This window comes from Felis catus, chromosome D1 (genome assembly GCF_018350175.1).
Source record: "Felis catus isolate Fca126 chromosome D1, F.catus_Fca126_mat1.0, whole genome shotgun sequence".
NCBI classification, from domain to species: Eukaryota; Metazoa; Chordata; class Mammalia; order Carnivora; family Felidae; genus Felis; species Felis catus.
In genome coordinates, this window is record NC_058377.1 from 23,049,673 (window position 1) to 24,200,408 (window position 1,150,736).

The 1,150,736-nt window shown below is 47.4% G+C and overlaps 8 protein-coding genes, 12 long non-coding RNA genes and 1 pseudogene across 49 annotated transcripts; 13 read left to right on the forward strand and 8 right to left on the reverse strand.

The window, feature by feature from the left end:
- Nucleotides 1–5,979: 5,979 nt before the first annotated feature.
- LOC123380394 lies at nt 5,980–8,212 on the forward strand. The gene is made up of 2 exons (XR_006586087.1): nt 5,980–6,740; nt 7,886–8,212. It is a non-coding gene; the product is annotated as an uncharacterized LOC123380394 (long non-coding RNA).
- A 43,818-nt stretch (nt 8,213–52,030) lies between these two features.
- Nucleotides 52,031–57,926, forward strand: LOC109491875. Its single transcript, XR_002145440.2, has 3 exons — nt 52,031–54,520; nt 54,661–54,732; nt 56,225–57,926. It is a non-coding gene; the product is annotated as an uncharacterized LOC109491875 (long non-coding RNA).
- Nucleotides 57,927–83,079: 25,153 nt separating this feature from the next.
- RPUSD4 (RNA pseudouridine synthase D4) lies at nt 83,080–92,769 on the reverse strand. Of its 2 annotated transcripts, none has more exons than XM_003992554.5 (7): nt 92,554–92,769; nt 92,027–92,192; nt 89,803–90,004; nt 85,637–85,730; nt 85,417–85,561; nt 84,157–84,254; nt 83,080–83,638 (listed from the first exon to the last, which is right to left on the reverse strand). In XM_003992554.5, exons 1-7 carry the CDS (start codon nt 92,740–92,742, stop codon nt 83,399–83,401), a joined length of 1,134 nt encoding a protein of 377 aa, XP_003992603.1. In that variant the 5' UTR covers nt 92,743–92,769; the 3' UTR covers nt 83,080–83,398. The 2 variants fall into 2 exon arrangements, with proteins under 2 accessions (XP_003992603.1, XP_044894447.1); XM_045038512.1 differs by lacking the exon at nt 92,554–92,769 and adding an exon at nt 92,340–92,474.
- Nucleotides 92,770–92,815: 46 nt separating this feature from the next.
- On the forward strand, nt 92,816–141,661 carry FAM118B (family with sequence similarity 118 member B). Of its 6 annotated transcripts, none has more exons than XR_006586089.1 (9): nt 92,816–92,935; nt 116,873–116,965; nt 121,286–121,538; nt 130,591–130,818; nt 132,934–133,062; nt 134,380–134,665; nt 138,611–138,723; nt 140,810–140,869; nt 141,132–141,661. XR_006586089.1 is itself a non-coding variant. In XM_011286499.4 (8 exons), exons 2-8 carry the CDS (start codon nt 116,880–116,882, stop codon nt 141,143–141,145), a joined length of 1,053 nt encoding a protein of 350 aa, XP_011284801.3. In that variant the 5' UTR covers nt 92,817–92,935; nt 116,873–116,879; the 3' UTR covers nt 141,146–141,661. The 6 variants fall into 6 exon arrangements, 2 of the variants coding, with proteins under 2 accessions (XP_011284801.3, XP_044894448.1); XR_006586090.1 differs by having other exon boundaries at nt 140,813–140,869; XR_006586092.1 differs by lacking the exon at nt 138,611–138,723 and having other exon boundaries at nt 92,818–92,935; nt 141,132–141,269; nt 141,355–141,661.
- A 257-nt stretch (nt 141,662–141,918) lies between these two features.
- On the reverse strand, nt 141,919–147,895 carry SRPRA (SRP receptor subunit alpha). Its single transcript, XM_003992555.6, has 14 exons — nt 147,654–147,895; nt 146,941–147,024; nt 146,507–146,670; nt 146,163–146,326; nt 145,761–145,920; nt 145,473–145,626; nt 145,157–145,248; nt 144,933–145,051; nt 144,713–144,799; nt 144,257–144,429; nt 143,957–144,170; nt 143,376–143,539; nt 143,190–143,288; nt 141,919–143,023 (listed from the first exon to the last, which is right to left on the reverse strand). The coding sequence occupies exons 1-14, from the start codon at nt 147,768–147,770 to the stop codon at nt 142,895–142,897; spliced, it is 1,920 nt and encodes a 639-aa protein (XP_003992604.1). The 5' UTR covers nt 147,771–147,895; the 3' UTR covers nt 141,919–142,894.
- Nucleotides 147,896–148,101: 206 nt separating this feature from the next.
- Nucleotides 148,102–155,429, forward strand: FOXRED1 (FAD dependent oxidoreductase domain containing 1). 2 transcript variants are annotated; one of them, XM_003992558.5, is made up of 11 exons: nt 148,102–148,258; nt 150,188–150,408; nt 151,108–151,218; nt 151,490–151,608; nt 152,755–152,849; nt 153,129–153,230; nt 153,585–153,661; nt 153,847–154,007; nt 154,118–154,247; nt 154,469–154,573; nt 154,797–155,429. In XM_003992558.5, exons 1-11 carry the CDS (start codon nt 148,174–148,176, stop codon nt 155,049–155,051), a joined length of 1,461 nt encoding a protein of 486 aa, XP_003992607.1. In that variant the 5' UTR covers nt 148,102–148,173; the 3' UTR covers nt 155,052–155,429. The 2 variants fall into 2 exon arrangements, with proteins under 2 accessions (XP_003992607.1, XP_044894446.1); XM_045038511.1 differs by lacking the exon at nt 148,102–148,258 and adding an exon at nt 148,406–149,895.
- Nucleotides 155,430–168,826: 13,397 nt separating this feature from the next.
- On the reverse strand, nt 168,827–171,668 carry LOC123380396. 2 transcript variants are annotated; one of them, XR_006586097.1, is made up of 3 exons: nt 171,532–171,668; nt 171,005–171,090; nt 168,827–170,234 (listed from the first exon to the last, which is right to left on the reverse strand). It is a non-coding gene; the product is annotated as an uncharacterized LOC123380396 (long non-coding RNA). The 2 variants fall into 2 exon arrangements; XR_006586096.1 differs by having other exon boundaries at nt 168,827–171,090.
- Nucleotides 171,502–176,609, forward strand: TIRAP (TIR domain containing adaptor protein). Of its 5 annotated transcripts, none has more exons than XM_023239286.2 (4): nt 171,502–171,635; nt 173,302–173,906; nt 174,460–174,583; nt 174,997–176,609. In XM_023239286.2, exons 1-3 carry the CDS (start codon nt 171,572–171,574, stop codon nt 174,532–174,534), a joined length of 744 nt encoding a protein of 247 aa, XP_023095054.2. In that variant the 5' UTR covers nt 171,502–171,571; the 3' UTR covers nt 174,535–174,583; nt 174,997–176,609. The 5 variants fall into 5 exon arrangements, 4 of the variants coding, with proteins under 4 accessions (XP_023095054.2, XP_011284798.2, XP_023095055.2 ...); XR_006586095.1 differs by having other exon boundaries at nt 173,302–173,892; XM_011286496.3 differs by having other exon boundaries at nt 174,460–176,609.
- A 5,808-nt stretch (nt 176,610–182,417) lies between these two features.
- On the forward strand, nt 182,418–228,902 carry DCPS (decapping enzyme, scavenger). Of its 3 annotated transcripts, XM_023239282.2 has the most exons (7): nt 182,418–182,674; nt 184,057–184,231; nt 215,703–215,848; nt 221,032–221,067; nt 221,807–221,920; nt 226,369–226,479; nt 228,476–228,902. In XM_023239282.2, the coding sequence occupies exons 1-7, from the start codon at nt 182,474–182,476 to the stop codon at nt 228,740–228,742; spliced, it is 1,050 nt and encodes a 349-aa protein (XP_023095050.1). In that variant the 5' UTR covers nt 182,418–182,473; the 3' UTR covers nt 228,743–228,902. The 3 variants fall into 3 exon arrangements, with proteins under 3 accessions (XP_023095050.1, XP_003992609.1, XP_019667095.1); XM_003992560.4 differs by lacking the exon at nt 221,032–221,067; XM_019811536.3 differs by lacking the exons at nt 221,032–221,067; nt 221,807–221,920.
- Nucleotides 186,952–187,901, forward strand: LOC101089209 (annotated as a pseudogene).
- Nucleotides 228,903–232,714: 3,812 nt separating the features above from the next.
- Nucleotides 232,715–236,341, reverse strand: LOC123380397. The gene is made up of 2 exons (XR_006586098.1): nt 235,111–236,341; nt 232,715–234,362 (listed from the first exon to the last, which is right to left on the reverse strand). It is a non-coding gene; the product is annotated as an uncharacterized LOC123380397 (long non-coding RNA).
- Nucleotides 236,342–236,605: 264 nt separating this feature from the next.
- Nucleotides 236,606–269,340, forward strand: ST3GAL4 (ST3 beta-galactoside alpha-2,3-sialyltransferase 4). 6 transcript variants are annotated; one of them, XM_023239291.2, is made up of 12 exons: nt 236,683–236,732; nt 244,042–244,128; nt 261,441–261,516; nt 261,821–261,905; nt 262,320–262,400; nt 262,713–262,810; nt 263,034–263,094; nt 263,646–263,741; nt 263,838–264,027; nt 264,753–264,896; nt 268,204–268,347; nt 268,655–269,340. In XM_023239291.2, the coding sequence occupies exons 3-12, from the start codon at nt 261,501–261,503 to the stop codon at nt 268,739–268,741; spliced, it is 1,002 nt and encodes a 333-aa protein (XP_023095059.1). In that variant the 5' UTR covers nt 236,683–236,732; nt 244,042–244,128; nt 261,441–261,500; the 3' UTR covers nt 268,742–269,340. The 6 variants fall into 6 exon arrangements, with proteins under 6 accessions (XP_023095058.1, XP_023095059.1, XP_023095057.1 ...); XM_023239289.2 differs by lacking the exon at nt 236,683–236,732 and adding an exon at nt 245,327–245,395 and having other exon boundaries at nt 244,036–244,128; XM_023239290.2 differs by lacking the exon at nt 244,042–244,128 and having other exon boundaries at nt 236,606–236,732.
- Nucleotides 269,341–281,210: 11,870 nt separating this feature from the next.
- Nucleotides 281,211–834,421, reverse strand: KIRREL3 (kirre like nephrin family adhesion molecule 3). Of its 5 annotated transcripts, none has more exons than XM_023239293.2 (18): nt 834,289–834,421; nt 831,350–831,803; nt 406,849–406,926; nt 375,273–375,422; nt 370,490–370,639; nt 323,204–323,361; nt 313,679–313,829; nt 307,547–307,652; nt 301,783–301,931; nt 300,335–300,462; nt 298,722–298,848; nt 294,822–294,922; nt 292,529–292,727; nt 290,945–290,980; nt 287,268–287,450; nt 285,704–285,813; nt 282,234–282,320; nt 281,211–281,660 (listed from the first exon to the last, which is right to left on the reverse strand). In XM_023239293.2, the coding sequence occupies exons 2-18, from the start codon at nt 831,402–831,404 to the stop codon at nt 281,217–281,219; spliced, it is 2,412 nt and encodes an 803-aa protein (XP_023095061.1). In that variant the 5' UTR covers nt 831,405–831,803; nt 834,289–834,421; the 3' UTR covers nt 281,211–281,216. The 5 variants fall into 5 exon arrangements, with proteins under 5 accessions (XP_023095061.1, XP_023095060.1, XP_023095063.1 ...); XM_023239292.2 differs by having other exon boundaries at nt 834,205–834,368; XM_023239295.2 differs by having other exon boundaries at nt 287,343–287,450; nt 834,205–834,356.
- Nucleotides 370,683–377,747, forward strand: LOC109491879. Of its 5 annotated transcripts, none has more exons than XR_006586104.1 (4): nt 370,683–372,301; nt 372,506–375,821; nt 375,935–376,130; nt 376,831–377,747. It is a non-coding gene; the product is annotated as an uncharacterized LOC109491879 (long non-coding RNA). The 5 variants fall into 5 exon arrangements; XR_006586103.1 differs by having other exon boundaries at nt 370,684–372,301; nt 372,506–372,801; nt 373,438–376,130; XR_006586105.1 differs by having other exon boundaries at nt 370,685–372,301; nt 372,506–372,801; nt 374,609–376,130.
- On the reverse strand, nt 749,338–760,751 carry LOC123380399. The gene is made up of 2 exons (XR_006586106.1): nt 758,437–760,751; nt 749,338–758,287 (listed from the first exon to the last, which is right to left on the reverse strand). It is a non-coding gene; the product is annotated as an uncharacterized LOC123380399 (long non-coding RNA).
- On the reverse strand, nt 770,751–772,010 carry LOC109491877. Its single transcript, XR_002736144.2, has 2 exons — nt 771,804–772,010; nt 770,751–771,401 (listed from the first exon to the last, which is right to left on the reverse strand). It is a non-coding gene; the product is annotated as an uncharacterized LOC109491877 (long non-coding RNA).
- LOC109491878 lies at nt 772,016–785,660 on the reverse strand. Of its 3 annotated transcripts, XR_006586100.1 has the most exons (6): nt 778,119–785,660; nt 777,129–777,304; nt 776,416–776,514; nt 775,131–775,424; nt 773,487–774,854; nt 772,016–772,756 (listed from the first exon to the last, which is right to left on the reverse strand). It is a non-coding gene; the product is annotated as an uncharacterized LOC109491878 (long non-coding RNA). The 3 variants fall into 3 exon arrangements; XR_002736145.2 differs by lacking the exon at nt 776,416–776,514; XR_006586099.1 differs by having other exon boundaries at nt 775,131–776,514.
- On the forward strand, nt 798,765–802,647 carry LOC123380400. Its single transcript, XR_006586107.1, has 2 exons — nt 798,765–799,872; nt 799,980–802,647. It is a non-coding gene; the product is annotated as an uncharacterized LOC123380400 (long non-coding RNA).
- LOC109491882 lies at nt 825,463–826,745 on the forward strand. Its single transcript, XR_002145454.2, has 2 exons — nt 825,463–825,725; nt 825,999–826,745. It is a non-coding gene; the product is annotated as an uncharacterized LOC109491882 (long non-coding RNA).
- Nucleotides 834,422–863,517: 29,096 nt separating the features above from the next.
- On the forward strand, nt 863,518–891,364 carry LOC123380401. Its single transcript, XR_006586108.1, has 3 exons — nt 863,518–863,787; nt 876,776–876,871; nt 890,911–891,364. It is a non-coding gene; the product is annotated as an uncharacterized LOC123380401 (long non-coding RNA).
- Nucleotides 891,365–1,060,513: 169,149 nt separating this feature from the next.
- On the forward strand, nt 1,060,514–1,064,060 carry LOC102901683. Its single transcript, XR_002145455.3, has 3 exons — nt 1,060,514–1,060,772; nt 1,062,055–1,062,307; nt 1,063,806–1,064,060. It is a non-coding gene; the product is annotated as an uncharacterized LOC102901683 (long non-coding RNA).
- The last annotated feature ends 86,676 nt before the right edge of the window (nt 1,064,061–1,150,736 follow it).

Sequence of the window (1,150,736 nt, forward strand, 5' to 3'; positions counted from 1 at the left end):
TTAATGTTTTGACAACTATGTTTTGATATAATCGGTTGCCTTTGTAAATCTAATGTATTTTTTTTAAATTTTTTTTTCAACGTTTATTTATTTTTTTGGGACAGAGAGAGACAGAGCATGAACGGGGGAGGGGCAGAGAGAGAGGGAGACACAGAATCGGAAACAGGTTCCAGGCTCTGAGCCATCAGCCCAGAGCCTGACGCGGGGCTCGAACTCCCAGACCTCGAGATCGTGACCTGGCTGAAGTCGGACCCTTAACCAATTGCGCCACCCAGGCGCCCCAATCTAATGTATTTTTTTAAAGAAAAACATAATTCTGGGAAGGCACCCATAGGCTTTCCCAGACTGTGTCCTTAGACGAAAAGTCTAGAGCCTGGTAGAAGCAAGCAATGGGGCACAATGGACAAGGTATCAGGATATCAGTTAACTTGGGTTCAAATGCCAGCTTTCATGCATCGTTGTTGTGAAAACCTTACGTAACCTTTCCGAGCCTCCATTTCCTCCTCTTTAGAACAGAGGTTCTGAGAAAGTGAGAGAAGTAATAGACGTGAACCACCTAGCACAGGCTGGTCCTCAGTAAATGAATGCTAGTTGCTGCTATTAATGACGATTATGACCAATAACTATAATCGCATCTGTGATTATAATATAGCATAATACATTACAATGACTACAATCACGTATCATTGGTTCCTCCCTTCCCCCTGCGCCCCCTCCCTCCCCGTATCTTTGCTTAGTTGTTCTTGGACTCCTGCATGAACAGTGGTTTCCTGTGGCCTCCAAATAGCTTTGCCCCTTATAGCCTCAGCCCCCGCCCTGGGTCCCACAGACCCCGTGCCTGGCTCAGCCCACACATCCCTACTGCTATCTACCCATTGCTCTAGCAAATAGGACAAAAATGCACATCCCCTCGGTGGTGGTGGTGGTGGTGACGTCCTACACTTTGTTAATGAGAAACAAGTGGCCTGCTGTGCTCAGTGCAAAGCCAGGAGGACAGATCCCCACCACAGTCCAAACTCACATTCCCGAGGCGGCACAGGGTGACATGGCCGGAAAGGTGCAAAGGCATTCTTTGCCTAGGCCTTTCTTTGCACACCAGGGCCCTTGACCGGGGGGCTGCTGGAGCAGTCCCCCCACCCCCGCCAAGCACCCTCACCACAGCCCTTCCTGTTATGGGGCACTGGACCCAGCCTTGGGTGTGGGCAGGAGGGCAGCCAAAGCCTGAGTCACTGGGAGGGGACAGTTGAGTCTTGAGATGTGGTCTCCGTGGGGACGACTGAGGACAGAGAGGGGTGGAAAGCCCCTCCCTCAGGCCAGCATCCCTTCCAGCAGCACTGTGGGGTGAGCGGGAGCCCTGCGGGGCCTCAGCCCTCACTGCCCTTCTTCTGTCCTCTGCGCTCTGTCTCCCAGGCCCACCACCTGCTCTGGAAGCACCAGACTGCCCTTCTTCACAACTCACTTCTCGCTTACCCCGAGTCATTGGTCCAACGGGAAAACAGGCCCACAGAGGGCTGCTGACTCCAGGTAGCAGGGCAGCATGAGGAGTTAAGTCTATTGCCTTGGGCTTTAGGCGGAGCTGGGGCTCCTGATTCTTTGGGACTCTCTAACTCAGTGGCCCCAGATTGTCTCTTGGTGGGGTAGTATCTTCTAAAGCTCTGGGAACTCCCTTTCTCATGTCATCCACAGAGCCCTCCATATGGAGGCTTGCACAAACTCCATACAGAAAGGGGTGGATTTGACCCTATGACTTGGTTTCCAGCACGCTGGCAGGGATCCCACTGAACTACTCTCACAGCCGCCCTCTTGTGTTCCCAGGAGGGACCAGCCATCCCACCCCTTTCCCCTGCTTTCAACTCACAATCCTAATATCTTCTCTTAGCCAATAGTACTAACCTTTCCTGCTGTAGAGCCAGGCAGGGTTAAGACCAGTCCTGACAAAAACAAGAAGCTTATTAGTCTTAGGAGGAGGGTATGGAATTATCCTCTTTCCAGGGGAAGGAGAACGCTATCAAGTCCCTTCCATGAGATCTTAGACACTGTTCAGGGAACTTTCCAGAGAACATCTTAGTTACTCCTTCCAAGAACCCGCAAAATCAGTATTTTCTCCATTTTATAGGTGAGAACACTGAGGTTCAGAGAGTTCTCTGTTCTCTAACATTCCCAAGGCCCAGGAGTGGAGCTGGACATTAAGCCATGTCTGTGTGGTTCCATAATTAATGGTCTCCCCCAACAGTAGCTGTTCTTACGTCTGCCAAACCCACTGTCTCCCCTGAGTCTCTGCCCACTTGGTCCTCCCTCAGTTTCCCATTTGGCTTTCCAATTTCCCACTGGGACTGGAGGTCATCTTGAATCCCTTCCCGCATGATTGGAGCCCCAACACGCCACCTAATTCTCGGCAGTCCCTTCTACTGGGACTTCTTTGGGGCCCCAAAGCTCACAGGACCCATGCACCCAATTGGCTGACCTCTCAAGCCATGCTGCTGCCATTCTTTTGGACTGTTTTCCTGCTGCTCTGACCTATGCATAGGATTGAACCTCCTTGGAATGACACTGGCCCAAAAGAAGGTTGACATGCCGCACCCTTATGGATCCTGCCCTGGGGCAATAGAGTACTGCTCTCAGGGCCCAGCCCCACAGCTGCCTAGCCCAGCCTCTCCCTACTCTATTCCTCCCCTCTCCTCCCTCCAAGCAGTCCCACAGGGGTGCTAGCTCTGCCCCGAGATCTGGGTCCATTACAACCTCCGGGCCCACCTTGCTCAGTGAGTAGGGTTCCAGCACGATGAGGAACAGAAGGACAAATGCGCAGGTTGGGAAGGTGGTCTGGAAAAGTTGCTCCAAAAGGGTGTAGATGCAGGAAACCTGGTAGAGAGAAACTGACAAGAGGTGTCCAGGTCTGGCTTCCTGGGCATGACGGGAATGAGACCTGGGGTGGAGAGGGGGCCAGGAGACGCCTTCAACTCCCGTGGAGCTCCCTGTTTACATTCTGTCTGCTCACATGGCCTTTTCCAGACTGCTGGCCCAGCTGCCTCACACACTGTTGTTGTCAACACCCTCCCCGTTGCCTGATGCCCCCACGGAGGGACACGGCTGTCTGCCATGGCTCCGCCACACCCCGCAGGCCTGGGAGAAATGACCGGGAATGGCAAGGGCCCCAAGGAGCCCAGAATTCCTAGACACTTCCCAGCCCTTTAGCTGCTAAGCCTCTCCCTTCTTGGGGGCCCCTTACCTTTTTCTTGTTTCTCTCAGGTGACTTTTAGCTCCCTTTCCCGTCTCCTGCCATTCTATACCTATCTCTTCCCCAAAACTCTAGGGCACTAAGACTTTGAAAGGTGAGGACACCACAGGCTCCCACACAGGGAAAGTCCGATCAGAAGCCCCCAGATCCTTGTAACAAAGGTTTCCTAGACCGAAGCCCTCCCTTCCTGCAGGGCCTTCTGCAGGTAGCCTGTGTAAGCCTACTTCAAACCAATAGCCCAGGCTGGCTGAGCCCTTTCTCCACCCAAGGCCGACCTCCTGCCTTTCCCGTGTGATGTGGTTCACCATTTCCCGATGGATGGTGAATGGTGTCCCATCCATTCTGGAACACCAAGGATTGCCAGGAGGGGCTGAGGGAGGGTCTAGGGTGGGCAGAGCAAGGATGCAGGAGCAGTATTTCTGGGAAGGAGAAAACGGAGAGGCCCAGAGACAGGCTGAGGACAGACAGAGATGAAAAGACAGACAGGAGCTGGGGGAGACGGACAGAGAGACAGAACAGCACCAAGAGGTCCAAATTGACACCACATGGCCGTTATGCTGGACCCCAGGGCCCAGCAAACAAGGTTTCGTGCTGAGTCAGTTACCATGGTGACAAACATGCAGGAAATATCCAAGATAACTAGAATAGTGGCAATAACATGTGTTTTGTATAAAACTTCCTCCCTCCCCGCCCCCCACCCCCGGCCCCCAATGTATTCGTTGCATTACTTGGGATAAACTTGGCTTTTGCACAATCACCTTCCCTGAGAGGCCTGGCGTAGGGGTTTCTAAGGTCATGGGGTGAGAGGAACAACGGCCCTAGGGGACGGATGGGCCTGGGGGAGGTTTCTGCTCGGGAGAGTAGGGTACGTTTCATACCTTTCACCTCACTTCCGCCTCTCTGAGTCCAGATTTAGGTTCCCATAGCCTTGTGCTCCAGAACGCAAAGGCCCAGAAGAGTCTGAATTTCTGTTCGAGGTCTCATAGTAAATCTGAGGGTTGGGGAGGGGGTGTGTGGAGGGGAGGGGACCTTCTTGGCAAGCTCCAAAAAGCATCCCAGCAGAGATGGGCATCCCAGCCAAAGCTTAAGGGAGGGCACGTGAGACTGCATAGGAACCAAGTGCCCTGAGCATGTTTGGCACTTCCATGGGGTGAGCCCTGCCCTCACTTCCAAAGCAAGGGCAAGGGTATCTGGGGGAAGAAGTAGAGAAGCAACAGAGGCACAGGGGCTCTTGGGGGCAGGGGATTCTGGGGAAGAAGAGAAGGATCAGCTTTGGTTTGGCCGACACACAGGAGGACAATCTGGGGATGGAAGAAGGTGGGAGGCATCCCGGAAGACAGAGGTGCCTCTCGGAAAGCCCCCCACTAGCTCCCTCTGCTCCCGAGGCCACCGTGAAAGGCCCAGCTAGAAGCCAACCACGGTGATCCCTTGTCGCCAGCTCCCCGCGGTGAGAACCCGGGATTTCCAGGCAGGTCCTGCCACGCCATTGCACAATCTCAGACCGCCCGCGCGACTTCCCTGCGCCCGAGTTCTCGTTTCTGTTGGGTGGAGCTAACAAGAACTTATCTCGAAGGGCCTTAGGAGGCACAAATGTCACGGTGCACATGGGAGCACTTGGCACCTCGTAAAGCTCTGTGCTCATGTGGCTGGTGGCTGCCGTGACTCAGGCAGAGGGGAGTGGACAGGCCAAGGCAGCAAGGAGAGGTTGCAGGCAAGGTTCATGTGAGGAGACTTTCTGGTTTCTCTAATGACATTACACCCAGATTTTCCGATCTAAACAACCCACTTTGGGTGTGATTTCCCATCTCGGAAACTTTCTGGGAAATGATCTGCGATAGAAATGGTTTGGGAAGGGTCCACCTGGACACAGTGGACGTTGCGTGGTTTGCAGCATCCCCCTTGGAAATGCCAGCACCAAACTGTGGCCTGGAGGGACCCAGCGGGCTGTTATCTGCCGACCCTTCCTCCGATCCTCTGCGATGACCATAGCACCAGCCCCTCCTTCATTGGCAGCGCTGAGCCAGGCCTGGAAGCCGCCCTTAAATGACCTCCTCGGGTCAAACGAGGCGGACGGTTACCAGCTCCCTTCGGAACGTAGCGATCTCTCAAACCGAGACCAGAATTGCTTCCTCTTTGCTGTTGGGAAGAGTGCAATCCGCCCCACTCACATCCCAAATTCAAAGCCTTACTTTGGTACCACGCTGTGAGGGATGTGGATGGAGAGACGGGAAGGGGAAAGCAGGAAGAACCAGGCCCCTGATGTCTAGCTCACCCAGTGACAGCCAAGCATGGCTTAAGGAGCAGGAATCCTATTTCCTGGATCCAGGACCAGGGCGGGACTATTGAAGGAGACGGAGCCTGGTGGCTCCTCACAGGGGCCATGCCAGCTGAGGGAGCAGAGAGAAAAGCAGACCAAGGCTGGGCCTCGGCGTGGGCCCCCCACCCAGCCCCTGGTTCCCCAGGAGGACAGCGGGAGGTCTGCTGGGCAGAATACCACCTCCCCAGCTGGCCGCCTTTTCTGTATCTGGTTTCACTCTCTCCCAGCTTTTTCCATATTGATTCTCTTTGGCCCTGGGGCGATTTTTCCAGCTCTTCATCTGTTTCTATGTGGCACCAGTGAAACAGGCAGCCCCAGGGACAGAAGGCTGATTCTGTGTGTGTGTGCGTGCTGGGGGCAGAGGTGGGCGGTGGAGTGATGGCATAAGAAATTGGTGGCCCTGAGCCTGGCAGTTCTGGTTGAGTCTCGGAACGTTGCTGGACAAGTCCAAGGGCTAACGGGAGCCAGAGAAGGCTGGGGCTTGGAGGGGAACAAAGTGCCCACTTACCCTCTTTCTTCCTCAGGGTTTTCAAGAGGAACAGGGATAAGGTGTAGGTTACAAAAGAGCCTTACCCTGGGAAGGATGAGCCCAGGCTTCCTTTCCTCCCTCACAGGCCCAGCTGGGATCCCAGCCCAAGCATGCTGGGGGTGTGGGCAGAGCACTGAGGCACCAGGCCTGCCTGAAAGACTCTGGGGTATGGTGTTCCGTGGCCCTGGGGCAGGAGGCAGCCACTCCTCTCTGTCAGCCAAGGAGCCTTCTCCAGGGGATTAACAAGGCCTTCCTGCCACCCCTCCTGGCTGGTGCAGGAGCCATAACACCACACCTGGCTGCCAGCCAGCCTGTGTCTGGGGAGCCAGTGCTCTCTCAGAGACTTGCAGACACACTGCTGGGGCCCAAGGGCGGGAGGAGGGAGGTGGAGGCTTCTGGGGAGTCCCTGGGGCCACCCAGCTGGGAAGTACTGACCCCGAAGGGCAGCCAGCTCTAGCTTCTGGAAAAACAGGCCTTCCTGGCCCACGGCTGAGGGGTGGACGGGGAGTCCGGAGGGTCTCTTGTTGGTCTGCCCCTGGCCTCTCCCCTGACGACAGGGAACACGGAATCAATACATAACCTGGGAGACCAAGAGCAGGGGTCTAGAAGGCTGTGAACTTCTCTCTTGCCCTGATGTATCGCCTGTTGGGAAGCTAAGCGTAAGCCAAGGGGTGGCCATGCTCTTGGGCAGGGATGAGAGTGGGCTGACGTTAGGGGGCAGGGCACGTGCCTCTGGGCCCAGTGGGATGAGAAGAAACCAATCTGTATCTGCAAGGCTTCTTGAAAGAAATCATTGGGTAGGGGCAAGGAGACTCTGAAGTCACTCTGTAGATGAGGAACGGGAGGCCCAGGGAGGTTAAGTGACCCGCCACAGGCCATCAGTGACTGGTCAGCGGGGCCCAGGTTCGAATCCAGTGATTCTGTCATTACATCACACCCCTTCTTTTTATCCTCCACCTTCTCTCGGGGCCTGCAACCAGGAGACACCCACCCCCCTCCCCCCCCCCCCCCCGCCACGCCGCCCCCCAGCATGAAGGGAAGACGGGCCAGCTGCCCTGATGGGGAAGCAGGCCTCTTTGGCCAACAGTTGCCCTACCCCGTGTGGGAGCAGGGTCAGGAGCAGAACAGCTGCTGAGGAAGGCAAGCCAGAGCCCGTGTCCCTGGGCCGGGCGGCTCTGGTTCTAGAACCAGCCGTGCCCGTAGAGTGGGACCATTCAAAGTGGTCCCCAGACCAGCTCTAATTCTACGGAGCCTGCACTTGTCTCTGCCCTTGTCCTTCCCTGCACTCTGCTAAGTAAACAAACACAGCTCTCAGGCAGCTCTCTGCTGGCAAACACCCCGACTTAGCAACCGCCCCTAGAATAAATAAACACTCCCTCACTGCACGCTTACACACACTCATTCACATACGCTCGCCCGTGCTCCCCGCCGGCCATGGAGCCCCCACCGGGCCCCAACCTCACACACACAGGCGTGCGACTGAGACTGCCACCCGCCACCGGGGTGCTGGGGACGATCGGGGACCTCAGCTGCAACGAGACCCTGACTCCAGGCTCGAGGCTTGTCCTGGCAGTCCACAAGCCTGCGGGGGAGGGTCGGGGCTAAAAGCCACCCAGGGTAGGGAAATGAGAAGACCTTTAGAATGACAAAGTAACTAGTTCAACAAACGGAAGCCCTGGGAGGGAAGGAGTCTTGCCGGAGATCTTAGCAATGGGCCTTACAGAGGCAGCGGCAGCACTGTTGACCAGGACCCTTTCTGGTTCCCCACCAAACGCCCCTTCCCCTGCCAATCCTTTGTGGTCAGTTTAAAGGGGACAAGCACCGTCCAGATGGCAGAATGAAGAGATGACGCGTGGATGGTGAAGTCCCTGCCTCGTTCTGGACCGACGTTCTCAACAAGGCCTGGGCCACGTGGGGGAGGAGCCCTCTCACCGCGTTGTCACCACGGCCTTTGCCTTGACCTTGGAGCTTCCCGGGAGCTGCCCGTCTTCTCCTGGGGAAGAGTGACTTCCTCTGGCATCCGGCTCACAACTACGCCCCGGGTACCTCTTCCTCAGTCAGGGGGGAACGTCAGTGTCTGTCCCAACCAGGGGAATAATAAAGGCAAAATCATCCTAGGCCAAAGGCACTGGAGGCTAGCAGCAGGAAGCCGTGTTTGATATCTAAGAAAAGCAGGACAGCCGAGGCGTGAGTAGGTGGTGGTGTTTAACGCTGCGTTGAAGCCCTGATCACAGCGGGAGACAAGTGGTGACAGCCACAGACACCAGGCCTCGCGCGGGGTAGGGCGGCCCAGCAGAAACATGTAAGCGTCAGCATTAGGCATGTCTTGTTTCAGGACCCAGCTTTTCCATTATTAGCTGTGGGACCGTAGGCAATTTACCTAACTTCTGTCTCTTCAATGCCCGAAGGCTACATACAATGTCTCTAGCACGGGCAGTGTTGCCTTCAACAATGGTGGATGCATGTGGCATGATTTTGTTTTGTTTTATTTTATTTTATTGTATTGTATTTTATTGTAGTTTATTTTATTTTATTTTTTATAAAAGTTTTTAAGTTTATTTATTCTGAGAGAGAGAGAGAGACAGTGCTAGTGGGGGAGGGGCAGAGAGAAAGGGAGAGAGAGAATCCCAAGCAAGGTCTGCACTGTCAGTGCAGAGCCCAACGTGGGGCTCGATCCCATGAACCATGAGATCGCGACCTGAGCGGACACCAAGAGTCGGAGGCTTAACCGACTGGGCCACCCGGGCACCCCATGTGGCACAATTTTAAATCCCAGCTCTGTTCTCTTCATTGTATGAAAAATACGTACATATTAACCAGGTTGGGAAACAAGATAATATGTGTAAAAGTGCATTCTATTAAAAATGACGTACAGGTGGGGCGCCTGGGTGGCTCAGTCGGTTAAGCGTCCGACTTCGGCTCAGGTCATGATCTTGCGGTCTGTGGGTTCGAGCCCCGCGTCGGGCTCTGGGCTGACCGCTCAGAGCCTGGAGCCCGCTTCAGATTCTGTGTCTCTCTGTCTGTCCCTCCCCTGCTCACTCTCTCTCTCTCAAAAAATAAATAAAGATTAAAAAAAATAAAAATAAAATAAGATAAAAGTGACATACAGGTGCACCTGGGTGGTTCGGTCGTTTAAGCATCTGGCTCTTGATTTTGGCTCAGGTCATGATCTCATGGTTTGTGAGTTTGAGCCCTGCATCAGGCTCTGTGCTGACAGTGGGAGGCCTGCTTGCGATTTTCTCTCTCCTTCTCTCTCTGCCCCTACCCTACTTGTTCTCTCTCTTAAAATAAGTAAATAAACTTTAAAAAAAAGTTTTTTTAGGGGCTCCTGGGTAGCTCAGTCAGTTAAGTGTCCGACTTTGGCTCAGGTCATGATCTCATGGCTTGTGAGTTCGAGCCCCGCGTCAGACTCTGTGCTGACGGCTCAGAGCCTGGAGCCTCTTTAGATTCTGCGTCTTTTTCTCTCTCTTGCCCCTCCCCCACTCACACTCTGTCTCTGTCTCTCAAAAATAAGTAAACATTAAAAAAAAAAAGTTAAAAGAAATTTTTTTAAATGACGTACAAAATTGAGCCATTATCATTTAAAATAGTTTCAGATCAATCTGACCCCAGTATATTTCTAAAGTCCAAGCCTTATTCCTCAAGGACTGCCTACATTAATTAGAATTAGAATTAGTTACAGTCAGGCACAAATGATCATTAATATAGCAATAAAAACCGAGTACAAAACATTAGTCCTGTTAGTCGGGGCATGTTACTTGTGCATTCACTGCAGCTTTGCCATAATGAGAAACAAACAGGGATTGAGAGCAAAGCTCGGAAGTGGGCCTGTGGCTCCGGATTTCAAGTGTGAGCTCTCCAACCCTGGATGTGGGGGGTGAGGACCCCCAGGGTAGCTCCACCTGTCCGTCAGCCTCAGTATAACCTTCATCGGCACTCCTGGGCCTTCCTTTCTTTCTGCCCGTCTTTCTTCTAATTTTTTTATTTTAGAGAGAGAGAAAGAACACAAGAGCAAGGGAGAGGGGAAGAGGGAGAGGGAGAGGGAGAGGGAGAGAGAGAGAGAGAGAGAGAGAGAGAGAGAGAGAGAGAATCCGAAGCAGGCTCCATGCTTAGTGCAGAGCCCGACTCAGGGCTCCATCCCACGACCCTGGGATCATGACCTGAGCTGAAATCAGGAGTTGGATGCTCAACCCATTAAGCCACCCAGGTGCCCCACTCCTGGGCCTTTCTAAACATTCCCTCACTTCTCAGCCTCCTCTGACTCTGGTTCCTGAGCTGCTGGCAGCGTGAGCAGATAACGAGGTCTCAACTCAGGGCAAGAAGACTCAGTGCAAGGCAAGGAGGGTGCCCCAGTTAGGGCCTGATGTGCAAGAGGGCTGGGAGTATGCGGGAAGCATTCATATCAGAGATAGGGGTATAGACTGGGGTGCTCATCGGGGCTGCCCAAGACAGACCTAGCAAGCCAGCCAAGTCTGAGAAACCAAGCACTGTTGAGCGTTGCTGGCTCAAAGTCTGCAGTGGTCAGGACGCAGAACTCTTAGCCAAGAGACCAGGAAACCGGGCATCAGATCTGGAAGAGTCTGGGCAGGGCTGTGGGACTCTTAGCAGTAGGAGGGGATTTGGACACAGGAGAAGAGACTACTGACCCAGGAACACCAGAACCTTACTGGCCAAGTGAAGGCCTCAGGGCCCGAGTTAATATGCAGAGGCCCACACGAGCACTGGCTGGATGGGGGTCTGCTGGACACTGTGTGGGGCAGAGTCCCTCCACTGAATGTTTATCAGTGCCAATGACTGCAAACAGTCGCCTGCATTAAGGGCATGGCTTGCCCCTGTTCTGTGCCACTTCCTAGCTTGGGACAGTTACCTAACCCTGTAAGTCTCAGTATTGGCCTCCTTAAAATAGGGATAACAACTCCTACCTCGTAAGGTGATTGTAATCGTATAAACTAAACAGCATAATGGACGCTGAAGTGTGGAACACTTTGCCTGGCCTTATTGAAATTGCTGCATAAAAGCTAGGCATTATTGGGACGCCCGGGTGGCTCAGTCTGTTAAGTATCTGACTGTTGATGTCAGCTCAGCTTGTGATCTCACAGTTTCTGAGATCGAGCCCCACATGGGTCTCTATATGCTGAGTGTGGAGTCTGATTGGGATTCTCTCTCCCTCTCTCTGTGTCCTTCCCCTGCTTGTGCATGCTTTCTCTCAAATACTTTTTTTTTTTAAAGCTAGGTATTATTGGGGCACCTGGCTGGCCCAGTTGGATAAGCATCCAAAGTAAGCCCAGGTCATGATCTCACAGTTTGTGAGTTCGAGCCTCTCATCAGGCTCTGCGCTGACAGCTCAGAGCCTGGAGCCTGCTTCAGATTCTGTGTCTCCCTCTCTCTCTCTCTCTCTCTCTGTCTCTGTCTCTCTCTGCCCCTCTCCCGCTTGTACTCTGTCTCTCTCTCTCTCAAAAAATAAATAAACATTAAAAAAAAATTTTTTTTAAGCTAAGCATTCATCTCATTAAACATTTATCAAGCACCCATTACGTGCCAAGCCCTATACTTTGTATCGGAGGCACAAAGATGGAAAGATATGGGCACTGCTCTCAAGAGATGTAGACGTAAAGAGGTGAGCAGGGGCTCCTACTTCAAATTAGCAACTGTGGTATAGTAAGATGGCTATCCCACTGGGGGCAGATGCCAAGGGCCGTGGGGGGGGGGGCGGGGGAGAGGGAAAAGGCATTCAAGTTCGCCTTGAGAAATCTGGGAGAGCTCCCAGGAGGAGACGGCATGAGCTGCACCTGGAAGGAAGAACAGGTGTCTTCCTGGCAGACGAGACAAGAAACGGGAATGGGGGCAGAGGAGGGAGTGAGTGCAGAGACACAGAGCCATGAGAAAGCCTGCTGTGCTCTGGGAGAGAACAATGGATTTCAGTGCTGCTGTAGCATGAAGACAAGTGGGAATGAGAAATGAGTTCTGGCTGGACCAGCAGACCCAAACCAGATCATACAGGCTCTTTTTTTACACCATGCTTTAGAATTCAGATTTTATCCTGAGGGTGATGAGAAGCCACCGAAGAACTTTAAGTAAAGGACTGATGGACAAGATTTGTTTCATCAAAATATTGCTCTTGCTGCTATGTGTGGTGTGACTGAGCACGGTGAAGAGTGGCTGAAGGGGCGCCTGGCTGGCTCAGTCAGTTGGGCGTCTTCAGCTCAGGTCATGATCTCGTGGTTCGTGGGTTCGAGTCCTGCATCAGGCTCTGCACTGACAAGTCGGAGATTGGAGCCTGCTTCAGATTATGTGTGTCTCTCTCTGTGCCTCCCCTGCTTGTCTGCTTTCTCTCTCTCTCTCTCCCAAAAATAAAAAAGAGTGGCTGAAGGGAAACCGTCAGGAGATTATAACCACAGCCATCAAGAAGTGAGGCAGTAGAAATGGGGCTAGAACAGAGGGCACGGGTACTTCAGGGGTTAAACTGGCAGGACTCGGTGACTGACTGGACGTTGGGAATAAGGCAGAGCCCCTGGGGAAATGTTGACACCCATCTCCTAGATGGGGGCCCTCAGAAAAGTGAGCAGTTGCTAGGGCAGAGACAGTCCTGCTAATGAGCCCTGCTTTATCCCTGAGAATTTAAGGTGGAGTCCAGAAGAGAGACAGTGGCTGACAGTGCAGATGGGGGGTCACGGGGACAAGGGTGCAGCTTAGCCGGAAGAGGGAGAAGGCGTAGATAGTCATGGAGCCATGGGCAATCCCAACCAACATTTACGGATCCGGTGGGGGCGCGGGTCACAAAAGAGATTAAACAGAATCTTCCAAAGTAGCAGAAAGAGATTCAGAAAAGAGCAGCATCACACAAACCAGAGGAGCAAAGTCTATCAACATTGAGAGAAGGGTCGATGGTGTCCAACGCCACTAAGGAGCCAAGTCAGAAAAAGGCTGCAAAGTGCCTGTGGTGGTGATTTGGAAGAGTGGCCTTCCAGTGTAGACTGGATGCCTGGCCGCAGCGGGTCGAGGAATGAATCTAAGATGGAGGGAGTCATTATGGGTCACTCTTTTGAGACATTTGACCGAAAGGGAAGACCTATGGGATGGTAGCTAGACATGGACTTCAGGTGGAAGGAAGGTTTAATTTTGTGTTGTTGTTGTTGTTGTTCTGTTTTTTACTATGGGAAAGAATTAAATAAGTACCTATGCTAAGGCGAGATGGCATTTGAAGATTCAGGAAAAAAAGAGGGGATAAGGGAACAAGGTCCCAGAGGCCATGGTGCCTCTACCTGAAACACTCTTGTCTCAGGTCAGGTTCTCCAGGAGACAGACTCTGAGATTTTCATGCAGGAGAATTACTGGGGAACAACACCTGGTTAGTGAGGGGGCACAGGAGGCAGAACTGGCGGAGAGAAAAGTTGGAGATGCAGCTGGAACAGCAGAGAGCCCTGAAGCTGGGCTGGCCCTTCAGAAATGGCCGTGATTGAGGAGGAGCAGTGCGGAGGCAGATAGGCTTGTCAAGAGTGACAGACAAGGGAGGAAATTCCTTCCTGATGGACTCTCTTTTCTCTGGAAAACAGAAAACCATTGAGAAAGAGGGTTTGGGGCCTCTAGAAGAGTAGTGAAAGTCTGGAATGGCCTTGGGGACTCACCTGTTTGGACCTCGGTGTATTCTTGGGGTGCAACAGAGATCAGAGGCCATAAATCTGTGGTGATGCCATCTTTCAGGCCCAGTGACTGTCCTTAGTAGGGCTCAGCATATCAGAAGTATAAGCAGAAGGGGAGCTGGGGGTTAGATGAATTAAAGTATGTTTCTGAGTTTTTGGTATGTTGCCTTCCCTGCCATGCCTCCCTTCCCAAGGTGGGCCTAGGGGAGGAGTCTAGGGTCATGGCCTCTATTTGAAGCTTCCTTCCTTCTCTTGGGGTGGCTGTTTACTTTGTCTCGGCCAACTTGCCAATCCAAACGTTGAAAAAAGGCAGAGTACATATCAAGCCATTCCCAGAATCAAACTCGAGTATAATTTAGAGACCAATGAGTCAGATACATGTGGATTACATTTTCCTCTAACTACATACTTGGTTAGAAAATCCTAGACTGGGGTTTGGGAGTGAAGGATCCTGTTTGGGACACCCAAGTCATTATCAACGGGAAAATGTGTGTTCCTACCCAAGTTCCTGATCATCAGACATGGTCTGAACACCTCTGCTCAAGGTGGCATAAATTCCCATGACCGCAGACCACTGGAACAGACTTCTGGGAGGCAAGACTTGGCACCTTGGAACAGCCCGATGCAAACTTGATGCGGCCAGCCTGGGGTAAAACTGGCCCTGGATGGCTGGCTTCTGTTACCTTCACCCACCCTTTCTGTTTAAGTGGGGGCAGGCTTGAGACCACAAGGCGAATGCCAACATGCCTCAAGGACCTTAAACTCAAGATAAGTTCAGATCACGTTAGTGTTGAGAGGCCCCAAAAAAGAGGATCCCCAGGTTAAGTAAGGGGCTTTTCTGGAATGAATGGGTTGAAGGTGATGTGGGGAAGAGGAGGCCAACATTTTTTCAGGGACAAAATAGTCAAGAGACCCTAGTCCTCGCTCTCATTCTGTGATCTTGTGGAGGTCACTAAAGTCACTATCCCCTGGGGGTTTTGGTATCCCCGGAAAAGACAAAGCTTTGGATTAGATGATGACTAGGGCCTTTCGGATCTCACGTATCTAGTTCTGTGTCCTCTATGCCTCAATTCAAACTCATTCTTGTCTGCCTCGCCCATCTTCACTTTTCTTCTTCCCAAGGGGCGTCAGGGTGTCTGGTGAACTAAACAGTCTTGGCCTTTGTCTTTCTGTTTCTTGCTTAAAATTCTGTCAGTCTTCTGTCATCCATCTATCCATCCATCCGTACGTACATACCTACATTCCACAAAAATGCACTGACATCAATTTCCCTCACCACTCCAGCTAGAGCTGGGCCACATTAGACCCATGGCCACCTCCTGGAGAAGAAACCAGGAAATCCCCTGGGAGCCTCAGGTTAGAGTTAGGTTAGGTTAGGGGCTGGCCCACTTGGACCCCAAACTTCCTCCTACCCTGCCATGTAAGGGAGAAGCCTCTTTTTCCAGCCCTCATTTCTCTGCTCTTACCTTAGGTAAAAGGAAGGAGTGACCCACTTCTTGACCCCAGAGTGAGGATGGAGAAGGGAAAGAGACGGGCCAGGGTGATGAGGCTTTGTGTCAGGTGGCTGTAGCTGGCAGCTCTCCATTCCTTGATCTCAAGGCCACATCCTCTCCAAGGAATGATGGTGGGAGGGAAGCCAGTAAGAGAGCCTTGAAATGGAATGCTAGAGCTTTCGGGATGGACGGGCTGCCACAACAGCTGTCTTGCAGATGGGGAAGAGCATTTGAACCTTGAGTTTATATTTCTAGAAAAACTTCCCCCTCCCCCTCTTCTTCTCCACTCAACTCCCTTGCTGTATTATGGGGCTTTTGTGAGGTTTAGAAAAATAAACAGAATCTAACCATAACTGTCTGAAAGTGCTAAATTACCAAGAAAGACATAACAGATTAGCAGTGCAAATTAATCCTGGGTGGGAGATGGCCAGCACACCGGGGAGCTGAGAATTACCCACAAGAGTGGTGGCTTCCCTGCTCTTGATCCGCCCCCCGCCCCCTGGGATGAGCCACTTTGCAAACTGCATCTTCTCGGGTGACTCTGAAGGCTGAGTCAAATTGTCTATGGAGATGAGGTTTAGAAATGGGAGGCTGTATCCATTTTGAAACCAGCCAGCCTGAGACTTGAAAAGCCCCTGCTAATGGCCATCTAGTCCCTTCTTGCCTTCAGGTAAGACAGCCCCTAACCCATCCTGGCTGGGGGCCAAACTCTCTTGCTAATGATTCAAAATTCATAGTATGTTAAGAGTTGAAAGAGATATAAGAATACTCATCCAGTCCTTCACTTTACAAATGAATACAGTGAGCCTCATGGACAGGAAGTGACCTGCTCAAGAACAATCAGCTGGTAAGGGACAGCTGGGACTAGAAGCCATGTCTCCTTGATCCCAGTGAAGATTCTTTCTTTCTTTCTTTCTTTCTTTCTTTCTTTCTTTCTTTCTTAATGTTTATTTATTTTTGAGAAACAGAGAGAGACAGAGTACAAGCGAGGGAGGGGTAGAGAGAGAGGGAGACACAGAATCGGAAGTAGACTCCAGGCTCTGAGCCGTCAGCACAGAGCCCGACACGGGGCTCAAACTCACGGACTGCGAGATCGTGGCCTGAGCTGAAGTCGGACGCTTAGCCGACCGAGCCCCCCAGGTGCCCCGAAGATGCACTTTCTATAAGAGCATCTCCAAGTCCCCAGCTGACTGCCCATTTCCTCCCTCCTCAACGTGCCTGTCCCTTCATTAGCTTCCCTGAGTTCTGCTTAATGAATCTGTATACTTTCAGCCAGTCTGCAAATACAGCTTCTATGGTTTTGAACCCCAAAACTTACAGTTTCCTCAGTTCAAGTCAGTAGCCTACATTTGTTGAGCTCCTACTATTTGACAGGTGCAGCATGATTAGCACCAGCAACACACAGATGAACAAGGCCCAGTCCCGGCCCTTAAAAATCTGCATACCGTCAGCAAGGAGCATAGAGAGTTCTTTCTGCAAATAAGCTGAATTGCCTCCTGCTAACTCCCGCTATCTTCCCCCTGAAATCTTCAGGATGGATGCAGACTGGGTTAGGAAGTGGAGGTTACTGAATTAGGCTGCCATCTGTAGGGTGCAATTCTGGGTCTGCAGGAGAGACCTCCCAGGATATAGGTAAAAGAGAGGTTTCTAGTTTACTGACAGAGGTAGGGTCAGATAACCTGGATTTGAATCATAGTTCTACAACTTCTCCGCTGTAAGACCATAAGCAAATTATCTCATCTTTCTGAGCCTGTGGAACCCACTTCAAAAGACTGTTATGCAAATCAAGTCAAGTACGTAAATGCCTTAGCTCTAGGCCTGGCACACAGGCCTCAATAAATGCTACTGGCCTTCCTTTCTCTCTCATTAAAAAAAATTTTTTTTTTAATGTGTATTAATTTTTTGAGACAGCAGAGCAGGGGAGGGGCAGAGAGAGCGGGAGACACCGAATCCGAAGGAGTCTCCAGGCTCCGAGCTGTCAGCACAGAGCCGGATGCGGGGCTCACACCTACAGACCTACAGATCATGGCCTGAGCCAAAAGGGGACACTTAACCGACTGAGTCACCCAGCCACCGCTGGCCTTCTTTTCTCTTGAGTCTTGGTCTTATATGACTGTGTGTCACCCTACTGATGCCACCTGAAGGGTCCCGGTGCTTGTTTGTTGAGAACCTACTTCACCCTTGATTCCCTTCCAGGCACAAGAAGGGGCTGACTTCCCACCTTCTCTTCTAAAGGTGGCTTCTCACCTCAAATGTACCTAACTCAGGTCCTCAGGCCTTGACTCAACACCGCGCCCCTTCCTGCTGGCCATGCTCCTTCCCTCGGCTTCCCTTGGGCAGCCAAAGTGTGGGCTGCCTTGATCTAAACCTGTAAGTCTGTTTTGCAGAAGTACAACTGAAGGGAGGGTGTGGGGAGACACATTCCCCCAAAAGATAAAACTCTCTCTTCCTTGATGTTTCAGGAAAGACGCAAAGGGTTTCACCAGAAGATACGTGTCGGACAGTCAACCCTTCATTTATGGTCTGTGTGACCTCAGCCTTGTTGAACCTCAGTTTCCTTACCGGTAAAGAGAAAATACAAAAGCTGTTTCGTTTAGTCATTGTGAAGATTAAATTTGAAAAGATAGGGGAACGATCGTCACAAAGAAGAAAGTACGACGTGGCTGTTGCCACTATTGGTTCTCCTCCCACTCACCTAATACCTCTCAAGCGAGGACAGGCCTGGGCCAAATCTGGGGCGCGGCAGTTTTATCCTTGTTCAGCTGCAGGGTCCCCCCCTCAAAGCGTCCTCCTCTCTCCACCTGAGCTTGGGGGAGGCCGGAGGTGAAGGGCGGATCTAAGAGCGAGCCCAGAGCCGTCTTGTCAATCTGTCTTGGGTGGGGAGGGGACGGGGAGGGGGGGGGCGGGGCACGGTGCTCTTGGCAAGGAGCAGTGCTCCAAATGCCGAAGGTGAAATCCATCACCGGGGGCCCAGTGCTAAGATAAGATAGACGACCGTAAATCAAGTCTCCCTGAGATAAGAAGGCAGCCTGGGGCCTAAAAAATGCAACTCTCCTGCCAGCTGCCCACTCTGCAAAGTTACAAATCCGAGGGATGTGCTAGGTGGGGAAGGAGTCCAGACCCCAGGCCTTTTCCTAGAAAAGGAGGAGGAACATCAGCCTCAAGCTTCTGTCTTTCTCTTACCAAAAGTCCCAGCCTGAGAGGAGAAATGGGAGTTTTTAACAGAGTCCCTCTCCACCAACAAAACAAAACAAAACAAAACAAACAAACAAAAACACAAACGCAGGACAAACAAACAAACAAAAAACCTGTGAGGTCAACCACTGGCATCAGAGATTAAAGGTCAGAGTCCTGGGATCATGCAGCCTGGGTTCAAATCCTGACTCTTACACCTTCTGTGTAATCTTTTGTGTAATTTTAATGTTTATTTTTGAGAGAGAGAGAGAGAGAGAGAGAGTGCAAGCAGGCAAGGGGCCGAGAGAGGGAGACACGGAATCCGAAGCAGGCTCCAGGCTCTGAGCTATCAGCACAGGGCCCGATTTGGGGCTCGAACTCACAAACGGTGAGATCATGCCCGAGCCAAAGTAGGCCACTCGACCGACTGAGCCACCCAGGTGCCCCTCTCCTGTGTAACCTTGAACAAGCTACTTCATCTCTGTGAGCTTCATTTTCCAGTAGAGATCATCTTAATTTATCCCTGTTTCGAAGACTAAACGCGATCATTTTCGCAGAGCGTTTGGTAAAGAGTCTGGCACATAGAAAATGTTCAATCGGTAGTAGCTATAGTTACATATGAGACTGGTAGAGATTAGGGGAAAATCAACCCCTCTCTGACTTCCTGTTTTTCTCATTTGCATAGTCATCGCCTTAGAATTCACCGAATGATGGCCCCAAAATAGAATGCGGTCGCGTCAGTCCCATTAATGAGCATTGTTGAGGACTGGACCCTGTCCTCGTCATCCCTTGCCTGGTCTTTGACATGAGTATCGCCACATGTGAAGAATTCCTCCACGTCCCCCCAAATGCGTGTGTTTAAGCATGCACATCTAGCTGAGGAATTTTGACCATGCTTAGGTCACGAAGAAAAAACAAAAATCATTAACAGACCCCTAGAAGCTAAAGATAGGGAAGGAAGTGGCCCAGAGACACGCAAGGAGGTGAGTGAATAATGACAGAGGCAGGAGGCCCCTCAGCCAGAGGGATGGTTTCTGCATCTGAGAGGGGTACTCCTGCCCGTAGACCTCTCCCCAGCCTCTCCGTCTTCCCCTCTTTCATTATTAGTCAGGGCATAACTGTTTACTTTGTACCCGGGTCCAGGTGTGGGGTTTGGGGGCAGAAGGTCGTATCTCGGTGGCGGATCTAAAAGTGCCTACAATCCGTTGGGGCTGGGGGCGGGGGCGGGGAACCAGGCCTTACTGCTGCAGAAGCCCACAGCAGAGTTGACATGGGTTCATGGAGGGGAAGAAGGGCAGGTCCTGAAGGACCCTGAGAAGTAGGGAAAGGCATGTGGACAATTGACACAGTGGGCGAAAGGGAGCCTCTGTGGCCTCTTGAGCAAGGATGTGATGTGATGAACATGGTGTGGGGGTGTGGCAGACGGACAGGGACAACACAGCGGGAGTTCTATCTTGGCTCAGCCGCTTCCTAGCTGTGCAGGTGACGCAGGGTGAGTCACCTAACCTCTCTCCTGGGTTTCTTACCTGGAATGGTAAAGCCTAACTTTCAGGTTTGTCATGAAGCAGGAGGTGACATCTGTGAGGCCACTTCATCCCCATGCTCGGATTCGGTGGCTGGAAGGGGTGGGGGGAGGTGGGCACTGCTGGAAGGGGGATTGGCCCGGGACACCTGCGGCTCTTCGAGCAAGGCAGGCGGGCTGTGATGAGGACGGAGATTGCGGACCCTTGTTGAGATCATCTTCCTCTTTTTTGCTTTCCTCCCCCTGCCCGCCTGCGCCGGGGGGTCGCGGACAAAGAGTCCCTTAGATGTAAACCCTCTCTTGGCCTAAAACCGACAGTAAGAGGCAGACAGCTAAGGAGATCAGGGAGTGACAGAACATGAGTGGATATACAAATAGACAAGATTAACTATTCCCCTTGTATACACAAGAGGCTTTGCTAACACTCAGCCAATTAGAAAACTAATCTAAACAGCCACGGGCTTCCATATCTCTTCAGAGCTCTTTGAAACAGCTGTTCGGTTTGCACTTGCTGGTGTTCCTAGCAAGTGCCTGGAGACTTCGCCTTGGGTCTGGTTCCCCACTTGAGCCTCAGGCCTCCTTAAGCGCATGAACCCAGGTCAAGTCTATTATGGGCTTCTGCAGTAGTGAGGTCAGGTTCCCTGACTCCCTGAATCACACTGCAGGCACCTTTAGATCAGGGACCAAGATAGGAACTTCTGCCCCCATTCTCTGAACCTGGGTACAAAGTAAATATTTATGCCCTGCTTGATAATGAAAGAGAGAAGGATGGCGACAAGGTTGGGAGGAGGTCTAAGGCTAGGAAGGACCTCTTTCAGATGCAGGGCCCCTTCTAGGGTCCAGGTGCTGTGATGTTCACAGCGCCTTCTACGTCACCACTTGTGAAAGCCTGCCCCAGGCCCCCAAACAGGGACCGTTAAAGCGGTTTCCATGTTATACTGCCACTCACCTGGGAAGTCTAGAATGAAGGGGTAAGAACAAAGCCTTTGAAGTCTGACAAGTTGAAGTTCCAAAACGTCTGTATCTCTTGCTACTATGACACTCGGTTCTCTCGCCTCAAAAGAAGATAAGCATTGTATCTACTTAACGGAGATCAGGCACAGTTCCTGGCACACCGTGAGCCCTCAGTACATCGCATTTGCCATGGTCGTTAGAACGACTGTTATTGTTTAGTCTGAGTTACCTGCGCTCGTGAGACAATCTGACTTTTGCAGACTCTCGGGCGGTTCCTGATGGGCCCTGTATCCTGGTTTTCATTACCTTGTGGTATCTCTTCCCCTTGAGTGTGGGTGGGACCTGCCTTGCTTCTAACAAACAGAATATGGCCAAGTGATGATAAGATGTCACTTCTGTTATTAGGTTCCATAAAATCATGACCTCCGACCTGCCAGCAGGCTCTGTTTCCTCTCAGCCTGCACACTTTGAGGAAGCAGGCTGCCATGTAGGGGAGGCCCAGGCAAGGAACTGAGAACAGTCTCTGGCTAGCAGCAAGGTAGGGACCGAGGCCCTCCGTGTGACAACCTTCGAGGGACTGAATTCTGCCAACTACTATGTGAGCTTGAAAGTAGAGCCTTCCCCAAGTCAGTCTTCAGACAAGCCCCCAGCCTAGGTCCAAACCTCGGTTTCAGCTTTGTGAGCCGCCCCGAAGCAGAGGACTCAGCTAGGCTGTGCCCAGCCCCCTGGCCCACGGACACTGTGAGAGATGATAAACGTGTGTTGTTTTAAACCACGAACTTTATGGGAATTTGTTCCACAGAAAGAGATAACTGATACAACTTCTTTGCATTCCTAGCACAGCACTTGGCATAGAGCAGGAGTCAAGTGTGGTTTGAGTGGATGGATGCATGATTGATGGTAACAGGTAAACTCATCAGGATCTGAGAAAGACCTGGCAGGGCTGGACCCCAAACAGGACTCTTTCCAAAGCCCCGCTGCCTAAACCTTTTGTCTCTTTCTCTCCCTCACTTAAGATCCCAGGTCCCTTCTCCCTTCTCCGGCCCCCAGGACCTTGCTCTGCTCTGGTTCCTGCTTTTGGTCATTTTCTCCAAATTTTTATTTTCTTTCTTAAAAAAAAATAAAATAAAATAAAATAAAACAACTCAGCTCTCTCTGAAATATCTGACCCTGGTGAATTGGACTAAGTTTTGATGGAAAGCAGTCTTGTCCAGAAAGCGTGTTACCCACCCTGCTTAGGAATGTGGTTGCTGCAGATATTAAAACAGACCTGCAGGCGTCTGCAGTGAGTGGGGAGCTCGTGCCAGGAATGACCTCAGCCTGCACAGCAGGGCTTTTACCTATGAAAAGCTGCTGCACTGGGCTGGATCCCTCCCTTCCAACAGGACCCTCCCTTCTCCAAACCCTTCCCCTTCTAGGACCCCATGCTGCACCCTTAGTTTAATGCCTGAGCCATAACTTCCCACCCGAGGTGGGTACCAAAAGGCAGGAGGGCGACACCATCAGGCCTGCTCTAAGGATGCTGGGGGTGACTTTGTCCAAGTGGCTCCAAGTAGCTTTGGCTGAAGCGTGTGGGCCTCGTGGCTGGCAGTCCCCTTCTCCACTCCTCTCCTTCCAACTTCACCCCTCCCTCCAGACAGCTGAGAGGGATCCCGTTCAAGTCGAGAGGCCTCAGGCGTCATTCCTTCTGCAAAAGACTCGTCTCCGGGAAGGCTTGGGCACTTGGGGCAGAAACCAGAGCTGCCACCATCACCTGGAAGGTTCCTCACTGTGTAGCTGAACCTCCACCCAGGCCTGGGATTTTGCCCTACCTAATTCACCTCCTCTCGCTGAACCTGAGCATGTCTGAGAGGAAGGAGAAACTCTGGTCAGTTATTGGATTTCCCTCTTCTACTGAGAAGCTCAGAGAACTAGGAGAACCCCAACTCCAAACTCAACAGCTAAACCCCTGATAATCCCAACCACCAGAATAACGGTGAATCTTTGCCTGACCATTCCTGTATGCAAAGTACTTTTACGTATGTTATTTTTCACAAGAATCCTACAGTTTTAGTTCCCACTTAACAGATGAACAAACTGTGGCTCAGAGAGACTAGGTAATGTTTTCCCAGTTACATGGTGGCTGAGTTGTAGCGTAAGGACCTAAACCAAGGCCAGTCCAGATTAGTGACGGACTGACCGCTGGCCTTCGAGTCAGGAGATCCCAGTTTTAAGTTCTGGCTCTGACACTAATGAGGGTGTCACTTTGAGTGGGTTCCCTCACTTTTCTAGGCACTGGGATGTGAAACTGATACATTAAATGATCTTTGAGGTCACTTCTAGCTCAAAACTCTGTGGCTCTTGGATTCAGTTCCTGCTTAGGCTCCCTCTGGGGGAGGGACAATTTCCCAAGCGGTTTTGAAAATTGGCCTGTCGCACTGTTAATGCCACCTGGAGCTTGGGCTGGGAGTGGGGGGCACTTGGCTAGTTGGCTGCTGCAAAGATGATAGGGGGACCCTGTCACCCGACAGGTCCCTTCATTCCTGGCTCCTTTTCCCAGTCTTCTACAACATGTCACTGCGACTCTTTTAGGTGAAACTATGAACTCCTACAGGCCTCTGTCCTTGATTCTCATTGGCCAATGGTTACTGTCCAACCCCAGTAACCATACCAGACAGACTGGCACTTCATTGATCCCACAGGATGTCTGCAAGCCTGGGCTGAGGGTTACTCACAATCCCCGTGCTCAGGGAGACCCAGGGGCCCCACAGCTGCTGCCAGCTGTCCGGCCGAACAATGCAGATTCTGTCAGGTCTCCGGGCTGAGCTTTCTTTGAGGGGGTGTTCCAGTTGCAGTATTAATTGGAGGCATCTCAGCTGCTTCCTGTTCCTTGGCTCCCAGCATGGATTCCTGAGCAAAGACAATCAGTCCTGCTTTCTGCATCCGACCGCAACCCCCAGCAGTTGGGGGTGGGGCCTGAGACATTTCATCTATACATCTCAGAGCAAGCAGTCAAGCTTCCTGGGCTGCAAGGAACCCCACGGCCCAAGTATACCTGGGTCTCTGCTTCCGGGCACCGAGGAGGGAGTACACGCAGTTTTCAGAAAACTTTGGGTGACGTGGTGGCCTCCTAGGTGGCATCTTTCAGTGTTAACCACTTTAACAGGGATCTTCTAACAACCGTCCTTCCTGCAGCCAAACCATTTGCACAAACTACTTGTACTACTTGTACCAGATTGAACTCTCCAGGAAGACACCCCCTGCTGTCTGTCTCCCAAACTTAGCTGTCCCCCTCTATTACCTTGCATGGTGAATGCTGTCACCTCAGCTCAAATACCATCCCCTCCCCCATTTCCACAGCGACCCCAAGCCTTCTCTTGGCTTTAGATCTCTGCCGCAAGATTTATCATCTCCCCAAAACTGCTGTGAGTGATCCCATGAGCTAGTCTATTCATTCCCGTCTCTTTTCTTCCATCTTCCTAAATACTGAGTACCAGTTCGATCATTTCTGCCCCCACACTTACCTGTGCAGATATTTTCTCCCAGTTTTGTTTTCACGGTCATGCAGTGTCTCTCCCGCCTGCTCCATAAACTAGGGGCTCCTCCAGTATTTAGACCAGGTCTCCTCCTCCTCTCCTGAACTATTGTTGGTGCTCGCATTGCTGATTGACGTCAGGAAGTTCCACCTGAGAGCTAACCTTCTGACTACAGTTGGAGCCCCCCTCCTGTTTGCTGGGGGCATGGAAATGTGATAAGGCTTTGGCTAGCTGCCAACGGACTGGCTGGTCCCCAAGGCCAATTTGGGGAGATGAAGGGGCAAGCGACTCCTGTTATATAAAAAGTGATTCAGAATGCACCCGATTCACTCTAACCCTCTTCCTTACACCAAGCATCCTAGGTCTGCCAAGGCTGCGGTACTAATAAGACATCCCCAGGAGGAACTTTATTACTTGAGGGCAGTCAGACCCAGAGACGTGTAGAAGGGAACTGGCTGGCCAGGAGACACACAGGAGATCAGCAAAGGCGAGACATGAGCCAGGCGTCCAGCTCCACCTCTGCCACCCCACAAAGAGACTGGTTTCTTTAAGGCTTTTCTTGAGTTCTAATGAGAAACAAGTTGGATCCATGATGGGTGGGGGTGGGGGGCGTTTGCAGAGCAGAGTTTATAGGCCCTTGCATTTTCTTAACGGCTCCCTCCTCACACATTCCTCTGCATTTTTCCCTTTTATTAACGTGGCATCTTTCCCAGGCCACTTTATGGAACCGTGTGTGTTTTTACTTATGCCCTGATTGGGTCTGATCGTGCTCCTCCCTATGAAGAACCTTCAGATCTTGTTCAAGCCTCCCCTTACCGCCCCCACCCCCACCCCCTGCAAGGATGCTGGCATTTCAGTCTCTGTGGGACTCCTGGGCTCATCTCTCAACAGAACCCCACTCACTGTTTTCAGTACTTTTCTGTTTTGGAGTCACAGCTCATTTGGACCCCAAATAATACGAGTAACGATACAGCCCAGTTTGGTTACTCTCACCCAAATCTGAAATGTCTGACTTCTGGCTCTTGCCCCAGAATCAAACCTGCCCCAGAAGATGTAGAGAAAGATTTCCCACAACTGGGGATTTTCAAAGGAATGTGCGGCAAGCCCTGAAGGCCGTTGTTAAAAAGGAGCTGGAAAACTGTTTTGAGCGACAGCAGCTCTGCTAGAACACAGCTTTCCAAGAGGCCTGTTGGTAAAGGCATGTCATGCGTGTTTGGATAGTCAAGCTTTGGCGTGTTTATTAAAAAAAAAAAAAAAAAACACACAACCCAACACCCACTCATGCTACTTTCAGGAACTGTGCTCTTAGCCTTTCTTGTCTCTTTAGACTATCAGTTCCAAGAAAGCCAAGACCAAGGTTTGGAGTTGACTTCTCTTTGTGCTCAGGTTTGATCGCATCCCTGCATTGGTCTTCCGGTATCTGGAAGATGGCTCTGTCGCACTCACACATGAAGCAGCAGGCATGGTGGCAATCTTGCGATCTTTGAAAGCCTACTCACCCTCAAAGCGGGAGTTTCTTCCTCCCTGAAATGAGGCAAGTAACACATGTTCTGCAGGGTTTGAGAATTCAGTGGAGCAATGTCTGTAAGAGGCCCGGCACGCTGGAGTTACTCTGTAAATGGTAGGGACTGATGTTCCAAAAGAGGTAAGGACCTCTTTTTTGGGAGAACCTGCTTTTGTTTCCCCGTCTCTCACCGCATTGGTCCTGGCCCTCTCCCACTGTGGCAATGTCTGTGGACAACATCAAGCTCCCTGTTCTCAAGGGCAAGAATCTCCCCCGAGTCTCTTGGGAGACGTAGTTCTGGGGTCACTTTCCTGTTGTCAGCAGGCTCTGGAAGAGGCATTAGCCCCACAAGGCTTCATGTGGGAAGTTTTTACAGGTACCGCTCATCTGGCTGACAGATGTAGCTTTGCGGCAAGACACAGCTCTGTCTTCCAGATGGGAGGGTGCTTGGGAATCCTGAGGTGGGACTGGTTTCTCTCTGCTTGGAGCCAGTGTGGGACATGCTTCTGGGTCTGTCACCTCCTTCCCAAACCCTGGAGTCCTCGAGCCAACTTTCGTGGAGCTGTGTCTTTATCCCCTCAAACCCACATTCTGGCAATTGGTTGGCCATCTTTCCATTGTCTTCATCACCCCCAGTCTCCTCTAACACACACACATACACACACACACACACACACACACACACACACACACAGTGGTATTTCTAGAGGAGAGGAGGAAAACACTGGCTGCTAGCAGCGGTGGATACACTGGATGTACAAGTTACAACAGTCTCAAGGAGGTGAAATAGCAGACGGAGGGATTGTCAGCCTAAGGCACCCAACTGCATATGAGCACTTTCCCTAAAGGAAGATGAAGGGAGGGAAGGACAGTGACTGGATTCTCCTTCCCTCATAGCATCACCATGGGTAGGAGCAGCCTCTAATTCGCCACCCTGGAATCCCCATCACTCTGCCTTGACAGAGAGGGAATGTGCCTTGCCCATTAGCAGCTGTTTTCGGACCTCTTTTGAGGTGGGCTTGTTTGGGGACTTTTACGCTAAAGTGCTCCTCTGGTCAAAGTGCTTTTGCTCACGAGGGGCAGACACCCATTCACATAGAGAAAGTAAATACAGAGAGACAGAGCTGTATAGGAACAAAGAGATTTCAAATAAATCAAGGAGCAGACCCCGTGGTTCTCTCTCTTCTTGGGCCACTGTCTCAGCTTTTCTCTGTGCATAATTCTGCTTTGCCTATGGTTTTATTTGATGGCCCTATCCCAAGTCCTCATCAAACATGAAGGTGTAGTTTAGCTCCCTCTGACTACGTGGCCGTTTTATGTCAAACTCTTAAGAAAGAAAAACAGAATGGCTCTTGTCCAGCCAATGCCTCGGGCAGCTCTTCTTGGTTGAATTAACTGTGGCCGAGCGGTGGGATTCATGGCACAAGAAGTGTGTAAGGTAGCAGAGGCTGAAAGAGGGGAAACAATTCTCTGAGCAGCAGACATATCCCTCCCGGGCTAGGTCTAATCCTCCCCTGTGGTTCTGGGGTTCATCCGAGAGGCAGGTAACAGGCTCCCTCCGTGAAACCATCCATCTCAGCACAGGCTGGGGGTGTGCTCAAAGCCGGGGGCGGAGGGTGGGGGCGGCAGGAGCTCTACTGAAGCAACTACCACCCTCGTGGCATTCTGGGGACGTGGGGAAATGTCTCAAAAGAGTGCCTAAAGGGGTGCCGGGGTGGTTCAGTCGATTGAGCTTCTGACTTCGGCTCGGGTCATGGTCTCACAGTTTGTGAGTTCAAGCCCCGCATTGGGCTCTGTGCTAACAAACAGCTCAGAGCCTGGAGCTTGCTTCGGATTCTGTATCTCTCTCTCTCTCCCCCTCCCCTGCTCATGCTCTGCCTCTCTCTGTCTCTCAAAAATAAATAAATGTTAAAAAAAAAAAAAAAAAAAAGAGTGCCGAAAGAGATAACGTCCTGCGAAAATGGCACCAGACTGGGAATCAAGAATCCTGGCTTCTGATTCCGGCCTCGCTGCTAACCCACAGAATGGCCTAGGAAAATCGCTTTCACCCTCTGGGTCTTAGATTCTCCTATAAGTTTATAAATAAATAAACAAACAAATAAATGGTGTTGAATTAAATAATCTAAAGATCCTTTCCAACCCCTAAGAATTTCCTGAGTCTATCTCCTTGCCCCTTGCCACCAAATTTCCAGAAGTGCACAGAATGGAATTCTTTGACCCATGACTCTGGTGGGGTCTCTACCAGCTGCCTCTCTCCCATGACAAGTCAACCATCCCCGGTGATTAGTTCCTGCCAGAGGTTTTCCAGCCTGGCCCTGAAGCCATCCAAGAAAGTCAAGACAGGGACTTCCTAGGAATTCTGATCTCGAGCAGCATATTTATTTCTGAGCTTCCTAGAAGCCAAGGACAGGGCCTGCGTACTCATTCTCTGGCTATACCAGAGAGGGAAGGCTGGGCATCGAGGACTTATTTCCAGCTGTTCGGTCAGGGACTCTGAGGACAGGGGAAGCTATAGGAGGGGGATCAGCGACAGCCCTAGGAAGGGCAAGGACAATAAGTCACATGTTGTTGCAGAGGAAGAACAGACAATGTGGGCTCCAGGGGGAAGATGGCAGGGGAAATCGCTTGTGTCTTTTGACAGGAAATGAACAACATTCAAAGAATATGCAAAATGCCACACTAATCAGCACCTGTTCACTTTGGAGCCGGTGGCTTGGGCCTGTGGCATCCGAGACTGAGCCCGGCTTTGGGTCTCCCCAGGGGAGGAAATACAGTACATTGGGATCCACTCGAGGGTTGAAAGAGGCACTGGTTCGAAGTGGGGTAGAGAGAAAGACGGTGCCCTCGGCTTCCATTGCTCCCTCCTGGCCCCAAATGGTCTGTTACACACCCCAGCTCAGCCCCAGGCAGATGGCTGCAAATTCTGTGGGGGCCTCGGCGCATTCCCTTGGCTAATAGCCACATTCCAGAGCAGCATATGTTTCATCTCAAGCCCAGAAGGTTTGCACTTCCAAGTGGAGCCAAAGAGAAAACCTTGGCTCAGGCTGCAAATTTCTTAGGAGAGGTGGGGGCGGGGCTGGGATGGGGGGAGGCCGTCACGGAGGCTGGGGCTGTCATGTTGAGGAACATCTGAGTTCATGCAAAGCTGGGTCCCAAATCTGTGACACCCTCATTACTAACTCAGAACGCCTCAGGGCACCTCCCGGGGAAACCGGGGACCAGGGCCCCCGCCTGTAGCTCTCATCTGAAAGCCTCTCCTGCCGCCTGCCTATTCCTCCAGTCCCCCGATGCCAGCTCCACACCTTTGCCGATCTGCCACCCCTCCTGAATCTGTGGTTCATAACCCAGAGGGAGGAGGGAAGAAAAGAGAGTGACTCCTGATCTCTCTCTGCTCTTTCAAACAAAGGTGCCCAGACCTCATCTCCCCTTGCCCCCGTCTCTGCCCGAGAGGAGGGAGCTCCTCTGACCTCGGGCCGCTGGAGGACACCGAGTCCAGGGGACGATTCAGGAAGGACCAGAGTTGGATGGAAAGGGGAGGAGGAGAGGGGGGCAGACAATAAGAAGGAGCGAGAGATAGAGGTTAGGGTGGGGGCCGCAGGAGGGTCTGGGGCTGGAAGGGGAGGGAGGCGGGTCTCCTCTGGTGGGCAGGGAATGAGGAGGGCCATGGTGGGGGTCCTGGCCCTCTGGGGGTTCTGCTCTATGGTAAGCTAAGGGATTTCTGACAGCAAAGTAAACTGTGGGGTGCTGAGTTTACCCGGTTCCAGTAAGCACTGTTTGCAGTGTTTAATGTTTCCCTCGCACTGAACTGCAGCCAGCCCCTGCTGTCTTTGAGGAGGTAAGGGATGCGGAGGTGAGGAGAAGGCTGTCAGCACAGCCTGGTCCCTGACCCCGGCCCAGGACGTGGAGACTCAGATGGGGACTGGCAAGTCCCGCTGTCATAGGCCCGAAGTTCCCCATCAAGAGAAACTACCAGCCATCCCTCTCTGTCCCACCTCCTCCCACGTGGGTCCCAGCCCAGCCCACGAGCACACAGCCGTCCTGTTTACTTTTCTCATTGTAGTCTATTAAATGCCCGCCTGCGGGGCCGCACTCTCCGGCCGACCTGCCTATGTGGACAGACGCAGAGGACACACAGACCACAAAATAAATCAGGAAGATACCGGCACTCAGCACCCAAGAACAAAATAAACTAACCCTGGCATGATGCCCAGCACAGCGTGCCGGTGGGCTTCGGGCTAAGTAAGGATGAATGAATTGAAATATCAGGGAGAAATAGCTTTACTTCCCTTCAATCCAGGGAGGCTCCTGGGAAGAGAACAGCTTCTGAAAGTCTCTTAATATGAAATGGATGAGAAAAGTTTGGAAAGAATTGCATTTCAGGGAGAGCACAGAGCAGGGGGCAGGAGAACCAGGCAGGTGTGCATCCTGAAGTGAGCAAGCATCCAGGCAGGGAACGGCTTAGGAGACAGGGGAGGCGAGGAAGGACAGAGTGGGCTTTGGTCACAGAGCTTGTCCCAGAATATTAGCAGAGGGGCTCCAGTCCTGGGCTGCTATTGCCCCCTTCCCTACCCCCCAGGCAGAGAATCAGAGGTAACTCTGGACCTTCAGAACGATGGGAGGTGGACATGTGATAGAAAAGAGGAAGGGGCCAAGGATACCAAAAAGGACACACAGACCACAAGAAGCAGTCCAGACTGAGGACCAAGACTTGGGACCCCCAGCAAGCTGTGTGTGTGGAGAGGAAGGGGGAGTGTGGCCATATTATCAGGGTGTGCACTGCAAGGTGTCAGAACAGCCAGGGTGAGAGAGGTGGAAAAGAAAAAAAAAAAAAAGGAGGCCCTTCACTGCTTGGGGGCCAGGCGACTGTAGGGTTTGAGGATGCAGGTCAGAGTAATGGTGGTTATGCAGATGTGTAAACATGTCATCGAGCAATTAACCCAGACTCCTGGATTTCGATTCCTTTACCTCTCCACATGTATTTTAAAATATCCTTCTAAAAGCAGAGAGGAGTGTGGGGCGCCTCGGTGGCTCAGTCAGTTGAGCATCCAACTCTTGCTTTTGGCTCAGGTCACGATCTCACAGTGGTTCATGGGTTCGAGCCCTGAGTCGGGCTCTGCGCTGACAACAGGGAGCCTGCTTGGGATTCTCTGTCTCTCTCCCTCTCTCTGTCTCCCTCTTTCTGTGTCCCTCCCCTGTTCACTGACTCTCTCTCTCTCTCTCTCTCAAAAATAAATAAGCATTTTTTAAAAAAGGCAGAGAGGAATATATTAGGAGCTTCACATGGGTTCCAGGGAGCCTAAGTTGTTCCTGGGAAGCAAGTACAGGGCAGGGAGGTGGGCGTGACCTGGTCAGCAGGTGGGCGGAAGGAAGCTCCCAGCAGGCAGGGCTCTTAGCCCACTCCCTGTTTCAACCAGAGCAACCCAGTATCATCTGCCGTATTTGTCTTCACTTCCGTGGAAGAGCTTCTTGAAGGCAAGACTTAACCGTTACAAACCTATAAAAGGGGAGTTCGCAAACCACGAAGGTATAATTTCTCGTGGAAGCCCTTCCCCCCCCCCCCCCCCCCCCCCCCGCCACCGGCTTTCAGAACTACAGTTCTATGAAGGGACGTGCAGTGAACACATGGAACAACATCTGGGCACAGATCCCAAATTCAAGTATTCTGGCCTCTTGTCAGATCGTTTGTTCTCATTTTTTGGTTCGGAAAATATATGATCAGCAGGAATATTTGCAACTCGCTGCTCTTCTCATTTGCTTCAGGGAGAAATAGCACAGACCCCACCGTTTCCCCAGCTGTGCCTGGGGCCAGCATCACAAGTCAATAACAACACTCTTGGAATAACAATTAATAATAATAATACAAGAACATAGTCTCGGGATCTGTCTAATAGAGTGCCCCAGGCAGCTACCCCCACGTTGGGATGAGGTCGTACAAGAGCTAAACCTCGGTGCCAGTTGTCTGATTCCAGAAACGCCAAGCTAAAAGGACCACCGGCATTACAACCCACCCCAACCTCCTGTCTGGCTTCCTGGATCTGGAGGACAAGGTGCCGGCCCATATTTCCAACAGGAGACCGGGGCCGGCCTTGACTTTCGAGGAAAGTCCTTCAAGCTCGACTGTTAGCTGCCTGGGCCCTGGAGAGGGAGGCACACAAATGTGGGGAATATGGCCACTCCTGTTACTGAAGAGAAGACCCTCAGGAAAAAATTTTAAAGGACTTTGAACCTTGTTTCAAGGGAAAGTATAGGGGCCCCGGGTGGCTCAGCCCGTCGAGCACCTGACTTTGGCTCAGGTAATGATCTTGCAGTACATGGGTTCGAGCCCCACCTCAGGCTCTCTGCTGTCAGTCTGTCAGCACAGAGCCCACTTTGGATCCCCTGTCCCTTACTCTCTGCCCCTCCCCTGCTTGCACTCTCAAAAATAAATAAAAACATTAAAAAAAATTTTTTTTAAAGGGAAAGTATAAAGTGGGGCAGAGACGGAACCAGAGTCCAAATCCAGAGCTGACTTGGGAACAGTCTCCCTCCACGGGAGGCATCCAGCACAGGGGCAGGAAGCAAGTGTCCTTGGAATGACCTGGGAAGGGGGCATAGTAAATGCAGCAAGGCAAAAAAGATTAAAATGGGAGAAAGGGGTTTCGATGGGTGGTTTTCAACTTTTTAAATATGCAGAGCTGTCTTTTCAAAAGAAATCAAACTCAGATTCCCCAGGATGGATATAAACCAGTAAAGGGAGCTGCTCTGCTTGAATGTGGAGGACAGATTTCCCCACCCCCACCGCATCATGGTTCACTCCGTCCCTCCCCGGACCGAGAGGGGTGCTGTTACTGCCTGGGGTCAGCAGGTTGGTGAGCGGCTCCGCCAGGTCTAGAAATCACACATGTTTCTTGGAGACCTGATGCTCCTATAGTTCCCTGCCCCGTCACCAGCAAAACAGACCACCGCTTTGCTCCCCATTTAGGTCCAGCGTCTAGAATCATGTCTGGCACGTGCCAGGCCCTTGGTAAGTATTTGTGGAATGAGTGAATCTACCATGGCTATTCTTTACACGGACTCAGAGCCGCACGGTTTACAAAGCACTTTCATGGGGGGGTTTCGGTGCTGATGTCTACCTTTAGCAGAAGGCTTTTGTGAGCTGCATCAGCCCAGACCAGTCCTTGGGGAGGTGGGGGCGGTGGGGGAAAAACTGAGTCTCGGCAGGTGTGATCTCTTACCTCTCCGTGTCTGAGGGGCTCCAGATCCCGGAAACTTGAGCCTGCCTCTGAGAAGCTTCATTCCTTCCCTTACTTGGTCACTGAGCTGCGATCCAGCCTAGAGACCCTCCAATTCCTTGCCTCCACCCGCTTTCCTCTGTGTGGACCTTTAGTACAAACACTGGAGAGATCGGGGAGAGAAGAGTCCCAGCCGGAGGCAGAGGGTGGCCTGGGGGGCTCAGGGAGAGAAGGCCTGTGTCGTTTGTGGGGGTGAAGGGCCTCCGGTCCCCCCACCCCCATATTCTCCCATGTTTTCTGGGAAAAGAGGAGTGTATTCACTGCAGTTCCTCCAGGACCCTCTGTCCCTTGCACCCCACCTCCTGTCCCCTTGTCCCCCCCACAGGCCTGCCAAGTTTGGGACATGAGAACCGGCCAGGTTCCCCTTGGGGAGCCCGGGGGGCGGAGCCAGGCCTGGCTGGGCCTCCAGGTCGACTTGCCCTGGCCCCAGGGTTTAATAAACTCCGAGAGAGGTTTTCAAAGGCCACTTGATCTTCCCCATCAGGCAGCCCCTGTCTCCCTTTCAGAGCCGCGGGACTGGAAAGAAAAAAACCCTCAATGAACAAGGCGGCCAGAGAAAGCCGAGCCGCGGGGCACCTTCTATGAATTTCTGATGAGCACACGGCACTGACTCCTGGGTCCCAGCCCAGTGCCGTCAAGGATGTTAGTTTAAGTCATTTCGCACGGTTCACTGGCTCTCTGAGAGCGGCTTGTCTCCAGCCTGGCCTTCTCTAACAAGCTCTTTTTACTCGGGGCTTCTCTGAGCAGAGACCTCAAACAATAGCAGCTTTCAAGGGGCTTGGCCCTCCTCTGGCGGCTTCCCCGTCCCACCCCCAGCCCTGCTCTCCAGCCTTCTCTCTGGCCTCCCTCCGCCTGCCCACCTGAACGTCCCAGCCCAGAGCCTGATGCGGAAGTTGGTGTTCAGGGAAAACTTGCCCCTTCTTTCCTCCTTTCCTTCCTTCTTTCCTTCCTTCCTTCTCCACTGTCCTTGCCGGGTCTCCCTGTGAGCAGGCAGAGTGAGTAAGGAGCCATGCCCTCAAGGGCAGGGCACCATGAACGCTTTGTGACTGGCAGTCCCCGGAATTGTGCACTAGAAGGGCGCTGGTCAAGAGCATTTTGCCCTGGTTCTCTTAGGCCTATTAGGCTCCCCTTGACACTTTGAGAAATGTCTTCCTCCCTTGAACCTGAGGAGGGTGCCGGCTTCCTCCACATTCAGGCGCTGTCAGCCTGCCACACAGGCTCAGGCCTGGCAGGGTTGGTGGACAATCTCAGGGAGGACACCACGTGTGGTGCACCTCACCGACAAGCCAGAGAGGGGGGCGAATAAGGAGCAGGGTCCCTCTGCTGGGGTGGCTCCTGTCCAGACACAAGGCGGGGGGCATGTTTCCGGTGAGTCAAGGGCACTCTCTGTCGTCCCCATTCCTGTTGTCCCCTCTGTCATTCAGGGCCATGAGGAGCCCACTTCCAACCCACCCCTACCTCTGGTCTCCTCCCTAGGGTGACAGGTCTCCACGAAGAGACTCCTGATTCATTAATCAGAGATGAGAGCCACTTACACATTTAGAACAAATCTCCAGCCAGAACAAATCAACAAACAAAGTTCATATCAAGAGAAGTCGGTGTTTTGGCTTAATGAGAAAGGTCACGCTGACTCACAGTTGGCACTTGGATCTTTTGATGGTGACCTTTGACCTGGGGAGCTCCAGAAGGCTTTGAGCCACCATTCCATTGACATTCCATTCTGGGAGAGGCTCTGCCTCACTCCTAATGCACCTGCCAGCAATTAAATGTCCCCGCCCCAGTGACCTGGGCACTGCCTTTGGACCCAGGGTCTTTCACCTTTCAAGAGCCCCAAGCAGCCTGACTGTACGTGTCCCCCACAAAGCCACCTCCCTTACCTTCCTTGCATCTCACACCTGTCACTCCCCTACCCCCACGTTTCATAACCCACCTTCTTCAGGAAGTGAGTCTGGCCAGAAATAGCGTGGCCGGCTGAAAGAACAGTGAACTGGCAACCCAGGACTCGGATTCCAGCTCGACCTCAGTCACTGATGTACTGTATGGCTGTGGCAAGGATGTCCCTTCTCCACCATCACTTCCTTGTGAGAGTATTGGACTGCACCAGTATTTCTTACGGGACGAGATGCTCTTGACCAGGGCCTTTTTTCCACTGTGCAACTCCAGGGGGTGCTAGCCACAAAGCGTTCGTGGCACCCTGCTCTTGAGGGCATGACTCCTTTCACTCTGCCTGCTCACCGGCAGACCCGGCAATCCCCAGATGTCCATGATCAAAATCCCCTGAAGGATTTGCTAAAATGCAGGCCCAAAGCCTCCAGCAGAATTTCTGGGCATTAGGCACAGCCTGCATTCTAACACATGCCCCAGGTGTGCCTTAGGCCTACTAAGGGTTGAGACCCACTGTCCTGGTCTGTTCCAAACCATGACTTTCACCGAGACTCCACCTCTGCACTCAGTGTGAACTTGCTCAGTCTCTGTTTGGGGATTGATTTTCCAGGAAGTGAGAGATCTTTACACAGGCTCCTGGTAAGGCCTTGGGAGGAGTCCTGGTAACTTTGTGATCATACTTGTGAATTCTTTTACTTAACAAGAACCCCACCACTACCGCATAATAAAAGATCAGGCCCCCCAAAATGTGGCCTGGCCCTTGTTGAGCTAGTTGACGGGTGACTTGTTATAGGGTGAAGCCTTGATCACCCCTCTCCCTCTGGTGACAGGCCCGTCCTGTCCTTGGCTTCTCTTGCCTTCCCCAATATGCTTAGCACAGTGAGAGCTAGGACTTCACCTTTGACAATCACTACGGTAATCCCAGAGGCCAAAACCCAATGACACTTTGTGGCCAGAGGTAGAAATGATTCCAGAAACAGAGGTGTGTCCCAGGCTGACTGATGCCTCCTAAGTCAAACGAGTTTCATGGTCATGTGTTGGAACAAGGTCAGAGGGAGCCAGGTGGAGAAGGCAGGCCCAGTTTTTAAGCTAATCAGCTATTTTGCACATCAGACCAGAGTTGGGCTCAAATCTTTAGTTGGCCTTTATCAGCTAAGTGCTGCTGGAGACTCTTCTGTCCCAGGACTGTGGAGAGGGTGGCTAAGACTGTGGATATAAAGGCCTTTCATAGCCCATAAGTACTAACTATTTGCAAGATATTGCTAATCAGGGAGGACTTGATACAACCCACAATCAAAGAGTTTGGGACATTTAATGTTGTGGATTGTGCCCCAAACCCTCCGGTGCAGCTGTACTGCAGAGGAGACCAGGGCCCCGTGTTGGCTAAGCTCCCAGGGGTAAGATTCCTGTCCAGCCTCGCCCACGACCCCTCACTGTTGGCACTAAACAGATGTCCTGTCATGCACTGCTCTCCCACTCTTCCTTGGCATGGGCCAAAGAGCTGGGCAGGGAAGTGGCAGGGGGAGAGCAGGATGTGGGTGAGGAGCCTCTCTTCCCCTCCCCCCCTACCCCCTGCAGACCTTGGAAAATCAGGGGAAGGAGGAGGAAGAGAAGGAGGAAACCACATCTGGTTTGAGTGAGGTTCCCAGCAGGGAGAGCAGGACCCTGGGATGCCAGAGGAGATGGCCCGCTGGAGCTGGGGAGGAAGGGAAGCAGGGAGGGCTGGCATGGGCCCCAGCCAATCTGGGAGAAAGGAGGGGAAAGTCATTGGGGCCAGGGGAAAGCAAATAAACAGAGTGGTTGGGACAATAATAATAAAGAAAGGAGTCATTAAAGAATGGAGATTGTGTCACACCCAAGACAAACAGAAAATAAACGGCCAGTAGATCCACTCTGCAGATGTTTGGCACTGAAGGGTGACAGATTCAAGATGCATGGAAGACACAGCAGCAGACCAGAGCTCCACTAGCAGCTGGAGAGCAGGTGGACAGGAGCCCCAGCCAGAGGGGTCTTCAAGGCTGGAGGGGAGCCAACCCCAGAGACCATTTCACCCTCCTCCAGCCTCAGGCAAGCCTGCCCCTCCCCTGCTCCTGGCACTGCACCGACAGGCACAGGGTGCGAGATAGAGGGGAAAGATGACCTCCCCGGGGCCAGGCTGGGTCTCTCTGCCAGGGCGGCCTCTTTCTTCCCAGCCACAGATCCCCCCTTCCCAAGAGAGGCATCTGGAGTCTCTGCGTTTTTAGTTGGAATAAGATCTTCAAGTGGCCCCAAGGAGATAGGCCTTTTTACTGGTTGGTCAACAGCTTGCCGCCATGTTCATTTTAATGACTCTTTGGGGACTCGGACTTTTCCTTCCTGACATCTCTGGCTTCTGAGCCGACCTTTGACCTGTACTCGTGTGAGGGGTGGGGGAGTTCCGTGGGTAGGGTATTCACTCCCTCATTTACTCAGTAGTCTATTTTGTGCCTGACACTGCAGTGGACACCTCAGGGGTTAAAAAGATGAGTAAGACACCATTCTTCCCCTAAAGGCATTTACAGGCCAAAGATAAAGGAATGAACATTTTTTGAGGGTCCATTCCATAATAAGCACTCTGCTAGGTGCCTTCCAATGGCCTGTCTTATTTATTTTTCACAGTAACCCTGTTTGGTAGATATCATTACAGAGAAGGAGGCGGAGGACCATCGTGATTCAGTGCTTTTTCGACGGTCGCAAAGCCCAGAAAGGGATCATCTGGTATTCAGACCCAGGTTCATCGGGTCCCAGAGCCCCCTGCTCTTTCGCTGACACCATAAACAACCATTGGCGGAGCAGAATTTGACAACCGCCAAATAAAACCACGTGCTCTCAAAGATAGAGGAAAGGGGTCTCCTGCCTCCTCTCCACCCTGCTCCCTGCCCCCTTAATTGGAACCAAATTTCATCTTTCTGTTCTGTGCTCCAGCAGGGAGGAGTCAGCACATCCCATCCCCAGCCAGGGCCAAGTGCCTGCAGGTGTCTGAGGAATGCTAATGGCCATGAATTGGGGGAGGATCCGCACCAGGCTCTTCTATGGCATTTGCTTCCCATTAAGCCCTCTCCCCTTCCTCTGCAGACCCTCCCTCCCCCTCCAGCAACGTGCAGCTTTCATGAGCCAATTACCATGGCCAGGTTTTTCTGTTCCTCTGAAGCCACTGGCACTGCTAACAAGTCACAGATGCAGGGGCAGGCCCCTGCTGTCCACTTCAGAGCAGGGGCCTTTTTTTGCCCTGAAGGACCCCAAGTAGACAGAAGGAAGGTTGCAGACTCCAATTGCAGTCCAGCCCCCAAAGGAGGGGGAGGCCTCAGTGGGCAATCTGGTTACGAGTGGCCTCAGGAAGATGAGAGGGGGTGGCATGCACCATGTGGAGTCATGGGGACCTCAGAGACAGAGCAGGGGACCCAGACAGGATGAACAAAGACTAGGTTTGAGTGAAGGCACAGAGCAGGGAGGGACCCCCACACCCTTTAGTTAACAAGTATCCAGAGTCTAGGTAATTTTGTTCAAAACAAAAGGGGTTAAAACCTGCTCAGAAACTAGGCAGGCGGGGCAGAACCCCATATTTTCCTACTGCTTTCCAGCTCTCCTTGCCATATTCTCTGCCTCTTCCTCAGCCACGGGTCCTCAGTGATCCATAAACTTGCCCTGACATTCCTGCACAAAATTGAGCCCTCCTTTCCCTTAGTCCCTCGACACATTGGTTGTGCTTCTTTGAGTCCAGTTTCACCGAGATAGCATAGCTGAGTGTGAATTTATTCTTATGTGTCTTCCCCAGAACTCCTAAAATTTCTACAGTCTAAGGATGAATGTCTTCCATCAATTCTGGAAAATTGAATATTGCCATTCCCCCATTCTCTCAAATCTCCTGCAAACCCCTGTAGGGGTCGTTTGGAGCCTCTTAGCTTCCTTTTAGCTTCCTTCATATTTTCTATCTTTCTGTGCAGCTTTTAGGGTAATTTCCTCCGATCTCCCTTTCAGTTCACTGATTCTCTGTTTGGCTTTGTCTAATCTGCTATTTGACACACCCCATGAGCTTTTGTTTCAATGATTATCTTTTTCCCTTCTAGAAAGCATTATTTATTTGCTTGTTTTACAAATTTGCCTGTTCTCTTTCAAAATATCCTATCCTGTATGGTTTGTATTTCTTTCTCATCTTTTTAATCATCTTAAACATAGATGTTTTAAAGTTTCTTCCAGATTGCTCTATTATTTTACGTTGTGAGAATGCTAAACTATTTTAATACGGTGTCTGACTTTCCCTAATGACATATCATTTCCTCATGTGGTTTGCAATTTGTTTTCTTGTCAGTACAACTTCAAAGGTGACTATATGTTGCTGTGAGAATGCTGTTGTTCTGGAACACATTCTTCTGGAGTGGTCTTGCACTTCCTTCTCTTGATGCTCCGTGAGTTTTATTGGTCTGCAACCTATTTTCACTTTAGTTTCTCAGCTTAGGAATTCCAATAGTGAAAATTATGACACTCTAGTTACATATGGCTTGGGCCTGGAGCTTCCATTTCTCACTGGAGATGTGTTTCTAATCAGAGCCCTTCAGTGTCCTACCTTAAACCTGTGAGTGATATTTTTCCAATCCCGATTTCTTTGAGGATTTATTTCTTCCAGGATCCCAGCTCTGGCAGAGGTCTTTTAGCTGCCTGCTAAAATGAACTAGAAGATGACAAACTAAAGACCATGTCACCTGCCCCCATTTCAGCATCAGAACCCTAAGTCCCTAGCACCCAGGACCGTATCCAACCTGATATCCCCCATGGCACCATCATCATGGCTTTATTTCATGGAACGTACCAATCAGACTTAAGTTCTGTGTTTCCCTACTGGCAACTTTTTCATTGTGTTTTGTGTTCTAGTTCATGAGTTTTTGCAAACAGATCGAGCCTGTCTAATTCATCTTTGTTTCTCCTGTAGCACTTAGCACAGTGCTCTGTCAGAGGCTTCTGGCTTATGCACTGAAACATACAAAACCCTTTCCTCTATGCAGGATCCCATGAGCCAGGTTGGGGCAGGAGATCAGAGGAGGAGGAAGGCAGCAGTGAGTGCTGGCCCTGGAGCAGGACACTTCCCTGCTCTCGTTCAAATTCCTGTTTCTTTCCTCATAGGTAGTGTAGGTCATAAATGGAGATTTCAACCAAGAGTAGAGCTGGTTCTAGTCTCATCTCAGGCACTTATGCGCCAGGTGAACTTGGGAAAGTCCCTTCAGCTTTCTGGAGCATCAGATTCTGCATCTGTAAACTGGAGGCAGGGGGTGGCCTGGGTGACCTCCAAGACCCCATCCAGGTCCAACAGCCCATGAAGTTGCAGGGTAAGAACACACACTGGGTGAAATGGTCAGGTTCTCACTCAGGTGTCTCACAGTTTTTCCCCACCCCCCAATCACCCCCAAAGGACCCTTGCTCCTTTCTACCCAGCCTCCTGTCACCCAGCCCCCTGCTGCCACGCCAGGGTACTCCCAGTGGAGGCCTGTGTCTGTGTCTTAGGAAAGGGGGGGTGGGGGCTGTCGTGGTGATGAGTATTGCCCCCCTGTCCCGCGGTGGGGTAATGAGCCTTGGGGGGATCCGAGGGGAAAACAGAAGACAGAGTGACCTAGTGCCTGGGTGTGCACAAGCCCCATCTACCCCCTGCTTTAGGGGTTTCCTGGGCCTTGGACTGGGGACCCTGCATCTTAATGAGCCTCTTGAGTTGGTTCAGAAACAATGAATCAAATCCAGCTGGAAGCTGCCCTCCGACCCAGCTAATGACTTGTTTATTGTCAGAGCAGCAGTGCGTCATATAAGGGAATTTCAAAGTGTCACTAATTGGCAGAGGGCCAGTAAATAGCACCATATAAATCTCAAGGCACGTCCACTACGGCTGAGGGTTGCAGACCAGATACAGAAGAGGCAAAAGGAAGAAGGGTACCCCCCGGGCAGGTTGTGGGTACCATATGCTGCTGCTGTGCAACCCTGGGGAGACTGGGGGGCTCGTTCAGTGATTGAGGAAAGGAAAGAAAAAGCCCCGTGATGCATCGAGTCCTATCTTTGGTGACACAGTACTGCACACCCCCAACCTCAAGACGCTGCGCTAAGAGAAGATGCCCTCTTTCTGAGGAAAGGACCGAGGATCTCACTTCATGGAGGATCAATGGGTTCTGTAGACATAAAATTCAGCCACGGCACAGGAATGTCCTACTGACAGAAGAATCTCAGCCAGACCCTCACTCCAGTGGGCCTCTTGGTGACAGAGCTAGGAGGACCAGGGCGGAATGACGGAGAGTATCAAAAGGAGCCTCTCCTCACTCAGCACAACCCTTGAGCTCCTACCCGGAGCAAGGCCAGAAGTCAGGTCAGAGATGGGTGGTCAGTGAGAGAAATGGATGTTCCTTCCATGCTCACCACCTCCCCTCACGTACACATTCCTGCTGCCTGTCCCTCATCCACCGACAGATTCAAGCCCGTGGACGATTTGGAGAAGAGGAAAATAAGAGTGAAGGAGAAAGGAGCGAGAGCATCGAGCGGGCTGTGAAAGGCAGGTTGGAAGGGAGGCATGAGGTCAGCCTTTCAGAGCGACCTTACCCTGTTCACGGGGGTGCGGGGGGAAGGGGCCCAGACGGGCACGCCTGTAAACACTTTGCCCCGACGCCCCTCAGCAGACAGGGCTCGAGGCCCTGCTGGAGAGCGGTGGGGGAGAGGGACCGAGGGCTGATGTCTTGGGGTAACTTCTGTCTGGGGTAATGGGCACTGAAGTTAGGCCCAGCCTAATGCCGGCTACATTTATGACCTATGGCATCAAGAAGCCACGTGGGGGGCGCCTGGGTGGCGCAGTTGGTTAAGCGTCCGACTTCAGCCAGGTCACGATCTTGCGGTCTGTGAGTTCGAGCCCCGCGTCGGGCTCTGGGCTGATGGCTCGGAGCCTGGAGCCTGTTTCCGATTCTGTGTCTCCCTCTCTCTCTGCCCCTCGCCCGTTCATGCTCTGTCTCTCTCTGTCCCAAAAATAAATAAACGTTGAAAAAAAATTTTTTAATAAAAAAAAAAAGAAAAAAAAAAGAAGCCACGTGGGGAATGGTAGAAAGGCAAAACCTGTACGCCGTTGAGCTGACAGGAAGTCCGAGGACACCTGAGGTGTCAAAATGAGAGGTAGCACAGCCCAAATTTATCGGGCATCCATCAGGGCCAGTGGGGCCCCTGAGAATTCCTGGTACAACCTAGCTGACCTCTCACAGGTGGGTTCCATGATTATAATCCCCATTTTACAGATGGAAAACTGAGGCTCAAAGAATCAGGACATACCAGGGCCCATCTGGGAGGTCCTGAGGCCTAAAAGCTACTCCCCACCTCCCTCCCTCATACAAGTATCTTGTGTTCTGGGCACTGGACTAGGAAATCTAGAACTCATGTGAGCCTTGCTCCCCGTCCTCAAGCGGCTGCAAAGCTAGTAGTGAGGACTGGCACCCAAAAGCCCAAGGATAACATAAAACAGGATGGGGGAAAGAAATAGAAAAGAGGAGCTAGCAATAGCTGTGTGAGAGGAGTTGGAGTGGATTCTGACTTGGCAGGAACAAGGAGGGCTTCACCGAGGTGGGATCTTGGCTAAGCCTGGAGAAAACACAGACTGTTAGCCAGTGAGGACAGCCAGCAGGGAGGGCTCACTGAGGCGGCCTCCAGAGGCACTGGCTGCATCTTCCTGCACACCCTGGCCCAGTGCAGCACGCACAGCCCGCCGACGCTGAGGGCCGGTGTCCAGCTCCCCGAAGAGCCCCTGGGACAAGGCACTTGGGCAAAAGATAACCCTCTGAGGAAGTTACTCCACACGGGTCCATGGGACCTCCCCACGGCCCTGACCTTGTATCCCAGGTCCCCCAACTTTCCTCTTCTGGAAGAACCCTTCACGATTAGGCCTTTGTCTAACTTAACCAAGCTCCTTGAGTTGGGGAATTTAAGAAAGCTTGGGAGGGGCGCCTGGGTGGCTGAGTTCAGTTAAGTGTCTGACTCTTGATCTCAGCTCAGGTCCTGATCTCACAGTCGTGAGGTCGAGCTCCGTGTCGGGCTCCACACTGGGTGTGGAACCTGCTTCAGATTCTCTCTCCCTCTGCGTGCATGCACACTCCCTCTCTCTCTCAAATAAACATTTCAAAAAAAAAAAAAAAAGATGGGGCGCCTGGGTGGCGCAGTCGGTTAAGCGTCCGACTTCAGCCAGGTCACGATCTCGCGGTCCGTGAGTTCAAGCCCCGCGTCAGACTCTGGGCTGATGGCTCAGAGCCTGGAGCCTGCTTCCGATTCTGTGTCTCCCTCTCTCTCTGCCCCTCCCCCGTTCATGCTCTGTCTCTCTCTGTCCCAAAAAATAAATAAACGTTGAAAAAAAATAAATAAATAAATAAAAAAAAGAAAGAAAGAAAGAAAGCAAGCTTGGGGAATTTCTCTCCCACTGTGTCTCCTTTTAAATATTTTTAACATTTAAATTTTGAATTTTATTAATTCTTTACCATAGGTTTTATACGAGGTAGACATAGAACAAAAGAGTAAAAAGGACATACGATGAAAAGTATCCCTCCTACCCTGCATCTCACCCTGAGTTCCCCTTCCTGTTCCTGGTGTTACCAATATTCCTAGAGCCTTGTGGATCTTTTCAGAGCCTGTCTACCTGCACATCTTCTTAAAAAAATTTTTTTTAACATTTATGTATTTTTGAGAGACAGAGAGAGACAGAGCATGAGCGGGGGAGGGGCAGAGAGAAGGGGAGACAGAATCCGAAGCAGGCTCCAGGCTCTGAGCTGTCAGCACAGAGTCCAACACGGGTCTCGAACTCACAAACCAGGAGATCACGACCTGAGCCAAAGCCGGATGCTTAACCAACTGAGCCACCCAGGTGCAACCCCTCCCTTTTTTTTTTAAATTATTATTATTTTTTTTAACATCCTGCACATCCTCTTTAGAAGACAAATAACCTTTTTCTGCTGAAACAAACTTTCTGGGCTCTTTTGCGACTCCCCTACAGGGGGGTAAGAGGGAAGAGTATGTAATTCCCAGCCCATGTAGAACAGCAGCAAAATCCTCCCTGGGACTCTATACACACAAATGCACACGGCTTGTCCTTGGGATAATAAAAGCTAACTTGTGTGTGTTCCCTGCGTTCTCTCTTGTAATGTTCACAGGAACCTTATGGTATTACCTTCATCACCTCCATTTTTCCGACGTAGAAACTGAGGCTCTGAGGGGTTCAGAAATGTCCCCCTGTTACCCAGGTAGTGAGTGGCAGCATTAGGATTTGAACCCAGCCCTCTCTGACAGCACATCTTTGATGCTTAACCACTATACATCTACTTCTGGAAAAAAGGAAGTAGAAAAGGAAGTGGATTTTGGAGACTGAAGTCTTTGGACGGTGCAGGGTGTGAGGAAGCTACACAGAGAGATGTTCTGGGAGAAATTCACTGTTAAAGAACAAAAGTTTAGGGGCGCCTGGGTGGCTCAGTCGGTTAACCTTCTGACTTCAGCTCAGGTCATGATCTCACGGTTCGTGGGTTCAAGTGTTGGGCTCTGTGCTGACAGCTCAGAGCCTGGAGCCTGCTTCAGATTCTGTGTCTCCCTCTCTCTCTAACCCCTCCCACGCTCTCTCTCTCGCTCTCTCGCTCTCTCTCAAAAATAAATATTTTTAAAATTTTTTTAAAAAGAACAAAAGTTTAACTGAGTAAATTTGAAGATCTGACAGGCTTTATTAAGTGATACACAAGTGGGACAGCATCCCATCTAGCAAGTAGAAGGGAGCTTTTGGAGGAGTTGTACAAAATAGAAGGTTTTGGGGGCACCTGGGTGGCTCAGTCAATTAAGCATCCAACTCTGGATTTCAGCTCAGGTCATGATCTCACAGTTCATGAATTCAAACTCTGCACTGACAGTGCGGAGCCTGCTTGGGATTCTCTCTCTCCTCCTCTCTCTGCCCCTCCTTGGCTTGTGCTCTCTCTCTCTCTCTCTCTCTCTCTCTCTCTCTCTCTCTCTCTCCCTCTCACAAAATAAAACATTTAAAAAAATTAAAAACAAAAACCAAAACATAAGGCTTTTATAGAAAGGAGGCTGGGGCAAGAAAATTATTAGCGAAAGAAAAGTAAGGATTGTTCCAGGCAAGGGTCACCTTCCCTTCAGGGGAAGGGCAGGGAGGTCTTAGTAGGTAAATTACCTCATCTTCCTCTGAGGGATGGAGAGGGCCCTTGTGACAGATTACCTCACTGGTGCCGATCAGAAAATTCCTAACTGGCCAGTTAAGACATACATTTCTAGGGAATGTTGTCCTTGGGAAAAGTATTAAGCCCCAATTTGGCCTAAGCGACGCCATTTTGGGCCTGCAGTTTTCTTTTTAAGGCCACCTGCAAAGAACATTCCAAGTCTCTTCCTGAAATTCTTTTCCACCCAGCTCAGGTTTTGCACTGAATTTTTGGGAGGGAAAGAGCTACGACAAGGAACGGAACCCACGCACACAGAGAAATATACCTTCTGGACAAACCGAGTTTACAGGTCTCCCATGGGCAAACGCCAGGAGGAAAGGGATCCCTTTGCAAAGGCCAGCAACAGCTTTTTGGGAGGAGGTACCGAGAGACCCACCGACCTCGGATCTGACCCAACAGTAGCTGCATCCTGCATCCGTGGACCCTGAGAAGACCTAGCTAATCCTCGCCACCCCCACAGCAGGGGAGAAATGCCCTGCTCACTATGAGGACACAAGGCAATGTTTTCCAGTGGCCTCACAGGGGCCTCTGTGTAGACAGGCCTCCAGGAGAAGCTCAGGCCATCACGCAGGACAGAAATGATTGCACTAATAAGGAGGAAGGTGGTCTGCAAGGACCCTGCCTTGGCCCCAAGCCTCCAGTTAATGAGACTTCACAGGGAGAAAGAGACTCTAGGGTGAGCGGGGGTGGGGTCCAAGGGGCTGCAGAACAGCTGGAAGCCAGCAGTGGCTGAGGCTGTTTATTAGGGGACAAAGAGAGGCCTTTGCTCCTCACACCGAGGTCAAACTCAAGGTATCCTGGGGAAGTGGCAAGGGAATTTATGAAGTGAGGAGGCGGCTGGTTTGACAGCTGTCTGCTGGCCCCTGCCCCAACACTGTTGCCTCAACCCCCGAACTATCCAGGAGAGCCTTCACCTTGAGGAAGCAAGATTCTCACCAGCAAGTGGGGCAGATCCCCAGGATTCCAGTGCACGCGAGGGGCCTCTGGGAGACTGGGAGATGGTGCTCACACGACGGCACAGGTTGTAGAACGGGCTGGAAAGGGAGAAGACAGTGACCACTGCTCCCTTTTGTGTTCCCAAAAAAGTCCGGAACCACCACGCGCTCCCTAACCCCGTCCAGCTCAGACTCGAAGATCGCCCCCAGCTCTGGACACCCTGAGAGATGGGACCGCCTCTGGTAGGGCTGGTGGCAGTCTCTTACTCCTGAGGACAGGCAACTGGGTCCCAGGTTTGTGGCCACGAGGTAGGAATGGGCAGACTGCTCCCCATCCCCACCCCGCAACCATCAGACATAAAAGGGGGGTGGTGAGCTTGCATCAAAGGAGAGGGTGGACTTTCTGGGACCGAGCAGGAGAGAACTCGAGCACTGCATTCTGGAACACTGGAAATACAGGTGGGAGGAGAGACATTATTTGACATTCAAGAATGTAAATTCAGACACTTCAGTTATGTGGCCAGGTTTCCATGGAAAGCAGATTCCTTTTCTAATGAAAGGAAGGTGTGTGTGTGTGTGTGTGTGTGTGTGTGTGTGTGTGTGTGTGTGTTTGGGGTAGAACAGAAGATCCCGACAAGAGAAGTAGTTATCTGCTTTGTCTACAAACTACATCTAGACCCCATCCTCCTCCAGCAGACACCCTGATATCTACACAAAACACATGCACATGGGTCCTTCAGGAAGACTGAAAACACAACTCAACCTGGTCCTCTCTGACCAAGCTCCCCCACCCCCAGAGTGTACCTTAATCACCTCCCTGCAAGGGACCTATTCTTCCTTGCCCCCCCCCACCCACCCGACTCGCTTCTCAGCTGGGAAATATCCTGACACCCACCTCCCATCACCAGTCCTTCCTAGCCGCCCCCACTTTGGGCATTTTGGCTACCAGGCGCTCCCTCCGCCCTCAGCCTGACCTTGCTGTGCAGAGGCTGGGGCCCCGACCCGCCGCAGGGTGGCTGGAGCTGCTGCCGCCAGGGCCCATTCATCAGGCTTGCACGACCCGCCCTCCCCGCCAGCCCCCTGCACACCCAGCCTGTAAATGTCAGCCCAGCCGTCAGAGGGCCCACCGGGGGGGACTCCCAGGGTCTATCTGCCGCCAGTCCCCACTGGCAGCTCCTTCGGTGTGACAGCTCCTGGGCAGAGGAAAGGGATGATTCCTCCCCTCCCCTCCTCCTTTCTCAGAGGCTCACAGCCCCCTCCCACCTGGTGACCCGCTGGGACCTACAGAGACCAAAGCTTCCAGTCAAAGATAAAAAATGCCTGGCTATTGACTAAAACACAATAAAGGGCCAATTTGCATGTTATTTACGTAACCAGTTAGTGCCCAAAGGGCCCGAAGGCCCCCATCCCCACTGCAGCCTTCACTGTGGCCCTCATCCCCAGCCTCTTCTCCCCTTCTCTTCCCCCCAGCTTCTTCAGCTACTCTGAACAGTGGGCTCCACCCGTATCTAAATTCCCCGCTGCCCTGTTTCCTCCTGCCCCACCCCGTCCTCAGGGTAGGGGTCTGCTCCGAGTATCCCCGTGGATGGCCGGGCTCTGGAAGGTGCCTCTCCTCTGGCGTGTTTTCACAGCACCGTGAGAACAGTCGGATCGCCCCTCTGGGCCCCTACAGACCTGCTATGTTTGTGCAGGAGTTGGAGGATGCTGGGACAGGCTGATGCTCCTGCAGCTGGGCTGTGTTTGGGCTCTGACAGGGGTGAGGGGAGGGCAGCAGGGCACGTCCAAAGGGTGGAGGAGGGCGAGGGGGCAGTAGAACGTTGGGGCCCCACAGTCACCGCTCACACATGGTTTTTTCTCCCCACAACCTTCTCTGCTCCAAGCCTGTGGGCCCCGCGTCGGAAGCTTACAGGACTACCAGAAGCTTTAGTTTATACACAAACAGCTGCATTTTCCCACTACTGTTGACTGCAAAGGGAGCCAGCCCCACTACCCTCCCGGCTCACTTGGCCTCATGAGTGGGGTTAAGCTCGCTCCGCTGCATAGCCCATGCACGGGTCCATTACTCAGTCTCCTCCTTGTTTTCCCATCCCCCCTGCCCCCCAGTTTTCTCCAACAACCCTCATCCCACTCAGAAACACACACAGAGAGGTAAAGAATGGAGACCGGTCGCTTCAAATTCAGTTCGACCATTTGTGAGGCGAAGGAACCACGGATGATGTACTGGGGGCTCCGTGCATTGTCACCTCCGTTCTAGGGCTGGTAACCCACAAGCGCTGCACACCCTCCACGCGCCCCTATCACCAAGGCCACTGCCAGTGCCCTACGCCTGGGGACTGCTACAAGATGCTACAGACTGAGCTCCACTGGGATGTGTCAAGGAAGCTCACTGCCCTGGGATCCTGGCCAGCAAGTCAACCCTGAGGCTCGCAGGCCCGGAGGGCCACCTGAGGACGATGTGCGGCTCTCTCTCCCAGGCAGGTGTAACCTTGTCTCTTCTGATCTCCAGCCTGCCAGGAGCTAAAGGGAGTGATACTACCCCCTGGGGACCAGAGAATGGTGACCCTACCCTTCTCGCTCCCTCTGACCACCACATAGACCCCTTGGAGAGGCAGTGAGGTAGCAATGGAGCTAGCTGGAAGCATTCCCCTCAGGCTTCTCAGTGGTTGCTGCCAGGTCCCTGGACCTCTGGCTCCCTAAGTAAACATGTTTCTTCTTCCCTCTTAAAATCGGGTGAAGTTGGGGCGCCTGGGTGGCTCAGTCGGTTAAGCGGCCGACTTCGGCTCAGGTCATGATCTCGCAGTCAGTGAGTTCAAGCCCCGCGTCAGGCTCTGTGCTGACAGCTCAGAGCCTGGAGCCTGTTTCAGATTCTGTGTCTCCCTCTCTCTGACCCTCCCCCGTTCATGCTCTGTCTCTCTCTGTCTCAAAAATAAATAAACATTAAAAAAAATTGTTTAAAAAAAATCGGGTGAAGAACCCCCTTCCCATGGCTGTGACAGGACTAAACACGTTACCCACATAAAGTACGTACCGTGGGCCTGGCACATAGTAGGTGCTCAGTGATGATGGCTGTGGATATCTCAAAGCAGGCCAGGCCTCAGAGGGCGGACAGGGAGGAGGGGGGTGGGAGGTTTGAAGTGGACATTGCTGCTTCCATCACTGCTGGTGACTGAGAGTCACCTCTAGGAATTCCACACCTCCCTTCACAATCTTTCTTCAGAAAAAGAAGAACCAAACTTTCTGGTCTCTGGCCCAGCCCCGAAGCCTCCACCCCTCACCCCTTGATTCGACTTCTCGGTACAGCATAAGGGGAACGTAGACTTTGGAACATAGGTTGAAATCCCAGTTCTGCCTGGAGCAGGCTGTATGGCCTTAAGAAAGTGACTTATGTGACCTAATTGTTCTCAGCTATAAAATCACGGCCGGTAGTATCTGTCTCACCGGTCAAGACCCTGTACGTGAGTGCACCTGAGGGCCAGCAGACCCTTGCTCTCTGTGACCCAGGGGCAAGTCGCCCCGCCTCTCAGAGACATAGGTCTCTCTGGAATCTGCTCCGAGAACAAGCAGTAATGTTCATAAAGGCCTCAGGGTGAAGGGCGGGACCAGAGGACTCCAGGATCTGGATTCATTGTAGCTCTTGCTCTGAAAAAAATTTGGAGCCCCATCAATTCCCTGCTCCAACTCCTCCAAGGGTAAGCCAGATCAAGAAATGGCAGGTCCAGCCGTGAGGACCATGGAGATGAAGAACGGCTCAGGGACAGCATTTCTCAGACCTCAGTAAAATCACACAGTCACATGGCCAGGTTAGCCACCTGGCAGGCAGGCTCTGCAGTCACTAATGAGGCATCTCTCTCCTGTGTGTGAGGCACACGCACTTGACCAAGGGCCTTGAACCATGCCTTGCCTGACGTGACCTGCACACACACACACACACACACACACACACACACACACACCTGTGCACTCTGCCCTACCTCTAGGCGGAGCTACGGGTCACCCCCAGCTCCCAAGACCCAGGCTGGGCCCCAGAGCCTAGAATGCCCAGTGGATGGCCCTAACGCTAAGCCCTGCTCTGTAGGGAGAGTGGAAGAGGGAGGGGTGGCTCGGGGAGAAAACAAACTTCAGACCCATTATCCCCCAGCCCCACTCTCTGCTCTCAGCACAATTAAAGCTCTCTAATCCGGAATGAAAAGCCAACACAACTCTCCTCTTGTCTCCAGCTTCCTCTAATCAGGGCCGTGGGCCCTGGCTCCTGTTTTCAATACAAATATTCAATTAAACTTTCCTGGAGGTTCCAGTAATTGGTGTCAAAGGGGGAGGTTCTCTCACAGAGTGAGACCTGGAGACAGTGAGGCCCAGGAGGTATAGACAGAGAGCCACAGCAGAGGAAGAAAGGGCGCCCCCCCCAGAGGGGGTTCAGGTTTGCCCTAATGGTCAAGAAACAGTTTCCTAGAACTCTGTGCCCACAAATTCTAGTTTCCTTTAAACCAGCCTGAGAGAGGAGATGAATCTTTGGGAAGGAACAGAGCTGGGATCTGACTGGACCTGCTGTGGACGCCATGACTTTCCACACGTCCGTGTCATAGCAACATTCTGTCAGCCACTCTTGTCCCCCAGGGCCCACGTCCTCTCCTTGTTAAAATCACCGAACCACAGACCAGCTCCACCTCCAAATGCTTGTAAGTCTCCTCCGTCTCTGACACAAATTGCTGCTAGTAATAATCTCTTCCTTTCCCGAAGTTGCTTTTCTGGAGTACCTTCCAAAGCAGAGGTAATTCTCTCACACCTGTGACAAAGAGGGTCCAAGGTCACCCTGCAAGTTAGAGCCTGAGCCTGACCAGTCTCCTGGGCTCCTGGTGCCTTCCAGGTTATTTCCACCCCGTTGGCTCCAATCAAGACTGCACCATGGATGCTTGGGTTCCAGCCCCAGCCCCACCGCTGACCTGCCATAACACAAAGGAAAGAAACCTCCCTCCTCTGACAGCTTCCAGGAATCCATTTCCTCCAGCAGAAACTTTTCCCTGCAAGTCCTGAGGACACTTAAGGACCCAAGACCCCAGGATTCAAGAAGAAAGACCCAGGACAAGGTGATTTTTAGAACATAGGGGAGAGGTGAGGGTTAGTAGTTTTTATTTCTTTTTTTCTTTTTTCTTTTTGGTTCCATCTCCAGCCAGGCTGGGGGTGGGGGAAAGGGGGAGACTAGAGAAGGAGCCCAGCTGGACCTCCTAATTACAAAACTTAAAGTCCTCTTGACAGATCTGCCTGGCAGTGTGGGATTGATTCCTCTTATCCCAGCACTGGCTGCACCTGGAGGCCTCTGCTCATGACCTCTAGACGAAGGACAAGGTTGACTGGAAAAGGAAGAGGGGAGGGGAGGGGCTAGGAGCCCCCTCATCAGAGTGGAAAAGACAGACTCCTGGGCAGCTGACTGGAGCTGGTGCGGGATCAGCACCCTGGGATGGCACCACACGAGGAATGGAGGGCCCTGGGGGCTGAGGCCTCCATGTAAGGTAACCGTGGGTAGATTTCACCTAAACTTTTCTTGGTTTGTTGACTGTCTGGGACTTCTTCAAAGCCTAAGCTCTAAGACTGTCCCCAGGATGCTGGGTCAGCATCTCTGGATCCAGCAACCCCAAACTTTGGAAGGATTTGAGGGTTATGGTTCATCCCAAAGACACTCATCCATCGTGACCAGAGCAGGGCCAAGGCCTCCAGCCAGACGGGTAGAGGCTGCCCCACCAGAGCCAGAAGTCAATGTGTGAAGTCTGTTGGGGGAGAGGGAGAGTGGATTGGGAGATGCTCCCCATGGCAGGGAGCCCGGGAGGCCGGGGCTGAGCCAGGAGCTTCTAAGGGAGTCTGGCTTGGGGATTTACGAGTCTCTTGTTTCCATTAAAAAAGACTGTAGGCCTCAAGTGCTCTGGAGAGGATCGTGATCCAGAGCCAAGGCACAAGGCGAGAAGAAAGCCGGCTTTCTTGAGAGGCACCATCCTGTCCCTTCTGAGGCCAGATTCAGGCCTCAGATGCCTGACACTTTGTCCCAGGCTGGGGCTTGGAGTTTCTCTATGACTCGGGACAAAGGACGTAAAGAAGAGGAAGAAAGTACCTTGAGCCCAAGAAGGAGACTCAGGTTCTTGAAAAGTGGCAGTGAGGGTCAGATGTGCTGAGATGCTCAGGCCATCTGACTCAGGATGGGAAAAGTCACCATTTGTAACCTTGCTGTCTCTCCAGGATCACTTTTCTCAGTTTGTTCCAGAAGTTTCTCCTCTGTGACCCAAACTGTGCTCCCGTTTCCCCTCTCTCTACAACTTCCTTTTTCACTTTCCATGCTAGGATTTGGGTCTCACGTCAATCCCTTGGTTCAGATTCCACACACATCCCCATTTCGGCATCGGTTGTCAGGCAGGAAGACACTGAACTCTATGGTAGCCAGCGTGACCTGTGTGCAGGTGACACTGACTGTGGCTGCTCCTGCTGATGTATCTTGTATTTGTGGAAGTCTTTTTGTTCTTGATTCTGCTTAGGGACAGTCCCAGAATCACTGGGACTCTAAAAAACGAGATGAGAAGGGCCCCAGTGACCAGTTACATCAGGAAATGAACTACAATGTTAGTGGAAAGAAAAGAGCCCTCCTGAAAGTCTCTAGGCTAAAAGTGAGAAGAACATTTCTGGGATCTTATGGGGGCAGGGAGAGGAGCCAGAAAGAAGCAAGCAATGACACTGGTGTGTGTAGATTAAGAGGCTCACAGCCATGGTCCCATTAGATAAGGTGCAAATCCAGCAGGAGACCAGAACTATTGATTGAGGTTATCTTCAGTGGAATAAAAACGCACTGGAGATGGCTGAAATCCAGCCCGTAATCAACAGGCATACCGACTGTAAGATATTTACAGCAATCATCTTCTCTGTGACAGAGAAAAAGAATTGCAAGGAGAAGTATAGAGACCCCCCAGACTCCATTTGTGCATGGTGCCTCCACACCTTTGCACAGGTATTCCACCCACCTGCAAGCCCTCCCTTCCTTTACGTGCCTGCTCTTTGCTTCCCACTCTCCACTAAGTTAGCTGGTCCTTCTCTCTGCTCACAGGGTTAGCGTGAGAATTAAGTGAATTGATTTATGTAAAATCTTTGGACAGAACCCGGAACCCAACACTCAAAGATTATTGTTTTTATTGTTATTCTAGCACAGTACCCTTCACCTACCTCTACACGGATTGGTGCATTGGTAGTCATATGCTTGTCTATTGCACCCACTTGACGGTGAGTTCTTGGGCAGCAGGAACCATTCATTAAGTGTTCTCATATCCTAAGAACCTGGGATAGGGGAGAGTTCAGAGCCTGGTATATAGTAAGTGACCAATAAATGTTGAATGAATATATAAATGAAAAAATGAACACCTATGCACTTTTGAGATGTGTGATGAGCAAAACAGGTGCCTGCTACCAGAGGTGGTCACATTCCCTTGGGCGTGTGTTCCTTCACCCCTCACCCACTGGTTCAGGCTCTCCGCCAACAGCCCGTGGTCCACGCTCTTAGGGGAGAGTTCATTTTGCTTTTCGCCAAGGCAGCCAACATCAACAGCAATGTGGAGATGAAAAACAGACCAGGACCAACGAAAGCTGCTCCTTCTCCAGCTGAGGTTCTAACTGTTTTAATTCTGCTAATGAGACCCAGCTAGGAGTAATCAGGAAACATCTAAAATTAGCTGTTTTAATTTGAGCAAGAGGGAAAGGGACAACTCCGAAGGGGGCACAGTCTCTAGTGGAGAGAGTGGGATCCCAAGAAACTCCAGAAAAGCCAGAGCAACATCTGGTGCTTCCACGCCCAAGAGAGTGCCCCGGATGGACTCGGGATCTCCATGACTCAGCACTTACCCACAGATTAGAACAATTCACTCGTCAATTTTCCCAGAATCCATTGTGTTTCCAGTTAGCGGCCATGGCTACAACCTGGAAAAAATTAGCCGGAGTTTGGTTATGGGAGACCTTCCTCCAACTCAACTTACCACTTTCTACTGCATCATTTTGATTCTCATTTGTCACCAGTAAAAGTTAGGCACATGGTAGGTGCTTCACTGCCTTTGTCAATCTTGTTTTTTTATATCTTCTGAATCCCTATGAGAAACTTACTGTCTACCATTTATTTACTAATCCATCAAGCATTTATTGAGCACATGTTATAAGCTAGATACTGAGGGAGGGACAAGGGCTTCACACAAAGAGGAAGGAGACACAGTTCTGCCTTAAGAAGCTCAGTCCGCTGGGGAGACAAAATGGAAACAAACAACCGCGCCATCATGGGATAATCGCTACGTGGAAATAAGGTAAAGACCGGGGATAATGGGAGCACAGGCAGAGACCAACCCCGGTCTGCCTAAGAAGGAGTTGGAGGAAGATTTTGCTTGGCACTTAGCACACATTGCCTTATGTTACTAGTTTCCTTTTTTCTTTCCTAACTCCCCAGATACGAGCAACTTGCAGCCAAAGAATGTCTTCTAATTATTGATCTTCCCATCTTCACAGAACCTTTCACACAGTGAGTGTCCAATAAATGTTTTTCCTTGGAGATTGCTTAAGAATGTGGGCAAGTTGCATTATAGCAAATGGTGACTGTTTCCATTCCTTTGAGAATCTAGAAAAGTAGTTGCAACTGCAGGGGAAAAGAATTAGGGCTCCTGGACCAACTAATGGATGACCCAGTGGGTTACAGGAGCTCCCTTCTTTGAGATGCTGCGGACACAGGAAAATTGTTTGTGGGTCCACGGCCGTTGAGATCCGGTACCCCCTAAGAACATGACAATGGATTAGATGAACTTCCAAGGGCTTATTGGCCCCAAGGATTCTCTTGTGTTCCGAGGCCCCCAACAAAAGGCAAAAGACAAGTCCTATGAGGAGGAGAATTTACATGTTAGGGGAATACAATCCAAGTCCTTTGCTTCCACAGCGCTTCTCAGCCGGTCCCAACCCATCCCTCCAGTCTCTTCCTGATTATTCTCCCTGACGTGTCCAAGTTAGGGGCCATGGTGTCGCTGTCACTCTGAACTGCCCACTGTTTTCCAGGCATAACGGCTTCTTCACAACCCCGTGCCCTCTTACGTGCCTGGGTCATCGTCTTTCTTCTTCACCTGACAACACTTACTGATCAACTTACACGTCACCTCCTGAGGAAAGAGTTCCCTGACTTGCCCCTGCAGAGCCAGCCGGTCGGCTCTCTTAGCTCCTCCAGCATCTTATATCTCTGTTGTGACACTTACTGGGTTATCCTGGGAGCATATTAATTAGACTGGATTACAAGGACAAGAGTGATCTTGGCTTCAAAGCCTGGACAACCTCAGGGAGCTCACATACTCAGAAAGGAGCTCTGGTGTTAATAACAGTGTCAGCACTGAGTTATTTCCGAAAAATCCAAGTCCCTGGACCCTCTGCTGGGAACTCCCCAACAATATCACTTGCTGTTCCTTCTTCATTCTCAATAAAGTCTCCCCCTTCCCTCGCTACCATGCAACACTCCAAATCCTCTAAATTGAAGCCCAAAGTAGTTGTCAACTCTGTCCACTTTGCCTTGCCTCAGCTGCCACAGCCTTAGTTCCAGGAGTTCGTGCCCTGAATGCACGGGTGCATCACCTAGAGAGCTTTCACCACCTTCCAGCGGTTTCCCTCTGCTCTTAGCTTAGAGACCACATCCTCGCCTGGACCCCAAGACCCTTGCCAGCCACTCCAGCCTCGCGTGGGCCCCTCCCCTACGCTCACCACGCTACCCTTTCTGCCCCTTACATGGGCGTGCCCTTTCCTCCTTGGGGTCTTCTCAGAGGTTGTATCCTCCAGCTGGAGAACTCTTTCCCTTTCTCCCCACCTGAGGAACGCCTTCCCCTCTTCTCCAAGAGGCACTAGAGGTTAAGAGGTCTGGATTCAAATCCTGGCCCCAGGACTACATCCACAGCGTCGGTGGCCTCGAGCATGTCACTTGCTGTCAAAGCCACGCTTTCTTCATCATCGTGTTCAATGCACACTTTTTTGGTTTATTTTAGGTGAATCCGAAAGCCTCTGTCTGGGTTCCTAAACAGAACCCCGCCTGGAGCCTCCTCCCCTCTTCCAGTGTTTGGGGCACTGGATCACCTCCAGCCTTCCCCAAACTGGGCGATTTACAGCTAGAGAATCGTGACTTCCTCTCTCTCTGCAACCCCCGCCCCCCCATAAAGAAAGCAGAAAGCAAGTTGGACATCAAAAGCCTCTTTAAAACCAACATTTTGATGACTTAAGAGTAAATGAATGAGAACCATACGGCTTAAATTTCCTTTATGATACACAAGGGCTCTTTCTGGACTCACTTTCCATCGCTGCCAAGCTAATGATGAGAGTGCAAGCGGCCCAAGCCCCACATCATCGACAGATGGCTCCCCATATTTGGAAAATCTTCACGTGGCCGAGGGAGGAAACTGCCAGCCCCACCAAATCAGCTATGCGCCCAGTGGTGCTCTTGCCTCTGCTTCTGCGCTCCATCCCCGTCAGAAAGAAATTCCACGCCCGGTGGCCCCAAGGCCCCGGGGCAGACGGGGATGCCTTCCTGGAGCCGGCAGCCGGGGCGTAGCAGAAAGAGCACAGGACCTCAAAAAGGTCGAGAGGCCTGGATGCCAGGCCGGATTTACCACTGGCAAGCCCGTATTCCCTCCCGGAGCTTTTGTTTTGTCACTTGAAGACGGAGATCATGATCCTGCGCTCTGATAACGTAAGGATAAAAAAGATGACCTACGACACATTGTCACCCAGCAAATAGCCAACACTAATGGATTCTAAACACAATAAGGGCACCACAAGTCTTGATGTTCTATGGGTATGTAAGTCAGTAGCTGGCTTCTTCTGTTCCCTGCCAGTGGGTGTGGGGGGGTGGGGGGAGTTGAGAGGAGATCCCAGCTTCCGAGGATGGCGGAGGAGCCCAGGAGACTTGGCCCTTGTTTTGACGCTGTGATCACAGAAGAACCATCGTGGAGACGCAGAGTTGCAGCGGTCAGTGCCCTTATCCTCAGAGCAGTGACGTCCTTCCTTCCCAAGGTCCAAGCTCACTTTCAGAGTCACAGGTGCATGGCTGTGACCTGACTGTCATCTTTAAAGCCCTTCCGACCCTGACTGGCTCTGGCAGATAAAAACATAGCTGAGTCACAGCTGGACAAAGCTGGCCGAGCTGGAGGCACGAAGCTCCAGACATCCCACAGCAGAAGAAAGCCCCAGCTGCATTTCCGTGAGCAGAGCCAGGCCCAGGTGGGTGCTGGCCTGAGCTCTGTGGGTCCTCCCTTCCCACTAACATCGGTCGGTGGTGAAAACCAGTTCAACATCAAGCGAAGCCAAGCAAGGGCGTAGGGGTGAAGGCTGGAGAGAGGTGGCATAAAATGGTGAGTAGCTGCAGGCAGGGTGGCTTAGAAAAGGCTTGAGAGCCGCCTCCTTCCTTCTGCCTCCGCCCACTGTTTGCAAAATCCACTCACTGATTTTCTAACCGTCTGTTCTGGGCCCCGCTAGGAGCCTGGAGACTAGGAGCAGGGTCAGAGTGGAGAACACGACAGTTGAGGCCCCTGTGGTCCTGGAACTTCAAGTCTAGCAGAAGTCTGACAAGAAAGTGAGTCACTTGGGGTGCTTGGGTGGCTCAGTCGGTTAAGCCTCCATCTCTTGATTTCGGCTCAGGTCATGACCTCACACTTCATGAGATCGAGCCCCACGTTGGGATTCTCTCTCCCTCTCTCTGCCCCTCCCCGACATGCACGCATGCCTTCTCTCTCTCTCTCTCTCAAAAGAAATAAACTTTAAAAAAAAAAGAAGAAGAAAAATGAGTCGTTTCGAGGGTACTAAGATCAAGGAGATGGGCAGGGTGCTTCAGGAACACACGCCTACTGGGCCTAATGGGAATGGGTCTGGGTAATCAGGGGAGGCTTCCTAGAGGCGGTGATAGTGAAGCTGAGACTGAAGGATCAAGAGCAGTTTGCTAGGCAAAGGGGTATGGGAGGGTGAGGATGAGAGGAGGAGCTGAGAGTGTTAAGAGCTGTCTAGGTACAGGGAACCACATGTGCAAAGGCCCTAGTCAACACACTGACTTCGAGAGATTTCTTTTTTTGGCTCCCTTTTCCCTCCCCGCATTCTCAGGTTTGCAGATGGATACAGACTTGAGTGTCAATGTCTGAGTTATTCTCCACGGGGTTCCTGGTCACCTTGCAAACTGGTCCATGTGGCAAGATACAGTTGGGATAGACGAGGTCACCTCACCTCACATGTTAGAATTTTCACTCTGACACAGGGAGATCCCTACTTCCATATGCTTCTTCGTGTTTATTGCTTCAATCATATCATCCCCATGTCTTTCCTTCCATAATTTTAAGGATTGATTGGGATGAAGACATAGGGATTATATACCGTCATGGTTAAAAGCATGTGCTGGAGTCAGATAGACAAGTTCAAATCCGTTTTGCACAATGTATTCATTCTTGTAACCTTGGCAAAAGGAATTAATCTCTCTAATGCTCAGTTGCTCTGTCTGTAAAATGGAATTAATAAGAGTGCCTACCTCCTAAATTGTGAGGATTAAAGAGGGAAATTTCCATGTCAAGTGATCAGATTTGTGCTGGCACATGCTGAGTACACAGCATGTGTTGCCTCTTTCGGAGAAGGTCAGAGACTCTTCGATGGGGCTGAGAACAACTGAAACTCCTTGGTGAAAAAAATCTGTGGGTACCTGAGGGGCTCAGTCGGTTAAGTGTCTGACTTTGGCTTAGGGCATGATCTCAGGGTTCACGAGGTCGAGCCCCACGTCGGGATCAGTGCTGACAGCTCAGAGCCTGGAGCCTGTGTCTCCCTCTCTCTCTGTCCTTCCCCTGCTCGTACACACTCTCTCTCTCTCTCTCTCCCTCAAAAATAGATAAAACATTAAAAAATTTTGTAAAAAAAAAAAGAAAAAGAAAATCCAGATCTTAGTAGGTTGGACCTAGAGGGCAAGTAAGGCAAGATAAAATTTAATAAGAGGAAATGCAAGGTCCTGCCCTCAGATCTCTCTCGATCTTATGCACATACACATACACATCCCCCCCACACTATACCACACACACACACACACCCCACAGACACACCCCACAGCCCCCCGCCACACCTACCCCATATACACACCCCACCCCCCATACATACCACTGCCATGGACGCACTACCCCTCCCCCCACACACACACATCACAGAACTTTATAAGGTTGAGAGAGGGAAGCCAGCAGAACACATGTGGGAAGAAGAACTTCCGGATTTTAGTAGGTTGTGGGAACAATGGAAGGCTGCTGCTAAAAATCTCAGGTTGCATTCTGTGGAGAAAAGCAGTGTCTAGCCCGAGGAGTGTGCTAATGCAGCTCTGCTCCGTGGGTCAAGCCGCCCTGAAGTCTTGCTGTAAGCTCCAGGGGTCACATTAAAAGAGATCTACTCCAAGTAGACACCGGGATGGTCAAGCTGCCCTGAAGTCTTGCTGTAAGCTCTGATGGTCACATTAAAAGAGATCTACTCCAAGTAGACACTGGGATAGTCAAGCTGCCCTGAAGTCTTGCTGTAAGCTCTGGGGGTCACATTAAAAGAGATCTACTCCAAGTAGACACTGGGATAGTCAAGCTGCCCTGAAGTCTTGCTGTAAGCTCTGGAGGTCACATTAGAAGAGATCTACTCCAAGTAGACACCGGGATAGTCAAGCTGCCCTGAAGTCTTGCTGTAAGCTCTGATGGTCACATTAAAAGAGATCTACTCCAAGTAGACACCGGGATGGTCAAGCTGCCCTGAAGTCTTGCTGTAAGCTCTGGGGGTTACATTAAAAGAGATCTACTCCAAGTAGACATCGGGATAGTCAAGCTGCCCTGAAGTCTTGCTGTAAGCTCTGGGGGTTACATTAAAAGAGATCTACTCCAAGTAGACATCGGGATAGTCAAGCTGCCCTGAAGTCTTGCTGTAAGCTCTGATGGTCACATTAAAAGAGATCTACTCCAAGTAGACACCGGGATGGTCAAGCTGCCCTGAAGTCTTGCTGTAAGCTCTGATGGTCACATTAAAAGAGATCTACTCCAAGTAGACACCGGGATGGTGCAAGCAGTGCAAATCATGGTTCGGGAAGAATGTTTCAAGGCTCTGGCATTGGTAGCCCAGAGAAGAAAAGGTCAAAATGCTGTCTTTCATTTACACATTCAAGTATTTATGGAATGGCCCTTAAGTGCCAGGTAATATCTATGTTACCATAAACATTACTATGGCAGTCAAAAAGCTTCCGTCTTCAAGGTAATACTCTGGTGCTCAGCCCAGGTCCCCTGTTCAAGGCTGACAAACCCACCACGCCCAGCTGCTGGGAATGTGGGGCACTGGTGGCCTCTCTGGGAAATGCCCCAGTCAAGGTCGTGCTTCCTCCCTGGGGCTGGCCTAATGTGGAGAACGAAGGGCCCGGCCATCTTGCCGCAGCAGAGACGGCTTCGAGGAGCCATCCCGGCTCCAGAGAGGCGACGATGGGATGGCCTTCTCCCTGCTCAATCCCACCGTACTCATTTTCTTGCAGGGGTGTCTCGCCATTAGAATCTGGCCGGTGGGTGAATGCTGACAAGGAAGCAGGCCGCGGCAATAGTTAACGGAGCTGGGAATAGGGTGCGGCACAGAGTGCTACGGAAGTACCTAGGCAGTGCACCTAATCCAGACTTGGGGGGTCAAGAAGGCTTCCCAGAAGAGATATTCTGTGAAACGAGATCCAACATGGAGCACGGCCAGGGTGGAGAGAAAATGATTTTGAACCTCCAGCAAGTCCCGAGGCAAGAGCAAAGACCTAGGCTCCTCATCGTGAGCCCGAGGCTGGGAGGAAGGTCTCAGAGGAGTGGCCCCGCTCAGCCTGTGCTCCTCCGGGGTCTCTGCCCAGAGCCGGGGCCCCTTGCTTGCAACTGCCAGCCTCACCAGCTCATCCGAGAGCCCTGGGACAGGGAGGGGGCTCGCTTTTTGAGGATCCAGTTTTCCCATCCCCAACCCCCACCCCATCCTAAGTGAGGCTGAGCTCAGAGATTAAAAACTCATTCCCTTACAGGAAATGAAGAGCTGTTGCCAGGACCGCCCAGCCGAGAAAATATGAACAAGATGCTTCATGCCGCCGATGAACTCCCAACTCTTACAGCTCCGGGGAAGGCAGGGAGATGGGCCACTGTCCCAGGCACTCCCATATTTGTTCTCAGCTGGGCTTCACCCTGAGTGTGGAAAGTCCCTGGCTGTGGTTGCTATAACGTCCTGGCTCCCATGGCTCTAAATTGCCCCGTTCAAGAGGCAGAGCGGCATGGGAGTGATTTGGAGAGGGCGCTGGGTTCTAGACCAGCCTTGCAACCAACGGGTTGGATGACCTTGGATGAGTCAGTTCACCTCTCCAGGCCCAGGTGATAAGATTGTTGGATTCCTGGATTTCTAAGATTTCTTCCATCCAATTCTGATTTTTGAGGAAGGAAATGGAAAAGTTTACCGATATGACCGGAATCTCACAGCCCACCAGCTGAGATGTCCAACCCCCCAGTCCAATTTCTACTTCTCTTCTTCCAAGGAGAGGGGAGGACCCTGGGGAGATGAGTGAAATGTCTCTTCAAAACCACTCTGGTGTTTCCCCCGGCCCACAGGTCAAGGTGAAGACTCATGAAAGCTTTAGACAGACAAGGCAGATTTTTCCTTACAGGTTGGTACGCTTACTTGGGTAGCTTCCTGCCCGGATTCTCTTGCCCAGACTCCTGTCTACATTCTCAGTACCACGAGCCCTCTTCAAAGGTCCCACATTGCTCCCGCCCTATGTGCCAGATGAACCGTCCTAAGATTTAGGTAATAGATGTCCTTGATGGTGTCTGGCATTTCTTCATCAGGAATTGGATCAAATAAGTTGGCAAACACTTATTAACTACTAACTGTAAATCTACATGCTAGAGACTATGGGGCTAGCCAAGAATAGTCTAGTCCCTACTGTGAGTGGGGCATAGACAATTGGGAAACGTGTGTTCTCTTGTCCTTTATTGTCTCCCCACTTCCAGTTGTCAATTACTAGGTGTTATCCCTTAAATTAGGGATGTCCAGATGGCCACATTTTCCAGGATGGGTAAGAAGCTCAGCTAGCCCAAGGATCCCTCAAACAGGTGCTCCCAGGCTAAGATGTAGACTTCTGTAGATGATAACAGACAGCTATTATAGCCCTCTCATGAGTGACTCCAACAGCATGATGCTGTGGTTGAAGCTCACAGGTTCGGGAGCTCACAAATACCTTAGGAAGAGTTAAAGTTGGCTTCCCTCTGTCCTCTAAGTATAAGTAGGACAACTACTAATGTGCAGGTTGCGCACTGCACAAGGGCACCAGTTAAGGGGTGAATGTGGCTTAGGCTGCACTGGACTAGAAGAGTGTTGAAATTCACCCTCTGGAAATTCACAGGCAGACACCGTATGGGCTATATGCAGCCCTGCCCCCAAGTTCCATTATGACCTAGAGGCCACCATAGAGGCCAAGTTCAGCTAAGACTACAACCAATCACTTGCCCTTCATCTTTAGAAGGGTCTTAAAGTGACGTCATACCTGCTTCTGAAGGATTGCAGAGACAATGCCAACTAGGAGATGAGTCAGCTCTTTACTTCGAGAAAAGATCCCTTCCCAAGAGTGAGCTCTTCCCTTCCTTCCCCACTTCCTGCAAGTTCTCAGTCCAGCCCTCACCCTGTCGTCCATACTCCTAGCCTCAGTGTGGAGCTGCCTACTAGATCAGTCAGACAAGTGATATCATTGTGTTAGAGATAGATAGACGGTCACAAGAAAGCCCCCAAAGAATAATCCAGATGGAAAAAGGACAGAAAACCAGAAAAGAATAATATTACCCACCGTTGACGGAAACATTTACTTTATTCAAGTTATGATCCAAGTGTTTTATAGAACTGTTTCATTAATCCTCACCACTACTGTGAGGAAGTTAATCACATTATCCTCATTTCACAGATCAGGAAGCTGAGGCTCAGGGAGATGAAGTGGGCTGGCCAAGGCCCATAGCTAATAGAAAGGTGGTAAGACCAGTACTTGGCCCAATGTCCATTTTCAACCTTGCATCTTTGTAGAGACCTCCTCAAACAGAAACAGGGAAGTTTCAGCTCACCCTCTTAGAAACAAGCAAGGAACCTGGGAGTCACCCTTGTATCTCCCCTTCCCAATCCACCACAAGTCCAGAGGTCCAGAGAATTTCAGCTGCCCCACTAGACCGTAAGCTGTACTTGAACAATTCATAGCAAGTGATCTGACTAATTAATTGGCCGATGGAGTGGGTGAAGGGCAAGAAGAGTAAGAGAAGGTAGAGAAGGAGGAATCTTGGCCCAACAAATCCCCAAGACTCACCTCCAGACTTCATAAAGCGGATGTCTCTGCCTGAACTGTTTACTTCTCTGTGCCTTTCTGAATAAAGTGCAACCCTCTTATTTATAAAAGCGATGCTTCAGCCCACCGAAGTCCCCCTGAGCCTAGAACAATCCCAACCCATTGGAGATTATTAAAAAAAAAAAAAATCAAAAGACGGCCTCACCTCATGCCTGACTGACTCAAGACAGAGCATAAAAGGATGTTCTATTGCTGAGGGAGGGTACAAAAGAGTAAAAAGTGGAAGGGGCCAAGGATGTGCATATAAAACAAATAAAATAAAAGGAGCGGATATGACAGGGAAAGCAGAGATCTTTCCATTTGTCAAACACGACGGTTCTACACCTGACAATAAGTGCTCATGAAATTTGTTCCACAGCTTTCTCCATCATCTGGGTTACTCCTCACAGCATGTTCTTTGAGACAGTAGTTGTGGAGATACTCATCTCACACATTGTTAGAAAGGAGAAAACTAAGATCCTGAGACATGAGGGGCCTGGCCAGGGTCACGTGACAAATCAATGACCCCCACATTCCTTGCTGAGGAGTGGGGACATGGGCAGAAAGAGAGGAAAAGGAAGACAGAGAGAGGAAGGGAGCTTTTCAACAAACAGCACTGGGAGAGCTGGATGTCTGCATGCAAAACGAAGCTGGACCTCTACCTCACATCATATACAAAAATCAACTCAAAATGGATCAAAGACCTAAATATAAGACTTAAAAGGAGAAAACTCTTAGAAGAAAACATGAGCATAAATCTTTGTGATCTCGGGTTAGACAATGGTTTCTTAGGTATGACACCAAAAGCACATGTAACAAAAAAGGCAAAGAGATAAATTAGACGTCATCAAAATCAAAAACTTTTGTGCCTCAAGGGATGCCATCAAGAAAGGGAAAAGACAACCCACAGAAGGAGGTAAAATTTTTGCAAATCATATATCTGATAAAAAAGAACTTCCAACTCAGTAATAAAAAGATAATCCACTTTAAAAATGAGCAAGCGATTTGAATAGACATTTTTCCAAAGAGGATATACAGTGGTTGATAAGCACATGATAAGGTTCTCAGCATCATCAGCAATCATAAAAATTCAAGTCAAAACCACAATGGGATACTACTGCACATCCACTAGGCTATCTTGAATCAAAAAAGACCAACAATTACAAGTGTTGCCAAAGATGTGGAAAAACTGAAACCCCCCTACACTTCTGGCAGTATTATAAAATGGTGCAACCTCTTTGGGAAACAACCTAGCATTCTGCATAAAAGTCAAAAAGTGGAAACAATCCAAGTGTCCATCAACTGATGAATGAATAAACAAAATTCGGTGTATCCATACAATAGGATATTATTCAGCAAGAAAGGGAAATCAAGTACTGTTACATGCTACAGCAGGTTGAGCCTTGAAAACATTACACTGAGGGGCACCTGGGTTGCTCTGTCTGTTGAGTGTTGGACTCTCGATTTCAGCTCAGGTCATGATCTGGAGGTTGTAGGATCAAGCTCCATGTCAGGCTCTGCTCTGATGGCACGGAGCCTGCCTGTGATTCTGTCTCCCTCTCTCTCCCTGCTCATTCTCTCTTCCTCTCTCTCTCTCTCTTTCAAAGATAAATCAACGAACAGTTTTTAAAAATTACACTAAGTGAAAGAAGCCAGTTAAAAAGGACCACATACTACATGATTCCATTTATATGAATGGAATTCATTGGCCCACAATGGACCAATCTTTAGAGACAGACCATAGATTAGATTAGCGGTGGGCTGGGCAGAAAGGGGGCTTTGGAGGTGATGAGTTAGGGTTGAGCGAGTTCTTGTCGGAGTGTTGAAAATGTTCTAAAATTAATTGTTATGGTTGCCCAATTCTGTGACTGTACAAAAAAAAAAAAAACCCATTGAATTGTACGCTTTAATTAGGTGAATTTTACGGCATTGTGAATTCTCAATAAAGTTCTGTGAGTGTGTGTATAAGAAGGGGAGAGGAAAATGAATCCCCTGGCATTGCAAAATATGATGTGGGAGAGCATTTGTGCATTTTCTAAGAATGCCTTTGGCTTTCAGCGGATTCTGCAAAGGGTTCAAGCGCCAAAAGACGGCCTGTTCTCAGGCTGACCTGGAGTGGGGACTCACATCTCCCCAGCTGCCCCGCACCTCCCCTGTGGGGCCCATCCGTTTTGTTCAGTCTACTTAAGCCCCGCTCAGCAGTGTAGAGTCGGGTTCGCCGCAGCTCCCAGAGCAGCCACGCGGCCACGGCCTGGAGCCCAGCTTTGAGCCCTTCCAGCCCCTTCACCTCGAGGACCCCTGTCCCCCCCACACCCTACCCTGTCACCCTTCCCTCCAGGGCCAAAGCTCCACATCCTGCCGCTGCTGCTCACTCCAGCCATCAACTGGGCTTCCAGTTGGGAACTGGGCTTCCAGCGCCCCCAACTCTGAAGGCGGAGTGACCCAAAAGTAGGGTGACTACAGTCCCAGTTGCCTACGGACAGTCCTGGTTTAAGCCTGTTGTCCTGGTGCAATTATTGAGCGCCCTCTCGCACTCTCAACAGCATCCCGGTTTGGAAGAGATGTTTAATTGTCCTTCTGAGGGGTGGATGGGCATGGCTTCCTGGGGATGAGGGCCACTTCAGGGGCCCCCAGGCCATCCCCTGCCTGCAGGGTTCCCTAAGGGCCTGGGCAGGAGAGGACAGGTCAGGGCCTCACCTCCCATGCCAGCTGTCTTCAGGGGAGGGGGCATCTCCCCACAAATCTCTTCAAGGGCAGAGATGCCGTTCCTCTGTTACCCAGGGCGGGGGGGGGGGGGGGGGCGCAGCCTTCTCCCTCAGCCCAGACTGAAAAATCCCAACTCCTTGACGTTTATGTCTCCTACCTGTCATCAGCGCCCAGTCTTCTCTGTTCCTTACGATCCCAAACCCTGTCCCTTCCACTGTATATTGCTAGTGCCTGGCTAATGTAAGTGCTCCATAAATGGTTACTTTCGGTAAGTCATTGTCAAGAGAATGAAATACTGGCAAAAGTACGGGCCTAGACCCGGGAGCGGGCAGCTCTTGATAACACCCTTTCTGGAAGGGCGCAGGGGGTGGGGGTGGGGGGCAGATCCCACTTAACCCCTCCGGATGCAGGCAGGAGGTTGGAGGGGCAGAGGGAAAGGAGCCCTTCTCTTTCATAGCTGTCCCTCTCTCGAATTGCACGCCTCTCTTACCCTTTTTAGCTACCCCCACTTACCTGCTCCAAAGAGAAAGGAAGAAACTCTTTTGTTGTCTGAACGGGCACCCAGTGAGGAAGGGGACGCTGTGTACTCTCTACTGAGAATCCTTTTCTTTTTTTAAATAATATTTACCAACCATTTGATAAAAATTAATCAAGCATTTTTTTTACAAGCCAGACCTGTGCTAGGCCCCGGGGGATACAGTCATGAATAAGACAGACAGACCGGTGTCTCTGCCCGGAGGGGTCTTTAACCATGAAGTCCAAAGCTGGCCCCAGGACTATATTTAGAATGCAATGAGACAATGATTTCTGGGTTCCTGGATACCAGACCCCTCAATGTTAATGGCGACCTTTACGTAGGTCCGTAAAGGCAATGGGCTGGCATCTGCTTAAAAACAGAACTTTTCGAGTCAGAACCGTTTTCAGATCTCAGCTCTGTGTCCTTCTGGGCAACCTTTTCCATCTTCGAGCCGTTATTCACACTTTGTCGTGTGGAATGTAGGTAATGCCATCTACCTTGGAGGGCCCAGGGGCCAACGGCTGTAAAACACTTAACACCGGAGAACCTGAGAACTGGAGTTTCCTACCACCGGTGAGCTGAAGATTCCGTAGCTCAGTGACATTCCCGTGTGTTCCGAAGCGGCATTTGCTGAACTTGGCTGAGCAAAAGAATCACTGTGGGAGATTTTTTTTTTTTTTTTAAATACAGTTTTCCAAACCCCAACCCACACCTACCGAAGAACCTACCACAGAACCTCCGGGGATGGGGCCTGGGAATTTGCAGTTCTAGAAGTTTCCAGGTTTGCCATGGACACCTCTCAGATCTAGCCTCCTGTTTCTGTTTTCCGAAGCTCCTGTGCAGGGAGAGCAGAGGTGCAGGGCTGCGATGAACCTAGCCTTCACCCCTGACTCCAGCTCTCCTTCTCTCCACCCTGGGGCTGAGCATCCCCAGTCCGGCCTTCCCCAGGCTGCATGCGGTGGGTCCCTTCTGAGTCAGGCGCCTGCTCGTAAAGCTCCCGTTGAAAGGCAGGACAGACAAGAGAGGTCAAAGTTCACACAAGCTGCTCCGCCTTCTGTTTCATTTACAAGTGGCAGTCACCTCATTAAACCCAATCCCCCTCCACCCCTGTTCCCCCCCCCCTCACCCCATGGCCCACCCCACACATGCCCACGTCTGCCCCTCCTCCATTCAGCCCTGCCCGGGCGTCAACACAGACCTTGGTTGGAGAACAAGTGGTCAGACGCAGACAGGTGACTTCCTGGAGATGCCCGCTCACACCCATCTTGGCAAGTTCAGGCCCCCAAACTAGCCCAGTGGCCGGTGTAGAGATCGTACTTGACGAGGGTTTGTGAAACTCAAGAATTTGTAAGCGCATGCAACGGGCATCTTAGCAGCCACGGCTCAACCCGCACTTGGCAGTCAGTGCCGATGCCTCAGACAGAGTCCTGAGGAGGAGGTGGGTGTGGAGAAAGAGGGTCGCACATCTGGTGCCAAATCCCAGCTTTGCTGCTGTGTGCCCTGGGCTGACTTTCCGCCTCTCTGATCCTCAGTTCCTTCCTCTATAAAGGCAGGGTTCCTGAGATGATTCAATGAGGTAGGCCATCTGAAAATCCTGGCCTAGCAGCTGGCATGCTGTAGATTTCCAGCAAACATGGTGTCCCCGAGCCCGTGAAGGCCACAGAGTTAGCTTCAGTCATGTCAACCGCATGATGGCGTGGCGGAAGCAGCCAGACCATGGAGAAGGGCCAGCAGTCGTGTAGAGGGTTGGCCGGTATTCCCTGAGACAGGGATGGTCAAGATGAGGTCTGAAGGAGAGACTGCAGCCAGGCCAAGGGGCCTTGGGGGAGCAGAGGAGCCAGACCGAGGAGAGGTAGACACGTGCGAGGCCAGATCCGAGTCAGGGAGGAGCCTGGCCCATCTGAGGACCAGGGGGAAAGAGATGAGGTAGCTGTGAGTGAAAGCAACAAGGTGAAGACCCAGAGAGGTGAGCAGGATGCAGGCAGGTCTCCTCCAGGACACAGGGAAAATTACAGATTATCCGAGGAAGACTGGAAGCTTCTGAGGAAGTGGGTGATGACGTGGCGTGGTGTGCCCCATCCTTCTTTCTAGTCTTCAAGCTGCTGTGTGAGCCATGGAGCGAACCCAGCTTGGAAGTCAGACCCCGGGATTGTCCTCAAGATCCCAGTGGACGGAAGCCCCTGCTGCCCGCCCCTCCCCCATTTCTCCACGGCAGAGGGCTGTCTCCCCACTGCCAGCAGGACGCCCTGGGTGTGGGGCCTCAGGTTGAAGACAGCCTTTGGGTGATGGAGGTGTCAGTCCATCCTGTGCTGGAGGGGCTCAGGGGAGGCAGCCCTCCTGGAAGGGGAGGGGAGGGGCTGGTCTGGAACCATTTATAGAGCAGCACCTTTTGTCCTTAGGTTGTTTATCTGGGTGGAGAGGGGGTGGGGACTATCAGGGGCTAAAGCCTCCCCCGCCCCCCAGCTCCCCAGCTTTGGGGGGCCAGGGAGAAGAGCACCATGCATGCTGTGGTCTCTGCGAAGGGAAGGGTGTCCCAGGGCTAGGATGGACGGGGTGAGGCTCCAGGGGAGAGGGGAGGCTGGAGAGAGCAGGCAGCCGCCACCCAGAGGAGGGAAGGGCACTCACACAAAGGAAAGACAGACCTCAAGAGGCAGAGAGCCGGCAACAGAGGGGAAAGATCCAAGTCGAAACAGAAAGGAGAAGGTACTAAACAGAGGAAACAGCAGAGGGATGGACACATACGGAGGCTGAGAGAGAGAGACCGAAAGAGGAAGAGAGAGGGATAAAGAGAGACCCCGGCAGAAGGTACAACAGACCAAAGAAACAGGTAATGGGCAGCCTGTCGTATCTCAGAGCCTGAACCTGTTAGGACAGTTCTTGACCTGGATCCTGGGGATCAGGACAGAGGCGTGTGCCCTCCAATAGACACCTTCCTCTCCCTTTCTCCCACTGGAACCCTAGGGGCAGTTCCAAGTCTCCCCATAGTCTCTGTGAGATCCGTTGTGCGGACAAAGACTCCTCCGGGGCAGTCCGGCTGGCGCGTTGGGTCTGTGAACAGTCCACCCGAAGCCAGCCCTGGGCAGCAGGGGAGGCTGTTTGTGGGGTGTCAGGAACCCCCAGAAGGATCCTAAGTGCTGCCGATCAAAGAGACTCCTCAAGGCCCCTTCCAGGCCCACCTGGGACACAGGGGGGCTGAATGGGGACGTCGGACCCAAGAAGAGCCATGTTTTTCAGTCACCAGCTGACAGCATCCAGGGGCCTCAGCCTTCCAGTCCCCCACAGCACTGGCCCACAGCAGCCCCTGCCCTACCCACCACACTAGGCTTCCCTGGCCTCTGACCCCTTGACTCCCCCATCTGCAGGTTAGAGTCCGGACTCCTGAACCCAGCCCACCAGGCTGGAGCTTCCTCCCCAGCCCTGCCCCTTCCTGCCCCAGGCCCTGCCCTCCAGTTAGACCACACTACCTGCAGACCCAGCCATAAACCTGCCCTCTTTCCTTTGGATGCCCTTCCCCACCCTCCACTGGGCGACCCCACTGCCCGGACTGCACCTGTATTTGCTGGTGATCTCCTAACACCCCAGAAGCATCGCCCACAGTGTCTGGAATGGAGACTCAGGACAAGGCTGAGCATCGTGTGTGTGTCCACCCCTGCCCAGCAGAGCCCAGGCCCTGTAGGTGTCGGGTGGATGGATGTGGAGGAATGATTATAAGCCACAGCTCACCAGTCACCCCGGGAACTGGTTCCCACTTCATGTTTGGCTTTCCAGCTAGACTGCAACTCCCTTGGGTGCAGGGGCTGCGTCTCACTCTGCTTCTGCCCCTGTCCGGCTTTAGACACTCATGGACCAGAAGAGGAGTGGAAGCCACACTGTGGCCCCGGGGGCCAGGCTGAATTCAGGGCATCACTCAGAGCTCACAGGCACCAGGAAGATTCTAAGTTCCACTGGGGTTTCACCCCTTTCCAGGAACTGCAAGGTCAGAGATGCTCCCTCTCCTTCCCAATACTCTGAACCCTGGCCCGGAGCCCCCCTCCAGGTTGACCTGGGGACAGTCCAGAGGAGAGGATGGAATTGGAGGCTAGTGATGAGGGCACTTGTCTGTGGAAAATACTGAGGCAGTTAGAGGAGGCAGAGAGCCACTCAGATGCACATTTCCTGCTGAGGTAGTGCCCACATTCCCCCAACATGCCAGCACGTCGAGAGAGAGAGACCGTCCGCAGCTGCTGCCCAGGGAGGTGGCCCGTCTTGCCCTGCCCATGGGCATAGTCACTTGGCCTGATGCCTTTGGAATGAGCTGGGCTGAGGCCCAGGGCTTAGAACCTCGGTCCCCAAAACTTCCCCCACAGAAACCCAAGCCTGTTAAGGGCTCTGCTTGACGAGGGTGTCAGGCCGTAAGGCCCAGGAGGACTTGGGGACCGGCGAGGCCTGGCCTGAGGTACTTCTGCTCCTCTCTGCTTAGGGCTCAGCTCCCACAGAGGCTCAGACTCCTCCCAGGACAGGCCCGTGCGGGGCGGCTTTGGGGGTCACCCAGGTGCCCACCCACGAGGACACCTCCCACCAGCTCACACACTTCCCAACTGGCCTCCAGCGTTTGACAGGCTGCTTGGCATCTGCGCAGCAGAAAACAGAGAGGAGAGGACAGGGAGGGCAGACACCGGACCGATGCCAAGATGGTCACTGTCACCAGCTTCACCTTGAAGCTCGTCCCTGTCCTCATCAGGACGAGCTCTCCGGTGGCGTTCAGTACCTGGCCCTGAGCAGGTGCGAGGCGGGGGTGGGGGAGAGACACAGTGTGCTGAGTCCAGGTGTGGGGACGCAGGACAGGGACAGAGCCCCCTGACAGGAAGCAGCCCGTGACCAGAGCTGGTCAGGTGCATACAAAGGTTGCTGTGTCCCCACCTGCCCTCCTCCCCCTGGCGGGCCCCGGGCCCTGCTCTTCCAGTCCTGTCTTTCCCAGGTGTCCTGAGCTGCCTGGCCTTGTCAGCAATTGCTGAGACAGGATACCAGCACTGACAGCTCTTGTCACAGGCCCCCCAGGCCTTATCCATGCCACAGAGGTGAGGACAGCTTAATTCCCTGACCCAGACACAGGGCACTTGCCAATAAGTATGGGGCCACTGCTGACCACCACCCCTCCCTCCCTAAAAGTGGGCGCAGGGACAATGCTTCTGGTGTCCCTCATGCCCCAGCCCCCCCCCCCCCGCCCCTGCTCTCCCTCCTCCCCTGCCTCCTTTTACCCTCCCTCTGCACCAAATAGGCACTGGTGTCAGCTAAATGGCCCAGGGATGATTGATGCTGGGCGCTGGGCTCTGTTCGACGGGGAGGAAAGAAAGCTTTGACATAGCAACCTCAACCCTCCCCTCACCCTGATTTTGGGACAGGGAAAGGATGTGGGGGTTCCCGTAGCCCTGGTGTGCGGGGCTTCTGACCCTCGAGTCGGGAAGCAAAGAACCCTGGCTTCACGTGAGCACTTCAAACCACCCTACACTCCTCAAGGAGCCCAGACCCTACAGAGGCTGCGGGTGCTGTGTTTTCCTGCACGCCTGCACCCTTCCAGCCTGGGGACTGCCGGGCTACCTGCCGCATCCTTCCCTCCCTGTGTTCTGGTCTCCAGCTCCGTCTTTGGTGGACAACCCCATCTGGGGGACACCATCAGTGCACCCTGTTTCAGGGTGATCTCCTGAGCTGCTCCAGAGGCTCCTCACATTGGCTCCTGGGGTTCTGACCGCTCAGTTCCCAAATCAAGGCCTCCACACGTCCAGCTTGGACCTCCAACCTCTGTCTGCAGCAGGGAGGACATGCCTCCCTTTCTCTTCCTACTTCTCCCCAAAACGTAGTAAGAACAGCATAGTTGGGGCTGTTTTCACCTCCTGGAGACTCTAGGAAAACATACTAGTGGTCCAAAGAGTCTAACATGACACCTGCCTCCTTTCTAGAAACATCGTTGAGAATCTAAGGCTGCATCTGAAGTCGGGCAGCAATGATGGGTAAGAAGGTGGGTTCAAATCCCAGCCCCTCGCTTCCGGGCCTCAGGCAAGCTGCTTCACTTGATTTCCTGGTCTCTCAATTACCTACTTTGGGGAACTATTCTGAGGCTTTAATAAGATCTCACAGATAAAGTAGACGGCAGGGTGGCCGCTGCACTCTAAGTGCTCAGCGAAAGGGAGTGGCCGTTGCTCTAACTGTAATGGCTGGTAGGATCACTCACCACCCAGGACGGTGGCAGTTGCCACTGGGGCTCCGGGAGGCTCTTTTTCCAATGACAGACAAGACTCCTCAACGGCGTCCAAATATTGAGTTACTACTCTGCCCTCTCTGAGACACAGAACATTCTCAGGCAGGGACTGTGTGGGGCAAGGGGACGAGGGTGATACTTCTCCCAAATCCATAATCTCGGCATAATCAGACTCAGGGTCCTGCAACCAGAGGGGTGTCAGAGATTGTCTTAGTTAGAGACGGAGATTGTAGGCTTTGTCTCATCCTGCCCATTTTACAGGTGAGGACACTGAGGCCCAGAGGGAATGGGACACACCCAGCTCACGTTGCAAGCCTTGCTCTCTCCTCAGGGCTGTGTCCATCCCATTGGGGACCTGGGAAGGGACTGCTCTGGTGATGTCTAGGACACCTGGTCATGGGGGGAGATGCAGACTGAACGCAAGGGCTCCGAAGTTAGGCTTGGGTCAAAACCCAGCTCTGCTGTGTAAGCAGATGTGACCTCAGGGAGTCCACTGACCGCTCTGGGCTTCGTGGTCCTCGTCTATAAAAGAGAAATGAAAATTCAGGAGAATAGTATATTCCTCACAAGGTTATCATTGGGGGCTTTAAATAACCTCAGGTAAGTAAGAGGTTCTGGGTGGGCAATGAACATCGAATATTGCAATTACTGTTACAGTCAGGTTTCTGGAACTCCCTGTAGGAGAAAGGAAAGAAGGATAAACCTTGGGTTTGATCGTGGGCCCTCTGTCTTGCTTTCTGTCCCTCTTTGGCTTTTCTTTCCTAGGCTGGAGAAGTAAGGGGATAGGGGAAATCTGGTTTATAACTCCAGGAAAAAAAAGAAAAACAAAAACAAAACAAAACACGGGGAAACTTCTGGAAAATTCTGTAACTTTAGACAGGAAAAAGGCCAGACTCCAGGGCTGGGCCAGGATGAGCTGGCAGCTTTTCAGGCCTGCCTGGAGGAGGCCCTGGTGTGTGTGTGTGTGTGTGTGTGTGTGTGTGTGTGTGTGTTACTCAGAGAACTTTGGGGAGTTCAGAGGGAGCAGTGGGGCTCTCCTCCCTGTCCATCCTTCTGTCTTCCTCCTCCTCCCTCCCTCCTGCTCTTGACCTCACTCTCCCCCACCAGGGAGGTGGGAACCCTCAGGAGTTGGTGAGTTATCTGCAGTGCCAGCGTGGGGGACCAGGATAGGCAGCACCTGTTGGGAATATACTTACGGTGGAGCCAGTGACCTCTGAGGCCCCTCCCAGCACTGGACTCATGGCACTCAAGGGAAATACTCTTCCCTGACTTTCCTGCCTGAGGTAATTACCACAGGCTCCGTAGAGTCAACTACAGACCGAGTAGGTGGGTTTAGCCCCCATCCTAGGCACCCCACACTCCCTCCTCGCACCCCCCCCCCCAAAGTGGGCATGTGAGCAGGTCCAGGACACCATGAAAGGCGGGACAAGGAGCTACATGCAGAACACGGGTTTGGGACAAGGAGCCCAGAGCAGCCTAGAGGCTTGGGCAGAGACCTGGCCCCAGACAAGGGAGAGATGAAAGGGGCGACAAGACAAGCTGGCGTCTTCCCGGGGGAAGGCTGAGATGGGAGAGGAGATTGTCTCCAGCAGGCCCTCCCCGGGGCCCTCACCTCCTGCTCCCTGCCTGACCTCGTGGCTCACATCAAAGAGGGGACCTCTTCCCCTTGCTCTGCTCCCTGAATGGGTCCAGACCACGCTGCCTGGGTCCTTGGAGCTGCTGACAGACAGGCGGTAATCGCTCCCAGAGTGCTGAAGGAAGGCTTGGTGCGCACGGGCCTCTGCAGTCAGAACTGGCCTTCATTGGCTCTCTGTAAGGGGAGGCTGCCATGTCCGCTGTCCCGCTGCCCCCCCCCCCCCGCCACCCTCGAAGCTCTCCCAGGACAGTCTGTGCTGGGAAAAGGGGTGCACAGTCAGCCTTGACACCCAAAGATGCAGGCGGAAGGCACAGGAGGGGCAAGGGGTCTGGGGCTCCTACATCAAGTCAGGAAGGCAGTGGAGGAAGAAGGGGTGAGGCCTGGCTCTGAAGGAGCTTATCACTCAGGAGGAATGGGGGAGGGGAGACCAGCAGTAGAAGTCACTCACACTTCTGATGTGCCCAAAGTCCATTATTGTCCCAGAGGCTGCCAGACTTGTTACCCTGATTTTTCCTCCATTATTTGTTTATTGTCTTTAAGTTTATTTATTTTGAGAGAACAAGTGCAAGCAGGGGAGGGACAGACAGAGAGTCCCAAGCAGGCTCCACGCCATCAGCATGGAGCCCCGTATGGGGCTCGAACCCACGAACCGTGAGATCGTGACCTGAGCCGAAATCCAGAGTCGGACACTTAACTGAGTCACCCCGGCACCCCTTCCCTCCATTATTTATTAAATAGTATGACATCAGCCTGTTTTTATTAGTCAGAATCATACATAACCATCAATCAATGCTTCTGATCAACAAAGAGATTGCAGTGTTTTCCTACAATTGAGCCAAAATAAAATCAACGAAGACCTAAGAACTCTTGACGTTTTAGCTAAGCGGTGCGACCACGTGGTGGGTAACTGTATTTCCAGTAGACGTTTTGGTAGTTGAGAACAACTTGACTATGCATTCTACATTTCTGTAATGAACCTGTCGTGCTTTTCTGAGTGTTTATGAATCAAATTCTATTTCAAATTTACCAAGGGAGCCCAAACCACATCCTCCCCCCACTGTCTCTCTCCACAAGAGAGCAGAAAACTCCAGATTTTCTACTTAAAAAAAAAAAAAAAAAAAAAATTAGGGGACTGAGATTTACAAGCCTGGGGTAACCAAAGTCAGGGTTATCATAAGGTTAAAGAAAGACAGCAAAAGACTTCTGGAGGATACTTGATCCTTGATGAAAACCTGTTCCTCCTTTTTAGAGTAGCTCAGCCGGAGAGGAATAAAATCTTGGTGACTGCTGCCATCTGGTGGCCTAACCAGAAACTGCAATTATTTTTCTCTTTGCATTTAGTACTGTACTAAAACTAAATTGTAATCTGTGAGATTATCTAGATTCCACCAACTACGACTTTCAGAAATGGAAATTTACCACAACAGTTCTATGGGGGAAAGAATAATTTTTCTTTTTTTTTTTTGAGAGAGAGAGAGCGTGCGCATGTGGGAGAGGGGCAGACGGAGAGAGAATCTCAAGCAGGCTCCACACTCAGCATGGAGTCCGATGCGGGGCTCCATCCCATGACCCTGGGATCATGACCTGAGCTGAAATCAAGAGTCAGATGCTCAACCAACTGAGCCACCCAGGTGCCCCAAGAATAATCTTTTCAACAAATGGTGCTGGGGGCAATTGGCTGCCCCCACGCAAAGCTGGACACCTTCCTTAGATCATTTACAAAAATTAACTTAAAATGGATCAGACCTAAATGCAAGAGTTAAACTAGAGAACTACTAGAAGAAAATATAGGAGGAAATTTCCCTGATTTTGGGCTAGACAATGTTTTCTTATATATAAAACGCCTGCAGCACACCCAACGAAAGGAAAAATGAATTGTACTATATCAGAAAGACTTCTGTGATCTAGGTGATGTAATCAAGAAAGTGAAAGGACAACAGGAGGCAAGAAGACACTTGCAAATCATATGTCTGATCAGGGACTGGTACCAGAATAAAGAACTCTTGCAACTTCATAAGAAAGGACAAATAACTAATTTATTTTTATAAGGAGGCTCCATGCACAGCACAGAGTCCAATGTGGGACTTGAACTCACAACCCTGAGATCAAGACCTGAGCTGAGATCAAGAGTTGGATGCTTAACCAACTGAGCCACTCAGGTGCCCCAAATAACCCAATTTTAAAATGGGCAAGATGTTTGAAAATATTTCTCCCAACAAAATGTATAAATGGCTAGTAAACACACAAAAAGATGCTCAATATCATTAATCATCAGTGAAATGCAAATCAAAACCACAATGATAACGCCAACATATGGAAACGACCTAAGTGTCTATCGATGGATGAACGGATACAGAAAATGTAGCATATATACACAGTGAAATAATGCCCTGACATTAAAAAAGGGGGAAATCTTGCCATCTGCAACAATATGGAAGGACCTTCAGGGTATTATACTAAGTAAATGAGTCACACAGAGAAAGACAAACACTGTATGACCCCACTTACATGTGGAATCTAAAACAAAACAAAGAGCTCATAGATAGAATAGATTGGTAGTTGCCAGGGGCCAGGGCTGGGGGGGGGGGGGGGCGGTGAGTGAAATAGGTGAACAGGGTCAGAAGGTACAAACCTGCAGTAATGAAATAAATCCTGGGGATGTCATGGACAGCATGGTGACCATTGTTAATAATAACTGTATTGCATAGTTGAAAGTTATGAAGAGGGGCGTCTGGGTGGCTCAGTCAGTTAAGTGTCCAACTTCAGCTCAGGTCGTGATCTCACGGTCTGTGAGTTCGAGCCCCACGTCGGGCTCTGCACTGACAGCTCAGATCCTGGAGCCTGCTTTAGATTCTGTGTCTCCCTGTCTCTCTCTCTCCCCCAAATAAATAAACAAACATTTTTAAAAAAGAAGAAAGTTTCAAAGAGCGTAGATCTTAAAAGTTCTCACCACGAGAAAAACACGTATTATTATGTATGGTGATACATTTTGCCATACACAGAAAAATCGGATTGTTATGTCATACACTTGAAACTCGTATGTTATACGTCAGTTGTACTTCAATTAAAACACAACACAGGAAATCACATCTACTGGGATGGTGATAATCAGAAAGACAGGTAATCACAAACGTTGGTGAGAAGCTGGAACCCTCATACATTTGTTGCTGGGAGTGTAAAATAGTGTCAACCCCTTTGGAGTACTGTCTTGGGAATTTTGCAAGTATTAAGCAGTGTTACCACGTGACCCAACAATTCCACTCCTAGATCCCTAGGAGTGCCCAAGAGAAATGAGAACATACATCCACGTAAAAACTTATAAATGAATGTTCCATAGGAGCCCAAAAGTGGAAAAATCATTAACTGATAAACGGATAAGCAAGAATTGGCAAACTTCTATCACGGAACGCTATTCAGCGATAAAAAGAAATGAAATGCTGATATATGTTACAACATGGATGAGCCTTGGGAACATTACGTTGAGTGGAAGAAGCTAGGCACAAAACGCCATACATGACATGATTTTATTTATAGGAAGTATGCAAACTAGGCAAATCTCTAGAGACAGAAAATAGATGAATCGGTGGTGTTGCTGGGTGTGCGTGGGAATGAAGAGTGCCAAATGGGTGTAAGGTTTCTTTTTTAAGAGTGAAAATATTCTAAAATTAGGTTAGATGGTGATCCAATTCTGGGAACATAAAACTATTGAGTTAAATGGGTGAATTTTATTGTATTGTGAAGTTTATCTCAAAAAAGAGGTTTTCCACATGGCAAATTTAATCCGTTTCAACCTAACCTATTACATTAATTGGGCTCTTATAATATGTCAGGAACTATTCTGGAAACGTATTATAAATTCATTTAATCCTTAAGACATCTAATAAAGGTACTATTATTTGACCCATTTTGCAGGTGAGTGAACTGAGGCTCAGAGAAGTTAAATAAATTACCTACTGTCACAGCAAATAAATAGCAGAAGCCAGCATTTTAACCCAAAGCCCATCTGGCTTCAGAGCCTGAGGACTAACTTCCCCTCGCCCTCCAGTGCTACAGCTGCCTCTGTTCACTAGTCGCTTTTGGAGGGTTTACAAGTATAGGGCTTGGAGGCCAGAGACACAAATTTGAAGGACTTGGTGACTGCCCACAAGACGGTCGCATCTGGGAGGAGGCAGACAGAATTACAGGCAATGATTAAGATGCTCTGTGGTAAGTGCTCAATGACATGCTCATGGTTCTTTGGGAACACAGGGTAATGACCATCTTCCGGATCTCCTTCTGCACATGTGTGAAAGACATGGACTTGGGAGGGCTACCCCCAAACCTGTTCCCTTCCTATTTATTGCTAACTCACCTCATCTCCTTGGTTGCTCAAACAGACTCCCTGGGAGTCTAGACTCAACCTCTACCCCATATTCGATCATTTCTACTCATTGGTCTTCTGGGCTGCATTTTAAATTTTTTTTTTTCAACGTTTATTTATTTTTGGGACAGAGAGAGACAGAGCATGAACGGGGGAGGGGCAGAGAGAGAGGGAGACACAGAACCGGAAACAGGCTCCAGGCTCTGAGCCATCAGCCCAGAGCCCGACGCGGGGCTCGAACTCAAGGACCGCGAGATCGTGACCTGGCTGAAGTCGGCCGCTTAACCGACTGCGCCACCCAGGCGCCCCCTTCTGGGCTGCATTTTAAACCTGTCTAGTCCGCCCCAGGGCCTCGCCCTGGTGCAGGCAACTGTCACATCTCACCTGGACTGTTGCATGGGCCCTTTACCAGTCTCCCTACTCCTCTGCTTATCTCCCCCCAAAATATTCTGCACACACCAACTGACGAGCCCCATAGGGTGATCAACAGGCAAATAGCCCTGCAGGTGTGAGAGTGGGAATCAGTCTGGGGTCGGGGGTGGGGTGGATCTTAAAGAGAGCTGATATGAATAGTGTGGGGCTTCTGATGTGTCGACACGTCTAGGGTGGAGTGTTTGTGTGTACGGACGTACCGATGGGAGCTAGAAGGCATGTGTTACTTGTGCATTTAGGACATGTTTGGGTACAAGTCGCTGTGACTGCATCTACACAGCAAGTGAAAAAGCCCATGAAAGAAGGGCTTTGCCCTGTGTGATCAGCCCCCATTAAAATCCATTTTCACCTCTGGACTGTAGCAGATGGCAGTGTGCTAAGTGGGATGCAAGGAAGTGAACAGAAATATCTCAAGGTCACTTGCCTAAAGGACCCTAAGGGTGCAGCAGATGGAGGCATCGACATAGACAGGCCACCAAGACTGTCACTCACTAGGGGACAGAAAGGTGAAGGGATCTGGAGGGAGCTGGGGTGGAGGGGGAAACTGAATGTTGGAAGGAGTCTGCCTGGCCTTTGTCCTTGGCTCCTTCCTGGGAGGGAGCCTCTAAATCCACACAGAGTTCCCCAAGTGATAGGAGTGGCTTTGTTATTTGGGATGGGCCCTGATAGTATGTGCGAATAAGTGACCCCGTGGAGCTTCCAGAATGGGGCTGGCCTTGTGAAAAGGTTAACCTTGGGACTGGAGGGTTGGGGCTTTGAGACGGAGAAAAGAGCTAGATTGAGTTCAGTCATCTGGTCCTGCTGAAGAGCTGAGCCCCAATGAACACTCAACATGGTACCTTAAGTGACCTTCCTGGCTGAGAACACACATCCACGTGCCAAGAGGGTGCCGTGTCCTGATTCCTCAGGGAGGGGACATGGTAGCTTTAAGTTCAGAACCTTCCCAGACCTCGCCCTTTCCTCCTTTTGGCTGTCCCGACTTGTATCCTTTCATTGCTACCAATAAAGCAGTAAGTATAGCACTTTCCTGAGTTCTGGGAGTTGTTCAGTGAATTATTGAGCCTGAGAAGGGAACCGGAACCTCTGAATTTGTGGCTGCTAGGCAACGGGGTTCAGGACATGCTACCCCAAAACAGGTCCCCTGGCACACTGAATATTTTAAGCTGAAGAAGCTTGAGAAAATGGCAGAACCAGGAGGGTCGCTTTGACCTCTCACCCCTCATTCACATGAGGTCATGCCCTCATTTGGGAGGTGCCCTCTCTATACCCAAGGAAAGGAGAATCTCCTTTGTCCAAAGACAGACGCCAAGAATTCTAACATGCTTTGCTAGGTTTTCCCTCGGTTTACGATGACCTCACATTTCTTCACCTACCATATTCCATGACCATCCATCCACTCCTCATCACACCCAGCATAAAAATACACAAGTCTGGGGACACCTGGGTGACTCAGCTGGTTAAGCATCTGACTCTTGATTTCAGCTCAGGTCATGATCTCACAGTTGGTGAGTTCGAGCCCTGCATCTGGCTCTGTGCTGGTGGTGCGCAGCCTGCTTGGATTCTTTCTCCTCTCTCTCTCTCTGCCCCCTCCCTGATCACTCACTCTCTCTCTCTCTCCCTCTAAATAAACAAACATACATTAAAAAAACACCACCACAAGTCTCATTTTTTGGATCTTCATTTCCTTATGAAGACCCCCATGCTGTGTAAAACTCATGATCACATAAACTTGTTTTTCTCCAGTTGTATCTGTCGGTTTAATTTTTTAGATCCAGCCAAGGACCTAAGAGGGTTTGAAAGAGGACTTCAGCTGCCTCCATTTTGATCTCAGTCTGTACTTCCTAACTGCTTAAGTTCCTTCCAGCTTCTCTCTTAACTCAGGCCAAAGATCCCAAGGGCAACGCATCCCGTGATGGGAACTGAAACTACCCCCTGAAGCAGTAACAGCTGTCCTGACACCAGCAAGACCCCACGTGATCGACTCCAAGACAATGATGGACCTGACCTCTACTGCCCACCTGCATGTACCCACCAACCTTTGCCCCACATTTTCCTTCTACCAACCTGGAGGTATTTTTGGCACCTTGGAGATGGTCTTTGAGACGCTGGTCTGCGGTCTTCCTGGTGTTGGCCTCGCTGAAATAAATTCGTCCTGTTTCACTTCCACCCTGCCTTTGGGCCGGACCTGGTCTGTTTGGGACCCTTCCAGCCGTGAGCTCGTTTCCCTTGAGCCCGTTAGAGGCTGACCAAAACTTATCCCTCCCTTACGTTGGTCAGAAAGGTGGGGGATTGTCTTGGATTCCAAGCCTGCAGCTGGTGTCTGGAGAGGAGTCTGGGGTGGGGGGGGGTCACTGCACTTTATTAACTTGTGGAGACTGGCCTTCTCACCCTGGGTAGTCAGTATCAGAGTTACACTGCACCAAGCCAGCACTTTCCACCCCACTGAGGAAAAGGAGTCTGCATCCCTAAGGCATGCTTTGCGGCAGCAGATAAAAGGTTGTGTCTTTGTATATCCTAGCAGGCACTCTGGCTAAAAGGAGCCCCGAGAGCCCAGGGCAACAGATGGGGCAAACATAAGAACGTGTTTCGTGATGTCCCTGTCCTAGTTGGAACCACCCTACCCTCTCTGACTTTAGGGAAACTTAGGGACCTGGGGATGGTCTCGACACTCCCATCTGCATTTGGTTTCTGGTGGGAACTATCCTATCACAGTCGGAGGGAGTGGAGCCAGTGCTCAGGAAGACGTGGTAGGATTAAAGAGGAAAGCACATCTCCAGAGAAGGGGTTCTAGAGCCAAACAGGGCACCACGTTTGTGACCACCTGGGTTTGGGGACAGGTGTTTGTTTACAAATCTTATTTAGTGAGCGATATACTTGGAGATTTCACATAAACACAGCTGATCTGCAAAGAACACGGGTTTGCACTGCATAGGCCACTTACACACGGATTTTCTTTGATAAATACAGTACAGTTCTGTAAATGTATTTCTTTTCCTTATGATGCTCTTAATAACATTTTTTCCCTCTTTATTGTAAAGAATACAGTATAGAATATATACAACATACAAAATATGTGTTAATCCACTGTTACCAGTGAGGCTTCTGGTCCACTGTAGGCTATCAATAAAGTTTTTGGGGAATCAAAAGTTATGCGTGAATTTTTTACTGTGCAGCGGAGCAGGGGGGAGGCCGGTGCCCCAAACCCCTCAATGCTGTTCAAGGGTCAAGTGTATCGGGTTTCTTGGAAAAAATTAGAAAATCTGTTTCCACATTGCAACACCCAGCTGGAGCTAACACTTGCCCTCTCTGGACGGTGCATGTGCTCCCTACCGGGGCCTCACACCTCGCCTGCCATTTACATCTGCTTTTCTTGCTTATCAAACACCCCTTCGCAGGCTCCAGTCACTCCTGCAGCAAGGCTCCTGGGCTCCAGCAGCAGAGCGCCCTGCATTCTAGGGGTCTACAAAATGCAAGACTAAGCAAATGGAGCAGAAAAAAAATGCAAGACTAAGCAAATTCTGCTCCATTTGTCCATGAGGACAGTAACTCACTGCTTCTGAATCTATCAGTTAGAGAACCATTATATGCTCTTTCCAAGCACAGGAACCTTCCCGATAGATCAAGAACTTTATTGTTGGACGTAACCAGTTTCTGAGCACAGATTCCGTGCCGTAGTTCTCCTTTTCCGATCATTGACCCAATCGGCCCGGTCCCGGGCTCTCTTCTATCTTGGCAGGGAGACTTCCCGCAAGCTCTTCCAGAGAATGGCCAGAGCATTGGTAAATATTCAGTGTCCAGTAAAAGCCCAGAAGCAGCTGGGTTTCTTCCACTTATAGCACCTGACCCTTCTGGAGTCTGTCCCCGGCGAGAAGCTAGCAGAGTCCACTAAACAGTGAAGAATTCAGGGGCCAAACTGCCCAAGGGTCTTCACTGTGCTCTCAGATGTCCAGCTTCATCGTCCCCACTTTGATCCTGACTTGGCATCCGTAAGTCCAGACGTCTCAGGGAGCACAGAAAGTAGCGAGGAGGCTTGCAGACCAAGTTGAGTTCCTCCTTCCTGGACCCCAGGGCTGGCAGGACCAGCTGGCGGGCATGCAGGTGAAGGGGGATGTGGCGGGCCTTCGCCTGTTTCAGCCCCAGCTTCTTCAGGGTACCGACAGACAGCTTCTGTACAAAGACAAAAAAGCTTCTTGAGAGCCAGGCCAATGGCTCATCCTTGAACAGCACACAGGGCCAGAGGCCTTCCACCTAAAAGAACCAACACTAACTCCCCTGGAAGACACAGTGGTGGACAGCCCGTCAGGGACATTGCCAGGAAGGTTCAGAACCCAGGTAAGAGAAAAACCACACCAGAGAAGCTCGTATCAGCCAACGCTCTGGCCTTCCTAGAGAACAGGCTGTAACATCAAGAGATAAAAAAGCTCTTCAGCAATAGCGTGAAAGGCTGCTCAGAGCCTTCAGAAAGTCTGCTCCCCCTGCCCCCGACCTCCTAACAAAATCTGAGACTAAGGAATGAAGCACAAAGGTTTTGCTAACAGATGGTGCAGCTCCATAAGAACAGTGGCTGTTTCTCTATAAGCTCGGGAACATACACAGCCTTGTGGTGACTCACTTCAGGGCTTAGCAAGGGGAAAGCATTAAGTTCTCCCCCTTATCTGTTGCACCTTGGGTCAAACCAGTATCACCTGGGGGGCCAGCTTATTCCAGTCTGAGTACTTGTGATCACCAAGGATTGGGCAATCCAATCCAAAAGACAGGTGAACTCGAAGCTGATGTTTTATGCCTTTAAAAAAAAAGAGAGAAAACTTGAGGAGCGACAGAAACCATACCACCACTTCCAACCATGTTAAATCAAAGCACAGTAAAACTGGCAAAGCCCCACCTACAATAAAGTATAAAGAACAACAACAAACTGTAAGCTACCAGGGAGCAAACATTATACATACCGTTGAGCCTCTAAATTCCCCTCTCCACCCTCCACGGTTCCCCTTCCACCACATATAACCTGGGCTTTTTTTTTTTTTTTTTTTTAGCTTTATTACATAATGCTAAATAGTATTGCTTTCCACATTTTCTCACTGTAGCAAAATATACAGAACAAAAAATGTATCAGTTTAGCCATTTTTAAGTGTGCGGTTCTGTGGCACGGAGTACAGTCACTGTGTTGTGCAGCCATCACCGCCATCCCTCTCCAGAACTTCTTCCTCCTCCCACACGGAAACTCTGAACCAATTAAACAACAGCTCCCCATTCCTGCCCCCGTTCCCCCCAACCCCTGGTAACCACTATTCTACTTGGTCTTTGAATTTGAGTATTCTAGGGATCTCATACATGGCACCATACAATATTTGTCCTCCCGCGTTTGGCATCTTTCACTTAGCACGAAGTTCATCTATGCTGTAACACGTGTCAGAATTTCCTTCCTTGTCAAGGCCGGATAATATTGCATCATATGTATAGACCAGATTTTGTTTATCCATTCACCTTGTCCGTGGACATCTGGGTTGACTTCACCTTGTGGCTACTGCAAATAATGCTGCTATGAACACTGGTGTGCATGTATCTTCTCGAATACCCGCTTGCAATTCTTTTGGGTTTATACCCATGAGAATTGCCGAATGGTAATTCTATGCTTAATTTTTTGAGAAACCATTTTTGCAAATTTTTAAATAAATGTAACCGAACTAATTATATTCCTCTGCTACCTAGTGTTTTTTCTTTCTTTCTTTCCTTTTTTTTTAAACAACAATCATCCCCATTGGAGCTCCCAGCCTCAGATTAGCACCAGAAGCACACTCTTAAACATGCCAGCTGCAATCCCAGCCCTCCCACAATACCAGCTGCTCAGAAGAAGGGCAGAGTCCAGCACACGGCCCCGGACAGAGCTGAGCGGCCCTGGGGTTTCGCTGTCCCACCGATCCCACTGCACAACAGTGGCCCCTCACCGGTAATTGGCTGGAGCTCTAAGAGGGCGGAGGACAGAGTGCTGCTTAGCACCTGGTATTGAGTCACAGCTACATGCGCGTTCCGGCTCGTTCGTGCTCTCACCATCTTCCCATTGTCCATGCGGTAGCCTGGGGACAGCGTCATCTGAAACCAAAAAAATCAAGATATGTCGCAAAGGAAGAGCAGAAAACCCATCCCTCTGGGCCACAGCTCACCCACCTTGTAGTGCTGCTGCGGGCCTTGCACCTCCTTCTCAACGATGGGGATATCCACAACTCCCGCTGAGGGTACCGGGACACGCACAGCGATGGCCCTGGGAGTGACACACAGACCCTCACTTAAGCCACAAGGTGAAGGGGAAACTCCTCGGATTTGGCTAGAGGCGTTAGCACTGGACCTTCCGTGGTCAGTTCTTTAGAGGCGAGCATCCCAAATGACCTCTCATGATAGCACTTAGCCTGAGAGCTTGATACAAACACATCCGTTTTTCTACCAAGGTAATATTACATATATACTAATTACTAATATCTACTAATTACAGAATATTTGGGATAAAGCAATAGAAAATTTATCATAGTAGCATGCTCTTTCATTCTAGCCTTTAAAAATGAATATTTATAGTTTAAAACAAAATCGGGGTAATATGGTTTTGTATCCTGGTTTTTCTTATTATCTTTTTTAAGTTTATTTATTTATTTATTTTGAGAGACAGAAGGAAGGAAGGAAGGAAGGAAGGAAGGAAGGAAGGAAGGAAGGAAGGAAAGAAAGAAAGAAAGAAAGAAAGAAAGAAAGAAAGAAAGAAAGAAAGAAAGAAAGAGTGAGTAGGGGAGGGGCAGAGAGAGAGAATCCCAAGCAGAGTCTGCACTGTCAGCACAGTGCAAACTCACAAACTGTAAGATCATGTACGACCTGAGCTGAAATCAAGAGTTGGATGCTTAACCTACTGAGCCGCCCAGGCTCCCATGTATCCCAGTTGTTTGGGGTTTTTTTTGTTGTTGTTTGTTTACCACTTACAGCTTATTTACTTGTTTTTAAAGAGAGAGAGAACGGGGGAGGGTAGAGAGAGAGGGAAAGAGAGAATCCCGAGCAGGCTCCACACTGTCAGTGCAGAGCCCAATGCGGGCTCGAACTCACAAACCATGAGATCATGACCTGAGCCGAAATCAAGAGTCAGCCACTCAACCGAGTGAGCCACCCAGAGCCCCCATGTATCTTGGTTTTTAAAAGATGGCTAAGTTCTGGCTGCATGTGAAGTGGATGAACAAGTAAACGAATTCACAGAACCGCTCCTGCCAGGTTTGCCAGATACACAAAACTGGGGGAACTGTGCTCCGTGCTCAAGGTCACAGAAGCAACTACCACCACGAGATAACCATTCCAGATCACGTTTGTTGGAGGTCTCCTTTCATTACGGGTAGAAGACTCTTTAATCTGTCCTTTTGCTTACGCATCTTCCAGGTAAATCACAAAGGAATCCTCCTGGGCACTTGGTGGCCTATCACTGACTGCCCCTCATACATTTCACCCCTGGACTCCTCACGTTGGGTTGGTAGCAGTTTGGGCTGTTCTCTGACATAGTTTATCACACTTAGACTGAGTTTTAACTGCTAGCTCACTCTTCCTAAGGACCTAACATTACTAATGTTCGCTCACTCCACATTCAGTGAATGTGAAGAGGCACTGATTTAGGTAGGTACTAGTTCTGTATAGAAGAGCAAGACAAAAATCCCTGCTTTCAAGGAATTCGAAATTTAGTTAGAAGATTCAAACAAGTAACTGTAACAAGTCACTATCATAGTTAAGTCAGCAAATACTAATTGGTTGCCTACTATGTTCTAACTCCTACTTCCTGCACTTGGTATTTAATATTTAAGGTCAGCATTAACTGTGTTCCAGTCAACTTTCCAGCGTTATCTGTCACCATTCCCCACTCCAGACTAGACTGCATGTTCTATCCTTTTGTGCCTACCATTCGTACAATCTATAACACGTTTCTCCATCTTGTCTTTCAAATCCTATTCATTCATCAAGACACAATTAACTGATTTCAATTCCTCCATGAAGCCCGATCCTCAGAATGGTTAGTGATTCTAAACTCTCATAAACAATTTTCACAAATAGCATAACACTTTTTGATAGACTTAACATCTGGATTACTTATATGCATTAGAATAGCCTCAATTTTCTGCCTTTCAGCTTTTACTATGAGTTACATACTGGGTCAAAATGCTTTACATGCATTGTCTCACTTAATTCTCTCCTCAACTCCATTATTCTCATTTTTCATATACAGACAAAGCGTAGAGAAGTTTCATAACCTGCCTAAGGACTCCCGCTGTTAAATGGCACAGCTGACAGGCGAACACAGATCTTGCTGAGCTCTGAGCTACTCTGCTAAACTTCCTCCATTATCTATAATCTCTTCGTACAGCAGTTCTTACATTTGATTCCTCATCAGAGTCACTTGTGGAGCTTCTGTGGGTGGGCCTCAGCAGAGATTTTTTGAAGGCTCCCAACACCACAAAGTAGCTGCGAAATCTGTAACACCAAAAGAACTAATATCCAAAAGATAAAAAGAATACCCATGAATCAAATAGAAAATAATAAACAATCCAACAGAAACTGGGCAAAAGAAATAAACAGTTTGCTCATAGAAAAGGAAACTCAATAAACATGAGAAGCCAATAAACATGCAGGCATAACATTGCTGGCACACAAGAAACAGAAAACTTTTTTTTTTTTTTTTTAACTCATCAGAGTGGCAAACCTTTGAAAAATGAGTTGGTCAGCTATAAGGGGAGGTGGGTACTCACTACTCTATTGGGAGGAAAACCTGGCCCACCTAAGGGTAGTAACATTCAAATATTAAATGTTTCAACCTAGCAATTCCATCTTTAGGAATCTGTCTTAAAAATATACTCACATATTCTTTGCAATAGGCTCAGAAAAATGGGAAGTTAACCAAACATCCATTAATGAGGAAATTATGATATAGCCATACAACAGAATACTATAGAGCTCAGAATGTACACACAGGGGTATCTGGGTGGCTCAGTCGGTTAAGCTTCAGGCTCTTGATCTTGGCTCAGGTCACGATCTCATGGATCGTGGGTGTGAGCCCCCATCATGCTCCCTGCTGATAGCTCAGAGCCTGCTTCGGATCCTCCCTCCCTCTCTCTCTCTGCCCTTCCCCTGCTTGTGCACTCTCTCTCAAAGTAAATTTAAAATAACTTTAAAAAAAATAAAAATTAACTAAAAGCACACACAAAATGCTCTCCAAGATATATTTCCCAAGTGAAAAAAAGCAGGATCCAAAGCAGTGCAAAATATATTGCCATATAATAATTCATTTATACATGCCCGGTATGACTCTGGAAGTTTACACAAGATAGTAGAATACTGGTTGCCTCTGGAAGAAAATTCAGCAGACGGGGGACAGGAGTAGGTTACAGTTTTGTTCATGTATCTTTCCTCTATTAAAAAAAATGGAGGTGTGGCTCCTGGGTGGCTCAGTCAGCTAAGTGTCTGAGTTCAGCTCAGGCCATGATCTTGTGGTTTGTGAGTTCAACCCCCACGTCGGGCTCTGTGCTGACAGCTCAAAGCCTGGAGCCGGTTTCAGATTCTGTGTCCCCCTCTCTCTCTCTGCCCTTCCCCCACTTGTGCACACGTGCTCTCTCTCTCTAGCTCTCTCTCTCTCCCTTTTTCTCTCCAAAATAATAAGTGAATAAACTTAAAAAAAAAAATGGAGGTAAACTTAAATGTACTAACATGGAAAGATCTCCAAGACAGTTAAGTGAGAAAAGTAAAGTGTAGAGACGCCTGGGTGGCTCAGTTGGTTAAGCGTCCAACTTCAGCTCAGGTCATGATCTCATGATTCGTGAGAACACTGCCCGTGCTCTGTTCTTTCTCTTTCTCAAAGATAAATAAACATTAAAAAAAAATAATAAAAGTACAGTGGACACTGTACAATGTAATACACACACACAATCACACTGTATATACTAGACATGTACATAAACGCATCGGGTGAGGACCAGGGGAATAAAAACCAAACTATCCCAAGGGAAGGGACTAGAATGACAGAGTGGGTGGATTCTCCAGGAGTTTTTTTGCCTGATCTTTGATTATGTCACCACAGGAATGAAATCATGTGTTACTTGTGTAATTAATTATCAGTAATTTTTATGTACAACCGTAATTAGGAACCACTATTCTATCAGACTCCAATAGGCTAAGCACTTAGTCTGTTTCCTACACTCCTCATATGCCCACAGGTCCTAGCACAGTGCCTTCTCCTAAGAGGAGGTCCTTCCGTATGAATGGACAAAGAGATAAAAGGATGCCCTCATTGATACCAACTCTACCACCAGCGATGGCCTTCATACCAGTACTTCTTTACCACCTGACGGGTTCTAAACAACTCTTGAACTCGATGTGCCATTTCCTTCTCCCATGCCAACACCATTACACCTGTGGTTTCCTTGTCCAGCCGGTGGCACAGATGCAATGGCTCTGCCTTGTGGCCACGAAGCATTTTTGCCAGGATAGGCAATACATCGCTGATGCAGAGCTGGACCCCAGGGCCACCTAAGAAGGGGAGAATCAGAGGTTTTAGTGGCCAGTAAAAGATCCCACCAAAGAACTCTGCTTGGGAAAAGAGTCAGTGCTTTCTAGAGCCTTATTACTGAAATGTGGGCCAGGAACTAGCAACATCAGTATGCCCAGGGAGCTTGCTGGGAAGGAATCTCAGGCCTCCAACTCAGACTATTAAATCAAAATCTGCATTTTAACAAGATGTCCACGTGACTCACACTTGTATTAAACTTTGAGAAGCAATGTCCCAGAGCATGTGGCTTTCTCCTCAGACATATGTATACTTATTAACCTACTTGAATACTCGCAAAAAAATCAGCAATCAAAATGAGGAAGTCGGATATTTCACTATATAAACAAAGGCTTGGGACTCTGCCAAGTAAACTCAAGTGATACATACAAGACTGTGAAGCTCTTCTGGGGTATTACAGGCATCACATCTTCCCGTAAAGAAGACGGGACTTTACGTGAGACATTTCTCAGAACTATTCTATGCCTAAGTAGCCGTTGAGCTTGAACAGATTATTTAGTCTTTCTAAGGTACAGTTTTCTCATCTATAAAATGCAAATATCTGTATAATAATTATCTAATGGGGAATGAGAAGGATCAAGAGTGAAAAAGAAAACACACAAAACACATGGCAATGTCTGACTTAATTCGTTCTGTATGCTTTTATCTACACCTCCCCAAAAAGCATTCTTCTAGTTCAACTATGCTTTTTCCTCCAGCACATCCTTTTCCCAAGTGCATTTTTTTCCTATCACTCTCCACTGGTCACACTCCAACAGTTTCAGAAAACTACATTCAACATTTATTCAAAAACATTTCATTGTCCATCGAGTTCTAGGCATCTTGGGGTTTTGTTAGGCATACTCTGACACACACACACCTCATATGTTTTTTAATTCCTTTTTAATATATTATGAATGCATAATTTATTATGTATTTTTTGGCACCTGAATTTTATAACAACATGAGTATCTTCTATATTTTGTAATTTCTACGACATCTTTAAAGAAAGTTATCTCCTACACAGGTTTATATATGTCTTTGTGGGTGCGTGGGTCCTGAGTATGTTTTTAGTAGTGGAGGCCCGTCTACAGAGCAGTTTAATTTCTGCTTTGGCTGGAGCTCCATTTTCTTATCGGTTTTCATACTGGTTTCTGTGACTGGAGTTTCTGCATGTTTAGGTGATCCCTATTTGATCCTTGCCATGCATAGTAAAAGATCTGATTTGTCTAAGGCTATTCTGTCTCCACTCAGGGCTTGAGGTGGGTGACTGATTTATGCTGCAGTTTGGGGTTCCTGGATTGAGGTTTTCTGATCTTTGTTCAATGAAGACAGAATGCTTTTCTTGATCTGGACTTAAATGATGAAATTATTGTCTGGATCATGTGAACAAAATTGTGCATTAAATCAACCTGGTTAAAAAAAGACAACTGAAGCAAATTCAGAGCCACTATATTGAAATACTCCTACTTACAGAGGTAATAAACTATCAGAATACATTACCCATAAGAGATTTACAGGATGAAAATACAAACAGTATTTATGAAAATTAGTGAAAGTGGGAAAGTTGTTAACAAAGACTAAAATATAGTGGTGTCACTATCGAAAGGGGAAGTGAAGGGAACCTTAATATATTGTCCTGTTTTTTTCTTATGTCATTTCTTTTTTCTCAGTTTTGATGGAAAACAACATGAAGACAAGAACCACACAGCCTTAGTATCTCTCTATAAAAATCCCTGTGGTGGTCTACACACGGCACATTCCATATATCACTGCTGACTGCCAAATGTTTGGAATGCAGAGACTGACCTATATATCCCAGTATCCTCAGTAGTGCCTCATACAGGACTATATATATATGTAGTGTCTTACAGAGTACTCCCCCAAAGCTTAATTATTTTGAATGCAAGGCTTCAAGAAGCCCCACAAGTAATGTGTCCGAATTGTCCATAGGTGTAGCGAAAACAGAACCAGCAGCACCCCTCTCCTTCCCACGTGGTCCTTACCATGCACGGGGAGACCGTAGGGTTTATTGATGACCACGAGATCCTTGTCTTGGTGCACAATCCCTCGGCTCAGTGCCTTAGCAAGCACGTTGGGGTGGACTCGTTGCAGCTGCTGTGTGAACCGCACGAGTTCCTGCACTCTCCGCTGAACAGGGTTTGTGGGCACCTACGGGGAGAGAAGGAGCGACAGGAAAAGCCTGGTGAAGATCTTCAATAAGCCTGGGTGAGAATCTAGGTTGGGAATGACTATCTCTGCATTGGACTCGCGCCTTCCCCGAATAATTTGAGAGCAGCGGTGCGCGTCTGTCTTAACTTGTCCCATCGCAGTGTTCAGGAGCGAGGCCGGCAGAAGCCAAAGACACAGCCCGCAGGAAGACACGGACCTCTTCCCTTTCCCTTTCTCCCCATTCTCCCACATGTCCTCCACATTTGCTTAACAGCTGTCAGAGGACCCTCCTACCTCACTCCCAGCCCAGGAATCCAATTAACGCGCTGCCTCTTGGGAGTTGTGGTCCTTTCGAACTCACCGGTTGCTTCTTCGTCTTTTGTTCCTGTTTCTGGGATCGGAGTTTCTCCGCTAACTTCTGGGCATTCAGAGTCCCAGACGCAGCAGCGGAGGAACAAAATGGCTGGCAGGCGAGAATGAAACGACTCCCTAAACACTGCCCGGAACCCCTCACCCAAAGGCCCAGAGCATTACAGCTGGGCGCCGCCATCTTGTCAAAAAGGGAGGGGCGAGCCAAGACCACGTGCGAAAGAGGGGCTTGGGGGAGGAGGGGATGGGCGGGCTCTCGGGATCACGTGGGCGTGAGGCGGGCTCTCGCCCGAGTCACGTGGGACGGTGCGCGCAGAGTGCGGCTGCGCCGGCCGGTAGCTGCAGCTGGAGCGGTGGCGTTTGGAGGAGACTCGGTGAGTGTGTTGGGAAGGCAGGCTCGGGCTGGGAAATGCCGGTTCATCAACGCTTTAACGTTTTCACGACTCTGGGGTTTCTGTTCTCGGAGAGCATTGCACTGGGAACCGTTTCTCCCTTTGCGAGAAGATCCCACTCACGAACACCTCCCCGCCCCCGCGCCCCGTGGAAGCGATGCCCCATAAACGCTCGCCCCAGAGCCTTCTTTGGCGCTTACCTCGTCCCTCTTGGCAACCACATCCCTGGTGTCCGGCGAGTCCCCTGAGGGACGCGTCGTGTCACCTCTCATTTCCTTGCCGTTCGACCTTCGGAGATGCCCGGATCTCTGTAGCCTCTCCACCCCTCACCTCCTCTTTGTTTCAGGTTGTAACCTGTCCTTCTCTCCCGGGAATGATGGGGAGCCCCTCCGTTACCCAGGGGCCCCAGCCCGTATTTCCTCCTTAGGGAATACCTTGAGTTTCTTATGTTACTCTTTAAGAATTCATTTTTTGTTTGTTTGTTTTGGAGTCTCCTCTCCCCCTACGCTCTCCCTGCTCCTTCCAAAGACTGAAAATACAGTACAGAGCACGCACCTTCCTTTCCCTTTGCTGCTTCCTTCATTTTTTTTTCCCCCTCCCTACTTTGCAACCGCCCTAGACCCTCTCTCCCTCTCTTAACAAGGTGCGGTGTTGGGACTCTCGTGCCCAAACTGTAAGCGACTCCCTGTGACTTCACCCCGGGGGTGGCCGAAAAGATGAACATCTGGTTGGGGGTGATAATGGGAAAAGTATCTCGGGACATACCTGCCATTTGTTAAGAAACCTAGTGGCGAGTTCCGAAGAGCTGTTTGTAAAACCAATGGATCTGTACCGACACTAGAGGACACAATTTTTAAGACTGCTTAGAATGAAGGTTCCCTGAGGAGTTAGTGTAGGTAGTGGAATTAGGTTTGCGATTACGCCCCTTCGAAAGGGACGGGCAGAAGGGAGCCATATTGGGCATGCAATAAAGTTGAACAAGTAAGTGGAGCTAACCTATGGAAAACTTTAAGTTGAAGAAGAGTTTGAACTAGATGTGATAAGTATTGAGTGTTTGAAGCTTCTTGAGCAGGAGAGAGACTCCTGGAAGTTGGAATTCTAGAAATGAATCTGGCAGTTGAATGCAGGACAGATTAAAGAGAGGAAGGCTTTGATAGCAGGGAAATCAGCTGGGATACTTCAATCTAGACGATCAGTAAAGAGGTTATGCTTCATCCGGTGGTCTTTTCCCCTACACGGTACTGTTCTTTGAGTTTGAATTGCTTTTGAATACAGGTCAGGATGTATCATTGGCAGCTGCTGTTGAAGCCTGAGTCCCTTGAGGATTGCTCATGTTTTCGTTGTGAAACCCACATCTGGCACAGAGTAAACTCACAAATATTCATTCTTTAGATGGCTGCATGCATCACAGACTGTGTTAGATGTGTCTGAACATTCGAATTGTGTTCTGTCAGTTTTTGACCTGAAGAATGGAAGTGTGGGAGTAAATGTATGAAGAATGGGAAGGAAGGCTTGTGTATGTTTCTGTAATAAGACAGGTGATCACGATATAAATTTGAAGAATCCTGAGGGAGGTTGGAAAACAACTTTTTTTCTTTTTTTTTTTTTTTCTTCTTAACATTTACAGGTAAGACATAGATCTGTAAAAGGTGAGAATTACTATCTTTTACTGATATGCTCCAGATGCAGGTTCAAATTTTATTAATTTCAGTTAGGGACATGAAGCCTCCTTTTCCAAGGACTCTGAAATATGGATGTCAGGATTTAAATTCAGATCCTTGTGTTAATTATGAACTTGTTTTAGGTATAGTATTTTTATAATTTTGTGTAAGGGCTGTTTCTGCCTTAACCTCTGCTTGGCATTCAAGAAATGACACCTGTTCTTGCAGAATTGGCATTCTGTAGCACGAAACAAATGAACCAACTCAGATGTCAATGCTGGTGACAACAGAGCTTGTGTTCTTGGGTTTCAGGGTAACCCAAGGTACAAACTGTAATACCGAAGAATAAAAAAACTGGTCACTTTTTTTCTGAAGAAGGAACTTTCAGGTTTTTCTTTTTGTAACTGTAAGATATTTGAAGAGTTGAAAGGTTTTGTTTGCTTGTTTTCACAGTACAACTTTAGCCAATATGGGTACAGAAGTTAGATCTTAATGCTTCTCCTAGGAGTCTAGGCATTTGGTCATTTAAAGTAGAGCCGCTCTCTGCATATACAAGAACTTATGCAAATATATTTTCTGTCTTTTGTTTTTGTAATGCTATATTGTATCTTAATGCTATATTGCCTCCTTTCTGTACAGCCAGGAAGCAAGTCTGTACTGTTTTCTCAGTACAAGGAACCAAATTCTACTAGAGGGGTGTGGTGGTATCTTCATTCTTAGAGAGTACAAACATGACTTATTTGCATAGATTTTGGTGTGTCATAATGTGTTCCCCCAAAATAACCATTTAAAGAAGCACTTGAGGGGCACCTGGGTGGTTCAGTCGGTTAAGTGTCTGACTTCCGCTCAGGTCATATTTCACTGTTTGTAAGTTCAAGCCCCGTATCAAGCTCTGTGCTAACAGCTCAGAGCCTGGAGCCTGCTTCCGATTCTGTGTCTCCCTCTCTCTCTGCCCCTCCCCCTGCTTGCATGCTCTCGCGCTCTTTCTCTCAAAGATAAATAAACATTTGAAATTTTTAAAAAAATATAAAGAAGCACTTGATAATTCATTTTTGAGGGCATTTCCTGCTGTGCAAGAACATGGTCACCTTTTTATTTCACAAATATAAACAAAGAGTGACTAACTAATAAAGGAACTTGTGTTTAAATATCACAAAGTGAAGATTGATTAGTGGCATGAAGGTAGATTCTGGCTCCTTAAACAGTGATTTGCTAGTTGCAGATTAACCAGCAATTCAGTTCCCTCAAGAGCAGGAAGTATGTGGATATCATTTTATGGTTTTAGATTCAAGGAAGCAATTAGCAGGAGCTCCCTGGAGGTGTCCAGGAAAGTGAAGTTGTTGGCAGCTGGGAGATCTGGGTACTAGTCCCAGTCAGCTCCTGTGAACCAAGTCATTTGGGCTCTAAGCTTCGATTCGTTGAAGATTTTCCGTTGACACTTAAGTACTTTCTTAACAAACGGGATTTATTTCAGACTTGTGTTGCATACATTTAGCATAAGCACAGAGAATCAGGATTCTGCTCTTGTCGCCAGAGCCACTGAGCTAACATATTTGGGGGTCACCCACCTCTTTGGTGCTGGAATATACCTTAAGATTTCCTAAGTGGGGCATAAGAGAGAGTACAGATAGAGAAAAAATATATATATATCATATATTAGAAAACAGTGGTTTTCTAAAACATTGTGTTATAACCTATACTCTGGATGTTAGTTCTTTTTTCCGTATCAGCATTTTAGAGATTCCGTTATCCTCCTACCCCTCGTTGTACTTTTATTTGGCTCTTGAATGATGCTCAAGACAGGTCTGGCTTAAACTAGTCTTCCCAAACTTTTCCATATCATGGTATGTGTGGAAATAATTGTTTCATGGAGGAAAACTGAAGGTGACCCACAGAGGACAACTGGCCTGGATGCTGAGGCTGACCCCACCTGACTCCACCATAGGATGAGGGGATCCCTAGCCTGTAGCCTGTTTGACCATTAGGAAGGCCAGCGTTACAAAATCAAGGACTTGGACCCAAACCCTATTGGGAGGAATTGTATTATCAGTTATGTTTGTTAAGTCCACTTCTAATTTATTTCTCTCTTATGTGCCTTTATCCTCTTAGCTAGTTTATATCTAAGGATCATACTTATCCTTACAAAGTGGCCCTTCTAAAAGTTTGTAAAAAGTAGTTAATTGATGAAGAGATGGGGAATGCTTTTGTCACAATGTTTTGACCTAATTAGATTATGGGCAGTTTTGCTCTGCCTCTTTAGAAGATAGAGAATTTCTTTAAAAAGTGTATTTTAGGGGCGCCTGGGTGACGCAGTCGGTTAAGCGTCCGACTTCAGCCAGGTCACGATCTCGCAGTCCGTGAGTTCGAGCCCCGCGTCGGGCTCTGGGCTGATGGCTCGGAGCCTGGAGCCTGTTTCCGATTCTGTGTCTCCCTCTCTCTCTGCCCCTCCCCCGTTCATGCTGTCTCTCTCTGTCCCAAAAAATAAATAAACGTTGAAAAAAAAAAAAAATTAAAAAGTGTATTTTAGGGGCGCCTGGGTGGCGCAGTCGGTTAAGCGTCCGACTTCAGCCAGGTCACGATCTCGCGGTCTGTGAGTTCGAGCCCCGCATCGGGCTCTGGGCTGATGGCTCAGAGCCTGGAGCCTGTTTCCGATTCTGTGTCTCCCTCTCTGTCTGCCCCTCCCCCGTTCATGCTCTGTCTCTCTCTGTCCCAAAAATAAATAAACGTTGAAAAAAAAATTTTTTTTAAAGTGTATTTTATGTTTTCCATTATAAAAGTAATACAAAAAATGTGTAAAATAGTAACAAAAAAAGATGGGAAAAAATCATTCATAGGTCTGTTTCCCAAATATGGTTAAAATGTTTTTTCTCAGGTTTTTTTAATCTTGCATTTTTTTTTCTTAATTGTAAATTCACACATTTATAGAAGTAGAGAATATAATGAACCCCATGTTTCCATCTGCCAGTTTCTACAACCAGCCAATACAGGGCCACTCTTGTTTTCCACCCTACCCTGATCTCTGAGATGGTTTTAAACCATTGGTAAACACGTCAGTATGTATCTATAAAAGGTAAGCACTGGTTTTTACCAAAACCACAACACCATTATCACCCTTTCAATATATTTCTTAGTATCATCAAGCAAGCAGTTGACACATTTTCAGTTGGGTTTCTCTTTTTAATAGTTAATTTGTTTGAATTGGGATTCAAGAAAAGTCCGCATATCAGGCATATTCTTTTAATTAGAAGAACAAAACTGTGGGCATTCAGAGGAGACGCGTGGCCTGTACCTTAAAGGTGCTTGGTACACTGGCTTAGAGCTTACACTTGGGAGTCAGAAAGATGGTTTTGGAATCCTGGCTCTGCTACTTGCTGGCTGTGTAACCTCGTGCAGGTTACTTCTCTTACTTTAGATTTTTTACCCTGTGAAACGTGGATGATGTCTGCCTTAGGACTGCTGTAAGGAGTAAGTGAGTTAACGTGGGCTAAAGCACTCGTGTAGAGTTTAGCACATAGTTAAGGCTCAAAAAATATTAGGTATGTCCTGCATACAGTATAGCACCAGGTGTATAGATTTGTTTAAAAGGTCTTAAACAGGGTAAGAATCAAGGGGTATGGAATTGAGTCTAATTCTGCCCCTTAGGTGATACACTTCAGTGTTTCGGACCTTACTTAAATTGCACACCTCAAAAAGCAGGTGGGGTGAACAATGATGATTTCTAAAATCCCAGTGCTTGCTAGAAGTAAGGCAGCTTGGTATTTTTAGAAAGAGACTGAGGTTTGCATTACGCTTTGCCATTTATAAGTGTTAATTCTCCTCAGCTTCAGTTTTTTCATATGTGTAACGGAATTAATACTACCTAACCTAGTATTGTTGCAGTAAGTGCTGAGATCAATATATATATGGTGCCTAGCATGTAGAAGATATTCAAATTATTAGTCAGCATTTCATGATTATAAGTTAAAATAAGATCATTACGTTAGAGTATTTTCAGTTGTGAAGAAATATGTATTTTGTGGTGTTTATATAAATGAAGATGAACAGAGTATCTTAAGGGAAAAGGAATATACATTGGAAGGGTGAACATGGAAACCATGTTTCCAGAACATGAACAATGGAAAATTGAGGGACTGTTCAACCTTTGTGGTTGGATAAAAGCCGGAGGATGTCAGGGTCCCTAGAGAAATTTAAGAAGGTATTTGCAACAACTAGTTGCTTAAGTTGAATAAACCTATTTTCTGCATTATTTGAAAATTTGAACAATAAGTTAAAGAAGTAGATTGTTGTTTGTGTGTTTTTCAGTTGTTAATAATTGGAACATGCTGTAAGTGTTTAATAATACTGTTAGGGTAATGAAAATAACCTCCACTAGCAGTTAGTAGGAGAGCTGTAGTGTAACTGAGTTAGAAAACCAAATACAGGGGTGCCTGGGTGACTCAGTCGGTTGAGCGCCTCTGACTTCGGCTAAGGTTATGATCTCGTGGTTTGTGAGTTTGAGCCCCGCATGGGGCTCTGTGCTGACAGCTCAGAGCCTGGAGCTTGCTTTGGATTCTGTGTCTCCCTCTCTCTGCCCCTCCCCCGCTCGCTGTCTGTCTCTCTCTCTCTCTCTCTCAAAAATAAATAAACACTAAAAAAAAAATTTAAAAATTAAAAAAAAGAAAGAAAGCCAAATCCACGCTGGAGTCTACTGATCCCAGTATACTAGGCAACATTTCCCCATTTTAATTTTGTTTTTTATCAAAGTAATTCACGTGTATGGTTTAAAGAGTCAGGTAGTGCTAAAAGACTTAATGGGAAAAAAAGCCATTCCCTCCATTCTCCCCACCTCATAATCTCATTCTTTAGAGGTAGCCCCTCAGTTATTTTTTTTCTTTCCTTAGGTATTATCTTCATATTTCTTTCTTTCTTTTTTTTTTTTTAATGTTTGTTTATTTTGGGTGAGAGAGTGCGTGGCTGTGCACGGGAGGGAGAGAGAGAATCCCAAGCAGGCTCCGTGCTCAGCATGTAGCCCCAGCTGGGGCTCAGTCTCACAACCCTGAGATCACAACCTGGGCCAAAATCAAGAGTCGGACGCTTAATGGACTGAACCACGCAGGCACCCCTCTAAATCATTTGATATGTTATTTCTTGCTTTTTTCTCCCTCCAGTGTTTGGCCTGTTGAGCTAGATGATTTGTCTCAGCTCCACTCTTGTGTTTAGGTTGACCTTTGCCTGTTTTTTCCCTACATACCGTTAATTTTTTTCCAGATGCTCAAACATAATTGTCACATTCTTACCAGTAACCTTTTCTGTGAGCTCAGATGTGTCACTTGATGTTTCCTATGGAGAACTACTATCCAGGTATATCATTCAGGAACATGGGCTGTCACCCATGTCCCATTTCTTGGCTTACATCTTTATTTCCTAAGAAGTATTTGCCCACACACTTGTTTGATAGTTTGGAAATGTTGCAGAATTCTAGGTTGGAAGTAATTTTCCCTCAGAATTTTGAAGGCGTGGCTGTACAATCTGGTATCTGTAATTGCTCTACAGACATAGCAACTCAAATCCTTTTTTTATGAGACCTCATTTTATTGGGGTTTTTTTTCCCCCTCTCTTACTGGAAGCTTTGAGAATATTCTGTCCCTGATGTTCTGGAATCTCTTCATGACATACCATGGTGTGAGTCTTTCCTCAGCTGTTGTTCTGGGTATTCAGTGGGCTTTTTCATTCTGGAAATTCATATCCTTCAGTTCTGGGACATTTTCTTCTATTATTCCTCTGATTTCTGTCCCTCTCCATCTCTTCTTTTTCTTTGATTCTTTTTCATAATATCTATTCTTGCTATGTGGATAGGATAACTTCAAAGAGGACCCATTAAAGTTTTTCACTTTTGCTCTCTGCATTGGAGTAGGTTTAAGATCTATTGCCAGAATGAATTATCAACCCCCAAATAATGGCAAGCCCTGCATGTGAGAAGAGCTTAGTGCTTCACCCCTCAGTTTTGTAGATTGCATGAAGCCATGTGCTCCGGGACTGGGCAGGATCCAGCCTTCCTCACACTCCCTCCCAGTTCCCATTCATCCTGATTTCCTCACTGCCCTCAGGCACTAGGAATGTACTGCTGCTTTATTCTGTAGAAACCTCTACTGCTGCTCTTTTGATGAATCCGTGAGCTATTTGAGTACTGTTCAAAGTTCATTTTACTAAGATAAATGAGGAAAAGTTGAAAGAAAAATAAGATAAATGAAGAAAAGTTGAAAGAAAAATAAACGAAAAGAGGGGCTGGTGTGTAATATAGAAAATTTACAGTGTAAAAGCAACTGCAAACTCTAGCGAAGTTTTTTTTAATTGATGAGCATGAAACCAGGATGCTTGTACTTTCTCCGAGAGTTTCTCTTGAAAACTGCCAAAATATCAACACATAAACCAAAATGTCAGCAGTTGTTATCTCCAGGTAGGATTACAGGGTGGTTTTCATTTGCTCTTTGTACTTTACTGTACTTAACATGTTTCCTGCGGGGCCTAGGGGGGACCTTTTCCTCTCTAGTCAAGGAGGAGGGGTGCTTTCTTATGCCAGATAAAGTGTCCATGTCCCTTGGGCTCAAGCTGCTCAGCCCACTCTTGCTTCAACCTCCAGGTCCTCCCTCCATCCAGCACTGACCTCCTTTGCACTTTTAACAAAGTATGTTTTTAGGTCTTCCTAACCTTTTTTTCTCTCACCTATTTTGTTTCCTCAGTTTTTTTCACTGCTGCTTTTTAACACTGATGCTACCTGCTCAGCAAAGCAGTGCTTTTAAAGCTGTTTCTTCTCCCTTAGCCTGATCTTTCTAGTTGTTCTGGTGGCCTCTGTGGCAGATGATACCTTTTCTTTTTTCTTTTTTCTTTTTTCTTTTTTCTTTTTTTTTTTTTAGCTTTCAGATTCTTGGTTCGGTCTAAATAATGCTTTCATCTTGGAGTTCATTTCCAGATCAAAGAGAATATTTTTGAGTTAATTTTTGTTAGAAAAAAGCAAATATCCTGAAAAGAATAAGATATCAAGCCAGATTAAGGTTAGAAGCTAAAACCACTTTCCTGAGTTGCCTGTCATTTATCATTCTCTTGTTCTTAAGGATGGTTGAAATTGCTTTCTAAGTACATTCCTAAAGTATATAATAGTTCTTTCAAAATCAAAAAATAATTGTGTTGGTGCTTGCAACAGAAAGAGGGAAATAATCACCTGTAACCCTGTGACCCAGAGATTACTTCTACGGGTCATAGACCTAACACCACATGATAAGGAACAGATTGTTGAACTGTTTTTTGACCTTTAAGTTTGAAGTATGTCTTAAAGTACCTTAAAGTATGTGAAGGACTGTGTAACCCAGGTATCTCCTGGGTCTGAAACACAGGAGAGATCTGAGCTGAAGATTGAGATGTGGGAGTTGCTAGCATTTAGTTGGTATTTTAAATCATTGGAGTAACTGGAAGGGGAGGCGAGGGAATACGTGAAGTGATTATATGGAGAACTGAAAGCAGTTTGCTGAGGACCCTCAACATTTAGGGATTAGATGGAGGAGGAAGAAGAGCTTCCTCTAGAGGGACAGGAGGAAAATCAGGAAAATCCTATGTCCAGAAGAGAATGGAATTAAGTGTCAGTTGTTTCCAAGACCTAAAGGAAGATAAATACTGATTATTTCACTGAATTTTGCCTTGGAGGGATCTGTGTCCCCTTTTTTTGATCTTCGTTGAACACAACTGTTAATCTTTACTGTACCACATACAAACATATTGAACTTAGCACCAATGTGTCATAAATAGTTTACAGTTCTGTTTCCCCTAAAAGGTGGAGACTTTTGAAGGGTATGGCCCTTCAGGGTGTGGTCTTAGTCACCTTTGTGGAATAGTGTTGCATTGTGTGTTCACAACATGGACTCTGGAATCAGCCTCCCAGTGTATTAATAGCTGTGTGACCTATAGCAAGTTACTTAACATCTCTGATTCAATGCCATCGTCTGTGATGTCTGTGGTGTGATGATAGTAGTGTCTGCTTCACAGAAGAGTGAACATTTTAAGGTGTAGATACCAGTGCCTGGCTCATTGTAAATATTATGTAGTGTTTGGTGGAGGGGAGCTGGATGTGGTGGTAATAACATTGTTAGCATAGTGCCTGGCATTTAATGGACTTTTGAATGTGAAAATTCAACAACTTGGGACTAATACAATCCCTGTCATTTTCAACTCTATAAGCATATACAGAATGTAGCCATAACCAGCCATAGGAAAACTGTAGAATAGATAGAATAGAATAGGAGAATAGAAGTGGACAGAGTTCAGTGCATGTAGCTTTGTTTTATAAAACAAATCTATAGACTTTTTACAAAAGTACTCAGTTTCTTTTCATGTGGTGGGGAAGGAGAAAACTGAAAGATGAAGATTTCCAAAGCAGGTGAGAATTTTTATGTGTAGTGCTGAACATTTGTTGTAAACAGGTAGCCGGTGGATATCAGTCACAGAAGGTATTTGTGTGGCATAAAATAACACTTCACCCATTCATCTTGTTTTTACAGCTTATAGAATTAAAAGTATCTTTTAGACTTTAATTTGATCTCTTAAACCTTACATTAATTCATGGTAGGTGCATACTCATTCAGCCAGAAAATATTTTAGCATTTACTGCTCTGTATAGACACTTAACTGTATAACAGAGATTGTGCTAGGGGCTGGGGATAGGACTATAAATAAGACCAACTGTACTTGTCTTTAAAGAGCTTTAATTCTTAAGGGAGAGGCCAATAATTGCAGGTGTTAGAGATGCCGATAAGGAGCCAAATGGGGTGAGGGGGGGCAGATGACCAGCCCCTGTAAAGTAACAGGTAAGCTGAGGCTTCAAGGATGGGATGGAGCCAGAAATACTTGTAGAATATACCACCCTGAGCCGTGTTCAGTGTGTGGGCCAGGACAGTGTGTGTCCCATGTGGCTCTAGAGCCTGGTGAATGAGGGAGAGGGCTGGATGGGATATTGTGAAGAGGGCTGCAGATGTCAGATCAAGCCTGTCTTGTAGCCTTGATGTAAGGAGTTTAATGTTATTAACCACAGTGAGAAGCCATTGAATGGTTTTAAACTATGACTTAATCCAATTTGTGTTTTGAAATCCCTTTTACTGCTACATAAGCTTTTCTTCTTCTCTAGTCGTGTGTAAAGAAAGTACTTTAGATAGATTTAATCTATAAAGTACAGAAACTGATATCTTAGCCCGAAATACTGATATACTGATGTCCTTGAGTCATTTGCCAGAAAGAGTTCTTGCCTTAAGAATCCACCCTTAAGAATCAGTTTACATCTTAGATATCAGAAACTTGAGTTATAAACATAAAATGATTCATGTATAAAATTGTTCAATTAGTGACAGAGGATAGTCTTGAAACCTTAAGTCTGAAATCCTATTGCCTGCTAGAATCAGATTACCGTCCCTCATTGCCATGTCTGGAAAATGATAGTCTGAATGTTGATTTACTGTGCACACAAGTGTTCACAGGAATGTGACTTTTCCCATGTTTCACTTAAAAAAGAAACGGTCTTTCATGGTTTTTGCTGTATTAAAAGCATTAATGGGAGGGACGTGCACCTGGTTATCTCAGTTGGTTAAGCATCTGACTCTTGATTTTGGCTCAGGTCATTATCTCATGGTTCACGAGTTCGAGCCCCACATCAGCCTCCACACTGACAGTGTGGAGCCTGTTTGGGTTTCTCTTGGTTTCCCTCTCCCTGCCCCTACCACGTGCTACCTCACTCTCTTTCTTTCAAAATAAATAAACTTAAATAAAGAAAGGCATTAATGGGGTGGGTATTTCTCTTAGTAGGAAATGCTTTTTCTGTCATGGGAAATTCTTGTAGTTCTAATCATGAGCAGCATTTTGCATTTGAGTTAATTCATTCAATAAATATCTGAATGCCTACTCTGTTCCAGGTACCGTTCTAGGATCTTGGGGTATATTGTGAACTAAACAAAGATTCCTACCTTTGAAAAGCTTACTTCCCACTGGGAGGAGACAGATGACCAAAAATAAACATAATTAGTGTATTTACTATACTAATCATAAAAATAATTCGTACGTTAGAGGGTGGTATGTGTTTTGAAATAAAAAATAGAGCAGTTAATGCGTTGAGTGGAGAAGTTGCACATTTATTTATTTATTTATTTATTTATTTATTTATTTATTTATTTATTTATTTTTAACGTTTATTTATTTTTGAGACAGAGACAGAGCATGAACGGGGGAGGGTCAGAGAGAGAGGGAGACACAGAATCTGAAATAGGCTCCAGGCTCTGAGCTGTCAGCACAGAGCCCGATGTGGGGCTCAAACTCACCGACTGCGAGATCATGACCTGAGCCGAAGTCGGACGCCCAACCGACTGAGCCACCCAGGCGCCCCAGAAGTTGCACTTTTAAATAGGGTTGTCAGGGTAGCATGATTGAGAAGGTGTGATTGGAGCAACGACTTGGAACTTGGGAAGAGCATACCAGGCAGAGGGAACAACGAATACAAAAAAAAGCCCCAAGGCCAGAGTGTACCAGGCTTGTTTGAGGACCAGGAAAGAGGCCAGTGTGTTCAGAGGAAGGGAGGGAGTTCCTTGGCTTTCTAGGAACAAGTTTCTCCTCAATTTCAAAAAAGTTCATAAGCCAAAATAAATGAATAAGAGGGCATAGAATTTCCATCCTTCAAATGTTATGTAGATGGTAATTGATGAATACCTAGATTCATGTCTTGAATCTGGTAATTCCAAAGTAACACAAAATTTAAGTTAATTTCATAGGGCAGCTAAACAAAAAAAATCTTTTTCTATCAATAAGAAATGATGTTGGATCACATGCTTTTAAGACCTAGCATTTAGTAGAAACTGAAACTTAACATTCCAGTTTATACATTTCCAGATTAAAAGCCAGAAGGCTTTGTTTTATAGCAAAGATGGCAAGGGTGCCAAATGTTCTTGTCTTTAAGAAGGGCAGTGATAGCCTTGAGGTTTGGGCTTAGGGAGAAAGTGCCCTTTAAGAGCAGATTTGGTTTACTTCCCTGATTTCTTTCAAACTCAGTAGCTCTAAATCCTTTTAACATTTTTTTTAATGTTTATTTTGGGAGAGCGCACAAGAGACCGAGGGACAGAGAGAGGGGAAGAGGGAGAGGTGGGGGATGGGGGATGGGGAGGGACAGAGATAATCCCAAGCAGGCTCCTTGCTGTCAGCACAGAGTTCAGTAGGCTCAAACTCCAGAACCTTGAGATCATGTGACCTGAGCCTAAATCAAGAGTTGGATGCTTAATCGACTGAGCCACCCAGGCACCCTTCCTTTTAACCTTTTTAATTAGGTGGTCTAATTTTCTGTTTTGACTCTGCGCCGTTTTCCTTGTTTTTTCTTAAGTTTCCAGTCTAAATAAATCATTACATTCCTAAGGTCCTCAGCAATAACAATCTAATAGAGTATAGCCTATGTCCCATGCATACCAAGTGTATTACATTGGTATATGTATTCAGTGTCCTTTTTAAAAAAAAATTAATGTTTACTTTTGACAGAGAGTGCACACATGCTCACGAGTTGGGGAGGGGCAGAGAGAGGTGGGGACAGGGGATCTGAAGTGAGCTCAGTGCTGACAGCAGAGAGCCCAGTGTGGGGCTTGAACCCATGAATGAGATCATGACCTGAGCTGAAGTCAGATGCTTCACTGAAGGGGCCACCCAGGTGCCCCCAGGGTCTTTTGTTTCCGAAGCACAGTGCTTTAAAAAGAACCAGTTCATCCAGGACAATCACTATAGTTATTCCACCTGTACTTGCCATAATCTTTTCTCACGTTTCTGAATTTTGTTTTTCATAGAGTATCTTTGTGTACTTTCTTAAACTTCTTTATCATCTACTCCTTTCCCAATGTGTCATGGTTGTTTTTTATATTTGAGTCCTGTCTGTGAATTGGTGTTCGTTGTTTCTAGCCTAGTTTCCCCTGAGGTTGAAGTGGAAGTAAGATCACTGAAGAAAATGCTCAGAAGCATGGGTCTTTGACTTTCTGAAGCAAAACATTCTGCAGTTGACCCTTGAACAACACAGGTTTGAACTGCATGGGTCTCCTTATATGCAGATTTTTTTTCATCATGATAAGTGTACTCTTTAATTCCCTCCCTGCCCACCACTCCTCTGGAAACCATCAGTTAGTTTTCTATAGGTAAGAGTCTGTTTCTTGGCTTGTCATTTTTTTCCCCCTTTGCTCCTTTGTTTTGTTTCTTAAATTCCACATATGAATGAGATCATATGGTATTTATCTTTCTCTGACTTATTTCACTTAGCATTATACTCTCTGGCTCTATCCATGTTGTTGCTAACGGCAAAATTTCATTCTTTTTTTTTATGACTGAATAATATTCCAGTGTGTGTCTATCACTTTTTCTTTATCCATTCATCTATCAATGAACAAACACTTGGGCTAGTTTCATAGTTTTGACTATTGTAAATAATGCTGCAATAAACATAGGGGTGCATGTATCCCTTTGAGTTAGTGTTTTTGTATTCTTTGAGTAAATACCCAGTAGTGCAATTCTTGGGTTGTAGGGTAGTTCTATTTTTAATTTTTTGAGGAACTTCCCAACTGTTTTCCACAAAGGTTGTACCAATTTGCATCCCCATCAACAGTACAAGAGGGTTCCTTTTTCTCCATATCCTTAACAACACTTGCTGTTTCTTGTTTTGTTTATTTTAGCCATTCTTCCAGGTATAAGGTGATACCTCATTGTAGTTTTGATTTGCATTTCCCTGATGATGAGTAATGTTAAGTATTTTTAATGTGTCTGTTGGATGTCTTGGGAGAAATGTCTGTTCATGTCTTCTGCCCCCTTTTAATTGGATTTTTTGGTTTTGGGGTATTGAGTTGTACCAGTTCTTTATATATTTTGGATACTAATTCTTTATCAGATATGTCATTTGTAAATATCTTCTCTCATTCAGTAGGTTGCCTTTTCGTTTTGTGGATTATTTCTTTCATTGTGCAGAAACTTTTTATTCTCATGTAGTCCTAATAGTTTATTTTTGCTTTTGTTTCTGTTGCCTCAAGAGACATATCCAGAAAAATGTTGCTATGGCCAGTGTCAGAGAAATTACTGGCTATGTTCTTTTCTAGGATTTTTATGGTTTCATGTCTCATATTTAGGTCTTTTTTTTTTTTTTTTAAGTTTATTTATTGTGAGAGAAAGAAAGAGAGCGAGGGAGGGGCAGAGAGAAAGGGAGAGAGAATCCCAAGCAGGCTCCTTGCTGTTAGCAAAAAGCGCAGCTCCGGACTTGAACTCGTGAACCATGAGATGATGACCTGAGCCCAAACCAAGAGCTGGACATTTAACCAACTGAGCCACTCAGGCACCCCTCATATTTAGGTCTTTAATCCATTTTGAGTTTTATTTTTGTGTATGGTGAAAGAAAATGGTCTAGTTTCATTCTTTTACATGTGTATGTCCAGCTATTCCAACACCATTTGTTAAAGAGACTGTCTTTCTCCCATTGTGTTCAGTCCTCCTTTGTAGAAGATTAAGTGGCCGTATAATTGTGAGTTTCTTTCTGGGTTTTCTGTTCTATTTCATTGATCTATGTGTCTATTTCTGTGGCAATTCCATACGGTTTTAATTACTTCTGCTTTGTAACATAACTTGAAATATGGAACTGCGATACTTCCAGTTTTGTTTTTCTTATACAAGATTGCTTTGGCTATTCATGGTCCTTTGTGGTTGCGTACAAATTTTAGGATTGATCTAGTTCTGCGAAAAATGTCATTGGTATATTGAAAGGGATTGCATTAGATCTGTAGATTGTTTTGGGTAATATGGACATTTTTTTTTAATGTTCACTTATTTTTGAGAGAGCACAAGAAGGGAAGGAGCAGAGAGAGAGAGAGACCTAGGACCCAAAGCAGGCTCAGCACTGTCAGCATGGCCCCCAGTGCAGGGCTCAAACTCATGAACCATGAGGTCATAACCTGAGCTGAAGTGAGATGCTCAGCAGACTGAGCCACCCACGTGTCCCAAGTAGTATAGACATTTTAACAATATTTGTTCTTCCAACCCATGGGCACGGAGTGTCTTCCCATTTCTTTGCATTGTCTTGAATTCCTTTCATCAGTGTTTCAGAGTTTTTAGAATACAGGTCTTTCACCTCTTTGGTTAGGTTTATTCCTAGATATTTTATTGTTTTTGGTGCAATTGTACATGAGATTGTTTTATTATATGCAGATTTGTTTTTGATAAATATAGGACACTACTGTAAATGCATTTTCTCTGCCTTGTGATTTTCTTACCATTTTATTTTCTTTAGCTTACTTCATTATAAGAGTACAGTACATAATACATATAACATACAAAATATATGTTAACCAACTGTTCATTTACTGGTAAGGCTTATGGTCAACAGTAGCCTATTATTGGTTTGGGGGAGTCAAAAGTTATGTGTGAATTTTCGACTGAGCAGAGGGGTTTGGGGTACCCCCCATTGTTCAAGGTTCATCTGTACTTTATGCTCACTGAAAAAAAGGAAAATGGTGTGCATTCATAGAACTGCAAATTAGAAGTGCTTTTGAAAACATTGCAGGGCTTTTTTTCCTTCTTCCTCCAGATAGGACTGTATATGAATCACCCAAGAATTTAGCATTCTTACCATCTTTTTTGTTAAAAGGAAATATCACAATCTCTTTAAGCCACCAATCCATTGCCATTCTAAGTGGGAAGTTCAAGAGCCTAGCATTTTGGTAGACATTATAGCTTTATTGTATGACAAGATTAAAAGAAATTGAATACACTCAAAGTGAGCTTATTCTTTTTTTTTTTTTTTTTCCAACGTTTATTTATTTTTGGGACAGAGAGAGACAGAGCATAAACGGGGGAGGGGCAGAGAGAGAGGGAGACACAGAATCGGAAACAGGCTCCAGGCTCCCAGCCATCAGCCCAGAGCCCGACGCGGGGCTCGAACTCACGGACCGCGAGATCGTGACCTGGCTGAAGTTGGACGCTTAACCGACTGCGCCACCCAGGCGCCCCAAAGTGAGCTTATTCTTAAAATCACTCTTTCTTGGGCATTCTGATAACTGAGTTTTTAACATAATTAACCTAAGATAGGTGTCTATTCAAATTTTTCCTATGTTTATTTATTTTTGAGAGAGAGAGCGAGCACAGAGGAGGGGCAGAGAGAAGGAGATAGAGAATCACAACCAGGCTCCAAATTGTCAGCACAGATCCAAACACCAGGCTCAAACTTACAGATCCTCACAAACCGCGAGATCATGACCTGAGCCCAAATCAAGAGTCTGACACTTAACTGAATGAGCCACTTAGGTGCCCCTATTCAATTATTTTTTTATCTGCTATATCTGTTAAAGTTAACTGTGCACTTGAACATGAACTTGAAAGTAATGAATAAGTTGAACCTCAGTAATTTTTTTTGTTTATCTTAATGTTGAAGAACATTTTCTTTTCCTTTTAGTTAACTCTAAGAGTAATTGTAAAACAAATCTACTTTGTATCTTATATTCTGACCTTGTTTTTGCTGTTTAATGGAATTTGGATTACAAACCCACAATGTGGGGACCTCTGAGGTGTTTCACCTTGTGTTAACGTGAATTCACTTAATCATTATTTAAAAAAAAATTTTTTTTTAATGTTTATTTTATTTATTTTTGACAGAGACAGAGACAGAATGTGAGTAGATCAGGGGCAGAGAGAGAGGGAGACACGGAATCCAAAGCAGGCTCCTGGCTCCGAGCTGTCAGCACAGAGCCTGATGCAGGGCTCGAACTCACAAGCTGTGAGATCATGACCTGAGCCAAAGTCGGATGCTCAACCGACTGAGCCACCCAGGCACCCCTATCATTATTAACATTCAATACACTTAGGGCTTTTTTAAAATGTTTATTTATTTATTTATTTATTTGGACAGAGAGCGAACCTGAGCAGGGGAGGGGCAAAGAGGGGGAATGAGAATCCCAAGCCGGCTCCCTATTGTTTATATCAGTTATTTTCAATTATAAAACCAAAGTAGCATATCACGTGTAAGGAGCAAAATTGTTTTTTATTTTTGTTTTTTTATTTTAGAGTGAGCATGGGCAGAGACAGAGAATCTTAAGCAGGCTCCGCGCTCAGCACAGAACCCAGTGTGGGACTCCATCTCACAAACCGTGAGATCATGACCTGAGCCAAAATCAAGAGTCGGATGCTTAACCGACTGCATTTGCCAAACTTCATGTTGTCAAAATAGAACTTTTTTTTTAATCGTCAAACTCAGTACTGTTTGAGTCAGAAATCCTCAAGAAAGTAAAAAGCAGCAGGGAGTGGAAATTAGGTGGCATAATCTTAGTAAACGTTTTTATTTTTATTATGACAGAAAAGTCTTCCCTTTAAGACTTGTCAAATTAACTCAAAGAGCAACACTCTGTAATGAGAATATCTTCTGGGGTCGCCCAAACTGGGATGAATCTACATTTGTATGCAGCAGTATCGTGTGTGCTCTTTTGGCAAGAACAGTAAGCCCTTGAGGGTTTCTCCACACTGTCTTCAGAGGAGAAACTTAGTTTTCAAGGACTCCATAGAACATAAAACCTTGCCCTTAAAGATTTACTTAATCTCATTTTCTTTGAATAGCCTGTGTCATTTGTGATGAAATTGTCTGATTGTACTATTTGATACGTGGAAAATATTTTATTAAAAAGTCTCCTTCCAGGGCGCCTGGGTGGCTCAGTCGGTTAAGCATCTGACTTCAGCTCAGGTCATGATCTCACAGTTCAAGAGTTTGAGCCCAGCGTGGAGCTCTGTGCTGACAGCTCAGAGCCTGGAGCCTGCTTCGGATTCTGTGTCTTCCTCTCTCTCTGCCCCTCCCCTGCTTGCCCTCTGTGTGTGTCTCTCTCTCTCAAAAGTAAAATTTTTTAAAAAGTCTCCTTTCTTAGCAACACGTGTTCTTGTTTTCAGGATATACCTTCTCAGAAGCTTCACAGGAGAGAAAGCAGTGACAAAGAAGGAAGTTATTTTTTGCATGATAAAATCATCAACTTTAGTCACCAACTTCTAATTCAAATGAAATTTTAATTTGGGTGTCTTACTATTCCTTCTTAAAACAATTTTGGGGGCACCTGGGTGGCTCAGTCAGTTGAGCATTCAACTCTTGATTTTGGCTTAGGTCATTCATGATCCCAGGGTTGTGGGATTGATCCCCCACATCAGGCTCCATGCTGAGTGTGGAGGCTGCTTAAGATCCCCTCTCTTTCTCATTGCCACTCTCGCCACTCATGCTGGCTCTCTCTAAAATAAATTTTTTTAAAAAATTGAAAAAGAACAATTTTATTCCTTATATATATGTGATGTGTTACTTTGGTTTTATAATTGAAAATAACTGAAACAAATAACATCTGAGCTCTTGAGCCTGGAATACCAATGTGTTTGGTTTTAGGACTTGAATAAAAAGACCATAGAATTTGGGGTAAACCTCTCAATTCCTTAAAGTTTTTCAGAAACCTTACCTCTGATGAGGTTGTTCTCATATTGCTCATATATGGGTCATTGCTTGGTAAAATACCAACAGTAAGTAGTGTCAGTCTGGCATTTTATCAGTGACTACATTAAAGCATATTTTCAGGAAATAAGTGTGACAGATCTTATGTGACAGAAGATAGAGGATATCAGGCACATACAATTTAGATACAGAAGTAAGAGCAAACTAAGTTAACCAGAGGTAGAGGAAACACTTCAAGACTGGGGGGTACACAGAGGAATCCAGTCCTCACATATAGTTCTTATGTATCAGTTTCACCTCTCTGTGTTATTAGGAAGAAATGGAAAGTTTGTTTTACACATTGATAGGAAGGGGTGCAATCTATGTTATAGAACTGAATTCATCAACTACTTTAGTAAAATTAATTTGTTAATTGGCAATGAGCTTGTTGCTTTTGTATTACTTTTGTAGTACTTTATACTGGATATCTTTTCCTTCATTCCTCCCCCATAGTTACTGAAAACCAGATGTGTTGGAATTAGTCCAAAAGCCACAACTAGAAGGATTTGGTTTCTTCCAAGTCAGAGGGTGACTATCTTTTTCTCTTAAAAACTGAAGTTAACCCTTTTCTGTGTTTATGCTAGAGAAATAAGCCAGTCTTTATTCTAGTCAAGGTTTTATATATTTAATAGAATGGGGGAGAGCTTACTGTAAATACAGCTGGTCTTTTATTTTTTTTAAGTTTTTAAAACTTTGTTTATTTTTGAGAGCGAGTGAGTGGGTGAGGGGCAGAGAGAGAGGGAGACACAGAACCTGAAGAAGGCCCCAGGCTCTGAGCTGTCAGTACCGAGCCTGACGCAGGACTCAAACTCACGAACTGTGAGATCATGACCTAAATTGGATGCTTAACCACTGAGCCATCCCGGCACCCCAGAGCTGGTCTTTTAAGGCAAGAGATGTACCACTTCTTCAAGCTAGTCATTTGTAGATTTTTTTATTTCCAGGCAAAAATGCCATCATTAGAATTTTTCTCTCCTTTTGATTTGTTCTGTCTGCCCATATACCAAAATGTATTATCCTGAGTTCCTTTTGGCCTGTCAGTTGTTTGAGCTGAAGATTACACACTGGAAGCCTGGGGAGAGACCACGAGGTCAGCGTGAAGAAAGCAGGCTGGGAGACCTCGCTCTCATTCTTCAGGGAACCAGATTTTGCTGTCATTGTAGCACCAAGAGCAAGTGCTACTGCGATTTTTCACTGTTTTCAAATCCACAAGTCCTCTAGTTTATATGAAGTTAATTTCAGCCCCCTTTCCACTTGTCCTTTTTCTGTGTTCCTTAATGGATTTTTCCAAGGATGCCCGCCTTGATTTTTCCCTTTCATTCACGAGATAGAAGCATTCTATTTCTTGCCAAGCTGATGGGTTTCAAAGTGTATGTGTTCTATATGAAGACTTAGGCCTTAAAAAATTGTTAATGAGGTTGCTGTTACTTTCCTCAGCATTTACCAAATATCTGACTTTTATTTTGCTGAACTCTCTCGGCCTTGAAGGATTTTTCAGTGGCTTTAGCAGTAATTATAGTAACAAAGACACTGCCACAGGTGATTGCCTTTGTCTTCTTGTGGCAGAAAAGCTTTTCCCCCCTCTGTTGTACATAGCAAGTCCCCCTAAAATGAAAACTCAGTGATCACATACATAAGTGTGTGAACTAGTTGATGCCTGTTAAGAATTCCTTATCCGGGCGCCTGGGTGGCTCAGTCCATTAAGCTTCTGACTTCAGCTCAGGTCATGATCTCACAGTTTTGAGTTCGAGCCCCAGGTCGAGCTCTGTGCTGACAGCTCAGAGCCTGGAGCCTCCTTGGGATTCTGTGTCTCCTTCTGTCTCTGACCCTCCCCCACTTGCTCTCTCTGTTTCTCTCTCGCTCTCAAAAATAAACAAACATTAAAAAAAAAAAAAAGAATTCCTTGTAAGATTTTCGTAATCATTGTGAAAGCTCTTTATGGGTAACTGCATGTTGTTTAGGGTAAACACTAAAATGGGTTTGTTGTTTTTTTTTTTACAAAATGAAACAGTACTCTAGAAGAAATAGGATACGGTTTATGCTCCAATGCCACTAGAGTGTATATGTGAGATTGTATGAGGCATCCTTTTGCCTGAAGGAAAGATGTTATCCTGTTAGAAAACAGGATGTGTATATGATTACATCTAATGTGGCCATATTGAATTTCTTCTCATTTAGTTCCTAAATAAGAGGACCCAAAATGTTGCAGTAACAATTCTTAGGACCTGTTGGCCATATTCAGTTCTCTTAAATTACGTAGATAGAATGGACCTTAAGAATAGTTGACTCTGGGGCACCTGAGTGGCTCAGTTGGTTAACCGTTCGACTTCAGCTCAGATCATGATCTAATGGCTCATGGGTCTGAGCCCCACATTGGGCTCTGTGCTGACAGCTCAGAGCCTGGAGCCTGCTTTGGATTCTGTGTCTCCCTCTATCTGCCCCTTCCCTGCTCACGTTCTTGTCTCTCAAAAATAATAAATAAACGTTAAAAAAAATGTTTTTAAACAAACAAAAGAATAATTTTGTAAAGAAAAAAAGAAAGCTTAGTATTCAGGTGTAGACACCAAGAATTTACCATCTGTTAGAATCCAGGGAAAGTGGCCTAGCATATTTTCCAGGAGAAAATGACACGACCAATCTATGTAGATTAGTGGTGGTAGGGGGTACGTAACAAATGGCATCTGTCACCAGAAAAAGCTGTTTCATTCAGCTTCTGAATTTAGGTGAGTGCCATGATTATATCAGCAGAGTGCCTGGTCATATAGCAGCTATCAAGCATTACCCAGAATTATTTTGTGTAAATCTGTCTGGAATGTGGGATCTCCTTTTTTGATAGTTTTGGTGTGCAAATTAAAAACAAACAGGGGCACCTGGGTGGCTCAGTCCATTAAGCATCAGACTCTTGATCTCGGCTCAGGTCTTGATCTCAGGGTCATGAGTTCAAGTTCCACATTGGGCTCTCCCCTGGGCATGAAGCCTACTTAAAAAAAAAAAAAAAAAGTGAGTTGCTAAAACTTGGAGGACACTTTTAGGTTGTAATAGAGTGGAACTTGGAAGGCAGACTGCCTTGGTTTGAATTATGGCACCCAGCCTTTCTGTCCTTCAGTGTTTCTCATCCCTAAAATAGGATAATGTACTTAATAACTCTAAGCACTTCTCCAGTCTAGAGCCCAGGCTACACTTTAGAGTAGAAAATGACTTCACATAAATTAAAACTTAATGGAAATATTTCAGTATTTTAAATGGTGATTAACTTAGTAAACTGGGAAGGTGTTGACTAACAAATGATTTGTACATTTATTTATTTATTTTTACAAATGATTTGTACATTTAAATGAAGGGAGGATGACATCTGGTATGCTTACATTTAACAAAATAGCTGGATTGTAGAAAAATTGCTTGCATTTCATTTGGTTGTTTTCTATTTGCCTCACCATAAGAATTTCCTGAAGATTCTGGAAATTCTGGTTCAGTAATTCGGGTTTGGATCTTGAGAACATACACTTTTTTAAGTCAATTGATAGATTTTTTTCTTTTAAAAACGTACACATTTAACAAATCTCTCAGATGATTATTAAGAGACAGTTTACAGAGTTAAGTATTGTGTGTCTTCTCTGAACCCCAGCTTTCTGACCAACAGAATCAAAGATTTGACTAGAAAGATGGTCTGCTTCCTAACTCACTTTATGATTTTGAGATTCCTATCTAATGATTATGATATCAGATAATTCCATTACATGTGATGCAATATGGGGTGAGGAACTGAGCCTTCTATTTGCCAGAAAAATTAATTCAGCAAACTTTAAAAAAATGTTTCCATAAAGAAAAAAGCTTTCTCATAAAATAATAACCTTGAGATAATTTGTATTGATTCAGTTAATTCTAAATGTCGATAATGAAGCATTAATAAAGCACCCAAAACTCTGGTAATGTGTATTGTCTTTTGTTGGGTGTGTGTACACACTATTTAAAATACTGCTGTTTTAGAATTACTGGTCCTTTGATTTAGCAAATTTACTAAAATTGTGAGCAGTTAAAACTTCTCATTACAATCTTCATTCTAATCCATGGCAATTCTCTTTTGCTAGTTATCCCATCACCTGAGCACAGTCTGTCATTTCTCATGCATCTTTGCTTGACAATCCATACCTTTCCCATTTATCACCGTTTCTCAGAGTCCACACTGTTGAGCTCGGGAGACATGCCTCACTGCCTGCCAGGACACACTTGTTCAGCAACAAGGAATGTCTAACAATCAGCAAATTAGTGTTGATTGTTCTATTCTTGACCCAGTGATTTCTTTAGCTGATAGTAGTAAGTAGATAATTGGGGGCTATTAGCACACTTATCCATGTGTTGTTTTTAATCCCCTAAGTCTTCCAAAACCTATCTCATGGGAGAATAACAGGTATTTCTTAGGCTCCACAAAGTGATGGCCAGCAATTGACATGAATTGACACAGGTTTTTGTTTTGTTTTTGCATGGTGGTGGGAGGGGTTGCAGGGGAGCCTTCAGGAACACAAACAAGATGACAGTATGGAGCCCCAGTCATAATTTCAAGATGAATTGAGTTCCTGAAGTTTGGGATGCTCATTAATTAGTGGATTTCTCTTAAGCAGGGGATATCTCGAGCACCTTTAGGGTATACAGCTCATTAAAACTGTTTAATGTATATGCTATTTTGAATGGTATATATTACAGATCTAATTGTGGTCTGTGGTGTTTAATCTATTTTAGAAACTGGATGGCTTCTACAGGGAGCCAGGCCTCTGATATAGACAAGATTCTTGGATTCTTCAGTGATGGCGCACCCCCCACCAAAAAGCCCAGGTAAACAAGGGAAGGGAATCTGAGGAACACAGTAAATTACCAAACAGACTTACCCCACATCCCAGTTGTTTTCAAAAGTTAATATTGGTCTTCATATAAAAATTAAATTATTTTTATTTTGGATTCAATTTTTATTTTTATCCAGGTCATAAATGTACATAATTTTAAAGTCAGTACCTGAAAGCTTATAATGCCTTGTCCCTCTATAGAGATAATCACCTGCAGCCTTTTAATTGATTTCTTTAATATTTCCATTCATATTTTTAAATACTTTGTATGTACTGCTGTTTTTTAGTGTTTTGGTTTTATCTATTTCCAGTTAAGAAAGATGAGGATTAGGCTTGCTCTTCTGGAGCCTCCCCTCACATGTTGCCCCCCTCCCCAGTGTGTTTTATATCATAATTTTTGGTTAAGTCAGTTTTTAATAGTTACATTACATGACTGTATAAATAGTTCATAGGTGAGCCTAATCGTGTTTTGAAATTACACTTTTTTGTCCATTTTTTCCTCCAAGTTATTAAAGATTGTCTCTCTCTCTCTCTCTCTCTTTTTTTTTTTTTTTTTTTTGGTTTGCTTTGTTTTCTATGTACCTATCATACAGGTGACAGAAGAGTAAATCTCTTAGATATGCTGACACTCATCAGTAATTTACTAGTTTAAATTGTTTCGTGGGGTTTTCCTTTTGGACCATATTCTGCTGAGGATAGTTCTCCAGGCCTGCTGAAAATGGCTGATATTTGCCATTTTCCTTCCCCATGACCTCAAGGATTCCTCTTACATCTCTCCTGTATTGGAGCCTCTGTTTCCTAGATACCATGTCACCTTTTTGGTGTGGTCCTTCATTTTGCTGAAAACTATTTTCATTAGCTTCCTTAGTAAGGATTCACATGAGAAGGGTTTTTGGAGACATTTGCAAATGTCTTTATCATATTTGTACATTGATTTGATGATTTGGCTGAGTGTAGAATTTTAGGGAGGAAGTCATTTTCCTTAGAGTTCTGAAGTTACTGCTCATTCTCTGCTAGCAGCTAAGTCTTCTGCCAAAATAGGGACTCTGTGCTGATTCCCAGTCATTTGTGTCATGTGGCCTCTTCTTTTCTCATTAGAAGCTTGTAAGGATAGTTATTTTATTCTCAGCAACCTGAAATTTCATGGAGATGTACCTTCATATGAGTCTAGACATCAGGTGGCTCTTCAGAGCTGTCTACTGATAATTCATTTTTGAAAAATTTTTTTATTTGATAATTTCCTTTACAGTTTTTTCTGTATTGTGTCTTTGTAGAACTCTTGGTATTCAGATATTGGACCTTCTGGAGTAGGACTCTAGTTTTTTTATATTTTTCTATTGCTTTTGTTTTTATCATTCTGCTGTCTCAAGTAATTTTGTTTTCTTCCAACCTTACGAATTTTTTGTTATATTTTTAATTTCCAAGAAATCTTTTTGTTTGCTCACCCCCCTCCTTTTTTTCTTAAGTTTATTTATTTATTTTGAGAGAGAAAGAGCAGAGGAAGGGCAGGGAGAGAGAAAGAATCCCAAGCAGGCTCTGCACTGTCAGCCCAGAGCCAGATGCAGGGCTTGAACTTAAGAACTGCAAGATCATGACCTGAGCCAAAATCAGTAGTCCGATGCTTAACTGAGCAAGCTGCCCAGGTGCCCCATGCCCACCCCTTTTATAGCATTCTTTGTTTGTTTGTTTGTTTGTTTCATGTTTATTTATTTTTGAGAGACAGAGTGAGACAGAACGCGAGCTAGCTCTGGGGGGGGGAGGGGAAGAGAGAGAGGGAGACACAGAATCTGAAGCAGGCTCCAGGCTCTGAGCTGTCAGCATAGCCCAATGCGGGCCTCGAACCCACAACCGTGAGATCGTGACCTGAGCAGAAGTCCGACACTTAACCGACCGAGCCACCCAGGTGCCCCATACAGCATTCTAATGTTCATGTTTCATAGATGCCTTTTTTTTTTTTTTTAAATTTATGGAGATAACTGTTTTCAGTTTTTCTTCTTTCTCTGGTATTGTCCCTTTTTTCCTGCAGGTTTTCTTTCTAGGTACTAGTTTGTTTAGATGTAACTCTCACATTGGGGGCTTTGTTCAAATGTAAGGTGACCTTTCTTTGTCTGCTCATATTTAAGAGAAGACGCTAAAGAGCCAGTTGGAGAATCTGTGTGTGTGTAAAGGACTTGGTCTCTCGTGCTTCATTGGGGGTGTCAAGCATGGTTCTGGAGCTGAGGAATCGCCACCTGTCAGAACCTGTGGGTCTTTTCTCTCATGCTGGCTATTATCCCCAAAAGAAGATGAGTGGATGGGGAATAGCGTGCAGGTATAAGGTTCACTGCCAGTGTCTGAGAGTCTTCCTCTGGGAGAAGGGGGCAAAGGAGAGTCTTGCATTTCATATACTGACTTTTACTTAATCTCCTTCCCCAAGCTGTGCAGTGTTCTCAAATACTCAACCTCTCTGGAGAGCAAGGCTCCAGTCTTAGAATTCTAACTGCTTCTAAGACAGCCTTGCAGTGACTTCTCTTATCTTGGCCCCACCTGCCCCTCTACCTTCAGACTTATTTGAACATTCCCAAGGTTCTGTCGAGGGAATCAGCTCTTACCTTACAACTTCTAAAATTTTGTGGGCCTGTGTTGTCTGCTGTCATCTTTTCCTATTCTGTTTTTTATCAACTTATGCCTTCTAAAAAAATTACTTTATAATTACTTAGTGGTTTTAGGAAGAATCAGAAACGAAAAGTGAGGCAAAATTACACCTCAGACCTATAATGGATGAGGTAAAAAATTCAAGTAATACAGCACAATCAAGGGAGAAGTAAAAATCATTGTCCTCCCCAATCCCCAGAGCTAACCACTATTAACAGTTCTTGTGAACCCTTCTAGAAATTTTCTGTATGTATTTTTTTTATGTTTCAATATCTTAATTCCCTTGAACTGAAACTTATTTTTCATCATCAGTTTCTGATATCTATTGTCAAGTCTTTTCCCATAGACTAAACTTTTGAGATTGGGGACTTGATTTTATTCATAGGAACATCATTAGTGCCTACCCTTATGTCTAGTACTTTGTAAGTTTTTCATATTTGTTGAATGACTGAATACAGGAGTTGGGGATAGGGAAGGCAGTTCTAAAGTTTGGTTTCCCAAGACAGGTTTCCCAAGGCTGTTTCTTACGTTATGCCAAAATGCGAATCCTTTTTCTATTTTATTATTTTGACAAAAGATTGAGAAAGGCAATTTCTTGGAAAACACCTACCATTAGCAAAAATTAAAGTAAACAAACATATTTCAAACACATTTTAATGTAGTTTCCAGATTGAAGGGGGGGGGGCAAAACACAAAAATTGTGCCCCTGCTATCTCTTCAAAACAGAACTCTGTGGTGCTTCTCATGATAAGAAAGGAATGTTTTCTCTTCTTGTCGTATCTGTTGAATAGTTTTTTTCTTTGTTTATTTAGGTAATGTGAAGGTCCTGTGTTTCACAGTTCTCTTAACTATTTTTTCTTCCTTCCTTCCTTTTTTTTTTTTTTTTTTTTTTTGCCTCAAGATAATCTAGAACAAAACCGAAGTGGAATTTGTTCCCATATTTGACTGTCTCATTCTCAATTTTATCTTAATAGTGTGTATGAAATCTGAGCTTAAATTTAGCTTTCTTTCATCTCTTCTTTTATATTTGCCAACAGTGGGAATTTAATTTGTATGGATTTCTTTTCTGTCTGGAGTCCATGTTTTTTGAAATTCAGTGTTGGTTTAAAATATAAGTTAGTAAAAATCAGCTGGGCTGTAATGTGATCAGATCTTTTTCTACTGTTAGTGGGTTTTTTTAGGTTGAGAGAACTATGAGGGAGAAAATTGATTTTGAGAGTGCCTTTTAAGATTCCTGAAATAGGTTTTTCAGCAAGTCTTGGCACAAAATTCTGGTCTTTTTGCTTAAGATACTCAGGAGAGGATGGGGCACCTACCTGGCTCAGCTGGTTAGGTGTCTTGACTTTGACTCGGGTCAAGATCTCACGGTTCTTGAGATCAAGCCTCACGTCGAGCTCTGTGCTGACAGCATGGAGCCTGCTTGGGATTCTCTCACTCCCTCTTTCTCTGCCCCTCCCCCCCCCCCCATGCATGCACACATGCCCTCGCTGTCTCTCAAAAATAAATAAACAAACATTAAAAAAAAAAGATACTTAGGAGAGGTATCAGAAACTGGTACTTTATCCTCTTTGCAATTATGAAAGTGATAGCTGAAAACCGTGATTTTCAACAGTCCTTCCGTGTGCCTCCTCTTATCTGTTGGATGTTCCAATCCTCTTCATTTGGTTGACTTTTTCAGGAAGCTGCTTCCAAGCTTAAAAACTAAGAAGCCCCGGGAGCTCGTGCTGGTGATCGGAACAGGCATTAGTGCTGCAGTTGCCCCTCAGGTTCCAGCCCTAAAGTCCTGGAAGGGGTTAATTCAGGCCTTACTGGATGCTGCCATTGATTTTGATCTTCTAGAAGATGAGGAAAGCAGAAAATTTCAGAAATGTCTCCATGAAGACAAAAACCTTGTCCATGTTGCCCATGACCTTATCCAGAAACTCTCTCCTGTGAGTACCCTCCTGTGTACCCTGGGATTTGATATTTTTTGAAACCATGGCACATATGCCAAATGTAATAAGAATATTCATTTCTAGTTTATAGATTTGCATAACATTTTGCTCTTTTACAACATGTCTGTTTATGGACCCTATTCAGGGTAGTTATCTTGACCCATTTGTGTGTGCGTGCGTGCGTGCGTGCGTGTGTGTGTGTGTGTGTGTGTGTGGTGGTGGTGGTGGTGATGGTGGTGATGATGGTGATGATGATGTTGTTTCTGAGTGATGTGGAAATGTTAGAGTTCGGAGCCAATGGCCAAGAAAGAATTCTTGAGACATCTTTGGTGCAAAAAGGTGGTTTTATTAAAGCACGGGGACAGGACCTGTGGGCTGAAGAGCTGCACTGGGATCGTGAGGGGTGACTGATTATATATATACTACTTGGGAGTTGGGGGAAGTAAAGATTAGGGGAAGTTATCAAGGGGACTTCCATATGCTAAAGAAGACTCACAGGATCCTGAATGATAAGGGCCTCCTTGTATTGTCTTCAACATGCCTTCAAAATCAGGATTCATTTAATATATTTATATATTTACAAATAATAGAGTAGCCAAAGCATGTTGTAAATCTTTTCTTTTAATTTTATTTATTTTTTAATATACGTCCAAGTTAGTTAGCATATAGTGCATTTTAACATTTTTGTTTATTTTTTAACTTGCATGTTGTAAATCTTACTAAGTCATATTTTTGAAGAGAAAGAAGAAACATTTTGAAGAAAAATGGTTCATGACTCATTTCAGAAACTTAGTATGTTTTACGTCCTCTTTTCATTTCCTTATCCTTAGTTGTGATAAACTGTTACTAACCTAGAATAATGTAAATAAATAATAGGCTTTTAAAGGGCTCATGTGACCTCTGTCCGGTACCATATACAGAAATGAACTCAAAATGGATTAAAGACCTAAATATGGAGCTAAAACTAGAAAACTCTAGAAGAAAACAGATTTAAAACTTAATGACTTTGAATCTGGCAGCAGTGTTTTAAACATGACATCAAAAAAGCACAAGTAACAAAAGATAGATAACACTGCACTTTACCAAACGTAAAATCTGTTAGGCTCAACGACCACTATCTATAAGAAAGTGAAAAGAGAGCCCCCCAGAATGGGAGAAAATATTAGCAACTCCTGTATCTTCTAAAGGTGTAGTATCCAGAATATATAAAGAAGTATTATAACGTAACAATAAAAAGGCAAATAATTCAATTTTTAAATGGCAAAGGACTTGAATAGACATTGTTCCAAGGGAAACGGCCAATAAGCACACGAAAAGAGGCTCCACATCAGACGTCATTAGCAGAGTGCAAATCAGAACCACCTGAGGTGCTACTTCACTTGGGCCAGGACGGCCAGAGTCAGACGGTCAGATAATTAAGTGTTGGCGAGGATGTGGAGAAATTGAAATCCTCATGCACTGCTGGGCTTGTGAAATGGTGCGGACAATGTGGAACACGGTCTGGCAGTTCCTCAAACAGTTAAATATAGAGCTACCATCTGAGCCAACAGTTCCACTTCTGGATACACCCAAGAGAAATGAAAACATGTTCAGACAAAAACTTACAAGCAAACATTGATAGCATTATTCATAATAGCCAAAAAGTGGAAGTAATCCAGAGGTCTGTCAGCTGTCAAATGAATAATCAAAATGTGGCATATTCATACAATGGAATACTACTTGCCAATAAAAGGAAATTCAGTACTGATACATGCTGCAGCATGAATGACCTTAGCATAATGTATGCTAAGTAGGAGCCATTTACAAAAGACCCCATACTAGATGATTCCATTCATACAGAATGTCCAGAATAGGGAAACCTGTTAGAAAAAGTATAGTAGTACTTGTTGAGGGCTGGAGCATGGATGGAGGGCAGCTGGGTGATATTTAAAGAGTACCTGGTTTCTTTTTGATATGATGAAATGTCCTAACGTTGACTGTGGCGACAGTTGCAGTATCTGTGAATCTAAAAATTATCATTGAATTTACACTTCAAATAAGTGAATTGTACGTCATGAAAATTGTATCTCAGCACAGCTGTAGAAATAAAGGTAAAAGGATAGAAAACAGGTATGATTCAAACACTGATCAATAGAAAGTGAGAGTGGCTATATTAATATCTGATAAAGTACACTTGAGAACAGGGAGGAAAGACTTAAAACATAATTTCTTAATGTCTAAAAAATAATCCAAAATACTGTCATATAAAGAGTCAATTAAAGAGTATATAGCCAGAAAATACAAGGGAAAATGTTATTGGAAATGTGTCAGCTAATTAATTTAAAAAATGTTATCTTTCTGGGGGAGAAAAAAAAAAGAAGGAAAGAGAACTCATGAGGAAAAAGAGTACTGTGTCCGACTAGGAGGATTGGTCTGTGGATGAAGAAGTTCTGTTTCAACTAGGATGTAGTGTTGTCATGCCCTCTATTGTCTTGGCCATAGCCTTCTCTAATCCATCACCATGGTCTCCTGAGAACAGAAAACATGATTTTGCTAGCTGGATGAGTTATGATTGAAAGTAATGAGATTTAAAGTCAGTGTCATTAAGTGTATACCTACCAAATGTACCAGACTGGGGTCACTAATTATCTTTGGATGAAGATTTATTATTAGCCTGAAAGTGTAGTTGTGGGTTAGTGTCAGTTGCATCAGAGGAGCAATTATCAAACCTTTTGGTCTCAAGACTTCCTTTATACACCTAAAAATTTTTGAGAATCTCAAACAACTTTTGTTCTTGTGAAGTATATCTGTCAATATTCACTGTATTAAAAATTGAGAAATGTTTAGGGGCACCTGGGTGGCTCAGTCGATTAAGCATCTGACTTCAGCTCAGGTCATGATCTCACCATTCGTGGGTTCGGGTCCCGCATCAGGCTCTGTGCTGACAGCTCAGGGCCTAGAGCCTGTTTGGGATTCTGTGTCTCCCTCTCTGTCTGCCCCACACTCACTCATGCTCTCTCTCTGTCTCTCAAAAATAAATAAACGGTAAAAAAAAAAAATTGAGAAATGTTTAAAATACTAATTAACTTAAAAATAGCAATAAACCAGGGCGCCTGGGTGGCTCAGTTGGTTAAGCATCTAACTCTTGATTTTGGCTCAAGTTATAATGTCACAGTCCTGGGATTGAGCCCCACGTCGGGCTCTGTGCTGACAGTAAGGAGCCTAATTGGGATTCTCTCTCTCCCACTCTGTGTACCTCTCCTTTGCTCAAGCTCTCTTTCAAAATAACAAAGTTTAAAAAAAAGTGACAATAAACCTATTACATGTTAACATAACTAACATGTTTGTGAAAAATAATTATATTTTCCAAAACAAAAATAAATTAGTGAAAAGAATAGTATTGTTTCACACTTCTACAAATCTCTTTAAGGTCTGGCTTAATCAAAAACAGTTGGAGTCTCATCTGTGTTCTATAGTGTGTGTTGTTTTGGTGTAAGTATGTGGAAAAAATCAGGTCTCACAGATACGTAGTTGAAAAAGAAAGTATTTTAATAGTCTTTTTAGATAATTATAGATATTTATTGTTGATAGTACACTAAAAACTAGGTAAGTAGTGGCTTCCTTCCTTAAGATTAATAGCAATAGGGAATCTGAAGTCAAATCCATATTAATAGGAATATGCAATCTGAACTTCTCCTATTTTGTTGCATTAAAATCCGTGATCCATCTTGCATTTATTTATTTTTTTAAATTGTTTATTTTTGGGAGAGAGAACGAATGTGAGCGGGGGAAGGGCAGAGAAGGAGGTCGACAGAAGATCCAAAGTGGGCTCTGCGCTGACAAAAAAAGAGTCCAGATGCAGGGCTCAAACCCGTGACCGCGAGATCATGACCTGAGCCGAAGTCAGACACTCAACCGACTAAGCCACCCAGGTGCCCCGCCATCTTGCATTTAGGATGAATCTTTCCCCCATCTTTCACCCTTTTGCAATATCGTGCATTTGTCATTTGGAAAATATTGGTTCGCTGCGTTATATATATCTTCTAGATACTGACACATTTCACTACAGCGTCACCAAAATTGCATCCATTAATGACACCACCCATCCCTCACAGAGGTATCTGGAAGCAGTGGAGCTCATGGTGGCAGAATAAGATTTTCTAAAATTCTGGTTTTTGCTTGAAAGCTCAACTTTTGTCATTGGCAGCCATGGCAGCAATGCTCCATTGTTTTCCTCGAAACGGCAGGCTCACTTTATTTTTGCAGCATTGCCTGAGAAAACCCAAATCTGAATAACTGTAGTGTGTCTGTCATTCATTCAAGTAAAAATAACGTTTGATGAGAACAGGTGGCCAGTTGAGTTTACAGCTCGGCCACACAAGTGTTTTGCCTGGAGACAGCCATCATACTTCAGTCTGCAGCACCTGTGCTCTGTGCAGAGCTCCTGTTTCTTCACACAGACTCTTAAGCAGACATGTGCTCAAGGAGCAAGGTTTAATACAGTTAGTAATTTTTACTGTTTCGTTAAGGGCATTCTTAAGGGAAACAGGTTTTTTTCTTACTGTAAATCTTTGGTAGTGAAGAATACAGTGATCACTGGCACAGCTTGGTTCCACTGTCTGGATTCACACTAAGGCACCAACAGTTTTACCCACCCATTGCTTTTGTACCATCAGTGCAAATATCAGCACAGTTTAAAAGACAAAAATCACCTTAATATTATTATGAAAATAATTTTACTTTTCAGACTCATTAAAGGATCTTAGAGATCCATGGGGTCCATGGGCCACATTTTGAAAACCACTTTAATAGAGGATATGTAAGAAAAAAATAACAGGCAACCCAGAGGCTTTAAGAAAAAGATACACTGGGGCGCCTGGGAAGCTCAGTCGGTTAAGTGTCCGACTTCGGCTCAGATCATGATCTCATGGTTCCTGAGTTCGATCCCCCGCATTGGGCTCTCTGCTGTCAGCACAGAGTCTGCTTTAGAATCCTCTGTTCCCCTCTCTCTGCCCCTCCCTCACTCATGCGTGCTTTCTCTCTCAAAATAAATAAATAAACTTAAAGCCAAATTTTTTTTTTTTTAATTTTTTTTTTTCAACGTTTATTTATTTTTGAGACAGAGAGAGACAGAGCATGAACGGGGGAGGGGCAGAGAGAGAGGGAGACACAGAATCGGAAACAGGCTCCAGGCTCTGAGCCATCAGCCCAGAGCCCGACACGGGGCTCGAACTCCCGGACCGCGAGATCGTGACCTGGCTGAAGTCAGACGCTTAACCGACTGCGCCACCCAGGCGCCCCTAAAGCCAAATTTTAAAAAGACACACACACAAACTTGGAAATTTGAACACTAGGTATTTGATATTAAGGAATTCGTATTACTGCTTTTTTTTTTTTAGGTGTGATAGGCGGTATTGCAGTTTTGTTTTATATGTAAAGGGGAGTCCTTATCTTTTAGGGAACTGTTGAAGTATCTGCATGAAATGATGTTTGGGAATCGCTTCAGAAGAAATTCCACGAAGGGGAGAAGGTGGCAGGGGTGTGGTAGAGGGGAGCTTAGATGAAATAAGATGGGCCATGTGTGGTAATTGTTGAAACTGGATGATGGGTCTATAGGGGGCATTATGTTCTTTTTACTTTTACATGTTTTGAAAATGTCCTTTTTTTTTTTTTTTTTTTTTTTAAAGAATCTAACAGCAGTAACATGGCAGGGTTAATAGACCTGTCTACTGGGCCAGTTTTTTGTAAGGCGGTGACATTGTGCATTCAATGCAGAGAACTTGGGTTTCAGAATCAGACTTGGCATTTAAATGAACTAGGACCCTGGGAAAATCACTGAACTTCTCAGAATCTATTTTTGCACCTGTAAAAACTGGGCTAATACTGCTTAACTCATGTGAAGAACAAGTGAGATAATGTACATGAAGTGTTTGCCACATAGTAAATGTACTATAAATGGTCATAACCTTCGTTGGAAAGAGTCAGGATTTTGTTTCTTACTGTATCTGGTATCAGAAAGATGCGAGTTACAGGGTAAAAGGAAATGAAGTAGCACTGGATTCAATTCACTGTTTTAAATGAATGAGAACATGTCCTTAAAATTGTGTGGGAGTTTGGCATTTCCTTTGGACCATGGAACCTCCTTGTTTGTTTTCATTCCTTTGTCTTTGCTTAGACTGCTGGTGGGAAACTTAGTTCTAGGGTCACATGCTTTCAGGGAGAGAAGTGTTCGTTTTAAAGTCTGAGGAAATCAGTACAGCTGCAGAAGTCTCTCTCGTTCCTCTTGGTGTTGATATGCAAGATGTGATAACTTAAAGGAATAGAACTAAGAGATAGCTGAAATAAATGACCTATAACATTTATTCCCAGGCTTTAACCTTTTGTATTTCTTTCCTTAGAAGCAAGGAACTATTCCATACCCGTGATTACCTACCTGATTGTATACTCAGGTGTTTTTATCTGTGTGTGTAATGATTAACTGGCTCTAGAATATACTATTATATGACTTTGTATGAATCAGAGTACAAAATGAAGATATAAAGCACAATAAGGAAGTTTTTTAAGTCACTATAGTTTTTATTTCATTTGAAACTTCGCTTTTTTGAGTAGGTATTATGCACATTGCAGAAATCAAAATGATGTAAAAAGGTCTACATTATGTTGTGACATTTCACTCCCACCATGTCTTTGTCTATCTCCTCTTCCCACATTCACCCCTCCCCCATAGGTCACCACTCTTACTAGCTTTTTGAGCATCCTTCCAGTGTTCTCTTTGTAAAACAAGCAAATATTCTTACCTCACTACCTCCTCCATCCCCCATGTCAATAGGTACATTCTTTTTTTATTTTTTTAATAGATTTGTTTTAAGATTATTTATTTTGAGAGAGAGAGAGCACGCACACAGGGGGGCCAGAGAGACAGAAAGAGAATCCTAAGCAAGCTCTGCGTTGTCAGCACAGAGCCTCATGTGGGGGCTCATACTCACGAACCATGAGATCATGACCTGAGCCGAAGTTGGGTGCTTAACCAACTAAGCCACTCAGGCACCCCAGGTACGTTCTAAAGGTACTGTTCTGCACCTTGTTTGTTTTACTTAACAGTATATCCTGGAGATCTTTCCATACCGGCTTCCTTTATATGGGTTCTTGGCCATATCCGTCTCCTACATGTGGATACTTCGCTTGTTTCCAGTTTTTTACCACTACAGATAACAGAGCAGTGATAATCTTGTATATGTCATTTCATTTGTTTGAAGTATATCTGTGGGATATATTCCCCGAAATGGAACTGCAAGACTGTAGGGTAATTGGGTTGTAATTTTGGTAGGTATTACAGGGGCATCATATTTTTGGTAAGTGTGATTATAGGTTCTTCACAGTTTCTGATCAGATCGTTCATTCTGATAAAGTGTTAGAGTCCCCAGTTGGTTGTCTGTGGGTTACTAGTATGTGATGTAATTATTAATGCCATTATGTAATGAAAATGGACAAGTTGAAAAACATGACCCACATTCTTAGCCACATAAATATGGTCTATAGCATCTAGTTAGCCCTAGAAGAGGATCTTTGAGCACGCTGATGAATGAGAAGCCTGTCTAGTGGTAGATACAGCATGGAATAGTGATTGATAGACAAGATAAACTTCAAGGTGTCTCACCATCAAATACAGAGGTACTGTTTCACCCCTGTGCTCCAGTATTTCTACAGTTTAAATATTTACCATTTTTTGGTAGGTATAATTTTTAAAGAATGGATAGTTTTTAAAAATACCTGGAAAAATTAGGAAAAGAATTTGGCACATGGAAGTGTATTTTATGAATCTGCTTATGTTATGTGGTTCCATGGAAACGGATTTTTCTCTGAGCATTATGCTATTAGAAAGATACACAAAGGAAACCAGGAAGGTAGGGGGACTACTTTGAGGAAAAGCAGAAGGAGCTCATTATCTACCTGTCTAGCTGCTAATGGCAATTGCTTGGAGTTTGAATGGGAAATATTGGCGCCTGTATGAACTAATTCTTGCTCTGATATTATCTACTGAAATAGTATTGCAGGAACAAGATAGAGATCAGGCATTTGTTGTAGCACATTACATAGTTACCTTCCCATTTGAAATTCCTGTGCCCCAGGGCCACTTTGTCTTTCAAGTTATAAAGCCACCTTCCTGGGGCGCCTAAGTGGCTCAGTCGGTTAAGCGTCTGGTTAAGCATCTGACTTCGGCTCAGGTCATGATCTCACAGTTTATGGGTTCTAGCCCAGCGTTGGGCTCTGTGCTGATAGCTCAGAGCCTGGAGCCTGCTTTGGATTCCATCTCCCTTTTTCTCTGTCCCTCCCCCACTCGTGTTTTTTGTCTCTCTCTCTCTCTCTCTCAAAAATAATAAACATTAAAAAAAAGTTTTTTTAATGAAAAAAATAATAAAAATTACAAAAAATAAAGCCACCTTCCTACCTGAGGTTTGTATTATAGTTCCTCATTAGTTCTTGACATTTACATACATTCAGAATGAACCTGGGAAAGCACTTATTCAGATAAACCATATGTAAAGAAGTAGGATGTCTGTTTTTTTTTTTTTTAACTCATTAGTGTTTGGTATTTTTAATAGTTGAAAAATGCATAATTTTGATATCCTTTGTTATACCCTAAGTATTTTTCCTAGCATATCTGTAAATGAATTCCTAAATTATGCTAGGGGAAAAAAACAGGCAGAGAGAAAAGTAAGCAGTTTTTCTTAAATCTATAAGCATCTGTAAAAAGCACCCAGGATTAGAAAAAGAGACACTAAACCACATTTTAGAGCTGTCTTTTAATCTATGAAAATGCTTATTTAGAGAACTTCTTTTTTTTGCATATGATGTAATAGTACCGATCACTTATTATGTGCTAGGCATTGTGCTAAGCATTTGGCATGTATCATCCTATTTTTCTTATAACTCTTTGAGGTAGACAGTATTTTATCCTTATTTTAAGTACAGAGTGTTCTCTTCAAAAATTTGCTGTATAATTGTAATTAAAACAAATGACCTACCAAAACACCTAGAATTAATTTTTCTCTTTCAAATCCCTCCCCAGAGAACTAGTAATGTTCGATCCACATTTTTCAAAGACTGTTTATATGAAGTATTTGATGACTTGGAGTCAAAGATGGAAGATTCTGGAAAACAACTCCTTCAGTCAGTTCTCCACCTGATGGAAAATGGAGCCCTCGTATTAACTACAAATTTTGATAATCTCCTGGAACTGTATGCAGCTGATCAGGGAAAACAACTCGAATCCCTTGACCTTACTGATGAGAAAAAGGTAAAAAGTAAAGGATTAGTCTCTTCTTTGGGCTAATGGGTTGTGTCTTCAGAAAAACTATTTTCTAGTTGGTATATTATACATTTACTGTTATTTATGTCAAGGTAGAAAGGAAGATTCTTGTCTTTGGTTGGATTTTTTTTTTTTTGGTTTTTGAGCTAAAATCAACATGAAGTAAAATGCACAGACCTTAAAAGTGTTCAGTTCTGTGAGTTTTGACGGTTTCACCAAATTTCAAAGCAAGGTTATAAAAAGTCATTAGAACTGTAAGATCTCTTTAACGTTTGTGAACATCAGGTGAGTGTAATACCGATTTAGATATCTTAGGATATATTCTTCATGACATTATTGGAAATGTATGAAAACTACTTTATGATGTCTGGAGAGCAACTTTCAAGCAAAGTGATAGCTGGGTTAAAGTTAATGTTCAGTGAAAACCTTGAGAGCCTTTTTTTTATTATTATTAATATAGTTCATACTGTACCCAAGCCATTTACCATGATATTATGTTGATCTAGGTCAACTAATAAGATGAGGCTTTTTTCTTAGACTGGTCACTTGAATTTGTAATTTGAACTCTAGCACCAATAGGAGATTCTGTAGATACACCAACATTTACCTAATTGATGAAATACGGTGAAGCCATGAAAGGGAAAATATTTTTATCGCCATAAAAAGATGTCAGAGACATGATCAAAGAAGAAGAAGGAAAAAAAAAGAAAAAACCAGGTTGTAAAATGCCACCAGGTTTCATGTGCCCTGCTTTGTATTTTTGTAATTTTCCTTCTACACTTTGTTTTCCAAGGAACCTGTCTTTGTGTCCAACCTAGAGCCCAAATAACTAGAGTTTGGGTAGAAAAGTGTTTCACCCACTGGCATTCATTGTCCCAGTACACTGTCTCTGCCAGAGAAGTAGCTACAATATCATTCTTGAGATTTCTTGTGATTTTGCTGACCTTGAAGTCAGGTTTTGAAAGGAAATCAAATGTTAAGGCTAGTATCAGACTTGCTATTTTCTTTCTCTTTTAAATCTTGGAACCTCAAGATTTGCTTTGTATTTTTAGTTCACACGAGGGCCATATTGAAGTCTAGTGGTTAAAGCCATTGACTGGTAGTCAGAATGGGGCCTAGTGATATTCAGATTCAGTATCTCTCCGCCTGTTTACTATTTTTCCTAACCCATACCTAATTTCTCTAGAATGTTAAGAGAATAAAATTATGCTTTCTCAGGGTCTTGAGTAAATGGAACCATGGCATCCAGGTGGCTATTGTTATCATTGTCCCTAAGTGACTGTTCTTCATTGGTAACCTTTTAGGTAACTCAGGCGAGACCGAAGTGATTCTTGTGTTGCTTATCGGCTGCACAAGAAACCACCCTAAACGCCGGAGCTTCAAACATTTTATTTGCACATGATAATGTGAATGAGTGATCTGAGCTGGGCTTAGAGGCTCAGTTTGGCAGTCCTGCTGGTTTTACCGGTTCCCCACATGGTTGCAGTCATCCGGGGGCTAGACTAAGTCTGGGTGGTGTCAGGTGGCCCTTGTTTCCATGTCTGGTGGTACAGGCAGTGGCTGGGCCACACATCTCTAGCGGGCTAGCCAAGGCTGCTTCACACAGTAGCTGGGTTCCAAAAGCACCAAAAGAGAAAGGAGACTCACGCCAACATTTTTCAAGTTGCTGCATGCATTGTGTTTGCTAACGCCACGTTGGCTGAAGCAGGCCAGTGGCCAAGCCTGGAGTAAGTGCGAAAAGGGACTACACAGGGCCTGGATACAAGGAGGCTTGATATCTTAGGGATCATTACTGAAACAGTCATCCATAGCTGTCATGTATATCACCAGTGGTAAGAGCCCTGTCATTTCTGCAACTGATGATAAGTAATACCTAATTTTTGATGGCTACTTTCAAAGAGAAATCACTAGACGTGCTTCTATCAGTCCTAACAGCCACACCTCAAATGGAAACTGAGGCCACATTGGGTTTTGCGTTCTTGCTCTGTGATATAAAGAGTTATGTCAGCAGCCTGATCCATAAAAACAGTCTCTTACCCATGGGGACCTTTAAGCAGGTGCTCAGCCCTGCCGACCTGGTTGAGCTATATTTGTGTTATATAGGTTCTAGAGTGGGCTCAGGAGAAGCGGAAGCTGAGCGTCTTACACATCCATGGAGTCTACACCAATCCTAGTGGCATTGTTCTGCACCCAGCAGGGTATCAGAATGTGCTCAGGAACACTGAAGTTATGGTGAGTAGTGCTGATCTTGCTGGTCTCAAGATGGCCTTCCTGGGAAACCTCTAAATATACTGTTGGTCTTCGTGGGATGACATTTTCCCTATGAGTTAAAACTGGAAGTTCAGGAATTCTTTCTGTGCTTCTTAGCTTGTGGTTGTGCAGGCCATCTTAGGAATTTTGGAACGTCTCTTCAGGTACCAAGCCATAGGGTTTTACTTTATTCCTGATTGACAGCCAGCAGATGGCACTCTGTCATTGGCATCATCCTTGCATACAAAGAATACATTATTACCCTTCTTCATCCTTTGGTTTGTTATAGTATTAATAACCCTCTCTCTGCCAAAAACAATTTATGTACCTTTTTGCTGACCAATCACTCCTAGAACATACATTCTAAGAGACTGTGTGTGACCAGGGATGGGCTTATATTGAAGTAACACACTTATTCACACTGCTCAGTGCAAAAATTGAAAAAAATTAGGTAGCGTGATAAAAAAGCTTTGTGGAAAAGCTTGTTGCTTTTTGGGGACACAAATTTTAGACTTGTTTATATGTATGTGTGAACACCAGAAACACTCTCTGGCCAGGGATATGTGGGGAAAATTCACTGGCCCCCAACTCTCCAACTCTGAGACTGGTATATACTGGCTGTTTTCAGGGCTGGATGATAGTATCTTTGCATGATGCAGCAAAAGAAAGACCAGGAAAAGCATAAGGGACTCTTTTCCACCTTTCCTCTTCTCCACTGTTTCCCTGACGTTGGTTTTAATTGCATCCATCATTGACATTGAGTGATCCATAAGCAGAATCATTTCTGATGTTTTTATATGTACATATATATACATATATGTACATATACACACATATTGATGTTCTAAGTGTCTTAGCTTTTTTTGAGCAAATCTGGTGATGGAGTGATCTTCTCTGGTGATCCATGGTTCAGTTTGTAAAGCAAAAAAAGAAAATATGATCCAGAAAATGGAAATAGTAAGATATATTGAAAACTTCTCATTGCTATTTATGGCCTCTGGGCACGTAGGTCTGACAAATAAACTATATAGCCATTTGACCAGTGCCAACCCAGTGAAAGCCTGAATAGAGAGTAGTAGAATGCTAGGTAAAGATAAAATTTTGGACTAGTCATCAACTTACAGGAATATACAGGATCAGACTCCTTTGTGGAATGAATATACCTTCTTAAATTTTCATTGAGTGATCATCACAGGCTGCTAAATGTAGTAGTTGTGAGCCTGTTGACTTTTTTGTTTTTGACATGCCTTGCGTGTGTCTTCACAGTGTCATTTAATATGTCGTTTCTTTTCCTGCAAGAGAGAGATTCAGAAACTGTATGAGAACAAGTCATTTCTTTTCCTGGGCTGTGGCTGGACTGTGGATGATACCACTTTCCAAGCCCTTTTTCTGGAGGCTGTGAAGCATAAATCTGACTTAGAACATTTCATGCTGGTTCGGAGAGGAGATGTGGATGAGTTCAAGAAGCTTCGAGAAAACATGCTGGACAAAGGAATTAAGGTCATCTCCTATGGAAATGAATATGCTGATCTCCCAGAATATTTCAGGCGACTGACATGTGAGATCTCCACGAGGGGTAGATCAGGTAAGATGTATTTTGACACTGAGAATAACAGCTCCTTTTATGTATTTGTGATGAGTAAAACCATTACCAACACAAGGACTATAATCCCAACCATATTATGAAGGGAGATCATGGTTAGTCTTTGCGTTAGACTAAGCTGCCATTTGGATATTAGGAAAGTGGACCAAGACATAGTCAAGCAGTTTAATATAGAAGTGGGAAGAATAAAAAAAGCCTAATTGTCAGTGAAATGCAATTAAAATTTAGATTGCAGGGCACCTAGATGGCTCAGTCAGTTAAGCATCCGACTCTTGGTTTTGGCTCTCAGGTCGTGACCTCATGGTCTCATGAGTTCAGGCCCCACATTCTGGCTCTGTGCTGTGCTGGCAGTGCAAAGCCTACTTAGGATTCTTACCTTCTCTCTGTCCCTCCCCCAACTCATGCTGTCTCTGTCTCTCTCAAATAAACTTTAAAAAAAAAATAGGGGTACCTGGGTGGCTCAGTCCATTAAGCGTCTGCTTTCCTCAGGTGACATGATCTCATGGTTTATGGGTTCGAGCCTCGCATCGTAAGCCCAGAGCCTGGAGCCTGTTTGGGATTCTGTCTGTCCTTCTCTCTCTGCCCCTCCCCCATTCGTGCTCTGCCTCTGTCTCTCTCACAAGTAAACATTAAAAAAAAGTTTTTTAATAAAGTAAAATAATAAAATTTAGATTTCGAAATCAAAAAGAATGATAGATAACTCAGTTTTGGCTACAGCTATGAGGAAAGAAATGTATTCACATCATGTTGGTGGGAAGGTAAAATTAGTACAGCTTTTCTGAAGGGGAAGTTTTGGAATATTGCTCAAAATTTAAAAACTTTTGACCTAGAAATCCCACTTGATGCAATTTATCTTATATACTTCTCCTAAGGAGATAATTAGACAATTGCACAGTTATACTACGTAATTGCATAGAGATAACAGGTGCGGGAATGTAATCAGTTTTGAATATAATGGCCAAAAAAAAAAAAAGGAAGCAACCTAAAATATTCCAGTTAATATGGAATTTGCAAATACATCAGCATTTTTTAATTGATGAAACACAAGCCATAAGAGGGAAAATTTTGTTGCCCAAAAAGACATCAGACACCTAATACTGTGCATAAAGAACAGCAGGTTGTAGAATGCCATGGTCCGTCCTATTCATACAGAATTGTAGATGTATTCTATTTTTGTTTGTGTCTGTATTGAGAAATATCCAGAATGATGTTTATTAAATTAACTGTGGTTTCTTTTTGGGGTAGGATTTAAGGTGTTTCTTTTTTAGTGTTTTTCTGTTAGCATTTCCAACAGTGATTATGTATTATCTTTACAAATAGAAAAAACACCTAAAATATTTGGAAACTGTTATGGTGGTATTAAATATAGAGGTTAGTGGTACCACTCGTTATTTTACCTCCAGCTTTTTTTTTTTTTTTTAAGTTTATTTATTTTTAGAGGGAGAGAGAGCGAGTGAGCACGCATGCCCATAGGTGCGGGAGCGGGGCAGAGAGAGAGGGACAGAGAATCCAGGAACCCCTGCCTCCAGGTTCTGACAAAGCTAAATGGGGATAAAAGGTTTGGTTTATTAATGGCTCCAGACAAGCTCCCAGTACCCTACAAAATGCAGAATTTTTTGGTATCAGCTAAATTGGAGAATGCTTTTTAAAACTTTGCTGTTGTGGGGCGCCTGGGTGGCTCAGTCTCAGTCAAGTGTCTGACTCTTCATTTCAGCTCAGGTCATGATCTCGGGGTTATGGGATCAAGCTCTGCTTTGGGCTCCTTGCTGAGCCTGGAGCCTGCTGAAGATTCTCTCCTTCTGCCCCTCTCCCCCACTCATGTACACTCTCTCTCTCTAAAATAAAAATCCCACAAACAACCCACTTTGCTGTTGTATGTAGTATATATTCTGAAAAGTGTATGTTAATATATATTTTCATTGTCAATCTGAATGCATCTTAGGGGACCTAAGAAAGTACAGGTAATTTAATATAGAGAGAAATTTTCCTAAATCTGATATTCCCTGATTTCTTTTCTGAATCACATTGTTTCAAGTGGAGTTCTCCTATAATGAGAAATTCCACAAGCTCTTAGATATCAATGGCTATGCTTTGATGGAACCAGATTTGTAAAAGGCATCACCATAACTGAACACCAAAAACGATATCAACCCTTTTTCCCAAAGACTTTAGAACTGTCCCCCCTCTTTTTTTTTTTTTTTTTTTAAGTTTACTTATTTTGAAAGAGAGCGGGGAAAGGTCAGAGAGATGGTGGGGGGGGGAGAATCCCAAGCAGGCTCCACACTGTCAGCACAGAGCCCAATGTGGGGCTTGAACCCACAAACTGTGTGATCATGACCTGAGCTGAAACCAAGAGTCGGATGCTTAACAGACTGAGTCACCCAGGTGCCCCCAGAAAACCTTTTTTTTAATGTTTTTATTTTAATTCCAGTTATATTAGTTTCACATGTACAATATAGCAATTCATCACTTTCATACATCACCTGGTGCTCACCGCCACACATGCATTCCTTAATCCCCATCATCTGTTTACCCATTCCCTCACCCACCTTTCCTCTGGTAACTCTAAGTTGGCTCTCTGTAGTTAAGAATCTGTTTTGTGATTTGTCTCTCTCTTTTTTTCCTCCTTTGTTCATTTTTTGTTTCTTAAATTACACAGGTGAGATCCTATGGTATTTGTCCTTTCTCTGACTTATTTTGCTTAGCATTATACTCTCCAGCTTCATGCATGTCATTGCTAATGGCAAGATTTCATTCTTTTTTATGGCTGAGTACTATTCCAGTACACACACACACACACACACACACACACACACACACACACACACACCCTCACACACCCTCACATCTTTATCCATTCATCAAGTGATAGACACTTAGGCTGTTTCCATTTCCTGGCTATTGTAAATACTCCTGCTATAAACAGGGGTGCATGTATCCCTTGGAATTAGTGTTTTTATATTCTTTGGGTAAATATCCAATAGTGTGATTGCTGGGTCATAGGGTAGTTCTATTTTTAACTTTTTGAGGACCCTCTATACTGTTTTCCACAGTGTGTGTACCAGTTTGCATTCCTACCACAGTGCACAAGGGTTCTTTTTCTCTACATTCTCCCCAACACCAGTTGTTTCTTATGTTGTTGATTTTAGCCAATATGACAGGTGTGAGGTGATATCTCACTGTAGTTTTGATTTGTTTTTCCCTGATGGTAAGTGATGGCGAACATCTTTTCATATATCTGTTGGCCATCTATAGGTCTTCTTTGGAGAAATGTCTGTTCATGTCTTCTGCCTGTTTTTTGTTTTAATTTGTTTGTTTGTTTATTTAGTTTTTGAGAGAGAAAGACAGAGCGCGAGTGGCGGAGGGGCAGAGAGAGAGGGAGACACAGAATTGGAAGCAAGTTCCAGGCTCTGAGCTGTCAGCACAGAGCCCGATGCAGGGCTCGAACTCGCGGACTGTGAGATCATGACCTGAGCTGAAGTCGGATGCTCACCTGACTGAGCCACCCAGGCACCCCTACTGCCGGTTTTTTAATTGGATTATTGGCGGGGGGGGGGGGGGGGGGGGGAGGGGTTGGGGTGTGTTGAGTTTTATAAGTTCTTTATATATTTTGGATACTAACCCTTTATCAGATAGGTTATTTGCAGATATCTTCTCCTGCATTTAGTAGGTTGCCTTTTAGTTTTGCGGATTGTTTCTTTTGCTGTGCAGAAGCTTTTTATTTTGATGTAGTCCCAATATTTTATTTTTGCTTTTGTTTCCCTTGCGTCAGGAGACATATGTAGAAAAAAAATTGCTACAACCAATGTCAAAGAGGTTACTGCCTGTGTTCTTTTGTAGGATTTTTTATGGTTTTTAGAAAATCCTTTCAAAAGACAAACCTTTGGGTTTGTCTCTTGTGAAAACAATTTGCTATTCTTTCTTTAGGGATGCATTTTCTGCTGTCCTGCCATGCTTCAGATTCTTCTGTTGTTGGCCCACACTTAGGACTTTTCAGTAGGCTTTTCCACTGAGCATATTGTATTGTCATCAAACAAGAGGTACCTACCCAAGCTCTGCATATTTCTCTTGATCTGCATTTTGAGACCTTCTACCCAGGGATGATGCTAAAATTAAAAGCAATAACAAAATCCCCCTGTTCAGCTGTTCCTGTTAAACAAAATCTTTTCTTGACAAACATCATTAGAAGTGTTGTAGAGTGGCACAAATCCTGTTAGCTACATGGGCTTCCTCCCAAAGGGGCTTTCCCCAAAGTTATCACTCGGTTGGGCATTCTGAACTTTCAAAAATGAAGGATTCTCAGTATGACCCAGGGGGCTTTATTTGAGTGGTCAGCTTGAGTTTGTGATTGGAAATCGAGCAGAGTAGTTTTAGGTTAAAAACATTATTTCATTTTGAGACCAGTCAAGCTTATCTTCCATGCTTGGTTATGATTTGCGTTTTTGTAGATACATCCTAATAAGAGGTCTTTTGCTGTTAACACTGAAATTTGCTATGTTCCTGGCATTGTGCTGTGTACTTGATTTTGCATAGTGAAAGTTACTTGAATTCAAATGATTCTGTAGGACCTAGTACATTTATTTCAGAAAAATCAAGTAATGGGGAAGGAAAAAATAATTCTTTTATAATTCATTATTGTAATACAAGCAGTTATTTTGGTATATTTCAATTAACAATTTTCCCTGTGGATTTTTTCATAGCTGTAAACGAAGTATACATAGTCTTGGTACATTTTTTATTCAGTTGTACATCTCATACATTTTCCCACATGGCTAGTTTTCATAACCACTATTTTTAATGACTCTGATATACTCCAGTGTGGATGTTAGTTTACCTAATTTTTCCCCTGTGTTAGCCATCTTCTACTTTTTTCTAGTTTTTTTTCTATTGTAAGTACTGTTGTGGTGAATTATATGTTCATCTTTGCAAGTTTTCCTTTTGCCAGTAATTTCCTTAGGATGGGTTCTCAGTACAATTACTAGTCAAAGGGAATGAGAATTTTAGTGGTCAATAACTGTTGCTAAATTTTTTTTTTTTAACATAAGTAGGGGAGAGGGGTTTGGGGGGGGCGTGGAGAGACTCTTAAGCAGGCTCCACGCTCAGCATGGAGCCCGACATGGGGCTCGAACCCATGACCCTGGGATCATGACCTGAGCTGATATCAAGAGTTGGACGCTCAACTGAGCACCCAGGCATCCTCTAAAGTTCTTTTTAAGATGGGGGAATATCAATACTAATTTGTATGTATGAGTGCTTTTATTTATTTATACTCTAAATGGTCATAATTCTGACTAGGGTTTTCTTCCATGTGTTCAAACTTTTTTCCTGCGCTATTATCTATCTCAGGGCTGTCCAATAGAATTTTCTGCAGTGATAGAAATATTGTTATCTTCCCTGTCCAGTATTGTAACCACATGCCACATGTGACTGTTGAGCATTTGAAATGTGGTTAGTGTGACTAAGGAACAGAATTTCTAACATAAAAGTGTATAGCCACGTGTGGCCAACAGCACCTTACTGGACAGCTCAGATTTAACTCATTTTGTGTTGTCAGAGCGTCTGCTCCTTTTCACTCTTCTACTTGGTTGAGTTTGCTCACTTGCATGCTGCTCCCCATTTCCATCCCTGGATTTTTACCTAAACTTGGCCTTTTTGAGGAGTTAGGGACAACATACACACTTTGCCCATTTAATGTTTTCTTTACAGACAGCGTTAGTGCAGACTTACTGCTTCTGTTATTTGATATAGTCTGAAGACTAATCCAGTTCATTCTCTCCACCTCCTTTATCTTCCTCTGTGATATGGTCATTACTAAATAATGCCATTCTTGTTAGACCATATGGTTTTATTCCCCATTAGTTGCTTGGTTTTCTTTCTACTATTAAGAGTTGGGGTTCTGGGTGGCTCAGTTGCTTGAGCATCTCTTGATTTAGGCTCAGGTCATGATCCCAGGGTCATGGAATTGAGCCCCGCATTGGGCTCCACACAGCATGGAGCCTGCTTGGGATTCTCTCCCTCCCTTTGCCCCGTCTCCCATTCACATGCTCTCTAAAATAAAAAAAAAAAATTTTTTTTAAAGTTTTGGCTTCGCAGTCTAATGCTGATTCTCATGTGCATTCTGTTTAGCAGGGATGGTGAGAGAAGGTCAGCTCAATGGCTCGTCCACAGCACACAGTGAAATAAGAGGTATACTATTTCCTGGTCTGTTTGTCAGTTTTCTTGGCGAAAATGTTTTCCTGGGGTTTGGTTAAGACCTTGGAGAATGACTTATCTCTCCTACCTGTTAAGGAGTCTGTATTTTCCTATTGAGTCTATCACAAGATTCCTAGTATCTGTGATGTCTTGTCTTCTGACGGGTTAAGCTGGACTTAAATATTTATCTGCAGCTTTAGATGTACACATCAGTTTTGTGAGACTTCATTTTATTCTCTTTTCTTTCTTTCCACAGACTGTAGAACATGAGAGGGCTAGAGAGATCATCACCATTAGACCAAACCGTCAGGCCTGACTGTGGAGAGTATTTAACAAGTAAACTTACAAGAACCCAACACAGCTCCGTGGAAGTACCAAAACCCAGCGGTTGAAGGTTGGGGGGGAGAGTTGGGGGTAGGGGGTGTTCCAGCTCAATCCTTCATGCCCACTGGTTCTTGATCTTCTGCGTCCTATTCCAGTTCAAGAATCCCCAAGTGACAGTGGGACCCAATGCAGCTCCCCCACCCCTGGGTGCACATGCCTGTGTCCACACAGCAGATCAGTGCAACACCTCCACTGACCGTGGCTACAGCCCTGCATGAAGGACTTGGGATCTGGATGCCGTGGGACCGCCATGGCCCTTGTTGCAGTTTTGTACTCTATACTTGGTTTTTCAATTAAGCTCAATGGCTTTTTTAAAACATGACTCGAAGCTCTAGTTTTCTAGACCTTTTACAGTGTACAGTATTTTACATAACTGAGCTGTATTAAAAGCTTGTTCATTTACTTCCCAGGGCCCTGGCTCTACTTTTAGAGTCCCTTTAGAAAACAAACCTGCAGAGGCATTAGAGGAGCCTAGTTTTTGTCCCTTAATTTACAAGTGCTCTCCTTTCACATTGAGGTGGGTGATCTTGTTCTCTGGACAACCATTCGTTACCAATTCTTGTTTTGTTTCCCTTCGTACCACAAGGCCCAGAACCATAGTTAGCGTGATGTGAGATCTTAGCTTTAAATCCTATGTAAAAGAATTCCGAGACATAAAAGGCAATTTATTTATGAAATTTATTTTCTTATATAAATTATGTATTTCTCTGGGCAGACAGCCTTCACCTTATTGCACTAATAGCACATCTGTAATACCAAGCTACAGGACAAGTCTTAACAAGAGGTTTGTATTCTTCAATGTAGCACTTGTCTACCAGGCACTGTAGAGAGAAAGAAGAGGAAAAGGCAGGATCCGCTCAAGTGGAGAGTGGGGTGGGGGAGAGGGGCAACTCGTCTACCCTTCTGACAGTTGGTTTTCTCCCAGGAAAGGGAACATGCAAAGCTTACATTTGGAGTTTGGGAGCGGGTAAGAGTTGGAAGGCTGAGAAGCCCAGTGCAGCACTACAGCTCAGCTCCCTTTAATTTTGAGAAGCAGGAACTCCTTTCGTTCATTTATAACAACTCACTCTGGCCTCTGCTGATGCTTTAAGGAAACAATGGGGATGGGGTCATCATCAGAATTAGCAGCAATTAAGAACAGGCCATACTCTGCCACAGTGTGGTGGGTATCATCTTGGTCCCCAGGGACCTGAAAGCTATGTATCCAAGGGAGAACCCACAGTTGGCTCTGGAAGTCTCTTAACCTATTCGAGCTGGGACTTCAGACTGCTTGTGCTCAGACATCCCTGTGACCATACAAATTAGCAAAGCTCTGATGTTGTCTCTGCCGACCGCTGGCCAGAGCTACAGTGAGGGTGAGTGTGTAGGCAGAGTGAAGGGAATGCCTGGGGGGTGGGGGTGGGGGGCTGTCAGGGAAGGGGGTGATGGGCAGTGACTGTAACATGATTAGGCCCTCCTTGCAGGTGGAGGCTGGGCTGCCAGGGAGTGGGGCAGGGGAGCTGCAGCCCCTGGAGCTCCCCTCACCCTGCCTCTGTACTACACTGAAGAGAAGTCGCTCACATACTCTAAAGCACATTCTTGATGCAGGGGGCGCTTTGGGGGGAAGCAGTGATTTGGTTTTAGGCAAGAGCCACATTAAGCCTTCATGAGGGCAGCCACCACAGCCTTAGCGTTGAGACTGCGTAGGTCACAGTAGGTCTGGCCAGTGCCCACAAAGACGATGGGTTTGCTTGTGATGTAGGTCATAGAAATAGCAGCTCCCACCTGAAGTGGAGAAAGGAGATACCCAATCAACTCAAGGCCGCTGCTTTTTACCCCCTCAGTAACAGGAATCTTTGGAGCCAACAACATACCCTTATAGCATCAGCTCCCTTGTAAAGGCTGCCCTTCCTGCCCCCATCTCACTCTATTCTGTATCATCCGTATTTACCTTGTCATCAATGGTATCAAATTTGGTAAGGACGATGCCATCAATGAGCCGAGGTGTTTGAGCCATAGAATGGTCAGCCAAGGCTCTGTTAAATTTGACCTGTAAGGGAGAAACATGATATAACTGTAAGAAGCACTCAACTGTCCAAAGATAAGGCTGGGAAAAGAACTAGGCCCTAGCCCTCACCAGCTGGTCCACGGCCTCATTGCCTACTAAGGCCTCCCCCACAAACAGCACCAAGTCGGGTGTGTTGACAGTAATGAGCTTAGCCAGGGCAGTCATCAGAGGGGCATTGTCTTGCATGCGGCCAGCTGTGTCCACCAGCACCACATCAAAGCCTTGGTTACGTGCTAAAGAGAAAAAAGTGGTCAACTCAAAACATCTGGAATATCCTGTTCATTCCCAGCTTTCTCTCAAGAAGTCATAACCTGGCTGTATTAAAAGCCTATGTGTTTACTTTCTTGGGCTCTGGATCTGGCTGTAAGGTTATATGAGCAAAAAAACTATTCTGTGCTTGGCAATCAAGAACATTCAGGAAAAGATGGCAACAGGATAGAGGAGAGCAAACAGGTTTCTTTGGTGGGAATGTATTTTGCCTGCAGCTAGTACTCCTGTTACCCAAGGCAGAGCACTGCAAGTTCCCAATCCTGACTTGTTACAGAGCAGTAAGTTGGTAGGAGGGTAACCCTGACCTTCTGCCAATCCCAAGGAAACCCAAGGAGGAACAGGGCCCACACAAGCTCCCCCACGCTTTCTCTGCGCCATACCAAAGGCAATCGCTTCCATGGCGATTCCAGCAGCGTCCTTGCCGTAGCCCTTTTCAAACAACTGCACCATAGTGCGGCCACCGTGATTCTCTGGGGGGTGTAGGGCACTCAAACGCCGGGTGTGTGTACGCAGCTGCTCCACGGCCCCGGCACGAAATGTGTCACAGGCCGCAATGAGGACACTGAAGCCATTCTCTAACAGCCAGAAAGAAATCTGTGGAAAAAAAGCAAAGAAACCAGTCATCTAGAATGAGAATTGCTAAGACATGGAGAGTGAAGAAAATGGGGAGCTCTACTGACCTTGGCAAGATTAGTAGACTTCCCCACTCCATTAACACCGCAGAAGGTGACAACGTAAGGGCGCTGATGACGCTGGGCATCCATGATATCCCGCAGCATGTCAACACGACGCTGTGGCTGCAGAATCTGTACCAGGGACTCCTGTAGGGCTTGCTTTACTGTGGAAGTCACCGCTAAAAAGGGAGGTGGATCCATGAAACCCAAGGAACGTGCTCGAACACCCAACACCTAAGGGAGCTGGGACCTTGTCCCAGGAATCCACACCATAAGTGATCGTGTTCCAAGCACTTAAACTCATTTAGTTGTGATAACTCTTAAAGTCTAAGTTCTGTAATAGACGTTTAGAGGTGAAAGAGTTTGCCAGAAGCCATACATCTAGCAAGAATGGAGAACAATGCTCTTCACCTCCTAGTAAGTGTAATCCCTTGAGCACTTCTGGTTTAGGGAGATACTTACTGCTGAATGTCCCCATCACCTTCCCTTCCAACTTGTTGGCCACAGATTCACAGAGCTGGACTGCAATGTCTGCTGCCACATTCTTAGCTGGAGAGACAGGAACAGGTGTGAGTGCCACCTCCACAGTAAACAACCCATAGTACAGCTGAGAGTTCTAGGTGGTTCTACTCTCCACCATCTCTGTCCCATACACACGAGTCCACCTGTTCTCAGAACTTACCAATGAGATGATCACGCATTTTGTCCAGCACAGATTCCATGTCTGCACGACTCAAGCTCTTGGACCCCACAAGGCCCTTCAGCATCCCAAACATGCCACCCAGAGTTCCCTTGGTAGCACTGCAGGCACAGGAAATGATGGATATGTATAAAGCCAGCAGGCAGGAATGAAGTTTCATCTGTTCTGGAGCCACACCTCCCACTCACCACCTGAAGTTCCCCTACCTAGGTTTGGTGGAGTTTTGAGTGGCCCCCTCATCCTCTGAGCTGCTGCAGTCCAGATCCTGAAGCTGCCCCCCAGGCCCAGTACCTCGAATCTGGAGGGTACAGGGAAAGGAGTAAGAGGGGATCAGGAACTCTCGAGAGCTGAAGGGGAAGAAGCCCAGGATTTACCCTGTCCTCATTCCATCTCTGATTTGGAAAACTCCAAATGTAACCCACCCCTTCATTCAAAGCAACCAAAGGTACTACCCTCCTAGTCTCTACCTCCTCCCCAATTGCTTACTAATGGTAACTCTCATTGGCCCCTATTGCCTCTTACCAAGTTGATATCCTCAGGTGGGGCAACCTCAGGAGCTCCATTGGTGGTGGGGGTGCTATAATCCAAGACTTCCTTGTTTGCACAGCCACCCAGAGCCCACACCCGGGGTGCTTTTTTGCCCTTCTCCTTTGGAGCATCTGATTTCATGGACTTGCTGTAAAGGGTTATAGCACAAAAGGTTACGGTGCAGTAGGAAAGGAAACATCCACTCAAGAACCAGGGATAAGCGCTCCCTTGCCCCCACTGTGGCTAGATAACAACATTTGTGGTGAAAGTTAGAATGCTCACCTGGACTTCTCCATACCTCTCCCATGCTTCTGAATGAATTCCTCTCGCTTCCTACGTATCAGCTCTTCTTTGGAAAGTTCTACCCCATTCTCAGGCCCCACCAGGAGACCGGACTTTTCAGCAGGGACAGCTTTGCTGGTAACCAAAGGGCCATCAGAACCTGTTAGGAGAAAACTCACTGGAGAAAAACAACCAAATTCCTACAATGGGAAATAAAGTCTTCCAAATCCTTAAGAGGAAACTAGGGGCAAACACCTTGGGGATCACAAGGACGGGATGATTAGGTGACGGGCATCTGAGCAAGGGAGGTAAGCAACGACCAAGGGAAAGATGAAACAATTTCAGTCCATACTATCACATTAACTTTTCATGCCCTGCTATGCCCAGGGAGCTCAAACTCACTCTCCTTCTTGGCCCCCTTGTTTTTTTTGCTGTTCTTTGCTTTTTCTTTGGGTTTTTCACCCCGTGTCTCAATCATGGACCTCACAGGTTTCTTGGCCTTTTCAGAATCTTCAAATTTCTTCATGGTTGTGGGAGCACGGATCTTACTGCTCTCCTCTGCTTCACTAGAAAGAAGAGAATGATCAAAGTCCAGAGAAAGGACCCTCACACCAAGAGGCCAGTTACAACTGGACAGCAAATTCCGTGTGTTCTGACAAACAATTTACTCCCCTGGAACCGCCCTCAGGAAGGAAGGGAGATTATCAGGTCATGGAAATCAATTGTGCAGAGGGGAGGCCTCTCACCGAAGAAGCCGCAGGAAGTCATTTTGGAAATCAAAAGTGCCATTCAATAGACTTAGAGCACTTTGCTGTTGGATCTCTGTACGGTACTTGTCCCGAAACAGCCGGTGCACATCATCTATCAGTTTGTCTACATACGTCAGCGTGAGGATCTTCTGAAAACCAACCTGTTCAGGGAGAGAAACAGAGCCAACAGATCTGCTTACAAGCCAACTCACTCCAGGCCTCCAGAGACTGGCTCAGCGGCCTGGCACGTTTCCCCGACCTGAGGGGCAGCCAAGGTCTCTGCCTGGGCTCAGGAGCGTCTTCCCTTTCCCCCTCCACTGTCTGTCTTCTCAGTTACTTCACCGTATACACTGGGCTCAATTAATGAGGGTTCTCTTAATCAGGATTAAAGAAAAGTGTAATCATTATCCTTCTAAAATAGCCCCACTTACCACAAACACCAGCTCAAACTGGTTGTCCAATTTGTACTTGAGTGTGAGTGCCTCATGGGTGAAGGAGTTGTTACCTCCCCTTTCCTGGAAGAAAAAAAAAAAGAGTTCAGACTACCCAGAAAACCCATACTTGAGCCCCTCAAGGATTACCTATGGGAAAGAACCAGACACTTCCCTCAAAGTCAAACCTGTCGTCCCCAGGACAAGAGGATGCTGGGGGCACTGCTCTCTAGCAGCATCCCATCAGGGAGAAAAGGAGGTGCCAAGTTGGGGGGAGGGGGACGGTTAAGGGGAAAAGAGGTTAGAGGGAAAGAAAGACACGTGGGAGCCAGAAGAGAGAATCACACAATCAGATTTACTAGGAGCTGTACGCTATTTACAGCTTTTTAAAAGCGTTTTTCCATTATCTCGCCCAGCACCCAGCCTTCGACACAACAGAAAATTAAGCTGCTAGGGGGTCAATGGAGGGAACTATGGGAAATCTCAAGAGACGCCGGGATTCGGCTAGAGTCCCAGAGACGGAGGGGGAAGGGGTGTCGCAAAGTTGCTAGAGGTCCCAGGGGAGCGGGAAAGAGAAGCGGAATACTGGCAATGAGTGAGTGGCCAGTTTGGGATAGGCGGAGAAGGTGGGAGGGGGGCGTGGGATCAGTTGAAGGGGCTATGGACCAGTTCAGGGGGCCGAGCCCGTAGTTCTGATCCCGAGGGGGCTATACCTGCAGCAGCACAGAACGAATCAACGCATTAACGGGCCCGGTGCACGAGTCGCTCACGCCCTGGAAGCACCAGAGCACAAGCCCGCCTTTGGAGAAAATGGTGAAGAAGTCGAGCATGGCGGCAGCGGGAAAGGAGCCGGGGCCGGCGCCGGGAACTCAGGCCGCGATCGCCGCCGCTTCCTGCTGCGCCAAGCTCGGGACACGTCACACCAGCGGTCCCGGAAACCGGCTCAGCCGCACTTCCGCTCCGAGCTGCTGTGTTCTTTCTCCGCCTCCGCCCGAGGGCGCGCAACACTGACGCAGGCGCCAGGCTCGCCAATGGCGGGTGGGGGCGGACCTGGGCGGGGCTCTCAGAGAGGACGGCCTACAGCGCGGAGGGGCGTGGCCCTCAGGACCCGCTGGCCAATGGGCGCGCTCGTCTGAACGGCCTGCGGCGCGGAGAAGTGACGGCAGAGTGGGGCTGGCGTCGGGAGGTGGGGTGGGGGGGGGGTCTCCCAGAGGGCCTGGGCTCTGAGTGGTCATGCTTCGCAGGACGTTGCTTTTGGGCTTGTGCCGGGGCCCCTTGGGCCGGGGTCTAGGCACACACAGAGGAGGCTCTATTCTGGGTAAAGTTGAGGGCCGCGGAGGGTATCGTGGTTCTTGGATGGCCCCAAGCTCCAGCTCTGTGACCTTCCGGACTCAGGACCCGGCCCACGATGTAAAGACAGTGGGTCGGCTGGGAGGAGGGGGTAAGCTTTCCTGCCGGAGCTTGTAAAGGCTGGGCTTCCCAGGAAGCCCCTCTCAGGTGACAAATTGCAGATCGTTCTATGCCTCAGCTTACTACCAGCATAACAGAGAGCCAGGTTGATTGGTTGCAGAGCTAGCTGTGCCTTAAAGTCCTGCTCGCGTGCAGGATGCTGCACTTAGCGTGTGGCTGTTAAGGAGGGAAGAGAAAGAAGGTTCAGTGTGCGGCCTGGAGTGCAGCCGGAGAGTGAAGACTTAAATAGACCAGTTCAAGACTGGATAGAATCCAATTTGGACAAATGCCCTGCACTGCTAGTCCCCGAAGCTAGTGTAACTGGAGAAGTACAGTGAGCAGATGGGAACTGAGATCAGCCTTGATGGATATCGTTTACTGGCTCAGGGAAGGTGTGTGTTCCAGGTTGCGGAGAACCCAGTGAAAATTAGAAGTATTGGTTTTGTGCAAGAATCTAACAAAAGCCACGTAGGTAGAGAGCAGAGATAGGAAACGTAGTGTGGATGGGTGAGGTAAGCCTAGATCAAAGAAAGATTCCAACATTGCCGAGAAGAGTTTGAATTTTGTATTGGAGTCGGTGAGACGACTTGGAGATTTGTGTGTTAGGTGTGAAAGATGAAAGGATTCATTGATTCAAGGCACTGATGGCGTACCAGGTTCTGTGCTAGGCTGAAGACTCATTGGTGAAGAAGGTAGGCATAGTACCATATGAAGCAATGACACTTAAACTCAAAATTGCAGATGTGTTGCATGAGGTAATGAGACCGTTTGACAGGAGATTCTGACAGTCCACGGAGTCAGGAAAGACTTCCCTGAGAAAAATGAGAACTGAGCTGAAAGCGAAAAGAAGCAAAGAGTTAACCAGGCAAAGAAGCGGACATGGTTTCAAAGTCGAGAGAACACCTGTGTAGATTTCCTGCCACCATCGAGGTGTCGAAGGGGGCGGAGTGGGGGAGTGGGGAGAGAAAAAGGTAAACCAGAGCCAGAGTGTGCTGTGCCTCATCCATGTTGAAGATTTTGGACTTTTATTCTTAGAGTAATGGAAAACCACTGGAAGGTTTTAAGCAGGAGAGTATGTGATTGAATTAGTGCTTAGAAAATATTCTAGCTGTGATGCAAAAGAGTCAGGTGGTAAGAGGAGGATTAGTGGAAACAGTAAGGCTTTTGCGTTAGTCCAGGTGAGAGGTCATGGTAGTTCAGGCTAAGGTGGTGGTGGCGGAGATGGGGAGGAAACGGGGACAGATTGGAGAGATCTTTAGGAGGCAAAGACATCAGGACTTGACAATAGATAGGACATGAATGTAGCTTTGTCGGTGGTGACGGATATCCAGGATAAGGTGCCACTCAGAGGTATCATGCTTCAGAGGACACTGCCGCTTGGAGTGTGCCAGGACCTATTGGTCCAGGAGCCTGGAACCCTCCTCTCCTAGAGGAGAGGGAAATGCAGTTGAATATATGAGCCTGTGATTCAAGGGAAAGAGCAGTCTGCACAGGAGATGAGCACGCGTAAGTCACCTGGCCCAGGGAGAGAGTATAGAGTGTTCTTTTTGAGAAGTTGAATCTTGCAGTGCTGGGCATGATGCGTGAGGCGGGAAGAGAGCCTGATGGCACACAGACCACATGGCGAAGCTGTGGAATACTGCTGGGTGCAGGCTGACCTTATGAGAGGGGATGACTGTGGGAACAGCCAGCTCAGTGTCCGTTTCCGTTTAGCCAACCTTCTCCTGTGCCCATCCTCTAACCCCCTACCACCTGTAAAGAAAATGTATGGCCTTCTGACCATAACTGCGTCCCACAGACCGAGATGGAAAGATGTCCGAGATCAAGAAGAAGATCCAGTCAATCCTTCCCGGCGGGGACTGGAATCCACTGTACGACACCAGCTACCTGCCCCCTGAGAGCTCGGATGTGGTGATTGTGGGGGGTGGGGTGCTTGGCCTGTCCGTGGCCTATTGGCTGAAGAAGTTGGAGAAGCCAAGAGGTGCCATTCGAGTGCTGGTGGTGGAACGGGACCACACGGTGAGGTGTGGGGTAGAGCAGTGTCATGACTGGGGCACGGACTCCTATTTTATTAAGGGGCAAGGGGAGGGGAAGGGAGGAAAGACTTCGATCTTTGGAGGTCTAAAGGGCAGGGACTGTACTTTGACTCTTGTTGAGAAACAGTCCCGGGTTCTTCCTTCAAATTAGAGACTTTGGCCATAGAGTTGCTTGTAAAAGCACATTTCACAATGTCAGATCTTTTGGGCGCCCACAGGTCCGTCTGAGAGCCTGCATTCCAGCTGGAATCAATACAAACAGCTATCCCCTCCCCCTTCCAGGTTCCTTTACTTCTGAGTTTTTGCACTTTAGTTCCGATTAGCCATTGAGAGTTAGCCACGAATCTTACTAGTTTGGTCATATTCCTCTATTTTCCAATTAGTAGATGAAGTGTTAATCTCCTGCCCTTGGACTTCAAGGCCATTACCGTTTTGTGCCACAGTGCCCAGCCCTTTTAGATGACTGGCTCTCTCTGCTCTGCACATCTGCTAAGAAGGATTTTAATAATTGTTGTCCTCTTTGGGTGCTGGTTGACTTGCATACAGGTTTATCTACCTCAACTCCTCTTAGATTATAAACGTGCAAGTAGGACCCCCCATTACCCCAGGGGCTTCCGTTCCAGTATTCTGCTCCCAGGTGACAGGGTACTGGTCTCCCTCAGTTACTTTTGTCTTTCCACAGTATTCCCGGGCCTCCACTGTGCTTTCCGTGGGCGGGATTCGTCAGCAGTTCTCGGTGCCTGAGAACGTCCAGCTCTCCCTCTTTTCAATTGACTTTCTACGGAACATCAATGTATGTGCAAAGAGATTTGGGGACTGGGGTGGTGAGCACTCCTTTAGCCCAGAGAGAGGAGCAGCCCAGTTGGCCGGGGGGATCAGGGAGCGGAAGCAGTTTGGGCCACTAGGAGTTGGAACCACCAGTTTTCTCCCCAGTGGTGGTACCCAGAGGGGGGCTTCTCTGAGCCCTGGGAGCTGTTGGTGAGGAGGCCAGGAAAGCTCTCCCTCCCTCCCTCCTTTAAGTCAGCTTCTCTAAAGAACTTTTTTTCTTCTTTGCGCACACACAGGAGTACCTGGCTGTAGCTGATGACCCTCCCCTGGACATTCAGTTCAACCCATCAGGTTATCTCTTGCTGGCTTCAGAAAAGGGTGCTGCCATCATGGAGAACAACGTGAAGGTGCAGAGGTGGGTGGGGTGCCTGGCACGACCACCCATCTGCTGCTCAGCTGTGTGCATGTAGCAAGCTCCGACACCAAGTTAGGAACTGAGAAACCCTGTGGGGCAGGGATGGGGAGGGGGGTTGATGAGATAGGTCCCTGCTGTGTAGGAGCTCTGACAGGAGTCTGTCAGGAAGCACAGACACATGCAGACCTCCAGTACCCTGTGCTAAGTGCTCGAACATGGATACAGACAACACACTGCTGCGGTGGTTCCTAAATCGGCCAGATCACAAAAACCACCCGGGAAATCCCAGACCTAATAAGCCAGAGCCTCTAGGGAAGGGCCCAGGAATCTGCAGACTTTTCCTGCAAGGGCCAGATAGTACACATTTTAGGCTTCGGGGGCCATATGGACTCTGCTGCCATCATTCAGCTTTGTAGTTGAAACAGAAGCAGCCAGGGACAAGATATAGGCAAAAATAGAAATGAATCAGTGTGACTCAGGTACAAAAATGCAGCAGGCTGGTTGGGGCAAGCCCTCTCCTAAGTGCGTCTCGTGATCGGTCAGGAGCATGTGTCTATAACAGTCTTGCGGGTCTTACTAGGGACATCGGGTAATGTCCCAGATGCAGTAGTTATTCATTTAGTCACCAAGACATCCCCTGTGGGTAAACCGAGGCACAAGGTAGCTAGCAAGTGGTGGCACTGGGATCTGAACCAGGCAGTCGGGCTTGCGAGTGTGTTGTTTTAGGGTCTGCGTTGCTGCCTTTCGAGGACAGTGTCCCATAGGAGATAATTGTGGTAGTGAGCAGGACTGTACTAGAAGGTAGACAGGAAGGTCATTCCAGGCAGAAGGGAAGGAGACAAGCGGAAGGGACACAGTGGTCTGCCCTGTTGTGAAAGGATACAGGATAGTTAGGGGATGTCAGGGAGTTTAGTGTGGTCAAAGGGATACCAGGGGGTAGGAAAGGAAAGAGGGGTCAGCTGAAGAGCCATGACTAGGACGCTTGGCCTTTACACGTTCAACAGGGAGGAAAACTTGGGGGTTTGGGGCAGAGAAGTTACGTGAATGAATCGGAATCCCCACTTGTGGAGTCGGGGTCCATACTTTGCCTCCTCTGCACAGTCCTCGCCTCTGACACACAGGCACACAGTCGCGCATTTCTCTCAGGCAGGAAGGAGCCAAAGTTTGCCTGATGTCTCCTGAGCAGCTTCGGAACAAATTTCCCTGGATAAACACAGAGGGCGTGGCTTTGGCATCTTATGGTAAAACGTGCTTGCAGAGGGGATCAGGGGTTGAGGGGCGCCTCAACGTTGGAAGTCTCAGCACCCTGTAACCCGCCTCTAGAAGCAGTGCTTCCCCCCGGGCCAGCAGAGCCTCCCTCGGCCCCTGCTAGCTCTCTGTCCTTCCACAGGATTTGACTCTGGTACACTTGGTCAACGTGAACCTTCCCTGGCTTCCCTAAAGAGGAGTTGGGGGCACAGGAAATCCAACAGGAGAGGAGGGTCCTAATCCCACCTCCTGAGTCCTCTTTCTTATCACAGGGATGGAACACGAAGGTTGGTTTGACCCCTGGTGTCTGCTCCAGGGGCTTCGGCGAAAGGTCCAGTCCATGGGGGTCCTCTTCTGCCGCGGAGAGGTGACACGTGAGTCTGAGGCCCCGTGCCCACTGCTCCTTCCCTCTGCCAGCTGGGGCACAGGCCTAGATGGGGTCTTATCTTCACTCACGGGCTAAGCAAGGGTTGGTGGGGAATGGGGTTCTCCCGGCGGCCTTGTCCTGAGCATCCTGACTCCAGCTCCTAAGTAGGCTTTCTCAGGACACGTGTTGCACGTGAAGGTTTCAGCTTGCTCCCATTTTGCATGCAGTCAAGGTCATCTTGGTTACCCCATATCTGTTTGCGGGAAAGCTCCGGTCTTCCAGGTTGCTTTCCTAATGAAGTCCACGGAATCCCAGCCTCGTCTTCTTCAGGCCTCAGGCGCTTCTTTTCTTTTTCCTGCAGGTTTCGTGTCTTCGTCTAACCTCATGAAGACTGCAAGTGGGGAAGAAGTGAATGTGAAAAGGATCCACGAAGTTCATGTAAGTTGCCAGCCTGTGCATCTTCCTTACCAAAGTGCAAGGGTGGAAAAGGTAACGGCTGTCATTTTGGTCTTTCTCTACCCACTTCCAGTCTGGGTAAACTAAGGCTCGGGAAGAAATGTACCTCTCACAGGGCCCGGTATGTGGGCCAGGCCCTCCTTCCCCTCCCCTTCTGGTGCCTTCAGGTGAAGATAGACCAAAGCCTGGAGTACCAGCCCGTGGAATGTGCCATAGTGATCAACGCAGCAGGGGCCTGGTCTGGCCAGGTTGCAGAGCTGGCTGGCATTGGGAAGGGGCCACCTGGCACCCTCCAGGGCACCAAGCTACCTGTGGAGCTGAGAAAAAGGTAACTTCCCTCAGGGCAGCTGAGGAGGTCGGTGAGAGAGGGAAAGAAGCAATGTAAGAGTTCGGTAAATGTGCTGGGAAGGCGATTTCCTAACCTGCTGGTTGTGGCAGGTACGTGTACTTGTGGCACTGCCCCCAGGGACCAGGCCTGGAGACCCCGTTCGTTATAGACCCCAGTGGAACCTATTTCCGCCGAGAAGGATTAGGCCATAACTACCTGGGTGGCTGTAGCCCCACTGAGGTAAGCTAAGCGGGGCTGGGGTGCTGGGCAGGGGACATAGGCCACTGTCATCGAAGAGTCAGGCTCTTTGGATGGCCCAGCGCTCTCACTGACCTTGAGCCTCCTCTGGGTTTGAACTGGGATCTTTTCTCCCCGTCCCCTCCTACTGAGGGGCTCAGTGAGGTCTGGGTCAGCCCTTGTGTCCCAGGCAACATAAGCCATGTCCCCACCTCTCACCGTAGGAGGAGGAACCGGATCCAGGGAACCTGGAGGTGGACCATGATTTCTTCCAGGACAGGGTGTGGCCCCCTTTGGCCCAGAGGGTACCGGCTTTTGAAACTCTGAAGGTAACAGGAGACCCATGAGCCTGGAGCACCCGGGTCGGCTTGGAAAGCTTGTCCACTGCCACTCGCCCTCTGCCTCACAACTGCTAAGGACTCTTGGTCTAGGGACCCATCCCACTGACCCCTCGGGGGCTGGGAGAGGGTGCCGCGTCTGTCCCCAGAGCAGGAGTGAGGGTGGCACGTGTCGGCACCTTCCCAGGCACGCCTGTGTCTCGTACACCCGCAGGTTCGGAGCGCTTGGGCCGGCTATTACGACTACAACACCTTTGACCAGAATGGCGTGGTGGGTCCTCACCCACTGGTCATCAACATGTATTTTGCCACGGGCTTCAGCGGCCACGGGCTCCAGCAGGCCCCTGCCGTGGGGCGAGCTGTGGCGGAGATGGTGCTGGAGGGCCACTTCCAGACCATCAACCTGAGCTCCTTCCTCTTCAGCCGCTTTTACTCGGGAGAGAAGGTCCAGGAGCACAACATCATCTGAGCCTGTAAGCTCTTCGCTGGGCCCCGCCGCCCTGTCCGTCCCCCGTGGCCTCCCTACACTCTCCTGTCCCCACAGGGCTGGGCGGGCAGGCCGACTACAGGCTGTGAGGCCCAGGCCAACAGAGAGTGTTGGAGGGGGAGACCCCAGGACTGACGGCCCGGGCTGAGGCCACCTGCCAAGGCAGTGCAGCCGGACAGAATACCTGAGCACGTGGCCCAAGACTGCCTTCTTCCTGGTACTGAGCCAGCAAGATCACCTATGCCCCTCTTGGCAGGCTACCCCGGAGCCCGGGCAGGGAGCCTTCCGGGGCAGCTGGTGCGGATTTAGTGACCGTTTACCTACTCATCAATCAATAAATGTTATTACTCTTTCCACTCAGTCTTCTGCCCCTTCTCCTTTGACCTCATGGCAGTTGCTTCTGAAGCACCGGTAGCCTTTGGTCCCAGGCCGCACGGCCTTCCCCTCCCGGCAGCATTCTCCCGTCCTAGGTGTAGGCAGCTTATTGGCAAACTAGTGCCTTCCCTTCCTGAGTTGCTGCAGAGGGAAGGGATGGTTCATTCCTTTATTCAGCATTTTTTCAGCTCCAACTCTCGGCCAGGCCCAGGGCTACATATCAGAGATCTACCACCAGGCGGGGCATCCTCTGCATGCTCACTGGAGCGTTCTTATCTGTGCCCGCCCCGCAGCCCAGAGCAGACCTAGTGCCGTCCCTGCAGTGCCAGGAAGAAGCGCAGGTCACGGACACCTCATCTCAGCTGTGTCTCCGCAGAGCTCCCCCGGGGAAGCCGACCTCTGAGCTGAACCTATAGGATGAGTGGTTGAACACAGTGAAGGCACAGCAGGGACCGGGGGTGGGGTGGGGACCGCAGGCTGTGGGGAAGATTGTATACAAATGCCCAGGACCAGGACTTCGCAGGATTCGAGGGAGGATAAGTGATGTCCTGGCTAGATCATGGAGTGAAGAGGGGTAGTAAGGAGTAGGGCAGGGCCAGGGGCTGAAGAGCCAGGTGTGGAGCTCAGGCTGTATTGCACGGGCTTTCCGTAGGGAAGTGACATGCTCAGATTTTCCTTTTTTTTTGAGTTTATTTTTTTATTTTGAGAGGGAGAAAGTATGCACATGAGTAGGGAAGGGGCAGAGGGGCGGAGAGGGAGAGACAGAGAGAGAGAATCCCAAGCAGGCTCTGCACTGACAGCTCAGGAACCGTGAGATCATGTCCAGAGCTGAAATCGTGAGTCAGCAGTTTCACCAACTGAGCCACTCGGGCGCCGCAGATTTTCCTTTCAGAAAAATCACTCTGACTGCCTTGTGGAGAACAGATTGTGGCGTCAAAGCAGGAGGCCAGATGGGAGGCTTCGCTGCAGTCCATGTGGCAGAAACAATAGTGCCCACGCTGTCACGGCAAGAAGCTTGTGTATCCAAAGAGGTGACGGTAGTAACAAGAAACGGGGTCAAGCATGACACTCAGGCATCTGGCTTGGACAACTAGATGTATATCTTGCTTCCGTAGAGGTGAGGGACGCCAGGGAGGAGCCGTGTGGGGGACAAAATGAAGCAGTTTGAGACCTGTCGAGTCAAAGGTGCCTGGTAGAGACGTCTAATGAGGAGTTGAGTTTATTGTCATGGCACTCAGGATGATCCAGGCTGCGAACACCATGGAAGAGAAGGGCATCACCCCCACGAGGGGAGAAGAGTAGGGAACCAAGGGGGACACTGGACACTGACGTTTAAGGGATGAGCCAAAGGAGAGGAAGCTGAAGAGGTGGCCAGAGAGGCAGGAAAAAAGCCAGGAGCATGAGGTATCATGGGAACCTAGAAGGAATGGGCGATGCTACCCATGCACGTGCACTGGCTGGATCGGTACCAAGTAGGTCAGTGGGGACCTGAGGGAGAGCGGTTCTGGGAAGAAGGTGGGGTTTGAGGTGACAGCTGTCCAGAAGGGAGAAGCGGGTGGGAGCAGAAATATCTAGGAAAGTGTTCATTCCCCCTGAAAAGCGGCCTTTGGGGAGAAGAAGGAAACACAAGAGATGAACGTGACTGATTATCGGTTGTGTAAGGGAGGGAGGCCAGGGGAGATGCCAGTGAGGTAACAGGAGGAGCCCCTGGGGGGGGGGGGGGGGACAGCCAGGACTGATCAGGTGAGCAAAAGAGGAAGAGCCACCAGTGCTGAAAGACAGGAAGGAACTTGGCCAGGGGCACAAGGCAGTGACAACTCAGGCCAAACCCAACATCTGTGTTAACCCTGTAAGCAGGCCTTGTCAGGTGCCTGATATTCACTCCCCCTAACTTCGGTACAAATACCCCCATCTATGGGTCAGAAGGAAAATGGGCTTCATCTGGCTCCTCACCCCGAAGCGACATCAAGATGACAAATACTGTACTTATTTATTAAGAACACATTGATGAATCCTCCATACTTCCACAGGTCGGTTTTTTTTTTTAATTTTTTTAAACGTTTATTTATTATTGAGAGACACAGAGCATGAGCAGGGGAGGGGCAGAGAGAGGAGGAGACAGATTCTGAGGCAGGCTCCAGGCTCTGAGCTGTCAGCACAGAGCCCAACGTGGGGCTCGAACTCACAAACTGTGAGATCATGACCTGAGTCGAAGTCGGAGGCTTAGCCACCTGAGCCACCCAGGCGCCCCCACAAGTCTTTTTAAAGTTTATTTTGAGAGGGAGAGAGAGTGTGTGAGCAGAGGAGGGGCAGAGAGTGGGAGAGAGATCCACAGGGCTTTATTCAAACTTGTAGGAGAGCATTCATTGCATCTATCAAACTGTACGAGAGTTGGGGCCCTAGCCTTCTTCACCTGTGTCCCAACACCGAGCTGTCCATGTCTCCTGGAGTAACTGCTCTGCACCCAAGCCCGAAGGGGATCCCGGGCCTCCGAGACTTTTCAGTCAAATGGCAGGGCTAACCCTCATCAGCCCAACTCCAGACAACACAAGGTTTGTAGGGAACAACACAGGGATTGTAGGGAAAGAGGCCAGAGGGGCAGGGTTAAGAAAGGATATCCTTTGTAAGTTGCAGAATTGAGGCTTGCCACAAGAGGGGCGTTTGAGGATCGTAGCACGGAAAGGGGGGACCCCGCGGGTGGAGGGAACAGCAGAAATCAAGCACCCAGCAAGGAAAGCTGAGGTGAGTTTCATAAAGAGTAAAAGAAACCCAGAAGCCCTTCCTGTACCTCCTACCTACTTTATCTCATGGACTCCTCCCCACAGCACCAGGAACCAGATCCTAAAATTCGATGATGAGTAAAGTGAGCCTCCGCAGGCTGCACACTTCCAAGGTCGGAGGGCTAGTAAGTGATGAGCTCTGGATGCGAACTCCAGCAATCTTACTCCAGAGCCCTCCTGCCCAGCCTTATACTACACTGCCTGCCGGGATTAGCCACTAATTCTCTCTGCTGGCTGGTGAGAAAAGGAGGAAATCAGACTGAAAGGGAGATGGTGAATCTTCCACCGGCCCTGTTAAACTACCGGCATCCTCCAAGCATTTCGTGCGCACGGTTGTAGGAGTGTTTCCCAAACTGGCGTGCCATGGACCCCTGCTCAGGAAGACCCCGATATTTCTCCTACGGTGAAACAAGTTTGGGAAATGCTACATGTTGTGTTCCCTCCCCCACCCAAACCGGGTTCATCACGGTGCAAACGGGCAGGTAAAGAAATCCTGCACCCTGTTTAACCCCGGACTCGGCCAACGTCTTGCTCACCACATTTGTGCGGCAGCTCTGTCACCCTGCAGAGCAGCGCTCCTCGCGCCCTTTCGGGAATCGCAGTGGGGCGCAGCGCAGGGGCCGGCATCGGCTTCCCGCCCCGGCTTCGGTGTCCCGGGCGGCCCCCTTCGGCATCCGAGAGCCACGTTCCCAACCTACCGTGCGGCCTCTGGACAAGTTCAAGCTCCGCTTTTCTTAACTGTAGAAAAGGAAAAAAAGGTATGGGATCTTGCCTTGCAGGGTGTCAAGAGGACGAAATGCGTGGAACACGGGTTTCTTTTCCTTCTCCCCGACGCGGGACAGTGTCGCGGCGGGTTTCCGAGGGACGCGGGAGGACAGCCTCTTCTCCGGGTTTCCGCCAGGTTGCGGACTCCGGAGCTCCCAGGGCCCCGCCGGCGGGCAGCAGGGAGACGCGGCTCCCGGGCCGGGTGACGCGGCGGCGGGAGCTCCTCGCAGAGTCAGGGCGCGGGCCGGGGAGGAGGAGGGGCCGCGGGCCGGGCCGCCTCGCCGCTTCCGGCGGAGCCGGGGGAACCGGGCGGGCGGCCGGCGGCCAGGGGCCTGCGCGCCGCACTTCCCCTCGCCGGGGGCGGCCGGCACCGCGCGGGAGACGGAGCCAGCCTCTCCGCCAGCACCGCGGCGGGGTCGCCGCCACCCACGCGCTGGTGAGCGCTCGCGGGGGGACGGGGCGGCACCGGGTGGGGGTCACCGCGGGTGGTGGGCGGGGCGGAGGAGGGTCCCCGGGGACTGCGGGGGCCCCTGCGCCGGGACCGGCCCTGTCCCTTGGCCGGGACGCCGCTTTCCTCTCTCCTGCCCCCTTTTCCTGGCTGCTTCCAGCACCCCGAATACGGAAACTGGGTGAGCAGGCTCTCCGAGAAAGTTGTCACCTTCTCCGTCGCAAAGGAGCTCGTTCAGGGAACCTCCCCCCACCCCCACCCCCACCCCCACCCCCACCCCCGCGCCCTTTAGTTTGTGTTGAACAGCCCGGCTCGGTCAGGTTGTTTCCATCTTTAACTGTAGAGAGAGGGTCTCTACCACGGTCTCCTCGCATCCTTCTTTGCTCTTCTGATGGGTCTGTGTGTGCGTGTTGCAGCGAGGAGATGGCTTTAGTTAGGGTTCATGACCTACGGAGGCCTTTCATGAACATCTGTCAAGGACTGGGATACCTGTGCAGTGCTGGAGTGACAGCATTGGACAGGAAAGGTTCAGCCCTGTCGTCTCCCTGGAGACGGGTAAATTAGAAATTACCACTCGCCCTGCTAAGTGCCACCGAGAGAGAGGGGCAGCCGGGAGTACTCTGGTAGCTAGGACACCTAAGCTGGGGGGCACCTAGGGTCAGGATTCACTGGCTGTCCGAGAGAGTCGCATCTAGTTTGGTTGTTTGTGTTTTAAACATTATTATTTTTTAATGTTTGTTTATTTCTGAGAGGGGGAGGGACAGAGACTGAGAGAGGGACAGGGGATCAGAAGCGGGCTCTGTGCTGACAGCAGAAGTCAGACACTTAACGGCTTAACCGACTGAGCCACCAGGTGCCCGGTTTGTTGTTGGTTGGTTTGTTTGTTTTTTAACTTAAAAAAATACATATTGCATTGCGACCTTACAGCTTACCCAGTTTTCACACAGTGGATTTCCTGTGCAACCTGCATCCAGAATAAATAAAATACCACTAGCATTCCAGAGGCCCTCAATGTCCACTTCCCACGGCTACTTTCATCTAAGGGCAACTGTTATCCTGGCTTCTCACATCATAAAATCGTTTTACTTGGTTTTGAACTTTTGACACGTGGACAGTATGTGAGATGCAGCCGTGTTGCATTTAGCAGTAATTCATTTACTCTCAACCGATGCATAATTTTGCACTGTACAGAGAGAGCACAATTTATTTCTACTTTCTGCTGGACACTTGGATGGACGGACACGGGTTGTTTCCCGTTCGGGTTGTTTTTTTTATTTTTTGAAATAGTGCCACGAGGCATTCTCGTACTTGTCTTCAGGTGAACATAAGCAGTTCTGATAGGAATGTTCCTAAGTGTGGAATTGCTGGGTGTGTTCAGCTTTAGCATAGTTTCGTGCCAAATGGTTTTCCAAAGCGGTTGTACGAATTTACACTCCCATCTGCAGTGTGAGTTCCTATTCCTCCACACCTTCACCAATACGCGATATGGTCCCTCTTTTTCATTGTAGCCACTCTGCTCAGTGCATGGGCCGTGGTGTTGCACTGAGGTGTTAATTTGCATTCCTCTTATGACTAATGAATCTGCATCTTTTCATGTGTCTGCTGGGCATTTGGATAGCCTTTTTGCAAAGTGTTCAATTCTTCTACCCATTTTGTCAGGAGATTGTCTCTGTTTCTTCCTAGTTTGTAAGACTTCTTAAATATTCTGGATATGAAATATTTATGGCATATGTATTTTTTTAATGTTTATTTATTTTTGAGACAATGCGAGAGACAGAGTGCAAGCAGCGGAGGGGCAGACAGAGGGAGACACAGAATCGGAAGCGGGCTCCAGGCTCCGAGCTGTCAGCCCAGAGCCCGATGCGGGGCTCCAACTCACAAACCGCGAGATCATGACCTGAGCCGAAGTCCGACGCTTCACCGACTGAGCCACTCAGGCGCCCCTATGGCATATGTATTTTTAAAATATCTTCTCTCTCTCTCAGGAGGTTGCCTTTTCACTCTCTTAATGATATCTTTTGATGAACAGAAGTTCAGTTTAATGTTGCCCAGTGTATCTTTTTTTTTTTTTTTCTGGATGGTTGTATTATTTATGGCCAGTTGAAAAACTCTTTACTTACCCAAGGGGTGGTGGGTGGGAAGAATGAGTGAACGTAGTCAGAAGGCACAAACTCAGTTATAAAATAAATAAATCCTGGGGATGTAAATTTACACCATAGTTACTAGAGTCAAAAAAACTATTGCATATTTGAAGGTTGCTAAGAGAGTGGATTTATTCTCGTTACAAGAAAAAAATGTGTAATTATGTAGTGATGGATGTTAGCTAGATTTATTGCGGTGACCATTTCATAATATATACATACGTTGGATCATCATGTTGTGCATCTGAAACTATTATGTTATATGTCAATTATATCTCAATTTTTTTTTTATTTATTTTTGAGAGAGAGACAGAGAGAGCTTGTGGAGGAGGGGCAGAGAGCGGGAGAGACAGAGGATCCAAAGCGAGCTTTTCATGCCAGCAGAGAGCCTGATGCAGGGCTTGAACTCACGAACCGTGAGATCATGACTTGAGCCAAAGTCGGACGCTCAACTGACTGAGCCACCCAGCTGCCCCCGTGACAATTTTAAATAAATCAGAAGATAAAGTCAGGAAGATAATTTCCTATATTCTCCTCTGAAAGTTTTATGGTTATTCTCACTTCTATCTACTTGAAATTAAGTTTTTTGTGTGGTGTGAAATAGGGTCAAATTTATTTTTTTCTACAAGGCTATCAAAATTGATGCAGCACCATCTGTTAAAAGACAATTTTCCCCACTGCATGGCGGTGTCAGCCTTGTCATAAATCAGGAGACGGTAGAGATGTGGGTCTGTTTCTGGACACCCTGTTCTTCCATCGTCTGTTTGTCCTTGTGCACATTAGCACGCTGCCTTAATGGTTGCTTTATAATCTCTATTATTCTGGTGGTGGAAGCTCTCAGCATTGCTCTTCTTTAAGATCTTAGGTATTTTTTATTTAACTACTCCTCCCAAAGCCTTTTTAAGAAATATATAAAAAGCAGTCATTTTGTAAGCTCAATAGAGTACTAATGTAAAAGGGTATGTAATTGGCATAATTTGTAAACTGTATCCATCCACCGATTTACTGCTGACAAAATCTATGTTACATTCAATGCCTGCATATTTACATCAGATCTACAGCAAAGTAAATACAAAATAAATTCACCTTATTTTAGTTAAAATGGGCTTTAGTACCTATAGGATATAGTTTCAAAACAAAGAGAATTTTTTAAAACTAAGAAACTGGTGTTTTCCCAAGACCGAGTTGCTACTTTTTGCAAAAGACATTATTATGTTTCCCACTCATGTTTGATCAGTAAGATATGTTCCCACGTGGCTGAACTTCAGCTAAAGTTTTAGATTTGAATAACCAGTTAGAATACTTTTTTTTTAATTTATTTTTTTATATGAAATTTATTGACAAATTGGTTTCCATACAACACCCAGTGCTCATCCCAAAAGGTGCCCTCCTCAATACCCATCACCCACCCTCTCCTCCCTCCCACCCCCCATCAACCCTCAGTTTGTTCTCAGTTTTTAACAGTCTCTTATGCTTTGGCTCTCTCCCACTCTAACCTCTTTTTTTTTTTTTTCCTTCCCCTCCCCCATGGGTTCCTGTTAAGTTTCTCAGGATCCACATAAGAGTGAAACCATATGGTATCTGTCTTTCTCTGTATGGCTTATTTCACTTAGCATCACACTCTCCAGTTCCATCCACGTTGCTACAAAAGGCCATATTTCATTTTTTCTCATTGCCACGTAATATTCCATTGTGTATATAAACCACAATTTCTTTATCCATTCATCAGTTGATGGACATTTAGGCTCTTTCCATAATTTGGCTATTGTTGAGAGTGCTGCTATGAACATTGGGGTACAAGTGCCCCTATGCATCAGTACTCCTGTATCCCTTGGATAAATTCCTAGCAGTGCTATTGCTGGGTCATAGGGTAGGTCTATTTTTAATTTTCTGAGGAACCTCCACACTGCTTTCCAGAGCGGCTGCACCAATTTGCATTCCCACCAACAGTGCAAGAGGGTTCCCGTTTCTCCACATCCTCTCCAGCATCTATAGTCTCCTGATTTGTTCATTTTGGCCACTCTGACTGGCGTGAGGTGATATCTGAGTGTGGTTTTGATATGTATTTCCCTGATAAGGAGCGACGCTGAACATCTTTTCATGTGCCTGTTGGCCATCCGGATGTCTTCTTTAGAGAAGTGTCTATTCATGTTTTCTGCCCATTTCTTCACTGGGTTATTTGTTTCTCGGGTGTGGAGTTTGGTGAGCTCTTTATAGACTTTGGATACTAGCCCTTTGTCCAATATGTCATTTGCGAATATCTTTTCCCATTCCGTTGGTTGCCTTTTAGTTTTGTTGGTTGTTTCCTTTGCTATGCAGAAGCTTTTTATCTTCATAAGGTCCCAGTAATTCATTTTTGCTTTTAATTCCCTTGCCTTTAGGGATGTGTTGAGTAAGAGATTGCTACGGCTGAGGTCAGAGAGGTCTTTTCCTGCTTTCTCCTCTAAGGTTTTGATGGTTTCCTGTCTCACATTCAGGTCCTTTATCCATTTTGAGTTTATTTTTGTGAATGGTGTGAGAAAGTGGTCTAGTTTCAACCTTCTGCATGTTGCTGTCCAGTTCTCCCAGCACCATTTGTTAAAGAGGCTGTCTTTTTTCCATTGGATGTTCTTTCCTGCTTTGTCAAAGATGAGTTGGCCATACGTTTGTGGGTCTAGTTCTGGAGTTTCTATTCTATTCCATTGGTCTATGTGTCTGTTTTTGTGCCAACCAGTTAGAATACTTTTGACTTATAATTAAATCTTTAAAAACAGGTGCTTTTGGGGCGCCTGGGTGGCGCAGTTGGTTAGGCGTCCGACTTCAGCCAGGTCACGATCTCGCGGTCCGTGAGTTCAAGCCCCGCGTCGGGCTCTGGGCTGACGGCTCAGAGCCTGGAGCCTATTTCCGATTCTGTGTCTCCCTCTCTCTCTGCCCCTCCCCCATTCATGCTCTGTCTCTCTCTGTCCCAAAAATAAATAAACGTTGAAAAAAAAATTAAAAATAAAAAATAAAAACAGGTGCTTTTAAATGCACACACACGTGCGCATATATGTACTTTTTTGGCATTTTTCAAGTCTTCCGAAGTTACTGTTTAAAAATCAGTTTCCCAAGTTTTACACCCAGAGATTTAATTCAGTAGATTTGGGGTGGGGCACAGGAACTGGCATTTTAAACCATCAGTGTATTTGTTTTCTGGGCTGGGTAACAAATTATTACAAGTTCAGCATTTTAAACCAACACTTATTTATTATCTGGTAGTTTCTGTGGGTCAAGGGCCCAGGCAAGGCTTGGCTGATTCTTCTGCTGGGGTCTCACCTGGCTTACCTCCAGGTTTTAGCTGGGGCCACAGTGCCACTGGGGATTCAAATGGGGAAGGATCCACTACCAAGCTCCCTCAGGTTGTTCTTTGTTGGCAGACTTCATCTCCTTGCGGTTCTAAGACTGCGGGTCTAAGGTTTTCTTGCTGGCTCTCACCTGGAGATCACTTCTCTTCTAGAGGTTAATTGTAGAGATCACTCAGCTTCTAGAGGCTGCCTGCAATTTCCTGGTAAATTCTTCAAAGTCAGAATGGGAGTCTCTCTCTAGTCTGCTAAGTTACGATTAAACACGCACACGTATGCACATACATAAGTATGACACAATATTCATATACATGCTACATTCACGTGTACATATTTTTAAATATCTTTTTTTAAAGTAATCTCTACACCCAATGTAGGGCTCGAACTCATGACCCCAAGATTAAGAGCTGTACGCTCTACCGACTGAGCCAGCCAGGCACCTCACATGTACACATCTTATATGGTAAATATACGTAGTGTGTATATATACTTATAAATGCATATACAGACAGTACACATCATATATAAAGTAACTGCTCTATAAATCACTCTGAGAAACACAATATTGTGTCTATCAAGCTATTAACAATTTAGTTGAGCACTTTATTGTTGTTTTTGTTTCTTTTTAGAGAGAGTGCAAGCAGGGAAAGAGGAGAGGGACAGAATCTTAAGCAGGCTCCACGCTTAGCACAGAGACTGATGTGGGCTCGATGTGGGGCTTGACATGGGGCTCGACACACATACATGTGTGTGTGTGTTTAAGTGGGATCATGACCTGAGGCGAAATCAAGAGTTAGTTGCTCAACCGACTGAGCCACCCAGGTGCCCCGTTAAATTGAGCACTTTTAAGTGACAGTGTCCTTTAAGTCCTAACAAATCCTGCCCGACAAGTGTTTTAGCAAATGTTTGAGAAGCAAACTTAGCCTTTGAAACCGATATTCTTTATTTAAAGTCCAAATCAAGTGAAATGTGATGATAATTTATTCATCAAAGAAGTGAAGAACTCAAACAATTTAAACCTTTAAACAGACCAGTCTTAAGATTCGACGCTTGCTCCATTCACGGCCTGACATACAATCAAGGATAGTGCAGTAGTTTCCAACTGCTCTGTAACAAATCACCAAAAATTTAGTGGCTTAATACAACATACATTTATTAGCTTACAGTGGCGGCATCAGAAGTCTAAAATGGATCGGCAGGGCTATGTTCTTCTGGAGGCTCTAGAGAAAAATCCATGTACTTGCCTTTTCCACTTCTAAAGGCTGCCTGCATTCTCCGCCCATGGCCCCATGTCACACAGACCTCTGCTTCTGTTGTCACTTCTCCTCTAACCCTCCCCCCACTCCTGCCTTCCTCTTATAAGGACCCTTGTGATAACATTCAGCCTTCCCCTCTAGCGTCATCCAGGATACTCTTCACATCTCAAGATCCTTTTTTTTTTTAATGTTTATTTATTTATTTTGAAAGAGAGAGAGGGGGAGAGAGAGAGAGGGGGAGAGAGAGAGAGAGAAAGAGAGAGAGAGAGGGAGCAAGCAAGGGAGGGGCAGAGAGAGAGAATCCCAAGTAGGCTCTGCACCATTAGCACAGAGCCCAATGCAGGGCTCTGATCTCACCAACGGAGATCATGACTTGAGCTAAAATCAAGAGTCAGATGCATAACCAACTGAGCCACCCAGGCACCCCTCAAGATCCTTAATCTAATCTGCAAAATCTATTTTTGCCATGTAAGGTAGCATATTCCCTGGTTCTAAGGACTCGGATGTGGACATCTTTCGGGGACCATTATCCTGTCCACCATAGAAAGTGAGTCCAGCCTAACAGAAATGTAAGATACATATCGTAATCATATGTCTTCCTATGTTTCAGTACATTCCCTATACCAATAGATATTGGAGACCCAATAGGGTATTGGATAATACTTAATACACTTTGTATTTTGTACAGTGAAACTTCATATTTTTCCTCACATAACACATTCTACATATAACGTTGCAAAAGGATTCTAAGAAACACTAAAGGGAAGGGGGGCTGGGTGGCTCAGTCGGTTAAGCATCCAACTCTTGACCTCAGCTCCCGTCATGCGCTCATGGTTTGTTGAGTTCAGGCCCTGCATCAGGCTCTGCATGGCCAGCGTGGAGCCTGCTTGGGATTCCCTCTCTCCCTCCCTCCCTCTCTCTCTGCTTCCCCCTTGCTCATACGCTCTCTCAAAATAAATAAATAAACTTAAAAAAATAAAAATAAAAACCACTAAAGATATAATACCGTTGCTTTTTTAAAAGAAGTTTTCACTAATTTTTTTTATCAAGACTTTGTAATTATCTACAAGGTAGGTACTTAGGTGTCTATCCTTTTGTGAATTTTGTAAAAAGCACAAGGGAAAGTGACTACATGTAAGACAATACAACCAGTCCCTAAATAGACAGAGCTAGTGATTAGACCCTCCTTTTGGAGATTTGGGTTCGTTATCTGCTCATCTGTTTGACGACGATGTCTCCTCTATCTCAATATATATTACTAGTACTAAATCTTGTAAAGATTAAAGCATATTTAAGTGTGATAGCCTCACCACTTCAGCTGCACAAGAACTGAAAGATAACAAGAAAGGTGTAGTGGGGAGTTAGATTCCAGGAAGTAGACAGTGTATAGGGTTAAGGGAACTTGTCTGCCATCTTGCTGAATTATCCTGTGTCAAAGATGCTGTTATTTCCTGTGTTTAAACTTGTCCATAACATTAGTCAAAGGGCTTGTACCAACCCACTTACAGTGGCATATGCGGTTGGGCAATTGGATTTCTTAACCAAGCAATGAAAAAAAGGCAATTACCAAAAATCAGCATGTATGGCCAAGTCATGTCATAACATGAGAAACTGAAACTTTTAAATCTACATGTGTTAAGATTAAAGCATTATGTTAATTTCTAACCTTTAAGCTATCACTAAAAATATCAAATGGTTCTCTAGTTTACAAGTCTATCGAGGCCACATAATGAATTTTAAAATTAAAACAAAATTGACAAACTGTTGAAACGATATAAAAGCCCAGAGACATTTTGTCTACTACTGGGGGAGAGAAAGGACATCTGGATTGGTTGAAATGAAGATGTTGTGGGACAGCAACCCCAGACCTGGAAAAGGACTTCAAAATCAGTGGCCGTCAGGCACTGCCTTAACCTCAGTGCACCACTGAGGCTCTCTGAAATCCAAATATGAGGTAGCAAAAGAACCACATATACATGCCAGACTTCACCTTTTTTGTGTCCCCTTGGCTAGCTTAGCAGCCTACTGCTCTTCTCTTTCGGTATGTCTCTGGTTCCTGTGCCCATTCCACTTCTTCTTTCTGCCCCTCTTGCCGCAGGCGTTTAAGTTCTCCCTCTCTTTTTTGAACTTTGATACAGTTTCATGAATCATCAGTATCTTGTCTGATAGTCATTGGCTTGGCATAAAGGTGTTCAGCATTTAGCAAGGAACAGAGCATCATCCTCAATATTGAATAACATCCGTTCAATTGGGAAACTTATCTTCTACTTTGTGTTTCATAGGACAAGTTCTCTTTGATTTCCCAGGAGTCTGTTTTGACCTCTGCAGATAGGTTGGAGTGAGAAAGCAAGCCTCTGCTTTTTTGACAATCCCAGGAAACATTGAAGAGGTTATAAGTCCTTTGCATATCCCTTTAAATTTAGAAGCAGACTGACAATCCCACACACACCCCCCCCACTCCCCGCTGCAAATTCCAGAATTTGGATAACACTGATCTTAAGATTAGTTTGGGGAAAATTGATTACATTACTAAGTCTTCTAAACTGTGAACATCATGTATCCCTCCAATATCTAGATTGTTTTAAATACATGCTAACCCACACTATTTTCTGAACATTCTATGCCATGAACCATTAGCACTTTACATAAATTGTCTCGTGTGGTCTTCACAATAAAGCTGAGCAGTTCTAGTTTTATTTTCATTTCACAGATGGAGAAGCCGAAGCTTAGCAAGATTAAGTAGCTTGCCAAAGGCCACAGTTAATAAGAGGTAAGCATCCAGGCACTCTACCTGCAGAGTCTGTAGACTTCACCACTATGCGACACTAGCTCAGGGAGTGGGGAAGGAAGGGAGGAAGCAGGGGGGAGAGAGGGAGGCATGGGTGTTTGGATGGATAGGTGGAAGGAGGGAGTCATTCAAGGGAAGGCAGACTGGCAGAAAAATCTCCCAAGGGTTTCTTGCATGTGCTCTTTCTCTGCTCTTCAGCATCTGCCTACCTGGATGCATAATTACTTGTCCAAATAGCACCTGTCCTTCTCCCATTTCAGCACTGGCACAGGAAGTTCTTGTTTGTAAAACTTCTCCTTCTATTTTGAATGTTAGCCTTGCTGGATAGAGTATTCTTGGCTGCAGATGTTTCCCACTCAGCTCTTTGAGTATATCATACCTTCTGGCTTGCAGAGTTTGTGCTGAAAAATCTGCTGCTAGCCTTATGGGTTTTCCCTTATAAGTAACCATCTTCTTTTGTCTTGCTGCTTTTAAGATTTTTTCCTTATTGCTATATTTTGCCAGTTTAATTACAACATGCCTTGGTTGATTTTGTTGGGGATTTTGTTGGGGATTCTCTCCGCCTCCTGGATATGGATATCTGTTTCCTGCTCCAGATGAGGGAAGTTTTCAGCTACTATTTCTTCAAATATATTTTCTGCTTCCTTTTCTCTCTCTTCTCCCTCTGGGATCCCTATTATATGAATGTTATTATGTTTGATGAAGTCACTGAGATCCCTAAGTCTGTTCTTGTTTTGCATAATCCTTTTCTCTCTTGTGTTCAGCTGATTACTTTCTACTACTTTATCTTCTAGGTCACTAGTTTGTTCTTTTGCTTCTTCCATTCTGCCGTTCGTTGCATCAAGCGTGTTTTCAATCTCATTTATTGCACTTTTTAAAATATCTGATTCTTTTTTAACTCTCTTCTCTCTGTGGTAAGGGTCTCCTTGAAGTTTTCCATTTTCTCCTCAAGTCTACCAAGCACTCTTATGAGCATTACTTTAAATTCCCCATTAAACAGGTTACTTATACCTGTTTTTCTTAGATTTCTGGCTCTGGCCTTATTTTGTTCTTTCATTGGGGATAAATTCCTCCATTTTCACATTTTGTCTAAGTCTCTGCCTTCTTCTCTGTGTTAGAAGAGCAGGTTATGTCTGCTGCTCCTGAAAGCAATGGCCTTGTGTAGAAGAGGTCATGGAGTGCCCAGGGCCTGGGGCTTCAGGGAGGGTCTCTGGTGCGTGCTACATGCACTCTGCTGCTGTGTTTTGGCTGCTCTGTCCTTCAGGCCAGTTGTCTGCAGAAGCTCTCCTTGCCTGCAGTGGGCAGTGTTTGGTCCTGATCTGAGCATGGTAAGTTTTAACTAGGTCTGCTTGTTAAATGAGACCTGATACTACTTCTAATAGAGCCGAAGCCCGGCAGAACTCTCTGGTCAGGAGATGTGGTGTGGGCAAGGGTTTGTGTTGGTCTTCTGGGACAGGGGCCCTCTGCCCCCTGTGCTGGGACTGAGTCATGCTTGCTGGAGTGGGGCAGTCCCACCAGACAGCAAGGGAGGAGCAGGAGAGCGGGGCTAGGCATAAGCAGGTTAGGCAGCCAGTGTCCCTCTGAGCTGCCTCCCCCAGTGGTTCCCTGTTTACGCTGAGGTAAGGGGGAGGGGGGAGGAGGAGGGAAATGGTGCTGGCTGGCCCCTTTGTTCCAGGAAAGTTCTCTGTGAACTGCCTCTCAGGAGAAGAGCAATGATCTCTCTTGTGTGCCCCAGGCCCTCTTCAGATCACTGTTCCCTATTGCTCTCCTGCTTACTTGCCCACTGGGAGCAGGGCAGCGCCCTCCGGCTCTATCCCAGCCAAGCCCTCCAACCTTTACAACTCCAGCCTTTAAGCCCTGCTGGTTGCAAAATCTCATGAAATTCAGCTCCTCTTGCTTCAGTAGCCAATGGCTTTGGGGAAACGTTCAACTTGTCTCCTGACACTCATCTCCTAGAACTTCTCTCTCTCTCACACGGTTCTCCGTGACTGCAGCTCCCTCCCTTCTGCAGCAGCCAGGATCCCTTCCCCCCCACCCCAAACCACATCTCCATGCTTCTTACCTTCTTCTTGTGGCCTTTTCTCCCCCTTTAGTTGTGGAGTTTGCTCTGCCAGTCTTCAGGTTGATTTCTGGGGTATTTAGGATGACCTGAGAGTTATGTGTTCCTATGAGCCCAGGGTCCTCCTCCTCCCATGCCATCTTTCCCCGCTCTTCCAACACAGGAAGTCCTTACCATGGCGGCTTCGTGCCAGCCACCCTTCCCCACATCCCCAGGGTGCTCCTGGCCAGAGGCAGCACAGGACAATCCCTCAACTGGTCATGCTGAACTCCTTACTCTGTAAGTCTCACCACATCACACAGATCTGGGTTTTTTTTGGAAGCCAGCTCCAGTCACAGTGGTGGATAAGGGATAGGGATGAGGGCTAGAGAGATTGAGCCTCTGTCGGGCATGAGGAGAGAACATCTACAGCCCACACGCTGGGACTAGGAGTAAGGTAAGACCAGTTTTTGTGATCCTCTCTCTCTGTCTCTTATAGGATGGCTGTTCCATAAGATCAAGACTGAGTCCCCTCCCTTCTCCCACTTTACCAATGCCTGGTCTCATGGGGTTAGTTTTGAGCCCAACACTATGGCATCATCAACCTCCTCAGCTCCTCGCTCCCGGTCCAGGAAGCCTCTGGGCAAGATGGCTGGTGAGTGGAAATAGACTCCTAATTGTGTTCTTGTTCACAGCTATGAGTGTTAGCGAGGTGGAAGGCTGCCTGGGCCAAATGCAGCAGGAAAAGCTAGGGAGGCTGAAGATAGAGGCCTCCTGCCTTGACCTCAGAGCCCAGAAGCTTTGTGGTGAGTGAGGAGAGAGGCGCGCATCATAGAGCATTCAGTCCTATGGGCTCACAGCTTTTGCACGCGTGCTCGGCTCATTTCCTAGCCTGGAAACCATTGTGCTGAGCACCTAGCATCATGTTTCTTGTCATCTAAGTCTTTCAGAACCTATCAGAAGAAGGAGCCAGGCAGAGTGAGAAAACAAATCTCCAGAACATTAAACTTTCTGTCCCTATGAAAAGCTGGAGGGGCGCCTGGGTGGCTCAGTCGGTTGAGCGTCTCCCTTCGGCTCAGGTCATGATCTCGCAGTTTGCAAGTTTGAGCCCCACGTTGGGCCACAGCTCGGAGCCTGGAGCTTGCTTCAGATTCTGTGTCTCCTGATCTCTCTGTCCCTTCCCTGCTCATGCTCTGTCTCTCAAAAATAAACAAACATTAAAAAAAATTTTTTTTAAAGAGCCTGGAGAAGCTGAGCTGATATCATTATGGAATACTTACAATATCCCAGACACGGCATTATCTCCATTAATCTTCAACAGCAATTAAAATGAACCCATTTTCCAGGTGAGGAAATGGAGACAGAGACTGACTTGCGTAGGGTCACGTAGAAAGCAAGCAGTAGGTCCACAATCAAATCTACGCCTGGCTCCGAAGTGTAGGTTGTGAATCACTAAGCTCTCTGCTCTTCAGGAGCTCCGAGCAGTAATCCTCTCCCATGCTTTTGTTTCACCACTTAGCAACAACACTCTGGGATTCCTCCGGGCCAGACAGATGCCAATCCCTCCCCTCTTTCCCTCCCATAACGGGTGGCCCACCTTAATCTAAATCCACCTCCCCTCAGTGCAGAGAGTGGGTTTGGAGACTGATTGATTCTTCCCAGCTTAACACAGCTCTACTTACAGACTAGCAGCAGATGGTTGGCTAGTCAGCGCTAGCGGGAAGTTCTGGGTGGCGTAAGCGGAGGGTACCAGAAATCGAAGGGCCTGGAATAGGGCAAAGCCATCTTTCCTAATCAGGTGGGTGAAACAGTCAGAGTTATTTCCTTTCCCTTTTTAATTTTCATATTGTTGTTATACAAAGGATTTTTTTTAATTTAGTTATTGAAGTATAATTAACATACATTATATTAGTTTCAAGTATACAACATAATGATGCAGTATTTGTATATATTGCGAAACGATCACCAGAAGTCTCGTTAACATCCATTACCAGTGATAATTACAGAACTTTTCTTCTTGTGATGAGAACTTTTAAGGTTTCCTCTCATGGCAACTTTCAAATATGGAAGACAGTATTATTCACTAGTCGGCATGCCGTTCATTACATTCTCATGACTTATAAAAGAGCCAGAGTTTTCGTGACTTCCAAAACGTTTGAAGATAATGGGACCTTAAAGCCAGTCCTGCAGGATGTACGAAATAGAGCAGTAGGTCTCTGAGAGCAATGTGGCATGGTGGCCAGAGCAGGGCGCTGGGCTGGGCTCTGTCCAGGGCAGCCTGGTGAGAATACCAAGCCTGAGTGGTGTTTCTCTCCCCACAGACTGGTTCAGGCAGGCCCTGTCGAAGAAGCCCAAGAAGATACTGGAATCCTCAGACGGCCCCTCCAGTGACGTCTCACAGCCGAGCTCCCAGGACCACCCCCCACGCCTGGGCCTCAGCTCAACCTCGTCTCCAACACACGTGGTCGCCAGCAGCAGCGGCAGCAGCAGCAGCGGCAGCAGCGGCCGCTGGAGCAAGGACTACGATGTCTGTGTGTGCCACAGCGAGGAGGACCTGGCAGCCGCCCAGGAGCTGGTCTCCTACCTGGAAGGCAGCACCGCCAGCCTGCGCTGCTTCCTGCAGCTGCGGGATGCAACCCCAGGCGGCGCCATCGTGTCCGAGCTGTGCCAGGCACTGAGCAACAGTCACTGCCGCGTGCTGCTCATCACCCCAGGCTTCCTGCAGGACCCGTGGTGCAAGTACCAGATGCTGCAGGCCCTGAGTGAGGCTCCCGGGGCGGAGGGCCGCACCATCCCCCTGATGTCAGGCCTCGCCAGAGCCGCCTACCCCGCTGAGCTCCGGTTCATGTACTTCGTGGACGGCCGGGGCCCCGACGGTGGCTTTCGCCAAGTCAAGGAAGCTGTCATGCGTTGTAAGCTATCAGGGGTAAGGGAGAATGGGAAGGTGGCTTCGGCCACAGCATCTGATCGACTTCGGCTTTTAGGAGACAGTCACTGTAGCCCAGTAGCTCAAGATGCAGGCTCTGGAAAAGGCTGGAAGTTATTCCAAGTCCTCTGTACTTGGGTTTCCCCACTGGTAAAGTGAGGACAGTATATACCCAAAGGAGTATATACACTAAACAAGTGTCCAGGCTATGGCCTGGCGCATGTAAAGTACTCATAACGGGCAGGGCCTAGCACCTGTCAAGTCTTCAGAAAATAGCCATTATCATTATAGGTATTAATAGTAGTAGGTATTAATGGTTTCTCTCTCTGAAGTCACGTTGGAGATGTTCCCCCAGACCCAGGAAAATGCCAGGAGGGCCAGTGGTACAAAATAATAGGAAAGAATTGTGTATCTGGGGGTGGGGACTTGCTATTACGGTGGGTTTGGAAAGTGAAATAGATAAAAGGTAGAAGTGGCAGGACCCACTGCGGGAAACAGATACTGGGGTCTGGGAAGGGTGACAAGCCCTGCCATTCTGTTTGGTCTCTTTCAGATCTGCAGACCATCAGCTGACACTTCTATCACCATGGGACCCAGAAAGTTGGAGCAAAGCCGGAAATCGAGTTAGAGAGCCCAGGGTCTCACAGGGTCTTGGATTCCGGCAGCTGTGACGAGGTGTAAGGAACCAGTCTGTAGCACTTTGTATGTGATCCTGGGCTCAGACTGCCCATCAGGCACCCATTACCGGGGACTCCCCCACGAAGGCCATGGGGAAGCTGGGGACTCCCCCTGAGGAAGGCATGAGGAAACTGGGGACTCCCCAGGAAGGCCATGGGGAAGCCAGAAATTGTAGGTGGTGGGAGGTGCTGATACCACGATGATCACCAGTGTTTTGCCTCCGGCCCAACTGGACACATGAAGCCCGGGCACATGCCTACATCTTCCCCTGGAAAGGTCACTTACCTGATTCATGGGCTAGAAGCCTACACCGCATGCTTCAGAGGGGATGGTGTCCCCAGTTGCCTGGCATCAGGAGAAAGCAACAGGTACCGATCCTTCACACTCACACTACTGCCCTTCTCTTTCCCAGGGACGTTGTTCACTTCAGAAATCTACACGAAAGATGCATTCAGCGCTGTCCTGAATTTTTATTGCACGTGTCATTAAGACACATCTAGAAACCATTCTGAATAGACAGGAGGTGGCAGGGAGCAGCAGGGGTGGAGGCAAGGAGAAGCTCAGACCCTGCCCCTGGGTCAGAAGCCCACCCACCGATGCTCTGACTCATGGGGGCCTCATCAGAGGTCTGACTAGAAGCCAAGCTTTTACAAGCTTCTTTACGTCTGCACTGAGAGAGATGAGCTGTCTTCTTCTGGCAGATGACTGTGGGCCTTGTAGGACAAGGTTTCATTCACCTGTTCTCAATAAGTCTGTTGTTGAACCGAAATGAATTTCGAATACATTCCCCTGATGTATACTTTTGTGCCACTTCTCCCTACCACGTCCCCTCCTTTTACTGGAAAAATTCATATATATATATATATATATATATATATATATATATATATGTACACACACATATATATACGTATATATATATATGTGAGATATAATTAATATATTAACATTAGTTTCAGGTATAAAACATGATTTGACATTTGTATATACTGTGAAAACATTTTCTATTTTCATAATGCATTATTTTATTGCATACAAAAAGACTCAAGAATATAATGTACACTCCTGTATATTCCCCTCAGCTTAAGAAGCCCAACCTTACAATCCCTATGGTACTCCCTTTGTGCCTTTAATTACATTCTCCTCCCTTTTCCCATCAGAAGCAATCACCCTTCTGAATTTTGAATTCATCATTGTTAGCTTTTCACGTATACATCCCTGAGAACATATTTACTTTTACATGGTTTTGTACTGTATCTAGTGGTATTATAATGTTCGTATCCTACAAATTCTTTTTTTTTTTTTTAACCATGTTAAGATTTATCCATGTGGATGCATGTAACGAACACCAGGAACTTCACTATGGTTCTATTATGTAAACATACCACGATTTAGTCACACATTCCTTTACAAACAGACATTTGGTTGTTTGCCATTTGTTGCTAGTAAAAACAATGAGTTTATGAACATTTTTGTGCATGTTTCCATGAGCAAGATTTTCTAGGACTTAGCCTAGATGGGGAACAGCTGGGTAGTAAATACACATCTTCAATTCCGGTAGAAAATGCCAAATTTTCTTCCAAATTGGTTGTGTCAGTGTATGTTCCCACCATTAGTGTGTGAGATTTCCCACTTTTTCATGTTCTTACTAACACTTAGAATTATCGGATTGGAAAATGTTTGTTGACCTGGTGGGTGAAAACTGGTATCCTATTCTTTTCTTCTTTTTAAACTGTTTTGGTGTGTGTGTGTGAGAAATTCTTTGTATGTCATAAACCAAAGAGAAAAATTTGACCAATACCCATATACCCATCGCCTGGCTTCAACAATTACCAACTCAGAGCTAAGCTGATATCAACAATCACCCCACTCATTCCCTCCCCACCAGGTCCCTCTGAAGCAAATCCCAGGCATTATTTTATTCCTACATATCAAACTATGTATCTTTTTAGAAGTTTTCCCAAAAAATGTATCTTTTAAAGAACAGAATGCTTTATTTTTTAATATAAAACCTTTTACCTATTACTTTGTAGTCTGTGTTTTTGTATCTTATTTAGGAAATCCTTCCCTATTCCTGTATTTTCTTCTGGAGCTATTTCACATTTAGGTCTTTAATCCACCAGGATGCTTTGTTTGGGTTTTTGTTGTTGTTCTGGGCTTATAAGTCAAAGGTCCAATTTCTTTTTCCCATTTGAATGGCCATTCTTTACTGACTACGAGTCTGTCCTTTCCTCCCACTGATTGTGATGTCACTGCTGTCATTATATTATCATGTGTGGGGGGTCTCTTCTGTATGTTTGTGAATCCCTGCATCAGTGGCACACTGGCTCACTTACTATGGTTTTTAAGGAAGTCACAGGTCACCTGGGTGGCTCAGTCGGTTAAGCGTCTGACTTCAGCTCAGGTCATGATCTCACGGTTTGTGAGTTTGAGCCCCACATCGGGCTCTGTACTGACAGTGTGGAGCCTGCTTAGGATTCTCTGTCTCCCTCTCTCTCTCTCTCTCTGACCTTCCCCCAACTCATGCTCTTTCTCTCTCTCTCTCAAAAATAAAATAAGTAAACATTTTAAAAAATTCTTGATGTCTATTAGTTTTTTTACTAGGCTTATACTGAGCTGAGAGATTCATTTGGGAAGAACTGATTTTTCTTACATTGAATTTTTCTCTCCATAAAAATTTTTCTCTCCATTATCAATCTCTTTAAATGTATTTCAATAAAAGTTTATAATCTTTTCCATTTTGGTCAGTCACTTTTACTAGATTTATTCCTTAGTACTTCATATTTCCTGTTGCCATTGTAAATGGTATTTTTATATTTTTTATCTATTACCAATAGGAAGGATCACAATTATTTTGCATATTGATTAATAAGCAACCTGCTGAACTACTTATAAGACCATAGACTTTGCTGGGTTTCTATAAAGACAACCATATAGTTTGCAAGAGAGAAAAGCTTTAGTTCCTTGTCTTTCTGTGCCGCCTAGGATAACCAGCAAAGTGTTGAAAGTGACAATAGCGGCCATCTTTGTCTCACTTATGCTTTTGTTTTCATTTATTTTTAAATGTTTATTTATTTTTGAGAGAGCATGAGCGGGGAAGGTGCAGAGAGAGAGGGGGACAGAGAATCCGAGGCGGGCTCTGCCCTGACAGCAGAGAGCCTTATGCAGGGCTTGCACTCATGAACCGTGAGATCATGACCTGAGTGGAAGTTGGACGCTTAACCAACTAAGCCACCTAGGTGCCCTTGTTTGTTCTCTTTGAAGGAGGCTCCATGCCCAACATGGGGCTTGAACTCATGAGCCTGAGGTGAAGAGTTGCATGCTCTACTAACCGAGCCAGCCAGGTGCCCCTAACATTAGACTTTCATATGTTAAGCCAGCCTTGTATTCCTGGGGTAAACTCAATTTGGCCATGATGAATACAATATCTTTGTTGTAAGTCACAGGTTTCAGATTGCTAACATTTTCTTTAGAGTTTTATATCTGTTCACATGTACAATAGGCCCATAATTGTCTTTTCTTATATTAACCCTCTCTGGTTGTGTTACCAAGGTTACACCAGCTTTATAAAATAGTTGGGGAATAGATGAAATGGGTGAAGGGGATTAAGAGGTGCAATTGCCAGTTATAAAATAAAAGAGACCCAGGGATATAATGTAAGGCATAGGCAATACAGTCCATAACATTGTTAACAACTTTGCATGGTGACAGGTGGTAACTAGACTTACAGTGGTGACCATTTTATAACGTATATAAATATCAAATCACTTTGTTGTACACCTGACGCTAATACGATATTGTATGTTAATCATTCATTTAAAAGATAGCTGGGGAGTGGTCCCTTTTTTCTATTCATTAAGACTTTAAGCTTGGAATTTATTAGTCCTTGAATGTTCAGTAACCTCATCTGTCAATCGATTCGGGCCTAGCATTTTCTTTTTTAAAAAAATTTTAATGTTCATTTTTGAGAGAAAAAGTGTGAGTGGGGGAGGGGCGGAGTGAAAGGGAGACAGAGAATATGAAGAAGGCTCTGAGCTGTCAGCACAAAGCCTGATGCGCGGCTCAAACCCACAAACCATGAGATCATGACCTGAGCTGAAGTCCGACACTCAACCAACCGACTGAGCCATCCAGGTGCCCCCAGGCCTAGCATTTTCTTTATGGGAAGATTTAAAACCCCAATTTCAATGTCTTAAAGAGTTATAGATCTATTTAGATTTTCTGTTTCTTCTGGAGTCAATTTGGCATAGAGTAAAACAGTAAATGAAAAATACAAGACCAGCTTGAATAAGTTTTCAATTTCAATTTCCTGGACCAAGTAGACAGAACAAATCTGAATTCTAAACCTGCATGAAGACTGGCCTGTGGTTATGAATATTCAGGGGATTTTTTTTCTTCCCACCACATCCAGATGTCGAGGCAGATAAATTTAAGTATCTCGTCTCCTTTAGGGGGCAATTTTTATTTAGTTTTTAATAGTTGGCCCTTTCACTGAGGTGGTGGACCTTAGAGATTTTGGCTCTAAGGGAAATGCTCTCTTCCAAGCCCCCAGATCTTGTGTTCTGTGCCTTAAACATCACATTGAAAGCCCAAGGCTCTAGATTTCCAGAAATAACCAATCACTCTTAGAACTTAAGCTTCAGTGTCCACTTATCATCTTATAGATTCATGTTCCCACATTTTTCGTTGCTGAAAATTTTATTAAGACAGCAGCAATGTAACCAAATGGATGTTTTAAATTTTGCACCCAGGTGTTTTTAGCTGACCTGTTTTTAGGATATTTTGTCTATCATAATGCATGAAATGGAAATGTCTAGTCTTTTTTTTAGTTTTTTTTAATGTTTTATTTATTTTTGAGACAGAGAGAGACAAAGCATGAGCAGGGGAGGGGCAGAGAGAGAGGGAGACACGGAATCCGAAGCAGGCTCCGGGCTCTGAGCTGTCAGCACAGAGCCCGACGTGGGGCTCGAACTCACGGACCCTGAGATCATGACCTGAGCTGAAGTCGGACGCTCAACTGACTGCGCCACCCAGGCACCCCTGTCTAGTCCTTAAAATAAAAAAAGACTTGGGAGAGGTTTTGAACTTTCTCAACAAGACTGAAGGACTGATGCTTATAGACAGATGAGGGCTTTCCAGTAATAACCTTCTAATACAGCAGTTAAACCTTCTGTTACGGTAGAAACAATCCATATCCGTGCTAGCCAATGTTGTAGCCAGTAGTCATAAGAGGCTATCAGGCACTTGAAACACGGCTGTATGACAGGGGAATTGAAATTTTAATTTATCTCAATCCAGTTAATTTAAATGTAACTATCTACATATGGCTAGTGGCTATTAGGTGGGACAGTGCAACGCCTTCTAATGTTTACAAACAAGAGGCTAAAAAATCATCAACAGACAAATGCCTCTGCGCCAAGCGAAGACATGTGCTGCCACCATAAAGGTCTGCTGCACTCTGCTGTCTGGTATTCTAAACGGTCCTTTGACGGTTGAGGCTTCCTAGAAGTTCATTCTTTCCTTCAGCCAGGACTTGTAGGAGTGGAATTCTAACCTTAATGGATATTTAAATCAAAATCACATTGGTGTTGATGAATTTGCTTCTAATGAATAAACCTCTCTAAAACTTCATTTTATATTTCTCCTTTGCTTGGGGCACCTGGATGGCTCAGTCGGTTAAGGGGCTGACTTCGACTCAGGTCATGATCTTGCTGTCCATGAGATCGAGCCCCATGTTGGGCTCTGTGCTGACAGCTCAGAGCCTGGAGTTTGCTTCGAATTCTGTGTCTCCGTCTCTCTCTGCCCCTCCCCTGCTCACACTCTGTCTCTCTCAAATATAAATAAACATTAAAAAATATATATATGTGTGTGTGTGTGTGTGTGTGTGTGTGTGTATATATATATATATATATATATATATATATATATCTTCTTTGCTCACTACATTCCAGCCACAAGAGCCATATTTGTTTCCAAAAAAATGTCAAGTTCATTACCGCTTTAGGGTCTTCAGCATCTGACATCTCTTCCTGAAATACACTTTCCCTGGTCACTTCACATGGCTGGTTCCTTCTCACCATTCCAGTCTCAGCTCAATGTCACCTCCTAAGAAGCCACCCCTGAACAACTTATCTCCTCCCTATCCCCAGGCTCTATCACATTGTCCTGTTTTATTCTATAAATAACACTCAATCACCTACAATTATCATATTTGTTTACCTCATCTCCATTTGAATATGAATTCTATGAAAGTAGAGATCTCCCCTGTCTTGTTCAAGATACACAGTGTCTGGCACACAGAAAATGGAAGCCTAGAGAGGGTAAGTGACTTTCCCAAAGTCGCACAGCTGGTCAGTGCTGGAGCCAGACTTCATGGCTCCCAATTCAGGGCTCTTTTTGTTAAAACATAGCTGACCTTCTTTTGCTCTGGTTTTGCACACAGTTTATGACTTCTGATTTTATATTCCGAGAAGGTGGGGATGTCATCCAGGAAACTTGTGAGCAAGCAGCATATGTTTTTGGTTGAAGATAATTATTCCAGATCCTAAGACTCCCTTACTAATGGTCTCTACTTCACAGAACAATTAGACTTTTCTCCAACTCATAATAGTATTTCTGGTAGAAATAACCCCAAACCAAACTGTCATTGACATACAGAATACTGTTATTGACTGATTGGAAATTGCAAAAATTGCCTCCCCCATTAGATTTGTCTGAAAAAAAAAAAAACCCTCAAAATAAAACTGACATTAGCGAAAATAGCACAATTTTTGATGGACTGTTTGATAAAATTTCTGTCAAATTATCTAATCCATCAAATGGACCAGCCAGAAATAACAGCCACAAAGGAAACTTACAAAGGGAGAAATGGATGGTTCAGTTGGTTAAGCAACCGACTTCCGCTCAGGTCATGCTCTCTTGGTCTGTGAGTTCGAGCCCCGCGTGGGGCTCTGTGCTGACAGCTCAGAGCCTGGAGCCTGCTTGGGATTCTGTGTCTCCCTCTCTCTCTGCCCCTCCCCAGCTTGTGCACGCGCTCTGTCTCAAAAACAAATAAACATTAAAAAAAATTTAAAAAGGGAGAAATTATAAGTGAAAATTTTATATGGCAAAAAAAAAAAAGTAAAGAAAAGAAATTCTGATAGATGATTCATATCCTAGCTGCAAATCACATCTCTAGAATAGCATAGCAGACTTACGGGCAAACTAGGTAACACAGGAGGCAGAAGCCCCTAGCCTGGTAGAAAAGAAGATGGTGGACATGCATTTCTGCCCTGTTCACTTACCTTTCTTTTCAGCACTGAGTAAGATGAAAATTTCTGTGAAATGAAAATGGGTGGAAAATGGGTGAAAAATGGAAATGGTTTAATGGCTCTCCTATCGAAAATCGACCAAGAAGTACGATTGGCTCAACAGCTGTTTCAGAAACATTCCTTCCACGCTACGCAATGTTGGCATAATTCTTAATAAAAACGTCAGTATCCAACCCACGGTGTGTCAGGTGTCAAAGCACCCACAGAGTCCAAAGGGTGTTTTCTAGCTCTGGCACCCGGGGCGGCGAGTGCCCCCTCCTCTGCAGCATCATTAGCCGGCCTGGTTAGGGACTCGCTGCCTTCTTTCTCTTCCCTCAGCACCAGCCTCAACTCGGGCCGGTCAGTGCGAGGGGACAAAAGCCAGCAGCCTTAATTAAAAACGCTCCTTGCAGACAGATCACACGAACCAGCACTCCGAGGTTCCCTAGGGCCGGGACTACGGCCGGCTTCCTCGCGGAGCACTTCGGGAGTTGTAGTCGTCACGCCCTCGCGGAAGAGACAAGCTACGGCGGCCTCTGCGCCGAGAAAGGCGGGGCCGCGGCTGGGGTTTGCGCAGGCGCACAGCTCCAACCGGGAAGCATGGCGGACCTAGCGACTCAACCCAGCAAGAGAAAGCGCGAACTGGACGCCGAAGAGGCGGAAGCTGCCAGCACAGAGGCAAAGGAAGCGGGCGTTGAGAATGGTACCTCCGCTCCTGTGCGCTTACCGTTCTCCGGCTTTAGAGTGAAAAAAGTGCTGCGGGAGTCCGCGCGGGACAAAATCATTTTTCTCCATGGGAAGGTACCATTAGGCAACCCTGGGTTGGAGTGAGCCAATCAATCATCGCCTTGGAGGCGGATTTTTTTTTTTTTTTTTTTTTTTTTTAAACCCGAGCTCAGCCGGGAAATACCAATCGCACTCCTGGAGGCGGGGGGGGGGGGGGGGGAGTGTACCACTAGATTGTGTGTGTGTGTGTGGGGCGGTGCTACGGGAGACAAGTTTACTCGTAGAATCAAGGAAATCAACAGGCGTAGGGTTTTCTTAATAACTCCTTTACCAAAAGTAACTAACACTTGTATAAAAATCACGTGTCGAGTTCTCCAAGCCAGTCATCCTGTATTCTCTGAACGAATTAGAGGTGCTAGGAACGCAGTGTTGCTGGATCATCTGTGGAACGACGTAGAGACTGTAGGAGATAGGATCCCAGGTGTGCAGGATTTCAGACCTAACAGAGGAGACAGTTTATTAAATTGCGAATTCAGTTGCACATATCATGCACTGACAGCACTGAGCTAGGTGCTGGGGATGTAGAGATGTAAGTTACTATCCCTGATTTTCAGAATGCAGAATATCTGGTAGATAGCTGTCCCTAATACCATGTGCTCAGCTCTACAGAAGGGACTGAGAAGAGACTGGGGACCATCCTGGGAACTAGTGAGGAGGCCCAGCCAAGGGTAGGTTACTAGGATTCCTCAGAACCCCTAGCAGGAGCTCTCATTTGGGGAGGATCAGGGGGACCTTGGCCTGGGCTACCATGCCTCTCTGTGTCTTATTTTGTTTTGTTTTTTTACAAAGGTTCTGTCTAGTTCTCTCAACCCCACCTGTCTTCAGTCTGCAGCACTTGCAGAAGATTTTAGCCATAAGAACCTTTGAGCTAGGAGTTAACTGGGATACCCAGATTCTAGTTTCTCTCTCTCTCTCTTTTTTAATGCTTGTTTATTATTTCTGAGAGAAAGTGTTTGCAAGAACGCTCAAGAGAGCTGGGGAGGGGCAGAGAGAGAGAATCCTAAGCAGGCTCTGCGCTGTCAGCTCAGAGCCCACCGCGGAGCTCGAACTCATCAACAGTGAGATCATGGCCTGAGCCAAAATCAAGAGTCGGTCGCTTAACTGACTGAGCCACCCAGGCACCCCTCTAGTTTCTTTTTTCAACACTGACTGTTCATGTGACCTTGGGCAAGTCACTTAATCTCTCTAGACATATTTCTTCATCTGTGAAATGGAGAGAATTTGACAAAGGCCCTCCAAGTCTGAAGCAGAAGTAGAGAAGTTTTGCATCTTTGAGAAGAAAGATGTGAATGCACAAGCATTTGGGTTAATGAGATGCCTGCTCTGGGAGAAGGAACGGGAGGCCCCAGAGCTACTGTTTCTGTTTCTGGGCTCACCGATGGTGTCTCTGCCTCCAGGTAAATGAGGCCTCTGGGGACGGGGATGGAGAGGATGCCATTGTGATCCTGGAGAAGACACCATTTCAGGTGGAGCAGGTGGCCCAGCTCCTGATGGGCAGCCCTGAGCTCCAGCTGCAGTTCTCCAATGATATTTACAGCACCTATCACCTGTTTCCTCCACGGCAGCTGAGTGGTAAGCAAGTGGCGTCTAAAGTGGCTTCATGTGGGGAGAGGGGTTTGGTGGGAAATTAGGGGGTGTGGTGGCTACTCTGCAAAACTGATTTGCATATGCTCGTTCAATAGTTCTCTGTGGAAGGCGGAGGAGATTTTGTGCAAACCGCCCCCGCCTCGAGACACTTGGCAATCTCTGAAGACAGTTTTGGTTGTCAGAACTGGGAAAATGGGGGAGCCGCTGGTACCTAGAGGGTAGAGGCCAGGGCTGCTCGTGAATATACTGCGAAGCCCAGAATGGGACCTCATAACAAAGAAATGTCAGTGCTGAGGTTGGTGTAGTGTATTTTGGGGAGGTAGTGTGATTCGTGGTGTAGAATGTCTACTAATTGAATGATAGTGGTCGTCAACACTTAGTAAACTCTTACTACTGTGCCAGTCACCATTCTAAGTGTCCTATATGTATCATTGTATTTAGTACTCAGAATAGTCCTGCTGTGATAGGACTGAGGGAACTGAGATTTTGAAAGGTTAAGTAACTTATCCAAGATCACAGCCCATGGGGGGCAGAAAAACTAAGATCTTTCAGTAGACAGCAGACTCACGCACCATGAGCAGTGTGTGGGGTGCTGCAAAGATCAGTTATTTCCCTGAAAGAACTCACTTTCTAGTCCCTGAGAAAAGGAGTGTGATCGAGGGGGATGGACTTGGGAAGGGAAGGAATTCATTGGTTAAAAGGCAGAGATTTGTTTTGGATTGCCAGGATTTTTTATTTACTAAGAAGAGGAAGAATTTATTTCAGCTTCCATGTCAAAAGCCAGGCACGATGTGGGCTTTTTGCCTTTAGCTGGTCAGGTTTAACAAGCAGCTTTGTCGGAAGCATGAAGGACACAGGTCGACCTTGAAGGTTCCTTCCAACCAGGAAATTCTGGGATCTGCTTTGTAGCATGTGGTTCTATCCTTCTATCTTTTTATTTGTCCTCCAGCATTGAGGAACAATTTGCCTTTACAGATACCCTGCCGCAGGCTTTTTGGTAGGTTTGATCTTTTCTGCACCCCCAAAAAAGGGTGCCGTTATTTGTTGTCCTTTGGAGATGCATGTGAACACTCGATGAGAAACCGGCAGACCGTTCACAACTGAAGGCAAAACAGCCCGGTCCTCCGCACAAAGCGAGCCAGATTGATGGGTGTGAGTTGATGGGAACGGACAGCTGTATTTACTTTCTCAGGAGCTGACATTTAAGCAAATGTAGTCTTCCACATGGGGTGGCAGAAGCATGACAGAAGGTTCTGTAGCCAAACACCCCTCGGGGCAGCCCCCAAACTATAGGCTCCGAGGTCATTATCCTGCTACCACCCCTTTCTCTCATCTTCCCCAATGCCTCTCTCTCTCAGCCAAAATACAGAAGGTTCTGCTGCACAGAGAAACCCTGTGGAATGCCCAGCCTTTCCTTTTCATGTAATTTTTCCAGTACTTCTGTGATCTTGCACACAAGTGGTGGTGGCCACTGCCCTGTCTTTCTGTTTTTTGTCTTTTTTTTTTTCTTTCTGAGCTAAAGACTGAAAGAGGCAGTCAGTCATCTGCTCGCTACAGGTCTTCCTCCCCACTGACAACCCCAAATGTCTCTCTGCCTCTTCTCCAGTGCTGCCCACTCCCACCTGGCGGCCTCCTGTGTTAGCTCATCCTTCGCAGGGCTCGGGGTCTTGGCAGAAACATTAGCATACATGGAGTGCATTAGACTTTTATTTTCTCCCCCCAAGCTAGGCATGGTGATCAGAAGTTATAAAAATTTTTTCAGTGTTCAGAACTCCTCTCTCTCTTGTAGAGCCATACACCCTGTCCCTGGATGGTATTCTAGATCAGGGTTGACAAACTTTTACTGTAAAGGACCAGGGAGGAAATATTTTAAGCTTTATGAGCCCCATAAATGGTCTCTGTCACATATTCGTCCTTTTAAAAGTTTTTTTATTGTTACCTATTTAAAAAACATTTTTTTAATGCTTATTTTTTTTTAATATGAAGTTTATTGTCAAATTGGTTTCCATACAACACCCAGTGCTCATCCCAACAGGTGCCCTCCTCAATGCCCATCACCCACCCCCCATCTACCCTCAGTTTGTTCTCAGCTTTTAAGAGTCTCTTATGCTTTGGCTCTCTCCCTCTCTAACCTCTTTTTTTTTTTTTTTTTCTTCTTCCCCTCCTCCATAGACTTCTGTTAAGTTTCTCAGGATCCATATAAGAGTGAAAACATATGGTGTCTGTCTTTCTCTGTATGACTTATTTCACTTAGCATCACACTCTCCAGTTCCATCCACGTTGCTACAAAAGGCCATATTTCATTCTTTCTCATTGCCATGTAGTATTCCATTGTGTATATAAACCACAATTTCTTTATCCATTCATCAGTTGATGGACATTTAGGCTCTTTCCATAATTTGGCTATTGTTGAGAGTGCTGCTATAAACATTGGGGTACATGTGCCCCTATGCATCAGCACTCCTGTATCCCTTGGGTAAATTCCTAGCAGTGCTATTGCTGGGTCATAGGGTAGGTCTATTTTTAATTTTTTGAGGAACCTCCACGCTGTTTTCCAGAGCGGCTAATGCTTATTTATTTTTGAGAGAGAGACAGCACGCGAGCGGGGAAGGGGCAGAGAGAGAGGGAGAGAGAGAATCCCAAGCAGGCTCCATGCTGTCAGAGCCCGATGCAGGACTTGATCTCACAAACCACGGGATCATGACCTGAGCCGAAATCAAGAGTCAGATGCTTAACCGAGTAAGCCACCCAGGCACCCCTTTTCTTTTTTTTTTTAAACCACTGCTTTAAAAATGAAAATGCAATTTTCATTCAGGGTGCAGCGGCTGACGAGCCGGGTCACCTTCATAGCTACCTGACCGTGCACCTCCCACTCGCTTGCTGTACCCGGCCCATCCTCGCCGCCCCCTTGGCCCCCTGAGCTCACCCTCTCCCCACCCGCAGGCATGTCCAAGGCCAAGAATGGCCCCAAGTACACCTCCTTTTTCACGGTCACGGGCACCTTGGCCGCCATGGTCTTCAGCGCCCTGGGTGCCGCCCACGGCATGGCCAAGAGTGGCACCAGCATCGTGGCCATGTCTGTCATGCAGCCAGAACTGACCGTGAAGTCCATCATCCCCACATTGTCGCTGGTATCATCGCCATCTGGTGGTGGCGGCCCTTGTCGCTGATTCCCTGAATGACGGCAACAGTCTCCAGAGGAGTTTCCTCCAGCTGGGTGCTGGCCTGAGCGGGCTGGTGGCTGTGGGGACGCCGGTGTGCATGGCATGGCCCAGCAGCCCCCGCTTTTCATGGGCATGATCATGACCCTCATCTTCTCTGAGATGCGCGGCCCCTGCGGTCTCCTTGTTGCCCTCATCCTCCCCACAAAGTAGCCTCTCTCTGAGTGCACCAGCCACAGAAGGCGATGTCAGGACCACCCCCTCATTCCGAAACGAACAGCCTGACACGCACGCACGGGACAGCCACCCCCCAGTAATCAGTCTTGTAAAAGTTCAGTGTCCTGGTGCCTGTTGTCTGCTACCCTTGGCCTCGCCCCTGCTTGCCCGGTGCAACATCCCGGCCCACTCATTACCCACCCAGGCCAGACACCCCCACTCATCTGCCCTAGAGCGCTGTGTGTAGACGGGTGAATTAAATTGTCGTTTTCTCTTCACTGGATGTTTCTTAACAAAGATTTGATCTGTTCATGCGTCGTGGCACAGCCCTGTCTCCCAACTAGGTAATCTTAGGTAGAGTGTTGGGTTGTGGGGTTACCGTTCGCTCTGAGACTCGTCGGATGGAATCCCGTCCTCCAGCTCTGGCTGCCCAGAGCCGCGGGCCAGCGTGCTGGGCCTGCAAGGCTCTCGAGCTGAGTAAAGTTCTCCACTGTGACTGGGGGGAAGGGAAAAAAGAAAGCAAACGCCACTTTTAGCTTGCTGTATGTGGAAAAACAGGCCATGCGGTGGAGTTGACCTTTTGGCCACAGTTCCTTAAACCCGGTACGGATTTTTCCCACTCCCAAGTGTGGTCTGTGGACCAGCAGTATTACTGTCACCCAGGAGCTCGTTAGACATGCGGAATCTCAGACCCAGCTTCAGAAGTCAGCATTAGTATCTGCATTTTAGCCAAGCCCCCAGGCGAGTCGTAGGCACATCGGGCTTTGAGAGGTGCTGGTCTTTAAACACCATCTGTGTGCGGTGCTGCCCGTGTTTGTTTCTCCACCCCTGCCCTCTCCACGAACCTCAGGCTCATTCCAGTAAGTGCCTACCTGACCTCTCTCTCCGGAGCTCCCACATAGGTAAGCTGTTTGAGACTCAGACACACAAATGTCTTTATTCATTTATTATTTATTTTAATACTCATTTATTTAAAAAAAATTTTTTTTAATGTTTTTTATTTATTTTTGAGACAGAGAGAGACAGAGCATGAGCGGGGGAGGGGCAGAGAGAGCGGGAGACACAGAATCCGAAACAGGCTCCAGGCTCCGAGCTGTTAGCACAGAGCCCGACGCGGGGCTCGAACTCACGTACCGTGAGATCATGACCTGAGCTGAAGTTGGACGCTCAACCGACTGAGCCACCCAGGCGCCCCTCATTTATTTTTGAGAGAGACGGAGAAGCAGAGCATAAGTTGGAAAGGGCAGAGAGGGAGACACAAAATGCGAAGCAGGATCCAGGCTCCGAGCTGGCAGCACAGAGCCCTATGTGGGGCTCGGACTCATGAACCGTGAGATCATGACCTGAGCCAAAGTCAGACGCTTAACCAACTGAGCCACCCAGGCACCCCATGTGCTAATGTTTTTATTTTTTATTTTTTTAATTTTCTATTAAAAAAATTTTTTTTTAATGTTTATTTATTTTTGAGACAGAGAGAGACAGAGCATGAATGGGGGAGGGTCAGAGAGAGAGGGAGACACAGAATCTGAAGCAGGCTCCAGGCTCTGAGCTGTCAGCACAGAGCCCGATGCGGGGCTCGAACTCACGACTGTGAGATCATGACCTGAGCCAAAGTCGGACGCTCGACCGACTGAGCCACCCAGGTGTGCCAATGTTTTTAAAAACACTTAACCCATATTAAATAATAGCCCCTATGATTATTCTCATGTGCTGCGTTCTATGCTGGTTTCTGTAACTTGCAGTGAATAGGATACCCTTTCTGCTCTGCAGTCTTGTTTGGGGAAGGACACCCTACAAGTTACTATGAAAGAGGGAAGTAAACTGAACAAGGTTTAGTCACCACCTGGATGTAGGGACAGAGGTCCTGGAAATTTGGAGCCATGTCAGACCCATTTCTGGTCCCCAGCAACCCGATCCATATTAGGTGCTCAATAAATGCTGCTGGAAAGTGAACCCACAAACTAACTTAGCCGGTTTTTTTTTCCTATGGGCAAAGCATTCCACAGCCACAAGGTGGCGGCATTACCAAAGCATTCCCTTGGCCAGCTCCTTTGGCCTGTGTGCAGGAGCCTTCTCGGCCCCACCTCTCCAACCTCAGAGTCACCAACTGCTAACACTGCCTGTAGAGGCCTTTAGGCAGGGTTCCTGCGGCCTCAGCCCTCTGAGCCCCCTGCACAGTTGCTCGCTTTGAGTTTTTCTGCCAACTCTGGCTGTTCCTCCAGACCTCCTTCCCCACAATATTGCTTGCGTAGGGAAGCCCTTCTCCCCTCAATTTCTTTCTTTCAGTCTTTTCTTTTCTTTTCTTTTCTTTTCTTTTCTTTTCTTTTCTTTTCTTTTCTTTTCTTTTCTCTTTATTTTAGAGAGAGAGGGAGAGAGCATGCAAGAAGGGGAAAGGAGCAGATGGAGAGAGAGAGAATCTTAAGCAGGCTTCATGCTCAGTGTGGAGCCCAACATGGGGCTCAGTCCTATGACCCTGGGATCATTACCTGAGCTGAAATCCAGAGTCAGACACTCAACAGACTGAGCCACCCAGGCACCCCTCCCCTCGATTTCTGAGCTACCTGCTCTCTTGATTTCTTCTGTTATCTCTCTACTCATTTCTTCCCTACCAGCCTGATGATTTTTGCATTCTCCCCCTTTATCCCTTCCAAATTCTCAGCTGACTATAAGAGACTGCCCCTTTGAGCCACTCATGGCCCCCCACCCTGTTGACACAATAGAGCATGAGCGTTGGAGTTGGACGTGCTCGAGTCCTGTCCCAGTGCTAACGCTTACTTACTAGCGGTGTGGCCCAAGGCAGTGTTGTGCTGTTTCTGAGTTTCAATGTAGTGCAGAGGTTAAGAGCAAGCCTCGAGTCAGACATAATCTGTGCTGGAATCCTGGCTTTGTCCCTTTACCAGCTGTGAAGACTTGGTAAGTTTTTGTATTCATTTAACAGAGACAGAGTGCCTTCCGCATGTTTGGTGCTGTGCTAGGTATATATCGGTGAGTGCATCAGATACTCTCTCTGTCCTTGGAGTGGTAGCTGGGGGCACAGAGGCAGACAGCAAACAAGGAAACAAGTGTTACATGGCCACGGGCAGGAGAGGGGCTGGCTCTCTGCGGCCATGACGCTCCAGCCGAAACCTGCAGGATGGAAAGGAACCAGCTGTGCTAAGAGCTGGTGAGGGGGGTGGGAGAGTGTTCAGGGCACAGCATGTGTTCTGGACGAGGAAAGAGGAACAGAAAAGAGGCCATTTTGTCAGGAGCTTGAGGGGGCAGTTGATGTCTGTGGTGTGTGATACAGATGTAGTTGGGGAAGTAGCTCCAGTTATTGTTAAATTAGGTTAGTTCAGGACTGTTATGAAATAAATGACATAAAATGTTTTCGCCTCTGCCCACAAGGAGAGATACATTCTACGTTGGGACCCAGTACCTGTGAATAAATGTAAGTGGATTTGAGGGACACAGAAGGTTCACACAACAGTACTTAACCCTTACTTTACCGGACAGTCACCAGTATTTCCAACTTAATTCCAGTCTTGTTTGTTTCCATTTAAATGCTGGTCTTAACTTCCTAAATTAATTTCGTCATCACAGTCATGGGTTATGGCTCATGACACAAAGCACATATGGCCCGTGACTCGCTTATATGTGTACTTGGTAAGTGTTAGTCATTTTCTATGATTACTTTTCTACCTTTAAGATTGTATGGGCCTTAAATGGAAATAGTGTACATTAGGTGCCTGGCCCTGACCGTGGGCAGGTCTCCTTTCTTCCCCCTGTGGCCATGTGGCAAATGTGAGGGCCGGGTAGGCCAGATGGCTGGCATCTCCATGCTTCCCTGGCCATCCATGCAGGGCAGAGCCTGGATCATCTGCTTTTCCGGCTCTCACGCTCTCATACCCGTGGCCTATCAATGGAGCCCTTTCATCAGGATCTCTGTTCTCCCTTACCTGGGGGAGAACGGGGGGGAGATAGTAGAGAGAGGGGTGTGACTCAGAAATCCAGACTGTGTCTAAAAAGGCCAATTGTTTTCCCCGATGTAGAGCAGGGGTGTGGAATCTCAGGTTCAGAGGAGGAGAAGGCGTCTGTGTGGGAGTGAGGCCAGGGCAGGGTGTGGAGAGAACCTGGGAATCACATCGTCTTTCGGTTGCAGAGAACTCTGCATGTTAGTATTTTAGCTACAGGCACGGTTTTCCTCCCTGTGCTCCTTACAGAGGCAAAACCAGGACCCCTGGAGTCCAGAGTGAGGGCTTGTTTGGAGGGAGCATTTTAAAAACTAGCTATTCTCTTCGAGGGTTCGAGCCCTGCCTGGGGCTCTATGCTGACAGCTCAGAACCTGGAGCCTGCTTCAGATTCTGTGTTTCCCTGTCTGTCCCTCTCCCCTGCTCATGCTCTATCTCTCTTTCTCGCAAAAATAAAAATAAATAGTAAAAAAAAAAAAAATTTTTTTTTAAACTAGCCATTCCCTGGTAGCATTGTTCATGATAGAAAAATCTAGAAACAATCCAGTTATCAGCAAACAGTAGAATACATAAGTAAATCAAGGTGTTTTCCTGCACCAGACTGCTTCTTCCGGGCAGGGGAAATGAATGAACTACAGCTATACATGTCAAGAATCTCACCATGTAGAGCCAGAAAAGCAAGACACAGAATACACAGTGTGATTCCAATTAGATAAAGTTGAAAACAAGCAGAGCTGAACAATATACTGCTTAGGGATACATGCATACATAATAGAATTTAGAAGATAAAGAAATGATTAATGCCTGATTCAGCAAAGTGATTATCGCTGGTGGAGGCAGGGCAGAAAGGATGTCAAAAGTCTGGTAAGGCTCTGTTTCTTGGACTGCACGCTCCATGCACGGGTGTTCTTTTGTTTTATTTTAGGTCTTCAAATGGTACCTATTTTTTTTTAATTTTTTTTTTTAATGTTTATTTACTTTTGAGAGAGACAGAGACAGAATGCGAGTGGGTTAGGGGCAGAGAGAGAGAGTGACACAGAAGCAGAAGCAGGCTCCAGGGTCTGAGCTGTTAGCACAGAGCCTGATGCGGGGCTCGAACTCACGAGCTGTGAGATCATGACCTAAGCTGAAGTCAGACGCTCAACCGACTGAGCCACCCAGGTGCCCCAAATGGTACCTATTTTTATATTTATTTTTATTTTATTATATTTTATTTGTTTAAAAATTTTTTAACGTTTATTTATTATTAAGAGACAGAGCGTGAACAGGGGAGGGGCAGAGAGAGAGGGAGACACAGAATCGGAAGCAGGCTCCAGGCTCCAAGCCGTCAGCACAGAGCCTGACACGGGGCTTGAACTCACAGACCGCAAGATCATGACCTGAGCTGAAGTTGGACGCTTCACCGACTGAGCCACCCAAGGCGCCCCTGATATTTATGTACGTATACACATGTGTATAAATGTGTGCATATGTGTACACCTGTTTTACACGTGTGTGTAACAGCTGCTGTTAGCTATTGTCATATCAAGTATTGGCCAATAAAAGGTAAGAAAAACTAGTAGGTCCTTAGAAGAACTAAGAACACTCCCCCGTTACATTTTAGAGCTCTGCTTTCATTCTCAAATTTGGTTTCTAGACATGGTTGCTGAAAGTAAGTGTTTGATTAAAGCCTCCTTCCTCTGGGTTTTGGGCACTAGACTTCTGTCCTTTTCTCTGGGGCAGAGAAGTGGCGGAGCCTGGCTCTTTTGTCTCTTGTGGACAGGGGAGCCGTGCTGTGCTGGAGCACGTGCCAGGACGGTGCCGGCCCCGGCAGAAGAGGGCAATGTGGGGAGGTCCTCCAGCACCTGGAAGAGAAGGCTTGGTACCAGGCTCTGTGGGCTCTACTCCAGCACAGGCTGGCACAGGCCTGTCGCTCCCTCCTCCGTGGGTGTCCTCGGCAGGCCTCCCGTTGCAGCTGAGCTGAACGACCAGAGTTCTGTGAGCAGTGACCCACAGGGAAAGTCTCACCAGACGGGTTTCCACCTGAGCAGGGGTGTTGAAGAGCCCCATGCTGGGAGGTGACACCAGCGCAAGTCATGGAATTGCCCTGGGACTCAGTTTCTCTGAAAGAAAAACGAGGAATCCAATAGCTGGCTAGCCCACCTCAGTGGACTTCTGTATCATATGAGATCGTGGAACCACAGTCTCTCAGGTTTGAATGGAACTCGACGTTTATTTAGTAATGTGATTCTTAACTGGAACTTTTCATCAGGATTGCTTAAAGAGCTTTCTCAAATACAAATCTGGACCTACTGAATAAACCTCTGTGGTGGGATTAGGCCATTCATCACAGTCATACAGTCCCATGGTCAGCTCATCAGATAGCCCTGAGGGGCTTATCTACATGGCCAGGAACAGGCTGTTATACTGCTCTGCCCCACCCTGGTCCTGCTTTCCAGAAGCAACTACCATGAAGAGAATTTCTGCGTTTGGTGCTTCTGGTAATTTCCTCCAAACACTTAGCTGAAAAATAAGGTCATACAACTTCATGATTTGTACAATTTTGACCCTATCAGTCCTCCACAGTGGAAATTGAGAGGTTTAGGCTTCTTTATACTCTCCTTGCCCTGTCTCCCCTCTCCTTCCAATATTTATGTTTATATTATTGCTTTTAGAGTCTTAAAAAATTGCCTCTGGAATCGTACACATACTGAAACCTGTAGCCCTGCGTCCCTCTTGTCACTCTGTCGGGTAAGAACACCCATGCCTCTGGCCTTTGCTGTCTCCCAGCTTCTCTGTCAGCCATGCTTGTACTTCACACTGTCACGGTATTTTCTGTTGCATGATTGTAATCAGGTCTTGTGTGTTTTCTCTGATTCTGAGTTGCCAGATGGTATGGTGGCCAGTTTAATGTGTGCTACACACTCACACAGAGTGTGTTAGGGCTCTGGTTCCTCTCCTACCTGCCCTGTGCAGTGGACCCTCATGCCCCCGGGATGTGTCTGGTGTATAGGTCAAACAGATTCTCTGTTCTCACATCCCAACATGTTCTTCCAAATCATGCTGTTTTTAGTTTATTTCCTATTTGAACCATTATTTTATGCTTTTCCTTTTTCATTTCATAAAGTTTCTAGTTGTCCTGCCCCCCCCCCCTTTTTTTTGACTTGTGACAGGAAGAAGCCTGAGCCTTTACTCTGTTTTTGAAATTATCCAGCTACTGGTTTGATGATTCATTACATGATAAGTCCTTCCTTCCTGGAAATGTTGCTTCCAGAATACTCTTTCCTGCTCCTCCAATCTGGACAGCTGATGCTTTCGGCATGCTGCATGGCTGTCAACTTGAGACTTCCTTTCACAGCTCTTCTGAGTTAGATACAATGTTTTCTGGATTTGATGTCTTTCTCTCTGGTTTTAGTCTCTTGTTTAGCTAAACTGTAGTCTTTAAGTACTTCCTCAGAAAGAACAGATGAAAGGTAAACCTTGAATCCTTCATTTTGCCCTCACTCTTGATTGATGCATGGCTGAATACAGAATTTAAATTTCTTTCCCTCAAAACATTGGAGACACTGATCTGTTGACTTCAAGCATCCATTGTTGTTAACAAGACATCTGATGCCAGTTCGATTTTCACTTCCTTACAATTAACTTGGTTTTGCATTTTCATTCTTTTTTTTTTTCCCCCTGCTTTGTTAGTTTCCTTTTCTGGAGCTTATGTTAGTATGCTCTGTTTATCTTAGGTGTACTGAAATACATAAGGCCGTGTTGAGGTTGGATTTTTTTTTTTTTTTCATTCATTGTGCTCAGTACTTTTGGACCCTTTTGATTTAAAGGCTTATGTCAGGGGCGCCTGGGTGGCTCAGTTGGTTAAGCGGCCGACTTTGGCTCAGGTCATGATCTCGCGGTCCGTGAGTTCGAGCCCCGCATCGGGCTCTGTGCTGACAGCTCAGAGCCTGGAGTCTGTTTCGGATTCTGTGTCTCCCTCTCTCTGACCCTCCCCTGTTCATGCTCTGTCTCTCCCTGTCTCAAAAATAAATAAAACGTTAAAAAAAAAAATTAAAAAAAAAATAAAGGCTTATGTCATTTTTCCGCTCTGTACATTTTTTTCTGTTATTTCTTTGATGATTTCCTTCCCTGTTTCCTTTATTTTCCTCTTACTGGAAACCCTCTTAGGTGTGAGACTCCTAGAGTGATCCTGTGTATTGCTCCTGTGTTCTCCCGCTTTTCCCATCTAGGTCTTTTCTTTTTACAGGCCAGTAGATTGTCTTAACTTGATCTTCCAGACCTCCTGGTGGAGGTCTTAATTGGCAGTCATATTTTTAATTTTCTTCCTTCTGATTCTCTGTTTCATTTTCTTAGCATCTTGCTCTGGCTTTACAGGGTCCAAACTGGGTTGACTTTCTCTGACCCACTAATTAGAATAGTTTTCAGAATTATCTCTTGACCCTTCCCTGATCTCATTTCCTCTGGGATCTGGTTCTGGTTGTTTATTTTGGTCATTCTTTTTCAGGCTGCTGGTTTTCTCTTAACGTCTGGTGAACGTTAGCTCATCGATGTTTACAAATGAAGAAGCAGGCTGATAGTCTAGTGAGTTGATATGGGCTTTGTCTGCTACCCACTTGGTAGGTCTATTTCCACAACAGGCCTCTTCTGGATGAGTATCTGGCCCATTGCCGTGCGGATGGGGAGCGGACCTTTTCGGCTGGCTGGCTGGCCATGCCTCAGGGTGCAGTTTGAGTGGCATTCCAGACGTACCAGCACCCGCTCTGGAGCCCTCAACGCTCTCTTGTCCACTCCAGCTTATGGGCCACATCTGGCCTGCTGCTTTTCGTATGGCCTGTGAGCTAAGAATGGTTGTTGCATTTTTAAAGGGTTGTTTTAAAAAACAAAAAACTAAGAAGAAAATGAGAAAGAGACGGCATGGCCTACAACACCTAAAATATCTGCTGTCACGTTTTCCAGAAAAGCTTGCCTACCACTGCTCTGGTCCGTGGTTTGATGCCTTTGGAGGACAGCCCTCCTGTTTTCATCTGGCATGAAGTGGCTGCCCCTGGGGCGGTGTTGTGGCATAGGGTGAAACGAGTTGGTGCAGCTGTTCTCTAGATAGCCCTTTGGTTGATTCCAGCTTCATTTCCCCTCCTGTCCTCTGTACCTGGTTGCTTAGAGCCAGCTGGGTATGTAGCACGGAGGGGTGCATACTGGGAGCCGGTGGGTTGGAGTGTGCGGACGTGGTTTCTCCCACAGCTGGGGACGTGGTAGCCCCTGGGATGGCTGGACTTGGTGATGGGAGGGTGAGAAGTAGAAGGGGTATTCTGGGTGAGGGTAATAGTGTAGACAGAGCTGTGGAGTGGGCTCCTCACATTAGCTGGGCTTTGAAATGAGGTAGGGGCAAAGGGGTATTTGCTCCTTTGGTTTCATCCCTTGAGGCCACCTGACGATGGCAGATTTCTGCCTGCTTTTCTCCCTGGGTGCTTTAGAGCTTGTGACACCAGTGAACCAAGCCCCTTCTGGGGCTTGGAGAGACAGTAGAATGACATCTTTTCATTTCAAGATGGAAAGGTTTCTTTCTTTTTTTAAATTTATTTTATTTTATTTCTTAAATTTACATCCAAGTTAGCGTATAGTGCAACAATGGTTTCGGGAGTAGATTCTTTAATGCTCCTTACCCATTTAACCCATCCCCCCCTCCCACAACCCCTCCAGGAACCCTCTGTTTGTTCTCCATATTTAAGAGTCTCTTGTGTTTTGTCTCCCTCCCTGTTTTTATATTATTTTTGCTTCCCTTCCCTTGTGTTCATCTGTTCTGTGTCTTAAAGTCCTCATATGAGTGAAGTCATATGATACTTGTCTTTCTCTGACTGACTTATTTTGCTTAGCATAATATCCTCTAGTTCCATCCACATAGTCGCAAATGGCAAGATTTCATTCTTTTTGATTGCCGAGTAATACTCCAGCATGTGTGTGTGCGCACACACACACACACACATACACACCACGTCGTCTTTATCCATTCATCCATCAATGGACATTTGGGCTCTTTCCATACTTTGGCTATTGTTGATAGTGCTACTATAAACATTGGGGTGCTTGTGTCCCTTTGAAACAGCATACCTGTATCCCTTCGATAAATACCCAATAATGTAATTGCTGGGTTGTAGGGTAGTTCTGTCTTTAATTTTTTGAAGAACCTCCATACCATTTTCCAGAGTGGCTGCACCAGCTTGCATTCCCACCAACAATGCAAAAGATCCTCTTTCTCCGCATCCTCACCAGCATCTATTGTTGCCTGAGTTGTGAATGTTAGCCATTCTGACAGGTGTGAGGTGGCATCTCATTGTGGTTTTGATTTGTATTTCCCTGATGATGAGTGATGTTGAGCATTTTTTCCTGTGTCGGTTGGCCATCTGGATGTCTTCCTTGGAGAAGTGTCTATTCATGTCTTTTGCCCATTTCTTCACTGGATTATTTGTTTTTCGGGTGTGGAGTTTGATAAGTTCTTTATAGATTTTGGATACTAACTCTTTATCTGATACGTCATTTGCAAATATCTTCTCCCATTCTGTCGGTTGCCTTTTAGTTTTGCTGATTGTTTCCTTCGCTGTGCAGAATTTTATTTTGATAAGGTCCCAATAGTTCATTTTTGCTTTGGTTTCCCTTGCCTCCAGGGACATGTTGAGTAAGAAGTTGCTGAGGCCAAGATCAAAGAGGTTTTTTTCCTGCTTTCTCCTCAAGGATTTTGATGGCTTCCTGTCTTACATTGACAGAATGGCTTTCATCCATTTTGAGTTTCTTTTTGTGTATGGTGTAAGAAAGTGGTCCAGGTTCATTCTTCTGCATGTCACTGTCCAATTTTCCCAGCACCACTTGCTGAAGAGACTGTCTTGATTCCATTGGATATTCTTTCCTGCTTTGTCAAAGATTAGTTGGCCATATGTTTGTGGGTCCATTTCTGGGTTCTCTATTCTGTTCCATTGATCTGAGTGTCTGTTCTTGTGCCAGTACCATACTGTCTTGATGATTACAGCTTTGCAGTATAGCTTGAAGTCTGGGATTGTGATGCCTTCTGCTTTGGTTTTGTTTTTCAAGATTGCTTTGGCTATTCGGGGTCTTTTCTGGTTCCATACAAATTTTAGGATTGTTTGTTCTAGCTCTGTGAAGAACGCTGGTGTTATTTTGATAGGGATTGCATTGAATATGTAGATTGCTTTGGGTAGTGTCGACATTTTAACAATATTTGTTCTTCCTATCCAGGAGCATGGAATCTTTTTCCATTTTTTTGTGTCTCCTTCAGTTTCTTTCATAAGTTTTCTGTAGTTTTCAGCATATAGATTTTTCACCTCTTTGTTTAGATTTATTCCTAGGTATTTTATGGTTTTTGGTGCAACTGTAAATGGGATCGATTCCTTGATTTCTCTTCCTGCTGCTTCATTGTTGGTGATTAGGAATGCATCTGATTTCTGTGCATTGATTTTATATCCTGAAACTTTGCCGAATTCATGAATCAGTTCTAGCAGTTTTTTGGTGGACTCTTTTGGGTTTTCTATATAGAGTATCATGTCATCTGCGAAGAGTGAAAGTTTGACCTCCTCCTGGCTGATTTGGATGCCTTTTATTTCTTTGCGTTGTCTGATGGCTGAGGCTAAGACTTCCAATACTATGTTGAATAACAGTGGCGAGAGTGGACATCCCGGTCTTGTTCCTGACCTTAGGGGGAAAGCTCTCAGTTTTTCCCCATGGAAGATAATATTAGCATTGGGTCTTTCATATATGGCTTTTGTGATCTCGAGGTATGATCCTTTTATCCCAACTTTCTTGAGGTTTTTTAGTAAGAAAGGGTGCTGTATTTTGTCAGATGCTTTCTCTGCATCTGTTGAGAAGATCATGTGGTTCCTGTCCTTTCTTTTATTGATGGGATGAATCACATTGATTGTTTTGCAGATATTGAACCAGCCCTGCATCCCAGGTATAAATCCCACTTGGTCATGGTGCATAATTTTTTTAATGCATTGCTGGATCCAGTTGGCTGATATCTTGTTGAGGATTATTTCATCCGTGGAAGTTGGTCTATAGTTCTCCTTTTTAGAGTGGTGTTTGTCTGGTTTTAGAATCAAGGTAATGCTGGCTTCATAGAAAGAGTTTGGAACTTTTCCTTCTATTTCTATTTTTGGAACAGCTTCAAGAGTATAGGTGTTAACTCTTCCTTAAATGTTTGGTAGAATTCCCCCTGGAAAACCATCTGGCCCTGGACTCTTGTTTTTTGGGAGATTTTTGATTACTAATTTGATTTCTTTACTGGTTATGGGCAAGATGGAAAGGTTTCTTACAACTGGGTAAAATTGTTTAAAAAAATTTTTTTTAATGTTTATTTATTTTTGAGAGAGAGACAAAGCACAAACCAGGGAGGGGCAGAGAGGGAGACACAGAGTCCGAAACAGGCTTCAGGCACCCAGCTGTCAGCCCAGAGCCCGATGTGGAGCTCGAACTCATGAACCATGAGGTCATGACCTGAGCCGAAGTCGGACAGTTAACCAACTGAGCCATGCAGGCGCCCCAGCCTAGGTAAAATTCTTGACCCAGACCTTGGGTTCTCCCTTTCCCTTGGCAGTCTAATTCACTCATTCTCTCCTTCCCTTGCCACCTCAGCTCAGGGAACCCTTGCACACTGCCTCCTCTGCTCCCCCGTCTCCTCCCTTCCCTCTGTTCAATTCTCCATTTAGACACCTGGCTTCCATGAAGCCAGGAGAAGCCATGTCATTCACAAATGAGTAGAAGTGAGTAGATCCTGAACGACTGAGATGCAATCACCAGCACTAGTGGTGTTCTCTTTCTCTCTGTCTCCCAGATGGGGCAAGTTCCCAAGACTCTGTGGCAGTCTTGAGGCTCAAGTCAGCAGAAAAGTCAGCTTACTCAGGACCAGTGGACGGAGGCGGATTACCCACAGGATAGCTGGTTCCACTTCATTGCTTGGCTCCAGCTGTGGCTGCCGGCCTGCGGCAGCCTGGTTCTGTTGTCCCCTTCTGATCCATACTTCTCAGTGAATGATAACCTAGAATTCTGGTAGCCTGGGCCCATCTCGATGGGGGATGTATCCTGTGCCTTGGGCTTTCTCCCTTCCCACCAACACTCATACTGTGGCAGTGTCCATTGATGTTGCCCTGAGACTGGGTACCTGTGCTCCTCTCGGAGTGAATAAGGAAATGCCTTAGACAGGAATTTGAGAGAGGGGCCATGTTTTGGAACTCCCAAGTGTTTGGTCCAGTAGCTTTTGCAGTCTGATCTGCTTATTCCCAGAATAGCTTCTTCCTGTGTGTGGGAACGTGGGGGATCTCACAGCCCTAATGGTGGGACTGTCCACCAGTGGCTCCATTATCTCATTAGATACCAGTTCTCAGTCCTTCTATTCAAATGGAACTTTGTGGAATGCAGTAAGTCCCACAGCCATCCTGTAGCAGCATTTCTCATTCCTAAAGGACCACCTCTGATACCGTGTAGCCAAAGGCCACCTCAGGCAGCCCTGGGGCGGCATTCAGAGTCCCCGGATTTGCTTGTATTTGCTTGTGGGCCACTGGCTGTCATATGTCCTTCCTGGGCCTTGGAGAACTGAGGAGAAGGAGGGAAGGAGCCTGTCACATCCAGGGCCTGGCTAAAAATCAGTATTTGCCTCTCCCCTGCTTCTAATAGCATCTCTGCTTTCATTTGAGACAGGTCATTAGTGGCTCGAAGGTTTGCTGTGGGGTGGCCAGAGCTGCCTGCAGGACCCTGCCCACACCCTTCACCCCGTTTTTTTTTTTTATCTGGGGGTCTCTCCAGGCCTCCCCTGGAGTACTTGCAGCATGCCTGCTTGTACAGGACAATGACCACCGCCTCTCCGGCCTCCAGCCTGCTCTCCCTGGACACCTCGGTGGAGATCCCCAGGAGGAGGGAAAATAACACAAGTCCCCAGGAGACCCTGCAGCCTCGCTCCCTTGCCGGCCTATCCGCCAGGGTTCTTTGATGGAGCGCCCCGCCAGTTTTGGGCATCTGCCCTGTCACCTGGGTGGCTCTGCCCGGGCCCTGGTGGAAGGGGACGTGGGGGTGGGTGTCACACGCAGATCCTGCTTTGCTGTGGCTTCTCTCCAGGCTCCCCCGAGCCGGCACATCTGGGTCAAATAAGTTGAAACTGGCTCATCATAATGAAAGGAGAGCAAAAGCCACAGACTGAGCCATAGGAATTACCTCATCGTGTAGAAGTCATCAGTAACGGCTGGAAAGCAGTCTTGTTTGAACATGTGTATGGGAAGGAGAGCAGACTGTCTGTGGTTTGCATTTTCATGTTTCATGTGCAGCAGCGTTTTCCTGGGGATTTGGCTAAGCCAGCTTTGGCAGAGAGCAAGAAAGGCAGCTGCTCTTTTCCTCTCCGTAGCCCTGCCTCCCCGCCTCTGAAGGCAGTTGGGCGGAGGACAGGGGGTGGGCTTCTTTATTGGAGAAGGCCTTTCAGGACACTCTTAGGGGTCTTTTCCGACAGCACAGAGCTGTCCTAGCCAGGAGCACAGCGACCTGCCCTCCTGCGCTGCAGAGAGAAGGAACATGCGTGTATAGGGCAGTGATTCATCTGGGATGCAGATGCCAAAACATCCCTGCCGTCCGTCCCAAGCCCTGCACGGGCTGCGCTGCCACCACAAGGCCCCTCTGCTCGGACTGCACGCAGGCCTCCTTCCCTGAGAGCCAGCGCCGTCATCTGGTGGGGGGCCGTGGGGGGTGACGCGACGCACATAAGCTGAAACAGCCGTTGTCCCCTAGTGCGAGCGGGGTCGGCGGGGTCGTCTTCCATCCCTCCGTGCACCCCACCAGAGCCCATTCTCGCCCAGCGTCAGGCCACAGCGTACCCTGGCGATCAGTACTTCCCGAGTACCTCCGCGTCTGTGCCCCTGCCCCACTCCCTCCCCAGGAAGCACGACAGACGGACACCAGTGCTGCTGTTGGTCCCGTGCCTTGTGATGTGTTTCCAGACCTCCCAGTCTGCAGCCCCAATCTCTCTGGCACCTTATTATGCCCTTTGGTTTTGCTGACAGCTGTTTACATGTCTTTGGGAGGGACTGGAACTAATCACGTTTCTCCCATCTGATGGGGCTGCTTTTTGGAGAACACGGAGGTAGGACAGGCTTCTTAGGGAAAGGTCTGAAAGGGAATGGCCCTCTGCCACTGGGAAGACAATATTGCACAGAGGAGCCAGACTGCTTGGGTTCACATCTCAGCTGAGGCGCCTTCTTAGCTGTGTGGCCTTGGCCAAATCACTTAACCTCTCTGGGGTTTATTTAAGGAGGGGCTTATTTTTCAGTTTTTAATGTATTTGTTACAGAAGTGATCCACATTTGTTTTGGAAAATGTAATAAATCCCCCCCCCCAAAATTAATTTAAAAAATTACAGTTATGTGTAATTCCACCACCCAGTGGTAACCATTCCACATCTTGGACCATGTCCTGAAATTCAGGCTTTTTTCTGTGTGTGTTTATGTGTATGCAGTTATGCATGCACACATTCTTTAAAAAGTAAAATGGCATAATATATATTCTGTTCTGTAACTGCATCGTAAGGACCTAATACATATGAGGTGCTGCTTTAGGCTCTGCACACACAGTATGTAAAACAATGCCTCTGCTCTCAAGGAGCTTATGTCCAGTTGGAGGAGATGAACCATAAATAAACAAATAGGTCAAGTGGTAATAAACAGCTAAGAAGAAAAAGAAAGTATTAAACAGTGTTACTACCGTATTATTGACTATGTCCTTGATGCTGTACCTTTCCTCTTCGTGACATTTTTTTTTTTTTTTTTTATAACTGAAACAGACTTTCGGGTTTTTTGTTCATTTGTTTTAGCTTTTAGATTCTACATGAAAATAAAATTATATGGTATTTGTTTTTCTGTAACTGACTTATTTCATTTGGCATAATATACTCTAGGTCCATCCATGTTGTTACAAATGTCAAAATTTCTTTTTTTTTTTTTTTAATGGCTGAGTAATGTTCCAGTGTATGTATATACCCCTTTTTTATCCATTAATCTATTGATGGACACTTGGGCTGCTTCCAGATTTTGGCTCTTGTAAATAATGCTACCATAAACATAGGGCTGCCTATGTCTTTTTGAATTAGTATTTTCGTTTTCCTTAGGTAAATACCCAGTAGTGGAATTCCTGGATCACATGGTATGGTGACAGCTGGTGACTACATGTATCTTGGGGAGTGCTGAGTAATATTACAGAATTGTCCAATTTGATGGGGCGCCTGGGTAGCTGAGTTGGTTAAGCGTCCGGCTTCGGTTCAGGTCATGATCTCACAGTTTGTGAGTTTGAGCCCTGCATCAGGCTGTGTGCTGACAGCTCAGAGCCTGGAGCCTGCTTCGGATTCTGTGTCTCCTTCTCTCTCTGCCCCTCCCCCGCTCATGCTCTGTCTCTCTCTCTCTCTCTCTCTCTCTCTCTCTCTCTCTCTCTCTCTCTGTCTCTCAAAAATAAATCAACATTAAAAAAAAGAATTGTCAAATTTGATATATTGTACACCTGAAACTAATAGAACATTGTACATCACATACACTTCAAAAATGCATTTTTGAAAGTAAAGCATTATGGGGGTGCCTGGGTGGCTCAGTCAGTTAAACATAAGACTTTGGCTCGGGTCATGATCTCACAGTTATGGGCTCGAGCCCCTCATCGGGCTGTCTGCTGTCAGCACGGAGCCTCCTTCAGATTCTCTGTCTCCCTCTCTCTCTGCCTCTCTCCTGCTCCCTCTCTCTCAAAAATAAATAAGCATTAAAAAATAATAGTAATAAAGCCTTACGGGGTACCTGAGTGGCTCAGTCTGTTGAACTCATGGTCTGTGAGTTCAAGCTCCACATCGGGCTTGCTGCTGTCTGTGTAGAGCCCACTTCAGATGCTCTGTCCCTCTCTGTGCCCCTCTCCCGCATGTGCTCTCTCAAAAATAAATAAACATTTAAAAAATAATAAAAAAGAAAGCACTGTGGGGCACCTGGGTGGCTCAGTTAAGTGTCTGACTCTTGATTTTGGTTCAGCACTGTGAGATCCAGCCTCATGTGGGGCTCTGCAGTGCGGAGCCTGCTTAAGATTTTCTGTCTTCCTCTCTGTTCCTCCCGCCGACCCCCCCCCCCCACACACACACACACAACTAAAAAAAATAAAGCATTATAAGGGAGACAGAAAGACAGGGACATGGGCTTCCAGTTACAAGAGGGCATTTTGCCCACCTGTTTCCTCTAAAACCCTCACTAGAAATGACATTAAAGAAATTGCCTTACAAAAAGTTATCCTGCAGTGACTAGAGAAGGAAGAGGAGACAAACCTAGGAAGTGATGGGAGGAGTGACTGACCTCACGGATGTGGGAGAGGGAAACCTGAGCCAGCAGGTCCCATAAATTCTGTCCCACTTCACCCAACTGGTAACGGCCCCTCCCAGAGATCCAGCGTCTACAGAGGTTCAAACAAGGTCTGGAGGTTCTCAGTGCAGTTGAGGGGGGCTCAGGGTACTGAAATGTAGAGGCTTAAGTGGAAGCTTACCTATTCAGTGTTAGTGCCCACTCCCCCTGCCCGCCAGCTGCTTCTCCTTCCTGTCACTCAGAATGCGGTCAGCCAGGCTTGTACTCCATGTACGAGATTGGAAGAGTCACGTGTGGAGAATCTGACCAGCGCAAGAGAGAAGACAAACCTTTGGGGATTCCGTCATGCAAGGTTATAGCCTGACCATCCTAAAATGAAGCTTCAGGTGAACACACGTATGTCCACAGAGCTTCCCATCAGCTTTGTAGTGTTCGGCCCTCCGATATGAGTGAGTGGACAGACAAGGGTGACCAGACTTGAGGAAAGTGTCAGTTGAAAAAGAGAGGAAGGAAAATAAAAGAATTCGGAAGAAACAGAAACTATGTGGGGAGAAGAAATTTGCAAAAACTGTCGTTAACGTCCGAGACAAATGATATATCAAAGGCATAAGAATAAGATACCATCGGGGCGCCTGGGTGGTGCAGTCGGTTAAGCGTCCGACTGCAGCCAGGTCACGATCTCGCGGTCCGGGAGTTCGAGCCCCGCGTCAGGCTCTGGGCTGATGGCTTGGAGCCTGTTTCCGATTCTGTGTTTCCCTCTCTCTCTGACCCTCCCCCGTTCATGCTCTCTCTCTGTCCCAAAAATAAATAAACATTGAAAAAAAATTAAAAAAAAAAAAAAAAGAATAAGATACCATCAACAAGGAGTTTTTTTAAGAAGCTCTTGGAAATTAAATGCACAGTAGAACTGAAAATTTCAATACAAGAAGTTAAAACTTCCTTAAAATTAGAGCAGTAAGACACAGAGGGCATTCACTTTCTAACATCCCCTCTGTAAAGAGAGCTTTCCTACTGTTCTTTCTGATCTTATGCTCTAATAAACTTTTGCCTGCTGCTCAAAAAAAAACAAAACTAAAACTAAAAAAAAAAAAAAAAAAAAAAAAAAGACACAGATTGGAAAATGGGAGAGAAAAGCAAAGTGGAAGATGGATCTAAAAAGCTAAATATTAAATATTCAGATAGACATTCTAGAAAGACAGGGTGGGGAAAATGGGGGAGAAAATAATCAGAGAAATAAGAGGTTTTCCAGGACTGAAGAACGGGATTTTCGAGATTGAAAGTCCATTTACTCAGATCAGGGGATGAATAGAAACCACTCAAAGACCCATCAACATGGTTGGGACATTGAGGACAACAAGAAAACGGGTCAGTACAAAGGTATGGGGATCAGAAAGACCTCAAACTTCTCAACAGCATCATCGCAATCTAGAAAATCGTGGAGCTTTCATATTTTGAGGGTCACTGCTTTGCATCATAGAATTCTTTCGCCAAACTTTTTTTTTTTAATTTTTTTTATTTTTATGTTTATTTATTTTTGAGACAGAGACAGAGCATGAACGGGGGAGGGTCAGAGAGAGAGGGAGACAGAATCCGAAACAGGCTCCAGGCTCTAGGCTCTGAGCTGTCAGCACACAGCGTGATGCAGGGCTCAAACTCACAGACTGTGAGATCATGACCCGAGCCGAAGTCGGACGCTCAACCGACTGAGCCACCCAGGCGCCCCTTTCACCAAACTCTTAATTGTGACAGTAGAACACAGACATTTTCAGATGTTCCAAGTCTCTAAATGTATCTCGCTTGTTCCACAGCTCTGGAAGCAACTTGACTTTGTGCCTTAGTGTTGTGGTCCTTTTTTTTTTTTTTTTTTTTAATTTTTTTTTTTTCAACGTTTATTTATTTTTGGGACAGAGAGAGACAGAGCATGAACGGGGGAGGGACAGAGAGAGGGAGACACAGAATGGGAAACAGGCTCCAGGCTCTGAGCCATCAGCCCAGAGCCTGACGCGGGGCTCGAACTCCCAGACCGCGAGATCGTGACCTGGCTGAAGTCGGACGCTTAACCTACTGCGCCACCCAGGTGCCCCAGTGTTGTGGTCCTTAATGTGTGGTCCTGGAACCAGGACCAGTGGCAGTGGCCGCACCTGGCAACTTCTTAAAAAAGGCATCTTGGCCCACCCCAGATGTCCTCAGTCAGGTGGTTCTGGTGCACAGTGCAGTTTGGGAACCACTGCTTTAGCAAAATAAAGATGCAAACAGGAAAGAGGAAGATAGTGGGGATCCAGGAAGCAAAACGTCCAGCAGCAGAGAGAAGGGGAGACGGCTGCCAAATGGTGGTGCATTGAGCTCCCGGGCATAGCTCCTCACAGACACCTGCTGGAGTGGGTCAGAGGCTCCGGGAGGACACATTGCTTGTGTTCTTCTGGGTTTGAACATTAAGAGATTTATATAGGGGCACCTGGGTGGCTCAGTCAGTTAAGTGTCCGACTCTTGATTTCGGCTCGGGTCAAGATCTCACAGTTTGTGAGACGGAGCCCCACGTCAGTCTCTACACGCTGATGGTTCAGAGCCTGCTTGGGAGTCTGTCTCGCCCCACCCCTCTCAAATAAACTTAAAAGAGATTTCTATAAACGGAAGTGGATGTAGGGATGAATTAGTGACAAGTTAATAGAAAAGTGAGCAGATAAAAGAGTAATGACTAACTACACATAGCCAAAGTTGTGCTGAAAAGGAAAACTAGTCGTAGTATTCAGCAGTGAAAGCATTTATATCATCATGGTAGTGTTACCACTTTATTCTGACTTCTCCAAAATTGTACAATAGTTGTATTGTGAGATTAGGGGGTAAGAGAGAAAAGAGTGTGCAGGGAGGGTCCCCACATGCACACATGCTTTTGATAGCTGGTAAAAAAGCTAAATCCTTACCTCTGTAATGGGAAGTTAATAAGTAATAGTAAAAGTGAGAAGTCAAGGGGGAACAAGATAGAAAAATATCCGTAATTAAAACTGTGGAAGTACACGAGCAAAGAAACGGCAAGAAGAATTGAAAGTGGTGTGTGGGGAAAAGCAGGAAACTTCTGGCTTCATGTGACTAACCTGTGTGCCAGCATGCCTTGAATTAAAAATAAAAGCAAAGTTTGAAAAAGCACAATAGGTGGAGTGGTTTCATAAGGAGTATCAGAGAAGTCCTCTTAATGTACGATTGTCCCTTGAACGGTGTGGGGGTTAGGGGTATCAGTCCCCCGTGCAGCTGAAAATCCACTCCCCTCTAAATTAACTCCCGGCGAAAACTCCCTGAAAACTTAACTACTCCCCCCAAACTTAACCGTTCATGCAGCTGAAAATCCACATACAACTTTGAGCTGTCCCCAAAGTTAATAACCTGCTGTTGACCGGAAGCTTTGCCGATGGTAGAAGCAGTTGATGAACACATATTTTGTGTGTTGTATGTATTCTGTACTGTGTTCTTACAGTGAAGTAAGCTAGAGAAAAGAAAATGGTGTTAAAACCATAAGAGAAAATACATTTCCAATACTCTATTGTATTTATTGGGGGAAAAAATCGCTAAGTGAACCCATGCAGTTCAAACCTGTGTTGTTCAGGGGTCAGCTGTACTGTGAACATTATCGAGAGATGGGTTTTGAGGGGGTTCGAAATTGTTCCAAGCTGTTATTTTAAGAAAACCAGTAGGAGGGCAGGATTGGGTGGGGGGCTCCTTGTTGTTTCTCTAGCCACAGGGGAACGCTGGGTGGGGACGTGCCAGGTATGCTTACCCTGGGCAGTCAGTTTGCTAAGCGGAGGTTGGCAGAGGGCACCAGGAAGGTGCTCAGGCCTCATGTGTTGACCTACGGGGTTGGCCACAGCTGAAGCCCAGTCCCGAGCCAGATGGAGCTGTGGGATCGAGGGCACCGGTTTCTTTCTGTGTCAAGTGGGGACCCTAATAACACCCACCTCACACTGGTTGTGAGGAGCGAATGAGTTAATGCACGTATAGGGCTTAGAACAGCGCCTGGTATGTCTTTTCGCAATTAGCGCTGAGGGTCCAGAGGATATTGATACTTTTTTTTTTTTTACTTTTTATTTTGGAAAAAAAAAAAAAAAATCAACCCTACAGAAAAGTTGTAAGAATACTGCAAAGAACTCCCTTGTAAAAGCCTTATTGCTAACATCTTACCACTTTTGCCTTTTCTCTCTCCGTATGTACCTATGTGATATTTTGCTCACTCTTGTTATTACTGAAAAGTAAGTTGCAGACATTGTAACCTTCCTTGCTAAGCACTTCAGTGTATATTTCCTAGGAACCAGAGTAAAGTGGTCAATTTTAGGAAATCTCCCATGTATACCAAGCTAGTTTGCAACGTAGACACCATTATGAAATTTTACCGCTTGTTCCAATACTATCTTTCCAGCAGGACACCTCTCCCCCATCCAGGATCCAGTCCAGTCTTTAGTGTCCTTTAATCCGGAACAGCCTTTCTGCCTTCCTTTATTTTCTCTTTGACCCTTTTGAAGAGTTATCAAGCCATTTGTTTTGTAGAATGTCCCTGGATTAGGGTGGGCTAATTTTTCCTCATGATCTGATTCGGAGCATGCATTTTGGGCCAGAATACCACGGCACATCCCTCAGGAGGCTCCTGATGGCAGTGTGTCCTGTTAGGAGTGATGTTAACTCTGAGCACCTGGGCCCTTTGTCATTAATAAGTAATCTACAGGAAGATACTTTGAGACTGTGTGTGGACATCCTGTTCCCCAACATATTTTCACCTGGTGGTTTGAGCATTTATTGGGCATTGACACTTGACCAAAATCCTCATGAAGTTCACTTGCAGGTCAACGTCTCGATTTGGCATTTAGATAGACAACAAAGTTTACTTTTGCTTGCCAATAAAAAAAAACTTAGCATTGGGAAGCATACTGATTTTTATCAGAGAAGTTTTAATCCATTTGGCTCAAAAATGCCCTTCCTGGGGCTTAAGCCTAAAAGGCTAGATTCATTTATCCACTTGTTCAGTCTTCGTTGAGTGCCTCCTGCAGGCCAAGTGCTATTCCTGGTGCTGGGGATAAAATGATTAAAACAATTTTTAAAGGTAGACAAAAACCCCTGTCCTCCTGGAAGCTGCATTCTAATGGGAGAATCAGACAATAAATCTGTACTGTACTGTCAGGTGGTAAGGAGTGAGGAAAAAGCAAGCCATCGGTGAGATAGACAGGGATGAGGTAAGGGGAGCTTCTTCAGCAGGGCTGGTGGAGAACTCCAACCTTGACTTAGGTGAGAGCAGCTGGTCAGAGACCTAGAGATGGGATGTGAGTTAGCGGAACTGTAAAGAGGTCTGTGTGGCCAGGGTGGAGACATCGAGGGGGTGATGGTGGTGAATGAGGTTAGAGAAAGGGCTAGAGCAGGGTGGCTGAGGGCTGTGTAGACAATGCTGGGAACCCAGGGGAACGGTCCAGGTTTGAAGGGGGGCAGCCCCCACCCCTGTCCACAGCACGTGGAGCCAGCCCGCTGCTGCCCGGGGCTGCTGGTGGTGGCCTGACAGAGGCCTGGCCCCCAAGAGTGACTAGCTCTGAGGGGGTCCAGGGTCCAGCAGTGGGGCTTCTGCATCCACATCCAAGCAGGAGTTTCTCAGAAAAGGAAGAAAGATGGCAGGAAGTAAGGAGCTGGAAAATGCCTTTTTCTGTTTTCCCTGCCGCAGAAGGGGAAGGCGGGAGGAAGGGGAAGGCGGGAGGGGGCTGGCCTGGGGAGGCGCCCGCTTCCCAGCACCCTGGGTGGCTGGGGCGGTCTCTGACAAGCCTTGGCAGACAGGGGCGCGCTCCTGGGCCCAGCGGCTTTCTGATCTGAAACAGCCAGGGAGCCCCAGGCTGTGAGCCCGGGCTCGGTGGTCATTGCCAGCAGAGCGGGCTGTTCTCCAACGTGAGTGTGGCCTTTGTCTCCGGCCGGCTCCCCCATACGGAGGGAGCTCCTCCGCTCACGGCTTTTCTCCCCGCTGCCCAGCCCAGGCTACCAAAGTAACAGCAAACACAGCAACAGTGAGAGCTAGCCTGGGAGAGAACTTCTCTGTGCAGGGGGCATGGGGGTGGGGGTGGGCACCTGCTGAATGCTTCCCAGCTACTGCTCACTGAGTTCTCATAACCACCCTATACAGTAGGTCACCTGCGCCCGGTTACACAGATGAGTGCAGAGCCAGTATTTGAACCCAGGCCGACTGGTGCTAGAATCTCCGTTCTTCTCTGCAAAGCTACTCTTGGATAAGGGATTTTCCTGGAGCACACTGCAAGGGTCAAGGCAATGCCATTGGGTCTATTTCTGGCAGTTTCTTATCTCTTGGGACCTGGTGTACTTGACCTCTGGCCTTTCGCCCAGGGCCATTAGAGGGTTTTGGGAGTGAGGAAGTACTTTTGCTGCCACCTCGAGGGTTGTGAGGAGGCCTTTGTGCCTCCATTTCAGGGTCAGATCCAGAGATTCCCAGGAAGTGGAGGGGACGTGGTGCCCCACACTGGTCCAGATGACATGTTTCGTTTAATGTTGACAGCAACTCTAAGGGCAGATTTTGTGACCAGTCTTTAACAGATGAGGAAACTGGGGCCCCGAGAGGTTAAATAACACACCCAAGGTCGGACTGTCTGTAAGCAGTGGTGGAGGGGAGTGTGGTGTCAACTCAGGTCCAGAGCCTGTGTCTTTGCGCTGAGCTGCTGTGCCTCCCAGAGCTGAAGGACTGGTGTTTTTTTTTTTAATTTTTTTTTTCAACCTTTATTTATTTTTGGGACAGAGAGAGACAGAGCATGAACGGGGGAGGGGCAGAGAGAGAGGGAGACACAGAATCGGAAACAGGCTCCAGGCTCCGAGCCATCAGCCCAGAGCCCGACATGGGGCTCGAACTCACGGACTGCGAGATCGTGACCTGGCTGAAGTCGGACGCTTAACCGACTGCGCCACCCAGGCGCCCCTGAAGGACTGGTGTTTGATGCTCACTGGAACTTGTGTGCTGGGTTAGCACCTCGGTCTGTCCCCACTGGACTGTTGGAATAATATGCGGCCAGCAGGCAGGTGTTTGAAGAGCACCAGCTTTTAGGGTAAGGAAACCTCACGTTTGGCGTTGCCTCTGCCACATCTCGAGGCAGAAGTCCCGACTCCTGTGAACCCACTCACCTGTGAAACAGGGATTCAAATTGCCTACGTCCTCAGACCACGTACGAAAGTGTAGGTGCGTGTGGGAATTTCTGGAGTTTTAAAGTGTGCCTGCTGGGCTTCCCTCAGGTTACCCTGGGCGAGCACTCTGAATTGAGAGTAAGAGAGTCGGGCAGGACATGGGTCTGTTGAGAAACATCCTGAATTAGTTTTTTTTTTAATTTTATTTTTTATTTTTTTAAATTTACATCCAAATTTGTTAGCATATAGTACAACGATGATTTCAGGAGAAGATTCCTTAGTGCCCCTTACCCATTTAGCCCGTCCCCCCTCCCACAACCCCTCCAGTAACCCTCAGTTTGTTCTCCATATTTATGAGTTTCTTCTGTTTTGTCCCCCTCCCTGTTTTTATATTATTTTTGTTTCCCTTCCCTTATGTTCATCTGTTTTGTCTCTTAAAGTCCTCATATGAGTGGAGTCATATGATTTTTGTCTTTCTCTGACTAATTTCACTTAGCATCACACCCTCCAGTTCCATCCACGTAGTTGCAAATGGCAAGATTTCATTCTTTTTGATTGTCGAGTAATACTGCATTGTGTACATATATATATGTATATATGTATATGTATGTGTATATGTACAGATGCATATATGAATATATGTATATATGTATATACATATATACACACATACGTATATATACATATGTTTGTATATACGTATATACATATATGTATATATACATATGTACATATACATACATATGTACATATATATGTGTATATATGTATATATATATATATACACCACATCTTCTTTATCCATTCATCTGTCGATGGACATTTGGGCTCTTTCCATACTTGGCTATTGTTGATAGTGCTGCTATAAACATGGGGGTGCATGTGTCCCTTCAAACCAGCACACCTGTATCCCGTGGATAAATGCCTAATACTGCAGTTGCTGGGTCATAAGGTAGTTCTATTTTTTGTTTTTTGAGGAACCTCCATACTGTTTTCCAGAGTGGCTGCACCAGCTTGCATTCCCACCAACAATGCAAAAGAGATCCTCTTTCTCTGCATCCTCGCCAACATCTGTTGTTGCCTGAGTTGTTAATGTTAGCCATTCTGACAAGTGTAAGGTGGTATCTCATGGTGGTTTTGATTTGTATTTCCCTGATGATGAGTGATGTGGAGCATTTTTTCCTGTGTCGGTTGGCCATCTGGATGTCTTCCTTGGAGAAGTGTCTATTCATGTCTTTTGCCCATTTCTTCACTGGATTGTTTTTTTGGGGTGTTGAGTTTGATAGGTTTTTTTTTTTTATAGATTTTAGATACTAACCCTTTATCTGATATGTCATTTGCAAATATCTTCTCCCATTCTGTCGGTTGCCTTTTAGTTTTGCTGATTGTTTCCTTTGCTGTGCAGAAGGTTTTTATTTTGATAAGGTCCCAATAGTTCATTTTTGCTTTGGTTTCCCTTGCCTCCAGGGACATGTTGAGTAAGAAGTTGCTGAGGCCAAGATCAAAGAGGTTTTTTTCCTGCTTTCTCCTCGAGGATTTTGATGGCTTCCTGTCATACATTGAGGGCTTTCATCCATTTTGAGTTTCTTTTTGCGTATGGTGTAAGAAAGTGGTCCAGGTTCATTCTTCTGCATGTCACTGTCCAGTTTTCCCAGCACCACTTGCTGAAGAGACTGTCTTGATTCCATTGGATATTCTCTCCTGCTTTGTCAAAGATTAGTTGGCCATACGTTTGTGGGTCTATTTCTGGGTTCTCTATTCTGTTCCATTAATCTGAGTGTCTGTTCTTGTGCCAGTGCCATACTGTCTTGATGATTACAGCTTTGAAGTATAGCTTGAAGTCTGGGATTGTGATGCCTCCTGCTTTGGTTTTGTTTTTCAAGATTGCTTTGGCTATTCGGGGTCTTTTCTGGTTCCATACAAATTTTAGGATTGTTTGTTCTAGCTCTGTGAAGAATGCTGGTGTTATTTTGATAGGGATTGCATTGAATATGTAGATTGCTTTGGGCAGTGTCGACATTTTAACAATATTTGTTCTTCCTATCCAGGAGCATGGAATCTTTTTCCATTTTTTTGTGTCTCCTTCAGTTTCTTTCATAAGCTTTCTATAGTTTTCAGCGTATAGATTTTTCACCTCTTTGTTTAGATTTATTCCTAGGTATTTTATGGTTTTTGGTGCAACTGTAAATGGGATCGATTCCTTGATTTTTCTTCCTGCTGCTTCATTGTTGGTGTATAGGAATGCAACCAATTTCTGTGCGTTGATTTTATATCCTGCAACTTTGCCGAATTCATGAATCAGTTCTAGCAGTTTTTTGGTGGAATCTTTTGGGTTTTCCTTATAGAGTATCATGTCATCTGCGAAGAGTGAAAGTTTGACCTCCTCCTGGCTGATTTGGATGCCTTTTATTTCTTTGTGTTGTCTGACTACAGAAGCTAAGACTTCCAATACTATGTTGAATAACAGTGGCGAGACTGGACATCCCGGTCTTGTTCCTGACCTTAGGGGGAAAGCTCTCAGTTTTTCCCCATTGAGGATATTAACCTTGGGTCGTTCATATTAGAAATGTCTCCTGATTTTAGAACACCATTTTCCTCTCCTGCCCTTAAGATCTATGTGGAAGCACTATGTATAAATGATAACAGTTGTAGCAGATGTTTTTAGAAGTAGGGAAAAGGATTTAACCAAAGCCAGGTGGTGTTGGACTAGAACCCTAGCCTAGTGTCTGTTTAGGAAAACTATAAGACTTCCTGCTGATGAAAACAGCAGTTCTCAACTGGGGGCAATTTCATCCCCCAGGGGGCATTTGGCAATGTCTGGAGACGTTTTTGGCTGTCCTAGCTGGAGACAGGATTTTGCTAACACCCTGGTAGAAGTCTGCTGTTCTGGTAACCGTCCTGTAGCATACAGGACAGTCCCCATATGACAAGAATTATCTGTCCAAAATATGGACCGTGCCAGGGTTGAGAAAGGCTGATTAAAAAGAGCCAGCACTTACATAGTATTTGCTTTGTGTCAGACAGTGTTCTAAGTGCTTCACAGGTATTAACTTGTTTAATCCTCCCAACTCTGTGACATAGGAGCTATTATTATCCTCCGTTGACAGATGGGGGAGTAGGGGCTTGGGAAGGTTAAATAACTGGACCAGGGTCAGGGTCCCGAGGAAGGAACAGGCAGAGCCAGGACTTGAACTCAGTCCAGCTCCGGAGTCCACGCCTTTAACCATGGTGCTCTGCTGCTCTGCTTTGCATGAGGGAAGGCTACTTAGCTTTAAGTCAGATCTTCAGCTTTGGGTCTAGAAAGCCACATACCAAGAAATTTGCTATGTGACAAGAGTCAGAAACCTTTCATTCCTGTGCCTAGAAAACAGAGTGGGGAAGGGTGGTGAGGGGCCCAGCGACCCATCATCAGTGAAAAAAAACCCTGTGACTCCCAGATGCTGAGTGTGATTCAACTTATGAATTTACTGGCGTGAGGCGCCTCATGGGTCCCGGGTGACTATAACCTCTTAGCCTTCGGCTCCTTTCATTGAGGAATCAGAGATGGGGGTGGGGGTCACCTCTCTGTGCTGGGGACCAGAGTGTGACAGGACTGTGCAGAGCGTGCACCTAACTTTGGAGTCCTGGGCTGTGTTTGTCATTACAGACGTAAAGACAACCGTGGTTTACCCTGCCACAGAGAAGCACCTAGAAAAGTACCTGCGCCAGGACCTCCACCTGGTCCGAGAGACGGGGGCCGATTACAAGAACGTCACCTTGCCCCACCTGGAGTCCCAGAGCCTCAGCATCCAGGTGACTGGCCGCCGCGCCTCAGACTGGCCCCAGGGGGTGCGGACACAGAGTGCTCCCTGTGGCCGGAGTCTCTGTCTCGAGGATCTGGCAGGGCCAGCACAGTTCCACAGGTTTGGGGTAGCACAAGCAGCACTGTGGAACCCCTGCCCCCTCCTTGTGCAGGAGTGAACGCACGGATGTGTAAGTAACTGCACAGGACGGGAGAGGGTGAGTTTGCTGTGGGGAAAAGCAACCAGGGTGAGTAGCACGGGAAATGCTGGACTGGGGTGGCTGCTGTTTTATCCAGGATGGCCAGAGGCTCGACCCTGGTCCTGGGCGTGCTGCTGAGGCTCTGTGGGACTCTCAGAGCAGCCCAGGCCTTTGGAGAATTTGTATCTGCCTCAGCGCTGATACTGTCTCAGAATGACTGTGCCCTCACCTGGGTCTATGAATGGGTCAAGACTGACGCCAGGGTAGCCACCCCACCCCGTTCCAGACTTTTTATTCCTGGTTCTGCCTGTGCAAACCCGCCTCTGGGAGTCGAGTCCCAGAGTTAAAAACTTCATTCACTTGTTCCCCTTGCATTCGTTCCCCAGAGAGCAGGGTCCTGATGTGCCTGGTGGCTTAGCACAGGGCCTCCTCTCCCAAAGGCTAATGTGAGGTTTGGCGGTGTCTTCAGCCACTAGACCAGATGCAAGGCCATTTAGCGAAGAGATCCCGAGTTCTTGATGGGCCGAGGCCCAGTGCCAACCAGAGCCTGCGCCTGCAGTCGGCCCCGAGTGAATGTTCAGCCTTAAATATGATGGATGAGGCGTTTCCTTGCTCACTTGCTGGCTCTCACCATCTCTGTCTCTTCATCATTCACCCTTGTTCTCTTTGAGCGTTTCTCACCCACTCTGCCCAAGATCCAGGTTGTGGCTTTTGGGGGTGGTCAGACACAGGGCACTCATTGCCATGTCTCCCGGGCCAGAAGAAGGGAGGGGGCCCTTGGCTGTGGGGGCCAAGGGCCCCGCCAAGTCAGTTATACATGGGAGAAGTAAGGAAAGGGTGGTTGGCAGGTGTGCAGGAGGCCATGTGGGGCGACAGCCCGCTTTCCTACTTGGGAAGACCCGGCTGACTGGGAGTCCTCGTCCCCCTGTGCCACATTTGCACTAGGTTCCTCTGGCTCAAGCTGGCGTGATTTTTTTTTTTTTAAGTCCCTATACTTGCTCTGTCTTCTACATGGAAAGGAGATATGTCTGCATCTTGCTAGATGGCTGCTGCCATTCAGGGTCCCAGAGGGATCTCCTGGAATATATGTTCTGTGGCACCAGTTGCACAAATATGGGATCCAAAGGAGGATGCTCTTAAAGTCGGTGTGACTTGTATGTGTACTGTCTTATCCACTGCCGTGTACTTCCTCTTGGAAAATAATACAGCCAGATTCTCCTACTACTCGGCCAAGTTCTGTTTGACGCAAGTATTCATCTATTCTTTCTTGACCGTTTCTAGTACGTTTACAAAGCACTCAGCTCAACTGGCAACACTCATTGTATTAATTGTGCACCTACTGTGTACCAGGCCATGTACTAGGCTCTGGAGGGTCACCAGGGTGAACACTTGTAATGCCCCCAGAGTCTTGTGGGGAAGACAGACATGGAGTCTGACCGGCACAGTACAATGGGATAAGTACTCCCCCGCAGGTGGTTTGTATCCAGGGTTCAGTGGTGACACAAAGGGAGGTGATCAGCCTGGACAGTGGGGGGCTTTACAGAGGAAGGGATCCTTCAGTTGGGTCTTAAGGGACAGATGGAAGTTTGCCAAGTGGACAAGGCAGAGAAGGGCATTCCAGGCAGAGGGAAGAACAAAGATAGGCCCCGAGAGCTGGAGGGTCAGCAGGACAAACCAGGAGCAGACGGGCAGGGGCCAGAAGCAGGCGTGTGCACCTGTCAGAACACCAGGAGCTCCCAAACCTGGCTGATCATCAGGATTGCCTGGGGAGATTTTTTAAAATACAGAGCATGGGGCCCTACTCCGTGTCTACTGAATCAGGATGTTCAGGGAGTGGAGCTGGGAAATCTGTATTTATTTCTTTTATTTTGCGGAGAGAGAATGAGCAGGGAAGGGGCAGAGAGAGAGGGGGACAGAGGATCTGAAGTGTGCTCCGTGTTGACATCACGGATGTGATACAGGGCTCCAACTCACAAACCGTGAGATCATGACCTGAGCCGAAGTCGATGTTTAACCGACTAAGCCATCCAGGCGTCCCATGGAAAATCTGTATTTTTTTTTAAGGTTTATTTATTTATTTTGAGAGAGAGAGCATGTGGACAAACAGGGGAGGGGCAGAGAGAGAGGGAGAGAGTGAGAATCTCAAGCAGCCTTCACGCTGTCAGAGCAGAGCCCGACACGGGGCTCCAGCCCACGAACCATGGGATCATGACCGGAGCCGAAATCAAGAGTGGGACAGTCAACCCACTGAGCCACCCGGGCACCCCGGGAAATCTGTATTTTTAAAAAATATGTTTCTAATGATCATCAGATTTGAGAACAGTTGCCACAGGCAATGAGGGTCCCCCTAGACGGGTTTAAGTATATGGGTTCCACGAGATTTAAAGAATTGCTCGAGTTTGGTGAGTGTGGAGGGCTCTAAAGACCAGCGTGGGCCCCGGCCCAGTGGGGAAGGCTTCGGCAGTGATTTGAGAAGTAGGGCTCGAAGCTGGCGGATTCGAGAGGCGAGCAGAGTCTGGGGGTGGCTCCAGGTCCAGCTTGGATGGAGCATGGATAGGTAGCAGGGTCACTAACCAGGACAGGGGTTGTGGGCAGCAGAGAGGGTTTATGTCGGAAACAGTTGAGTTTGGGACTTGGGAGCACTCACCAGATGCCCGGGACTGTTTCAGCTTTCTCTGTGCATTCCCTCATTGACTCTACTCAGCAGCAATTTGGAGACGAGATTCACAGCCCGTCAGTGTCACCCCGGTGCCCATGCTGTCAGCCGACCACCCTATTTGGTTCCTCAAATTTGAGGTTCTTGTAACTCCTCAGTATATAATGCCATCAGGGGCGTCTGGGTGACTCAGTCAGTTAAGCGTCCAACTTCGCCTCAGGTCATGATCTCACAGTTCGTGGGTTCAGCTCAGAACCTGGAGCCTGCTTCGAATTCTGTGTCTCCCTCTCTCTCGGCCCCCTCTCCCCCTCCCCCCTCAAAAAGAAATAAACATTAATAAGTGAATGAAAGGAAAGAAAGAAAGGAAAAGAGAAAAGAGAAAAGTACTGCCATCTGACATCTGGATCCCGAGCGTTAGAGACCATCAGGCTAAAAGTGTTGGTCTGTGAGTCGTCAGGTTGAGGTCAGTGTCCGTCCAGGGTTTGGATTCCCATTCTGCCATCTCCGAGCATTCTGAGTGTCCTGCCATTCTGACCCCATTTCTTCGCCTGGAAAATGCAAGTGGGGTCCCAGTGGGGATTGAGAGGGGCACCACAGATCACATCCCCGCTGTTGGTTCCAGCACAGACTGGGCACCAGGACGGTAGCTGCCGTTGTGCACACGCAGGTCCCATTCCGAGGACAGGGGAGGTCAGGGGAGGGCAGTGCCGATACAGCGGAGGTGTGGACAGGCGAGGGGTGGCCGGAGGAGAGAGGCTAGCAGGGGGGCGAGCAGAAAAGCAGGAGGAGAGTGAACAGGGAGTGAGGTATCCCAGGGGAGACTTGCCGGTGTCACCTGCCACAAGGAAGCTATGCCAGGTGTCTGCCAGAAGCCGGGGGTGGCTGAGTCCCCCGGGCTTGCATCCTGATGGGCTCGCTCCCCGTTACAGGCCCTGCCCCTCCCCTCCCCCCCCCCCCCCCCCCCATGATTTGTGTGAATTCTGTTCCCTGGCCCCCTCCCTTTCTCAGCTGGGTTGCTGGCCTGGGACTTCACGTGGATTCACACCCCCCACCCCTGCTCTCCCAGAGGCCTGCTCCCGTGACCTGAAGCCGGAGCTGTGGGGCCAGACTCGGTTGGAATTGGTTGGACTTCCCCATGCTTGCTTTTTCCTTACAACGTGAGGACGACAGCGACACCAGCTTGACCGGGTTGCTGCGCGCGGTAGTCTCTGGGAGGCCCTGAGAACAGGGCCCGCACGTGGGAGGGCTGCTCACCACCGCCAGGCCTCTGCTCTCGGTGCAGCGGCCTCCGGCAGAGCGCCTGTTGTCATCGCCACGAGGCTGCGGCTCGACGCCCCCTCTTGCTGGAGCTTTCTGAGCACATCCCTCTGCCTTTATGGGGCCTCCTCTGTGCCAGGCGCTGTCAGTCACTTTACACTCCTCGCCAGTCTGTGCCGTGCAGGTATCGTCTCAGAGGGGGAGACTCCAGTCCCCTCTCAAAGGGGGAAACTGAGGCTCAGAGAGTACACCACTTTGCCCAAGGTGTCAGCTAGTTAGCGAGGAGGCGGGAGAGGACACCAGGACCAGTTTGTTCTCTGTCTACGACTACACAACTTTCCAGTCTGAGGGGGCTGCTTATCTGGGGGCAAGAGACAGCCCAGGCCCCAGGGAGGCCGCTCCAGGGCTCTCCACAGAGCGTCATCTTTCACCTCCCTCATCTTTACCATTGGGGCGCTTTGGGTCACGTTCCAGCTGGCTTTTTTTTCTGCCTCAGCACGTTCCCAGTGAGACTTCCAGCAGGAGAGGAAATGCGTCCGTGGGGGACCCCGGGGCTGCGTGGGCAGCCACTGCTGGCTGTGCTCCAGTCCGCTCCCAGGAAGTGGCGGGAAGGCCCCTCTTTTGTAGTGGGCGGGCCACATGGTGACCAACCTGTTGGCCTTACCAGGGGTCTGGGAACCCCGGATACTCCCAGGCAGGTACCCTCTGCTCTCTCCGTCTCAGACGGTCGCGTTTGACCTTGGCCGCACCGGCCGAGAGCGAGGATGTGGACTCAGTAGATCAGCTCCCACGGCCCCCCGGCCTTCGCGGACACGCTTGTGCCAGAACTCCCGGGAGCGGGCAGAGGAGCCCTCCGCCGGCCTGGCCGTGTCCGTGCCCGGGCCTCTCGATCCGCCCCCTCGGTGAGCCGGAAGGCCCTTCCCGGGCGCAGGCCCAGCCGCTGCCCTCTGTCTGGCTCTGCGGCAGCCTTCTGTCTCGGATTTCAAGCTGGGAGTTGACTCAGAGCTCTGGGGAAGTGAAGAGAGGAGGTCTCTATGAGCCCCGTGAGAACAGGGGCTTTCTTCTCTTAACCCCCCTGCAGGCTGGCTTCTTCACAGAGGCCACCAGGACCCTAAAGGTAAAACGACATCCTCGGGATCCACACAGTACTCAAGGAAGGGTCCTCTGAAGACTGCCAGCAGCCGGTAAAAGGGTCTGACAGGGGCTGGAGGCCCTGGCTTGACAGGAAAGGTCCGTGTAATTGCTGTCTCCCAGCTGTGCCTATTCTGTGTTGTCACACAAGGGCCGTGTCAGTGGAAACCGCTGTGGCTGCAGGTGGGCAGAGGCGCCAATCCCACCACAAATGAGAGTCCCACCCAGCAGGGCGGGAAACCCATACACATCCATGTCTAGGCCCTGAGCCTTTCCTGCCCTGGTGTGCAGCTGGCTCCCTCCGCAGAAGGAAGTCCCACCCTGTCTTTGCCTGTGGTCCCGAAGAAAGTGGGAAGGGGCCCACGGAGACCGCTGTTCGCGAGTCCCGCGGGCAGGAGCGGGGATGGATGCACACAGGCTGGCGAGGCCACGGCAGAGCATGTACATGGCCTAAATGCAGGAAGAACCCAAAGAAACGGCCCCATCCGAGCTGCAGTGGCCCCCGAGGGGACGGCTGTGGTGGGAGAGGGGAAGTCTCTTCTGGACCCCCAAGAGCAGATCGGCGGGGACAAGGCAGCCTGAGTGTAGACCCCCCCTCAGCTCAGTGACCCTATATGGCTTGGCTGTCCTTCCTGGAGGGGCCGGAGAGCTTAGCTAGCCTGGTCTGTGGTGTTTCCCCAGAGGTTGTGAGTAGCTATGTGACCCCCCCCTCCCCCTCCTTCCAGTGGGTGTACAACATTCTCGATAAGAAGGCTGAAGCTGACCGGATTGTTTTTGAGAACCCAGATCCCTCTGATGGCTTTGTCCTCATCCCTGATCTCAAGTGGAACCAACAGCAGGTAAAAGCTTTCTTGCTGGGGCTCTCTGGTCTCCCAGTACTTGCTCTAGGTTGTTGGGCCTCCTTAGTCCTGCCCTTCTTTCTCACCTTGGTTCCTCTCTCTAAGCCGATTTTAATTAACCAACAACAGAAACCTGAGCTGTGCGCAAACATTCACACCTTAACGTGTCCACTTGAAGTTCTCTCTGGCTGTCCTCCCACGCAGGGGGGAAAGAATGGCATGATGTTTGCACCCATAAGCATACAGCCATTCTTTAACCAGCCAAGTGGCTCAGCTGCCACCCTCCCCTCCAGGAGCACCTGGAGCCCTAAAGAGGACTGTTTACATTCTTTCCATGCCCCTGCATACCAGCAGATCCAGGCAGGCCTAAGACCTGAAGCACTGATAGGAAGGAGCCATGGCAACCAACGCAAAGGGTCCCCTCCACCGCCCGAGACCAAGAGGGGTCTTCCAGTGGCCCAGGCTTCCACTCGGGCCTCTCAGCTGTTTCCTGCTCTCCGTGCCCCTTGCTTCCACTGTCCCAAGGAGCAGGTTTCCAGGGTGAGCTGACCTCACTCACCCTCTCTGTCCGGTTCTCCGTAGCCTCCGTCTCTCTCTTTTTCGCCTCCCTTCCTCACTGCCACCCCAGCCCACCACCAAAGCTGCAATGGACCACCACCTCTTTGGGTAGACTGGATACCCCTGGCATCAGCAGCAGGCAGAGAACCGTGTTGCAGGAAGGGCTGTTCACGTCACGGACTGGAACGTGGACCTGGGCCGGGCTCAGCCTGTGGCGGGCCAGGGGCCACGGTGAGGCCAAGGAAGCCAGACACGGGATTGCTGGGTAGGAAGTGGAGAGGAGGTAAACTCTCTCTTCTGGTTTAGATCTTTGAGTCACCCGAGCGTGGGTTTGCCGCGCTGCCCTCCGGTGGACCCTTCTGGTTCCTGGGCTCCTCACACAGGTGGCGTTCTAGAGTCCGGTCAGTCACCTCCCCACGCACACCTTCCCTCCCGCTTTCTCAGTCATGGCCTGCCTTTGGGTCCTAAACTGGGCTCACCCGCAGTTTACTTGGTTTTGATTTGGTGATTTCTAGATCTACAATGCCACTCGTTCACTACCCAGAAAAGGGGGGCGAGGGCCTGCGGTTCGGGTAAAGGGACAGGACTTCAGCTCAGAGGTACACAGGCAAGTGAGTGCCAGCTGCCTCTTAAGAGCAGCTCCTGGGAGTTACTGAACTTGGCCTGAGGGGTGGTAGAGAATCTGAAGGGATTTTCAGAAGTTGTAGCACTGAGTGATGATTTGTGTGAGGCAAGTGAGACGGAAGGAGATAACTGTCCACTAGTGGGGTGTTGTGGCGGAGAGAGGCTGCAGGGGTTCCTGTGTCCACGCCCCTACCCCCTGCCCTTCAGCTTATCTCCGTCTCAGGCCTTGAGGGAAGAAGCCAGGTCTGGCCCTGGAGTCGTCTGGGAGCGGGGACAAGGCCACAGAGCGGGAGTGCAGCTCTGCAAACCCCCTGTCTGTCCCCTTGGGCAGCCCCGTGCCTGGAGGCCCCGGGTCACAGACTGGGTCACGGGAGCTGGGATGTGAGGTGGAAGGAACTTCTGCCTCACGAGATCTTTGAAGGCTAAGGAGCTTGTGACTCGTAGGAGGTGGTGGTCTGAGGGCCAGGCGGGGACAGCAAAAGATTGACTCCTGCATCTCCATTCAAGAAGCCCTTGAACACACTTGAGCCCAGGGCCCCGAGAATGAAAATCCATTGTCCTTTTGACCTTGTGCTGGCAGGCATCCCGCTGGGCCTGCCGGTGGAACTGCCCTGTCTCTCCGTTCCCTTTAAGACAGAAAAGTCTTCAGGAGCTGCACTGGGCTCCCAGCCACAGGGCTGGGGCGACTTGCCCTTGGGGGTTGTGAATAGGCCAGCTTAAATGTCACGTTTCCCTTAATGGTCATACAGGTGCAATTGTTCTTAACCTTTCCTTAATTAGCACTTGTCTCTTAGTGGTGCCATATTTCGTTGTCTCAAATCCTTGGCTTGTGACAGAACACTGAAATTGACTGCTCCCTTAGAATTTGGCAGCGTGGCCAGCAGGCGAGACAGACCGGGCCTGGACTTCTTTGTCCTTGTACTAGAGGAGGGTTGAGGAGAGAGGAACCCGCCATATTTGCCCTAAGGAGCCTTCCTAGCCACCCAGGAATCTCCTCGCCTCCCAGCTGCTGGCCCAGGATTAAAGAGACTTTGTCCGTATGTCCATCCATCCACCCATCTATCCATTCCACAAGATTTATCAAATGCCTAATGTCTGTTAGAGAATCTTGCCTCCCTGGAGTTTATAATATCCCTCAGTTCTTTTAAGAGATCACTTATATATTCTCTTTTATTTGCTTTTTTTTTTTTTTAAGGTCTAGTTAAGACATGCACGAGGTAAAAGTGCAGAATAGAATAAATAGTGCGGTGAAAGCAAGTTCCCTCACCCCACATTCTTCTACTTCCGTTCCCCAGAAGGGACTATTTCTCAAAAGAGATTATGTCTTTGTCTCTCCTTCCAGGTATCGTCTCTGCATGTTGTGTATATAAGTATATAGGGTGTGTTTCTATGGACACAACATGCACTTTCCGCTCATATAATGTAGGTTCTTTGATCTAAAGGGCTCAGATCAAGAAACTCTTCCTCTGGGTCGCTCCAGAGGTGGAAAGATGGCCCTCCGGCCATTCTCCACCGTGCCCCTTGCCAGGAAGCCGTTCCTTTGACTCTGCTGTCCTGCCTTGTAAAAAGAGATCAGTGGTGGCTGCCTGCCCGAAGTGACCGATGGGCCAGCTTGAGGGATACCAGCCTGAGACCCTTGCCAGCTCCTTGTCTGGCTTTCTTCATGCCATTTCTCTGGGCCGGGGGTCCTTGGGCTGCCTGCAGAAAATCTGGGCTCACGTCTGCCTATCACAGAATGGGTTTCTTTCCCTGCCAGTGGAGCAGAGAGGTGTGATTTAATGCCACGTTTGTGATTTGTCAGCAGACATCATCTAAAACAAATGCCACTGTTATTTGAGAGTCTGTGACAGTGACATATAAGAGCGGCTGGAGACACTGACAGGCACATGTACACCCCGAGTTCAAGCAGTTCTGTTTCCTGCTTCTCTTGGGCTCCTCACGAGGGACAGAGCAAATGTCCTGGGCACAGGCCATGAGAAGGGAGAGTCTGGGAGAGACCGATGGGCAAAACTGAAGCCTAGGTAGGCACAGCTCAGCCAGCTGCTGGGCGGTTCCCACGGGGCTGGTCTGTAGCCGGCCTGAGGCAGAGAGCCCGGATTGTTGGAACTCGTGCAGAGAAGAATGTGGTAGGAAGAGACTGTTGGCCTGAAGGGGCACAGTTGGACACCAGGCACCATATGGAAAACCGTCTTCTCAGTTTTCAAACTGGGGCCCTTGGGGATTTGGTTGGTGACTCATGGTCCCCAGATTATGTCCTTGAGGGATCTAGCAGCTCACGCTGCCTGGCTGAGTGCTGCCGGCTTCCTCCTGCGTCTTGCTCCTTGGAGCCCTGGTGTCTGGGGCCTGCCTCGCACATGGATGTGATAGTCGGCCAGGGCCAGTGTGGGTGAGCAGGGAGGGCGGGAAGGTTTTCTGGGCAGAAGAAGAGTTTATTTGCTCTCTGGCACAAGATCTTGTTGACTTTGGTTCTTTACACTGTTGTGACCTCCAGGTTTTCGGCCAGGCGCTGTTTTCAGGAAGGACAGCCGGAAGGGTTGGCCTGTGAGCCCTGTGCGTTAGGGGAAGAGAGGAAAAGGTTAAGCACTCTGGTGGTGCTCATTGCTGAGCTGGCCGCGGGGCCCCTTTCCACCTTTCAAATCCTTCTACATCCTTCCCCTACACTGGACTCCAGACAAATCGAATTACTTACTCTGCCCCTCACATGCTGTATACTTTCTTGTCTCTGAGCCTTTGCTGTCACTGTTCCTTCTAACCTGAATGCTCTTCCTCTAAATGCTACCCCTTCTTTAGGACCTGGGTCCCCTACCTCCTCTTCCAGGAAGCATGTCTGGATCACCCTAGCTAGATAGTCTTTCCTTCTTCCTCCTGTACTTTTATCACTTTGTGTCTTGTAGTAGTTACTCACCTATATGCTATTAGATTTTAAAGTCTTGGAGGGAAAGTTGTCCTTGGCACTTCTTTGAACCTTCTCCTCCCACCCCCTCGTCAGCTCTGTGAGTATATAAATATTCCTATATGGTACTCTTTAGCAGGAAGAATAAACAGAAGTTCTATCCTTAGACTGTCCCACTCATCCCAGGCATGTGGAGGCCCCCACTGCCCAGGGATTGGTCCTCCCGTGGGCTCCCCGGGATCGCCTGTGGCTGGTGCTACAGCAGGCCTGGGGGTGGGTACTTCCTGGCTTCCCTGCAGAATTCCAGGACTGGCAGCCTCCCCTGGCTCTGTCCCCTGCTGAGCCTGGTTTACCCGTGCCGATCTCTGCGCAGCTAGATGACCTGTACCTGATTGCCATCTGCCATCGCCGGGGCATCAGATCACTGCGGGACCTTACTCCAGAGCACCTGCCGCTGCTCAGGAACATCCTCCGGGAGGGGCAGGTGAGTTGCCTTGGCCACATCCGTACTGAAGCCCAGAGGAATCATATTCCAATTCCAGTGTGTTCGTGGCCGCTTTCCTCACCCTTTCCAGAAGTCCATCTGTGAAAGGGGCCTGTCTCTGGATGCCAGTCCCAGGACCTTACGAAGGTCCTTTAGATGGACTCACAAGGCCCTTGTCTCCTGGTCCTGCCCTACCCTTCAGCTCTACTTTCAGCCACCTTTCCTCCGCCAAGGTTCCCCTCCCATCCCAGGATCACCTGTGTCTGCTCATGACAGCCACATTGCACCAGACATGTTTCTTGGGGAGATGGGTCCCCTATGGCCAGAGACTGAATTTTGTAGCACCTGGCATTCTGGGGTGCTTTATACTGGGATATTTGTTGAATCACATGAAAGTAAAGAGGAGCCCTGGGGCGCCTGGGTGGCTCAGTCGGTTAAGCATCTGACTTCAGCTCAGGTCATGATCTCATGGTTCATGAGTTCGAGTCCCACATTGGGTGAGCTCAAGCCCCATTCTCTCTCTCTCTGCCCCTCACTGACTTGCACCCTCCCCCTTTCAAAAAAATTAATAAATAGAAAGTAAAGAGGCAAAGGAAGGTGGGAGAAATGAGTCTAGAATCCTGAGTTGTGGTCTTGATTCTGACATTTTGATCCTAACCACCGGAGAGACTCTGGGCAGGACTCTTCACCTCACCTCTCTGGGCCTCAGTATCTGGATGCAATGCTGCTAAATCCCATTCTGTGATGTCGTTCTCAGAAACATTCATAGATGTTTCAGAAACGATCAAAGATGCAGCCCCCGTGCCAGGGCCCAGCAGTCACCAGGGTGCCCGGCCAGGAGAGAAGCTCGCCACCTTGCTGCTCAGAGGCTTTGCCGCAGGCCTGGGGGAGGGGCTCTCGTGGGTCCGCTCTCTGCTGACCTCTAGACCCCAGCTGCCTGGCCTTCTTCCTCCCGCCTGCCCACATCACTGTCTCTCTGGCCACCTGTCTCTTTTTGGAGTCATTTGCTTCTCTGCTGAAACGCCTGCGGATGTCAGAGAGTGGTGTCTTTCTCTCCGGGAGATGTGGGGCCTACACTTGGACTTGCCCTGCAGCTCAGGCAGCCTCGCCCAGACAGGCCAGCCATACGTATCCCCGGAAGGCCTTTGGGTGCCCCGGCCTTGACCTCACACTGCTGCAGAGATCCCCAGGCGGAGTTCCAAGTCCAGGATGTAATTGTGGCGTGTATTCTGAGCCCACTGAGGCCCTAGTCTTTTTCTCTTCACCTCTGACCTCCTCAGGGATTCACCCAGAATGGAAATCAGAGTCTCCTGTCAATGCCAAGCCTAGGAGGCTCCTGAAAGGGAGTTCGGTAGAAAAAGCCCTAACCCCTGAGCAAGGTGGAGGGTGGTCAGAGGGAGCCAGGGCCAAGGTCCGTGTTCCCTGCTTCCTCCAGGAGTCCAGCGAGACCTTCCCCGGATCTTCTAGGGGCAGCCCTTCCCATGCACCCTCCCCCACCCTCTCTCTTCCACCAGGCCTCGGCTCAGCCCCGTCCCTGTCACCCTTGTTCCCGGCTGTGCACTCTTCCATGCTAAGAGGGGGTACAAGCCTCCCTCCCACTTACCCGGTGACTTAAGCACGCATCGGTCACCTGGGGGGAGGATGGTCCCCATAGTCTTGGGCATCTGGGGCCTGTCTCTTGGCACTGGGACTTCCTAGATTCCCAGTAGCGACTGTCTGAGGAGCCTGAGTATTGTGTGCAGGTTGGAGTGTGGAACCCCAATGGAGGCCACCGTTCCCTTCATTTGGGAGAAGGAGCCTCCCCCTTGCGGCTGTCACCTGCTTTTGTTGACTCCCTGGAATGGAACACAGAGACCCGCAGCAAACCGTGGGCAGGGAGCTGTTTGCAGGGTTTTATCAGACGTCCGGAGGCTAGTCGGGGATTGGGCCTAGAGGAGGGTTCTGGCGCTGGCCCGTGGGCAGCACGGTAACCCATCCCGCCGCTACCCTTTCTCAGGAAGCCATCCTGCAGCGCTACGGGGTGAAGGGGGACCGCCTCCGAGTGTACCTGCACTACCTGCCTTCCTACTACCACCTGCACGTGCACTTCACCGCCCTGGGCTTCGAGGCCCCTGGCTCGGCGGTGGAGCGGGCTCACCTGTTAGCAGAGGTGATCGAGAACCTGGAGTGTGACCCGGAGCACTACCAGCGGCGCACCCTCACCTTTGCCCTCCGGGCCGACGACCCCCTGCTCCAACTCTTGCACGAGGCCCAGAGGAGCTGAGTGTGGCCCAGGGGCCGTCCCCTGGGACAGGAACACAGATATGCGGGCTGGGGGGTGGGGCAGGGAGGGACGGAGGGAGTTTTCGCACCAAGTGGATTTTTCAAAATTGTATTTTGTACCGGCTTATTTCTAGTATGTGAATAAAGTATTGGTCTCCTTCGGTGTGGACTGACGCCAGGGCCTGGGGAAGCAGGTGGTGCGAGAGAGCAGGGTGGGCAGATCCTGAGAAAAGAGCAGCCACGTCGGGGGGCGGTGGCTTCAGCTGACCTGGGAGCGTGCCGAGGGCTTTCTGCAAATCCCTGGGAGCGCCATCCCTGGCGATTGCCGAGTCCCGAATCCGACAGCACCTCTCCCCGTCTGCAAGCCTTACTCCGCCATCACGCCCCTGTCCCTCCTTCCATTTTCGACATCTTCCTAATGGTTTTCTGGGCCCACATGTCTCGGAGTTCCCCAAAAAAACCAAATACAAAAACTCTCTGGAAATAATCTATAGAGGTTTTTTTTGACAGCGCTTCCTCTTTCCCTGCCCAGAATTGAGATTGCACCTCCCGTGTGTGAGTCAACCCTGCTGATAAACTTCTTGTTGACAAGGATGAAGGATGACCGCCTGGAAGTGGGAGGGCTTTAATAAGAATCAGATGAGGCAAAAGCCCAAAAAGCCTGCCTTTGCCTCTGTTACTCGGTTGGCAAGTCCCTGGCCTCGAGTTTATTATCTAGGCAGGAAGACAAAACAGACTCACATAGAGCAGCCAGGAGATCACATGCAAAACTGTATCAACAAGGGCAAAACGAGGCGTTTGCAGTGGAGGACAAAGCTCTGAGGGGCTCCGGTTCGAGGTGGGACCGGAGCGTCACAGGTCCCCTGTCCATAGAATCTGGAGGCCAGGAAGAGACTTCAAGGTGTCTGGGGCTGGTGGCCTGTAGGGAGCCTTCGGGTGCTTATCTGGGAAGGGTGACATCTACCATGGCTCCAGCAGCACAGGGACACAGGCACGCGTGCGAGGCACGCGGTTGAAGACAGAAGGCGCTTGTATCGGCACAGAGGACAGCTCTGTCACGCCGCTACAGAGGGGCTGGCATTGCTGGTTAGTCAAGCTGGGGCTGAAGGACACCAGGTTGCACCTCCTCAGGGGGCTTTCTCGGGGGAAACGGGATGTCGGGTTCCGCCAGGTGGTAAGAGGGAAGCATAAGGCAGAGAGGGGCGGCTCCTATTCTGCAATCCCTGGACTGAGAAACAGAATCAGATGTTTATTGAACGCATGCTGCTGGCCAGGCACTGCCCCAGAGACTGGTAAGTGGTGAGCAGACGGAAGTCTCTCCTCCGGGAGCCGGCCTTCACCCCCTAACGTTACACCAGCCCTAACGAGTCCTGAGCCTGTTGCTTTGTGAAGGAGAGCGGGGATGAGGGTCCGTGAAGTGTCCTGCCGTGTAAACGTACCGTGTGCTAATGTTGCTTTATGCTAAACTTTGACTTACCGATCAACTCTTGAGCCAGACGGTATTTTAAGTGCTGGGAAAACAAAGCTCCTACCTACCCTCCAGGCTACTGGGGCAGACAGCCAAGGAACGTAGGAGTAAAAAGGCAACGCCCGGGTAGTTATCTTGAAAACAGGTATGTGAGACAGGCTCGAGTACAAGCTTCCCCTAGGAAGACACGCAGGGGATGCTTTCAGAATCCCGACAGTGCTCGGCAGGGCCGCCGAACTGGAGCAAGGTGATGAGGGTGGTGAGGCCGGAGGGGGCTGGTTACAGGGAGAGAGGTGTGGCCTGCACCTTCTGCAGGTGGAAATGAAGGCAGCTGTCTTTCTCCCATGCATCAGAGCTGTCGTAGGGGGCGCCTGGGTGGCTCAGTCGGTTCAGCATCAGATACTTGATTTCAGCGTGGGTCATGATCTCAGGATTCAGGAGTTCGAGCCCCTTGTCGGGCTCGGCACTGACAGCACAGAGCCTGCTTGGGATCCTCTCTCTCTGCCCCTTCCCTGCTTGTGCTCTCCCTCACTCTCCCTCGCTCTCTCAAAATAAATAAATAAACTTAAAAAAAAAAAAAATCTGTTGCGAAGACAAATGAAACCCAGAGGCCCCTCCTCGCAGACAGAGTGGAGGGACCCAATCCTGGGAATGTCCTCTTCTCCTGGGCAGATCAGTTGCTGCCGGTGGGGCACACAGGGTGCGTGTTCAGAGAAGACCAGCAGGTGGCCAGTCCTGAACCAAAAAGGAGAGCACTCAGGAGCCTCCCAGGGGACAAGATCTCTAGCTCCCTGGGACTAAGCCCTGTGAAGGCATTCCCAGCCTTGGCTCCCTCGCCTGATCTGTCCCATCCCTCCTCCTCCCTCTCGGGTTTACTCACCCTTCAAGTTTCTACCAAACATCCTGCATGGGCCAGCACTGCAAGGCGCTGACAGGAACAAGAAGGTCTTGCGGGTCTGTACCCTCGGGGAGCATGACTCAGTGGGGCAGGGGAGCATAGGATGAGACAGTAGGTAGAGGCTGTTCTAGAGGGAGTTTCTAAAGGCTGTGCTCCTTTGTAGTGCCGGGAGGTGCTCCTCTGTCGGGACCGATTCTGCTTTCCGAGGGGAGGAGGGGGTCAGTTCTCCCCTGGTGCCTGGAGTAGGAGTCACGAAGGCCCAGAGGGCAGCCCTGCGAGCTGGGAGAAGACCTCAGGAGTTTGGCCTCGTGCCCCCAAAGGCCCCAGCAGGGGCCGGTGTCACTGCGCACAAGAGTGTTTGCTGCTCCTCTCCAGGAAACAGCTGGTCAGATGTGTGGTGAGCCATGAAATGGATCCTGCTGAGTCTCTTGTCGTATACCTATTTGCCCCTGTAACCACACGAGACTCCGTCCACCTGAATCCTGGGGCCTCAAGCTGCAGGGAAGAACTGACTGAGTCAAGGGGCCCATCTCTCTGTTACACCTCACTGAAATCCCAGAGGGCCTGGCAGGACTCTTCTCTAAGACCCACGGTTTCTGACCACACATGAATGCCACTTCCTGTCGTTTCTAGGGAGTCTGTTCCCAGGGGCAGCTCACTCCACGTTGGGGCCCGTGGGCCTGAGGCAGGTGCAGCAATTTGCCACCCCCACCCGCACCCCCACCTGCACCCCCACCGCAAGGGCTGTCCCCTCCTGTAAAGGAGCTCAGTCCAGGTCTCTTGGTTTTCTGGGGGATGCAGAATTAGAGCTACCCCTCTCTGCCCCAGTTTTCCCCTTGATGACACGTTGCAGTGCCCAACATCCGGCCTCCCCTGAGAGAACTTCCTGAGCATGACCAGGGTTTCTCGGCCCCACCTTAACTAACTAGCAAATGCCACCTCCCCCCACCCCCCTCCGGCAGCATAATCTGTCCTGCGTGCTGCAAAGAGTGCCTTCTGTGCTTGATCGCGTGTCCTCGGCATACGTGCCTGTGTCCCTGCTCTGTTGGAGCAGTGGTGGATGTCACCCTTCCCAGAAAAATCCTGGACACGTCCACAATTGGCCGTCAGCCCCGGTGCTTGGCCCACTATCCCCTTGGCGTGTGGCTGGAGAAGGAAGGAAGCAGTTGGAGGCATGACTGCTATTGTTTCTTGGCTCCTTTCAGTTTGCCTAAAAGTCTCCTCCGAGGGCAAAATTGCTGAGTGTTCTGGATTTGTCAACATTCCTCCATGAATTTGAGAAAAATAACAAGCTGGACACTGAGGGTCTACTCTGCATGTCCCTGCTGAACACCCATCCCCGTCCTGAGAAACAAATCAAGAGATAATTACATACAAAGTAATACTTGAGATTGTTTCTCTTGTAATACTTCCATATCCAAAACAGGTTAGCATATCTATTTTATTTCTAGCCAGACTGATGTAGGCCGGCCAACCCTTGCTTCTCAGGAAGGACAAAATCGTTATTCTAAACATGTATGTATAAAGTGAAAGTGTCTTTTTTCTAAGAGGAAGGTGGTGGTAATGAAAGGTAGTCATTTTTAAAATACCCTCATTTACAACACACGTGTCGGCAACCCTGCGTTTATTGTATTGTTATTATTAGGAAAATTATATTGGATTCTGAAATCTACATAAACTGGAAGTTCCCATGTTTTAACCACTTAAAAAATAAACATGGACGGAATCTGTTTAGAGTGTTTCAATTCAATTACATTGGACTTCATTAATTGCAAAGTGATTACAAGAGTGGCGAATGCCTTCAAAAAAGCAGAGGGGGCTGTGAGACCTTACGCAAAGAGACGCCACATTTCTAGGCTAAGCTTGATAGCAAAGGCCCGCACGATCGTAGGCCCAGCAGTTGGAAAGAGCATGGCTCAGCACGCTGGGGGGCCTCGACCTAAGCCAGCATGAGGCACGCGTGCACAATTAGAACGCCAGCCAGTTTTTCCTTCAGGACTGTGCGAGTGCCTAAGAGGCAGTGGGGTCTGATGGTTCCGTCACAGAGTCTGCCCCGCACCCAGGTACGAACCTTGGGCAAGTTACATAACTGCTCCTAAATTAGGAATGATAATAGTGCCCACCACGAGGGGTTTTGTCGCGATTCACTAAGAGGATTTTGTGGACGTAGTGGTCACTCGGTAAACGTTAACTATTGTCCTACTGTGAGAAGGCCCAAAGAGGATGTAACCAGAGATATTTGGGCTAGATATTAAAAAGAACTAACTGATCCGAAGGGCTGTAAAATCCTAGATGATTCAGCGGAGGCATAGCAACCAAGTGACTTTAAGGCAAAAAGCAAGCCGTGAACGATCTGTGGTTAATTGATTGTGGCCTTAAACAGGCAAGCACTGCACGCAGTGACTTCTTGGGATCGCTTCCAGACTAAAGGTTCCTGGAATGCCTTGGCCTACTGGCAGGTTTCTAAGACTACAACAGTGATGTCCCCTGCTATTGAGAACCCTGGGAACAGCTCAGCTTCATGGTCCAGTCATATAAATCTGATAAAAATAGGAGCTGAAATACCATCCCAGAGTTGCTATTTTTAAAAGCATCTGAGATGCTGGATTGGGTTTATTTCTTCCTCACACGGCATCTTGCTGTTCCCTCCTCCTGGTGGGCAGGATGCTAACGTGGCACATGTGAGGGACAGGAGCCAGAAGCCTGTGAGGCACATTTGTCAAGCGGCAATGTGCCTCCTACCCACACCCGCGGCCTGCCAAGGAGGAGCCTCCGGGGCCAGGGCTCCCCAGCCCTACGTGCACCTGCCCCTTCAGGGCCCCTCGCTCCTCTGCCTCTTCCCTCTGCTACAGAGGCCCCTCTGGTTGCCCCAGCAGAGGTGTCCTCCAGTTCCTCCACCGTGGAGACAGAGCCACAGAGCTAAAGGGAGGCAGAGGAAACAGGAACGGAAGCAGCGTGGCTCAGAGGGGGACTGGGACCCAGATTGCCGTCCGTCAGGTTGTCTTGACCTGAGCTTGGCAGAGCAGAGCCAGCTTCCGGGAAGAAGCTTCCCCCAGGAGCCAAAGCCCTGCTTGCTCCATCACATAGCCTCTTGCCAAGTAGTGTCTTGCAAGGGTGCGAGGAGCTGGGAGGTGCTCAGATGGCTCCAGAACCCCTCACCTGGGGTCGAAAGGCACCAGAATTGCTTCCCTCCTGCCCCACTGGTGATAAGGCTTCTAGGCAGCTAGCAAAGCATCTGGTTGTGTCATTAAGAAACTGAAGGGGAAAGAAAGATCATGAGTAAGCACATTGTGGCCGAAGGGGAGGAGTCAGAATTACAGTTGGCTTCTGGGCACCCAGTAACCAGGCCCAGGACAAGCTGGGGGAGAGGGGGGGGGACCCGAATACTCTTAAAGGTTAGAGAAGGGAAGCCGCCTGCATAATAGAACGACACACACTTGCAAAGCACAAGAGCTTGAGAGCAAGTTCCTATCCCTCGCCTAATTTAATACCTTTAACTAAACACAGTTATTTCCTTTTTTTAATGTTTATTTCGTTTAGAGAGAGAGGGAGAGAGAGAGACAGCGCATAGGCAGGGGAGGGGCAGAGAGAGAGGGAGACACAGAATCTGAAATAGGTTCCAGGCTCTGAGCTGTCAGCACAGAGCCTGACGCGGGACTCGAACTCACCAACCACGGGATCATGACCTGAGCCGAAGTCAGACACTTGACCGACTGAGCCACCCAGGCACCCCCTCCATTTTTTTTAGTGAGGTTTTTTTTGGGGGGGGGGGTGTTGTTTGTTTGTTTGTTTAGTAAGAAAACTAAAGCCATGTGATGACAGAGGCAGATTTGGGAATCAGGTCTCCAGGAGTGAGAGCAGGCCCTTCAGTTCTAGTCTCTGGCAGAGCGAAGTTTACATGGTTCACAGCAAGAACAGCAAACTGTGTTTAGATCTCGTTCATCAGAGAGTTAGCAAAGTTTAGAAGCTGGGCAGATTCTCAGGTCAGCTTGGCCAGACTTACCCAGGTGCTTCTGGTAGTTGCTCACTCTCTTTGGACCAGTTTTCCTATGTGTGAAAGGAGAGCCCCCTGTCCGCTGGACTTGCTCAGGGCAAGGACTTTAGTCACTGGCTTCTTTCCACCTAGGAAAAAAAGCTCCAGGCCTGGAGCTGACGTGCAGTAAGTAGCTGTTGAATGAATGCTTGCCTGGCCAAGCCAAAGGCACCATTCAAACGTAATGATGTTAGACAATGGGGAAACGCAGGAAAAAAAACACCTTTGTGCAAGGTGTGATTTAGGACAGAACGGTCACTTGTGGAAGAACTTGGAGGCCGCCTCTGTTAACCCAAGCCTTCTCCACTTTGCTCCTGCAGAGCCGAGCTTCCCGAGGCACCTGTTCTCAACAGATAAGCCCTTCAGTTTCATCTGCAGTGAACCTGGAGTTGGCACGTCTCCGAACCCCCTTTGCATTTACCCTCAGTGACTCATGCCCTGACACTTAGTCACATCCTCTCTTGCCTTCTTCTTGAACAGAAGTCCTTTGTAAGCTTTCTCTCTGTGGCTGGATGGTAAGCTTCTTGGAGACAGGGACTGGGTCTTAGACTTTCCCTGGAGCTCCTGGAGCCTCAGGCACCAGGCTGTTCACACTGGGGGCTCGGTAAATACCACTCACCTAGGAAAAGGAGTGCCTCGGGGGCTGGGGGCTGGGAGTTGTCCTGGCGGTGACTTCTGGACTGCTGTTTCCAGGTTTGATTGGGGATGTCTGAGCCCAACCAAGTAGGGTCAGGAGCCTGATGGCGACAGGATGCCTGACGCCTTCAGTAAGGAACAGAAACTGAGAGGCTTTCTCAAGGCCAAAATAGGTGTGCAGAAGAGGGGTGCAGAGAGCAGTGTGGGAGCTGCAGGTGCAGACTAGGGCAGAGAAAGGCCCAGGTCTCGGTCCAGGGCACCTCACCGCTGTGCCCTGGGGGAAGGGGGGGAGGCTCCCGGAGCAAGGCCCTCCCTCTTCCGTGCCTCACTTTCCCCAATGAGGGAAGGACGCTGTTCACCACGTGGGAGAGCCGAGAACCCTTTGTTGGGTCTCATTGTTCCCAGGAGGGTGTGCGGAGGCTGCGCTGGGCACATCCAGCCTGGCGCCACTCACACGGAGGCAGCGCCCGCCGGGCTCTACCCTCACCCCATCCGGCCTCCCCTTCCGCCCCTCCGCGCCCCGGCCCCCTCCCCCGCCCCCGGTCCCGCCGCCATCCCCCCCCCTCCCCTCCTCTCCCCTCCCCTCCCCTCCGTGGCCTCCGCTGCTCCCACACAGTCCCCGGCCGGCGGGCGTCGGCCCCGCCCGCGCGCGGCAGCGCCCCAGCTCTTCCTCCTCCTCCCCGCCCTTCCTCCTCCAGCCCGCCCGCTCCCCGGAGTCGGCTCCCCGGCCGTGTGCGCAAGCGTGTCCGGCCCCTTCCCCGCCCCCCGCCCGGGCCCGGGCCCGGGCCCCCGCCTCCCCGCAGGCGGACTTGCCCGCTCCCAGGCCGGCCCCGCGCCCGGGACAGGGACCCGGCGGAGCGGAGCCGCAGCGCCAGCGCCGCGCCGCCAGCCCGTGCGCCTAGCGGATCGGAGCTGTGCGCGAAAGTGTCGTGCCCCGCCCCGCTCCACCCGCGAGGGTGAGTACGCGGCGGCCGGTCCCCGTGGGGCCCGGGGCGGGGGGAGGGAGGGCGGGAGCGCCGCGAGGGCCCGGCTGCCGGGCCCCCGGCCCCGCGCCGCGGCGGCCGGGGAGGTGGTCGGCCCGGCACGTGGGCGCAGCGCGGGGCCGGCCCGGGTGGGGCGGCCGCAGCCCCGGGATCCCTTTCTCTGGACCAGATTTTCGCGGGAAGCCGGTGCTCCTCTCTCCCTCGGAGTGAGCGAACGGGATGGTTCTCTTCTCCGGAAACTTTCTAGCCCCCACCCCTGCGCCCGGGCTGAAGAGGCGTCCCCACCTTCAGCATCCTCTGAGCCAGGGTTTCTCGCACCACTGCCCCCATCGAGGCCAGAAGATCGGGTGGGCTGGCTTTGCTAGAGGTGACAGGCTTTGCTGGGTCCATCTGTGGGCAGGACTCGCAAGGTCGCCCAGCAGAGCCCGAAGGCGGGGGTTGCTGGCTGCAGGCTGGCAGTGCCCGGGATACCAGGTCCACCTTGTGGGGGGCCTCTGGGCCTAAGCCACGGTGCCTCAGAGCTGCTGGGTGGTGGGCAGTGGGAAGGGGTGGGTTTGCGGTGAGGGTGGGGCCCCAGGGTGCGACAGGACCCCTGGGCTCAGCTGTCTGCCCCGGGTGCCTCCCTGGGGCCGGTGCTGGCAGGGACCTCCTGGCCGGCCCAGGGTTGCCAACATGTCCGCCTGTGCTGCCCCCTCCATTTCCAGTCTTGGGGGGAAGCTCCGTCTGGGCCATCTAAGGCCTCATGTACTTCTGCTGCTTCACACGTCCTGAGGGCCTGGCTTGGGGGGCTGCTGCTGGAAGACAGGGGGGAGGGGGCGTATAGGCAGTTCAGGTGCTCAACTGTGCTTGTCTGACCTCATGACCACCCACAGGCTGGCACCCCCACTGGCTTCTCAGGGAAGCCTTGCTTTCCACCACTGGAGGGAGGCACAGCGTTGAAGCCAAGTTCAGGCTGACTTATTCTTTGTAGAACCTTGGGAACGGGCCTGGTAGGGGCTAGGGTGTCACTAGAGGCACAGACCAATACTGCTCTCTCCCGAGCTGCGTCCTCCGCCGGGCCCTGGCCCTGGCATTTGCCAGGGCGATTTTAAATGTGTTGATATGTGCTAAGTGCTTTGAAAGCTGCCTGCACAGAGGAAGAGGTATGTAAGTGCTGTTAGTGATGTTTCTGCCACACTTACTCTGCAAAGCTGCCCCATAATTCCAGAGAGGTTGTCTGGGAGGCGCCAGCTATTGGGGCCTGGAAATTACCTCGTGGGGGCTTTTTCTCTTTGCTGGAAGCTGGTCTGGGCATACCCTCTGACCTTGCTCTGCTCCTGTCTCCACTCTAAACCCTCTCTGTGCCCTGTCCCTCAGCATCGTTAGGCTGAGTGGGAGATCTTAGGCTGTCCCGTGGGTCCTGGGTTTCATCAAGCAGTTGTAGGAGAGGCAGGAGTTGGGGCCAGTCCTCCACCGACCAGTCCAAGTTGAGGGGTTAGGAGGGGAGCATAGCTGAAAGAATGTAGGAAGGGAAAGTAGGAATCGTCTGCTTGGACTGTGGGCTAAGAGGGCTTCTGTAGCTCAGGTGTGGGTTACTGCTCAAGACAACAGGGACCCCCTTTTCTGAGAGCAGAGACCCCGGCCATGGAGCCCGGCCGTGTCTTCTGGGCTGTCTTCTCTTTCCTCCCTCACCTCCTTCTCTACCCAAAGCACTTCCCACTCCTCAGAAACAGAGTTTTTTGTCCCCTCCACCCTCTCAGCCCTTTTAGGATCCAGTTTTCCGGGTAGAACCAAGAATCTGATCCTTTCTGGAATTGTAATAGATCTTGGAAGGCCCCCCCCCCCAACACACACACCACTACCACCCTCACCAGCAGGAGCAGAGAAGTTGGACCCCCTTTCTCTGTTCTAGCTTAACCTGTGGTCATCCCGTAGTGACCCTACCCTGGCCTGGCCTCTGCCCTGCATTGGGTCCCCCCTCGGGCCCTATCTGGGCACATCCTATGGGTCTCGCCTCAGAGAGGCTGTCCCAGTGGAGCTATGAATTCCTCCTCTCAAAATGGCTCAAAAGTTTACACCCTCTGTCTTGGTGAAGGGGTCACTGTATCTTAGAATAATACAAAATGGTTCCAGCTCACAGGAGAGGGAGAGGCTCAGCCTCCTGAATAGGACCCTCCAGATCAGTGTCACAGAACATTCCAGAGTCTGAGGGTCAGGTCTACAGATTGAGATCAAGGCAGGCACCAGAGCCCAGTTGAGCTCCCGAGCCCCTGGAGATGGGCCCTGGGCTCTGGAGGGTGGGGGTGGTCAGGTAGTGAGGGGAGGGCCCTCAGGAAAAGGAGAGCACTTGCTCCCTCCCTGCGGACTCCTTAGCTGCCCTCTGGTTAGACATTTCCCCTGTGGCAGGCAGCTGCTGTTTCCCTGACCCCCAGGGCCCTCCTTCCTTCTCAAGACCTGGGACCTTGATCTGAAACTTTTGGTTGCCTTGACAAAACAACTAGGCTAGGCAGGTTTTGGAGCTGTAGTCACTTGTTCCCCCATCTCTCCTTGGTTGCCCCCTTCCCAGAATGCTCAGCACTTCTGCATATGTGTGTTCTGAGGGACCCTGGGTACGCTGCTGGCCACCCCTGGCCTCAGAAGCACCCCTGACCTCTACCACATTCCCTGTGTGTGTGTGTGTGTGTGTGTGTGTGTGTGACACTATTTGTGCTACAGATGGAGGAAGTGGTTGAATGTAGCTGTATGTGACGCCTGGACCCCAGCCAGTTCCCCTGGGGCCCCTGATGGGTACCCCTTGAGCCCAGCAGGGGCTGAACTCTGCCAAGGGGTTGTATGGGGTCGCTTGCTTTTCGGGGTGTGAGGGCCATCGGTGTCCAGAACTGCAGGTTTTCTTCCGGTCTTGGCCCCTTGCCTGGGGCCAGCAGACAGGCGGCTCCTGGCACTATCTCACTATCTCTGCCCACCCTGCCCCCTGCAAAGCTGCCTGTAGAAAGATGATGTGACTACTCTAGAATCCGAGGCCCTGGCTTCTGCCCAGCAGGGAAGAGATGCTGCTGCTGGGGCTGAGGGGAGGTGCGGGCCTAGGTGAAGCCCTCCGTGTCTACCTGGGCCTTGAGCGGGAGAAGGCCTGGCTCTGGAGGCCCAGAGGAGCTGTTATAGGATAGTCCCTTCCTTCTGCCTGGAGCTTCCCTCCGAAGCCCAGCCCAGTGGCTCAGGGGCTCCAGGCTCTTGCTTTCCTGTGTGGGGTGGGGAGGGTGGTGATGGCTGGAGAGGACAGGGACCGCTTTGCAGAGTGCTGGGCCCGCACACTGTTGTTCCTGCCTTGGATCCCACCCCTCCTCCAGGGTGTGGGATCCAGGGGGCTGCCGCAATGCCCCCCAACCCATGCCCCCCACCTGCCCTGTGTCCTCTGCCCATGCAGCCTCTGTAAAGACCTCCTTAGAATAAAAAAGACTTAGCAGATAACAAAAGTAGTTACCATTTGTCAATCAAGCACTTTTTAAAAGCCTGGCCCAGTAAACTTACAAGAAAAAAAAAAAAGGTGCGCTATACACTTATTTAAATCACGTAAGCCTCACACAACCCTTTCTCTCAGCCCATTTATAAACGAAGAAACGGAGCCTGGAGAAGCGTAAACGGCATGGCCACGGTCACACTGCTCGGGGAGCAGCTGAGCGGAGACTTTGTATCTAGTCCTGTTTGGGAAACCTGCACTTGCCAGTTGAGTCCAGCACTGCTCCCCCAAGCTCCTCCTCCCCTTTCCTGTGATGGCTGAAGAGTCTCAGAGGTGTGAAGGGCTTTGCTCAGGGCCACAGTGTATCGGTGACTAAGGCCGACCATAGCCTCCGCCTCCTGATTCCCAGGCCAGAGCCCTTGCGAACCCCACATCTTGCCCTGCCCATTTGCCCATGTGGCCCCCTTCCTGTGAGTGCAGGCACTTTGCTTGTCAGCCCCCTGTGGTCCGGCAGGGCGGGGCTGTCCTCTCTCCCTCTCGTCCTCCCTCCCCACCGCTGGCCCTCCCAGCCCCTCCTAGCCCCCACCTCTCCTGCTTCCCCCTGTAATTGCTTCCATCTGGCCCGCCTGCCGGCTCCTATTCCTTTGGAAATGCAGCGGCTCCCCCAGCTGCCGCCCACAGGGCTGCAAGGCCTCATCCGGCAACCGTGGCCACACGTGGAGATGGGGAGGGGCCCTACAGGTCCGAGCAGGGGGATCTGGGCCAAGGCTGCTCCGGGGCCTGGCATCCCCACATTCCTGCCAGACAGGAGCACCTTTGCTCCAGGGTCCTTGCTTGACACCCGCCCTGGCCTGGCCCCGGCCTGGAGAGGTCCTAGTGGCGGGCTTCTCCTTCTGCCTCGCAGCTTCCACAGCCCCCTCTGCCCTTTGCAGGTGCACAGGTCAGGAGGAGGGAGGCCTGGCTGGAAGCGACGGCAGGAGAGAAGTGGGCACCAGCGCGGGCACGCTCTGGGGACGACTGCTGGGGGTTCCTGGGAGGGAAGCGAACAGGGCAGTCACGGTGGCAGAGGCTGAGGGGCCCGGGAGCTCTGGGCAGGTGAGAACGGGGCTGACTCATTTCCCTTGGTCCCAGGCCGTTGACTCAGAATCAGCAGAACTAGCAAGGAATCCTTATATTTTGTGTTGATATAGAATGAAACCTGCACATTCTAACAGTGCATTTGACGCTCTGTTGACTCCCTTGCCTCAGGCTCTGCCTAGGCTGGGTGGGGAGGGACACCAGTGGGGGTCTTCTGGTGTGGCCATCTGGAGGCTCTGGAGCATGCTCCTGCCTGTGGAGGGGACAGGTTCCCTAGATGGAAGATGCGTACGCATCGACTGGTGACCTTGACGGGGACAGGCCAAAGGAGATGTGGGCATAGCAGGAGCACGTTTGTGGTGTGGAGCAGATCTGAAAACTTTTAAGGCATTTTCTCGCTGAGATTTTAGGATTTTAGTGTAAAGCTCCCGGAACTTGTCTGTCTTGTTTACTGCTATATTCTTCATGCCTGGAATGATGTCTAGCAAATAACAAGTGCTCAGTAAATATTTGTTTGATAAATGAATGGAAGACATAGCTTGGGTTTTCTGACTTTGTCTTCACTGCGTTCCTGTTTTTCCTTCCTCCTTTTCTTGGGGCAAAGGCAGTGAGCAGACAGGTGAGCTGTTGGTCAGAGAAGGGCCTGGCCTGGCTGCCTGGGGTCTCCCCCTCCCCCGGGGGTCTCTCTGGGCACCCGGGAGGCAGGCAGGAGCCCCAGGTAAGGATGGGCAGGCTTCTGCCCCCCTGAGGAGAGCAGGCCCCTCCTTCTACTTGCCCTGGGCTCAGTGGGTCCCCTCCCTGTTCCTGTTTCACCTCCTCAGCCCAGACTTTAAGACCTTGCACAGACTGGCCCTAAGGAGCCTCTCTCAGGTGTCCTCTCGGGAGGCACGGTTCACCCCTGTTCTTGCTTCTACCCAAACAACTACACTTCTCTTCTTTCTCCATATTGGGTTTCCACATAAAATTCCCTTTGAAAGTAGGACAGAGGGTTTCTTGGCTCTAAAGAGTTTTATTTGAAAGCCCCCATCCAGCCACATTAAGACTTTTTATTTTCCCAGGAGCACGCCATGTGTGTTCTCACCTGCTGGCCTTTGCTCTGGCCGGCCCCCCGGGGTATGGCCCGGGTGCCCTCGGTAGCCATCTTCCTAAATTGCAAGTGTCCGTGGGCATCCAGCCCGAGGCTGTGCTCTCGGAAGCCTCCCCGGCCACCCAGCACACTGCCACCTCCCCCTGTGCACCCCGCTCCCCTCAGCTCCCACACTGGCCACGTTGTGCAGGGACGTTGGTGTGGTACAGGGAGCCACGGCTTGACTCCTTTCCCGCCTGCCCAGCCGTGGGCCCGACACAGAGCCTCGGTTTCCCCCGAGGAGCCCACACTTCTGAACGAGAGAGCGTTTCTAGTGACATCCCAGTGCGCGGAATCCAGCACTCTGTAAATGCTGGCTGCTGTGTTTTCTGTGGTTCCAGGTGGGGCCCAGACACTGACAGGTGTCTCCCTGCCGGCCCAGCAGCCAGGGGCAGGCGGCCGGGCAGGAGCCGGGTGGCATCCTTGGTCTCCTCTCTGTCTACTCCCCAGGTCTGTGACCTCAGGCAGAGCCGTGGCCATTATTCGTTCTCCATCAGCACATCTGTTAATTGGGCTAATAGTATCTGCCCCACCTCCCAGGTCTGTGAAACGCAAATGAGGTAAACAAGCTGGCAGAGGCCTCAGAGGTCACCATAGGGCAGGATTGCGACTGCCTTACCCTGGTGTCCCCAGCACCTGGCACCGTGCTGGCACACGGTGGCCTCTCAGTAACTGTTTCCTTTTGCAAATGAGGGAGCTGAGACTCAGAAAAGTAACTCGCTGGGGTGTTGTTGTTTTTTTATTGTTGTTGTTTTAGTAACTTGCCCTTGGAGGTCACAGAGTGTCTCTCCCCACAGGTAGGAAGGAGACTGTCTCAGGAGTGACCCCCGCTCTCTCTGCCCCTCCGTCCACCGCTGCCTCTGTCTCATCCCTGTCTCTGAGGTCCTGATGTTATTCGGGCTTTCTGTTCTCCAGGCCCCAAAGACCCAGGACTGGGGAGGCTGAAATCCCCCGGGGCATGGCTGGCGGAGGAGCTGGTGGACTAGGACACCCCTGGAAATGTCCACTTCTGTCCTGCTTCTCCCAGGCTGGCTCTGTCCTCCCAGGGGCTTAGCCAAGGCCTGGCTGGGGAGAGTGCGTTCAGGGAGAGGGGGAGCCCGTCCTCCTGGGCTCTTGGGCCCTTCTCGCCACACTCACTGTCCCCCCCCCCCCCCCCACTCTCCTCTGGTCCGCTCCTGGGTCCTGTCTTTTTCTGTCTTTTGTTGACCGTTTTCTGCCTTCCTTTCTTCCCTTTTCCTCCCTCTCCCTTCGTGTCTGACATCTGTTCTTGCCCCTGGGGTCCTCACCCCCCTTGCCTCAACATCCAACTTGTCCTGACACTGGCAGCCGGACTTCCGGTGGCCGGGGAGGTGCCCTGCTGGGCTGTGGAGGCTCAGGAGAGCCTGCTGTTCTTGGCAGCTCCAGCATTTTCTAGTGAGATGGCTCTTCCAGCCCCTGAGCTTGGTGAAGGGACGGTGCCAGCCCAAAGTAAAGTCAAAGTAAACTTCAACTCAGCTCCCTGCCCCCCCCCCCATCCCCCCCTTCTTGGACACCGCCCTGGTAAGGAAAGTGGGACCTTGTCCTGGAGCCTGAGGGTCGGCAAAGAAGAGCCTGGTGGTGGAGCTTCTCTGGCTTCTGACCTCTGCCCCCCGCCCTCCTCTCTCCAGAGCTCCAGCTCTTTCTCCAGAGGTACCTGCTGGGATGGAGGAGGCTGGCCAGAGCAGGGAGGAGATTTCCATTCAGACACCTTCCAGGTGAGCACACACGGCGTGTTGTGCTTGGGCCGATGTGTGTGTTCATGCGCGCGTGCGCTGTGTGTGCATGAGCGTGTCCGTGGGTTGTGTGGGAGAGAGAGAGCATAGGCATGCATCCGTGTGTGGACAAGAACACGGGTGGGCCTGTGGGAGGTTGTGTCCTGTCCCCCCCGCCTTCTAGGCCTGCCACTATCCAGGCCTGCTTCTAGCCTGGCGCTCCTCTCTGTGGTCTGTGTGACCTTGGCTTTGCACTGGGACTCCCTTCTGTCTTGGGAGCCGGCTGGTCCCCTGCTGTGGTCCCACGCAATGGTGACTGATCTCTGGCCACCCGTTTAGCTGCCCGGGGGCCCTAGGGCCAGCGTTTGCCCCCCACCTCCCAAAATGGAGGCGTGTGGGGGCTTCCTGCCCAGCATCTCGACTCTGCCAAGGCGGAGGGAATGGGGAACAGCTGCGTTGGCCGATTCCGGCTCCGTATGGATTTGGTTTGACAACAAAGCTCCCTCTGTGTTGTTCTCAGGCCCCTTACATAACCCGAGGGTGGGGGGCGGGGGGGGGGAGGGAGGCGATGGGGGGAGGTGGAGATGGGGACAGGGAGACACCAGGACATGATGGTTGGAAAGGGGACAGGGACCGGGAGGAGGGGCAGGGGAGTGAGAGAGAGAGACCGTCGGGAAGCAGAGAGAGGAGGAAAAGTGTGCGTCTTGGCCCTACTGTTCTACTTCCGGCCTCCTGATTGGGAAGGAGCTGGATTTCTGGGTCTTCTGACTTTTGTCCTGTAGCTGCCTTGTCTTCCCCTCCTTGCACCCCACCCACCAGCCCTGGATCTGCTGGGGATCTGCCTGGGAGGAAGGGTTCGGGGCTGGGCCAGAGGGCCATCCTTAGCCCCACCCTGTAGCTGAGTGCTTTCGTAAAGAAGGGAGTCATTCTCCTCCCTTGCTCTCGGGCATCCATTCATGACTCCAGGTCCCAGGCCTGGCTCTAGAAGCCCCTCTTGCTACTCTCTGGATGGCAGCCGTTCCCTGTACCCTGTTGGGCTGCTCAAGGCCCCACCTAGGTCCCTGGCCCAGTCTCCTGTCCAGGACCTCCCCCCAGCTCCAGACCCTCTGGCCACCCCGTCAGAGGCCCTGTGGCCCTGTCCCTGCACTGTCCCCTCCCTCAGTAATCAGACCTTCTCTTCTTGCCATCACTGTCCCTGCAGCTGTCCAAATAGAGGGGGAAGAAAATGTTCTCTTTCCGGAACAGCTGGACTGACAGCCGGGAAGGCCAGGTGAGCTGGCCAGGCTTTGGGGGTGCTTTCGGGGGTGGGAGGTACCTTGTCCCAGGGCCCCGATCCTGCCAGCTCCTAGGCAGGAGCAAACAGACACTGGGAAGAGGGCAGGAGGACCAGTAGGGCCAGGGCCCCCGTGACAGCGTCATCTCCTGAGTTTTTTCAGGTTTTCTTCCCTGTGCCTCAGTTTTCCCCAGTCCTTTTCTGGCACCAGGCTTCCTTGAAAAGAGCCTCTGGATTCCATTTGGCCCTAAAGGGTAGTGCTTGTCCCCAGGCTGCAGTGGATTAACAGGGCTGTATTCTTCTAACCTGAAAACAACAGAGGGGGGAGGAGCTGCTGGCGAGGCCCCAGATTCTCCCGGTTCTGGCACTTGGCTTGACCCCTAGCACCTCCCTCGATTCAATTTTAAGGTGTCTGCCCAGGAGGTATCCTATAGAAACCAAGCCATAACTCTGTGGAGAGATGGTGTGGGCGAGGCCCAAACCTGCTGAACGAGCCCTAGACTCTGGAATCCTCAGTCCCCAGGCCCTGACCAGCTTGTGGCTTGCCTCCCACCACCTGCCCCAGGTCTGGGTGCTGGGATGCTCCTGCAATTGCTAATGCCTCAGGGCTTGAGACAGAAAGGTCTGCTTGGGGAGGGGGGATGGCTAGGAGAGGGCTTAGGAGTTTCCCGATTTGTGGGTGGGTGGGCCAGGAGGATGGCCCCTCTCACACGAATCAGGGTTAGGTGCCTGGGCAAAGAGACCAGGCCAGGAGGATGGTGAGTGAGCGCTATGAGGGTGCCGGGTGGGGGTGTCCTCTGTCCCGTGTGTGACTGAGGTCCCCGGGCAGCTGCCTCTGTCCCGTGTGTGACTGAGGTCCCCGGCTGCCTTGGGACACTCCCTAGCCCCACTGGGGACATCCCTTTGAGGCTGTGTATCTTCCTGTCGTTCACTTTCCTGTAGCCCTCCCCCTCCCCCAGCGCCCACCTCCCCAAGAACCTCTGAGCATAACAGGACTGTGACTCTGTCGCTGGCAGCTGGGCTTGGCCAGGCCGAGGGCCAGAAGTCCAGAGTTTCTCTTTACCCAACTTTCAGAGGTGAAGAGATCCCCAGAGGGCTGGCTTAGCCACTCCCTGCTCTTGAAGTGCTCCCTGGCTGATAGCTCCAGGGACCTGCAGCCTGACAAACAAACCGGGCTGGAGCGGGAGCTGAAGGTGAAGCCCTGTGGCCTGTGCCCTGGGCCGCAGGATGGGGGAAGAGAGCGCCCTGGCGGAGGGGTCTCAGCAGACCTCAGAAGCTGTACGTTGGGGGTGGGTGGGGTGGGGTGGGGTGGGCAGGGAAGAAGGAATGAGGCGTGTGTGCACGTGTGTGTAGGGGTCACTACATTCCTGTGTGTTTCCAGGGTTGGTTTGGGGGTGTGCCTGTGGGTGAGCAGAGACGGGTGTGTTTTTGCACAGAGATGCCTTTGGAGGTTTTCGACGCGGGAGGGTCGGAACGGACCGGAGCAGGGTGGGCTTGAGAAGGGTTTCAGAGTGTCTCCCTGGTGCCTCCTGGCTCTGGGTTATGGATGGGGCTGTGAGCACTTGGACGGATTTGCTGGACATGTCCCCCGTGGAGGAGCCCCAGGGGCAGAGGTGGTCCTGGGGCATCTTTGATAACCTGAGCATCAGCCGGCCCTCCAGCCAGCATTCCCACCTGCTCTGCTCGGGCCTCTGCCCCCAGGGACCACTGCTTGCCCTGGAAGGTCTGCACCTTCCCCAGCAGCACCTAGAATGCTGGCCGCCCCACCCCCTTAGCTCCTCATCAACCTTTTACTTGGAGGAGAGTCGGTTCATTGAAAGTCTTAACTGATGTGAAACCTTAAAAGGGCCTTGCTGGCTTCGCTCTTCCCTGGGGACAGCTACTGCAGGAAATGGGGTCTTGTTTTTCCTTCTTCCTGGTTTCATTTCTCAGTTAGAGCCCCCACCGCAGGTGCTACATTGCCACACGGCACTTCCCTCTTTTCCCTACCCCCACCCTCAGCTCCCCTAACTCGGTTGGGCTCCTAATAGGAATTCAGGAGCCGGTCCTCCCCCTGTTGACCTCCTGAAACCTCCATGTTCCAGAACCACCATGGCAGGACAGCTTGGATAGACAGGGGAGAGCTGTTTCCCTGCTATTCCCAGATGTTCCCAAACAGCCGTGCTGATAGCCACCGTTCTTGGGTCAGAGCTAGAATGTTTTTCATTGCCCTGCACTGTCCCTGCCTGCGGACTTTGGGAGTACCTGCCCAAGACAGGGGAGAACCAGCAGAGGGAATATCACTTTGGAAATAAGTGAGGAGGGTACTGCTTCTGGAACTGCTATGGAGAGGGGGCGCTGCTCAGGGGAGGGGGCCCATCTCTATGCCTGTGGGATGGGACTGATCGGGGGTCTGGGCACCTTCTCTAGAACATGCTATGCCCAGAGACAGTGGCTTCTGCAGTGAGGCCTGCTCCCTCTCTCCTATCCCGTGCTTCTCACGTGACAGCAGTGCAACTCCAGTCTGACCAGTACACGGGACCTGGGTTTCGTGCAGGGCAGAGCCTGGGTGGCACTGCTCCTCCCCCTCTGCCCGAGCAGCTGCGTGTGCCCTCGTAGTTTGTGCCATGGAGACAGCAGCTGGGAGGAGAGGGGAGTATGGTTGTGGTTGTGGACCCCTCCCATGGTGTCGGCCTGGCCTGTACTAAGGCTTTTCGATCTCAGGATGGCTTTCGAGGATCACACACCTCCCAAAACTTGCTCTTGTGACCTGAATTTCACAGATGAGGAATCTGAGGTCCTGAGAGATACAGGAGCTTGTTCAGGACTGCCTGGCCTGTGACTGCAGAGGTGGGATTGAACCTCAGGTTTGTGTCCAGACCCCTCTCCTCTGCCTCCAGGATGCCAAAGGTCCTTTGAGGTGCAGGGAGGGGTGGCTGAGGTTTTAGCCTAGGCCGGCCCTCTTGGGGAACAAATAAAGGGGATGTGAGGTAATAGGGCATCTTCGAGGCTCTCCTGGGATCTCGATAGGTCTGTTGGTTGACATCAGCTCATCGTGTGGTCCAATAGCCCTGGAGCTGGTGGTGATTAAGGTGAGTCAAAGGTGGTGCAGAAACCACGCCTTCTTGGTGATAAGGGTATGTTTGTGAGCGCAGCCACGTGTGTTTGGCAAAAGTTGTGACACTTGGTGCGTCCGCCAGCCCCTGAGCCCAGCCTCTAGCAGGCTCCTAGAGCCTTGTGTGCTCAGGTCTTTGCAAAATAAGGGTCTGGGATGCTGTAATCTGATGGAACTTTTCTGTCCACGCTTGTCCTGCTCATTTGCTCATTCATTTAGCCATGTGTTCATTTCAATGTTTGTCAGTTACCTACCACGTGACATGTATTAAATTTGGTGCGAGAGATACTGTCAGCCACAAGGAGTCCCTGCTTTCTTGGGGTACGGGAAATAGCGTGGTGTCACTGCTACAAAGGAAGCAAAACGGAGTGAGGAGGCAAGACTGGGGGCCGGGAGGAGACTCCTAGATTGGGTAGTCTGGGACCCTGGCTTGAGGGGCAGCACGAAAGGGAGAGTGGCCAGGACAAGGGAAGCCAGGGACGGAGGTCTGGCCTTGTGATTCCAGATCCCACACCATTTATCCTGCCGTCAGCCCCTGCCAAGACAAGGACTCAGATGGGAATCTTTAGCCCTGTCTCCATTCTCAAATGGGGGTCAGGTGTGGAGGGGGCGTGCAAGCTAAACTTCTTCTCTTTGGGGAGGGGAGGGTGTGTTTAGGAAGTGCTGGGGAAGCCCAGGGGTCATCGGGGACTTTCTCTGTTCGGTGGACAGTCACATGGGCATCACGTAAGGTTCAGTGTTTATTTCTTTGCCTTTGGTCGCACAACAGACTGAGTGAAAAATCATGGTTTTTTCCATTTATTTATTTATTTTTTTTTTTTTAATTTTTTTTTAATGTTTATTTATTTTTGAGACAGAGAGAGAGCATGAACAGGGGAGGGGCAGAGAGAGAGGGAGACACAGAATCTGAAATGGGCACCAGGCTCTGAGCTGTCAGCACAGAGCCCGACGTGGGGCTCGAACTCACAGACCGTGAGATCATGACCTGAGCCGAAGTCGGATGCTTAACCGACTGAGCCACCGAGGCGCCCCTTTCATTTATTTTTTATTATTTTTTTAAAGATTTTTATTTTTAAGTACAACCCAGAGATCAAGGGCTGCACACTCCACCGACTGCACCATCCAGGTGCCCCACCAAAAAATAGTGTTTTTAAAATGATGTTTTAATCCACCCTGCATTCCACACAGCCGCAGCTTTTGGATTTCACTTAGCACATGAAGAAGAAGTATGGCTAATAGTTGCTATTCGCTGAGCATTTCCCATGTGTCTTTCCTATGTTATCATGTTAACCAGCACAGTGGGACTTGTGGCAGGGGCTCTTGGCCTCCGTTCTACAGATGGGGAGACCAAGGCTTAGGGATGCTAAGTGGCAGAGGCAGGGTTCAGGCCCAGTGGCCAGTGCCCCAGGCACAGCTCTTGGCCTGAGGAGGAGCGAAGGTTCTGGCAAGACAGTTCCATGTGACCCGCTTGCCAACCTAAACATGGCCGTCCACGTGGACCCCGGGAGGGTGTGGTGTGCGAGGCGTAGCCATGAGGCCAGTTCTGCTCAGGCACTGGGGCGAGTTGCCAGGGTCAGGAAGACGGTGGATGTGGGCAGAGCGGAGATTGGGCTGATGTGCCAGGTGCCAATGTCACCTTGAACTGTGGCTGTGCATCCAGAACCCTGACAGCCCAGGAAGAGGGGAACGGATGCTGGGGAAGAGTGGAGTCTTCTCAACTCTGGCACTCTTGAGACCTTGAGACAGTGCTCACTGTGACTGTCAGAGTGACCAGGGCCCTCTGGAGGCATCTCGGACACTCTGATTTAGCCTTCCTGAGCTGGGGTCCAGGAAGCGTGTGCAGCTTAATGTGCTCTACAGGTGCTTCCAGTAGGATCTCAGAGATTGCCTGGTCCAGCGCTGTCCAGTGGAAATGCACTGGGGGGGCAGGCGCCTGGGTGTCTCAGCCAGTTGAGCATTTGACTCTTGATTTCGGCTCAGGTCATGAGCCCAAGGTTGTGAGATTGAGTCCGTATCCAGGTCTGCTTGATATTCTCTCTCTCTCTCTCTCTCTCTCTCTCTCTCTCTGCCCCTCCCCCATGTTCTCTCACTCTCAAACAAAACAAAACAAAACAAAACAAAACAAAAAAAACAGTGGGAACCACAAACTCAAGCCACATAGGTAATTTTAAATTTTAAAAGAGGTTAAGTTAGGGTTCCTGGCTGGTTCAGTTGGAAGAGCATGTGACTCTTGATCTCAGGGCTGTGAGTTTGGGCCCAACATTGAGTATAGAGATTACTGAAAATAAACATATTTTTAAAAATGTTAACTTAGGGGCGCCTGGGTGGCTCAGTCGGTTAAGCGTCCGACTTCAGCTCAGGTCATGATCTCGCGGTGTGTGAGTTCAAGCCCCCCGCCGGGCTCTGTGCTGATAGCTCAGAGCCTGGAGCCTGCTTCAGGTTCTGTGTCTCCCTCTCTCTCTGCCCCTCCCCTGCTAACAGTCTGTCTCTCTCTGTCTCTCAATAATAAATAAGTGTTCAAAAAAAAATTTTTTAATGTTAAGTTAGCTACATTTTTAAAAAGCAAAAATAAGGAGGTGAAATAAATTTTGAATATTTTAACCCAGTATAGCCAAAGTATTAGTTCAGTGTGTGATCAATCAAATAGATTTTTAAGGTGATAGTTCACTTTTTTTGGTACTAAGTCTTTGAAATCCAGCATGTTTTCTTTTTTTTTTTTATTGTTAGTGTAACTTTATTTATTGATGTATTCACATATTTATTTATAATTTACACCCAAGTTAGTTAGCACGTAGTGCAATTAGGATTTCAGGAGTGGATTCCAGTGATTCATCCCCTATGTCTAACACCCAGCGCTCATCCCAACAAGTGTCTTCCTCACCGCATATGTTTTCCACTTGCAACACACTCAGTGTGAACCAGCCACACTGCAAGTACTCCACAGCCACATGTGGGATGGGGCAGGGCTGGTGCCTTCCACCGTTTTCAGAAGAGGAATCTGGAGGCCAGAGGAGGAAGGGGACTGGCCAGATTGGTGGGGAGCTGAGTTCAGGCTCCAACTCCGGTAGTGCCTTTAGCCTTGGCATCTTGGGGCCAAATTCGTCGACTCCTGGGTGAAAAGTCTGGGGAAGGAAACATACCCTAAGCCCCTGCCTGGGACCTGGGGCAGGTCCACAGCCACACCATACTGTTCCTTTTTTAAATCCTGGCTATGAGTCTGTACCGTTGATTCTCTACCCTGCCACAGCTTCAGCTTTCTGGAATTCAAAGCTTCTGCCCCACCCAGAAAGACACCAGAAGTATGATTTTCAAGTGGTTCCCCGTGGTGTCTTGTGACTGGCAGCTGATAAAGTGGATGATACAGTGTTTCTGTGCAGGAGGCTGCAAGTGCTGGGCTGGTTGGGGTGTCTGATGGGGGCGCGGCAGCCTGTGGACCCCACGAGTGGGGAACAGAGAGCCTTCTGTGCTTCAGTGGGAAGCCTGTCAGGCCCCTTTCCCTCCAACCTTGGACGGCCAGACAGATGCCCCCATCTGCCCACTCACGGGCCTTGAGGCAGTTGGTCAGTTACGCAGCCCTGGGCTGTCTCACATGAGCTGGGGCCAAGGCAGGCCTCACTCCGCATTGGGCGTGCCGTGGTCATGCTGTGCTGTTCAGTGATGGGGAGAGGACACAGTCTGCAGGCTGTGTCTAGCCAGGGGGTGGGCTGGAGGGATGAAGCGAGTATGGGACCCATTGTTGCTGCTTCCTCTTCTCTTGGTCCAGTGATGTCCCCGACCAATAGATCCATTTATGAATTCAGCAAATTTGTATTGAGAGCCTACAGGTCACTATTCTAGACATTGGTGATACACCAGCAAACAAAACAACAACAGAATCTTTACAAGCAGGGAAGGGGGATCGGAAATGTTGGGTGTGCATGGAACTCTCGATGGCAGGTAGAGAAGGTGAATAAAGAGATCAATGAAGAGATATCAAACCCATGTCTCTCTGGGTAGACAAGGAGCCCATGGAGCGTTTTTGAGCTGAGAAGTGTTGTAGGTGACTGATCTGTTCTGGAGAATTGCACGCACTTAGCCATCTGCACCCGAGAATGACTGATTAAAGTAGGGTATAGTCCCACAGAACCCCAATGGCGTGTGTCATCTCGCCTTACCGAGCAACAGCATCAAGTCACGTGGACTTCCTAGTCCAGCTTGAGTCCCCTCTGGAATATTAGCAGAGGACTCCGAGCTGGGAGGAATCATGGTGGGCTGGCTGGCACCACTGAGATTCACTCACTTTGACAGGTGGAAATGCGACCCCAGATTCCTAAGATGAAATGCGCATGAGCAGGTGTAGAACAGATCTGCTCTTAGGTTCAGAAGGGTAGCCACACAAGTTCAGGAGGCCTGGCTGAGGGATTTTAGTCCCATGCCACGGGCGTGTTGTGGTGGCAGGAAAGTGAGCGCAGTCTTAGCCAGAATTCATGGGAGTCTGGTGTCCAGATGGAAGGCGGTACTAATCCTGTGGATACAGTTGTATGCATTGGAAGCCTGCTGGAGAGCTTCCAGAGGAGCCTCGGGCTACGGGGAGGGGGGTGGGTGGCAAATAGAGACTGTGTCTCATAAGGAAGCTGCCTGAGAAGGAGCAAGGAAGGCTGCTGGTAGCTGCTGTAAGCGTTTGAAAGACTTTGATCTGGTAGAGGGCTGACTTCCTTTACTTGCTCGAGGAAGTAAAGGAATCGAGGGAGCCATTCCTTCACAGGAGAGTTTTTGAGGCAGTAGAGGGTCGGGCATGTGGGCTCCAGAGCCAAGCAGCCTGAGTCCCAGTCCTTCTCACTAGCCCTTCGCCCTTGGGCAAGTTGCTGACCCTTCCTGCACATCGGGTCCCTGTCTCTGCGATGCAGGTCGTCATGGTGTTTAACTCCTAGGGTTGAGATCATACTTGGACAGCCCCTAAAAGTGCCTAGCAGACTAGTTCTCAACATCTGGTCATGTCTGGAGACAATGTGGTTGTCACAACTGGGGAGTGGGGTTCCTACTGGGGAGTGGCATCTGGTGGGTAGAGGTCAAAGATGTTGCTAAACACAGCCCCTCACAACAGTGACTTCTCTGGTCCCCAAAGCAATGGCGATGGGGTAGGAACCCTCCTGATATCCCACATGGTAAATGCACCATACATTTTAGCAATTAATAAGGGATGTAACACATGTTTAATCTCATCTTATTACTTGTGTGTCGGATGTTTACAAAACATCTGCTACATTTTGAACTCTATAATAGAGTCTGAAAATATAATGAAGTCCCAGACCACAGAGGTCATAGTCTCATGGGCAAGATACAAAACACATAATATAATATAAAATTATATTATGTGATACAGCATCTTCTGTAATCCAGGCACTCTGATAGACTCTTGGTATAAACAAGCCTCCAATTTCAGAGGTCAGGAGATAGTGGGCAAAACAGGAAGAGCGGTAATTACATAATATGAAATTATATTACCTGTGAAGTGCCAGAAGCAAGTTACAAACGACATTTTGTGGGAAGAGAAACATCAATTGCTTAGAAATGTCGGAATAGATTTCATAGAGGTGGAGCCCTTGGAGATGACACTGGAGTGAGGTGGTTCCAATGAATGGGGCGGGGAGGGGCTTAGGGTGTCCCACCGGAGGGAAGTCTGCAGAGGAGGTGATGTGCTTGGGAAGAGGATAGCAGGTGTACCTGCAGGGCGTGTGACCCGAGGGTGAAGGGTCCTGGTGGCCACTAAGGAGCTTTGGCTTTTCATTTAAGGAATGGGAGCAACTGAGGCAGGAGGGTGCTTTGATCCAAGTTATTTCTTAGAAGCATCCCATGTTGGCAGTTCCAAAGGAGGGGGATGAGTGTAGAAAGACTAATTGGGCAGAGACCAATTAGGAAGCAGGGAAGGTGGGGTGGGATCTAGACTCTATGTGTCTCAAGAAGACATGGAGGGACTGTATTCTAAAGTGTTTCTGAGGCTCTAGACCATGTGACCTTTGTGCCGCAGCCAGGTTTTTTAAAGCTTCACATGCCCAGTGCCTCCCACAATGCCGAACATTCAGTTCATTAGGAGCCCAGAGAGCACTGGTTGGGATGAGGAACTGGGGTAGAATCAATCATATTTAGTAACTGTTCAGTAGGGATGGCGTGAGGGGAGGCAGATGTTGGCAGGCTGAGTTTAGGATGATGTGGGGCCTGGGCGGGGGGGCAGCGGAGAGTGGGGAGAAACGGGTCCAGTTTGGGCATGTGGAGTCTGAAGCGTTTATGATCATCTGGGTAGGATGTGCAGCAGACAACCAGAAATAGTGGGATGGGATCTGGGGAGGAATCAAAGGGTTTGGATCCTCAGGGTAGGAGTCGTGGTCAGTCGTCTGATAGTGAACGCACTTGTCCTGTGAAAACAGGCAGGGGAGAGCAGAGGGTCAAGGATAGATCCCTGGGGAACACCAGCACCTGACTGAAGTGGGGTCAGAACAGCCTGGCACAGAGCTAGGAGGGAAACCTGGAGAAGTTCTTGACCCAGAAGCCAAGAAGGCGGTATCAGCGGACTGTATCAAAGGCTTCAGAGTATGAGGGAGAGTGAAGACAGTCCTTCCTCAGGTTGGACAGTTACGAGGCCGCTGATGGCTTTCGCAGGAGCTATTTCCGCATAAAACGTGGGTGGTGGTGTAGGGCTGAAGGAGTGAGTGGAAACAGCACAGATACAGAAGTGTGACCACTGGAGGTAAGGGGGCAGACGCAGGGGTAGCTGGAGGAGGAGGTAGAGGCAAAGAGGGAGGAGGGAGATTTAAATATGTTTATTAGAGAGGAGTGAAGGAGAGAAGGGCAAAGGGGACCACTGATGGGGAACAGTACTGGCAAGGTGAGCGGGGATCGGTGTCCAGGTGGAGGGATTAGGAGGGAACAAGAGGGGTAGGTGAGTCTAGAGGTGGCAGACAGGTAGCTCCAGTTTTTCCCTCTAGAACTGAGGGACGTGTATTACGTGACTCGCTCAAGGTCTGCGAACCAGTAAGAACAGAGCCGGTGCCTCTGCCCCCACGGGTCTTCCTGGACCCCTTCTCAGGGACATTACACCATATCCCTTTGATAGGCCCCAGGGCTCGAGGGGCCTGGCATCATGCTGTGCCCTTAGGGGGATACTGTCCCTCCTGGGTCAGCAGGTACAGTACCTGCTGGGTACCTGCTGTGTGTCAGGCTGTGAGTGTCTGTGCAGCATGAGACACGGTTGTTGCTTCCATGGGGCCTTAATTCTTCATTCACCCTGTGCCCCTGGTTCTGCCCTTTCGTGATGTCTGGGGCTGTGCTCATAGCCTCACCTCTGCAAGGGACACTGCTATTTGGCCAAGCATCTTAAGAGCACACGGCCTTCCTGCCCTGGGGTCACTTTGCCTAGTGGGTTGGGTGAGCTGGTTTCCTCGGCAGTTGGTGGTAGGGGCTGGTGCACGTTGGACGTGAGCGGATCAGAATCCCGCTGTTCTACCCAGGTACTCTAATGTGACTTTTTCTCATGCCTGGTCAGTAATGTGGGACAGCTGCTGGGAGAAGGCTATCGGTTGACCTGAGGCAGGCCCAAGAAGCCTGTGCTCCGGGATTGTCCGGGGCTGCTGGTCCTCGGCTTGGCCCAGCAAGGGGAAGGGGTAGGCTGATGAAATCCCTGATTGGGGATCTTGGAGCAAGCTCAAAGACCGGGCAGTCTGCTTCACACAGACCAGCACAGTTTGGGAACAAAGACATACCAGTGCAGACTTTCCGGGGGAAGAGGTCCAAGATGGCTAGTTGTCTTGTTGCTGGGGACCCGGACTAGTCAGCTGTGCTCACCTCCTGGTGCCAAAGGTCTCCTCCATCCAGGTGGGGCCTGGAGGGTGGCTGGGTATGCGTCTTTCAGTTACTGTGGAGCTCGGTATGTGGTATTTTTCATCCTGGCTTCCTGTTAGAATCACCAGGGAGGTGGGGGTTTGTTTTGTTTTGTTTTGTTTTGTTTTGTTTTGTTTTGTTTAGGAATGCCTGTGCCCTGCCCTTAACCAATTAAATAACAATCTCGGAGAAGGGGACGTAGACATCTATATATTTTCGTATTTCTCAGGTGCTGGCCTTGTGCTAGTCAGGTCACTGATGTCGTGACCTACTGATACAAAAGGAGATGAAGTGAAATGGAGTGAATCCTGTCATGAAAGATTGAGAGGGAGTAGAGGGTAGGAGAGGGTGTGGTTCCTCAAGTCCTGAGCTCTCAGGATCCTGGCGTGGAGCTCTCGAACACAGAGTGTGGTCCTAGCCCAGCAGCAGGGCACCACCTGGGAGTTAGAATTCATACCCAGCCACACCCACTGAGTCAGGATGTATACATCAAGGTTGAGCAGCCTGCTTTGGTCATTCATTTGGACATCCTCATTATCCTCCCCTTCCTCCTCCTCCTCCTCTTCCCCCTCCTCTCCCCTACCTCCTCTGCCTTCCCCCCTCCCTCCTTCCTCCTCCTCCCACCCCCTTATTCTTCCCACCCTCTTCCTCCTCCTCCTCCTCCTCCTCCGTAGTTCCTTTTATTTTAATATAATTTATTGTCAAATTAGCTTCCATACAATACCTAGTGCTCATCCCAACCGGTGCCCTCCTCCCTTCCCATCACCCACTTTCCCCTCTCCCCCACGCCCCATCAACCCTCAGTTTGTTTTCTGTATTTAAGGGTGTCTTATGGTTTGCCTCCTTCTCTCTCTGTTTGTAACTGTTTTTTTCCTCCCCTTCCCCTCCCCCATGGTCTTCTGTTAAGTTTCTCAAGATCCACAGATGAGTGAAAACATATGATATCTGTCTTTCTCTGACTGACTTAGCCTAATACCCTCCAGTTCCATCCACGTTGCTGCAGATGGCATGATTTCATTCTTTTCTCATTGCCAAGTAGTATTCCACTGTATACATAAACCACATCTTCTTTATCCATTCGTCAGTTGTTGGACATTTAGGCACTTTCCATAATTTGCCTATTGTTGAAAGCGCTGCTGTAAACACTGGGGTACACGTGCCCCTATGCGTCAGCACTCCTGTATCCCTTGGGTAAATTCCTAGCAGTGCTATTGCTGGGTCATAGGGTAGATCTATTTTTAATTTTTTGAGGAACCTTCACACTGTTTTCCAGAGCGGCTGCACCAGTTTGCATTCCCACCAACAGTGCATGAGGGTTCCCGTTTCTCCACATCCTCTCCAGCGTTATAGTCTCCTGATTTGTTCATTTTAGCCACTCTGACTGGTGTGAGGTGGTATCTCAGTGTGGCTTTGATTTGTATTTCCCTGATGATGAGGGACGTTGATCATCGTTTCATGCGTCGGTTGGCCATCTGGATGTCTTCTTTGGAAAAGTGTCCATTCATGTCTTCTGCCCATTTCTTCACTGGATTATTTGTTTTTCGGGTGTGGAGTTTGGTGAGTTCTTTAACAGATTTTAGATACTAGCCCTTTACCAGATATGTCATTTGCAAATATCTTTTCCCATTCCGTCAGTTGCCTTTTAGTTTTGTTGATTGTTTCCTTTGTAGTGCAGAAGCTTTTTATCTTGATGAGGTCCCAGTAGTTCATTTTTGCTTTTAATTCCCTTGCCTTTGGAGATGTGTCAAGTAAGAAATTGCTGCAGCTGAGGTCAAAGAGGTTGTTGCCTGCTTTCTCCTCTCGGGTTTTGGTGGTTTCCTGTCTCACATTCAGGTCTTTCATCCATTTTGAGTTTATTTTTGTGTATGGTGTAAGAAAGTGGTCTAGTTTCATTTTTCTGCATGTTACTGTCCAGTTCTCCCAGCACCATTTGCTAAAAAGACTGTCTTTTTTCCATTGGATACTCTTTCCTGCTTTGTCAAAGATTAGTTGGCCATACATTTGTGGGTCCAGTTCTGGGTTCTGTATTCTATTCCGTTGGTCTGTTTGTCTGTTTTGTGCCAATACCATACTGTCTTGATGATTACAGCTTTGTAGTAGAGGCTAAAGTCTGGGATTGTGATGCCTCCTGCTTTGGTTTCTTTTTCAGTATCACTTTGGCTCTTCGTGGTCTTTTGTGGTTCATACAAATTTTAGGATTGTTTGTTCTATCTTTGAGAAGAATGCAGGTGCAATTTTGCTTGGCTGCGTGTTAGAATGACCTGAAATGCTTGCACAAATTCCAGTGCTGGGCCAGTCACATTAAGTGAGAATTCCTAGGTGTGGGACCCAGATACTCTTAATTATACTTTACTTTAAAAATTATTTAGCACCCCAGGTGATTTTCCTGTTCAGCCAAGATCAAAAACACCCAGTTTAACTAGTGTTTCTTAAACTTGAATGTACCTCTCATTGATCAGGAGATCTTATTCAAATGCAGATCCTGATTTTGTAGGTGTGAAGGGGCCTGAGATTATGCATTAAAATTTTTTTTAATGTTTATTTATTTTATACTTTTTAAATGTTTGTTTACTTTTGAGAGAGAGAGCGTCAGCAGGTGAGGGGCAGAGAGAGAGAGGGAGACACAGAATCTGAAGCAGGCTCCAGGCTCTGAGCTGTTAGCACAGAGCCCGACACGGGGCTTGAACCCACCAACTGTGAGATCATGATCTGAGCCGAAGTTGGATGCTCAACTGACCCAGCCACCCAGGTGCCCCGAGATTAATATATTTCTGATATGGTCCCTGATATGATGCCCATGCTGCTGACCTGATAAGTATATTTTGAGCTGCAAGCATCTACTAAGCTAACTTCCCAGTTTTATAACCAAAGAAACCGAGGGTCAGAGAGGGAGATGTGACTCCTCCAAGGTAACCCAAGGTGTTACTTACTCATTCAGTACTTCCTGAGCACTGGTTCTGTGCCAGGCAGTGTGCTGGATGCTGGGAATAAGACTGACCTCATTGCTACCCTCACAGAGCTCATATTCCAGTGGGGGAGACAGACAGAAAGTAAGTATCTAAGCTCATTACAGATCAGGAGAAGTGCTCTGGAAGGTGCTAGGGAAGGTATGACTTGGCTGTGGCTGCAGGTAGGTATGGAAGAAGGCATGTCACTTTTGGGATAGTGGTCAGGGAAGTTACTAGAACCATGGCTTTCACTGGTGTCTTTTTTTTTTTTTTTAAGTTTATTCATTTTGAGAGAGAGAGAGAGAGAGAGAGAGAGAGAGAGAGAGAGCAGGTGCACAAGTGCATGAGCAGGGGAGGGGCAGAGAGAGAGGGAGGAGAGAATCCCAAGCAGGCTCCACACTGTCAGTGCAGACCCCTACACGGGACTCAATCTCATGAACTGTGAGATCATGACCTGAGCCAAAACCAAGAGTCAGGTGCTTAGCCAACTGAGCTACCCAGGAGCCCCCTTACTGGGTCTTCTAACTACAAATCCAGAACTTTTCTTTTCTTTTTTTAAAAATTTTGTAATGTGTATTTATTTTTGAGAGAGAGACAGAGACAGAGCGCAAGCAAGAAAGGGGCAGAGAGAGACAGAGACACAGAATCCAAAGCAGGCTTCAGGCTCTGAGCTGTCAGCACAGACCCCGACGTGGGGCTCGAACTCATGAGCTGTAAGATCATGACCTGAGCTGAAGTCAGGCGTTTAACCGACTGAGCCACCAAGGTGCCCCAGAACTTTTCCTTACTGGGCAGGGTCATCTTCCATCTGGGGTTTTGGGATGGGTGCTCATGACTCTATGGAGGATGTCTGTCTCTGGTCCCCATCCCTCACCCGCCCCTACCCTGCTCTCTCCTCCCCCCTCCAAGACTAAAATTCTTCCTTGATGTTTGTGGACTCAGAGCGGAGCCTGGGGGCAAAACATCAACTTCATAATAGGACAGTGTTCGGGATAATTGATTTATGATTTGTAACAAAACCCAGCTCTCGTCCTGAAGACATAATTTGAGGTTTTCCAGGTACTCTGTGAGAGAGCGCAAACACTAGAGATTCCCTCCCTTTCCAGGTGGATCACAAGAATCACCTGGGCTGCTTGTGAAAATGCCTGTCCCCGGGTCCCACCCTGGCTGACTCAGCAATCCCCGGGAGGGGCCCTGGAATCTATGTTTTCAGTAAGTGGCCCAGGGCAATTCTTCTGATCCAGGGCACTGAGGAACACCGTGTGGACGACAAAAAAAAAAAAAAAAAAAAAAAAAATGCTTGGTGTCCTGCTCCCCTTCGTGTGACTGGGCAAGATGCCGAAATTTCTTCCCCAGTGACTCTGCAGCATAGCTCTGGCTGAGTCTGTGTCGGGACCTCTCTGCTTCTGTGCATATAGCAGCTGGCCCCTTTCCAGAGCCCTGTCCTTGCCACGCCCTTTGTCCTTTGCCCTTACCCAGAGGGGTCTCCTGTCTCTTCCTCTACCAACCAGACCCTCCTCCCTCCCTGCACTCCCCTTCAAACACTTGCCTTCGTGGACTCCCCGCCCTCCTCCTCCCCCTCTAGCACTGGGATGCTAAGGGTTTGGGCACTGCGTTTTAGTCAGAGTCCAGAAGATCTGGAGGAGGCTGTACGGACCGTCCCATGGTGCATCGTCGCCCCAGTGTCTGGCCTGAGAGGACCTGTTTGGCTTAGTAGTGGGAGACTGAGGATGGAGAGGTGGGCGGCCGCCAGAACTGAGGGAATGCTTTGGATGGCGGAGGATAGGTAAAGCTCAGCAAAGTGGGTCGAGGTGTCCGTCTGTCTCCTGGAGCTGGCCCTTCCCAGATCCAAGTGAGGAAGAGGACACGGAGCCCCGAGAAACCACGCCAGGGAAGCTGGAAGAGGCCAGTCTGGCTTGAGACCTAATCTTCGAGGGGTGGGGCTTGGTTTCCCTTTCTGTGGCATATGCCCCACCTGGACCCCTGATGCCGCCCTTGAGGGATTAGGAGGATGTCCGCTCTCTGGATGGCCTCCCCGGAAGCAGCTCTGTGCTTTCTGGAGAAGGGAAGGCAGGCGCGTGTGTCCTACTCTAGTGTCTAGGCAGGAAGTTTGCGGAGCTGACCACACATGACTCCTACCTCCTAGGTGGCCCGAGGCAGCCGGGATGACAGCTCTCCCCAGGAACCCTGCTACCCGCTGAGAAACATGATCAGCAAATCCCGTGAGTGTTGTCCCAGGGCTCCCCCGCCCTGAAGGATGGGCCCCCCAGAAGCTGTCTTCAGCGTCATCCTGGGTCCCCCTGGGGGTTGTGGAGGGACAGGCAGGGAGCCAGGGGGCCCTCTCTTCATCTTCAAAGACCGTGGAAACACTCAGGTCCAAGCCCTCTGCTGGAAAACTAGGGCAGGCCAGGGCCAACGACTGGGTCTGCTTGAGCTGGAGGTTGTAAGGGCCCAAAACAGGGCAGGTGGACTGGCGCTCTACCCGCCTGTCTCAGCCTCTAGCTCCTCTGTGCATGTGCCCTGCAGGCTTGAAGCTCCTGGCCATGTTGACGCTGGTCCTGATCGTCATGGTGTGGTATTCCATCTCCCGAGAAGACAGGTACATTGAGCTGTGAGTCCAGTTTCCATGTCCTTCCATTGGTTCTACTCAGGCGTGGGCTCAGGGATGGGGCGTCATGAGGCGGCAGACCTAGCGGGGCCAGGAGGGTGTTGAGGGCCGGGGCGTGACCCCTCCCTTGAGCTACTAGCACGAAATGCCTCTAGGAGGGCAGGTGGTGGGTTTGGCGGGTAGGGTCTGGGATGGCCCCCCAGGGCCCCCACCTGGGGAGTTCAGGAGAAGGGAAGAGCTGGATCCAGAACGAGTTGGTTTCAGGGCCAAGGGCGAACTTGGGTTGACAGGATTGTATGCTGCTATCACGTCATACCGCCCGCGCCGTGGGAGAAAGTTGGGGCTGCCTGGGATGCTGGCCCCTGGGTCCATGAGGTGTGACCGGAGCTCCCGCCTCCTCTCCTTTTCTGTCTCCAGCTTTTATTTTCCCAGCCCAGAGAAGAAGGAGCCATGCTTCCAGGGTGAGGCAGAGAGGAAGGCCTCTAAACTCTTTGGCAAGTAAGTACTTGAGGCTGAGGCGGGACAGGGCATGGCCAGGGTGAGGTGGATTGAGGGTTGCACAGGGTGGGGGCCTCAGTGCCGGCGAGGTGGAGGGGACCGTGTTAGCGGACATGGGTTAGGTCACGGGGTTAACCCGCGAGGGGAGGAGAGGCCCTTGAACATGTCAGCATAGAGCTGTTTCCGGGGAGGCCGTCCAGAGAGCGGACATCCTCCTGATCCCTCATATCAGTCCGGAGCCTGACCTGACCCTGATTCGGGCTTCAAGATTAATCCCTTTCTCATCCCCACCCTGCTTTCACCTCCGTGCAGCTACTCCCGAGATCAGCCCATCTTCCTGCAGCTGAAGGATTATTTCTGGGTCAAGACGCCGTCTGCCTACGAGCTGCCCTACGGGACCAAGGGGAGCGGTAAGACGTGCGGGGTTGATGGGAATGGTGGGCTCAACTTGGCCACACGGCTTCTTGTTCTTCGCTGCCCGTGGTCCCAGTGCCCACGTTGTGAGCCAGGCTCTGATGCTGAGGTCAGGGGAGGAAGAGGCAGCCAAGCCTCTGGGGAGCAGTGGAGGGACAGTCTTTAGCCTTTGCAAAGCTACTGTTGTCATCACCCCTCCCAATCCTCATCTTTTTGTAGAGGACCTGCTTCTCCGGGTTCTAGCTATCACCAGCTACTCCATTCCAGAGAGCATCCAGAGGTAAGGAGCCACTCCTTGCACTGGGTCTGAACGCCTTCCCCTTCTTGCCCCCAGGTCCCAGGTGCCAGTCGTGGGCCAGCTTCTCCCAGTGAGCCTTCCTGTCTCTGGTCCCCTGTGGCCAATTTGACCCTTCTTCCTAGCCTGCCTGTCTCCAGAGGAGGCAGGGAAGCCAGTGTCCACGGCAACTGAGCCCGGGCATCCAGGGGGCCGTAGCGGGCAGGGTGTCGCCGTGGCAACGGGCAGGTCTGGGCAGCAGGCGAGGGGGCTTTGAAATGGGGCTTCTTATTAGTCCCCCCTGCCAGGGGTTTCCCTCCGTTCCTCCTGTGTCTTCTGTGCTCTGCTCAGTCTCCTCTCCTGTCAAAGCCCAGGGCTGTGGAGTCAGCAGGGGCGCGAAAGCAGGACCCATGGGAGATGCCTGGTCCGTGGGGATCAAGGGCCGAGGTGGCCTGGAAAGGAATCCTAAGCCAGGCCCCAGGCAGACCCAGGGCAGGGGCTGAGTGGAGCAGGAGCAGGGGTCACTCCTGGGGCTGATCACCCTCTCCCGTTGGCAGTCTCAAATGTCGCCGCTGCGTGGTGGTGGGGAATGGGCACCGGCTTCGCAATAGCTCGCTGGGAGACGCCATCAACAAGTACGACGTGGTCATCAGGTCTGTGGGACTGGCCCTCGCCCCTTCTGCTTGGGAGTGACTGTAGATGGGCCAGCGGGGCTCTGGGTGACGGGCACCCTCCACCCCGCCTCCCAGATTGAACAACGCCCCAGTGGCTGGCTATGAGGGCGACGTGGGCTCCAAGACCACCATGCGTCTCTTCTACCCTGAGTCTGCCCACTTCAACCCCAAAGTGGAGAACAATCCAGACACACTCCTTGTCCTGGTAGCTTTCAAGGCAATGGACTTCCACTGGATTGAGACCATCCTGAGTGATAAGAAGAGGGTGAGTGGGGAGACTGGGAGGGGAGGGGTCGAGGCCCAGGGATGGGACACTGCCTGTCTCAGGATGTCATGCTCCACCGTGTCTGCCCTGTGGTCCTGAAGAGGCCAGGAGAGGGAGGCATGAACCCCATGTTCTGTGGGGCTTCTGAGGAGCCACCCCAGCAGCCGGGGCCTGACGGACTGCAGGAGCCAGGTGGCGGTAGCCAGGGGCACCCCAGGCTTGAGGCTGCCTGGGACACGGAAGCTGCCAGAATATGTGTGAGAAATCTGGGGGCAGAGGAACTGGTCGGTAGTGACGTCCAGGCAGGGTGTAGGTTTGACCAGGACATCTGCCCCTCCGGGTTGGGTCCACTGTGTCTTTTTTCCATCCAGTCAAATGCTGAATGGTCTCATTTCGCATTTTTGCCAGATGTTTCGACAACCTCAAACTCAAGCCCCTTCCACCTGTTTGGATATCCTTGGAAGTGGGCAGTGGTTGGACCCCATGTTCTAAACACTGTGTCACCTGGCCTCCCCTGGGGAGTGCCCTCCTTTCTCTCTCCCCCTGATTCTCTCCTCCGGTCTCCCTTCCCCTCTCCGGCGCTGGCCTCCACCTCCCTCCCCTTCTCACCCCTCATTCCCGAGGGCCTCTGCCACCTCGTGGACCCCACCTCTGATGACCACCGGGCTGGACTTGATAAAGGTCCTCACATCCTCATATCTCCCTTCCAACCCTGTGCCCTCTAGGTGCGAAAGGGCTTCTGGAAGCAGCCTCCCCTCATCTGGGACGTCAACCCCAGACAGGTGCGGATTCTCAACCCCTTCTTCATGGAGATCGCAGCTGACAAACTGCTGAACCTGCCCATGCAGCAGCCTCGCAAGATTAAGCAGGTGATGGTGGGGCTGTGGGCAGGGAAGCCAGAGCGTCGGGCTGGGACATTTCTAGAGGCCTGGGAAGCCTCGGAGGACCCCGTGAGAGGGGAAAGTAACAACAGAGACGACAGTTGGCATTTGAGCAGCACCTGGGACGGCCTCTGGACCACGCCTCCAGGCGCACCCCTGTATTCAGTCTGGTTTGTTCGAAGTCTGCAGGAAGGGAGAGTGAGCTCTTTTTAGAACCATGGGGCATCTGCAGAGCGGGGAGTGAGGGAAGGGTCTGTATACGGCGTGGGGCCGGAGTTCAAGGTTTTGGTAGGCACTGGTCAGAACTTATAAACTAGGGAGTTGCTGGGACCGTCCATGGCCTTGACTTTGGAGCAACCTGAATCTGTGCAGTTGCTGTTAGGTCACTTTATCTGCGATCTTACATTGGAAAGTATTAGAATGAATTAAAGGAGCTTCAGTTTGTCTTGGCTTGGTGCGACGTGTCAATTTTGGGAGTCATGGTATAGTTTTGCAAGTTACAGTTTAGCCACCAGCTCGTACCTTCCCAAGGACTTCCGCACATGTCCTTTGAGCCCGCAGAGAGGCTGTGTGGGATAGTTTCAGAGGCAACCAGCAAACACAGATGGGACTCGGCTGTCCTGCTTACTCTATGGCCTTGGGCAGATCAGCCACTTTGAGCCTCGCTCTCCTTATCTGTGTGGTGGGGACAGTATTAGGACTGACTCCTTAAGGCCCTTGTAGAATTAAAAAAACATGATTCTGTAACATGCCTGTTATGGAGCTTGGTACACAGTGGGTGCTCACTCTATGTGCCAAATTTTGAATAGATAATTTTATTCTTCACTGAACATCTACTATGATTTAGCTCCATATGTTGAATGCCTCCTTTTGTAGCCGGTCAGTCCCAGCCCCAAATTTGCATGCTTGTGGGGGGTAAGGCCTGTACCTTGCCCTAAGGACACTCAGTCCAGCAGAATAAACACACGGGTTGCAACATGGAGTGGCAGAATGCGCTAATAGAGAGTCGTTTCAAATGTTGTAGGATCTGGGGGGAGGGGCAGACCTCTGCCTGGGGCTGCCTGGGAGCGCCCCCTCCCCCCCCGGCCCCACCCAGAGGAGGTTGGAGTTGGGCCTTGAGGGGTCATGGGGCCCATCGGGCAGAGACTTGGGGAAAAGGTGTTTCTTTTGGCCAGACCAGCCAGCTTCTCCAGCATTGAGTTCTAGTGCAAGTGAGGTTGGAGGGGAGCAGCAAGGTGACGTTTTAGGGCCCTGATGGGGTGTGGGGCAGAAGGGGAAGGTCGGAGCCGGGCATGGGAAGGGAATGGGAAGAGATGTCCCTGATGTAGTCATTTCCCGTTGCTGCCCACCTCACAAACCACCACAGTTGAGTGGCCTAAAGCAATACCTGTCGATGGCCTCACAGTTCTGGAGGCCAGAAGTTCAGCACGACGGCTGGCTTCTCTGCGCAGGGTGTCCAAGGCTGAAATCCACTTGGCAGCTGGACTGAGTTCTTACCTGGAGGCTGAGGGGGGAGAATGCACTTCCAAGATCCTTTTTGTTTACAAATATTTTTTAACGTTTACTTATTCATCTTGAAAGTGAGAGAGAGCGAGTGGAGGAGGGGCAGGGAGAGAGGGAGACAGAATTCCAAGCAGGCTCCGAGCTGTCAGCGCAGAGCAGACGCGGGGCTCGAACTGGCGAACCGTGGGATCGTGACCTGAGCTGGAATCAAGAGTTGGAGGCTTAACCGACTGAGCCACCCAGGCACCCCCGAGACCCTTCTTGTCAGAGGAATTCAGTTCCTTGTGGTTTCAGGACTGAGGTCTCGTTTCCTTTGCCGGTTCTCAGCCTTGACACCTTCGGGTCTTAGAGATTATGCGTGTTTCTTACGATACAGCCCCGTCCGCCTGCCAGCCAACAATGACATGATAAATCCTTCTTGTGCTTGACACCCCTGACTTCCTCCATGGCCCCCCTCTAGACCCAGAGGCAAAAAGCTCAGGTGATTAGGTCAAACCCACCAGGATTATCTCTCAATCTTACGGCCGATGGCACCTGTGGAGCAGTATAATGTAATATATCTCAGATTTGTAGGCACTCAGGGGTCACTGGGGGTTATCTTAGGGATCTCCTGCGACACCATTTATTTCTCAGTGAAGTTGAGAGATTTATAACGATTCTAGGTTTCCGGCTTAGACAGCTGGCTGGACGGCAACGTGCTTCACCAATAGAGGGGGTTCGGCGGGGAGGGGAGAGTCTGGCAAGTTTCAGGAGCCCGTGTCTAGGCAGAGCTGGCTCGAAGGCCATGGAGATGGGGTTCGGCAAAGGTGCGAACTGGATAAGATAACGCAGTGGTGGTTGAAGCAGCAGGGGTGGAACAGCAGGCCCAGGCAGGAAGGGACAGCTGAATCAACAGGAGAGCTCGGCAGGGACACCAGGAAAAACCTGGCAGTGGGAGGCCTGACAAGGTCTAGGGAGTGGTTCCTAAATGGGAGCGGGCAGCTCAAGTGGTCAGCAAGGCAGGTTGCCAGAGCTGAGGAAGGCAGGATTTGCGAGCCTAGGGTATCGGGTTGCCCCTCCCCGTGGATGAATTAGGGATGGAGACGGTAGGTCCCCGTAGCAGCCCAGAGGGTGCTGTCCCCACTTCACGGAAGGGGAGCGCCCACCCCACCCTCATCACGAGGCCCACGGCCCGTGAGTGAGAGAGCCCGGGTTTTCTGAAAGAGATGAGGTTTTCCGAGGCGGAGAGCAGAGCCTTTCCACTCCTTGAGCAAGTTTTTTTTAACAGTTGTAAGCCTCAGTTTCCCCATTGGTAAAACGGGGCCCATCATAAGGTCTACCTCAAAGTGTTTTTGTGAGGATTGGAGGCAATAATATATTATACTGGGTAAAGTGCTTAACATAGTGTCTGGCACACAGTAAGTGCTCAAAAGGTATTAGATGTTGTTATTATTATTATTATTGTCATCATCATTATCATCCTGAGTGCCATCATCATGCCTGAAAGGCCCAAACCTCCCTGCGACGCGTTGGGTTATACTGTCCAGTCTGGTAGCCGTGAGCCACTTGTGGCTATTTAAATTTAAAAAGTTAAATTAATTAAGTGCAAAATTAAATAAAGGAAGAGATTCAGCTCTACTGCCGCTGCACGAGCCCCGCCCCTATGCCCAGTAGCCGCACGAGGCTGGTGACTGTATAGACTGGACATGAAGAACACCGCCGGGATGACAGAGTCTGTTGCAGAGCGCTGGCCTAGAAGGCGGGGAAGGCGGAAGGGCTCCCTCTAATATTTCCCCACCCCCTTGTCCCTCAGAAGCCCACCACAGGCCTGCTGGCCATCACCCTGGCACTCCACCTCTGCGACCTGGTGCACATCGCTGGCTTTGGCTACCCAGACGCCCACAACAGGAAGCAGACCATTCACTACTACGAACAGATCACGCTCAAATCCATGGCGGTAAGCGGCCCCTGCTTCCGAGCTGGGTGGGGCGGGGCTGGGGACACTGGGTGAGTGAGAGTGGTGCCAGGGGCCCAGAGGTGGCTCGTGGTGAGGAACTCAGAGGGTCAGAACTGGAACCGAGACCCCTGGACTCCTGGCCGGAGTCCTCTGTGTCTGGCCACACGGGTCCTGTCTTCCCTGTGGGAGCCAGCACGGGGAAGGGAGGTCCCGGAAGTGCAGGGCCGTGGGGAGCACCAGAGGCACCTTCTTGGGCCAGGGAGGTCCCTGGGAGTCCTTCAGTTTGCTTCCTTGGCTGTCTCCACAGGGGTCAGGCCACAACGTCTCCCAAGAGGCCCTGGCCATCAAGCGGATGCTGGAGATTGGAGCAGTCAAGAACCTCACCTTCTTCTGACTTGGGCAGGAGTTCTACCCAACAGTCTGCCCGCTCTGCCACCTGAGCGGCCCCATCCCTGGCTGTGGGGGTGCCTGGCACCAGCAGGACCTGCCTGGACTCACCGTCCCCTGTGTGGAGAGGGGTCCTGGTACTGGCCAGGTCTGAGATGAGGCCGTGCCCTGGGCTGCTCTTGTGGAGGCCCGATCCCGTCAGGGTGGAGGCCCTGGGGTGGCGGGAGGCCGTTCGAGGCATGGGGTCTGTTGGCTGTGGCATCCCTTCTCCACCAGCACCGGGAGGTTATTTAATGGGCTATTTAATTAAAAGGTAGGAATGTGCCATGGGCTGGTCCCATGGCATCTGGAAGAGAGGGCATAGTACGGTGTTCTGCCCGCTTTTTATAAAAAACACGAAAGTGCTGGGCCCACCAAAGCCTAGACCCAGAGCAGGCCTCCCAGGAGGGCAGGGATGTCCGGAGTGGGTGGGTGCCCTCCAGAGAGGGGCTGCTACCTCCCAGCAGGCATGGGAAGAGCACTGGTGTGGGGGTTCCACGGAGAATGGGACCTCATCTAGAAAAGAGGTTTGAAACCTATCATTAAACTATTTTTCCTAAAACGGAAGGAGTTGTGATACCCTGTGTCCTTCAAGTTGGGGAGAGCATGGATGGGGCAGTGGATCACGGCAGGGGGCCCCCTGTCCCAGCAGTAGACAGGGTTGCTAAAGACCGGCAGTGGCTCTGGGACCCCGTGGGACCCAGCGTAGGCCATGGTCCTTCCGGAAATGGTTACTGGGTTTGGCGCTCGGTGCCAAGTCATACGTTGTCATCCTGGTGCAGCCAGGCGAGCAGGTGGGGCCCAGAGCAGCCTGTCTCTGGACAGCCAACCTGGCATCTTGCATCCTGGTTTAACCTTCCAGAGGTAGGAGGGGGTGGGAGGATGCCAGATGGGAGTGGCAGAACCCTCCCCCCACTCCCTGTCTTTCCCTCTCCAGCCTTAAGCTTCTAGAACCTCATGCTGGGAGGTGTGCGTCTGAGGGCAGGGGTGGAGCCAGACAAAGGAAGCCAAGTTTCCTTTCTCAGATTAAGTGGGAATCATAAAATGGAGTTTAGAGAAGGTCTTGCCAGTGGCCCAGGCTGCCAGGATGGGGATGGGCAGGACTCAGGCAACGTCTGAGGGATTTGGCAAGGCCCATCCAGCCAGTTGCCGGGCCAGGGGACAAAATGCTGTTTTCCCCGAGTCTCTAGAATTACGAGAGCCCTGCCATTTGCCTGTATCTCCCTGCTTTGTTCTCCATCTTCCCAGGCCCCACTTAGCTGCCAGCTAGGCATCTTGCCACCCCCACAGCTGTTCCTTTACATCTGGAGCCAGGAGGGAGAGCTGGAACTCCCCCACAGGGAATGGGACTCACAGCTGTGTTCCTGGCTTTCTCGGAAAGAGTTGCAGCTTTGAGGTTTTGAGACAGCGAGGCTGGGTCAGGACAGATAAAGAGGGGCAGAGATTTGGGAGAAGCAGAGGCAGATGACATACTCCTGGACCGAGTGTCGGAGTAGCCTTGAAAACACCCAGCCTCGTGCCACGGAACGGTCCTGAGGACCGTCACTGGCAATGGAATCGCCTGGTGTAATTGCTTGGCTAGCTGCTCTCCCTCCAGGGGAGAGGGGAATTCTGAAAGCAAATAGGTCCCAGCATCTGCAGCCGCAAGCCCCCTCCCCTCTCTACAGGGGCAGGCTTTGTCTCCCAGGCTTTGACCTGGGAGGAGAGGGGGGACAACCGGGTGACTCCAGCAGGGGTGCGAACCTGTGCAGGGATCTTATCTCTGCTTATCCCTGATGCTTCCCCAGCGGCTTCTCGGCTTCTCGTGAGGGTATGCAAGGGAGTGTCCATTTCCCCATCCAGGGCCATTGAAAGTGGCTGTCAGCACATATGATCCAGCTGTCCTGGACTGGGGCCACTGCCTGTTACTGAACACGCCTAAACTTGAGCCAGAATCCAGCACACTTGCATGGGTCAGACCCTGCCCCCGCCTCCCCCGCAACTCCACACACACGCATAAAGACACGGGAGCATTTTACACTCTTGTTGGGTTATGCCTCTAATGCCTCTAATGCCATAGGCAGAGTCTTTCACACTGACATACTGACAAGGGGTGTGTACGGGGAGGGAGCGTATACACCCAAATTGGTCACCGTTCCCTCTGGTGGGCTTAGCTCTCTCCAGGATGCCCCAACCCCAACGCAGAGTGAGTCAGTACTGGCCCAAGGTCAGAGCCAGGAGTGGAGCTTTGATGTGGAGTCGCTGGACGGGATTCTTTGGTGTTCTGAGAAAGGGACTGTCATTCTTCACTTAGCTCAACCAATGGAAATGAACTGCCTTCCAGCCTGCCTGGTACTTATTAAACATACCCTGAACATGAGGCAGGAGGGGAAAGCACTTGAGTGCAAGTCCACAATTTGGGACACCAGCTCTGCCACTTCATTCTGTACGATCTTGGGCCAATCGTTTCTTTTTTTCATTTTTTAAACGTGTATTTATATTTGCACGTGAGAGAGACAGAGCGGGAGCGGGAGAGGGGCAGATAGAGGGAGACACAGAATCGGAAGCAGGCTCCAGGCTCTGAGCTGTCACCACAGAGCCCGATGCAGGGCTTGAACCCACGAGCCGGGAGATCATGCCCTGAACTAAGTTGGACTCTTAACCGAGCCACCCAGACGCCCCTGGGCCAATCATTTCTATGTCTATGATCCGACTCGTATACTCATTGAAATGAGAGGGTGGGCCCAGCCAATGACCACTTATGCCAGAATTATCTGGAGGGTGATGTAAAGAATGGATTCTTGGATCGCATCCAGGCCGCTGGGGATGAGGCCCAGGAATCTGGAATTTTAACAAGCACCCAGAACCACTGCTCCAGCAGTCTAGACTTCAGGATGATCTCATGGCCTCTTTCAACTCTAAAGTCTGCGCGCACAGCCCATCCTAATCCCTGGTGTCCTTGAGCTGTGTTAATTAGACACGCGCGCCTTTTTCCCGCGGGCGGGTGTTCGGGCGCCGCGGCAACTGCGCTCGGCCTGCCCCGCCCCCAGCGCCGGTGGCAGAGGCTGGGGCGCGCATGCGTCGTGGGCGCGAGCTCCGGGCTGGCCTTGGCGGCTGTGGGAACCGGGTGGGGGTGGCCGAGGCGGAGAGGGGACCTCCCGCAGTCTGCCCCGAAGCCTCTCGGGGGCGCCGCCGACCCCAGCGCCCCGCCTCGTCCTTGGCCGGCGCCTCCCTGGCAACCTGCTCAGGCCCCTGGCTACGGCTGCCTGCCGGGCTGCAGAGGGATGACGGGGCGGGCTACGGGGTCCGCGCCCTTCTGTCCCCGTTAGCTCAGGCAGGGCAGACCAGGGCTCCTCTGCCTCCCGCTGGGCCTCCTTTGCGTGACCGACGTTGAGTTCACCGCAGAGGCCGGGGTGAAACAGGCTTGGACAGCAAGGGAGCGGAAGAGATCTTCATCCAGGGTAGACTCTAGGACCAGCCCTCCTCCACAGAGGGGGAAACCGAGGCCTGGAGAAGCGAAGGGACGCCCAGCTCGACCACTTAAGTGGGCCAGAGTTTAGGCCTTTTACGTAGCTCAGGGGGACGCCCAGCTTGACCACCTAAGTGGGCCAGAGTTTAGGCCTTTTACGTAGCTCAGGGGGACGCCCAGCTCGACCACCTAAGTGGGCCAGACAGAGTTTAGGCCTTCTACGTAGCTCAGGAGCCCATTTAAATGACACGCTATATTCGCATCACATGGCGTTGCCTTCATTTTGGACAGTTCGGGTTTTTATTTACACTTTCCGAGGACATAAGTACATCCAGTTGTTTTACCCCAGAGGCTGTCTAGCTTAGGAAAAAATTGAGCTTGGAAACAGTTCTGGCTTCGAGGCAGCAAGGTGTAGCACACACAAACTACGGGCGCGGTGGTTGGATCGTGGGTTCTCCCTGCTGGGTCATGTAATAAGCCAAGCACCCCTCTGTCCCTCCATCTGTAAAAAATGCATGCCTATCTCACAATGAGGTTCTGAGGACCTAATGGGAATATGGTTGGGAAAACATTGTGTAGACTGTAAAGTATGATATAAATTTTAGGTTGGAACGCTGCCTTGCATGGTGAAAAATACCAGAAAGCCTATGAAACAGGTGAGGTACACACATCTGGAGGGCCAAATATTTGCCCAGGTACCGAGTAACATGGCCGGTTAACAGAAAAGCCTTTGTCTTCAAATCACCCACAAGCTCAGTAGGAGAAAGTAAGACATTGGTGAAAATGACTCAACTGCAGGCTTGGCCTAATCACACAATGAACAGTGAGTTCAAAGTGTTCTCTGGTAGTGGTTTTCAAGCTGAAGTCAGTTGCCTTCCGGGTTTTTGGAGAGTGTGGTTTCTTGGGCGACAGGATCCATTTTGATGGCATGCGGCAATACGACAGGAGGTTCCTAAACTCAGGTTGAGAAGGACAGTGTCAGAGTTGGGACGCTCTCCTCTAGACCCTCTGACCTTTTTGATGTCATAATTATAGCTTCAGAAAACGATTTGTTAGTTTTGAGTACTCCCATGGTTCTGTACCAGATGCGGAGTCAGGAAACCTTTCCAACTTAAAAGTTTAAGGAGGGACGGACGTGTGAGTGTCTGTAGTGATAGCCCGTTTTCCTGTCCAGTTCCTTCTCGGTGAGTTTACCTCTCCTGTGAGAGATTTTGGGGATCCTGTGCCCGGGCAGTGACCCTCGAGTCTCATTAGGTGTCAGATTTGGTGTAATCACTTTGTGTAAAGTGATTACAGAGAGCTGGGAGCAGGTGGGAGAGACCACCGTCCTGTCTAGGAGGGTTAGCACAGAGGTTCTGACAGAAGTTTTAGGGGGAAAATGAACTTTTGGGGGTTGATTTCAGGGTCCCAAGGAAGACCAACAATTTAAAGCCCACCCACCCCTCAAGAGAGGCATGGCTTTCTCTCGGGACTGGGAAGGTGGAGCTGGGTGGACGCAATGATAGAAGGCTCAGATGTTGAAATCACCCCAGGGGATAGAAGTTGGAATTACTGAACTAAGCTATTCCAGAACCATCTATTATTCTGAGGTTTCCTAAAACACTGTTTACATACATCACCAACTTTAACACTTAAGGAGTATCTTCTCTTGCTTAAAAATGTGTTTCTCTCCTGGGGAAAAAAACCTCACAAGAGTAGAAATTAGAGTCTGGTAGGGAGATTCTCTCCAGTTCAGTTCTCTTTTCTCTGTGGATTTATGTCCCACTGATGGAGACCCTGCTTGGCAGGAGAGCTAGAGAAACTTTTAAATTAAAAGTCAGAGAGGAGGTTTTCATCCAAAAAATCCCTTCTCCAATTCAGCATTTCTCTCAAGTGCAAGTCCATTAGTGTCATCAATACGCTGCCTACTCATTGGGCAGCAGGGCCTTTTAATTTCCTTACCAAAGGGGTGAAAGTTGTTTCTTTTAATTTAATCCCCCTGACAATGTCTTTGCCTAATCGAGGGTGACCTTCAAGGGGATGAATCCCCATATTTAGCTCCTATCCCAAGTAGCACTTTTCCCCTTGCATAATTGGGAACAGATTTCAGAGAAGCCCCAGTTAATTAAGACCCAAATTCTCCCAAAGAAGACCTGTTTCCTGAGACTTCATTTCCCTTGTCTTTGAACATTAATACTTTAGAGTCACTGCACGGAGGACAGTTATAAGGGAGCATTAACTGAATGGTCTCATAGCGTTCCAAGATACTTACAAGGGTTAAGAAGCAGTGGAAACATCCACTCTCGCCACTGTTATTCAACATAGTGATGGAAGTCCTAGCCTCAGCAGTCAGACAACACAAAGGAATAAAAGGCAAGGAGGAAGTCGAACTTCCACTCTTCGCAGATGACATGATACTCTATATGGAAAACCCAAAAGATTCCACCAAAAAACTGCTAGAACTGATCCATGAATTCAGCTAAGTCGCAGCATATAAAATCAGTGTATTGAAATTGGTTGCATTTCTACACACCAATAATGAAGCAGCAGAAAGAGAAATCAAGGAACTGATCTCATTTACAATTGCACCAAAACCCATAAAATACCTAGGAATAAACCTAACCAAAGAGGAAAAATCTATACACTGAAAACTGTAGAAAAATTCTGAAAGAAGTTGAAGAAGACACACACACACACACAAAATGAAAAACATTCCATGCTCACGGGGTGAAAGAACAAATATTGTTAAAATGTCGATACAACCCAAAGCAATCTACATATTCAATGCAATCCCTATCAAAATAACACCAGCACTCTTCACAGAGCTAGAACAAACAATCCTAAAATTTGTGTGGAACCAGAAAAGACCCTGAATAGCCAAAGCAATCCTGAAAAAGAAAACCAAAGCTGGAGGCATCACAATCCTGGACTTCAAGATGTATTACAAAGCTGTAATCATCCAGACAGTATGGTCCTGGCATAAAAACAGACACACAGATCAATGGAACAGGATAAAGAACCCAGAAAGGGACCCACAAACATATGGCCAACTAATTTTTGATAAAACAGGAAAGAGCATCCAATGGAAAAAAACGACAGTCTCTTCAGCAAATGGTGTTGAGAAAACTGGACACGACATGCAGAAGAATGAACCTGGACCACTTTCTTACACCAGACGCAAAAAGAAACTCAAAATGGATGAAAGACCTAAACGTAAGGCAGGAAGCCATCAAAATCCTAGACAGGAAAATAAGCAACAACCTGTTTGACCTCGGTTACAGAAAGTTCTTACTTGACATGTCTCTGGAGGCAAGGGAAACAAAAGCAAAAATGAACTATTGGGACCTCATTAAGATAAAATCTGTTGCACAGTGAAGGAAACAATCAGCAAAACTAAAAGGCAACCAATGGAATGGGAGAAGATATTTGCAAATGACATATCAGAGAAAGGGTTAGTATCCAAAATTTATAAAGAATGTATCAAAATCAACACCCAAAAACCAAATAATCCAGTGAAGAAATGGGCAAAAGATATGAATAGACACTTCTCCAAAGAAGACATACAGATAGCTAACCGACACATGAAAAGACGCTCAACATCGCTTATCATCAGAGAAGTACAAATCAGAACCACCTCACACCTGTCAGAATGGCTAAAATTAACAACTCAGACAAGAACGGATGTTGGCAAGGATACAGAGAAAGAGGATCCCTTTTGCACTGCTGGTGGGAATGCAAGCTGGTGCAGCCACTCTGGAAAACAGTATGGAGGTTCCTCCAAAAATTAAAAATAGAACTGCCCTATGACCCAGCAATTGCACTACTGGGTATTTATCCAAAGGATACAGGAATGCTATATCAAAGGGGCACATACACCTCAATGTTTTTAGCAGCACTATTCACAATAGCCAAAGTATGAAAAGAGCCCAAATGTCCATCAATGGATGAATGGATAAAGAAGATGTGGTGTATACACACACACACACACACACACACACACACAATGGAATATTACTCGGCGATCAAAAAGAATGAATCTTGCCATTTGCAACAACGTGGATGGAACTAAAGTGTATTATGCTAAGCGAAATAAGTCAGTCAGAGAAAGACAAATATCATATGACTTCAGTCATATGTGGAATTTAAGATACAAAACAGATGCACATAAGGGAAGGGAAGCAAAACCAATATAAAAACAGAGAGGGAGGCAAGCCATAAGAGATTCTTAAATACAGAGAACAAAATGAGGGTTGCTGGAGGGGAGGTGGGTAGGGGCATAGGCTAGATGGGCAAGGGGTATTAAGGAGGACACTTGCTGGGATGAGCACTGGGTGTTATATGTAAGTGAGGAATCACTAAATTCTATTCCTGAAATCATTATTACACCATACGTTAACTAACTTGGATTTAAATTAAAAAAAAAAAAAAGCAGTGGAAGGAGATTCCTTTGCATAGCTCGGGCTCCCTGATCGGGAAGCTCCGGGGTTGAGGATGTCCCAGACCTGGGGGTGGGCTGAGTAGATTGTTCCAGAGAGGAGCTCTGGGAACATGGAGTGGCACAGGGATGTAGACCACAGTTCAACCATGTAGCTTGTGAATGGCGTATATTCACAAAAGGCCATTTAAAGACGAGGGCCGGGTAAGAGCTAAAAAAAAAAAAAAAAAAAAAAAAAACCAAAAAAACCACAAAAAACCCCAAGACCCTAACAACCTACAGGGCCTGTAATAATGAAAGCTTTTAGTGTATGTCAAAGACTTCGCCATTAGGAGCGGGGAGATGGACCCAGGAGGAATAGCAGTTAGAGAGAGAAGGGATGATCCTCCTCTCCTTATGACAAAAATGTATGCATCCAGGGAAACAAATCTTTATTTTTAGAAAGAGGACTCGCTTGAAATTTTCTCATTTCCCCCAGTTTATGACCCAGTTAGGAAGAATGAGACATAGGGGGTTGGGGAAAAGACGATTGGAGCCTTACTGTTAAGGAGAAGTAACCATCGGAGTGAGAGCTCTTTCTCAGTGATTCTCGAAGACTGCTGCTAAGTTTGAGGCTAAAGCTGCAAATGGCTGGTGTACAGTTACATCTCCTAAAAACAACTTCGATAAGAGGCTTTTCACAGACTTTTGTAAAAGGGAAGTAAGATGTAAGATTTAGCTGAGATGCCATTGGGCTACGTCTAAAATGTTTCTTTAAATAGGCACACCAAGTGGTCTTTTCAATAAAAATCTATGCGGAAATACAGTTTCTATTTCAATACGTATACTTCAGTTTTAATAAAGTTTATCGTGTGGAGAAGCTTCCTAAAGCATAAACCAATGGCGGGACTCCCCTTGGTCTTTTTGTCTGGTGCCCTCCTAAACCGCACACACGATACCTGGGCAGAGCTAACGGAACTTGGGGTGTGTACCTTGTGATTTCTACACTGATACCATAATAGCAAACGCCCTGCGTCGCCTGTACGCCTCCAGTGCAGGCAGTGAGAGACGGAATGAATTCCTGTTGGCTCCTTTTCTCCAGGTCTGAGAAGCTTCCCAAGCACTGCATCATGTTTGTTTTCTTTTCCCTGGGTCCTCTCCACTCCGGAAGCGCAAAGGCAGCTTCGAGGCCTATTACTTAAGAGCACTTGCTACAATCAGCGTCATCAGAAACGGATTTGCTGTGGTATTCTAGCTCACCACGTGAGGGTGCTTCCTGTTCCATGAAAGTTGAAGAAGTACTGGAAATGACCCCGGGCTTTCCAGACTGATAGCGAGCCTGAGAATTAGAAACCGGGCTCCCATCCAGGGACTCGGAGCCAATAATGAATTTTAAAGCTATCAGAAAACTGGATACTGGCCTTGGTAGGGGTGGGGTGGGGTGGGGGGTGACTGGATACACAGCATAGCTTTGTTTCCCAGGAGTTGAGGTCTTTCCAGGTCGCCTGGGGACTTGAGGTGGAGGATGCCGGTCCCCCCCCCCCCCACCCTTCCTAACGGAGCTGTGGTCCGTCCTTGCTTAGCCTTCCCACAGCAGGAATGAGCAGGTGGCCTTTAGTGTCAGCCATTTTCATCATATTCTGGGATGACAGTGGCCTTGAGTTTGCGCTTCGGATGGAAACATTTTGTAGCGGAAATCATGTGTGTCTAAATGTCACCTTTGCCGCTTGTTAGCCCTGTGACCTTGGGCAAATCTTTTGGCTTCTTGAAGCCTCATTCCCCCGTCTGTAAAATGATGATCCTGTGTAGAATTCTCAGGGTTAAGTATGATTACAAATGTAAAGCACTCATTTCGGTTAATTTGAAATCCCCTACAGGAGAGTTCAGGGCTTCCCTCTGCCTGAAAACTTTTTTTTAAGCCCTCCCTTTACCAGTTTCTTGCAGCCTCACTCTTCAGCAGGAAGTAAAGGGGGCTGGGGACAACCGAGGGGTGTACGGAGTGCAGCCTCGGCTCCTTCTCAAGGCCCCAACTTTCCAGAAGCTCCAGGCTTCTGTGTTCTTCTCTTTCACCAAGGCCTGACTTGTGACCTCCTAGCCCTTCAGCAATTCTTTGCTGTACTTGTGCACTGGAGAGAGCTTGTGGGGTTGGGCCCTGCATGGCTGAGTCTTGACCACGCAGCCCCTGTGCTCCCTGTTTGCCAATGATTGTCCACGTTCTTACCCTGGAGTACCTGATGATCAAGAGGGAGAGAGCTCTTCCTGTCCTATGGGAGAATAGGTTTCTCACTTATTCTTCCGGTTATTGTCCTAACCTGGGGTTCCAGGACAGAATGGGTATCTCCACCTTATTCTGAGAACTGTGGATTGGGTGTGTGACAGGGGCAAAGGGTCAGGGGCAGGGTGGGTGTGGTGTGGTGTGGTTTAGCAGGTAGATTTGCCACCCAGATTGAGGAAGGCTGGGAGGGTTAACAAACTAATCTTGAGTCATCTTCTTTTTATATAACATGACATTTTGCATCTGGTTTTAGATCTTTGTTTCTTGTTGGCGGGGCAAAACATGTCCGGGAAAGGAGAAGGCTTGTCAAGGTTAACCTCGAACACGCGGGGGCCAACATCCTGGCCTCTGTGTGCGGCCAGAATGGTACTAGGAGCAGGATGGGGACTGGGATGTACACCGACATTTCTTCTCAGTTTCCACCCTCTTGGGCTTGGGGGCTGCAAAAGAACTTATCTAGGGAACTGGAGAATTTTGAAGCAATAGGAAATATGGAAGAAGCAGAACACTCCTCTGGATGGAGGTGCTATGAGAGTCATATAGAGAACCTGTGGTTGGGGCCATCCAAGGAATCAGTGCATGGAAGGAAGCACAGACTTTTGAGATGAAGGTTCTCATGATGGGTAAGGATTACCGGGGAAGGTTGGAGAAAGAGGGTCTAACCTAAGAGGAACCTCCCCCCGTAGGGACACTGGGTTTTCCGAAGTTCCATTTGGATCCTGCTCCTGAACCAGCACTCTAACTTGCCCGTACCTCTCCGTCTGACCTGGTCTGCCATCGCAATCTCCAGGCTTCCATTCAAACAAGGCCATTCTTACAGTATTGGAATCTCAGAGTGTTTGGTGACATAGACTCTTTGAAGAGGGCCTCCTGCCCCGAACCCCTAACGGAAGCAGCTTCCCTTGCAGAATATTGCTGAGAGACAGGCCTAGAATGACCCCTTCAGAGCCCAGTATGGCCACGTTGCCTCTGAGCTGAACATGGCAGGGGTCCTGTGTCTGCACGCCCTCTGGCTTGAACCCGACCACAAGGAGAGGAGCCTGCTGTAGGTGTTATTGCCAGTGCAACCAGAGCCATCACCTGCTTTCATTATCTGGGAAAACCGAATCAAAGAAGGGCAAAGAAGCGTGCGTTCCCAGAGCATACCCTGAGCTCTTGGCTTCTTCCTGTGGCTCTGCAGGAACAAAAGGACAGAATGGATTTGTTGGAGTAACGGCCCTAACATTTCTTTTCAGGTGGTGAGTAGGTGGGGTGATGTGTAGATACACTCTCTCTTGCCCGTGGAGTCTTACTAAAGACAGGACCATTGTTCCTTGTGTGGATCGAGGCCCCTGGAGATTCATCAGCTGAGAAGGGGAGTCTCACCATTTTAAAGACTTGACCTCTGGTCCCCTCAAGGCCCAGGAAACACTCTCTCCAACGACTATTTGAAGAACCCTGGCCAGAGAAGCTCTCACACTGCTTATATTAACTCTGATTGTGCTGTAGGGCAGTACACGAAGCAGGGGTGGGTGGGGAGGCTCTGAATCGCACAGCCTGGCAAGGGGCTTGTCCCTCGAGTTTCCCCAAGTGTTCCCATGTTCCCTCTTGCCCCTCCCTCGCCCTCCCAGGACACCAGTCTCTGACTGGCCCAGTCCCACCTCAGAGTTCAGAGGCCTCAAGTCCAAGGACAGAACTGCAAGAGTATGGACACGAAACACCGAACAAATTGGGGGTGGGCCCGCGGCCAGTGCGGTGGGAGAGATGCTCCAGGGCCATTTTCTGACTTCTCAGCATCCAGGGTCTGGGCTCTGAGCAGCTGGGGGCACTGGGGTCTCTGGGGCAGCTGAGTGCTGGGAAGCGCTTCACCTCCCTTTCTCCCCAGGGTTGTGGAGGAACACAGGCACAGGGGTAGGGCTGTGGGGCAGCAATATAGAGCTCAAGGGGAGGCCGGAGAGCAGACGGCAGTTTCATTAAAGCAAAGTTATAGCTGCCTCTAGAGCCTGTGGGAGGGGCCTCCGGGAAAGGGGTGGGGACCAGAGTGTCCGGTAAGGAGCACAGCGCACTCGTAATGTACTCCTCTGACCATGTAACCCTCCCCTCCCACCCCCACCCCCACCCCCCCCCCCCCCCCCCCCGCCCCTGGCACGCTGCAGCTGGGGACCCGAGTTTGTGCTTGATCAGGGCTTCGGAGGAGGGTGGCGGCAGAGGCGCTGGGGGCGGGGGGCTGTCCTGGAGGCCGCCGCCTCTGGGGTCCTCTGCGCAGCCCCCGCCCCGCAGTCTCTGGGGAGCCAGCAGGTGGCGCGGCCCCTTCCCCCGGCCCTTCCCGGCCCCCGGGTCTGGGATCCTCAGACGTGAGTCTGCATCCTCCGCTGCAGGGGTCGGCTGGGGTCAGAGTTTTGGGAGGAGGACTGGGAGTGGTGGGAGGAGGAGGCGGAGGCCTTGCTGGCCTTGTCGAACTGCACGTAGCCGTCCTGCTTGCCGCTGCTGCTGACGCTGCTGTCACACTGCGTGTCCAGGAAGGAGCTGCTGTCGCTGAGAGAGCCTCTCTGGAACTCCCGCTCGCAGAGCTCGATGGACGAGCTGCCCATGCCCAGCACGAACCTCTGCCCGTAGTCGTACAGGCGGCCCTGGCCGCTCAGGGTGCTGTAGATGTTGGTGAAGGACATGCCTGTGGGCACTCGCTGCTTGCCTGCGGGACGCAGGTCCGGCTGGCAGCTGCTTAGCGAGATGGTGGGCGTCGAGTGGTGCTCTTTGAAGGTGTTGACGCTGTAGTAGCCGTTGGTGGGGTCCTGGGAGGGGGCCAGAGCGAGAGCGGCGTCACTGGGCGGGCAGTGGCCGTGAGGGGGGCTTTCTGGGCTGAGCCAGTCCTCTTTTACACAGGAAGGGCTGAAGGAGACACAGGAGGAAGGGGACAGCTGGGGACATGGGGGGGGTGTTGCTGGAAGGAGCAGCCTGGTGCCCGAGGGGAGGGGGCTGGAAGGTGTTCAGGGGCCAACAGGGAGGCTAGACCCCAAAGGGATGCAACCCGTGGCTCTCTCCCCTGGCTATGTGTCACTATGTCAGGGCAGTGCAAAGCCATTTGAGAACCAGACTCTGTTTCTTGTTTTTGTCCAGAGCATGGATACTTAGTTTAAAATTTTTTGTTTGTGAGGAAGCTGTAGGAGAGAACAGTGGGACCCCAGCGTTAACTCTCTTGCCTCCTTCGGCAGATGAGTGTCTTGGCTTAGGCACCTGTCCCCACGGTGACCTCTGGCCTCTCTCGGTTTCCTGTCATTGTTTGTCTGGATCTGAGGCTTGGGCATCGGAGGAGCTCCGAAGACCGGCTTCCACAGCTGGGACTTCTAACCTGCCACTATTCTTACCTTCAGGTTCTGAAACTCCTTCTCCTCCTCTTTGAGGACCTCCAGCTGCTTCAGTACGGAGTCTTGTTGGAATTCACCCCGGTCCATCTACAACCCAGAAACGGCCGCTCAGTGGATTGGAGGTGGGCTAAACGTTTGCTTCCCCCAAGGAAAAGATAGAGAAATGAACGCAAAAGAGGCTGGTCATCTCTGCCTCCCCCTCCCCACCTCCTCTGGCTGCCTGGCCCATGGAAGGCAGGTAAAGGAGGCAGGAGGAGACTCCAGATGTTGTCATTGTTCCCGAAGCCCCGTCTTGAGAGACAGAGAGAGACAGACAGGAGGGGTAGGGGTAGGGGTGGGGGCCGAGTGGGGGAGGGGAGGTTTGCTAAGACCACACTTTCTTCCCTTGGGCTAGATAGAGCATCTCACTTGGATGATTCCATTCAATCCATGGAGCATGTACTGAATTGTGGGCCAGGCGTACGCAGATTGAGGTGCATGAAGATATAGGCGTACGCATCAGGGAGCTGGATCTGTAGATGATTATAGGACCTCGACTGCTGGGCACTGAAGGCTTAATGAAGGTTTTTGGAAAGAATCACAATGCATAACTACCTGTGAGATGCTGGCAACAGGGGCCACACCTGTTATTCATAGCAATGACTTGAATGTCCTAAGGGTTATCTTCTTAGCAGAGGCCAAAGAACCTAGGGGCAAGGATCACTTCCTGCTTCTCTTTGGGTCCCCAGCACACCCGGTACAGCGCCTTGTATATCGTGGTCATTGACCAGAATGCTTTTGGAACGGAATCATAGGCAATCATCTTGATTTGTCATGCCTAGCGCAGTGCCCAATATATGGTAGGGCCGTCACAAATGTCCTGTTTCTGTTGGATGGATGAATGAAATGGCTCAGCTCTAAATGACTGAAAATTAAAATAACAGACTGAAGGTGGAGAATGAAGCATGCTTGGCACACAGTGGGTACATGAATCTGAATAACCACAGTGATGCTTATTTTGTGGCACACAGATGCCTCCCCGGCGTCCCTTCTGCACGTGACATGATCTAGGACAGGCTTCCACCCACTCTCTGAGCTGGGACGTTTCTTGTTCCTTGTGACTCACTTTCTTGGTCTCTTTCTGGAGCCTCATGAATCAACCAGAGGGCTTCCATACTGTTTCATTCCAGCCAATGCTCTGGTTCTGCCTGGATTAGAGTTCTTTCCTCCCAGATTCAACTTCTAAGCCTGCCCCTCCATCAGGCTTAGAAGAGCCATACAGGGGCCTGGGGGTAGAGGGAGTCGGGGAACTAAGGTCTCCCCAACGGGAGGCTTAGGGACAAAGCCCTCAGCAGGTCCCTCCCCCTCCACCCCACTCAACCACACACACCCTCTTAAGCGACTGCAGAGCAACCTGCACTCTTTTAGAGACAGTCTGAGGCAACCAGAAGTGAAGGGAATTTAAGGCCCTGTTTGGGATGGAGGACAGGCCAGGGTCCTTCCACACCAGCCTTGATGAAACCCATCTACGGAGACCCCCATCCCTTCCCGGGTCTAGGCTCTGGTTTCCACTCTTGTGACGTCAGGCGTCAGGCACTGTGTTAGGCCTGGAGGAAAGAGACATGCAAAGACTTGGGAACGTGCCCTTGGTGGAACTCCAAGAAAACTGGGGGGCTGACACGTAAGCAGAACCGATGCACTATAAAAGAGGAGCAGGCAAAGTGTTGGGGGGAGAGCAGGAAGTGCGTGGCTCTTCCTGCAGGGGGAGGGCAAGGACAGACAATTATGCAGGAGGTGACATTTGAGCTGATTCTCATAGGAGAGTGTGAAATTCAACAGACAAAACCAACAGGCAGAGGGAAGAGCCTGTGGAAAGCCTCCAAGGTAAAAAAAAAAGACTCAAAGGCCAGGAACTGCAACGTTTTGGAATGTCTGGAGGGCTGGGTGCGTTTCGTAGGAAGATGGGGCTGGAAAGGCCAGCAGCCACCTCTTGATGAAGGAAGGGCCTGCTGACATGCTTGGTGGTCGGACTTTATCTAGTCGACACGGGGAGCCACCGAAGGATTTTAAGCAGGCTAGTAACAGGCTCCGATTTGCATTCTAGAAGGACCCTTTGTGGGGGACTCTGGAGGGTGGGCTGAATCAGGTGGTAAAAAAAAGAAATAAATAAGGTGGTGAGACCACTAAGCCGTTGTAGTAGTCCAGGGAGCCACGATGAGGCCCTAGTAGGGAAGTGATGGTGGGATAGAGGCAAGGGCACATACTTGAGACAGTTTTTTGAGGTGCAGTTGAAAGGACCTGAGAATGAGAATTGGAAAGAAAAAGACCAATGAGGAAAATGTCTGTTCGATTCAATAATGTCGGTGAGCATCTACCAGGAACTGTGAGGCTCTGAGACACAGGGACGAACCGGCAGCTCGCTCACCGTCTAGTGGAGACAGATAAGGGAAGGGGTGATTTCAGAGCCACACACCGTGGCTCACGTTTCTTGAGCACTTAACTGTGTTCCTTGGGCTCCAAGCCCTTTCTGCGTGTACCCATTCAGCTGTCACCACCTCCCTGTGCTCTATGACTTTCATCCCCACTTCACAGATGAGGAGACTGAGGCACAGAGAAGTCCATGCTCTCCACGCCCTTGCCTGCTGCTGCTACTCCAAGGTATTTTAACCATGACATAGTATGCACTAGAGTTTTCTAGCACGGCTTTCCAGATTCCTGCTCGTATAACTGGGTGGATTACCGTCTATCAACGGGAATCAGGAAGAGGAGGGGCAGGCTTAGGTTTGCTGGAAAAGTTATGAGTTTGCTTCTGGTAAGCAGTCTAGTTTCCGAAGAGGAACCTGTGTTTCTTGCAGACTTTTTGGGGCAAGGGGTGGGGGAGGGGCAGGGCATGTACCACATATCTATAATATTCATGTGTGTATAGAATTATGTATAGAATACATATGTATTCTATACTGCGCCTGGGTGGCTCAGTTGGTTGAGTGTCTGATTTCGGCTCAGGTCATGATCTCACGGTCCGTGAGTTTGAGCCCCGTGTCGGACTCTGTACTAACAGCTCAGAGCCTGGAGTCAGCTTCGGATTCTGTGTCTCCCACTCTCTCTGCCCCTCCCCTGCTCATGCTCTGTCTCTCTCTGTCTCAAAAATAAATAAAAACATTTAAAAAATTTAAAAAAAGAATTATGTATTATGCAACAACAACGTTATGGCAATTTATGCATATGTCTTGTCTCTCTACCGAATAGTCAGGTTCTTTGAAAGCTGGGACTACATCTTTGAGTCTCCCAGAACACCAAGTGCAATGTAATAGACGGATGACAACTCATTGTTGGCTGAGAGTAGGTGTCTGACCTATTATGGGGGGCGGGGAGGGCACATCTTGACTGATGCTCTACTTCTGGAGAGCATCCAGGCGACCAAGAAGCCTCTGGAACCAGGACCTTCAGGGCATCGAGATCGGGGTGGGGTGGGGATAAGATGGCGTTCTCACCATCAGCTGCTTGATGGTAGGGTGTTCCTCAGCCTCCCGACCAGACGCAGGCTCCTTGTGGACAATCTCCACTCGGATGTCATTCTTGGCCGACACAACCCCTTTGAGATCTGGACGTAAAATAGGCAAGGACAGAGGACAGGTTCAGTCCTCAACCTCAGGTGTTAGGGCCTGAGATGTCGAGCCCCTGCCACCCCCGCCACCCCCAGGGCTTACCCTTCAGTCCCTGAACTCAGTGGCTTCAGGCTCCCCGCAACCCCCCCCCCCAAGTAGAACACCCGTGTGGACGTGCTGTGGGCTGTTGGGGCCTCAGCTCTCTTCCTCTGTTGGCCCTACTGCATGCATTTCGGCCTCTCGCTGCTGTTGTCCTGGCTTCAGACGCCATCCACATCCATTTGCTTTACAGAGCTAGGTGCTTTTTATCCCTCTCAATTCTCACCTTCTTCTAGAAGTCTTCTCTGGCCTACTCTACCAGGCTCTGATCTCTCCATGTAGAGAGTCACAAATCTTACTGGTAGAAAGGACCTCAAGGTCCTGGGGCCAACCCCCCTTGCCCAAAGCGGAAACATCACATGGACCACATGGGGTGGTTCAGTTCCTGTGTCAGTGTTTTCACAGTGGAGGTGTTAACGCCTTCTAGAGGGGGCAGCCCATTAATCCTCTGGAGAGCTCTGTCAGAAAATTCTTGCTAAAACATTCTCCCCTGTAATTTCCACTGAGAAGGGGGTGAGGGAGCTTCTAGGACCACCTCACTGGGGGAAGTCAAGAGGGCCAAGGCTGCGGAATTTGCAGCGGGAGGAAACCTCGTGGGGGACATCCAGCTTTCTTCTAGTACATGAGAGTTGCCGAGCGGTGATCAGGCTTACTCTGATTATTCATTTTGTGCCTTAGAATCATAGAACGTTAGAGCCAGGGGGGCCACAAATGTCACACCATGTCATCCCCTGCTGTTAGACATGAGGAAACCGAGGCCTAGAGTAATGGTGGCTTGCCCAAGCTCACATGGTGGAAAGAGGTAGGGCTAGAAGACCATGTCTCCACTGTTTTCCTCCACTCAGCCATCCCGTCGGACGCTTCCACGCGTGTGTCTGTCGCACGAAACGTCAGAGCTACGGCCGGGGTGAAACTCCAGGCACACGTGATTCTTCAAGAGTGCACCCGTGCCAGAATTTTATTGCTAGTGACTACAGACCTTTAAAAGTCTTCACAAAGGGATTCCTCGAATGCTTCTCCGCACCCGCCCCCCCAGCCCCATGTGTAGGTGACCTGCCTTTCTGGTTAGACTAGCAGAAGTCGGAGGGGGCAAAGATCAAACCACCTCTCCCCCTCCCCGCCCTCCCAGATTTCTCTGCCTCCTATGCGGCCGCACGCGTTCCATCCAAAGTGCTGGCTGACTGCCTTGTCAGAGTTCCAGTTCGGTCCAGTTCCGCATCAGCCGAGAGCCCACTATGTGCCAGACAATACACACAGCACTGCACGTACAGAGGTGCACACAAAGACCCCATCCCTGCCCCAGCAGCTCACAGCACCGTTAGGGCCCCCTGCTCGTTGCACTCCTGCTTACTTGCTCTCCGGGGCAGTCTAAGCCTGGCCTTTTTCTCTGTCCCCCTCCCTGAGATCCCGGGGGTCCCTCCCGTACTTCTCTGGGAGCGCGCACAGCAGAAGGCCACGATGGTTGCCATGAGGACGAGGAAGGCCACGCCGGCTCCTACGGCCACCCCGATGATGACGGCCATCGGCACAGACTCTGTGGGAGAGAAGCGGGCGGGGCTGATGAGAAATCCAGGGAAGCCGACTCTCCCCGAGGGGGCCTTACTCAGGGTCCTGGACCACTGCGCTCAGGCCCTCCTGGGCAGTGCCTCGCGGGCCTGGGCGGGCATAGGCCGAGTCCAACAGGGGTCAGCTCCAGCGGGACCCGGGGTGGAGGAGGGGTGGGAGGATAGGGGGAGGGCAGGAGCAGGGGCGGTGGGGAGGGAGGCAAGCAGACACGGGGCGGGGCGGGGCGGGGCGGGGCGGGGAGGGCTACCCGGAGATGAGAAGCAAGGCTGGGTACTCTTTAGCTCCCCTCTGTACTAAACCAGGAATACTCTGTCAGGCAGTGGCTGCAGGGGCCTGCTGGGCATCAGGATAGTAGCCGCCAGAGGCCCAAGTCTTAGGTGCCGGGGTGGAGGGGGTTGGGGGGAGGTGCATGGGATCGCATCTCCCCCCTCCCACCTCTCTAAGGAGAAACTATCATTTTCCTCGAACCTCCCCACCCCCCAGTCCTTTGGGGCCAGTGCGCTGGGCATCTAGGCAGCCCTCCGGGAGAGAAGCCTCCAGCTAGGCAAGCCCTCACTCCCTGCTAAGTTTCTTTCACAGTCTAGCGCCCTAGCCCAGTAGAGATGCAGAAGGGGAGGGGCAGGTATGGGGGGAGGGGTGTTCCAGATAGCCCTGGTCCTTCTGTGGCTGCATATGGGCTGGAGCACGGGATTTGGAGCCCTGAAGAGTTCCACTGGGAATAGAATTAGAAAGTGCGGGGGCAGGGAGACCTTACAACCTGCTGAGTCCAAGCCTCCCATTTGTAGATGGAAACACTGAGGTCCAGAGAAGTCACTTGACTTGGTCAAGGACACACAGCTACAGTAGAACCAGGGCAAATCCAGGCTTCCTCTTGTTCCCTACCTAGCTCTGTCTGCTGTATCACACAGCATCCTCTAAAGTTCACGTGCTTGGTACAGCCCAGACTCCATCACTTCTTCTGAGAAACTTACTTCACCTCTCTTTTCTCTAAAATGGGATAATTATAGTACCCAACTCAGGGGGGTTGTTATGGGGTTTAGATGAGTGAATGCAGGGGCGCCTGGGTGGCTCAGTCAGTTAAGTGGCCAACTTCAGCTCAGGTCACGATCCTGTGGTCCCCGCGAGCTCGAGCCCTGCATCGGGCTCTGAGCTGACAGCTGAGCCTGGAGCCTGCTTTGGATTCTGTGTTTCCCTCTCTCTTTGCCCCTCCCTTACTCTCGCTCTGTCTCTGTCTCTCTCTCAAGAAATAAACATTAGATGAGTGAATGCAGGTAAAGGCCTTGGAACTGAGCCTGGCTCCAGGTCTATTCAAGTATTTTCTCCTGTTTCTGTATGGGAAGACATGTAGCAGGTCAGAACCTTAGATGAGAAGAAAAGTCCTTTTAGAGCCTCCCTGTGCCCTAACCTGTCCCACATCGTCAGTGTGGATGACTGCAGGACGTCTAGGGGTTTGTCTTGGGCTGGGGGTTAGCCTCTCATTGCTGTTGTTTGCTTTAAAGCAAGGAAGAGAGGAAGAAGCCCTCAAGCTCCGGCCTCTGGATGCAGCCGGGGGGCGGTGGCGGGTGTCTTCCCCCCAGGGGGAGCAGGTGCCTGGGGATGACAGTATTGGTGATGATGCTGGTACTCTCCTTCCACCCCAGGGTTATGCACAGTAGTGCACTCATCACCTGCCTCTTGGTGGCCAAGATCACTGTTAGAGTGACAGGGGAGGGGACAGGAGAAGGTGGATGTGGAGAACACTCAGGGATGAAAAATGGGAAGTGTTTGGGTTGGGCTCAACACTCAGAAGTGGAAGAGGGGACCAGAGCTCAGCAGACTCAGACCCATGAGCTTGCTCTGGGCAAATAAGATGATTCTATCTCCAGGTTTTAATTCTTTTAGGAAAGGAAAGCTCATTGGTTCTGTACTTTTGACTTTTATTAATTTGCGTTTGATTTAGTTCCTCCTCGATTCCTAGTGAGTCTCCTTGGAAAAACTGGAGTCTTGTCTCAGACGAGCTCAGAGCCAAAGGATGACCGTGAAAAGTTCCTTAAGCTCTCCATACCTCAATATTCTCCCATAAAACTAGAGAACCAGGCAATGAATGGTATCTAAGGTGACTTTTGACTCTGGCATCCTGTGAGGCCACCTTTCCTCGACTTGTTAACAGCTGGGAAGGCACCGACTTATCTGGAGAACTGTTCCTGAGTGGGCAGGCAGGGGCAGAGAGAGAGAGAGAGAGAGAGAGAGAGAGAGAGAGGGTCTGCTGGGAACAGGGGGACCACCGGGGTGGCATTCCCTGTGCAACCCGCTTGTGTATTTTCTCCTTGCCTGGCTCCCTGAGGTCTGCTCTAGGCCACCTGTGCAGGTTTTACTTCTCGAATGTCCCCTAGAGAGGGCCTGGAAGGAGGGGTGGCCTGCTCAGCCTCTCCTCCTTCCAAGGAGGGGGACTGGACTCTGCCATGAAGGAAGGTGTCAGGGACTGCAGATGAGTGTGAACAGACACAGGTGAGATGGAGACAGGAAGGTCGCGCCACCTCCAGCGCTGGGAGTGGCTCTGAGGGGTGACAGGGAGAATACAGCAGGAGCTCTACTCTGCTGCCTGGGAGTTGGCCTGTGCCAGGGCTGATGCTCTTAAAGGGGCATGTCCGCCCAAAGGGGAGGGTGTGTGGGCCCCACAAGGAGTCTGATGAAGGAACTGGCAGGGCCTAGCTCCTTCAGGGTCCATGTGGCAGAGGACCCCCCACATCTTCCTTATGGTCTTTGTCGGGCCCCGTGGAGTCTGGCTTGCAATGCCCTGATTCTCCTTTTGGGTTCCCGCTTGGACAGTCGGGGCAATGGTCCTCCTGTGGGGTCCCAAGACAGAGCCACTGACTCCTGGGAGCCCGATGACCGCTTTGCTGCTGGGAGCCTAGAGAGGGAGACACTGCCCAGCAGCCTCAGCAGGATGGGTGCGATGACAATTCCATGGGGAGCTGTGTTGGGGAAGGGGGGCAGAGGCAGCTGAGCAGAAAGCATGGATTAGCATGGATTATGCAGCCAAGGTGCTGGGAGGCCCTGGCATCCTGGGAAGCACGGCCAAGCTGGTGATGATGTTGAGAAGCAGGAAGAGTCAGGGCGAGCCTGGGCACAGAGGGAGGCCAGGCCTGGGGGCGAGCTGACCCGAGAGGGGAGGAGTGGGGCTTCCAAGAAGAGAAGGGATGGGAGGGACAGAGGGGGAGGAGCAAGAACCAGTGTCCTGGGCTGCGAGGAGCCTTTGGGCTCTGGTGGCAGTGACAGAGGGGACAGGTCTCTGGAGTCCGTGGACCCAAGCTGGCTGGGAACCCCTCTCCCTGCTCTGGCTGCACTAAAGCCTGGAAGCGGGGGGAGGGCAGAGAAGTTAGTGGCCTGCGCAGGCCTCCCTCCCCCTTTTAGGGTCCCTCCCCCACTAGCCCAGAGGTCCCTTCCTCCCCGCCCAGGGAGCTCTCATGTCTCCTTCCGTACCTGCTTCCAGCCCGGCTCCCGACTTCATTTCCGAACCTGTTTGGAAATAAAGCAAGCGTCCACAGCCAGGGCCTGGCTGGCCAGGGTGGGGTGGGACTGGGGCCGGCCATCTGGTGGGGATTGGGATGAGGGGCTCCCTCCTCTCTCACGGTTCCGGGACCATCCCACAGACCCAAGCTAACTGAACTGAACTTGGAGTTCTTTCAGACTGACTTAGAAGAGACTCCAGAGCAGGGGAGGGACCAGAGAGAGAAGTTAAGCTTGGGAGGGTGGGAGTGTCTGGAGAGGTTGGGGTTTGAACACTAAGGGGAGGGCATGGAGGTGGGGGCACTGAGGGGAAGACATGGAGGGCAAGCAACGGGGAGGGGGCGCTGGGAGGGTTTAGGATGATGTGTAGATGATAGTATGCAAATTATGTGCAAAGCATTATGCAAAGCAGCACCTATTAGTGAAGAGGTGTAGGGAGACATTGATCCACAAGGTAGCGCTGAGGTCCAAAGGGTCCAGCTGAGACCACCTGCTGGGCCCAGAAACTCTTGCCGGGGCCTGACAGCCTGTGGGTGAGCCTTCATCTTGGAGGAGTCAGACACCGCCAGGGCCGAGGACCCTGGACCGTCCTGTCTGCCACAGACCGAGTCCCCTGGCAAAGGGGCAAGATGTGCCGCCCGTCCCAGGACCAGCCGTCCACTGAGCTTCTGGGAACCGCGCTGCCGTGCCCCTCTGAGGCTCCCACCCTCTGGTCCACATGAGACCTTAGAGCAGACACTGGAGTACTCAGCATCTCCCTGACCAGGAGCTGGGCAGTCTGTACATGAGGCCACAGTGGGGTGAGCCTTGTTCCTCCCCCTTCTCCTCCTCCCTCTCACGCACCCAGCAGGTCTGAGCCCTCCTGCCCAGCACTGCTCTCTGACGGGGGGGGAGGGGGGGCCCTTCAGAGCACAGTGGTGTGTATGTTTCCTATGTTCCTGGAGGAAGTGCAGGTGATCTGAACCTGACCCCCCAAGTTCCGGGGACTGGGGCAGCTCCAGTGCTGCCCCTCAGCCTAGCATGTGCACTTTGGGGGACTTTCAGGTAACCGGACTGGCTTGTCATCTTAACAGGCTAGGCCAGGCTCCCCAACACATCGCTTCCGGTGTATCCCCGCAGGGACAGTCCTCAGTGGATCACACACCCCTAAGGGCACTAGGGAAATGCCAAGTGCACAGAAGCCAGGGCCCTTAGAAGCTGCTGGAAGGCTGATCATGGCAGTCAGTTTGGCTTGCTCTGTGGTCGGTCACCTATCCCTGAAACGTTGCCCTGAAGAACCATCATCCTCAGCAGCTTTCTCCCTGTCTCCTTTCCTGGTGTGGGATAATGGCTTTGCCTTGGGGGACCTGGACCAAAGAGGGCCCCTTCGGTGACCTGACCAAGGCCGTGTAGCACGTTAGGAAGAGCGCTGTGACTTGTCCTTGGGCTCAATCTGCCTGTAGCCTTAGCTGGGCTCTGTCCCCTCAGGACCCCGGAAGACCTCGCCTGGGGCCCTGCCCTAGGTGGGGAGGGGGTCTGCTGGTCCCATCACCCCCTGTTGGCCCTGGAGGCTCCTACCTTGTTCCTTGAGCCGGATGATCTCCGTGTCAGAGCCGAAGCTGTTCCAGGCGGTGCAGTTGTAGATGGTCTGGAAGTCAGCCCGAACGATGTTGCTGATGGTCAGGGTGGAGATGACCCCCTCCTCGGTGCTGACCGTCTCCACCGTGTAGCGCCCCGACGTCCCGGACTCCAGCACGTTCTCCTTCCAGGACCAGGCCTGTCCGAGTTGCTCAGTTAGGAGAAGATGCCTACCAGAGCCACCATGCTGCCTCCCAGACAGTATTTCCACCGTCTTAAGGGAAGCCTTAAGTGGGTCTGCGCTGGGACATTTTCCAGGCAAACAAGGAACGCTGTGACAGCGATTGGAGCCCTCCCTCGGCTGGCCTGTGCGGATACGCCTGACCCTGTGCTGCCCTGGCAGGTAGAGGCAGAAGACCAGCCCCAGAGTGACTGAGCCTCATCTTGTGAGAAGGTGGTGGTCAGTGCAGGCAAATGCTTGGAGGGCACTGGGGAGCCAACAGTGCTTTCTCATGCTTGGGGCGGGTGACATTTTGGACTGGATCATTCCTGGTTGTGGGGGCTGTTCCACGCACTGAGGGAAGTTTGGCAGTATCCCTGGCTTCCACCCACTCGATGCTGGTGGCCCCCTTCCAATTGTGACAAACAAAAATGTCTTCAGACAATGGTAAATGTCCCCCGGGGGGGGGGGCAAGATTGTCCCAGTTGAGAACCACTGGCCAAGAGTCAGAGCTCTATGAAGAGAGAGATCAAGAGTGAGTCGACTATTCTGCAATGGGCATGTGTTACAGTTATCATTTAAAAATTTTAAACACGTTTATTTATTTTGAAAGAGAGAGAGCATGTGGGAGAATGGGGGGAAGGGCAGAGAGGGAGAGAGAGAGAATCCCAAGCAGGCTTCACCCTGCCAGCACAGAGCCTGATGCGGGGCTCGATCTCACAAAGAGTCAAAACCAAGAGTCGTGCGCTTAATTGACTGAGCCACCCAGGTGCCCCTCACTTTAAAATATTAAAGAGTGAAGCGAAAGGGGAGGTGTAGGTATCAGTTCTATGGCTGAATTCTTGCAATTTTTGTGTGAATTTTTGGATGGTGAGTGAATTGAATGCCCGAGAAAGTATGTAACAGCAATAATACTCTGATAATAATCGGAGTTTACAGAACGACATCTTTAGCTTTAAAGCCTCAGCATCCCAGCCTCTGGCAGTCACAGGCACCTGTTGTTCAGTGCGCGTCCCCTACGCCCTCCCTGGCACCACCGCACTGTGGGAGGGTCGAACAGCCCTGTGGAGCTGACCCTGGAGCAGTCTTCTGTGTCCTGATAGAATAGATGTCTGTCCTAGGCAATGGGGATTTACTAAAAATAGTATCTGACTCCCAGGAATGCTGGAAAATGCTCATCTTTGTTTTCGTGCCTGGGCTTGCACCAGTTTCCGATGGACTTGGGTGAAGACCCTTGCTTTTGCAAACGCAAACACCCAGCAGGGCCAAAGTGTGAACTCTTCAGGCTGCCTTAGCTGCACTGCGGGTGTGAGTTTTGAGGAAGGGAGGGGAAATGGAATGATACTTTTAGAGGCGAAACCTTGATAAGTGGGGTAGGGCTCTCCGTGGGCATTAGGGCAGTGGAGGCCAACATAGAAGGACTCTAGGGCATGCAGAAAGGGAGTCTGCGGACTATAAACCATACTCTTTAAGATTTTGCCAAAGTTTGCCTTGAACCCAGGAAAGGGAAGAAATCACCTGGCTTTTTTTTTTTTAAGTTTTTTTTTTTTTAATGTTTATTTATTTTTGACAGAGAGAGACAGAGCATGTGCAGGGGAGGGGCAGAGAGAGAGGGAGACACAGAATCCAAAGCAAGCTCCAGGCTCTGAGCTGTCAGCACAGAGCCCGATGCGGGGCTCGAACTCACAGACCTCAAGATCGTGACCTGAGCCGAAGTCGGACGCTCAACTGACTGGGCCACCCAGGCGCCCCTCACCTGGCATTTCTTTCAGCCAACCTCGCTTGCCCCTCTGCTCCCAGCATGCAGATTTTGCTTGGAAGCATTACTGTTAGGGCACAGCTGGACAGCAGAGTTAAATGCACTTGCAGATGAACCCTGGGATCACCTTGTCTTCGTGATGCCTTTCCAAGAGAGACAAGGCAGGTATCCTTTCCCCCACAGAGGACAGGAAGCTTGGAGGTTGTGCACTGACTGGCCCAGTGGTTACAAGCTGCGGGCTGAGGTGACCCGCCAGGCTGCTGGCTGTGCTGGCAGAACCCCAAACCCTCCCCTCCCGGCCCCAGGGCACTTACAATTCGGTCGGGGGGCGGCGTGCTCCGGATAAAGCACTTGATCTGACCCTTCTCCCCGTGGAGGGCATGCTGGGTCTGGGTGCTGGAGATGATGGGGGGTCCTGTGGGGGAGACAGCATCACATCAGGGATTCAGGAAAGGCAGGTTCCCTGGCTGGACCCTTCTTGGGCTTGTTCAGAAGTTGATCCATTAATTCAAGTATTCAGCAAACATTTACCGAAAGCCTGTACGTGTAAGGTAAAGTGCAAGGCAGAAGACTCGAAGATAAATTAAGCGTTCAGTCATAAACCTCTCAGGGGATGACGAGTGAACGCTTCTAAGTCAGAATGCCCAGAAGACATAAATAACTGTAATAAAAGGTGGTGAGTGTTCATACCATGGAGCAGTATGGATGAAGTGCTCACTGACTTCAGAGGAGAGAGAATAGTTCTGCCTGGCGGATGGTGGGGAAAGCCTTATGAAGGAGGTGGGAAACTGAGAAGGGAGTAGGGGAAGTGTCCGGGAGGAAAGCCACTAAGTAATGCTGGCTCTAATGTCACCTCCGCCTTACCCAGGGGTTTCCATTTTCAAGCCATTTTCCCCCACGGCCAGGAGAGGGTGCTCTTGCCTAACAAACCAGGAGTCCTCGCAAGGTTGGGCAAGCCCGGGAGGAAGAGAAATAAATGGTGGGATGTTGTTCCTCTACCAAGGGGAGATCACATTGGGGATCACCAATGGCCGGACACGTTCACAGCTCTCATCTCTTAGGTGTCTTAGGAGAGCCCGTGGTTCATTGCTTTGCCTGCTTCCACTTACACACCAGGTGAGACCACGCTCCAAAGCTGATCCTGACATCCCATCTAGTGTGGCGGGGGGAGGAAGGGAGAGAGAGACAGAGAGAGGGAAATGTTTGTCGATGTCTCCAGGAGTACCTGCCTTATCCACCTCATCCCACAGCCTAGACAGTCCACGTGGAACCTGAAATCTAAGAGTGCTTCCCGTCCAGTTCTGCCTTTTATCTAACCTAAGTCTTTCCTACAGGACGCCCACCCAGCAGGGAGAGGGGGAGGGAGGAGAGGCTAATTCAGCCATTTGTTCAGCTAACTTCCTGGCTGGATTGGGCGGTTGAACAAGGGGTGTAGGGATGGAGACCTTCATGCTCCCTTTCCAATCCCCGGGGCAAAGGTTGGAGCTCTGGTGGCGGAAAAGCGAGGAAAAAGAGCTGGAACAAGGGATCTGGAGGACAGGCAAATTTATGCTGGGAACAAAACAAAAATCGCGCAAACATAATTGCTGTTTATTAGCCACCTTAATTAAAACAGATTTGCATTTCTATGAGTACCTCTCAGCCAACGGGTTTGGGGGGGGGGGTACTGGGAGACACTCAGGTGACTGCTACTGAGTTCAGGATGGCTAACAGCTGGGACCCTCCAGATAAGGGCTTCCACCCCGGGGTGCCTCTGAATGTGGGTGGGCCTAGTTTCTCTCTGGATATTTATGCTCCAAGAAGTCCTTGGCCAAAAAGGCAGGAGGGCTGGATGTTTTAGGAACTTGGAGGGCACTTTGTTTCGCTGTTAGCTGAAAGTAATGATACCACAAAACTGTTTCCCTTCACCTCCCAGGAGCTAGGAATTCTCCGGGGGTGGTCCTCAGGCATTCTAAAAGCCATCAGGCAAATGCGTGTGTTTAAGGGCTTTTTAGAGGAAAAAAGAAATCAGAACAAAGGTAGATGGGGTTGGGCAATCAAAGCACAGCGGGAGTGTGGTTTATCTCCCCTTGCCCATAGATCCCGGGTTGGAGCCAAACCAGTTGAGACATGTGCCAGTTTGCTCCCCAAAGGGCCACGGGATGCAGTCGCCCACCAGCCAGGATCTGCTGTGAGGAGAACCCCATCTCGTTTTGGATCCTTTCATACTGTCCTGTCTCTTGAGCCCAGTGCAGGCCCCTTTCCAAAAGGCTCTGCCATCCCTGCACCTGTTCTCTAGACAGTTCCTCTCCTGTGCCCGGCTGGCAGGCTCTTCCCCCTGGGCCACTTAATCCATCCCCGGGCATCAGGGCAAGATGACCTTAGTTTGGCAGAAACAAACGAACGGCTTCCTTGCTTCACTCTGATCCCTTGGGCGTTTCTCTTCCTGGAGACCTGGGGGAGCTGGTGCCACGACTGGAGGCAGAGGAGGGGGTGTAAACATGATCCCTGGCAGGTGCAGATCAAACCCTGGGTAGGTGCCAGGGCACAGGCTGGGGTGCCCCTTCCAAGAGAAATGTCCCTCCAATGTGTGCGTCCCCCTCACCTCCCCCACCAAGAAACCACTTTGAATCCCTATTGGGAAATGCCTGAATGTGTAAAGTGGCAATGGGATGTCAGTCCCTCCTTCAGCCACCGTTTTCCCCGGAAACGAGGATGTTCCTTGAACAGCTTCAGGCGTGGGGACCCTGGAGGCCACGTGGGAGTCTGAAGGCCCCCAGCCCGGTGGCCGCAGTCATGGGCAGGGCAGCGGGGGAAGCTGCTGATTTCACCAGGGCCTGGTGCCGGAGCTGAGTGTCAGACTCCAGAGCAACAGGAAAAGGCTGCAGCCTGTGTTGCCATGGATATACGGAGGCGCGCGATCAGATGCTGTTATTTTTAGCCCTGCAGCGCCAATTTATTGGTGGCGTCCTGGGGACACAGAGGAAGGCAGGAAGACTCCTGAGTCAGGGTTCTGCCCAGGACAGGCAGCCTGTGAGTGCCCCAGGGGTCTGAGCAGATTCACCCTCCCTCTGGGGCTGCCCTGGCTCTTGGGGAGGAGGAGAGGAAAAGAAATCGACGGAGCGGGTCTGGCTAATGAAGAAGTCAGAAGGGGATGGTTGTGGAGGCACCAGGCCGGTTTCAGTTTGCCAGCGAAGGGGGAGAGTAGATGAGGCTGCCTGCGGGCAGCTTCCTGGATCGAGATGAAGCCGACGGGGCAGATTTCTAGAACACGACTCAGCCCCTCCTCAGGACCCCCATCTGGGGACAGGACCCAGAGGCCCTGTACGTGTGGGTCTGGGGCTCGGCGCCCCAGGACTTTGACCTGAGGCATGAGGCAGACTACGTGGGGCGAGGGGGCTTGAAAAGGGAAACCAAAAGCCCGGTGGAGAGAGGAAGTTTGGAAACACCAGAGGGACTTGGCCTTAGCTTTTCTCGCTCTCTCAAACCGGCAGCTTTGGTTCCCCACCACGGCCCAAGCACATATCGTGACAGGGACGTCGGATTTCCATCTTGGTGCTACAGGCTTCTCGGGTCTGACCCAGCTTCTCTGTGACCTTCTGCATCCCACCATCCGAGCCTGGTTCGACACGCCGTCCCCTAAATGTGTCATTTAACAGTCATCTAGTAACCCGAACTGTGTTCTTGGAGAGATATGAAAACGCTCTCCTGCTGTAATGGTTTTATCATGTGTAATAAGACACGTTCTGTGCCTTCAGGAGGACCCCCTGAATGCTTGGTCTTGTGGAAATGGTAGCAGGTCTCTCTGCTTGAGCAGCTCTAATGCAATGGGAAGGCGCCAACCAGGAGTCACGGAGATGCTCCCTTAAATGCCCTGCAGGGCCAAGGTCAAGGTCAAGGGTAGACACGGGATCTAAATTGACTGTCTAGTGACCCTCTGACCCTCTCTGGCTGGCCAGGATAAAATTCATTAGCTACCACTGTTAGGGCTGGGACCCCTTAGGAGTAACAAAGAAGGAGGAAGGTGACCCATCTAGCCAGGTCCTTCCTCCTCTCGGGGCTGGGCTTAGACACAGGCTCCAAGAGGTGGACAGAATTGCTACGGATCCAGGGTTGGAGGTGGCAGCAAGGTCCAGAACCAGCGACAACCCCTCCGAGGCAATGCCCGGGACCAAGATGCCTTGGGCCCCTCTCTGCTCCCTCCCACCCGCCCCCAGCATGAGTGAGGGTCTTACCATTGACTGTCAGGGTCACCTCTCGCTCTCCAGCTCCCACCCGGGGCACCACGGCTCTGCACACATATTTCCCAGCATCCTCTTGACGGACGGTTTTGAGGGTCAGTGTCTTTTCATTGCTCAGGACCTAGGAGAATCGGGGGAGGATCAGATACAGAAAACGGAGCCCAGCTCTCTCTGTGTCCCAGAACCTGAAGAACCTGAAGGCCTGTGTCCCAGGCCTGCTGGACGTGACAACAGTCTCCAGCACTTCAGTAAGAACCAGGGGCGGGGTAGGAGGCAGGGTGGCCACTGAGCTGTCCAGAGGAGGTCCACAGCACAGACGCCTCGGTGTCTAAGGGCCGGGCACATGGGGGAAGGGGTGAGTGTGGAAGGGGGAGGGGCACCTCCTGGCTGGGGTCCTGAGGCTTTCTCACACAGGCAGGGCTCCCCACCAGCCGGTACCGGGCTGGTCCCGCTGAACTTGTTTGGGGGTGCCTGCACCTGTCTTTTCTGAGGCATTTTCAGTATCCCTTTGAGATAGAGTTTGGGGTGACCCAAAGACTTTGGCATTAGCTAGCTCTGAGTTCGAATCTTGACCTTGGCAGTGACCACCTGGGTGGCTTTCGGCAGTTGCATATCTGCTCTGCTGAGCTTTCCTTATTTCTGCAGTGGGGGGCAGTCGTGCTCATGGGGTGGTGCAGTGCCGGCACGTACTAGGCTGCACAGAGGTCGGTTTCTATCTGCCTCTCCCTTTACTTCCCTCCCCAAGGCTCTCGCTGGTCCTCCTGAGGGGAGGGACGTCTGATAAACATACACACACTAAAGAACACATATATTTTAAAAGAGGAACACAAGAAGAAAGCAGCATTTAACTCAAAAGCTGAAGGATTACTTAACTATTTGGGGGAAGTTGAAAAGCCTTTCTAGAGACTTTTACTCCCAGCATTATTGGTGGCCACCAGCTTTTTTTTTTAAGTTTATTTATTTATTTGTGGGGAGAGGGGTAGAGAGGGGGGACAGAGAGAGAGAATCCCAGGCAGGCTGGACACCATCAGTGCGGAGCCTGATTCGGGGCTTGAACTCATGAACCGTGAGATCACGACCTGAGCCAAAATCAAGAGTCGGACGCTCAATTGACTAAGCCACCCAGGCGCCCCCACTTGCTTTTTCTTTTCTTTTTTTTTTTTTTAGTAGAGTTTGTGATAGGGCAAAACTGTAATGGTTCAATGTGTTTAGGGTTATAGGGGTTCATGTGGGTACTGGGGTCCCTCTCCTCTTTTTTTTTTTATTATTTTTCTTTATATTTGAGAGGCAGAGAGAGACACAGCGCAAGTGGGGGAGGGGCAGAGAGAGAGGGAGACACAGAATCCAAAGCAGGCTCCAGGCTTTGAGCTGTCCGCACAAAGCCGGATGCAGGGCCCCGAACTCACAAGCCGTGGGATCATGACCTGAGCCGAAGTCGGACGTTCAACCAACTGATCCACCCAGGTGCCCCATCCCTCTCCTCTTTCTGGGGCTCTTCTCCCTTCAGCTCACCCTGGAGGCTGATGTCCCCAATCTAAGAGTGTGAGGGGCCCCAGAAGGCAGCTCCCATGGTCAAAGGCCCTGTGGGGTCTGAGTTGAGGACTTACCACACCAGAGCCCCGCTTCATCCAGACGATGGTCAGGGATGGGTTGCCTGTCCAGGCACAGCTGAAGACAGCATCAGAGCCCAGATCCACGAGCAGCGATTGGGGCTCCGTGGTCATCCTGGGCCCAACTGTGAAGGGAGGAAGGGGGAGACAGGGCTCTTGATGGGTTGGGAGCTTGAGGAGAGGGGTCCCAGAGAGGGACAGCGGAAGTAAGAAAGAGACCCCTGTCCTCCAGCCTGGCCTCCCTTGGGCCCACCCACTGGCAGCAACAGCCCTATTTCTGCCACGATTTGCCTCCAGGGCTCTCCCATCTCCTGCCCTTTGTCCTGGTTCTGGGAAGTCCTCTCCACCCCTCCCCCCACCCCAGCCCCAGTGCACAGGCAGAGGGGATTTCCTCCTGCCCCAGAAATCCTGGGCATTAGGATCTTTATGTGTCTGCCTTCAGGGCAATTGCCCACCTCCTCCATGCTTCAGTTCTGTGCCCTGGAGTTGAGTTACCCTGTGCACCGGGCCCAGGTCCCAGAGCCCTCCCAGGGTCCTCCAAGGGGCTCTGAGATAAGGAGTACAAGATAGAGGAAGCCAGGCCTCTCCCTGTATTCTCCGCTCCCCCGGGCCCTCAGGTTATCCTCTGTTCCAGGCCTGCCCAGCTTTTTTCTAACCCCTGGGAAGTAGCTGGGCCTGGTCCAGTTTCCCATGCCCCTGCTAAGGGTTGGTGAGCGTTAATGGAAGCTCCTCTCCGGTTCCCCAGCGCAGAACACCTGTAACCAGAGTCTTCTGCAGACCAAGCCTTGGTCCCCAGAGTGGGTGCAATGGTGGAATTGTAGGCGCAGTGAAGGGAGGGTGTGCAGGGAGCCGCTTAGCTGCTTTGGAGGAGCAGAAGAGTGTGAAATCCAGGGTCAGGAGACCGGAATTAGTCCCTTGACGTAAAAAGGGAGTAATAGCACTTTCTGTTAGGGCCACTGGGGCAAGGGGAGGGGTCAGATATAAGAAAGTTTGTCAAAGTGCCTTTAAAATCAGAAAGTGTAGTAGATGAGCTAACGCTTATTGCCGTGAACACATCCGGCCTGCCCGTCAGTGATGGGCTGGTTCACCGGGGTCCCTCCCAGGCCGTCGGAAGGGATGTGTCCTCGGGTCTCCAAAGGGAGGGAGCGGATTCCCAAGGAGCCTGGCCTGAGTTCTCCTTTTGCCACTTGCTCACTGAGTAACTTTGGGCCTCTATCCCCTCATCTGAGTGACGGGAATAATAATCCTTCCTCCCTGGGTTACTACGAGGGTCAAGGTAAACCCAAAACACCACACGAGGAAGCTTTTCTTAAAGCGGGGAGCGCTGTGAGCTTGTGAGGCGTTGTTATGTTGTGTGTGTTGAGTCCAGCAACAGTCCTTCTGGCCCTGAGCAGAGATACCCCAGGGCCGGCTGGCCTCGGGAAACCCCCAGCAGCTGCACTCACAGTAGACGTCCACCGTGCGGCTGATGTTGGTGCTGCCCAGGGCATTGGTCACCTCACAGGAGACAGGCTCTGAGAAGTACGTGTAGTCCACAGCTGTCCGGTACACTTCTCCGGATGCTTCCTTGATGATCTGGCCCCTCTTGGCCCACCTGCAATACGGGCCCCGCATGCGGCTGTGGACCTCCAGTGGTCAGGGTGTTCCTCCCACCCAGGGGCATCTCTCTGGGAGCTGGAAACCCCGATCCCTCAGGAAAGTGAGTCACGCATGGGGCAGGCCCCCCTAGGGGTCCCGTGGTGGGGGCAGGAATCTCCACAGAGGGATACGTGACAAGCAGGTTGTTCTGGAGGGAGGGGGGTGGACTACTCAGTGGGTCAGCCCATCTGGCTGGCTAGGAAATGGATAACCCCCCCCTTGGTCCCCCAACAGCTTGGCCATCCCACCCTGAGCTCTACTGAGGGTGCTGTCTTATTGGGATCCATGCTGGAAAGGCCGAGGTCTAATGTCATGTGCCCATACATGCATGCACACCTGCACCCACACACACACCTGCACCCCCCCCCCCATGCACATGCATGCACACACACACACACACACACACACACACATGCATGCACACACATACAGAGAAATTTGATTTCCAGACAAGGTGAGGAGCTGTGGGAGGGGTATCAGCCAGGGGTCCCGATGGCCCTTCCTTGCACTCAGCCAGCTCGCTACCTCTCCTGCCTCGACCCCTGTCCCTAGGGTAGGTCCCCTCATTGTGCCCTCTCTCCCCTCCCATGGAGGGCACTTGCTCTTTTTCCTGCCCGATCTCTACACTCCCACCCTGGCTTCGCTCCCCAGGGTCTTGGCTCCTTCAAGTTTGGTCAGACAGGTGGGAAGAGGGCTGTGTGGACATCTGTCATCTGTTATCGGCCAATCAGTCCCACCGAGGGGAGAGACTGAAAAGCCCTGGGCTTGACTTGGTCCAGGCCCTGGGGCGGTGATCTCTGCATTGGACCAGTGACTGGGCAGCTAAGGCAGTGCTAGGAGCCCCCAGGTATGTGTGTGTGTGTGTGTGTGAGGGTGGGCCTTTCTTTACAGATCTCCAGGGAGAGAGTTCAGTAGCTTCCTCTGGTTTAACCTCATTGTGGACAACACTTTAAAAAAAATTTTTTTTAACGTTTATTCATTTTTGAGAGACAGAGAGTGAGCTGGGGAGGAGCAGAGAGACGGGGTGACAGAATCCGAAGCAGGGTCCAGGCTCCGAGCTGTCAGCACAGAGCCGGACGTGGGGCTTGAACTCACTGACTGCGAGATCAGAGCCAAAGTTGGATTCTTAACCGACTGAGCCACCCAGGCGCCCCGACAACAATTACTTTTTAAATCACAGAACCTCCAACCAGGCTCCTCCTATTCCAAGCCTATTTTGGGGGGTGTTTTTCTTTGTTACCCCATGATCGTGACTCCCGGTACCCACAGCCTCCCTGCCTTCTTCACCTGCCCCTTCTCGTGTTCCTGGAGCCTTTCCCAGCACCACAGAGAACCATCTCTTGCCTTCTCTCCCCCGGCTTCATGCTCAGTCCGGCCCGGCCAGCCCCAAGAGACGGCCACGTCTTGGCATCGCATGAGGCGCCCAGGCTGGCACCATGTGGTTATTATCGTGAGTTAATATCACATAATTATTAAGAACATGATTAATAATAACAATTATAGTTTAACAACAGAGCGAACCATAGCTCCCCGAGAGCTTAAGGAGCTTCCCAACAAACTATTATGAGTTATTCATGAATCATTTCAATTTCTAACTTTAATTTAATGACCAGACTTCACAGTCAGGCACAGCCCCTGCCTGAGGCAGATGAATTCAGTCCCAGGCACACGGTTGGGGATCTACATCCAACCTCTGGCTCCTTCGGCCTTGCTGAATGAAGGAAGCGTGGGGTCAGGTGGTGGGAGGCTGAGGGGGGCTGCAGCTGGCCGGACCTGGAGGAGGAGAGTGTGAGCCTCTCCTGCTCTCCCAGGCCTGCCTCTGGCAGGGGGTAGGGAAGCTAGGGCCCAGGCCAGCTGGTTTCGCAGGGCCATTGTCTTCTGTCATTGGAGTTCCAGGAGAAGATGGGGCTTTCTCCTCTTCTCTGGGGCCTTTCATGGTGTAAGTCACAGAGGGAGAAAGCTTCACCTGCTTAGCCCTGAGGAGGTTAGAACTGCTGGGACTCCCACAGGCCTGGAGCCCAGCGGGACGGCTGGGGGACCGAGCTTTCTTGTTCCCAGCTGTGCTGTGCTGTGGGAGCCTGCCCCCCTATGCAGCGGCTACCCTTAGCCCCCTAAGGCCTGGCTCTACCTCAGTGGCAGAGTGGGGCGCAGGAGGATTTCCTAGACTCTCCTGTCCCAGGGTTGCGGGCAGGAGCTGGCTGTGGAGGCTGGGCCCTTCGCAGCCCCACACCAAGGCCTTTTGGGGACACCCCAGGGGTCTCCTCCTAATCCTGCTCAGTCTTTTTCCTCCCTTCCTCTATATTCCCCTCCCACACCAATAAAACCCTCTGTAGGGATTTCTTCCAGAAGCTCAAACCACTCCTTCAAGCAGTTGGCCACAGGGTCAGGGGTGATCCAGGAGCAAACCCGCAGCTCTCCGCCCTCCCCTTTCCTCTCTCTCCTTTGGCTTTGCTTTCTCCTCCTCCTCCTTCCAGTTGGATCCTGTGCACTCCCCCTCCACCCCACCTCTGCCTCCACTGTTGTCTCCACCGCCTCCCTGAGCCCCTCTGAGAAGGAGTCAGATTAAGCCTTTCCCAATCAATGTCTAATTTGGCCGGAGTAAATGTAAGAGGATTAATTATTTATATCACAGAATCAGGAGGCCTGGCTGTCACAGCCGACAGGCTGTCCTTAAATAGCCCTGCGTTTTACGCTGGGTAGAGGTCCCCCCTCCCTGGTACCTGTGGGGGGCGTGGGGGGTATGGGAGAGCCTGGAGGACAATACCGAGAAGCAGGTGGGGAGCCACACTTCATGGTGAACTCGGGCCTGTTCTGCCCGCCTCGGGCTCCTGGTCCTGGGGGGCAGCTGCACCTGTTCCCATGCCCACCCGTGTCCCCTTTCTGGGTGCGGGGGTGGAGGGAAGCCTAGCTCTACTTTCTGAGATCACAGCCTCTTCGTGGAACAGGAGGAAGCAATCAAGATGAATGGAAGTAAAGAAACACAGATCCCTGCAGTCTTGTCAAAGTCAGTTGGGGAAAATCGATGTACTTATGTGAGGAGATTTGTTTAAGGCTTTGCCTCTTGGATCCCAACACCACATCTAGAAGGACCATCTGCCGGCTGGGGGAGCCCTCTCTCAGGGGGCGGAGCCAGGATGGGTGGGTGCAGGGCGGGGCTGCCCCCTCCTTTCTCCTCCTCTCCCTTCTCTCCTGAATTTTCCTAGTGGCCAGAGGGGTTCCCTAAAAGTCTCTGGAGTCCCGAAGGGAGCGTGGTCCACACTGAAGTGTTTTCAGGGCCTTTGGCTGGCTAATCAGAGGGCCGTGAGGGGGAGTGAACATTTGCAGGGAGGTCTGTCCCTCCCTGCACCGCACAGCTGCCCCTCTGTAACCAGGGGCTGACCTGTGACCAGGGAGCTGGAGGCCAAGAGAACCTACATGCTCTGTGCTTGTTTGTTTATCTGTTGACTTTTTAGTTAAAAAAAAAAAACCAAAACATTGTGGGGCACCTGGGCGGCTCAGTCAGCAAAGCCTCTGACTCTTGGTTTTGGCTCAGCTCATGATCTTGCGGTTCGTGAGTTCAAGCTTCTGGTTGGGCTCTAAGCTGCCTGCTGCTGGGAAGCCTGCTTGGGATTCTCTCTCTCCCTTCTCTCTCTCTGCCCTTCCCCTGCTCATGCTTTCTCTCTCAATAAACAAAAATGACAACAAAACTACAACACACACACACACACACACACACACACACAACCACTTTGAAATTGTAGAAAAGTTGCAAAAGTAGACCAATTAAGTGCCATATTCCCTTCACTTAGGTTCACTAGTTGTTAATATCTTGTCATATTTCTTTATGATGGATGATCTCTCCATATGGAGATTTGAACCTTATCATCCACATCACTGGTGTTCTGCCTTTGGAGAGTGGTGCCCCTGACAATCAGGCCCAGCAGCCTGGTTTCTTGGGTGTTTGCTCACCCTGTCCTGGTCAGAGGGCAGGGGTGGAGTGGGGGACATTGCTGGGTCCTAGGGCACAGCCCTGCCCTCTGCCCAGCCCTTCATAACCTGGCAGATGACCCAGAGCCTGGCCGCGAAGAGAAATGGAAGTTGTATGCTCTGGTCTCCTGGGTCCAATAGGCATTCTTGGGATGGCTATGAGGGTGAATGTGGGACGTGTCTGCTTGGGTGCCTGTGGGGGTCAAGGGCTGCCCAGGGGAATGGGCATTTGTGGGCCCTAGTGTTGAGGGATTGTGGGAAGATAGCTGGAGCAGACAGCAGAGAGAAGCTGACCCTGGAGAGAGGAGCCCAGGCATCGCAGGTACAGGGTAGAAGCCCAGAGAAAGGGCATCTCTTTGGGTCTTTGTTTTGCATCTGAAGACAGATGCCAGATCTCAGCCAAACCAGACCTGCCCTCCAGACCTCCAGGGCCGCACAGTCTCGAGGATCCTTCTCCTGCTTCTAGCCCAGTGAATGGTTAAATTGGACAGGACAGATGGGCTCCAGCCTCTCTTAAAATATCCTCAAGGATAAAGTCTCCATGCCTTTCCTGGTTTTTGGTTCCAGTGTCGTTTAATTATCTGCACTGCAGGGAGCTCCTCCTTGCTTCCAACCTGAATCTCTAGCTGCCTCTTTGGCCCATTTCCTCTTATTGTGCCCTCTGGGCTGCACCGCCTCTCGCCTCCCCTGTCCTCCACTCCCACTGGCCGGCTGATTATCTAGTCTGGGACCATTAGCATCCCTGGCACCAGCTGATGCTGCAGCTTAATAACCCATCTCCATGGCAGAGGCGACACTCTGGGCTCGACCATCAAAGCTGGGCTGGTGGGGAAGGACCGGACAGAGTCAGGGCCGTGGCGAGTTCCACACGGCATCTCAAGGAGGTGAGTGTCTGCCCTTGAGCGTCTCCGAGGGCACGCCATCCCCTGAAATCTTGTGCGGTGGCGGTGCACAGGCAGGAAGGTGCCCCGATGAGTCAGCCCGCATTATGAAGTGCCTGGTTTGTGCCCCGCGCTGTGCTCCACGCTGAGCGCCCTAAGTGGCTAAATTACAGTTCTTGCCTTCGAGAGGCTCCATCAACAGGGAAAGATAAGCGTGTAAAAAGCAGTGGTGCTTTTATCAGTGCTGCGAGCAAGGGGCGGGCAGGGGATAAGGGTACAGACGATCCTAGGTGCCTGCTGGATAGGGCCAGCGGCCCCGGAAATCTTACCCCACGCAGGTGAACGGTTTGGCAAGCACGCGACTAGAATCTGGGTTCTGATCTTACTGCTCTTCCTGGTTGTTTTGACTTTTTTTTTTTTCCCTGAGCTTCTCTGCCTCTTTTCAGAGAGAAGGGATAAACAAGCAATCCAGACAGAAGGGGGAATACCTCCTGTTTCCAGTGGAAGGTACGTGCGTGAAATTTCATGGGCGTGAGAGAAAGGAAAAGTCTACCTGGCCAGGGGTTGGATGGGTGTGCGGGGAGGGGAGAAGGATCCTGGACACCGGTAGCGAAGCAAGCGCTGTGCTGCGTGCCCAGGGCCATAATCGACACCCTCTGTGATAGGCAGCAGGGGTGGGGAGGGGTCCAGTGGCCAGGCGGTGCCTCCTTAGCAGGACTCTTACCTGTACTGGGTGACAGCTGGGTTGGCCTTTGCGGAGCAGTGGAACGTGACGACGTTGTCCTCCAGCACCGGCTGTGGTTCCACCGACAGGTTGACAAGTGGGGGGTCTGAAGAGAGAAGAGATTCCCTTGCAGGCTGAGCAACTGTGGCCATGGTTTGGGGGGAAAAATGCGGCAGGAAGTTTCCCAGGGTGACATGGGGGACAAAGGCCAGAGATTCTGGTGAGTGGCCACCCGCTGGTGGGCCCCCTAGAAAGTTGGGGCGCTGAGCAGAGGGCTCCCTTGCTCCCTGGGGGTGCCTGCTTCAGCACTGCTGGTGGTGGTGGGGTCTGGGCTTCCACTGTGGATTCAAGGCCTGGTGCTTAAAGGAACAGCCAGCCAGGAAGCACAGTTGTCTGGGCCCCCAGAAGCCTGCTGCCTGCCCATCTTCCATTTGTGAGAGGGAGCAAAACACTTCAGACGGGAGAGGTGGGCAAAGGGGGTGCAGGGGGCACACAGAGTGGGGGGTGGTGGGCACTAAGCCCCATTTAAATACACTTTTTTTTTGTCTTTGAAATGTGTGTTTCATATCTGTCTGTGAAAGGTTCTGGTGTATCTGTTAACTTCAAAGTGGCATTTACACCCTTTCATCAGCCTAATCATCTCTGCTGGGCCCTGACTGGTGTCACCCAGCCCTCAGCTCCCCAGGCTGGGCTAGTCTTTCTCATTCAATGTGAGGGGAAGCCAGGCTCTGAGGTGCTAAATGGTAGGAGGTGGAGGAGGCCGGGAGAGAGGGAGGGAGAGAGAAAGGGGGAGGTGGAAGAGGGAGGGAGCGTGGGAGGGGGGAGGGAAAGGGAGAGGGAGGGTGGGGGGAAAGGGAGGTAGAGAGGGGGGAGGAAGAGAAGGGGAGGGAGAGAGGGGGGAGGGAAAAAGAGAGGGAGGGAGGGAAGGGAGAGGTAGAGAAGGGGGAGGGACAGGAAACAGAGACGCAGAGACCAAAGAGATGGGAGGCAGGCAGGGTACTAACATAGAAGAGAGACATGGAGATGAGAGAGCGACACAGAGACACAGACAGACAGAGACTGAGAAATGCAGAGGAAGAAGAAGAAAAAGAGACAGAGAGAAGCAGAGAGCAGAGAAATGGAGAGACATGTATACACAGGAGCACATAATCAGACAAAGACTTCAGACTAAAAGCGAAAAGACCAGAGGAGACAAGCAGACAGAAGGCGACAGGGTGTTGGGGACAAAGACCACACAGTAATGAGAACTCGAGAAAAGGGACGGGGAGAAAGATGCGGAGAGATGGAAAGGTGGAAACAGAGACCAGAACCCATTCTTCCTTGTCACGGTCTACGTCTATGGGATTCAAGTCGGGGGTGAGGAGGGCAGCTTGGTGCCTGCCACCCAGCCAGGGTCCTGGGCTGCATCTTTGGGCTGGTCCTCACCCATGAGCACAGCAAACTGCCAGAAGGGCATGTGGGCTTCCCAGGGGTTCAGTCCAGCCTATTTTCAGGAAAAGAAGAAGGCGATTTCTCAGAGACCATCGAGAAAAATGCTGACCCCTCTAGGGCGCGTGTGAAGGGCATCGTGAGGGGAGCAGGGCTCCAACCGGCCCGGCCTGAGCCTCTGTTTGGGACCACAGTTGGGGTTCTGAGACCCTCAGAGAGTCACCTGCTGGAACTGAGCCTAGCCCACCGCAGAGCTGGGAATCATTTGAGCCCGTGGCCCCGCTTTGTCTTGCCGGTGCCCAAGCTGGATCTTGCCTCCCTGCACAGAGCTGGGGCCAGGGAGGTGGCCCGCAGGGCTGTGCTGGTATCTGCAGACGGCTTGAGAGATGCAGGGGCGGGGGTGGTGGGGAGAGAACTCTGGTCCCTGCGCAGCAGGTGGCTGACTGTTCTGGGGACCCTGATCTCCCCACATGAGCCCCTGGTTCCGGAGGCTGAGCACGATCCTGGGAGCATCTGCTACTGCAGCAGTGGAGGAATTTCATGGAGAATTACAAGCGAAGTGACAGGTATTTCAATGATCTCAGTCTTCGTCTCTAAAGCGTAATTCAAGTAGTGACGAGTGCGGCAGGGACTTAGCCATGAGAACTCTCCTCCCACCCCCTAGGAGAGCTGAGACCCCCCAGAACCCTGTAGCATCTACCAGCTGCTGCCCATCCGCTCCGTGCCACTTGCCCCAACCCAAGCTGAGGGCCGCCAGCTTCCCACGTCATGGCAGTCAGGGGCCCTCTTTCTGTGCAGGGCTAGCCAGCTAACCTGGGCACCCCAGGGCTCTGATGGCGCCACCCTAGAGATGTGGAGACCTAGGGAGGAGCTTGCATCTTGCTGTGTGTTCGAGAAGCATGTTCTGAGGCAGAGGAATCTGGTGCTCACCATCTGGAACCAAACGCATGGCTGGCCCACGTCCACCCAATCCTGGGAGGCAGAGCGGAGTCCCTCAATCCGACTCTTATTTGAGGAGGCGATGGTGCCAGTTGGGTAGAATCTAGAATCTATCTGCCACAGAACTTGAGGGGGTAGTTCCAGGAGGCCCCTCCCCACCTGGATGTCCTTTATAGGGTTTTGAGTCCTGGGGAGCAGGGCAATGGAGCATATGTCTGTTGTGGGACCCATCCTGCTGCCCGTTCCCCTTCTCCATTGCACACCTGCATGCTGAGCTCATCCTGTGCGTGCCTCTCTTCCGAAGCTTCCTTACCTCTGCAAAATCCTCGGCACCCTCCCCCCTTTCTTGAAGGGCCCCAAGAGAATGGGTCCCTAGGCGGCTTATACACTTGCTAGTCTCACCTGCACCTCCACCCCAGACCCCGAGGTGCCTGTGTCCCTCTGTCCACCCCTCTCCTCTGGATGTGCAGGGTATGAATTTTCAGGAGTCTAGCAGGCTCCCGAGGTATAAATAGTGTATGTCATATCCAACTATTAAACACGATTTTAATCCCACTTGTGATGTCGGTTGCATTAACTTGCAGGAGGGCAGCTTTGATGTAGCTGGTGGAACTGAGATCATATTGAACAGATGTTACAGCTGAGAGTCTGTTAGTGTTTCCATCAGCAACCTGTGTGCGCGAGTGCGTGCGTGCGTGTGTGTGTGTGCGCGCGTGTGTGTGTGTGTGTGTGTGTGTGTGTGTGTGTGTTCAGGGGAAGCATTACATCGAGGAGGGGGTGGAAAAGAGAGAAACTCCATGACTCAGTGATTTTATAGCACATTCATTTGAAACTTGGCAGCTGGATGGCAGCGTCCAGATGTAGTGAGACTTTGGGGGTGTTAAGCTTTCTCTCCCATTACTCAATCTGGGGGTTTTGTCTTCCGTTGGGTAACATATAAAGACCAAGGGAAACAAACAACAAATGCGCTTTTGCTGAGTTTGGATGCTTCTTGGTTGACTGAGAAAATGAGCAGGTTTGCAAAGGCGGCTCTGATCCGGCCCATGGTGTCCACGGTAAACAGCTGGACGCTTACTAAACGAACAAATGGAAAAATGGAGGAGGAAGGAGTCTGGGGGAGGTGGCGGAGGGAGCGCCTGCTTTTGCTGGGCAGGTCCACGCAAGCACCTGAGGAGAGGGCGCAAATGGACAGAGGCCTGTCCCCTGTCAGGGCTGGGAGGGGCACCGCACATGGGGAGTGCTCCCCCTGTGCCTGAGCCTGCCTGTGCTCCAAACGCCACCTGAAGGACTTAATTTGATCCTCACAGCCACCAGATGAAGTCAGCATTGCCACTTCCACATACAGATGAGGAAACTGAGGCACAAAGGGGTTAACTAACCAGGCCAACATCCTTCAGTAGGGGGCAGGAGCCAGAATTCAAACCAGGAACAATGCTGTGGCCTTAACCAATCCCTGTCCTGCCTCAGACGGGGCCCACCTAGGAACCGGGCACCTGGGTCCTCGGCCACTCTCCGATCTCATTCCTGATGCTTCCCACCTCCTGGGGCTGAGGTGTCCTTGGAAAGACAGCCAGCCAGGGCGCAGAGACCCGGCAAGGCTGGCGTCCTCCTCCTCTGATGCAGACCGTCATCTGTGTGCCCTGGTGAATTGATCATCTCATTAGAGGGCATTAGTAATAGTTGGTGGGCTATTAGGATGATGCCTTTCTTGTTGACAGGAGAGCTTCTCCTGGTGTGATGGAGAATGGCCTGGAGGGGAGTGTGGCTGCCGCCAGGTGTCCCCCTGCCGGGGCCAGGCTGCTGCCGTGGGGGGCTGCCGGCTGGCTCCTTTTGTGCGGATTCCGTAGCTGGCGTGGGCCTCCTGACCAGGTTGGGGCTTGGCGGGGGGCACACCAGCAGCCCAGCAGTGGGAGGCTTGGATGTCTCTTGTCCCCCACCCACATGCCTCCCAGATCTGGCTTGTGTTTGAAGACAGCTCTGATCACGGTCAATCCAAGGGCAAGAAGAAACTCTGGACATCATTCGGTCACAGGACAAGGAACGGGTATCCCCAGAATAAAGTGACAAGCTTAGGCCCGCACAGCCCATGGTGGTGGGGCCTTTTTGCATGCCGGACCACCTGATCCCCGGAGTATTTTGCTTTTTCTCAAGAGCTAGGCCCACAGCTGCTGCTCAGAAGAAGCTGGTGGGTGTGGACAGCCAGGGCTGGGGCAAGACAGGCAGCCCCCTCAGGGCAGCCCCGTATTTACGGGATCCGGGATCCTCCGAGTGAGCGGCTCCCTCCCCTCAGCCTGGTCCTGGGTCTGGCAAGAGCCCCACTGTTCTTGGCTCTCATTAAATGAGGAATAGAATAGTTGGTGGTGATGAGGGAGTAGGGTTACTAGCCAGTGAGGACAGAGAAGATGAAGCCTTCTCCAAGAACTCCGCTGTGTCTGAGTCTCTAGAGCGAGACTGAGGGTTACAACTGTTTCTTCTGCCCTCTGGGATCTAAGTGGCAGCTGCCAGGATTCTAGACAGAGTAAGGACTTCGGCTCGCTGGGCCCCGCCCCTCTGGACTCCAGATCCCTGCCTGTGGAGCCAGGTGGAGCTCAGAATCCAGAAGGCTGAGATGAGCCAGGCTGTTGGGAAAGGTTTGTAAATGAATTTGATTTAAAATGAATGAAATAATAAGAAGGAAATGAATGCCAGCCTGTAGCGCTTAGCGTAGCACCAAAACAGCCCCCGGCACATGGTGGCCTCACGCTCCCTGGCAGGGAGGGGGATTTAAGAGAAGAAAAGTCAACTTTTGAGTGCTGAGACCTCAGACCTAAACTAGTCCAGTACTGGGAGGAAGGCCGCAGGACCACCTTGTTGAACATTTTTGTTGTTGTTGTTGTTGTTGTTGTTGTTCTCTGGGGCTGACAGAAAATTTAGGGAGGTTTTAGGAGACTGTTAAGGAGTCTTTTTAGGTGACTTTTGGAATAGGATGCTGGGGGAGTTTTAACGCATCAATCCTGTTAACGTTAATCGTGAGGGCAGACGCTCGCTGAGGGCCCGCTGTGGGGAAGTGTAGAGGAGGGGTTACCAGTGCGGGCTCTGGAAAGCGAGGCTGTCTGCGTTTGACAGTTATGTGGCCTTGGGCAAGCTGATCAACCTCTGGGTGCCTCGGTGTCCCACATAGGGACCACTGTCCACCTACCCAAATGGTTGTTGTAAAGATGAAATAATACGTGGAAAGTGTGGGCTGACTGAATGACCACTCTTCTTCTCTCCCTGACCGCCCCTTCCATGAGAGGGGCCCCTGGGTCCCCAGCTTCTGTAGGGTATGTGCTGCTCACCCACTCAGGGGCCCCGAACACCCTGTGGCCCCCAGTATCTCTGCTCTGGCTTCCTCTTCAAGAAGGGGCCCCCTGGTGAAAGCAGGCCCGGGGACTGACTCAGATATTTACTGATGTGGAAGTTCTACCTCATACAGGTTTGGACATGTGGCTTGACCATGTCATTTGCCAAAGGTCCTCATCTGATGTTGTTACTTCATGTGACAATAAGAAGGACAAGACCTTTGGGTGCCCATTAACACAAAGCCGGCCAGTCCGGGGAGCTGTCTGACCCATTTCCTGTCTCCGGACACCCCCCAGAGAGGGGGCAAGAAGAAGCTGGCGTGTGGCTCTAGGGAGCTGGTTATCCAGGCCTGGCGTTTTCCCCCAATCCGTGCTCCGGGCAGGGACTGACGGGTGGTTCCTGCCCCAGGCCTGGCCCAGCTGGGAGGGCCGCGTCAGTACTCACGCTGGATGTCGATGGTGACTGAAGTCTCCTTCCCTCCGGGGATGGCTTTGTTGGTGGCTCGGCACACGATACTCTGTCCATTCTCCACATCGCCGGGGGAGACAAAGAGCGTACTCACGATGCTCTCACGCTTGCCGTCTCGAAGCAGAGTCTGGGGCGGGGCGGGGGGGGGGGGGGAGGAGGGCAGGGAAAGAAGGCCACATGTCACTCAGAGGGGATGTCCTGGGCAGGAAGACATGCTCCAGCCTCGCTGAAAGGAGAAGGAGCCCTCAGGTCGGGACACCCAGGGGTGCAAGTCTCTGTGGAGAGCTGGGGGGTTACTCGAGCACTGGGCTGCAGAAGGAAAAAGAAACTAGGTTTTCTATCATGGGGGACAATCAGCCTGGACTTGTATACCCCAAAGCGTAAAAGAAACCAGGCCGGGCCCAAAGGAAATCAGGTTGCAGGTGTCCTCTGGTGTTGGGGGGAGCCTCTGGGTCTGCAGGCAGCACAGAGAATGTGCCCAGCGGCGGACGGCGCAGTTGGGGCATGGGGGTAAGGGCAAGCCTGGAGCGGGGATGCAGATATTGCTTTATCTATGTGAACCCTTCCAACGTTTCAAGTCATTTCACTTCCTGACCTCATTAGAGCCCCAACCCATCACAGGCAGGACAGATGCCATTATCTTCCACGTGACAGATGAGAAAACAGGTAAGCTCAGGAGAGCCCACGCAGCTCCACCGAACTTACCCTTCAAGTTGGGGTTGAGAAGAGTAAGAGGGTCCGACAGGGGGCTGAAGAGCATCCCCACCCCCCCAATCTATGTCTTCACGGAACCTCAGAATGGCAACTTATTTGGAATTAGGGTCTTCAGAGATAAGCTAAGTCATCGGGAACTTGTTAAGATCTTGAGATCACCCTGGATTTGGGGGAGAGGGTAAAGTCAATGACTAATGTCCTCAGACGAAGAGGAGAGGACACAGAAAGAAACAAGGAAGGTCACCTGAAGACGGGCAGAGCCCGGAACGATGTGGCCACAAGCCAAGGAACACTGGGAGCCTCCGGGAGTGGAAGAGGCAAGGAAGGACTCTCCCTGGAGGGATCACAGCCTGCTGACACCTTGCTTTCAGATTTTTTGGCCTCCACAACCCAGAGACAATACATTTTGATTGTCTTAAGCACCAGTTGAGGTGCTTCGTTAGGGCAGTCCTTGGGAACAAATGCAAAGCCTGAAAGCCTTTTGGTCTCCTGCCTTCCATCCCTTTGTTTTCAGGGGCTCATGCTGCAGCTAGTTCCGCCATCACTGCTGCGCCCCCTTCCGGCTACCTCCCCATCAGTTTGGTGCCCCGCACCGCACCCTGAGCTCACGGTGATCCACTAAGGTAAGGTGCTGGGGAGCTGTGTCAGGCAGGGGAGCCACTTCCAAGGTGGGACTGGACTTGTTCAGTACTCAGAGACTTCTGATCCTGGGAAGCTCCTTAACCCCCTCCAGAGAAGGGTGCTGGACGCCATCTTATTTTGGCTTGCTTAGGGCCACGGGATAGACGAATAGACGTTACTTCTCAAAACCTCCCTTAAGATAACAGCGACATTGTTCTCGCCGGACCCCACAAGGAAGGGAGCATTATCTCCACTTAGTAGAAAACTTAGTTCAAAGTGAGTCGGGGACTTGCTAGGCAGGGCTGGGATTTGCACTTGAGAATGGTGACCCCCAGAGCCCAGCACCCTCACACCACGGCTCCCTGAAAGCTAGATGGTGGTTAATATGATCTTCACTTGAAGGTGGGAACAATTCGAGGGATTAAGCACTTTACGTTCATTGAGCTACTCAGCAGTGTTGAAAAGGAGAAAGCAGGCCCAAAATGGAGTTACTTATGTTAAGGGCCCCACATCAGCAAGGACTTAACACCTAACTTAATGCAGTTTCAAACCCCAGCCCTGCCGGAATGTGACATTTCACCAGCCAACCTAGAAATTCTTGGTTAGCAGGAGGAGGTCATCCCTCTGTCACTGCCTAAGAGTGAACTTGCCTGAAATAATTCCTTCTTTGATTATAATTTCCTTTTATTCTGCCCCTTCTCTGCCTTTAAAAACCTTCCATTTTGTAGACCTCCTTGGAACTTTCCAGTTCCTAGATGAGATGCCTCCCGATTTATGAATCATTTACTAAAGCCAATTAGATCTTTACATTTACTTAGTTGAATTTTTGTTGTTTAACAGCACATAGGCAGCTGGAACCTGCTCTCTGGGTCCTCAGTTCTGGGGGGTCCTTCTCAGCATGGGGCAAAGCCTGTAAGCCTCCAACACCAGGAGAACATGACATGAGGCTCTGTCTAGAACAGCATATCCAGCTTTAGACAAAGCCAGGTCCTGATGCCAGAGAGATCCACAGAGCAGGGCAGTGGTCCAGACTATTTCTCTAGCATGTTCTAGAACTACCTGGGCCTGGGCAGGCTCCCGTGGCTTGAGGCCTCACCGCACAATCTTTCCTGGGCCTCAGCCCTGGGCAGAGGGGTTCTGGAGCTGGGCCAGGGCCGGGGGGAGCGATGTGGTCAGCCCCAGCAAGCCAAGGGGTGGGTGTGGGATAAGTCAGTGGGATAAGGGTCTGCAGATCAGTCTCAGGGCCAGGGCGCTAAACTGGAGGCCAGCCAAACAGGGGTGAGGGGAGAGCAGATTAGCCCCAAGCCAAGTCAGAGCAGAGGGAGCTGTGGCCGCACCACAGTAACGGTTCCGGACTCTTCAGCAGACTTCATGTGTCTATAAATAGCAAAGCGATAATAAGAACAATTTCCTGGATGGAAATAAGACCTGGGGTAGGGTGGAGGGAGTGGGGGGGGGGGCGAAGAGGTGGGTATTGTTCTTCCTCATCCCCTTTCCTTTACTTTTACCCTTGTGCTAACAAGAACATTTACATTAAGTTTGACTCTGCCGGGAACCTCTCCAATTGATCTGCTCTCTGCCTGGTGGAAAGGAACAGGGCTGCCGGGGTGCTGGCGGGAGGGGAGCGGGGAGGCCTGAGCTCCTAATTAGGCCCTCTGACTGCTTCCCTTCCTCCCAGTACCCAGGGTGCTCCTGTGCCTCAGAATGATGATTAATGACATATTTACTGTGTCCGGGCATGTGCTTTTCTGGGAACTAAAAATTCTGGTTCAAGTTGTTTGTTCCAGCTAATTAGAGAAAAGGGAGACGTGTTCATTAACCAAGGGGAGAGGGAGAGGAAGGCAGGGCCGGGAAGCTGGCGCCCCCTTGGGAGAGGCTCTGAGCATCTCACCCTGGGCTCCAGCTCCTTGGGATCCAGACCCTGGGCAGAGGAGCGCCAGTGTGCAGGCAATGGAGTAGGGTGGTCCTGGGGAGGGTCAGGCTGGTGGGTTGACCTGCAGGTGTAAAGCCGAGCCCCGTCTGGCCCGGTGGCCTGTCTGCTCCGCAGGCAGTGCTTGGCCTCAGTCCCAATTCTCAACCTAGTTTTCCTTCCTTCCTCCTGTCTTCCTTATCTTCTCTCCTCTTCTTTCTCTTTTCTCTCTTCTTTTCCTATATTTCCCTCTCACAGATCTCCCCACTCTCCCCTTTTCTCACATGCAAATGAAGCCTTTGGATTTTGTGGCCTTGAAGGTACAGGCCAGGTGGAACATTCTATCATTTGCTGGCTCTTGTCACAGCCTGCTTCTCCTCCCCTCCCGGCTCCTTCTCCCTGTCTTCCCTTCACTGAACTTGACTCTGGGGACACACGTTGGGCCCCAGCCTCCCAGCTCCTGCTCCAGAAACCTTCATTAAGATGCAGATCAGCTCAGGGAGTGTAAGTGGATGATTAATGGCAAGTCACTTTGTTTCTGGGGCCACCACCTCTAAGACCTGGGGCAGCCCTCCCTCCAGCTTGGTGGGCAGAAGTGTGTTGCTAACCCCCAACCTCAGAGTCACTCAGCCTGGCTCATGGGACCCTGATGGCAGCTCCCGAGGCTCTACCGGGACCCAGCCCACCCATGTATGTAGATATGGAGCAGAGGCAGGTGCACAGGAGTGTCAGAGCAGAAGCCTTCATGGGAGGGCTTCCACTCCTCTGTGTCCATTGGCCTCCATCCACTAGGGACTTCCAAGGAACTTTCGAGACTGTCCCAGTGGTTGTGTGAGGCGCCGCTTACCCTGCCTGCCCCTTGCAGCTTCCTGTGTTCCCAGCCCCATTGCGCCATCCCCGAGGGCAGGCACTTGGCATTCAACTGGCAGTGACCTGGAGGTGGGGCTGGGGGGACAGAGCGCTTCCTGTGTGCGGTCGTCCAGCAGTGGCCGCTCTGCTCTTTCCAAAGCCCCCAGGGCCTCAGCTGGGCAGTGGAGAGCCGGGCTGCACCCCAAGAGATGGGAGGCCTGGTGATGTCTGGGTGGGAACCACAGGTGGGGAGGGGTGGATGTGCTCGAGATGTGGAGGGAATGCAGGGGGTGGGTGCCCCATCCCTGGTGCTAAATCTGGGAAGCTCATTGATATGCAAACAGACTGGAAAGCCCTTGAGTGAGGCCTGATTGCCTGGCAACAAGGCCTCCTCTCTTCTCCCTTCCTCACTCACCTCCCCCACCTGCCGTGTCCTTTTTTTTTTTTTTTTTTAATCTACTCTCTGCTTTCCCCTTTTTATAGTTGCCTGGGGGATCCATTATGGCCTGTGGTCACATGGCTTGAATGAGGGCTGTAAGGAAAGGTGGAGAACCACAGTGCCATTTGCCCCAGACCCTGCATCCTCAGGGACCCCAGTCTTGTGCCCTGGTTGAGAATGGATGCCCTTCACAAAGGAGGCCCAGATGACAGGCAACTGCCACCCTGGTAGAGACTCTAGGCCCTTAAGATAAACAGAGGGGGTGGAGGGCAGAGCCGGGGTGACTAGTGGGGAGAGAAGGCACAGTGGAGGGGGCTCATGGAGGGAGCTGGGTCCCAGTGAGGGCCTTAAGGAGTGTTCTTCCAGGGTCCCTCTTAGCAGGGGCCCTAAGGAGGCCCCTGGTCCTGATGGTGGGTGGGTGGCCCCTGGGCAGGTAGCAGCCCAAAGCTGGAGGGAGCAGAGAGGTAGGGCTGGAGAATAAGGGGCTTCAAGGTAGATACATACATGACTCGAGGGTCCTAAGACCAAACAACCTTCCTTCCGGCTCCTCCTCCCCCATCAGGGTCAAGGCTGCGTCCTGCCACCTGGCAGTTGTTGGGGAGGTAACAGATGGAGCAAGAAGCTGGCTCTCCGGGAAGATTTGTCTCTGGGCTCAGCCCGGCTCGTCTTCCCCCCTTTTCCCTAACCTGTCGTGCCTCCCCTGGTTTGTGAATCTGCTGGCTTTCCAGATGAATGCCATGTGGCCTCCACTCTGGTGCCAGGCCCAGAGAAGGCAGCCTGAGGCTGGACGTCCAGTCGGAGAGGACTTGGAGTGAAGCCTTGCCACCAGCTCCCATGCTGCCCCAGCCAGACACCTGCCAGAGTCCCAGGCATGCATCCAAGCGACCGGGCCAGGAGGGCTCTGGTGACAGCATGTTTAGGGAGAGGCACCACAGCCTATGCTGGGGGGTGAGCGGTGGGCCAGAGGGTGCTTCTTTTTCCTGACTGACCTCCCAGTCAAGGGGCCTGGCCATCCTCAATAGTGCTGCCCTCCATCCTACCAGCTCATCCTTCCCCTGCTTTCCTGCTGGACAGCAGAAAGAAGGTTCCATGAAACCAGGACTGCTGTGTGACCTCTGAGGAGGGAGAAGTGGGGTGAGTGAGGCAGAGCTCTGAGGGGAGGGACTAACACGACCGATGCTCTGACTCTATGCCAGGTGCCTTCAATGCATAATTCCTTTTCCATGTCTCAGCCATCCTCATGGGCGTCCATGGTTAATGTCATCCTGTTTTGCAGCTGGGGAACTGAGGCAGAAAGATTAAATTACCATAATATGTGACGGAGCCCGACCGTGACGTGGGCATTCTCATCTAGGAAAGCGGACAGCAGGGCGAACCCCGGGGCCTGTGAGGATCAAGGGAGGGCCAGGCAGGGTTTTCATTCAAGCCTCACAGGTATCCCTTGAGGCAGGTGCCGTTCTGGGTCCCACTGTATAGATGGGGACGCTGAGGCATGGCAAGGTTAGGCAGCCGGAAGGTGGTGGAGGCTGGATTCAAAGTGAGGCTGCCCAGCTCCTGGGCCCAGGGGCTGACCCACCACTATGTGACACATACCGAGGGCTTGAGAACTCAGGGCCGTCAGGGCTGTCCCCGGGGGATCTTTTCTGTGGACTCTGGACACAGCTTGCCTGTGTGTGCACTTGTGCGCTCTCTCAATCTCTCTCTCTGTCCCTGTCTGTTTCAGCTGCTCATGGCCCTGGCCCCTCATGCATAGCTTGTCTGGGGCTGCTCTGCCTTCCGGACTTCGGCAGTGCCTGTGTTAATGGTCCTTGCAATCCTGGAAGAAGCGGGGAGGCAGAGGGGTGGGGCCTGATAGCCCATAGAGCTGGTTCCATGTGAACACTGCTGGATCATCCCCCCTCTCCGTGAGCTCCAAGTTGTAGATTTATACCTTGTCAGAGACGGCAGGCACCTGTTATGGACGGGTCTGTCCCCCTGCCCAGAATTCATATGGAGAAGCCCTGACCCCCAATGTGACTACATGAGGCTATGGGGACTTTAAGGAGGTCACGGAGGGTAAATGAGGTCATAAGGGTGGGGCCCTGATCCAAGAGGACTGGTGTCCTTATAAGGAGAGGAAGAGACAGCAGAGATCTGCCTCTCTCTGCACACACAGAGGAAAGGCCATATGAAGACACAGAGAGAACGTGCTGTCTTCCAGGAAGAGAGAAGTCACCAGAGCTGGCACCTTGATCTTGGACTTCCAGCCTCCAGACCTGTGAGAAACAAATGCCTATTGTTTAAGCCACTGGTCTGTGGTATTTTGCTATGTGGCCCAAGCCTACTAACACAGAGGGTCTGATCCAACCCCTTTGTTTTATGGGAGAGGAAACTGATGCCCAAGGAATGACTCTCCTGAGGTTCACAGACCAGGGTCTGGAATGCTGGCCCCTCGCTGCCTGGTGTTGTCACACGGGCCATAGGCCTGCGGGAGTGTGAACAGGGTTGGGTGGGACAGAGGGTGAGCGAGCCTCCCTGCTCTGGTCAGCTGTAGCATGGTTCCAGACTCTCAGCGGGGCCAAATCCACATCATGAGGGCAACATGCTGGGGGCAAGGGCGGCCCCCGGACAGGTTCAGCACGGTGACTCTGACCTTTCTCTTTACCATGGGGGTGTGTCCTCTGCAGGAAGTAAACCTTGACAGGGGCCAGGCTGGCCCAACTTCAGAGAGGGAATGGACAGATGCCCAGATAGGAAGGAACACTCCTTACCTTCCTTTTCATCCTTATGTGGGTGATGTACTCCCTGTGCTGTATTTTTGTATTTCATAACACAACAGAGGGGCTCCAGCCCAGGACATGGATGAGGGATTTATTTCTCAATGGGCAGCTTCCCCCTGGGTGGACTGATGCCCGAGGGAAGCATTTGTCCTGAGTTCTGGCACCAGGCTCCGCGTGAGGCCTTGATGGGGTGGTCAGCTTTGGATAGGAAGGACACACCCTCAGAGAAGCATCAGTCCTGCCTCATACCCTCCACTGACAGTGAAAGCCTTGCTTCTATTTTCTTTTTAAAAGAAAATTTTTTTAATGTTTATTTATGTTTGAGAGAGAGTGACGGAGCTTGAGCGGGGCAGGGGCAGAGAGAGAGGGAGACGCAGAATCCGAAGCAGGCTCCAGGCTCCGAGCTGTCAGCACAGAGCCCCATGTGGGGCTCGAACTCACAAACCTCGAGATCATGACCTGAGCCGAAGTCGGACGCTTAACTGACTGGGCCACCCAGGCACCCCCTTGCTTATCTTTTCAAGACCCAGAGAGTGGAGCTGGTGGTTGGGTGGGAGTGGGGAACAGGTCGTATGCATCTCCCCACTTTCTGAGGCCAGGGAGAGCCACAGGGAGAGGAGAGACCTCTAGTTTCAGAGCCAGGGCGTGTTGGCTGGCCGTGGGGCCTGACACAACCTCTCAGCAGCCGCCCATCTGTCTGAGGCGGTATTGAGAGGAACACAGGAAGGAGCGAAGCCCCGGGCACCATGAGACTGTCCTTCCAGCCACTCACCAACTGAGAAGGGCAGTCACTTCTCTTGTCAGGCCTCGGTTTTCTACCTGCGGATCAAGGGAACTGGACCGGCCCTCCTCTACAGTCCTGTTCATCTTTAAAGGCTCTGTGGTATATAAATGCAGTCTAGGACGCTATTTACAATTTTCCTTGACTGGAGTTTGGTGGAAGCTGCTTTAACATGTCCCTGGGATTTTATTTTTATTCAGGTAGGGGTGAGGCCGGCAGCTCAGGAGATGACTGCCATGAACAGGTAGTTTGTTCCTCACAGTTTCGCTTGCGGCTCCACGGAGGGCGGAAGGGTTGGTCAGGAGACAGAGGGTGCAAGTCTTTATTGTAGTTTTGTGGGAAAGAACGGACAAGGCAGCGTGGGCAACTGAAAGAGTTTAGGATTGGGTGGTCTGAACAATTTCCACAGGCTCTAGGCCCTAGGAGTGATCTTTAGTTACCCAGGATCCAGCCCTGAGGATTTAGGGTAGGAGGATTCGCACCTGGGACTGCCAGCCTGATAAAGGACGAGGTGTGGGTACGGATGCGGGATTGTTAGGTTGGCCCAGCAAAGGCCTGTTCTCAGCACCTTGGTTTGCTGTCTCCAGGAATTAGCTAACCCTGGGAGTGAAAGTCCCTCCTCATCTGCAAGGCTTTGAGATGTCAAAGCATCAAAAAATATAGAAAATAAAAAAAAACCTAACTAATACAGGGGTGAGTTCAGGGCACTTCCAATTCATGGTACTTCATGTGAATGACAGAAAGGCACCCCTGCAGATAGGTAGAGCAGGGTGCAGGGCAAGGTAAGGGAGTATGGGCTGGATTCCAGCCTTCCCTGGCCCCTGAGTCAGGTGCATCTGGGGCCGGGGAGAACTTAACAGCCTTACCCAGTAGCCCTGGAAAGGTGGCCAGATTTAGCAAATAAAAATACAGGACACTCTGAATTGCATTAAATCTGAATTGCAGACACACAATGAATAATTGTTTTAGTATAAGTATGGTGCATAATAATGCCCCATGTGATATTTGGGACATACTTATACTGAAATTCAAATGTAACTGGGTGTCCTGTATTTTATCTGGCAACCCTAGGCCCTGGCCACTTCTGCCCCTGAGTCTCCTCCTCCGACCATACTCTATTCGTAGGGTCTTGGCCAAGCCCAGTAATTACCCCAGGAAAGAAGAGAAGGCAGAGTTACACAGTCGGGGAAACAGAAAAGGTCAGATAAATAGAAACACAGCACGAGAGGGAAAAAGTGACACAGAGCGCGCGAGAAAAAGAAAGACACAGAGAGGTAGCAAAGAATGAGAGACAAAAAGCACACACAGAGGGAGCAAGAGCGATAGAGATGGGGAGTGGTGGCTCTCCCCACGCAGCCCCGCCCCATGCCCACGAGGCCCCGCCCCATCCCCACAAAGCCCCGCCCTTCCTCCTGCCCCCAGGCCTCACCTTGGAGTAGGTGGCCCCATTGATGACCTCTCCCTTCCGCAACCAGATGATGGAGGCCGCAGGCTTGGCGTTGTCTGCGTGGCAGGTGAGGTTGAGTGGGTCCCCCGCCCTCAGGCTGATCACAGGGCCCCCCAGGATGACCGGGTCATCGGGCGGCACTGCGGGGAGAGGAGCAGAGAGGTCAGGCTGAGGGCACCCTTGGCCTCCGGCAGGGCTGGCAGGCTCTGGGCTGGGCGGATTTTATGGAGCCGCCGACAAACAATAATTATCATACTTTAATAAAATGTATAATCCCCTTGTATTCTAACTATAATAGCAACAACAGCAGTAATCTCTGACATATGCACTGCATGTTTATTTGCAATGTTCATGCCATCATCTCATCCGAAGCTCACGACGCGCCTGTGAGGGGACAGGGCAGGCATCATTAGCCTCGTTTCACAGATCGGGAAGCAAAGCGCCGCTGCCTAGATACTATCTGTACTTTCTTTCTTTTTAACTTCTCTCTCTCTCTCTCTCTCTCAAACAAAGCACTGGCACATCTGTTGTCTGATTTAATCCTTACAACAATCTTGCAAAGTAAACATTATTATTATCCCAATTACACGGATCCGGAAATCGAGGCCCAGCAGGATTAAATGACTTGCTCAAGGTCGCTCGGGGAATGAGCAGCATCAGCGCCAGAGCCAGGGATGCCACCTGGGTCCTCTGACACCTGCAGCTCCCAGCCAGCCCCTTTCCTTGCAGGGGGGCAGGTGACAGGTGAGGGGACTCCTCGGAAGGCTGAGTCAGTGTTTCAGACGGCTGTGTGACCCCTGGCATCTCCTGAGTGCCGGATTCTTCCGGAGTGGCTCCAACTGCCTCATCCCAGAGTCGGGGATCTCTGCTGCCCACTTCTCCCGCTGCAGTTCATCACAGGGTGGCCGGAGACTTGTGGCTCTCGAGATGGGAGTGCCACAGGGGAAGGACATCCACGGCAGGGGCTGAGGCTCCCACCCTGCCCAGCTCAGGGCCCAGTGCCTGGTGGCATAAACTCCATAAACATTTGCCAAGTCCCTTGGAGTCACCCCCTGTGATCCCCACGGTGACCATGGGATGTAGGATGGGCAGTTATGATGATAGATGACCATCACTTGGAGAGGAGGCCCAGAGAAGTTAAGTGACTGGCCTCAGGTTACAGAGCCTCTTCTTATGTTCGTGCTTATGGACACAGGGAGGGTCTCAGGCCTCGGCAGCTTCCTGGCTCTTCTCCCTGGACAAACCACAGAAGGGGAAGTTCTCCCTGGAGACCACCTGATGAATCTCTGGTCTTCCTTCCCCAGGGAATGGCTGGGTGGGTCAGTGCCGGAGGCCTGGGGAGGGCTGAACCGCATGTTTGCTCGGTGAACGAATGAAGAGGAGACTGGGTGATGAGATGGGGGTCCCAGCACAGAAGACCTTCTTTGCCCAGTTGCCAGGGAAAGTCTATCCTTCCACCCAGGTCCTGTGTAAGTTTCTGTACTATGAGCTCAGAGAAGACTGATGCAGCAGAACCAGAGAGCAGGGCCAGGCCAGTTCTGACCTAGCAGGCTGTGCTGTCCAGCCTCTGCCCCTCAGGGCACGTTCCCACAACCTGCCTGGCTTCCCTCCCCTGCCCGGGGCCTCCCCCCACCTGCCACTCTCCTGGTGCATCCAGGCTCCTCAGGAAAACTCCAGGTAAACACCCAAAGCTGCACACCTTCCACTAGTGACCTTGCCCTGTTCCTTCCTGGCCTCGGAGGAGGCGCGGTTCATTACTATAGCCCAGTGTGTGCCAACCCCCAAGTTTCCATTTTCTGAGGAAAAATAAACCATCAGGGCTTACAAGACGCTATCATCAGCCCCAGAACTCCACCCGAGATCCTGGCCCAGGGAGGAAGTTGGCCTCATCCAACCCGGCCTGACCTCCCCAAGGGGCTCGGGGCTTAGGCAGATGTTGGCTGTGGGCTGGATGATAAGGACAACCCCCCACCCCCTGCCCACCCCAAACTCCCTCATCAGTGCCAGAGGCCTCCTTGGTGCTGGTGTGGCCAGAGAGCAAAAGGGAGGCTGACGTGGGCTTTCCACAAATGGGGGGTGGGTGTGACAGTTGCCGATGAGGGGAATTTTGTCTCTATGCAACGGGCTGGGCCGGAGGGCTGGGCTGGGGCTTTCTTCTGTGGTGGCAGCTTTCTCTCCATTAGGTGCCCAGGATGGAGTGCTCTGGCTGAGCTTGGGGAGAGCCAGGGGAGATGGAAAGAACCATTGGCAGCTCTGGGAATAGAAGAAACACCTGGCCGTCCTTGTCTCCGTGGGTTCCCCAGTGAAGAGCCAACTGGTGTGGTCTTGTGGCGAGTGCCCTAAATCAGAGGGTAAATTGGGGAAGCTTGTCCCTCCTGGTGGCTTTATTTCACCAGATACAACATATGAAAGGACAATAGGAGATCTGGAAAGTTCTCTGTGGCGCTGACATTTCTTGGGTCCGAGGCAGTGGTTCTCAACCTTGGTTGCGTATCATAATCTTCTGGGGGCGGTTTAAAAAAAAATCCTGTTGGCAGTCCCAATCTCTGGAGGTGGACCCTAAGCACCAGGAGTTTTTACAACTCCCCGGATGATTCTGGTGCGTGACCAAGTTTGAGAACCCATGGTCTCTGGGCCTTTGCTCAGGTGCACAGCACACTGTGATCACAGCATGGAGCCTGAGGAGGGCTTTCTTGAAACCAAATACAGTGAGGGGCCAGGCTTCCTTCTTGCTGCCTAGTGCTGTGTTCTGGAATATTGGATTAGAGGGCGTGCAGAGGAGGGGAGGGGGGAGGAGGACCCTGTTTTGTGAGTACCCAGGCGCGCGCACACACACGCACACTCACACACACGCACGCACACACACACCCCCAGCCGCAGAATGGGTCCTGATTATATCTTCCCAAATAAGTGGTTATCATGCGGTTATTCATGTAGCTATGCATTATTGATTGGCCTTCGCCTCGCTGCACACCAGATGGGGTAGGAGGGGGTGCGGATGGGGCTGGGGTGTGGGGGTGGGAGTGGGTGAGGAGGGAGGATGTTTGGGGGCCACGAGGCTGAATAGAAATCAACAGTCGTTCTTGGCAGCTGTTGCTTCGATGGAAGGGGGCGACTCATTACGTCTCCATTCAGGCCTGGGTCCTGGAGCTGGGACTGGGGCCCAGGCGGAGGGGTGGGGGGTGGGGGGAAGGCGCCAGCCGCCCAAGCCTGGAGATGCATTATTCATACCTCGCCCTCACAGGATTGGTTATTATCCTGAACCACTATAGAGTTTGGTCTCCTAATTTTTAATCACAGGGAAGGTGGAAGCGTTAGCCTTTTGTGATTAATCCGGAGATAAAAATAGTTGACTGTTTTGGTGTTATGCTGGTTGTCAGTCAAGAAGAAACGCGTTAACTGTTGGGTGACTGAGGCCCGAGGAAGGCCCGAGTGCACCCCAAGCAGAGCCAGTCTCCAGAGCTGGATGTTGGCCCGAGGAGGGGCACAACCCTGCCTCAGGGGCTGGCTCCTGGGCGCCGCTTGTGGAAGGAACGGATCATGCCAATTCCAGCCTTACCACTGTGGGCTGCTTGGCCCACGCACTTTGCTCTCCTAGCGTCCAGGGTTGGGGCAGGCGGCTGCGGGGGGGGGGGGGTGGTCTCCCCTCTTGCTCTGCCCTGCAAACTGTGCCACACATGTGGGTGGGCAACATGGGGCACCCGTGTCTCTCGCTGCGCCGAGGGGGCCCTTGAGGACTTTTCTCGGAGCTCTGCTGCGAAGGGCAAGGGGGCTTGTGTGGCAAGGTGTTGCAAGGAGATACGGTTGAGTTCCACCATGACAGAGGAGGAAACTGAGGTCAGAGAGCACAAGTGCTGCCCAAAGTTATCGGTGAATGAGGGCAAAGAAGCATGGACTTGGGCTTGGGAAGTGCCTCTTGGCTCCACCAGCGGGGTGAAGCTTTGATCCGTTTTATATACCCGAGGCTCTTTACACCGTCTTAGGGAACAAGAGATTCTTTGCCTAAAAGCCACAGCTAAAAGCTGAGGAAGCACCAGCCAGCCCCACAACTAACTCTAAGAAGGGATCCTGCGATCAGAAGGCCTTGAGCTTCTGGACTAGAGCATAGGCTCCGGGTGACCATCTGGCTGTTCTTCCCACAGGCCACCAGCTGGACAGAGGGCAAAGTGGAGCTGGGGTCAGAGGGTTTCTGCCCTGTTCTGAAAGTGCTCACTGCCCCTGCCCAGTGACTATACAGCATGAAGCTCATTTGACTCATTGGTCTTGGTTTGCTCAGTTGGCCAACCTTACCAGAACTGGCTAGGAAGATGCCCTTGGTGCCAGGCCAAGGGCAGCACCATGGGCGTGTCCTGCCAAATCCAGTTGGTCGCCTAAGTAGGCCCCTGACCACGCTTCTGGGATTCCTCAGAGGCTCCGTCAGCCCAGATGGGGCCTGTCAGCCGACAGAGGCCAGCAGCAGGGACACAGAGGGTTATTCTGCCCAGTGGTTGCTGCAGAAGGAAGAGTGGGAGGTCAGCCAGGCCACCTTCCTGCCCCCAATGGCATGGCAGAGCACCTCGCAGACGCTAAGCTAAGGAGGGCAGCTCTGGGTCTCGTTCAACTCACACACAGTGCATTCTCCGCAAGCGTTCTATTAAAAACATGAATCTGGTTGTGTCCCTGCTCGGTTTCAAACCTGCCAGTGGCTCATACTTTACCTAGAACATAGTTTGAACTCCTCTCTGTTGCCTACAAGCACCTGCACCTTCAGCCCTGGGCTGCATCTGCGACTGACTTCCACCACCCCCTCACCCACTCTACCCTACCCACCGCCTTCCTGTTTGCCGAACAAGCCAAGCTCACCCCTGGCCCAGGCCTTGCCCTTGCTCTTCTCTGGAATCTCTTTTCTGTATCCTTGTCTTGCTGGCTTCTTCCTGTCAGTGAGGACACAGCTTAAATGTCATCTCCTCAGGGGGGCCTGGCCACCCTGTACAATAGCCCCTCCATTATTCTCTGTTAGATCCCCCCACTTTATTTTCCTTATCGCCAGGTTCATTTATTATCTGTCTTCCCATATTACAAAGGAGGCTTCCTGACACCAAAGAAAGACCTTATCTGTCCTGGTCATTGCAGTAATTCTGTGTCTGGATCAGTGCCTGGCATATAGTAGGAGCTCAAGAATTTGTTGAGTTAATAAACTAAAGATTGCTGGGTGGGAGGTCTGTCATGGGCATTGACTTTTGGGGTCAGCACTTTTTACCCTCTGTGTGTGTGTGTGTGTGTGTGTGTGTGTGCGTGTGTGTGTGTGTGTGGTGGGGTAGAGTTGGGGATGGTGGACGAGTGAGTGTTGGGGGGGTGGGTAGCAAAAAGGGGGAGCCTGCTAGCCCTCCCTGGGACAGCAGTGCAGAAATTCTATGCTGCGACGCTGGGGGACTAGCTGCTTCCTGTCATTTCTGGAGAGGGCAGCGTGGGCTGGAATGGCTTGGGGGTGGGAGCGGGGGTGGTTCTCAGCCTGTTTCGAGGTAGCACCATGCCTTCTGGTGGAGGAGGGACACCAGCCCAATTTGGATCATAGGCTGGGGAGAAGGCTGTGGGCTAAGCATGGTGACAGATTAGAGACACTTGGCCGAGAGCAGGATGAGGTTTGCTGCTGACACTGCTCTTCTTTGTTTTTAGGCATTGGTGTGCAGCCCCAAGGGACCTGGGTGGGGTACGGTGTGGGTTAGTTCATGCTGGGAGTGCCAGAGCTGACCCCACGGAGGGAGAATCCCCGGGCTCATCTCTTGTCTCTACCTTCAGGCTGTAGGCCAACCAGCGTTCAGCATTATTCCCTTCTACCTTCTGCCCTTTATCCTTCCCTTTCGTTCATTCAGCCTCTTCCATGTCACAATCTGAGTATAAGATGGTTGAGTAATACCAGACACAGCCTGCCCTCTTGACGCCGATGGGGAGACCTTTGTTACTCAAAGCGTGCGCCCAGGCTGGTCCCGTAGCCGCTGCTTCACCTGGGAGCTTGTTTAGAAATGCAGATGTTTGGGCTCTACCTCAGGAGCTCTGGAATCACAACCAGCATTGAAAAAAGACCCCAGGGGTGCCTGGGCGGCTCAGTCGGTTGAGCGCCCGACTTCAGCTCAGGTCATGATCTCACGGTCCGGGGGTTTGAGCCCCATGTCGGGCTCTGTGCTGATGGCTCGGAGCCTGGAGCCTGCTTAGGATTCTGTGTCTCCCTCTCCCTCTGTGCCCCTCCCCTGCTCATGCTCTGTCTGTCTCTGTCTCTCAAAATGAGTAAACATTAAAAAAAAAAAAAAACCCACCCCAGATAGTTTGTATGTATTTCAGTGTTTGAGGAGCACTGCCCTGGTGGGCCCCTAGAATAATTACAAACTGATGAGAGTGTTTTGAAGCAAGAGCTCATTGGACAATGAGAGCACATAGGGGGCGTTCTCCCTTTGTTAGTGCCCTACTCCCTCCAAGACTTCCTGGCACTTAAGTCAGAGAGAGGGTATACGCTGCTTGCTGGATCCTGGGTTTGAAGTCACAGCCCAGCGTGAGCATGTTTCAAAACAATTTCCTCTGCCCAGGGCATCTCCTGAACTTGGAATGCTAGAGTTCTCGTTCCCTGTCTTCTCCTGGGTCACTGTGACCCAGCCTTCAAGGCGTAGCTAAGGGATTTCCCAGTCCCTGAGGTCTTTCTGGAATCTTTGGCCAGGGCTGGCCCAAATGACTTTTGTCTGTGATCCCAAAGGATCCTGGGCATTCTTCTATCTCGGTAGCTAACCTGGTCTATGGACGTGATCTGCAGGTGTTTGTCTCTCCCCTAGACTGCAACCTCGTTCATCCTGGATCCCCTCCACCTGGCATAGCATCCGCCTCTCGGGATACCCCATATATGTTTGCTGAGCTGGACCTGGCTTGAGTCCATTACTTTACGAGCTGTATGATTGTGGGCAAGTTACATAATCTGACAACCCTCACCCTCTTATCGGAAAAGTGGGGTAATAAAGATACCTGCGGGATTATTATGAGGATTACTTTTATGATAGGAAGACTTCAGAGAGAGCTGTGTAAAGGCTTATGCAAATACTGGTTATTATGTCCAATATTTTAAGAATAATATCTAGTTTGGGTGCTATGTGAAAGACACTGTGCCAAGGGCGCTCTTGTTTTATCCTCATTATCCTTGCAAATAGGTACTAACTGGGATCTCCATAGTGTCGAGGAGGATACACGCTCAGAGAGGGCAAATCACCTGGCGAAGATAACAGCAGATCAGCGGTACGGTTGGAATTTAGATCCAGGTTTCTTTGGCCCTGTAATATTTTCTGCTAGAGTCAGAGCCACCCACAGACCTACCCGTAAAGCTGTGGAAGCCCTTCCCAGGCCTTCCCACCAACCCTCCTGCCCTCATCACGATCACTCATGATGGCATATCCCCACTCGGATGCCCGACAGGCTCTGCCTATGCCTGTGAGCTCCCCTCCACAACCCGACTTCAGAGGGCTCTAGGAAGCATAGGCCTGGCTTGCAGCTGGTGCTTGAGAGATGTTGACTGAGGGAGTGGATGAGTGATTTTTGCTGTTCGGATCCGCCCACTGCTCGCTTTTGTCATTCTGCCCTGTTGTCAGGTTCTGGGCCATGGGTAACCCCAGCCTCCGGTTTCCTCCCTCCCATGGATGCGCCACCTAATGGCCAAAGTACAGAACCACAGGCCGTCAAGACAGGACAGGGAATGTGCCTGTGTTGGCAGAACTGCTTCTCAGCGCGGGTTCAACATTCACTCGGAAAATTTGGATTGAGCACCCACTATGTGCCAGGCCTGGTTTGAAGCTCTGGGGATGCAGAGCTCCTGCCCTAGCGGGGTTTACATTCTACTGGGAGAGACAGCAAATGAATAAACCCACAGTGCAATGTTGGGTTGATATAATACAATGCTATTAAGTACTAAGAAGAAAATAAGATCAGGTGGGGAATAACTAGATTCTGAGTTGGCTCCAGGATTCTCTCCTGGTCTTCTCCTGTCCTTCCTGGATGTGACTTTCTGTCTTCTTCCCACCCTTAACTGTTGGTCTTGCCCACGGTTTGCCCTTGCCTGGCCCGTGTCATTCTACACACGGTCTATGGAGAAGCACATTGCTTTCCTGCAGACTCGGCCAACATCTGTGTGCAGATAAATCCCAAACGCGCATGTTCCCCGTTTTGGGGAATGGCACCATCATTGAATTAGCAAAGCCACAAATCTGCGAACCTTTCTGGATTGTACTCTCCTTCATCCTGTATGGCTAACCGTCCTGGATAATTCTTTGAAATACCTTTCAAATTTGTTTCTCCCTGTCCATTCTGGACAGTCTTCCTGGCTAAGCCCTCAGCATTTCTTGCTTAGATTATAATACCTAACCCCCTCTCCCCCAGCTGCACACTGTCCCAGAGTGATCTTTACAAATGTCTGGTTATCCATCCATTCCCGTACCATTTGCCGAATATCTAGCATTCCGTTGTTTAAAATCATCAAAGGTTCCCCCCCTGCCATCTGGATCAAGTCTGAACTTTTAGGCTCCTTCCAACCTCTCCAGCCTCATTTTCACCACTTTTAAACTCAAATTCCTTTTTTGGATAAGAATGATCTGCAATTCTTGGAATAAGTCACTCTTCCCCAATTGTCCCTCTCCCTTTGTTGGGCTAACTTGAAGGTCAAGCAGTGTGGGTTCAAATCCTGGGTCCTTTATTTATTAAAAATTTTTTAATGTTTATTTATTTTTGAGAGACAGAGAGAGACAAAGAATGAGCAGGGGAGGGACAGAGAGAGAGGGAGACACAGAATCCGAAGCAGGCTCTGGGCTCTGAGCTGTCAGCACACAGCCCGGCGCAGAGCTCAAACTCACAACTGTGAGATTATGACCTGAGCTGAAGTTGGACGCTCAACCGACTGAGCCACCCAGGTGCCCCCTGAGTCCTTTACTTATTAGCTTGTGGTCATGGGCAAGTTGCTTAGCCTCTCTGTGCCTCAGTGTCCTTTTCTGTAGAGTTGGGAATATGACAAAACCAGGATTGCTGTGTAGTTGCCAGGATCAAGTGACCTCCAGTGTGGGAGAGCACTTTGCCAGTGGTCCGACCTTGTACAGATGTGGCAATGTAATTGGTTCTCCAAGCAGAAGGCGCTCATTCCCTTGAAAGATGATGGGCAAGGTGCCTGGGGCTTAGAAGTCTGATGCTCTGTCTCTTTGGGAAAGTAGAGGTCACTCTCCTTTTTTGCTGCCCTGTCCTCAGCAGGCATTGGGTGAAGACCCGGATGCCCACCCCCACGGGGTAACCCCATGCTGCTCTGCCTGGCTTGGCTTCTCCTTCCTAAAGCACCCCCACATTCTGTGCCCATAAAGGTAAAGCCATTACTGCTAGTTGGCTACAAAGGTGTGTATGAGCCCAGCTGACTCCATGTGGAGGAGAGATGGGCCATCTCAGCTGAGCTCAGCTACATTGCAGACTCACTAAATCCTGGAGTTGGGGGTGGGGGTTGTTACACAGCAGAAGCTGACTGATATACTTAGTAGTAACGTAGCATCCGGTTTGCTCCTGCAAGACTGTCCGAATCTCTGCGCTCCTGTAGTAATCTCAGAACTGGGCCCTCATCACTGACTCTCTCCACTCCGCTCCTTTTCACCTCCGTTTACAGCCAGGTAACTCTTCTGGAAGCCCAGTCTCTACTACTCACAATGTCCACTGGCTCCCCAGCGCTCCAGGATCAAAACCAATTCCTCAGCATGGAACATATTCAAGGTTCTCTACAGTTAGGCCTTGTCTCTCCAGCTCTTTCTCTCATGCTTTAGCTGGACTCATTGTTTACCCCTCTGCAGGGACAGCCTGCCCTTTTAGAATGACATGCTTTTGTTTGTGAAGTTGTCTCTTCCGGAAATGTCCTTACTCTGAGTCTCAACTGGCTGGAATCCCAGCCTCTCTCCAGTCAGCTCAAAGCCTACCTTTGCCTTGTTAACTCTTGGTCATTCTTTAAGTCTCAGGTTATTGTCACATCCTCTAAGAAGTCCCCTCTTGATCTTAGTCCCTGCCTCTCACTGTCCTAAGGCCAGATGCCACCTCCGTGAACCAGGGCTGTCGGCTGCCCCGATAGCTGTGAGGTTCTTGAGGCCCAGTCCTTGCCGGGTTCTTCTCCCCCCCCAGTGTTGAGTATCCAGCCCACAGTGAGAGCTTAGTCAATATTTGTTGACTGGTGCCTTGCCTGCCCCAGGGGTGTTGAAGCAAACTTTTCCTTCTTCCCTAACCCGGTGCTAGTACCTTTTACACCGGCGCTCACCACAACCTGCATTTATTTGTGGACCAGTTTCAGGTTCCCTACTGCTCCAGGGTAGGAGTCTTGATGCCTTTTGCATTTTCCCCACCACCTAGCACATTACCTTGGACACCGTCATAAGAAAACAATAAAAATAATGAGTAATCGTTACGTGGATTGATCTAGTTACCATACTTGCAGAACTTACAGGACTTCGAGAACTGTTCTCGTACTTTGAAGGTAATCATTCAATCCTTGCAACAGCCCCGTATAAGGCAGATACAGTCATGCATATTTGAGAAATGTGGAAACCGAGGCACTAGCTCATCTCGGAGGTCCCCTGACTCCAGTGACCTGCAAAGGTTCAGGATGTTGGGAGGCCCACCTCTCCCTTGGAGCTCCGGATGTGCAGGGGCTAAGACGGCAGGCAGAGCGCCTGGCTCGGCTCCTGGCTCCCAGCTCGTGGCTGCATGACTGGGGGCGAATCACTGAATTCTCTGTGCAAGATAATCTCTATGTCATAGATACGATAGTATCTGTTTCATTGGGCTGTTGTGCAGATTGAATGAGTTACTGCGAGTGCCTTGTTTCAGAGCTTGGCACCGTAGTAAGAACTCTGTACATGCTAGCTCTTGATATCACTGTGTGTTCAATAAGGAACTCACATGGAAACAGAGAGCAGAGTATTGTACGTGAAATAGCTTGTTTCAGTCCCTCGTTCTGCACTTGTTCCGTGCCCCCAGCCTCAGCCTTCCTAGATGTCATGGTCAGCACCTTGCCTCTTAGCAAAATGAGGAGGAGGTTAGAGGCCAAAAGGCAGCACAGAGACAGAGATGGGATGGGCAGGGGACCCTCCAGGGAGGAGGGGGCCACGGTGGTGGGGTGGGGGCAGGGGAGGCAGAAGTTGGCAGATGCCACGTCAGACAGACAAAGTCACGTGTTTCCCCCCCTCAAATTAGGAAGGGTGAGCCTTCTGTTTATTTCGAATTAAACCCTGAAAGAAGGTCTGAGCCATCTCATCAGTGAGGCGCTGTTTGCAAGGAGACGGATGATTCATTAATACTGAGCAGAAAAAGAAGCCACAGGATGTATGCAGAGCAGAGGGAGGGAAGACTGTGGTGGGGAGGGGGAGGGCAGCAGACGGCAGGCTCCACGCAAACAGAAGGGCGTATGCGTGCATGTGTGTGTGTGTGTGTGTGTGCGCCCGTGTGCGTGCGTGTCCACGGGAGCACCTCGCACTGGTGGGTGATGTGTGACCAGTGAGTGGAAGCTGGGGAGCGTGGGAAGCTTGAAGTAGCCCCTGTGGCGGCCAGAGGGAGAAGTCACCAGGGAAAGGGTGTCCCGTGAGAGCAGCCGCAGAAGGAACAGTGTGCCGTGGGGGAGCATATTGGGACCGCGGGCACAGGCAGGGGCAGGAGGGGAAGGCAAGCAGAGGGCGTGGGTGTCCTCCTTGGGCCACCTGGGATGGGGGCTGTCCTGCCAAGGAAGGGACCTGCTCCTTCCCCAGCTGGGCTCCTGTGCAGATGGCCACAGGGCAACGCGAGCGCGTTTCTCGATGTTGTTCGCAGGAAAACACGGGCACGAGGCTGCCTCGTGGTGTCCGTCAAAGCTCTCCAGCGAGTTCTGACCTTGACTTGATTTTGGAGCTCACCTGGTCAACACGGATGGGTCTGGGGGAGAAACCTATCATGGTGGCATGGGCTGCTGTTTACAGATTTCAATCTCACGGTGGCCTCTTGCTGTGGGCCCTCGAGTCCTTATTGTACAGATGGGGAAACTGAGGCATCGAGGCCCATGCACTTGTGGCAAGTTACACAACTCACAAGTGGGGGAACCAGGAATCCGGCTCGGGCCCTGCGAGGCCGGCGGCCCACTCCTAACCTCAGTGCTGTGTGGCTGCTTACGTACGAGAAATCGTCTCTGTGCCCTCGGTTGCTTTCACAGCTTCAAGGCAGCCATCCTGCCCCAGCAAAAGGCTGGTGGGACTCAGGTCCCATAAATAGAAAGCAGAACCGATATGGCTGGTTGTGCTACGGGTTCCCATCTGGCAAGTCAGCCTCCTCAAGTGGCTGTGTGGCTTTTGCTAGGGAGGGAAATGCAGCCAGGAGGAAACCTTCTCTACCCGGACCAGGAGCCTCAGAAGGAATTACAGACATAGAGGGGCGCAGGAGAAAGGGTCACCTCATTAAGGGATTTACAAAACCAACATAAGAAATTCCAATAATTGGCTTTTAAAACGAGGGCTTCCGAAGGCTGCTTTTGCATTATGAAAATGTGCCTATGTTCCCTGTCACCGTTGGCTGGAGCGGCGAGGGGGAGGCGGCGGGGGGAGGGAGGGGGTGGGAAGAGGAGAGGCGAAGTGACAGGGACAGAGAAGTCCAGGGAGGGGGACAAATAGGGAAAGACAGGCAAAGAGCAAAAGAGACAGAGTGGAGACGTGCAAGCCACCTGCTCAGGAAGGAGATAAATGTGAGGAGAGAAAATACACCGTCCCTTGCAACAGAGAACCGTGAGACCAGACGGCCGCGTGCCAAGTCAGGAGAAAAGCGAAGTGCTTTCTCCAGGCCTCTTGCCACAGAAATTCATTTCAGGGAATCCCAGAAAACCACTAAGTGTACCTTTCAACTTTATGCAAATTTACCAAATCCACGATGTGCCAGAATCCTCAAGGAAAAAGTCAAAGTCTTTTTCTGATCTGAGCCTGTTTTTGAAAAGGTACGTGCCTCTAAATCTGCAAAAGGGCAACGCTTCTGGAATTCATTATATGTTAAAAAAAGTGTCTTAATGCTCATCTGTAGTTTAGCATCATAGATATTTTTGAAATCTCCTATCTTTCTCATTTTTCGCGGAGAAGAGACCACACTTCTCCTCAGGAGCTGGAGAGTGCTGGCGTTTCATATTCTGTACAGAGGGTACATTCTACGGGTGACTGTGCCCGCATCACACTTGATGCCAGTGGAAGGCATCTAGAGTCTGTTGCCTCTTCGCAATTCCGGGGCATCCCTGGGAGAAATCTGGTTATGTCCAGCCTGTGGAGGGCTCATGTGGGATTGTTGCGGGTTGGGCTCCTGCAAGCCGACTCTGAGATAGAGATCTGCAGAAGCCTAGTGTGGAGGCCTCTCCGGACCACCCTGACAGGAGCGAAGAAAGCAAGATTGGACAGGGCGGCCACCTGAACTCTGATGGCAGCACCATGACGGTCTGAGCAGATCCTACAGGAGCTGCGAATCTGGGACGGACCTTAGGGTCATCCCATTCCGGGGCACAGGGCTGGCCTTCTACTCTGTGGGGGCCTGTCATTGGAAGGGGGCTTCCTCCCTTTAGCCACAGGTAGTCCCCAGAGAGGGACTCAGCAGATGTGGCCATCTCTGACACACTGGCAGCTAGGGAATGAGTCTGTCTCTCCTCCTGTCCTGAAGAGGGAAGAGGAATCTTGCTGGTACGTCATGGCATCCAGTGCAGGGGTGGGACCCATAAGAGGTGGGGGGTAAGGCCTCTTCTCTGAGTGTCCCCTTTTTCTCATCACTGTTGAGGTGGGGGTGGGGTGGTGTTGGCACCAGAGTGCTCTGTATCAGAAGACGTCCCCTCAGGGGCAGAGCTTGGGTAGTTGGCAAGGAGGAGATGATGATCCCTACTGTGGGGTGTGGTCCTGCCACTAGGGCGGGGAAGGACTTCCCATCTGACTCTGGTTATCCCCACAGCTAGTGTTTGGGGCCACCCGGCCCTTGCATCTAAAGCCCCAGGGGAGCAATGTATGTGGGGTAAGGAAAGAGCAGTCTTTGCTCTCAGACAGAGTTGGGAACTGTGTTACACGGTGACCTTGGACAAGTTTCTAAACCTTCCCGGGCTTCAGTTTCCTCATCTGTAAAGTGGAGCTAAACGGGCCTCGCACGGCGCAGGACCAAATGAGGGAATGTAGGAACCGTGTGGGGATGTAGCAGGTGTTCGGCGGTGGTGGTGGTGGGGGGGGGCGGTAGCCGTGAGCCAGGTCTGCGCTAAGGTGACCCGTGCCTTCCCACGGGTCAAGGCAGGGTGTCAAGAAAGCTCAATCAAATGTATGGTTTGCAAATGCGTTCTCCCAACCTACAGGTGGCCTTTTCGTGGTGTTGATGGTTTCCTTTGCTGTGAAGGAGTGTTTTAGTTTGATGTGGTCCCCACTTGTAGAATTTTGCTCTTGTTCCTTGTGCTTTTGGTATTATATCCAGGAAATCGCGGCCAAGGCCATGCTGAGGATGGCTCCGTGTGTTTTCTTCTAGGAGTTTTAGGCAAAGTTTCAAGTCTTGTGTTTCGGTATTTGGTCCATTTTGAGTTCATTTTTGTGAGTGGTGTAAATGCGGGTCCAATTTCATTTTCCTGCCCGTGTGTATCCATTCTTCCCAACACCACTTACAGAAGAGAATGTCCTTTCCCCATTGAGGTTCCTTGGCTCCCCATAAAGTGTTAGTTGACCATATAGGCATGGGTTTATTTCTGGGCTGTCTATTCTGTTCCACTGATCTGGGTGTCTGTTTTGATAGCAGGACTATACTGTTTTGATTACTATAGCTCTGGAGGATAGTTTGAAATCAAGAAGTGTGATGTCTCCGGCTTTCTTCTTCTTTCTCAGGATGGCTTTGGCTATCCGGGGTCTCTTATGGTTCCATGTAAATATTAGGATTTCCTTCCTTCTTACGGCTGAGCAATATTCCATTGTATGTACAGACCACCTTTTCTTTATCCATTCATCCTTTGGCAGGCAGGTTGTTTCCGTATCTTGGTTATGGTGAATAATGCTGCAATGAACAGGAGAGGGAAGATATCTCTGCGAGATCCTGATTTCAATTCCTTTGGATATATACCCAGAAGTGGAATGACAGGACCATACGGCAGTTCTGTTTTTAATTTTTTGAGGGACCTCCATACGGTTTTCCACAGTGGCTGCACGAATTTACATTCCCCAAAGTAGTGCCGGAGGGTTCCTTTCTCCACATCCTCCCCAGTACTTGTCATCTCTTGTCTTTGGGATGGCAGCCATTCTAACTGGTAGGAGATGATAGCTCATGATGGTCTTGATTTGCATTTCTCTTGATGATTAGTGATGTTGAGCACCTTTTCATATGCCCATTGGCCACTCGTATGTCTTCTTTAGAAAGCTGTCTATTCAGGTCTTCTGCCCATTTAAAAATTGTGGGGTTTTTTTCTTATTGAGTTGTATGAATTCCTCATATGTTTTGGATGTGGAGAAAGAAGGTATATATAATGGAATACTATTCAGCTATGAGAAGGAAGGAGATCCTGCCATTTTTGACAGGATGAAACTGGAGGGTATAATGTTATAATGAAATAAATCAGACAAAGAAAGACAAATACCATATGATCTCACTTATATGTGAAATCGACAACAACGTAACTCAGAGAAACAGACAGTACAGCGATTGTTACCAGGCATTAGAGGTGGGGGAAATGGGGGCGATATTGGTCAAAGGGTATGAACTTCCACTTATTTTTTTATTAAAATTTTTTTAAGTTTATTTTTGAGACACAGAGAGAGCGAGTGGGGGAGGGGCAGAGAGAGAGAGGGAGACACAGAATCCCAGCAGGCTCTGCACCGCCAGCATGGAATGTTGACGTGGGCCTCGAACTCACAAACCGCAAGATCATGACCCAAACCGAAACCAAGGGTCCGAGGCTTAACCGAGTCATCCATGTGCCCCTGAACTTCCAGTTATTAACAAGTCCTGGGGATCTCATGTACAGCATGGGGATTATGACTAATACTATTATATTATATATTTGAATGTTGCCGAGAGAAAAGATCTTATATATTCTCACCACAAAAAGGAAAAGGTAATTATGTGATTGGACGGAGGTGTTAGCTAATGTAATGGTAGTATCATTTCATAATAATGCTTAATGCGTCAAACTAACATTGTATACCTTAAACTTACACAGTATTATGTCAATTATAGCTCAATAAAGCTGGGGGAGAAAAGCTCAAGTCAGACACTAATGTGCAATGTAGGAGAAACAACACAGAAAGAGCGCCAGTGTCTCATGCTGACAGCAGCCATGAATGATCTTATCAGATCTGCCCAAGAGTGCCATACGGGACAGGTTAAGTTGTGACAGGTGCAGAACGGGGGGGGGGGGGGGGGGGGAGTGGCCCGGACTGGAGAAGGATGCTCCTCGGATTTTTCTCGTCTTTTTACTAACTTCCCACTTAACAATACAGATGGTGACGACGCTCCTGGGGGCGAGCCACTGTGCCAGGTTCTCCCCCCACAATTAACCCACTGTGTAGTCACCCTCCCGTCTCCAGAGGCTGCTCTGTCTGCCTGGAATGCCTGTCCCTTCCTTTCTGACTTGTGGATGCCTATGTGACCTTCAGGTTCTGCTGAAACGCCACCTCCGGACTCCGCTGGACTATGACTGAACATCTGTAGGGCAGGGGCCAGTTTTGTCTCTGTGGGTCCCGCTGTCCAGCACAGCACCTCTGCCAGAGCTGTGGGGCTGAGCTCAGGGTGAGACTCTGCTTCAGTCCTGCAGAGTTTGTGGGTGGCTGGGTGGAGGTGCCTAGCTGGGGATCACTTCTTGAGGGAAGCAGCCCTGTTATGTTCCTCCTTGTCTCTCCTGTCCCGGCTGAGAGCTTGCCTAGAGCTGGTGCTCAACAGATGAGCACTGAATAAATGAGAGAAGAGTAAAAAGAAATGCCCGTGTGAAGGGGGCTACGGACAGGAAAAACTAGGCTTCCAGATGGGGATACTTTGATAGGGGGTAGATCTAGAAAACACTAATAAACACCGAGACGTATTGAGTACCTACTATGTTCCAGAAAGGCCCATATGGTCCTACTGGCATTCCATGTTGGGGAGATACTGGGATTTGGGGCTTTATAAGGACATTGTTTGGAGATAGCTATAGGCTTTTGTTTTTTAATTTTTTTTAATGTTTATTTTCGAAGGAGAGAGAGACAGAGCATGAGAGGGGGAGGGGCAAAGAGAGAGGGAGACACAGAATCCGAAGCAGGCTTCAGGCTCTGAACCATCAGCACAGAGCCCGATGCAGGGCTAGAACCCACGAACTGTGAGATCATGACCTGGGCTGAAGTCGGATGCTCAACCAACTGAGCCACCCAGGCGCCCCTAGAGGCATTTGAATCACTGACTTTGGGACCCAGGACAGCTGGTGTCTCTTGGCTTTCCTGAGCCTTCAGACCAGTCTTTTACCCTCTGTGTTCCCCACTGTCCATCTGCCACCACCCCTTTCTCCGGGACCCATTGGCTGGGCTGGTGACACTTGGATTCTTAATCACCTCCCTTCCCTTCTCTCTCCTCCAAGGCTTCCCTTTCGCTTTGATTAGCACTTGACTCGCTGTAGAAAGTTGTCTCTGCACAGTGGATGCTCTATATAAAGAGACAGGGCAGCGCTGAGTTGCTGTGAGTGTCCTGGGATCAGCCCAAGTCAGAAAATATGGGTCTCAGCTCACATCTGTATCACTGTCATGGTGATACATGGTAGTCTGGGGGTGTCAGAGCTGTATGTATTGGTCCAAATGCAAGTGGGTCATTCAGGAGGAGTCCATTAGCTGCTCTGAGGAGTGGATGGGGTGAGCTCTTCATTGCTCGTTTGAGGTGAAATGTATTGGATGTGTCTTCAAGCCAGTCAGCTCCCCGTGATGGGCACTAATGTTGGTGGCCAGAGGCACGGATTATCCAAATCTGGTCTGTAATTGAAAATATCATTTGCATTTGACTTTGGAAGGCACTGTGTGAGAGCATGTGTGCGCTGGGGCGGGGGGAGGGGAGGAAAGGCAGCTGTACTTTCTGGTATGTTTATTTCAGACTCCCGTTAGGGTTGATTTGCATTTGCTGGACACGATCACTGGGAGAGGGCGGCAGAGTTTACTCTGCATGAGGCCTTCCTCAGCCTGCACTCGTTCACACGGCAGGCCACCGGGTCCCACAGGTACTCAGAATTCCTGAGGACTAACATGCTGTCTCCGTGAGCATGCCATCAGGCCAGGACGCAGTGCTGTGTTTTGAGGCAGATCTGGGGCTGCTTTGTGGCCTCCCCTGTTACTAGCTGTGTGGCCTTGGGGCACTTAATTAGTTCTCCGAGCCTGTGTCTCCATCATAAAACAGAAGAGGTAATACTACCTACTCTGAATGGTCGGTGGGCTGGTTCTATGCAGTGGAATTCTATGAGCCCTTTCTTCTCTCTTCTCCAACCTCATCTCCCAAAGAATGGTTCTGCCTCCTCCATCCCCTGCCGGATGGTAGTCTGGGGGTCCGAGAGGCCAAGCAAAGTCCGGAACAGTCCTCGTGGCCAGGCAGGGAGACCTCTGGAGTCAGAGGGTGGGCAGAGATGGTCATTTGCTCTTAGGGAAGCAGGGGGTCATTCACAGTCCCCCTTCCCAGGGAGGGTTTTAGAGAAAAGAAGGGGATGGTCTTTCCTTGCAGAACTGGGATGGGGCTCTGTCTGGATTTTGTGTCCACTCTGTGGTGAAAAGGAGGCCGAAGTGCAGAGAAAGGAGGGCTTCCGATCAGCGTGAAGCTGGAGTCCCAAAGATGAGACTTGAGTCTCAGGGCCCCTGCCTTCTAGCTGCATTTACCTGGGCAAGTCTCATCTCTCCAGTCCTCAGTGTTCACAACTGTAAAGTGGGCATAACAGCAAATATTGTCAGAGGGTCCTGAAGGCCAAGAGAAGATGAGCGAACTTGTGAACACAGAACTCGGTGCAGGCTTCCAGAACTATGGCCAGGGCTGAGGAAGGGGTGCTGCTGTGGAACTGCTTACATGTAGGTGAGGAGGCACTTTTGCACTTCTCCCATTGCTCTATGGGGGAAAAGAAAGCCCTCTCTTCCTGAGAGGCTGGCTGAGAACGAACCCAAGGCCACAGGAGTCTGGCTCAAGGCTGCCACATGGCTTCCTGCTCTGCTCGGGGCTCAGCTGTTTGGCTCCTGTGTTTGCCTCTCCAGTCAAGGTCTGCGGCAGGTAAGGAGGCCTTATCAGGAGCACCTGCTTACATCCATCCCCAGAGCAAAGACCCAGGTGTGTGAGCATGGGCCGCACGGAGACTGTCAGGGCGGAAGGCCCTCAGGGCCGTTCTGATCCCATACTCTTCCCTTATTTGACGGAGGAGAGAGCTGGCCCAGAGATGGTGGGTGACGTGCCCCAGGCGAAACAGCAAGTTATCACCTCTCTGGTGATAGAGAGGTGCAGCACAGATTTGTTTTTTCAGAAAGGATGATTTCAGAATCCAGACTTCAGTTTCTTGTCTTCAATGAGCCAGCCTGCCTTGCTTGCCTGTTTCCTCAGGACTTATACAGTACAAGGATAATTTACAGATGGAGATCCAGCAGCAGAGGGCACTGATACGTGGAGAAGGGTCAGTAGACAGTCTCCTTCTGCGCTGAAAGGGGAAGATGGGCTCAAATTGCAGCACGAGGGATGGAGGTTAGACGTCAGGAAGAACTGTCGTTAGAGACGCAGCTAGGGGAGAGATGTCCTGTCTTTTTTTTCCAAAGTCCCCTGGCCCCCAGGTCAGAGAGGAGTTGAGTGCGATGTGCAGACATGACCCTGGAGCAGGAGGTGACCCTGAGGCAGGGGGATGGACCTGATGGCTTCTCAAAGCCCATCTCAACTCATGTCCACTTACACACTTGCTCATTAGCTTTCCTGCAGTTTCTTCCGTGCTCCCAATTAGCCTCTGTCTATCCAATTCTCTGAGAGGTGTTTCTACTTGCAGGGGAGGGGAGAAGAGTGCAGGGGCCGGGGCGCAGGGGAGGGCGAGCCTACTGACTTCCCGTCAGACAACATGCCTCTGCTCCTAGCCGGCTCCTGCTGTTGGAGGGAAACAATCACTGTGCAATTTTTACAGCTTCCGACCAAACTTTGATCATTTAACTCTGAAAGGGCCTTTTCTTGCGAATGGTTCATGCCTCGACGGTCATTAATGGTGAAATACCAAGATGCCGAAGGGGGCTCGGCGGTAGGCTATGCAGGGGAAGATTTTGTCTTCTTAGCTGCTCTGAACCCCCAGCTCCTCCCTCCCTGCCTTTCTGATGCTCGGGAGAGAGATGTCAAGGTGCAGCCCCAGAGCCCTGGCTGGGAGCCAGCGGCCATAGGACTAAATAGAGACCTCCTGGCAGGACAAAGAGGCTGGTCTTCCAGAAAGGATGGACCACGGAGTGAGGGTGGAGGAATTAAGTTCGACAAGAAGCGGAATTTTCTGAAGCTGCACTCAGTGACCAAGAAGGCCGTAGAATAGCCTCGGGTATTCGGGTCACCAGCAATGGGCCGTCATTCACATCCAAGGTTGTAGAGCCTCCTTGTGGGTTGTTTACCTATGACCCGGTGAGGCGGGGGTGGGGGTGTGAGTAGCCCTCCTCGACTCAGGAGGAAAACGCCCATAGGTGATCAGGTTGCCGCCCAACATCACACAGCGGGATTTGAGCTGGAACCTGAACTTCAGGTCAGTGGTTTCCCCGCAGCACCTGACTCTACCACCTGTATCTTGCTCTTACCATCCCCAGCTGGCCCGCCATGTGGCGCTCAGTCGCTGACCCAGAGCTGGCTTATTCCTCCTGCTCCTCCCTCCAGCCCTGGGTCCCGGGACCCTTTCCCGGTGCAGGCTGGGGGCAGGCGGTCCAGCACTCTGCTCCAACTCAGGGCCGGGTACAAAATGTAAGGACGTGCCCCTCCAAACCTCAGTCATGGAGAGAAATAATACTTGAATAAAAATTTAAGGGGCGCGCCTGGGTGGCTCAGTCGGTTAAGCGTCCGACTTCGGCTCAGGTCATGATCTCTCGGTGTGTGAGTTCGAGCCCTGCGGCGGGCTCTGTGCTGACAGCTCAGAGCCTGGAGCCTGCTTCGGGTTCTATGTCCCCCTCTCTCTCTGCCCTTCCCCTGCTTACACTCTGTCTCTCTCAAAAAATTAACATTAAAAAAAAAAAAGGTAAATCACAACTAATGCAAAAACATCCGTGGTGAACAACATATCACAATTTTAAATAAAGACATGATTAATTAAGCTGAAATCCACTTAAAATGATTTAAGGGGATCACTCGGTTGAGAGAAATGATCAAATGTGGCAATTCTCTCAACGAAAACGAGGTAAGCAAAGAGAAGGAGATGATATTATTACTTGTTTGCTCCCATCAAAGCCAGGAAAGCAGAATGACCGTAAACTGTCTTTGTTGTAAATAAAGTATTTAAGGCTGAAAATAATACTGTGTGTTTTAGGAAGCCTGCTCCTAAATGTTTCGATAGTTTTTCAAGTACTTTAACGTTCTAAAAGGAAAATTAACCGCTAAAAAATTACGTAAAATCATGGGTACAGGGGTACACGTTTTCCCTCTTGCCTCAGGCTCCAGGATGGTTTGGCTTGGTGTTGTTACTAATCCTGTCTCTAGCTAATATTTTGACATTTTATTCAGAAATTAATGATTTTTTGCATTAATTCTGATTTTGAAAAATTCTGCATTAAAATATCACATGGCTTCCCTGAGCTTTTTGATGTCTCTCAAATTTTGTGCCTCACCCCAACCTTGGTCCCGCTTCAACTACTTCCCCAGGGAGGGGAGCGGCCTGCTTCCCTGTCCCTGGCAGGGACAAAATGCAGGCCGACGCCTCAGAATCTTGGGACCCACCTGGGGCATGTTCAGGCCCAGAAACGTCCTAGGGGACGTGAGCACTGGGGTGGGAGCAGGCTGCCAAGGGAAGATGGATGGGCTCCCGAGGCTCTACGGATAGAGAGGGGCAGCCATTCCTGAGGCCATCCATCAAGTTCTCAGTGCGCTGACACACCTTAATCAGGCCAGGAGGAACCTGGGCCTCAGAGACCGGGAGGCAGGGAGAGGTCAGAGGCACCTGCAGGCTTTGAGCTAGTGCCTGATGGGGTAAGGCTCAGCCAGGGTGGCCAGGCTGTGCACTGACCAATTCCGGGGAGTGCCATACACTTTGCCGGTCCGCCTTAGCTCCTGTCCTCCAGGTAGGACCCAGCTCTGCTGCTCAAACCCTGGGCTGGGCCGGGCTGGGAGCTGTGGGCTGTGGGCTGGGAGGGGACTACAGGAAGGCAGTGGGGGAACGGAAGCAGATAGAGGAGCACGGCTCAGTGGTGGGCCTACAAACTTGTTCTTTTTTGTCTTCTCAGTGGCTTCCCCCTGTCTGCAGAATGGAGTCTGAACCCTCAGCTTGACTTCAAGGCCCTCTGTGACCTGGTGCCAGCCTCCCTTGCCCTCTGACCTATCAAAGTTTCTCCATATGAACCGCCCACCTCTCCCCACCTCCAGGGCCCTCCACCTTTCCTGGATGACCCAAGTGGTTCATGCTCCAGATCCAAATTCTGCTTCCCCCAAAGCCTTCCCTGACTGTCCACATCTGTCCCTGTCCCACTTACTCTTTCTGGCCAAGTTTCCATATGGAACCGTCTCGTATGTTTTTAAGTCAGCTCCCCAGGCAGACCCGATTCTCTGAGAGCCTGCATGACTGCTTATACCTGGGTTTCCTCCTTGGAGCCTGGTGCCATGCTGGCCGCAGTGCCTTAGGGATGAGGTGACCCTGTGTGTGCCCTCAGACCTATTGAGTGGAGTTGAGTGGAGGGTGGGGGGCGGGGTGGCTGCCTGAGGAAGGGGCCCCGTCAGTGTCACAGTCAGGACCATGGACAGGAGGGAAGCTCAGAGATCACATCTGGTCCCTCTTGGAGCCCGTGTGGGTGCCCTCTGCTCAGAACACAGGGGTTCCGGTCCTGATATCTCAAGAGCTCGGGCCAGATGCTTCGATGTGCCCTTGACTTTGTTCTGCCTCTCACACCCCTATTGTTGTGGCTCGACCATGTGAAGATGGGGAGATCTCATCTCTTTCCACACCTGTGCTGCTGCTACCCCAGGCAGGTCACCATGACCTAACTTGGCAGTGGCTTCCTAACTGATTTCTGCAATCATACTTGTCCTGCCTCTCCCACACCCCCCGGGGAAATCATTTTCACAATATGTCTCTCCTCTGCTCAAAGCTTCTGTGGCTTCCCTATCTCAGAGTAAAATCTGAGTTACTGTGGGCTACAAGATCCTATAAGATCTGGCCCGTTGTTCCCTCTAACCTAATTTCTATCAGTCTCTCCTTTATGTACTCTGTGTCAGCCACACAGATCTCTTTGCTGTTTCTGGAAAATGACAAGAACACTCCTGCCCCAGGGCCTTTGCATGTACTTTTCTCCCTGTCTGGACTGTTCTTTCTCTAAACGTTTGCTTGGTGCGTTCTCTTCCTCTCCTCTTTAGTTATATGTTACTTACTCAAAGACGACTTCCTTGATTATCTAGATAAAACAGTACCTCTGCACCACCCCTCTCCCTCTCCCCCTCCTCACCCTACTTTGTGTCGCTTTATGGCACTCACGACATGATACAACTGTTTATCGTCTGTCTCCCTCCAATGGTAGAAGCTCTGTGAGAGCAGTAACTTTTCCTGTTTTGTGCACTGTTGTGTCCTTGGTGCCTAGAATAGCGAGAGCACACAGTAAGTGCTTAATATGATGAATGGCTACTGACTGCAAAATGGGGGCCAGAGTTCTCCCATCTGCATGTGGGTGGATGGACTACATTCTAGCTCTCATGCTCCGGCTGAAGGCCCCCTCTGCACCCCCTGGTCCCGACTTTGTGTGAGCTGAGCACTTTTTACTTTTCCAATAGCTTTCACATACAGGATCTTATTTCACCTCCTTGGCGACCCCTGGAGGCTCACAGTGGTGAAGTGAGAAGCTCGAGGTCACCTGTGAGTTAAGGGTAGCGCCCCGGGCAGAGCTCAGGCCCCTGGAGCCCAGCCTTATCATCCCCCTTTTTCCAGGGAGGCCCTGTGGCCTGATCCACGGGTGCCCTTGTGGGGCCCGTGCCCAGGCCAGCTCCTCGGGACGCTGCTGAGCAAATCCCTCGTCTCTCCCTTCTGGGCCCAGCTCCAGTTATGAGTCACTGCTTACTCACTGCTCTGGCTTGTTTTACGATGAAGGGTGATTATAATAAAGGCCATTAATCACAGGGAATGATGGCTCACACTTGGGAGTTCTCCAGCCTGGTTTTGCTAAAGAGCTCGGGATGCTCGCACTCGTTTCCAGCAGCCTTTCTGAAGAGCGGGGACAGCCAGGGATGCGCGTTCCTATTTTACAGTTAGGGAAACAGGCACTCAGAAAGGTGCAATCACCTGCCGTGGGGCTCAGGTTGGGTCTGGGGAGGGGCTGGAGCCATAGTGTGTCAGTCAACCAGCATTCCAAACATCCCACCCCACCGGACAAAACCCTGACTGTAGTGTTTGGCGATTTCTACGGCGCGACCACTCCCCTGATGGCCCCCAGTAGCTACCAATATGCCACCTACTGGGAAGAGAACACACCATTGGCTCTCACGCACAGTACCAGCCGCCTCCAGCCCACCCCTGGGCCTGTGTGATGGCTTCTAACGTCCCTTCAGAACCTCACAGTCTGTAAACACTTGGACATACAGCACTCACCTGATTTTTGTAACAACCTACTTATTTATCTATTTATTTATGTATTTATTTAATTATTTATTTATATATTTTTTAAAGTTTATTTATTTAGAGAGAGAGAGAGAGAATGAGAAGGGGAGGGAGAGAGGGAGAGAGACAGAATCCCAAGCAGACCCCACGCTGCCAATGCAGAGCCTGACGCAGGGCTTGAACCTACGAATTGTTAGGATTATGACCTGAGCTGAAACCAAGAGTCGGATGTTAACTGGCTGAGCCATCCAGGCACCCCAACAGCCCTTTTGGATGGGCAGTTATTATGTCCTTTTATCAGACGAGGCTGAAAGATGAACTGCTTTGTTGGAGGTGGGAGGGGAGGGCTCTGCTCTCTTGCTGCGGATGCAGCCAGGACAGGGGAGGAGCAAGGGGCACCAAACCTGGGTGGTCCTCCAGGCGCTCCTCCATCAATCAGAGCAGGCCTCGGGCCCCCCAACGCACTGGACGGCTGCTGCTGAAGGTAAAGCTGCCTGACCTTGCAAGTGACCTTGGCGGTCATGCATTTATTCCACGGACCTTACTGAGGGCTGCTATCTGTTGGGCCTGTGCTAGGCGCTGGGTGCAGACAGCAAGGACACCCAGGCCCTGACCACAGGGGACATATAGACCAGTCCGGGGAGGGACCTACCCAAGGCAGGACTGTGTGTTAAGTGCTGACACAGGGAGATGCAGGCACATGGGAACCTAGAAGGGATCTTAACCCGACTGGGGAGCTCAGGGAAGGCTGGGGCCTGAAGGGCCTCTGTAGCATGCAGGGTGGGGGCGTCGAGGGAGAGGAGTCTAATGCAGAGGGAGGTGAGAGACAGTCATGTGAGCAAAGCCTTGGGGGAAAATGACGGAGGAGGGGGCGCGCAGTGGGGAGAAGCTGAGGCCAGAGGGAGTTAGGCCTTAAGTCAGACGCTTCCCACCCTGGGCCTCTGGTTCTGCATCGGTGGGTCCCCAGTGCCTTTCCAGCTCTGACCCTCCACGGCCCGATACTCTGAGAGTGCTCGGTCTCTGGGAGTTTGCTGGAATCTGCGAATGTGGAGTGCCACGAGGCAGATGCCAGCCCGGCCAGGGTCAGTCAAAGCCACATTTGGATTCAGGATTCTGGCAAACCGACCTCCCGTTGGCTGGTCTTAAATCCCGGGCTCTCCAGAGCTCAGTGGAGGCAGGAAAGACAGCCGTTGCCCTTGCCCCGCCTTCCCGTCCCCGGACACAGAGCAAGTCCACACAGGGTGGGGGTGGGCTGGGGTCAGCAAGTGCCACACGTGGATTCTGGCCCTAAGACACCAGGGCTGGTGGGAGCCAGCGGGGGAGGCCGTGTGTCAGGGAGAGAGGAAGACCGGGGCTCCCACATGCAGATGGCTAACAACGGGGCAGATGGGCGGAGGCCTCACTCAGCTGGGGTGCCCCAGGGGGCAACAGAGCACTTCTGGTGCATTTGCCAGTGGGGGCTAGACACGCAGTTTGGAGCCCTAAGCGGCCATGTGAGAAGTTCACTGCCCTGCAGCCACCATGCTGAGACACCGTGAGGACAGACCGTGCACAGATGGAGAGAGATGCCCGGGGAGCCCCACACTCCAGTCCAGGCTTCAGGTGCACGAGGAAAGGAGACTTTGACATGACCCTAGCCCCTCCTACGTCTGATTGCAACGAGACACCCTGAGCCGGAACCATCCTGCTGGGCTGGTTTTAACTCCTTGACCTGCACAGACTGTGAGAGCTAATAAACGATCACTGTTGTTTAAAGCCCTTGGGTGTGGGGTGATTTGTCACACGGCAATAGACAACCGGAACCGATTTTTGCAGAAATGGACAGCCCATCTCAAAGGTACCTGTGCTCAGAACATTGTGAGGCACTGTGCTGTTTGTAACAGGCTTTCCTATACATATTCATCTTTCTTTTCATAATAGCCATGAACACTGGCAAGGCAGGTATTCTTAATTCTTGTAGAAGAAGAAATGGAGGGTCAGAGAGGCTGAGTGATTTGGACAAGGTCACACAGTACTAGGGCTTAGGAATGTGGTTATGAGTCCGGTGCCTTCTCTACCACACCATGGCTCCTTGCCAACGCACTTCTCAACTACATGAGAATCCAGGTCTTGGATTCCCCAGTGCAGAGTGAAGGGTGGGTATGATGGACGCAACAGGAAAGAAGGCCTCGAGGGAGGTAGGGTGGCGTGGAGATTCCCAGAAAAGGAGGTTAAGCCCAGGGTAGATTGCCAAGCACTGAGGGCTAGCCCTGGCTTGCTTTCTCTCGAGATCAGAACTCTGAACAGAAGCCCCCAGAAAGGCTGGGTGGGGGGCAGACATGAAGACTGGGTGCCGGGTGTGCTGGGCAGGGAGCCAGGCCTTGGGAAGCAGGGCTTGGCCCACTGGGACAGACACAGATCCTAAGTCCCAGAAACTTCTCTCTGGACCCCCAGGAGCTGGGGCCACCGCCCCCCAACCCCTCCTAGTTCACCCAGAACTGCTTCTTGGAGGCCCAGGAGGATGGGAGGGACTTGCTGGGGAGAAACCAAGTGGTGCAGGGAGGGGGGACCTACTCTTGAAGCAGGGGTAAGGGCAGAGGAAAATGTACTCCTGGATCCCTCTGAGAGTGCCTTCAGATAGCAGGTCAAGTACTTTGCCAGAGCTGGTGCATAAATTAGCATGCTTTATACAGGGGAGTATACTCTGCATGTGCCCAGGCCTAAGGGCCTATTTGGTGGTTGTGTCTGCTCGTGCATGTGCATTTGCGTGTGTGTGTGTGTGCGTGAGTTTCCTGTCTTCACCAAAACAACGGAGAAGGGCCGTTGCCTGTGTGCCCAGCATCTCTGCTGTCTCTCGCCAGTACGTAGCACGTCAAGGGTGTTTCAAACAAATCATTCGGGTCTCCCCAGTGCCCGAGCCCGCAGGCACCAGACCGATCACGTAATGGCGCACTGCAGGTGTCCCAAGCTTGCCTCTGCTCGTCAGAATCAGCTCGGGTTGCCTAGGGCACTCTTTATGGATAAAGATGCTCCAGGCCAGAGAAGGAAGGTGTCTTGCCCCACGTTGCACAACTGGCTCTCAGGTCTCCTCTCTCCGAGGTGATCCATTCGGATGGAGAAGTTATCCACTTGTTTGCCCGGTAAGGAAACCATGCTGAGGGCACCCACGTGAGTGCCCAGGGAAGGGTGGCCGCATCTCAGCTGGCATCTCTTCCCCACGTGGGGCCTGCTGCTCTTGGGGGCGGGGAAGCTCCTGTCCTGGTGCTGGATGGGGGTTTAGTGCGGTTCCTCCTTCAGTTACCAGTGCTTTCTCTGAGTCAAGCCTGGGGCTGAGCCCAGAGATTCCCAGATGACTAAGCCATGGTCTCTGGCTTCCAGAACCCCTGTTGTGCGCATAGCCCTTCCCAGTCCCCTGCGGGTAACTGGGGCAGGTGTCTGGCTCAGAGGCAAGTGTCTTCCCCATTTTACAGACGAGGAAGCTGAGGCTCAGAGAGTTCAAGCGACTTTCCCAGAGTCTGTTAATCAGATCCACTGCCTCACTCCGGGCTGGATTGGGCTGGTGAGCGGCAGGGGGCAAGAGGTGGGGTGGGCCATCAAAACCCCCAAAAGCCCAAGGGGCACAAGGGGGGGGTTCAGCTTCTTCCCCCAAATGATGTCATCAGCTGAGACACAAAGGAGATAGTTGAGGGAAAAAACGCACATTTCCACACTCTGAGTTTCCCCCTCATTAATTTTAATCTAATTTGATCACAACATTCCTCGGTAAACAGCAGCCTCCTTTAATAAGCCGGGCTCTTCCCCCCCGACCCTGCAATTGTGTTCCTAATCAGCCAGTGTATCAGGAAAGACTCACTGCTAATTGTCGCCAGGCCTTGTGCTATCCTGTGTGTCAGGTAAGGGATGGCAGCGAGAGATAATTATAATCAGATCTAATTAGTAATTATAACAGATCCCAACTAGAAATTGTTTTCAGTTAAATATTCCCAGAGAGGTGCTAATAGTCTCCGGGGCATGCTGACTGCCACAGACACAGGGGGAAGGGGCTCGTGGGGGTGCAGGCGACCTCGCACCCGTGATTTTCATCCTCTAACCTTCTAGCGAGTACAGGAGACTCTGAGAGAATGCATGGCTCATAGGTGAGTCTATGGGGGCGGAGCTGCGCCAGCACTCGGGTCCCCTGGCTCATGTGACCAGCACTTTCCCCCGTGCTCTGGGGTTGAGGTACTCCGCACAGCTGCCCACAGTGGGCCTTCAGCAAATACCAATCATTAAATGGCTCGGGATCCCGAGGTATGGAAACTTCTGATTATTAGAGAAACTGTGCATTGCTTAGGCATCATGGGATATTTGCTGCTAGAATCATTGTTGAACTGAATGGGATTCAAGGCATTACATAGGAGTCCCCTGGCTAATAAACGCTCCAACCCCACTCCAGTACCCCCGCCCCAGCACTTCCCCTTTCTAGTCTCTAGCAAGTGCTTCAGCAAACTCTTGGTTGTCCTACTTTGTGTTAACCAGTATCTAACTAACCAGCACTTTCCTGCCTTCAGATCCAGGCCCCATACACCACATGGCTCTCTTCCAGGCACCACCAGATCAGATGAACTTTCTCAAACACCTACAGTGGTCCCCACTGCTTATAACCCAAGGTTCAAACTCTTTGGCATGGCTCAAGGCCTTTTCCTATGGAGCCCCATTTCCTATTACACTTCCTCATCTAATCTATCACTTCCTCATCTATTCCACTTCTCATCTATTCTATCGCTTCCTCTTCTACTTCACCATTTCCTCTTCCACTCCATCGCTTCTACTCATCTACTCCATCACTTCTTCATCTACTCCCTCACTTCCATTCATCCACTCCTTCACTTCCTCATCTATTCCACTTCTCATCTATTCTATCACTTCCTCTTCTACTCCACCATTTCCTCTTCCAGTCCAACACTTCTACTCATCTACTCCATCACTTCATCTACTCCCTCACTTCCATTCATCTACTCCATCACTTCCACTATCCACTCCATCACTTCCCTGTTCCATTTTTACTCATCTATCCCATCACTTCCTCTTCCACTCCATCACTCACTTCCACTCATCCAGTCCATTCCTTTCTCATCTGCTCCAGTCATCTCTGAACCCTGGCTCTTCCTTCAGAGTATGCTAATTCTTCGATGTCTCTGTGCTTTTGCTTGTGTTCTTATGATTACTTTTTCATCCTCTTTCTACTAAAATCCCATTGATTCTTTAAGAGAGAGTTCAAGAGCCACTTCCCTTGGGAAGTCTTCCCAGATTTTCTCAGTTGAAATGAACACTTTCTCTGTATTTTGCTTATGTATTCAAACACCTCTCTCACTCTGCCTCATATGACAGTAAGTGCTTTATATGTTTTTTTCTCTCCTGTGGCTATAAATTCCTCGAGGGTACAGATGATGTTTTACTATTTCTGCCTCTCCCCTTGGTATCTGACACTTTCACACACAGCAGGAATTTAATAAAGATTTGCTAAATAAAGGAGTGAATGAATTAACGGGAAGCTTCTACTCAGTGACCGCATCATGGTATTCATGCTAACTCCTGGGAAGCCGACCTCTACATCTCCAGGTCTAAGCCTTTGAGATGGTCCCTACTATTGGATGCTGTTGGGCTGTTGGGAGTATGATGAGATGGAATTTGGTGAGAGGACCCAGGAATGCCTGAGTCCCATTTAGACCGGCTTTCTCAAAGCCACATGTGGCTACTGAGCCCTCGAAGTGAGGCTAGTGTGACTGAGGAGCTCTATTTTTAGTTTTATTTGCTCTTAATTCCCTCGAAATTAGAATCAAATAGCCACTTGTGGCTAGTGGCTGCTGGATCAGCACAGCTCTAGAGGCTCCACCGTGAGTCCTCTGAGACCCTATTATACAGCCCGGCACAAAGGGTGTAGAACCAAGGGCTATTTTGTGTCAAATGAGGCTAGCCACAAGTTATTCTGGAGACTCCAATTAGTTTCAGTTGGAAAAAGGGACATAGTTTTAGCGCATTCTTATATTTTTCAGTGCTGATGGGGGTCTGATGTTGATCCGATAACTCTCTATTAACCAGGATACAAGATTAACTAGGGAAATGCCTCTCCCGACGATGTTGGGGAAGGCGAGAATAATTTTACTTAATTCGCTGCCTGCCGGGCAGATCCTCCTACTCCAGCTTGTCATGGGTCCAGTTTATGGGGCAGGCTCTGTCCAGAGCATTTTCATACTAGGCAGTGACTGGCAGGAAGAGAGCTCAGTCACAAGTTCTGGGCTCCTTACAATAGAGCAGCTGTTAGTGGGGAAGGAACACGCTGTCCACTCATCTGTGACAAATTGATTAATTTGTCTAAATTCCACTTATGCCTCAAACCTCACCTCAAACCCTCCTTCGAGCCCTCCCTCAGTGACTTCGCTAGTGTGGCTGGGTGCTGCTGGCCTTCTGTACCCCTTCCCCTCCTCATCCTGCTTCTGTTTCTATCACCAGGCCAGGTGCATGCTGTGCGTTCCAGGAAGGCCGGTCCACACAGGGCGTTGGTGAGATCAGGGACAGAGGGTTTCAGTGTAGTGTGAATGCACCAAGTGGCTGAAGACAGCGACAATGAATGGGGACCAGCGGGCTACCACGCACTGAAGGGGGCGTCCACCACACCCTTGATGCCAAGCAGGCAAATGGTCCTGATTTGCCAGATCTTTGCAAGAGAAGCCAGAAATCTGAATTTTTATTAAAAAAATTTTTTTAATGTTTATTTTTGAGAGAGAGAGAGAGCGAGCACACACTCATGACTTGGGGAGGGGCAGGCCCCAGGTTCGGAGCTGTCAGCACAGGGCCCGACTCGGAGCTCGAACCCATGAATGGCAAGATCATGATCTGAGTGGAGGTCACACTCTTAACCCACTGAGCCACCCATGCGCCCCCAGAAATCTGAATTTTTAATGCAAGACCCTTCAGAATCTTAAATGTTGGCAATGATTTAAAAAAAACTCTAAAGCTATTCTGGGAGCAGCATGTCTACAGGGAAGGCAGAGTCCCAGCCTGGCTGCATGTGTAGGGCCCAGAGGCCTGTCCTGGGAGTGCCCCACCCCCTCATCTGGCCAGGACAAGATGGGACAGCTCCTCTGTCCAGGAGCAGTCTCAGAAGAAGCCATCCTTCCAGGTGGACACACCTTGGAGTAAAGCGATTCAATTAGGAACTGGTTCACAGTGAGTGCTGGAATCCTGCCTCTGGAGAACCATTTCCTGCGATGGATTTTTAAGACCAGCGGTTGGAGAATCACTCTTTCTCTCTCGTTTTCTCCCTCTTGGTGCTGTGTCTCTAGTCAATAAATAAGTGGGAAATAAAGGATTTGAGAGAAAATAGGATGCAGTCGAAAGGTAAATTGTGGGCTTAAAAGCCCCTGAGAGACTGCCACAGACTTGGAAATGTTTCCTGTTTTGGCTCCTGCCTCCTCTAAGCCCTGTTTCGGCTCTCTGATTTGCATCTCGGAAAGGTAATCTTGAAAACTGATTTCCCTCGGTTGCATTTCATTGGTGTAGAAACTAAACAGGCTGTTGCATTACAGTAATAACATCAACATTTCACCCACCTTTGCTTTAATTATTTTTCTGTCTTGCCAATGGAAGCCATTGGATAAGATTTATAGGTGGCGGGGAGGTGGGGTGAGCGGGTGTGTGTGGCTCAGATAATGGGCCAAGCTGATTTCCCCTCACTGGGTGTCACTGGTATAAAAACAAGAACTAAAAGCTTTCTGGCACTTAAGTAATAATAATGTCAACGTTTTACCTGCCTTTCCCTTAATTATTTTTCTCTCTCACTCTTGCTACCTGAACCTGTTTAGATAAGATTCCCGCACAGATAAAAGCCAAGGACTCTCATTCTCTTAAACAGATAAGCTGCTGTTTTTCTGTCGTTCTGTGTGGAAAGGGAGCTGTGGATGGCAAAAAGGCTTCCTCCCAGATCTGCCTGCGGAGGCTTCAGAGCCTGGTGACCCCAGACGGACCAAGGGCAATGTTTGGAGAGGAGGGCAGATTACTGTGAAGGCAGATGTGAGCCCTGGGAGGGCCACCCTGGTCTGGAAGGCAGGTGGGCACTAGAAGCCGGAAGTAGAGGTCAGGCTATCCCAGGATACCTGCTCTCTCCCCTAGGTGCTCCTAGGCAGGGGTGAGTGGGTCTCATTAAACTTGGGGGGGGGAGGGGTCCAATCACACATACCCTCATGCAAGCCCTCAAGGCAGTGGGGGAAGCTCCTGGGATAGTCCAAGCTTTTTTTTTTTTTAAACATTTATTTACTATTGATAGACAGAGCATGAACAGGGGAGGGGCAAAAAGAGGGGGAGACACAGAACCCAAAACAGGCTCCAAGATCTGAGCTGTCAGCACAGAGCCCAATGCGGGGCTTTTATTTTTAGGAAACTAAAGAAGTTGGTCTATATTAGTTATTAAGTTTTTGGGAGCTTACTGACTAAGCTCCTATGAGAATGTGGAACATTCCCCCAGAAATGCACCTTTACATTCAGAATTTTGCATCCAACTTTACAATTGGCTCTGTGCTTGACTCCTCTATTTCTCTCACACCTGTTGTCTCCTACCTCCACTGCCACCATCCTGGTCTGAGTACGCACACCTTTCACCTATATTAGTACAGGAGCCTCTTAACGGGTCTCCTTACTCTCTCCTTTCATAGTTTGTACTCAATTCGGCAGCCATGGTGATCCTTTCGAAATGGGACTTGGATCATCCACTCCTCGATTAAGAACACTTCAATGATGGTTTTTTCACTTAGCATAAGATCCTACTCCAAGATTCACAGCTAACTCCTTCACCTCTTCAAGTCTTTGTTCGAACGCCACCTTCTACGTGGAAAAGCCGAATACAGCTATGTCAATTAAAGAAATGATAACTTCTATCAAATGTTTAAAGAAGATATAATACCAATCCTTCGTAAAACACTCCAGAATGTAGAGGAAGAAACACTTTCCAATTCATTCTATAAGACCAGTATTGCCCTGACACTAAAGCCAGACCAAGATATCACAAGAAAAGAGAACTATAGACTATGGTCCGTCATGAGTATAGAGGAAAAGCCCCCAACCAAAAATTAGCAAACCAAATGCAGAAACATATAAAAAAGATTGTACACCATGACTAAATAAAATTTATCCCAGGAATGCATGCTTGGTTTGATATTTGAAAATCAATTAATGTAATATGCCACAATAACAGAATAAAAAACAAAACCCACATGATCGTTGCAATAGATGCAGTAAGAGTATTTCATAAAACCCAGTATCATTCATGGTAAAAGCTCCCAACAAACCAGGAACAGATGGAAACTTCCTCAACTGGATATAGGGTATCTATGTGAAACTTACAGCCAGCATACTTTATGGTGAAAGAGACTGGAAATAAAGCCAGTATGTCTGCTCTCACCACTTGTATTCAACTTTGTTCTGGAAGTTCTAGTGATTTCAACAAGGGAAAAAAGGCATCAGATTGGAAAAGAAGTAAAACTGTCTTTACTCTCAAACAAAATAATATATATAGAAAATATATAGAGAGAAAATCTTAAGGAATTCACAAAAAACTATTAAAATATAAAAAATGTGGTTTCAGCAAGGTTACAGGATCCAAGATCCATATACAAATATCGCTTGTGCTTTTATATATTAGCAAAGAACAATGTGAAAAAGAAATTATGAAAGCCATTTTATTCATGGTAGCATCACAAAGAATAGGATACTCAGGAAGAAAACAAAAGAAGTACAGGCCATGCACTGACAACTACAAATATTGCTGGGAAAAATTAGAGGTCTAAATAAATGGAGTGACATCCCATGATCATGGATTAGAGGACTCAGTATTGTTAAGATGGCAGTCCTCGAATTGGTCTATAGCTTCAACACAGTTTCTATCAAACTTCAGCAACCATATTTGCAGAAATCGCTAAGTTGATCCTAGAATTTATATGGAAATGCAAAGGAGCCAAACTAGTTAAAACCACTTTGAAAAAGAATTGGAGGAGTTACCATTCCTGACTTCAAAACTTGCTATAAAGTCATAGTAATTAGGCCAGCGTAGTACTGGCATAAAGAAGAGACTTATAGATCAATGCATCAGAATTGAGAGTCTGGAAAGAAACCCTTACATTTTTGGTCAGTTGATGTTTGACAAAGACGTGAAGGCAATTCAGTAAAGGATAGGCTTTTTCATCAAGTGATATGGGGTCAACTGGATAGCTGGATGCAAACATGATGAATTTAGGTCCTGACCTCACAAATTACACAGAAATTGACTTAAAATGAGCCGTACACTAAATGTAAGAGCTAAAACTTATAGAACTTGTAGAAGAAAATACAGGAGTCAATCTTTGTGATCTTGGGTGAGACAAAGTTCTTAGTTATAATATCAAAAGCACAATTCATAGCAGAACAAAAAAACGCTACAAAATTAGACTTGATTAAAATGAGAAGTTTTTGTACTTTAAAAGGCACGCTTAAGAAAATGAAGAGAGAAGCCACAAACTGGAAGAAAATGTGTGCAAATCATATATCTGATAAAAGACTTGTACCCAGAAAGTATAAGGAATTCTTCTAACACAATAATAATAAGGCAAATGGCCCAATTTAAAAATGGGCAAAAAGATGAATAGACATTTCACCAAAGAACATAAACATTGATAATTATCACATCAAAAGATGCTCAACATCATTAATCATTAGAAGAATGCAATCAAAACCATAATGGAATACCACTTTAAACTTGCTAGAATAACCATAATAGAAAAGCCAAACAGCAATGAGTGTTGGGGAGGATGTAGAGAAACTGGAACTCTCACAAACTGTCAGTGAGAACAGAATAAAATGACACCACCATTTTGGGAAAGAGTTTGGCACTTTCTTAAAAAGTTAAGCGTAAGCTTTCCGCATGAGCTAGTTGCTTCACTCCTAGGAATGTACCCATGAAAAAGGAAAACATATACCCACACAGCCTTGTATGTGGATGTTCACAGCAGCATTAAACTGGAACAGCCCAAATGTCTATCAAGGGGTGAATGGATAAACAATATGTGGTCTGTCCAAACAATCCTATTCAGCAATAACAAGAAATGAACTATGGATACATGCTACCCCATAGGCAAACTCAAAAATACTACGCTGAGTGAAAGGAGCCAGATGGCAAGGATGCATATTGTTTGATTCCATTTAGATGAAATGTCCAGAAAAGGCAAATCCATAGACACAGAAGGAGGATCAGTGGTTCCTGGGACTGAGGGTGGAAGAGAGACTGACAAGGAAGCTTTTTAGGGTGATGGGAATGGCCTAACAGAAGATTGTGGCAATGGTCTCTCAACCCTAAAAATCATTGAGCTATAAACTTACAATGGTTGAATTTAATGGTGTGTAAATCATACCTCAATACAGCTGTTAAAAAATAAAGGGAAAGATGAAAAAAACCTCACCTCTTCTGGGAGGTCTACCCTGATTGTTCTACCTATCCTTTCCCTAAGAAACTCAACTCCATAGACTCTGTTCTACTTTATTTGATAGCACTTACCACCTTCTAAGAGACGATAACATTTTAAAAAATGTTTATTGCTTATTGTCTAACTCCCTCCGCTAGAATACATGCTCCATGAAGCCAGGAGATTTGACTCTGTTTATAGCCTATCAGCTCTATACACTGATGTATATTCCCAGTGCCTAGAACAGTACCTGGCACATGGAAGGTGCATAGATACATGTTGGAAAATGGAACAAAAGAACCCTTGATTGGTGGATTCCTTCCAGCTCTGATTCTCTAATCAAGGTTAGGTTTGGTCTCAGTACAACTGATACCCAACTTGGTATTTGGGGCCGGGGCTGGAGGACAGGCAGGGCCGTCCCAGGTGACCCTGCTTCAGAGCCCAACTTTCTCTGTCTTGTAGAGTCAGAGGTAACTTGCTTTCCCTTCCATGCATTGCGCAGCCTCTGGCATATTTCCTTTCCTTTTCGACCTCAGTTGACCCACCTGCAAAATGAGGTCTTCCCACCATCCTAGAGAATGTGTGTGTGTCCATCTCTGTGCGTAGATAGAGAGAAGTGAGCAGAGGGTGGGAGGCAGAGCAGGACCGGCTCTTCCAGCGGGATGGCTGTGTGGCCACCATCCACCACTGCGGCTGCACTGGTGTTCCCGGCAGGGACCAGGTGATTTTCCAGCTGCTAACACAGTTCCTGACATATTTACATATGGAAAGTTCCTCCTTTCTATAAACATTTACAAACACCTTGATCGACTTGTGAAATGTGACATTCTCTTGGAAGCCAGCCTTCTTGGGCTGTGGGTCTCAGCTACTTATTTTTGTGAAATGGAGGCACCTGTGTGGGCTTCCGGGTGCCTTAGGAACCTCCCACTTGGGTAAATCTCCTCCGCAGGGACAGAATAATGTAGAGGCCCAGAGTGATGGGGAAAGGGGCAGTGGGCAGTCCTCTGATAATGAGACTTAATGGGAGGAAAATAGATGCTGTGGGTCGAGAGGTCCTGGCTCCCAAGACGCATCGGAGGAATGGGGGCTGGGAGGAAGCCTTCAGCTCATTGTGCAGGCCCCTCTCTGACTGTGGGGGTCCTGGGACAGTGTCGGGGCTCAGACAGGGCTCCTGGAATTCCTTGGGGCCAGAAAGAGACCTATATCATGGTGGTCTAGGATCCTAAGGGGAGGAGTCAGCAGAAAGTCTGAGCAGAATTTGGAAAAGGGGAGAGGCAGGACTTAGCAGAAAGAGCAAGAATTTTAGAGCCTGAAAGACCTGCGTCCAGATTCTGGCTCTTTTTCTTTCTTCTTGTATGACCTTGGGAAAGTTAACGGGTCTCTTTGTGCCCCAGCTTTCTCAACTATAAAAGGAGATGTGGGGCCTGCTGGCAGACATGATGGGAGACGGTGAAAGGATAAATACAGGCACCCGGGTGGATGACCCAAGGTTCCTGCAATGCCCCTCTCTGGCTGGACCTACCCTGTAGGTGCCATCCCAACACAGCACCAAAATAACAAAGCTCTGGCTGTTCCCACCGCTAAGATAGCTGTGCCTGTTTCCTCTGCAGGAACGTGCCTGCAGCCAGGCATCCCCCGCTACTGTGGCACCCTATGCTGATCTGGGACAGCAGGGATCTCCCCTGGGCTCCGGCCCCTGCCCACTCTCCCAGGGCCCTCTTTCTGGGACCACTCCTGTGAGTCTGCTGTGGGCGTGTGACTGCAGCTCTAACCCCCTCCTAAAACTACACCCCTCCCTTGCCCCATTGGCTGCCGGGGGAAGGCTTCCATTTAGTGGCATTTTCCTTTCTCATTTCATGCTGTAATGGAGATTCATTGCTAGTTTTAAATCCATAATTTGCCATGAAACCCTCGTCTCAGGCCTGGGCTGAGGTCGGAGCAGAGAAGCGGTGAGCTATTTTTACCCTTGGAGGTCTCCCTGCCAAGCTCAGCCGGTTTTGGGCTTTCCCGGGGTGGCCTTGGCCACGGCCCTGGGTGTGATATCCACGGTGCCCGGGAGGCCAGAGTCCGGAGAGAGGCAATCCATTCCTGGGTGGGACTGGCTTGTCCTGGCCCTCCCTCTCAGTTGGCTGCGACTCTCTTCCCCCTTCACTCCGTTTTTCATTAGGGGGGATCAATAGAGAAGTGGGGCTTCCTGCTGGGGATATCATGCTCCACCTACTCCATTCATTTCTGGGCCCGACAGGGAGGGAGGGTCAATACTTCTGTTGAGCTACCAAGATCTGTCCATGTCCCAACAGTGACAGATTCCCAACGGCGACAGTGTCTCCTTGTCTTTCCATCATGAGCCGGCCATGCTTTGAATTTTGTGTGTGTGTGTGTGTGTTTGTGCACGCGCACACACCAGTGCATTTGTCCTTGAGGTAAGGGGTCTGTGTGTGTGTAATAAGATTGATGCATGAACAGGGAGCCTTGTGCACGGCCAGCTGGGCTTCCTGACCGAGGACTCTGGTAAGGCTCCTGGACAGAAGTGGGCTCTTGCCTGTGCTTTCCCAAGCATGCAGGGATGCTGGAAGCCATGCCCAAGCCAGAGAAAGTAGCTCCGTGATGGCGGAGTGGCTGAGAGCCCCCTCAAGGCAGCTACGTCCTCAAAGTCACAGGAAAGTGGCTCTCATTTCACAGGCAGCCCCAAGCTGCTGGTTCCATGCAGGATGGGAAATGGCGGACTTCAGAGGATCAAGGTTCTAACTTTCGCGAATCTCCATGCTCTGAGCTCACGCTCCCCTTTGCTGAAGACTGGAGCCTGCTCAGCCTCTCCCAGGGTCACACTCAGTTAAGACAATGGAAGAACATATTATCTTTGCTCCTGAGAGCCAGGGAACAATAGGAACAATGTCCCCCAGGTCTGACCCCCAAACCAGGATCAATGAAGGCGGATCACAGTCAAACTGTGGCGTGGATTTGCATTCCATCCTTTCGGCTCCTGATTTTATCAGAGAGAGAGAGTGTGCGTGTCCAAAGCATCATTATCCCAGGTCTCGTGACTAAGACCCGGGCCTGCCATGCCTTCCGACCTCCAGGTGAGGGCCCTTGTCCTGGCTCAGACCCGCAGCAATGCCGGTGCCCTGGGTATGATCACCCTTCAGGGGTGCGGGGCTACCTGGGGAGCCACTTAGTGATGGGGTCACTGGGGGATCAGCAGAATGACGAACGGCGTGCTGTTGGGGGCCAGGAGCAGGAGGCTGAGCACCTTGTGTGTGCAGCAGGCCTGTTGGGCCCCTACGGCACCTCCCTGCCCACCCTTGTGCTAGTGTTGAACGCACGAGATGCTGGAAGGAGGAGGAGAGGGGCCGGCCCTGGGTTGGCCATTTGGGATGCCGCCTCCAGCCCGAGGCGGTGTTGGGCCGCTTCACAAGGTGGGTTAGTTCTCTTCTCACTGGCTGAGTCTGGGTAGGTAAGGCAGGGCGTCCCTTGCATCTGGTCTCTTCACTTCCTGCTTTGCCATCTGCCTGCTACATGCGGGCCGAGAGGGAAAGCAATGAGTTTGCCTCCATCCCTGACGGGCCCCCCAAGCCCTCTGGAGCTTGCTGGCCGTTCTGACACTGGGGTTGAAATGAAGACGTGGGAGGCAGGCAGGGGCTCCATTCCTTCCATGGCAGATTAGAGAACCAGGGAGACTGCTGGGGAGGGGGAGGAGCAGCAGGAAGGAGGGCCCAGAGTGACCCCGCTCTGAAGTCAATGCACCCTGGCCTGGTGGCTACAGGGATCTCCAGAGAGGCCCTCCATCACTGCGCCCCCAGCCTCCACTTGCCACCAACAACTGTTACGGGCAGTTACTCAGGGGGGTATAGGGCTCTCTACCCTCAAGGAGCTGATAAGATAATGTAGGAGACAGAGACTCTTAGTCAGTTTGAGGTAACTCAGGGACATCGCTCACCTTGTGACCTGCCTACGCAGGTTAGCGCGGAGTTAAATCAGGAGGGCCAAGAGGGGCGGGCAGTGTGGAGGGGAACCTGCTTCTGGCCCAGGGAAATGCTGGGGGTGGCCTGGGCCCCCCAGAAGGGCAGAGGAGCAGGAAGAGAGTGGGAAGGAGCTGGCGGCCGGGGTGGTGCGCTGGAGGGGTGGGGGTGAGGTGCATTAATAGCTCCGACACCAGCTCCCGTCTGGAACTTCAGGAGATAAGGATGCTTTCTTTGCTCCTCTCTCCCATCCCTGGCTTGTTTGCTGCCCCCATTTGGGGGGTGATTGCAGGGTAATGAATGTGGCAGGAAGCAGGCACGCAGCACAAATGAGATACGGCACCTAAGACCAGGCCGGGGCCCAGGCAAAACACGCTTAATAAGGAGATAAGGAAATCAATTCTGCTTGTCTTCCCAGGCGTGCGAGCCGGGAGGGGCCTGCAGGAATCGCGTCTTGCTGCCTTGCGCGCTGGATGGCAAAGCTTCTCTAGGACACAGAGCCTGGTCCCCCAGGAAGGAAGGGTCGCTTGCTGGTGTTGCTCAGCATTGCAAGAATAATAGTAATAACAGCCACAACAGGTACGATAAAAAAGCCAGTACTTATATGCCTTCCTGCTGCTTCCCAGGCACGGTTTTGAGAAACTATCCCATCGAATCTTCTGTATAACCGTAAGAAGGCATTATTCCTTCTTCAATATGATTGTATGTGATTATTCGTCTATTTTACACACGAGGAAACTGAGGCACAGAGCGGTTAGGTGATTCGTCCAAGGTCGCAGCACTGGTAAAGTGACAGAGCTAGGTTTCCAGTGTAGGCAATCTGGCGTTCAGAGTCGGGGCTCTTCCCGCGAAGCCGTGTTGCCCCCTAAACACAGCATAACACAGCGCGGCAAGACAGGACGCAACTGTTACTTGTGTGTAGGGCTTAGTATCTGCCAGGTACTGTTCTCCAGGATGAGGTTCAGTGCAAACTCCCTCTAGCTTGGCCCAAACCCCGTTGCTACAGTTACGTGATGGCCGTTACTGAGCACCTGCATAGGACAAGCCTGCAGGCTCTACTAGGCGGGACAGATGCAAAGTGCCGAGAGACCCAGACACGGAAACCGGGGGAGGCAGACATGGAAATAGTTACTTTCAATATAATGTGTCGAGTGTTGTGACTGAGGTGTGGACGGAAGTCTAAGAGAGCATCGAGTGGGACAGCCAGGCCCTGGGGGTTCAGGGAAGGCTTCCTGCAGGAGGTGATGTCTAGGATGAATCCTGACTGGGGAGCAAGAGTTGGCTAAGGGAAGAAAGGTGGGAAGGACAGTCCAGGCGGAAGCACACAGGAGGGAAGGCACAGAAGTGTGGGCAGTGGAGGGAGCTGCAGGCTGGCAGCTGTCCCTGGCACAAAGGGGGTGCTGGAGCAGGGGCTAGGGGAAAGCAGAGGGCAGGCCTCAGAGGCGCCCCCCCCCCCGCCCCGCCATGCGTCATGCAGGGGCTTGGGCTTTGTTCTGTGGAGGTGCTTTCTCACCTCCTAAAGAAGGGCTGTAGGGGACAGACTGTCCCCTACTGACAGGGTGACTGTGGCCGGGTTTCTTGCCATGTTTTTGGAAGAACAGTTTGAGAAGCCGGTGCTCTCGGGCTGTGTTTCAGCTCTGCCTTCCCTTGTTGTATGACCTGAGTTATTCACGGTCTTTCTCTGGACCCACCCACCCAGGAGATTAGGGGATTGGGAATTGGGAAGGGGGGCTGTGCTGCCAATACCCAAGATTTAGGAGACCTCTGCCCTGCAGCTCCCCTGGTGGAGAGGTGTAGGAGAGTTCGCGGTTCTGCAAACTCAGGGACCCATTTGGGCTTTCTCTGTTTGCCCCGTCAGTGTCTGGAGCTTGACATCGTTTTAAAGATGCCCTCTTTATTTGGATTGACTTAGTCTCCATCATTAAATAATTCATGTTGATTTAGAAAGCTTTGTTTCTAATGGGAGCCACGAGACAGCAGAGTTAATATTAGAACGGGCCAGGAAGATGAGGGAAATGGGGAGGAAGACTAGAAAACACCCTTTTTAATAATTAACCTGCCATCCACCATCCTCCCCCTCCTATTTCCAGCCCCCTTCACCCTGCTGTTTCTCTGTTTCGAAGCATTCGTTACCATCTGACATCCTACATACCTACGTAATTACTGTGTTTGTTGTTTATTGACTCTGTCTCTCTCTGCTAGAACACAAGCTCCACCAGGGCAAGGCTGGCCTTTTTTTTTCATTGACCGATGAATCTTTCGTGTCTAGATTACTTCTTGGCACATAATAGCTGCTCAGTAAATACTTGTTGATCAAAACCTTGGCTTCCATTTCCTCCCTGCCCTGGGTCCTCGCTTCTCAAATTTTCAGGCAGTTAGAAAGACCAAATGTAGTGTCATCCTTACAGCTCTGGCCATGGAACAGTTTAGATATTTGTGAACCGGGGGGGCTCCTGCAGGAGCAGCCTGCATGTACCCATACTTGCGTGCACGTGCACGTAACTTCCAAGCATATGGCTCTTTAGCGTTGGGGTGTATGTGTTAGTCTGGTGCTCACAACGATTCTGGGAGACTGGTGTTTTTCTTATCCTCATTTTACAGATAAGAATGAGAAACCGCATTCATTCCCTCACTCGCTCATTCATTTATTTTAAAAACCGCCAGTATTATTACTGAGGGCCTACCCTATACTCAGAGCTGGTCATAGAGAGTTGAACCAGAGGCCCAGTGGGAGCGCTGAGGGCCTCACCAAGGTCACACACACGGTGAGCCGCGTGCAGGTATTCCGCTTCCGGCCCATGGCTCTTCCTCCTACACCGCAGCTTTGCACATGTGCAAGGGGGGGGTCCTGTGATGTCCACCTAAGTGGGGTCCCTGTAGACACGGCTGGGTATGTGTGGAAGCTGGCTACAGAGGTAGGACTGTGGGGTTAAGGTGTACAGTCAAGTCCAGAATCCCAGGGCTGGGCAGGACTTTGAGAGGTCCCCTCCCCGGACTCAGAGTGGGATGCTGTCCACGGTGTGGCACTCACCACCTGAATTCTGGTTCCAGCGGTGGGGACGGACCACTTTCCTAAACTAGTTGGTGCAGCAAGGTTGACTCCTTATTGTGGGCTTTTTGGGAGCTGGACAGTTCTTTATTTTTTTATTATTATTTTTAATGCTTATTTTTTTTTTTTTTTGAGAGAAAGAGTGCAAGTGGGGCAGGGGCAGGGGCAGAGAAAGGAGGACAGAGGATCCAAAGCGGGCTCAGCGCTGATGGCAGCGAGCCTGACATGGGGCTTGAACTCACGAACCACAAGATCGTGATCTAAGCCGAGGTCGGACGCTCAGCTGACTGAGCCCCCCAGGCACCCTGGGGGCTAGATGGTTCTTAGAGGCCGTCTTATTTATCACCACTTTCATGTTACAGATGAGGAAACTGAGACCCAGAGAGGCTGGGCAACAGGGCAAGATCACACACCTGCTTAGTGGCAAGACCACGATTGCTGTCTCCAAGTCCGCTGCTCTGTGATACCGTGAGTCTTGAGATGTTCTGCGTATGGAAAGATGCCTGTCTCCAGAGTCAAGGCATGGTCCTCTGTGCCACAGAGGGAGTGCAGCCTGGCCATTAACCTCGACCTGCCCCGGAGTCTTTGCCTTGTTCAGCCTCACAAGCTCTGCCCCTTCCCTCTCCTCCCCTCCTGGTCCCCTAGCTCCCTCCCTCTGCCTCCCAGGGTAGCAAACGCTCAGCTCGAAGTTGCTCCTTGCCTGATTGCATCTGAGAGCTGGAAACACAAGGCTAATTAATGTGTCTGTGACTCTAGGCTTGGCTGCCGGGGCTGGGTCCCCACGCCCTCCCCGGAGCAGGCTCTGTGAGCTGGCCCTCTGGCTTCTCCAAGCAGGCTGCCGGCAGATGCATATTTTAACAATGCACATCTGTTGGCTATATAATCTCTCGTATTTGCCCTCCTCACTTGGTGCTTTGATGGAAGACCCCCAGGGGTCTCCCTCTGTTCCAGCCAAAGTGTTTGCTTTGCAATTTTGCTGGAATACCATCTGATTCTGTTCTCACATCTTCCGCAGGTTCTAATCAGGCTCTTACTTTATTTAATTAAAAATCTATCTCAGGCAAATACAGACTAAATTAGGAAGCTCTCTCATTCCTGGAACACAGGGAAGGCAGCCCCCCACCGGGGAACTGGCTGGGACATTTTCCCGGGCTGAGATGTCACAGCAAAGCAGATGGGGTCTTGGTTGGGAAGCTGGCTGGCCAGGGTAGAAAACACCCCTTCCCACTGTAGCTGCTCTGTCTATTCACCACCGGGAGCAGACCAGAGCTCCCCTTCCAGAAGGCTGGGTCAGCTTCTGCAAGAAGGGCTTCTCTTCAGGGCAGCAGGTGGGGCTGTATTCTATAGAGGAACTCAGCCAGGGGTGCCTGGGTGGCTCAGTCAGTTAAGCGGCCCACTTCAGCTCAAGTTATGATCTCGCGGTCTGTGAGTTCGAGCCCCGCGTCGGGCTCTGTGCTGACAGCTCAGAGCCTGGAGCCTGCTTCAGATTCTGTGTCTCCCTCTCTCTCTGACCCTCCCCCATTCATGCTCTCTCTGTCTCAAAAATAAATAAACGTTAAAAAAAAATTAAAAAAAAAAAAAAAAGAAACTCAGCCAGGCTGGGTGCCTCAGGCACAGACCTGCTGGGCCATTAGAGGGTTAGGGACCTACAGAGCCGGTTTAGGGGTGCAGACCTGAAGGACCAGCTCAGGGGTGGGGACCCAGGGTGGTCAGGAAGGGCTGGAGGCGGAGCCTGGGGCAGCTCTTTCTTGCCTCAGCTTAGTTTGTTAGGAGTGATGTCAGTAGAGTCTGAAGGAAAGGTCCCTTTCCGGCTCTCCAGAATCCACCAGGCTCATCGTCTGGGGTCACCTGGAAACTCCTCCTTCTTCCTCTTCCACTGCCTTCCAGACTTGTAAACATTTTCCCCCCGCACAAGCCAGCTCTGTGCCCAGAAGGCACTGCCAACCAGAGCGAGACGGGGGAATGAGTGCCTTTTAGGAGTGACCTAAGACAAAACTGATGTTCAGATCAGATTCCAAGGCCCCGCTCTCAGGAGCCCGGCTCCTAAGCAACCAGACAAAGGAAATTCTGTTGGCACTTGGGCACGCAGACAGCACTGGTTTGGAGTTGGAAAATCTGGAGTCTATTTTGGGTGGTAATGAAGCCGTGAGTGGCTTTGCTCTCTGAGTCTCAATTTCCTCATCTGTAAAACACAGGGAATAATTTGGACTCGAGATAGCAGAGAGGAGGGAGGCTGTGAATGGTGGAGTGTGAGCGGGCAAAGCTCTGAGGGCAGGACAAGAACTTGAGGACGAGGTCCGTCTCTATTTAGCGTAGGTCCTGAATACACGTGAAGTCAGCGGTGGGCAGTGCTTAGAATCTTCTCGATTTAGCATCCTTTGGTACCTTCTAGAAGGGGTACAAGGCAGCAAAAGGCGGATCCTTCTAAGGATGGGGAGCTGAGTAACCCTTGGAGAGGATGATCTTATAACTGCGCTAACAAATCTGTTCCGGCATTGTTCAGTACCCAAAAAAACCAGAAAATCACTTAGGCGCTAAATCCCTCAGCCTCCACACCAAACTGTAGACCCGTTCTGTTTTTAGCCCCATCTCGGGAATGAAGAAGATGTCTGCCTCTCCTTTACAATGCCCGGTTACTTTTCTGGACCCATTCAGGACCCCATTCGGGACCAAGCTATCCCAGCTTATTTACCCTGCCAGACCTGGTGTATGTTTTCTTTCCTTCATCCCAGGCCAAGAAGAGACTCAGAGGTGGAGGGAGGTTTCTGAGGTTGGCCCTGAGCTCTGCCTCCTGTCTCAAGAAGCCAAGCCCGGTAAGTGGTCCTCCGGGACTTGTTGCCGTGCTTGGGATAATCTGCCCTGTGTGCTGTCGTGTAGATCTGAAGATAACCTGACACGCTGTTAAATATTTCATCCCTGAGCAGCCATGCGCCTTATCTATCAGGTGAGGAGGCAGAACCCCAGCTGCCGACCCTGTTGTCAAACCTCGACAGCAGCAGCTAAGAGGAGGGCAAGGTGGAGCCCAGGCTCCCCTGTTTTGCTGTGTGTGCCCTGTCCCACACCTGGCCTGGAGGAGACTCACCGAGGAGGCAGTGCGGTGGTGTGGGAGCCCTAGCTGGGAGACCCCGGGCGGGGCCCTTGGCTTCTCTGAGCCTCAGTTTCTCACCTGGGGCAACAATCCCTGTGCCATAGCCTTGCGCAGAACAGCTGAGGTGATAACATAAGGGGAAGTGCTTTGAGAGGTGCTGTAAAACGTATGCATATGTTTGCTATTATGCCTTATGTGCACAGCTCCGTTCCCAGGGGACTTGGTCCTCAGTAACATCTGGCCGGAGGAGGGAGCTGACGGGGGCTGCACTTGAAATCGGAATGAGGCAGTTTAAGAGGCAGGTGAGCTCGCTCACTTGTGTTCAGGCAGGTCTGCCTGAGTGAAGGAGTGGGGACCTCTCAGGCAGTGCCCAGTCCCAGGGGGTACTGGGATCCTGGGAAACCAAGATGAAGAAAGACCAAGGAGCGGAGGTCTGATGTGGGATAAGGGCCTGAAATGAATTCTCCCAGGGATGATTTAGGAAAGGAGCTGGGGTTCCCAGGGAGCAGCGAAGGGTGGGGAAGGAACAGGTGTGGCGGAGGCCATGCTGAAATCACGCTTCGTTAGCACCCACTGGGAAGTCAACCCAGAAAGAACGGGACTCAGGCTCGAGGATGTGGAGGCTGTGTCGTAGGTCTTCTCTGTATCTCCATCGCCTAACACAGGGTCTGACACCTATCGTGCATGCAGAATGCGCTTCCTGATTGAACAAATAAGCATTCAGGAGCCCCTTCAGCTGGAGTCAAACACACTGGGGTTGGACAGGGTCACAGGTCAGTTAGCGTTGGCCTGATTTCCAGAGCAGGAACTTTCACTTTCCCTTTCTTGGGGGAGAAGGGGGGTTACTGCCACCATGGGGCGGCAGTGGACGGAGCCGCGTGGGATAACGCCTTGGGGCTTGTCCCGTGGGGATGCCCTTCTGGAGCTGAGCCCGTGTGCTTCCCGTAGCATCTTTGCCCCCGAGTGTCAACGGTTCTTACCCAGGACGGTGAGGCGTGCGGGGCGAGACCGTATGGCGGCCTGGATGGCCTGGCACTCGTACACGGCATCATCTTGCAGCTCCGCCCGCAGGATCTTCAGGTGATGTTCCCCTGACAGGTGGTTCCCTACCACCAGGTACTGTGGGTAACCTGTGGAGACAGCAGGCAGGTCAAGGGGGGCGGGGCCGGGGTGGAGGAGGCATTCACGACAAATAGGGGAGGGGGTGGGACATCTGAGGAGGGGCCGGTCTTGGTGTAAGGAGAAAAAACGAGAGTTTTCCCTGGCTTTTGGACAGTGTGTGTGTGTGTGTGTGTGTGTGTGTGTGTGTGTGTAGGTTCAGGAATGTTGGAGGAACTATTATCAGAGAGGAAGGAGAGAGCAGAGATGGAAATACCAAGTGTGGGCAGACACAGCGGGGACAATACCCTGCAAAGTGGTGTGCTCAGCCCTGCGGTTTACCAAGCAGACATGCATTTTGATAAGGAGACACACAGAGAGACAGAGAGACCCAGGCTGAGAGCCACAGAGAGCAGACAGAGTAAGAAAGAGAGAGAGAAGAAACCAGAAATCTCTGGAACAGAATCAAGAATGACTTTGGGGGGAAAGTTTTGTTCAGGATGGACAGCAAGTAGAAATCCCAGCCCATCCTACCAATGCCTGGGATCCTCGGGCCCTTTTGAACCATAAAGGGTACTTTTCTGGTCACTCCTCCTACCTACCCCAGACCCCAGGACCTGATTAAGCACTTACGAGGTACTCAGGACACTTAGGAATTTGGGGTCCCCTACACTACTGGCGATGCATAGTGGATAAATAAAAATTTGAGAATGAGAACATTAATCAGCTTTCCTGCTGCTGTGTAGGGTGAGTGCAGATGCCTACACAAGTCGTGGCTGGCAGGTCCTCTGGCCCAGGCCTTGGGCCCTAGACCTCCATAGTCTCTCCCAGAAGGGTCTCTTTTCCATCGTGCCCATACCTGAGCTCTGCCTTCCCCCCGCCAGCCTCTTACAGATACTTCCTCCTGCTCTCTTCCTTCCACCCACCCTCCAGCAGCCCAAACCACTCCTCTTTCTGAAAGACCTTCACCAGAACAGTGTGAATTCTCAGAAATGTGCCACAGGAGGAGGGGGTTCGCCATATCTGGCTTTTTAAAGAGACGATGAGGGCTTAAGCAAGTTGAGAGAGAGAGAGACAGAGAGAGAGACGGAAACAGAGAGACTGGGCTATGCAACAGCTCTCCAGTATTTCAGTCTCTAAGTGTGGATTAGATGTGTTCAAGTAGCTCCCAGGGATTGCATTAGCACCACATGGGGAAATACTTTGGAATATTCTTAATACAATTTGAAATGTCCCACAAGGATCTGGGCTGCCACAGGTGGTAATGAGGTCCCCATCAGTGGCTGTATCCAAGCAGATGCTGGTGATCACCTGTTAGGAGCACTGCAGAGGAGATTTCTATTCTAGACGGAATATTGGAGCTCTAACCCCTCCCATCATAAGCTAAGGGTCTTGCAGAGACAGGGCAGGGCTCCCCAAAGGTGAGCTGTACAGGGGTCACAGGCACTCCTTCCTCGGCAGGGAGATAGTGGTGATCCTTCCCAGTATTCTGGGGGCTTCCTGTGTGGCTGAGCCCTTCATCTCATGTCTTCATGGCTCCATCGTCCCCATCGTGCAACCAAACGGCCCGCCCTGCACAGCTGTTCTGGCCTGGCCAGAGATGCTCACAGAGCAATCAGCTCTACCCCCAAGAGCATCACCTCCCCTCCTGCCCGCCCTTCCTGCCCTCTGCTGGGCTTTGGGAAGAAGCCCAGGTAAGTTAAGCTGGCTCTCCCCAGGGCCAGGAGGAGGGGCTGGGAATGGGTTCCAGTCCAGCCCTCTCCCTGCTGCTGCCCTCAATGTAGCTGGCTCACCGCCCCCAACCCTTCCGGCCCAGCCTCTGGATCCCGCTGTCCTTGATTAGTCCCTGGTCTCCTGCAGGCATCTTGGCTGGAGCTTGTGTTTTTGTTGTCTTGCAGGCTATCAGCAGCAGGATTTCGCTCTCACGAGCTGCTGAAAACATCAGTGATGGGTTTGTTTGTATTTGCCTAATTAGGCAACGAGCTGAGACGCTCTCGCAAGGACTGGCAGCATCTTTGGAAAACACAGGCCCAGAAGCATAGATTCTGAGCAAGTTCTAGCTCCTTCCACAGTATCATTACTCTCTCTTGCTGCCCTCAGGGGAAGCAAGATGTTGGGGAATCTGGGTTCTCCAGTCAAAGAAGTGCCTGGGCTCAAATGCCAACTCTGTTACTTCCTAGCTCTGTTGTCTTGGGTAAGTTACTTTAACTTCTTTGTGCTTCGTCACCACTATCTCATGGTGAAGATTAACTGGGATAATCCATGTTAAGTGTGTGGCACACAGTAAGTCTATCAATGCTGGTTTATTTATTTATTAAAAAAACTTTTTTAGAGAGAGAGAGAGCATGAGTGGGGGAGAGGGGCAGAGGGAGACAGAGAGAGAGAGAGAATCTCAAGCAGACTCCGCACCGAGCGTGGGATGACCCTGGGATCATGACCTGAGTCGAAATCAAGAGTCAGATGCTCAACCGACTCAGCCACCTAGGTGTCCCCATAAATGCTGGTTTAAAGGAAAACGACGGTGAGACAGGGTAACCAGAAAGGTCCCCATCTTTAAAAGTGAGAACAGACAGGGTGTTAGGGTTTTGGGGGGTTAGGAGCCAGGATCCCACACACTGAGGTTCGGTGTATGTTTGAATCAGTTTCTTTCTAGACTTGTGACTTTGTTTACCTGTCAAATAAAGGGGAGAAATCCTGCTTTTTCTCCCTGTAGATCACTGTAGATTTGTGACATAATGTCTGAGAATTATTTGAGCTTCTTTGATGAAGAATGTTCTATCAATATGAGGGCATATATTTATAAATCATTTCCTTTGAATGTTTTTTCCAGCCTCTGTGACCAGAAAGACAGATCTTCAGTTAGGGTGTGAATGCTGGTGGATGGAGCCAGGCCACATAGTCAAAACAGAAGAGGGCAGACCTGGGGCAGGTTAAAGTCTTGCCACTGTGGGCCTCAGTTTCCCCACAGGAAAAGCTGTGCAGTATTAAGTGCTCTGCGAATCCTTGCTGGATTGAATTTTGATCCATTAGTCTCACTTTCTTGTCTGGGAAGCAAATGGTATTTATTGAGCATGTGAGTCTCTGTCATTATTGTCGTGATGCTTTTTCGGGGGACAGGTGATCAAACACAGAAACTACTTTCCCAGGAATTTGAATTTATTGGCTCTGCAAGGACAGGGACAGCCTTATTTGTATCAATGGAGTCAAATCAGAGAGGCAGTCGACCCCAGTTCCTTAAAACCCCATTGACGCAATCCTGATCCCAAAAGTCATTCATGGAATGGATTCCAGAAGGTCAATTTTCCATGAGGTGATGAACATCTGTGGTGACCTGGGGCTTCCTCTTGGCCACCTCTTGGCCAAAAGACCCCAGTCCTTGACCGAAGGCTGCAAACCACTGACTAGGAACCCAGAGTACCTCCTTAACTAGCAAAGATGCTGGACCAAGTTCAGAGCCACGTGAAGCATAAGTGATTCTAGTTTGGGAAGGTGATATCATTCCCCCAGACTTCTCTAGGGTAAGGAAGTTCAGAACCCCTGAAATTGACTGGTTCCCATAATGCTTAAATTTTACGGCAGCACAGTATATTTTGGAGATATTATTGTGTATTTTACCCATGCTCAGCTGGGCTGCAGCACTCCAACCCAGCGATGCTATTGACCACGGCTATAACGTTTCAATATACATTTTTGGCAAGACATAACTCACATTTTAAAATATTAATTTCCCAACCATCATGTTCCCGAGTGCACTTCGATTTTTATTTTCCTGCAGCTGTACGCCACGAGAGAAGCAAAGCTACTTCTCAGTCGAATACGTATGTTTTTCTACACCTTCACCCTCAGCGGTTCCCCAATGGCAGGGACGCCCAGATCTCTTGTTCTGAATTTTACAGGTTATGCTAAACCCAGCAGTCCCATGTTTACTTTCCCCAGGGGAGAATGATAATTGCTGGGGGCTGAGTGACCAGGAGGATGATGCTATTCTTTTTTCTCCCCAGGGAGAGATGATGGACCGCAAAGACATCTGTATGAGCTTAAGGACTGACATCCACAATCGCTAACAGATGACAGGGCCTGTGGCATTGAGCAGGGAGGTCAGATGCCAGCCACAGGAGCCTACTAGGACATCTCTGCTCGACACCAGCCTGGGCAGGGGGCTCAACAGGGTTTGTACTTTAAATGCTCCTTCTCTTTTCTTCCCATCACATGCTAACCCCTAAAACCAAGCAGTTTGGTTGTGAGTTTTCAGTTTATTTGGCTCCCTCTGATCGATGGGAGCTAGGAAAAGCCAGGCTGTGATGTAAGTGGAAAATACATTTTGGACCCAGATACGGGGACACTTTACCTTTGGAAATGTGACTTTACAGGAGTCGTGTCTGACTTTAGAATAGACCCTCCGGAGCAAAAGTCTATTAGGTTCAGGACCGACCACCGGAATTGAGGGTTTACTTGTAATTCCTTACCAGGAGTCAGAGGGCCCTTGAAGTCCCATGGATCCCGGGCCCAGGGCTTGCCTAATCTGACTCTGCCCAGGGGATATTCCACGAGAGCTGGAGATTTGATCTCCAAGTACCAATGAAGATGGGGTTCTCCCCAGGGGGGTGGGTGGGTCATGCGAGAAGGGGTTCCAGGCCTTCCCAGGGAGCTCTTGGGGGTACTCACTTGAGAGGTCCCTGCCCACACCCAGAGCCAAGCCGTCTTTGATCCACAGAACGAAGCCATCATACTCGGGGATGGCGCACAGCAGTGTCACTGGCTGGCCCGACACCACGGCCTGGTCCTGGGGCTGCTGGCTGAAGGAGTATACTTGGCCTGGGAAGGAGACAAGCACAGGGGTCAGTTAGTGCAGGGAGCAGTGCCTGGACGGCTCCTCCTCAAGTTAAGAAGCAGAGCAGCTGGCCCAGGGGATAAGCAGCTCTCTCTCCCTCGCCAGCATCTGACTTCCTGCCTGCAGCCCAGCAGCACTTCCTGTCTGCTCCCTGCTTAATTCCCTGCTCTCAGCAGCTGGCTCTCGGCTCAGCCTCCCTGCTCATCCATCCTTAACACACATTCACACTGTGAGGCGGCCTCCCCCAGCCCCCAAAGAGGCCGTGCCCGCCGTGCTTGGGACAATCTCTGCCACTTTCCTTTGGCTCCTACCTACCGCCACATGCTTGCGCCACAACAGGGCAGAGGAGGAGAGAGCCTTCCAGCTGCGAGCATCCTTGGGAGGTGCTTCAAGAAGGCAAGGTCGGGGGGGGGGGGAGTGGTGTGGTTTGCTTAAAAACCCGAGAACCTGGGAAAGATATTACTGTTTAATTCGGGCCTACGGCCAAATTCCACAGGACACGTGGTGGTATAGTGTGGTCCAGAGTGTGCTGGCAGGAGCTGGAAGTCACCTCGACTCACCCTCTTTGTCCCTCTCTTTGCGATGGCACACCCAATTCTGGCCTCACTGTCACCTGGGGGAGCATCGCCAGGGTGACCCCCAGCTCTCCCCTAGACACCTCAGAGCAAGAAGGCACCGAGCCATCTCAGCAGGTCAGTTTGTGTATTCATTTTATTTATTTTTATTTATTTTTAATTTTTAAAAAATGTTTTTATTTATTTTTGTGACAGAGAGAGACAGAGCATGAACAGGGGAGGGGCAGAGAGAGAGGGAGACACAGAATCCGAAGCAGGCTCCGGGCTCTGAGCTGTCAGCGCAGAGCCCAACGCGGGGCTCGAACTCATAGACCGTGAGATTGTGACCTGAGCCAAAGTTGGATGCCCAACCAATTGAGCCACCCAGATGCCCCTATTTTTTTTTTTTTTTTTTTAGTGTTTATTTTGAGAGATAGAGAGCGAGTGGGGGAGGGGCAGAGAGAAGGAGACAGAATCCCAAGCAGGCTTCATGCAGTCGGCACAGAGCCTGATGCGGGGCTCAAACCCACGAACAGTGAGATCATGACGCGAGCCAAAATCAAGAGTTGGGACGCTTAACCCACTGAGCCACCCAGGCGCCCCAGTTCATGCTTTATTACACAAACACACCCACAGTGCATGCAATATGCCAGGCATTGCTGTAAGATTTTCAAATGCTAGCTCTTTACTATTTTCATCTTCATAACAAACTATGAGGTAGCTACTATTTTGATCCCTGTTTTCCGGACGAGGAAATGAGGCCCGAGGAGGTAAAAAATATGAACAGGAGCTGTGCTTGGTGATGACTTAGCAAGTACTGAGCATGTATCCCCTTTAGTTGTTACAGTAACCATCACACCCGGATCTCACCAGCCCCAGTTCGCAGGGTCTTGGAGGTTAACTAAATCATCTGGGAATTGTCTCCCGGCTGTAGACGAAGACTTTCTGGCTCTGAAGACTGTGTTTTCACCTGCTGAGCTGTGCTGTGCCCAGATCCCTAAGCTGGTCCTGCGGGGAATGCTGAAGAAGCAGGGTGATGTGATCCCTCTTCCCCGGGAGGCCACAGCTGAACAGACAACAGGACACCGACGTTTCCTGAGCCCCCGACCCACAGTGGCCTCCATTCTGTTACCTGCATAGTTACATTGCAGGGCAGAAATATCCCAATTTTACGGCAGAGTAAACAGGATCAGAGAGGCAAAGTAAGCTGCCCAAGATCACACAGCTAATGAGCGGTGGAGCTGGGGTTCGATGGGGGTCCATGTGGCTTCCAAGACCGCATTCTTTCCCACGCCCTGCCTGGCAGATACAGATACACGCTGAGGGAAGGTGGACCTGGTGGGCAGGTTGTTGCCACGGCCTCTTCTTCCCGACGTGGGAGAGTCAGGGACAGACAAGGAGGTCCTGGACGCTAGCTGTTGCCCATCCTGGGGACACAATACCCCAGGCTTGGACCACAGGTAAGGCCATGCTCTTAGCAGCAGACGGCCCATTAAGGGGGTGACTGACGTATACAGAACCCGAGGGAAGCTGGGCATGGTGGCCAAGTGGGGGCGGGGGCTCCCCGAGAGCAGCCGCGGAATCCACATCAGAGAACTCATGGCAGGGGGGAAGGTAGCCGCGTTTACAACCTGATGAGATCTTGGCTGGGTCTCTGAGGAGTCTCATTAAAAATCAAATTGGCCCTGAATTGTGGGAGTAACACTTTTTATTCTGATTTGAGCTTTACAAATTAGATTTCATAGGACATTTTAATCAGCTATGTGTGGTGGGTTTATTTATTTCTTTCCTCTCAGTCTCTTCAAGTTCTCTGTTGTAATTAGACCGTTTCTGGCACCGAAGCAAGAGAGAAAGAAGGAGAAAGAGAAGGGAGAAGAGAAAGGAGAAGTGGGGGAGGGGGGCAGGTATAGCTGGAGAAAGCCGAAGAGGACTGGGTGAGGGAGAAAGGGGAGGGTTGGAGAGGCCAGAAGAAGGGAGACAGGGAGGGAGGAGGTGGGGGAGGAGGGGGGGAGGGGAGGAGAAGGGAGGGCTGGGAGGGGCACTCCTTTCTGAGGCTCTTTTTTCCCTGGCTCGATGATGATTTCACAGCTCCTTCTCTTATATCAAAATCTTTCTTGCGAGAAAGACAGTGTCAAGACAGCCGCAATGGCTGCCAGAGATTGTGTTCTCAGAATTAGCAGGTTGTCAGCTGGGGGCGGAGGGGTTAGATCGAGAAGGGCCCCAGACAAATGGTGTGGAGCCTGCAGTGGGAAGTGTCACCTTCTCCCACCTCCAGTCCCGCTTCCTCTGGGTGTGGGGGAGGACAACAGAGAATGGGGGTACAGGGAGCATCCCGAGGGGGTGCGGGTGGGGTGGGGGTGAGCCCTGGGTGGTGCGGGGAAAGCGGAGGGTGGGAGCAGGGCCGTGCCCTGAGGGAGGAGAGGGGCTGCCATCAGGACACTGGCCCTGGAGGAGGACGCTGAGTGGTCACAACCCACTTTGGATAGTGTCTCAGAGCCAGGAGTTGGGGCAGCTACAAGATCCCCCAGGATAAGCCCTGAGCCCACAGAGAGCAGCCAGGAGGGGCAGAGAAGAACATACCCCCAGGCTTCAGAGAGCTTTGGGCACCCACGTGGGGTCTGTTTGGATCCCTTCGACTTTTCTATGGAAAGAATGTCTCTGGGACACCTGGGTGGCTCCGTGGGTTAAGCATCTGACTTCGGCTCAGGTCAGGATCTCGCGGTCTGTGAGTTCAGGCTCCGCGTCGGGCTCTGTGCTGATGGCTCAGAGCCCGGAGCCTGCTTCGGATTCCGTGTCTCCCTCTCTCTCTGCCCCTCCCTGGCTCATGCTCTGTCTCTCTGTCTCTCAAAAATAAATAAATATAAAAATAAAATAAAATAAAATGAACAGAATGTCTCTGGGTGGGGCAGGGTGGGGAGACAGATACACAGGAGAACAGCCTCAGAAACACCACTCAAACGACATTATTCACCCATTCATTTTTTGGGAGGGAAGGATTGGTGCTCTGACAATTTCCTTTTTCAATCTAATTTTATTTTCTGTGCATTAAATACAAGCCACTAGGAATACTTTTTCTTTCAAGTCAATGAGATGCTTTTACAAACAGAATCATGAGTGGGGTGTCACTATCTAGAGCAGATAAAAGTCACGGTGCTGTGGGTGGAGGGGACATGGAGGGACGGGGCACGCTGTCTTTTCACCCATAGGGCACACCTTGAGGCTTCTCTTTCAGGCTTAAGCGCCTCTAGGAACGTAACGGACAAGCCCCCGTTGCCGTTTCTTGCCCAAAACGACAATGGATTGTCTTCACCCATTCCCTCATATCCCGTTTTCTGCTCCCTGTCTTTCCTACTCTGAGGATGTGAACTGCAAATGAGCCTGGGATCTTTTCTAGAACCTCCTGGGTGGTATGGTAAGCAGCCAGGAAGCTCCTTGAGAACATCTGTTGATTCACACATTTATTGAGACCTGGTATCAGGCAGGCATCGCACGGTCTCGTGAGAAGCAGACAGATACGACGTGGTCCTTCCCTCCAGGAGCTAACGTCTGTTCGCCCACCACACCCAGACGGCTCTGATGTGGGCACAGAGCATGTGCCGCACCGACTCGACACCCCTTGCACCATCCATCCCAGGATTTCTGCCTCAGTTTCTCATTGTGCCCCCTGGCCTTCTTCTGCAGTGAAGCCTGGCAGTCAGGGTAACCTCCTTTCCCTGCTTTGTTTTCAATCTGTCACCATCACCAAGTGTGGCCCAGCCCTCCCCCACAGCACCTCTCAGACGCACCCTTTCCTCTCCATTCCTATGGCTATAATCCGAAGTCGGGGCCCTCACCACCTCAACCTGGCTTCTTTCAACAGTCTGTGAATGCCTTCAGGTCCTGCCCTGGAGGGTTCTTCCTAAGGCACCGTTTTCCTCATGTGCTCTCCCTTTTCTAAGGGTGGAAACTCTAATGGCTTCCCACTGCCCACAGGCACCTGGCAGGCTTCTCCAAAATCCGACTCCCTTCTCCCTCAGTGCTCAATAGTCACCTGTGCCGGCCATTCACTCATGTTGTCCCATGTCGCCGGTGTTCCGCCATTCTGGAATCACCCCTCACCCCTCTCCCAGGGTCTCCCTGACCAGCCCTGCCCGCACTGAAGGCCAAGTTCTTCTCCAAGACTTTGCCTGTATCTCTAGGCACTGCCTGTCACCGAAGGGAAATCTTCTCTCTTCTCCCCTCATCCCTACTTTTTCTTCCTTCTTATCTCCCTTAATTTCTTCAAACCTTCTTTGAGCACTTACTGTATATCAGACACAGAAAGGAACCGAAGTAAATGAGAAACGGAGGGTAAACTCTTGAGGGTAGGGGCTACGGCTGTCTTTTTCATCTTGTATTCTCAGCACCTGGTCCGGTGTGTAAGCAGCAAATGAACTCAAGCTTGTGACCTTGTGGCCTACCTATGCTAGTTTGGCTCCTGAGATCTGCGGTCATGAAGGAAAACTGTTTTTACGATATAAAGTACTGATTAGGCAGGTATTGTGCTGAGCACACTACACGGAAGGAGGGAAGTGAGAAATCAGGGGGAAGGGACAGCGTCTCAAGGAGTCAGGCTTTACAGGATAAAAATAACTGAATTATTCATGGAAGACCTACTTTAACCAATTCTTGCTAGTTAGGTGTTACTATCTACATTTCACAGATGAACGGAGGCTCCTAGTGGGTCCAGATGCAATTCAGGGTCACCCAGTGGGCCCAGGTGTCATTCAAGGTCATGTAGTGGGCCCAGGTGCACTTCAAGGTCACACAATGGGCCCAGGTATAATTCAGACCCCAGTGTCTTTTTTTTAAATAAGAAAACCCTGTTTTCTTGCCACTATCCCATGTTGGTTATTAAATGAAGGGTCTGGAACTTGGATTTTTATTTATAAACTTGTATTCACCCCAATCAACCCTGCAACCATTCCCCTCAGACCCTCTAAAGAGAGGATGAGGATCTTCGGAGCGGAAAGCAATTTCTTGGTTCTCCCCTAAGTTTACATAGCCTCCTGCCAGCTGGTGGTCAACAACACTAAGCCAGGGTTCAGGGTGGAGTCCAGCACTGGCCACTGTGGGGGAATGACAGGAGGTGTAATAATTATTGGTACTTATTATTATATAAATAGTCATTATCTATATAACTATGTTATTATATAAATACATATAACTAGCTATGTATTATAAATAATATTTTTATTGTTGTAGAATTACTAATAGCTAACTTTCTTTTTAAAATTTTTTTAATGTTTATCTTTTTAAAATGTTTATTTATTTTGAGAGAGAGAGAGACAGAGTGCGAGTGGGGGAGGGGCAGAGAGAGAGGGAGACACAGAATCCGAAGCAGGCTCCAGGCTCCGAGCTGTTAGCACAGAGACCCTGGGAAGTCACAGAACCCACTGGAGACTGCACTCTCTCTTGCCCTTGGCCAGGACCGAAAAGTCTAAGGGAAACTCTAAGGGAGGGCCTGATGGAAACACACCTGGTGGGTCAGACGGAGTGAGATGTGGTCCCAGTGGTGGCTGCGGGCACACTTTCCTGTCGGCTGTCCCAGGAAGGGAGGGGCCCTGCAGAGCCCCCGAGGTGACTGTGGGCAGCCTGCACGCTCCCTGTATGCCCAGGCTGCTGCGGACTTTTCAGGCCAAGAGGGCACCTTCCCAACACTCCAGCTGGGCCTTGAGGACACTGAACTTGGGAGGGACGTGCTTCTCCCTACTGGGCTCAAGAGGAGAAGTGCCAGCCTCAAGGTCCTGCAGTGGCTCAGTGGGGATTAGAGCCTGGCTCTGAAGGCTCCCAGCACAGAGACCTCCCTCCACCTGCTCAGCAGGTGGGAAGCAAGAGTCTGGAGGCCAGGTGGGGCCTTCTCTTCAAACTGCAGGAAGCAGGAGCGGTAGCTGGCTGGGAAGGTTTCAGAGGAGGGCGGGCTCTGACGCCCCATCCTGATGAGCCATGTGTGCCCCCCATGTGGCAGGTTCTGAGTCAGGACGGCTGCAGCGAGGCAGGCGCTGGTGACTGGCAGGCGGGAGGAGGTATGGGGGCGACACAGCGGCGGCAGGTGGCAGGAGGGCTTTCAGCTCTTCTGTGCTGAAAAGGACAGGTGCAGGTGCAGCCGGCCCGGGGAGGTGGCATCAGAAAGCCCCTGGAGGGCTCTGGTCCTGGGGCAGAGCGCCCCCGCCCCCACCACAGCACAGCTCAGAGACCTCCCCTCCTGCCTCCCTGCCTGCCCCGTCCTCCCGCCAGCTGTTTCCTTCTGCTCTCTGCTCAGGAGCCTCACAGGTCAGCTTCTCCCTCCTCACGACTTGCCCACACTGCTTTCTTCAAAGCCCCCCCCCCCCACCACCCAGATTCCCATCTCTCCTCCCACCTTCATCTCCATCAGCCCACAGGGCTCCCTGAAGGGGCCACCCCTTCCCAGCCCTGACCGCACGGCCCCTCACCTTAGACTCTTTTGGGGGACTTGCGGCACACATTAGCACGGAATGAACCATCACCATCTGGCTCTGGGAGGTCCCCAGTGTCTTCCAGTAAAATATTTAAAGTGCTGAAGACCCCATGATTCTCTATGAGCTCATACACCTCTGGCCCTTGACCTGAAATCACCTCTCAATTCCTAATTATTTCTTGGGGAGGGAAGAGGCGTTTTGAATGGAAGACTGAGGCTGTGAGGGCCAAATTACTCAGAGTGAGAGTTTTTTATAGCAGTGCCTCTGGGGGCTTGGGTGCTGTGGTGTGTGCAGGCACACGTGTGTGCACGCACATGTGCGCGCGTGTGTGTGTGTGTGTGTGTGTGTGTGTGTAACAAGTAGGAAGAGGGCCCAGTGGACCCATGTACATGGTGGTCAGGGTCCTTAATGTCAGGATCAGGTCACCCACCCTTGCCACCCATAACTGTCAACCCCAGATCCTTGGGGGATACCTTCTGGTACTCTAAGTGTCCTGTGTTTGGTGAATACCTCTATGGGCGTATGTGTTAGTGCCTCTCCCCTAGTCACTGATCTGGTATTCGGCGGTTCCATGGTGGGTGGTGAGAGGGAATACACACAGGGTCAGCGTGGGCTGGTGCAAACAACATGAGGTTTGGGGTTAGTGTAACCAAAGAGAGAAAGCCTCAGTGCACACTGCACTGGAGCCTGATATGGGAAGCAGGGTTGCTGATGTCCCCATGTCCCTGACATCCCTTTTTTTTCAGTCTGTGCTCAGCGGTCAGACCAGAGGCAGTCCAGAGGTGGCATGAGGGGCTCACTCTCCCCGTCTCCTCTCTTGACTGGGCACTTTGGCCAAGACTTTGCTCTAGTAGCAGACGGAAGGGAGGTGACCACTGTCCTTAGGGTTAATCCCAGCTTGACCTGGGCAGGAGCTAGGCCACCTGGAACGATTGCCCAGCTTCTAAGGAGCCCAGTGCTCTGCAAACACGTGCACACAGCCACCCTCATCCTGCTCCTTCAGAGTGGGAGAAAACTGGCAGAAGAGCAGGGTCCTGAGAGGCTGAGTGGTGCCCTGGGGATGCCCAGTGGCCCAGGAACAGGTGGAGTAAGGTCTCCAGTGCCCCGGGGAATCAGCCACCACCACCCCTGTGCCTGAGCATGGGGCAGCCCAGTGAAATCCTGCCTGCTTCAAATCTCAGGACATTCTGCAAAAACTTACTGCGAGTGTGTGGATGGCCACATTTGCCACAAGCCACGAGGCTGCAAGGCAGGAAGTGCTCAGTCTCCTCGCGAGGTCACATAAAGTTCTTTGGGGTTGAGAAAGGCCTACTGCAAGCACGAGGGCTGGAGGGAGGAAACCTAGAGGCTTCCTGGAGGAGGAATCATGATAATAGGGAATGCAGTGGAGGACAGGTGTCATTCTGGGTTAGGAGAAACGTGCAAGGAAAAGCATGAGTGATGAGTAACTTCAGGGACCTGCTTTTTTGAGTACCTGCCAGGGCCTGGGTCTCGGATAGTGGAAAGAACACAGGGACAGGCAAGCCAGGGAAGGAACTCTGTCCCCGTCACTAGCATTATGATCTGGGCCCCATTTCTCACCCACTCCCAGCCTCAGTTTCCTCATCTGGAAAATGGAAGTGACATGCCTACTTTGCAAAGCTGCCATGAGGAGAGGACTCATGTGTAAATGATCCTGGCACACTCAGGTGTTTCATAAAGGGTTGCTCTTCTTTGCCTCACCATCCACGAGCCCAGGACTGTCAAAAGTGGAGCCACACAGCACCTGGAGTGAAGGATCCCAGAGCTGGGAAGGGAGGCTCTGCAAATCTGAAGTTGGACTGATTAGAATCTGCTTCTTCCCATGAGTCATGCAGGTGAGAGAGAGCATTTGGGGCCTCCTGTAGCTCTGTCATTGCCATGGTCCCAGCCAACGTCAGTCTCATGGAGCTGCCTGGTCAGCCATGCAGAAAAGGCTCAAATGTTGCCGTCTGCTCTGCTATTAGTGACCAATTGGGGAAGGCTTTCAGCATACTTGTACTGGGGATATTTATCGCCAGCTTTCTCCTAGCCTGGAGGATGCAAATTGCTTCATAGGAGATGAAAGGAAACCGCCCCCATCCCCAGAAGCCAGCAGAAATCTTCTTCCCTGAAGAGGAGGAAGGAGCCAGCTCAGAGGCCCCTAGCTGGTAACGAAATAATGCCAGGCAGAGTGGGAAGGGGCCAGGGCAAGATAGATCACATCTGGAAGCCCAAGTCTTGGACTTCAGCACAGGACCAGCTCCTGATGCAGGAGAATGAATTCTGGGAAGTTTCCAGAATGCCTTGTCATGTCCTACTCCGGGGAGAGGACTAGGGGTGATGGGGTTATGTCTGAGCCCACTGACTAATTAAGCTGGTTGTTAGGGAGAGTGGAACGGTACCTTTGATGGTGCCGACCACAGGCAGGGGCAGGTCCCCGTGTCTCCAAGGCCTCTGGCTGGGTGCGGGGATGCAGAGTGGGGACTGACGTATTTTCTGTGACAAGGAGCTTAGAGCCCGGGGGAGACAAACAGGTGCACAACGGACCGGAATAACCGACGCTACACAGTCAGTGCTGAAAGTGAGGTGTAAAGTCCCGAGGAAGGAACGTTGTTCCTTCTGAGGGAAGGAGGGAACGAGTCACAGAAGGCTTGGCTTCTGAAGTGGCCTCGAAGGGTAAATGAGATGAGGGCAAGAAGGAAATGTTTCCTGGGATCGGAAACAGCACGAATAGAGCATGGAGGTCAGAACGGGCTCAGGGATGGGACGCCTGGGTGGCTCAGTCAGTTAAGCCTCTGACTCTTGGTTTTGGCTCAGGTCATGATCTTTCGGTTCATGAGTTCAAGCCCCGCGTTGGGCTCTGCACTAAGAGTGTGGAGCCTGCTTGGGATTCTCTTTCTCTCTCCCTCTGCCCCCCTCCCACTCATGCTCACGCTCTCTCTCTCAAAAGAAAGAGAGAAAGAAAGAAAGAAAGAAAGAAAGAAAGAAAGAAAACGTGCTCAGAGAATAAGAGCTGAGGCTGCATGGTTTTGTCTTGATCTCTGGCTCCGCCATTGCAGAGTGTCCCTGGGCACGTTCCTCAGGCCCTCTGAACCCGAGTTTCCCCATCGGAATAGTAACCAGTGCTTGCTGGGTTGTTTGTGAGAATTAAACAGGACGATATGTGTGAAGAGCCCAGAGCCCTCCACGCCTTCCACAACAGAGCCGCTTCCATCACTACGAACCTGTAGGATGGGTGCATAGCACGTGGGCATGTCAGGTGTTCAGCAGGACGCATGTCTAGGGAATCATGGTAGGTCTGACTGTGTAGGCCCTCCAATGCATGCTAAGAAGTTGGCACTTGATGCGAAATCATCAAAGGGTTCTGACCCACATGCTCAGATCTGAGTTTTAGGAAGATCACAGTGGTGACAGCGAGTAGGGTGGATGAAGGAGGATAATCTGAAGATGGGAAGCCTGATCAGGAAGATTTTGCTGTCAACAGAGCTCAGGCTAAAGCTGTGTCCGTGGAAATTAGCAAGTGGATTTAGGAGTCACTTGGATGACAGTGGATGAGAGACGTGGGGGCATAAAGGCGTCCCTCCCCCTGGCCTGTAGGACAGGTGGGAAGGGGGAACAGATGACTTACTTGTGGAACCATTTCTGTATCAGGAGGGGAAGCGTGTTGGGGGGCAGTGAGTTCAACTGTAAATATGTTGATGGAGAAGGGCCCTGAATCATCAGGAGAAGGTGTCCTGGGTATAATTGGGTCCGTGGGTCCGGGGGAAGCTGGTGTGAATAACTCACGCTTACTGAGCACTTACATGGCTCAGGCAGTAGAGACGTGGTTCTACAATGGGTCCTCACCTTTTGGTGTTGACCTGGGAGTTCATCTCCAGATACGGAGAGTTATGAATGTTGACGTGGCTGTCTAAGAGGGACATGGTTACTCCAGGCTGGGTGTCTTGGGCACAGCTGGCTTGGGTGGTACAGTTAACTCCTATCAGCTTTGCATAGGCTTAGAGCCCTGTTGGGATGGCAAGAGGTCACCCAACCCTATCTTCCCTTGGATTGGGACTGGAAATACAAACAGGGAAGCCGGAAGAACAAGGCAGGGGTGGAAGGGGCGGGGGGACATCTCTCCATTGTGTCTTCTAGACCTCTCTGCTGGGAGAGGGACTTGAAAACACTTTCACCCTCAACATTATCATTTGCAGCCACTAGTAGCTTGATTTGGACACATGGGTGAGGAGAAGCTTGCCAATATCACACACGTTCCAGAAACTGCCTGGATTTTTATTTGGGCTTGCACAGGACAGCCAGACTGCTCTTCCCAGGGCTGGATGTGGGGCAGAAATTCGGAGGCCACGCTTTCCTGCCCTCGCTCCTTGTCTGAGCTGGGGCAGCCCGGTTTGCCAGCGATTCTCCCGGTCTCACACACCTCTCGTCAGGATGCACAATCCGCCAAGGTTGTCCTGGACAGCATGGGTCTTTAATGAAGAGCAATGGGGCTGGCCGAGGCAGGGTGACTCCAAAGTCACTATAAATCCTTCGCCTACTGATTATCAGCCCGTGGCCCGGGCCAGAGCCTGCACTGTCCTCATTAGTGGCAGGGAGAGATAATCCTCAATCCATTCAGCCAAGTTCTGGATGCCAAGAAGACGCTGATAAGTGCTGCTGGAAATACTGGTGCATCGGTACCTATGAAGGAGCCCATCCATCCCTGCCTGCGGTCAGCCCAGAGTCTGACCGAGATGGGAAGGGCAGAGTTGTGTGGGCTGTGGTGGTGACGGTGGGGGGAGGGTATACACTATAGAGGGGAGACGCTCCAGGCAGCCCATGAAAGCTGGAGGCCTGGATGCTGTCTCAGGCTTGCTGCAGGCTGACCATGGGGCCCAGGCTAAGCCCCTTTCTTTCTCTGAGCCTCAGGCACTTATATGTTCAGGAGTATGTGCTCTCTACACCACTGTTAGGGGAGGGGAGGAGCAGCATGAGAGAAAGGAGGTGATGCTGAAGAGCAGGACAGAGCTAGGTCATTAGCTTGAAAGCAATTGTAGGCCTTGGGCCTTGGGCAGACTGAGTTCGTATGGTTACCCTCTTAGGGCATATCAGTGTGGGAACCACTGGGAGGCAGGGCTGTGGACTGACTAACCCCAAGATGTTCACCATCTCTGTTCCCTTTTATTTTTTAATTTTTTCAAAAATTTTAAAAAATGTTTATTTTTGAGAGGCAGAGAGAGACACAGAGTGTGAGTAGGGAGGAGCAGAGGGAGACACACACACACACACACACACACACACACAGAATCCAAAGCAGGCTCTGAGCGCCGAGCTGTCAGCACAGAACCCGACACGGGGCTCGAACTCACGAACTGTGAGATCATGACCTGAGCTGAAGTCGGCCGCTCAACCGACTGAGCCACCCAGGCACCCTATGTTTTTAAAATATTTTTAAAGTTTATTTATTATTGAGAGACAGAGAGTGAGCAGGGGAGGGGCAGAGAGCGAGGGAGAGAGTCCCAAGCAGGCTCTGTGCTTTGAGTGCAGAGGCCGATGTGGGGTTCGAACTCACGAACCGTGAGGTCATGACCTGAGCTGAAATTAAGAGTCTACGCTTATCCAACTGAGCCACCCAGGCACCCCTCTCTGTTCCCTTTTAGAAGAGATACTGTAAAGACACAGGAAGCTGTCCTCTTGGTGAGCACCCAGGCTCAGAAGGTACCATCGGGTGCTGCCTGTGCTGCTTCTTAGCTGTGTGCCCTCAGGCCTGATACTTCCTTTCTCTAAGACTCCCCACGTGTAAAATGTAGGATTTAGACTCAGTGTATTAGGTCCCTCCCTTTCAGCCGGAAGGAAGGCTCTTTGTTCTGGTTTATCCAAAGTCTTATTTTTTTTTCCAACTTTTTTTTTTTTTTTTAATTTTTTTTTTTTATTTTTGGGACAGAGAGAGACAGAGCATGAACGGGGGAGGGGCAGAGAGAGAGGAAGACACAGAATCGGAAACAGGCTCCAGGCTCTGAGCCATCAGCCCAGAGCCCGACGCGGGGCTCGAACTCACGGACCGCGAGATCGTGACCTGGCTGAAGTCGGACGCTTAACCGACTGCGCCACCCAGGCGCCCCATCAAAGTCTTATTTTTGAGTGGGGAGGACCCACGGCTGAAGAAGAATAAAACCGAGGCATGTGGAAGTAAAAGCAAATCTCCCAAGGACACTTGGTCTGTTTGAGGAAGATCCGTGTCCTTAAACCTCATTTCCCCCCCTCGTTTTTTTTAAAACAAACATCTTAAAACAACCATTTTATCCTGGTATAGACCTTGCCAGTGGGAAATTGTTCTAAAAGTCTCCTATGCCTAAGAATCACCTGGGGAATTTGCTGAAAATGCAGTTTCCTGGGTTCCAAGCCAGAAATGCAGGGACAGCAGATCTAAGCTAGGCCAAGGAGTCTGCATTTTCCCCCCTTCCTGGGTAATCCTGCCGCAGGTGGGTTTTGGTGAATATTTGGGAGGCTCTGTTCAATGCAAACAGCGCAGGGTCAGGGGAACGGGGTTCTTTCTGTTTTTGGCTGTCATTGTATTGCCTTGATCTGGCTGCTGTTTCTCTCTGGGCGCACTAGGGTTTCCTTCACGGCTCGGTGAGGGCATTGGATGAAGCCAGTGGTTTTCACAGTGTCTTTTTTTTTTTCAGTGCATGGTATCCTTTGCCAGTGGGATCTCATATGGAGCGCCAGTGTGTGAAGTGGGCGGAGACAGGCTGGGTGAAGCGGGGCGGGGGGGACTGAGTCCAGCCCCTTGGCCCCCTTGCAGTGGACCCCAAGGTCCCTCTGTGACGTGCTCAAGGAATCAGAAGGTCCTGTGCAGTTCTGGTGGTCTCCAGGTGTCTCATGTAGTGCAGCATGGCTGTTTGCCACCGACAGGTACAAAAGCTAGGGTGCACTGTGTGGATAATGCAGTCTGGTCTTGAAGTATGAGCTACGTTTTACATTTTTTTTTTAAAGCGGGCGTCACACCCAGTACCGGAGTCCAATCTGGGGCTCGAACTTAGGATCCCGTGATCAAGAGTCGGATGCTTACCTGACTAAGGATGAGCTACTTTTATGCCGCTTTGCATTGGCAACCACAACTCAGACCCGGTGTTTATAGACAAATCTTCTCATGGCTTCCGGTGTCGTTCCCAACAGGGAGTAAATCGCAATGTCCTGAATTTCTCCCGTCTTGGAGCCCAAATACAATCAACTCGTAATTATCTTCGTTAATGGAGAGGAGCAAGGGTGTGAATACTCCAAAAATGATGGACATTCCAAAATAATGAATAATCCTAAGTAACATTCATTTTCAACTTTGGAATGCGTTTTGGTATTCACGTTTGAATATGGATGTGTTTGATGTCTGGGAAGTTTTAATACTCAACAAAACAAAACAAAACCCAGGGACGGAGCTCCCTCCCACCACCTGCTCAGCTGGGTGCAGAACATCACCTCTGGTTCTGGCTCTCAGCTAGAGTCTGGCCATACTCCATCCTCCCCTGGGTCGCTGTGTTTATGGCTCAACACCTTCCCTAGAAGGGGGCGGGGATATTAACTGATTTTGCCTTTAAAGGACTTTCATTCCCTTTGGGACTCATGCAAATAAGAGCAAAATAAGAAGCTGTGAAATGTTAACAGAAGACTTCGTTGAGCAATCTTGGTGATAGCATTTGCCAGGAATGGGGACAATTTGCCAACAGATAATTGAGAGCTGACTCTATATGTGTCCTAATTAAAAAAGTGATTCTTGTTCTCGCTGCTCTGGGATTCTGGGTGTCCTCTTCTGGTTGGTTTGGGATATTAACCACGGCTAACTCTTGTGTATACTTTCTACTTCACAAAGAACTTCACATATGTGATTTTACTCAATCTGCCCTCACGACCTCCTGTGGAGAAGGTTCTAATGTCTGTCCCTCCGTCCTGATGGAGAGACTTGAATGCCAAGGCTCACAGCGCGGCTGGCCCCATGTTCCACAGCAAGTATATGCCTCCCAACCCAGCCCGTGTCCACCTCACTCGGCCTCTTCAGTCACCACCTAACTGTGACCCTGGCAAGGGCTCGGATCATTTGTTTCTTTTTAAAAAAAATTTTTTTTTCAACGTTTTTATTTATTTTTGGGACAGAGAGAGACAGAGCATAAATGGGGGAGGGGCAGAGAGAGAGGGAGACACAGAATCGGAAACAGGCTCCAGGCTCCGAGCCATCAGCCCAGAGCCCGACGCGGGGCTTGAACTCACGGACCGCGAGATCGTGACCTGGCTGAAGTCGGACGCTAAACCGACTGCGCCACCCAGGAGCCCCTCGGATCATTTGTTTCAACCCTGAAAACGTGTCCGCAAACAACACGTGAAACAAAACAAATTTGCAACGATTGCACCAGTCTTTGACTGCTTCAGTGGAAACGCTGGTCAAGGATTTTGTGCTGTGATCACCTTGAGAGGAGGGACAGAGTCTGTGCACGCTGCTGGGGCACCCAGGCTGGGCTGAGGGCTCTGCTTAGTGCCTAGCAGGCTTAGTCTGGGTCACTGAGCCCATCTCAGAAGATGAGCTGGTGGCCAGAAGGATGGAACCGGCTCCTTGGAGGGGTAACCCCAGCTCCAGCCTGGCCGTTTTCACATCCACAGTCCTCAGAGATAGGGAGAATCTCTTCTATTGTATGGACTAGGAAACAGAAGCTCGGAGAGGTTAAGTAACCTGTCCAAGGTCACAGCTTGTGCTGGAGCTGGCAGACTCCGGCTCTGGGCCTTTGTTTACTCGATAGTTCCCCGTAAGCACAAGAGAGCGCTTGAGCTGTGTAGTTAGTTTCCTCTTCAGAAAGCAGAGACTGGCTGTACTCTGTCCTCCAGCTGCCCCCAGCTGTGCTCCAAAAACAGACAGGAACCTGACAGGACATCTGCTTCTTGCCTCGGGCACAGGCTTTGCCCCACCTGCAGACCACAATCAGCCAGAGAAACCTCTGATACTCCCGGGCACCCCTGGGGCTGAGATCAGGTCCACGAGCAATAATTCAGGGCAAGAGTCGTCCACAGCTAGGCAGAGGCACCGGGCATTTTTGATCCTACCCTGCTGCATCCCCATTCAGAAGCTTTTTTGCAGAGGCCCACCCCCTACACTAGCTTTCTTGCTGAGTCCTGGGCTGGGTGAATAATGACTTCCATTCCCTGCATGGCTGGGGGCTCTGGCCTTTGCGACACCATAGTGCTGAGCCTCTTATCTGTTCTGAGACCGCCCAAGGAGGACCAGCTGCTGCCCGGAGAGGCCCTTCTGCTGGGGCATGGGATCAGGGGCAGCGAATGGGAGTTTTTTCCCAGGCCCCATTCCCGCCTGCCCCCAGGACATCCCTATTTTCCAGCCAGGAGTGCAGCAGCTCCTCTAATAGAAGAGTTACTCCCGGCTGCGCTAGAGGGAACAGAGGCGCTCTCAGGCCTCTTCCCCTAAATGCAACAATATTTGGTAACACTTGGCGTCTTGGGGAGAGAATTCATGTCCGTAATTAGTTACTGTATATCACCGTTAGTACTCTGCTCAGGATTTACTGGGCAAATACCATTTAACTACACAATAACTACAGGTCCTTGCTGCTTATTGGGTAATTTACTAAGGCTGGGGGAATGGGGCAGGAGGGACTCTGAATAGGAGGCATTGTAACCCCTTGAATCAAACTTTATGAGTTTGGGTTTGGCAGGGAGGTGGCTGCCGGCAGCCAGCTCTCATTGCTTTGTTTTGCAGAGTTGGCTGGCAGACTGCTTCCTTCCCTTTATTTATTGCAGGAGAGGTCTGGGACTGGGGTCTGAGGCTGCCCAGAGCTACGGAGGGCCTTTTGGTAGAGAGGGTCTTTGGCTGAGCACAAAGGAACCCAGCAGGAACCTAGGCTTGGTGTCCTGGGGGCTCCATCCATCCTTCCATTTACTCCCTCGTGGGGCCTCTTTTTGTATCTGGGCCAGTGGGTGGGGAGTACACACGGGGAACTGCCCTTGGCTGACACTATCACGATAATCCTAAACCCTCTCTTCTCTCTTAAGTGCCACGTTGGTTGGGAAGCAGCCATGCCCGGACACTTGGCTGGAATTCCCAGCCTTGATCTGCTTGAGCAAAGTCTGTCTTTGTTTGGCCATGCACTGTCTAAACTCCCCTAACCTATTTAGACCACGGAGAGGGGAAGGGACGCAATAATGAAAAACTCAACGTGCAACATTGCCTTACGCAATCTAATAAATTACTCGGTACCCGGCTGCCAGCTCAGACTAAGCCCGATATTGCCTGCAGTAATTATTTGGATCAAATGCAGTTTATCTGCTTCATATTTGTGCTTCTGTGCTCAGTGGTAACTTATAAATGTCATTGTGGTGTTTATTTGTTATAATGAAACTTAATGGCGTTGGAAGCCAGGAGCAGAGCGGGTGGGGCGGCAGGTTTAAAACAATCTCTTCATCTCTGGAGAAAGAATGAGGCAAGATAACATGGAACTGCCCCGGAGGGAGGAGATTTGCAGAGATGGTCATGTCCTCGTGCTGTGCGGTGGGCAGAGAGGGCCAGGGAAGATCTGGCTAGGTTTAATCCCGGCACTGCCCCATCTGATGTCTTTCCTCCATCTTCTAAGGGTGTTTCACGGGTAGGATGTGTTTCATGTTCACACCACCCAATGGGTCGCACAGATAAGACATACAGGCTGTCCAGGGGCTTGAGAGGCTAAAGTCCTATTGGATGGGGATGGAAATGAACACCCCAGGGTGACTGTATTATGGAGGACAGACCATCAGACAGAGGCTGGGAGAAGAGAGTGGGGACAGAAAACAAAGGGAGGGTATCCTGGGGAGCCAAAAGAGGGCACCGCGAGGCTTTCCTCTTTGGGTGAGGAAGCAGCACTAGCGATAAGAAGCACAAAGCATGGACAGAACAGGGAAGAGCTGGCTGGAGGTGGAGGCAGGGCGCCCCACTGACTCTGCAGAAGCAGTATGGACAAGGACGGGCCATTTAATGTAGAATAAAGGGCTTTGGCTTCATACAGCTCTGGACTCTGCCATTGACTAGCTATCCAGCTTTGGGCAAGTTATTTATCCTTCCAGAGTTTCGTTTCCTTATGTGGAAAATGGGAGTAGTAACAGATACCTCTCAGATGGCCGTGACGATAAGTGAGGTGATGTGTATAAAATGATGAACACGGTGCATGGCACACAGCAAATGATAAATAAGCGGCCGTGGCGGCGACTGGCGCATAGTAGGTGTTCAATAAATGTCTGCTGAGTGAATAAATGAATAACACTTCCCACCTGTGTGCATTATAAAGCCCTCTTCCAAACAGCTGGGCTTGGATTGAGACCTCACAGACACGCAAGGCTGATCTTATCATCCCCATTTTATAGTGTGAACCTGGAGGAGAATGGTTATGGTAACTTGTTCAAGGCTACTCAGCTGGTACATGTGTGGGCATTGGCTCTTCTGCGTCCCAGAGCAGGATTATCTCCGCCAGTCACGGGGGACAGCTCCCCATCTATGCTGAGAGACTGAGCTCTTTCCTCCTGACCAACTGCCCTGCTCCCTGGAGCCCAGTCACACGGCCTGCAGTGACCTCCCCAGTTGAACCTGGTTGCAGAGGTTAAGTTGGGGTCTTTCCGTCCATTTTATCTTAATACTACATTTAGTGTTTACTCATGAAATATTCATTTTCTCCCCTCAGCGACATGCTCATACAAGGCTCCTAACATCATAAATATGGATGAAAATTATTGCCATTGTTATTTCTCCCACCAGCCAGCTCCCTCCCCCCGCACACTCCCTGTTTTGATCTCAGCAAAATGGGACTGAATTGAGGGTTTTAGCCTGGAACTCTCGTAGTAATGCCTTGCATCTTGTGGTGCTTTGTGCTTTCTCAAAGAACCTGTATGAGCATCACGCGTATGCCCATTTTGCAGATGAGAAAGCCTAGGTCAAGAGAGATCAAGGTCAAGGCCACACACCTAGTCAGGAACCAAACTTACTTTTAAAAACATTTATTTGTTGACTGTTTGACTTGTGATGAAATGTTCTCTGGGAAACTGAATGTGTTTGTTTCATGTAAAGAAATAGGAGCACCATCTTATTTGTATTGTACTTTACAATGTGCTATTTTTCTGGTCCTCACAAGGCAGGCTTGAGTTTTGCCTATCTGACAAAACTCACACAAGTTGGCGGCAGATCTGGGCCTTAAACCATCATTTCCCAAAATGGATTCCAAGGAACATTAGTCCTAAAACACGCTCTAAGGAAAACCGTTTTGTAGTCAAACAAGTTTGGGAAACTCTGCGAACCATATACCCCTTTCAGTGGTTCCCTGTGCCCTTTGGCATATTAAAATCTCTGATGCGTTCTGTAGGATGGACCTGTTTAGTGGGGGCTGACCCAGCTTCTCCCCGCCCCGCCCCGCCCCCGCTTATTTAACCATGGAGCCTGGTTTTCATGGAAAACCTATTACCATGCTCCAGGGAAATGTGTATGACTGGTCCCTCTTCCTCTTTCTGAAGGCATGGGCTTTAGAGCAGGGCTGGGAGAGGAGAGGCTGAGGACAGGGTGGAAAGCATGCTTGTGGAGCCACCATAACTGAGGTACCCCCTCCCCATGCTTTCTCTCCTCCTTCCTACACCCCTAAGGCAGTGAATTCCAGACAATTCACTCAGTGTTAGGTGTAGTCAGTCCAGCCTATATCTGAGGCAGGGTTAGAGGGGCGCCCTGATGGCTGATGGGGGGTCTCCATGGGCAGCGTAACGCAGGGAGATATGGGAGACAGTGGTCAGTGGCCATGAGGGAGAAGTCTACACGGGTCCATGACAGGCGCTCGGTCATGGTGATGGAGGGAGTCACCCCACCCTCATCTCCCAAATACACAAAGCTACCTGAGGCAGAGCGGAGATAAGAAGACCAGGGTCTGAGTTTTAGCTTCACCAGGTAATAGCTGGATGCCTTTGGGTAGATGACTTAATCTTTCTGAGCCTCTGTTTATGCTCAAAATGGAGATAACATACCTACTTTGTGATGTGATGAGGATTACACGATGTAAGTGTGTGTAAGTGCCTCCCTGTGTCTCTGTAGATTAGCTCCCCACCCTTCTCCTGATTTCTCAGGGTCCCCCAGTATTACTCAAGTCAGAACCAGTGGCTTGCCCCACCTCTCTGCTCTAAGAACATATCGCCCATATACTTCCATAGCTCTCCCATCACCCTGCCTTCTGCTATTTTATTATATGCCTGTCTCCCCACTGGACTCAAAATTCTCCGAGAGCTGCAGCCAACTGTGTCAGACGGCCTGCCTCCCTTGCCGTATTCCTGACTCTTGACCACTTTAGTGCCCGAAGGCTAACTGCTAATCCCCGGTATCGGCAACCTGAGGTCTCTCTTAAGCCAGAGGACACTCGGCCTCATGGAGGGCAGGCCAGAAGTGCCAGGGAATTTATAAACCCACCCCAACAGGTCACAACCAGTTACTGACAGGAGCTAGCAGACCCATTCCTCACTCTTTGGGTGGTCCAAATTTGAGGTGTAAATGCCACCTCCCTTCTCTGGCATTCCCACTGGGGGTGGACTCCAGCCACCCAGTCTAGTAGCCGGCTTGATGAGACCGCCTGTGTTGGATGCCCTCCCTTTCCCGTGTCGATTCCCTGTCATCCTTCTGACACTCTCTGGACCTCCCAGATGGACCATTGTAGGCAAGACCTTGCTCAGGGCCTGTGGCTGGCTGAACCTGAGCTAAGATGAGGCATCCTCTCTCTGTCATTCATCTCCACGTCTCCCACAGCACTCGGCACACAGCAGGTGCCTGATAAATCTTCTCTGAATCAGACAGAAACGAGCCAGAGGAATAGATGGGGGAGGAATGTAGTCCAGGGGGCAGGCCAGGGGGCGGGGCCCAAGGATCCCATTGCAGAATGGCTCCTCCCCTCCTCTCTTCCTTGAGGTCAGACTCCCTCCTCTGTACCTGCTCCGGTCAAAGCTCTGGGTGCAGAGTCCCCAGTGTCCAGCCACCGTCCTTCCTCAGGGAGAGGAGAACAGCTTGGTATAGTGTTTGAGATTCGTTCGTGAATAATGGTTGAGAAGTGCTGTTCTTTAGTATGAAGAATAGTGGTTATTCCTGGCACATTTGACTTGGAGGTGGGGAGTATTACATTGCTCTATTTATCCCACACTCTGTACGCAGTTACTGAAACTGTCGCCGTGTCCTATATTCCATAGGCCATTATGTGTATTTCAAACCATTATATAAATGGACTTGATTTGGTACTTCTGAATGTCATTAAACTCCTCCTATACCAGTAACAACACAGTTTCCATAGAAACTAATACATTTGAGAAGGAAAGGCACAGGGAAGAAAGCAGATGGAACAAGGGGGAAAAATGCGTCCGTCCGATTATTATTTCCAGAACGCAGGACCCAGGGACGTGACGTGGCCACTCCACGGAGATGGGGCAAGCTCCTTCAGGTTTTTATTGACTCTCCTTTGATAAGAGCCGTGGATAATTCATCTCAGCCTGAACTTGCTCATTCCAGCACACAGCTCTAAAAACTTTATGGCACCGCAGGCCATTAAGCACGCTCATTTATTCAGACTCTTTCACCCTAGGGAGAGGGGTGGAGGGAGGGTCTTGGCATTCAGGGATGAAGCTTTTGGAGCTCACTGAGGATGGAGGGAAGGGAGGCAGAGAGAAGGAAGGAAGCCCCCTCAGGACACAGTGCGCAGAGGGTGAGACCCCAGGATTTTGCCAGTGGCTGTCACCTAAGTCACTTGGTTCCATGGCCATCAGTGCAGTTAGATGATAAACTGTAGATGTTCGGGGGTTGAAGGGGTTGAAGCCCTTTGTGAGAGCCTGGCCGAGGAGGTGCCCATGGGCTTGGTAGACAGCAAGTTTTCCCTCTCTGGAGGGATGCAAACATAGGTTGCAATGGCCTCACAAAACAAGTATGAGGGCGCTCCTGGGCAGTACTCACTTGGCCTAGAGTTTGACTGGATTCCCTTTATCTCCTCCTGTGCATAGCTGGTTACAGCAATTGTGCCATTGTATGTTAATTGCCGCGATATCCTTGGAGGCAGGAATTGTGTCATTACACACCGAGGGCCTACCTAGCACAGGGCGAGGCACTGGTGACTAAGGGAGCGCACAGCACCACAGCATTCACAAGTGTTCCTGTGCATTGGTACTTGGCGGGGATACCGACCATCAGAAGGGGGTGTGGACTGGGTGATCTTTGGTCCCTTCTGGCCTTGAGCACCTCAGATGATATGGTTCTAAACTGCTCTGACCATGCCTGGGATTAGAATCTAGATTCTTCTGACTCCCCAGCTACAGTGCTTAGCCAGCAAGCATACTAACCACAACGCTGAAAGGAAAAACGAAAACAAAACAACCGCAGTAGCAGCTTGGTATGAAATATATGCAGTCTCCCCCAAGGGGCGGGCAAAGTTCCTGAGGACGGGGCTGTGTCCAGCCTCTCTGAGGTTCCTAAGCCAGGCACAGTGCTGGGCTCACAGGGGGCGATGGCTCTACTCTCTCTGCATCATGTCCACATCAAAGAACCTACTCCCCTTCCTTTTCTCTTTGCTTCTCGTCTCTTTCAAAACACAGCCTCAACCCATATTTTGTGGGCAGACTTCCCTGATTGGTCCACCCAGCCCTGTGACTCCCCGACTTCCAAGACTCAGCATGGTAAAGAGACAGGAGGACCCCACCTAGGGTCAGAAGCCTGGGTTCAAGTCTTGGCTCTATCGCTTGCAGGCTGAGATACTCAGGGCAAGTCACATGACTTTCCTGAGTCTCAGTTTCCTCCTCCTCACGTGATCTGTAATGTTTCTTCTAGGGGTCCCTGATTCTCAGATCACTCAGTCCCAGCATCTTGGGAGCCACCGACCAGGGGCGGAGAAGGTTACTTCCCTCGCTCTTCCTTCAATGTCTATGCTGTACAAACGTTATGCTAGGGTCCTGGGATGTAGTGGAGACCCAACGGAGCTTACAGATTAAGGGAAGGGTAGGGAAGACAAGTATTAGTTAAATAATGGCAATAAGAACTTATATGTACAGACTGAGCTAAGAAGGACCAGTAGAGACAGAGGCCTTGTAGCAGACGGGCCATTCCTGTTTGAGGAGCTGAAAGAGGCTGATGTGTCTGGGGTACAGTGTTAAGGGGACAAAGATGAGGACTGGATCATTTATAGCCTTGTAAAATATGCTGAAGATTTTGACATTTTTTCTAAAAGCAATACAAAGCCATTCACATGTTTTCAAGAGGACTGTGACATCAGATTTGCATTTTGAAATATTGCTCTGGCTGAAGTGTGGAAAACGAATTGAGGGGGAAGGCGGGGGCATAGTGGGTGCAAGGAATCTGCTAGGAGAGCGCTTCAGTAGTCCAGTGAGGAACAGTGGTGATGGGGACAAGGGCAGTGGCCGGGAGGTGAACACAGGTGGTTGGACTCAAGAGACATTTGGGAGGTGACATTTCTAGGTCTTGCTGAGAACTGGATGTGGATGAGGGAAAAGGAAGTTAAGAACATTTTTTTTAACATTTATTTATTTTTGAGAGAGAGAGAGGAGTAGAGAGAGAGAGGGAGACACAGAACCTGAAGCAGGCTCCAGGCTCCAAGCTGTCAGCACAGAGCCTGACGTAGGGCTCCAACCCACAAACCACAAGATCATGACCTGAGCTGAAGTCAGAGGCTTAACCGACTGAGCCACCCAGGTGCCCCAAGGAAAAGGAAGTTTAGAAAGGAGCTGGGCAGGGTCTGTGGCCAAGGACCACCTTAGATAAGCAGGTTTCCCAGTAGGAATGGTGGCTGGAGGCATGGGACCCAGAAAAGTCTCTGGAATTCTCCATCAGGTCACGGAAGGAGGATGGCAATGGCGAGTCTCTTGTTCCAAAATGCCAAGTGAATTAAGTAACAATCATAAAGTGCCCTGGAAATCTGCGTCTTGCCATAAATAATAAACAGGAACGTTATACAAATAACCAGCTTTGCAGCCCCAGTGGAAGAAAACACATCAGTAAGAAAAATGAAATAAGAAAAAATGCACCCAAAAGCCCCAACGAACAAAATGACAGTATTAGCCAACATCCTGGGGGCTCTTGCAGGCAGTGAAAGAATAGTCTCTGGAAGCTGTGGGGCCTCAGCATAAGCCAGCCTGCCGTGGCTGCACCAGCCAGAGCGGCAGGGGTTCAGAAGTCATCAGACCCATTCTCCACTAGATCAGGTCCCTGGGCCAGGGTCCTGCTGCCCCTCTGTTCTGAAAAAAAAAGTGCAGACTATCCTGTAGGCCTGCTTGACTGCCTCATTGCCACCCAGGGCACAGCTGACATGGGCCTGAATTCACTCTCAGAGAACAGACAGGAAAAAGAAACACAGGTCTGCCTTCTGAGGCAGCTGAGCAAAGCCAGCCCATCAATACCCTGGTCCTGGTTCCTTTGGTGACCAGAGCATTTAAAATTAGGGGGTGAGTGGTGAGAATAGGGTGTGCGCAGCATGCTGGGAGCCAAGATAGATTTTTTTTTTTTTGAATCGTCGCATTTCAAAGGCTTAGCGATGATCATATCCAACATTATTCACTTTCATACACGAGAAGGTTGACATCTGGATGTTCAGGGACTTGCCCAAGGTCACACAGCTGGCTCCGTATGTTTAGGTGCGCCTTCTACTACACTGATGGGGGCACCTCTTTTTCTTACCAACTCTGTTAAGGGAGAGACAGGAAACAGGGGGTATTTTAGGCAAATTTCTGTGAACTGGGGAACAGGGGTGCGGAAAGAAAGGATAGACTCCATGCCGGCACAGATAGTTCAGAGAGCTGCTGAAGACTCCTGGGCTCCCATCCTCCCGGAGTTCCCACCCCCGCGCATGGGTGAGAGGTGAGGACGGGCAGAGGGCATCGTGGTGGAGGTGTGTTTGCGTTGAGTCTGGACTAGGAGGACGGCGCAGCCCAGGAGCTGCAGGGCACGCATGAGCCTGTAGGGGGCCTCCATCTGTGGGACCGGCTTTCTCCTTCCCGGGGGTTCGAGCCCCTCCCCAGGGGCCCAGAGGTCTCCAGTGAACAGAAGCTGCCTTTGCTAATCACTTGCATTTGTTTCTTCCTAGGAAGATGAAAACGACAGCGCTAGGAGGCATTTCTGCTTTCCCTTCACTGAGCTGGGAGAAGCAATCGGTCACTGCGGAAAGTCCTGGAAAACCCCCGCCCTGCCAGCTGTGCGCCGCAGAGGGTGCGCCTGTGGGGAGGAGGCAGGGCCTCCCGCGCAGGCGCACCTTGGCCTCAGAAAACTGGCAGGAAGGAAGGCCAGGACTTTGCTGTCTCCTTTCTTCTCCATTAAACATCCTCTTCCTCATTTCCCCTTCTCAAGAGTCCTAGGGGCTAATAGAGTTTTCTGGTTCCTTAGAAATGATCTTCCCTGGTCTACGTCTCTCAGTCCTGGCCTTTCCTGATTTCCTCCCACACCACCTGGAGACTTCTGTGTTCTGCCCCCCTTCCCCCAGCCCCTCCCACTTTCTCTGTATCTTCAGCTGCCCTGAAAACCAAACCAAGTTAAAGCGTTAGGGGCTTCCCTTCTGTTCATGGCCCGAGCCTCCTCTTTTGGAATTCCAAGAGCACTGGGCTGGATGTCAGGAGACCCGGAATGTGGTCCTGGCTCTTCCGGCAACTTCCCATTGAGCCTAGGCAAGCCACTCAACGATCCTGGGCCTCCCTGAGTTGGTGGTCGCCCTATAACTCTAGGGTTGTTGAAGTTCTAACACAGAGGAATACCAAGCTTTTCAAGAGGCAGGCAGCGCCCCTCAGCAGATGCCATGTGAAAGCTTTCTATCCTGCCTATGAATAGTGTCAACCCTGGGTAGGCAATGTGCATTGACAAGGTGAGTGGTTCTGGCTGGGATCTCCAGGAAAACTGGAGAGAGCCAGTTTTGAGAAGAGCCAGGAAAAGGGAAGGGACTACAGGTGTGTGTGTGTGTGTGTGTGTGTGTGTGTGTGTGTGTGTGTGTGTGTCAGGGGTGTGGGATAAGGAAACAGTGGGAACAGTTCCCTTTGCAGATTTGGTGGGCATATCTGTCTAGAGATGCCCCGAGGATGTGGCCCAGCAGTAGATGGGGAGAGGATGGAGAGCTGGTGCAGAGAGGAGGGAGACCACCTGTGGGGACCTCCCCTCGGCTGACCTGCCCGGACCCTGGCCACCAGTAACGGGCTATTGTACCAGAATAGGAGGAGAGCTGAGAGGTAAGACTTAGGACACTCATTTTGTGGAAAGCTCCATGTCAATTTGCTCTGCCTGGTGGCTCTTTCTCAAGACCCACCTTACACCTGTGGATGACTTCGTGTATCCCTCTGTTGTCAGTCAGGGCACTGATTCATTAGTTACATTACAATTGATGGACTACTCCTTATGTGTGAGACACTGGGCAAAGGCCCACGGGTAGGCGAGGAACATCTTTGCCTAACTCTTAGATGGGACAGACAGCCTAATCAATAATCCCCAATTAGAGTAAGTGCCACAAAATAAATAAGCCGGTTGCCACGATGGAGCATAATGGTGGGGGAAGAGGGGCATCTAATTTAGGTAAGGCAGTCCGGAAGGATTTCTTTATGAAGGTGACAATAACATGGGGAGGTACCTGTGTGTTTGAACTGTGGGCTCCTTGAGGGCAGGGATGATGTCTTATTTCCTGTGAAAGCTCCAGTGCTTAGAACAGTGTCTGGCATTTATTATACCAATTGGTATTATTTTTATGGTAGGTGTTCAATGAACTTTTGATGAATAAATAAATGATCTCTTTCCAGCAGTTCCTATTTAAAGCACCATGTGCTTAATCACATGAAGACAATTATGTCGAACACACCTGATATTCTTACGCCTAATCTGTCTTTATTTCCTCCTCTCTCGTCTGCCCTTCACTGAATTTTGTTTGTGTCTCCATGTGATGCCTCAGATGTGTTGAGTCCAAACAGGAAAGAACACACACACCCCTCCCCCCCCAACACATTACCCACCAAATGCTGCAGATTCTACCCGAGAAGCTATTAAGCGCTCCCAAATAGAGCAAACCTCTCATTGACTATCACATGCCTCCTTAAACGATCTTTGAATAGTGTTTTCTTTTTATTGCTTTGTGTAGTTTAACAGCACCAATTGCGATTACTCTAGCTGATGATAAACCCCAGATCTATAAAACTCCTGTTCATTCATTATTTTTTCTCTTGCTCCTTCTCAAGCTATTATTATTATTATTATTATTTTTTAGACTGTAGCAAGGAGTAGGGGGAGGGAAGAGGAAGAAGGAGATAAAAAGATACCAAATTAACAAGGAGACAGATGAAATAGGAGACCACTTCTCTTCCAGTGACAGACACCCTATTAGATACTGCTAAAACAGAACAAATATGCTTTAATACGGAACAAGTAGGTCTTTTATATTTATTCTAAATTGGAAATATTATGATCACCACCTTATCTTTAATGGGAGAAGCAGCTAATTGTTCCAATATCTCACTAATTCCAGCATCTGGGAGAAAATTATTTTTTACCATTTTACCAATTGTTCAATTTATACCTAGGTGTGGACAGCGATTTCTGTTTCTTGATCTATGTCATGGCTGCGATTCCAGTTCAATTATTAATAGGTGGAAGTTATAATTATTTTGAGTATTGGTACAAGATAATTATAAACCATAAAACAGCTCCCCATGCTTGCTGATGCCTTTTCTTATCCGCAGACGTGCTGGAGTTTGGGCATGCGCCTTTTAGAGACAGAGAACATGCATAATGTGGCACTTGGGGTAACAAGACTGGCTGCGATGGGGAGCAGAGGAGCCTCTGCCTCCCCCGCAGTTCCTTTCTCCTCTTCTTCCATGCCTCCCACCCTCCAGAGCCAAAGCCAGTCCATAGCCTGCATCTCCCCACTGTCTCACCCTCCTCCCATCTGGTCTATTTGTTGTTGAGATGTGGAACTCATCATATGCGGTGGCTTAGCTTGCTTGCCACCCCTTTGTCTCCTTGTTTACCCAGCAGCAGCAGCAGCAGCAGCAGCAGCAGCTACTGTGTGTGGCTGTGTGTATGTGCACGAATGTCTGTGTTGGGGAAGTTGGGAGGGGTGAGAACGACAGGCAAAGGGGGAGGCAGGGTAGGGAGTTAGCTGCTCTGTTACCCATTGGCTAATGCCTCTATTCCCTCCCTCTTTCTGAATAACTTGCTTTATTCCCAATTAATCTTCACTAGGGGGAGGGTTTTGGCAGGGGTAAGGTACCTGGGATTGCTCATTCTTAACCAAGTCCACCACAGCCAGGGGAAAAAGAATAACACATTTGGGTGGATTGCATGTGTTTGGAGAAGGGGCTCAGAGAGAAGAGGCGCTGTTTTGGTATCTTCCCATTTTGACAAGAAAAAATCTCTTTAAAATGCCATCTGCAGGGCACCTGGGTGGCTCAGCTGGTTAAGCGTCCAACTCTTGATTTTGACTCAGGTCACGATATCGCAGTTTGTGGGTTAGAGCCCCGCATCAGGCTCTGCTCTGACAGTGCGGAGCCTGCTTGGGATTCTCTCTCTCCCTTTCTCTCTGCCCCTCCCCTGCTCGTGCCCTGTCTTTTTCTCTCAAAATAAACAAACATAAAAAATTTTTAAGAATGCCATCTTAGTTTGGTTTTTGCAGACAGCAAAGCTAACTGTCCTCAGAAATAATCAGATCCTAGTCTTGGTTCCAAGTCCTCCTGTAGTCCTCCCCTCTGACTCCCTTCCTTCCCTTTTTAATTAAACAGTATCTAATCTCTACTTAATATTAAATTTTTTCCTACCATTTTTATTTTTATTTTTTTAATATGAAATTTATTGTCAAATTGGTTTCCATACAACACCCAGTGCTCATCCCAACAGGTGCCCTCCTCAATGCCCATCACCCACCCTCCCCTCCCTCCCACCCACCCACCCACCCCCCATCAACCCTCAGTTTATTCTCAGTTTTTTTTAAGTTTATTTATTTTTGAGACACAGAGAGACAGAGCATGAAGGGGGGAGGGTCAGAGAGAGAGGGAGACACAGAATCGGAAGCAGGCTCCAGGCTCTGAGCCATCAGCCCAGAGCCCGACGCGGGGCTCGAACTCACGGACCGCGAGATCGTGACCTGAGCCGAAGTCGGACGCTTAACCGACTGAGCCACCCAGGCGCCCCTTTATTCTCAGTTTTTAAGAGTCTCTTATGGCTTGGCTCTCTCCCTCTCTAACTTTTTTTTCCATTCCCCTCCCCCATGGTGTTCTTTTAAGTTTCTCAGGATCCACATAAGAGTGAAAACATATGGTATCTGTCTTTCTCTGTATGACTTATTTCACTTAGCATAACAGTCTCCAGTTCCATCCTACCACTTTTTAAATCCCTGGCTCAGAGTATTATCATTATACCTTTCTGCTATGGCAGATGCATTCAGAACCCTTGCTACATAATGAATTGCGTGTTCCCCCTGCCATTTCTGTGTTAAAGCCCCTAACCTCCAATGTGACTATATATTTGGAGACAGGGCCTTTACAAAAATAATTAAGGTTTAGCAAGTCATAAGGGTGGAGCCCTGATCAGACAGGATTAGTGTTCTTATAAGAAGAGACACCAGAGATCCAGTTCTCTCTCTCTCTGTGCCCCAGTGAGAGTACAGTGAGAAGTGGCCATCTGCAAGCCAGCCAGAGAGCTCTCACCAGAACCTCCCCCTGCTGCCACCTTGCTCTTGGACTTTCAGCCTCTAGAACTGTGAAGAAATAAGTTTCTGTGGTTAAAGCCATCTAGTCTTCAGTATATTGTTACGGCAGCCTGGGCTGACGAATATACCCCTCCCTTAGCCACTGATGAAAGGTTGTAGGGTGTGCTCATCAGCCTTGTGGCATGATTCTTTTTAGGCCCCAGGATCTGGAGTCACTATCCCTCTGCTGGGGTCAGACACTTGGAACTTGAGGTTTCTAATCCAGCCTAGCTCCTGACTTTCTGGCTTCCCCAATCCCTGCGAACCTCATTTTCAGCTTCTCTAATGAGCGTTGCCAGCAAGAGAATGTGTCTATTCAGCACTACGGACAGAGGCACCCTGTCAATTCCCACAAATTAGAAGTTACGGGCTAGCACTCTCACAAAGGTGGTATTGGGGAGGGAGGAGGTGGGCTGAGCAAGAGACAAATCAGGGAGGAAGACCACCTGGCAGGATGCGGACAATGCAGCCCCTAACCCTGGCTATGCTCAGCCATGGGGCTCCTACAAACGACAAGTGCCTTCTTGATGCTGCTGCCTTCTTACACAGGCTGCACAACGCAGGAGGGGATTCTCCTTGTACTCAGTTGTGCTGGCCTAACTCTTGTCAAACTGTCACCGTGATGGGTGCTGGTAACAAACCTACAGCTGGCAAGGTATCAGGACTGGGGAGACCATGGTGGTGTGGGTGTCACGGACCGTGGGCTGGGAGAAGAGCCAGCAAGGGAGCATGGGAAGAGGGCCTCAGAAGTTTGGTATAACTTTGGGGGTAGAGATGGTACAGGTGAGCTGCCTCCTCCATGCCTGGGATGGGAATGAGGCTCCAGGGGCTCTGGGCCTTGGGAGGGGAGGGGCCCAGCTCATGGCAAGCTGGCTGGTGGGGAGCCAAGGCTTCATTTGTCTGACTTTAATGAATAAATGGCATCCCCAGCCATTGTTTATCTACTTTTGAATCCTGACAAACAGTCTGTGGCATCTGATGGAGAGGGTTATTAGCTGCACGGAGACAGATGGCTGGGGATGAGGGGATTGGCTCTTTATTATAGCAGGCCCACAAGTGACAGCCCCCCTTTTACTTCCCAGCCTCCACATCAATGTCAATACCTTCCTAGAGCCTTCTGTGACCCAGTGAAGCCTCAGAGGAAAGACCCAGAGCAAAAGGAAGGCAGAACAGCCCATGAGTAAGAGGGAGAGATAGGGCCAGTGGAGTTGGAAAAGACAGCAGATTTCCAATTGTAAGTTCTATGAAAATAAAAGCTCTGCCTTATTCTTTACTGTTTTCCCAAGTGCCCTGTAAGGTGCTGTTTATTCAATAGGCATTCAAAAAATGTGAATGATTGAAGAGAAAGGTAGAGAGGTCTGGATTAAAAAAGATAATAGAAGCAGATTTAATTGTGCTGGGTGAGTGGTTGGGGAACAAAGGTAGGAAGGAGAGAGGAAGACAAGTAGAGGGCACAAAGGGAGTAGGGAAGATAGCAGAAGGAAACGTGCTTACCAATCAGCATGCTGTGTTTTAGGCATTAGCTACTCTTCCCCACATTACTATATAAATAGCTTCATGGAAATCCAACCGCTCTGCCCACTGTCCCAGGTTCTTCTTCCTGCTACCATAGCAGCAGGGCAGCTGCAGGGAGGATTTCACCCTCCACCTTACCCCCAAGAGTGTGGGCAGGTTCTCACTGACCTTCATTCATTCTCCGAAACTTGTCCTTGGCCATGTAGCCCAGCACCAGACAGCATCCTCTCTTCTGGAGGCCCAGCTCTGGAAGGAAAGCACACGTGAGTGAGCTTAGAAGGGATCAGGTGTCATTGAAGGCCCCTCTGCAGGGGCTATGAAGCTGCTGCCTTTATAAACAGGGCTACTTATTTAACATTTATGTAGCACTTGCGATGGTCCAGGCATCATTTTAAGCCAATAACTCCTCATTTGATCTGCACGATAACTCTGTGAGGTGCGTACCATTATCTCCATTTTATAACATCCCCGTTTACAGATGTATGGAGTAGGCAGTCTTAAATGGAAGAACCAGCTGGTGGCAAAACCAGGAGTTTGAATCTAGGCAGTATGGCTCCAGAGTCCACGCTCGTAACCACTACTCACAGGTTAATGAGGCTCTCTTTACAGGCTGGGGGCCTATACCCAGATCATGCTGTGGTTGTGATCAGGCCTGCTAAAAAAAGAGGCAGAGTCCAGCTAGTGGTGTCCGGGATGGAGCAAGGCAACCAGACACAGGGGGTGATTCAGAAGAATGACGAAGCGGTTGGGTGAATTTGGGGGAAGACGTGGGGGTGGAGGTAGGGGTAGAGGAGTCTACCTTTTGGGAGAGAGTGGGTTTCTGGGTCTGGGGATTCCCATACATTCCTATATTCCAGCACAAGGCAGTGCTGTCCTCAAGCACTTATGAGGTGTGGACTCAAGTGTGGAGCACAGGGATTGGAATGGCTAAGAGACACAAGACACAGATTCTGGTCCCACGAGACTTTGACACAACAGAAAAAATAAGGCAGGACAACGATTCTAGGTAGCAAATGCAAGAGGTTTTTTTTTTTTTTTTTTTTTTTTCACGGCATTTGGTAAATGGGTGCCCACCGTGTGTGGGCGTTGGACTAGAGTACATCTGCCTCACAAGAGAACGAGATTTCCCCTCTGGTTTTTATCCTCTAATTCTGATCTGTCTTAAGCGCTTTATGGGCTTTGAAGCAATTCTACACCAAATTCCTCTTCTGATCCCCCACAGCACCCCATGAGGTGAGCAGATAGGTTACTGCTATTCATACTATGCAGATGGGAAACCCAAAGTTCAAAGATGTCAAATGACTTCCCCGGATTATTTTAGACCCCCTGCCCCACTTCTTTGCTTGGAACTCATACAAATGTGACAGCTGCCATAAACTTGGCGAATGGACAAGGGGTATGATTTCTGGAAGAGGGAATGTGACTGCACCCCCTCCCAGGGCTTGCCAGGCTTTCTGGGCACCCAAGGGTTCCCTCCATTCGTGTCTCAGGGAAGGTGGGTCCCAGTGAGTGCTGCATTAGAGCAACTTCTCTTGGGACACTGGGTGTTTCTCTGAGCCCTGGAGGTTAACATCTAGGCTGTTAGAGCTTAGACAGGATGGGCTCATTTCTCCTCCCTACCTCTCCATCCACCTCTTGTCACCCAGGTCTACCCTCCATGGGTTGCAGGATGAAAGGGTCCATGAGAGACAGATAAGTCAAGCTTAGGGGCTCTCGCCCTAGAGAAAAACAAAGCATGGCGTTCGGTGGCAGAATGCCACGGCCCAGGGAGGTTACTAGCTTTGATCTCTTGATTCTCTAAAGGGGTTTATTAACTATCAGTAAAGAGCAGAGAAGCAGATCTGAGCGTGCCTTTTCCAAAGGCGCTCACTTCTCTTCCGTCCCTTCCACGAGCACGCTCTTCTGAAGGCACGGCCAAGCCAACCTCACTTCAAACAGCTTTACATCTCAGGCGCCCAAATTGACGATGTTAAGTTCCCTCATCCAAGGCCTTGGCTCTTTCTTCAAGGGCTCCTGCTCTGTCGAGGGCCCTGTGGATCAAAGCCCCTTTGATGTTTACTTACTATATTTGTGGATTCTTTCTAACAACCACCTTCAAGAGGCAGGAATGCAGCCTGCCAGGAGGGGGCCAGCAGAAGTACAAGCTATGAGGAGGCTCTCAGCCCCTGCGAACAATAGCCCCTTGCCTGAGACTCTGGGACTGTATAGAAGCCTCAACATGCTGACGACAGGCAGAGTTAACCAGCCCATTATAATTGCACGACCATTGTTCATCACCACAATGATAAAACTGCTGACGGTTCATATTATATTTTCCATTGACTTCTTATGCCCATCTAAAGCACATCAGCAGTGACTCCTAATGAGAAAAGGAGCTGGGGTTCCTGCAATGAGCCCAGGGAAGCATGGAGGAGTGGGGGCAGAAGGTGTTGGATGGATTTAGGCCAACATTCCTGTTGGTCTTGCTGGACCATCCCCTAAGCTCTCAAGAAAATGGAGCAGGCATAATTCTCCTAAAGATTGAGAGAGTGTGGGTGACCTGTTGAGTCCAGATCGCCTATGTTGGCTGTCTCTGCCACCCCAACTCAACCCATCGTGTGTCACATAATAGGTTGCCCCCAGGGTGACTGCCTGAGGAAAGAGGCCACATGGATGGTTATTGTAAGTAAGAGTCTCACGGACCATGTTTGATTTTCGCAAATGAGCAGGAAAAGAATTTTTTAAAAACCTGATTAATAAAAGAAATGGAGGGTGAGGCAATTTCTCAATGTATTTGGCTCATTTAATTTGACACGTGTGGGTTAGTCTTAATTATTTAGGCAGCTATATTACAAGGCGCTAATAAGCACACTGAAGAAATGTATTAAGTGAGAGGGCTCTCCAACTGAGTCCTCACTGAGAAGTGGGGAGAAGCCACTGGGATCCTTGCAAGAACGAGCAGGTTGGAGAATTAGTGAAGTGAGAATTAGATAGCTATCCACATATGAAAATTTGGGATGTTCTTTGGAGAGATTTGCAGAGCTAAATTAGAGGTCACTGGGTCCACAGGAGGAAGCAGGGCTGAGGTGGGGGAGGGGAGGAGAATGTGGAAATCCAAGAGGGGAGGAGGTGTGTTGTCAAAGGCACTGAGCAGAGAGAGGGCTGGGTGGGGCGTGGCGGGGGTGGCATCGGGAAGTAATCGCTTTGTCTTGGAGAAACTCTACCCCCGCCAAACGAAGCAGGCTCCTCTTAGGGGAAAGATGATGGACTGTGACACAAAGAATCTTTCACTTTGTGAGCTAGACCAGCCACCAGACTGCCACCTTCCTTGTCACACAAGGCTGGGACCGACAGTGGAATCAGATCACAGATGCCCATTTTAACAGCAAGATGTCGGGGTCTTCTCTATGTGGACCTTAGGGCTGCAGCCTTTGGTTGAGCACTTATCAGTACAGAACCATCAGATGTACCAAAGGCAGCTGTGGAAAATGATGAATAGGAATTGAGTCATCCTCGCTTAAAAGGAAAGTTCACAGCAAAGAAGTCCAGGGTCACCAGCAGATGGGGTGGGGAGGGCACTGTCTGAGGAGAGCAAAGGCTTAAGAAATACTATTCTGCAAGGAAACATTTATGGGGAAAGGGCATTGTTTCTTGGGAAGAAGTGAATGAACCCCAGGAATTCCTGGACTGTGAGCCACAGAAGGGCCAGGATTGTGCCATTTTCAGCTCTGAGCCCTTAGTCCCCAACACAGTGCCTGGCACATGGCAGGAGCTCAGGACAAATCTGATGATTCGATGTAAGCACCAACTAAAGACTATTGGGCAGTAACCTGCTCTCCCCTACCCAGGTCAGAATCAAACCAGGTGGGCTGAAACGTGGCACAATGGAGTCAGCTAGGTGAGGATCGTGGCCGAGTGAATGAAAGTTGTAAATTCATTGGAAAAGAAGGCTAGGAAACGGAGCTTTCCTCTGGGAGGAATAAAAAGGGCTGACTTTGTAAATGGAACCGTTTTCCTTCAGTTTCACAGGGTGACGATGGGACTTTTTCTAGCCTTAGGATTTCTTTATTCTTAGAGGTAATAACAATGATACAGTGCTATTACTTCACATTTGCGGGACCCTTATTTTTACACGATGCTGTCATATTCACTACCTTATTAGATGCCCACAGTAGCTCTGTGAACTAGGTGAAGAAGAATGGTCTATTTCCTCCAGTTTGGTTTCAGAGACTGAGGTTCAGAGAAGTAAAAGGGCAGTTCAAGGGCAAAGTACGAGCTGATAATAGTACTCAGGTTAGAAGCCGGGTCTGATTTCTAGCTTTCTCAGGAGAAGGTCTTGGATCCCAGGGCTGCCGAGGCTGTGAATCAAGACAGACCAGACAATAGAGAACAGATGTTGGTGGCCCTGGCTAGGACAGTGTTGTGGGTTGAACTATGTCTCTTCCCTGCCCTTCCCCTCTCCCCCTCATTCACATGTGGAATGTGGATTCACCAGAGAACGTGACTTTATTTGAAGATAAGGCCTTGACAGAGATAATCAAGTTAAAATGCTCATTAGAGGGGCCCTAAGCAATGCCCCTGGTGTCCTCATAAAAAGGGGACATTTGGAGACAGACACACATACAGGGAAAACACCATATGAACATGAAGACAGCCATCTACAAGCCAAGAGAGGGGCCTGGAGCAGATTCTTCTCTCAGAGAGCTCTGAAGGAACCGACAGGCCAGGTTTGCATCTTATAAAGACCATTTTGGCACTGGTGCAGAGGATGGATGGGGAGGGGTAAGCCCAGACAAGACAGTGCCATTGTTTGACTATTGCAGTACTCCTGGTGAGAGATGATGGGCTGACATCTGCTCTCTCTCTCCCCACTCTCTGAAGACAGCCTGAGATCAGAAAGCAAGTGAAAGGACCCTGAGCTTTCTCAGGGGGACACTCAGAGCCTCTCCATCCCTGCCACCTTGACACAGGAGAGCAGTGGAGAGGCTGAAAATAGCTCACCAGATGGTTCCTGAGACCATATGGAGAAGGCGTCAGCTGGACCTGGCTAGAGTCACAGGGAGGCCATGTGTGCTTCGAAACTCTCAGTGTTGGCTGGAGCCTTGCTCTAGCACTCCAGAGTGAGCCATGCTCTGGGTGTCTCTGCACTTTATAAAATGTGGATACTAATAGTAAGATGCTCTGCACATGGTTAGTATGAAAATCAGATGCACTTGGTGAAGAATGCCTACAATGAAGTAGCTGGTAAGGGCGAGCTCAACAAATAGAAATGAAATGTCAGATTGGGGAGTAGGGACCGTTAAATTCCTCCCCCTTCTTTACAGGTATGAAAGGGGAGACTCATCCAAAGTGATATAATGAATAATGAACTTTGGGGCGGTGTTCTTTGGAGGCTTTTGTGGTAGCTACAAGTTGAGGGACTGGAAGAGGAAGTGAGTCAGGAAGACCAGCCAGGTGGGTACAGCAGGTGAGGCTGAGGCCCCAGAGGGGCCGAAGATGGAGAGAACATGGTGAACCTGAAAGACATTCTGGGAAGAGACTATGGGCTGAGTGCCAGAGTGGCCAAGCAGAAGGGGGCAGATGACCACAGTGGCTTTAGTTGGGGAGGTTGGGGGAAGAGAGGTGTCTGTGTCAGAAGCAGCTGACAAAGGAAGCCAATTAGGCCATGGGGGGGGGGGCAGATAATGGTGCATTTCTGGACTTCTTGTGTTTGAGGTGATGGGGTTCCCAAGTGAAGCAGTCTTGGATGATTACATGAGCTATGAAGAAATACATTTTTAAAAAGTTTATTTACTTATTTTAAAAGAGAGAGAGCAAGCTGGGAATGCAAGCTGGTGCAGCCACTCCGGAAAACAATATAGAGGTTCCTCAAAAAACTAAAAATTGCACTACTAGGCATTTATCCATGGGATACAGGTGTGCTGTTTCGAAGGGACACATGCACCCCCATGTTTATAGCAGCACTATCAACAATAGCCAAAGTATGGAAAGAGCCCAAATGTCCATCGATGGATGAATGGATAAAGAATACACAATGGAGTATTACTCGGCAATCAAAAAGAATGAAATCTTGCCATTTGCAACTACGTGGATGGAACTGGAGGGTATTATGCTAAGCGAAATTAGAGAAAGACAAAAATCATACGACTTCACTCATAGGAGGACTTTAAGAGACAGAACAGATGAACATAAGGGAAAGGAAACAAAAATAATATAAAAACAGGGAGGGGGACAAAACAGAAGACACTCATAAATATGGAGAACAAACTGAGGGTTACTGGAGGGGTTGTGGGAGGGGGATGGGCTAAATGGGTAAGGGGCACTAAGGAATCTACTCCTGAAGTTGTTGCACTATATGCTAATTTGGATGTAAATTTTTAAAAATAAAAAATAAAATGAAAAAAATAAAAAGGGGAAAAAAGAATAAGAAAAAAAATAGAATTCACACATGTATGTTGTATAGAACTTTATGAAAAAGTATGCTGTTAGAACATGGCTTTATATCTACTTTTATTAAAATATTTTCCTTACTACATTACACAGGTAATAGTCTTTACCTGTGCATTTATTTTAATTTATTTAAAATAAATATATAATTATTATCATCTGACAAGAATTAAAAACTAATAGGTGGTGAAAAAAATTAAAAAATGAGAGAGAGAGAGAGAGAGAGAGAGAAAGTGGGGAGGGGCAGGGGCAGAGAGAGAGAGAGAGAGAGAGAGAGAGAGAATGCACCCTGTCAATGAGGAGCCTGATGTGTGGCTCGAACTCATGAACCATGAGATCGTGATCTAGGCTGAAGTCAAATGCCTAACTTACTGAGCCACCCACCCAGGCTCCCCTGAAGAAATACCTTTTCAATCAGCTTTACTGACCTCAGAGAGCAGATGTCTTCTGTAGATCAAGTCATTATGTAATGAATAACATAGAAAGCAATGGAATAATATATGGGTAGACTCTGCCACAAGTGTTAGTACCAGCCCTGCACAACCAGCACGTATTTATAAAGTGTGACAGGTATGGTATCTGGTCCACAGACGCTCATGGAGAGGCTCCTAAGTGCACCATGTGCAAGACAAAAACATGTAAGGCAAGCTTCCTCCCACAATGAGATGATAATCCAGTTGACTATGTAAGGCATATACTTGTGAAAAGGTGAACGAAAATCAAACACTGTAGTTCAGTAAAACAAAGTGTCATTAGCATGTGAATATTTCCACACTAATGGCAATAATTGCTACAGGTCATAGGGTGGCTCTCGCCAAGGGCCCCGAAGGCTGGAGATTTGTCTGGGGGTTTGCCCTTGGTGGGCGTCCATACCGATGGCCTGACTCATCAAAAGCCAGTCTTGCCAGGATGCCTGGGTGATCACAGGATGCCAGGGCCTCGTGTTTGAGAAGTCCTCACCTTGATTCTGCTAAGCTCCTGCTTTCTGCTTCAGTTCTGCCTCACCCTGGTTTCAGCATTATTACTCATATCCCGGGCAATAATGGTGCCCATAAATCGCGCAGAGATCACAGTTTTCTGATCAACCTCTATAGTAAAGAGGCCTGAAGAGGGGAATAGCAAAGGTTTATTAATCCTGACTAGTGTCTGCCTCTGGCCCTCCAGGACAAGTAATAAATGTTTAATAGCCCAATAATACCTGTTTCATAATTTTTGACTCTCATTGCTTGCTAACTCTAAGTTTATTAAAGAACTATAAACTTTACATTGTTGTAAAGACATAATTGCTATTTCATTACGTATTTAATATGAGTTAATTATATTAGAACTAAGTTTTTCCCCATTCATATTAAGTATCAATTAGTTGTTTTAAACTATTGATTTCTATTTAATTGCCTGTGCTATTACATACCAATTAAATTCTTGTAGGAGAAACCTGAACCGGCTATAGTCTTAAGTTTTTAAGATAATAAATTAGATGGCAAAGCTCAAGTGGCGTTATCTTCTTTCAGGAAGGGTCAGCAATCATTGTGATAATTCCCAAAGGTCTTTGTGACCCACCAGCTCATCCCTGCTAGTTCCTGCAGGGGCAGACCTCCCTCCGATAGCTGATGGTAAGAAGCTTCAGCTTCATATGCAGCAATGGCAAGAAGTAACTCTGGGGAAGCCCTTTACCAGCCCCTGGCCTCCTCAGCTGCCTCAGCCTGCCCTCCTTACTGGCTGGCACGGCCCTATCCACAGGGCGGCTAAGGCAGGCAGTCTTTCAGTGATTCCTCACCACCAGCTGTGGGGTCCATGACTGCCCATGTTGCCGCTGGCCCCAGACCCCACGTGCCTACAGGAAGTCTGGTGCTCATGTGGTCACCACTCCTCTGGCTTCCCCAAACTCCTGGTCCACTGGCCCGACTCTACGTTGTGCTCAAGACAAATCGGACATTTACCGGGTGGCAATGGGCGTTTGACTTTTCTCATCCTGTTTCCCCTTCACACCGACCTTGTAAAGACAAGCGTTACTATTCTTATCTTTATTTATAAAGAAATGGACATTTTAGATGGGTAAGGAGTCACCTAGGGTCCCTCAGCTATTGAGTGGCAAAGCTTGAGTCCACCTGTCTGCCTGACTTCATGCCTGGTGCACCATTCCATGCTCTGTTCTCAGTCCTCCATGAGAACTGAGTCTCTGCCCACCGGGCTGGCTCTTGGAGACCTTGCCTGGCTCCTGCCATCTTTCTTTTCACAGAAGGTTGGGCTCATCTTCTACCCTCAGATACTGCCTGGGGTCTTTCTCCCAACTAATTAATTGCTTGGAATTCCAACATGGCCACCAACTGACTGAGAATGTGGCCTTCCTCTGGGCCACTTGGGCATCAATGCAGACCCCAGGGGTTGCACTCCTCCCACACTCCTCTACACCCTGGAACTGGGACATAGGTTTCCCTACCTCCTGGGGGCTGGATGCAGCCCAGCCTTGCCCCTCTCCACTGGTTGGTATCACCAAGGGCTCCCCCATCTGGGGCCAAGCTCACTTCATTCATCATCACAATCAAAGTTGCCATTTATAGGGGCACCTGGGTGACTCAGCTGGTTGAGCATCTGACTTTGGCTCAGGTCATGATCTCATGGTTCATGAGTTCAAGCCCCACATCAGGCTTGCTTTGCTGCTGTCAGTGAGGAGCCCACTTCAGGTCCTCTGTTCCCCTCTCTCTGCCTCTTCCCTACTCTCTCTCTTTTCCTCAAAAATAAAGAAACATTTAAAAAAATGCTGACTGCTTATGATTTATTAGTCTCTGTGTTAGATATTTTGTACGCATTATCTTCTTCAATCATAAAAATTCTGTAAGTACTATTATTATTCCTATCTGCTAGAATGGGAAACTGATAATCCAAAAGATTCAATAACTCACTCAGGGTCATACAGCTAGTAAGTGTGGAAGCCAGTAAACCTGATTATGAGTGAGGTTCTTTGGATAACTGGTATAATATCTTTGTAAGAGGTGCAGGGAATAGGGGGAGAGTTTAGTAATATTGGTTGAAGAATTTTATGGAAACAGTTTTATCACATGTACAAGATTACCTCAGCCATCTCTGGTTTAAGATGTCTGATCCCATGGGGTTAATTGCTCTGTGAGGGAATATGACAGAGAAACAAGATCATGAAGGCCATCCCTCCCCCCTGGCCTGTCATCATTCTGCTTATCCTGTGAGGGACAGGGACTGCTGAAGGCCATATGCCTGCAAGGCTTTTAGACTTTTCCTGAGAGAAAGTTGGAAGTTGGTGAGTAATGTCTGAATGGGACCAGATGCTTGACAGCTGTGTGCCCTGTCCCTGGGGAGGCTCAGCCTGGTACAGCCAGTCAATCACAGCTAGGAGGCCAGGCAGAAAGAGGGCATCTCTTTTCTCCTTTTTCTTTTAGAACCAAAAGTGTCCCCAAAGGACTAAGACCGAGCGCCACGAGGAAGCCTCCAAAGTCCCCCCTACCCCCCCATACTCACACCCCATTCCATGGACTTGAGGTCCAGATCTTTGGGAAGGCAGAGGCCCAACAAAAGGCTGTGAATATAAACTTGATGCATGGATTTAATCTTCACACAGATTCCTGGAGATATGGATTATTAGCCCCATTGTATAGGTGGGGTTCAGGGAAGTTGAGTAATTTACCTGAAGTCACACAGCTGGGAAGTGGAGGAGCCAGGACCAAAATCTAGGCCCATTTGATCCCAGAGCCCGGGCTGTGTCATTCTGCTGGGATACGGGTGGAGAGGTGACCAGCAGAGACCCCAGTGGGAAGAAGGGGACCATATGTGCTCAGAGGGTGCGGGCCAATGGAGTCATGGGCATTTCTGCCATGGGGTTTGGGGGCACTGAGAAATCCTTGTGGGAGTCAGGCCCTGGGAAGTCCATGCCTGGAGAAGGATGGATCGCCTCCCCGGGAGACAGGGAGGTGGAGGCAGGACATGGAAGCATGGAGAACGGCTGCTGTTTAGTTATGTGCTTGCAAACCTCTGTGTCACCCATTTATGGCCCCAATAAAATCATAAAAGCTGAGGATTAACCAAGAGAGTCCCATAAGGGCCAGGAGCTGGCCTTAAGGAATTTATCATGGAGTCAGATATGGCCAGCCTCTGCCCTCAAGCCCTCTGCTGAATAAGGTGGGGGTAGACAGAGACGGTTGCTCTCACCGGGTACAAGGAAAGGGGCGGCAGAAGGAAACAGTGTTCTGGGAGTTGGTGGGGGGGCGGTGTACGGAGCGTAGGGCCATCCAATCTGGCAGTCCCACCCGAGGAGACAATGAGGGCAGCTGGGATGGTATGAGAAAGAGAGAGACAGAGACAGAGAGACAGAGAGAGACAGAGAGGAGAGGAGGCACATGGTCGCCTATTATAAGGTCCTAGGATGGAAGGGCATTGGCTAAGCCTCAGTAGGTTGGAGGATGCCCCTCCACTTTCTGGGTAGAAAGCTGTACAAGAGGAAGGCCAAGCAATAGTTTGCTTTTGTCCTCAGGCAAACAGATCAGAGCTGCCTGTTCACCTGGCCTTGCAGCAGGGGCCGGTACCTCGCTGGGCACCTTCTCTGGAGCAGAAGAAGACAGGGGCTGTGAGCATGGAGCCCCTTGCTGCCTCCACCTCACTGTCTTCCTAAGCGAGGACCAGCCCGGGCCTGGTAACTTGGGTGGTCCCAGGAGCTGAGGCTAGAGAGGAGCAGAGGCCCTGAGGGTGGGCCAGACATTGTCCTCCAGAGCAGTGTCGAGCTCCCCGCCACTGCCCCAGCTCACACGGCGAGAGAGGAAAGGAGGCAGTGGGGTTAGGAGAAGAGCCAGCAGAGAAGGCAGAGAACCCCTGCTGTCCTCCCATTACTGAAATCCTCCTTGAGCCTCACACACCCCATTACAACTCTGTATCTTATAATTAAATTGAATCTGCCAGTTACCTCTCAGCACGGCAGCAATTCAAGCTCATTGGAGGCTTTCTTTGTTTATTTTTATTTATTTATTTATTTATTTAGTGATTATTTATCTAGCTACCCATGTAGCTACATGGAGGCCCTAGTGCAGGGTTTCTTGTGCCTTCGAGAAAATGAGGGTGTGCAAATGCAGTCTCTCCCCACTGGTGTATGTGGGCAGGAGCTGTAGGACCTGCAGGGTGAGCTGTTGCTGGAGGGTCCCTCTGGGAGAGGGCCAGGGTGACCGCCACAGGCTGGTTCCACCCCCTTGTTCTTGCCCAACATGCCTATGGAAGGTCCACTGATTCCAGAAAGCTCCATGGAAGCGCCTTAGTCCCGAGGGATAGAACATGGGTCAGAGAATGTGGTTGTGACTGGGTATCAGCAGTTAACACCCCCCCCCCCCGGGGTTTGTTGTCTTCCGTGCACCTGCTGGATTCAAGCTCTCCTTGAACCCTCACGACACCTGAGATATTCTTGGAGGCGGGCACAAGGACCAGAGAGGTTCTGAGAGTTGCCAGAAGTCACCCAGCTGGTAACGGCAGAGTTGGGATCTGAACACAAGGCTTGGGACAAATCAAGCCCTCTCATCTTCCCCAGAGCCCCAGATCCAAGCTGGCAGAGCCCAGCAACAGAAACCAAAGCACCTTTCTTCTCTGTAATGCTAACCTTTTGGCAGTGAGGGGGGGCAAAGGAGAGCCTGAGAGCTTTGATTAGGAATCAACCCCAAACAGATCCACGGGAGTGATTCTGAAACACCAGCCATCACTTAATAAGAACATGAGAGTTTACTCCCCACAAGGCTATCCCAGTGAGAGGCTGATTGCCATCAGGCATGCAGGGGACTGCACAGGCCTTGCACATCGATAGCTGAGTCCCAGAGACGGGACCCCATTTGAGGAGAGGACGAGGATGACTGGGATAGTATGAAAAAGAGAGAATGCATCTGCTCCCATATTATGGTGAGAGAATGGGAAGGAATTCCAGACTCCAGCTCACACCTTAGACAAATCTCCCCTGCAGAGAAAATGTTACGTATTCACCACCATTCACCATCTTCTCCCTTGCCCACCTGCGCCCACCAACCTGCTAGTTGGATCATTTGTGGGCCATTAAATACTTCTCAGAGCAGGGATGGGCGGTACCACCAAAGACCTGCATCCACACCGACCACTCCTGGTCTGTTCTGGAGCAAGGGAACTCACAAGGTTTTAGTGCATGTGATCAGTGGCAGCCCATGTGTGTCTGTGACCAGTCTGTCCATAAGAAACCATGAGGGACCTTGACTCAGGCTCTGTCCTGACCACAGAGGATGGCACAGCCACATGAAGGAAGTTGGTGGCCCAGGCCCGAACTATGGAAGGATGTGTACCTCTTGTTAGTTTGGAGAAGGTTCTCTGGTTGGAGGACACAGTGAGGTAACCTGGTCTAAGACAAGGAGAGCCTTTAAACCGAGGGATTTGGGGAGCCGATTGCCCACAGCTGTTCTGACTTATAGATCTTGGATGGGACAGCCAGGTCCTCCCCTGGCTCCTGAGGCTAAGAGAAGCCAGTCAAGGAAGCTTGGACCACTGGGTCCATCCCCCTTGGGACTTCTCACACAGTAGTGTAGCCTTTTGATCGGAGATATCCACTTCATTTCCTCAGTCTGTGAAGTGGAGATCTCTCGGGCTGTGGTGAGGACTGGGGGATAATTTATGCAAAAAGCTGGAAGGTAAAGGTGAGGACAGGTGTGTTCCTATGACCTGTTCAAACATATGGAGCGAAGGCTGGACATATTGTAAACAACTCCACAAAGAGGCGTTAGAAAAATAACAACGTAATATATTATTATAAAAAGCACGGGTGTGCTGAAAGTCAGAACAAGAATAAAATAAGCCTGCAGTTTAGCCTGAGGGCTCTGGTTCTGAATAGAGGCTCTTATATGGTTGTAAAGACAATGTCCACAGCCGCTTGGGGGACAGCTACGCTCAGCTCTCTGGAAAGGGGCTGGCTCATGATGATCCTCCAGGGCCCTATCACCCATGGCTTGCATGGTAATGTAGGGCTACAGCTGGTGCTTTGTAGGATCAGAGAAGCCAAGGGGCCTGAAAATGGTCATCGTCAACCTTGCCAGCAGCTATTGAGTAACTGCAGAGTGAGCACAGGGCACGTGCTGGGCACTGGGGTAGAAAGAAGGTTAAGGTCCACCCTTGGGGTCTTATAAACCAGCCAAGGAATTAGAACGAACCTGGAGGAAGACCCAGATAAAGGTCCTCTCGTGACCGGTTCAGTTCAAGCAGGTGATGGAAGGTTCTAACCTGGCACAGCTCAGACCCACATGGAATGTGGCGCCCAGCTCTGTAAGCCATTCTTCAAGGGGCGCAGGGCAGACCCAGCAGCACCCAGAGGCTGGTGCCAGGCCAGCAAGTGTCTGTAAGTCTTGCCACAAGAGGCACAGGTGAAGAGTTGGGGTGTGCAAGTAGGAAAGAGAAAAGACTGACTGTGGGGCTTTAGGGCAATGAGTTTGGACCAGGCGGTGGGGACTATAAGGAGGCAGGTTTCATTTCAGTAGAAAAAAGGAAGTTATCTTCAGTGCAAGGTGCTAGGGTCTCCTCGCAAGGACTAAGGTCAGACTGGAGCCCAGGGAATGTACACTGTTGTCCCATCCTGGGGTGTAGGCTGCAGCCAGTGGAGTAGTGATCTCGTGCCAGCTGGAATCTGGTTCCCATCTGCATTCGGTGAGGTCACATTAGCAGCCTCAAACTGGCCATGGTGAGTATTTCCACCAAGGAGTAGGACAAGGCTGCTGTGAAGGCTTTTCCCCCGCACGCTCTCCTTCCCGAGGGCTGGGTTACCAGCACACCCCTGGCTGAGCTTTAACATCTGAAGAGGGGTCTGTTTACCCTGGTTCCGGCTTCCAGGTCTTTCAGACGTGACTGAGGGCCTCCACCTGTGATTTCTGCTTCCTGTCCTGTGAGTCACCATCCCTCCATGTCTCATCCTGTTTTTGCTGATGACTTGCTGAGCTGAAGCTGCTGACTGGATGGCCACGATGGCTCATGTGGTTCCCTCCCTCACCTCCTGGCAGGACTGCCACTCCACCATTCCGGAAAGGTCACAACTGACGTGCCTTTAGGATCTTCAGAGGGGGCAAACTCACAACCTCTGCATGGGCAGCATCTGCTAATGGCAGCAAGTTCTTCCAGATGCTTCTGCAGAGGCCCCCTGCTGCACTCTTCAGCAAATGCTTGGAACAGTGGGAAGAGGGATTTCTTCCTACATCCATTGCTACCAGGGAGGGTATCGGTAAGAAGCTGGGTGTGAGATCCTGAAGGGAAGGACTTACCACCGTAAGGTCCCCTGCCCCGGGCAGTGTGACAAAACAGCTATCATGTATTGCCAGGCACAGTGGTAAAGCACTTCATATAAATTATCTCAGTTAATTCTTACACCAGTCCTGGGAAGAGGCACCATGATGGTCTTGGTTGTGCAGTTGAGGAAACCGGGGCTCGGGAAGGTTAAATACCTCACCAATGGCAGCTCAGCTATAGAGCAGCAGAGCCGAGACCTGAATCTGGTCTGAGTCCTATCAGATCCTGGTGCCCCGCCCCCTCCCCCCAGGTATAGGACTTCACCACTCACAAATCCAAATCTCCTGTCTACACCGTGGGGGTGAGGATGCGGGCAGCTCTGAGTGCCTGTCCAGTGTTCCCCGAGGAACCTTCTGTGTGGTGCGTGGAATGACGTGTCAGAGGGTGCTGAGTCAGCGTGCTATCACCCAAGTCCCTCTCTGCTATGGACAGAGAGGCAGCAGAAGCCGGAAGCTTTGGGGGCCGGCCACCGGGGCCTGGTTGCCCCTCTTCCCTGCGCTCCCTGCCAGAGTTGAGCCATGGCATCCGCAGGGACCGAGCTCCACGTCAGACATCAGCGATCCTGTGCCCTGCTGGGAGCGTCCCTGCTTGGGGCAGATGCTGGCCTGATTTTCCTGGGAACTCGCCTCTGCTCTAATTAACTGGGTGAACTTGGGTGAGTCACCTGCGCTTTCTGGGACTCAATTTCCTCACTTAGGAAATAGAGAGTCTGAACTAGGGCAGGAGACTTAACTTGGTGTCTGGGGACCTCTAGGGGACCTCAATCAGGGCATCTCATACCCTCCTGAATTTGCATACAAAACTGAGTGTGTATACATTTTTCTAGGAGAGAACCATGACTTTTGTGTATTCTCAGAGGGGATGATGCTCTCCCACCAAAGAACTAATAGCCTCTCACCAAAAAGATCGCTAAGGTCCCCCTAGCTTTTGGATTTGTTGGGTCTGAGAGGCCCCCTTCCTTGATGACTGCAGCTTAGAAATAATGCTGCCTGTAGGGGACTGAGGGCCACGGGAGGACTCCTACTACTTTTTACCAAAGTATTTTTTCCCTGTGTGTTGGGAGCTCTGTGGGACGAGGTGTAACTTCTGTTTCAGTCCCTGGCACCACACAAAGGCTACTGTCACCTGGGGACACTTAGTTCACGCAGGCCCAGACTTCCCTGGGGCTCAGCTGGGAATGTTCCCCTTCCCTGAGGGCTGGGGAGGAGCCACGGTTCTGCAAGCCAGCATCTGAGGCCCGGAAGGGTGAGTCCATAGGTATTTCAAGCACTGCCCGCGTAGCCAGCCTATTCAGTTCTTACACTGTTTGCACTAGATTAACCCACGTTTCTTTGTGTATTTTCTTACGTCTCTGGTCTTGTGTACATATCTGATCTGGTGCATTAGTCAGAAATGTCATAGAATGTTAGAACTGGAAGGGAACTTAGAAATCACCCCATTCAACCAGGGACAGAGGAAGAAACTAACCGTCAGAGGAGTGAGGTCATCTCCCAGAGCCACCAGTGGCAGAGCCGCGTCCTTCCCCTTTCCCATCCTGGGGGCGCCCTGACCGGCAGGGATGACTGCCCAGCACCTTCCCCAGTCTTGTGGCCTGACTGGCCCTCTGCCCGACCGCAGGGCCGGTCATGGTGCGCAGGCCTGAGAATGTGCCCTGCTGATTCCAGTTCTGGGCCTGGGACCTGGCCATTCTTCTGCCAGAGACTCAAACACCTCATCCCACTCCTAGCTCAAGACCCCCCGTAGGGAAACACCCTCTCCACGTGGCCTTCTCCCACTCAGCCCTGCAGGTGGGCACCCCCTCCCTTGGACACCGCACGCCTCACACACCCCTTTGCTATGGGACTTCCTATGGAGGAGACAATGGCTCCAGCCTTGTGGCTGTGAGGTGGGGACGAGCTCATCGGATCCTTGCATCTCTGTCACCTCGCACAGAGCCTGGCGCACAGCAGGCACTCAATAAATGCTTGCATGGGGTGAGTGATTTAACAGACGGGAAAATCTGCCCCTACGTCCTGACAGATCGCCAGCTGATTTGGCACCCGAGTTCCCTTCCAAACCTTGGGGGCCAAGGTGAGGGCACAGGCCTGAGAGTTCTTCTGGTGGTTTGAGAACCGGACTCGGTATATCTTGTTTTTCGCCGGCCTTTTTCACTTTTGCAGAAATGTGCTGTAAGTCAGCCTCATGTGGTTAGTCATTCAGGTTCATACCGTTGATGGTTTTTTTTTTTTTTTTCCCTGTTCATCATTCACTGACTCAGTCACTCGTTCCGTATTTGTTGAGAGCTCACTAGGCATCGGTTCTGGTCGCTATGGATACCGTGTGACCAAGACAGACAATTTTTGCTTCCCCGAGCTTCTGTTTTAGACAGCATCTATTTAGTCCCTTTCCCTTGCACATCACTTAGTGCTAGGAAGTGTCACATCACTTGGACAAGTCACCGGGCCTCAGCATCTCCATCTACAACCTGCTGTCACTGGAGCCCAACGCGAGCCGGCAGCGGGCGTCAGGCGCCACAGCTCGGCCCGCACGTGGCTGGGGCTGGTGCTCCTGGCTGTTCTGACTGTGGCTGCACGGGCTCCTGGGAGCCAGCTGATGTGTTTCCTCTCTTCCCTCGTGCTTTGTTTCTGGAGGCACACTGAGAGGGCCCTTTCTAATCAGCTCAGGAGCAGGACGCTTCGGAGCTACCCTGTGCTAGGCCGCTGTTACACACGGCGATGCCATTCACCGTGTGATTGGAGAGGGGGCGGTCAGGCTCCTATTTCTCAGACGGGAAAACTAAGGCACAGGGCGGCTAACGGGCTGGCTCACAGTCCCTGAGCACATCGTTGGCCGTGGCACAGGCTGAGAACCCAAACCCACGGCTTTCCTGCCGATCCCACTCAATCTCCCAGTGGGCATTTCCCCACATGGCGAGACAGCTCTGCTGGAGTGGAAGGAAGAGAGAACTAGAAAGTCACAAAGTCCTCTTTCAACAAAGGCCTCAGCCACATGTTTGTCTTGGCGGTGTTTCATATCGACCCGGTGTGTGGCACATGGATTAAGTATGCAGTTGGGTGGTCTTTAAAGGATGAACATTTTCTCTGGGATCAATAAGCCAAGTGACTTTGGGTCTAAATTCATCAAAATGTCACCCGAGAGAAATTCAGTCTCTGGACTTCTGCACTCAGTCGGGTCGATGGCAGAGGGCAGAGGCAGAATGCAGGCAACACGGGTCTCTGGAAGGAGAAGTTCTGAGCATCTGTTGCACAGCGTGAGTCCAATAACCTGGAGGGGGAGTCCGACGTGGGGACCAGCATCCTGGAGACGGGTCATCCCTCCTCCGTTGTAGATTCCATCCTTGCCTTCAGCAAAAGTAGCTGAGGGAGAAGCTGAGTGGCGACACCCCAGTTCTGGATTCTTCACACAGAAAGGGCCTTTGAGGTCGTTCAGACTCACCCTCAAGTCTGGTGCAGGATCCCCCTTCACGGCATCTCGGAGAAGTAGTCACATGGTTTCCCCCTGGATCCTTCTAGAGACGGGAGCCCATTACTTTACAAGGCTGGGCTTTTCATTTTTGGAGAGCTATGATAATTTAAAAGTTCTTTTATATTGAGCTTAAATATCCCCTCCTGCCCTGCGACTTTGACTCATTTGTCCTGACCTGCCCACGGGGCTGCACTGAACCAGACCAATCCCTCTGCTACCCAACTACCCTACAGTTAAACAGTATTTTTTTCTCCAAGAAGAACAACCCTTGGGAGTTTTTGGACCTGAGATGCTTGCAGCAGGAAAACACTCCCTTCACCCTTGCTTATCTGTACATTTAAGGACTTGTCTTCATTCACTGTTTTTTTAAAAAAAATTTTATGTTTATTTATTTTTTGGGGGGGGGCAGGGGAGAGAGACAGAGCTGGATCAGGGGAAGGGCAGAGAGAGAGAGGGAGACATAGAATCTGAAGCAGGCTCCAAGCTCTGAGCTGTCAGCAGAGCCCAACATGGGGCTCGAACCCCAAAACCACGAGATCATGACCTGAACCAAAGTCGGCCACTAAACTGACTGAGCCACCCAGGCACCCCGTCTTCATTCACTCTTTAGCATCTCTCGAAGAAGGAGGAGGGCAAAATGTGAATCCCCCGGAGGAATCCTGGCCTCACATGTCTCAGGAAAGGGAAGATAGAGATCTGAATCTTGGATATGGAATTCCACATGGGCATGACTCCCACGTGTCTAATACAAGTGGGGGTGTGTATGCGCACATCGGAACAGGTGGGTGCGTGTGTCGCTGTGGGTGGATGTGTGGTGAGCAGGGAGTGTCTCACCTGTGTGAGAGTGTGTGGGGTGCGTGGGTGAGCTTGTGTGCACACACACTGCTTGTGTGGGCCCTGGGGAGGGGTTGTAACGATGCTCCTGTGGCTTGGAATCTGCCTCTCCCCATGGAGAACTCTCTGAATGTGCTAGCAAACTGCTCCTGGCCAGTCAGTAGGCTTCTGCCCCTCTGACTCAGCACAAGTACTGTCTCTTCTGTCTCGAAGACCTATCCACAACCCTTGGAAATGTAAACGTTCCAGCCTCTCCTGTCACGGCAGGTCTGGGCTTACCAACCCCGAGGAGTCCACGAGCAAGTTTCGACCCCGTGAGACGGCTTTCCATACATTCTCTCATTTTATCTTCCCCACACCTAAAGACAGGAATCACCACTTGACTCGTGAAGACGCCGGGGATCAGCAAAGTGGCATGATGGTCTGAGGCTACACAGCTAGGGAGCAGTAGAACCAGATCAGAATCTAACCCGAAGCCGGCGCTCTGTCCCCCAACACATGTCACTTTTATGAAGCAGGAGCCGGGGAAGGTCTACGCCAGAGCTCACCAATGCCTCTGAAGGGCTCCCTCCCCACCGGCCGTCCATGGTCCTGGAAGACGAACAGGTAGAGACTAAACAAATGATGGTGGTGTGGCTTCTGGTGATTTCCCCCCAGAGCCCTTGGAATTTATCACTTGGGAGGGTAGTTAGTTCCCAAACACAGGTGAGTGTAAAATCCAATTTCTTAAATTCCACGTGGGGCCTGGGGAGCTCAGTCTCTGCTCTGTCAATTACGACGTCCTCAGGTACTCAGGACTGAATATCCTCATTTCCTTAAATCCTCCTGCTTGTTGCCTGAGCTTTTATCCCTCTGATCTGCTTATTAGATTTCTACTGGGCCTTTGCTCAGCAGAACACTCAGGGTCCCCAGGACCCACGCTCTCGCTTAACCAGTAACTTCTCTCATGAACCAGACAGGGCACAGGATGAAGCCGGAAGCTGGCAAGGGTCAGCGGGGAGAGCTGGAGAGAGGGACACGAGGGGCAGGGGCAGAAAACAGGGGGATGCGCATAGGAACCCATGCGACGTTGGCCCCACGGGGATGAGCGGGATGGCATTTGCGTCCTTCTCAACATCTGGACTTGCACCTGGATCTGGATGATGCTTGCAAGTTTCTGTCGCTGGTAACCTGGGTGCCCAAACACCCTCTCTGCTCCCATGTCCCCCACTGCTTTCTACCTCTGTTGTTAAGGTTATTTGTCTGCCTCATCTGTCTGCCTGTCTCCTTAGATGACAAAGTCTTTAAAAACAGGTCACATCATTTTTTTTAATACTGGTACATGTCACTGTGACTGTCCATAGGAATTTATATGCTGACTGGGCCAGACATTGTATGAAAGCATACGGATGCACTGGGCACATTTCAGCCCTCCAGGGCCCCCCACAGCTGGGGACATGGGATGCACACACAAAGGGCAACCAATAACCGCTGTGCTCGTCTGGCCACGGAGCGTTTCATGGAGGAGGTGGGATTAGAGCTGGGCCGCACAGGATGCCAAGGACGGGCCTGGAGATGGGGGCGAGAGCATTCGAAGGAGGAGGAATGGCTTGGGCGAAGGTTCAGGCTGGGAACGGACAAGGGGGAGCACTGAGTGTGGCAGCAGAGCAAGGATCCGTATAGGGAAATCAAGAAAGGGAGGTTGAGGCAAACTGTGGAGGGCTGTGAATGGGGAAGGAGCCCAGAAGTCCCTCTCCTCCTGTGACAGAGAGTCTTTAGCTTGCTCAGACCAACCCTCCTGTGGTCCCAGGAATTTATGCACTGTCTTCCTGGTGAGTCGGGCCAGGCGGTTGGCATGGTGTCTGTGCACCCTGGACAAGCAGGACCACATGTAGCCCGAGACTGCTCTGCTGTCTTCCTCTCCGAGCCCAGCAAGCAAGAACCAGCCCTGGACTTTTCTGGTTTGAGGGACCCTCTGTCCACCCTGACCACGGCCTGATCCATGAGTCTTCTCTTAAGCCAAGATTAAGTCTCAGAACGAGAGTAAGACACTGGTTCTTGCACAGGGGCGGCCTCTGGTGTGTTCTGATGAGGAAGGGAAAGATTCACCCGGGGAGAGAAGAGGGAAGGTGCTAGCAAGGCGACTCTTAACTGAGCACCTGTAACAGACCAGGCCTGGCCTCATGGCTCCCTGGTTATGTGAGGTACGGAGTCAGTCTCACTGCACAGAGGGGAAACAGAGACTCTTGGGAGTTAAGCACCCTACCCAAGGTCACACATCTAAGTGGCTGCCGATTCCAGAGCCAGGGTCTTTCCCTTTTCTTGGCCCTGGTCTGCCTGTGTGGTTTCTCTGGCCTTACTGGGTGATCTTGAGCAAATCAATGACCCTCTCTGGGCTTCAAGTTTCTCATCTCTCCAATGAGAGGGTGAACTCTCCACTGGCCGCCTGCTCCGATTAGAGACCAGGGGCCGCCTCCAGGATGGGCTGTTTGCTAGGTGGCTTGCACTTCTCCAGCAGTGCCCGTGACTGCCTTTCCCAGCCTTGCTAAGCCCTGGTGTGTGTTTCTGCTCTCAATGTTTTGTGAGAGTTGGTATCAGAACGCACTCCCCTGATGCTGCCGGAAGCAATAATCCAGACACGGTTGGAGGGTTTAGTAGAAATCCTCTGCTACAGCGGAAGAAAGCGAACCCGGCAAAGCAAGGATTTCGGCTAGATGCAAAATCTGCCCATTTACCTTCCAATTCTAGGCGGCTCAGCAGGGAAGGCTGAGAGGCGGGCTGGCCCCCTCAGCTCCTGGTCTCCCCAAGGGAGGGAGTGAGAGCCGAGCGCAGAGGTCTCGGGATCTCCGCAGGCCTACAGTCCATGAGGACGGAAAGGGCAGGTCCCCAAGTACTCCCCGTCTGCACTCAGATTCTATTGAGCGCTGGCTACACTGCTCCCTGCAGTCGCTCATTTTCCTATTAAGTCCTCACAGCACTGACCCAGAAGCGGGATTATCCTTAGTTTTGGTATGAGGCTCAGATGGCTTAAGTGGCTTGCCCAAAGTCACACAACCAGTAAATGACAGAGCAGAGAAGCGCTGCTCCTTACGGATGGGGATACCACTATCTGTTCTTGGGGGCCAGACCCTTCCATGTCTCCCCTAGTCTGACACCAGCCACACGTCATCATGGAAAATTAGCCAGACACACCTCTAGCCTGCTCCCCTGGCCCTACACCTCCTGTGTGCAATCGAAGCCTCCTCTGTCTGACTCACCAATCTATGGTCACAGACCCTCCTGCTGCCCTCAGCTGGTTATGGACTCCTTCAGAACGGAGGGGATGGCGTGGTTACTAGGGAAAATAACTCCTGCTCTAGGCTTGCCAGCAGCTCTAGGGCAATAAGTTATCTTTCCAAACTGAGGTCTTCCATTTTTGAGCCTCTGAAACCTCCAGAGTTGCTGAATGGCAGGTGCATCCCAGCAGAGGACAGCCTGGATCATGGCTATTGTTGAGCTTCTTAATGGTGACCCCCCGCACCAACCCCAATCGGTAATAACAGTCTTGTCCAGCGCCCCAGCCCCTAATGCCCAGCCTACTACTGGGAGTGGCTCTCTCACTCCCCATCTACGTATGTACATATATAGACGCGGAACGGATACACAAAGGAGCCTAGCATAATGAATAGAGCATGTGCTCTGGAGTTAGACTGACCTGGCTTCACATCCTGCTTGTCGGTTGTACAACCATAGGCAAGACATTTAACTCTTCTCTGTGTCCGCTTCCTTCTTTGTAAAATGGGAATAATGGTACCACCCACCTCAAAGAGCTGCTATGGGGGTAAAACGAGACCAAGCACTTAGCACAGTGCCTGGCACACAGCAGGGGCTCCATAAAAGGTGGTCCCTGCTTACTAGCCTTGGCCCATGGAAAGGCCTGTCTTCTCACTTTGGAGAATGACGGCTGAGGCTGCCCGGGGCAGAGTGCGGGGCGGGGGGGGGGGGGGGGGGGTTAGGGCTGCCTGTGTATGTGGTGGGGGGACCTCTGAGGAACCTACTGGTGACTGCAGCCTTTGAGAAGGCATTACAGGCCATTGTTTTAATCAATACTGTATTATTTCCTCCGTGGCATCTATCCCCATGTTTATCATGTGTAAATAGGGTTTTTCAATGATGCGATGTGTTAGCTTAATGTAGCTGACATTCAGCATGTAGAGTCTGGTGGCTGCCCCCTCAGGACCTCCTGGAAAATGAGATGCTGTATCCGCCACAAAGCCGTCCTCATGAGCGAAATCTGAGAAATACAAGTCAGTGGCCATCAGGGCACCCGGTGCATGATTGCAGGTGTGGACCGGGTGCTCAAGGGAGGAGAATAAATACTATCCATGCACCCTCGGAGCATGGTCCAGCTCCTGGACAGAGGGTGGTCATGGCTGGTGGCCCAGAAGTGGGGTGTTGGGGTTCCCATCTCTTTGCTATCCAGATGTAGATTCTGTAAAATACCCTACGTGGTCTGGCCAAGTCCTGTCCATGTTCTCCATCACTGCCTGTCCTTGGAACTTGTCAGAGTTGCTCCTCATGCTGCTGGATTCTCAGATCATCCCCTCCTTCCTTCCCATCGCTTGGCCCACAGTGGGATGGCCTCAGTGGATGCAGTGGAAATGCATCTTGTGCACGTTTCTCTGGCTCGGCCCCAATCCCGTGAGCTTGGCCCAGCCTTGTTGTCCAGGCAGGCTGAGCAGAGCAAAGGTGGCTTTTCCAAGTTTTCAACGTGGGCCTAATTGTCCTCTCGCACCAGTATGCTCAGAGGAATGGCTGTTGGCCCTACCAGCCCCTCTCTTTCTGTCTCACTGGAGCGGGGTGGAGGAGGGGAGAGGGGTGCGTTAAGACTCGGGAAGAGCTTCCTCACCTTGACATCATCAAAGTTGCAGGTTAGATGCCACCACCACACATGTGCCACAGCCAACAGGCCAGATCCCCAACAACGGCCATTTAACTCAACGAAGTCAGCTATCAGACGTCTCGGGATTCATTTGCATAGCTCTATCGAATGCACGGTAAAGGAGTTAACCTTTATCAAGACAGTCTGTGGAACGTTACCAACAGGAGGTACCTTTATCCCCTGTTTTCTTAACAGTGTTTGGAAGCAGAGGACCGGATAGGACAGCGCTTGATTTTCTACCTTCATGCCAAATGGCAAAGAGGGCCCGAGGGAGGCTGCCGTTAAGAAATGCGAGTACGAAGGGATCTGTGTAGCACTTCACGCCTGTCTGTTCATCTGTCCTTGATGCTTGTCAAACTCTGGGGGTCCATCTAGCTAAAAGGTACTACATAAATGTAAATGGCCACCGTTATCATTAAGCTCCGTCTGTGTGCCTTAAACCTTCGGCACAAAACGTGTTTGGGGTTGGGCTTTGGCTTCCCTTCACTGCCTGAGAGATACGAAGGAGGTGTTTTTCTTGGCAAATAAATATGATATCATAAGCCCTGGCAGGATTCCAACTGAGTAATGGCCGTCTGCCTTCCTAATTCCCTCAGCAGCTTGGAACGGGAACATTATTCTTTACTTCCTCTCTTTAAAAACAAACTCTCTATTGGAGAGCATTACTCAGCCGCAGGATCCCTCCCCTGACGTGGCCGCGTTTCCAAGACGGGATGTGAAGGATGAGCTCAGATTACAGTGCACGTTTGGGAAAACACAGCAAGATGTTTGGCTCTGAAAAGGCACCTGAGGATCTTGAATTACAGAGGCCACTCTTCACGTGTCCTTGTTCATGAGGGACACAGAGCCAAAATCAATAAGAATCACATTGCTTAGTGCCGCCATGTTGCAGGTCTAAATCATTACGGAGTAACTGGGTAACTAGGTAATCCAACTGGAGCTGGATGCTCACGGCCAAGTACCAAGTTGTCTTGCTGAGCGCCCCCCGCCCCCGTTGTAACATGTGGCTGGGTGGGGGTCTGGCAGCTTCTCTGCTCAAGGGGGTACGGCCACCTTAAAGCGTGTAGCTCCCCTCATCCTTTGCTTGTCATTCAGTCTTTATAACAACACTCTGACACCGGTAGCCTTCATTTTATAAACCTGAAATTCAGGCTCAGAGAGATTAATCAGGCACCCTGTTCAGAGTCACACACATTGTATGCAGCGGACTTGAGGCTGAACGAGGGTCTTTTGGCTTCAAATCCAGTTTTTATGATGCACATCAAGCCTCATCACCTTTTTTTGGGCCGTGAGGATTTCAGTACTGCCACTTGCCCAGACTGAAGTGGCTATTACAAGGTGGTGCAGGGGGGAGCCACTGGACCAGCACCTAGGTCTTGGGTTCACACCACCTGGTCACTGATCTGCTGGGGGCTCAGTGAGGTCACTTGGTTGGGCAAGGAGAACACCCGGCTGAGCTCACGATGTGATCTTGAAGCAGCTGTACGGCAAAGGCCCTGGAAGTATGTAAATGCTAGGGATTATCAATTCATCCAATCAACATTTAGGGGCACCCGGGTGGCTCAGTCGGCTAAGCGTCCAACTCTCAATTTCCGCCCAGATCGTGATCTTTCGGTTGTGAGGTCGAGCCCTACGCTGAGCCCCACGTTGGGCTCTGCGCTGACAGTATGGAGCCTGATTGAGATTCCGTCTCCCCCTCTCTCTCTGCCCCTCTCCCACTTGTGTTCATTCTCTCTCTCTCTCTTTCAAAAATAAATAAATAAACATTTTTTACAAAGCCCATTTATCGAGCACCTGCTATGGCTAGGTGGAGGGACACACCTATGAACAAGACAGAGTCCCTGCCCTCAAGGAGTGGGTAGTTTAGTGGGAGAGATGGGTGGGCAGACAATTATAATACAGTGTGATGAACGCCCCAATGACAGAAGACGACGTGCAAGGAGAGTCGCTAACCAGACTTGGCACTTCTTAGGGAATGTTCACGGGGGACACGCCATCTAAGCTGAAACCCGAGGGACAAATAGGAGGCCAGCTGATCAAGATGGGGCTGCAGAGGGTTCCAGGCTGAGGAGACAGCACGTGCAAATGCAGAGGTCAGAAAGAGCGCGTTGTGTTCCAGGGATGGCACACCCAGTCCGGGCTGGAGTGGATCTAGAGGGGGAGTGCTGGGGCAGTGGGCCAAGAGGTCAGCCGGGAGCAGGTAGCAGACCCTAGCCACCGGTCTTCTCCATCAGGCGTGTGAGTCCTCGGGGCCACCATGTCTCCCAAACCACAGCGACTCCCTCACACCAACCCCTAGCCTTCAGGGTCTTCATTTTGCTTTGGACTCATCAGCTTTTAATTGTAATGCGAAGGGGGAGCCAGAAGTGCACCCCAACCGCAGTAGACAACACCAATCCCTGAATCAACCCCCCCCAACAGAAAAACCCCCCAAACAAAAAAACCACCCAACACCTCCCCGCTGTGCTTTATCTAACCGAAGTAACCCGGGAGTTGTTCATTTAACCTATTTCTGCCTTCTGAATGGCTTTTACTTTTCTCTAAATTGAAAGTGCAGTACAATATATGTGAACGATTAGACTATGTAATACATTCCTGCAAATTTAGATTAGGAATAATTATGACTTAAGTAAAATAGTTGAACACAATCCTTACAGCCATCTATCTTTTCCCTTCTTTTTAGTGCTCATAGGGGCGACTGATGGCAAAGAACGAATGACTTCAAGAAAAGCCAGGGTCTGAGTGCAGAGAGGGGCTGAGGTCCATCTTGCGAGGGCTCCGAGAAGGAGGGAGAGGCTGACCTGAGAAGATGTGGGATCTGGGGCGCAGGGAGAGAGCACTGACCCAGGAGGCACATCTGGGATAAGTCCGGGCTCTGCCAATTGCTAGCTGTGTGACTTTAGGTAAGTTACTTAAACTCTCTGAGTCTTAGTTTTCCAGGAACGAAATGGGCTTTACCATTCCTGAGTCATGGAATGGTTTTGGCCAGAATGAGATCAGGAATGTGAGAGCAACACTGTGTCGTGGCTGAGAGCACAGATGGGGAGCCTAAGTCCTGGCCAAGTTCTGGCTCTGCCACTTACTAGAACTGCGTGTCCTTGACCTTCATTACTCAGCCTCCCAGAGCCCCCGTTTCCGGAATGGGAATGAGTGCACTTAGCCATGTGTATCCTTGGGGATATAACTAACTTCTTTGTTATGTTTTTGTTTAGAGTCTGTCCCCCTGGTTCGGGGACCTTCTTATTCCCTGATAGACCCCAAGGACCTAGAACACAGCTTGGCAGTCGGGAGGCACTCAGGAAATATTTGTCCAATGAATGGATTTATGAGTGAGGCTAGAATTCTGTCTTCTGAGAATAACTGAGGTGAGTTTGGGGAGATGGCGGGGGAACCGGGAAAAACCGAGAGCATTAGTCACTCCAGCAGGGAGCTTGCTGCAGGGAGAAAGAAATAACAGCAATTTGGCGCGTGGAACCGGGCACCCATTCTTCAAGGGAGCCACAAGCCCCCAGGAGCTTCCCGGAATCCCTGGGCACCTGCAACTTGCTGCATTTCCCGGGTCCCTCCCAGCAACCTGACAAAATGCCTTCCAATCGGAGCAATTACTGCAGCCCTGAGTCGCTGTCTCTCGAGGTGTCTGCCTCCTGCGGCTCTGGCTGGAGACGATATTTCTCTTCTGTCCCTCATGACAACAGGGACAACAAATAACATGACGGCAGATGAAGGGCCCTTCGAGCCCTCCAGAGCTGGAAAGGTCTGGGCTATCGCCGCATCTGCGTGGAAGGGAAGAAAAGGGACTCCCTGAAATGGGACGTAGCCACCCTCTGAATCTTCTAGGACTTGGGCTGTGGCCGCGCGTGTCCGTGACCAGTGTCGTTGTCAGCCAAGGAAGCAGGGCCACTGGGGCCAGCTGTCCGCCCACCCTCCTGCATGCAGGGTAGGCACCGGCTCAGAGTCCTGAGCACTTGGGAAACTGAGAGGCAGCTGGCATTCGTTCCTTCGGGGTCGAGGGTGTTGGTCTTGCTAAGTGCTTCCCCCTTCTTTCCTGCCCCGCGAAATCAGCTACTGCTGTTTTCAAATGAGGAAACAAATTCAGGAAGTGGACTACTTTGCGCTTTGGTCACAGGGCTCCGTAAGTGGCAGGGCTGGCACGTCTCAGGCACCCTGGGACCTGTGGGGTGAGGACACTCACTACAGGGTGCGAGGGCAGCCCCTGACCTCCCAGCCTCAGGTTCCGCTCGCGCACCTGTTACTGATGCTCGGGAGAAGTGCCCTGTCCCTCAACCTGCTGCGTCCTGCCACCTGGCCTAACCTTGCCAGCGTCTTGCCCCTGCCAGGCTTGGGCTGCTGGTCCCATCGTGGTGCCCTCGCTGCTGGCCGAGGTGCCGTTTCAGTCACCACCTGAGATCCCCTCCTTCTACTGTGTCTCATCCTGAGGAATAAGAGCTCACCCTCTGAATACCAACCAGGACCAACTGCAGCAGACCGTATCCTCTGGGCGCCCATATTAACATGAATACGAATATGAATACAAATGCTGGCTTATCTGAGTCTCAGATGTGAACCCAGGAAGCTGATTCTTGAGGTCTGTGTTCTTAACCATTATATGTCCGCCTCTTCCTCCTATGACATAATTCTTTTCCTAAACCACCCTGGTATTCTCTGTCTTGTTAACATCCCTTTTTAAACAGACTTCTAGAACTGAATGCAAAACTCTAGATGTGGCCTGACTAAGCGCAGCTCAGGGGGACGTCCCCTCCCTGTTTTGGACATCATTTTGCAAATAATGCACACTCACTTTTCGTGGGCCTCAATTCCCAGAGTTGGTAACTATTAGGCTTTTCAGCCAGCCCTAAGTCTCCAGGTCTTCCAGAAACTAACCACTGTGGGCAAACCTGTTTTTGTTGCCCTCTTGCACAGCCAAGGGCTGAAGGATGCCCCCACCCCCACCCCCCGACCACCCAGGTTGTGTCTCCAATGGCTGCACTTGGCTTTGCTGTGGCATTCAGTGAAGGCTCCAGATGAAAGAGAACATGGTCTCCAGCAAGGAGGGGCCTGGATGGAGGTGAAACAGCCTGTGAAGGTCACTGCCACTGCTTGGCGAGCGATCTGTCCCCATTTCAGCCTCAGTGGGAAAGTGATGGAGGGTGTAATTAGGGCCTGAGCGGTGCCTGTGGGGGCTGCTGTCCCTGGCTCAAGGAGGCTGGGGACACAGACAGTAGTCTCTGTCCTCCCCAAGGTGGGGGAAGGAGCGTGCCAGCCTGTCCAGGGCGAGGAGGAGCAGCATAGGAGGCTTTCTGACCTGGTAACTGCTAATCCCTGATCATTCCTGGGAGTGTGTGGGTGGGAGTGCGGATGGGGAATAAGAATAGGAATGAGGTGAGGTAGGAAACAGTCCTAGAAAAGCTTGGGAGGGAGCAAAGCTGTCTCTGTTACCCTCTCATTTTCCCGGCTTTGTCTCCGCCTCTTTCCCTCACCCCACCTTGGCATCTAGGAGCTCAGACTTCTAGGGCCCTCCCCTGCTGGGCACCCCACCCGGTCTCCCTTCCCTATTCTCTCCACTCCTTCTCTCACCACCATTTACTTGTCCTGCGGGTCTCATCTCACCCCATTCCCTTGAGAACTCGCCTTGTTAGAAAGTGATCTAATGCACTAATGTGGTATTAAGGTGTTAAAGTCTTAACAATTGGCTTGATGCTTGCAACCAGCCATAACCCGAGGGTATAAATACTTTAACAAAAGCATCCCTTAACCTGAAGGCATAAATCCCAGGGAACTGGCAGGGAGGTAGTTTGGGCAGGGCAAACCCCAAGTGGTTATGCCCTCTGGGCCACTGCTTCTTCCATAACCAGCATTTCCCGGCTGAAGGTGCTTCCGCCGGCTCATCACAATCATGTTGGAGTTGACAAGGTGGGTGGAGACTTTCCTTAGGATGAGGAAACTCAGAGAGGTCTTGGCCAAGGTCGCATAGCCCATCATTCCTGGAGTCCAAGCAACCCCAGGCTTCTTGCTGAGCCCCCAGGGCACTGACATTCTGGGGGCCAGCAGTGACAGGCTGGGGGCTCCCAGCCATGGGATCCTTCAGAGACGTCCCTGAGGTAGCTAAGGGCTTGTTCACAGCCCTGGCTGGGCCATGAAAGAAAATTGCAGAACCTTCTGTTGGGCCCCTCACACAGGGGGACTTAAGCATATTGGTGCCTATGATGTTTCAGGCTTTGTCATGAGTATTTTTCAAATGGTTATTGTAAACCTCATTTCCTTAAACTGAGGCTTTTACTGAGTTTAACTGAGGAAAACTGAGGCTGGACAAAGTCAAAAGTCACACAGCGAGGAGGTGGGGGCACCAAAATTTGATGGTTTCGACTGATTCCAAAGTTCAAGCTCTTTCTCCTACACCATGTAGCTTCCCAAGAAACAGAGGGGTCTAGAGGAGGCAGATTCCTTGAGGAGTCGGGTCCAGTGGGGAGGACAGGCCACACCAGGATAAAAAGGATCACGGCCAAGAAGACACGGTGCCCTGCGTAAGCCTCTCCTGCACAAGTGAGCAATGTGCCAGTGCCTTGAAATAACCCTTTGGTTCAGGTCAGGGCCGAGAAAGCCGGAAGAATGGGCCCAGCAGGGCTCCTTGGGGAGGCCAAGGGGAGGAAGTGAGTTTGGAAGCAGTCCCAGGTTAGGCAGTGTGTGCTCTGGGAAATGAAAGCGGGCGTACCAAGCAGGGTACCACAGGGGGAAGGGGCCACAGGGGGAAGGGGCCTGAAGGAAAGAGTCTCCACTCAGTTGGGAGAGGCCCGCTTCAGGGAAGCAGAGGACACGGAGGCCTGGGGACAGGCTGGGGCTGGGAGGGGCTTCGGGGAGGAGGCATTGGAGTGAGCCACATTAGGAGGCCAGCACCAAGAGCTTCTCAGGCAGAAGCCCACGGAGCCCACCCTTCCTGCAGACTCGTGGCTTATCTGAACGGTCCTTCAACAGGAAAAAAAATGCCACGGCTTTGGAGAAGCAAATGTCGCGGGCTGGGTTCCCCGCGGCACCAAGATGCTGTTTTCTGCAGGTCATTTTTGTGTGGACGCAGACCATGGGCCAGGTGGCTCTTAGAGCAGTTCCCTGACAGCTCGCCCAGTAACTGACTGACTCTTCGGTCACTGCTTGCGTGCTCAGCCATTGTTCACTGGTGACTTGAAAATTACCTTTATTTAGCCCTGTTATCAGGAGGCTGCAGGGGCGCCACGTTTCCAAGCCACTAGCTCTCTCTGGCTGACAGCAGCAAGCAGGCCTGTCCTACTGTCCCCAGCCCCCAGCCTCGCTCCTCCCTGCTCCCTGTGGGCACCGGGCAGCGTGCTCAGGGCGCGCAGCGGGCCGGCCGGCACTTGCCAGCGTGCTGCACGCCCTCCGGGTTCGGGGCGGGTGACGGAACCCCCTGGTGGCCCGACTCCCTGCTGACTGATCTGCCGACTTGGCTGGCCTGCTGTTGATTTCCCCGGGACCACCCTGCCCTGTCTGCGTGAGACCCTCTGGAACAGCGGCCTCAACTGGGGTCGTTGGCGCGCAGTGAGGTGTTTGCAGGACTTGCCCGGTTCCCTAATTTTGAGTGAATGTGCATATATGCTTTTAAGGAAGGAGAATGTTCAGAGCTTTCAGCAGGTGCTCATGAGGCTGTGAGACCCCTGCCCCCAGCAAAAGCTGGGAGGGAAGTCATCGTTCTCACACCCCCTCTCCAGAAAGCTCTGCAGGTAAACCCACTGATTGTTGCCGTTACTGGTGTGGTACTCAGGGCATCGGGCAGTGCGTTCTGACTGTCCTCCAGGAGGGCAAAGCCAGGCCTGTGCTCTGCTCGGCTGTGCTCTCTGGACACGCGGATGTTTGCTGACTGACCGACAAACCACAAGAAGAGGTCAAGTACACCTCGCACTGGCAGAGCCTCCTGCCTCTCCTTTCTGCCTTCATGGGGAAAAGAAACCAGACGTCCTGGCCCCCTGCCTTCCGTCACCTGTTGGCACAGCGTACCTCCCTTCTATTCTCAGGACCTCATCCCCCACACTGGTCACAGGGCCTGTGCGGTGCGGATCTGCAGGAGGACGTGGGACTCAATTTACCTGGAGAAGGGAGGAAAGCAGAGGAGTGGACCGGGAAGGATGGAGGGCCTGGGGGAAACTGAGGCTCTGGGGTGGGAGGCAACTCCTTTCTTCCCCGGCAGTGTGGCGAGTCACTGCTGGAACCTCCAGGCCATTTAACCCTGGGCTTCAGAGGCCCGACGAGTGGGACCTTCAAGGGTAAGGGTACAAAGAGGCCGCAGTAGAGACCCTTCAGTAGGCCTCCGCCAGCTCTAAAATTCTCTGAGGTCTAAGGCACACTCCTGTCCAGTTCTCTTCTCTGTCCAGCTGTGGGTCCCATTCAAGAACATAGAAAAAGTCATTGTCCTACAGATACACAAAATTCTGAGGGCGCAGAGAAGGAACTCGTGTTTAGGAGTTGTTGAGTGCTTGCTGCAAAAGCCTCCTGTTGTGCCCCTCTCAGTCCTCTGTGCCAGTGGCACTTCCTGGCAAAAGCCACGCTGCAGCTGCCCAGGACGCCCGGCCCAGCAGGGTCTTCCTGGTTGTCGTGAACGCGGCACCGTTCTCAAGCAGGCACTGCCTATGGACACAGAGTTCCCCTTGGCTACTGTGGCATTATTTCCCCAGAGCTGGGGTGGAGGTGGGGGGACGGTGACAAGGTCCTTGGCTGACAGCTGGCTGGAGAGCACTCGAGATCTACTTCATCGACCTCCTCTTCTCTTTCCAGAGCTCTTAAGCCACTTGAGCAGAGAGGAGGGGCCTGAGTGGGCTCCGCCCACTTTGGGCAGAGCTGGAGTCAGCCTCTTCTCCTGACTGGCTCCAGGGAGCTGAGGTGGAGAGCATGAAACTCTTCAAGGCTAACTTAACGTACCTTGAGCCCTGCTTTCCTCTTTCGAGAAGGGGCAATAAAAGCCACTGCAAATAAAGAACAGAAACAACCCTCTAATCTGGTCTTCCAGATGAGTTTGATGGCCTCTGGTGATGGGGGCTGGGAAGAGAGCGCCCAGGCTGCGGTTCCTAGGGACCACTGGACATGTGCCAGCACATCCATTTGCCAATGACTAGGATCTGTAAAGCAGGAGGTGGGAGCAGGGTGGGGGTGGGGGTCATCATGTGGGTCCTGGTCCCTCCACTGAGTCACTCAGAGGGAAGCTAGGTCATAGGAGAAACTCCCTTGCTCCAGACTCGCCATCGCCAGGAGCCCGTGTGGCCCCCGTTCTCTTTCTTTGGCGGCTTTCCCTGCACAGATGCCTCAGTCCCCCCAGTGGGCTCCTCCACTCTCTGCAGACCCTTGGGCTTTTGGTGGCTGCCAAGAGCGGCACTGGGTGGTCCCAGGGCCTGGGCCAGGGTCTGCCTGTCGCTCTGTGGCTCCTCAGTGCTGGGACACCAAAGGGCAGTGCCAGGAGCCTGCTGCAAGCTGACAAGGCTGAGTTCACTTCAGTGCCGAGGACTCGACAGAATCGTCTGAATTAAGTGGCCAAGTTTAGTTTTTAATTAAGCCCCCGTGGTCTTTTAAAAAGGTCACTGATGACACCATCTTCTTTAAGGCCAATATGAAAAGACATTCAAAGTCAAAGTTCTGAGATGGGAGCCTTGTAACTTGAAATGTCACAGGAAGAAATTCGGAAGTGGGGCAACAGGAAGCTGGTGGAAAGGATGGCCCTGTCACATTGTTGTGCCATCAGCTTTGCAGTCGCCATCTGGGGCTCCAAACTATTTTGGTCTCAAAGGGCAAGTGGCCTCACTCTGCTGTCTCCAGTACCTTCCCCCCTAACTGGTCTCGGGGCTCTTTGCTGCACCAGTGAAAGATGGGACCCTTGTGTTCCCTGACACGGAATAAAAGTTGGTATCCGTGGGGCGGAATGTAGCGACTTGTTTCTGACTTCTGGGGAATTACAAAAAAATATGTAACTGACCGCCATTCTGCTGCTCTGATTCTTACATGCACTTTTTTTTTTTAATGTTTATTTATTTTTGAAAGAGAGAGAGAGAGAGAGAAAGAGAGAGAGACAGAGCATGAGCGGGGAAGGGGCAGAGGGAGAGGAAGACACAGAATCCGAAGCAGGCTCCAGACTCTGAGTGGTCAGCACAGAGCCCGATGTGGGGCTCGAACTCACAAACCGTGAGATCCTGACCTGAGCCGAAGTCGGATGCTTAACTGGCTGAGCTACCCAGGTGCCCCTGCATGCACTTTTTTACATAGCTTGACCAACACTGCATTTTTGGTAAATACCGTTACGTCCAGAGTCACTGATTTCCCCCCTTCCACATCCCGTCATGATCCTACAATAAAAGCAAAGACCTATGACTGGTTCTACGAAGCCCAAAGAGGCGTAGAGACTCGTGTGCATTCAAGCAGAGCGGACAGCACCTCCTGGAGAGGAGATGTGGGCCAGCCAGGAGCTAATGGGACTCGAGTCTGAGCAGGCACAACAATGTTTCCCTTGGCTCAGCACGGATGCCTGGGCATCAGGACCCTCTGGATGCTGGATAATGCAGTATAATAGCCAGTGACTTTGTGCTAGGGCCAGGGCACATGGTAGTGGACAGTCGTCTGGGCCATTCTGTCCATGCTTTGCCACAAGCAGTCTAGGTAGTGGAAAGACTTTGGGTGTAGATTCAGGAAATGGGGGTCTTGTGGCAAAAAGTACTGCCTGCTTATATAATATAGATTCTTCTACTTATTTACCATCAGGATCCTTATATTGTTGAGCTGGAAATGAAACTAAACTAACAAAATATGAATTCCTAGCCTCCCTTGAAAAGCGAAAGGTGGCCACTGAGATACAACCAGGAACCACTGATTGGGTGGGCTTCTTTAAAGACGGCAGGTTCCGGGGCGCCTGAGTGGCTCAGTCGGTGAAGCGTCCAACTTCGGCTCAGGTCATGATCTCACGGTTTGTGAGTTCGAGCCCCGCTTCAGGCTTTGGCTGACAGCTCAGAGCCTGGAGCCCGCTTCAGATTCTGTGTCTCCCTCTGTCCGCCCCTCCGCTGACGGCACTCTGTCTCTCGCATTGTCTCAAAAAGAAATAAACGTTAAAAAAAAATTAAAGACGGCAGGTTCCCCCCGGGAGGGTACACTTCACTTCCTTTGCTCCTTCCTCTTCTTCTTGCCTGAAATGTGCAGCTGATGGCTTAGGGCTTTGGCAGCCATTTTATGGCCATGAGGTATAACCTCATGGAAGCCAGTGTTCAGGATGGGCTGCCTACCCTCCTCTAGACTTTATGTTATGTGAGATAGGATTAACCACCCCCCCCCCCCTCTTGTTTATACCACTGGTAGTCTGGATCTCGGCTGCTAACAACTGAATGCCAAACTAAAACAAAAATGACCACCCACGCCTACCATTTATTCCTGAAAGACTCTGGGTAAGTCATTAAATGTCTTTGAGCTTCAGTTTCCTTACCTCTACAATGGGAATGATAATTCTGGTTTTGCCTTGTAAACCTTATCTCTGACTTCTAGGGCCTCCTCACAGGGCTTCCGTCTGAAGATCAGGTGGCTTTTGTATCTGAGCGGTGGCTGCCTCCCTACCATTGTTGGGCCGGGTAATTGTTCCCGGACGAAGGCATGTGCCTGCCTTCCCACTTCAATGGCTTGCTCAGGGCTGTTATAAAGTCCCCTTGTGGGCTTCCATTTTCTAGAGACACAATAGCTTTTCCTGGCTCGCCCGGCCTCGCCCCTCCTTGCTGGGTGCAGAGACGGCTGCTGTTTCAAGCTGCTGAAAAGGAGGCTTCAAAGAGCCCCATGTTGGCCCCTCTTAGGCTCTGACTCATAGAAACATTTCTGGAAATCCTCAAAAGCCTTATTAATCTGTTAAGACGTCCCAGAGCGGGAGTCTGGGCACCCTATTTCCAGGGCTTTTCAGCAGCTTCCGCTGCCTCAGCTGCATTGTTCCTGGCGGTGTCTTGGCCCCTAATGGACTCTCTCTGAGGCGGGCCTGCTTTGGGCTTTGCCTGTGATTTCATCCCCTCTTTTCTTCTTCTTCTCTGTTGCCTTTAACTCTCAAAGTAAAGAAAGAGGTGACCTCTCTTCTTGGGCTGTTTATTCCTCTAACCTCGGGGGGTGGCTCTCTGCTTCACCTTTCCTCTCCTGGCATTTGGCTCTAGCTGGGTCAGGCACACAGGTGCCCGCATAGAATCTGGGGCCCATGTGGCTTTTCCTTCAAACAAAAACCTCTAGGGGCCTGTCATGCCTAGAGAAGAGTCCTGGGATCATCAGTAGCCTTTGCAAGGGACTTGCTGACAGCTGTTGGGCAGATAAGCTTTGGGTCTGCTTCTCCAACATCCTTCCCCACCCCCTACCCGCCCGGCTCTAATGCATCCCGCTGACCACCCTTCTGATATGCAACCTTCCCTGTGGTTGAAGGGGCTCTGGGGAGAGAGCCTGGGCTCTGTTCTTGGCTTCGACTCTCAGCTGGGTTTCCACTGTCTTAGTCTACATTCAGGGGATTTGACTTGATGACCAAAGTCTGGTGGCAGGCAGCTTCCAATGATCTCTCTCCTGGTTTTCAAACCTGTGTGTGTGTGTGTGTGTGTGTGTGTGTGTGTGTGTGTGTACTCCCCTCCCTCGAGTGTGGGCTGGACCTAGTGACTTGTTTCTAGGGAATAGAATATAGCCAGCCGGAGTGATGAGAGGTCAATCTGTAATTAAACTCTAAAAGACTGTGACTTCTGAGTTCTGTCTTGCTGTCACCCACACTCTTTCTCTTGTCTTCCTGGCTGCTTACTTTGAAGAAGAAAGGTGCCATGTTAGAGAGACCCAAGTGGCAAGAACTGGGTGGCTGTTGGCCAACATCCAGTGAGGAACTGAGGCCCTCAATTCAACAGCCTGCAAAGAACTGGATCCAGCCGAACTGGAGCTCTGAAAGCAGATCCTTCCGCAGGTAACGTTTGAGCTGACTATGGCCCTGGCCAATGCCTTGACTGCAGCCTTCAGAGAAACTGATCTTGAAGCTGAGAACCCAGCTGAGCCATGCTTAGATTCCTGACCCATAGCGATTTTGAGATAATAAATGTGTATTGTCTTAAGCTGCTAATTTGGGGGTAATTTGTTACTCAGCAGTAGGTAACCAATACAGGTCTCTCTTAGCTTTAAGAACGTCTGTCTTTGATTTGCTCCTTTATATTTAGACTCGAGAGCTTAAACTTTCACATCTGTGAGCGACCTCGGTGGTTGCATTTGTGTGCACATGCACACACACATTCAAATCTATGACTGCCCGGGTCTCTTCACCCTTATTCCAAAAATATATTATTAGAATTAATGGAAGAAAGACATGGTTGAGATAAAGCTCCACTGAAGTGATTCTCGGTGTCTATTAGTAACCTAAGTAAAAATTTGAATTTCTGCCAGAACTCAAAATTCCAGAAGGGGCTTGACCAAGGAGGCCGTGGGGGTCTCTGGGCATCTCTGATAATTCAGTTCCATACCTTACCATTTCAACGCTTGACTTAAACTTTCCTCCTCTGAAAAAAATTACCTGACTTCTCCAGCGAGAGTTACTGTTCCCTATCTGAGTCCCACATCCGTTCATATTTCTATCACAGCACATATCACGTTATATTTTAATTATTTGTGTGCTCCCTCTTCACTCTCTCTCCCCCCAAGCCCCCCCCATTCCAGGAAGCTCAGAATGCAGTGCTGTCTCGAGGAAATCATCCAGGATTTCACAACCTTAATCAGAAGCAAAATCTAAAACCCTCTGCGCCCCCGCCCCCACCCCAATGTTCTGGGAAGTCAAAGCAGAGCAATTTCTCCAATCTAGGAAGCAATAAAGAAATGTATTTATGAACCAGCCTCTATCTAAGGGAGGGAATTTATATCTCTTCATGCTCTTGTTGACAATAATAACTGATTGCTGCATCAATGCGATGCAATATAATTTAAAAACTCTCTAAAACAAGGATCAGGAAAACGACCGGCAGGGACTGAGCCGTGCCCACCTTCGGTGTGGTGGCTGAGCCCTGGGCCTGCTAATGCCCCGACGCGATGGGAACACAGCTCTGGGAGCACCTGCAATCTCATCTTGTTTCTTCCCCAGCACCGGGGAAGAAAAGCAATTTGTTTGCTCTCATACTCTAAAGATGAACTTCCTGTGCTCAATCAAACATTATTATCCCAATGTAAGTCAATTTACCTTTGAATTTGAAGGCTATTTTCTTCCTAAATGGCTAATTATGGGAGATAGATGGCTGTAAACAGAAGCCTTCTACTTCGCCACTCAGCCAGTCCTTCTCCCGGCTCTGGCACCTGAGAGAAACTGGGATGTTCCGGCTTTCCCACCTGGTCTGGGCTGTCCGCGCCCAGTCTCCTCTGTCACCCTACAAGGCCACGTATCCTCTCACCTTGACACCTGTTCCGAGGTTCATCTGCCTCCTGCTGATCCCCAAATCACAATTTCCCCTGCTGCGCTCCCTTTGTGGAATTTGTACCCTGGTGCCCACCTCCCCTCCAAACGCAACCCATCTTCCGGGGCAGACAAGAGATGGCAGAATTCGGAGGAAAGAATGGGGCGTGAGGCATACCCTGCGTGTGGGCCACACCTTCTCCCTCAGCTCACAGCAGTCTCCTTTCAGTCTGCTCTCTCTTCACCCCAGGTCAACATGGCACACAGTAGGTGCCCAATAAAAGCCGGCGCCTTCCCTCCCAGGTCCGTCCTTCGTTCCTTGGCATCTGCCCCCACCCCCCTTAAGGACCCTGCATTAAAAGTGGCCACCTTGGCCAGAGAACTTTGCACAGAGACGGCAGGAGTCTTAGGAGACAAGGGATCCTGTGTGCCTCTGAGAGGAAACAAGGTCACCGGAGGTTGCCTCTTTGATTCTCCAGGCAAAGTCTCCGAAGCAGACCAGCTCAGCACAGCAGGGCGGCGGCCTTTTCCTGTTGCATGATCAACACCACGCAGGAGCTAATTGAATGGCTGGGTTTGTTTACCGAGATGAGGAATGGCTCCCCTCCCTCTTCACAAAACAAAGTCTTTCCCCAGGAGCTGTGGCAAAGAGGTCAGCCCCGGCAGCATTTCTGTTTGCCTTTTGATGAATGCGGGAATTGGCTGCTCTGAGTAAGAGCTCATTGTGCGTGCACTGTCAGAGGTGGCTCCAGCCGGGAGACCTTAGCCCTGGGAGCTTTTTAGGGTTATGGAGCTTGTGGTGTGTGGGGTTATTCGGGAGGCAGTGCTCCTTCCAACTCCGCTCTCTGGGCCTGGCCCTTGGCCCTCTGTACTTTCGGCCGCAGATACCAAAATACTAGCAAACTTGCCTTTGTCAAGTGCTTTGTGGATTATACAGCACCTCTACAAACATTATCTCATTTGATCCTCACAGCCATACTATGAAAACGTCCTCATCAGATCGATGAGGGATAGGCTCAGAGAGGTCAAGCTCTTCGCCTGAAGTCACACAGCTTGTAAGTGACAGAACTGAGACCTGCATCCGGGTCTCTTGACTTCAATGCCTCTGATGTCTTCATTCTCTGGCAGTTGCCTTGCAGAAAGGAGGGGACGAGGCTGCATGATTAAGGTGCAAATGTCACCCTAGCGTTGGGCCTGAATCACTTGGGCTGGGTTCCAACTTGCGACCCTCACTTGTACCTTGGAACCATAACCTTGATATACTCATTTACCCTAGGCTTTCCGTTCAGTCTGGGGCAGTTCACCGGGGCTGGACGGACAGGCAAGAGTGGATGAACTTCAAAGGAAGTGCTCTAGGAAAGTTTGAGGCCGTGGTGAGGGTCAACCCAAGTGTGGGGCAGGCCTCTCTCACACAGCCATGTCTGCAGGGCCCTCAATAAATGATTATTGAGGGTCTGACTGGGTGAGGCATAGGGACCAGTAAGAGATACTTTCTCTACTGGGTTAGACTCTGAGAAACCTACTTTGTGCTTCTCCCCACTTACTCCTGGTCACCCAGCAGGAGAGGGCGTCTGGCGACATTCTGAGGAGGGAATTCATTTTGCATTGAATAGATTGTCATCCTGAGACCCCTCTACATATTTCCAGAGCTGCTAAGCCCTATGCCAGGGTGAGGATAGGGGGGCTCCCCATTTAGCTTAGCGCTTTGATTAAAACAATAATTTCAACTGAATACCGATGGGCAGGCAGGTGGGGGCTTATGCCGGCTCCTGCTCCTTCCTGGCATCATCTCATAGCGGAGAAATATCTTCCTCCCCTGTGGTGAGAGTCCTAATTCCTGATAAATCAGGGAGCAGGAGCCACCCTGGAGCCTAGGGCAGGAGAGGTCATGGGAAGGGGTAGCGCTGGGGCCAGGTGTTGACATGCACCAAGGGCAGGGGGCCTTGACAAAGCAGAGAGGGACATAGAAGGGGAGAAGAAGGCCCAGAAATATTAGCAAATGGCCCCATCCAAGCCCCACCTCTGTTTCCTTTTCTCCACAGACATGATGGAGAAGAAGGAACATGGGGTCTCGGCCGGGTGAGCCACTGGGCTGGAGCCATACATCAGAGCACACGAGGCCAGGAGTAGGGACAGGTCCTGCAGTGCCCCCAAGGCAGGGCTCTTACCCAAGCCCCCTGAATAGACACCCCTCCTCCTGCTGGCCCCAAGACCAGCCCTGTCTTCAAGATGAGTTTGAATTTGTGGAGATGGCCAATTGGCCGGAGACTGTCATGTTTTGTATCACCCATCTGATTTTTTTGTTTATTTGGCCTTTTCCCTTCCTCCTTCCCTTCTATCCATCTATTAACATTTATTGATAATCCATCACATCAGGCAAGATGCGAGGCAGTGGAAATAAAAGGTGAATAAGCTACAGCCCCTGTCCTTGTTCTGTCTCCTCTGGGTGTCCAGCATTATAACGACTGTATTTCTGGACCACAAATGAGGACACGGAGGTGACAAGGGTGAGTGCACATAGGGGAACAGGCATGAAGACCATCCGTGAAAGTATGAGACATGCTGCTCCTCACCGAGGATAAGAGCAGTTCAATAAATACCGGCCCCACTGCACTCTTGTCTAGTAGTTCTGCTATTCTTTAAGAACTTTAAGATCCATTTTTGTGAAACACCTACTGTGTGCCAGGCCTGCACCAGACAATCTGTGCAGAGTGCCTCATCTAGCCTCCCCTGCGGGCCTGCAGAGAACTCACTGCACACATAAGGAGGGGACGTCCAGTGACCAGTCAGGGGTAGCACCGTCCTTGCTGGCCAGTCCTGACATCTGCGCTCCTCGGTGCCACTTCAGTGGCCAGAGGCTTCCATCCCGTGGCCACAAGGGACAGGTGGCAGGGCGTGCACAGCATACTGCTTGGACCCCTAGTGCACCTGGGCACGCGTGTGCCCAGGCGTCCGTGCTTGGAACTGAATAAAAGACCTTCAAGATGAGGTGAAGTCAGGAAACAGCACTAGACGCAGGGTCAGGGGCCCAGGCACTCAGCCTGGAGCTGTTACTTGCCAACTTTGCAAGCTCACTAGTGTTACGTGACCTCTCTGCGCCTCCTCCCATCACGGGGGCAAGAGGGAAAGCAGACAGATGTGATCTCCCTCGCAGCAGGACTTAGGAGAAGCAAAGGAGACGGCTATGTAAAAGCGCTTTGAAAATTGCAAAGTGGTGGATGTGATTACTATTACTGCTTCTCCAACATCAGCTAAGACCTGTGATCACAGACACAGGGCCAGGTCCTGCCCTGTCAACCCTGTTTTTGTTTTTTAAAATGTTTATTTATTTATTTTTGAGATACATATAGGGAGGGAGCAGGGGAGGGGCAGAGAGCAAGGGAGACAGAGAATCCCAAGCAGGCTCTGGGCTGTCAGAGCAGCTTGAACTCACCAACTGTGAGATCGTGACCTGAGCCGAAATCAAGAGTTGGATGCTTGACCGACCGAGCCCCCGCAGATGCCCCCCTGTTTCTCACCCTTCCTTCTCTTACCGCTTCTACTCAGTTCCTCCCACCCTCTTGCCTCTTCGCATTCCTGGTCTCCCACCTGCCCTGACTGGGGTCCCTGTGGATAACTCTAGTCACTGACTGCAGTGGCCCCGAAAGCTGGGACCCCACCCAGCCATGTGTCCAGTGGTGCCTTTAATGTCGTCAATCAGGGGCCCAGCAGGCAGCTTCATCTCTAGGGGCAGACAGTGTGAATGATGGAGTGCCCCTGGTCTCCAGGCCTCCGGCCACCTGGGCCTTGGATTCCTGAATCAGAGGGATGCCAGAGGGAGAAGTCACGTGTTGAGTGCTGTCAGGGGGGTGGCGTGGGGGCTCAGGCTGGGACCCGCTTCATGGGAAATGATGGATGACATACAGGATGCCAGAGGGAGGCCTAGCCCACACTCAGCAGCTTGGAGCATGCAAGTAGGGGCTCCGCTCACAGCCTGAGCCTGACACTTTATTTCCTGGAGACAACCAGCGCGTTTTAATAATGTCTACTTGGGTTAATGAAAGTTGTCGGTTTCACTTAATGGATACATCACCATTCTTGGCCATACATATCTGTCACGCTGGGCCTGGAGTTGTGTATCTCTGCCCAGGAGAGCAGGCATGTTGGGAGCGGGGTGGCGGGGTGCAAACACGGGGCGCCTTAGTGGAGAGATGAGGTCTGGGCCCTCAGGAGGACAGGGTCCCTCTTCGGAGTTAGGCAGAGCCCTTCCTCTCACTGCACCTTTCCTCCAGGGCCAAATCAGAGGCACACAGGCAGAAGGGAGCCCCCAGAGAAGCTTGCATTCATCTTTTGGCTAGGAGAAAGCAGGAATTTAGACTGTCCCTTTGGAAGGGAGCATCCGGGGCTAAAATCACCAAGCGGGCTCAGGCTCTGAACTCAGGCCGACTTGGGAAGGCATCCCAGTTGGCTGCTCGCCATCTCTGTGACTTTGGGCTGGTTGTTTAACCTCTCTGAACCTCCACTGCTTTAGCTGTTGGGAGGGAGGCAGTGACAGCACTTGACCGACAGGACCGCGGTAAGCATCCCATGACCTGGTGCAGGCAAAGCTCTTAGCACACTGCCTAGCATATGAAGCACTCGAGTCAGGGCCAACAATAATAAATTTTAGAATGGTATTTTAGGAAGAAACAGCTCAGCCTAATATTTACAAGCATGGACTCTGGAGCTAGACCCCCTGGGTTCAGATTTTGGGTCTAGCACTTATTAGCTGCGTGATGTTAGACAAGTGACTTCACCCTTCTGTGCCCCAGTTTCATCATCTGTGAAACACAGGAAAGAAATAAGACCCATCTCCTAGGGTTACTGTGGGGACTGAAGCATTGAGATGTGTAAAAATCCTCTAGAACAGGGCTGGGATATCGTAATGAAACTTTCAGAATTATCCTTATCATCATTGCTGATTTCACAGGGCCACAGGGAGGAGAGTCCGGGCTCCTTGGGGACCACCTTTGCCATTTCACCACCTAAGAGTAGTCACATGGCGGAGCGGATCAAGTCTGAGATCCCAGACACTGCAGTGTGTGTGGGGGGTGGGGAGGAGGAGCAGGGACCAGACAACTCCAGACTGAGTTCCCAAGCCCAGTGACTTGGTCCAAGGTTGGCAGTGAGGGGAGGGAACCCAGGAGGCCCGTTTAACATTCCGGGGACATTCTTCTCTGGCTAGAGGCCTTAAAGCTTCCCTGAACTGCCACGCATCAACAGGCTTGCTTTCCTCTGAACTGTTATTTTTTTTTTCCCCCTCTAAATGCTTAGACCTCGAAGAAGGGAAGGATTTGGGGGGGTTGGGTAAGGAGACCTTGTGGGGTGGGAGGAGGGAGCTCAGACCAACACAGCAGGCAGGTAATTTCTGGCGGAAGTAAGCAGTTTAAGAACCTGCCTGCCACAGCCTGCCATTCTAGGGCTTTGTAAATTGCAACGCCGAGCGTTTACTCAGTGAGCAGTTAGGCCCTTCCAAGGGGCTCTCCTGGGTGCCCGTGAGCCAGCCACAGGGCTCGTCTGGGGCTTGGGGGGTAGCCGGTGCCTCCCAGGAGGCCATCGGAGTGGGTGGGGGGCCGTGGCAAGGGAGCAGGTGGGGTCTCTGGCTCCACAGCCCAGGAGAGCGATGTAGTCACTCAGCTGTGATTTGCCTTTTACAGGAAAGGAAACCAAGGCTGGGCTGGCAAGGTGGTCGCCTCCCTTTATCACATTGAGGTGTCAGACCGAGTGGGTTTGTGATCGTCCGCGCTATTTTCTGATGCAACTGTGAACACTGCTTGCTGGCTGGGAAAGTTGCTGAAGGCCAGATCTGGAGGGAGAGGCGAGGAGGCTGGAGTTTGCTGACCAAAACCCTCGTCCTCCACTGGAGGGAGCAGCCTGTCCACAGGTGGGGCTGTCCCTGGGGAGCAGGAACTCCTCTCCTGCACGCACGCCTGCAGAGAAGCGGCCCTCTGTGTTCAAATAACTGTTATTGCCATTATTAATTGCTCACTGTTATTATCCTGTAGGTATTAAGTGGCTTCCCCTGTCCTTAGAGTAGGAATGATGAGAGAGCGTGGGGCAAGCTGAGGGCACGGTACAGCTAATACCCCTCCACGCCCACCACCCAAGTGGAAGAGGTGTGATATTCCCTGGACACCCCTGGCTCCCCAAGAACAAAGGAAAGGGGTTCAAGTGGGTAATGTGGGAAACTAAGGCAAATGAAAAATTAAATCCCCTTACTGCCTATAGCCCATTGACAAGTCCTTGAAACAGGCAGAGTGACCTCCCTCCAGGAGCTCAGCTGCCTCGAGGATGACGCTTTGTTAGGGGCAATAGGGAAACTTGGCTTAACATTACCCTGACCCCCCCAGGATCCTGCGAGTCTACTTTAACATATAAAAATTCCTTTGGAAACTTCCTTTATCTCAACTTCCCCAAGACATATGCTGGCAATCATACTCCAAGCTTATGGCCTCCTGCTATACATCTGAAGGGTCTCGTGACTGAGGTTTTACTAAACGGTAATAAATGGGGTTTTCCTAGCAACAGCTAGCCCCCCGAGGTCCTGGAAACCTTGCTTCCAAAATTCCTTAGAGATTTACCCTGTCCCTAAGCTCCTCCCAACTTGAGGGTATATAATCAGTTACCTGTCACAACCCAAGTGTAGCTTTCTCTGCCCACGGGCTCTGTCCCCATGCTTTAATAAAATCACCTTTTTGCACCAAAGACGTCTTCAAGAAGCCTTTCTTGGCCGTTGGCTCCGGACCACCCCACCATCACCCCCAAGCCCCATCAGTAACACTCGAGCAGCGAGGTCAAAACAAGGTTTTACTCCTGCAAGACTCTGATCATCTGTCAGATCATTTGTTCTGAGGGTCCTCAGCAGTTAGCCATTTTACAGACGGAGAAACTGAGTCTTCCATTCCTTGCTTAATTGAGGGCCGAATCCACCTGGATGGGCCACCCCTCCTTTCCCTTCAGGAAAGTCCTAGCCCTGCTGGGGGCACAGGTGAAGGGAGAGGGGTGTTGCCCTCCGGAGCGTGCAACCAATAAGGACCCAAAGACAGGACTGTCAAGATCATCACCCACTGCAGGACAAAAGCCACCATGTCGGAAAGGAACCCAGCCCCAGGGCAGCAAACACCGGGGCCAGGAGGTGCCACTGAGGTCTCTCCTAAGCCTTTCTTGCCAGCCCATTTGCCTGCCAGGCCAGTGTCTTACCAACCGGGAGAGAAGGGTAGGTGTCTCTGCTCCATCCACACCACCTCATGGGACAGGGAAGGCCCCGTGTTGTCTGAGCTGGGTGCCAACTTCCAGGAACACGGATGGGGGTGGGGATGGGCGGTGCTGCTCCGGGTAGGTGGGAGAGAAAGGCTGGAGGCTTCTGAATTGGGGTGGGGGGGGGGAAATGGCTTAGAAGCCCCCATGGGAGCCTCCCCTCCACTGGGCGGGCTGAATAACAAAGGCATTTGTGAAATCTAATTAGCATAGCCTTAATTCCTGACTTCCGGTGTATGTGTGTCTGTGGGGGGAGGGGGGCCCTCCTCTAGCCCCAGGCTATCCAACTGAATTAAGCTGCCTAAGATCACCTCATTAAATTCACTAACCTTGCTCTTCGACTGGTTTTAGCCCCTGGTGCCCTTCCTGTGTCTGTGGGCGGTGCACGTCTGGCTTTACTAGAGTTTGTTCTCAGGCAGGTGTTTTAGGAACACACCACACCCCTCCCCTCCCCCAAATGGCCTTAATCACAGCTGCTTTTTTCTGAGCTAGTAATCACCCTGAACTGGTCCATCCACACAGCCTCTTGGCTCCTACTTTTTCCTCCTGCCTAAGGGGATGGTGGTCCTGGGTGGTACAGGGAACTCTATCAGGAGGGGGAGACCCTGGGCACATTTGCAAGCTGGTAACTCGCGCATTTGCAGTTTCCGGGGCCCTAACTGCAGTGGTGCATGGAGTGTGCTTCTGGTGCAGGGATGGGCGGTGGGTATGCTCAGTGGAGAGACCGATGCCCGAAGCAGGAAGGAGCACAGGGCTAGTGGCTCCTGAGCCAGGCGAAGGATGCTCTGAGCCCCTGATAAACAAATGATCACTGTCGGGTACGCAGCAGAAACCCTCGGGCCAGGGGGTCAGTTATGGACGAGAAATGCAATTAGTATTATAGGAGAAAATCTCTTACATGGAAAAATCTCCCATGGAGACAGGGCTAAAGTTACTGCTAACTCTAACTCCACATTTAATTGGGCTAAATTGAGGACTGGCCACCCCCCTTCATGCGCAGCTGAGGCTGGGACCCAGGAGGGGCGCTGAGAGGAAGCTGGCAGCTTCTGAGAGACCCTGGGTAGCTTCCTTAATGTCTCCCTTTTAGCCTCTTGCTAGGGGGGCTGATGGGGTCTTCCCTCCCTCCCTCCCCCTCCCCCCCAGCCCCCTACCCCACTCCAGGGCTGGAGGCTGGGTTAATTGCATATTGTTTATGTAGCATTCATTACTTATGATTTCCTTTTGTCTATCTTGAGTGTGATAGCATGGCTAGCTGACTTGCCTTGCCTTGGGAGGAAAGTTCCTTGTCACCCTACCTGGAGTGACCTTGAGGTCAAGAGTGGCTCCCTGTCAAGGCAAACGCTGGGGCACAGGCTTGGAGAGAGGGGTGGGTGACTGTGTCTGAATGTGCCTGAAATTGAGGGGACAGCTTCACCTTTAGCTCAGCTCCTTGGGGGAACCTCGATGTAGGCTTTCTTGTGTTAAGTTCAGCTGGGTGGAGCTGGGAAGGAACTGGGATCTAGGTTAGCGTGTTCCAGTGGTTCTCAACTTTGGCTGCGTGTTGGGAATCATCTGAGAGCTTTGACAAATACTGACAACTGGTTCTCTCACGGAGATTCGATTTGACTGGTATGGGGTTAACTCCAGTTGAGAATTTTAGAAGCTCTGCAGGTGATTCTAAAATATAGCAAAGATTGAGAACCACTGTTCCAACTCATTGCGACCATTTTTTCTGTTAACCAATACTAATAATAGCTAATATTAACTATTACTGTGTGACAGGCATAAAGATAAGATTTTTATGGAGGTAGTTGCAGCAAATCCTCAGAACCCAATGTCGGTGGAAGACGCTATTATCATTTCTGTTTTACAGATGAAGAGGCTGACACTCAGGGAAGGAGGTAACCTGGCCCAAGGTCACACATTTATTCAGTTGCAGAGCTAGGCTGGACTCCAAAACCTGTGGTCTTAGACATTTATACAACACGGCATCCCACTTCAGAAGAACATTCAAATGGTGGCAAGAGAGTGAAAGGCATTTTGATGGCCCATCTGTAAGAGGATTTTGTTACGGAGTTCCCTAAGCAACGCTTCATATTCACAAATGAACCTTTGGGCTCTGAGACAAAAGGGATATACTTTGGGCAACAGGGTATGCCGGTGATGTGAGAAACTGATGTAGGTAGGGGTCAAGGGCAGCCTCCGCAGATGAACCACTTGGACATATTATTTTAAATAAAAGCTACTTAAGAAATGCTGGTGCAAGAACGCTCAGTCTCCCCGGAAAGCAGAAAACAAATCTCCCATATGAAAATATCCTCCCTATACGAAGAAGTAAAAAGACATCTTTATCGCCAGAAAGAATGACTTTAAAGTAAAAAAAAAAAAACAAAACCAGAAACCAAAACAAAACTGCAGAAATAAACCTTGTTACTTTTTTACTCATCTATTACCTCGGTCCAAACACCTGTTTTCCTTATCCTGTAAGTTCCTCACAAACGTACTGCCTCGGTCTAAAAGGTATAAAACCTGCCTGTCTCGATCATTTCCTTAAGTCTCGATTTCACGACTGGCCTCCACGTGCACGTAATACAGCTTTTTTTTTTCCCCTCCTGTTCATCTGTCTCATGTAAATGTAATTCTCAGTCCAGCTGGACTTTGAGGGTAGAGAAGAATGTTTCCTTCCCTTCACTGACCACCATGTACTCACTGAGAGAGAATATTTTCGATGCGACTCTGTGGGCTGCAAAGCACCTGACAAATACAAGGCTTCGGTGCTATCATCAGACGGGGGACGAAGGAGCCAACAAGAGCCTGGAGGGGCCCCGACTATGGACGGGGCCAAGGGAAAGAGGAAGCGGCTGTCCCTGTGGTCACCTGGAGGGTCTTTATCTCTCTTGGAGCCATTTCCCTTACGGCCATGTGAGGCCACCTCAGTGGGCTCTCTGGCTCATGCAGGCATGGGCAGGAGCTTCACCCTCAGGGAGCAGAGAGTATCAGTTCCTCGCACAGCCTAAGATGCCCTTGGACCTCACAGCCAAACGGGGCAGGGGTTTGAAGGCTGGGGCTATTGGCCAGACAGCTCCAAGATCCAGGAGGAGCCCAGACACGTCTTACAGCTTCAGACGAGCTGTGATGGAGGTGCTAGAGGGAGAAAGCCGGCTGCCCTAGGGCTGAGGGCAGGTGCGGGGCAGGTGGGGATGCTCACTGCCCGTGGTAAGGTCTGGGTCCACTTCTTCCTAGCCATGGGAACTTCGGAAAGTGTCTTAACCGACGTCCAAATGGCCTTGTCTGAAATGTGGCGGTAACAACGGGAGCTCTCTCCAAGGGTCGGGGGAAAATTAAATGGAGTAACACATGGAACATACTGAGCCCTGCTCTTGGCCCACAGTGCTCAATGATACAACAATACTGGCTATTGTTATTGTCGTTAGCATCACGGAAACCTTCTCCATTACTTTCCTTCCATAGCCTGTTAACACATTCTGCTTCTGGCCCCTTTGAGGGATAATGGCTTGTGTAGGTTTAGGCTCCTTGCGGACTTCAAGGGTGGTTCTCTATCTGATTGATTCCGCGGCCTGTGTTCTCTTTGTGTGTACCCTTGCTGAGCACGTACACTGAAGCCACATTCCCTTTCAGCCACGCGTCTTCAAACTGGACCCTGGGGACACCAGGCCGTCTTCATGTGCCTCCCCTCACTGTCCTCATTCTCACTTTACCATTTTCTGCCTCCCCTATCTCTCTTGAAGCTGTGGCAGACAGAAGGACGTGCCCGAGTCCAGATGCTTTAACAGAATCAGCCCGGATTTGCCTTCCTGTGTCCTTCCCCTAAGTATCCCACAGTTGGTTGCTCTTTGGGATGTATGCATTTGGGTGCTTTTTGTCCATGGACTGCTTTTCTTTTCTTTTCTTTTTGTAAGTTTTATATATTTTGAGAGAGAAAAGAGAGAGAGAGACACACACACACACGAGTGAGGGAGGGGCAGAGAGAGAGGTGGGGGGACAGAGGCCCTGAAGCAGGCTCTGTGCTGAGAGCACACAAACCGGTCAGACACTTAACCAACTGAGGCACTCAGGCGTCCCCTGACGACAAGACAAGAAGACCACGGTGGCCTCCCATGCTCTCTGCACGCAGGTCAGGACTACATCTCCTCCCCCCACCCCCACCATTCTCCATAGATCAGCCACTGGGATGCTTTGGGGACAGATCACACCTCAGCTTGACATCAGCCAAGGCTAAAGACCCAAGTCCTTAGAGACAGGCCCCTGTTGTCTCTCTAGAACCTGTCACGTCCCTCTGTCCTTCTCTGGTGCCTGCGACCACATGGATCTTTGATTCCTTAACATGCCTGCCCTACCCCACTCAGATCCCCCCCCCCCCCCTCCAGGAAGGCTCCCCCACCCCAGGCCCCGTCACACACTCTTATTTCACCCGGGATTCGTTTTTACCTCTCTCGTTGCTCTCTCGTTCTCATTCACCTCTCTCATTTGTAGTTGAGCAATTATTGTGTATTTGGTAAACTCTCTCCCCTCCACTGGAATGTGACTCCAAGAGAGCGAGAGTGTCTCTGTGTGTTCACTACGGTGTCACTGGGGCCCGGGCGCGCCAGGCATCTAATAAACGCTCCATCAATTTTTGAATAAATAAATACATGTTTGGATTAATTTGGATTAATTTTCTCCATCTTATCCCTGTTCTCACTATGCTCCTCTATTATCTGGCTCTGCTACGGTCTGGTGCATGTGGGAGTACGTTATTGGAGATACTTTGTTTTTGTTTGTGTTTGTGTTTTTTTAGTACGCTCGTTTAAAAAAGAGATAGTTCACGTAACTGAAATTCGCCCTTTAAAAATGGATGGCTCTGCGGGTTTTAAGTATATTTGCAACATTCTGCAACCAGCACCATTAACTAATTGCAGAATATCTGCATTGCCCTAAAAATAAGCCTGTGCCCATTAGCAGCCACTCCCAACTCCTACCCCGCTGTTGGCGACCGCTAACCTACTTTCTGTCTTTATGGGTTTCATTATTCTGGACATTTCATAGGAATGGGATCATACAACATGTAGCCCTTTTGAGACTGCCTTCTGTCACTTAACATAATGCTTTCAAGATTCATCCATATTGTAGTATGTATCAATGCTCCATTCCTTTTTTTAAAGTTTATTTATTTTTGAGAGAGGGAGAGAGAGAACGAGCATGAGCAGGGGAGGGGCACAGAGAGAGGGAGACGGAGAATCCCAAGCAGGCTCCGTGCTGACAGCGTGGAGTGCAATGTAGGGCTCAAACTCACGAACCCATGAGATCATGACTTGAGCCGAAATCAAGAGTCAGACACTTAACCGACTGAGCCACCCAGGTGCCTCGATACTCCAGTCCTTTTTATGGTTGGATAATATTCCATTACGCACACAGCACATCTTGCTTATCTACTCATCAAGAAATGGGCATGTGAGGGGGGCCCGGGTGGCTCAGTCAGTTAAGTACCTGACTTTGGCTCAGGTCATGATCTCAAAGTCTGTGAGTTCAAGTCCCACGTCGGGCTCTGTGCTGACAGCTCCGAGCCTTCAGCCTGCCTCGGATTCTGTGTCTCATTCTTTCTCTGCCTCTCCCCCACTCGTGCTCTGTCGCTCTCTGTCTCTCAAAAATAAATACATGCAAAAAAAAATTTTTTTTAATAAAAAAAAAGATGGCCATTTGAGTTTCTACTTTTCGGCTCTTACAAATAAAGCTGCTGTGAATGTTTGTGTAAAGTTTTTGTGTGAACAAACGTTTTCATTTCTTTTGGGTGTATACTCAGGAGTGGGATTGCTGGGTCACATGGCACCTCTACGTTGAACTTTTTTTGCAGAAACGTCAATTTGTTTTCTGGGAATAGTTTCATTTGTTTGTTTGTTTATTTATTAAATGAAGGGGATGGCCCAGTTTAGTAGTTCTTAATTTTTTATTTTTTACAATTTTTTAAAATGTTTACTTATTTTTGAGGAGGGGGGAGCAAAAAGAGAGGGAGACAGAGAATCCCAACCAGGCTCTGTGCTGTCAGCAAAGAGCCTGATGCAAGGCTCAAACTCATGCACTGTGAGATCATGACCTGAACCCAAATCAAGAGTCGGATGCTTAACTGACTGAGTCACCCAGGCACCCCATATTTTTGATAAACAGCTCTTTTAGAATTATATTGAAAACCATGGAATCTCTTCATGTGTATGCGTGAGTGCACAGAATTCTGGGGGTTCAAGAAAGGTCAGAAATTGTCTATGGATCCCAATGTTCTGTGATTACAGGCACACACACGGCAGCATTTTAAGGTTAGATTATTTTCTCAAACACAGAACTCCATCTACATTTTTGGCTTTTCCACATGGATATAGGAAATGGATAATTTGACTAATGAGTTCCGATCCATGTTCTGATTTCCATCTGGGATCGGAACATTCAGCAGCCAATCAGTCCCCTTAATTTTTTTCCGCCCACTCTCTAATCATCTGATTGATGTGCAATTATCTCCCCCTGTTTCGACACTTGCTTCCCTTTCTCATGTTTGCAATCTCATGCCAGATAACCTTCATTTTTTCCCATTTATTTTGTGTGTGTTGGCCACTGTTTGATATAATTATTTTTGCAATCATCTTCTATTAGGTGAAAGAATATTGCAGTAGAGAAAGAAGGAGGAAGAAAATAAATGCCTTCCTGACAAGTTCTAATATTTTATGTTCACAAATAATCTCCCAATATCAGAGCAATAATATTATTTTCTCAATGTGCATTTATTAAAATGTAAAGTAGCTCCATCACATTGGGAACTAAAACCCTTGCATTACCTTGGCCAGAAAATATCGCGTACTTATTTCAGATTATATTTCCGGAATTTTAATACTGTTCTTCTCCCCCTCCCCTCGTCCCCAGTAGCCTTTATCTCGCAGGGAAGTGAACCTGAAGGGTTGGTTTCCAAAGAGGCCTTGCTGAATGCCCAGCACCTTAATTCGGTTTTAAGAATTGCTTTTGGTTCTTGATTTACAACGCGGCTCTTTCCTGTGTAATTCTTTTGGCTGAAAACTGAAGAGAGCTCTCCCTTTGAGGATGGCATTTTGACACCACATTTTAAGACCGGGGTACAGAGGTGAGGGAGGAATAGAGCAGACCTAGAAAGAGGACAGGGAATAACATGGGGGCGCTTAGGGGTCAGAAGAGCTAGGTCCATGATCTATCTGTGTCTCCGTAGCGTCTAATGGAACACATGGGAGATTCTGGTTTGAAGCTGAGATGTTAACTAACCTCCAGGTAGCCTAGTGAAAAAGATACCAGATTGTAAGGCAGAAGCCAGAACTCCTAGTCCTGCTTTCCCCTCTGACTAGCTTTGTGACCTCGGACAGATCATTTCTGCTCTTTTGGTAATTTTTTCAAGGGCAAAAGAACAGGTGAGCTGGATGAATGGGTTTTTTTTTAATCCCGGCTGTGTAGGAGAATGCCCTGGGGGAATCTGAAAACTATTTTGATAGTCAGGCCCTGAGATCAATTAAATCGCAATTTCTCCCGGGTGGGTGAATGGGTCTTTAATAGAGACAATGTTGTCTCTATTAAACACGTCTCAGGTGATTGTCTCATGAAGCCCTGTCTGGCTGTCTCTTCTCAGCCCTGGTTCGGGCGATCTCCAAGTTTCCCCCTGGGATTTCCGGTTGCCCAATGCTATGAGCTGGGGCAGTGATGCCTCACCAGTCAGAGTTGGTGAGATGCACTCACAGACAACTGGGCCACAATCTCCGGATCGCGATTAGGGGCTGGGGGGAGCCCAGGATGGAGCCGGAATGGAACTGAATTTCTCTCGGTATCAGGCCTGCCTTGGGGTGGGTGAATCTTCCTTTCTTTGTGGGCCTGTGGTGCTGGGCACATGGATGAGGCAGGGCTACTAAAACACCTCTTGTTCCTTGGAGAAAGGCAGGTAGAAAGATAAGGCGGGCTTATTATTTTTGGAGTGGAATAGGGGGTTGTTTAGCCCGGAAAAGAGCGGACTTACAAGGACACGATCTGCGGTCTGCAAGTGGTTGAAAGGCTGTCATGTGGAAGAGGGATCGGAGTGATTTCAGATGCTCCAGGGGGCCGAACTTGGGGCAGTGGGTAGAGGGCGGGAAAATGGATTCTGTTGCATTATAAGGAAGAGTTGTTGTAATACAGAGCTGTGCTCCCATAGTCCCCATCACCTGCTTTTATCACTGCTGGCTCTACCTTGAGACGGTATCTTTTTCGTCTCTGTGGTCCTGTACCTAATCCAGTTCCTGACGTAGTCCTCAACAAATGTTTATGGTCATTTCTACGATTGTTATTAATGCCCATTATGCAAAACACTTTCTTTGCTTATTTCCTTTGACCCTTCCAATGCTTTAAGAGGTGGGTATATTTACTGCCGCATTCTACAGTTAAGGCAACCAGAGATTTCCAACCAGGGAGGTTACGTACAAAATGTACAAAATCGCAGCTAGTACGTAGCAGAGGTGGGCTGTGAACTCAAGCCTGTCTGACTTAAAACCTGCGCTCCTTCTTTTTTTGAGAGAGAGAGAGAGAGAGAGAGAATGAGAATGAACAGGGGAGGGACAGAGAGAGACAGGGAGAGAGAGAGAATCTTAGGCAGGCTCCATGCTCTGCATGGAGCCCCATGTGGGGCTCGATCTTACAATCTTGAGATCATGACCTGAGCCAAAATCAAGAGTCAGACACTCTACCAATTGAGACACCCAGGCGCCCCTACAACCTGTGCTCCTGTTGTGCTGCCCTGTCTGCCAGGGCCCGGAGTGGGCTGCCTATGGAGGTAGAGGTAGGCTCCCCAACCCCAGAGGTATTCAGGTTGAAGTGACCTGGTTCTGCCATGGCTGAGTATGGACCCAGTTAGAATGGACCCCGATGATGACAGCTCCAAGAGCTGGGCAGATTTCTGAAGTCTTGGGTCACCTGGTAACTGCTCCCATCAGCCCCTACCAGCAGGCAAGGTTTTGGCTTGGTCCAGAGGCAGAGCCTCACTCCCTTTGGCCACACGGGCCCCGCATGGAGCTGTTCCCTCGGTGGCTGCAAGCCATTGTGGTCTCCTCTGCCACCTGCCTGCTCTCCTCAACAAACCCCATCATCACGTGTCAGGGGAGCAGACTCTTCTGCGTGCCCCTGGCAACAGGGCAGAATGGGGAGTGGCGTCTGGGTGTGTGGGGGCAAGACGCACGGCTGCTTTGGCTGTGAGTCATTGTGTTAGCCTCTCCGTGATTGCGTAGCCACATGGCTCAGGGTGGAAGGCAGAGGGTGGAAACGGCTGATGAAGGAGGGAGGGCTCCAAGGAAGTCTGCCATCAGAGTGATGGTGTAGCTAAAGGCACAGGAACAATATTCCTGAGGTGGCATTGCCAATTAGTGGAAGGCTACAGGAGATGGAGGCTTGGGAGAATGGGTGGGAGAGGAGCTAGCACGGGGGAGGGGGGGAGATGGGGGAGGGGAAGGAAGAGATGGTGAGGCTGGGGACTTCTTTAATGACTTTTTTTCCCCAGAAGTTGATTTATTTATTTATTTTGGGAAAGATAAAGAGGGAGGGGAAGAGAAAGCGGGAGAGCGAGAATCCCAAGCAGGCTCCGTGCTGTCGGCATGGAGCCCCAGGTGGGGCTTGAACTCAGAAACCATGAAATCGTGACCTGAGCTGAAACCAAGAGTCGGAGGCTTAACCCACTGAGCCACCCAGGTGCCCCAAGACTGGGGACTTCTTAACACAATGTGTGCTGCGTTAAAGCTTGTGGCCTTCTTTCACGTGGTCAACATCAAGCCGCACGCAGAAAGAGGGAGTTTGGTAAGATGCAGTGGTGACCTTCCTGGTAGACCGGCTGGGCACAGAGGTGTCCCAGAAACTCCTTCTCTGGAGGGGCCAGGAGTTGGCGGTGATGAGATGGTAAGGACAGGGAAGGGAGTGAACGTTTGAGAATCTGGAGCCAAAGACACGCTATCCCACTAGTGGCCGATCATAAACGGTTGGGATAGGCGATAGGATTGCCATTATATGGATGACAAAACTGAGGCTCAGAGGGGTTTGAAGATTAAATTACAAATAAGAGTGAGAGAGTCTCATCTTCACGTGACTTAAACCCTTGTGTTCATTCCACTATATCGTACTCTCTTCCAGACGAGATCCACTCAAGGCAGCCCGGACTACAGCTGGAGATTTGGGAAGGTGCTGTCTGAGGAGGCTCTCACAGGCTAATAGCCCCATGGATTTTCTTTAAAAAAAATTTTTTTTTTCAACGTTTATTTATTTTTGGGACAGAGAGAGACAGAGCATGAACGGGGGAGGGGCAGAGAGAGAGGGAGACACAGAATCTGAAACAGGCTCCAGGCTCCGAGCCATCAGCCCAGAGCCTGACGCGGGGCTCGAACTCCGGGACCGCGAGATCGTGACCTGGCTGAAGTCGGACGCTTAACCGACTGCGCCACCCAGGCGCCCCGCCCCATGGATTTTCCAAGTGCGCTCTGGGAGGAGGTCCTCCTAGCCCAGCCAGGCAGAGGCCACAGTCCCGGGGCACCTGCAGGATAGAAAGCTGCTCTCATCACCAGACACAGATGTGGTCGGCGCGCATGCCGAGAAATTAGATGGCAGGTCACTGAAGGAACATGGTTCCCTTCTCTCATTTAACTCTGAGGGAGGAGGAGGAGCCCCAGATTTACTACAGAGGAGTCCAGAGCTTTGTCTAGGGCATGGGTAAGCTGATATTTAGAACAGAAATACAAGGCTGGGCATTCATTTTGATTTCTGTTTTTCAGAATTTACACTTAGCTGCTTTTAAAACTTATTTGCAGAGGCATATTATTTTCTCAGGAAACGAAAACACCCTCTAAAAATTCTTCTAGCTTGAATATTGCCCACAAATCAGCCTTCTTACCAAATGTTTATGGGTTGTCGAGCAAATGACGATGTGTAAGTAGCACTGCCATTGTGGAATCCCTACTAGATGTGTGGCACTGTGTTAGGTACATTACACATGGTATGCTTTTGAATATGCCTCACAACCCAGCGAGACAGGTATTTTTATTCCCAGTTTTTGGATGAGGAGTTCTGAAACCCAGAGAGATGAACTGACGTACCCAGAGCGTCCACCACGAATAAGCAGCAAAACTGAGATTTAAACCCAGGCCTGTCTGACTTAAGACCTCGTGCTCTTCCCAGTCGGCGGCATGAGGCTGTGAAATATGCAAATGTCAGAACTAAAATCTAGAGTTCGGCTCAACTTACCTACCCAGTGGAAGGATCCTTCCCAGAGCATCCCTGAGAAGGGCTGTGACTTGATCTGCCCGCCTCTCCTGGTGGAAGTCTCGTTAATTACCCCGTGGGGGTAGAAGTTTCAGTTTCATTAGATATTCAGGAATACCTAATAAATGTCTAAGATGTATCAGGCACTATTCTGGAAGCCAGCAAGCCAGATAAGGGCCCGCTTCTCATGAATCTTGATTTCTACTTGGCAGAGCTAGGATCAGAAATTTAAAAAGTAAATAAACATGAGTTTCAGGTGGCGATAAATGTATCGGAAGTGATGGAACAGAGCAGCAGAGAGGGCCGGGGCGTGGGGACCACTTAAGGTTGGACAGTCAGGGAAGACCTTGCTAAAGAGGCGACAGCTGAGCGGAGACTGCAGTGAGAAGAAGCATTCATCCTCCAAATTTCTAGGGGAGAGCATTTGGAGGAGAGCAACCAGGAGACGGCAAGGCTTTGAGGTGAGCCCGAGTTTGTCACATTAAAGAAGGCCAACGGCCTGGAGAAAAATCAAGTAGGAGGGGGATGGAAGGAGTGGAGGTTGGAGAGGAAGGCCGAGGCCAGATGGTCTGGGGCCCACCCACCATAGTGGGGGACTTGGGCTTTTGTCCTAAGTGGTGGGAAGCCATTGAGTGGGTCTAAATGGGGAAGTGACATGATCTGATTCATAATTTAGAAAGATGCTCTGTGAAGATCAGTTTGCAAAGAGGTGCTTCTAATTGTTGGGAAGATGATTCCTTCTCCTACTGACCAAACGTGGTTTTTCTAGTAATGACTCTTATACTGAGAACTAGAACAAAACCCCCAGTGGAGGCTCCCTCCCTCTTCAAATTTTTATCAGCTGTCACATTTGCGTTCAGTGCTACACTTCCCCTGTTATTTCAATTGTTGCTTGGATTCTAGACTCGCCACCATCTCGATCATTCCTCATTCACTAGTCTCTTCTTTGTCCAGATCCTCTTAAAAACGTGGTACCCAGGATTAAACATCCATTAGACCAGCCCGGGATTCAGAGGGACTATTAATTCCATGGGCATCCACTAACGAAGAGTAGTAGACCAAATGTGTAAGGGGCAGTAACTCTTTACGTGAGGCTTCTGGGTCCATGGATGGGGTCCACCCACCTCATTCACGATGGTGTATGTATGTGCACACACATATGCATTTCTGGGAAGAAACACTTTCAAGTCTCAAGTGTTGATCACCCTCAAAAATAGAGAACCCCTGTTTTAAAAAGTTAAATCGAGGGATTTTGACACTAAGGAGAAACTACAATTAGCCTCTCCTCTAGTCCTACATTCATTCTCTTTCTGCCTGCTTCAAATGCCTTTTACAGGTCTCTTGATCTCTTCTTCCTGCCTCACACCCCACTTTAAATTCCTTCTCTAACTTCTTATAAATCATCCAAACCCAGAGAAGACAAGCTCTACTTTTTTCTTAGAGAAGAGACTAGCGAGAAGGCTGTGTCCAATGGACAGATTGAGAACATCTAAAGAAATGGGCATGGGGCCGAGGGTTCTTTTTTTTTTTTCCCCTGGACTCATAGATCTTTGGAACTGACCCGTGTGCCTGGCTTGCAGATTTCTTAAGAGCAGAGCACAGAGTCTGGTAAAGGGCTTGAATGTGAGCTCATGCAAAGGGCAAAGTCATCTTGAAAGAATTATTATTCATTTCCCATTGCAGTTAATTTTGGCCCCATCATCAGGGTTTAAATTCTAGTACCATATCATATCAAAGGGAAAAAAAAAAGTATTTGATATACATGTTAATTACTGCCAAGATGTAGCTACTTAAATCAAGAGTTCAATCTTCATTTGACTATTTGGAACAGCTCTGAGTCGGGGATGGGGAGAGCCCCTTTTGATTTGGGTTATTTAAATAGGTGATGTGAACTTCAAGTAAAATGGCTTCCTAGTTTCTAAACCAACCTTTGGAATTAGTACCCAGCTAAAGGAAAAACAGGAAAATCAAGGTCCTCTAGGAATTCCCAAGCCTGCCTGTTCTATGAAGTGGGAGAAGGTAATGAATAATATAATTTTGTATGCTCAAAGGCTTGAATCTGCAGAATGATGGTGTAATGGCAAGTGAAATCTTAAAAGCATGTGAGAGGCTTAAAAAGTAGATCTATGTAGAAAATAATATACTATTATTTAAAAGCATAAATTGCAAAAATGATACTACTCTTGGATACACTCTTTATAAGAACCATGTTGGATGAATCCCTAATGCGCATTTCTTTTTTTACACCACAAAACTATAAAACCCATCGAAATACCGAGTTATTTGCCAAGTGATTAAATCATATTCATTTATTACAGTTTTACTAGAACATTGTTTTCTTGCATTTCCAAGGCTTTATCGCTTCAGATGCAACACTTTGCTCCTAATAATCCCTATTGATTTTATTATGTTACCTTATATTTTTAGGTTTGTTTTACTGCCTTGCACTAAATTCTAACCTTTATGTGCTGTATAAAATGAGATACATCATCACGTTTCTTAAACCTTACGAAGATAATTATCTTGTCCACCATGGGTGAAAAATGCTCATTTTTGGCTGTTGACAGACTTGGGGACCCAGGGGCGAGGGAAGTAGTTGGCAGTCCCTGGGGCTGTCCGTTTTGTTATTTCTGGAGTGGACAGCTCTGAGGTACTGTGCCTGGGATGGCTGGGCACTGGTAGGTGTGGGGACGGGGCCCAGGCGCAGGTTAGAGAAGGTATCTGGGTTTGCATTTATGTCACTATTTTGCTATGGTTGCCAATCTCTCTTGGGGTTTGTGGCTCTTATGGTATCTTCCAAGTACTTTGCAGACAGTAATTGTTCACATGCTAGACTCTCCAGTGGAGAACTTCGTGTTCTTCAAGAAAGGCATTGCCCCTGTGGGTACTGTGTTAATTACTCTTCTTAAAGGTACCTTCTGATGCTGTTGAAAATGGTGACACATTTTTATCACACACTGAACTTTGAGTGTCTATTCTCTGGACAAAGGTTTTGCTGCGGGCGGGAAGGCAGTAGCTTGTTCTGGCTCTGAAGCGATGAAGCTACCGTTCCCTCTGGAGGAAGGGCAGCTACTGATAACCCCTCCATTAGGGCAGCAATCAGATGCCCCTGTGATCACAGCAAGATGTCACGTGCTCTCATCAGGTACCAAGGCAATTAAGTTGGCAACTTCATTGCGCTTGAGGGGAGGCTACCTCCTTGATGCCCAGGACCTCAAATTCTGGAAGTAAGAAATAATCACAACAGCCACATTTTTTATTTTTTTATTTTATTTTATTTTTTTAATTTTTTTAAACGTTTATTTATTTTTGAGACAGAGCATGAACAGGGGAGGGTCAGAGAGAGGGAGACACAGAATCTGAAACAGGCTCCAGGCTCTGAGCTGTCAGCACAGAGCCTGACGCGGGGCTCGAACTCACAGACCGCGAGATCATGACCTGAGCCAAAGTCGGCCGCTTAACCGACTGAGCCACCCAGGCGCCCCTATTTTTTAAATTTTTTTAAACGTTTATTTATTTTTGAGACAGAGCATGAACAGGGGAGGGTCAGAGAGAGAGGGAGACACAGAATCTGAAACAGGCTCCAGGCTCTGAGCCGTCAGCACAGAGCCCGACGCGGGGCTTGAACTCACGGACCACGAGATTGTGACCTGAGCCGAAGTCGGACGCTTAACTGACTGAGCCACCCAGGCGCCCCAACAGCCACATTTTTTATATGCTAACTGCATGCCAGACACAGTTCTAAATACTTTATCTGTATTCATTCTTTTAATCCTTACAATAGATCTCACAAGGCAGATGGTATTTGGGTCCCCATTTTACAATGAAGAAACTGAGGCACGGAAAGGGTATTTTGCACAAGTTCATACAACTAGGGAGTGGTGGATCCAGAATTCTAACCCGGGCAATCTGACTTCCAGAGTCCAGGCTCTTAATTAATTACATTCATACAACATTTATAGTTTACAAAGTATTACCCACTAATTATGTCATTTGATCTTCCTGACAACCTTGGGTTCCATTCTAGAATTAGAGGTAAGGTAACAGAAAAAGGCAGTCATTTGTCCATGGTGACACGGCCAAAACCCGCTAGCGGGACAGCTTTCTTGCTCTTCCCCTCTCCTAAACACACCTACAAGGTGGGGGGAAGACACATCAACATGTCCTTTAAAAGGGAAGCCAAGGGCCCCTGCACATGCGCAGTCTCTGCCTCACCGGAAATCATGTCCCTCCTTAACGGTGCAGGAGGGAAGCCCCCTGGGGAGTGGCACTGGAGCAGCAAATGGTCTCAGGATGGATTATCCACAAGTGGATCAAGGAGGGGGGCGGATTCTTAGTTCCCATGCATCTCATGGGCATCGGCTCCAATGTGCTTTTCTCAGCTTGTTGCTACTTCACTACGATTCCAAGGTCTTTGAAGGAAGAGACTATGTTGGAATTTTTTGATGTTGACTGCCTGATGTACTGAAGAGATTTTATAGCCATTGGAATAATCAGAAAAGCATCTATGTGAATCTTGAATGATGAAGAAGGAAGAGAAATTAGCCAAGAGTGATGAGGAAGGTGAAAGGGGCTTCAGAAGACGGGCCAGCAAGGGAAGAGAGGATCCCTGGCGTCAGATCTAGGGGTGTGCAGGGCATCCTCTTTTGCTTTCTTAAAATAACAGACCGGCCAAAGGAGGTAAGGAGAAATTCACCCACTAAATGTCAAGCTGGAAAATAAAGACATACAGTGAAATTCTAGGTCCTCAAGAAAGTGAACAAACAACCAGAAAAGTCCTTTTCCATGTATTTGGTCCTGTGTTGGACCCAGCAATAAGTGATGGCTCCCCCCTACCCCCACCCCCCACTAGTTCTCAAGGGGCTGACAGGTAGATATTTGAGTCCATTGAGAAAGTAATAGGGAGAAGCTGTCTGAATCCAGTAAATGATGCTTGAACTGGTCAGAATCAGAGAGACAGAAGCTCACATGAGGAGGCCAGAAGGCCTAGTTTCTTCTTTATCTGCAATGGCTGCTTTCTCACCTGTGGCCTGGTTAAAGAAAGGACCATCCTTGCTGGCGATGGATGTTGATTTAGTGCTTTGAGATCCCCGGAGGACAGGTCAGGCTACTAACAAGGAAAATGGCCTTTTGGGTCAAATCAATAGGAACGAAGGACAAGGACACGTAAAGGGAAAAAGCCAGAATGAAAGATAGGAGGGTCACAGAATGGTGATAAGTTTGTGCAGCTGGGATCATCTGTTATTCTCACTAAACAGATTATTCTTTTCTTCTCCTCTGATTTCCACTAGGAAAAACACCAAAACCCCAGATCTGTCTCAGACCATGAAGCATGAATCATTTACACCAGAAAGATGAAGAAAGCAACATCAGGTGCTTAAAAAGCAATCATAATTGGAAAAGCCCAAGAAGTTGTGGTTCATTTCTAGCAGGTAAACAAATGCACATTTATACTGGTGTAAAAATCCGGGTCTCCCCTTCCCAGTCCGGGTACCTTCACTGTGGGCTTGGAACACTCTCCCATGTTATTCACCTGACAGATTATACTCCGCAGAGGCAGGCTGCCTGGGCCTGTCGTGTAATTCAGCATTAAGTATCCTATTGATTCACTGAAGTGCTGCCATGGATGTTAATGGAGACAAATATTGTGGCTGTGATTTTTCAAAGGGCTGAGTAATTCCCAAGCATCAATAACATCTGTCATGATGTAATGCAGGGCGACCTCAAGATGCTTGACTTGAGGCCAACTGTGAGGATGGGGCTGCTGGCAGGGGCCCTTGGATACTGACCCTGGGCTTAGCGAGGTAGCCTGTAGTTTTTCAAGACCTACCAAGCTAAGGACGGTGGGCGCCGGGGTGGAACAGGGTGGGGGCGGTCGAAGCAGAGGTGACTGTTGACAGCATTTCCTAGGGACTCATCACAAAGGTGCCTGATTATCAGAAAGCAGGAGCAACCTACACTCTTATCACAAGAGCTTGCCAGGCCCTGGGAAGTCAGACCCTGCCCTGTTGCAGAGGAGAGGGCAAATTTCCCCTCCCTCCTTCAAATAAAAATCACTCCTCTGGTCCTACGCTCGTGGGCCCTGGAAAACATCTCCTCCCCTGTACCCTGCTTGAGCTGAGCGTAGGACTACTTTAGTGCATGATTCCAGTGACTTCTTCCAGAGAGATTAATTTTCTTCCTCAAGGTCACCGAGCGAGGTAAGTCATGGGCTAGGCTAGAATCCAGGTCTATTCCCAGTCACCTTTAGACAGGATCTCTGAAAACTATTTGAATATATGACCTGACCTGAAACAAGTGACATTTCCTTCCCCCAAAGCTCTGTAAAAACCTCAGGGTTAGTAATTGTAAGAAATCAATTACAAACAAAACCCATTTCAGTCAAATTCTGCAGGCTGCCCGGTCTTTCCTCCATTCCAATTCAGTCTCCGTACTGCCACTCAGGTTATCTTGCTACAAGACAATCTGATCTTGTCACTTCTGGCATAAAGACCTCCATCAGCCCCTCTCTGCTGACAGGGTAAACTCCTTGGCATGATCTTCAGAGGACAGTCCCTTCCCATCTTCAGTTTGATGTCCTGCCCCACCTGTTCCCAGCCAGTCCGGACATTGCTGACCATCCTATGCCCTCTTAACCACTGCACATTTTATATGTGTAATTCTAACTTCAACGGCTTTCCCCCACTTAACTACCTGGGAAACTTCTATCCATCCTTAAAAACAGCCAGTACCATCCTGCCCCTGAGAACCACCCCGTCTCTTCTGTGTACTCAGGACCAGATCCTCCTCTGAGATCTCACAGAACAGGGCTCATCCTTTCTTGTATCTGCATTATAACAGCCTTTTTGCTGTGCTGTCTGCACGTGTTTACTTATCTACGTCCATCACAATGTGAATTTCTGTGGTGAGGGGTTGTGCCTTTTTCGTTTCTGTATTCTACTTCTTGGCACACAGTAGGTGTACTCAATGTGCTCATTCAATGAGTAGGGTAATGTATATTGGAATAGAAAATTGGGGCAGGAAATGTCAGTAAGGGTTAGGGAGCATACACTGGCCCTGTGAAACACATTTCTATAGTCCTGGGTCCAGGATGGACCCTCAGAGGATGGAGACTTAGAAGGCAGACAAGCAGTGCCTTAACTCAGCATCATATGGGGGTCTCGGTGGGGTGTGCCCTTTTACTAACGTTTATTTATTATTGAGAGACAGAGAGAGACAGAGCATGAGCATGGGAGGGACAAAGAGAGAGGGAGACACAGAATCCGAAGCAGGCTCCAGGCTCTGAGCTGTCAGCACAGAGCCCGACGCGGGGCTCGAACTCACAAACCTGATCATGAACTGAGCTGAAGTCAGACGCTCAACTGACTGAGCCACCCAGGCGCCCCTACTACCAAGTTATTTGAAATCAACGGGCCTGAGCTTAATGTACAACCACAGGCTCCTTGGGGAACAGAGGCTGACATTCTAACAGAGGAAACAGCACACTCTACTTTGATAGATACTAGACTGATGAGCAAGGTTGATATTCAAATATTCAGTCACTGCCATGGCATGTGCATTGGCCAATCAAAGAGGAGTCCTTTACGGCCAGCATAACTCTTTAGGTGCTGACAGTAGAGGGTATCTTCAAGCAAGGTCTAGGAATAGTCGAAGCATGTTGGGTTCGGGGGGCCTGGAATAGTCACTCTTTACCAGTCAGTATAAAAATGTCTCAGTACTCACCCTGGGACTGCTGTACTGGTGTGTGCTAGCATGATAAATACAACTAAAGAATAGCAAAATATTGAACCCACCCGCAAAGGAAGGGGTGTGTGTGTGTGTGTGTGTGTGTGTGTGTGTGTGTAGACGCGTGTATGGAGGAATGAGGGAAAGCTTTCATAAGAAGGCGGCATTTGAGCTGAACTTTTAACTTGTATATGTATTTCAATATAAGGAGAAGGAGGTAGAGAGAAAGGAATTTCAGGCCTGTGAATGAGTTCACAGAAGTGTGAACGGGCCTGTTTGGGAAAGGTGATGGGGCACGATGCTTGGAATCGCCGGGGGCTATGGGGAAGGAGAAGTAGGTTGAGGCCAGGTTGCGAAGGACCTTGAAAGCCATGCAGAAGCACTGTTGCTCACCTCTGTTCCCACAGGCAGCCCTCTAGCCAAACCTTATCATTGCGGGGCAGGCTTCAGGGTGGCCCTTACTGGGACAACCAGTGCTACTGTCTTCACCCAGTCTGGGGCTGTCACCTGGTGAGGAGGACAAGCTTCTCCTTAATTAAGAATGTCATGGCAGCCTCCCTGGCTCCATGGTGACTGACGCTGCCCGTCCGGCTGCCATGTGGCCGACGTGTCCTACTACGGTACATCATCTCCTAATTAACACGTCTTGTCAGGTCCAGCGGTTGGCTTCAGTAAACATGCTCCTAGCAGCTGTCACTGGGACCCTGTGTGGGGCCTGCTGCCTCATTAGCTCGAGAGGAGGGAGATGGTGCAGGCAGCAGGGCGGAGGGGGAGGGATGCTCTTTGTGGAGAGGGGTGTTGGCAGGCTGAGAGGGATGTCAGATGTTCAGAGAGAACTCACAGGGCCCAGTGGGCTTCTTTCCTTGGTGTGTGACAGGATGGGGGGTGGCGCTGTGGTCAGAATACTGGGCCGGGAACTGGGAGGTCTGTTTCCCCAGTCTGTCTCTCCCACCACCCAGCAGGGCTAGGTGTCCCCCTCCGTCCATATGTCAAAGCCCTAACTCTCAATGTGGTGGTATCAGAGGTGGGAGTTGGGGAGAGGAGTAGGTTCAGATAAGCTCACGAAGTGGAGCTCCACGCTGGGATTAAGAAAAACAAGATCCCTCTTTCTGCACACACGAAGGAAAGGCCACGTGAAGAGGGAGGGTCCTCACTGCGAATCCAACCATGCAGGCACCCTCATCTCAGACTTCCAGCCTCCAGAACCATCTCTGTTGCTAAATCCACATGGTCTATGGTAAGTTGTTGTAACAGCCCGGATGGACAAGCCAAAGCTCTATCCCAGCCCAACCTACCTCGTGGGCTTGCCGAGTGGCTCTAGTGAGAAAACAGACATTCTGAAGGGTAAAAGCCTTAAATACTATGAAATAACAAGTTTAAAGCATGGTTCTAATTTGGGGCTCTGGGGGAGCATCCTTTGCTCAGGCAAGATCAGGCCTATGGTATTTCTCTGGACGTACCTCACGTATCTTTCCAGGGCCTCCTGCCTGTATCATCTCATTGCTCAATATATCAAGCCCTTGCTCTCCCCTCTTGAAGCCTACCAAACCCCCTCCCTCCTTGGAGGCCCCACCCACCTCACCTTCTCCATAAGAAGAAACATGAGAAAGTCCCAGAAGGAAATACTCTCTTTCCTTTGGCTACCCTGGGCTCTGTAGGAAAGTCCACCTTCCAGTGACTTTGTGGACATACTTAGCCCACCCCCTACCCCTTGATTTTGAGGTCTAGACTCTGTACCCTGAGAGCACATAGTTGGCAGTTGGTCAAAGTCTGTTGAACAGGAAAAGCAGTATATCTCCTTGCAGCTCTCACAGCAATGGTGGGTGGTCTCATGATTTTTTTCAACAATTTGTTCTACTTTTGACTTTCCTATAGTCCTTCTGAGGTCTAATCTACATGTCCCTTGGGGCAGTGCATATTTGTTTCCGCTTTGTCTGTCCCTATCAGAGAATGGAAATTGGATTGCCATCCTCTCCCCCTATAGTGGGACAGTAACACTGAGCACTCTGTCTTCTTCCAGACTTTAGATTCCCTGAGTCCAGCCTGTAATCTGGTGCCAGTTGCCTGCCCCCAGCCCTGGCTCCCTGATAGGGTCTGTCCTGGATAAAGTCAGAGCAACTGCGGAGGTCACGAAAGTGTCTGGTTGTGGCACGGAGGCCGGCTTTCCCAACCCAGCAGAGGCATCCAACCTGTGAATCTTTCATAATGAGCATTTACGGGGCATATCCCAATGAATGGAGCCAGGAATGACTGGCCATGGAATGCGAGCTGAAGATTTTAATTAAAACGCCTTTTCAGTTTCCCCTTTCCTCTCCTTTGTCTCCAACCCCCCCGCGGTGCATATTTCTTATTTCTGGACCAGGCCCGTACAAAAGGAGAGCGTCTCCTATTGCCTTTGACTAGGTTGCTCCCTGAGGGATTTAGAGCTCCTCTTTAGCATGGGTCCACTGTGTTTTGACAGTGGTGGTTTGACAAAGGCTGTGCACACATGGGTGGGGGAAACCAGGAGTTCACTATGCTGCCTGGAGCCAAGCAGATGTCTGTACCCCAGGAAGCACAGCGGGGATCCAAAGAGCTCATGAATAAGTGGCAGCTGCCAGCCTCGTGAGCTTTCTGGGGTGAAGCTCTGGGGTGAGGGCTGGGGGGGGGGGACCAGCTGAGGGACTTCCGGGCCAAAGGGGTGTTTCTTGGGCCTCTCGTGACACTTTTCTTTCCAAATGGCTAAAGTGAGTGGGAAGCAAAAGCAGCTGCGAGAAAAAGGCTTTGTTTGCACTGCTTCCTCTAGGAGTGGAAAGGGTGCTGTGCTGGAAAATACCTCCTGTTTGCTTCTCCAGATCCATCCACCCTGCCCTGTGCCCTGGGAACCTGAACTGTGTGGACTTCATCAGTACGATTCCTTGCCATAGGCTTTGGATGGGATCTGGCCAATGAGGAGGCCTTGGCGGGACACTGGAGGGAAGCAAGACAATGAGGCTAGACTGTTTATTCCAGTGAATCTTTCTTTGGGGGATCATGGGGGGATGGTCTGTCTCTCGACTGAAGTTCACAATTTCTTGTTAAGGAGATTACCTTATGAGATGCTCTCCTTCCTGGTTCTATTAACCACTCCCTTCCCTCCCCCCTGCAAGCATAGGGTAGTAAGGTCTGCCTCTCTTTCTAGCCCCAGAGTACTCTATCGTTCCTTGTGTAGTCCCTGAGCACGACTTCGGAAACAGTTCCTTTATTAATAAAGGACTTTATTAATAAGCTTTATTATCCTTTATTATTAAAGCACTTTTAAAATAAACTTTAATAACTTTATTAATAAAGGAACAGATGACGTGTGTCATCCGTTTTCTACCAGGATCCTGATAGAATCACTTCCTTTCCAGGCCACTCCCTTTTGTTGGACACATGGTTAGAATTATCGTGTTTGCTTCAGCTTATTCCTGGGATGCCAGCTTTGATGTGGAACAGAATTCAAAGTCTTATTGGTGATAAAGGGCCCCATTTCCAGGTAGACGAATTGGTTTTGGAAAGGCCCTGGTGAGTCTGCTCCCTAGGACCCAGTAATAGGCCTCAAACTGGTCCACAGGTCTTTGTAGGGTGAAGCAGAAGCCCTGTGTGTGTGTATGTTGGGGGGGGGGTGAGGTGGGAATGGGGCTCATTCCTCCCCAGAATGCTTTATGCAGGCTATGGTGCTATTCTTGTTTATGGGTACGGCTACAGCATTTATGTCACTTGAGAGGAATTTGAGGGGCATGCTCTGGCTTACTAACACTTGGGAAAGAACTGAAGCAGGTGTTCTAGAAATTGGTGAGAACCTCTCCCTCTTTTGCTCCTTTTCTCTTTAGTTTGCTCCCTGTTGACTGTGAAGACTGATCTCAAGGATTCTGCAAGGAAGTGAGTAAAAGCACTGACCTCAGGGTAGAAAAGACTCTATTGAGATGGAGCCTCTTATAAGGCCAGGCTTCTAGGACTCTTCTCATGAAGTGATTGGTTTACCTCCCTACCTCTCTCTGGAGCCAGACCCTGAGTAGGGTTTCTGATCTTGGTTTAGCTGATTGATGGCCTCCTACAGGTGTCCCATTCCAGGACCTTGAACTTTTAAAAGCATGCCCCGCCCTCAGCAAAGGGGCTCATCTTTGACTCCTGACTGACCCTTTCGTTCGGTGATTTGGGTTGGTGTTCTCAATGCCACAAGGCCTGGACTCAGGTTACTCCAGCATCCACAGTAGCCTGACAAGGTGAACCTGTCCCTGCCCTGATGCTGTGACTGGCTGCACTGTGGGTCTGCTCATCCCTCAACATCCGTCTCTTTCTGTTCCATTTCTCCTAGTGGAGTTCCCTGACCGACTGGCAGAGAGAGAGGCACTTTCTCCTTGATGTGTCCTGCCTAAAATGTTAGCTTCCACCCTGCCCAGTACTCCCCACACCAAAATGTGGAATTGAACCTCTCTTCTTGTCCACAATGCCACAGCAGCTACTTCATCCATACTCTTCATTCAGGTGTCTGTACATTCAATCAATATTCATTCATCTGCTTATTCATTTATTCTTTTGCTATCGAACAACCTCCAGGTGCCTGAATTTGCGAACATTATCTTATTCAATACTCACATACCTCTATTAGGTATGTTCTTTTCTCACTGCCATTCTACACAGGAGGAAACAGGTGTCAGGGGTGGCTTGCTGAGGGCCACACAGCTGGTGAGTGTTGGAGCCAGGGTTTGAAGCAGGTAGTAAGACACTGGAACTTGTCCTCTCAAATCCCAGCATGATGTTTCTATTTGCAGACAATCTGAAATTGTTCCTATATAGAAGTAAAAGGTCCTGGGCAGATTCTCTCTCCTTCTTCCCCCAACCACACTTCCATTGGCTGTGCTCGGAGCAGGTATCACTGTGTGTATACAAAGAGAGATGAGAAGTCTTGAGAGAGAAGGGGAGGAGGGGGCAGGTGCAGGTGGAGCCAATTCACCCTGAGATGATTTGCATCTGTAGCTAAAGGGAGTGCATATCAGGCTGTCACAGTCTTTTCCTGTATTGACATAATAACAATCCCTTACTTTTGTGTAGCACTTTGTAGCTTTCACAGCACTTGCAAATCCATTAGCTCATTTTATCCCCACAACAATCTTGCAAAGTGGCAAGAATTGTTATTCTTACTTGCAGATGAGCAGGCTCAGGTGAGGTTACATAATTTTTCCCAAGTGGGGGATCCTGGATGAAAACCTGGATGATGGACTCCCGGTCTCATGGTCTGGGCGGTATGCCTCTATTTCTTCTTCATCTCGTTCTGATTTTGAGCCATTTGGGGGTAAGGCTGGCTTTCCAGACTCCCAGAAACCCCTCCCTCCTGGGCTCCATGCCACTTAGACTATCTATATAAAGTGGTAGTTCTCAAATCTCACTAGGCATCAGAATTACCTGGAAGGCTATCAGAGATTTCTGGGCCCCACCCCAGAGTTTTTGATTCAGAAGGTCTGGGAGGCCCAAGAGTCTGCATTTCCAACAGGTTCCCAGGTGCTGCTGCTGCTGGTCTGGGGACCACACATTTTGGGAACCACTGATATCAGGCAATGTCTCATGGCTATTTAACCTGGGCTCATATTGTGGGCTAAAGAAATCCCAGACAAAGAAAGAATTGCCCCTGTGGGTCTGGGGTGAGAAATTCGTGTGCGTCTTGCTTCAGTGACTGACTGCTGTGTGGCCCAGAGAATGGGAAAGAAAACCTCAGGCTTTTTGGTTCATACACACAAAAGGAGAATGTCCACACATGAGATTATTAATTCATTGTTCAATTAAGTTGTGATCTCTAAAATTATCACAATATTTGGCTGGGAGGAAGGCAGCATTGAATAGCTTGTTCCACGTAATGTGTGAATAATGTAACTTTATTACTTTTCTCGCTAGTGAGTAATTGTGACTGACACATTGGCAATAACACAGATTACCTTCTTACCCTCCCCTCTCCCTACTCCCAGCACTGAGCGTTTATTTTCTTATCTGCATCCTTGCTTGCTCACCCCCCTCCCTGCTGCCAGCCCCCTTTCCCTGTGCTGCTTCTTTTCTGTTCTGCCTACAAAGTGGGCCTGTGAAGGAAGCAATGTTAGTGAGTGGGAGCACCACGTGCAGGCCCCTTGGCCAAACTGGAGGGAGACCTTGTAAAGCTTTCTTACGTGTCCTTCTTCTTATTCACGTTCCATTTCTCCCAAGCCTTTTGTATGTCCACTCAGGAGCAGTGCACTACAGCTCAGCTGTCCACCTCACAACAGGTGTAAGCTGACCTTGGCATACACGCTATGTAGGGAGGCAACTGTTAGAGTGCTGTGGCAGAGTCTATGCATCCTGCCAAAGGCAGAATTATCTGTTTTCTTATTTTGCATACCTTTTTAAATACCTCTGAATCTAGCTTCTGTTTCTAGCTGGACAATTCTGGAAAAACATGTTATTCATCTGTGCCCCTCATTTCTGGCTCCCAGTGCTCTGGGCACTCAGGGGATGCAGAGATGTTGTCAGAACCCTGGACAGCTCCCAGCCCCCTCAACTGCATACTAGCTATATAGGTGTGAGGAATATACTTATATAACTCCTCATTGGTCCTTCTTTCCCTATGATACTGAGATCTAAACGTTTCTAAAACATCACTACTTAGCTCTTAGGAGCAGCAGTTGGTTCAGCGTCTGACTCTTGATTTCGGCTCAGGTCATGATCTCACAGTTTGTGAATTCGAGCCCCATGCTGTCAGCACAGAACCTGCTTAGGATTCTCTCTCTCCCTTGCTCTCTGCCCCTCTCCTGCTCTCTCTCTCTCTCTCTCTCTCTCTCTCTCTCTCTCTCTTTCTCTCTGACCCTTCCCCCGCTTGTGCTCTCTCTCTCTCTCAAAATAAATAAATAAATATTAAAATACCACTCCTTAGCTGTTAAACACCATCTTGTCTTCCTTTTAAATCATCCATCAGTATATATTTTTGTACCAGCAAATATATTTATTTAGGCAGAACTTGGGTGCTGACAACAGTGTAGACCTGTAAAAGATTGAAGGGATGGATGTGTCCAATAGACATTTGTTTCACATGGTTCAGGCATGTTCCTGCTGCAAGGTCCATGTTCAGACACCATTTCTAGTCTCCTTCCACCTTGTCAGCAAGTACAGTCTACTCCACTTGAATGAGACCTGGCCACAAGAGAATCCTTCTGTCTTACTCCGAAGGTCTGGTTTAGTGAACTGGCTTAGCTTCCTCCAAAGCTCCCGTTCAAAGGGAAAACAGTCTCTCTTTCTGGACTGATCCCACGTAGAAGGCCAATTTGCATGCAGACTCTATGTGTTGCCTATACTGCTCCATCAACAGGTAGGGTGGGAATAGACTTGACTTAACTTTCCCTTACTGAGTGGTGAGATCTACCAGTTGAGCATGTACTTTGTGCCAGACTCTGTAATAAGCAGTTGACATGAATTATTACATTTAGTCTTCACAGTAATTGACTGGGGAAGGTGGCTTTTCTTCCTCCCCATTTTACAGCTGGCCAGAGAAAAAGCCAGGAGTCTCCACTCCAAAGCCTGTGCTCATCACAATACTACAGTCGGTGGCCTCTATGGATGAATATCTGGCCTCACTCCTGATGCTTGGGACAACTCTGGGCCTAATCAAGTTGAAGCAGGTGATCAGCTCAGAGGGTGGGTGAAATGGGGAGGGTAGAACAACTCTGTGGAGTTGAGAGGAAGAACCACTTGAATGAGAGAGGCTGGGTGGGGGGGCTTTGTGTAGTAAATGAGGCTTTTCTCTTGGATCCCAAGAATTTAAGGGTTGCCTTCTTCTAACAATAGTACTACAGGAACCAGGCATCTTTGGTTAGACTTGCCCTGAGTAAACCTGGCAGGAATCAAAGCTGCCGCCAATCAAACTTAGTGGATAAAAATTCTCCCTCATCCGGCCCTCCTCATACCACATTTATAGCCTGTTCCTTGTTCAGGGAGGAATCAGAGTTCCCAAAAAAGCCACCCTCAGCCCTGGGCTACAGGTCTGGCTCCTCTTGGTTATGGTGGCCCTCAATGTTGTTCTTTCCATTATGCCTCTTGCCCCTCTAGTCTTCAAGAAGGGCTAATTTTAATATGGGGAGCAAAGAGGAGAGGGTCTATGCACTCAGGGAAGAAAGACAGCACAGCCCTTCATGCAGCCTCTAGTTATAGATGCTGCACTTAGTTAGGAAGTGGGGACCATTCCAGCTTTTGGACGACTTGCTCCTAAACTCATCAGGAGTAATGCTGGGTTTGAGAATGAGCCCAAAGAAGAAATCTCCTCACCGTAAACGATGTTCTAAACCTCAAAGACAGAGGCATAGCCCCTCCTAGTCCATAGCAAATCACTATCTCCAGTTTTTTTTTTCCCTCACTTCTCCCATAGAGGTTGGACTTGAGGATTACATTAGGGTTATAAGGAACAGAGAAGCTTCATCATTAAAATGGGTTGGGGGGTTGGGTGTATTCAAGGGCCACAGGAGAGGGAGCTGAACAGTGACCAAAGGTCTGGTGTAGGAGACAGTTGGAGGAGAAGAGACTGGTGGCTGAGATGTCCTCTCAGCTGGCCATTGTGTATCCACAGGGATTGGTACCCCTGCCAGATTGTGCAGAGAGAGCAGAGATTCTGGGTCAAAAGTCAGACAGACCTAGGTTTAAGACATGGCTTTGACACCAACTAGAGATTTGGTCAGGCTGTGAAACCTCTTGGGCTTCAGCTTCCTCACCTGTAAAACATGGATAGAAATACCTGCTCTCCTTACCACGAGGTTGGTGTAAGAGTCTAAAGAGCCAATTAGTGTAAAAAATACTTTGTAAAGAGCAGAGTGTGGCCCAGGCATGAGGTGTGAAAGAGAAATCCTGCCCTTCTCCTCTGAGACATCCTCCTTTGTTTCTCATTTCCAAGGTGAAAATAATGAAGAATTCTGGGGAATAAACTTGGATATTTTTAAGTCACAGGAGGGGCCAGCAGGCCTATAGGTAGTGAGAGGGGTTACTGTAGGAAGTGATGTGTCTCCTATAAGACTTGAATATCTCTGAGTCAAACTCTGCTCTCAAAAGCCAGTCCCCCTCCTGTGGCAGACATGGGAATACATCTCAGTTCTGCTACTTATTATTTTTATGACCTTGGGAAAAATCAAATAAAATTCTAAATTTCAGTTTCCATTTGTAAAAAAATAGCACTATCTTCAGACATCCATAGAATTATGACACAGAGTTAAATATGTAGACACAACGCATGGCATGTACTGACTACTCCATAAATGTGGACCATTATTGTTATTGTCATTCTTGAGCTAATTGTCTTTGCTTAATATGGAGAAAATACCCATTTCTAAGAGTTGGAAGGTTAAATGAGGAGGCATGTAAACAGCACCTGTGTGTCCTATAAATGGGTTGTCTTCTTCTTTCTCCCTTACTGTACTTGTTTTCTTGAGGGCCCAGTAATGCCCAGACCTTGGAATTAGCCCTAACAGGAAAGGTAGATGGAGCCATGAATTATGTGGAAGCTCTGTATTAATACTGGGTTCACATTGAGGAATGTTGAGTATCTGCACCTCATCCTGCCTCCCAGGTCTTACTGCCCTCTTGTTCTTATATTGGCTTCTTGTCTTCTGTGTTGCTCTCTGGACCCAACATTTCTCCCTGGTGTGCTTCTACACCCCGTATCAGTGCTCCCTTACTAGTGCTCCCTCACCAGGACTCTCTTACTAGTGTTCTCTTGGTCTAGGTACCTGACTGGGATCCCTTCTTTGCTGCTGGTTATGGTCTTGGCCTGATGGGATGGGCTCTTTGTGTCTCCCCAGAGTATGGGGATAACACCACAGTGGGAGTCCAGATAGCCCAGGCTTGGATTTAAATCCTGGCTTAACTGCTTACTGTGTGACCTTAGGCAAGTTGATTGATGTCATTGAGTCTGTGTCCTTGTCAGTACATTGAGAGTGATGCACACCACAAGTACACCTTTTTCATTGCATTACTAAGGGATAAAAGGAGAGGTGATGTGAAGGTTCACATCTCTTTCTACCTACCTCCTACCTATTTCCCCTAGGAGGGTAGGTACTTAGTGAATACTAGGTTACCTCCCTCATTCCTCTTCTTGTTCCTCCTGTGCAGAAGCCTGCTCAAGGGAGGGGTAGAGGGTAGGGTGGGGAGCTTGCTTTTCCTCTCAGATGACTCAGACCCCACTCTTCATCCCTCAGAGGATCACTCTCATCTCCTCATTGTACTCTGGAAAACCTAGATCCAGCCTCAAGTAGGATGTTTAGCTGGACCTATTTTTAGGAGTGGAAAACAGAGCTTCCTCATGGGTGTGCTGTGTTGATTTCCATATGGGCTGATTTCAGAGTAACTGAGAAATTTCAGTAATTAGCAGTAGCAGCATTAGTGAATCATGTTGAACCACCCTCTGCTCACTTCTCTCTTTTGCATGCTTTGGATGTCTTTGCTAAGACTGTCTTACCCTCCTCTGGCCCTTGGCCTCATGTTCTCACTGCAGATGCCATGTTTCCTGCTTAGCATGATGGGTCAGTCTCTGTCAGCCTCCTCCCTTCTCTTTTCTAACCTCTTGCCCAAGTCTCTGCCTACTTGTTTGCTCGGAACCCAGCAGGCACCCTTAGCTAGCTTGTCCTCCTGCAAATCCCACCTATGGGTTTATTTCAATTCTTAGTGCTGGAAGAAAAGAACAAAAATGAATCATGTCTAAATCCTGAGGAAAATATGGCTTAGTGGTGTCTGGGCTGATCAAATCCTACTTGGAGAATGGGGACCTATTTCTCTCCCTAAGGCTGGCTACCCCTGAATTTTGGTCACTTAAAAAAAGGATAAAAATGCAGAGAAGGGTTTTCCTTACCAAAAACATAATCAGTGGCTCCAATATCTATCTGTTCATCCATCCATCCATCCATCCATCCATCCATCCACCCATCTCTGTATTCAATAAATATTTACAGAGTGTCTACAATGTGCCAAGCCTAGCACTGGGCTTTGGGGACACACAGATGGTAGCTGGGAAGACTGACAAGTAAATCAATGATCACTGCATAGTGTGACACATGTTATGAGTGCATTGGGAGCATGAGGAGAGACATCTGAATCAGTGGGCAGAGAGGATGACTTCTCTGAGGAATGGGACACTTGAATTAAAATTGAGGAATGAAGAGAATTTAGCTTGACAGAGTTTCCTTTCACTGGCACATGTGTGGTACCAGGGTTAGGGTTATGGTTAGTCCATAAGGTCCAGAATCTTTATAAAGTCTATACCTGCTCCAGTGTGGGGAGAACTGTAATATACTGGGAATGTGGAGATCAGAACAGGAATGATAGCTGACTTTGCTTTGGCATTCAGCATTAACTTCTCAGAATCACGGAACTCAGAACACTGAGGGAATATCACGTCCTCTTGACAGGATTTTCCTAAAACATGCCAGAGAGATTAAGCTAGAAACACCTGGCTTGTTCTTGAAGAATCCAAAGTTCCACTAATTTCCTTTTTCATTCCATCACCTCCTGCTGTTGGAAAACCTTGTTTGTCCTCTGGTTGCAGTGAAAGCCAATCTTCTTAGGAGCCAGAAACTCTTCATGTCTCACCAACCTTCCTTTTCAACTAAGCTTAAGACTACAAGAGTTGTTCTATATTCTATAGTGGGTCCGGCCTGGGCTCAAAGAGTCTAGGCAAGACAAATAATTACTGTCTGGATACAGAACAATGTTAGCAAAAAGTGGAGACACTCAGATGAAGGGAAGCCATTTTGCCTTAGATGGACTGGAGAGAACAGCCCCACAGTCTGTGGAGAATTCCATCCTCTTTATTTTGCCCTCACTTATCCTGCACTTTCTCATCACTGCAGTCATTTGGTGGCCAGTTGTGGTGGTCAGTCATGGTGAGTGGAAGCCCAGGCTGAGGGCTTGAAATTCACTCAGTGTAGGAATCTTGGTGAGAAGGCTGCCAATGTCGAGGACCATGGTACAAGGGAAGAGCCAAGTGGTGACTGAGGCATCATCCAGTCTCCCACAACTCCAGTGACAGAAGGCACAGGGTTTGGATATTGATTTATTACACATCTCCTTTTCTGGAATATATAAGCTCTGTTTTGCATACTACTGTATCCCCAGGGTCTGGGACAATGCAATTTAATGATTTTTTTGATGTTGTTGTTGGATCAATTAAGAGTCTCAAGTAATATGAGAGGAATCTCCATGTGTCCTGCTGGTGTCTCTCAGTGTTGGGCTGTGTTGTTAAAGTCTGCAGTTTCTTTGTGACTTGGCCAGCCCCCAATCATCCCAAAGCCCAGTCAAATGCAACACTTCAGTGCTAATGGATCTGGAGACTAAAGCTCTGGAGGGCCACCTCTGTCAGATGAGATTTGCCTTCAAAGGCCACTGGCTCTGACCTTTTGATAACATTTAAGAAAAAGAAACCTTATGTATTGACTGAATCAGTTCTATCTCCAATGAAAGTCTAGACAGCTATTTGTATTTCTGTTTGAATTTTTTGGTCCTTTTCTTTTTCCACTTCTGGGTACGCATAAAGGAAAAAGAATTCCTTTGCTTGACCAAACCTAATTTAAAAGTTGTTTGTATTTTTTTTTTAATGGAGCCCAATCCCTTAAGCCTTGAAAAGTAACCTCCACTGAGCTCAATAAACCATTTCCAGTGTGGTAGCTTCTAATCCAGGAGAGTTCAGAAGGCAGATGCTAAACAACCACCAATTGTATCCCAGGACAGTTGCCGACAAGTCTCAGCGTTCTGCAAGCTGGAGATGTGATCAGCTAATCCTGACTCTATTCTCATGTCCGCTGTGCTAGCTGGCCTGATTTGTGCAATTAGTATTCTCCACAGTGTTGATTTTGTTCAAATATATTGGGCCCATCAATCACCCACTTTCCAACTCATCTGTCTGGATCAGTCAATTACAAAGTTATTTTTGAGCCACTAGGATTCTTGTGAAATAGACACAAGAAGGAGCTAAACTCATTTCAGGTTTGACCTCTGAGGCTGGGATCTGAGAAGGCTTAGTTTGCTTACACTTCATGGCCATCCAATCCAATCTGGCCTGTAGAATAGAAAGGCCGCTTGCTTAATTGGGAACACTTTAATATAGATATCCATTAACTTATGCTAAATTACAGTAAAACATCTATGGAGGAACTTGATGTGACATCTGCATGAATACTAAATAACTTCATTACGATCAGTACTGGGACAATGAATATGAAATGAACGTGCCCAGAGAAGACAATTAATCTCCCACCTTCCCAAGCCATTACTGTTTTATTTTCCCCCGCACTGCACTAAAAAAATAAGGCATAGAAGCTCTATGATTTTCTGAGACTATCACTTCCTTTCAGCTGCTGAGTGGTACCTGTGAGCTCCTATCATTTGTTGAGTGGAGATGGGCTTGGGACACCCTGAGGGATAGCCATGGACAACAGAGAAGTGGGGGTCCTAGGGTCCCACTTTGGTATGGGAAAGTCTTTTGAGACTAACTGAACACTACACACACACACACACACACACACACACACACACACTGAGAGTCGTCCTCATCTGGAACTAGCAAAACAGACTGTCAGTTCAGATTAGCAACATCAAAAGCATCCCAATCTGCTCCCTGCATACATTACATGCACAGATCTGAGGGAAGAATTTGGCCTCTGAATTAAGTCAGCTTTTCCTCCTGGGCTGCCTGCACCTGAAAAGTATGGCTAAGAAGGTCCAGCAGTCAGATAATACACCCCAGAGCACTTGGTCTGAACTACACAACTTGGTCTTAAAGATACACCCTCTCATATTACGTGATACTATTTCACAAAGGCTCTTTCTGAATCTCAGGGTGAACCACAGTGACCTTTTTTATTTATGACTATGCCTAAGTATGTGAGGAGTAGCCCGGGAGAGAGGCAAGTATGAAACAATATTTCTGAGTTCCCTACTCTGGTCATTTTTCCCAGGTCACAGAACTCTCTTCCTTGCTGGCTTCCCCTCCTTCATTTGACCTTTACAGCACCGTCCCTGGGCTCTGTCCTTGGATCTCTTCCCTTGGCCTAGACTCAAGTCTTATCGCTTTAAACACCAACTCTGCTCTGATCTGATGTCCTTCCCATTTATATCCATAGCCTGGACCACTCCCCTTAACTCCAGACTCCTATATCCAACTACCTATTCCTCTTCTCTCCACTTGGATGTCTGGTGGGCATCTCCAGTGTAACATGTCACAAAGAGAACTGATCTTCTCCCACAGACCTGCCCCCTCACTGTCTTCCTCATCTTTTAGATGGTGGTTTTATCCTTCCAGTTATTCAGGTCAGAAAGCTTGGAGTGGTCTTTGACTCTTCTCTTTCTTTCATGCCCACATCCAATCTGTCAACATAGACCATTGTATTGAAATATATTCACAGACCAACCACCTCTCACCACTTCCTCCACCACCACCTGGTCCAAGCCACCACAGTTCTTGCCCAGATGACTGCTACACTCTCTTCATGTTTCTAAGCTTAGCAGGACATCTACTCCAGGCCTTGCCTCAGAGGAGCCTCTAAGTGGCTGCAAAGTTTTTCTCTGCCACTCTCATCAGATCAGGGTTCAGGGTCTCATGTGGAGTTTTACAAGTTTTGGCCACAAAGATCTGAGGTAAAGGGATACCTTTGATGTTAGTAACAGTAGGAGAGTACGAAATTGCTATTCCCACCTAGACTGCAAGCTAAGAAAGTTCCAGCCAGTGGGATATATCTCACCAAGACTCTACTCAACAAGAGGTTCCTGGTTTCTTTTTTCTGGTTTTTTTTTTTTTTTTTTTTTTTTGAGAGGAGAGGAGAGAGAGAGAGTGCACGTGAGAGTGAGCCTGGGGAGAGAAGGGGCAGAGAGAGAGAGAGAGAGAGAGAGAGAGAGAGAGCCCGGGGAGAGAAGAGATGGGGGGAGGGGGAGGGAGGGAGAGAGAGAGAGAGAGAGAGAGAGAGAGAGAGAGAGAGAGAGAATCCCAAGCAGGCTCCATGCTCAGCATGGGGTTTGATCCCTGATCATGACTCGAGCTGAAATCAAGAGTTGGACACTCAACTGACTGAGACATCTAGGCACCCTGGGCCTCATGGCTTCTTATGGGGAGCTTGGGAGTGATAAAGCTGCACTCCATCCTTGCAGCTAGCTCCATTTCCCTATTACATAACAGAAGCCTCTTTGTTTCTCGTTCTCTCCTTTCTTCTCCCCCCTCCCCCAATATCCAGAATATCTACTATATTTAAATGATGGACACCATTTAAATATTAATTTACAGGATATTTGAGAATTCAGAGTAAGTCCAATTCTATATAGAACCATTTGATGCCCACTGAACTTCTCCCCACAAGTTTCCCTGCTTGATTGTGCATATCCCCAGCTTCCACTCTTTGTTTGGGCTACAGTGTCAATTCTGCAGTTCTAAGTGGTGGCCCTGAAAAGGCCCTTCTCCATTACACAAAAGGCAGGTGTCCAGTGGGGAGGAGTCTCCCTGTGAAATGTGCAGATGTCCTTGGATGCTTCAGATGGAGCCCAGGTCTCAGTGGGCAGCTGTAGGGACATTCATGGACAACCAAAGGCTGCTCTGCAAGGAGAAGGTCTCCATACACCACAGGAACAGAAGGAATGCCAGCAATCTTGTTAGCACGTCAAGGAACAGATTTTGACAGATACTTCCCTGCTTTCTAGTACCAATGTCAAAATCCTCCCTGTGCTGGTCTCCCTGGGGTTGGTGATTAGTTCTCACTGTTCCCTCATCTGAGACCAGCAAGAGGCTCTGTTTGTGCCAAGCCTCCCTGTAGATACTATGGCTATGCCCATCCAGGCAAAGCATTCCTGGGAGACAACACTGAGTTTGCTTTAGGACTCCAACAGGGAACAGGGGGAGGATGAAATTGCCTCTCTGTGAGAGCAGATCACCCACCATGTGGCCCAGCCTGAGCTAAACTCACAGAATGTGAACTCTGCCCTCCTCTTTCTGTTCCCTCCCTCTCCTCTGCCTGTTCCAAATGAACTCTCAGTCTATGAAGAATAGGTCTGACTTCCTTGGGTGACCACAATCTCCAAGCTAACAAGGAATAGGCCATAAACAAACAACAAGTCTCAGAAAAGTCCAGAGAAACTGACAGGAAAAGTGGTTATGGACATATTGGGGTTTTAGGGGGTAATGACACAGATGGCGGTAGGATGGGACCAGAAAGCAGCATAGTCATAGTCTTTCAGAGGCAGGGGGATGACTGACATGGTGTTTTTATGTCCCTTCCAGGTTTATGACTTTGTATGTTAAAAATTCTAAATAGTATGCCTATTATTTATTAAGTATCAAGCATCGCCTCTGTGTCAGGCTCTAAGTGAAAATTCAAAGGTGAACTAAGTATGGTTCTGATTTCAAAGACCCTACAATCTAGAAGAGTAAAGAAAAAAGGGCATTTGGACATTCCTCCTCTCCTGCCTCCCTCTTTGTCGGTCCTCCCTCCCTCCCTCCATCTCTCCCTCCCTCCCTTTTTTACTCTCCACCCAATGAAAGGCAAACTGTACTAAAGGAAGGGTAGCTCAGGGCTGATGTGAGAAGCAGAGGAATTAAGCTTGAAAACTGGCTCCACCACTTACTAACTTTGTGATACTGGGCAGGAAATTTAAACTCACTTAACTTCAGTTTTCTTCTTCATATAACAAGAACATCAATGATGCCTATCTCATAGGGTTCGTGTGAGGATTAAATAAAATAATATATATTAAATTTCTTCACACATGGTAGATAATTGGTGGATATTCATTGAACAAATGAATTATAAACAGAGAAATGTTAGGGAAACACAGCAGAGAGATCAACAGTTGGGAGGGACAGTATCTGAGATGATCTTGAAGGGTGAAGACAATTTTGACAGGTGTAGATGAAAAGCCATTTCAGGCAGAAGGAACAGCATAAGCATTGGAATGAGTAGGCCACACTTCCAGGAGAGGCAAGTAGCGGGAAGTAAGACTGAAAATATGGGTTGAGGTTATATCGGGGCAAGCCTTGATTGCTAGGCTAAAGAGTACGGGCTTGATCCTTGGGCAACAGTGAATCATTAGTGAAAGGAGTGGCCATGAGTCAGGAAGCTCAGTGTGGCAATTAAAGAGTAGGATTGTGCAGGAAATTAATTGGAGACAGGGAGATGAGTTTGGAGGTAATAATCATCTCAGTGAGCTTAAATGAGAATCTTGACAAAATTGGTGATAGGAAAAATGAAGGAAAGGGAAACAGAGTTAGCAGGAGCTGGTGACCAACGGGATGTAGAGAGTGAAGGAGAGGGAGGATCAAAGGTGATCCTGAGTATTTAGGGAGAGGTAAAGGAGAAGACCATGATGCTAACTATAGTTCATGGAACACAGAAAAAGCAAGTTTTTGGAAGAAAGTAATAAGCTATGCTCTAGATGTTGAGTTAGGAATCTTGCAGGAAGTCTTGCAGGGGTGATGACTGGCAGTGTGGGGGAAGGGTATGATTGAGAAGTGGCTAAAAGAACTCTTATGGGACTAGCATGTTAGGCTTGAAGTGGCTCCAGAGAACCCTGGCTCCTGAGAATAGGGGACTGGAAAACCAAGTAGGTAGAAGGGCAAAAAGGTGAAGAATTCTAGAGTGTTTGCAGCAGTTCAGGCAAAACCTGTGGTCGTTGGGTTTAGACTGAGGAAAGCCAGGGAGGGAAGTGAGAAAACGGGAAAGGGTGCAATGACTGAAGGCTGAGGGAACACCAGATAGCAGGTCAAGAGGGAGTGAGAAAATGGGTGAGGACAGAGAGGGATTTTGACAACTGAAAATCTGAGTGTTTAGTAGCTCTGAGTTGTATGTTTCAAGATGCAGAAAGGGTAAAGACAGAAGTCACTGGAGTAGAGAAGCCTTGAAACTGAAGGAGTCGGGTTTGAGAGGACTGGAAGTCACTGAAGGTGAAGGAGGTGATGCCCAAGAGAGGGGAGGGCTAAGAGCTTGCTGCTCACATTCTTGAGGAAGATGTGACCATGCCCAGAACATCTGTAGATGAGGTGAGAAGGACAGAGAGGTGGTACAATGGATGCAATTACTAGGGCAGAGAGCTTAAACTGAAGAGGGTCTGGAGAAAACAATACCCAGGATGAATTTAACGCTTTCCTACTAAATGCTTCAAAGAATTAAAGCCTTTGGTTGAAGGGTCAAAGGATACCTACGAAACAAGTAATAATCAGTAGGTTATAAAGACACCAAATAGGTCGAGTGCTACAATGTGTGGTGCTGGCCACATATAGCTCGAGTCTGGTGCCTTTGACCAGCCCACTTGATAAATGGCAAACATTCCAAGTCCCATGAGGCACCTTGCAGCCAAGAAGAGTCCAGTTACCCACCATGGAAGAGGTGGACCTGGGGTGCAGCTTGAAGGAGGGGTAGGAACTGAAGGGAGAAGAGCACTCCAAATAGTGGGAGAGAGAATAAGTGAGCGGAAGTGGAATGAACAAGGCATATTCTGAAGCTAGTGTAGGAGGGATGCAGGCTGGGAGTTATGGAGGAGAAAACACTGGGACCAGAAGACGGAGGCACACACACTGATGTCATGAGAATTCAAAAGCAACGAAATATCCCCAAAGTTGGTTTTCCTGTGGTCACAGGCTTGGGACAATTGAAGCATTTAGTTTTTACATGGGCCCCAAACATTCTCATCTATGATCCCCAGATACTGAAGACACATCTATCTCCTAGTATTTGCCATGTGGCCCTGCTGGTTGACAAGCCAGTCTTTCTCATTCTACTGTGAGCCACTGCAGAACAGAGAGCACCATCTATCTGGGCAGTCCCCTCAGTCTATAGGGCTCCATGCATCCTGCCAAGTGAGAACTCCACAAATATTTGTGGTGTGGATGAACCAATCAATGAGTAACAGTTGGGCATAAATCAGAGGCTAGGTACTTAAACTGGGTGACGGTGCTTAGCCAGGGGCCTCCCACATCTGAATGGAATGCATCATGGCACAAGGTGAAATTCTGGGTTTCTAAAGAAAAGAATCTAGGAAGGACTCTCAGAGCCTTTGTTAATTAAAAACACGAATAGCTCTTCAGGGAACATTCCCTGCCTTCCATTCTCTCTCCTTGCACTGAATGGCAGATAAGGTGGTATCTTTGCTTATGCTTTGGACCACATTTAATTAAATGCCTACATTGACTGCTTCCTCACATACCTTGTTTTATTTCCTTCCCTTCCTTCCATGCTAAAGAGGGCCAGGACTAATACTAATGCATATGCCGTTAAACCTTTTTAATTAACTTCAACTTCTTCCAGAGATTTATGTTTAAACAGTAAATTTTTTGTTGATACTCAAATACATAGGCGGCACTCAGAATGATGTACGAGTACTCTTGTCCTCAAAATGATTCCTCATGAGTTACCACCAGAGACGTTTTCATGAGCCTCTTTTATTAAAATAATAATACTCAGCAAAGCAATAATGCTTTACAACCGGCAGCTAATTAACCCACTCCCCCCCACCCCCACCTCCCCAGGTCAGCATTAGCATCTACAGGTTAGCGATATGATCGCCCAGTGGGTCTCTCTCGTACCTTAGGGTCAGCACTGAATCCGTCTGGGTTTGTATCCCAGCATCTGTGAGTAATGATTTTCATTTAAAACACATCTTTGTTCTCGGACTGTAGCTCCATCTATTATTTTCGTTATTTATTTTGTTCTTACTTAGTCCCTTCCCTGTGCCGAGTATCGGTATGTTTGATCTGCAGTTGGCCTCCCCAAACAGAATTTAGCCATGCCTCGAAAAATCCAATGGACTTCAAAAGTCTTGCCTAATTGCAAAATCCATTTATTTTCCTGTAACTCTAAATCTGTGCTCCAAGTATTTTTAATCATGACGTGCGCTGTCAATTGTGATCGCACCACAGCAACACTCTGCCAACAAAACCAATCTACCTACCCAAGTTCCCGTTCCATTCTTCATGTTGAAACAACACTTTTCCCCACCAGCCGATGCAGTTACATTCCATGTTGTACCATCGACGAGCCAATTATTTCAATTTTGGCATCAGATTTAGAAGAGGGTTTAATGATCCTCAGTAGTATAAACTGAATTTTTATTCCTACAGCAATTTAGTAATGATGATGACATTTAAGCACTTACAAAATGTTTCTCATCTTCCCACCACTGACAAACAGGAGGCCAGATGATCATTTAAGACACTTCCCTGCGCAAGTCCAAAGGAGACCTCAGCCTCGGCACCATTTCGCAATAATTATGCAACCCAGACTTACCCCTGCCATGCTGCCAGGGGCTACAGGAAGAAAATCCCCCAGACCCAGGGCCTACCTGCTGGGCGTTCAGTTGGAAGTCAGAACAAAGTCCCGGGTCTTGCACACCTATCTTAATTAACTCATTTATTCACGTATTCAACAAATATTTAATGAGTTTCTACGAGGTAAGGAAACTCAGCCCCAGGAGAGAGACTGAGTTGTATGAGGTATGCCCTTTTTCCTCTAATCAAATTCAACCCCAACCCTCTAAGTGAGACCCAACTTATTTGAATATTTCATTTATGCACATGTTTACTCCCTTCATTCAGCAAACATTTACTGGGCACCCTCTAGGTTTAAGGTGCTCTTCTGGGAGCCTAAAAGTTTACCAAAAAAAAAAAAAAAATCTAATCTGTCAGCAAATCCTGTTGACTCTTTTCAAAGTAAACTCAGAATCTGACCTTTCTCACTCCCTACTGCTAACACTGGGCCAAGTTATGATGATCTTGCACCTAGATTATTTCCAGAGGCTCCTCACTGGTCTCTCTGGTTCTACCCTTGCCTCTTGACACTCTCTTCTCAAAACAGTAGTCCAGGAAATGCTTTAAAACTGAAGTCCGATGGTGCCATTTCTCTGTTCAAAACCACCCAGAGGCTTCTCATCTCAGCCTAAAAACCAAACCTTTTTCATGATGTACATCACCCCACACGGTCTTGCTTCCTTGTTCCCTCTTTACCTTCATCCTCTACTCTTCCTTTTGCTGCCTCTGCTCCAGTCACTCTGGCCTATTTGATATTCCTCAAACATGCCAGGCATGCTCCTGCCTCAGGGCCTTTGCACTTAATGTTCCCTCTGCCTGAGACATTCTGCCCTTAGTCATGCACGCGGTCCAGTTCCTCACTTCCTTCAGGACGATGCTCAGTCATCGGCTTGTCAGGGACAGACCACCTTATTTAAAATCTGCACCCCACTCTTACACTGTACCCCCATCTCCATAGCGTTTTACCTGCTCCTTTTTCCTCTATAGTGCTAATTCCCATTTGATATATATTTATCTTGCCTACTTGTTATCTTTTTGTCTCCTCCTCCAGAACATTAACTCTCTGAAGACTTAAGACACTTGTCTGTTTTACTGACTGATGTATTAATGCCTAACACACAGATATTTAATAAGTATTTGTCATTTTTATAGTCAGTATGTGTAATAAATAGCACTGGCCTAGTCTTTAAGAAACATAAGATCAAACAGGAGCTATATCTGAAAATAGTGAGTTCTATTTTAAGAAAGCTAGACGTAAAAAACTATGGTAGTTTAACCGGTAGAGAAGCACCTAGGTGGCTTATTTGGTTGAGTGTCTGACTTCGGCTCAGGTCATGATCTTACGGTTCGTGAGTTCGAGCCCCGTGTTGGGCTCTGTGCTGACAGCTTGGAGCCTGGAGCCTGCTTCAGATTCTCTCTCACTCTGTCTCTCTCTCTCTCTCTCTCTCTCTGCCTCCAACCTGCTCATATTCTGTCTCTCTCTCTCTCAAAAATAAAAAAAAACTTAAAAAAAAAAAACATTGTAAAGGGTAGAAAATTTTCCTGGTTGGATGGGCCAGAGAAAATCATGGCCCTGATTTTACAATCATGGTCCTGTTTAGTATTGGAGAACAGCTGGAATCTACATTGAAATTTCAGGACAAAATAGTTCCCTCGACTGGATCAAGGATGGCTTTTGGGAACTGGTGACCGTGTACGATGTGCAGGGTTTTTACTGGGCCTTGCTGGCTATTCCAGCTGGGGATCCCTCTCTACCCTCCCCAGATCTCACACACAAACCCTAGAGAAACTCAACTCCATGTTTCAAGCACTGAATGTTTCTCAGGTTTGTGTTGCTTTTTACAGATGTCGGGGGAGGTGTCAAGGGATGCAAAGGCAGTGTGATTTCTAATGGCTGATTGTGACAGGACGTGTCAGGTGAGTGCTAGGTACCCTGGAGTCTAACTGGATCTTGAGGATAAATCTCTTATTTTGGTAGCACTTTAAAATAAGTGGCAGTGGTTCATGCATAATTACTTCTGAATTATCTAGGGGATTCATCAGGTTTGATTATAGATGCATAATGAATTTACCAAATTTGTGGGTATTAGGGAGATATTAATTCCATAGGAAACCTCACAATTCATTCATGTGCCATTTGTTTTCATTCCTTTTTTGATAATAAGCTAATTAGTTTAAATTATTTGTACTTGTACAAGGTCTTGAAACACATATAAGGAAGGATTATACCAGAGAACCCAATAAGTGGGAAGCTTTGGAGGCAGCATTAATCGTGATAAAGGGTTCATAAAGCAGTAGATGTTCAATTTTCCCATTTGGGGTGGTAATAATAGGTCTAATCATGACACCTCCATAGAGTCGTGGGAAGTCCCTAATTAATGTTTTTGAACTCAGATGTTTCAAAGAAGGTGGAGGGAGTCACTATGCCATGGGGACAATGAAGCGGAAAGGGAAAGTCGACCCTGTTGTAACAGCAAGGTCTTATCAACTCTGGCCAGGAGGAAGACAGGTGTATGTGGTATCTGATCCGTCTGGAGGATTCCTGTAAGACGGACCCAAGGTTCTGGGAGTCGCTGGCAAACTGGGATTTTGGTTCCTCAGAACTGCGGGATTGACTTCTTCAGGCTGGGAGGTTTCCATTTTCAAATGGAAAAGGACACCTTTGTTGCACTAGAGCCATAATCATCAAAAATACTGAGGCCTTTTAGTTCTTCATGTGGAATTAACACCCTCTGGCCAATGAACCTGGGCTGGAGTCTCTGTGGGTTGGTGGGCAGTAAGCTTCGTCCCTTAGGTCATGAGGAGAAGCCTAGGCAGGAGAGGGGGCCTGGATCAAACTTACTCGGGGGGGGGGGGGTCTATGGCAGTAGTCACCATCAGTACCATACCTTGGGCACACTGCAAACGTCAGACACAGTGCTAGGCACTTTACACACACCATATCATTTCATCCTCCTAACAGCCCCATGGCGCGGATGCTCTCATCGCCTCTGACTTTGCAAGTCAGGGGACTGTGGACAAGAGGTCATGTAACTTGCCTGAAGTTACCCATTCAATCAGTACACAGGGGGGCTGGAACTCAACAGGATGTCTGATTCTGAAGCCCAGCCTCCTGTATGTCTCCCAAACATCAAGGCTGTTAATACAGCCCCATCATTATCACCCCTATTGTCATTACTCCAAATGGAGAACTCTGAAGAGTTACTCTTTTTTGGAAATCTTAATCTCAGATCTTCACTCTACAGGCAATCCACCAGGCCAGAGGCCTTTAGACTTTCGTCCCCATTGTCCTCTTCCGTGGAACGGCAACAGAAGGACCAGCTACCTCACTGATCTCCTCCTGCTATCAGAGAAAGCTCCACAGGGGTTAATGCAAAAAGAAGTTCTGCTTTGGATGAGACACCAGTTTAATTTACATTTGATTAAAAAAGTCATTCATTCATGCATCCGGCAGCCGGTATTTGTTAAATGTCTCTTACACTCTTAATTGGGTTTTGTTGGGGGAGGGGAGAAAGCGATCAGGTATAATAAAGCTTATGCCAGACACCTTGTTTATAATTTTCTTGGAAAGAATATATGTGCACACCTGAAAAGTTAAGTAAACAAGGGAGTGATTGAATAACCCGGCAACTGAGAGATGCCATGAGCTTTCTATGGTGGTCAAATGGAGGAGATAGCACCGGGGCCTGGTCCAGGGAAGCTTCTTAGAGGAAGCAGGGTGTGAAGTGCTCATGGAAGGGTGGTCTGGGACAGGGCAGCAGAGGGCCCTAGCTGGACCCAGCTGGGAAGCTAAGCGCCGGCCTCAATCGGTGACTAGGTGTTTCCCTGTGGAGGTGGCTGGGGGGTTACTCTCTAGTGCCTCACTTCCTTCCTGTAAGATGGACATAATGACACATCACAGGGGTGCCATGAAATTCAAGTAGGGCAATGGATATAAACCCGCTCTCACAGACGTAAAGTATAAGGCAAATGCCAGATATCGCATGACAGAAAGCAACTCCAAAGGCAGGCATTTTACACACACGAATCTCCAAGTGCCACAGTTGAGCTGGAGAACTCTGGACACTGAGGCCCAGCTCTGTCCTGGCAGCATGGAGGCGCCATGTTGCCGGCTGGGGCAATGAAGGAGCCAAGCTGGAGAAGCTGGGAGAGATGTGATAAGGCCAAGGTCTGATCCTGAAGGTTCACTGACTCGACAGGGGGTGTGTAATGAGACCAGGAAATGAGAAGTAGTAAGAGGAAGGGAGGCCCTTGACGCTTCTCTCATCTCTTGTGCTATCAAACGGAAAAGGACACCTTTGTTGCACTAGAGCCATATTTAGTTAGACCAAAAAGGGTAGTTGAAAAAATATCTTGTAAATGCCTATATCGGGATCCAGGAAGGAGTTATAATGTCTCCCCACAGGGGAACGGCCTTCAGGGTAAGGGGCCCTACGTCTTTATTATCTCCTGCCACACCAGGCCCACAGCCCAGCACTATCTAAACCTCAGTCATAGGTGAGGCCACAACCTTCTGTTCTAGTGTTTAAGGTCCTTGCATCTTCCTACCATGGACCTCTGGTTCCCAAGGGAGCCTGGACATATTAATTTCTCCTCTGAGAATCTCTTGCACTGTCCTTGGATCTCTGTACTCAGTTTCAACAGGCTGATGAGTGAGGCCCATGGTTAGGACACTTGGCCCGGCGTGGGGGCTGGGGGCACCTTCTCTATTGGCGATACTGGTTGCTTTGCTAAAAGCTGCCGAAGGATGTTTTTTCCTTAGCATCCAGGACTTTTTTTTTTAATGTTTATTTATTTTTGAGAAAGAGAGAGAGAGAGCGAGAGCACGTGCAAGTGGGGGAGGGGCAGAGAGACAGAGAGGCGAACAGAGAACCCCAAGCAAGCTCCACAATGTCATGACAGAGCCTGATGTGGGGCTCGAACTCACGAACTGTGAGATCACGACCGGAGCTGAAGTTGGACGCTTAACTGACTGAGCCACCCAGGCGCCCCCAGGAATTTTACTTCAGAAATAGGGTGAAAGATCAGTCTCGGGTAGATGAGTCTAGAGGGTGTAAGCTGAAAGGAATTTTAAGTGAGTGACAGGTCCTTTTTTCCCACCTCTGCTTATCATGCCTCTAAACTGTTGAAGGATGGTTAGAGGATTGGTCTTTGTGGGAAGACTTCCAAGAAGAGAGTTTCCACTGAGGAGAGACGACCTGTGGTCACTTTTAAAGGCGAAGAGGAGTTCGAGACGAAGCTCCACTTCTTCCGAGAGATGTCCTTCTCTCGGGCCACCTAAGCACACGATGGCCCCCAAACCCCCTTAGGCGTCTGTCTGGAGGGGGCGTTTAAGCTTGTGTCTCCCACCGGACAGCCACACAGCCTGACACTGCAGGAGGCCTGAACCCCTCAGAAGCACAGACTCTCGACGCTTGAACTTCAGGGGCATCTCTACTCTCTTTGCCTTCCACGCTGCGTCATTGCGTTCGATTTTAAGTCTGGAGCGTTTGAAGGATTTGCTTCTTTAAAGCGTTCGCCTCCTCTCCTTACATATTATTACTGACCTTTTATGTGATAGGACGGGGTCTGCAGAGGGCCATTCATTTGCCCCAGGTTATGGTAACCCCCTGCTCTCTCCTGGCCTTTTGAAACAGGCGGCTAACACAGACGGATTTTAATTGGGATGGAAGAAGGCACCGAGGGACGTTCCCAGCTCAGCCGCTGGCAGAGACCGTTTGCTACATGGGGGTCTCACCCACTGCGGACAGGTGGTGATGAAGCACATCTGTCCGTCTCCTTGTGTTGACGGGCTGGGATTTAGCATCTCTGCCAAAGATTTGCGACGGGAAAGGGAGAAGGCAGGGTGCAAGGTTGGGGTACAGGGAGAGAGGGCGAAGGGTGGAAATAGTCACCTAAGTCAGGATAATTTTTCCTGACGTCAAAGCCTCATCCAGGAGAGCTTTCGCTGTTGCTTGCTTTTATCCAGAAAACAATACGAACGGCACCTCTCCAAATCAGGTCACAGCTTGCGAAGGCAGGGGCTCACCAAGGCGCGAACTGCCTGAATTCTCAGTGGATTGACACAGCTCTCTGCTCTGACAAATGCCTTCTTTGTTCCCCTGAGAAGTCTGACTTGCTGAAGCCTTCACGCCTGCCTCTTTTCTCCCTCACCCTTGCACTCCTCCCCCCCCCCCCCAAACAACTGAATTTGGAAGGTTCAAACATCACTTCACTTGTCAACTCGAACCGCTTTCCCTCCTCCTATCAAAGTTGTTTCATTTCCTGCTCAGGGAACGAAGCGACTGTGTTATCACCCTGGAGACTGGAGGCCACTTTGAGAAGAGGGGGCTCTGCGATGTTCATGGCACGGTCGGTCGTGGGCTGGGGAGCAGGACGTGCTAGTCTGCCCCGGAGAGTGTCAATGGGCTACAGAATGAGGTGGGGGGAGTCCTGGTGGCCTGGTCTCCTTGGGCTTGTCTGGGCTCACGTCTCTATTTGGCAATACTGCGATAGGAATCCCACCAACTCTAGTAGAATCGGGAGAACTACAGCAGAAGCAACAACAAACCCTTGTTGGGCCCTTGTTAGCCCTTGTTGGGATTTTGAGCACAAAATGAACTTGCTCTTATTCTTTTTTGTTCCTGAGGCTGCTGGTGGCTAGGGTGTCTTCATAATAAGACATGTGACCCCTGAGGATGGGGGAGAGTGGGGAAGCGGGGAGAGGAGATGTTGGAAGCTAATTAGAGCTCTCTAGAAGTGGGTGGAAATGAGAATCTGACCGGGGAAGGTCCTGTGAGTTCACTGGACAAGGGGATTGTCTGTTACCTACGTTCTGCCAAGGAGTAAGAACCTGGAGATGTCTCTGGAAGCCAAAACACAGCAGGGGCTCACGGGAGCAGTGTTTGAAAGTGAGTGGGGTCAGGAAGGACCATGCAGTTTGGATTCCAAGGTCAGGAAGATGCTCTTGCTCTAACCCTTCCTACCTATGAGATCTTGGGCTGGTTTCTTAACCATTTTCTATGCTTCTTCATTTGCAGAAAAGTGTCTTCATTTGCAAAAAAAAAAAAAAAAAAAGGCCTTAATACGACAATATATTCCAAACTCTTGGCACACAATAAGCCTTCAATTGTTTACTATTGTTATTATTTTATGGTTTGGAAAGGAAATAGAATAACAGATACTATCATTGAAGTCTCTAGAAAAACTTGGTTAATGACTTTGAGCCTTTTAATATTAGTAGTAGATTATTTTTCAGATGAGATTTTATGTGGAATCTCAACACATACATTTGGTCCATGTGAGCTACAAGGCAGTGGGTGGCAGGCAGTGGTTAGGTCCTGGGCTCTGCCTGCCCAGCCTCCCCACTGATTGCCTGTAGAGGCAGTTTGGACTTTTTGGAAACCCCAAGGCTCTGAGGGGCCCATTCAGAAAACTGATGGTTGGAATATTATTAAAACCGCTGGTGGATTATTTCCAAAAAAAGTACAGCCCAGCCTAACACCCTGTTAGTTAGCATGTTTTAGTGAACCAAACAAACCAACACAGAAAGAAATGGATCAGAAGCCTCCAGGTGGGGCAGGACACATGTTTTCCAGGTAACTGCTGGTGGAACTGATGCCCAGAGATGTGCTTTTTGGAAGAGAGAGAACAGAGCTTTTTTTCCTTTTCTCACCCAGAGCGGGGCCAAGAAGTATGGAAACCCAGGGCCTGCAGATGGGTTGCAGGTGAGGTGGAACAAGGGAATGGGGACAATAATACAGAGATGGTCTGTCCCCACCCCAGAGAGGACTCTGAGTGGACTCTGGAAAGGAGTGAGGATCAGTTGGGGTGTCTGCAGGTGGGGACAGGTAGAGCTGTGCAACTCTGTGTTGATGCAACAACCTGGGATATTTTATCCTGGTGACACTTTTGTAAGTTTCTTGCTTTCTTCCCTTTTGCTTCCTCTTAGTTTTCAGCAAAATCCCAATCTGGATTTACTTCTGTCTACTGGAAAAGACAAGGAAATGGTTTGACTAGATCCAGGCCAGCAAAGTTGGCAGAGCATAATTAATGATCAATCCACAAAGATCTCCCCCAGGATACCCACTAGTTTAACAGAGAAGATGAGCATTGCCAAAGCCCAAGGTCATGGGTCCCTTCATGACTCAGTCACAGCTCTCCCAGTTTAGGAAGAGTCTAGTAGGCTCTTTTTCCCATGGGATCCCTCTGAGGGGATTATTTTTAAGACTTGCAGCTTTAATACCCCCACGCAACCATGTCTGTTACAGAAATACACAAAATAAGAAGGTTCTGTCTTACAAGAATGAGGGAACTTCCCATGGTCCTGAATAATGTGGCTCCTTACTTCACGTTTGCACATCGGTAGGTATATTCAGCTTCAAGGAGATCATTCAATATTTCTATACATTTCAGGACTTGGTACCTTAATTCTCTGAGGGAAACTCATAACCCCAACTTCCATAGATGCCACTTTAGTCCTGTGTGGGCTTTCTGGCCTTATTCCTCATCTTGGGGCTGGAGGTGACTCAGGGATGTACCTTGCTATTTTCATGATTCATTGGCATCTCCGTAATGAATGCTCTCCACCACAGTGCCCTCATTTAGCCTAATAACCTCAATAAGGTAATATTTGATCTGTGCTAAGTATCTGATTAAACAACATAAAGTATTTAACCTATTGATCTCTTATACTTTGTCAGACCTACATTCCTGGATGTACTTTAATTACTGACTTGGAGAGCTTTCCTGAATGGGATTTGCATCTTGTTAAGATCTTTTCTTTGTCTTTAGGGCTTCACTGTCAACAGCTTTCTCTTCTTATTGCCTCTAGGCCTTATTCTACTTGCTGCTTCTCCACCAGACCCTGCTTGATTCTGCCTGAAGCCTGATAACATTTGGTTAATCTACCAGAATTAGGGTCCTCCATGTGACCATGAATCCTACTGCTTATTTTTGAGAGTCAATGATCACATAAACAATTGGACTTAATCCTTTGTCCGCTCTGCTCTTTGGGGCATGGGAAATGGTCTAAAGTGACAACCTCATTTTAGGCAGCTGGTCACAGATGTTGGATTGACCTATGCTTCTATCTCACAAGGAGAACAGGCCAGTGGGCAAAAATCAAGAGAATCACAAAAAACCATTTCAACTGGTCAATTAGTTAACTAATTGCTCTAGTCTGAAACACCTCTTTGAAAACTACAGAAAATCCTACTTTTTTCCTTTTGCCTGCAAGGATATAGTCATGAATATTAATAATAATTAGTTGATTTACATGCTGTCTTTTCTTCAAGAATCTCAAACATGCTGGGTTTGTTTATTTTCTTCTCTTATTTTAAAATTGACTCTACAAAGACTGAGATAGCTTCTCCACAGGGCCTCCCCAAATGAGAACAACACCTCATAGGATTAAGAGAATTCAATCAGAAAATTCATGTGGAACACTTACAATAATGTTGGCCACCTAGTAAGTGCTCAATAAACGGTAGCTATGATTATTATTGTATCATCTAAGAAAGCTCTGTGACTTATGGGTTGGCCATGAATTTCTGGACATGGTCAGGCTGGGAAGAACGTACCCTGGCTCGAGTGTCTGTATACTTTGCCAAGCCTACCTAGTGAAGATTGTCCCACTCCCACATCTACATTCCCTCCTGGCTCGTCATAAATTAGACTTGAACCAAAACACAGTAGTTTATGGAGAAAAAAGCCGTGAAAAGGCCAATGTTCATCTCCACTCAAGCCACTGCTCACTGTCAGATCAGAAACAGTCAGAATGGTTCTCTACACAGAGGGTCTCAAAGGGTGTCTCTCAAAGGGTGGTGTGCTTGACAATAATGTGAATTAAAGGACCTCCCCCAGACATCTGAACTAGAATTTCTAAGAGTAGGGCCCAGGTATCTGCAACTGAAACAAGATCCTTGCATGAATCCTATGTTCAATAAAGTTTGAGGACCAAGGGTTTCCTTTCAAGGCCACCCTCAAGAGCTTGCAGTAAACTTCAAAGAAAGCCTGGAGGTTATGAGGTACTTAGGCTGCAGGAGCACCTGACAGACTCCACATCTCAGGTGGCACTCTGGTGTTAAAGAGGGGCAATACAAATATAGTTTGGCCAACAAGCAGGGGCAACCCTGCAGCCTGTGGAGAGAGTGGCTTGGTGGTCCTCCTGACCTCCCTGCCAGAATCTGGGGCAGAGAGTGGGTACTAGCCACCTCTCAGGGGCATGCAAGGCAAAGTGGGGCCCCTGGTGGGAAGGGACAAGCCTTGCAGTGCCCACAAAACTACTGAAATAGAGGTCCATGGCCATCTTCACTGCCTCCGTAAACACTTTAGGGACCAATTTAAACTCCATGTTGCCTTCCCTCTGTTACTCATGATGCAGTTGGGATGTTGACTCCTGCTTTCCGATGATGTTATCTCATAGAATGCAAACTCTGGTACAAATAAAACAGAGAATCCACAGAAAACATGACACTGCTGGAACACACACTCATGCATACACACTTACATGCACGGCGTCACTACATTTATTCCAAAGCCAATAAAAATGATTTCCAGATAATCTGCTATTTTGGATTATCTGCACCACTGCTCATCTCCATTAGCATGGCTAATTGAGAACCGACTGGGTGTCTTGGACTGTTTCCAAGGAGAGAACCCATTGCCTGGATGATAAGAGTTCCTCGAAAGTGCCAAGTAAAAGGCTGGATCCGTCAGGGTGATGCCCACTGGAGGAGGAGCAAACTTTTAAAGACAACCTGACCATTACCCAGTCAGAGAAAGCAATCTTGTTCGGCAGGCTACATTGATTGCCAAGGCAGTAAACCATAAAACCGTCCCACAGCTAGAACATGCACTGACTCTGAGAAAGATGAGACTTGGTTAGTAAAGGATGAAGCCATTCCAAGACCCAATAAAAGATGCAATATGGTTTTCCCTGGGCTGTGTATTAACACCATCCAAGAAGCTACAGGGGATGGAAGTTTGGCAAACAACTCTGCTTTTGCTTTGACTTTTGCATAGCAAGGATGAGATAGAGGCCAGTGGGGAGATCATCTGAGACCAGAAAAAAGACTTGTAAGGATTAAGCCTCTATAGAAACTCAGACTCTAAAGAAACCACCAATGTTTATATGCCATAGACATACTCTTCTGTCATTTAACATCTTGGTGAAATACCCAAGTAGATCTCAAAACCAAAACATACTAAGAAAAAAAAAAAGAAAGAAAGAAAGGCAGCACAAAGTTGTAACTGTCTTCTGGGTAACTGTGTTTTGGATGGTGTCATTTTTCTTATGACATAAACTCCCAAATGGCACAGACGCTGTCTCTTAGAATAAATAGTAGCTAGCGGTGGGTCATGCCTCCTGTGGGTTTCTGATAAGTATTGTTTGGTTGTATGCTGTTTATCACAAAGAGAACAGATACTATTGTCAGGCTCACGAGCTGCTTTTGCAAGAAGAATGAGAGAAGTCCCCTACAACTTTTACAGTTCTGTGTTCTGTCCCAAATAATAATGAGAAATGAATCACCAGGACTGACAGGTAATTGAAGGAGGTGATACATTACTCAGGAGGGTCAGAAAGCCTATGTCTGGGGTTAATCTGGACCCATGGGGTCTTTTTAGTAGGTCCTCTGTTAGCCAGAGGCTCTGCTAACTCTACTTCTTCCAGATCACCCCCTGGCCCCGCCGTATCAGAACCAGAGGATGTGAGTTGGGAAGATTACCGAGGAGGGTTCTGAGGGGAGCCGTCTATAGCTTTGGGTATGGGGCTAGACATAGTGGTTTTCACCACTGGCTACACGGATCACCTGGGGGGAGAATAAAAAAATAGAGATACCTAAACTCTACCTCCAAAGATTCTGATTTAATTGGTTTGAGGTGGGCCCCCAATGTGGGTAATTTTAAGAAGTACCCAGAAGATTCTGCGTGCGACCAGGGTGAGAAAGCCCGAGCAAGAGGCTCTACTGTGACATGAGTGAACCAGAAGGCCCTGGCTCACTTCACAAAGCTGAGGATCAAACTCAGCCTTTTGAAAGAGCACTCTTCATCTTTATAGGATGCCAGGAAATAAATGGCAGTGGGGGGACACGGGTGCATATGGGAAGGGAAGAGGGAAAGAGAAACAGAGAGAGAGCTAAAAGCCTACTGAGAGGAGAGAAATGAGATTGACTTTCCCTGAGGAGTGTTTTGCAACCAGGGTCTGAAAGGTGAAAGCTATGCTCACTCTTACCCCTGGCAAGTGTTATCACCTAGTAGTGAGTTAGTGCTTCCATCCCCATCACAGAGGAGTCAGGTAACTGGTGGGACAGTAGCATCAGGGACTACTAAAATGAAAAATGCACATCTCTGACCAAGAGTCCATTAACCATACCAAGTGTAAGTGGCTTTGGGGAATCTACCTACTGACCGTCAAAGAAACCAGAAAATGGGGCAGGTCCTTTGGAGAACGGTGATGTTAGAAACTAAGGCAAAGCACAGAATGTGACATAACGGGAAGCAACATAAGGGCAGTGAAGGAAGAAACCCGGTTTCATGTGGGTTCTCAGTTCTAGGGTCTTTAGCCCTCTAGAGGTAGCCATTTACTTTTTCTGGTCGTTTCTGTATTCTTTCTTTGTCTCATCTCTCTTCTTGCTCATTTATTTCTACTCAGAACAAGAGCCAGGGATCTGCTGTCTCTTCACTGACTTCTGCTCGGCAGAGATGCGTGGAAGGACAGGTGTCAGGGCACTGCTCAGGCTTGGTCCAGGAAGAAGCAGTGGGGAGAGTGCCAGCGAGTTCACCTGCGAGATGGATGAGGACCTGGAGACGGGAGGGTGCCTTGGAGGAGGTTTCCACATCTCTGCTGGCTTTAACAAGACCAAGCCATTGACGGCTTCTCTCCTGCAACTCCTGATTCTCCCCAGGGAGGTGCTGGTTTCTACTACACAGGGATAGATGGAGTTGCTTGTCATAATTAAAACATCTCAGGGGAGTGTACGCCTCTGTGGTTTTGGGGAAGCTGCACAATTAGCTGGATCCCCAGGGAGTGGGGAGAACCAGGCTGCCCAGCAGGGGAGGGGCCCAGCACCTAGACTCTTGGATTTCCACCTCTGAACCTACCACTCCCTGCAGCCAGTTGCAGATTCCATCTGAGTGGCTAGAGAAGGCTGAGAACTTGAATCCTCCCTCTGGAACTCTCTGGCAATTCTCAACCCCTGAGCCTGCTCTGATAATAAGCATGGGAGAGCCCCCAAGGCCCTGTGTTAAACTCAAGGAGTAGGCTGGTGGAAGAAAACATGAGGGTCACTGGCCTGGAGATTGGAGGGAATCTGCTGAGAGATGTGTGTGTATGTGTGTGTGTGTGTGTGTGTGTGTGTGTGTGTGTGTATTTCAGCCTATGCCCCTGGCACAAGGGAAATTAACCAGACTCTGCCTGTGTGGGAATTCTGCATGGCAACCTAATCAAGGCTTAGTTTTTCATTAAAATTTCCATTAATACTGGAGCTGTTTAGAGCAAGTTGAGTGGGAATATCCGTAATGCACCTTCCACCCTCTATTACCAATCTGAGGATCAGTGGGGAGGTTGTGTGCTTTTGCTGGGGCTATTTGTATTTTCGCCAACATTATTAGCATCGTCCGTCCCAAGCACCTAATGTACACAGCGGGCAAAGTCCAGACAAGATCACACAGAGCCCACCCTTGTCCGATGTGACAGACAGGAAATGAATAAAAGAGGTGGCTGGTAGAAGCATGGAGCGCAGCATATTGAGACCTCATGGATGGACCTCACTTTTCAGCATTGAGATGTGCTGCTCCCCTCTTCCCTGCCCTGAATGCCTTCCTTGCCTGAATGAGATTGGAGTGCAGCCATCTTGAAGGGAGAGAAGCCGGCAGGTCTTCTGCTGGGGCCGGGGATGCTGAGAGGGATGAAGGAGTTTAGGCCTCACCCTCTTGGGGTCATTTCTGTATCAGAGCTATGCAGAGTATCTCCACCACTCGGAGCTCTGCTGTGCTCTGTCTACACCCCCAACGCCACTTATCCCTTGGAGACGCCCACTGTTGTTCTCTGGGTTGTGGGACATCTTGGAAGTTGGTACACTCGTTTCAGGTGTTTCAAAGTTTGGTTCAATGACACCTGTTGAACTGCACCCCTTTCGACCCTTAGCTGTAGCCGCACAAAACTGCTTCCCAGTACATGAACACTCTCTGCTCTTTGACAGGAATGCCCTCCCGGCTTCACCCACAGGTACTGGAGCTCATCCCTTCAGTGGCCAGCTTGAAAGCTGGCCTCCAGGCAGAATCAACTGTGATCTTAGTCGAGGCTTCTGTAGTGTCTCTGTTCCCCTTCATGCTGTGAGTAGAGGCTGTACTTCATTCAGCTCGTATCCTCCATGATCATTGGAAGGGCAGGTCACACAGTGCTAGCTTATGAAATTTTGTTGAAGTGTTGCAAACTTCCCTGCCCTTATCCGAGGTGAGCCTCGTCACTGTTACTGACAAACCAATCAACGTGCATTAACAAGAACATCCACGCACAGCGAATCCAGTCTGTTATTGGCACTTGTGGGAGGATGCAGTGGACACATTCTATTTGTGTCACACATCTACCTTGCCATGCGAGGCTACCAGCTCTGATGGAAAAATTCTGCTATGAGAATATTTAAAGTAAATTCTAGTATGGTGGCTCTTAGCCACATATGTGTTTCGAGAGATATTTTAATGATCGAGCCCTAGTGGTAAAGAGCACAGAGTTTGGAACCATACAGGGGTTTGAGGGTGGCCTCCAACAACACCCAGCTGGTGACCCTGGGAAGATTTCTTAAATTCTATGTGTATCCATTTCTTTATTTATAAAATGGGATCACAACAGAACCTATCACCTAAGGTTGTTAACGAAGATTATATGAGGTAATTTATATGAATTTAGAATAGCTTCCACTTATGCTATGTAAGTATAAACTCCTATGGTCTCTACTATTGTTATTAGTGAATCAGAATCCCTGGAAGGATGATCTGGACATTTTTGTTTTGCAAGAGCTGCTCAGGAGATTCTGATTTGCACCCTTGGTTCAAACCAATTGTCTACTGGGGTGCCAGGGTGACTCAGTTGGTTGAGCGTCTGACTCCTGGTTTCGGCTTGGGCCACGAGCTCACAGTTTGTGGGTTTGAGCCCCCCATCTGGCTCTGCGTTGACAGAGTGGAGCCTTCTTGGAATTCTCTCTCTCTCTCTCTCTCTCTCTCTCTCTCTCTCTCTGCCCCTCCCCTGTTCTCTCTCTCCCTCTCTCAGAAATAAATAAATTAAAAAAAAAAAACAATTGTCTATTGGCTTGTCTCTGTAATAGAAGTTGAGAAAATACTAAGTGCGGTAAGATCTTGGTTAACCAGGAAGAGCACAGATTCCTGGAATCCAATTCTCACAGGCAAATTATTTCAGGTTAGCCTGCCTTCCTCCTCCTCCCCATATCGCTAAGAGTCTTCGATCTCACCTCCTGTCTGGGCAACTCTTCCTGCAGGGATGAGGCTGAGCAAGGAAGTGCTTGAGAGGCAGGGGAAGGAAGGAAGGGAAGTGTGTGTGCAATCCACCCACTCCGTAATGAGCTGCTGAGAAATAGTGAGCTGATGGTTGTGAGAGCTCTGGGGGCTGCTGAGCCTTCCAAGGTTTACCAAGACGGGACAAATCTAATGAGAAGAAAGTTACAGCAAAGCTTATTGAACAATAACCCATTTCCTTCGCTTAAAAACAATGAAGAAACATTTTTCTCACTTCTGTGGCACCAAGAAAACAATATCAGTGATTTGTGCTGCCTGGTTATCCAGTCTCTTTACCAACTTGGCTTATCTACTTGCTGCGAGATATGAACACTTAGGGCTGAATGTGGCTCTCTTCTCTCTGGTGAGCTTCCCCCCCCCCCCCATTTTTATTTGTATTGACTGCGGGGTCTTTCATCAGAAGAATGAAAAAAAACACAACAACATGTTCTTGAGGAACCAGTCACTGAGCTTATGTGTTGATCAATGGGCAGTGCTGATGTGAGTATGTACATTTCGGGTCTGGAACAGGAAAATATCTGTTGAAAGATTCTTGGGGAGGGAAAGGTCCTGACCGAAAGCCTCAGAGTCAGGGTCCCCCCCCGCCTCCGCCCTACACAATTCAGATACCCAACATTTATTCTAGAAAATGTTGCTGCAGTCAGTAAGAAGCTTGTTGCACAAGGCACTTTTCATTTGTCAATAAGCTCTGCATCTTTTTGTCCAATTTATTTCATGGAAAGATATCACTTTGGATTAAAAAAAAAACAAAGCAGGGCGGGGGGGGGGGGTGGAGGGAGGAAAACTCCAGCCACTCCATGATGGAGCATCTGAAGGAAATAGCTTTGAAAGTTGAGATTTATAGGAAATTAAAAAAAAAATCAGAGAACGTGCCTCTGATGAATTAAATCGCAGCAAAAGTCCATTTCCATTCCCTTGAATTCTAGACAAACAATTTCCAGCTGCAAATATCTTCCAGAAGAACTGCATGCACAAGGTTGGATATTAAAGTTGCTTGACAAACATTTCGGATGAAAACTGCCTGCCTAGAAGTGGCTCCTGGAAGAGCAATAATGTGGCTTCAGAGAGAGCTGGGTTGTTTGCACATAGTTGTGGCTTACGTGTTTAACGGAGTTTTGCAGGAGGGAATTGCCTGGAAAGCAGCAGGTTTTTAAGGATGAATTTCCAACTCTTGAAGCGAGGTAGAGGGAAGATTAAGGGAGAATAGAGAGAGAAAGGCAGCCTCTCCAGAACCTGCCTTCCCGGGAGGGCCATGACTATAATGACTTCTCCTTTGCTGTGACAGATTCAAAAACATTTTAGTCCATGCTCCCGCTCTCAGACAGAATCTCAGCTCAAGATGGCCCAGGTCATCCTACTTGGATCCTGGGACCCCTCCTGGGGCCTCATTTAGGATATTCACAACTAGCACTTCGGAGAACTCCAGGAGTGTGCATGTGAGGGGAGCCATTATTTTAGAGAACAAACCAAGCTGATGACAGTTAGGGAAACCTCACTTTGGCAGGTGCCGTGACCTTTTGTGTGAATGGCGCACAAAAGTCCTAGATCTGTCTGGTCCAGGGATGTTGGTATGTCCTGATCTTGGGACAAAGATCCTGGAACCCCCACATCCTGGAAAGGAACCCTGTGGCTTCTGTTCTCCGGGACTGTTTGGTCACACTCTTTAGTGATCACGGATATCAGGAATCTTGTCTCTGAGCAACCTCAGCACCTCATGAGGGGCGGATAGCAGAACCCCTGGCTACAGAAAGAGGCTGAGTTTTCCTCTTCCCAGACTGCTTTTCCCTCCCTCACAGTCTGACTGCCTGTCCAAGCTCGGGGAGCTTCCCCAGCGGGAGAAGGGCCCTGTCAACTGGACCCTGGATAGTGTGGAGGCCTTTCCTCCTGCTCCTCCTCATTAGTTTCCTCCTGACTCCCCAGGATGACAGAGGGACCCCTTCTTGGTTTTCATTATGGCTGAGAGTCTGCCAGCAACGTGCCACTTGCAGTTTAAATCTATAAGGAGCCGTTGGCAGGACACTCTTTTTTTTTTTTTTTTTTAAATTTAATTCCCCCAGGTGGCTCACCGGGGTTTTTAATAACTTTCAGCTCCATTTTAAACCCCTAGCCCTGAGAGAGCCGCTAAATATCTATTCCTGTGGGTGTCTGGTTATTTCGTTAGAGTTAACGAAAATGTCCCCTTCCCTTCTTCTTGTCCGTGGCTGAGGTTGTGTGCACCGAGAGTGGGAGTGTGGGGGTGGTTTCCAGGGACGCCCTGAGGTTTTATTCACCTGTTAAGATTTTCCATCCCTACTCCCGGCAGAAAGTTGTCTGGTATGGAGCTAACTAGAGAACTTGGTGTCACCCCAACTTGCCTGTTCTTTTGCTTTCCTGCATGAGCACTGCGCTGGAGCACGTGGATCCTTCTCTTGTTTGTTTTGGCAGGATTTTTCCTTCTGTGACGACTATAGGAAGTCGACAGACCCGCTGGACAGATGGAAGTAAAAGTGGCCTCTAGAGCTGGTATTCCAACCCCGAGGTAAGCTCCCCACCGCCACCCCGATGATTTCAAACACTTACAAGGTCTTTCCCTTCCTCAAGGCCTTGCCTCTCCTTTAGATTTCAGACCATGAGCCACCTCCTTCAGGAAGCTTTCCCCTATTTAACCCCATCTATTTTTAACCCACTAGCATATTCCCCCATCTTTCCAGATCTTTAGTTAATTCTTGTACTAGCTATGTGTATTTAAGGATTTCTTTCTTTTTGCTTTTTTTAATGTTTATTTTTGAGAGAGAGAGAGAGAAAGAGAGAGAGAGAGAGAGAGAGAGAGAGACAGAGCATGAGCAGGGGAGGGGCAGAGAGAGAGGGAGACAGAGAATCCGAAGCAGGCTCCAGGCTCTGAGCTGTCAACACAGAGCCCGACACGGGGCTCGAACTCATGGATTGCAAGATCATGACCTGAGTCTAAGTTGGACGCTTAACCGACTGAGCCACCCAGGCTCCCCTAAGGACTTCCTTGTTAATTATGGATGGTTAGATGTTTAACTCCCCATTTGGAATGAATCCGTCTTTTCTAGCACATGACTATAGGTCTCAGTGGCATGCACCAAATTCTTGCTAGCTCTGGGGTTGACTCATTCAAGCCCTCCTGTGACCCAGATTACCCAGTCAACCAGCAAGCTTTGAAAGACTTCAGGGCTCAGCTGTGGGCTCTCCTCTTTTCTCCACTTATTTATTTTTTTTCCCTCCCAAAGTAACTGCATGAAATCCCAAGGTTTTATACACCATTGATATACAAATGATTTTAACAATTATAAATACAGCATCGCCTATCCTCTGAGTTCCAGATTTCTATATTCAACTACCATTTTGAATCTTTTTTTTTGGTGGGGGGAGATCTAATAATGACTGAAAACTGTAGCATGTCCAGAAAAGATCTGTAACTTCTACCCAGCTCCCAGTCTGTTTCTCTCCCAGTCTTTGGCATGTTGGTACATTGAGATACTAAGCATCAAACTGCTCAAGGCTCACATTTAAACACGTGTCTCGATTCCTTCCTTTCCTTCTTCTACTACATTCAACACCCCGGCAAGTCCTATTGACTCATGATCCAGAATACATCTAGAATCTGTTCACTTCTGTCCACTACCAACATTCCAGTTCAAGCCACCACCAGCTCTTGCGTGGGCCCTTGCATTGGTCTTCCCAACTGGTCCCTCTGCTTCTTTTCTTCCTTCCTAAAAATTCATGTCCTGTACAGCAGGCACAGTGATCTTTTAAAAACAAATCGATATTTGACCAAATTCAATGTCCGTTCATAATAAAAGCTATCAAAAAGCAAGGGACAGAAGACAATATCACAAGTTTAACAAAAGGAGTGTGAGAAAAACCTGGAGCTCATGTTACACTTAATAGTGAAAGACTGAATACTTTTCCCTGCTCACCACTTCCATTTATAGAAGTCTTCACTAGTACAATAAGACATGTGAAAGAAAAAGTATACAGCTTGAGAAGGAAAAAACTTGTCTTTATTTACATATGACATGATTGTTTATGTTTAAGACCCCAACGAATCTACCAAAAAAAAAATCCTGGAATTAATAAGCAAGTACAGCAAGGTTGCAGAATACAAGGTGAATATACGACAGTTAACTGCTTTCAATAGAAAGTCAGAATCATGGCATGGTGCCTACTTTGGGGCACTCTTAAAGACTACAGTTTAGTTTTTATGGAATGTAATCAACAATTTAATGGAAGGAAATAAAAATTTATACCTTTAACGAAAACAAAAAGAAGAGTCAACTGCCTTCCTATATAGTAGTCACAAACAGTAAGGATTGGAAATAAAAAAAAAAACCCAACAAGCATCCATAATAGCAAAGAGAGAAACAAGAAGGAAAAAGAAAGACAAACAGATAGACAGACAGACTTAGGTATAAACCTAACAAAATAGGTGTAAGATCTAGATGTGGAAAACTATAAAACTCTGATGAAAGAAATCAAAGAAGATCTAAACAACAGAGAAACATTTCATGTTTGTGGACTGGCAGATTTAGTTTTGTTAAGATGTCAGTTCTTCCCAACTCAATCTGCACAATCCCAATAAAAATGCCATTAAGCTATTTTGTAAATAGAGGAAAACCAAACATAAAATTTATATGGAAAGGCAAAGAACCTGTAATAGTCACCGGAACACTAAAAAGGAAGAACAAAGTTGAAAACTCACACTACCCAATTTCTAGACTTACTACAAACCTACAGCAATCAAGCCAGGATGGTGTTGGTGAAGGAACAGGCAAACTGATCAGTGGAAAGAGGAGACAAAATAGACCAGAACCGTACCCACAGAAATATATTCAAGTGATCTTTTTCACAAAGGCACAAAGACAATTCAATGAAGGAAGGACAGTCTTGTCAACAAATAGTAGCAGAACAATTGGCCGTCTTTATACAAAAAAAAAGAATCTAGACACAGAGGTCTTATATCCTACATAAAACTTAACTCAAAATGGGACGTAGACCTAACTGTAAAATATGAAACTATAAAACTTTTAGAAGAAAACATAGCGTGACCTTGGGCTTGTTGATGAGCATTTAGATACAACACCAAAAAAAGATCCATTAGGCAAACAAACATAAAAGGTAATTTAGACTTTATTAAAGTTAAAAACTTTCACTCTGCTAAAAATACTCTTAAGAGATTGAAAAAAAAACATGTCACTAACGGGGAGAACATATTGGCAAATCAGATTTCAGATAAAGAACTCGTATCCAAAAACAACAACAACAGCAACAACAACAAAACCCTCTTAAAACTCACCAGTAAGAAAACAAACAGCCCAATTAAAAAAATGGGCAAAAGATCTGAACAGACTTCAGTACAGAATGTATGCAGATGGCAAGTAAGCTTATGAAAAGAGAAAAGATAGTCAAGATCATGTCATTATGGAAATGCAAGTTAAAAATACAATGAGATACTCTACACTCTTACTGGAATGGCTAAAATTGAAAAAGCTGACAAGACAATGCAAAGATGTAGAGCAACAGGAACTCCCATTCATCCCTGGTGGAAATGCAAAATGGCACAACCACTTTGGAAGATGGTCTGGGAATTTCTTACAACGCTAAATACACTTGGATCATAGGATCAAGTCATTACACTTCTACATATTTACCCAATTGATTTGAAAACGTTATGTGCACCCAGGTGGATGCCTATAGTAACTTTGTTCATAGCTATCAAAAACTGGAAGCAATCAGTAAACAAACTTGAGTAAGTTCATATAATGGAAGACTATATGGCAAAAAAGAAATGAGCTATGAGGCCACAATATGGAAGAATCTCAGATACATACTGATGAGTGGAAGAAGCCGGTCTAACAAATCTATATACGGTATGATTTCACTTATGTGACACTGGAAAAGACAAACAGATAAGAGGTACCAGGGGCTTGGGTAAGCGAGAGGGTGGAATAGATTGACCATAGGGAATTATTTTTTTAACATTTATTTTTGAGAGACAGAGAGAGACAGAGCATGAGTGGGGGAGGGGCGGAGAGAGAGGGAGACACGGAATCCGAAGCAGGCTCCAGGCTCTGAACTGTCAGCACGGAGCCCGACGCGGGGCTCGAACTCACAAACCATGAGACAATGACCTGAGCAGAAATTGGACGCTTAACCGACTGAGCCACCCAGGTGCCCCCGGGAATTTTTTTTTTTTAAAGGCTATTCTGCACGATACTGTAATGGTGATGTAGTATCATAGCAAATATATTTGATCCTCATTCTTGGTTCCAGGCAAAGAGCTAGGAGGATACAAAGATAATAGAAACAGCTCTATGAATACTTAGGGAATTTGCTATCTAGCTAGATAACTGGTAGAGTATTTCTTTTCTTGTATCTATAGCGTCGAATTTCCCCCCCTTACTTGTCACCTAATCACACCAACAAACCAGCTGACTGACTAGTTAGGCAACTAACTCATTCCCTGTCTCGTGTCCTAATTGTTTTGTGTTAACTTTTTCTTAAGTCTCAAACTTTTTTTTTTCCAGCCAATTTTTAGGAATCTTCCCTTCATCAAATTATAGAAAGTAGGGTATACAATAAAGAGGATTGAGTTTCCTCCTCTCCTGGCCCTTGTCACTCTCTGGAGACAGCATTAAAAACAGAAATGGTCCCCCCCTAGTGCGCAGCTGAGCCAGGAAGGGGGAATATAGTTGAGAGCTTAAAGGCGAAGCCGATCCAGACAATGGGCATTTGGTTGTATTCTGCTAACTTGGACAGCCACACCTGTAAAAGACACGCAGGGAAGGACTTGACCCAGACAAATGAAGTTCAAGGAAACAAGGCCGTTTTTGGCGTGGAAGGGCAGAGAGAGAAGTTGGTCGGCGAGAGAGCTGTGCTGCGTGTGCAGAATCTGAGCCAGTCCCATCTGTTACCTGCTCAGGACAGGCGGATGGGAGGCAGAGTTTGGGCTCAGGCAGGCAGCACCGGGAGGGAAATTTATGAATAGACCTTTAACTCTGGTCACTCTGTAGCCCAGAAGCTCTGGAAATTAGATCCAGATGGATAGTATTTCGATAGCTTCTCCTGACCAAGGAATTTATGTTAATTCTTGGGGCCCAAGGGGAAAAAGGAAGCATCTAACGGCAAGGAATTCATAATTGCTTCTTAATATGTTTCCAAAATTCATCTGTGTTTTCACTCGTTGCCAAGTTGGGGCTGGCACGGGGACTGGAGAAGGAAGCACAATCAGAGCCCAGGGCCCCTCTCAACACACATGTGCCTTATGTGAGATTCCTGGAGCAGAGCAATGGGGAGCTTCTGGAATATTCTCCTAAAACCTCTTAACTCTTCCTGGGCCTCCACGTCCTTACCCGTTCATGGAAATGCTTGCACGAGAGGACTTTTAACTTCCAATTTTCAATGCTTGCTGGGTCTGCATTGGAAATAGTCTGGCTCTGGTGGAATGCTATAGAAAAAAAGTAATTATTATCTGAATAATATTTTGGGAATTCTGTAGCCTGCAAAGAATCGCAAGGACTATGTCTTCTATCCTTATGTGAGATTTATCCCCAGTTTACATCTCAAGAGGATAGGACCTCTCAGGCATACTAATGATCTTGTGCCCAGGTTGACACAGCCTTTAAAAGTACTCACTGAGTATCTACGATGTGCCAGGCCCGGTGCTAGAAAGTCCTGATTCTCTATTGAGGTGTCTGAGCAAAGCAGTGTCACCAAGGGCAGGCTTGGACAAGTTCAGGCTGTCAACAGTAAGAGGAGGGCCGGTGATCAGTGTACTTAGTAAGGCAAAGCTTCCAACAGTCTGTCCTGTTGCTCTCAGAATCCAGACACTGTGGCTCAATATCCATTCTCTTTCCTCATCCCACATAAGAAACCATCCCCTAATACTGATATTATCCAAGCCCTGGTACTGCTTGGGCTCCCACAAAAGCAAAAATTCTTTTCATTTATCTTTCAATTCTGTAGCAAGGACTATTCCAAGGGGCTAGTGGAGAAGGATGGCAGGGTCTTTGCTTGGGGGCTAAGAATTTTAACTTCTGCATAAGAGACGGTCACCGTCAATGGATTCTAAGAAGCCGATCTGCCTTCTCTGGACCCTCCCTTGGGTCCCATAGCCTGGGCAATCATGAAATCATATTATTCTTGTCTACACCATTAGGTGGCTCGAGGAGATGGCATAGTGCGTTCTATCTCTACCAGAAAAGAAGTAAGGGACCAGGTGAAGTGGTATGTTAACCAGAGAACCCACAAAGGGGTCTACCTCGGGTCAAGAGGCTCTGTTGGGTCACTTCCAAGTTCAGTGTTTGTGGAGGGTCCTCACCTCCAGGCTTGCTGTCTGCCCATGCCAGCTGGCCCCTTAGATCCTCTGAGGGAATGACACCAGCACCACCCCTCTCCCGCTGATTTCATTTATCTCTTGAACACACCATCCTAGTTTGGGGCCCTTTATCTACATGCTAGTCTCATATAATCAAGTCCAACTGAGCCAATGATCTGACCTTTTATGTTTCCAGCTACTGTTCATGTCTTTAGAAATGGATTTCTTCTCTTCCACAGCACTCAGCATGTTTGACCTAATGGGCTGGGCCCTCCTCGCTTTGCTCTGTGATTATACACTCGGCATATTACTAATTATGGCTCGAATCTATATTTTAAAAGCCCGCAATTTTGGACTGAGGCTACAGTGTAAAACATTTAGCGATGGCTTACGTCTGCTTTCACGTGGGGGCCAAGGATGGAGTCGGATAGTGGGGAGAGAAGTTGCTATCATAGGACTGAAGCCTGCAGGCAACACTATTAGACAATTTTTCTCTAGTTGGGGGTGGTGGGGACAAAGGGGTCAATCACCAGCATGTAGTGGGGAGCATCCCGATGCGTACTGTCTGTCTTTGTCACTCCCAGGAACAAAGAGCCTGCTTCCTGGCTGACTGGGAGCTGGTCATGGTGGAGGCAGGGAGTAAAAAGAGATGAGCACACGGGGTCAGTTCATGAAAGGTTTAGTAAGCCATGCATAGGAGTTTGAACTTTATTCTGTAGGCAACGGGAAGCCATTTGAAGCGGGGAAATGATCACTTCAGCAGCCGTATGGGTAACGGATTAGAGAGGAAAGATTTGCAGCCTGGAGGCCACAGCAGTAATCCAAGCAGAGAAGAGGAAGAGATTTTTTGGAGGCAGAAGAGAACACACTTGTTGACTGAGAGACGGGAGAGGGAGGCGTTGCTTTTGGTTTGAGACACCGAATGCCTGATGAGGTCAACACCCAGAATGAGGAGTCCAGTAGGACAAGGAAGTCTGAGAGAGCGAGAGCGTGATGGGTTTGGTTTTGGGGGTACTGGGTTTGACGTGGTTTGGGGGCATGCAGGTAGAACTGTGTGGCTCATTTGGCCCTATGGGTCTTAGAGCCCCAGAGAAAGACGTCACTGGAGATACAAACAGGGGTTTTATCAGTGTCGGTGGTAGTGGGCACCATGGCAAAGGTACAATCACTTAGGAAAAGAAGCACAGAACTGTCAGGAGCACAGCATCTAAGGGTCAGGCGGAGCTAGAGAAGCTCTAGAAGGGAGGAGGCTAAGGAAGTGCTGTTAATGTCTTGGAGGGAATTCTGTCACATCCATCCTTACCTCAGTCATGAAAATTCCCTCCCAAGGGGGGGGCTTCTCACACTGCCCCCCCCTGCCCAGGGCTGCAGGGCTGGCTTGGGAGAATGGCCTCACCAATGCTGCTCTTAGACCAGTGTTTCTCAAACTAACAGCCGTAGACGCCGTATTTTGTGGTTGTTGTTGTTTGCTGGTGGGGGATGGAGGAGGTGCTGAGCGTTTGTCTAAAGATCTGCCCCTGAGATACATACTGTTCTGAGGGGCCTGTGTGTTCTCACGTTTCAAGCTACCCTGATGTGGCCCACGACTCTGCACCCGGACTTGAGGTGCGTGCCTTGGCCTGCCTAGACCAGAGATACATGCATCCCAGCATGGGCTCACATGCATCCCAGCATGGGCCATGCCACCATGGGGTGCCATGTTTGTTACTGTAACATTTTATTTTTATTAGAGCTGATGGTTCCCCTTTTTTAATAGTTGAATTAAGATACAGTTCTCATACCATACAACTCACCCATTTAAAATGTACAATTCGGTGGGTTTCAGCGTGTTCACAGATTTTTAGGACCATCACCACAGTCAATTTTAGAATATTTTCATCACCCCAAAAAGAAATCCTACTCCCTTTAGCTATTACCTTCCTATCCCTTTAGATTTAGCCTCCACCCCCATCTCCCCAGCCCCAGGCAGCCACTAATCTACTTTCCGTCTCTGTAGACTTCCCTGTTCTGGACACTTCCTATGAACGGAACCATACAATATGTGGTTGACTGTAGCTTTTAAGGATTTCATCGTCCCATTTGATAACTTAATCTTCACTCCGGAGGAAGGATATAGGCATTAAGCACAAGGCTGGGTGCTTTTCTATGATCTCATCTAGTTCTTTCCACCTCTCCAGAAAGGTAGCCTTATCAACCCCATTTTACAGAGGAGAGAGCCAAGGTCACAGAGATTAAATGCCTGCCGAAGGCCCCCGAGACACTGAGCAGCAGTACCCGATGGGCATTCAGCTCTGTCTGGCTGCACACATTCACCGGGTTACTAAGTGCTACAGGAGGGGCGGGAGGGGTGAGGGAAGACAAACCACCCCCAGCAGCTTGCACGAGTGGGCTCTGCCACACCGAGCCCCGTGGATGCTGCTGGACCAGAGCAGTGTGAGGCTGATTCCACCACCAAGTGGATGCTTACCCGGGGGTTGGAGCCAACTTCCCTCTTTTACTGCTTCTCCCTGTCGGGGAGGGAGTAGCAGGAGTCTGAGCCCATAGGAACCTTGGTGCCCTGGGAATGTTCCGGACCAGATGACTCAGGCTGTTGTTACCACCAAGCCTTTGCCCTGTTCTTGGCCTCAGTGCCAGGCCCTGGGACACAGCTGGGTACCCCATCTGCATGCTCTGGCTTCGTAGAGCTTCAGAATCAGAGCCCTGCTACATCCACCGCGGGGCACTCATCATCTCATTATAAAGGATAAAGCATATTTTTTTCAGTATGGTTATACGTGGTAATGAAGCATGCAGAAAACCACACAAGATAGATGGCAGCTTTCACTAGTGAAGCCGAAAACTTGGTTAACTTAATAGTCTATTTATTACATTCGCTCTCTGAGCTTACAGCACCTGATTAATATCTCCCATCTTCCCCCTTGCTATACAATTAAAACTAGTAATATGTGATTGCACAGGCTGACTTCAGCACCAATGACCATGGGTTTTGAGCTGACAGAATAAGTGGAGAAGGACTTTTCTTCCTGGGTCAGGGTGGTGGTGTCAGATCCCTGCAGCTTAAATGAGAACTGCTTCTAAGGAAGTAAATGAACTTGAGCAGAAAAGGACACTGATGCCCTTCACTTGGTCTTACCCATTCCTGTGCTTCTGGCAAGACAGTGACAGATTCTGCATGGAGAGTGGATATCAAAGGAGGTGGCAATACACCCTTGAATCGGCAGAAAGATGGCTGGGCCTAGCCTCACCTACTAAGACAAAGTGTGGGGCAGAATTAGATGACAGAACTGCTCAAAAGCCACCCCCAACTTCCTGCTCCCTACCTACCTACTAAGAAAGAGCTGGGTGGATGGCCAAGTTCTGACCAATGAGATATAAGGAGAAATCTGCTAAAGGATTTCTGGGAAAAATATTTTGCTTTCTAAAAAAATGGAAAGGCTTGCTTTGAGAGTTTGCTGGTGCTTTTCCCTCGTCTTTCTTCCTGCATAGAATACGGATGTGATGCTTAAAATTTTGGCAGCCATCTTGCAAGTATGAGGATGGAAAGGTAACAACATGTGGATGTTGATAATGGAGCAGGCAGTGTGCGTTTGGGGGCCCGGAGGATAGGAGAAATCTCTGTGCCTTCCACTCAATTTTTCTGTGAGCCTAGAACTGTTCTAAAAAAATAAGGTCTATTAAAAAAATAGAATGTCTTAAAAAAAAAACAAGAAGTAACAGGCAATGGATAGTACAATAGTAAAATAGAGGGAGCCTGGGTTCTTAATGACGTTACTCAGCTAGCAGACCAACTCTGAGACCATCTACCTCTGGACTTTTTGTTAAGCAAACAATGTATGTCCTTATGGTTTAAACCACAGTCAGAAGGGCATTGTGTTCCTTGTAGCTGAAAAACATCCCCAAATAATATAAATGACTCCCGCTTATTGAGTCCCACGTGGATGCCTTTGGGAAGTGCTTTATGTGCATTTTGAAGCTTCACAAAATCCCTTTAAAGCAGGTGCTACGATTACCTCCATTTCGCACATGAGCACTTGGGTTTAAGTGTATTAAAAGTCACACAGCCAGGAAATAGCAGAGTCTGGATTTGAACCCGGGAGTTAATACTTTTAGCCATTAGACAGTAGACCCTCGAACAACACGGGTTTGAACTGTGGGGGTCCACTTATACACGGGTTGCTCACAGTATGGTACTGTAAATGTATTTTCTCTTCCTCATTATTTTCTTTTCCTTGGCTTTCTTTATTGTAAGAATACAGTATATAATAAACATGCCATACAAAATATGTGTTAATTGACTCTATGCTATCAGTAAGGTTTCTGATCAATAGTAGGCTATTAATAGTAAAGTTTTGGGGGAGTCAAAGTTACACACAGATTTTCAAGCATGGGGGCTTGGAGTCCCTAACCCTTGCATCATTGTTCAGTGGTCAACTGTACTGTGTAACCTTACAGATTGTTCATTTACTTGAGCACTGAGGCACGGGAATGAGTTACTTAGAGACTGGATGACTTAATGGCACTGAACATAAATCAAGAGGTTTGTCCACATGACCCTCTGGAATAAGGTGAACTTCAGCCTAACTGGTGATCTGATCTGTCCCAAACTACCACAAAGAATCCAAACAAGCCATATTTATTTACAGGTTGAAATCAGTCAAATGAACCTAACCTGCCCCAGCCAATGAGATGGTCAAAGAGTGACTGGGGTGCAAGGAGAAAAGTGCCCAGAGAAGCTCTTGAGAACCCCCATGGAGCCTCTGGAGCTCATCAGAGCCCACCTCACAGCTTGTGAGTGCAGAGCAGGGAGGAGCTTCTTCCATGGCTGTTGAAAACCAACGAAGATTGAGATGGGTTTGCAAACTGCGTCTGGTTCTCCCAGAAACACTTCTGTTGCCTCTCCTACTTTGGAAGAAACAATGCAAGTTTGCAATTGTTCTTTGACAAGAATTTCCCCGTCTGAATTACTTGAGACTGTTTCCAATTCCCTGAGGTGCCTACTCCGTGCCGGCTGCATAGCAGATGCTCAGTGAATATCTGTTGCCCTCATGACCAATCAGGGGGATAGAAAAAAATGTTCTTTTAATGGAGAGGATTCATCCTTTTATTCCCCAATGAAAAGACAAAGCACAGGCTGCTCTTTTGGTAACATGTGTTGAACAATGGTACTTAGCATGCTAGGGACCACTTACTGGTCCTTTCCTGTTAGTCTATCATGCATCAACTCTTCTATCAGCCAATGGAGGGAGTTGGCCATACAGCTATTGTCTCCCCATCCCAGCCATCAGACCATTACCCAACAGGCAGTAAAGTTTTCCCCTCCCTCCTACCACCTCTAGGGCAGAAACTGTCTAGAGAGGGGAAAAAAAATCCAAATAATCGTATGCAAGAACTGGGGTTTAAACATCCCGTGCAGATTAACTTATCTGCAGTAATTGCCTTAACTAGGGGATTTTTAATGCTTTTCAAAGTTTCTTAGAGGAGGAAAAATATGCAGAATGAGTCTTATAGCAGCCAACAGAGGAGATACTCAGAGTAAAAAAAAAGGTATCAACCGTAAGAAGCCCATAGCTAGGAAATTTTAAGGCACTGATTCTAGGGGATTTAATAAGAATGTAATTTGTATAATTAACCATTCATCAATGTCAATTTCATTAAATGAATGCCAGAAATATTACCTTCAGCAGCACGACCTAACAGGATTGGAATATATTATACGAAAAATGAACACTTAGTGGTTCCCCCCTCACTCTGTCTGTCACAGCAAGATTTGCAAAGGCTGAGAAATAATTTAAAGGGTAGTAAATGAAACCAGCTAAGGCAAATGTGTGCATTTTGGTAACTAACCTCTGTCATGATGTAGGAGAGTTCACGTCAAAACGTTTTCCTGTAGCAATGACTAAAGGGACTTGTAGCTTCCTCCTAGGTGGTAAAATGCGAGAAACAGTGTCCAGAGCTTGCCAAAGGCACCCCTGTCCCCAGCTGGATATAGTTTACTCTTTCTCTAGACTGGCTATCTAGGGTCTAAGCCCAAAAGTCATGGATTTTTGTATCCAGAATTTGCAGACATTCCCTAACACCTCCAAGAGTAGCCTTGCGCTGAATCACTTATCTATCTGCCCAGGAAGGTTATGACTGATGCCCAGTAGAAGGAACTCATTCTGAGTTTTATTCATGTTATTGTCTACAGTCATCAGGGGGAATGTAGGGCTTGAGGCAGGTGGGCTGATGAAATATTTGTAAATAGGACTTATTTCCAAGGTTTCTCATAAGGGAGGTAGTTTATGGGGGTTTATTCATTTCAGTTCACCATGGGAAAAGTGGAAAACTGAGGGGGCCAATAACTTGCTCACGTGTGCGCCCGTGGAAATGTATCCACAGACACATGCAACCAGATCAACCATATAACCTGGAGGTCAAAGCTTGAGCTTTGCAAATTATTGTCACCAGAGTTAGCATGGTGCCTCACACACAGTAGGTGCTCAATCAATGCCTGTTTATTGAATGTTTTTCAGTGTTAATCCCTCTCACGTTCTCTTCTGTTTCAAGACCCTGCAAAGCTAATAATATTGGATCAGTATTCCTGAGGAATCTGCCTTTCAGAATCCCAGGTCCTGAGAGACAAGAAATACATTGCAAGCAAATCCAATGTACCTTAAAAAAAATGAAATCATGTAACAGAGAGATTTTTTAGAATGTTTTTTTCTTATACACTAGATTTCAAAAATCACACAACCTAGCAGGAAGAAAGAAAATATTAGTTTGGGAATCAGGAGACTCGATTCGAGATTGGACTAAATCTTCACAGTCATTTCTGGATTTAAAACTCTGTGTTATCTATTATTTGAAGCAAAGCAATAAAATATTCCTCCCTCCCCTAACTACTGTAATAGTCATCTGCAGAACCTATGTTAAGGAAGTATGGGTGTCACAACACTAGTGTTGAGTGTGTGTGCCCAATTACGTGTACCTGGTCCATGAGTCCTCAGGACCCAAGACCAGGTACATCGAGTCCTGAAACCTTTCTTGAATATGTTACCTCCTATCCAGCCCTACGGTCCCTTTCTCTTCCTTCTAGCCTGGAATGGGTGACATTGAGGAGGTGTTGTATCAGGACCCAAGACCATGTACATCGAGTCCTGAAACCTTTCTTGAATATGTTACCTCCTATCCAGCCCTACGGTCCCTTTCTCTTCCTTCTAGCCTGGAATGGGTGACATTGAGGAGGTGTTGTATCCTCTCTGAATCTCACTGTCCTCATCTGTAAAATGGGATCATAATATTCCTTCCCAGGGCTGCCACAAGGGTGAAATAAGATGGGCATAATGTCCCGTCTCCATAAATGAGCAATGATCTCTGAGGGGTGAGCTCCTTTGTCAGCCTTCTCAGGGAGGATAAGAAATCTGGTAAATTGGTTCACCTTAAGATGTTAGGAAGTAACTATGTTACCAGTTAGGGGTATTAGTATTTAAAAAAAATTTTTTTTTTTCAACGTTTATTTATTTTTGGGACAGAGAGAGACAGAGCATGAACGGGGGAGGGGCAGAGAGAGAGGGAGACACAGAATCGGAAACAGGCTCCAGGCTCTGAGCCGTCAGCCCAGAGCCCGACGCGGGGCTCAAACTCACAGACCGCGAGATCGCGACCTGGCTGAAGTCGGACGCTCAACCGACTGAGCCACCCAGGCGCCCCAGGGGTATTAGTATTTTAAGAAAATACAGCAGGAGGGAGTAATGTTTACCATTAAAAAAAGAGAACTAACGGTGGAATTTCAGAGATCTTTCCATGAGGTATTTTTATTTTTTTAATTTATTGAATTTTGTTTAAGCTTATTTAAACTTAAAAGAGAGGGAAAGAGAGAGAGAAAGAGAGAGAGAGAGAGAGAGAGAGAGAGAATCACAAACAGGCTCTATGCCGTCAGCATGGAACCCAAAGCGGGACTCGAACTCATGAACCATGTGATCATGACCTTTGAAACGAAGAGTGGGAGGCTGAACCCAACCGAGCCACCCAGGCATCCCTCTGCGGGATATTTTTAGGGATAAGAATCAATGTCAAGCTCTTTGGTCTATATCACATGGGTACTGTGATACAAATTTTCTGACCCCCTGACTGGGACAGATGATGTGACAAGAGTTCTTGGAGCTACTTCCAAGGGCATCAACTGAATTTGGGATTTAGTAGCAATAGGATTCTGAAGTATGGGAACGTTTGTATAGTGTGACGGCTTGTGAACAAGTGGAACACACTATGTGACATCAGGAGTGTTTCCTCCCGACAGCTGTGGTCCACGGGGGGAAACACTTCTGGATCCCACCTGGAGCAGCCAGTGTTTTCTACTTAGAGGATCTCTGACTTTGGGCAGGTCACTGGCCCTCTCAAGCCTCCGCTTCTTCTCTGCAAAGCAGTAAGCCCCATCGTAAAGAGGCGCTGGGAAGAGAACATATAACCCTCTTAGCACCTTGCCTGACACACAGTGTTCAGATGTGAGTGACTAGCTAGGGCGTCGGCTGCAGCACACAGGGGCCACAGAGACCTCAGGAATGCGGATCTGACGCACAGGAGCTGAAAATAAGTATGCTGATATCAGCCCCTTTTCCATTTTGTCTGCGAGCAGTGAAAGTAGCCAATTAGGCTCCATTCAGCGCGACGGGCAACCTCCTTTCTCTCAGGAGGTAAACTTGCTTACGGAGTGAAAACAAGATGCATTCTTGAAACACAGGCCAGGCCCCAGACCAGCGGTCTATCGGGGGCACGGGAGGATTCCTGCCTGGCCCCTCGCAGGGGCACTAGGAGGGCTGTGGCCTCAGAGGTCCTTCCAGGGTTCTGGGAGCTGGAGCCCGGGGTTCAGCGCTGGGCCTCTGGGTGTTCTTTCTGAAGGCAGTTCAGTGTGGAGCATCTTGCCCGCTGGTAGCCGAGGGCTGAGCTGCACTTCACGGTGGGTCAGTGTGCCCACATCTCGGGCTGCTCGGAGCCCCGGAAGAGGAAGCTCACTGCGCAGGGAGGAGGGGTGGGGAGGGAAGGGAAGAGTGTGTGGTGTGGTGGAAAGAGCCAGGGCTGGAGTTGCTGACATGGCCTCTGTGCCCCCCTCTGCCACCGACCAGCTGCGGGACCCCCGAACTTGAGGACCTATTTCTTCTGCTCTAGAGGAGGGCAGGGGACTAGACCAGGGGTTTCAAAGTGGCTGCTGTTTTACACAGCAGAACTCGTTTCACAAATTGGATTCAAACAAAGAACTGTTACATAAAACAGTGGAAGTAGAACTTACTGGTTAAACCAGCTCCACCCCCCTCCTCCCCACAGTGGTTCTAAGGCACTTCCTTGAAACCTCAGGGCTCTGAGGAATACTGGGGAAACCATCAGTGTAAATTGCATCCATTATTCTATGACTTCATCTGACCAGTTGCGTCCCTTCGTTATTTTGATGAATATCTCTGCGAGATAATAGAAAAAAGTATGTTGGTCTCTGCCCCCCAGTTCCTGGCACAGGAACTCCCCAGAGCTCCTGAATCTCTGGTAATTTCGTAAATGATAAGAGTGTCCTTTGTTCTAATGAGGTGACTCCGGGTGGGCTTCTGGATAGGGGCTAGTCACTGGAAAGATCAAGCCATGATCGGAGGCTTGGGATTTTCTGCCCTGACCCCCATTCTCTAAAGAAGGAAGAAGGGAGGGAAACGGAGTCAATGATCCATCACGTCTACGCAAAATCCCAGTGGTATGGGGTTCAGAGAGCTTCCACCTCCACACCAGGAGGGCGATGCACCCCAGCTCCACAGGGACAGAAGCTCCCTTGCTTTGGACCCACCCAGACCTTGCCCTGTGTACCCATTCATCCAGCTTTCACCTATATCCTTCATCACGTCCGTTAATAAACTGGCAAACATCAGTAAGCATTTCCCTGAGTTCTGTGAGCCACACTAGCAAATTAATATAACCTGAGGAGGGGGGCACGGGAACCTTCAATTTGTAGCCAGGCCAGACAGAGGTTGTGTATAACCTGGGGACTTGCTACTTGTGATTGGCCTCAGAAGTGGGGGCAGTGTAATGGGGTCCAGCCCTTAACCTGTGGAATCTGAAGCTGTCGCCAGTCATAGTATCAGAATTGAGTTGGATTGTAGGATGCCCAGCTAGCGTGGCAGAGGATTGGTGGTGGTATGGGGACCCCCCACCCTCAACCAACCACCCTGCTGCGTTGGAACTGGGTGTAGAACCCTATAATCTGGGCAAGTCTCATTTTACTCACAAGAAGATCCAATACAAAGGAAACATTTTAGAATGAAATTCATTTCTCTGGGTGGGTCTCCCCTTTTGTTTACATTTTCCAAGAAGGCATTTATGATGTCACAATGACTTATAGTTATCCTGGAAGGTACTGAAGCTTGTAAAGGCCACCTGATCACTTTGCTTTGATATTCATTAGTCATTTACACCTATGAAGAATGGAAGATATAGCGCAGGGTGTGTGTGTGTGTGTGTGTGTGTGTGTGTGTGTGTGTGTGTGTACGCGCACGCGCACGCATGCGTATGTACGTATACGGTGTGGGGGCTGGGCCCCAGGTGAATGGGCCCTCGGGAAGATGGAGAAGCTGCTGGTCTGGGTACTAATGATCCTTGGCTGGACTGGTTTCTTTGCCTTTTATCTCCTGACCACCCCAACACCTTTCTTCTTTCCTCTTTGTCTCCTTTCCTCCTTCCTCCTTTCTCCCAATGTCGAAGCAATACTAGACACAGTCTCCCCTTCAGATATTGGGATGGAAAGAGATACCAGAGGAGATGCCAAGATGAGGGGCACAAAACAAATCTCTTCAGGGAGCTCCAGGCCTGCTTCGGAGTGGGACCAACAAGGAAGCCCAGTGCAATAAAGAGTGCGAGGTGGCCGCAGGGGGGCCTGAGATCAGAGCTTCCAGCTCCACACAGGGGAGTGAAAGGCAGAGTGGCAGGCACACGACGAAACACAGAAACCTCTCTCTCCCACCCAGCACAGCGCAGATTCTGTGCAGGAGGATTTCTCAAAGGAGGGCTGGGGAGAGAAACTCAATGGGGGAAAGGAGACGGGGTGGCTGTCTTGTCAGAGGAAGGATCTCCCGGGCCCCGCTCCACCTCCATACAAGCTGATGAGACAGGTTCACTGAAGGGGTGTGCCCCCAGTGCACAAAAATAGCAACAATCATTAATCATCTATACTTCATGAGGTTAAATTAATAATTATTTTAATTATGATGTGTTTTCTTCCTCTTTTCCCCTTGCCAGGGCAGACTTGGCGCTTCTCAGGATTACAGTCATAATGGTAACAGATAAACCTTAATTAAAACATTCCAAAATACAATGGCGGAATTAAAATGCTGTGACATGTCGTTTCCATCTCATTTTGATCTCCTGCTTGTGACGGCGAATGTTTCCCCACTGCTAGCAACATCTTGGCTGTTCAGAGCCGTTGCCTGCACATTACCCAGTTTCCAGAACAATGCTACACCCCTCAGAATGGGATGGTGAACTCCTCGGAGCCTTTTCCTCCACGCTAGCTCGTCACACTGCATCTAGTACCTGATTAGCGCTAAATCCAGTCCCCAGGTGAAAGCCTCACTCATATGACACCACCCTACCCCTACCTTCTCATGCCTTCTAGACTCGAGGAAAGGTTCTCTGCTCTGGCTTTGTGGGCACTGTCCCCACGGTGTGCATAAAGCCTGACCCAGGCAGCCCCCAACTCCATAAACTTCTCCTTTCCTTCTCGTCCTGCTTGTTGGCAGGGATCTCTCTCTGCTTTCTGGCTCACCTTGAGTTTCTTCCCCACAACCCATCTATCTGCTCATGTCTTCTGACTCACGGCTCATGTCTAGAGGCAGCTTTCTGTATACTGCGTAGCTTCTCCAAGGTCATTTCTGGACTTTTTTTTCGGTGTTCAGCATACTTTCATTCATTTATCCATGTGTTTGTTCATTAGTAATGGACAAATTCGTGGACCATCCTAGGCATTGTGCTTGGTGCTGGTCCTGGTTTTCAAAAGACATCGGTTTGCTCTCATGAACCTTATCAAACAACAGAACGGAAGGTACACAGACAAAGGGAGTCCTGTGTGTTGAGTGTTTTCAGGAGACCGCGCTGGCTGCTATGGCAACGTTGGGGTGGTGGGTCACTGAAGAAGGGGGAGGGCGGGGGAGGGACAGTTTCCTCGGCTTGGGACCCTAAGCTAAATTTTGAAAGATAAGTACGAGCTATCAAGGAGATGGTAATAGGGGAATTGTCAAAGGACAAGAGGAAGCACTGAATTCAAAAGGATGAAAACCCAAAATAGAGCATAGCATTCCTGGAACCGCAAGTCATTAGTGCGGCTGGCTATGGGATTCAAGGGGGTGAGAGGCACGGGGCAAGGCTGCAGAGGTAGTTAGGGCACGCCTGACTTTGGGACATGCCTAAAAGGGCTCAAGTTCACGGATGGGCGCGTGAAAGAAGCATGCCACAGACAGGAGCTAATTAAATTATACAATATTATCTCAAACATTTGCTGAGCTCTGCTTCGTGCCAGGCAACGTGCTAGTCATTATTTTCTCTTCTGGCTTTCTTGCCAAAGCTAATTCACAGAGTTGCCCTGATTCAGGCACCATATTTAATTAAAAAATCCCTTTCTGACTGGCACAGACAAGAAAGAATTCTCACTGCCCACCCTCCCCCAGACATAACAGCCCTTAACTTACCTAGTCCAAAGTTATTTTTTAAATATTTATTTTTATTTTTGAGAGAGAGAGAGAGAGAGACAGAGAGAGAGATAGCGAGCAGGGGAGGGGCAGAGAGAGAGGAGGACAGAAGATCCAAAGCGGGTTCTGCACTGGCAGCAGTGAGCCCAATGTGGGGCTCGAACTCACGGTTCGTGAGATCGTAAACTGAGCCAAAGTCAGGTGCTCAACCAACTGGGCCACCCAGGTGCCCCAGTCCAAAGCTGTTTTTAAAACATTTTAATTGTTGAACATTAAAGCTTAGAAGCAAGGCCGTCTCACCCAGCTGGAAGTTTTCTTGTGGAAAAACCATAAAACACAAACCAAGGCTTCTAGGAATTCCTTCAGCCTTTTGGAGTTGCAAGTTTTGGAAACAATATGGTGGTGGTAGTGGTAGTGGGTGGATTACTGAATTTTCTATTAGCTCCAAGCAGATTTTACCGTTTACCAGAACATTCTCCTGCTGTATGTTTAGTTAACTGATTGATTGATTAATTGATTCATTAATACATTTTTTTTTCATTTCTTAATTCAACAAATTTACATTGTTCCTACATGCAAGACAGTGTTTGGGATATTGGAAATACCAAGATGAATGCTACAAGGCCTCTATACCCAGAATGCTCATAGTCTAGTGAGAGAGCTGGAAAAGTCCATGGATAATGGTAGGCAGAGGGAGAAACAGTGTAATGACAGGGTGAGCAGGACTTTAGAGAGACCCAGCCCTGAATCACAGATACCACTGCTGGCAGAGGAGAAGCCCTCCCACCTATCCAAAAAGAAAAAAAAAGTCTAGAAAAATAAAATAAAGGGTTCAATGCCTATAAAAGGTATCCTGGGCGCTAGTTAGATTTGGGAGATAAATAATTATATTTATGAAAATGTCAAGGGGAAGGAGATGCATCACTTCTTTAAAAACCACTCCTGCCTCTGCCAGTATGTCAATACCAAGAAATCTAAAATAATTTGGGCTTTAAGATGGACGTAGCTGGGGAGCTCAGCAGGGTGGCCAACACCGTATGTTAATAACACAGAGAACATTCTTCTCTCCACTGTCTGGCTACCTCCTCACCCAGCACTGGCCACAGTCAGATGATCTCAACAAGTGCATTCAATAACTTTCCTTTTCCATTTAGAACATGATCGCGTGCATGCTGTACATAAGGGATATTGATCGCAAATTCGTTGTTGACTAGAAGACGTGCCTCCGTGGAAATGTTGGGAGGGAGTGGGAAGGGAAATACAATTAAAAAAGCAGAGTGAGAAAAACCCATGGCCTCCGGTTGGAAACTGCTCAAATATTTGAAGCTAGCAATGTTTTGGTTGCCTTTTTCTTCCTTTCTTTCTCTCTGTCTCTTTTTTTTCTAGGGGTTCTAAAATGTCAATATTGCATTTACCGCTGAACAAACTAAAATCATAACAAATATAATAACAGGAGAGAGTAAACCTCAGCTTTCTTCAGAGAATGATTGACATTTTTGAGCCCTAGATTGGTTGGGCCTTTATCTTGGCTGCGTCAGCTCATAATTAAACAATACAGGAAGGGATTGTTGTTACTTGCTTTCAATATACAGTGTCAGTTTTCTGTAAGCAGGACAGTGTGTATTTTATAAGCTCTGTTGCTGTCCCAGTTTCCTGTAAGGAAGGAAATGTGTGTATTTTATAAGCTCTGTTCTTGTTTCTGTCAATGCCAAAAGACTACAAGATGACACGGGGGCTGTCACAAGAAATTTTGCTTAATAGCACCCAACACTAACTACCCAGAGCTCTCTCGGCCCCAAAGAGAGGTAGGAAGATGATGAAGAAGGAAATAAAAGCCAAAAAATATAATGGTTGGACAGGGGAATTTTTTTTTTTCTGGTTCTCAATCTTGCTTTTGTTTGGCTGGCTATAAAGAAAAGCTATGTAGAAGTACTGTGTGTTGTGTGTGTGTGTGTGTGTGTGTGTGTGTGAGAGAGAGAGAGAGAGAGAGAGAGAGAATATGAACAAGTTGTAATGATGTATTGGGTGTGAACAGCCGCATTTTCACCAGGTGATAAACTGACCTGTGATCCTGCCAGAAATGCCAACTATCTGTGATTTGCTGTTTTAGTGACTGGAAAGAATTCTGGAATAGTTAAGAAAGATGATTTTCAAATGAGCTAGTATGTTCTGCCCAGCGGCCTCTGAGATTAATATGTGGTATAGGAATTTGTTTCATCTAGTTGTGGGGGAGAACGGGTCACCCGGAGGATGGACCGAATCAACCAGAGTTGCACATTCCAGTCAGGAATTCAGGGACCCCAGGTCTTCTGACGGATCATTCAACACCCTTCTCCAATGTGTGTGCAGGATATCACAAGCTCGGCTACTCTGGCTCCTTCAAGCTCCAAAGGGGATGTTTCCTATGTTCTGAAGGAGAAGCCTTCAGACTTTCTAGCTGCCTGTCTTGTCACCCAGCTCTGTCTTACCTTGACACTTCCCAGTGTAGACATGTCTAATTATTCCATCCAAACCTAGCTTGGAGATTGGAAAAGATGTCTTGTTAGCCAGTTCCTCTGGTAGCTTCCATTGCAAGGGTCCAGGTTTTAGTTAGTTTTGCTTCAAGTCAGTGCAACTAGCTACCTGTCTGCCTGTCACTTTTCTGTGGCTGCCTGGGTCTCAGCAGAGGATATCCTGGGACTGACAGGTTAGCACTGAAGGCATAATCTGCGATTCAGATTTCACACTGCTGCACAGGGAATAGGTACCCCTGACAGGTAAGTGAATAAATATGGGAAGACACTTGCTATTAACCACAAATGGCAAGCAACACCTTCGAAAGCTGGTTAGTGAAACAGAAGCAGGAGCATGAGAGCCGACTCTCATTTCAGTCCCTATTTATCTCTCTGCCTCAATGTTTTTCTAAAGCTTGGACATTTCCTTCTCTAGGTCCCTACTTAGCCACGGGAGGAAGCCTGGGAAAGAAGCCTCAGCTACATTCCAGAATGGACCTCCTCCTCCTCCTCCCCCTCCCCCTCCTCCTTCTTCTTCTTCCTTTTCGCTAACCTCTTATAGTCCTTCTCTTTACTCTTCACCAGAAACTCCATCCCAGCAGGAAGTCCTTTGAAGCCTAACCATTTCTTTGGCTCCAAAGAATGTTGGAGAGACATTCGTTCTATATAGACTATTATTTTTGTTTTCATTAGCCTGAGAGCAGTTTTAGAGCAGTTTAGACCCAAAGAAATGGTCTTCCTTTCCTCAGTGTGTGAATACAGTGTGGGAAGATTCCCTGCCTTCCTTGGGAATTCTCTGGAAGGTCTCTGATGGTGGAAGTGTTAAGGAGTTCTCTTTGGGAAGGATGGTTATTTCACGCCTTAAGTTTTAGGGTTTCCTAAGGCCTGAGTGTTCCTGGACAACCATGTGTGAGAGTATCTTGGCTTTGAGCTTTTGTCCCTGTGAACACCTTTTCTGGACTCAGATGAATTCTCTAGCTGGCAAGAGAGAAAATAGCACACTTTTCTGACTACTCTCTGAGCTAGCTAAGGACAAGGCCTTGGAAAGTTGTGTCTACACTAAAGGAAGTTTCCATTTGATGTTAGAATACTCTACTCTATGACCAGCTGCTCATAGGGATCCAAACACATCTTTATAGTTAACAGTAGAAACTAGGAGGATTTCCTGCAAAATGCCTGCCATTTCTTTTGCCCACTTTCTTTTGAGTGAGTTGTCCTCTTCTTGTTTATATTCTTCACACTGAAGAATATAGACAAGGGTGTGCATGGCAAATAACTCGCTTTGGTTTGTAACTTGTTTTTCACTTTCTTTGCGGTGTCTTGATGAACAGAAGTTCTCAATTTGATTAAAGAAACACATATGGCCAATAAACATACGAAGAGATGTTCAGCCTCATTAATGATCAGGGAAATGCATATCAAGGGCAAATGAGATTCAATCTTCACCCATTTGACTGTCAAAAATTAAGAAGTTCAACAATGTCAAGTGTTGCATAGAGTGTGGATCTACAGAACCTTTTGCACATTGCTGGTGGGAGTGTGAAACTGTGCAGCCACTTTGGGAACAGTCTGGCATCATCTTGTGAAGCTGAACATTCAAATACCTTATGACCCAGAAATCTCGCTCTTAGGAAAATACGGAAGGGCAACCCATGCACGTGTCCACCAGCAGACATGTATGAAAATGCACATAACAGCACTATTCATAAACAGCAAAACCCTAGAAACCATACAAATGTATTCTGAAAGGAGAATGGATAAATGTATTCTGGTGTGGGTATATAATACAATAATAAACCTCAGTCAAAATGAATGAGCAACAGCTCTGTGCAACAATATGGATTAATCTTAGTAATAGAATTTGCGTAAAAAAAGCAAGCTCCCCCCAAACCAAATATTGCACGTTACCTTTGTATAAAGTTAAAATCAATCTAAGCCAAAATGTTATTTTTAAAGAAAATATGGAGTTATAATAAAACCTTATTTGGAAAAAAAAAAAAAAAAAGGAAAGCCAGGCAATAAGAAACATAAGATTCAATAATGTTTAGTTACTTTGGGCAGAGGAAGAGGGGAATACAATACAGACTGATGTCAATGCTCTAGTTCCCCTGTTTGTTGGTGACTTAATGGACACTTATTAATGTATTTAAAAATACGCAAATGCAACAACAAAAACAAAAAAAATCAAAGACTCACTTAAACATGAGTATTTCTCCAATATACAAATGGCCAACAAACATGAAGAGTTGCCCGACATCACTACTTATCAGAGAAATACAAATCAAAACTGTCATGAGATATCACCTCACACTCATTAAGATGGCTACTATACAAAACATCAGAAAACACAAATGCTGGCAAGGATGCGGTGAAATTGGAAACTATTCGTGGGAATGCAAAATGGTACAGCTGCTATGGAAAACAGTATGGAGTTTCCTTAAAAAATTAAAAAATAGATGGGGCGCCTGGGTGGCGCAGTCGGTTAAGCGTCAAAAAAATTAAAAAAAAAATTAAAAAAATAGAACTACCATATGATTCAACAATTCCACTTCTGGGTACGTATCCAAAACATTTGAAAGTAAGGGCTGGCAGAGATATTTGCACATTCACATTCATAGTATCCGTATTCACAATAGCCAAGAGGTGGGGGCAACCTAACTGTCCACCTACAGTTAAATGGATAAACAAACGTGGGAGATACATACAATGGAATACTATTCAGCCCTAAAAAGGGAGGAAATTCTGACATATGTTACACCATGAATGAACCTGGAAGACATTACGTCACGTGAAAAAATCCAACCACGAAAAGACAGACTGCATGATTCCGCTTATGTGAAATATCTAAAGTAGTCAAACTCATAGAAACAGAAAGTAGAACGGTGGTTAGCAGGGGCTGGAGGAGGGAGAAAGGAAGACTTGTTATTTAATGGGTAGACTTTCAGACTGCCAGATGAAAAAGTTCTGGAGCTCTGTTTCACAACAATGTGAATTGATTTAACACTACTGAACTGTGCACTTAAAGACAGTTAAGATGGTAAAATTCATGTTATATTTTTTACCACAATGAAAAGAAAAGGCAGGAGCTACACTATAAGCACTCACTAAATTATTACCAAATGTTCACAGGAAGAATCTATGGTTCAGTTAGAACCAGGTTAAAAAAAAAAAAAAGATTACACATAACTCTAACATAACAACCTTGTCCCTCCACCACAAGCAAAAGCAAAAGCAAAAGCAAAACCGAACAAACACATAAATAAGAACAAACACATAGATTAAGAAATAAATAAAATTTTAAAAAGCCCTCATGGACTAAAGACGAGAGTATGTGATTAGTGGGTGTGTTTAGTTCGATTGTGTCTCAACTTGGGTCACTGGTATTGATGAAATGGAGTGAGGCCACAAATGGAAACCTCCCTGATGACCCTGATGTGGAGCGAGGAAAAGCTTGGAGCACATGATTATTGAGTCTGAGCAAGGAGGAGAGAGACTGGCCAGAGGCCATAAATTACAGCTTCTTCTACATTCTTTTTCCTTGATCTTTGTGCTGTTCTCTGGGCAAGATTAGGCTAGCGTCTTTGACTGAAGAAGATTTGAATGCTTGTTTATTGCTTATTAAAAGAGGTAATGAAACTTACTGGATTCATACTTTATTTGCTATCATCCTATGAATTCACAGGGTTGGCTCATTGAATAATAGACGATCCTATCCAATCGGATTATCTATTTAGCAGTAACAAAGACCTGCCCCCTGCGAGCTGCAGCTGGGTCCTGAGATGACCACATCATGGCCAAACTTGGAAGAGATCAGAGCTAGGTACAAAGGATGATGAGAACACATAAATGGGTACAGTTGCAACGGAATCAATTTTTGGATTTGACCTGGTTTATGTTATGTATACATCCATTAGTGAGGATGGCAGACAATTCTCCCCTCTCCTTGTATCCACACTTTGCGATGTGACTGCTGCTTTTCCCATCAAGGAATAGAGTCTCTTTCCTCATTCCTTGGATTGGAACTAGCCTTGTGACTTGCTTTTGGCCAACAGAATGTAGTGGAAGTGAGAGTGTTCTGGTTCGGAGCTGAGGTCCACGCACTCTCTTAGAGCCCTGATGCCATTGTGCAAACAGGCTTGTGATAAACTGCTGGATGGTGCCAGACATATGGCTCAGCCACCTCTGTCACCTCTGCCAACAGCCACACAACCACCAGACATGTGAGTGTGGCCACCCAAGATGTCCCTGTAGGTAACGACAGACAGGTGACTGAGTCCAGTTAAGTTTAGCTGATCCTGGCTCATATTAGCAAAACCGTCCAGCTGACACATAGCTAGAAGAGCAGTAGGAAATGTTTATTATTTTGCAGCTCTTAAGTCTGGCATTATTTCTTACACGGCAATAGCTAACTGATACTGTGAGGATGGCTGAGAAATGTCTGTGTGAATGTGTATAGTTTTCACATCCAGACAGCTTAATAGACTTAACACACATAAACCAACACGAGAACAACAAATGATAATATCAAATCAAATGTTAAGTTGTATCATCTGTGCAATCAACTGTAACGTGGGTCTGCAGCGTGGCTAACGATGAGAGCTTCACTGAGCAGTCACTCTGCTGGGATTCCACACTCACTAAATAGTCCTAAGAAGGTTAGTGACTTCACTAAAGGTTAGTACTCACTAAATAGTCCTAAGAAGGAATGGAAAGAATGGTTTGATTCTAGTAGGAAAATCTGATCTTGGTTAGAGCTGATTTGTTGTTGTTGTTGTTTTGTTTGTTTTGCTTTGTTTTAGGTTTACTTATTTATTTTGAGAGAGACAGAGACAGTGTGAACTGGGGAGGGGAAAAGGGAGAGGGAGAGAGAGAATCTCAAGCAGGCTCTGTGCTACCAGCTGCAGAGCCTGATGCAAGGCTTGAACCCATGAACCGTGAGCTCATGACCTGAGATGAAACCAAGAGTCGGATGCTTAACTGACTGAACCCCCCAGGTGCCCCTGATTTTTTGGTTTTAAGTGTGGCTGGGGCTCAAGGTAAAGAGCAGAGTCAAAGGAGGTTGCCAGCAGGCTATGCTTGAAATACAGGGTAAGACTGGTTGCATTGTGGGAAGTCATAACATGGAAACTTCCCACTGGGAGGTGAAGAACCCTTTAAAAGTCAACAAGGAAAGAGAGACGATGCGAGAATGCTACAGAAGCATGCAGCTCATGGTATGAGACATGGTTCCAAACAGACTGAACACACGAGCGTGTGTCATGTCCCGCACAGACACATGTCCACGCACATGGGCACATGCGTGTGCGTGCGTGTGCACACGCACGTCCATAGCTAGACTACAGCATTTTAAGTCAGGTGAGCTTCCAAAAAGAAACACTGTCCACCAGTGACGGACTCTGTAGCTTTCTCATTAGTGTAAACTGAGGCAGGGTTACCTCTTAGCCAAGCAATCACATCTAACGTCAGAGAAAAAGAGGAAGGAAACAAAGACATTTCTGATGATGCCCTGGCCTGGGCTCCACCCCCTCCTCTTACCTTTTAGAGACACTTTTATAAAACTCAGATTCTCTGGTCTCAGTCTCCTAGTCCTTGCCCCTCCCCTGGACCCCACCCCTGTCTGCCCACCTCATCTCCCAGAACATGCAAAACCTGAGGTCAGAAGCCTAGGTCAGGTCGGTGGAGGGAGGCAGGCTGAGGCAGCCACAGGCCAAAGACGTACAAGGACAGAAGCATAGTTCACAAAGTAGCACTTAGACAATCGGGAAGTTGAACTTGGCAGGTTGCAGCAGGAGATGGGAGCACTGGCTCCATCCCTAAGGGAGCCACACTCGTTTTTTCCCTTTCAAAGTCATCAGGCAGTAAAAGAAAATTGCAGGGTTGGGGAAATAATGAAAAAGGCTCTTTGTTTTCCCCCCCGTCCGAACTCCTAGCTCATCACACCTTGGAAATGCTCACTGCAAATGGCTGTTCCTGTTTTATTGCTTATTTATGGGAATCTATTTAAAGTGAATTGCACTTTTCCAGGGTATCCCAGCGTGCGTGTGCGGGAGTTGTGTATCCCCTGGCTGCGGGGCTGTCTGGACTGGGGATTCTGCCTGATTGTGTCAGCACCATGCTCCATGACGTTTTAGAAGTGGGGAAGGAAAATACTGCCGAGGAAGCAAGGAAAAGTGTGGAGAGTGATTGCTCAGGCCTCTGTTGGCTCTGGGTGGGTACAGGGAAAAATTGGTCTGGGGACAGGTTTGGGGGTGGTGACCCAGCCTTCAAACAAGCAAGAATCTGCTTCTTTGGATAATGAATGGTACTGTGCCTTTCCAACTCTCTGAAATTTCCTCTTGGTTCTACCCTAAGCAATAAGATCTTAGAACAGTTACTTAATCTCTATGAGCCACCCCCTTTTTTTTTTTAAGCCTGTATAAGACGTCATGAATGCAGAGATGTTGTTAATACCGATGATGGTGGAGTTTTTTTTTTTTTTTTTTGTATGTATGGAAGGACTTACCTAGTAAAGGTAGGGGCTCGCTAAATGTAAAACCGCCTTCTAAGGGCCAGCTGGAAAAGACAGATTAACATCCAACGTAACCTCTTCTTTTGGACTTGTGCAGTGTGTCTGGGGACTCTCCAAGAGATGAAGTCTCCCTCACTCCGTTGCTTTGATTGGAAGATTGCAAGGGTCCCTGTGCCCAGAATGTTCTATGTCAAGGGTCAGCAAACAATGGCCAAATCTGGCTGTTCTCTGTTTTTGTAAATAAAGCTGTATTGGAACACAGCCAAGCCCATTTGTTTGTGTTCTCTCTGTGGTGGCTTAAAAAAAATTTTTTTTTAACGTTTATTTGTTCTTGAGAGACAGGGAGACACAGAGCGTGAGCAGGGGAGTGGTAGAGAGAAGGGCAGACACAGAATCTGAAGTAGGCTCCAGGCTCTGAGCTGTCAGCACAGAGCCCAACATGGGGCTCAAACTCACAAACCACGGCGAGATCATGACCCAAGTTGAAGTCGGTCGCCTAAACAACTGAGCCACCCAGGCGTCCCTGTGGTGGCTTTTACACTCTGAAGGCAGAGATGACTAGCTATGAATGAGTTCGTAGAGCCCACAGAACCAGAAATCCTTCTTAAAAAGTGTGCCGACCCTTACTCGGCATGGATATTTCTGGGGTTGCTCCTATCTGTGTGATCAGAGCAACCACAGAGCTATAAAGTGGCAGAGGGAGCTGAGAGAGTAAGTGACCTGTCCAAGATCACTAAGCTAATGTCTGAGTTAGAAGGGCAATCAGTTTTCCCGATTCCTGGCTCAGTGCTTGCTCTTCTCTCGGTCCCACGGCCCAGAGACCTCACCGCCCCTGGGATTAGCTTTGCTTCCTTCTGCCTCCCAAGTCTCTCAGTCACATGGCAGCCTGAATTCCATTTGGCTGATAAACTTGGCATTAGTCCCTCCCTCATTTCCCAAGGCTTCACCTTCTATACCCCTCGCCAGTGCACCCCCATCTTTCCAGGCTCAGCAAACCCTTCCAGAGCCATTGGGGTTCCCTTGCCCCAGAATTCTTTACTAGCCAGCAATGCTGGCCACCACTCATCATCCAGAACTCTGATGAGGACCGGGCCATTTCCTTGGCATGGGGTCTGTCTGTTTGTGTGTTTACACGTGTCTGCCTGTCTGTGGACTTCCATGTTGCTGGGGCTCTGAAGCACTACAAAGGGGGGGGGGGGCTGGGGTCTGCAAGAAGGGAAGGAAGCAGGGAGAGGGAGCTCTGGGTTTGAGAGAATCCTCTTTCTCCCATGGAGACTTTCGAGCAGGTGGCCAGATGTACAGTCACCTGGAAAACTTTGTTTTTTAATTTATTTTTAGTGGGAAGGCATGAGATTATCTATAATTCACGGGAACATTCCCACTTCTTTGACATTGCTGCCTCCTCTGATGCCTTGGCTGAGAAAGCCTTGATGGCTTAAAGCTCCCTTCTTGATTAATTCATCCTTTTCCCTTTTCTTCTCAAACCTTCTCTTCTTCCTGGAGTTCCCAGCTTGGTTAGCAGCAACATCATCCACCCAGTTTCTTAGGCTTAACTTCTGAGTTGTCCTCAACTGAGACACAATCTTCGTTCCTAACCTCCAATTAGGTACCAAGTCCTGCTGCTGCTTCCGCAGCCTTACATCAGGCATATCACCTCTTGTTTTTTAATGCTTATTTAATTTTGAGAGAGAGGGGGAGAGGGAGAGGGAGAGGGAGAGAGAGAGAGAGAGAGAGAGCAGGGGATGGAACGAGAGAGAGGAAGACACAGAATTGGAAGCAGACTCCAGGTTCTGAGCCATCAGCACAGAGTCCAATGTGGGGCTTGAACTCACAGACTGTGAGATCACGACCTGAGCCAAAGTTGGACTCCCAACCGACTGAGCCACCCAGGCGCCCAGACACATCACCTCTTACCTTGACTTCTGGACCCACCTTCCAAGTGATTTCCAAACGTCCAGGCTTATTCTCCATCATGGCTATCCTCCCAATATCTGTCGTTTACCGCCAACCTACACACCACACCATCAACACACCACACCCCATAATGGTGCCACATCACCACAGATGGGTCAAACCCATTGCATTGTCCTTGGTGAGTTGGCATCCGGCTCCCTTCCTGCCTCAGAAGTTCCTCCTGCATGTACTGTCTGCACTGTGTGCTAGCCACACCAAATAGAGCCCATTGTCCAAACTTCAGCTGTCCACACTTCAGCTCTCTCGAGGCAAAGGTCAGGAGGTAGACTACAGTCAGACTGTCCAGGGCTCAGACTGTGCATCTGTTGTTCACCTTCCTCTCTGAGCAAGTTACTCACCCTTCCTGAGCTTCCATTTCTTCACCTGCATTAGTGGAGACACTGAGGACTACCTGAGGGTTGCCCTGAAGATTAAATGGTATAACGAATGCGAAAGGGCTGGACAGAAAATGCACTGAAGAGAAGCGTTGGCTCCTTCCTTTCAACCGCCTGCCTTACATGCCTGCTGTCCAGAATGCCCCTTCCTGCTTCTCTCCCTGGCAAACTTTACTTATCGTTCATGCTGCTGTTCTAGCACGTTCCCCTCTGGCTCCTTGTAAATGCTTGGTCGCTCCTTCCTCCCGGCTCCTGCAGACCTTTGTTCCCCTGGCTCGTGCCCTCCTTAGTTACTATTGCAATCGTTTATGTGCTTGTTTGTCCAGTGGATGACAGGGTTACTAGAAGGCAGGGACGTCCTCCATTTTCCTGGGACCAAAGGTATACGGTAGAGCGCACTCGCTCTGAAGCTAGAGATCCAGGATGTGATACTCTGTCTCTGACCTGGGCAAGTAACCTAACGTCTTAGAACCTCTTTTCCCGGGTGGAATGTGAAGATAATTCCTACTTGCCAAAGTACCTTTCGCAGGCCCTGACTCAAAGCAGCCATGGAATAAGCATTGCTTCTTTCCCACTCTCTGGGGATTAAGTTCAAAGATCTGGACACCATAGATAGATGTTCAATGCCTTTGTGTTGAATGAAGGAATGAATGAATGAATAGGGAGTACGAATGAGGTGCTGGAGTCTAGGGCCCATAAGAGGTCAGAAGATTCGGACCCATCCCGTGGCCTGAACTCAGGTGAAACTGGACGAAAGAGAACACTGGTTCTTTACTCCCCCTCCAAACCACAGATGCTAAATGCTTATTCCTGGGGACTCAGCCTCTTCTACGGCTTCAGAGCGGGTCCCAGGGGCAGAAAGCGGTGCTACAGACGGCCTTGATCATCTTTTCTTATTTCACAGCACATCACATCCTCCTCAGCCTCCCAGCGAGCAGCCATACTTTTGGTAGACATTTCAAGTTTCAAGTTGGGGGGCAAGAGACGTAGGAAGAGGGGGAGGGCGAAGGGAAAAAGAGCCTGGAAGGCCGAGAAGGAGAGCGGGAGCAGGCTCTGAGAGCGGCCAAGTGCCAAGAAGAGAAGACGGGATGCCGGGGAAGTCTGAACCAATGCAAAGTCAAGCACAATAATAATTTGGGCAAAATGGCAAATGGCACAGCTGAGGAGGAAATAGCATTGTGAATGTAAAAACTCCTAAATGGAGCGCAGATGGGAGGGAAAAGTGTAATCTTCTGGAAAAGCCTCTAATTGTCTGCCCACACTAATAATTTCAGCAAACGCGCTCTCTCTCCCTCCTGCGTATAATTACACCATTCCATCTGTCTATCAGCAGGGTTTTTTACTGTGCCTTACTGCTACCACGTTCTCATCTCACGGAGAGATGAAGGTTTTTTGAAGATTTAAGAATCCTTCTGACACATATCCTGAAGAAAAGACACTCAGGAGAGACAAATCCCTCTCCCAGGCCTGCTAAGACTCTATTTTAAAAAGTCATATAATCTCTTCAAATGCTATTACGGAGTCAAAAAGAGGCAGGGCCACAGGGTCCCCCCACTTTGGGTATTGTCATCTGCAGGCTTGTCTTGGTGGGTCAGCTGCGGGGAGATGACAGGTCACTACTGGCAGCCGCTAGCAGGGCCTGGTGGTGACGCTCCTTCACGGAGACACTGGCCCGTGTGTCCTGAAGGTGGCAGGCCGTCAAGGCACCTGCTCAGGGCTATCCCTTTACTGCATCACGGTGGCAAAGCCAAGGTTCTGCTGCCTGAGGAGGATGAGGAATCCAAATGGAAGGGGAAAAGTGAGTCGGAGAGGCGGGAAAAGATTGGGAATGTCTGTGGCCTGTGGCGGGTCTGGGGAGTGCTGCCCGGTGCCACCGTCCAGTGTCTCAGGGACTCCAACTGCCTTTGGCTTCTCATCCTGCTCTGGCAGTGACTCCCAGAGAAGACAGGTGGCCTCATCATGTTCCCTAGCAGGAAAGGCTCCAGGTTTCCCGCCCAAGTCACCGCCTCTTTGTATGCAGGAGGGAAAGTGCTTCCCGTGTCCTGCTGCATAGACAGGGAAGCCAGGGGACCTTGGTCTCAAGATGTTACTCTGGGGAAGAGAGGTGCCTGCAGGTGATTCAATAGGGAGTTTCGCTTTCACGTGAAAAATCCCATCCTAATTCACCTCCCCTCCCCTTCCAATATGTGGGACCCCTTAACCATGGGAACGGCAGTTGGCAGGGGGGAAGTCCAGGAAAAAGGGGAAGTGAGGCCACTGCCCGGTGCCTTCTGAGGGCCAGGAGGTGTAGTGGTGATGGTGGGCACCACTGGAGCGTAACCTGTTGCCACATACAGACAGGAGACTGCAGAGGAGGCGATGGCAGAGTCAGAGTCCCTGCACCCAACCCGTCCTCACACAGTCTAATATCACCTCCAAGCCTCCTGAGTGGATGAGGAAAAGAGTGTACTCACACCATAATCCATCCAACAAGGACAGATGGTATTCCCACAAGGTACTCTAGGACGTAACACAACACACTTCCAATTCTCTAGGGCAGCGATGTCCGAAAGAAAGCTAACGAGTTACATATGTCATTGGAAATTTCCTAGTGTCCACATGGCGTGCAAAAGAAAACCGTGAAGTTTATTTCAATAGTATGGTTCATTTAAATGAAGGTACCCAAAATATTATTAGTTCAACATGTGATCCTCAGGAAAGTTATTAATTAGATTGCTAATTGGATATTTTACTTGTTTTTTGGTAGGAAGTCTTTATTTTCTATTGTTATTTTTTTAAGTGTGTATTTATTTTGGAAAGAGAGAGAGAGAGAGTGTGTGAGTAGGGGAGGGGCAGAGAGAAAGGGAGACAGAGAATCCAAAGCAGTCTCCATGCTGTCAGTGGAGAGCCCGATGTGGGCTCAAACCTGGCGAACCATGAGATCATGGCCTGAGTTGAAGTCAGATGCTTGGCCAACTGAGCCATCCAGGCACCCCTTGGTGGTAAGTCTTTAAAATCTGGTAGGTAAATTCATACAGCACATCTCAGTTTGGACTAGCCACATTTCAAGTGCTCACTGGCCACATGTGGCTAATGGTTAGTGCAGATCTTGGGCTAATCAGGAGGAGAAAAATGTATGTATACTAATAATTATAATAAGTGAATAGTAACTATTAATGCTTGACTCCAGATAATCATTTGCTAAATACCTTCCCATACATGATCTCATTGGATCTTCCTGGCAATTTTGTGAGATAAGGGACAGTCAATACCACTATTTTTGAACAGATGAATACAAATGAGATTCAGAGAACCGAAACGATTTGTGACCTGAGAAGTAATGTAATGTGCTTCTCTCCTTGTTTCTTAAACACACAGAGGGATGCACGCATCTTTTAGGAATGGCCTTCTATGGCTTGTGGAGGAACATCCCACAAGGGTCTTGACAGATGGGAGGCACTTTGCCACAGAGAGATGGGTGAGGGTAGAGTGAGGAGGGGATTTCTTGTTCAGGACCGGCCACCATCAAAGTAGAATGGAAAAGTACAAGCTCCTCTCGGGGAAAAGCAATGTCCCAATTATCTGTGGAGCAGGCCAAGTGTGAGTGAGTAGTTGAAGATAAGGCTGAAAAAGTAGCTTGAGACCCGGTTGTTGGAGTGTGTGCATGCAGATGGAGGGATCTGCATTTAATGCATAGGTGGTGTAGACACTCATTCAAGTCTATTTCATTCACCCATTTACTGAGCGCTTATGTTGTGCTACGGCGGTTTTGAATGGCGAAGTGAAGTGGCCAAAATTCTGCGTTAGATCACGATCATGGGCTCTTCTGGTGTTACACGGGATGGACTGCACTAGGAGAAAGGGACAGAGGTGGACTCACAGAAGCCTGTTGATGAGTTAAAGGTCTCAAGCAGCATGGGAGTCATGGAAATGGAAGGGAATGGATGGATGTCAGCGCTATTGAAAATTCATTGTTGTGCAGGAGGAAGGGAGCGGTTACATTTGACTTCTAAAGTTTTGAGCTTGGATAACAGGAAGGATAGTGATATGAACACCAACAGAGTGGCCCCACCAGGGACAGCTGCTGCACTGATAGGAATCACTTCCCTGCAAGGCTCTCAGGACTCTCCAGCATGCTTTGAGGTGGTAGGATGGCTGCAGAGACAGCTTTTATTTATTTATTTATAAATTTTTTATTTAGTTAGTTAGTTTTTAATATAATTTATTGTCAAATTGGTTTCCATACAACACCCAGTGCTCATCCCAACAGGTGCCCTCCTCAATGCCCATCACCCACCTTCCCCTCCTCCCGCTCCCATCAACACTCAGTTTGTTCTCAGTGGGACACCTTTCTTTTAAATGTTTACTTATTTATTTTGAGAGAGAGGGAGACAGAGAGAATGTACGAGCAGGGAAGAGCAGAGAGAGGGAGAGAACCCCAAGCAGGCTCCATGTTGTCAGCGCAAAGCCCGATGCAGGCTTGATGTCACGAACCATGATATCATGACCTGAGCCAAAATCAAGAGCTGGATGCTTAGCCAACTCAGTTACCCCGGCGTCCCTGGGTGCAGAGACATCTTAATATTCCCTATCCACCTCACAGTTTCTAAGGTTTACAAATTATGTTTGATAATTTGGAGCCATTGATCCCAGATGAGGCGGAGTTCATTTCCTTTTAGGACCAATGGAAAGGATAGCATGGCCAATTCGCTCCTCCACCCCTCCTTCCTCTTGGCCTCATGCTCCACACCAACTCTGGCGGGAGAAGACTGAATGTTGGTGGCTCCCTCCCCTCCAACAAGTTGTGTCGAATCCCAACCTCATCACTCATCTGTAGAATGGGGCTAATACCCACCAGGCTGTTTGGAGAAGCAAATGAAATCCTGGATATGAAAGGCTTTCAAGCATCGCTCAAAGGCTGCTTGTTGGCTGCTGCCTTCCCTTCTTGGTGGATGAACGGTGCCAGGAAAGAGTGTCACAGCCTCCGCGCACCTCTGACTTCTTGCTACTGCCTTGTTCTTTCTTGCCTTAGATATTCTGTACGTGCTCCCTTGTATCAGGATTACCTACTTTTCCTCTCTTCCTTACTAGCTCCTACTTATCCTCAAACACCAGCTCAAAAGTCTTTTCTTCTGTTAAAACTTCCTAGATCATCCCCCATCGAATAGTCAGTTACTGTCACCATACCTTATTCTGCCCTTTTAAAAAATAATTTGTTACTGTATGCTATGGAATTGTAATAAGTTACGTATCCGCATCTGTCCCCAGGCTGGGAACTCCTCAAGGGCAGGGAAAATGTCTGATTTGTTTATCACTGCATCCTACAGCCTCGACACGTTGCCCAACACATGCCAGCTACTCAGGAGGTGTCTGCAGAATGAATGAATGTTGTATAAAGAACCACATGCCAAAGGCATCGCTCCTGGAGGACTGAACTCAAAGTTGACATCTTAAATCCAAGGTCCTACACTTGCACACCGAGCGCCCCAAACCCACACCCTTTTGTGGTTATAATTAAAGGATACAGGTTACAACCATGATCGCTTCAAATCTTCCTCTTCCAGCTCCCGGGGTCACATGAGCTTGGGAATGCTTACACTCCCCAGAGGGAAACCCATCCTGCCATTTGTGCAGAGCTGTTGGGAGGCCGCCTACCAGAGCAGCCTTGTCTCCTTAGCCCCTTTTACTCTTCCCTTTGGCTTGTTCTTCCTTCCATATGGCCCCTTTCTTCCTAAGAACCCAGCACAGGCAGGGGGCTGGAAAGCTAATCACGGTTACCACACTACGCTACATGTACCATAATCTCCTTCTACCAACTTCTCTCTCTGTTCCTGGACGACGCTGAGCTGTGCTGTCCTTCTTGCCAGGGCAAATCCTTCCCTGGCTAGACCCTGTCCCAGAGGGGAGCCAGTGGGCACCATTCTCAGAGGGCTGGGGAGCTGGTCCCAAGAAGCAGGTGGGAACCCCGGTGGGGGGGGCAGGTATTGTCTCTCTGGGAGGTTCATCCCACCATTCAGCACTTTCAATCTTTTCTCCTGCGACCCCCATCCCTGCCCCACGATGTCCAACAGGCCTTAATTTGTGGTGGGCTAATATCACCCTGAGATCTTCTTTACAGGCAGGACATTTATCCCCACACCCTCCTCGGCAGCGTTGGGCTAATGAGCTCCATCCTTTTAAACCCAGCTCCTGTCTCAACCCTGCCAGCAACTCCTTGCTTTGTGTCCGGTCATGTAGACAAAGCCCAGAATTAAGGCCTCCAGATTCATTTCATTTAACGAGAACCCACAAAAGCCAGCCCAGCAGTCCATTCATCCCAAAATAGCTTCTGAAAGCCTGGGCATATGTCAGTGTCTCTTTGCAAAAACCACACTGTATTGTCATGAAAGGTCCATTTGAACACAGTAGCTACAGAGAAATTATCTCAATGTATTTCAATCACTTCCCAACACCAAGGTTCATTTCTGAGTAACACAGTCTCTTTGACAATAAATGAACTGCACGATCAGATTGGTGTGTATGCGTGTTTGCACGCATGAGGACCCCCTCCTCCAATGACGAATCCCCAGATGAGCTGATGTCACAAATGATGGGTCTATGCACCCATTGCAATGTAACATGCCGTGCTGAAACACTGAGCCCCCTAGGTTGTGTGTCATGGTGGGAGAGGCAGTGGGGATTGTGTTCCCACTGCTACAGAAGGACATCCAAGAGAAGCAACAGGGAGGCAGCAGGGCATAAATGCTCTGAATCAATGGCCCTTTCTCCTCGGTGGCTCTGAGCTTGCAACCTACCATCCTGCAGCCTGCCATGTTGAAACGGAGACTCCTCGGAAAGTCATTAGGTTGGCTATCTTTAAGAGCAGCTTTTCTCCTGTTGTGCTCAGGACCCCCTGCAGTGTGCTAACGAGCAAAGGGGAGCAGAAGACTGCAGAACTCCCTTTTTGAGAGAAGAGGGAGATGGAAAGGCAGAAGGCAGAGGAGATGAGCTGGTACCCCACCCACCTCAGGGAAGCTCCCACAAGGAGTCCCGGAGTCCGCGCCCAGCCTGGGAACAGCCAATCCCCATCCTTACTGGGAGAGTTTGAACAAGACTTTGCTGGCCTGCACTATAAGGAGGGAAGGCAAACATTCTATGAAGGTGTCACAAAAGATTCTTAGGTGTTTTTTTTTCTTTTTTAATTTATTTTGTTAAGACCCTTAGATTTGTCAGTGTGGGCCAGGTCCTGGGTTCTAGAGCCATCATCAATTTGCTTTGTGGTCTTGGGCAAGTTCTTTAACATGTGTTAGGCCTCCATTTCTTTGTTTATAACAAGGTCATAACATACCTCCCTATTTAACTTATTAGTAGAGCATGATGTTTGCTGGTGTGGGCGTGGAGTCAAAGGTATCTGACTTTGATTGGCGCCTGGGTGGTTCAGTTGGTTGAGCATCCAACTTTGGCCCAGGTCATGATCTCGAGGGTTGTGAGTTCAAGCCCCACCCCGGGCTCGCTGCTGTCAGTGCAGATCCAGCTTCAGTCTTCTGTCCCCGTCTCTCTGCCCCTCCCTGCTTGTGATCTCCCAGAAATAAATATTAAAAAAAAAAAAAACCTGATTTTGAACCTGGGCTCTGCCACTAACCAGCTATATGATCTTGGGTAAGCCTCCACGGGTTCCCCAACCAAGTTTCCCATTGAGATCCTCATCTGTGAAATGGGGGAGAAGAGTACATACATCCTAGGTCTGTTGTGAGAATTAGGTGATGATGCATGAAAAATGCCTAGCATGGGGCTCGTCATATGGAGTGTAGCCTACTGACGGTAGTGACAGGTATTTGTACAAGCTTGTACTTGCAGTGAAAACAAATGAAGGCAAGCAAGATCTCCTTGAAAAGTGCACAGGAATTCACAGGTGTATGACATTGTGATTACTATGATCATTATTGGGCATGTCGCACCTTCATGTGAAGTCCAAGGGCGGTGGGCATCGGTGCCCAGACAGACAGCTTCCTCTGATAGGCTGGCTCCAGGGAGCTGGAGGGAACGGGAGCCTCAGCCCCGCACTCTCACTGGCTCCTGTCTCAGCAGCGTCCTACGGCCTCCGTGGACACTTTCCAGAGCAAAGCAGAGCAAAACAAAACACCCATGGCTGCCAGATGAAAAACACTTGTGTTCTAGAAGGCTGTCGGGTTCCCCGCCTCATCCTGCCCCCAGGAACGGATGCGGCCCTCTCTGCGAGGCCCCTTGGGTGTGTCCCATTCTGTCTCCACATGCGCCAAAGATGCTCGTCTTAGAAGGCGGGCACTCGGCGATGTGTGTGTGCTGCCTCACAGGGAGCATGTCGTCCCCCGAAGGGGGCTGATGGAACTGGGGGCCATCTGGGCCCAATCTATCCCCAGGAGGGGACAGCCTGCAGGAGGAAACAAGGCCCAGTTCTGCCTTGCTCGTGAAGGGTCATGCCAGCTGCAATCTTTTATTCTGGCTGGAACGCCTGATGGACGATTGCTGCTTTTCCTCTTGACGAGCCTGTTTATTTTCGGGGTGGTGTGAAGGATGGTGCAAGGTGAGTGTGAACCAAAGTGAGGAGGGATATGGATGGCATATTCTCTGAACTATGACTACTGGTCAGGCCCCTGGCAGCTGGGGCAGAGTGGGAACTGCTCTAAAAGGCCGGGAGGCCTGGATTCATTCCAGCTGTGCCACTTCCTGCCTATTTACCTTGTCTGGCCTACCTCCCAGGCCAGGCCACCATGGCTGGTTGTGCAGGCCGCGTACTGCACAAGGCCAGAGGTTGCCAGTTGCACAGACTATGGATGACTGGAGCTCCAGAGAGCTGTGCTGTGCAGCAGCTTTGCTCACAGGGCTCTTGTGAGGAGCAAACAAAATCATTGTGAGCAGCAGTGTCCTTACCTGTTTTGTGTCAGGCTCCATAGTAAGCATTTTTTAAAATATTTTTTTAATGTCTTATTTATTTTTGAGACAGAGAGAGACAGCATGAGCAGGGGAGGGGCAGAGAGAGAGCGAGACACAGAATCTGAAGCAGGCTCCAGGCTCTGAGCTGTCAGCACAGAGCCTGATGAGGGGCTCGAACTCATGAACCGCGAGATCGTGACCTGAGCCGAAGTTCCGTAGTAAGCATTTTACATTTCACCCCCTTCTACAGCCTGCAAGGTAGGTACTGTTATTACCTCACTCCCATGTTACCGATGAGAAAACTGAGGCCAGAGAGATTAGGCAACTTCTCTCACGTTGGTCAGATAGGGAGTGACGGAGCTGTCATCTGAACACAGGGCTGGCTGATTCTCAACACCATGCTCCTTTTTGTTTTGTTGTTTATTTATTTATTTGGAGACAGAGAGTGAGAGCAGGGGAGGGGCAGAGAGACAGGGAGAGAAAAAGAATCCCAAGCAGACTCCACACTGTCAGCACAGAGCCCAATGCGGGGCTCGAACTCACAGACGGTGAGATCATGACCTGAGCCAGAATCAAGAGTCGGACACAACCAGTGGAGCCACCCAGGCGCCCCCTCCCGCAAGACCATCCACTCAGCAAAAGAGAGTATCGGGTAGCGTGGAGCCAGGAGTCCGGGGTCTGGTCCAGTGGCCTGCCCCTAAGCCCTGTCTCTCCATGGGAAGGAAGGGGTAAGGAAGCTCTTGCTGAACATGGCAGAATCCTTCTCCCTTGGCCCTGTCATCCTTGTCTTGGGATTCCTCCCATAACACGGATCATGACTCTCACTCAGGAACCAGTGTCGGCAGTGGCTGTGCTGGGGGCATCCGTGTTCTTTGCTTCATTCCCCTTTCTCAAAAAAGAAGAAGAAATGGAGCGGTCAGATCGTTTGGACCAATTTTCTAGAACTGCCAGGCCTGTTTTTCCAGAGAGATGGCCACCAGACTCATTCCTCCCTCCCCCCATCGACGCCACGCAGGTGCAATTAGATATGACTCGATAGTCACATATTTGCGCACTTTACATGGGTCTCTTAGCATCTGCTCCTTCATATGCAGGCCCAGAAAACTGTCACACAGTCCTGCACACACCCACAAATCTGTACACACCCATACAGCTGTGAGCCATGTACTCACATAGCACACACACGTGTGTGCATGTCTACGATGGTCTCTTTTAACTGCAGAACCAAATGAGCCCAGCAGCACAGAATGACAGCTAGGAAGAGGTGGAGGGTGGAGGAAGGGCGGGGGGCGGCAGGAAGAAATAGCACTGTCAGGACACAGGCTTGGAAAGGACCACAGGGGCCAGCCCCCAGTGGACTGGGGCTCAGGGTCTGCTTACTTAGACGACCTGGCCGAGAGATCTCAGCAGAGTACAACTTCAGCCGCGGGGCCGTGGCTCTACAGCGTCTTTCTCTAGGAAGCCGTCCCATCCACGTGTGTGTGCACACGTGTGCACTGGGCTTACTCTCTATAGACAGATAGCACTTTATTGTAAGATGTCTTTGTTTCCACAAGCTGGGGCTAAGAAGGGAAGTCTGAGTCGTTCCTGACACCTGGGCTTCCATGACTGGACGTCTGCATTTTGGCCCCATCACCTACACCAGTCCCAAAGTTTACCTCAGAAAACATTAAAATTCAAGACGAAACAAGCCAAGGGTCCCCCAAAAGAAAGCATTCAGGGAAATACTATTCTGTTCCTCAAACCATGCCCCCGGGACAAAAGTCTCCGTCCTCTATGACAGCTCAGTTTTCTGCCTCCATAAATGATCACCCAACCCCTTGGAAGATAGGAAGAATACAACGGTACAAAGAGGTCAGTCCTTTTTCACCGAGGCCAAAATTATAACCAGTTTCTTGTGCATCATTCTATAAATTTACATATAGCAATGTACCTACATGCGTATACACACACACACACACACACACACATCTACATACCTATATGTAGATGTAGATGTGGGTGTACATGTAGATGTGTGTGTATGTGTATACATGGAAAACACACCAGAGAGGATTACAGATGGCCACAAAGATTTTGCCACTTCTTCCACAGAACATGGAGAAAGAGACGTACTGCTTCAGAGACATAACCTTCACAGTATCACTGCTGTTTCTGCTTTCAGGTGTGTGTAGTGCTTCCTCTTGGAACCGGGCCACCATGCTGTGAGAGCTACATCACATAGAGAGATCCAAGGAGGAGAACTGAGGCAATTGGCCAACAGCACAAGCTGAGCTCAAGTTGCAGCACCGATTGCCTGCCAAGAGTGTGATCCGTTTGGGCCTTCCATCCCAGTCGAGCCTTCAGATAACTGCCGCACCCCAGGTGATACTGGACAGAGGCAATGAACCACCACTGGATGGACTGAACCCAGTCATGCCACAGAACCATTAAAGCCAGTGAACAGTAGCTTTTGTCTTAAGCTACTATGTTTGGGGGTGGCAGGTTACACAGAAATAGAAAACTGAAACGTTGATGAATTCTACTCATTTTAATACCTATCTACTAATTCGTTGATTAGCTATATTATAACTTTATAAAACTAGTATCATAAGAAGGGGCATATTCATTATATCTAGTCCCTTGCAGGGACAGAGCAATGGACATCCTATACGTGTGTATTTGTGCATATGTGTAAATAGGTATCTCTAGGTTAAATTCCTAAACATAAAATTCTCATTGAACAACGTGTGAATTTAAAATTTTGATGGCTATTGCCAAATTATCCTCCAAAGGTGTCCTACCACATTTTGTATTTCCACCAAAAATGTATGAACGAACCAGATTCTCTATACCCTTGCCCATAAGGGTTATGAGGATATAATCAAACTTTTAATCTTTTCTTGTCTGACAAATTTTTTAAAAATCAGCTGTGTTTTAGTTTGCATTTCTTCAATGACGGTTGAAGTGCTTTGTCTTTTGATATGTTTATTAGCTATTTTTTTTTCTTTCTGGGAGAATGTCCTTTGTCCATTTTTTCTACTGGCTCCTAAGAACTTTTTACTTTATTGAATTTTAAGAACTCTTTCTCCTTATTGAATAGTAAGAACTCTCGGATGACAAAATGAAAGAAATTAGCCCTTCGTCATTTGTGTTACAGATATATTTTCACAGATGATTTTTTTAGCCTTTGACTTTGTGCATAAACACACACACACACACACACACACACACACGCACGATACATTTACTTTTTCTCCTGTTTTATGGTTTTGTCTATCCTTCATCCAGGTGGGATTTGTTTTGGTATAAGGAGCGAGGAAGAGATCCTATTTAATCTTTTTCTTCCAATTACCTGCTACTTGCCCAAGAGCATTTATTAATTGATCTCCCCGCCCCCCTGCTTTGCAACACCCCTTTATCATAGGCTATCTCCCCACATGTACATGTGAGTCTATTTCTGTGCTGTTTTGTTCCCTTGATCTCTCTCTACTGGCAGCCAGTACCTAAAGCCTGCTTCTCAGCTATTTCAGCCTGCATTTCCTCTGGGATTCAGTTTGCTCTCGGAGCCAGTGTCTAGGGTTCTCAGCCTTTGTTGCCAGCCCCAGATATAATGCCTCCATTTCATTCTATTCTAACCCACTCTTTTCTTCCATAGACTCTTTGCAGCACTTCTTTAGAAAGTTTCCCTTTCCCTGGATCATTTCTCCCTGAGTAGAGAAATGCCTTTCAATAGTTGCTCTTAAACTCTTCCTCTTGGTCACTGTGATTAGCTTTTCTCGCTTCCCTGGAACCCTTCCACCCCGAGCCAAAACCTCCCTCTCCTGGCCTCCTCTGGGAAAATAGTTCTCTTTTCATGGGCCATCCATACTCATTCATTCTCCTGCCTGTTCACTCACCTGCAATATTAGATGGGGTAGCTTGGTCTGGTAAGTGGAAAGTAAACCAGGAGATTGATGGACCTCTAGTAAGGTGTTCCTGAATAAGGTGATGATTGCCACAGGTCTTAAAGTACCCGTGTGTCATTGACGATCAAGAAATAAACTGTCGCTCTCTTCCACCGACTTTTCACATGCGAAAGAAATCCCTGGCCAGGGAGTCAGAAAATATTCATGCCGCCTGAAAACTCATCTGCCTGTACCGCTTCCCTTTTATTCCTGGCAGTTTACAATGTTAAATTGCCACTAAAGCAGGCAAAATGAGTGTGTGAAGTCAAGCATCTGAGAAGGCCTGGAAAGTCTGAAATAAACAATATTGGAATAACAATGTCCTACTCACCAAGGGCATTTAGCTAGAAAAGCACTCCTGCTTAGGAATTCTATTTGTTTTCCTCCTGGAAAATGGGGAAAACAGATCTGTAATTCAGCTGTGAATACCCTATTTTCTTTTTAAAGAGAACCACTGGAGGGGAGGGCTGGAAATGGGGTCCTTTATCTCACGTCTCCAACCCTGGCCCAGGGCACACAAGACCAGAGTCATCACCATCAGTAACAACAGCTTAATTAACAAGCTGCAGCTCCCAGGTGGGCCTCCTATGGTCGGGAAGGCATGTGGTTCAAGGGTCCAGGAGAGGCACCCGGAACAGGAGAGCCAAAAGCGACAATCTCAGCAGATGGCTGCAGACGGCCTCCCTCATTTCTCTAGTGCCTCCAGGGTGTCCCCTCACATTCAGCACGACCTCTGTGGACTTCATCAACACCCTTCCCCCCGCCCCCCCCTCCAGCTTTCTGTCAAATGCACCACTCTCCACTAAGCCAGGTCTAAGACCGTGGGATCAACTCTGAGCTCTCCCTTTCTTTTTCATTCTCCCCTCCTTATCTCCAAACTGCCCCTATATTCAGTGTTTCTCCTTCAGGTGTCTCTTGAATGTTTCTTCTTCTTTATCCCACAGTGACTGCCCTGATCCATGTTAATCCAATAGTTTCTGTCCCCACCCAGGTACAGCCCTGTGTCATCATGGCCAGATGGATCTTCCTTTAACACTATATTCAGCATATCCCTTCTGGTCAAGAGAGAAGGATAGCAATATTTGAATGCCTACATTGCATTGGGCACTGGGTTACACTCTTTACTTATTTCATTTAATACTGTCAGCCACTTCAGGAAGTGTGTTTTATTATCCTTAAGCAAAAGGGCCATGAGATTATTAGAGTAGTTCCACGTCCTTTTCCTGGTATCCAAAAATCTCCCCATAATATGCCTCTGATTTGACTATTTGGCTGGATCGATACTCCATCCCAAGTGGAACTTGATTCCAGTCAGGCCCATCTCTTGTCTAGGGGGAGTAGGGAGTGGAAGGAAAGGTCCTATGGCAGAAGGACGGTCAAGCAGAAAAGGCAGAGTTCACAGCTAACTGGATAAAGTCCAGACAATGAGTGGTTGTGTGGTGATAGGATCTGTTATGGGCTGAATTGTGTCACCCAAAATCGATGTGCTGAAGTCCAAACCTCCAGGGCTTCAGAACGTGACTGTATTTGGAGTCTTTGAAGAGGTGATTATGTTAAAATGAAGCCATTAGGGAGCGTTCTAATCCAATCCTACTGATGTCCTTATAAGAAGAGGACACAGGAGCATCTGGGTGGCTCAGTTGGCTAAGCATCCCATTCTTGATTTTGGCTCACTTTATGATCTCACCGCTTGTGAGACTGAGTCTTGCGTCGGGCTCTGTGCTGACAGCGTGGAGCCTGCTTGGGATTCTCTCTCTCCCTCTCCCTCAGCCCCACCCTTGTTTGTGCTCTCCCTCTCTCTCTCTTAAAAAAAAAAAGAGGACACAGACACCCACAGAGGGAAGACCATGTGAAGGCACAGGGAAAAGATGGCCAACTTTAAGACAAGGAGGGAGGCCTCAGAAGAAACCAACTTCAGACTTCTAGCCTCCAGAACTAGAGAGAAGAAATTTCTCTTGTGTAAGCCACCCAGTCTGTGATGCTTTCTTACGGAAGCCCCAGGAAACTAATACAAAAGCCCACACAGGTCCTGGCTGAAGAAGGGGGGCAGTGGGACAATGGGCATGAGCATAGGTGATGATAGGTAGGTACCTTCATTGAGCACCTTCTGTATGCCAAGCACCATGCTACTATGCAAGCATTTCACATTCATTACCTTTAATCCTCACAAATATCCTGCAAGGTAGTTACTGTCACAGCCATTTCAGAGATATGGGGTCCAAAGCTCCAAGGGATAGTAAATATCTCCAGGAGACACAGATAACGAGCATCAGCTCTGGGATTTGAACCCCCATCTTCCTGTGAAGCCTGTGCTCATTCTACTGTGCTGTGCTGTGTGAGTCAGCAGGTGGGCTGGCATTGGTGGACCTCAGACCTGTCCACAGGCAGCAGAGCCCTGACTAGCAGGTGGCTTTGGGAACAGTAGCTTGTCTAGGAGGGCATGCTCATCAAGTTCATGGGGCAGAAACACAGGACTTCACAGAGTTGAGGAAAGGAGGAACAGCTCAGTGTTCTTTCCATCAAAACACTGAACCACCTCCCCTTCCTCTTTATATCCGGCATGGTCCCGGAAGTAGCCAAATGGGGAGCCAACGTTAGCTTCCTGAGATAGCTTAGTATCATTCACGTATACCCCACCACGGCATGCTGACATTCTAATGAGATGAGAACACAGTCCTTAAAGCGCCAGTTAACGTGTATGCAGATGGGAGCTTGGGGGACTATTTCCCTAAATGGCACTCTCCATGAATAACCATCACCCTTCCTATCTACCGGGGAAGGCACCCTCCTCTGTCCTCAGAGTGGAATTCCCTCATCCCAATGTGGACTTAGAATCCCTGGTGCCCTGAGGGGAAGCAAATTAATGTCCCTGATAATTAAGTGTCTCAAATAAAGGTTTGGTTTAGGTTTAATAAGAAATGCGATTCCAAGTCAAACAGATCACAATCGATTATTAAGAACAGAATTACCAGCGTTCCACAACGGCCACAAATATGAAATCTTATTTCAGAGTTGCTAAACCCCAATAAATACCATTTTAATAATTAATGAGGCTTTAATGAATGCATGACAACAGTCTCGACTTGCGGATCTCTTCACAAAGAGCAGGGGGAGATGGGGAGAGAGTTCTGTGGGAAGGATTCACGTAGGAGAACGGGCATGGGGAGCCCTGGGCTCTAGGTGCCCCTTCCTTGGGACAGGGCTGATGATGGCAAGAAACTGGCCAAGGGTGAACTGGCCAAGTTCACCCTCTCTCAAGAAAAATCAGGGGTCTACATGAATCAAATTAGCCACTTAATTGTCAAACACTCTGAGTGTTCAGGTTTCAAACACTAACCCCGAGAGACAGTAAAGTGCTTTTGCGTCCTCAGAGAAAGGACTCTGCTCCATTTTTTCACGGACCAAACTGGTGGCAGATGGACGGAGTTACTGCAAAATGATCTCCATCCTGCCTGACGCAGAAGCAGGTAGCCACCTGAGTTTAAAGGGACTTCTTGAACTAATTTATCAAATCAATGGTTCCCACATAGGTAGCAAAACTAGTATCGTGTTAGCTACAAGGAAGAAAAAAGGAAGACTGTAGTCCTGTCCCTTGTCCCATAGAAATTCAGATTTCGTGGGGATAGGCTAAGAGGTCTGATTTAAGGGTCTGTAAGGTGGGGATTTCTAGTACAGTCCCCGTTGCCTGACAACGTTTTGCTGGCAAAGGCCAGGGATTTGTTCTTTAAACCAAAGAGCTACCCTCCCACCTGGCCCACCTCTCCAGGTGATTCTGACACATGGCCAGCAATGGAGCATTTCATCGTAGAAAGCAATAACATTTCTAAGAATATGGTATTCCAGGAACATGGAAGAGCTAATGTTCCACTGGAAATGCTTCCCTTGGGGTCCAGAGAGGCTACTCCCTAGTGACAATGACCTACTGTTCCTCTGTGAGTGGTCCCCTGGCTTGCACTATTGCTGGCCAAGCCAGCAATATCCCACTATCCCAATGGTCCTCTTCGGATATGAAAGATGTCTGGAAAGGGGAGAGCAAACAGTGAGCTGAGGCGTTCCTACTTCACGAGCATTTTCTTTCTGTGTCTCTGGTGAGTCAGAGTTTGTTTGAATGTGAATTATCTGCAATCATAAAAGTGACAGTACAGCTGGCTGCCGGGAGCCTGGAGGAGGAAATGTATGCTGCAGATAAGGTGGGGGAGAGTGTGAGTGTGAGTGTGTGTGTGTGTGTGTGTGTGTGCACGCCTGGACACACTGGGGGGCCGGGGATGTCCACACCAAAGCAACTCCAGAGGGGGCCTTTCTGAGTGAGGAAAGGGCTGACAGGGACGAGTCCTTCAGAGTCCCTTCGGTCTGTCTGCTCTTATGATAGCAGAAGGCCAGGACCTCATCAAGCCAGGGAGCACCTCCTGTCCCTCCTCTCCAGCCCCTGGATTTTAGTCCAATCCCAGCCTGTTCCCTCTGTTGCCCAGCGATGTGGGAGAAGATAAAATGGAGGCCCATGGTGGCTACCCGTATTCTCCTGGTGCTGGCACCTTCGCCTCAGGAGCCAGGGCACAGGTGAGGGCCTGGGCATGATGTCCTGTACCCCTGACATCAGAAGCCATTGCTTCTGTGCAGTCATTGTGTGGGGCTTGTGGGAAGGAGAGGAAGGCTGCGGGAGGTCTTCAAGCTCAGGACCATGGCTTTCTGAGGTTGGTGACAACCGAAAAGCTGCCAAAAAACCCCACACAAAACAGTAGAGAAAAGAAGCAGGTGGAGACAGCACTGCTTTTCAGCCCAGGCCCCCTCTGTCCATCCTTGCTCCTCCCACAAACTAATAGGTGGTCCAGAGGTCACCCAAGTGCCCCTGCCAGTCATCTGGAGAGAAACCACAGTTTAGCTGTTCCAAGGGTTTTTGGTCATTCACCAGACACTGAGTGCCTCCTAAGCTCTGGCACGGTGTTACGTGTTGGGTGTTGGGTGCTGGGGGCTAGGTTCTTGGCTCCTGGCCTCAGGGAGTTCAGAGTCCAATAAGGAGGACAGTCAGATAAACAGTCATTTGCAATGCGGTGTAAGAACCACGAGATCGGGTCAGCGCAGAGGGCCGTGGAGGTGCGGGCAGCTAACCGAGGCTCTGGGAGAGGACAAAGGAAGGGTCTCTCAGGGAAGCCCAGCGCCTGCACTGATGTTGGGGAGCGCAGAAAGGGGGGCATTCTCATGGAGGAAGTCAGGGACAACTGGTAGACCAGCATGGTGGAAGCCAGGGGAGTTGGCTGAGGTTGGCAGAGGCATGAGGGCTGCTTATAAGTTTGGATGCTCTCACAAGGCCCAGGGGAGCACTGGGTGCTTTTGAGCAGAGGAGTGGCACGTCCAGGAGTCAGCCAAGAACTGTTGCCGAGGCCTGGGTGAGAGATGCTCCAGATGGGTGAGGAAGTAGACTTAACAGGCCTTGGGAACTGACGGGGCTTATGTTCTGGGGAGGGAGACAGACATTAGACAACCAATTACACAATTAATCATGCGATTACCAGCGTGAGAAGTGTTCTGAAGGACAGTACGGGGTGTGTGGGCCCACCGGGGGGCAGATCGGAGGATCCCTCTGGCCAAGGGCGTGGGGGAGGCTTCCTGGAGCTGAGGTGGTGGGCGGGGCAGGGAGCAGCACGTGGACAGGGCAGGCAGGAGGACGTATGGCATCTCTGAGGACCTTAGAGGCCAGTCCGGCTAGAGCAGGGGAGGGCCAACCATGGCCTGGGAGCCGAATACAGCCGCCTGCCTCTTTTGTCAGCGAAGTTTCACTGGAACACAGCCGTACCGGCTTCTGTACACAGTCGGTGTGGCTGACACACTTTTTCACACTGTCAGGCAGGGATGACAGTGAGGGTAGGGAGGGGTCCAGGGTGCACCATTTAGGGAGGCCTTCCCCCGCACAGCCCCAGCCCTGCCAAACAGCCAGCCAGCATTTCCCCACAGTCCTGCAGTCTTCCCTTACCTGCCTCTTACTCCCTTCCTACAAGGGCAGAATTGAGTACCGTTGACCTCGGAACAACGGTAGGTTCCGGGGTGTCGCCCCCTACCGTGTAGTCAAAACGCCACGTCTACCTTTTGACCCTCCCCAAACTTAACTACTAATAACCTACTGTGGACCAGACGCCTTGCCGACAACATAAACTGGATTCACACAGATTTTGTACGTCGTATCTACTGCATACCGTGTTCTTACGATAAGGGAAGCTAGAAAAGAGAAAACGTCACGAAGAAAGTCACAAGGAAGAGAAAATACGTCCACCGCGCTGTGCTCCTTTACAGAAAAAAATCTGGGCACAAGTAGACCTGCATGGTTTGAACCTGTGTGGTTCAAAGGTGTTGTAGCCGCAACGGAGACCTCTGGTTGCAAAGCCGAAAACATTGGCTCTCTGGCCCTTTATAATAAGAACAACCTTGCTGCCCCTCTGGCCTAGAGCACAAGCATGAGGGGGCGTGGGCTACTGGCCAAGCACCAATGCTACTGGAGTGCAGCCCACCTCCCCTTAGCGCTCAGCTCTACAGGCAGAAGCCACCTGTATGAACACCTGGGCCCCTGCAGGGGGCTGGCAGAGGGGAGCACAATTCCTAGCTGCGGAAACATGCACGGTCCATGTAGAAAGCAAGCAGGAGGTGCTGGCCAGTTATTGCCCTGGAAGCAGCCCTCAACAAATGATGGATCGATAGGGGGGTTGTGGGGATAAATAGTCCAATTTCCTTGCTTCTCAGTGGGGGAGAAGGTCGGGCCCCAGAGCCGCCTGGAGGGACTAAACACAACCGCACGCCGCGATGTCTGACTTGACAATGAGCCCTCCACTGGCTCCTTTCCTTCCCTTTTTTGCTCACCAGCCCCATCCATGCTTCCTGGGATCACTCCCCAAACAAATTACGTGCATTTTTCTTAATGTTTATTCATTTATTTTTGAGAGAGAGAGAGAATGACTGTGAGTGGGGGAGGGACACAGAGAGAGAGAGAGAGAGAGAGAGAGAGAGAGAGAGACCCAGAAGCCAAGGCAGGCTCCAGGCTCTGAGCTGTCAGCACAGAGCCCAACACGGGGTTCCATCCCACGAACCGTGAGATCATGACCTGAGAGCCGAAGTCAGACGCTTAACTGACTGAGCCACCCAGGCGCCCCTGCGTGCATCTGAATCCTTGTTCTAGAATCTGCTTTGAGGGGACCCAAACTAGATGGTGAGATATCCCTGAGCTGCCCAAGGTGTCGGAAGGTACCTGTACCACGTCCTGCTGTAGAGGAAAGAGGCCTTCTGGATAATTAACAGGGTTTCATTTGCATGAAACCCCTCTCCTCCCCTAAGCCTCAAGCCACAAGATGAGGAGGTGGCCTTAAATTTTTTTTTGTTTTTAAACTTTTTTTTTAAATTTTTTTTTTAATGTTTATTTATTTTTGAGACAGAGAGAGACAGAGCATGAACGGGGGAGGGGCAGAGAGAGAGGGAGACACAGAATTGGAAGCAGGCTCCAGGCTCTGAGCCATCAGCCCAGAACCCGACGCGGGGCTCAAACTCACAGACCGCGAGATCGTTACCTGAGCTGAAGTCCGACGCTTAACCGACTGAGCCACCCAGGCGCCCCTAAACTTTTTTTTAACGTTTATTCATTTTTGAGAGACAGAGACAGAGCAGGAGCAGGGAAGGGGCAGAGAGAGGGAGACACAGAATCTGAAACAGGCTCCAGGCTCTGAGCTGTCAGCACAGAGCCTGATGTAGGTCTCGAACTCACAAACTGTGAGATCCTGACCCGAGCCGAAGTCGGATGCTCAACCGACTGAGCCACCCAGGCGCCCCCAACATTTTTGTTTTTAATTCTAAATTCAAATACTACCTTTCTGTGGGACTGCGTTGCTGAGATCCCTACATTCCTAACAGTTGGCTCCTTGTGCAAGCCTACTGCTCTTCTGCCCTAGGAAAAATGTCCAGACAACTGATGGAGTTCCTGTTTTGTCATCTGATAACTCTGCTTCCTTCCTCCTTAAAGAAAACTGTGCCGAGAAAGGATCACTTGAGAAAACCTATCTTTGCTTACCCTACTCCAGCCATCCATCCTTGGACAGAAACTCGACTATTCTGTGTTTTTCAGTTTCCTTCCCAAAGGTCTCGGTGCGCATTGGGCCAGTTTGGGCAAGTTGATAGGCTCGCCTCCTGCATTGGCCAGCCCCTGCTGGGGCCCCAAGTTAAAATACAAGTTTTAAGTAAGTGCTCTCCTTTCCTGAGAATTGTTGACAGCTAAAGACCACATGGGCTCATCAGTATGATCCCGAAGAGAGAAATGATCGGGGCAAATGGCTCCAAATGGAGATGAAAAAGCTTTTACAGTGACAGGGAAGAGATATCGCAAGCTGCTTGAGGAAATGCAGTTTGGGAATATAGGGGAACATGGGCCATTCTGTCAATAAAAAGCAAGAGGAAAGGGACAGGGAGCACGCGAAATGGTGTAAAAGAGAAACAAGATGAGGTGAGAAAAAGGGGTAGAGTCATCAGGCACGGGGAGGGGAGACGGAGTAAGCCAGAGCAGTGGCCATCAGAGAGCCTTTCAAAGAGTGGCAGGGAATACAGAGCATGTTCGGACCTCATCGAAGCTGAACACCGTGGCAGAGGGACTACTGTTGCAGCGTGAAGTGTGTAGGAAAGCTCTTGGTGCCCATTTGAAGAACACAAGAGCAATCTGCGGTGTTATTGACTAACAGAAAAATGGCTCCTCCCTGACTTAGCACAGGATGCATTTATCTTCGGACAGAACCTCAATAGGGCCCGGAGTTAGTTCTTAGGTGTTTTGGCAAGAGGTCGGACGTGAGAAGTGTGGAAGATGCGCTGTGGGGTGTGGGGTGGGGTAAAAAGAGGTGGGTAGGGAAGTGAGGTCAGGGATGGGAGGTAATGGGAAAAAAGCAGAGGAAAGGAGATGGAGAGGGGGAAGGAGACAGGAGGGAGAGAAGGAAGAACACAGGGGAGGGGGCTAGGAAGGAGAAAAGAAACGACAGGATGAGAATTTAGGAATAAGAGGTAGGGAGAGAAGAGGGGAAGGGAAGGAGCTGAAAGAGATTTGGAAAATCTTCAGCTGGGAAGAACAAAGCAGCTGACATCCTTGGAGGACCTGCTAGGTGCCACACATGGACCGAGGCGTCATTTCATTATCTTATTTAATCCTTATATCAACATCTCATTGGTGCTATCACCCTCCTTTTTATAGGTGAGGAACTGGGGGCTCTGAAAATTTAAGTCACTTTGTCCGCAAATCGCGATATTGAGGATGGGATTCAAACTCAGGAATAAAGGAAGTTTAAGGTGGTTCAAGATTGGCTCCACCCCAGGGGAACAGGCTAGCTCCTGCTTTTCCAGATCTCTGGGCTGTGGACCAAAGCACAGGACATTCATTCCTATACTGCACTGTAGCATGGAACAACTTAGGCCTCCAACCACCAGGGGGAGCTGTCTTCCCAGCAGACATAGGAAGCCAATTGATCTAAGAAATAGCCAAGTCAGGCAAAGTTATTTGCTAGCTTGCCTTTGTGGGGGATTAGTTCGGTGATCACGGAGGGCACCAGCTGAGAAAGCTGATTCATATCAGCTGATTTTTACTTTATCCTGGACTCCATCTAAATGGGATTTACCTGTTAATTTCTCCATTAGTATCTGTTTTGCTCCCTTTGCTCAACTTGGGCTCACGACTTATTTGTCTACTCTGGTTCTGTCTGTCTTCCTTGGAAGGCAAGGCTGTGTCTGTTTCACTCCCTTCTGTTGGCCCAGGGCTGGCATTGTACATTTCTGATAAATGAATGAACAAGTGAGAGGATAGACACATGCTTGAGCAGGAAGGGATCTTGAAGAAGAAGCATTTAATCCTACCAAAGTCCAGTCAGATGGGAGTCTCAAATGTTGTTTTTAAACAAACAGCTTTCTTTGCTTACCGTGGATCCTCATGATGGACATCACCTTCAAGACCACCTTCTTGGTGTTTTAGTTGTTTAACCAACTGGTGTCTTTTGTGGGGTGGAGTGGGGTTGGGAGTTAGGAGGAGGACCACATGTCTTGTTTTGTCCTGGTAATGATAATAATAAAGGTTCCCTGCCAAGACTGTCATGATGTCCAGAGAAACAGTGGATGTGCGAATGCAGTTTGTAATCTGCACTTTGAAAATGGCCATTGTTTTCTGGAGTACCACCGTTCTTCACCCTGCTGTAAATTCTCTTATAGGGGCTCGAGAAGCTATGGGAACCGGGAATGACAGAATGTTCTCACAGTTGGTCACACCTCCTCCTCGACCTACTGAACTGGAATCTCTGGGAGCTCTCTCTGGAACCTGGGCCTCAGGTAGGTCTGCGGTGGGTATGGTCAGGCTTGGGAATCACGGTTCAAGCGCACCTTGTCCCCCGTCCCCACTCATCTCTGTCCTTGGGTTGCCCACCCACCCCAGCCTAGGGTGTCTGCCTCTCTTGGTGACTTCAGGGTCACTGTGCAACTTGAAAATCAGTTTCCATCAATGGTGTTCTTCATTTTGAGCCACAGTATAAAACACTTTATTGTGATTACAAATAGCAAAGTTATTTTCTGCCAGAGCTTCAGCATCTGAACTTAATAGCATGCTGTAATGCCACCCTGTGCTGATGTGTGGCATATTTAATATCCATCTTTCTTAGAAATAACGGTGTTCAGAAATTAGAAGGGACTTCAGCAGCGAAATAATTAATGTGGGTAACCGTCATAACGCCACAAACGGAACAAGTACAATGGTAGTGAGCCGTGATTGCCAATATGCTAACCTGTTTTGACAGAACTTTAAATTTCTTCCTTGGGAAGTTCGTGGATGGGAGTTAAAATGACCCTTTCCTCATGACAAGAGCCCAGTCTTCCTGGGCTAAGGATTCATTGGATCCCCTGCCCGGGCAAGGGAGCAGTGCAGAGCTTAGGCTAAGAGAAGGGGGGCATGCTGGGTCTGGGACTCTCTTCCATCATGGCTGCCTGGTGTCAGGAGGGAGACTTCCACCTCCCGCCTCTGTGTTTCTGGCCTCTGTCCCAGGCTCGGGCAGGCTGGGCTCCCCTGGAAGTGCAGCCAGACATCTAGCTGTCCTGCACGGTGGCCCTGGGGGAGGGCAGGGGGCCCTGGCTGGGCTCCACTCAGTGGGCAGTAGCTCTTTGAAGATCCTAGCAGCAAGCAGGGGGCGGGTTACAGAACTCAGCTCCAAGATGCTGCATGACAGTGAAAAATAGCCATAGAAAAATAACTCCTCAAACTCACAGCTAAGTATCTGAGGGAAATGTGGTGAAGAGGTGTTTGGGAAGAGCTACCGCTCACGGCTGCTCCTGCTTCAGCTCCACTGGCCTCTAAGCCGGAAGGACCAACCAGGATTCTCAAGATGACTCAGAGGTCCCCAGAGAAACCCCGGAGGGCAAATCATGGGAGGAAGGGTAGCTTTTACTGGGCCCCTACAATGGGAGAAGCACTGTGCTCTCCACATATTTTATTTACTGTGCCCAAGGATCATCTCAGGTGGGCATGGTGAGCTAATACTTAAGACACGGAATCTGATAATTGGACAATAAGTGATTTGCCAAGTTCACCAGGGGCTCTGGGAACACCACCTTGGCCAGGCACCCCCCACTGGTGTGATACTAGAGGGGCATCGCTCAGTCTTTCCACCCCTGAGGTCAAACCCTCCTCTTTGGTGCTGAAACACAGCCAAGGAGACTGATCCAAATATTTGTCCCCTTTCCCTCCAGCACCATCATTTCCCCGTTCTCTATTTAATCATCTTCTTACAAAAATGCTGTTATATCTCTAAGTTTTAAAAGTGAAGACACCTCCCTTGACCCTGGTTTCCCTCCTGCTACAGCTCGTTTTCTGTGTTCTCTTTTATAGAATTCAAAAGAGCTGTCTCTCCCTGCCTCCAATTCCCCTTCATCCATTTTCTCTTGAACCCACTCACTCAGATTTTGCTCCCAGCACTCCACGGAGACAGTTCCTTTCAAGGTTACTGCCAAATCCAATGGTCAACTCTTGGTTGACGTGGTTGATCAGCTCTTCCCATTTGAATGCTCTCTTTTTTCAGCCTCTGGGAGAGCAATCTCTTTTTCCGGACAGAAATTTCTTTTGGGTCCACTCCTATCTCATGGTGGGAGCGTTGGTTCTTCTCCACCTCTATTATTCCCCAATTTTGGAGGACCTCAGAGCTTCTCTGGGCTGTCCACATTCACTCGATTATTATCTCATTCAGTGCTATGGCTTTCAGCAGCATCCACATGCCGAAGACTCTCTCCTTGCTTGACATGTCCATCTGGATGTCTTATGGGCATCTAAAATGTAAGCCAGCCAAAACTGACTCCTGCATCCCAGCCTACCCTCTTGCCCCCTGCCTGATCCCTATCTCATTAGATGGCAACTCTGTTCTTCCTCTTGCTCAGCTACAACCTTAGAGGTCACCCTTGCTGTCTCCCTTTCCTTAACACTTTGCATTCAACCTTTTATCCAGAAAATGACTATTTCCCACCATCCCTGCTGTTGCCACCCCGATCCCAGGCAGCGGCATCTTGCACCTGGAAGAGAGCGTGAACTCCTAAGAGGTGACCCGCTTCTATTCTTGTCCTATAGTCTTCTGGGCCCAGGGTCCAGAGCTAGCCTTGCACGGGGTAAACAGAGCCCTGTGGCTCCTCTGTTTAAACGCTTCAGGGGTCCAGGGTCAGGATCGGGCCCCTTCCCTCTCTGATCTCAGCTCGTACATCTTCCCTTTACTTACTCTGCTTTGGCTAAACTAACCTCCTTGTTTTTTCTCAAATACGCCAAGCAGGCTCTTGCCTCAGGATCTTGGTCCTTGCTATTTTTTTTTTTCATGCCTGCCATCTCTTTTAGTTTGCCTTATTTTTCTCCCTTGAACTCACCATTACCTGACATCATATACTGATTTGTGGAGTGTCTCTCACCTCCTGCTAGAATGTCAGCTCTTTGAGGCCAGGGCTCTATCTGTTTTGGCCACGACTGTGTCCCCAGTGCTCAGAATAGGAGGTGCCCGACACCAGGCACATACTAGGTGTCCAGGGAATATTTGCTGACGGGATGAATCTAAACTCCGCGTGACTCTGGGGTCTTTGCCTCTTCCACCAACCAGCACAGTGCTGCTTGCGTGCAGAAGGGGGCATGCCAGCAAGATGGGGCAAGATGCCTGGCTCTCTGGCGAGACAGAGTTCTACGTGCCAGTGAGGGCCCAAATGCTCCCCAAGAAGGGTGTTGCCACAGTAGCTAAAAATCAGGGCCCAGGGAAATATGCTAGATTACAGGATGCGTAAAAGGAAATAAGAACATTAGATGGGTAAAATGTGGGGACAAACTGAAAAGTATTTTCAATTTAGATCCAAGGGGCTTAAATTCACGTTCCCTCTCCTGTCCAGCCTGGGTGAAGACATTGATCATGCAAGCAGAGACACTTTGGGGGGTGAACGGGGGCTATTAATAAGTGTGCCAGGACACGCCCCGGCCACCAGCCAACCCAGGCACGCTTCCTCTCCTGAATCGGAGAGGAAGGGGCTGGCTGGTGGCTGGGGTTGATGATGCTGCTGGAGGGCCGGGGCTGAGGGAGATGCTTGGGCAAATGCAGGGAGACAGAGAGGGGACCAAGCAAGAGGGAGCAGCTGGGAGAGGGCAGAGAAGTGTTGGGGCATTTGGTCTGACACATGAGAAGGGCAGAGGCTGGAAGCAGTCCTGGGAGAGGGGCCACTTCCCATGCCTCATAGAGGAGAGAGAGATGGGATTCCTAAGGAAGAAGCTAACGGGACACAAAATGAGCCGGTAAGAGAGGGGCGGTGAAAGGAGAACAACTTTGGCAGGAAGCCCAAGTGCTTTCTGGGGCTGACGGAATGAGGAGCAACATGGTACTTTGGAAAGAAACACGGAGTCCAGACAGACTTTGTCTCACATTCTGGAACTTGGACTGTGAGGGTGTCACTGACTATGCTCTGCCTCACCTTCCTCGTCTGCGAAATGAGGGGTGATAGCACCTTCCTTGAGGAATTCTGGGGAATAAATAATGCACGCCAGGCATCCAGCACGATGCATGCGTCATGGCACATGATAGGTGCTCCTCTGGCAACAGAGAGGGAGCGTGCTGTGCTCCTTAAGAAGATGACGACAGGATTGGAGACTGAAGTTTACGTTGGGAGAAGTTGGGGACATGAACCAAAGGGTCTGATGGGGAAGTCTGAGCACTGAAGGAGGGGTGATGGTGGGGGTACTCTTATAGCTTGCTATGGCTGCACATGGAAAACGGTATTGCAGTATTTGGCACATGAAGGACTCCTCCATTTGACTGATGTCCTCATGGGCAGGGACTGTGGTTTTGTCATCTCTGTCCCAGGCATCCGGCTCAGAGCCTGTGATGCTGGTCGTGGCACGGTGGTGCCGCTGAACACGGCTGGACTTCCCCACTGAAACCTCTTGTAGCCTTCCCGTTTAGAGGGCTCGGCTGTATCTGTGGAATGGAATGGAAGGCAAAGGAAACTGGGCTGAACCAGAGAGCCCTGGTCCAGTGGGGGCTACAGAGAAGGAGCTAGAAATCATTAAGCAAAGAAGGGTATCCTCTATTTTGTCCCACTCTGGTATAAAGAAGTAACAATTTTCTGAAACCGATTCTCCCCGGCCCCCTGACTCACATGCTCGGGGACTGGCATGTACCTGTGTCTCACGGCGAAGCATTTCCTTCCTGGATGCTTCTCTTCCGTGGTTTTAAAATAAAGGTCCTCGGAGAGCAACCAAAGCAGACAGAATATTATCTAGAGTCTGTTGAGAGTAGTGAGTGTGTCTTATTTGTTTGCACCCTCACTTCCTAGACCAGCACCTGATCACAGCACCAAACACATAGTTTGTGCTCGATTACATAACAAAATGACACAATACGAGAAAGGGAGGGGCGGGGGAAGGGAAGCAGGAAGAAAGGCATCAATCAGCACAAATGCTTGCTGGGACTGGGAACTTGGGAAGCAAACCAAACGACCAACAAGACACTCAGAATACTTTAAGAGATGGTAAAGACCATCATTGTTGTCTCCCCCTCTAGGGTCCCTGGGAATCTTCTTCTATTCTAGAACACAGTTGCAAAAAATACGACAGGTCTGATTGCTGAAGCTCCATGATGAGTGCAGGAGGTGGAGGCAGACTCGTGGCCACGCGTGCTGGATAAAAATGCTGACGCGCCCTTTTAAGCCTTTGTGTCCTGCCTGGCTCTTTGTCAAAGCCAAGACCCTTGCTGAGGATTGAGACAGACACCATGCCCTACCCCGACTGGCCCTGGAGATGACCTAGGAGGGAGCGAGGGGAAGAAGGTCACCCCCACTGCACCCCTTGGAGAGTTTTGTTTGGCCATGGCAAGGGGAAGACTGGTTTCTATGTGAGATTCTCTGTTTCTGTCTCCTTGAGATCGGTTCGTTCCCTCCGTACCTTAGACACTTGTGCTGCGATACACTAAAATCATCGCAAGACAGGCCCCTCGCCCGGTTCACACACATGCACATGCACAGGCAGACGTCCTGTCATAGCTGATTCCTCTTATGGACAAGATGCGGAGTGAATGAGCTAGCAGATGGACACCCTGGAGGTTCTGAGCCATGTCACTCCCTATCAGCCCTCTCCAAAGATCCAGGCAGGATCTGGGAGGGGCTGTCGATGAGGTGGGTGGGCTCTCTGAATCTCCAGCTGGAGCAAAACCTTTCTCTCCCCGAGGGATGGAGAGGTCTCTTCAGCTGTTCACTAGAAATGTCAGGCCAAGATTGAATCCAGGTGTATGTTTTAGCCGCCTTCCTTCTTGAGGCCTTTCGCCTCTTCAATTCCAGGGGAATCGGGAGACAGCTTCTGAATGCTGAGCTTGGAAAGCAGGACCAACACCTGCTTATGTGCCCGGGGTTCTTACTCGATTCTAAATAACCACAATAACAACCTTCCTGCATTCTTCCTCACAGCTCAACCTGTCAATTAGCCATGCATTTGATAACGATTCCCCGTGCCTTTGTTTTGTGTCAGGCCGCGTGCTAAGTGGTGGTCGTAGGTGTTTTCATTCCTGTCTTACAGATGAGAAGACTGAGGTTCAGAGAGGTGAGGGTTTGAGGGTAATCTCTCAAAAGTGGACAGTAGCTGATTCAGGAATCGAAGGCCTGTCTTATGATGTCTGCCTACCAGAGGGGGTCCCTAAGGCCCTTCTTGGAACCCTTGGGCTCCACTGAACCCCGTCTGACAACCACAGATGGAGACTCTCTTAAATTCTTAAAGCTCTGACATTCAGTGATTCCGGGGGATCCATTTATCTATGAAAGATCTCTGATACCTTTTCTAGAATTTTCCTTAGAAGTTTCCTTGTGCTTCCTTTACGAGTTCTCTGAGGACAAATCTGGCCTCATGGAGCAGTCCAAACTTCTCGGATGCCTCTGTACGAGTGGCTCCAGTCCACCTCTCCAGCCTCTTCCCCTACCCCTATCCTATCATTTCCCTTCTTCCAAAAAAACTTGGTATCCGACTACCCTCCATTTCTGGACTTGCCATGCGTTCTGTGTCTCCATGCCTTTGTTTATGCTATTCCTGTGCTAGGGACGGATACCCTTTCCACTCCCCTCCTGGAAAAACCCTACTCATCCTTCAAAGCCTGGCTCAGACGCCCCTGCTCTTGAAAAGTCTTATTTCACACTCACTCACACAGGGCAGTCAACTGCTTCCTTCTCCAAGATGCCTTACCCTCTGGGACACCCCCCTAACAGAGACCTCAGCATAGTCTATGGTGGCTCATTTAGACAAGCCCATCTTCCCCCAGAATGAGAGCTTCTCGAACACAGAGACTTAGTTCTGAGCTCCCAGTGCCCAGCACAGAGCTCGATGGGTAGAAACGACTCAAGACGCGAACGTGAAATGACTGTGCATTTGGAAGGGGAGGCTGCTGGGGCAGCTCCCACGTAAGAGCTGGCTGGATGTCAGGTCTGCTCGCAGCTGCCCCCACGCTGCCTCAAGGCCAAGTCTCAGAAGGTCAGCCTACCTCTTCTTCTTTTACCTCCTACCCCCCTAAGAAAGTGTTCTGCAATTCTAAGTGCAAACACGGCATTTTGCCTCTTTAGTGGCCTCAGCCTGGGAAGAAAGGCCACAGAATTGACAGATCTTAAACAAGTAAGTGGACAGTAGTCCCTTGGCTTGGTGCCGAGTCTAAATCTGGAGGACCTGGCTTCCGTGTTAAGATAGGAGGCCTGAAGGCTGAGAACTGCCCAGGTGTCTGGGAGCACCCGGCCCTGCCGGGCTGGTGTTGCCCCTCTGCACTGCCTTCCCTCTGCCCCTCAGGGTGTATGGCCACTCCACCTAGGGTGAGCTGTATTTTTCTGGTCCTCCCCCTTCCCATCTCTCTGTCTGCCTCACAAAGTGGAGAATTCGATTTTCCTCCCAAAGGAAATCAGATTTAACTTAGCTCGATCCATTTCTACAATTGCTACGGAAACACTAACCGTCTGCATGAGGACAAAGGGCCAAACTTGTGACTTTCGAAGGCAGGTGGGGGCGGGTGGGAGCGGGGGCGGGGCACGACGGTGTCTGAGGGCCTAATCTGATACAGACCCAGGGGAAGACATCTGCAGGCAGCACAAGGCTGGTCTGAGGCCTTGGGTCCCCAAAGTCCAGTGATGAAGAGACCCAGAAGGAAGAGATTAGCTTGGAGCAGGCCCACCCCATGTGTGAGCACTCCCCCTGCAGACCTCAAGGCAGAAGCTCTGGAAGAAGCAGAACAGTGCTGTCTGGGAGCCTCCCAGCACCTCCTGCATGACAGCAGGACAGAGGCAGTCCAACCAACACTGGACATGCCGGACTCACAAAGATGGGCAGAATCACAGGGGCTGGGTGTGGTGGGGGTAATGACGCTGCAGGGCAGGGCCACCTGTAGATAATCTGTGGTCATCGTATCAGGGAAGCCAGCCCCGGTGAAACAAACACAGACGTGCAGGGTCAGAGGACCTCTGAAAAGCTATGTAACCTAGGGTGAGTCACTGGAAGCCCCTAAACCTCAGTTTTTCCCTCTACAGAATGGGTATGGGGGTGTTACATGGACCAACATATTCTGTGCGTGTCGACACTGTACGTCACACTTTCCCCCGTACTAAAATGAGGCGCCCATGGAGGTGTTTTCCCCACGAGAATGTAGGCTCCTAGAGGGGCAGCATGTGTCTTATTGACTGTTTCATTCCCAGGGCTAAGCATCCTTCCTGGTCCATACGGAGCTCAGTGGTGTTTGCTCACCTGAGCTGAAATGATAGATGTTAAATTGCTTGCCACCTGCCGTACACAGTTATTAGTTTCCAGGCTGAGCGATGCCAGTGTGGGATCCCCAAAGCCCTGGACCACGTTGACTTTATATAGAGCGGGCAACAGAGGCAAAGAAACCCTGAGTACTTGCTAATGGAGTGAGGATGAGGAAGGGTTTAGGGGGGCAGATCTGTCGAGCATGTAACCCAACCCCCGGGAAAAAAGATTCTGTGCTCCCAGTCCCTCCTGCCCCCTGTGCTGATTCCAGGGCCCCTTTCCCGTCCTGTGGTAATCCGCCACAGGGCAGGGCTCATCTCACAGCATTCCCAGGGTGCCGTCTGTCTTCAAGGCAGAGCCCGGACTCAGAGTCCGAGGGGGTGGGAGGAGAGGTGCGTGGGCTGGGCAGTGGGTTCTCTGATTGCTGAAAAGACAAGGAGCAAGGCGGCTTTGGAACAGGCATGCATCCTTGCAGGCTTGCATTGGGCCAAGGCGATGGCTGCGCCCCCTGGGCTGGGAAACACAAATTGGCCGCCTCCCTGCTTCTCACCGGAGCCCTGCCTGAATTGTAGGTGGGGCGGAAGATGATGGGGGGTCAGGGAGGTGTTGGCAAAGGAACGGCCGGACAGAGTATGGACAGAGTATGGACGGAGAAACACGAGAGTTCCTTCCTTCGGGCTTGACAACAACAAATCTAACTTTCAGGGAAGGGAGGTCGTACGTGGATAAGGAACGGAAAGAGAGAAGAAGGAAGTGAGGTCTGGTGAGCATCACTTTAGGGACATACTGCAAGAGAGACAGAAAGTCAAAATGTGGGCCATTCTGCCGGATCTCCACGGTCAGAGTGCTCACGGAGCCACAGGAGGGAATCGGTGGGGCGACACACACTTCTTGCTGTGTCAGGGAGTGACTCACCTCAATCTGTCTGGGGACTCTCCTTGTAAACACTGGAGCTGAGAGGCAGACAGGAGCCAGCATCCTGGCGTTTTGCTGCACAGACAGTGGGGAGCACCCAAGACAGGCTGGCGAGGGAGCTCACAGGTGAGCGTGGGCCTGGGTCCTGCTGTGGGCACTGGGCGGGGGCAGAGCCAGAAGTACAGGGCCCCCCCCCCCCCGCCCTGGTCACACACCTGCTATTTTATAGGCGATCACTGAGGCCAGAAGCACAGAGAGCTACTGGTTATGGAGGGAAACCTCATAATCACTAATAGAATGTCAGGTTTGTCTCGTGTTTTAACCTTTCCAAGTCTTTCGCATTCAAAAGCTCATCTGCTCCAAAAACAATCCTCTGAGGTAGCCAACGGACACTTTTTGGCCCTTCCCTCCCTTGACATTTCTGTGACATTTGGCTCTGTGACGCCTTTCCTCGGAAAACAGTCTGCTGTTGTCTTCTTTCCGATTTGCCATCAGCTCCTCTGACCATTTCCTCTCAGTGGCCTGTCCTGACTGTCCTTCCTTTGCCTGGCCACTTAAATGTTGACGTCCCCGGGTGCTGTCCTCAGCCCCCTTCTTGCTTGGGATGCCCTTCCGGGGGGGGGCGTAGTCTCATCACCCACAGAGACTTTCAGATTTGCGTCTCATCCACACCCTGGCTCTTACGCTCAACCCTGTGGAACCAGCTGCCTGCTGGATCCCTCCACCCAGGGGACCCACAGTCCCTCAAGAGTGAGGAGTCTAAACTACCTAATTACCTCCTCCACCAGGTCGGGTCAACCTCTGCTTCCCACCATCCCAGTGCACCATCTACACTCCCTAGATGTCCGCTCAGAACCTGGGAGCCATCCTGGTCTCAGCCCTTCCCCCACCCCACATCTGATCATTCACCCTTCCAGCCTGATAGGAAATATGCCTTCAGTCCGTGCCCGTCTTCACGTGTCTACGCTCACACCCTAGTTCAGGATCTCGCCATCTTTGCTTAAGCGAGCGCTTCTCATCGCTCATCCTTGGGGATATTTGGCAACACCTGGAGCCATTTTCTTAAATTTGTAACTAGTCTACTTTTTATTCATATTAAGAATAGACTGACTAGCCAAATGGACATGTGTAATCACTGTCCACACGACAGACTATATGCTATCATTTCCAAGACAAGATTGATTATTTTGTGCAGACATGGCCCAACTGTATTTGGCTTATAACTTGATTACCTCAACTATTTATCACAAGCGATATCCATTTATCCTGAAACCTGTCTATGTGTATCTAGTCCCCTATAATTGATACACTGGCATCTATTTTGTCTTGAGAGGGCGTCTGACTCAAACAGATTATAACTGCTTTAATATTCACATACGATTTTGTGGAAGTTATGCCTGCCATTCATTTCCAGCGCTTCAAAACCAATGACCTTCAAATATCAGATCAGGAGTTTGTTTAGATGCAGATTTCTAGTCTTGGCACAAAACAAATTAGGAGAGAACATTTTTGATTGCCATGACTGAGTGGTTGCTGCTGGCGTCGAGTGGGGGGAGGCCAGGGGTGCTGCTGGACATCTTACAGTGCACAGGACAGCCCCCACAACCAGGAGCTGGCCGTCCAAGATGTCGATGGTACAGAGCTAAAAAAAAAAAAAAAACAAAAAATCCTGGCTGGGACCACCCCAGGCTTTCCTAGCTGGTTTTTCCGTCATCAGATTCCCTCCCTTTAAGCCACCCTTGTCCCTGCCTTCATGAGAGGATTCTTGACTGACAAACAAATCTGTCCCCATGGCTCCTATTTCCCAACTTCTCTGCATGATCTGCAACGTCTGTGGGGTCTGGCCCCTGCCTGCTACCTCTTGGGCCCCATCTTCTGCTTCTCTCCTAACCCTGCTCCAGCGAAACCGGATAATCTGCAGTTCTCTGAGTAAATCATGGTCTCGCTTGCCTCTCGGCTTTTGCTCATGTTTCACATGACCCTGTCTCCGTGCCCACCCCACCTTGCCCATTGTCAGCATCTGGCCAGTGCCGACTTCTCCTTCCAGACTCAGCCGGATGTCACCTCTACCACAGCTGGTATGAATTCTGAGGTCTACTTCTCACATTTCTGCAGTCTTCTTGGGGTCAAAGACATGACTTAATTACCACTGCAGACCCAGTGCCCTGCACTGTGCCTGGTGAGTGAATGGGCACAGGAAGCAGGCTTGGCTGAACTTCACAAACCTTGTTGCTGGAAGGACCACGACTGGCACTCAGGTCTTCTGACTCCCAGGCTATGCTTTGCTAATCAGACCTGATGGCTTCAAAGAGGCCACTGGGAGGTCCTGAGTTCCCTGACCTCCCCAGCTCCCAGGCAGAGAAGAACAAGAAATGCATCATGCCTGGCTGCCGCTGCATCCCTAAGTGCTTCCATTTATTCACAAGCTGAAAGACAAAAGCCTGGCCCCCCAGCATATGCCAGATCAAAAGCAAGGAACAAAAAGGCCTATGAAAGAAAGATGCTGGGAGCAGTAACTACTTTGATGCAGGCAAGTCTTTGAGGGAAGCAACTGAGGACTGAGCCCCCAGCAGGGAGGAGAGAAAGAAGTGGCTGCCAGAAGGTGAAAGAAATCACAAAGAGAGGGGCCTCACTAGTGGCTTGGTGGTGGGTTTCTGGGGAGCCCCAGGAGTGGGGGGATCTCATTAATCTCACCTCCTTGCCGCCCTGCCTTGAAGCCTCAACAGTCTGCTCCATTAGGAGACTGAGGATCTCCTACAGGACTACAGGAATGGAGATCAGAGCTGGAAATCTAGGAAGGAGCCTTACAAGTAATGGCTGGAGTAATACAGTAATCGATGTGAAACTGTTATTAACAAGAAAATGATTTTATAGTTTCTAACAATACAATGATTTAATAAGTTGTTCTCTTGAGCCCAGGGATGCGCGAATGCCCAAATCCTCAAGGAACGACGCCTCTTCATGAGATCACACTGAGAAAATACAAGCACACAAAGGAAAGCAAGGTGATGCTTTAGAGTTAGCTGGGCTTGGGCTCAGAACTCTGGAGCTGTCTGGTCAGTCGAATGAGACTGTGTTTTCTACTAAGCGAGTTGGGCCTAAGCAGCCTCACGACAATGGCCAATCTGACGCACCACCAAGCCCCCAGAAGGCCAGAGCCAGAGCCAGAACGATAATGAAGAATGAGCACATCCCTCTGATTCCTGGGCTGGAATTGGCCTGGGAAGCTTGGCCCAGAACCAGGATGTCGCTTCTGGTTTGGCTGACATTTGGGAGAACACAGGAAAGGGGACAGGAGACACTTTGAGGAATGTGGCCTTTCAAATGCCGGGGCACTACCCACCAGGAGGTTTTGCCTAAAGAGAATGCTCAGGAGAATCTTGGGATGTGACCCGAGGAGGCTCCAGGGCAGAAAAGGCAGCAGGGGGAGCCCCTCATCTCATCAGAAAGCCAAGCACACCAGAAGTTAGCATGAGGCTGAACCCTAAAGTCAACAGCAGCGCTTAAGTGTTTTGTTTTGGATCCCAACCATTGTGCCCTGTATTCCCAGATACTGTTGGTGAAATCCGATGTCAAAGGAGGAGGGTTGAACCCCACTGTGAGCAGTGAGGAAATAAGCCCGGGGCTCTGGGAGCATCTGGAGACACATGGGGCGAGCACAACCTTAACCATTCAGACCTGTGACTCCCAGCACCTTTGTGCAAAAGTCAGTTACCATACTTTACAGTGGCACTTTTGGCTTTTGGCTGCTGAACTTTCCCAAAACTTTAAATCAAGCTGGGAAAGTACTTTTAGAGATTGTAATGGCCAGGGGGACACGCACACAGTAGGAGCTCAGCCTGTATCTTGGATGAGAAAAAGGAGGACCACAGTCATGGCCAAAGCACCCTGTCCGAATGGCCTCCCGTCCCTCAAACCTACAGGGAAGCGGCATCACAAGCTCAGGACACCTTAATCATCCTCCCTCTGTCCCCTGGAGGGACGCAATATGCTGGGAAGATCAAACCAGCATGCATCCTCGGAAGGATCTGGATTCTTTTCTTCTCCCTCTGAGCTGTCACTTGCTGTAAAAATGATCATTGATATTCAGCCATTATACTTCCATAATCATTAATATTCTTAAAAGGCTCTTGGAACACATTTATACAAGGCTACATGATCAGTTCCTACATTTACTTTCAATTTAAATAACGGCTTTAGCCAGAGTTTTGATGTGCTGTTTACTTTAATTACTGTTCTGCCCCTATCTGTGTCTTGACACAGTGTCATTTAATATTTTATGAATTTCCTTTAGCCCATTTTTTTCCCTGATATGTGTGATTCTAAGGGGCTGCTGATGCAATTTTTTTTTTTAAACTTGCACTTTTAACTTTTCTGAGGCTCGCTGTAAACAAGATGTGGCATGTCTACGGATGCTCTTCCCCTGGTGATAATCGGAGGGAATAAATAAACCAGCAGACAGCTGCTTTACCAAGCTGGCACAGGGATGCCAGGGTGTTCTGGCCCTGCTGGGGGCTCATAATGACAGGCCAGCAACTTCAGACGAGGTAGGACACGGCCCAGAAGAAATCAGAGTCTGTTCCCCAAAGTGCGGTCTGGCAACTCAGGCTCACTGGGGTGGGGGGGGGGGCGCACCCTAGAACCACGGACTCAGAATCTGCATTTTGACAAGATCCCTGGGTGATTGGTGTGCACATTAAAGTTTGAGAAGCACTGCACTAAAGGAAATCAGCCGGTAGGTGGGAAGAAAATAGGTCCCTCTCTTCCTCTCTCTCAAAATTCCCAGGCCTTCATGGAATAAAAGCTATACTTCCAGGACCTATGGCAGATTTTCAGGCCCATTTCTTCTTGTTTTAAATGTTTATTTAGATTTGAAAGACAGAGACAGAGTGTGAGCAGGGGAGGGGAAGAGAGAGAGGGAGATACAGAACCTGAAGCAGGCTCCAAGCTGTCAGCACAGAACCCGTCGTGGGGCTCGAACCCACGAACTGTGAGATCATGACCTGAGCCGAGGTTGGCCGCTTAACCGACTGAGCCACCCAGGCGCCCCAGTCCCAGGCCCATTTCTACATAAATACTTCAATTACTGTGTTCCTTATTTGCTTCAAGATCTCCCCTATTTTTCTGTTCATCCATTCGTTTATCTAAGAAATCTTTGTTTAGTAAGGCCACGTGCTAGGAATTACCGAAGGTGACAAGATGTGGAGGGGTTACCTGTTGTAATAGCGTGCCAGGTGCTAAGGCCACACAGAAGCGGAGACTAATGGAGATGTCAGAGAAGCTGTCATTGGAGAGGTGACTTTTTTGGAACTGATTCTTGAAGACGACTAGGAGTTCACCAGGCGGAAGAGAAGGGGTGGTTGGGGAGGATAATTCATGTTGAGGTCAAGAGGCAAGGACTAAAAGACACAGACAGAGGTGTAAATGTTCTTCAGGTAGAGTTTATGGCCGGGGTGGTATTACCCTCGGGGCCAGCCCTGCTTCTGGCTCCAGTCAAGGGCAGCCCCAGGCACTGCCTGCAGGAATCACAGCATCTGTGGCATGGAGGCTCAAAAGGTGGTGTTTCCCCATCCCCGGGAAGGAAAGGCTTTTCCCACTGGGACTGTGGTCGGCTGCTGCTAGACACAGGAACTGGCTCTAGAACGGAGTTGGGAAGGATGCACCAACTCATTTCTAACGATAACTAGTGGTAGCCTTTGATGGGTACCCTCTTCTTCTCTGTAAGATCTGTAAAATGGGTTCCTGGGAAGGCTAGATGAGAGAATATGGGAAAGAAACCGGCACTTGGTAGGCGTGTCATAACATGACTGGATCTGAGCTTGAACCTGAGGTTGCTGTGCAAGGCGGGGAAGTGGATAACAGCAAAGACAAGGAAAAGAACAGGCCAGGTAAACAGTGCCGGGACCCTAGAGCAATGGAGACCTGAGGGATGACCAACCAGGAAGAAAGAAAGGGGGAGCTTCCACTGGCCCCATTTCCAGCCTCCTCTGCCCACTCTTTCTGGCACCCAGCGACAGATCGACACCTCTGCTGAAGAGCAGAACCTCTCTGTGGGGCAGGCCAGACCAGAGACGTGCTCTCAGCCATCCGGGCTTGCTGGAGACAATAGCTTTGGAGGCAACAGACAGCTGTCAGGCTCCGGAGAACAGGAAATGAGAGGAGAGGTGATCAAAACCTTAAGGACAGATATTATGGCCTTGTCTCTTTCTGTACGAATGGAAGTAAATTGCCCTTTGGGCAGAACCGAACCAAAGAGAAGCTATGAACTCGTGAAGAGCAAATAAATGCAGCTAAACATCACGTTTCCACTTCTTCCTTTCTCATATATGGCATTTATCATGGATAACAGATGACTGGATAACGTTTTTTATTTTTATTTATTTTTTATTTTTATATATAGAGAGAGTGAGCTGGGGAGAGGGGCAGAGAGTGAGAGTGAGAGAGTGAGAGAGAGAGAGAGAGAGAGAGAGAGAGAGAGAGAATCTGAAGCAGGCTCTCTGCTCAGCGAGAAGCCCAATGGGGGGGCTCAATCCATGACCCTGGGATCATGACCTAAGCCGGAATCAAGAGCCAGACGCTCAACTGACTGAGCCGCCCAGGGGCCCCTCGATAATCTTAACTTAATGGCAAAAGGGAATCACTCCTGCTAATGAAAGTACAAACTAAATACCCTAACAGTTCCAGATCCTGGCACTGGGCATCGGCAGTCTGACAGCAGCGTGGGAATGTCCGTCAGTTCTCAGGGCTATCTCAACTCCTGATTTAGCAGGGTAATTTGTATGAAACTGCCTAGCATGGTGCCCTATCACACAGTAGATGTTCCAGACGTATGTTAGTTTCTCTCATTGCACAGTTACTGCCGCTGGCTGGCTACCTTGCATTTGCGTCAATTTGGTCACAAGACGGGACTGTCTAGAGAAAGCAGATGGTCTGCTTTACTTTCAATCATAATCATAGCAATCACAGCACCATTTATTGGGCACTAGACTATGTGCCAGAAGTTTTTACACACACTTGCTCAATGAACCATCCAAACAACCCCATGAAACCGGAACTGTGTCGTCCCCCTTTTGCAGAAAAGCAAACTGAGGCTCAGAGACGTGAAGTAACTTGACCAGTTAGAAGAAGCTCAAATGTAAATGCTAGAGCTGGGATTTGAATGGAGGTCTACTTCTCAACAACCGACCCAAATTGAGCTCTGCTTAGTGTTTATGTCACCTTCTAGACAGAGAACTTGAGAGCTGGAGGGACCCTCGGAAATCGTCTTGGGTAGTGGTTCCCAACTGGGAGATGATTTTGTTCCCCAGGCGACATCTGACAGTGTCTGAAGGTATTTTGGGTTGTCACGACGAGGTGGAGGGGAGGGGGGCATGTGCTCCTGGCATCTGATAGGTAGAGGCCAGGGATGCTGCCCAACACCTTACCAGGCTGACGACAGCCCCACAACAATGGATTATCCTACCTGAAACGTCAATAGTGCCGAAGCTGAGAAAGCCTGACCCAGACCCATCTCCTGATTTACAGATAAGAAAATTGAGGGGGGGGTTGGGGTGAGGGTAGGGTTCCAGGTTATGCGTATTTCACCGGGACAGAGGTCCATGGGAATCACCACACTTCTCCTACAGTCCTTCCTGCACCCTGTGCTCTCCAGGAGAAAGAACTCAAAGGGTTCAGACAGCGTGGTATGGAGAGGCATTATCTAGTTTCCCACGGGAGCCAGCAATTTGTTACATCAGAAAACATTATCCTCAGGAGCAGCGCCCTTATTTAGATTTCAGGCAAAAAAAAAAGAAAGAAAAGAAAAGAAACAAAAAAGAAAAGAAAAAAAGAGAAAAGAAAGAAAAAAAAAGAGTAAAGTTTTCTCAAGTAGTAAGATTCCTACTTTGCTCCGTTTAGCAATTTTCTAATGCAGCTGTGGTGGAATCTGGGAACGTGCTGAGAAGGGATGTGCTTGCCAAGGGGAGAACGAGTGTGTCCTCCTAACCGGGGGCTGCTTTAGAGACAGTGGAGGCTGTCAGCACGTTGGGCTGGGACCCAGGAACGTGCGGGGGAAGCAGGACACCTTCAGGGCAGAGCTCTCGTATGACACTTCAGCTCTCTCGTGACTCTGTCACTCGTGTGTTGCCACCCAAGGAGCCCCCACGGTTCTAGGGGTCTAGGGGAGGGGCAGCCTGTGGACAGGAAGGAACAGGGGCTTCTGGGTTACACGTGGATCCCAGCGAAGGTTCTTGGCAAATTCTCGGCATCTCTAAGTCTCGGGTTCCCTGCTGGTACGATGATGGCAATCACACCAGTGGTGGGCAGAGTGGGCTCACCTACGTGAATACTTAACACGGCAACAACACATAGGACAAATCGATGCTTCTTCCCTCTGAGTCCTCCAGCAGATGTGGACACGGTGAGCTATAGGAGGCGTCAGTGCGCAGAACGCTGGCCACGGCAGGAGATTTAAAATATACTAGTATGGGGGCGCCTGGGTGGCTCGGTCGGTTAAGCGTCCGACTGCAGCTCAGGTCATGGTCTCGCGATTTGTGAGTTTGAGCCCCGCATCAGGCTCTGTGCCGACAGCTCGGAGCCGGAGCCTGCTTGGGATTCTGTGTCTCCCTCTCTCTCTGCCCCTCCCCTGCTCATGCTCCGTCTCTCTCTCTCTCTCTCTCTCTCCCTCTCAAAAACATTTACAAGAATAAAATACACTAGTATACCTGAGGTTTCCTTTGTGTTAGTTACAGAGTGTGCAAGGCCAATAGCTAAGCCCAGGAAGAAAACCTGGAGTCTTTCATCCAAAGGCAAGAAGCCTCCAGCAGCCCCCATTAGCCCAGCCTACTCACCGCACCTTATCTGGTCCTTTGCCTGTCCTTGGGGCAGGGAGCTCTCTCTTGTCCTCCTCACCCAGAGTTCCAGACACAGACAACAGATGGATGCAGGCTTCCCAGAGGGCTGGGCCAGAACCTTCCTGGTCCTGCGCCTGCCTCGGTACCCTCAGTGCCATGTGGGTGTGAGGCAGGGTTTGCACAGAGCGCTAATGGAGCTCTTTAGTTAATATTCAGGTTGAGTGTCCCGTTTTTTTTTTCCTAGGCGTGCAACATTGTGGTTCAATATTTGCTGGGTGGTAATTAATAGCACTTAATCTGTACATCTTGAACCTGTTTCCCATTTGTTAAGGAATGAAGTCATTGTAGCCACCCCACTTTTGGCTCCTTCTGTCCTTTTCCCTTCCCAGAAATGTCCTTTCTTACTTCAGCCTTAGCAGTTCTCAGGAACAGAAGGCCAAGGCAACACAAGACAACACAACACAACACAACACATAAAAACAACAAGGACAACAACCACCCTAGAAAGAAGTTCATGGCTGCCTTCGTGAAGCAGTGACCTGAAAAAAGTTTATGAAAAAAAGGGAAAGAAAGAAACTCCCTGACCCGCCCCCTCCATCCCCTAGGCCTCTAGGCGTCAGACAAGAAACTCCTTAAAGGGAGAGCACAGTCCCTCATTTCTTCTTTCCTCCAGACAGTGTCTAGTAAACAAAATACTCTCAGTGAAAAAGCTATCATTTATTGAGTGCCTACTGTGTTCCAGGTGCTTAAATGGATGTTTCACTTAATTCTCGTGACACCTCAGCCGTCTCAAAAGGCAAGCGTGTATTTTCTCCCTTATACGGTTCAAAGGACCGAGTAACTTGCCCAAGGCCACACAGCCGGCAAGTGGCAGGACGGAAACACAAATCCAGACAGGTACGGCTTCAAAGCGGGGTTATTCCCAGTGCTCCCCGCTACCGTCTGCAGGCGGATCCCACCAAGGCGACTCGCCCAACTTCTGCACGAGACCTGCGCACAGCGCATCAGATGATACTCCTTATAATGGTAAATCGATCCCCTATTGGCAAGGGGGCAGGCTTCTCCAGAAATCACTTAATTTTCCTCCGCTTCCACAGCCTGTGGGATGGGCTAAGCGGCATCACTGGGTTACCCTCATTTTGTGGATACGGCAGCCGAGACCCTGAGCAGCTCCTGAGTAGTGTTCTGGCTGTCGGTCAGGGTGCCAGGCAGCACCTGGGTCTGGCCAGCCGATGCTCTCTCCCCAGTGCTCTCACCCGGCCCAGCTACTTTGTATGATAGCATCCTACTGACATCTGCGTTTCAGCCGGGGCTGAGAAGGAGGGGCAAACACTATTAAGAGGCGTGAGGGGAGCTTGGGGGGCGAGGCATCCCTCCCCCCCAAAAAATATGTTCCTGCCACTGGTTTGGATGCTGGCGAACACCTACAGCAGAAACACAGCAGAAACTGCAAATCAGGCAGCGTGTGTCAGATTTTAAACACCTCAGGGAGTTTAGGGCCAGCAAATAAAATGTGCTCCATTTTGCCAGAGCTGAGGGGATTGGGCAAGAAGGAGCCCTTAGAATTTTGACACTGTGCTTTGATCAGTGTGACGGGTTTAATATTATAGAAATATTTCATTGTTTCAGCCGAGACGAGGAAATCTCATCATCCATCCAGCCGAACTGTACGTCTGTCATGACTCACAGGAGGGGTGGGGGCAGAGAAGGAAGGGGAGAAAGAAAACGCTGATTTAAAATCCAACTTAACCTGAGGTAAATTTGGCCCATTAGTTCAAACTGTGCGTGTGTGTGCGTGTGTGTGTGTGTGTGTGTGTGTGTGTGTGTTTTCCTCCCTCCCTCCTTTTTTATTTAAGTCACTGCCTTGTTTTCAAGGTATTATTTTTAAAAAGTGGCATCTAATTATGTTTTCTCTCCACATTCCTTTTGAGCAGGTAATGAAAGCTATGGTGGGGAGTTCTGTGTGATTAATGGGAGAAAATGCAGATGGCCCTGAATGGAAGCCACAATGTAAAATACGGTTTTATAAATAGGACTGAAAGAAACCAAAGTGATCCACTGCGAGATTCAACCGAGATAGTATTCGTTCTACGTTGGGTGCACTCATCGGGAAGTTGTCTGGAGAACGGTCCGTCTGGAGATTTCTGACCAGCCTTCAGTGGTCACTATGCGCTCTGACGTGGGGGCTACACAAAACCCCCTCACTTACAAATCTCTCTCGTACCTGGGAAGCCCCTTGCTTATTTTTGTGATTTATTTGCAGGGGCAAAGCATTGCTCTCTGCCACCATGCTTGGAAGAAAAGACAAATGAGCCCCTACTCTGTAGCTTGACTGAGACTCCAAGACAGAGGAGCCCACAGAGGGGCGCTAGGTGCCGTGATGGAGTGGGGAGGCCAGGAAGGGGTTCGGGGTAGGGCAGAGAAACAAACCGAAAGACAAATTTAGACAAATCCCTAATTCCGCCTCGCCAGGCTCAGATATATCCTTTTCTTGTTGGGAGCAGAGAAGGTAACTCTTGGTAGATTTTACATTAAAATGAGGTCATGCTCCTTGGAAAAAGCCAGACTCATTGAGCAGAAGATGTACATTGTTCCGTGAGAGTCCCCACATGGTATAACAAGTGACAGGCTCTTGGAAATATTACCAGACAGTGCTTATTACTCTGGGACTATGAGAAGAGGGGAAGGGCAGACCAGGGGGAAGGTTTCACCACGAGGAACTCAATTCTGCGGGCACTGAATGGAAAACCACCCCCAAGCATTATGTAACATGGGCCAACCTCCTTCTCAACAGCAGGAAGAGGCAATTCAGGTCAGAGACAAGGAGTTCTTTGCTATGCACAGACCTTTTCTTTCTGACCTTGAGCTGTGCCTTCTCCTCCCCATCTCCACTTTTGCCATCATTTGGAGCACAGATCCAAATTCTAATCCAGATCCCCCAAATGCTACTCACCCAGCATCTACATATGCATATGGGTGTTAATACGTATGTCTTTTCACTGATGGAGTATTACATGTTCACCAGTTGGTCTGCTAGCTTCCATAGGGCAAGTCCAAGGACACTTCCTGGGGCCTATGATGTAGCCACATACTAGGCTCTAAACTTCAGGTTCCCCGCTGGAGTGTGTTGAGGGGGACGAGTGGTGGTTTCTTACATCGAACCGGAATTCAACAAGGGCAGCAAGATTCTTCTAAGAAAACACTTTGGGGTCCAAATGGGCCATAAGAATGGGCTGAACGGGAAATGTTAGCACATGGGAGAGTTTAGGAAGCAGGTAGGAAAAAAGGGATATTTCAGCAACCAGTTGTAGAATCTTGTAGGCAGAGAGGAGAAGTCAGATTATCAAGTGCACATCACCCGGTCTGGTGGTTCTCATACCTGGGCACACATCAGAATTACTTGGGGAGCGTGTGACAAATCCAGATTCTGAGGCCTCGTCCTTGGAGACTAATGTGGTAGGTCGGGATGAGAGGTCTAGCATCTGTACTTCAGGCAATTCCAATGCTGCTTTCTACTAGGGAGCCATGGAGGTCTTGTGTGGGTCCCAAATGAAGAAACAGAAACTGAGGACAGCTCGGTGACTTCAGCAAGCCCATTCGGCCAGTGAAGAGGGAGCATCAGACTGCCATTCCCTTGTTCCTTCCATTACCCCTAACTGCCCTCAATTAGCACTGCTCTCCCAGAGAATCTTCCGTCGGAGGATACCAGGGGTTGAATGGAGGACACGTGGGCTAAGAGGGGGAATTATTTAGAACACATGTGAAACTCTATTTACACCAAGCCTGAAAATGAACTTCCCATTCTCCAGCTTCAGCTTCCAGAATGCAACCTTAATCTAGCTCATTTGCATAAGCTTTAAAATAAGCCTTTAGAACAAATGTAAATGGATCTTCAAAGAACAATATTATGATGGGTTCAGTGTAAATGACTTAAAAACATATGGACGACATTTCTTGAGGATTTCCCAGGGAGTTGTGCGGTCTGTCTGTACGCAATGGAGTTTTATTATCACGGCAAAACTTGGGGTTGGGAGGAGGGTGGTATTCACGGAAGGATAAGAAGTCCTAGACTTTCAGGAGTTCTGATTTACTTTCATGCCTCAGTGGGCTGGACTGATGACCTGGAATGGCCAACACGAAACAGAACCGAATCTCTTCATCAGGCTCATGCTGGATCACAGGAGCAGGTCACACCCCAGATCCTGACAGAATACAGATGTCAGGACTGGAAAGAACCAGAGATTTTCCATTACGTTCCCCTCACAACAGGAATAAGGAAACTGAGGATCAGAGAGGGCAAATCATTTGTCAAGATCACACAGCCAGTATGTGGTTGAACTGGGACATCAACCCAGGTATGTCTAATTCCAAACTTGTTTTCCTTTGAATACACCACCCAGCTGCCGCAAAATTATCACATAGTGGTTTTCAGAACCAGCGAGGCCACACGCAGCTTCGGGGAGAGGTGACCCAGCCAGAACTTTATTGATCAATAGCTTTGCCACGTCACTGACACACTGGTTGCTGGGCAACGTGACTCCTCTCTGAAGAGGCAAGAAGTAGATCCCGAAGATGATGGATCTGCATGAAGCAAAACCCAATAACAAGGCACTTTCAGGTCAAAGACTTGATTTTCTGTGGTTTGGAATTTCTAGGTCAGCTGCTCAGAGGCTGTCCCCTGCTCAGCTTATCTAAGATGAGGCCCCTCAGTAAGGACCTACTCAGAGGGAAGAGTCAGGAAAACCAATTTAAGATCCCCTTTAAGAGACAGGACAGATGGAGATACGGGCTTGTTTTCTGCCCGATGTTAGCATCTTATCTTACAGCTAGGCTGACAATAAGAGGAGCTGGCTATAAAAGGCCTGGCCAGAGAGATGGCTTGGGGATGGGAGGCGGGCTGCTAACCTGGGGCAAGTCAATTAACTACTGTGGGCCTCAGTTTCCCTTTTCATAAAATGGGGCAGCCAGACTCTTTTTTTTTTTAAATCGAATACATTTCAACCTTTATTTTTTTTAAATTTATTTATTTATTTTGAGAGAGAGAGAGAGAGCACGCGCACGGGAGGGAGAGAGAGAATCTCAAGCAGGCTCCATGCTGTCAGCACAGAGCCCAACTCGGGGCTTGAACTCACGAAGCATGAGATCGGGACCTGAGCCAGGACCAAGAGGTGGATGCTTAACCAACTGAACCACCCAGGTGCCCCCTGGGACTTGTTTTTTTAACACCATTCTGTGGCCAGGTGCTGGCTGTCTGCACACGAATCGCCTGGCTTGTTTGCTAACCTAGAGCCTCTCAGGTCCCAGTTTCAGGTAGTCTGATTCAGAAGGTTTGTTGTGAGGCCCAGCGACCGTTTCATTCACTCATTCACAGGTGTTTACTGCACACGCAGGAGATGTTCTGGACCCTGTGTTAGGTACTGGGAATATAACTGTGAATACACACTGCATGCAAAGCACTATACAAGGCAACCGGGGTACATAACTGCTTAAGAAAGAATTCTTGCCTGGTGAATGGCAGTGTGGTATCACATACAGGGGAGTTGGTCAAAATTAGGTTTGAATCTCTGCTTTGCCACATCCTTGCCGTGTGACCTTATTTATGCAATTCCCCTAGCCTCTTTGATCTCATCTGCAATATGGGGATGCAATTATGGCACCTTCATCATAAGAGGACTGTGATGATTACAAGAGCTCATCTGGCAGAGCTGCTGCCCAATTCCTGAGCAGAGCCAAGGTTCACCGATGACAGATCCACACATGGATGCCTAGGATTCTCAGGAGTGTGTGTGGCACGTACGAGAGTGGGGGACACACGCAGGCACGCATGCGCAGCTTCCTCGGGGAGGTGACATTTGACTGGGGCCTTCATGATGGGTAGAGTTCCCATATGGAGAGGGGCAGAAGTCGTGCTGGGGGAAACCGCGAACAGGCCATTTGTGAAGACCAACCTGGGAAGCTGGCCTGGGGCGAAGGGCCTCGAGTGCAGGCTAAGGAGGCTGGCTTAGTTTTAGTTAAGGGACACAGCTGGCATCAGTTCCTCTTTTGCCTTGGGGAAGGCAAGCCTTTTGACAAATATTTGCTGAATAAGTGATGTGGAGCAGGGAGCGGCCCTTCTCGAAAGTTCATCTGGAGATATGCAGGACAGAGAGGATAGAAAGGAGGCGTCCGGCAGGCTGGCCGGGGCTGTTGTAATATTCCTGGGGTAGGTGACAGGCTGCTGGGCTAGAGAGAGGGGGAGAAGGTAACCGCAGGGGCACCAAGCCTTGGTAACTCTTTGGAACAGAAGTGGGGAGAAGAAGCCAACCTCAGTGTCCAAAATGCGTATCTGGAAGAATACTGGGGCCAATAGGGCCACTAAATAGGGTTCAGGAAAAGGGCTCAGAGCCTTTCCCAAGCCTCTAGACTAAGCCAGGGCTCAATGTCCTATGTCCTATGGTACTGACCATAGTGTTTGGTAGACAGCAAGGACCCAATAAACCTTACTCTTACTACTATCATCTGTCACACTCATGACCATGTCAACAACATTTCAAACCTGCTTTCCTGCTAGAATGTAATCTTTAGGAGGCAGAGACTGTGGCCATTTTGTCGCTCCCTGTGACCCCAACACCTAAAATCATGTGTGCCACAGAGTGGACACTAAATAAGGGTTGAAAACAGTAACCAGGAACTGGTTCACTGAGGAAAGCAATTGGGTCTGTTCAAGACATAGTAGGTGGAGGTGATGGAATCCATGCTGGAGGCAATGTCCAGTGGGCAGGTGAATATTTGGGCCAGAGGTCCGGCGTAGAGAGGGAGGCCCCTGGTGACTAGTGGGCACCTCCTCCTTCCCTGACATTCACCCTGCCTCTGGCCATCCCCCAACACCACCCTCCCACTCTCCAAGCCCCGTATCCTGGTTCCTCCACTAGAGACTCTTTGATTTCTAGCTGTGGTGATATCTCTGTGATACAGGATGGCCTCTTTTGCCTAAAGAAAAGTACTCTGAAATTGCAGGCTTCCAACTGAAGCTTTGAGGTACACCCTATAGCAATTCAAAAGAAAAAAAGAGAAAGAGAGAGAGAGAGAAGCCTGAACAATTTCCTAGCTCATTAAAAACAGCATTTGGTTTGCTTTTCAACATCTGAAAAAAAAAAAAAAAAGACAAAGTGGAATTTTATAGTATGGTCCCCTGAGCGGACAAGAGCAACACGAGACAAGAGAGAAGAAAAGAAAAAGGAACAGAATGAAACAAAACAGAAACCCAGATAACGGGCTGTTTACAGTAAATACTTGGTACACTTGCTAAGGCCATTTCCAGTGGTTCTCCCACCGAACCCCCAATACCTGTATGAAAACAGGTTCACGAGGCCCAAACAGGAGATCAAGGAGTTAAGAAAAAAGTATCCATGTGGGTTCCGGTGGCCTAAGTGCTAAGCTCTGCTCCCAGGGGAGGCTAGAGTGAAAGCTGAGCCTGCGGTGGCCTTCTGGATTCTTCCGGCCCCTCGCTGCTCGACACAATGTGGATTTTCCTGGCTTCCCAACCCTATGATGCCAGGGCTGCTTGGATTTGCAAACCAAGAACCATCCAAAAGTCCCTGAGGTCAGGCCTGAGGTTGGGCGCTCATCCTGAAAGGGACAGCCCTAGTGGTCACCACCACCAGCCAGAGCTCTGCTTGGCCTCTCTGCAGCCACCGATGCTGTCATCCACCCTGCCATTCCTGTAGGGTTTCCCTCTCTCCTCCTTGTCATCATTTTCTTTTGCTCTTCCTCATCCCACAGCAACCACTCTTTGTCAGGCTTCTTTGCAGTCTTGTCTTCTTCTCCTCACCCCATAAAGGTCGCCGGTTCCCGAGATTAGGTTCTCAGAACTTTCCTCAAGTTTGCCTACCTTCTCTATTCTCCTGCACTTGTTCCACAGTATCTGAAAGACCCTCGTACGTGCCAGATACTGTGCTGGGATGTGGGGGTGTGAACATGAATGACGGGTCCTTGCCTTGAGGTTTAGTACCAGAGCAGGTTCATAGAACAGATACCACATGGCGTGACAGGCCATACGAGGTGTCACGGATGTGCCAAAGAATAAGTGATCGATGCTGCCTGGTGCATCAGGACCGACTTCACGCAGGAGGTGACGCTACATCAAGACTCCCAAATTCGTGTCTCTAGCCACGACCCACCTCCTGTCTTGGGAGCTCCACACTTGAGTTTCAAATGACTTGACAGATACCTCCACTGGTATATCCTGCAGCTATATCAAAGTCAAGATTTTTCAAAACTTAACTCCAATCTCTGTGCATCACCATTACCGGCCACCTACCACCCAAGAGGGAAACCCCAGAGTGATCTTGGACTCCTTTCTGTCTCCCTCACCCAACGGCATCCTGATGGCTGTGTCTCTCTGAAGTTCTGACTTGCCTCCTCCTACATACACTGGCACGATTGGGCCCTTGTTGTTTCTAACCTGGGGTATTTCAAGTGTTGCAATCGCTTCCCAATTCATTGGCCTCAATGCCCACTGTGTTTATGAATCACCCGGGGAGCTCATTACAAGCATATTTCCCTGTCCCTAGCCTGAGAGGCTGGTTCGCCAGGTCTGGGGAAGGGTCTCCGGTGGCTCTAAGGTGGCTGGTTTGCACCACACCGTGTAGTGGTGGTGTCCCTCTGCCTTCAGTCCTCTGTCCTGTCTTCATTTGTCCACACTGCCTCCAGGGTATATTCTGAAACACAGCCAGGCTCATGCCCTGCCTTGGTTTAAAAACCTCCAGTGGTTCTGAACTTCTTAATGTGCCATTGACCGCCCTTCATAAAATGACTAGGGTCCTTTGAGGAACGTAACTAACTTGTTTTCATTCTCCATCAATGGACAGTTTGGCCTCCGTGGCCTCTGCAGCTTTGGTGCGCTGGATTCTAAAATCTGCCCCCCCCCACCCCCCGCCCCACTGCACCAAGCCCTTCGGTCAGACTTAGAGCAGAGAGCTAGGTGTGTGACTACATCCCAGGCCAGCGGACCTCACATCCCCACTCTGTCTTGACAATCTGTGACTCTTGGTAAGTTACACAATCATTCTACACTTCAGAGTTGCGAGCATTAAGTCAAACAATGGCAGCAGAGCTCCCGGCTTGGTATTCAGCATGCAGTTAAGACCTCAATCCTAAAAGCTACTATGATCTCACAACCCAGTTATCCTGGACCACTTGCTATTCCTGGGTTATGTCATGCAATCTCTTTGCCAGCTATCTGGATTGCCCTCCTCCAACTGGAAAACTCCTATTCATCCTTCAAAACCCCTATTCATCCCTCAAACTCCTTTACCTCTTTGCAAAGCAGTGCTTTCTGCAGTTGCCACTGTGCTCATCAAGAAGGTGTCAGATATCCTCTATTGTAGTCTTAGCACCTAGTACGACTGGGAATGCACCTCCTTCAAGCTCCTTGAAGTGAGAGGCTGTGTTATTTATTTTGGAATTTGCAAACTTAGCAAAGTGCCTGGCATAGGACAGGTGCCCACTAACAATCAAAGGAATGAACGAATGGGGTGAGAATACGATGTGCAGAGAGTAGAGAAAGGACCCCACAGCCCTTTCTATGTGTTGCAGAGTTGTTCTTTGCAGAAGGTTCCCTCAGTGGCCCTTGCCTACACCTGTGGTCAGCTGGAAGGCTCCACTAGAGAGGGGCACTGTCCTCTTTCCCTGTCCCTCTTCTCCTGGATGCCCCCTTCCCAGATGACTTTCTGCTCTGCTCTTTCTCAGTCCCCAGCAGAACCATGCCTAGCACTGCGGCCCCTGGGAAGGGCTGCTCTGTTACTAATTGCCTCCCTTGTGATTGATTGATCTGCTCCGCGAATCTGGTGAGGTTGAGCTTCTAAGGCAAAAACAGCAAGGCACTGCAAGGCTGAACTGTCTTAGGCCACTCTAGGTCCGGTGACTCCAAGGAGGCCCGGGGCCCTCTCCCCCTGAGGCCAGATGCTGCCTCTCGGTACACTCTGGCCTTCGGGCGTGCAGACAACCTCACAGTCCCACTGCCCACATCCCCTCACTTCCTTTTCCAATAAGCTGCCTGGGCATCCGCGGCAGAAGACAGCGTTAGCCCCAGGAAGCTGTGAAAGCAATAAAAGAACTAAGTGTTTTCTAGGTCACCGCCTGATCAAGTCCCCACTTAAACAATAATCTTGCCATTGCATCTGCAAAACCCCAGACTCAGGCCCCAAAAGGTTATTTCATCAATAATTCTTGAGTTTGCCTACAGGCAGAATTATTCCCGGCAGGCATTTCAGGCCATCTCTAAATAGGCTCTGTGGAGGAGAGGCCCCCAGGTATTTAGGCAGGAGCCATTTATATTGCTGAAGGGAGAGGGTGGGGCAGAAAGTATGTGCTGTCCAGAGGCAAGTTCCAGAACCGGGAAAAGATGGGGAGGCTGAGGCGGTGTGGCCTTTGGTTGGGCACCCGCCATCCGACAAGGGAAACTACTTTTCATGTTAATAATTGTGGATTACACCGGGGTGGTCGTGCCATCCAACGTTACGATAAAAAGTCCCCGGACAAACCCAACTCTGCCTGGGATCTCTTGGGCATCTGCAGCCTCCCGTCCACTCTTCCCCTGCTACTCTGCTGTTGAAACGGGCTCCCTTGATTTACTCAGCGTATTTACCAAGCAATTTGCAAGAGCAAGTAATTACTCCTCAGTTCATTGAATCATAGGTGGGAGAGCCACTGAGGTCATCTTATTTGACCTCCATCTAGCCTTCCTGGGCCTCCTTGGACTTGTGTTCGTATTAGCATTTAATCTCCTCTGCCTTTGGTCCCCAGGCCTTGTGGAACGCGGCCACCTCCCCTGGAGAGCCTGGGGCTTGTGCCCAATTGCTTGTCTAAGCTCTGAACTTTCTACTATTGTGCTTTCCATCTCCCGCGCCACGCTGAGGGCCACTGCACCTCGTCCTCCCGGCTTTGGAGACGGTGATTAATTCCCTTACTTCATTTATACTGTTTTCATGGAGGTATTCATAGACCATGATTGTGTTCCCTCGGAGCCAGATCCTTTCTCAACTATATAAATTTGGCTCTCCCGCTCTCTCCTGATACGACTTATCTGCTAATCCCTAGAACATTTGTTGGTATTTATGCTTGGCTGGGATTTTCTACACCTTTGCTAAATGGCACTGACTAGCCTCACTCAGGTAGCCCGTTCCTGGACACACAATGGGGAAGGCCTATCCCCCCATCCTCACCGGTTTTCTCTGGGGGACCCCAAGGGGCTAAAAACCAGGATGATGGTACAACGAGGGAGGAGATGAGTAGATGGTTCATAATTATATTACAAGAGCATCCCCAAAGGAAATAGGATCCTTTTTCAAGTGACTTCTTTACCAAAGTACTGTTTCAATTCTCCCCACCCCCCCCACACCAAAAAGTCCCTCTTAAAAAAAAAAAAAACAGTCAACAATTATTTCCCCACGAAGGAAATCGAAGAGAACTCCTAAATAGTCTTTACGGGGGAAAGGAGACAAATTAAGGGGTGGGGGCTGTGGGGTGGGAAGAGAGAGAGAGAGATTGAGATTGTGATCATTTCCATAGCTCCACCCTTAACGTGCTCAGGCTGGCTGCTGAGGTTGGGAAGAAGTCCACAAGGATCTTCATCAAATCTCTGGGCCATACAAGACCCTAGGTATCTCAGTTTACCTTCATGTCCTATATGAGGAAACTGAGTCAGGGCCGTGTATGAGTGTAAGTGCATTTTGATGTCACGCGTCTCGGGTTCTAATGTCTACTCATCTGTTTACGTGCTATCAGAGGTCCTTGATGAAGTCTCCAACTTTGCTGCGCCTCAGTTTCTCATTTGTAAAAGGAAGGTTGTACTCTCCACCTTGGGGCTTACTATGGATTTTGAAAATAATGAACATAATAAACAGGTCCTTGGCACATAGTGGGCACAGAAGAAATGCTAATTAGTACTAAGGCGGAGAGCATTAGGATGCCTTGCCCAAAGTCACCTTGGTTAACCCTGGGGCCAGAGCTTGGGTCTTTTGCGACCCAGTTCAGTACTTCAACTATATGGTGCTACCTCCTCTATATCCTCCCATTGAACACACACTCCTGTTCCATGAAGGGGCCATGACAATGTTCTCCATTATGACACAGTGCTTGATGCTCAAATGGATAGGAGCTCAAAGGCCACACTGAAGCTTCAAGTGAGGTTAGCCAGGGAGAAACACTCCTATCCTATCCTCTTGGGAAGAAAGGGCCCAGACTGGAGAGGTTCGGCTGAAAGAGGCTTAGGAATACGGTGTGAACTTGCCTGTGAATATAACCGCTAGGCCTTTGAGAGGGCTACTGGGCTGGCCTGGGATCACCAGCCCAAGCCAGAATGGATAAAGCTCCATGGAACATTTCGCTGGGAAAGAACCAACGTGTATTGCCAAACACTCTGCTGGGTGATTTACAAACACTCTCTAATTTAGCCTCCTCTCCCCCCATACCAGGAAGTAGGTGATTTACAAACACTCTCTAATTTAGCCTCCTCTCCCCCCATACCAGGAAGTAGGTGTCATGCTTCCCCCATACCAGGAAGTAGTAGATAAGGAAGGGGACGCTCAGATACATCATATGACTTGTACAAGCAAGTAAATGGCAGGGCAAGAATTTGAACCCAGGTCCACAGCGAACGAGGCTTATCTCTTCTCTTTCCATTTTCCTGCGTGTGCTGATAAAATATTCAGTGGCTATCGCTCTGGAGACGGCCTTCATTTACATGGCACCTATCTCTAAGGAGCTAGAAACATTTATGGATTTTTATAAATCCAATTAAGCTTGTTATCTTAATATGATCTTGTCTAGTTTCTCCACATGGAGGTGTACACATGTGATTTGGACAGGGAAATCGATTCGGATCATTTAGACTAAATATATTTGATCTTATGTCTGTGCTGTGGACCTTACCAAAATAGTGATGGACTCCCACATTATGTTGACAGTGTAGACCAACTGCCTGAATGCATTCTGTAGAACCACAGGACTCAGACTGGATGACCCTTCTACTCAGCTCATTCAATCCCCTCCCCGGAACTGAATGCCCCCAGGAAGCAAACCATCTTATTCTAAAAGGTCTTCAAGGACAACCTGCCTCAGTAAACCACCTCCTCGTCTAACAATTCTTCACAGCCAGAAAGTTCTTATACATAACCGGAGTGTCTATTGCTTTGAGCGAACCACTTTTCCTTCTGTTCTATTCTTGCTGGCAATGGAGAACAGCTGGGAAGTTTTCAATATCTCTGTTATGAACTTGAAAGCTGTTTTAAAAACACTCTTCAAGTCTCTCTTCCGCTGGCTAAATAAACTTGATTCGTTTAGTATTTGTCACAGGCAGAGACCATTTTCAACACATCCAGCGCTTTGATAAGAGAATTACAATAATTTTGGAAGGTGAAATCGTAGGGTGCAAGAGTGACCACTGGTTAAAAAGCTATGCACACTAATTATGACAATGCTTGCTCCAAGTGGATCCTCACCAAACGTTTTCATTGAGTGAAAAAGAAAAGAAAGAGTGAGAACTTAGTGCTAAATCCCAGTGTTTGTGTGCATATAATAATAAGAAAGCCAGAGAGGAAATAACTTGAAAGGGTAAAGTGAAAGAGAATGAAGAGAGTGAGACAAAATGCATTCTTGGCAATTAGCATTTATCTGTAAGCCAGCGTAGGCAAGGACTACAGTCAGTTAAGAATAGGAGCTTGAGAGCAAGAAAGAACTAGTTTCAAATCTCAGCTCTGCCTAGACTTTGATGTGACCTTGACCAAGGTCCTTCATTTCCTTGTGGTTCAGTTTCTTCTTTTGCAAATACGAAAAAAAGAAAAGAAAAGAAAAGACCGAACTCTATCACTGAGTTGTCAAGATGGAAAAGGATATTGTATTTAAACATTTTCCAGGCTCATGGTAGTTATTCAAAAACACTGTAGCTCTTATAATTCTCTGACACCAAGTAGCTGGCTAGGGTCATAAGCATGTGACTAGTTATAATTTTATATCTATAGATTACAGATATATAGATAGATATTTATATAACCATCTTTAGGAGCCTCTTCACTTTGGGATTCTGCAGATTCCTCTCCTAAGAGCTGAAACGATTAAAAATTGTCAGGATTAGTTAGGCATTTATGAGTTCAAGAGATCCTAGGTGCTGACTGGTTGGTGAGTTAATTATGTAGCTGTAGAATTAACATGATCATTACTGTACCACTAATAATGATAGCATAATAGCATTATCCTTACAGCAGAATAAGCCCGCTGGGTGTTGTACCTGAAAATGGACATAGAACTATAGGAACACCGAACCCTTTCACGTTCAGGTACAAATTACAAGCCTGTATTGTGTAAAGTACCATCACTGTTCTAATGATTACCATTCCCCACTCCCCCCACCCCCACAAAGTTTCACATGTCAAAGGCATGAAAATTCCATTTCTTTGGACAAAGGAATCTAAGGCCGTGGATTCTCCTAGCTCTACCTGAAGGAGGACTGTCTCAAAGGGGAGAGTATGAAAAAGAGTAATTGATTCTGCCTGTTTCCTCGTGGGTTTTGGGAGGACATGAGGCTGGAATGGGTGGGGTTGGAGGCGGTGGGGAGATGCTGGTCTAGATAAAGCCCCTTTTTTTCTCTAAAACATGCACCCTTTGTTGAAGAAAGTAGCAAAGAAATGCAGTAAACCTAGCCTTCTGTACTCTTTCAGAGTCTCTTGTGACAATATTAACTTCTGGGTTAGCAGAAAACCCTTGAAGCTTCCATGTGGCCAGTGGGTAGGAAGGCCATAAGCAGAGACGTAAGACCTCCACAAAAGGTTCTGCCTTCCTCCCGTCGATACGGACGTGAGGGTTTAGGGACAGGACATTAGTGGATCCAAGGAACAACATACATCCAATAAACCTGCCCTATAAAGGAAAGAAGAAAAACAGGCAAAAAAAGTTCCCCACGATATAACATGTCGGTAAATGTTTGCTTGCCTACTGTCTACACCTCTCAAATTAAAGTGACCTAGCATCAGAGCACCAAAGCATCACTCACTGCCTTGGAGGGTTTGTGCCTTCTCCGGCTCTCAGCTAGGCAGACTTTCTGGAACCAGACAGGAAGGTCCTTCAGTTATCCTGGAAAGCCATAACCTCCATCCTGCATCACGGGGACACAGGGCTCCCTTCCCGGCTATCCACACTTGCCAAAGAATGTTGGTAGCCTAGATTATTTGGGAGGGGGGTGGGGAAGACAACTAAAAAAAAAGGGCAGTTTTACCGTACGATCATTGTAAAAATAAAATTAAAGACAACTGTGGGACACGAGTCTTCTCCCCAACTCCCCAGGTGGAAATGTCTATATTGATTCATTTCCTCAGTAATGACTCAATTTTCTAATTTCTTGAACAGCGTAGACCCAGTTCAGATGATAATAAGACCTACTGAGGAGGTACAAACTGGGAACACAGCCTGACATAGCAGAGGGTTGAGAACCTGGCCACTGGATCAGAACTCCTGCCTCCCATCCCGGTTCCCCATGGGAGGCAGGGTGAATCCCACCACCACCCGTCTCCTGGTCTATAAAATGGGAATCGTCACATCTGTTCCCCTCATGAGGCTGTATGCATTTTCATTACATGCTTGGAAATGATTAGATAGAAGGGTCCACAGATAGTATTCGTCTGAACTATAACGATCTTACTAAATATTTATGCTACCCAAGAAGGGAGTACATGGCGTTGGAGGACTTGCTCGTGTTCTGTTTAAGGCTGGGACTGAGAAATGAGGGTGAGAGCCTACCTTGTCACTATTTATCTTTCTTAGTTAACAATGTAAGATATATGATGGCTGCTCCACAATTTGGTGGCAGAACATCATAAATGAAGTCTGTTTTCCCTGGAAACTGCATAACCATTTGAATTAATTTAATTTGATATTTCAAATTAAATTAAACTGTAGAATAATCCCCAAGGGAGAGCATATTTCATTTGCAATGTCTTTTGATAGAGCATTCCCTGCCAAAAGTTTTGCTTTGCATCTGGCTACAGATCTAAATTTATTGCATTAGCTTTGAGAAGACTTTTAATAGAAAGCAAGATTAAAAGAAAACTTGATGGAAAATAAAGATGTTCAGGGCCGAAAACAACAACCCGGGACGAACCTCTCTAACTTTATGCTCTCTAAATGTCTGTCTCTGGTCTTTGACTCAGACCGTGTAGCTGGGCTGGATGTTCAGTTGGAGAGCTTTCTTTTGATAGTGCTAATTAACACGTGCGGAAAATTTCAGAAGGGGCGGGGCAATGTCTACTTGGCTTATGGGCTATAAACTAGGTCACCAGACCCCGATGAAGGGGCTCAACATCCCCTGAGAAGCAGAGCACGGGGATCAGAAATAAATACAAGGATCACCTTAAAGTCAGGGTGAGTCTGGGCATCTAAGTGGCATCAGGTGACCGTGCCGTGTTTTTTCTGAATTATCTCCTCCTTGTCAATAATCTTCGCTCTCAGTGCAGTTCTCTAGGAAGGTGTTGCATCTACAGGTTGGCAGGAGGAGACCTGATGGTGAATCCAACAGTTTCCTAAAATATAGGTCACCTCGAATCACCACTTAGGAAATGACTGGTCTCTTTTCCCATGGCAAGACATTGAAGAAAATCACACTCAGCAGCTGCCTAAAAGTTGATGCGGTGGGAATAATCTGTATCTTCTTCCTAGTGAGCAAATACACAGCAGGAGAGGCAGATGTGAAGGAAGCGTGTTTGCTTGGAACAAACAAGTCTGGCCCTTTCAGGAAGGTTTGTGCCAAGTTTAAATTGGGCCCAAAGAACTCAGATAAGAGTATCTTAATCAAATAAAAAAAAAAAAAAACGCATTAGGTTTTAATCTCCAGCACTTTAGTACCCTCCTAGTTTGTTTTAAATCTTGATTGGAAGAATTATCCTGACAAGAAAATTAGTAGTAAGTCAATAAGCCTGTGGCCCAAAGATAGGGTCTTAAGTAACCAGAGGGGGGAAAAATGTCTTCCAGCAAGAGGCCCCGGCTGGTCCTCCCACAGCCAACAGCCACAGGCCTGCAGGCAGTTCCCTCTTGGTCCCCAGCACTGCGGTAGGTGGGTGGGTGGGGAAGTTCATTATGATTTTAGCCATGAAGCCCTGAAGTGCAGGTAATCATATTTAAAAAGATAAGGGACACGACAAGAAAAGAACCCAGCTTCATGAAGAAATTCTAATTTTCAGCAGTCATGGGTGGAAAAATCAATACCGTTCTCTGATGCAAAATGAGAACTCGGCTTGATAAAGCCACCTCCTCTCCCTGCTCTCTTTAAAAGAGAAACACACCAGAAAGTTAAAAAAAAAAAAAGAAAAAAAAGGAGAGAGAGAGAGAAAGAGAGAGAGAGAGAGAGAGAGAGAGAGAGAGAGAGAGAGAGAAGACAAGACAAAAAACAGATCAGGAGAAGAAAATGGCCTGTGTAGGAAAAGGTCCACATACTGACACCGGCTCCCCTTCCCTGCCCCGCCCCCAACTCACAACCCAGGTCCTGTAGCTCCAGAGGTTCCCCCAGACAGCTGCTAATCCCACCTCTCCCTGTCAGAATGTCTCTCCCTACTCTTGTCCATGCCACTTCTTTGCTCCCTCGCTCCTACCCTGCACGTGTGCTTGCCATCTGCCATTTGGGGAGAGACAGACAGATGGACACACGAAAGAGAGAGATTGAGAGACAGAGAGCGCCTTACTCACCAGCGTTAATGACCCAGCCACCCAATCTGGGAGCCTTACTGCGGAATATTAAATCACATTCAGTTGTTATCTTGACATAAAAAAAAATTCATTAACTGACTAGCAATGGGACTGGGGCTCCTTTATACTCTATCATTAATTTAGGATAGCAGTTTTAGACATATCGGGAGATTTCTGTTTTAATCACCGATTATGTCTTTGGCCAATAAAGCTCATATTGTGAACATTAATATATACGTATTTATAGCTTGATGGAGCTAGACATAATTAAGTAGAGATGTTCATAATAACAATGATGGTAATCATTCAAAATAAGATTCCTTTGATGTTCTCCAGCAGCCTACGCCACCCCCAACACCGCCATGCAAATTGTGTGTGCTACTGAGATGCTATTCTGCCCACCCTATAGTTAAATGTGAGCCCTTTGAAATGGTCTGCCAAATGCGATCAGTGGTCAACAGAACGATAGGGAATGCCTTAACCATATTGTATTGAATGCCAACCGTGTTCTAAAAACTCCTGTTTTGGAGGAGTTCATAAAGAGGAAGGGGCTTCCAGGAAACTATGGCAATTCCCTTGGAAGGGGTGTCCCGTGGAGACTCAGGTCAACAGCTGCCCAAGACCAGGACAGATGTAACATGGGTCCAAACAAGCCCATGGAATGCCACCGGCATTATCTACACCCCCGGAAGAGAGTGGAACTACCTGTCATCTGGGCTTCAGCACTGAAATGCAACAGTTCCCCCAAAGGAGGAGGGGGCAGGGGCTCTGTAGGTGGCAGGGGAGATGAAGCAAAGATGAAACCTTTCCTTTGGGTCAGTCCGACGTCTGCCCTCCATTCCACCTCCATTCCTAACGCGCCTGCATAGCTTTCCTATTCCTGTGCTTTGAGCAGTGTATACTGCTCCGTTTGGAGTATATCCACATGTGCCTGCCAAATTTGCTGGTGGCATCCTGTGATTTCTCTCCCCAATTAGATTATAAGCTTCTCAAGGTGCATGCTACCCCCCTATTTAGTCCTACCGTGCTTAAGCAGTTCTGGGCAGGTGCTCAGGAAACGCGCACTGAAAGAAGGGATCAAAGAATAAATCTTCCAGAGCCTTCTGGCAGGGAAAGTTGGTGGTACTGTGGGTGAGCTGACTTGGGCCTGAAGTCTGTTTCTTGAAGGTGTCACCTGGACTCAAGACATCAGTTTCTTTGAGTGCCTGGCCAGACGCAGCTACGGAGACACAGGGGACCATCTCCCAAAAAACGCGGCTCCAATTCTCACATTTTTATATGCCATGTTACACACATCATTTCTGAACCTCTCAGAAGCCCATGCATTTCTGAGCATTGGCAATCAAGCATAAAGTTCTGGGGCAAGCTGTGAAATCTCTGAAATGAAAATCAATTCCATCTCTAGTTCATGGAGACTAATGTGGCATTTACAACATAAACAATCACTTCTGTTAGGGAGGAAAATTAAAAGCTGTGCTACATAAAGGCACAATGTTTAAAGTTCTGGTGGAAATGAGCACTTGGCTTTGAGATGATTAGAAAGGAACTGGAAAAAGAAAATAAAAAGAAAGGAAAAAAGGAAAAGAAAGGAAAGGAAAGGACAGCTGCCACAATTCAGAAGTGTTGAGACTTCATACACAAATTTGCTATGGCTGAAGCCATTGGCCTCAGCCCAGACCTCTGGGGGGAAAAAGAAAAACCTTGGGAAAAAGAAAAACCTAAGTAACATGGGGAAGGTGTTTTAAGGGCTCATGAAAGTCACGTTCATGTCCTTTCCCGATGGCGCATTAGAAGACACAGGAATTTTCCCACGGGATCAAGATTCACATGATGGGCGGTGGTGAGTCCAGTGGTCCTAGGGTTCCCTCGAACCTTGATCTGCTGACACTTCATTATATCAACCTCAGTTTCCCTGTTATTTATAATCAAGTCTCATGGGTTTCTGTGTGCAAAATCTCAAAGTTTACAAGATGAAATAAAAATTAAAGGAGGGGGGAAAAAAAAGAGGCTCCTGGAAATTAAAAAAAAAAAAAAGCCTAGAATTTAGCACAGCTTTATCAGTAGCTAACTAAGGAACTCTAAGCAAGGATCTTCATCTCTGAGACTCGGTTTCCTCATCTAATAAATTGGGAACTTAGACCATGCGATCTGTAAAGGAGATTGGCTCTAAAATTTTATCCCTCGTATTCTGCATGCGATGACAAACAAGCATTCTGTTGGCCTCATTTGCATGGGTGGTGGAGAAAGATATAAGCTGTTGCCAATCAGGAGGTACTCATTTGCATGATGGCTATGATTCACTAATTAGCCAGAAAGACTTCCAGTACAGCCGTGCAGGAAGGCACTGGGGTTCCCACTGCGACATTATTTAACTGGGCTCCTGGTTTTGGCTATTACGACTCTCAAAGTAGTAGCCAACAACTACTGACTTCTCTATAAAGCTGCCCAGGCAATTAAGAGAATTAGCATAAAGAAATCTTTCTCAATTAGCTATTTTTAGAGTGGGCTGGAAAGGCTGTTTTGCAGTCTTTTAAAGATTTTTGTAACAGTACTATGCTTGCGGTATCACCAATGTCACATGGGTATTTTCATTCTATTTTTGTTCCGCATCAAATAATTTGTAGTAGTGCTATTTTGAGGGGGTAGTTATTTTCACACCGTTTCAAGAGAAGTCAGATACATTTCTGATGAAGGCAGCCTTTGTTGATTCTAATGTGAACATGGGGGCAATGCAGGGTATGGCTTGTATACATATGTCAGCCACTCATCCCATCAGACAGCTTGATTTGCCTTGATCAGAGAAGCAATTTGTTAGACATGCCCTCCCCCCACAACCCCCAAAGTGCTAATCACCTTTTCAAGGTAGAAGATAAATGGGAAACACCGCATCAATTGCTTGCCATCACCCCCAAATGCTAATCACTTATGAACATCTAAATTATGACTTGAGACCTTGCGTGATAAGGTAAGAAAACAGCGTCTCTGAATACAGAACTATTATTTACGAGTGTCAAAAATAACTATCACATTTGCACAACTGTGGGGCTAGGTGACAATTTCTCCCTCAAAACTGCTTCTGTGGCAAAAAGCTTTGACTGGTACGGAGTCTGGCATGTTGTTGTTTTTTTAACCCTTACAAGATGGAGGGGAACTTTTTAGAGTGAAATGTTTGAGCACTGATTTGGAAAACAGGAGCTTCCCAAGAAACCAATTAAAAGTGCTTCTTTGGTTACATTTAATTTGGGTGTATTGGGTGCCATTTTGTGTGAGCCCGTGGCCTCCAAAGTGGGTGGTGGGCACCCCAGGAAGTCATTTGACCCTTGGCAGTGCAGGAAAAAGTATTTTATCTCTTAATTCTTTACCATCTTTTTTGCAGAAAAATTTTAAGTGTGTATATTACACTAGAACTAGAATATATGGTTATAATTTCCATAAAAATGCATACATTCTGGGTGAATGCTGAAACTTCTTGTTGATGGAGGTTAGTAATAAAAGTAAACAAATCTTCGGCAATCATTAGCAAACAACACATATGGTGCTGGCCAGGAGGATGACCCTAGAATTTACAAACTTACATAGAATTTTCTAGAAGGAAAAGCTCATTAGCCCAACCTACAAAAATAGTGCTAGAAATGATGCTTGTATATCCTAGAGAAGCCAGACTAAACATTGGACATAAATATATCTAGCACTTCATACATCCTTCTATTCAGACCATAAAGAAATATGCTTTTCTGAAAAACTACAGTTATCCCACACAGTCTCTCAAAGTGAAGAATGATAGATTCAGTTATCTTTGGGGGTAGGACAATACATCCAGAATAAGATAGGATGAGATGTTTTCAGAGAAGAACAGCCAAGATGGAAAATTAGTAGGAAATAATACCAACTAAGCAAGCCCAAACATAGGCCTAGAGTCCACAGGCACCCCATGCCAACCCCCACACTCCCTATGTAGACAGAAAGACCTCTGGGATTTTCCATGCAACTGATTTTTATCTAGTATAGTTCTCCTTCTCCCCATTATTAGCCTTTTGCTCTTGTTCCCTAGTCACTGAATCCCAAATATGTACTGGGTGTTCAAGATGTGCCAGACATGGTCCCGACAATCTTGAGATTCTCTTTTCCTCCCTACTCTCTGTCTGGGGGTCACCCGTAGGTCTCCACGCTGGAAATTTGAGAGGTTGCCAGCTCATGGCTCCTATTTATTGTTCACTGCTCCCCTAGTGAGAAGTCTTCTGGATCATCAAACTGTCCTCAGACAGAGCTCTAACGGCGGGAGGAGAGGTAAGACCTCTCATAGAGAGTGGGAGCCTTCCTTGCCCAGTCTACCTGCACTGTCCTCACTTCTTCCTGGTAGCCGGCTCCTTCAGAGTGTTGTTATGTTCTAGTGTGTTCTTACAGGTTGGGTTTCTATGGCCATCAACAACTATCCCATTCATTTCTGAAGACCTCCTTCTTGTTCAATCTTGCCCTTGATGCTGGAATGATCCAAAGAAGCACCTAAGAGTCAGTGTCTGTTCTTATTGAGCTTATGCCATTATTGGAAAAATTTGTGCTACACAGGAGCACTATCACATGGCAGGACATGGGTACGTGCTAGTGCTCCACTCAGGATCTGCTAGGAATTGGGGGGCTGTTGGGAAATACTAGAAAACGTCTAGGACTTAAAGCCAGATGGCCATGATTCTGGTCTCAGCTCCATCATTTATTGGTGATATGGCCTTGGGCAAATTCTATCTTTGGGTCTCAGTTTCCTTATCAATAGGAATGATAATACCTACCGAAGGACTGTCTTCAGGATTCAGTGAAACAGTGGGTGTGGAAACGGCTTATAGACTATTACTGTTAAAGGAGGGTGACCAGTCTGGTTCAGTGGGTAAGGAAGACTTTATTCTATTGCCCATTTGTACCCTGTAGGGCAATACTATTACATATAATTGGAAGTGAGAAGCTGAAAGTCACTTCTTCTACACACCCCTTGATGCTGGACCACGGGAGACACAAGGGTGGGTACAGAGGTGGCCACTCCCTCCAATCCATCCTTTCTTCTCCAGAGTTGGCTAGGGTTTGGAATCCCTGTCCTGACCAGTTGGAAAAGAATGGAAGCTGTGCAGTAATGGGGTTGACAGGAACTTGGGGCCATGCAGGGCCCAAAGGAAGAGGGATGGTAATCAGACTGTCAGGCCCCCCGCGCTCTTCCCAGGCAAAGGTTACTGACAGACCTTCCCGGAGGATCACTGGAGGGGACTGTGGAGGCTCAACCTCCAGGAGCTTTTTACCCATTGAGGTCAGCTGTGGAAGGTGACTTGCCTATAGGTCACCAGCAGAGGGCAGCATCTGGAGTCCGTTTCTCCTGCCACCTCCTGGGAGCAAGACCACGCCAGTCCCATCCCGGATCCTTTGTCCTTCAGTGGGAGGTGAGCAGTTGCCAGTTCAGTGTAAATGCCCTGAGGTGTCAAGATGAGTAAACAGGAATAGATTTAGAAAGTAGATGCAAGCCTAACTCACAGAGCAGATTATTTGGTGATACTGTTATTACTTTGGGGCACAGTTGCTCTTAATGTGGACTAATCCTGTAGAAATGTAATTACCGCATCGTTTCTGTACATGACTAGATCTTATGAGCTAGACCAGTGGGCACCCCAGTCAGCCGCTGGGGGCTTGAGCAGAGTTATCGTCTGTACTATTTCTTTTTGGTTTTATCTTCATTACTAGAAAATCTCTTGGGGAGCCTCCCCAGGAGGTAGCTCCCTGCTATCAATCTCAGTCTCTGATATGAGGTTCTGAATTCCCCATAATTGAATTTCGGCTGGGTCTCCTGGTGGCTCATCTTGGCTTGCTCACCTTTCATTTTGTGGCTCCCCTGGGGAGTGCTATGTCCTGCAGCGGGACCCCTTGACTGCAGGATGGGGCTGCAATGGGTTGCCAGAGCGGACGAGCAACATCCATTAGAAGGTAGGGTCCACTGAGACAAAAGTTACCAGCTGTCATTTATTAAATGACATCCTTCCACTCTTCCTCAGCTACTACTAAAGGACACTCTAAATATTAGAAAATATGGCTGCCCGGAAGAAGCCCGTGTTCCCTACCCTCCCTGGCAGCCATGCGATCAAGGCTCGACCAATGGGGCGTGAGCAGAAGGGAGGTGCACAAGTCATGCCCATGAAAGAAAGAGACGAATGTTCCCCTTCTGTGCGTCCTCTTTCCATCGACTGAAATCTGGCCATGACAGTGGGGTGTGCAGCAATCACTGGGGACCAGAGGTGGGAGTCATGCTCTCTTGCCCACTTTCTAACTGTGTGACAGAGAAATGAACACTTATTGTGGTCTGTCATATTGTCAAGTTGGGCCTTTGTCACATACCCTGACTGGAGACCTCTACGACGGCAATCCTCTGTGGGGGCCCTGGAGTGGAGACTCCTGTCATCAGCCTGCTCAGTGGGCTCTCCGTGGCCACTGAGTTTGGGGTCATCTTCAAACTGGCCCTTCCAACCCATGCTTGGCCTTGAATTTCTCCTTCGTTTCTTCGTTTCCTTTGGTTGTGGCTGACAGCTCTGGAGATACACTCTCAGAGGCCACTCATACTCAGGGCTCTTGGGATTCAAGTTTGAAATTGTGACAGAGTAGGACAGAGGCAGGAGCCCAGGAGCTCCAACTTCCACACATTCCTTTCAACGCGTGGCAGAGAGCAAAGAGGGCTGGGTGGGTCAGGAGCCGATTCTAACTCTGCCACGCACCGGCTGTGTGATCATGTACTACTCCCCTCCTCTTGGTGCTAAGTGAGCGACTGCGGCCGGATGATTTCTGGAATTCCTTCCAACTTCAGCATGTCACAAAGTGACAATTCCACGACCAGCCTTGTGGCTGCAGTGTCATTTTCAATACATGAAGCAAAGGACCTCAGGAACGTCCACATCTATGCTAAGGTCTCGGCAGTTCCATTCACTTCTCATTATTTGCTCAGCATTGAACAGAGCCTGGCGTAGGGGAGAGAGGAGGGGGAATGTGGGTGGAGAGGGATAGAGGCATCATCGGAGTGACAGATGACTGGGCCCTTTTCTTGAGGAGTCTGGTCTCTCCAGAGCCACACGGCGCACACAAGGCATCTGCGGGAATAGCCTAGTAAGCTACTCAGGAAACATGTCTCTGTTGAGGGACCAAAGGACAGGTGGGGTTTGGCAGGAGGTGAGTGGTGTCACAAAGCCTGCTCTCCCTCGTTCTTGCCGTCTGACCTTGAATGAGTCTCTAAGCTTTTGAGCCTCAGTCTCCTCACTTGTAGAATCAGGATAATAGAAACACCTGTTAAATGTGGGGAGGCAATATGGTAACACTCACGGCACACAGTAGGCGTGGGGGATTCTCGTCGCTGCCCTCCCCTCCCCTGCCTCTGCTGCCTGATTAAGTTTCCAGTAGATGTTCCCACTGCCTTGACTTCTGCCTCCTGAATCTTTCCCTCTTTTCCTGTATCTTCCTTCCTGCAACCCTGCTCCCCCACTCCCCTCCCCAGTAAAGTTCTCCCATCATCCTGCCTTGCAGAGGCCAAGGCAAGGTGGGGTTATCCAGATGCCCAGTGATATTTCAGAAGCTTTAATTAAGGGGAAGATTATGCATGCCATTTGAGTTTTAAAAGCGATTCAGATCAGAATGAATAAAATGCTAACTCTTCCCCTGTCTAACCCACTCACCCACATACCCTGGGGCAAAAGGAAACATAACTCAGTTTCTCCACGAAAGGCATCAGACAGCAGGTCATTCTGGTCAACGGGCCGACAGGAGCAAGGCTACCAACCTTGGCAAATACCGGTTCCATCACACGTCCCACTGCTCACCATCTCTTCCTAAGCTGGAGGCAGCTGTGCTGTGTTCTGCCTTAAATGAAAGCTGTAGAGTCTGTCTGTCCAACAGGGGGCAGTGCCCCAGGAGGTTCCTGAGCCCCCGGGGAGCCAATGACAGCTCGATCTCAAGCCTTAAACAACTCCCCACTTTTCTTAGGAGCCTTAGTTTATGTGATTCTTTGTTACTGTTCTTCCTCTCTCTCTCAAAAGGTAGACCCTAGGGGCGCCTGGGTGGCTCAGCCAGTTGAGCGTCCGACTTCGGCTCAGGTCATGATCTCACGGTTCGTGAGTTCAAGCCCCTCGTTGGGCTCTGTGCTGACAGCTCAGACCCTGGAGCCTGCTTTGGATTCTGTGTCCCTCTGTCTCTCTGCCCCTCCCCAGCTCACACTCTGTCTCTCTTTCTCAAAATAAATAAACATTAAAAAAATTTTTTTTTAAAAAGTAGACCCTGAATGAGAGTTTTATTCCATACACGAGTAGAACATTTGACACAGCTGCTTAGAGCTTGTGCTGTCAGCCTCTGGGGCCCCATAAACATAGCTATTTCCGTGGCCCCACCTCAGACTGACCATGGGTCCAAAGCCCCACACTGCCGGCCTGGGTCGTCTTCAGTGAACCATCTAAATGGCATCTTCATCCATACCCCAGCACTTTTTGTCAAGCACAGAGGTTCTTGGCTACAGTTGGAAGAATTCTGGGGGTACAAATAGTACACAAAGTAAAGGAAAGTGAAAGGTATACGCTTGGAGACAGCACAAGGGAGACAACCATGGCGTTTCTAGAGATACAAGAAGGAAGCCATTCATTTAAGGTCAGAAAATGCTACAAGTATCTGGAATGCTCAAGCCTTCTGTGGCCACACACTGGTAACTGAGAAGCCCCGGGTGGTCGCCAAACACCCCTGGCCCAGCTATATTCCATGGGTTTGCAAACTCTTTTTACTGACCAGGTGTCAGTTTCCCCATCTGTAAAATGGCCGTCGTGATGAGGGACAGCCTTGTGGGACTGTCATAAGGAGAATCTCGACCTAATTGTTCACCTACGGATTTGTCTTCTTACTCCAGCCCCACCAAGTGAAGCCCCTGTGCCTTTGCCTCTTCCCGTCCTGGCATTCCTCCTTTCCAGGGAAGCTCCCGACCGTAGGAGGCGCAGTGCAGAGCAAAGGCCCGTGCCAACGTGCCCAACGGTGCCCGAGTCCTCCCGAGCACCAGGAGTAGCGTCCAAAAATGAGCAAGCCCCCTGCCACAGCTGCTCAACCAGCCCTTGCACCGCCCGTGGCCTGTGAGATTCCTGATCATAGGTGTTCATAACGCTGTGTCTCAGTGGGGTTGTGGCTCCGCATTTAGCCACAGAATAAACAATGTGCTGATAATTGCCGGGTCACCACTATTTACTTCTGCAGTTATTTTTATTTAAGAAAGCCCTTTTCCTTTGCGCTCCAGGAAGAGGCCACTGCTATAATTTTCTTTACTGTCTCCCTTTAATGAGGTCCAAGTTCAGGCAAAGGGAGCCAGGGAGACTTCGAAGGAGTGACACAGCAACAAAGTTGACCTCAGCTGGGACAGTTAAACATAACTCTCTCCTCAGGGTGATGAATTATCTCTGGATCCTGTAGCCTTGCCGAAATGTGAGACAGTGATCATAGCTGGATATTCCAGCTAGGTGTAAGTTAACCATTTCTTTCCCCAGTTAAGCCTTTTATTTATTTATTTATTTATTTATTTATTTATTTATTTATTTGTTTGTTTGTTTTTAGTTTTTATTCGTTACCTGAATAGGGAAGCATTCCCTTTGCCAAGCCTTGTCATCCAGTGCTATATAGCTTCCGTTCTAACTTCATGTTACAGAATCCATCGCCAGCCACCCGAGCTCTCGGCCACACGAGAAGGATGCTCTCAGGCGAGTAAATTCACCTCCCTGTTTTGCTGTTTCCTTCCGATTCCCATAACCCAGCCCTCCAGGGGCGGAATCTGGTATCGTTTCATCTCTAATGTTGTGAGTGGGTTAAAACGATCCTGTCTTGGAATGCCTAAACTAACTGGAGCCTCTCCCCCGCACCCCCCCTCCCGCCCCTCCTCCCCTCTCGTCCTCCCCTGTCTTCCTGGCCCTCGGTTGGCTGAGAACAGTAGGAACCCATAACAGACACTGTGTCATCCATCCATTCCTGACAGCTTCGGCGCTATAATATGGGCCTGCCAACCCCATTACGATAATGACACATTGCAGAATTAGAACACTCACTCCTACCTAGAGAAGGGAAAAAATGGGGGAGAGAGGGGACAGGCTTAGAATCTTGTGTTCCTTTGAGTTCTTTCTCTTTTTCCCTCCTAAGATGTGGCATTATTCCTCTTCCATTTTCTTTTATTCCGTTAAAAAGATAAGTAGGCAGGCAACCACATATCCCTGAACCAGCAGACGTGTTTCCAGGGAAGGGGATGGCATCACTTGGGGCTTGGGGAACCGTCCAAGAGATGATTGTGCCTCATGGTGGAGCTAAATAGCAGTGCTATTCCATTATCATTTCCCCAAATGGGGCATGTTCACGGACGTGCTTTGCTGGGGCTTTCGTAATCTCAACAGGCACTTATGGAATTAACTTTCTGCCTTGGGCAGGGGGAGGGGAGCGCTGTAGAATTTAATGATCATCTTTCTGACTGGGGATCATAAAGTGCGGTTGATAATTATGATAATTAAAGTGATTTGCTTACAGTAATTAGTCCCTAGGACTCCCTTGTGGAGGTAGGAGGAAGGGACTGTTCCATCTGGCATATGGGCAAACTGAGGCACAGAGAGCTGGGGTCGGAGACAAAGCACTGGTCCTGACCGCCACAAGAGACTGGTCCAGGTGCATAGACTGGGGGCTCTGCACAGAGGAGGCGGTGCGGAAGCTGCTTTGTGGGTGAGGTGGACATTCAGCCTGAGCTACAAGGGGCTGGTTTAATGCAACAAAGAGATGTGCCCTGCCCCGAGCCCCCCCAAGCTCCTCCTGCATGGGGATGTTTAGAAATGATGCCATAAGTATATTGGTGGGAGTGCTGGGTTTTCCAGCGGGTTTCAGGATCAAACGAGGAGACAGAGGGCCCAGTGGCATGCTGGAGGACACAGGAAGAGACAACAAGCCCAGGAATCAGCCTTACTATCTATGCTTTTTCTACTAGGCAGCCAGCCCAAGGGTCAAAGGACTTCTTGGAAAGGCCAAGGGCATTTTCTACCAAATCTGACAGGAAGGGGCTGGTGGCACTCTTAGGGCAAGAGGCAGCTCAGGACATTAGTGATCAGGCTCCAGAGACCAGAGAAAGCCCCGCTGAGCTCTTGGTTCAGTTGTGGCCACTGAGTCGGCCGCTGGAATAGACGTTTCCAGGGACTGCAGAAGCCAGGAACGTGGGCAGACATGGAATGTCTGCAAGGCATGACAGAAAGAGTCCTGAGCCCTAGCTTTGAATCCTGGCCCCACTGCTGGTCTAGGCTGCTGGTTTACCTATGAATGGGGAGAGTAACACACACTGCTCAGGGCAGCTGTGGGGACTGAGTACATGAAGCGCCCAGCCCAGTGCCCAGGCATCGTAGTATCGCGGTGCTAGGTACACATTAGTTTTTTCTTTTTTTAAAACCAATCAACCTAATTATATTTATATACCTATATACATATGTATATATGTACGTATATATATATATACACGTACATATATATATATTGAATCATTATGTTGTACACCTGAAACTGACATAGAGTTTTATGCCGATTTTATGTATATATATATATATATGCATATATATACACGTGTATACATATGTATACACGTATATGTACACACATGTATGTATATACATACATATGTATATATGTATACGTGTGTGTGTGTGTATATATATATATATATACATATACATAAAACCAACATAAAACTCTATGTTAGTTTCAAGTGTACAACATAATGACTGAATATTTGTACACACAGGGAAATGCTCACCACAATAAATCCAGTTCACGTTAATCATCGTATTTAGTTATCATTTTTTTCTTGTAATGAGAACTTCTAAGATCTACTCCCTTAGCATATACAAATATACAATATAGTATTACTCATTATGGTGACCGCGTTGTACATGACATCTCCAGGATTCATTTATTTTATAACTGGAACTTTGTACCTTTGGATCTCCCTCACCCATTTTGTGTCTCCCACCCCACCTCTAAAAAGCAATCGCCAATCTGTTCTCTGTATCTATGAGTTTGGTGTTTAGCTTTGTATTTGTAAAGATTCTACATATACAAGTGAGATCATATGCTATTTGTCTTTCTTTGTCAGGCTTATTTCACTTAGCATTGTGCCCTCAAGTTCCATTCATGTTGTCCCAGATGGCAATGTTTCCTTTTTTTTATGGCTGAGTAATATTCCATTGCGTAGATATGCCACATTTTCTTTATCTATTCATCCATCTGTGGACACTTCATGTCTTGACTATTGGAAATATTGTTGTCATGAACATGGGAGGATATATATTTTTCAAGTTACTTTTCATTTCCCCCAGGAGAGGACTTGCTCGATCATGTGTTCATTATGGCTTTCACTTTTTAAGGAGTGTCCATTCTGTTTTCCACAGTGGCTGCACCAATTTACATTCCCGCCAACAGGGCACGAAGGTGCCCTTTTCTCCACATCCTTCCCAATACTTGTCACTGACTTTCAATTTCTTTCTTTTTATTGTTCTGAAGGATCACCTTGGACATTCAGTCCATCAACAGATGCTTAGTGAGCACTTACTAAATGCTCAACCCAGTGCCAGAGAGGTTTAAGAAAGGAAACTTGCCCACAAGAACCCAGTAAAGTAACAGATGTTGAAAGACTAAGTAGAATTCTCTGCAAAAATTGGCTAATGCTATGTGGCTGGCAATTCAATTGGTGAGATAAGGTTTGGGCATAAGAAACTGTCAGAAGCCAATGCAAGGCAAGAGGTAATCAAATACTAAATTATCTGATAATGATAATTTCCTAATATCCCCCGTAAGCTACAGGATCAAGTCCAAATAATCTGCATGACATCCACAGTTCCCTGGACATCTCTCCATCTTTAAAACTTTATGCTCCTCAGCGTGCCTGGGTGGCTCAGTTGGTTAGCTTAGGTCATGATCTCGTCATGGTTTGTGAGTTCAAGCCCCGTGTCGGGCTCTGTACTGACAGCTCAGAGCCTGGAGCCTGCTTTGGATTGCGTGTCTCCCTTTCTCTCTGCCCTCCCCCCACTCACACTCTGTGTCTCTCTCAAAAACAAATGAACAATAAAAAATGTTATGGCTTCTCATATCAGCCTTGTCCACTAACTATCCACCCACCCATCCATCCACTTATTCCCCAAATACTGAGTGCTTATTACGTGCAGGCATTGTATATTCCAGGTCCCTGGGAATGCACGTGAATCAGTCAGGCAAGCTGCGGATCTTATAAACGTATGGTGGTTTAGTGTGTTGAGAAGAGACAGACATAAAGAAATAAGTAAGATGATTAAGACAATGAAAAGTGCAAAGGAGAAAGTAACACAGGGTAAGGAGTAACCAGAGGTAGATCAGAAGACTATTTTGGAGGGGGTGGTCAGAGTGGGACCCTTGGGAGATAGGACATTTGCGCTGAGACCTGAATGTGAGATCTGTCTCCCCAAAATGGGGGGAGGGGAGAGTGGAGTTGAGAAAAGAGAGTTCCAGGTGGATGGAACAGCCGGTGTGAAGGTCTGGGGGTGGGAATGAGCTGGGTGTCTTTCTGGGAGGCTGTTGTGGCTGGAGCTTGATGAGTCTGGGGAAGAGGTGGCATGGCATGACGTCTGAGCAGAAGGCACGGGCTAGAATGTGGCAGGCCACGCCAACTGTGGCAAGGCATCGAGATTGCTTTCTATGTGGGCGGGAACCAGAGAAGTGTTTTAAGCAGAGAAGTAATGCGGTCTGCTCTGTGTTTCAAAATCTTTTCAAACAAGCAGTACTTACAGTTTCCAAAATACACACTTCCGTGTCTCTGTAGAGGCTGTCTCCTGGGACCTCCCTTTTGCATCCTATTTACCTGTCAGTCTCCTATGCAGACTTTGAGATCTGGCATCTCTTCATCTGCAAAGCTGTACCGCAGGCCTCATCTCTGGCCAATCCCTCCTTTTTCTTCCTCCTATGCTTCACACACACCTCTCATATTGCACAAAGTCTAACACATTGCCATTACCAGCTTACATGTGTCTCCTCTGGCGAAGGGCCTGAGACATGGTAGGGGCTTAATAGATTTGATAAGGGCCAGTAGTCAGGGTAGACTCCATGGAAGTAAATCTTGAAGGTAGGATAGAATTTTGATAGATGACAAAGAGAGGCCAGAGTCATACAAATCTTGGAATATCTGCTCAAGTCAACACGAGACATGATTGGAAAGATACTGTCATCAGGAAGGGGAGCCCACCCCAGTGAAAGCTAGGCAATCTTTTCCTCTCTCCAGTAGGACACCAACACAGGCAGTTGATGAGTACGATAGATGCTTATTTGCATATGATATTCACGTATTTTGCATATTTCCATTTAATACTGAAATGCATGGAGAGACTTCTCAATCCTTTTGTTCTTTCCTTCATTTAGCAACTTTTAATTGTCTCTTGAATATCCTGCACAATGCTAGGCCCTTTGAAAGACGAAGAAGTAGAAACGTGTCCTTGGTGAGCTCATATGTTATAGATCCTAGGGAAGGGACAGGAAAGTATGATGGTTTTCAGCCTGGGTTCTGGAATAAAAAGAGGTGGGTCTCAGTACTAACTCTGATGAGTTGTAGGACCTTGGGCAACTGATTTTGCCTCCTGAGCCTTGATTCCTCATTTATAAAATGAGGGTAATAATGCATACCTAGTAAGATTCACTCGGCAGAGTGTTGGGCACTCAGCTATGAATAACAGTTCTTGATTGAGGGATCTGATTCCCAGATCCCTCTAAGGAGGGCTTGCAAATCCCACTAAAAACTACCTAGACTCTGTGCAGGTGGGTCCTGCTCCTTTCCTACCTTCCTTCCCAAATTCTTTAATATTTATTTTTGAGAGGGGGAGAGGGACACAGAGACAGGGACGTAGAATCTGAAGCAGGGCTCCAGGCTCTGAGCTGTCAGCACAGAGCCCGAGGCGGGGCTTGAACCCACGAACCGTGAGATCGTGACCTGAGCCGAAGTCGGACGCTTAACCGACCGAGCCACCCAGATGCCCCCCTTCCTTCCCAAATTCTAAGCCTTCAGAGTCTAAATAGCTGGCTCACCCTGGAACAGCGACAGAGAAAGCAACCAGGGAGCCTGAGTTGAGTGAGGGCAGTCCGAGCCTCCCTGCTGCATGCTCACCACGGACCCACCTCCATTTGCTTCTCCAGTTGTGAACAGAACCCACCCATTTATTTTTCTCTCCTCTTGCCTTAAATGTGCCCCAGAGAGATCATAAATTTTCCCCTTGACCTACAGACACCCGGAAGAGTCTTCTGGTTGCTCCCAAGACTTCTGCCTCTTCCCCGCCAGTCAGTCACCTCCTCTTCTCGCTACTACAGCGGCACGTGGGGTCAGTGAGTGGGTTGAAAGAGCTCAGACACACGTATGGTGTGATTCATTTGCGCCAGGGGATTCTGAATAGATAATAATCGTCTGCAAGTGGCAATTAACAGAATCTTCTTCAAAATGCTTTGATGGTTATAAAACGGAAGGAGAAGTACATCATGCCTCTCTCTCGTTGCAAGTAATTACGGAGGCGGCTGTTATGTGCAGGTTTTGAATGACCTGATATTTCCACCCGGTGATGCCAAACAGGAGAGATTCCCTCAACTCTCCTCTGGCATCCTTGGACCTCCTCCTCAAAGATGACATTTGAAGGAGGACTCCCCCCCCCCCCGGCCACCTCATCTTCTTCCCAAAGCCTGTGCCTTGGCTCCACCTGTCATCCCAGGCAGGAAAGAGAAGTGTCAGTCAGCGCCTTGTGCAGATAGAAGGAGCTGAGAGGGGAATTGACATTTACTACAAAGGGTTATAGACCAAGTCTTGCGCAAGCTGTTTTTACTCTCATTATCTCCGTCCTCCCCTAACCGAATCAGCAAGCAAAGTTTTACCCTCTCACTTGATGATTTTTTGTAAAAACAGATGTGGAAACAGAGGTTTAGAGAGGTTAAATGATTGGCTTGAGGCCATTTAGCTGAAGTGAGATTTAAACTTTGAAGCACCCCGATCAGGGAGTCCACACCCTTCTCCGCTATACAGTGCTGCCTGCACTTCTCCCTCACAGTCTTTAAAGCTATTCATTATCCGCTTGTCTACTATTTGTTTGCTTTTTTTCTTAGCTCTGTTGTAGGCTTTACCAGGGCAGGGCCCCACAGTCTTTCATTTTCAGCGCTGTATTGCCCATGTCTACCTTGATGCCTATGGGCAGGTTTGCTGAATCAGTGGCTGGCTTCCTCTGAGGCCATGAAACATTGCAAGTGACCAATGTAAGATCATCTGGTGGTCAATCAACATCTTTATTTAAAAAAAAAAAAAAAACAACTGTCATGGGAAGCAAGAGATTTTCGTCCAGACTAATCTAGCTAGACATAGCTTTTGTCCTGCAGGAACCCACCCCTGAAACAAAGATCTGAGACCCATCTTTATAATTCTTTTGTTGACAGGCTGGGCGTCCATCAAGAGAAAACAGCATCCTCTGGCCTTGGCTATAGCATAATATCCTCCAATGCAGTCTTGCTTCCCTAAAACCCTCTTCTCCACCCACTTCTTGTCTAAGGAGGCGGGAAAGGGCACTCTCTGGGAACCACGATCTCTCCACCTGCCTGGAGAGCAGGGAGGCTCCAGTGGATTCCTTGGGCAGACAGAGTGAGGGCGAGCTCTCGTTTATGCCTCGGCTCTCATCTATTTTAGACTACTAAACCTGCCAGAGCAGGTTTGATGAAATCTCCAAGTGTTAGTTGGGAGGAAAGATGTACTCCAGTTTTTTAAAATGTTTATTTATTTTGAGAGAGAGAGACAGAGAGAGACAGAGGGAGAGAGAAAGAATCCCATGCAGGCTCCACGCTCAGCACAGATCCCGATGTGGGGCTCGATCGCTCGGCCCTGGGATCATGACCCAAGCCAAACTCAAGAGTTGTATGCTTGACCGACGGAGCCACCCAGGTGCCCCCAAGACATACTACAAATTAAAAGCAAAAACTGACAGTAAGATTTTCAGTGGGAGGGGGGTGTTTAGAGAGAATGTCAATTCTTTCTTGGTCTATTTTTTTTTTTTTTTTTTTTGCAGGAGTAGACCCTCAAACTCGAGTCTGCTAAGACCGCTTCTGGGATCGAGAACAAGTATTCAGGGGAAGCATAACGCACCATCCCTTGCAGGGATGGCATGTAATTTCAAGAACAGGTTTGGGAGGAGGTAGCTTCAGCCACAGGGTGGAATGGGTGGGTGAGCAGCCAGGTAGGTAGGAAAGAGCAAAGGGGAAGGGCAAGTTGCTAACTGATTTCAATTGTTTTCACAAGGCACGTGTCCCATTTGTACTCACCAGACCCCCTCACTGCTTCTGCCTGGGATGCTTTGGAGAGGCCAGCCAGCATTCTCAAAGTGTACCCACAGACCACTGGGGATGAAGTCACCTGGGGGTTCCTTCACCGAGCAGCATCCTGGGGTGCTGGCCTGGTGCTTCCTGCCACCCTCTGCCCTGGGGGTGTTTCTTCCCAGGTCCCAAGTAGCTACTTCCTCGCTGGTCAGGATTTAGGGCCTGGGCCGCCAGTGCCACATGCCACAGCTAATGAATCCGGATCAGGGCTGGGAATCTGTTGAGTGGAAGGCTCCCCAGGTGATTCTCATCAACATTAGAAACGGGCCACTGAGCTGAGGTTTCGTCATGTGGAGTGAGCTAGGGAATCATTTTGGTGGCATCAGTGATCTTGGGCAAATGGCTAAGGATATCTTGGTTCTCTGGAAAGTTCCAACAGGGAAAGGACTGTCTGCGTCTCATTTACCAGAGCTGTTAGACTCCTAAAATACTGGAAGTGAGGGAATCTTCGAAATCACTGCAATTCAGTTTCCTGATGTTAAGGGGTTGTGACGGTAAATTTCATGTGTCGACTTGGCTGGGCCATGGTGCTCAGATTTTTAGTCAAATATATTCTGGACGTTTCCGTGAAGGTGTTTGTGGAGGAGATTAGCATTTAGGTCGGTGGACTTGGAGTAAAGCAGGTTGGCCTCCAATGTGAGCTACTTGTGATGGGCTTCGCCCAATCTGTTGAAGGCCTGAGTTGAACAAAGACTGACCTCCCTTGAGCAAGAGGAAATGCTGCCAGCAGACCACCTTGCAGTTGACCTGCAACTCTTCTGGGGCCTCCAGCCCGCTGGCCCACCCTGCAGACTTTGGACTTGCCAGGCTCCACAATCAGATGAGCCAATTCCTTAAAATAAATCTATCTCACTATATACAAACACATCCTGTCGATTCTCTTTCTCTGGAGAACACTGACTAATTCGAGGCCCATCGAGATACGCAGACTGAAGCTGGGTCTAGAACCTAGGTCAGGGCAGAGATGCAGAAGCCGTGGGCACAACTCCCAGTTCTTACAGGGAGAGGGCTAGCTAGCTTCTGTTGTAGGAAGGGCGTCGAGCTGTGCATGCGTGTGTTTTCCTAGGAGTTTCTGGAACTGGAACATGCATGCCTCCTTCATCTCTACTGTCTCAGTCCCCAACCTGGCAGAGGGGAAGCATTTCGTATTTAGTGAGTGAGTGATGAAAAGCGAAAACTTTTGTGACTCTAAATTCGTTGGAGGTTTCTGGGGACCTTCCGGAACTACAGGCAGCAGGACAAAGTCTAGTCCACTCCCTACACCCCCTGCCCCCCAAATATCTTGACAGATAGGAATGAGGCCAGGAGAGAGGGATGCAGGGCCTCTGACCAGAAGCAGAGGTGATGGGGGTCCTGGAGGTAACAGAGAGAACCGTGAAGCCCCTTATACCAGATGCTTTCTCTGTAGCTGACACTGTACAGGCTCTTGCATGCAATCTTTATGTCAAAATGAAGAATGATTTTGAAAAATCATTAGATAGTAATGATTTTTTAAAAAATAAATGAAGAAGGGGTAGGAAGAAGAGGTGGGGGTTAGGGACAGAGGCTCTGAAACCTAACCCTATCCTAGCAGGAAATACCCCCTAGGAAGGAATACCGTGTGCACGTGAGGAGGGAGAAGGACCTTGGAGTCCATGCTGACGGTCACCTCAGTCGCCTCTAGCTGGTGCCCAGAGCCTATGCACTGGGTCCCTTAGGCAGCAGAGAGGGGCCTCTGCGGCCTTTGGGACGGGCTTTGCCCTCAGATACACAGGCAGAGGAGGCCTTGGAAGTGGTTAGGATTGATTTCAATTGCGGAATTTTGCTTTGGTCTTCAGAGCTCTGGGCTACCCATACCCAGGACACCCATATGTGCCTTCGCTCAAGCCAAATACAGTGTGTGTGTCTGCAGTGTGCACACGGGGGTCTGTGGGTGGATCTGGGCTGCACGCTCCTGTACCCCAATACCGTATTTGTACGGCCTGTGTCTCCCCCACAGGCAGAATGGGGTTCCCGTCAAGTTCTTTCAGCTCCAGTTGGAAAAATTCTCCTTTGGACAGCTGAGCCCTTGGGCTGGGTGGATTTCTGCAGGGCAGGGCTCTCTCGGAGACGCTGACCTATCTTCTGAGCCAATTGGATTCGCATCCTCAATGGGAAGCAAGCTGACAGCCGGCTCCCGCTGCCTCATGGCCTCACACCCTGCAAAGCTTCTATTTTTAAAGGTGCTGCTCTGTAACGAGTCCTGGACACGGTCTGTAAGCTTCTCCCGGGATGGACCCCCTGCTGGGCCCCAGAACTCCTCAACGAGGCTTATCTTAATAAACTAGTGACAGAGTTTCTTACTATGCTATTGATAACCAGTTGTCCAGTGCACTTGAGTATTTCTAAGCAGCTGGGACATGCCACAAACCCCCAACTCCCACGTCCCAGAACAGCTCGTCATTCTTAGAAATCACTGCATTCGCCTGCAGTCCTTCTGCAAGAGAATATGCAAAGCCATGGGAGGCGAGCAAAAGGAGCTGTTTGCCAGATGCCCTCACTTAAGGAGTCGATCGATTTAAAAATTCAGATGGATGCATCGGACGCTGGTGCCCGAGCGCCAAATGGAATTCTCCCCAGTCCCACTGAGTTAAGCACGAAGTCACATATCTTTCCCAGCAGCATGGACACTTCTAATAAAGTAAACTTTGTATGGGGCGGGGGTGGGGGGAAGGGAGTGGGAACTCCTTGATGGAGGTCCCCATCTTAACTCCCTCAGAGACAAATAAGAGTCTCGGGACAGTGCCCCTTCCCTTTTATTCCTGTGACAGCCATGTCCCTCCTCTGAGCTTCCCCAATCCATCCTTCTGAGCAGGTCTGAGCAGCCCAGTCAGGCCCCGCCTGGTCTCCACGCCACGGAGGCAGCACTGAGCCTGTCTCATTCACCCCACCGCGACGGAAGTGCTCAAGAAATATTTCCTGATAAAGAACGGCCTTTCGTGTCACAGGCAATCTAGGAACACAAATGACGCGGGTGTGTTTTTTAAATTTTTATCTTAAGCCTATCGCAGACCTTGGAGGGGCAAATGCTATTATTTGTGTCTTACGGATGAGGGAACCCAGGTGGGAAAGGCAGGCCGGGATCTGAATCCTCTCCACAAGCAAAGTTGGGGGCTCTCATGCACCACACTGGCAATGCCCTTGTTCTTTTTACCTGCAGAACCTGGAGAAAGAGGCCGCCTCAAGACTCCCGACTTCTGTGGCTTGACGAACATCAGCCCTTTCTGCGGGTCAGGGGCCAGGCTCCTGGGGCAGCATGGTGGGGGCCCGAGGAATCCCCCCCAGAGAGCAATCAGACTGGCTTGGGGGCTCTCTGTGCCTCTATCCTTGGCCCAGCCTTGTGTCCAGGGGATTTCCCTCCCATGCCCACTGCAGCAGCGGCTCTGGTCTCTCTGAGGCTCTGTTCATACTCCACACAGGGAAGGATTAAGAGCCTGAGGGAGGGAATGGGGGTTTCAGATGGAATTTTCTGAGCTGCCAGGCAGCATGTGGAATCAGAAGACCCAGGTTTCGGGTGCTGGCTTCTGTGCCTTCTTCAGCAAGTGATAAAACCTCACGGAACCACTGGCTGAATAAAGACACCAGCACTGACTTCTCGGGGTGCTGCTGAGAATCAAATGGGAAGATGTATCATCAAACCTATGGGATTGCAGGACACTGGCTCCAAAACCGGGTCTACCTCGGGTTTCAATACCAGGTGAGCAAACACTAGGGTTAATCCAGGTCCCTTGAGAGGGACTGAGTCCTTTTCTAGCAATAGGCCCTCGAGTGACCGACTCAATGCAGGGCATCCTTCTGAAGTTTGGGGAGACTACTCAGCTTCTGCTCAAGTCTGGGACAAGATAAGGATTTGGGAGTCACAGAGGTAAACTATTAAGACTTTGCAGTAATCCAAAGAGAGAACAGAGGGATTACTTGGTGGAATTTTTTTTTTTTTTTCTTTTACCAAGTTCTCTGCCTGTTGTTTTTCCCTGTGGGAAGCATTTTTAGACGGGCTCTCGGGGATGGGGGCTTGCACTCAGCCAGCACTGCCTGAAGCAGTTCAACGGAAGCCCAGGAGAGTAATGTCCACGTGAGGCCTCTGGGAGGTCTTGGAAATTCGGATTTGCGACCATAGATGCCCCATGTGGCTTCTCGAGAGATGTCTCTCAGCACTGCCATCTGTGAGTGTTACCACACCTCACAGGTCAAGAGAGAGACCGTCTCTTTTCCACAGGACCCTGGAACAGCATCACCAGCGGACCTATAGTGTGGGACCGCTCCTCGCCTCAGAGCTGGACTCCACTCACACGCGGCAGTCTGCGGCTGGTTAATTATCTGATAAATAAAGGTTTTGTCCCCCCAGTCCCTTGAGGGAGCAGGCACAAGATTTCTTCCAGTGCCCCCCGCCCCCAACCCACAGCACGATCTTGAGCATGTGGGAGAAGCCCAGGAAGCACTGACCAAGCCGTGGACCATCAGATCCGCGGGGACACAGCTTGCGTCTATTTTCGCAGGCCAACTTTCCGGATGAGGGCTCAGGCTCAGAGATGGTAACTGACCTTTCTGTGGTGACATGGTCAATGACTGCAGTGCTTCCTCAACCTGGGGCAATTTTGCATCCCAGGGGACATGTGACACTGTCTGGAGGCATTTTTATTTGTTTTCTAAAATTTATTTTTATATTTTGAGAGACAGAGAGAGGGGGCCGCACGCAAGTGGGAAGGGGCAGAGGGAGACGGAGGGAGAGAATCTGAAGCAGGCTCTATGCTCGGCATGGAGCCCGACGTGGAGCTCGGTCCCACAACCCTGGGATCGTGGCCTGAGCTGAAATCAAGAATCAGATGCTCAACTGAGTCCCATATGGAGGCAGTTTTGATTGTCATGAGTGGAGAGATGGTCCCGCATCTAGTGAGTGGAGGCCAGGGATGCTAGAAATGTCTTCCAATGCACAGGCACAGTAAAGACCCCCCACGTGAAAGAATTATCTGGCCCCAAATATCAACGGTGTCGATACGTGGCTAGAGATAAAGAGAACAATATATTTAAAGTCATCAAGTTGTTCAAGGGTCTGGAAGGTGACAGTTCAGGTGTGTTTCAGGAATGTGGAGTTAATGAAGGCAACCGTGCAGGTAAGGCTGGAAACGTGGGTGGGGCCAGAGAAAGGTCTTGTACACCTGTCACAAAGTTTTGCCCCATAGACAAAAAGGTTTTCTGGAGGAGTTGAAGGGATAGGCTAGATCTGACTCCCAGGACAGTGCTCTCTACTCCACAAACTTCCCCCTGCCTCTTTCCCAGCCACTTTGCTAGACCAGACCGGAATAGAGGCATGAAGAGCAGAACTACAGCAACCCAATGGAAATTACTTTTTAATACATACAAGATAAAATCAGACTCACTTGTGAGCCCATAAAACCATGTAAATATTTCTTTTTTTTTTTTAAGTTTATTTATTTATTTTGAGAGGGGTGGGGAGGGGCAGAGAGAGGGAGAAAGAATCCTAAGCAGGCTCGGTGTTGTCAGCACGGAGCCAAGCTCAGGGCTTGATCTCACAAACCATGAGATCGTGACCTGAGCCAAAATCAAGAGTCGGAAGCTTAACTGACTGAGCCACTCAGGCGCCCCCTCCCCCCCCATGTAAATTATTTCTATCACTGTTTTACCTAGCCATTATAACATGTATAATATTAGAACATGTTATAGCATTATAACTATTTATCTATTAATCAATTTCCTTGTTAGCTTGTGAGTTCCCTAAGGACAAGAACCATGCTTCATTATCCTTATATCTCTGGTACGTTCCACGGGGCCTAGAAATAATGGGTACATCAAGCATGATGGTTGAATAAATGAAGCAATGGGGGAGGCTAGACTCACCCACTGCATGGCTATGCAAACTGTGACGGGTTTCCTTCCTCTATTCTCCTTTTATTTTTTTATATAAGAAATACATGCTCATTGTATAAAAAGGTGGGGAAAAAAAACCTATAGGCAACCCAAAAGATTAAATTAAAGTTACCCAACCTCTATGATTCTCCGCCCAGTGATAAACACATATAACATTTCAGTAGATATCCTGCCACCCTCTCTAGGGCATATTCATGAGATTCACGTGTGCACATTTTTCTTTTTAATTAAAATGGGATCATACTATATATGTTGTTCTGTATCCTGCTCCTTCACTTAAAAATATATTGGAAACTAGCGCAAGGAGTTTGTCTTGAAGCTGTGTTTGCATAGCGATCCCCATTTTTATTTAGACTGCATCTGTGAAGAGGGGCTAAATCGATGTGAACATCTTTCCATGTCTATGCATATACTTCCACGTCCTGGCATTTAATGGCTGAAAACTATGCCACTGTATACTTGTGCTAGAATGCATTAAGCCATGCCTCGATTGTTGCAATCTGCCTTTTACTACAACAATGCCGCCATAAATATCCTTTTAGCTAAATCTTTGCACACGTCCCTAATTTTTCGTCAGTTTGAATTTCTAGAATAGAACTTGCTGGAACAAAAACTGCAGATTTTACAGCTTTTGAAAAGTATGACCAGAATGCTCTCCAGAAAGGTTGTGCCAACGTCGATTCCCACAAGCGATGCATGAAGACTGCCATGTTAGCTCTTTCTGAACAAAAGCTATCGCGTAGTCTGTATAAACACCAAGGCAAGCTATTTCAATTCCATTAAAGGATCCATCTATCCCATTTCAGGGTAGAACTGCCATTCTTATAATGTGATAGTGTCCCAGATGTGTGTGCTCAGTGTTGCTAGGACAAGCTATGTACTTGTCGACATGCTTCTGAACACACACATGAGGTTATATGTACGTATAAAAGCACCTAGCCCAGTGCCTGGCACTCAACAAACGCCCTTGCTACCTGTGCCCAGCACTGTCCTTCTCATTCCTTATCTGGACAGCTGTCTCCAACCACCTACAAGCCAATCTATACAGCTGCCAGAGTGACTTCGCAAAAAATGCAACGGGGACCATGTCATTCCCTTGCTTCCGTCTTCGGTGGCTTCCCACTGACCACACACCAAAGTCTGGACTCCTCGGTAAGGCTTATAAAACTCAACGACCTGCTGTTGAGACTCTGTGGCTTCACCCCCCACTCCCCTGTGCCCCAGCCCTTTTCTCCTAGTGGCCTCTTAACAGAATTCAGCCCTTTATTCCTCTGTGACTTGGAACAGGGCTATTCTCTGTTCCCGAAGCACATTTGCTTTGCTTCCTTTCCTCCCTTGTTTGGCTGCAGGAGGGTATCTTGGGAAACCTATCTTCATGCTCTTTTCTACCCACCCCACCCAAGCAATGTCACCCTCTCCTTCTGTAGACCCTGAATCTCGCATGATCACCCTAACAAGTCTCCCGTTTTGTCGTAATGACTGTCGTCTTGTGTATCCCCCCAACTACTGTTCAGAAGCAGAACCTTGTTTTATGTCCATATCCTCAACACCCGGCATCGAGGTTAGTGCCCAACAGGTGCTTAGTAAGTGCTTTTTGAATGAATGTATGAATGGACTGATGATACCCTTCCTCCCTTTCTTCTTTCTTCCTTCCATCTGTCTATCTACAGGGCTTCATCTACAGCAGTCATTATGGTAGCAGGCTACATGATCATACCATTCTCTTATTCACGTGGTGTTCCGGGTTCCACTAACTAGTATCGCTTTTTCCATTAATACCACTAGAACTAGTAGTACTCGCTTCTTAGGATCAAATAGAACCAAGTGAACCAAGAGCTCTGCCAACCTGTGTACCTTGAGGAGGAGACCAAACTGGCAGGGATGGAGAGAACCAATTCTAGGTCAATCACCAGAGGCAGAGCTGGAGGGGGAAGCTGGGCTGAGCCTGGCGTCACGGCACCAACAGGAGACGCCACGTTATGTGCAGAAGGGAGGACTGCGCTTCAGGGACCAGACACAGGAGTCGCGGTGAAGGGAAGAGAGAGAATGGGATCAGGAGAGGGAAGAGGGGCAGGAAGCACAGACCAGAGACAGGCAGGGAGAGAGTCAGATTTAAAGGCAAACAGGACAGGCTGCAGACAAGAAGGAAGAAAATGAGGAAGAAGCAGGAATCCAAGTTAGCGTGGGCGTGTGTTCGATTGCATAAGAACAGCATCTTCTGCTGAAAACACTTGAGAAGTGTTGTGCAGGAGAGGGCCTTAGCTTTTTACGCAGTGTAATTAATTACTTGGTGGCTTTAAATAAAACGGAGCTATTCGGGGTGGCGGGGGGAGGCCTGACAGGGTTTCTTTTAACTTAACGTTTGCTGAACCATCCCTCTATCTCACTTACCTGATGTGGAACATATGCTGGGGATCAGAATGACAGAGAATAAATCACCAGATCTGCTTGGCTTCTTTGAAAAATGAATTTGGGGGCTGAGGTTTCTCATCAGTATATATCTTCCCCGAGCAGCCTTATGACAGGGCATCAGGTCTGGGGGATGTCCTGTGTAAAGGTAAATGGGTACCCAGAAGTGGCCAGATGTCCACATCTGGCATCATATCTATCACCTCGGGACGCAGGCCAGGCCATCTGTGCTAAGCTGACAGGTGTTTTCAGGGTGAGGTTTGAGAGCCTCCTGAAACCCCAGGCACGGGATACAATCTGTGGTTTTCCCATGCGTTCCACAAATATACACGGAGCTTTTAATATGCACCTGAAACATGGTACGTAGTGAAGTTTAGCAGCAGTCGTGCTTCACGTGGGGTCCTTGGGCCAGAACGCTTGGGATGAGTCTGCATCCTGGCTCTGCCACTGGTGGCCTTGAGCGTGCCTCAGTTTTTTCATCTACAAGCGGGGATGAAGCAGCCTTATGGCTTAGTCTGTCATGAGATCAAATGTTCGTTATTCTCTCCCCACCCTCCGCGTCCCATTCTTATTATGGTGTCTTGGTGAGGTATAAACTTCCAGCACAGTGCCTGCCTATCTCAGATGCTAGATAAAAGCTCCTTTCCCCATATTGGAGACTGCAAGAGCTCCCAGGCCTCTGGGCTGAAACAGAGAGGGTCGAGGGACCTTCTGTAACTGGAAGTTTTGGATCAGAGTGCAAAGGGGTGTGTGTGTGTGTGTGTGTGTGTGTGTGTGTGTGTGTGGATTTGTGTGTGGCGTGGGTGCGAGGAGGGTGAAGTTCCCTCCAGGGTTTAGCCTATATCTACTGTGCTATCGGGAGCCACGGAAAAGAACGAGTTCTATGCTACCACTTTGGTTCCAGACCTTTCAATTTAATATCTGTGTGATGTGGGACAAATCAATTAATCTCTCTGTGCATTGGTTTCCCCATGCCTATGACAGGGAGGTGAGCTGGATTTGGTATCTTTTAAAGTTTTTTTTAAGCATTCCTTCTTATACTATAAAAGTCATGCACATTCAGTACAGAAAGCTTGGAAAATACCTACAAGTCTAAATGAGATCATTAAAAACACCCATCACTCCACCGCCCAGCGAAAACCATTGTTAGTATTTTGGAGTATTCTGCTTTCTCTGTACATAGTACACTGCAGAGTGAAAGCACACTGTGTGTACAGGCTTGTTTCAGACTTTTTCTCCCCCTTAATGTCCACGCATCATAAGCATCCTACGTCCAAAAAGATTATTTAAGCCTCATTTTTAAGGTTTCTTCGACACTAGAATCTTATGAAGAATGGGGTTCACCTCCTTCCATGTTCAAAACTTTTGTTCTCCTACAGTACACCGGGAATCATGTGAAGGGGCCCCTCAACTCCCTTTGGCCCATGTCTCCTGCAAGGACATCAAAGGGCTGCATGACTCACCTGGCCCACCCACTTTTATTTGCCACCTTAGCCCTGGAGAATAAAAGCAAATTGTAGAACTGTTTTTGATGAGTCATCAACAAGTCATGGAGCTCTAAAAAAAAAATCAGCTATCAAGACGTTTGAGGGGCACCTGGGTGGCTCAGTCGGCTGAGCGCCCGACTTCAGCTCAGGTCGTGATCTCACAGTTCGTGGGTTCGAGTCCCACGCCGGGCTCTGTGCTGATGGCTCAGAGCCTGGCGCCTGTTTCAGATTCTGTGTCTCCCTCTCTCTCTGCCCTTCCCCGCTCACGCTCTCTCTCAAAAATAAATAGTAAACATTAAAAAATTAAAAAAAAGAAGTTTGATGAGGGTTGATGGGGGGTGGGAGGGTGGGGAGGGGGGGTGATGGGTATTGAGGAGGGCACCTTTTGGGATGAGCACTGGGTGTTGTATGGAAACCAATTTGACAATAAATTTCATATATGGAAAAATAAAAAAAATAAATAAATAAATAAAAATAAAAATAAAAAAAGAAGTTTGACCTTATGCATTGGAAGAAAAAAAATCTGCCTATATAATAGATTTTTTTTTTAGGGGAGGGAGCCCTAAAAAATTTTCCTAACCTGTCCTTTCTCTTCTCCTGTGTTTAAAATCCCTTTATCATACAACAAGCCCTTTTGTTACAAAGTTAAAATAAGATTTAAAACAAAACTGGTTTGGGGGCAGTGAACACACTGACCAAAATTCACACAGAGATTCAGGCAGAGATGATGTAATGGATTCAGTATATGGTTCCTTTTCCCCAGGCTTGCAGGCAGACTCAGCCTTCCCAAATTAGCTTCAGACCATGAGACAGTTCTGGTCATGGGCATGTGGGCTGAAGGAAGGTAGGTGACTTCCAGGCCTACGTCTTTAGAACATTCTGCCCGATCTCTTAACTCTCTCTTCTTTCTCCTTTCCCCACGTTGGAGGCCACAAGTTCAAAAGGATAAAGCTAAAGGTGGAGGAAAGTGCCCAAGCTGCATCAGAATCTGATGTGAGTAAGATACAGCTTTGTTGTGCTAAGCAAAGCTGAGATTTCAACATTCATTTCTTCCCGGAGCTTAGCCTTGCTTATCCTGACTAATGTGAAAGTAGAAATAACCAGCAACAGATCCTCTTGAGAGACTAGGTTTGATATTAGAGAAGACAAGGCAGGGCAAGTACAGAGGTTGCAGGGAGCAGACTCAGTTTGGAGGCGATGTAGAGATGTCACCAACCCACAGAGTATCTTCTGTGTGCGCTGAAAAAGGAATCCCCGGGTTAGCAATTCTGATAAAGTACATTTGCACACTAGAGTTGACGAGTTAAGCAAAGGGCTGATGGACGGTGGAAACCAGGTTTCTTCCTGTTGGAGTGGAGGTTACAGATAAGCAAAAGGAGGTGGGTAGAAAGTGGCAACAGCTTAGAGCTGGACACATCAGTATGAATGTATATTGAGCTTAATATTGGTGGAAACGTTACATATAAAATAGTACAGATACGTGTATACGGGAGGGTTAGCTCACATACGTATTTCCTCTCTCTCTGTCTTTTGGGGAAGGCCTCGAAGCAACAACACTCCACTGGCGAAAAGCACATCTCGCATCCAGATTTTGGTTTCTAATACCATTATCTAATAGAAGGAGTCAGGGTTCCTAGAAAGAGTGGCTGATTCTAGGACTGGGGGAAGTCACATACAGGATGAGTCTAGAGCATCATGTAGTGCTAGAAAATAAGGGAGTTCTCTGTGTTCGTTTCCTAGAGCCACCATAATAAAGGACGAAACATTCGGTGGCTTAAGACAACAGGAATATTGTCCCATGATCTAGAGAGTACAAGTCTAAAATCAAGGTGTTAGCAGGGCCATGCTTCCTCCAAAACCTGTAAGGGAGAATTCTTGCCTGCCTCTTCCTAGTTTCTGATGTTTGGGGCCAATCTTTGGTGTTCCTTGGCTTGAAGATACATCAGTCCAATCTCTGCCTCTGTCACCACATGTGCGTCTTCTCCCTGTGTGTGTCTCTTTTCTTATAAGTACACTAGTCATGTTGGATTAATTGGCTACCATGCTCCAGTACAGCTTCATCTTAAATGGTTACATCTATAATAACCTTACTTCAAACAAAGGTACTCTGATGGGTGCCTGGGTGGCTCAGTCGGTTGAGTGTCTGACTCTTGATTTCAGCTCAGGGCATGATCTCACACAGTTCTCATGAGATTGAGCCCCACCTCGGGCTCTGAGCTGACAGTGTGGAGCCTGCATGGGATTCTCTCTCTCTCTATGCCTCTCTCTCTGCCCCTCCCCCACTCACACTCTCTTGTGCTCTTTCTCACGCTCTCTCCCCCAAAATAAGTAAACATCTTGTAACAAAGAAAATGGTACTCTTAGAAGAAGATTAAAAGGTGGACATAGCCTGTTATAGGGTATATGAATTGAGTAGTGGTTAGTAGGCTGAGCCTCAGTCTCAACTTACTCCACCTCCCTTCCCCCATTAGCCAGGTGCTCTCTGCAGTGAACCCGCACAACCTCATGTGGCAGTCCTAAAGGCAAACTTACCCTCTATCATTTTGCCTTCGATTGTATCCTTCACCTGCACATAGTGCTAATTTGAGCTAAAAATAAAACAACAGTCAGTTGCATCATAAATGGGTACACTACAGGGATCACCTATGAGTTTCCAGAATAAACATCATGAGCCACCAATGGTCAATGGCTTCATCTTCAAGAAAGCATGGCTTTCCAAACCTGGAGAATTATAGCACTGGTTTTCTACCTGTTTGGAGGTAAGAAACTTCCTTTGTCAAGGAAGTTGGTGTTCTTATGGAGAAGGCATTCTCAAACTTACATTTTGGCCACAAAGATAAAGTAGGGGCGAGACTCTTATTCCAAACTCCACTGAACTCTCATGGGGGCAAAGAAGTGTGGAAGGTGATGGGCCGGGGGGGCAGGGGTGGTGACAAGTACAAGAACCCATTCAGAACTTTGTCCTCAGAGAGTTGTTTTTCATTATTTACACGTGGCCCTGTGACAGCTAGCCAGGTGTCTCTTTGCAAGAAAATCTCTTAATACAGCCTAAACAAGCATTTTGAGTTACGCATGACAAGTCTAACATTAATTTTCTGCTTTTCACCCTAACAAAGAAATGCACAGATATGTTTCTTCCCAAGGCTTATGCCACCTCCAGCATGGTTAGGGACTCATTTGTTCCTTCCTAGTCCATCAAGTGCCCTATGGTGCAAAGCATTCCAGGGGAGTAGGAAGGGGGTTTCTCAAAGGGCCTTTTCTGTAAGGGGGAAGCTAGCTCAGACTTTCACCATAGGAATGCAACACAGGGGTCATATGTCCTCCCCCCAAAACATAAAAACAATAAGACTGACCAAAAAAAAAAAAAGCCTATGGAATATGGTTAGACTAGAACATGAGTTAGAAAGCAGTTTGACAGGGGTGTCTGGGTGGCTCAGTTCATTGGGCGTCTGACTCTTGATTTCAGTTCAGGTCATGATCTCACAGTTCGTGAGTTCGAGCCCCGTGCTGGGCTCTCTGCTTGGTATCCCTCTCTCTCTCTGCCCCTCTCTCTTCCTTGTGCAAGCGCATGCTTTCTCTCTCAAAATAAATAAATAAACGTTAAAAGTAAGCTGTTTGGCAGGGTGTATCAGTAATCAAAAGTACGTTCAGACCCTCTGACTCCATAAACCCCTTCTTTGTAAACCTGTTCTAAGAAAATTATTCTACGCACCAAAAAAGTCTATAAGCGTCATAGCAAAAATAGCCTAACTATTCAATGGTTGAGAAATGGTTAAACAAAACATGGTTCATACAACTTGATGGACTATTATGGAAGCCTTAAAATGATTGTTTATGAGAATTATATAATATGAAAATTGCGTATGATAGCTACACTAAGTGAAAAAAAAGGGGAAGAAAGAAAGTATAAGTAAAGATAATTACCACTATGTTAAAATATGCATAAGAAAAAGACTCAAAGGAAATTCACCAAAATGCTAACAGTGTTCGTATAAGACTGGTGGGATTTGAGTTGATTCTTTTTCCTTTCCTCTATTTTCCGAATTTTCTATGATGTGGTAATATTACAACTTAATGGAAGAAATTATTTTAAAAATATGCCAAGTCCTGTCCCCCAATGCATATGAAGAGTAGAAAGGGGTTCCTTTGTATGTGTAGAAAAACATAATAATGGCCACCGATAATAAAAGAACCTTAATAAAAATTAATAACACAGCCTGTGCAAGAATGGTGTAACGCCTTCCTGACACAGACATCCTGACTTCCTCCAGGATCCGTTTTGGGGGGCTTTTTTTCTCACCAAAGCGATGGGAGTTTTGTCAAGCTAGGCTGAACGGGGGGAAGCTGGCCAACTCCAAGCCTGCATGCTGCTCACAGCTGGGCAGCCGAGGAGCAAATGCGCCCCCTGCCCCTCTGTCGGTTCTCCCCGCCTCAGGGCTCCTCGGGCGGAAGCCACGGAGCACGCTGGCTGGGCTGGTCCAGCTTGCAGGGCACCTTGGATGAGGCCCTCGCTTGATTTCCTAATTGGGCTGCCGTTGCCGGACAGGCGGCCAATAGTGATGGAAGGCCAGTAGGAAAGGAGGGCAGGAAATGCAGCCGGATCGTTTTGAATGAGCAATCAGTAGCAGGTGTTTGTTGCAAGTGGGGGTCTGAAGGGAGAGGCAGTGGCTCTCTCTGTATCCCCTAATCTGTAGTTAGAGGAAATTTTGGCTGATGGAGCATGGTGGGCTCCCAGCACGGGAGTGGGGGGGGGGTGGGGGGGGCTGGGGGCGGGCAGTTACGTTATCTGTAGGAGGATGGGCCAGATGTAATTTTAGCTGAGCCAGGGGGCCACTCACAGGAGAGAGCAGCTGATAGAACGAATGGCAGAATGATGGGATAATGGAGCCAATCACCCTAGGTTTTATCGTCCCCCCGTTGTTCACGTTCTCAGGATCCTCTTTGATTTGCAATGTGTGGACCACAAGCAAACAGCCTGCTGAACGCCCGGGGAGTTGGCACAATTAGTAATATCACAAGGGCCAGTGGCCTTATGGTGTCTGCTCCTCACACAATTTCAATCTCTGCCAAACGCTCAGAACAATAAACCCAAAGCAACCCCGCCCAAATAAACATAAACACGCCCCAAAGGCACAACGGAACTTTTCATCCCGGTTTTCCTTCCAGAGTTAAAGAAGGGAGACCCGTCATTTTGTGCCCACTTCTGGAATCTTTTCATGTTTTTCTTAAGAAGAAAAGAAGCACCGGTCCTTTTTTTTTTTTTTCTTCCTGGAAAGATACATTTTTAATGAATGTAAATGTTCTCCTAGCTCCTTAGTTTGGTGAAGGGATGCTACAGCTTGGACAGCCGTCTCAGGAATACAATCAACTTGCTTCTTGTTACTTCTTTTCCCTTTCACCGCCCAGTGAAGCACAAATGCTCTCTGCCCGGGCCTTTGTTTCTGAGTCTGACACACGCTCAGCCAGTAGAGACAGTCTCCCTTAGGAGGGAAAGCTCCTGAGGAATTGGCCTCCCTGGATTGTCTTCTAACAATGGCAGCCGGTCTACTCTGACAAATTCTTCTCTCCGCACTTACCCAGTTTTTATTCCTTAAATGTCTCCTATGTGCCAGGAACTGTTCAATTTCCTCCTTTTAACAACCCTACGATATAGCTGCTGTCATCATCATCATCATCCCCAGTTTACGGATGGGGAAACCAAAGCACTAAAGAGGTCAAGAGCCACCATAGTTGATATGTGACAGGCTTGGCAGTCAGGCTCCAGAGCCCATAGTCTCCTCCAGGACGATACTCTGCCTCCCCTAGCACCTAACATCTGCTAGGCACTGTGGGTGTGTGGCAGTGGGGGACGGAGTGGGAGCTGGGGAAAGGTGAGACATTTCCTTTCCATTCCTATGGACGTAACTACCTCCCAGGGACGCTCTACAGATCTCAGTTCTTTAGCGTCCACAGGGTCTCATTGGGCTTCCCTTCCCACGGCTGAGATATGATTGATTCCGCTCAGTGCACTGACCCAGAGAGGGTGTGCAAATTGTGATCTGCATTTCTTCCAGGTCTGTGGCCCTTGGCTTTGAGAATGAGATGGGGCTGGGCTCCCTTTCTTGCCTCCCCTGACCTTTCCCGAGCAGTAGCTCTGCAGAGTGCCAATACTGGAAGAGTTGGGGGGTATTGGGCTGGAGGGAAACGTGGAGTTGAGCTCATATGGAGAGGTCTGCTGTACGGATGGAGGGAGGGTCTTTGTTCTGCCATGCCGTGCTGTAGTTTCTACGATGCTTGGGTTAAAAGCCAGCTTTAGCCTTACTGGCCTCATCATCACCACTTCTCCACATTATTGACCCCAAAGATTTACAATCACTATCAAAGGAACTGATTGTTTTGATCTGGAGACAGAGTTCCATCTGAAGTCATCCAGGCGGCTGCACGTTATACTGTCAGTGTCGTGGGAGAAGGAGGGAGAAATAACGAACGGTTTTGTGGATTTCCGTTCCCAAAGCCTGATCTCCCGTTTGTAGAAAGTCAAAATTCTAAACAATCATTATCAACAAAGAATGATACCTATTAAGCACCTATTAGTGAGTGAGGCTGGGCACCCCGTCAGGAGACGAAAAAGCTTTCTTTGACCCTGTGGTAGTCTGGGTTGTGCCTCTCTCCTGCATTCCACATCCCGTGAAACACTCCATCATGTAATGAGGTTGTAAGGTAGGTGTCTATCTCCCCCGTGTGACCATGAGCTCTTCAGGGGAAAGGACTACTTTTCATCCCCTTTGCATGCCAGGGATAAGTAAGCCCTGCATATAGGTTAAATGTTGATGACTCTCAGCCTTTTTTTTTTTTTTTTTAATGTTTACTTATTTATTTTGAGAGAAAGAGAAAGAGAGAAGGGCATGAGCAGGGAAGGGGCAGAGAGAGACAGGGAGAGAGAGAGATTCCCAAGCAGGCTCTGCACTGTTAGCGCAGAGCCTGATGCAAGTCTCGAACTCATGAACCGTGAGATCATGACCTGGGCTGAAATCAAGAGTCTGATGCTTAACCGAGTGAGCCACCCAGGTGCCCCAAATGTTGATGACTCTCGTAGTCCATGGAGAACCAGATATTTCTGCCACCAGATCTACAAGCCTGCCACACACATCTGCATTCATCGTTTTCTTCCTCTGTCCTTTTATGTCTGGAGTCCCATGACAAGAGCCAATTCTTCACCATGTGCTCTGTGTTCTGTCTTCCGCTTTCTCAAGGATTCCTTGAGTTACCTGAACCTCTTTCTCTCTTCCCTGTGGCATCCCCAGGAGTCAAAGAGCAAGCCAGCCCATATTTTACTACCTCCCACTCTCGAAATCTCCCCGACGCCCCACACCTTGCTCTAGCCATCATCCTATCTCTCTGCATCCTACTCAAGCAAACTTCTGGAAGAAGCTGTTTATACACACTAGCTCCTCTTTGCCTCCTCTCATTCACACATGAACCTCCCTTTTCTGGTTTATACCCTTTGGTTACAAAAACGTGTTCTTGTCAAGACCACTGTCAGCCTTTGAGTTGCCAAATCGTGGGGTCTGTCTACCTCTGTCTCCATCTTGTTTGCCTCTAGGAAACAGTCCACACGGTGGCCTCCTCCCAACTTCTCCAAATACAGTTCTTTTCGGGGGGCAGGGCGCACTCTGCTTTCAACTCATACCTCTCTCTTGGCTTCTTAGTCTTTCTGGTAAGGTCTTCCTCTTCACACTCCTTAAATATAGGACCCTGGCCTTGACCTTTCTCTTTTTTTAAAAAAAAATTTTTTTTAATGTTCACTTAGTTTTGAGAGAGAGAGACAGAACCCGAGTGGGGAAGGGGCAGAGAGAGAGGGAGACACAGAATCCGAAGCAGGCTCCAGGCTCTGAGCTGTCAGCACAGAGCCTGAGGTGGGGCTTGAACCCACCGACTGTGAGATCAGGACCCGAGCCGAAGTCGGATGCTTAACCGACTGAGCCACCCAGGCGCCCCTTGACCTTTCTCCTTCTGTGCTGTGCCTTCTTCAATCACCTCATCAATTCCATCAGATAGGATTGACAGTTCCCATATCTGTATCTCCAGCCCCAACCTTTCCATGACTTCCAACTGCCTACTTGACACCCTCCTTGAATGTGCCACAGGCACCTGACACTGACCTCATTCCAACCCAACCTCTTTATTCTCATTGCTTTCCCCACACCACACCCTTTTTTAGTCTTCTTAATCCTAGTAGCTAAAATCTGTGTCCCACCTAGTTGCTCAAGCCACGATGTCTGACTCCCCACTTTTCCTCACTCTGAGGGACCTTCTCATCGACCCCCCGGACTTGTCCATTTGTCTCTCTTCCCCTAATCTGAACTGCCAGGCATTGCACCCGGTCGTAGGCAGATGCTGGCTAATTGAACAGACTTGGTTCACATACTGAGTAAATGTATGTTGGATGATGAATGGATAAAAGAATGGGTGAATAATAGAAGGCAAGGCCCGGGGCGCCTGGGTGGCTCAGTCGGTTGAGCGCCAACTTCAGCTCAGGTCACGATCTCGCGGTCTGTGAGTTCGAGCCCCGCGACGGGCTCTGGGCTGATGGCTCAGAGCCTGGAGCTTGCTTCCGGTTCTGTGTCTCCCTCTCTCTCTGCCCCTCCCCGTTCATGCTCTGTCTCTCTCTGTCTCAAAAATAAATAAACGTTAAAAAAATAAAAAAAAAAAAAGAAGGCAAGGCCCAGAGTCTTACATTCCCAGTTGGAAGTTGTAGCCTCACAATCACGGCAAGAGGCTTGCCCTTGATTTGTCTGGCGCCACTGATCACGGGACTTGAATCTTGTAAAGACCCAGTGTCGCCCTTTGTAAAATGAATCTAGTAACATCTAACTCATAGGATTATTGTAAGGATTCAGTAGCATGACACCTAGCATGTAGTTAGTGCTCGATTCACGCTCAACTAAAAAAAGAAAAACCTATAATGCAAACAACCTAACCATTTGATCAATGATTTTTTCCTGTTGTTTTGGCATGTGTTACACTCTGCCCGACGTAAACCTAAAGAGCATATGAGCAAATGAATAAATAATGAGCACACATCATCACCAATGAATCAGAGGAAAGAGTCATTTCAACCCTGACTCCAGATGCAGTGGGAGCCCTGGGCGCTCGGGTGCGGGTAGGGGGCGCTCTTCCGCCGTCCCTGTCAGTCTGTACCATCAGCTGGGCTTTGCCACTGTCTCCCTTTCCTGCTCCTGCTCCCAGAGGGGCAAGTGATGGATGGAAACATCATAAACAAGAACAATGCCTATTGTACTCCGCTTAGAAACAGCCTGTGTTCTTTTTAAAAATTATGCAGAAAATAGCATACTGACTGAATCGGGTGGTGTAGAGAATTTGCAAATGAGAACGCAAATAAAAATGCGCTAACTTGTCATGTTTGGGAGGAAAAAAAGAGGGGTCCCTGGAATGGACTCGGTCTATCGCCAGGATGGTGAAGGGAAAGCCATCTCTGTGAACAAAAGATCAGAAATTGCCTCCTGAGTGCTGATCTGTCTGCTTCAGAAGAAACGTCTGTGCTGAGGAAAGCTCTTATCGAGAAAAGAGCACACTTTGTTGGGGGCCTGTACCGACAATTTTGTTGTTATTTGTTGACCTGAGGAGACGGGAAACAGTGCAGGTATTAAATCCTAGAGGGAGAGTAGAAAGTGTTATAATAAAAATTCCAATTCCTCGCCCCTGGTCCGGGTCGAATGCAGCCAGAGACCCACTCTCTGGGCTCCTGCTTACAGGAGTTTCATCTGGGCCTTAGCTCATGGGCAGTGAAAGCCCAGCCACTCCTGACGTTTACAGGATTTGCAGAAAACTGTACACATCATGCGCATCTATTTCCTTTACTCAGCCTTCTTTCAAAAGCAATGAATTCTTAGGGCACTTAGGAAAATGAACAAGTGGGGACAGGAGGCTGTGTAGGCAGAGGGGTCTGAGAACAGTGTCCCCTGCTTCTCCCAGGCACTGCCACCAGACCCCAGGTCGGGCTGAGGGAGGGTTGCCTTTACCTTTCAAGCCTCCCTGAATTCCCTTGGACATGGCCACTGAATCAGGAGACGGATGAGTTAGCCAGAGGGTGAGGGAGAAAGACAGAAGGGTAGACAGACAACACGGAGAGGTAGGCCGGCCCCGGACATCACCAGGGGGCTCAGCAGAAGGCTCGCGTGGCAGCAGGTGGATGCCACTGTTCACCAACAGTGACCCTCGCTGAAAAATCACTGCAGGGCCAGTGTGAGAGTTTCCTAAGAGGGTGTGATAGGGAGGAGGTGCAATTTGCAAGACGGTGCAATTTGCAAGACTAAACAATTTCACCCAAAGAGACTGAGAATTAACTAAGGGAAATGTGTAAATCATTACACTGGACTGAGCGCTGGAGTGGACCGAATGCCTGCTCATGAGAAGTTCAGATAAGGAGGAGGCGGATATGAATAGCTCCACTTCCTCTGCATATCTGAGCTCTACTGTGAATACATTTGCAACCTGCAAGCACATGTTGCTTCTCTTCACTGTCAACCAGTACCTGTATTTTAATAGGTGCTTACTGAAAAATCTGGAAAGTTATATAAAGGCCTCAATGAATGCGTTTCTGATAATTGAGTTTCCAATGCGGCTGAGACGCCGAGAGCCATCGCCAACGTTATTGTAAAATACAAACAATTCTGAAGACCTAAAACAATGGTAAGGAAGCCCGGCAATGTTCTGATGTTGGTCATGACAGCTAGAGTTATAGCCAAGAGATGATTCAGGTGCCTGTAGGACACATTCAGTCTGCGGCCTGGGTAACCTAGCTCTGGCAGAGCCTGGGTGAGCCTGTTGGCCTGGGTCCAAGTTCCCTCCTAGGTACCATCTCCTTGGCTGGTTCAATGGGATAGAAGCAAGAGAATGTGGACTTTGTACTCAGATGACTAGATTCCAGCCCCCGCTCTTGTCATTTAGCATGTGACCTTGGGCTTTTCATACAATCTTTCTGAGCCTAGTTTTCTCATCTATAAAATGGGGATAACAAAAAAGCTTCCTCGCAGAGTGGGAACAAAGATCAAAATGTGTCCTACGGGCACCTGAAACGTCTCTTGGCTATAACTCTAGCTGTCATGACAAATATCAGAACGTTGTCAGACTTCCTTACCATGTGAAATGCATGTGAAAATGTCATATAATGTCCTTCTGCATGAATACAAAAGTATTATAACCTGGGTGTTTGTAAAAAAAAATTGTAACCAGATGCTGAGGACAACAGGAACCAAAAGGACGTCTCATTGCTGGTGGGAATGCAAAATGGCACACCCACTTTGGAAGACCGTGTGGCAGGTTCTTACAAAGCTAGACATACTCTTACCATCTGATCCAACAATTGCACTCCTTGGGTATTCACTGAAATGAGTTGAAAAGTTATGTCCACACAAAAACCTGTCCATGAATGTTTATGGCAGCTTCCCCCTCCCTCCCCCCAAACTGTCAAACACTGGAATTAACCAAGATGTCCTTCAACAGGTAAATGGATAAACAAATGGTGGTATATCTAGACAATGGAATATTATTGACCACTGAAAAGAAAATGAGCTCTCAAGTCAGGAAAAGCCATGGGGGAGGCTTAAATGTATACTGCTAACTGAGAGAAGCCAATCTGAAAAGGTTGTATATTGTATGATTCCAACTACAGGATATTCTGGAAAAAATAAAACTACAGAGATCGTGCAAAGTAAGTGGTTGCCAGCCTTTGGGGGTTTGGAGGAGCACAGGTGGATTTTTAGGACAGTGAAACTATTCTGTATCATACAGTAATGGTGAATACATGACGTTACACATTTGGCAAGGCCCATTGTATTACAGGACACAAAGAGTAAACCCTAATCTAAACCAGGGACTCTAACTGATAATAATGTATCAATACTGCATTATCAGTAGTAATAAATAAACCAAACTATGGTAAGATGCTAATCACAGGGGAAATAGGGTAGAGGGAGATTATATGGGAATATCTGTACTTTCTGTCAATTTTCCTGTAAGCATAAAACTGCTCCAAGAAACAAAGCCTGTTAATTAAAAAAAATTAATTACAGAGCTGCTTGAACCACTGATCTTCTCCCCCACCCCGTATCCCAAGAGAAACAACTCTTAGGAGGGAACGTCGGCTCTCCCACGCCAGCCCAGCCTCAGTAAAGCCAGGCTCATTCCCACCCTGGGTAAAAGCTCACACAGGCATCGGGGAAAAACATGAATCAAAAATGACAGCACATTTTTCATGCTGAACTATTACCTTGTCTGGTTATTTTGCTATTCATACAGCCAATAATAAGCTATTCTGCTATCACATCTTCATTTAATTTGTTATTTAGACTAACCTTTCACTGGGACACTTTTGTTTCCGTGGGGGGACATAAGTTTTATTTTAGTTCTGCTAACACAATAAAGTTGGAATCTGGAACACATGCTTCAGTCTCTAGAGGTGACCAGGGGAGCGGCTCGGGGAAGGGAAAATAAAAGGCAAGACATAAAGTAAGACCTGCCTGATTATATGTTAAAATGGTGAACAAAACCGCAAAGACCTGGTTAATAGGGTAAAAAGGGAGGGGCCCCATCCCTGTTGGCTCCCCGGCTTCCTGGTCCCACACTGAAGATTCTCTTGTATGGAGAGATTTCATTCTGCGGGTCCTGTCCTGCTGTACTGGGCGTGCACTGCTAAATCTAGAGGAAAGCAGGAAGCACATGCACAGCCAGTCTAAACAGCGGGAGCAGGGATTTCACAACTGCGGTAGCAGGTTGCATAAGCGGTATGATCTGAAAAGCCCCAATGCTTCTGCCATGGAACCTAAATTCTCCTTCCTGTGCAAAGTGTGAGCAGGCACCCGGAGGGTAACAGGGCACTAAAGACATTGGCGTGGGTTCTTACCTGTGTTAAGTATTGTCCTCTCTCCTGCTCATGTTAAATGCTGCTGCTCCCAAGCAGATTTACAGCTTAGAACCCTGGGGTGTCTGACAGGGCCCTGGGACTCAGAAAAAGGCCCACCTGATAGTGGGGGGGAGTAACACAGAGCTGGGAGGGCGAAAGAGTCCAAAGACGATGTTTCGTGTCAGGGCTGGGGTCAGAAAGGCTGATACTGTGCAGACTTCCTGCATCCTCTCTGGGGTAGGACTTGTGCCGGTGGGCAAAGGGAGAGGGAAAGAGTCAGTCACACTCCCTGAAGCCCACATTCAGGACCACCTGGAATTAGCAAACTGGAGCTCTGGGGGTGTTACTGTCGATGTCTGAACTTTATGTCACCAGATCTGGGGGACGGGGCCTTGTGCAGGAATCTCGAGCCTGGGCTCCAAGCATCTTGCTGATTCAGGTTTAACCCCTGCCTCTGCCACCCACTGAACCTCTCTGAGACTCAACTTCTCATCCATAAAATGGACTTATAATAATCTTATTTCTTATAAAGCCGCTGTGAGTATAAACATCCCAAGTTCTTAGCACAATACCCAGCGCAATATCGATCTAATAGTTTCGATGGCGTGGCTGCTACTGGCTGGAAGTCAGAAGCTGCTGGTCAGTGTCCAGGGCCCTCCAACCTAGGTGCAGAGTGGCCCCGCCTCCCCGCTGACCCCCCAGAGGCAAGCCCTGATGGCTACTCCAGTTTTATTAGGGGCTGACGGCAGAGCTAAGTCTCAATCCACCCACTGGCCTGTGGCAGCTGGGCTGTGTGATGGGGCTGCTGATGGGCCCGTCGCAGCGACAGCTTCCGCCCCTGAGTGCGGGCAGCTCTGGGCTGATGTATATGAGGAGAGCACAGAATCATATGGTTGAAAAGAACTGTAATTGTAATGGAAATTCAAATCACTCCACTGAACCTGTTTTCTGCATTCGCATTTTGTCCTTGTAAATCAGAAGCACCGGGAGCAATTTATTTCTAAACATCAACAATTTGGAATAGGAAGGAAAATGAAATAATTGCATTCTGACTCACTTGAAACAATTCATCTGCATGTACATGCAAATCCTGAGGGCATGCGGACACGGCAAAGTGATGCATCGGCTTGATTTTGAGTTTTCCAAGCACCCATGTGTGCCTGGAAGGGAGGAGGAAGGTGGCCATGTTGGAGCCAGGTGAATTTCTGCTCCCCACTGTGCCAGTCTGATTCCCCTGCCCTGGGTGCCCTGGGTGCCCTGGGAAGGCGTTTGCAGAGCCCCCGTGGCTTACCTAATTCATTCCCCTCCAACGATGGCCCAGAGAGACTGACAGAGGCCCTGCTCTGAGGTCCCAGGCATGCAGCCGCTTTCTCTCCTTCCTTCCTTCCCTGTCCCAGCCTTCTCCTTTTCCTGAGCATCTTGCCCACTGGGACCCCTAACCTGCTGACTGGCATCCAAAGGAGCCTCTTATGAGGTGTGTCCAGGGCTGCATGTCTAGTGAGCCACAGAAACAGATGTTCTGGTTCCCAGAAAAGCAGGGGTAACTAAAGAATTAGGAAAACATCTTTTAGGGGAAAGAATTTGCCATTGGATATTTCCTGAAAAGAACTGAAGAGATCACCATCAGGAAGAAACAGAGCATTGTGGGTCTTCCTTTTACTGACTTTATGGATTAGTGTTATTTAGAAGTCTGAGCCCCCTGGGGCTCAGGGGGCATCATAGAGCCTTTCTAACACATAGAGCCTCTGAATATCTCACTCTGGCTCTGCCCTTTCAGGATCCTAACAGGTCCTTTTGGTTACTATGGTTCTAACTGGCTGTGTGGCCACGTCTTCAGGGTTAGCACACAGGATCTCTTAAGAGAAATGATGTGGTATATAGCATTACCATAAGAAATACTTTTTGATTGTGGAGGCGAATGCTGTAAGAGGAGACAGCATGGGCTTGGGGTCTAAAGCCAGATTCAAATTCTCAATGGCTCTGTGATTTTTATCATCCTGTGCCTCAGTTTCTCTATCTGTAACATGAAGATTACAGTAGGGCTTGCCACAGAGGCGTCCCTGGAAGGACATACATGGAAGTTCCTGTGAACTGCAGAAGGGTGTCTGTGTGTGCGTGTGTGTGTGTGTGTGTGTGCGCATGTGCAATGAAGAGAAGGAAACATTATTATATTAATTTTTTTAAATGTTTATTCATTTTTGAGAGAGAGACAGAGACAGAGCGTAAGTGTGGGAGGGGCAGAGTGAGAGGGAGACACAGAATCTGAAGCAGGCTCCAGGCTCTGAGCTGTCAGCACAAAGCCCGATGTGGGGCTTGAACCCACGATCAGTGAGATCATGACCTGAACCGAAGTCAGATGCTCAACCAACTGAGCCACCCAGGCACCCCGGGAAACATTATTATATTAACAGCTGCCCTCAGGATTTCTCTTGGGTATGCATGGCTTTTATTGCAAAAAACAGATGATAAGGGCTTGGGGAACCATGAGGGTCCCAGGAACATGAGCCCGGGTGGGACTACCAGTCAGCAGAAAGCTAGGGGAGAAGCTGGTGCTGTTCCAGAGCAAGCAGGGAGCCAGGAGGAGGTGAAGGGGTTGGGTAGGAGGCAGAAACTATCCCTTGCTCCTGGAAAACCCTCTGCCCCTAATTTTGATGAACTTCCAGTAGAATGACGGAAGGCTTGCTATGCGAGATTTCTTACAGGAACACTCCAAAGAGCTGAGCCTGCCCTGGGTGAGGAGGCAAGGTGGTGTTAATGGGGCAAACAGTGTCCAGGAGCACAGGAGCCGAGGCTGGGTGTGGGGAAGGCTTCAGAGGAGTGACCCCACTCTGCGTTCTTTAGAATCACATGAGAAATTCAAACCGTTAACAATCCTGGGACGAGCCTGGACTGAGGACCATTCTTTGCACTGTCCTGGCTTACCTGCAACTAGGTCTCCACGGCCTATAGGCAGGGCATATCTGTTGTGCCCACGGGCTTGATATCATTAAGAATTTCCCGGGAGATGCCAGGGAAATGGCCTAGGCTAACAGAAAACCAGACTGGGCCACTTGGAATCCGACCCGAGTGGGACCGAGAGCCTCTCTCTCTCCCAGAACCTTGGCCCTAGCTCCTGCTCTACCTTCTAGACTGGGGAAAGCCAGATTTTCACAATAAAGCAGAAGCCTGCACTATGATAACCTGGGTGGGAGGGGCTCAGGGGCCGAGAGAAATACAGTCTCACTAGGGTATTAGTGTAAATGGCACCAATGGCAGGTACAGAGGTCTCCAGGGAGCGATTTCTCCCTTGATTAAGATTCAACTGCAGTGGAATATCAGAAACTTTATCCCTCTTGTATGTGCCAAAAAAAAAAAAAGTGCTAGGATTCTCAAATTTCTTATATATGCTTCTCTCCTGCCTTTTCCGCCTGCAAACAGCATTTGTGGGACTGTGACCTTCAGGCTTACCTCAAGAATAATGAGCCCCAGGCACCTTTTCGGTTCCATTAGTGACTGAGATGCAACACTCTGTCCCCAGCACACAAACAGGCCAGTGTGAGGGCCAGGCGTGAACCCCAGGCTTTCTCGCTGAACAGAACTATCCAACCCCTGGACAATGAGGAAGCAAACAGGAAGCCAGGTGTCATTATACAGGGATGCGGCTGTGACAGGGGATAATGGGATGGCAGAGCTGAGAGGCTGAGTTCTGAGCTGTATCTTTAGGAAGCTCCAGTTAATAGGATGTCTGCTGGCTGCTGGGGGTTGGTGAGGGACAGGGACATTTAGGAGTGAGGACAGTGGGCACACTGCTTTAGCACCTAATATCTCTGGTTCATGCGTGCCATAGGCCTGACATTTACAAAACTTCAATCTCGCTGGGCTTTCTGATTTGTAGTAAAACTCTCATCAACTCGAAGGCTTGAGAAAGATAGGTATTTTGCATAATTGAGGGTTAGCTCGGAACTGTACCCTTTTTCAGTTTCAATTTTTATAGAAACTATTTAAAATTTTTTTAAATGCTTATTTTTGAGAGAGAAAGAGAGCGAGAGAGAGAGACAGAGGGAGAGAGAGAGAGAGAGCGTGAGTGGGAGAGAGGCAGAGAGAGGGAGACACAGAATCCAAACCAGGCTCCAGGCTCTGAGCTGTCAGCACAGAGCCCCATGTGGGGCCTGAACTCATGAGCCGAAGTCAGAGGCTTAACCGACTGAGCCACCCAGGCACCCCACTATTTGTTTTTAATGTACTTGCTCTCTTTTTTCTATCCTAAGTATTAGAGGACAGTTAATTAATAATTGCACAGTCTTTGGGGACTTCAGACAATATCCCATTTCTCATCTAACTCGTTTCTTGAGTTTCCACTCTTGTCACACACCATGCAAAGAGCTGGGCTATCACTGCCAGTCACCAGCAGGGATGACCTAGCCCCTGAGCACACAGCCCAAGACAAACTCTATGATCCATGGGGTGTTCTGCGTGGGCTATCTATCCCTAGATCTGTCATACGGGAAATCGGATGAGAGAACAATTCTCTTTCAACACGAGCCATGTTAGCACCGGGATTCAATGCAAAGAGGATAAGGCTCTGAGTCAGAGGTCCTGGGTTCAAATCCTCGCTCTGCCACTCACCAGCTGCAGGACCTTGACCAGGGACTTTATCTCCATTACCTGTTTACCACCTATAAGATGGGATCAAAACACATGGCCCACAACATGGGACAGGAATAAGAGACCCACATGCCTGCATCATGCCTGTCATGGGATACATTCTCACTTAACATCAGTTTAAAATAAAAAGTTAAATTATTCTAAAACCCAAGCGAAGCAAAACTAAAACGAGAGTCAACTCCACTGGCTCCCTGACACCCCACTTGATTACAACCCGATGAACCGCTATTCCGTAGGCAAAGGATCCACCAACCAGTGGTTTGTGACCATGGTGGAAAAGAATAGCAAAGCCAGTAGGCGCTCAGAAATTGTGTCAATGTCACGGTGCCTATTCCCCTCTACCTCCTGCCTGAGTCATGTGCTGTGGTTTCCCTTGCTTTCTTTGTTGGCCCTGCCTCACCTGGAGAAGGGAGCCATGGAGGGGTTAAATACCCGACACGTGGAGTGAGCACAGGTTCCGGCAGGTGAAGGCAGAAACAAAGGCGTCAGTATGAGAGCTCATCATTCACACGGCACAGAGAAACGGTTTCTATATATGAGGGAGCTGTATTCCCTGGGAGCCTCCTAAAGAGGTAATACAGAGTTCCCTAATTGACTCCTTCATTCATCAATTCTAAAACACGGAGTGTGTGAAAATAGATGCCAGCCCAGACAGGAAGCCAGGTGCTATCCTGTGAAGAGGAGCAGAGAGGAGTCTGAAGGGGTGAAACACCCAGTCCGAAACACCTGGCCCTCCGAAACACCCAGTCCGAGGAGTCCAGGATTAACTGATTAAATATAACGTATGTTCCCCCGGAGGCATGTTCGTAGTGCGGTGGGGCTGCCTAAGAAAGTGTGATGATTCCATTCTGTTTAGAGCGATGCGTAAACAGAGATGAAGCAACGGAGATGAAGAAACGGGGCCGAGAAACAGAGATCACGAAGGGCGGAACTGAAGGAACAGCATTATTAGCAGAGGGAACAGTTTATACAAAGGTACAGAAGTATTAAAGTCCCTGATTCTCTCTAGGAGTGGCACCTAGTCCCATGAGTGTGAACAGAGGATTAAAGTGAGGAGACTTTACCTTCTACCAAAGGACTAGAAGAATACGTATTATAGACCCACCATTAGATAAATCTATGATCCATAAAATCATAATATTTGGCTACTACAAAATTCTTCTGTAAATTACTAAGTCCTCAGGATAAGATGACCTCCAAATCAAAGGGGGCCTTCCTTCTCAGTATGATGAGAGATTTCCACACACACTCTTTGGCCAATTGCTAACTGTGTTAGCCTTCGGACAGTACATAGGGCTTTTACCTCTTTTCTAACGTGTTTTATGTTTTTCTAGCTTGTTCTATGTGAATCTTGTCTCAGCTATCCACTAGATACACTCAAGGGTAAGAGCTCCATAGCGACCTGGGATTGTATCACCACACATATGACATCTATGTTGCCAAGGCAATGGCTAACAACAGCAAATTGAAACAGGTGTCTTTGCAGTAGGACATAGCAGCATTGTACATGGAAAAGTAACCCGAACTGAAAAGAACAAGGACAAGTTGCGTGTGAACTTGCGTGTACGTCTATGTTGATGTGCAGGCGTGTATGTGTGTGTCTGTGTTCATACGTATGTATTATGTATGTGTGTTTGCTTGGGAGTATACCTATGTGTGTGTGTGTGTGTGTGTGTGTGTGTGTGCATGTGTGCGTATGTATACTCGTGTGGGGATGGGTGTGCATGCTTCAGACACTCTGGCTGTATTTCATTAAGGGCACATGAGGTACAATTTACATCCCCCTCAATAGCCAGCCACACGCCAGGAAGTAAACTTGCTGATACCAAAGACCTGTGACCACTGAGGTCTTAATCCATGAAGGAAATTACAGTTTAGGAGTGTGTGATTTCTCTACCTGCTGTCAAGAATCTCTGAGTTCTTTGGAGTGCAAAAGTCTGAGGATGACCTTTTCCTGGCAGAGGCAAAGTGGAGAAGCCTATTATGGAGCATAAGCCAATTTACTTTGTACAAATAAGTGGCAATTTTCTTCCTTAAATACATAAGGGTGGAAGGGAAATGTCTATAAACTGAAAGATGCTTCTCCTATGGCAAATCCCCTCTTGTTTGCAGAAAGCAGAGGATTCATTTAGGAGCTTATGGGAAGAATGTCAGAGGCAGTGAATCTGAGTCCTCTGATAAACTTCACCTTGAGAAATAGGTCTGAAACTGGTTTCTGGATTGGAGAGGAGGGGGAGGGGTGATATATGGGTAAATATCTTTTGACAAAAAAAAAAAACATTTTAGTGAAGGAGGAAGAAACTGTAATGTACCTCCCTGCTGAAATTAGTCACTTCTTTCTGTTTAAAAAAGAAAAATGCATCGGCATTGTAGGCTGAACAAAACTGCAAGTCATAGACAGATCACATTCACAACATTTACTAACAGAAATTAGGAAGCCACTGGTATATAACAATCTCTTCTCCACCTGGGAACTCTCAGTCCCTTAGAACAGATGAACCACCTGAAATCATCTGTAAATATTGGGTACATTTTTCTAGGGAGGGGGTTTCCAGGATTTGATTAGGTTTTCAAAGGGATTGCTGATACCAAAAAGGTCAAGGATCACATTTTAGTGACTGACTGGACATTTCTTGGCTAAGAGTTGACGTCAGAGGATGGGTGAGTTTGGATGGATGTGTGGTTGTGGGAGGCGTTACCCGGGGATTGAGATTTTTAAAAGGTGAGCTTATTTAAAGAACACAGTTTATAAGGTCTGACAAGTTTTAGCAGATGAGTCTTAACTTTAAATGAAAAAGTTGTATATGTGTATATGTATATATTTATATATCAACCTACTAAAACGGCATCTTTGTATTCAGATTCTCTCATAAATGAATACATAAAACAATGCAGCGATGACAAGTGTTCTAAAAACCATCAAAAGACTTGTTTCTAAATTTAGGTCTCATACTGCAGCTCTGATGAAGGGCTACTTCTCATTAATGAACAGATCTGGAGCGGGGAAAGAGATTAACCCATTAGAAGCCATACTGGATGGAGGGGCTTTAATTACCCAAATGTTCTGCTCAACTACCTCAAAGGTCCTAGGGCATTATTTGGACAACTTACTACACCAGCCACAACCCACCCCACCTGGCTTTGCTCTGAACTCCAATGTTTGTTGTGGTGTGGTATGGAGTCCCCTCCTGGAATGCAGACTGTCATCTCCAAGCTGACATTCATTGATTCATGAAAATATGAAATGATACTTCCCCATCCTGTCATCTTGACATCTGGAGAACATTTATTTTGGGGGTGAATGCTAAGCTCCATGCTAAAAGTATCTAGTAGCCATTAAATATTTATTTAGTACGTAAATGAGAGAAAGACAGAAGGAAGAGAGAGGGAGGGAAGGAGGGAGGGAGGAAGAAAAACCTAGGAAGAGAGGAAGGAAAGAAGGGAGGAAGGAAGAAGGAAGGAGGAAGGAAGGAAGAAAGGAAGGAAGGAAGGAAGGAAGGAAGGGAGGGAGGGAGGAAGGAAGGGAGGAAGGAAGGAAGAAAAGGAGAAGGGAAGAAGAAAAGAAGGGAGGAAGGAAGAAGGAAGGAGGAAGGAAGGAAAGAAGGAAAGAAGGAAGGAAGGAAGGAAGGGAGGGAGGAAGGAAGGGAGGAAGGAAGGAAGAAAAGGAGAAGGGAGGAAGGAAAGAAGGGAAGAAGGAAGGAAGGGAGGAAGGAAGGGAGGAAGGAAAGAAGGAAGGAAGGAAGAAAAGGAGAAGGGAGGAAGGAAGGAAGGGAGGGAAGGAGGGAGGGAGGGAGGAAGGAAGGAAGGAAGGAAGGAAGGAAGGAAGGAAGGAAGAGGGAAGAAACAAAGGAAGGGAGGAAGGAAAAAAGAAGGAAGGAAAGGAGGAGTTATTGGTCTCCTTGCCCTGTTTCATAGTTTCTCAGCTCAGCTTCTCCTTCTAAGCCCCCACCCCACCTCCCAGAGGCCGGAACCCAACCCCCTGGGCAGTGGTGAGTTGAGTGGTCTGCAGGCCTTAGCGCACCTGCTCCTCGGCTGTCCCCTTCATGTGCCTGAGTCTCAAACTCCTCCCTTCAACTACTGCAACAAATTTGAAAATTCCACACCCAACACGTCACATGCCAAATTAAATGCCTGAACAGCCACCAGCCTAGCAGTTATATAAACATCCAGACCTTGAATCTCCCAATTTGAGTTCAAACTTCCAAAAGACACAAAGAGAGGCTTGGGGAATGAGTAAGAGGAAAACCGAGCTAAGATCTTCAGGGAAAGCTATTGTCTTGATTCTTCAGCCTTGATGAGCCTCATGGAGGCGATAAAAACATGAATAATATTCTTCCTCATGTACTCACAACAACAATACGAGTACTAACAATGATGGTAATAAAAAAGAATATATTGCCTTCAAATACCATCCCTTGACTAGCATTGCCCCTGAGTAGCCTTGGGGCCCTGGGCAAGCAATCACTTATTCCTGCAGACCTCCGTGTATACACAAGGGGGATGGGAAGAGAATGAGTCTTTTACAGTCGTGAGATTCTCCAATTCCATGGCAGGGAGCTCTAATAGTTTTAGTAATTAGAGGAGTCTTTGTTCAGCCAGAGATAGAGCTCTGTGTTGTGGACACTTTTCACGGGCTTTGGGTGCCGTTCTCAGAGCTGAACTTGGGAGTGCTGTGGGGTACCTGCTGTGTGCCACTTCGGGCAAGTTATATGATCTCCCTCATGCCTCAGACTCCTAACCTGTAAGTCAGGGACAATGATAGCATTAGTAGGTAAGGACCAGACATTACCTGCATTTTCTGCAGAGGGGGTATCCCTGAAATGACAGAGGAATGGCCTTTTCCCATCCACGGCATGCTTGTGACTAGGATGTAGGGAAGGGGAAAGGAATGACCGCCCACACCCCATCCCCTGCCAGACTTTTAGTTCTTCTGACCACACTGACTCCCACTGATAAAACCTTATGCTTCTCATCTAATGAAGGAACTTCTCATGCTGAGAGATCAGAAAAAGCACAGGAAACCGTGAGACTGCTAAGAGGAACGCTGGTTGTATGTCCATGCAGCGGGAAAGATGCCGGGAGAAAGGACAGTCCTGGTCACTGAGGCCGCCCAGCCCTGTCCCCGCGCTCTCTGCGGCACAGAGATGTTCTAACCGGCAGGCAGCGCTCAGGCTGACCCTCAGCCTCCAGTTGTTGAGACTTTCTCATTGGCTATATGCCTAACCATTAAGTACATACAGAACTATGGAAAGTTTCTAAATGGGTTTTCATTATAAAGTTTAAATGGTCACCTTGACCCCCGCCCCTCTGATATGTCCACAGCATGAGAGGCAACGAAGGCTCATCCCGATGCATTGTCACTGGAAACCGTTTACAGGCACCCGGTGATCTTGTGCTGTTTCTCATTGTCATGTCTTGGAACTTGTTGCTTCTTCCGCCTGAAACGTCTTCTCCCCTCACCCGTCACCTGGATTTCGCAAACTGGTCTTCCAAGGCTTTTCCAGAAGGCGTTTGGGATTGTTCCACGTTCCTCCTCTGAGATGTGGGTCAGGGCCCCTTTTACGAGGTCCCACAGTCTTTTCTGGGACAGACGTGGCTACCATTTATGTAGTGCCAATTGAGGGTCAGACACCCTGGTCACCAGGGTATATTGCCTCCAGGAAGTTCTCAGCACAGCTCTCCCAGGAAGACGATGGAAGGAAACTCAAGTTAGGGATGTAACTTGCCCAAAGTTCACAGAACCACTTAGTGTTCTAAGTGGCCAGTCTCCCAAGTTAGAGCTCGAGGGCATGGAGTGTGTGTGTGTGTGTGTGTGCCCGCGCGCACATGTGCATCAGTGACTGGCTTGGGGTGTACCTGCCATTCAGCACCCACTACACATGGTGATGAATGGAGGTCCTGATCTGTGGATCAGGAAGAAGATGAGTAGAGAGGAGTCAGTGCAACCTGTAGGTGCCTTCATCCCATGCAAGCAGAGGGGAGGCAGGGACTGCCCTGGGGGTGAGGAATAAGAAAGCAGTTGGGAGAAGGAGGCTCTGCCCTGAGGCTGGGAGGGTAAAAGAAGTAAGCCGACCCTACTGAGGAGTCATTAGCAAAGGGGTCTACGTATTTAAAAATTAAATGTCCTAAATTCTCTTTCACAATCTGCTTTGGCAAGCTGTGATCAGGGCGGCTTCCATGGGGTTACTCCAACATCTTATCCTTGCCTCAGGCTGACTGGCCACCCTCTCCTGCTGTGGGGAATTCTCTGTCAAGCTGTAACCGAGTTATTAAGGCCTTAAAATGAAGGCTGCCTTTCATGGTTTTGTTTTTTTTTTCCAGTGACCTCCCGAGGCAGCTGACTCCCCAGGTTCACAGCAATGCAACTCAAGGAGGTATTTTGCGTCCTTAGCGTTATAAATCAATTTTAATTGTAACAACAGAAACATCAGCAGCAAACCTGAGCCAAACTGGCTGGGGGCCTTTTCTGCACTCTCTAACTAGCTCAAATTAAATGCTGAATTGTATTTTGGGGTCTGAGTTTTGTCATGCAAACGAAGAAAAACAACTTGCTTTCCAATTTCCACATGCAAATATAGAGTGAATTGTTGAGACAGAGAATATATTTTGCCATCTCAGTGGTTCTAGAAAAGATAAGGGGCTCTTGCAAAAAGTTCCGCAATTTGTCAGCTGGCAGCTTATTAAATACCGAAAACAAATGTTTATATAGCATTAGAGGGACACTGTCAAGGTCGGGAGGTTCCAAAATGGACCAATTCTGCTTTTTTCATAACTGTTTGCAAAGTCTAGTTCTTTTTTCCTCTCAAAACAAATGGAACTATTCTGTTTTCAGCTGCTTTGGGGGAAAAAAAAACAGGCAAGGAGCCAGCCCTTGTGTACAGGCCTCTAATAATAAACCCAAATGCATGGCTAGCTGCTCAGCAGTCCCGAGTAACACCACAATAACAGTTTCACAACACGGAGGCCTTGGCTTCAACAGAACCTTCATTAAGGGGCAGTGGAGAAGAAGAGTATCACCCGATCTTGAAAACGAGCCCTGACTCGCAGGCCCTCGGAGCAAATGGAATTAAGCGAGAAGCTGAGGGGAAAAGGCAATATTCTCCATGCTCAAGAAGGGGCACTAGGAAACCATCAGCCTCATCATCAGGTGGGACCCTAATTCCGTCCAACAGCCCTTCGTCTGGGTGTGTACTCAGTGCATTGTATGTTGGGTGATACAGAAGACAGCAGACAAGGCCCTGACCGTGCCCCCATTTTATAATCCAGGGGGAAGCTGGGGGGAGACGGGGGAGAGACAGGTAAGCACCTACTCTGCCGGGTGGAATGAGAAGGGTTCTCAGTGCTATGCAGTTGCAAAAAAAGGGAGAGGCAGGAGTAAAAATTCAACTGTCCCATTCCTCGTCTTTAGAATGACGATCTAGGGATGCCTGGGTGGCTCAGTCGGTCAAGCATCCGACTCTTGATCTCGGCTCAGGTCATGACACCATGGCTCGTGAGTTTGAGCCCCACATCAGGCTCTGAGCTGACAGCGTGGAGTCTGCTTGGGATTTTGTCTCTCATTCTCTCTGCCCCTCTCCCCGCTTGCACTTTCTCTCTCTCAAAATAAAAAAATAAACTTAAAAAAAAAAAGAGAATGACCATCTGTTGGCAACTCCGTTTGAGAGATGTGTTCGTTAATTAATCAATTAATTCTATTGATCTACTGGTAACCCCACTTGAGAGATCTGTTCACTAATTAATTAATTAACTCAATCGCACTATGATAACTGGAGAGGTTAGAGGCTTCGCAGAGTCGTCAGCTGCTTGGAGGTCAAGAGCAAAGTGTCTTGGGCCCTGCCCCACACAAGACTTTGCTCTCATGCTGGCTTGCTTCTAGGGAATAGCTGTGTTCTCCCCAAGATTTAAGTGACCAGCCAAAGCAGAACAGAGACAAAACATCCAAGAGACTACCTCCCATCTCATTGCATATCCCCCCGCACATCCCCACCCAACCTCAGAAGCCTTTCTCACAACCACTTAACTTGAGATGGTCTCAATTTTGGCAAAGAAGTTTCTCCTGGGGCTCTGGGGGCCTACGTGTCAAAAGTTCTCTTTCTGTGATGACATGTGAGTCGCCTCAGCTTGCTTCATGGCTAGAAATAGATTTCTGTCATTCTTAATAATGGCCCCATTGGGTTTGGGAAGGGCAGCATGTTGAGTTTCTGACCATATAGGGCACTGAGTGGCAAAGTGAAGGACGACGGGGAGAGGGAGAGCTGTCAGCCCCTGGCTCACACTGGACTAAAAGCATGTAATTCACAACTTCTGTAGGCTTGGAAAGTTATCATTTGAAAGTTGTTGCTCTAGAATGCCTTGACAGTCTAACAATACAAAATAAATCTTCTATTCACGCCTCTCCAGCGAGCAAGGATTCTAGGAATATGCAGCAACAGCGGAAACCAGCGATAAGTTCCTTGTTATATTGTTGGAACTCACAGGCGCTCCCCCACTGCCCTGATTACCATATATTAGCTTTCTGTACACGCGTGAGGACCTTCTGGGAGGCTTTCTCTCTGGACAGCACTTAAAAAATATGTTGTGTCAATCCCCCTCCCCCCCACCCAGTCCCGTAGGGTCCCTCCAGAATCTCTGGTTCCTACATGTTTCCAAGCTGTAACGTGCTTTCTGTCGTTAGGTCAAGTAAGCTTGCAAACATCCCATAAAGGGAAGCGTGGAACCACCAGCAAAAACGATAAGCCCGGAGATCTTCTCGGTGCCCAGCCGCACACCTGGGCATTGCCAGCATTCTGGAGGCTGGTTGAAACCCGAGGTATTAATGTCGAGGAGGGGAAACTGGCTCCCAAGGAAAGGCTCAGGAATGGCTCATAAAACGGACATCTGTTCGGAGGAGTAACTGCAAGGGAAGACCTCACGGACTACTGAGTCTGAAACACAAAATTAATCAGGGAGGCTGAGCAAGAGACAGCAGTTTCCACCTTTTGTTGCCGTCCTGGCTGCACACCCGAGAGTGCGATCGCTGGTCTGGAGATCGCCTTAAGCCCCCCAAGCTCCGTGCTCTTTCCCCAAGAGCTGCGGGTGTCCGCGTGCACGTCGGAGCCTGCGCAGAAAGGCGGGTGTACGATAACGAGCCATGCAGCCCTTTCGACAAACCCCATCCGCGCCGTCCTATTGGCCGCCTAGGCTCTCTGCCTGCTCAGGCCGCACCCCTGGGCATGGCGCCGGTCCCTGCCGAGGGTCGAACAGGAGTGTTTAAGTCACTGATTCTAGGCTCCTGCTGTGGTCAGGCTCTGAGAGGCCAGCAAGGAACCCTGTGCCTGGCGTATCACCAGGGCTCACTGGCGCAGTCGCCTCTTTTGTCTTGCTCGGAGACACCTGCTCTTCTCAAGGAGGTGCTCCCTAACACCCTCCTCCCCTCCCTTCCATCATCCCTCATCTTCCGGGAGAACCTTAATTCAGAAAACAAATGACTTAGTTACGGAGTCATGTGGTCCTTGTCTGAACCTCCTCGAGGGGTTGCTGGCTTCTAAGCTCCAAAAGGTAGGGGATTGTGTCTGGTTTGCTTATTGTCCTGTCCCTGGAGCCCTGCAAAGTACCCAATATGTAGAGAATTCTTAATAAATAGTTGTTGACTGAATGCATGGATGGATGGAAAAATGAATGAGTAAATGAATAGGAACCAGTGTGCGTTGGTCGGGAATGGTGCCAGCTACAGCTAAGCCTTCTTTTAGAACACTCAACATTAGCAATGAACTTCTTTAGGCCTAAAAGAAATCAGACCAAGCCGTCAAAACATTAATTAACAGTCAAGAGACTATTTCTGAATCCAGCCCTCCCGCTGCTCCAGCATTGATATTGACACACTACAGACCTTCTACTGTCACTGGTAAATAGGAGGTTAAGGCACGTGCAGGATTGGAGAATTTTCAACCTCAATCTACACGTGAACCGTTTATCCTGATGACCAGATATAATAGATTTGACCTATTAAGCACATGGTTTGTCATTTTCTACCAGTTAACCAATTTTTTTCTATTGTGATCTTAATAGAAGACCAAAGACATTGGTTGTGCCAACTTTGGACCTTTTAAAGCTGTGTCTCTAGTAGGCTCCCATTAATATTGTTTTGAAGATGCAGCTGATATTAATAGTGACAACAAGTTGGGGGGGTGAGGCACACACCCACCCTATTTTGCGTTTAGTGAGCAGGACTCCTTCCAGAATTTCTTCACACTTTATTTATTTTTTTTGTTTTTTAAAAAAGTTTATTTATTTTGAGAGAGAGAGCACGCGCATGTGCATGCATGCGTGAGTGCAAGTGGGGCAGGGGCAGAGAGAGAGTGAGAGTGAGAATGCTAAGCAGGCTCCATGCTCAGTGCAGAGTCTGATGCAGGGATTGATCCCGTGACCCTGAGATCATGACCTGAGCCAAAATCAAGAGTTGGATGCCTAACCAACTGAGCCACCCCGGCCTCTCTTCACGCTTTATGACAGCATTTCTTTTTTATCGTTTATTATTATTATTTAAAATTTTCACCCAAGTTAGTTAACGTACAGTGTAATAATGACTTCAGGAATAGAATTTAGTGATTCATCGCATATCAGACCCAGTGTTCATCCCCGCAAGTGGGATGCCCACTTACTGCCCCTTGCCCCTTTAGCCCATCCCCCCAACCAACACCCTGCCGGCAACCCTCAGTTTGTTCTCTGTATTTAAGAGTCTTTTATGGCTTGTCTCCTTCTCTGTTTTTATTTCATTTTTGCTTCCCTTGCCTTACGTTCATCTGTTTTTGTATCTTAAATTCCACATATGAGTAAAGTCATATGATATTTGTCTTTCTCTGACTGATTTATTTTGCTTAGCATAATATACTCTTGTTCCACCCACACTGTTGCAAATGGCAAGATGTCATTCTTCTTGATCGCTGAGTAATACTCCATTATATGTGTATACCACATTGTCTTTATCCATTCATCGTTCGATGGACATTTGGGCTCTTTCCATAACTTGGCTATTGTATGACAGCATTTGTTGATGGACTTTGACAGCACTCCATGATGAACATTGCCCAACAAACAGAATGATACATTTCTAGGGGTAAGTGTCCTACCCACTAGAAAGGTAAGGCAGTGCATCCACATGAACCCATTCTGCACCTCCAGTACTCAGCAGTGTCGGGCACATGGTAGACATTGCACAAAGGCCAGCAACTACTAGATGACTAGATTCTAACCTATCAGATCTCAGATTGAAATGTAACGCTTAGTAATTAGGCTTTCTTGGGCTGCTCTCACTTTGGCCTCTGTGCTGGATATTCAGGTCCTTTCTGTTGAGACGAGCAGCTATGTCACTATTTCCCTGAGACGTAGGCTCAAGCAGTCAGCCAATGCATTTCAGTCAACCTGTACTCCAATCCGGGTTGTGGATGGAGCGCTGTCTCTCTGGTCCTGTGTGAACAATAGCCATCCACCTGCCTGAGAACGTGGAGTGTCTTATAGGAAGAGGGCTATGCGAGCCTGCTCACCTCTGCTCCGACAGGAGGCTGGGCTCCCACTGGAGCTCATGGCCAGGTGGGACCACCCTGAGCACATACTGAGCAGGTCAATGCCTGTTCTCCATTTCATTAGCCACAGCTCACTATGTGTCAGGTCCTGTTTTCCCCAGTTCAGATGCATAAACTGACTTCCATCATGGAAGCAGGACTTGCCTCTCCTTTGTAATAACTGCAAGACTTTGGAAAAGTGGTAGAAATTTCGACGTAATGATTCAGCAATGCATTTGAGCTGAAAATAACCTGATTCAGGGACCATGTCTTCAGATACCCAGGACGCACAGAGATGAAGGCATTTATAAGCTTATTTCCCTTAGTGACTGGAGCATTAACGAGGCTCTGGGATTCACTTCAAAATCATTAAAAACATGTTCATTAGTCCAAAGCTCCTCTCGCCTCCTGCATGTGAAACAAATAAATTGGTGGGACCTCAGATCCCTGTTGTTTACAGCTCCTTGGGTTGCTCCTCATTTATCTCCTTATCACACATCCATACTGTCAAGATGATATTTCTGGTTAAAAAGTTATAAATATTCCAGACCAAAATATTACCTTGAGATTTTTCTCACCTGACTTCCACCACAGTGAGTGGGAATTCTGCCCAAAAGAAAGGTGAAGAATGAATTCCCTAACTCGTTTAGAGCTTAGTAGCTTCATTATCATCTTGACTACTAGGAACCCTTTTGCCATTAGGACCCATAAGTACAGATACTCGATACTGAGGTTTCGACAATGAACTTCCAAGTAAAGAGTAAGTGAAAAGGGTCCTTAACTCAGAGCTTACTACTATTCAGAATCTATAAAGTGCTAAAACAAAACCAAAGCCCCAAGAAAACAAAACAGTGGATTCTTTTAGGTCACTTTCCTGCCCTGGAGCCCCAAATGCAGAGGACTAATCAGTGACACGGAGGCACCTAAACCTGTTGACCCATTCTTTTGGCTCCAAAGCCTTATGAAAAAAGAAGTCTACCCTCATGGCATTGGCTTACTTGAAACAGACAACGAAAGTCTCTGGACGCTTCCATCATTCTTGAGGATCAAGTAGCCCTTATGAGTTCATTTCCATAAGAACCCTTAGCACGCTATATCCCCCGTCTGTGTCAAGACGCATCAAGCTTCCAGTGCAGCTACGGAGATGACTTGGGTGTCCTCTAGATTCCCGTGGAAGGGACAAGGCTACAGACCCAGAAAGACCCTGCTTCTCTTGTCGGCTCTCACTTGTCTCACTGTGTGACCGCCGGCACAGTACTAACTTCTCTGAACCCACAGCCTACTTCTCTGTAACATGGGGGAAGGATAGTGCCTTTTCAAGGAAATGAAGAGCACAATTTCTGATCACACGATACCGGACACATAATAAGTATTCAATAAGTGTGAGCTATTATTTTTATTATAAGATACGTTTCTTGTTCTATTTTCCCTTTGATGCAGGTTTTATCTACTCTCAATAAACAAAAGCCACACGATAATGGAGTTTTTAACTGGCCTATGTAAAGTTCTTACAAAACCCAAAGCTGAGCTCATCCGCCATAGAAAAGGGAGAATTAGTGTGTGCTGTGAATATTAATGAATAAATGACCTCCTTCCTTATTATGTCTGTATTCAAAACGCTACAACGAGTTCTAGTGATAATTATTGAATTTTCAACATTTATAGAAAAACAGCACATACAGTATGGAGATAATTGCCCCATTGGATTCCTAAGAAAGAGTCAGTTTTCTATAAATATAGACTTTGGTAATTATCACTAGTGCTATGTGTTAAAATGAGAAAGTAGGTAAATAACAAAGAAGAATAGTGTTTATTCATTATCATTCAAATGCATGTCAGCTCAATTATACTAAAATTGCACAGACAATAGGCCAATTGTTTTTCTCCTCTGGGGCAAGACTTCTTTTTGAGTTTATGTTTCCTGAGCTTGAGTGAGGAATCCATTGTTTGGCAAGCCAATGGTATTATAATGGCCACTGCCTTTAGGAGCGGGCTGATGACAGGTTTTCTCTCTGTGCCCTGGGTTCTGTGCCTCAGTTCTGAATGAAGTGTGTTAGAACTGCTTAGAATCGTAACGTTAGAGACCCACTGTGGAAAAAGAAAGTCTTGGCTACAGTTTTATTTATAATCCCTAACGCTGAATGTTAAGGTCAGACCCAGGTACAAATCTCCAAGCCAGGGATCTGCTAAGGGCTCACAAAGTTTCAGGGATGCTCCTAAATCTCCTTTCCACCTCCCTACCCCCAAGCTGTGAAGTCGGCGGCTACATGAATGCAAAAATCTAAGGTTCTTCTTTGCTCCAAGTCCTGCTCTCCATGTTGTTATAGACTAAGGCCACTCTAGGAGCTGCGAAGGCTCACCACAATCAGTAATTGTCCAGGAAAGATACTCAGAGAAGAGAAATAACTGATTTATTAAAAAAGTACCCAGAAATGGCATACGCATGACACTGCTTCTAATCATAGGCTTAGCACCTAAGAGGAGCAGCTGAGCAGAGCCTCGTTAAACAAATGCAGATGTACTGGGCACAATCGAAAGAGGTTACAGGGAACATGTTATTTGACGGAAGGGAGAGCCTGCTGCACTAAAAATAGGGCTAAGGTAAGGAGCAGGTAGTTGTAGGAGCGCAGCCAAAAAAGACCAAAAGGAAAAAGCCAACTCTATTCAAATTAACAGGAAAGAGGGGGAAAAAATAAATGGCTGAACCATTGATACATAGCAAAAGAGCCAAGTGTATAATATAAAACAGCCCCTTTAAGTGGCACCTGGGTCGCTCAGTCTGTTAAGCATCTGGCTCCTGATTTCGGCTCAGGTCATGATCTCACAGTTTGTGAGTTTGAGCCCCACATCAGGCTCTGTGCTGACAGCAGGGAGCCTGCTTGGGATTCTCTGTCTCCCTCTCTGTCCCTACCCGCTCGTGCTCTCTCCTTCTCTCAAAAATAAACAAACATTAAAAAAATATCAGCCCGTCTAAGACCAGAGGAGGCAGAGGAAATAAACAATTCACACCGTGTTTAAGATGTTTACTTTTGTATCCGTCAACTGAAAAGGTAGGAAATGAGGATTTGCCTGAGTCAGAATGGGTTTCCAAGGAGGGAGGACACAGCGGGCTGAGGGTGGTGGCAATGGCAGAGCCAGTTAGCAAAAGCTGATGTTGACTCACATGACATTGCTGGCCAAGGGTTGCAGGTGACCAAGGGCTTCTGCCTCCTGGTCTCCAGAGGCAGGAGGGGATGGGGTAGCAATGTTGCTTCATGGTTCACTCAATGCAAGGGCCAGAGGGAGGGATGGGCCAACTCTGCCCCCTCCTCTGACCAATCAGGCATCCACATCACCAAGCCTCTGATGTCCTATTGGTGGAACCCTTGCATTAGTTACCCACCCCACCCCCCAGCCAAACCAGAGATGATGGCTCGCCTTCTCGTCCCTTCTAGTCCAGAGACAACAAAATGACACTCATGAAATGGCACGCAGAAGGGTAATCCAATGTCAAATGTCAGGTCCCAAAGGGACTGTAATGCTACATGGAGCTCTGTGATCAGAGCTCCCCAAACTTGTTCATGCCCTGAACCCACAGAAAACATAAGAGTAGCAGGTGGTGGACTCATATCTGGATTTGACTCTCTGGGGATCTGGCTGCCCAGCTCCACTCTGGTCTGAGGGCTTGAGGGAGTCATTCTGCGGAACCCCTGGTAACCCACGGTGGGGGAGGGGGAGGAAGAGTCTGACTTGTTCGCAGATAACAGTCCGGGGTGCAGACCCTGGACCTCGGGGTCCCTTCTGCTGGACTCTGGGATGGTCCTCTTCACAAATGCCTCTGGTGAGCCAGTCAGCTCTCTAATCACTGGCTTCCGCAGCGGGGAGGGCCTCGAAAGAGCCGAAGCTGATTAAGTCACCGTGCTCTACAGAAGTGTGGCTCAATCTCAGTGAGAGTATCGGGAACCTTTCCAGGATGTGGAGACTCTGCAGACAACTGGCACAGCGACTCTCTCAGGTGGGCGAGAGCATCTGTCAGAGGTCAGCTTGTAAGACGAGTCTAAATGTCTAGGGCCAGGCACACTGCACAGCTACGCGCCAGAGGAAGTGTGTTCATAGTTGGGGAGGTTGGGGGTGGCTCCAGTAGGAAGGAAAGGCACAGATTACGGGCCAGCTCTTTGCAGTTGCTTCTGACTCCTCAAAAAGGCAAAAAAAATGACTTAGAAAGCCAACTGGCTTTGGAGTTAAGACAGAAAACACTTGAATTCTGCCTCTGCCATTAACTGGCTGCGTGACTTTGAGCAAGTACGCTAACCTCTCTGAGTCTTAGTTTCCTTATTTGATTATGATGACATCTCTCTCACTGAGTTGTTGCATATATTAAATAAAAGCATGTATACAGAGCATCTAGAATGCTATAGGGGACGATAAAATATTAACCACTCCATTTTACTACGTGTGTCGTCTAAAGTAGAAATTGGTTTGAAGTGTGTGTGTGTGTGTGTGTGTGTGTGTGTGCGCGTGTGTGTGTGTGTGCGCTTCTTTAGAATTAACCGGAGGCTTAGGAAATACTACAGAGAAACAAGTCCTTGTTGAGTGGCGGGCTTCCCATCCTTGTACAGACTTTACAAAGTTACTGCATTTGTTGATTCCAGGTCTGCCTCAACCTGGAGTCCATCCCTTGGTCTCTGGTTCCCAAATGCTGCAGGGATTTCACAGCCATTCAACTTCCTCAGATATGAGGCATTTACGAGACTGTGAGTCCCGCAACGGCAGGAAACGTATCCCTATGCGGCTACCCTGGCTCAGAGCCTGCTTCGTGGCGAACCCTCAATACATTTTGTCAAACTGAACTGAACCTACTTGGAGGGCCCCAGGAAACGAGCAGGAAGATGGCATAGTTCCTGGTGAAGACATGCGAGCACCTTTAGGTGTCTGAACTCCCACCAGCCCGGTGGAAGAAGAGGAAGGATGGGGGAGAGGCAGGGCCTCCAGGAGATGACATCAACAGAAGCGTGGCGAGGAAATCTGGGATCCTTAGCATGCCAGGAGCTCTCTGAATCCAGGTCGAGCCCCATGTGCCACTCAAGCAACCCGGAGAAAGAGGACAAAGAAACAGGAAGGAACTACCTGACATTACTCCGCCCTGCTTGTCAAGGCAAAGCAACATGAATATTAATTTCTCAGGCATAATGAGGTGTGGACAAGCAGGAGTGGGCAGACCCCTTGTGTGGGAGGTTGCTCCTTCCTGCCATTTGTCACCGGCAGAATTGATAGATGGTTCTTCCACGCTGCCTCCCAATTAGACATGTGCAGCCGCCCCAATCAAGAGCCCTTCAGGGCAGCTCCTCCCGCAGCTACAAAGGCACCAGGTCCTTTGGGCGGGGCTCAGGTCTGACTTTGGAAGACTGCAGGCAGGATGTGGTCCTCCACGGGCCTCTCTAAGCACAAGGGTGAAACGGTCAAGGAGTCCGTTAGGCCAACCCTATCAAAAGGATTGTGCCTGCAGACAATTTATCAATATGACTTACAGCTTTTTGCCAGGTTCAGAACCAACAACTAACAATTCTCTAATAAAGCTGTGATTCTTAAGCTTTAGAGACTATTGGAATTATCGAGGAAGGATATGAAGAATATCATTATTCTAGACCCCACTCCAAATACTCAGAGTTGGACTCTCTGCCCTTGCCTGGAGTCCAGAGCACTTGGATTCCTTTTGATCCAGGATAATGAAGTTAATTGTCTAATTAATAGCTAATTAAGGTACTCATCTGAAATTCGTATTCAAAGTATTTTCAACAATTTTCATTCACTGATGCAATAGTTTTAGAGCTCCTATCATGCACGGGACAGACACTGTTCTGGGTACACCAAGGAACAAAGCATACAACAATCCCTGCCCCATCTTTGAGATGCCACCTGGCCCATGGGGTACAGAAGGTGCTGCCGTGGGGGGTTGGAACATAGGGCATGTGAGTTCCAGGTTTCGCCCAACAATAAAGTTGGCCATGGATGCAAGATCTGCTCCTTAACTTTCTGAATGAAACTTTATAGCAAGCCTCTCCAAAATGATAATGAAGAAGTTCTGAAGAGAAAGTCAGCCCATCTACAGGTCAAGGTATACTTATCAGACAACTGCAGCTTATCCTATGGTGGGTTCCATGATGATCTCAAGCGAAATCCCCTGTAAGGTATGGATTCTGCCCCAGAAGAGTTCACAGTCTGCACTGGGAAAATGCATAAAACCCAGGGATACAGATGAATAAAGAACCATAGTTACGGGCTACCGCCCTGTAAGAGGTGTAGGATTTTGGTTAAAGCAGGGAGCAGAATTGGAGCATCCAGGGTAGATATCATGGCGAGTGGGGTAGGGGTGGAAGGGCCAGGAGTTCTGGTCGCTAAGTGATAGGGGGAGAGCCTTCTGGAAGGACAAGTGATGAGAAGCAGGAAGAGCACACAGGTTGGAAGCAGAAGGGAAAGTGGCCCAGGCCAAGCAGACCTGTTTTCAAGCCCTATCTTTGTCACTTATTGGCTGTTGGCAGCTACTTATCCCCATTTTCTCAAATGTGGGAACTAAGGTAAGACAGGTTAACACGCACCTCGAGGGGTTTTTGTGAAGATTTGAGGTCATACATCTCAAGTGCCTGGCTTGCTGCTAGCCCTCAGTGAATGGCCGCCATTTTGTGCTGTGCTCTGGAGAGCGAGCAGAGCAGCCTGGCTAGAGTGAGGCCTTGCATTTGGGGCAGGGCTAGCATGTTTTGAACTTTTCAGGTCTGTGGTACGATGGGCACGTAAAATGTTTTTAAGGAACTCCAAAACGCTGCCTCTTTATCTCTCTTGGGACTGAAAGGGCTGATGCACTGGCACGATTTGTGGCTTCACTATGAATGGAGGCCCCTTATCACGGAGTTCATTATCAGAAAGCTTTACTGGATATGAGAAATGTTGTTTCTTCAATTCTCAGGGACAGATAAGCAAGCAATCTCAGAGGGGTTTTCCCAGACAAGACTTCTCTCTCCTTTGTTAGGGCTGGACAAGCTGGCAGGGGAAAAGCCCCAATCACACTTCTCCCTGCCATGAAGCTGACAGAAAACTGTATTTCCATGACCTGGTGGAAAGGCATAGTGATCTTTAGTTTACTTCCAAACAGCATCCCTACCTCTGGGAAGGGCTTATCGGACCATTTTCCAGAATACTTTTTAGCCTGAGACACTACAGTTTTCAGGTGAAGTGGCATTTTGTGTGTGTGACTATGGAAAAATTCTTCAACTACCGTGATCCTCAGCTCCATGATTTATAAAAGGGGAGATATAATCATTCCCTTCTTATAGGGGATGGTAGGCAGAAAAGGGCCCTCCCCGACAAAACAGATGTTTGTATCTTAATTCCTAGAATACGTGACTAGGTTATGTTATGTTACATGGCAAGGAGGGGACTGAGGTCCCAGATGGAATTAAGGTTGCTATTCAGCTGGATGGGGGAATTGTCCTGTGTTACCCAGGTGGCCCAGTGGAATCCCCATGGTCCTTACAAGTGAAAGGGGAAGGCAGGAGTGTTCTTTCCAGAATGGTGCAACATTTGGGAACCCCTGGGTGGCTCAGTTGGTTGAGCGTCCGACTTGGGCTCAGGTCGTGATCTCCTGGTTTGTGAATTCGAGACCCGTGTTGGACTCTGTGCTGACAGCTCAGAGCCTGGAGCCTGCTTCCAATTCTGTGTCTCCCTCCCTCTCTCTCTGCCCCTCTCCCACTCATGCTCTCTCTCTCTCTGTCTCTTAAAAATAAATAAAGGTTAAAAAAAAAAAAGAATGGTGCAACATGAGAAAAGCTTGACTGATCATTGTTGGCTTTGAAGGTGGAGTTGCAGGGGGGCCATGAGCCAAGTAACGTAGGCAGCCCCTAGAAGCTGGAAAAGGCAAGAAACTGAATTCTACCCCAAGGGCCTCTAGAAGGATTGCGGCTCTCCTGACACCTTCAGTGTAGCCCAGTGAGATCCATTTTAGACTTCTGACCTCCAGCACTATAAGATAATACATTTGTGTTGTTTCAAGCCACTACGTTTCTGGTAATTTCCTACAGCAACAACTGGAATGTAACATAGATAGAGTTAATGGAAGAATTAAATGTTGTAGCGTACCTCTAGATCTGTAACCTTGGATAGGACTCTTGACTTCTCTGTTCCTCTGTTGTCTCAAGTGTAAAATGGGGATGATAACATAGCCACCTTGTCGGATTGTTACCAGGAATTAATAACTAATACGTGTGAAGTATTAGAATGTTGCCTGACACATGGTGAGGGTCACATACGTGCTGGTGAATAGTATTACTATTACATAAAGCACGTAGCTGTAGCCTGGCCGCCCGGCCATGGAGCATGTTCTCAAACATAACAACCGTGAGTATTTTTGTCACACGCGAAGGAGAAGGGAGAAGGGATGTGGCTGCCGCTCTAGGACCTTTTCTTCCTCTAACTGCAGTAGCCCCAGTTATAATCCAGGCACAGATCACACATTCCAAGGGTGCCTGCATTTACTTAGTTTCCCTTGTTCCTGGGTTTTTTTTTAATGTTTATTTTTATTTTGGAGAGAGAGAAAGGGAGAGAGAGAGCGAGCGAGCGAGCGAGAGAGAGAAACGGAGCACAAGTAGGGGAGAGGCAGAGAGAGAGACACAGAATCTGCAACAGGCTCCAGGCTCTGAGCTGTCGGCACAGAGCCCGATGCAGGGCTTGAACCCATGGAATGAGAGATCATGACCTGAGCCGAAGTCGGACGCCCAGCTGACTGAGACACCCAGGCATCCCCTTGTTCCTGTTTTAATCTAATTTTAATATATATCTCCTTAAGGAAAGTGGTCTGACCCTGGGTAGTTTTGTCACTCATGTAACACTGACGTGAGTGTTGTTTTACCGTCGTAAAACAAACTGCACTTAGTGACTTAAAGTAGCCATAACTTTGTTATAGCTCATGATTCATGGGTCACGAATTCAGACAGGGAGGGCTTTGAGTTTGGTCTAGTGATTCTTCTGCTTCACCGACTTATTCACGTGGTCCGAGTGGAGGGTCCCAGCCAGCTTCACTCGTGTGTCTGGTGCCGGGGTTGGGCTGGCTGAAAGAGCTGGGGGCTGGGCGGTATGGCTCTTTCTCCATGGCCTCTGTGGGTGCTTAACTTGGACTTCTTCAGGACAGGGCTTCCAGAGACCATTTCTTAAGGGTTGGGCCAGGAAATACACAGCATTACAGGCACCATTTCTTATGGGTCAGAGAGTCAATGGTCCCACCCAGGTTCAATGGGATCCAGTGACGGGACCTCTCAAAGGGAAGGATGTCATGGGCTTTGTGGCCCTCTCCAACCCACCACACGTCTCTTGTGTTCACTAGAGATAAACTAGAGAAAGAGAAATGGGGGACGGATGCAAGTGACGGAGCTATCTGTCCTCCGCAACACAACATGCACTCTAAACGTCCTGGATTCAACTAACATTTATTGACTATCTGCTATTGGCAACTCATTGTGCTACGTGCTTTCATATTCATGATTTATTTTGATCCTCTGAAAAGAAAGCGTGATGCTTCAGTTAAGGCCCAAACCAAAGCCTGGAGGCCATGGGGTGCCAATTGATATCGCTCGTCTAACCTCCAGGGCACTCGCTTTTCATTACAGGCTCATCCACCTTGAGCTTTATGCCTCCATTTTTCTGACTCCAGGCACACAGAATGGCCTCAGCAGGAATGCAGGCTGTCTTAAACATCCGTGTCCTGGGACGATCCCGGGGCACTTTGAATCCAGGTCAGAATGGACTCCAAATGAGCTCATGTTTCTAAAGTGCTTTGAGCTCCTCAGAGAACAGAAGCCATTTAACTCCAGAGCCTGGCTGGTCTCGTTGGTGGGTCCCTACAATGGGGAACATGCTTTGTCATTGCTAGCACCAGGCTAGTGCCTCAGATAAATAGGGGGAAATCAGTCTCCAGGGTTCTCCGTCTGCTGTCTTTTCAGCCACAATAAATTATTTTTCAGAAAAATGGAACTCAACAAAAGAAGAGAGAGGAGTTGGGGGGGGGGAACCCAACCAACCTGACAAGCCTGAAAGGGAAAACAGAATTTCTGCTGCCACGCTGTCCCCAGCTGAAACCATGGAAGCGGATGCTGACAACTGGGTATAGAAGGAGCTGTCCAGACAACTCAGTGCCAAGTGGCTATCAGGAGGGTGGTGAGGAAGGGGAAGGGACCAGGTGGAGAGCCAGGGTGTCTGGCCAGAGCTACCTGTAGATATTCTGGACTCGTTAGCATCCCTCAAAATAAGATCAAGTTGATGCTGATTAGAGCTGAGAACCCCCACAAGCCTGGCATGCTGAGTGTCTGACTCTAGGGTCCCTGAACAAATTGTTTTTCCTTTTCATGCTGATCTTTGTGAACTCCTTGCTGCAGCGTGGTTCGCCCATGGGGACAGGGCTGGAAATGGAAGCACAGGTTGCCTCTTGGCACCTAGCTGTCAGAGCCATCCCAGAGCCTCCCAGGGGGCCCCCAGTCCCAGCAGGAGGGAGACAGAAAAGCATTCTCATCTTACAAGCTGATGTCTGCATATGCAAATGACCCAAAGAGCTCACAGCCTTGAATGGATTCAAAAAACGTTTATGGAGGGCCTACCTAATGCCAAGTGCTTTCACAGAAATACCCTCGTTTCCTCCTCATGACAACCCCGCGAGGCAGGCATTACACCACCTAAGCTTTGTTATGAGGACACTTAGATTCAGAGAGGGTCAACGACTCGCCCAAAGTCACACATGGAGTCCAGGTATAAATATGGGCCTTCTGGTCCTGAGTCCAGTCTGCTTTCCACCATCCAGGAGCTACATATGCTGGGTATGTATGTAGGACATGGCTCCAGGGAGGACAGTAAAGACGGGGCGCTTGGGTTTAAAATACCCTCCAAATTACCCTTAGAGGGGCGCACGGATGGCTCAGTGGGTTAAGTGTCTGACTGTTAATTTCAACTCAGGTGGTGATCTCACGGTTGGTGAGACTAAGCACCACCGGTGCAGAGTCTGCTCCGGATTCTCTTTCTCCCTCTCTCTGCTCCTCCCCCACTTATGCTTGCTTTCTGTCTCTCTCTCTCTTAAAATAAATACATAGGGGCGCCTGGGTGGCGCAGTCGGTTAAGCGTCCGACTTCAGCCAGGTCACGATCTCGCGGTCCGTGAGTTCGAGCCCCGCGTCAGGCTCTGGGCTGATGGCTCGGAGCCTGGAGCCTGTTTCCGATTCTGTGTCTCCCTCTCTCTCTCTGCCCCTCCCCCGTTCATGCTCTGTCTCTCTCTGTCCCAAAAATAAATAAAAAAAGTTGAAAAAAAAATTTAAAAAAAAAATAAAATAAAAAATAAAATAAATACATAAACTAAAAAAAAATATGCTTAGACTCTGAATACTTGACTCAGAACAGGAATTCTCAAACTTTTGGCAGGCTGATGATGGGCTTCTTCTCAGATAATGTTTCCTAATATAAAACAAAATATACCGGATTACAAAAGAAAGCAATTACACTGAAATACACGTCTAAAAGATATTAAAAAACATATTCGTGGCATAGTGAAATATGTGCTTTTTTTTTCAAAGTTTATTTATTTTTGAGAAAGAGAGAGTGCAGAAAGGGCAAAGAGAGAGAGGGAGAGAGAGAGAGAGAGAAAGACAGAATCCCGAGCAGGCTCTGCCCTGTCAGCACAGAGCCCTATGCTGGGCTTGAACTCATGAACCAAAAGTCAGACGCTTAACTGATCCACCCAGGCGTCGCAAAGTATGTGATTCTTTATTAATACAATGCACAATGAGATCCAGTAAAGGTCTACTAATGCCTTCTTTCTTTTTTTTTTAATAAAAAATTTTTTTAATGTTTATTTATTTGTGAGAGAGAGACAGAGACAGACAGAGTGTGAGCGGGGGAGGGGCAGAGAGAGAGGGAGACACAGAATCTGAAGCAGGAACCAGGTTCTGAGCTGTCAGCACAGAGCCTGACGCGGGGCTCGAACTCAAAAACCATGAGATCATGACCTGAGCGGAAGTCAGGGGGCGCCCGGGTGGCGCAGTCGGTTAAGCGTCCGACTTCAGCCAGGTCACGATCTCGCGGTCCGTGAGTTCGAGCCCCGCGTCGGGCTCTGGGCTGATGGCTCAGAGCCTGGAGCCTGTTTCCGATTCTGTGTCTCCCTCTCTCTCTGCTCCTTCCCCCTTCATGCTCTGTGTCTCTCTGTCCCAAAAATAAATAAACGTTGAAAAAAAAAATTAAAAAAAAAAGAAGTCAGATGCTTAACGAACTGAGCCACCCAGGTGCCCCAATGACTTATTTCAAGTAGGGAAGAGCATAAACAATATTTTGAGACTTTTGCAAAAACAGCAATGTGCAATGGAAATACCTGAGATTGTGATCGGTGACAAAATCACAGGTAACTGCTGTTACCACTGTCACTTTTGTCTATGTTTATAATTAAAGGGTGTAGTAAATTTCTGTTAAAAGTTGGTGAAAAAAGAATATGGCTCTTCCCCCCCCCCCCCCGCCCCATCCAAGTTCATTGGCTCCCTTGAATTCCCCTGGCTGAGCACACCACGTATATTTACACATTTAATCCCCATGATAACTCGGTGAGATAGGTACTCCTACTATCCCCATTTTACAGATGAAGAAAAACTGGGCCACAGAGAGATTAAGTAACTTGCCCAAGGTCATTGAGTTGACGTGAGTCATCAGTTTCTTTTTCTCTAAGTGGGGACTCTGCAGCTTGGAAATAACATCTGAAAAAGAATCTTCCTTCTGGGTTCTCCCTAATTGGGTTCAGCCTGACAGGTGCATTTTGGGGTTTGAACCTGCCCGTCTTCCTCTGCCCAGTTCACCAGGGTCAGGAACCACAAGGAGAATGGCCCCTCCCCATTTTAGGTGGACCTGTCTCCTGCTCTTCCTCCCTCCCCAGGTCTTTTCTGTTCTTCACCTTCTTTACTAGCCACTCCCCCTCCTGCAGATTTTCTTTTTCCTTCCTTCCTTCCTTCCTTCCTTCCTTCCTTCCCTCCTCCCTCCATCTTTCTCTTTCTTTCTTTCTTTCTTTCTTTCTTTCTTTCTTTCTTTCTTTCTTCTTTTCTTTCCATGCTGTTCCCTCCCTAGGCCTGGTTTACTCCTAGTCATCTTTCAGATCCCCCCCCAACCCCCCACTTCACAGAAGTCTTCCTTCCCTGAATAGACACGCACCCATTACATTTGTCCACAGCTCTGAATGTCTCTTCCCCCTGCTACTTAACCAGCATGGTGAGTGAGCATCCATTAGTGTGACAGTTACATTAACATCTGTTTCTCTTGCTAGATAGTGAGTGCCCTGAGTTGGGGACTCTACCTGGTTTTGATCACCTTTATATCCCCAACCCCTCATCTGTGTGCCTGGAACAATGGAGACGCTCAGTAACCGTGTGCAGAGGGAATGAATGGAGACCGAAGGAACCACTAGTCCTGGAGACATCACGATTTCTTCGCTATGATTACTGACTTAACTTGACCCCCGCCCCCACATTACCACGTAACCAATCATAAGATTCTTTGATGGCTATTTATGAAATGGGTCCTTTTGTCTCTCAGGCCTCTGGATCATGATTCTTTCTCTCCCCTGAATCTCCTCCAATTTTTTCAAACGTTATTTCTGCTTTGAACTTCCAGGATTCAGATGTTCTGGGAAATAGCTGTTTGAGGCGTCGGGAGACATCACTCAACGCAGATGCTGGCTCTCTTCCAAAGGTATGTGTTCTGCTCTGCCGAAAGGCGGGCGCCTGTCGGGTCTCAACCTGGTGTTACCATTTCTACTTGCCTCTAGGAATGACTTTCTAAGATGGGAAGGCAACCAACAGGTATCTGTCATCATGCCTGAAGTGCTTCCCCATAAAACATAATGTTTCCATGAGGACATTTCATTCTGACCCAGAAAGAGAGTTTCTGCCACAGTTTCTACGTCGCTGTGTTGAAATGCAACAGCAGAAGCAGAGACCCCCCCCCCCTTTCCCAGTCTGTTTGAATTATGGTGGGATCAGGTGCTTTCTCTTGTCTGTTTTTGGGGAGCTTGCCACCCAAACTGCCTTCGGTTTACTTTGAAGTTTCCCGTTTTACAGCTTGGTACGGTATTTAGATAAATAATAGGAATCAACTGTCATCCACTCCTCTGTGCCCCCTGATATTAAGAACTGACTTGAGGAAGCAGGACTCTCCATTGAAAGTCTTCCCAGGCTCAGTTGCTTCATTAAATTTCATGCTTTGGACAATCTGGACTGTTCTAAAGGTAATAAATAGCGTCGTCTCTTCTGAGGATGAGGAACATAGTAATGGAAGTTAGAAGATACTCATTTGAACCAGCTTTTCAAATAATCCTCAACTACTCCAAAATAGGACATGGCATCACCTTATCGTACGGTGTCCCCCTGGATACAATTCCAACAAGTCACCTAACGTTAAGAGCACTGGGCTTTAGAATCGGAGTGATCTGGGGCACCTGGGTGGCTCAGTGGGTGAAGTGACTGACTCTTGATGTCAGCTCAGGTCAGGATCTCACGGTTTGTGGGTTCAACCCCCGCGTTGGGGTTTGAGATTCTCTCCCTCTCTCTCTCTGCTCCTTCCCAGCTCTCTCTCTCTCTCTCTCAAAATAAATAAATAAACTTAAAAATAAATAAATAAATAAATAGAATCAGACTGATTTGGGTCCAATCTCAGCTGACATGTCACCTTGGTGGAGGGGTGTTACTTATCTTCTCTGATTTAGTTTCTCATCTGTACAAAAAGGATACTATTACTTACCTTAGAGGATAATTATGGGCATCAAATAGAAAAAAGTACGCCAAGTATTTAGCACAGTGCATGACACTTAGTAAACTTTCATTAAATGACAGCATTTTTAAGAACGGGTGGTTCGCCCAGTGACTCACCGTGTATCCTGGTTTACGACTTCTACTTTATGAGTGCTTTACACCTTATAGGCTCCCGGTTAATCCATATACCCACTCTATAGACTGGACATTGTTTTCCCGTCTGGAGGTGGGAATGGCGAGGTGGCATGAGTTTTGAGGCTGCATAGTTAGTGACTGGAGAAACTCCTAGAAGGTAGCTCTCCTGGCCTCTGTCACCTGGGGCTACTGTCCCCACATGTGCCTTTGCTGTCTCCTAGGGAGACATCTTGGAAGTCATTGCATATGGGCTCTGGATTTCTTGGAATGCAACATTTTAAAATGAAATGAGATTCTAAGAACAGGAGTGGTTGTCTAATGTGCTTTCTAAACAGCAAGGATGAGGGGAGGCACGAGAACACCTAAAGAGAGCCCCCTACCCCCAAGGGCCAATCAGCACTTACATCTGGCATTCTAGGTGCCTCACCCCTGCACCCCTACCCAGCCCTGTGCAGAGTCTCTGCAGGTACTCTCAGGAATGGCCAGGCCAATGGCAGCTTGTGAAATGAGTGTGCAACCTTTAAAGATGGTGACTTTGAAAAGCATCCTCATGTCTAAGTTCTGGCGCTTTTAATTAGTTAATTAAATTTAATTTCTTTCTTTCTTTCTTTTTTTTTTTAAAGTCAGAGCTGACCCAGATTGAGTAGTTTGGTTCCTCCGGAAGTAGTGTCTGTGATCAGGGTTTGACTGTAGGGAATTTACTGGGGGGTGATGATGCCCAGGGCAGGTACGAAGGAGTGGGAAAACAAGATGCGGAAGAGGAAAGTCAATAGGAGAGCACGTTACTGAGCCTACCTCTAGGAGTGCTGATTTGAGACCTCCTGCTAAGTACACAGAGTGCCTCCCAGATGTGTCCCCAGGAGAAAGGAGACTGCGGAGTCTATCCCCTGTTCCTGTCTCCAATGCGGAGTGGTGACTTCCATGAACCCTTGTACACAGGTCAAGAAGACTCTTGTGGTATCGGTGAAGGCTCTGGGGCCTCCTCTATCTAAACAGCCATCTAACAGGATGGAAGCACAAGGGGAGTCTGAGCGACCGCAACCATGGCCTTGTCCAGACCACTTTGGGCTAACATCTTAGACAGACCTACGGGACTGTGTCCCCCACCCCAGGAAAGACAAAGAGTGAAAGTCACAAGGTGTAGAAATGGATGTGAAAAGAAGTCAATATGTGTGTAAAGTAATTCGTGAATTAATAGCTTTTGTTAATCACTCCTGGGCGATTAAAAAGATCTTGGTCAATCTTTTTGATGAAGAGTCACCCCCTAGATTCTACAGGCATTAAAATGCAGTCAGAGGTAAGCTATTTGCCTTCAAGGTACGATTTCAAGGGCCTCAAGGTTCAAACCACTTAAAAAATGATCATGAACGTACAGCTGACACACGATGTTATGTTAGCTTCAGGTATACAACGTAGTGATTCAACAGTTCTATACCTTACGCTCACCACCATAAGAGTAGTCGCCACCTGTAGCCAACAATGTTGTTACAGTATTATGGACTGTATTCCCGTATGCTGTGAAGCCACTTTCTTGCCTATTCCGGAATTACTTAAAATCCTCGTCTTGCGGGTCAGCTTGGCTTGGGAAGACTACTTGTTCAGTGTTTATTCACATAGCTGTTCCTTTAAGCAATAGTTATTGAGAGCTGCTGGGGGCCAGGGACCAAGCATGGGGGTATGGTGGGTTAAGACAATAGCTGGAAAGAGGTAAAAATGGATGCCTCGTAAGAACCTGCAGTATACAAAGAACGATTAAGAAACACAAGGGGAAAGACTTTGCCATAAAAAGGCAAACTATGATTAAATGCTCACTGAATGGAACAGAGTCAGATGAGAGCAGTGGGAACTTGCAGGGAGGGTTCCAGAAGGCCGAAGTCGCCAAAAAGGCTGTTGGGAAGAAACGAGTTTTGACCTGAGCCTTAGCCGTATGTGCATGGTCTTGCCACAGTTCATTTCTTAAACATGCGGACACTTTCGTTTCTTTTATTTTCTTCTTCCAGGCGAAACCTCTCAAGGTGCGGAAAGAACACTATGAGGGTGGCAATGGTGGCCATGTTATGATCGTAAGCCCCTGGTTGCCTCGCAAAAGAAAAAACAATACATCCCGTTAACCAGTGGCAATCAAATTGCTGGTGTGCTTGCCAGCCATTCGTGAATGAACAACCTTTGCTAATCACTCCGCGTTGATATTTATCATAGGTACATTTTACAAGATGAATTCTGTCATCGATGCGGGCAGCTACTCACCAAGTCCCACCAGCAGCTGCAAATATTCATTAATAATATTTTGTTTGGGTTCCCACTTGCCACCTTCCACCCTCGTGCTTCATAAGTATGAACAGCATCATTACCAAGCGGCGCCCGCAGAACGGAACACAAAGGCAACTCGGAAATTTTAAATGAAAACAGATGTTGAGAAATGCCATTATCCCATGCATGCTACAATAAATAGCATTAACATTTCTAAGTGACGGCCTTCTGAATTGGACTGCAAGGAGCTCACATTTACAATTAAATGAGGAACTTATCCTTTTGCATCCCTGGATTCTACAGGTGGCTTGGTGACAGTCATTGCTTAGTGTTTCGATTTTAGTGTGGCTGTTAAGAGCCAGCGAGGCAGGGATTGGACAGGCAGGCATTTAGAAAGGTGTTGGTGCCAGATGCATTCATCGCCTAACTGCCTGGATGCAAAACTAACTTAGCATAGCAGCTGAAGTGTGAGAGCTCTTGAAATGATTTCTTCCCAAACAGTACACTTCCCTGTGCCAAGAAGCGGTATTATTGTTTATGTCACCGAGGACTGGATCCTGAAGCCTCCATCCATTTTGTCATTAGATGGCCCTTCATTAGAACAATCAGAAGATAGATCACACTACAACTACTGGAATGTTGTTTTACGGCCAAGGAGTACATCCACATGTGTCTTTATGTATGGTGTTCAAATATTAATTTAAATCTGAGTGTATTAAAATCATGCAGACTTTATAGATACTAAATCTTGGCACAGTAATTAAGGGCATGGACTGTGGATGGTGCAAAATTGAGGTGGAATCCTGGCACTGTCACTTTCTAGCTCTCTGGTCTTAAGCAACTTGTTTATTCTGTATGGGTCACACCATCTGCATCTGTAAAACATGGACAGTGATATTTACTTTAGGGTTGCTGGATAAGTATCAAAAACCTGACACGATACCTACTGAATAGCTTCTGGCTTAAGCTCAATTTTGAGATCACTATCCTATCTATTCACTGATACAAGATCACCTTCACCAAGGTAACGTTCTAGAGGGGACTGAGGGCTAGAGAAACACTGGACTCAATAAATTAAGTCAGGGCACAGCTTTCTCAAGGGGTGTACTCACTATTTGGTAAATTTCTCTCTCTCGTTCCCTCTGTCTCCACGCATCCACCCATCCATCCATCCATCCATCCATCCATCTTTCCATCCTCTTCTATTCTCAATAACCATCTAAGCCATCAGGTGACCTCTACATAGCCTGAAAGCATTCCCTAGAACCATTGTGTTTTCAAATCGGTATGCATAATTTTGAGGGTCTCAAGGCACTCTAGAAGCAACAAATGCAACCTTCCTTAATTGGCTCAGGAACTGTTGAATGTGTCCCTGAATAATTTGTGCTCCAAACTTATATGGTGGGGTTACACATAACAGAAAATATGTATTTTGTTTTGTTTTGGTTTTGTGTTTGAAATGTACTGGACCTGGGATACTTCCTGAGGGGAACCTAATACCTTCTTACTAAAGCAAGAATGTCAAGTTGTAAGTTTGCAAACACTAGTCAAGGTGATGGGTAGACAGAGTAGGTCAAAGGACTAACGGCATACCATTGGCCAAGCAGTTGGAAAGTCTTATTATTTGTAAAAATTATTTAGAAACTGCCTCCATGGCATATAAATGGTTGACATGCAGATGCAGATACTCATTCATCCAGCTATCTATCTAAACTGCATAAATAATATAGTCGTGTCTTTATATTTTATCGGTTTTCTACTATTTAAACCTTGGAACTCTGAAAAATTAAATAGTATTTCCCCATCAAATACTTCTGCATTTTCTTTTAAAACAAGGCAAATGAGCCGCGGGTCCCAGATTCCACAGCAAGTGAAGGTTCAAGAGGATAACAGGGTCAAGTTATTCATGTGCTCGATGGTATGTTCGGAATGAATGTAGGTATGTACATTATGTGAATAAATGTTTCTTCCTTGGCTCAGTGTTACATTAAATGAGAATTAACAGCATCTACTAATGTTAGGCCTTGGGGTCAATGTATGTTTGTTTTGAAAGCGAAGCTCACCCAATGATTATACAGTGGGGAGATAAATGTGGTGGAGAAAATAACTAAACGGACATGAGAAAATTTGAATTGCTTTCAAACAAACCTGCTCCTATAAGGAGATCCCTGGAAGAGAGTGTACGTAAAGGCAACCCTTCCCCCACCTCCTGGTAGCTGAAATTATCCTAAGGAAAGCTGGAGGCTGGAATGTATTTCAAGACAGCAGATTCAAAATGACTCAGAGCTAGAGCTGGATATCTCATTAGGGTAGAACCAGATCGGGAGATAAACTCGTGGTACCACAGTATTACCCTTGCAAATTTACGCTCCTAAAGGGTTTTCTTTGGAAGGGCCCTGCTTTCTGAGCTGGCGCATTGGGCTTGCATACTGGGATTTTTTTTTTTTAACAGTAAAATAGTTGTTTATTAGCATCATGCAATAAATGACAAAAGTACTGAGTAATATTCAAGCTAATCTCTCTCTTGGGTTTGGCAAACTACTACCTATTGGGGGCCAAATCCAGCTCATGACCTGTTTGTAGAAATACAGTTTTATTGGCACACAGACTCTTTCATTAATGAGCGTTGTCTATGGTTGAAACAGGCACCATATGATCCACAAGACCTAAAATATTTACTATCTGGCCCTTTAAAGAAAATATCTGCCAACTTTTGCTCTATCTGTAACGCAGCAAGGCTGGTCAGCCTCTATTTCCTGTACATATTTTACATACACCTAACCCGGGGTTTCTCAACCTTGGGACTATTTATACTTGGGGCTAGATACTTTGTTGGGAAAGAGGGGGCTATTCTGTGCACTGGGAGATGTTTAGCAGCATCCTTGATCTCCATTCTCTAGGTGCCTCCCATTTGCGACAACCAAAATTATCTGTAAGACATTGCCAAATATCCTCTGGTGGGCAAAATCACCCAATTTTGATCCCTGACCTAAACTATATGTTCCCTCTGATCCCACCAATTAGGACCTGACAGTTTCGTGCATCTTGCAGGCTGTGGCTTGATACGTAACTGCAACAGACTGGTACTTCATGTGGCCAGCAGGGCAAAGCAGTGTCAAATACTTTTCCCACTGCTTCCCAAGGCCAGTGGGCGTGCGTTGTTTCTCGTCACTGACGAAGCACGCTTCATCAAATCATTAAGTGTCCTTATTCAGTCTTTGGAAAGAGTTTATTACTTTGTGTCTGGAAGGGGTCAGGAAATGAGCACGGGGTTATTGCTAACCATTTTCTACTACATGTGGTTTTAACTACATGGGTTTTTTTTTTTTAATTTTTAAAAATTTACATCCAAGTCAGTTAGCATATCGTGCAATAATGATTTCAGGAGTGGAGTCCACATACTGGGAATTTCTTAATGAGCGGATGTGCATTCTGGAAGGGTCAGCGTGGCCCAGGGTTCAGCAACTGGGAAAACAGAAAACCTCTTCCTTCTTAGTCTGGACTCTTTCTCTGAACCTTTCCTCGTCAAGGACCTAACAGGGCTTGTTTCTGTGTTACCGTTTGGGGGCACAGACGGCATATTCCTTTTAACATGGCCTTGTTCGAGGAGACTTCGCCGTGGCACACAGATCAAGCTATGTTAAAATAACGTGAAAGGTCTGCACTGAAGCAATCCAAAGCAGAGAATTCCAAGTTTCAGGCTGCCATCCCACCTTTAAATCAACTGAATGTGCCCATGTACGGCTGTCCATAGGCTCTTCTCACTGCTGTTATCCTTATAATAGGATCATTCAAGTTCTCTTATCTAGTCTCCTAGATGCTCGGCTCTGACTATTTCAAACAGAAGTGATTTGTCACACACCTTCTTCCTGAAAACAGCACAAGCATAAAGCAAGCTTGCTTTAATGTGGGGCCCCTGGTCTTCCCTTTTCTGCCACATATTTTACTTACAGAGGTAATGAGCCCTTGAAAGCATGAAATAGGCACACGTAACGCATCACACAAAGGCACACACAAGTGCCGGCTAAAATAATGGATGGCAAATGGGACTCACTGGTGGTCCGGAGGCCAGTTTGTTCACTGCAGGCCCATGTGGCCACTTCCTGGTCAACAGACAAATGCATTTGATGACCTCTACCTGCGCATTTGCCGCAGGAGCTAAATTTTGCCTTGTTAACCACTCATCTGCGGCTCCCACTTATTAAGCAACCTTTCGGGTATCAGCAGCATTCTGCTAGGAGAACCATGGAATGAGTTGCCAAGTGTTCCCTTCCATCAAAACATGCAAATTGGAATCCCTTTGTGAAGACAGGCGATGACACACTACCGTGTCTGAAGAATGTACGTTTAGCCCCCTGAGCACGGCGTATCTCCAGGTAGATGAACAGGCTGCTGACACATGGAGCTCTCTGCCATGTTCAACAAACCCTGATTGGAAATCATGACTCCGACCACTCCATCTTCCTGAGCTCCATATTTCTCTCTGATCCTTGTTTTTACAGGTCTGAATAAGTCTTACGCTCTTGGAAATGATGTTCAGCCTCCATGTGACTCCAGACTCGTGAGGAGGAACAAAGACCATGTCGCTTCCTATGGTTTTATTCCCTTGGAAGTCTACATTTTGTATCAGTCTTCAGGGCTTGCCACATCTCTTCTTTCAACTTCTATGCCTTCAGCACCTGCTCCCCTGAAAGCACCCACCCAAATTTACCAGTACTGGGGACAAAGCTTGTCTTCTCTCCTAATTAAGATTTTTTTTTTCTATGTTATAATTTTGTACAAGGGGGGTAGCCAAAATACAACCATTAAATCTATGGCAATCCACATAGAATTTCAAATTGCGGTTTGAGGTTAGATCACCCATAATTCCCAGAGCCACTCTGTAGGGGTCTTATGATCCCATCACATGACCTTCTATTGGGGCAGGGTGCTGACGCTGCCGTAGCTGCCATGGCCTGGAATTTGGCTGGAGAATGATTTCTTTCAAGAGCTGACTTTCCACATGACTGTAATAACCATCGGAGCAGGTCAAAACCTGGGCGGAACAACTCATTGGTATGGCAATTAACACCTTATCCAATTCGAGGCAAAGAGAAAAGCATGAGTCATAGACACAATGCAGTAGTTACTTTCCTTTTAGAAGCCCTGAGAATCCTGTCTATCAGACTCTGGCTCTTGGCAGGAGCAAGAACAAACCAATGACGCTGTAGATCATTCCAGCAACTCACTATTGAGGAACGATTAGATCACTCAGGGGCGCTCTGAATGCCATTACCGAATATTATTTTGAGACACCGTTGGTCTGAGATTCTGCCACATAAGAGTCTTGCCCTATCCCAATTTGTAAAGAAAATCATTCTCGTGGCTGGAGTCTCAGCAACCACTGACTCACAGTCCTTGCTCGCTGACGAGCACTGTGTGACAGGCGGTGTGCACTCCAGTGCCAGCAGTATTCTCCTATGCACAGCTGGCAGAGTGGCCGCTAGTCCGTGCACCCTTCCAGACACGTTAGGAACACTCCACAGCTGGCACATAATTAGAAGCTCAGTGCAAGCAAATCATTGCTTTTTTCGTGAGCGTTCCTCCTATCGATCATGCTCAGAACATAGCAGCTCCACCCACATGACAACAAACATATGACAACAAACAGATATCGGGGTGGGGGGGGGACACAGGTGCATCCAGTTGTGCATTTCTCAGTGGCTTCCCTGCCACTTCTCTACTTTTTACATTTTGTTTGCAATTTTCTATTTCTCCTATTGTGGAATTTTCTAACCGATGTCCTGTGATTGATTCTCAGTGGGCTGAATTCTTCCGCAGACTTATCTTTAATAATGTCACCACATGAAGAAATAACACAAAGCAAGGAATAGCTGCTTTGGTCTCTATATCTCCCAGGGTTTGGAAATAATTTTCTCCCAGAGACATCCTTGACATGCCCAGGAAGCTATATGGCACTTGCTCAGGCTTAAGAAGGTTCTGTGACCATTAGTGGCAGCTAAGATGTAGCCACAGGTTTTACAGGCTGGTGGAAACTTAAAACAAATGTGTGATGTCCTGCCCTTGGATGTAAGGGAACAATCACATCTGAAAACGTACACGTCAGCCAGAGAACAAAAGAAAAGCAGCCAGTAAGATCCAAACTCCTTACAAATCTGGGTTTGCTCATAAAATAGGAAAATTCAACCCAATTAACATTTATTAAACACCTAGTCTGTGCTTGACCTTGTAAGTGCTGAGTGTGGAGGCAGAGTGTTCAGACTTGATCTCTAGCCCCGAGGAGTTTACAGTATACCCAATGCAAACAGAGGCATGGGCAAAGCCCTGGGGCTGCTCAGAAGAGAAAAGCTGATTTTACATGCAGGGGTGCACCTGTGAACTGGGTACTGAGGAGGGTGTTGTAAAGAATTTAGCCTTGCCCCCAAAGATTCTGGCCTTTGCCAGTGTCTTTGGCAGTATTCTAGCGTCTTCATTTGCCTGGGAGCTTTGGTTCACACTGTATGGTCTACCAATTAGGTCAGGGGCTTTGGGTTGCAAGGTATGGGTGACTGAGATCAACCATGAGAATGATCAATCAATCAATCAACCATGCCTGTATGACGGAGCCCCAATAAAAACACTGAACACTGAGGTTCTGGTGAGTTCCTCTGGTTGGCAACACTCCCTATGTGCTGTTAGACATCAATACCAGGATGGTAATGCACCCTGACTCCCTAGAAAGAGGACAATTGACGCTCTGCGTTCAGTACTTCCCCAGATTCTGCCCTGAGCTCTTCTTCCACTGGGTGACTTGAAACCTTCCCCTGCAGAAAACCTTAATTATGAGAATAATAGTTTCTAGTGAGTTCTCTAAGTTGCCCTAAGAAATGACCAAACCTAAGGGTGGTTTTGGGAACACTCTTGAACTTGTAGTTGATGTCAGAAGTAAGGTAATCTCTTGGGGGGACTGTTTCATTTAATTATTCACTTGGTCTAACTCACACAAGGGCGAGGGCGAGTTTGGTAGGCAGAGACCAAAGGTGCCACAGAATAACTATTAAACCTGATATCTTCAAGGGTCCTTCCTGGTATAAATCCTGACTCCAACAAAGCCTTGATAAATAGCCTTTGTTCTCCTTACCAGGATTCTAAGGTAAATGATAAGGACCAGAGCCAAGCAGATATAAGGAAGATGAACAGACTGCCTGAATTTAAGTTAAACCAAATAGTTCAAAAAGTCTTTATTGTACTGACAATCCCGTTAAAGATGCCTCTCAGACTCCCAGAGAATGGAGCTGTTTTTCTTCCCTCCCTCCTTCCCTCCCTCCCTCCCTCTTCCTTCCTTCCTTCCTTCCTTCCTTCCTTCTCTCTGTCCTTTCTTTTCTTTCTTTCTTTCTTTCTTTCTTTCTTTCTTTCTTTCTTTCTTTCTTTCTTTCTTCTTTCTTTCTTTCATTTTTTGCCTCATGAAAGTACATGGTAGCAAGAAAGCCAACTTCCTCTTTGCAGATATGACTTGTGTAGAGAAGAGAAAACATGCAGAGATTTTTCCTTGACTCCTAATGGCAGAATGGGTCAATAGACCCCCAGTTATAAATTATAACCTCCAAGTGCACAAGACGGCCATTGTTCCAGGGCATGAAGCATCAAGTGTTTCATGATAAGATTTCAGAGAGGGCCCCCTCCTTCAGGAAGCTCTCCCTGAAGCTAGTGGTCATGAAGATATGCTCTCATGATATGTGCATGCCTCAGCTATAGCTCTTCTAACAGCACAGCAAACTTAGCTGTGTACTACCCCCTGGCAAAACCTGAGATCCCTAATAACAGGGTCAGCGGGACCTTGCTTTGATCTTAGGTACCTTGGACTCTGATGTGCCTGACGTACAGAAGGAATCGGGTAAGTATTTTCCGGTTAAATAGATGAAATGAACGAAACAAGCACTTCAGACTAGTGCAGTACAAAGGAAAGAAGAGAGGTTCTGGAACACAAAAACACTTGGTTCAAATATAATTTCAGTGTTTAACAAGTGTGTGACTTTGGGAAGATGGCAATGGTTTAAAACTCAGTGTCTTCAACCATGAAATGGGTTTAATCTACCCAGCCTTGTCAGACTGAGGGAGACAACAATGTGAAAACACTTGCTCAATGTGCAAAAAAGAAAACTTCCAAATACAGCTCAGAAAACATTTCAAAACCCCGAATGAAAGACTGTGACCCTCATCCACAACAATGTTCTGAGCCTCAGGGTAGGAGTAGAAACCTAGTGAATTGGTGGGTTGGATTCTCTATCATCAGATTACTTCCGTAATAATGACAAGGGACCCAGATGTCATCTAAGACATGGGTCTAGAATAGGAAGCCTCCCTCCAACTTTTCCTATCCTATGATCATCACAGAGTCACTCTGGGATAAAAATATCAAAGCAACAGGGGGAATAATGGCTCCATTTCCTTGGAATTGAAGTACAGGTAGTCCAGCTACAAGTAATTTTACAAAAGATGTCAGCAGTCTGGCAATTGAGATTAAAGGTGATTTTGTCAAAACACAACCCAACCTCTCACACTGGAAGCTTTGTTTATTTCACATGGGACAGCAACTTGCTATCCATTTCCAACAACTTACAGTGTATGGCCAGAATCCCGTCCTATCTCTCTATACTTCTAAAGCCTGAAAGAACTGCCATTTATAGAAACGCATCTAGGAAATAATCTATAGTTAAATGCAAGGTTGATTTATCATTACCTCGGGTTATTTGGAATTCACATTCTTTATGGTACTAATCCTGTCCCCAGACCTCTAAGTCATTGCCCATCATTCCTCTAACAAATAATAATAAAAAAAAAATCGTACTCAACATTATATTTGGACATCATCTGTCTGGAAGGTAATAAGATACAGCAACGGCAATGATTGAAATGAAGGGAAAAGATTGTTAATATAATAGAGGTTTCTACTGGGCATGCTTTAAATCAATGTACAGAAGCAATTTAAACAACCCATCCTGTCATCATGTTTAAAGCACATTGATTTCTCTCTTTTTCCCCCTTGTGGTTTTTATCTCTCAGGCTGTTTTTCCCCTTCCCGTGGATCTGGATCGCAAGTCAAAGGAAAAGAAACTTCAAGGGGACTGGCTGAAATAACCTGAGTGACAGGCTGCCCCTCTTAGAACATTTCTAATAAATCAAGGGGAAAAACAAATCTCCGCCATAGTGCCATGTTTGACAAATTGAAATTAAATTGCACCAACTCCGGGAAGCCAAGATGGCCTGTTCTGATATTTCTTCCCCAGGCTTAACAGTTAACAGGTAAGAGAGGATGTTTGAGCATTATGTTTTTAAAAGAATCCCCCTGAACTCCGATCATCATGTGACTCTCAGTCTCAAATCCATATTCAGTGTGGACCACGGGTTCAGGGGCTAAAAATAAACATGGATATTTTTACAGATAGATGTATATGTATCTTTTTCCTTTAATTTAAAAATTATTATCTTGGGGAGAGTGGTAAATGGAATTTTTTGCTAGCAGTGAATTTTTGGCGTTATCAGCTGTCAGGCTGGAAAAATGTATGGCAGTAATAAAGGGCGGGATATATGATCCATAAATAAAGAAAAACGGGACTTGTTTGGCATTATAAAGTTTTAATGCCTTTAGGTAGCAAAGACTCCAGTCAAATCCCCTTCCTTTAAATCTTCTTACACTCTTTTCAGATTGTGTCTCTTCAGCTCCTCCTTCAAAGCCTATAATTGGTGTGCTCGAGCTGGAGAGACCCTGAATACCGAGAAAGAAAGGCCACACCCTTGGCTGGCTCTATGTGAGAACTGGACCTTTCTTCTTCTGTAAGGTAAGGATGAAGAACACGTCAGGCTCATAGCCAATGATGAGCCAGGAGAAGGTTTTTCACGGAGAAAATGTTTGTGGACAGTTACCTTTTCTCCCCTCTGTTCCTAAGAATTTCCATATGTTGCTGAAAATAATGACCAACATCACCGACAACATCTATCCATCACTAACAATATGCCAAGGTCAGGGTGGGCCGCTGTAATGACCGCAATGAATGAGACACAGTGTCTGCTTTCAGAGAGTTCATTGTCTTGTGGGGGAGACAGACGAGGTACCCGACAAGGCTACCGAAATAGTCTAGAATAGTCTTGGCACGCAACAAATGAACAACAGATACTAGTAATGAAGGAACAAGTGAATGTAAAGTTGGCATCGATCGACTGGAAACGCGGAGGGCACTGTGATTTATCGTTTTATTTTGTTTGGGGGCCGGTGGGGGAGAAGGTGTCAACAATGAAGGAAGTGACTCCTGACCAGGGAGAAGAGAAGAAAGCGCGACACTGGTTCCCGGAAGCTGTTCTTCAACATTGCTTTACATTATATACATTTTCGTTTTTAATGAGAAGTTTGCCTTGTGTGAAAAGATAATGATGAGTCAGCATATTCCAGGCAAACAATCCCAGGCCATTGTGTTGGGTCTTTGCTCTGGTGCAAACGTGTTATCTCCCTAAAACATCCAGGCGGGTTCGGCTGCTGTCACTGTGCTATTTGCATCCTTCGGTAATGTTTTATGTATTATGCTACTTACACGCTAAAATGTACACGCACGCTCCTGCAAATTTAGGTAAATTATGAATAAATTAAATCTTATCTAAATAAACAAGTGTCTTTTTGGACCAAAATGCGAGCTGTCAGGAATGTTTAAGTGGACAAGGACTAATCCTCTTTCTGCTGTGCGTCTTACAGAATGCTTTCTATGTTCTTGATTTTAGACAGGAAAGTGCCCACAGCCAGAGCAACAAAATCAACTTCTCACTGGGGACATGGACATTGAGAAATCTGGCCTGGAAGCTGTTCTTACAGGAACCCACGTTTGAGGAGTTATTATTTTATTCTTCCTATTATCAGAAAAAGGCAGCTCGTGCAAATCTCCAGGCCTAGAACTTACTAAAAGCCAGAAGGGTTGCTTCTCAGTTTATACATGATTGCTGCAAGAATCTTATGGACACGAGGACCGGCTCACGACGGTCAAAATTCATCAGAATGTTCCAGTGCCAGGGTCAGGCCCAAGGATGTGAGTGAACATTTTCAGGCTGCACCTCAGCTGCACGGTCCTACTTCCCATGACTCACAGAATCCGAGGGCCGAGCTGCAAGGGCAGGTGGGGCTGAGGTTACAAAATGATAGACAGGGCCATGCTTCTGCATCTCTATATTCTTGTACTTTCTGTTCCTCTATCTAGACAGCCCTCACCCCTTTTTCTGTCTGTGGAACAACTAAAGTTCTCTTTGTCAAGGCTCAGGCCCTTTCTCCTGGAGCCTTGTCTGAGCTCCTGAGGCAGAGTGAGGGCAGGTGCTCACCTGACCGTAAGCCCCCATGAGGGCAAGGCCTGTATCTGTTTCTTTACCATGAATCCCCAGCATCCAGCACAATGCCAGGCATGTAGGCGGCATTACAGTATGAATCCTGCCTCCGGTGTCCACAGCTTAGTGCATAAACCTATTTATGGCACTTGTAAGGTCACTATAGTTCATGATTTGCTTACATGTTAGTCTGGCTCACTAGGTGGCTGGGCTCTCAAAAGCACACATCCTATTCTACTTATCTAGGACCAAGCCCCATAAGTACTTGACAAATGTTAAGAAAGTTATATCCATTACATTTCAATTAATCGCAGCAATAAACTTGAAACTTATTAGCTCCTGTGTACCCTACAATATCATCTGTGTCCCTAAGAGCCTTCCAGCTCCACCCTCGGATTCTGTGAGTCATGGGAAGTAGGACCGTGTGGCTGAGGTGCAGCCTGAAAACGTTCATTCACAGGGTCCAGGCGCCCTTTTTAAGTTATTGTTGACGGTGGTCTTCCTGATTCTCCCTAAACTGGCCAGAAAGGTCTTACTCTTATGTGCTCCTACCCAACAACCGTCTTTTCTCTACTTAGGTTCTGCAGGAAAAGACAAAGGCCAGGGTCAAGGCAGACCTTTGGGTTGAAACAAGAGGGAATAAGCCACAGTCCTAGGGAGTAACACTGCTCTCTTTCCTCCCCCCCCCCCCCCCGCTCTGTACTGCCCCAGGGTTTGGGGCCAGGCAGGGATAGGGCAGGGGGAGGAGTGGTTGCACATGCCAGCTCCACCGAGCTCTGCCTCGGTGAAAAGGCAGCACAGGAGAGAGGACAGCAGTCTCAGGATGAGGTGGGGGGAGAGGAGAGGAGCTGTTGAGCCTGCCCTGATGGGGCTGCTATGGAGGCTCAGCTATGTCAGGCACTGTGCCGGGCTCTGCGTCCAGGACAATGGACTAAGACAGTACATCCAATGTCAGACTAGACATTGAGTCTAGTCTGACCCTTGCCATATGCAGTGGACCCACGTGCTTGGCTGTCTATGTGTGAACTTCTAAAAAGCTTCCATGAACTTGTGTTAGGACCTAGCTCTCTCCGTTATGAGAAACCTATCCCTTGTATCACATCTAAATCTCTGAAGATTCTATCATGCAATTCTTTTCTATCTACTCTTTTCCAAGTGGAGAGAGCCAATATCCGGCTTCCTCCTTTCTTGTAATAAGGACTTATTCACTGGACATGAATGATGACATTAGGTCTCACCGTCTTCTTTTTTCAGACTAAGTCCCCTAACATCCCCCAGGGTCACCTTCCCTGGGGATCTAATCCCGAGAACAGTGCTGGAACGGTGGTCCCCCCTCCTCACGCAGAAGAATCTGCATGAGCTTCACGGTCAGACCTGGCTCTGGCTGCACATGATGGTTTACACAACGAGGCCAGGGAGCTCATTCCCACGGGAGGTGGCACAGAGATGATGGAGTCACAACTGAGGGGGCTGTGGAGGGCAAGTTACTGGTGAGGAGCACACAGATTTATCCTCAGAAAGCTGACTGCCACCTGCCACACGGCCAACACCCTTTCAGTCCCTGCAACAGGCAGACACTGGGCTGACCATGACTTTGACTCAGTATGACATCCTCTCAGCCAGACTGAGAGATGGCCTTTTAGTCAGGAGAGAATATGGGTCAAGTTCAGAAGGACCAAGCATCACAGATACATATGTGTGTGTGTGTGTGTATATATTTTTCTTTCTTTAAAGGCAAGGCCTTTACTTAGTGCTCTGAAGCACTTGAGAGTTCTGAGTTCATCTGATCCCCGGGCTCCCTGCCTAACTGCACATATCCAAAGCCAAACTGAGGGGCCGGTCCCTATTTCTATACAGCAGCATCCTTGTTCTCTCCTGCCCTTTAGGACAATATCCTGCGTGATCAGACCAGCAAGAGATGATACAGAACAGCTCTCCAGGAGGCATACACAGTCTCTGAGCAAGACAAAAACAAGAAAAAAAAGAAACACTAATGGAAAACCCAGTGATGCGGCATAAACTGTGTCCCCACCATATGAGAGGCAAGTGTGCAGGTCTAGAGATAGGATTTGATCTTGCCTCGAAGTCACAGGGGATTTGGAAGATCTCCAAGTGTAAACGTCCTTGTGAAGCCCTGACAGCGATTTCACGGTAGGTGCTGGAGTGGGTGAGCTCATTTACTTTATGATTTATTGTAACAGGGAGCAATTCCAACCCCCCAGTTCCTGCATTTAGTTTGGACCTGCCCAGTCTCGCCCCTCAGGGACTCTTCACAGCCTAACCAGTTGTACTATGAACCCCAAATGAGCCAAACTGACAACCAGAGTACTGACTGTTAACGAGTGAGGCCAGAAAGTCTGGCAATGAAATGGGGTCTCAAGGGGAGCCTGGTCACGTAGGGTGTTCCTAGTCACCCTGTCCCTCGTGACAGATAAGCAACCAGGTGAGAAAGAGACAGGCCTGGAAACCTCAGAGATGTTTCTAGTCACAAACCCTTGGCCAAAGGTGGGTGTCCGGGGGGGGGCGGCGCTGAAGAGAAGGGAAGAGACCACACGGTGAGACTGTCTTCATGTGTGTGCTGCCTTTTCAATGGCCGCCTCTCTCGAAGACCATGGGGCTGGGACGCTTACCCGTCTCGGCGCAGTCAGCTGTGAGGCCCATCCATTATCAGGAGACTGACGGCACACCACCAGCCTGTCTCAGAATTTTACTTAATAAATCAAAGCTGACAACTCCTCCCAAATTGATATGAAAAGGCTCTTTAGTGTCCATGACCTGCATAAGTCTTACTGATTTCACTTTCTAAAATAAGAGGTGAACAGTAATCACCAACAACCTGTTTTTGTCAGGTAGCAATGGTCCATCTTGCCTTGGCCACCAGGAAAAGGTGAGGCCCCCACAGTCTGGCCAGGCCTCGGGCCTCGGTTCTAGGAATCAGAGGGAAACAGCTACCGGCACAGCTATAACAGGACACTGGGGGGTTCTGAAGAGATTTCCTCCACGTGGTCTCCTCTGAGCTGCACGATCACCCTGTCAGGTGGATTTTATCATCTCCACTTTTCGGAAGAGGAAGGGGAGGAAGAGAGAGGGCATGGCTGGGCTTCTGCCCCTGTGGCAGTCGTCACCCGGGATGGCGCTCTGCAACAGGAGAGCTTGGCCTTTACCAACCTGCGCTGCTGCCCGGACTGAACTGCCAGAGGGACGCTCCCTTGGGTGGGGAGGCAAGGCTAGCCCAGGCCTGTCCCCTCTGCTGCCCAAACCGCTGCCTCTTCTTGGATCTCATTGTTTCGGGGTCATGTTCTCTGCACCTTTCACAGTGACCATGGGCAAACCGTATGAACTAACAAGGGCTAAGGGGTAGGGGTGAGTGGGCTGACCCTGGTTCGCAACTCCTCTGGCAACAGAGGCTATTTCTGCCAGGAACTTCAGAGGACAGTAGTTCAGCCGATATTTATCACCAAGATCAAAGGGAGGAAACAACTGGGTGAAATGCCAGACCTGGGAATCTAGGCTATGGGGGGGGGGGGAGGGACGGCTGTTTAGGGAGGCTGAGGTTGATAGACTAGGGCCCTGTAGGAGAAACGCCCAGTTGGCTCGCTAGGAGACGCCACAGACACAGCCAGGCCAAAGGGGCAGTAAGACCGGAAGACGAGGGGATAAGATAGGTGTTGAGCCACATAACGCTAACTGAGTCAAATGCAGAGCAGTACTAGCTCCTGGAAGTTCAGGTAACTAACATGGCTGGCCTACCTGGGTCCCTCCATGCTCCTCTCTGAAGGTGACAGGGCCTTTGGCGTCTGGGTAGGTGTTCCAAGGGTTGGGAAGGTGAAGGATTCTGAACAGAGAAGACTTTGATCTCAAACCATTTGCCTGTGTGCACCTACAGCCAGGACCAGATTGCTTGTGTGCGTGTGTGTGTGTGTGTGTGTGTGTGTGTGCGTGTGTGCGTGTGTGCATGTGTACATGTGTGTCGTGCTTTTAGGTGACCTATCGAATGGAAGGGCTGTGTTTTGGATACGTGAATGTGTGGGGTCACAGCGCTGTGGTGCCGTAGATAATATGTACACTGGAAGAAGTCCTGGGCCAGGGGTCAGGACATCACTTATATACTTGCGGGAGGCCCTCCTCTACATCAGCAAAATCACACATTGCTGCTTATGGCTACGTTAGAGAAAGTGAGCAATTGATGAAACTACTTTGGAGCCCTCTCTGGGAGTCACTCTGGGTGGTATCTACGTATCCCAGTTTGTCTCAGTTAGAGAAAGCATACTCAACACCCTCTCCCTCTGGCCTGGGAACCACATATTTGGCCCTGCAAGCCCTAAGCGCCTTTATTCGGGTCACCCACCCTATCTCCTCGTGTGTTTCTCTCTCTCTTTTGGCCTGCGGGACGTAAGTTGTGGACTCAGGGCCCCAGTGAGAGAGCGTGAGACATCCTGGCACGGAGGCAAGCTCTTTATTTGCTCATTTTTGATGGAACAGCATAAAGCTGGATCATTCCTCTGAGCTCCCTCAGGGCCATCAAAGTCCACGTAGGCAGGTGGCTCCAATAAACAAGCTGGGAGACTCACGAGCAGCTATAAAGCAGGCCACGGCCTCTCTGCCGTGGCGAAGGCGGCTGGCGGAGACCTTGGCAGCTACCATCTCCCTGCCTGACCGCACTGGCTTTCCACTTGCCATGCTTTTCTGAAGCATGACTTTTCAGGAATTTTAGAGAAAAAGGCAGGGACAGACTGAGTGGAACAACCACTGGGCTTGGCTGGATTGAGAAGACTGTGGTTCTCGTCTCAGCCCTGCTATTTATTAGCACTCTGGCCTGAGACCAATCATGTAATCCCTCTTAAGCCCATCTGTAAAATCAAAGGATGTTCAACTTGCATGGTTTGGAAAGGAGCTCACGGATACTCCTGAGCACCTACTACGTGCCAGACATCATATATATATTTTCTCACTTCTCACCACAACCAGGAAACTCATTCTTGAGCTAGTAAGTCATCTGCATATGGCCACCAAATGGCTCCAAAGCCTGAGCTCTGTGGCTCCAAAGCCTGAGCTCTGTCTACTTTAATACGACCAGTTTGGGGGGCACCCGTGACGCAATGACATGGTAACAACAGAGAAAGCCCCCATAGATTCTAAATCCCTATACAAATTTAAGACATTATTATCTGAGGTCAAAATATCGGTTGTGCTTCTATTCTGTTAATTGTCAAAGAAGAAACAGAAGCATGGGGGTCAAGGCCCTGGGCTAGAATTCCCACAGCAGAGCAACAGCAGACTTGGAACCTGGTCTCCATGCTCTTAGTTCCTTGCCCAGTTCTGGGAGGCAGTCAAGACAGCCAGTCCTCAGGCTAGACTGGAACAAAGATGCCCCCAGACAGTGTCCAGGGAGCAGGAGCTACTTCCATGTCCTTTGTCAAGTGCACCTGTGGACTGAGGAAGTAACTTCCGCTGGGGGAGAGGGGGTGTTACTCCTCCTGGCAATGTGCTGTCTCCATTCTGGAGTCCATAAAAGCTCACTGAAAACAAAGACTTCATGTATGTCTGGCAAGGCTTTTGTGTTGTTGGTGGTAATTCTTTTTATGAAAAACAGTTCCTTGTCCTAAATGCTATCAACTTCAATCAAATTATGTCTATTGCAGAAGCATAAAAGGATGCCTAGCTTGCTCTGCGTGTTTTTTTGTTTTTTGTTTTTTGTTTTGTTGTTTTTTCAATTCCTTCACTTTCTCTCCATCCCTCCACTCAGCTTCTTGAAGAATTAAGGTTTGGTCCTTTCAAATGTAAATTAAGCAATTTGCAAAATATGTATTTTGGCAGAAGGGCAACTTAGCTTTCCAAACAAACTGGAGTTTTATGGACTCTGTGAACTGCCGTCTCATGAAGTCATCTTGTGGCCGTAATTTGAGTCTTTAATATGAGGAGACCTTTTCGTTTGGAATGAGGGGTCTCTCTCCTCTCATCTTACCCCACTCCCATCTCTGGGTTTGTAAGTAAGTAAGTGAAGTGATGTCAGCCTTAATGTGCTCTTCGTGCGTTTGGTTTCTCAAATGTTATTTTTATTGTTTTGTCAATTTATTATTAAAACAATATTTGATGCCACAAAAGGAATTAAAACATGGGAAGCATCCACCCACAGTTTCCGCCAGCCTCAGACTGCGCTTTGTATTTACCCGGCTTCCTCCAAGTTTCTGTCACCACGCATATGCTTCTTAGGGAGTTGTAACAATACTGTAACAATAATTCCCAAAATCATTTTTACAAAAATTAAAAAGAAAACCCCACACACACTTTCTGGGCCTCCTTTCCATAACTCTGGGCCAATTTTGCAGAATCCGCAATTGTTTCATTCTGTATACATGACAGCGACTTTGCATGTCAGAGGCTAGCAATATGTTTCTCAGTCTTAATGACACTCGTAGTGGGGCAGAAAATAAAAGCATGGCGATTGATCTCCAAGGTCAATTAGTTCACTCCTCCGCATCAGCAAATAATGCACGGAAGCCGTGTCATACCGGCCTGTTCTGAAAGCACGTGCGCAGAGATTTTTCTAGGAGGAAACCCTTCTCCCCACACATTTGGCCTCAACTCCTCGCGCGGTTGGGTGGGTTTTTTTTGTTTTTTGGTTTTTTTTAGATTCTACTTTGTTCTTTGATGTTGATATTTCTCTTTTCTTTATTGTGATAAACATTCATAACCCAGTATTTACTATTCTAACTACTTTTAACTGTGCAGTTCAGGGGCATTGAGTACATTCACTTGTTATGCAGCCGTCATTATCACTCTTATCCATTTTTTTTTCATTTTCTCAAACTGAAACTCTGTACCCATTAAATAATAAGTCCCTATTATCCATTCCCCCCATCCCCTGAACTAGAAAACCATTATTCTACTTTCTGTCCTTACGAGTGTGCTTTATTGTGGGTACTGCACATAGGCAAAATCACATATAACCTTTGTCCCTTGTTGTCTGCCTTATTTCACTTAGGAGAATGTTTTCAAGGTTCATCCATGTCATAGCATGTATCAGAATTTCCTCTTCTTTTTTTTAAGGTTTTATTTATTTTTGAGAGAGAGAGAGAGAGAGAGAGAGAACAAGCAGGGGAAGGGCAGAGGGAGAGGGAGAGACAGAGAGAATCCCAAGCAGGCCCTGCACCGTCAGTGCAGAGCCCCACATGGGACTTGAACTCACGAACCATGAGATCACGGCCTGAGCCGAAGTTGGTCGCTTAACTGACTGAGCGACCCAGGCGCCCCTGAATTTCTTTTTAAGGCTTTTTTAATATCCCATTGTATGGATCCAAAACATTTTGTTTATCCATTCATCCACTGATGGACACTTGGGCTGCTTCCCCTTTGGGCTGTTGGAAATAGCGCTGCCATGAACATGGGTGTGCGAGTATCTGTTTGAGTTCCTGCTTTCCATTCTTTGGGGTATATACCCAGGAGTGGCCTTGCTAAATCATGTGGTAATTCTATGTTTACTTTTTGGAGGAACCACCATACTGTTGATCACAGTTTATATCCCCACCAGCAATGTCCCAGGGTTCCATTTTGTTCCTTGCAATCATTTCAGCCTCTCTCTCTCTTTCCACATGGAATAACTAGCCACAGTCTTAATTAAAATAATCCTTCACATGTGTACCTGGGTAGCTCAGTGGATTAAGCGTCCGGCTTTGGCTCAAGTCGTGATCTCACGGTTTGTGAGTTCGAGCCCCACAAAGGGCTCTTTGCTGTCAGCATGGAGCCTGCTTGGGATCCTCTGTCCCCCTCTCTCTCTGCCCCTTCCCCCATGAAAAACAAATAAACCTTAAAAAATCCTCCACAGATGTAGATTCCTCCTTGTCTTTAACACCCGTGATACAGACGAGGAGTCCAAGGTAGAGAGGTCTGGCCTCCGCCCGGGAGCTTGGTGCAGACAGGACTCATCTCGAGGCAACGTGGCTTCAGAGCTTGGGCACATCATCTTCGTGTTGCATTGGCTCCCAGAGAAACTGACTGTAGGCCAGCCTCTCTGCAAGCTTATTTCACAAATTTGCTATTTTACCACTTAGAACTGCTTTGTAGAAAAGCAGCATCATGTCCAGTGAAAGCCGAGATTCTGCCTCTCTGCCTGGTCCTGTCCCCAGCCTTTCTGGTCCTTCAGGCTCTGCCCTCCTGTTCCTCTGGCCCCCTCTGGGTGAGGTCTAGCCCAGGACACGATGAGCCCCTCTTCGGGATCACGGGCTACGTTTTCTTCCCTTCTTCCACCTGTGCTTGTGCACCATCTCTGTGTGCTCATGGCTCACCTGTGAGAGCTTCTCAGGGTCTGGGCTCCCCTGGACCTGGTCTAGGCTGTGGGCTGACGCAGTGCCCGCAGACCCACCAGGCACCAGCATGAGATCTGACGGCACCAAAAGATGCCCCTGGCCCCAAACATTTCCTGGAAAGGCAACTGACAGCCCCACCGTCCTTTTGTCTGGAACTTCCCAAGTTGGTCCTTGGGATAAAACTCCCAGGGCTCCTGGTGGCTCAGTTGGTTAAGCGTCCGACTTCAGCTCAGGTCTCTTCATTCGTGGGTTCGAGCCCTGCATCGGGCTCTGGGCTGACAGCTCAGAGCCTGGAGCCTGCTTCAGATTCTGTGTCTCCCTCTCTCTCTCTCTGCCCCTCCCCTGCTTGCACTGTCTCTCAAAAATGAATAAACATTAATAAAACACTCCCTCCCCTGTTGCCTGGGCAACAACTCATAGGCTGTCTATCCATCTATCCAGAAGGGTCACAATGCACTTTCCTACACTGAAGGCTCTTGGCAAGTCCACAGTAATGAGACCTGCTTAAGTTGATTTCAGCCACAGCATCCACCAAGGTCTCCGCTAAAGTGCACATGCATGACTAGGGTAGGAGTTAGAAATCAAAGATAAAATATCTCCGCCTCACGACTCTGCCTCTGCCTCTAAACATAGGAGTTGGGCCCAAGTGAAGACAAGATGGCCTTTAAGGTTTTTCTCACAGTATTTAATTAAACTACTTGGTCTTTCTAAGCCTCAGTGTTTTAAAGTATCTTTTTACAATAAAAAACAACACTGGCTGATGAGAGAAAAGTCGGGAAAGTATAAAGATGAGATAAATAACTCGTAAGTCCAACACCCAGAGATAGTCACTATAGTATTTTCTAGGTATGTATGTGCCGTGTATGATTTATAAAATGGTGAGCATGTCAGGGACACTGTTCTCCAGCCTGAAACTATTTCCCACTCAACACTGTGCCATGAGTATTCATTCAGCTTTTTAACTGAGTACAAGTGTCGAAGGGAGGCGGGAAACCGGACAGGTGTACGGAAGAGAGGGGAGCTGGCATTTATGTGCACTTACAGGTGTGGGATCGTTTACATAAGTGACCGCCTTTTATTCACGCACCAACTTTAGGGTGTACCTACCGGTATTTTCCACTTACACGGAGGTGCCGTGAAGCTCAGTGGGCTTGGGGGTGGAGGGGACATGTTTGGTGCCCCGCACAGACCCCTGTGTCCTCCTACCGGTCCTGTGTGCCCATCTCTACTCACTTGTGCGCTTTGCTGACCCTGGCCCACGCCTGCAACTCTCCATGCACTACAGAGTGCTTGTGTGGTTGTGCCCTTGGGTCGGTTCGGAGATACCTTGCCCTGCTGTTTGCCCCAATTTGCAGAGCCTCAGAAGTGCCTGAGAGTATTTGTATCCCTTGGGGCCCTTAGCCAATGACTGGTGTGGGGGATGAGTATTTGCTCAGAGTTAGATATGCTCTAACGTGAATTACATTCCGGAACATCTCTCTCTGCAGGATCAGCCGAGACTGAGGCTCTGCCTAAAATCTCACTTTGCTTGGCTTCTTCCCGTCTCTATTCTGCTCCCCTCTGTCCTTCCTGTCTCTCCTGGGAGCCCTTACTCAGGAATCCTTGCTCAGGGACTGCATCTAAGCCTCTGACACAAGACAGGTACTTTCCCCAAGGTTAGATGTCTTATGAGCAAGATATCTGGGATTTGAATGGAGATTTCCCGGACGCCTGAGTGGATGTTTCTTCTCTCATGACCCCTTGCCTGATTCCAAAGGAGGCAGCGGACAGGTGTGGAGGACAGCCTCTGAGTGGCCCTGGTCATCAGCTACAGGGATGAGAGTGGGTCCTCCAGCTTGGCCTGGGTTGTGGTGGGAGCCCTCCTCTCCTGCTTCCCCTCCCCACCTCGGAGAAATTACTCTAAGTGGGTGCCCAGCCCTGCTCCAGGCAGTTGAAGGGCACAGAGCTCGTGTTGAAGATGATGTAAGCACTAGACATGCAATTCTATCACGCAGGCACCCGGCCAAAGCCCCACTTACCGCACTGACCGCCCCAGCCGAACAGGCCAAGAGGCTCATGTACCAAAGGCTCATGTACTCCTGTGGGCTCGTGCGGGGAGGCGACTCGGGTCATTTCAGCTATCATGTCATGGCAGCAAAATACACAAATAGAGACCAGGCTTGTCCAATGGCGCTTTTCTCTCCTTAACCTTGAAGGACGACGCGCATCCCGTTGAAGGCTGCTGTAGAGTTAAGCCGTCGCGAGAGGCAGCCAGGCCAGACTCGAAGAGGCAAAAGGACTTAAACAGCAGACGTTAGCGCTGCCAAATGCACTTTCCCTCTCAATACACCAGAGAGCCATCTCACGTGCTGAGAAGGGGTGTGTGGGAGGAAGGCAAAGGCTGAGATGCTGTGGCAAGCCGCATACTGTTGGCCGCTGAGTGCTGTTTGTCATCGGCCAAGGAGTTTCATCTCTCAGTTCTGACTTCCTAAGAGGTTGGCATGTTCCCCTCCTCCCCCTCTCTCTTCCACACGCACACGCAGGCACACACACGCACACAGCGCCGGAGTGACTCCTCACCTGCCATCCACAAGGCAGGCCCATCTCTTGGCTCTCATCTCCTACGAAGTCGAGTCACTAGCAGCGTGTGTGTGTGTGTGTGTGTGTGTGTGTGTGTATGTGTGTGTATGTGCGCATCCATGGTGTTCTGTTGGGTTCTGAGAAGGAAGAGGGGCAGGACTGCTCATGTTGGAGGACACATAACAGGCCTGCACAGCAGCCGATAGGCAGAGTCTTCTGCAAAGTGAGGTTGAGGGAGATACCCTCTTCCGAACCATCTCGGTCGTAGTTCTATTTACGGCTGGAGAGGCAGGCCATTCTTCAGCTAGATGTCAGGCTGCTCGAAGCGGCTGTGGGTTTTGCTGGGGAAAGGAATTTGGAAGGGAAGCAAGGCTCGTTTAAACAAGGCTGCTGTACTGCCCCTGGCTGGGGTTCCTGGAATTGGCTGGAGGGCCAGTCTCATAGGACACAGGTCTCAGCCACTGAGGGGTTCTGGGTTCCTTCAAATTTGTTTGATGAACTGCTGCGGGCATAAACCCTTTTTGAAAAAAGTTAGACAAGGGCAATGGTTGATGTTTGCTGAGCTACCCCTAGAGGCCGAGCCTTGTAAAGGAGACTTTATACGGTATCAAAGCCCTTGTCCCTAGCCCTCGAGTGGGAACAGGAGAGGAGCACAGGCTGTCTGCAGGTGACAAATATAATCATACTGGTAGCAAATATTCACACAAAGCTGTTCATATTAGGCACTATTCTCGGCACTGTACGTATATTCGCTTATTAGCCTCACAAGGGGCCCGTGAAGAAACTTGCGCCATCATGCCCGCTTTTACTCGTGAGGAAACCGAGACATGGAAATTCACTCAAGGCCTTGGAGCTCCATTTAGCAGAGCTGAGACTGGAACCAGGCAATCTGGTTCAGAAGTCTGTGCTTCTAAGCATGGTGCCCAACAGCCTCTGTGTAAACAGAGGCAACTGGATGGGACCCTAGAGAGTAGTCTCTAATGATAGGGAGGGAGCCACATCCAGAGGGACAAGGAAGGGACTGTCCTCAAGGGCCTCTCAAGGCCTCCACCTCTCAGGGGTGGAGCTTATTAATAATCTCACAGGAGAAACCACACACATAAATACACATGGAGAAGACTTAAAACAATGCCTAAAACACATATACATCTAGTTGCCAATAGAGGCAAAACTACAACCCAATCCTGAGGAGAAACACACACTGCCCAGTTTCCTGAAAGAGGAAGCAACTTCCAAATGAGCCAGGGTGGAAGAGAGGGAGGCAGCTGTCCCGAGAGGCCATGAGGTATACAGACTGCTTGTCACTGCACCGACCTCAGCCCGAGTCTCACACAACATATCACGTCTCGCCAGTTTACCTGTCTTACCCCTCCTCTGTTTTTTTTTAACTTTCTAAAAATGTTTATTCATTTTTGAGAGGGGGGAGGGGCAGAGAGAGAGGGGGGACAGAGGACCTGAAACGTGCTCGGCACTGACAGCAGTGAGCCTGAGGCGGGGCTCGAACTCACGAACCGGGAGATCGCGACCTGAGCCAAAGTTGGACGCTCGACTGACTGAGCCACCCAGGCGCCCCTACCTCCCTCTCTTTTATCTGGACTTATTTTGATGGAAAACAAATTTCTTTCTGGAATTTTCTTCTGAATTTTGTTCTTCCCGGCTATGATTTGACTTTATAGCTGTGTTTCACTCTCACAGTGTACCTACCACTGTGTGAAAAGCACAACCCCCAAAAGTTGTGCCTGGGCCACTGGTGGCTCAGCGTTCTCATCCCCCAGGTCCCCAGATTCTGAGAGCCTATCACAGGCTGGAAGGGAGCAGGCACTTTTGACCTGTGGCTGAGATAGGGGGAATTCAGGAAAGGCGTAAGGAGATAAAGAGGAGGAGGGATGACATTGGAATTAATTTCAGTGCAACAAACATCTGACAAGCATTTATTATGTGCCAGTCGCTTGGTGCTCAGTGCGGGGAACGAAGAAGACAACCTCTCCCTCCCCAGGCTGTGAGCTCGAAGGTGTGGCACGAACTGACACGTAAATACACAACGATATGACAATTTGATAAAAAATTAATGAAAGCGTGGGCAATGGGTTCTGGGAGCACAGAGAAAGGTGCCTTTATTTATGTTTCAGGTAGAAGTGCCGGGGAGAGTTACCCAAGTGATATCATTTAATTTTTTTTTTAACATTTGTTTATTTTTGAGAGACAGAGAGAGACAGAGCATCAGCAGGGGAGGGGCAGAGAGAGAGAGAGAGAGAGGGAAACACAGAATCTGAAGCAGGCTCCAGGCTCTGAGCTGTCAGCATACAGCCTGATGCGGGGCTCAAACCCACAAACTGCGAGATCATGACCTGAGTCAAAGTTGGATGTTCAGCCGACGGAGCTACCCAGGCGCCCCTCAAGTGATATACCATTTAAGAGCATTAAACGAGGAGAAGGAAATTTTCTGGATGAATGAAGGGCGTTCCAGGCAGAGGCAAGAGCTTGGGCAAAGAAAGAGAAATGCATGACCTACTCGAGACTTGGCGATTGCTCCCAGTGTGGCCAGACAGCAGACTGTTTAGAGACAGAAGGGCCAGACTGTCAAGAGCCTTGGGTCCAGGCCTCGGGAGTTGGGGGCCAAATCTTATAAGCAACAGGGAGTCGACCATGGTTTCTCGATAGGAGACTGGTCTGGCGGGATGTGTTTCTTAGAGAGATTCCTCCTAAAAGTGGGTGAAGAACGGACAGGCAGACCAGTGAGGAGACCACAGCCGAGGGAAGAAAGATGAGAATCTTGGAAGCCTCAGGGTGTGAAGCACAGGGACGAATGCAGGTTAGCCGTCGTGGACACTTTGCAAGTGGGACGAGCCTACACTTGTCCCTTGTCTGCAGTTCAGGACGTAGCACCTCCTCCACACCAATTTCAGAACGTTCAAATCCTGCCAAGCTCAAAAGCCACCTCTCCCACAGAGTCTTCACGAAGGCTCCCGCTGCAAACAAATTCTCCATCCTCTCTGCTCTTCTGCTCTGTGTTTGCTTTTCCCTCTGGGTTCCAGAGATTTGTATTAATTACTCCTCTTCTTTGCCCTCACGTGGGTTGGGAAAGGGCCAGGTCCTGGAAGTGTGAAACTTGTTTTGCTCTAGGGATATGGCACTTCATACCTATGTTGCCCTGGGCTTGGTTTCATCATCTGTGGGGATGTATCAGTCAGGCTGTAGTAGCCAGGTCAACAGAGTCCAGGCCAGGTTGTCCAAAAGGGGAGAGGGAGGACACTCTCCCTAAACTCAGGAGTCAGGGCTCCCCGGTGGGAACTGGGACCACCCAAGAGACACGGCTGCCATCTTGGAGACCACCAAAAGCTGTAATAGGAGGGTGAAATAGTCTGGCTTCCCTCTCCACCACCCTCTAACCCCTTCTAGAACCTTCACTGGCTGAACCTGTATGGAAGCCAGTTGGAAGGAACTCTGGAAGGTACAGTCTGCAGGGGAGGGGTGGGGAATGGATCTGAGCATACAAACAGGCAAATGACGAGCACAGGTTTCCCTCGCTCTCCGAAAGTAGAGCATGCCTATGAAAACTTACGATGTCAAAATGGCCTGAAGCCAAGAAGCGATTACCATTAATTTATGCAGAAGAAATTCTGAGCATTCATACCCCCCACCCCAAATCTTCTCCCAGGCTTTTCTGATACCTTAGGACACATCTTTCTGATGGATGCACAAAATCAATCGAGATGAAGCACAGATGGTCACAGACAGTTCAAAACTATGGCGGCTTGATGCTGAGTGTGGTTTCTGGGGAAGGAGCTTGGCGGGGCCACTCTCGCTGCTTGGGGTACGGGTCCTCCACCTCTGGTAACAGGTAGCAAACAGGTACTAATGGAAGGTCTTTGGTAAAGTGAAATGGCGTACCATGAACTTTCAAAGGCAGGGGATGCTTGTATAGAGAAGTCACCAAAAACCTTTAGCCCTACTTACCTCACAGGACGTTGGTGAGAATCAAATGGAATGATCTAGGTCAAAGCCCTTTGTAAATCACAGAAAGATTCCCCAGTGTAGCTCCGAACCTGTTAGCGCTTGTGTGTTGGAATGTGGCCTGGCATTCGAAGAAAACCCACATTTCACTGCTCAGGCATCAATTAATTCTCTCCCCACCTGGATCTGGAGTCGGGAAGGATGAACTGTTTCCCTGGCGGTTGTCCAGGGGACACGTCCACCCGACAGGCTGTCACCGATGTGTGGGAGCACTCAGCTCATACCCAGGTGACAAGAAATCTTTTTGCACAAGGTGAGACTCTAGGCACGTGTTTCTCTACCTGTAGTATCAGAACCGGTTTAAGCTGCATGGCAGGTAGGCATCAGGCTTGGAGAGGGGCCCCTCCTTGGCCATGGGCAGCTCTCGGGAACAAAGCCACAGCCCAGTGAAGAGGTTCAATGCCATCCAGGTGGGCAGAGAGGGGGAAAAACACCAGAGAATTTCCAGGCATCTCTCGGGGCACTACCCCGTGTCATTTGCTCCTCATGATGAAGGAGATGCCCAGGTAATAGGGCCAGCGCAAGGGAAACCTCTGGTCTCTTCAGCCCCATTAACCCACATCCACCCAAATGGATTCTCAGCCAGTCCCACGGAGACATACTGTCAGAACCATCCCACGTCATTTGCAGAGTGAAGTGAATATCAATAAAATTGTAATGAGTAATTTTCCCAGCTTCGCCGACTCTTACTGGAAACCAGGCCTGCTCTCTGCTGTGGGTATTGACAAACCTCCGTTCCTCCTGGGAGCTGCTTTCTTCCACTGGATGAATCTGAACCCATCTGAGCAGATACCAGGTGTTCCAGTTTGATGGGCACAGGCACACGGACGCCAGGATTGGTAAGGGGCCCGCTGCCCCTTGATGGCAGTGAGAAGCCCTGATGAATGAACCGGACTGACGCTCTCCATGCTGAGGCAACAGAAAGAACACTGCGCCAGGAGGCAGGCATCGGACCTCTGGTCTCCAATTTCTATTAACCACCCCTACCATCCACTCTAACCACACTGGACTTCATTATTTCATCGATGACCCCCAAGGGGCCCCTCCAGTTCTGCATTCTATGGTGCTGAGAGAGAGACAAGGCACAGAGAAATCAACCTGCCAGAGAGTGACACATTTGACAGTGTAGACCCTGGAGGCTGAGTCTACACTGCCAGGCATTCAAAAAACAGACAGAGTGGGAGTTTCGCTGGCAGTTTCTCGCTGTGGCTCTCTGACCATAGAGAACTTGGGCATCACACCTGCTCCGTGGCCATGACAGCCAGCACTGGGAGACCGAGCCGTGAGTGACAAGGCGTTAATTCAAGGCGTAGGAAGTGTGATGGTTAGGGACTGGCCTCACCCTCTCCTGTTCGCTCCCTTCCGTCTGAAAGGCTGTCAGCAACTCCTGCTGATGCCTGGCTGCTGTGGCCTCACTGCCTTCTTCCTCTGCACCGAGGTGTGGAAGAAAGTACGGAGGTGTTTCTGCAGCACCTGGGCTGCTGGTTAGGGACGCGCTACCTGGGGAAAAGACAGGAGGACTGCTCAGCTGCCGTTCTGCGCTGGGGACCGGCTGCCGAGCAAGACAACGCAGCCCAAAGTCTGGGTCCCAGAAATGTGAACGGAGGCTGGGGGGTGGTGTGCATATGTATGCACGCGTGTATGTGAGCGTGTACGTGTGTGCACATGCAGTGCCTGGGACAGAAAGGCCTAGAGTCAGTGAAGCTCAGATAGTTGAAGTCACCTCAAGCTGGGTGTCCAGGGGAGACTTTGCTGGCTTTTCCAAAACCCCACGTAGCTGCTATTCCCCTACCCTGCCTTCCTCCTTTGCCAAAGATCATGCGACAAAAGGAGGCTGCGGAGGTCTGGACTGGTTGCCAAGGCTCAGCCAGAGCCAGAGGGCCACGAGCAAGTTCTGTGAGGACTATTATCACCCCATGTGTCAACCCACGGACAGCGGGCTTTGTTCAGATGACATAGGTCGTGAAGTGGGTATTCTCTTTTCCCTCTTCTCTCCCTGTGCGTCCTGGCTGAAGCTCACCCCTTGGCTGAAGAGAAGGTCTGACCAGATAAAGTATGTTCTAAAGCATCGAGTACAGTGCAGTTTGGAAAAGCCCTTTCCTTACCGATATCTCTCGCAAAATCAAGAAGATAGGGTTATTATTCCCATTTCACGGATGAGGAAACTGAGTCCCAGGAAGGAACCAGCCGCAGGCACCTAGTTCAAACTCAAACCTCCCACTCCATCCTAGAATCTTTGTCTCCTTCGTGAGAGGGGACTGGCTTCCAGAATGATCCTACGGATGCTGATAATGGAGGGTCACCCCTTCCCTTTTCCCTATGAAGTCTGGAGAAAGGTGGAAGTGGTCCCGGGACAGCCAGGTGTCTCTTTACGACATCTGCCTTGCCACCGAGACACGTGTGGCCACATGGTAGAATGAGAGTTGTAGAATTCTTATGACTTGGGAAAGTACATGGCCCTGCTCCTTTTATTTTTTGAAGTTTATTTATTTATTTTGAGAGAGAGCGAGCGAGCAGGGGTGGGGCAGAGAGAGAGAGAAGCAGAGAGAGGATCGGAAGCAGGCTCCCCGCTGTCAGCGCAGAGCCTGATGCATGGCTGGAACTCATGAACTGTGAGATCATGACTTGAGCCGAAACCAAGAGTTGAGATGCTTAACTGCCTGAGCCACCCAGGCACCCTGGCCCTGCTCCTTTTAGATGCAAATATGGGACTCCAGCTATGTGTGAACTGGTCTCAGGTAGACTCCCCTTCCACTCGGGATCAGGTGGCCCCTGCTTCCTCTTCTCTCCGTCAGAGGCGGTGACCCTCGTTTCACTGAACCACATGCTTTACGTGTATTTGTCCCTTACAACAAACCTGTGAGTTTGGCATGGATGAACCCCCGTTTTATGGATCAGGAAACTGAGGGAGGGAGGGGAAATGTCGCCTAAGTGCCTGGCCCCAAAGCTCATGCACCCAGGATTCAAGTCCAGGGGACTCGGCTGCTTGGGTGAGCGCTCCGAGAACTCTGGACCCCTCCTCCCTGTCACGGCACACAGGTTCACTCACAGTTTTCTACTCACCTGCCTGTCTCCCTCCCGGCCTGTAGGCATGGACAGAGTGCACATTGTATTCATGATTGCACACCCAGTACCTAGCACAGAGTTCCTTCCCTCCACTCCGTGCACACACTCGTGCACGAACCCACTGCACACGCCCAGGGGCAGTTGAGGGAAAGCAGAGGCAATTACGTGACTCACCTCGAGGCACACAGCAGGTCTAGCTTCCACAAGTTCTCCTGGATCCCAAGGCCTCTTTCTCTCCTGCCCCCAGGCCACACTGCTAAATATATCCTGGGATGAACCCTTTTACCATCTATCGCTAAAATGCCTCTTGACTGTTCTACGCCAAGATTAGAAGTCCGTCTAAACATCAATGATTATTTCATCGGCTAAAAGCAAATTGATCAAGCCTGCTCTCCCTGCAGACTGAGCAGGCTCTCAGTCTATTTGTAGCTCTGTCTGAGAGGCAAGAGGCTGCCTGTTGGCTTTCTGTACTGATGGGGTTCACAGAGTGGGCCACGGATGCGTTTAGCCTGGGATCGGCAGATCCTGGGGTATTGGTCAGGTGGGCAATTCCCTCCCTGGCTTCTTTTTTTTCTTTAATTTTTTTTTTTAACGTTTATTTATTTTTGAGACAGAGAGAGACAGAGCATGAACGGGGGAAGGGCAGAGAGAGAGGGAGACAGAGACAGAGCATGAACGGGGGAGGGGCAGAGAGCGAGGGAGACACAGAATCCGAAGCAGGCTCCAGGCTCTGAGCCATCAGCCCAGAGCCCGATGCGGGGCTCGAACTCACGGACCGTGAGATAGTGACCTGAGCTGAAGTCGGAGGCTTAACCGACTGAGCCACCCAGGCGCCCCTCTCCCTGGCTTCTTGAGGCAGACTCAGGTTGCTGCAGGGCCGCAGGGCAGGATTCCTTGGGGGAGGGGAGCCAATCTGCACAAATCCATTGGGCGTCCCTCCCACCTTGACCATCAGGAACTGCTCACAGGAGTTGAGAAAGGTCATTGAGAAACGAACAGAAATACTCTCGTTGGACAGGGCTCTGATGCGGTTAATAAAAGTCTTAGTTTCTGTCTTTCAGGGAAGTTTAGGAATGAGAGTAGGGGTTTGGGTAGGAGAAACACGCCCAAGAAATAGAGAAAAAGTTTTCCTATCTAAAAAGCTTCAGCAGAAATTGTTTTAAAAAGGTGAGAGAGCCAGGGAGAAAGACTTGGTATATGTTTCAGCAGATCTTTTTCTTTCCTTTTTTTTTTTTTTTTTTTTTTAATTTTAACTTTGTTTTTCTTTGTGATCCCAAGCTTCTCACCTCCGCTGAGTTTCCGGCTGTCTCTGAGCTGAATAATACAGTAGCCAGCCCAGCAGAGGCAACCCAGTGCTAGGCAGGAGGCTCCCAATACACAGGGAAGGGATTTTTCATTTCATACATCATTTAGAGCCTGCTGCAGTGATTTACCAATGTCAGGCCGTCTTTGGAGCACAAAAAGAGAAGAAAGGGAAATATGCATGCTTCTGTTGCATGTCCAGACTGGGATCCTGGGAGACTGATTGGGGTCTGGAGGCGCACTGGGCTTTCTCCCTGGTCTGAACACCACGGTGAAGCCAGGCTACCCAGCAGTTAGGATTTAAAAAAAAAAAAAAAAATGAGAGGAAAGTGGTTTGCGCCTTGCAGGGCGATTCTGCTTCCCTTTCCACCGCCCTGGCCAAGCGGGGCGGGCTCCTTCGCCATAGCCTGTGTGGTCTCCTTGCTAGTAGGTTCCTGAACTTGAACCATTCTACAGCCCCAGGAGAATTTACCTTCTTGAAACCCCACCATAATCATGCTATTCGCCTGCATGACGACCTAAAACCGTTTTCCAGGAAAGTCGAGTCACTCCGGGCCAGGAGTGCCAGGCTTTAGGACCTGCATCCTGCCTCTCCTCCTGCTCACCCTGCAGCCCCCGTGGGTGCAGGTGCCTGGAGACGCCCGCACACCCCACGCCTTTGCCACCTGGCTTCTCCTGCAGCTGCTCTCTCCCCGCCCGCACTGCTCTCTCTTTCCACTCCCGCTTCTAAAACCCTTTCCAGGGCCAACCTCACACCCACTTTCTCTACTACTCTTCCCGTGACTAAGCCAGCTCTTTCTGCTTATTCACTTCCCCGAACTCCCAAAGACTCCGAGTCAGCAGTGACTTGAATTAGATAACAGATAATACTAACGTTAAGTAACACCACTAATAAATGTCATTGAGCCCCAGCCAGCTGCCACGTGCTTTCCATGCGATACCTCTATCCACTCTCACAACAGCCCCATCAAGACATGCTGTTAATATTTCCAGGTGAAAGAATGGAGGCTTAGCCTGTGTGAGGTCATTGCTTCAGGCTACATTCAGCCGGGAGCTAAGGAAGTTGGCCAGAATCTGGACCCGGACTTTCTGCCTTTTTTTTTTTTTTTTTTTTTTTACGAGCCTTTAAACACTACGTTTACTGCCTCTCAGTCCAGTATCAGTTCCAAGGTAACTGATTCTTAGGGTTTAGTTTAGATCCACAATCAAACTAAACTGCGGGTTCCCAAAGCAGGCCACACGTGTTTTCTATCTCTGAATCCCCACAGCACCTAACCTCAGAGCTACGCACCCAGTAGACATTCAATATAAACTTGATCATTCATCGACTGGCCAGACAGCTTCCAGACTGGGGCCCCCCCTCTCTCTCCCCTCATTATGGAAAAGCCTAAGTAAAGCACAGCTGGAAGACTGGTGGGGTGTGGGTGGGAGGGCATAGTCAGTTTCTCTTTAGGGAAGTCTAATACTGGGCTGCTTCAAAGCAATGAACCAGATGCTGCGGAGGCACATAGCATGACATGCCAGACATGTGGAGGTCAGGGCAGAGTGACAAACCTTCCTGTCACAAAGGAGGCAAAGCTGACACTAGAGGAAGACACAACCGGAGAGCAAAGCAAGGCCACCTTTGGTGAGGGCTTGCTTATGTGGTACAGAGCGCAGGAAGCACAGATCAACATGGGTCACTGGTGTGGCAGGAGAGAGCTTCAGGAGAAGGGGGGGCCGGCGGGGCTTTGAGGATGGACAACATTGCTGCAGGTGAGGAGACAGACAAGAGCATGGAGATGAGAGACAGACTGACCCTGAGTCATCGCCTTCCCTCTTTGGCGAAGCATAATGGTAGGATCGGGATTTATTTGGACTACTGGGCCACTATTCAGGATGGCTACTAAGCTATGGTACTTGCTCAGGCTTTCTTACAGGTTGGTCGTGAGGGTAAAGCATGATAAAATACAGCACTATAGCGTGTAGGTGAAGGTCGTGTATACACGCGGGGTTGCTAGTGCCCTGCTCTGTCCTCTCCGGAGCATTCGACCCTATGTGCTGAAGGCTGCTGATGGTGGGACCTTTGGCCTAAAGGGTCTTTTCCTACCAGGACAAGGCGAAAGCAGTCCTCAACCAAAGACAAATGGGTGCAGGTGGATAAATACCCCGCTGCCCTGCCCCTTGGCTGGGATGATTCTGAGGTCTGTTCTCTACACACTTGAGCTCTGGCTGGCTCTAACTGTTGGATGATGAACTCTACTGGCTACCTTCCCTTCCCCTTCTCCTTCCCACCCTCCCTCAGTGGGATCACTTTCCAAATCAACTCGCTTGCTCTTAGAAGGTGGGGTCTATTTCCGGGAAAACCCAAAGTAGGACACTGTAGTCTTTATTAATTGCAAAGATATGCACATTTGCCAGTAGATAAATTCCCCCAATTGTCCAAGTAGAGTAAACCAGGTGGACCCATTCATAATGTCTAGATTCTTAGCTCTGAATGTTTTGCATGCTCCTAGGATGCGGACAGTACCCCTTTCATAGTATACTCATCCCAGTGTCTGATTTATCAGCCCCCTACCTCCTCTCACTCCCAACTAGAGTTGTCAAATCTTTGAAAGCAGGGGCTGAGCCACATCGTGTCTTTAGTGTAAGTCCCTCTCACAGACTGGATGCTCGATGAATAGTCTTTAAATTGGATCGTGTTAAGCAGAAAAAATACCCCTCTGTCCAAAAGCAAGCTAATCCCTATGCCTTTCTCTGGCTTCCGACGTGATAAAAGTTCAGTTACCAAAGCCACAGTGGCTTGCAAGTGCCTTGTTATGGGTTCGTTATTTTATTTATCCTGTTGTACCAACCCTGAGTGGCCTTTCAAACGGTCTCACCAGCACCCTTTCCTCAATCCGTTTCAAATGGCCCTAAACAGCCTCTCATCTTGATAAAGCTCATCCAACACTTGTGCAGACTGGCACCTCCTTTGAAGCTGGAGCCCTCGAGCACCGTGATTAATGAGCAGGACTCAGCACTGGTGGCTCTGGTGCTCACTGTCGTCGGCAGGGCTCCTGGCCACGGCCCAAGGCCAAGGCTGTGTCCTCTCTGCCCCAGCCCCATACCCTTCCCCGGGCACAGAGTGCATCCTCCTCCTTCCCCAGCAGCATGGCCCATGCTGCACACCCTCCCTGAGAGGCCGGGATCGTCTGTGCCTCTCGCTCAACAGACGATCCATTAGATGGCTGGCTACTGCCGAGGACATAATTATCAAAGGTGGCAACCAAGCCAGGCTGGCTTCCGGTGCCGAAGCCGGGCTGGAGGCCCCAAGCAGTCAAGTGGATCGCCACTCAGAGACGGTTTGCCATCGCTGGCTCAGAGCCAAAGGGTCACATCTGAGCTGGCGCGCCCTCCCCAAGGCTTCCGTCCCTGGTCCCTAGCGATGCAAGTTTCCCAGAAGGGCAGTCGGTCACGAAAAACCAGACACCATGTGGTGAAGCCCTTCTGGCTTTGCCATGCCCCCATCGTGCCAGGCTTGGCAGGCCCTAAATTGGACAGACAGATGCTCCCTTAACCTCGCTTCCAATTCCACTCCTCACAAAGGCAGCAGTAATAATGTGAGCGTGAACTCTAGGAGGCCCGGGGCGTAGCCCCCTCCTGCTATCACCGAGGAGGAGAGCCACACGGAGCAGGGCGAGCGGGTGCCCTGGCCACAGCCGATGCCCGCTTCAGGCCTTGGAGCTCTGCCCACCGAACGCGAAGCTCTGGGCAGAGAACAAAGGAGGGCCGGGAGGCAGGGCTCTGTGCGGGCCACAGGGTGCAGACGGTGCCAGCTGGGATGTGTGCTTTCCACACAGGGCAAGGGGGTGTTTTTCCTGCCTCAGAGAGAGACTGGATCCAAATTCTTCCACTTGCCCTTAAGAGGCGTGGGGGCACATATCTCTAGGCGAGCAGTTCTGCCCATGATCTGGAAGCCAGCCTGGGGTGGGTCTGGAGCCACATCAGGGGCAGACATCAAGAGCCTTCTTTGGTAAAAATGATGCCGAGAACAGTCCAAATAGGCTCTTCAGAAGAGATCTCCATCCCTCAAACAGCTGTGGTCTGCCGGCCAGGGTATGCTGGGTATACCACGGTCTGCTCTGATGCCCAGGTTTGGGTGGTGTGTGGGAAGAATAAGCGAGAGCAGGTGATCCCTCCCCCCATGTCCGCCATTTATAATTTTTTTTAACGTTTATTTATTTTTGAGACAGAGAGAGGGAGAGACAGAGTGCAAGTTGGGGAGGGGCAGAGAGAGAGGGAGACACAGAATCCAAAGCAGACTCCAGGCTCTGAGCTGTCAGCACGGAGCCCGACACGGGGCTCGAACTCATGAGCTGTGAGAGCATGACTTGAGCTGGAGCTGGACGCTCAACCAAACTGAGCCACACAGGAATAAAGTTTTATCCAAGGGAAGCAATGAGCCTCCTGAATAAAGCTTAAAATAGTCATTCTCCTGGCCTTTCATCAGGAAAGCTTAGCCACCTTGTAGAAGTACCTCGCAGACCTGCTATGGGAGAATGTAGATGATCCGAGGGGAAAAGAGCCTTTTTGTCATTTGCACCAGCCTCTCCCTGGAAGGAGAAATCCCCTCTGTGGCGTTTGCTTGAGCATGTCCGTGATAACCAGCTTGTGTCTCTCAGATCAAGGGTGTGTGTGTGTGTGTGTGTGTGTGTGTGTGTGTGGTGGGGGGAGGGGACACCCATCAGAGGAGTGCTGTCCTCAGTGAGGAAAGAGAAAGCAGGCAGAGCTGAGCCCAGAAGAGACAGAGAGCCCGTGCGTCTGGAACGGAAAGCAGCTCTAACTTCATTCTACACACCTCACCAAGGGCCTGCTGCACCCCCCGTGCCAGCCTTCATGGAGCCTGCTAGGACACCCCAACATCAGAGAGCGAAGGAGGAGGCATGAGCTGAGTGACTCAGGCTATCCCTCAATTGGATCGGGCCGCCCCGACAGACCCCAGTGCCCGCCTGTGCCCTGCATGCAGAGAGAACCTCTCCACAGAGACCCAAGCAGCCACTCAGGGGGACCTCAGCCCCTCATACCTCTGGAAAAGTTTTCTGGGGTGTGTAGCTTTTCTTTCTCTGTCTCCACCCCACCCCACCCCACCCCAGCCTCGTTTCCATCCTCTCTGGGCGTGTGGCCACCTTCCTGCTCAGTGCTGCCGGAAAGGTGCTGAATGGAAAGAAGAAAGCAAATTAGCTACTGATCAGCCCTCTATTTTCTTGGCGTGCCGAACGGTGCCCCGGTGACAACTGTGATGGTTTGAAAGGCAGCCCGGCTCCTGGAACAGACCCTGAGGGCGTCCGGACGATGGCCAACGTGCACCAGCTGAAGCTGAGTCATCCAGCAGCTGGAGACCAGCTACTCCTCTGGCCACGCCTCCTGAAGGCCAAGGGTGATGCACCACCTTTCATAATCACCTGGATGGAAAACTGAAGCAGCCTACTCCGTCACCGGTTACACATTCCAGCGTGTAAATTAACAAATTCCTCCAAAATCCATAACAGATACATCTTTGTTCAGCCAAAGTACTTTGATATAAATTGTAGCTTTTTAGGACGGTTCTGTCAAAAGTGTAATATATCACGGAATAGCGGATACAAGTTCAAAAGTACATATAATAATATAATTAAGATAGCTTGACAAGAATGTATTTTAAAAGTATGAAATACCTGCAGGTATAATAGCTTCATAAAGTCTGTCAGATTTACTTCTGCTGTGAAGAAATTTAAAATGTTTTACTTTAATGTGATGCAAATGAAGGCTGAGGTATGCATATAACACAGCCCTTAAAAAATAGGTAGAGGGAAAAGAATAAAAGTCAGTTTCAGGCCAAACAAGACGTTCAACTTTGCAGGTGACTGGATAATAGATCAAGCAAACAGATTGGGGGAACGGCGCTGGGCTGTGTGTAGAAAACACCAATTCCACGTTTCCCTCCCTTGTTGGCTACAGAAAAGTAAGTGTTTTTATTCAAAATTAATGATTCCCTCTGCACATTCTTCTTCTTGCTCAAAAGGTTCAAGCATAATTCTTGTTTAAAGCCAGAGCAATTTCTATATAATTACCAGCCCATAAGAAATTATTTTTCAATGCACTAAAAGCTAAGGAGAGGAGTAACTCACACCCAGAACAAAGGCCTTCGGACACCCCTGTGTGGGACCAGCTGCCCCAGGCGAGTGCACCTGTCCAGCCTAACTCCGCTACCTGGATCCAAGCAGAGAAGCACTGTTTACCTAGTATAAAACGATGTCGAGATACGAATTGCAAGGTTAATCCAATCAGCAAGGCACATGGGACACAGAGACCACCTCTCACCCTTCCTCCTGCCAGAAACTACCCCTAAGGAATCCCATCTCTCTAGCAGGGGGGCCTGGCACGGCCGAGATTAACCCAACAACGTCCACGGCTCTGTGTCTGTCTCTCTTCACTGTGTGTTTTTGATGTATCAAGGTGACACAAGGGCACTCACTCCAGCTATTATTTAAATTTCAGGAGCGCCTGGGTGGCTCAGTCGGTTGAGCGTCCGACTTCGGCTCAGGTCACCATCTCGCGGTCCGTGAGTTCGAGCCCCGCGTTGGGCTCTGTACTAACAGCTCAGAGCCTGGAGTTGGCTTCAGATTCTGTGTCTCCCTCTCTCTCTCTGCTCCTCCCCCGTTCATGCTCTGTCTCTCTTCTGTCTCAAAAATAAACATTTAACAAAAAATAAATGAAAACCTCTGGCCTGGTCGCATTTGTCAAACCTTGTTTCATCCCCGTTCTCTTATTCCGCACCAGCATCAGGTAGGTAGGTAGGACTCTCAGATGAAGCAGGTAGATGGCTTTTAGGAGCTCTCCCACCCTTTCTGGGCCCCAGGTCATAGTGGAGAGCTGGGGCAAAGAAAAGCCTGTATTGCAGAGCTCTGATCATGTTTATGAGCAGGGCTAAGTGTTGCCCTAAGCAAAGCACGATGATAATAATGAAACAAAAAAATAAGAATAGTTACAAGAAAACAGAACGGGGGAAGGCATTCAATAAAAGACACCTTTTCTCCAAGGTAAACACGAACATGCTCAAATCGCGAAGCAGCATAGTTTGAAAATCAACACTCCCAGCGCCTCTGCTGCTGCTGACTGCACCCGAAAGAATTCTCAGAGTAAATGTACTTTTCACCGTTATCGGCCTCATTTGCATTCTGTTCCATTTGGACTCTGAAACTTGAGCAGACACTTTATTTTCAGGGTAGGTCTGCATGATGGCAAACAAACAGTTTGGGAAGGAATTAGCCATATGGGCCTGGGCATTATTTCCTTAATGTGGGAATTGGGTCAACCCGACAAAATGTTTCCTCAAATACTTAAACGGGCACATTTTCTCTTTGAGAGGGGAGGTTTTCCGAATGAAGCCTCTGGTTGGCTGTGCTTGGGAGTCAGAGCTGCAGCGTCCCGGCCCTCAGAGGCTCGTGAAATGTTAAAAGCAAAGCAATCTCAGAGACACCCATCCAGCCGCTAAGACACAGAGGTCCAGAGAGGTGAAGTGACCTGAACAAGGTCACACAGCTACCAGCCCGGTCTACGCTACGCTCTCTTGTGAGGCCATCGCCCCTCAACGGGCAGAGGTCTGTAGCTGCTCTTGTTTCTTCCGTGTGTCTTACAAGCCTCCACGGTCCTCTAGGGAATCCCAATCCCAATTTCTGGCTCCTTTTCGTATTCCCCCGACCCTGTGTGCATTTACAGATGTTGTGAACTTACGCCAGCCAATGTATACTTCGGTCCAGCTCCACGTGTGACCCTATGCTCAGGGCACAGGACCACTGGCTCACTTTTCCTTTATCCTCTCTCTCTTCTTCAGAGTCAGAAGCAAAGTGCACTAGCACAGATGAGACCCCTAGAAATCACTGTTCTCTGACTGATGGGAGACGTAACATCGGGAATGGTGCTGTCAGGGGAGTCACGAGTGAAGGATAACAATACATGAAACAGACCTTTTAAGGGCAACCCATTATTTTTGTAATTTGCTTAAACAAAACCAAGTGACTCTTTAAACTCTAATTCACATCTCAGAAATCCAGTGCCGCTGTCCCTCGTTTCTCTCTCTGGAGTCGTGGCAATAATTTTAATGCCAGCAGAAGGCATTAGACATTAGAGGTGAGCAAGGCAGAGGGTTCTGGCTTTTATCAGATAATTAAGATGCTACCAAAGTCAAACCTTTATCAACGTTAGACTAAAAATAAGCCACTTCCATCCACAGGCCCTTCTGCAGAGCATTCGAAGTTGACAGGGCTCTGGATAGCTTTTAAAAACGGTTCATTGTTTTTCAACTTCTATTGGCAATCCATTCTCATTATGCCCAATGCATTTGTCTTCATAATACGTACTTCACAATTACAATATCAAAGAGTTTGTATCTACATAATAAAAATGATCTATAGAAAGGTACAGGGAAAACATAATAACATAGTGTGATCACTAATGAAATGAATACTTTGAGAGAAAACATGGCGTCTCGCGGGAAAACTTGTCCCTATATCGTAAGATGTTAGAAGCAGGCAAAAAGCTTGGAGGTGAAACTGAAATTAAATCTCTGATTCCTGAGAGATTAAAAGCACAGCATGGGGCTGCTGCTTGACTTTGGGATGGGAAGGGCACACAGGGGGGCCTGCTAGGCCACCTCCTGTTGGAAATAGTCACTTCAAAGTGTATTTGTTCTATCCAACCTTCAGAAGGGTCTGGCCTAAATACTACTGGCTCAACCAACAACTGAGATAAGGCTTGGGTCTTTTTTTTTCCCCCAAGAATAAGCACTAGCAAGTTCTCTCCACTGACCAGGCTTTGTGTAGCTGGTCTGCAGAGGCACCGTCCAGAAAGAAATGTATCTGCTGGATGCAGGATCACTGAATCAGTTTCCTAGGCTAAAGGCACTGACCAGAGAAAAGAAAAATGTGGAAAAGGGACACCAATGCAGTAAAAAAGAAGACCGGTGGCCATCTGGATGGTTTAATCTCATATCACACTCAGGGAAAGACAGGCACGAAGCTGGCTGGTTTGCACAGACTATGTCTGCTGTAGTACAGCATCTATCACAGTGCTCGGTTCACAGTATCTGCTCAGTAAATTAAAAAAAAAATTAATGTTTATTGATTTTTGAGAGAGAGAGAGAGAGACAGAGACAGAGACAGCATGAGTTGGGGAGGAGCAGACAGAGAGGGACACACAGAATCTGAAGCAGGCTCCAGGCTTGGAGCTGTTGGCACAGAGCCCGATGCGGGGCTCAAACTCACGAACTGCGAGATCGAACGCCTAACTGATGGAGCCACCCAGGCACCCCAGTGAATATTTTTTAACAAATGAAGAAAAATAGTGACTTTGTCGTTAAGCAAAAATTGATACCGTAATTGATAACCCATGCAGTAAATGACAAAAGCCTTTAAGACGGACTGACACCAAAATGATGCAAAAGGTGGGATTGCTGAGGACAAAGGAAAAGGAACAACAGATAAATAGGCGGCGGGGGGGGGGGGCTGTTTGAGTTTACATCAACGTAGAAGTTGGTTGTGGCGCTTGGCCAAGCAGGGCTGGGGACCCCTTGCTGGGCAGATAGGAGGCTTGGCAGATGTTCTGAACGGGAAGGGGGGGAGCCAAACAGATGTCCAGCTCTATTAAGAGAGAAGGAACACTGTCATGCCTCTTAGCTGATAGCAAGCAGCCTGGATCCATTGGAGGGAAGAGTTCTCTTCCTGGGACTGACAGCCAGCTGAGAGGTGAATTACACGTGCCCCTGGGTTCAGATCTGAACATCAGATTTCATATATACATGTATTTTCCAAATCTTCCTGTGGCTTCTGTACATTCAGGTCAAATGCATGTGTGAAGAGACAGGGCTTGGTTGGTAAAGGGCCAGAGAAAGATCATCTGATCTACGAAACTCAAGCCCCGCCAAGTTAAGGTCTTCAATCCCGCAGTGGAAAGAATCTCTCTCCTTTGCTCACCTCCCTCTTCAACGTCTACATGCACACCTACATGCACACAAGGTCTATCCCAGAAAAAAGGAGTAAATTATGTTGAAAGCTAAAATGATTTCAGCATCAACTGATTTAGATGAAAGCATTTTTGACTTGGGTATTTGGAAAATTATCCCTGTTTATCAACTTTATTTGGCTAGCATAACCTGTGTGTGTGCAAGTATAACTTTGAGCAGGGAGAGAGCTTGGGTGAATTATTGCTAAAATATCTCTGAGCACAGAATGCCTGACAAAAATTGCAGGGGTGGTGCAAACAATATACCATAGAGAAAGTGACATACAGCAGTATGTAATAACAGAGAGATCCTGAATTCACCATTCACATTTTTCCTTATGCATGAGATAGCAAAAAATTAACATAGTAGGTGCTAAACCATTACAGTGTCAAGGCTGGATTCCTCCTTAGAGATCTAGCTCAAGCTTTTCATTTCACAGATGACGGGTCCTAGGCTAAAAGAAGTGAAAGTGACTTGTCCAAGCTCTTAGAGCTGTGATTCAAACCTGGATGCCCTTTACTCCTAACCCAGTGTTTTTCTACTCGACACACAGACGTTCGGTCATAGACGGGTAGGTATGTGGATGGGAGATGATGGATAAATACACATCCTCTAGGTGGTGTAGTTTTTAGACACAATTATTCTGTCTTCAGATTGAATGTCCCACAGGTATATCAAAAACTCCCTGTAGGACATTTAAACTTTACTGCGGAGTTAAAAACTGTGGCAAGTTAGAAGTCCCCTGTAGCTATTAAAATAGTACTCAGTGAGAAGAACAGTATTATGTACAGATGACTAATGGGGTTTCACCCCCTCCCACGCCCTTATAGAGAGAGACTGATAGAGAGATATACACTGTTGGCATTTCTAAGCAAGGTGTCCAGTATTTTTAGTCCTGGGGGAGGCAGCAACTGCTGACTACTTTTCTTTTCCCAAAACTGCATTAAAACTTTCTTTTGTAAGAAAAATGAGAGGAAAAAAATCAATAGAGCATGAAAGGACATGAAAAATGCATTTGAACCCATATATATATTTTTTTCTAACAGTGCAATTTTTTAAAGTTCTCTTAAAAAAAAAAGTCAATGTGATTCTCAAGGAAAAAAAATGCAACAAAACCCTGAATTTAGAAGCAAAGGCAAAAACCAAAACAAGCCAAAACAAAAACCCAAGTATAATGAAGATCTAAAGATCTAACCTAGTAATTTGAGGCACGGATGAAAAACGGTGGAAGCCTTGGCCACCTCTGGGATTGGCAGGTCAAAGACTACATTAAATGTGATGGGGAACAAACTCACCCCCTGGGGTAGTTCAGCATATACCATGTATGCTGGGGTAGTTCAGCATATACAAATACTAAGCTTCTGGCCCTCCCGTCTCGGTGAAATTACTCCCAAGGTACCAAGTGTTCCCTTGTGGACCTCACTGCACTTCCCTCAAGGAGAAGTGGCACAGCAAAGAGTGTGAGACATCCTTTCCAGGGCTCAGGTGAAAAGCAAAGGGGAGAAAAGAGTGCAGGTTAAATGCAATATTAAAAACGATCTCTCCTAATCAGTGTATCTTTCTTCCTTGCAGCTAAGCCATCTTTGTCAATTACAGGGCATTACTCCGCAGGCCAACTGGCAATTACAATGGCATCTTTCTTCCCATCACTGACAGCAGAAGGAGGAAATATTCCGAGTCCGGCTAAATGTAAAGAGGGAAAGGGGAGCTCATTTTAGAGGTAATGCAGAGGGAACCTATAACCAGGATGCAGATGCTATATGCAGCTGTTATGCAAAGAATCTCCTGCTCTAAGAGCTGATGTGTTTATTTAGACTAGTGCTAAAGCCGAGTTAATGCCAATTTCCAGAGAGGATTAATATACACTAACGTGGAATTATTGAACTGTTACACACATCTGGAAATGGGTATTTTGACTGTTTCTTTTTTGTGGCTGCCAGCTGCACCGGAGAGGCAGCTGATAAAGTTGCCATCGCTCTTTAGGCCCAGCTGAAGAGATGCCATACTGTTGGGACAAGTACAGGCCCTTCTGATCAACACCACGGTCCTCAGCCCCTTCTGGTTCTTTTGTCACTCCTCTTGACCTTTGTCTAAAGGTGAGTTTCCCACCTTCGCTTTCAAGGTCAGGCTGCAATCTCTTCCATGTCTCCCCATTCTCTCACTGCCAAACTACTTTCCATGCAACAAGTTCTCCCAAAAGAATAGAGGAATAGCCAGAAAATCAAAAGGCTTCGGATTTCTTCCAGATTCTCGTGGTTCAGTCATTTCACCTTGGCACCCTGATCCTTGAGTGCCTATCCTTTCAGAGACCAATCCTTTGGCAGGGAGACCACTTAGATTAGTGGTGAGGGCCATCTCAAGGACTCAGGTGATCTCATGACCCAGAAGCTTCTACTTCCAGAGACCGACAACACTATGTCCCTTCCTGAGTGCTTGGCCCACTGTGGGCCTTCCATCTGAGAGCAGGCCATTGTCCCCCACACCCCATCGCAGTCATTCAAGAAGGAAGCCATAGTATTTACTGGGAAGCATCATGCTGGAGAAAAACTCTCGAGGTAGAAAAGCTAAAGGTATGAGCTATTGTGAGAGTCATCTGGCCCACCCCACGAACACTCTCTAACACTTCCCTGTGCCTCTCCTTTCTTGGATGGAGGCTAACCCAGATGTGCAAATGATCATTAAGCATCCTAGAAAGGTTTTGCCTATTTGACCTTGGCTGCAGCTGCGAGGATTTACTCATCAATAATTACAAAGCACAGGACAACTCGAAGTGCCCTGCCGATATCAGCCATAAAAGCAATTTATATTTTGAGATTCTGTTGGGGGCTTTCAACAACTGTTTGCTTCGATCCACTCACCCCCACCTTTGGCTCACTAGACATCCAACCGCTCAGACAGATCCCACTGAGCGAACATCACTCAAACCATCCCTTCGTCTCGGTTTCCCAAGTACCCTGCAATCATTTGTGCTTTCCTCCAGAATACCTTTCAGTGCCACATCAGAAGAACTCTTTAAACACTAACAAGAACCAATATTTTAGATTCTACTGCTAGGCGCTTGAGCTCAAGTCACTTTATTGTAAAATTAGATGTCATTGTGAAAAGCACGGATATAAATATAAGGGCAAAAGGCCCTTTTCTTAATGCGGAAACCAAGGTAACAATATTCTATTTTTCCTTGTCGTCAAAAAGTTCTTCTTTTTTTTTTTTTTGATAGCTCAGCCAATATAATGCGCTGCGTATTTACACTTAGCATTAAATAACTATTATGCAAAAGTACTTCACAGTAATATCTAAGTATATTTATGGAAAGCTAAATTATATTGCCAAGTTTATTTTAGACCACGGAAGCCCCCGGGAAGGGATATTGTGTATTTTAAAGAGTGAATGTAAACTATTAAATAGAGAGAGCCTTTGTGGAATGTAACACATTCTACCTAGGTAAATCACAGAGCAATTACACAGTAAACTTTTCTTTGATGAAGCGCTGAAGTGATGACATATAATTACTTTTCCAATGCTGCACCATGTGTTTATCAAAATGTTAATGCAAGCATAATAACAGGCTGTATGTTTGCGCTGAGAATGTCAGAGCCATCCAGCTGTCAATCACATCTGAAAATAAAATCGCAAATAAGCAGGCAGCTTGATAACAGGAGTGACAGCCAATACTCACTCAGCTGATAAGTACTTTGCTCCCTCCACCAATCAGAGTGACAGTGTAATGTACCTAATAGGGGAGTGTATCTTTTATTAGCCGGAATGGAACCGAGAGGCATAAATGGGCTGAACCTTGTGTGTGGGCTCCCTCTCCACCCCCCTCCCCATGTTCTGCTAATGGGGCCTCTCTCAGGTGCCAGACAACCCCACTTCCTTTCTCCGGGCTCCTCCAGAGCGGTGCCCTTGTTAAAGGCTGCAGACCCCACAGACGGGCTGGCATTATGAAAACTCCACTCAGGCCAGACTTCCCAGCCAAGGGGCCTGGTTCAATCCATTAAGAAGGAGCCCTGCTGTACTTTCCTTGGTCATGGTCACCGAGACATGAAGTCCTAGGCTAGGGCCTGGCCTGCTTAGCAACTGGCTGGTTTTTCCTAAAGCTCTTGATGCAACTTAAAGGAAACAAAAAAAGGTGGCCTGTTTTGAAAAACTGCTACGGAATCAGGATGAACTAAGCTAAGCAGTGCTTAGAAATTAGAAGCCCCACTCAGGAGCTTTCCTGGGGTGCGAGGATGGGGTCAAACTCTAAACGAGCCCCTGAGAAGGTCATTTTCTATATCATTTTCTTGCGCTATGGAACATGTGGGAAATGAGCACTTTAGTTCTGGAAATCTTGCGCTCACCTTGACTCATGCCCTCTTGACATTCTCTAAGAACACTTTTTACTGAAGGATCCTTTCAGATGTATCTAAAAATTGCCAACCACTTGTTAAAGTATGAGCAGGTGCACACATCACCTTCTCACTTGGATTGGTAATTGCAGACCTTGTTTTCAGCAGGGGACCCATTTTAGCATTGTCATCTTGCTTCTTCTGTACAGTAGGACAGCCTGGTGTGAATAAATCGAACCTTCCAGTTAGGACAGTCACTCCGCCACTTAACTGAACTCTCAATGCAAATCGCACGTCCTTATTTGCATTTTGCTGTTACAAAATGCTGGGATGGCTCGTCCGCTCTGCCCTTTATGTGAGTGTGTGGCTCTAACCAGAGGAAATGCTCTGGTTCTCAGTACGAAGAGAGATTGGAGAGACAGCCCTTGGAAAGCAGAACGAAAGGAGACACTCGATCCCTAAACCCTCTGCTCTTTAGCAATTTTCCTTCCCCGATCTTCATGCTTTCTGGTGACGCTGATGAAGGCTGCAATGGCAGCAGGCCATCTCTGACGTCCCCACCTGCCTGACGTACAGCAGAAAGCTGGCTTTACCTTCCTTCCGTGACCACAATGGCTGCTGGAAAACTTTCTATCCCATGCTGGGACGATCAGGTGCACTGCCGAGTGGCAGGTTTCCAAATCTGCGGAAACTTTAAAAGTCACCCAAACAAAGAACCCTTTGGAGTTTCTAGGGATCATGGATTCATAGAAGCTCTCCTCCCTTGAGAGGACCTGTTGGACACCCAGTGACTGTGCAGTGGAGACAAGAGGTAAGAGTTTAGACAGACCTCAGAGGCCTGCTTGCTGAGCCTGTCTGCTAGCCAGCCTAATTTCGGTGGCCGTGCATGCTTCTCCCACTAGAGCAAACAGCATTTCAGTTACAAGGGATACATCTCCTGAGATTCAAGTGAAAGCAGGTAGATTTGTTGCTTCAATGTGCTTTGCTCTTCTCTTCCATAAAAGGGACTGGGTCAGATAGTGACTCTGGGGCCTAACTCCATGGCAGCTGAGCAGGAGACAGGAGGGTCATCACATGCTGTAGAGAGTCCTTGAGAAGCCAGCAGCAGTGAAGACGAAAGTGAGGCAACCGGAAAGGCCAGGTCATCAGAGGTGGCAGGAGAGGGATCTTCCGACAGCACAGCGTTGAAAGCCCTTTACGGCCCGTTCCCGCCAAACATGCCTCGCCTCACTTCCTGTCAGCTCCTTTTCCTCCATCTCTGTCTTCCTGGTCCTGTGCACACACAACTCCCAAGTACGTGGTCACTAACACAACTCTCATGACTCCTCTCATGCTGGCATCTCGGCTTGGGGTTTCCTGTACTCAGTCTCCTTACCTGGAGAAAAATCCACCGCTCTCTTCAAGTTTTGGGGAAGGCGCTCCTTCTGTGGTGAAGAAATCATAGCTCTCACCTGAGCACCTCCCATAACACTTCTATGTTGGCGCTTTCTTCCCTGTGCATTTAATTTCCTCTTCCCCGCATCACAGGTCTATGAAGACCTCACAGACAAACGTTAGGCCTAAAACTTAGGTTTGGAATTGCAGGGCCTACCACAGGTTGGTTTATGGCTGGATTCATAGAAGGTGCTCGAAAAGACTTGATGATTTAAATTTATGATCCGATATTAGAAAGTATGTTGTGTAAAAGAAGGATTGTTACGTATTTATTCAGGGTCAAAAACTGGAACGGAGGGGCAGAGATCATGGGTTCTGAGTCAGTACTAAGAAGTTTCTGATCAGTAGAGCAGCTCAACAATGGAAGTCTCTGGACATCATGAGCTTCCTATCTCTGCAGGTGTTTAAGTGGAGGGTGTCTGGCCACCTCAGGAGACCTCACAAATGACTGCAACGATTCCTATGATGCTTTTCAACTTTCAGATTCTTTGAAGCATTAGGCCTGTATAAATGAATAAATAATTGTTTGGGTCTACTAGTCAGGAAAAAATCTCTCTCGTACCATGGTGCTTAGCGTGTGTAAGATTCACTTGTGAAGCACGTTAGAAATCCTGAGCTCCATTCTGGACAAAACCTTGCACAGTAATGTGGAGGCTATCACTGGAAATCTGCATTTTAAACAATCGCTTTAGACGTTTTGTTGGAAGTGGCTCCAGGTCTATCATTGGAGAGATATTGTTCTAGATTCTGCCAATCGGTGGACTTAAAAGCCTTGTTATTCGATGGATTTTTCTTTATGTTGACATCACCTCACCTCAACCTGCAGGTATCTCCTGATACGTGTGGGTACAACCATTTATAATTTGGGCTCAAGGTCCAAGTTGAGAGAGGAGTGCAGGTCTACAAAGCCAAATTTCCAGGCAGAGGGGTTATCTCAGCAAAAGCGTGCTTGGGGAGCTCTGAGGAAGCCTGTGTGGGTTGATAATGACACAGGCACAGAAGTGATACGGAAGTCCATAGGGTAAGATGACAAATGAGTGAGCAAGCAAAGATCACAACCCAGAAAACTAATTAACGGATCAACCGGATGGCAGATTTTGAGGCATAGTCCCAGAGAAATGAGATGAAGAGATTTGCCAAGCTCGTGGACAGCTCAAAAGCCATAATGTTACCTCTCAGGAGAGCCTAATGAGTTGGAAAAGCTCATCCAGAAAAGCACAACAACCCTATTTTAGCACAGACGTGGAGTGGTCAGTGAATATCTGAGAAATACAAGGGGTGAAGTGGCCGCTTAGCAATGGGATATCTTCAAATTAGGCAATCAATATATGACAATGTCTGCAAAGTGTAATGTCATTTGGAGTAGATTCAACCACACCCTTGTGAATAAATGTTGGGTGAAAGGGCAGCAGGTTAAGAGGCCAGTAGATTATTTCTTAATGTATAAACCCTTTCGTGGACTCAAAATTAATACAGAAGCTCCACATTCAGATTGGACAGTAGTAGGATATAGGGTTATTTCAAAGGCTGCTAAGGCCTTGAACGTGTGAGAAAAATGTGCTGTCGATAGGTACTGTACTCTTCAGTCTTGGACAATGACCATTTCTTCATTTTTATATTTCAGCAGCGAGCAAGGTCTGAAATGCAGAAGGGTGTTTAGTCTAGAAAGATCCACTTTCACAGCGCACTTGGATCCGCAGCAGGAATGTGGTAGGAAATAAAAGACACCTCGGTATGGCGACATCTTCTGCAGTGTTCATGTTGTCCTCATTATTTTTTTGTTAAGTTTTTAATTCCAGTGTAGTTAACACACAGCGCTGCATTAGTCTCAGGTGTAGAATACAGTGATTCAACCATTCTGGACATCATTACTTGGTGCTCCTCATGATCAGGCTACTCTTGTCCCCTTCACCTAGTTCCCCCATCTCCCCACCCACCTCTCCTCTGATATGCTTTATTTTTTTTTTTAACGTTTATTTATTTTTGAGACAGAGAGAGACAGAACGTGAATGGGGGAGGGGCAGAGAGAGAGGGAGACACAGAATCGGAAGCAGGCTCCAGGCTCTGAGCCATCAGCCCAGAGCCCGACGCGGGGCTCGAACCCACAGACTGCGAGATCGTGACCTGAGTTGAAGTCGGACACTCAACCGACTGAGCCACCAGGCGCCCCATGATATGCTTTATTTTAAACGAGTACTATTATTTTTAAAAATAATAATTATTTTTTCAACAAGCACATCTTCACATTGCCTTCATTTTTCATGTAGCCTTCCTAGAGAAATGACGGCAACATGAAAACATAGTGTGTATTCCTGAAATGGAATCCTGCGAATTTTTCAGACGTATGTTTTATCCAGGGTACTGAATTTCTTAGGAAAGATTGCATAAGTACAGATCATCCTAGAATTCCAGCAGACCTTAGGCCTATTTAATTTTTGTTTGCATTCTTGGTGAATGCCCACGATCATATTAATTATCCCTATCATTGCCATCACCATCACCATCATCATCATCATCACCATCATCAAGCATTCTTTTTCCAACTGAGAAAAAGCCAGCACTACTGGATCTGCACATTTATTTATTATTTATTTTTTAATTCTTTCATGGTAACAAGTTCTGAGTAAGACCTTTTCGGTTAGCGGCAGTGCAGGGCAGAGGGCAACCAGCTGGCTCCATGCGAACTCAAGTGTTGCAGGTCTTGGGCATGCCCCATGGTCTTGTATAATTCTAGGACATTTGGGGCTTTGAAAAGAGGTCCCATTTTTCTACGTGGCAACAAATGTTCCATCTAAAAACCGTGAGGCTCACAGGATAAGCTTGATGTCGCCACTGTCTGAGTTCGCTGGTTATGGGTTATTGAAGCAAATCAGTAAAAATGAGGAATGGGACTACGGGAGAGCTCCTTTTCTCCTTATGTTCCATCCACTTCTCATTCTGATTCTGCACCCTCTCTTCTCTCTCAGCCCTTGTTTTTCTGCTCTTCTCCATTTCAAGATCGTATTTTACACCCCTTCCTCCTCTCTCTCGGTATCTTGACATCCTTGCCCCCACCTCACTCCCCCTGGTCTTAATGAAGGTGCTAAGTGGTGCTGGCTCATCAATAGCATTTAGATGATGGGGTAAACCAGTTCTGAGGGGAGGGGGGGAGTCAGATGCAGAGAAAGCAGAAACGTGGCAACATTCAGGAACAACCCTGAAACGCACCAACCCTGAGCATTGCTTCCTTCGTGATTATCAATGTAGGTAGCCATTTATATCCATTGTAAGCAGCCCCTTTCTTCCCCTTCGGAATCCCTCCTGAGGTCTAGGCGCATGGACATTTCATTTACCGCCTTCATCTGTACTCCCTTAGCCCTCACTCGATCAGCTACCAGTGCCAACATAAGGGTATGGTTCATCAGACAGTAATGGGCCTCACTTTCTTCACCAAAGACAAACTTTTCACTTAAACTAAAGGTCTCTTGCCTGAAAACACAGCCATGTTGCAGTGCTACATTCCAAAACAGGTGTTGGATAATTCGGTGATTAGTATGCATGTCTGACTGCATGCCGCCTCTGTTGATCTCTCAATTATAGTTAGCTGGGCCCTCTGAAGTTTGCAGTAGTTAATTAGAGCATTATTGAACAGTTGGGCTGAAGAGCCAAGCTCTGCATTCGGTGGACACCTTGGTCCCAATGCACTAAGCATTGGGCTGGTCCTTGCCTGGAGAATGCCAGTCTGCAGGGTGACCCAGTGCCAGGAGGGCTTAGATTATCTTTTGAATAACAGCTGGAGGGAGGCATCTTTTATGAGCACAGAATAATGGTCACATTCTTTATTCTGTCCCACCCTTGACAGGGAAATTCACATTCCAGTGGTGATCAGTTTTATAAATGTCCCCTCGGGGGGGAAAAAAAAGAAACCTTCAACATTCAGAAAAGAGGAGAATGGCTCTGAGCAGGCTCAGGAAAGTCAAAATCTGAGGTTAGCACAGGAGCTAGAGATCAGACTCCCTGTCTCACAGTGCTTCACCTTGACTACCCTCCCAGAAGAATCTGGAAAAGGGAGGGAGCAATGGTGGTGGGCAGCATGCAGGGATCCATGCAAGGGGCACCGGGCACAAAATCATGGAAGGCGCTTTGCAAATGGTTGCTTCGGAATAATTGAGGTATCTTGTCATCTGCAACATCTGAGTCTGACTTTCCAAAACTCCTGATAATTGCTCAGGTTCAGTTTTGAATGTAGCCTATGAATATTAGAGCAAGCGTGCCTTCATCACTCTAAGACTAAAAGACAAGCGTGTCTTGTGAGTGGAACGGTGGGGAGACGCTTTGGGGATTGGAGGCCAAGGAGTAAGGAGCGTTACTGATGATGGTCACAGTCAGTGTGGTTTCCAAGGAGGATTCTCTTACCCGCCCAAGTTTAGCTTCCATGCTGTTCTTTTTCCAAATTCACGGAGTCAAAAGGGTCACTGCTCTTTTCCTCATCACCTTGTGAGAGATGTTATTCTACAGCCCATCCATCTTTGCAGGGAGGAAATGGGAGAGGCAGGGATCTGGGCTGACCTACTGAGTAGGTTTATGTTTCTTAGCCTCTCCTCCCCACCAGCCCCGACCACCCCCAGGTTTCCCCAGCCTTGGGGAAAGGCAACAGAATGACACACGGTGGAAATCATGTTGGAAATTAACCAGACACGGCAGACAAAATTCTTACGGGGGAAGAAGGCATTTGGCGGGACCTAAATCTCTACTCAGCCGCTGTGTGATCCTACGTAAGTCACATTACTTTTCCCCATCACATCTGAGAAATGGGAATAGGCATAACATTGCCTTCAGAATCAGCGAGCCAGAGGTGAGGTCATTCATCTCCTTGGGGACGGCATGAGGAGAAAGAGTATAGGAAGAGATGTTAGAAGGAAGAGACCTGATTCTTCTCTGGCCTCTGTTCAGTGAGGCATCTTGGGCACATGGGCGCCAATTCCTTTAAGCGTAAACAGGAGTCCTGGAGGACCTGTTCTATACACCCCGCAGAACCAAGATGAAGACCAAACGTGATCGGTTTGTGAAAGTTATTTTGGAATGTGCAAAGGGCAACATAAACAAACACGTGCTGCCGGCTGGAATGAGGCAGGTGCGTGATCAAGTGGGCTGAACTGATTGCCGGGAAGCTGGGGAGAAAATTTTGAGAGTTGAGGCTGCTAATCCGGACAGCAGCCACAAAGGCTGGCATCAGACAATTTACAATTCAGAGCTCTCTGGGGCCTGGAAGAGTCTTTGAAGCAAGGGAGCACAGTTCGACCCCCACCTGAATTCCACTTTGCTGTGCTGTGAATTTAAAGGGCTCTTCGCAGATCCTTACCAGGCTCTCTACAGATCAATTCCTACAGTAGAGAAGAGCGTAGGAGAGCACAGCAAACATTCTAGGACTTTCGTTCCCATCACCCTATTCGCCACTCTCTCCTTCATCAAGCATCCTTTGTAAAGGTAGAGCCAGGGGCTCCGAATTGGGTGCTAGACATCATTCTGTCTCATCTACCCGAAGCTAGGATGTGGTGCCCGGGCCCTCCTTGTCTCCCACAAATTCTAAGATGTACGATTCCAGGATTCTATGATTCCCTATCAGAAGTTCAATGAATAGGTAATATTTAGACTCTGTGGTGCCACTCGACGTTTACTAAGTGTCATGCATCAGGTATCTTCCTTCGGTTCAGTTAAATAAAGACGGAGTGCCTGCTGTCTGCAAGGTAACAGCCTAGGCCCTGGAGCAATCGCTTTGAATCCTTTCCCTTACACAGTGATTCAAGCTGATGAAGGCCATTCGTGAATTTATTGGTGCGTGCATATATATACCTGGATTGTTTTCTCGTGCTGATGGTCCCAACACCCCTGTGGGGTACGCCTCAGCGTTCCGATTTTACAGGCGAATGAACTACTGTCCAGAGAAGTTAAGGTCACACACCTAGTCAGTGGTGGAGCCAAGACTTAACTGAGGGCGTGTTTGTTTCAACAGGTTTATTGAGGTATAGTCAGTATACAGTCAACTGCAGATGTTTAAAGTGCGTAATTTTAGAAGTTTTGATGAGTGTTCACCAGGAAGCCATTCCTGCCATCAGGATAAGGAAGTTTTCTCATACATCTTTGTTTCTTTTTAAAATTTTTTAATGCTTACTTTTTACAGAGAGACAGCACGCAAGAGGGACAGACAGAGCACGAGCAAGGGAGGGGCAGGGAGAAAGGAAGATGCAGAACCCGAGGCAGACTCCAGGTCCCAAGCTGTCAACACAGAGCCCAAGGTGGGTCTCGAACTCACTGACTGCAAGATCACGACCTGAACCGAAGTGGGACTGCTAACCGATTGAGCCACCCCAGATGCTCCTCTCAAGTGTCTTTGTAATCTCTCCCTTTTGCCCTCCTCCAGACGAGCAATTTTCTGCTGTTTTTAAAAATAAGTTTGCTTCTTCCAGTACTTTATGTAAATGGAATCATGTAGTAGAAACTCCTTCTTGGCTGGTGTCTTTCACTCAGCCTATTTTGAGATTCGTCTACAGTGTTGTGCATGTGTCTGGACTTTATTCCTTTCTGCTGCTGCTCAGGACCATGCCATCGTGTGGATGCCACAATGTGCTCTGGTTTGGTGTCCACTTGTTTTTTTGAAAGGTTTCCTCTTAGAAAAAAGAAAAAGGAAATTAAAAAAAAAAAAAGGACAACTCCTATTCCTCCTACAACAGGAGATGATGATGACTCAGGTCTTACGTCTTCTTTCTTCTAATGTGTATTTATTTTTGAGTAAGAGAAAAAGCACAAGTAGGGAGAGGCAGAGAGAGAGAGAGAGAGAGGGGGAAAGAGACAGAATCCCCAGCAGGCTCCACACTGTCAGCGCAGAGCCCGATGCGAGATCGAACACATGAATGGTGAGATCATGACCTCAGCCAAAGTTGGACGCTTCACCGACTGAGCCACCCAGGCGCCCGGCTCAGGTCTTAGCTCTTCGCTATTTCCTGATTTAATGAACCAACACATTAGAACCTACAGCAGGACTTCTGAGCACAGCATCAGGAAGAGTCATCTGGAGCAGGCTGTGTTGGGACCTGGGCATGGAGACAGCAGCCTCTTTGCTTGTAGACAAGGAGAACTCACAGAGGCATAAACAATAGAGAACTTTGGAGAAATTATGAGAGCAATTTAAGAGTGGATAATTAGATATCTTTTGCAGGGTGTTCGGGAAATTAAATTAGCTTTTTTTTTTTCCAATGAAGGTTTGGGGGGGGGGAATCACTGTATAAAAACATATCGCTGTGACTATTTTTCTAATATCCTTTGCCTTTCTTTCTTGCATATCCAAGGAAGTGGCACTTGTAGCCTTTAGCTGCGGCAGCCAATCATAGCCTGTAATTGCATTCACCGCATAAATTGTCAGTGTCATGAATAATACAATTAGTTTACATAAACCCCCAGCCACAATCACAAATAACTATGTGGTGGAGGATCCCGTGTCCTTTTGTTCTGGGCGGGAGGGTCAGTAGAATCTCTGTAGTTAAATTCTTGAATTACAACAGAGACATAATTATTAGAGGGGGTTGGGCTGGAAACAGGAGAATGACGTGGAGCTCAGCAGGTCAGGGAAGAGAACTGGCGTCCTCACTGAGAAGCCTTCGGAGAGTGCCTTGTACCCAGGGTGGGCGCCCTGATAGCAATGATGGCCAGAAAAAGGGTCTGCAGCGCCTATCCCCGGGTGGGGGGCAGCCCTTGCTTGGCCAAGGCCCTCAGCTCATCTGCAGGGGGAGTCTAGAGGGAAAAGCATGTGCCTGAATGCTGAGTGTTCCTTCCTGCCCCTGCTGTGTCCTAATGCAGGCTCCTCTTGTCTTATCCAGTGGCCCCCCAATCTACTTCTGGAAACCCACACACCGCTCTGGCCCTGTGACTGGCCAACGTGCGGGCAGCTGTCAACGGAATCTCACAAAGACCCTTCCCGTCTAGTAGTGATTGAGTTCCCAAGTTTCCTACTCCCTGGCTGTGTGCAGAGGCACCTTGAGGGTCAGAGAAGTCCCTGCTCTGCTTCTGTGTGACAGAGTGACTGCATGTGCGGGCCAAGGGCTTCAGGGAATTCATGTGGATGGCCAAGCAGTTTCTGTCAGCTTCTCTCTGCCTCTGTAGGCTCTGCTCAAATGCTCTGCCTTCTTTCCACGTCACTGAAGTGGCTGAGGTGAGTAAAAGAGGAGCCAGCAACCCCACGTTTCAAGTCTGCTTGTCGGCCCACGGCTCCCCCTCCTGCCGGGGGGGCGGCCGCGATGGTCCGTCACCGCAGTGGCCTGCCTGTGTCCCGTGCTCTCCTGGCCTCCTCCCGACGGCTGCCCTCAGCACTGTTTCTGGGTGGGTCACGTGATTTTTCCAAACCACAACCCCTTCTTCCAGCCCCCAACCCCAGCTCCCCGACAGAGTCAATTGTCAAGCTGACTGTCACCTCTTCTGTCCCCCACTCGCCTGATTACAGCTCCGAGCCCACTCTGCTGACTTCATTTAATGAGGTTTATTGTTTGTGCTTAGTAATTTTCAAAGCCCCATCACCCTCTTTGAGTTTGCTCTTAGATCTTCAGCCTGCCAAAGAGGTGGGCTTTTGAAGCTGCCTTCATTAATTCAGCACCTCGCTTCTGCATTTAACGGCACATGGGTTTGAAGTGTACATAAGCCACAGTGGAAACATCTGAGGAGCTTCCCAAGATACTGCAAATTATAAAGGGTGATCAGGAAGTAGCACGGTGCTCTATCTCCTGGTGCCTTAGAACTTTATTCCTTGTATCAAAAAGATCCTGGGATATCAAAATATCACTGTCTGACTCTGATAATGACTTCCTAGAGTTGCATACATTGGTGGAACACAGATCTAATTTTAATTATCGGCAGCTCCGTTTTTTTAATCTTCAACTGTTATAAAGGACAGGGCAGGGGTGCTGGGAGGAAGGACAGAGAGGAGGAGGAAGAGGAGGGTGAAGGGGCTGCTAGGGTGTGTTGCTGGTAACAGCACTGGCAGGCAGCAAATGACAGGAGCCTATCCCAGAGAAGCCAGGTGGCCTCATAATCAAGGCAAACGCACAGACTCCGGAAATCCCACTGAGCCAATTTAACTTCTGAAATCCAGCCCCGACCAGCTGGGTCAAAGAAGAAAGGCTACCAGGATCTGCTATCTCTAGGGCCAGGGCAGTGCGAGAGGCGATGCTGGGGCAGCAGAGGCAGGCAGAATACGACTCCTCCTCGCACCAAAGGAGGTTCCCATTATCCTTGGGAAAGGGAGCCCAGTGAAAGGGATCTCACTGAAGAATGCCTAAGAGTATCTGCAAAGGTTAAGGTTGGAGTTTGATGTCCTTTCCGAAGTCAGTAATCATGGATTCTAAGACATCGCCAGCTTTGGGAACAAGGGAGGTGCTCCTCCCTTGCCTTGAACCTCAACCTCGAGACAGAGACCTGGATCCAGGAGACCCGAATTCCGGTTCCGGCCATGCCAGTGGCCAGGTGCACCCGAGGGAAGCCACACTGCCTCCCTGGTCTTCAATGGCCTCATGGTGATTTTTCTAGCTATTTTTAGCCGGGGGAGATTTGCTTTTCCAAATGAAACTGTACATGCAAACTCAACATTTAAAGTAGCTAAGAGGGCCTGCCTTGGTGGAAGGGGGCCACATCTGCTCTGTGCCTGGCCTTCCTCCTCCCCTCCTGCCCCAGCAGACGTGGACAGACCTCAGAGGACCCCCGGCCCTTCTCAGATCCTAACATAAAAACAAAGCTCTAAACTAGCTTTACGACTACTGCGGGCTGTAAAACTTTACGACTTGATTTTAATCTGTACCATTTAGGATATACTCAGGAGGGCCCCCGAGAGAGAGGCACCGGTGACAGGCTTGTTTCTGGCAAAGTCAGCGCTTGCTTATTCTTAAGGAGGAAAAAACCCTGACAAGCCTGAGAAAATAATTTCCCTTTCACAACTTTATTATGATTGTTGAGCACAGCTGGAAGCAAGGCATGGCTGTGTGTGTGTGTGTGTGTGTGTGTGTGCGTGAGCGCGTTTCTAGTGGGTGGGTGCGGTCGGAGGTTCAACCCCTTGATGATTTTTGGTTTGGGGGCAGTAGCAGGGTAAAGAGACATTATGACCTGACTCGAGTTTTGTGCATCTTATGGCCACGGGGGCTCTGAGCTGGTAAGGGGCTTGAAGTTTCCTTACGTTCCCACGTGAGTGCGCGTAGCTCACTGAGCCTCCCCAAAGGTGAATGAGGGACTCAAGCAGAGCTCGTCTAGTGGACAAAGCCACTCCTAGACACACAGTGCTGCTGCCTGACGTCCTGGCTGCAGGTTTGTGCCGGGACAGTGTGGAATCTTCTAATTGCCTGAGAGATACAATTTCCCTGTATCCCTGCACACCTGTTTTCATGCTGGGGACGGGTTTTTGGTGTTACAGTAATTTTCCCCTATTGTTTGGCATCCCCGCATTCACATTCGAGAAGTATAGAAGACGAACAGTGTTCTCAGGAGAAAATTTCAGCAGTTAGGATTCATACAAACAAATGTACTGACTGCACATGCTTCCCCCATTTCCCTCAAACCACTGACAACAATTCAGATAAACATCTTTTCAGACGGCTCTTCTCCCAGAATTTCACTTCCTTTAAAAACGGTGATGGGGTTATATCTGAAGTCCCCGAACGTCCATCATGCATTTATTTTATCCAGCTTAGTGCTAGGCGGCAATTAGCAAAGGTAACACTAATTAGGTTTTACAATGTAATATGTGTCCCTCTAAACTTAAGTCATAGCATTTTAAGCTTCTAATGATTGCAAGGTCATTTTGATATTCTTCGTAATAGCAGGGATGCTAATGAGTATATTTGGTATGCATGGGAATGCCCCTCTTTCCTCTTGGGGCTTATTAGCATTTATTGGGGACACTTTACTTAATTTGTTGCTGAGCTCATGCCTTAAACGGAGCCAGTGAACCAGCCACCTGAAGGGCTAGAAGTGGGATCGACCCTCTCTAAGGCCAAGCTATCTGGGTTATTGCTAGAAAATCATTTGCTTTTCCTTGGACTTGAGCTTTACATCCTCTCTGTCCAACTGCCTTAGCTGGCCAACCTTCATCTCCCGCCTCCAGATGCACTTCAACTTGCTTCTTCCTGATCAGAAAAAGATTATATTACTCAAGCAGGTATGTTATAAGTACCTTCACGTTCACGGTTCCATATTTCCATTATGCTGTCAGCATGTGCAGGATATATTTGCTGGAATCAGTTTCTGTTTCTTAAACTGTAAGCTCCTGGGAGGCAGAACACAAGTCCACGAAACAGTCTCTATAAGCGGCTCTCCCCAACCCACATGTGGCTCAGAGTTCTGGGCGGGCTTCTGGGACACTGCTGTAGATAATGGGACAGTGGCAATGATAATGATGAGGTTCAAGCAGCCTGAGCATCAATCTCCCCAGCTTCAGTTGGAAGACGTGACAAAACACGCTTCCATGGGTGAAATGCCCGAACCGTCGTGTCAGGAGCAGGAGTGGGGGGGGACGGGGGGTAATCTCAGGATGCCGTGGTTTTGAGACACACTGGCGAGAACCAGCCTTCCTGTCTTCCTTCGATAGGAGTGAAGTAAGTCATCAATCGAGGGATATATGTGCAAACCGGACAAAGCTAGGTTGTCTTCATTCTTTTAGACCCTCGGTAAGTGCCTATCCCGGGACGCGATGATCCGGGTCTCCTGAGATTATGTGCCATGGTGGGGACACCATGGCAAGCAGCTGGTACCCCAACTGATTCTTTACTTTTAATCATATGAAGGCGTTATGCAAGACTGGATGCTATGGCCTGACCTCCTCAGTGGGGGTCCAGGAGACTCCTCGAGGTAAGGATGCTTCAGCTGAGCTGTAAGGGACGAGCCGGGATTCTAAGACAAACATGGACAGTAGCATGTGTGACAGTCCTGGGGCAGAAAAGAGCAAAGAGCTACAAGAACAAGAAGAGGGCGGCACTGGGTGAGGCTGGCTGGCCAGGCTGCGGTCCAAGCATGCAGAGCTCTGCCGGCCACGCCACAGACCTCTACGTGTGTCCTTGGCCCTGCAGCATTTAAACAGGACAGTGACATGATAACTTATCCCCTCCCTATGATATCTTCCTGACCAGTGATCGCATGAGCTCTTGGGCATCCCGGGTACTAACGCAGGAGTCATTTTACCCACCAGGAGTGTGAGATACAAAGATCATCCGTAACGTGTTCCGTCTTTTCTGGGAATCTGCACGGTGTAGAACTCTAACCTGTGAGAATCAACAGATCAGCACCGGGAAAAAGCAAGCTTCCGAAAAGTTACTCCCAGGAACAGAGATTCTCCCATGGGGCGGCTTGTTCCTGGCAGAGAGGCCAGGAAAGAGATGGGGGTGGGGGGAAGAAAGGGACCTCCAAAGCAATGTTGTCTCACAAGCCCCTGGAATCTTCCTGCTGTCCCTTTAAGGGAACCGAATGGCAGATCGTGAAGCAAGGAGATTAGTCCCAGGTCTCAGACGCAGCAAGGGACTGAGTTATGACTCTTTAGTTATTGAAAGCCTGGGTGAATAGAGCGCTGGGTTCTTCAGCCTCGGGAGCAGGTGGGGGTCAGACATTTGTGCCTCCAAGGCCCTCAGCCTCCCTTTTACTGCTGTCCTGAGCCCGATACAGAACTCATTCTGTCAGGAGCCTCAGTGGCCGCATGGCCCAGCTGCGCCCATTGGCCAGGCAGCCTCAGGCCCCAGGCAATAAACACCACTTGCAGAGCACACTTAATGTGACAAAAAGAGAAGAAAGTGCAGTGGCTTTGTCACTAGAGCGAATGGCACACTCTCATAGCCAGATAATGTAGAAATAAAGTGCATTCGTAATAGACAACAAAGGGATTATCCCCCATTCATTTCAAAGCACCCTTCATTCCACTCAGGGATTACATTTCTCTTTACTTATCTTGCAAATAGTTTTTTCTATTCTTGTTTTCTCTGACGAAGACATGCGTGGCTTATGGCAAATAGAAAATGTAGCCGTTTTAAAGGCAAGGCCTCCATTAATCACAGAGAAGTCATTCTCCGGGACATGACGAGCCCTCTAATCCACTGCGAGGGAGTCTGGTATCTAAGAAACTAACCCTGTACCATCCGAGGCAAAACTGCCCCTTTGTTGCGTCTGCGAGGAGGAAAGCAATCCCCAAGTTAGAGCCGCATCTCAGAGCAACCTGAGCTGGTCAGGAGGCCTCTCTCTGTCTTCTCCACATTAGGTTCGGGGCTCTGAGGCAGGCTCCATAGCCCTCCTTTACCTCCACGCCACGTACCTGTGTCCTTCACGCAAGCACAACGGGCACACTTTTTACGTTCACTTGGGATGGAGAAACCATCAAAATCCAGGAGGGAGAGCTAAGGGGGTTCCCCGTGGATGGAATAATGGCACAGATGCCCCGGGAAACCACTGAGAAGGTGGGGCCTTCAGCGCCCCCATCCAAGGGGTGGGAGATGGCGTGAGCGGGCTGAGGCTCCGGTGTCTTCGCGGACCCCAGGGCAGCGTGACCACAGCATCCACCCTGGCGATCTTTGACACCGTAGGTCTGTACAACTGTTTGCCTCCTTAGGTCTTATCCAAGCACATTTTCTCCATCGTTTTCTTTACTGTTTGCACCCCTACTGAGCCCAATCACATGTAATCCTGCACCACACACGCAGTGGATACTATCATAAACATTGCCATGGCTTCTGCCTGATGTTGCAGGCTCCTTTTCTTTGTCCTCCGAGCCCGTGCACTCACAGGACACTGTGAGTGTCGGACGAGGGGCCCCAGTTGCGTTTCCTGTGCTCAACTCCCCCCACACATGCTGCCCTGCTCTTGCAACTGCCCGAGTTACTGCCAGAAGAAACACATCTCAGGAATACCGACCGCAAACAATGCCACGACAAAAACAAACCCTCTGGCCACAATGGATTTGCTGGGCACGGGTCCCACTGGGAAGAGCAGGGAGTTGGCGCAGGCCGGCCAGGTGGGGTACGGAGGCTGCTGAACGTTCTTCCCGGGCTGGTGGGAAATCCCACGGGAGAAGGCCGGTCACGGGATGTGAGGGGCGACCACACCGTTCAGGACGGACCTCCCTTTAAGGTACTGAAACCCTCACAGAAGCTGAAAAACCTCCCCCATGTGTGGTCTTCTTCTGGAAAAAGACACAAAACGAACGTCTAACTCAACGGGCCCTCGGTCCATCCTGAGCTTTAGACCTTTGTCCTTCACCCAGCAAACTCCCCACCACCCGCACCTGCCAACAGGATGGAGAGGGAAGCCCTGCTTGCACAGAGGGGTTAAGTTCACAGCCTCCTCCCGCCTGCGTATAACGGGACCATTAGGGTGTTTTTATTTCTCCTCTCTGTGTTGCACAACGCCACATCAAAAATACATTTGCAGTGGAGCTTATTTTCTGAAGATGGATAATTTGGTTAAATCTCTTCCACTTTGATTTCCTCTCTAGTTTCAGACGAGCAGCGGTACATGCGGCAGCGGAAGCCCATTTTGTTCTCATGAAAAAGAATTTAATGACCCTGTGCTATAAAATTGATCCTCTGATAAGATGGCACTCGTGGGCTACTCGGACAGAAACGTTGAACCAAGTGAGTCCGCACGTAGCCACTGATGTATGACACCTCAAGTCGCAGCTGGGGCTGGAAGGACATGTAACTGTCTCTGCTCAGGCAGGGGGAGGAGAGGCTCGGGTTGTCCAAGCCGCTCAGACACGGTGGAGTCGCCAAAGTCCTATAGGATCCGCGCTGTGGTCATGAGGCCTGAGGTTGAGAAGCCCAAAGAGTTGCCTTACGGGGCCGAGCATTTTATGTCGGGCATTCCCAGGTTATAGTTGAGTCATAACGAGGAAAAAGAAAGTAACAGCCAGATGCTGCTTCGAACCAATGAGGTAAGCAAGAATAAGAGAAGTTGGGGATACCGAGGGCCAGGGAGCCTGCGGGGAAATCGGGACCCCCGCGAACTAATGGGGAGGATACAAATTATTTAAAAATATTATTATTTAAAACAGTATTTATTTAAAATAATAATATAACAATATGTTATTTATTAATAATATAATGTTAATAATATAATACTATTAATAATAATAATATTTAAAATAATATTTAATAAAACATTTCAATTATTTAAAAATACACCAAGCACTACTTAATGAAATCTGGTATCCGAAGAAATCTCATCCGGTGGTACGAATGCCAGAATTCTCAAAGAGGTTCACCGGATGGGGAACGGAACTAGAAGCAACCTAGAGATCCATCAAAGGGGAACGGATAAGGGAAACTTTGGGAATACGTCAACTAGAAACAATAACCAGGTAAATATCTAAACATACAAGTGATTCTTAAAAGCAGAGTCGGGTGGAAGAAGAAACAGAATTATATACGTAGTGCAGTGTCATTTAGATAAGTTAGAAGCATTCACGGGGCGCCTGGGTGACTCAGTTGGTTAAGCGTCCGACTTGATTTCAGCCCAGATCATGATGCCACAGTTCATGAGATCAGCCCCACGTTGGGCTCTGTGCCGATTGCGGAGCCTGCTTTGGACTCTCTTTCTTCCTCCCTCTCTGACCCTCCAGTGCTCGTTCTCTCTCTCTCTCTCTCTCCCTCTCTTTCTCTCAAAATAAATAAACATTAAAAATCATTCACACAGAAAATGCTACATATTTCGCAGTCATATATTTACATGTATTCATACACATATGTCAAACATAGAAAAGTTACCTATGGGAAGAGGAAGGGATATAGGAAAGAGGACCACAGATAAAGGTAGAAAAGTCTAGACCAGAGAGTTCTTCTTAGGTGGGTGAGAATACACCATAAGCTGAGAACTATGATTAACCCCAGGTCTTTGCAGCTTACATTCAATTTTTAAAATAGCACATAACTTAGAACACAAAGTAAATACCAACATAAATGGTGATTCTGATGGTTACAATCCAGGCTCCCTCTTTCAACTGATCTCTGCATCTACTTATCTTATATATATCAGTAACGATGCCATAAAATGAGGGGATTCAAAAGCAGGTGGAAAATCTCTCCCATTCTTGAGCTCCCTGTGACTATCAGGTAGTAAAGGCTAACAGAAGGTAGAAGGTCAATTAGAGACCATTACAAACTAACTGACCTCCCAGAATGGAAACAAATCCAAGAGATGCACTACACTCTGGTAAAAAGGAGATTTCCTATATATATGGCTCTAATTTGGGAAGGGCACTGACGTTGTGACTTGGGTATAATGATCACCTGGAAATGCTGATCAAAACAGGACCCTGTCTGAATTCTTTATAGCCTGTCACTCCTTACAGACATGAAGACAGCCAAGTAGATGGAGGTCATCAGTTATTTGCACTTGTGAAAATGTGACCCAGTAACCACTAAACAAAAAAATCTCTGATAATGGCAGTAGAAAAAAAAAGTGGCACTAAATCATGAGAAAGGAAAGGAAGAAGCTAAAAAGTCAGTTGTGGAACACTGATAAACTTCCTGTTCCTGGAAATATCATGGTGTCTACTTTTCTCTCTCCCATCTAACCGATTTGCAAAAATGCAGTGCAAGACAGAACTTCCTCAAAGATGGATCACCCCAACCTTGGGAAAGCCATGCCATTCTTACCAACTGGCATGCCCAATGAGAAGATTCCCAGGGCTGAGGTTCTAGAAGCAGCTGTAGGGAAAGGGGCCACAAGCAAAGGGCTGAGTTGGGACACTGATTAAGCCTAGGGCTAGTGAAGTATCAGTTCCTGTTCTACAACATTTGGATACATCCTTTAGCTCACAGGTGATCCTCAAACCTGGCCCAAGATGTGCCATGGAGACCCAGGGGCTGCGTTCTACATGTTACACCAGAAAAAGTGAGCAAGTAGAGGCCCTGGAAGAAGCTGTAGATACATGACAGCTTCTCAGAGACTCTTCCAGAACACAAACCTCCTTCCACAAAGCTATCACCACTCTTCAGTTACGCAGATTTGCTGGTGGAGGGAAGCTACGAAGAGTCTTACTGATTGATTGGTGGTTGGTGCTCTGTGAAAGGAACAGCCAGTTGATCGATCATTTTCTCTGCTCCTCAAACCAGCTGTTTTGCACGGTGGAGACACACTACCAGAGTCAAGGCGCTAAACGCAAGCGTGTCTGTTCCCATGTGTGCAAACACACAGTTCTCATGTGCCTAATGCGTAGCAAGTAGCTTAACACCAGGACATTACTCCTTTGGTTACCCATCCCTGCATTCTTAAACCAAAGATCCCTCCACCACCAATGATGAAGGAGGAGGTGGATTCAGTTGGGGTTCAGAACTACCCAAACGTCTTGCCTGTAGGGTTCTCAGATGTGCGAAATGCAGAGATGCATGGGAACAGAAATGACAAAAAAAGACATTACAAGTCTACCGATGACAACCCAGGACTACACATTCGTCTTCTAATAACGTGCTCACATTCCCTTCTTTCTGCAAAGAGTTAAACAGAAAAGTAATTAAACAATGATTTCTTTATAAGTGCTGGACTTCTGAGGCCTGTTTTCTCTGTTGGAAAAAAAAAATAGATTTAAGATAATGGCTCTATTCTCCTTAGAATAAATTAAGCTCAGAGATAAAGAATTCCATTACTAATGCCTTTCAGCAAAGCCCAGGCATCCTTTAAAGTCAAACTTTAAAGTATAATGTGCCGTGATCTTGTTGAAATCTTTCCTGTAATGATATTTAAGTGATGGGCAAGGGTATCAATGGTTCAGGCAAAGTATTGATTGTATATCTTCAGGGCTGTTGAGCTCTCTCAGAGTATTCTGTTGGAGGGAATGCACTGCACTGATTTAAAGACACTTTCAAAACAGTTACAAGTTAAGTCGAGTAATTGCTTTTTCTTGGAAGCTATAGGGAAAGAGGGCAGGTTGGGAGAGGAAGAGGACGAGAGAGGAAGCTGAAGGAGACTCAACGTGGAACTCAATGGCAAAGACCAAAATATGGAACCAGGAACCAGGGCCAGGACACGGGACCTGCTTCAGGTTACAGATTCTTATTAGTGTTCCGCTTTCATCATTTTTCTGTTCTGTGGGAAGAGCTGACAAAGGACCTGTTGTCACCCTTGCAGCAAGAAGTTATCCCCTTTCCCTTGCGGGAGGAGGGGCTTCTTGAAGAGGAGAGAGTTGCTAGGCTGGAAAATCTGCCCTGTCTCAGCAAATGCAGCCCCATTCTCTTGGGAAGCCAATGTGAAGAGTCACAAGGAGCCCTGGGGCAATTCAATTAGCGAGGAAACACAATAGTGACCAAAGAATGGAGGATGGCTTGGGACAATCACCACCCTGCAGGGAACCTCTTAATGGGGCTAAAAGCCCTGGATATCCCATCCAATCATCTGAACCATAGCCCTCCCTATGTAAGTCCCAACTTGAGTGTCTGAAGCCACCATATATGATGCTAAAAACAGGAAGACTAGTCCCCAAACGTGGATCTGTAATTTCAATTCATTGCCCCTACATAACTGTAGACTTCTGGAGGGTAGAGATTGAAAAGGTCCTTTTGTCACTTGACAGTCTCAATCAAATACATGCATCTGGAGGGTGCCCAGTATAAACTCGTTCAATAACGTGTTGTCCTTCTTGAAACAAAGAAACAACCAATGAGTCTGCCTGGCACTGAGGTCATCCTAGAGTTCACAGCTAAAGTGACCCCAGCTGGGACACCCCCACGGCAGCATGAAATGTCTCATGAGCAGTGGAGCGGAGGCTCTGTGGCCCCGTTCTTTACTTCCACAGCACAAGGAATAACACCCCCCAGTGCCCAGCACGCTGGGGCCTACAAAGCACATCCTGGATCCTGGGTGTCACTCTTCCGTCAGGGACACCCACAGAGCCTTTCTCTGGTGGTGTGACCATCATGGAACATGCAGAGGGCTTTGGATTCTGTTGGCCAACCAACTGGTCCACCTAAAGGTGTTGTGGGTGACACTAGCAAGGAAACACCCAATGTGTAGAGGGGTCTAGATAAGTGACAAGAAGACTCAGTTCCTGGGTGGATGGAACATACTTTTGTGTCTTCATTGGGGTTCCTTCCCCTTGTTAAAAACTTATGGCTTACTCTTAGTTTGATTCTTTGCATTGAATATTCTATTTGAAATATGTACGCACACACACACAGCATTTACATCATGCAGATTTGCTCATCACTTTAAAGTGTGCATTTCCCGTGAAATGAGTTTATAAAAGGGAATTCAGAAGAATGTACTCTACCACCCTGATGTGGCAAATTCTTTGAACAAACATTTGTTTGGTACCAGCTGTGTGGTCAGGCCAAGTGCCGATTCCTGTGGCTACAGAAGATTCCTGTGATTCCTTACGAATCCACAATCTGTTGGGGCAGATGAATGGGAAAACTGGAGATAATATAGCGTGTGAGAAAGTGGACAGAAAGCTGGGCAAGCGCTAGGACACAGTTTCCTTCCAATATTCTGTATGGAAAAATCTAGTTCCAATCACGGAAAAGATGCAGTCTGGCATTCTGTTTTCCTCCAACCTGTGTTTTAATCACATTTCTTTTGGAGGATATGTGGATGTGACTTCCCTCTCTCTTTTCTTTAAATAAACAGAAATCTGGTTACCAAAATGCTACCATCCAACGTCTTTGCTATATTTACTCGATTCCTTCACTTGAATAATAATAATCTTGTAAAGAAGCTTACAGGATTCTTTGACCTTGTGAAATAAGCAAAAAATAGTACCATCATTCACCCAGCACCATATTGTACTCCTGCCTGTTGGCTTCTTGCTTGTCTAATTATTCGAAAAAGAATAGCTGTGGTAAAGCACTTTCTTATCTGCAAATATGCTTTTGATTTAAGAAATTATTATAGAAAAATGCTGGAAGCCTTGTAGTCATTTTTGCTATATTTAGAAGGAAAATAGGGGCGCCTAGGTGGCTCAGCGGGTTGAGCGTCCGGCTTCGGCTCAGGTCATGATCTCACGGTTTGTGGGTTTGAGCCCCGCATCGGGTTCTGTGCTGATGGCTCAGAGCCTGGAGCCTGCTTCGAATTTTGTGCTTCCCTCTATCTCTGCTCCTCCCCCGCTCATGCTCTGTCTCTCTTTCCCCTTCAAAAAAAATAAATAAAAACATTAAAAATTTTTTTTAAAAAAAGAAGGAAAATAACATCCCTCTACAATTACCATTTGGTATGAGGTTTACACACTCATGTTTTTCCTTCCTTCCTGTCTTTTTTTAATAGACTTGTTTTTCTTTCTTTTGGGGGGTTAACAATACAAGGATCATAGTTGCACAATTATTAAGAAGAGGCCACTTAAATTCCACCCTCCGCAGATACAGTCTGTGGCAGTGTTTAATTAGAGATTAAAATTGAAGAACTGAATAGTCGAGGTTGCTAATGAATTTGAAAACTCAGAAAAGCAAGGAGAGTTGAGCATCTTTCTGGCCTTGCTTTCTTTTCTGTCGCTCTTCTCATTTCCCCCTATTATCACATTTCTGACCTTGACTGCTGAGTTTATTACTACTCACAACCCCGGTCTCAGTGGAAACAAAAAAACTGTAGCCTTTTTTGCTGAGCTCCTGGAGTCATTCAGTCTACTGGATTTATGACATGTTCAGAAGGTTGTACCTGCAGGAGGCTGGCAATTAAGAAAATGAGATACATTGGACCACCAACACTTTCCGGAGTCACCTTAATAGGTCAACAAAACAGTAGCTGCCACTGGCTGGAAATAGAAGATGGTCCTAAAAGAAAGAAAATTCAGTGTATCACAAGCCGTATTGCCACCTCCCCTGGGGAGACTGGGTTATTTGGGCACCTTGCTGGGTAGGCTTGCGTTAACTTTAGGTACCAACCACGAGCACAATCCCTTGGTTCGCCTTGGACCAGAACCAATCCTTCCCAAGGTGACCCCAAGACAGACCTGCTCTGGGTAGGCAGCATATTTCAAGGCTGCCCTAGAGGTAATGCTCAAGCAGGGGTTTTCAACATTATAAGGAGGCTGGATTATAAGACCCTGAAAGTCTTTTGCTATGATTTTATGAAGATAGCATAAAGCAAATTGCCTGGCTTTAAGAGGGCCATCCCTTTCGAAACCCCTTCGTAATACAAAGGCAAAGCTTCCAGGACTATTTTTTATCAGTTGGACATTGTACTTCACATGATACATTTCAAGCTTCATTTGGCACAAAATCTAGGTAGTTTAAATGAACATTCAAGGTAAACGTCTGCATTTTTATGGCCAAAGGCCCCCACACTTGTGATTATTTGATATTTTGCTGTTGTGGGTTAAATTGTGCCTTGATATTTACTGCATTTCCAACTCTGATCAGACTGATTACTCGTAGGGATATTACAGCTGATAAAAGAGATGAGGTTTGAAGCAACACCAACATAGCAGACTTCCGGTCACAAAATTTTTTATGAATAAGAGGTCATTCTTAATAACATTTCCTTAGGATTTCATAGCCACACTTCTCAGCTCAGCTGCTGATCGTTTTCTACTGATGATTTTAAATATATATTTTTGACAGCAGGGAAAGAAATATCTTTTTTTTTTTTTTAAGAAATATCTTTTTTAAGACTATTTCTATCGGGGCACCGGGGTGGCTCAGTTGGTTGAGCATCTAACTCTTGATTTCAGCTCAGGTCATGATCTCTTGGCCATGAGATCAAGTCCCTGCACTGAGCCTACGCTGGGTGTGGAGCCTGCTTAAGATTCTCTCTCTCTCCTTCTACGCCTCCCCCCCGCCCTCACACACACACACACACACACACACTCTCTCTCTCTCTCTCTCTCTCTCTCTCTCTCTCTCTCTTTCTCTTTCTCTCTCTCTCTCTCTCTCTCTCAAAAAAAAAGACTATTCCTACTTGGACCAAGAAAATCTGTCTCCTGCCACTATTTAATACATCTATAGCTTGGGGGGAAAAGGGGTAAAGGGAGGAGGTATGCATAATGTACATATTTAATCTTGTCTTATCTATTTTTATTCCGTGTTCACTCAGTATTTGTAACATTCTCTCTGCATCTGTAAGCATCAATGCTATTCTTCTGAGACATTAAGACCCCAGAGAACAGAAACTGTGGAATGTTCTTTGAAGGCATGCAGGGCAGTTCCAAGTATAGCTATAATATATAATAAATGATTGGCTATAGATGATGAGGATGATGTTATGATAAAGAAACAGTAGGTAACGTATTAACCTGCCTTCAATGGGTATTTGTGGCAATGCTTCAGGGGAAAAACAATCTGTGGGAGTCTGGATCATTCCCTGCTTTGGCCAAAAGGGCAGCATTAGCTAAGCTTACGGTATTAGGCTATGAGGGCTGCTGGCTGAGCATTTGAACCAGGTGTATGGGATTCCCGTGAGGCAAATGCAAAACCGCTTTCAACTGCCTTGTTTTCTCATTTTCAAAATGGTACCACGGGGTAAAAAGCCCTTAAACAGCCTCCATTCATCAACTCGGGTGAGGGCCACACATTAGCTAGCTGCTTCCATTAATTCTCTTTTTCACTGGGATTCTAAGCCTAGGAGACAATGTGTGGCGTTTATTGTTCACTGCTCAGGGGTCAGACGGTAGGGAGAGAGGGTCTTTCTTTTGAGGCCTTATCGGACCTGTCCCACTTGTGATCTGCAAGCACATCTAAAGTCTCATTGCACATGCTGGATTGGCATGCGATTCAGCGTGCTGAAAGGCGTGTCCCTACTGTCTAACCTGTCTGGCTGTGAACCCACAACAAAACCTCAGAGACGTACATAAAGTGGAGTTATCACCCACCTCCTCCGCCTGACAACACAGAGCCCTGTCTGCAGGCTGTCAGTCCAGGATGGGTGGCTAAGGAGCGAGTGGTTACAGCGGGAACTTGAGTCCCCAGAGGGTTCCAGGGAGTCCCTTGGGCACACGCACCAGTGCAAGATTCCAGGTGCAGCGGAGTTAAGTGTGGAGGAGAAACAGGCTAACAGGCAGAGGGACTCTGTTTGGGGCTCGTACACAGTTGTCAGTTCTGGTCTCTAGGTCAAAAATCATCTTATCTGCTAAACTGGATGCTTTGCAGAACCAAATGCCAGGCCGACTTCAAGGCTGGGAGGTGTGCCGAGCCCCAGGATTCGCTTACACGGCTGTGGGCTCCAGCCCTGCCCTGCTCCTCCCCTATTCTCATTGCAAACCCCACTCCCTCTTTCTCCGCATACTGTCTCCTTTGAAGACTGTTTGACTGGCCCTCTTTCTGCTTGCTGACCATTCAAGAGGCAGGAGGTTCAAAGATGTGACGCCCGGTCTCCGAAATCAAAGTTACCCTGCCACGCATGGCTGTCGGTGGTGTTAATTTCATCAAAGAACAGCGTGAAAAGATAAGGAGCCACCGGGAAAGAATTGGGATCCTTAGTGTTTTATCAGTAGAGGGAAACTGAGGCCTAGGCAAAGGAAGTATTAACAGCAAGATTACTCCCAAAGAGACAAGTTGCAGACCATATGTGATGGCAAGGACCTGAATAATGATTTCCTCGTAGCCTTGACTTAGATCTCCTTCCAGCAGATAAGTAGATGGGGATTCTCCTGCCCCAGGAGTCAGGGTATTTGCTTGAGATCTCATTTCCTTTCGCGGTTTTTAGCACTGGGGGAATTTTATCACTAATAATCAGGCAGAGTATTTAAAAAAAAAAAGATGCGCGTTGCACATATTATAAAACAAAGCAGACCCCAAAGCTCTGTGTAGCCCCACGTATGAGGCTGCATTTGGCTTCCTTCTGTCATGTCTGCCTCACTGTGGATTGCTCTGCCTTTCTGAGTTCCATGGAAGGGAGTCAGTGGTTTGGCTGAAGCCCAGATTTTCTGCTTCTGAGTTATTCTATTTGACAGGGGAAAAGCATAAAGAAAGGCTCATCATTTGGACACCCAAAGAGAAGAGGCAGCAAATCTACGAAGGTATCATCAGTTCCCTTGTTTTGTTCAAACGTGGGCACCTGTCTCATGCTTATCAGTCCGCATGGTGCCTGGCACACAATCGATCACTGAATCAATCAGGAAATGGCATCACTATTACTATTGCTATGTTTCAATTTCGACTTGGTCAAAATGTAAAACCACCTCTCTTCCAGCTAGAAGTGTCCCTTGAACTCTTTCCCAGACCCTGCATTGACCAGACACGGGAAATAAGCCTGAGCTCCCCATGCCTCCCACGTCTGCCGAAGATGCCCTGAATACCGTGTTATCCCCTGGGGTGGGTGGGGGGGGGGGGAGGTCAGCATTCTATCAAATCATCATCTATGTCAAATATGGTTATGAGTCTTTTCACCAAAGAACACCACAGTTCTCCCAGCACTTTGTGTTGGCTGCAACAGAGAGGAAATTGAAATGGAAGGTCATTTCCAATGGCACATAACGTCGTGAAACATAAGAAAAAGACATCTTGCAGTCACCAGGCTAGGTATTTTGCTGGAAGGACAGGTTGAAAAGCAAGAGAGAACTTCAGCCAGCAAAACATTTTTTTTTTGTTTAAGTGTGAGATTGGAGCTCTTGTAGCACATGTAACATTTGTCCAAAAAGTGTTCTGGGGACCAGCTGTGGGACGGGACAGTTCAGAGCTGAACTCTGGAGCTGCAAGATGAATGGGTCTTTCTCTTCACGTAACAGAATGATGAACCCAACGTATAAACGGAAAATAAGAATGAAGTGACAGAGACAAACACAAAGCCAGCAGGATCTGGTTTCTGCTACTCTTCTCTCTCATCTCTTCCCACCTTCCCTCTTGCTCATTTTCTGCAGTTTCTTTGCCACACCCAGTCCCATCCCTCCTGAGGGCCTTTGCACTGCTCACCTCTCTGCCTGGGATGCTTTGCCCCCAAGCGTCTGCATGCCCTGCTTGCTTCGCTCACTGCCTTCAGACCTTTACTTACATGCCACCTTCCCAACGGAAAGGTGACCGCCTCATGTGAAATTACACCACCACGCCCAAGACCCTCCAAGCCTCTTCCCTGACTCCAGAGCACTTATGGTGCAACCTTTCACATCTGTTACTTACTTTGTTTAGTCTCCTGCTTCTCCCGCCTCAGAATGTAAGTTTCACCAAGGCAGGGATCTTTGTTTTGTTTAGGATGGTATCTCCTGCTCCCAGACAGAGAACGGACGTTTGAGAAACAGTGATTAAATAATTGAATCTAGGTGAACATTCCAACTGGTGCCTTCTAAGTTCCTAAACACCAAAAACTAAAGAGATCTTTGTGATCATTTCGTCGAGCCAAAGCAGGGGCTCTGGAGTCAGACTGCCTTGACTCAAACCTGGGCCCCCTCCCTTATGAGCTGCATGACCTTGGGGAGGTCACTTACCCAAGTCACTTACCCACTCTGCCTCAGCTTTCTCATGTCTAATATGGGGGCAATAATAGGGACCCTTCCACATAATTCTTATGAAGATTAATTATAATTATTATATAGAATACTCAGAACAGGCATGGTATAAGATAAGCATTATAGAAACATATTATGACTATTATTAACAAAACCAAGGCTACAAGAGCTAATTTGTTCAAAATCGCTCATTCATTCAACAAATATTTATTTATTTATTCATTTGTTTATGTATTTATTTTGAGAGAGAGAGAGAGAGAGAGAGAGATCATGTGCATGTGAGTAGGGGAGGGGCAGAAAGAGAGAGGAAGAGAGAAAAATCTCAAGCAGGCTCAGCACTGTCAGTGCAGAGCCTGACATGGGGCTCGATCTCATGAGTTCTGAGATCATGACCTGAGCTGAAATCAAGAGTTAGACACTCAGTCCACTGTGCCACCCAGGCAACCTCATTCAATAAATATTTAAGTGCCTCCTACCTACCAGACACTGGGGATTTTGCAACAGATTAAATAGTATAGTATCTGCTTTTAGGGAGCCTGTAATCTGTGTGGGGAAATGAGTGTTGAACAAAGAGTCATGTAAATACATATAATCAACATCTAGAGGAGAGCTATGAAGACATAGGCCACTGTGACCTTGAAGGATGGAAGACCTAATCTGTATTCTCAAGAGGCTGAGGAGTAATGCAGAGGCATCCTTCCAGAAACAGCACACCCACTGAGACTTGAAGGCTGAGAATAAATTAGCCTCTACAGTAGGGTAGAGTAGGGTAAGACAGGGCAGGGGTGAATTTGGAGAGGACGGAGTTAATAGAAGTCATGGAACCACCTAGGTTCCAGTCTAGGACTCCTTCCATCACCGGATGATGGCCATGGGATTGACCGTGGACTTCTTCACTAACCTGACACTTCCTCAAGGCAAGAGAGCAAGGACTCTTTCTTTGTATTGTAGAAATGCCTGGCGAGTGCACCCAAGAGGTACCCACAGAATGAAGCCAAAGCCTGCTTCTTCAGCACTTGCTAAGCACCAACTCACCGGTGTGGCTCTGACCATGAGAGGGATGCTCTAAATTCAGGTACACACCCCCCCCCAACACCGCTATGGGTAATTTACAACTGGAAACGGGCTGTGCTGACCGGGGTCACAACAGCAGCCGACTCTGTGGTGCTTTCCACTCTTTCAGTAGGCGAGGAGTCTCCTGGGAAGCCGCCAGGGGAAGGGGAAATGATCTTTGTTCTCCATAAACCCAGAAAAGGCAGTATCCAGACCTCAGAGATGACCTTTGGCTATTACTGTCTCAGCATTCGTGGAAATAGTTGTGCATGGGGCCGAAGCACCACCATTATAAAACACTTGGTTAAAATATGGATTAATCCCTGGGAGGGTGTTATGCAAGATTCAGATATATGGTCTGTGATATGGATAGGATATATTTTTTTATTGCAATAATAAGTTTCTCAACTCCTAATGGACCCTGTATTAACTGAAGATGACAGGGAGCGAGGAACGGAAAGCCAGCAATTTGTTAAGGTTGCAGAGCAGCAGTTCCAGGGGTTGTAAAAGATAAAACATTTCGGAGTCATTAAAATCACCCTAAATTGTCTATCTGAACTCAGAGCAACAAACCTAACTCAGTCCTGAGTCTATCACCAGACATCTTTTTCTTTATAGTGTTTTGACTCCCCTGGACGTGGCATACAGTTCCATCTTCCACTCCCAGGAGCATCCGGGCTTTGAAAAGACCCATCTCAGGGCTTCCTGGAGGAGGTGGACTATGTGTGCTCGAGAAGAGGAAAGGAGGTAGCTATTTGGTGCGTACACGGCCCTTGGTACAAAGGCTCTCATTTAAAAGAAGAGGAAAGGGTTAACCAAGGAGTACTCTGTCAGGCTTGGAAGAAGGGATCTTCTGGGGAATCTTCTGTTCTTTCTGGAATTGGGGGCTAGCAAGCAGAAAAGGCCATTAAACCCTTGAATGGGGCTCTAGTTGTCTATATGGGTGACAAGAGGCATAACAAGGGTTTGAGAAGAAGTATGTCAGACTCCTGAGTCAGTGGGTAGTTTGAATGATAAATCCTGCTATTTACGAAGAGCTTACTAAGGCCCAGATCCCATGTTGAAGTATTTTCATAAACGAATCCATTCAATTCTTAGACAATCCCATGAGGTAAAATCCAAGATTCCCCATTTTATGGAGGAGAAACTTGGGCAAGTTTCTCAGCGTCTCCAAGGCTCAACACCAGATGGCTAATAGGGCAGCTCAGTTGGAGCTCAAACCCCAATAAACTAATCTACATTAATGCATTAGCCAGAACATGCCTTGCTTCCCAAGAAATAGTATATTTACTCTGATGGAATACAGTAAATTCTTAACCTTTCAGGACCCATTCAGTTGGTAGAGGCCAACATGTCTGATGGAGGAGACCACCAGGTATCCTCGTCTCAGATGATGTCCATGGCAGGAGAGGCCCAGCAGCGACTCTGGACTGGACCCTCGGGCTTAGCAGTAAGCAAGACTGAAAGATTCATGTTCCAATGGCCAGAAGGAAGGAAGGGTGGGCTTTTGAACCCTGCTCTGCAACTGCCCCTGGACCACAGTGACTCTCCCTGTATTTTATCCTCTTTGGGGGAGAAAGTCATTGTGATCAGAAGGAAGAGGGGTGGAAGGAGATGGGAGGGAGGGGAAGCAGCAAAAAGCATGAAGCTCCAAGGGATGACCGAGAGAGAGGGTGGTGGTGCCGATGACAATGACAAAGACGTATTTCCAGAAACACCCTTCCTCTCTTAAGTAGGAGTCACAAAAGGATAGGAGGCTACCAAATAAAAGACAGTCCTCATGCTGAGATTCTTCCTTGAAAATGGCATTGTTGTCAAACTTGGAAAACAGTTTCTCACCCCAAATAAAAAACTGACACTGTCTAATTAGAAAAAACTTAACGGAGAATTTGCAGACAGAAGGAAGCGGCCAATGCATCTGCTGAAGGAGGCTCCCTATGGCTCAATCCAACATGGATCTTGTTGTAAAGACAGAGAAGGGCAGGCACTCTGGTATTAAAGCTGCCCGGCCATTAAATTACCTTCATAGTCTTGCTGGCCACCGGCAGCCAGAGAAGGGAAGGCTCAGCCCAGATTTCTCCTTGCCTCACCCCTCTCCCCACAAGAGGAATGATCTGACATGCGGACAAGGAAGTGGTAAGTAAGGGTAAGAGGTCAGGGGAGAGGACAGAGGGACTATTACGGAGCAATTTCCTCTTCTGGGCCCCAGTGGATACGGGGATGTTTTAATTAAGACAGCATGTGGGATGACCCAGTTGAGACTGGGGAAGAAGCCCTTCTCCCAGCGACAAGCACCTATGGAGAGAGGCCCAAATCGCCATTCAGACCACCGGCAAGAGCGAGACTAAGTCTGGAGGGCCCACGAAGTGAATACAGCCTCTAAAAGGCGAGTCTGGAGACCCAACTCTCTTTTCAAGAAGACAAGGCAGGGCGAAAGCGCGAGTAGGAAAAAGCATGGACACATTCCCTGGAGGTGTGCCCACAGTCTGTACCCCCCTGCCCCCAGCAAGCTCAGGTGGCCCAGAGTGGCTCTGAGGGCCTAATCGGTGCTGTCCGCATGTGCCTTGAGCTCGTCGTCTCTCCTCAGCCCCTCCTGTCCCTTCAGCTCTTTGGACCATGTATGCTATCTTCCAAGGTATCTCTTCACCTCCTTCTACACCAATCACCCCTTTGCATGTGCCACTTCTTCAGCAAACTTGCTTAAAGACTTTCGGTGACTCCAGCCCTGGCACTTTCACACTAGGCCCCAACCAAGAAGATCTCACACCCGCACACAAAACAGGCAACCCACCATGAGCTGTGAGATAGAAATAACTCGTCCTGTCCATTAGTTTGGAATAAGATCCTGATGCACAGAGGAAGGGAGAAGAACCGTGCCTTCATCCACGAGAGCATGCTGTGTAGCTATGGGGCTCCTGCCCTGCCACTCATTATATAATGTTTCCAGGGTTTCTTGTTTCGAATTGGAGGCACCACAAAGCATCCTGCGGTATCAACCTAATTACCAGCCTCTCTCTTCATTCCCACTGGCTTGGCAGGTGAAGCGTAGCCAAGAGGGACTCAAAGTGATAATGGAACCTAGTGATGAACTTCATCCATTATTATAATTATCAGTGCCGATGTGTCATGATGACCCACAAGAGGGTGCTGAGTCGTGACATCTGGGGTGCACCAATCAGTCAGCACAGGAAAGAGAGGCAATGCCTTTGAGAACCACCCGCTCTCTCGAAGAGGCTCTCAGCCAAGCAAATGTAGTTCACTGAAGTGGCTGATAGGCAGGTGAAATTTCAAATGCACCTCTGGCCTTAATTACCCGATGAGGTAAGAATGTTGTAGTCCTCCAACACCTGTAGGGTCTGGGCTCATCTCTCCCATCTTTGTATAATATCCCTTTTCCATGAGATGACCTGGGAGCAGTGGTGTCTACAGATAACACCAGATTTTTGAGATGTGGTTGGCAGATGTGGTTTACCCCCCGAATCCATTCCATTTCTCCTCCGTCGGATAGCAGCAATACCACTTAAGGAAATGACCAGCTCCTTGCATGAGCCTGATGGGTTTAAGGGCTCTCCAATCCCCCTTCTCAGTAACCACTTCAGAAGTGGGTGGCCTAGTGGCCCTAGGAACTAGTGACCTAAGATCTAATGAACCTCATTAGACCCAAGAGATGCAAGAAAGGATGGCTGAAAGGTGTTCGCAGAGTGATGGATGTAAACCTAGCACACTGCCTACGTCGCTGTCGTTAGCTATTGTGTGGCCACGAAGAAGGCCAGCATGGGGGGAAAAGGCAATCCCAATCCATGGAGGAGGAAGGATTAAGACAAAGAGAGATGGATGCAGTGCCTTCATTCAACGGTGCCTCAGTCTGGATTTCTGGCCATGATGGGCAGCAAAACTTCTCATAGGTTTAGCCAACGGGAGTTAGTTTCTGGGTATCTGAAGCCCAGAGAATACTTTCTTTAAGGAAAAGTACCTCCTCTCAAGCCTGCTGGGGAAGAGACCGTCACCTATGAGCGTTCGGAGCACCTGGCAGAACGGAGTGCACGTGGATTGTGAGCGTTACAAAGCAGAGGAGGGGCGTCTCTCTGATTGATACTTTTATACAGGCTTCAGAGGGAGTTCATTACCAGGCAGAACACTAATCCATGCTCATGGAGAACAGATCATCGCTCTCCACCTCCAGTACAGTGAATCGGCAGGATTAGGGGAGACGCTAGTTTGTTCCCAGCTATCTGACTCCCCCTCCGCTGCCATTGTCATATGACTTGTAGTGCTCCCTCTAGGCAAAGCTTTCTTCCTCACTCCTTTGTTAGGTTTGCATTGGACTTGGCTCTGCCACTTGTTTTGGCTAATGGACTATGAGTGAACCTGATGGACGCCACAGGTGATCAGACAACTTTAAAGGCAGGTATCCCTTTTGGCTTGGCCAACTTCTTCCCTCCATAATAAGAAAGGAATGTCTCAGAGAGGGGCTACTCCCTCCACTGTGGCTCTAAAATGAAAAAGCATGTGGATTAGAGCCAGAGCTGACCCACGGCCCGCTTGAGCCATGAATGTGCAGTAAATATTTCTTGTGGTAGGCCGCTGAGATTGATTGGTATGGTAGCCAAGCAAATACAAGGCTACATCGAGCGCCGCTATATTCTTAGGACTCCCAAAAGTGATTTGGAAGACACAGGATTATGAAGCATGGTGTCTGTTCTCAGGGAGGTTACAAACACAGGAAAACACCAGAAAGGATTACGAGTACAGAATTCAGGGATACCCTGTGCACACAGACCGAGGGAAGCCACCAGACGTCAGAGAGAAGAAGGAGACTAGAGTATTGAGTACACTACCCGGGACCACCTTCAAGAACGGATGAGACTCACAAAGTAGTGGGGCCAACGACAGGTAGGTGCCAAGGCCTGACCAGCTGAAGGTTCCCCGCCCACCTTGTCAGCGGGCCTCCATGAGAGGAAGGACGCCGCAAATGCCCGGGGACCACACTCCGCTGCACTTTTTCTTCTGCCTGCTGGAGGCAAAGATGCTGAGACGTTCACTTTCGTGTTTGAATGGAAATATCTTAGTGTACAAATTATCACTTTACAATTAATTATGCAGAGCAAGCAATACACAGGAGGCTTCAATATTATGACAGCTTGGAAATGTACTGTTTTCGAACTCAACACGCAACAAGTCTTGCCAGACGTATGTTGAAAAGTAGCACAAGATTAGACAATTAACATTTTAATTTTGTACATTCACGGCACATCTGTGGGTCAGTGTAAACATCACAAGCAACTCGGCATATGATAACTTGATATCCCCCGAAGACTCTGACCTTAAAAACCAACGTTCCTTAATTAGGCCTTTCCTTCCCCTTCTGTCTTTGGGGAGAAAGGATTGTTATGAAAAAGATAAGATTACATCATATTGGAGTTCACCAGGCATCTCGAATGGTTTGGGTTTGATAAAAAAAACCGGCAGATTTCATTGCTGGAATCTTCCCTCCAGAATCTGTAAGCACCATGTGGATATCAAGGGGGATTTCATCAGTGTGTTTCTGATTCCTTTACAGTTAAATCATTAAAAGATTTTTGACGGTTTTTGAAGTCCAAAAACTCTCTTGAGCCACTCTTTTCCCCCAAGCATATTTTTCATTTCTTTTCATAAAATTTAGGAAATTGAATTTTAGCTCTGGTTTTAAAAAGAAAAAAAAAAAAGCCGCTTGTCAATGATAGTGGCCAAGGATGAAAACCCCAATTCTAAAAGTTTGTTTGGGGGCCCATCCATCTGAGGAACATTTGTCTATTCTCGTTGGGCCCACATCTCAGATGGTAGACATCTGGTCAATTATGATTCTGGAAAAAGGCTCCGGAAGTATATATATGCTTTGCTTTACTCTTTTTAATGTACAGGTTTGTGCAAGACAAGCCAGAACAGTTGACTCACATGAAGAGGGTAGAACTGTAGTATCATAAACTGGATGAAACTTGGGAGTATCATTCTCTCAAGTCTCCTGTCTCATCAAGGCAAGACCCAGCTTGACAAGTGTTAAATGTCGCCCTGTGCTGTTTCCTGGAGGCCGACATTGCTTTAAGTCAACGGGTTCCTTGTTATGCCTGACATAACCCGATCTTACTCTTCTTAGGTAGGAGCATTTCACAGTTTCTCATTCCCTTGAGAATCCTGAACCTAATCTTGAAATGGATCATATAACTGCTTGCAACTATCAAAACGTTTCACAAAGGATCCATTCTAGGATGCGGGCTCCATGACAGCAAGGGCCTCGTCCGTCTTCTTCATGTAGCATCCTTCGCACCTAGAACGCTCTCTGGCACAGACAGATGATGAATGATATTTGTTCAATGAACGAACAAATGAAAGTCGAATCATATGTAAGATACATTCAACCTTTTACAGCACTTCCACACCTACCAACAAGTTGCATTCTGCTGATACCCTGGGTGGGTAACAAAGGCAAAGTCATCCTGAGTTTACTGTGAATAGCTTAAGATCTCATGGCCGGTCAGTGGGAAAACTGGTCCCCTGATTCTCAGCATGTACTATTGTTTTTCCCTGTAGGTCAGTGTTTCTGAAGGTTTGGCATGTCTTAAAATCACCTGGAAGATTTATTAAAATACAAATCTCTGAGCTCTAGCCAGTGTGTCAATTCACATCTCGAGGAAGGAACCAGAATCTGCATTTCTATTAAGTTCCCAGGCGATATTGACACTGCTGGTCCTGGGACCACTCTTTGAGAACCACTCATGAAGGTCATATCTTCTCAGGAGCAAAACAAAAGCCCACAAGAGAGACAGACAGTACCGAACATTCTCTGAGACTATGACAAAGTTCGTCACAGTCAGCTAATCAGTGTGGAAAGCCGGGCTGTGCAACTTAATTGCAGAAAGCTTTTTCCTTCTTCATTAAAAAGCAAAACAAACACACTTAATAATATAGATCAGGGATGGGTGATTCCAACTTTGAATGAATGTTAGCTAAAATTTTATTGAATATGAATTTAAGTCTTAATTAAACTGACACATTGGAGCTAGAAAGGACATTAGTGGCCAACTCGTCAACCTGCTCATTTTTACACCTGGGAAAAGAACATGAAGGTTTAGACAGATAACCATGCCCGACCAAGCGTCCCAGGTCCTCCCTAAGTCTGACGCTTCCCCTGCAGGCCATGATCGAAGGCAGGTAGGGGTTCTCCAGGAGTTGCTCCTGCAGGGACCATCCATCACCACACAGGTGTAAGTTTTGTGGTGATGAATAATGCTGAATTGAAAAAGTCTAGTTCTCAGTATAAATTTTTTGGTGGCCGCCATGATTTCTGGTTGCAACACATATTCACTTTGTGCCCTCCCCTAATTTCCTAAGCTTAGCGATGGACTTCAAGAATCAGGGTGAAGTTTCTGGAGAATGGGATGACAGAGGCAGCGGGATGCCTATTCCTCCCCCCAACCGGGCTGTGCCTCTGGTCATCACTGAGCCCTCTATTTCATTTGGGCTGTGATTACGCAGCTTATGGGGATGGGGCAGAGTTTAGATTTTGTGACCCATCTCCTCGAGCCAGGCTCCCATAAGAGTCTGCACCGATATCTGGCACGTTTATTGCTGCCTGGGAAACTGGTTTTGTGCATTCTCAGAAATACGAGGTTAGGACACAATGATATACATGCCTCTCAGAGGAGAGACAGAGACCCACGATACAGCCGTTGAAGGACATGCAATTCAAGTGAGGCAGATAGTACCGAGGCAAAAGGAATGCTTGTCCTTCATTTGCTCAGAATGCTACTCCCTCTCCTGTCCAGCTGAGCCTCAAAAACATCACTGGATGCTGGGGACATCCAGCAAATTGCAAGTAAGCAAATAAACATGATTTAATAGCAGAAGAGAAGTTTTGCCACACCACAAAACTTCCCCCTTCATTTATGTTGACATTTTGTTGTCTAATATTTATGACAGTGCTTAGACTATCGAAGCAGTTTTAGTGTAAGGAATGAAGTCTTTTGTAAACGGAGTTGCTTATTCTCTGACAAGGCGATGAGCAAGCTTATGGGCTGGAGGGCAATCACCAGATTTTAGCTAACCAGTTAAATTACTGTATTTCTGCATAGTCTTTGCCATCACCATCAGTAACTCATGACATATGTTAGGTACATTTACACACAGAACCAAGATAATCCATTCCCTGCCACCTAGAAGTTTAAAATCTAAGATAGGGATCACAAGTACACACAGAGGATACTTCATTCCTCACGCCTGTGCCTGTGGCAGACATTCCTAATCGAGTACAGTGTTCTTTATCGCATCTTTCCCTACATTAATGAAAGGCAGCCAGTACCAACGGATCGCAGCAAGCATGTGCCAGGCCTTCCTGGTCCGTTTTCATTAGAGAGAGTAAGAATTAGAACTGAAAGTCATTCCTAGCAGGGGCAAAGAGGTATATTGTTACAGACCAAAGGAAATTACAATTTTATCGCATCCACTTAAGTTTTCACCACCTTCCAAGCAGTAAATACATGTGCAACTTGTAGAATCAAGGTACAGGACCTCTGTGAATTTCAGTAAGTGTGACGCCTCCGTGTGGATGCTTGCGCGTAGCGGGTGGGAGAGAACACTGCGGTAGGTAGAGCCATCGTTAATGTCTTTGCTCCCAAGACAGGAGAATTCCGGGCCCTTTGGTTAAACACTGATCACAGCCACATAGTCTCCTCACTTCCTCCTTTCTGTAGCTCCAGTTAAGTAATTAAAATCACTTCTGTTAAACTAGTGTGGTTGGCTCAATAAGCCAAGGGCAAGTTTATGGATCTGGAGGATGGAAGCTACTTTAAACCTTGGCAGCTCTGGCCATGGTGAGGAATACCAATTAGAATCATCGATAACGAGGTCCTTGATGTCGAGCCACCACCACCCAAGGCCTCAACACAGCGGCAGGCCCGCTTCTCTGGCTAGCGGAGATAACAGAGCTGAGATCAGGCTATTTGGTTGTTCAAGCTGTCGTGCCAGGGACACGCTTCAGTTTAGCGAAGCCAGTTGTGCAGAAGCTCTTTGAACTCACACAGTCAGCTGTGGTCTGGAAGAGAAATACTTTGCCTGATACGGGTGAAATAGGAGTACGGGACTTTCAGATTAGATGTGGAGGCGTTTAAGGCTTCCGGAAAGGGCAGGCAGGAGCCGCTGGAGCAGACAGGGGTCGAACCGTAGAGGCTGTGTGGGATTGGCTGAGCTGGCCGAGGAAAACGCAGGCGTGACGGGGACACCTAGACACGTACCTAGACTCTAGCTTACCCTTCCACTGTCAGCAGTGACAACATTACTACCATCACTGTTATTTATTGAGCAATTACTACGTGCCTGATAAGAAACTAAATGTGTTTCTATTATTTAATTTCATGTTTTAATTCTATCCATTAACCTTCACATCACTCCCGTGAAGTACTTTTTCTCCATACCGCATAAGCGGGAAGCTCTTGAAAGATGAAATAACTTTCCTAAAGCCAAAATGACGATAAGTGGCTAGGTTAGGAATCTGACCCCTGAATTCCTGCTTTTAACTACCATGCTTTATTGCCTTCCCACAATCTGGTACGCCCTCCCACTGCTGCCTCTATCCATGAAATGTCCTTTCTTTATCACCATAACATGTATCTATAGATCCCAAGAGACCTATTGATTAGACAAAGATAAAGGCAGAGCATTATAATAATTACCGTCAAATCACTGCACTGATAAACAAAAGGTACAGTTAAGTCTCTGTGAAGTCAAGGATCCTCCCTTCACTGTGGAATTAATCCATTTGCTATCTGGATTTGCGATTCCAGTTAAAGAAGTCATCATGGGAGGAGATGCTCTTGGCATTCATTTTTTTTTTTTCCCTTGTGGGGCAGTGTCATGGCCCTTTTTTTCTGGAAGGATAAATGTAGACACTTTATTTCCTGTTCACAGCTTCCTGATTTTCCTGGTCTCACTTGCCTATTTCCCAGAGTAAGTTTTAAGACCGTGATGTTCTTGGTCATCACTGAAACCTCCCTCTATGGCCTCCTTACTCTCTCCCTAACCTACAGACCCCACCCCATACATTCACTTTCTTCCCTATGCAGCTCAGACTCCATGGTCCATAGCTTCATCCAGCGCATTTACCGCTCGTCCCTAATGCTTACCTTCCTAGAAAGCCCCAACCCCAGATCACTTCACGATCTCCCTCCTCTGTGCCTAATCCTGGGAAGCTGCAAGGAGCCAGAGATAATCATCCCAGCACGCGGATTGGCCACATTTGTATGTCTGATCTGCGACCTTAGATGCCCCCTCCGACACCGTCTCCCCAATACCTCTGTGCTTCTATGGTTAGAAGCACACTCCCTGCCACTCCCCACAAAGGCTAAATCAAACATTCTCCACTCTTCTTAAACTTTACTGCTTCTTGCCTGGCTCCCACTCTCAGCAGACGACCTCTCTCTGCTTCCCAGAGAAAGCAGATGTCACCAGATAAGTATTTTCTCAATGTCTTATATCCAAACTCCTCATCTTGACTTCACCCGTACTCACATGTCCCACCTTCCCTCCTGTTATATGAGACAAGTGAAAGGCTAATCCTTCCATCTGTGGTGCGGATTCTCCGTCCTCCAACTCCTCAACGTCCTCAACGTCCGAGCCCTGTCCATTTCACCCCTCTCTCCTTCTTCCCCATAGGATTCACATATGTGACAACATCTCCCATCTTAAAAACAGGGCGGCACTGACAACTGTCCCTTCACCTGGTATTCCTCTGCAGCCACTTCCCCATTTTCTCCTCTCAGTGTCTGTGTCTATGCTTCCTCCTACACATCTTTCTCTGAGGTTTAACTGACCTTGTGGCTCTGAATTCCAATGGCCACGGGTTGTCTCAATGTCACTAGAGTCATCTCTCTCTCACTGAACCAATCCTGCCTTGACATCTATGACAGCATGCTCTCCCTGTTTTCCTGTTACTTTTCTGGATGTTTCTTCCCAGTCCACTCATGGACTCCTATTTTTTCTTTTAACCCTTTTCTTCAATGTTGGCATTCACTGAGGATTCTGCCGAGGCTCTTTCCATAACCCCAAAGCTCATTCTTTTCTGAAGCCCCAGCCCCCTACAGCCACACTTTTTCCTGGACATCTCTAATTGGAGATCCCGGAAGCAACTCCGGCTCAACATGTCAAAAATGGAACTCAGGGTTTTGCCCCCAAACCTTCTCCTCCTCATGATCTCCATCACCGTGAATGGCTCTTCTGTCCACCCAGAAACTAGAGTGCCAGTCGTCTATGGCATCTTCTTTTCCTTACGGGCGATCCCTGCATTCTTTGTATCTTACTCATAAATATTTGTATCACTGCATTCCCAACACTTGTGCCTTACGGAGAGTAAATAATAAACAAGGATTTTGTGGCTGGTGGATCACACATGTCCTGACTCTACCCCTCTGTTCCTTCCCCACTTTCTTAGCTCAGGCCAGCACCATCTCTCACCTGGATGAATCCGCCCAACTGATTTCCTGCCTTCATTTCCTCTTCTGGCTCATCTATCCTCATCACTGTAGAGAGACTGACCTTTCAAAACACACATCAGGCCTTCTAACTCTCCTGATTATATCCTTCAGAGAGCTCCCTCCCAGCACCTAACGTGGTGCCAGATGCTTATCAAGTGCTCCAAAAATATTTGTTCAATGAACAAAATGATTGGGATCTAACATAAGAGGATTTCCAGACACACAGGAAGTCTAATGCCCACTAATGTTATGTCATTATTGTATTTGCTCATTTGCCATAAGGAACGTATTTGGCCTCACATACTCAACCCACAGGCTGCTCTTCAGCTTCTGTTTACTTCCTCCCTGAAACTGGCCCAGAGGAGCGTTTACTGAAAGGCAGGGTCATCTGGGGGATCTGGAAGGGTTAAAGGAAAAAACAGACTCGGGGCATCTGGGTGGCTCAGTCGGTGAAGGTCCGACTTTGGCTTAGGTCAGACCTCAAGGTTCGTGGGTTCGAGCCCTGTGTCCGGCTCTGTGCTGACAGCTCAGAGCCCGGAGCCTGCTTGGGATTCTGTGTCTCCCTCCGTCTCTGCTCCTCACCCACTCACGCTCTATCTCTCTCCTTCAAAAAGAAATAAACGTTAAAAAAAGAGAAAAACACAGACTCTTTGCTCCATTAAAGTCCCTGTCTTTCTAAGCAAATGTGGCTGCCCTGATGCCCCCCCTCACCCCTGCCATGGCTTGATGGCGGTGACTGGAAGCCGGCTGTGTGCTCACCCCTGTCTCACTAACACACTCCCCTCATTTCTCCACCCCTCCTGGTTTCTCTGGATCTTGAGAATGGAGGCTCTTGTTAGCACATTTCACTTTGCAACAGCACGGACATTCATTGTGGCCGTGTGTGTGTGTGTGTGTGTGTGTGTGTGTGTGTGTGTTTAGTGTGGTAAGAGAGGCAGGAAAAGAATAAAAGGAAATCCCTCGGGGCTGTGCTTCAGGGAAAAGCAAAAGGGGGTGCACAGGGTCTTGAGAGGGGCTCTCCTGGAGACTGCTGTGTGCTTTTCCACCCTCCTTCCTTCCACAAGGAAAAGGGAGAAGGTTGACAGGATCATGCCATCCCTTTCAGAGATGCACCCCTGCCACCCCTCCCCCTGCCACACACCATTACAATCTACTGGTAACTGGAAGGTTCTCCTGCCCTTTCCTCAGGCTGTCAATGCTGTGGGATCTACTGCACGTGTGCCTGTGTCCTGACAGGTGCGTGGGGGCCACACGGTCACGATGAGGCTTCCAGGCAGCAGCAAGCATCGGCTTTTCTCCAGCACGCAAGTCAGTGATGGGAGCCTGGGAGTGTAAAAGGGATGGAGAGGACAGCAGAAAAGTTCCGTGGCTACCCCACGACAGAGGCATGGAGTCATAGAGGCCACGTGAGGCAGCAGGGGGATTTATGGATTAAATGGAAGAGGCCATCGGACTAGAGTGAGCTCAGCACAAGGGTTGATCTGGAGAGCAGATGTCAGTGACTGGGAGCTTGCCCAGTCTGCCCTCTCCTCCCTGGTATTAAGTCTCCCTGCTGTCAATGACCCCCGGTCCCCTGGCTTCGTTCTCCACAGGGCTCAGGACGGCCAATATCCCAGAGTCGCCACTGGGGACTTGGCCAAGTTAAGAGCCTTCAAAGCATCTCCTTCCCTCACGTCTCTTCCACTGCTCCCTGGCCAAGGCCCTATGAGTGCAAGTACCTGTCTTCTCCTTCCCCCTTCTGCCACTGTGCGTTCCCAGCACCTGCCTTCCTCATTGAGTGTGCAGCAATCGGAGAATAGGGCTGTCGGCCAGGTTGAGGCCAACAGAAAACAGACACACCCGGACTTGGGACATCCACGTCCAGAATCCAAACTGTCTTATGCAGGACGGTCATCACACCGAGACGCTCTGGCCGTCTTCCCCTGGCGTCCAGCCCTGCGTGACCCTCCCCTTCTTCCATGTCCCCAGGCCTTAGACTCCTCGTCCACATGTCACATCAAGCCCCAGCCCACCTCCCCAGGAGCGGAGATGCTGATTAATAGGACAGTGGAGGCCCACGATGCCCTGCTGGTAACGAAGGGCAGGAGCAGGTACAGCTGGGTTTGAAACCTGGATCGGCCACCTGCTGGTTGGGCCACTTTAGCCAAACAGTTCAGTTTCCTCTTCTGGAAGATGGGGAGAAGACTGTCTGGCTCATGGGTTGTGAGAATGAATGTTAACACTAAGCATTCCTAGCACGTACCCGATATCATCATAGAGTCTCCTTTGTTAACCTGAGATTTTTCCTGTCACAGGTGACCCATGCAGCTCTCTGTGGAGTCACCATAAAACCCCAAGGTCTCACCTCCCAGGCTCTTCCCCGGGGAAGAGCCATGGCTCTGAGGGGCTGCTGAAAGACCCAGTGAGTAGAGTCAGGGAGTGCTCCCTGCTGCACTGCTATCCCTACGTGTCCTCTTTGCCTCCGCAGAAGGCCCCGGACCATTGCCATCCCTATCCCAGTGACCTGCTGCTAGAATCGCGCCTGGGAGTGTGCTGGAAGCCACCTGGAACTGGCCCAAAAGGCACCTCAAAATGTCCAGTGGGAATATCTTCTCCCACTCTGTTTGGGATGCCATGCACAGCCGAGCATCGTGGAAACCTCTGATGTTTGGGTGGCTTCTGAATACTAAAGAGGGTGAGAAAAAAATGAAAGAGAAAGGAGAAAGATGTCTCGGTCAGAAGTTTTTCTAATCGCTATGGATTTTCCCCCGTTTTAGTGGATTTGAGAGAGGGTGTAGGCAAAGGAAGGGAAAAAAATCAAAAGCAGATTATTACCCTGAGCCGCTCTTGTTTTTCATCCTGAGCTACGACAGCCGCTTTTTTCCCCGCTCTATCTGCATGTTAAAGGCTGAGGGATGATGCCGGCAAAATATTGACAATTGAGTGGAGATTATAGGTTACTTGGATCTTGAAAGAGAGAATCAATTAAAATGGAGCTTTGCCCTCACAAGGTAAATTAGCTTCTGAAAAAAAAAAGTCCGTTTCCCCCTCCCCACTGTCCAGAATGTGCTAGAAAGCTGAGATGGGGTCACACAAATGACTGAAAGGAAAAGCATGTGGCACGTATGCACACACCCGCACGCACACACATGCATGCACACACACGCACGCACACGCCCGCACGCACACACACACACGCACTCACGCTGCACACCTGGTTATTCAACAAATACCGGCTGGATTTCTGATCATGTGTGTGTACACACAAATATATTTATACGTGCTACCAATCCCACACACCATTCCATACGTGTTCCTACTCAGCGGCGCTGGGCATGGGATCCGTCGGGACTCCTGTGAGATTCTCTCAGGCTTACATGTTTTTCTCTCTCCCTTTCTGATAAAAATAATGCATCATTTTAGTAAATGAAAGATGCAAGGTCTCCTTTGCCCTCTCTGCCTTCGGACTACTTTACAGAATGATGTGGACATGGCTTTTACTACAGCCATTTAATAACAGAGGAGAAAAGAAACCAGAATTTCAAGGATTTCCTCCCCCGCCCCTACCCGTCCCCGGAGCCCCTGAACTTGCAGCAAGAGTCACATAAAAGCTAGGCACGAGAACTGGTTTTGTCATCCATCTGGAGCTCTCAAGGGTTCTCAAACTCTCAGAGTATCCATTCTTAGAATATGTGACCTTAGAGAAAGACGGTCACCCAGAGGACACCATCTGAGCCATATTTCCAGTCCTTCTGTCTCACACTTCATTCTGTCTTGCCATCTTTGGGATCAATGGTCTTAAGTAGGCTATGAGGAACCCGCCCAACTTTTCCATTATAAGTGGAGAATTTAGTCGAGGAAAAGAGTAAGATACGAACAAAGAATAACAAAGGACGAAGTTTTCCTGTTTGGGGTGAGGGTTCAAAGACAGTGCTTCTCAAGGGGTCCACAATCTAACGAGGGTGAGCCAGAAGTGTGCACGCACACAGCGTGTTGTGATACGCACTACAGTACAGGTATTTTGCAAGAGTCCAGAGAAGGGAGACTCGGACTTCACCGTGGCTTCAGTGGCATTGAGGATGAGTGGGAACTTGCTGGGTAGAGAGGACACGGGATGGATTCCAACAGACGGAAATGGGGAGCAAGGATTCAGACATGCGCGCATGCACAGGGCATTTAGAGAAGAGCAGACGTGTGACTAGATCATGGGGTGGGGAAGAGTAGCCAGAAATGAAGAGTGCGGAAGTTGACCGGTGGAGGCCAGATTTCACTGGGCCTGGAAATGCTTCCTCCTTCATCTTGAGACAAAGGAAGCTCTTCCGTCTACGGGCAGGGAATGTCCCAGTCAGGGCCAGGTTCTGGAAAAACTCTGAAATCCATGCAGAGAATGGCCCAGAGATGGGGGGCCCTGCAGACTGATCCTGTGTTCTAGAGAGCTGTACATGGGCTGGAGAGGGCGAGGGCTGGAGCCCAGGACTGATAGCAGCAGGAGGAGAGGGAGAATCAATGGCTTCTTCAGAAGCGTTTGTCATGCTCAGAGACAAGGGGTGAAACTGCAGCTAACTCAAGGCCCCTCACCCAAGCAACAGGCAGGGAGATACATGTTGTTTTTCAATGATGGTAAGAAATAAAAAAGAAGTCAGGTTGTTTTATTTGTTTGCGTGGGGAGGATAAAATTAGGAGAAGAGTTTAGTTTTTAAAACAAATGGTTTCGTAGTGCTTACGATCTCTGTGGATGTTGGCACCTCACTGGTTCCTCTGAGCTTAGGTTAAAGGTTAAGGCCATACTATGGGCCTGGGAGTCACGAGAAAATCTCTGACTGGTAGACAGAAGGAAGGAGGGAAGGAAGGAAGGGAAGGGGGGAGGGAAGGAGGAAGGAAGGGAAGGAGGGAGGGAGGAAGGAAGGAAGGGAAGGAGGGAGGGAGGGAGGGAGGAAGGAAGGAAGGAAGGAAGGAAGGAAGGAAGTCTGGAGAAAACAGAGAACGGGGTGAGGTGGTGTTGGAGTCCAGACAAGAGATTCCTTTCAGGGCTTTTAAGAATGTGGGCAAAGGGGCACCTGGGTGGCTCAGTAGGTGAAGCATCCGACTTCGGCTCAGGTCACGATCTTATGGGTCATAGGTTCGAGCCCTGCATCAAGCTTTCTGCTGTCAGCACAGAGTCCACTTCAGAGCCTCTTTCTCCTTCTCTCTCTGCCTCTCCTCCACTCCTTCTCTCTCTCTCTCTTTCTCTCAAAATAAATAAATACACTTAAAAAAAATAAAGCATTTAAAAAAAAAGAATGTGGGCAAGGATGAGGCGCCTGGGTGGCTCAGTCGGTTAAGCGTTAGAGTCTTGGTTTTGGCCCAGGTCATGAACTCATGGTTCGTGGCTTTGACCGCCTCGTGGGACTCTGAACTGACAGTGGTGAACTTGCTCGGGATTCTCTCTCTCTCCCTCTCTCTCTGCCCCTCTTCTCATAGTCTCTCTCTCTCTCTCTCAAAATAAACAATAAAAATAAATTTTTTTAAAGAATGTGGGCAGGGAGTGGGATCAGAGAGTAGGGACGATGCACAGTGTGGTCAGAGAGAGGAGAAAAGGCTCACGAGATGGGATTTTCTTGCAAGGAAAGAAGTGTTTCAAGGAGCAAGTGAGACCGTGCAGCCGCAGCCTAGAGCTGAGCCCTCCATTCTCCACCCCAGCCTAAAACGCACCTAAACCCGAATGTCACCCTGACGGGGAGTGACGGGGGGAAAGGCGCGGGCACGTGGGTGACGCAGGTGTGTTCAGGAAGAGGGACGCAGGGTCAGCGGGGGAGGGAGACCTTTCGTGTCTAGGATAAAGGAGATCAATTTCACACGCGACACCATCTGGAAGGAGGAATTTCTGACTGCCCTCCGAAACTGCAAAGCAAAACCAATCGGATAGAAAACAGCCAAATGAAACAACAGCAGCAGCAGCGGCAACAGGAAGTCAAAGGAGACAGGACAAAAACCACCCAAAGCCTCCTCTTCACGCTGGAGCAGCACATGACCCAGTTTTGCAGCTTTCTGCAGCCGGGAGGTAGGCTGCCAGAGCAAGTCAAACAGGCCCAGAAACCAAACACCCCGCCTGCCTGGAGTCCCCGTGGGTACGAAAGTTCCTGGAGAATCTACTCACAGCTTCCAATTTCCCCTCCTCAGACTGCACATTCGCCTACGAGCGATTCCACGCTAAACATAACCCAGCCCGGAAAAATGCCCCTCTGTGCTTTCTTTCCGACGCGGGATTTCATCCGGGCTTAAGTAACACCTCGCGACATAACACAAAGAAGTGAAGTGAGAGCTCATAATTGCATCAGAAGGCCGTGGGAGAGTCACCCACCACCCCCCGCACCGACTCCTAACCACACTTGAGGGAGGAGGGAGGAGGGGTGTGTAATTTCTTCATTTCTTACATTTTATGGAACACTTCACTTTGCTTTCAGCGTAATTATTGTTGTACTTTTCGCTGCTTCCCATTTGCTGTGTTTAAAAAAAAAAAAACACTTCACTCCCCCCTGCACACTTTTCTTAATACATTAAAATTAATAACTCGTAACAGTGACCTAATTTGCTTTGAGTACTGTAACGCAGGGATTTTTTTATTCTCCCAGATCCGCAAAAACCCTTGACATGTTACTGTGGTAACAGAAGCAACCTGGTAGGTTCATGAATGAACCCCATTGTGCTCTCCAAAGCCTTCTTTTCCTCCATTCTTTGTAATCTTTGGATCCCACCCTTGTCTGTCGAGCCCCGTGTTCGGTGCATTGGACCTGGGTCACTCCCAACTGTCTCCAAGTCCATGCTGGGTGCCCGTGACCTTCCTGCTCTCCTCCAGAGTTGAGGGCAAGCCTCTCCTTAGCTTCCTGAGCTCCCCAGAGCCCTGTGGTAGGGGCTCTCCTTCCCTCCCTCGAAGTTTCTCCAAGGGTAGCCCGCATGGGTTACCCCCACGGCCTTCCCTGCTCTCAGGGATGTGTCCCAAATCCTTCACATGGCCTCTCACCGGGCTCTTCATGATCCGTAGACTGGTTAACACACCAGCCATGTGGCCTGCCACTCTCCTCTCCATGCTCTTTCCCAATCACACAGCGCACCTGGAAATTGCCAGGCTAGGCCAGTCATTTTTCCCTAAGCTTTCTTAGGCATGGACTTCCCTTGGCCCAATTTCCCTACCCATCTCCCACTCTCACACATGACAAGCGTAGATGTCACCTCTCAGAAACCTTGGGGAAACTGGGCACCCTCCCTTTGAGCTCCCACAGCCCTCTGTGCCTATCCGAGCACAGGACTTAGGCGCACCATCTATGTCTGTCTGCTTACATTTACTGCCCACCTCCCCAGCTTGTCGAGAAGCTTCTTGAGAGAAGGGTCTGTGTCTTGGGTGCTGCTGTATGTCCAGCGCCCATTAGGGATGCCTGGCACATGATGTGTCCCGAAATCAAGACTGAGGGAAGGAGTGGACAGACTGGAATCTCTTACCCATCTTTTCTCACCCTCCTCTTTCCTTTTTCCCCTCCTTTCGTGTCGATTACTATGCAGCATTCACTGTTACTACGAGAAGAAGAGGGGGGTTAGAAATAAGAACCCCCCCCCCCATGCTCCAGGAGCCCAAGGTGCTGTGGGCTCTACACTTGGGGCACCCTCATAATATGTATGTTTCAAGCACTCCCCTATATAAACACCCTACGATGGTATCCTAGAGAATGAACCCCTGTTATGTCCAAATCTGTTCTCTAGCAGCAATGGGAAGAGTAAAGATCTTGAGTAGTCCTCATCTTGTTGTTTTTTTTTTTTTGTTTTTTTTTTCGAGAGAGAGAGAGAGAGAGGAGAGAGAGCAAAAGTGATCAAGGGGCAGAGAGAAAGAGAATCCCAGGAGGGGCAGAAACAGAGAGAGAGAGAAAGATGGGGAGAGAGAGAAGCGGGCTCACCCAAAGCAGGGCTCATGATCATCTGAAGTGGGACTCGAGCTCAGAGATGCGAGGCTGGAGCTCACCCGAAGCAGGACTTGAACTCACGAACCGTGAGATCATGACCTGGGCGGAAGTCAGATGCTTAACCACTGAGCCTCCCAGGCGCTCAGTACTCATCGTGTGAATAACTCGAGTAAGGAATGGAAACAGCCATGTACCGATATTCATTCTTCCTCATGACATCATAGGAAAGACTGTCACCGGTTTGCAGATGTTAGCAACAAGGGAGGCAAGGCGGACTCCGGCCCTCACAGCCAGGAGGAGAGGAGCAGAAGTGGTTTGCAGAACCGTGGCGACCTGCCGCCCAGATTGCTGTGGAGGCTGTGCTCCAAACCTGCATGGGTGTGGACACGGCACTCTTGTCCCCAGGAGGGTAGGAGGATTTCATTTCCACAGCTACCCGGAGAAGGAAATCTGTCATCACCCTCAGCAGACAGCCAGAGAAGAAGAAAAAGAATAAAAATGTATCAAGGAGGCTGGGTATTGATTTTCAAATCCTGGCTGACAAGAAAATGATTTGGGTCCATTTCCATTTTGCGGCTGAAGCCCGGTGCTTTCTCTGCCTCTGTCTGACCCCTCAGAGCAGAGTTCATCAAGAATCTCCCGGGCTGACACTCTAATCCTGACTTTCAAAGACCCTCTCCCTGGTTTGTCTAGAAGAAGCAAGGACATGTGTGCAAGTGGTACAGTGTGGCTTCCTGAGTCTCATCTGGGAAGCAGTCAACTGGGCCAGTTCGGGGGCCGGTATTTCAAGGCTGATTTAGAATAGTGCATTTTAAAAGCCCTGCTTAGTCTCACCCAGATATGACCGCGACCATCAACATTCATGTCCTGATGGAGGTTTTCGGCCCACACACAAGGACAAGGTTCAAGACAGGCAACCTAACAAGCCCTGGGTCTTGCCTTGGGCAGTCCCCGCGACAGCCTACTCCCCGCAGGTACTTCCTACCAGGAGCCGTGCATCTGCTGTGAGCTTCTTCTCTCTGCACGACGAGAATTCTAAGTAAGGGCAACGGGCCTATGTATTTAATTTACTTGTAAGTGAACAGCTTCTGTGTGTTAGAAAAAAAAATTAACTCAACCTATGAATTTGTAATTGCTTGAGATTTCACCTCCTGGCCACGCTTCTCTTCCTATGGAGTTATTAAAACCCACACAATATGGTCTAATAATTTATTAATAGTCAACATAAATAGATAACAGCTCACATAGCCATAATAGCCATTGCATGTGAAATAATGAGGGATTATTTAAAAGGCACTTCACTGGAAAGGAGGAAGCGTGGCCGTTTGAGTCTGGAACCACTGTTGTGGCAGTCGATACGCTCACGTACACAAGGCCTTTTTGACTGTTCACTGGCCTCCACTGTGTCATTAGTTCCCCATGTCCATTTGGAAGGGGTGGGGTACCGGCCAGTCGTTGCTTAGCAGAAGAGGACATCCACATTAATGGGAGAGGAACAGACCATGTCTTCATGGAACAAAGTACAAAAAACAAAAAAAAAAACAAAAACAAACAAAAAAAACCCCATATTGGAGTAGAGTAATTGTCATGGAAAGGGCCTCAACAATAATACATCTTCTGTCTCTCCATCGAACTTTCTACCATCAAACCCTGGCATGCCTTTCTCTGGCGGTTCCTTCATGCTAGCACCTTGGGAAATGAAGAAGGGAGCCTAAAGTCACCACAGCTTAATGAGAAATTCCCCATCCCCTCTGCCGCAGAGCTCCAACGGTCAGGCCCTGCCTCCCCCCCTGCTCGTCACATGATCTTCCCTGGAGACCTCATCTGTACTCTTCTTGAGTGTTTTATGGAACTTCAAATCGAGGAACAGATACTTGGCAATCAGATCGGAAGGAAGACGGAAGAAAAACTACTTTTATTTGTAGGTGACCCTATATGTAAAGAAATCCTAAGGAATCTACGAAAAAATTACTAGAACTAATAAATGATTTCAACGAGGTCACAGAATAGGAGATCAATATACAGAAATTAATTTTCTTTTTATATACTGGCAATAATCCAAATTTAAAAAAAATTAAGAGAACAATCCCATTTTCAATAGTATCAAAAACAATAAATCACTTAGAAATAAATCTAACCAAAGAAGTGAAAAATTCATATGCTGCCAATAAAAAACATCATTGAGAGAAATTAAAGAAGTTGTAGATAAATGAAGAGACATTCCACGGTCGCGGACAGAAGATTTCAAAATATTAAATGGCGAGGCACCTGGGTGGCTCAATGGTTAAGCATCTGAGTCTTGACTTCGGCTCAGGTCATGATCTCACAGTTCCCGAGATCAAGTCCCAAGTCTGGCTCGGTGCTGACAGTGTGGAGCCTGCTTGGAATTCTCTCTCCCTCTCTCTCTGCCTCTTCCTCTCCCTCTCTCTCTCTCTCTCTCTGTCTGTCTCAAAATAAATAATAAGCGTTTAATATATTAAATGGTAATTCTTCCTAAATTATTCTAATTAGAAACACAATCCCTATAAAAATCTCAGCAGGTTTTTTTTTCAGAAACTTGACACCCCAATCTCAAGATTTATATAGAAATGCAAGAAATGAAGAAGAGTGAAAACAATTTTGAAAAAGAAGAAAGTTGGAGTACTATGGATTTTACATTTCTTGATTTTGAAACATGCTACAGTAACCCACACAGTGTGGCTTTGACATAAGGATAGACATTTAAATCAATGGAACAGAATTGAGAGTCCAGAAGTAAACCCTTACATTTATGGTCAATTGCTATTTTTAAAAGATGTCAAGGCAATTCCATGGCAGAAGAATAGTTTTTTCAACAAATGGTACTGAAACAGTTGGATAGTCACATGCAAAAGTGTGAATTTAGACCTTTGCCTCACACCACAATAATTTACCCCAAATTGATATGGACCTAACTGTTACAGTTAAAACTATAAAACTTTTACAAGAAGACATAGTAGAAAACCATTGTGACCTTGGGTTAGGCAGAGTTTCCTGATAAACAACAAAAGCATGATCCATAAAGGAATGCATTAAGAATTTGGATTTCATCAAAATTAAAAACGTTTGCACTTCAAAAGACACCATTACGCAAATGAAAAGATAAGCCACACAGCGGGAGAACGCTTTGAAAATCATATACTTTTGATAAAATAACTTGTATCCAGAACACAGAAACAACTCTTTTCAAAAAATCAATGATAAGAAAGCAAACAACCCAACTGAAAAATGGGCAGAAAGAGAATGAGAAGACAAGTCACAGACGAAGGGAAGATATTTGCAAAAGACATAGTTGACAGAGAGGACTGTTATCCAAAACATACAAAGAACTTTTGAAACTCAGCAATAAGAAAACGAACAGCCTGGTTAAAACATGGGCAAAAGACCTGAACAGGCACCTCACCTAAGAAGATATACACGTGGTGAATAAGCATATGAGACGATGGTCCACCTCATGTGCCACTGCAGAACTGCAAATAAAAAGAACCAAAAGGCGACGCTATACACCTATTCGAATGCTCAAAATCCAAAACACACACAGCAGCAAGAGCTGGTGAGGATGTGGAGCAAGAGAACTCTCACTCATTGCTGCTGGGAATGCAAAATGGCCCAACCATTTTGGAAGATTGGTTGGCAGTGTCTTATAAAACTAAACGTACACTTATGATCCAATAAGCATACTGATATTTACCTAAATGGGTTGAAAACTTATGTCCACACCATTACTTGCACATATGGCAACTAATTATTTATAACTGGCAATACGTGGAAGCAACCAAGATGTCCTTCAGTAGGAACGGGTGAATGGATACATACACGTACATCCATACAATGGAATAGTATTCGGGGCTAAAAAGAAATAAGCTGATGAAGGCCATGTAAAGATCTGGAGGACACTTAAAATGCATATTACGAAGTGAAAACACAACAACAACCTGAAAAGGCTACATACTTTGTGAATGACCACATGACATTTTGGAAAAGGCAAAACTATGGAGATGGTAAAAAGATCAGTGGTTGCCAGGGACTGAGGGGAAGGGCAGATCAACAGGTAGAGCACAGAGGGTTTTTAGAGCAGTGAAACTACTCTACAATATTGTCATGGTGGATCCATGTCATCATACATTTGTCAAGACCCGCAGAGTGTATAACACCAGGAGCGAACCCTGTAACGTAGACTATGGACTTTGGGTGATGAGGTGTCCGTGTAGGTTCATCGACAGTAACAAATGTAACAATCTGGTAAAAGGTGGACAATAGTTGGACAGGTTCTTAAAATGTTAAACATAAAGTTATATGACACAGCAACTCATTTCCTAGATCTCTAGCCACGAGAAAGGAAAATATGTGTCCACAAAAGACATACATATGAATGTTCGCAGCAGCATCTTCATAAGGAGCAAAAAGTCATAAGGAGCAAAAAGTGGAAGGAACTAAAATGTTCATCATCGACTGTTCATCCGTACAAAAATGGACCGACGACTGATAGCTACGATGTGGGTGAACTTCAACAACATGCTAAGTGAAAGAAGCCAGACACAGAAGGCTACATATTGTACAATCCTGTTGGTGCGAAATGTCCAGAAAAGGCAATCTAGAGACAGAAAGTAGCTTAGTAATTGCCTGGAGCACGGTGAGAGCGGGTGGGGTTGTAGAGATTGCCTGCAAACGGGCAGGAAGGATTGTTCAGGGGAGACTGAACTGTTCTAAAACTGGATCGTAGTAACGGTTGCACAACTGTGTCAATTTACTAAAAATCATTCGATTGTATACTTAGCGAATTTTATGGTATGTAAATTATGCCTCAATAAAGCTGTTAAAGATAGCAGATGCTTATTAAGGATGTCATGAGGGTACAAGAATGGGAGGGCACACATTAAGAAGACTACCTATGATTAATGTAACATCACCCCATTACTCGTGAATGAGCCTTTCAGGAATACCTCCTGCTGGGCACTAGAAATTCACCATATTTACCTAGAAACATAGCCTTTCACTTACATCAAGCAGAGACAATTGAAGTCACCAAGCCCAATTCAAGCCTCATCCCACTAGCAAAATGAAACGGGTAACCCGCAGCTTGGTCAGAAAGAGGCTATGACCTAGGAGACTGTACTAAAACAACCATGGCCTCCAAAATGTCTTCCGTTCATCTCGGTGGGGGGTTAAAAGGCCTGAACAATAGAGTTATCACTTACCCAGTTGACTGGCCTCTCCTTTGTACAAGAGCTAGAGTACGGATAGTAACTTACTTTTGTGATGCTCTTACAAAATGCTTTAACATACACTCGTCTGTCTGTTCTCACAGCAGCCCCATCGGTGGATGTGGGACGAACACCACTAGCTGACTGGCCTGACCCTCATCCAGTCGCAGTCAAGGAGATGTGAGTGTACGTTTACCGGGTGGGCTCTGGGAAAGCTTTTAGTCTTTCTGACACAGAGAGGCTGATCTTCTGTCCCTTCCTCTTCCCCCTTCTCTGTGCCTCGAGCAACGCATTTCTTTTTTTTTTTTTTTAATTTTTTTTTTTTAACATTTATTTATTTTGGGGACAGAGAGAGACAGAGCATGAACGGGCGAGGGGCAGAGAGAGAGGGAGACACAGAATCGGAAACAGGCTCCAGGCTCTGAGCCATCAGCCCAGAGCCCGACACGGGGCTCGAACTCACGGACCGCGAGATCGTGACCTGGCTGAAGTCGGACGCTTAACCGACTGCGCCACCCAGGCGCCCCTCGAGCAAGGCATTTCTAAGAATTGGAAAAGTCAAGGACCACGAAGGGAAAATCTGGTACAGAAGGGCCCAGAGAGCCCCAAAGATGCTCGTCCTGACACGGTCAAGCTGCCAAACCAACTGCGACAGCATATCCTGGAAGGCCCGGTAAGTGAGGGGGTGTGACTTCCTGCTTGTTTAAATCACTGTGCTAGGCTTTTACTTTTACTGGTTGTTGCGAAACCTCTCGCTACCTGGTTAAGGCAGAAGTCATTAGCTGCACTTCACAGATGCCCAAGCTAAAGCTTTGAAAAACTATGCAACTCAACCAAGGCCAAGCTGCCAGCAACGAGAAAAACAGGAACGTGTACCCAGCTTTCTGAATCTAGGAATGTAATAGCCACAACAGAGACAGCAAAAAAAAAAAAAAAAAAAAAAACCACCACCACCAACAACAACAAAAAACACCCGTTGAGCACTGAGTAGGTAGCAGGCCTCTGACTTCACTAGGTCCTTGACTTTTCTCTAATTCTTAGGACTCCGCAGGCCTGCTAGTATTATACCCATTTTATGGATGAGCATATAGAGATTAAGAAAGATGAAGTCAAAGTCCACATAGCTCTCAAGTGGTGGTGCCAGGAGTCTAAACTGGCATGTGTCTTATCTACTCTGAGGAGAGTCCAGAGGAGTAAAGCATACTCCCTGGGATTTAGTGACCAGCTGATGAAAAGCATCATATACCTAGGAAATGGGTCTGGATGATCCCTAGTGGGATTCAGGTTGGCTACCCAGACTCATCACCCTTGTGGGGAGGGGGGTTCTTACTTTAATGCGTTACTAAAGCAACTTTCTGGACACGACTGGCCTTTGACTGTTCACGACCACTCTTGTACTGTCAAGTTCACCTCTTCCAGGAACCCCTCCCTGATTGCAGGCATCAGAGGGCATGAAAGGGAGTTCTCCACGGGAGATGTGAGATTCTGCTTCTTTCTGGAGAGAGGGGTTCAAATTCGGGGCCACTTTTTGGCAGCACCGGCCTGACAACAGCAATCTGGAGCCCAGAGTAAGTACCAGGAGAAGGGAACCCCTACGTCGGGGGTGAAGAGGTGGCTGCCGGAGCCCCCTACGTCGGGGGTGAAGAGGGAGAGAAGCGGCTCTCAGCCAGCGCCAGGCACAGGTTGCACGCGCCACCAGAGGCGGTTGCCATTCGAAGCAAGAATGTATAGCATGTCCCACACTTGAGGTGCCACGGGGGCGTGTGCGTGGGGTCGGAATTGGGGCCAGAGTGGTAAAAAGTAACGCAGAGGGATTTAGAGATGTTCACTGCGAACCGCCGTCGCCTTTCAGGGTAATGTCCCCCTCTTCTGAGACGGGGCTGCAACCCCATCCATGTCCATCAGGCCCATATGGGCTACCGAGCCTTTAAGAGCTTAATTAGTTTTTCTCTCTGGGTTCCCTGCCTCCCCAGCAATGACTGAGTACCTGACTCACTTAAACAAGGGGTATCCAGCATTGATGGCTTTTCAAGGGATCGTGGAATTCTGGGTCAGGGAGAAGCCAGGTCTTCAGGACGGTTCGGCGAGGGCTCGGCTGGTGCCGCCCAGGGGCTCCCCGCTTCCCCCAGGCTCCGGCGCTAACAGGCCCTCTGCTGCCCACCTGGAAGCAGGTGCCTCCGACCCTCTCTGACTTGTGGGGTGACAGTGGAGAGCTGAATATGGAGAACTGCCCGTGTTTTCGTGAGCCTTCTTTCCTTGCCTCAGACACAGTTACGTCGGCCCAAACCTGCTCATGCCTCCGGAATGGTGCTGCTCCCTTACACGTGATTGGTCCAGCATTTCTACTCTACAAGGAACGAAGGGTACAGCCAATCTCATCTCCATGAAAGCAATGCATCTTCCTGGCCAGGTTATCATCCCGTGTCCCTCAGAAGTGCATCTTTCTCCCCAGGATCGTTCTGAGCGAGCCACAGAGTCACAGGAGAGTCTTGGGAAGATCAGGAGGAGAAACCCAGTGGAAAGAATAATCCGAGTATGATCCTGGGAGCTTCAGCTCCTCAGACTTCTCACCTCTTCCCGGAACGCAACCCCTTCCCCCCCTAACCTGCTGCACCTTCAAGCTTGAAGCTCTTCCCAGACTCCACCTCTAGGGATAAAAAAAGGACTCTCTCAGATTATTGAACAGACCAGCAAATGCTCACTCCCTTAGGACAGGAGGCAGTTTGGACCACAGGCAGGTCAGAATGTCCGGGCACTTCTACAAACAGCCTTCCCCCCCGCCCCCACCAAAAGAATATCAAACGTGAAACAAACCAGTGTTCTCCCATCAAAAACATCGTAACTCATTTAACATTGAGGTTTTTTTTTTTTAATCCTTTTTACTAGATTAAAAAAAAAACACAATAGTTGTTTCTTTCCTTTTATTTCAGCAGGGTTCCAGATAATAAAAAGATTTATAATTAAGCCAGTAGATTTACTTTTGCTATGCTGCCCTAGATTATGAAAAAGTATAATTATATGCAATTAAAAAATGAACAGTATTTCTTACCCGAGCCAAGCTTGAAAAGTCATTATGAATCCATTAGCTCAGCAGACCTTACAAATGGCCTTCACTACTCCGGACTTCATTTAAATTTACAACATTGAGAAGTAACTTCTCCCCCTTTGATGGACTGTGTGTGTGTGTGTGTGTGTGTGCTCACACATGTGCGTGTTCATTCTCTACTTTACCAAGAGGAGCCACACACTGATCTTACATGATCTTACATGGCTAAGGCCATGTTCTTAATATTGAGTTTGCCATGTTCTTCCGGTCACATGGCTCATAAGTGCTGCACTTCGGGAATCTGCCAGATGGAAAACTGAGGGATGGTCTAGAATTTTTCTAACTTACCCTTGTGCCTACCTCCTATAGGCAGTGATTTAGTGCTTTATTGCTGACAGCACAAATGAGGCCATGATTGTCACAATGCTATCTGGACTTTGCTCTGGTCCCCTCCTCTCCTCCAGCTATATCAGCCTGAATTGTTCCCACTGAATTCACTTATGGCTGGGTTACTGTGGAATTGCCACACTTATCCACATAATTACCTAGCATGATGGGTGCTTTATCTCTCGAGAGACTACCAGGGATAACACATACAGGAGAATTGATCTAGATAATCCTGGCACCATTCACGACTTTATTTCAATTGAGCCTGCATGTTTGACAAGAAGTTGTAATTATTGAAAATTTCATCTGCATTAAGATAATGGATCTTACCCAGAAGTCCATTTTCTCTTGTCCCTCAACATTGGAATCACCCTCAGCATCATCGTTGGCAGGAGCCCAGGGGTTATAGCAAAAGACAAAACAAAAAACCACCCAAAAGCCCTCTATCACCGTTTTTTGCATTTAACTGGCTCTCCTCCTTCGCTGATCTTTCCACCTGCTTCTGTGTTTGCCCGATGACATCAGAGCCTTCAGTAGTGGCTCCAACTCTGGCTGATAATCAGAATCACCTGGAGGCAATGTAAAAAATATAGGTGAGGGGCGCCTGGGTGGCGCAGTCGGTTAAGCGTCCGACTTCAGCCAGGTCATGATCTCGCGGTCCGTGAGTTCGAGCCCCGCGTCGGGCTCTGGGCTGACGGCTCAGAGCCTGGAGCCTGTTTCCGATTCTGTGTCTCCCTCTCTCTCTGCCCCTCCCCCGTTCATGCTCGGTCTCTCTCTGTCCCAAAAATAAATAAACGTTGAAAAAAAAATATAGGTGAATAGTAACCTAGACTTTCTGAATCAGAAGTTCTAGGAGTAGGGCTTGGGAATCTGTCTATAAATCACTCTCCAGGTGATTCTTAGGCAGCCAGCCCCACATGGTACATAAGTTGGCATTTACATCCCTCCAGCCCAGATGAGGGGCTGGGCACACTCAGGTGGATGGGAGAGAAGGCCCATCTCTGGTCATTTCCCTGTTCTCTGGAATCCATCCTCTTTGAGTATTCAGGTACAAGCCTGGATGAACAAGGATCCCAGGACCAGACCCAGACACCTCCCACCCTCGCAGCCTTCCCTGAGGGGGCTGCTCCCATCTCAGGTGATGCGTCCCTAGAGCAAGATGGCGGGTGTCCCAGGTCTCTTTCTCAGTGCAACTATAGCTGCTCAATGGACACCAGCTTTCCCCTCGGCTCTTTCCCAATTCTTAGATGTTTTAGTTCCCACGTGCGCTTAATTCACCACCAGCCATCAGCACATTACCTAAAAATTAAAATCCTGCAACACTCCAAACTGAAAGACAATGAGGGTGCCAGAGAGGAACAAAGCACTGGAATTCAGAAGATCTGGACTTTAACCCCAGCTTTGCCATTTTCTGGTGGCCTAGCCTTGCAGAGGTCACTTCTGTTTTCCAGGCTGCTGGTTTTTCCACCTGGATAGTGAGAAAGGTTGGGCCAGATCATGTCCAGTTTCCTTCTAGTTCAAGTATTCTGTAATACAACATCCTTCAAGGAGGCTCCATACGTGTTCTTCCAATGATTGATACTTCTGCATGCGACATCACTAAGGAGATTTGTAACTGTGATCAAGATACTGAACTCTTCGAACCTTACTTTACTCATCATAAAAATGGAATAACAGTATTATCAAGCACTTGGTTGAGTAAGGATTAAATGATACATGCATCTAAAACCCCTACTGCCGGGTCTGGCACCTGGTAAGCACAGAGTACGTTATGTGACATTGTCACCATCATCAGAACCGTCGCCATCATCGTCGTCATTATGACAAGATCTCTAGTGTTCCAAAGGGCTCACTCACACTGGCCACTGTTTCACCCTGTTGAGATAACAAAGTGACCTCACGAGCCTGGTGATAAGGAATCTGGACATTACCCTAACCCTGGATTCAGAAAATAGGCTGACCCATTCTGTGAAAGCCTAGGTCCCATTCTCTCCCCTGCTCTTCCAGCTGGAGAGGGTCACTCAAGCACCACAGAGTGGCAGCCAGATGGGGACAGTGACCTGCGTTCACCCTGGGAATCTTGTGGCACGTGCTGGAGAGTGTTGTTTTTTTTTTAATGTTTATTTATTTTTGACAAAGAGAGAGAACATGAGTGGGGAAGGGGCAGAGAGAGGGAGACACAGAATCTGAGGCAGGCTCCAGGCTCTGAGCTGTCGGCACGGAGCCTGATGTGGGGCTCGAACCCACGGACCACCAGATCATGACCTGAGCTGAACTTGGACGCCCAACCCACTAAGCCACCTGGGCGCCCCCTGGAGAGTGTTCTGTATATCATTTTAATGAATCGGGTCCTTCAGTGAAATGCAATCTCAGAGTCTTAGAGGTCTCCCCCGGCTCTCTTTGTGTGGCCACTCCAAGAGCAAAGGCTCTTCCAGGGGGCTCTCCTTGAGTCCCAAGGCTTGTAGGGAGGCAGCCTCCTCCGTCAGACCTACGGCTCTCAATGCAACCTCATCTTCCTTCTCTCCCTCTCTCTCTGAGTATCTCAAAACCAAGTTGTTTGTAAACTCCCTCCACCAAATGGCTCTGTTACACGGGCTCGGCTCATTAACATGCAGGCAGTAAAGTACGGCAGGAGCTCCGATTTGTCATATTAAGGAGACTATATTGCTGTGGAGAGAAACATTAAAGGATTTTATTCTAAGATATCTCCCCTCCACCCACCCCCCCCACCCGGTGCAGACAACGTCTCTTGGGACAAGCTCTGCTTCCCTGCTCTCATTTGCACAGATTTCTGATAAATGTTCCCATCAGGGCCATAGGCCCCCAGTGCTGCACCACTGGCCCTTTCCCTTGGGGGTCTCGGGGGTTGGCTTTTGAGATGGCTTCGGGCCTTGGGCAGCCACCACGGTAAAACATTCATCTTCATTCCTTCTCTCCTCTTACCCGCTAGCTGACAGCGAGACCCCGTCCCAGGGAGGGCTGGAGGAGATTCCGTCTCTGCCGCTCAATGCCTCCCTCTTGGAACTAATCGCGGCTTTTCTCTGCCCTTCTCCATACAATCTGATATCATTATCGCCAACATCATGAAAAGAAGGCCCCTTTGTAGATTGCATTGTGCAAACCGAAGAATTACCTAGACACGGCCGACTTTGCCTATTAGGAACGTTAAGAGCATATTTACACGATACCATGGCACACGGGTGAAGGATAAGCCCAGGACGAGATTAAATCAACAGACTGAAAGATAAATGAACAATAATGCATTAATATCGAATACATATCTGAGGGTAAGTGCCATGTGGGTTGGAAGGCAGGGCGAAGGGCACGACTGCAGGGTCAGTGGGACCCGAATGACAGATGTGAGGGGTCAAGGGCAGGCATTTCCTCCAAGGGAAGCATTAAAGATCAATCTCCATAAGTGGAAGGAAGGCCATCCATGGTCCCCTATGTGCTCTTAGTTTCATTAAAATTCTGTTCTGTTGAAAACAAAGAGGGGAAATGGTTGCTCTGAAGGTTTGGCAGGGGAGAGTGATACACTATCACTGGATTCAGGCTAGGTGGGGACTCCTTATGTTTTGTTGTTGTGATGGAGTACAGCTGACATGTGATGCTACATAGTGACTGGACAATCCTCTATGTCAGACTGGTCTCACGACAAGCGTAGCTACCATCTGGGGGACTTCTGGATTTAGAAATATCAAGGGCCAGCCGGGGAACTCTGTCCAGGGCTCACTGTGAAGAAAAGAGTCATGCTCAAGGCTGGCAGGAGGAAGGCAAGGAGAAATTTCCTCAGAGGGGATGAGGCTCCCTTGCAGCTGAAACCTTCTGGAAGATGTAGGGCTCACCCTGGGCCTTCCCTGAGCTGGCTGAGCAGACCTAAGACATGACTGAGGCCCACACTCTGAGACTTGAGTGGGGAAGCCCAAGTGGGGCACCTTGTGCCCCACCACCCCCCAGTCAACACCTGCATGCCTGGAGGGAGCGACGCCAGCCTCCCGTGGTTCCTCTCTCAGTCTAGACTGGAGCAGAGTTGGAGAGAATTGAATTCCCTCCTCCATTGCTCCTGGGGCTGCTAATTCATAGTTGCATTAGCTTTCATTTGGATAACAGCATGGGGGATTGTCAGATATTGGCTCTGACCAAATTTAATCTACAGGCTGCGCTCTGCCCTCTTTCCACTTGCCTTTTACTCAAGACCCTAATGAAGAGATTTATCTGATTGGTTTACCGGAGTCCTATCTGGAATGAGTAGCTCCAGCCCTGTGCGCTCCCACCTCTCCGCTGTCCACTCCAATCAAGAACGGGGGCTCTCGCAACTCTCTCAGTTCTGAAACAAATTAAATCTCACTGACAGACTCTATCTGCCTCGAGTTCTCCATTACGCTTCACTTTGGGTTTGCCTTCACGGTGACAAAACTGCTTTGACACGTTCGAAGATTCTCAGGGCCCTGTTCTCTGCCGTCCCCACCCCTACCTCGCTGCTGTCCGGTGTGATTTCTGTAACGACAAGACCCACCACTCAGACTTCCCCGGCGTCAGCAGCTACTCTGCTACCTATCAGCGACATTCAGCCCCCAAGTGCGACATGACGGGCTGTGTCGGGGGCGGCGGGAGAATACCTCCGCTCGCTCCCTGGAGGGCCCGCAGAACCATTTCTGCTCCTTTCTTCCCCCTCCTTCCAGCCAGCCCATCCAGGCCTTTTGAAAGAAGTCATTCCCCGTGTCCCCCCCCCCCCCCCAAACCGCCCCCATCACGTCTCCACAAGGTCCCTAGAAGGATGTGGCCTGGGGCTGTTCAGTATCTTTTCGGTCTGCACCTGCAATTGAGCCAGTCTTTAGATATGTTCCCCCAGGCGGTGGGGAGACAGATCTCAGGTCTCCCCTGGTGCCTTCAGGGGAAGCTGCTAACCTACCTCCACCCTAATAGCCTCATTAGACTCACCACAGATGTTCCCCCTGCTGCACTGGGCTCCTACACCGAAGCCTTCTCATCTCCCTGAGGCAGCTGCAGAAGAGGGGGACAGGTCCCAAGCAGGCCACCATCATGACTTTGACAGCAAGCACGTTGGTGATTATAAATTCTCCGTTTTCAAGCTTCTGTTAGTGCTTTGAGAGTTGCTTTATTGGAATTAATAATTGAATGGTGTTGGTTATAGCCATCACTTGAGGCCCATTACAGTCCCTTTTAGCTCTAAAATTCTTTTCATTCATAGATTCATTCATTCATTCATCAAATACCTATTGAGTACTTGTCATGTGTCAGGTCTTTCCCTAAGAGTTCCCTGGATTCAAGCCCCAAGGGAAAGGGGTTATAGCAAATCAGGATGGAAGGGGCCATGAGACTGGAAGCTTCTTGGATGCAGGCCCTCACACACCCTTCCCACTTCTTGCTCTGCTGTCCCCCAGGGTCCCCAAATCTTCTTTTCCCTGGTCCCTGCATCTGTGCAAATCCCCTCGGATTAACCAGCACACCAGCCGTAAACAGTAAGGATGGCCTATCTAAGGAGCAGAACTTCCACTCCCCGCCCCCAACAAATGCCCTGATTCTGATGGTGTTCAGGAAAGCCCCCCAACCCAGAAAGTGCCACGTTAGCATGTGGATTATTTTGAGCTGAAGGCAATTGAGTCCCTGCGGGCTGAAGAGAAACTTTTCTCCCACCCTTAACCACACAGAAGAATCTAAATTGGGGGTCTTCCCCAGAATAAGGGTTATTAACAGATCAGTTTTTCTCGGAGTGGCCCATCTGTATGGCAGGGCAAACATCTAATTACCAAACGTCTGTTCCTCTTATGGTCCCGTGAAGTACACTCCTTTCCTCTGGAGTCCCAGACTCTTACCCCTTCCCCTTAGTTTCAGGATGACATATATACTCCATGCTGCCTGATGGTCTTTGGAATTTCCATGTCTGTGTGGATGTCCCATTATACACACCTGTAAAATTTGGTTTTCTCCTGTTATTCTGTCTCGTGTCAATCTGATTCCTAATCCAGCTACAAGGGCCTTCAAGGGGACGGGAATTCTTGCTCCTCGACACCTCCTTCATCTCAGTCCCATCACTTTTCACATGCCTTTCCCACAACCTATCGTGACTGCTGATACATCAGGGCCTCTCCAGCTCTCAAATCCCGGGCTGGTGTTTGAGAAATTCAGGTGGAGTCCAGATTCCTACTTGGAACTGTCAAGAATTCTACCTCGGAACCCACAGCCCTAGAATTTGGGCTCAACCCCCTTGTGACAACCCGGACCTCAGATTCCAGGCCTCAGGTTGTAGCTCTTCCTCCGAAAAGACACTGAAGCCCCTGGAGACTGCAAAATGAGAAAGTCACATCTTACACGGCGGCCCCCAGGCTCTACAACTGGCTAGCCACCCTTGTCCCTGAAAGGGAAGGCTTGGTTGCCACCACCCTGGGAACTGCGTGACCTGGGCTATACTTCTGGTTTAGTCATCACACACTGGGTTGCCCAGCCCAAACCACCTAGCCTCCCCGGGCCACAGCATCCTCGTTAACAAAATGCCATGCTGCTACAGCGATTTCTACTTGGTCTCAAAAGGATTTATAGGCTGTGCCTATAAAATCTACAGGCTAGACTAGATGTTCAGTAAGGTGAGCTCCCACTTTAAGATTCCGCAAGCGACTCACTTATTTAACCTATCTCGGGAGCATGTTTAATGCCAGCCACTATGATGGGAGCTCACAAAATATGCCCCAGCATTCACAGCAGTTCCCAGCGTGGTAGCAACAGGAGGGACATCGTTTACGTAGTCAGATCAAATGGCTACAGAAAATCAAATGCTTGCATATTTTAAAAATAAGTGCAGTAATAAGTATGCTCATAATTATATTATATGTACCAGGCCATACATGAAATGTCCTACCTGGCTTTTTGCAATCTGTCTGCACAAAAATGCCCATATAAAGTAGATACGATTACACACACATTGTCCAATATTTATTGCGTGACAAGGATACGACAGATCTTATACTAGGTACTTGGGTGTAAGCACGTAGATTTTGCATCACTGGGCCCAGAGGGGGTTAAAGACATTCCCAACCACATAGCTGGCAAGTGGCAGAAAGGACCAGAGATCTAGTCTGCCAGGCTCTAGAGCCTAAGCTCCCAAATGCTAACTATCCTACTTACCTCAGGTTGGTTTTATGATCTTCACGATGTCAGCCAAAGCCAGTGTTTTCTGAGCCAATAGCTTACTCCCTCCTATTGTCCTTTCCTCACTCAGCTTCTCCTACTCATGAGTGAACCTTCCCCATCGCGATCTTCTACCCATGAAATAGCCGCTTTGTATTCCCTCCGCTTCACTGGTTCTCATTTCCAATTGCCACCTGAACGCTGCTATTTTCTTCTTGTCTTCCACTCTTTGCTTTCTCCTTCACCTCTCCTGTAACTCTGCAAAATATCTGTGAATTGGCTAAACTGAAGGACTCTACCATGGTCTGATTCTGGAGGCACAAACTGTGAACTCCTTTGAGAATACTAGCTTCATATTATAGAACCCGGAGCAGAAGGAGACACAGGGAATTACAGAACAACCTTCAGTGAAGCCAGAAATGTGGGTGGCTTGGCAGGTTTCGAGACTGGATGGCCCCTTCCTATCTTGAAATCACATTTGATTGGGCGGTGTGGTGAAAAAGGAAAAGCATGAATAGCAACTGAATTGAGTTATTCATGAACACACTACATGCAAATACCATTTAAATATAAAGAGTTCTGAGTCAGGCTTTCATGTATCACGTGGGAGACAATATGGCAGACGGTGAAGAGATGGGTCTCTATAGACTGGGATAGGATGAGAAAAGGACCCCCTGGCTGTCCACATTACCTACGGAAATCTGGAAATGTTAATTTCATGATGCACAGCATCATCTTAGCGACTTAACGACTTGCTCTTTCATACCAATCTGACGTCAGTGCAGTCTTGGGTCTCAGTCTAGACTGGTGACTCTTAGAAGCTGTGTGGTCATGTCAGCCGTCAGGAGGCATGATACCGGAATGGGAAGTGAACCAGCCCTCACATAACCATGATGCCGTGAGATGCTACTTGATAAAACATGGTGTCAGCCTCCTCAAGATTTTACTCTCATATCCCAACTGCTGCTTGGCTACCCCAAAACTCCAACACAGCTCATTATTTCATAAGAGGTGTTAAATATGAATTGTTCATTACAACACATATTATTGGATGTTTAACTACCGTGTAATTGATTTTCTATCCATTGCCTAGTGGTTAACCCTCAATAAAGCTTTTTGTAATCAACTTAAAGTACAATACCTACCACGCTTGATCATCTTTCTCCTTTGATTTAATAAGAAACCAACCCTACATTATTGAAATTATTCTTTATCATTAAAAAAAATGGTCAAGTTTCAAACACAGCATGAGAAAAACTCTGGGTGCATCTGGGCCCCCCCTACAGAAGGATCTCAGTGAGAGCAAGAGCCCAGGGGGAGGGACCCAGAGACTCTTGTAACCACTGTGATATTCACTAAGGTCCAGGACTGTCACATCCTATGCTCATAGCTAGGAAGACAGTGGAATCGTTCTAGAACTGCCATGCAGGAAGTCAAGTTCCTGGTCCAGTGTGACAGATAGTACAGCTCTTCCTCAGGGTTGAGAGATCAAGAAAATTAGGAGAGGCTCAGACTCTCCAAAGAACATCAGAAACAATTAAGCATTAATATGCATTTAGAAGATCCATCCTTCAGTACCTTTCTTCAGGGCTTTACCTAATGATAGTCCCTCACCCCCTGTAAGTCTTCCTAAAAAGCCTACCTCCTCAGGGAGCCTGCCTTGTCTTGATGAAAGTGAAAAAGCGACTGACCCCAACCAACCACAGGATAGGCAAAGTGGGGAAATGTTTCGTGGAGCCTCAGGAAAGCAGACGGCTGGGGCAGGGATAGCAATTCAGAAGCCAGTGTAGGAGACAGGAGATGGAGGACACCATTAGCTCAGCCTCAAAAAACTCTAAAGTGTTCACAGAATCCCTGACCCTCCCAGCCTTCAAAACACACACACACACACACACACACACACACACACACACACATCATGACACATGATGAATGAATAATAAATAAAATAGTACATGGAAAGCTCCAGAAAAGACGTAGAACAAGTGCTTAAAATGATAGCTGCTACTGCCTCTTCATATTAACACTTATTATTCTACAACATGGTTTTTAATTCACTTTATCTCCTTACTACTGGCCATGGAAAGGAATATTACATTTTGCTTCATTCATTCATTTAGTTCCTTAGCCACATTCCTCGATACGAATTTGCAGGCTCTGCAGGTATGATTTTTGGTGAGCTTTTAAAACACCTAACTCAATCTCTCTAGAAAGGCTTACATAAACAGGGTATTGTATGAGGCTACTGGCTACCCTGGATTAGAAATCTTTTCAAGGTAGTGAGTCTTCTGGCACAAGAAGCTAGCTACTGGCTACCCTGGATTAGAAATCTTTTCAAGGTAGTGAGTCTTCTGGCACAAGAAGCTAGCAAGACGCAGCAGAATGACCCCTAGTTGGAACTACTGTAAAGGACATTCAGGTGATCTGTAGGCAGCTGGACTCTGGGGTCCCCTCCAGTTCTTAAATTTTATGATTCCGATTCTTCTAGAACACCGAGATAGTGATCCACATGCAACGTCGTGTGAAGCAACATAAAGATGTGTTTCAGACTCAAACCATAGCGGGCTGCTCAGCTTCCTCCCTGGACGCTCTCAGCCTTGGAGATCAAAGGCTGAGCATTTCCCCATTCAGCCTGTGACAAAAGAGAGAGATCACCCCAGCAGCAAGCTGTTGTTAGACAAATAGGAATCCTCTTCTCAAAGGGCATTCTCTTCGGCATAGTGAGTGGGCAGCCTGCAGTATTTAGGACACATTCCGAAAATAAAATTCAGCGGCCACCAAATGACTCAGTGTAGGAGCCTTCATTCTCCAAGAGAGAAGGAGGGCTGCTAAGAATGGCAGGAACCACCCACAGATGGCCTGCACCAGTTGCAACAACAGATGCATACACAACACAGCCCTTTTCTCTGAAGCATCCAGCCAAGCTCACATCGAGTTCTCCACTGTGTACGTTAAAACCAAAATAAATAATCCAAGAAAATCTGCACATGTCTGTGTGTTTGGGGTCCAAGATAAATCAGGCAATAGGCCCAAGAGGAATTTAAGACATTTGGCCACTCTTCCCTTCTTCCTTTTGGTTATTTATTTATGGAAACCTAAGCATTAGATCACTTTCCAGCTTTAAAATATACAAGGATACCCAGTGCCCCTAACGTCAAGGCTAATCTCCACTGGCTGGTGTTTAAGATCCTTTGGAATCTGAAGCCATTTACTGAGATAATGTCATGTCCCTTAAATGCTCCAGCTCAACCAGGGTGGTCTCCCCACTGTGGCCGCCTTTCTCCTGTCACTCATTATTTCTACCTGTGAGTCTCTACTCTTGCTTGATGCATTACAAAGGAAGCTTACACTTTCCTCCTCCATGTAGGAAGACCTATCCTTCTCTGAGGTCCTGCTGGGGATGCCTCTACCAGTTGGTGTCGAGATGGGCTGATTTCTCTCTTTCCACATCTCACATTACACGGAAGAGGGTGGAGGTGGGGAGCCACCATCTGTAGATTTATCATTGGAATTCTAGGGTGCTAGGGCTGGATATTAGGAGTTTCATCTGCACAGAGCACTTAGACTCCTTGGTAGAAAAAGTGATAAAGCAGAACTTGAGCTGAGAGGCCTCTTAGGGAAGAAAAATTCATCCTTCCAAATAAAGGGAATTTCCAAGACCAGCCTAGTTTAGAGAGAGGGTTCCTGCCCCATGAGGGCAGAGAACTTACTCAGAGGTAGGAGAAAGTTCAAAGATATGTGTCCTGTTTAGGAAAACCAGTTTCCGGATGGCAGAGCAAAATATTCCCAATAGTGTCTCATCATTCAAGTCTTCTTTGGCAAAGCCCTAGAAGCAGGTTGCCAGATACACAGGGCTAGGAGGGGTGTGGACAGAAATGTTTACTATATAGTCACTATCCTGAAAACCCCTAGTTCAAAGAAAAGGCAATTTCTTCTGTGTGAGGTGGGTCTAGGAGACCTCATGTGCACAGAGGCATTTCAGTTGAGCACTGAAGGAAGGGTAAGTTTTAAACAAGTGGAAAAATAAGGAATGCCTCACCCTGAGAAAAGTTGGTGTCTTCTCTTGAACAGCTCACGCTTGAAATGTACACACTTAAATATATTCCCTCTTTGCCTTGAGAGGAAACGGAAGCATGGTAATGGACCTGGGCCCGCAGAACCCCCCAAGGAAGCTCCCTATGTAAATAGATTTTGAAAACTTGCCAAAAGAAGAATTGAGGATTCCGTTGAATATTGAGGGTACATTTTGAATCTGGTTCACAGGGACGTATGACTCCTGGCTGGTTGCATAACCTCTGCGAGCCTAAGATTCCTCATCTGTGAATACAGGACTAAGATCTTGGGGGACTGTCGTGAAGACTAAAAACATCTAACAAATGGTAGCTATTACAGAGAATGGTCTAGCAGCCAGTTGGGAAAGCGATACTGGGGCTGGAAGAGAGGTCCGAGAAGAAGCTACAAGTTTAGAAGTTGTCCACACAAGGGAGGAAGTGATGCTCAGGACAGCTGAGCTCCACGGAAGAGAGACAGGAATTCATGATGGAAACACTAAAACCAGACACATAGATACAAAGATCCATACATAGATAACATAGATACACAGATCTGAGGACTCATCTTTAAGGTTAGGAAGGAAAACAAATGGGCAATTAGTGATAAAATTAGGAAGCCAAGGAAGAATCTCTGGAAATAAGGTGATCATCAGCACATTAGATGTAGCAGAGTTTCAGAGTTTACAGACTGAATGTGGTGCCATATTTGGGGATTATGAAGATGGGGGGTGAGGAAGAGTAACTTCATTAACTTTCTCACGAATTGTTTTACTGGGGTGGTAGGTGCTACAGTTCAGTGAGTGGATGTGGGGTGGGGGTCCCAATCCAGCAGATCCGTGAAACAGCCTGAGCAGATGCATTATTTGAAAAACTTTTCAGGTGATGCTGGGCATAGACAGATCTGAGAATCAATGCCTTAGACTGTTTGTAAAATAACTTGGCTACAAAAGGTTGAAAAGGACAGAAGGTAGAGGAACAATGAAAGTTTAAAAACAAACAGTTTTGTTCACTTATAACCTACATTTGTTGGCCGCTCATAGCCTGCGGAAAAGAAGATAAAGACCAAAGACGCAAATGTGGGTCAGGTGACCAGGGATGGCTCAATCAATGTATGTTTCCTACTGCTGCTGTATTAAAATGATCACAAATTCAGTAGGTGAGAACAGCACCAATCTATTACGTTACAGTTCTGGAAGTTGGAACTCAAAACATTATCAGCAGGGCTGGGTTCCTTCTGGAAGCTCAAGGGAAAGTCTATTTCCTTGTTTTTTCCAAGCTGTACAGGCTGCCTGCATTCCTTGGCTCACGGCCCCACATCATCCAAGCTCCGCTTCTGTTGCCACCTCCCCCTCTCAGACTCTGCCCCTGTCTTGTGATTACGTGGAGTCCACCGACACAATCTAGGAAAATCTCCCCATTTTAAATCGCATCTCCACCAAATCTCATCTGCAAAGTCACTTTTGACATGTAAGGTAAATTTACAGGCACGGGGGATTAGGATGTGAACACGTCTGGGGCCATCATCTGTCCACCCCAAGAGGTATAAAGGACATGTGCTAAGGATAGCCTTGGAATGGAGAAGCCACATACGTTTTTTAACGTGTAGGATAAAATAAGAGAAACAGAAAAGACCTAACAATCTAGACACTGGAGGTGGGTGCATCAGTAGACACACTTCAGGCGTTTGATCAGGACCTTCATATGTTTGGATGTTTCTCTAATTCAGACGTAAGCTTCAAAGGGGCAGAAGCCATGTCTTAAAGTTGTAGCGTGACACCCGGAGCATCTGACTTTCTGCAGGACCCACAACAGACTCTCTAATGCCTTACTGACCAACGTGAGGGTTGGCATAACGAGGAAGGCGCGGGGGTATCTGCTACTGGAAGATGGGTGTCTTCTGCTTAGGAATGGCTCGAAGTGGTAGACAGTCCTAAAAAAGAAGACTGTTTTGTGTCAGGAGGAACGCTTGCCTCCCTCCTCCTCCTCCTCACGGAAGGACTAATTGCACTTGAAGTGTTCAAGACAGTTGTGCCAATCATCATGCTGGCATATGAGACACTGGAGACAAAGCAACCAGAAGGAAAACTAAGCCTCTGAGTGATGGAAGGAAAGGCAGGAGTCACAAATCGCCTGGTCCAATCAATCCTGCAGAGAGGCAGAGGAATTGGCCAAATGTTCCCTGGACAGCCTTTCCACTTTATTGAAGTCTGTAGCAATGAACTCCTCTCGAGGGAAGAAGCAATCGGCCAAAGGAAAAGGGAAAGAAGAACCGAAATCATGCTACAAAAAAAAAAAAAAAAAAAAAAGCCAGCTAAGACAACTGTCTATATATTTATCCTACAAATTTGTCTTGTAAAAGGTTGAAATGAAGACAGGAGAGAGAGGAACAGTAAGGGTTTAAGCACCGATGGAGTTTTGTTTACCTGTTTCTGACTTAAACATGTTGATAATGCAAAAGACCAAAGACGTCGATGTGAGTTAAATACACGCACACACACGCACACACACATGCATGCACGTACACACACACTGGAGAGGGAGAAGGAGAGACCCGTCAATCCACCAAGTATGACGACAAACAAAAGGGCTGACTGTTGACAGAAAATAATCAAATCGGTCACCGATTTTTCACGAAAGAGTAATTCTTACACATTTAAGCCACAGGCTGGCAGGAAAGAATTTTCGTGATTTCTGCCTCTCCGAGGCCTCTGGAACAGCTTTTCTGATACGCTTTTTTTAAATATAAATTCTGCAGTGACTTTTCTCTGGTGCTATTAGTTGTTTGGGTTTTTCTCTGCCTGCCACAGACTTATTTATGTTATCCTGACTTAGGTCTTTTCTTTCCCCCTTTCTTTCTTTGCTGAGGCTGGGTCTCACACCACAATCGGCTGAGTGGCATACAGGGGAGATGCAAGTCTGCCAGACGTGTGGGCGCGTGTGCAAAGGTGTGTGTGTGCATGCATGTGCAGGTGTGTGTGCATGTGCGGTGTGCATGCATGCGTGTGTGAGTAGGTGTGTGTGTTCGCCCAGAATCTCAATTCTCACCAGGGGCTGTGAGCATCTCTCATAACACATGTAATTTCCCAGGGTTTCCAAAGCAGAGGGACTGAGTAACTGAAGTCATTGCCGTAGGGCCCAGAGGGCGGAGAGTCAGCCACTGCTCGCACCCAAGGGAGGAATAGAAGGAGCTTGGGAAGTTCCTATCAGTCAGTCCTCTCTCTCAAAAAAAAAAAAAAAAAAAAACCTGCCTGAGATTTGACACTTTATTTTACAGTCACATTAGAGTTGAGTTTAGACATATTTTGTGCTATGATAGCTGATTGTTTATTATTTCAATGGAGAATTTGATTTACTTAACATTCATTGCTGATAATATGAATTGTGCAGGTTACAAATTGTCTGGGGGCTCAGAAATACTTCCTTCCACCCTGGCTTTCTGGTGCCATCCTATCACCCGCTCCCCTTGCCCCATTCCCTCTCTGCCCTTAAGACTGGCCGGGCAGAGCAGATGGCCCAGAAAGTGCAAAACCTTGCCTGTCCATGGAGGAAGGGAGATAGTCTTTTCCACTCACTCAGTGAAAACCCCATAAGACAGCCTGGTTCACAACATTATATTTCAACCCAGGAAGGGCCATTAAAGGTCATCTGGTTGAATCTCATGGGCAGTTCATTTTAACAGTCGTTACTGAGTGCCTACCATGGTAGGTTTCATCTCATGACAGCCTGGCTCTGTCAGAACGTTCTTCCTCACGTGAGGCAGAAAGGTCTCTCCTGATGTGCTCAGTAGCATAGACGGGTGCAAAAAAGAAGGGTTAACTGAGATAGATACATCGTGTAGGAGACAGCCATGTCCCTGGCTTTTCCCCTCATCGGTGCCCTAAGCATGGTTGATACAAACATGTCACAGGTGCCCTAAGTCAGCCGAAGCTGAGAGGTCAGTAGGAAGAAGGAGAACTGACCCGCTCACCGATTACACTGGTGACGCCTTGCTCTGATTGCATTAGTGCCCAGACGGCCATGTCTGTCCCAGGGGGTACTGTCGTAGGCATGTAGCATATCACTGCGGTCTTCCGGCCGCAGTGGGCTTGAAGCATGAATTAGGGGAAGGGGCCAGCGGGTTAATGAGGTAATGCAGGAGACGGAAAAGTGGAAACAGGTTGCTTTAACCCCTGAAGAAAGCGTTTCTCTAGTAAATAGCAATCACTTTGAAAGCAATTGACAGAAAGCTGGCTTAATCCTTCTTCTGGAGATACTTACAGCTGCCTGCAGTTTTTAATTAATACACTGGGCTCGCTAACAAAGGGGAGGAAGTAGGAGAGCATTAACAGATTTACTTACACAAGTCAAGGAAAGTGCTTTGCAGGAAATACCCTGGCTGCCCAGAGAACTGGATCCGCCTCTGCCCTCCCATATCCTGCATGCCAATGCGCTAGGGTGGTCCCAGGGAGCCCAGAGGGAGGGCAGGTTGCTGTGTAGTTTGAGCAGGCCAGGGGGATTTCCAAGGCTACATTGCATTCCATCCCCCCCCCCACCCCTCAGTGCATTTCTTCTTCGCGTAATGCATTCATTCATTCCACAAATATTTATTGAGTGGCTACTAAATGCAAAGCAGGCTAAACTGAGGAACTGTATTTATATCAAAGGCTCGATCTAGGTGCTGAGGTGTGATATGAAGTATAAAAGCAAACGCGAGGGGTGCCTGGGTGGCTCAGTTGGTTAAGCGTCGACTCTTGATTTTGGCTCAGGTCACGATCTCACAATTCCCGAGATGGAGCCCCGCATCAGGCTCTATGCTGACAGGCTGACTGCCTGCTTGGCATTCTCTCTCTCTCACTGCTCCACCCCTGCTCACACTCTCTCTCATTCTTTCTCTCAAAATAAACAGATAAACTTAAAAAAAAAAAGGCAAAAGGGGCGCCTGGGTGGCATCTGACTTCAGCTCAGGTCATGATCTCACAGTTCCTGAGTTCGAGCCCCATGTCGGGCTTTGTGCCTTCAGCTGGGATCCTGGAGCCTGCTTCAGAGTCTCTGTCTCCCTCTCTCTCTGCCCCTCCCCTGCTTGAGCTCTGTCTCTCTCTCTCTCTCTCTCTCTCTCTCTCTCTCTAGAATACATAAACATTAAAAAAATTATACATGAAAAAGCCAACATGATACTCATCCCCAGGAAACTTAGGTCCAGTGAGAGAGAAACATTCAGGACTTATAGTCTGGATGGCGGTCTGGGCCTGTACTGCCCGTGTCCACTGATTGCATCTGCTCTGGATGGTTGGTGCCATCAATATACCAGTTTTTTTTTTAATATTTTAAATTTATTTTATTTTATTTTTTTAAATTTATAGCCAAATTAGTCAGTATATAGTGCAACAATGATTTTAGGAGTAGATTCCTTAATGCCCCTTACCCATTTAGCCCATTCCCCCCCCAGAACCCCTCCAGTAACTCTCAGTTTGTTGTCCATATTTAAGAGTCTCTTATGTTTTGTCCCCCTCCACGCTTTTTTTTAAATACGAAATTTATTGTCAAATTGGTTTCCATACAACACCCAGTGCTCATCCCAACAGGTGCCCTCCTCAGTGCCCATCACTCACCCACCCCTCCCTCCCACCCCCCATCAACCCTCAGTTTATTCTGTTTTTAAGAGTCTCTTATGGTCTGGCTCTCTCCCTCTCTTTTTTTTTTTTCCTTCCCCTCCCCCATGGTCTTCTGTTAAGTTTCTCAGGATTCACATAAGAGTGAAAACATATGGTGTCTGTCTTTCTCTGTATGACTTATTTCACTTAGCATAACACTCTCCGGTTCCATCCACGTTGCTACAAAAGGCCATATTCCATTCTTTCTCATTGCCACGTAGTATTCCATTGTGTATAAAAACCACAATTTCTTTATCCACTCATCAGTTGATGGACATTTAGGCTCTTTCCGTAATTTGGCTATTGTTGAAAGTGCTGCCGTAAACATTGGGGTACAAGTGCCCCTATGCATCAGCACTCCTGTATCCCTTGGGTAAATTCCTAGCAGTGCTATTGCTGGGTCCTAAGGTAGATCTATTTTTAACTTTTTGAGGAACCTCCACACTGTTTTCCAGAGTGGCTGCACCAGTTTGCATTCCCACCAAAAGGGCAAGAGGGTTCCCGTTTCTTAAATTGTTTGAACACTACCCTGGAAACACGAACCTGAACAATTACTCAAATATATGCGAAATAAAAAAAAGTTCTATGGAAAAAGGGACATGGAACTAGGGGTCCGTATTGTATCAGGGGTATTCGCCAGAACCTCCGTGCTGTGTTCTGTGGTGCCCTGTGTCGTCTGAGTCCCACGTATGCCAACCTGCTCGCAAGTCCTGCCTCTCATTGTGACCAGCCTCCCAGGCTCCGGTCTGCCTCTCTGCTTCAGAGATGCTCATCTGTCCTATTCATTCATTCATTCATTCACTCACTCACTCATTCGTTCATTCATTTTCATTCATTCTCTCAGCCGATGGGCACTTGCTAGAGGCCGGGCCCTGAGCTGTGCCCTGGGAACACCATGCCTTCTGGACCCTTCCAGAGACCAGGGAAAGGCTCTCTTCCTCGCCCTTCCATGGCAGGATCTTTCTCTTTTGGTTAGCGAATCCGATGTCAGAGTCATTCCATCTGACAAAGTCTCTCCTCGTCTGAAACTCCCTGTCTCCTCATATCTCCATCAGTCCATTTCCACGTGTCTAAGCTTTTTAATGGCATATGGTTCCAGGGGGGAATCTCCAAATGAGAGAAAATTAGCAACTGTGCTTACTGGGCTAAAGAAAACGTCGAGAGGGGAAGTTTTCTTTAAAAATACCCACAAGAAGCAGCAGCCCAAGGAGATGTGACTGCAATAAAAATGATGATTTTTGTCAGGGGTGGTAGTGGGGGTGGATTGTCAACTGCATTTTCCTTCCCCCGGAATGCGTCACAGTCATTAATTTGTTTAATTTATTTTTTTTGCCTCTTCCCTGGTGAAGCAGCCCAATTCACTGTCGGCCTACCCATCAGAACAAATTACACTTTGGAAATATCCGAGCGCTTCAATTTTCCATTAAATATAATAAGAAAACACAATGCACTGTTCTGGCCTGATGACTTCTCACCACGGATCTACAAGCACTTGTTACAACAGCTGCTCGGCGATTCTAGTTGTCATCCTTGGTGACTCAGAAGCGGGAAAACAGGTCCATGACCACCAGGCCCAGTATCAATTCACACTCGCCAGCGTGTGCCTCTTTGAGTGGTGTTTTTAATCCACTCCGCGTGCGTATGATCTGATTCCGCAACACAATTTCTAAGTCTTCGTAGCAGGGGCCACGTGTTCTGCTTCTCTGATATCTCTCAGTTAACCCCACTGTGGCCCAGCCAATGGTTGCTGTCACTGACGCATTCCTAAGCCCTAGGAGGACAGAGCTAGCCAGGGGCTCGTGGAAGCTGGCTTGCCACAGCCCAGCCTCTGTGACTTATCACTAGGCTCAAATACTCATCTGTCTTTTCTTCCTCTGACTCCTCTGACTCTTCTTCTGGCTTAAAACCAGCCATCGCTCAGATCCTGAAAACTGCCCACTACTGCAGATCAGTCTGTCCTAAGGAACATTGCTAATTGATGATTACATTCCGTTTTCAGGATGTTATCTCACTGTGCAGATTGAAAATTGAAATGTCCAGAGGTTACACATATGGTGTATATGGCTCTTCCGAGTCAGAGATTAATTGTCAAGTATTAATATGTAATTTTATTTTATTGCAAAAGCTTTCCAAAGGTTTCCGGGGGAAGGTGAGAGCTCAGACCTACCTTACCCGATGTTCAGCCCATCTGGGGATAGAGCCTCTAGGACAGCCAGATCTGCAGTTTTGGAGTCTGAGAAAGAGCACAGGCTGCAGAGGAAGGTGGGACCACGGCAGTCTAGTGAGTTCTCCGATGGGAGAAGTTTCTAAGAAGCGAGAGGCGAGGTTGGCTCTGTTGCAAGTCTCAGGCTGCCTGCTGAGTCAGTGCTGACTTCTGCCTGGGCAGAAAAGAGAGATACGAGGCCACGCCCTGGCCGCTTCCTACGTAGGCCTCTTCCTACGTAGGCAATCTGAAGGACCACAGGGTCACCTGAAGGGCCAGGCTGTGTCAACAGACCTAGATGTCTCCAGACCTGGATCTGGTGGCAGCTTCATCACTCACTAGCAAAGCGGTCTCAAGGAACTTTTGTTTCCTCTTCTCTAAGAGGGGGCAGGGTGCCTTCTGTGTCAAAGGCTGCTGTGTCACTCAGTGATGATATGGTTCAACTGTGTGCTACTTTGCAGCTTACAAAGCACAATGAAGCGAGGTCTCTGTTGTCTCTAAAGCCTTGGGGCTTCTTATGATCTGAAGCGGACTGAGTGTTAGGTTTGCTGGACTATTTCAACGTAGCCTTTTTTGTTGTTAAAGTTTATTTGGGAGAGAGAAAGAGAGAGAGAGAGAGAGAATGCACGGGAGGGAAAGAGAGAGAGACAGAGAGAATCTCAAGCAGGCTCCACACCGTCAGCGTGGAGCCCAACGCCGGGCTGGAAGTCATGAACCGTGAGATCACGCCCTGAGCCGAAATCAAGAGTCGGATGCTTAACCAACTGAGCCACCCAGGCGCCCGGGACTATTTCAAAGAATGTCTGGAAGAGGTGAAGGAGATGATGTATGTCGGACACGGTGCCTGGTACTTCACAAGTGTTCCCTTACCCTAGTTTCTACCAGTTGTGTTTTCGAGTTTTAAGAAACAACATAAAAGGACTTTTGCGAGTGTGAGTATGAACGTGTAATCGCGACCAGTGATCAAGCACAAAGGCAGAACGTGGAAAACACGGGGATGTCTTCAGAGGTGGCCAGATCCCAAGTGAAGTTTACATGGACTGCTCCACGGAAATATCCTCCTTTAAACGCCGGTTAAAAGTCTGTAAGAATCTCCTTCACGTGAGCACAGCTCCCACCATCTGGTTCAGGGGACCCCTCCCCCACCACCAAGTGATGAGGCAGAAGAGGGACCCACCTGCAGGAGCCTGAGACCTGCCAGCCCCAAACCTCCCTAGAAAAAGGCAATTAAGGTGGTTGTGGGATTACTCATAAAAAGAGAGCATTTCCTCCATTTCTTTTACCTTCTCTGTCTCTTCCCCTTCCTTCTCCTCTGCATGCCCCTTGTGATGGTTAATTTTATGTGTCAATTTCACTGGTTCACATGGTGCCCAGTATTTAGTCAAACCCAATTCTCTGGGTATGTCTGTGAGAGTACTGCTGAATGAGATTAATATTTAAATCAGTAGACTGGGTAAAACTAATTGCCCTCCCTAATGTTGGTGGGCCTTATCCAATCAGTTGAACGCCTGGTTACCACAAAAAGTTCTGAACCTCCCAAGAGGAAGAGGGAACTCTTCCTGCTTGACTGTTTGCATAGAATGTCAACTTTCTCCTGCCTTTAGACTTCAGCCAAAACATTGGCTCTTCCCACCCAAAAGCAGGCTAGCTTTTGGACAGACATTTATACAACTGGTTCTTCTGGTTCTCCATCTTAGAGATGGCAGAATGTTGGCCTTTTCAGTCTCCATAATCAAGTGAGCTAGTTCCACATATATATATATACATATATATATATATGTACACACATATATGCATACACGTATATGTGTACATATACATATATACACATATGTATATACATACATATGTGTGTATGCATATATACATATATATACGTGTGTGTGTATATATATATATATATACATATATATATACACATATATATGTATATATAAATGCGATCGATTCTGTTTATTTGGAGAACCCTAATAGACCCCTAGATGTTGGTTTTTACTGGGGCTTGGTCTTACCATTTTTTCTCTTTATTCCACATGCTGTACTTAGATAATCTCACCCACTCCCAAGGCTCCAACCACCCACCACCCATATGTTAAAAAATTGCAAACTTTTCTCTTTGGTCCACATCCTTCCTGAGCTCCAGCTCCAATATCATATATTCAGTCGTCAACCTAGTCTCTTGCCTTGGATGTCTACTTGCCCACCCCCCCCAGTCAGCCTGTCCAAAGACAGATGGAAGCATTTTCTATACAAACCTACCTTCCCTGCACTGGTCCCCATTTCAGAGACTGTCCCACCTTCCACTCTGTTACCCAACCTTGGGGCCATCCATCTGACACTCCCAAAATCCAACTAATGCTCAGGACAGTACACTTAACCTCTTGACTCCTCTCATATCTCAACTCTACTCTCTGTGTCCATTAGTCCTGCTTAGGTCATTGTTTATCATCTCTTCTATGTGTCTACTACATATATTTGTATACACCTGTCCTTCTATGCTAGATTCTGTCTTCTTTCTGGGCAGGAGTCCTGATTGATTTTTTTTAAGTTTTTTTTTTTTAATGTTTATTTATTTTTGACAGAGACAAAGAGAGAGAGACAGACAGAGCATGAACGGGGGAGGGGCAGAGAGAGAGGGAGACCCAGACTATGAAGCAGGCTCCAGTCTCTGAGCTGTCAGCACGGAGCCCGACGCAGGGCTCGAACTCACAAGCTGTGAGATCATGACCTGAACTGAAGTCGGATGCTTAACCGACAGAGCCACCCAGGCGCCCCCTGATTGATGTTTTTAATCCCAGAAAAGTGCTTGACAAATATCAGATACTTAATAAATGGCTCTTGTCTGAATGAATGATTGAATGAATGAATGAATGACCTCCTTTGGAAGTTCATGGGAAGTAGGGAGAAAGGCAGAGCATCTGATAAGACCTTGGCATGACCCCAGGAAACAAGAAACAGAAAAAGAAGTTAATTTATCTTTCAGAAATAAATAAAAGGCAAATTCTCCTTGATTAAATCTGAAATGAGGAAAACAGAAACAAGCAGTTCTCTTAAGAGCAAGGTAGCTAACATCCTAAGTATCCCCTGTGGGCTAAGACAAGCTCCGCTATAAGAGGTTATGTTTGTTTGTTTGTTTGTTTGTTTGTTTGTTTTTGTTTTGCCATTTTCCGAAATGGAGTCTAGGACAAAATCCAATCTTTCTAAAGAGACCCTAGGGTATATTTAAAGTTCTCCCAACAGACACTGCCTGGGATCTTAAGACTTCGATTCAAAGAAATAGCCCAGAGCAAAACTCCTGAAGCTCAATTAATCAAACTCATCAAGATGAATTTGATTTGAATTGTGGTTCCAGGCAGCTGCTAACAGTCCAGAAACCAGACTGCTGAGCTGGCTCCTGGATGGAGACAGTGCACCCAGGACCCAGCAAAGTGCAGGATGGAAAGCTGCAAATTAAGGGGGGGAAAAAATCCAGACTAGAGGCTACTTATGAACAACTCCAGAGTTCCCTTTCCTTTTAATCTATTTTCCTCAACTATTTGGAAATGTCTAGGGAAATGAAAAATTGGCTTTTATAGCTTGAGTTACTGACAGCACCAGCAAAATCATGGAGAAGAAAGAACAGGTCTGGAAGGGACCTAGCCTTCCAACGTTCACCTTTTTGATAGGAATGATCCGCTAGGCGTCTCCCTTACCATCCATTGCCACACAGAAACACACACGCACACACACACACACACGTCCAATCCTTGAAAGTTTGGAAGCACTCCTGCTTTCCAATGGGCCCATTAAAAGCAGATAAATCAATGGGAAGTGCATAAAAAAGTCTCATTCATCATAGGACATGTTGGACAGAGTTTTCAGTTTTACATACATTTATTTTAGAAATCTGTTTATCTGTGCAACATTTCTGAACAAAATACTTTGTGATGAACCATTCTCTCTACTTGAATCTATACGGAAAGCAATTAAATTCAAACCCCAAAGACAAAACTTGATGAACGTAGCAGCCGCACTATTGATTTGGCATTTCACGACTACCCTTCTCCCTCTTGTACATCGCCCCCTCCACAGGCCCTACAAGGCAGACAGATGCCCCCTCCTCTTTGAAATCGTGTTCCTCACGCTTCTGTCATGGCCAATTCCCTGATTATTCCCTGAAGATGTGATGCTGGCAAAATGTCTGAAGGTGGTTAGAAGGGCTGCCCCTGGAGTGCATGGCCTTCCTCGGTCCTGTCAGCACATGACTCCAAAGCTAAAGATTTACACATGCACCATCTCTCCCGTCTACACTTGTTCACAGTGGGAGGGGTGTGGGTATGAGTGTTTGCATGAGGTGAGCTGTAGGAAAAATGAAGAAGCCATTCAACTGACCCCATCCACATCATGGAGAAAGTTCCCTCAGTGCCAGTGCCTGGTCTCACGCAGTTTTGTATTCTCAGCCCCCAGTAGATGGTGGGTGAGGGTGGAAACTGAGAGGGAGCCAGCACTTTCTCTGTGCAAAGGGTCTGGCAAAAAGAGTCAACGAATTCAACTACTGAATGACACGGCCTGCACCTATCGCATGTCAGTAGGCCCTCCTAGGACATCCCTCCCTGCAAGAAGAAGAATGTGAGCTCAAGATCAGGAATTCTCTTAGAAGGCACTCTGACAAGTTCACCTCAGCATTTCTACACAAGTGCCCAGGTATACACCCAACAGCTTTACCCCTGAGGGCACGCCAACAGCTGGTCCTATAAACTCCTGTAAATAAGGATTTATTGGAATAGAATCAAGCGACAGACTTGGAACTAAGGCATCATAGACGAAGAAGACCCCGAGGTTCTGCAGAAATGTTGACTTTTATCAAGGTCAACACTGAGATTTATTGACCCAAGAGGTAAATATTAATGGAGGCTCAGGAGGTCAATATTTGCCCCAAGGAAAGATAAATCTTCCCAGTGACCCCCAAACTGAAATCTGCATTCAGCAGATTCAGTTCCAAAATGAATTAGCTGTGACACAGATTAAGACACCATTTCATCAGACTGTCTAGGGCACTGGAAAGCAATATTAATACTAAGCACTCGTGTTCAAAGAACTTTCCAAACATTCATTACAGTGCACCATCCTCTGCCAGATGCAAGAGAACCTTGTTCTCCCAACTCAACAGATGGATCATTGAAGCCAAGAAAAGGTTAAAAAATTTCACCCAGGCTACAGGAAAAAAAAAAAAAAACAGCACAAGAATGGGAACACTGGGGATAAGGGTGGGTTGGGAGTTATTGGGGGGGGGTGGTTAGCAAAGGTCTATAAGATACTGCCTTCATTAAAATTCCTGGTAAAACTCTACGTAAAATCTTGCTAAAATCTACTGTGCTGCTTATTTACAGGGATGATTTTAGGCTCTAAAATCATAAGCTCTATCCTTTGAACACGGGTACTCAACTCTGAAGAAGAGTTGACCACACTGGTGGTCACTGGGAGGGAACAGATTCATGGACTACTCTTCTTCTGTTTGTGCAATAGTTATCATCCGATTCCAATTCTCAGGACTTTCTTGACTTTCACAGTAGAGTCCTAGGATGCTGGTACTGAGAAACACTTACATGTAAGTAACTGACATTTGAACACATGGATCCAATTATCTTTTCTTTTGTATTGCCTCAAAATGGAATTTTTTTTTAAATTTTTTTTTCAACGTTTTTTATTTATTTTTGGGACAGAGAGAGACAGAGCATGAACGGGGGAGGGGCAGAGAGAGAGGGAGACACAGAATCGGAAACAGGCTCCAGGCTCCGAGCCATCAGCCCAGAGCCTGACGCGGGGCTCGAACTCATGGACCGCGAGATCGTGACCTGGCTGAAGTCGGACGCTTAACCGACTGCTCCACCCAGGCGCCCCTCAAAATGGAATTTTAAATATTACGAAGTTTTGATTACCTTTGGCGAGGGCAGAGACTTGGATAATCCAAAACATAAGCCAACCCAACAATCTTCTTTCCTTTTGACTCTGGAATGTAGTATTTCCCCATGCATCACGTCGGCCTCATTATGTTTTTCTCTGGATATTTAACACGGGGAAATAATGAGTAATTCCAGAGCCAAGGAAGGGAAATGAAATGAAATGAAGTGACAGAGAAGTGACAGCATGTGACATGCTCTGGGTATCAAGACGGCAGCCTTGATGAGGTGCTCTGTGTAATCCACAGACAGCTACTTGAGTTGATGGGGCTCAACTTCCAGAATGTTGAATTTTCAAAGTTATTTCAATCATCTTTAAATCTGTTGGAGGGAAAGAGTGGGGTCTGAATAGCATGCCCCTTCCACTCACTTGGAAAGGAACCGATTTGCCTTGAAGAGGTATAAATGGTTAGCTGATGCCAGGGTCTGAAAAAAAACAAAAAGAATTTAGGAGTCCTGACCCGCAGCAGTTAAGGCACATCATTGTTTTATCCTGCGACAGGATTTGGGAATTACTCGGGGAAGTAAGTGATACCAATATGATTTGATACTGTTACAAAAGGGTAATTTGACTGACAGTATAGTGCAGGCAAACGAAACTGTTTACAGGGTTTAATATTTAATAATGTAAAAATGAAAAAGCCGGCAAGAGCAGGCAGGAGATGAAAAGATCTGCAGCCAGTCAGAATTTCTGCCGATTGTCAGAGAAGCATGCGTCTCCTGGGGGTCTGGATAAGCAAGGCACCGTTCTGCAGAAATTGTTATCTTGGGTGTATTGATTGTGTGTGCTCCAGTCAAGCTGTCAGCTTCTCCCTCCTGTCTTTATTTTATTTTTTATTTTTAACATCACAGCATCCTGCTAAACTCACACATACCGCCTGGCCTTCAAACTTGAGGCCGAGGGGCTGGGGAGCGTTGAGCAGAGGAGACCCAGGGGCCCCCCGGGGAATGCTGGTTCCGTCCGCAAGTGGCAGCTCAGTGAGCCTCCTCTGGGGCACGCTACCGGGCTCCTTCCCCTGGTGCTCGTGGGCGTGGGGTCCAGAGTTACGCCACAGGCCCTTCTCGCCATGAGCTCCGACGAGATACTCACAAACTTGCTCTGGCAAACAGCACTTAACCCCCCTGAGACCGGGGACCTCCCGTGTAAACAGCTTAGCTTTCCCATTTGTGAAATGGGAATAATACCTCCTCTACAGAATTGTCTGGAAGATTAAATAAGACAATAAACCGAAAACGCGAGGCACCCTGGTGGCTCAGTCTTGATTTCTACTCGCGTCATGATCTCACGGTTTGTGAGGTCGAGCCCTGCATCGGGCTCTGTGCTGATGGCGTGGAGCCTGCTTGGGATTCTCTCCCTCTCTCTCTCTCTCTGCCCCTCCTCCGCTCATGCTGTCTCTAGATAGATAGATAGATAGACAAATAAACTTAAAAATAAGCCAGAAACACTTGGCACGCTTCCTGGCATAGAGCAATCCTCAGTGAGTGGCAGCTGCTGTTATTACTGCTTTCACAAGAATCTGCCGATGAAATAAGGGAGTGTCCAGATTCCAGAACACCTGACCCTAAACCCAGAATCCTGGAATTCTTGAGCTGGAAGGGCCCACCGAGAGGCCATTTCACCGATCCACCTGCCCTCCATCAGCCCAGACAGCGGACAATTTACTTTTAAAAGACCATTCGAAAAGATTCTGAAGCTCTCTCCGACCCGAAACCTAGTGTTTACACAAGCCCAGAGCGGCCTGAATAACTCAAACACCTCTTGACCTGTTCTGGGGAGAAGAGTCGGTATAGGAAGGAGAGTCGGGCCCCTCATTCAGCACCCCCTCCTGTGTACGTAAAATGAGTCCATTGGTATGAGCTGTTCCTCGGCAATTTTATTTCCCTCAGGGCTCCTTCGCCATGCCCACAGAGGTCTGCAAAGAACATGGAAAGTTCTACCTGCCCCTCAAGCCCTGAGTGCGGAGGGCTCTGTACTAACGACGTCTGTGTCCTAACAGGATGTGGCTTCCCTCGGGGCCAATCCCTCCAAACTTTCACGTCAGGAGCCACCCTGCAATGATAGTGATGACAAAACTTAACCTTCGTGACGACGTTTTTTACATTTGAACATCTTCCACATCTCACTCGATCTTCGCCACCGCCTGCCTCGGAGATGAGGAAGCAGGTGGACAGAAAAGCCAGGGGATTCGGTCGGTCAGGGTCATGTCATTAGAACGAGGAAGCGGCCACTTAAACCCAGGTCTTCCAGGGCCGAGGCCTGGGATCCTTCCTTCATTCTATAGCAAATGGAACTGGCAGTGGTTCTCAACTGGGGGTGATACCCCCTCCTTCCCCAGGGACCTGTTAAAGCCTGGAGACATTTTTGTTTGTCACAAGTGGGGAGGAGGGCATCCACTGGCCGCTGTCATGTGAGTAGAGGCCAAAGGTGTCGCTAAGCATTTCCCAACGCACAAGACAGTCCGTCACAACCAAAAATCACCCAGCCTCCATGTCAACCGTGCCGGGGGTGAGAAGCCCCACCCTAGACTTACCATAAGGAGGCAAATGGCAGAATCCAGAGACCCAACCTTCGGCCCAGCCCTGCTCTCCTGCCTGCCCTGTCGGGCCCACCTGCTTTCCCCAGAGAAACTTTGCAGACGTTTGCAAAGGACTTTGGGATACTCGGAAGAAAGTTAATAGCTAAATGCAGAGTTGCTGGGTTTTATAAAGCCGCTGGTAAAGTTATTTTCATTTTGCTTTTTAAATTAGTTTGGGAGTTGGTGTTCTTCTTTCCATAATTACAAGCTGACAAACATGGTTCTGTATTTTTTTTTAATTAACAGATATTTGTATTCAAGTTCTCCAAATTGCATACCGCAGCTTGCACATTACAGGACAGCTGCCGTGCTCCAGATGTGGGCAATAACCAGAACATGGTAATGGCCAAATGCAAAAGGAAGAAAGGAAACAAGAAGAAGAAGTTAATGTATCTGGATGGAGGAGAGCGATTTCAGTGGATGTGTCTGGATTTTTTTAGGGAGATGAATACCTTCGATTCTCCCAAATTTTCAGCTCGGTGTGAACATTTGGGAAGAAGCCGTCTGGGTCATTCATTGCTGCCATCAAAGGCTCACCAGTGCCTTGTAAGAGCAGATTACAGATGAAATGGGGCACGTATAAATGTTAACAGTGTGCCGGAGAAAGTATTCAAATCGCTCCTGTTTCCAAGCACCCTATTAAACGCGCTAAGCTTCTCCCGAAGAAAGCTGCTCGAAGGTGGTGAGCTGCCGTATTTATTTACTCAGCCCATTTATAAAACGGCACCCTTTTGCTTACTTTATCCTAGGAGAAGGCTCTCGGGAGCCCACCAATCAGGAATTCGGCACACTAGGACTTTGCGATAGAAATGGGGCGGGGTGGAAAATGAAACTGCCGGCCACAGGCCTGCCAGCAAGCTTGCTGTGTGACTCCAGGAAAGGAGATGCACTTCTCTGGGACTCGGTTCCTCATTCTGTAAAAAGAGGGGTGTGACTGGATGATCTCTGAGATCCCTTCAGCTCTAAAAGGCGGCAATTAGTTGTGTTCTTGGCAGTCTTATCAGATACAGAAAAACTGCCTCATCCTTGAACAGATTTCTTTTTTTTTTTTAATGTTTACTTTTGAGGAGGGGAGGGGCAGAGAGAGAGGGAGGCAGAGGATCCAAAGCAGGCTCCACGCTGACAGCGGAGAGCCTGACGTAGGGCTCGAAGTCACAAACCGGGAGATCAGGACCTGAGCCAAAGTCTGACACTTAACCAACGGACCCCCCGGGTGCCCCTTGAATAGATTTCTGAAAGGGGGAAACATCTTCAGGCTGCATCTGAGAACCAGCGCTCTGTGACCCAGGTGTCAGAGAACCAGGCAAACTTCTGCTTGGACAGAAGAGGGCACGCAGGGGCCAAGTAGGCCCCTTCGAAATGGTGGAAAACAGGTTGGCGGCAAAAGGGTCAGGAGACCTCAGTGTGGTCAAGGGAGACGCACTGCATTCACTTATTCAGTCAACACTTGCTCAACGCCTCCCACGGGCACTGGGAATGGCGAGAGCAGACAGATTTCCATCTTTATAAACGCTAGTCTTCCAGGGAGAGGGGGGCTGTCCACCGGGGCAAGCGTACTGGCAGTTCAGTGCGGCGGCGTGAGTACTAGGACGGAGAGAAGGATGGTTCCTCTGGGGACTCACAGAAAGAGGAAAAGAAATCTGCTGAGGAGGTGACCCCCACGCAGAGTCTGGGAGAATGAACACTTCTGTCCAAGTGGCCTCTTGGAGGGCCCTTCCAGCTCAAGAATTCCAGGATTCTGGGTTTAGGGTTAGGTGTTCTGGAATCAGGGCAGAAGGAGTAAGAACACCCTGTCAGGATTATGGGGCTGTGGGTAGGGGGGCGATGCAACAGGGTGTTCGGGGCACCGCAAGCCATCCCCCAGTAGAACACAGAAATGTCCACGTAGGCAAATCCCACCTGAGGGAATAAAGAGAAGAATGATCTTTCAGTAGAGAAAGAGCCTCCAGTGAAGTGTGACGGTGGGTGGCTCTGATGTTCTCTCACACCATTGATGGTACAAGGCTAATCTGAGTTAACTGAGGAAGAGAGAGGACATCCTTGAATATGGCTCATTTTGGTGGGTCTACTCAAAGTTGGACAGGAGCTCCTTCCGGGATTCTCGTGTTGGACAGAGGGAAGAGGCAACAGAGAGAGCCTTCCTGAATTTTCTCCTCCTCTACCTTCTCCCTCCTATAGACTGCCCGGGAACTGCAAAGTGCTGGCGTCCAAACACATACACAAAATAATTCTGGAGGGTTGCCCTTTAATGCCAGCAAAGCCAATGAGGGGAAACAGAGAGAGCTTTGTGTCAATGAGATTAACGGAAGACTCTACCTGAGTTAAGGCAACACGATACAAAAGAAAAGCGGGCTGAAATGAGCCTCCTTTTACCCAAACCGCAGACGGCCAAGGTGCCCCAGATGGACACTGCCCCCTGCGGATTTGACACGGAAACCCCTTCTCTGCCGTCATCCTCCTGCCCTCAGGGATACCGTACATTTGAAAAGTCCTCTCTTCTTCCCGGATTTTCACTCGTTGCATTTCAATGAATTCCACTTCGGTCACTGTGTTTTCTGTATTTACACACATTTCTCTTTAGCTCCCTTTTTGCTTTTTAAAATTTAATTCCCTGGGAACTTCTCGCCTTTTGATTCTGCCTTCTCCTTTCTTCTGTTCTCCCACATTCTTTCTACTAAACAGCATTCTAATTATTACAGATAGATAAATATGAGGCTAAGTGATAGGGCTCTATCAATTAAACACAACACCACAGATTTGGGGCAAAATTAGACAGAAAGAAACCAGTATCTAAAACCATTAACAGTGTGCCCAGTCAACCTCTCAGAGGGTCCACAAAAGTCATGTATGTATCGCACCAATATATTGTCACCTAACAAAACCTGATTCTTATTAAAGGGCAAATTACACACGACTTTGGAGTTTATCTTTGTTTATTCAATTATTCAACTGCTAATGAGTTTACTGATGATGTGACAGGAGATTTTTCTATTTAATTAATTTATTTAGGTTTTTTTTTTATTTTTTAAGGGTTTAGTTTATTTTTGAGGGGGGAGGGCAGAAAGAGGGGGAGACAGAGAATCCCAAGCAGGCTCCACGCTGTCAGGGCAGAGCCCTTCATGGGGCTCGAACTCCTGAACCATGAGATCGTGACCTGAGCCGAAATCAAGAGTCGGACGCTTAACTGACCGAGCCACCCAGGCATCCCCCCTATTTTATCTGAAATGACAAGCATACAGCCTTTCAACCACACTCCTGGTTAGATAAAATTCTGTGGACTGGCTAAGGAATCCGGTTTAATTTCGAATGCTGCTTCACTGAAAACAATGTTTGCTGAATTCCAAATAAGTGATATCTAAGGAGCTGTAGAAGTGCTTGTGTGTTAGAATCTGATGAGTTTCTAGTACGTGTCTACACGGGAACAGAAGGCCAGACAGACCCCGTGGTGCTGCTGTGGCCTCTACTTAGGCCTCCAGTTTCCCTGACCCCCCTCACTTACAGTGGTTGTGAAAGGCTCAGGCAGTTTTAGGATTTGAAATATTAAACAGATACTGCATTTCAATTTTTCTTTAATTTATGGTTTATCCCCAAACACAACAGCTTTTGCCTCCCTTTGTATCTCTTCATTGTCATCTCCCTCTAAGAAGCAGATTCTTATTTACGTGGTATTTGACTATTTATGAGCTGAATGTATAACCTCTATTTCTGGTGACATAAATCCCAGAAACAAAACTGAATAAACATCACGAAGAGTACACCGTTCGGCGAGGTTAAACCATTAGTGAAAAGCATCAAGGTATGTTCCTGATTCTTGAATGAAAGGGGTTGCAGAAGTAAACCATTCGGCGTCCCACTTTTCCCAGCTACACCTCGAGAATAATGATCTTTATCTAAAAGATTGTAATCATTACAAATTGCTTGGAAACTCTCAAGAGATAACAGCTGGATGTGAAAATGAGCATCAGAAGCCCCCGGGGGGCTGGACAGGCTTTTTCTCTGCGCTGGGTGCCGTCTTCCCATACCGTCATCTGACCTTTGGCGTATCACTGAGAATCTTTCTTTTTTGCACCCAGAAAAATAGGATCACGTTACCTCAGCTCAGCAATCCTCTGAGGGGGAGTTACTATAGTAAAAGCTCTCAGAGGAACCATGGAAGTGAAAAAATATCATCCTGGGTCTCTGCTTCGAACTCCATCGGAGGTGTTCTAAAGGAAGGCACTCATCAATAAATTAACATCTCGAACCCAAATTAGCAAAGGGCACGGAGAGACTCCCTCTGCATCTTTCCTACAGTCCATCCTGTAAGGCTTGTGGGTAAAAGGCAGGGAGGGCGTGTGATTTATGTTAAAAAGCTCTAATGATACCCAGATATGTCTGTTCTGGGTGACTTGGGCCCAGTACCTTAGGTAGACAGGATGGCCAGAAAGGGAACTCAATGGGTAAGAGCTACGTATGAAAATTCAATCAGTCTAGGATAGACAGACTCATGGTAGAGGATGTATACAGCCTCTCCTCCAATTTATGATTACAAACCCACCGCATGGAAGTGACAGAAGCTAATCTGGTCTCTTTTGTTTGGAAAGTTCAGAACTCCAGATGAGCTAGAGTGTGTAACACCTCATCTTCTTCTCCGGTGAAAAATGTCAGAGGGTATAATTAATTCGTATGCATTTCCTAGACCTGGTTGATTGGGCAGAAAAAGCCAGGCAGAGAGGACTGTGCAAACATATTCCTTCCCACACTGTGTTTCCCCCCGAGGCTAAGAGTAAAAGCCCCATCAGGTGTGCTTGTGGTGGGTATCATTCTTGATGGCTGCTCTTCCTTAGACTGGGGGGAAATTCATCATTTGATGAGTCTTGGTGGGAAACACAGGCTCCATCCGGCTCCAGGTAGAAGTTGCAAAATTCCAGATCCTGATTTTCTCGTCCTCCCTTACAACTGGAGCGCAGACCCAGGACCTAGTCGCTGCTAATCTGACCCACTTCCCAGACTCAGTCTCCCTGGACCATTAGTGATGCTAAGAAAGGGTCAAACAGAGAATCCCTCCCAGCAGCACTGGCAGCTGTGGCGAGACCCAGGCAGGGTCAGCCACGTCACTAAAGCCCCTGACGGATGCAGTGCGCACACACCCATGCGTGTACGCACACAGGCACACACTACACAACACACACAGCTTCTCTTCTCTGACTACACAGTCTTCTTTTCTTAAGTTGAAAAAATGTTATGCTACAGCTGGCTGAAAACCACTGCAGAGCAGTGGGGGGGGGGAGGGGGGAAGCCTTTCTTCATCCCCCCCCATCATCTACATAAAAAGTGACAAAGAAGGAACAATATGCTACTCTGATTGAGTTGATAGCCTGAAATCTGCCCTCCCTTCCACTCAAGCGGGGCACTGGCCAAAGTCAATGGGAAATACATTTATATAAGTAAGGGCAGAGCTGAACCCACAGCGACTGGAGAACAATCTAGCATGCAACATTTTTTAAAAATTTTTTTTCATGTTTTTCTTTTTAATTTATTTTTGAGAGAGAGAGAGAGAGAGAGAGAACACGAGCAGGGTAGGGCAGAGAGAAAGGGAGACACAGAATCCGAGACAGGCTCCAGGCGCTGAGCTGTCAGCACAGAGCCCGACGTGGGGCTTGAACCCACAAACCGTGTGATCATGCTAAGCCAAAGTCCCTCCCTTAACTAACTGAGCCACCCGGGTACTCCAGCATACAACTTATTCCACGGTCAGCTCCCAAGTTTCAAGAAAAAGGCGCAGAAATTGAGTCCTGAGGCCAATCTGCAGAAGCATGTTAATCACAGCCTGAATGTCCCTTTGCATAAAAATCTGCTCATTTTTAGGGTGGGGGCGTCTTCCTAGAAATTCTGTATCACTATGATTAGTAGCCCCCCGCCTTCCCAAGTTCAAACTGACCCAACCAATGCTGAGATAGCCTCCAATCAGTTTGAAAGAGAGAGCTGTGTGAAAGGCGAGGGTCTGTCAGGGTCAGTGGAAACAAGGCAGTGGGTAGAGCAGGGTCGGCTGCTGCCGTGTGGAGAGCTCCGGCCGCTACTGAAACCAGTCTTCAGGGCTTTGGTTCAGACCCAGTTCTAGTACAAACTATCTGGACGACCCTGAGGAAGTCATTTCACCTCTCTGAGTCTCAATTCTCTTGTCCAGAATGGAGCTGTCTAGACTAGGATGGTGTGGAAGAATCGCCCAAGTTTAGGAGGTTATCGCTTGAGGAATCGCTCAAGTTCAGGAACCTCGCCCAAGTTTAGGAGGTTAGACAGCTCAAGTTCAGGAACCTCAGCTGTCATTCATAAGCTTTATGACCTTGGGCGTGTAACTCAACAGTGCTTCCATTCTGACACCTGTAAAACAATAGTACTTTCTACAGAGTTTGGGAGACTTAAGAGCAATAATATACACAAAGTATACAATACGCTGTCTGACAAGGTGGGATTTATTAAAAGCTAGTGTCATTCACTCATCGATTCATTCGCTGGTTCATTGATTCATTCAACAAATACTTATCGATGCCCTCGATGTGCCAGGGCCATTCTCAGTGTTGAAGATCCAGCTGTTTACAGGACAGACAATGATCTTCCCTTGTGGTGCTCACATTTTCTTTCCCGACTAGAGGAGTTAGGTTCGTGTTCTGTGATCCTGGGAGCAAAACTAGAGCTCATGATCTCTTCAGTTACCCTGTGAGGTCCTGGAGAGCAGAGACCAATCCACTCTGCTTCCTATCTGTGTGTAATAGGTGCTCAGTGAATGCTTGGGGTTCAATGAAGTTATGTACCATGCAAAACACTGCAGGTGCCATATCCACAACTGAAACATTCAGTGCTTTATGTTCAGTTCTTCAGATTGTATCATCTTTTCATATTTCAAATGTTTGCTTCTCACTCTTCTATAGTGCTTGTCACCATGCTTCCTTTCTTATCTATACCTGACTCCATTATTTCTGTACTGCCATCAGAGGGTTGTTCCAATACGTTTTATTTCTTCAACTGAGTTTTAAGAACGTGGAAAGTGCTGGCGGTCACCTTTGTGAATCCCTCCTCCAATACAGCAATCTCCTTTATGCTATCTCTGGCCCGTTATTATCCAGGCTCCCCATAAAGATGGTTGTTGATGGCAGGCTGGCTGCCTAACAAGGCCACCTGCTTCATTTTCAATAAGCTTTCATTCTCGCAAGCTTCTTTCTCTGACCTTCTTGTAACTTCATTGACAAGTATTTGCTGACCACCTACTGTGTGCCTGACACCATACTGGGAACCAGAGATACAGATATGAGCACGCCAGGCTTCCCACCCTCCAATGGCTGACGGTAGAGTTGAGGACTTGTTAGTTAGGGTTCTGTCCTCTAGACCACATGGGAAACTCTAACTTTTATATCTGAAAATGGTTATTTTGTTCCTTCTAAGTCATGTTTCTTAAAAGATGGTCCTTAGACCACTGGAATGAGAATCACCTGGAATGTTTGTTTGATTGTAATTTCCTGGGCTCCTCCTGGGATTAATGAATCGGAATCTCTACAAATCTAGGGACCGGAATCACTGGAATCTGCAATTTAAACAAACACCCCAGGTGATTCTCATGCACAATAAAGCTGGAGAACCCCCAAGTCTTGCCTTTTCTGCCTAAATAATGCTGACTTCTTCTACCCTCCCTCAGATTACATAACTCCCAGACTTTTCACCGTCCTGGCTCTCCAAGCCTTCTTCGTATTCCAGATGTGGTTACATCAGCAGACAGTACCATGGGATTGCTTGCGTCCCCAGTATGAACACAGCTCTGTCTACTGACAAAGCCAAAGCATCTATTATTTGTAACCATGTCATGCTACTGGCTCATATTGTGATTTCAATAAATAAACCTCCTTTAATTAAGACTCTATGGTACACCTGACACAGAAAGATTTGTTTATCAAATTGGCGAATAATACAACATACAAAGGAGAGGCAGATTACGAAATTATCACGAAATGCCTAGTCTTCTTTCTTAAATGAGATGTTAGCACGATTTGCTCTCAGCAAGCCCAAGGAGGTTTCAAGTGACCATCGGTGACTTTCAAGGTGTTTATGAACCATGAAATTAATCTCTTGGCAGATCTTTTTTCCTGGAGGTCTATATGAAGTCCACCTGTCCACTGTTCTAGAATCTACTGCCATCTTACCCTCACTTTAAAGAAAATCATGGTATTTTTCTGGACTCTCCTATTTCCCAATATTTCCTGACTACTGCTCACTCAGAATGATTCCTGGATCATACCTTCAAATTGTTTCAATATCCTGGGAGGTTAATTATATTGGGCCTGGTAATCAGATTTGTTTTAAGCATCATCACCACCATCATCATCATCATGATAGATAGCATTCAATCAATTTTTTAACGTATCAGACACCGAGTGCCTTATTTGCATCATACCTCTTAACCTACCCAACAAACATTTGACTTACATATACTTGTTTCTCTTTTACAGAAGGGGAAACTGAGCCAGGAGAGGTTCCCACTGGCACAGATTTATTACATGGTGGAGCTGACACCCAGCCCTTGATCCAGGTGACCCTCCACTGTAACCTGCCATAGTCTCTTACCATCCCACACCCATCCCAGGTTTCAGTCCTTTCTCAGCCAAGTTTGTTCTCCCTCAGATGTGGAAAGCATTCCAGAAGAGTAAGTAATACCAAGAGAGAAGTTGAGAAGTTCTCTGCAACTGATTAGTATTATGCTTATTTCTCAAGACGAGCCGCCCTTTTCATTCCTTCTCGTAGAGCCTGACGATCTCCATTTTGTTGTTTCTCACGGTCATCTTTCACTTTTTTTGTAAGCTTGGCTCATTCTGTGTCTTCAGGTCACCTGCTAACTTGGTTACAGAGCCCTCCTCCTCTTCTGTCCCCACTGCGTGCTCTACGCCCCACCTTCCATCCTTTGCACATGTCTATTTACAACCTGAGCTCCTTTGACAGTTGTGTGTGAGGCTATGTTGGTTTCTTTAGATGCTGCCCCCGTCCCTTCATCAGGATAATTTGCACGGTACTATCAAAGTAACTTTTGTTTTTTGAAGTTCCCATCTTTCTGGGGCCACCTTTTTTGATCATGCATCTTTTTATAACTTCCTTTTCTACGGATTTCCGTGATAGATCTACAGCCTAGGATAGGTATCTGACCATGCTCAGTGTCCTGTTTTTATCATAATTCTTAACGTTAGTATTCATTTTCCTTCACGTTTCCTTGGCTGGGAAGCTTCTTGACTTCTGGTTCTGTGCACAGTGCATTAAGTCACTGGTGCTACCAATGGCCTCAATGCCCCTGGTTGGGGCCACACTGAGATCCTTGCAACTCCTTGAATGGGGGGATGCATTCTCACACTTCCAGGATTTAGCACATGGCATTTCCTCTGCCTGGAATGCCCTTTCTTTCCCCTAAGCTCTCTCCCTCTCCCCCACCGCCCCCCTTCCTTCTGTCCATTTTCTCAGCTACCTTCAACTCATCTTTGGAACTTTTGCTTCACAAAAGATATTTCCTCCCCACCAGGCGGGTTAGCACCCCTCCTGTCTGCTCCCGCAGAAATAACTGTGCACAGACCTCCCCCCACCCTCAGTCCCCTTCTTTCTGTACTCTAATTGTTTGTGTTCTTATCTGTCTTCCCTTCTGTGCCCTGCACTCCTGGATACATTGGGATGCACTTGCCTTTCTGGAAGTTTGGCACACTTTCCAGTGGGCATGAGAAAACAACAGGGACCTTAGCAAGAGGTGGGAGATAGGACTTAAGGGAGAGAATGGCAAATGCACAACTCTCAAACAAAACTGCACTCCCCAACACTGTCAAAAGCACACCGTCTGAGACAAGCGCCGATTAAGGACATAGAGTCCAAATTCACCTGGAACAAAAGACCCATCTATAACCATTATTTATCATCCAGAAAACACTCCCTTTTTGTTCCATTGTCAATGCTCCACAGACCACATCTGCTCTTGGACAGAGCGGGAAGAGAAGGACAGAGAAATGAATAGCGATGAGAGTATGAGTTTCCTTTATTTATTTATTTTACATATAAATCAGCTAATCTGTTTAACATTCATATTAAAGTTGTAATCACCTTTGCACACATTAAAATACAAACTAGCACAAGTAATAGGCCTTAAGGACAACATTACAATAGCTATTAACATGTAACAGCTACCTTATCAACTTACAACATCCCTATAAAAATAATAACTGCATCCAGGATTGATTTGAGGGAAACTCATTCTCCCAGAGCACTGAAGCCTGACACAGAGTCTGGGGAAAGCGGAGAGTCTGGCTGCTCTCTGGTTGACTGCAGGCAGCTTGGGGTATGGGCAAGAACCTGAGACGGGGAGTCAGAAGGCTTGAGCTTTCTTTCACTTTGGCTCCATTATCCACCGGGGATACGACCTGGGACAAATTTCTTAACTTCAGTGAGACTCCATTTTCTCACCTCCAAAATGGAAATGAGGATCTTTGCACAGTGTTTTTAGTGGAGAATTAAGTGATCATGAGCATACGGAGCAGGTGCTTCATAAATGTCAGTGTCTTTTCAAGATATCTGGGTGCTAAAGGGGCCAGGACTGAACAGGATGACGCGGAGACCTGGACATGCCCTAAACAATACTGAAACTTTCCCATTTACTCATTTACTCATTAAACGTCTGTTGAGCACTGTCATAGATGATCAGATGGTATAAAAAATGTTAAAGCATTAGAGTTTCTCTCCTTATGGTACTTGCAATTGAGTTGGTAAGATACCAAGTAAACAACAAGCTGAACAGCACTGAACACAGGAGACAACAGAATACGTATGTCACAGGAGGACAAAGAAATGAGCGACTCTGAGCTGGCCACAGGAAATAACTTCATGGAAGAGGTGATGTTTGAGTTGAGCCTTGAAATATGAAGAGTATTTCAATAAATGGTGAAGAATGAACATTCTAAGGCAAAGGAACAGCATAAACAAAGACATGAGGTAGAGAATATCCAGAGAGTTAGTTTCTTTCTTTCTTTCTTTCTTTCTTTCTTTCTTTCTTTTCTTTTTTCTTTCTTTCTTTCTTTCTTTTCCTGCAGCTTGGAGAATAAAGAGGAATGCAGACAAGATGATGCTAGATAAGCAGCTGGTGCCAGATACTAGAGGACTTTAAGTGTGAGGTGATGGTTAGACCTCAGAGAGCAAGTGGGGGTGTTTGGGCCTCAGTTTATCAGCCAAGGATAGCCCACGGTCCTGGGTGCGATGGGGAAGAAGTGAATCTGACAGGTGACCTAGGAAGATACACGTAGTGAAGAGTGACAGTGGTGATGGATGACTTTGGAAAAAAGTGATGGACTTGATAGGATGCTGTAATATTCTGGAAGAAAATGATGAGAATGAGTAGGGGAAGAGAAAAGACAATGTGGATACGATTTGTCATGACAGAGAACTGGTCGGATGTAGGAGAGAGGCTGGTAATGACTCAGATTTCAGAAGAAGGTGGGAATACGGGGCTACCCTTGACTGAGATTAGGACCACAATGGGGGATAAAACGAGGAGTTTAATTTTCAGATTGTTGAATTCGACGCGACAATGGTACACACGAGAGCCTCTTGGAGCAGGAAACTGAGTGACTCACAAGTATATTTTCATTGCTACTTGCTCTCATAATTGGCCACTGGCATGTGTGCGAGGAACATAAACTTGGAACTACCCAAGATTCGGTTAGGACAAGATAAAACACTTTAGGATTGCTTTGGAATGTCGATCCCCAGTACGTAAGCAAGAAACGATGGTGTATTTAGAGCTCTACGCAGGGGACAACTGGTAACCCAACCGAAATTCCCACAAAGTGCTATTCTTACACAACGGGCCTATAGATTTTAAGGCTGAGTAACTGAAGCCACACCACAGGCCCACCTGAGAGGTCCTAAGAGAAGGAACCCATGACTTTTGATAAAAAGAAGAAAATATGGCCAGTAGAACCCCAGGGGGCCTTTCTTATGTTTACAAGCTATTTTATCTTATATATTCTTCGAGTTTAGCCCAGGGCTTAGGCAGGCTACAGTAGATGTCAACACTGAGGGGCTGCAGTGACCGACATCAAACGACTTCCTCACTAGAGCCTGGAGAAGGACTGATGGCCTTCAGGCCCACTGAAAGCATGTTGACTCACTGCCATCATCTGTAGAAAAATAACCAGGAGGTGTTAGACATCCTATAGCTAGAGGGCTCCAAGCAGAAGATAGTTCAGCCCCTTCCACACCTGTACCTGTCTGGCTGAAACAGGACTCTGCCCCTGACTATCCAATTCTATGCGGGAAAGGCAATTAGGCTTTTCTTAAGACGGAAAAACATCTTGCCTTTTATGGCGTTATTAACACCGTGTGTCTGAAAAGACCTCAAGCCGCATACATCTGGGGGGCTGTTTTCAACACACCCCTTCAGTGAAGTAGGCTCCGAGCTTGGTGCCTGGAAGCTGTAGGGGAGGCGACTATCTTCACCCCACCCTAGAAGGTCCCTCCCCTGCCCCAGCCCGGGGCCCAGCTGGGCCTCCGGTGGTCGTGCCTGGTGGTGGTGGTGCCTTAGGAGATTTCTGAGCTCCTGCACCACACACTCCCTCGCAGGGGCTCTGCCAGGGATGGCAGCCTTTAAACGCCTCATTAATATTCAAATCTATTCAAGTCATTTCAATTTGAATTCTATGCATATTATCAGATAGAACAAAATGCAAATATATACAAATTCATCCATAGGAAGAAATAAATAGGGGGAGCTCTGCATAATGGGATTATAATCATTCTCAGGGCTTGTCTTTAATTCCCCAGAGCCCTGAGAACCAGGGCCAGTTGTGATGCTCTCCCTGGGACTGTTCAGCCACCACGTAACCTTTCCTGGGCCCAGGCTCTTGGAGGGTTGCACATTTTATAGATCTAAAGATGCTATCATTGTCCGCTGATTGTGTCTCTTCCTGCCCTTCCAAGAAAGACTCTTGGGGAACTGGGAGGGTGAGCACGGGATGGGGGCAGACTCAGATGCCCGGCCGGGGGACTCGCATTTTGCTACTTCCGGAGGCCCAGGAACGGGCCTCGGACAGGATTGGTCAGTCTGGCCCTCCCCATACACCAAGGGAAGGGGTCTCTCTGCCCCAAGCTTCCTACAGCATCTTGGTGTATCTCATGCTAGGGTAGACAGGGAGGGGCTAAGCTTCCAAATTTCTTAAACCTCTAACCCAAGGAAGACTTCATAAAGCCTTTAAGGTGTATCAACTGCCAGGTTTCAGTGGACAGGTCTGCTACTAACCTTATGTGTCTACCCTTGTACTGAATCTCATGACCTGAATGGTCCAAAGCGGTGTCTAATACCGAGATAATATACGCTCTCCCTTGCTTTGTCACATGGTAAGACACACGAGCTCGTCCCTGAGCCTGCAACCCTACATTCACTTCCACACAGTTTATATCCGCTCCCTCGTGCCTCCTTCCCAGCCAGATCCTCAGTCAAAAGCCAGAAACTCAACCAGGCATGGAGGCAAAGAGAGAAAAATCAAAGTTCAGGCAATAAACCTCCTACCCTACAGCAAATCACATGTAGACAAACACAGTGCCTATTTCTCCTTTGTCTTACACTGTTGTTGTTTGTTGTTGTTGTTGTTGTTGTTTATCTCTGTTTCATTTCAATTACTCCAAAGACAGGAGGAGGCTGTGCTATATGGTATTTTAAAGGAGAGTTCCCATACTCCACGCTAATGAAGCCAAAGTAAATTGCTATTAAGAATCATTTAGTGAGGTTTAACTACAGAATCTAATAGATGTTCCCCTTAATCTCTTCCCCATGAGACCCAATGATAGTGGCATTATCATTTATAAATATAAATGAGCAGAAAGATAATTTGAGTTTACAGACAGGGAGACTGAGGCACAGAGTTCTCACACAGAGAGAATGGCTACATTTTCCTGAAAGGAGGGGGCCACCCACCTCCATCTTGTCTCTGGTTCCTGTGGTAGGCAGAATAATGAGTCCAGAAAGACATCCGTGTCCTACTCCTTGAAGGTAATCCTTGAACATCTTGAAGATGTTACCTTATGAGGCAAAAAGCACCGCAGCTGTGATTCAGCTAAAAGATCCTGAGATGGGGAGATTATCCTGGATTATGTGGGTGGGCCCGGGGAATCACAAGATCCATACAGGAGAGAGGCAAAGAGGGCCAGCTTCAGTAGGAGGTGTGATGATGGAAGCCAGAGGTTGCCATGATGCAGGGAAGAAGCCACGAACCAAGGAATGTACTGGAAGCCTGAAGAGGCCAGGACACCAGTTTTCCCCTGTAGCCTCCAGAAAGAACCAACGTAAACTTCAGCCCACAGAGACCCACCCACGGTAGACTTCAGACACCCAGAATTATAATACAATTGTGTTGTCTTAAGCCATTTAAGTTTGTCCTGTGGCCACAGGAGACGCAAGAAACGAAAACAGACCCTACACAGCCTTTCTCAACTGGGGTTTCTCGTCTGAACCCAGAAGATAATACAAATAATAATAAATGAAATATTTTTTCTTCTCATAACTAGCACTGATTCAGATGCTTAGCAAATAGTTTATTTCATTAATACAATGGATGCCTTTAGGGCATCAGAGCTTAATAATTCCGATGAACCCTGCTGAGTAGGGCTGAGTGGCCTCACCTGCTCCCTCAGAAAGCCACCCAGTATCGGGCCTTGAAATCAGACCGGGGACCCTTGAGCTGTCTTGTTCTGTCCTTGGGCACCAGCACAACACATCTGGAAACACCGAACCGCACCTCTGCGCAGTGTCTCATAATAATGTTGCCTTCACAATGTTTCAAGGCACACCTCAGTAAGTAACTACTTTGTGAGGGCAGGTAGGAGAGAAAGCCTGGTTCCCTTTGCCTTTGAGGGCCAGGCCCAGAGTCAGGCCACCGGTATGGGACAGCGCAGTGGCCTCTTGGCCTCTTGTCCAGAGCCCGTGTCACAGGCTCGGGATGAAGAGCTGCACAGGGTGCAATGGACACTCAACAGTACTGACAGGCTGACGGACTGGCTCTTCATGGCAGATGCACCATGGGAAGAGTCATGGCCAATGTGCCCCATGATTTAAGGCTGCCCTGGGGGAGCACCCAGGCTACTCCCAGGCACTGGTACCGTCCTTACTATAATGGAGCTGCTATCTTTTCTTTATGATGCCTCAGTTACAAGAGAGCCTCAGTCAAGGGCAGTGTGTGTGTGTGTGTGTGTGTGTGTGTGTGTGTGTGTGTTTCACCAGCCTCTGCACAGAGAACTCTGTGCCTTAGTTGGAACCAGCTGTTACTATTTCACCAGCACCTCTGTCCGAGCTCCTCAGACATTGCTATCCTGCCTCACGGTGGAGGTACTCAGCCCATCACGCTCCATGGGATGACGCAGGAAATACCCCCGAGGGCCCACTGCACCTGGCACCCTCTAAGAGTAAGTTCCTCAGAGGGAGGAACCCAGGGGGAGACACAGGAGGGGCGGTGAGAGAACCACAGGGCCTGGATTAGGAAGTCCTGGGTTTTCCTCTTACCTTCCACACCTACCACCCGTATGACCTAAAAGAGGCCACTTAACATCACTCGGTATCGTTTTTCTTATTTTTCAAGGTGAGGGTAAGAGTCGACCCTAATAAATGTGAAAGGGTTTTGGAAAGCATAAAGTGCTATATAAACGCAAGGAGGGATTAAATTATCACCTCTTCCCCAAGGATTACTTTTGTGCTCACAGGTATTCTAGTTGCAGAATGAAATAATAATGATAGGTAGAGTGTGTTCTCTGATAAAGCACTTTCACAGCTTGGCAAGTGACATCCCAGGCACAGAAGGTAGAATGATCCAGAACCACTGGTCAAGTGCCGACCACGTGCCCAAGTCAGACAGAGGCCCTGCACAGACTGAGGTCAACAGGACCCAGTCCCCGCCTTCCAGAAACTCACAGTCTAGAAGGGAAGGCAGATAAGAAAAAGCCACGTTAATATATTATTACAAGCACTACAAGGGGTTGGCACAGAAGGCTGTGGAAGGAAGAAGAGCGAGCACGTGAGTTGGCTTGTGAGGGGAGAGGTAAGGAAACTTCCTCCAGGAAGGAAAGTGAGAAGATCCTCAGGGTAGAAGGTAGCTGGACCAACACGGCGGAGAGCTGACATCCTTCCAGAGGAAAAAAAGGACGGATGAGCAAGCCAGGACGTGTGAGGGAGCAGAGCATACCCTTGACAGCAGCAGCTCGGTTCGGCTGGAGGGAAGGGTGTGTGTAAGAGAGGAGGAGAGAGGCCAGACATCTGGCCTGAAGATCCTTCTCCTGAAGATGCTGGGATGGCTGTTCAAGCAAGAGACAACCATCCAAGACAGAGCCCTCTGTGTCCCTGACATCTGGCACATTGGCTCTCTTCATGGTTACGCTGATGAATGGAAACTTCCAAACCTTCTTGTGTACAGGAGTGTGCCTTCATGGTCCCCATCTGGCTGAGGGAGAGTTAAAGCAGTTGTTCTGAATCCTAGAGTCTTACGGTCTCCACAAGACTAAAATGCCTGTCTTCTACACACATCTCAGCTTGCTCAATCTTTCCACCTGTCTGTCCCTCCTCGCTAGACTGACAGCCACAGCCAGCTGTGCTCCCCTCCCCCTTCTTCTCTTCTATCACTACGCGCTCCGTCCGGGAATGTGCACAACAAGCACACAGAAGCCAGCAGGGAAGTTGAGGGTGTCTTTAAATCTGGCCCTGCGCCTGGGTGGCGCAGTCGGTTAAGCGTCCAACTTCAGCCAGGTCACGATCCTGCGGTCCGGGAGTTCGAGCCCCGCGTCAGGCTCTGGGCTGATGGCTCAGAGCCTGGAGCCTGTTTCCGATTCTGTGTCTCCCTCTCTCTCTGCCCCTCCCCCGTTCATGCTCTGTCTCTCTCTGTCCCAAAAATAAATAAACGTTGAAAAAAAATTAAAAAAAATAAAAATAAAAATAAATCTGGCCCTGGTTCCACCTCTCTCTCTCCTCTCCATTGCTGCATTCATCGGCTCCTGCATTTGGTTTCCCATTGGTGATCTGGGCTGAATAAAGAGGCCCAGAGGCCTGGTGATGAGAACATCTTTTTTTATGAATTGAAAAATAAAATGACAGTACACAGCTCGTAGATCCCAGTTCACAATGAAGAGAATAGCAATGTCTGTGGTTGTATTGACCTTGAAGATTTTTAAAAAACAGAACGAGAATTCTCGGGGTGCATTATTATATACATTGCGAATCTCTTCACTGTGCAAAGCAGAAAATCCATCCTTTATGGACATGAGCATCTCTGGTGCACAGCGTCGACCTAAAATAAACATTCTAGTGTGCAGGTGGAAGAAAATCTATGGTGGCTCTTAACCACATTCTTGCCTGTCAGCACAGATGATCACGTTGCCCTCCTGGGCTCTCCCCAGGTGGGACAAGGCAGCGAGTCACGTGGAGAGGACTGACCCACATTCTTCTCCGTCGTGAGGAAAGCAGTGACGTCAGTGACAGACTGGCAAAGCCATCATGCTCCAAACTGTATGTGCTGGCCTTACCTCTTGTTTGATGTGGACCCGTGGTCGTTCCCGAGTCCATTCTCACTGTATATGTCATCCTATGATAACGTGACATCAAAATTCTTTGAGGCAGCTCCCATGAGTCACCTTACCTCCTCTGGTTAAATTGGAGCACTGGTACAGCTCAAGTGAATATAAACAATATTCACAGGGAGGGGAGGCCCAGGTGGGGTGGGGCAGGCAGGGTGGAGTCGGGATGCAGGTGATTTCTGTACCGGAAACGCCCCTTCCAGATACTGGTTTTCTTTCTCTGGACAAGTCTCTACTAAGCAGCTGTTTTTCAAACATCTCAATGATTACTGAGAGGGAGGTTGTGACCTCCATGCCCCATGCACTTGGTGCCACGTGAGCGTTGAAATACTCTGAGTACTGATTCCATAAAAAGGGGCAAACTGGCCTGGTACAAAGGGCATTCCTACTTTCACAGGAAAATTTTCTTTTTTTCAGTCCATATGGTTGCAACCGTCCTTAGGAATGATACCAGCATCCCTGCCCTGACTGTGCGAACATTTAAGGCAGACGACGTAACATAAAAAGAAGATAATTTTACTGAAAACATGCAGCAGTACATATATTTTCACTTTCCTTGGCAAGAATTCGGTGGTATGGATCTTAGAAAATAAATAACTGCTGATGATGAGAGGGAAACGCAGATTTCCTTTTTTTTTTGATTTTTTAATGTTTATTTATTTATTTTTGAAAGAGAAAAAGGAAGAGCGAGAGAGCAGGAGGAGGGGCAGAGAGAGAGGGAGATGGAGAATCCCAAGCAGGCTCTGCTCTGTCAGTGAGAAGCCCAATGCGGGGCTCGAACTCACCAACAGTGAGATCATGACCTGAGCCGAAATTAAGAGTCTGACGCTCAACCGGCTGAGCCACCCAGGCCGTCCCAAGATTACCTCATATTATTAGCAGGAGAACAGGGGAGGGAAATAGTAAGGTTTTCCGGATGGTATTTGAGTCTGGTCAGCTCAGCATTTAGTTGTTTTTACTACAAAGTACGGACTTTTATCTGTGAGTAACTCTGCCCTGGTTCGATGAAGAGAAAACCCAAAGCAAAGCTCATGGCCGGAGCAAGGGGCATCCACGTGGAACTGGAGGCCTGGTAACAGCTGACAATGCACTGCCGGTGTGATCCGTGTGTCCCACTGAAACGCTCAGACTGTGGCATGAAAAGAAGAAATGTTACGTCTTGCACGCAGCGATCTGCCTCACATTCCTCCTCTGTATTCCTCTGACTCGGTCTTAAAGGGGCTTCGAAAACGTCAAGGAACTTTTGTGTTTTGCTGGTTTATCTTAAGCGTCTATCTTAAACTAATACTATGATCTCGAGCATGGCCTAGGTGGATGCGTGCCGTCTCGGAAATGATTGCTGACATCAGGTAAGATGTACCTGCCGGAACCAAAGTGCGGAGAACTGAGCCTGAACGGCATTCAGACCCTCTGACGTTCCAGGAGTCTTTTCTATTTCTCCCTAACGACCATTATTAATCATTTCAGAACCATGTGGTCTCCTGACATTTTTACGATCCTGGACTTGACAGAAAGGAGGGTTTTGATGTCCTGGAATGCCTTTTCATGCAGAGTAGCTCCGCTCTGACGGCACAGAACTAACACCAGGCGAACCTCTCCCTGAGCAGAATGGGATTTAATCTTTCTTTCTCTCTTTCTTTCTTTCTTTCTTTCTTTCTTTCTTTCTTTCTTTCTTTCTTTCTTTCTTTTAAAGCCACTGGAAGAAAGTTAGGTGATGATGGGCTCTTGTTAAGAAATCAGCATTTGGCTTTCCAAATGTTCAGCTAAACTGGAGCCGGGTTGTGAAAGTAAGAACAGCTGCCAGCCACGGAGCAGAGCTTCTCAAATTCTTACTCAGCTTCTGTCCTGGGGGAGAGCTCTCCTTCCACTTGGGCCAACTCTTCTTTCCAAGCCCTGCAAGTTAGGAGGGCGGGGGACCTTTGGCCGGGCCAGGGGTTCTGCAGCATACCGCCAAGTCACATGGCTGTGCAGGTACCGGTGCGAAGGGGATTCCTCCCGAAGAGGTGGGCGGGGCGGGAGGTGGGGGGGATTCGGGGTGCACATACCAGTGTCTGAATGGCCGTCCTATCACTCGCCAGTAGGGAGAGGCAAGGTTATGGGACGTGTGGGCAAGTTAAGGCATCTAAGCCTCATAATCTAATCTAATCGAAGCCTCGGGAATCTAATCCCTGCTTTACCGGGGTGCTAGGAGGATGATACAGGGAAATGCATGCAAATCTTAGCAAATTTAGCTCTAGGTCTCAATGACGCCTCCCCATGGCTCGCTCCAAGGCAGCAACCACGAGGCATTAGTAATGGAGAGAAGAGACACGCTCTGAGGCCGGCATCTGGAGCCCGTTACACAATTTGATTCTTTCCTATTCTCACCATTTCCCCTCTCCCCCATTCAGCTTTCCATCGAGGGATCCCATAGTCCTAATGAAGGTCATGTTTATGAAAGTAGAAAGGGGAGCAGGTGGCCAGACATAAGTAGAGCCAACAGCACGTACCCCATTGGTATAACATCTTTTTCTACGGGGAGGGGAACCATCTCCACGACTCTCAGCAAATTCTCAGAGTATACGGTTCTAGTTTTCCTCGCTGACCCGTGCAGTTTGCAATGAGGTTTTGCCAACTCTGGGCAAAAAGTTTTCTCTGGTGTGAGATGCTCGAGTCGTCACCTGCCATGACTACACCGATAACATGGACAGAGCGATCCTACCTTCTCACCAACCCCACTACACACGCCCTCCCCACCCCACCCCGGCTCCCAGGAAGACAGACAGTGTGACAGCATGGACAGACTGGGCCTGAGGCAAGTCTCCTTGCTAGTGAGAAAGCTGAATCAGGTGTAGAAGGCCGCTTGGGTTTAAGCAAACTTCATCTAAAATCCTACCAGCAACCAAACTTGATAGCTACCAAACAAGCAACATAAACGGCCAGTCTACCAGCCACTTGAGCCACACAGAGACCAGGAGAGAGCTGCTCCAGGGATGGCCTCACCCTTCCCTCACCCCGTACCCCACATACACAGACTCCAGGGTCTGACACACATCCTCCTTGGCAATCCTCAAAAGGTGAAAAAGGCAAGCTGCTACCCCCCGCAGGGGAGGCCCCGCTTCCAGTGCCTGCCATCAGGACCTGGCTACCCAGCCTGGTAAGTTGCACTCTGAAACAAACAGCCACTGCCCAGGAAGGTGCGTTTTAATGGTGTCTGTTTCTATCCGGGGATGGAAACAGAGTAGCACCTCTTCAGCCTGCCGGGAGATCAGGAACAATAAGGACGAATTTTCGCAACTGTTTGTTTTGCCTTTTTCAGCAGGAGAGGGGAGCTGTGGGCAGAAATATTGGCTCGGGGGTCATTCAAGGGGCAGACACCTGGAGAGAGGGGCAGTGGACCCAGGCTGGGAGCTGGGGGCAGGGGGGAAACAGAGCTCCTGGCTGCCAGCCGCCCCAGGAGGGGAATGATGCATTCATCACCCACAGGAGGGACACCAGCGTAGGGAAACACCTGCCACGGGGAAATGGACAGCTAGCTGAGGTCCTCTGCTCCTTCTCATCCCTGGGCATTTTTAATTGTACCCACCTACCTTTTTTTTTCAGACATTCCCCTTAGCACTCTGCCCTCACATCCATCAGAAACAGGCAGGAAGGACCCGAGCTTCCCAGGAGAGCTCCTGCCATCCGGAAGGCTTGCTCTTTCCCTCCGTGCCTTTTCCATGCCCCAGCCCCGCCCGTGGTGGGCAAAGGAGGGCCAGGCACCCTGACTAGAGAGCCTGGCTCTTCCTGCTACTAAGGGCCTCCCTGGGCCTCAGCTCAGCTCACTCCTGGGCTTTGTAAGCGCTGCTGCTGCCACCATCAGGCAGATGTAGGAACTGCAGCTCTTTTTATGTCCCCAAACCTTCCAGGGATTTTAGGTCCCCAAACCTCCCGCCAGCTCCTGCCTGATGCGGACCCAAGGGAAGAACAGGCCCAGACCGTGGCCCCTCACACAGGTGCAGAAGGGACCGTGGCCCCTCACACAGCCTTTTCTCTGTAAGAAAAAGGCTTCAGAGGCCAGCTCCCTGCTGAAATGGGACTCCCTGTGAATGTGGAGTAGCATCCTTCAGCCAGGTGTGGAAGAGTCCTAGAGTATGGAGGGTAAAGCCACTGGGAGGTTAACTGGCAACCTCTCTGTCACAAGGGGCAGGCAGGGAGGGCGGCAGTCGCTTCTCCTGTGATACCTGGGATGGGTCTCCAGGAAAAAGCTCTACGTTTCTGTCCCCTGGTTGCCTGCATGATGAGCCAACCTGGCCCCAGTGTCACTCTGAAGCTGTCATAGCTCCCAGCATCGCCAAGGGTGACAGGTGGACTGTCACACTGCACCAGAGCCGAGTCACCTGTGACACTTGCAGGTGACTGACAGAAATGGGAACTGACATGCATTAAAGAACAGAAGGACAGGGCTGGGTTTTTCGCTGAAACTGAGGAGTGGGTGGCTTGCCAGAGGATGTTTCTCTTGGCAGCGTCCCTGGTGACCCAGTGGGCATTCAAGGCCTTACTCGGAGAGGAACAACTTCCCACTCCGAATAGTGGGGATCCTTCCTCTGCCCTCCTGTGGGGGCCTGTCAGCCCCAGCACGTGTGATGTCAGAAACACGGCTTTCTCTTCCTTTTACTGTTTCTCACCATTCAGTCCAATATTTCAACATTTATTCAGAGTCTCCTATGTGCCGAATAGCGTGCCTAGCATCCACATGGGTGGAAGGATAAAAGAAATGGATATTTTAATCACCCAATTCAGAGAATAAAAGTTCCCCACTGCCATTGCCTTGTGTGTATGTGTGTGTGTGTGTGTGTGTGTGTGTGTGTGTGTGTGTGTTAAAACAGCTCCAAAAGGGGGCGCCTGGGTGGCTCAGTCAGTTAAGCGTCCGACTTCTGCTCAGGTCATGATCTCACGGTCCGGGAGTTCGAGTCCCGCGTCGGGCTCTGTGCTGACCGCTCAGAGCCTGGAGCCTGTTTCGGATTCTGTGTCTCCCTCTCTCTCTCTGACCCTCCCCCGTTCATGCTCTGTCTCTCTCTGTCTCAAAAATAAATAAACATTAAAAAAAATTTTTTTTTTAAAAAAACAGCTCCAAAAGGAACTACCCAAGCAACATCTCCTTGACTGCTATTCAACCCAAGAGGCTGGCCTCTTATTCCCCTGGGGAAACCTTGTGCCCTCAAGGTAAAAGCTGAATGCCAGAAGATGAAGGAACCCACTCAGAAAGAGTCGGGAATCAAAAGACAGAGCTGCAGGGCTAGGTCGTGGTTCGAAGGTCAGCTCCCTGATTTTCACCGGAAATCCTTGAAATCCTTCTCTATGCCTCAACATGGAGGATTCCCACAAGTTAGGAGGACCTGTTCCGTCTTGTGCCACAGCCTAGAACCTTCTACGCAATTTTCAGCGTGGGTGACGTGGAGCAGCTTAAGCCTCCCCGCCTCTCGAGAAGCGCCAGGGCAGGCGAAAAAGGGAACCAGAGGAGAGTGACTCTGGTCAAGGGACACGACCTTTCGGAGGGCAGGACAGTGATGACAGCTGCCTCTCGTGCTAGAAGCAGTGCTTGTGAATAGCACTCCACAGCTTGGGAAGCTCGGTATCAACGCTCCTCTTCATCATCCTCATGCAAACATTCTTATTACCACCACCACCACCACCATCCAAAAGGATGTGCCTGGCACGGACAAGAAAATGTGCCGGACAGAGCCATCTGTAACACGTCGTCTATCTTCTAGGAATTCATTAGCCCAAATCAATAAGCTGTGGCTAATAGATAAGATTCAGGGAATTTTGGGGTGGGGGGGGGGATCTGGATGACATCTATTCTAACTCTTTGATCCACTGCTTGGGAAGGGACTCTTCAAGTCTTGGTGGCCCGAATTCTACTCTTAGAATGCTTTCAGCAATGGGAGACTATTCAATAGGCTGGCCTTAGACACTAGAGTTAAATAGCAACCGTCTGAGAAACGTCACTGCCTATTTTTTGCTTCGCCATCGAGCTTGTTCTTAGTCTCCGCTCACTCCTGATGAGAGCAGGCTCAAACACGGAACACATGAGAGGATCTGATGACGTTCTTTACTCTTGAAAGAAAGGTTACTTGGTGGGAGAGACCTGTAAACATCCCTAACGTCTTCTGGGTAGAATCACTTAGCCTGTAACCTTGTTTTCCCCAAAGACAGCACAGCTTCTCTTCAGAAGAGGAAAGAAATCATCAGCAGAAGGTCTCTAGGCATTTCCCCCTTATCTCATTCTTGTTCTTGTCTCCCTACCTGGTTTACCATTCGTCCTCAATGCGGGGCTGGCATGGGGAAATCCCATTCCTCGGTGCGTACACCATCTAACAATCCAGTGTGTCCCCAGCCATCCCAGCTTCCATGTCTCTTTCTTTCTTTCCACATTCTGTATCTAACGCACTGTTCCTAAGTGTGTGTTTACCCAACCTTCTTCTCTGCCTGCCTCCGGAACGGAGACCAACAGTTAAGGTCGGTTCGTCCATACTTACCCTCTTGCTCACTTTTTTCCACCCCTTTGGAGGCTGGCTATGGAGGAAGAGGAACTGGAAAGAGTGAGTATTTTTCCATTCAAGTCCCATATAAGAAACGGGATACCAAGAAAAATAAATCACATGTGGATTCTTCCCCCTTTTTTGTCCATAGGACCCAAGGCGTAGAGAGGAGTACAGACCCAGAGATACTAACAATGTTTCTAAAGACAGATTTAATCCTGATGGTCCATCATCAAACATTTAGCATGGTATTTTTGACAAGCTGACCCTCTCTTTCCCAAGTTTCTTACTACCCTCAGTGCACTCACATTCCAGCCACCCACACTACCCATTGCTTCCGAATATATGACATTCTATCCTGCTTTCTTTCTTTTGCATACACTCTAAGCCACAGCCTGAAATACTCTTCTCTCTCCCCCCAACCCCCCCACCGGGAGGGCTCCCAGACATCCTCTGAAATCGATACAGCCTTTCCTGATGCCCTCGGCCATTTCGGCTGCTCTCAGAATACTCCTGGCAACTCTGAGCCCATCACGTTGTGACCGTGGGTCAAAGTGTCTGCTCCCTGACCCGACTGACCCCACTGGGGCAGAAATACTGTCTGAGGGGTCTTGGAATCAAAAGTCCCTGGCACAGTGCCCACCGCACAGTAGGCCCACGATGCGCGCTGGCCGAGTGGTCAAGGGCTGAGCTTCGGTGTCATAGCGTGCTATCTGATCACAAAGGACGGACTGAGAGAATGTGGCTCTCTGAGACACCAGGCGACATGGAGCCCCTGGGGATAAAGTGTGGAAAGACGAATGCGAGGCTTGGTGGTCACTGTTCCAAGTCGGTGTCAGATTTCAAACTCCTGTCTTCTAGGCATCGGTTAGAAAGACACTGAACTTGCAATAACTGTCCAGGGAACACAGGCCAAGTAAGAAGACCATCTTGATAATTCAGCCTGATAATCACACATCTTTTTCATACTGACAACCCAGCCATGGCAGTTTTGGTTTCAGTTTTCAAAAAAAACAGCCTCAGGTAAAATCTCTGTCACTCTGCCCAGGAGGAAACCAACCCCAGGTGGAAGATTACAGGGGGGATCTCACCTCCCCTTTCAGGAAAAGGAAAAGGAAAAGGGCGGATCTGTCCTAAGTTCTGGACATCGCTACACTTTAGCAATGAGTGGTGTCCGTCTAGGGTGGGGTCACAGATGGGAGGAATCTGGAGAGGGCATGAGAAGACTTCTAGACTGTGGGGCGGGATGGGGGAGGGGAACCTCCCCGGGGCATGCCCGAGGAACCCGGATCTGGCTACTCCCTTGCCTTTATTTCCAGGAAGGAGATGGGGGAGTGTGAACTCTCCCCTCCAAGCCCCAGCAAGGGCTGCAACAGAGTGATTCCGCAGGGAGCACGATTCATCCATGCTGGCCGCTATTTCCATGGGTTTGCCTTGTTACGAGCATACCCAAGAAAAGCTGACATTTATTTAATCCTCGTAGTGGTGTTGACTGTGTACTCACCGAAACATTGTATGCTTGCGGAAGACATTTGTTTCCAAGCAGCTTATGCTAAATTGCAGTGATATAAAGGAAACACTTATCCAATATTGACATTTACTGACTTCTAGAAATGTACAGCCAGAGTACTCATTTTTAAAGTCAGGAGAAGAGAAAAGAGGAAAAGCACAATGTTTGATCCCTAGCTCCTTCAGTGGCTCAGGAGCAAGAAGTTAATTCACGCTCACGTTAAATATGGTGGTGGAGATCCTTACTCTATGGCAACAGCGTGGGTTCTGAGAGCATGTGGAATGTTGAAGCCCTTCTATGCTGAATTCCCAAGCTCTGGCAGAAAGCAGGACACGACATTCTTTGCGTGAATGTGGGAGAAGTATTCCAATGATCTATAAGGTATCTATATTCTTTTTTTTTTTAAGTTTATTTATTTTTGAGAGGGAGAGAGAGAAAGAGTAGGGGAGGGGCAGAGAGGGAGACACAGAATCTGAAGCAGACTCCAGGCTCTGAGCTGTGAGCACAGAACCCAATGCAAGGCTCAAACTCACAAACCAGGAGATCATGACCTGAGCTGATATTAGAGGCGTAACTGACTGAGCCACCCAGGCGCCCCTAGGTATCTGTACTACTGGACGTGCACACCTAACTGTAGTTTCTGGTTTTCCCTAGGGAAAAGAAAGTGATATGCAGTGACATCAGGGACAGCAGTGTGCCTCAATGTAGAGGGCTGTCTGGATCACTCCCCTCGCTGGGAATGAAAACCCTCTCTATTTGGAAAACAGGGTGAAGCTCGTACATTCCAGCACGGGATACTGCCTCACTCCCTGTGGACAGCAGTGACGCGGACGTGAAACCCAAGGGGAACAGACAACACCCGGGGCTGGAGCCCCTACCAGCCCCGGCACCATGAACACTGGGGTGTCCACTGACCTACGGAAAGGCTGGAGCCCCAATCGCTGTGCTGTAAGAACCACCATGAGATCAGGATTATTGGAGTGGTTAAGAGTCCAGCCTGCTCATGATCTTTAGAAGCTTCCCCACTGCTGAATTAGAGCGTCCCTGCTCCCAGGCACAGGTGGGGTACAGGGCCTCACTCTTTCTAGGTTGACCCCTATTAAAAACGCCTGCCCTGGTGTTTCACCTACAAGTTCAGGGTTTTAGAAGGATAAGGCCTGTGGCCTGCGATGATGCCCGCGCCCATGTGCCTCCCTCCCCACCCCTGGTTTACAGGAGACCCTAAAGTGAAATGCTGTTGCCCCCCACCCCAGCCCACTCCTCTAGGCAGGCAATTTTCTTCTCCTTGTTCATGTTTCCAAAACAGTTTATCTTTTTATCTCCTTGGAAGAAAAGTACTCTGCAAATCAAAGGTATCATTAGTATTGTTATTATTTTGCTATTGAAATCTCTTGAATTCACTCTGGATTATTCATGTGCTTTTCTGGGTCTGCAATATAATGCCGCCTAAGTCACCCCCACTGGGCTGAACAAAAAAGAAAAATTGCATCTTCAGGCCTAATCCCCTGCTCCACCCCATCTCCTGCTGGCCCTGGCTCCCACCCACACAGGCACACCAGGGAGAGCGGCTCCTTGGTCCCATGCCTAGCTGGCTGCTGCCATGTTCCAAGGAAGATCCTTCTTTGTAACCCAAGAGGGAGGCCCCACTCCATACTCTGTAAGTGCAGGGTGAAGGCTCTGACCCCACTCGCACCCCTCTTCCCCTGGGGAGTTTCTCTTCCTTCCTCAATAGGTCCGGCTGGCAACAGAAAGCTCCCTGCTGGGCTTTCACAGAGACCACCCCCATGCCCAAGAGAGGCGTCCCAGCTGCCCTCACCCAGAAACTCTGTTAAAGAAGTGGTCCCGCACCCTTGGCAGTTGGGCATTGACCTTCTAGGACAAAAGAAGCTATTCTTCCTCCTCTAGACAAGACGTCATATCACTTGGGGTGCCAGTGGGGGGAGGAGCATCGTGCTTGCTACTTGCCTCATCTTTTGTTATATGACGGTTCTGGGCAAGGGGAAATGTCTGCTAAGTTGTTCACTCCCAGTTTCTTGTTCCAGTGCCTTCTCAGCCTGTACCCCCTATGATCCCTCCATTCTTTCGGCTGCCTCTGATGTGCTCAGGCTATCTTCTGGTGCCCCTCCCCGTTCCCAACGGCGTTTCTTGCAAGTTAAGGCCTCCTTCTTCTCCATGCTTCCTGCCATCCCCTGTGGCTTCCCTCGTCTTAGCCGGCTGTCTCCACTCACAAGCTATGCGCCCCGCGTCTGGTTCAGGCTCTCCTATTCCCTTCGAGAGTCATGTCACCACGAACCTCCCTGCTCCTCTGGTAGACACCTGACAGCTCTTTTGGTGATTCCTGCCAGCAAGTCAGGAGGGCAAGTCACTTAGGGTCTTCCCAATGGGGAGGTGACACCCCAGATTAATCCTCAACTCAGGGACGTCATGGACAGGTAAAGGCGAGTTTTCATTTCCACCCCAACACGTTCAGAGCAGCACAGCACACATGTAAACCCAACAAGAGGTCTGGGCTCTCCAGAGTTAGAACCCTCAGACCCACAAAGTAATTAGGCCGGACCAGACTCCGTGGGAGTGCTAGGCGAAAAGGTCAGCGAGCAGGGAGGAGAACAAGTTTCCAAACAGCGTCTGGGTTCAAGCCACCACCTTTGTGTCCCTGCCCCTTCCCCAGACCGTCTCGGCGTTGAGATGGTCTGGAAGGTAGGGATCTTGAGTCCTGCTAGAACACTAGTCCTCCGTAGCTACTTAAGAGGTGGATGTGTGGGCTGGATGGGGTGGCTCTTGAAGATGAAGGAGGGCACAGAGGGAAATCGTTGTGGGCCAACTTAAATGATAAAGGGAAAAAAATACAGCAAGTTCTAACTTTATGGATGACAAGAGAATCGATTCTTTTTCACCCAGGGGCAGAACATGCCTCGTCTCTGCAGGAGGCAAATTGTGCTGTGACATTATCCCTCTCTGTACAAAGCACGCGGCCCTGACAGCTGATGGAAGAGGCAACCCCAGCAAGAGAGAAACCCACACGCAGCACAGACTGGCAGCTCTCCATTTCTCTGTGGGGGGAGCCAGGCCCACGGACGTTGGCTGGGGCGGAAATGGAGGGATGCCATTTGGCCTTTTACTGCCACCTTAGGAAAGGGAAATGAATATTTAATCTCCATCTACACGAAAAGCCCAAACTTTAAAAGAAGAGGGGATACAGCGCGACACGGACATCAGTTATACTTGAATTCCACTCTCTAAAGGGTTACGGAGAAAAGTAAAGGTGAACCAGGAATGGGCGACTTAGAAGAGAGGGACTCTAGGAGTCTTTCCTTATATGTTTTGGCATCAAAGTCTTCAGAGCACTGTTGGGCGCTCTCCCTCACTGTGCAAACGAAGGCGACGGGAACAGGAAGCACCAGAATTGTGTTTCCAGAAACTCTAACATGACACATAGGCTCCCAGGGTGAGAGGTGCTGGGAAGCAGATGGAGGTGTCACCAGAGTGCCAGAGAAAGACCTAAAAAGAACCCTGGACGTTTGTTTTCTCTGAGGGGGGGGGGCATTCCCGAGTCTCTGCACTTTTGCTCCGAAAGTAGCCCAGGAGGAGGAAGGGTGGGTCAGATGGGTGGCTCAGAGGGGGGGCACGCCAGGCAGGGTGCAACTTCCATCAGGGGGATGTCCGCGGGTGTCACCTACGGCCTGCGGGCTAGTCCCCTCACGACCTCTTGGAAGTAGACACGCTCTGGCTAATAACTTGGTAAATACATGGCACTCTGGAGGTGGGCACAGGATGTGAACTAATCGTGTATGTGCAGAGGGTCAAACAGAATCCCCTGGAGGAGGGGTTCACGATACTCGCAACAGCATCCACATTAAAACACATGTCTACCGATCAAGTCAGAAGGTATATCACAAAAGTCCACAAAAATTGTCCCACTTGGCCCTTAATTCCTGTCATTAGAGGCTGTCTATTCACAAAATGTACAGGGTCCAGGGAGGGGGTATTCTGACCGGCTATGTTCACTTTGTCTCATTGTCTTTCTTTCGGCCCGTTCTGGAGCCCCGTGGGCTAGGTAGGACATCTATCACTTGGGAGGGTGGCCAGTGCTGACCAAGCTCAGAACGCTCAGGAATAAGAAACCAGGCACTGCACGACGCTGTGGTTTCTTCCTAGTGCTCTCAGGGCTAAGGGTAGATGAAACACAGCATTTAACCTCCATAGGTAAATATTTAAAGATTCATATGAGACAGAGAAGAAATAGCTCGGTGCTGAGAAAAGGATAAGAAAAGCAGAAGATGCACACACTGCGATGCTTCAGACAGCCAAAGAGGCACTTAGATACCAAAGGCTTCTTGTGCCAATCTAGAGGGGAATCAGAGCTCAAGCTTTCTAACAACGCGTGGACTGATTAAGACGTGCACTAGTCCCGTGAACATAGGTGGAGGGGTCTGGTGGGCTCCTCCTTTTAGGGATTCTCCATGCAACTTCCTGAGTAAATTGGTAAGAGGCAAAGGAAAACAGGAGTGTGTGTGTGTGTGTGTGTGTGTGTGTGTGTGTGCGCGCGCGCGCCCATAAGCAAGCACAGGGGCATCCAAGAAAGAGGGTAATCTCACAAAATGGTAATAGAACCCAAACTGTTTCTGTACCAGTGTTCTGAGATAGTTCGTATTCATTCAGCCTGAAAACTCTCGGGAAGGCAATTTATCTTCCTGCTGCTGTAGGGAGCCCTGGTGAGATGCACACAACCATATGAATACATGAGTGTGTGCGCCTGTGTGTGTGTATACACATTATAATTACATACAGGGGTGGGCGTATACATACTGTTACGCGGAAAGGCCCCTCAGGGGTAATGAGGATGGCCATAAGCAAAGTTTGACAGGGGGCGAATCTGCAGTGACCACAAGAAGCAGAGGAAGGAGGCGTGGGTCTTTGCTTACATGTGGCTTCTCCCTGACAGGGAGAGAGAAGGAGACATACTGTTTGCTCGCAAAGCCAGCCACCCATGGCGGAGCTCTGTTTTCTTGAAAACTTTTACCCTTCATTTAATCAACAGATGGACGTGCTCTGTTGTGGATTTCTCTGAGAGAGTCCTGTCCCTCTCAGAGCCGTGCTGGCTGGCACAAATGTTGCCTCAGATGGCAGAGGCAGCGTTGGCATTCCAAAAGAGTGGGAAGGAGCCGGTTTACTTATCCCCTTCACACTCAATTCCACAGGTGACTTTTGATGCCTTTGGCTAAGTAGGCACTGGCAATCCCTCCCCAGAGTGCCCTCCCCTCCCTTCAGGAACACCGCCTGGCCCCGAGGCTCCCAGAGGCAGGGAGCCAGCCCAGAGGTAGCAAAGTTCTTTGCAGAAAAGTCCACCAGCTTCTCTGCCCCTGCTAGGCTGCAGAAAGGAAACAATCAGCACCAGGGGCGAAATTTCACTTGAGACCCTGAATCCACGGCTGTGTAGGACTCAGAATTCAGCCTTATTCAGAGGACCCGATGAGATTCAACGAAAACGCTTTACAAGCTTTTCCCAACCGCTGCAAATTACCCCCACGGTGCATTCGGTAATCTGCAGCCGCACACAGTGGCTTTGGAATACACTCAGGCAAGTCAGACCGTATGGGAGCTGAAATATCCACCTTGCACAAAGCCCTCCTTCCCTACCCTCTCCTTCTCCAACCTGAGTCTGGCGGAGACACGGTGCCCAGAAGTTCAGAGCGGCATCGCCACACAGCCACCGCCTAATTAACATACCGGGAGCATAAAGAACTCATTTGCATCGGAGAGTTTGGGCTGGATGTTGACAAGTGAGAGGAGAGAGTCACCCCTCCCACCCCCTGCCTTCCAAAGGAAAATAAACAGTACCATTTTGTTGCATTTGCGAAGGCAAAGGAGCAAGGCCAGCGCATCTCGGACGCGTCCCTCAGTTCCAGTTTCCGAAGCCTGTCCCCCATTCCTGCCCTCAGCCTCCCGCGCCCTGACAACAACCCAGCCGACTTTCTTTGCAACTCCGGCCGCGCGGGGGGTCCTACCTTGACTGAACAGGAAGAAGCACACGAAGAGCAGATCGAGCTGGAAAGGTTTCATTCCTTAGCGCAGCGAGGGGAAGCCGGCGGGGCAACTTGGGTTTGCAGTTAGTTTCTCTTCCCGGGCGGCTCGCCGTGCTCAGCCTCCGCCGCGGTCCTCCAGGGTTCGCGCCAACCATCTGTCTGTCCGCGCGTCCGTGCGTCCGTGCCTCCGCGCGCGCGGCCCCCGGCTCTCCCTGGGCCTCCGGGTCTCCGCAGCCTGCCGAGGCCAGTGGCCGGCTCCTAGCCGCCGCGGGAAGCCGGGATCGTCAGCGACGTCCCCGCTCGGAGCAGATCCATTCTGTGGCTCTCGGCAGCCCGGGCTCACGGCTTCCTCAGGCGGGCTCCTCCCACCGCGAGCTCGCGGGCGGGCGGGCGAGGGAGCCAGTGACGAGTGACAGAAGGGCTCCTTTCACTGAAGCTGGGGCGGGGGGAGAGGGAGGGGAAACAGGTCATAATTAAAGAGGAAACACTTGGAGAAAGGAGATCTATGCGAAGCGGAGGGCGGAGGGGGGAGGCTCTGTTCTTTCTCGCCTTCTCTCCCCACCCCCCTACCCCCCACCCCCGCATTTAGGGGGAAATTCAGCTTTTGTCACCGTTATTGGCCAAAAGGCATCTTGAACAGGGAGCAGGCTGTGACTTTTTGTCCACACCACATAATGTTGTTCAACGGGAGTGAAGTTAAGCATGACTATATGCATGCACACGCATTAAAATATGCATGCCCTGCCTTTTGCACAGGGGACTGGGAACCGGCTGAAAGGGAAAAGGGAAGCCGCGAGGGTTGGAGGGAGCGGGGGGGGGGGGGGGGGATGCATCTTTCCCCAGGAAGGACTTGGCCAGTGTGTGCAGCGGGAGTCTCAGGAGTTGGGGAAGAGATAAGCACGTTTTGCATTTTTTGGAGACTTTCCTAGGAGGGGGAGGTAGGTAATAAAACCTGAACGTGCAAACCTTAGTTTGCTTTGCACTACTCCTGCAAAACAAAAGGAAGGAACGAGAGGGAAATCAAGCAGGTATGTGACACATGCCCATTTATTATTATTATCATCACCGCGGTTTGTGCATTTCCTAAAAAGGAGACGGGAGCCCGTCTTGGCATTTGCAGCCTCTCCTCTAATAAGCACTCCATCACTCCGAGAGTGTCTTTTCTCCAAGAGGTGCTGTGAATCCTGTTGCGAAGGAGAGGCCAAGGTCATAGGCAACTGCCTCCCAAGAACCTTCAGGTCTTTTTTACCTGCCGTGAAACCTACACTCAAATCAAATTCCATGTCTTGGGTGATAACAAAGTGAATTTACCTAGGCCTATTTTCTTGGTGGACATTTAGATATACCTGGGGTACACGGGCACCGAGGGAAATAAAACCTAGGGCACAGACCATGTCTTCGAGAGCTCACGGTGGAAGCAGAGGATGTACAGAAGATACAAACTATAAGGATGGTTACAACCAAGTCTAATATGCAGCATTGCATGGAAGAAGGCGGGGGGGGGGGGGGGGGGTAAAGAGTAAGGAGAGAAAAATGAAAGATGTTCTCTTGATGTGTGCCTTTCAGTATAAAACCAAGCATTACTTTCTTCAGTCTCTGGACCTTGGGGAGGCCTTCTGGGAAACTCTTAGCCTTCCTTCCATCAGTGTTACATACTTGGGGGATTTTGCTGACTTCAAGGCACATTCCAACTCCAAGTTTCCATATGGATGTTAACTTTAAAAATGTATCCCTTGGTATTGGTGAACAAGAGGAATAGGGCCCCAAGAGAAAGTGTGTGCTGGTAAGAGCTTACATCTGGTAGTTGACATCAAAGATCTACAAATTAGTAGGTGTCTGCTTTGTTGACTTTTCTATTCTTAACTTAATAGTTTATTTAACTGCATCCCTTAGAGGCTGTTAAACATATCAAAGGGAAATTTGTAAGCAAGCTTTGGGGGAAAAAAAAAGAAATGCTGAGCAACAGAAACTCAGAGGTCCCCAAAGAGGCACCCTAACAGCTAAATTAGCAAACAAGGTACGGAAACAAAGTGTCAGCACAGCCTTAGCGCGCCAACCTGATGACAGACCACGCAGTGAAACAGAACAGGCAAACCTAGCACATAAACAAGATGAATGATAATTCTAAACAACCTATGCCAGACAACATACTAAGAGGGAGCACATGGCATGAGTTTTCCATGAAATCTACTGGGTGCGGGGAGAAATGTTCAGGTGTGGGCACCATTCCTAAGGCAAGCCTTGCAGTGAGTAAGACGGATAACATTAGAATGTAGATTGTACCTCACAAAGCAACGTTGGGTGTTTTAACTAACATTTATCCCTTAAGCTGCTGCTTCATGTTGACTGTTAATTCCTAAGTGGCCTGGGGCCCAGATTTGCTTAATTCGGCCCCCAGGGAAATATTACAAAGCCGGGGTCAGGAAGCTAGCGAACTGTGCAATACAAGAAAATCAGGCTCACACACACACACACACACACACACACTCACGCTCAGCCTTGGACAGGAGATGGATGGTAGGAATCTGAGGTTGGAAGGACCTTGTTTCGCTCTCCCACTGGTCCCTGAGACTGGCCTCGTGACCCTCAAACTGGCTCTGATCTCCCTGGCCAGCTGGGCCTGTTCCCTTCTCCGCCTACCCCACCCCCCCACCCCCTTCTCCCCGCAGCCTCCGGTCTCCGGCAGAAAGGGGGGGGAAAAAAAAAAAAAAAGCTTGGATTAAGTGGTGAGCTGCCTGCCTCTAAAACGACCGGGAGGCGTTTCAAGCCTGAGTGCCGGAAAAACCACGGCAATCTTCGGCAGCCACCACGTGGGGCAGCGAGAACGACAGCGGTACCTGCAGGACCCACAGCCGGCCGGGCTCTGGCGCCAGCCTCGACGGCGGCCCGGCCATCTCCGCCCGGCGGGTCCTTGGCCTCACCTCCTCCGGGGGTTCGGTTAACCTCCTGGCGCTGCAAGGTGCCTGCGCGCAGTTCGCGGGCGAGGCGGGTGGCGGGAGGCGGGAGGCGCGGACGGCTCCACCTGATGGAGAAGAGTGGAGAGTCTTAGACCTCGGCGTGCACGGCGCGGCGCGGCGAGGCGAGGCGAGGGGAGGGGAGGAGAGGAGAGGGGAGGGACATGGAGGGGAGGGAAAGAGGAAGACCGCCTCCCCACCCCCATCCCACCGTGGGAGCCTGCGCGTCCAGAGCCCGGGACGGGAGGCGCTGGGGCTCTGGGCACGGCCCGTGGACGTGACAGCCCTAAAGAGACAGCAGAAAACCAACACTTGGAAAACTGCCCGAATTCTTGTTCTGTGCACATGCCGGCTCCAGGTCTCTGATGCGCCCACAGCGCAAGCCGTGGTCCCTCACCAGCAGGTGGCATCCTCTCCAGCATTTCTTGTCCTGGACCATAGCCCAGGAGGCCGAGTTCATCAATCCCCAGCCCCCTTCTCCAGGGCCTTCAGTGCCCAGTCCTGTGTCCTTTGAACCACCCGGCTCTGGCGTGCGTTACATACGCGGAGGCCGGAGCCCACAGAGAATAGGGCTGGCTCCAAATTCTGCTGCTCGCTGGCCAAGAAGCTTCAGAAGGGCCAAGTCTCCGCAGGACTGCTTCCAAGCCCTGCTCTCCTGGCAGCAAGCGTGCCCCTAGAGTTTTCTGAGGTCTGGGACAAAGAGACCAGGCGGGAGGGGTCCAGGTGCAGCGCTGTGGGGATACTGCCTCTCAATACCCTGAGCGGCCGAGTTCCCACAGACCATGCAGACCCTAGCTCATTGTTACTTTCCAGTGACTGTTCCTTGATGTTAGTGCGATGTCTGGAATATTTATTATTTCCTCCATTTGTGCAAAGGCCTGTTTGGGTACTTAATAACGACGTGTCGAATGAATACATGAATTCCTGTTCTTGGAAAGTTTGTCCTCCAATTGGGGAAAAGTAAACACATGGGGAAAAAATAGGAAACATCTCATCGGCTCTTCAATAAGATAGAAATTGCCCTGGAGGTTGTCAGGCTGGATCCTTTCTGGATGAGTCTGTCTAGGCCCACTTGCCTGGGGCAGTACAGGAAACTGCCCAGCTGAGTTGTAGCCCAGAGCCCCAACCTTTGGTCCTGTGTTTGCACTGCCCTGCCCTCGGGGCTCCCCTGCACCGCTCCTGATGGCCGGACACCCTCTCCCTGTCTTCTTGTGTTCCCAAGGGGTCACCACCCTGGATAAAGAGAGGAAGAGGGAGAGGCTGTTTTATGAGACAGGCAGTCATCACGAGTGGAGCATTTCCTGTTTAATGCCTCTTCACAATATTTGTTGCACAGATACATTATAAACCACATTTCCTTTTGTTTTTCATATATCCTGCCAGTGCTGGCTAATACCCTCTTGTCCAGGGATTTAAACACATCTTGAACAGGCCCCTCCAGGGAGTTTAGGGTAATCTGACTCTCTGTCCCAGGTAAGTCAATAAGGCTCAAAGCCACATATACCTCCAGAGACCAAATGGTCTTCAGGGGTCCTCCCTGGGTGGCAGCCTGTCTGGCCTGGACAGTCACAACCTTCTAGCTGATTTCTTTTTCATTATCTGAGCCAAATTTCTTGATTATATCTACGGAGGTGAATTATAAGACGGTGAGCTGTGCTTCCGTGCTGAGTCCGTAGTGCAGAAGGGCCCCAAAGACCAGGTTTCCAGCTGCCAGGAGCATCTCTCAAAGGGCAGGATGAGTCTGTCCCCCTGATTCACCTAAGACCAAGCTTAAGTGAGGGGATCAGGGTGAGTCTATTGACCTGGGCTCTGGCCGGGACACCCCAAACTTGTGTAGCTCCTTAATGAACTGGGACATGTCTTTCTTCATCTGTGAAAATGACTGGTTTGGGACAATGACTCTCCAGGATCCCTCCCAGTCCTGAAACTCTGGTGCCTATCCTCCAGAGGTTACACCGCTCAGCCTGGAGAGATTTGGAGCCCCTTCCGCAGGGCTCCGCATGTCAGGGCAGGTGATTGTGAGTGACTGATGGGAAAACAAGTTGGGCAGCCCTGGAATCTGCATAGCCCCCTCCACTCTCACTGGTCACAGTTTTTCCCCAAGCTGTTCCACGCTCCTACTCTGAATGCTCTCCATCTTTCCCCAACCTGCTCAACTTGTGGCTTCCCTCCTCCACTTATTTTCCCCGGAACCACGCCTGGATCCTGAGATCCAGAACAGCTTTCTTGAGCATACATTCTATAACTGCATTGAGGCAGACCTTTTATTAAAGCAAGGGAATGCGCATACTGGGGTGGCTAGCTCCAGAGACTCCCTTGGAAGGCAACAAGGACCACGGCACCTTGTATGTTCACTCCATCTCAATACGAATCATCCTTGCCAGGAAAATGTGCCTGCTTGTGAATCTTCCTCGCGATCAGACGCAGGGCTTCCTCGGTTCACAGGGGTGCACCAGCTCTCGCCCTGGTGGGTGGTAGGCACTCAGTACATAATGTTGAATGAATGGTAAAGTTTTACCCAGTGCCCCACATCCCATTTCCTGTTTTCGGAATCCAATTTAACTTCTTCTTCGCTGTGTTATTAAACCATTGTCAAACATCTGGCATGTGCCTGCCACTGCTCTGGCTGTATTTTATGGGGATGGGTAATGAATTGAGCCTATATATAGTTTGCAAAATGTGGAACACACTTTAAGATGCATAGCACTATAGAAATGAAAGATATTTTTATCTCTCCAGCATCATTCTGCACAAGGAGACAATTCTCTGGCAGCCCTGTTTAAGAACAATAGACCTGGTTAGCCTTGACACACTCATGCATGCAGGGCACTGGGTATTCAATTCACATGGGAGCAGCATTCTCTCTCTCAGCAAAGGCCTGGAGAGGATAATTTACAGGGAAGAAAATATATGAGAAACGTTATGAAAGGAGGTGACAGTTCCCTCATGCCTTGTCTCAGCGTTGGCCGAGTGCATAGGCCAGGACCTCTGTCCAGACTCTGGGGAAGGTACCGAAGACAAGTCTCAGCAACCCTCTTCAGGGCTTGCAACAAGCCTTGTGTCATTTCAGAATACGCCATGTGCTTTTTGTGTACAGGAATAGGCTAATTGTGGAAGTATGGGAAGACAAAGTGAAATTCCAGTTTATGACTCATTGGTGATATTCAAAGTCTTTGAAATTATACTGTGTTTATTCTTTTTCTCCATTATTCTTTTTCATAACCAACTCCCCCCCGACACAAACACTGATGTGATATATTAGTGAACCTTCACAGCATCCAAGGGAACAGCTGTACCTCCCTCGAAACCTCTTATAGCTTCCTTCCTAGGTGACAAGTTTAACTTTTGCTTATTGTGTGTGGTATTTTTCCTTCCTTCTGTGTTTTCTCCCTTTATCTCTGCCTCCCTCCCTTCTTTTCTTCCTTCCTTCTATCTATATAAAAAAATCTATCAATAGATAGATATAAGAATTATACATCCATCTTTATAAAGTTATATAAGTTCATGTGTGTTCAAACTTTACACACACACACACACACACACACCCCTTTTCTATTTAAATGCTAGCAATGGACCTCCTACCCAATATTCTGAGCTCAGGAGCCCTAGGCCCAGTTTTCTTCATCTCTGTCTGAAACCCCAGCCTCCTCAATTCATTGCCCAGTCTCACCCACTGTTGTACCACATGAGTCCGTTTGAAACTCAGTTCTGCGATATCTTCCCCTGCTTAAAAATGTGGGTGTTCCCTATGATAGAATATAAACTTTCTGTCATGTTATATACATGGGTTTGTCAAGCAAACATGCCTTTTCTGCCTCATCGCCAGCCCCCTCCTTCACAACCCACCCTTAAAGCCAAATTACTCTTCATGGGTTAGAGACACTTTTCCTTTTCCACACCTTTCTCATACTATTTCCTCTCCTGGCACTATTTTCTGCCTTTACTCGTTCTTTTGCCTATGAACAGGTGCGCATTGCTCAAGAACCAGCCGGGCTATCATCCCATGAGAACCTTGCTTCCCTCTTCCTCCCTTCAGTCAAAAAAAAATGAACAGCTTATTCATCTAAGTTACCACAGCATTTATGAGCTTTTATTATGTGACTATTAATTGTTATAATTACTGATTTACATGTTTACCTTCTATCCTGTACGTGAGATCTTCAAGGTCAAGGACCACTTTATGGAATTTATCTTTGCAGAGCGTATTGGTCGATGCCTGGCATATAGTAATTATTTGCTAAATGGTGCCTAAACAAAATACACTTAGGCTGAAAAAGTCTTGCTGTCCTTCCTGTGACTCTCCAGTCTCAGGCTTGAGATTTTCCTTCTTCATCATCTGATGCTTTTAGATGCAAGGAGATCCAGGAAATTCCATATCAATCATCTGGAACTAGGCACATCTGAAAAACTGGAAAGGAAGATTTCTGAGTACACATTTTGAACCCAAGTGTCAGACAGATAGGGGAAGTGGTGCCATTATTCTATATAAGACACAGCCCAACTCTCGCTCTTTTTTTTTTTTAAGTTTATTTATTTATTTTGAGAGAGAGAGAGTGCGCGAGTGAGCAGGGTAGGGGCAGAGAGGGATGGAGAGAGAGAGAATCCCAAGCTGGAACCTGACATGGGGCTCGATCTCATGAACCATCACGACCTGAGCTGAAATCAAGAGTTGGAGGCTTAACCAACTGAGCCACCCAGGCGCCCCCCCCACCCCAACTCTAGCTCTTGTATTAAAGGAATAGTTAGAAACCCTGGTTATTCAGATTGCTTAACAGCATGGGCCCAAACAGGAGGAGAAGCTAGCCCACTCTGCAACAATTAATTATATGGATACAGATTCAACGTAAGTGAGGAAAGCCAGCATCACTTTCCCCAAACTCCATCCGGTTTGGATTGAGTTGATTGTTCAGTGTTGTTTTTCTTCCTGTTGTCTGTATCTCTTTTCCGTTTTTGTTTTGTTTTGTTTTGTGTTTTGCTGCTATCTCAGAGTGTGAGCGGGCTAAGGTAAAAACTCCTTCTCCACCTTCCTTTGTTGTGCCAGCCCAGTTCGGTCCCCTTGATTTTCTTTAATCATATGGAAACGGAGACAATGGTATGATGCAGTGGTTCTCAGTGTGGGGTTCCTCGGCCAGGAGCATCAGCCTCCCACGAGGACTTGTAAGAAATGCAAGTCCTTATGTCCCGCCCCAGACGTCCAGAATTACAATGCCTGGTGTGGGGCCCAGCCCCCCGTGTTTTAACAAGCCTTCTGATAATTCTGAGGCCTGCTAATGTTTGAGAAGCACTATTAGAACTTCCAAGGACCATCACCCAGCCTCAACAATGATCAAGCCATGGCCAATTCTGTTTCATCTATCCCTCCCTGCTTCCTCCCATCTCACTGGATTATTTTGAAGCAAATTCAGACGTCGCATCCTTTCATCCGTAAGTATTTCACGATGTGATAAGGGACTTTAATGTGGATGAAAATAATACTTTATAGTATACATTTGTTAGATATCTGAGCCAGACCATTCATCTTGAGGCAATTCATCCTTAAAATACATTCCACAGCCTTTGTATGGTGGTTTTTGGCCCAAAAAGACAGCTCAACTAGATAAGACAGAGAAATGTCTTTTTTTTTTTTTTTTTTTTGCCTTTTTGGATTAAGAATTATTATTCAGAAAATGATGAGTCTGGTCATTATGATGGCGATGAAAAATTAACGTCAAAGAAGCAAGCCCCATTTGAGGATCCTAATGAAATGATGCACGTCTTCACCTTGAAAGAGGCTGACCCCTTACAGTTTATAAAAGTTTCAGGCTACGTCTTACTCATGGGGTAGAGGGTCTGATTGTTTTCCCAGAATCGTGATAGAGTCCCAATTTTTCTCCATACTCTTTTGCCTGACCTATGGTTCTTTCTCTTGCATTTGGTTCTCTATGGTTCCTTCACTTGCATTTGCATGAAAATGGGCCAGAGTCAAGATACAACCAGTGACCAGGACCTGATATTCCCTGAAAAGTACAAGGGTACACCCATGACCTTGATCTTATCAGCCGAGTGTGCTACCTTTCCATGTTAACCAGCCCGTCTCATCATAGGGGTATCTCATTGTCCGGTCCCCTCCAGTTCTATTATACTCTACGAGTACTTATTAGGCTCTGAGAAATTCCAGAGAATATTTGCTCCCCTCTACAGATGTCTGTGGCAAAAACTGACACTTGCATGGAGCATGATTTGATAGCAATATCTGCAAAGTGTCAGAAAGGGGAGGGGATCGATACACTTAATTTACTTGGAATAATTCATTGCCTAACTGGAGTTTTCAGTGAGGGCAGACAAATTCCACACTAAACTAACTCACCCACCTGGATCGAGACGAGTACAGTGAATCCATCTTTCGAATGAGATGTAAAACTGAGTTTCTTGCTTTCATTGATGACTCCCCTGGCCCTTCCTTTCTTGAGACGGGGTGTTCATTCAGAGAGCCATTTTTCAAAGCAAGTGACGTAGGCTATTGACTGAAAGTTCCCTTTCTATTCCCACCTGAGCTGATTGTTTTTCACTCTCTGTCCTTATATTTGGGTGTGTTGCTGGCTCAGAGGTTGGCGGTTTGGAGCTATATTCCGCCTCAGGAAGGAAAAATGCAGATATGTTTCTTTGGGGGAGAGCAGTGGTGATTTTTTTCTCTCCTTTCAAAGCTAACCCGATAGGCAGTCTGGTTGTCATGGGATTGGAAATTACAAATAAGGAAGAATTACATAGGGCAGTAAGGAGGGGGCGTGGTGTTCCAGCATGGTGTACTGAGGTCACAGAGTCCTTTTGAGATAATATATAAGAAGGATCTAGATGTAATGGCGTCACCATGATCTCTCAACCTCCCATCTCATTTATCTAGCTATACGTGCAAATGATTTGGAGTAGAGTTTTCTACATAGGAGCAGTGATAGCCCGTGAGTTCTGAGTTTTTGAGAGAATCCATTGGATGTTTCCTTCTTTGTTAAGATACAACCATCCCTGGTAAACACTTAATATTGGCCCAGTGGCATTGCATTGACACAGGGCAGGAAGGGTCAGGAACCATGGATCCCAGTTGAAGCAGCTCAAGGAGCTTGGGGAGGAGGGATGTAATTATAAGGCACCTTCAGATAATTATGCCATTACTATATAATTAGGAAGTGCCACTTTCTACTTTAACTACCTGAAATTCAGAGATCACTCAGCAATGGACTCTCTACCTTCAGGCATGCTCTCTGAAAAGGAGGGGGAAAGGACACAGCATGAAAACACGGGGCTCTTGAGGGAAACAGAAAAGTTCTGAGACCGTAGCCTGAAAAAGTCAGGAGATGAATTTCCATTCTCTTCATTTGTCAGAATTTCCCACTTGTCTATACCTCGCTTGAATTATCTACAGTGGGGGGAAGAATACATCTCTTTTTCTCTTGCTTGTCATCAGGTTGGCAAAAAAAAAAAAAAAAATCAAGACATAAATCTCTGTGAATATTTTTTATCATCTTTTAAAATAGAAATTGATCCACAGATATTTGTTGAATGCTTACCTTTCTTAGGACACTATAGAAAATGTAGAAGACTTAAGAGACAGGTCCCTGTCCTCAAGTACCTTCCAAGGCAGTTGAAGACACAAATCAGACACATTGTTTGATTCAGCCAACCATTAATTCCTACATTCAAATATTCATGTGGTACATTTATTGAGCACCTACTTTGTGTCAGGCATTCGATGCAAGTGCTGACAGCATCGAGATGAAGGAGATTTGCATTCTGTCCTCTAGGACGCTGATCCAGTCTAGTAAGACATAAAGGACAATAGCATGAGCTTTTGAGATAAGCTGACAGTGATCTAGTGACATAGATGCTCTGAGAAGGGGGCGAGGTGGGCAGAAAAGTTTCGCAAAAGACCTCAGCTAGAGCAGGAAGGGACAGGGTTCGAGTCTGACAGGAGTCCCAGTTAAGTTAGAGACGCTGACACCCCACGGCCCCCTTAGTTTCCACTTCATGTTCCATCTCCCAGAACACAAGCAATAAAACCCGATAGGAGAAGCATAATTGTAACAGAGAATGAGATTAATTCCTAATTTTGATCTCCTTTGAATCATTTTTACTTGACTGAGTCAAACTTGCTGTGGGAGATGATTCATTACTATCTATTTTAAATCATCATCAGGAAGCACAATGACACCCCAACATGATAGAGAATGTATTTCAAGTGAAGAAATCTCTATTTTTTCAACTTAAAAAAATTGATTTGGTTCTTCCTTGTAGAACATAAGGGAAAGAAAGGAAAGACCTAAATTGCTTTTTTAAAGAATTCACCACTACTGGTGATTGAATTTATATATTACTTAATGTAAGCAAAAGCTAAAAAAGACAATCTCATTTAAAAAAATTAAATATTACATCATAGAGAGTAAAATGTGAACACTTTCTTTCACCAGTCCTCACCCCATATCTACTCTCAGAGGTAACCACTATTCACGGTTTTGTGTGGACCCTTCTAGTCTTTTGTCATGTGTTTACAGACACGTTTAGGAACAGGCACTCTGTATAAATATGCATGGGAACTACAGATGATATATATTATTCTGCAATTATGTCCCCTTTGAATTTAACAATATATCTCTTAGATTCCAAAGATAGTCTGCTTTAATATGTCTGAAGGAAACAGAAATGGGAACATTCATTTCCTTTTGTTCCTTGCTTTCCAAGGGAAGACTCCTTTCTTTCATTCATATCTGATCCAAGCTCCCAGTGAGGCAATCGTTGTTGTCCTGATCAGGAAAAGGGGGCGCGGGGGAAGAGGTGAGGGCACAGGTGAAAATATGAGCCGCACTGAGTCTGCAGGGTTTTTTTAATCTGGCCCAACTATAGGAAATGAAAACAGGACCAGAAATTTAACTCTTGAAACACACAGGCAAACAACGATCAGCAGGCCTCAGGGGGCAAGACAGCCTTGCCCTCCAAATAACCATATCAAGCGCACACTTGCTCATCACTTCCTTTATTATTATTATTAAATATAATATATTGTCAAATTGGTTTCCATACAACACCCAGTGCTCATCCCAACAGGTGCCCTCCTCAATGCCCATCGCCCACTTTCCCCTCCCTTCCACCCCCATCAACCCACAGTTTGTAATTAGCAAGTGGCTTGGGTGGTATTCTTTCCACCAGTGTCCCTCTTCTGTGAAAAGAAAGGGGAGGCAGGAAGGGAGGGAGGGAGAAAGAGAGAGAGAGAGAAAGTCAAGAGAAAAAGCCTGTCTCTGTCCTTTACATTCTTGAGGCTGAGTTTCTCTGGCCCCCTTCTTGGGGAGAGTTTGGGGACTTCCATTCTCTCAGCCCATCCAGGGGCACACAAGCAAAGCAGGAAAGGGTTTCTCCCGAGTTCAGAGTGACCGTCTAATGTTTCTTAGATCAGCTCTCCCCATTCAAGTCTTTTGACTCCCGAGACGGATGGAGTCTTTGAGGAAGCATTCTTTTTTTTAAAAAAATTTTTTTTAACCTTTATTTATTTTTGAGACAGAGAGAGACAGAGCATGAACAGGGGAGGGTCAGAGAGAGGGAGACACAGAATCCGAAACAGGCTCCAGGCTCTGAGCTGTCAGCCCAGAGCCCGACGCGGGGCTCGAACTCACGGACCTCGAGATCATGACCTGAGCCGAAGTCGGCCGCTTAACCGACTGAGCCACCCAGGCGCCCCAGAGGAAGCATTCTTTAACTTATTGGCTTTTGGATCCAGTTGACTAGACCCTCTACTATCCATTGGGCACATATCCCCTGTCGCCCTCCCCAGGACAGGTGTCAGGTTTTTTGTATCAGAGAAGGGGATTGATTCTTGAATGGGAAGGTTGTAGTGCAGTTGTAGAAACAGACACCGGATCTGAGTCTTTGGTGCAGACTCACTCAGTCCTTGGAGAATGCAAGGAAAACACTACCCCGGGCTTCCCTGGAGACTGTCACTGAAAGCAGGTGTGTGGAGCGAGTTCAAAATTCTGAATAGTCGTTATGTTGAAAAGTTTGCTGTAGATCGTGGAGCAAGGCCCCAGGTGGTCACGCCAGTCTGCATCCTGGCATAAAATAACTTAGTTGGGATTCTGAGGGAAATTTCATAGACTATATACAGAGGTGTGGACAGGACAAAGGGACCCGATAGGAGCTGGTATTGAGGCGTTCAGGGACGAGGAGCGGTGGTTAAGCCATCGCTGCCCTAGCCCTGAAGTAGTGAGAGGAAGGACCAGTAACTGGAGCCTCTGAGGACCGAAACCTGGAGGGGAGCCACCTGGCAGGGGCTCAAGTCCTAGAGGGACAGGCCGCCGCTGACGCCAGGATGTAGCCCTGAAGCAGAAGAGAACCAGTGGCAGAAACACTGTTCCCTCTCTCTCTCCCCCAGCACTCCCGTCTCTTTCTGGTGACTCCATCTAGAAACTGGAAGGAAAAGGAATCTGGAGATGAGTGCCACAGAGGCAGTGCCTCAGGGCACAGGGCAGAGTGACGAAGGTCAGAGAAGGAATCCCCGTGGTGTGATATGGTGTGATAGCCGTGAGGGGGATACAGAGAATAGCCATCGCTTCAGCTTCATAAAGGTTCAGACTGGAAACTAAAACAGGTCAGGGCAGAAAAACTTGGCAGAGGTGCAAGAGGCTCAGCTCAAATCAAAAGGGAAAACCAAACCAAAAGAACCAGGTGTGGTCCATACCCCCTAGTGAGCTTAGAGCTTGAAGAATGCAGAGTAAAAACACCAGTCATTGAATTGTAGAGCCCTGATCCTTTGGGTACGGACACTATCACAGACTCCACAGGCTGGAAGAGAATTCCAGAATTCACACTTCTGCCTCCAAGGGGGTAGTACTAGGCTTTTACTCACACGATCTTGTGAGTTGTTCATCTTCACCTATCATTAGCCATGCAAGCAAAATGAAAAAAAAATACCCACCATTTCAGTTATAAACACTGAGGCATTTGCAATGGGACACAGAGCATTTTAAACTTTGTGCTTGGGACGAACAAGATATGATCCTGGCTCTTCTGAAGCTTACATTCTGCTCAGTGAGGCAGATATGTGCATGGCAAATGATAATCCCAAGTAGGATGTGATTAGTGCTTTAATAGAGATAAATCCAATATATTACAAGAGAATAGAAAAGTTGGAGATTAATTTTGACTGCATTTGTGAGCGTTGGGATGAGCGGAGTGGTTTTCTCAGCTGGGTTTTGAAGAAGAGGTGAACTTTAAAGAAGAGGTGGGCAACGTGCTGGGCGAAGCTGAAAGGTGGGCAAACACAGCACCTGCCTGGGAGGGCAGGGAGGCTCTGGGGTGGCTGGAACATGGAGCAGGTGGCAAGAGGCAGGAAGAAGTGGGACCAGAAACATCGGTCGGGGTGGAGCCCTGGAATGTCTGAATGGCAGCACGAAGGCATTTGGGGCTGAGATGGCCAGCTACCTGTTGAGTATTCCTTATCCTCGTTATCCTTTCTAACAGGACCTCAATGTTTCTCAGAGTGGCATTGCCTCCATTTAAAACCATGAACCTCCTCAGCTCCCTCACAGCTAGAGGAGCATCACGTGACCTAGTTGTCACCACCCACAGGTCAATAGAAACCCACTAGTGGCCGCTCCTCGGAAAGCCAGTGTATGACGGGTCAAATGGGACTCATCTGGCCCATGCCTTTTGCCCGTTGCTTGTCTCTCCTTCTTCCTGTTTAGAATGTGAACTTGAGGGCTGGGAGTGGAACAGACTTCGTGTAACCCTGAAGCAAAGGCTCACACTTGGGAGAAGAAAAGGAACAAGGTAGAACCTGAGTTCTCTGACTTCCTGGAACGGCCGCAGCAGTGGTGAAATACCCACATCCTGACTTCCTGTTCTGTGAAAAAAGCAGACCCCAATTCTTAAGCCTCTCTAGTCAGATTTCTGTTATATGAAGCTGCATATACTAGTTCAGTGTTTGAGCACTTGAGTTTATTCTGTAGGACATGTGGAACCCCTGTAGGCCAATAAGACATCGTATGCACTTGGTATTAGGGGACTTTGCTTTTGGCCCATCTCTAACCCTGGACATGAAAAATAATAGTATAGAGATGGTATTCTATGATCTGGCTGCCTTTTAGTCCAGTTCTGGCCCCTGGTTAGCGAGGTGACTCAGGGTGGTTCACTTAGCCTTTCTGGGAACGATGTCCTCGCTTATAAAATACAGCTTTTCTTGGAAGGTCTCTGAAAGACCATTGAGACCCATTGTTTCCTTACTAGAGCAACATATTGGGAAGATGGCAGGAGGGAACGTGGAGACCGCCCGAAGAAGTAAGAGCTCAAACCAGGAAAGGCAATTACGTGATTTGTACACTTGAAGAGAAAGAAGGCAGTGAGGACTTGAACCAGGGGCCGGGAGATACAGGACAAAGTGTTGTGCCATCAGTAGATTGGACAGAGGCTGTGTGTTGTAGAGGGAAGATGCTGTAGCCGACTGATCCAAGAGGTGAAGAGAACGCAAAGGACGTGTTATCAACGACCAAGTATTCTTCAATATTACAAAGATTTCAAAATAGAGTTTTGGAGATGTTGCAATAGTGTGACCTCATCTAACACTCTTAGAAAGTCATAGATGCAGAAGCCAACAGTAATAAAAATAACTTCAATTCATGCCACACGTCCCCCCTCAAGAGCCTGAAGAATGCTTGGATAGTTGTTACAAGTTTATAATTGTGATGCCCTTGCACGATGAAGTGGGAAGACCCTGTCACTTCTCCCCGGTAGAGAGGAGAGGGATCCGTTTCAAGTGTCAAGGCGGGTCAGGGACAGAGCTGGCCCTCAAAACTGCCCACTGACCTGACTCCTTAGGGCCTTCAAGACGAGGGAAAAGCTAGGATTTGGGTGCTTCCTCCTCCAGCTCAGTACTAGATCCGGAATACACGGGCTAATCAACGATCTCTCTATCTCTTTTTATTTCTTGTGACACACTGTCGTTCTCTCTGGGGCCAGATCTCGAGGCATTAGAGCCCTCGATGTCGTCGTACCCGAGGCTTGAAAATTCGAACTGGAAAATGAGAGCGAGGTGCTCTGGCCTCAGTTTTGCCCGCTGGTGGGGTGCTGAGAAAGCCTTCGGATCCCTGGAGGCGTGTTTCCTCTCGGCTTGCTCTTCTAGTTTGTTTACCTGCGGCTCTGCCCGTGTTGAGAAGTCGGGTCTCCATTCGCACTTTGCTGCACCTACCTTTCCATATGGTCCAATCCCAGACACAATTCCTTTCACAGATCCCTCCTACAAACAATGGGGGCATAACTGGTATATTTCAATCCAAAAATGGCATCCGAAAGCTTTCTGCAATGCCGCCAAGCCAGCACTTTTAGAAGCATCTGACGATATTAATTTCAGGCTATTTCCTGAGGTTTGCAGGAAACTAAAATGCAGAAAGTGCTGTGGCAAAAAATTAAAGCTTCATGGGGGAAAAAAAAAAGGAAGATTGACAGGAAACGAGGCTTCAATAGGACAGCTTGCACCGAGTAGCTCTGTCCCCCTTTCTGCATATCAACATATGCGTCGGGAAAAATAGCTCTCTCTCCTGCTTGCTGATCTGTGGTTGGGAATGGGCTTTGCCTACGCGCTGTAGGTACGTAACGACTGGGGGAAATACACACAGCACACTGGGCACCGGGTCCCTTGGACTGGGTTGTACATCAGTACTGGTGGCCAGACTTTTCCAAAAAAACCAAGTTGCACCTGATTTTTATCCAATAAAAAAAAAAAAATCTAAAGAGACAGTACGATCAGCTTCTCTAAAACCCATAATTATTTTGTGCTCCTTGATTTCTCCACACGGCACCCCCTTGCGACCCCGCCCCCCTTTATTTTTAACATTTGAATCCGATGTTTTAAATTCAGGTCTTTCTGGAAAGGAATTCCTCCTAAACCTCCCATGTGCAATGATAATTCGAAGCGAATTCTACCCCCAAACATACCATCTTTCCTTTTAAAAGCATTTTTCTCTGTCTGGTGTTCTCTCTCTTCCGATGATCGAGTGCTGGTTTTCTTGGCTGTTTCCTGCACAGACTTGGCCTTGCTTCCCGGGCTCCTTCAGAGGGTCTCTTCCTCTTTCTCACCAGTAGGTGGACACAGACCTGCTCGGCACAGACAGGATTTCCAGCACATTCGGCAGCACAGTCTTAGGGATCCCCAGGAGGAATTGCCAAGTGGACCACTGGTTGGCGACCCCCCCCAAGGCCGAGGGCACACGTGCCAAACCTCTAACGAAGAAACAGTTTCGCTGCTCCCTGCTGCCTCTGCTTGTTGCTATGGGATCAGCAAGGGCAGAGGCACCAAGTCTCTAGGAGTTCACGGGAAGGGGGATTTGTGGAGGAGACAGGGACACCTTGGCTCCTAGGCACCGGCCAAGGAGTCCTTGCGAGCCGCGAGGAAGCCTTGGGGCCCCCAGGGCTGGGCCTTCCGAGGCCCACAGGGCTGTGCAGGTGAGTTTGTAAAGAAAGTTAGTAAGGGGATCCGGGGAGGGAGAAGTACGGAAGGCACCCAGCCGAGAGACTGCGCACCCCTGAGCTCTGCTGTGCTAGTTTCACGGCACGACTCGAGCGAGGCTGCTGATTTTCTTTCCTTTTTTTTTTTTTTTTTTTCAAATTTATAGGTGCAAGACATGGCCAAATGCCACCATGGATAGTGTTAAACCTATCATGATTTGTTGTTATTGAGTCTAGGTGAGAGAAGAGGTGGTGAGAAACAGCGCTATCTCACCTTGTGTAAGTTTTAATATAGGCAGCGCATGCGCCGTGCCCGTGGAGGCCCCTTGAAGGAGAATTCTCTCTCGGAAGTCCCAATAACCACACGAGATCTGTTACTATTATGATCCCCACGGTACGAGGCTGAGAGAGGTTAAGTAGTGTTTCCCAAGGCCAAGCGGGGACTGGCTAGAGTGGCCACTAGAACTTTCCCTCTCCAGAAAGTGTGTTGTTGGGGTGCCTGGGTGGCTGAGTTGGTTAAACATCTGACTCTTGATATCAGCTCAGATCATGATCTCATGGCTCATGAGACTGGGCCCCACGTCGGGCTCTGGGCTGACAGTGCAGAGCCTGCTCGGGATTCTCTCTCTCTGCCTCTCCCCCACTCATGCTTATGTGCTCTCTCTCTCTCTCTCTCTCTCTCTCAAAATGGATAAATAAACTTAAAAAAAAAGTGTGTTGTTAATTGTAGATCACTCTCCAACCTTGGCTGGTTATTCTTCTTGTCCACCAAGCCAATAATAGGGTTAGAATAAGACTTTGGGAAAGTCATTGAGATTCTTCCGGGCTTTGTTCCTCCCTGAGGTGGCCAGATCATGTCACTGTGGTAACCTGGGTCCTGACATCGCCTCGGAGAGCCACCGCAATGAGCGAGGGAACGCGGGCAGGGGGCACACAGTGGCCCTTGGAAACTCTGCACAATGCAGCCTGGAGTGATGGGTGACTTCATTAGAGAGTGGACACTTTGGAGCGTGAGATTTCCTCTGGGACGTCAGAACCTCTAAGATTCTGGCAGATCGTGTGAACGGGTAACCCGTGGCTTCTGTCCCACCTCCCTTCTCAAGCTCTGGGACAGTTCGTCCTGGCTTGATGGTTATAGGCCCAGATGTTCAAGGCTTTGAGAGGAGCAAACGGAAAGCTTTTTCTGAGCGAAAACATAAGTGTGGGTTTGGCTTATTGATCTGAACACAGTAGGTAGTTCTCATAACTCGAATGCCTATATTGTCAGACACACAAAGGCATTTGCCAAATCACAAACCCGGCAAACACAATTCGGGGGTTTGCGTCAGGGGTGAGCCAAAGAGAAGAGACAGCGAGGGGGAACTCAGACACAGTGTTTGGAGAGGTAGCTTTCAAGATTCTAAACGCGGTGTCAAAAAGCCTGCTTTTCTGGAACAGATGTGGACCCGACTGTCTTCGGTTTTGACGAATGATTCGGGATCTTGGCTTCCATAAATATCTACGATATTGTACTTTCTTATCAACGAGCCCAGGGGACCTTGCTCATTTGAATCTAATTGTTTTTGGTTTCAGACGCTCTGGGAACTTACATTTGGTAACTTTCCATGGGGGGTCCTGACCAGAGCTGGGGGCAGAATACGGAGCCCGAAGGGACAGGGTGGTGACAGGTCCTGCAGTCTGACCGGTGATTGAATTGTCTCTGCTCTGCGATCCCCTTACCTTTGGGACCCTGGGAAAACCATTTCGAAAGCTGCAACCTTTTGAAGTAACGAGTGGCTGCTTCTTTTCGATTCTCATTTCAGGCGTGTCGAGTTTTAGTCCGGAGTGGTTGCAAGGGGACCTCTCCATCATAAATCTGGAAACCCTCTATTGTTGGGGATTATGTCACAGACTCCCTGAAAGTAAAAGAAAAGTTGGGAAAGCTAAAAATGTGATGTTTTCCAAATGCTTGGCCTTCGAAGCACGTGCCAGTGCTGCATTTTCTGCAGGAGTGTTTCCATCCAGGATTTGTTTGTTCCCTACTTTGGACCACTCCTGCCTTCCTAAGCCTCGGCCTATGCACGCCCATACTTTAGTCTGGAATTCTGTGAGCTTCCGACTTCTCTTCTTGCTCCTTTTCGTCATCAGATATTCCTGTTCAATATCCAAGCACCAGTGTGCACAGAGTCTGGGGTCTAGGAGCACGCAATAAGAGAGGACTTTTCCTGGAGTAGTCGCTTCACATGTGGGGAGCTCCTATGAGGTAGGCCTGTGTCGCCTAATGCAGTAGCCACTGCCTATGTGTGGCCTTTACCTTTAATTAACTAACTTTTTTTTACTTGAGTATAGTTGACACACAGTGTCACATTAACTTCAGGTGCACGACGTAGCGACCCAACACCTCTCTACGTTGTGCCCTGCTCAGCGCAAGTACATCTGCCATCTGTCACCGTACAAGGCCATTACGACACCACTGACTCTATTCCCAGTGTTGTGCCTTTTATTCCTGTCACTTATTCGTTCCGGAACGGGAAGCTGGGACCTCCCACTCCCTGTCACCCTTTTTGCCCATCCCTTTTACCCCGCTTCCCCCTGGCGGCTATTAGTTTGTTCTCCATATTTATAAGCTTAATCTTGCTTTTAATTAAAATTAAGTAAAATGAAAAATGCACCTCGCCAGTGATTCGAATCACATGTGAAGCGCTCAGTAGCTACACGTGGCTAGTGGCTTCTGTTGTTATGGATTTTATAGACCGTTTCTAATGTCACAGGACGTTCTGTTTGACAGCACGGATGCATTCTCTTTACCCAATCGCTTGTTCTAAAGTTTTTAAGTCCAGTTAGTTAATGTACGGTGTTATGTTAGTTTCCGGAGTACAATATAGTGATTCAACACTTGCATACAATACACGGTGCTCATCACGACAGGTGCCCTCCTCAATCCCCATCACCTATTTCACCCATGTCGTCCACCCCCTCCCTCTGATAATCATCAGTTTTTTCTCTATAAGAGTTTGCTTCTTGCTTTTAAAACTAAATTTTTAAATATTTATTTATTTTTGAGAGAGAGAGAGAGAGAGAGAGAGAGAGAGAGAGAGAGAAAGCGAGCAGGGGAGAGGCAGAGAAAGAGGGAGACCCTGAATCCGAAGCAGGCTCCAGGCTCTGAGCTGTCAGCACAGAGCCCGACGCAGGGCTCGGGCCCATGAACGGCGAGATCATGACCTGAGCCAAAGTCGGTCGCTTAACCGACTGAGCCACCCAGGCTTCCTGTCTTTTTCTTGCTTTTACTCTTTCTCTGTCACTGTCTCACTCTCTCTCGCTCTCACTGTTTCCTTTGCTTGTTTGTTTTGTTTCTTAAATTCCACACATGAGTGAAATCATATGGTATTTGTCTTTCTCTGTCTGACTCATTTTGCTTTGCATAATACTCTCTCTAGCTCCATCCATGTTGTTGCAAATGGCCAGATTTCATTATTTTTAATTGCTGAATAATATTCCATTTTGTATGTGTATATATGTGTGTGGGTATGTATACACACACACACACACACACACACACAGCATCTTCTTTCTTTATCCATTCATCAATCGACAGCCACTTGGGCTGCTTCCATATCTTAGCTCTTGTAAATAATGCTGCTTACCCAATCACTCTTAAGCTGACAGGCATGGGAACAGGACTGATAGAGTTTGTCCCTTATGAATGACAGTCACAGAAATGGTCAAACTTCGGTTTGATAGCATAACACTTTTGAGCAGAGCAAGCCATAGATAACTTCTTCACAAAACTAATGGTGCTCCCATCTAGTCCTGCTGAAAAATTAAAAAGTGTAGGTCCATTTGGAAATAAATGAGTGGATATCAATGTACACTTACTGCTGTAGACTGAGTGCTGTCCTTAAATTTCTATGTTGAGGCCCTAACCCGGTGTGACTATATTTGGAGGAGACAAGGGTTTATGAAGAGGTGATAAAGATTCAGTGAGGACTTAAGGAGGCAGGTGGGGGGGGCCCTAATCCGATAGGGCTGGTGCTCTTGTAAAGAAGGAGGTGAAACAGAAAAGCTTGCTTTCTTTGCTGTGTGAGGACACGTCAAGAAGGCAGTCATCTGCAAGCCGTGAAGAGAGTTCTCACTTGAACCAGATCATGCTGGCACCTTGATCTTGGACTTCCTGCCTCCAGAACTCTAGGGAAATCAATTTCTATTGTTTAAGTCTTCCTGTCTATAGTATTCCGTTATGGCAGCCCGCATAAAATAATACAGTGACCTTGAAGTAGAGTTGCTGTTACTAATTACACCTAGCATTTGTAGAGCATTTACAAAGGTGATTTTAGATATTATCTATTTACTTGCTTTTCACAAAAGTTCTTGAGGCTGGTATTAATATGATTTCAAAGACAAGAAAAAAAAGTGGCCTGAAAATTCTCAGATTATCAAGGGTCAGACTGAGTCTAGGAAGTCAGGGCTTCAGAAACCCAGTGTTCCAGCCACTCTGCCATATTGCTTTAGAGATCTGTTGTGGTTATCCAATACAAAATGCACTTGGGCAACTGAACACGAGGGTTTATCTGTGGCTGCACTCACGTTGGAGTCTTAGGGTCTAGTAGAAGTAACAGAGAGTCCAGGAACATGCAAGTCATTACCGCATGGCCAGCAAAGGATTATTTCCCAGAATATTGAAAATATCTTTCTACAAATGTGTCAAAAAAAAAAAAAAGAGAGTTGTAAAAAAAAAATACACGAATGAAAAGATCTACAGAACAGAAGATTCAAATAGCTGATATACATTTTAAAATGTGTAAACTTGTTAGTAAAAGAGACAATACCTGTTTGAACAAAGAAAGGTCATTTTTACATTCATTTGATTAGGAAAAAAGTTAAAGTTCTCCTCATATCAAGCACTGAAAAGAAAACAGAACTGTCATAAACTGGAAATAGGAGTATAAATTAGTGTGACCTATTTGTCAATATCTAGCAAAGTTAAGATATAAATGCCCTATGACCCAGGAATTGACCTCTAGCTGTATATCCTAGAGAAAATCTTACACATGTACACAAGCAGATATGATCAAAAATAATTCATTATAGTCTTGTTAGTAATTGTGAAAAATCCCAAACAAGCTAAATATCCATAAATAATATGATGGGTGAAGTGTAGTCCATTCATACAGAGAAATATTTTCTAGTAGCTGCAACAAAATGAACTAGATTCAAATGCGTCAATGTATATAAATCTCAAACACATGTGCTGCAGTGAGAAGGGCAAGTTACAAAAATATATATGCAGAAGATATCATTTATATACAATGGAAGAACAAATTGATACTATATATTGTTCGTGAATATACAAACAGTAAAAATATCAACAATATAGATATGACTTTCAACTGCATGACTGCTGGTTACCCCTGAGGAGGGTGCGAAATGGTATGGGGGGGGGGGTTCAGTGTTATCTGTAAATTTTTGCTTTAAACTTTTTTTTCTAAAGCATATAGGAAAAAAAAAACCACTTACCATGTCAAATCTGAGTGGTACATGAGTATCTGCTAAATGATTCTGTGTATTTCCCTGCGCATACACATTTTTCATAATTAAAAAACTCAGGATATTTTGCAAGATCAGAATTATCCTGATCATTCAATATGCTCACTCAGAAGCCAATTCTAAGCCTTCAAGTCTCTAGAGAGACTGGTTGTGACATCCCAGCCCTGGGACCAGGCACAACACTCACCCTGTGCTGAATAGAGACTTGGTAAGGGGACAACATCTTCGATTCAGACAGCGTGACAGAGCAGGGAATAAGTCCCCTCAGTTTTGCCCCTCGTTCTTCTGGATTAGGAGTCACCACCTAACCCATGGCTTGGTTCTAACGTCTTGAAAAACAAAGTCACAGCTAAAACTTAAAGCTAATTTTTGGAGCAATTAATGTGAGACTCAGGCAATGCTTTTCTTGGGTCTTCAGAAAGCTCGGCATTGCTAAAAGTGTTTTGTTTGTTTTATGGGGATAAAAAGAAGCAAAAATTTAATTAGTGTTTCATGAGTCACCCAGCTGACACACACCTTTTTCTTTAAAAAACAAACAAACGAGACACCTTCACCATTTAACAGTCCCCCTTCACTGCTGCCTCCCTTTCTCCCCACCCTGATCTTAAAGCTCTCTCGGCTTCTCAGAAACATTGTGTGCTTAGGTCTCCAATCCTTCAGTTATCTTCTTAAAATATGTCGTTTCCAGAATCTTCCTTCATGTCAGCTGACTTAACCACTTGAGTGAATAAATGAACATCTATTGAACAACTATTATGTGTTAAACACTTGCTCACTACTTATTTCATTTGACTTTGATTCTTTTAACAATCCTTCAAAATAGATGTAATCATCCCTATTATCCTCGTTGCGGAGTTAAGAACACAGAATCCCAGAGACACTGTGGCGAATCCATGTTTAAAAGCCTATAACCCCATTAAGTAGAATCAGGATTTAAAAAAAACTTCGCTGGGGTTCAAAGTCCCGTGTTCCAATCCCAGAACTGCTGCTAATTGTGTGACCCTGCGTGGGTCACTTTACCTACCAGAGACTCAGTTTTGTCTTCTCTGAAATAGACGGGTGAGACTAGATGATGGGTTCCCTTCCGATTCGGTGAGGGCTTTTGTTTTTGTTTTGTGTTCTTTTTTTTGGGGGGGGGGGGGTTGGTGGCCTTCTATTACGCAAAAAGAACAGAAGAGACAGCTTATCTTTACCATCTTTACGTCTTTTCCTGCTCTCCTGGAGAAAGGACAACTCAAGGAAGAAGTTGGCAGATTGAAGAAATTGAGAGAGCAAAAAAAAAAAAAAAAAAAATCCTGGTGGACCAAATGCTCAGTGAGCCCATGATTTCTCTGGGCAGGACACACGTCTGACTCTCTTTCTCTGAAGCAGTAACACATGTGGAAATTAGCTTGTGTTATTATAATTACTGAGTGCCCATTGAACACAAAGAATAGGGAGCTGAAACGGGTCCTGGGCACAATAAAACGTTGAAAAACAACGCCTTGAACTGTGTCCTCTTGCATTACTTTGAAACATTCCCGATTCAGAGATGGAGGGACCCATCCCTATTCATAGGGTGGGTGGCGTGTTGGCTTTTCCCTTATGGCCATTTGCCCACAGTGCCAGGTTAACATCAGGACTGGAGCTGGATACTTCAGAGTCCAGGCAAATAAGTTTTAGACCAGGGAGGACAGCCATCTGTTTCTTTCAGTGGTGATTCTAGCTTTAGTGACACACAAGGGGTCAAATTTGAGCTGGGCCTTAAGTAAAGGGAAGGCACTTTTGGGTGTTGTATCAGAAGATGGTGTGCACTATGAGAGGGGAAGAATATCAAGGCCCAGGTGGGTCTTGAAAAAGCCCTGGGGCCGCCTGGGTGGCTCAGTCGGTTAAGCATCCGACTTCGGCTCAGGTCATGATCTCACGGTCCATGAGTTCGAGCCCCGCTTCGGGCTCTGTGCTGACAGCTCGGAGCCTGGAGCCTGCTTCAGATTCTGTGTCTCCCTCTCTCTCTGCCCCTCCCCCGTTCATGCTCTGTCTCTCTCTCTGTCTCAAAAATAAATAAAACATAAAAAAAAAAATTAAAAAAAAAAAAAGAAAAAGCCCTGGTATATGCAGGGATAAGACTCACCTAAATGAGGGGGGGAAAGGGAAATAGAACAAAGGCCACACATGGTCTATATAGATGGTCTATAATGAGAAATAATGTTCAGTTTGTCAATAGGCCGCAGCGCGGTTGTTTGAAGATAATGGGAGCAGGCTCTTTGGGATGGAATTCTTGCTCTGCCACTGACTAGCTCTTAGCAAGTCGTTTAACCTCTAAACTTGACTTTCCCATCCGTAGGACCTACCTTATGGAGTTGTCAGGCTTAAATAAGAAAATTCCTGGAAGGCCTTTAACACAGAAAACTGAGCAAATGTTAGTTACTGTTAGCATGGGCTTAGGGATCTTGGGCATTACCTCTGGGGGAAGCTATTGGAGGTAGTGAACATGGGAGTGATGGTTTTAGGGCACTGACAGAATACAGTTGGATTTAGATGGAGACAAGAGACTAGTGTGGAGGTCATTGCAATGATTTGGGTATGCATTTGGGTACATGGGTCATGGCTTGGAATGATGTTAAAGAGAAGAAAAAGGAAAGGGTGAACCTGACAATCATTTCAGGATCTTAAAACGTAGTGAGTAAAGGCAACAAAAGATAGAGATGAATAAAAGTTGATGTCCACTTAGTGGGCATGGCCTTCCGGAAGAGTGGTATCATTGAATAAGTGGAGGCACTGATTTTAAGGGAAGAATCCATCTGAGGTTTATTTACTAATGTTGAGGGCATCGTCCACATGGAGCTCTCCGGGTGGCCATCAGGAGTATTCATCTACGGAGCAGAACTAACTGCATTTGTTATTTGAGGATCCATACTGTGTTCTCTCAACTTCATTTGCGTACTTACGTTTCTTCCCTATCTCATACTTCCTATAACATTGTTTATTTAGTATTTTACTGTAGTTTGACTTAAGCTGATTTATTTGGCTTCCCGTGAACAGTAACGTCTGTGAAACCTCAGGCTTTATGTGCTAGTTGTACTTTGTCTAATACACATTAAAATAAACTAACTGTTAAAATAGAAATATTCAGCCATATACCTCCTAAAATTGTTCCTGGTACCATTATCCCATGTGGTTTATGCATCTTGTGAAACGTGGATAAAAATGAAAATTAAAGCCATAAGAAGCAATGATTTTCTCATAGAAATAGAGCGACAGGAGGATTAGGAGAGCTCAAGTGAGAGACAGACTGTGGGTAGAGAACTACAAGGAAAGAAGGAAGTATAGGAGAGCTGCACAGTACGATGTTATGGCAAACAGGTCGGGGCTAGGGTAAGAGGGCGTGTTGTGAGAAGTTTCAAAGAAAGGGGGGTTACAAATGCTAATATAGAGAAGAATGCATTTTTGAAAAAGCCATGGTAGCTAGAATCAGATAACCAAGGGAAGGCCACATTCTGGATATATTTTGAAAATGAAGTCAGTACGTATGACTTGTTGATGGATTCAGCGTGGGGTATAAGAGAAAGGAGGGACAAGAACATTCTCAAGGTTTTTGTCCTGAGTCATGGGAATATGGTAGCTGCTATTCACTGAGATGTGGAAGATTGTGAGTGGGGGATGGGGGGTGGTGAGTGGAGATCAGGAATTCCATTTTGGACATGTCCAATTTGAGACATATATTGCTTTTCCAAGAGATAATTTAGAAAAGATAGTAGGATAAATGAGTTTGGAATTAAGGGCTCAAGATCAGCTGAGGGAATTTAGGAACCGCCAAAATATGTTGTAACTAAATTCGCAAAACTAAACGTTCTCATTGTATAGGTTAGAACAGGTTTGGTTATGTTAGGTAACAAATACCCGCCCTGCCACCTTCCCAAATCTTAGTGGCTTGTAACTTCAACATTCTTCTTTCTTATTTATGCCATATGTCCACTGTGAGTTGATGGTGAGCCCTCTCTGTATTTCTTCACTCCGGGACTCAGGCTGACAGAGGGGGCAGAGGGCAAGGAGAGTTCTGGAGAGGTTTGCATCGGCAATGAAATGTTCTAGCTCAGGAGAGCCACGCGTCACTTCTGCTCAGTCACTGGCCAGACTACACACAGCCAAGTGCAAGAGGAGTCAGGAAGTACCACAAGAGTGGTCCCGGCGTGTACCTGAAAGCCAGAGAGGCAGAAACATCTGGAGTCTGGGCGGTCATGGTCTCTGCAATCTTTCTTTCTTTTTTTAAATTTTTAATTATTTATTTATTATTATTTTTTTAATGTTTATTTTGGGGACAGAGACAGACAGAGCATGAACGGGGGAGGGGCAGAGAGAGAGGGAGACACAGAATCCGAAGCAGGCTCCAGGCTCCGAGCCATCAGCCCAGAGCCTGACTCAGGGCTCGAACTCACGGACCATGAGATCGTGACCTGAGCTGAAGTCGGACGCCCAACCGACTGAGCCACCCAGGCGGCCCTGCAATCTTTCAAGAGAGAAGAAGAGGGGTCCAAATGATGAGTCTTGGGATCATGTGACACTGAGGTTGAGGGGTGAGAAGGAACCAGCAAAGAGACCGAGAAGGAGCATGAGAATGACATGGATCCCTGGAAGGCAAGTGATGCTTTTGCCACTTCGGTGTAGAGTCTTCCACAGCATGAAATGACTAGTAGAGGTGAGTAAAGTCAACAAGCCCCACAGCACGAGACAAAGGAGAAGGGAGCCTGGGAATTCCCTTAAGAACAAGGTGTAGTTGGTACCTTCCACCACACCAAATAAGAACCCCTGGGAGGCTGTGAGCTTAGAGAATAAGATCCCCAGTTTTCAGGTGACAAGGACCTGAGTTGGAGCCCTAGATGTTACTTAGCATTATCTCGGCAAGTCTCTTGCTCTCTGTTTCATCTGAAAACAGGCTGTGACACACTGGGTAGTCCGCACCACAAGGGGGACATTCGAGTGGCAGCTAGCGTCCCTGGGCTGGAGGGAGTGTGAACTGGTACAACCGTTTTTGGAAAATCGTGGCGACATCAATGAAAGCTAAACATACGCATAATCTATGCTCCGGCAATTACAATCCCGCATATATACCCAATCGTCCCGGACAACATATTTCACCAAAAGGCATGTACTGGAATGGTAGCAATACAATTGACCCTTGGACAACACAGGAGTTAGGCGTGCCAATCTCCTCTGCAGTTGAAAATTTGCATGTAACTTTCGACTCCCCCCAAACTCAACTACTAATAGCCTGTTGCTGACCAGAAGCTTTATGGATAACATAAACAGTCGATTAACATGTATTTTGTACAGTGTATGTATTCTACACTGTCTTCTTACAACAAAGTCAGCTACAGAAAAGAAAATATTACTAAGAAAATCATAAGGAAAAGAAAATACACTTACAGTACTATACTGTATTTATTAATACCCGTAAGTTTACGTCATTTGTTTATGAGATGAATCATCAGTCAGTAGCTACATTCATACTGTCTCCTGGGATATAAAGCCCTGTAAGATGCTACATGTATTACTTACACTAGACATCACAAATTAAAAGGTAATATATGATCTGTGCTTCTGGGTGTAAATTTGGATAAATTTTAACTTTTTATTATTTATTTGTGTATATTTTATGGTAGTAAGTGATATAATAGACAATCTCTGTATATAGCTTATGCATTCATGACATCCCTAAATTTTTCTTTATTTTTCCAATAGTTCGAGGCTACGAGGTTCACCTGAGAGTTTTTTCAAATCGTCTCAAATCTCAAAAAGATGGTCCAATATATTCATCGAAAAATATCCACATGGAAGTAGACCCGTGCCGTTCAAACCTGTGTTGTTCAAGGGTCAGCTGTACATATGATAGCTCCAAACGGGACACAACTCAAATACCCAGAGCAGAATGGATCAGTGAACTGTGGTACAGTCCCAGGATCATACTATCCTGTGGTAGGAATGAACAACATAAACACAGCACGGTGGGTGGATCTCACAACATCATGCCGAGGAGCAGAGACAGGCACTTAGAAGAGGACATTCTTTATGGGTCCACATGTACAAAGGACAAAAACAGGCGCAACTAAGCTCTGTGACCGAAGTGAGGATGGTGGCTATCCTGGGGGTGGGAGAGGGGTGAGTTACCAGAAGGGGAAAGTGGTGGACTTTGGGGGTGCTGGACATGTTCTGTGATTGGTGCTAGGGAATGGATGCATTCAATCTGGAGACATTGACCAAACTACACACATGATGTGCATTTCCCATAAGAAGATACGATTTTTTTAAGGGAAAGGAGAAGAATCTGAAGTATTTGAGCCTCCAAGGCTAAGTTACTTTTCCTCATTGGTGGAGACGCCTGATCTCTCTTCTCTTCGAATCACTCACTGGTTGCTGCTTCCTCTGTCAACAGGACTGGTTGAAACCAGGGGTAAACATTAGTATAAATAGGATGCGTATCATTTCGGCTTGATTGGCAGTTTAATTAGGGAAACGTCCTTTCACAGCCTTTGTAATTAAATTGGCGGGGAATCCAGAAATTCCACGTTGTTACATTTGTCTCTTGAGTGCTGATTTTTATTTTTTAAGGATTGAATGTACTTACGAACCTGATTGTGTCCTTGGCAGGGAGGGGGCCACCTGCACTGTAGGGAAAGGCTAATGTTGTGTTATGAGGAAGTTGTGATACAAGCAAAGAGGTAAAACAGGGGGAAAATGCCCCCTGGTTCCCTACCTTTTCAGCTGAGTGTCGGTCAGTAACAAAACAGGGCCCCCGGAACATGAAAACCAGCCCTGAACTTAAGAGCCCCAGCAAAAAGCAAGTGAAAGTCTTCCGCAATTTTACAAGACAATTTCTGGCTCCCTCTCGCTCGCCGTTTTCCCTTTTTCTCTTTTACTGCAGCTGGTGTGATGTGAGGCTGTAACTCTAATGGTTACTAGGAGGAAACACAACCCAGATACAGCCGGGGGAATGTGGGCTCAGAGAAACAAATTGAGGGGCCATCTGGTTTGTGCCCCTGGCTCTGGGCTAGGTTGTTTGGAAATCATTGCTCAGGGACCCCGTCGTCCCCTGAGTCGGGGCGGCAGGCTGGTGATGAGGATTTGTTCTCTCCCTTTGCCTTCTCTGACCCTCTGGGATTCAGCCTAGATTGTCCCAACTAGTTAATTTTAGTTTGGCATAATTAGGAATTAGGGAATGTCTTTTTATTTATTTATTTAAAGAATTCCTTTTTCTCTTAGACATTTGTACTTAATTTAGAGTAGGTAATTAGAATCCCATTTTCCCCCAGAGTGAAGTAGAAGGTGTTAGTGTTTGAGATTTCTATGGAGATTCCGACTCAAACCTACACACTTTATACATGCACGTTCTTTCGATATTCGCCGCAATATATTACTTCTAATGCAAAAGCCAAGTATGGTAAGTTTTACATGTTAAATTAGATAATTCTTAAGAGAAGACATCAACATGTGGGTAAAGTTTGTTATTGTTTCTTAGCTATTACCCATCACGTTTCAACTTAATTTGGATCCTATCCCAGATTATCAGGATGTTTCTTTCACTCTCAACACTGACTTGAGCATGAAGGCAATTGGTTTAATTCACTGAACGTTTACTGAGTGCTTACCATATGGCAGGAAAATGAATAAGAAACGGGTCCTATGTTAAAAGGGCTCAAATTTAGGCAGAAGGACAAACATATAATGGAATGCCAGGGGGAAATGTAAGTAGAAATTAGTACAGAAGATGGAGAAATTGGCTTTAAAGGTGGGAGGATTCTAGAAAAGGCTTCCTGAAGAAGGAATTGGTTTTGAAGGTTGAAGAGGAGTTTTCTTAGTTTAGGATGGTGATGATGAGAATTTGGACAAAATATTGGTATGTTTGGAATCACGCCTGTAAGTTACAGAGACATCTAGAAGGAGCAATAGTACTTGGTGAAGAGATACACTTTGCTTAGCAATATGTCATCCGGCTCACCTTAAACCTTTGCAACCTTCCGGGTGATCGTTGTGCACCTTGGGGCTCAGGACATCCTACCCCTCTAGGAGCTGAGCGCGCCCTTCTTCTGGGACTCCCAGATGGCTGTGGCATCTCTGTAATTCCCAGCTCTTTTTCCTCTGTGGTCCCAATCCCGCAGCCATGCTATCCAGGAAGTGAAAACCCCCAACTCAGTCTCTTTGAAACCTCGGTTTCTCAGGTACCGGTTAGAAGATGAATAGAACAATCTGAAATTTTTCTCACCATCTGCTCTTTGAGCTTTTAGCTGGCAGCCAATAACTAGGTATAGCATCATTTAAACACTTCTCGGAAAAACATCTTGAGCTCATGATCTGACTTACTTTACAGAGTTCCATTTATATGCCTAAATACATATTAGAATAGAATCTGTAAAAAACACATTTTCACAAAACAGGAAACTGAGCAATTCACGAACAGATAGTAATGGGTTTGTTTATTTTTTTAATCACAAATGGAAATGTTTCTGAAAAAAATTCCATTCTAGCTACAGCAGCTAGGACACTTCAGGTTGCAACTAACAGAAACGCTAACTCAAACTGGATTAGGCCCCAAAGGAAATTTATGAGCATATGTAGTGGGGATAAAGGCATGGCTCCATCCAGGCAAACAGTGTGGTCGGATGCAGCCTCTACTTCCTGGCTCTCTTCTCCAAGCTGCCTTCATCCTCCTCCTCTATCCATTGGTTGCAAGATGGCGGCCAGCAGCTCCGTGTCTACATACATACCTGGTTTAAGTCCGAGGATAAAATCAGAGCCAGGCAGATTTGACGCTCCACGGAAAGGAGAAGAGCTCTCCCAGATAACAGGGACTGAGGAGGGTAGATCAATTGTTCCTCAAAGGAAATTCTGAGTGCTAGTAGTGAAAGGGCGGGCCTATGCCGGCCGACTCCATCTTGTTCTGTGTCCTCCACCTTGAGTGGCTATGTCCCCGACATGACCCCTTTTCCGGGAAAATCGCAGAAACCTCAGACAGCGCCTCCTCCCCTTGAGTAACCTCCCGCTCACCCATTCAAACTTCTTGATCAAAACACGCCCAGCGACCTGCGTAACAGGACTCCGACCCTTCCCCAGCCAATCGGCAGAGGCCACGACCCTTCCCCAGCCAATCGGCTGAGGCCACAGCCATTACCTCACCAACTGCCCCTAGACCCCTATAAAACCTTTGTGCTTTTGAAACTCGCTCTCTCTCCCTGGTATCTCACCGCTGCGTCGGTGCAGGCAGGGGATTGAGCTCGAACTAGCTCGAATAAAGGCTCTTTTGCTTTTGCATCGGACTCGGCTCCCTAGTGGTCTTTGGGGATCACGAATTCTGGGCATAACAGTAGCAGAAGGGAGAATGGATGGCAAGCAGGTAAAGGCGAGAAAGATCTCCTCTACCAGGAAGTCCAGAGATTCTGAGAAGGTCATGAGATTTTGTGCTTACTGGATCGACTGCTTCGTTTACAACCTACTCAGCAACTCACTCAATGATAGGTACGTGAGGTGCTCACTAAATATTTGTTGAATGAGTGAAAACACATGCTCGTCCCATCAAAAGTGTTACCTGGTTTCTTGAATCTGACAAGGTAATTGCACAAGAGACATGGCTCTGTATCATAGGTGCCCATCCCTTAGATATTCCAGGGCACCGACCTAGAACCCTTTCACTGTACCCTCCTCGTTTGTTTACTCATCTACCTCTCCCACCTTGACTCTAAACCCTAAGAAGGTAGGGGCTACGTGTTTCCTCTTTGAACCTTAAGGACCCAGCGTAGCACTGGTACAAAATCTGTTCTAATTATTTGTTGCATATGGGTCTGCCTGTGTGTATGAATAAGCGCATGAATGAATAAAAAATTGAGTGGCAGGTCTCTTCAGAAAACTATAGCTCCTCTCTCCCCCCAATCCTTGCACTCAATCCATATACTCTTATAGCAGTGATTCTGAAACTTGTTTGCACATTTGAATCATGTTGGTGTGGGGGTCTTTAAGAAAATTCTAAAGCCCAGGGCACACCCCAGACCAATTAAATCACAGTGTTTTGGGATTACACCAGCAATAGCAAGTTTTGAAGCTCCCCAGGTGACCCTAATATACAGACAACTTTGGAACACTGCTCAATGGGTTTACTCAGAAAATTGGGTGAGATATAAAGGACATCTATGATTGCTGTTTCTTTCTTCCTTTCTTTCTTTCTTTCTTTCTTTCTTTCTTTCTTTCTTTTCTTTCTTTCTTTCTTTCTTTCAACATTTATTTATTGTTGAGAGACAGAGACAGACAGAGCACGAGCAGGGGAGGGGCAGAGAGAGAGGGAGGCACAGAATCCCAAGCAAGCTGTAGGCTCTAAGCTGTCAGCACAGAGACCGACGCGGGGCTCGAACCCACGAACCGTGAGATCATGACCTGAGCTGAAGTTGGACGCTCAGCCTACTGAACCACCCAGGTGCCCCTCTCGCATGATTCTTAATTTCCAGAGCGTTCTTTGTTATTCCTGGTTTTATATTTCATCTGAACTTAATCAGCTTTTTTTTGAGTTTTGTTTTTAAAAAAACTGTTGACTTTTTTTAAATGTAAATTTCTTAGATTTACTTTCTTTTTTTTAAAAAAACTTTAATGTTTATTTACTTGAGAGAGAGACAGAGACAGAGAGTAAGCAGGGGAGGGGCAGAAAAAGAGGGAGACACAGAATATGAAGCAGGCTCCAGGCTCTGAGCTGTCAGCACGGAGCCCGACATGGGGCTCGAACTCACGGAACAGCGAGTTCATGACCTGAGCCGAAGTTGGACGCTCAACCGACTGAGTCACCCAGGTGCCCCAAGGCTATTTTTCATAAGCAAAGGAAATACGTACCTCGAGCATTTTTCAGTAGAGACACAGAATAGTCAAAGTCCCACAGAAGCAAAACTGTTTAGACTTTTTCTGAGCGATGAGAAAAGTGTCAAAACTTTTTCTTTTTTTTTCTTGTTTTTGCATGCAGGTAGTCTAGAGCTGTGCTTCTCAAATGTAAACGTACATGCATGCATGCTGCCTGAGGGTCCTGTCCAGTAGATCTGGGGTTCCAAGAATCGCCAAGTGGAAACCCTCTCTGCTAGTCTGTTGGTTATACTTTGAACAGCCAGGAGATTGGATCCATGTGTTCAAGCCCCGTGTCGGGCTCTGTGCTGACAGCTCAGAGCCTGGAGCCTGCTTCGGATTCTGTGTCTCCCTCTCTCTCTGCCCCTCACCCACTCGTGCTCTGTCTCTCTCTCTCTCTCTCAAAAATAAATAAACATTAAAAAATTAAAAAAAAAAAAGAAAAATAGCCTTACCTTAGAGCTCTCAAAACAATGGTGATTCTTCTCTTAATGTTTTGATGCCTGGTCTTTGCATTTGACTAGAATAATTCTAAAATCCCTATTTTTTCCTTCTTTCTTTCTCTTTCTTTCTTTCTTTCTTTCTTTCTTTCTTTCTTTCTTTCAGAGTGGGGAGGGGAAGAAGGCAGAGGGAGAGAGAGAAAGAGACTTTTAATCAGGCTTCATGCCCAGAGCAGAGCCTGACACAGGGCTCGATCCCACAACCCTGAGATCATGACCGTGTCAAAATCAGGAGTCCACTGCTTAATTGACTGAGGCACCCAGGTGACCCTAGAAACCCTGTTTGAAACTGTATTACTCTAGGAGCTACAGTGAAGAAGGAAAATAATCTGAATGCACCTACACTGGAGGGTTTACATCCTCAACATGTTTCTCATTTATATTTGCACTGTAAGAGTACCTTGGTTTAGCAGGAAAAAAAAAATGACCTGAATGAAGAAGCAATCAATGTAAATCTGTTCTTGGGCAAAAGGATTATGAAACAGCCAGGATCAGGGCATAGAAGTGTCATTTGCTTGATTTGTGAAAAGAGGGGGTTATGGAGATCAGAGGTCAGAGATCAAAATGTAAAGCTGACCCCAGGTAGGGTGGGAAGGGCTGGTGGGAGCTGGTGTCGTAGTGACAAGGAGATCAGGGAAAGTGGATGAGGGCTCGGTCATAAATGGGATTCCATGGTTCTTGGATCAGGAATCCAGGAAAATGAATTTCCACCAGTGTGCGTATTGCCTTGAACACTTGATGGATTGCATATGGGAGGGCCCTGGCATTCTTGGAGAACCTGCTTATGGGAGCTAATCCGTCTGCTGGGGGAGATGAGCTGTAATAAGAAGCTGGACTTCAGTGTTTAAAATTTTTTAAATTAATGTTTATTTATGTTTGAAAGAGAGAGAGACAGAGTGTGAGTGGAGGAAGGGGAGTGACAGAGGGAGACACAGAATCCGAAGCAGGCTCAAGGCTCTGAGCTGTCAGCACAGGGCCCAACGTGGGGCTCGAACTCACAAATGGTGAGATCATGACCTGAGCTGAAGTCACTTGACTGACTGAGCCACCCAGGCGCCCCAGAAGCTGGACTTCAGTGTTTAGAATCTAAACGGGATTTAGTTACAAATCTCAATATGTGTGTCTTAATCTGTTAGGGCTGCTGGAACAAAGGACCACAGACGAGGTGGCTTAAACAACAGACATTTATTTCCTCACAATTTTGGAGGCTGGAAGTCCAAGATCAAGGTATCAGCTAGGGCTTGTTTCTCCTGAGGCCTCTCTTCTTGGTTTGTACGTGGTCATCTTCTGACTGTGTCCTCACATGGTCTGCCTTCTGTAAATGTGTGTCCCAATCGCCTCTTCTTGTAAGGACACTTGTCATACTGGATTAGAGCCCTGGCTAAGGACCTCCCCTTGACCTTAATTACCTCTTTAAAGACCCCATCTCCACATATGGTCACACGCTGAGGTATTAGGGGTTAGGGCTTCGACCTCTGTATTTTGGGGGTAGACAATTCAGCCCATAAAAACAGGTAAATTGCTACATGAGAACCATAGGAAAAACAGAAAGGAATCTAAAAGACTACTTAGCCCAGTCTGTCCATTTTATTTACAAGGAATAGGAAACCACTAGAAATGAAATGATTTGTTTTTTTAGCGAAGTCATTTGTTATCAGTAGTAGCACTGGGATTGGAACCCAGGTCTGTCCTGCAACTTTTCAGGTTTCTACTCCCTCAGGCCTTCTCTCCTTTGGACAGTATCCAAAGCAAGAGAAATAAAACGTACAGGGGAACACTTCCCAAACTTTGATAAACACACAGATCCCTGGGGGATCTTGTTAGATGCAGATTCAGGTTCTTTAGGTCTGATCAGGGGCTTATGATTCTGAACGTCCAGCAAGCTCCCAGGTGTTGCTGCTGTGGCGATGGTCCTCAAGCTGTCGCTCTGGACCAGCATCACCTGGAAGCTTGCTAGAAATGCGAATTCTCAGGCCGACTGCAAATTTACCGCATCAGAGGTGATTGTCATGGGGCCTAGCAATCTGTGCTTTATTCTTATTTTTCAGCACATGATTGATGTTTATTGAATGAATACGTTGTAATTGCATCTTGTGGAGCTGATAGAATCTTGGGGGAACTTCAGGTCCTGGCCCTTGCTTACTAAAGTGTGAGTTTGCTTCAAGGCCAGTATGAGAAACATCTTCTAAACTTATCTCAGGAGGGACTCAGTAATCATAAACCAACCATTTCCCGTAAACTGGACAGCAAGGGATACTGTCCTGGAGATTTGTTACCAAAGCTGAGGTGGTCCCAGGATTTTGGTCTCGTATTAACAACGGCTTTTCGATGACTACATCCATAAAAAATTCGCATACACTTGCCAAAATTGAGCAACACATTAGCGACCATGGTTTGCCCCTGTCTTTGTGTAGCCGCTGAGAACTCGCTGCCTAGTGGAATATTCCTGCTGCCATTCTTGGGAAATGAATATCTTATAGTTTATATTTATCCTGTCTTTTTTGGAAGATCTTAAGTGAAGGAGATTCCACAAAATCACTTGGAAAATATCTAAAGAAATACTAGCATGTCTTGATTTTTCCCATCATCATCCTCATTATTATTACTGCTCTCTTGACCTTTACTTATTTTTCTTCTCCCAGATATGTTACCGGGGACCCTTTGTCATAGGGTAAGTTAATTGCTAGTTTTGCTTCAAAGAAGACTAATGAGTCAAGTTTCATTGATAGGAATAATAACCCATTACAGTCATACAGAACTGATACTACAGCCCCACTTTTCTGCAAAATAACAAGCAATCTGTGTTTTAATACCCACCCTCCCCGGCCCCCGAGGGATGCTGTTGCGTGCTCAAATTTAAGAGGCTCTGATCCACGAAACTTGTCCTTAACTTTGTTCTGCCTCAGATTTATCTCATGCACTGGTCAAAAGGGCAAGCCAAATGAATCCGAATCCATGATGACTGTCTATGTGTTTGAAGGTGACAGCGAGGAAGATGAAATATGCCTATTTTTCTAAAAAACACTCCAGGTAACATTGCTAGGCAGCTAGGTTTGAGAACCACTCTTCTTGACTGTACTATGGACTTGCCCACGTTGAAATTGATCATTATAAAATGTTCCATTTATAGTCAGCTGTCCAGCGAGCACTCCAATGAACGAGAGAACCTCCTTTTTTCCTCTCTCCTCATTTCATAAGCCCCCAACCTTCTTCCACCTGGGTCATTCTGGATCTCGGATAACACCTGCCATTAGCAGAATGCCATTGAGCTGAACTTCATTATATTCTGACACATTTGCTCTGCAAGTCTGTGATGTTCTGTGGCTCACCTCTATGTTAAATTGGTTCTCTGCCCCCTAAGTTATTAATAGCTTGCCCTTCTGTATCACCTTTGTCCTTAACCATCCCGAATGCTCCCTCCCCGCTTCCACGAGCACCTAAACCCCGTGGATTTGCAGGTTTGGACCAGACACGTTTGGGATAGCTTGCTTACAGCTAGGGCACATCATAACAAAGGCAGAGATGGCGTCAGAATGGTAAGGATGCAGAAGTTGGACAGCACTCAGTGTTGGTGAAGCTATAGGGAAACAGGTACTCTTACGCACCATCGGGAAAAGTCTCAATTGGCAGGGCCTATCTGGAAAGCAATTTGGTAGTATCTACTAAAAAAAAATTTTTCTTTTAAATCACATACTCTTTGGTTCACCAACACTATTTCTAGGAGTTTCTCCTGCAGAAACACCCTTACAACGCACAAAGATCTACGGATAAGAGTGTTCATTGCTGGATTTTTTTTTTGTACTGCTAACAACCCTGGAAGTTACTACCACATAGCTGTCACTAAAAGGTGGTTAAATGAGGGGTGGTGTACTTGTGGGATGGCACACGTTAACCAAGAGGCGTGACTACGTAAGGCCTGGAGACAGCTGAGCGACTGGGCCAACCCAGCTGAGTGTCCAAATGTAGCTTGTCCTGCGGGGCTATCTCAGGGAAGCTGACTTTCTTAAACGGCAGCTCATGGCCCACAAGGTAGATGCTTCGTGGCCATTTACGCCTTAGCCTTGGGGGACACACACCATCACTTCTGTGCTTCTCTCTGGGCGGAAGCAGTTGTAAGCCTACTCCGGGGGAGGGATGTAAGGTCTTCCTTTCAGAGGGAGGGGTATCAAGAATTCGTGGCCACGTGTCATAACCACCACACCATTGTCACCTCCAGGGAGCAGGGGGGTGGAAAAAGCAGATTTAGCTTTTCATGTTGTGGCTTTCTCTATCATTTGGTTTATTTAAAAATTCCTTGTGGCACTTTTGAGATTAAAAGAGCGATAAAGCAAAACCAACTGAAGAATGGATAAAGAAGATGTGGTTTATATATAAATGGAACTACTTGGCGATGAGAAAGAATGAAACCCTGCCATTTGCAATGACGTGGATGGAACTGGAGGGTATTATGATAAGTGAAATAAATCAGTCAGGGAAAGACAGATATCATATGTTTTCCTTCATCTGTGGAATTTGAGACACTTAACAGAAGACCATGGGGAAAAGGAAGGGGAAAAAATAGTTTCAAACTCACGGAGGCAAACCGTAAGAGACTCTTAAATACAGAAAACAAACTGAGGACTGATGGAGGTGGTGGAGGAGAGGGGAAGATGGGTGATGGGCGTTGAGGAGGGCGCTTAGGATGAGCACTGGGTGTTGTCTGTAAGCGATGAATCATGGGAATCTACTCCTGAGGCTGCAAGCCCACTGTATACACTGTATGTTAGCTAACTTGACAATAAATTATATGGAAAAAAAGAAAAAAAAGAAACAAAACAGATGAACGTGGTGGAGGGAGGAAGGAGAGGCAAACCAGAAAACAGACTCTTAACTATAGAGAACAAACCGAGGGTCTCTGGAGGAAGGTGGGTGGGAAATGGGCTAATTGGATGTTGGGTCTTAAGGAGGGTACTTGCGATGAGCACTGGGTGTTGTATGTAAGTGATGAACCCCTAAATTCTGTGCCCGAAACTAATATTACACTGTATGTTAATTAACTGGAATTGAAATACAAACTTGAAAGAAAAAAAAAAGACAGTATTTGGAGAAAAAGGTGTGGCCGGTGGAGGCCACGTGCAGGTGGAGGGAAGGATGGAATAAAAGGAAGAAAGAAAGGTGGACGTAGGAAGCGAGACATATAGGGAAGACAAATACGGCATTGGGGAACATGGAGGGTAGAAGTTTGGCCTTGTGCTGGTGCTGGGTGCATGTGGGGTCGCCTTCTGTCAATTGCTCCACACTGAGTGCCCGTGGAAATACGACTCATCCTTCAAGGAGCAATTCGAATACCATTTCTTGTTGTGTAACCTTCTTGGTCCCCTCCCAGGTACAGTGGTCCTGCCCTCCTTTGTATGTCCATCATCACCTTTGTGTGATAGACCCACAAACAGCGTGTACCAGCCCCACTCTCTTGGTTATTTCCGTCTACGTCTATGCCCATCCCACAATTGTCCTTAAAGGCTGACATGCTTGGTTCATTTTCTACATCCCCGCATTGCTTGACATCATGCCATACGGGTAGACGGCGGGTAGTCCATAAATATTTCTTAAATTAAAAAGCCACTTATTTAGCAAACACTTATCTGGCATCTACTATGTGCTAGGTAACGCCTTCAAATATTAGTTCATTTACTATCTGAGATAGGTACCAGCATCACTTTCATTTTATGGAAGACAAAATTGTTGCACAGAGAGGGTAGAGAACAAGGTCACAGACCTAAGAAATGGTAGAGCTTGGAGAAGAGTCAAACAACTTGGCTCTAGCTTCTGTCCTCTTCCCATTGCACGCTCCTCCATCCATGCATAATATAGCAAGCTTTCTCCATTCGAGAGTCAAGAAGAGTATCTCATTATATTTTGTAAAATGTACCAGCAACCAGGCAGAATTGAAATTCCAGATACAAACTCTTCGGACGACCGTGCAGTAAAAGAAGTAGAATGGCACTCAGGGTAGTGATTAGAGCCTTAGTCATTTAACCTTCTCTGTCTCATCATTGACTTCAGCCTAGACTAGACAAGGCCTCCCAGGAAGTGTGCAAAGCTCCCAGAACCCTGATCAATGGCCCAGGAGGGTCTACAGGGAGAACATTATAGAAGTACCCGAAGAAGTCACGTAAAAGAAGGGAAAAGCGTCTCAGAAATGTGCTGGGATATGGGCAGGAAATAATTTGGAAGAAATCATTAAGGATAGAGTGTAAAACAGTGCTGTGGGTTAAAACTCCTAAATATTGAGGTCACAAATTTCTTTTTACCAACCTATCCTCTCAATGATTTTGGAGCTCCTATTATATGAAGAAAGAGCAAAAGTAATTAACTTCAGTATTTCTCACGGCCCATAAGAAAATACAGCAGGGAACTTGGGCAAGCATCCCATTGTCAAGTGCTACGAACTCAGAAGGAAATAGGGCAGTTGGTTTCATGGAGACCAACACAGTTTCATTGGAAGGAGGTTTAATTTAGAGGTAGGAACCGACCGGTACAAAGCTTCATCCCACACGGAAGTGCTTTGTATGAAGTTTTAGTTGTTCCACTTGGCTATCAGTTTCCACAGACAGACAATAAAAATACCAGAGTGTTGAATATTAGCCCTCTTGCTTTGTTATTGCTTTCTATCATCTAAAAAACTCGGTGCTAATTTCTAACATTCAACATTTATGGACTTCCAGGAACTCATAAATGTCACATCAGGCTGCCTCTTGGTGAATTTTTAATCAAGGGGGAGAATTTCAGCTACAAATAGACCAAGAATCAAGAGGCCCAATATTGATCGGTCAAAGTGGTACTTATGAACCTGAGGTTGAAGTAGTTTGGATAAAAGGATGCTGGGCTTTCGATGGCCTCAGAGCCATCTTTGTCTATCAAGTCCAGGTGAATATCAGATCCCCCAAGGCTAACTGAATAGCAGCAAATAATCTGAAGTCTACTGAATGCCTGAGCCAATAGCTATAATCGTGAGAAAGAAAAGCTGAAACTCTGGCCCAGGCCAAGATATCATCTCAGCCAGAATCCTATAGATGTCACGCTCCAACACCAACGCAGATTGTACCATTCTTCCCCACTTAGGGCAGAATTTCTCCATAGGTGGAATGGGCCAAGGCCAAGATACTCTGGTTATTCTGCTCTGTGAAGGGTCTGGCCCTTTCGTCGGAGGCCTTGAATTGTCCTCGAAGAGACACAGAGCAACGCTTGTTATGTCAGAGATCACTCAGCCCGGTGAATGATGTCTCTCACCAATGCCAAGCCATGAATCATTGGTCTGTGGTATTGTAAAATTAACATGCGCCGCTATAAATAACTCATCTGTAATGGGCTGTCATTGATGGCTTTTTGGAAAGGTTTGACTCAGGAATAAGGGTTTTAATGACTGTAATTGAAATTAGATGAAAAGCATCAGTATTGGGCTTTTTTCTGACCCATGCGAGGACAAATTCCATCATATGTCAAAACAATTATGTTGTGTCAAACCTGAGGGACACAAGGCCCTGGCGCCTCTCCTCCAGCGTCTTCTGCCAGCGGTCCCTTGGTGAGTGACAAGGCACACGCGGAGCTCCTCAGTGCTGTTCCTTTACAAAGAGACTTAACAGAGCCAGGCAGCGTGGGAGGACCAACCCCCACCCCAACTCCCAGAGTAGAGCTATTACTAGCTGGAAGAGTCACTATTCTTAATAACAAGGCCCTTCCTTTGTGTAGCGGAATATGGTTTACAAAGCTCTTTCGTGGCCATTATCTCATTTCATTCTTACCAAGGCCCTGGGAAGGAGGTCGGATGTTATTACTATTACCATCCTCGGGTGTCTGCGAAGACGGCGGCCCAGAGAGCTCATGACTCGCCCAAGGTCACACAGTTAGTAGGTGATGAAGCAGAAACCGGGAACCTCTGATCCAAGGCACGTCCACACTCTGGGGCCCCCTAACCACGGCCTTAGTGGTTGGTAGCAATTACCTCCCTCCTCCCGTCTGACCAGCATGCTTCTGGCTTCTGAGAAGTACTTGACCACAAGTCATCCCAACAGGTCTTGCTTTTCCATCATTAACAGGAAAATCAGGACAGCTGAGGACCAGCGCAGAAATGTAGTGTGTTTTTTACCGACAGACTTGGATTCCGAACGGCTTTTACCAGTACAGTTTGAGTTAGGAGTGGAGGTTCCAAGCAAGTTAGCGAAGAAGTTTTGAAGCAGGCTGGATGGTGCTTCAGTACTCTTTTTTCATTTTGCTTCTGCTATAATACAGAGCTTCAAGAGTTGCATTTCAGGTGATGCTGGGAGTTAGGGGTTTCAGGCTTTCACAAGGAAAAGCCCTCAGATCAGAGCTCAAGACCCAGACGGATGCTCATTGTCTAAAGTCCGGTCACCCCTTGGTTCCCTGAAATCAGATGCAGCTCCACATAAAGATTCCATGGTCCCCAACACGTGTCCAACGAAGGAGGGGCTCCGAAGCCACTGCCAGACCCTTCGGCCTCGCGCTGGCTGTCGCCAGTCGTGCTCTCAGGAGGCAGAAAACCTCAGAAGCGGTAGAGACCATATGCTTCAGCCCTTCTCTTCTGGCCCTGTAGGCCCCAGACAATTAGGCAGAGTTGCTGAGCCCACGTGCGCCTCCAGCCCTAACATCTCCCCACTCGAGCCTGCGCCCAGCCAGACGAGGTTTGCAAATGAACATGCAGCATACCTCTGTTCGTACAGCATGTCACTGTTCCGCACCTGGAGACAGCTCTGTAATCCTCCTGTGCAAAAGTAACAAGTCCCACATAGGATTGCGTACATGGTCTAATTACACGTAACAAAACATCTCCTCTCAGGAGGGAAGGAGTGTTTGGTAGTAAATTAAGAGATGCGAAAACCACTGTGCCTGTGCTGATTAATCCAGTTCTCCAGCAATGGGAAAGGATCCTCGAGAAATGGGCTTGCAGTCTGATGATAATTATATGCCCACGGTGGGGGCTTTTCTTGTGCACTGGCGTTTGTGTTAGGGGAGGGAGTATGCCTGGGAGGGCAGAGCTGGTTCATTCTGGGTTTTGTTGACGGAATGGCGCTTGCGTTAAAACACATGCACACACACACACACACACACACACACACACACACACACACTAATGCTTATTAAATGGGTAAAGCACCGAGGAGCTCACCTGCATGGGCTTTCAATACCTCTAGCTGCAATTTCAGATGGGATAGCATCTGTGCAAGTCAAAACCTTTACCCAGATTTGCTCTTAGAAGCTGTGGATTTATTTGACTTTTCCTTACCCCTTTCAGCACCATGCTCAGAGAGCCACTCTGGGCTCCAGTCTATGGGGACCTTATTGATTAAAGGGAAGACAGAACAAACACATTAGAGAAACAGAAAAAAAAAACATGCTTAAACCAAATTGCAGCTCTAAAGATAGATTCTGCGTGTGTTGGTGTGTGTGGGCTTCGGGGAGGGGGTTCGTGGATGGTCACATGCTTAAGGCTTTGTGGTTAATACAAAGAGCCTAAGCTCCCAACAAGATTTGTGTTTGAAAATTTGGATTTGTCACTTCACAGCACCCACCTGACCTCTCTGGGCCTGAGCTTTCGAATCTGTAATGTGGGATTAGTAATTAAATCTACTCTTCCTACTTTGGGGGTTACTGTGGAGATCGTAGAGGAAAAAAGATGTGAGACTGTCTTGCGAACTGTAAGGCATTACACAAATGTCCTTTTTCCTCATATTAGCAGTGTCTACCACATAGCAAGTGTCCAATAAATGCGCTCATTGAGGGATGGGTAGATGGATGCTAGAGGGTAAGAATGGAGTTACTTGAAGCATTGTAGGTTTGAAACAAGGAGGTTTGCTATAAATCATGGATTTTTAATAGAATTTTTAAATGGGAAGGGGTGTGGAGACTTGCTAGGAATAGCAGAGGAGTATTCCTGACTGTAGAGATGAGTGGGGATAGCATATTTCCTCGGCTAGAATCTGAGTAGAATAGAAGTTGAAGGGAATTAAGTAAAGGACGGAGAAAGGGAGGAGAATTAATGTAAGGCTGGGAGGTCAGCGGTTAAGTGCTGGAAGGAAACTTGTCCTCGAGCAAATAGCTCATTGCATGAGCATCTATCCAAAGATGGACATCCGTGCAAGAATGGGCATCTGTGCAAGAATGGGCATCCGTGCAAAGATGGGCATCCGTGCAAGAATGGGCGTCCATACAAAGATGGGCATCCGTGCAAAGATGGGGATCTGTGCAAGAATGGGCATCCGTGCAAGAATGGGCATCCATGCAAGAATGGGCATGCATGCAAAGATGGGCATCCGTGCAAAGATGGGCATCTGTGCAAGGCCTACAGTATCCTTGCAAGAGAAGTGCAGGTTCAGAATATACACACCTGTAGCTCAACTACAGAATCCAGAATTCTAGTGCCTCAAAATTGTGGTAGTGACAACTGGGGGTAGTGGAAAGGGGACAGAGTGGGCCTAGGTAGGATTGATCATGAGCTAGAACTCTGCCACGTGCTAATGAAGTGCCTATTGGAGAGTCCATCCCAATCAGACACTCCAGTATCTCAAGGCATGGAGCAGTTCAAGCGCCTGAGTCTAGAAGAAGTAAAACCCCCAGGGAAATGGAAAACAGCTTGTGAACTTTCCAGGAGAGCTGTTCCCCCACTCCCCCATCCCCTTCTAGCATGTGCACTTCTACAGAGTTGTAATCCATAAAGATGAGAAAAAAATGCATTTCTGCTACAATAGAGGGAACTTCTGTGAGAATGGAGCTGTGTTTTGAATGTTTTAATATACAGAAATTGACACCCATCTACTTCGGTATTCAAAAGCCCTCTCTCTAGAATAGAATAACAATGCTTTCTCCTCTATATTTTCCTTGCATGCTGCCATGGAACTGCTGTTGTGAAGCAAATCCTTCTGTTACAGTCCTTTATTTTTACCTCCCCCCCCCACATTGTAAATCACTTTCTTTTTCTAAAAGATTAAAGTGTGGTAAAAGCTGCTAAGTGACTAAGAAATGGACCCTCTGAGTCAACAGATCTGCCCCCCCCCATGTATTCCTGAGTCATAGCTGCTAACGTTTCTTGACACAATCCAGTTTTCTTTTGATTTTTTTTTCTTTCTTGGTTGCAGAGCTTACAGAAAAAATTCAGTGTGTGGGGATGGGAGGTTTTGTCCTCATGTATGCACCGCCCTTACGATCATGGGGAGCTCCACATCAAGGAGCACGTGAGTATGACATGACATGTTCATTTCTTGGTGCAATCTGAATATCCTGTTCCTCCTACCGCCGAGTCATTTTTTTGAGGGCTGTGACTGCTCCTTAGTGTCCCTCCATGAGCTCTGAGCAACCATTTCCCTGTGGTGACCACCCACACCCTGCAGGTGCTTAAGGATCTTTCAGTAGATAAGAGCTCACTTTCCTCCTCTTTCATTAAAAGTATCTCTTGGGGCCCCCGGGTGGCACAGTTGGTTAAGAGCCTGATTCTTGGCTTCGGCTCAGATCGTGATCGCGTGATCCGTGGGTTTGAGCACCGTATCGGGCACTGCGCTGACAGCACGGAGCCTGTTTGGGATTCTCCCTCCCTCTCTCTCTGCCCCTTCCCCCCCTTGTGCTGTCTGTCTCTCAAAATAAATAGATGAGCTAAAAAAAAATAAAAGCCTCTCCTCTCTCCCCCACTCTTTCATTTGCTTTGCCTGCACAGTCATATATTATGTGAATGGACACAGAAGAATCTGGAAGCAGTAGTGGCCTCTAGAGCGATCTGATATGAGAGGGTGATTTTTCTTTTCACGATACAGCTTTTTGTTCTATTTGAAATTTTTGTCACTAACATAGGCTTCTGAGACATGTTAAGCAAAATATGGGGAGCCTGGGTGGCTCAGTCGATTAAGCCCATGACTTCAGCTCAGGTCATGATCTCATGGTTTCCTGAGTTCAAGCCCCGTGGTCAGGCTCCGTGCTTTCAGCCTGGAGCCTGGAGCCCGCTTCCAATTCTGTCTCCCTCTCTCTATCTCTCTGCCCCTTCCCCACTCATGCTCTCTTTCTCTCTCTCTCTCTCAAAAATTAATAAACATTAAAAAATATTAAACAGGGGCGCCTGGGTGGCTCAGTTGGTTGAGCGTCCGACTTCGGCTCAGGTCACGATCTCGTGGTCCGTGAGTTTGAGCCCCTTGTCAGGCTCTGGGCTGATGGCTCAGAGCCTGGAGCCCACTTCTGATTCTGTGTCTCCCTCTCTCTCTGCCCCTCCCCCGTTCATGCTCTGTCTTTCTCTGTCTCAAAAATAAACATTAAAAAAATTAAAAAAAAATTAAACAAAATATATAAGCTAGAAATTCTGAGTTCCCAACCCTCAGCCCTTTTAGGGTTTGGCAGTTTCACATGGACCAGACACAGAAAGAAAATGCTCTAAGTGTCGAATTCTGTTTTGGCATGCCTAATATATTGATGGTGGGACTTCTTGTGTGTGCAGAAAGCCACCAAATTGAAGCAACTCCGGAAAATAGATGAAGTTCCTAATAAAGGATGGGACAATCGGATGGCCATTTGGGAAAAGATAAAAACGCATCCATATCTCACACCATCTCCTAAATTAAACTCCAAATGGATCAGAGATTTAAATGTGAAAAAAAAAAAGAAACCACACAAGTGAGTGAATTTCTTTATAATCCGGGTATAGAAAAAGTATTTCTAACCGTGATTGAAAAATCCAGACTTAATAAGCAAAAAAGATTGATAAAAGTACCTATTGTAAAAAATGTTTAAATACTAAAAAAACCCCCAAATTTTGCATAGCTAAAAGAAAACCATGCACATACAAATGCACAAAGTCAGAAGAACAAGCAACAAACTTGGAGAAAGTCTATGCAATGTATATCATAAAGGACTAATCCCTCCCTAATACTAAAGAATACTTGAAAATCAAGAAATGGAAGACCAAACACTGGAAAGAAACATGAGCCAGAGATGCAGACACTTCAGAGAAAAGTACACACAAACGGTCTTTAAACATATTAAAAAAAACTGTTCAAACTTACTCTTAATAGGAGAAATGCAAAATCAAACTACACTCGGATGCTATTTTTTATCTGTCAGGTTGGCAGAATTCAAAAGTTTGACAATACACACTTTGACGAGGCTGTAGGGAAACGGACACTCTCGTAAATTGCGGTGGGAAAGCAAAATGATCCGTCTCCATGGAGGAAAATCTGGCATGTTGAACAAAACCGTGCATTTACTTTTTGAGCTAGCAATTATTCTTGTTGGGATTTATCCCGAGATGCATTTCCACAAATACGAACCACTTGTGATAAGGTTATTCATTCTGATGCTGTTTATTGTGAGGAGACATCAGAGTCAACCTAAATGTTCTCTTATAGAGGATATGGTGGGTAATGTATGGTATTCCCGCACAAGAGAATACACACAATGTAACACAGAATGAGGAAGCTCTCTGTGAAATGATAGAGCGTGATTTCCAGGATATGTTAAGAGCAAACGGTAAGATGTGAAAGAGTAAATACAGTACGTTATTTTTTATGTAAGAGGGAAACAAGAAAACACGTACTTATTTCCTTGCTTTTTTTTTTCTCTCAAAGCATCTTTATTTTGAATGAGACGGAGACAGTGTGAGTGGGGGAAGGGCAGAGAGAGAGAGGGAGAGAGAAAGAGAGAGAATTCTAAGCAGGATCTGTGCTGCTAGCTGTGGAGCCTGAGGCGGGGCTCAAACTCACAAACCGCCAGACCGTGACCTGAGCGGAAATCAAGGGTCCGGTCACTCAATTGACTGAGCCACCCAGGCACTCTTTGCTTTTTTCTTTTTAAGTAATGCAGGGGCGCCTGGATGGTTCAGTCGGTTAAGCGGCTGAACTTTTGGTTTCAACTCAGGCCATAATCTCACAGTTCATGAGTTTTAGCCCCACATCGGGCTCTGCGCTGACAGTGTGGAGACTGCTTGGGATTCTCCCTCTCCCTTTCTCTCTCCTTCTCCCTCTGCCCCTTCCCCGCTCATGCTGTCTCTCTCTCTCTCAAAATAAATAAATAAACTTCAAAAAAAGTAATGCAGGAAGGATGAACCAGAAACCAAAGAAAATGTGGGATACACAGAAATAAGGGAACAGGGATTATTCAGGGTGATCGTGAGACTTCTCGGAATACATCTTTCCATATGGTTTTGACTTATAAATCATACCAATGTTTCCTATATTTTAAAATAAAATTAGATCAGTAAGGATAAATACAAAATACGTCTTAAAGCTGAATACCAAATGAAACAAAGGAAGCCAACCACATATCAAATTGATAGCATAAGCTTACAGAAAATAAAGCATTAATTCAAAACACTCAAGCACAGTGTTTCAACTGTATATTTTGACTGGGTTATTAAAAAAAAGCACTGTAAGGACACCTTGAACTTACTTAGTAGGTCTGCTGTTGGTAATGGTATTGGTATAATAATGCCAAGAGTTTTGAGTATATTGTAGGAATGCACAAATGAGTTAAATACATTGGTGCTATTTCTAATTCAGAGGAACTCCGGTGTCTGTCCACTGAAAAGGCTTTGAAGCAAAACTTCAATAGCAACGACCTCACCTGGTACCCAGATCTTATATCTAAATATCATTCCTGGGTAAAAGAAACCCAGGCTTGGAATCAGGATCGAGTTTCTGAGGGAAAAAAAAATGAAAGAAAAAACCTGGGGTCCTTGGAGAAATGGCTAATTACAGGTGTGGAGCTTGAGACACCTTGTTGTACCAGAAACCAAAGAATATAGTTCAAAGACTGGGGTGGCTTACAGCAAGGTACATGAACTGGCTTGTAGGGGTTCTCACAGGCCAAACTTGAGACCATTCAAGCATCAAACACAATAACGATGGTAATGGATTATAATCCAATGAAAAAAATGAGTCTAAAGTGATGATGCAAAATTAAGATAAAACTTAAAAATGAAAAATAAAGTAGCACAATCCACGTGACATGTGTAGTCTAATCGTATCGTGCCAAGGTCAACTTCCTGGTTTTGATAATGTACTATGTAGGATGTTATCATGGGGGGGGGGGAAGCTACGTATGGGGTGCACTGAACATCTGTAATATTTTTACAACTTTGTGTGGATCTATAATGATTTCAAGATAAAAAGCTAACAAATGAGCGTGTACGTGTGTGGATGATGGGATGGTGTTCTTTACGGAAAAACACTAGCCTATTTGTGTAGAAGAAGTGATAGAATCGGATAGATCGCCTCTTGTAATCACTAGTGCCATAATCCACGCGAACAAAGACCATCGATGAACGGATGATAAATCCATTGGGCGAATGCTGCTAGAGAACAGCTTTTTCACATGGTCTCACCCCATAGATGACTTATTGCCTACAGAGTAGAAGATCCTTTGTGGTGGAAAAATCTGGCAGACAGCACCTTAACCAAGTGACAGAAAAAGAATAACCTGCCCGACTGCCTCATTCAGTCTTGCTCCCCAGGCTTCCACGCCTGGTGGGATCACTATCAACGCTGAAACAAAACGACATTATGAGCTCCCTGAGGAGCTGGGATGAGAAAGCTACGATATCATCTATGCAGTCCTTACAGCAAAAATGTCTACTCTAGATCTGATAGTGAAGAAAGAGACTCCCAAATTTAGGCTACAGGGTATTCTATAAGACACTCATCTGGATGCCAAAACTGTCCATCATAAAAGACCCAAAACAAAACAAAACAAAACAAACAAAAAACAAAAACACAAACAAAAACAAAGACAAAGTAGGAGACTGTTCTAGATCAAAAGATGAACAAGACCAAAGAGAACGACAATGGAGCAGGTGATTCTTGACTGGATGCTGGGTCAGAAAAAAATGTTATAAAGACTCTTACTAAGACTATTGGGAAAATGTTCACATGGGCGATCTATTAGATACTATTACTGTATCAATGTCTTGGGAGATAACAGTCTTGGGAGTGAAAAAAACCCAGTTGTGTTTATGTAAGATAATGCTTAGTTTTTAGGAGGTGCATGCTATCATATTTCAGGGGTCAAATTTCAAAGCATCTATAACTAATTTTCATGAGGTTTAACAAGAACATTCAGAGGCATCTCAAGCAAATAGAGCAAAAATGTTAGCAATTAGCGAGTGGAATGGAAAGAAAGGTATACGTGTTTTCACTCCTACTATACTTTCGACCTTCTGTAGGTTTGAGTTTTATCTATTTACTTATTTTTAATTTTTTTTAATGTTTATTTATTTTTGAGAGAGACGGGGACAGTGCGAGTGGGGAAGGGCCAGAGAGAGAGGAGGACACAGAATCCAAAGCAGGCTCCAGGTTCTCATCTGCCGGCACCAAGCCCGGTGTGGGGCTCAAACCCACGAACTGTGAGATCGTGACCAGAGCCTAAGTAGGACGCTTGCCTGACTGAGCCACCCAGGCGCCCCAGTTGGAAGGTTTTAGAAATAAAAACCGGGAAGAATACAGTTAGCTGACATTGGTTCATCCCTATGTTCTTTTTCCTGTATCCAGATTGGAATTTCTCCCCTTTCAGCTCATCTCTTCCCCCAAATCTCAGCATGATATAGCAAGAGTTGCTTGGAGCCTAATGGCCCACTGGGGCCAAGGCTTCCAACAAGTCTGCAGAGAGGGCTGGCCACCGGCTGCCACCTCTGGGCTCTGCTGCCGCACCAGCAGGGACCATTATGAAAGCTGTTTGGCTCATCATTGAACCTAAGAGAGCGTCTGGGGAGTTAGGAGCCTCAGTGGCCTAAGGCTTGCTTAGCCCTTCAGCCTCACAGAACTGGTACCTAAGACTATAAGTTGGTGTCACACGATGTATTTCTACTCAACAGCAAAAGCTGCCTCAATCTTCCTTTGAAAATGGAGGACTGCGAGTAGAGTTGATTGTTCCCAGGAGGGTCTACACTAGTCACTGTCAGGTTGATCCACTAGTTTCTGTGGAATATTCAAGTAACGAGTCACAATTACCTAGTCAGCCAGGAAACCAACCAATGAATGCATCCACTCCCTCAACAAATATGCACGGGGTGGTTGGCAGTGCTCTCTCTGTTGAGGCTGCAAGAATAAATAAAGCACAGTCCGTGGCAGCAAAGGGTTTATTGTGGGTTGGGGGAATGTAGACGGATCACTGCCACATGTTAATTGGTGAACCCACGACAGCAATTTTCATATGGTAGCATTGAGGTGGGGCACCTCAATCAGGAGGGGAAGCCATGAGAGAAAGTTTCTTGGAGAGGGTAAATTATTTTCCTTCAGTTGTAAAACCACTTCCTGTTGTCTTTAGAAGAGAAAATACATCAGAAACCAGGATCCACGGGAGGGGGAGAGGGGTGAAGTGGTTCTAGAAGCTTCATTTGGTTATTTTCAGTAGCTCCGTAGCTTCCTGGGGGCTAGGGTGACCACCTCATCCCTATTGATCTGGGGTTTTCCAGTTTCAGTGCTGGAAGTCCTGAGTCCTGAAAACCCATGAAGCCTAGGCAAATTGGGACAGGCGGTCATGCTACGACCCTCCCGCCCCCACCCCAGAAACTTTAATTATGAAAGATCAGATGTGAAGAACACATCAGGTAACACACTAGCTCTGACAGTGCTGAAGTGCATGCTGTTTCTCCCTTTTCCATATGGATCAGACACAGAAAACAAATCTGGTGGTTATCAGGATTGTTGTTTCTCAACTCTGCACCCTTGCTGCTGCTCTTCCTTCCTCCTGGAAGGTTCTCCCTCTACCCGCACCCCCCCCCATCCACACCCCCAGATCCTACCCATCCTTCAGTCCTGGCTGAACTCACATTTTCTCTTTGAAATCTTCCCCAATCATTCCAGCTGAACGTGATCTTCCCCTCCCGAGAGATATAATAGTGCTTATTGTCTGTGCACTCATGTGGTACACATCAACTCTTATTTTAGAATTAGAAAGAGCCTCAGAGAAATCATAGGGAATCCGGAGGTTTATTCATTCATGTGTAATTCATTCATTCTTTCATTTGTTTGTAACTGGGCACCAAGCATTGCGTTCGACGCTGGGGATTCCAAGATGAATCAGGTGTCGTCCTGATGGAGCCCACAGTTGGCTGGGTGAGGTGGCCGGCTACATAAGTCATTGTAGCACAGTAACACATGCTATGTACGACAGAGGCTAAGCATTGGAACGTCAACTGAGTGGAGGCACCGTGTTATACACTAAAGGTTTATAGAGCCCTTTAAGAAGTTGCAACCAGGTTAGCATCAGAGACAGACCCAAAAGCTATTTTAATAGCACTATTTTAATATCATGTGGTAAGCGCTGCAAAAAATGTAAACTCAAGGTCTCAGGACAACGATGGGGAACACTGAACAAAGCCAGGGATTGGGATTGGGTTGGGGGAGTCCTCTTGGAGGACCTGGAAACTGGGCTAACCAGTTGGAGGTCTGGGAATAAGATGATGAGGGCAGTGGGGAGAGGGAGGAATTGGCAGATCAGAGATAAATTTAGCGGAGTGAATCAGTAGAGCTTTGTGATTGATTGTAGCTGCAGAGAAAATAATCTCAGACCTTCTTGTGTCTTCTGGAAGTTCTTGTACAGGACACTGCCCTTGGTAGGCATTTAACACCTGCCTGTTGATTGATTTAGGGGAGACAGCAGAATCTGGAAAGGTGTGTGGTTTGATTATCTGGGAGGGTCTTATAACCAAAATTTCTTAACGTATATTTCTGTGTCAAGTTCTAAGACAAAGGGTTAAGCAACGTGTCCCCAAGCTGAGAAATGTTACTTAAATCCTGCATGTGTGCATGGGTGTGTATGAATTATAAAATGGGACAATATGAGGAAATGCTGTTGTAGGTTCTCCTTGGGAGGTATCTATGGCCTGAGGGAAAACAGGAGGGTCCAACAGGAAAAATCCTTCTTTTTTAGCCTTTGTCCTATTTCCTTATTTTCTCCAAGTCCCATCCTCATCCTTTTTTGTTTGTTTGTTTTTAATGTTTGTTTATTTTTGAGAGAGAGATAGAGCCGCGGGGGATGGGAAGAGAGAGAGAGAGAGAGAGGGAGAGGGAGACACGGAATCCAAAGTAGGCTCCAGGCTCCAAGCTGTCTGCACAGAGCCCGACGTGGGGCTTGAACTCACGAACCATGAGATCACGACCTGAGCCGAAGTCAGGTGCTTAACCGACTGAGCCACCCAGGCGCCCCATCCTCATTCTTTTAATAATGATTAAGAATTAAGTCAAATTAAGATCTAGCCCCCCTATCCCAGTACATGCTCTCTCTTTCTCTCTCTCTCTCTCTCTCTCTCTCTCTCTCTCACACACACATGCGCGCGCACATTACGTGTTTGTTACCTGGGCAGAACTCATCTGTGCTTTCTGCAGATTATAAATCCTTGTGGTCAGGAGTGGTGCAGAACGCCACACAGGGGCTTTAATACATATGCCTTGACGTTGGCCTCCAGGGTCACAGTCACAGCCTTGACTGCCCAGATTTGAAGAGAAGGCACTAGACATTGCTGGATTCAAATGAACAGCTCCAATCTCAAATTCCTTGCCTCTGTCCCTGAATTGCTGGGAGGGGTAGGAGGATGGAGCGCGGGAAGAGTTTCCCTTCTGCCTTGGCATCTGTGCTGGAGACTTCCCGAAGCCCTTCTCAATCTGTTCCCTCCTGTGAGCGCCTCCCGCCCGCACACCTGCCTGCTGGGTGCTGTTGCAACGTCAGCAACCCTGGAAGCTGGTCTTCCGAAGCCAGCTGGGCCAAATAGCTTTGGGCCTCTCTGAGGCCCAGCTGGGTGGGGATAGAAGACCGGGTCTGGATGCTCCAGCAGAAGCTGGGTCAGGGTGGTCACCTGCTTTTGTCTGATCCTGTTGCCTTGTACTTGAGAAATATAGAAATCTTTGGTCGTTACCAAAACATCCGTATCTTGGGCTACCGCGGCTAGGACCCAGGTGTACTTAAGTGATGTTTGGGACTTTGATGAAGAGAATGGTTCTGATCCAGTAATCAGAGGAGGCCCAGTACTCCCTTCTGTGTGACCCCTGCCTCGCTGCATGACTCCCCACTACACCTGTAGAGTAGTAACCACCCCCAACGCACACGGAATATTAATGGAGGGGACACTGGGTACGCACCCCACGTGCCCAATTTATTCGATCCCACCGACTCTGCAGGACAAGGCGTTGCTTTCCCTGCTTCACAGTGGAAGAAATCAAGGCTCAGGGAGACTAAGGCACCTTATCCAGGGCCTCAAGGCCAGTAAGCAGCGGTCAGGACGTAATTACAGTCTGCCTGTCTTCAGCGCCTCTATTCTCCACCGCGTGTTAGCACCGGGCCACGGAAGCTGGGTATTTGCATCAGACACCTATCGTGTGGACCCGATTAGATTGTCAGCTGGTTGAGAGTAGAGACCATCTCTTGTAATTGTCTTAGGACACGGGCTCATTACCTGTGAAACAGGGATAATCTTTCCATTTCTGCTCAAATACGGCAATTCAACTAAAGTCCACGTGAGCCTTTGGAATTTGGGGGAGAAAGTGGATCTGAGACCCAAGGTGGGTAGATGAGCCCATGCGGTTCCCCTCAAAGCACACCCTCTGTCTTCTGAATGCCCTATTAGAGCTTACCCAGTTCTCCTGCAGATTCCTCCTGGAGCTCAGTGCCAGATAAACAGTCTCTCAAATTTCTTACATGTTATGAGGCATTGCAGATGACTCTGTATAATCAAATATGCCATTGCACATCTCATTTGTAATTTCACAATTTAGCTCTCTGCACCATTTAAGCACATATAGAGCCTCTAGAGAAATCCTTATTTTTTTCCTAAAGCTTTTCTATGTGAGCTTTGTGCTGATTTTGGTCTTTGCTATGTCTAATAAGATTCGCGCGAAGTTTTCTCATTACGAAAGGCTTTATAAAATTTAAAGAACGTTGGAAATAAGCCCTGGCCTAATACAAGTCAAGGTGGGCCAGGGAAGCATCAGGCAGAAGGCCCAGATGAGGAGCTGAATGTTCTTTTCCTCTTCTGTCTATTCCATTTGTGTTTGGTGGCTGCTTTATAACGTAAGCAGTTCTTAGCCATTTATAAAGCAGACCTCCTGTGTCACATCTGACTTGAGACAACTACCCGGTAAGCGAGGCAGGGCAACTATTATTATCCCCATTTTACAGATGACAAAACTGAGGCTTGTTAGCAGATTTCCCAAATGCCTGAAGCTAATGCCAGTTAATGACCTGCCGGTCTAGGGATCGAACACAACGCAGATCTTTTGATTAGAAGTCTAGTGCCTTCCTTCCTAGAGACAGTCCTTTGTAGTTGCTGAGCTGAGATTTCAGAGATGAGATTGTGACATGTGGACGGTACTGGCCATTAGTTCTTGAATCCGTCTACCACTTCCCATCCCCACCGCGCTCTCCAAGCCGTGCCAATGCCATTTCTCATTTGGGTGACTGCCAGAGTCCTCAGTTGTTTTCCCTACTTCCAGTCTTGACCCACCCACGTCTAATATCCACAGTGCAGCATAAATGACTTAATTAGATAAAACCTTCCTCATGAAGCTCTGCTGCTTAGCGCACTTTATGGCTCCCAGGGTCTCCAGAAAAACATCTAAACTCCTTAATGGGGCCTCCATGGGTCTACATGAACGGATGCTGCTTGTATTCCCATAGCTACCTCCTGTCACCTTTCTTCCAGAATCGAAGCACCCATCATCAACCTCTCTTCTTTTTATGATTCACTGTCTTCTTCTCCCTGCTTGATCTTCTCCTCTTCATAATGTTTAATGCCTTTGGAGCAGTTTGTAACCACCCCCACAAATAAAAGCCTGTTTATAACTTATTGCTGCTATCAGCCCTGGTGGTAGCATTTATTTTGGTTGCATGCTTCAGAGTTTGTAAAATGCTGATAATACTTTTAATAATTAGCATGAGAACTGAGGTGGGCAGGGATCCGTTTTATAAACGAACACACTGAGCCTTGGCGATGTTACGTAACCTGCCCACCTGCACGTCGCGGGCAAGTGGCAGACCCAGCATTTGAAAATCAAGTCTTGAGATTCTAGTTCACACGAAATTATGTAACTTGTCTGCATCGTTTATCAGCCCCTGCAAAGCATTGGGGGATATGCAGGAAAGGAGGCACTGCAGAAAACTGACAGCCTAGAAGGACCCTTGCGTGCGAAGTGTTCTAGGCAGAGGCAGAAGAGGCATAAAGAAGGGGAGGAAGACGATGCTTCTGGAACAGCGGGCACATGGGCTCATTAACCTCTGCCAAACAGTCTCTAATCTCTCCTGTCTCCCTGTTGACAAGAAATAAGTCAGAGGGGAATTTGTGTGGCAAACTTTCACCTGCAGGGACAAGCTCTCTAGAGATGAAAAAAAAATCATGAGTGGACAGAGTTTACTGTTCTATGCTGAGTCATGGGGGTGATTCTTTTTTTCTTGGAATAATTGGGAATTATTCTCCTGGGGAAAATATCAGTGTTCCCGACAGCATTGGCTAAATGGCAGGAATGCCAAGGACCATACAGCTCCAGGTACAACTTCTGATATACCAAGAGCCTTTCCTGGCTGAGTCGCTCGTCCCTCGTGTTCCCATGCTGCTCTTTCTGTAACAGACAGTAAAACCCTGCAGGAGAGTTAAGGAAGATGGGCTCAGAGTCCTCCAGGTGGCTAACAATAAGCCATTTAAGAGGAGGAACATGACCCAAGCGGAGAGGAAAGGTTGTGTGAAGACACGGAAATAGTTAAAACATGGCAGGTTCCACAGCAAAATGCGGAGAATGGGAGTTCCAGAACCTAACTGTCGATTGAGCTGTAGGAGGCTGAGAAGGAGGAAGAGTGGGGGATGGCTCCCAGAAGTCCAGAGCAGGTGGGAAGGTGACAGTGTCACCTCATGAGACGGGAGATTAGCGAGCAAGTTCTTTCCCTACCTCTTGTCCTTTATTCTCTCAGATCTAATGACCAGAACCATTGAAAGCCCCTTGAACCTGATGCGCCTGTGCGTGTTTGTGTCTGGGATGCTGAAGACAGCTCTGGTCTGGAGATGAGAGTTTGGGATACCGCGGCACACAGATGGGAACTGAAGCCATGGGTGGTTGGGATCACCTGGGAGAGAGTCTGGAGGGGGAAGAGGCCTACCTGAGGTGGCTGAAGGACAGAGTTCCCATCCCAAAGTCAGAAATGGGAGACAAGAGAAACTGAAGCAACGCGGTTGTAATTGTGAAGGCGGTAGGGGATGTCCTATCCAAAGAGTGAAGAAAAGACAACATAAAGCACCCCTGGCGGCATCCAGGAGAGGAAGAGAACGAGAAGAGAGACAAGAGAAGGAAGGTCAGATGAGGGGCGAAGTGCTGGACGGAAAAAGTGGTTCAGTGTATTGTTGTGGATTCTCTAGCCTTGACACACCCTTTCGCATGGCGCCTGGTATGTGCGTGGAAGATGGTCGTGGACGCCGAGCTGGGCACTGTGATTCCTAACACTGTCAGGTGATCACTAGGAAGCTAGTTTAAAAGGAAAGGGCCTTCAGATTTGTGCTCTGGGGAACACCGTTATGTCTTTTGACGCCTCTGTTTTGGGAGGCCACTCGCAAACAAAATTCTCCACGGGTCCGCCATACAATGAAGAGTCAGCTGCCCATAGCCTGTGCGAAGTCAGCGGCGCCCCTAGGAAACAACGCATGCATATCCTACACGCCTTGGTGTACTGAGCGGCTCTTTGTCAGAGTACTCCGACTTCAAATATGCCTCCAAGTCTGAGACTCGTGACCTTTTGAGGTTGTAGGGATCAGCAATTCTAAAAGTCATGGGGGGGTGCCTGGGTGGCTCCGTCGGTTAAGCGTCCGACTTCGGCTCAGGTCATGATCTCGCGGTCCGTGAGTTCGAGCCCCGCGTCGGGCTCTGTGCTGACAGCTCAGAGCCTGGAGCCCGTTTCAGATTCTGTGTCTCCCTCTCTCTCTGCCCCTCCCCTGTTCATGCTCGGTCTCTCTCTGTCTCAAAAATAAATAAAGGTTAAAAAAATAAAAAAATAAAAGTCATAGGGGTCTTCACAAACTGATGGTTACCAGAAGGGAGGTGGCGGGAGGGAATGTGTTATATAGGTAATGGGGATTAAGGAGGGCACTACTTGTGAGGGGCACCGGGCGATAGGTGGACATGTTGAATTCCTGTCTTGTCCACCCGAAACTAACATCAAACTGTGTGTTCAAACTGGAATTTAAATCAAAGCTTAAAAAAAAAAAAAGGTCATAGGTTCTTGCATCCAAGGTCCTGACAGTGCTCTAGACTGTGCTCTAACAAACATACCTTCAAGTCTCAGTTGTTTAATTCAGTCCAAGTTCATTTGTCCAGGATGTCAAGGCCAAGGTCTGGTCCGTGGACCAGCAGCGTTGGCATTCTCAGGGAGCCCGTGAGAATTCAGGAGCCCCTCGGACCTACCCTCAGGTCTACAACTTAACAAGATCTCCGAGGTGACGTGTCTGTACGTTTGCATTTGGGAAGCCCTGTTCTAGATTCCCCAAGCCTCCTTGATGGGTGAAGGCGACTCATCTTTCTCATTAAGAGGGAGAGAAAGAGGGGCGCCTGGGTGGCTCAGTCGGTTAAGCGTCCGACTTCAGCTCAGGTCACGATCTCGCATTCAGTGAGTTCGAGCCCCACGTCGGGCTCTGGGCTGACAGCTCGGAGCCTGGAGCCTGCTTCGGATTCTGTGTCTCCCTCTCTCTCTGCCCCTCCCCCGTTCATGCTCTGTCTCTCTCTGTCTCAAAAATAAATAAACATTAAAGAAATTTTTTTTTAAAAAAGAGGGAGAGAAAGAAATGAGACTCAATGACACAGAAGGGGGCAAAACCCAAAGAGGCGTTCTGATCTTTGGGGAAATCATTGCATTCTACCAAACTATGGGAAGTCTATTTCTAAAATCCTGGCACACTGTTACCAGAGCCTAGGCTATAGGAGCCTGCCTTCTTCATCCGTGACCCGTGGCACCGTGGAGTCAGATGGCCCCTCTCCTATACCTGCTTCATGGGGGGTCACAGGCCAGGCCGGGCTGACTTCCATTTCCCCCACTTGCCTCTTTGCTATTGCAGCTTGGGCACACAGGTGGGAAGAAGAGGGACTAATTGACTGCAGTAAGTCCTATTATACAACTGGAAAATCTAGCACAGATTCTTTTCCCTCGTGGCACCCCAAAGCGCTGGCGTTAAAGGGGTGATTACCGGCCCTTTATTATCCTCATTTTGGTAAAGCTGTAGTTTCTCCCCCACACCTATGTTCAAGGTTAATTCTGTGTTATTTTCTCCCTGCAGGCCTGTGCCGAGTGCCACAGGGAACAGCGTTTAGCAACACCAAGCAGGGAGAGGCAGAGAGCAGCGTTAACTTCACGCAGGACTTGGAAATTGGCTTCGTCTGATGGCAGGAGATTGTGTGTTTTTATGGTGTTAACTGTGGAGGGGTGAAAAGCAGCCGGCGCTCAGGAGCGCAAACGCAGCTCCTTCCCAGGAGCCCTGGTGCTCTGTGCTGTGGGAGCATGTGCCGGAAGGGGTACCGGGGGAGAGGAGGGATGCTTTGCGGTGCGGGGACGGGCTCGCAGGAGATGAGGTGATAGCGAGCATGCACAAGGTTTGGCCTGAGTGGAGGGGATGAGTGGGGGAAGCGTTGTGTCTCAGGCAGAACCATTTTAGCCACCCACACGTTTACCCCACAGACCACTGAAACCAGAGACAGTCCAGCGCAGAGAGGGGAAGCCAGCAGTCACAGAACCAGTCTGGACAGAATCCTCTTTTTATTTTTATTTTTTTTAATTTTTTAATGCTTTTATTATTTATATTTGAGAGAGAGAAAGAGACAGAGCGCCAGCAGGGTAGGGGCAGAGAGAGAGGGAGACACAGACTCCGAAGCAGGCTCCAGGCTCTGAGCTGTCGGCACAGAGCCCAACGCGGGGCTAGAACCCACAAACCGCGAGATCATGACCTGAGCCGAAGTGGGACGCTTAACTGACTGAGCCACCCAGGCGCCCCGGGACAGAATCTTCTGATTCAAAACCCCTGTTCTCTCCCTTCTTTTAGTGAAGACTCCTAGTTTCCTACACAACATCCACTCCTCCTCTTCCCTGTACGACTCTGATTTTATCCTGGGTGGCAAGATACCAGGAAAGAGATGATGTTTTCCCGTCTCCTTTGCAAAGACGCATGGCTCATCAGACGTGAGCAGAGGTCATTAGAAGAGGCTTTTAGGCAAGTCTTTCAACGGGGCTGACTTCAGCTGGGGGGCGGGGGGCAATTCCTATGTGCCCTTCCTCCTTCTTTCTGCCCGAAGTGTGGGCATCTGTATCTGGAGGTCGATACGAAGACAGAATCACGTAACTAGAGATAGTGAAGTAGACATTTAGGAGGACACTGATTCCTCGATGACTGCTATCGCTGCCCAGAGTTGCCTTTGGGACTTCCGCCTAAGAAGCCACGTGTTTGAATTTCCTGTACAAGTGAGAAACTCAGTTCTATGTTACTTACCTCTCCCCCGTGCTCCCTGTCTTAGGTGGGGCAAGTAAATCCAACTACGGCGACAACTTGCAAATCCTATTGGCTTCACCCAATGCTAGTGCCATTCACATTAAGCCTAATGCAGTGATAATGGGCTAGCGGGCAGGCTTTCTGGGACTCAGGCGGCTCTGCCCCTTCCATCTCTGCTGAACTATATGCCCTCCGTGTCCTCTTTATGCAGGCAGTGGGTGGGGAAAGCTAGCAGGAATAGCATGTGGGAGATTCTTGTGGGCTACACCCAGATACTGCACCAGCCACCTCCACCGAGTTCTCATTGGCCAGAAATCAGTCACATGGCCGCAAAGGCAGCTGGGGGATGTCGTTTGGTTGTGTGCCCAGGAGGAAACAGAAATGAGTTTTGGTGAATGTTCATAGTTTGCCAAGCATATCTTTTCACAAAAAAGGAAGGGAGGAAGGAAGGAAGGAAGGAAGGAAGGAAGGAAGGGAGGAAGGAAGGGAAAGAAAGAAGAGGGAAAGATCAGCAAATGCTCAACTGTTCTCCAGAAATAATTAAAGCATGTTTCCTGGGACACAGAATATGTCGTGTCACCTGATTCCCAAAGAAATCTATGGGTTACCTAGTGTTCTTTTCCTTCAGAAGGGTTTTATTCAGTGCCTGCCATGTTCAGAGCACTGTGGTCATAACCCATGAGTGGGAGTAGCTCTCCACGGGAGCCAGTGTGGATTCACAGTGCCCCCCAAGATCAGACCGCAAAAGGCTGTTTGGCCCAATGTTGCTGACTCACCATTGGATCTGGATGGTGAACTGGATGGATCTGGATGATCTGGATCCAGATCCAGAACTGGATGGATCTCACCTGGATCTGGATCTTTTGTTGTCACTACCCCTGAGCCAACAGCTCCCCTTTTCTGAGCCTTGGTTTCCCTATTTCCTCATCGGTGAAGTAGAAATAATAATAAATGCCCTCTAGGTTTCTCTGTCTCTGTCTCTCTTTTGGAAAATTAGAGGTAATGCAGTAAAGCACCTAGCCCAGAGTAGAGGCTCAGTAATTGGCAGCTGTAATTTTTATCTATTTCTGACTTCTTTTTAATTGGCTCTTTATTGTCTGTAGAGTAAAACTTCAGAGTCTGGCATGAGACGTTTCTCTGGCTCAACCTCCGCTTCCAGGACCACGTCCTGCCACTGTCTTCATTCGCTCTTTATTTCTCCTGGTGCTTTGCCTCTAATGTGGGGTCTGTCAGCCTCGGTGTTAGTGACATCTGGGGCAGGGTAGTTTTTGCTGGAGGGACTGTTCTGTACCTAAGGAGAAGCCAGGAGCGCCTCCCTCCCTCCAGCCGTGACAACCAAAGATGTCCCCAGATTTCAGCAAATGTCCCATGGAGTTGTAATCACCCCCGTTTGAGAGCCCCTATTCTAACATTTCTCATTCCTTTGTCTCCCTGTTACATACTGACTCATCTTCAATACCTACCTCTACTGTCCTCCCACCGTAAAGCTTTCCTTGTTTTCTCCAGGAAGAGTTAACAGCTAATTGCTTGGTCCTCTGTCCTTTACTTGTTTTTTTTTTTCTTTTGTGAGCATTTACTTTTATGATAACTTGCCTGCTCGCTAGACTTGCTGCTTATTGAGCGAACCCGTCTTGCTCATCTTTTCATCCCCGGAATTTGGCACAATGTCTAGCAGATAGAGTACTATGTGCTCCACAAGGAGTACTCGGATGGGTGCCTGGAAACATGCTCCTGATGGAATGTGGTTCTTTCTCAACACCTGGTGTCAAGGGGGCAATGGAGAGATGGTCAGGATGTTCGAAAAGGAAGAATGGATAGGATTACCACGGGGCTCAGGAAAGACACAGCAATCCGGGAGGAAATCTGGGGAGCCTTCATCTGCTTTTCTATGTATACAGAAAACATAAAGGCATAAAATGGCAATCCCACAAAATAGGTGTTAGGCAGGTCCAAATGAACCACTGAAGGCAGGGCCAGTATAGAATTTCAAAAAAAGGTGAGCCCGGGGGGCCGGACCGGTGGGAGAAGAAAGGGCATCTGATGAGAGCAAGGTTACATCTCTCGCCATGTCTATGACACGAAACACATGCCTTGCCCTGGCTCCCATCCAACCAAATCGGCCTCCTTGCTATTTCTCAACACTGTGTGCCCACCTCAGAGCCTTTGCACCTGCTGGCTCCTTTGCCTACAGTGGTTTTCCCCAGAAGCCTAACTTACTCCCTCATTTAATTCAGATATCTGCTCGGATGTCAGGCCATTGGATCGCTAGATCTATAATAATATCCTTCTCAATTACTCTCTACCCCTCAGCTGGGGTAACTCACTGAATGTAAGTTACACGGGGACAGGATTATTGTGTTTGTTGCTTTTGTTCACGGCTGTATCTTCAGGGCCTACACTGTTTTGCACCCAGTAGGTGCTCAGGTATTTGTGGAATGAGTAAGAGGGTGAATGAGTGCGTGGAGTTTGTCTTGAGTTGGACTTGGAATGAGGACTGAGGAGTGGAAGCATGAGTGTGGAGCCAGCAAGTGGGTGTGGATGGAAGCGGGTGCTAACTCAGAGATCTGGTGAGACCTACTAATCTCCTCTCAAGGTGTCTGAGCGAGCCGGGACCTCTTCCTCCAAGGCTGGCGGGCAGCAGGGGCGGGGGGCAGAAGGATTTACATTTGGCCGGTTATTTCTGCTAAGGCAGGCATGTTAGCAAAGATAATCGTAAAATAGCAAGTGCCATGGAAACACTTATTAATACCGGGGGCTGGTGGTCCGATGGAGCCGGAGGCCCGCTCTGGCTCCGATGAACAGCCAGCAGTTCACAAGCGCGTCCAAAGCACTTGGTTTCTTGGACCGAAAATCACAATCCTCAGTACACAATGATTTAGTGCCTTCTGTCAGAGCGTCTCAAAGCATGTCACCAGCAGTCACCCTGCCCACGTCCTTGGGAGGAGGTGCACTGAGCAGCAGGTGCTTCGTCCAGTTTGTTTTTGACTAATATGTGTTGGAAGCTTGTGCCCTGTTTTCCACGATTATACATCCCCGTTTCCTCTCGCTGCAGCCTGTGTCTGGGCTGTTCCTTTGCTCTTCTTCCCCCGCAGCATCAAAACCTGCTCCTACCTGGCCGTTTTGGATTGGCAGAGCCAATTAGGAGAAGGAAGGAAGCGCCAGGATGCAGCTGGTCAGGACACTTTGCCCCTTTTAGTGCCAACAGGAGGGGTCAGAGCGGTACCCTCCCTGCCATGACTCAGGGAGGGGCGGAAGAAGGAGAAGGGGAGGGGGAGACGCGCTGGGGGGCAGTTTGCTTCTGTGTGGTGCTCACTGTTTCCCAGGCAGGCTGCATTCCTCTTCGTGGAGTGACAGGAGCTGGTGGGTGGGAGACAAGGGTGATGCCATGAGATGCCAGAAATAAGGAGCCACTGAGGACAGCTGTGTGTCATATTGGCCTCTCACATTTGTCCCTGTGCATGGAAGGAAGGAAGGAAGGAGGAAGGGAGGAGGGAAGGGAGGGAGGGAGGGAAGAAAGGAAGGAAAGAAGGAAGGAAGGAAGGGAGGAGGAAGGGAGGAGGGAAGGGAGGGAGGGAAGGAAGGAAGGAAGGGAGGGAGGAGGGAAGGGAGGGAGGGAGGGAAGAAAGGAAGGAAAGAAGGAAGGAAGGGAGGAGGAAGGGAGGAGGAAAGGGAGGGAGGGAAGGAAGGAAGGAAGGGAGGGAGGAGGGAAGGGAGGGAGGGAGGGAAGGAAGGAAGGAAAGGAGGAAGGAAGGAAGGGAGGGAAGGAGGAAATTCACATAGGTTCTGCATTCAGAAATCGGAAATCTCGAGGCTTTGAAGCCTTTCCTTGTAGAAGCTGGTTTCTCTTAAGGATATTCCTGTGTTCTCTTGCTTTGATGGTTCAAGAGTAAACAAATCTGTTGTCGTTCACCAAAATGCTTTAGAGACCCAGAACAGGTAAACCCCTCCTCCCTCATATCCATTCTAAGCAAATAATGGACCATTTCTTCAGTCCTCACAGGGCTGGGTAACTGTGCGTCCACAGGGCTTGGCAGAGGTGATGGGAAACTACTCCCTGATTTCGGTGGTCCCAGAATAGGTGATATGACTCTCGGGGCGCTGGCCTCGACCCCTCCCTGGGACTGGTCTGTACCCACCCCAGATCTGGACGTGGGCTCAGCAGACAGTGGAATCAGTGCAAGGACCCCAGATTTCTTGGTGGCCAGGACTGACTCAGGTGTGGGGCGCTCACTGGACGTGCTCACCAGCCGGTGCTGGCTCCGAGGCAGACACCTTGCACTCCCTGTCATCTCGCTTTCCGTTTTAGATGCCAAAGGCGGGAGGTGGAGGGAAGAGAGACTGAGGACTCTAGGCGAGCACGCTGGAAAATCCTGGGACAGAGGATGGGGTGGGGTGGCTTATCTGACTTGTCCAGTGCACCCCGGTTCTGCGCCTGCCCTCTGCCGCCTCCTTTATCCCCAGGCCGGTCCCTTTCAGCCTGGAACCTGCTCCCTGCCTGTCTGCCTCACCCTCTCTACCTGCTCAGAAACCCGGCTCCTGCTATTCCTTTTGATGACTTCTCCTTAGTTGCCACGAAGAAGTGCTCGTATCAGCAAACAGATGGCGGCTGAGGCATGTAGCATAAAATATATTTATCAAGGCAAACAGCTGTAGCCCATTTCATTCGGCAGATTTCTATTAAAAGTTCTCCAGAGCTACAAGCCGCTCTGAGGCGGCAATCTGAAGGCAGCCCAGGGTGCACGGCTTTGTGCCGCTCTCCTCCCCCGGCCTTTCTTCGCAGGGCAAAGAGAAGGCGGCCAGGCTCCAGAATTCTCCTTTGCCGGCTTCAATTAAAGTGCGGCCTCGCCTCTCCTGCCTCACTGGGCAGAGGGGCCCTTCCAAGTGCTCCCACCTTCCCGGCGGGGTGCTTTGATGAACAAAGGGACTGGGGGGCCACGCAATTACCGGGTGCTGTGAGGGCAGAGTGGCCACTCTGGGCACCTGTCCTGTCCTCCAACCCTGCCGAGGACAAGTCCACTCGGAGGGGTGCTGGGAACCGTTAAGTGGCCTCTGTTCCCTGCCTCCAACCACCCTCACACTCTCTGTCTGTGCTTCATGCTCGCTTTGCTTTATTTTGCTTTGTTTTCTCATCGCCAGGACATTGCTGTGGTCTCTCCTTTATTGTGGTTTGGAATTGGGAGAGCTGGGATGTATTCCAGGCTCTGCTGTTAATTTGCTTTGAACTTGGGCAATGCATTTCATTTGTCTGGGCTCTTTGTTTCCTCTTAGAAGGATAAGATTGGATTAAAGGAGCTAACTCAAGTGCCTCTAGAGGCTAGGCAGGTAATGCAGGTGTGAATGGCCAGGTATAGACAATACCTAAGTGCATAGTGTGTGCCTTTCTGAAAGGCATTCTTTTTTTTTTTTAATGTTTTAATGTTTTATTTATTTGTGTATGTAACAGAGAGAGAGGGAGACACAGAATCGGAAGCAGGCTCCAGGCTCTGAGCTGTCAGCCCAGAGCCCGACGCGGGGCTTGAACTCACGATGTGAGATGACCTGAGCTGAAGTCGGACGCTTAACGGACGGAGCCACCCAGGCGCCCCTAAAAGGCATTCTTAAACTGAAGAGCACTCGGAGGTTGTGGGGACCCATTTGGTAGGTGGGCCTCTATTCTGTGACCCCCTCCTAGATTCATCGTTTGCCAGCACACCATCAAGTGCTAATACTCTGTAATAACTATTGACCAATAGGGTGGTCTATAGGAAAAGTACTACTTTTTGAAGTTTTATTTTAATACGCTTTTTTTTAGAGCAGTTTTAGACTCCCAGCAAAACTGAGAGGTAGGAACAGGGTGGCCCTACACCCTCTGCCCCCGCACATGCGTGCTCCTCCACGAGCCACATCTCCCACCAGGTGAGACTTAGTTACAATCTATGAGCTGACATGGACACATCATTGGCACCTACAGTTTATGGTTGACATTAACGTTCACTCTCAATTTGTCGATCCTGTGTGTTTGGACAAATGTATAATGACATGGACCCATTGCTGTAGTGTCATACAGGGTGCCTCGCTGCCCTCAACTCTTCTGTGTCCTGTCCACTTACCTCTTTTATTGATCCCTTTGCATTTTTTTAAAAGAGGGATGATGAAGTAAATAATAGGAGACCCTGAATGTTCTGCCTATCAATATGGGGACCACCCACCATCTTGAGAAGTCATGTGGTTTCGTGGGTCAGAAATAGGGACTCTGGAGTCACACTGTCTGGATCCAAAGCCCAGCTCTGCTTCTTAATAACTGTGCGGCCTCTCACAGGTTATTTCACGATACGCCGATGATACCTCGCGGTAGATGATTTAAATATACCTCGGTACCTCTCGGTTTCTTCTCAACTCAAAACAAAAAATGGCAATAAAAATAGTACCTATTTCATGGAGCTGTTGTGAGGATTACATTGATCAGTCTGAATAATTCATCTAGAAGAACTATGCCTGATGGAGAGCAAGTGCTCAATAAATGCTAATTGTTATTTATCGAGATGACCTTCCGGCGTCGGTGTGTTGGCATGAAAGAGGTGAAACATGCAGTGAGTGGTTTTGTGGGGCTGATAGTTACAAATAACCAGTGGCAAAAGGCTTGTCTCCTCCATCAGACAGATGATCCTTGGGCTCTTGCTTCCAATCAAGACACCAAACTAAAAACTCTTCCCATATATGATACACTTTTACATGCACCACCTAATTAGATTCCTTGGAGGGGAAGAGACAAGTGCCCCTTCCTTTTTTACAAAGGCAGAAGCACACATTCAAAGAGGTTACATAATTTGTTCAAAGCCTCCCAGCCGGCAAGTGTCAGCGTTAGGCCCTGAGTCCAAGATAGTGGATTCCCTTGACCGTGGTCTCTCCCAGTCTGCAGGACTGCTTTTCCACGTGTTAACCAGTTGCTTGTGATTATGGCGAGTTAACATGTTACAGCAGGACAGCTCTGTTAATTTGCAGGGTTTCTCAAACTTGCCCCAAAGCGTCACTTCAGGTGCTCGTCCAGAACCCTGATTTCTGGACCCTAATCCAAGCCTATGAATCAGAATTCCCAGAGGAGAGACCCAATAACCTGTGTATTGAGCACACACATAGCTGATTCTCATGATCAGCTTATGCTGGGAAATAAACCTTGGGCCAGAGAATTTTGCCCGTAACACTCACTGGCCAGCTTTGCACCAGACATTAGAATAGCTGTTTTAGGAAGACGTGAAAAGGTCATGAGGGGAGAGGCAAAGAGTGTGGCTAGCTGCAGGGACCAGAAGAACAAACAAAGTCCAGGGCTTATCAATTCAATTTACCAAATAGTTATTGAGTTCTTATTTCTGAGCAAGGCGCCTTGTTAGGTCCTGCATGTCAGGTCAGGAATGTCCTGGAAAGCAAAAGAGCCAGGTATCAGAGCTACCGGCCATTTGGTGGTTAAGGCGATGAATGTACTCACTTGCCTGACCTACTTCCAAGGAGAGGTACTGACACCAGGTGGAGGATGTTATCTCTCAATTTCTGATAGATCATGTTCGACTGAACGTTGCAATCAGCTTTACGCTATTTTTTTGGTCAATGCATCTTCTGGGAATGTGCGTAGTACAACAGGGCAATGTACCAAGAGCTTGGTGTACAAAGGAAAGGCTGTGCCCGGCCTCAAGTAGCCTTCCAGTTCGGTAGGTGAAAAAAACAATTGGAATAGGTCATTGCAATATGTAATCCAGGGTAATTATCAATCCATAATGATAGCACTCCAGGTAATGGTTGGCTCCCCCTTCAGTTAATGGTGTGTGGACACGTCTCCTCACTCGCCATCAGCCTACCACGAGCACTTTCCTGCCTAGGTCCTTTTTCTCATGCAGTTTTAATTTGTCCTGTTATCCCTTCATTCCCAAGCTCCGCCCATGAAAATCCTATCAGTGTTTCCAGGCTCAAGTTAAATCCCACCAAAACCAAACTATTTCTATCCCTTTTAGTAAGGCATGACCTACACATCCTTTGGAATGCCCAGTTTCAAACGCCCTCATGATCCTATGTCCTGCCCTACAGTTTGTTGTAAGCCTGGAGCTGGGGTTTTGCCAGTGAATAAAAGCATACAACTCCACCCACAGCAGGTGTCGGATAATCGTGTGGTTTACCAGTTGGCTTATTTGCAGAGGCCATAGATGCGATGAAACCCAAGTCTCTAAGTTTGATTCCTGAAGGTGGCCTATGTTAGCTGGGCATTTTAGGTTGTACCTGATGGAAACCCAATTCAAATCATTTTAAGTAATAAAGGGATTTGACGACTTGCATAACTGAAACATCTGTGGGGGTAACTTCATTAGCTTCAAGCACAGGTAGAGCAGAATTTGTAAATGTCGTCAGGAGTCTATTCATCTCCCTCTCTTACCTCTTCTTTTTTCCATGCCAACCTGATACTTGGATGGACTATTTCCATGTCAGAGCAAAGATGAGTCTTAGCATCTCTGGGCTTATATTTTACCCACTCAGCAAACTCAGAGGAAAGATTGAGTCCTAATGAAAGTCCAAAATCTGCCCCTCATTGTGAGTCTGATTGGCCACTGCTGAATCCAAAGGTCCTTAGCTCCACTGGAGCCACAAGAATGGAGATTGGATATAACCGTAAATACATTTCTTATATAGAAAAAGGCGAGAAGGGGGTGGATGCTGAACAGGCAAAAACAACAGATGTCCAATCCAGAGTTATTTAGCTTTCCATAGGAAAACACTCGAAACAAATTACTTTCTTAAACACTGATTTCATTTCTGATGCTAAACAGGCATTGTAAAAAGTGCATGCATTAATCATAAGATGAACCAGTCCCAAAGCACGTGAAAAGCTCTGTGCAACTTGTCTTCACGATGGAATAGACACCTCAAATCACAACCCATGCAAATTTATCCTAAGGAAGTAATCGGAGGTGCATACAAAGTCAAGGCTGTTAATTGCAGCAGTGTTTGTAGGAAGATAGCTAAAAATTTAGAAATGACATAAATCTCCAAAATAGAGAAATAGTTAACTGCATGATAGTATATCCATGAGAAGTGATGTGCTGGAAATGTACTTGAGATAGAAAAATGCTCAGGAAATTATGATACAGCGGTAAACACAAATGCAGAGACACAAAAGTATTTGTGTCTTCGGATCCCAAATTTGTATGAATGTACACAGTTCCAGCAAAGGCTTACAGGAAATACGCGGTGATGTTAACTGAGTTTCATCTTTGCAAAGTAAAATCACGGGTGAGTTTTCTTCTCCTTTATACTTTTTTTTTCCCAATTTTTGCCCAAGAATACTATTCTTGCATGATTGAAAAAAAAAAAAAAACACGTTGTAGATTTCTAAATTCATGCCTCAGTGTCATTGCAATTGAAAATGCATCCCAATGAATTTATGGTGGCTGCAAAGTGGGGCAGCCCATTCTCTCTGGGACACAGCCCAGATTACACGCAGAGAGGAGATTTGCAGACTGCCTTGCCCCAGGCTAGGCAAGAGGGTACCATTTGCTTCTTTTTCTCATGGGCCTGCTTCCCTGTTATTTCCATATGGGTTGCACCTTCGTTTGTTGCTCATTTAGCCTTTGGGGAAGATAACCACTCCCTCCTTATTTATTAATTGATGGAGGAAGAAAGGGAGAAAGGAAAAGGAGAGAGAGAGAACCAAACTCTCCCCCCACCATAGGACTGCAATAAAGGAGCATATGTATCCACTAAAAAAATTTCTTGGCGACAAAAGCTTTTTAATTGAACACAGTCTCTTCAGCCAACTTATGTAAATTCTATCCCAATTTTGGGCATCTATTTTGAGCACAGAGAGAAGCGGTATGAATCTTGCCCTAAAATTGTGCTCAACAGAAGGGGTGACACCATATGGATGCCATGTTATCGGAGCCTGTCACCTGCTAACCGAGATGAGAAATTACAGGTTCTAATCGCCTCCCCGCTGCCTGAGCAGCCCTGGCGGGTGGGGGGCACGTTGGGCATCAAGGTTTGGTGTGACAACCTAACACTCGCCTGGGGCTTTGTAGCCACAGGTGTCTGGGAGGTCGCAAGGTGAAGGATAAGGTGAGCAGCGGCTCTGCAAGCGGGCGGAGGGTGGGGGGCGGGGGAGGGCTTGCTTCTACCTCAAAGAAGCTGAATTTCCGATTTCCTTCCCCTCAGCTTAATTGGAATCTGGCTCATCCTGTAAACGACTACCACCTGAGAGTCAGTGGTGACAGGCTAGACTGACCTTGAGTGACTCTCCCATAGAAGTCAGAAGGTGGGAGGGGAGCAGTGCACTTATTAGTGGAGAAGATGGGGAAAGTGATCAAGGAGGTTGGTGGACCATTCGGAGCATCCACACCCATGGGCGTCTCAGCACAAACAACGACACCCCCACCCTCATCCCCACCCCCAGTGTCTCAGGTGAAGGACGAGTTTTGTCCCATGACCATGAGATATGCAGGAGGTTGCCTGTAAGTCAAATGATAGAATGTGGGAGGGAGGGGAGGCAGGTTGCCTATCTTTAGTCCACAGGCAGCCTCTGACAAATCTGGAGATTTTCTCTGGAGAGGCATTTATCACAGATGATTGTTCTTCTGTTGTTGTTGTTGTTGTTGTTGTTTTATTTTGATTTTATTTTAATTGATAAATTTTTATTTAATTTTAATGTTTATTTATTTTTGAGAGAGAGACAGAGAGTGAGCAGGGAAGTGGCAGAGAGAGAGAGAAAAAGAGAGAGAGAGAGACAGAATCCGAAGCAGGTTCCGGGCTCCGAGCTGTCAGCACGGAGCCCGACGTGGGGCTCGAACTCACGATCTGAGCTTAAGTCAGATGCTTAAGTGACTGAGCCACCCAGAAGCCTCTGATTTTTTATTTATATATATATTTTTTCTTCCAAATAACTGTTAAATATGTTGCAGGGAAAAATAAAGTGGGCACACTCTACATTTATTTTCTACGTCTAACTTTTCTTCCCATAGTCACTCCAATATGTAAGCTAAACTCAGACGCCAATTCAATTTCAGAATGTTTACTATTTTTCTCTCCTTGTCCCTTAAGTACTGAAACTTTGTATCGGCTAGCCGAGTACGTGGATGTGATCATATTGATGTGCTCACCTTGGATGATTTGAGTAGAAGGATGCATAAGATAGCAGTGTGGATGACAGTTCTAAAAACAGGAGCTCTCAGAGGACAGGGCTCCGTGTCCCCAGCGCCTAGCAGAGAACCTGGCACAGAATGAGTGGCAAAAAAGTGTTCCTAAATAAGTGGACACACGATTTCCATTTCTTACCCATTTTTGCTTGAGGAGTTAGAGGGTACACGAAGCCAATGGGGTTGCCTTTGAAGACTGTTGGGTTCCATAGTGAAAGCGACAGGCTAGAAGTTAAAGACCTCAAAGTCAATTGAGAATTTGAAGGCCATTGATTTCACCAACATTCCTTAGTTTTCGCTTTACAAAATGGGGGTTCTATAAAAAACGCCATGTATCAGTAATTCCACGCTCTAGTATGCTCACTGATCTTCTTTCTCCTTTGCCTGGCTGAAGAGTGTTTGGGTTTTATGAGAAATAGTATTTTCTATCCAAATAACTCACCTCATCTGTGGAAGATGTCCTCCCTTCCTTCCTCCCTTCCTCCCTCCCTCCCATCCTTCCTTCCTTCCTTCCTCCCTTCCTTCCTTTTACCATAAATACTCATTGAACACTTACTGTGTACTAGACAGCATGATGTTTATTTGGGGTAAAAGAAATGAATGAGACATGCCTGACTTCAAAGAATTTACAGTTTAAGGAAGCAAAGTGCTAAATCTGTAGTTATAGCAGCTTCCTATGTGTTTATATGGACATATGAAGGGTACTTTGGGAATACAGAAACGAGGCATCTAAGTCAGATATCAACTCCAAAATAGTAAAAGAGGTTCAAGCATGGCTTATAAGATTGTGTGTGTGTATGTGTCTGTGTGAGAGAGAGAGGAGAGAGGAGAGAGGAGAGAGGAGAGAGGAGAGAGGAGAGAGAGAGAGAGAGAGGTGAAGAAGGAAAGAAAAGTAACAATTCATACAATACACTCTGTGTTAGGTATCACTTCTTACTGGAGAAACTATCTACGATACCTCCCACTTTCAATGTTGTTTTGAGGAAAAATTGAGGAAATATATGTGAAGTACTTATGATAATTCCTGATTCATAAAAATACAAAAAAACCAGTAGTTATGATGGCGGTCATAGTAGTAATATCATTATATTGTTATACACAGTTCAGTTCAATGAATGTTTAAGAATATCCAGTATAGGCAGGTACTTTATTAAAGTCCTAAAGAAACATATGTTCTAGCAAAGAATAAGGATATGCAAATGATTAATCAGAATATAAGATAATGTGTGCAAAAAGAGAAACATGAAAAGAATGTAGAGAAGTAGTTTAGGGAAAGGAATGCTTAAAATGATTGGGAGAGTCTGAAAAAAGTTTTAAAGGATGAAAAGGAGTTTGCCATACAGACCCAGAGTGGGAAAGAGGGGCATGGCAGGTGAAGGAACCAATCAACATGGTCTGTTCAAGGAATTTCCAGAGAACAGATGAGAACAGTTGCGTATGGAAAGCATGTTAGCAGTGGGATAACATCTTCAACAAATGACTTGGCAGTAAGGAGTCACTGGATGCATATTACTATTATCAGACTCATCTATCTATATTGTGACTTCTCCATATTTGTCGTCTCCTAGAGGATTGCAAACTCTTTGAAGGAAGAGATGTTTCTTATTCCTTACCTCCAGTGCCTAGTATATGCTATGGAGTCAATATTTGTTGAATGCTGGATCAATTAAAATTAATTCCTAAGAAGAATCCCAGATGTTCCTTGATATGGGCTTGGCATTTCAGAGTGTTGGATACCTTCCATCCCCCAGGGTTATCCACCGAGGACATGGAGTGGCTACTTTCCACGCCTGCAGAGAAGGAGGCCAGCTTGAGATGTTTTAGCTGCAGTAGGGAGATTAGCCATTTAACATCAGAGCATCACCTAACAATAAGGTTTTACGTGGTACCAGAAATGAGATATTAGAAGGTGGCTACAGGATAATTCTCTCAGTGTTTTTGTTTATTTATTTATTTATTTATTTAGCTTGTTTCTTATAGACAAAGGACAACTGACAGGGTTGGGTTGGGGATTAATTTTAACTAGAATGGATTGCTTAGGAAATGAAATCTGAAAGCCTTGACGAAAGGCAGTTTTTCAGTAGATAAATACGGGGTTGGGACAAAAATGGCATAGGATTTCAGTCCACGGGAACAGCTTTGACCACTGGTGCTTTGGAGAGCCCAAGGGGGGGCTCAGAGGGTGGGAACCGTCCCTTGCCTTGCAGGCTGACGTCAGTGTGAGCGACTTTTCTCACCTACTACGTTGGAAGGTGGGGATTTGAGTGACTGTTCTTACCTCCCCCCTAGGGTGGGTGGCTGTGCTCTGGAGGAGGCCCCCAAGAATGCCTGTGGGTGCCACCCATAGAGCTGAAGCATCTCGAGGGCAGGAAGGAACTGGGTCTTCATTTCCCGCTTTCTATCTCCCGTGCCTGGCTCAGTACCTGGTACCTAATAGGTGTTCCCTAAATATTCAGGGGACTGAGGAAGAAAAATAACAGCTACTGCTTGCAAAGAGCATACTCTGTGCCAGACGCTGTTTTAAGGGCTTTGAATGTCTTAATCCCTTCACCTCTGCAACAAACCTGTGAGGTAGGCATTGTTATGGATAAATGCCAACGAGAGGATGGTAGATGGAGCCCGCCGAGCGCCATCTTCGCGCAGCTCCAGTGACAGTGCCTACAACCCGGGGCTTTCTCTTGGGGTCAGCAAAGGGCAGCCTGTTGGAGACGACACCTTTATGGTTGCCCCTGACGCTAACCACTTGCTAAGTAGGGAGGGTTATCTAACAGCTCCAGGTGATCCGGGCCAGACGGAGAAAGGTTTATGACAGCCATTTGCACGGCTGCGGGCAAAGCCAGGCAGGTCTCAGGCTCCCTGTTGCATGATCACATCGATGGTAAACACACGCCTTTCCTTGAAAGCAAAGCCTTCTCGGAGCTGAGCCTCAGTGCGAAGTGTGCGGGGGGAGCCTCTGGGGAAGGCAGGTCACCCTAGACGGTTAGTGTAAACACAGCTGTGATCCCCAGTGGAGAATGGTCTCTTAGTAGCAACTGCTTGGCCAGCAGCTGATCAATCTCCTGCAGTATAGCTGATAGGAGAGTGTCAGTTTCCTTAAGTGTCTCCTCCTCCAAGATAAGCACCTCCCTAGATCCGTGGGGCAGGGACGGACTGGTCTCTGAGCACCGTTGTGGGGAGACGGTGCAGGCCCTGGGTCTTGACCTGCTTCCCTCTCCCCAGGAGACTGGTGGAGCTCAGGGAGGCTTGAACCATCTTCGCTTGGCACGAATGTTTTCTCCCTGTGGCTCACCTAACCACCGTGACCTCACCTTGGTGGTCGTGGGAAACGTACCGCCAGCTTTTGATTATCCAAGCCCAAGGACAGAAGCAGTGTGTTATCCAAGAGCAGACAACCCCAGGGCTGATTTTGACTCTGGGATGCCTTAGCTCTTTTAGTTCACTTATGTAGCACCGAAAATCAGAGATAGATGGGACCACAGAGGTAATTGATTCCAAAATCTTTATATCACAGTGGAGAAAGGAAGGGTTAGAAAGGAACTGATATGGTAACATTGTCTCATTGGTTAGCAGCTGACCTCAGTCCCCTTCTCCTTCCATTAAACTATTATGCTTTCCGGATATAAACAAATATGTCTATACCAAACTTAACTCAGAATCGCTGCCCTGGATGATTAGCGTGAAGAAGGTTCCCTGAATTCTTCAGCCAGAAGAACCCAGAAGTCTGCATTTCCCCTGTCGAGGAAATGGGTTTGCCATTTGGGCAGAGACCAGCCGGGGGTTGGTGTTTCTGGTTTGAAGACCCTGGGGGTGGGGGTGGGGAGCTCAGACATTTGGGCAGGGCCTTTGCAGTTGGCTAAGCATAGGTGCGTATTGCAATTCTGCCACCTCCTTACCTTTCTTGTGACTTTAGGCAAGGAAGTTCACTTTTCTGAGCCTTAGTCTCTTACTTTGAGTCTGATCATAAAGTACTACCCATACCACGTTAGGGTGGGATCTGGACCCCAATGCATCGGGGACCTACGGAGATCCTGATGGACATCATCGCATCTGAGTTTTAGAAACATTGCTACCTACCCTACAAGATTTCTGCAGAAAGAGTCGCAGCCTCACCACAGACCTGTTTCAGATTACAGCTGAGCATGAGGCTAAAAGACTACACAGGCAGCTGCCAAGCAATGTTTTCCAAATCCCCTTCCCAGATGTTTCTACCTCAGCTCCCCGAGACGGCCCATCCCTTCCCGGCCTTATCACAGACACGACGCCCAGGCTGAGAAGCACTGCAGGAGCCCCGGGTTGGAGTGAAAAAGAGGAGAGAGAGGAGAAATCACCCGTGGACCTTTACATCTGCATGGTTCTTCCGCTCCTGGCTGGGGGAGCCTGAACGTACTGAGGACACCTGTCATCTGGGCTGTCATCCACCTGACAGGGGCTAGCCTCATTGGCCTACTTGCTGGAGGTTCATTTGCATGTCTGCTTAATTGAATTCCCACCCTGTAAAAATGTATTTTTGTACCATTGCCTGGAGGCATTCAGGTAATGGGTGCATTTTTAATAAACCCAGGAAGTAAATAACTACTTTCTCCCAGCAAATCCGGAGGGACTAGGGACTAGGGACTACTGCAGCTTTGAAAACGATGATACCCAGAATGGGGCTTCAGGGACTTGCACCCGCTGACTCGCCGGGTGATTCTCATCCTTGTTCTCAGGTGGATGAGACACCCTCTGCCCCCCACCCCCCCACGCTTGTCCCCGCGGAGCCTGGGAGTGAGCCGAGCTGGAAACGCCCTTCCCAGACACCTGCAGGTCCTCACGCTGCCAGCTAACCCCCTCTAGTGTCCATGAAAACAGACTATTTGCCGCTGTGAAAACACAGCCTGCACCCTGGGGTGGTAGGACTTTTCGGTGGGTTCCCCACCAGCCCCCTCAGCGCTCCTGCGTCTCAGGCACACAGGAGCGAGAGCCCCAGTTCTGAATTTCGGGTTCCCTTCTGACTCCACTACAGGCCTGCTCACCTGCCCCTCCTTGCTTCCCTCTACTGCACGGCCTTCACCTCTCCCAGCGCTCGGTAGCTCCGCCCCTGCTGCTTCCTCAGGCCCCGCCTCCTGCCCCCCGTGGCCGTGCCCTGTGATGCTCGCATATCGCCACACTTTTGGTCCTGACACTCTTTCTGCCCAGAATGTTCTCTGCTACTTCCGTGCCAGTTCCGTATGCTCCAGATTGAGTTTCATCTCCTCTTTGCCCACACTATGATAAGTTCTTCTTCCCTCGAAATCCTACAGCATTTAAGGATCTTACATTTGGGATATGCCACCTTGTGCTTTCATTTAGCTTTTTATGGCTATGTAAACTCTTTGAGGGCGGGTGGTTGCCTGGCGTCCTGCGAGGAGCAGATGCCCCAGGATTGTTTATCCCACAGAGCTGACATCCTGCAGTAACTTACAAATTCATCCTTGGGTTAGGAGCATCACAGATAGAAAGCGGTCCCTCTCACCCACTGCCACCCCCAGCTTATTATCCCCTGGCCCCCCAAGCCCAAACCTTCCCTGCAACTTTCTGGAAAATTCTCAGTCGCCAGTACTGACAAACCCAGTGTGAACTCTATGGCTTGGTCTGAAGAATTCCAGCCTAGTCCTAAGCCTATTTTCAAAGATAATGAGCATGTAGCTTGAGTGACAATAAAAGGGTGGCAGTTGTCGGTAGAGCTATGGCCAATGGTCGGGGACTGTTTTCTGCTGTACCTGCCCACATTCTTTTTTAAACAAGAGAGGAGGTGAGCTCGGGCCTCATAATCTGCATGGCTCTCATTAGAGAGAAACTCTCCAGGTTGGCACCTCAGTAGATGGTTTGAACCCATTTCACAGATGTGCTAACTGAGGCAGCCATGCCCGGACTGCATTTCAGGGATGCTCTTGGGACTACGGACGTCAAGACGCTCAGCTGTGGAAGGAGCCAGGCTATCAGCGCCACTTACTGGACGTGAACTTTCACTCTCCTGTTTGGCTAATGGAAGTAGGTTAATTCAGTCACAAGAGCAACTCTCTGAAGTGGAAGGTGTCTAAGGTGGGGATTAGAGACGTTAGTTTCTAATGAACCTTAATGGAGCCCTTTCTTTGTGGTAAGCGGCCCTTCCAGAATGCTCTATTCAAACCGCTGCAAAAGCTACCGGCCACAGCCATAGAAGCAGATCTAAGCACATGCCTGGTGCCTTTTGCCTAATAAACTCCTTCTTCCTTGCTCCCTCCTTCTGCCGAAGGTTCCTCCTCCACTGTGACCTCCTCTAATCCCTTCTTGCCAGATATAACAATGTCCCTCTGGATCCTTCTCTCAGAGAACATAAGTCAGGAAAGGGGCTGTCACAGGGTCCCACTGCCCACAGCGCCTCCTCCGCTGAATCCCAGAGAAAGCTCGGCAGCTGATGGGGAAGTGATTTATAATCCCAAACACAGTTTCTTTTGCTGTTGGTTCCGGTTTCCTGCACCACAAATCGTTTTGCATATTAGCATTGCATTGACGACATTCAAAACAGGTGCACTGCCTATAGAACAGCTGCTGAGGCCCACTGAAAGCTTCCAGCCGAGACCCCGGGTGCGTGAACCCTCCTTCTGATAAGCTCCGGAGCAGGTAAAATCATCATTAAAGGAAAATTGACTTGTAAGTACGTGCAAGATTCTAGTCATTGCATCCTAACCACAAAGAAAAGCGAGGCGGCGGCGGCCAAGGGAATCTTTTTTAAAAAAATGTATTCAACAGAACAACAGAAAAGAAATTGCCATCTCAGGAGAGTGGCACGACACAGCTTTAAGGTGCCAAGAAACCAGACTGTTTGCATTCTTCTGGAATTGGGGGGTCGCTGCTTGGAGCTGGTGCCTCTGAGACCGGATGGCTCAGAAAGCTGAGAAGAGGCAGAGCTTCTACTGTAGAAGAAACGGGGTAAGCACGTGTATTAGGGGGAAAAATCACAAAGGAGCCGTGGGATGTCAGCTCAGGGCCAGTCTAGTTAGCACTGGATCCCAATATGTCACGTCTCATAATGTTGGATCCTGAAGAGTAATTTTGGAGATCCCTTCCATTTAAAACAAAATGACCTAAAACATTTCACAGAAACGGGCTGCAGCTCAGAAGCCAGGTGAAACTTAACCTGGTCCTGGGTGTGACTTACACATCCAAACCCCTGCTTTAATGCCTGAACTAATTATGGAGCACCGACAATGTGCCAGGCACCCAAGGCATCACATCATCTTGGCACAAATAGCCTTTGACAGATACACCTGTCATCCATTTTTCAAATGGATAAACTGAGGATCAGGGCAATGATCACCTGGCCCGAATCCTAAAGTTCGTAAGAGACAAAGTCAGGATCTGAACACAAGCTACCAACTCTAAAATCAAAGGGCTTGGGGTGCGAGGGTGGCTCACTCGGTTGGGCATCCGCCTTCGGCTCAGCTCGTGATCTCATAGTTTGTAGGTTCAAGCTCCGTGTCGGGCTCTGTGCTGACGGCTCAGAGCCTGGAGCCTGCTTCGGATTCTGTGTCTCCCTCTCTGTCTCTCTGCCCCTCCCTGACTCTCACTGTCTCTCTCTCAAAAATAAATAAACATTAAACATTTTTTAAAAATAAAATAAAATGAAATAAAATGAAAGGGTTTAACTCTATCCCTCCGCTCTCACAGGATAACATGCAATTTATTCCCGAGCCACAACAAAGCAAGAAAACAGGACATAGACATCATGCCTCCTGAATAATCCCTTACTTTTCCTTTCCTGTATAGAAACAGCAAAATGATATTGCCAAAGTGGTGGTAGAAAAGTAGATGTTCTCTGGTAAGCCATTATTCCCCCCCCCCCCCAATTTTAGCAGTTTTACTGAGGTAAAATTGACACAATATAGGGCATGGGTTGGAATGATCTTTCTACATAAAAACACATTTATCTATAAGCTTAGATCCAGCCACCTGTGTGCCTCTTGCCCGTGGTTAGGAAAGGGGGTAGGACGGAGAACCCTCCAGAACTGAAGCCCCCACGTGTGGGAACAGACTGAGCTTCAGCCTCTTTTCTGTAATTCCTGGCTGCCTTCCTGTCCTCTAGGTGGACTCTAGAGTCTTAGACATGGGAGGGACTTCAGGGTCACCTGGTCCAAGGCCTTTATTTGATAGATGTGGAAGCCAAGGCCCAGAGAGATAAAGAGAATAACAGCTAGTGATACAGAGAATGCTAATCTCGTTTGGCTTACTTGAAGGCGCGGCTTGTTGTGACAGGCTCTTCACATGTCTGCCCTGCAACGCTTTGTCCTGGTTCTCTCTCTGGTGGGTGTGGGCAGCTGGGGAAAGGTGTTCACTTCTCTCCGGGAGAGGAGGGTGTGTGGGGGGCCCTCGGGCTCTCCAGCCTGGTCCTGTAGTGAGGCAGCACAGGCATCCTGACCTCAGCAAGGCTCCTGCAGGTGTAACAAAACCAAGAAGTCAGGGGTTCCTCGCAAAGCCAGGTATTCAGAGAACCTGGGGAGCACTCAGTTCGGTCAGTCAATATCTGCTTTTGAGCCCCTGTATGCACCAGGCCACGGGCACCCTGCCATGAGGGCGCTCGGAATGTACCGCAGACAGAGCCCCAAAGCTCTTACTGTGCGGTGAGGAGGCAAGACGTCTACACGTGCAAAAATAAAGCACATGGGTGGAGAGTGAGTTCAGTGACCGCAGGAGCTCCCTGTTCACCCGGGGGGCTCTCAGGGTGGCCCTCAGAGTGGCGAGGCTTAGGAAGATGTCTACAAGCAGCCTCAGAGAAGGGAGAGTCGAGGAGCCTGGGCTGGAGCTCTTTCTAACACGGAGCTGTTGCCAGAGGAGGTCACGGTGAACCGGGCTGCCAGGCTAGCCATGGACTCACTCCCTTGTCCCTGCAGGACCGAGACTTGCGCTGCCCATGATGGTGTTACCGAATGAATGGATTTTTCCGCCCCTCCTGGGTCTCTGTGCACCCTCTTGATCGTCACATTGTGCAAGGCTTTGGGATTCAGAAGGCTCGTTAATATCTATTTCCATAGTGCTTCCTCCAACACAGGCTTGTGAGGCGGGTGGACAGTACTAGCCTGATAGCCGTCGAGGACACTGAGGTGAGGTAGCCTGATCAGGGAAAGACAAAGCTGGTTGTAAACTTGGGTCTTCTGGGTCCTTGCCTAAGATAACACAGGCTCTTTGCGCCCCTCCTCCGTGCTGATCACACGCCCCCGCTCATGAGACTGGGCGAAACGTGAGTCAGCCTCTCAGGCGACATACTAGCCCCACTGGCAGAGCTGGGAAGGAGACCGGGGATCATGCAATGTACCTCTTTCCCAGAGCGGCCCCAGCATAACGCCTGCCAAAGCCCATTGGACAGACAGGGGTCACCGGGGAACACAGAGGGTTTTAATCAAGAAGGAGAAGTTGATTTGCTTTCCCAATAATCCCATATTAATTAGTGTCATTTGAAAAATGGCCCGTTGCACACTCGTGTCTGCCGGAGCCCCCGTTGGCAATCCTGGAGACCGCTGCGGCCTCGTTCCTGCAGGCTGGAGTCTGCCCTGCAGTAGGAAAAAATGTAATTTTGTTTCAAAACCTTGGGGAGGTCTCAAGGTCTCTCTGATGGAGAGGAAAACAGCAAGAGAAGGTGGTCGACAAGGTTCCTCCTCTCCTGTGCCTTGGCCCCGCGGAGGTAATTACACAGATTAGAAGTAATTACACAGATTAGAAATCGTGTTTAAAAAAAATCATCTTTCTCACGGGCCCCTGCCTCACTTGCCAGTCCTCCATCAGGCTCCGGGTCACCCTCCTGACCAGTAAATACAGCTGGGGACCCATCCCAGGCTCAGCCGGTTCATCCCTCACGAAGGCACCTACTCCAGACTCGACTAATTCAATTTCCACACCTCCTGTGGGATGGTTTCCTTGACCCCCTTTTCCAGGGGCTGACTGCGGAATCTGGGGGACTTCTAAATGAGGAGAGCAAGATAATAGCAATTTGGGGCAGTTGAGGGGAGCAGTTCTAACAAGAGCTACCTGGAAATAATCCTATGAATGGAATCGCTTGGGCTCATCAAAGGCAAGCCATGTGCCACACACTTGTGAAGCACATTTTTGCACTAACAGATCTAGCTCTCAGTTCATTAGGTTCTGTCATTGTTCCCACTTTAGAAATGGGGAAACTGGGTCTCAGAGAAGTTAAGTGATCTGCCCAGAGCACAGGTCATCTTGTTGGAACTAGGGTTAGATCCTAGGTCTGACTCCAAAGAGTATATCCACTCGTTTTATCGGTCCCTTAGCGTGACTTGTCATTTCCCAGGATGCACTAATTTATCGCCCCTCCCATTTCTGCTCCTTTTCTGGCCCAACACCATTTTCCCCTGGGTCCAGTACCCTCATCATCCCGGCCTGGGCCAAGGCCTTCCCCTTTGACCCCTCACCTGGGCAGAATCGGCATTTGCGACCTTTTGCCTTCCCTGATTCTGGATATCACCCCCTCAGAACCCTGCTAGAAGTTTAGGTAGAGCAATGGCTATCAAGGTGGGTCCCCATCACCATTCCTCATCGGAGGCACTTGGGGGTGGTGGGGGGAGGGCTGAGGAGACAGAAGTCTGTCCAAAGCTCATTACATACAGTCAGCCACTGCTTTCTACTATAGGGTTCAGGTAAGAGAATGTTGATCTCCCTACTAAAAACAAATGTAAAACCAAAAATTGCAATAGAGTATCCAAGAATTAACCTAGCCGGTGCTATTAATGTTAATAACAGGGCTCCTCCCAAATAACATTTCCCTTCTAGCAGAGACCTTTTGTTTAATGAGTTAGGCCAAAGGGAAAGTGCATTTGTGAATTTCAGATAGCTTGGTGGTGCCCCCTCCCCCCCCCACCCCCCCCCCCCCCCCCCCCCCCCGCCATTCAGCTGTGATATTCAGGTTACTGGGAGTTTGGGGGATTCCTGTAAATTGTGAGGCTCTTCTTGAGGCTGGTGCTGTGGCTCTGCTATTTCCATCCAGATGGGCAGAAGGCATGTGGCAGGGGTGGGGGTGAACAGCTCTCTCCCCGAGCACATCTTATAAGCTGAAGCTTCTGTTCCCTGTCCTCATGCCTCCTGGGGGGCTCTTGGTACACATGTGTTTATCCCTCCTCTCCCTTCCACCCCAAGCAACTTCCCACAGGCCACCTGAGCTCCGCCTCTCCACCTTGTCAAAGAAGAAAGCTACAACCATATAATTATGATATCCTGGGGGTAATTTTAACTATAAGTCATTATTCTAAAACAACTGAAGCAATCCCCATTTGCCAGCACAAAGAGATGATTCTCACTAGCCTGAACTCACTGTCAAACATGCCAGGAGAAATAAAAAGGTGCTAATGCAATATAGCCCAGAAATAGAAAATAAGATTAGAGGCGATGCTTGAGATTTCAGGCAACGGGGGTGGGGGGGGGGGGAGGGGGGAATAGCACAGGGTTTAGTTACCGGCCGAACTGTCAGACAAAAAGCCTTCGAGGTCATTAATACCGGAACCTTCATTAAGCCAAGTGGATAAAATTAAAGGGTGTTTGGTGAGGATTTAATTTTTCCTGGAGGTTTGCTGTCTCTGAAGGGCATTTGGGGCTGGCGACGAGGCCAAGGCGGCAGGCCCTAGAGTGGGGAATCAAGATATTGGAGTTCTCTTTCTTTGTCATCTTCTCAGCAAGCCCGCTGAGAACCGGCAGGGCAAAGAGTGTCTGCTCAGCTCTGAGCTGCTGCAAAATCGGTGAACCCGGTGTCCCTGACCCTAAGCCACGTCCTCTGAAACAGCACGAAGGCCCCCCCGTTCCCCCGGCCTGAACTAGTTATAGCGCAGCCCGAGTGTGGGCAGGGGGCTGGGGAAGGACCGTATCTGGCCGGGGAGATGTGCAGGCCATGTGACTTCTGAGGTCAGTCCAGGCACCCCGAGCAGGCCCCAGAGCTTCCTGGGCGGTGGGTGGGGAGGGGAGGCAGGTGAGGACACAGGTCTGGCTTTCTGCAGAACTAGGAGACAGGCAATGGTGGCCTTTGGTGGCTTCTTACCGCCGCTTTTAGTGGCCCTCCCTTACCCCAGATGCCTCTCCGTTACCTCCTTCTAGGACTGCCTTTGTGTTGTTGCTTGTCCCAAGCAATCTAATGAATGAATTCTCCAAACGTTGTCAATGGACTAGAGTTTGAAGGCATTAAACATTCCTCCCAGAAGGTTTATGGTTTTAGAAAAACACTTCTCCCCCGCCCCCACCCCCTGCCCCCATTTCTTTATTGTGAAAAAATAACCATTTTGAAGTACACAATTCAGGAGCATGAGGCGCATTCGTTGGGTAACCATCCTCCTCCCCCCTTCGGCCGGCAGAACTCTCTTCATCTTGTAAAACTGAAACTCTGTATCCATTAACACTAACTCCCCATTCCCTCCCTGCCTCAGCCCCTGACCCCCACCATCCTACTTTCTGCCTCTACGAATTTGATTTTTCTCCATACCTCAAGGGGATGGAATCACACGGTGCGTGTCTTTTTGGTGTCCGGCTTATTTCACTCAGTGTGGTGTCCTCAAGGTTCATCCGTGTGGCAGCACGTGGCAGAATCTCCTTCCTTTTTAAGTCTGAATAATATTGTGCGTCTGTACCACATGTTGAAGCTCTAAAAACCCCCTTAGAGTCCCAAAGGAATATGTTTTAAACGAGGGATGCAAGCATTGTGCTTGGCCAGTGAGGGAGGATGAGGGAACTGGCCTTTCCTTTGCACTCTGAACTCAAAGCAGAGGGTCAGACATCAGGGCACCAGAATGCCAACCTGACCTCGCTCCGGGAGGCTGTGTCCTTGGGCTCTCCTTCCTTCTCCCTCAAGGTGAGGTGACACCCGCCCGCTCTTACCCTACGAGGAGCATGAAGACGGTGACGACGTGTGTCGAGGTTCTTGAAGGAAAACAAGGAGTCAAATTTGCTTATGTCATGGTACCAACGAGCATCCTTTGGAGTCTCAGCGTTCTGGGACATTTTGAGGGCTTTGCAAGAGGCAAATCAACCAAAACAGGAGGTCTCCTCTGGGCTTCTTCAGCTCAGCGATAGCTGAGGATACGGGACAGGATGTGCTTCGATTTGGCTCACGTGGACAGAGCTCTAGAGAGGGCCTGTGACCTTTGCACAGTCACTGAGTCAGGAAGGGGAAGGCATCTCCTCTAGCTGATCATGGGTGTCGGAGCTCAAGGCGCTCAGTCCTCACCAGGAGCTGTTTGTGACATCTGCTCTAGGCTCTCAGTAGTGTAAATTCAACACTATCCTCCCAGATGAAGAGCCGATAGTCTGGCCTTTACTGAGACAAGTCTTGCAAGTCGCCCTGATGGGACATCCAAAGCCATGCTATTCAAAGTGTGGTCCTGAACGGGGCAGCTTGGGTCTCACCCGGGCGTGTGATAAAATGCAGCATCTCAGGCCTCACCTCGGACTTCCAGAGTTAGAATCTGAATTTCAATCCGTTCTCCAGGTGATGTTTACATTAAAGCCTTAGCAGTAGCAGCCAAAACTCCGGATTAGGCCCGAAGGAGATGGATGCCAGTCTGGGGGTCTCTAGGGCCTCGGTTCACCTCTTCCATAGGGTGGGTGGGGGGAGAATAGTGCCCCTGCTGCTGCTCCCTGTGGTGCTTGGAAGATCAAGTGAGACAATAAACGGGAGAGTGCTCTGAAGAGTACAAAGTGCTGGGGAAACGTATGGCATTTTTATGCTCATTGGCAGCTGGCCGGTCCCCACCCCTTAGCTAGGGAGTCGTCTTCATTTATCCAGCCAAATTAATCTATTCCTCTGCTCTTGCATCTATACCCTCTTTGAAACAACATCAATTTGGGTTGCTTTCATCCGGACTGCGAAGAGTATTTGAATTCACATTATTGCCTTTCGTGAGATGCTCTTTTTTGCCTCCATTTTTTTCTTTCTTTTTCTTTTAAAAAAAAAATTTTTTTTTTTTTTGACACACATTTGCCGTGGTGCCTGGGACCTGGTGCAAAGGAGATTAGTGTGGTGTTCAGCCACTGGCCATGCCTCTGAGGAGCAGAGCTTTCTGTTTATCTCTTAGAAGCAGACGTTTGGATTTTATCCCAGGGGGAATTTATCAGGGCGCCCTGAATTCATTCATTCATTCATTCCCCTATCCCTCCCCACCCCATGCACACACCCACGCATAGCTACCTATCAGCCATGTCAATGCTGTTTGCTGTATATTTGGGCGGCTGTTTTTCACATCGAGCCATTTTGGGATTGTCTGCAGTTCAGCAATCTCCCCCTTAGCACATTCTTGTGTTGGGGTTCTTCTCCGCGTCAGTGGCAGCTTGGGTTGGCCCAGTCCTTGCTCTCCCATCTGTCCACTGTGTGGGCTGATTTCTTCCCTTCCCAGGCTCTCTCTCACCTGGTCTGGCATTTTCAGAGCAACACCGGTGGTTTCTTTTTCTTTTACACGGGTGCTCATGCTAGCGTGGCTTTCAGTACTCTGAGAAAGAGTCCATGCCCATGGGTTCAAAGAGTTAGTTTTTCTGTCTTTTTAAGCACGAGGGCATGTAGGCATTCCATTATATACACACGGCAGGAACGCTGTAAATTTGTGGTTAAGTGATTGATTTATATAAGTGATTGATTCATATTTTTGTCGCCATGAATGGCTGCCCATGTAGTGAGCAGGTGAGAGAATTTATACACCTGTATTTGTTCATACATGTACTCGTTAATGTAGTGCCTCTTACTCACTCACTGTGTAGAAGGCACAGGTAAGTGTTGTGTGGCAAACAGGTGTTTGAGATCAGATGAATATAACATGCTTTCAGCTGGAGACCAGGAACGACTTCTAGGAGGAGATGGTCCTTGACTAAAGGATTCGTATCTGTGGAAATGGACGCTGCATCCCAAGCCAAGTGAGCCCCAGCAAGGAAGGCACAGAGCTTAGAAATGGGGGTATTTAGTGAATAACAAGTGGTTCAGTCAGGCTGAAATGCTCGGGGTGGGTGAAGGGATCTGCGGGAGGTGTGGTCAGTCTATGTTAGATCATCAGGACGCTGAACATGCAGATCAAATCGTCCGTTTTCGGATTGAGTGAAACAAGAGACATGGAACTTTTTTAGGCAGGTGAGTAAGATGATCAGAGCAGTGCTTTAGGAAGATCACTGTGGCAGGGATTTGGAAAATGAATTAAAGATTTGGAAGACTAGAGGCAACAAAAGCAGTTACGAGGTTATTACAGTAACCAGAAGGCAGCTTACGCGAATCTGAATAGGGTGGTGGCAGAGGCAGATAAAGGAAATATCATGGAGGCCCACAGACGATCCTCAAAGTTGGACCAGCTGCAGAGTGGAGGAGGAAGGAGGAGGATGAGGGTCTGGGACCTGAGATGGCAGAGGCATCATAACAGACACAGGCGAGACCCTGAGAAGTTCGTTTCCTTCTTGATGCGGTACCAGCAGAAGAGTGAATTCAGGTCGGGAAGGATTGCGTGTAAAGTCTGGGTGGGAGCATCCAGATGGAGAAGTTCAGCAAGCCATTGACTTGCTGATGTGGTTCTCAGGGCTGATTTCACGACTGAGGTTAAGTTTGATAATCATATTTATAGAGGTGATAGTTGAAGCCTCCTAAGTGAATGCAGTTGTTACGAGCGATCATACAGAGAGACAGTTAAAGGGCTGGTGGAGGTAAATGTTTATATACAAGCAGAAGGAAGAGAGAAGGGAAAAGAGGAGTAACCCTAGCTAACATGACCACACAGAGATTAAAATGCACGCACCTCCGGATTCCTGGTACATTCAATTCCACATAGTCGAAAGAAAATAGGAGAGGTAGTGTATCAGTAATCAAGGGAATAGGGCTGATCAATAATGTGAAATACAGGAAAGGAGCAATGCATGAGGATGGATAAACAGCTGGTTTCGTAGGTGAAGGCGGTAGGCTCACAGCAGTACAAGCACACGCACGCATCGCATGTGGATCCAAGTGTCCAGAGTGGGGGGAGAATTATATAAGCAAGGGGCAGGAAAGAAATGGGGCGAAATTGGGAATGGGGAGAGAGCACTAAGTGAATCGTCATATATCCACAAGAGTGTACTATGTGCAACTGAATATTTTCTTGTGATGTCGATTCCTCAAACCCTTACCTTGGTTCCAAGTCCTGATTAGATGCTGTCTGGTTTACTCAGCTCATTTTGCTTCATTTTAGGCTCCTAGTCTTTTATTAGGTACAAAATTGTCAGGTCACTTGCTTTGCCCCAGTTCTCATCTGATGTCAATGAGAGACTTTCAGTAATTAGGCTTTGGATTATGAAATTCACTTTAAATAGAAAGCTGGTTAGAATATTTAGCTTGTCCCAGCCTATGTACTGAATGGTGGGGATTGTGCTCCATTGCCAATTTGAATTATTCCCTTTAAAGAGGGGTGGCTGTGTTCCCCTTACTTTTTTGGGCTAGGAATCTCCTTCCCTACATTTAGTCAAACACACAACTCACATTGAATGTGGGGAGGTTCTATTTTTTGGGAGAATAAACCAAGGCAAAAGGTCATGATGAGCCGCAAACACGATAATGGACTTCATCCTCAGTGATGTCCTATCATTCTTCTTCCATTACACTCCATCTGATATCTTCTCTCTTTAATACTCTCATTTCCTTAAAGTTTAGTTAACGTTAAACTCTCGGAGCCAAACCCCAGTGAGTAATGGCTCAGGGAGGTGCAACTCCAGTCAATACTTAAATGCCACTTCTCCAGTGGTGATGAGGGAAGGAAAGAGGGTGAGAGAATCTGGCCTCTCTTGGTAAGATGTGCTTTATTCCCATAATTACAATTTCAACTTAGTAGCTTTTCACCAAGCACACACTCCCCTGTGTCTGTGAGAGTGCCCTTCCCCCCTCCTTCTCTCCCTCCTCTCTCTCCTTCCCTCTTGCCCTCCTGCCCTCACTCCTTCCTTTCCTTTCCTTTCCTTTCCTTTCCTTTCCTTCCTTCCTTCCTTCCCTCATTATAAAACAGCATGTTAAAGATTCTCATCCTGAAATCTCATTCCAGTTAATAGAAAAACTAAATTCAAAGAACCTTGACTTTTTTTCCCCTTCTTTCATGGACTTTTTCATGAATTCTTGGCTGATTTCCCCTGTGGCATGTCAGGGTCACGTGGTGTGTGTATGTGTGTGTGTGTGTGTGTGTGTGTGTGTGTGTGTTTGTGTGTGTGTGTGTGTGTGTGCATGTATAGGAGATGAAAACAGGCCTTTCTTTATAAGGTATGGAACAGGTACAGTATTTCACAGCCGGCTGACTAGTAATGGGTTTTTCTATCGGCAGCTACTTTTCTTCTGGATCCTGAACTGATTAGCAGATGCAAATCCTACACTGCATGTTGGTGAAACTAAACCCCATACGTCTGTGTATTTCTAGATGGTATGCACACATGCACACACACACACACACACACACACACACACAGTTTTCATTCAAATCCACATACATCTACATTGCTGATCTATTCACTTCTACATAGTTGGAAATCCCCTTTGCAGTTTCAAAACAATAGGCAGGAGTTATTCAATAGGATGAAAGGAGTTTCTAAGAGCTCAGGCATTAATAGGGAGAATTGGAGGTCTGGGGTTCTCTTCCACCGGCGCAGATGCTCCATCAAGCATGGAAGGGAATAATGGTCATTCCTGCCATTTTCCTTTGTGGTTCAGGTGTTCTTTATCAGGAACATGCATGTGTTTCTCCAGGCCAGGAATGGGGCTTTCTTCCAGGACTACCCCCCAACTCCTTCTCTAATGTAATTCTTTTAGCATTTCAAATCCCAAATATAATTCTGTAATAATTTGGTTGGTGGCTATTTCCATCACCTCTTGCCCTCCTTGAAAAGGTGGATTGCCAGAAGTCAGGTCCTGGGGGCAGCTGCCACAGACCCTCCTTACTCAGGACTGAGGGCTGATTCAGCACTCTCACTTCTGGACAGCTCCAGGCTGAGCCCTCTGACCCAGTGTTTCCCTGGGTTTCCGCTCCCTTCCTCTGGCTCCAGCCAGCCAGAGGTACAGGGGCCCAGTGCCTCCACAGGCCAGTGAAGGAGCAATGAGCCAGTTGTGCAGCCTCAGCGTCTCATTTTGTCTTTGTTCAGACCAATTAGTCAAAAAAATGACACATCCAATCATGGTCTTATGTGGCGGCCCCTGAGTGTGGGAATTAAGCGTGTTTGGGGTTTCACCTTTTATCAGGGTCATGTACTTGTAATAGAAATTCAATGCAGGGCTTCCCAAAAGATAGACCCACCCCCAACTCTCCTGTCCCTTCCTACTTCAGTTACTGCTGCCCTAACTCATCCTCCTTCCTTTCCAGGATGGAAGGGAGGTTTGAGGTGCTGAATGATGACTCCAAGGGCCAAGATGATGCATTATGAGTAGAGGCCTGCTTGCCATCCTCAACCTACATGCTTTGTCTCACTTGTTGACCCTTCACCTATTTTGCTCTTGGCCAGTCTGAGGTAAAACGTGGCGTGTATAAAAAGGGAGGCACAATGAGGCAAATGTCTCCTCTATCAGATGCCAGGGCTGGGATTTCCAAACCTTTTCTGTGACTGAGAGTCTCTTTCATACTTTGACCTTGCCGGTATTCCCAACAGTTCTCAGAAACACTCAGCATACTCCTCGTTGCTCTCAGCAGGGCCAATATCTCAAATGGGCTATTATTGTTATGTGGCCAACCCAAGCTAAGGCACTCATTAATAGAAGTACAGAATCTTGACTGAGAGAGGTCATTTCCATTTTTCATTGTAATGGTCGGACCATAGCCATTCACATATTTCAGGGGAGATGAAAAGAGGCTAGACTTCCTTTAGCCAACAGGATGCTAAAGGGATACAAATCCATTCTACTTGAGAATGGTTAAACAAATCAGAGTGTCCGGTGCTGCCATGTTAATTGTTGAGCATCAGATGGGCTAACCTCTGAAAGAGAAAGAGATTGAAACAGACTGAATTTACTCTCTATGGCCTACGGATAGGGTAGTTGGGGGTCAGGGAAGAATCAGGGAGGAAGATACTTACCAAGTATCAGATTTAGGCTCAGTGTGAGGAAGAATTTCTGACAGTTGGAGCTGCCCAGAGGTGGAATATTGGAAAGAGTGTCCCATCAGGAGAACTGTGTATACACAGGCGGCACGGCCAGCTGATAGAAACATGTGAGCATCAGCTGAGCGGCTGATGGGACAGGGGCTGTTTGCTACTCTAGCTAACAGCCACTCAATCCAAAGAACAGACTCATGCCTGCCATACTTCTCTAGGGCCATCGTACTCATGCCAATGTGAGGCCCAGAAATGAGATTTTCATTCCCTGGCATCTCAGTTCCACAGAGAACATTTCCACAGTCATTTTGATCTTTCCTAAAGAGAACTCACAGGAAGTGTTGCCGGACTGCTGGACCCAAAATTAAGGCAGCTAAGGTGAGGCTTCATCCAGTAGAGGTAGGCAGCACACCTCACTTTCCATTAGCTCCACATTCCAGAGTACAAAATCAACGTGGTTAGCTGCAATTCAAAGCAATTAGTCCTTGTTCCCACGTGTTCTCAAAGAATGACTTAAAGAAGCCCGAATAAATATTTTCAGAAAAGAGAGCAAATTTGTATTACTTAACCCAAGGAATGCAAACAAATGTAATTAAAGTGAATACCCATAAATAAAGTAAATACATTAGTTGGGAAATGAATTAATTAGGGTTTAATTACTATCAATTACTAAAATCACTACAGAATTACTTGTAGAATGGATTGAATCTCTTGCTCCTATTAATAATTTCCATTGCTAATTGTATGCAATTGTATTTTCTTTTCTTTGGGTGCATCTCAGCAGAGCTAATAGGAGGAAGGAACAGCACAGTGAACAATGACAGGGACATTTCTTTTTTCTTTGTTCGGTAAAAAACAAAAGTGGTTTGAAAAATATCTGCCTGGTTGTCAAAAGGCAACCCGGGTGAGGAAGGTGTACAGGAAGGAGGCCGTTCCTGTGACACGGGGCAATGGCGTCACTCCCTGCGAAGGAGAGCATCGGACACCCGCCGTGAAGCTTAGGGTAGAAGTGAATGCGTGCGTGTGTGTGTGCATGTGTGTGTGTGCGTGCGTGTGTGTGGAAGAGAGAAAAGTGGGTGTTGGGAAGCTCAATGTCTCAGCTCACTGACATCATCTGTGCAGAACCCATGGAGCGATTGGTAGAGGGGTGTCTCTATGTGCTGGGTCTGCCAAGTGAGGGAACTGGCTTGACATTTATTTACCTGGAGGACAGACTACACCACCAGCCACCTTCCAGGTGAAGAGCACATTTCTGATGTCATGTTCCCCAACAACCATAACATCCAGTCGTGAGTGGGAGACACAGTTGCACGTCAATGAAAGGTTGAGGGTAAACAGAGTAACTTCAAAGGGGACCCGTGCTGTCCCCCCGCGGATAATTTCATTCTATTGTTTACACATAATCCCCCCTCTCCTTGCCCGCCCTCTCTTCCTCTGTCTCCCAGGAGCATAGACTCTCAAGCCAGACTATTTGGGCTTGATTTCAGGCTTCTCCACCTGTGTGACCTTGGGCAAGCTACCTAATTAATCTGTCTGTGCCTCAGTTTTCTGTTCATCTGTAAGAGGGGGAGAATAATAGTACCTGCCTCAGAGGGTTATTGTGAGAGCTCAGATTAGGACGGGCATATTATGACCTCTCTATTAGCTTTTATTGTTATTGCTACCCCATAGTGCTTTGTGGGGCAAAGAGCCCGAGGGGAAGCATGTGACATGGAGGGGAAGTAGCCGGGAGCCGGAGGAAAAATTTGGGAGAGAAAGGAAGGTGGAGAGGAGGGATCCGTCCTTATGAGGCAGTGTGCTCTGCCCCGACCCTCTCTCCTATCCAGCTGCCCCCCCCACCCTCACCTTCCTGGAATGCTATTTGTAGGTTCTTCCTTTTCAGATGCAGAAAGCGTCAAGGCCTTAGCTGCATAGCTGTGTGCATCAGACCCTTCCCACAAAGTTGCCTGTATCCACTTTCACAGAGATCACACTTGACTCCCTGGGCTGCACTTATTCCTTCACACACAAGCTGTGGCCTCTCGACTCTACACCATATAGACCCCACATTGTGGCCTCAGAATGGGCTCAGAATGAGGCGAGCATCCTCGTGAACACACACAACAAGAGAGGGATGCCACCTTCAGTCAACTCAATATTCACGGAACGATTGGTCAAGGGCAAGGTTGAAAAAAACACTGGTGCCTCCAAGAAACTCAACTCCCTGAGCACCACATCACCACTCTGCTGGACACTTTAGCCCCAGACCGAGAACCAGAATGATGAATGCTGGGAAATGTTAAAAATAAAAGTCTCTTCGTCCTGATGGCTGTCACCTTGCAGCAGTGTTCCTGAGCCTTAGCATGGAAACGGATCCAGGCAAAATTGCCAAGGGGCAAGTGGGGTGAATCTCTTGAATGTCTTTTGTGTCCCAGGTTCTCTTATTCCCCATTGCTAGCTCATTCATTCATTCATTCATTCATTCATGTTTAGGAGGTTCCTAGGATATGACAGTGAACAGAATACATTTCCTGTCTTTAAAGAATATGTTTGAGGAAGTGCTAAAACACAGGTGTGATGTGTGCCCTGCATATATCATATATTCAGAAGAGGTTAAATAAGTGTGGGGTGAAAGGTCAAGGAAGCTTCCAAGAGAAAGAGACCGCCTGAGCAGAGACCTGAGAGAAGGTGGGTGGAAGGCAGCCTCATTATCCTTATCTACCAGATAGGGAAACTGACCTTGAGAGACAAGCTCACACAAGGCTGGAGAGAGTATATCAGAACTGAGATTTGAATCAGGGTCTGTCTCACTCTAAGTGCATTAACTATGCAATCACATCATGCTCTCTTCTGTTCATTTCCTTGTCTCCTTGAAGCGAGATTTCCCCCACCTCTGCGTTCCCTTTCCCCCAACTTTTTTTCCGCAACCTTAAGCACCTGTAGCAGAGGGCAAGAGAGTCAAATGAACTGACTCTTGACTTATTTGATGTGTAACCCTGGATGCACTGTTGAACCTTTCTGAGTATTAAATGCAATACCTGCCTCAGAACTGTGGTGAGGATGAAGAAGAAGAAGAAGAAGAAGAAGAACAAGAAGAAGAAAGAAAAGAAAAGAAAATATAAGAAACGAAAGAAAAGAAAAGAAGGAAGAAAGATACTGTTGCAGAAAGCTTAGCATAGTGCCTGGCACATAGTAATTATTCAATAGATAATATCATTATTGTAGATGCTAAGTCTCATTTTTACTATCAGTTGATTGTTATTAGCCAAGCTAATGTGTTGCCTGATGAGGCATTGGGCTAAGGAAGCATTTGCATTCGAGATGGAGATACTAGAAGACAGAAAATTGATACTGCCCCTAAATGAGGGCAGCCGTCTTCCGCCCTTCCCCGAGAGGGAGAAGACAGAGACTGGACACGCCCTTGCCCTTGCCCTTGCGGTGGCTTCTGCTGAAGTGGGGGTAGACATGTTTCCACACTTTCCACAAAGCAAACTCAAAGAGGCGACTCCAACGCCCTGAGCCCAAGTTAACTGATTTGCCACTTGTGCCAAACCCTGCAAGACACCCTTTGGGTGACCGTTCCAGAAACCGGGGCTCACGTCTTCACCCTCTTGTCTCCTTTCTGTGCCAACTCAGAAAGTAAAGAAGCCCCGGCAAGAATCCTGTCCTTTGAAATGTCAGAGTCCACGAGGTAAGGCCAAGTTGCCCTAAAGCATCGCCACCCCCAGAAGTTCATCCAAACCCTCATCCTGCTCAACCCGTCCCCCCCCCCCACCCCACCGGGGAGGCTGAATTATCTCTGCAGGCGCCCCCTGCAAATGAGAGACCGTCAGTGGTCATTAGTTTTCATTTGCTGAAATCAGCAATTTAATCCTCACTTAACAAGAGCCTGATTCTCCCCCTTCCCGGGCAAAGGCCCTCCCCGGGAATGATTGAATTTCAGCGGGTACAATAAAACAAAGAGCTTCTGCTGAATCAGGTTCTAGACTCGCAGGCCTGTAAATCATCCACTTTGCTCCTCAGGGTGGAGATGTTATCTCCACCACCGCCAGCCCTTCCGCATTCCCCGCTATTTCCACAACCTCTCTTACTGAGGACACGACCCCAGGTGATACATCTTCTCCAAACTCAAAATCCAGCATGACCCTGGGTCCTCATTCATAAAACCTGTGGCAGCAGGAGTTAATTTCACACACACACACACACACACACACACGCCCCTTAGATTGCCAGATTTGGTCAGTCTCAAAACATCCCCAAGTTGCCCATCGCTGCACATTCGTTGATGGGGTTGAGAAGAGGGAACATGGACACAAGGCCCTGGAGAGAAATTCCAGGCCAGGTGTTCCCAAAGACTCCGTCCCTTGAATTAGGAGAGCAAGGATCATACAATCAATTCTCCAGGGACCTTTAGCTTAGCAGGGTATGTTCAATAAAGGCTGTTGGTTAGGATAAAGCTCAGCGTTAATCAGCCGAGAGAGAGACAGAGAGAGAGAGAAACAGAGAGAGACAGAAAGAGAGAGATTTCCTTTAAATGGGAGTTTTCAGAATCTGATGTTCAGCGAGTGTCAGGCTTGGGAAAGAGGTGAGATTGACAAAAGCTAAGACTCCCAAATCAATGCTTCTCCATTTCTCCCTAGTTTGACCTACTAGAGAGCACATGCTAAAGCCAGCCACTCCCCTTAAGAAGTCTGACTTTGTATCTCCCTGCTTAGCTCCAGTGGGGAAATAGCAGAGATTTGGAACTCAGAGGGCCGGGGGCTGAGGTCCTCGCTTTGCCTCTGGCTGTGACTGTGATAAGGTGAGTTGAACTTCAGTTTCCTTCCGTGTACACTGGCAGACGGCAGTGGTCTAGTTGACTAGGTATCTCTAAGGCCCCTCCCAGTTTAAATATTTTTCTTACTTCCAAGAGGCAGAGAACCCGGGGAGCTCCTCCCTGAGAGGAGATGAGGGAGGTCCTCTTCACCCGGAAGACCAGGGAGTGAGGAATATTTCCTGTTCTTGGACACGGGCCAACCCCTGTCTGGGAGCTGGCCTAGGGAAGGAAGCTGCCAGATTGTTCTGGTGGAGGGGAAGCGGCTCTCAAAAGCCACTCTAGCAGACACCGTGGCAGTGGAAGAGATGGCCCCCACCTCTGAAACACCACAGCACTCTCTTGATACTCCGACCCTCCTCACGAGCTGGTTGCCTGGGTTCAGTGTCGTGGCTGAGAGCACAGGCTCTGCTGGCAGAGAGCCAGCTTTGAGTCACAGCCCTGGCACCTCGTGTGACCTTGTGGGCTTGCTCTGAGCTGGGACAGGACATCCGTGAAACACAAAGGACAGTGATGGGAGCTTGATCTGTAAAGATTAGCTCGAGGAGGGAGAGGGGGGTGATGCCTGGACCCCTATCGGGTAGTAAGTTCCTGGCCGGCTGGGTCTGGTCCCCTTTATCTCGGTGTCCCTTACCAGGCACCCCCCCCAGTCGCCCAGTTGCGCTCAAAGCCAGTGTGCTCAAAAATGAATGCATGGATGAATAACACAGTTGGTTTGGCGGCCATGAGTTTCTGGCAACTGTCTCAAGATAGAGATCATTTGTAGGAGGAGAAACAACTGTGAAAAATGCCTTTTTTGGTTCCTAAGAGAAGCTGCTGCAGAAGATCCATCATGACTCTTCAGTGGGGACGACTATCTCCCCACAGAGCCTTGACCGGCCACTGCCCAGTGAGGGTGAGTAGGAAGCTGGGGGTCCAGGAAGCTTCCTTCGCCCCAGAAACTGAGCACGTCTTCTCAGTGGTACTGGCTTCCTTATCCTGAGCCCCCATCATCTTCTAAGCCCCAAATAGAGAGGACGAGGGCTTAGGAGAATCCCTGCGTGAGCGGGAGGAAGACCAGGGTTCTAACCCCCTCATCCCTCCTCGACGGGCCCTGGGAAAATAGCCTTACCGTTTGGGATGTTGCTTACCTCAGCTGTGGAAGAAAAAATAGTCATATTAAGGATCTTTTCTGCCTGAATGTTATCTGGCCGTGAGGAGCGCTTCTCTCTAAGTGTTGGTCCACGTGACCATCAATCCGCACACCCTGCAAATTCTACTGATCTACCTGGCAAATCCTGAATCCTTGCAGTGGCCTACCAGGTGGTGAGGGGCAAGGATGGCAACCTTCTTGGGACATTCCAAATGGGCCTCTGTCTTCAACACTCCACCCCCCCACCCCCGGCAACGAGCCTTTCCCCATGGATGACCCAGTAACACCTCTCTAAAGGTTTCCAAGGCCTGTGTAGGAAAGCCAGAACTCAGAATTCATTCCTCAGAGGGAAGAATGGAATAAAGATCTTTTCGGGGGGGGAGGGGGGGTGAATGCAATGATCTGAGCAGCCTGTCCTGTTGAGGTGGCTTCCCTGGTAAATATTCCAGGCTGTGAGAGGTGTGCCACCATCTCTACCCTGCCTCCCCAGTGAGCCCTGGTTTATCTCTTCTGAAAGCCAAGGATGAGGTGCTTACGTGGGTTCTTTCACACGCTCCTCGTAGTGTGTGCCCGTCCACACACCCCTTCACCCATCTCTCCCTCCCTTGTCTCCAAAAGCCACTGAGACGGGTTTATGGGACCTCCCTGGCCCACAGGCAACGCAGGTGTGTGAGGAGCCAGCTCCAAAAGTAATTACCAAGACCGATGGTGGCAGGGGACATCAGTCAGCCCTGGACTGAGGCGTCTGTCCCCATGACCCACCCGGGGGCCTGTCAGAAATAGACATAATCTTCATGAAAAGGCACATTCCATGGTCCTTCACATGCTGACCAAGCAAACTGGAGTGGAGATTTTAAATAAGAGGATGGGACTCTCATTTGGGCAGCGAAGTGGCCCCAGGGGTGGGGGTGAACGAGACTTAGAAATAAAATCCCAGTGTATGGGAACAGCTCCTGTCCCTTGCTTGCCTTTTCGGGGATAGCGCGATAAGGACAGGTGCCTTATATCCCCAGAAGTCAAGCAGGGAGCCATTTATCAGAGACAGGACTAGCCCGTGACAGAAATGGAAAATCATAAAAATGTCACAGACGCGTTTCTTCACTGCTCCCCAGATCCTTTTCCTGTTCCGCCCTCCCTTCCATAGAGCTGAAACTCCCCTTCTCCATTTTGTGCCTTCTTTACTTCCTCCTCTCCCCCCCCCCCCCCCTCAGAAGCAGAGCCCTCCGCCAGGCAGCCAGGCCATGGGCCTGCCTTGTTCACTGTGGCATTCTCAGAAGCTAGCTCAATGCCCACCTGGCTGAGCTCCTTCTCACATACTTGTCAAAGGAACGAAAACCTCTTCTGGAAGCCCCTCCTCCCATCATACCTAGCCAGAAGTGACTGATACCAGGTTAACGCTTTACCTCTTGTGGGACATCTGCTGTTTAAAACCAGATCAAAGCAACATGGGAGGAAGTTCAATTAAATTAAATGGTGGGATTCCAGACAGCATTCGATTTTTTTTTTTCCTTTGAGCAAAGGACCTTTTTCATCCCCCAAACCAAATCACAGCAGCCCGTGGTCCGTCCGGGGCCCCTGGAAATGGGTAGGTTTCTGCCCTGTGCATTTGCAAAGAGCAGTTGTCAATTTTGATGCAGCTAAGGCCTCCTCCCGAAGGCGGGTGAAAAGCCTACACTCTATTCTGTGCTTCCTGAAATCATTCCATTTAAATGCAGATTGGGAGCCTTCTTTCCTCTAAATGGTCACAGAGAAGACAGAGCAAAGTTGAAATGATAATTTCCTTAAGCAGAAAGGGAACGATTTGGTTCGTTTTCCTGTGGCACGACCCGTCATCAGTCTTTACTGTGGCACTCCCCACTCGATTGCCTCCCACCCCTTAGGTAGCCTTCTTTATCCCTGCTCACCCCAGGTTTTTCCATCCAGAGGCTCCTTTAATTATGCAAATCCCTCAAGCGGCCAAGATCCTCTGAGTTTAAATGGAAAGAATCCAGCCCTGAGGTCCTGCAGTTATCTTCTTCCCATCTCTTTCTCCTTGGATCCAAGGCCTTTTACGTGGAACCTGAGGTAGATGAAAGGCCACGTCGCTGCGAAATTAACAGGAGGGGGCTGAGATCCTTAAAAAGACTTTCCCCAACTTCTGATTTTCAAGAGACATTTGAAAAACATCCCTCCATTCTGAACATTCTGACCAAGCCAAAGCAAACCTCTCCCCGGACCAAGCGAAACTTGATCTGGTTGCCCGGGAATCTGGACCTTTGTCCTATTCCTGCCTCTTCCAGGATCCTGTACGAGAGAAGGAACTGGCTGGTTTCCACTGGCTAGTTTTCATAGTATTTCGAGGCTACTTGGGTGGTTTGATGCCATGTCTGTCTGTTAGGGGCTGATGAAGATTTGGATGCCCGTCGGGCCCCCGGCTGAGGCATCCACTGACCAGCCATCCTGACTCTGAGCTCACTGAGGGTTATATTGTAAGAAGTGGCCAGGTGGCCAGGAGCAGAGTCAGACCAGATGACTTCTTACATCTCTGCTGCCAGCCTGTACCTGCGGGAAGAACGGTAACTCATTTCCTGGGAAATTCTTCTAGCTTGCCATGAGGCCCCTCCAAAACAGAGGGCTCCCCTCTAGATCTCTCTCCTAAGTTGCGAGGCCTCTGACTTTCTCGGAAGGAATGAGGTCATGGATCTGAGAGAGCACAAAAATAAAACCGTTCGTATTCCCTTCTTCCTCTGTCCCAGTGGCTCCAGACTCTTGCTTGGGAGCATGACACTGAAAACAGAAATAGCTTCAAGAAGACTTCAGACAAGTTCATGGATAATAGAGCCAAAAATGATTCCTAAAGGGAAAGTCAGAAAGATTCAGAGCCCCATCTCTAGATGGGTCAATGGAAAAAACGCTGAAAAGTGGGAGGCAAGGTGCTCGGATTCTAGTCCTCATGTGAACACGAGCCGGTTGTGAGATCTTCCTCAAGACCCTTTGCTTCTCTGGGTCTCAGTTTCTGTAGCTCCAAAGTGAAAGGGCTGGTCTATGTGATTTTGTACATTTTTAACTCAGACATTCCTGGAGTCTGTGGGGCGTGTGCACGCCCTGGCATGCGTGTGTGCACGTGTGTGTGTGTGTGTGTGTGTGTGTGTGCTCGCAGCTGCTATTGGGGAGGAAAAGAATTTTCCTCTACCCTCTTCATTCTGTGGCGGGGGGCCTATGAACAAAAGACAAAAGACAAAAGACAGAATAATGGCAGAAAAGCACACACATCTTATTAAATACTTTCACATACACCTGGAGTCCTTCATAGGAAAAATGAAGGCCTACAAGAGTGGTTAGGACTGAGAGTCTATATATCATTTTTTAATGTTTAGTTATTTATTTTGAGAGAGAGAGAGAGAGAGAGAAAGAGAGAGAGAGAGAGAGAGAGAGAGAGAGCACGCATGAGCAGGGGAGGGGCAGAGAGAATTCCAAGGAGGCTCCAAGCTCAGCACAGAGCCCAGTGGAAGGGGGGTAGACTCGAACCCACAACCACAAGATCATTACCCGAGCCAAAATCAAGAGTTGGACACTCCACCCACTGAGCCACCCAGGTGCCAGATGTATACCTTTTTAACAAAGAAAGATAAATTTGTGGAGAAGTGCCAAGACAAAGGAATGGGGGCTTAAGCTCGTCAGGGTGGCAAATTGGGGCACAGTCACTGGGAAATGTGTGGAGGAAACTAACGGAAGATCAGGGTTATTTTGGTAGGTCTGTTGGGGCAGATCCAGTCTGTTGCTGACTCCCGGTCTCTGGTGATAAGAATGTTCTTCTCTTCCTGGAACAGGGAGGGCGTCTGTCTCGTGGGAAATTTTATGACCTGATTTTAGGTTAAAAAGGGGAGGGTAGAGAGCCCTTCCTGTACCTGCAGTCTCTCAAGTGTCTTCAGCTCAGAGTAATCAATACGCCGAAGAGGCATATTTTGGGGTGGCATATCCTGACCGTCTTCCCGGCCCCCTCCCCCTCCCCCTCCCCCCAGGAATACAAAGGCCTAAACAGACCAGGGAGTAGGAGGGGCTGCTTTCTGAGTGGCTGGCTTGTCTGCAAATCTTTTCTCTCTTCCCTTTCTTCTCTTCTCTGTAGCTGGAAGCCCAACCGTCGGACTTGTGAAAGAGAAAGGGGCATGAAGACGCTCCAAAATGCTTACTGAGACAGTGCCAACATATCAAAAGAGCATTTGACACAAATGGGGTATCTGGTTACCATAGATCTTACGAAGCTCATTCAAAGAATGTAATGAAAACAACTCAGATAATGAATCATTCAGGGCGATGGAAAGGATCGCTGCCATGCTCGGTCTTTTGTTCTTTTGCTATCTCAGGAGAGGAAAAAAAGGATGGGAAATGAGAGCAAGGAGTAAGGGAGTATTACAGAAAGGAGAAGGGGCAAGAGTGAGAAGGGGGAAACCAAGACCCAAGGTTAGAAGAGCATAACAAAGGACGCACACCTCCAAGAAATTCAATGTGGGGGGACGGAGCATAGGGGAAGACTTTTAAATCCATGTTGGGAAGGGAGAACTAGGGAGGGAGAGGCGGGCGAGGTGGGTGGCTGGGCACACCCACACCGCAGTCTCCTGCTTCGCTGTTTTGCGGAAGGTAGAAGGGATTGCGTCTTTGGCCAGGTGGGCGTCCGTGGGGCCCAGCAGGGCACTGCGTGGTTCCCGGGATGCCGCTGGGGCCAGCCTCGCCACTCTGCACCACTCTTGCAGCTTGGCAGTGGGTTCAGCTCCCACAACATGGATGGGCCTCTGCTCCTCAGACCCGCACTTTCTGGACGTCCCTTTGGCGAGGGGTTTTCCAAAGAGCAGGTGTCTGTTTGCGCTGTCCGTGTTCTTGTCTTCGCAGCACGTCGTGGTGGGAATTCCGGGGTTTGGGTCAGACTGATGTGCCCTTGGGCCAGCCCCCGCCGGGCTGTTTGATTTTAGGAACTGTCGTTTCCTCCCCATAAAGTGATGGTAATAATACCGCGTCCCCGGAAGGCTTGTTGTAAGGAGCCAGTGAATGTGGGAGGGCTTAATGCAGAGAGGTGCTCAGGAAACCTGGGTGGCATTCTCTCCCCAGGCCAGATCGAACCGCCGAGTTGAGAAAGCAGCAAGAAGCAATGTGGCTGGAGATAAGGACTTTCTGAATATCCTGGTATCCAGAACTCCCCATGCTGGTGGCCAGTGTCCCAGGATTTGGAGCCATAATCTCTAAGTGCTTCTGTATGTATGTATGATGTGAGACGATTAAAGTCTACTTCCCCAAAGTGGTGGGAAGCTTCTTGATGAATGTTTTAAAGCGTGGGAGCCCTCAGGTGTATTGGCTGATCACACAACCACACTAATCGTAAGATCAAGTTGTTCTCAGGAAGAGTGAAAAAAGCTATCTCACACTTGCAGAGGTTGGGGTGCCTGGGTGGCTCAGTGGGCTAGGAATCTGACTCTTGATTTCCACTCAGGTCAAGATCTCACGGTTCTTGGGATCGAGCCCCATGTCGGGCTCTGTGCTGGGTGTGGAGGCTGCTTGAGATTCTCTCTGTCTCCCTCTCTTTCTGCCCCTCCCCCACTCGTGAGTGCACGTGTGTGCGCGCTCTCTCTCTCTCTCTTTCTCAAAATAAAGAGATAAACTTAAAAAAAAGTTGCCGAGACTCCCGTCCTTTCCCGGGAGCCCGGGCATCAGGGGCACACCCTACTGTCTCAGAATGTGGAGACCAACCAGCACCCCTCCCTGCAAAAGCCTTCTTGCGACCTGTTTTCACCCCCTTCTTGAGAGGTGACAGGTTTGAGCAAGAGAGAGACAGAGGCACGTGCAGACATTATGCCGTCTCTTACGTTCATCTTTATTCTTTTCTAAGTGGGAGCAAACACATGTACAACTTCCAAAGCAACGTTGGCTTAGAAACTGTGTGCCCTGCATGTATCTCCCGCTGGCCTTTCTTGGGATGCCCTGGGCTCAAGAGAAGCTGGGACAGGAAGCCAGGGAAGGGTAAAAGCCCAGCCTTAGTCCTGGGGCCTTTTGCCTCCTTTCCCCCTACCCGGCACCCCTCACCCCCACCCCAGAGTAGTCCTTCCCCTGGGAGGTGGTCAGAAAGAAGAAGGTCATGGAGAGAACAAAACTCAGTGGCATTTTATAAGATGCTTTATATTGTTTCCTGTACTTTTCCCTTTATTAATGTGGTTTGATTTATTAGTCCTCAGCTAAATTGTAAACATATCAAAACTCATGCTCTCTATTCTCCCTGAATTGCTACTTGATTACTTTTAATCGTGGCACTGTTCATTTTATCTTCTCTCCCTTCCATTCAAAATCTGTTTATAACTCATTTCCTAAGTAAAACCTCTTTGAATAACTTCATGTGGCTACCCATCCTCTATCGGCCGCATACTCTTAGTAATGTAATTCTGTGCGTTTTTATGCTATCATAATTAGTACTATAGCATATGCATGTTTATATACGCTTATATATTGTTTATATATTTATATTTGTTTATATGTCTATGTGTTTATGCTGTGCTGATATCTCTTATGTCCTGATAGGTGCTTATATGTGCTGATATCTCATATTGTGTGTGTGTGTGTATGTGTGTGTGTGTGTGTTTTATGCGTTCACCTGTCCACCAAACGACCCAGAGCCATCCCTGGCAGATTATAAGGAGTCTGGGAAATTGCCCCGTGATTTTCTGAGGATGAAAACTGACAAAACGACAGTGGCTGTCTTAATCGAGGGAGGCTGGCGAGTAAATGGCAGGAAAGCAGCCATCTGGAACTCACGTTGGAGGATGAGGATATTACACAAGGGTAAGAAGCTTGCAAGGATACCAGTGGGACGAAGGTTGCTGCCATGTCTTGTAGCCTACTTGCTAACTGACCCTCTTCCTCTCTTCTATATGGGGAGTGCTGGGGGCGCGAGAATGTGTGAAGCCTGCCCATTGCTCCTGTGTGCTTAGTTCGGGATATATGTATATAAATACATTTTTCTGGAAAGTAGTTCTTTGCAATAAGGGATGACAGCCTCTGGGGCTGTAGAGAGATGGCTGGGGGCCATGAAGGTGAGCGCAGATCAAGTATTGCCTGCAGATCACGTGCATGAAAGTACAACTACTTTTCTGTAAAGCTTGAGAATTGTTTTTGGAGGTGGTTAGAGAAAGAGGTGTTCATATTTTAAAAGAGTTGGGGGGGTGGCGCTTGGGTGCCTCAGTCGGTTAAGCGTCCGACTTCGGCTCAGGTCATGATCTCACGGTCCGTGAGTTTGAGCCCCGCATCGGGCTCTGTGCTGATGGCTCAGAGCCTGGAGCCTGCTTCCGATTCTGTGTCTCCTTCTCTCTCTGACCCTCCCCCGTTCATGCTCTGTCTCTGTCTCAAAAATAAATAAACGTAAAAAAAAAAAAGTTAAAAGAGTTGGGGATTACTCAGTAAGGAAAAGAGCAAAGCCTTTGTAATGGCACAGATTCTGCGGTGGGTTCCGCGTCTTGTTTTTTTTCGAGCTATGACATAGAGCATTGAAGTGACTTAAACTTTTTGACTCTGGGCAAGATGAGGTTAAAGGATGCCTACTTGGAGCAGTTGTTGACAGAATGAGATGTGATGTACAAAAGTACTTGGGTCGTGCTTGGCACATGGTAAATGTCCAATGGTAGCTGTTGGCATAAACAGTTCCCCCACTGGTACACTTCAATTTGTATTGATGGCCTTCGATCACGCTGACATATTAATAATCGTAACAAATGCATACATCACTGCATTAAAGTCCTGGCCTACCCTAAATCCTTGACCTTGCCCCCATGGTTTGTTTCCACCCCTGTTTTCTCTATAAGCTTTCTTTGTGGTTCTGTATCCCACTGTCCATACGGGGCCCTCTGTGAGGCTGACCGGGGGGCCTTCTGTGAGGCTGACCTTGACTTGGTCATAAAGGTGAAGACCTGAATCCTCGAGCCTCCCCAGGGGCCAGCAGGAGGGGCCCCCACATCCTCCTGAGACCTCGTTTATTTTTTCCATGAAACCTGCTCCTTTATATCTTGTGGAATGTCTCTATTACCTCTCCCTCTTCTAAAAATCGTTTCTAAAACGAATCAAAACAAGACAAAAGGGACAGTCAATAGCAAACCAGGCGGAGAACATCCCCCTTTTCCAGGCTGTCTAACTGGCCATGCTATTTAAGTCCTATCTTGTCCCCACTGTAGTGAGTAAATTGGATTGCTGAGTGAGAGGGAAAAAATGACATATTTCCCTTGTCGTGGAAGAAACTAAAAAGCTCTTTTCTGATTTTTAGATTCTGGTCATGCAGCCAAAACCTCTTCTTATCTGCTTTTGTATATTTTTTTAACATCTCATGATTAGGTTTGATCTTCTTAAAGGCTTTGATTAAATACTCTTTGCACTTCCCGATGTGCAAGTTCATCATTTTCTGTGGGAAGATGTCTCGACGCCTCATATAGACTTTAGAAGGAAAATGTTATTTTCACCCTCGAGCCATAATGGGCTTTTCATCATCAACATTATTATTATTATTATTATTTTATTTTTGACAGAGAGACAGGGGGGGAACGCCTCTCCCCGCCCAGCTGGGCCCTCGAGACTCCCCTCCGCAACCCTAAGGCGGGAGGCCAGGGCGGTGCAGAATCGTGCTCCACCTTTAGCTCCGGGTTTGACCCGCCGGCTCGTTAATGGAAGAACCACGGCGTGCAAGTTCACGGGAAGACGTGCGCCCTCCCAACCGGAGGCCGTCAGCTGCCCCCCCGGAACATCTAGGGGCTCCAACTGCGTCTCTGAGGGGCCATCAGCAGTTTCCAGGACGTGCGTTTGTCCTTGTGGTAGCTGGGCTGGAGGACTCCAAGGGAGACCGAGTCTTGAAAGCAGTGCCAGAATCTCAAAAACAAAACCGCTGAAGTCTTAACACTGGTGGAAGTCATGACAGCAGTTCTATGCGGGAGCCCACATGTCCCAAATGGTTTATTTGTAACATTAAAAAGAGAACTACAACAGTCTCCTACCAAGGCTGCTCTTGAAGCCCAAAGATGAGGATTTCAGCAGTAATTATAGTCCGTACCCCGGTTCTCCCACATGGGGCCATGTTGCCTTCTTTTCATCTCTAGTTGTTTGGCACACATACATTGCTTGCTTTCGTGACCTCAAAGTGTTAGGTTATCAAGAGGAAGGCTGGTATCTCCCATTTTCCCAGTGTGTCTATTTCACTCCAAACAATCTGAGGCACAGAGCAGAGCCTGAACCCATATTTGTTAGATCTTGGTGTTGCTGAGGGAAACAACTCTCTTGGCACTGGTGACTTTCTCCGAGGCTTTCCTCTTTTATTGTTGATGCTCAACACATGTGATATAGGCATCAGGGCTTTTCACCTGCTGCACTAGGGAACCATGAGTCTGCACGAGCTAATGTCTCAGCAGCAGTTAGCATATTTGGCACGCACACGGGTGCGTGCGCGTGCGTGTGCACGCGCGCACGGGCGCACACACACAGAGCAGGGAGCTATTCTTATCCCCACCTCTTGGGCTTGCTAAAACGGAAGCTTCACAAGCTCTCTCTGGCACTTCCTCCTAGAAATAGTATGAGGATATGTCCCCCTGCCTTTAAACCGGCTTTCAGCTTCAAATTCCATTGTCTGAAGTCAGAAAGCTGGGGTGGGAGGAAATGGAAGGAGGATTAACCAGATCTCTCAATGAGATCTCGGAGAATTAAGAGTCCCGGGTATGAGGAATTATTCCTCCCTGTGGTCTCCATCGAATGCTATGTATTTTTTCTATACACCTTCTACTGTATTATCTAAATAAGGTGTATCGTTCTCTTCTTGACCTGTCACAACTACCCCCAAATAGAGGCCGATTCTGTTGTGGTGATGGGAGAAAGTTCATGACCAAAGTCGATTCCTCTAAGTCCGTGAGCTCCCTGGGCATCTGAACCTTAGCTCACAGCAGGGTGAGACTCCAGACTTGCAGCTAGACTTTCCAAACCACCTGCAAGTGCAATCACTGACCGGGCTGCTAAGGGGCATGCACCTGAGTGAACAGTCTACTTGTTCTCCTAGGTTTTTCCTGACTTGGGGTTCCGGTCCGACGTGGAATTCAGAGAAGGCCAAGGGCCTAGGTCTGCCAACTGACATGCTTTGCATGTCAGCATAATGACAGGCTTTGGGATAGTTCAATTCCTAATCCCTGTACACACTCTGTGTCTGAGAGAGGCCGAGACAGAGAGACAGAGAGATTGATTGCTAGTTTTGAAGGCCTGCACGCAATGCCATGGTCTTTTTCCTAGCCCATGTCTCATAGCACATTCTGGCTGTTCAGAGCCAGGATTTGAAACGTCAGGTTGATTGAAATGCTGACTATACGCTAGAACGGCAGTCAGCCCCATACAATTAACAAAGAAAAGGGCCCCTCCCTGCCTTTCCTACTGTTCTTATTTTCCCCAAACTATTTCTTTCCTTCCAGAGAAAGAGGAAATGAGCAGAGAAGCAATTAATTATAATTATATATGTGCCGGAGTATGGGAGAACTAGTCACAAAGAAATTTCAAGTCCCAAAATTGTCTAATAAAAACTACCCAACAACGTCATAATTTTTGGAGGAAGTTAAATTTTTATAGAGTTTGGTGATAAGAAAAATTTGCTAAAAGTGAGTGTTCTTAATCACTACACTGTCACTTTGCAAAGTAACTGTGGAATTAGGAATAATTACACTCTAAAGAAGGAAAATGAAACAATCTGCCTTATGATGTTTTAAAATAGAATGATGATTCGGGTTTGTCCCATAAATAAAAAAGAAGCAAAGTATGAACTTGTAGATGAGGTCATAACCTGGGGTCTTGGAAACGTAGGTTTTATGCTTAAAGTGCCTGATAATGGGGCCTGGCCTAGTGGGCTGTGGGTAGCTGTGTCACAGGAGACAGTAGAGGGGATTTGGAATGTAGGAATGTTGAAGACATGGAGTCTTCAGGACGGGATGCCAGCTTTCCAGGAGGTTCTGTGGCAGCCGCCAGGAGCTACCTGGTGAATCACCCTCTGTTTGCACACTCCACTGGCAAAATGCCCATGTCTCTGCCACGTAAATCATACTATCTATCGCCAATCCTAGCCAACCCAAGATGCTGAGTGCATTAGTCATGATTCTTCAGAGAAACAGAACCAATAGCATGCATGTAGATACATACAAGAGGAGATGTATTGCAGGAATTGCCTCATGTGGTTCCTGAGGCCAAGAAGTCCCATAGTCTGCCTTCTGCAAGCTGGAGACTCAGGAGCACTGGTCATGTGATTCAGCCTGAGGCCAAAGGCCTGAGAGCTGAGGGGCCCCTTGTGTCAAGTCCCCAAGTCCAAAGACTTGGGAACCTAGAGATCTGATGTCTGAGGGCGGGAGAAGATTGTTGTCTCAGCTGAAGAGGAAGGAAAATTTGCCCCTCTTCTGCTTTTTTGTTCTATTTGAGCCCTCAATGGATTGGATGATGTCTACCCCCATCCGTGAAGGAGATCTTTACTCAGTCTGCGGATTCAAATGCTAATCTCTTCCAGAAACACCCTCACAGACATAGCCAGAAATAATGTTCACCAGTTATCTGGGCATCCTTTAGCCCAGTCAAATTGACACATAAAACGAACCATCACAATGAGTTATAGTCAGAACAGAGCTGGAAGTCATTCTGAGGATCCCTGTGTACACACATAAAAAGTTCAATTTGTTCTATCCTGTGAAAATGACATAACAAATACTACGGAGATTATGTCTGGAAAAAACAAAAAAACAAAAAAACAACACCCATCTCTATTAGTTCCCACCATCAGAGAGTGAAAATCAGGGCAAGTTTGAAGCCTGGGTCTGCTCCACCCCGACTAGGCTAGTGGTTCTAGGAATCTCCCTAAATTTAGTATTGACTCTTGGTAGTAAAAGTGGAGAGGCTTAGAACTACAATCTGGCCAGGAGAAGACTAAGGGTTAAAAGTGGACAGTTGGCTTATTGAATGAAGACTTAGGAAATTAAAAAAAAAAAAAAACCCACACAAACAAAAATATAGGCATTAAGGGAATAATAGCTGAATAGTAATAATAATACATTATGCCAACAGCAGTGACAAAAGAAACACTCCATGTATTTATAGAGCTAAATAAAAGACAGATCCAGGTCCCACGTTTTGACTCTGAACAACCTTCTCAGTTGGATTTTGCTTCTGCCTAAGGATTATTTTGGAAAGAGCTATTATTATCCGAGATTTATCATGCTGCACTAGGGGGAACTCATACTTTCCACAGAGACAATTATTAAATTCTCACTGGAGGCTCTTAAAGGAGCCGAGACCTGTTCCAAGGGTTCAAGCCAACAGATGGCTGGGATCTAGCCCCATCAGATCCAGTATCGTGGGCACTATGGGCCCTTTCCTCTGTTATGATGCCACAGGTTCCTTCTCGTTAAATGTACTCTTCAAGCCCCTCATCACAATAAGAGGACAGAAGAGGAATTCGCATTCATGGGAAGTCCCGTCAAGAGGTGCGTATCACCAGAATGAGTCACAGGTTGCGGTAAGTCCTGAAGCATCATTGAAATGGAAACCAAGTCAAAACCATGACCTAGAAAGACAAGAGTCTGGAAGAATTCTGGAAGCAGATTCTTCACTTGAGTAGGTAGGTACTTGAACAAGCCCAGCGGTACAGCTGTGTTTGGGTGGAGGTCATCAGAGGTTTAGAAAAAGAGGGAAGTCATTGTTAATATGAGAAAAGAATTCTGAAAATCTGGAGGAATAAAAATGCAGTATTAGGTGTAAGCAATAACTGTGAAAGTAAACAATGATAAATGCCTTATTAAATCTAAAGTGCTATGCTAGCAGATAATAACAAATAACAGAGCTATTAGCCAGCCGTTAATACGGGCCAATTTATTATTTAAAACATTTATTAAGATTTAACAATAGCCAAATAATTTTTTGTTAAACTGTTATTAAACCAAAGCCCTGTATACATTAATCAACTGATATTTATCATTCAGATTGTATCTCATTAGATCCAAAGGGGTGTATATATTTTCAAATCAAACTTGGAGATTCAAAATGAACTGTAGCTCATTTTTGCCAAGTGTGGATGCATAAAGATTATTGTGTCTGCCAGCTGGCTAGCCAGACAGTGGAGTGGACTTGTCTAATTAGGAACAATTGCTGATAAATCAATTCTTTCCTTTTATAGGACAATTAGAATTTGTGTATATGTGTGTGTGTGTGTTACATTCTAATTTGATTTCATACACTGTTCTGCAACCAAGTTAACTCTTGGAAGCACTTTTAGATCATGCACATTTCCCATAAAATATAAAAAGGGTTATTGCTGCTATGTCAGTCATGCAAATAATACAAGATTTATCTATTCATCTTTTCACATAATTCAGGCATAAACTGCATATAATTGCTCATGTGATGCTCCCAATCTGGCTTACCGTACTAGACCCCAAACATGACTTGTAATTATTCACCTAACATTTTTTTTTTTTACAGAGACCATTTCTCTCCCAAAGAATGCCCTCTTTTTCATCTTTGCCTGTTAAAATCCTTCCTAGCCTTAAAGAGCAGCTCAAAGCTGACTTCCCTGATTTCTCTCATTTGGAGTGAACTAGTACTTGAATCTCCACGTTTATCCCTCATTGTGTCTAACGCAGTGCTTCGAAAGGATAGGTTTGTGGGGTTTTTTTTTTTGACAAAATGAGTGGGTGAAACACACACGTTCCCTGAGGACCAAGTGCCCAGCCTCCCTGGCTCTCGTGGACGAGACCACGGGATAACAAGGGTTGCTGAGGGAAGCACAAAGCCACAGGGTGGCCAGATGAACTCAGGAGGGGGTGATTCACCCACAGGAAGAGCACAGGATATATCCATCATCTTTCTTCCCAAAGCCTGTGATTTGATTGGCCATAATTGCCTGGGGGAGGTGTTTTTATTTTTGGGTTTGCAAACCTTAATCTGCACAATTAAAGAGGAAAACATCTGCCTCCCACAGTATGGGGCAGCAAGGTCTCCATCTGACGGATGGAGTACAGGGCCTCTCCGTGCAGAGATGGTGGTGGGTGAACAGTCTCCGTGTGCCGGATCTAGGTCAGAAGGCCTAAAGAGCCTGCTGCCCCTGAGCAATTAGACTCACAACGCCACATGCTGCACGTTGGCCAATTAGTCTGCGAGAGAGCAGACGCCCAGGACTTTAATTGCTCTAAGGGCCTGTTTGTGTACTGTGTGCGGAGCGATTTTACATGTGGTTTCAGGTTTGCAGAACCTTGGATTCCAAGTGAGTGGTGTTTCAGGGACCCCCACACATGCTGGCAGCCATTAGTGTCAAGGAAGAGAAATGTACGTTGGATTTCTCACCTCTACCTCCTGGTCCGTTTCACCTGGTAATCACCTTTTGGGGAATCAGAAGAGTCTGTCATTATCTGGTCACCTGCTGGGTCACTGGCTCCTGCCAGCGTAATCTTCTTTTGGTGAGAATTTACATACCTGCCCACGAGCAACCCGCTCCTGTTCTCTGAGTTCGCAACCAGGCGGAGAATAATGTAGGCCGAGCTCAATCTTGTAAACTCCATACACACGTCTTGACCACTTAGGACTGTACAAAGATGTGACTCAATATGATCAAACATACGGAAACTCTCAGAACACCTAGGTTTTATGTCTAGGTATATAGTTCTTGCCCCCTTAGTTCAGGACATACTACTTTCTGCTAAGATCAACGCGAAACTTGCCTGGTCTCCCCATCTCCTAACTGTCCCAATCCAGTCTTCACATTTGGTCCACATTTTCTTCTTGGAGTGCTGATCTCCTGTTCGACCACCTCCAGTGACTCCTTGATACTCCGTAACATGGCACCACCCAATCTCTCTGGCTTTGTTTCCCTTACATCGCCTGCAAACATTTTATGGGCTGTTCCAGTGGAGCTAAGCCACTGTTCCATACTTTTGGCCGCATTCCTTTCTTGCTCTGTCCTAGTCTTGGCACTCGGAACGCTCTTGCTTGTGTATCACTCGCACAACACGTGATCTATCCCTACAGCCCCATTTCAAACCACACCTCCCTCTGGAAGCCTTTCCAGAACCTGTGGCTGTTGCCAGTGATGCCCATGTTCCAAGCAAGATGCCTATCACGGGATACTTCGACTCTCATTTCAAGAACTGAGCTTCCAGGGGCATTTCTGCCAGAGATGTCTCCACAGCAGACTCTCTCCCCATATTAGTTTTGTCCAGCCCTATTCTAAATCTCTATGACCTTTCTAAAAGTCACAGAAATGCTGCAGAAGACGGATAAGAGGCAGTTAGAGGGTAACAACAACTGTTTCTACTCAGGGGATTCATTGCATTTTGGCCCTACCTCTTTCATTTCATGCCTACCCCCACAGTCTTCTTAAAGAATGAGACCAACAGGCTTGCCGTGGATGCTGTGGACCTTTATTCGTATTTGTAGGATTGCTTTAATATTAAAAGAGGAGAAATAGAAAGATTGACATCAAGATTGTAGGCTCATAAAACATTCAAGGGAACTTAGAGATTGCCTGGTTCACCCTTCATTTTACTTTATTTTTAAAATTTTTATTTGATTGCTTTTATGCTAAAAAATGTAAGTTCAATCTGGCCGTGTTACAGAACTTCAGGAAATGGGGAAAATAAAAAGAAAATCATTCATCATCCTAATGTCCCATTATTGCCAACTCTATCAATTGCCATATCCATATTTTACCAGCTGATAATAGTAGTATACAGAAAAAGTTGTTTCCATTTTTTTTTTAATTTTTAAACTTAACAAGACAGATGAGGTCACTAAGGCCCTAGAGCCCACAGCTAGATGACATCCACCATTTACAGTATTTGTTTTTGTACTAGCCAGGAATAAAACATTTCAGTTTCTTTTATTTCTCTCCAGAGGCTTCCTCTACTATAGTTGTTGAGTGGATGGGCCCTAGAATAAGAGTTTCAATACTCAGCCACTTCCAAATAGTGTGATATTGGGTAAATTACTTCCAGTAGTTTGACTCCATTACCTCATCTGTGGAATGGGCAGAAAAGAGGGCTGGCAGAATGATCAAATGATACAACATATGTCAACACATTTCTGCTGGATTCATCCCTGTTTCCATGCCCTCTGGCCTGCCGTTGGGTTTGGTGGCTGTTGGATTGAAAAGAGTCCAAATCTGCCCTTAGTTGGGAGCTCTGGCAGGTGATAGAGGGAGGAAGGAGAGTGAGTGTTAATTCCTTGAGCTGTCTCCCTGCTGGGCAGTCTATACGGGTTGTATTCCTTCACCAAAGATCACAGCTTTCAAGGTGGTCAACTCTCAATTCTTTCACACCATGGCTCCAATAACTGCGTCTTCCCTCTTTATTCCTTCTGGTCTTGAGTGAGATCAGCTTACCTACTATTAAGCTCCAGGTTACTGTACTATCCCTTGTGGTTCCCCAACACCCACACATTAGAAACAGTCCCTTTGTAAATAAACCCTCCTGGAACTTTCCTATTTTGAGCGGACCATCTGTTTCCTGTTGAGACCCCGACTGATACAACATGTTAGTATTACTTCCTCCCCCTTTCAATGAAAGATGAAATTACGGATTTTAAAAGACATAAAGTTACAGTAGTCTATTTAACTCTTTCAGGGTTTGATGGTAAATTTTCCTAAAGGATACAGAGCTGGGTCTGCAGAAGACAGGATGCCCACTCCGCACAACAGCTACCATGGTGCTTCTTGTACTCCAGATCTGACTCTAACGGTGTTGAGCTGTTTCTAGCCTCCATTGAAAGTCTACAGGGTAGATATTAGTATTATTTATGTTTTGCAGATGAGAAGATTGAGACTCACAGCACTGAAGTCAGCCAGCAGCAAAACAGACGTCTGGTTCCAAGACCCATGTTTGAAACCACTATACCAGTAAGTGCTCAAAGTGTGGTTCTGGCTAGTAACATCAGCTCCATCCAGAAACCTGGGAGAAATGTAAAGTTTTGGGCCCCACGGCAGACTTTGTTTTTTAAAGTTTATTTATTTATTTTGAGAGAGAGAGAGAGAGCAGGGGAGGGGCAGAGAACAAGGGAGAGAAAGAGAGAATCTGAAGCAGGCTCTGCACCAGCAACGCAAAGCTCGATGCGGGGCTCGAACACACGAACCGTGAGATCACGACCTGAGCCGAAACCAAGAGCTGGACGCTTAACCAACTGAGCCACCCAGGTGCCCCTCCACTGCAGACGTATTGAAGCAGAAACTTTGGGCTTGGGGCTCAATCATTCATATTTTAGGAACCCCTCCATGGGACTCTCCGGAAGTATATGCTAAACTTTGAGAAGCACAGCATTACACAAAATCATTTGCCAGGGCCTCGTGGTTCCTTCTGCTCTGCTGGGTTTAGTTTGAGGTGACTTGGGGAGTCTGGAATTATACTCAGGGTGTCACATATTGATAAAGACAATACAGAGAAAGGCTTCGTGCAGCCCTTTAGAATTTACAAGATGCTCTCATACTCATTACCTCAGGAGGCAGTGTGCTCCATGGCTAAGTGAGTGGGGTCTGAACTGCACTAGCCTGGAAAAGATCTCTGCTCTCCTGGGCTAACAGTTTATCTCATCTTCTGTCAACTTCAGCTTCCTCAACTGGAAAATGAGGATAATGACAGGTGTGTGCCTCCTAGGATTGCTGGGGGCAGGGGTGGGGGTTAAATAAGAAAAGGGGGAAACGAAACCAAGAGACTGTGCACACTGTGTTAGCCAATTTGATAATAAATTATATTTAAAAAAAAAGAAAAGGGGGAAAAACCACAGTGCTTGGCACATAGTGAGCACTCAATAAACACCAGATAATATTATTTTCATAAAAATATTATGATCTCCATTTTAAAGCCAAAGAAATACCAGCTCAGGGATGTCGATTTGTCTTAAACTGGATCTGAGTTTCAAAACCGGGCGTTCTGATTTAAAGTCCCTGTTCTTGGGGCACCTGGGTGGCTCAGTCGGTTGAGCGTCTGACTTCAGCTCAGGTCATGATCTCACAGTTCGTGGGTTCGAGCCCCGCGTCGGGCTCTGTGCTGGCAGCTCAGAGCCTGGAGCCTGCTTCCGATTCTGTGTCTCCCTCTCTCTCTGCCCCTCCCCTGCTCGTACTCTGTCTCTCTCTCTCAAAAATAAATAAGCATTAAAGAAAAAAGTCCCCATTCTTTTCCATACCCCTTTCAGAGTAGCCTTGGAAAATCTGGGTTAGTAATATCCTTATGAATGGATGGGTAATGAAGAGGAAAGGTAATATGTCCAAAGATATTCGAGGCCTAAATTACACTCCTTGGCCTCCATGAGTAGAAGTCTCATGTGAGTCGCTTCTTGGATCCTGAGACCCACCTGCCATGCTCCCCAGTCTAGGTGGCCTCCATCCAAGAAGGCTGGCTAGCTCCTGAGTGTCCTTCCCTTTTCCGGCCCTGCCCTGTGCCCTGTGGTGACTTCTGCCAGGGTGCCTTTTCTCCTAACAGAGAAAGTAGAAAGCTAAGAGCAGGCAGTCACAGAGGAAAAGGTTTTTGTAGCTGCCTCACTGTGGGCACTTCTGGGATATTTAGCCCCAAGAGACTTCTAGAACCATCGAGAAGGCATCAAACAGGAACGTAAAAGTTAATAACTTCCTTATTTGAAAGCCAAACCTTTCTAAACCTATCACACACTCTTTTCCTCATGGAGGATTAACGGCCTGACAAGGTTGAACTTTGAAAAGAAAAGCTATTTGTGACTTATGGGGAGCTGGGGAAAAAAAGGTCTTGACTTTCTAAAAACAAAACAGAACAAGCAAACCCAAACACGTTAATTTTTTCTCAGGCCTATAACTCACAAAGGGCACCTCTGCTTCGGCTGAAACTTTCCAAAGGACTCTCCTCTGAGTCAAAGTGAGGTGGGACTGAGTGGCATCCCCACAGAATTGATCTGGTAATATTTATAAGAGTTGGAAATAAAAGTTCACAGAGGAATTGTTTGCAAAGCCTGAAATGATGGACCTGTTTTCAGCAATTCATTCCTTCACTTCTTATATCCCAAGGTAGTTACTGTAACATTTCACCATTTCTGACCGCTCTCCTTCCAAATTCTTAACGATTCAGATAAAGCTTTGGAATTCAGTTTCTCTGTACAGGGGTTTCAAAGCAAGTTAATAGAATAAATAAAGTTTTAGGAAGTGAGGTTAAGAGTAAGGGCTCCGAAATTAGACTTTGGGTCCCAGGATATGTCAGCTGTGACCTCTGGGCAAATTACATCTTGACCTCTCAGTCTCAAATCTGTAAATGGGCATAATTATAGTGCACTGTAGATAGTCTCAGATAAAGCAGTCCACAGTGAGCATCTGAAAAAAGTTATCTATTTCCATTGCTGTTTATGGAAACTGGCATTTAACATTGGGTTAAGATCAGATGTGAAATGCCAAGTATATAGCATTTACTTATGTTAAAGTGGGTCCCTTAGGATCTATATTCAACAATTATTGTTTAATTTATTATTGTTTCAAGCTCAAATTAGTTAACATACAGCGTAGTATTGGTTTCAGGAATAGAACCCAGTATGGGCACCTGGGGGGCTCAGTGGGTTAAGCGTCCATTTTCAGCTCAGGTCATGATCTCAGGGTTTATGAGTTCGAGCCCCACATCAGGCTCTGTGCTGACGGCTCAGAGCCTGGAGCCAGCTTCAGATTCTTTATCTCCCCCTCTCTCTGCCCCTCCTCTGCTCGTGCTCTGTCTCTCCCTCAAAAATAAATAAAAGTTAAAAAAAAAATGAGTGGAATTCAGTGGTTCATCACTTCCATACAACACCCAGTGCTCATCCCGACAAGTGCCCTCCTTAATGCCCATCACCCATTTAGCCTATCCCCCCACCCACCTCCCCTCCACAACCCTCAGTTTGTTCTATTTAAGAGTCTCTTATGGTTTGCTTCCCTGTCTGTTCTTATCTTATTTTTCCTTCCCTTCTCCTGTGTTCCTCTGTTGTGTTTCTCAAACTCCACATATGAGTGAAATCATACGACATTTTTCTTTTCTCTAACGGACTCATTTCGCTTAGCATAATATCCTCTAGTTCCATCCACTAGTTGCAAATGGCAAGATTTCATTCTTTTTGATCACTGAGTAGTATTCCATTGTATATTCCATCATCTTCTTTCTCCATCCATCAGTCAATGGACATTTGGGCTCTTTCCATACTTTGGCTACTGTCGATAGCACTGCCATAAACATTGGGGTGCATGTGCCCCTTCGAATCAGCAGTCTTGTATCCTTTGGATAAATACCTAGTAGTGCAATTGCTGGGTCATAGGATAGGTCTACTTTTAATTTTTTGAGGAACCTCCATACTGTTTTCCAGAGTGGCTGCACCAGTGTGCATAATTTTTAAACCTGGTTTTTATTATTAATTACATTTTAAAAATGAAGCCAAACTTCTTTATTATATATATTTAATTCAGGTTTTTTTTTAAATTTTTTTTTTCAACGTTTATTTATTTTTGGGACAGAGAGAGACAGAGCATGAACGGGCGAGGGGCAGAGAGAGAGGGAGACACAGAATCGGAAACAGGCTCCAGGCTCTGAGCCATCAGCCCAGAGCCCGACGCGGGGCTCGAACTCACGGACCACGAGATCGTGACCTGGCTGAAGTTGGACGCTTAACCGACTGCACCACCCAGGCGCCCCTAATTCAGGTTTTAAAGAATGCCTCCTTCTTTCCCCATTTCCCCTAGTCTAAAATAGTGAGTTTCTGTATATAGTATTTTTGTAAGCTTGGGTGTCCCAAGGTGCTGGAGGAGGGATTGAAATAGATTTACTGTATCATCATTATTATCAGCACTTCTGAAGTTATTATTCAACACGATGAAGTTATTACCCTGATCCCATGAACTTTGCAACAAGAAGGGCAGAGAAAAGAATCAAGTGTGAACAGGCAGATGAGCACAGTTAATAGCATTCAAGAGCACAAGATAGTATTTAAAATTTTTTTTAACATTTATTCATTTTTGAGAGACAGAGAGAGAGAGAGAGAGAGAGAGAGAGTGTGAGTAGAGGAGGGTCAGACACAGAATCTGAAGCAGGCTCCAGGCTCTGAGCTGTCAGCACAGAGCCCAACCCAGGGCTTGAACTCACGGACCGTGAGATCATGACCCGAGCCAAAATCAGGCGCTTAATGGACTGAGCCACCCAGGCCCCCCGAGCACAAGATAGTATTTAAAACACAAGATAGGAAATAAAAAACAGAAGATTTGTGGCCAGGATAGTTGGTTTGGACAGAGTTTGGTTAAAACTTTGCAGAGTATGGGGCGCCTGGGTGGCGCAGTCGGTTAAGCGTCCGACTTCAGCCAGGTCACGATCTCGCGGTCCGTGAGTTCGAGCCCCACGTCGGGCTCTGGGCTGATGGCTCAGAGCCTGGAGCCTGTTTCTGATTCTGTGTCTCCCTCTCTCTCTGCCCTTCCCCCGTTCATGCTTTGTCTCTCTGTGTCCCAAAAATAAATAAACGTTGAAAAAAAAAATTAAAAAAAAAAAAACTTTGCAGAGTAGGTAGGAATTCGGTAGGGTTGTGGAGCAAACAGAGACATCAAAGGGATATTGTGGTCTGTTTTATGGAAATGAGTCATCAAGGAGAAAAGACAAGGTTCAAGGGACTTGAACAGCAGTTCACCAACAGTTATATATAAGGTCCCACTACAATGTGTGGTTGGACTCACCACTCCTCTGGTCTCTAGGGAATAAACGATACCTGAAAACCCTGAGTCCAAACTGAGAGAGGAAATGTAGTAAGTAGCAGAAAAAAAAGCAGGGTAAGAAAAAGGAGAATTGTTAAGTGAGTTTTTAGAGTTAAGAAGTTAATAACGTTCTGAACAAGCAAACCTTGTAACTGGTGTTGCAGCTGTAACTTACAAAAGTGCCTGAAGTAGTTTCATAAATCCAAGAGCACCTTGGAATTTGAGCTCGTTTTCCCAATTTTGAAAAACAAATTTAATGCAGTTTTGATGTTTTCAAATACTTGTAATGCCTGGAATAACGCACAGGGGTATCGAGGTTGGGCTAGTTCAGTGGTTTTTAAACCACAGACTGAATCTCATTACTGGGTTACAAAAATCAATATTTATAGATTTTTTTTTTACTAGAATATTCTTGGATTGTTTATTTGGGATGATTCTGCATTTTATTTGATCTTTGAGATTTTATCATATCAAACATCATAATTTATATGAGTTGCATTCTTACTTTATATTATTTTGTGCATTTTCTATTGGTTTATATACATGCCCACACATACATGTATGTGTATGTATACTGGAACACAATGTGAAATGGGGTTCTTCCTGTAGGTCCTGGCAAAAAACAACTTTGGCTTCCTTTATTTAATGATACTATTTAAAAATTAATTAATTAGAGGTTTGAATACACAGAATTCTAATCCTTTTTTAAAAATTATTTATTTATTTTGACAGAGAGAGAGGAAGAGAGAAAGAGCACGAGCAGGAAAGGGGAAGAGAGAGAGAGAGGAGAGGGAGAATCCCCAGAAGATTCTATACTGTCAGCCCAGAGCCCAACTCAGGGCTCGAACCCACAAACTATGAGATCATGGCCTGAGCCAGAACCAAGAGCCAGCTGCCCAACCGACTTAGACACCCAGGCACCCCAGCAGAACTCTAATTCTTGAGAATAAGTTGTGTTATTTAATTTAAGCAGTACCATTACAAAATCATTATTACATGTACTGGGCCCAGCCCAAGGCTGGGCTGCTTGGGAGTGGGTTTAAAGCCTCTCTTCTAAGGCTGAGCCTCTGCAGAGTGGGGCTCTGGTTGGGCTGGAGTGATGCCCAGGAATCTGCATTTTAGTATCTCAGGCGACCCTGATGCGTGGCCAGGTTATACGCCTCCAGTGAGGGAAACAGTTCCTTCAAATAGTGGTGAAGTAAACATTATCCTGGTATGTTTCCAAAATTCCTTAAAGTTGATTTAAAAGTGTCCCAGTGCGTAAGCTTCAATTCTCAAAGTAAGGCCATTTACAGATCAGTGAAGTCAGAAAGAAGGACTTGGGAGTAGAACCAAGGACCGAAGTCATCAACAGGGGAAACCGGCAAGTCTGACGTCATCTCCAGCCTGGGCAAACCCTTGCCTTGTTTCACATCAGCCAACAAATCTCCAGTTAGTTTGGGTTTTGAGTGATTTATATTTTTTCATAAGTTTAGTAAGTTTTGTGGGAGGGGAAGATGGATGAGGGAGGGGAAATGGGAAAAAGCATAAGCCAGCAGTATGCGCACACAATGCTGCACAAATAAATATGAAGAGCATTATAGAAAAATGCCAGAAAACCCCAACCCGGCTGTAAATGACTCGAACTGTGACCTCTAAAACCTGCATCTGTAAAAACTTCTTTTCTTATTGACGCTTAACGTTGGCTTTCATTTATTTTTTCCTTCTTTTTTCTTTTTTAAATTTATTATTATTATTTTTAGAGAGAAAGAGAGAATAAGAGTAGGGGAGAGGGGCATTGGGAGAGAGAGAGAGAGACAGGAACTTAACCAGGCCCCAAGATCAGCACGGACCCTGATGCAGGGTTCAGTCCCATGACCTTGGGATCATGACCTGAGACGGAATCAAGAGTGAGGCGCTCAACTAACTGAGTCACCCAGGCACCCCATCTTTCCCCTTTGTTTAGGTCTTTTTTTGTTTGTATGATATACACCTGTATGATGAGGTCACCAAAACAAATTCCAAAAATAACAACACTAATCACACATCTGGTTAATATAGGCATTGATATAAATTAGGAAAACCAATAATCTTTTTAAAAAAATTTTTTTTAAATTTGAGAGAGAGAGAGAGAGAGAGAGCAGGGGAGGGACAGAGAGAGAGGGTGAGAGAGAGAATCCCAAGCCAGCTCTGCACTGACAGTGGGGAACCCGACATGGGTCTCAAACTCATGAATTGCGAGATCATGACCTGAGCCGAGATCAAGAGTTGGACCCTTAACTGACTGAGCTACCCAGGACCCCTCAAAACACCAATAATCTTAGTAACATTCCTATTACTGCTAATTATGCAGTTTTTTCATTATTCAGTAATTTTAAAAATCAAGAATCTGCCTTGGATCATTTACTGTTCTGGGATACAAGGTCTCTGCCCACGTGGAACTCACTGGCTAGTGGAGGGGAGACAGGAAACAATCAAGATAACGGCCGCTAATTGCTCTGAAGATGAGAAAACAGGGTCACGTGATCGAATGCTGGGGTGTGGTCAGGAATCCTTCCCTCTGTACAATGGGACAATAGCACAAATGAGAACTGCCTGGAAGGATCTGTATAAAGGCAGCTATCACCTTGAGCTTCTTACTTCTCTCTTTCATTCATTTAGTAAATCCTTGCACAGTGTGCAACAGAGAGCAAGTCACCATGGTCCTGCCATCGAGGTGACTCGACATGGCAGGGGAGGCAGACGTCACGCGAGTAGTTTGTGTGCCAGGTATTGTAAGATATGAATGGCGTGCGGAGAGATTATACGTAGGAACCCGACTGAGACTGAAGGATTAGAGAGACTTAAAATGAGGTTAAAAGTTGGACAGATAAGTAAACGGATTTTAGATAATAGGAATAATTGTCAGAGAAAGACGTTTCCAATAAGTAAGGGTGGAAGGCTAGAATGAATCCCATGGTGCTGGGCTCCTGCCAGAGGCGTCAGTATTAACTCATGTTTGTCTCTATACACACATGTATACAGATACATGTATGTATGCATACATGCAATAGTATGCATCCATATATTTCCTAGATCCCCTTTGCTGAGGCCTAGAGGCAGTGACACCCCAGTAGCAAGGAGCACACTCAGGACTAGGATTTGGTTTCTATACACCATTCTTCAATGAATGGAGCTAGAGTTCCTTGGACCAATGCTTGCAGAGAAGGCTGGGGCAGGGAACATGCAAGGTGAGTTTAGAGAATATTGTAGTGCCAGCAAGGAAGTGCTCAAAATTTTAAGGAGAGAGAGAGAGAGAGAGGGAGAGAGAGAGGAAGGAAGGAAGGAAGGAAGGAAGGAAGGAAGGGTGGAAGGGAGGATGCAAGGAAGGGAGGGAGGGAGGAAAGAAGGGAGGGAGGGAGGAAGGAAAGGAGGGAGGGAGGAAGGAAGGAAGGAAAGAGGGAGGGAGGGAGGGAGGGAAGAAGGAAGAGAGGGAGGGAGGGAGGAGGGAAGGAAGGGAGGTGGAGGCATATCAGAACACAGGAATCAGCCTGAAAGCACTCCCAGTGGCCAATTCTGGAATATTTGGAGTGAGCAAACAAATAACATAGTGTTGAATTATAACCCAAGGTCTAAAACAAATATACATAAATTCATACTAACATAAATGAATGAAGGGTGGTGAAGGGACAGACCTTTCTCACAAAAAATTCTAAATAGCATATGTAAATTAGGATGTGGAGGTGTAGCTGAACTCCCCTCTTCTTGCGTGTGGACCGAACCTCCAAAGAATAGAGCAGAACAACTGTATGGAAACGAAACCACTGTAACTTTGTGGTGGAGGAATTGCACGGTGCCACCTCAACCCTGTGACCAACGGTCACGTAAGCAGTGGTAGGTTGTGTCCATACTGTGTACCCCCACCCACCCCGATACATGATGCCAGGACACTTCACCCGTTGTCATAGTCACCATAAAAACCTGTCATCCCAATCTAATCAGGAGGGAAACATTCGATAAATCCAAATCGAGGGACATTCTCTAGAAGGCTTGATGAGCGCTCTTTTAAAGCTGCCACCGTTGTGAAACACAGGAAAGACAGAGTTATATGGGGCGCCTGGGTGGCTCAGTCGGTTGAGCATCCAACTTCGGCTCAGGTCATGATCTCGCAGCTTGTGAGTTCGAGCCCCGCGTCGGGCTCTGTGCTGACACTTCAGAGCCTGGAGCCTGCTTCGGATTCTGTGTCTCCCCCTCTCTCTGCCCCTAACCCACTCGCATTCTGTCTCTGTCTCTCTCAAAAATAAACATTAAAAAAAAAAAGAAGTTATCACAGGTCGGAGGGGACTGAGGAGATGTGACGACTAAATAGGATGTGGTATCCGCGTTTGTCTCTCTGGGCTCATTAAAATACAGGAAGGATTTGAGCGCACGCAGATTTTCTTTAGTTGTAATAGTCAGTTGGAGACAACAGAACCCCCGAAAGGTAAGAGCCTTGTTTAGGTCACAGAGGTGAGTCTAGAAGTGAGGAGGAAATGAATTTCCTGAATGCCTGGTCCATTCCTTCCTCACATCCTTACTCTGCCTCTCTTTGTATTTATAAGTGAGGAATATCCATCTTTCTTGGGGTTTCTGTGACTTGCTTCTCCCAGTGGCTTTTTAAAGATGCGCATAATAAATAAATAAGTAAGTAAATAAATAAATAAAGATGTGCATTCCCGGGGCGCCCAGGTGGCTCAGTCAGTTGAGCCTCTGACTCTCGATTTCAGTTCAGGTCATGATCCCAGGGTCGTGAGATCGAGCCCCGAGTCGGGCTCTGGGTTGAGCATGGAGCCTGCCTGGGGTTCCTCTCTCTCTCTCTCTCTCTCTCTTTCCCCCTGCCTCTCTCTCTCACTGATGGGCATGCTCTCGCTTTCAAATAAAATTTTAAAAAAAGATGCATCTTGGGGCTCCTGGGCGGCTCAGTCGTTTGAGCGGCCAACTTCGGCTCAGGTCACGATCTCACGGTCAACTTCGGCTCAGGTCACGATCTCACGGTTCGTGAGTTCGAGACCCGTGTCGGGCTCTGTGCTGATGGCTCCGAGCCTGGAGCCTGCTTCGGATTCTGTGTCTCCTTCTCTCTCTGCCCCTCCTCCGCTTGTGCTCTGTCTCTCAAAAGGAAATAACCCCCCCCAAAAATTTTTGTTTCAAGAAGATGCATTTTCGGTAGGAAGCGATTATATGTTTCCATTCCCTAGCCCAGTGGGTGTGCTCCCTGAATGTTAACTGTTATTAGAGGTGACATCAATAGTAATGATGATGATGGGAGCGGTGATGATGATGGTGATAATGGATCGCACGGAACTTTGTGACAAAACCATTGCTGTTATTATTATCGTATTTGCCACAGCACAAAAATGATTCCACATGCTGTGGCCTGGGAAGCATCCCTATTCTTTCCTGCTTTGAGGAGCTAGAGAGAAACCTGACAAAAAGACCCTGAAAGGAGACCCTGCATGGGGCCTCGTCACAGCACAAAGCCGCGGGGCTCTAAGAGGCCCTCGTCTCAGCTCCACGTTGTCCTCACCGCAGACCAGGGCTGGTGGAGCTTCTGCCGTCCGGAACATCTTTAGATGCAGGGGTAGGGGGATGAGGAGGAACTAGGAACGCGCCCTGGCCCAGCAATGCTTTCATCTGGAATGGGCACATGTCCTGTCGACATGGATGTTACTGGTCAGAGCAAGTTACTCGGCTGCACCTGTCTCCCATGTGGCTGGAAAGGGAGAGGAAGTGGGAATGTTTATGAGCAGTACCCCGTACGCCTGAGACAGGCAAAGCGATAGGCAAGCTGAGGTGGGGGGCCACATTTCCAGCTTTAAAGCCTGTGGCAGATACTACAGGTCGATTAGCACCCATCTCAGCACCCTTCTGTTTTGCCTCCTTTTCTACGGAGACCGGAAAGGGAATCCTTCCCAGCTTCTCTTGTACCAATGGGTGGCCAAGTAAGTGTTCTGGGGAGTCCAGATACAGGCAGAAATCTGTTGGGAGAGCTTCTCTTTCCTCAAAAAGACAGAGCCTCTGGACAAGGAGGTTCCTTGCCCGTCTCCTTGTTCTTGTGTGGACCATGGACGTCACAGCTGAAAGGCAGGAGCCCCCCGGGTGACCATCAGGTGGCCAAACGAGAAAGGGCCCCAAGGAATTGCACAGGTGCTGATCTTGGTCAACTACAAGCTGCTGAGCTAATGTCAGGAGCCACTTGTCTCTAGCCTTCTTGTGATGTGACACAAAGAAGCCCATTTGTTCTGTGACTTGTGACAGAAAGCCTTCCTGACTGTTACAGAATCAGCAGGAACGTCTGAGATCACAAGCACTTCATTTAACAGATAAGACACCAGGTAAGAGAGACCCGAGCAGTTCCATGACATACCCAAGGCTCGCGGCAAAATTGGCAGAAACGTTGGCCCAGGGATCTGAAATCTCACGATACTTGGATGGCACTTGCTTCTCGTTTTCCTTTGGTCTCCGGGTCCACACCGACTCTGCCACAACCCAGCAGACATCCCTCGTCATACCTCATGTAACGTTTGCACTTCTTTTCCCCTCCCCAGTCTCCAGCGTGTCATAGCCCTCTCCCCAACCCCTGAACCTTCGCAATCTGGTGGACAATTCGTCTGCAGCGGAAACGCCACCTTCCCAGTCAGAAACGGAGCCCTACATGGTGACATTCCCACCAGGCAAATGTAGTCAGTCTGAGACAGGATGTGTTGTAATGGTCTGAGAAGTTTTCCACTTTCAAATTACTACTCTCCTGTCAAGGGCAAGAAGAAAAGGCAGCTGAAGTCAGTATGCTGAGGTGTAGCTCATGCCACAACAGCATATGCAATATAGCAGGGAATCATAATTGATTTCTAATGGCAGAGAACATTTAACCTGGCCGGGTGCAGACAGAGGAACGGAGCAAGGAGGAGAATAGAAGCTGAGCTCCAGCTCCCACTTAAAAACTTCTTGAAGCCTAAATTAATTTGGTACTATCTCACTTACGAGGACAGTATCTATTTCACTTGCAGCCAAAGTGAGCGTTTGTTTAACCTCTTGGGGGATAGGCTATAGCTGCATATAGACCTTTGTAAGAAGTGGCACGGTTATCCAATTTCCCTCTAATTGCTCTAACAAGGATGAATTAGGACTTTCATCAGCAGGCCTGAGTGATCAGTTTGGAGTCAGCCATGGGCGGTGAAGCCAGTTATTAAACAAAACTACAGTGTTAACTCCTAATAATACACAGTGAGGGCAAATTAAGCAGGAGACAAATACGCCATGGTGGTGACGCTGGAGAATATGTTCTCTCGACTTTATGTTTTAACGTGATGCTATTATTAGTGACGTTTAAGTTCATTTCTGAGGGCTGATAGGAGAGTAAATGTTCACTTGGGCTTTCGAAGCAGTTAAAAAAGAAGCCATCTGACAAGGGACCACGGTATACTGTTTAAATATCCACTTGGTCCAGGCTCCACTTTGATATACATTAATGATTCCAATAACATCACATCTAGAGATCTCTACAGAAAGCCCAAGCAACACCATGCTCCCCAGGTAATTGTTGCCGGCTGAGGAGGACCGTGGCTGCCGCTGACATTGTTGTCTGTGCTCCACATGTCACTGTGCTTATCCAAGGTAGCATAGAAGAAAACACTCTTATTTCTACCCGGCTTATCTCCAGCCACACCGCCCTGTCGCTCCCTTTCGCGAGCGTAAGTTACAGCAGACATGCTGACTCTGGGAAGAGAAGGCTATTGAAATTGCAATTTGAGTTAAATAAATTGATCATATATCATGGGAGTGGAGGAGGGCAGAGAGAACCATTCTCATGTCTCATCAAAACCTCAGAAGCCCATTCTGGTAGAAGCTCATTAATTTACACTAAGGGCCGGGACCGCCTTGACTAATTGCCGAGCAGTGAGCAGCGTGGATTACAGTGTATAGGAGCAAACACAATTTAGAAAGCTGGGATCGCGGATCAAACAAATGGACTTTATTAGACAATTAACAACCCACTCGAACATTGACTGGAATGAAATACGAGAGCAAAGTAAGCGCCTTAATAATAACACTTGCCTTCCGGACTGTGATCTGGCTACAAGCACAGCGCCTTTGGGAACCACCCTCTAGACATGCGAGACCTTGCCCAACCGCTGAATCCCTGTTGACCTTCCGAAAATGACCGGCCTCTCCTGGGCCCCTGTTTTTTATCCTTTGAGGAAGAGCAGGTGTGTGTGAACTGTCTGTCCAAACTACTTACTCTTCAGTATTCATGAAGTAATGTAGGGACAACATTTTGAACTTGGCTAAGTCAAGTACATGCAAGAGGCTCTTCCCTAGAGAATCTGTCTTCCTTTCCCTCTTTTTATTTTTTTGCAGTCCCAGAGAAATTGGGATTATAGTTGTTTGTCTGTTTCAAACACACCTGCCGGCCATTCACCACCTGAACCCACAATTGAGTGTTTGGACACTGCGGTGAGTCTTGCCACAGAGGTGGTTATGACGAGGCCAGCAGAGGATTAGCGCTTCAGGTGGGGAAAAGCGGCAGGAGTGGATGAAAATCTTAAATAGCAGGGATTTTGTTTCCATCTCCAGAATTCAGGCAATAAAGGCCAGTGGCGATACTCTTGCTAGTACTTGTGTCTTAAAATAGATTACTTTCCCCCCAAACTTTTCCCTTTTTTTATGATTTTTTAAGTTTATTTATTTATGTGAGAGAGGCAGAGACGGTGCGAGTGGGGGAAGGGCAGAGAGAGAGAGAATCCCAAACAAGCTCCAGGCTGCCATCACAGAGCCCGACTTGTGGCTCAAAATCACGAAACTGTGAGATCATGACCTGAGCGGAAACCAAGAGTCAGACGCTTAACTGACTGAGCCCCCCAGGCACCCCGGTTTCCTCCAAAACTTTTCAACTGTCAGTTAGCAACGACTGTCTGCTTTCTCCTGACATCCCTTTACCCATTTGTATATATACATTGGGCTGGGAAGTCACCAAGAGCTAGACTGGGTTGCATACAAAGTTGCTTTACAGGCTCTACTCCCTTGCTTGTTTGTGGAACTCTCAGAAACTTCGGGACAGGTGCAGAGCCAAGTACAGGCAATAGGCGGCATGCCCATGCTTCCTAGGAATAGGCGTGACATCCACTGGGCTTCCTAGATCCTCAGGCAAGCATCACGAGAAGCCGGCAGGCTGTGGGGGTGAGGAAAATGTGGAAGAATTACGTCTATCCACGTGACTTTGCAGGGCAGAGGATGCATTCCCTCGCTACTGACTTTGGGTTTGGCCACATGCCATGTTTTGACCAATGATGTGGGAGTAGATATGACATGAGTGGAAGCTTTCAATAGACTTTCGTGGCTTAGCCTGAGCCCTTGCTCCCCTCCTAGTCACCAAAGGAAAAGCGTGCCCCAGGTACCTGCTGCTGCTTCTGCCCAGGTCGCAGATTGAGAGACCTGAACTCAGCTTCGGGAAGAGTGGTCCCAGCTGATTGCTAGACTCACAAGTGGGGGAAAGCCAATGTCTGTTGTAATCCAGGGAACCTTTGGGTATCTTTATTAGACATCATTAGAACAGCAAACTAATAATGGGAAAACCTAATACAGGAGGATACAAAGTAAATCAAATCTATAAACCCTGCCCTCAAGGGCCTGCCGATGAACTAGAGGAACTAGATGAACCCTGCCGATGAACTAGAAAAATAAAATGAACACATTTAATAGCAAAAGTAGGAGATCCAGCATGATTAAGTGCCCAAGAGACAATGCTTATGGGAGGTTTCTTCCGGCGTGGGAGTGGGCAGGGAAGGGGATAAAAGGAAGTTCATGGCGGGCGTGGCATTTGATTGTGAAACATGGAGGGACAAGAACATATGGAAAGGCAAGGAATGGCATCCCAGACAGAGGGAATAGCATGCATTCAGGGAAAGGTACAAGACTGAGAAATACCTGAAAAAAAAAACACAAAAAACAACCAAAAAAAACCCCCAGTGACTACAAGTTCCATTTTGGCAAACTCAAAGGACAATGGTCAGTCTGAAACTTTCTCTATATAAATTCATGCTTCCTGTGCCATTCAGATTTTCTAAATAATCTCCCAAGTTTAACCAGAATCTTGATGAAATGGAGAAATGGGACCAATCGGAACACTTTAGAAATTTAAGTTGTTACATCTTTAAAGAGAAGTGCGTTTTTCCCTGCCATTTTGTTCAGTGTATGGAATATGAAATTCATCTTAGAAAGCCCCAGAGATGACTCTATCGACTGTCCTTTAAATAGAATTAAAATTGACTCAAGACGTATCTGCGAATCTATTGAATTACATGGTCCACAATTGAGCTGCAGCTGGTCTTCCAGGAGGAAATGAAACAGACGAGGAGAGACACAGAGTGGACAGGGGGTCACTGGATGCTGAGGTTTCTTGTAGCAGGATGGAGGGAACAGTCAGATCAAAGGTGCAAGTCATGTTACATTGGGAGACTTCAGTTGATTTGCTGAGCTGATGGACCAAGTAATTTTCCTTGAAGAAACAAAGCATTCATCACTTAGGATCCTTCTCTTCAGATTTCAGGAAGCTGTACTTGAGTTTAGAATGGAAATCTCCAAAAATCTCCCTTTGTATCATTGCGCACTTACCGTGTTCTGTCTCCTCTGATAGAACTGGAGACACAAAGTGAGTGAGGCATCGTCGCCATCATCACTTGTTTTCTTCCTCAATTATCATCTTTCCTTACCCCCTCCCGCTCTCCCCCAACAAACATTCTTGAACTCCTACTCAGTGCTGGGTGCCCTTCTAATGCCCTGTCTGAGAAGACCCTAGCCTGGCTTTGCCCACCCTACTTTTTAGAGCCGGCTAGTGATAGATTTAACCTTCCTGAAATGGGTCCAGCCCATCCTTTCCAATGCCTGATGGCACCGTGGAGAGTGACAAGCCTTCCCCAAATATCCTTTGCTATGAGAATGGTGGTTCTGCCCTGAGATAGCATGAAACTTGTACCTTATACTTTACCAACATGTAGAAAGCACTAGACTTTCTTGCTATAGCTATTATTGTTATTATTAGATGTAATAGTGTTATTCAAAGTAATCAAAGATTGAGATCAGGGTTGCACGATCGGGTGAGGCAGTTTGTGCCTGTGGGAGAGCAACTGCATATTCTCTGGGTTTATTGGTAAAGAAAAGCAATGCTTTGCTGGGGTTGCTCCATGACCCCTGACCCCTGAGTTTTCTTAATTTGTTCTTTAAATGCAACAAATATTTGTAGAATGCCTATCATGTGTCAGGGACTGTTCCAGGCACTGGGCATAAGATAGTAGACAAACCTGTGACCACACTTTGTCCTCATGCACTTACAGCAGCAAGTGGCAGATATTAGACAAGCAGTTGTGCAGTAGATCGTTAATTACAATTGTGGTAAGTGCCATGGGGCTCTGACTTATGTGACAATAGGTAGAAACCTGGATAGTGTCTGTACTTTGTGCTTTTGGAAACCCAACCTGGGTAACTGGTTGAAGAGAATTTTGTTGGCATGATACCCCTTTGGAAGAGTCTGTAATAGTACTCAGCTTTTTAAGCTTTTTTAGATTAGATGGGGTTCATTAAAGAGGTGTATCGTGGTGAACAAATACCCCAGTTTGCCCAGGTCTGAGAGGTTCTGCAGGACATGAGACTTTGAGTGCAAAACCTGGACAGTCCTGGGACAAAGTGAGATGGTCGGTCACCCTTACATGTGTGTGTGAGTGTGAATGTGTACACGTCCACATGTATGCGTGTCTGTGTGTTCACGTATAAATTTGGAAGTCTCATTGTCTCCCTTCTTCATAAAATAAAGGGTAGGCAAACTAGGTTTGCTTTCGGCAAGACACGTCTATGCTACTTTATGAATACCTGAAGATCGTGTTTTTGGGTCTATATTCCACAGGAGAGCATCTCTGTAGCTTTTGGTGGGTTCACGTTGGGGTTGGATATGGTCTGTTTCCACACGGGTGAGTGTGGTCCTCAATGTTTGCGACATAAAACCCACCCCCTCCCCAGTATTTTCTATTATTGCAATTGAATGCAATTTGCACGGTCCATGGGAGCTTTGCGCTCGGTGCTAAACAGTTCAGTTCTCTTAGTGCCATACTAATCTACTGTACTCAATTGCAAATGGGCTGCCATTAGCCTCGTTGTTAGAGCTGGAAAATCTGTGTAATTGCTTAGTAATTTTTTTTAACTTTTGAATGGTGGGTATACATATGCAGTTGTACAGAACTCATCTATCTGTGGGCCGTCTAATGGGTTCCAATGGGAGCGTGAGCAGCATACCTCGAGCCTGGCAACTCGCAAACTCATCAGTGCTTCGGGCATGAGTGGCATTTTAAAGGACCTTTACCATGAGTGGAATTAGCATGCACTGTCCCTCTGGAGCCTGTTAGCTTTTCGATTCTGACCCCCATGGTGAAAAATAAATGCATGTAATTTAGTTGGAAAAATGTCTTTAGGGCATTTGTGCTACTCTTGGTTCTGCTCTATAGGACAGATAATTTTTTTTTCTTATCAAGTCTCCAAATGGCAGTAGCCAAAACTAATATAGGTCACCATCCAAGAGGATAGCAATTTACGGCAGCGTTGACCTGCTACCCTCTGTTGGGGCACTTACAATGGCCCTTGGGCTTCGGTCACCCAGCTTGCACAGATCTGGGCCTCTGCTGGTGTCTTCATTTGTGTGGTCAGGAATCTACAGCTGGTTCCAACTGCTGGGCCGTGGATACAATTTGTCAGGATCCAACAGTACGGAAGGACACTTAGTTTTAAAAACAATAAGTTCCAAGAATGCTCCATTCTGGTGTAGAGGCTAGGTCTCATGGAACTGGCAGATTCTGGTACCATATAGACACAGCTCAAGACTCCCCTCTCTGAGTTTTTACAGTGATAATGCTACTTACTTGGCACATTTGCAGAGATTGCTTCGTGGCAACTCTTTTAAGATTTTGTTTGTTTGTTTGTTTGTTTAGCACTCATATGCAGCTGTTGGAAAACATTTCAGAGCCACTGATTCTGGAACTCTTTACCACCTGCCTCAGCCCCAGCCAACTTGAGACTGAGGGCCAGCCCATCAATTACAGATGCGGCTCAGGGTATGCTGGTTCCATTCCTCACGTTTCATTGTCTTGTTAATAATTTTTTGAATGATGAAATAAATGATCGAGGAGAGAGGAATTATCAGCTGACAGATGTTAAACAGTTTTGGAATCTCTTCCCTACCCTGGGATGAATCCTTTACTGAATATACTTTTCTTACAACTTTTGGCGACATTAAGGGAAAAAAAAATTGTTGCCCACCAAGCTGTGGTTGTATAGAATCCTTGTTATCCCACAATTCATTAGCATAGTCACAAAGATGGTGCTGACGCATGGTATCTCTGAGAATTTTGCACAGATTATACTGCAATGGCCTTCTCTGGCTCAGTATTTTATTCTTAAGCATTTTACCAATAATTTTATGACTTTTCCCCTCCAAACTCCTTTGCCCCATCTGGCCTTTAATGGAGGGAAGCAGAGCTAAGATTACAATGCATCCAGATTTATATCCAAATACAATCTAGTTGCATTTGGAGCCCCAGAGAGTCAGTCAAGGCTATTATTGGCTGCCAGGATTTTTAGAAAATACATAAATCTCCCTTTGTGTGCCATAAATACATTTCTGCATTCAGAGCTCAGAGAGAGACCTCATTATACCACATCCTGAGAGAGGGAGAGGCACATCTCATTCCGAGTGACAGGTGACATGTTCTCTAGAAACATGTAAAAAGATTGCAAGCTAATTTAATTCCCTTCTCATTTTTAACCCAGTTGAAATAATTGTAGCTGTGCAAAGGATGCTCGGTAGCCTGGAATACAGGAATTTTGAGCAAGGTACGGCCAAAGCCTGGGTTGGCTTTGTGATCATACCTCGATGGCATAGGTCTTTTATAATATGCCCCTGTTGGTAAATGGCCTGCTGATTCTTGGATGAAAGTTTTCATAGAAGTACACGCGAGTTAGGTCTACCAAACTAAAATTATCCAGCACAGGGATTCTCAGCCCTTGGCCAGATGTTAGAACCACCTGGGGAGCTGAAAAAATACAATCCCCAATGGATCCTGTCTTAATTGGCCTAAGGTGGGCCCTGCGTTGGTATTTGTGAAGTGCTCCTCAGGTAATTCCAATGAGCGTCCAAGATTGCCAGCCAGTGATCCAGTGCAGTGAAATTCATTGTGCGTCAGAATCATGCTGTAAAAACACAGATTACTGGGCTCTGTAGCCAGAGACTTTGATCCTGCTTGGGGCGGGGTCTGAGAATTTGTGTTTTTGAGAATTTTCCAGCATTATCAATGCTGCCGGTCTGGGGTCCATACTTTGAGAACCACTGATTCTGGAACTCTGGGATTTTAAGGCAGACATTCTGTTGCACATTTGAACTGAATTATAAATTATCTTGATAAGTCCCTGCATTCCACTTCGAGTTATGTCAACCTGTTCTATTAGTAATGACTCTAATTAATTAGTCATTTTCCTAAAAATGGACTTTCTGGAACATGTCTTCCCACTTTAAATATCAGAACGAAAACTCCACCGTCCAAATATTTCCATTTGGTTATAAGTGGGAAAATGCGAATGACAAAGCCTGAACTTTGGGAAACATGCATAAATAAAGTCCTTATAAAAATTAAAATGTGGAAGTGTCAAAAACAGCCTGTCTGCCTTACCTGGATCAGAAGAGGTATCCCTAACATCTTCTAACACCTGTGGTCAAATCCTTTTGATCCTTCTGAAAACCTTAGCCTCAAGGATTCAACAGGTTGGAGGAACCCTATCTGAGATATGGGATCTCCTAAGTCGGTGCCCTGATTTTCTTCAACAGTGTTTGCACCTCTCTCCACCTTTCCTCACTCTGGGACCTGTCTATTGGAGTCATGACAGTCAGGGGAACTCTTTCCTGTCTTAGGGCCTCTTAATGTCCTTCTAAAGTCCCTCTAGCGCTCTTGATGTTGTCTAGCAGCTGGATCTTCCAATAATAGACACCCGTTAGCTCAGAATCATAGCTCTGATCGATGTTGTAATGTTTGCAGTAACTGGATTCCAGGGGCTATGACTTAAGGATATTTTGGAATAAAGTAGGCCTCTCTCTACCTGCACTTACTACAAGGAATTAAACAGGAAAAAGATAAGCCTGCATTTGCAAACCATTATGGGGTATCCGGGAGCTGATTTCCAATTTAAAACGCTTTGATTATCTTTGAGTTTCTTGACCTACTTTGCATTGGGGTCACGAAGGAAAGCACTTTCTTTGGTATCAAAGTTGTGTTTCTTGTGATAATCTCTGAGCCTCTCCCACATGCATTCGAGGACCAGGAAAGCACACTTGAAATAACTGGGAAGCCTCCTTTGTGACTGAATGCCTCACAGCTGAAATCAAGATTTACCATTAGGTGCTATCCAGTATCAGGAGGTGGTCAAGCAACGGGGGAAGAATCCCTGGCCATTGATTTGGTACTCTGTGCGTATCTTTGGGGTGGGAGAGGGACCGAGGGATACACACTGCTTATGGTCAGCGCTGACCTTGGACCCAGGCAAGACTGGCTGCTTTGGGGCTCCACACTTTAGGGGATCACTGCATTCAATTCATCTGAGGATCTTGAGAAAATGCAACCGGAATCTCCTAGGTGATGTGGATGGTGTTAATCCATAGACGACTTTTGGAGGTAGCACAGAGTCCAACTTTTCCTTGTGGGGTAAGGAGTCCATAGGTAAGGGGACTGTGCATAGTCTGAACCTTTGTCCCTTTCCAAGGTCCCTCTCTGGCTACCCAGGATCCCCAAATTCTCCGCCCAAAAGGCTCTTAGCTCATTTACTGCATCTGAATGGTCCTCATTCCTGGTCTGTCCTTCTGAGGTGCCCACTGATGGGCACATACTAGGCCTGTGGGGAACTGAGGGAGGCTTGGAGCTGGGTAAGGATGATGCTTGGGTATGCAGACTAGGGTCCACAGATCTGTGTATCAGGCTTTTCATGTGGATCAGAGCCAGAGGTGTGAACAGACTAAGCACCAGGTCTCTCCTTGCACGGTTGTAACATAGAACTCAGAGGAGTGCCACAATTTGAAATTCGAATCTGATCTTTTAGGTCATTATACCTATGGTAGGAGAATGGCACAGATTGTACTTAGTTTATTATTTAAAGTTTTCCAATATTTAGACAAAGATGTGGGTCTTCTCTTGCATACAAGGCATACAAGGCAAGAGGCATACAAGGCAAGATTACTTTTGGCTGATAAAATTTGTATCTTGTGTGTGTGAGTATATGTGAGTGTATGTGTGTATGTGCTTGTGTGCACACGCACGTGAAGTTGACATTTATCTAACTAGTATTTTCCAATTCAGGATAATAAAGTAAATCTGACTAGTATTGTCTGACCTGCACACCCATTTTACACTCGTTGGTAGAAAATAAGCTGTCATTTTTTCCCCCTCTTCAAAATCATCCTCTTAATTGGTCCTAAGCTTCTTCTCCAACTCACTTCGCCTGTCTGACAGGGTTTCTTTGTTCTACCGAACCTCATTCTTTATGAGCTTTATTTATTTAGGAACTTGATTCATGTGTAGATACCACATAAACCGAGTTAAAACAACTGCAAAGGAAAGAACAAATCTAGATCTTTCTGCTCTTTCCAAGAGAAACAAAAAAGAGAGAGGTCGGCCAATGAGAAAATCAGCGCAGTGTTCAGGGACTACCGAGCTGTGGTTAGGTGAGCTTGTGATGCATACAAAGGAAAGCTGACAAACTATCATGAACAGAGTAGAGGGAAGATATCGGTAGAGAACAGCTGGGAAGTATCAGTTGCCCACGTTGAGATACACCCCAAACGCTTACAGGGATGTGCCAACACGGACAAAGTCTCGGAAAACAAGGTAGGCGAGGGTAAGGAGTTGGTCTTGTGGATCAGTGGGAGTGGAAAACTTATTTTGGAAGCAATGTAGGTCCACTCTGTAGGACACGGGCTCATGGAGGTTGAGTACCTTGCCTGAGGGATCAGCTTCCCTCCCCCCACCCTAAGATGGCAAACTCCTTGAGGTCAAGGACTGTCTTCCACCTTTACATGCTGAAGACTGTGTTAGGCTCAATAAATACTTGCTGAATTGAATTGAATTGAAAGTAGAATTTGTCTCTACTTTTTCCCTCTGGGCTCACTGACAGAGCTAATGCTTCTTCTAAATTCCTCTGAGATCATTCTTTCTAAAGGCAATTCCCAGGAGGGAATCAATGACTCCAGTCCCTGTGGGGAATTGATGATTTCCTAAGGATTTCTAGGACTGAGAGCTATCCATGCTTCATTGGCATTCTGCTGTATATTATGCAAGACTATGCTGAGAGAGAGGTCTTGTCAAAGGCAAGTAAAGCCTAAATGGAAGATAAGCAGATTAAAAAACACATCTCTCCTACAATAACTATACAATAGGTTATAATTGCCCCTTGTATGAAATACCTACAGCCACTCCCCTCCATCTAAATATAGCCAGCCTCTGCTTTTCCTAGTGTGTGTCCCTACAGCCTGTGTGAGTTACAGAACGTCACCACCGATTCTGCAATTTATTTAAGATGTCCCCCTCCCCCCCAAAAAAGAAGAGCAAAAAACAAAATTAGGCTGATGCTTATCACAGAGTGGTGCTGAGCTAGGGTTCTACGAGCTACAATTTCAAAAAATGCCTAGCTTAGAGTTGGGCTTATAGAAAGCATTTAAGATCTAATTGCAGGTACTCAGTAATCAGGAAGGATGCTAGTAATTGACAACTAACCTGGTTGTACCAGTGTGTACTCATACTTACCAGCTCTGGATGTTAACTGAGTCTCAGGTCTTTGCTAGTTTATCCACATTGCATGGTTTTAGTGGTTAGGAAGACAGCACTAGTTGGCAATTTGATTTAAGTCTTTTATTGATGTAGTTCAGCTTAGCATCAAGGGATGTAAAAAGGTCACCATTAATCCAGAGTATTTGTTTTTTTAAAAATTTTTTTTGAAGTATTCATTTTTGAGAGAGAGAGACAGAGAGCGATCAGGGGTGGGGGGCAGAGAGAGAGAGAGAGAGAGAGAGAGAGACGGAATCCAAAGCAGGCTCCAGGCTCTGTCAGCACAGAGCCCGACACGGGGCTCGAACTCACGAACCGTGAGATCATGACCCGAGCTGAAGTCGGACACTTAACCGACTGAGCCACCCAGGCGCCCCTAATCTAGAATATTTGTAATGCGTATACTGCCATTCTGGATCATTTAGATTCCTTTTCCCATCACCATTTCTCTCCCTATACTGTTTGATATAAAACCATCTGAAAATTTCAGGCCCTAACAGCTTAGGATAGATTCCAATATATTAAAATAAAATCTGGCTTCAAGATCTTATGTTTGAGCTGTGCAATTCTCGTCGAGCTCAGTCTTTAGTCTGATCATAAAATGAGATGAATAACAAGATCACACTCATGGAATTGTTTAAAGGGGGCATGCGTAAAATTTTGGGTGACAAAGCATTTTGGAAACTTCGGTAAGGTGCTAAGAAAATGTCAGGTCCTTATTGTAAATGACATTTGTCAGAAAGTAGTATGTCTTTAAAAGACCTTGATATTGCTGGAGAAGAGGTTTCGCGTCCACACCAACTCCTGCTACCATTTTTTGAGTTCGGGTCAGAAAAATCATCTGACCCAAAGCTCATTGGGGCGATTTGAACACCCACCCAACTTCTGTCACTAATTGGTTGACATCACTGTGGTAGGAAGTGTCATACTTTCCTAGCCCTCCTGGCAGGATAAATACCCTGAATCTGATCAGAATCATTTAGTGAATGTGCACACAAAAATGTAAATTGCTTGCAGTGTTAAAAAAAAACCCCACATTTACTCAAACCTTTGAAGTGACTATTTCTAATAAAAGATGATTCCCTTGGGAAAGCATGAAGTTTGAAAGTTTAGTTTTGTTTGAATTATTTGTATGCAGAGATCCCTATGGGCGAAACAGAAAATAGCTATTTCCCTGCTTGTTATGAGAAGGGAAGAGAGAGTATTTTCCACAAGTCCAAAATAACGGATTATACCAGAGAATTTTTTCTTCAGGTTTGGTTAGCTCCATGGCTTTTTAACAACTGTCTGCCATTAATTAGCTAATCTGTTTAACATCTACTGCTTTAAGTTTGTAGACAGCAGGGACAGCGCATTCTCTGGGTTGTAAAATCCTTAAGGGTCTTGGTTTAGTACAAGCTACCCAGTGGCTGCTCCGTAAATATTTATTGATGACAATGACAATGGCAATGATGACACCAATTAAGTGAGCGTTATTAAAGATGAGAAACCTGAAATTAGGCTGAATGTGTGCGATTAATTGCAAGTAGGGCTGGCCCTAGGATTCTGCATTTATCTAAAAATGAAGGCAAAAGTGTTCAAGAAAAGAGAGAGTACAGGGTTTGCTTAGCTGACATTGTCAGTCATTGAGGGTTGATTTCATTAGATAATTGCCTTCTGCTGAACTCTGTGTGGAAGCAAGTTCCTTGAGGAACAAGGCTGTACAAATGAATATTTTAAGTTTACAAACTCAAGAAATTTTCCTTGAATGAATTCACGAGTGAGCCAGTCAGTGTTGTTTATCGTTTGTGCTTCTTTTTATTCTCCTGCCACCTTCAAGTTCTAATCTTCAAAAAACACCAATGTTGAGTGCATGGGGTGTGTGTGTGTGTGTGTGTGTGTGTGTGCGTGCGCGTATGTCTCCCAACAGAACCAAGCAGGTGACTTCATGGATTTCTAGTGACAGGTCTCTTGGCAACCTCCAGGGACGTATGAGCATAAAGGTTACATCCTCCTATATAGGTTACTTTTGGAGACACCGATAGAATCTAATTGGCTGAGACAAGGTCACGAGACTACAGTTGAAAAGAAACTTTCCAGCCCAGGGTAACAAGGTGAAGGGCAGCCTAGGTGAAAATGGGTGTTTAAGGAGTGCAGGGAAATCTGGCCAAATAAATATGAGCTAGATGGGGGAAATAATTACCCCAGAACTTAAGAAATGGTGATGACCTTTTTCAAGAGGTCAGTGTTACCCAGACAGCTTCTTCTCTGACTTCTGAGCCCTTGTTGAGCGTGGAACTACCTAGCACTACAGATGGGAAGATGTGAAAACAGCAAGTGACTTAGCTGGTTGTTTTCTTGTCCCTGGGGACGGAGGGCCAGTGTGTCCTTGAGTTTAGGTTAAACCACACCAATGATGGAGAATGCTTTGGGGAACCACATGCCACGTACAGGACATCCAAGGTCATGTGTGTATATCCAGCTGGATTTGTGAGTTTCCAACAGTGGTTTGCATCCTTCTGACTTTGAGGGTCACTAATCAATCCCTCTCTTCCTGGCGTTGGCATCCTTGGCATGTCTCCGATACTCACATGAGCAGGCCGCCACACACGCATCCTTCTTTTACTCTCCTTTAGAAGCTAGCTCCTCCACCGTTGATGAGTGTAGACAACAGGGCATTCTCTGAGGACTGGCAGAACGACCTGGGGCCAAGCCATAGTGTGTATCCCAGTTTACTCCAACTGGGTGGAAGCCGTATTGATGTTTCTTCCTTAGAAAGCACCCTGCAATCACTGAGTAAAACGAAACAAAACAAAACGAAACAAAATAAAACAAAACAAAACAAAACAAAACAAAAAAAACCCTGCAACAACAATAACCAAACCTCGAAACAGCTTCATTGCTGCAAAAGCTATTATGGAAGCACTGTAAGAAGAAGGTACCTGAACCCTGATGACTATTTACCCTTTGAAGTTTCTATGCTTAGAAGAAACTTTTTCCTTCAATGTTAATAATTAAAGTAAATTCCAAGTGCATAATCCAGGCTCTTCAAATAAGCATATGCAGAGAGGGTTTTTAGAAACTTTTCTTGATGACTTAGTTTTTTTTTTCTTTTCCTTTTTAGTATTCTATGGAGCGCTCTAATCTTTGTACTACAAAACAGTTCTCTTTAAGATTCAGAACTTGCCAACAGTTGGATAAGATGTAATAAAGTCTCTTGTAATAGTACCCTGCTGACACAGGCACTGATCTAAAGGAATGGGAGAGAATTAAAGTCTTCTGGCTGAAAGTTGATATTCTTTACCCGGAAGTTGAATCCAGTCCGAGGGACCCATTGCAGCTTGTTAGTGCCCCTAAAGGAAGGAGAAAGTTCTAAGGCTCATCGGTTGGGGGGTGGGGGGGGGGGCGGGGAGTCAGATAAAATCGCATTGAACTTCATTTCAGATATGCAGAGGAAACATACTATCTGTTGATCAAATGTATCTGGAGAGAGAAAACAGAGGCGATGAAAGAAACCTATGAAAGCCCAAACCCCAGCTCTTCCTCCTCAGAAGGTGACTAAGTGGAAACACTCGCGGCCAGCCTTCTTGGAGCTGGGACGTCTGTGAAGTCCCCCTTGTTGATTGGACTTTGGATGCAGAATCACCTTGCTTCGCCGGGGTCTCCTTTCTCGTCCTGTGAGCCTCAGGCTGGGCAACGGAAGACACAACCCTTAAGTCACTAGGGTCTGTAAGGAAGCACAGCACACACATGGGCTTTGCTCCACGTTCTCACTCACACCAGATCTTCCTTGTCGTACCTACTTCCCTAGGCAGAATCCTTTTCCTCCAGCGACCCACGTTTGAAATCTTGGCGTCAGCCTTGAGACTTCCATCTTCTTCTGTGTGGGAACTTATTCGGCCCGTCTGTCCTCCTGCACGGTGTCCCTCGGGCCCTTCCCTTCCTGTCGGTCATCGCCCCTCGTGTCCTGTCCCCAGAGCCTCTGGCTGTGATGATTAAAATGGGTTCCTAACTTTTTTCTAATTCTTGTCTTGAGTTTCTGTTCCTCTAGTTGGTCCTGAACACCACGACCAGCCTCTGCTTCTTTCTGCTCTCTTGCCCACTCCCCCAGCGGCAGGCCAGCAATGGTTTCCTGTAGCCACATCACTGGCTTTCTTTTCTTCTTTACACGGGTTTTTCTTTTTGTGGTAGAATCCTTGAAACACGATATATTAGCGCACAGCCCGAATATTTACCAACGCTGAGTGGTTCCATTCGGGGGATGTTGAGGGAGAAATCTGGAGTATTTCCTGCTTGGTAACCTCCACTAGCTTCCTTGTCAGTGGTCACTGAAATCCTCGCAGAACCCGAAAACTCGAGATGAGAACCATTGTCCGGCCGGGGCTCAGCAAACTTCTCATAAAGGACAGATAGTAAATATTTTGGGCTTTGCAGGCCACATCCGTCTGTCACTCTGTCATATATTATTGTTACTGTGACTTGAGTTGCTTTTCACAACCCCTTAAACAATGTAGAGATCTGTTCTTAGTTCATGGCCTATACAAAACAGCCCATTGTTTGCACCACTCGCAGAGGATAACTCTAAACATCTTACGCACAAGTGGCCCTCCACAGTCCGCCTCTGAATTCCCACTGCCGTATCTAGGAGAGGCAAATGAGTGAGGTTCTTCCAAGTGTGGGTTCTGAAACCAGCCTGCCTGTTCTCCACCTGCTCCCTGTGTGAATTCGGGCAAGTTAGGTAGATGCTCTGTGCCTCAGTATTCTCGTCTGCCCAGTGGAGCGAGTGGGAGAGCCCTCCTAGGAGCGTGTGAAGAGTTAAACCAGTCAGTGCATATGTAGAGCACCCAGAACAATGTCTGGCAAACAGATATTTGATGACAGTCATTTTAGGCTACTGTTCCCCTATCAAACTTCTCTGCTAGTCATTTTGACCTTCCTAGCCACGGTACTTGTTCATAGTGTTTTCCTGCCCTCTCAGTTCCCTGCCCCTGCTAGATCCCTGAGCCTTAACATGGGCAACCCTTACCTTGCCCACCTGGCTGGCGGTCAGAAGCATGGGCTATGCCAGTGCCCAAAAGCAGACAACGAGCATCCTCTGGAGAGTCCTTCAGAGGGGGTTCTTAGCATGATATTCTTAGGGTCCAGGGTCCAGAATCAGGGTGCTGGAATGACCTTTGCAACCTGTGGAAAATTGGGTTGAGAGCAAATAATAAGACTTTGGACCATGATAGTGAAAGGGTACCTATATGCAAGAGTGAGACAGTGTTGTTACCAATGGTTAAGTAAGTGTGCTTGGGGGTGGGGGTGGGGGTCTTACAAGCAAATAAATGATAAGAGGGTAAAGTGACTCCTTCCGGCTCAATTTCCCCTGATGCCTGACAAGCTGAGAACCATACCATAAGGGCCAAGCAGTTTCGCTTCCAGAAGGGAGTGCCAGATCACCTATGCAGGACCTTCTAGGAGGTTCTGAAGCTGCTCCTTCATAGTTAGAGGCCACCTCCTCCAGCGCACAGGAGTTGGAGAGGCTGGGAGGGAGTTTTTGGAATAACGAGGCATTTTTATTTCTTCTTATTTTAAGGCAGATGAGGAAAAAAAAAACCAAAACAAAACTTCAAGAGGGCTACTCAGATAGCCTTCCAGGAGCCCTCTGGAGCTTGGGAAACCCAAGGACTGGTCTTCAGTTTCTGCCTGAGGAGGACCAAGACTGAGGCTGGAGCTGGTCACCTGGTGCCAGCACAGAGAGAGACTCTTGGGAGTGACTTCTCTTCTAATAAAGGGGAGATGTGTCCCAGCACCGGCACGCGGACTCCAGAGGAGTGGGAGTAGGGGGCTGGCCTGGGAATGTTTCCATGGGATTTTGCTTCAAGGTGGCAAAAATGGCAGGCTGGGTTTCTGGAAGGGAGGTCCTCTGTGATCCTCAGAGGGGAGACTGTGCTCATATATAGGAGATGCAGTGAGAAGTCCCAGCAGGAGGCTTTTAAAAACAAAAGACAACACACAAAATATAGCAAAAAGGCTAGCAACCCTGCATCTGCTACCCAGAGGGTGCCCGTCTCCAGATTACAGCTCCACCTTCCATGAAAACTGTTGTTGCCTGCTAATTCCCTCTCATCCTGCAGGGGCAAGGACTGGTGTAGGACGAGGAGAGCAGGGCGGGGAGTAGAGAAGCACACGCTCACTGCCTCCTCTCCGGCTGCCAACTGAAAAGAACTCAGACTCAGGCTTAAGGAGAACCTGAAAGTTGAATGAAGTTGGGCATTTTGATGAGTGCCCTGTACTGGACGTTTGGGGACTCAATTACTGAATTGAGACTCCTTTTGTGATTAAAAGGAGCTTGGCCAGCTTTAAGACTTTCCTGAAATTTTATCCGAGGGATAGAGAAGACTAATCCAGAGTGATTTTGTAGGGCCTACGGAAGGAAGAATAAATTTACTCTTTTGGTTGTATTTCATCAAGTCCAGTTCATTTAATTCAACAGTTCCACACATGAGACTGGTTTTCAAGTAATAGGGAAGTTATGGCCACTAAAATACGAGCGCAGCCCCAAACGTGGTGTGTGTGTGTGTGTGTGCGTGTGTGTGTGTGTGTTTGTGGTGTGTGTGGTGTGTGTGGTATGTGTATGTGGTGGCGTGTGTGTTCGTGTATGTGTGTGTGTGAGAGAGAGAGAGAGAGAGAGTGAGAGAAATGGGTTCTAGAATCAGAAAGGTCTTCTGGCTCTTTTGCTTTGCTCATTACTTAACCATTTTGAGCCCGTTCGTTTCCTTATCTGTAAAATGGGCATAACCATTATGCCTATGCCATGAGGGTCTTGTAAGGATTGAGATAATGCTTATAAAGCATCTAGTAAGGTACCTGTTAGACCTAAGCACCCAATAGCCATGAGCTATTATCCACTTCTACCCACTCACCACACCGTTCAACTCAGGCATACATCCTCTCTCCCTCCCACCTCCAACCGACATCCATGCTGGAGAAAACAATACCGACTTAATTTATCTCTTTATTCTGTAGAACTATTAGAACAGTTAGTATTCAATAAACATGTGTCAAATGCATGATATAAGATGAAGCAAGCACAGATTCTGCTCTAAAGAGCTCATTACCAAGTTAAAAATAACTACCTATAATAAATCAGGTAGCAACTACAATACAAAGGATAGAAGAAGCGAGGGTTCAGAAAGGTGATATTCCTTCTAGCACTTGTGAGATCGTGAGCTGTTCAATTCAAGATTTCTGGTCTGGTTTACAGTTGAATGTCACATATTCATTCACTCATTCATTCATTCATTCATTCATGATATTTCTGAGTACCTGGCCTGTGTTTGCCATCTTCTAGCCACTGGTATAACTGAACAAGTCAGATACAGACTGCTTCTTGGGATCTCGAGAGTTCCTGGCTCAGAGAGGTGAATTACGGGCCATAGGCGGGAGGAACATAGCTCAGTAATGCGGGCCATAAGTTCATGGTGAAGTTCATGCTTCTGGGGCCTGCCTGGGTCAGCTAGGAGAAGGCAGGAAGCAGTCAAGACTCCAGCCACCCACAGGATGACTGGATGGATGTTGAAGCAGCCCATGCTCGTCTGCTGACTGTAAAACAGCCCTTGGTCAAGGTCATCCTAGCAGGACAGCCCAAATCTAACTCACACTAAGAGAAAGGATGGGCAGGGCTCAAACCAGAGCAAATTCTATGAGCGTTTTTATTTTTAAGGAGATGTGTCCCTCCCTCTTTTCTTCCTTTGTTTCCTCCAAGAGACATTCTGTGTCCTTTCTAAAAGTGCTGACGGATGACCAGTGAGGCAGCAGGGCTGGGTGTCTGTGCTGTCCCATCTGTCTGTCAAGCTGTCAGTCCTTATGAAGGTGCTGTGGAGTCCACCCAGGCCGGATCGAAGGCCTCTGAAGGCACAGTGGCCTTTTTGGAGTCGGTGGGCAGCGAATTGGATCCGCCCATAACGATCAGTGGACCCGATGACCTCAACAATTTTACCTTTCCTTTCTGATCTGTCAAATGGCCCATCACCTTTCCCTGCCTCGCTCTATCCCTCAGTGTCAGAAACACTTGTGGCTCAAGTCACATCAGTTTCCTCTGCACCTTGCCATCGGTCCTCTGATTGAAACAATATTTTTTTCCTCGAGGAACACAGTTCTTAGGTCAAAGTTTCAGAGTTTTGAATGACTTCAGGCTATTGACCATTAGGCATAATGCAAACCTTTCTTCTTGATGTCAAGCCGTTTGATAGATAATCATTTTTTGCCATTTATATGTGTTTTAGAGAAATGTTATTTATTGACTGTTCTCTGAGAATATAGTGTCAGGCAAAATTTGTGTTTAAAAGGTGCATTATCCCTCATAGATTGGCATCCACATTGGGAAACAAAAAGAAATGAGTATTTCAAAAAACAAAAAAAGAGCTGTAAGGTAGTTTCTGGAACGCCTCCACTGCTACATTCAAAAATTCCCTGACACCTGTCCAGCTAAGGAGAGCCCTGGGGTGGTGGACAGTGCACGGGATCTGGGAGTCCAATACCTGGGTGCTTTCCCCGTCTTTTCCCTTGTCTGGGTGACTTTGATTCAGAACGCAAGAAAATAGCAAGTGATATTGTGGTACAAAGAAGATAACGAATTTAATTCTAAGTTTTCTTGCTGCGATAAAATTCTTGGACTATCCCAAGGAATGCTTAGCACCTTTCTTCTCTAAACTGTAAAAGTATGGAATTGAAAATCTGAACAACTCAACTGGTTATAGTCTATTCCACTTTGTTTGTTGTTTTATTCTGTTGATTCATCCATGCATTCGTTTATGTGCTCATTCATCCCCTCAGTCTATTATTATACGTTCATTTGTGCAACAAAGATGTCATTTGACAGCATTTGTTTTTTGATCAGATAATGGAGGCAATCATAAAAGAGATCTGTAAGATCAGAAATTCAGGCAAATTTCCTGCCTTTCTCTGAAAGCTGCCTTGATTAAGAGTGTAGCCCTTAGGTTTGAGGGACACATGTCTGAAGGCCTTCAAGGAAGCCACATTCCTAAAACATTTGGTCCAAGTACCCTTTAATTTTGAGTGGTAAAGGGTGCCAAGGCAACAACCGTCTAACAAAAAAAGTGAACTCTTGACAAATCGCCAGTAACTTAGTTGCCAGGAGGGGTATTTAGCAAGTGTTATTAGAGACGAAGCCAGTTAAATCTCAGGCCAAAGCTTAAATAAGAGTACTTGCTTCAACTTAGATTTCACAATAGGAAAACAATTCTTCATGATCCTTTCAAAGGTAATGGACTTGAATTGAGAATCAGGTGATGAATTGTGAGAGCAGAAGAGAGAAAAGGTGCTATTACCTTTCTTACAACCTGGAGGAACTGGATGAATGCAGGAAAGGTCAGAAGGACCCAGATGGAAAAGTTCATTCAGGTCTGGAACGTTCACCAGGGGATTCATCTACAGAACAATGTCATCCCAAAGCCAATGCAAAAAATGGGAATGGTGCTGTCCGAATTTCTATGGCAGAAAATGACCCAATTCTTTGTACAGAACTAAAAACCTTGGAGGACCAGAAGAAATAATTCCTATATTTACTTATCATAGAGGAAGGAGCATGTCGTAACGAAAGGTAGCCTAAAGAAAAAGCATCTCTGCCCCTAACTCACTGGGTCTCAGTGTCCTTAACAATCAAATAAAAGGAATTGGAATAAGATCACAACCAGTAACAGGCTCAAAAACTTACAATGCCCAGCAGGTAAGTAATATAGATTACAGTAGGGATTGGTGGGGCCATCTTGAATGGGAAGATTGGAAAATGCATGCCATATATATTATATAAGGTGTATTATTTAAGTATAAATATATTACATACTTAAGTGTCTGTGTGTGTGGAGATATATATATATATATATATATATATATATATATAGTATTTCTAGAGCCAATTCCAGTTTTAGGCCTTAGGCATTCATTTACAAGCCTTGGACTAAATTTATTTGTTAAACAAACACTCATGTTTCCCTATTGTTTCTTATTTTCCATCATCAGAAATTCCTCTAAATTTAATCAGGTGTGGTTTGTTGCCACATTGCTAAAAATAATCTACTGATAAGAGGCAGATGTTATGGGCCTCAAGAGACTTCCCTACAGTATCCTTCCCCGGGAAAGTCATTCTACAACTCCAACACCTTCCATTCTTTGTCAGTTTGATCCAGGGGAGGGTTTCAGGTGGAGAGCTAGTCACTGAACTCATTCTACTTGGGGTCTGGTCGCCAAAAAGTAGCCAAGAGGCTGGTCCGAGGTCTCACCCAGGAGCCCCAGCCTGTGGCTCCCCTTTTTACCACAGCAGCCTTACTGCCAACTGTTGCTTGAATGGAGACCCTTCCCTCCCTTATTCTCCAGGGCAGTGGCTTAGTTTCGACTACTGAGGCCATCCCCCTTCCAGATTAATGTGTGTCTTTCTAGCTCAGCCTTGTGTATCTTTCTGGGAACTCAGTAGCCCCATGGCCCAACTGGAATCCCCTTCAGTGTGAGCTCACCTTTGCTCTCATGGACATGGTTTTGCCATTCATCCAAGGACGTCAGCAAGTTTTGCCTGTCTTTTATGATCCCTGGCTTTTCTCTTTGTTGAGGGGCTGCTCACAGACTCCATGATAGGGGCCCAGAGCTCCATGCCCCTAGCACTCAGGACCCAGGAGCCATTTCTTACTGCCATTTCTAGAAGGCACAGACAGAGAGGGATTGTTTCCTACTTGCAGCACTTCCGTGTTTGAATTCTCTACATTCCCCAGAACAGTCAATGGGAGGTCAATGAGCTAGTTTCTTCCACGTAAGAACCCCAGAAGCCTGGGCAGCTTCTAAGTAAATAAATATTTCCCTTAGAGTCTATTGGCAAGCAGAAATGCCTCCTTATTCACCTCTGGATGTAAGAGATCTTTTTCTTTACTCTGCTGAGCAGGGCCTCAGATCTTTCTTTTCCTGGCTTGGAGATCAGCCTAAACATCTCACCTTTCCCCTTTCTTTCCATTTGAAAGGTAAAGGAACAGAGAGAAAGAAGTTGACACTTTGGCCTTCTCCCTACCCCCACCTCCTTTCTTTAAGTCTGGAGGTAAGGAGGCTGCAAAATTGAAAATACCCACTGGGCATCTTTATCTTCCCAGAAGTTAGAACAAAGAAGGGGGGGAGGGGAGCAGACTGGAGCAGTGCTGTTGGTCCACACCAGCCAGAATGAGGCAAGCAGAAGTTTGGATACCACCAGTGAAGCCAGGCGCAATGTTACGTATACGAGGTCGCATTTGCACCTTTAGATGTAATACCAAGGTGTTGTTGTTGTTGTTGCAATCTTTACTATTTGGAGGATTTCTGGCCTTTATTGTTGAACTGCTCTTTGGGGAGTATGCAATATTTTATAGTTCAGGATGAGTTTTCTCTGGAGTTGGGATTGATGGCGATATAGGATCGGATTCGTTTTATGTTGATCTTAGGATTTCTACTCCTTGAAAATATGTACTTCATTCTCAAGATGTTACTGAGTGTTTCTTGTAAGAAGCCTACTCACAAGAGCATAAGGACCCATTCACAGGGGCGTTCTAGTATCTTCAGGATTGGCCCTTGGGGCGACTTTCAGGTAGGACTCTGTAGAGAATTGTCTGCACCTGTAAAATGGGCATAATACGTTGTATCTTCATAAATCTGATGTTTGGGAGAATATTTTTGGGTAGCATTGTCCTACCTGTGTTCATGTATGCATTTATGTGCACACACATACAATCGGTGCAGGAACAAAGTCATTTTGTATTGAAGTGTTTGCCTACATATAACGCCAAGGTACAGGGATCTAAGAAAGAACATTTGGGCAGAAGATTGTAGGTGATTGACTATGGTAGTAGTCATGAATTCTTGGTGTGGGACTCTTTTTGGACTCTCACTGAAACTGGGAGGAAACAGTTCTGTCCTTCATTGTGAGCCATTACTGCAAAGGAGGCTCTCAGTGTTTCTTCTCAACCCATTTGACAGATAGAAAAATGGAAGCCCAGATAATCAGAAAGCCAGCTTCCGAAGTAAAACCAAGAGAGCTGGGTTCTACCCCAACAACTGGCAAGTCTGAGTGTAGATGAAATTTTAAATTCAACCAAACTAGCTTATTAAATGCACTTATGGCTTATTAGAAATGAAAGCTCATTAAAAATCCTGTAGGCCAGGCACTTGCTTTTATAAGTGAAAAATTGAACCCGAGAGAAGTTTGTCTTTCTTCTTTTGGTTTCTATCTTTGGGCTAGCCCCCAACCTCTTCCAAGATTCTCAGTGCTGCCGTTCTGCCTGGGGAAAAATCATATTAAAAACTCAAACTTTGAGAGTTAAGGTGTTTCTCTATCCAGAGGTTTTATGTTCAAAAAGATCAGTATGTAAAGGGGAACATTTTTTATTATACATATATAATCTTTATGTATGGAATCTTTGTATCTGCATCTTTTAAAAAAAAATTTTTTTTCAACGTTTTTTATTTATTTTTGGGACAGAGAGAGACAGAGCATGAACGGGGGAGGGGCAGAGAGAGAGGGAGACACAGAATCGGAAACAGGCTCCAGGCTCTGAGCCATCAGCCCAGAGCCCGACGCGGTGCTCGAACTCACGGACGCGAGATCGTGACCTGGCTGAAGTCAGACGCTCAACCGACTGCGCCACCCAGGCGCCCCTGTATCTGCATCTTTATATGTAAAATTTTTATTTCAGTGAGGAAAACATCTTAAAATAGAAGGTCTTTTTAGGTGTTCTCAAAAGTCACAATTTTTTAAAAAATAAAAGGTCATTTTCAGTGGTCCAATTTAATGTTAACAATAACAACTATTATAATAATGTATACACTTAGTGGCTATTTATTGTGGCTTACCATTGATTTATTGTTTTAAATGTTTAAACTCATTTAATGCATTATAACAAAGAGATCCTGGGAGTTAGCTATTTTAATTGTCCCTATTTAAAGATGAGGAAACCAACCAAGACACAAACCTAGTGAGGCACACATTGTGTGCCATGTGCCAAGCTCGATCTTGCCGAACATGGTGGTTGCAAGAATAACTTAGATGGCATCTCTGTCATCATGGAGCTCATCATCCAGGAACAGAGACTAGGAAGCAAATGATGTCCCCGTGTTGAACTGACCCCATCCCAAGGTCGTGGAAGCTGCAGGATTAGTTAAGGTATGAGGGATCTGGATGCACCTGTTCTACCTGCAGGGGCTATTTAATAAAGAATGGATAAAGGGCTCACTAGTCAAATTCCAGAAAAAACTGAAGGGAACATTCTCCTGCATCACCAGCTGTAAATCCAGGAGAGGTGTGTGGAGCAGGACTGCGGTGGTTTTGGAAGGGTGGTAGGCAGTGACTAACCTGACCCTCTTCTATGTCTGCTCTGGTCTGACCTTTGTCTCTGCTTGGGCTCCTAAATCTCATCCTCTGTCATAAAAGTTTCTAAACAAGGCTTTGCTTTCAATCAGGCCAATCTTGCCATCATAAAGATAACGTGTGTAAGTTTGGAGGCTTTTCTATCTCTCCAGACTTGCCTCTTTCCATTCATTGAAGGAGGGGTGAAGTGTGTGTGTGTGTGTGTGTGTGTGTGTGTGTGTGCAGTTTTAAAACAGGATCCATCAAATTGTCAGCTAGCCATGAGCTTCTCTCATAGGAGATGCCAGCTGCTCTCTTCATTGGCCTTGCTAAGGGCTCTTCAGGGCTTAGTGACCCAAGGCACCTTGGCTCTTCTCTCTGTTACTATTGCTTTGGGGTTTTGTGCTGTTTCCATTTTCTGCCTTCTGGGAAGTTTCTAGAAGTACAGAGCCTTTATTTATTCTAATTTTGCATTTTGTTATTTATACTAAGAAGCCTTTGGGTGTGAGCAGATGCATATTAACATTTATTATGCCTACAATGTAATGCATCAACATTTTTAAGAGTTGGATTTTCTTTGTGCTCCCTTCAACAGGTAGAGGCCAAAGGGAGTGCCCTATGGTTACAGACAATGTTTTTCCTTCTTTCGTTCCTCCTCTTTCTGATCAAAGACAGTCACAGCATTGCTAGAGCCACTCTACCAGGACATATTTACCAGCCCACTATTTTTCCTCAGGTATTTAGCTACTCAAAAAGAATAGTTCCCTCTTCTCGGTACGGTATTTCCTCTGTCCCTTTAAAATGGGCATGATACTATACAGTGATGAGCCAACTTGATAGCAAGAGTAGCAATTCCTTCCGAGAAGAGATTTGGCAAGTATTAAGAAGGCGTGGTAAGGATTAAAGATGCTTAGGAGCTATTTCTCTACTATCAGAGACAGTGTGAGACGAGATTAGCCGGAGAATCAATTAATCAAAAGGTATTTATGGAACACCTACTCTGTGATAGGCCATGTGACTGTACAGTGATGCATAAAGCATGCTTTTAATTTCAGAGAGCTTGAAATCACCTTGGGTAGTGCGAGGGATATACTCCACACAATCCCACACAACCTAAGGCTGTGCCTACTTGATGTTTTATGGAAATGAGCGATGGTGGACTGGGCAGGGCAGCTTGGGCTGTGCCTGGAAGGATGAATTGACTTCCGGTGTGTGCAGAAGGAGAGGACGGCTTTCCAGACGAGAGAAACTGTGTGTGTATCTTTGATTTCTACTGTACTCCTTTATCCCTAATCGGGTGATAGGTTTGTCAATTTAATTTCTGCAGTGTTATCAACTTATCTTCAAATGACTGATTTTACATTTGTTTGTTTGTTTTTCCCGAGCACAGACCCTAGTGGTCCCTCTTGGGTTTTACCTAACCCAGACCAGCAAAGCTGCGATGTATAGAGATGACCAGGAACCAGGAAGAAGAGAAGGACTACCAGTAACAACCGCACTGTGGGAACAATCGCAGTTGGCAATGACCTGCTCAGCAGACAAACCAAGCAGGTTTCACCACCAAAGAAGTCAGTGGCCTTCCCAGCTGCTGTTGATTCCGCAGATTTCACCTGATTTTATGCCATAGGTATTCGTATTTGCTAACGTCATACATCTGAGTCTCTGCTCCCCTCTGCCTCGGTCCAAGAACTGCTTTAGCAGTGAGCTCAGATCTCTGCAGCTGTGCCGATGTGAGATGCCACCCCCGATCATCACAGTTGACCCCCACTGCCGGGTGTGCGCTTGGGGCTGGCCTTTTAAACGCTGTTGCATGCTGCTGGCCTGGATGCCTGCTACTGGCCTCTACCGTAGGATGCACATGGGGTGTTTTGGGGGGGGGGTGGTTATACAGCCATGGGAGAGCACATCAACAGCCAGGGCCCCCACAGATGCTTGTAAGCTCTGATTCAGGCCATGTGTCCTGCCAGTGGCCTCCACCACTTTGTTCATCTGTAGTTAGCACTGAACACAAAACCGTGCATCAGCACACTCCAGGCTTGACTTCTGTTACAGACCTCCACTACCACGTGCCCATGGTGAGACCTAGAAGCCATGATGGTACACAATGACAGCAGAGGCCCCCACAGCTGCCAGTGAGCCTGTAGTTGGCCCCAACTCTCGCTGCCCACCCTACCCCTTGCCATTGCAAAACCTGGAACCACACAGCTACCCGCAGCTGGGCCCTGCAGCCGAGTGAGTGTATGCACACCAATAACTCTGGCCACCACCATCGCCTGCCCTTGTACCTGCCGCAGGACCTAGAGTTGCCACTGATGATTCCAACACCCCTTGTAGACACTGCAGAACCCTGTAGTGATTGCTAACTACCACACAGTTGGTGCTGTGGATCATAGCGACCTGAGCCAAAGAGAAATCACATCCACTGGCCCTCAGATCCAGTGCTGGCACACATCCCTGCATTTGGTGCCTTGTATCACTAGACCTGGGATCACAACCTGCTCCAGAAGGCTATAACCCATGGGTTATAGGGTCTTACCTTAGTGAAGTCAGTCCATAAAGTCTGGAAGAGGTGACCGCTTCTTCAAATATACATACAACCACACAAGGCTATAGGGGTCATGAAAGATCAGGGAAACTTAACTCTGCCAAAGGAATACAGTGACGTCAAGTAACTGGTCCCAAAGAAATGGATGTCCAGGAATCGACTGACAAAGAATTCAAAGTAATTTTTTTAAAGATGCACGGAAAGCTGTAAGAGAACACAGATAAATAATTTACCAACGTCAGGAAAACCATTCAAGAACAGAATGAGAAGTTCAACAAAGAAAAAAGAATCAAACACAAATCTGGGAGCTGAAAAATATAATACCTGCATTGGAGAATTTAATGGACAGCTTCAACAACAGACTTGACTAGGCAGAAGAAGGAATATGTGAGCTAGCAGACAGATCAATTGAAATTATCCAGGGGAGCAAAAAGGAAAAAAAAAAGAATGAAAAAGAATGAAGAAAGTCTATGGGACTTAAGGACACTATTAAAAGAAACAATGGACATGTCACTGGCATCCTAGAAGGAAAGAAAGGAGAAAAGAGTAGAAAGCTTATTTCAAGAAATAATGGTTGAGAACCTACCAGACCTGGGGAGAGATTTGAACATCCAAACTTATAAAGCTAATCATTCTCCCCAAAAGTTTCATCTCAAACTGTCTTCTCTAAAAAGACACATCAGGGGCGCCTGGGTGGCGCAGTCGGTTAAGCGTCCGACTTTAGCCAGGTCATGATCTCGCGGTCCGTCAGTTCGAGCCCCGCGTCAGGCTCTGGGCTGATGGCTCGGAGCCTGGAGCCTGTTTCCGATTCTGTGTGTCCCTCTCTCTCTGCCCCTCCCCCGTTCATGCTCTGTCTCTCTCTGTCCCAAAAATAAATAAAAAACATTGAAAAAAAATTAAAAAAAAAAAAATAAAAAGACACATCATAATAAAATAGTGTAAAATGAAAGAAAAAGATTTTTAAAGGCAGCAAGAGAAAACAAATCAAAACAAAACAAAACAAAACCAACCAACAAACACCTCCTGCAAGGGGGCCCTTCTTGGACTATTGGCAAATTTCTCAGCAGAGACCTGAGAGGCCAGCAGAGAATGGGATGGCATATTCCAAGTGCTAAAATAAAGAAACTGCCAGACCAGAATACTCTACCCAGTAAGGTGCCCTTCATCGATGAAAGAGACATAAAGTTTTTCCCCTAACAAACAAAAGCTGGGAGAGTTAATCACCAGTAGACCTGCCTTACAAGAAATGCTGAAATAAATTTTTCAAGCTGAAATGAAAGGACACTGCTTAGTAACATGAAAAGATATGAACATATACAATATGCAGGTAAAGGTAAGGATATAGTCAGATTCAGAATACTCATATAATGTAACGTGTGTAATAATGTAATATGGTATGACATTATATGTGTTAACCAATTATATCTAGTATAAATGGTAAAGGACAAAAGCATTAAAAATAGCTACAGTTATAATAATTTGTTAATGTGTGTACTATATAAAAAGGTGTAAGTTGGGGCACCTGGGTGGCGCAGTCGGTTAAGCGTCCGACTTCAGCCAGGTCACCATCTCGCGGTCCGTGAGTTCGAGCCCCGCGTCAGGCTCTGGGCTGATGGCTCGGAGCCTGGAGCCTGTTTCCGATTCTGTGTCTCCCTCTCTCTCTGCCCCTCCCCCGTTCATGCTCTGTCTCTCTCTGTGCCAAAAATAAAAAAAAAAATAAAAAAAATAAAAAAAATAAAAAGGTGTAAGCTGTGGCATCAGCACCATAAAAGAGAGAGAAGAAAGAGAGTAGAGAGTTTGTACGTGGTCACAATTATGTCGCGATTGGTGTAAAATAAACTATTATTCTGGCGAGATATTTTGTACAAACCTCATAGAAACCGCAAAGCAAAAATCTATAGCACACACTCTAAAGATCAAGGGAGGAAGATCAAAGCATAGCACTATGGGAAAGTCATCAATTCACCAAGGAAGGCAGGAAGAGAAAGAAAGGAACGGGGGAACTACAAAACAGCCAGAAAACAATTAATAAGATGGTGTTAATTAAGTTCTTACCTTTCAATAATTACTCCAAATGGAAATGGATCGAATTCTTCAATCGAAAGGCAGAGTGACTGGATGGATACAACAAAACCAAAAACAAGACCCAATTAAATGCTGCCTACCAGAGGCTCACTGCAGCATTAAGGACACACATAGGCTCAAAGTGAAGAGATAAAAAAATATACTTCATGCCAGTGGGAACCAAAAAAGAGCAGGGGTAGGGGCGCCTGGGTGGCTCAGTCAATTGGGCAGCCTACTTTGGCTCAGGTCACGATCTTGGCATTCGTGAGTTCGAGCCCTGCGTCGGGCTCTGTGATGACAGCTCAGAGTCTGGGGCCTGCTTCAGATTCTGTGTCTCCTGCTGTCTTTGCCCCTCCCCAGCTCATGCTCTGTCTCTCTGTCTCTCGATACTGAACAAAACTTAAAAAAAATATTATAAAAAGAGCAGAGGTAGCTATATTTATGTTTATATCACCAAAAGTAGACTTTATGTTAAAAATGCTTAAAAAAGACAAAGAAATCATTATACAGTGATAAAGGGGTCAATTCATCAAGATGATACAACAGTTGCTCTGGAAGAGCCTGCTTGGGATTCTCTGTCTACCTCTCTCTGCCCCTCCTAGTTTGTGCTCTCTCTCTCTCTCTCTCTCTCTCTGTCTCTCAAAATGGGTAAATAGACATTTTTGAAAAAGAAAGGGGGTGCCTAAGTGGTTCGGTCAGTTCAGCGTCTGACTCTTGATTTTGGCTCTGGTCATGATCTCACAGTTCATGGGTTCAAGCCCTGCATCGGGCTCTGTGCTGACAGCGTGGAACCTGCTTGGGATTCTCTTTCTCCCTCTCTCTGCCTCTCCCCATCTGTTTTATGCCCCCCTCTCTCTCACAAAGGTTAAATAAACATTAAAAAAAGGAAGGTACAACAACTATAAGTATAAATGCACCCAACATCGGAGAACTTAAATATATTAAGTGAAGGGAGAACAGATAACAGTAAAATAATAGTAAAAACATTTAGTACCCCACTTTCAACAATGGATAGATTATCTAGACAGAAAATTAAAAAAGAAATGTTGGACTTGAACCATATTTTAGTCCAAATAAACCTATAGGAATATATAGAATATTCCATCCAACAGCAGCAAAATATGCATTCTTTTCAAGTGTACATGGGACATTCTCCAGGACAGACCATAAGAGAGGCTGAAAAACAACTCAGCAAATTTAAGGTCATACCAAGTACCTTTTTTGATATGGTATAAAACTAGAAATCATAACAGGAGGAAAGGTGGAAATTTCTCAAATATGTGTATATTAAACAACACACTCCTAAAAAATCAATGGCCAAAGAAGAAATCAAAAGGGACATAAAAAATATCTTGAAACAAATGAAAAGGGGAAGGCAACATATCAAAACCTATAGGATGCTGCAAAAGCAGTTCTAAGAGGGAAGTTTACAGTGATAGATGCTACATTAAAAAAAAAAGAAAAGATGGCAAATAAAAAACCTAACTTTACACCACAAGGAACTAGAAGAAAAATAAACTAAGCCCAAAGTTAGTAGAAGGAAAGAAATAACAAAGATCAGAGCAGAAATAAATGAAACACAGACCAGAAAAACAGTAGAAATGATTAACAAAAATAAGAGCTATTTTTTGACAAGATAAACAACATTGGCAAAACTTTTGCTAGACTAAAAAATAGAGAAGATTAAAAAACGTTTATGTTTATTTATTTTTGAGAGAGAGAGAGAGGATGAGTAGGGGAGGGGCAGAGAGAGAGGGAGACACAGAATCTGAAGCAGGCTCCAGGCTCTGAGCTGTCAGCTCATTAAAATGAAAAATGAAAGCAGAGACATTACAAGTGATACTACAGAAACACAAAGGATTGTAAGAGACCACTATCAATAATTATATGTCACCAAATTAGATGATCTAGAAGGAATGGATAAATTCCTAGAAACACACGACCTACCAACACCGAATCACGGAAAAATAGAACATGTAAACACACCGATAATTAGTAAGAAGATTGAATCTGTAATCAAACACCTCCCAACACAGAAAAGCCCAGGACCAGATGGTTTCACTGGTGAATTTTACCAAACATTTAAAGAATTAATGCCAAGTCTTCTCAACTTCCAAAAAATTGAATAGAAGAGAACATTTCCAAGCTCATTTTATAGAGCCAATATTACCCACATACCAAAGCCAGATAAAGATACAAGAGAATAAAACTATAGAGCAATATCCCTGATGAATACAGTTGTAAAAATTCTCAACAAAGTATTAGCAAACCAAATTTAACAGTACATTAAAAAGATCATACACGATGATCAAGAGGAACTTATCTTTGGGATGCAAAGATTGTTCAACCCATGCAAATCAATAAATGTAATATACCACATGAATAGGACAAAATATAAAAATCATATGATTTTTATCTCAATAGATGAAAAAGCGCTTGAAAAAATACACTGTGAAAACAGTATTGGTGGCTTCTCAAAAAATTAAAAAATAGAAGTGTCATAAGATCCAGTGATTGTACTTCTGGGTATATATCCAAAGGAAATGAGAAGAGAATCTAGAAGAGAATCTGTACCCCCATGTCCGTTGCAGCATCATTCACAATGGCTATGATATATAAACAACCTACATGTTCATCAACAGATGAATGGATAAAGTAAATGTATAAGTGTAAAATGAAATATTCAGCTGTGAGAAAGAAGGAAATTCTGCTATTTGCAACAACATAGATAAGCCTCGAGGGCATCATGCTAGGTAAAACAAGTCAGAGCAAGAACAAATACTGTATGATACGACTTAAACGTGAAATCCACAAAAACTGAACTCAGAAACAGTAGAGTGGTAGCTATAACAAGGAGATAGTGGCTAAGAGAAATGGGAAGATGTTGGCAAACGGGTATAAATTTCCAGTTCTAAGATGCACTGGGGATCTAATGTACAGCATGATGATTATAGTTAATAATACTGTATTATATACCGAAAAGTAAATCTTACATGTGCTCAACACAAAAAGGAGATGGCAATTATGTGACATGATGGAGGTGTTAGCTAATACTATGGTGGTGATTATTTTACAAGATGCAAATATATCAGTTCAATATGTTGTACCCCTTAAATTTACACAATATTATTTTTTTTAATGTTTATTTTTGAGAGACAGAGCACAAGTGGGGGAGGGACAGAGAGATAGAAAGGGAGACACAGAATCTGAAGCAGGCTCCAGGCTCTAGGCTGTCAGCACAGAGCCTGATGTGGGGCTCAAACTCACGAACGATGATATCATGATCTGAGGTGAAGTTGGATGCTCAACTAACTGAGCCACCCAAGTGCCCCAAAATGTACACAATAACATATGTCAGTTATAAGTCAGTAATCCTGGAAGAAAATACAAATAAAAAACAAATTTGTTAGACATAGAACAAAACAGAAAACTGTAGCAACTTATATTCAAGAGATAAGGCAATCAAAAGAGACTGATCCAGATATTTCATTTAGCAGATACATAATTCAAGAATGTAAAAAAAAATATATGATAGTAATGAATAAGTAAATAGGAAATTTCATTAGAGGAACTGTAAGTATAAAAAAAGAATAAAATGAAAATTCTCGAATTAAAAAATACAGTAAGATAAAATTCACTTAATAAGCCTAAGCATTTACTGTCAATGACAAAAGGAAAACAGAATAAAGAGTTAGGATAGCTAAAAATACATCAGTAGAAATTATCCAATTTGAAGAACAAAATATTTTTTAAAGGAAAAAAAACCCTCAGAAATGTCAGAGACCATGGCAAAATTCTAACATACATGTAATTGGAGTCTCAGAAGGAGAGGAGAGAGTGCAGCAAAACTATTTGAATAACAAAGACTGAAACATTTTCAAGGTTGGCAAAAACATAAATTACAGATTCAAGAAGTGCTCAAAACTCTGATGATAAAGAAAAAGAAACACACATCTATACACATGAAAGACAAACTATTAAAAACCAAAAGTTCAAAGAAAATCTTGAAAGCAACCAGAGAAAAAGTCATAGTATTCAGAGAACAATGAACGATAAGATGTCTATAAAATTATCATTGGAGGGGTGCCTGGGTAGCTTAGTTGGTTAAGCCTCTGACTTCAGCTCAGGTCATGATCTCACAGTTCGTGAGCTCAAGCCCCACATCAGGGTCACTGTTGCCAGTGTGGAGCCTGCTTCAGATCTTCTGTCTCCCTCTCTCTCTGCCCCACCCCTGCTCTCTCTCTCTCTCTCTCTCTCTCTCTCTCAAAAATAAATAAATATTCAACAAAATTAAAAAAAATTGTCATTGGAAACAATGGAGGCCAGGAGGTAGAAAAAATGACTAACATCTTCAAAGTGCAGAAGGCAAAACCTATCAAGCTAGAATTTTACATTCAGTAAAAATGTACTTCTAAAATGAAAATACGATAAAGATTATCTTCAGATAAACAAAAAGGAAGAGAATTTATCACCCGCAGATCTGCATGACAACAAGTATGAAAGGAAGTTTCTCAGGCTGAGAGAAAATTACATATTATGGAAAGGTGGACTTTCAGGAAGAATTGAAAGGCACAGGGATGTTAAATGTTTGAGTAAATATAAAATTTTAAAAAGTTTTGATTTATAAGTTTTAAAAAGTTCATGCTACTATCTAAGCAAAAAGTACATTGTAGTACATTGTAGGGTTAATAACATATGTAGATATAATATATATGACAATCAAAGCCAAAAGGACAAACAGGTTATAAATACATCCATATCGTTGCAAGATTATTATGTTTTATATGATGTGGTCCAATACTAACTCTAAGTATATGGTGAAAAGTTAAAGATATATATTGTAATCCTTAGCAACTACTAGAAAACGAAAAGAGGTATAGCTTAAAGAGCCCAGTAGACAAATTAAAATTGAATCTAAACCAAAAATAATAAAGAGTCTCGAAAAAAGTAAGTGGAAAACATGTAACAGAGGCACAAACAGAAAGAGATACAGTGATACTATAGATTTAAATCCAGCATCATATATACATTAAGTGTAAGTGGACTATAAACACTCCAGCTTAAAGGCAGAGAGTATCAGCCTGGGTTAAAAAATGCAAGGTATAATTATATGCTGTTTACAAGATATGTACTTTAAATGTAAAGATACAGATGGGTTGAAAGAAAATGGATGGGTAAAGATATAACATACAAAGAGTAGGCGAAAGACAGCTGGGGCAGCTACATTAATATCAGGTAAAGTAGATTCCAAAGCAAGGACGATAACCAGAGATAAAACAACACATTTCATAATGATAAGAGAATCAATTCATACATACCACAACGTTTAACAATTATAAATTACAAAGGGTTATGCACCTAACAGTAGAGCTTTAAAATGCATGAATACGATATTGACAGAATTTAAAGGAGATACAGAAAAATCCACAATATCACATGATGACCGTAACATCCTTCTCTCTTATTGGTAAAACTATTTGACTCCTCCTAAATTACTGAAGATATAGACTCTCTGAACAGCACAGATCTAATTAATATTTATAAGCTATTATATCCAGATAATAGTCTTTACAAGTGCACATGATGTGTTCCCCAAGATAGACTATATATTGGGCTGTAAATCAAACCTCAATAGTTTAAAAAGATTGAAATCATACACAGCATGTTCTTTACAATGGAATTAAATTATGAACCAAAAATAAGATAGCTAGAAAACTTGGACGTTTGTTAATTAAACAACTAATTTCTAAATAATTCATGAGTCAAAGAAGAAATCACATAGAGCATCAGAAAATGTAACTAAATGATCATGAAAATGCAATATATTAGAATTTGTTCCTAAAGCAGTGCCTAGAAAGCAATTTATAACATTAAAATTTCTACTATAGAAAAAAAGGTATAATATCAATGGTCTAAGATTGTATCTTAAGAAGGTAGAAAAAGGAGATCAAAGTAAACCCAAAATATGTGTAAGAAAAGAAATAACAGATAAGAGCAGAAATCAGTGAAAGAGCAAATCACAGATAGAGAAAACAAAGCCAAAATTTCGTTCTAAGAAGAAAAGCAACAAAATTGAGAAACTTCTAGCTAGACTCATCAAGAAGAAAAGAAAAAAAAAGTATATATATATATATATATATATATATATATATATATAACACATAGATACATATACTCACACATATACACACACATATATACACACAAATATGTAATAAATGGTATATAATATATAATACATTATTATATTATATATGTATCATATATAAAATGTCACATATAAAAATAATAAGTAAATATTATAAACAACTAATGTCATTAAACTCAACAAGTTAGTTGAGGGAATCAAGTATTTTAAAAAACACAGTCACCAGTTGATACAACTATTACACTATTTCTAGTAAAATAGAAAATTTTAATAGTCTTATATCTATTAAAGCAATTGAATTTACTATCACACAAAGAACACTCCAGACCCAGATTGGTTCACTGGCAACTCCTCTGAACATTGAAAGAAAAAAAAATAATACCATTTTTCACAAACGCTCTCAGGAAATAAAAGGTAAATTTTATTGAGTACCTATTTACACACTGTGCTAAGACTTTCATATATATTCTCTTGTCTTACTCTGTAAATATTCCTATGAGGTAGGTCATACATCATCCCCATTTTATAGATGAGGAAATAGGCTTAAAGAGGTTAAGTAAATTACCTCAGTTCTCATAGTTAATAAAGGGAATAGCCCAGACTTGACCTCAAGTTTTACTTTGAAATTTATACTCAACCAACACGCCACCCTGCTTTCCCTGTGGTTCACCATTATGCTTTCCGTAATATATTGTCTGACACAGAGTAGGCTCACGGTGCGTATTTGCGATCGCTCTAAAATTTATCTTTGTTATTTAAGGTAAAAAGGCAGTAAGAAAAATAGAGCTCTTTACCAATTTGGTAAGTGTAAGATTAGAAAAGTGCCATTTATAAGAGTGAGATATTTTTACATGTCGTTGCTTAAAATCTCAGTTTCTGGGACTCTTTCTCTTCCTGTGGGCCTTATAAATTGCAACTACAACTCATTACTTTGTGTTTATGTTACAGCAATACAGGTGCCAAGTGTCATTGAAACGAAAGAGCTGAAAAAAGTTGATGAGCTAAGCATGATGCCACTGTAAATAGGAAAAACTGTAGATTTCTGACTGGAAAAAAAAATCAATTTAGTTAGCTAGTTAAAAATAGGAAGGAATCTATATCCCCAAACAGGCAATGCTTGGGAATGGTTTATAAGTGCATTCACTGGGGTTTGGAAAACAGTCCTTTTTAATTTTTTTTTTAAATTGTATTGAGGAGTAATTTATGTATCACAAAATTCATTCATTTTAATTGCACAGTTAAAAGATTTTTTTTTTTTTGTAAGTTTACCAAGTTGTACAACCATCAGTGTAATCCAGTTTTAGAACAGTTTTATTATCTTGATAAGAACCTTCACATCCCTTGATGGTTAGTTCCCAATTTTATCCTAGCCCCAGGCAGCCACTAATCTCTGTTTCTGTGGATTTACCAATTCAGGACATTTAGTATGAATGGGATTTTACAATATGTGGTCCCTTGTATCTAGTTTCATGTTTCAAATTTAGTTTCATGTTTCAACCTTAACATCATGTGTTTGAGATTCATCCATGTTGTAGCATGTGTTAGCATTTCGTCCCTTTTTATTGTGGAATCGTTTTCCACTCCATGGATACACCACCTTTTGTTTATCCATTCACCGACTAGTAGGTTCTTAGGTTGCTTCCACATTTCCTTATTATGGATAATATCTTACACTGGAATTTAACATTGTTGCTTTGTTCCCAGGCTAGAAGGTCAATGAAGCTCAAATAAACTTTTAAACGCAAGTAAATGTGTACTCCATTTGGACAAGTGGTTTACCAGAAATGAAAATGCCTTATGCAATCAACATTCAACACACATATTTTGAGTGCTTACTGTGTTATGTACTAAATATGACTTGATATTGTGGGGAATATAATGGTCACTGGGGCACCTGGGTGGTTCAGTTGGTTAAGCGTCTGACTTCAGCTCGGGTCACGGTCTCACGGTTAGTGGGTTGGAGCCCTGCTTTGTGCTCTGGCTGACAGGGCAGAGCCTGGAGGCTGCTTCATATCCTGTGTCTCCCTCTCTCTCTGACCCTCCCCCACTTGCACTCTGTCTGTCTCTCTCTCTAAAGTAAATAAACGTTAAAAAATTTAAAAAAAATAAAAGAATGGTCATTATTGGGGCACCTGGGTGGCTCAATCAGGCATTTGACTCTTGGATTCAGCTCATGATCTCATGGTTCATGAGTTCAAGCCATGCACTGGGCTCCACACTGACGGTGCAAAGCCTGCTTGGGATCTTCTCTCTCTCTCTCTCTCTCTCTCTCTCTGCCCTTACCTTGCTCGAGCTCTTTCTTTCTCTCTCTCAAAATAAATGAATAAACATTAAAAAAAAAAAGATGGTCTTTATTCATTACAAATGTTCATTCTATTTGGGGAGATAGGTAACAAGAAAAGAGAAAAAGAAAGACATAGAAGAAATGGAAGGAAGGAAAGAAGGAAGGAAGGAAGGATGGGATGGAGGGATGGAGGGAAGGAAAGGAGGGAGAAAGGGAGGGGAAAGGAAGGGAAATGTTAAGGAGACTATGAAATTAATTAAGACTAATGAGTCAGTGTCTGTTTTAGATTGAGTGGTCAAGGAAGGCCTCCTTGAGGAAGTAATTTTGAGCTAAAGTCTGAGTCACTTAAAGGAGGAAGCATGGAATAATCACAGGGAAGGGTAGTATGAGTACAGGAAACAGCAAGTAAAGGAAACAGCTTAGTGTAAAGGCTATCAAAGAAGAATGAGCTCATCCTCTTTGAAGAATAATAAGAAGGCAGCTAGGCTTCCGTGTAACAGGCAAGAATAAAAACGATAAGAGGTGAAGTGTGAGAGGTAGGTGGGGGCCCAAGTTACATGGAGTTTTGTAAGGCGGCCTTAGGAATTTGGATTATATTCTAAGTTCAAATGGAGACATTGGAAGAATTCAGGCAAGAGACTGCCACGATATTCTTCAGGTTGTTTAAAATTACATTTCTGGCGGCTCTGCGTGGATAACGAACTGTAGGAGGTAAGAGTGGAGGCGAGACCAGGTAGGAGTGACCGCAGTAGGGTGGGGGAGCAATGGGGGTGGACTGGATAAAGGTGATGATAGTAAAGTTTCAGATATGTTTTGGGGGTAGAGTAGAGAGAACTTGCAAATCGCAATAGGGGGGCGAGTGGATTCAGTGAATGAAAGAGTTGAGAGTGACTTCTAGCTTTAGTGCTTGAGCAATTGTTTGGAGAATGGTGGCATTTGTTTAAATGGGAAGGATTGGGGTGAGAAGCAGACCTCCACCCCACTGGCCGGTAGAGGGTATTTAACACTCTGGGAGAGAAGGTAAATAACAAGAGAAGAGGAAGGAAGATGGGGCCCAGATCATCATGGAGAGCTGGTGGTCTTTCCCTTTTCCTAGGGGAGCCTGCTCACAAAAGGTCACAACGTTCCGTTCTCATTCACTATGGTCCTACTTGTGACACAATTTTCTTAGAAAAATCCGATGTAATTGGATTAGTTCTTTCACAGTCTAAGACAATCAATCATTTTCTTAATTGGTTAGGGGTAAGTGATTGGGGTTCTCCCTCAGGCTAGGTGGTACCAGCTATCGTTTATTTCTAGGGCCCCCACGTGAGAAACTTCAGGGCTTATATGCTAAAACCTAAACTCACAGCCACGGAAGCAAAGCTGATCTGGATTGTGTGATAAAACTGGATGCAGAGAGATGGCCTTGCCTCACCTTCTCAGGCTCGCGGCCATCTACTCCACAAGCTACCTCATCATTAATTAATTGATAGGTCTTTTATTTTTTTAAGGTTTTTTTTTTTTTTTTTTTTTTTTTTTCCCCGAGAGAGAAAGCGAGTGCAAGCAGGGGAGGGGCAGAGAACGAGGAGGAGACAGCAGGCTCTGCATGGACAGCAGAGAGCCCAATGCGGGTCTCCATCTCACTGACTGTGAGATCATGACCTGAGCTGAAGGCAGACGCTTAACTGACTGAGCCACCCAGGCGCCCCAGTCAGCCTGTTAATTGGTTCATGTATTCCTCCCACTCACTTTTTAAAATTCATTCACAAATTAATGAATTGATAATCATGGTAAAATGTACATCAGCATAGCATTCACCATTTTTACAATTTTTAAGAGTACAGTTCGGTGGCATTAAGTGTATTCCCACTATTGCGCAACCACCATCCTTCTCCAGAAAGTTTTCCCCTTCCCAAACTGAAAGTCCATATCCGTTGAGTCATGACTCCATTCTCCTCTCTTCCCAGCCCCCGGACACCACCTTCCCACTTTCTTTCTCTGTTAATTTTTTTTTTTTTTTTGATCTCATGTAAATGGAATCGTATTTGCCATTTTGTGACTACTCTATTTCAGTAGCGTTGCGTCCTCAAGGTTTGTCTATGTCGTAACGTGAGTCACAATGTCCTTTCTTTTTGTTTCTGCTCATTTTAATGAAGACTGTATTCCTGTGGTTGAAAGTATGTGCTTTGGAGCCAGAAGGCTAGGCTTGAAGCCTATTCTTCTATTTACTAGCTGTATGACCTTAAGCAAGTTATCTGAGCCTCAACTCCTTCTCTGTAAAATGGACATTATTACAGTAATAACTTCTAAAGTTTGCTAGAGGATCAAATCAGTTAATGGGGGCATAGAACGGTACCTGCGACACAGAAATAATTAAATTAAAGGTTGTTATTTATCAGCACCTTGACAAGGTCAATGAAGGATAAAAACTAAAATTAAACATAATACTGCCTGCAGGAAGCTTATTGGTGGAGAAAGGAAATACGTCATGTTTAGAAATAGCAACAGCGCAGGGACGAAATTGCTAAGAAACATCAAAGAGGTATGTAGGAAGAAAAATATGGTTTCAGGGAGAAATAAATCAGTACCACTTTCAGGAATAAGAAAACATCATTTCCAAACTGATTTTAAAGTTGGGCTTTGAAGGATGAGTAGGCAGAAATTCTGAGCAGGGGGAATGGCATGAATAAAAAGCACCAAGGCAAGAAAGCATGAAACCAGGAAGTGTATCAGTCAAGGTCCTGGCAGGAATCAGCCCACTGGATGGGGCAATTAAAGAAAGTTCAACACCGTGGGCAGAATTAAGTGAAGTCAAGGAGGGTTGTAACGCAGTTCCTTGGGGCTAGCTAGCAACAATGGGGAACCATGACTACCTCTGAATCTGAAGGGTAAAGGGAAGGAAGTGATTCCTGAAACCCAGAAAAGGGAGCAGTAGGGAGAGGCTGCGAGACAGGAGCTATAACTTGCTATAGATGGATAGCATTAACAATGGCAGCCTTGACCTAACATCCTTCAAATCTGCTGTCTTCCATTTTTATACAGTGTGCACCCCAAAGGGGGTGAAGTCCTCAACTCTTTCTATGCACAGGACACACCTTCCTGGATTGGGCCTTAAGCTTCCCTTTCTGGGATCTGATTCTTAGCACGGTCTTGGAGGCAATTCAGGTGGTGGTGGTGGGAGAGTCAGTATTGCCTTGTAAAGTAATGACCTCATGTAAGTCACTACAATTTTTTATGCAGGGAAAGGTGGATTCTATTAGAAGAGGTGGGAATGAGGAGGAGCTGCCTTTTCTGATGAGGGAGGTGCAGGGGGATTTACCAAGTTCAGAGTTCTCAGACTCTTCTAGTTCACCTGCCTACAAGTCCTCACCTTGTGTCATGGGACTCCACTCCTGTCCCACCAGTGCCCTTAATTTTTTTTTAACAGGAGATATCTGGCAAATTCTGGGGTTTAATTGTCGCTGTGACCCAGCTCAGCTGTATCTGCCTTGCAACTCCAGGGATCAGGGCCTCCTTCAGAGCTGTTATGGAGCCTTTCTAATTTTCCTTCCATGGACTAAGCTGAATATTGAAGGACTTCAATATGTTTTTTTCCCCAGTGAACTCTCTCTCTCTCTCTCTCTCTCTCTCTCTCTCTCTCTCTCGCTGGCTGGAGTGGTTTGATCTGCTCTCACAACTTTAGAATTGTTATTGTCATTACAGTGCCATACCTTCCAGATGGCTATGTGTCCTATGCTACTGAATTTGAGAAATTAATTTGTAAAATCTTAATGCCATTGAAATCTGGATAACCAGTGATCCCTCTCCTAGTTCCAGGTTATCCCTGTGTTCCTCAAATCCATCCCCCGGATCACACTTGAGAGTTCATTTCTTGGAGCCAGTCTTGGTCCTCTTACTATATCAGCCAGGGTGCCAGCAGGAACAGTTGGATGCAAATAGTGAAATGTAGAGGTGAAGAGAGTTTAATAAAGGGATTGTCCGCAAAAGTGTGATCCGGCTTTAGAGAAACCAACAAAGGCGGGTCTAGTATCTGGAGTCTTGCCTAGAGAGGAGAGGAAAGTCACTAGATCAACAGTAGAGAAAGCTGTATGGAGAAGGCTTCCTGACGGCACCTCTGGCTTTTAGTTAGAGGGACCCTATACTAACTTTTCTCCAGCTCTCTGATCTCTTGTTCGTGTTTCAAATGTCAAACCCAGTTAGAAACCAGACAGAAAGAAAGCCCGCATTATTCAGCTTCCTGGTGCACAGACCAAGGTGGAGAAGGTGGAGAGTGCATTTAGAAATATTGTACAGATAGGCAAAATGAAAATATCCAGCACATCTTACAAATCCAGTTGGGCTATCAAAGAAGGTAAAGAGAGTAGATAAGGTTGGAAAAGTAATTTAGGACCAGAATGTGGAGTACCTGAAATGCTAAGAACGTATCCTCCTACTGCTGCCTTTGGTAGGTAATGGGGTATCACAGAAGACTTTTTGAACAGGGAAATGACATAATCAGGGATATGTGTTTGATAATTAATATGGCAGCAATGTGGAAGATGAATTTGAGTATTAAAAGACCAGGCAAGCAGGGGCCATTGGTGGAGGCTCTGATAGTCACCTAGACAAGACTTAATGGGAACCTTTGCAGGTGTATCGAGAAAGAGAATGAGAAGCTGGTAAAAAGGCAGAATTGACAAGCACTGGAAACTGACCAGCTGTAAATGGCAACAAAGGGGAAAGATCCCAACATGTCTGTGACACAGTCTCCAAAAAGGAAGGGTTGGGAGCTTGTCCGATCCATGCAATGTGCAGACTAAGCTGGCTGTTAGCATTTTCATCAGGAAGAAAACTGAAGTCTTTAGTAGACAGTTAATATAGTTTGATGGGAAATTTCTACCAGCCTAATTTGATTTTCCTATCACATTATTAAGATATTAAAGAAAATGATTAATAATAGAGAATCCTATAATGTGCAAGAAATCTCAGCTTAGAGGAAACATTCACACAATGATTTTAATCCCTTGATATGGAGATGACATCTTTCTAGAACTGAATGAACATATTCAAACACGGGCTATTAATATTTGACATGCCAATTGAAATATTTGCAACCTATGCTCTGAATACGCTATGAATATGATAGGTTCTAGACATTTTTCTATTTAGGAGGACCATATGTTCACTGACATTTACTGGGTCCTTAGCTAGGTCTTTCAGTTTTAAAAGCTAATGGGGCTTTGAGAGCAAAATTTCCTTCTTCTTTCACACATTGTTGATGTTGAAAAATAACAATAACAACAACAACAAAATGAGTAAAAATGACCTAATGCTTATCAATTATTTGCTATATGTCAAGCACTATGTTGAAGGCTTCCTGATTTAAACCTCATACATCCTTCCAAGGTATTTTTAGCCCAAGTTTATACATAAGGATGTCAGGCACAGAGAAGTTAATTAGTTAACCAAAGTCACAGAGGTAGCAAGTGGTGAAGCTTAATTAAGAACACAAGAGATGGTGGGATGCCTGGGTGGCTCAGTGGCTTAAGCATCCGACTTCTGCTCAGGTCATGATCTCATGGTTTGTGACTTTGAGCTCTGTGCTGATAGCTCAGAGCATGGAAGCTGCTTTGGATTCTGTGTCTCCCTCTCTCTTTGCCCCTTCCTGCCTCTCTCTTTCTCTCTCTCTCCAAAATAAATAAACATTAAAATAATAAGGAACCCAAGAGATGCACTTGACTCTACCATGATGGCAACTGGGCTATCTTTGAGATCAAGATATGAAGCTAGAGAGAGTAGGTCTCTGAAAAGAAAGACTTGACAAGAACTGTGAGGTTAGGTAGGAGGAGATAGTCAACTGTGGAAGGAGCTGGGGAAATTAATGCTTTGGAGGTGGTTTCCTCCTGCCCTCTGGATCTTCAGTTGCTCCCTCCCATTGGCTGAACTCAACTAGAAGCTGGAAGGGATGGAGGTCAATTGATACAGGCCATACAAGTTGACTTTTTGTAACGTAACACATCTCTGGAAACACTCTGAGCCTTCCTAAGACTTTGGTAAGCTTCTGGAGAGATGTGATCTTTCGATTCCCTTGTCTTCAGAACCCTTGCTTTGATGCTGTCTCTAAACCATGGAGACCCAGATATGAAATGCAGCACTTCTGTCAATTCTTCCCAAAGACACAACTCCTACAAAGGCATTAAGGTGAAACATAAAATTGAACTTATTAGCTAAATCTGTTTCCTTAAGTAACTGCCATTATTCCCTTTACCCTTAAGGCTCTGCAGGTATTCTCCTTTCCTTCTTGGTCCTCCTCTTCCTGCTTCAAGTTCTGCTTACTCTTCAATTCAATGCAATCTACTTCTCTCTGGCTCCAAATCTTTGACTTACACTCTTGACAAGTAGCTCAAAGGATCAAAATTCCCTCTGTTTCTATCTTTATTCTCTTCAAAGTGACAACACATTTTCCTGCTCCGTCTAAGGGGTAGAGTATATGTATGGGAAGTTGATGTTTGGTATTTCCACTACACCAGGACTGAAGAAGAGTTCTTCTTCCGTCCTTTTGGTTGGCCAAAAGGTATGGCTTAATGGATATAGAGATACTCATTGTCCCCAAATATTGCCTCAGCCTGGAACATGGAGCAGAGAATAATAGAATATGGAATTCAAAGTAAAAAGGCATTAGTTTACATCCTATGTCACTCAACCACTTACCAGTTTTTTTTCACTTGGAATAGGTTGCTTAAATTGGAGCCAGCTGTAATTCCTGCACGACTTAGTATCATGAGACAATTCTGCTCAGTCTCCTATATTCCTTCACATTTTACAAACAGAGGCACTGAATGCTTTTGTTGTAGACTCTTTTTTATCAACGTTTATTTATTTTTGGGACAGAGAGAGACAGAGCATGAACGGGGGAGGGGCAGAGAGAGAGGGAGACGCAGAATCGGAAAAAGGCTCTAGGCTCCCAGCCATCAGCCCAGAGCCTGACGCAGGGCTCGAACTCAACGGACAGCGAGATTGTGACCTGGCTGAAGTCGGACCCTTAACCGACTGCGCCACCCAGGCGCCCCTAGACTCTTTTTTAAAAAATGTGTGTATAACAAACATCCCTCTGAAGAGAAGGGGAGATTTTCTTACTGTCTGGTATCATAGAGTATTTCCTTCCAGAGCAAAGGGCAAGCATGCCTAATGTACATTATAAAAGGCTTGGGTTCCCAATAGTTACAGTTACTCTACCACAATGGGATTTACTGCAGGCTCAGCAGTCATCTGGTCCAGTTCCCTGAGGGAACCGGGTTATGGCAGCTGAGAATAAAATGCTGTTATTCTGTGATGATTACTGTGAGTAGTAGTCCTTTGTTTCTGAACCAGGAGTTTCATATTTTCTGCCATCATCTGTGAAACTGTGGTGATCTAATTGGTCAACTTGCAAATAATGTAAAATCTGTCTTACTTAATTTCTCAGTTCTAAGAATGTCACAAAAGATTGCAGCAGAGAGAGCTCTTGTCCAGGAGTCAGGATAGCTGGTTATGACACTTCCTAGAAGTGTGACCTTGGACAAGTCACATAAGCACGCTGAACCTCAGTTTTTTTGCCAGGAGTATGAGGATGAGAAATCTACCTTAGAGTATTTTTGTGAGAATCGACAATGAGAATGTGTGTACGAGTAATTTGAATAGTCATAAAGGTACTTTGCTGTATTGAAAAATAGCAGTATTCCTGAAATATTCTTCAAATAAATTTTCTAGCATAGATTTTGGGAAGGACCACACTAGCTGCATATTGGACACTAATGAACATGGATATTTCTCAAGATTGTGTTTGATTTGCTTCCTATTAGGCTTACCAGTAATGTCCAATAAACTCCATGGCCATTTAAAATTCCAAAGTAGCAATTTTAAAGAATAAACACAAGTGAACTGCAAAGGACACTTCAAAAGAGCAGAAGAGGTTTTTATGAGTTAATTTCTTATAGTTTCTAGTGAGAAAGGTACATGAGTGCATATGACACTGTGACAGTAAAGTGCCACCATGCTAAGGGTTAAGGGGTGTTCACATCGCTGGAAGCTCAAAACACATTCGTTTTTGAGTGAAGAGGAGTTGCGCGAAGTATCACGGTGATCAAACCGCTTGCTAACGAACGCTTCTAGGAAAGTACGATTAAAAAAAAAAACCCCGTTTGGGGATGGAGAAAACATCCAGGTCTAAACGCTGAGAAATGAACTGAGATAGTGTCGATGATCAGACCACATCCATACCATTCCAATTAATTTCCCAGTGTCTAGATATGACCATTAACAAATTGACTAAATTCAAGATCAGTTTTTGTGTTCCCTGTAGCCGAGAAGAGAGTGTACGCTTTCAGTTTCCCACCTAAGAATAACAATAACATTAGCTTGTGGCCCCTTGTTGTTGCACTCGCATATGTTTTCTACTGCTCTCTGATTATTTCTTTGGTTTAGATTTTGTGCCCACAAATAGACTCAATTTCTCGATCACATACATTGGGCCTTACGCTTTGCTTATGACTGACTTAACAACGCTGGGAACATCACAGGCTCTGTGTTGTTCAGTGGAAGTGATTGTGTAAAAGAAAAGCTGCTGGGGAAGCACAGAGGTTCTTAGGGTCTGATGGGAGAACTGCAGTGAGCTGTGCTAGAGAAGGTGCTAGAGAAATACAAAGAAAGCTGAGCGATCACAGGAGTCTCGGCTCTGGCTGCAGTCCAAGTTGAGTAATTGCATCCTGTCTACCGCAAGCCCCCTGCAGTTCCAATCAGATATGGTACTCAGCTTCATTTCTTTTCTGACGTCTGTGCTCTGATAAAGAGGGCTGCATTCAAGGGGTGAGTGAAAGGCCCAGGAAGCTGAGTAAGTGCGACAGAGAGCCTCAGTGTACCCTTTGCATTCCCGCACTTGAATGGCATGGCTTAACTTCCTCAATGTTATCTTCGGGGAGGAGGTGGTTTGCGTCATCCCCCCAAGAGGTGGAATGACAACAGGTCCCAATTCTCGAAGAAACCCAATTTTGGTTAAACAGTCTCCCTCCCTGCAGGAGAGGCTAGTACGGTTATCTGACGAACTGCGAGCCACGCAGATAGATGTTTTGGAAACTCAGGGCCTCCTACCACTTGACTTTTGCCTAAATTATTTAGACACTTCACGTAGTTCTGGTTACAATGCTGCTCTCAAAGAGATGGACTAGAAGAGGTGGGAGAGGGACTCTCCCACCCCCATGATACCCCCCATTATTCTTAGGTCCATTAAGAACAAGCTCCTAATGATTTCCTCTTCTTGGCCCATAATGAAGTCAAATTGACTCTGATTGTCATCAATAATTAATGAGTCCAATGGTTCTCCGCATCTCCAGGCCATTTGGCAGATGGCACTGTCGATTTACTGTTGCGCTTGCCATTCTGGAAGCTTCTCAAAGTGGTTTCTATTGTGAAATCCAGTTATAAAAGGCTTTGCACTTCAGGCGTTCTCCAGGTTTTGACATTCTCTGTGTTGCTTTTTCTTGCTGTGACTGTGGCAGAAGAGGACCACATTATATTGTCAGGGTTCATTTTTCCCCCTCTCTGCTGCAAGGTGAATGAAACAAGAAAACATATATGTATTCATACAGCCAATGAGCAAATACATGGATTAGGATAAATGGCTTTGTAGGAAGGTATGAAGTACCCAGTGACCCAATATCAAAAATAAAGATTTATTGTGAAGGTTGAGAAGTGTCCCAGGAGTGGTATTCAACCAAAAATTTGAAAACTTATAAGCTTAAAAATTGGGTGGGGTGGGGGGGGTAGTCCATGCTAAGATAAATGACTCCGGTATTAATGAGAACTTTCACTCAAGTAAAAGTTTGAAGTAAAGATAACACACACTGGGAGTAGGGGATATATATAAGGTATCAGATAACCTAAGGAAAAAATGATCACCATACCTTTCTTTCATCATGGGGGCTGGGATTCTGGCGTAAGATATTTTTTTTTTTTTATTATTTAAAAAAAATTTTTTTAACGTTTTTTATTTATTTTTGGGACAGAGAGAGACGGAGCATGAACGGGGGAGGGGCAGAGAGAGAGGGAGACACAGAATGGGAAACAGGCTCCAGGCTCCGAGCCATCAGCCCAGAGCCCGACGCAGGGCTCGAACTCACGGACCATGAGATCGTGACCTGGCTGAAGTCGGACGCTCAACCGACTGCGCCACCCAGGCGCCCCGCTATTTGTTTGACTTCCCATACATGAATTTCATGTTAGAAAAGGGTAGGTGAGGTGGAGTGCCCAATGGAATGTGCCACACACGCAGCCAGAGCAGACAAAAATGAAACGTGCCCTGTAAATATAAAGAACTAAATCTCAGGTCCACATTATAAGCCCGGCTTCTCTTTACACAGTTCTTCCAGTAAACCAAAATTCATGAAGTGCTTGCATACACCAGAGAATGTTACTGGAGATTCTCTCATTTGGAGATTTTTTCCAGTTAAAAGATGCAAGTCAAGGGCTAATACAGTTGACAGGCACATTTTTGTTTAGATGCTTAAAAAAAATGTCTTCCAGGGATAGAGTTCCAGAAAAGGCTGATCCAAGAATGGAATTTTCTCCACACAGATTCTGCCTTTGGGGAACAGTTTCACTCCTGGAGTCCAAGAAATTTCTCTTTTTTCTTCTGAGCCCTTGCTTACCTTGGCCAATCGTTAGCTTCCCATTGAGTAGTTGAATTAAATGTCAAGTCACAGTTTCATAGAAGACCTGTCTTTTGCCATGATTTTACATCATAGTTCCTTCTGATTCAGACTATATCTGGAAGGTTTAGAATATTTCATTTTCCTTTCTTTAAAATGATAACCTTTGTTTAGTTTTCTTGACGTGGAAGCCTTTGGTATGCCTCACTTAACCCAAGAAATGTTCCAGGCAAGCAGATGTAAGCCCTCTCCAACAACCAATAGGACTGAGATGGTTGGAGTAAGATGATTGAAGCCTTTAGTATGTAAAAGTATCAAATAAGTGTGAGGAAACATTCGCCACTGTCTACGGGAAGATTGGGAGCTTGGTATGGAATGAGTCAGTGTTTGGATAGATGTGGTATCCTTTAGAAAATCAGTGAACACCTCAAAACACAGGTTTTTCACAGGAAGGTGGTGTTTTTCATAAACCTTACCTCCTCTTTGCCCATTATCGAGTGTCCTATTGTATCAAGAGTGTCCTTATTTTGCTCAGTCCAGCAGGGTCTTGATGTACTAACCGTGTTGATTCCACACTGGTTTAAAACAACTGACTAACTCTCCCTCAGTGATCGCTGAGCACATCTCCTTCAGTAGAAATAAATTACTCACAGACCTTTGCTGTCAGATGATTGAGAGGAGACCTCAGAAAGTTTACGTGCATTCTGACTCTGGACACCTCCTTCTGTCTTTGCCTCCTACCGTATGGTAACTCATCTTTGGACTCACCAACAGTTCACATTTTCTGCCCAGAGAGATGAGATTTTTGATATTGGAGAGAATGAAGGCATTGCGATTTTAGGTGTGATGCCCCAGAAATAAAGTAACTCATATGCTCTTATGGATTTTCTGACCCTACATTCTCTCCTCATCTTAGAAGAATCCAATACTGTTGGTGAGGTGGATGTGGGGAAGGGTTCGTATAGTTGTTCCCGGCCATTGTAATTTTTGTTTAAAATAGCATTTTATGGGGGCACCTGGGTAGCTCAGTCGGTTAAGCTTTCTTTGACTCTTGATTTCAGGTCATGATCTCACGGTTCATGAGTTCAAGTACCGTATCGGGCTCCACACTGACAGTGTGGAGGCTGCTTAGGATTCTCTCTCTCTCCTGCTCTCTCTGCCCCTCCCCTGCTCTCTCTGTCTCTGTCTCGTTCTCTCTATCTCAAAACAAACAAACAAACTTCAAAAAATTGTTAAAAAATAATAAAATAACATTTCATGTTTTTTATCTGAAACTATAACATAATCATTGTGGAAAACTACCAAAAGGCAAAAAATTATTTCAATCAACTGTAACCTCACAATCCAGAAATCCCTGCTATCGGTATTTTAGAAGAATGCTACTTTGGTGTATTAGTACTTTGGATATTCATGGTAATATTTGGAGTATGTGCCTATGCAACACAAATAATTTGGACTCATTATATAGGCAGCTTTGTATCTTGTTTTCAAAACTGAACAGTAAAGCAAGAGCATTTTGTCAGGCTATTCAAACTCATTAAGCAGGTAATTTTTAATGGTTGCATAGGTGGTATTTCATGATAGGGCAGTAATGTGTTTTAGTTAGTCCTGGTAATTTTGAGAAGTAGAAAAAAATGGCTCTTGTTGAAATAAAACATTTAGGGGTTTTCCAGAGTATGTGAGAAGAATGGGAATTCAAGTCAATTCAGGTCCACAATAATTCATTGTACTCCACGATAATTCTACCTACCATGTACGAAGTCATCTGTTCATTCTGGGGCCGCGAGGATGAGTAAACATATATCTTGTCCTTCAAAGAGATTCCACAGGAGTAATCAGAACCGCCTTGTTTTGTTTTGTTTTGTTTTTTAATATGAAATTTATTGTCAAATTAGTTTCCATACAACACCTAGTGCTCATCCCAACAGGTGCCCTCAATACCCATCACCCACCCACCCCTCCCTCCCACCCCCCATCAACCCTCAGTTTATTCTGTTTTTAAGAGTCTCTTATGGTTTGGCTCTCTCCCTCTCTTTTTTTTTTCCTTCCCCTCCCCCATAGTCTTCTGTTAAGTTTCTCAGGATCCACATAAGAGTGAAAATATATGGTTTCTGTCTTTCTCTGTATGACTTATTTCACTTAGCATAACACTCTCCAGTTCCATCCACGTTGCTACAAAAGGCCATATTTCATTCTTTCTCATTGCTACATAGTATTCCATTGTGTATATAAACCACAATTTCTGTATCCATTCATCAGTGGATGGACATTTAGGCTCTTTCCATAATTTGGCTATTGTTGAGAGTGCTGCTATAAACATTGGGGTACAAGTGCCCCTATGCATCAGCACTCCTGTATCCCTTGGGTAAATTCCTAGCACTGCTACTGCTGGGTCATAGGGTAGATCTAGTTTTAATTTTTTGAGGAACCTCCACACTGTTTTCCAGAGCGAATGCACCAGTTTGCATTCCCACCAACGGTGCAAGAGGGTCCCCGTTTCTCCCCATCCTCGCCAGCATCTATAGTCTCCTGATTTGTTCATTTTAGCCACTCTGACTGGCGTGAGGAGAACCACCTTATTTTGAATAGCACTTTGTAGTTGTACTAATTTCTCCTGCCTACCATTCACTTGACCTTCCCAGGCTCAGAGGGAGGTAGAGTTCATGGTGCCCATTTTACAGGTGAGACTAACAAAGCTTAATGACCTGTGCCTGGTTTCCAAGCAACTCCGCCACGGAACCTGTCTTCTCTCCTCGTCCAGTTTTCTTTCTTTCTTTCTTTTTTTTTTTTTTACCTGACTTCCTGTTTCAGAGCCCTGTGCTCTTTGCTCTCCCCGGGGGGGGGGGGGGGGGCATTCCTGTTTTTTACCAGTCTCTCATCATCTGCTGCTAATGGATTGCTATGAGGTGGAAACAGCTTGGCTTCTACATGCTTTGGTTGTCATTCACCACCATCCTCAAGGCGTCCTCGTCCTGGGGATGTTGTCATTGTGAGAATTAATAGCACACAGACCCTGTCACAATAACCCTACCAAATGGCCCAAAAGGAAAAGAGGCTGAAGCTATAAAGGGAAATCTTTCAGGGAAAGAGGGAAGGAAAGAAGAAGGGGCTGGGACAGTGGAAGGGAAGAAAAGAGAATGTGGACACCTAGGAAGCCAAATGGGGAAAATGAAAATATCACGGGAGAGGGAGGGGCTTGATGTGGGGGGAAGGTGGCTGAAGGAGAGAGATAATGAGAAAGGAAAGAGGACTCCTTTACGCCACCTCAGCATTCTGAGCCTTGGGTTATTTTGTTGTTATATTTTAATGGGCTTTGGCTTTTTTTCTTTTTCTCTCTCACTGCATTAGTGGTGCCATTCAGATAGGAAAGAGAAAAAAAATAGGAACATGGTAATAGTCAATTTAGGGGGAAAAAAAGAAACCACACACCCAGAGAAAAAATCACCAGACGCCAGCACAAAGATACACGCACCTTTTCATTCGGGTCTCTGTCAGCTGGTGCAGAGCTGACACAGCTGTCCTCAAAAAGCAAGAGAGGGGCCCCATGAGAGGACTTGGGCAAGGGGCAGAAATGGGGATGTCAGAGCTCAGGGGAGGAGGTAAGGTGGCACGAGGGACTTGAAGGGTCCACTTGCAGATTGTTGTGGATGTCTGGACGCCTTCTACTCGTGAGACAGGGCTGCAGAGCTTTGAGTTGGCAGAAGAAAAGCCAGGGAGATGGAATGCCCATGGACGGATGTGCCCAGGGTGGATCTCCTGTCTGAATTCTTGGTGGTTGTCACTAACTTTCCTTACTTCACTGACTTTGTTATTATTGTCACCTTTTTGTCTCCACTAGAAACTTTCATTGCCAACCGAGCAATCTTATTTGTTTCCATGCCTAAGAGTGCTTATCATGTGCCTGATGTTAAGTCTGGCTCTTTAGAACACATGGACAGAAAGTAGAACAGAATTCCTAGTTTTATCTTTAAATATTATATTTGGTAGACATATAGTATTATTGATCCTACTGATTAAATATATTGTCAATGTATGCATGGTGATGATGATGCTGGTAGTGTATATTTTGGGGCTTTTAGAACATTCCAGAAATTGTCCTAAGCAAGCTATAAACATTATTGTGTTTACTTTTCATGATTATCCTATGAGGTAGGCAGTATTGTTGTCATCATTTCATAAATGCATAAATGGAGTCCTAAGCATGATAACTTGGCTCAACCATTGAGCACGATTTGAAACCATTAGAAGGTGAGTGGAAGAGTGACATGATTTAATATATTTTAAAAGGATCAATTCTGATGCTATGTGAACTGAGGAAAATGAGAACAGAAACCCAGAGGCTGTTTAGGAGGTGAGAAATAATGGTGGCTTGAACCAAGGTGGGAACAGGTAGTTGATGAGAAGTAGTCATGTTCTCAATGATTTCATGGTAAATAAAACAGAAGTGTTGATGGATTGGCTGTGGGGTATGAGAGAAGGAAAGAAGTCATAGGTGAAGTTATGGTTTTGGCCTGAATAAATAAAAGATGAGTTGCCATTAACTGAAATGAGAACAGTTGAGGGAGGAGTAGCTTTGAGGAGAAAGATAAGGATGGAAGTTTGGGACAGGCTGAGTTTGAGAAGTTTGTTAGATATCCAATTTTTGGAGTTACAGGTAGATGTCAGTGTTGGCTATCTACATTTGGGAGTGACCCATATGAATATGACATTAAGAGCCTTCATGCAGATGGGATCACCAAGGGAATGAATGTAGACAGAAAAAGGAGAGGACTGAGGCTCAAGTCCATGGACACTCAGATGTTTAAGAATCAAGGAAGTGAGGAGGATCCAGAGAAGGAGGCCAAGAAGGACCTACTAAGAAGGTAAAAAGAAAATAAAAAATGTTCTTTTGAGTCTTGGAAGCCGAGCAAAAAGAGTGTACCAAGAAAGGAGTGATTAATCCTATCAAATGCTGCTAATAGACCAAATGAAATAAGGACTGAAAATTCAAAGTTGATTTAACCTCATGTTGTTCCTGTTGACCTTGACAAGAGCAGTTTTATTGGAGGTGGGCAGAAGGTGTGAGCCAGGCTGGAAAGCATTCAAGAAGGAATAGAAGAAAAAAAAAAAAATCAAAGACAGTGAATATAGACAACAGTTTCAGGGAAATTTGTTTCTTGGAAAAGTAAATAAAGCGGGCGGGGGGGGCAGTCAGCAAGTTGAAAAAGCTGTAGGTGTAATTTAAAAAGAGTCTTTTTTTAATGTGAAAAAATGCAGTATGCTTGGATGTTTATGGGGATGGTCCAGCAGGTGAGAGGAAATAAGGGATGATGCATGAGAGAGAAGAGAATTTCTGTAGTGATATTCTTTTAAAAAAAATTTTTTTTAAATGTTTATTTATTTTTGAGAGAGACAGAGACAGAGTGTGAACAGGGGAAGGGCAGAGAGAGGGAGACACAGAGTCCGAAACAGGCTCCAGGCTCTGAGCTATCAGCCCAGAGCCCTACGCGGGGCTCAAACTCACAAACCATGAGATCGTGACCTGAGCCAAAGTCGGACGCTTAACCGACTGAGCCACCCAGGTGCCCCCTGTAGTGATATTCTTGAGTGGAAAGAGGTGATGCGATCTGGTGCCCGTGGTTCGGGGCTGGTTTGGACTAGTAGTAAGCTCTGTTCATCAATGATTAACACAAGGAAGATCAGAATAAGAGCTAAGATGCGATAGATACAGGTTTAGGAAAGGTCTTCTTCACCAGCTCTCAGAAATAGGAAGGAAGGTCATTAGCTAAGGGTAAGGAAGAAGAAGGAGCTGTTGGAAGTTTGAGAAGACAATAGAAGGTAGGAAGAGTTAAAAACAATCCGTAGATTATTTTTTTTAACTTCCCGTATTTGACACTAATTATTTTATGGCACGAAAGGTACCCTACAAAATAAGCACGAAGATCCTTCTCTTTTAAGTCAGATGCATTTGAATTTGTTCCCCAATCGTAAACATCTGTAGTTGACATATCGTGTTTCCTTTCATTGCATGCCACTAGCTTCTTATAGGACCCAAGCGTGAAGCCTATGGATTTGACTGCATCGCAAGAAGACCCAATAAAACTACGGCTACAAAATGCTCTTAGGGAAAAGGAAAGGGCCTTCAGGGTCCAGGTATGAGAATTACGTAGCGTCCTCTTGAGCCATTAGCTCTTTCTTGGTTTTGGATTGAGTTGGACATCTCATATTTGAGATTCCTGTGGATTTCACAATGGTAAGTATGAAGCACAGCTTAAACAAAGATGTAAAAGGCTGTAGGGAAAAGTGAAAACTGAGAACCCAAATGCTTTGCAAGGAGACACTGCTGGGAGCAGCTGTTACTGCATTTTTAAGTGCTACTTATTTTAATTGCAGGGCAATAGGATAATAATACTGTTCAATAATGATGCATCTTTGTGTGGGACCCTCGGAGACCTCCCCGTGCATGATGTAATGTGGCCTCACATCTCCCGAGCGAAAGAGCCAGGTATAGCTGCCTTAGTTTTTGCAAAACAAATGAAACTGGGTCATGGACTGAGCATGCCTCTCTCAAGAATATTCTGAGGAAACTTCCTCGGGACCCCAAAAGTAGCAGTTCAAATAAGAGTGACCATGGACAGACAATCATTACTGGGTGACTCTCCAGATAACATAGGTCAGAAGCAGTCAGGAGAATAGTCACTATGCAAGTAAATCTATTTCCAGGTAAATAGGTTAAAAGGGCAGGGAAATGTCACCTATCAGGACAAGCAAAAGTTCTGACACCTACATAGAACAAGGAACTCAAACCAAGAATGCAATACAGAAACACTGGACCATGGGATTTTAGGAATGCAGGAGACCTTTAAAATGCTCTAGGTTAGGTCAAGTTCATTCCCTTTTCAGCTCTATGAAGTCTGTTTCTGAAGCAAAGATATTCCCCAACTATGGTCTCTTTGGGTATGTTCTATCGAGGGAAGAGCCAATTGGGATTGAGGTAGACAAACTGATATAGGCAATTTGGATGGGTGTGCTCAGGGAGGGAGTGAGGACAGGTAATTAGGTAGGTAAATCCTAAAAGTCATATTGGTCCAGCAGTGCAAAATAGAGCTCTCACGTGGCAGGGTGAATTCAGAACTTGCAAAATGGCAAAATGATCTCCTGTCTGCATTATTCTAGATTAGTTCTTCTCAAACGTTAATCTGTATGAATCACCTGGAAATCTTATTAACATGCAGATTCTGATTCAGGGTGTCTGGAGCGGATCCCTAGATTCCACATTTTTAAAAAACTTTCTCTCTTTTTTAAAAAAAATTCTCTTTAATGTTTACCATTATTTTTGAGACAGAGAGAGACAGAGCATGAGCGGGGGAGGGGCAGAGAGAGAGGGAGACACAGAATCCGAAGCAGGCTCCATCCAGGCTCCGAGCTGTCAGCTCGGAGCCTGACGCGGGGCTCGAACTCGTCCACTGAGAGATCATGACCTGAGCCGAAGGAGGACGCTCAACCAACTGAGCCACCCATGCGCCCTATCTTTTGTCCTTTTAATCGAGGTATAATTGACAAATAATTGTGCATTTCTTACAAGCACACAAGTAACTCAGTGCTTCTGGTTTGAGGACCTGGCACGTTGAGTGGGGAAAGGAAAGCCAATTTCCTGGTCTCCATTTTCGTGTTTAACCTGCATTTACTCCCTCACTGATGGTTTGGTTCTGTATTCTCTTCCCTGGAGGAGAATTCATTTGCATGAGGTGTTTTTAGCTAGAGGGTCCTCTTGATGCAGCATAAGTAACAATGTTTCTCTTTTCAGAAGAATGGGGCTGCATCATTGCACTCTGGAGCCATTAACTTAGCTGCCACCTACCCGTTGCACGACCATGCATGACCTTGGGTGGGTCCCAGTGTTTTTGTGGGCCTCGGGCTCCTCCTGTGTGAGAGGCTGATGGGTAGCCCCTGCCCCAATGACTTTACGGAATGGAAGTGATCACGTTAGATAATGGATGTGAACCTACTTCACAAAGTCAAAATGTGTTTTATAAAGAGAGTAAGGAGCCTTACCATCCTGCCATTTATGCTCAGTAGCCAAAGTTTAAGTCCCTTCTTGAGTGGAAAGCACTTGATAACTCAGCAACGTGTGACACAGATATTACGCATACTGGTTATCACTATGTTCTGGACGCTTTGTATTTCCTTACTTTGACTCATTCCTGCTTTCAGAGACGAGATGCTGGAGTTTCCCAATCTCATCTTGGCCATTTCTGGTCTTTGCTGTGGTGGCCAGGTTCCAGTCTATCTGGACCCAGATCCCACAGGCAGGTAAGGATTATGACTGTGATGAATTATACCGATTCCGCAAGCTACTGTCTTTGAGTCCCAAGAGAAGCTAGATGTGTTATGTAAAATATACGCTTGTCTCAAACTATCCCTGAATGTTAAGTGTTATTCCGATACCCCAGGTGAGGCAGCAGGGGCCCTAGAGACTTTAACTCCCTAGTCAGTGTGACACAGCTGATCTCACTGTCGTAGAATTTCAAGTCTTAGTTTGTCTGATTCCAAAGCCTGTCTCGACTTCTTCATGACAAGTGATCTCGTCCAAGGATTTTCCCAGTAGAATCTCATGACGAACCTTAGCCCAAAACCCTGAACTCGACAGCCCTGTGGGAAGGTAGCGAGAGAGCTTTTGGGAAAAGATGAACACGCTGTGTGATGACAAAAGTCATCTCTGGAGTCATTTACCTCCACGTGACAAGGCCTGGATCTGGGAATAAGAGAGCAGTGTTGTGGCTCTTGCCCGAGGGAGAGGTTGTCGGTGGCCCAGGAGCCCAGTGTCTCTCCTGAGACACGGAGTCCGGCCAAGACTGAGTCCAGCTGTCACTCACAAAGTAAATGGGAGCTACCATCAGGCAAGAGAGAGGTGACTGCCACTCACGTACTGAGAAGATAGAGACTGAAAAACAACGCGAGGCGAAGAGTTTAGGGAAAGTCTTACAAATGGGATTCCCTATGGAAGGCCAGGGCGGTCAGTTTTACTCTGGGCATTTATCTTCCCAACAGTGGTTTCCATCCTTGTCATGATATCTGTATTCTGTGAGTCACGCTGCATTTGTCTTACTCTCGTGGACTTACTTTGTGGGCTGCGTTTTCTTCGGAATAATTCTCCGAAGTGCTATTTCTATGATTTATTGCCCTTTGGTGTTTATCTTACTCTCCCAGTTTTACCTTTTCTTCTCTCATTGTTTAACATGTTAGAGTTTCACTTTCTATAGGGCCCAGATTTGTCTCCTTTTCATATTTATTTCAACATTTGTCTTGTTCTCCCGACATGTTTCATTCTTGAAATTTATCTTTCTTATTTTAAAAATATGTCTCAGAATATGATCAATCTCTTTTCCCTACTTGGTCTTTATTTGTTTAATATTTTACATCTTTTCTGTGTTTTCCTCAGCTTGACGCTTGGGCTCTCTGCAGGGGTGTCCTCTCGGGTAGGAAAGGTCTGGATGTTTCCACCAGACATGGATTTGGAGCGAGCTGCCATGTAGTTCCATGTGCTTCCCTTTTTCAATCCATACAAATGGGGGCTATTAAAACCCCAAGAGAAAAACTGGGATCTCTGTGTTGTCTCAGAATAGCTTGGAGAGTTGGCAGGAATGAATATGTAGTTTGAAGATGGTGAAAGAGACATTCTTGCTAAGGATACGGTCCAGTTTTCATTTTCCTTATCAGTGTTGGGGGGGGGCGGTGGTTGGTCTACTTCAATCACGTTCCTATAATTTTCTTTTTGATACATCTAGAAGGCTACAGCGTCCTCATCAGTGACTGTAGTTATAACATCAGCATTTTCATAGCTTTTAATGAATATGCAAATTTACGTGCCAGAATCAGCATTTTATCAAACATGGTGATAATATCAATTATGAACATTGACATTTGAATGGCTGCATTTCTAGCTTCCTGGGCACATCCCTAGACCTTCTTTCCATGATGCTCCCCCAAATCCTGTGAGTTGGGGTTACTATCCCTTTCACTAGGGAGAAACTGAGGTTCATGAAGATGAAGTGACAACCAGGAAGTCGTGGACACAGACGTTAAACCCGCTTCATCACATTTCTAGTTTTGTGTTCTTTCCCAGAATCGTCTTGAATTCACATTAATTCTGATCTGTGGTATTGGATACCATTTTTAAAAATTCCTTTTCATTCCTTGGACTTCCTTTTACGGATTTGTTTAGCAGAATATTCTTTCTTCCACCTGGGCCCAGTCAGACCCTTTCCCTCTATTCCCACCCACTTCCCCTGATGGAAGTGACCAGGGAGGATCCTGGAATGGGTGGATTGCGGCCCTTCCTGCCTTCTCCTATCATTTATTCTGATCTCTTTTTATACTCCCTGCTGGAGAAAGTACTCCAACGTTTCCTGATCATGTAGGGTTTTCTCTGATGGCTGACTGTAGAAAAGTTTCCAAGAGGGAGAAGATTAATAAAACATCTCATGCTAAAAGCACTCGTTCCCTGCTCACAGTGGCTACATTATAAAAGTTCAGCCTGACTCTATGGTGATGGTAACTGCCCAGACCCAGCCTCCCATTTGCTTTACGCCTTTAAAATTGCTCTGAGCTGGGACCTGAGCTTCCATAGGGATTGGTACTCTGCTTGAGCCCCCGCTGATATTTAATAAATATCAAACTGCTGCCCTGATATCCCTGAGCAGTTGAAAAGGTCCGCATGCTGTGATCAGACCGTTCAATCCTGGGTATGTTTTTAACACTTGACCTTACTCCAGGGACGGCTGTGAGGGGAGTTCTGTGATGGTGCCCACCGGGACAATGATGTTCATACTCTTAGCACATCTGCCTAAATCTCTTGTCGTTTCAGAGCGAAGCCTGGCTGTGAATGTCTCCGGGCTGCTTTAGTTTTCCCAGTCCTTGCCACAGCAACACGCGCGTGCATTGTAGCTCCGATATTGGGTATCACCTGCATGGCTCACGGCACCAGCCCACTCGGCCTCCAGACTTCCAGAAGCGCCTCAGGAGTAATTTGCAGGAGAGTCTTTACAGGCCTTTCCCTGCTCTTTCCCTCTCCTGCATTCTTTCCCGGGGCCCCTTTCTTTCTCCTGCCCCTGCTCCCTTTTTCTAAGAAAGGGAAGGTGGTGCAAACAAATGTGTTTCAAACAAATAAAAACATATCCACATTTAATATACTTTTGTTTACACCTAGGAAGACTTTCTTCTCTAAATTCATCTTCCAAAGATATTGTTTTGCTCTTTTGCTCCAGGAATTGGTGCCATATATCCCTCCTAATATCATCTGTCATCTCGGTCGACTCACTATCCATCTCCAAATCGAATTCAGGATTTCCCTTAGCTTCACAGGAGTCTCCCCAGAAGTACTCTGCGTAGCATTTGTCTTGAGGTGGAAATGCCTTGAAGCCCCAACCGCCTTCTTTCTTCATTCCTCACACTCCCTTTTGTTTTATTATTATTTTTTTAAATTCCATGTATACCCTTAGCACTTCCTGGATCTTATGTATCCAAACTGATACTGAATATAACAATGTTTTGTGAGGTATTAAGTGCTGTGTATCCAGAAACATGAAATCTGTAGATTATTATATACAGGATACTTTCATCTGACAGCACTTATTCCTTTTAACAGCCTGGCTGCTTGGGCAAATGTTAAGAAAAACTCAGAGGACAGCCACATTCCCGCCGTCAACTAGAGGGGGTGGGTAATCATCAAACTGGGTTACAGATCATAAACGCATTATCATTAAGTCTTTGCAGACTCGTTTTCTAAGAAAGTTATGTTGACTGCATTAATGGCGCCAGCTAATGGCCTCCCTGGGTCCACACCCATTGCAATTGACTTTGCCACTCTTCCCACCAAAGGGTGGGGTCTACTGTCTCACCCCTTGAGTTCAAACTGGCTTTGTGACCTGCCGCGGACAACAGAATGCGGTGGAAGTGAGGCCTAGGCCTTAGGAAGCCCTCCGTCCTCTCTTTTGCTTCTTTACCTTCACTGTTATGCCATGCCTGTACTACCCTGAGAACAAGCCTGGGCTTGCCTGTGAGAACATGGGAGGCCAGCTTACAGATATTGGATACCCACATATGTGAGAGAGCCCTGTGGAGAGCCCAAAGAATTGTCCACCTATCCAATTATGTGTATTCGTGAGGATTCTACAGAGAAATAGAGTGTCTGCCATCTATCTGTCTGTCTATCTATCTATCTATCTATCTATCTATCTATCTATGTATCCATCCATCCATCATCTATCCATCTATTGAGAGAAGGAGACAGATTTTAAAGAACTGGCTTATGCCATTCATTGGCTTTCATTCACATGCCACATTCATTCACTGTGGCAGTTGGCAAGTCTGAAATCTGTGGGGAAGGCAAGCAGGCTGGAAATTCAAATAAGAGATGATAGTGTGGTCTTAAGTCTAAAAATGTGTGGACTGGGGCAGAAGATGAGAAACTCAAGCAGAGTTTTTACACTGCAGTCCTGCAGCAGAATTTCTTCTTCCTTGGGGGGGGGGGGGGGCTCAGTTTTTTCTCTTAAGGCCTTCAACTGTTCAGATGAGGCCCACCAATATTATGGAATGTAATCTGCTTTACTTAAAGCCTACCGATTATAAATGTTAATTGCATCTACAAAATCCCTTCACAGAAATATCTAGACTGGTGTTTGATCAACCACTGGGAACCACAGCCTAGCCAAGTTGGCCCATAAAATTATTCATCATACCATGTACCTGTGAACATTGATACAAGTTTATTTTTAAGTCCCTAAATTTGTCATATAGAACAGTGCAACAAAAGATACCTGCTATACTAAACAAGAACTCTTCTCTGCTTTTTATGGGCTAATTTGATTCTTATTAGAATACTGATTTCCACTGACATGGCGGAGCATAGAGTCGAGTGGTAAGCCAAGCCCCTACCTAAGTTTTATCTACTAAAATTCAGACATGTTGGGGCACCTGGGTGGCTCAGTCAGTTAAGCGTTCGACTCTTGATTTCAGCTCAGGTCGTGATGTCAAGGTTTGTGAGTGTGAGCCCTGCGTTGGGCTCCACGATGGTGGTGTAGAGTCTCCTTGGGATTGTCTCTCCATCCCTTTCTCTCTGCCCCTCCCCAGCTCTTGTTCTCCTATTCCCTCTCTCTCAAAATAAATAAATCAACTTTACAATAAAATTAAAAAAAATAAAATTTCGACACGCTGAAACAAAGCCAATGGTTGCTTGTCTTACTTCCTAGCAGAGGGTCAAGCATCAGAAGGAATGCCACTGTGCATTTCCAGCCCAACATACAATTCAGGAATTGCCCACCTGGGACCAGATCTATCTCCTTTTCTATTTCCTTTCACTTGACACTATCATTCTGATCTGCATTTTATACTTCTAGCACAGTTAGCTTCTAAGAAAGCCTGAACTATCAGTCATTTACTCCTTACCATAAACCACCCTGTTCCTGTTTTAAGGAATATTTGCATTTTAAAGCCTTATCCCTAATTATGGAATGGAAGGCTTTGTTCCTTACGAGTCATTCTCGGGAAATATGAATAGGTAAAAGATATTTTTATGGAGAAAAGGGGCAAAAGGTCTTCCTTAAGCCCTGAAATCCTCCTATTTGTGTATAAAAAGGGAAAGACAGCTGTCTTTTAAGGCTGCATGCAATGCAGTGTCTCTGTCTGTTGTTACTGATCTGAATACCATCTCCTTTTTTGGAGTCACTGAATTGAGTTTTCCTGGGAGTACTCAAAAGTTAACTTCCTGATGAATTTTTATCTGATTTTCCTTGGTAGATGAAATCATTTCTTCTGAACTCCTGAGGGATGCTTTTAAAATTCTACTCAGTATTAATTATTCTGTCTTGGTTGGTAGTGGCTTGCATCACGTCTCATCTTTCACCAGATGGTGGGCAACTTGAGTAAAAGATCTCTTCTCTCTCTCTTCTCCTTTTCTATTCCATGCTCATGTGTTTGCAGAAAATCCTCTACCATATTCTGGTGCTGGGTTTGGCCTTAGGGGTAAAGATATAATAGGGTCTTGAATTTAAGGAGCTCAGATGTCATTGGGAAAACAGTCTTGTACAGGAAATTATAATGAAATGTGATGGGGGCTATGGCAGATATTGATTTCAGCCTTTTCACCGATTATAGCAAAATACTGTGTCTGTGTATTGGGGCTCACTAGAGGAAAGGATAGAATTCATCACTGTAAAGCCTTCTCTTCTTTTTTCTTTCATTCTAACCATCAACTCTTGTGGATTAAAAAAAAAATTCCCTCCTTTAAGTATGCAATAGAGGTCAATTGTTTTTTCTGAGAAGTTCACTTCTCTTCTCTTCTGAAACGTATTTGAAATTCCATCCGTGGGCAATTATTCGGTTGAGTCTTACTGGCCATCGGGCTGGTCATGTGATCCACATCAGGCTAATCAGAATCTTTCTCTGGGAACTTCTTTTGAAATGAATCCAAAGAAAAAGACTACTTTACACCCTGTCATAAAGGTGAGAAGACAAAAGTTCTAGAACTGCCCGTGGCCATGGGTCCAGCCTCATGGAGATACCTAGCATGAAAAATGGAAGGTGATATTCACAAGGAGTAGGTGAGAGAAAGAGGCTAATCAGCATCCAGCTTTGTATGAGTTGCCAAACATACTCTATCTATAGTCTTAAGATGGGCCAATGACTTCCCCATTCTGCATAAACTTGTTTGCACTGAGTTTATTGGAAGACAAAGAATTTGACTCATACAAGTTGGGAACCATCAGTTTTTTCTCCCAATCTGCCAATGCCTCACTTTCCAGTTGCCTTCTTCATACCGTGAGTGTCAGAGGACATGCACTCTTTTTTTTTTTACTTATTGAGTAATTGATAGAGATGAATATTTTATATCTTCTTTTTTTTTTTTTTTTGAAAACTTTAACTGTGTTCGGGCCTAGATTAAATAATATATTACAGGTCTATGATAGAGCATCATTGGGTTCTTAAGCTGGTTGTGGGACAATGGGATGTGAGCAGGAGAATCCTTGGATTTGATTTGTGAATCTTGAAAAAATTAGGCCTCTCAACTTAGAAGACAAGTTCCTCCTGGGAGCAGAGAAGCAGACACATCAATATGTTTGATTGCCCAGCCACAGGGATGAGAGAGCACAGAACATCATCAGCTGATGCTGAGAAGAAAACCTAAGGGAAGTGTGGAACTTGAAAAAAAAAAAAAACTAAACTAACAAAAAGGTATATTTAAACAATGAACAGCACTACAAGTAAATTTCTCTAGTCTAACTGCTATCCCTTCTTCCGAACCATGGGGTAATTTCCAGTCACTTAGGTGTCCTTATTTGAACATTAGATGCAATACATTCTGAATTTATGATCGTATAAATGCAGTTTTATTATTATCATTTCCAACCCCATAACATCATCGAATTCTTACTGTTTGCCTAGTTCTATTATTTCAGGTATGGTTATGTATAAAGAAAATAGAAGGCATTGGTGTTTGCCGCCATATTTCTTCCCCTTAGCATTGAGAAGACCAGAGCGCTATAAAAGCTAAAGGAATTTGCAAGGCAGGTTAAGTTAAGTGGCAAAGAGATCTTAGCTGCAAAGGTGTTGAAAAGAATGGTCCAGGGACGCTAATGGATATAGAAGTCAAAGAACAGGGCTTTGCTGGGTAGAATATAAGGGAATCTTACAAAGCCCCTTGAGCTTGAGATATAATGCTTGTGAATACAGGGTATACTTGGGGGCTAAGAAAACATTAATTTGGATGGAGCAAAGTATAGTATTTGGGTAATGGATTAGTGATAAATTATGTTAGTGAGGCTGGATTGGGTCAGATTGTTGAATATCATGAATGCCAGGCTCAGTCACTGGTGGTTGATCACGTAAGACAAATAATTTTTCTGTTAGGTAGGAACTCTAGTTGATCTGGAGAGGTAAACACAACAGGACGTGGGCTCTCACTTCATGAAGCTTACAGGCTGGTGGTCTATAAAGAGAAAGATAATTAAACAAAACGACATGATTAGCAAATATATAGTTTAAAGCACGATGCGTTTGTTAATCCACACACTCACTGGGTAATTCGTGTGTGCCAGGCATGGTGTGGTGTTGTAAGCACACTAGATCAAAGCTGTCTCTCAGTCCCACGGGCACCGTAGGCACTGAGGGGGCACCCACGTATTTCAGAACAGGAGACTAACGATGTAAATCAAAATCTTCAGTTACCTGCTTGAAACTAATACTTTAAAAAAAGAACACTTGAATAATTATGACACTGACTGCACAATATTTGGAAACTTCTTTCTCACTGAAATAGTTCAGAAGTTGCTCCTGATTTCCCTGCTTTTTCATCGCCCCATCTATGACATGCTGGGACCCCAATTTGGGCTTCTTTCTTTCTGTCGTCTACTCTGCCGTTTCCAGATTGCCCTCCGCCAGTAAAGTAGGCTGAGTCCTCCACAGGCCCTCCTTCCCTCTTCCCTTTGATTCTGTTTGTATCATTCATTTGCTTAACATGGGCTTTTCTTCATACACATCATTAAGGAAATTTTCAGGCCTGCCAACATTGGAATAATGATACATTCTTTTCTTTATGTTTATTTTTGAGAGAAACAAAGAGAGAGAGAGAGAGAGAGAGAGAGAGAGAGAGAGAGAGAGAATCCGAAGCAGGCTCCAGGCTCTGAGCTGCCAGCACACAGCCCAATGTGGGGCTCGAACCCACGAACCGTGAGATCATGACCTGAGCTGAAGTCGAATACTTAACCAACTGAGCCACCCAGGTGCCCCCACATTCCTTTCTTTCTGTTGGAATTTCCCCCTTAATTGTACTGAGAAATAATTGATCTACATCACTGTAGAAGTTTAAGGCATACACCATGATTGTTTGATTTCCATGTATAGTGAAATGATTACCACAACAGATTTAGTTAACATCCATCATCTCATATATTATATCTATATCCAATAAAAAAAAAAAAGAGAAAACACTCTCTCATTGTGATGAGAACACTTAGGATCTACTCTTTGAACACCTTTGCTATCTCTCCTACGGCAGCATTGGCTACAGTCATCATGTTGTACATGACATCCCCAGGACTCATTAAAGTTTGTACCTTTTGACCATCTTTCTCCCATTTTTCCTCCTCCCTGCCTCTGGTAATTACAGATCTGATCTCTTTTTCTATGAGTTTGGTGCTTTTGTGTGTGTGTGTGTGTTGTTTGTGTTTTAGGGTCCACATGTAAGTGGGATCACAGTATTTGTCTTTCTCTTGTCTGATTTACTTCACTTAGCCTCGTGCCTTCAAGGTCCATCTATGCTGCCACCGATAGTAAGAATTCCTCATTTTTTCAACTTTTTTTTTTTTTTTTTTTTTTTTTTTTTGGGACAGAGAGAGACAGAGCATGAACGGGGAAGGGGCAGAGAGAGAGACACAGAATCGGAAACAGGCTCCAGGCTCTGAGCCATCAGCCCAGAGCCCGACGCGGGGCTCGAACTCACGGACCGCGAGATCATGACCTGGCTGAAGTCGGATGCTTAACCGACTGCGCCACCCAGGCGCCCCAAGAATTCCTCATTTTTTATGGCTGAGTGATACTGTGTCGTGTATCCACAGCACAGCTTCTTTATCCATTCATCTCTCGAAGGGCACTTAGGTGGTTTCCATGTCTTGGCTATTGGAAATAATGCTGCCTTGTTCATGGGAGTAGAGATACCTTTTTGAGTTAATGTTTTCATTTCTGTTGGATCTATTCCCAGAAGGGGAATTGCTGGATCACATAGTAGTTCTATTTTTAATTTTTTTGAGGAAACTCCATACTCTTTTCCATTGTGGCTGCGCTAATTTGCATTCCCTGTGACAGGGCGCAAAGGTTCCCTTTTCCTCTACATCCATGCCAGCATTTGTTATCTTTTGTCTTGTTCTTTTTTATTTTTGAATTTTACTTATTTTGAGAAAGAGAGAGAGAGAGAGAGAGAGAGAGAGAGAGAGCACGAGCAGGGCAGGGGCAGAGACAGAGAGAGAGAGAGAGGATCCCAAGCAGGCTCTGCACTGTCAGCACAGAGCCTAATGTGGGGCTTGAACTCATGAACCACGAGATCATGACCTGAGCCAAAACCAAGAGCTGGACGCGTAACCTTCTGAGCCACCCAGGTGCCTATATCCTTTGTCTTCCTGGTGATGGCCATTCTAAGAGAGAAAGCAGGGAAAGGGCAGAGAGAGAGGGAGACAGAATCTCACGCAGGCTCCATGCTGTCAACACAGAGCCTGATGTGGGGCTCAAACCCACGAACCGTGAGATCATGACCTGAGCCGAAACCAAGAGTCAGGCCACCCAGGCACCCCTGTAAACTCACATTCTTAATCAATGGAATCCAAATTTCGTTAGAATCTATATCCTATGTGATTTACTTATTATGGAGCCTCCTGTTCTATGTCTGGAAACAAAGTCCCTCCTGCCAAGAAGCTTCGTGGATGAGCCTGGGCTTGGAGTTAGACATCTGGATTTCAATCCGAGTTCTCCTAGAGCCCAGGGATGTGTGTTCTGTGGGCTTGGCACCCTGGGAGTCAGGGCTAGGCAAAGTTGCTGGCTGCATGGGCTCTGGGCTGCTACAGTGGAAACCAAAAGGAATTGAAGGCACATCACGAGAGACGGTGGCCTTTGGATCAAAGGTGGAGACTGAAATGATGAATCTATTGGGGACCAGCAGACGCAAACGGGTCCCAAGTGGAGATCAGAGCAAGCGTCTGTCTGCAAACCAGCAGGGCCAGGCGGTTCAGAGGGTGAGTTGGAAAAGGCACCAGAGAGGTATCTTGATAAACAGAGACGGCTTTTTAAAGGGTTTTTGTAGCCCCACTCGTGTTGGCAGATGGGACCTTTCCGAAGACTGTGATGTTGGGGAGGCCGCCGTGGTCTCTCGGTGCCTCGGTATCTACAAAATGGGGGTTAGGCTGCCTTCTTAAATTTTTTTTTTTAACATTTATTTATTTTTGAGACAGAAAGAGACAGAGCATGAATGGGGGGAGGGCCAGAGAGAGAGGGAGACACAGAATCTGAAGCAGGCTCCAGGCTCTGAGCTGTCAGCACAGAGCCTGATGCGGGGCTCGAACTCACGGACCGTAAGATCGTGACCTGAGCGAAGTCGGACGCTCAACCGACTGAGCCACCCAGGCGCCCCTAGGCTGCCTTCTTAAAGACTCAAACGAAGTTATCTAGCACGCCGTAGGTATTAAAATAAATAAACTCCCTCAAGCAATTCTACGTGGCTCTTCTTTGCACATTTGAGAAGCTTCTGCACATGCAGCAGGCTGATGAGAGTTTCACTGCAAATCCCCAGAGAAGTCTCAGAACTTCATCAGGGCCTGAATCTGCTCAGTGCCATTGCTGAGACGTTTCAGCGAGTTAGGCTCAGGCTCCTGCTCCAAATGTCTTCTGTGCTTTCAAGACTTCCCTTTTATATTTCTTCCTTAAACTTTTCACCCTCATTAAATTAAGCTCCAGTTTTTGGCGAAACCCTGTTCCTGGGGGAATTCTTAGAAAGTTCCATGTTGAGTTAAAATAAAATATTTCTTCTGCAAGTACTGTGGTAGCAGATCTTGGTTGTATTGAAAGACCTAGAGTCCACACAGCCTTCCGTACCCTAGGATGCTTCGGTTTGATATTCGAAATTATCCTTTTACTGAAAGCACCAGGGAGGCTGGATTGTAACTAGTAGGTCCTTTTAAATTTGCTTCACTTCTTGGATAGAAGCAGGTCATTATAAATCCATCCTTTATCATGTATTTGAAGACAAGGGGGAGGGGGCGTCATGCCTCCCAAGCCAAAGCCTCTCTTTTCCTTCCAGTCATTTGCGTTTTCTGATGTTCTGTCCTGTATCTCTGCACCTGCCAGAGCTGGGAGAAAGGGCTGGCTCTTAAACGCGCAGATCCATTAGGATAACAATGTCACATGCTTTCAAACAAGCCCGTCCTAATATGTGTCTCCCTGGCCTGTCTTCTTTTTATCCCCCTAGTAACCATGATTAAGTCATGGCGTGGGCTAAGCTTATCTTTTGCTATTTATTGTATTTTTGGAACACCCACACATCTTGTGGAAAGTGGACATTACCAATGAATTGTTACTATAACAATGTGTTGCCGGGTCATAAAGCCAGTGGCAATTTATATAACTGCTGGAATGGGGAGGAAACTTGAAACTAGTTATCTGCTGAGTACGTTGGAACAATGTCGGATTAGAGGTTGGATATCTACACGCCGGAACTTCTCTGCCTACCAACCCCTTGGTTCCCTGCTGGTGAGATACCCGATGTCTGCTCAAATCCAATGTACCTGCGGTCCTTTCTGAGACTCCAGCAGTAGATTCCCGGAGCTTTGACTAAAAGCATAGGAGTTGACAACATAGAACTGAGTTTATTTCTTTAGTATTTCTTCATTCATAGACTCCAAAGTTCCCTAGTACTAGCATTTGCCTGTGCTGAGGATACACAAAACATAAGTATTTTACTCTAATAGGAAATTATCCTATTACTGAAAACGGTAAAATAGGAAAATGGCACTGAATTCCAATATAACATGAAAATGGGGAGACAATTAAAACATTTCCTTAGAAGGCACTGAATAAAGCATGATATCTTAGAAGAGAACTGCAGGCAGAGGGAAAAAAAAAAACATTTTCATGCAGAAGTTGGTGTCTGAACTGTGTTTTGAGGGATGAATAGGAGTTTGGGGCACAGCTTGGAGGTGATGTGTGATTGAGATGTCTCACAGCCAGGACCAGGTAGGTGGCCAGCCCACAATGTAATAGGGTGGAGATTCCCCACCTTGTATGTGGATATAAATCACATGGGAATTTTGTTAAGATGTAGATTCTTATTCTGTGGGTCCTGTTTGGGGCCTGAGAGCCTGTCATTCTAGTAAATTACTGGTTGAAGGCCTATTCTTGCTTCTTATATATCTCAAGACTTTTTTCTTTGTTTTTTGGAACTTACAAAAATTGACATTCATTTTAAATTTACAGAGAAGTTGCACAGGTGGTACAAGAAACACTATATACTTTTGCCCAGATTCAAATAATTCCAATTCAACGATTTCGCCCTACTTCCTTTCTCGTCACATATTTATATCCTCACACATTTCTGAACTATGTGGAAGTAAGTTGGTGACACTGTGCCCCTCTACGTCTGGATTCTTTAGCCCATGTATGTTTTGTAAGAAAAAGTAAATTTTCTTATATTTATCAAAATCAAGAAATTTAATATTGGTCAACATCATTACCTAATACAGACAGTATTAAAAAAAAATGTTTCATTGTTTCAACAATGCCTTTGCAGAGATTTCTCCCCCTGGGTCCAGCATACAAATTCAAGAGCATACGTTGCATTGGTTGTGTGTTTCCCGAGTCTCCTGTAATCTGGAACAATTGCTCGGCTGTTTTTGTCTTCCTTGACCTTGACAATTTCAAAGAGTACAGGCCAGTTATTTTGTAGAATGCCCCTCAATTTGAGATTGGCTGATGTTTCATAATGAGATTCAGGTTATGGATTTTTGGCAAGAATCCCACAGAGGTGATATTATGTCCCAGACCATGTTTTGAATAGTAAAAAATCTAGTGAATGCGGGCCCGGCTCCCGATATGTCAACCAAGGATTGCCTCCCTGCCAGGAGCCTGTGCTACCTAACACTTTTCTTGGCTGGTCCTGGCGGGGATGGGATGGATGTGTGCCATGTTTTGCAGTCTCTTTGACCCTTTGGACGCTAGATCTCGTGGTAAGCCGGCTCTAGACTTTGGGATTTGCCCTACAACTCCATGTACCCTTCTCAGGGAACTCACATCTGGTTTCCTTGCATGTCACCGGCAGTCCAGGAGGTCAGACCTTGTCTCTGTCTCTTGCCTCATCTGGACAGTCTGGTCCTGGCAATCTAGCATGTTATTAGGATGGGAACTGCCAGGGAGACTGACTCATCGCCGGATGGGCTGGGCTGCTTGCCGGTCCCCTGGTTGCTCTTGTCTGTAATTCCTTACTCCTGCTGTTCTCTCTGCCTGGAATGCCCTTCCCCTTCCCTGCTCTGGCAAGCCCTGCCTTGCCCCAGGTCACTCACAAGTAACGCACATGCACATAAAAGTCTGAGAAGTTCTGTGTAGAGGTCGAGATCGAGAAGTCCTGTCCTGAAGGAGACTGCGGTATTGGGGAGATCAGGCTGCAGGACAAGGACAGGCAGAGCTGGGAGACAGGGATGTGGAAGGGGTTAAAAACAAAGCCCCTTCACCCCCCTCCACCCCCCCGTGTCTGACTGAGTAGCTCCAACACTTCCTGGCTATGGAACCTGGATAAGAGATTTAACCTCTTTGGTACTGCTACCTGCCCTACAGAGCTGTTGAGAAGAATAAATGGGACATTGCAGGCTGTCTGATTTCATCATCTTTGTCAGCACGGGGATTGCAGAAGCTCTGAGTTAGGGCACCTGCATCATCCCTGTATGGGGTTAGGCTCAGTCTTCCAGGCTGGGCATGGGCTGAACCGGTAGATGGTGGCAAAGTGACCCCAGCTTCCCAGATCAGGGATATTCAGGTCCCCATGAGTAAACCGGTTCTTACGAAACTGTCAAAGCCTCAGTGGCAAGGTGGTGAGGGCTGGACCGCACGCATACCAGGACACCAACGCTTGCGTGGCTTGCAGTCCTCGGGAAGAGTGTTTGCATCAGAAATGCAGGGAGAACGGAAGCAAGATTTCACCTTGATTTTCACGAAAACCACGGATAACTGTGTCAATCTGCTGCGAGAGGAAACTTTCTGCGGTGCCTAAAAAGAAGTGCAAAGGAAAACAATTCTGATCAAAGCCCAGATGCCTTTGTCACAGGCGGTTTTCTCTGCAAGGCACCCAAAGGCATTTTGTAAAATAGCAGCCGCTTCTGAAAAGAAGATGTGTTAATAGGCTACGGTTTGGGTGTCATCAGCTCATTCCCAGGATAGGTTTCGCATCAAGACAGACATCAAAATGGAGAGAGTCGAGATGAATTCACTCACACGCTGGCACTTGATGGAGAGAAGAAAATCAAATGTCTCAGTGGCCTGGATACTACAACTCTTGACGTGAACATTTTTAGCTCCATTTCGTTCTCTCAAACTAATGGGGTTATAAAATCATTCTGCAAGAATAACACCATCAGGGGATACGGTTCCGTTCTGCCTCGAAGCTTGAAAGCATACCAATTAGCGGATATTTACTGAGGATCTACTCCATGCCGACACTGTACTGGGCATGAAAGGGGCTCGAACGTTTACGTAAAACACGTTCCTTGCTGGTAGTTAGTTACCACTAACTACCTGAGGGACTACCCATGTTAGGCTGTTTCAAATCTTTCTCTCATTTCATCCAGGGCAGACAGGGTTAATCCTCAATGTACGAATGAGCAAACTGAGGCACCAAGAAGTAAAACAATTTACCCCAGGCCGGACAACAAAGACCTCAGCTGATATCGTCGTGTATTGCAACCTATTTGTTTTTTCCCTCCTCCATGCTGCCTTGGAAAAGAAGACATTGCACATTTTAAAAGAGGCCAAAGGACTTAAAATCGTGTATGAGAGGGCCGCCTGGGTGGCTCGGTCAGTTAAGCCTCCGAGTCTTGATTTCGGCTCAGGTCATGATCTTGTGCTTCATGAATTCCAGCCCCACGGGGATCTGGCGTGGGATTCTGTCTCCTTCTCTCTCTGCCCCTCCCCCACTCGCTCTCGATCTTTCTCTCAAAATAGATAAAAATAAACATAATAAGATAACATAGTGTATGAGAAATGTGAAAAAAAAAAAAAAAGAACATCATCCTTTCAGTTAGGAATCATCCCATTGAACGGATGGGGAAACCAAGGCTGATAAATGTGTTCCATGAATTCAGAGTTTGTTCTTGAAACAGGAGGGCTCAGGTGGTTTCATGAGCAGCACTGCCTTATTCAGATTAACCCTTGGCACAGCCGTGGCTGCTTTGCAGGGCGAACTGTCTGCTTTCTGGATGTCCGTGTTCTGCACAGATGGTGTCTGGAACAGTTAGGGTCACTTTCCTCAGCTAAGGCTTGGGGGAGGCCAACACTGTCACTCATTCTAGGTGGCCCACCTCCCGCCAGGGTTCCTCGAGGCGCTGGAAGCAAGGCAGCTAAACACTGCCGGAGAAAGGCCTTCTGCATCACGGCACAGTGGACAGAAACCCTCTGACGATGGGAAACAGACTGCGGGGAGATTGATGGGTGCCCTCTGCCCCTGCACAGGGGAATAGCCACCCTGTAGCTCTCGACCCTCCCTTCTCCCTGACGGGCACCGCCTGGCTGTTTGGGCCGGCAGTGACAAAATGCATCTGGTTTGATTCAGTGGGAGCCCGGCTCTGAGATGCAGCAGCCCCCCCCCCCCGCAGAAGGCACGAGACCCATGTCGAGAGGGTGTGATGGAGACATACTTCTGCCCCGTGAATGTATCGCCGAGCGTCGTGTCCCCGCCCCTAAAGGAAGAACGAGAAGGAGAAACAAGCCAAACTCTAGGCAACGAGAGTGAAGCTGTGTCCAGAGCGTTTCGAAATTATAAAATCAGAGAGCAGGCTCCCTGGATACCATCCATTTCCATTTCACACTCTCAGAGCCTGAAGACAGACCGATGAGTTTGGCTGGCAGAACTCTGTCTTTCTTTGGCTAGCCGTCTAACGCAGTTCTTCCTCCCCGCTGGTGGCAAGAAGTCTAAGGGGCCTGGAAGCCTGTCTCAGGAAAACAGCTCGCCGGGAGTCCACGTCCTTCCTCCGGCATTGGGCAAAGACATTCAGGAAGTTTCCGCCTCCCTCTCCGCTCAGTTTTGATGGTCCCCTTCCCGGTGGGCTAGAAGGACACCACCTCCAAGGGCACTGCCGTGCAGAGTTCTTTGTGATCATTCCTGTGAGTCATGACGGACAGTCATGGGGAAGCGTGACTTATGTGCAAGTGGCTCAGGCCCATCTGGGGCACAGCTTCCCCTGGGGCTCAGACCTGCCTGAAGTCCCGGGGTCCACCCCCTCTTCCGCGCTCTCGGCTTCTCTGATCTTCTGGGACCGAGGGAAAAGGCAGGTCAGTGATCACCTTGTTGCTTGACAGGAGCCAGCCAACTTTGGTTCCACAGCCCAAGGAGAAATGGAATTAAAAAAAAAAAAAAAAAAAAAAAGACATCCAAATCCTCCTTCATCAAAGCATTTGAAAGGAACTGACATGGAGTCATTGTGCTCTAAATTTATTACTACAACAGAACTTGGGTAATACTAATGAAATAGCAATCCGCGGGAACACACTGCGCTCCTTATAGAAAGCTGCGTTGTGCTGCAGGGTGGAGAGTACGCGGGGTCTGAGGGTAGTGGGGACTGTTATAGTAACTGTAGGGTTTGCTCCTGTCTTGCATCATCAGCATCATCAGCAGTCCCAGAGTCCTGGGGCGGGGGGAAGGGGGGGCGGAAGGACCCTCCTTCCAGACTTTGAGGAACGCCAGGCCTTCAAGCACACTTTGTCTCTGGCTTCTGAAGGTATCTGAGCATTTAAGAGAGGGATGGAGAGAGACACTTTTGCAATTACCAGTAATCGAGGGACTCGCATGGGCCAAGATTGACACTTTTGTTTTAGTTGGTCCTCACCATATTTCCACACCTCGATTTTGCCCATGACACCATTCAAGCTCATAGATGTTCAATAATTTTTACCCCCAGTCACAGAACGTGCACCTAGACATAAATGTGAATGCTGGCCTGCCTGTTTTCAAAGCTTACACATCTATCTTTTCCCCACAGATCATACAACTTTCATTCAAGAGTTTTGGGGACCTTTTAAAAAATTTTTTTTTAGTATTTATTTATTTTTGAGAGAGAGAGACAGAGCATGAGCCGAGGAGGGGTAGAGAAAGAAAGAGAGAGACACAGAACCCAAAGCAGGCTTCAGGATCTGAACTGTCAGCACAGAGCCCGACACGGGGCTTGAACTCACAAATGGTGAGATCATGACCTGAGCCAAAGTCAGATGCTTAACCGACGGAGCCACCCAGGCGCCCCTTGGGCAGCTTTTTAAGAAGTGACTCTAAGAGTTCCTGGGAAAAACCTCCTGTCTCCTACTTGACTGTAGGCTGGGATCAGAAATCCTGTTTTTCAAATCCCCATACACGCTGGATTCCTTTCTACATGAACAACATTAACCAAATGTTTATTGAGTACCTACTATTTGCCAAGCTCTGTGCTGTGTGCTAGCACTATCATGTAACAGGAGACAAATGAAGACTATTCCAGTAAAAAAAAAAAAAAAAAAAAAAAAAGGCAGTAAAAATGTAGAATCAAAATAAATAATGATTTCTTTTTTTTTTTTAATTTTTTTTTTCAACGTTTATTTATTTTTGGGACAGAGAGAGGCAGAGCATGAACGGGGGAGGGGCAGAGAGAGAGGGAGACACAGAATCGGAAACAGGCTCCAGGCTCTGAGCCATCAGCCCAGAGTCCGACGCGGGGCTCGAACTCCCGGACCGCGAGATCGTGACCTGGCTGAAGTCGGACGCTTAACCGACTGCGCCACCCAGGCGCCCCTTGATTTCTAAATCATTATTATTATTAAATAGAGCTACTTGAAAAACAATAAGACAGGGTCCTGCGATAAGTGATGAAACTGAATGCTTGGGGAGCTAAGTGAAGGCAGCTGATCAGTCGCTCTACATGGGGAAAGAGATAGTAGGCAGCAGACACAGAGTGTGCAAAGGGCCTGAGGCAGGAAAAGGTTTGTCAAGTTCCAGCTCTGAAAGAAGGCCTGTGAAAAAGAAGGCCTGACAGAAAGCCAGGAGAACTGTACAGTTTACAAGGAGAAGGCGTAGATCAGGTGGGACCTTGTTATCTGGGGGAGTCTGGAGCTGGTTGTTCTAAGTGTCATAGGAAGTGGTGAAAAGGGTGTCCAGCAAGAATGTGATGATACGAGCTGACTTAGTGTTTATAGTTATGTTTTTCAGAGAAAAACATGTCTATGGTCCAGACTTCAAAAAGTAAGTTTTTATGGTCAAATTATTTCCTTCTCATCCCTGTCCTTCAGCTTTCCTACCAAGTTGAATATCCTCTTGAATATATTGTATATTTTATACATATCCAAGATACATATAATATATAATACAATGTAGATATAATAATATAATATAATATAATGTATAATAATATAACAGGTAGTGTTATATTTTATTATATATAAAATAAACATACATGCATAGTATTCTGTAGCTTTCTCTCTCTTTTTTTTTTTTGTTTTCACTTGATAACATACCTTGGAGATCATTATATATTGGTACATGTCATTCTGTTTTTAAATGTTTATGATGTCATTCTGTTTTTAAATGTTTATTTATTTATTTTGAGAGAGAGAGCATGCAGAGGAGATGCAGAGAGAGAGAATCCCAAGCAGACTCCTCACTGTGAGTGAAGAGCCCGACATGGGATTTGAACTCACGAATTGTGAGATCATGACCTGAAAGAACATCAGGAGTCCGGCTCTTAACTAACTGAGCCTCCTGAGCACCCCCTGCCCCGCCCCTGGTGCCCCCCGCCGCCGTGCCATTCATTATTTTAAAAGCTGTTGGGTTTAGCATAGTGGTTAAGAACAAATGGAGGGGTGCCTGTGTGGCTCAGTCGGTTGAGTGTCTGACTCTTGATTTCTTCTCAGGCAATGTTCTCACAGCTTTGTGAGTTTGAGCCCTGCATGGGCTCTGTGCTGACAGTGCGGAGCCTGCTTGAGATTCTCCCTCTTTCTCTGCCCCTCCCCTGCTCGCACTCTCTCTGTCTCCCTCAAAATAAAAATAAACTTAAAAAAAAAAAAAAGAAGGACAGACTGGAGTCAGACCGCCTGAGTCTAAAGCCTCTGTATGACCTTGGGCATCTTACTTAACCTCTAACTTGACTGACTCATCTAGAAAACATATGGTGAAAGTACCCAACTCAAAGGACTGTTATCAAGATTAAATGAGTTAATACATGTAAAGCATCCAGAATAGTGAGGGCACATGTGGTATAAATATGTTCCTGCTGGTATGGATATACCTGTCCTCTGTGGATGGTCATTTAGGTCATTTCCAGCATTTGCCCTGATAAATGTGACAATGAGTATCCCTGTATGTACGTCATTTCGCTCACAGGTTAATACCTGTATAATAAATATGCAGGAATAAAACTGCTCGGTCAAGGAGAGGTATCTTTGTAATTTTGATAGATATTGTCAAATTCCCCTTCACAGATTTTTCAATTTACAATTTCACCGACAATGTATATCATCAACATTTTTGGTATTTGCCAACCAGATAGGTAAATACTAAGGTTTTCTGATTACAATTTAGTTTCTATTTCCCTTAATTTGATTGAATCTGCGCATCCTTTTTTATATTAAGGGTTATTGCATTTCTTTTTTGTAAACTCTCTGCTCAGGTTCTTTGCCCATTTCTTTTTGTGTTATTGATCTTTTCCTTTTCAACTGTATTAGCATAGTGGGTGAGGGTGCAAGTTCTGGAGGAAACTAGTTAGAATCGTGTTCTGCCTCTTACTAGCTATGTGATTCTGGGCGGGTTAATTAATCTCTCTGTGCCTCAGTTTCCTCTGGCCAACACAATGTCTCTGTCCCATGATTTTTGTGAGCTTGAGGAGAATTATAAAAGGCTGAGTAGACAGACAATGACCAGATGATGTCTAAAAATAGAACACCCCACAATCTTCAGTGACTAGTTCAGGAAATCAAACCACAGCCTCTGTAGCAAACTGCCCCTGATGGTCAAGGGTTAATCAATAATCGCCAGCTTCCCTGATTTTTGCCCACACTTCCAACTTAGGACCAACTACTGGAAAGAACCAAATATGCTCTCCTCACCGGTCACCTAGGATGTACTACCTCTAATTAGCCAACCTCCAGCTTGTCCACATCAACAACCTGCACTTTGGGAACACTTGCAACCTTCCCGCCCATCTTCTAGAAAGCTGTCCCGCTTCTCTGCCTGCAGTTGGGTGTTTCCCAAATGCTAGTGTTGGTGACTGACTCCCTTGCCATAGTGATCTCTGAATAAATTGCCTTTCCTCATTTAGATGGTCTTCATTTATTTCCACAACCAGGATAGGGAAGATGCTCAGAAGAGAGTTTGGAACATAGTGCACAGAGTAAATATGATTAATACCACCAGTGGTTGTCATCTGTCTGTGATGTTTGCTATTATGCATCATTTTGCCTGGTTTGTCCCTCTTTCCAGAATGCAAGCTCCATGAAGGAAGATACTGTCACTAATGCATTTGGAACCATTCCACAGGGCCTGAAATAGCGCCTTATGCAGAGTGGGAGCGTGCAGATTGAGGGCTGAGTGAGTTGCGCCTGACTCTGGTAGTTCAGAGGGTAGTAACTATACTGCACTTGAAAGCTTTCAGCTGGACGTGAGCCACAGGGGAAATTAGACTCAGGGTCAGTGGCACCGCTTACATTGGAGTAGGGACGGACGGTAGATGAAGAGTTGGAAGATTGAAAGGGATTGTGAATCCGGGTGTGTGAACTCAGTGACTTCTGGCCAACATAAAAACTATCTTTAGTTTCTTCCCACGTAAATTGAGGACAGTATAACTATACAGGAGTATTGTTAAAAGTGGATGAGATTATTGAGCAAAAAAAGTCCCTACTGGGGCAGTAGGCCATGGCTCTTGCTTGGTAAATATTTGTTAATTCATCTGCATTTACGTGATGCTTTTTACATAACATGTACCTATTATACATGAACTCACTTGATGACTTCAATATATTATCGAAGTGGGTAGGGCTAGAATTGTCATTCCCATTTAGCAGGTTAGAAAACTAAGGCTCCAAGCCATGCAAGGAGTTGCTTGAGGGCAGGAGGCTGGTGTCGCAAATGGAGTCAAGTGTTAAATTCGGTCTTTTGATTGTAAATTCGGTGTTTAGTCCGGTAAACTTTGCTGCTTCATGGCTTCTCTCTGCCTGTTTTTATGAGAACGAAAAAGATGAAAGTCTATTGGGCCCCCAGGACTCTCCTGGAGAAATCGAAAAGCCAGTATGCCAAGAGCTAGGTGTCTCTGCATCTCTGACGTCACTTCCACTGGGTCAAGATCAGTGGAGTAGGAGGAGGTCTTCACAGCCCATCTGTGCCCACTCTTCCCTCCCTGCCCCTTTGATTGATTTTGCACTCATTGCTGTGATTCCCCCCAGGCCCTTGGCCGTTGTAAGAAACAGCAGCTGTGGGCGTCTAGTTCATGTCACTAATTAAATGGAATTTATGCTTCAAATTTGGAGATGGATACCTTCTTGCCAAGGTACAGCAGCTATCCGAAATCAAGCAATTGAGTTCACTGAGCTCCAAAAGACCCTTCCTTGGCCGCACATTCTTCATCCCATTCCATTCAGCATTTATTGATCATGTGCTAAGTGCCAAAGATAAAAAGACTAGACTATCTTTGTAAAATCATGCCCCCATAAGTGTTTTTTCTAAAAAAATTTTTTTTTCAACGTTTATTTATTTTTGGGACAGAGAGAGACAGAGCATGAACGGGGGAGGGGCAGAGAGAGAGGGAGACACAGAATCGGAAACAGGCTCCAGGCTCTGAGCCATCAGCCCAGAGCCTGACGCGGGGCTCGAACTCCCGGACCGCGAGATCGTGACCTGAGCTGAAGTCGGACGCTTAACCGACTGCGCCACCCAGGCGCCCCAATTTTTTTTTTAAATTTAATGTTTATTTTTGAGACAGAGAGAGAGAGAGAGAGACACACACACACACACACACACACACACAGAGCACAAGAGGGGGAGGGGCAGTGAGAGAGAGAGAGAGAGACAGAAACTGAAGCAGACTCCAGGCTCTGAACTGTCAGCACAGAGCCCGACATGGGGCTCGAACTCATGGACTGCAGGATCATGACCTGAGCCGAAGCTGGAAGTTGGACGCTTAACCAACTGAACCATGCAGGCGCCCCAAATGTTTCTTGAGTGTCCACAAAGCGTAAGGCCACGTGCTATGTTTGTACATGGCGAGTGTAAGCAGAAAGGGCTGAACAAATTCATAATACAGAGAAAATGGTGCCCCGGACTAGAAAGAGCTCAATGCAAAGCAAGACAATGGGCTATGGTAATGCGACAGAGGAGAGGGCAAGTCAGGGAATGACCAAGATCCTTATTCTCCATCCACGTGTTAAGAACTTTCATAGAATCGCAGACCACGCCATTTTAATGAACCCCCAAATTGTACCGCTTCTGTTTACCTTTGAACCCCCGAGGACCATTCCAGAGGGGAAGATGAGTTGCAGAGAGCTCAGAGATTCTGGAATCCCAGCACCCTCTTCTCTGGCCATCACACCCTACCCTTGTGCTAGACCCAAGGCTATTTTTTTTTTATTATTATTTCTCTCCCCTTCCCCAGTTATTCTGCCTGCACCCATTTTAGCCCTTGACCGTATGTAACCATGTGTCTCCTCATTAGAATGCTAACTGGTAAAGAGAGACCCACTTCTTTAGGGTGTCCACATGCTGCAACGAGATTTACCAACTTAACTTGACCTGTGGGATGAAGGAGGAACTTGGGGATCCCCTCTCTCTCACCATCCTCAGTGGATGTAGTGCTGTCCCATGCTGTCTGCTTTTGTTAATATCTACAGGGCTCTAAATAGATTCCTGTAGGAATGACTCCTTTTGAAAGGAAGTTGAAAGCGCTTGACTCAGCCGGGACTCAGTGTGCATCAAAGGTTTGTCTTTGCTCGGTGGGGGGTGTCCTTTTAGTTCTGGTCCGCTCAGAATTAACCACAGATGTCCTTTCACTAAGTGGTTGTTAAAAGCCTCATTTTTGAAAGACAGGGGGAGAAAAGAATATAAAGAAGAAATGAGTCTGAAAGTTTTCTTCAGAAGCTACATAGTTCTAAAATTACAGGGGAGCTTTCCTAAAATTATGGGAACATACGAGCAAGAGAGAAGGTGAGCTAGGTAATTATATTTGTCAGGGTTCTCCAGAGAAACAGAACCAGGACCAATAGGGCATCTCTCCCTCTCTCTCTGTCTCTCTCTGTCTGTCTCCTTCTACCTCTTCATCTATCTCTATATACCTCTATCTCTATCTTTTCATATCTATCTATCTATCTATCTATCTTCTATATCATCTATCTATCTATCTATCTATCTCTATCACCTAATTTATTATGATGAATTGACACCTGCAATTGTGAGGCTAAGAAGTCCTACAGTTTCCCATTTAAAAGCTGGAAGTCCAGGAAAGCTATGATTCCAGTCCAAGTCTGAGGGCCTGAGAACCAGGGGAGCCAATGATCTGAATCTTAGTCCACACGCAGCAGCAACTGAGACTAGATGCCTCAGCTCAAGCAGTGAGGCAGGAAAAAAAACGGCATGAACTCCTTCCTTACCTTTCTGTCCTCTTCAGGCCCTTCAGGGATTGGAAGATGCCCACCCACACTGGGGAAGCCAACCCATTTCACTCAGTGCACAGATTCACATGCTAACTCATTCAGAAACATTCTCACAGACATACCCAGAAACAGTATTAACTCTGGACAGCCGTGGTCCAGTTGACACATAAAGTTAACCATCGCAGTAATTACTATTATTCGTATTACTATGTCTGAAGAAGAATCACTTGGTTAAAACCCTATTTCTTGTTGCTTCTAAATTTGGACTTTAGGTAAGTGACTCAGCGTCTCTGAGCCTCAGTTCTGTTATCTACTAGATGAAGATCATAACTACAGCTATTACAGAAGTTTAACTGAGTGGATTCATTGAAATAAGCCATATAAAGAACCCAAGAAGAAGGCATGACACCCAGTTACCTTCTTATTTTATTATTTATTTACTTAATTATTTATATTTTTTGAGAGAGAAAAAGAGAGAGAGAGAGAGAGAGAGAGAGAGAGAGAGAGAGAGAGAGAATCCCAAGCAGGCTCTATGCTCACTGTGGAGCCCAACATGGGGCTTGATCCCACGACCCTAGGATTAATGACCTGAGCCAAAACCACGAGTTGGGTACTCAACCAACTGAGTTACCCAGGCACCCCCACAGTTACCATTAATTAATGATAGAGGCTTATCACCACCACCACCACCACCACCACCATCATCATCATCAATCACTGCTGCCATTATTTTCATTCGTTTTCATCTCATGGATATTTGTATAGTCTTCATTATATATCAATCACTCTGTTTGGTTCCATCAGGACATAAAAAGGAGTCCAATGTGGTTCCCTCCTCAGGGAAGTTCAGACCTAAAAGGGAAGATAAGATACATACAGAAATAACATTACAAGACAGAAAGCCAGTATACAGCAAGAAATAGATACAAAGTGCAATCAGAGATCAGAGCAGAGAGAGTTTGAATTCTCGGTGGCAGTGGGACGGGAGGTGGGTATTTCGGGGAAAGCTTGATGGAAAAGGAGTGTTTGGCCTCAGTCTTGTGGGATAGATAAGATTTGAAGTAGCAGAGTCATTCCATGGGGAGAAGCAGCATGATCCAAGTCACAAAAACTCAGAACAAACTGAAGGAAAATCAAATATTTCAGTTTGGATTGAGTACATGATGTTTAAGGAGGAGCGAATAGTGGAACAGAATAGAGAGACAGATTGGGGAAAAAAATCATGGAAGCACCATCATAATTTTTAATAGTCAGATTTTCATCAAAAATGCTTAGCATTTTATAGATGCAGAATGCTTGGAGCCAGAGACCTTGGTGATTGTCCACTCCACTTTTTGGTTTCTGGGGAGAGCCATCCCTAAGGCTCATGCAATCGTGGCTGCCCGCTTGCTTAAACTCTGCAGGCAGATAAGTCACATGGTCAGTGGCTCTGAGCCACCTATTTGGATGTTTCAGGGGCTGCAGGGAAGATATCATCCAGTCTCCTTTGCTGAAATGTGGAGCCCAATTCGGCCATTGATATGTATTCCAATTGGGGATCCAATCACTCTGCTTTTTCTTTCTATTCCTCTTTTGTTTGCTTTTCATAAGACTTTATGTCTGTGAAGAATAACAGGGAGCTTGCCATTGGCTTTTAGGCTAGGAAATTAAAAAGAGGGGGAGGACAATAAAGGTTTTTGAGCTTCTGTTAACATGATAGACCCTACATTCCAGGCTTTCTTGCATTAAAGTTCATTTAATTCTCATGACTTCTCAAAATGTGCATTGTTTGCCAGTTTTTGCAGGTGATGAAACTGGTGTTCAGAAAGGTGCACCTCAGGGGTGTCTGGGTGGCTCAGTTGGCTAAGCGCTCGACTCTTGATTTCAGCTCAGGTCATGTTCTCGCCTTTTGTGAGTTCAAGTCCTGCACTGGGCTCCGGGCTCCGCAATGACAGTGCGTTGCAGAGCCTGCTTGGGATTCCGTCTCTCCCTCTCTCTCTGCCCTCCATCCCCCCTTCGCTCAAAATAAATAAACAAAATTCAAGAAAAAAAAGAACCTCCTTTGTTGGTGTTTCAGTCAACAAGGCATAGAAGTCAGATTTACGTGGAAATCTGCCTGGTTACAAAGCCTTTCTATTTGAAAGTCTATCACTAGGTCATTTGAGAGGTTATATGTTGTTTCAAAATATTTTTAAGATGGGTTATCTAATTGCCAAAGGGTAGTCCTTGTGGGAAGTGGGCAATATATCTTTGTCCTTTTCCAGCCTGACAAGTTTACCTGAGGCAGCAATCATGCTTGATTTGTTTATTATTGTATACTTCTTTAGGATCTAGCATGTACCCAATGAATATTAATTGAATGAATGAATCCTAGTCCCAATTCAGCTTCTGCAGCTACAGAAAGGCAGTGTGGCATTCTGGGAGTGCATTGACTTTGGGGCGGTGGTCAGTGGTTCAAGACCTCACTTTACTACTGTTTACCAAATATACTTAAATAATTTTTCACCTCTCAAGGCCTTGGTACCTTGTTCCATAAAATAAAAAATACCTAAACCTGTTGTTCCTAGCACCCAGAATTGTAGTTGTGAGGGTTAATTCCATTCAAGAAATATTTTCTGAGCTCTTGCTCTGATGGGATCAGGTTCCAAGCATGGACAATGATTACAAATGATTGAATCTGTGAAGAAAACTATCTTTATACAAATAAAAGTCAAGGGGGCTGATCTTATACCCAGGGCATCATCAGCTTAATATTGAGAAAATCTCACCCCCAAGACCTGACAGAGTTCCCTACTGGATTTTTTCCCCCTGTTGAAAAATTGCGCACATTCTTTTTCTCATGACATTTCATCTAAATCAAGTTGTCAGGAAGGTGTAATTTCTTCTAGGTGTGCGTATGAAAATAGATAGGCTGCTTTTTCCTTGGGGTCATTAGCACTTACCTATTTTCTGGATCCCTGGTTTGCTGAAAGCAACAATGGATGACATTCACAACCAGAATGACTGGCTGAATGTGTTCCCTGGGATATCACAGTTTTGTCCCTTGGCTTCTTCCGGTGTGGTTGGTAATTTTATCCTTGGCCTTAGCACAATTTTTCTCCTGAAATTGCCCATATTCTTGCTTTTAAGATTGGGACTTATCTGGAAATCAGTGCTAAACACAAACCCAGGGATTGTGTCTGGTACAGCTCAAATATTCACAATTAAAAGAGAATTTGGTAATTATTTAGTGAAATTTTCTCATTTTACAGATTAGGAAACCTAGACCCATTTATCCATCCATCCATCCATCCATCCATCCACCATTTATTTCAGCATTAATTCAACCCATATTTCACGAACCCCTTCCATATGCCAGGTACTGGAGATAAAACATTGAATGAATTCGGGGGTGGGGGCGTCAATCTTTAATAAGAATTAATGTTAGAACAACAACAGTAGCAACAACGACTTGTTGGGTACTCCATATGGTCCAGATGGTACTTTCTCATGCCTTATATTGTTTGATTCTCATAAGTACATATGAGATAGGTACCATTATTATTTCTATTTTACAAATGGTAAATCTGAAACTGAGGGACAGTAAGCAATATGCCAACCATCACATAATTAGTAATGGAGTGAGCATTGCAAGTCGACTCTCAGTCCCAACCCAAACTTCCTACATTACACAGTGAAGTCTGGTGGTCCAAAGAAGTGACGTGGTTGCCCAGGGGATCATAGAGCAGCTTATTCAAAGAGTCAGTGGCTTCAGAATCAAATTACCACCGTGTACATGTAAGCATGTGTGTTTATGCTTATATTTTCCTTAAACATTGCACTTTCCAGTCAGTTAAGAATGTGGCACTTGGTGCCCACGCTAAGAAAGTCAATAATCTTATTTTTCCTCTATAGAAACTGTTGAACTATTCAGTGTTCCTTTGCGTGCGAGGGGAGTGAGAAGGAGCAAAGTTTGAAGTACGTTGAGGTGGCAACACAATTTCTAAATATTTCTGCAAAGAAATCCTGTGGGAGTAGAAAATTCTTTTGTGGACTGCTGGAGGGCACATGTGGAGCCACCCTTGAGGAATGATTACCCTGAAAATTGCAGCCCCATCCATATCTGGGCAATCACAAGGCAAATCATTAACCTATCAATTTATAATCACCTAGGAAAACATGGGGTACTTTATCAAAGGCATAAATCATCTAGAGCGCTGGTTCTCAAACTTGAATATGCATATGCATCGGCAAGGCTTTGTTAAATTCAGATTTTTATTCAGGAGGTCTCAGGTAGGGTTTGCAATTCTGCATTTCGAAGAAGCTACCAGAAGCTGCTGCTGGTGGTGTTGCTTGTCGATGGACGGACCACACTTTGACAAGTGAGGCTTGTAAATCGATACGGTTTCCTATTTGAAAGCAGATGATGATCTTTCTTAATCTCAATAAGGTTTTTTATTGTGTAAATAATATTTTCAACTATAAGCTGAAACGTTATGATCTTGCTCGTTGGGTGAATGATTCTTTTGAACACCATTCCCAAAAGGTAGTTGTCAATTTGTAAGCAAACCAGAGGTGCATTCAAGTGGCATTTCAGAGAGCGGGCCTTAGACGGGAGTCAAACCATTGTAGGCTCCAAGCACGGAAGTGAGACAATGTAAACATAACATATACCTGTGGCAAAGAAAAAGGAAATTTCCGAATGACCTTGGCAAGTCATTGACATGACCTTGACAAGCTAGGTAAAACTCAAAATGAAGACGTACAAAATAGGACGCTTAAAGCCAGAAAATCAAAATACCTAAGATGTGGTAAAAGGGGGAAGTATCAAAGGAAAGATCTAAAGCACACACTGCATCACAAGCTGTAGATGAATCAGCAAGAAGATGCTACAGTGGGATAGAAATGAAAGTACTAGGATACTGTAAAATTTTAAAGTACTCTATTCACAAGAGCTTGCTCTATATTATTAGGATTTTACGCATTGCCTTTTAAAGGAGATACAGACAAATTGGAGAAGATTTAAAAAGTCGCAACCTCACATAGTTCTGGGCCAGAAGAATTTCCTCCATTCCAGAGAGTCGTCAACTCAACCCTCTTTGCTCAGGTGGTTTATTCCCTTCCTCTGGTCATTTACAATGGTACATGCAACTGAGTTACACAAAAGTACCTATCCAACAGGAGCCACTGTTGAACTCGTTGGCTCACCTGTAGAGTATGCACCTCTGAAACCAAGTTATATAAACTAGTAAGTTTTCTACTGCAACAGTGCAAAGATGTAATAATATGTTGAGCCTAATAAAAAATAACATTGGCATTTGTAGAATGGCCTCATTACACAGGGACTCACAAGATGGGCTCAATGTCTCCAACAGAATGAGCCTGGGAGCAAATCCCTTTCTGTCAACCGACAGACACTCGACATTCATTTTCAACTTGGAGGAAGAAACACATGAGTCAATAGAGGTCCATTTGGACATCTGGGAATTTATGGGTAAAACCAAAACTCATGAAAGATGTTAGAGCCTTTGTTAATACTTCTTGTTTTCAATTTGTTTCAGTCTGATTTAGGGTTGTTGGGGTACGATCTTCCGGCAGCGATGACCTTATAGGTAAGATCTTAATGACTGAGTTGATTTAACTTGATTTTAGGCAGCAGGTGTTGATTTCGTGCTTCTCCTTCCCATATAGTTGGGGGTTTCTGTGGGTTCTGCATGGGTTTAAAATTTCTATCCTTGGGTAAAATTAGCTGTGTTTCAGGGAAACCAGTCATGCAAGTAACATATTCACTTACCGAAGAAAATCCATCCATCCATCCATCCATCCAGTCAGTCAGTCATCTGAAGGAAAATTTTATATATATATATATATATATATATATATATATATATATATAGTTTTTGTTCTTCAACAGAAAGAACACGTTTCCATCCATATCTCTTTAACAGTGTAGTTTCTTCCTTCCTGCTCAGCCAAGCATCATTTTTTTCCTGTCTAGAGGGAAATAAAAGCACCCATGGACAGATCTATCCATGGGGCACACACTTGCTCTGTTAGGCTCAGGAGTAGATCTAGAAAACTGGCTGGACCAGAGCTTCAAATGTTTTCATTTCCCTGAAAGACTAAAGACAGTGGATGAATAGATAAATAAACATTCCTTCTTGTCTTCAGTAAGTCACTTACTGTGCTGGGAGCTTGCATTTGTCTTTCCTTATTTAGTACTTTCAAGATCCATGAGGACCTTGATATTATTCTCTTCATTTTATTGAGAAGAATGTTGAGATCTATAGAGAAGCTATACATTGCTCAAGACCATATAATGACAAAACTTAGATGCTCATGTGGTCTTATTTAATGTTTCCTATCCTTCCCCTTCCTCCCTCCCTTGCTTCCTTCCTTCCTTCTTTCCTTCCTACTATCCTTCCTTCCTTCCTTCCTTCCTTCCTTCCTTCCTTCCTTCTTTCCTTCCTTCCTTCTTTCCTTCCTTCCTTCCTTCCTTCCTTCCTTCCTTCCTTCCTTCCCTCCTTCCTTCCCTCCTTTCCTCCCAGCAGTTATTGAGTTCTGTTACACGATAGACTCTTTTAATTGGTGAAATACAGAGCTGTACTTTCCCCTTTAGGAATATAACTCTAGTGCTAAGGACAACCATTATCATACTATCTTAAGTGCTCTTGTACCAGTGTGCTGATATTGCACTAGGAATCCAGAGGAGGAGTAGCTTATTGTTTCATCTGTGCAAAAGGGAATCAGGAAGGTTTTGTCGAAGGATTGATATTTGTGTTGAATCTTGCAAGTTGAGTTACTGTTTGTAGACTGAAGGTAAAGAAGCAGGTGGGATTAGGATTTGGCAGGGAATTTAATGTTGGAGAAAGGAGAGAGGCTTGAAACATGACTGAAATTGGTTGAAGTTGCTGGTAGTTTCACATGGCTAGAAATTAGGGTGCAGAGGTGGGCCGACTCCAGGCAAAGGGGCCTCTTGGGGGCAACATTATGGATATCAGCTTTCAGGACAGTGTTTCCCAAACTTGAATAATGTACGTTCCACTTCTAAAGGGAAAAATAAAAATCCCTATTATTCTGGTTATTCTTTGCCGATGCCCCCACACCCGTGTCTACCCTTCTTTGCCTTGCTCTGTGGGCCAGAAGGTTGTTCTCAATGGATTGCACTATCCGGGTTTGCTTTCCCGCTGCTTCTAGATGGTTGGGACAGTGGGGAGGCACTGGAGAGTGGTGGGAAGAGGAAACAGGTATTATTCCCCTACTTCCTCCCTGCTTCAGGCCATGTTCTGGAAGCAGTTCAGTTTCTGTAGGCTATTTCTCCAGTCAAGCACCCGCCTTCCAGATGTTTTACCTTCTTCTGCTCTCCGGTGGGCCTCTCTTTGACCCTCAGCCCAGTCTTGCTGGTTCTTGGATTCCTTACCAACCTTCGTTGGGTCCCTCAGCCCTGCTCATACCCCTTCATTCAATTCTTATCAGTTAAATCCTTCCACAAGTGCCAGCTCTTTCCTGTTGGGACCCTAACTGATTCACCCATCTATCCTCAATATTGACTAAAATATTGTTTATTATAACATAGCTTTTTATGTGCAAGCATATTAAGGAATACAGTCTTCGTAGCTCTAATCAAACTGAAAAAAATTGGAAGAAATGCCTAAACGCACACAAAACTCCGAAAGCCAATAAAATAAAAATTAACAACAGAGTTCAATATGGTGCACGAGGTCGTTTGTCTAAATTGCAGTCATATGAGGTACTGACCACCACTGCTCAGGCTTTTTTGTGTGGGTCATACTTCTATTACCATATGCCGTGCGGTGACTCACTTTCTACTATCCTCTCTGTGCCAGCTACTGGGAAATCTTCATTCACACAGTGAACATTGAGGTCATTTGACTTTCACTTTGAAAGAAAGCAAAACATATGTATTTGGCTGGCCTGTGCCCTTTTCTCATTAACTTTCAGTATTAAACAAGTATAAGTTGTCACCATCGCTGTTGTAAACACAAACACAAACACTCGATTGCTTGGCTGTGTTCCATTAGGAGGCCAGCATCCTGGTGACCCAGAAAATGCCTGTGTTCATTTTTATATTATCAGAAATGAAAAGATACATTAGAAACATCCCTAATGTTATTGAATTATGTCTGAAGACCCCCAGGTGTCAGATACCTGGGTTCAAATGGGGCGCCACTAAAGGTCAAGAGACAGGGCACCAACAGGATCAGATTTGCATAATGGTGTGGACAGGGGGATCCTGGAAGTAGGGGGACAGGCAGGAAGTCATCCAGTCCATGGTTCCTTCTAGTGAATCTCAGCTATAATTTTTATTTTATTGATTATTTTATTTATTGTATGCTTACGTATTTATTTTGAGAGAGACAGACACAGCATGAGTGAGGAGGGACAGAGAGAGAGAGACAGAGAGACAGAGAGACAGAGAAAGACAGAGAGAATCCCAAGCGCTTTCCGCACTGTCTGTGCAGAGCCCGACATAGGGCTCGAATTCAGGAAACTGGAAGATCGTGACCTGAGCTGAAACCAAGGGTCAGACACTTAATGGACCGAACCACCCAGGCACCCCTCAGCTATAATTTTTAATGTGATTGAGTGAAAACTGTAATATTTTATCCTCTCTCCCCACAACCTCACCCCAATTTCCAAGTGAGGAGGATTACTGCCAATGAGGGGGCAGGAACTTGAGGACTGATGATTGGGATACACTCTGAACTAAGCAAGACTTAATCTCTCAAAAATGGGGGTTGCCTGAGTGGCTCAGCCAGTTTAGTCTCCGACTCTTGATTTCGGCACAGGTCATGATCTCACAGTTCATGGGATCGAGCCCTGTGCTGGGCTCTGTGCTGACGGTGCGGAGCCTACTTGGATATTCTCTCTCTCTCTCTCTTCCTCCCTCTGCCCCCCCCCCCACCTCCTCTCTCTGTCTCAAAATTAAATAAATAGACATTTTAAAAAATCTCTCAAAAGTGGGAAGCTATAGACCAAAAGGTAATGATCAGAGAGAACGACGGGTAAAGGCAGAGATTGAGTCATCGACAAGGCAGTAGGGAAAACACTCCACAGCATTCAGACAGCCTGCGCCTTGGAAGACTCATTCATTTCTCTTATATATAAAATGGAGAAGGAGGATTGAACCAGAGGATCTTTGAAATGTGGCTGTAGCCCTGTCACCCAAGTTTCAGTTAAAAAATAAAAGATGATGCAGGCTTTTGTGTGTGAGCAGGTGTGCTTACCAGGAGGTTCTCTCTAAATTAACCTTTGAATTGGTTCCCAAACAAACCAGGGCTACTTAGAAATTTCAGTCTTCTCTGCACTGGGAGTGTTGCGACTCCTCTCTCCACACTTGCCTTTTCTTGGCTGCACAGTGAAAGCACTTCAGAAGGAAGTGAGGAGTTCAAGCCTGTAGAGGAGGTCAGAATGCATGGAATCCCGAAATAGCTCTCTGAGCAGCAAAGCCGTCCTCGGCATCTCCTTCCTGGGGTGGCCCAAGAGGGAAGGAAGGTCTAGTGAACCCCCACTTGTTGGGGTGACCATGTTGAAAAGGGGGAACGCACTTTCCTGTTTTCCAGTTCTAGAAAGGAGAGAACAGTTTGCTGCCTCTCCCCACACCAGAGAAATGTTAAAGAAGTCACTTCCAATCCCTCTGTCCATTCCCTCTGTCCCCACGGCAGGAGGAGTTGTAGCCGAAACCAAATGTTTAAGTTTGGAGGTCCACTGGGTCGTCTATTCTAGCGCGTGGAATTCTGTATCTTGAAGGTAGAAATCAGTCCAACAGAATCCTTTCCCCCCGATAATGGTCTTCTGGGCTTAGGTCCCGTGCATGCTCTCATTTTCCATGTCTTCAAGGTAGGCCCACCTGGACAAGGGGTAGGTATAAGGGGAGAAATAGAATGTTGCATTTTGACCTCAACAAAAAAGAAAAAAGCTGTATTGGACAGCGGGGTTTACCCCAAACCTTACATTGTGGGGGCTCTGAGGTACTTTGGCAGATTAATAAGGAGGATACTCAGTTCTCAGTTTGCTGGTGATCAGTATGTGTGTTCAGGTCTCCAGAGGGAACAAGGTGAAGGGTAGAATTAAGAGACTTCACAGCCCTAACACATGTCATTTTCCATTTCCCTGGATGGATCCCCGCCCTTACTCCCCATCTGTCAGGCGCTACCATTTGGGACTGAGTATATCCCCAAGCCCTCCATGCAATGCCTTGGGTGTACTGAGTGCCATAGAATCGTCTAGGCCCCCCAGGCACGGGCAATCGATGCTACTCTGGGCTCACAGGTGCCGCAGAGGCCCTTACCAAGCAGAGTTTGGATCGGCTGAGCATTGCTAGCTGTCTGCTGCTACCTCTTCTAGGAGAAAAAAGAAATCTATTATTGCTCTGCCTGATCTGCTCCCGGATGGAGAGCTAGCAATTACCATTCGCCAGGTGGCCCTAAGCTTTTTCTTTGCTTTTAGGGGTAGAAGCAACCGACTGAAGTGTTAAGCTCATTAAATCTACCCCATGTGGCATGGGCATGTTACGGGTCTTTTTCTACTTGCTTTCAGGGGGCAGACTTCTCCCCCACCCCTCTGCAGTGCTCAGATAGGATTAACTAGCTCCTTGGCCCTGCACACAGTTGTTTTCCTGGACCCTAGCTCATTCTGACTGCTGCCGACGTGAGCCACGCAGTCAGTCTCCCGGCCACACTCCTGGTGCCCTGTGCCCGTCAGTAGGAGGGGATTAACTTGTGCTTTTCCAAATTATCAAACCCTCCTGAGGGGCAGGTGAGGCAGGTGAGGCAGGTGGTGAGTTCCGTTTCCCACGTTTCAGAACTATTTTATTTTAACTTAACCCAGTTGGCATATATGCAAATACATCCAGGGCATTCTATAATAGCTCCTTGTGTTGGTTGTCAGGAACAGAAAACCCCCCCGCCCCCCGTTGTTACATTCATCATGTGTTCGACCCCTAACTCTTCAGACAGTACTCTTGAGAGTCTTCATATAGCCCCTTACTTGGGGTATTTTTTTCGTTTCTTTTTCTAAACTTCCTCCCTCCTCTGTTTCTCCGATCCCGCTATCAGAGGAAATCGTTAAAATGATAAATATGGTCTCCTATTTTTCCTGTGTTCTCTGTGCCTGCCATCTTTCTGTCTCTCTCTTTTATCTCTCTACCTATGAATGTCTACACTCGCACACATCCACACACACATACTAAAAACAGCTGTTCAGGCGTTAAGCTTTCTGGTTTGTCATTGGAAGACTCTAGTCCGCTGAAGAGTGAGGGCTAGATCTATTTCCAACTACCTATCTATTCAATGTCAAGCATTCCCCACTTCCAGGTTGGGAAAACGGAGAACCCATGATGAAGCTACCCTGTGTCTTGTGCCTTCCCTGTGTGCCAGGCACTGTGTTGACTGCCTTGTGTGATTTCTGTTCTTACTCCTCATGACTCTATGACAGCATTGCTGGTATTATTTCCATTATGCAGAGACAACAAGATTCAGGGCAACCTGCCCTGAAGTCACAGGGTTGGCAAGTGGTTGGGCAAAGACTCAGCTCTAGAGGTCAGCCTGCATGGCCCATGCTCTGCAGTATGGTTGTTGACTGCATCTTGACTTGATTATAATCCCTGGGATAAACATAGATTTTATTTATTTTATTTTATTTTATTTTATTTTATTTTATTTTATTTCATTTCATTTCATTTCATTTCATTTCATTTCATTTCATCTTATCTTATCTTATCTTATATTATTTTATTTCACTTTACTTTTTATTCTTAGAGCAGGGAGCTACAGTCTCTCATTTCTGGTCACTCTAAGCTCAGTGGGTGAGCCTAGAACTAAAACTTATCTGTGGCAAACAGTTTCTCAAGTGTAGGGGAAGAAACGAAAATAAAGAAAGGCCTCGCTCAAACGCATGCTTGCTTGCACCAGGAGCATTTACTTGAAGCTAAATCACAAAAATCCCATTTTTCCTTTTACAGATGTAATTGTCACATATGTTCAGCATGAAGTCGTAATGAAGGCCCAGAACAGATGGTGCAGACTTAAATGACATGCACGATGTTTGCGCATAACGGGGCTGTTGCTGCCCTTGAAGGCACGGTGCGGTGGGGCTCTGCAGAGGGGCCCCGAGGCTGGCCTGCTTGCCTGGGGGCTGGGAGGGCGGAGGTTGCTGGGCACGGGGCCATATTTAGCTGAACCGTAGAGTAGGGTTTGGTGCTAGAGGGTCCCTGTACCTTCTTGGCATCCTAGGAAATAACCTAGTGGCCAGGGGGTCGCAATTCATTTATCTGGTCAGAATTAGTTCAGGCAGCATCTTGGAGGAGACAGGCAGGGACTGGACTTAACTATCAGAGATCTCTGACTGGGGCTCTTTCCTGTCTGTCCTACCTAGGGCTCCTCCATCAGGTCCTGTGGGCTTGGCCCTTCTGCTCTTTATTTTATTTTTATTTATTTAAGTTTTTGAGAGAGAGAGAGAGAGAGAGAGAGAGAGAGAGAGAGAGAATCTTAAGCACGCTTCGTGCTCAGCTTGGAGCCCGAGATGGGGCTCGATCCCACGACCCTGGGATCAAAAACTGAGCCGAAATCGAGAATCTGATCCTTGACCACCCAGGCGTCCCTGCTCTTTCTTTTCTACCCAGGGCTGTGGGGGGGAGGGGCAGTGACATTGGTGATCTAATGTATTCATTCATGCTAATATCATGGAGGAGGGTCACACGTTGCCACATGTTGCCTCTCAATCCATACATGTCTCCAATTATGTGTAGCTGCGTTCAGTGGGTTTCACTCCAAGTGGGAGGCACCAGATTTGAATTGAGGTCCATTTGATTCATCTAATACAGTCCTGTGAGGTCCTGTGAATCATCTAATACAGACTATCGTTGGTGTTAAGTCCTGTTCAACATTAAATCTGTAATCCTTTTCTCTCAGAATGGCAGTGATTTCTTCTTGGAGCTTTGGAAAAGTGACCATCTGAGAGAGACAGTGACCGTGCAGTGCGGGGGCGGGTGTGGGGGGAGCTTGAGTCTTGACGAACTAGAACTTTCTCTGGCTGGAGACTGCCCCGAGGGCGGATCCTCAAAGCACAGGGCACACATCACCGAGCACAGCCACTTCCGGATGAGCTCTCTGAGTTCCTCCATGGTCCCCTTCTCCCCTTCCAGCTGCCTCTGCATGACTGTCTCCTGGGCTTCGAGAAAGGCACGTTACAATTCTCTCCACGTTGTCACCTTCCTATTCAGGTAGGATGTGTGCAAGCTGGTGAGAGAAAAGCAGAATCCGGAGAGTGGGCTATAACAACAGAGTTCACTTCCTTGGGCTTCTTTTAAAACCAGAAGTCCTTTTGCAGGGAGGGATTTTACAAAATCGAATGAGCAGATGACTCTCTTTTCTCCCACCTGCCAGTCCTGAGCACCTGAAAGAAGAAAGGAGGTAGTAAATTGTGTGTGCTTGTTGCTAAGGTTGTAGTCATTGATAAATTGTAGGCCTTTTATTTATGTAAGATGTGCCTCACAGACTTCAAATTATTAGGCTGTCGTATCAATGAGAAGGAAAGAGACCTTGGTCCTCGTTATTTTTGGAGGTTATTAGAAGAATTTGTAATAACGTAAACTTTCTGGAAAGAGGCAGCCGTCTCACCTTTAATATGTATAAGAGCCTGACTACGCTCGATGCAGTGGGCTGGATGTTAGGGTCCATGGGTTCTACCGTTGGCCGCACCATCTCAGAAAAGTCACCACCGCTTGAGAGCTGATCTCGACGTGGTTGAGAAAACCTGGTCAAAAGCCTTTTGTAACATTTTTTTTAAGTTTATTCATTTTTGAGACAGAGAGAGACAGAGCGTGAGCAGGGGAGGGGCAGAGAGAGAGGGAGACACAGAATCTGAAGCAGGCTCCAGGCTCTGAGCTGTCAGCACAGATCCCGATGCGGGGCTCGAACTCACAGACTGTGAGATCATGACCTGAGCCGAAGTCGGACGCTTAACCTACTGAGCCACCCAGGTGCCCCTATATATTTTTGAATATAAAGATGAACCTGATGAATGAGTAGGTGCCCCGGGTGCTTAGTGAGGAAATGGTGATGGATTCTCTCCAAAGCATCCACAGGCACATGATCAGGAATGAGCATTGGTGTGTGGCTTGCCTGGATCAAGCCATCTCTTTTGAGTACTCCGTACTCCCTTCCCTTGTCTCTGTCCCTTTGCTAAGTAGCCTTATCGATTCCAGTCCCCCCAGTATCATCTCCAATACCCCCCACTATCCTTTGTTGCTTTCTCCTCATCCTCCAGACCTGCTTCCAAGGTGGCATCTAATCAGCTCATTCATGTCAAGGATGTCTACACAGCTTAATATGCACTCTTCCCAGGTGCGTTTGACGATTTTTAAAGGGCTTTAAGTCAAAGAATTCACTTTAAGCATTAATAGGCCGGTGAACTGTATTCAGATAGCAAAGTTGCCTGGGAGACCTTTCCGTGTGTTCTGCTCCTCGTGTTGGTCTTGAGAGCATCCCATGGGTAGGAAAAGGAGCCATTGTGAATAGTGCACCTGTGAAGTGAGCTCAGTATTGTAGTAGCAATTTACTGGGTGTAAGCCCAGGCGGGGGGGAGCACTTCCGTTGCTAGTTAAATTTAGGGTGTCAATACGGTACCTTTCTATTCTCCCAAGTTCAGGACCATTTGAACAATAGATACAACAGAGATCAGAGATGAAGTTCCAGAATGTCTCCAGAATGTGTGGAGGTGAAACCATTTGGAGACTGTAACGTTAGATTTATCACCAAAGGTACTTGCTAAAACTTTACCCTTAACCTCCAGTCTTTGCCCCAGCTGCCCAGGACGGGCATGATCCAGTGAGGGGAGAGAGTAGGTGGACAGATGCATTTCTCTAGTGTAAGAACTTCCGCGTTGGAACACGAGTCAGGGGATGGATATTGCTCGTCCACACTGCAGCTTGTCCAGGTGACCTCGGCCTCTAATCTGTTATATTCTATATAGAGTGCACACGACCTTAACGCCAGAATTGTCCACATGGGCTTCTACAGAAATTGTCATGTTAGGAAAATAATTAAGATCAGCATGGGGAATATTAAATAGTATGGGGAAATAAGTTTGGGAAAATCCGTGGGCTTTTTGCAGGATTTATCAGAACCCTCAGTGTATAAATACACAGGTTTCCCCACACTAATGTGCCTTTTTTTCCTGGAACATCAAACACCCCTCAATAAATGCTATCTTAAGCTAAATGTGGAGGAGGGGTTTTTGTTATTCTTTAAATCAGCAAACCATCCAAAGAGGCTAAGAACTCTACTAACAGAATGAAAGTCAAGGTAAATTAGCTAAATTGTCCCTGTTTCACGTGGGGGGAAAGCCTGAGACCCACACCTTTTGCTATAGTCCTGCTGTATCAAAAAGATATTTACATAGGCATATGCAATGCAAAACCTTGCTTATAGCTTTGAACTGTGTATATACAAATGTGTGAATGTACATACTCACGTACACACACGCACACACACACACACACATGCTCACATGTGGTTTTCTGATGACGAATGGGTGATTTTTATTTTCTGCTAGTTTTGTTTTTTTTTAACCTGATGTCCCGTGTGAATTTCAATTGTTTCCTTTTGTGACTTGGGGCATTTTTACTAATTTGATGACATTCTAGATGATCTCGGTACATGGAGGCAGATCAATGGAGTGGTTTCTGCGACTGTTGGAGAAAGAACCTCCTTCTGTGTTCACATTGGCTACAGCTCCTCTGCAAAGAGTTGCAGTTTGATTCTAAACTCGAATGGAATGTTAAGGTAACTGGCTCCGGCATGATACTTGGGAATTTCTGTGAGAGGCTCCGGCTGGGGCCAGGAGGGAATTGAACCCTGGTGAACTCTCCAAGAGCCCTGAGGTTATGACAGCTTCCCTGTGACAGTTGCCTCAAGTCAGAGACCAGCATCCTTCATAATTGATTTTTCTCTTGTTACCAAACTTCCTGTTCTTGCGCTAAGTTGTTGTTGCCCCCCCCCCCCCCATGAAACTTGTGTGTCTTTTTAGCTAGAAATCTAAGAGATTGGGAGACGTGGTGATCTAGAAAAGGAGGAGTGCATATCCTGGCCGTCCTTCTGAGCACCATTCAAATGCTGCTTCTTATTACAGTTCCTGTACTTAAGGACAGTGTCACACTTCTGCGGCCACGTAGTCACAGTTGCGATGCCACTTCCATTATAAACCCCTGTTTTCAGGTGCTCATGACAGCCTTGAGGGAAAAATCACTCGTTGGGCTGAAATTTCTCATATCCGTTCTCACCTCCGAGGTGAAATTCTTGTTCTGAAGTCTGGCAGAAAGCTCTGTACCTGTGACAGTGTGGGGCCTTTCAGAAGACCCATGGGCGTGGGGGTTGGAGATTTTACAGAAGTGACATCTGGGGAACTCAGGGCCCTCATCTGTCTGATACCTGGGAGTTGGGGCTCCAAGATCACTTTGTGGACCCTGCCTTCCTGTGATAAGGTGATTTTGCAAGTCACGTGATTTCTCCGATTCCTGAGTGTTGAAGAGAATTCCTTAATCCTAGAAGCAAGCAGGTGAGCTAATTCTGCAGGAAAACTTGGCTTTGACCTTACCACATCGGTCTGGACACCCTTGTCTAAGCAGAGCCTAGTTTGCCAGTATAGTTGGACCTGGTTGTCACTTTCCTCTGAGTTTGGACTCATCCACCTTTGTCAGCCTAGAAGTCCTTTCCTGCCCTCTTCTACCAAAAGCCTAATTTTCTATAAAATCTAATTCCTCTGTCATCTTCTCTGTGAGGCTCACCTTGTCATCTCAGGCAAATCTTTTTTTGCTAAATTTTTTTTTTAATTTTTAAAAATTTTTTGAGAGAGAGAGGGAGTGGGGGAGGTCCAGGGAGAGAGGGGGACAGAGCGCTTGAAGCAGGTTCAGAGCTGACAGCAGAGAACCCCATGTGGGGCTTGAACTCACGAACCATGAGATCACCACCTGAACAGAAGATTCAGGTTCACCTGAACACCACCTACTGACCCACCCAGGCGCCCAGGCAAATTCCTTCTTACTCTGTATTCTTACAGCATGTTATGTGTACCACTCATGTTTTGCCCGTTTATCCTTCCTCAGTTATGTGTATTCATATGTCTTCTGCTCATGGCCCTCCCTCCCATTAGCTTACAAACTTCCTGAGGGTAAGGACTCTTAAATTTTTGCAAACATTGCAATGCCTCATGCATAATCGCTACTCAATAAATGTTTCTTAGATCAATTCGGTTCATTATCACCATTGACGGAACATCAGCCATATTGCAGCTCTCTGCAAAATGGTGGTATTTGAGATTTTGAACAACAAAAACTGAAATTGATGTAATTCTTGCCCTATGCAAATATGTGATTTGAGATGTTTAGCAAGGAGACAGCCAAATGGAAAAAAAAAACCATATTTAAAATATAAAGCTAACCAACTAACATGGGATCTGATGGTAGAGTTTCAACACCAGACCTTCCATGGGTGATGACTTTGTGAGTGGAGGGGGTAGGATAGATTTGTGGTTGAGAAAGAACGTGTGGGAAGGTATTTTTCTGGACCACCTGCTTCACTAAGTTCATGGGAAGATTTTTTTCAAAAGCTATCAGTGGAGGATCATCCAAACCATTTTCTGTGATAGTTTCCAAATTGTTCCCGAAATAAATCAACTTGAAGTTAGGCTGATGGCAAAAACTAGTCTTTTTAGTGACAATTTACCTCAAGAGGGCTCGTGTTCTTTATTTTTTTTAATGTTTATTTATTTTTGAGACAGAGAGAGACAGAGCATGAACGGGGGCGGGACAGAGAGAGAGGGAGACACAGAATGGGAAGCAGGCTCCAGGCTCTGAGCTGTCAGCACAGAGCCCGACGCGGGGCTCGAACTCACAGACCGTGAGATCATGACCCGAGCGGCCGACTGAGCCACGCAGGTGCCCCAGGGCTTGTGTTCTTTAAAACGGACCCACATTGTCCCCTCATTCCTGCAAGATTACTGAAAAGTGAAGATAACTCAAAATACAACGCGTATCTAAAAGCGAGGCTTAATAAAATATCTTCCCTCCCGCAACCTCAGCATCTCCATTATTAATGTCTCCCCACCAATTGATCGCAGATGTTCCTTGTCTTTTTCTGTGTGTCTCTGTTGTATTGAATTTGAGGTTTGTTCTGCTGAGGAGACCCAGCCTGACAGGGAGGATGTGGAAAAATGATCAGAGCCAGCACTCACTCCTTAATTCTGTCTGCTGTGCTGCTCCTTTGAATGACACTGGGAGCCAGCACAGAGACGAGCCATTGTATGCTCCTGTCTCCGTGCAATTGTTACGTCTGTTACCCTATTACGGAACAAGCTATCTCTTTGGATAGAGTGCCCCTCTGGTCAATTTTCAAATGCATTTGGATGTTGGGAGATCTTCTCAGCTTCTGTGATGAAATCCGACTCAGGATTTAAAAGCAGGCATTCTGCACATCGGGGTAATTAGCTAAGGCTTATCCCACTGTATCCCCAATCCCCGTCGACCTATTTTAGGTGTAATGTTTCAAGAGTTGCGATACAAAGGTGGAAACAGGGTCAGTCAGCAGCGTTTTGCCACCTTCTCATTCCCCGCTTCCCCTCCCCGTGTTTCCACATTCAATGCCTAACCATCCCACTTGGAAGTTTAACTGAGTTCCACGCTCCTTTTGTAAGAGGTAAGCTTGGCCCTAGAACTCCAGTATAGGGAGCGCGGAGACCCAGGGAATCAGAGAGGTTCGGGCTCACCTTGAAGGCATCGAAGGCACCCATTGCGTGACCTTGAAAATGTTAGGTGTCTCCACTCAAAGGAGTCTTAAGAAAAAATCCGATCTCCACTGGTGCTGTGACTACGCTGAAAGCCTGCCCTCACTTTCTTTCTCTGCTCTCTCTCTCTCTCTCTCTCTCACCCACGCACCCACGCACACGCACTCATTCACACACTGCACACGCATGTGCAGAGGAAAAAACAGGGGAAGGAAAAGAAGTAAAAAATAAATGCAACGCGATGTCTGAACACCCAGATAAAACACAGCCCTTCCATTTTGCCTTTAACTCCAGAAGGGGAAGAAAGAAACAAGTGACCCCACCAATTATACAATTATGAAACAGGGCAAAAGGGCCTGTAAATGGCCCCAGCGAGTTGTTCTTTACATAAGAAAGTTTTACCATTGTGTGGCAAGCACTCCTTCTTTTCCTTCCTTCCACTTTTTTGACCTCTGCCGTTATCTCTAGATTTATCAGCAATACTAGATGGCTTTTTCACATCAGTAAGCACCATCCAAAATATAACAATCAGAAAGAATCAGAGAAAATAAATCAATGTCCACAAACAACCGACCAATTTTGGCAAGTACAATTTATTCATAAAAGCTACAGTTCACTGGGGATTCTCTCGTCTTGCATCCACAATGCCCTTGATTCAGATGCCAGCTTGGTGAGCGCCAGGTGGCAGCCAAGATGGGAAGTCACGCATTGTTCCATCCGGTTTGCTTTGTTCCCCTAATGCCTCTGGTCTCCCTCTTTTTAATCTCAGAGGCACGCTTTATTCTAGAAATTCTATAGGATTGTTATCCTAACTAATTGAAGATAGAAATTAAAGTTGAGCCGGCCTTGTGTTTTGTTTTTGTTTTTGTTTTTGTTTTGCAGGGGTTGGAGTGCGGAGGGAGGGTGTTGTAAAAAGGGGGCCTCCTGGTCCTGTCGATAGGCTCACTGCTCTGAGAATTTCTGATGCTTTCTCCTCATCTTGGGTATCATTGCCCCTCAGAGGTCATAATCATGCACCGGCAGAAACCATCTTGGCAAAGAGACTTCCATATTTCAGCTCTATATTCTATTTAGGATTAATTGCATACTCCCCCCCCCCCCGCCCCCCACCACTGGGGGGTCTGTGTTGCCCAGCCAACGCTACATGTATTTTGTCTTAGATCCCTTCTTTCGTGTGTTTCAGTTTACATTTACATTCCTAAGCATTTCTCTTCCTCTCTTTATGAAAGCCTGCTTATGTCTGAGGTGCAAGGGGGAAGCTAAATGCTTTGCTTTCCAGCCAGGGCCAAGAGAAAGGGGAAGGGGACGAAAGGGAACATAGACGTGGGTGGGAGAAGAGAATGGAAAATATATCAAACAAAAGCACTCTTAGAGCTGTAAACAAGGGCTCCTAGACCTGAAAACACAGAGTAAATAATTCCACTGACAATAATTAATTAACAATAATAGTTTGCACTCAGAGCTCAGCTTCCATCCGGTAACCTCAGAGCACTTCACAAACCACACTTAATTAAGGCTCTCGGCCCCCTGTGGAGGGGAAGCGGGTATTAATAGCACCCTTTCTCCTGCGTGGAAACAAAGGCACGGTGGATGGAGTTCACGGCTCGCCCAGCGGCCTGCTCCTCTGGAAACGCTGGTCAGTGGGGAAGAGAGGAGCCTTCAGTCAGGTTAACAGGGTCCAGGTCCGTGTCACCCAAAGTGGCAGGGGGTGACCTGCCTCGGTGACCGGTGTGTACCGTTGGTAATTAGTTGCCAACCCGACACACACCTGCTGTCCCTGTGGTTCACGCATCTTGTCCTCACCTAGGCTGGCTACCTGGCTTGCAGCCTCTTATCTGGTCCAAGCACAGGAAATCTCAGCTTCCCGCTCCCAGAGCAAGCTGGGAGGTGAACTCTCCTGCACAGACAGTATTTAATTTGTGATGGCTTGATGAGGTTAGTCACCTTGCTCCTTACCTCTGTGTTCTCCTGGCCACGTGGCCGCCAGACTTACTTTCTGCTGCTACTTTGTCATGGGGGCTGACGGAGAGGGACCCGGGGGGAACAGAGGAGAGACCCCCACGTCTGTCTGGGTGGTGCTGTCCTGCCCTTTCCCCCCCCCGCTCGTCCTCCTGGTAGCCCTCGGCTGGCAGCTGCTGCTGTGCTCCCCCCACCCCCGCCCGGGCCCCCCAGATGGAAGGAGGAAAGATTAGCTCTCCCTGCATCTCGTGCCAGGGCTGCGTGGTGGATTAGGTTGGCAGAGAGACCCGAATAGCTCCATCTTCGGGAGCAGAAAGATCCTTCTCAAGGTCACTCTGCAACATACATATGTTTCTGAGTTGCTCGGGAAAGCTGCCTTCCTGGTCCACTCAGATCCTGGATCCTGACTTAGAAGAATCCTAAATGCTGCTGGTGTTGGCATTGCTTTTTGGGCCAAGCATTTTGCAAAACACGCCCCTTGTCAATTTCCCCACAATGAAATTTTAAGTTATTATTAATCCTTTGAATACTTATTTTGTAGGGAAATGTATAATTACAAAGAGCTATTAAAAATTCAGTAATGAGCTTATACAGGTATACATTTACTTATAACAATATCAAATACACTTGAAATTAAAAAAAACGGTAGGTGTATTTACAAAACACTCATTTTTTTTTTTTTTTTTTTTTTTTTTTTTTTAGGTGAGAGACGACACTCAATGTATGGTCAAATTTGAAACTGCCCGCCATAATCCACATCCTTCAAGGACCTTTGGCACATGGGTTGGAGATTTTTGTTTTATCTTGTGAGATATATAAAAGTTGGGGTGACTAAGCCTTTGGGAATTCCCAGAAATAGACATAACATGTTCCTGGATGCTTAGACCATTTGGCTGGATTTTGAATACCAGAAGCGGACTGGCCCTTTCTTTCAGAGGAGCATGAAAACTGTGGAGGGGCACCTGGGTGACTCATTCGGTTGAGCGTCCAACTTCGGCTCAGGTCATGATCTCGCAGTCCGTGGGTTTGAGTCCCGCATCTGGCTCTGTGCTGACAGCTCAGAGCCTGGGGCCTGCTTTGGCTTCTGTGTCTCCCTCTCTTTCTGCCTTTCCCCCACTCCTGTTCTGTCTCTCTCTCAAAAATAAACACTTAAAAACATTAAAAAAAAAAACAAGCAGTGCACATGAGCCCATTTGGGAAAATGCCTTGAGCCTTCAGGGAATACCTCTTCTATAGGTTTCTACCATTACTCTAGGATTCCTCTGCATGCCTTTTTTCCCCTGGAGTATATCAAAGCATCTTGTAAAAAATGATCACAATAAGGATCACAGAAGCTATGCAAAACACAACCATGGTGGATCTACAACATATCAGAGGACGGTGTAATTCTTTTCTTTTTTGAATTAGAATTCTTCTGAGGCAGGGTGGCTTGGTTAAGTGTCCGACTTCGGCTCAGGTCATGATCTCACGGTTCGTGAGTTCAAGCCCCGCATCGGGCTCTGTGCTGACAGCTCGGAGCCTGGAGCTGCTTTGGATTCTGTGTCCCCTCTCTCTCTGCCCCTCCCCCCCATCTCTTTCAAAAATAAACGTTAAAAATTTTTTTTGAATTAGAATTCTTCTTCCCATGCGCTCTCAAGGTCTAGGAGGTCAACACAGAGGGCTAAGGAGGATTCAGGGCTCAGAAAAATTATTGGAAAGAGAACAGATTGTTGTACAGACCAAGCATAGCTTGATGCCACTCATGGTGAGCATTTATTGGGCTCCTGCTATGTCGATATATTTACAGAGATTCAATAACAAGGTACATGAAAAATGTATACAGCACTGATACTGTTACCTATTTTCTGCACAATTGTGAAGGGTCGTTATACTCATCCCTATCTTGGAGAAAATTCGGGTGTAAGGTGTGACCTGCTCAAAGTCACGTTCTGGCGAATGGCAGAGCTGGAGTCCAACGCAGCTACGACTCAATATTAGGAGCTCAGGCTGTGGCTCCGTGTATCTGTTGGGAGGCTCACTGTTTCCCAAGAATAACTTGGAAAACTTAACTTGCCGCACAACTGTGAGGGCTCTCAGTACCTGGTGGCCCCCACTGCGGACGGCTGGCTGCCCTACGTGCAGTGGGATGTGAACTCACGGAAGGTTCTGCCACCCGCGAAAAAGAGTGATGCCTTGTGGAGAGTCTCTCCGCAGAGCTGGAGCTGTGTGGTGGGATCAGAGATGCTAGTTTTGTCTTTAAAGGAAAAATCCGTGAACCCAGAGCCAAGAGTTTGAGTCGCAGATGTACCAATGTTCTCCCCCAAACCCCAGTTTTCCTCCATGTGACTTGATGGTTCATTCAGTCATCACATAATGTTTGAGTCTCAACCTTGAACCAGGCACAGTGTTGGGGTGGGGGTGCTATTCTCTACCCTTTAGGAACTCTGGTGGTAGATGAATTAAAAAAGGGGATAATAATGCAGTGTAACAAGTGGAATAATAGAGACCTGGAAAACATCTGTGGATGCCTGGTGGAATTAAGGAAGTGTTCACAGAAGAGGTGACATTTGAATAAGGTCTCAAATACCTGCGAGTTGGCGAGAGGAAGGATTCAATGCAAATTAACCGCCGTGTGTGCGCGTGCGCATTTGTATTCCTTCCCTGTATCAGTTAATAGTGCCAGGCTTCGGGGATACGACTGTGAATGGGACAAATATCCCACCCCTAAGATGCTTAGTCTGATTAGGGAGACAGGTCACTGCCATATGGAATATTAAACGTTGTAATGAGCACATATAGAAGGAGCTCCAACTCAGCCTGGGGCAGGGGAAGAATTTCAAGCCGAGAAGACAGGATGGGAGTTTGGAAGGGCACCACACGCCCCAGTGCACTGTCTATGGGCAAAATGGTAATGCTGGAGAATGGTATAAAGGGTCATACGTGCCTAGCTAAAAATTTGGATTTTTATCCTGAGACAATGGAGAATTTTTTTTGGGGGGGGGGGAGGGATTTCCTGTGAAATTGGAAATAAGAGCCTGGGAGAGAGAGTACCGGTGGTAGACCTCCGTGCAAGTTCTTATGATGGGGGCAGCTGGTGGGTGGGCAGAGTGAGAGGAGCTGATCTAGAAGATGGCCCTGAATGAGAAAAGACAGTTTATAGATGAGGTTTGGGGGCAGAAGAAGGATTCGGGGGGTAAGGCAGAGTGAGAATGAGATCTAGTTTTCCCGACACCAACACTGCAGCTTGGAAAAGATCTGGTGGAAAGATGGAGAGTTCACCTCTGGACATATTTGATGAGGTGCTTGCTACATATTCAGTAGACGTGTCTGCTTGGTCAGGTAGGGGTCGATGACCACGCCTCCGGGGAAAGGCAGGAGCTGCCTGGGTTTGTGGGTGCACCTGTAGTGATGGCAATGCGCATGGAGGTCCGAGGGTACCTCCCCAGGGAAGGGAACACTTGGGGCCGATGCTGACACCGATGGGCTATTGCGGAGATTGAAAGGGAAAGCCAGAGAGCTATGGGGAAGACAGGAATGAACGAGATCCTGGAGGCTGAGAGACGATGGGTGCGGGGAAAGCAGCCTGTGCTGCGGAGCAGGAGGGAGAGGAAAGGTGAACCACTGGGCTGGTAATGGGGGGACCATTGGTAGATCCAAGAGGGCCTGGCATCTCCCGCGTGCACTTCATGAGGCTGCTCCGTGCCTGTGAAGCAAGAGACTGTGAGCTGCTAGACGAATGTCAAGTATGCGTCCCCTGCCTGCACCTCCTCCCGTTCCCTTTCTCCACCCCCAAACACTCGTCAACACTACTTCCAGCTGCCAACCCCATTTGTTTCTTATTAGCTTCTCTTCCTCCAGGAAGCCTTCCCAGATTCTCAGCAATGGAAACCGCTCCTTGGCCCCGTCCTACCACAAACCCAAGGCTGGGTAAAATGTTCCTCCTCTGGTCTTTCATCACACCTTGTGCATCTCTGTATCCTCAAGGATCCACCTGTACCATCCATTATCTGTTTATAACATGTCCATTTAGTGTCCCTCAGGTGTGTCTGTTTATGAGGACGAGTCATGTCTGACGCAATCCCCTCATTGCAGCTGAGTGCCTGACACTTAATAGAGCCTCGATAAAACGTGGTTGAACATGAATGAACAAATAGGAGGCAGACACTCAGGTGTCTGTTTTCTTTTTCTAGAAACCAGAGCACTCAACCTCTCAGCACAACAGCTTTCGGCCACTCACCTAAGAAGCAAAGCAGTTGGTGGGGAGCTGTGACCAGACCAGCTGACAGTGCTAATTAAAACATCCAACCCATGTGTATGCAAGTCCAGAAACAGCGTGTCAGGGAAGATAACTCCTGATCCGAACTCATCCCCAGAGCTTTTCCTGAGCCCAGCTGTTGAGAGGCAATCCGCAGCACGGCCACTTGATAAAATTATTTCTGTTTGGTGAGTGTGGGTGGGCGTGCCGGTGTGTGAAAACCAGGACGGTCGGGGCAGGAGCTGATGGGAAATCAAATCATGGAAGCTTCAGGAATGAAAGCACGGTGGAAAAAAAAATCCTTAGGGACCTCATCAAGTTTGGGGTTAGAGAGCAGGACAGGGGAAGAAATATCTGATCGTTATACTTCCCTTACACTACCTGACTTTCATGTTCAATGCAGCATCGAGCCACAGACACAAATTCATAGGCACAAACCTTAGACGAATTATCTCGGCAGCCCTCGAAGCTTTAGAGCTGGTGCTTAATGCCTTCCAGTTACCAGATTCAACACAGAGCGACACTATATGTTTACTGGGGGCAGAGAGTTGTCTTCTAGAATCTGCAATGCTGTTCACAGGAAACGTGTTACTTGCGGGTGAAAGGAGATGTGGGTCCTTGTCCCAGCTCTGTCACACACTGGCTGTGTGATCCTGTGCAAATCACTTGGCTTCTCTGAGCCTTTGTTGCCTGTTCTTGAAATTAGGGTCTCCGGACTATCAGATCTCTGGAGTTTCTTCTTACACTATGATGATGCAACTGTACTCTCCTGATTTTGTAGACCAGGATCGGGCTAAGTTCAGGTTCACGCAGAGGGGGTGAGTCAGTCCCTGGCTTATCGGCAGGGATGCTCTCTCTCAGGCTATTGGTTTAAGGTTTTTATTTATTTTTGAGAGAGAGAGAGAGAGAGGGCACAAGTGGGGGAGGGGCAGAGAGAGAGGGAGACACAGAATCTGAAGCAGCCTCCAGGCTCCGAGCTGTCAACACAGAGCCTGACACGGGGCTCGAACCCACGAACCGTGAGATTGTGACCTGAGACGAAGTCAGACGCTTAAACGATTGAGCCCCTCAGGCGTCCCCCAGACTACCAGTTTAGATCGCTCTCCTCCGCTTAGACTCAGCCCCCCGTTTTTGTCATGTGCATACATCCCCGATGTGTTGTTTATTGAGCTCTCCTCCATCTTCCTTCTCCTGGCCTTTTAAGAATTCCCCCCTCTTTCTTGGTCTGGCTTTGGGCAATGCAGCTGGGCAGTTGTGAGCATCTAGTCAGGTGACTGCCTGGCCCCGTCCTGGAAAACGTACAAAGAAGAGAAAAAGAAAAATGGAAGTTGGGTGCGTTTATGCCAATGCCTTCTCCTGGAACTCACACAGCTCTCTGCAGCTGCATGCAAACTGGGCCAGGACTACCATCCAAAGTGCCTCCTGGAAGTGCCCGCAATACTATTCGATCACAGTGTCAGGCCTGGAAGAGTTCACCTTTCTGCTCTCAGGCTCTGTGCTGCTGTCTTCAGGCTGAGTTGGCCAATGGGGATGCCACAGACTTCTCTGTTATTGGCTGGGGTGGCACTCCATTCTTTTTCGCTACAGAGGGGTGGCCAGAGTTTCCAGGGAGCTGGAAAGAATGGAAATGCCTCCTGCTCGGACTGCCCTAGGCAGGGCCTTAATTTTACGCGTGCTTCTTTCCAGGTTCTCGATTGCTATCACTCCCACAGTTCAGCCTTCTTTGTCCGTGTTCGAGCGAGTCAGCCCAGGACCGATAAATCACGGGAGTCCACAGTTTTGTTCTACGGCCTCCTCGATTCATTTAACTATTTATGAAACGCCTACTATGTGCGGCCCTTCTGCTAGATGCCAGGAATACAGAAATGGACAAACTCTGGCACACGATATTTTGAAGCTAGCGGGAGAAAGTCAAATAAAAAGAGAAGTTGTAATCAGAGATATGAAATGGCCAGTTGTTGTTGGAGCAGGGGAAGATAATGACCAGCATTCTCGGGAAATCAGGCAAGTTTCTTATTGGCGGAATTTTTAGAAAACGGCGAGTGGCGAAGTTGGCCGGGGGGCAGGGGGAAGATTGCCCGGACAAAGCCTGCTTGGCTGTTAAAGGGCAGCGCTTGGATACCGGTGAGAAGCTCCCTATGGCTGCAGCAAGAGGTGTGAGGGGTGCAGAGCCGGAGATGAGGCGGGTACGATATTGGCAGGACCCGCTTCCACACAGTGAGGTGCCACCTGAGAGGGGACAAGGGGAGGGGAAAGATCGGTCCCTGAGATGGCATGGGCCAGCACGAGCCAGACACTCTGCACGCGCCATCTCCTCCGACCCACCCCTGTGACGACGTACGCATCCCAGGGCGAGTTGCTGAGCCAGGCCAAGCTTTTAAGAATCATAGTAAAAGAGAGAGAGAGAGAGAGAGAGAAAATGGGGAGGGGGGGCCACCTGGGTGGCTCAGTCGGTTGGGCATCTGACTTCAGCTCAGGTCATGATCTCACGGTTTGGTTCGTGAGTTCAAGCCCCGAGTGGGGCTCTGTGCTGACAGTTCAGAGCCTGGAGCCTGCTTCAGTTCTAGGTCTCTGTCTCTCTCTCTCTGCCCCTACCTCCCCCCCCACTCAAAAATAAATAAACATTAAAAAAAAAAGGATCACAGTAAAAGAGGAGTAATAACCTCTTCCTCCCAGGGCAGCTAAAAAGGTTAGACACAAGAAACTTCTGTTTCTGTTAATGTGGGACTCCTTCAGGCTGGTAAAATTGGGCTTGGGGTGGGGGGATTCTGTGGGGATTCTGACGACCATCTCCTCCCCATAGAGGTTGATTTGGGGAAAGGGAAACAGAGACAGAAGCTGAGGAGAGAAAAGTGGTCTTTGCTCAATACTCAAAACTCACACGTATTAAAATAAGGCCACCGCGGGTACAGATCAAACTCTACCATACATCCTCTTTAGTTTCTACATGTTAATTGTTTTAATCCTGTTATTTATTTTCAGCCTCACAAAAGCTCTAGGAGGTTGGTATTACTGATTCCTATTTTACAGAAGAGGAAGCTGAGCCCCAGTGTGATTAAGGATATGTCCGAGGGCCATTCAGCTGAGACCTTAAAAAGTAAGGGCTCCGGCTCCACAGGCTGGTGCGCCTGGGAGGAGAAACGAGGAGTGAAGGACTCGGAAAATGTGCCACAGGCCTTAGTGGTTCCTCTTCCGGGGGGCGGAAGTCTGCTCTTGTGAGTTCTTCCCTGCTTCCAGGGGGAGGAAGGCGAAATGGTCCATAATCAGGACTGGGGAGAGCAGAACAGTCATGCTGAGAGGAGATAACTCTATAAACAGCCCCAGGGCGAAGAAACTCAGCAAAGACATAATGAAGCCTCTTCTCTGAGACTACCGTGGGAAGCCCTGCTCTGCTAACCTCTCTGATGAGTGCTCGCTGATAACTATGTATTACCGCTCAGAATCACAGGCGGTAATTGCTAGACACGAATTTAGTCTGAAAGGTGAGATGGGGGAGATTGGAGCTGGCCTGCTTCGGTTCCCTCTCCCGGGGTTAATGTCCGCGGACAAGGGATAGTGCAGCCCTCTGGCCCCAGAGGATGGGACGACTTTTGGAATTCTGGAATTCTGGATGCCTTGTGCCCTGGTCACGGAAGAATCTCAAGCAGAAACGGCAAATCCACCCCATGTGAAACCTGACATACTCAAAATGCTCTCATAAAAGGACTACGGCAGGATATTGGGAACATTCAGTCGAGTTTCCCGGCCGCCTCGTTAGAAGGGAGCCATCCGGAGGGCCACCTCACCCTGTCACGGCCCCGCGAGAAGACTCCAGCCCCACCTTGAATATCTGAGGGGAGATGCTCCTCTTACCTTTTGTTTTCATTTCTCCATGGCTCTCGGTGCCTGAACCTCAGAAGCTCACCGCGTTTTGTTTCTTGGCTCCTGCTATTTTGGGTTTGTGAAGTCATTTCTTAAGTGAGGAAGTGTGGTCAGACAGCGAGAGCCCACATTTCAGAGCCCCAGCATCTGTCCCAGCGAACGAGAAAGCAAAAACTCTTATCGTCTCACCACTCTGCTTTCCAGGAGGCAACTGCATGGATTTTCTGCACAAGATATGACGGGGCGGAGTGAGGTCCCTGGGCTGGGCGGTGGGGCCATGGAGCAGAATTTCTGAATAGGCAGATTTAGACCCCTCTGAAGCACCCTGAGGATTGACAAGGAAGGTCCTAGAAAGGAATGACGTCTGACCCCAGCGAGGGAATGGATAGAGCGAGTGGCAGGGCATCGAACACAGAGCCTGGGGGTGGAGGTGCTCTGTTCTAAACATTTCTGCTGCAACAGCATAGCCAAAGTGGGCTCCTAAACCTCTAGGGTCTCCTTCCTGGTCAGGGGTTGGCCTGGCTTGGAGTGGACCAAGTATCCCCTTGACCCTGAAGCCAGTGCTCAGCTACTCTCCCCCCAGTGGCACATCCGTTCTGACCTTGGGCCCTGAGGACACAAGAGAGGCATCTAGCAAGCCAGCTTACCTCCCTCCCCTCCTTCCTGTTCCAGCTATAATTGGGAAAATGCTTTCCTGTCTTAAAAATGCATGGGCACAGAAGATGAATGGGGACAGAGAGCTAAATCCACTATTACTATTCTCCTCGACCCTGTTTATTTTCCACGGAAACTAAATAATGGATCTAAACTGTTTGCTGTTACTTTAAGGAGCTGCTGATGCATCGTAGAAATCTTTGAAAACATTCTCTTTAGATTCAGGATTCTACTTCAAATAAAGCTATTTGTCTCCTCTTCCCCCTCCCTGATTTTTTGTTTTGCAGAATCTTTTGCGAGGGAAAAGAACCTCTCTCGGCCAGGAGTTTCAGCAACAGGTTTTGTTTAGCCCCTACCTGGAGTCCCCAGATTTGGGACTGGGCCTTGATGAGAATGCCAGGGCATGGGTTCCACAACCCATTAGCCCCATGCCTAATTCTGGGGACTCGGGTGCTCTGCCAGCACCAACTATTTCCCTGCATATTCTAATGACACAATTTTGATATTAGTAGGGAGCTTATTATGTATCCCAACTCCGCCTTTTACAAAAAAATTTTTTTAGTGTTTATTTATTTTGGGGAGAGACAGAGCATGAGTAGGGGCGGGGCAGAGAGAGAGGGAGACACAGAATCCGAAGCAGGCTCCAGGCTCTGAGCTGTCAGCACAGGGCTTGAACTCCTGAACTGCAGGATCATGACCTGAGCCGAAGTCCGATGCTGAACTGACTGAGCCACCCAGGCGCCGCCCCCAACCCCCCCCCCCCCCAACTCCCTTCTTGTTACTGGTGACAAAAGTAAGATTAGGAAAGGGTTCACCTACCTGCCTGGCTCAAGGTCACCGGAGTCATGGTGACATGACCAGATGGGGACTCAGATGTCCTGGTCGAGTGCTCTTGTCTCCCTCTCCCCCACTCACGATTTCCATAGGAAATGGGGATTCGGTGGGCATATTTGGTTATTTGGGTTATACCTCTGTTGGACAATCGCTACGCTAAAAGTCTCTTGAAGTACACAGCACGAGCTTCCTTCTGATGACTACAGCATGTTTGGAAGTCGTGGTTCCCCTGCCTCCTGGAGCTCAGGAAGTGCGAGAGGGCACCGGGGTCTCACCTGTCTTCTTCTCCATTCATCAGAGCAGTGATGCTCAGCCAGGAGCTCCGGTTGGAGCCACCAGAGGACATTTTGAAAAAAATGCACTCTCAACAACTGAATGAAAATTTCCTGGGAAGGGGCGATAGGTGTGCACTTTGCGCAACTTTGCATAAGAGGGGAATTTGACAGAGTCCCTTGTGTAAATAATGGGACTGCACAGAGAGACCAACTCTGAAGCACCCTGGGGATTGTCAAGGAAAGGAGTAAGTCTGACCCTGACCCTAGAGGAGGGAGTGGATAGAGTGAATATCCCTTGGTAGTCTGGAAGAAATCCCCAGAGCCTGAGGACTCAGCCTATTCTTTTTCCTAATCTGCCCTGGTAAATACCCTGCATGAGGTCTGTGTCTGTAGGGATGTGGACCACCAACTTGATATGAAAAAGCATCCATCGCAGCCAGGCCTGTCTCTAGCCCTCAGGGCTTCCGGGAGAAATAGGAAGTGGAAACCAGGTACAAGATAACTCATGTCTCACCCAAACCATGAAACACAATGCTGTGATTGATGTCAAAGTGTGAAACCTAAAGCATCCCTCTTTCCTTCCCTTCCTTTCCCTTCCCTTCCCTTCCCTTCCCTCCTTTCCCTTCCCTCCCTTCCCTCTCCTCCCTTCCTTCTCCTCCCTTTCTCTTCTCTTCTTTCCCTTCCCTTCCCTTCCCTTCCCTTCCCTTCCCTTCCCTTCCCTTCCCTTCCCTTCCCTTCCCTTCCCTCCTTTCCCTTCCCTCCCTTCCCTCTCCTCCCTTCCCTCTCCTCCCTTTCTCTTCTCTTCTTTCCCTTCCCTTCCCTTCCCTTCCCTTCCCTTCCCTCCCTTCCCTCCCCTCCTTTCCCTCTCCTCCCTTCCCCTTCTTTTCTCTTCTCTTCTCTTCTCTTCTCTTCTCTTCTCTTCTCTTCTCTTCTCTTCTCTCTCTTCTCTTCCCTTCCCTTCCCTTCCCTTCCCTTCCCTTCCCTTCCCTTCCCTTCCCTTCCTTTCTCTTCTCTTCTCTTCTCTTCTCTTCTCTTCTCTTCTCTTCTCTTCTCTTCTCTTCTCTTCTCTTCTCTTCCTTTCCCTTCCCTCCTTTCCCTTCTCTCCCTTCCCTCCCCTCCCTTCCCTCTCCTCCCTTCCTCTTCTCTTCTCGTCTCTTCTCTTCTCTTCTCTTCTCTTCTCTTCTCTTCTCTTCTTTCCCTTCCCTTCCCTCCCTTCCTCTTCTCTTCTCTTCTTTCCCTTCCTTCCCTCCCCTCCCCTCCCTTTTCTCTTCTCTTCTCTTCTCTTCTCTTCTCTTCTCTTCTCTTCTCTTCTTTTTCCTTCCCTTTCCTTCCTTTCCCTTCCCTCCTTTCCCTTCCCTCCCTTCCCTCTCCTCCCTTCCCTCTCCTCCCTTTCTCTTCTCTTCTTTCCCTTCCTTCCCTTCCCTTCCCTTCCCTTCCCTTCCCTTCCCTCCCCTCCCCTCCCCTCCCCTCCCCTCCCTCCCCCTCCCCTCCTCCTCTTCTCTTCTCTTCTCTTCTCTCTCTCTTCTCTCTTCTCTTCTCTTCTCTTTTTTTCCCTTCCCTTCCCTTCCTTTCCCTTCCCTCCTTTCCCTTCTCTCCCTTCCCTCCCCTCCTTTCCCTCTCCTCCCTTCCCCTTCTCTTCTCTTCTCTTCTCTTCTCTTCTCTTCTCTTCTCTTCTCTTCCTTCCTTCCTTCCTTCCTTCCTTCCTTCCTTCCTTTCTCTTCTCTTCTCTTCTCTTCTCTTCTCTTCTCTTCTCTTCTTTCCCTTCCCTTCCCTCCCTTCCTCTTCTCTTCTCTTCTTTCCCTTCCTTCCCTCCCCTCCCCTCCCTTTTCTCTTCTCTTCTCTTCTCTTTTCTTCTCTTCTCTTCTCTTCTCTTTTTTTCCCTTCCCTTCCCTTCCTTTCCCTTCCCTCCTTTCCCTTCTCTCCCTTCCCTCCCCTCCCTTCCCTCTCCTCCCTTCCTCTTCTCTTCTCTTCTCTTCTCTTCTCTTCTCTTCTCTTCTCTTCTTTCCCTTCCCTTCCCTCCCTTCCTCTTCTCTTCTCTTCTTTCCCTTCCTTCCCTCCCCTCCCCTCCCTTTTCTCTTCTCTTCTCTTCTCTTCTCTTCTCTTCTCTTCTCTTCTCTTCTTTTTCCTTCCTTTCCTTCCTTTCCCTTCCCTCCTTTCCCTTCCCTCCCTTCCCTCTCCTCCCTTCCCTCTCCTCCCTTTCTCTTCTCTTCTTTCCCTTCCCTTCCCTTCCCTTCCCTTCCCTTCCCTTCCCTCCCCTCCCCTCCCCTCCCCTCCCCTCCCCTCCCCTCCTCTTCTCTTCTCTTCTCTTCTCTTCTCTTCTCTTCTCTTCTCTTCTCTTCTCCTCTCTTCTCTCTTCTCTTCTCTTCTCTTTTTTTCCCTTCCCTTCCCTTCCTTTCCCTTCCCTCCTTTCCCTTCTCTCCCTTCCCTCCCCTCCTTTCCCTCTCCTCCCTTCCCCTTCTCTTCTCTTCTCTTCTCTTCTCTTCTCTTCTCTTCCTTCCTTCCTTCCTTCCTTCCTTCCTTCCTTCCTTCCTTTCTCTTCTCTTCTCTTCTCTTCTCTTCTCTTCTCTTCTCTTCTTTCCCTTCCCTTCCCTCCCTTCCTCTTCTCTTCTCTTCTTTCCCTTCCTTCCCTCCCCTCCCCTCCCTTTTCTCTTCTCTTCTCTTCTCTTTTCTTCTCTTCTCTTCTCTTCTCTTTTTTTCCCTTCCCTTCCCTTCCTTTCCCTTCCCTCCTTTCCCTTCTCTCCCTTCCCTCCCCTCCCTTCCCTCTCCTCCCTTCCTCTTCTCTTCTCTTCTCTTCTCTTCTCTTCTCTTCTCCTCTTTTTTTTTCCTTCCCTTCCCTTCCTTTCCCTTCCCTCCTTTCCCTTCTCTCCCTTCCCTCCCCTCCCTTCCCTCTCCTCCCTTCCTCTTCTCTTCTCTTCTCTTCTCTTCTCTTCTCTTCTCTTCTCTTTTTTTTCCTTCCCTTCCCTTCCTTTCCCTTCCCTCCTTTCCCTTCTCTCCCTTCCCTCCCCTCCCTTCCCTCTCCTCCCTTTCTCTTCTCTTCTCTTCTCTTCTCTTCTCTTCTCTTCTCTTCCCTTCTTTCCCTTCCTCCCCTCCCCTCCCCTCCCTTTCTCTTCTCTTCTCTTCTCTTCTCTTCTCTTCTCTTCTCTTCTCCTCTTTTTTTTTCCTTCCCTTCCCTTCGTTTCCCTTCCCTCCTTTCCCTTCTCTCCCTTCCCTCCCCTCCCTTCCCTCTCCTCCCTTCCTCTTCTCTTCTCTTCTCTTCTCTTCTCTTCTCTTCTCTTCCCTTCTTTCCCTTCCTCCCCTCCCCTCCCCTCCCTTTCTCTTCTCTTCTCTTCTCTTCTCTTCTCTTCTCTTCTCTTCTTTCTCTCTTGTCCTAACATTGGAGGATAAATCTGGGTGGGAAGAAGCCCCTGACCTCTAGGGAGGATCAGCATGAGTCAATGGCTATTTTCAGTCTGTAACCTCTAGGATAAAGGCTTCCCCAGAGACAAGCGAGAAATTCCACCTAATTTGCTCCTGATCTGTTCCACGGGTCATCAGTCTGCTGTTACAAGACCCCAGTCCTGCTTCTCAAGAACTAGGACTAAGGAGGGGCAAACTTCTCTCCCCAAAGCCTAATCATACAGGGTGGTCAGGAGAGCAGGTAGAAGGAGACCAAAGGGGACGGAGCGGACACTTGGCTCACGACTACTGAGATGTCAGCCAAGCGGCCTTGCCAGCTCTCCTGGCCGTCCCTGGATTTGGGCTGGCAGCAAGAGTGAGAGGGAGGATGGAGACAGAAGAGGCACTGCAGCAGAAGGAAACTATGGAAGCATCTGGAAATAGACATTGTTTCCAGCCATGAATCAGCAGTTCTTTGTTGGTCTCCATGAGGGAGGGCCTCTACTCTACTGGAAGTACAAGCAGTCAGGTTCCTGAGCAGGCTCTGATTTAGGCCAGACACCTTTGGACAAGTCTGGAATGTCTGAGCTGGAACTTTTCCTGGATGAGAAACTAGTAATGGAACAACCACAGCCTCATTTTCAGGGCCAGGCATTTTCCTATAAAAAGTTGGGGGGCAATGAACCATATTTGGCTCCCAGATATACATTGATCAGCCTGTTTCAAATTGAATTTAAAATGCTTTATGTTGGGGCATGCACTTTCCAGTTTGCCCCAGCCCCTGGTTTCCTGTCATGTTATTTACCAAGGTGGATTTAACTTTTACATTATTGCTGTTTATAATGGACCATATTGTCCCTTGCATTTTCTGACTTCCCTACTGTATTTGTGAAACCACATGATCATTGTAGGGAAGGCATTGTTGTTATTCCCCCTCTTACAAGTGAAGAAACTGTAACTAAGAGATAGCTCTGATTTGGCTGAGCTCTCATGGCTAGTAGGTGTCAGAGGCAGGACTCAAACCTCTGGCTTGCAGGCTAAAAAGCATTTATCCCAGGCCACACATAACATAGTCTCTGGGAACCCACTGACCAGCCCCACCCCAGCCTCCCACTCTCTCTCTCTGCTGACCTTCAAACCCATACATTCACGCATGTGCATGCGCTCCTAGGGCATCATTGGACGGGGAGTTACCCTTATATATTTCTCTTCCTCCTCCTTTGGCCTAGAGATGACTCAGAAACTAAGGGGGGAGATCTGCATCTCCTGATGAATAGTGATGTTGAGCATCTTTTCATACACTTTTTGACCAGTTTAATGTCATCTTGGGAGAAATGTCTGCTCAATTCCTTCTCCCAATTTAAGGGTCATTTGTTTTAATTGCTACCAAGTTTCAGAAATGCCTTCAAATTCAAGAAATGGAGTAAAATGGTGATTGTCAGGGGTTGAGAGTTGGGGGAAACGAGAGGTTTCTATTCAATGGGTATAAAGTTTCAGTTAAGAAAGATGAGTACGTTTCAGAGATTGCAGTACAACATTGTGCCTATTGAACTCAAAAACTGAATCATGCACTTAAAAATTTGCCGGGAGGGAGATCTCAAGTTAAATGTTCTTGTCCTAATAAAGAAGAAGAAGGAAAAAAAAAGACACTGAGAGGGAAGAAGATGGGCACAGTAGGTGGGTGACAGAATTCACATTGCATTTTTCCCCCCAGGATCCCCAGACAAGGCAGTAGAGGCCTAGAATTGTTTGGATGGAATCTCTATACACTTTGCCCTTCTCTATCTTGTTACCAAAGACTGAAACAGCCCAAGGTTGAAAATTTGTCCTGAAGTCAGATCAGAGTTGCAAATGCAGGAAATTAAGCCATAACTGGGTTTGCATTTAACTTCGGCAATGGCAATGCAAGGAGGCACAGATTCGGGGGTTGTTGTTCATGGTTTCAAAACCCTTCTCAGTTTCAAAATTCCCATGCATCTTCCCTTGGGAATCCACCTCACTGGGATCGGTAACAGCCAGAGTAAGTCATCGGGCAGCAGGTAACATGCAGTCCTGGCTAATGGAAATTGCTCAGTTTGCTCTCTACTGAGCAGAAAGCTGTTGGGCCCCAATTACTTTCCGCACAAATATGAACGAGTGACTCTGTCATCCTGACCCTTCAAGGCTAACGTGGCTCAAAGGTCTAGGCTTTCTTATCACCCCTGCAAAGTGTTTTCTGTGATGAAAAAAGAAAGTGTGTTTATTTCCCTTTGAGAATCATTCCTTTCCCATATCGCAGGCCGGGTCATTTTCAGGATGGCAGTGAAGCATGGGGAGGTTTAATGGCAACTGGGATGAGGTCGGCCAGGGGAGGTGGGGACGGTTTTGCATGTAACCGGGTCAGATCCAGAAGAGGGCAGTGCCCTCTCTTGTTGCCCCTATGAGTGAATTCATTCCTGGGAGGAGGAGTGCTGATGCACAGTGGTATTAGGTAGGAGCATCATTTCACAACAAAGTCAGGACAGATTTGCTGTTCATTTCACCCAAAAGTTACATATGCAACCCCCCTGGTTTTCTCTTGTCTTGACTTTGATGTTGGACCACTCCCTCCACCTTCTTGATTTGATGATTCTTGGAGGTGACAGTGAGGGCAGCAGGGTGCCCCCCTCTGACCCCTGAGGTGTCAATACTGTTGGCTTCCTAGGTGTCCTAGCATTCCCCTGCCTGTCCCAGGCGTCCCTGCTGACTCCTTCCAGGAACTTCAACTGGGCCCAGCGGAGGAGCTAAACCACGGTGTCGACTGGCCAAGGAAAGGCAGGAGGAAATGGTTTGGGAAATAGTATTGAAAAATGGTCCTGTGAAAGGATTGGATTTTCTTAGCAAGTGAAAGGGAAGAGCAAGAACCAGAAATAGGTTGGCACTAAGGGGTTGATATAGGGATGGGTGGATTTGGAAGATAAACCAGGGTCAAGAATAAAAATATATTTTTGGGAATTGGAAATTAAAAAAAATGAATTCTGATTAGGCACAATGGTGATTGGATAGGAGATTATGGGAGAACGTGCTTTTTGGAGCCTGGTCAGGAATCTGATGGGCAGTGGGACTTGGCCTTAGCTGCCATTCATGTGACATTGTTCCGACCTCCCCTCTCCCCATGACCTTCCCTTCTGTCCCAACCACACTGAACATCTTTTAGCCTCTCCACCACCCCTCACCCTCTCCACCATCAGCTTTTAACATGCTCTGTTCTCTCTTCCTAGGACATTCTAACCGTCACCTCATCACTTCACTAATAAATATCTCTTCATTTCAGGTATTGACCTAAATAAAAGTCACCACCTCTAGGAAGCCTTCCCTGACCACCATTCCCTTCTCAGTTTTGACTCATTGCTTCCTTCCTCCCTACGCCCTCATTGCTCCTGAACTTTCTCTACCCCAGCACTTGACACACCTCTTTACAAGGGCTTATTCAATGCCATTTCTCTCCCAACAGACTCTGAGGGCCAACAAAGCAAGGGACCATGTCTATATTGATTCTGGCCCCTCCGATACTTTGCAAAATAAGTAAATTGCGAGTAAGTTTAATTTATTCTTATGAGGTACCTTCTTTTCCCTGCCCTGAAGAGAGTGCCAAATACACTTTCTGACAAGAAAGATCGAGTTTTGCACTGTACGTGTCCAAAGTAGTCAGTGTTGCCTCCTCAGCCAACCATAAGCCCCTCGAGAATAGAATCAGTATGTTCTACCTCATCTTTCTCTCTCCTTCCATAGGCTACTTCCTTCCACAAAATCCAGTGTTGGACCTACAGTAGGTGCTCAATTAAAAAAAAAGAAAGTGTTATTGGATTGCCGTGGTTAGCTATCAGAAAGAGGGTATTATCTCTGCTTTAAGAGATAAAACAATTTGCTTCAAACTTGTCTGAGTGTTTGGAATCAGACAAGAGTCCTTTTTAAATGGGAAAATGGGACTTTAATAGGTCTTGCCCTCCTTCTTTCCTTGCAGAAGATGAAGGAGGCATTTCATTCAGTTGGAGATGCCGTCTGCAGCAAATAACCCTTGGGATTTGAGAGGGATTATTTGGCCACTGGAGGGCTCTTACATTTTTCCATGTAATGCAATTGAAACCTATTCAGAATGGCTAAATAATTAATGCCGCATTGTGCGGAGTGTGCTTCCTAGTTTCGATCACAATTTTTTAAATGCAGAATTTCAAGAAGACTAGACTTAATTTACTGTGTGTTTTGCTTCTTCAACAAAAACATGAGATGAATAATTTCCCCACATCATGACTTTACATTTCCCCGTAAATAGGGCATCTGTTAACATGGATTATTATGTATGCGATGCTAACGTGATTAGGCTCAAACACTCACCCAAAAAGCTAATTTTTTCAGAGGAATGACTCATGAGAAAAAGAGAACAAAAATCCAGGGAGAAAACACTACTAAAGAAGCATCTATAAGGGCAAGAAGTTAGGAGCAAGCTTGGCATTTTGGAGTAAGAGGATGAGAATTATTTGTTCAGCAATATTTATCATGGGCCTACTATGTGTCAGTCACTGGCTTGGCTACTGGACAGACAAATAACAGCTCTAATAGTGACAATAGCAGCCCAGCCCACTGAGGGCCAGGATTTTGCTTTATTCGCCACTAATTCTAGAACCCTGGATCGGAGCCTGACTTCTAATAGTTATGCAATAATATTAAGTACATAGGGAATGTTTACTTTATGCCTTTTTTATGCCTTGGATTGTTTTAAGAATTTTACACGTGTTGTTTTAAAAAAATTTTTTTTAACGTTTATTTATTTTTGAGACAGAGAGAGACAGAGCATGAATGGGGTGAGGGTCAGAGAGAGAGGGAGACACAGAATCGGAAGCAGGCTCCAGGCTCTGAGCCATCAGCACAGAGCCCGACGCGGGGCTCGAACTCGTGAACCACGAGATCATGACCTGAGCCGAAGTCGGACGCTTAATGGACTGAGCCACCCAGGCGCCCCTACATGTTGTTTTTAATCCTCACACTATTATAAGGTCAGGAGGAGTAGTACCCTCGTTGTACAGGTGGGAGACTGGAGACTGAAACTAACTGGAAGATCACTAGAGATGGAATTCAAATCTGCCTGACATCAAGGCTGATATGAAAAATGTGCTTCCAATCGTTCTATTCTGTAAAGACGATGTGCCTGTAATCTGGGCATTCACACCTAGTGCCAGAAATAAAGGTGCAAGCAAATAGCCAAAATAAAAGTAATATAACTAGAGAAAGGCACTTAGGTTGTACTACTTGTCTGCCTGGAAAATTCTGGGAAAGCTCCACGAAGGAGTTAAAATTCAATCTGGTTCATGAAGATGATGTAAAGCAGAGCCACAGCTGACCCCCAGAAGACATACTGCGTGGGCGAGATACAGACCTTTGCTGATGTGGGTCAATAGGGATTATTTGTTACTAGACAACAACCTGTCTTATTCTGACTGTTGCACCAGGGTAAGAAGGCTTCTTTCAAAGTGTAATAAAAAGTGTATACTTGAGGGGCGCCTCCTGGGTGGCTCAGTCGGTTAAGCGTCCGACTTCGGCTCAGGTCATGATCTCGCAGTGCGTGAGCTCGAGCTCCGCGTCGGGCTCTGTTGCTGACTGCTCAGAGCCTGGAGCCTGCTTCCGATTCTGTGTCTCCCTCTCTCTCTGACCCTCCCCCGTTCATGCTCTGTCTCTCTCTGTCTCAAAAATAAATAAACATTAAAAAAATTTTTTTAAAAAGTGTATACTTGAAATGTGTACATATTGAAAAGTACACAGCAATAAAGTACACAGAGCAATGGATTTTCATAAACCGAACCTCGAATGAGAAACAGAGTTCTAGCTGCAACCCAGTAACCTGTGTAATGCCCCTACATGGGGTTCTCTGGGTTGCTGTAACAAATTACCAAATCCCAAGTGACTTAAAACAATAGAAATGTATTTCCTTCCAGTTCTGGAGGCCAGAAGTCTAAAGTCAAGGTGTTGGCATGGTTATTTTCATCTGGAGGCTCTGAGAGACAATCCACTCCACATGTCTCTCCCTTCTCGCTTCTGGGGTCTGCCAGCACCCCTCAGCACTGCTTGGCGCATAGAAGCATCACTCCGACCTCTGTCTCAGCCTTCCCATGGCTTTCCCTTCTGTGTGTCCCACATCTCCCTCTCCTTTCTCTTTTTTTTTTCTTTTTTTTTTTTTCAACGTTTATTTATTTTTGGGACAGAGAGAGACAGAGCATGAACGGGGGAGGGGCAGAGAGAGAGGGAGACACAGAATCGGAAACAGGCTCCAGGCTCCGAGCCATCAGCCCAGAGCCTGACGCGGGGCTTGAACTCACGGACCGCGAGATCGTGACCTGGCTGAAGTTGGACGCTTAACCGACTGCGCCACCCAGGCGCCCCTCTCCTTTCTCTTATGAGGACACCAGCCATTGGACTTTAGGACCACCTTAATCCAGAATGATCTCATCTTGAAGTCCTTAACTAATTACATTTCCAGAAACCCTATTTTCCAAAGAAGCTCATGTTCACAAGTATCAAGGAGGAGGAACAGAAACATATTTTTCGGAGATATAATTTAACTCACTGCAATCCCTTTTAGTCACTCCTTCCCCAAGGGCAATGCTTCGCTGACTTTTAATAGTTTCACCTGTTTTTCTACTTCACATAAAAGGAATCACAAAGTTCATACTATTTATGCTTGGCTTCCCTTCCCCCTCAAAATTATGTTTGTGAGATTCATTCATATTGTTGCATATGGCTCAAGAAAATTTTTTATCATTGATGTATAGTATTTCATTGTGTCAAGATAACATAGTTTACCCATTGTACTATTAGGGCATTTAGGTATATTTCACTTTGGTGGTACTACAAATAATGCTCCTTTGAACATCTTTGCATGCATATTTCTGGTGAAGTTGCACGTGGGTTTCTGTTGGGTATATATCAGGAGAGAAATTGCTGGGTCATAGCGTATACATGTGATCAGTTTTATTGGAATTTCCAGACCATTTTCCAATGCAGCTATACAAAAACGGGTATAAACAGAAGAGTAGCAGGATTTGATTTTCACATTTAAAAGATCACTGGCTGAAGGAATACAATGGCACAGAGGTTTAGCTTCAAGATAACACTCACAAAGGAAAGCAGTCGGAAGCAAATCTAAAAAGAAAGCCAGATCAGAGTATGGAGGGTTCTAACTCTTGGCTTAGAAGTTGGGCTCCTTTTGTTGGGAAAAATGCCATTTTTTTTTAAAGGAAGAGGATATTATTAGATTTATTTCTCAGGAAGGTGGATGAGAGCCAGGATGAAGACGTTGGACCTTGAAGGGAGATGCTAAGCATGCGAACCCAGGGATGTGGTAAGGGGGATACAGAAGGGGTGAATGGAAGCATCCTGAGTGGAGCCTATAGACCTGTGCCGTGTCCAGAATGTGGTGTGCGAGTCAAAGGGAGCAGTCATTGATACCTTCCAGGCTTCTAACATCTCTAGGACACTTTGTCCAGGGCAGTGGACGGGGCTGGACTTGCCATTTTCATACCAACACTCTGTATGGGGCGTGGTTGGGTTAGAATTTATGCTGTCTTGGCAGCATCTATCATAGGGATTTTCTCTGGGGCAATAAAGAACTCTCATCACCAACATGTGCATCTGTCAGGATTGGACAGAAAGCCCTGAGGCCACCTGGAAATGTGCCATCACCTCTATTTCTAAACATTGGAAAGGAGAGAAAAGGGACTCTAGACTCATTCGGCCGACATTTAAGAACCCGCTGCAAAATACAAAATCTCAACAAAGTGTTATTTTGATCACAAAAGCATGTCAAGGGAATTAGAGAGATCTGGAAAAGGAAACATTTGATCTAAGGGTATCAGGAAGGAGGATGGTGGAGAACATTTCAACCGGGGTTTGAAAGATGAATAGAAATGTTCACAAGGAAAAAGGACTGGGGAGTTGAGGCAACAGAGTCGACCTGGGTGAAGGTCATTCCCTGTAGAGAAAAGAGCGTGTGCCAAGATACCAAGAGATTAAAAAGAATAGCTGACATGTATTGTGCTCTTACTGTATACCAAGCACGATGCTGGGAATTTGACCCAGGCTTACTCACTGGGTCCTGGGTCCTCTACACAACCCACCAAAACAGGTATATTTATTATCTCTCGTTTTGCAGACAAAAACCACCAAAGCTTAAAGAGGCCAAGCAACTCGACCCTAGGACACACAGCTTATAGGGGACAGAGCAGAAATTCTGACTCTGAGGTTTCGGTCTCTAAGTATTGTGAGTTCCCCTACCCCTGAGGAAGAGGCTGGAAACGGTGTTGGACGCTAACACAAGCAGCTTGCACTTGACTCACATGAAGTCACGGCAGGCCAACTCTTCATCCTAAGCCCTGATGACTGACAGCAGATGATGTTCCCACATTCTCTTCCAGTCTATGCTCAGAGAAATAGGAGGGCCCCATTAAGACTTTGAAAAAATGCTGGTGACATTTACCTATGTTGGTATATCAGAATAAAAATAGCCCCTCCTGACCTCTCATTTAACCCCTTCTTTTCAGTTCAGCATCCCTCGGTTTTGCCTGTGCTCTAGTTTTTTTTTTTTTTTTTTCTTTTTCTTTCCCCTCTTTGAAGATGCGTCAGGTCTCAAGTTCAGCTTAATCCAACTGCTAGATGTATTATTCATTTCTACGCTTTAATGATGTGATAAGGTTTCTGGAAATAGGAAAAGGCTCATTAAACTGTCATTTGAATATAGATCACACCTAAATTCTAAGGAAGACAAAGTCTGCCAGCCGGGGATGCGTTCGCCTTCCCAACACAGCTCTCTACACACTGGGAAGGCACGAAGAAGATTTTCAAAGACAAGATCCTCCAGATTAGCATGTATTCTTGATTTATTCTGTAATTAACGATAACTCACAAACAGAATGAGGGGTTCGGAGAGACAGCGAATGAATACGAGCCAAATGAAAAAGGAATCTGGGATGTCAAACACAGCGAGATGTGTGTTTTGTCCCTGTCTGTGAGCAGTGGTTTGATCAGGCAGGCTCTATTTGAGGTAGGGGAATATGTAGGGATTTTAATTTGACTTGCATGGCTTAGAACACAACATCATCCCTGGCTGCAGAAATTGATTTGAGAATACAACTTGCCCACAGCTTCCCTCTCTGTCTGTCTTCAATTTTGAGAAGATGCTAGAAAATGCAGGAGTGCAAGATGTTGGTGCCAGGGGCTGGTGAAACTGGGAATATGCTCAGCTATTTATTTATCTACCTCTCAATCTGTAGGGAATCCGAAAACAATAAGAGGTAACCTTTGTTAAAGGCTTATGTCGTATCAGACGCTGGTTTAAGCGTTCAACACATAGGATCTTATTTGTTCCTCACCCAACCTCATGGGAGAGGTCAACTTTGCCCTTAGACTCAGACAAGAGAGGCCTCTACCTGGACCCTGTTTCAGGGCGTCTATTTTGGCTCTCCTTCAGGGGTGGTCCTCACCAGAAGATGAGAAGAGGCTCCATGGGGACCAAAGGACGTGCCACCGGACACCTGGGACAAAGCAGTTTCCTTCTCTAATATCTCTGGACCCAACTGAGATTCTGAGGAGGCCTCCTACCTGGGTCTGCCTTTGATGCAAACTCTGTTCATAATATGATCCCACATCTTCAAGCCAAGGGCCGGCTCTCCCCATGATCCACAGGCGCACAGAGAGTGTTTTGCGCGAGCTGGAACACCAGTAAACTTATTTCCACAAGACGTGCAATGAGGGTCGGAACCTGGTGTGGGAAGAGGAGGGGAAGAAGGGTGGGGTGTGTTACGTCCTACACCGCTGAGAGTTCTAAACTCAAACCTTGAGCTTCCAGGTGATTACAAACATGTTTGCCAAGGTGGAAGGGTATTACCTGTTTTATTCAATAATTTGGTAGCTTAAATTTTACTTTTTGATATAGGCTGCCATTTGTCCTCTTGTTCTAGACCCTGATAATATTAAGGCTGGGCTCAATACAGGGATATTAATGTCTGTATTTTCTACATAGAAAAATGAAGACTTAGTCACTGCCTAGTAAATGCTGAATTTGAATTCAGGCAGTCTCATTGCAGGAGCTGTACTCCCAGCTAGTACTAGATTCTTCCTCTTATGGGGGCATCCTGGGGAGATGCCCATTTAAGTCAGCTGATACCCTGATGGGTCTAGAGCCTTTCAAGTTTGCTTATTTATTTTGAGAGAGGGAGGGAGACAGAGAGAGAGAGAGAGAATGGGCAGAGGAGGGGCAGAGAGAGGGAGAGAATCCCAAGCAGGCTCCACACTGTCAGCACAGAGCCCAATGAGTGGTCCTATGAGCGATGAGATCATGACCCAAAGCAAAATCAAGAGTTGGACGTTCAACTGAGGAAGCCATGCAGACACTCTGGATTACAGTCTGTAGACAAACATGGAGAACCTTCCTCTCCCACCATCGAACTCCCAGATTCCTGCCTTTAGTAGCACATGCCCTCTGTAACTTCCTACCTTGGAGGGGCAGGGCCTGTGGATGATAGGATGTGGACTATCCTATCATAGTCAACCCCTTGATTATGGTACGTACATGACAAAAGTGAAAGGAACTTGCTGATGTAATTAAAGTCCCTAACCAGTTGACTTTAAAATAATTAGATTATCTGGGCAGAAATAACTTCATTGCTAAGATGGCCTGAGATCAGGGCTCAGCCCTTTCCCCAGGGAGAGAAGCAGGAGCAGAAATTCTCCTTTCAGCCTCAAAGAAGGAAGCTACTTTGTCATGGAGATGGCCAAGTGGCAGGTGGTGGCCTTGGGGAATGAAGAGCCTCAGATCCACACCTGCCGCAAACAGATTCCTAACACCAGTGAACCTGGAAGAGAACTCCGAATCTCAGATGAGATTGCAATCTCTAGCACCTTGAGTTCAGCCTGGCAAGACTCTCAGCAGAAGACCCATGGAACCCAGGCCCAGGCTCCAGACTCACAGACACTGGGAGATAGCAAAGTGTTATTTTAAGCTGCTAAACTTATGGTAATTTGTTTCGCAGCAACAAGAAACTAATGGAAGGGGAATTTTACAAGACAACTGATTTGTACTACCCAAAAAAATCATGGCCACATGCAGACACACACACACACACACACACACACACACAGTCATAAAGGTAAGGGGAAGATTCTAGTTTAAGAGCAACAAGAGAGCAAATACATAATAATACAGAGCACCAACAATCCCAGAACCCCTCCTGGCTGGCAGTGATTTATGAAACTTGGTTCACACTGAGTTTTGACAACTCAATTTTTGTTTTTCTGTCTCTTGAATGTCCTTTTTTTTTTTTTTTTTATGGAGATATCTGCTCTGTGTTTTGAGCAGACAGTAGGCCTTAAGGCTTTGATCTTCACGATGGCCCATAGATAGGGACAGGTACTTGAAACTAATTACACTGTCCCTTTGTTATGGAGAACTGACCTCAGTCTCTAGCGGCTGCTGGAAGGCCAAGGAGAAAGTCCCTGAAAACGGAATTTACATTAAGATGTGAATGACTTTTCTCCGGGCTGGATGGTTCCCCCAACCACCACCACCAAATTCCTATGTTGAAGCCTTAACGTACAATGTGATTGTATTTTAGGAGGTAACTAAGGTTAAATGAGGTTATAAAAGCGGGGTGCTGATCTGATAGATTGGTAGTCTTATAAGATCGGAAGAGAGAAAGATCTCACTCTCTGCCTGCATGCACTGAGGAAAGTCCACGCGAGGACACAGTGAGAAGGCAGCTGATGGGGGCCTAAGGAGGGGACTCTCACCAGGCACCGACCCCACCAGCACCTTGATCTTGGACTTCCCAGCCACCAGAACTGTGAGAAAGTAAATTTCTGTTGTCTCAGTCCCCTAGTCTGTGCATTTTGTCATGGCAGCCCAGGCTGAAGGATATAGACCCTGATACAAGGCTTTGTATTACCTGAAAGACTGCTGGGTAAGTCCAATGTGTACCCCACAGGATAATCTCTCTGATTGTGGAGTTTCAGTCTCGGTGACACTTTGGTATTAGAAATCAGCACAAAGATCACCAGAGGGTTCTAATTATTTTACATATGGAGATGGGTCTATTAAAGGAATTGCAAAACATGCATGCATGTGGGTACATGTGCTCACACACACACACAGAGCACCACAATAGCTGGGTGGCAAACACATTAATTGACACAGGAGAAGATATATTTCATTCATTCATTCATTCATTCATTCAACAAATAGGTATTAATCATTATAAACGAAGGGTATATAGTGAGTATGACATATTTCTAGGCAACATGGAGCATGCTAAGAAACATAAAGCCCTGTCCTTGAAGGGGTCCTAGATATTCACAAACATAGGGCAATGCCACTGCTGTTTATTAAATGCCTAATATGAACTTGGCCTATGCTACATGACTTGTCTTAGATTAGTTTATTTCTACACAACCAGTCAAGCTATATGGAATTACTTCCATTTTATATGTTATCTGTTGATTTGCCAGGAGTTTAAATAACTTCTCCAAAGTCACATAGACAGAACCAGGATTTGTTTGTTCTCCAATGGAACATTCTACATTAATCATGAATAAGGTGGTGTCTGATTAACCATGTCCCTGAAAGAGAGAAATAGGCTATAAAGTGTTAGAGAAATTGAGGGTTTGATATCCGAGGTAATAGTCAAGGAAAGCTTCACGGAGAAGGTGGCATTAAACTGAATTTATATAGAAGAAGCAGACATGTGAGAGCGGACAGTCTAGGTACTTAAAAAGGGTTGACTAAGGCCACAGTGATGGACCTAAGCTACGTGGGAGCAGGGAGACATGCGCACTGGCCACAAGAGTAAGGACTCGTTAAGTAGCAGAGCCAGAATCAGAGAGAAAAAGGAAAAGGTGAGCAGGGGGAATCTGGGGGTGGAGACCTTCTGGAGTCCAAGTGGCCAGGCCCAGGGTCGGGCTGTAGCTGGCAGGAGCCTAAGTCAGGGTGGGGGAGGGGAGAACCATGGGGTGAGTCCTCGCAGTCTTGCCAAGGTAGGATGGTGGTCCTGGTGTGCCACCCTGTGGTGCTGGGGAAGGGACAGGCAAGGGCTGGGTGCCGTGGAGGACGGTGATGAACCGGAAGAGGATGGCAGGAGGGCTGACTTGAGCAAGCGGTCGCTATGCGCTGTGCCCCACAGCAAGTACTGTTGCCGATACTGGACAGAGGACGAACAGGCTCCGAGAGGTTGAGTCATTTGTCTCAGTTCCCACAGCTTGTGCCGCGTGGCAGGAGCAGGAGGACACGCCCAGCGCTGAAAGCACGGGGAGGGTCCCCCAGCCGAGATGGAGCCTGTGGGGGGCGGTCTTCGAGGTTCCCCTCTGCATTCGCTCTTCTGCAGCCCCCACCAGACGGGCCGTGGGGAATATGCAGAAAATGCCATGCCATCTAATTGAGGACAAGGGTTTTGAAAATGTCTCTGTGTTCCCTAAAACGACGGATGGGGTGCTGGCTCTTCATGCTGCTCCAGAACTCCTTTATCTTTTAACCATTTTTCCCTTCAAATTTAACTCTGCTGCCTTCTGCACTGAGGATTACCTAAAGGCCAAGTTTGACATTCTTAATCCAACCATTTCTGAGTTATCTGAGAACAGAGAAGGTACAGGGATAAATGCTTGAAGCATTAACTCTGGAAGTGCCAGAAGGAACAGATGGGAAAGTGTCCCTCCCCGAGGACCCTGCAGGGCTCAGACCTATGGGCTGCCCCTATGAGCTGGGCAGAAATAAACCCTCCTTTTAGGTCCCATCGCCCCTTGCTTGTTTTGGCTATTTTTAAAAACTGTCTACAGATAAACTCTGTGGCTACTGAAATTGCCGGGAAGGTATTATTCCTTCCCCCCCACCCCGCCCCAAAAAAGAGCTTAACTGGAGGAATTGGAGCCTTAGGAAGGCATCGACCAGCTAAGCTGTCAAGGAAAATCAGCAGGTGTTTATTTTGCAAGTACCTGCCATGAACCCCGTGAAGTCCTGGGCCAGGAGGAGGCTCTGCAGAGGAAATATCCTATGAAAATAATCAAAACCTATAGGAATTTTTATTTCAGTTCAGTCACCCACTTTTATTCAGGCTTCAGTCACGATCTACCATGCAGGAGGCATGGTGCTTGCTCTGTGCTGTCTGGTGAATCGGTGACAAACGAAACAGACCTTGTCTCCTGCCCTCACGGAATTCATAGTTTACACTATAGGAAATTAAACCACTTTTTTTTTTTCAATTATATTTGGGATAGAAACCGAAAATCAGAGGGAGGCATAGCAGAAATATATTTTTCGCCTGAATTAAAGGGTAGTATGAGATTCTCACACGTTATTCACTGCACGATAGGGGCAGTGACGGTGCGCCAACACAATCTTCCGTGCGCACACACACGTACACGCACATACACGCACGCGCCTGTGCACGCATACATGGCCCACTTCCTTTATCTCATGTATGAAGGATACGTTCTTTGGAATCAGCTGAGGGAAAAGTTTATAGTTTTTAGGATTTTAATAAAGAGAGAAAATATAGGGCAACATCCTCCCTATTGAACGTCTTAAAGTTAGTCTGAAAAGACTCTGACACGTGAACAAATGAGAGAACAATTTAAGACGATATAGTCAAGTTCTGCTATTCCCCAGGCCACTTCTATCAAATTTAAGCACAGATTCAGCCTCCTTAAGGGAACAGACTGCTTCTAAGAACTTGGCATTAATTACTGGGATGCAGACGGTACAAATAAGATGCTGCCAGCTACAAATGAGTCTTATCCATCCAATAAATTAGGCGTCCTCAGGAATGCGTTGTATGTCCTGAAAGTCACAAAAGTGCATTTCTTTATAATTATGCTAGTCTCCTATTTCATTTCTACATTCATCTGACTTGCTGGAGTTCACTCAATTAACCCCAAGCCTGTATGTCCAAGGCATGGTAGGGGATTCTGGGGTAACCCAGTGAACAAAACTGTCCCATAGGGTACCTGCCCTCACGGAGCCTACAATCAACTGAGTGACCCAAGAAGAGGTAAATGAACACATAAATTGATTCATTGCAAGCTGTAAAAAGTCTATGAAAACCAATAAGGCAGCAATAAGGGAGAGAATTATGGTAGGGGTATATTTTAGACAGAGCAGTCAGGAAAGGCTTAAGGATGACTAAGGATTAGCAAAGTGAGTCGCAGGGGAGAGCATTTCTGCTGTAAGTAAATGACTAAAAGGGCTTGGCGTTTTCTAAGACCCATAGAAGCCCATCATGGCCATTGGCTAGCGAACAGAGAAAAGTGTGTCCAGAAAGCTGGAGAGAGGGGCACGGAGGACCAGATCCTATAGGACTTAAAACATCACAGTAAGAAGCTTGGACTTTATTCTAAGTAGAATATGACATGATCTGGGGCTTCTAAGCAGAATGGGAACATTATCCAATTTGGAAATGGATGTGATCACTCCACTTCTGGGTAGAGAATAGATCAGAGGGAGCCTGGAGTGGAAACCGGACACGGGTGAGAAAGCTATTGTGCAGGTCCAAGTAAGAGAGGAGTGCTCACCCAATGAGGGTTATGACCTTGGAGGGAGAGCAGGTGGACACATTCGAGAGATACTGAGAATTTGTTGGTGCATCACTGGAGGGCGGTGGCAGAATGCACAGAATCAAGGAGAACAGTTTCTCTCACTTGAGTGAATGAGTGGCTGGGGTGCCCATTTGTGGCAGAAGGGAGGAAGAAGAAGGTGAAGGAAAAACAAGTTTATAGGTTTGATGTTTGGAGAACGAGAGACCCTACATGGGATGGTTTCTATTTTCCCAATAGAGGGTGAGAGCCCTGGTCAAATTTTTGTTCCAGGAAAAATAATTTGCAAAAAACACCAGCTCCCCTTCAAGCTTCCCCAGGATTTTTTGGCCTACAAGTTTCTATTGGCAATTTTCCCAATTTCCCTGTCTTAGCAGTTTTTACCGCCTCCTTTCCCTATCATCTTTTCCTGTTCTCTGGTCACTTAGCTGCAAGAGTAGAGGCATCTGAGTGCAGCGGACATGGTCAGAGCCTTCCCCAGATACAGATGCTACTGAAACCCGGACCCAGGGGAACTACAAAAGGGAGGCGGAGTATGTTCTGTTTCTTTTATTATCATTGCCAGTCTCCCATTTCAGGGCACCCTGATTGCTCTGGGGGACCATGGAGCAGTGCTTTCTTCCATTGTCAATTTAACGACCCCATTATGCTAATTCTCTCTTTCACCATAATATCATCTCTTCCTCCCGCATCTCTCAGACAAATGACCTATCCCTCCAAACACAATCCATGGAAGGCTTCACCAGCCACCTGGGTAGACCGCAACCATAGCATGCCCGTGCTTGTACATGCAGATGCACAGAGTCAGGTTACAGGAGGAAATGACAGTCTAAAAATAAATGCCATCATATTATTATACTGGAATTTTCCTGCCATTATTTGCACAATCTGAGATGCACCACGTAGAAGAATGAGGGACATAGAGTTCAGCAGTGTGTATTTAGGGTGGAAACATATGGAAAAATGACAAGTGTAGATAAAACCTGGCCGAGGGACTTGCCAATCTGATTCATTCAGTCATTTGTTAATTCTTTCATATCTTAAATGTTCGCTGAGTATGCACCTGATGACCTCTCCTTATGTTCTTGGCATTAGACATTTGAAAAATGAACATGAGCTAATTACGGTGGGAAAAGAGCAAGTAGACCTTAACTCCAAGTACGCTGGGGACTCTGAGTTCAGAAGGACAGCTGTGCAGCTGGGAGCAGGGCTAGCGAAGGTGTGGGCAGGGCCGCTCATGGTCAGGGCAGACTTTTACAAAGAGGTGATATTTATGTCTAGTGAGACTCGGTGATATTAAGTGGCCATGGCATAGGGTATTTGGGTGAGGAGGAGAACGGAGATTGGGAAAAGGAGGTGGATAGAGACTATGAGGTAGGAAAAAAAAAAAAACCAAACAAACCATGCAGAAGCTAGCTAGCTAGCTAGCTGGACAGGTGTTCTGCTTTGCATTTCATAAACAGCTTTTATAAACATCTTGCAAACTTATGTTCACAAGTGTGTGATCACTCTGGATATTATATCTCTATGCATCTCACTCCTCAGTCTTGATCTGCTTGGGCGTTCTTTCCCCAAAATATTTTCCATACTGTTTCATTGGACCTATGATCACTCCCTCAGACAAAACAAAACAAAACAACACCAAAACGAGACAGTTCTCTTTTGCCAAGGCTGACTTCTGACCCTGGTTTTTGTCACGTAACCAGTCAGCACCATGTACCGTGCCTACATGAATGAACGGATTATCGCGAGGTGTGGTGGCGAGGAAGCATTGAGTGACAGAGCCACAACAACTCAGAATAAAGGAACGGAAATCCACCTTAGTCCTCAAATTCCTTAAAGTCCAATTGATGGGGGAGAACAGACTAACTTTAAGTGACTCAAGAGCACTTACAAAATAACCTTCAGACAACTATGAGTTCTTACTCTCCAAGCTGAGTACCTGAATGCTGAGGGGAAGAACAAGAAAATGGCTGACTTCATCTGTTAGGGTTACTTCAGGAAAGCTTGGCGAGTTAGTATTTGACACATCTGTGTTTTGGGGTGGTGCAAAGAAGGGGCGGCAGGGGGCTGCGAGGGGGGTGAGAGGAAGAAAGCAATGCTTAGGGACTCAGTGCTGGTGAAGCCTACTTAGGAACTCCTTGCATGTTGAGTGAGTAGCACGGCTGAGAAACTGGTGCTCATTCATTTGCCTGACTCGGAATCGACAATCAGAGAGAGATGAAAATAAAAAAATAAAAAAGGCTTCATTTCTTTGGCAAACCAATAACAGGCTTTGGGATTTTGCTTTAAACATTTTGAATAATCCTATTAGCAGCTTAGAAAAACGGGGTTATTTTAATGACAGAGTATATATATCTATATATTTCCCATCCACCAGTGTCTGAAGGAGATTATCCATGCTCGTTGAAGCCTACTCTTTTTGTGGGGCTTACACCCGTCACCAGGTTTGGAGGGGCAGGAGAGGGAAAGAACCACTAAGCCGCTCTTCTGGGGCTGAGTTGGCCAGATAATGTCTTCTTTGCCCAACACGCCAAATGGCGTAGGGACTGGTTCTCTTGGGTGCCAGGTTAGCCCACGCCCAGGCGGGGACAGCACTGTGCAGGGGCCAGACTCCAACTGCAGAGTCAGAAGACCCAAGTTTAGGTCTCCGTTCTGGCTATGACACCGCACTTACAAAATGGGAATGACAACAATCAAGTCATGGGGCTGTCTTGACAATGAAACCAGACTGTTAGTGGGAGCAACTGGTCAAGCGCCCAGACCACAAATATACTTGGTATATACTAGTCTGGATGTCTTTGATAACTGAGAGGCTGTTTTGTAGCGTGTGTGTGTGTGTGTGTGTGTGTGTGTGTGTGGGTGTGTGTGTGAAATCAGCTCCCTTGACTTGGAGCATGTGGGGCTTGCTTTCTGGCTGATGGGTAGCCTTGCTGGAGGTAGAGTGTAAAAAGACTTGTGTTCTCTTCCAGCCTCAGGATCTGACCAATGAAGCCTACAGAGTTAATCTCGCTGTGCAGCAACATCATGTCCGTATAAGAATAGTATATACGGTTTTGCGAATGTGAGTTGGACGATTTTTCAGAGGAAGAATATTGCCCTGTGACTGGATTTCCTCAGCAATCCTCTTTATGCCATTTATCCATCCCTTTCCCCTCATTCAAGAGTTGCATGATCCGTGGACAAGGGAAACATAGATGCTTACATGAGGAGTAGGGCTGAAATTCTTCCAAAGCCTTCCTATCTCGCTGATGTTGTTGCTTGCAGGGATCAGATATGTGTGCTGCCAGAAACATTTCTTCTATATGTTGTAATGACTCATGCCCCCAGGATAACGAACAAGACTTGGCAAATGCCAGTCCCTAGTACCAGAGCCAACTGGAGACGTCCACATCAGAGAAGCTAATAGTCGGAAGGTCCAACTGGAAGCTCCATTAGGAATTTGCAGAGAGGAAAAAAAAAAAAAAAAAAGCATTAGACACCAACATCTTCTTTGATTCTAGCAAATGATAGTTCCTGTATGTGTTTCTTAGATGGATTTTCCTTACTGATTATTTAAATTCCCCATTATACATCTTTATCTCAGCTTGGCAAAACAGGCTAGGAGAGCTTTGGGAGACATCGGTTCACAAAGTAACCTATTGAGAGACATACAGACATGCTATTCTTGGAAAAATCAGAGTACGGTGAAGACGAAACCGTAACTTCTCTTTCATTTAACGATCAGGTAAGGTTGGTTCATATTGCGCAGGGCTGGAGAAAGAAAAGAGGTGTGCAGACAAGAAGGGATTCATAGAGGAAGACGGGAGCGACAGGGAGAAGGCAAAGGAGAGCATGGCATGACCGGGAGGAAAGGGAGGAGGAAGACACACAATGAGACGCTAGATGAATCTTGAGGAAAGCGCTGGAGGTTGTACTCAGCAGCTCCCCTTCAGCGCGCTTGCTGCCTACTGACATGTTAACTGATTAGCTGGTTTTTTTCATGCTCTTCAAATGTTTTAATCTTTAAGCCAAGTTGCCTATAAACTGGAGAACCATAGCAAGCCAGCGCATTATAAATTGTTCCTGGCGGGCACGACCAGTGGAGGTGGCCAGAGGGCCGAGGAAATCAATGGAAAGGTAAGAGGAGGCCCTTGAGGCAGAGGTCCCTGGTACCCTCCAGGCACTAGGGTGTAAATCTATGGTGTGGCCAGAAAAGGACCGTGGTGGGGGTGGGGGTGGGGGGTGCAGAGAGAAGGGCCACACCAAGGAAGGCCCTCCTCCGGCTCCTGCGTGTCCCACATCTGGTTGGCCTCAGGGTTCAGCCATGCTCCAGCGCCCAGGACAATGTGCCGGAAGAGTAAGCAAGAACATTTGTTATTTCTACCCAGGCAGAAAACAAACCGCATCGAGAAACTGCAGAAGATTCGATGTAAAACAGCCTACAAACTGCAGGCTGCAACCTCGATGGTATTGATTGAGTGCACCTGTCCATCTTCATTTTTAACCGTGCGCTTGATTGCTGGCAAGTTTATAGGATTATGGGTTTAATTGGATGCCTGTGTTTTACTAGACGTACGTGAAATTTATGGCTGTGGGGTTTGTGGTGCCAAGGTTTACCTCAGTCACTGTCTCTCAGCCGAGAGGGCTGGGGCCCGGGAGCCAATCGGAGTGAGCTCTGGGGCTCGCGTGCGAGGGAGCCACCTCTGGGGGCTGTCTGCAGGCTGGGGTCACGCGGAGAGCAGACAGGCCAGGACAGGAGCCGGGAGCTTGTGCTGCACCCAGGAGCCTTCGTGGCTTTCTGGCCTCATTTGATGCTAAAAGGAACTGGTGACAGGCATCCTGGAGAAAGTATTGATATTTAGATGGGTCTCCGAGTGCTAGTGATGCACATGCTCTGTTGTTCTGTATGCATACTGTCAAGGCTTCTAGGAGAGTCCGAAGGGTTTGAGAAGTTAGAAGACGAGAGGGAAGCTCTTTAAGCCCTGAACCTAAAGTGGTTGGTGTGTTCATCGTCTGCTATCTAATAGCTCGTTGGGTAAATTTAATTATTATTTCCTTTTTCAAAGTGTGATTACTCCTAACAACTCATGTGGACTTCAGAGAAGCTATTCAGTCACCTACTCATTTATTCATTTAGCAGATTATTTATTGAGCGCCTAACGTGTGCCATTTCCTGGGCTTTCAGGTGAGAGCAGGGAGAATTCCGAGTTTTTTTCATTTTGAGGTTGAGAAAATGAAAACCCAGAAAAGATAGGTACTTTACCCTGGTCACACAGAGACCTCCTGTGGATTCATAATGAGAACTCACATACCCTACTCCAAGTTCGGAAAGAACATGGTCGGCTGGTTGGGGGATCAGAGTCAGAGATAACAAACGAGGGAAACTTCAATTAGTAAATGAATCCTTGGGCTTCTGTTGGGCTGCTCAGAAAACCCAAGTGCTCGTTTTCTGGTTTCAGTTTGTTTTGGACAGTTTTACTTGCTAAATTAAATGGCCTCCAGGAAAGTGAGGGATTACATACATCCCTGGGTCAGTTCTCCTGACCAAGAACAGTAGAACTCTGCCTGCCTGATGAGATCCAATTCCAATTCTTTGCTATACAATTCCACTGCTTGTTTATGAAGTGGCTGGGAGTTAATGTTCTTTGGGTGGGGCCCCGCTTGAAGGAGCAGAGCTCTATTATTATAGAACAATTTGATAAGATAAAAATAGAAAGCACTTACAATGTTAGGTACTCCGGGCAGCACTTTGCTGGCAGAATCTCATTTGATTCTTAAAACTTCCACTTTACAGATGAGGACCCTGAAGATTAGAGAACTTGCACAACTTGTCCAGGGCATACAGCTCCCAAACACACAACCAGGATTCTAAGGGGCTTTAATGTGACCACACAGCCCAAGCCTTTAATCACTACACTCTCCTAGAGGGTATTCAGAGGCATGTTGAGGTAGGCACTGTAGTTTCTTTTTTTTTTTTTTTTATTAAAAAAAAAAAAAACTTTTTAAACTTTATTTATTTTTGAGACAGAGAGAGACAGAGGATGAACGGGGGAGGGGCAGAGAGAGAGGGAGACACAGAATCGGAAGCAGGCTCCAGGCTCCGAGCCTGGCACGGGGCTCGAACTCACAGACTGCGAGATTGTGACCTGAGCTGAAGTCGGACGCTTAACCGACTGAGCCATCCAGGCGCCCCTGCACTGTAGTTTTCTAAATGTGTTGATGACATACCGTTTTAGAAAGAAGCGAAGCTCTTCACACACTGACTTCCCAGATAAACGAATAAAGATGTGATAGAAGAAGAGATAACGCTGAAGAATGAGGGTGCCTAGGAGGATGGAAGAACTTGACTGCGGGTTCAAAAGGTTGGAATTGAATCAGTGTCAGTAGAGCAGAGAGGCACCTGATAAAGAGTGATGCACTATATAGCAGTAGACGAGTCATGGAAAGAACTCAGTACTTTGGGGGTCCAGGATTGGATGATGGATCTGAAATGTCTATGCAATTCATGGAGCTTTCTGGGAGCAGCTGGAAATTCCAGCTTGGAGGTCAGGAAAAAATAGGGAAATACATGCATTTATGTGTAAATTTAGATAAAGCTGAGAGTCTAAAGGAGCTTAGGAAAGGAAAGGGATCTTATGGGGCCTTTGGGTAAAAAGACCTGATCTCAGAGGTCTCTTTTTGAGAAAGAGAACTGGGAAAGAGAAAAAGTGAGAAAGCAAGGACATTCATGTGGGATAGAATTTCATGCTGTTGACAACAATGAAAAGTTTCAGATTCTTTAGAGAAGTCAGGAATGGGGATTAAGAAACAATTCTTGGCTTGAGAGATTCAGAGATTGCTGGTGTCCTCGGGAGAACCATTTTGAGAGACTGGTGAGGGAAAATCATCTTGCAGAGTTAACTGGTGAGTGGATGACTAGGGTAGCACGTGGTTCTGTCTGCTGAGGGGTTAGAGGTGCACTCTGTTGAGGGGATAGGGTAGCAGCTTAGAAGGATAGCAGGAAATAGGTTAGCAAGAGAGCAGAAGGACATTAAATTTTATGGGTGAAGAGTGATTGAAGACAGATCACTTTTCACTCTATGTATGGGTAAAGACAGAAGATGAGAGTTTTTGATAGTCTTTGAGAAGGAGAAAGAGGCATAGAAAGAACCTATGTGGTGAGCTTGGTCATATGAAAAAACAGGGGGCTACTTCTGGTACAACGACTTTGAACAAAAGAATCAGCAGAAAATGGCATTCTCGTCTCCTGGAAGATTTGCGTAAATATTCTTCTGCTGGAGCACAAACAGGTTGAGTGGGTGAGGAAATAGCAAGATTTCAGGCAACTTTCAGGGGAAATGGAATGTGGAGTCGATAGGAACGAAGTATGCAAAGAGATTTCAGGGGAGATGAAAAATTCAACTGAGTTGGATTGAAATGACGAAGACTAAACATGTTTTCGTGAAATTCTCCAGTTGCATTTTACAGCCTTGGAGGGTGAATAGAAAAAGCAAAGAGTAGTTTTCCAGAGTTGAGGGCTGCCAGGGAGAAACAGAGCAAGGGCAGCAAGGCATTGGAGGGTGGTAGGGAATGACTCAGCATTCAGGTGTGTAGAGAGAGGAGTGGGCTAAGAGTGGACGTGACGAGTTAAGGGGAACAAGCCATGCTTTACTGCAACTCATGGCTAAACCAAAGTGCCAGTTTAGTGTAAGCGAAGGCAAAAGGGACATGGAGAAATCAGAAAGGAGCTGCTGCATGTTCAGGGCCCCAGATGTACAAGAGTAGGTTCTGAGTAGCAGAGATGTGTGGCTGTGAGTGTGCACAGAACAGCAAGTTTTGGAGGATGCTGTAGTTATAAGATATGGTCATGAATGCTGCAATCATGGATCAGGGAACAATCACAGACGATAATGGCATTCACATGCTGAAGTCAAGGAAGAAGCGACTGAGTGTCCTGGAACTACATAGCTAAGGAGGACAGTATGGTATGGGCTTCAAAGATTAGCAGATGCCTGGGGATGAGGGGACACCGGTTTGGAGGCTGCAGGATGCACACGCAAACCCCTTCTTCTGGCTCTGCGTTGTCAGGGGTGGGAGTAAAGAAATGAAGGGGCGCCTGGGTGGCTCAGTCAGTTAAGAGTCCGACTTCGACTCAGGTCACATCTCACGCTTCTTGAGTTCGAGCCCCGCGATGGGCTCTGTGCTGACAGCTCAGAGCCTGGAGCCTGTTTCGGATTCTGTGTCTCCCCCTCTCTCTGTCCCTCCCCCACTCGTGCTCTGTCTTTTTCTCTCAAAAATAAACAAACATTAAAAAAATTAAAAAAAAAAAAAAAAGGAATTTAGCTTGTTGGGAAGCCAGTAAGGGGAGACAATGATGCACGATGGTTCCAAGTAGGGGTCCCTGGTCGGACTACCTGGTTTCTATCCTGGTTCCGTCCCTTCCTAGCTGGGTGGTCATGGGTAAGCTACCGGCTCCTCAATTCCAGCATGGGAATACTGGCGATATCTCGCCCGTGGGATTGGTGAGAAGATTGATCGAAAGAAGTAATAAAAGAGAGCAGCATAAATGCACTATGTAGTAAGTATTCAATAAAAATCAGCTTCCATGTTGACTTTAATAATAATAATGCTTACTATTTTTAGAAAGCGTGTACAGGAAGTGGTGTTAAACAGGGAGAAAGTTGTTTTAGTTTTTATAGCCAGAAGGGAAGGAGTATTTGAAGAAAATATCAAGAATGTAAGGGAACCTGATGAATTGATACAGAAAATGTGGTATATTAATAAAATGGAATATTATTCGGGGAAAAAAAAGAATGTAAGAGATTTTTTTTCTACAATAGGATTGGGGTTCCAAGGTTCACCCTGGTTCTGTTCCTCAAGGAAGCAGTGAACGTTAAAGGGGGTGGGGGGAGCAGCTTGTTGGGGAAGAGACCGGGCGCTGGGGAAAGAGGGAGGGAGTCACGCTGGAATTTTGAAAGTCTAATTCTACAGTGAAGGGAGTCAGGAGAGAGGGAAAAGCACTTTTTATCAGAACCCTTTTTAAATGTTCCCCTTTTGGGTCTATTTTCCCTACAATGACTTAGAAAAATGTTTTGGTTTCTTTTGATGAGAATAATAATCCATTGAATTGCTTTGAAAATTTCAAGTGTTGAATGCAGGAAATCTTGCCCTTGCTTTACTAAATACATATTGAATCTGATGAGGTTCCATTCTGGTGTTTTTACTAAGTAGTTTCTATAAGTCTTTTTTTTTTAACTTTTTTTTTTAAGTTTACTTATTTGAGAGAGAGAGAGAGAGAGAGAGAGAGAGAGAGCGCGAGCAAGGGAGGGGCAGAGAGAGGGAGAGAGAATCCCAAGCGCTAGTGTGGAGCCCAGTGCAGGGCTCAAACTCGCAAACCTCGAGGTCATGACCGGAGCTGAAATCGAGAGTCAGAAGCTTAACCAACTGAACCACCCAGGTGCCCATCTAAAAGTCTTTTTTAAAATTATGTCATTAATTTGAAAGAAATCACACTAAAGTGTTAGTCATTCCAACCCTAATCCCTTCCTCTGCCTTGAAAAATGACTTATCTCAGAAGAGAGAGGTGGGTTTTGCTGGCTCTTCACTGGGAAAGGCACAATGGCCCACAAGAAGAGCCCCTGAGGGGAGAAGGAGGAAGAAGTAGGACCCATTGGAAGAGAGGGTTGTACTCAGAGATTAAAGAGATGAGTGATAAACTTACGTCTTCCTGAGATAGAGAACTTTAGAGAAACAAAGAGCGGTTTAAAAGCACCGTAAAAGAAAATTTTGTGGTTGTCAAAATTTTTTAAAAAGTAGTTCAATAAACAACATATTCACCATCTATATTTGACAGTTGCAATGGTTTCCTGTATTTGCTCGATCAATCGTGCTGTCTTTGTACACATTTTGTGGTAACCATTTAAAAGCAAGCAGAAGGTATCATGGCACTTTCTCCTTACGCTCTTTAGCATGCATCTCCGAAAAATGTCAGAGACGCCTGTCCTTACTGTTTCTGCTGAACAAACCACTCCGAATTTAGTAGCACAAAGTACCAACTGTTTATTACACTCAGGGATTCTGTGGGTCAGTAATACACAGAGGGATGGCTTCCCCCTGATCCACAATACCTGGGATTTCATTTGGGAGTATTCAAATGTCTGGGGGCTGGAATTATCTGGAAGATTCTACAGATAAGCCTAGAAGTGATTCAGGGAGTCTGGTCTTAGTTGGGTATATGGAACGGGGCATCCACATGTGGCCCCTCCATGTGACTTGGGCATCTCACAGCATGGCATTTGTGTTCTCAGGAGCATCTTAAAAAAGGAATGGCCATTCCAGGAAAACTAGGTAGAACCTGCTTAGGCTTTTCTGACCTAGCTTTGGAAACCTTCCAGCTTCATTTCTACCCTACCCTGTTGGCCAAAGCAGCTATAAACAAGCTCATATTCAAGGGCGGAGACATAGAACCCCTCCGCTGCATGGGTTGAGTGTGAAAGACTTTGGAGCTATTTTTAAAAGCCACCACAAAGACAAACTATTATATAACAAGGTTATTATCACACAACAAAAATAGTTTCTGAATATCATCTAACACCAACTATCCCCCAATTATCTGAGAAATGTCCTTAATAGCTGATTCTTTTTTTTCCCCCCAAAGTAGGATCCAATTAAGGACAATGCATTAAATTTCTTATTCTATATCTTAGTTTAAACAAAACTCTAAAGAGATCTTATGGTGTAATATGCAATATAACATCATTCTCCATTTGCCCAAGTAGCTGACTTTCACTAAAATCCTAAACAATTCTGTAATGCTTTCAGGAGCAAATCTGCTGTCTGTCTTTGTTCGGATGCGGTAAATATGCTAAGGCTGGCCTGAAATCAGACTGATTATATTTGGATCATTCGTTCATTCATTCATTCAATAACTTATTGAGGGCATATTCCATTCTGGGCTCTGTGGTAGATGCTAGACATCTAAACACAAATATGAGAAAAATATTATGGGGGGAAAACCCAGAATCTTCACAGTCAATCAACTTTCAATTAGGCAGGGTAGGCAGAAACTCAATAGGCAATTATAATCTAGTAGGATATCTGGTATAATGGAATAACAAAGGAAGTTTAATACGAGTCATGGGAGCAAAGACAGAGGAGGTCCTCACTCTTGAGGAGTCAGTTCATAGTCTAATAGGGAGATAGATATATCTGCAGATAAATCACGAGAGAAGTGCTATAACAGACATAAGCATAGAGCACAGTGAAGAAAGTACATATAAAAAACATTTAATGGCCCGTTTCCCATAAAATAAAACCCAGACGCCTTAGCACATTTTGCTTTACCTCTTCTGCCTTCGCTGTTCTCTGGTTCACCTTCCTATGCTCAGATGTGTGTTCCAAAGTGTCTTAGTCCTCTTGGGTTGCTCTCTGGCCCAGCCTATTGACCCCACTGGCTCCCCCCCCTCCACATTTTATTTCATAAAGTTTAGACTTACCCCATTGTACATTTAGACTTATTTCTGGGCCCAGACACAAAGTCTGCAGCTTCTACTCCCCACCCTCTGTGTGCTTCCTCTTGGGTTTTTCCTGTGGGAGTCGGAAAGCTGATGGGCTCCCACAGGCTCTGCCATTTTGGACAACCTCACTGCTGCTCACTAGGGAAGCCATAAAGCCTGGCTCATTTGCATGAATCTCTGCAGTGGCTCTTCTGACCCCAGGGCTGTTAGAAGTACTCATTAGATCCTCTTTAATTAAATATGTAACACACATCATGCCATCAAGCATAGGAAAAAAAAAAAAAGAAAGGAAGGAAAGAAAAATACAAATCTAACAACGGCTCCTGCTCCTAATTAAAAGCAGGCTGTCTTTGCCCGAGAGCAAGCTGGGGACGGCGCTTTTATCCTGGGCACAGCCGTGGAACCCCTGGTGCCAAAGCCAGGGGGCAGGGATATGAGGCTTTGGATGTGCCAAGGGGGCTGAGCTTTGTTGGGTGACACAATCTCTCTCCCTTCCCAGTAGGTGGGATCTAATTTCAGCTCCTGATATGAGATTCAAGGTAAGGACAAGCTTTCATTTCCTTTCATCCCACTTTTCAAATGCTCTTCAATTCAATACCGTAAAGTAGTATTGTAGGTAAACAAAATATGAACACAGTGGGATGGTCTCACCACGCGAAACCTCATGGAAGCTCAAAGGAAAGGAGCCACATGCAACAGTTGCTCATATGTGATGTCAGTAGGAAGTGAAAGAGCAGACTGGCATGGGGGCACCAGGAGTAGGTTTTTAGACAGTCTTTATAGTATGCAGAACAGAAGGTTGAAAACAGCATCCATAAGGAGGAGACCTCTACACTTACCATCTCATAGTCTCGGTTCTTAGATACCCCTGGAAGTTTCCTCCTCCCCTCTCCTAATTTTCCTCATTTGCACTCCGCTCTTGCCAGTTCTTTCTTCTAGTGAAACTCAGCAGACCCTCTCCACCCTTGCACTTGAGCAGCCTTTCCTGTTGTGTCCAAATCTTGAATCAGCTTCCCCGTGCTCAGTGGAATCAAAATACATCTGACTCATCTTTTCAATATTAGTAGCTTCTGTATTTTTACATTAGAGGGATAATCTTCTTGGGAGGGAGGCAGGGCAGGAGAGGTGGCTGGGAAGGAATTCATCCTGGTGCTATACAGGCTTTCTAAGCCAAGTTGTGATTGATTGTGCCTGTTTGTTTGTTGTACCATAAAGGGATTATGGACACACCCACCTTGGGTGTTGCCCTCAGATCCGCCAGGAGTTCTAGATCCTTTTTTTTTAAAGCTTCTGTACTTATTTTGAGGGAGAGCACGTGCAAGTGCAAGTATGCACGTGGGGGAGGGGAAGAGAGAGAGAGGAAGAGAGAGAATCCTAAGCAGGCTCTGTCAGCATGGAGCCTGGTGCAGACTCCACGTCTGAACCCTGAGATCATGACCTGAGCAGAAATCAAGAGTCTACACTTAACGGACTGAACCACCCTGACACCCTGCCTGGATCCTTTCTAAAACTGACTTGAAGTGGAAAGAATGATTGTTTTTTAACCCTGCTGTTCTCTTTAATTTTTCATTCCAGTCCTCATCCAATATAGTATCCCATTGGCCAGCAGGAAGAGCAGGAAAGGAAGATACTCACGGTATTTATTTGCCAGGTGTGTGGCCAACTCTTAGGGCACAAGTGCCAAATCCCTCAACCACAAGCACGTTCATTGAGCAAATCATTATCAGAACTTACTATGTGCCAGGACTTGCTTCAAACACTCGGGAAACAGCAGCACACAAAGGAGAAAATGCCCTGCCTCTCACAGAGTTTACATTTCAGTGTGGGCATCAGATAAAACAAATAAGCATCTCAATGTATGAAATGTTAGGTAGAAAAAATGTCAATGACAGAAAAGAGGCGGGTCAAGCAATGGGAAGTGATAGAGGTACTAGTTTAGGAGGGTGGTTGCGGAGGACCCTCTGAGGTGTGCGTACGTGAGCTGAGACCTGTGTGAACTGAGGGAGTGAACTATGTGAATATCTGGGGGAAGTGGAGTGTCAAGATAGCATATTCAAAGGCACTGAGGCTAAATCTTGAAGTATTTCAGAACTAGCAAGGAAGCTACTGAGGCTGGAGTAGTATGAGCCAATAGGAGAGCTATTAGGATTCCTCCAACTGATTCTAAAGTGTCAAAGACCATGGGGCACTTGGGTGGCTCAGTGGGTTAAGCATCCGACTATTGATGTCGGCTCAGGTCATGATCTCATCATGGTTCACGGTTTTGAGCCCTGCATCAGGCTCTGTGCTGACAGCATGGAGCCTGCTTGGGATTCTCTCTCTCTCTCTCTCTCTCTCACTCACTCTCAAAATAAATAAATGAAAAATAAAAATAAAATAAAATAAATAAAATAAAATAAAATAAAATCATATAAAATGTCAAAGCCCAATTTTTATTCTTGCTACTGTTTTGGACCACACTTATGTCTCCCTCTTAATGTATAAAGACTGAAGAAAGGAGATGATTGGCTGCTATTTGTCATATTCCCAATTTGGTCATGATTAAAAAAAAAAATCAAGGTAGGAAGTAGATATCTTGGAATACAGGAAGGTCTTCGGGGTGCAATGCTTTGAAACTCAGTCAGAAAATTAGAGATGCAAGGCATAGACAATTCTTTCAAGGCTTTGGACCTTGAAAGGTAGAAGATAGGGAAAAGGGTGAATCAAGAAGAGTAGAGATCTAAAAACTTTCTATTTACATGAGTAGAGAGGCGTGGATTTGGATAGAAAAAGCTCTAGTTGATTTAGGAAATGGGGGGAAAAAAGCCAAAGTAGAATTAGACACTTGTGATTCGAAAGAAAAATGGAGACTAGCTGAAGGAAGAAATTGGAATGGATTGTGAAGGGTGGAATCAAGGGCATAGGTTAGGTGCTAGATTTGGGAAAGGCATCACTTCTTCCTCTGGCCCAGAAGGACAAAGGACTCATGGATAAAGATTTAAAGAAATATGGACGTCGTATCTCCAGTCCAGAATAATCTCCTAAATTCTGGATTTGTGTATCTAGATTCATATAAGTAGTTTAATATATATATGAATATCTATTATATTCAATAAAATTGTATCTGTGTACAATTTATACATTTATTATATATAGTTATTTATGAATAATAGACCCCTCTATTATATTGTATAATAGCTATTGCTGTATAATAATGCAATTAGTATATTATATAGTAGACCCCTCAAACTCACTGTGCCCATAACTAAACTACAGATCTCCACCCACCTCCAGGTCTGCTCCGCTGTGGTCTTCTCCATCTCAGATAATAACCACTCCATCTTCCTAGTTGCTCAAACCAGTCAGAGCCCTTCTTCTTCTAGCACCTTATCAACAACTTCTGTTGTCCCTATGCAAAATATACCCCCCACCCAGCTATTTCTCACCACCTTTGTCCCACGTCTATGTGGGACATAGACGTCCCACGTCCCAACTATGTCCCACGTCTAAATCATGATCATCTGTCACATACTTTATGGTGGCTGCATCCTAACCAGTCTCCTTGCTTCTGTACTTGTCTTCCCTCTTACAGGCATGGAGGAGGGCACTTGTTGGGATGAGCACTGGCTGTTGTATGGAAACCAATTTGACAATAAATTATATTTAAAAAAAAGTCTAATTTGGAAGCTGGAGGGGCTCATTAAAAATCAATGTCATCTCATAACTCTTCTCTTTTGTAAAATTCTGGAATGGCCTTCCAATTCTGTCAGAGCAAACTCCCAAGTCCTTACAACTGGTGACACTCTGCCTGATCTGCCCTCACCGCACCCTTACCTTCCTATGTCACTACCTTCTTCACCTTGCTTACTCTGCTCCAGCTACATTGGCTTCTCCTTTGGTTCCTTAAGACACCAGGCATCTTTCCATCACTGAGCTTTTTGCTCTATCCCTTCCCTGGATCTGAGTGCTCTTGCTTCCTATCTGTCAGCTAATTCCATCACCTCCTTCAAGGCTGCTCAGATTTTACCTTCACAACAAGACCTATCCTACCTTTGATTTTCATGCCTGCTATTTCTTATGCCTTTTACTTGTTACCATAGTACAGTTGGTTCTTGAACAACACGAGGAGTTAGGGGCAGTGACCCCCTGCACAGTTAAAAATTCACATTTTTTTACTCCCCCCGAAATACTACTAGCTTATAATTGATAGAAAGTCTTACTGATAACAGAAATAGTTGATTGACACATATTTTGTTATATGTATCATGTACTGTTTTCTTTTAAAAAAATGTTTGTTTATTTATTGAGAAAGAGAGAGAGCAAGTGGAGGAGGGGCAGAGAGAGAGGGAGAGAGATAGAATCCCAGCAGTCTGTCTGCATGGAACCGAAAGCAGGGCTTGAACTCACAAACTGTGAGGTCATGACCTGAGCTGGAAGCATGATTGACTCTTAACAAACTGAGCCACCCAGGCGCCCCTGTACTGTATTCTTCTAATAAAGAAAGCTAGAGAAAGGAAAATGTTATTAAGGAAATCAAAAGGAAGAGAAAATACATTTACCCTACTGTTGTGTATTTATTGGAAAAAATCCACATGTAAGTGGACCCACACAATTCAAATCCATGTTGTTCAAGGATCATCTGTACTTATCATCAGATAACATATTATACATTAGTAAGTTATTATATTTAGTTTTTATACCCCTTCCAGAATGTTCCTTATGTAATTTTGTAATTTTTGTTGTTTTAATTCACAGATATATCCCAAACACTTAGAAGAGTTTAGGTGTGGGGCGCCTGGGTGGCTCAGTCAGTTGAGCGTCCAACTTGGGCTCAGGTCATGATCTCATGGTTCATGAGTTCGAGCCCTGCATTGGGCTCTGTGCTGACGGCTCAGAGCGTGGAGCCTGCTTTGGATTCCGTGTCTCCCCCTCTCTCTGCCCCTCCTCTGCTCACGTTCTGTCTCTCTCTGTCTTTTAATAATAAATAAATGTAAAAAAAATTAAAAAAGAAGAGTTTAGGTGTTTTGTTTAATGAGTTGGAAGGGTAGGTAATAGAGAATTTTAAAGAACTTGTACTGGGTGAACTTGGTTTTCCTGGAAAATATGAGGCAAAGTCATCTGCTGAAAGTAAGGTAGAAGGTTGAGGAGTTGAGATTTGAAAATATTTTGGAATGATCTCTGAAGAAAGGAATGAGGGAGTTTTCCAGGTAGAAATAAAAATATTGTTATCAGTAAGGATCAAGCTTTCATCGAAGAAGATGCAAGTGTATTATGATGCCAATGTGTGCGATCATATTGTTATCTTCAGAAATGCTTACCATCCGGTCTGTAGCAGGCTGAATGGTCGCCTCCAAAAGGAAATGTCCACACTCTACTCCCTGGAGTAGATGAGTTTGACTTTATACGACAGAAGAGTGCATGTTGCCTTTTATTCAGAGAAGGCCATGTGAACATGCAGTCAGACATTGGAGTGACACAGCCGCAGCCAAGGGATGTCAAAGACTGTCAGCAGCAGCTAGGAGCTAGGAGAGAGCCCTGGGCCAGGTCCCTTCACCCTTCTACCTTTTTTTCTACTTCCACCTGTTCATGTATTCTAAGCAACGCATTTTTAATTTTTAAAATTGTGATATGTAGAGGGACTGATACCCTCTTTGGAGTTGTTTTCTTGGTCAGTATGATGTTTACTATTCATTCCCATTGGTGCGTGTAGTAGGAGATCATGTTTTCCCAGACCTACTATAAGCACTATCTCTTCCATGGAATCTTTCTCATCCTTTACCTGACCCAATGTGCCCTGTGGTGGAACATTTATTTTTCCCTTATTTTCCAGGAGTTCATGTATTTTGCCTTGTAAGACAGTTTTGCAGCTCTCTTATTTTAGCCCTTGGGTTAGGCGTTTAGAGGCAGAGTGTTTGTCTCAGATTCTTTTGTATCCTCAATAGCACTAGACCTAGTGACGATGCATAAATTATGTTTATAAGATGCTTATTAAAGGCATGATGTTGATACCTACAGGATATATTTGCATGGAGGACCCTTTATTTCATAGTCTCTAAAGTCTGGACAGCTTAGTAATAAATATAGCTCATCTATTCCTCATCTTCCTAAACTATTGTGCACAATCTGCTTAGGGTTTGACTTCAATTACACTCTCAATAGCATTGTCTCATCTCTCAGAAGCTCCATGTTGTATCAGCTAACCTGCATCTGGCTAATATTGGAATCTTTTCTCAAAAGAAAACAGTAGGGTAAACAAAATGTAAGTGGGTAAAGGATTAATCGAAATCAGTGTTCTTAATTCTATGCTTCTTGGACTGCAAATGTAAATGTAATGAGGGGGAATCCAGTGATAAAAGCATGAAGAGTAAGAAACAGCCCTTGAGAGCATGGGCAGAGGTGCGATCTGTTTACTGTAGTCCCTGCTGGGGAGGGGAGCACAATGGTTCCCGGTGGCTGGATGTCCTGGGGCCCTGGATGGTAGCCTTTCTGAGCCAAAGAACAAGTGTGTTTGGGAAAGCACAGTGAATTCCCCCAAGCTCAAAGCATACAGAGCAAAACACAACTTCCTTTTGAAAAGGAAATGAAGTGTTTTATTTCTTTATTTATTAGATTTGTTACTAACCGTACCCTGTGCCAGAAGCCCCAAGGCAGAAAAGCTTATTGTAAAATAATAGAGATAATTAAATTTTATATTATGAAACAGCAATCAATGCAGCAAAACTAGTATCTAGTCCCCTGGGAATATCAAAACTAAAGAGGTGGGTTCTGCATGATGTCCCAAGGCCAAACACCATTGCTGTCTCCATTCCTTTCTCCCCTCCTCATCCATTAATATTTATTAAAAATTGTGGTTGCTGGGCACTTTACTCTTTTTCCCCCTACAATGGAAGATTTGAGCTTAATTATAGAAAAGACAGAAGGAAATATCTCATGTTTTGGGTATTGACCCATAAAGAACTTCAAGAACTACTGTCAGCCAAAGACGAATTTGTAAAATTGATTTTGTCCTCAGAGAGCTTTCACCTGTTTGATGCTGCTGTTATCCCCTTAGAACCTTCTTCCTGAGATCTCCCAGGGTCCACATCATCTTCCTAGGCCCTCTATGCAGGGTTCCACGTAGAATGTCCCAAATCTTATCCCAGCACTCTCCTGAAACCCTACTTTCCTCTTAAATTTCATCTGCTTTGCAGTATGCCTTTTGCATTTTAGAAAAGAAAATAAATATATTTGCCAACACACGTTTCCCACAGGAATAATAGTGTGGAAATTAAAAAACATAGGATTTGGTGTGTAGAAAATCGGGGTTTGATCCTGGCTTCCTCACGTGGGTCACCATAAGACCTCGGGACATTTTCTTAGTCTCTTTCAGACGTATATTCCAGTTTCGCCTAGAAAACGAAAGTATAACCTCGCTTTCCTTTGGAAAGAAAAGTAAACCATTAACTTGTTTGTTGGCTGTCAAGAATTTGCTCTCACAGGAAAAAGAAGGTGGCTCCTGCAGAAGACAGTAAGCAAACATTTCAGAGATGCAGGGACTGAGGTCTGGGGCCGTATGGATATGGATACTTTTCCGAAAAAAAAAAAAAAAAATTGCCAAATGGAGCATTTCCTCCTCACAGTGGTAAATAGCAATTTCACCACCATAGTGGCAGTGCAGCAAAAGATAAGAAGGTTACAGAGATTTTTAGAGCATCACAGAAATCTTTACTGATTTGCAATCTACACAACTCATTGACATTTGAGACACCAAGGGGACCGTGGACTCCCATGGTAGCTATGGACATTAAAGTCCAGCTCTGTAGAAGGTAAGGAAGTTGAGGCACAGAGAGTCTAAGTAACTCTCTGAAGAACACATAGCTAGTAACTGATGGAGCTTGGAATCGCATGGAAGGCTCTTTAAATTTGTTCCACACAAAAAAGAGAGGTGGGTGGGGGGAATGGGTGAAATAGGTGATGGGAATTAAAGAGGGCACTCGTGATGAGCACTGGGTATTATATGGAAGTGTTGAATCCCTCTCTTGTCCACCTGAAACTAATATTACACAGTAGGTTAACCAACTGGAATTTAAACAAAAACTTGAAAAGAAAGTCTCCAGAAACAGAGTGGGTTGGGAATAACTGTCTCTTCAAATGAAAGAGAACATGGAAACTGATTGTTCCAATCTGAGCATGAGCCATACATTATCCTGGAAGAATTATTTGAAAGAAAGGGGCATAAAAATCAGATGTGGTTATATTTTGGAGGGGAGATTGCAAGGGTTTTAATTTTAATTTTTTTTTTTTTTGGCATGCATCGATGTACTTTTAAAATATTCTGCAGTGGGAGTGCATAATTGTAACATAAAAATAAACATCATTCAAGAGGAAAGAAAAAATCCGTTCCACAAAAAAAGGATCAGCGTTCTTTGACTTTTGATGTCAACTTGACTCAAGAGGGCTCAGTTTGACAGGATCGACATCATTCAGGGTCAGACTCTGGACTCCTGGAAGAATGAGTTCAATGAGTTTTTAAGTAATAATGACATTCATTCAGGCGAGATTACAATTCTCTCTCATTTCCTCAAGTACGTGCAAGTAGGTAGGGAGAATATCATTGTCAGTTCTACTATTTAAACATCGCTTTACAATATTCAACTATTTTTATTATCAATGAACTCATTTGTGGTACCTATTCATCTCCCACCACTGGACACTACAGTACAAGCTCAAAAGGGAAACCTGAGAGTTTGGGGTAGTTTCCCGTGGAGGGCCAAGCCGGGATGTTTGCAGAAGCAGCGGCATCCCGTGCTACCCAGAGCAACAGAACAGGGCATAGGGGATCTCATTATGCGCCCAGGAGGACAAGACGTGTCATGGCGAGCACTCCAGAAACAGCCAACGTACAACTAACATGGCAAATGGCAAAGGGTGGTGCCTTCCTTGTGCGCTGACATCACCAAATTCTCAGAGCACTTCTTAGTTCATGTGTTTCACAAGGGGAAAAAGTAGAGTTCAAAGAAAAATAGAAAACGTCCGTATTCAATCTGAATACTTGATGAGATAATGAACAACGAGGCTTTAAAAAAAATGTCTTGCCTGTCTTCCCTGTGATAGTAACAACCAAGGGACATTGCAACAACGTTGGAAGCATAATCTGCACGTAGACTACAGTAGTAAAAAAGAGGAGATTTGGAATCAGACTAACTTAGGGTGAATAGTGGTTCCACCACTTACTAGTTATGAGAACTCAGTCTTCTTAACTGGGAAAAGGGGCCAGGAGGCCTCATCTGTCCTGGCTGTCATCAGGATTAGATACAATGTACATAAGAAGCATTAAATCTAGTGCATCAAAGAAATTCAATTACTTATAACTGTAGTTGTTATTTTTATTATTACTAGGAAGAGGCTTTGAGAAATAATCTACTGACTGCCGTAATAATAAGGACTAAAATTGGTTTTCTGCACCATGGCTCGTTATGAAAGAATAATGTTCCCTTAAGGAAATGATGGAGAACATTACTCAGACACCTGGAAGAGTGTGGAAACATCCTCGCCAATGCGATCAAAATTTTTAAAAATAGACATTTTATGAAAAGGCAGAGGAAGCCCCAGATTAAACTGATTAACACCATGGAAAGCAAAATATGTGCCTCAGGGGGAAAGAAAAACAGTGAGAAAATAATGAATCTAATAGGAAAATATCAGTGGACCTCAGATATCTACGTGTCAGACACTGAACATTGTTAATAAGTAAAATGTGGTGTATATTTCAATAAAAAGTAATGTATATACAAAGTTATCTATACCTACATAATTTGTATATAACATACATGCAAAGTTGTATGTATACACATATATATGGATACACACTGTACATGATTTCATTAAAATAGCACTCACATTAAGAGGGATTAGAAGATGGCTGCAATGTAGTAATAGAGAAGGGATACCTTGCATCACCAAAATTAATCTAATGGAAATTGCAGAAGACCACTGTGTAAAGATATGCATATCAGTAGCAATCTTCCACCGACCATTGCAATCTAATGGCACATATTTGAATGTGTGCGGAAAGCAGCAATGGATGGAAGTGTTTTCATGGCAGAGGAGTGTTCTAGACTCTCTAAACCCACCATATAGATGTACCTTAAACGTAGTACAAAAAATGCCTCAGGGGAAAGCTACTGACCTGATGGGCTCTTGTGACTATCCAGGCAGCGCTTGGAAGTCTGACTCTTCTGGAGGCGGAGCAACTTGTTAAAGCCATGACATGGCTTGCTTTTATTTTGTATTTTAAATGGCAAAGAAAGTCCCAAGGAGGAAATTTTTGTGCTGATTTAATTCTGACCAGTGAGGCAAAACTGGTCACTGTTGTGAGAGGGGCGAGGCCCTTGGAGAGAGTCATCCTGTGACATTCACGAAAGCCTAGAAAGACACAGACATGACTTCAGAAAGAGACTTGAAAGGTAACACAGCTTGGGAGAGGTGAGATGGTCTGAGCACTTGGAAAGTAAGCCCCATATAATCAGAAATTATTCTAATGATGAAGAAAAAAGGATATAAATCTGAAGGAATTAATATAGCTGAAAGTCGAGTTCATATTTTAAAAGGACATATATTAAATATTGAAGGAGGACAATAAACATCAAGAGAATACAAAAGAGCAGCACCAGGCTATAGGGATAATGTTAGGTAGCCTAAATGTTAAAATAAGACAAAGATTTGAGAAAGATGCTTTAAAAAAAAACAAAAAGAAATTTAAAAGCTATGTATAGAGCGAGATGAGCAAGAAAGGTGTCTCAGTCCTCAGCCTGGGTTCCCCAGAAAGCAGAGCCAGAAACAAAGGCTTGGGTGCAGACACCATGCTCAGAAGCCATCCCTAGGAGCAGGCCTGGGGCAGAGGGAGTGAAACAAGAAAGGAGGGAAAGTCCATATAGGGACACATTAGACTTGGTCAGTGTTGAGAGGGACCGGTGCTGGAGACCACGGAACCTTCTGAAAACACTTTTGAGGTGGGTCTTATGTCTGTCTGACCTACAAATGCAAGGTGGATGCATCGTCCATCAGTTCCCATCCTTCGGGGTTTGGGGTTGGTGCCCAGGGTATTCATTCCCTTGCACTTCCAGGTCACGACTGGGTGAGGACTAAGTTGGCTACCAGACATCACAGTGGACACTGGGCACTGGTGTGGTAGCTGGGGTCGGCGGAAGCCTCCTGGGAACCGGCAGCTTGCAGCAATGGCTGGAATTAAGGGCTGAAGCCTAGAGTTTGAAGTTTGTCTACGAAGTGGTTGAGGAAGATGGCGTCATGTACACGGAGAGAAGAAAGGGAAAGTAAAATAGCTCAACTACAGCTGCTCTATTAAGGGGGAAAAAAATCACAAAACTATAAGAGATAAGCCAAGCATAATCAAGGGAAAACTGAAGCCATTTAAAAATGTCTGGCTGGTGGTGCCAGGTTTTTCCACTCAACATTCATGAAGACACAATAAAATAAGATGCACTACAACTAAAATTAAAAGAAAAATGGTAAAGAGTGAAGGATAAAACAGTGTGTACAGAAAGCATAGTATTTATGGAAGCATTACCATGTGCATTTGAAAAGTGGAGCATATATATGTATATATGTGCATATAACCCACTCATGTATCTCTTGCCTCATGTGCAACCTCAGATTATTCGTTTCGCTTCCTCAGTGCCTCACTGGTTAGCTCCTGCCCTCAGAGGTGCTCCCACATTGTGCCCACTACTGTGTCCCTAACACCCGGGGATGAGCCTGTCACAAAGAAAGTGCTTAATAACGCTTGTTAAATGGATAAATAAGAAATTGATTGAAACATGATTGTTACAGGAAACATTAAAATATTTCTTGAAGACTTAGAAAATTTTAATATAATGACTTTTAATTCATGGGTATGTTGAACTTCATATGCTACACTCAGAGCATATATTGTATCTTCACATTTCAAAGAACAATAGAAATTGATTAGATTCCAGGTCACAAATCAAACTCTTAAATCAGAAATTGAGCAGGAAAATGTCCAGCCACAACATAACAAACAGTAAATTAATAATCAAAGTTTTAAAAACAAGGAAAAATAAGACCCAGCAATTTGCTAATTTAAAACATTCTTTAAGAAACCTATTAGGACAAAAAAGAAATCAAAATTACAATATAGTCTACTTAGAAAATAATAGAAATAAAAAAATTACTTATTATTGTAGTGCAATGCAGCCAAAGCTAATTCTTAGAGGCAATCATCTTAAATGCTTTCATTATTAAAATAATAATAAGATAAAGGAATTTAATAATCAACTCAATAAGTTAGAAAAACAACCACAAAATAAACCTAAGAAAATGGAGAGCATGTAATAAATGTAAAGAGAGATTTTTAATGAATTCAAAACCAAAAAATATGTAATTTATCAGTAAATCTAAGAACTGTTTCTTTTAACACGACATTCCAACACATACAAAAATGACAAAAAGAAAATCCCATCAAGACAAAATACAGAAAATAAAAATATTTTAAAAAAAAATGGGAGCATAATAAAAGAGATTTGTTTTTAATTCAAGGAAATATTACATACGCATTATGCTAACAAACTTAAAAACTACATTAAATGGATGATTTTATAGGAAAAAGATCAATGGCCAACATTAAGTTAAGGAAGAGTAGAAAATCTGATTATAGCAGTCATATAAAATAAATTATCAAAAAGTCCTCAATAACAGATCCATGATCAAATGATTTTATGCTAGAATTTCACAGAGGAGGTAATTCCCAGGCTACACAAACTATTCTAAAGCACTGAAAATGATAGATTGTTATCTACTTCATTTTCTTAAGCTCGAATGTCGTAAAAAGACCAGTACAAGAAAGTTCCCACCTATCAGGAAAAAAAAAAAAAAATCCCCCAAACCTACACATGAGTTCACTGACAAATGTTGATGCAAAATTCTTGAACTATTAACAAATCAAATTCAAGATCTTTAAATAATCATCCATGACCAAGTAGGATTTGTACTAAGATTGAAAGGCTGGTGTATTACCAGCAGGGATGTGATTACAATATGCCATATTTCGAGGTCCAATATAAGAAAAAATAATCTCAAAAGATGCTGTAAAATATTTGATAGCAATCAATACTCCTTTAATTTTTTTCTTTTTAGAAAAGTGCAAACATGTTAAACAAAATAGGTTTAGAAGATTAAGCCCTCAGTTGCAAAAGGGTATCTATTGGAAATCAACAGCTACCAAAATACTTGACAGCAAAATGCAAAAGCCAATCCCATTAAAAAAAAAAATCCACTGTCTTCTCTATGATTTAACTCTACTGTTTTAAATTTTTTTTTCAACATTTATTTATTTTTGGGACAGAGAGAGACAGAGCATGAACGGGGGAGGGGCAGAGAGAGGGGGAGACACAGAATCGGAAACAGGCTCCAGGCTCTGAGCCATCAGCCCAGAGCTCGACGCGGGGCTGGAACTCACGGACCGCGAGATCGTGACCTGGCTGAAGTGGGACGCTTAACCGACTGCGCCACCCAGGCGCCCCTAACTCTACTGTTTTATAATTAGAAAATAAAACCTAAAACAGATGAGGAACAGAGGCAAAGAAAGTAAAGGAAAACCATATAGAATAAAGCTGGTAAAAGATGCCTGGCTGTATAATTGTGTTCAGATTACTTGGTATAAACAATTTACATCCCAGGGTATAGAAAAAAATGACAGAAACAATTCAGGAATCAATCGTGGTGTATTTTGAAGGATGGAGCCATGCCAAAGACTGCCTGAGATAAACAAACTTTGTCTTACTCTTTCTCTATGGAAAAAGGTGGATTTTAAAGTAGGGAATGAAGGTCATTGACAATTATCCTGGGAAAGTTAAATATATACATATACATATATACATATATGTATATAAACGATATAAATGTTTAGCGGAGAAGACAACTTGAATTAAAATTTGAATGGAACTTGAATTTGAACAGGTTACTAATTCTTCATTGTTAAGAAATTTAGTGATACCAACTTTAGTCACTTTTTAAAAAGACTTTTTTATTTTATTTTATTTTATTTTATTTTATTTTATTTTATTTTATTTTATTTCGAGAGTGACAGAGAGTGTGAGTGGGGGAGGGGAGAGAGAGAGGGATAAAGAGAGAATCTCAAGCAGGTTCCATGCCCAGGGCAGAGCCCAACATGGTGCTCGATCTCAAGACGATAAGATCATGACCTTTGCCAAAATCAAGAGTTAGTCCCTAAAACACAACTGAATCTGGGCCAGGAGCTGGATTATTTCTCAAGGCTCCTTGTCCCAATATAACCATAATCTTAGAGAAGAGAAGGTAGAGTGAGCCATATTCTCTTTCTCCAGCAAATGAAAACTTTGTTCCCTATTATATCTCATATAAGTTGATTTTTTTTTATCTGCTTATCTTTTGAGAAAGGATCACATGTTTAGTAATTTGTATTTAATAGGAGGTCACATGAAATTTAATATCATTTTCATGGCCCAAGTGACCACAGTTGACTGTCTAAGGCTGGTCCTTAAGTGAAAATATTCAAGGAAGAGTTATGGCATCATTGGTTATCTGACACTACCTTGAGGATCTAAAATATCTAAACAATGAGGTACTCTTGACTTTGTGGCTTGCTTTGATTATATTTAACATAGAAAAAAATGTTTTTAAACTCACGATAGCTAATTGCTATTTTGTCTCAGAGGGAACTGGCATGAGTTTTTCCTAAGAGCATGGTTTTCTGTTTAGCAAAATACCTTGCTCATAAGCATGATAGATGAAGCTCTAAGAAACTCTGGAAGAAGATCATGGAATGTAGAGACAGTTAAATTGCTTGGCATGAAAGTTAATGCTTATTTGAAAAAACAAAAGGCAAGGGAAGCGGGGAAAGTTCTGATACCTGGAGAAAGGGCCAATGCAACTTGAGAGAAGTTCAGAGATACATGGGAAGAATTCCATGAAGAAAAGTTGGACAATGAAGGCAACCAACTTAATAGGAAAATATACTTGCAAATGATATATCTAATTAAGGGTTAATATCCAAAATACATAAAGAGCTCATACAACTCAACACCAAAAACAAATAATCTGATTACAAATAGGCAGAGGACCTGAATAGACATTTTTTCAAAGCAGACATACAGATGTACAACAGACACATGAAAAGATGCTCAACATCACTAATCATCAAGAAAAGGCAAATCAAAACCACAGTAAGATATCACTTCATACCAGTCACCACGGCTTATATTAAAAAAAAAAAAAGAAAGAAATCACAAGTGTTGGCAATGATGTGGAGAAAAAGGAACTTTCACGCACTGTTGGTGGGAAAATAAATTTGTGCAGCCACTATGGAAAACAATATAGGGGTCCCCCCAAAGTTAAAAACAGAAATGACATAGAACCCAGCAATTCTACTTGTGGGTACTTACCTGAAGAAAATGAAAACACCAGTTCCACCAGTTCAAAAATATGTATGTACCCCTATGTTTATTGTAGCATTATTTGCAGTAGCCAAGATATGGAAGCAACTCAAGTGTCTATAGATAGATGAATGGATAAAGAAAATACATACACATATATATGATAGAATATTACTCAGCCACAAAAAGAATGGAATCTTGCCATTTATGACAATATGGATGGAGCTAGAGGGCATTATGCCCAGGGAAATAAGTCAGATAGAAAAAGACAAATACCATATGATTTCACTTATAGGTACAATATAAAGAACAAAGTAAATGAAAAAGCAAACAAACAAACCAGAACCAGACTCATAAATACAGAGAACAAACTGGTGGTTGACAAAGGAGAGGTGGGTTGTGTGATGGGGATCCAGAGGTATGAACTTCTAGTTGGAAGGAAGGAAGGAAGGAAGGGAGGAAGGAAGGAAGGAAGGGAGGGAGGGAGGGAGGGAGGGAGGGAGGGAGGGAGGAAGGAAGGAAGGAAGGAAGGAAGGAAGGAAGGAAGGAAGGAAAGAAGACTGGACAATGAAAATTTCCTGGTGGTAGGGAAGACTGGAAGAATTTTAGGATGACTTATTTTAAATTTAATTCTGTATATTGCTATAATTCAATAGCCATTTATTTCATATAAATGTCTTTTAAGAATAGAGTTTTAGGGAATAAAGGGGCTGTGTTAGTGTATGAATTAGCACTGGACAACAAGAACAGTCATGGGAGGGGAAATGCAAGTTCAATGGGAATAATTAATTAAAAATACAGATAACCATGAGAAAGTACATTTAAGATGTATGCCAGAATCTTAGAGCGGATATCGAGCTTCTCATTAAAGATGGGAATAGTGGCTGACATTAATTTCATCTAAGTCTCAAAGGACAGGGCGACCTCAGCTGACATCCAGATTGAATGTGTAATTGCCTAACTCTCTTTTTCACTGAGCTTCTGTAGAAACATCTTGAAAGTCAAGCTTGTGAAACAATCACAAACATGTTCCTATTATTCATAGGCTTTTTTTTTTTTTCACTGAAAAGCCTGAATCTCATGTTTCATGTTGAAAACAGAAAAGGTAATATGTCTCTGGCACATGTTTTTTCCATCCAAATGCACTCATTGGATTTGACCCTTAGATACCACGAGATAGTTCGAAACTACTTGCATAAATTTGAAAGACTTTAATTTTTAGTACGTCCCTTTAGTAAAAAGTTTAAGAGATTGAAATCTTACTGTTACAAAATACCAAAGCAAAATCCATGCCATGTCATCCCTCCCCTCCAAGGGTTCCAGGAGGTTTCTAATTGGTAGTTAAAGGCACACATTTCTAAATTGACAATCCTATAGAAAAGTGGCCTCAGAACTTCCCATGGGCCATACTCTCTGATTTCTCCTTGGCTTAATCTTTCATCTGGCAAACTACAACTTCAGCAGCTAGAATATATATCAATAAACTTTCTTCCTGTATTTTCTTTATTGATCTAGTACAACGGTGTAGAAATACATTTCCACGTTAAAGGGAGTATGGAACTGACACCCTAACAGCCTTAGAATAATTTCTGCTTTACTAGATTCTGAACTCTTTTCTCCCTCAAGTTATTTGAATGTGAGCCGAAGTGTGAACAAGGCAGGAATGAGAATCAATAATTAAGCCTGTTCTCTTTATACCTACTATGCTGGGAAATCCATTTTTTTTTTCTCAGCCTGATTATTATTTAGCATTTATCCAATACCCTCAAGCCAGGTCTCCACAGCAGTAGAATAAAACTACAGTAAAATGAAACAAAAGCACATACCAGGACAACCCACTAGCCTGTTTCCATGAGGATATTTTACTCTCTCGGAGTGGTCAAGTCCTGGGGGAAGAGGCTGGTGTAGCGTAAGAGGGGAACTATTTTTGTTATGTGTTTTCTTGGGTGTGAAATGTCACAAACCATCCCTTGGGACTACTATCATGTGTGACCTCTGGAAAAAAAAAATGGAACAAGGGCCCCCAGAGAGAAGCCTATTTCAATGTCGCCAAGTCTGCTTTGTTCACCTGTAATTCCCCCAGAAACTGTGACTATTTCTACCCCTATTGACCAGGGAGTAGGTCATAGCAAATAAGAAATGCCAGAACCCTGAACCTTAAGAATACTCCACAAAATCTTGTGGCCAGATTTTCCAAGGAATCAGTTATGGGTGGTATAACAATGTGCCCTAAATGACAAAAAATAAAAAATAAAATCATGGCCTGAGAAACAGGTGATACTTGTTTATTCCCTCATGGCTGTGCACCGAGTTCTACTGAGAGCCCAAGTTATCCAAGTTTGCTGGTTCCAAGCTGATTGTCTGAATGCAGTGCGAGGAAATTGGTCACAGCTGGAGAGAAGTCCTACTTACATTTCTTTCATTATTTTTCTCAGAAGATTGCGAATAATCTGAAAAATAATGCCTCTCCCAATGTCTTCCCAGCCTCTGATGTTGTCCAGACACAGTTACACGTATCAATTTAATGACTGAGGCAAACCAGGGACAGATATTTTATTCTAAGAAGAAATGGGGCAATGCTTTATGTAACCCACACGTCTGCGGAGGTCATACCATCATTTGAGACCAAGTAATGTCGTAGAGAATCAGGCTTATATAGTCTTTGCACTTGATATTTAATATCCTAAAACATCTTTACTCTGTGTTTTTGCTTCCTAGACTCTTATTCTGTCTTCATTTACCTAAAATTTGGCTTCCATTGACATCAGCCTATGAAAAACAATTCGTCAGCGACCTTTGGGGTTTCATACAGTTTTCTCTCTTAACTCTCTAATAAACTTCCCTAGTTCTACCTTGCTAGCCCTTGCTCAGCCTATAACCTTGACTTCTTCTCCTACTAAAAGCCATATGATTTAGGTGTTTGTTCACAATCCATTTTTCTCATCCATTTTCTTGGTGAGCTCATATCTTTTCCCTTTGTTCTACTTATCTTACCTCTGTGCACTTTGCTCTTCCTCCTCTGACTTCAACCCTGAGCTTCCAACTGGCATTTCAGTGTGATCCATGCCTCATTTCAATGTGTCCCAACTACGTCACCCAGCTCAGCTATGGACACCGCGAGTATCCATTGCACAGCCTTGACACGCCCTTGCCTCTAACTTGTTCAACTCAATCACTGTCTTCCCAACAAGGTCCTAGATCTTTTCAGTTACAAATAATTTTTCTCTCTATAAAAACCTATAGAGTCGTGTTATTATTTCTGGTGTCGTCTATGTATATCAAAGCCTGCTTTGTATTATTTATATTTCAGATAACACTTCACAATTCACACAATTTGCATCTGCTAACTCATGGACTGTATTTCTCAGTCTTCTGTGAATTTCTTTGAGGGTCTGAGATCTTGGATTATTTGTAATTGTATCTGCTAAAATTTCTAAGGCACTACACGGTACACAATAGGTGTGCATTAAATCATTGCGGGTTAGTAGAAGTCTTAAGTTTGAACTCTTTGTTTTCTACTCAATCCAACATTTCTCTTAAGTAAATCAACATTGCTACTTCCAAGAAATTCTTTCTCTTGTTACTCGTGCCCCCAAATAAGAGAAGGGAATGGGGGTTTGCATCTGTTGAGCATCAGGATTTAAAAACATTGACAATGGTTGCAGAGACTGGTGAAATTTTCTAAATGAGTTGACTATAAAAGTCATACTGATTACCGCCATTTAAATGGCCTGCAAACCATGCAACCCAAAACATGATTCATAACAGTCATACACGTTAAATTAACTTTGTTGTGAATTTTACCTGATAGATCTTGATTACACTGCTAAAATATTCATGTGTATTTAATTGCCATAAATTGTTTCAAGTTTCACATGGTGGTCTATTGAGAATTTAAAAAGAAATCGATGAAACTGTGCTTAGCATGATCTTTAGTGTTGTTGGTTTTGCCAGAGGTATAAATAAGAGTTACAGCCATTGAAGAGATCGGAATGTCACTTAAAAAAAGAAACATACTGTAGAATTCATGTTTTTGTGTGAACACATCTATGAGTTTTCATACGTGGAGATTCATGTAGCCACCACCATAATCAGGATACAAAACAGCTCTTTTAATTAAAAAAAAAAATCCATTTGCTGCCCTTTTTCTATGGTCAAATCCTCTCCCACTCCCAGTTCCTAGTAACTACTAATCTAGTTTCTGTACCTTAGTTTTACACTTTCCAAAATGCTGTATAACAATCGTGCAACCTGTTGAGACTGTATTCTTCACTTAGATTCATCAGGTTGTGTGTGCATCAATACCTGCCCCCTCTTTCTTTCTGAGTACCCCCCCCCCCTATCCATGGGGCATCCCTCCCAAGCCCCGCAGTGGATGTCTGAAAGCCCTGGTGGTCCCAAACCCTGTACATGCTATGATTTTTTCTATACATATGTAACTATGATAAAGTTTGATTTATAAATTAGGCACAGTAAGAAATGAACAAAAAAAACTAAGCATAAAATAGAACAATTATAACACTATACTATAGTGCGAGGTGAGTGTGGCCTCTTTCTCTCAAAATATCTTATTGTCCTGTACCCACCCTTCTTCTTGTAAGGATGTGAGATGATACAATGCCTCCACGATGAGATGGAATGAGGTGAATGCAGGCACCGTGACGTAGTGTTATGCTGCTGTTGACCTTGTGAGGATACATCTGGCGGACCTTCTGCGTCCACACCGTGTTTGACTGTGGGTAACTGAAACTGTGGAAGGCAAAACTGCAGATAAGTGGGGGACTATTATGGTCCTTTTTATATGGACACCCAGTTTGTTTATTCATTTATTGAAAGCCATTTGAATTGATTCCAGTTTCTGGCACTTATGAATAAACTGTTATAAACATTCACATATAGGTTCTTATGCGAACATAAGTTTTAATTTTTCTAGAGTAATACACAGGAGGGCAATTTCTGGGTCATATGGTAATTGTACATTTAACTTTCTAAGAAACTGCCAGACTGTTTTTCTAGAGTGACTTTGCAGTTTTGCATACCTACCAGCAATCAATGAGAGTTTGAATTGTTCTGCATCCTCACCAGTGGTTGATAGTTTTTATTTTACTTTATCTGTTCTAATAGGTGTGCATTAGTGTTTCCCTAATGTCTAATGATGTTGAATACCTACCCATGTGTTTATTTGCCATCCATAAATCTTTGGTGAAGTGTCTGTTCAAATCTCTAACCTATTTGTTTTTAAAAAAGGTTCTTTATTTTCTTATGGTTGAGTCTTGAGGGTTCTTTATATATTCAGGATCTGAACACTGTCAAATACATGGATTGCAAGTTGGTTTGTTCTTGTAATTTTCTTAAAAGTGTGTCTTGAAGAACTAAAGATTTTTATTTTGCTGAAATCTAGTCCATTTTTTCCCATTTATGGATTGTAGCCTTGGGTCACGTTTTAGAATTATTTTCCAAACACAAAATGCCTGAAGATTCTTTCTTGTATTTTCTTCTAAAAGTTTTATAGTTCTACATTTTACAAATAAATGCATGGTTTATTTCAAGTTACTTTTAAAAAATGTTTATTAATTTTGAGAGAGAGAGAGAGAGAGAGAGAGAGAGAGAGAGAAAGAACACAAGCACTGAGGGGCAGAGATAGAGGGAAAGAGAGAATCCCAAGCAGGCTCTGTGCTGACAGTGGGGCTTGAACTCACTAACCATGACCCAAGCTGAAATCAAGAGTTGGATGCTTAACTGACTGAGCCACCCAGGCTCTTTATGTAAGAGATATAAGGGATAGGTTTAGGTGCTTTTTCTTTTTAACACGTAGATCTCCAATTCTCCAAACGCCATTGCTTGAGAAGACTACCCTTTCCTTCACTGAATTTTGTATCTTTCTCAAAAAGTTAACTTGTTTATGTGAGTATATCTAGACTCTAGTCTGTTCAAGTGGTCTGTGTCTATCGATACCACACGGTATTGACATTGTAGGTTTATAGTAAGTCCTAAAATTGGATAGTCTTTATCCTCTACCTTTGCTCTTCTTTTTCAAAATTGTCTGGAATATTCTAGTTTACCTGCCTTTTTTACATGATCTTAAGAGTAGGCTTGTCTCCACAAAAAGAAAACAAAAACAGATCTTGCTGATATTTTGATTACAATTGTATTAAATCAATAGGTCAGTTTGGGAAGATTATCCATATTTACTGCAATGAGTTCTTTAATCCATGAACACGGTATGACTCTTTTGTTTATGTTTATGTTTTCTATGGGATTCCTAACTCTACCTCTTTATTCATGTTTCCCAATGGCCACTCAAAGGATACAATATTTATATTTAACTGTTCACAGCCTACTTAGAATTAATATTTTATCCCTTCAAATGGAATGTAAAAAGCTTGCCAGCATATAGGTCCTTTTACCCTTCCTCTTTCATGTTGTACTTATCAACGTAAATTGGAAATTCCTTCAGAAAATGTTATATATTTTTTATATTTTAGAATACACATTTTAAAGAATTTAAGAACATAAAATTAGCCCATTATATGTATTGAGAATTGAAATGTTTCTTGCTCTTCCTCATTCCTAAAGTGCCTTGTAGTTACAGATCTTTTCCTTGTGAACTTTGTTTTTTTTAAATTTTTAATGTTTATTTATTTTTGAGAGATAAAGAGACAGAGTGTGAGCAGGGGAACAGCAGAGAGAGAGGGAGACACAGAATTGGAAGCAGGATCCAGGCTCCAGGTGTCAGCACAGAGCCCGACAGCCAGCAGGGCTTGAACCCACGAACATCATGATCGTGACTTGAGCTGAAGTGAAACACTTACCCGACTGAGCCACCCAGGCGCCCCTTGTGAACTTTCTTAAGCATTGCTTTCAGAGCTTATCAGGTGGTGATGGATCCTCTTGGTTCTCCTTCATCATAGAATGTCTTTATTTTGCCTTTATTTCTGAATATAGATATAAAATAACTGGATATGATATGGCAGGTCAGCACATCTTTGCTTTCAGCCCTTTAAAAATGTTGTTTCAGTATTTTCTGACCACCATGCTTTTTCATGAGAAATCAGTAGTCGTTTGAATTGACTGCAATCTACTCAAGCATTCACCTATGTGCGGTGTGTTAGAGTTTTTTGGTTGCCTTTAAGATTTTTTCTTCCCCCCCCCCCCCAGTACTTTGACTGTGATACGTTTGGGCATGTATCTCTCTAAGTGTGTCCTTTTTGGGGTGCCCTGAGCCTCTTTATCTGTCAGTTTATATCTTTCAACAAATTTGGAAAGTTTTCAGTAATTATTTCCTTAAGATATATTTTCTGCACCAAACCCTTTCTCCTCTTCTTCTGTGGCTCTGATAACATATGTTTCAGGCCTTCTTACACTGTCTTACAGGTGTACCTGAGGCTTTGTTCATTTAAAAAAAAATGCCAGTTTTCTAATCCTTTTTCAGACTGGGTAACTTCTACTGACCGACCATTGTCAAGTTTACTGCCTGTTACTTCTGTCATCTCGATTCTGCTATGGAACTTATCCTTTGAATTTTTTTATTAATTCTTCTATTTTTCAACTCTAAAATTTCCATTTGTTCTATTTTATAGCTTCTATTTCTCTGCTGAGACTTTCTGCCTTTTCATTTGTTTCAGGAGTGTTCATTTTTACTTCGTGATAGTGATAATAGCTGCTTTCGAGTCTTTGTCAGATAATTCTGACAAATTATCTGATTATTCGGTATCATCTCAAGGCTTCTGTTATTGTCCCATCCTTTGAGAAGTTGTCAAATTTTCTTATTCTTATGTATATTGTGTAATTTTGAATTGGGTCCCGGACATTTTGAAAATCAGGTTATGAGACTCCGAGTCTTTAAAAAAAAAAAATCTTAGAGAGATTGTGTTTTTATTTTTGCTTTTTTAGCCATCAATCAATCTGGTTATGTTCAGGCCACAAGTTCTGATTCATCTTCTGTGGGCTACGTTGCTAAAGTCAGTTTTGTTTTCAAAGGACTTCTAGTGCCATTGGGATGTCCCAAGAGCAGTATGCAACCTGACAGTGGCCTCAGCCATAGCTCAGTTCTCACAGTTTTTGAGACCCTGCCGGGCCCTTTAGGGACATATCCCTGCATGAGAAGCTTAGGTTGAGCTCAGAAGCTTCTCTTTCTCAAAGTCTGTCCTCTTTGCTCTCTCACTCACAGTATTTGGAACTGTGGGGGTCCCCCTTTATTGTCCTTTGGGGGAAAAAAAAACTGGGACTTCAGTCTGCCTGTGTTTTGCTGCTTATCTCTCACATTTGAGTTAGTCTTCAGGGCCAAGTACCAGAAAAATGGAAGAGAAAAGAACAATGTGGGTTCCCTACACAGTCATTATTTTTTTTAACTTTTAAAAAAGTTTATTTATTTTGAGAGAGAGACAGAGGAGCAGGGAGAAGCAGAGAGAGAGGGAGACAGAATCCCAAGTGGGCCCCATACTGTCAGCACAGAGCCCACCCCAGGGATGGAATTCATGAACCGCGAGACCGTGACCTGACCTGAAGTCAGATGCTTAACAGACTGAGGCACCCAGGAGGCCATCCCCCCCTGCCACCCCCCGCCCCACGTTTAGACCATAGTTGCTCTGGTCAGAGAGAATGACTTTCCTCCCTTGGAGTTTTAGCTGAATGGCCACTGTAGCAACTACCATAGAATAGTTGCACTTTGAGAGTGGGGTTGCCTGGTGCACCGATGAAAGAAAGAAAAGAACAGAGACATATCAGATAAAGGGTTAGTATCCAAAACCTATAAAGAACTTATCAAACTCAACACCCAAAAAGCAAGCAATCCAGTGAAGAAATGGGCAAAAGACATGAATAGACAACTTTCCAAAGAAGACATCCAGAGGGCCAACAGACACATGAAAAGATGCTCAATATCACTCGTCATCAGGGAAATGCAAATCAAAACCACATTGAGACACCACCTCACGCCGGTCAGAGTGGCTAAAATTAACAACTCAGGGAACAAGAGATGTTGGCGAAGATGCAGAGAAACGGGAACCCTCTTGCACTGTTGGTGGGAATGCCAACTGGTGCAGCCACTCTGGAAAACAGTGTGGAGGTTCCTCAAGAAATTGAAAATAGAACTACCCTATGACCCAGCAGGAGCACTACTAGGAATTTACCCAAAGGATACAGGAGTGCTGATTCATAGGGGTACATGTACCCCAATGTTTATAGCAGTGCCATCAACATAGCCAAATTATGGGAATAGCCCAAATGTCTATCAACTGATGAATGGATAAAGAAGTTGTGGTTTCCATTGTAATGGAATACTGCTTGGCAATAAGAAAGAATGAAATCCTGACATTTGCAACAACGTGGAGAGAACTGGAGGGTATTATACTAAGTGAAATAAGTCAGTCAGAGAAAGGCAGATATCATATGTTTTCACTCATATGTGGAACTTGAGAAACTTAACAGAAGACCATGGGGGAGGAGGGGAAGGGGAAAAATAGTTTCAAGCAGAGAGGGAGGCAAACCATAAGAGACTCTTAAATACAGAGAGCAAACTAAGGGTTGATGGTGGGGGCAGGGGAGAGGGGAAAATGGGTGATGGGCATTGAGGAGGAGAGGGCACCTGTTGGGATGAGCACTGGGTGTTGTGTGTAAGTGATGAATCGCGGGAATCTACCCCAGAAACTGAGAGCTCACTGTATACACTGTATGTTAGCTAATTTGACAATAAATTCTATTAAAAAATAAAAATAAAATGTGTTTGAAGCCCTGTGCCAAAAAAAGAGTAATATGAGAAGGCAAACACAGATTTATGCTTTTCTGAAAGTTACCCAGACATAGACAAGGATAAAATAAAAAATACAAAAGGCAGAACAATATGATCCCTTTACTCTGAATAATTTAGAAAATAAAGAGAAATGATGGTAGCTTAGGCAAGCAAGAGAGACCTAAAATTTCAATACTTTGTATAAAACCTAGAGACTGGGTTTTTTTTTGTTGTTGTTGTTTTTTTTTAACAAAGAAGCAATTCTAATTACAGTCACTGTTAACCTTTTCGGAGCAATGGATTGCTTTGAGAATCTGGAGAAAGCTATACAACCTCTCTCCAAAAATATACATGTGAATCTATTAAAAAAAAAAAAAGAACAGAGAGTTTATCATATTTTCTCTGCCTTATAGGGGGCCTTTCTCCCCCTTCAGGAATCAGAATGAGAAGGCTTCTCTCAGAGCCCTTTGAGTCCATACATGGTGCATAACTCTAAGATTTATGTTGCCTTTGAATCCAGGCTGAGAGATATGGAAGGAAAAACAAAGAAATTCACTGCTAACCTATTGAAACTTAAGTTCTGGTTTATTTCTCCAACACATGTACTACCACTTACTTTCAGAGTCTTTACATAACTGTTGTATTCATTTTATCCAAGAATTTTAATTGCGCTTAATAACGGAGACAGGGTAGAGTATCCTTCTCTATCTTAACTGGACCTGGAAATTGTCTATAAATTAGCTTTGGTGATAATCATACGATGCAGGTACCCACTAGTGGAGAGACTGTACATTTTTCAGAACTAAATTGTGTGCTCCAAACTAGGAAGCCCGTTTGTCAACAAATTAGTAAGCAGATTGGTAAAACATGATAGAATACCAATTATAAAGAAGTATATTTTCGGGGCGCCTGGGTGGCTCAGTCGGTTGAGCGCCGACTTCGGCTCAGGCCACGATCTCGCGGTCCGTGAGTTCGAGCCTCGCGTCGGGCCCCTGTGCTGACAGCTCAGAGCCCGGAGCGTGTTTCAGATTCTGTGTCTCCCTCTCTCCGACCCTCCCCCGTTCATGCTCTGTCTCTCTCTGTCTCAAAAATAAATAAACATTAAAAAAAAAAGAAGTATATTTTCTACAGTTGTTTATTTTGTTTTGTTTTTTGAAACATCTTGAAGGGGGGCAAACATTTATACATCCTTGGAAGGATTTGGTGAAATGAAAAGAGCAAAGACATTCTGGATGACACTTCCAGAGTATAGGCTCGAAGAAAGAATGGAGATATCCCCCTAATACCAGATGACTTGGTAGATTTCCCAAGATTCAATCTACCGTTACCTTTTAGCATGCTACTGAACAAATTCCTGAGAAAGATCTACTTGCCTTCCAAGTTCAAAGTACTCTAACTGCTTGCAACATAAGTGGCATGTAATAACTAAAACAAAGGACATTAGGAATGGCAATTTTTCTCAAGTAGTTCAGTGGAATTAACTGAAGCCTCAAAGCAAGACTCCAGACTTAGAAATTGCTTCATGACCTAATTGTGGCGCATACTTTCAAAAACCCCAAGCTACTTTCTGTAGTAATATGAGGAAAACGTAGCAACAAGGCAAAGGGTTAGACCAGGCCATCCCAACTGGTTAATTATAATACCAGATTTATCTTATTTTCTTTTATAATTGTTTAATGTCTCTTTTTCAGAGAGAGAGAGAGAGAGAGAGAGAGAGAGAGAAGGTGAGAAAGTGTGTACCAGTGGGGGAGGGGCAGAAAGCAAGGGAAAAAAAGAATCCCAAATGAGCTCCACATTGACAGTGGAGAGCTGATGTATGTCTCCAACCCACAAACTGTGAGATCATGACTTGAGCCCAAGTCAGATATTTAACCAACTGAGCCACCCAGGTGCCCCAATACCTGATTTATTTACTAATCCGTGGTAGGTCCTTTCCACTCTCTAAAACTTTCTACCCTCTTCCTTCCTGCTTTCCAAGACACAACCCTGCTCTCATGCCTAAATAGCCTTCTTTAGTATTTAAGTCATCGGAAAAGATCATCTCTCCCTATGAAAGGCAAAGACTACTTAACTGAATTGACAGGTTGGAAATCTGCAGTTAGAAAGATGCCCCACGGAATCTGTCATTTCTGTTCCCTTATTTCTAATCAACTCAAATGAAGTTTTTAAGGTATTCTTTTCCAAAGAAAAATAGTGGAATTAGTGAAATTAAACACAACTATTAGTATCTGTGAAGCAGTGAAGACTGTTACCGAGTGTGACATAGAAGATATATTGAGAAATTTTGTGTTATTATTATCACAGGGCTCTAATTATATATCTGCCACATGGTATCGTCTCCTGTATATTTCATGAATTCCTCACTTTTTGAGACATCTGTGTATTGGTTAGATCAATCTGGACAAAACTTTGTGGATGAATAGTTGAACCAAATGAACCTGAATCTCATATTCAACCCTGCTGCTATTTAAATAACAGCGTAACCTTAGCCACATGGCTTTGCTGTATTTAAATCCTTGAAAGGATATTCTATAAAGTGAGGGTAAAGTTCATTTTGTGCAGCCCAAAAGACAGAGGCAAAATTAATAAAACTGTGAGAGATACATTTTAGTTCATTATATGGAGATTTTACATTTTAAAAAATCTTTAACATAAAATACGAGTAAAGAAAATACATAAGGCAAAGATTTAGTCTTCCCAATTTGTTAAAAAGAAAATACCCTGTTGAGAAATGGAAGCTGCTAGCACCCCAGAAACCCCATATGCCCCTCCCATCATTGGTTCCACTGTCTTCCCAAGATAAGAACTTTTCTGAATTTCTTTCTTTCCTTTTTCAGACCTGTTCTGATTTTTTTTTCTTTTTAAAAATTTTTTTTTTCAACGTTTATTTATTTTTGGGACAGAGAGAGACAGAGCATGAACGGGGGAGGGGCAGAGAGAGAGGGAGACACAGAATCGGAAACAGGCTCCAGGCTCCGAGCCATCAGCCCAGAGCCCGACGCAGGGCTCGAACTCACGGACCGCGAGATCCTGACCTGGCTGAAGTCGGACGCTTAACCGACTGGGCCACCCAGGCGCCCCTGTTCTGATTTTCAATAATTAACTTCCTACTTTGTTTACAGACTTACCACCCAATAGCCATCCCTAAGCCCTATGTTGTTGAATTTATGTAAATAGAATCACATAGTATATATTCTTTATAGTATTCCTTATATATATTCTTATAGTATACGTTCTTTCTTGCTTTCTTGCTCTCAAAAATATTTTATAAAATTCATGCATTCTAGTAATTGTAGTTAAGATAATTTCATTGCTACATAATATTCCATTGTGTAAAAACAACACAATGTATTCATTCTACCCTTGACAGACATTTAGGTTGTATCCACTTGGGGCTATTACGGATAAAACTGTTGTGAATATTCCTGCATATGTCTCTTGGTACACATAAGTCATAGAATAAGACTTAGGAAGTGCCAAATTGTTGTTGAAAGTAATCACACCAATGTATACTCCCACTTGGGATAGGTAAGGATTCCAGGTGTCTTATATCTTCGGCAATGCTAATACTGGCAATATGTTGTTTTAAAAAAAAATTTTTTTTAATCCTTATGGGAGGTCTTTTAGTAATATCTAATTGTTATCTTAATTCATATTTCTCTAATTGTTAGTGAGGTTTTACACTTCTACATTTTTTTTTGGCCATTTTAATAATTTATTCAGGTAGCTATTCAAGTCCTTCACTCCTAACTATTGGCTACTTTTCTTTTTCTTCTTGACATATGTGAATTTTTATTTATAGAATGTGACCAGGGTAAATATCATCTTTTATTTTTTTACTGTCATGAATTTTTACTTCCTTAATGGTGTTTTCTGAAGAACAAAACTTCTTTATTATAATTAGGATAATTTATCAACTTTTCCTTTGTAACTAGTGATTTTGTGTCTTGCTTAAGAAAAACTTCTATATCCTGAGTTCTATATTGACTTATAGAAATCACATATCTACAATCTGCTTGGAATTTATTTTTGCAAGCAAAGTGAAGTGAGAGTCAGTTTTCATTTTTCCACACAGATACCTGATTGAATAGTACATTTCTTATTTAGTCAGTTCTTTTACAATGGTCTGTACTACTAACTTTATCATAAATCAGGTGTGGGTCTGATGTTAGACAGTATTCTGCTCAACTTATCCGTTAGTCTATACTTGTGACAATATTGCATTTCAAAAAAAATTACTACAGTCTTGATATCTGGTAAGGTAAGACTCACTTTTGTTCTCTTCAGGATTACTCTTACAACCGAATGTGACTTCCCTAAAATTTGCATGTTAAATTCTAAACCTTAATATGGTGGTATTAGGATGTGAGTCCTTTGGGAGGTGATTGGGTCATAAAGGTGGGAGCCTTATAAATGGGATTAGTGTCCTTCTAAAAGAGACTTCAGGGGCACCTGGGTGGCTTAGTCACTGAAGCGTCCAAGTCTTGATTCTGGCTCAGGTCATGATCTCAGGGTCATGAGATCAAGCCCCATGTTGGACTCCACACTGGGAGTGGAGCCTGTTAATATTTTCTCTCTCCTTCTCCCTCCATCCTTCCCCTACTTATAGACGCACGCCCCCCCCCCCCCCGTTAGATAAATAAATAAATAAATAAATAAATAAATAAATAAATAAAGTCTTTAAAAAAAATAAAAAAGAGACTTCAGAGACTCTTATGCCATGTGAAGACACAGCAACAAGACAATCATCTCTAAGCCAGAGAGCAAGTCCTCACCAGCCACCAAATCTGCAGTTGCCTTGACCGTGGACTTCCCAGACTCCAAAATTGGGAGACACAAATGTGTATTTTATAAGCTACCCAGTCTATGGCATTTTGTTATAGCAGTCTGAACAGACTAAGGCAAATACCTTAGTTCTTCTTATTGTTCTGCATTTCCAAGTTAATTTTAGAATCAGCTTATATATTTCTATAAAATAGCTTCGGGAGATTTTTTATTAGAATTGCATTTAATGTATAGATCAATTTGGTAGAATTGATATCTTTATAGTATTAAATCTGTCAACACTTGGACACAGTATATGCCTGTATTTATTTAAGTATTCCTTATTTTATCTCCATAACATTTTACATTTTCTGTGACAGGATATTGAATATCTACTGTTATACATATTCCCATGTTTTCTAATGTTATGGTAAATATTTTTCAAAAGAGCTAATATTATATTATCCAAAAGGGGTACATTTAAAATAGACTAGTAAGTGTTGGAAATAAATGGATAAGAAAGATACAGTAGATAAATATGAGCCATAAAAAGGCTATATGATGAATCTTAATATTTGAAAGCCAGAATTAAGACCATAATATTATAAAGAACAAAGAATGACATCTCATGCTGCTAAAATTAACTATAAAAAAGTAAGAAATATTCAGCACAAACTCATATGGACTTATCCATACATTCTCTAAATATATTAAAGAACAGCTATCAGAACTGAAATGGGAAATTGATGAAACAAAAATTTCAGATTGAGTTTGAACATATTCCTTTCAGAAACTAATAGAACAGAGGAACAAAACATGAGAAAATACTTTAAACACATAAACAATAAACTTATTAAGCTCATGCAACTATATATGGAATTTTAGACCCGACAAACATAAAAGATATGCTTTTTCAAGTATACATGTAATATTTATAAACATGCATCCTGTGTTATACCTGAAAAGAAGTCTCAGAGGGGCACCTGGGTGGCTCGGTTGGTTACGCATCAGGCTCTTGATTTCGACTCAGGTCATGATTTCATGGTTCATGGGCTTGAGGAGCACATGGGCCTCCACCTGACAGTGTGGAGCCCGCTTGGGATTCTCTCTTTTCCTTTTTCTCTGCCTCTCCCTTGTTCGTGTGCATGTTCTCTGTCTCTCTCAAAATAAATTTTTTTAAAAAGAAAATTTTAATAAATTTAATTTAAAAAGAATAAATTAATAATAATAATAATAAAAAAGAATAAATTAAGAATCAATTTAATTTAACTTAAATTAAATTTAAAAAGAAAATTTTTAATAAATTTTTTTAAAAAGAAAATTTCAAAAGTTCAATGCATACAGATGATCTTCTCCAATCATAACGTAATAAAATTTAAAACCAGTCATAAAGAGGGGAGACTTACAAACCTACAAGTATGGACTTCAGCTTCTGGGTAAAATGGAGTAATAAGGATTGAATTTCCTCTCCCACCTGAAATAACATAAGAAATGAACAAAATATTATATAAAATGTTTCTTAAAACACTAGATATCAGGTGATAAAGGACAGTGATCCTTCAGGGATAAAAATCCATTGAGGTGAGACTATGATTGTCCCACCTCACTGCCTGGAAAGGGTTTCCAGAATGTGGTACCAGAAGAAGGAACCCAGAAAAGAGCCCGGAGTCTCCCCGAGTTAGGGAGATGGGATAGGGAGTTCAGAGAGGCCAAGGAAGCCAGAAACATATTGATAATTTTTTTTCCCAAATTCGATGGAACTCAAAACTCACAGATCTGAGAAAGTCAGTGAATCCCAAGCACATGATTCCTGAAGGTACACTAGTTATATAAGAATCACTTTGCATGAAATCAGTGATAACTAGAAAATCTTAAAATTGGTCAGACAAAAAAAGGACACGTTAGTTAAAGAGTGAGAAGAGTAAGGTAGCAGATTCCTCATGAGGAACAAGACAGGCCAGACAGTAGAACATCTTTTTTTTTTTTTTTAATGTTTATTTTTGACACAGAGAGAGAGAGAGAGAGAGAGAGAGAGAGAGACAGAGCATGAGTGGGGGAGGGACAGAGAGAGAGGGAGACGCAGAATCCAAAGTAGGCTCCGGCTCTGAGCTGGCAGCACAGAGCCTGATGGGGGGCTTGGACCCACTGACCACGAGATCATGACCTGAGCTGAAGTCAGACGCTCAACCGACTGAGCCACCCAGGCGCCCCCAGACAGTGGAACATCTTTAAGGCAATACAAAGGCAAACAAAACATTACAAAAACTTTCAACTTCGAATTCTTCACCCTACGCTATTCATTTTCAAAAATTGAGGTAAAATAGCAACATTCTCAGGCATACAAAAGCTGAAAGAATTCGTTACTAGCAGACGTGATTTGTAAGAAATGGTAAAGGAAGGAGAAATGGGTGCTAGAATCTGTAACTATGAAAAACAGCAAAGATTGCTGAAAACGGGAATTATATGAGTAAATATGAAAACTTTTAATTATTTAGATCTGTATAAAAGATAATTGAGGGCCTATACCAAAGACAGTGACAATGCGTTGTGAAGTTTATAACACACGTAGAAAGAAAATACGTAACAAGGGTAGCATAAGTGTAGAATGACTACAGGTGGAAGTAAACTGTAGGCTTACATGAAATAGTATCACTTGAGGGTGGACTGATAAGTTAAAGATGTATATCAGAAACAGCAAATAGAATGCAGTGAAAAGTTGTAGCTAAAAATAAAAAAAATGGAATCATAAAAGGATATATATTTTTAAATGTTTTTATTTATTTTTGAGACAGAGAGAGACAGAGCATGAGCAGGGGAGGGGCAGAGACAGAGAGGGAGCCACAGAATCCGAAGAAGGCTCCAAGCTCTGAGCTGTCAGCACAGAGCCCGATGCGGGGCTCCAACTCACGGAGTGTGGGATCATGACCTGAACTGAGGTCGGACGCTCAACCTACTGAGCCACCCAGGCGCCCCATAAAAGGATATTTCATTAACACAAATAATGTCCAACAAAGCAGATTTTAGAGCAGAGATTATTACCAGGGACTAAGGGGGTCATTTCATAATGATAAAGATGTCGATTTAGCAGAGAACATAATCCTAAGCAGTTTTTCACCCAGTTAACAGTTCTAAAATACAGCCTTCCCCCATTTATTGTGCTTTGCTTTATTCCGCTTCAGATATTCATTAAAAAAAATTTTTTTTTTTTTTTTTTAACAAATTGGAATTCTGTGTCAACCCTGTGTCAGGCAAGTCTGTTGGCACCGTTTTTCCCAAGGGCATTTGCTCGCTTTGGGTCTCTGAGCTGCATTTTGGTAACTCTCACGATACTTTAAGCTTTTTCGTTGTTGTTATATTTGTTATGGTGGTCAGCATTTTCTTGAAATAGAATCTCCTCCTGGTGAAGACACTGTGAAGATTGCTGAAGTGACGACAAAGGATTTAGACTATTGCATGGACTTCTGTGATAAGCCAGTGGCGGGGTTTGAAAGAATTCACTCCAGTTTTGAAAAAAAAAAAAAAATGTTCTAACTGTGGAGAAAATGCCATCAGCCAGCATCACGTGCTACAGGGAAACCATTCACGAGAAGAACAAGAGAGTTAATCTATGTGGCAGAGTTGCTTGCTTTCTTATTTTAGGAAATTGCCAGACTTGCCCCACCTCCAGCAACCACCACCCGGATCAGTCAGCAACCATGACACTGAAGCAACATCTTCCACCAGGAAACAAATTATGACTCACTGGAAGTTCAGATGGATGGCTAACCTTTCTTGGCAGTAAAGGATTTTTAAAATTTAGGTATGTACATTGTCCTTATAGACATAATGTTATTGCACACCTAATAGACTACACTATGGCGTAAACGTAACTTTTATATGTGCTGGGGAACCCAAACACTTATTTGACATGTTTTTTGGTGCTGTTTGCTTTATTGTCGTGGTCTAGAACTGAACCTGCAATCTCCAAGGTGTGCCCGTGCATGAAGGAGAACTGATAAAGGAAATGGCCAAATTAATAATTATAAGGCTTCCTGACTATAGAAGACTTAACACTATCAACTAACTTGATCTAACTGCACTTAGAGAACAATTCTCACGACAACAAAATATACATTCTTTTAACTGTACATGGAACTTTACCAAGATAGGCGGTCCTCTAGGCGAGCAGTCAGCAAACTGTGGCTCACGGGCTAAATATAGCCCCTTCTATATTTTAATAAACACAGAGTTTTGTGAGAGCACGACAACTGTAGAGCTAGGTATTTATGACAGAGACCGTATGGCCTCAAAGTCTAAATGATTTGAACTTTTACAGAAAAAAATTTATTGACCCCTGCTTTAGGCCATAAAACACGTCTCAACACAGAGAGCACAATCCATGAAAAAACCTTAACACCCTGAACTTCATTAAAATTAGGAACTTAATGCCCTTTAAATGATTCTGTTAGGAAAATGAGAAGACAAGTCACAGACTAGGAGAAAATTCTGGCAAACCACATGTTTGATGAAGGACCTGTGTCCTTTATAATATGTAAAGAACTCTCAAAGTTGATAAGAAAAATCAGTAACAACCCAATAATAAAACAGGTAAGAGATTCTATAAGTGACAAAAGAGCACAGGAAAACATGACCAACTTCATTAGCCGTTAGGGGAAAGCAAATCAAACCATGAGATATCACTGCACATGTAGTAGAATATCCAAAATTAAAGACTGACTATATCAAATATTTGGATGAATGTAAAAACCAGAATATTCATATATTACTGGCAGGGATAGGAAATGATATGAATAAGAGTTTTGGAAAAGAGTTTGAAAGTTTCTCTAAAAAGGTAAGCATATATCTAGGGGCCCCTGGGCGGCTCAGTTGGTTAAGCGTCTTACTTCGGCTCAGGTCATGACCTCATGGTTTGTGGGTTCAAGCCTCATGCCAGGCTCTGTGCTGACAGCTCTGAGCCTGGAAACTGCTTAGGATTCTGTGTCTCCCTCTCTCTGCCCCTCCCCAGCTCATGCTCTGTCTTTCTCTGTCTCTCAAAAATAAACATTTAAAAAAAGTAAACATACATCTATTATCCAACTCAATATTTCCCCTCCTACTGATGGATGTAACAAAAATAAAAACATATATTTATGCAACGACTGGTACAGAATTTGCTATAGCAGCTGTATTTGTAATTGCCCCAAACTGGAAATAAACTAAATGTCCGTCAATAAATGAATAGATAAACAGATTGTGGTATATCCATATAATGGACTACTATTCAGCAATAAAACAGAATGAACTACTGATACATGTAGCTACATATATAAATCTTAATATAATGATGCTGAGTGAAAGAATCCAGGCAAAATCAGAGTACACACTTTGTGATTTCACATATATAAAATTTTAGAAAATGTAAACTAAGATATATGATTGAATGCAGATCAGTGGTTGCCTAGTGTTAGTGTGAGGTAGAAGGGGAGGGAGGAATTACAAGGGAGCCAAAGAAAACAATTGAGGTCCACAGCCACGATCATTATCTTGGTTGAAAGGAAAAAAATACAGACTTCAATAAAGAAGACATTAGATGCACCCCAGCCAGATGTATCAGTGGCTGGTTACCTACATGCCTCTATTAACATGAGTTCTTTCACTTAGAATGCTTTCCTTCTGTATTCCAAACATTGCACATGAAAAACTAACATATTTTTATAAACTTGAGATTGAATGCTGAGTCTCTAATTTTTAACTGATTTGAATTTCTGTAGTATTTCATGTTTTTCCTCTATTGAAGTGTAAGTCAAGCCCGACCTCATTGCTGTTATGATCCCTTATTAAACTGTAAGTGGTTTGAGGGCCTCCCAGATCATGCTTTCTGAAGCTTTGTAATTATCTCTAACACAACAAAAATTGTCCATTAATACTTTACTGAATAAACAAATGGGGGATGAATGTATCAGTGAAAACTTCAAGGCAGACACTACTGACTGCTGACTAAGAATTATGTACAATGTCATCATTCCCATAGAAGGTCCATTTAGATATCTTTTATGATATTTTTAACCTCCAAAATACTGCGATTTTCTGAAAACATTGGATTTCCTCTTTTGTATTATGATGATTTTAACTAAAATTATCTCTGAGGTCCATTTTTCTAAATTTCTATTATCTCGTGATTCTATAAAGAGTTAAAATATGTTCCTCCAGAGATTTCCCCGTTTGTACTTAAACAGAGTGTCTGGGAAAAAAAACCCAAAAAAACAAAAACAAAAAAACTACTTGGGTGAGAGGGAGCACCCATGAAAAAAGATAGCGATGCGTGGAATAGGTTTTCTTATAAAAAGTATTTAAAATATAGGGGCGCCTGGAGGGCTCGGTTGATTAAACATCCAACTCTTGATCTTGGCTCAGGTCATGATCTCATGATTCTTGAGATGAAGCCCTGCGTCAGGCTCTGGGCTGAAAGTGTAGACCCTGCTTAGGATTCTCTCTTTCCTTCTCTCTCTCCCCCTCCCCCCATCCCCCCCTTGTGCTCTCTTTCTTTCTCTCAAAATAAACTTTTTAAAAAGTATTTAAGAAATATATATATCTTAAATATATATAGATAGATATCTATTATATATATAATAGATATATATAGTATATATTACATGTAGATATATAGATATATCTTTAAGATATACATACACACACACACACACACACACACACACACACACACACACACATATATGTAAGAAAAAGTGTTAAGGACATTTAGATCCCTGTTTGCTTTACTATGCTATCGTCTGCCTTTTAAGAAGTGGGGTGCAGTCAGGAAGAATGCCAAGATATTGCATGATTGATCACCTGATGCATGTAGAAATGACATTCAGCTTGTGCACTGATGCATAGGCAGCATTTACAAACTATCATATTGATGTATGTGGTCTATTTTGGTTTTGCTGGTCTATCTTGTATATTTCATCTTATTTTTTTTACATGCATTGTGATATTTTGTTATCTTGTTTATTCTTGTTTCTAATAAAATATTTTCTCTCTATAATTTGGTTTTCTTCCTATTATAGAATAAAAACCCCACATGAATCAATTTTTTTATCACCCCTCACAGTAATTAAGTAATCTCTGGTACCACTTCCTGCTGTCTACTTTCATTCATTTGCACATTATATCTTATGATCTTTTATTGGTGTTGCATCAATACATTTTCATTTTTAATAAATTCTGTGTTCCAAAGTTTGGGAAATGCTGACTGAGTGTAATAATTATTGATGTGACTGTTTGATTAATGTTTCTATTTCTCTCATGAAAATAAGTTTCAGAACAGACCCCAAGTCTATTTTTTTGCCTGCCGTTTTATCTCCAGCACCTTGCTCAGTGCCTGACACAGGCAACTACTAAAACGAAACAGAACAAAAACTTGTGAGTTAATATCCACATTCAGGAACCAGTAATTTACGCCACTAAGTTAGCAAGGATTACTATAACCTCATGATAGACGGTGAACCAAATTTTGTTACTTCCACTGGCACATTTACCATTAGGTCCGGGTTATTGCAGCTTCAGCCAGCAATCTGTCCGTCTGCTCTACATGGAATCACATATCCCACTAATTGAATACGATATTTATTTATTGGTTTATTTGTATTTTTTTTAATTGGCATTTTATTTTATTTTATTTTAGTTTAGTTTAGTTTAGTTTAGTTTTGACTTTTTATTTATTTATTTTGAAAGAGAGAGAGAGAGGAAGCATGAGCAGAGGAGGGGCAGAGAGAGAGGGAGAGAGAACCCCAACCAGGCTCTGTGCTATCAGCACAGACCGCTATGCAGGGATCTATCCCACAAACTCTGAGATCAGGACCGGAGCTGAAATCAAGAGTCGGACGTCTAATCGGCTGAACCACCCAGGTGCCCCCACATATCTTATTTATTTTCTGCCTCGTCCTTTATGGAAAATTTTGCTTTGCTGGAAAAGAAAGGTTTAACCTGCCTGATTGCATAAAAGCTACCTCTAGTAGCTTGTGTAATTTATTTTTTATTTATTTATTTTTAATTTTTTTTAACGTTTATTTATTTTTGAGACAGAGAGAGACAGAGCATGAACGGGGGAGGGTCGGAGAGAGGGAGACACAGAATCTGAAACAGGCTCCAGGCTCTGAGCTGTCAGCACAGAGCCCGACGCGGGGCTCGAACTCACAGACCGTGAGATCATGACCTGAGCCGAAGTCGGCCGCTTAACCGACTGAGCCACCCAGGTGCCCCAAGCTTGTGTAATTTAAACTCACTATCCGAGTAACCTGCTCTTCTGTTTTTAAATGTCATTTTTCTAAAATATTTCAACTTGTATTTAAGTTGGAAATATTCGTAAGCATTGTTATGGAGAAGTTACTCCATAACTTATTAAAGCAGATAAATGAGATCGGAGGATATATACATTCGTACTTCTAGATTGTAAACTGTTCAATTTGGCATTTTACTGGTGACAAGTTCTGCCATGTTCCATTCATTAGAAGTGAGTCATTAAATTCAGCCCACACTCGAGGGGAGGGGAATTAGTCTGTATCATTTGAGGCATGGATTGAAAAGATTTTGTAGAAATGTTTTTAAAACACCACATAGAGATACATACAAAAATGAACATTCTTAAGTAAAAGAGGTTACTTCATTTCTAAAATAAGCACATAATACTACAAGAATGGAATAGTGAGATAATAAGAAGAATCTATGAAAAATTAAAGGGAAAAATCACGAATATGATTGCTGAAATACATGCATACAAATATGATAGTAGGGATAAAACTTAAAAATTGAGAATGCTGCTCAGAATTTATTATGAGAGACCATAAAGTTAAAATTTTGGAAAACAAGAGTAAGAATACAGATCACTAGTAATGAACACCTAGCATCCACACAATAGTAAATGCACCATGGAGGGGCGCCTGGGTGGCTCAGTGGGTTGGGCTCTTAATTTAGGCTCAGGTCATGATCTCGTGGTTTGTGAGATCGAACCCCATGTCGGGCTCTGCGCTGGCAAAGCGGAACCTGCTTGGGATTCTCTCTCTCTTCACCTCTTGCCCCCACCCCCACTTGTGCACACATGTGCGCTCTCTCTCTGTCTCTCTGTCTCTCTCAAAATAAATAAATAAACTTGAAAAGTAGTAAATTCAACATGGAGAAACAGACGGGAAGTACTTATAAACAAAGGAGAAGGTAGAGTAAGAAGGAGTAGAAGGGAAGGAGGAACAAAATAGGATATGGAAAAGGAGGAGGAAGAGAAATATGCAAACAGGCGCAGGAAATAGAAGCAGAGAAAGGAAATTCCTCAGATCCAATAAAGCTGTGTTCTCATCAGGAGCTCTGGGTGCTGAGAGATAACACAGCAGATGCCTTCAAATATTTGAATGAAAGTGGTGGTCGCACTATGTGACCACAACCAGAAAAAGTTCCAATCGAATCGGATGCATATAAGGTCAAGATATGTGAGGACAAAGAATTCTGAGATTTCACCAGGGCAAGGATCGGGAGTAAAAATTTTATATTGTCGAGGAAGCATTGATGGCCTGAGTGGAAGTCTCCAGAGGCAATGTGAGATAAGTTACATAAAAATCAACATAAAAAGGCAACTGAGACTTCCTCTTCTACTAATGGCAGCTAAATAGCTTAGACCCAATGGGAAAAAAACAGAAAATCTGGAAAAGAGAATCTGTTTGAAGTACTGAGAATTAAGGCAATGAAGTATGAAGCCAAAATTTCCTAAGAAGAAAGCCTAGAGAGGGGTAAGCTTTTAACTAGAGGGACATCTATGGGCTTAAGAAGCAGAGCTGAGCCAAGCTTTAGCCAGTTCGAATGACTTGGGAACACATATTTGAGTTCACAGCCCACAAGTACAAGGGCCTTGATGAATCTCTTATGCTTGGGTGAAGACAGAGGGAAATATGTTAGGAGCAAGGGTAAATCCTAAATGAATCAGATCTTGCATGGATGGATGCCTAGCTTTAATCATATAAATCTTTTATTGGGTTAAGGTGGTTTGGGATTGCTACTTCCCTTGTTACCTGTTGGAAGAAAATGTTCTAAGGGAAGATAATATTCTAGATGGCAAATATCCTTTTTTTTTTTTTTTTTTTTTTTGTATAGAGGATGTTCAATATCCTTAACTTCTGGCAGGCACTAATATGTTCTCTGTGTATAAAATTTTTTCCCCAAAATGTTATATAAATGGAATTATACAGATATCACCTTTGGCTTTTTTCTACTCAATACAATCCCAGGTATTCATCAAGGGGCTGTATATACTAATAGTTGGTTAATTTTCATTTCTGGATAGGACTGCATGCTAGGTATGTGTCCCACTTTGACCACCTATAACCAAACTAACATGAGTTCACTCCTTGGTTAAGTCAGAAGCTGCGCCAGGGTGAGTTGTCACACAAAGAAAACTTTTCTTTGCAGAAAATAAGGGGATCATGGATGGGGAAAGGCTTCCAAGGCTGTGACTCCTCAAGAGAGGGTAAATGGGTTACTTTTGTTTAGGGTTGGGGTGACTATTTAAATAGGGAAGCTTTGTCATCAAGTGTAGAGGCAAGCATAAGGCCTCTCCTGTGTCCTAAGGAAACATGCCTATGCATATATTACATGTCATGTAAATGAGGCTGAGTGTCCTTCTTGAGTGCAGGTTTTAGTATTATGATGAGGTAAAGGTAATTGTAGGTCATTCCAGAGGCCACTCCATGGTCCATCTGCACAGGCACCAGTCAGGGGGTTAGCTCAAAAGGTCTGGATGGTCTGCGTGGACGAGAGGTCTTCTCCAGGAAGCCATCATCCTCTGAAGGGTGGTTTCTGATTTCATTTTCCTGAGTTTAAAGATAAAGCTTTTTGTCAGAAAGAAGAGCTTAAGGAGAAATGTAACACAAAGGTTAGTGAGTACAAGCAGGTGGGCAGTAAATGTCAGGTCTTGGGGTCTAGCTGGTGACACACTCACTGGTTGAAGGACATCTGGGGTATTTCCGGTTTGGGGATATTATCCATAGAGCTGGTATGAACAGTCATGCATAGGTTTTTGTGTGAATATGTTTTTATTTCTCTGGGATAAATTCTCAAGAAGGCAAGTGATGGATCGTATAGTCTTTGAATGTTTAATTTTATAAAACCTATCGAACTGTTTCCTAAGATGGCCGTACCATCGTATGTTCTCACCAGCAATGAAGTGATCCCATTTCTCTACATCCTTGCCTATATTTGGTGTGGCCCCTTTTTTGTTTAAGCCATTCTGGTAGGCGTAGAGTGATATTTCACCAAGGTTTTTCGCTTGCATTTTCTTGGTGGCTAATATGTAAAGCAACCCTCCGTGTATATCTTCTTCAGCAAAATGTCTCTTCCTGTCTTTTGCTCATTTTCTAATTGCATTTTTGTAACTGTTGAATTTTGAGAGTTTTTTACATATTCTAGATCCAAGTCCTCTGTCAGATATTTGGTTTGCAAATATGCTCTCTCAGTCTCTAGCTTGTCTTTTCATACTTTTCACATGGGCTTTTGCAGAACAAAAATTTTAATTTTGATGAGGTTCAATGTATCAAGCATTTTTTTTTTTTAACAGATTGTGCTTTTGGTGTCAGGTTTAAGGACTCTTTGCCCAGCCCTAAGTCCTGAAAATCTTATCCTACGTTTTTTTCTGAGAGTTTTCTAGTTTTACCTTTTACATTTAAGTCTGTAATCTATTTTGAGTTAATTTAAGTGTGCGAAGGATTAATCCTTTTCATATTAGGTCCCTTCTCTGTAAGAATTCAATTTGAAAGTATGGCAACATATTTCTTTGATTTTCAAATAAATCAGGTCACATATACATACATTGAAAGCAAGTCAATAAAAAAGAAATAATCTGTTTCATGCTTTCATTCTTTCATGCCCTTGTTTTTGCTGTGCCAGTTGCCAGAAATATGTAGTAGTTTCCTTTCTAAAACCTTCACTTTCTTAAAAGTTGAGCTTCAAGTCATTTTGCCTAGAAAGCTTTCTCTGACCACATCTCCTGAATGGAACCACACCTTCTCTCATGTTCTACGGCATCCATTGTTTGTACAGTTTATGCTACATGCAACTTGATTCCAGTCACATTTCACTTATTTTAAGAATTTTTTTTTAACGTTTATTTATTTTTGAGACAGAGACAGAGCATGAACAGGGGAGGGTCAGAGAGAGAGGGAGACACAGAATCGGAAATAGGCTCCAGGCTCTGAGCTGTCAGCACAGAGCCTGACATGGGGCTTGAACTCACGGACCGCGAGATCGTGACCTGAGCCGAAGTCGGCCGCTTAACCGACTGAGCCACCCAGGTGCCCCTCATTTCACTTATTTTAATACACTGTGTTTGTGGGGCACCTGGGTGGGTCAGTTGGTTAAGCGTCTGACTCTTGGTTTCATCCAAGACTCAGTTGGTTAAGCGTCCGACTCTTGGCTCAGGTCATGGTCTCGTGGTTCGTAGGTTTGAGCCCCACAAAGGGCTCTGCACTGGCAGTGCAGAGCCTGCTTGGGATTCTCTCTCTCCCTCTCTCTGTCTCTGTCTCTCTCTCTGCCCCTCCCCCACTTGTGCTGTCTCTGTCTCTCTCACAATGAATACATAAACTTAAAAAAAAATACACTGTGCTTGCTCCTACCCCAGGGCATTTGTGCATGCCATTCTCTCTGATTGCAATCCTTTACTACACCCTTCACCCAGCTGCCTCTTGTTATCTGTCAGTGCTCAGGTAAAATGTCACTTTCACAGGACAGATTAAGTCCCCCAATCTTAACCTTTCATAGAACTGACACTTAATACAGTGGTTAAGTAGGATTTATTTGTTTGATTATTTGACTTCTTGTCTTTACCAGTGAACTATTTGGTTGTGGTCGCCCTCATATATAGAGAACAGTGCCTGGCAAATAACGGATGCTTATGAGCTGTTTCTTGAAAAAAAAAGAAAAAAGAGTAAATGAATGAATTTTTGGTTTGTAAATATCTAAAGACAGGGTTATGATTTACAATGTAAAGTTTGTCATAGAATCTAGGTGCTGGAAAGATTTAATACTTAATTTCCCAGTGAGAAAACTGAGGACTTAATTTGCCTACACAAAAAGTGTTTAGGGGAGCGGCAATATTTACCCAGATAATTTTTATTGGGAAGTAGGGGGCAAGGTGGTGCATAAAACCCTTCCTGAAATACCCATGCAATTAGAGTTAAAATAGCCACGATAATTTAAACCATCCAAGTAATTACTTATATTCTTTAATTCCTTTTTGATTGTAGAGTCATCAGCTAACAAAGCATCCTATTATTTCCTTCGTGTAGTAAAGTCAAATGTATTAAGAAATGTGGGATGGCCAGGCAAAGGAAGATATTAGTGGCCAGATTATTATCAGAGCACTTTCTAAAGACTGAATACAGTTTTGCTGGCCTATTTATAAGTTAAAAATATACATTATTTTGTTTGGCCCATTTTCCATTTTAGGCTCTCCTAGGAGCCCAGTTGAACTGTGCCTCATTTTTAACTCCCTCTCACAGTTGCGCATTTTCCATCCACCTAGGCCGGATGGGGCTGAAAATCACTTTGCTCTTGTCAGCTGTGCTGGAGCAGGCTGAATCTCTCCCAGAAGCAGCAAAGGTAAAAGCCCCATGCACAGAACTTTCCATTCTTAGCCTAACCTCGCTGCTGTGGCCTGAGGGGCTAATCAAGTATTATAAACACTGATTAAATAAGGTAGGTCATTTCCATCACCATTTTCCAGAGGGGGAAATGGAGGCACCTCACATGGGAAAGGTATTTGCAGACTCAGGAAGACAATTTACTGTTGCCTACTTCCGTCCCCCTTGCAAATGCCAGCAGAGAGCATTGGGGGCGTTAGAGTTTGAACGGTATTCAAACAGGTCACATTTGGGGGCTGAGGTGTCTCATTAAAAACTTCCTGTTTCACGGCTGTATATCCGTATGCTGTATATCCAAATCCATGACAAAGGCAATGTACGTCTCCCTGTCTTAACGTCTAATAGTCTTTGCCAGACAGAATGAACAAGTTGATTACACACAGCTTTGCCAACGGCTCTTGATAGGAAAGAACAAAAAAATATATACATCCTCTTGAAGAAATGAAATGTCAGTCGAAACTCAAACATATTAAAGCAAGATATGCTATATTATTTTCTTAGATTAGAGATTAACTGGTTTCTAATTAATTCCTAGGATGTGTCATAGGCCAGCATGACTGGATTGATCATTCAGGAATGTTCTTGAATCCAGTTTTATTCTCCCTATTGTACTTTTTTACTCCTGTGCTTCCCTCTTTCTAAAGTTGGTGTTACAATGCAACTTGGAAAGTCACTGCTTTGGCAGTTGGAAGAGTGTAGTGCTTAGAAGTTCTTCTTTCTTGGGGCGCCTGGGTGGCTCAGTCGGTTGAGCGGCCGACCTCGGCTCAGGTCATGATCTCACGGTCCGTGAGTTCGAGCCCCGCGTTGGGCTCTGTGCTGCCAGCTCAGAGCCTGGAGCCCGTTTCAGATTCTGTGTCTCCCTCTCTCTGACCCTCCCCTGTTCATGCTCTGTCTCTCCCTGTCTCAAAAATAAATAAAATGTTAAAAAAAAAAAAAAGAAGTTCTTCTTTCTTAATAAGGTCTAGTCCATGAAATGAAAGAATAGGCCAAGATCTTTGAAGGAAAGTAAAACAAACAAACAAACAAAAAAAAAACCGGGTTGAAGCCATTTGCGTTGATAATCCCCCACCCCCAGCCTTGCTCTGAGCTCTGGTTTGCCTCCCAGGGCTTTTTCAAAAAATATTGGGTTGTGTGGCAGCGTGGGTGGGGGCAGGAGGGAAAGAGAGGATTTTAGAATTAAATAGGGCTTTTGCAATGTGTTCCAAATTTTTGTGGCAGGGAATGTGCTATGGGGCTCACTGGATTTGGAGGGTCTACGGCATTCACACTCCTGTTTTCTCTTCAATGGCTTTTCTTCTTGAAGGTTGGATAAGAGCATATCCCCGCATGACTCAAGGGGTACTGAAGGAGAGACACCTGTCATTCATAGCTCCTGCGGTGGGTAGAATTCCTGAAATCGTAAGCCAGAGACCTCCATATGGCCTGCAGACAATGTCTTCCTTGGTTTGGGACTTTAGAACTTAATGTTACCTCTGAGATCGTCTAGATTCTTGCTACTGAAAATGTATTCCGAGGAACAGTAGCCTTGCCGTCACCAGGAAGCTGGCTAGGGATGTGGAATTTCTACCTCGGACCTCCTGAGTAAGATCATGCCTTTTAATGAGATCCCCGAGTGATTCATGTGCACATTCAAGTCTGGGGAGCACTGTTCTAGATCAAAGCCCTCATTTTATAGATTAGGACATTGCGGCTCTGATCTAGAGAGCTATTAGATGGTGTCATACAACAAATCAGAGCCTACAAGTCTACTTTCTCCAGGCATACTGCTTTCCTTCCCTAAGACACTGCTTCTCCTGAACTTTGGATCAAGAATTGCTCGTGTGTTTGTGTTCACTAGTAAAAAAGAAAATGGCTCATTACCCACGTAAACATAAATTGTGTCCAGATTTTCTTTACCTCTGATTAACTTGTAGACAACACCAAGCACTGTGCCTATGTACATAGTAGGTGCACGTTGAATCCTATTATCGTGTTAATGATTACTAATACTAATAGTTATTGTCACTAATTTCGTGTGTGCAAAGGAATCACAGAATATACTGAAAAATTTCCCCGAAGGTTGTATTATCCACCCAATTAGCTTGCAAACCAGACCAGGAAATCAGAGAGGCTGGTACGGTGAGCCATGGATTTGTTTTCACTTAAATTCCTGGCAGATGCTAAGAGGAGGTTAGCTGGTGAAACATCTATTGGCAGCTTACAGCTCCTTGTAATCATAAGAAGATTATCTTTACCCACTTCCCTGGCATTGATAAAGTAAAAGATGAAGAGTCATTAAGACATTGCCAATGTGTTCTGGGGAAACCTTTCCTGCTAATTGTAGGCTCAGTCTTTCTGCATCATTGGAAGAAAACCCACCTCCTGGCTAGTGATCTCTCTTAATTCTTTTCTTCCTCTTTTCCTTCCCTTGCTTCCTTTTCTTCCCTCAACATCTACTGACCACTTACTACATGCTGGGCTCGCCAATAAACACTGTCAAAATAAGTCGTGCTTAATTTCTTTCCTCAAAAAGGTCTTATTTCAGCAAGGGAAACAGACATATATAGCTACTTACCACACAGGGGAGAGAGCTGTAAGAAAAATGTGAGGAAATACTATGAGAGAGCGAGAGATGGTTTGATTAACAGTAGCTAGGATTTATTGAGTACCTATAAAAGCTACTCCCTGTGATGGGCACGTTGCATACCTAAGTTACTTAATTCTTTCCAATAGTAGGTGATGAGAAAGTCTCTATTAAAGGAGCAATATTTGAGTTAGATCTTGCAGCCAAGTAGTGTTTCGTCAGGTGGCAGAATGAAGAAAGGTTCTTGTTGGCAGAAAGAATAGCGTAAGTAAAGATGGTGATAAAACTGGAGTCTGTTCAGAGAATAACAAATAGGTTTCTAGCAGAAAATGATATTGGAAAGGAAGATGGAGTTTTAATTTTAATGGGTCCTGAATGTTCTGCTAAATAGGCTGGCCTCTATCTTATCTATTTAAAAAGTTTAAGTAATGAAGTAATATAAATCAGGTTGAGTTTTAGAAACATATGTGTGGTTCTTTTGGCTGTGGGGAGTACTCAGACACACAATGACCAGTGTATAATGCTATTAAAATCATCCAGGCAAGGGTTCCTAAGCCCTTGAGCCAAAGCAGGTGCAAAGGACAGGTAAGGAGATTATAATAGCCACAGGACGCAAAATACCCCCATGTTCCCAAAAGACTCCCTTGTGCAAGGTCTTTGTAGACTCCCCATACCCCTGGCTCTTGGCAAACACTGATAAACCCTCCATTACTATAGAGTCTTTTGAGAATATCATATACATGGAATTATGATTATTATATGATCTTTTGAGACTGGCTTCTTTCACTCCACATAATGCCTTTGAGATTCACCCAAATTGCCGTTGGGTATCAGTAGTTTTTCTCTTTTTTTTTTTTAAGTTTGTTTATTACTTATTTTGAGAAAGAGAGAGAGAGGGAGTAGGCATGCATGTGGGGAAGGGGCAGAGAGAGAGAATCCTAAGCAGGCTCCACACAGTGAGGAGCCCGACAGGGGGCTCAATTTTCCGAACCATGAGATCATGACCTGAGTCAGACTCTCAACTGACTGAGTTCACACCCAGGTGCCCCCAATTTTTCCTTTCTCTTGCCGAGTGGAATACTATTTCCCATCATTTGTTTATTCGCTCACTCACTGAAGGACACTTGGGTTCTTTCCAGATTTGGCAATTATGAATACAGCTGCTGTAGGCATTTGATGTATCACTTTTTGTGTGAACACAAATTTACATATCTGTAAGGTGATACCCAGGAGTAGGATTTCCGGGTGCCCTGCTGAATGTATGTGTAGCTTTATAAAAGCTACCAAACTATTTTCTAAAGTGGCTGCACTATTTGGCATCCCCACTAGAAGTGGGTGAGAGGTCCATCTGCTCTGTGTCTGCACCAGCACTTGGCGTTATCAGTATGTTATATTTTAGCCATTGTTATAAATGTATAGATGTAGCATATGCAGTTTTAGTCTGCATTTCCCCAATAGCTAATGGCTAGTGATATTGATTATCCGTGTGTGTGTGTGTGTGTGTGTGTGTGTGTGTGTGTGTGTGTTTTACTATACACACATCCTCTTAGGTAAAGTGTTCAAATTTTTTGCCCATTTTTAGTTAGGTTGCTTGTTTTTCACTGTTGGAATTGAGTTGCCTATAAATCAGCTTGAGAATTGCTGTCTTTACTGTATTGTCTTCTAATACAGGAGCACTGTATGTCTTTCCATTTACTTAAGGTCTTCTTTGATTTCTTCCATGCGCATTTTACAGTGTGAGCACAGAGAGGCGGTACAGGTTTTGTGGGATTTATATCTAAGTGTTTTACGTTTTTTAAAGCCATTGTAAGCAGTGTTTGTTTTTTTTTTTTAAATTTCTGTTTTCAACTCTTCATTGTCACTGTATATAAACACAACTGATTCTTGTGGGTTGCCTTATTACATCCCAGGACTTTGCTAAACTCAGGTATTATTTCTGGGAACATTTTGTAGGTTTCTTGAGATTTTCTGCATAGCAAATCATGTCATCTGTAAACAGGGACAGTTTTATTTATTTTTCAGGCTTCTTCCAAAGTGCCCTCTATGCACAGGTCAGCTCCCACCTCCAGGTTTTATGCTAGTATGCTTTCACCCTGGGGGAAAGAGGAAGAAAGACGTGGAACTCCCTGACAATTTGGTGCTACTTTGAGTTTTAGTCTTCTTCCCTAACCCTTCTGCTACTATTTACTATTTAGAGACCTCAGAGAGATAGTCAATGAACCGTGAACACCTGCATTCAATGGGAGAGACAGTGTGAATTGTGCTAACTCTATGTGGCTTTGCACCCGAACCAGAGATTGGATTTGAGGTCTTTTCCCCTCCCCCAACAATTACAGTGTATTTGTATTTCTCCTTTCACACTCTTATTCTGTTCCCACTCCTTAATTTTATTCTGACCCTAATCCTAGCCAGCGTGGGAGCCAGGAGTTTGTCAATGGAACAGTAAAATCAAGTGGGTATTGAACATTGAGCTTTGGCCTTCTTAGCAGTGTGCTCCAAGAAATTGAGTTAAATGAGTCTGGACACAGGGCAAGAGAAAACTTTAGCTCAGCTTATGTTCAGATTATTTCAAATTAGTGAGTTAATGAGCCCCTTAAACTACAGAAATTATCTGGATCAATTTACAACACAGGAAATCAATGGAAGCTCTCTTTGGTTGACCAGGGTGGTTATTGGTAATTCTGCAATACTTCCGTTCTAAAATGTGAGCATGTTCCCGTGTTGCCAGACTGGGTGACCGGTTGCAATGAGAGGTAGCTGGGAGGACCAAGTCAGATCAAAGGACAGAATAAAACAGAGGAAAGGGGTGATGTGAGCTTTTTGAGAGCCTGTTTTGACTGATGCCCCTGGTTTCACTGAATTTTGCCTCTTGCTCTGGAGTCATCAAGTACACTTTGGCTCTCTGAAAACGTATTTCCTTTCACCGGTGACCTGGCTGGTAAGGTGGAAACTGATCGAATCCCATAGAAGCTGCTTAGTAGCTTCCTGCTGTTTCTGAATGAATTTTAGGAGGAAAGTCATCACCTTTAAGTTGCTGTTGTTCTTTGCACTACGTTTGGTTTGTTTGTTTTTCCCTTAGGGACACACCCCCCCAACACACTGGGTTTGCTTGAACATTTCCTGTCATTTCTCAGGCTTCCCCTGCATCCAGAGGCTCTGAGCGCTGGTCTGCAACATCGCCATCTGGTGGCCCCAAAGCTACATGGATGAGGAAAAAATAAAGACGGTCGTTTCCTAGTGTTTGGGGAAGACATTTCTTCTGCTGCGCTCAGTTGATTTAAGATGAACTCATGACGGAATTGTGTACCGTCGTAGGCCTCTGCCCAAGCCATTTCTCTCTTCCTGCAATGCACATGCCCGGAGGTGTCTGAGGTCAAGAAGAAAGAAAGCAGAGGGATTTGGAGAACAGAGTCTCTGACCACAAACTCTAAGAATTATACAGAGAAATGGTGCCAGGAAAATGCATCCCGTGTGAGTGGAGCTGTACCAAGTTTCCTTTTCAGCTCGGGTAATGTTCGGATGTTTAGTCTCTTTAACACCGACGACGTATTTGGACTGAGATATCTTTATTCCACCCGTGGTTCTGGCTTTTGCGTCTTGGACAGAGAATGGCATCTACACCAAACTCCCTCCGCCTCATCCCCTCCCTCAGCTCCTGCTTCTGCCTTGGCCTCCGAAAGGCGCTTTGTTGTGTCATGGGTTATGTTTTGCTTGTTTTGCCTAAATAAATCTGGAGAGCTTTTCTGTTCTCTGAAATTTTTGTATTCTAGTTGAAAATGCTTCAGTAACCCCGATGGAAACAGAAGCTCAGAAGGAACAGGACTCTGTGCTGTGTTTTTATTTCACTACTGTTGGCATGTCATTTCTTTCCTGCCAATTGCTCACCTTAGGAATTCCTCGTTCATTTCCCTTTTCCAATTTCTCCATAATGTGATATGTATATATGTGCGTGTCTATTTCCGTGTGTGTGTGTGTGTGTGTGTGTGTGTGTGTGTGAGATAGGAAGGATACAGTGACAATGAAAAGGCATCAAATTAGCTACATGCTGGATGATGTAGAGGCCAAGGGCAGGCTACACCAAAATGTGTCACTTTGGCCCCTACAGTGACTGACCTCTGAACAGTTGAATAGCAAAGTGGTTTATTACACATGAACTTAGAAACATTTTAATGGCAGGGACTAAAGCTGTTTCACAGTTCAAAAAAAAAAAAAAACCCTCAAAAACTTGGAAATGGCAGACTAATTACTATCCACAGAGACCTAGTGATCAGTTGGAATCCAAATGCAAATTGAAATTGGGGACTTTACTGGCTAACTTGTGAAAACACCACAACAAGTTGAATCACTCATCATTTCACCAAGAATACAGGAGTAAAAGGTTTCTGATTATCCAGAATTGATGTTATAGAGTCCGTGTACCAAAGCTTACAGTTCAGTTCTTTCTTCATGGTGAATTCCTCCCATCCACAGTCAGTCTACATAAATAACTGATTTGCCACAGAATTTGCCACCAAATTATCATAATAAGCATGGCTGTATGGTCTTTCAAAACCACACTTAAAAAATGCAAAGTGTGACAGTGAAAATACTATTTTAGGCAAACAATCTGACCAGACTGGGATGCTAGAGGTGACCACTTGGGGAGAATTTTTAATAACAGGAAACAAAACATGAAAACAAGAAGTCAGTGTTTCTGAGGGCTGGATCGCTCTAAGTAGGAGCAAGTAGCCTCACCTACCACAATACCTATAAGGGTTCTGCCATATCTTACGCTAGGATCTTATCTTCTGTTTGAAAGGCAATGTCTCTGTATGATACAGTTTAGAAATACTTCCGTAACAAAATGGTTGCAAAAATTAAGGATACTTGAAATGAAACCCTCTGCTTGCTAGAGTTTAGACAGGTCACTCACCTACTTCTGTCACCAGAATGACCCGCTGAGATGCCACAGTCACGCACAAGAAGGGAGCCAGTAGCATGAACTTCCCGGAGAGACTAATGTGAGCGGAACGGAGGGTAGGGGAAGAAGAAAATGCTCAGGCAGGTCATCTGAATGAAGTCCAGAATTGGGGAAAGAAAAGAAGTGATGGGAAGGAAGAAAAGAAGGAACGGAAGGAGGGACAGAGGGTATAGGGGAGGAAACAACTTTCCCTCTACCTTTCTAGGATTTTGTTTAGGACCATCCTGGTAACGAAAGGCAGATTAATTAGCAAACAAGAACAAAACAATTTTAATGACGTATATACCAGAGTCACATAAAGGTATGGGGGAGGTAATTTACTGGACAGTGAAAGGAAGAGAGGTTTGATAAACAAAGCTGCTTTATTACGTAGATGAGTGTCTTAGGTAAAAAGTTATCTTTGGCAGTAACTCTCTTCCTGGTAAATCTTCCTTCTTAATGTAAATTTTCCTTACAAAAGGGTATCATCCATTCTGTTCTCAGAGCTTCTCCTGTGCCTGGAGTCTCACAAAACTAATCAGCTCAAAATAATTCTTATGCCAAAGAGGCATATTTTGGGGTGGCATATTCTGCTACCCTTCAAGAGCAAAAAAGAACAAATCTCTTATAAGTCCTTATACCATATTATTGATGAATTTATCAAATATTTATTGAATAGCCTACAGCAAAAACAAACACAAACATTTGTCTCTGAGATGATCCTAGCGTTCCAATTTCTTGGTTAATTTACCAGCTAAATATCTTATTTTAAGGAAAATCAAAAGTCAATAAACCCACAGAATTATAAATCCAGTACGGAAGACAGGCAATTTAGAAGATTTAGATGTTTTTCTTTCAGGGAGAAAGATTTCCTGGTTTCCTTCAAGGGTCCTTTGAACTGGACTAAGAAGCAAATTGACAAGAGACAGATTAACAGGAGAAAATCAAACTTAAAAGTGTAGGTACAGGGAATCCACACAGACATGGAAATTCCAAAGACAGTCAGGCAAAATGACTGTCATCCTGAACTAAGGAGAATTTGGTAGGGATCTGGGACCTCAAAGAAAAGGAATGCACTTCACAGGGCAATAGGAACAGAAATTTGGTAATTAGATGTCTGCCCTGCCATGCAGATGGCTCACTCAGTTCAAATTTATCTCTGTTAATAACCCTTATTCTAGGAAAGACTCCCCAATTTAGATTTTTTTTCTATGTAGTTCAGGGAGGGGCAAAAGTTTCTCTGGAGACCATAGGGTCTCAGTTGCCTTCAGCTCAAAATAATCTGCATGCCAAAGTGGCACATTCTGGGGGGAACTGTTCTTAATCCCCTCCGTTTGTACGCAAATTATGGTCCCTGGATCATCAGCATTAGTCTCACCTGGGTGCTTGTTAAAAATGCACAGCCCGAGATAAGTGACACATGACTTGTGTTCAGAAGGATTGTGTGCTTGGTTTAATGCAGTGTTGTCACCATCTTGAAATTCCTCATTTTTCAGCAAGG

What these genes read in the sequence shown, in the direction of transcription:
- RPUSD4 (XM_003992554.5), bottom strand. Translation starts at nt 92,742, where the DNA reads ATGGCGGCGCCCAGCTGTAATGCTCTGGGCCTTTGGGTGAGGGGTTCC. An exon ending in CAGGTGGTAAAGAAGTACTG is followed by an intron (nt 85,731 to 89,802) that starts GTATGAAGGCCA and finishes TGTCACTCCCAG; the next exon opens with GGCCATCGCTGTGCGTGTCC. An exon ending in GCCCGCAGCAGCACTACAAG is followed by an intron (nt 85,562 to 85,636) that starts GTGGGTGAGCTG and finishes TTTTGGTTTCAG; the next exon opens with ATGACGCTGTCCCCAGGCTA.
- FAM118B (XM_045038513.1), top strand. Translation starts at nt 116,880, where the DNA reads ATGGCTTCTACAGGGAGCCAGGCCTCTGATATAGACAAGATTCTTGGA. An exon ending in TTATCCAGAAACTCTCTCCT is followed by an intron (nt 121,539 to 130,590) that starts GTGAGTACCCTC and finishes ATCCCTCCCCAG; the next exon opens with AGAACTAGTAATGTTCGATC. An exon ending in CTCCACGAGGGGTAGATCAG is followed by an intron (nt 134,666 to 140,809) that starts GTAAGATGTATT and finishes CATTCTGTTTAG; the next exon opens with CAGGGATGGTGAGAGAAGGT.
- SRPRA (XM_003992555.6), bottom strand. Translation starts at nt 147,770, where the DNA reads ATGCTCGACTTCTTCACCATTTTCTCCAAAGGCGGGCTTGTGCTCTGG. An exon ending in GACTTCCTGCGGCTTCTTCG is followed by an intron (nt 146,327 to 146,506) that starts GTGAGAGGCCTC and finishes TCTTCTTTCTAG; the next exon opens with TGAAGCAGAGGAGAGCAGTA. An exon ending in CAAGGGGGCCAAGAAGGAGA is followed by an intron (nt 145,921 to 146,162) that starts GTGAGTTTGAGC and finishes TTCTCCTAACAG; the next exon opens with GTTCTGATGGCCCTTTGGTT.
- FOXRED1 (XM_003992558.5), top strand. Translation starts at nt 148,174, where the DNA reads ATGCTTCGCAGGACGTTGCTTTTGGGCTTGTGCCGGGGCCCCTTGGGC. An exon ending in ACTTTCTACGGAACATCAAT is followed by an intron (nt 151,219 to 151,489) that starts GTATGTGCAAAG and finishes GCGCACACACAG; the next exon opens with GAGTACCTGGCTGTAGCTGA. An exon ending in CCTGTGGAGCTGAGAAAAAG is followed by an intron (nt 154,008 to 154,117) that starts GTAACTTCCCTC and finishes TGGTTGTGGCAG; the next exon opens with GTACGTGTACTTGTGGCACT.
- TIRAP (XM_045038514.1), top strand. Translation starts at nt 171,572, where the DNA reads ATGGCATCATCAACCTCCTCAGCTCCTCGCTCCCGGTCCAGGAAGCCT. An exon ending in GCCTCTGGGCAAGATGGCTG is followed by an intron (nt 171,636 to 173,301) that starts GTGAGTGGAAAT and finishes CTCTCCCCACAG; the next exon opens with ACTGGTTCAGGCAGGCCCTG.
- DCPS (XM_023239282.2), top strand. Translation starts at nt 182,474, where the DNA reads ATGGCGGACCTAGCGACTCAACCCAGCAAGAGAAAGCGCGAACTGGAC. An exon ending in CCCAGAGCCTCAGCATCCAG is followed by an intron (nt 215,849 to 221,031) that starts GTGACTGGCCGC and finishes ACCCCCCTGCAG; the next exon opens with GCTGGCTTCTTCACAGAGGC. An exon ending in TCAAGTGGAACCAACAGCAG is followed by an intron (nt 221,921 to 226,368) that starts GTAAAAGCTTTC and finishes ATCTCTGCGCAG; the next exon opens with CTAGATGACCTGTACCTGAT.
- ST3GAL4 (XM_019811534.3), top strand. Translation starts at nt 246,626, where the DNA reads ATGGGGGAAGAGAGCGCCCTGGCGGAGGGGTCTCAGCAGACCTCAGAA. An exon ending in GAAGACAGGTACATTGAGCT is followed by an intron (nt 261,906 to 262,319) that starts GTGAGTCCAGTT and finishes TTCTGTCTCCAG; the next exon opens with CTTTTATTTTCCCAGCCCAG. An exon ending in AGCCTCGCAAGATTAAGCAG is followed by an intron (nt 264,897 to 268,203) that starts GTGATGGTGGGG and finishes CTTGTCCCTCAG; the next exon opens with AAGCCCACCACAGGCCTGCT.
- KIRREL3 (XM_023239293.2), bottom strand. Translation starts at nt 831,404, where the DNA reads ATGAAACCTTTCCAGCTCGATCTGCTCTTCGTGTGCTTCTTCCTGTTC. An exon ending in ATGGGGCCACCTACTCCAAG is followed by an intron (nt 313,830 to 323,203) that starts GTGAGGCCTGGG and finishes GCCCCGCCCCAG; the next exon opens with ACTCTGCTTCGAGACGGCAA. An exon ending in GGGAGCCGGGCTGGAAGCAG is followed by an intron (nt 287,451 to 290,944) that starts GTACGGAAGGAG and finishes TCTCTCCCACAG; the next exon opens with AGTCTGTGCCGATGGCCGTC.